We start from the raw sequence: 1,153,433 nt of genomic DNA, 5'->3' as shown, positions 1-1,153,433 counted from the left end.
TGAGCATGTAAATTAAAAATTAATAATATAAATAATTCTAGATTTGCACAGTTTAAAATTTCATGAAATAGATAAATCCTACAAATAAACAATTTAGTAATAGTGAGAGGGGAAAATTAAGAAAATTTTAAGGGAAAAAATGAATAGGCCCATGAAAACATAGAAGTGTGCTTTATCTTTAAGAGGGAATATTGGCTTTATGTTAGAAAATACTATACTATAGATATTTAAATAACTGCACTAATAACTAAAGATTATAATAAAAATATTCATATATGAAAAAATCACCTGAATAGACAGAGAACATATAAATAAAACATTAGTTCATTATTGAAAAAGTATAAAATCCTTTAGAGAGCTAGGAATAAACAGATTTTTCTTAATCTTTCAGCACCATGAGTGAATGCCGTAGCAAGTGCTGAGAAGTTCATCTTGTTTTTTTTTTTTTTTTTAGAAGCTCCTTTAATGCTTCTTGCAGAACTGGTTTTAAGGCTATGAATTTTCTAATTGCATATCCATGAGGTTCTGTATTGTTTCTTCAAATCTAAATGATAATCTAGCTGGATAGAGTATTCCAGTGAGGTGTTCATTTCATTTATTCATTGATTAGCACTATAGCACTGTCCTCCCCGTTGTTCATTGATTTGCTCAAGTGGGCACCAGTAACGTCTCCATTGTGAGATTTGTTAAGTTTTTGGCATATCAAATATGCTATGGGGAGTTTGCCAAGGCTCTGCCGTGAGGGTGGGATACTCTCGGTAGTTTGCCGGGCACTCCGAGAGGGATGGAGTAATCAACCCAGGTGGGCAGCGTGCAAGGCTACCCACTGTGCTATTGTTCCACCCCTTTCATTATTATTATTATTTTTTAAACTATCTACCACCATTATCTCCTGGCTCATAGGGTCCCTGTGACTCTTATAGGCTTTCACTACTGTAAGTTTCTTTTTCTCCTCTTTTTTTGGGAGAGAGGTGTCACAACTGGCTATGTGCAGGACTTACTCTTGTCTCTTGCTTAGGGGATCACTCCTGGTGGTGCTCAGGGGACCATGTGTGGAGCTGGGGATTGAACCAAGGTCAGAGTCATGCAAGGCAAGCATCTTACCCTTCTATTATCTCTCTGTTCCTGATCTGTCCCTGATCCTTTGTATATGGATTTCTCTTCCTGAAAGTCAATTCTGACTTCACTAACTTTTTCTTTCCCTCCATTCCTTAATTCCAGACTATCCTTAGTAAGGAAGGGTTCAGTGCTTCACCTGCGTGCTCCCACAGCACAGTGGCCCTGCCAAGATCATTATATTTACTTAAAAACTTAATTCAGGGGCTGGAGCAATAGCACAGCAGGTAGGGCGTTTGCCTTGCACGCGGTCGACCCAGATTCGATTCCCAGCATCCCATATGGTTCCCTAAGCACCGCCAGGAGTGATTCCTGAGTGTAGAGCCAGTAGTAACCCCTGAGCATCGGCTGGGTGTGACCCAAAAAGCAAAAAAATAAATAAAAACTTAATTCAATAGATATTTACGGAATACCTGCAATGTACCAAGTCCTTCCTACCTCAGAGTCTTGATTCTCACTCCTATTTCTACTTGGCATGTTCTCCTTTTATTCTTCATCTGGCTAAATCTTCTCTTTTGCATCTCAGTATAGATATTGTCTCCAGTAAGAAGTCTTCCCTTCTTACTATTGCCTCCTGTATAATTTTGTTTATTTGATGTCTATGGCTCCACCCAGGTGGATTTTACTCACCACCCAGTACCCTTCCTAACTGGCAGACAGTGGGTATTGATCACACATCTGCTGAGGAAGGGAAATAGTAGGGTTCTCCATCTAAAGTTTGGCAAAGAGGGCCAGAGTTATAGTACAGTGAGTTGGGCATTTTCCTTGCACATGGCCAAACTGGATTCAGTTCCTGGCAACACTTATGGTCCCCCGAGCCTGCCAGGGGTGATCCCCAAACTCTGAGCCAGTAACAGTGCTGAATACTGCCAGGTGAATAGCACCTCCCCCCCAACACACACACATCAAACAACAATGACAACACAACAGAGTATGACAAGGAATAAAGGACTGGTTGTTCCTTGATCAAATCCAGGCTTTGTGGACCCTGACACTTTGCAAGTCTGGAGTCTCCACGTTTCCCCCCTAATTTTAGAAAGTTTTAAATCAAAGTAACATTGGAGGATCCTCTCAAAGAAAAACGCAAAATTAGAAAAGCAGAATTAGATATGAGAGAACCTTTATTTAGATTAAGAAATTACAACAAATTAGAGCAGATAGTTTAGAGATGACTTTTTAAAGCTAAAAAGTACCACAAATGCCACAAAATATGGAAAAATAATTTAATGCTTTTGTTAGCTGCCTAGCCTATTGCTGTAATATTTTTTCATTTTTCATTCTTTTGAATACTCTTTTATGGCTTCTTCATATGATAATCTTTTTATAATACTTTCTATAGAGCAAGGAAAGAAAATTAAGTCTTCCCTCTAGCATAACAAAAATTTTTTATGATGATTGAGATGCATCCAGGATCTGATTCACAACCCAATCCACTTGCTATTTGTATAATTTTTACCCTACAAACAGGAATTCTCATAATTCCTATTTGGCATTATTCCCATCTAAACAAAAAAGTAGACTATCCAGTTGCATCACTATATTGCCGACTAATCTAGTATACAGGACTAGATGACAGTCAGAATTGACTTCTTCAGTTAGCATTTTGTATGAGACGGTGGGGAGAATTTCCCAACAACTAGCTTTATACAGTTCAACCCTCTTTCTCGTCCACTACATACTTCCTGGGCCATGTTCCACAGGACACTCTCTGACCCAATAGGATCTTTGGCCTTGATCCTCTGGCCACAAGGACAGGTGAGCTACAATGGGGGTAGTAGAATGGTTCCTGGGAGCTTAGATGACTATCAAAAACTTATACACAATAGCGATTGCAAACCACCTAAATACATCCCACTCAACACAACCTCATTTCTGTTCCCAGCCTCATTTCCCCTTAGCTTGATCCCATAAGTGCTGTGGCCATGCCTGTGCCACCTCCAGCAGGGGTCTATGTCAGAAGTTGGAGAGCTGTGAAACAGGGTTCTGGACTTCATGTGGTTATTTTTGTAACATATGCAAAAACATGTGACTGTGACTGTGTGAACCTTTCAGAACCTAGGCTTAAGCTTTCTTAACTTCATGGTAGATTTGTGTCTCTTGTGTCTTCTGTATTATATGTCCTTAGAACCACCCCTGCACATGGTAGTTTCTTAATAAACTACCCAATGAGGGACAGTGTAACTTGGTCTCATTAGCCCAGAGAAACTCCTTTTTCCCCTCCGTAGCTCTCATTGCTTTGATTTAAAGCAGGTACTCATAGAAGAGTTGAGTGGGGTTAGAGGAGGCAATGGGAGAGCCGAAAGCAGGCAACTTGGCTTTTTCCCATCGCCTTGTTGTTGGGCAAATAAGCCAATGCCAACACATCAGCTGCCCTTATTTGCAGCGAGGCTGCCCTGGCTGCCCTCTCTGGGTAATTCTAATTGGCTCCAATCAGGGAGAGTCCAGCCTGGGCTTTATTAACAGTGACAGCAGCTCTTCCATTAGAATTGCAGGTAAAAAGGTCACATGGAAACACCATTTCCAAGCAGAGAGTAATTACGGACAGAATCCGTTCTGGCTTTTAGTGCTATACCAGGGAATCTTGTTGCTGCGGTCTTTTGCTTTCTCGTGGCTGTTTTTCCCCTGATTCTAAGTACAGGTTGGCCTGAAGAGGTCCGACTTAACACTTTTTTCTTCATGGTTGTGTGGGATAGCTGCAAGTAGTATTGATTCCCAGAGCTGTAGTTTCTCCAATGCTGAGAAGATAGTTTAAAATTCCAGGGAGACTGAGTACCATGAGTATGTAGAAAGTACTGTGTTTTATTTATTTGCTTAGCCATCTGTTTTCCAAGATGGACTGCCAACTCCTCAAGGGCACTGACCAAGTCTTATTCAAATTTAGATTCTTGGTTGTGGCCCTAGTACAGCGCCTGGCATTTGATAAATATTTATTGAATTATTTTCCAGATTAAGGAAGTATAAGATACAGGTCATAATAAGGCAAACCAACCTGCACACAGACTCTGGCAGTAGAAATACCTTGTCCCAGAGTCTCAGTGTGGAGTCAAACTGGTTTCAATTCTGGCTCTACTACTATGTTAATTAGGATTAGATTTGATTTATAGGACAGAAAGCCCTAAACAAAAGTGCCTTCAGGAAATCAGGTATTTGTAGACATTTGTTTCTTTTTCATGTAAAAATCTATTTGGTTTTGTTTTTATTTTGAGGCCACACCCAGATATGCTCATGAGACCACATGGCCACATGTAAGGCAAACACCTTAACCCTTGTAATTATTTCTCTGGATCTTTCATGCAAATGTCTTGAGATTGGTCACCTCTAAATTGTTAGTTGATGTGGTTTCATGGAGTCCTCAGAGTACAAACGGCAGGGGAACCCAGGCTCCTGCCATTTGTGACCTTGGTCATATCTTGACCCTGGTGGTGCTGCTCCCCATTGAGAAGGAGGATGGGCCAGAGGGCTGTAGTTCCGGGAAACCGTACCTACCACGCTTGCTTTTTCTGTCACCTAGACCCTAGTCACATGAACATGCTTGATTTCTAAAAAACCTGGAGAATTAGTCTTAGTTCTAAGAAACACAAATTTAGTTCAAAGTGAGATTCTCTTTTTTCTATTAGAAGAAGTTGCAATTTTAGAGAAAAATGATCTCTATAAGATTCACTTTCAATGAGACTTTGGGGGAAGAGAAATAACCTCAAAAGAAATAACCTCCTTACCTCATTCAACAATTAAGAGACTGGGGGCTGGAGTGATAGCATAGCGGGTAGGGCATTTGCCTTGCATGCAGCAGACCTGGATTTGATTTCCAGCATCCCATATGGTCCCCCGAGCACTGCCAGGAGTGATTCCTGAGTGCAGAGCCAGGAGTAACCCCTGTGCATCGCCTAGTGTGACCCCCCCCCCCCCAAAAAAAAAGAGTTGATACTCTAAGTGACGTCCAGTACACTGGGAAAGAGTGCCAACCTCTTACCCCCACTACTCTCCCTCTACCTACTTCCTCCCCCCTCCCCCCCCCCCACACACAGACACACAAAAACTTACAGGGATGTAAGTCAATGTCTCAGCAAAATGTCTGGACTTTTAATAAACAAGTTCAGTTACTCCTCGTACTCCTTTGTCAGAGTCAGGCTGGAAAAGCTGCACCTAGCAGGGTGTTTGTACACTTGAGTCAGTCTGACATGAATCTGAGTCTTCACTAATACCGCTTACCTCCTCTGTAACCTGGAATTCATTTCTTGATCCCTCTAAGCTTTATATTTACCATATGAAATGTGGCTAAGAATCATTCTTTCTTTTTAGAGCTATTGTGGGAAATAGTGTAAGCTAAACATTGAGTACCAGTTTGTACCATATAAACAGGACTTCTTTTAAGTCCTATTTAGCAAAAATTCCCATCAACAAAGATGAAAGAAGTATTTTCTGTGTTTTTTATTTTGTTTTGTTTTGGTGGGGTGGCCTTTGGTGGGGTGGAGGGTAGATTGGGGCACACATGGTGGTGCTCAGGGGTCACTTATGGCTCTACTCCTGGTAGTACTCAGAGGACCATATGGGATGCCAGGGATTGAATGTGGGTCAGCCCCATGCATGACAAACTGCCTTACCCACTGTACTATCACACTGGCCCCAAAGAAGCATTTTCTGTAGTGAGTATTCTTGTCAGCATTGACTGCTTCTATTATTAGTAGGCAAGACATGCCTTAAGTGACTCTGAGACTGATCATGAAGAAAATAAAGAAGATTCCATGGGTTTCTTCCTAACCACCACACTCCAAAACTCTAGTCATTCTTTGAGGGCATGGTCAATGCAGCAATTAAGAGGCAATAAATTAACTTGGCCTATTGTGACTGCATTAGTATGTTTTCATTTTAAATCTTCTTCAAGCAGAACTAACTATAAATTCCATGAGAATATCCTCTGCTTCCTGCTTGTTTTCATTTCCTGCGTTGTCAGCAATTCTCATCTAAGGGTGCTTTTCCCAAAGGATCAGGCAAGAAGTCTCAGAAGGACTCCCAAGAGCAAGTAAAAATTTCTGGTATGGGCAGGATGTAGATGGCTGAGCATGGGTTTTGTTGGAGCTGGGACTTGGGCTTCTGTAGCAAAAATTTCAGAGGAGCAGAAAGCTGGGTGAGCTTAATGCGCAAAAACTACCTTTTCTCTTCCCCCCTTGCTCCTGGAATTAGTGGTTAGAACTTGTGACTGTCCTGGGTATTAGTTCTCAGGAGACCTGATACCTGGGGCCATGGTGACTGATTATGTGGGAGAAGAGACCAAGCGAGGAGATGCCCAGGAGGTCAGGCTGTGATGCGTCCATCTTTCCACCCTGGTTCCTGACTTTCAGGGAAACCACAGTGACTCAGCGGGCACTGAGATGGGAAGCAACCTGAAAACACAGGGGGTAAATGACTCAGGGACCCAATTTGGGAACCACCTGCAAACTAAACCTCTGCTTGAGAGCAGAAAACTCCAGTTAACTCGAGAACCTGGTGCCTTTCTGCAATTTTCAGGGAATGCCTCACCTGAAGCAAAAAATGGAAAGCAATTTCAGTGACTAAGAATGGTTGTTCAAATGATGATTCCCGACTTTGAGGGATATTAGTGGGCTATTAAGACAATACAATCATGAGGATTATGTGATGGCTTAGAAAAATGCTTATGATACTATTCAGTGATAATATAAAATCTCATTTTTGCCTCAAAAATATGCATGTGGTTAACAGCAGAAAGAACACCAAAGAGGAAAAAATGGGGTGAGAGGATTCTGGATGTGACTCCCCCCCTTTTTTTTCTGTATTCTTGTATCAGTTTTGGTTGTTGGTGCACTAAATCAGAAAATCATCTAAAAATCTGATTCAGAGCCCTAAAATGAACTTCTGCCCCTCCAATCTGAAAAAGAAACCAAACCAATGGAATCTGCTAGTCTAGCTCCTTAGCTTATTTGGATATCAACTTTTCAATCAATATTTTCAGGAAAAGACAAAACTATTTTGAAACTAGAGTTACAAACAAACCCAGATGAACCTGCTTCCCTATTCAAGTCTCCTGCCAGTAGGTGGTGAAGGCTGAAAGCAGAGTCTTCAGTCTTCAACCTTACAAGCCAGTTCAGCGCATTTCCTTCCCTGCACAGAGGTCTGGAAACAGGCAGGATCCTTCAGGGGCCAGACATGGCATCGGGAACTTTGGAGTCACCTAGTTCAGATTCACCTGAAGTTGACACTGAAGGTGGGGCTGGTTATTTTTCCCCACCAGGAAAAAAACCTGCCTGAAAGCTCTTGACTCATTCAATTTGGCAGAGTAAACTGGAAAAATAAGAAATCACCACTCAGTAGCTATCAGGGACCATGGTGGAAGCAGGAGCCAATCACTCACAAGAGTAAGAGGCAAAAATTAACCTACCTCCAGTAGCCGCCATCCGCCAGAGGCCATAGGACAGTCAGGTTTGGGCCTGCAGTGATGAGACATGCGGGGCCTCATGGGATGGGGTGGAGCCGGCCTTTCCTCCCTACCCCAACAAGACCCCGAGTCACCACCCATGAACGACCTCTCTGGCTCCTGATCAAGCTGCTTAATGGCCATGATCCCATAGACTCAGAAACAAATCTTGGAACCTAAGGCCTTTTGGCAGAAATGCTTCTGGTCCCTGCAGTAGGTTACCAGTGCTGGGCCACCCCAAGTGGGAATAGGTTTCATGCCTTGGCCTGTTCCCCCTGGCGGTCCAGTGGCCTCCATCCTCCAGAGGCCACTGGACAGTCAGGTTTGGTCCCGCAGTGACGAGTCACACAAGACCTCATGGGATGGGGGTGGAGCCGGCCCTTTCTTCCTCACCCCAACAACACTCCAAGTCACAGCCCACAAACAAGACCCTGAGTTGCTGCCCATGAACGGCCTCTCTGGCTCCTGATCAAGCTGCTTAACAGCCATGATCCCAAAGACTCAGAAACAAATCTCAGAACCCAGCAGCTTTTTGGCAGAAATGGGTCCAGACCCCACAGTAGGTTACTGTTGCCAGGCCACCCCAGGGCGGAAGGGGTGCTGTCCCTCCTCCTGCTCCTTCTTGGTGGTTCGGTGGCTGCCATCCTCCAGAGGCCATTGGATAGTCAGGTTTGGGCTCTCAGTGACGAGACACTTGGACCTCACGGGATGGGGGTGGAGCTTTCCCTTTCCTCCCTGTCCCAACAAGACCCCAAGTTGCCACTCATGAATGGCCTCTCTGGCTCCTGATCAAGCTGCTTAACGGCCATGACTCCAGAGACTCAGGAAAACAAATCTCGGAACCCAGCTGGTTTTGGCAGAAATCCCTCCAGATTTAATTGTTAAAATTTTGGTATTCCAAAATTGTGCAGCCACTACTGCGGCCACACAACATCATATGTTATTCATAACCAGTAATAGAAAACAAATTGTCTACTGTTGCCTTTTTGGCAGATTTGAGTGTTGAGGTAAAATCCCAAATAATAATGGTAGGCCTGGTGTCAAAATATTGAATGTAATCAAAGTAGAGAGAGAGTAATGTAGAAATCATCTGCCCTACAGGTAGGGAGAGGATGTGGGATGGGGGTATACTGGGGTTTTTGGTGGTGGAAAATGGGCACTGGTGAAGATACAGGTGTTTCATTGTATGACCGAGACTTAAACCTGAAAGCTTTGTAACAGCTCTCACGGTGATTCAATAAATAAAATTATAAAAAAAGTTAAAAAAAAGTAAGGTGGAGTTAATGCCCAATTCAATCAGCCTAATCAGTGGCTGAATAAATAGCAGTACTCCTACATAATAAAAAAAATTAACCTGCGTCTGAAAGGCAGAAAGATGAATGCTTTTTGCTGCATGCACTCTGCCAGTACGAAGCAAGTGCATTGAAGGACCAATAAGTCAAAGTCTGACCCATGCCAAAGCTCTGGCTGTTCTAAACAGTGTGACTTTAGTTGCACTCAGTTTCAATGAAATGAAAGTAATACCTTAATACCTGCTACTCAAATGAACTTGTAAAATTAAGTAAGCTTAGGTATGAGGAAAAAAACTTTTTAAAATTTGGTTTTATTTTTGGACCACACTCCCAGTGACTCAGGGCTTTCTCCTGGCTCTGAGCTCAGGGATCACTCCTGGCAGGGCACAGGGGACCATATGAGATGTGGGGGATTGAACTTGGATCGACTTTGTGCAAGGCAAAGCATCCTACTCTCTGTACTATCTCTGGCTTCCTTGCTCATTGAAAAATTAAGCATTTATTTGCTAGGGCTGCCATAATAAGAGACTAGAGACACAGAGACTTAAGAGAAATTATTTTGCTCATAATTTTGGAGGCCTGCAGTCTGAGATGAAGGTGCCAGACTATTGATTTCTTCTGTGGCCTTTCTCTTTGGCTTGTCATTAAATGTCTTTTCTTCTTTTTCTTTTCTCCTTGTTTTGTATCATCTTCCTTTTGTGAGGGCTGTGTTCTAATCGTCTCTTCTTATCAGTATACCAGTCACGGGGCCTGGGGAGAGTTGACTGGAAAAAGAGTCAATATTGTAGGCCTGGAGTTCAGCGAGGCCCAGAGCTCGACCCTCACACCACAGTGCTGTAACTAGGTATGTGATCTCCAGCACACCATAACCAAGCATGCGTGACCTGCATTAACAAGGGAAGGGTATAAATAATAAGTTTTCTAGTCATATTGGAGTAGGACCCCACTCCTACTGAGCTTGTTTTACTGTAGTCATTGGTTTCTCTTAAGATCTAAAAGTAGAATACTGCTATTTGTTATGATTTGTAGGTTTTTTGGGGAGTCTGGGAGCACTACCCATTTTTTTCCATAGAAATTCCCGGTGATAATATTCCCAGCCCCCCACTACTAAAATAATTTACCAAAGCAAACCAAAAGGAAATTTCAGGAATTGGGGCCATCCATATATTTTTTAAGATCCTGTTCCCAGATAAAGCCAGTCTGAAAACGCTGACATTGAAATTCTGACCAGCCACAAAGCAGTGTAAAACTTTGGAGCACTTTCCATGGTGAACATCTTTAGAACATAGTAGAAAACAGACTTGGTGACCACTTGCCACTGCTGCATTCTAGCAAGAAGCAGTAGGACTTGCCCGCCCAAACTCTGGCTCCTTCCCTGCTGCTGGGGGACTGGAATCTGCTGAGACTGTGCCTCCTCTAGCCTTACTCAGAAAATAAGTGAACTGTACTTCTTTAGGGTCTGGAATGCCTGTTAGTAAGGTAAGTTATCAAAAGGTAACAGCTATCAACTCAGGAAGAACAGGTGTGTGAAGGCTGGGGAGGTTTTGTCTCTGTTGACATGTGTAGGTATATCCTAGAACCTCCCCATTCTGGTCCGGTAGGGAATTCTGAAGGATAAAGTGCCATTAGGTAGTTAGCTGAAGGATTAGGTGGTTGGCTGAAGAATGAATTACCCTTAAGGAAACCAAGTGATCTATCTTCTGAATTCTTCCGAACTTATTTACTTTTACCTGCTGAAAATGGGCCTCAACAAACATTTATCAAGCGCCTCCTTGGAGCCTGGGGCTTGTTGGGGAGTGGAAGGAATGTACTTCTCTGTGAAACCTGTTTGGTAAACATTGAACAGTGCCTGACTCCCTGGAGGAGAGCAGAAGCCCTGGTGCTCTGGGACAGGAAATAGGCTTAAAAGGAGAGGCTCTTGTCCCGAAGTTATACTCTGTGGATTTATTTTGGTTCCTTAGGATGTAGGGAAGGGACATGCCAAGGTTATCTGCAAGCGGCTCCTGAGTGGCACAGAAGCCCAGGCCTCCAACACTGAGGCGACTCCAAGTCCCAGGGCTCCTAAGTGGTGGGGTAAAGAGAGGATTCAGCCTGGGTCTTCAGGGAAACCTGGATCCCGGTGAAAGGCCATTAAAGTGACTTTCTGAAAAGTGGTAATGTATTCTGGCAAAGAAAGGAGGCGTATGGAAGAGCTCCCACTTCCTGTCTCCCTTTCTTGGAAAAAGAGTCCCTTTCAGGGGGTGACCCATACTCCTGATGCCTCAGATGGGGCTGTTCTCACCTTCCCCAACTCCAGGAGGCTTCCTGCCCTTGTCAGGCTACACCATGCCCTGACGCCTTTGCATAGAGCTCAGACCTTGTCACCTGACACAGCCAATCCCAGCTCAGGCAGCTCCGCCCTCCTTTCAGGTTCCCAGGGAGAAAGCAGATGAGCACAGCCCTGTTCTCCAGCCCACAGAGGCATTGAGAACCTGATAGCCACCTGCAATGTGCAAAGAAACCAGGCAGAGAGGGAATGCTAACGTGAACCTGAAGGACAGTGTTTGAGTCCCTAGTCTCATCCGGGACAGTTACCTACCTATTCTGTTTACACTCTCTCTGACCAGTTGGTCATGGAATGGAATGGGAAGGATCCAGAATGTTGCAACTTGCAGCCTGTTATTTTTTTTTAAAATTTTTATTAGTGAATCACCATGAGGTACAGTTGTAGACTTACAATTTTTTAAAAAAATTTTTATTAGTGAGACACCATGAGGTACAGTTGTAGACTTACAAATTTTGTGCTTGGGATTCAATTATACAATGATCAAATACCCATCCCTCCACCAGTGACCATTTCCCACCACCACGGATCCCAGTATCCCTCCCACCCCCCATCCGCCCCATCCCACCCTGTCTCTGTGGCAGGACATTCCCTTTTGTTCTCTCTCTCCTTTTGGGTGTTGTGATTTGAAAAAGAGGCATTGAGTGGCAATCATGTTTGGTCTATAGTCTACTTTCAGCATGCTTCTCCCATCCTGAGAGGATCCTCCCAACATCCTTTATTTGGTGCTCCCTTCTCAATCTGAGCTCCCATTTCCCCTAGCATGTGTGACTGGCCTCCAAGCCATGGAGCAAACCTCCTGGTACTAATCTCGGCCACTCTTGGGTGTTAGTCTCCTATTTTGTTACTTTATGTTCCCCAGATGAATGCAATCTTTCTATGTCTATCCCTCTCTTTCTGACTCATTTCGCTTAACATGATACTTTCCATGTAGTACCAGTTGTATGTAAATTTCATGACTTCATCTTTTCTAACAGCTACATAGTACTCCATTGTGTAGATGTACCAAAGTTTCTTTAACCAGTCACCTGTTCTTGGGAACTCAGGTCTTTTCCAGATTCTGGCTATTGTAAAGAGTGCTGCAATGAACAAATGAAGTGCAGATGTCACTTCGACTATACTCTTTTGCCTCTCTGGGATATATTCCCAGGAGTGGTATTGCTGGGTCAAATGGAAGCTCAATTTCTAATTTTTTGAAAATTGTCCATACTGTTTTCCAAAAGAGCTGAACCAGTCGGCATTCCCACCAGCAGTGAAGGAGGGTCCCTTTCTCGCCACATCTGCGCCAACACAGGTTGTTTTTGTTCTTTTGGATGTGGGCCAGTCTCTGTGGTGTGAAATGATAGCTCATTGTTGTTTTGATCTGCATACCCTGATGATTAATGATGTAGAGCATTTTCTCATGTGCCTTTTTGCGATTAGGATTTCTTCTTTGAGAAAGTTTCTGTTCATTTCATCGCCCCATTTTTTGATGGGGTTGGATGTTTTCTTCTTGTGGAGTTCATCAGTACTTTGTATATCCTTGATATCAACCCCTTGTTGGATGTGTATTCGGCGAATATCCTTTCCCATTCTGTAGACTGTCTTTGTATTTTGGTCACTATTTCTTTTGAGGTGCAGAAGCTTCTTAGTTTAAGATAGTCCCATCTATCTATCTCTGTTTTCACTTGCTTGGCCAGTGGCGTGACATCTTTGAAGACACCATTAGCTCCTATGTCATAGAGGGTTTTGCCAACTTTGATTCTGGTCTGATGTTGAGGTCTTTAATCCATTTTGATCTTACTTTTGTATATGGTATTAGGCAGAGATCTGAGCCCAGTTTTTTGCATGTAGCCGTCCAGTTTTACCAGCACAATTTGTTAAAGAGGCTTTCCCTGCTCCACTTCACTTTTCTTGCCCCCTTATCGAAGATTAGATGATTGTATGCTTGGGGGGAGATGTCAGTATATTCAACTCTGTTCCATTGGTCTACAGCTCTGCCTTTGTTCCAGTACCATGCTGTTTTAATTATTACTGCTTTGTAGTAGAGTTTGAAGTTAGGAAGGTTTTCTTTTCTTTTCTCCCATTTTCTTTTTCCCAAGGATTGCTTTAGGTATTCGTGGGGGCTTATTGTTCCATATAAATTTCAGGAGTGTTTGCTCCATTTCTTTGAAGAATGTCATGGGTATCGTAATAGGGATCGCATTGAATTTGTATAGTGCTTTGTGAAGTATTGCCATTTTGACAATGTTAATTCTCCCGATCCATGAAGAGGGGATATTTTTCCATTTCTTCATGTCCTCTTTTATTTCCAGAAGTAGCGTTTTGTAGTTTTCTTTGTATAGGTCCTTTACTTCCTTAATTAAGCTGATTCCTAGGTACTTGATTTTCTGAGGAGCCTCGGTTCTTAACACACGGAGGCCGGATTCATTCAGGAGTTACCTCCCTAGTGACAATGTTTTTTCTTTGGGTTAGGTGGGAGATCGGGGTTCAAGATTTATGGAGGGTAATGGCCTCTCTTCCAATTTCTCCTTTTGTTTAGGCTTGCAAAATGCCAACTTATCTGACTTCAAGTCCTTCCTCAGGCTTTCCCAACTCCCTTTGCAACAGAAGTAACCTCCTCCCCCCAACACCCCTCCCTCACCCCACAACTTCTGCAGGATCCTCGGTTCCTTTTGTATCCTCTATGCTAATGCTTTCTTCTCTGTCACACTGAGCCTACTGCTGCAGCTTCTCTCTGCTAAACGACAGGCAGGAGGGTTTGGACACTAGCCCAGTATTCTTTTCTAAATGTTTTTGTTTGTGTTGCTGTCAAATTGCGCCTCCTGAAAGGTTGCTTCCTGTCTTTCCTTAGGAGGAGGCTTTTGTTTTAAAGTGGTTATGTGTCTCATTGCCCTATCTGTATAAAAAGTCTTTTATTATTGATGAAGATACACTATTCCAGGAGACTCATCTGTTTATCCAGGTCAGGAGCTGAGCTCTTTCTCCAGGCATGTTCAGCTTCTGGCCCAGGAGTGATGTGAATACAAAATAGTCTTCATGCTGCTGTCAGCGCAAGGCTGAACCCAAGTGCAGAGCAGGGCATGCGACCGGAAAAGGGCCATGTCTGCCTTAGTTCCTGGGACCCTTGCTGACCTGGAGAAGGAATAACAAAGGAGAGGACACAGCCCAGTAACCTCTATCTTCTACCTCTTTTTCTTCTAAGACTGATAGTGATGATAGTTTATCAAGGTCTGCCAAGGTACCAGGTAGTTTAAGTTCCTGGCATATGTTGTTTCAAGAAAACCTAAAAAGAATGGGGGAGTGGGTTGGAGATAGTACAGCAGGGCTGGTATCCCAGTGACCCAATCTGAATCCCCAGCACCACTTACATACAGTTCCTCAAGCACTCCTGAGCACGAAGCAGGAATAGCTCCTGAGAACCAAGTGGTGTTTCTCAGCTCTCTTGCCCCTCAAAAATAGTATAGGGGAAGGAATAGTGTTCCCCTAATTGAACAAATTCAGAGATGTTGCAAGAATACCTGAAACAAAGTGTAAAGCAAGTTGTAGTTTTGGGCTTTGAGAGGGAGACTTGGCAAGTGATCTGTATACAGGTGTTCTGTGGGGAGGATATCCTAGAGACCCCAGAATGTAAGAGTGATCCTGAGACAGGCTCTTGGGAGGCAGCCTGGGTGAGGATCTTTTTTTCATCCCAACCAAATTTGAGGGGTGACAATGAGGGAGGAAACTTACCCACAGTACCTGACACAAGCACGGTAGGTAAGGGGACTTAGTGTTAGATGTGGCTTGTTTGTTTATTTGGGTCACACTGACTGTGCTCTGTGTTCAGGGATCACTCCTACCGAGGCTTGGAGGACTTGGAGGAGTATATGGGGCGCCAGGGATCAAACCCAGGTCAACCACATGCAAGGCTCTGGCCCTAGATATGTTTTTTGTTGATTACATTTGTTCACATAATTTTATGTCCATGGGTGACAGGTGGCAGGAAATTTGGACCTGAACATTGGGGTTCTTGTCATCATGTCTTTCAGGGCTTACTCAGGAGAAACAGGTGAAAAATATGTAAACTTCTTACTCTGAGCCCTGTGGGGCAGTAAGCCGAGATTATAGGCTTTTTCTGATCTCTCTGGTGAGGTAAATTCTGGAACAGCTCTGAGTGATCAGCAAGTCAATCAAATCAGCAAACTGGGAGGGATGCATGAGCCAATGTTGACTCTTTGGCCCTGCAATGAAGTCCTTCTTATTTGTTTTGCAAAGTGGAGAGAAGTGGGGAAGGAGGGCCTGGGAGGGCCGGGGACTGCCACTGATCTTTGTTTTTCAACCTCGAGAGTCTTATGAAATTCTTGCTATTCTCTCCACCCACAGAACTCACATCTGAGTCAGGATCAGGAAGGTGCAAAGGAAAATAGGTGCAAGAACACTGAAGTCCCAGACTGGCCTCACTGGGCTGCATGGTGGCGTGGGTGGGTCTGTGCCTCGCCTGGTCCAGGGAAGCTTTTCAGTGTGGGCAGTAGGAGGCACTGACTATCTGCAAAAGCATTCACTTTCCTTGATTAGACTTTCCATGTGCAGGCTGGCCAGAAATGAGCAGCCAGCGTGCACCACAATGGAACATGTACATGTGTTATGGAAAGTTCTCATTCTCCTCAGAACAACAGTCACGGTCACGGTCCTCCCGTTTTTCATCAATTTGCTCGAGCGGGCCCAGTAACGTCTCATGATGGAGATGTTGTTGTTACTGTGTTTGTCATATCAAATACGTCACGGGTAGCTTGCCAGGCTCTGCCGTATGGGCCAGATACTCTGGGTCGCTTGCCGGGCTCTCCGAGAGGGGCGGAGGAATCGAACTTGGGTTGGCCATGTTGGCCGCTTGTAATGCAAACGCCCTACCACTGTGCTATTGCTCCAGCCAGAACAACAGTACTTGCCCTTTCTCTTTGTTTTAGCCCTTAGAAGTCAATTAAATCTCTCTTTTTTTCCCTAGGTGATGCACTTGGGCAAGAATTTGAATCCCAGTCTGATCTTGAGAGTTTTTCCATCTCCTGGAGTGCTGGCTGTTGCCTTTAATCTTGCTTCTCTTTCTTTGTTCATCTCCACAGAGTTCTCCTCCTGGCCCAGAGAAAAATCTGCAAGATCAGAAGTGAAGCCTGCTCCTGGCTGCATGGCTTGGTTCCCTATTTCTTCCTCATAGGTCCTCATGTGCAATGAACGCCCCACACAACTGAGTGTTCCTGTCCCCATCATACTGACCTTTTTATTTTTTTAATTGTTTGTTGAACTGCAGGTGCCTCCTTCAAAGCAAGGGAAGGTGGAATGAATGAATGAATGTGCCATCTCTTCTGAGGCTGCCCCTGCCCCTATCTGCTGGGCTAAGAGGAGCAGGTGGTCCTGGGTTGAGTATATCGGCAGGCCTGGGGGCGGGGGAGGGGAACAGCAGGAGGAGACTGTGTACAGACAGATGCGTAAGCAGCAGCGCATAGTGGGAACTGCAGGTCACCCCAGAATGAGGGTGCACAGTCAGGCAGGAATTCCACAGGGACTTTATAAGACATGGTGATTTTAAAGCAGGGTCAGTCATGTGCTTGGATGATAACAAATGGCATCAGATAAAGGTCACATACGCTGACAAGAGCCAGTGCCTTAGGAAGGGAGGTGGAAGGAGAGGAAAGGGGAGGGGAGGAAAGAGAGGGTCAAGGCTATGGTTGACGGGCAGAAGCCTGACTCTGCGTGAGGCCCTGGGCTCCACCCGGAGGAAAGAGGACCAGGAGGGAAAGGAGAAGTGGAGAAAGAAGAGACAAAAGGAGAGGAGAGAAAAGGTATGGGGAGGGGGAAGAGGAGAGGAGATGGGATGGGATGAGAGGAGGGGAAAGGGAGGAGAAGGGGGAGGGGAAGGGAGGGGAGGGAGACATTTCCAAGGTCGGGGGAATTCATTGGATCCCTCCTGACTTTCTGGCAGTTTCTTCCTGTGTCTTTGGACAAGCACTTGTCATCCGGGGCCATGAGAGTGGAGACGCTGAGCGCCTGCGGCCAAATGGTTGTTTGGCAGAGGGGCTGTGGCAGCGGGGAGCAGCTAAGTGTCCAGTGAGGGAAAGGAAGGGAGGCCTGGATTTCTGTTTGAAGCTATTTCACGCCTGAGAGGGTTTTGCTGAGACCCGGAGCACAGGCGCCTCATGTGCCTCACACAGGTGTGTGTGCGCACACACACAAAGCAGGTCTGCCAGCACAGACACGACTCCAGAGCACAGGTTCAAGGTTTTTCCTTTTGTTTTTTAGTTTTAGATCTTACAGCCCTGTAGGTTTTAGCACCAACCTTCCAAAACTGCACTGAGTTTCTTTATTTTTCCCTCTTTACTTTCTCCTTCACTTCTTTCTTTCTTCCCTTATTCTTTTTCTGTCTGTTTTGGGGCCACACCCAGCAATGCTGGGCAGGGATTTGCTCCTGCTGTGGCTGGGAGTCATGTGGTGCTGGGTTTGAACTCAGTTCTCCCACGGGCATATCTAGCCCTTTGAGTGATCCCTCTGGCTCCAACATTTGTTTGTTTATTGGACTACATCTGGAAGTGCTCAAAGCTTAATTCTGGCTCTGCACTCAGTGATTATTCCCAGTAGGGCTTGAGAGACTATCTGGGGTGCTGGGGATTGAACCTGGTTTGGCTGTGTGCAAGGCAAGCACCTCACCAGCTGTATTATTGCTCCAGCCTGTACCCATTGATTTTGATCTCCTTTCCCAGCCTTCTTGTTTTTGGTGATGACAGGGGTCTCACACACACTTGGTTTTGGAGCTGTCAGAGATAACTTGCTTTGTTGTGGTGGAGACCCACCAGCAAGGATCAAACTCAACACACACGGGATGGAAGTACCAGGGGAAGTTTTCAAGGCTGGTGCTTCAGCACTGAGCCATCCCTGGGGCCAGCAGAGCACAGGCCTTGCAAGACTCTAGGTTCCAGCTCCAAGAGCCCACCTCCAGCACCATCAGATGTAAGCTATCCCCCCTACCTGCTCCCCTGCCCACAAGAGCACCTTGTATTTATGAGGCGCTCAAGAGACAGTTGCATGCAGTAGACCCAGTTCAATCCCTGGCACCCCATATGGTCCCCCAAGCCTTTCCAGGGGTGATCTGTGAGTGCAGAGCCAGAGTAAGCCACTGGGTATTGCTGCCCCAAAGACATAGTTGCAGAATGTGTGGGGTTACCCCCAGATGCTGCTTCACCTCCGTTAGATACCGAGCTTAGTACTTGATCACACTTTGGCTCTACCCCCAAATTGAACCCAGATTATGGAGCACTGTGCCCAACTCTAGGCTTGACACATTCACTCAGGATACAGAGATCTTACTGCGACACACCCCTCCTCTGTCCTGGGCTCTCTATGGCCTTGGTGCACATCAGATATCCGTGTATTCTTCCACATGGCAGGTTGTAGGTTCCTGAGAACTGCTGATTCTCACTGAACAGACAACATGCCAGAGGGTTTGGGTTTAGAGCATGGAGGATGTCACCCACCAGAGAGTAACAAATAGCTCTTCATTCCTTTCACTTGCCTTCCTCCTCTCCCCAGAAGAGGGCTGTGCATGCTGTCCCCACAACTACACACTGGCAGTGGGGACAGGCACGCAGAATGGAGGCTGTGTTCCCCATTGGGATGTCAAGTTTCTCTCTACAGGACTCAGACCCTCCCACCCCAGATGGAGCTGAGGGGGGTGGGCTGGAAAGGCAGAAGTGGGAGCTTCAGCCGGGAGAAACTGCTAAGGTAGAGAAACACAGTAGACGAGTGTGGGGGGGGGTGGCAGAGAAGCCTCCAAAGAAGATGCAGAGCTGGTCCCCAGCTTCCTGGATGGTGGCACCCCTGTCTGCAGCCTCAGTGGGTGGCTAAAGATGGGGCAAATGGGCAGTGTGTGGGTTCTCAGTGATGCAAGAGCACACAGTTAGGATCGCAATTCCTAGAACATAATATGCCATGTTCTTTAAATTGGGAAAGGGGCTTGCCACCCCCAATGGTGTGATACTCAGGGATCCCTCATGTAAAGCCTGTACTTCAATCCTCAGGGCCACCCTCTCCCCAGCCCTTGTCATTTTAATAAGAACCCTCTAAAGTTCTTATTAAAATCAATTTCATATCAATTTCATCTCCCTCTATCCATTTATTCACTCAGCTGGTCCAGTTCTGAGGCACCCCACTCCCCCACTGACCCTCACTGTTCAGGGTCTTTGGGTTTTGATCCTACTCAGTGATACTCAGGGGTTACTTCTGGCCCTGTGCTCAGGAACCACTCCTGATGGTGCTCGGGGGACTATATGGGATACTGGGGGTTGAGCTCAGGTCAGCCACATGCAAGATAAACATTCTACCTGCCATCCTCTCCTTCTGGCTTCACTCTTTGGGTTTTTGTTCTATCCACAGTGTCCAGACCTCCGTGGAGGGAGCCCTGTGGCCTCTGTGCTGGACCTGAAACTGATCCTGCTGCCCCAGGCTGCCCCGCCTTGTCAGATGGCCCCTTTTATCCTCTGTCAAGAGACATTTGCAGACCAAATAGCCAAATTGGCAGTTTAAGAAAAGGCACTACAGAAAGAGTCAAAAATCAGAAACAAAGGGAGAAATAAAGGCTCTTTGCAAACTGTGTAGGGACTTGAAAAGATTCAGAGAAAGATTTTGTTGGAGATTGGTTTGATGGTTACAGAGTTTTTAAATCTGTGAGCCCAGGATTTTCACCTCATTTGATTTCAGCAAATGTGCACCGCCTTTAAGGGCAGAGTGGGGGCTTCATCGAGGTGACATTTCTTCCTTCTCCCTGTATCCATACCTTTCCCTGTTTCTATGCTTTTCCTCATCACATAACCCATCATCACCTATGACTTCACAGTTATGGATTAATTCCTTTTGTGGAGACTTTTTTTTTAACTTGGAAGGGGGCGCTCCAGGCTTTCTGGTCTGGGATCACACCCGGTGGCTCAGGGAATTTACAGGGGCTGGTGGCACACAAGGCAAGAGTCTTACTCCCATGCTATGTGTCTGGTCCTGAATAAAACAATCTCTTAAAAAAGGGAGAAGAAGCCAGTGTGCAGAGTTCAGAGGGGCAGTAGGGAAAGAGGGCAACTGGAGGGCCCGCCCCAGCCAGGTGTTAAGATGGGCAGGAACGGGGAGTGGTCATTTTAATTTAATTTATTTGTTTGTGTTTTGAGCTTCACCCAGTGATGCCTGAGGATTGAATCTGGGCCAGCCAGGTGTAAGGCAAATGCCCTACCTGCTGTACTATGGCAGCCCCCAATGAGGAATGGAGAAAAGTTGGCCTTTGAGGCTTCCTGACCGGGCTGCTGGCTGAACTGCTCCTGTCTGGCTTCTTAGCATTTCCTTTGTTGCTCCGTGGACCATCAGGTGCAGGGCGGACTTTCTGCTAGGTTCGTGCTTAGATCAGATGGCACCAGGAGCCCTGGGCACAGAGACCCATAGAAAGGGGCCGAACATCTGTCACCCCAGAGATCCAGGCCAAACAGGATGCTGTTGACAAATGGCCAAGGGCACAGCACTAGGGAAGGATCCAGAGAGAGCAAAGTCACACCCTGCCTAGCTCTTCTTCACTCTGCTGTATGTCCTTTAGTGAGTTTATTACCCTCTCTGGACAATAACTTTCCCATGAGTAAAGTAAGACCCTCAAATGTAAACTGAGGGTTGAACAAATGAGGGGGACTAGGGCAATAATACTTGCCTTGCATGCAGCTGACCCAGGTTCAATCCTCAGCACCCCAGTCCCTAAACGACTGCCAGGAAAATTCCTGAGTGCAGTCCCAGGAGTTGACCCTGAGCATCACTGAGTATAGCTCCCCCAAACAAACAAATAAATGAATAAATTAAAAACAAACACTCGCAAAGAGCCAGGGATGAGCCCTGAACACTGTTGGGTATGGTCCCCATTTCTTTTTAAGAAAAAATGAGGAGGGACCCAGAGCAATAATAGTACAGCAGGTGCTTGCCTTACACGCGACTGACCTGGATTTGATCCCCTGCACCCCAGATGGTCTCCCTTAAGCCCTGCCAGGAACAATCCCTGAGTGCAGAGTCACTCCAGGAGAGGTTTGCAGCCTGCCTGGCAGACCAGTAGTGTTAGTCGCCCTTTCCTGGCTTCAGAGCCCAGGGACATTCTGAGAGCATCTTCAGGGGGCCTTATGGAGTGAGGCCTTTTCAGGGAAGTGAACATTCTGTCACGTTCTTGTGGCCCTGCATGTGTCCAGTTTAGTGCCAGGCAGACTCATGGCGCTGAGCCGAAACCACTGGCTTTCTTCTGCTTCTGAAGATTGAATTTTATTTTTATTAAGAACAGAACAATGAGCCTGAGTTTTCCTTTTTGGATGCTAAGGAGACAAATAAGCTAGAAGGATATCCTGCTGAAACCATATTTCCAACTAGGATTCTTTTTTTTTTTTTTTAACCAACTAGGATTCTGAGCCCTAAGCCACTCCTTCTTTGTAAACTGGAGGCAAATGGTCCCATCCAGGTGGGAGCCAGGCCTGGTGTGGGCACAGCTGGGCGGTACCCTGGGGGGTGTAAGGCTAGCCTGCAGCCTTAGTGCCAGGCTTGCCATGATCAGCAGAGGCTGTGAGCACTGTCCCTCACACCAGTCCAGTCAGAGCCAACAAACCAGTGCTGAGAGCCTGCTGGGCGCTGCAACACCAGGGCAGGGCTTGGCCTGTGCCCTTCTGTCATTAAAGCCCATGTCAAACTGGGTCTTCTGACCTTTGGGTGCCCTTGGCGTCAGGAGACATGTTGGTCATTATACTTCTCTCAGACTCCAATTTTCAGATGTGTCCAAAGACGGAAGAAAATGAAGGGGACCAATGAGATGAAAACAGGGTGTGTCGGACCTAAAGGGACCATGGCCGTGCCTGTTTAGGGAGCAGGGGAGCAGAGAGGCAGCTGGGAGAGAGGAAACAGCAGGAACAAAGGCCTGAAAGAAGGAAAACGGTGGTAGGAAAGAAAATAAACTGAGGCTGGGGTGTGGTGGCAGACACTGGACCTGGGTTTTCTGTCCTGTCTTAGGGTCCTGGTTAGTAGCAGACCTGGGTCCCCTTACTGGGGCTGACATAATTTCTTTGTTTTGTCTTGTTTTGGGAGCGACACCCAGCAGTGCTCATGGCCCACTGCTGGCTCTGCATTTAGGGATCACTCCTGGAGGGGCTCAGGGGACTATATAGGGTGTCAGGGATCACTCCTGGCGGGTGTCAGGGGACTATATAGGCTTCCTGCAAGACAAGGATCCTAGCTGCTGTACCTGATCCAGCCCTGAGCGTGGTCTAGAAGGCCAGTCAGTGGGCAAATAAATCCTTGGCATTAATCCCTAAGCAGGGAAGAAGAAGCACAGATTGAGGCAAATTACTGGGGGGGAGGGCAGTGTCCATTTGTCATGTGCAGAGAGCACCCCAACTCTCCCCTCCTAGTGCCCCTTGGTGAGCACTCCTGGGGAGCGTCCTCAGCTGGAACAAGTCTGGTTAATTGTCAACAGGGAAAGACAGCTCTACAAGACCTCCTAAGCGTTTGAATCCTGGCTTGACCCCTGTCTCCTACAGTCCGGCTTGTGCCTAAACTGGGGCTCCGCTGGAGAGCCCAGAGCCACTCCCAGGCCCAGGTGAGCAAGGGCCAGTTGGGCCTTTGAAGCTGCCTAGAAAGCACACCAGGGGGCCAGTCACAAGGACCTGGGCAGAGCAGAGGGAGAATTCTGAGGTGTGCTGGAAGAGGTCCAGAATAAGCCAACCCCAAAAGTGCTACTTTGGCATGAGGATTATTCTGAGTCCCAGGCCAGCAACCCTCTTTGACCGAGTACAGAACTCAGCCTTCTCTCTCTTTAGTGCCCTAAAGAATGTGAACAGGGCCTCACCCAGAAAAAGAGCAGGTATCAGCAATAACTTTTAATCTAAATTACCCAGGGGATATGGCAGGGCAGACACCTAATTACCCAACAGCTGCTCCTCTCATGGCCCTGGTGAGACTCTACTCTGACCCTGCCCTGGCCTGGCCCTTAGCTCACCTTCCCTGACCTGCCTTTGGGGCTCCTATAGTCAGGCTCCCGGAGGTACAATCTTTAATTCATTTTTCTCCTATTAATCAGTGTTATGTCTCCTTCCTTCCTTCCTTCCTTCCTTCCTTCCTTCCTTCCTTCCTTCCTTCCTTCCTCCCTTCCTTCTCTCCTTCCTTGTTTTGTTTTTTGGGCCACATCTGGCATTGCTCAAGGGTTAATCCTGGCTCTGCTCTCAGGAATTACTCCTGACTGTGCTCAGGGGACCATATGGGATGCTGGGGATTGAACCCAGATCAGTGTGAGAGCCAATTCCCTCCCCACTATACTATTGTTCCAGTCCCTTCTGTCAGTGTTCTTATTAGACCATAGAGCCGGGATGGGCAGAAGTGACAGTTTCCTGCCCTCTGGGTTTTCAGGTCTGCCTGGGTAGGGAGAACAGCAACAGGAAGGACCGTATGCAAGGAACACAGGCAAGAAATTTGGGAAAACAAAACAAAAACCCAGAACCCAGAGCCCTCGCACATTAGCTCACCAGTCTTCAGTTGCACTCACCACAGTGCTGGCCAGAGGTGGTTCAGACTGATCTTGGCTCTCTCTGATCGCCGAGAGAGAACACCGTGGTGGTGTTTATTGAGGGTCGCACCCCTGACTGCCATATGTGCTTCTGGGGAGCCAGAGGGAGAAGAGCTTCCAGGTTGGGGCTCGTTCTGTGCCAGACACAGGGCTGTGCGTTGTAGTCCTGAGCAGGGCTGCTCAGTCACTGCCCTATCCCTGGCCCTCGGTGCTGGGACTCCTGCAGCCTTCTCTGGGCCTTCCCAGGATTCTGGGCAAGGGCAGTAATTGGGTATTTGCTGCCCTGAGCTGAGCCTGGGGTGGGGATGGGGGGGGGGTGTCACCTCAAAGCAGTCGGGAAGAAGTGCCTGTGCAGGACCACAGAGGAAACTCAGAACACGAGTTCTCTCCCCTCACAGATGCCAGAGAGAACCACGCCACAGGAGAAAGGAGAAAGGTCCCGTGGGGGGCTGAAGCAGGGGTGAGAATGCAGCAAGTCTCAGATTCTCTCCCAGCCTGTTCTCTCTACCCTATGAAGTGTGGATGCAGATGTTGGCTTCATCTTTTAGCTCTAAGGATAAAATAAGATAATTTAAAGCCAAGACCAATAAGAGCCTGTAGTCATGCCATAAATGCCCATTTTTCTCCTTTCTTCAGAAGAATTTTTAGAGGCTGTGTAGATTTTTTCAGCTTTATGTAAATTTATGTGAAGTGACATTCAATGAAATTGCTCATTTGTGTGATGCCTTTCATTCTACCTGCAGCTTCAAAAAAAAATTGAAATCATTACTTTACTTAATGGTACAACTTAGATGTCAAAGAGAGAAAAGCAGACAGAAAAAATAAACCCAGTGTTAGGAAGAAAAGACCTTACTACTAAAAATAGCTGAGAGAGAGAGCGAGAGAGAGAGAGAGAGAGAATTAAATGGACTCTTACAAGAAAAGAAGGACAAAAGAAAGAAGAAAAGAAAGAAAGAAAGAAAGAAAGAAAGGGAAGGAGAAAGGGAGGAAAGAAAGAAAGAAAGAAAGAAAAGAGCGAAGCAAGCAAGTAAACAAGCAAAAACAAGCAAGCAATCCAAGTTTTGAAAAAACAGATGGTTTCAGTGGTCTGCTATTTTATATATAAAATTATTTTTTGAGGGGGCACATCTGGCAGTGCTCAGGGATCACTCTTGGCTCTGTGCTTGGGGGGACCATATGCAATGCTGGTCATGGAACTGGGTTGGCCATCTGCAAGACAAGTGCTTAAATGTTAAAAGTCTTTCTCCATCCATAATAATTTATCTTGCTATTTTGACAATCCTTTTTTATAAGAAATTCTGATATTCCTGGATTTTATTTTTACATTAAAAAATGTTGAGGCTCAGAGTGATAGCACAGCAGGTAGGGCATTTGTCTTGCACAAAGCTGACCTAGGTTTTATCCCCAGCATCCCATATGGTGCCCTGAACTCTACCAGGAGTCATCCTTGAGCTCAGAGCCACGAGTAAGCTCTGAGCACTGCCAGTATGACCCAAAAGCAAATAAATTTAAAAAAATGAAAAACGGTGCTTGGATCTAGCCTTACTTTTTCCAAATCTAACTAGATTTTTTTTTAACCACCACTAATTGGATATTGTATTTTTCTCTATTTACTTGAAAAATGTTACCTTTAAAAAATAATTATTTGGTGGGACGGGCACAGAGGCCCAGCTCTGGGCAACAAAGCTGAACGGCTCCAATTCCAACAGGTACAGCCCGCCCCCAAGGGCCTGGGTTCCTCTCTGGGCACGCGCAGCTAGAAACAGCCCCGAGACAGCCGGTTTTCAACCCCTGAGCCGCGTGGGACGGGCACAGAGGCCCAGCTCTGGGCAACAAAGCTGAACGGCTCCAATTCCAACAGGTACAGCCCGCCCCCAAGGGCCTGGGTTCCTCTCTGGGCACGCGCAGCTAGAAACAGCCCCGAGACAGCCGGTTTTCAACCCCTGAGCCGCGTGGGACGGGCACAGAGGCCCAGCTCTGGGCAACAAAGCTGAACGGCTCCAAGTCCAACAGGTATAGCCCGCCCCCAAGGGCCTGGGTTCCTCTCTGGGCACGCGCAGCTAGAAACAGCCCCGAGACAGCCGGTTTTCAACCCCTGAGCCGCGTGGGACGGGCACGGAGGCCCAGCTCTGGGCAACAAAGCTGAACGGCTCCAATTCCAACAGGTACAGCCCGCCCCCAAGGGCCTGGGTTCCTCTCTGGGCACGCGCAGCTAGAAACAGCCCCGAGACAGCCGGTTTTCAACCCCTGAGCCGCGTGGGACGGGCACAGAGGCCCAGCTCTGGGCAACAAAGCTGAACGGCTCCAAGTCCAACAGGTACAGCCCGCCCCCAAGGGCCTGGGTTCCTCTCTGGGCACGCGCAGCTAGAAACAGCCCCGAGACAGCCGGTTTTCAACCCCTGAGCCGCGTGGGACGGGCACGGAGGCCCAGCTCTGGGCAACAAAGCTGAACGGCTCCAAGTCCAACAGGTACAGCCCGCCCCCAAGGGCCTGGGTTCCTCTCTGGGCACGCGCAGCTAGAAACAGCCCCGAGACAGCCGGTTTTCAACCCCTGAGCCGCGTGGGACGGGCACGGAGGCCCAGCTCTGGGCAACAAAGCTGAACGGCTCCAATTCCAACAGGTACAGCCCGCCCCCAAGGGCCTGGGTTCCTCTCTGGGCACGCGCAGCTAGAAACAGCCCCGAGACAGCCGGTTTTCAACCCCTGAGCCGCGTGGGACGGGCACAGAGGCCCAGCTCTGGGCAACAAAGCTGAACGGCTCCAATTCCAACAGGTACAGCCCGCCCCCAAGGGCCTGGGTTCCTCTCTGGGCACGCGCAGCTAGAAACAGCCCCGAGACAGCCGGTTTTCAACCCCTGAGCCGCGTGGGACGGGCACAGAGGCCCAGCTCTGGGCAACAAAGCTGAACGGCTCCAAGTCCAACAGGTACAGCCCGCCCCCAAGGGCCTGGGTTCCTCTCTGGGCACGCGCAGCTAGAAACAGCCCCGAGACAGCCGGTTTTCAACCCCTGAGCCGCGTGGGACGGGCACGGAGGCCCAGCTCTGGGCAACAAAGCTGAACGGCTCCAATTCCAACAGGTACAGCCCGCCCCCAAGGGCCTGGGTTCCTCTCTGGGCACGCGCAGCTAGAAACAGCCCCGAGACAGCCGGTTTTCAACCCCTGAGCCGCGTGGGACGGGCACAGAGGCCCAGCTCTGGGCAACAAAGCTGAACGGCTCCAAGTCCAACAGGTACAGCCCGCCCCCAAGGGCCTGGGTTCCTCTCTGGGCACGTGCAGCTAGAAACAGCCCCGAGACAGCCGGTTTTCAACCCCTGAGCCGCGTGGGACGGGCACGGAGGCCCAGCTCTGGGCAACAAAGCTGAACGGCTCCAATTCCAAACAGGAGACATTCCCAACTCCTCGCCCAGTGCCAGGGACTCTTTCCGGAGCCGCGGCCGCTGACGCGGCCGCGAAATATTTTCCCACTACATATGTCATAGGAACCATAAGCTAACTTCTTAGATGGAAACTTCTCTATTTTAGCTCAGCCACTAGAAATACAGTTGCCAATAACTCATAAGCCTATCTTAACTCACACTGCATATCAAGCAGAATAGTAACACTGAACGTGAAGGCCTAAACCACACTTCTCACAATGGTAAAGCAACGCAAAAGCCCACCAAACATTCATATTGAAGAGTCTAGCCCAGATGACACCAACAGTACTGTAGTGTTAGACAACCTCTCTGACAAGGAATTCAGAAGGGAGCTACTTAGGATGCTTAGGGAATTAAAAGAAACAATGGAAAGCAATGCCAATAGAAGACAAGAGGATCTGAAGGCAGAAATGAGGAAAATGCAATCAGAAATGTCAGACCTGAAAAATCTCGTAGGCGAATTGAAAAGCTCAGTGGAAGGCCTCAGCAGCAGAGTAACAGCGGCTGAGAACAGAATCAGTGAGCTCGAGGATGAAGTTCAGAGACTCTCCCGAAAAGAGCAGAAAATGGAAAAGAGACTCACAATTCGGGAACAGATGGCAAGAGAAGATCGTGATGAAGCCAAGAGGGGTAACATAAGAATTATTGGAGTCCCAGAGGGACAGGAAGAAAACCTCGATGAAGAAGAAACTGTCAAAGACATCATTGCTACAACATTTCCAGAGCTGAAGAAAACTTGTGACCACATTCAGGAGGCCCGAAGGGTACCAGCTAGAAGAAATCCGAATAAAAATACCCCAAGACACATTCTGATCAAAATGACCAAAACCTTAGACAGAGACAAAATTCTGAAAGCAGCAAGATCGAAGAAAGAAATCTCTTACAAAGGAGCATCCTTAAAATTCACAGCTGATTTTTCTGATGAAACCCTCATGGCCCGAAAACAGTGGTGGGACATAGTAAAAAAACTCAATGAAATAAATGCCTCCCCCAAAATACTTTTCCCAGCAAGACTCTCATTCATAATAGAAGGAACAACACACAGTTTCACAGACAAACAACAGCTCAGGAACTTCATAGACTCAAAACCATGGTTACAAGAACAACTAAATGGGCTACTTTAAGGCAAGAAAGGCCCCTCAAATACACCCAATTTTAACAGAACAATGGGACAAAATCCCATAACAATAATCTCTCTCAATGTCAATGGGCTAAACGCACCAATTAAAAGACATAGAGTGGCAGGATGGATTAGAAAATTGAACCCAACATTCTGCTGCCTGCAAGAAACGCATCTCAATAGTCAAAGCAAACACAGACTCAGAGTCAAAGGCTGGAAAACAATCCTACAGGCAAACAGCTCCCATAAAAAAGCTGGGGTAGCCATCCTTATATCAGACCACATTGATTTCAGAGTGAGGAAGGTCATAAGAGACAGTGAAGGCCATTACTTATTGATCAGAGGATCTGTACAACAGGAAGAACTTACAATAATAAATGTATATGCACCTAATGAGAGACCAGCAAAGTACTTAAAACAACTACTCATAGATTTGGAAAAAGACATCAATAGCAACACAATACTAGTGGGAGACTTCAACACTGCTTTGTCACCTCTTGATAGATCAACCAGACTCAAGCTTAGCAAGGACATACTTCATTTGAGGGAAACAATGGAAGAAAGGGACTTAGTAGATATATACAGGACACTTCATCCACAAAAAGCTGAATACACATTCTTCTCAAGCGTACATGGAACATTCTCCAAGATAGACCACATGCTGAGCCACAAAACATGCCTCCATAAAATTAAGAAGGTAGAGATTGTATCAACAATCTTCTCAGACCATAATGCGCTGAAATTAGAAGTAAATCACACACAAAAACAGAAAACTAAATCAAACACCTGGAAATTAAACAGTGCACTATTGAACAACGAGTGGATTAGACAGGAAATCAAAGAGGAAATCAAAAGATTCCTAGAAACGAATGAAAATGAGAACACGAGTTACCAAAACTTATGGGACACAGCAAAGGCTGTGTTAAGAGGAAAGTTTATAGCTCTACAAGCATTCCTCAGGAAGGAGGAGCGAGCACACATAAGTAACCTAACCTCACAGCTTAAGAGCTTGGAGAAGGACCAAAAAAAGGAGCACAACCCGAACAGGAGAAAGGAAATAATAAAACTCAGAGCAGAGATTAACGAGATGGAAACCCAAAAAACAATCCGAAAGATCAATGAAACCAAGAGCTGGTTCTTTGAGAAAATTAACAAGATCGATAAGCCTCTAGCAAAACTCACAAAGAAAGGGAGAGAGAAAACCCTAATAAACCGAATCAGAAATGAAAAGGGGGTCATTACAACAGAAACCACAGAAATTCAGAGGATCCTCAGGGAGTACTTTGAGAAGCTTTATGCCACGGAACATCAAAACCTCGAGGAAATGGATAAATTCCTAGACTCCTACAGACTCCCAAGGCTGAACCAAGAAGACCTGGAATACCTGAACAGACCTATCACCATCAAGGAAATTGAAATGGTAATAAAAAGTCTCCCCAAGCACAAAAGTCCTGGCCCGGATGGATTCACTAGTGAATTCTTCCAAACCTTTAAAGAGGACTTACTCCCAATGCTCTTTAAGCTTTTCCACGAAATTGAAATATCAAAAACACTTCCGAACAGTTTCTACGAAGCAAATATCACACTGATACCAAAAGCAGACAGAGATACCACAAAGAAAGAGAATTACAGGCCGATATCCCTGATGAACACAGATGCAAAGATCCTCAACAAACTACTAGCAAATAGAATCCAACTACTCATCAAAAAGATCATACACCATGACCAAGTAGGATTCATCCCAGGGATGCAAGGATGGTTCAACATTCGGAAATCAATCAACATAATCCACCATATCAACAAAAGAAAAGATAAAAAGCATATGATCATATCAATAGATGCAGAGAAAGCATTTGATAAGATCCAGCACCCCTTTATGATGAAAACCCTAGCCAAAATGGGTATAGAGGGGACCTTCCTCAACATAATTAAAGCCATCTACCACAAGCCTACAGCAAGCATCATCCTCAATGGGGAAAAACTGAGAGCCTTCCCTCTAAGATCAGGGACGAGACAGGGATGCCCACTCTCTCCACTGCTGTTCAATATAGTACTGGAAGTACTTGCAATAGCGATTAGGCAGGAAAAAGATATTAAGGGCATTCAGGTAGGAAAGGAAGAAATCAAGCTCTCACTATTCGCAGATGATATGATACTCTACTTAGAGAACCCAATAACTTCCACCAAAAAACTCTTAGAAACAATAGACTCGTATAGTAAAGTTGCAGGTTATAAAATCAATACCCAAAAGTCCATGGCTTTCCTATACGCAAACAGTGAGAGAGAAGAAAGCAACATGAAAAAAACAATCCCATTCACAATTGTGCCCCAGAAAATCAAGTACCTAGGAATCAGCTTAACTAAGGAAGTAAAGGACCTGTACAAAGAAAACTACAAAACGCTACTTCAGGAAATAAAAGAGGACATGAGGAAATGGAAAGATATCCCCTGCTCATGGGTCGGGAGACTTAACATTGTCAAAATGGCAATACTACCGAAAGCATTGTATAAATTCAATGCAATCCCTATAAGGATACCCATGACATTCTTCAAAGAAATGGAGCAAACACTCTTGAAATTTATATGGAACAATAAGCCCCCACGAATAGCTAAAGCAATTCTTGGGAAAAAGAAAATGGGAGGAATCAACCTCCCAAACTTCAAACTGTACTACAAAGCAGTAATAATTAAAACAGCATGGTACTGGAACAAAGGTAGAACTGCAGACCAATGGAACAGGGTTGAATACACTGACATCTCTCCTCAATCATATGCTCATCTAATCTTTGATAAAGGTGCAAGTAATGTGAAGTGGAGTAAGGAAAGCCTCTTTAATAAATTGTGTTGGCATCACTGGACGGCTACATGCAAAAAAATAGGCTCAGAACTCTGCCTAACACCATGTACAAAAGTAAGATCAAAATGGATTAAAGACCTCAACATCAGACCAGAAACCATAAGGTACATTGAAGATAAAGTTGGCAAAACCCTCCATGACATTGAAGCTAATGGTATCTTCAAAGATGCCACGCCACTGGCCGAGCAAGTGAAAACAGAGATAGATAAATGGGACTATCTTAAACTAAGAAGCTTCTGCACCTCCAAAGAAACAGTGACCAAAGTACAAAGACAGTCTACAGAATGGGAAAGGATATTCACCGAATACACATCTGACAAGGGGTTGATATCCAGGATATACAAAATACTGGTTAAACTCCACAAGAAGAAAACATCCAACCCCATCCAAAAATGGGGCAATGAAATGAACAGAAACTTTCTCAAAGAAGAAATCCGAATGGCAAAAAAGCACATGAGAAAATGCTCTACATCATTAATCATCAGGGAGATGCAGATCAAAACCACAATGAGATACCATCTCACACCTCAGAGACTGGCCCACATTCAAAAGAACAAAAGCAACCGATGCTGGCGTGGATGTGGCGAGAAAGGGACACTCCTTCACTGTTGGTGGGAATGTCCACTGGTTCAGCCCTTCTGGAAAACAGTATGGACGATTCTCAAAAAATTAGAAATTGAGCTCCCATTTGACCCAGCAATACCACTCCTGGGAATATATCCCAGAGAGGCAAAAATGTATAGTCGAAGTGACATCTGCACTTGTTTGTTCATTGCAGCCCTCTTTACAATAGCCAGAAACTGGAAGAAACCTGAATGCCCAAGAACAGATGACTGGTTAAAGAAACTTTGGTACATCTACACAATGGAGTACTATGTAGCTCTTAGAAAAGATGAAGTCATGAAATTTACATACAAGTGGTACAATATGGAAAGTATCATGCTAAGCGAAATGAGTCAGAAAGAGAGGGATAGACATAGAAAGATTGCATTCATCTGGGGGATATAAAGTAACAAAGTATGAGATTAATACCCAAGAATAGCTGAGATCAGCACCAGGAGGATTACTCCATAACTTAGAGGCCAGCTGGGTATCCTGGAGGAAAGGGCTATTCAGATAGAGAAGGGAGCACCAAATAAAGGATGTTTGGAGGATCCTCCCAGGAGGGGAGATGCATGTCGAAAGTAGACTATGGACTGAACATGTTTGCCACTCAATGCCTCTTTTGCAGACCACAACACCCAAAAGGAGAGAGAGAACACAGGGGATTGCCCTGCCACAGAGACGGGGGGTTGGGGGGATGGGGGTGGGAGGGATATTATCCATGGTGGTGGAAAATGGGCACTGGTGGAGGGATGGGTATCTGATCATTGTATAATTGAAACCAAAGCACAAAAAATTGTAAATCTACAACTTTAAAAAAAAATAAAATAAAATAAAGGGGAAAAAAAAAAAAAAAAATAATTATTTTTGTTGACAGCAATATAGGAACTGAGGAAGTGATGCCAAGTCAGATAGGAAGAGGAATGGCTCTTTAAACAAATGAGAATGGCTGGTATGCATCATGACGACAGGTCAGGGATATGCTGATAACACGGATAACATGGATAACCTGGATGACTGGAAGATAATCATCTCAGCATCCTGCCCCTGATTTTACTGGTCTGTCTGCCTTATTTTATTTTACAAAGTAAAATAGTTTTATTTAAGGAACTCGGGGCGGGAGTGAAAGCATAGCAGCTGGTGCTTGCCTTGCATACAGGCAGCCCAGATTCTATCCTGGCATCCCATATGGTCCTCTGAACCTGCAGGAATGATCCCTAAGTGTAGAACCAGGAGTAAGCCCTGAGCACCATGGGGTGTGACACTTCTCCCCCACCAAAAAAATTCACTTAGAGAAATGTGAGAGGAGAGAGACATGTGTTCAAGAGAGGACATGGCAGTTCTTCCTTTACACTCAATGAGAAGTGCTTACTTGGCACTCATTAAAGACTGTGCAAGGAGGCAGGTCTCTACCTTCCTCAGAATCCAGCTTGGCAGCCCCTCCCCTGACCCAGGAGCCTCACTGACTTCTTTTGCCCCTCCTTTTCCTTCTCTGAAATCACGCTTTGCTAAGTTTGGCTGTTCCCTCTTCAGTCCTTGCTCTCAGTTTTGACTACTTGAGGACAGGAAGCTGAGCCCCTGCATATGCTTTAACAGGAGTCTGGCTTTTGAGTGACACTGCGCAGTGCTCAGAGGCTGCTCCCAGCTCGGTGCTGGGTGTGGAGTCACTGCTGCCAGTCCTGGGACTGGGGCCGGGGCTCCTGAACACAGGGTCGGTGCTCTAGCCACTCAACCATCTCTCTGACCCCCTAAAAATGTTACCTTTGCTGTGTACTTAATTCCCATATATGAGCTTTATGTTCTTCTCCATAATCTGCCCATCAAGCCGCATTGTGAGATGAGGGGGACTTAAATATTATCCAGTTAAGCCAGCTTTGAGATCTATTTTTGAAAAGCAAATAAAATTAATGTCTTTCACATGGACAATGCATGCTACAAAACAGTAGTTTTCCCCCTTAGAATGCTATGGAAGAAGAGGGGAAAAAAAAGCAGGAGGGAATGTGGGGAGAGGGGGAGAGGGGGAAGAAGAAGTGAGGGGAGAGAGAGGAGGGAAGACAGAGAAAAAGCAAGGAGAGAGAAAATGGCTTTTCCCAGGATTAAAGCAGTAAGTGCTGAAAAGGTTGCCTTTAGCTAGACTATATCAGAATTACTAAAACTGGCTTCCAGCAAAGTCACAAACAAGGAAGAAAGATAAATATCTTTTAAGTTGCAATATCAATGTGGAAGAATTGGCACAATTCTTCCCTGAACAGGTTGTCTCTCCCCCCCTCCCCCCCCAACAGAGAAGATAAGTTCCCTGAAACAGTGATGAAAAGAAAAAAAGGAAAGGAAAGGAAAGGAAAGGAAAGGAAAGGAAAGGAAAGGAAAGGAAAGGAAAGGAAAGGAAAGGAAAGGAAAGGAAGGGATTTTAGCATGACAGAGTTCCTTTGGGGGGTAAATCCCTCCCCAGGAGCTCGGGAGAAGCTCTTCAGCAATCAGAACTGGTTGCTTCTCAACCAGCCTGCAGCAGTTGAATACAAGAAGCCTGCTGGCCTTGGCTCCAGAGCCCACTCCTCTGCAGGGTTCATGCTCAGATCCTTGCTGCCTGCAGACATCAGGCAAATCCACCCTTGCCTGAGCTCTTGGGGGTCTCTTGTGAGCAGACTCATATTCAGGCTTGTGGGAGCAAGCGCGAGTTGAGAGAGTCCCTCTACACCATCAGTGAAGGCAAACAGAGCCATGCTCCTTAGTGGAGCAATTTACCCAGCAAGCGGCCTCCTGAGTTCCTCCCTGAATAGATCCTCCCTGAGCAAGAGTTTACCTTCTGAAATAATGAATGATAATCCTGCCTCTAACGTATTTACTTCTAACTCTAAAGAGGCCAAAAAACAGAATGCATTTCCCCTCTGAGTGAAATAAAATGAAGCATTTATGGAGATCCAGTGAAGCTTCTGCTTGGGGCTGGGCCTTGGATTCTGGGCTATATTTAAAGGGAATTTGTGCTTGAAGGGAAAGAGCTTTGTCTCAAAAGACCTGGTATGGAGATGAGGCTCTACTGTTTAAGAACGTGGTGGGTAGGGTGGTTAGCTTGCAGGTGGCCAATCCAGGCCTGAATCCCAGCACCCCATATGGTTCCTGGAGCCCTGCCAGTAGTTATCCTAAGTACAGAGCCAGGAGCCAGCCCTGAGCACCCCTGGGTGTGGCCCCTAAACAGAAACAAACAAACTAAAGAGCTGTGTCTGTGGACAGTCATGAATCATTTGGAACTGTTTCCATGTCAGTGAAAAGAACTTCTAGGACAGTCTCTGCCTGCTCTGAGTGACCAGCAGGAGAACCTGACCTTCAGGGAGTGTCAATTCTATAGCAGGCACAGTGGCAGGTACCTGAGGACACCAGCACGCAGGACGGGGTCTAGATCATTATGGAAATAGCAGCCTGACAGGAAAGACAAGATGAGAGTACCCCCAAGGAAAGAACAATTAGGAATGGGAAAACTATTACTATGGGAAATAGAGAATGCTCTAGAGTTTGACATGAGTGAAAAGCGTGAAAGAGATGAAAAATTCTGCAGATGAACAGCAATTCCATGACCCGTGACAAGGGTGCTTAACATTTAAAACTCTATGTATTATTCAATGTTTTATACCAAGTTATACTTTTGTGTTTAAATACTTTTGTGTTTATTTAAAATGATGCTTTCAAAATTGAACAAATGAAAGTGTTCAAAATATTCTGAAGATTATGAAAATATGTTATTTGGACTTGAACTTTCATGCAGCAATTTTCTGTTTATCATTGTTATAGTGTCTCACAATTTCGTTGTGGAGCTGTCCACTGGGAGACTCCCATGTCCAACGTTTAGATTTGGCGTTCTGGAACTGTGAGTTACCATGGATGGTCTTGGTCAACATGATGAACTCAGACAGTCTCTCACCCTGTTCGTTCCATTCTAGGCCATGGGTCCTGATGTGGAGTTCTTCAGCTGATCTTCTTGGTCCTATCTTGGCATTAGAATCACTGACAATGATCTTGTAGAAGGTATGGTCTTCTTTATAGAACTTCTCCAGCTCCATGTACAACTTCTCAATTTCTCCTTTATCACAATTGGATGTTGGTGCGCAGACAACAAAGATAGAAACTGCCAGCAGTGAGCCACATCTATTCAAATGTAATCATCCGATTCGGGTTGTTAGACATTCAAATGAATCAATGCTTATGGCCAAGTTCATATTGACAAAGACACCAACACCTCCGATGCCTCTTTTGTCGCATGTTCCAAGGAAAAGTTCTTCTCCAGTGTTGAAAATAGCGTGATGTGATTGATGCATTCTCATCTCGGTCAGACCAATGGTGTTGTACTTGATCTTTCGTGCTTGTATCATGAGGTCCTCAATGGATGCATACGATGCCAGCGTATGTGCATTGAAAGTACAGACAGTCATTTTTGTCTTTCTTCATTGTGGCAGCCTAGTTCGGCCTTGAGATTTTATCAGTCTCTCCTTCCTTATCCTTCTTAACACTGCCATATTGGTGGCTCTTTTAGGGTCAGGGGAATGAGGCACTTTGTATTTACTGGTTTTGGCTTATCGAATACACCACGGATAGCTTGCCAGGCTCTGCTGTGCAAGTGGGATATTCTCAGTAGCTTGCCAGGTTCTCCGAGAGGGATAGAGGCTTTTAGGGCAGCCTCTAAACACCCTTGTAGGTGTTCCCATGGTTCAAACCATATTTGACCCCTATCAAATATGGTGCGGCAATCCTGGAAGATATATAATAAGTGTCTTATGATCACTACTGGCAGGGCTCCAGGAACCATATGGGGTGCAGCTTTGCAGCCACGCGGTCCGGAAAGCGTCCTGGAGTATGGCGGCGGCTGGATAGTGGAGGTAGTGGAGGTAGTGGACGTAGTGGAGATCTGCCAGTGAGGTATTTATCTGATACCGGTAGGGTGGTTCTTTTGTGTGGAATCCCTGGGTCACAGGCAGTTGGTGGAAGCAGACAGGGAGGGTAGGGTGGGGCTCCTGGTTTTAATCCCTTGGTCACCTGTGGTTGGTGGGAGCAGACAGAGGATTTCTGTTCCCAGGTCCCTTGAGCCTGGAGTCCAAGGTCTCAGAGTCCTGCTTACCTGGTTCTGTGGGGCTTCACTCATGCATAAGTCTCGGCCCAAGCGTCCGAAAAGCGTCCTGGAGCATGATGTTTGACCACATCATATTCAATCGACAGTTTTGCCTGACTGATGTCACTGTTGTCCCAAAATTCCAAATGGGATCAGACCACCGTCTCCTTTGTGCAAATTTCTACTTCACAGAGCGGGGAGAAAGGGTTGTAAAGTTTAAGAAGAGAACTCCCAGAACAACCACCAACTGGGAGCTCTTTGGCACTATTGCTGCAACATGGGAAGAAGCCGTCATCGACAACATTGACGAGGAATACGATCACCTGGTTCAGCATCTCCATGATTGTGTGAGGAATGCCAAGAGAGAGATAGGCACACACACACACACACACACACACACACACACACACACACAAAACCCTGTCTTCAAAAACTCTTGAGCTTATTCACCAATGTGGCTTGGTGCAAGCCTCAGGCAACCGCAAGCGAATGTCCGAGCTCGCAAAGCAGTGCAGAGAAGCGATAAAGGAAGACCTCAAAGAGAGAAGAACAGCAGTGCTGGTAGATGCAGCAGAAACCAGGAAAAGCATTGGCAACGCCCACCTGTCCTTCGCCAACTACAAGACCAAGATGACTGCCCTCCTACATCCTGATGGATCTATCACATCTTCCAGAAGGGCAGTGGAGAAGGTTATCCATGACTTCTACTCGGATCTCTTCTATAACCACATTCACCTGCCACATACTAAATTCTACAGGGTAGATATATCGTTCCCAACATTCACCCTTCTGAAATCCGACACGCCATTGCATTGGTAAAGAAGCGAAAAACATCTGGCCCAGACAAGGTTAAACTCGAACACCTGAAGAATCTGCTGTCGGTACTCATCAATACACTGGCTCTGCTCTTCACATGTTACCTGTCTGAATGCAAGGTTCTGTCTCAATGGAAAACCAGCAGGACTGTACTACTGTACAAGAAGGGAGACATCCATGACATTGGCAACTATTGCCCGATCTGCCTATTGTCTGTAATCTACAAGCTGTTCACTTGAGTCATCCTGAATAGGATTGGCAGAACACTAGATGAAGGACAACCATGCGTACAAGCCAGGTTCTGAAAAGGATTCGGCACTATCGACCATATCCACACAATAACCAAACTCATTGAGGTTTTTCGGGAGTTCAAGATTCCACAAAAACGCCTTTGATTCTATTAAGATGGAAGCAATCATCAAAGCCCTAGCCAATCAGGGTGTTTAAACTCAATATATCAGGATCCTCTGTGAGATGTATTATGGATTCACTATCAGGATCTCACCATTCTACAAAGAAGTGATCATCCATGTCCAGAGAGGGGTTTGGCAGGGTGATACCATTTCACCGAAACTCTTCAGTCCCTTGACCTTTGCTCCCATTGCTTCCCTTCTCTCTCTCCCTTCCTTCTCAACTTGAGAATTTTGGGGTTTTGTTTTTGAGTTACACCCAGCAGTGTTCAGGGCTTACTTCTGGCTCTGTGCTCAGGACACCTGCTGGAGCTCAGAGGACCAGATGAGGGGCTGGAGTTAAAACTCGGATAGAAACGTGCAAGGCAAGCATCTTAACACCTGTCCTATCATCTCAAGCCCTTTAACTTTGGATTCTCTCTCTCGCTCTCTCTGAGTGAGTGAGTGCCTCACACATGCAAGGCAAGGGCTCTCCTTTTGAGCCATGTCCCAGGCCCTCAATCTGCTGCTTATTCATTTTAGGATTATAGTTATTGTCAGAGTTAGGGTTGCAGTTAGTAAGTTTAGGGCAAGGGTTACATTCCGAATTGGTTGCATTTAGGGTTAGGGTTAGTGTTAGGATTATGTTTAAGGTTAAGGTTCCATTTAGGGATGGGGTTAGGGTTTCATTTAGGGCTTGGGTCAGGGTTCTCAATTTGCTGCTCTTCCAAGGAAACACGAGCATTTTGTTGTGTGATAGACATTGGTCCATGAATTAAATAATGTGTCTTCTGGAATCCTTCCAGCATCTTTCCAGGATACTCTTGAAGCAAGACTGGGGACGTTTGATGCAGTATTTAGAATTAAGGCATAAATAGAACCAGTCAAGGGGATGGCAGTGATGGTGTGGGCATGACCACAGCTCTAGTGTCCATTTTTATAGAGAACTGGCACAGCTTCATAGGGTTCAACTTGGATCCATCTCCCTGTTCATTCAGCACCTTTTCTTGCGTGGCAGCAAAAGTTCTACAAGGTCACACACACAGTTGAGAGTGCCCCTAGCTTCCTGTCGGTGTGCACTGCCCATGGGCAACAGCTTTGACTTTGCACGACACAGCTTTTTGTTTCCTAATCTGTGTGAACTGGGCTTTCCCACTACTGCATTTTCTTTTTCTGGCTCTGACTCGGCCTGTGCGTACATAGCAGATGGCCCTCTGATGAGGCTCAAATCCATCCCGTCTTTGGGGAGAAAAAACCACCACAACAAGCAGGATTGTTATCTAATCTGATAAAGTTTTCTGTTTTCTGCTAGAGAAATAAATGTCTGTAAGTAGAAAAAAGAAAAAGAGGAAAGTGAAAGGAATAAAAGCAGTCAATACTCTAGCTGAGAGAGGAGCAAGTGGGGCAGTTTTCCATTTTGTGGTTCCTCTCTGCCACCATGCACAAGACACCAGCAAGAAGTTTACAGGAATGTGCGTACGTGGCTTCAGAATGTGAGGTAGTGCTGTGGCAAAAGGAAGGGAGCCAGCGAAGGAAGAAAGGGCTGAAAATGGAGGACACATCAATTAGCCCTATGATTTGTTTCCCTTAACATTTTTTCCTTAAAGAAATGTGGAGCTAGAGTGGGAGGTTTTTCTTTTTTGGGGGGGATGGTCACAGCCAGTGATGTTCAGGGGTTACTCCTGGCTCTGCACTCAGCAATTACTCCTGGCACTGCTTGGGGAACCATATGGTATGCTGGGGAATCAAACCCAGGTTCGCTGCTTACAAGGCAAACACCCTCCTTACTGTACTATCACGCCAGCCCCAGAGAATGGGAGTTTTGGGGGGTGATCTTTTCTTTTCTTTTCTTTCCTTTCCTTTTCTTTTCTAATGAATCACCACGAGATACACAGTTGCAAAGATGTTCATGATTGGGTTTCAAGCATATAGTTTTTCAACACCTGGGTCTTCACCAATGTGGTTTCCCATTTGTTAGGGGTGCTCTTGTGTACTCTTATGTACCTATATAGATGTTTATTGATTGATTTATCTTATGTACTCTTGATTGTCCTTATGTGCATATATAGATGTTGATTGATAAAGATGCACCTATATAATGGTATAGTGCAATTATGTGTCAAAACAAAAGATTTTTTAAATATTAAATCAATAATTTTAAAATTGAAAGCAACAAAATAAAATGTTGTAAAACTAATTAAGAGTTGGTAAGTACCTGAGCATTGTTAGCTGTGAGGAACAAGAGCTACGAGGCTTGGGGCCTGACTGATAGTTCAGTGGGTAGAGCATTTGCTTTGCACATGGCTGACCTGGATTCTGTCCCCAACATCCCATATGGTCCCCTGAACACTGTCAGGAGTAATTCCTGAGTGCAGAGCCAGGATTACCCCTGAACATTGCCGGATGTGGTCCCCAATCTGCCCACCCCACCCCACCCCCCGCCCTGAAGAAAAAGAAGCATAGTTGGCATGCTTCCACTTATAAATAATATAATCTTAGCAAGCTACCTAACTGCCCTATACCACTGTTTTCCCATCTTTAAAATGACAATAAGGCCAGAGCAATAGTAGAGTAGACAGTGCATTTGCCTTGCATGCAGACAACCTGGGTTCGATCCTGGCATTCCATATGGCATCCCAAGCACCCCCAGGAGTAATTCCTGAGCGCAGATCCAGTACTAAACCCTAAGCACCGCTGGGTGTGACCCAAAAAGCTAAGAAAAAATGGCAACAATAATAGAAGCTGTGGTGGAGGTGAAATGAACAAAGTTTTTATTCAACAGATATTGATTAAGGGCTTCACACACTGTTCTAGATGCCAGGGTTTACAGCAATTACCAAAGCATACAAATACTTAGGCCCTTAGGAAAACTATGAGAGAGAGAGAAAGAAAAAGAGTAGGAGAGGGAGGGAGGGTGGGAAGGAGATATAAGAAGCTGACTAATGAAAAATGTAGTATGCTATATAGGAATGAAACCTGAGGATTAAAAATAATGCAAAAAAAGGTCAAAGAAGGCTGACATTTTAGTAAGGGTGGTCAAGGAAGATTTCAATGAGAAGGAAGCATTTGAGCCAAACTCAGTGCTGGGATTACTGGAATGCAATAAAGATTAGCTGTTATTTTTATTTAAAACATGTCTTATTTTTATGCTAATAATAAAATATTTTAAATGACCAGAAAGAAGGATCTGTGTCCAGAGTGAGGACTAGAATAGTTCAGGAGTGCTGAGTTGTATCAGGAAACCTTAGTACTGGGTGATACTGACCCACAGGGAACAGAAAATTCAATTTAGAATCAAAGGACTCAAAAGCAGCTTCTATTTTATAGAGAGGAAGACATGAAAAGACTTCTATTGCCTTTCTTGGAAATTGGGAACAGAAAAGTATGGCATAATGTACATACTTACTATACAGAGAAAAAATGGAAATGGTGGGAGAATTCTGCAGTATAACTTGTTAAGGAAGAGGGACAAAGGGGTATAGAAACTAATGGAAGTGGAAAATGGAAAGGAAAAAGAAAGAAAAGAAACAACAGCTTCCATATAGGCAAAAACAGGCAGAGGATGAAGCAGGAAAGAGGCATAGATGCAGCCGCAGCTGAGCTGGCTGACCATTGCCCTTGCGCTGCCGATTCCAAGCTAAGTCTCCCAGGAAGTGCATGACAAACAGCTCAAACTCATGGAAGTTCCAGTGCCCGATGCTCAAGTCTCCAGGGCGCCCTTGGGAACTGGGCAGGCCAGGAACTCACCCAGTGGGTGAGCTGCACTAACCCCACCGCTGCAGCCACCCCAAGGGCTCAAGCCCACTGCTTCATGAATAGTCAATGAAGAGACACCGAACTACAATTAATTTCAGGTACTCTGGTGCCCAGGCTGAGAACTCTAGGGTCTTCTTGGAGCTGGGGTGGGCATCCTCCTCCAACACTCCCATGGCGTGGAAGCCTCTGCAGCCATGCCCACCTCCCAAAGCCATTGCCATGCCAACTCCTTGGCCCAGATCAGAGATCTTGAAGTCTCAGCACATCTCCAAATTTCTCAATACTGAAGCCAACTAAACTCAATAAATAAATAAAAACAGCAACAAATAGTTTAACGAATTCTGAAACAAGGAATTAACAATTCAGAGATATTTTAAATACTATTGGTTTTAATATTGGAATTTTGTTATCTAATCAATTTCAACTCTAGGATTGTATCAACAGTTGTGGCTCTTGTCTACATTAAAATAAATTTTAAAATTGAAAAAAAAAAAAAGAAAGCCATGGCCGGAATTTCAGAAGTTGAATTCTGAAATTCTTTTGATGTTAGCAGTATTATCATTAAACCTTAAATTAGAGCTGGGTTGTTTTTGTTTTGGGGTCACATTCAGTGGTGCTCAGGCTTACCCTTAGTTCTGTGCTCAGGGATCACTCCTGATAGGGCTCGGAGGACCATATTTCTTGCTGGGGATTGAACCCAGGTCATTTGCATACAAGCCAAGTACCCTGTATTGTTTTGCCCCCCCAAATTCGAGCTGTTTTTGTAAGTTCAGGTGCGAAAGGCACGGCGCTGATGGTACTTTCTTTCCAAGAATGGAATCAAGGGCAAAGATAGCCCCTAGCCCCTCTCACTGAGAACGACTGTCAGACTTAAGAGTCAGGCATTAGAATGTGCTGGAATGTGCTGGTATGAGGAGAGGGTGAGCTCAGTGTGAACTTTGCATTGCCAAGGGACTCTTCCCCACCCAACAGATATATTTGAGCCAATAAACATGTTCAGATAAGCAGGGAAAATTCAGATTGTGGGCTTTTTTCTGCAAATTTCTGTCAAGAGAAATTACATCTATATACACAGAACGCAAGTAGTTTTTTTTTTAATTGATTGAGGCACTGTGATTTACAGTACTGTTAATAATGATTTTACATGCACATAATTCCAACACATCTCCCATCACCAGTTTACTCATCTCCTTCTCCCAAGGACTCCCAAGGTCTCCTCCTTTTGCTCCCCTCACCCAAACTCAGTTCTCCCTTTGTATTGCCTTTGGGCCATTGTTGCTACCTTGTTGTCTTTAAGTTCCACATATGAGCAAATCTGTACTATAAAGTTGTTTATAAGCAAGCTCTCACTTTTAGCAAAGAAATAATGGACAGATTTAGTTATCCTGTTGTTTAAGAGAGGCTGCGATGCCAACTAAGACTGAGGCACAGATATTCGTTTCACCAAGTAGATGAACAGAGAAAATGTCAACCTAAGGTGTAGAAAGAACAGGGCTGAAAATCCTACGACCAGTGCTCTGATGACATTTTCTATCCAGAAGAACCAAGATACAAATCCAGGCTAAAAGCCAAATGGAAAACATTATTGGAAGGGAGCCTTGAAGGTGTTTCAGGGGGTACGTTCCTCTGCTCCTGGCTAGGAGAACTCAGAGTAAAGAACCAATATCCCAAGGCCCAGAGGACTGTGTATGGTGAACAGCAGTCAGACAGAAGCAGAATATAACAGAACTGAGCACTGAGGGAGTGTGGAGTGGGCGGGGAGATGGAGGCCTCCTAGGCATGGAGCAGGAACCCCTTCTCCACATGAGGACAGATTTACAGAGATTCTGTAAGACCTCTGATTCCTAGGTGTAGCAGGTTCCATATTCTATTAGTGTTAGTATTTGTTTGTTTATGGGTCACACCTGGCAATACTCAGGGGTTACTCCTGGCTCTGCTTTCAAAGGTCACTCGAAGTGATGCTCAGGGGATTATACAGGATGCCTGGGATAGAAGACAAGTTAATGGTGTGCAAGGCAAGAGCCATGCCCGCTGTACTATCTGCACCCTGTTATTCGTCGATTGCCTCGAGCAGGCCCCAGTAACATCTCTTTCATCCTAGCCTTGAGATTACATTCAAGGCTCTTTAGGAGAATGAGACCCATCATTGTTACTGGTATTTGGCATATTTGGTGCGCCACGGGGAGTTTGCCAGACTCTGCCCTGTGGGCAGGCTATATTCGATAGCCTGCAAGTTTGTCCAGAGTAGGAATGAAATAATAAGATATCATAAAAAGATGTCACCCTGTTAGTGTTAGTATTTTATCTTTTAAAATTGGAGTCTTTGTGCCCAGGACCTACTCTCTTGGTGGTTCTCAGGAGACCATGCTGGGGGTAGAACCCAGCTCAGCCATATGCAAGGCAAACACTTTACCTGCTGTCCTAACTCTCCAGTTTAAATATTTTTTTTCTCATCAGGCAAAAATTTACCTGTAAAACAAGGTTTTAAAAATAATGATGCAGATGCCAGAGAGGTGACTTAAAGGGCTAGGCACCTACTTTGCCTCCTGGAGCCCCAGGTTCAAATCTGGCACTACAAAGTCCCCTGAGGATTTCCAGGTGTAGCCCTTAAACCAACCAACCAACTAACCAGTCAGCCAATCTATGGCATGTCTATTTGAAAGAGTTATAATGGAGAAAATATTAGAAATATTGGGAACTAGTTTAAATAATTGGTGAGCATTTCCAAAGATGACTTATTCAATATATGCATTTACCACACTTACCCTTGGAAAACCTTAAAAATGACAGTAGAGTGATCAAAAAGTCAGAGCACGTCTAAGGAACTGGCTCAAATGGCAGAGGTGCAAGAGCCTAGCATGTGTGAGGCCCTGTGTTCTGTCCCCAGCAAAGATGGTTGCTTGCTACTAACCCTAATGGGCTCCAGGAGGTGTGAACTGGGAGATCCCCAGGACCAACTCCTCAGGCTTGTACCACTGGTTAAACTTTGCCAGAAGTAGCTCCAGCCCCCCAAGAACTGCTGGGTGTGCCTCCTACTTTAAAAAAAAAGGGAGAGTGGAGAGTTAGTAATTTGTTTTGCACACAGCTGACCTTGGTTCGATTCTAGGAATTATAAATGGTCCCAGGAATCTAACCAGGACTGATCCCTGAGCACAGAACCAGGACTAAGCACTGAGCACTGCCAGGTGTAATCCCCAAACAAAACAAAAGTCAAGGAGGCATAAACCACACCAGTTTCAAGAAAATGAGAAGGGATAATAAAACATAACATGTCTATAAAATTTCTGATCCTTGCAAGGAAAAATATGAACACTGATTGATTTGGTCAACTTAAGGATGACCAGACTGTGAGCTGTGGGGCAAGGGCATGGGGTGCGGAACTAGATGTGAGCCAACTTGTTCCTAAAAACCCCAGAAAGACTCAGAGAAGTCAGTACTGGTCTGAGTGAAACGGAACAAAGGTAACCAGCTAAGAGATTCTAAAGACTATCTGTACCCCTACATAGGACAGAATGCTTTGAAAAGATAATGTGCATCTCTCTGTGCATTGCAGCGCAATTTACAACAACCAAGACCTGGAAACAACCCAAGTGCCTAGTGCTTGGTTGTGCTTGAGGAAACTGCTTATCCCCAGCAGGGAATGCTACTCAGCTCTGAGCCCAATGGAGTCTTCATGCTTCACAGTACAATACGGACAGAACTCAAGGGGGTTATGTTAAGTAACATCAGGCAGACAGAGAAAGCAAATACCATGAGGCCTGGCTCATAGGTGATATATAAAGAAACAATGTGGGATGAGGGAGATGAAATAGCAGAGACCTAAGGTCAGGCTTCAGGCTTTGATCCTCCTGAAAACATTGCCAGGTATAGCCCTGGAGACTCCCCCAGCTAGGGTAAGGGGCTTGTTGGTCCCAGAACCACATCGTTGGGTACTGAGTTAACTGTCCTGGTTGGTCAAGAATCAGTGGAAGGGTTCCTGGGCTCCCTAAACAGCTCCCTGCAAAAGAAACAAATTGAGGGACAAGACAATGGCTGGTGGAAACAAACCTTTAAACTCTGACAAGGGATCTGGGTGTGGCGGGAAAGGGAGGAGCATGGCAGCCTTGGGACAGGGAGGGGGACAGTGAGTGCTGTGTGACAGGCTCACATTGTCACCTGCAGCATGAACATCAACATGGTTAGAAACCACGGTGCCCTGAGGGAGTGTCCAGGACAGTCAGTTCAGTGTGTAAATATATAATAAAACAGAAGGTTATTTAGACCCCAAGATTGGGGTCCATTCCTCTTCCTGCTGGGGGGAGGGGCAGGTGGCCAGGTAGAGGTAATGAGTGGCATCCCCTGGTGTAGGAAGGTAGACAGGGAAAGCCCCTCGGCAATAAAACTTAGGTCAACAGAACTTCTGGGAGGAATATCCTAAGACTGATCCACGCTGTGGATACAGAAAACAGACCTGATAAGACCTTCAGCAGACCCTGAGGAGGTTGGACCCCTCCCCATGAAGTTCCTCAAACCTTGACTTCTCTCTTAATCTGATTAAAATGTGATCCAATCCCAAGAAGACTCCAGAACTTCCGGACCAAGACAACCAGAGAAGAGCCTATAAAAGTCACCTTGAACAAAGGAAGGGCACCCATATGCTACCCGAGCCCGTGTGTTCTCTCTTGAGTGTCCTACTCTCTCTCTCTCTCTCTCTCTCTCTCTCTCTCTCTCTCTCTCTCACTCTCCACCTCAAAAACCCTCCAAATAAAATCATTTTATTTCACTGCTTGTCTACTCCTGAAATTCCTTTCTATGAGCAAGACAAGAACCCAGTAACCCTGCGTCCTGGGTGGCAGAGGCGGATCAGGAGAAAGTGACTGTCTTTCTCATCCCCACTTCACATAAGACACCCGTGGGGCTCACCGACATCATCCCTGCAGCAGGCTCACCAAGGCAGGCCAGGGCAGAAGGACTGTCGAGTTTTCCCTTTCTCTACCCCGCAAGTGGTTGATAATAAACATGAACAAGTTGTCACCATAAAGTAAGATTTTAATTATCAAAGTAATCTGTGCTTATAGAAGTCATGAATTTTAATATCCGACGGGAACAAAGTTAAGTGTTCCCTCTTGCCAACCCTTTCTTCTGCAGAGAGAACCACCATTTATAGTTATTCAGGGAAAGCTGATAGGAAAACAGGTTTTAAAAACAACAAACATTGGGGCTGGATCAATGGTACAGCAGGTAGGGCATTTGCCTTGCACCTGGCCAACCCAGGTTTGATTCCTGGCACTGCATTTGGTCCCTCGAGCACCTCCAGGAGTGATTCCTGAGTACAGAGCCAGGAATAACCTTTGAGCATATCTAGGTGTGCCTGCCCCTTCCACCCCCCACCTCCGCAAAAAAAATAAAATAAAAACATAGCAAGAAACACCCTCCCCACCCCCCAATGAAAGCAAAACAGGATAATAAAAAGGCAAATAAAAATAATATTTTGGTTTTGTTAAAGCACTGTATCACTGTCATCCCGTTGATCTGCGATTTACTCGAATGGTCGCCAGTAACATCTTTATTCCTCTTAGCCCTGAGATTTTAGCGGCCTCTTCTTACTTGTCTTTTCCCAATGATTGGAGGCACTTTCAGAGTCAGGGGAATGAGACCTGTTGTTGTTATTGTATTTGGCATATTGAATACGCCACGTGGAGCTTGCCAGACTCTGCCGTGTGGGCGGGATACTCTTGGTAGCTTATGGGCTCTTCAAGAGGCATAAATGGGTAGGAAGTGTCTTACAATGTGTCGTGTGGCCACTTCCTGGCCTCCTTTTATACTCCCGTCTGGGGGGAGCATCTGTGAGTTCTGGAGGGTGGTGGATGAGATTATCTTGTGCTGGCAGGGTGTAGTTCATGGGTGTGATCCCTGAGTTACCAGAAACTGGGGGAAGCAGGCTGACAATCTCTGTTCTGGGTCCCATTGAGTACAGAGTGCAAGGTCACAAAGTTCCACATTATCTGGGTTCCGAGGGACGTCATTCACGCCTGAGGCTGGGCCTGAGCATCCAGAAAGCAGCCTGGAGCATGGTGGTGGTGGTCAGCTGGCAGGGCTGGGTTCTTTGGGTTTGGGAGGGCTCTGACCCACCCCACAGACTGGCACGGAGTCTGGAGTTTTGTTAAAACTCAGGGAAAAAGTGTGTTTGGGATGATAGTACAGTGTGTAAAGGGCTTGCCTTGCATGCAGAGTCTGGCAAGCTCCACGTGGCGTATTCAATATGCCAAATACAATAACAACAACAGGTCTCATTCCCCTGACTTTGGTTGGATCCCTGGTGCTTCATATGGTCCCTTAGAGCCCCACCAGGAATGATTCCTGAGCTCAGAGCCAGGAATAAATTATGAGTACCACTGTGACTCAAAACCCAACATCACTTGATCACTTGACTTCCTGTTAATTGTCGATTTGCTCGAGCAGGCGCCAGTAACATCTCCATTTGTCCCTGTCGCGTGCCAGTGTAGCCCAATGGCGTCTGTTTGCTCTAGGAACTTGAAGAGCCTCAAACCGATCATTCATGATCTTGATGAAGAAGTCTGACCATCTGGTAGGTGGGCAGCCACACAGTCTTTTGACATCCCGTGGAATCCAGTCGGTAACAGCTCTAGTCCAGCGGTCGTCTTTAAATCTCATTACGTGACCAGCCCATCTGATTTTTGATGCCTTGGCAAATGAGACAGCGTCCCTGATTCTTGATCGTCAACGGAGGTCGGAACTCCGGATTCTTTCTCTCATTTGAGTGAAACGTGATATTCCAAGCATAGGTCTTTCAATTCCTCTTTGGGAGACCCGAATAGCATTCTCATCCTGTTTGCATAGGGCCCAGGTCTCTGAGGCATATGTTAATGGAGGAAGACCAGTGGAATCAAAGAGATGTGCCCGGAGTCAGAGGTTCTTTGTCCTCTTAACTATTTCTTCGAAGCTCTTGAAGGCGTTCCAAGCTGCTCTCTTCCTCCTGCGCAGCTTGGGTGCCAGGTCATTTGTCATGTTGACTTCTCGACCTAGGTACACATAGCTGTTGCATTCAGAGATGGTCGTTCCATTGAGAGCAAATGGGGCGTCAGGAACGAGGCTGTTTCTCATAAACATTGTCTTCGTAAGATTCAGTTGTAGTCCGACATTTCCACACTCACGGTCAAAGTCAGTCAGCATTTGTGCCGCTTGGCTGATGTTCAGTGTTATTAAAACAATGTCATCAGCAAAGCGGAGGTGGTGTAGTTGCCGACCATCTATCTTCACTCCCATTCCTTCCCATTCCAGTCGTTGCATGATGTTCTCGAGGGTGGCACTGAAGAGTTTCGGTGAAATGGTATCACCCTGCCGCACCCCTCTCTTGACATCAACGATCACTTCTTTGTAGAATGGTGAGATCCTGGTAGTGAATCTGTAATACAGCTCACGGAGGATCTTGATGTATTGAGATTGTACGCCCTGATTGGCTAGGGCTTCAATGACCGCTTCCGTCTCAACAAAATCAAAGGCCTTCTTTAACTCAATGAATGTTAGACAGAGCAGCATCTTGAACTCCCGAGAAACCTCAATGAGCTTGGTTATCATGTGGATATGGTCGATGGTGCTGAATCCTTTGCGGAACCCAGCTGGCTTGCATGGTTGTCCTTCATCTAGTGTTCTGCCAATCCTATTTAGGATGACTCAAGTGAACAACTTGTAGATGACAGACAATAGGCAGATCGGGCTATAGTTGCCAATGTTATGGATGTCTCCCTTCTTGTACAGTAGTACAGTCCTGCTGGTTTTCCATTGGGATGGAACCTTGCATTCAGACAGGTAGTGTGTGAAGAGCCAAGCCAGCGTATTGATGAGTACTGATGGCAGTTTCTTCAGGTGTTCAGGTCTGACCTTGTCTGGGCCGGGTGCTGTTCGTTTCTTTACTGACGAAATGGAGTGTCAGATTTTGGAAGGGAGAACATTGGGAGTGACATATCCATCCTGTGGAATTTGGTATGTCGGCAAGTGGACATGGCTATCAAAGAGATTTGAGTAGAAGTCATGGATAATCTTCTCCATTGCCATTCTGGAAGATGTGATGGATCCATCAGGACGTCGAAGGGCAGTCATCTTGGTCTTGTAGTTGGCGAAGGACAGGCGGGTGTTACAAATACTTTTCCCGGCTTCTGCTGCATCTACCAGAATTTCTGCTCTTCTCTCTTTGAGGTCTTCCTTGATCCTGCACTGCTTTGCGAGCTCGGACGTTCGCTTGCGGTTGCCTGAGGCATGCGCCAAACCACGTTGGTGAATAAGCTCAAGAGTTTTCGAAGACAGGCTTTTTTTGTGGCTATCTCTCTCTTGGTGTTCCTCGCACAATCATGGAGGTGCTGAGCCAGTCGATCATATTCCTTGTCAATGTTGTTAACAATGGCATCTTCCCATGTTGCCGCAATAGTGCCAAAGAGCTCCCAGTAGGTGGTCGTTCTGGGAGTTCTCTTCTTAAACTTTGCAGCCCTTTCTCCCCACTCTGTGAAGTAGAATTTTGCACAAAGGAGACGGTGGTCCGATCTCGTTTGGAATTTTGGGACAACAGCGACATCGGTCAGGCAAAACCGTCGATTGAATATGATGTGGTCTATTTCGTTGTGGAATTGTCCACCGGGAGACTCCCATGTCCAACGTTTAGATTCTGCCTTCTGGAACTGTGAGTTACCATGGATGGTCTTGGTCGACATGATGAACTCAGACAGTCTCTCTCCCTGTTCGTTCCATTCTAGGCCATGGGTCTCGATGTGAAGTTCTTCAGCTGATCTTCTTGGTCCTATCTTGGCATTAAAATCACCCACAATGGTCTTATAGAAGGTGTGGTCTTTTTTTATAGAACTTCTCCAGTTCCATGTAGAACTTCTCAATTTCTCCTTCATCATAATTGGATGTTGGTGCGTAGGCAATGAAGATAGAAACTGCCGGCAGTGAGCCACATCTATTCAAGTGTAATCGTTGGATTCAGGTTGTTAGGCATTCGAATGAATCAATGCTCATGGCCAAGTTTGTGTTGACAAAGACACCGATGCCTCCGACGCCTCTTTTATCGCATGTTCCGAGGAACAATTCTTCTCCAGTGTCGAAAATGGCATGATGAGATTGGTGCCTTCTTGTCTCAGTCAGACCAATGATGTCATACTTGATCTTCCGCACTTGTACCATCAGGTCCTCGATGGATGCATTTGATGCTAGCGTATGTGCATTGAAAGTACAGATGATCCTTTTTGTCTTCCTTCGTTGTGGCAGACTAGTTCGGCCTTGAGATTTTATCAGCCTTTCCTTTGTCATCCTTCTCAATGCTGCCATATTGGTGAAGCCTTCAGTGTTAGGTGAATGAGACCCATTGTAATTACTGGTTTTGGCATATCGAATACACAACGGATAGCTTGCGAGGCTCTGTTTTGCGGGCGGAATACTCTCGGTAGCTTGCCAGGCTTTCCGAGAGGGATAGAGGCGTTTGGGGCGACCTCTAATCGTCTTCGTAGGTGTTACCATATTTGAACCCTATCAAATATGGTATGGCAATTTCAGAAGATGGGTATTTAGTGTCTTATAATGTGTCTCGCGGCCGCTAAAAAAAGCATAAAACCCAACATAAACCAATAAAAAACAATTCCTCAAAAATTAGGTTAAATAGAGGAGCAGAGATGAAGACTTCCTTAGAGACTCTGAGAGTTTCCAGGGTATGGAAGTGAAGAAGAGGGTAAGGGACAGAGACAGATGATTTATATCTTGTCTTCAAGCATTTTGGTTAGGGAAGGGAGGATGGGGGCTTGGTGGGTGTGTGTGTGTGTGTGCTAACGTTTCTTAGTTCCATCATTAAGAAAAAACCTTTAGCTCTTAAAAAAATTAAAGAAATAATGAATAGCTATTTTCTTCCCTGTGATTCACACTTTCGCATAAGGTTCTAACTTTCTGGGATTTTTAACGTAAACTCTGTATGTCTCAAAAGATACATTTGCTGCTGTTGCCAGTTTGTCTACAGGAGTGGCTATTACTACCACAAGAGGGAGAGAAGGGGAGAGAAGTGGAGAGGGAAGATAAGCAGAAAAGAGGAAGATAAAAGAAGAGATGAAATGAGAATAAAAGAAGGATTTGTTTTCTTTTTTTTTTTTTGCCTTTTTTTTTGAATCACTGTGAGATACAGTTACAAAACTGTCATGTTTGAGTTTCAATCATACAATGATTGAACAACCATCCCTCCACCAGTGCACATTCTCCACCACCAATGTCCCCAGTATTACCACCCGTCCCCCTTTCCAGTCCTTCCCCTGCCTCTATGGCAGACAATTTCCCCATACTCTCTCTCTACTTTTGGGCATTTTGGTTTGTAGTATAGATACTGAGAGGCTATCACATTTGGACCTTTATCTACTTTCAGCACACATCTCCCATTCCAAATGATTCCTCCAACTATCATTGACTTAGTGATTCAAAAGAGGGATTTCTAACCCAGAAAATCTTTTCTGGTTTGTTTTGGGGCCACACCCTGTGATGCTTAGAGGTTTCTCCTTACTTTGCACACAGGAATTACTCCTGGTAGTACTTGTGACACAGAAATTCTTAAAAAAGAACTTGTGATTTATGGTGAAAGATTTACCCTTTGCTGTTACTTCTAATCATGAGTTTTTGGGTCTCTCCCCAGCTCTGTTCTGTCTCCACGGTCAAGTCTCAGCTCCTCTCCTCTGATGCAAATACACAGCTCTGATCTCATCTGTCACTGCTGGGGCTCCGCGCTCTCCAACAGTCTTGATCGAATGAAGGACGTGCAAGTTCTCATACACACTTAAAGAAATAGACCACATATGAAGTGGAGGTTTGATGTGTTTTCCACCTAGGTTCCCCAGGCCAGTGCTTACATCAAATCAGAAAATTCAAAATTCTTTGATATGCTTAAGGGAGTATCAGGAACTTCAGGATGTGAAGAGCTTTTTGTTATCAGGAATAAAGTCCTGGATAGAGGGGGGCAGCCTTTTATACGGTGAGCTATATTGTAGAAGATAGCTTTTCTTACAATGTTCCTGGGATGTGGGTTTGTTTTTTTGTTTTTTTTGCTGGTTTGTTTTGATTTGGGATTCACACTTGGTGGTACTTAGGGCTTACATCTAGCCCTGTGCTCAGGGATCACTCCTGGCAGTGTCCAGGGGTGATAGGGGGTGCCATCTGTAAACCCAGGGTGGGGAAATACAAGTCTAATGCCATACCCACTGGGCTCTCTCTCATGTTCCTGGAAGTATTTTAATTATATATTTAAATTTTTAATTTTAGGCATCATGGTTTAAATGCTATTAATGGTAGGGATTTCTTGCTGGAGAGATAGCACAACGGGTAGGGCATTTGTCTTGCACGCAGCCAACTTGGGTTCAATTCCTCCGTCTCTCTCGAAGAGCCTGGCAAGCTACTGAGAGTATCCTGCCTGCACGGCAGAGCCTGGCAAGCTCCCTGTGGCTTATTCAATATGCCAAAGACAGTAACAAGAAATCTCACAATGGAGACGTTACTGGTGCCTGCTCGAGCAAATCAATAAACAATGGGAGGACAGTGCAACAGTGCTACATAGTTTAAATGCTGTTAATGGTAGGATTTCTTGCATAAATTGTTCCAGCAACATACCCTGGGAGGTGATTTTTAGTATAGAAGCATGAAAGTATACAGAAGGTAGAAAATAGGAGATTTACCTAAACTGTTGTTAATCACTTTGCTCTTGAGCATAATCCAACCAGAGGAAACTCGGGCCTGTTTAACATGGGTTTGATTCACCAGGAGGCAATAAATGCACTCAGAGAATCCGCAACCGACAACCCCTGAAATTTCTCTATGGTTTATTGAACAGGATTTGCATCAGAATGTCAAAAGTGGCAAAACTTATGCCCACCTGGCATGCTGAATTCTAAATCCCTTTTCTTTAGAGGTTTCTGCCCATACCCTTGCTTCTGATTGCTCACATGCTCAAGGGATGAGCAGGTGCCTTCCATGTAAAACTGTGGGGGCTGAGGGATACGGGAGGGGAAAGACAATGCAGCATTTCTCCTGATTCTCCTGCCTGCCAAAACGTCCTTGCAGTCAGGCTCTATTTTGAGAGGAAGAAGTGAGGTGGGGAGCTGCTCCCTTCTGCCTGGAAGGCCCCTTCCCTTCTGCTCTCTGTTACCAAAGTTTGGTGGAGCTTTCTCTTTGAGGAGTACCTAGAAGAAGTGTATGTACCTAGGATTGAACCAGGCCTCACACAAAAGGTGTGTACTACATCATCGAATTATATGCTCAAACCTCCAGCGAAAGTTCAGTTTTTTGGTGAAAGAATCAAAGTCTGAAGGGCTGGAGCAATAGAATAGCAGGTAGGGTGTTTGCCTTGCACGCAGTCAGCTAGGATTTGATCCTTGGCATCCCATTTGGTCCCTTGAGCACCACCAGGAGTGATCCCTAAGTGCAGAGCCAGGAGTCAGCTCTGAGCAGAGCAGGGTGTTGCCTTCCAAAAAAACAAAAACAAAACAAGCAAAAAACAAAACCATAGTCTGGGGAGGTGATAAAAGATTTTTTAAATTAAATTTAATATTTTTATAAAGTTGTTCACAATAATTGGTTATGTTTAATATTCAAACACCAATCCCACCACCGTTACACCTTCCCACCACCATATTTTGAATGTTTTCATTCTGAAACCCAAACCCTGCCTCCAAAGCAGAACTGAAGTAATTTATTTAGTATTGCTTGTTATAAATAATCCACTAAAAATGATCCAAAAAAGTTTCCTTAAAGTAAAGTGTGTGAAGATTGTTGTATTTCACCCAGGAGCCATGAACTCCTTCAATAAGAGATTACTAACATGTTGTTAAGGGTTGAGCCTTGTGTGCTTATAAATTTGCTCGAGCGGGCCTAGTAACGTCTCCATTGGAGACTTTGTTGTTACTGTGTTTGGCATATCGAATACTCTCGGTAGCTTGCCGGGCTCTCCGAGAGGGGCGGAGGAATCGAACTCGGGTCGGCCATGTTGGCCGCTTGTAAGGCGAACGCCCTTACCGCTGTGCTATCGCTCCAGCCCCCGCTGTGCTATCGCTCCTGTATAAATATATTTCCCCCTAATCAGTTGTCTTCTACTTAAACCTCATTAAATGTGGTGTGCTACTCTTGGTATATTAGTGGTGTAAAGTATGAGATATCTTGCAGCCATGAATGCAGCCGCACAGGCCAGGAATAGGTTCACTCATGGGTGAGGCTCCTCTGAGTGTGTGGAGAGGGGCCGCAAGCATGGTAGCAGTTGGCTGCTGGGGCTGGCTCCCTTGGGCCGGGGAGGGGAACTCATCTGCTGTCTTCGGGGTTGCCCCAAACAAAACAGCCTGATACAGGGACTGAGGCATATCTGTGGCATATCGTTCTGTGCTCTCTACCAAGAGATTTATTGTTAGTCTCCCACCTTCTATTTTAAACCCCATCAAATGTGGTGTGCTACTCTTTGTATATCAGTGGTGTGGAGTATGAGAGGTCACATAGCCGCATTTGCAGCCACTTGCTCCAGGAATTCTAAGATTTAAAATATGGTTATACAGCAGATTCACACATGGATGAGGCTTGTCTGAGCCTGTGGAGAGTGGCCATGAGCACGGTGGTGATTGAGTTCTGCCCCCACTCTGGGTTGCCCCACATGAGACAGCCTGGTGTGGAGTTTGGAGGCATCTCTATGGTGTGTCGTGATAAAAGATTTTTTTTTTTTTGGTGCACCCTCACACTTGAGGGCAGATTAGTGAACACACATTTCAGGACCACATCAGCATGACAGCTAGATGTGAGAGCGGAGATGGATTCCGTTTTAGAAATAGGCCTGCTCACCCTTTCCACCTTCCATTCTGCAGTCAGGTGAAGAGGTCTCTCCGGCTTCTCCCAGCACTGGGATCTTATCTTTCCCTTCCTTTCCTATGCAGAGCAGAGTTGCTGGAAAAGACCAATCTCGAGGGATAGAGCCAGGGTGGGAATGGGAGACAAGGGCTATGATATGTGCAGAGGAGGGAACAGAAGGGTGTCGGGAAGGGTGGGGTGGCAGGCACTGCTCAGAGTCTAGAACTGGGGACTGGCCCTATACACAGAGGGAGGAGGTGAAGATCAAGACACAGAAAGAAATGCCCCCAAGAGACCCCCTAATTAACACTCCTAATCAAGACCCCTTGGTACTTGCTTGTATTAAGAATTGAGGAAGCAGTATAGAAATTTATTCCTATAAACTTTTTCAAAATAGAAAAGCCCAGGCTGGAGCCATAGCACCAGGGTACTTGTATACTGCTGATGTGAATTCTGTTCCTGGCATCATCTATGGTCTTCCCAGTACCACCAGGAGTGATCCCTGAGCACAGAGATGGGAGTAAGCCTGAACATTGCCAGGTGTGGCCCCAAGGGGAAAAAAAAAAAGTCAGTGATTGTCCTCTTAGGTCTATCATTTTCCTCCAGTTCCCTTAGACGGTTCCTGTTGACTTCCAAGAACAAGCAGGAGAGCAGAGACCCTCGCAACTCAGATGTCAAGGTGCTAAACAGCAGAACTAGATGGGCTCATGGAGCACTTTGTATTTTTTTTTTTTTTACCAAAAACTCCACTAAGTAGAAACCATTAAGAGAATGTCAGTGGTGATAGGAAGATTTAATACTCTTGGAAATACTGAAATCCACCTCAGAGTCAATTTTGAAATGAAAGACTTCAGGCGCTAAGTATGCCTGAGTGGTTTGTACCAAGCCTTTTAAAATTCTTATTGTTATAAATGAACAACCAACTGTTCTGACAACTGGGTTATATGAATTTACCGTCTTGCCCAAACTGGAGGAAGACTCAATAAGCTCCTAAGGGGACGTTGCAAAGCAAGAGCATCTTAGAGTAGAGATCAAGTTCAACTCAGCCCTCCCACATTCTGGGGCTCTGTCCTGGGATGGGCAGGACTTTGAGGCCTGCAAACCTGGCATGGACCTTGCTCTGTTTCCTCGCCAACTTCCAGGTCTGCTGGCCTTTTAGCAGATGGACCATGGATCACTGTTGGCAGTGCAGGAAGAAGCACTTGGCACTTGGGAGACTTGGCAAGTGGCTCCCTAAGTAAAAGAGGGTTGAGACGTATTAAGCCACAAAAGACTATGGGCTTCATTGGAAATCTCCAAACACATAAACTGTAAAACCAATCAACCAACCCAAAAGCCATTTTATGGACATTGTGAAATTGTCAACACTGACCAGGTATTTGAGCTCTTAAGGAATTGTTGACTTTTGGGGAGTGTGATCAATGGAATTGGGTTAGGATTGGGTGAGGGGAGTGTATACATCTGCCTGTGCTCAGGGGGTTGTATATGACTGCATGCCAAGCTGTACAGTTGTCTGATCTTTCCAGCCCAAGGTTATGCATTTGAAAAGGTGGTCTTTTAGCTGTACCCTGGGCAATGTTGTAATGACTGAGATTCACTTGAAAATAGTCTATGGGTGCAGAAAAGCAGGTGGAACTCTGAGAGGAGCCAGGTGGGCTGGGGCAGACCATTGTTAAAGCTTTGATGCCCAATATATGGACCTTCACTGCACTATTTTCTCTACTTTCATACATTCTAAAATTTTCCTTAAAAAGCTTAAAGAAAGGGGAAGTAGGAATCTCATTCATGAAGGAAGAAGGGAAAAGATCTGGAGGAGAGGAATATGGCAGAATCTAGGGAGACACAGCATCAGGGAGAGAGGAGTGGTCAAGAGGGCCAAGTGGTCAGGTACCTGAGTTCTGAGGATGATGCAAGGGGACATGGAAAAGGGCCCCTGCCCCTGTCCTCTCTCATTGGGTACGTGTGTGCGTGTGTGTGTGTGGAGGGGGGGGACGGGGTGGATATTAACTGCTTTGGGCACTTTCTGTCAACTCCAGTTTCACTCTCTTAAATGGTTCTGCCCCATTTCTCTCCCTTCTCTATCTTTTTTCTCTCCATCCCGCACCCCATGTGCTCATATTAACTCCCTGTGTTTTGTCCCTAGGCAGAAAAGACAGTGTCTGGAAGTGACACGTTCTCAGCTTGCTGCCGCCTTCTGCACTTCCTCACTTGGCTGCACCCCTTCTTCATAAGGAAGCAGCCACCTGCAGTTCAGCTTTGGACCAGGAACCCTTGGCTTGGAGACTGGGCTCTTTGATGCTCAGTTCTTATCCAGCCTCACCCAGCAAGCAATCTCCCTTCTCATTACAGCCTATCATCTTGCTCAGCCCTTCAGCTCTGATCTGTCGTCTTTGCATTCTCAGTGACAACCTGGCTCCCTTTCAGCCTGGCCTCTGGCTCTCTGTTCCCACCAGACATTGTTCTTGGAGCCTTGAATGGACCACAGCCCTGCCTGCCTCCTCGGCCTTGTCCATGAGGCAGACAATGCTGAAGAATGTTCAGTGCACTGGAAAAATATGTATCCACCATTTCCGACCTTAGCCTGGCTGCCTTATTGTACAAGAACAGAGATCAAAGTTATTCCAACAATCCCTCCAACCACTCTGCAGGTACAAAGCATTAGGTGAGCACCTTCTCCGGAGCCCTCAAAAATAGTTAAGGAATTCAAGAGATAATTCAGGGGCCAAGGCACTGCCTTACATGCAGCTGTACCTGTTTTGACACTCAGCACTGCATTTGATCCCCTGGGTATTGCCAGAGGTGATCCCTGAATGGAAAGAACAAGCTGGGCTAAAACAAAAACAAAGAACACTCAGGAAAAGAATGGTGAGGAGTGAGTCTAGGTACCTTCTCTGGCTCATGTTTATGACTGTCACCTCAACTCTGCTTCCTCCCCCTTGGGCTCACATAGGAGCACATGTTCAGTTGTTCATTTAAGCACGGGCACTGTAGGAGCTTATGGGAATGGTCATATCCTTCTCCTCCCCAACATCATGCTGCCAGGCATGTTCAGCCATGCACATATGGGCAAACACACACACACATATGCATATACACTTGCACATGGTTGCTCACACACCAGTAATGTGAATTGTTTGCAGGTTGTACTTTCTTTATTTACAAGGAAACTTAGCAGGACTGGGTGTTTTCTTCTGGTTGTTTTACATTTTCCTCTAGTAATCTCTAGATTCTGTGCTAATTTTGAATCAATAATCTTTGATTCAGGCTATAATAGGATGCTAATCCTTGTCATAATTATTAGTGACCATTTTTTATACACACCTCTTTTTATGTTAATTCTGACTTAAAGTGTCTTTATTTCTGATTTTGTTGACTTTGGTATTTCGATTGTACAGTTAAGTTGTTCATGTTTTTCCGCTGGCACAGGGTTCAAAAAATAAAGGAAGTTAAACTAACAACTCAGCTTGTCAAGAAACTGATTTTAGAGCCAAGCGCCTTTGGTGTGGAACAAATATTCACTCATGAGTGGCTGGAGCGATAGCACAACAGGTAGGGCATTTGCCTTGCACGCGGCCAACCTGGGTTCGATTCCCAGCATCCCATATGGTCCCCTGAGCACCGCCAGGAGTAATTCCTGAAAACAGAGCCAGGAGTAACCCCAGTGCATCACCGGGTGTGACCCAAAAAGCAAAAAAAAAAAAAATTCATTCAAGTTGCCCCAAGAAAGCTGATGTTTGGAGGGAAGATGCATGAATATAATGAATATAGTATCACTATTCTCTCTCTCTCTCTCTCTCTCTCTCTCTCTCTCTTCTCTGAATTTGCTTCTTCCTTTTCCCTTTGAATCACTACAGATGACTCATTTGTGACACCTGTGGCCTCATGGCCATGAGTCCCTCCCATGAGATTTCTTCTTCAAATACTCCTTTCGAGCTGCCTGCATTTTCCAATCCAGGTGCCCAGAGCTGGAAGCACTGAACACAGCTTACCTCCCTCAAGGCCATTGTTCCTTGGGTCAGGGATTCGACACAGTCCAACTGGGGCCATGTCATTGGTGGTGCTGGAGGGAGAGATCAACGTTGCTTGGGCTGAAACAGCCATCCAAGAAATAGTAGTCAGGTGGAAGATGACAGTTTTGCTTAAAGGGAATTGTGGGAAAGTATTTCAGCCCAGAGAATTACAAAGCCAGAACAGATCCTATGCATTCCATCCACTAAAATTCATATTCCTTACTCCCAAGTAGTTAGGAGTACTTCTGCCATTCAATGAGTATTTCTTCTTCTTCTTCTTTTTTTTCAGACAAGATCTGCCTAATTCTCTTCTTTCCCAAGTCAACACAGCTTCTAAATAGCAAACCCAAGAGTGCATAGAAGGATTAATTTGGATGGACACTAATAGCATGGAGAGACAATAACCAAAAGGCTGACAGCATGGCAGAAAATCTATGAGAAGCAGACACAGGACTCAAATAGCACAGTAGTCTGGGACCACTTAAAACGTAGGTTGAACACAGCCCTGTGTACTTCAACAGTCCCCAGGGCACTGCTGTCTTATGCCTTCGTTAACTGTAGCTAATGTTCACTCTGGTGAATCTAGAATACAGACAGAAAGACTAGAGGCTAAATTATGTTTAGAATCTCCAGCTTCAGAATGCAAGGCATTATATAACATACTCAAGAAAAACTCCCATGTACATTTAAAAACTGGTGTTTGCATTAGTAACCCTTCAATTAGCCAAAGTGAGTCACTTACTTAGTGTTTCAGCAGTCAAAAGCAAGCGTTGTTTTTAATGTGGGTCTTAGGAACCAGCTCCTTCAAGCTGCACCAGAAAGAGGAGCTATTTAATCTCACAAAGCCAAGATATATAGCAGGAGGCAACGAGCCATGGCAGCTTGCTCCATCTGGATTTGAGTTCTGGGACCTAGAGTAATCAATCTCTTGTCACATCTAAGCCTCCATTTCTACCTCAGGAAAATGGACACAATCACATGTCTTTAAGAATTGTAAATGGGACTGGAGCAATAGTGTAGTGGGTAAGGTGCTTACTCTGCATGTGCCAGACCAGAGTTCAATCCCAGCACTAGAAATCATCCCTGAAAACAAAGCCTTGTGCAAAGCTGAGTGTGGCCCCTAAAACAAAACAAAAGAATTGTAAGAATATGAGGGACCCACATTCAAAAGAACAAAAGCAACCGTTGCTGGCGCGGATGTGGTGAGAAAGGGACACTCCTTCACTGTTGGTGGGAATGCCGACTGGTTCAGCCCTTCTGGAAAACAGTATGGACGATTCTCAAAAAATTAGAAATTGAGCTCCCATTTGACCCAGCAATACCACTCCTGGGAATATATCCCAGAGAGGCAAAAAAGTATAGTCGAAGTGACATCTGCAATTGTCTGTTCATTGCAGCACTCTTTACAATATCCAGAAACTGGAAGAAACCTGAGTGCCCAAGAACAGATGACTGGTTAAAGAAACTTTGGTACATCACACAATGGAGTACTATGTAGCTGTTAGAAAAGATGAAGTCATGAAATTTACATACAAGTGGTACAACATGGAAAGTGTCATGCTAAGTGAAATGAGTCAGAAAGAGAGGGATAGACATAGAAAGATTGCATTCATCTGGGGGATATAAAGTAACAAAATATGAGATTAATACCCAAGAATAGCTGAGATCAGCACCAGGAGGATTACTCCATAGCTTAGAGGCCAGCTGGGCATTCTAGGGGAAAGGGCAGCTCAGATAGAGAAGGGAGCACCAAATAAAGAGTGTTTGGAGTATCCTCCCAGGATGGGAGATGCATGTTGAAAGTAGACTATGGACTGCATATGTTTGCCACTCAATGCCTCTTTTGCAGACCACAACACCCAAAAGGAGAGAGAGAGAGAGCAAAAGGGAATGCCCTGCCACAGAGGCAGGGTGGGATGGGGGGATGGGGGTGGGAGGGATATTATACATGGTGGTGGAAAATGGGCACTGGTGGAGGGATGGGTATTTGATCATTGTATAATCGAAACCCAAGCACAAAAAATTGTAAATGTACAACTGTATCTCATGGTGTTTCACTAATAAAAATAAATAAATAAATAAATAAAAATAAAAAATAATAAAGTCTAGCACTGAAAGCTTGAAAAAAAAAGAATATGAGGGACCAAGGAATGAGTTGGTGGCTTAGACACCTGTCTCGCAAATGTGAGGTCTTAAGTTCAGTCACTGGTGCCTCTCCATGAGCTGAGCTTGATCCTGGGCAGTCCTTTTATTTAAGCCTGGCAGCTCTGCTGTCTGGTCCTTGGCACCGTGAGCTACTTCCAGTCGCACCACAATAGGATATGGTGAGCCCCAGAACCAAGGGGCATGAGCCCTGGTAAGCACTGCAGCGAAGAAAGATGCAAGGAAGTATGAGCACTGTAGCAGCTCTGGAGGAGCACCACAGCCAGAATGTGCATTATTAGCTCTGCAAGTATAGCACATGACCCCATGTGCACATGTGTGAGCACTATGACTAAAGGAGTGTGAGCCTCAGTGAGCACTGCCCTCAAGGGTGTCGGAGCTAAAATCTGATGTGAGCACCACAGCTAAAGGTGCAAGATCACAGCCAGACACAATGCCATCCCGGTCATCACAACAACAGTGTTACCACAATGGGGCGTGGGAATACATGTGGAAAAAATACAATAACAAGGCATTCTGAGAATGTAATGTTAAATGTCTATAGGAAATTTTACTTATTTGGGATTTTTTTGGCTGGGCTCATATTCAACAATGCTTAGAACTTACTCCTGACTCTGCGCTCAGGGATCACTCCTGGCAGTGCTTGGGGACCATATGTGGTACCAGGGATCAAACCAGAGTTGACTGCATGCAAGGCAAATACCTTAATTCCTGTACTATCTTTCTGGCCTCTTATTTGGAATTTTCCTTTTGAATGCAAATAAAACCATTGAATTCAGCTGCTTAATTTATATGGTTCTCAACTACTTTGCTTCCTATAATGAAGAGACTCTAAAACAAACAAACAAACAAACAAACAAACAGAAATAACCACCAGGGGCCAGAGAGATAGTATGAGGGTTTAAGTGTGCATAGGGCCAATCCAGTATTAGCAGATTAATTTGAATCAGTTTATCAGCTTAGCCAAGGAGTTCCATGTGATTCTTACGGACTGGCCCCTTTGAGCTCCACCCTTTCTAGGGGGTGAGGGAAGGAGAGAGAAGCCCTGAAAGGACCAGGGAGGAGGGAAGACAGCTGCGGCACCCAAGTGAAAGTATGAAGAAACAGGGTGTATTTGCTTCCGTAAAAAGGGTGCAGGAGGAAGCAAGGGGATTTCAAAGCAGGCAGAAAAGTACCAAAGACAATTTTTAAGTATCTTCAATATATTCAAAGGGTGATTACCTTGATTAAATTATAATTTAAAAAAATGTTTTCCAAGAGGGCGCATATGGCTGGAGTACAAGCTTTGCACATGCAGGAGATCTGCATCCCAGGTTCCTTGAGCTCCTCCATGGTTCCCTGAGCAATGCCAGGACTGACCCTTGAGTATGGACTTGAAGCAGCCCCCAAAACTGCCACCTATGACCCCAAAAACAACCAAAAAATTCTCCAAGAGGAAAAAGAGAATTTTGGTTGATGTGCCCTTTTCTTTCTACTTCCATACCAACCCCTTCTATGAATGACTTAATTCAAGGTTTGGAAAGCCACAGAGAGACGAGAGAGAGAGAGAGAGAGAGAGAGAGAGAGAGAGAGAGAGAGAGAGAGAGAGAGAGAGAGAGAGAGAGAGAGAAGAGAGAGAGAGAGAGCGCAGGAGGACAGTTGTGGTCCTGAATTCTTGAACACTTGGGTTAAAAAATGCTTCAGACATATGGTCAGCCTGCCTGCCCAGGAATTCAATCACCTTGGTCATTTTCTCCAAATAACCATTATTACATTCCTTTAAAAAAAAATAAACAACTTTTGCCTTCCCGGAATCCCTGTTAGATGAGAAAGAGAAATTTAGCTGTCAGCCACAAGGCGAAGACATCACATTCACAACAGAAAATTGAAAAAGCGAGGGCACGCTCACTCTGGGCTCTTCCCCAAACCCAGGATAATAATGTCCATTGAACAAACATCAAAATAATACATTTCCCTGCATCTCACCCAGGGCGTGGGCTTCCAGACTCAAAGAAAGATTCCACCTCTTCATGGGCTCATCAACTGGCTGACTTCAATCACTGACTTAGCAGCTCCAACTTCTGGCATCCATCTCTCTTTTCTTTTAAAAGAATTTTTTAAAAAAAATATTTATTTTTTAAATTTTATTGGATTACTTTGAGAGAGAGCATTACAAAGCTGTTCATGATTGCCTTTCAGTCATGCAATGTTCCAACATCCATCCCTCCACCAGTGTAATTTCCCAGCACCAGTGTCCCCGGGTTTCCTTCCATTCCTTTAAATCCCCCGACCCTGCCTGCCTCTGTGAGAGGAGTCTCTCTTCTCTCCCTCTTTCTCTCTCTCATTTTAGGCATTGCGCTTTAAATGGATTCTTCCACTGGGCGTGCAAAACAGTTATTTTTTATTTTTATTGTGGAATAGGGATTTGAGTTTGTTTGTTTTTAATAAAATGGGTCTTAGCTTTAATAGATTGATGCCAGTTTTTTAATGGCCAAATTCTCTGACATAGGATAAAAGCATTCCCTCTGTAGTCATCTACTAAGGTAGTTTAACAAAATTTTGATGAACAGGTGCATGCAAACCCATGCATTCTTTTGGGTACACTGGATTAAATAATCATCAAATCCATCTGTCTGGGAAGAAGCCTGTGGAAATCAGCCTCAACTCTTACCAAAATATAAAATAAAAAATAAAAAATTACAAAGTACTTTTTCTTTGTGTGGCATTTTTTTTCCTTTTTGGGTCACACCCAGCTATGCTCAGGGGCTACTCCTGTCACTGCTCAGGGGACCACATGGGATGCCGGGGATCGAACCCAGGCTGGCCACATGCAAGGTAAACGCCCTACCCGCTGTGCTATCACTCCAGACCCATTTTGTGTGGCAATTCTAATAATAGGTTTGAGGTGCTTTGCTGAGTGCTTTGTTTAAAAGGGTTTCCAGGCTGGATTCCTGATGATCAAGAAAAAATTGTATAATTAATGAGTGGTATCTGCCTTAGGCACAGGGCAGGTGTGGGATAGTGTATTTGTTAGTCATGTGACATTGGGCAGAAGAGCTTTGACATGAAAGTTTAAAATCTGATGTTTTAGACACTTCATCAGTTCTCCTGAACATCCATCATTTATGGTAACTTGGACTTATGTTCTATATGTGCGTGGGAGGGGGAGGCGGGTAGTGAGTGACACAAATGATCATGCTCAGGTGCTGCTCTTGGCTATGTGTTCAGGGTCACTTCCAACAGTCCTTAGGGGACTAGGTAGGGTGAGGGTTTAATATGGGTTCAGTCACATGCAAGGCAAATGCCTTAGCCCCTGGCCTATCTCTCCTACCCTTTTATGTATGTTGTAGAGAGAATTACTATTCCACTGGAATTTTACTGTGTGGTCTTTTTTTTTTTTCTGTTTTAAACTTTATTTGAACACCATGATTGACAAAGGTGTTCAGAATACAGTCATTTCAGGCATTTGATATTTCAACACCAGCCCCACCACCAGGGTGACCTTCCCTTCATCAATGTCCCAAGCTACCCTTCCACCTCCAGCTTGCCTCCTTAGCAGGCACAAAATAATTTACTTTGCATTGCTTGTAAAACCTTATTATCTCACAGTGGTGTTACTAAAGTCCTTGCTAGGATTTACTGAGCTGTTAGGTGTTAGTTGAGCCTTCGGTGCTATTGTTTTGCTCATTGAACTTAGTGGGCTTCTAATGCAACTTTCCCATATAATTTTCTGCATTCCTACTGGGTTTTCAGTACTGTGAACTTTGGAGATGTCACCTGACTGTGTGTGTGGCCACACACTCCAGTAGTTGTGGGACTAGGATGATTCAGCAGCATGGTGCCTTGGGCCTATCAGGTTTCTCTCCACTGTGGTGTCTGTTGTGTTCTTTTTATGCTGTGGATTAGGGATTTGAAAAGAGCCACATGAAAATGGTTTGTCTCTACTCCACAAAGACTTGTTAAAAAGTTGAAAAACTGGGGGTGTCTCAGTGCTATGAATAGAGACTACCTATAGGCTTGTTTACTCAGAGGTCTCACAATTAGTGAAGTGTCGATTGGGACCTCAACTTGGGGATATTGGACAAAACACAAAACTACTGTGCTTCCTCTCAATATGGCAGTTATGTTTCAAGACAACCAAGAGGAAGTTGCACTGCCTTGATGACCTTGTGGCAGAATGTGTAGTGTGACTTGCACCATCAGCATAAACTCCCAGATCTAACTAAAGAGAAGGTGGGCCCACCACTCAAAGTAAGAAGTGTGAAAATCACATGAGAAAGTAGAGTATGGAGCATAAGAGATAGTGGTCCAGTTATTTTAAGAAGATATGATTTACCCAAGTCATTTCGCTGATAAATAACCAGTCACTTCATCTAAATGCACTTAATAGTATTTTCTGTTTCTTTAATAATTGTTTGTCTATGGTAATAAAAACTTGACTTATGAAAATGAGTTATCAGTAAGAATAGAACCTTTAGGAAAACTTGAAATTTATTTATTTATTTATTTTGATTGATACCCAGTGGTGCTTAGGGCTTACTCTGGGCTCTACACTCAGGAATCACTTCTGGCTATGCTCAGGGAAGCATACATGATGCTGGAGATCAAATCAGGGTTAGTCACGTGCAAGAAAATCATGTTAACCCTCTGGCCCTGAAAACTTAAAATTATTAATTTAGTTATAGAAAGCTATATGGCAAATCAATAAGGAAATTTAAATGAAAAGCTGTTTGTCTTTACATACATTTAGATACTTATAAATATGAGGTTTGGCTATAGTTTCCAGATGACAGACCATCTACCTTAGGAATTGTTGATTCTGACACAGTTTGAAGTTTTAGGTCAGGCAATTCTTTTTCATGCATGAACTTCCCTGTACATTGTAGGATATTTAGTAGCAACTTGACCTCTCTCCCTTTCTTTCCTTACCTCAATAAGAAAACAAAAAATATTCCAAACATTGTCAAGTGTCCTGTGGGGCATGAGGAGGAGGAAATCATGCCCAGTTGATAATTGCCCATCTAAGGCAAGTGCAGGGTGTTATATTGCGCAGGATCCTAATTTCTGGGAGTACTTGCACTCCCCTTCTTTTTGTTGCTGCTGTTTGGTGACTGGGGGCTGTGCATCTGGTACTGGGCTGCACACCTACCCACATGCTTGCCTTGAGTCTCCTTCCACTCTGGTCCTCACATATTTTCCAGATGTTATGCTTGCGAGAGTTTGGTGTGATGCAATACTCGCACGTGTGCTCTCTGGGAGTAGCAACTTCTGACCGCAGAGCTCAAATGTATTTTGTTTTGCTATTTTGAGGGCCATACGCTGTGGTGCTCAGGACTTGATCCTGGCTCTGTGCTCTGAGATCACTCCTGGCGGAGCTCAAAGGACCATATGCAATGCTGGAAATCAACCCAGGGCCAATTGTGTGCAAGTGCCCAACCTGCTGTTCAATCTTTCCGGCCCATCTCGAAGAGCAAGTATCTTTCAGTCATTCTCACACCCCTGATGTTTCAACACTGGGTGACTGGCTGGGTGTGGGGGTAGTCTCAGACCACCAAAGAGTTACACTGGGCAGGACTTGACCAGTGTGATTGGTATTGACGAACAAGTTCCTGATATAACATTTACCGTGCAGGTTATTTTTGGTCACTGAGATGTCCCTGGGCTTCCAGCCTGCTCTTCAAAGGTTTGCATACATATATGCTGTAGGGATCGATACAGTTTACAATCATTTGGCATTTTCTGTTGATTTAAGACACTTAGTCTTTAGTAAACAGACTTTCCCCCCTGTGAACGACATTCCTTCTGAAGAGCCAAAATCCTCCTCTCCACAAGGACCAGTCAGGCAGAATGATTTCATTGAAAGGAAACGGTGATCTAACCCACTGATCATACTTGGGGGTGAGTGGGCCTGCTGGGGGGCAGGGTACTGTATTCACAGCAGTACATACACTTCCCCATCACCCACCCTTGCCAACTTATCCCTCCTACTTTCCAGGGAGAAGGTGTGAGAAGAAAATGAGTCTCCTGGAAGGAGTGTGGTAGTGATTATTTCTTGCATTCACAATTTCCTGGGACTGAGAAAGTACGAAGAGAAGAAAACATGTAAGCAAAGTCAGTTTCTGCTTTGTAGTACTCCAGCATCTAAGCTACCAGGTGGTGGGAGCATGTAAAAATAGCGCATATACCCCGGAGGTGGGGTTCCTGTGAAATTGGTACTCTTGTCCCTATGTACCACGTCCCTGGACATGTTTGAAATTCAGGCTTGGCTGGCAATAAGAGTGATAATACAGCTGTCTCAATTTATAAATAAGTTGTTTCTGGGAGAACTTTAGTTGAAATTTGTAATGCCTTTCCCATTCTCATATGCAAGATATATTCCCCCCAGCCATTTGACTTAACTCATTTGGTGCTCTGCCCTGGAACTAAACATAAACATGGTGGTAGTGGTACTTCTTTGGAAGGTCGCATTCAGACTGACAGCATGTCATGTCAAAAACAAAGCTCTCAGGGCTGGTGATGCAGCTCAGCCATAGAGCCCAAATCTTGCATTTGTGAGTCCCTGGGCTTAATCCTCAGTCCCCAAAAAATTAAATCCATAAACCAATTTCCCACTGTGGGACAGTGAGCAGACTCTTTCTCCAATTCCTCTTTCATTCAGCAAACTTTCAGGCAGGATGCAGATGTTGGAGATTCAAAGAAAAACAAGTTTTTTATTTTTTAAGGAGCTTCATGGTTTGATGCTGAAGCATACCACAGGTGTCTCACACTTGAATGTGATTTAATTAACCAAGTACAGCACCTGCATGCATCAGCGTGGTAACTCCTAGCTAGTACCACTCACCTGCTCTACACACATCTGTACACAGCGGGAAACCACGGAATGGCCTGAGGGCCGGGCTCCTTTAGCAGAGTCAAGGAGGGTGGCAGGATCGTGAGGCATCTGCTTGCGTTGGCTAGCTTTTGCCAAAGCTTCTCACTAGTGTTCTCATTCTTTCTAATTATCAGCTGTGTGGGGCAGAAAGTAATGTCTGTTTCTCTGCAGTGCTCCTATCTCTGCAAAACAAATACTTGTGGAGATTTTTGTCAACATGAAACCCATTAGCTCCATGATGAATGGAGGGTTTTGATCCTTGTTACTGGCCTTCCTAGCCCCACTTCCCTTTGAGAATCAGAATAAATGCAACCTACGGGGCACAAAAATGTCCTTGCAAGGCTAATGCCAGGTCTTAGTATCATGACAAAATGCCTTATAAAATGATGCCCTTTCTGTCCACAACTGGATCAACTAGCTCAGAGGCCATGGAAAGGAGATTATGACAGATCAATTAAAGATGCTTCAATAATATTGTGTATTAAGTCCACAGGTAACAAACAAGAAACCAGGGGAAAGAAATGAGGCAGGGCTGGGTTGGGAAGGAAGCCATGCTCTGTGGGTGCCTGTCTGCTTGAAGTTCATACTTCTGCCTCTGTTCCTGTCCCATCACCCTTGACCACTGATGGGATTGTTGGAACCAGAGCTGAGATTTATGATGGTTTATTGAATGTGTCAACTTGATGAGGTCACAGTACCCAGATATTTGATTTAGACCCTCATGGAGATCAGACACTTAGTGGAGATAATTCTTGAAGACAGTTCAGGGATGAGATTAACATTTAAACTGGCAGAACTGGAGTAAATAGATGAATGTCATAATATGGTGGGTCTCATATGAGCAGTTGAAGACATTAGGAAAAAGACTGACTTTTCTAAAAGAGAGGGCATTCTATCAGAAACCGGCCTTTGATCTGGAACTGGAACTTTACCCAGGCTTTACAGTCTGCCAGTCTACAATGCAGATTTTAGACATGTCAGCCTCCAGAACCATAGGAGCCAATTCTTTAAATAACTATCTCTTCCTATCTCTGTCTCTATTTCCATTTCCATCTCTGTCTCCATCTCTTTCCATGTTTCATGTTTTATATCTTTCATGCTCTCTCTCTCATTAGTTCTTGCTGTAACTCCAGCTCCATGTTGAGACATCGGTAGTGTTTGTCTGTAGAATCCGCATGCAAGATTGAACATGGACCTCAGCCTCAAGTGCCTTCCCACCACAGAGCTTCCCCCACCACACACACACACACACACACACACACACACACAGTCACTCATGTGTACAGGCTCTCTAAGAGCACCAGGCTACCAGATGCAGTCAGCTGGGCCTGTTCGATGGGCACAGACTATCTTTCTATTTCTAAAGCATACATGAGGCTAAAGTGTGACCAGTTGGGTTGACTTCGTTCTCTAAGTGACGTACTTTCTCCATTATGACTGGGTCTGTTCCATTCTTCTGGAACTAAAGCCCGGTCTTAGGAAAAGTATTTGAAAGACAGCTGTCCTGTAGAAGAACAGGAAGAACCCTCATTCTGAACTACAGTGCTCTGACTCAAGGCCCAGTGCCACCCCTGGTCTGATATTAGTGTAGAAGGGACCAAGGACAGGCTTGGACCTCTTGGAAGGCAGCTCCCTAAAATTGACCGTGTCCTCCTGGGGAGAGATGGAGATGCAGTTTTGGGGTAAAATACACCTTGTGTATAGAGTTACGGGCTGCCTAGTGGGAGGGTGAATATTGGTTCTGGAGCCAGGGGGATCAAACACGGTGAGCGAGATGAGACACTTAAGTAAGTCAGCCTTGGATGGGTTTCTATGGACACTTGCATGGAGCCGATACCTCTGCACTTCCTCTTGGATCGGGAGGGGGATCCTGATGGAGAGTTCAGGATTTTTTCCTTCTGGTGCCACAGTTCCCTCATTCACGCCCAGCCAAGCAGCTTAACCCCTTGGTGCCCAACAGCAGGGGATAAGGATAGAAAAGGAAGAGGCACCCTGCACCCCTCCAACCGACCCCCATAGTCTCTGGGATTCCTAGGAGGAACACATGTCCTTTCAATGGACCCTTCCCAGAACAGTCAAGCACAGTTTTCAGCAAAGATCTAGGTGGGAGAAGGCAACTGTCAGCTGACTAGCCCTGGGAGGCAAAAGTCCTTATTCTCCAAAGTAGTGAAGGTGAGCATGGTGACCCATTTCCTTAGATCTGCTCCCTGAACCTGCACCTTCTGGCTCCTAAAGGAAAAGGAAAGGGACAGGAGTGAGGAGAACCTGCCAAGGCTGTTGTGGCTGGTTTTCAGAGTGAGACTCCTCTGGGGAGTGGCAGCAAGCCGGGATGGTGGGGGTGTGCAGAGGTGGGAGGCAGGAATGCCTGACCTGCAGCCTTCTCCTCTGTCTTGCTAGCACTGGTTCTGTCCGAAATGGTCAGGCCATCTAGTGCCTGTCTCCCCTGGACCCTTGTATCCGAATGACCTGACTGCCCACCCCTCCCACCCCCCCAACCCCATGGTTGGTTCATTTGAGGTCAAGTGTGAGTCTTACTCGCCACCTTGGCACCAGGCCTTGCTCAGAGTCCATGCTCAAAAAATATTTGTGGAAGGAATAAACAAATACCCCAGGTCAGCTCATCCTGGAAGGAGCTGTGCGAGAGGAGGGAGGCTGGAAGCCCCCAGCAGTGTCAGTGACGGTTGGGGGAAGAATGGGGAGTGGGTGGGGGATACTCGGATCCAGAGAGCCAAGGAGGTGCCTGCGACCCCCACAGACGCGTGGTGGAGGTGCCTCCCTCAGAGAAGGCAGATTCTAAGTGGTATGTGGAGAGGCAGGCAATCTCATTAAACAACCAAATGTCAGATCTCAAATATTTACACAGTCTCTTGCCATGGAACATGTTTTTCCACTAAAGAAGTGAGGGGGCTCGGCTCCACCGTGTACGTGTACACCGTTGCCAGCGCCGTGTCCCCATTTCCGAAGCCTGGAGCCGGGTGTTGTTTATTGCCTGTGGTCACAACAGCTTCCAGGCATTATGGAAGAGAAGGGCTTCTTGAAAAGCAGTCCTTCCCATTTGCATTCCAACTGGAGTGTGGGCAGCCACTGGTATCCAGTCACACAAGACCTGGGATCAAATATATGTCCCTGTTCCACTATCTGCTCCCTTTCCCACACCCCAAACACACGCACGCTGTACTTTCCCACCTTTGAACCTCCAGTCAGAGGTTCCTTGAGGTGCCCCAGGGGCAGAGCCAGTCCCTGCTGCCCACACACAGACCCAGCAGTGGGGACAATAAAAGACAGGGAAACAGCCACAACCTGTTCCGCAGCCCCGCCCCCGCCTGCCACAAGGCCAGCGCCAGGTGGCCTTGTGGCCTCTCTGACTCACTTCTGTCCTGAACCTGCATTTCCTGCTGCTCCCCAATCCCCACTCCTGGCTCAGGTTCCTGGAAGTTCCGGATCCAGATACTGCCTGCTGGGGTCCAGGGGTAGGGTAGGAGTCCATCTTCTCTTTATTCCTCATCTGTGAAAAAAATATGTGTGTGTATGTGGGGGGAGGGGCAGGGGTAGTGTGTGTGTGGTCGGGGCGGGGTACAGGGAATAGCAGAAGCGCAGAACTTGTGCCCAGCAAGTGAGAAGCCCTGAGTTAGATTCGGCCTAAGGGTCCCCAGAGTCCTGGGCAGGCCTTGGTGACATGCACCAAACCTTTCCAGCACACAGCTGGCTGAGATTCCTGGGCTTGGCCACCTGACCTGCTGAGAGTCATCTCTATATTTGTTTCAAAAAATGAATCCCATGACCTGGTTGGGAGTCTAACCATAGACTAGACCCAGTTCCAACCATGAGTGCAAGAGGAGAAATGTGACTCTGATAGGTGCCAGGGAGACAGCGGGGCCTGGTATTGATGGTAGGAGGTGACTGCTGAGGGGGGACCTGAAGGACAAGGTCTGAGATGTTCCCAGGAGAAGAAAGCATGAGAGAAACAGACCCAGGACACATCCTGGTGATGCACAGGGCTTACTCCTGGCTCTGTGCCAGGATCACCCTGGCAGGGCTCAGGGGACTATGTGGGGTGCTGTGTATCGACCCCAGGTTGGTGGTGTTCAAGGAAAGCACTCTCCCACTGTACTATCTCTCTGGTTCCGAGAATGAGCCAGGTAAGGCCAGGGGCTGAAGAGGTAATATAGGCTTCAGTACTAAGTAAATGGGCCACCCCAGCCCCATCTCATACTACACAGTCCCCCAGCATTGCCTCCTTGGGTCCTTGTTTTGATCCATGGCCAAGTATCACCAGGAGCAGTCCCCAGGCCTCTTGAGGGACTGCTTGGTGGCCTCAAAACAAAAGCAAAAACAAAAGAAAATAGTTGAGGCTGGAAGAAAGAGAGGACAGTGTGGCAACTGGGCCGTGCCAGAAACCAGGTTGCCTGGGCTCCAGGAAACACTGGGCAGCACGAGGGTGATGATATACAGACAGCTCAGAACAGACACCAGGGCAAAGGTGGCGGTTCAGGTGCTCTCCCTGCAGGTCCTGTGCCCTTACTGCTGTGGTGGCTTGGCTGGCCAACACTGCCCATTCCTCCTCAGTCCTCTCGGAGTGTGGGAGCTCCCATGCCACCCCACTACAGGCTAAGTCCTCCCATGTACTTGCTGGACCTGAAGATGTACACGCAAGTCCTTACTATGTGACTATGTGAAAGGTTGGCATTATTATTTTTAACTGCTGATTGATCCAAGGAACCAGAAGATGACACTGTGATGGTGTCTGAGCCATGGCTGAGGTCTGTGATGGAATGGCAAGGTTCTAGCACCTTCCATTCACAGTCCCTCCAACTAAGCCTCTCTTGGTCATAAAAGCTCGCACTTCTCTTCTTTCCCTGTGGACTCATAAACACCTCCAGACCACATTCTCCCCTACACTTTAGAACAGTGACTCATGAATTGTTTAACTCTTATTCATAGAAAGACATTTTACAGCATGACCTGATACACACACACACACACACACACACACACACACACACACACACCACAATCTCTTGGAAAACATAGTACCTTTTTTCCCCCTGGTGCCAGGTATTAAACCCAAGGCCTTACACTTGGAAAACAAAATATTATACTTTCTATAACTGATGTCCGCTGACATTTTCTATTCTACTCCAGTCTATTTATTTTCTGGTTTTGGTGAGATGGAGGTGGGTTGATCATGACTCATTAAGTTGATCTCAAAATCCACTATGAGCTGCAGCCTGCTATTTGAAAGGCATTGGGGGTTTTCTTTTGTGGAGCTGGGGATTGAGCCTACAGCCAGCTGAACACCAGCTGGAACCTCCCATAAGAAACCTCTCTTTGAAGTGATACAGATGAAACCTAGTGTTCCTTTGCCTTAAAGGGTAGCTTTGTGTTCTGAGTTAATTCCTGGCTTCCAGTCAGTTTTCTTGTTTGTTTGAGTTTTCCTTTTTGTTTTTGGACAATACATGACAGTGCTCAGGACTTATTCCTGGCTCTGTGCTTAGGGATCACTACTGGGAATGCTCAGGAGACCATGTAAAATGCAGGGGAATGAGCTGGGTTGTCTGTGCGCAAGGCAAGAGCCTTAAACCCTATACTCTCTCTCCAGTCCTCCTGCTCAAACAGCACAGTTCCTAGAAAGGCATCAAAGCTGCATATGGTTCTCCCCATAGAGTTATTGTGAGGGAGAAGGATGCAGGACAAAATAGCAGGCCATGTTGGTATGACTGGTGACAGCACCACCCCAATGCCAGCGACCAAGCTTGACCAGGCACTTCCTGGGCCGGGCAGACCTCACCTAGTGCTCACCACAACGTCTGGGTTGGGTGTTTTTCCCACTTCTCAGAGAAGACAAGGAGCACAGAAGAACTGCAAGGGAATGGACAGATGGCAAGAGGCAAAGTGGGGCTTAGCCAAGGTCTGCTGGCCACCATCAACTGGACTTAAACATTCTGGTTAGACCCACCATTGAGAGTCTCATTTCCTAATAGGGCCATATGGTCTCCTGGGGGCTCTAAGGATTCCAAGGGGACCACAGGTGAAACATTGCAAAAATGAGGGGTCATGGCATGAGACTTGGGGCCAACTAGTAGGACTGGTGGCCTATAGGAAGGAGACCAGGTCAGAAGGGGCATAGTTGGAAAAAGATTGAGAAACCTGTCACTTCTGGCTCCATGTAGAGTTTTCCCAGCCTCTTTTGGCAAGGTGCTGTAGCTTGCATGGCTTATAAATGAAAGAAACTTATTCTCATCCTTCTGGGGACCGGAGCCAAGACTGAGTGTCAGCATGTACCAGTTCTGCGAGGACCCTCTTCCCAATTACAGGCTACTTATGTGGTGCAAAGACCTCTAGAGCTTCCTGGGGTTGACTTCCACTCTCAGGACTAATCACCTACTCAAAAGGTCACCTCTGAATACTATCACATGGAGGATTTAAAGTTTCCTATATATTAATTTTGGAGGGAACAAAACATATTGTCTAAAGAAGTGATACATGTTCTACAAGTTGTCCCATCTTGAGTATTTCTCATTGAATCCTTACTTCCGTCTAAGTTCATTGACACTTGAAATGGGGAGAAAAACTCTAAAGCTGTGTCTTTCTGCCTAGCTTCTCCGGGTGGTCCTTGGACCATAGACCCATGTAGCTGAACTGAAGGATCTTCTGAAATCTGAGAAATGCAAGTGTGTGCATGGAAGGGAGGATGATAACAATAAGAGAGACTGTCTGTGTAGATGCTGTGGATGGGATTCCAGTGGGAAACAGATGCAACTGCAGGAAGTGGGTGACAGGGAGAATTCTTGCCAAGAAAAGGCAGGGTGGAGATATTGGGGTGTTGTTCTAAATGGGGTTTCTCAGACACAGTGGGTTCTCTTTCCATCACCTCTGGTGTTCATCCCAGGTCTTCCCTCCTTTATTTGGGGGGGGTGGGGCAGGGAAGAAAGACCAGGGAAGGGAGATAATCTCTGCTACTTAAGGAAAAGGTGGGGTCAGGAGGGAAACTGGGGAAATTGGTGGTGGGAAATGTGTACTGGTGGAGGGATGGGTGTTGGAACTTTGTATGAGTGAAACCCGATTGTGAGCAGCTTTATGTTTCTCATGGTGATCCAATAAAAAAAGAAAAAAAGAAAGAAAGAAAATGTGGGGGTTACAATGATGAGGAGTTGAAGAATATTCTAATATTCTAAGAATTCTTGGCCAATGTTCCTCAAACTCCTCCAGATTATCCACGGAAAGGAGAGAGAGAGAGAGAGAGAGAGAGAGAGAGAGAGAGAGAGAGAGAGAGAGAGGAGAGAAAGTTCAGAAGGGGTTAAGGAAACATGGGGACTAGGGAGAACCTGGCACAAAGGACAACAAAAGTACAACTAAGGAAATCTGGACAAATATAGACCTGTACTCACAATAACATGTCAATACTAGTTCACTGATTCTGACAAATACACTGAACAAAGATGTTAACACAGGGCTAGAGCGATAGCACAGGGGTAGGGCATTTGCCTTGCACGCAGCCAACATGGCCAACCCGAGTTCGATTCCTCCGCCCCTCTTGGAGAGCCCGGCAAGCCACCGAGAGTATCTCGCCCGCACGGCAGAGCCTGGCAAGCTCCCCGTGAGGTATTCGATATGCCAAACACAGTAATAACAAAGTCTCCAATGGAGACGTTACTGGGCCCGCTTGAGCAAATCGAAGGTCAACGGGAGGGCCTTTACTTTTACCTTTACCTTTACCTTTAACATAGAGGAAGTCTGAGTGCAGGGAGTATCAGAACTCTACCATCTTTGCAACTTCCTGTGACTCTAAATCAATTCTAAAGTTTAGAGATTTATTCACAAGACAAGAAAGGGGAGGAGGGTCAGGATATGACTCAAAGGGCAGGAGCCCATATTGAATCCCGCAACCAGGAATGAGCCACAAACACCATGCCAGGAGTAAACCCAAGCACTATTGGGTGTTGCCCTCCCACCCCAACAAAAACCAGATTGATTGATTAATTAATTAAATGAAAAAAAGAAGCAGGGAACTTCTGACTTGTTGATTTCCAAAATCTTCCCAAAGCAAACATTCCCCAAGCAGTTTATGAAATGGGTCTGGACTAGGCGTCTGGGTGAGAGGCAACCTTGGGAAGCTCTGGACAGGGAGTCTGGGCTCTAGCAGCAGCAGAGCACCAAGGGAACTGGTCTAGGGTAGGATTCTAAGTTCACCTTGAAAAAAAGGACTTCAAGAGCTGAGACTGATCTTTATGGAACCTTCATCTCTTTCTTTGTCTTTGGCTACTAAACATCCCATCACCTCAAAAACTTCTTATCCAAGATTGAACTCAGCTCCTCTCAGCTAGCCCCTCACCCTTATGCCTCCTCATCCTCCTTGAAGCACCCACTTTTCCTACTGCCCTGTGTGGTGTCCATCAAATCATCCTGGACATTTTCCTTCTCCCCTCCCAGTCAGTCCTACTAACCCTAGGGTGAGAGTCTAGCCCCATGACCGTGCACACCCACTGCGACAGCATCCACATGGCTAGCCTGTGTCCAGGCACCAACTCTACCAGTCACATCTTTGAGAAAATTGACAAAATACTTCAGGCAAATCAAAGGTGCAGAGGCCATGTACCCTGTGAGATGAGAATGAAAGTATTTTATGGACCATGACTACTTTCCTCCTTCAGCCACTGGCTTTGCTGCTCTCTCCTGGTCTGCTTTTTGCCTTCTCTCTGAGGCTTCCCTGATGCCTGAGCAAATGTTGTCATCCACACCCCTCATGCCTCCCCAAATCCTGGTTTGGTCTCTTATCTCCACCTTGACTTCCATCCTTCAGATCATTTTGCCACTTTTGACATACTCTACACTATTTCTTGTGTCCATTTCTGATTGCTATATGGTATCTGTCTAGCTGTGGTGTTGGCAAATGCTATAGACCAGGTAATGCTCAAGCAAAAGAAGTTGCTTCTCTCACAGACTGTAGGTCAGACATCCAAGATCAAAGCGTCTTTGCCTGGGTTTCTCCTCAGGCTTCTCTCCTGAGCCTCCAGATGGTCTCTGTCATCACATGGTCTCTGTACTATGCCAACCCACTCCAGAGTCTCTTGTGTCCCCAGCCCCTCTACTCAGAAGGACTCAAATCACATTAGACTCAGGTCAAGCCTACTGGCTTCTGAGAAACCTGATCTCTTTGAAACCTTGATTGCCAAGTAGGTTTTCTCTGAAGTTCTAAGTAAGAGTTTTGACCCCGGAAGCTTGGAGAAACACATTCAGGGCTTCACAATATTTGACTTCCTTCACTCAGGGTATGTCCAGTGTGGTGGTTGTGGTGGTTGTATCCAAGGCCTCACACAAGCCAGGTTTGTGACTACCATTTGAGCCATTTCCCCAGCCCTGTGTGTTTGTATCTGTTTTATTCACCAGTGAAACTTAATTTATCCTGGCATGTAGTAAACACTTGACAAATACTTGTATAATTGACTTTTTACCTTGACTTCAACATCTAAGAAAATACTTACTCGAAGAGAGTTTTTTCTCACTTTTGAAATAGTTTTAAAATCTGACCATTAGATGTAACTAAACTTGCTTCCATATTTGACGAGAAGCAGCTATCAGATTCAGGAAGTTCTACTTCTAGTTTGAGTAGTTGATATATATATATATATATATATATATATATATATATATATATATATATTTTAAAGGAATTGTATTGAATGCTTTTTCTGCATCAGCTGAGATGATCACGTGGTTTTCTCCTTTAATGTATAATGTATATACGTGTTTTACAGAACTAGATACCCTTGCATTCCTGGGATAACATTGTAGGGCTTTAACCAGGCGATGAGCATGATCTGATTTATATTTTGAAAAGTTCACTGGGCAGTTTCTGCAGAAAATGCATTGTTGGGAGCAAGAGTGGAAGTAGGAGGAACAGCCAGGAGGCTATTATAGTAATCCAGGCCGAGATGATGGTAAAAGTGGAAATGGAGAGCAGTGGAAGGATTAACAAAATATTTTAGAGATGAAACAGAAGAAACTTGCTGGTGGACTCAGGGGAGGGAGGGGAGGAAGGGAAGATTTGGAGCTGTCTGCAAGGGTTTTGCAGTGCTGTAGGTACTCCCACTTGAGCTGAAGAAGTAGATGAAATGGCTCTCAAAGTTCTAGCGCAGATGTGGTCTTCAAGGGGGTGAGAGGCATGGATGAGATGAGAGCCCAGGACTGAGCTCATGCAGCTTAGAGGTCCCTAAGGAGGTTAGAGAAAAGGCTAATGGGGATGCAGTGGAGGCACAGAAGCATGGAGAAAGCAGGTAAGGCAGGATTGGTGTAAGATACTGTGGGAAGGCAGAGGGAAATAAGGGCATTCAAGTGTCCATGGGTCACTGATGGATGCTATTACAGAACTAGTTCTATATTTTGTTGCACTTGTATGCTCTGTTCTGCTCCCTGCCTGAGATTTTTCTGGGTATTGCAAGATCCACTTTTTAAAATAAATTCCTCTTCTTCCAAAGTGTGACCAGGGTTGCCTCTGCATTGGTGGTTCTCTATGATGTCGAAGGCGTGACACAGCACATTTAGTTCAATTTTGCTCCAGAGCTAGAAACACAAGTGACTGCATAAAAAAGGAACTCCTTTTGGATGGAAAGTGCCCCGCAGGGCCACAGAGTTCATGCAGAGGAACTTGGCTCACCTCTGGCCCCAAGGCTTGTTTTAAAGATTAAACTGAATTTCAATTACCTTCATGGAGATGGTTCAGGGCACACCCTTTGAGATAACACTTATGAATAACACTAGGGATCCTTGCTGTGAGATGTCACAATTGCTGGCCCAAGTTTAAGGCATGCTCACCCTGTTCCTGGAGACTAGCAAGACAGCTTTGCCTTAACTGGGTGGCATTCAAGCTGAAAGTTCCTGCCTCTGGGATTTGTTTGGCCAAGAAAATGGTAAGAGCCTCCTCTCAGCCATGCTCATTTAGTTGTTCCACTTTCAACAAGCCCTCCCTTTCTTAAACAACGAAGATGATTCTCAACAAAGGTAATTTTCTGCTTCTCTGGTTCAATTCAATTTATCTTTTTAAAAGCAATTAGTATCCCTTTAGAGTTCTTTTGTGCTCGACTAATTGTGCCTTGGTTCAAGAGTTAAAGCTTCTTCCTAATATCTAATTAAAGTCCAGGCCAGACAAAAATGTATATTTTGGATCGCATTGAATCCATTGCTTCCTAAGTATTTAAATTTCCACTGGCAGGGGGAAAAGGAGAGGATCCATTTTATTTTAAGACATTCTTGAGAGGGGTGTATTCCAATTAATTGACTATCAGAGGAAATGGAAACAGCACAGCAAGGATGTTTATATGCATTAAGAAAAATTCCACTACTCTTTTAAAACTTAGTTAAGCATCCAAAACACAATGGAGCTTGTATTTTTCCCTTATAACCCACACTGCTTGTTTACCTAAATAAGGTAATCTAGACTCACTTGCACAGTGACCTGATTCGACAGATCTTTTGACATTGTAGACAGTTTTACAGAAGTTCCAGATGTTAGGGGAAATAGTTGACCCTGGTATGACTTTCGTTTCTAGGAGAGAGATCAGTTGAAAAAGAATCATAGAATTTAGAGCTTAAATAATCTTAGGATAGAGCCACACACAATCATGTAGGCAACAAAATCATGGCTGGCAACATCAGGGTTTGAAATTGTTACCAGCCCATTGGTCCTCCTAGAGCCATGGTTCTTAGAATTTTTAAATTTTTAATTTAAGACATCATGATTTACAATACCATTTGTGACAAGGTTTCATGCATACAATGCTCCAACATCTTCCAGCCCAGTGTCTATACCTCCACTCCTCCCTGCCCCATCCCCTGTCCCCACCATGATAAGCTCAGTTCCAAAGACCTGTTCTTAGGAGCAATGCTTCTTGACCCACTGGAATCTCTTGAGGGGTTAATCTAAAAACTAAGAAACAAAATAAGACCTTCCCTAAATATTGATTTAATCGGAGAAGTGAGCTGCCCTTGGGATTTTTCTTTTTCTTTTTAATTGAATCACTGTGAGATACACAGTTACAAAGTTGTTCATGCTTGGGTTTCAGTCATACAATGTTCCAACACCATTCCCTTCACTAGTGGACATATCCCACCACCAATATCCCCAATTTCTCTCCCACTAGTCCCCACCCACCCCCAGCATGCCTCTATGGAATGAATTCTTCTTCTTCTTCTTCTTCTTCTTCTTCTTCTTCTTCTTCTTCTTCTTCTTCTTCTTCTTCTTCTTCTCCTTCTCCTTCTCCTTCTCCTTCTCCTTCTCCTTCTCCTTCTCCTCCTCCTCCTCCTCCTCCTCCTCCTCCTCCTCTCGTTCTCCTCCTCCTCCTTCCTCTTCCTCTTCCACCCCTCCTCCTCCTCCTCCTCCTCTTCTTCTTCCACCCCTCCTCCTCTTCCTTCTCCTCCTCCTCCTCTTCTTCTTATTTTTCTTCTTCTTTTTCTCTCCCTCTATCCTTCTGGGAATTATGGTTTGCAACACAGGTACTGAAAGATTATCATGTATATCCCCTTGGGCTCTTTAAACACTCCTTTTGACTGGTTCTGGGTAGAAGTTGATTGAGTGCAAGGGGCACACTAGGTTTTTGTAAAATAGTTACTCTCATCCATTTGACCTCACTTGTCATTGGAAAAAATTCCTGAGTTAAAAGAGACTTGTACTGAAATTTAATCCCATCTTCTTTTTCAGCATCATTTAGTGATCTTTCCTTCTGTAAGTATAGGAAAGAGAGTCCAGTATAGATTTATATTAGACTCCTAGCTGTCTTTGTTTGGTAAACAGAAAATGGTTTACATAAGTGTAGAGGTTGCAGGAGCCAAAAGAATTATTTCATCTCTTAGGAACCAATTATAATACCTGAATGGCAAAATTCCCATTTAAAAAAATTAAAAAGATTCCAAGAAGGCAGACTTAGAATTCCTTTGGAACTTTCCACTTGAAAGTGGAGTGAGTGGGGGTATGGTGCTGCCAGCAGGTCAATCTGTCCCTGTGAGGTGATTGCATCAGCAGCCTGATGGCGCCTTCAGACTTCCAGAGACCCCAAAATTGCTGCTGTGCCTTTGACCAGACCCCAAAAACTCGGGGCAAAGTTTACCAAGAAAATAAAGAGCCAAAAGTTAGGTATGTGGGAGACACACTCACAAACCACCTAGGGCTCAGCTATATAATTAGAGGCATGGCCTCTCCGGTTCCTGATTGAACTGCTTAACGGCCATGATCCCAGAGACTCAGAAACAAATCTTGAAACCCAATGGCTTTCGGAAGAAATGTGTCTGGTCCCTACAGTAGGTTACTGGCGCCAGGCAACCCAAGATGGGAATAGGTTTTGTGCCTTGGCCTGTTCCCCCTGGTGGCCCAGTGGCCGTTATCCTCCAGAGGTCACTGAATATTCAGGTTTGGGCCCACAGTGATGAGACACGTGGGGCTTCACGGGATGTGGGTGGAGCCGGCCCTTTTCTCCCCACCCAACGGGACCCCGAGTCACTGCCCAGAACGGCCTCTCTGGCTCCTGATCTAGCTACTTAACAGCCATGATCCCAGAGACTCAGAAACAAATCTTGAAACACAGTGGCTTTTGGCAGAAATGCATCCAGACCACGCAGTAGGTTACTGTTGCTGGGCCACCCCAGGACGGAAAGAGTGCTGTCCCTCTGCCTGCTCCTCCTTGGTGGCTTGGTGGCCGCCATCCGCCAGAGGCCATTGGACAGTCAGGTTTGGGCCCGCAGTAACGAGACACACAGATCCTCACGGGATGGAGGTGGAGCTGGCCCTTACCCCCCGTCCCAACGAGACCCCAAGTTGCCGCCCACGAATGGCCTCTCTGGCTTCTGATCAAGCTGCTATGATCCCAGAGACTCAGGAAAAAATCTAGGAACCCAGCAGATTTTGGCAATAAATCCCTCCAGATTTAATTGTTAAAATTTCGGAATTTCAATATCGTGTGGCCACTATTGCAGCCGTGCAACATCGTATGTTATTTATAACCAGCAATAGAAAACAAATTGTCTACTGTTGCCTTTTTGGCAGATCTGAGTGTTGGGGTAAAATCCCAAATAATAATGGCGGGTCTGGTGTCAAAATATTGAATGTAATCAAAGTAGAGAGAGAGTAATTTGGAAATCATATGCACCATAGGTAGGGGGAGGGTGTGGGATGGAGTTATACTGGGGTTTTTGGTGGTGGAGAATGGGCACTGGTGAAGGGACGGGTGTTTCATTGTATGACCAAGACTTAAACCCGAAAGCTTTGTAACTGCTCTCAAGGTGATTCAATAAATAAATTATGAAAGAAAGAAAGAAAGAAAGAAAGAAAGAAAGAAAGAAAGAGAGAAAGTGGAGTGAGGCTGTGGGCCAGTTTGACAAAAAGAGGGGGCAGTGGTTTGTTAGCAGTAAGGAGAGATGGGAAGACCAAGCAAATCCAGCACTGTGGTCCAACCTGCAGCAAGCAGACACACAAACTTGATGTATTGGTTTGGGCAATGGTTGTTCCCCAGCATTAGTTTTTAATGTCACAGGCCAGCCAAGTTGAAACCCACTCGCAACCTAGTGAGACCTGGAGGGTTCAGCTCTTACTCAATTAATTCTTCCTTGCTTTTCTTCTTCTTCTTCTTCTTCTTCTTATTGTTATTATTTTGTATGGGGGAGGTGGTGTTAGGTGCTAATCAAAACTGATGAGAGAGCCTCTAAACTTAAGCCCTTTCTTGCTGGTCTTTCCCAACAAATTCAAGTAAACCATTTATTTGCCTAATGGAATTTGAAAGTTTCCTCTGTTCAACTGAGTAGTGAGAAAGAAAGAGAAACTTCCTTAACCTGTCCAACTGGTTCTGAGGCTTGAACCCTGTCCAGCTCTTTTATATAACAGATAACCCTGGTCACCTGCCTCAGCCACTCTCAGCTCTCTGTTCTCGGCAACACCCCTATCCCACAACACACAACTTCTGAGACAGGCTGGGGTCTTGAGCAAATCCTGAAGACCTCATTGTCAAACGTTTTCCTTCAGGATCCATAGGCAAGCAAATTATTTAAAAAGGAACATTTTGTAGCAACAAAGGCTAGGGGAGAGTGCCTAAGTGAATGATACTCAGAGAAACAGCCAATTAACTGGTAAATCCCTGTTGTCTGCTGGCAGAACCAGGAGAGAGCCAGCAAAGGCAAAGCAGCTGCAGCCCAATTAAATTCAGCAGCTCAGGTGCCTCCTGAGGCTTCTCACTTCTGGTTCACCTAAACAGATCTGCCTTCTTCCAGACCTCGGGGGAGTGCGGTAAGGAAGCAGCTCCTTCTCCAGGGCTGTCAGTAATGGAGCTGGATTATGCGTCTAAGCAAGCTGAGAGGAGGGAAGAGTCAGGATCCCAGAGAACACAGGCGTTTCTTTGCAGCTGTGAGGAAGAGACCCAGAGATGGTCAGAGCCCACACAAATCGCACAAAAGCAACTGCCTGCACGCACAGCCCAACAGCTGGAGGAAAGATGATTCCAGATCTGGCACCCGCTCTGCTGTCTCTGAGAATCCAGCTGATCCTTCAGTTAATGAGTCTGGAGAATCCAGAACAGCCTGTTATGAAACAGGCCTGACACCAACGATGACTTGGGGCTCCGGGAATAGCTGGGCTTCCTGCGCAGGCCCCTGAAATGCTGCTCTTTGCCAGAGGTTAGCGTATTTGCGCATTCCCATGTTTTTCTACATAAAAGAAAATTCAGCTTCAATTTCCAATAGAAGTATGGACTTCGTCTGATCTCAATAAATACTTATGAAGGTTGTGTTTCCTAGCTGGAACAGAGCTACCTGTGTGGCTCTCTCTGTCTGACATGCATCAGAATTTCCCGGAATATTTCTAGCTTTCGTTTTGGGGCCACATGTCTGATGATGCTCAGGGGCTCCTCTCAGTTCTGTGCTTACCACTCCATCAGTGTTCGGATGCGACCCAGGCATCCTGCATGCAAGGCATCCAAGTTTAGCCCATTGAATTCTCTCTCTCAGGCCCAGGGTTGATGTTTTTAAGTCTAGAACCCAAGTTTCCATGATGCACAAAATGTACATCTATTTTTTTTATTAGCAATTTTTTGGTTTGTTTTTCAGCTCACACCCAGCCCTATTCAGGGCTTACTCTTGGCTTTGTGCTCAGGGATCACTCCTGATGGGGTTTGGGGAATCATATATGCTGCTGGGAATAAAACCTGCATGCAAGGCAAGTACCTTCTGTACTATTTCTCTGATCCCAGCAATTCTCTTTCGCAATGGCGATCAATCCTTACTGTGTCCATGTAAGTAACATGTACTCCACTACTGAACTACATCTCTATACCCTAAAAACACTTGCCTTAACTATTTATCATGAACATATTTAGACAAACACAAAGTCAGAAGGAATACACTAACCTTTACACCCATCATTCAGCTTCAGCAGCTAGTAACACTGTTATTATTTTGATTCTTCTCATCCTATGTCACTATTTTTGGAGGGATGGGGCTAGATATTTGAAATCAGTCCCAGGCAAGTTATCTCATTCTTTTATCAATTTATTCTTTAGTATACTCTTCTAATAGGAATTTCTTTTTGTTTTTTTTTATAAAAATGATATTAACTGCAATGTCATCACCACATTTAACAACATTGACATTATCAAATTTCCATGGTAGTCTCAAATATATTTTTGAATTTGTTCTACTCAGGAAAAGATCAATAGACATATGCACACTGTGTTTGGTTGGCATGTCTCTTCGTTATTTTGTTCAATTATATTTGTGGGGGTCCTCCCTAGGATTGCTCAGAAGGTCTGGGGTGGGGTGCCTTTGGGAAATTCTCAGTCAACTAGGCGCACAATTCAGTGCAAGGGTACAGGGATGTGATGCCTTTTTTTTTTTTTAAATCCCTGAAATGTAGGGGCTATGCAGCCATCTGGCAGGCTGAGGGCTTCCAGGGCTTCACTTGGTGTTGGTGGGGGGAAACATACAATGCTGAAAACCCACCAGTTGGGCGCATACTAGGCCTGCATCCTAACAGTTGTATTACCCCTGGCCCCTTATTCTGTAGTATCAGGGATCAAATCCAGGGTCTCACACATGCAAGGCAAGTGCTCTACTCTGAGCTAGCACCCTCTTCATTAACTCATTTCATTTTATTTGTTTACTTTTTTGGGTTTTGGGCCACATTTGTCCATGCTCAGAGCTTGCTCCTGGCTCTTCATTCAAAGATGACTCCTGAAGGTCTGGGGGAACCATATGGAATGCTGGGGATGGAACCCAGGTCAGGTGCGTGCAAGTCAAGCACCTTATCCTTTGTGCTATCTCTCTGGTTTCCCCTCTTCTTATTTTTATGTTATATATTTGTTGTTGTTGTTGTTGTTGTTTTAACAAATTTAGTGTTACAAATTTGTTGAGCATTTGTCTGTGGAATTTTCTGCTTTTTGGATTTGACAAAAATCCATACATCCTTATGGTGTATCAGGGGCGGTATAAGGGTCTACAGATTGGTACTCAGGAGTTGGAAGAGATGGGAGCAAAATTTTGCATTGGACTCTTGCATTTGAGGAGACTAACGTCCTCCTTGGAAAATAATCTGCCTTCCAGACTGCTTTACTTTGAAACTGACTTTATTGAATCAAACTGTAAAATAACTAGGGGAGACATTTGCTTTATTCTGTTGTTGATATTGTAGATTTCATTGAACTATGCAGAGGAAAGGCACAAATTTTAACAACAGACTTGTGCATTTTAGAATTAATGTGATTGTTCATATGTCTTTGTGATATTATTTTGGTACTGATGTGGTTTTAATGGAATTTTATTATGTTTCAAATGCTATTTTTAGTGTTCTTAGTGGCTTAAATTTTAACCCCCAAATAAACAATGTGCACTACAGTACTTATATGAGATGTACATATTTTAAGAGGACTTGGAGTGAGGGTTAGTAAATCAAAAGAAGTTTTTGATGTCTACACAAAACTGTTAAATAGAGCACTTTCTCATGTGCCTTTTTGCCATTCGGATTTCTTCTTTGCAAAAGTTTCTGTTCATTTCATCGCCCCATTTTTTGATGGGGTTGGGTGATTTCTTCTTGTGGAGTTTAACCAGTACCTTGTACATCCTTGATATCAACCCCCTGTCGGATGTGTATTTGGTGAATATCCTTTCCCATTCTGTAGGCTGTCTTTGTATTTTGGTCACTGTTTCTTTTGAGGTGCAGAAACTTCTTAGTTTAAGATAGTCCCATTTGTCTATCTCTGTTTTCACTTGCTCGGCCAGTGGCATGACATCTTTGAAGATACCATTAGCTTCAATATCATGGAGAGTTTTGCCAACTTTGTCTTCAATAAACATTATGGATTCCGGTCTGATGTTGAGGTCATAAATCCATTTCAATCTTACTTTTGTGCATGGCGTTAGGCAGAGATCTGAGCCCACTTTTTTGCATGTAGCCGTCCAGTTTTGCCAGCACAATTTATTAAAGAGGCTTTCCCTTCTCCATTTCACTTTTCTTGCCCCCTTATCGAAAATTAGATGATCATATGCTTGGGAGGAGATGTCAGTATATTCAATTCTGTTCCATTGGTCTGCAGCTCTGCCTTTGTTCCAGTACCATGCTGTTTTAATTATTACTGCTTTGTAGTAGAGCTTGAAGTTAGGTAGGTTGATTCCTCCCATTTTCTTTTTCCCAAGAATTGCTTTAGCTATTCATGGGGGCTTATTGTTCCATATAAATTCCAGGAGTGTTTGCTCCATTTTTTTGAAGAATGTCATGGGTATCCTTATAGGGATCGCATTGAATTTGTACAGTGCTTTGGGAAGTATTGCCATTTTGACAATGTTGATTCTCCCCATCCATGAACAGGGGATATTTTTCCATTTCCTCGTGTCCTCTTTTATTTCCTGAAGCAGCGTTTCGTAGTTTTCTTTATACAGGTCCTTTACTTCCTTAGTTAAGGTGATTCCTAGGTACTTGATTTTCTGGGGCACAATTGTGAATGGAATTGTTTTCTTCATGTCACTTTCTTCTCTTTCACTATTTGCATATAGGAAAGCCATGGATTTTTGGGTATTGATTTTATAGCCTGCCACTTTACTATACAAGCCTATTGTTTCTACAAGTTTCCTGGTAGAGGTTTTAGGGTTCTCTAAGTATAGTATCATATCATCTGCTAATAGTGAGAGATTAATTTCTTCTTCTTTCCCTATCTGGATGCCCTTAATATCTTTTTCTTGCCTAATCGCTATTGCAAGTACTTCCAGTACTATATTGAACAGTAGTGGAGAGAGTGGGCATCCTTGTCTCGTCCCTGACCCTAGGGGGAAGGCTCTCAGTTTTTCCCCATTGAGGATGATGTTTGCTGTAGGTTTGTGGTAGATGGCTTTAACTATATTGAGGAAAGTCCCCTCTATCACCATTTTGGCAAGGGTTTTCATCATGAATGGGTGCTGGATTTTGTCAAATGCTTTCTCTGCATCTATTGATATGATCATATGATCTTTTTCTTTTGTTGGTGTGATGGATTATGTTGATTGATTTCTGAATGTTGAACCATCCTTGCATCCCTGGGATGAATCCCACTTGGTCATGATGTATGATCTTTTTGATGAGTTGTTGAATTCTATTGGCTAGTATTTTGTTGAGAATCCTTGCATCCATGTTCATCAGGGATATCGGCCTGTAGTTTTCTTTTCTTGTGGTGTCTTTGTTTCATTTTGATATTAGAGAGATATGGGCTTCATAGAAACTACTTGGGACAGTTTCTGTTCTTTCAGTTTCCTGGAAAAGCTTGAGAAGAACTGGCAATAGGTCCTCTTTAAATGTTTGGAAAAATTCGCTAGTAAATCCACCTGGACCTGGGCTTTTGTTTTTGGGAAGACTTTTGATTACAGTTTCAATTTCCTAACGTGCTCTACATCACTAATCATCAGAGAGATGCAGATCAAAACAACAATGAGATATCATTTCACACCACAGAGACTGGCCCACATCCACAAGAACAAAAGCAACCAGTGCTGGCGCAGATGTGGCGAGAAAGGGACCCTCCTTCACTGCTGGTGGGAATGCCGGCTGGTTCAACCCTTTTGGAAAACAGTATGGACGATTCTCAAAAAATTAGAATTTGATCTCCCATTTGACCCAGCAATAGCACTCCTGGGAATATATCCCAGAAAGGCAAAAAGGTATAGTCGAAGTGACATCTGCAATTGTTTGTTCATTGCAGCACTCTTTAGAATAGCCAGAATCTGGGAAAAAACCTGAGTGCCCGAGAACAGATGACTGGTTAAAGAAACTTTGGTACATTTACACAATGGAGTATTATGTAGCTGTTAGAAAAGATGAAGTTATGAAATTTACGTACAAGTGGTACTACATGGAAAGTACCATGTTAAGCGAAATGAGTGAGAAAGAGCGGGATAGACACAGAAAGATTGCATTCATCTGGGGAACATAAAGCAACAAAATGGGAGACTAACACCCAGGAATGGCTGAGATTAGTACCAGGAATTTTGCTCCATGACTTGGAAGCCAGCCACACGTGCTAGGGGAAAAGGAAGCTCAGATAGAGAAGAGAGCACCAAATAAAGGGTGTTGTGAGGATCCTCCCAGGGTAGGAGAAGCATGCTGAAAGTAGTCTATAGACCAAACATGAATGCCACTCAATGCCTCTCTTGCAAAACACAGTACCCAAAAGAAGAGAGAGACAACAAGGGGGAATGCCCTGCCACAGAGGCAGGGTGGGACGGGGGGAATGGGGGGTGAGAGGGATGCTGGGACCCGTGGTGGTGGAGGATGGGCACTGGTGGAGGGATGGGTACTTAATCATTGTATAACTGAAACCCAAACACAAAAATTTATAAGTCTATAACTGTACCTTATGGTGTTTCACTAATAAAAAAATTTAAAAAAAATTTTAAAAAACTGTTAAATAACTTTTGTCATAGAAGCAGTGAATTTAGAATTTGGAGTTTTTAAACTATATCTGTCTAATATGCCTCTGAGTACTCTTTGCTTCTAAAGTTCAATAAAATAAAACTTGGTAAGATATAGATACAGAGATAATTCAGTATCTTAATCATAATGCCAGATCTTAACATTTTATTTTATTTTATTTATTTATTTTTTTAATTTATTTATTGAATCACCGTGGGAAAGGTTACAAAGCTTTCAGGTTTAGGTCTCAGTCATGTAAATATCAAACACATTTCCCTTTACCAATACTTTTTTTTTTACCATGAAGAACCCCAATAAAACCCCACCCCCCACCCCTCCCAGTCCCTGTGGGGCAGATGAATTCTAGTTAACACTCTATCTGCTTTGATTAGATTCATTGTTTCAATAAAAGATTCACCACTATTATTTAGAGTTTACCCCCCCCCCCCCCAAATCAGACATGCTGAAAAAGCATTGTGACGTGATTTGCTTTCTACAGCTGGGTTCAAGAATTAAATATTGGTTTTGGATTTCTGCTATTTTACTTATTGACCCTGGAAGTATTTATACTGAAAGTCAGATAGTTAAGAAATTGGTTTCTGTGCTCTGGAGTCGTGGCCGTGCTGGAGAGCCGCAAGTGGGGGGCAACTGGTGGCCTCGGTAGGGCATGAAGGGTGGACCGAAACGCCCCCCTTCCCATGAGGTTTTAGTCGCCCCCACTCCCCCGGCTCATACCTGCTGTCCACAAGGCTCCCATGCGGCCGCCATCTTTCTTTCCAGAGAGGAGAAGGCGACTGGGGCAACACCCTTTCCCCTCCGGACAGACATGATGGCCTGGATTAACGCATAGTCCTTTCACTTTTCTGCTCCAAGCTGCTGGGTTCTGCATTAAGTCCTTGTGCTTCTGGGGCTGTGGCCGTGCTGGAGAGCCGCTCGTGGGGGGCGACTGGTGACCTCGGTAGGGCGTGAAGGACGGACTGGAACGCCCCCTTCCCATGAGGTTTTAGTCGCCCCCACACCCCCGGCTCATACCTGCTGTCCACAAGGCTCCCATGTGGCCGCCACCTTTCTTTCCAGAGGGAGGAGGGCGGAAGGGACCAACACCCTTTCCCCTCTGGCAGACTTGATGGCCTGGGTTAACACATAGCCCGTTCACTTTTCTGCTCCAAGCTGCTGGGTTATGCATTAAGTCCTTGTGTTTCTAGGGCTGTGGCCGTGCTCCAAGCTTAACTATGATTTTCAGAGAGAAACATTAGGTGGTTTACTTCCCATGGATCACTTTGTATATAGAGAGATGTTGCGCGGCCACGTAAGCGGCCACGCAGTTTTGAGGAAAAGTCCTAGTTCCCGCATACTCGAGCTGTGCTTGTAGAGGTTTCTGGTCACCGGGGTTCCATTTGGGGGAGGCGGGATGCGGTACCTACCCCATCTCGGACTTCCCGATGATCTCGGCTCTTTTTGGAAACTGTTTATTTTATTTTATTTTTTCCCCTTCAGGATCTGTGGATCCCGCCCTCCATGTAGTCCTTCTCTTCGGCTGAATGCTCGATCTTAACATTTTATATTTTGATATATATGATACACCCATTTTTGTGTGATCTTGATCATTTTTATTGTTACATACTGACTTGTCATATTTGTTAATTGATTGCCGAGCTAGATTTAATATGTATACATAATACATATGTGTATATAAGTTTTGTGCTTTCAAGTATAGTAAAACTAAGTTGGAATATTAATTCAATATACTGTGATAATTTAGACCTTGATCACCTGAATTCTTTTCAGAGCTTGCTAAGCAGTAAATATAAAAGAAATAAATATAAAGATTTTCTGTGTTTCCACTGATATTTAGGAAACTTATTTTAAGTTAGTTCATCAATTATTTTATTCTCTGCAGTTTTATTAAGATTCATTGCACAAAGAGAAATTGTATGACATTTCAGGTATACATTGTGATTATTTTGTATATGTACACATGTGAGCAGACTCCCAGATTGTATTTTAACATGTTTGTCCATTAACTTTCACTCACCTAACCTTTTGTGTATTTTTCTATACTCAGCAAATTTAAATAGTACAATAGTGTTATGTAGCACAGTGGGTAAGGCGTTTGCCTTGCATGTGGCCGATCCAGGTTTGATTCCTCCGCCCCTCTCGGAGAGCCTGGCAAGCTACTGAGAGTATTTTGCCCGCACAGCAAAGCCTGGCAAGCTCCCCATGACATATTCGATATGCCCAAAACAGTAACAACAAGTCTCACAATTTGTTGTGAGACGTTACTGGTGCCCACTGGAGCAAATTGATGAACAATGGGAAGACAGTGCTACAGTGCTACATCCTTATGGTGTTGTTTATTTTATTTCATTTATTTATCTTTCTGGTTTTGTGGCCTCTCTTGAATCTGTGTTAAGAGGACCATACTAGGTGCCAGGGTTGGAGCGGGGCTTGGCTCAAGCCAAGTGCCTTAACTTCCATACTAGCCCTCATGCTGCTTTAAAAAAAATCCAGGTTATTTAGTTTACATTAAAAATTTAATAAGTAATAACACATTATAAAATTAAGTTTCAGATATGCATAGTTATAAACATCTATATATATTACATTATTCACCCGTAAGAGTCCAATTCAGGGAGCTGTTAATAAATTCTCTTATTTTGTGTAAGTTAGAAGCAAGATTTGATATTTTTAAACAAGAATATCCTACAGATATAAGAACATTTTATCTGGCTATTTTACTTTTAGTTAAGACTGATTCATGTGGAACAGTTCTCTGCAACTACAAAACAATGACTTCAGTAATGCTGCAAACTATGATATAGAAGTTAAACAAAAGAAAAGTCAGTATAAAGACTCACTCTTCTATCAAAAATTAAAAAATATAAAAAAATAAAACATGATTCTACATTTAAAATTTAAAGAATTTTTAAAAATGTAAAGAGTTCATATATTATATACCTGTAATCAGTATCTTTCACAATAAAATTCCAAGTTCAGATAAAAAAATCAATTAGTGGGCCTAAGTGCTATCAAACTGATCCATCACTGAAAAGTCCTTCATTAACGTTTTATTTAATGCTCTTAGAGTTCCGTTTGACCATTTCCTGGTTCTACTCCTATTTGGGTAGGAGTCACAAAATGGTGACGTTTAAAAATTCTATATCTTCTCTTGCAATTACTAGCTATGAATTTCTATATAGAAGAAATTTCTTGCATAAACCATTTTCGTTACTAAAAACACAAGATAAAAGCTTTGTTCTTTCTCTTTATCATTTTTATATTTATCAGAGTCATCTGTATACCCAAAATGACAAAATAGGGGAGACCATATATGGAGTATGAGAACTCTTTGCCCAGGGTGGGTGAGTGGTGAGCACCCCCAGAACTCCGAGTGTAATCTCCAAATACCTTTTCCCACTGAAAGGAATCAGGACTTCTTGGAGAAAGGACTAAATATCATTAATGATAATGATATCATTATCATTTTAATTTATCAGAGTCATCTGCATACTCAAAATGACTATATTGATTGGGGTTGGAGGTAAAGATCTTATGGACTTAAAGATTTGTGTATATTTGAGGTGTTTAATCCATGGTAGTTGTTTCTCTTTATCATGATCAACTATCCCATGTTTGACCAAGGGGACTCCAGGTTAAGTTGGCTTCTCCTTCAATGTGGCTCAAGAAATTATTCATTTGGTTTAGTATGACCCACAGTCTCTTAATGACCTTACAATCAGATATAACTTATTATATATTATATAATATCTTAATATTACAGGTTCATCTACCTTGGACCTGCAATTAGTTTTTTCTCCAAGGAGTCCTGATTTCTTTCAGTGGGAAAAGGTATTTAGAGATTACACTTGGAGTTCTAGGGGTGCTCACCACTCATCCACCCTGTGCAAAGAGTTCTTATACTCCATATATGGTCTCCCCTATTATTAACATCTTTTATTTATGTGGTGGTGCATTTATCATCATTAGTACATGATTGAAGTCCACACTTTATTCACACAACTTAATTTTTACTTACTGCCCCCTCGTGTGTGCCAGGATCCCATATGGGATCCATTACATTAAGACATCAGAGAACTTACGGCTCTCTTGGACTCTTTCCTTCTTTGGGATATTGGAAGAGTCTGAAGACTTCTGGTGAGGGGTTTTATAGCATGTTTCTCCAGCAGAATTTGCCTGATACTTTTCTCATGATGAAAGTGGAATGATGCAATGGGTGATGTGTTTTGAGACCACTGAAGTAAAGGGTCACAGTCATCATACCCTAACAAGAATCCATGCTCTTGACATTGCTTACCTCTCTGGATGCCAATCTTTATCACCTGACTGAGGTCATGTTTGTCAGGAATTTCCTCTTTTCTATACTTTGTACTCATCCCCTTTGGAAGTAAATCACCCCTGCATACAGCTGTCCCACAAGGGGCAAGGAGATATGTCCCATCTTCTTGGGGCTGATAGTTATATAAATGATTTGGAATTCATTAGCACGGGAGATTTGACTCTACTCAGATCTCAGAGGTGGGTGTTTAATCACTTCTTTGTATCAATGTGGATGCACAGAGATTTATTTTGTATCTTTGGTTAGAATCTAGTTCTACTTTGTTTATGTGTTGCTCAAATTGTCCAATTCTTGCTGCTGGGAACATTTGCATGTGGCTTTTGTGATAATCTGGCCCATGCCACTTCCTTACTTTTGGGCACTACAATTTGCTCCAAGGTTTTCTTTCATCTTGTCCTAGAATCAGTTATTTCTCTAAGAGTCCTGAATTCTCTTGATGGTATTAGAGACCAAGATATGAAAGTTATTGGGGTGTCATTGCTCCTAAGCTCTCTAGGTGACAGACAAAAGAAATCCACGCATGTATACTAAACTGTGTCTATACACATGTCTATAAATACTTCTATATCTAACCACTCATATCTAAACTAAACATGAGTGCAAACAAATGTGTCCAAGTCTACCTCATTATCACATGAATTATTCTGGTTTCCTTGTCTTTCTTATCTATAATATTTCACTTCCACAGGAAGAAGCCTGGCTCCCATCCATTTACTTAACTGCTCAATTGCAGTGTGTGTGTGTGTGTGTGTGTGTGTGTGTGTGTGTGTGCGCGCGTGTGTGCATGTGTGCACATTCTTAATGCTTTATTTGAATTAAATTCTGGTTTGGAATTATGTAAAATACTTGCTTCCAAAGTCAAAACTATAAAGCTAAGTAAATTCAGGGAAGCCTATTTTCATGCAAGCTTCATCATTTCTCCCTACATAGATAATAATTAGCACTATTCTTATTGCTTATTCTATTGTTTCCTTTTGGAAAAAAAGTAAAGCAAACATAAAGTCACACTTCTACCCCTTGGGATTGGGGGTGGGAGAACTCCCAAGCTGTGCTCAGGCCTGTGCCACTGCCCCCCATGATTCTCAACCCATCAGACTGGTTTTAATGCAAGGCCCCAAATGAAGTACTGCTCAGGTTCGCAGTACTAGGGATTTCCAGATTGCCCTGGCAGTGCCTAGGGCCTCCAGGGTTGCACCTGTGATGCTTTTGGGACCAAATTATGCCAGGGATTGGACCTGAACCAAGCACCTGCACCCTAACCACTATATTATGCACCAGCCCCTTGTTCCTACTTTTCTTATATAAACAAACTCTACTGTTAACATCTCTTCTTCTAGTCATTCACGTTACAATAGATATTACATCTCATTTGAAGCAAAGTGCAGCCATTCTTTCTTTTCCAGCCCAGAAACACTTCATATGGATGCATCACGGCTTCTGAACCAGGCATTCATTAATTACTATTGGCTGTTTATTTCCTAGAATCTCCTACTCTAACAAATAATACTAAAGAGGATAACTTTCAACATATAACATTCCAGGTTTTTGTCAGTGTATTCTTTTAGGAGGCAAGTCTACCCAACAGTGGTCAGGAACCGTTCCCAGCAATGCTCAGGGGACCGTGGATAGCTGGGGTTCAAACCCGGGCATCAGCATGAACAGCATACACTCCAGCCCTTTGCACCATTTCCTATCCCCTTGACTATGTTTCTTTAGCATAGATTCCCCAAAGCATGGTCACTGGGTCAAAAGAAAGGCACATGCAATGTTCCTGGACACTTCCAGACCCCTTCTGTAAGATTGTTTCCCTTTGCATTTCCACTCGCCATTTCTGGGAAGTCCCATTTCCCTCCAGTCTTGTACTTAGAATATGTTGCTACACTTTTGCATTTTTGTCTGACAGGTGATAAAATCAGTGAGTGTTTTGTATGTCTCTTGTTATAATGAGGTCCAGCCTCTTTTCATACACTTAAGTGTCATTTACACTTCTTGGACTGTGTGAATTCTCTGTCGCTCTTTCTGCACTGGAGTCAGAGAACCGTGGCCCTGGTGAATGCAAGAACAGCAGGGAACACATACAAGCCTTATCCTTGAAGGAACTTAGAGGGGTTTACCCTACTAACATGCCCAAGGGGACAAAAGCAAAATAAATGGCACAAGCTGCAGTTGTAGCTCTTGACATGGATTAAACGTCTAGGGAGTTCAGAGAATAGACATAAGTGTGAAGTAATTAAGAATGCTTTCTAGGAGATCTTCTGAGCTGAGGCTTTGAAAGAAATATGAACTGGTACAAGCAGAGGAGAGGACAAGAAACAAAAGGAAAGCAGGCAAAGAGAAAATAGAAGCATGTGGAGAGAAAACTATTTCTAGCTGTGAGGAATCTGGTCCGCCTGGGTTCCAGTCAAGCCTCAACACTGATTAGCTGCTTTCAGCCACTTCCTATCTCGAAGAGGAAATCATAACACCTATGTCAAAAGGTTGTTGTGAAGATTTATGACAGGATGCTCAGCAAAATAAATGTTAAATATTATTGCAAAGCACAGAATATCACTTGACTGGAGTCCAACGGTCCATTTGAAATTGAGAAAGGTTACGTTGAGAAGTATGGATGAGATCAGATAATAGAGGACATCAAACTGTGTGCTCGGAGTCTAGATTTAATCTAAGAGGCTAGAAAGAGGCACTGAATGGAGCTCTCGAAACAAGAGAATGACAGAGGAAGATTTCCCCATCTGTGAGTGTCAGAATGTTAAACAGTGAAGATGCTTGAACCATGCTCAGAAAGCAGCACTATTTTCACTTTCTCCTTTTCTTAAAATGGGGCACAGTCCTGCCCTTCCTGGGTTTCTTTAGGTCAGACTCCAGTCTAAATGCAATAATTTACATGTGATCATCAATATTTGGATGCTCCCCTCCTCTTTCCAGCAGAGCAGAGTGGGGGACAGTCTTTTTCCAGCTTACCTCCTTTTTGCACCTCTCCTCACCCTTCATGCTGAATGTGGTTTCTAGACTCTTAGTGGTTGTGGGAGGACAGGGGAGCATGGCTAAAGAAAGCTGGAAATTCCCTAGTTGGCCAGCATTCCCTATTATAGCTTTGCAAGTTGGAGACTATCTTTTTTTATTTTTATAAAAAAGGGGCCATATGCAGTGGAACTTGGGGACCCTGGGCCCATCCAGTGATGTCTGGCCTAGCACTGGGGGCCTGGTATGTGAAGGACATGATCTGGAAGTATTTGAGACCACTAGTACTGTGCCTGGCAGTGTTCTTGGCCCTGATCAAACTCGGCCTTGCACATGCCAGTCATGTGCTCTGCCCTTACCAGAGCCTCTGGGACCTGTCTCAAAGCTGATGCGTGGGCTCTTTTGTGGGTTCTTGGGAAGCTGTGATGGGGAGGGCAGTAGCGCTTCCTGGGACATAGGAAGAACACGTCTTCTGCTCAGCCCCATCCTCTTCTCTCAGGGACCTTTCACCACACACCTGTGGAGGATAGTATCAGGCAGAAAGAACTCAAGTGAATTCCAAGCAAGCCTCTTCCTCACATGGTACAGCGGGTTCCATGAGAAGAAGCTTCCCCTTCTCTGCCTTGACACTGTCCGTGCAGATTCTCCTCTGCCTTGCTCTCAGAACTCCTCAGCAATCTTTCCCCCTTATATTCTCCAGGCAGGAGTCAGGCAGTCACTCAGCCAGAGTGAAACAAACGCAGAACAAATCACATTGCTGCCTTGCTTGAAATCCTCCTAAGGCTCTGCTTTCAACTTAGACTAAAGCTCCAAGTCCTTGACTAGCTGGAGAATTCCCAAGCATGGCTGTCCCTGCACCCCAAGCTCAGCCCACAGCACTCAAGCCACACCAGCCTTCTTCTGGCTTTCCAAACAAACCCAGAAAGCCTTACTCCTAAGGGTCTTCATGCATGTGTCTGTCTGGTTACTCCAGGAGCTAAACCCAATGCTCTCCTTCTGTTCACCCAGGTCTAGACTGAAATGATGCACTCCGCAAAAAGACCTTCTTGTTCATTGCAGTTGCTTTCCCCACAGCAGTGGGTTTTATTTTCTCTCTACCATTGTCTCACTCTAAAATGACTTGACTTTAGACTATAGACCAAACATGATTGCCACTCAATGCCTCTTTTGCAAACCACAACACCCCAAAGGAGAGAGAGAACAAAGGGGAATGCCCTGCCACAGAGGCAGAGTGGGATGGGGGATGGGGGGTGGGAGGGATACTGGGATCTGTGGTGGTGGGAAATGGGCACTGGTGGAGAGATGGGTATTTGATCATTGTATAATTGAAATCCAAGCACAACATTTGTAAGTCTACAACTGTACCTCATGGTGTCTCACTAATAAAAATTTTTTTAAAAATGACTTATTTTCTGTCTACCTGATAACATGATACACCCTTTCAGAGCAAGGACCTTGTCCTCGTTGTCCATCACTATCTCCTTAGTTTATATATTAGATACTCAATAAATACTTGTTGAATGAATGAACAAGTGAGTCATCTTGGCCAGGGACAGCAGATAGACTTTAATCACAGAAGGAAAGAAGGTCAGATGTCTGTGTCTCTGGTGTCTGAGTCAGTTGGACTGGGAAGGAAGACACACAGTACTATCTGGAAAGACAATTGATGAGACACAATGTGGAAGGGAAGAGAATAGTCGGTGAACACTAACCCCATAGGCAAGTGAGAAAGAGAGTGAGATTCAGAGTGTGGAATCATTCAGGAATGGTCAAACACAGAGTCTAGTAAGGTGGTCTTCTGTCCAAGGGGAGCTCTTCAGATTCCTTTCTCTAGTCATCCCGTAATCTTGGCACATTTCTTGGCTTCCCACTGAACAAAAAAATTAGGCCTTGAATTCGTCCCTCCATCAACTCCTTCCTTTCTGTGTCCAACCCCTTCCCCAAGCTTCCAACAGGGAATATAGGGTTCAACCTTCCGTGATTGCTCCCTTTACATCTGCCCCTACCCCACATGGCATTCGCATTCATGTCCTGCTCACTGGCTCTATTTGATGCCACCAACCCCTTCAATGACACGCGAGAATAGAATTGGTTAATAGACCAAAAAATGAGACAAATCTCACCATCTTCAGAAAAGACAGCCTTTACAATTGTATACCTGCCTGTCATTTCCCTACCTAAAATGCTCCCACAGCTTCCATCCAGCCTCCTTATTAAGACCTAAAAAGGCCCATATGCCCTGGCGCTCAGCTACACGCACCCCCCATAAACACACACTCACATTTGCTGGCTTCCATCCAGCCCCGCCAGCCTTCCCGCTGTTCCTCCAGCTCTGCAAGCTTGTTCCAGCCTGCAGGCCTTAGCACTTAAGACTCCCTCTGCCACTGTGCCGACGACACCCACATCTTCCCTTCATGCACATCTCTGCTCAGACGTTCCTCCTCAGAGAGTCCATGCCAACAACATAATTTGCAAGGCCTAGTGCACCAGGAAAATGCTAGCTTGGGCCCCTCGTTTAAAGGGCAGGGGTGGGACTGGAGAGCTAGTAAGGGGCTCGTCTTGCACACCAACTTGGTTTGATACCTATCACCACATGGTCCTCATATCACAAAGCCAGGGGTAGCCTCTACCACTGCTGAGTGTGTTCCTAAATCCCCCTAAAAATTAAAGGGCAGGAATAAAAGTTTCCCCCTTTTTTTCTGATGATCTGTCCTGATCTGTCATGGGGTGTTTTGATGTCATTTATGTCATGTCTGGCAAAAGTTTTCTTGTGGGCTAAATGCAAGTCTTTGTAAGTGACCTCGCCCTGTGTCCACACAGGCTCCCACGGAGGCACAGAATGGCTATAGCTTCTTGGGACCCTGGGGAGTAGGTATACAAGGACCTCAATTAGATGACAGTAGGCAGAACCAGGTCATAGTTGAGTCCTCAAGTCCTGGACTCATGCTCCAATGCCCCACCAAACTTACTCTCCAAGGACAAACTCAGAAATAACATAATAAAGTTTAGAATGGTGAATCGCAGAGAATGAAGAACCTTTGGGCAGAGTCTTCACATGACAGTAATGACTCCTGTAATTGGATGTGTCACTTGCATGAAGTTGGTCCTGCAGAGGGGGTGTTCTTGACTTCTAGATTCCAACAGGTATTCTAGCCTCATTGCTTCATTTCTACTTTTCTTCATTACTCTCATTTTCTTTCTTTTAAAACTAAATATTAAGTACTTTATGTAGAACATTTGACATTATTATAAATATTTAGACATCAAAGTAAAGTATAAAGTCAGTAAATTGACTTTTCACATTTTTCAATCAGAAAATAATTCTCCAACTTCTATATTCTGTAGAAGAATATAATTTAAAGAATTACAATAGTCTGAACAAAGTTGAGTGGGTAATTAGAATATTCATATTTAAAAAAATTTTTATTAGTGAAACACCATGAGGTACAGTTGTACAATGATTGAGTACCCATCCCTCCACCAGTGCCCATTCTCCACCTCCAATGCTCCCAGTATCCCTCCCACTCCTCCATCCCCCCCATCCCACCCCATCCCTGTGGCGGGGTATTCCCTTTTGTTTTCTCTCTCCTTTTGGGTGCTGTGGTTTGTAAAAGAGGCATTGAGTGGCAATCATGTTCGGTCTATAGTCTACTTTCAGCGTGCATCTCTCATCCCGGGAGGATCCTCCCAACACCCTTTATTTGGTGCTCCCTTCTCTATCTGAGCTGCCTTTTCCCTTGGCATGTGCAGCTGGTCTCAAAGCCATGGAGTGAACCTCCTTTCCATTACCCTCATTTTCTAACATCCACTTTACCTTTTTACTGCACTTTTAATCACCTCAACTCCATCAGCCGAGTCTCCAGCTCATTTCTTAAGATGCACACCCCATGAAGACAAGGACCTAGTCTGTCTCACTTATGGACTCATAGTAGATGCTCAATAAATGGATGTTGATTGAAAAGTTTTAGAATGAAAAAGTTCACAGAATCAGTTCACATGTTCATCTTACTCTTTAGTCACATGCGGCATTATTACCCAGAACCTTTATATTTTCCCCCATGGCATTCATCAAGGCTTATTTTGCTGCACTTGAGCTACAGGAGAAGAAATGTTAAATTTTAAGATCTAAAAAATGTTTCATCCTTGCCATGTCCTCCCTTTTATCTTTCAAAAGAGAGATTGAAAAATGGAAGTACTTATCTGAATGCAGAAATAATAACAAGGACGATCATATTACTTTCTGTTTACTGTGCATAGGCAATATTTCAACAGACAAGCCAAGAGGAATAATCCTATGTCTTGTTCTTGTTCCACAGTGTCACCTTGATCATTCCTGTTCACTCCCATACCATAGTGGGTCAAGCACGGGCTCAGGGAGGCTCGCCCTGCTGGAATCCATCCATCCCCTCTCCTTGTAGAATGTAGCAGAAGGTTAGAAGAACTCAGTTGTGTAGCTGACTCCCAGCTCTATTGGAAGCTTGTGGGGAACCCATCTTTCACCTCAGGGTTCCCACCTTCCTCACATAGCTAAAGCCATGAACACAATGACAGCTCAGAACAAACACATGTTATGCTTTCTCATAGCGCCTGTACATCGCCATCAGTGCCCACAATTTTAGTGCATTACTTAATTGGATGATGATTTGTTCAATGATTATTTCCTTTACCATGAGCTTTGGACTTGACATTGTGTGTCTTCTTAAAATTCATTTGTTGGAATCTCATCCTTTGATGTGATGGTGAAGGAAGGGAGGCCTTTGGGCAGTGACTGTATATGAAGGTGGAGCTCTCAGATGGGATCGGTGCTCTTTCTGTGCCCCTATCAAAGACACCCAAGTGCTCCCTTATCCCTTCAGCCATATGAGGATGACAATAAGACAATGACTGTGAACTGGAAGGCAAGCTCTCAGCAGACACCAATTCTTCTGAAACCTTGATCAAGGACTTCTAGCCCTTAGAACATTGAGAAATGAATTTCTATTGTTTATAAGATACCCACTGGATGGTATCTTGTTATAGCAGCCTGAGTGGACTAAAGCCCAGAAGGAAGTATCTGACTCATCACTGTGTCCCCAGTCTAGCTTACTGCTGATGAACAGCTGACCTCAGGAAACATTGGACAAAGGAACAAAGATCCCCAGTGCCCTAGCAGAGGTGTCCGACAGACACTCTATAGGCATTTGTTGAATTACATTGGAAAATATTTTTCTTTCATTAATTATGACTTGTTTAGAATGAATGTTTTCCCCTTATTATCAAAATAATAGACAGCTTGGATCATTAATCCACTGCACAATGAATAGTCTTTCCTAACCAGAAGACAGGGCATTGAGATTCTGGGAGAATCATCAATGAGCAGCTCCTCGGATAAGGACAAAACACAAGGGTTGACTGGGTGGTAACATTTTCCTTGTCTCATTTGAACCCTGGTGGATACTCCTTTCTCTGCTCCTAGACATGTCCACTCGCTGTGGTCAATCTAATGTCAGAGGTGAAAGCACTGTAGCCCTCCAAAACTCACTATGTTTCAGTTTTTGGACTCATTCGTTTGGTAGAGGCTCACAACAAAAACTGTATTTCTTTAGGGTTTCTCCTATCAGAACAAAGACTCCAGAGGTTAGAATTCAAATGAGCCTGAAGGTTGCAAATTGCGTTGGGAGGGAGGATACATCACTCTTTGTCAAGGCAGCAGAAAGCGCTTCTCCTCTCTCCTGGGCAGAATCAATAGTGACAAATGGCGAAGCCCAAAACAAAGGGTTTGCTCCAGTGGCCAGGCTGTGGGGAGTCCCGGGAGGAAATTTACCTTTATTTGGCAATTGTTATTTCTGCAGGTCTTTTATGTTTTAATCTATTGACTCTCTATTTAGTAATAATGGAATACAGCACTGATAAATAATGGATGTCAACAGCAATATCCAGAACGGAGGTTTTTGTTTTTCTGAAGTGTTGGGCAGTTTTGTGTGTTTTTAAATCCACCGAGAGGTGCTCAGGTCCCAGAACTGAAGGTCCTGACCCTGTAGGCCAAGTGCCAGGGACCTCGCTGCTGTCACCACTGTTCCTGAGCCTTGTTGGCCACTACCCCTTTTGTCCTCACCCTTGTCATGCTTTCCCTCGTGTGTCATTAATCACAGAGTCCCTTGCCAAGTGGCTTTGTGGAGAAGCCACACTTTATGGAACATAATTTATAGCCTTAATACCGTCAGCAGCATGGAATCCTTTACATGATTCCAGCTGATTGGGCAGCCACTAATGTGATTATTTCTCTACACACTGCGAGTGTGTGTGAGAAAATAACAGCCTCATTGCATTTCCATCCGATCAAGGTGAAATGAATCATTGTCCTCATCAAATGCAATTATGTCGTGGATTTCCCCCCTCCCCCAGCTATGTAACCAAGTTTCCTTCTAAAAGGCTCATTGAGCTGTTTTCCTCTGATTCAATATTTGGATAATGGAGCCACAGCTGAAAAGTTCAAGGACTTGAAGGTGATGGCTGGTGATGTGAGTTCAAAAGGCTTCGGCAAACATCATTAGCCCCTCCACGAAGGTGATAGCCATTGGCTGACTATAAGAATGGGGTTGGGAGACTCTGGAATGAAAAACATTGATGGGAGAACAGCAATACTAGGTCCTCTTCTGGAGTCATGTCCAGGTTTAAGGAACTCTCCTCCCCACCATGACTGAAGTGTCACTGAAGATTTGTCCCAGTGCACGGGTAGAAAGAATAGTCAGTACTTGAACTATTGCATAAACCTGTTTGTACCATAAACACTGGCCATCTCGAAAGGCACTTGCTGGTCTTAGAATTCTCCTGCTCCTCCCAGTCCCTTAGGTCTGTGGAGAGCAGGTTGGGATTGGGCGAGGAACTGGGGATATTAGTGGAATGAAGTTCATACTGTTGTTTTCAGAACACTAAATGCTTGAGACAATTATATAGCAAACAACTTTGTAAATCACGATGTCATTAACAAAAATTAATTTAAAAATTTAACACAATTTGACCATTTTTATTAAATTGCTATGATTTCCTCCCCTCCACCCCTAAGAAAAGTCTGTGGAGCTAGCTGCAGTCACTATCTTGGCCTCATCTTTAATGCCTAGTATGGTGCCGGGAAGCAGGGTGCCCAGCTCAGATAGAAGCTACCTGTTATACTGATGGAGACACAGTTTCCTTGAAAAGTTGACTTAAAAAATTATTTTTTCTTAAAAAGAAAAAGCTATGATAGCGAATTTTCAAAGCACGCAAGCCTAGACAATTGCAATATATGCCAATCCATGCATCTGCTTGTGTCTAAGTCAAACCAACTCACCCCTAACTCTTGCTCTTTCATAATATTTTGAAGTATGTGGAAGTATCATATGACTGCATCTGAAATATTTTCTTTCAATCTCTAAAAAATGGTATTTTTTTCCCAAACATACACAATACTATTCTTGCGCCCAAATAGGACTAGGAATCTAACTCAACAATAAAGCACTTATTTTGTATGTGTGAGAGCATACAATTTTATTTTGTTTTATTTTAAACTTTTGTTTAAATTGATTGAGGTTCTGTGATTCACAAAACTGTAGATGGTTCACCATGCATGTAAATCAAACACCACACCCATTACCAGTCTATTTATCCCCCTTCCCTAAAGATCCCACATGCTTCTCTTTCTACCTTAAGACACTAATTTTAATCCCTGGCACCATCAAAACCAAATCACAAGCAAATAAATAGTCCCTATAATTTAATTTTTGGCTCTGGAAAGGGTCTGGGCCACACCTAGGTGTCACTCCTGGTGATGCTCAGGGGACCTCATATAGTCAGCTGCAACAGGTCAAGGGCCTTAACCCCAAATGCTATCTCTCTGTCTCCTCTCCCCCAACTTAGAATTTCTTAAGGGCATTAACTATCACATCCATATTTGTGGTGTCTCACAATGTTATTACATGTTTATCATTTGATTTGGGTTCTGGATAAGTAGCACGCATCAGATAGTAGATGCTTAATGTATATTAAATTGTGTTTAATTTATGAGTTCCTGTCCATTTCTTTATAGTTTTTTATTTTTGGATATTTGTGCAGTTGTAAAAATGAATGAACATTAAGATCAGTGTACCTGTAACCCACTGTTACTCTCTGTTAATATTTTGTTCAACCATGTGTAGCTCAATAAAAATACCGAAATATTGATCTTAACACACTATTTACCCACCTAACTCAGATTTCATGTTTCACACATACTCACTTGTGTGTGTGTGTGTGTGTGTGAGAGAGAGAGAGAGAAAGAGAGAGAAAGAGAGAGAGAACTTTGTTTTTTTTTTAAATTTTATTGAATCACCATGAGATAGCTACAAGCTTTCATGTTTGAGTTACAATCACAATGATCAAACACCCATCCCTCCTCCAGTGCACATTCCCCACCATCAATATCCCCGGTATACCCCTCCCCCTGCCTCCATGGCAGACATTATTCCCTATAATCTCAAGAGAGAGAATTTTGTCACCTTATGTAATCACCACCACAGTCAAGAGACAGAACTGCTCCATCCACAAAGGCTCCCAGCATGACCACCTTAGGCATAATCACCTCCTTCATTTAGTCTCTTCCTAATCCTGGGAAACCATCCATCTCTTCCCCATCCTTATGATTTTGTCATCGAGACTTCTGTTTAAATAGAATCACATAGTCGGGAATTTTTCAGATACTTGTTGACTCAACATAATTCCCATGAGCTATATCCAAGTTGTTCAATGCATCAACAATTGCTTCATTACGGCTGAGTAATATTTTGTGGAATGGATATACCATGCTTTAAAAATCATTTTCACACTGAAGAACATCAGGATTATTTCCCATTTTTATCAATTACAAATAAAGCTTCTGTAAACATTCATTTACAGGTTTGTGTGAAAATACATATTATTTTTCTGGGATAAAGATCCAAGAGTTTAGATGCTAGGCTGCTCAGTAAGCATATGTTTTATAAAAAAAAAATTGCCATATACTCTTCCAAATGGGTGTACCATTTCAAATTCCCACCAGTAATATAAGAGTGAACCAGTTTCTCTGCATCCTTTGAAATGTTTGCTATTAAGCTATTTTAATAGTCGTGTAGTGATATCCTATAGCTGTTTTAAATTTTTAATCTTAGCATAAATGCTCATTTCTGTCCTAGTACAAAAACTTATTATGAAAAATGCAGGGGAGAGACAATTAAAAAGCTATAAAAAGGAAAATAAAAATTGTCCATAAGTTTCTACTCAGATAAAAGTATAGTAAACATAGTATATACGTACATATATATTTATACCTGCCCCCACGTGCATCTTTTCAGCAGTTTATTTTTTATAAAAATGAAAATGTAGCAGGCACATGTTGGTGGTGCCAGAGAACAAATCCAGGACCTCACATATGTAAGTTGTACTCTGTCCCACTAAGTCACATCCCAGACCCTATAGTTTTGCATGTTATTCTTTTTCATAATGTTTTATGACCCAGATTGGGTTAATTTCCTTAATGTTCTTTTACTTTTAGACATGTGTATTATTTCCGGGCCAGAGCAATAACATAGCGGGTAGGGTGTTTGCCTTGCACGTGGCCAACCTTGGTTCGATTTCTCCGACTCTCTCAGAGAGCCTGGCAAGCCACCAAGAGTATTCCGCCTGCACGGCAAAGCCTGGCAAGCTACCTGTGATGTATTCTTTATGCCAAAAACAGTAACAAGTCTCACAATGGAGACGTTACTGGTGCCAGCTCGTGAAAATAGATCAACAATGGGAGGACAGTGCTACAGTATTATTTCCATTTTTTTGGTTTGTTTTTGGGCCATACCTGGCGGTGCTCGGGGCTTAAGCCTTAACATCTATGCTCAGGGATAACTCCTGGTGGTGTTCATGGACGATGTGGGTTGCCAGGAATTGAACCCTGGCCTGTGCCCTACCCACTGTGCCCTACCTGCAAATGCCCTCCATGCTGTACTATTGCTCTGGCCCCACCGAATTTTAATATGCTGTATATTCTAGTTTAATTTTTTGTTTGAATTTTTTGAGCCATGCAAAGTGGTACTCAGGTCTTAATCCTGGATCCATGCTGAGGGATCACTACTGGCAGTACTCAGAGGACCATAGGTTGTGCTAGAAATCTAATCAGGGTTGACCACATGCAAGGCAGTCTCCTTCTTACCTCTGTACTATCTCTCTGGGCCCTTCGATGTAGTTTTTGTACATAAAAGTTTTTAACAACATTTCTAATTACCTCTTTGTAATAGTTTCCTAGAACTGGGATTACTCAGATAAAGTATTTTTTAAAAGTACTTTTAAGGCTTTCCAAGCATGCATATATATATATATATATGTATATCTAGAAATATTGTATTTAATACTCATTAGAATGCCTATTTCACCTGTACCTTGGCCACATTGGACATAGTTTTATCTTGCCAAGTTGGTAAAGGACAAAAATGAATTCATTTTAATATGCATCTCAGTGGTAATGAGTGAAATTGAAATAGGTTCATAAGCTAGAACACAGGAGGAAAATGAGATGATGAAAACTCATCTTGTTTCTGAACTATCAATACTAAATGAAAGTGGGGAAACTCCAGAAGATATTTCAGAGTTGGTGTTTCTCATCATGTTGCAATACCTGCAAGTGAAAATTGCTACTCAAGACCAACCCTATTCTTGCTTTCTCACCTGCATACATCTTAATCAAAGGAGATCAACACAAGAGGCTGGAGACACAACACACAGGGAAAAGATGCTTGCCTTGTGTGTGCCCCTGACCCCACTTTGGGTCCCCTGAGCACCACCAGAGATGACCCCCGAGCACTGCTGGGTGTGGCCCAAAAAACAAAAAGGAAAAGAAAATAGAGGTACTCCTTTATAAATCAAGCTGCTACTGTTTACAATCGCCAAGACTGGCATGAACCAAACAGGAGCCAAAGTCTAAAACATGTGCATTGTCCAGCGTGGTTCTTCGTTTCCCATCTCTCTCCCCTGCACCCAGATGCTACTACTGACAGCATTGGAGACATCCATGAAGAAAGGTGGAGAGTGGAAGGAAGACTGGCAATTAGATGTTAACTTTGCTCCCAACAAACCAATTGTTTCCAACAGGCCAAGTGTTAAAATTCCTTTACTTATATTCTTGTTCCTCGCATTCTTTTACAACCTCAGAACACCCAGTTCATTGTGTCTGGTTTGAAGTTTTTTTCATTTTGTTTTGTTTAAGTTCTCTTTTGGAGGACAGGGGGAGGGGTTTGGGCCTCACCCAGCAGTGCTCAGGGCTTACTCCTAGTTCTGTGTTCAGGATCACTCCTCGAAATGCTTGGAAGACCATATGTGGTGCTGGGGAATGAAACAGCATACACCACAAACAAAGCAAGTGTCTTGCCCACTGTACTATATTCTCTGACCCTAAGTTCAACTAGTTTTTATTTATATTGTGGCAACTCTGAGTTACAAAACTGCATATGTTGTGGAGTAACACTTAATTTTAAGGTGATCTTAATCTACTCATTAGATCCCCATGTAGATGTAACCTGTAAATCCAAATGATGTATTCCCAGGCAGTGATCATACATTGCTAGATTGGTTCATGCATGGTAATCAAGTAGTATCTGCATGTCTGGGGAAAGGGTCTGACACATGTTGTATGTACATCTCTTAAAGACCTGGAACTCAGCATCCCTTTCAATGAAATAGGGGGCAGGGCGGGGGGAATTTCATGATTTCTATATCCAAAATCCCCTATAAATCTAACCATTCTAGGTCCTTGTGAATCTCAGGGAGAAATTTTGGCTTGAATTTGTGAGGAACACAATTCTATTCCATGTGCCCCCACAGGAAAGCCTGCTTGGGCACCTTCACTTCAAACACAAGGAGCTCAGTCATTTGGGGGAGATATAATCTACAAAGCACATCCATGTGGTCCCAGGCCTTAGCCCCTTTACAGCAAGTCATGTTTTCAGAGAGCTTTATTTTCAGGAATTTAATATCAGGATGTCAGTTGCAAGGCAATGAAATAGAAAGACAGCTGCATGATGAATTGGGACTTCGAAACAATCTGGGGCCTTTTTTTTCTAGTCAACTTCCCCCCTGAAATAACATTGACTGAAAACAGAGACTTCCCTACATCTCCCCCCTGAATGCTGTTTCTTGTTGGAAATAAGGACTATGGGTCTCTAGGGAAAACATGTAAAGTGATACCAGCAACCCCAAAGCTCTGAATTGAAAACAATAATCCAACACATTGGTATTTCATAAGCTTCAAGAAAGACAATCTAGGCTGAGGAAAGAGCAGAGTTAGAAATATATACAAGATTAAGGCACTCCCTTACTTTGTATGTGGCTGACCTGGGTTCAGTACTGAACATTGCATAAGGAGTCTGGAACACCACCAGGAGTAGCCCCCCCTCCCCAAACAAAGAACACAATTAGAGTGAAAATTATTATAAAAATTAAGAGAACCCAGTGGCTTCTATTATTTTCCGCAAACAATTTAAGTTTCTTCTTTCCCTTCCTCCTTGCAAGAAGGAATGACCCCACCAAGGTTCCAATAAAGTAACTTGCTTGTCTTCACAAAGCTAGAAGTGCTAAGGCAGGCCTGGGATGAGACCCAGCTCTCACCATAGATGTGCTCCACTGCTCTCTCCGCCATGCATCTAACAGCATCTCTCTCTCTCTCTCTCTCTCTCTCTCTCTCTCACACACACACACACACACACACACACACACACACACACACACACACACTCAAAGCACTGATCGAGAAAAGCAATTTGACTCATGTATGGCCAGGAAGATCCAGGTCCAGTCTCTAGGCTAATTTGAGTTCATGGTCAGATTATCCTGCAACACGTAGAGAACTCACCACATTACTTGTATTTTTGTTTCTCCCAATTTCTTGATTGTTTTATACAAACTATGTATTTTCTGTTCCTCTGAACAAAACACCCAAAAACCCACTGCTGGGTGTGGCCCAAACCCCCAAACACCTTTTCATCTTCAAAGCGCTTTAGAGTATGTTGCAGGATAATCTGACCACAAACTCAAAATGAGCCTAGAGACCGGACCTGGATCTTCCTGGCCATGCATGGGTCAAATTGCTTTTCTCGATCAGTGCTTTGAGTGTGTGTGTGTGTGTGTGTGTGTGTGTGAGAGAGAGAGAGAGAGAGAGAGAGATGCTGTTAGATGCATGGCGGAGAGCAGTGGAGCACATCTATGGTGAGAGCTGGGTCTCATCCCAGGCCTGCCTTAGACATTTCTCCCACAAGTGCAATATCTGAGTATGGCAGGGGAAGTTTCTTATCAAAGCTATAACACCTTCACTTGCCCAAGCTATTTTTGGAACTATATGATTCATTCTATCTTAACTTCCATCTGTATCTTAAAACTGGACTTAACTGGAGATATTTATAATCTTCTTTTCATCTTCAAAGCGCTTTAGAGTATTAACTAATTAAATCTCAGCAACACCTTTGATTAACTACTTTTTATAGATGTGGGAAAAGAGGCATGGAAATAATTTTTTTAAATGCCCTTGGCCACGATGGAATCATCATTCCAAGGCAGGATTAGAATCTAAAATTTTCTGTCTCCACTTTTTCATTAGACCAATACCCCAGCCTCTACCCTGATACTTTGGTGGAGAGATATGATTGTTCTCACTCCTTACCTTTTTTAAATCATAAGAGTTCTTTCAAAAGTGCTTATCATTTCTCCAGGGCTCTTTACTATTCATTCAGTATGGCATTATGCTATGACTTGCTTCTTGAATCAAAGGAATTATTGGAATAAGTGAACAAAACACCCAGTTCTTATGGTGTTCTCAGTCCTCTTGTGTCTCACTTGGAGCCTATTCTTAGACATACTGTCTGTTCAGGAATCTAAGGTAAGTCAGCTTTATCTAGCAATTTCCCCAAAGATTTCTTCTTTCCAGATGTCCAGAAAGAAAGCTAAGCAATAATTCAAAGACAGAAAGGGGTCAGCAATAACCATTTTCACAGCAACCACCAGAAACTCATTGTCAATTTCATCTTCAACCCAATTTCCCAATCTTCTGAATGCTACAGGAATCACTTGAAATGTGAGATTCATAGGCAGCTGTTCCAGCCAGGTGAAAGTCTTGCTGACAGCTATCAGACTAGTATTAGTATTCTGTCTTCTAAATTACAGAAGGCTGAGCTCTGAATATACACCAGGGCCTTGGAAGGCTGGTAGGCGTGAGATGGATATTGGGAGTACCAATGCTGAACAAATACTTGGCTGACACTGTCCTCCCGTTGTTCATCTATTTGCTTGAGCGGGCCCAGTAACGTCACCATTTTGAGACTTGTTATTGTGTTTGGCATATTGAATACATCATGGGTAGCTTGCCAGGCTTTGCGGTGCAGGTGAGATACTCTCGGTAGCTTGACAGGCTTTCCGAGAGGGGTGGAGGAATCGAACCCGGCTCAGCCAGGCTGACTGCATGCAAAGCAAACGCCCTACCACTGTGCTATCTCTCCAGCCCAGGCAGACACTAAATTACCTATTAGGACCCCTTCCCAAAGAATGCAATTGTCTTTGCTGGAGTTGATAACCTTCATTTGTTCAGGATTATCATTATGGTGATTATTTCGACCATTTTTGTACCAAAACCAAGTCCTAAAATTTGGTAGTGTTTGGAGGTTTGGTGTCTGACCCTCTCCCTCTCAACAACACCCTCCCTTCTCCCAATCTCCACCTAAATCAGAGCCATCAAGGTCAGTAGAATAGCAGGGAATTTGTCCAGAATTTTGAGCATTGCCCTACTACTTACTATGCCTTCCTGATTCTAACATGGAACATTATGGCTACTATTTATGATAACCTTACATAATTTACTGGCAATATAAAAATATGTCTTGTACTTTAAAGAATATTTATTCATGCTTGTTGTGAATGATAATAGCCAGCGTTTACCGCATGTGTGCAGTACCTTTGTGGACCAGGCCCATTCATCCTCCCAACATCTCTGAGGTAAATTCTATAATTATGTGCCTCTTTCAGAGTAAAAGGAAAGCTAACATCACCCGTCTAATTACTGGTGTGACCTGAGTGTTCAGGTCTAGTCTGGCTAGACCTATATTCTTGACCACCACCAATTATCTTAATCTCTTATTGTTCGGAACTTTTTTTCAGTTTCCCACAGTTCTCTGAAATGAAACCAATCTCAAATATAATGTACTGTCAAATTCTAGTCTTTTCATTAACTTCCTGACATCAAAATAACCATTTTTTTAAAAAAAATCCTGGCATGAAATTAATGGGCCACCTTGGCTATTAAATTTCAGCTTCAAGATTGTTTTTGATGTTCTCTCTGAAACTCCTTTAGTCAGTACCATGGAGGAGGTCTCATCCGTCAACTCTGGATTGTGTGCTTCCTAGATTGTTTTTCTAGCTTTGGTACATTTCACATGCTACCTGCTAATTACTTCTAAAATATCATTTCCAACAGTGACTGCCATGGTCAAAATTTTTATCTCCTACCTTCAGGACTGAATCCATATTCTGGAGCCTGACATTCTTGGAGCCTCAGTCCAGACCCTTCTACCTCCTTCACTTCCACCTGTACCCCTTCATCCTTGAGTATGCCCCACACTTGTTTGATTTTACACTTTTGTTCATGATGTTTCTCTTTTCTCCTATGTCCTTATTCCTTCCTTCTCTGCCTACTGAGTGACGGATAATTCTCCGAGAACCCAATCAAATCCTTCTTCAATTTCCTAGTCATAAATAATATTTCTCTTCTTTGAAATCAGCACAACTATTGCTTCCTATCATACATTGCTAGTTAATTTTTCACAAATTATGTAAATATATTATCATAATTATTGATAGCAGAGGGGTAGAAAGAAGACATGCTTATATTTCTTTACCTCCCACTTAAGCACCAGTTCAGTATCAATTGCAATCCTAGACTTGAACTACATGGTAATAGTGAGAGATATGAGATGCATGAAAGGGTGCTCAGAGATTCCCCAAATTATTTGGCCTCACAAAAAAATCACATAAGACTCGTACCCTTTTTCAGAAAAAAAATTACTCAGCACCCCCTGGGAAAATTACCCTCTTTAAATTTTTTTATTTTATTTTTATAAAGTAGTTCACAATATTTGATTACATTTAATATTTGAACACCAATCTCACCACCATTGCACCATCGCACAACCATATTTTGTATGTTTTCATCCCTAACCCCAACCCCTGATCCAAATCAGAACCAAAATGATTGATTTTGTATTGTTTGTTATGAAAAACTGCTGAAAATGCTACAAAAGTTTCCTTAGAGAAACCATTAACCCAGGGACCATTAAGCCCTTCTATAAGAGATTACTAATATGTTGTTAAGGGTTGAGCCTTGTGTGTTTATATATGTGTGTGTGTGTGTGTGTGTGTGAAAATATATTTCCCTCTAAGAATGGTTGCCTTCTACTTTAAATCCCATCAAATGTGATGTTCTACTCTTGGAGTATGAGTGGTGTTAGGTATGAGATGTCAAGTGGCTGCAAATGGGGCCACATGATTGAGGGATAGGTTTACTCAAGGGTGAGGCTAGGCAGGAGCATGTGGAGAGCGGCCAAGAGCATAGTGGCAGCTGAGTTCTGGAGGTTTTCAGCTGCCAAGACTGGGTCCCTTGGGGAGGGGAGCGGCCTCACCTGCCCACCTCTGGGGTGCCCCAAATGAAATAGCCTGGCACGGGATCTAGTGGTATGGCTATGGTGAGTTGTTTTATGATCTCTTCTAGGAGAGGAAGACAATGAGTCTCTGGATCATGGCCATTGATGAGATTATCTGGCACCAGCCATAAGTGGCTTGTGGGCATGACTGCCAAGTTGCTGGAAACGGAGCGACATGGGGGGAGGCCACCCATTCCCCATTTTATTGCACATGGAGTTTTCAGTCACATGTTCTGCATCTCTGGGTTTTGTGAGGATTAACTTGTGAGTGAGGGTCAGCCTGAATGTGTGGAGAGTGGCTGTGAGCATGGTGGAGGTTGACCCTCTTTAAGTGAATAAATAGAAAGTGTCCTTCTCCCCCTTCCCCATTGTACCCGAGGTTACTATCACCCTCTGGCTTATTTCAGCACCCACCCCAACCCCACCCCCATAGCTGGAGAAATATGTTCTACCTGGGGGAACACTGATAGATCAACAAGTAACAAAACATCCTTCCAGTCAGGTACGAGGAAAATTAGTAAATGTGTTTCTCAAGTAAATGTGTTTGGGGGGTATGGAAAGGAGCACCAAAAACTCTACAGAGAAATCAACAAGTGCCTTGCAGTGACCTTTTTTTCTTTTTTCTTTTTAAATTTCATTTTTTAAGTTTTTCTTTTTAAATTTCATTTAATTAAGTTTCAGTACCCATCAAATAATCAAGTACCCATCCCTCCACCAGTGCCCATTCTCCACCACCAATGATCCCAGTATCCCTCCCACCACCCCCAACCCATCCCCTTGACCCCACCCTGCCTCTGTGGCAGGGTATTTCCTTTTGCTTTCTCTCTCCCTTTGAGTGTTGTGCTTTGCAATATAGGTATTAAGTGGCCATCATGTTTGGTCTATAGTCTACTTTCAGTTTGTATCTCCCATCCTGAGAGGGTCCACCAAGCACCTTTTTTTCTTTTAAAAAATGTATTTATTATTGAATCACTGTGAATGACAGAGTTATTTTCAGGTATACAACATCCAACAACAATCTCTTTACCAGTGTCCACGTCTCTCCTCCCTTCTGGCACTATGGTTTACAATACTGTTGGCAGTGATCCTTTAGCCAGCTCTTGAAAATTGAGTAGAAAAATAGGCCCTTAACCGGAATGGCAGAGAAAAGCTTTAGAGGAGCAGGAGCACCCCATGGTGAATTCTCTGTTTGTGTGATGCCAGGTGAGAGGAGAAGCTGAAACCTAGGAAAGAACCTGGAAAGAGGAGGCTGGGAGAGAGGCATCAGGACAGACGGGCTTTGCCAGGTGAACAACTGGGTCTTCTAACCTGATCCCACTACAAAGGAGGGAAACCGTGAGGCAGAGAAGTCAGAAAGTGACATGGCCAGGTTTTATTTTAGAGAAATGATTCTGGCAGGTGCATAAATCGCAGCTGGAGACCTGAGAAACAGTGGGTGTCAAAAACCAAAGGCTCAGTGAAAGGGAGAGTGGATGTGAGGATGGAGGAGGTACATGCAGATCGCCATTGTCTTAGCATGGGTGGCAGACCCAGTGTAAGTTGAAACTATTGTAAGTCAGAGATCATGTGACACATGTAATCTGGAGGGACCCTAGTTATTATGTTGTTTCCCTTCAGGTTAGTGAGATTGATGGCAAATGTCACTGCCTGGCACCCTAACACTAGTGTCCACCAAATATTGCTCACTCTGACAAAGTCAAAATTCAAAAGTTAAAGATACATTCTACCGAAACCCCTTCACTTTTCCTCTAGGGTGAAGCCAAAGAGTCTTGGCCAAACCACTGGAAGTCAGGACTTCTTGCAATGGAACGTGGTGGGTAGACATTGGTTGTGTCGGTGAGGGTGAGAACAGAGAAGCTAGATGATGGAGGCCTCTCACCCTGGGAGAGGAGAGTAAGTTGGACGACACAGATCTGAAAAGGGATCCATTGTTTTTCAGCTCTTGTTGCTCTGTCATTTTCTGTTGTCAGGTCCAAGACAGGGAGTAAGATTAGTGGCAGCAGTTTTTTTTTTTTTTAACAAATGCAAGTTTTTTTTTATTATGTCATTATGTATTGTCAGGGATCTTTGTCCTAAAACATTCAATTACATTTGGGCTTAAGATATGTACACTTAATTAAAATAGAGAAAAAATTCATAACAGGATAAAGGAAAACATTCAGTGAGCCTATGCAACATTTGATGTATATCACTTATACAAATAACCCTTCGATTAAGCAATAAATGTATTTGTACTATTAAAAGAAGCACAAAATATCAAAATAATTTTTTAAAACATAGGAAAGAAAGGGAAAGGAAAAAATATTACACATGACACCAATTATTGTTTTTCTTTTAGAGCTTCACAGCACTGCTCCTAGATATATGAGACCCAGAAATGAGGGCCTAACAGTTCAGTGCTCAGCTCATTGGCGCTTGGGCTTTCAGTGCTCTAGGGCCACCTGGTACTACTTGGTGGGGGAGTTTGGTGAGTGGAGAAGTTGTAGGAAGTGGTGGAATAGAAGGTGGGATAGAAATTAGCACCTTGCACGTATTCTGCACATGATTGATTACTTTAACTATCTTCCTGATCCCTATATAAACATATTTTAATGTACTTCCTTTCAACAATCTCAGGATTGAACTAGTTTTCATGGTGCTGCTTACCTCTGAATTGAGAAACTGTGATTTGAAAGTTAATCTGTCTGCTTTTAAATTTTCTGTTCTTGGGGAGAGTGAAATAATACAGCAGGTAAGTTCCACATGGCCAATCCAAGTCTGATCAATCTCTGCACCACATATGGTCCTTAAGCCCCTTTAGGAGTGATTAGTGGCAGCAGTTTTAAGTTAAAGGCACTTGTGGGATACTATCCTGAAGAGATGGAGCCACCAGGAACTGGTCCTGGTGCCTCCTTGGCACCCGATGCCTGGTGGGTATTTAAATGTGTGTGGAGAAATTGGATCAGACAGAGCTGTCACGAAGCACATGTGAACAGAGCAAGTGTTTGTATAAGAGCATGCCCTTATTTTGAATGACAAAGATGGACCCATGTTCTAGTGCTTCGAATGCTGTGAAGCTGTCCAAAGGACACACAGACACACTCTAGGAGGTCAATCTGTAACCTGCTGGCACAATTCTCATGCAACATTGATATGCCACCACACAGACAGCACACATCACACATGGCCTGTAAAGTTTCCCTTAGAGATAAAGAAAATGTGGATTTTCAGGCAAATAGATTTGGCTTTATAAGAATATGTTAAACTAGACAAGGATATTTAGTACATTTGGTTTTTTTCCTTCCTCAGAGAGATAAAATAAATTCTGACAAATCATAACCTGTCCCATACATATATAACCCTTTTCTGATCTCTTACAAGTAACATTGTCAATAAATCCCAGGAAAAGGGGTGAGGTAGAAGAAGAGAATGGAAATCGGGAGAAAAGATGGGAAGAAACAGAAACAACAACAAAATTAGGAAGTTCAAGAGAGAGACTTGAGCAAGACCTAATCTGTCTAGACAACCCAGGCCTTCCTGCTGAGGTCTGCAGGTCTGAGAGATACCCTGAAGCATGGAGTTTTAAATATTAGTGGACATGTTTCAGTAGTGCCACACAAAGTCATTGACTTCTTTGGCATATTTCAGTATTTCCCATATGTCCCAAATATGACCCATATTGCTAAGAATTCCTAGTATGTTTGAATTAACAGAAAGTTTTCAAGACAGAAATATTTTGTGCCTGATTAATTTGACTTAAAAACACAGTACAATACAATGCTTATAAAAATGTGTGTACTACCTTCAAACAGGTCCAACAAATGCAATTTAAAAGACAATAATGTACTTTTCTCTTTTTAATTGCTTTTCTTGATACTAGATTCTAAATCATTGTAGCAACATCATACTCAAGAATGCATTTCGACCCAAGATGTAAATCATGCTTCGTATGATTATACACATTTACCTTCCATGGTGATATAGAAAGGAAGAATAACCCATGTGTCACATATGAAGGCCACACAATAAATTTCACTGAATCGATTACAAGCATGGAAGGTAGTTTATCTGAAAATATCTGTTTTGCTTTAAAGCTTGTCCTCCCCCATTCTCCTCCTGAAATCAGAATTACAGGGTGCAGATCAATGTTATCTTCCAGAAGAATCCCTACACTTAATAGATTAAAAATCTGATAAAGGATGCACAGTTATACTTTCTTGGTAGCAAGGGACAGAAAACCCAATACAAGTTAAGTTAAGCCAAAATGAAATATATTGACCACTTTAAAACAAATATCTGGGGAATAAGCATGAGTTTCAGCTGCAGATATAATTTCAGGCTGGCTTTAGATCTCAAGCAATGCTTGGTTCACATTATGTTACTGTCTTCCACCAAATAAAGTAAAATGGTAACCGTAGCAGCCAGCACAGAGATCTCACAAAGCAGAGCACATGCCTCATGGAGGTCTTACAATATTTCATTGGCCCTAATAAGGTCATTTGCTCATCTAGCATGACTTGAATGGTCACGTGCCTGACATAGGTAGCCAATGTGGGAGCCGGTATTGCATTCCAAGTGAGGTCATTCCTATCATCTGTTATACTTAAAATTCAAAAGCAACCAGAGTCCCCTTAGGGAAAATATTTCCTTGCTTTACTCAGAAGTCTTTGATAGGAAACACTGTTTAGAGTTCTCAATTGTTTGAGGAAAGTTAAAGGAAGGTTTTCTCCATATTTGTCTCTGCTTCTGGCTTTCTGTTCTCTGTTACAGGAGCTCAAACCCCCCATCAGTGTCTTCTTCAAAACAACATGCTTGACAAATATAACCCCAGTTCCCTGTGAAGAGTTATTTGAGTCATAGCCTCCCCACTGAATGCTGGGTATTTTACTACATACCCACATCCCGTGACAATGCCAACAATTTGAGAGTATCCTTAATGTCACTGTCACTGTCACTGTTCTCCCATTGTTCATCGACTTGCTCGAGTGGACCCAGTAACATCTCCATTGTGAGACTTGTTGTTACTGTGTTTGGCATATCGAATACATCACAGGTAGCTTGCCAGGCTTTGCCGTGCTGGTGAGATACCCTTGGTAGCTTGCCAGGCTCTCCGAGGGGGATGGAGGAATTGAACCTGCACTGATCAGGTCGGCCACGTGCAAGGCAAACGCCCTACCCACTGTGCTATTGCTCCAACCTTAAAGTAAGAACACAAATCCCTTCCAATTCTGCCTGTGTTTTGAGATTGAATTTTTATCTTGGTGGTATCAGTGATTGAACCCAGACTCTTAAACATGAGCCACATCCGGGTCTCTATCCTGTGTTGCTGGGAAGTATGGACAGTTGTTTGTTTTTGATGTGGATGTGGGCCAGATCCACATGAAAGTCAGACTTAGCATTAAATCTCTGCTCAGAATGTTCATTTCTTGCTCTTCATCATTACTGTGAATATTTCAGAATCTGAGAGTTAATCCCCCATTCATTCTTTGTTATAAATATAAATTATTCAGCCATATTTCTCAACTCTGCCCACTCTGAGATTTACTTGACCACTTGGCTATCTCCATTTGCCAGATGAAACATAGATGTTATTTTAAAACTGCTGAAAATGTCTGTGTAATCATGCATGATAGCTGCCAGAAGGAAGAATTGGAGCTGCCACATACAAGATGATGTCAGGCAGTGATTCTCAGGAGCCTGGCATGTTCTTGCTAGCAGCAAATCTCTCACCTATTATTCAGGAATTCTCACTTTGTTCAGGTAAAGGTTCTGCACCACATCTTTTGGAAAATTATATGGACTTTACTTCTCTTCTTATTTATACAAAATTAACTAAAATTAATAAATGTACATTATAGGTTTGTCAAAAGTAAATCAAATATTTAAAATCATTTTGTAAAATGCTTTATTCTGGGGAGCAGAGAGCTAGTATAGAGGGTAGGATACTAGCCTTGTATATGACTGGCTCAGGTTCGATACCCAGCACCTCATAGAGCTACCTGAGCCCTGATAGAAGACAATCCTTAAGCACAGAGCCAGGAGTAAGCCCACCACTGGGCCTGGACCCAAAATGAAACAAAGCTTTACTCTTTATTGTCTTTGATAGAAACACAGAAAAGAAGACAAAAAGGGCTGCCACAGTATTTAAAAATTTTAAGTTATATCCATTATCTGTATTGGAAATACCATATCAGCTCTTAGTAACTTAAAACACTTACAAAGCTTTTAATTTATTATTCATAGATTAACAATTAGGATTGGACTCAGCTGGTGGTGGCTGGTCTCTCCTGGTCTCTCCCAGAATTCATTTTGCTTACAGCCCTTCAGGGAGTGGTAATCATCCAGCAAATCAGGTGGAGTTGGATAATCTAAGGACACTGGAGTTGGTGTTGGCTATGGCAAAGCCATTTCTCTAGCGGGCTATCTTCCGTTTCCCTACATAGTGCCAGGATTGATGCTGCAATGAGAGGGATTCAGCGTCCTGTGCAGATGTGTTCCAAGCTTGGGCTTGTTTCAGATTTGCTCATGGTTCATAGGCCAACATGAATCCTCTAGCCAATGCTTCAATCCACTGGGTGAGCGCAACCCAACACAGGGAGATAGGAGTTGTTTGGGAACAATTACTATAAGAATTTGCCACATCATTTCCTTAATTGAAAAATAAGATTTACCTGGGAAATGATATTTACTTGGGAAGATGTCAGGGCAGACTCATTACCTAGAAGAATATCAGTTAGAGATTAAATACATAGATACAGTGCAGAGATATAAACCTCTTTTAGACCTGTTCGCACTGAAGGCTGGAGCAATAGTACAGAAGTAGAGCCTTTGCCTTGCACACAGCCAGCCCGGCCGAGCCGGGTTCGATTCCTCTGCCCCTCTCAAGGAGCCCAGCAAGCTACCGAGAGTATCTCATCTGCATGGCAAAGCCTGGCAAGCTACCGTGATGTATTCAATATGCCAAATACAGTAACAATAAGTCTCAAAAATGGAGACGTTACTGAGCCCGCTCGAGCACTGAAGGAGTATGGTCTTTGCATTGAATGTGTTACACTGGTTGAGAAACCAAACTGACTTCAAAACCAAGGCTAGGTCTGAGCACGGGGCCTACCTAAATATTTCATCTTCAACTGCAGCTAAGGCCCATCCGAAAGAGTTTGAGTATCGGAGAACGTAAGGTATTTATTGAGTTGGAGAAATCATACTGGTCACCCCCACCTGATAAATATATAAGGCGACTCTGACCATAGTAACTAGAATTTTATGAGCATTTCTTCTCAGTCACTGTGCATAAAAGATCCTTTTTTTCCCTTGTAAGATTTTATTTAGTTTTATTTTGGGGTTGTGGGGTAGTGGATCTCACCCAGCAGTACTCAGGTGGCAATCCTGGCTCTATGCTCAGCAGTGATACCTGCTCAGGGAACCATGTGTGGTGCCAGGGATTGAAATGGGGTTGGTGCAGGGCAAGTTCCTTGCCCTTGTAATATCTCTTAGGACTATCTTTTCTTTAGGCCTTGCGCAACAATGTGAGGTAGCTTATAAAGTTGCTTTAGAAGTTGAACTTACCCAAGCTTGGACAGCCAAAATAAAAGGGCTGGGATTTGAACACTGTCTACCAATAAGCCTGATTTTGATTTCCAGAATCATGCTACTTCTTCTATTGCACGGGACAATTGAATGGGTTCTGTGAAATGATGTCTCTTCCAGGCTCAACAATCTAAATGTAACAGCCTTCTCATTACTGTTCTCTTCCCCTGGACTTCAAAGCTGTGAACTGAAAATCAGGAGGGTCTGTGGGAGGGAGAAGGCTTCCTTCCCTCTTGCAGTCTAAGAATTGTTGATGATGGGGTTGATGATGGGGTTAAGGGTCCCAAACTGAACTATAGGACCCTTTCCCTGCTAAATTACTCCTGCAGAAAGCCTTTGTAGCTTGTTACAACTATTGTTTGAGAGAAGTCAAACCTATTTCTCACTTTATCCAGCTCTGGAAGGCTGTCCCTGATGTTTACTGGTGAATTAGCTCCTGAGTCCATCATACTCAGGTTGAAGGGCATAAATAATCCAGAGTCTATGCCTGTGTTTCCCCTCTAAACAGCATAATTGAAGCTCCAAGTTTTAGAAGTACTGTCCTTGACATTGTAACAATGAAGTTTTCCCAGTTATACCAATGTATTGGGCTGGAGCGATAGCACAGTGGTAGGGCGTTTGGCTTGTGTGCAGTCAGCCCGGCCAAGCTGGGTTTGATTCCTCGGCCCATCTCGGAGAGCCCAGCAAGCTACCGAGAGTATCTCACCTATGCGGCAAAGCCTGGCAAGCTACCCCTGATGTATTCAATATGCCAAACACAGTAACAACAAGTCTCAAAATGGAGATGTTACTGGACCCGCTCGAGCAAATTGATGAACAATGGGAGGACAGTGCTACCAATATATTGCTACAGATGGTGATTAGAGTATAGCATGCGATGAGAAATGTTCTGAAACGAAGTCCATTTCTCCAAGAAACATCATATTATTGCCCCTTCCCTCCCCTTCCCTCCCCTTTCATCTCCTCCCCTCCTCTCCCCTTCCCTTCTCTTCCCTGTGTTGCTCAGGGCTTACTTCTAGCTCTGTGGCCAGGGATCGCTTCTGTTGAAGCTCAGGATATCACACACGGTGTGGGGCTGAACCCAGGATGGTCAAATGCAAGGCAAGCTCCCTACCCATGTATTATTCCTCTCTTCCCTATACAAACATCTTATTCAAAAATCTCAGCTGCACTGTAGCACTGTAGCACTGTCGTCCCATTGTTCATCAATTTGCTCGAGCAGGCACCAGTAATGTCTCCATGGTGAGACTTGTTACTGTTTTTGGCATATTGAATATGCCATGGTAGCTTGCCAGGCTCTGCCTTGGGGGTAGGATACTCTTGGTAGCTTGAGGACCTCTCCAAGAGGGACGGAGGAATCAAACCTGGGTTATCTGCGTGCAAGGCAAGTACCCTACCTGCTGTGCCATCGCTCCATCCACATAAGTAAATTCATGTTCTATTTCTATGTTCTATCTCCAGTTACCCAGTTCTACCTTCAAGAAAAACTCGAGTATGAATCAATGACATTAAATAGTTTATATAACAAGGGCCAGAGGTTTGCGTGCCTCCATCCAGTCATAGAGTTTTGGCCTCAAGGAACCAAGATACAATAGAACATGTTAGACCACTTGATTTTCTACAGGCAAGGGGGGGGGTGATTAAATGGAATAGAAGACTGTGTTTAGTGATAACCTCTTAGTATCCATATTGCAAACCATAACATCCAAAAGTAGAGAGAGAGTATGGGGGAAATTGTTTGCCATGGAGGCAGGGGGAGGGTTGGGAAGGGGGGAGTAATACTGGGGACATTGGTTGTTGGTGGATAACATGCACTGGTGGAGGGAGGAGAGATGGGTGCTCGATCATTGTATGAGATTGAAACTCAAACATGAAAGTTTTGTAACTGTGTTTCACAGTGACTCAATAAAAAAGACTTTGTTTAGCTAATTTTGAAAAAGAATAAATGAATTAGATGACATTAATCGGAGAATGATTTGCACAGCATATAAATTGTATAGAATTATAATGCAGAAAACTCAGAACTTACCAACAGTGAATGGGTCTAATTTATAGATATTTTAGGGACAAAAGAATATGTTACAACTATTCATATGTTACAACTTCATTTCATAGCAATAACTGAAAGGTTTACACTCCATTTGATAATTGGTGCAAAATACAAAATAGGTTAGCAGCTTTTTTTTCCAAGTAAATCTCTTGACTAATAAATTATGGTTTAAAAAACATAATGTACTATTTTTTCTAACTCCTCACTCAAGATATGCACAGATCATCTGCTTCAATCACCAAAATCTCAGTTCATATTTATGTATTTATAAAATCTGCTGTTACCCATAGTGAAAGACAGTCTCAAAGATTTAATTATATAATAAGTTTCAATATTCAGACTTGTAGTTTGTGAATGTTCGCTCAGAAGTGAAATATAAATTTGGAGGCACACTTAAAATTTAACCATTGTTTGATGCAAGTTAATGTCCACCTGGGAAATGCACAGGCAGATGAAAACAGGATGAAAATGTCTTCAAAGAAGACAGGACAGAGGCCAGAGAGATAGTATAGTGAGTAGGGTGTTTGCCCTGCACCTGACCAACCCAGGTTTGATCCCAGCATCCCTCACAGTCTTCCAAACCCTAACAGAAGTGATCCCTGAGCGCAAAGCCAGGAGTCATCCCCAAGAACCAACAGGTGTGGCCCCCAAAAAGCAAACAAACAAGAAAATACAAAATAATGAATAAAGTTTCATTGTGATGCTGGTTATTGTGGCTCAAAGATTTAATGAATGTTTATGGTACATGGATGGGAGAAGGGCTAGATTCTGTGGTCAAATCCAATCTTAGTTATTAGGAAAGAGGGTATCTGATCTTCCAGTCAAGCAGTATTGGCAGGGCATAGACCATTTAGGGGATACTCAGATTAGATTATGCTGCTGAAACAGACAAAGACCTTCACCTTAATAAATGGCATTCCAATGCCCTGCCACAGAGGCGGGGGTGGGGGGAGAGATGGAGTGGTGGTGGTGGGAGGGATACAGGGATCATTGGTGGTAGAGAATGGGTGCTTGTGGAGGGATGTGTACCCGATCATCGTATAACTGAAACACAAGCACGAAAGTTTGTACCTCATGGTGTTTCACTAATAAAAAAATGGCAGTCCAAGATCTGAGGGTTAAAAGTAGGTAAGGGATATTCTCGATAACCTTTCAGTATTAATATTGCAAGACACAATGTCCAAAAGGAAAGAGAGAGAGAGAGAGAGAGAGAGAGAGAGAGAGAGAGAGAGAGAGAAAGCACCTGCCATAGAGGCAGGGGATGGGTGGTGGGGTGATGGGAGAGAACCTGGGGACTCTAGTGCTGGGAAATGTCCACTGGTGGAGGGATGGGTGTTGGAATACTGTATGACTGAAACCCAATCATGAACAGCTTTGTAATGGTCTATCTCACAGTGATTCAATTAAAAAAAAAAGAAATGGCATGTACATTGTGGCAGATAATGAGCCACTTCCAGCTGAAGCTTCACAGTCATGCCTTAGCAACACCATGAGTGAACTAAATGCTACTGATTTGTATCATTCAAATTTGTTGATCTTTTTCTTTGTGATTCTCACTTCACTTTTTAAACAAAAGTTCTGTAAAGACAAAAAAAAAAAGAGAAACCCCAGTTCCTTGGGAACTTTTTTGCTCATCATCTCTGAACCAGAGCAGGATAGCTCTTATGAAGAATGGGGCACTTGGAGGCTGTCTTACCCATGTGTTAACTTATTTTTTTGTTGCTGGTCATTGTTTTATTGGTGGATATCCGGAAGAGGCTTTTCTTTCTGTCTTTCCTTCCTCCTTCCTTCCTTCCTTCCTTCCTTCCTTCCTTCCTTCCTTCCCTCCCTCCCTCCCTCCCTCCCTCCCTCCTTCCTTCCTTCCTTCCTTCCTTCCTTCCTTCCTTCCTTCCTTCCTTCCTTCTTTCCTTCCCATCACTACCTTCCTCCTTTCTTCCCTCTCCTTCTCTTTTCATTTCTCTTTCATTTTCTTTCTTTCTTTCTTTCTTTCTTTCTTTCTTTCTTTCTTTCTTTCTCTCTTTCTTTCCTTCTTTCTTTCTCTCTTTCTTTCCTTCTTTCTTTCTTTCTCTCTCTTTCTTTTATTCCTTCTTTCTTTTTTCCTTTCTTTCAGACTTTAGAGTCACAACCAACATTGCTCATGGGCTCAGTACTCAGGAGAACATTCAGTGTTGAGGATCAAACTTGAGCCCCCCACATACTCTAACCACGTGCTTCAGACCTGTGAACCAATTCCCTGGCCCTGGCAGTCATGATTAAAATGGTTCAAATGAATCAAAGGAAGAATATTTTCTGACACATGAAAATGCAAATTTTGGTTTTACTGGAACAGAGCCATGTTCATTTGATTATTTATTGCCTTTGGCTGCTTTCACATTGCCACGGCATAATTGAGTAGAAAAAAACTGAAACTTGCAAAACATAAAATATTTACTTTCTGGCCTCTTACAAGAAAAAAGTGTGTGATTCCTGCACTATTGTTTTCCCACCACCCTGTAGACACAGCTGATGACAGGGGAATCACTCTGTTAGGAGGAGAGTGAGTTTTTAAAGACCAGAAGTCTTCATTTCCCTTTCTCTGTCCAGACCAGTGTGTCATTCTGTCAACTTTCCAGGCCCTCATTTACCGTCAGGAGGGCTGTTCCTAAGCTAAATGGTGGAGTAAAGCAGGGTCCAAGGGTGTTAGGAAAGTTCTCTGGCATAGATTTAAAACTATATTCTCCGCTGGGCTCTCTGTTTAATCCACATGTACATCTCTCAATTGGTTCCCAATGTAAGAGGGAAGGGGAATAATTTATTGGCTTCCTAGAATTCTAACAATTTCTTTTTCTGGACCTCACTTCCTTTGTTTGAAACTACATCAACTCCATCAACCAAATAGCCTTCTATATGGCCTCAATGCCTCCAGTATTCACTCTCCCAGTCTAGAAGGATCCACATGATTTTTTTAAAATACAAATAAAAGCAATGTAAGGACATTAGTAGAGGTTATTGGGCATTTTGGTGATGGTGAGGTGAGGTAACTGAACATCAACAGCATAAATGTTAACACTTTTGTAATAGGTTACCCAAACTGAATAAAATTAAAACTTTAAAAATAAATTAAATATGTATCTGACCTTATTTCTTCTCCACAGTGCTGATTAATCATATGAATAACCCATTGACCACAGCTCACTATCCCAGCCTCCACAGAGTGCCTTCCCATATTGGGCTTAGACTATGACTTGCTTGGATAAAGGAGAAAATGCCAAACATGACCCAAGCATCTTGCAGGCTATCGAATGTAGCCTGCCCACAGGGCAGAGTCTGGCAAACTCCCCGTGGCGTACCAAATATGCCAAATACCAGTAACAATGATGGGTCTCATTCTCCTAAAGAGCCGTGAATATAATCTCAGGGCTAGGATGAAAGAGACGTTACTGGGGCCTGCTCGAGGCAATCGACCCAAGCAGACACTTGGAAAAGCACTTGCATGTTTACTCCTTATGTGAGAACCACAAAAACATATTGACATATGTAAATAATGGAGCGAGACACAGAAAAGAGGCTGCATCACTGTTTACAATAGCTAGAATCTGGAAAAAAACCTGAGTGCCCCAGAACAGATGACTGGTTAAAGAAACTTTGGTACATCTACACAATGGAGTACCATGTAGCTGTTAGAAAGGATGAAGTCATGAAATTTACCTACAAGTGGTACTACATGGAAAGTATCATGCTAAGCAAAATGAGTCAGAAAGAGAGGGACAGACATAGAAAGATTGCATTCATCTGGGGAACATAAAGTAACAAAATAGGAGACTAACACCCAAGAATAGCTGAGATAAGTACCAGGAGGATTACTCCATGGCTTGGAGGCCAGCTGCACACTCTAGGGGTAAAGGCAGCTCAGATAGAGAAGGGAGCACCAAATAAAGGGTGTTGGGAAGATCCGCCCAGGCTGGGAGACGCATGCTAAAAGTAGACTATAGACCGAACATGATTGCCACTCAATTCCTCTTTTGCAAACCACAGCACCCAAAAGGAGAGAGAGAACAAAAGGGAATGTCCTGCCACAGAGGCAGAATGGGATGGGGGGATGCGGGTTGGGAGGGATACTGGGATTTAGTGGTGGTGGAGAATGGGCACTGGTGGAGTGATGGGTACTCGATCATTGTATAACTGAAACTCAAGCACAAAAATTTGTAAGTCTACAACTGTACCTCTTGGTGTTTCACTAATAAAAATGAAAGAAAGAAAGAAAGAAAGAAAGAAAGAAAGAAAGAAAGAAAGAAAAGAGGCTGCATTATCTCAGTGAAGGCCACCTTAGGTGAGCCAGGCTCATCTACTTCCTGCTACTAAGAAATACAGAGAAAGCACAGAACAACAGAGCTGCCTAACCATTCAACAAACTTACTAAAAAAAATAACATCCAAAATTATTATTTTCAGTTTCTGAAATATTTTATTATTTTTATTATTTTTATTATTTTCAGTCTCTAAACTTTGGGTGCTTTGTTATTAAACACTGGATGACTGATACACCTACTTAAAGTTTTCCTTGCCTTCAAATGCCTTGACAACAAATTCAAAGGTCTTTATAACACATAACAAAAGCTAGTAACATGTAAGCCTATCTCCCTGAGCACCATTGAGGCTGACTCATCTATACCAGTGTTGCACAATTAACGCTGTACTACTGGGTTCCCTCCACTAATGTCTGGCTTGCTAATTATTCCCTGACTGGCGCCTTGCTTTCTTTTTTCTGATAATTCTTGATTTCCTGATTTCCCTGAAAACTGAGTAGTCCCTGGCTTAATTCTTTGATACAAATACACACTCAGTCATCCTTTAGATCAGTTTTCCACTCTTTGAAACATGGCACATTGGATTATGAGATAGTTTTGGATCAGGATTAGCAATTTTTAAATGAAACAGAGAATGAGAAGAAGGAGAAGAAGGAGGAGGAGGAGGGGAAGGAGAAGGAGGAGAAGGAGGAGAAGGAGGAGAAGAAGGAGAGGAAGAAGAGGAAGAAGAGGAAGAAGAGGAAGAAGAAGAAGAAGAAGAAGAAAAAGAAGAAGAAGAAGAAGAAGAAGAAGAAGAAGAAGAAGAAGAAGAAGAAGAAGAAGAAGAAGAAGAAGAAGAAGAAAAGAAGAAGAAGAAGAAGAAGAGGAGAAGGAGGAGGAGGAGGAGGAGAAGGAGGAGAAGGAGGAGGAGGAGGAGGAAGAGGAGGTGGAGGAAAAGGAGAAGGAGGAAGAGGAGGAGGAGGAGAAGGAAAACAGCACAAAATAGGAAGTGTCAACTGAATCTTGTAGAATAAGGAATACTATTCAATGTGTACATACTGGTTTGCTATGTTTTTAAAAATCTTGTTCTTGAAATGCAGCACAAAGCTTAAAAACATATCACTTTGGGGGCCATAACGATTGTACAGTGGGTAGAGTGCTTGCCTTGCATGTGGCTGACCTGGGTTTGATCCCCAAGCATCAGCAGAAATTCTCCCTGAGTGAGGAGCCAGGAGTCATCCCTGAGCACTGCTGAGTGTGCCTCCCCCCACCAAAAAAAGACAAAAAAGAAAACCAAAACCAAAAATTGCTGCTTTCACAAACATCTGCTTCTATCTGAGTAAATGCTTCAAATGCCCAGATTCACCTGGTCCTGACACTTACCCCAGGAGTAGGGGAGGGGGACCCTCCTAACAGCCTGATCCAAGGCATGCCCCTCTTACCTTAATTCTTAGTCTCTCTGCCACATAGCCCTCCACCCCACAACGTGTCCCTGTCACTGCAAAGCATCAACTGTGCCTTCCCAATTCGGTTTGACCTTCTCCAGGTAACAACAATTCTGTCTGGGAAAGTCATATCTGTTCAGGGTGCTTCCAGCACTCCATGTGCACATTATTCAACATGCCCAAATACCATTCTCTGGCAGCTTCTTCTGTGCTTCCTCCAGCCTTCAATTCCATACCCTCTTACATGTAAAGTTTACATTAAGCTTGAGAGCACCCCCTTTCAAATCTAACTTCTTTTTCCATTTTTTCCTCCCAGATTGCAACCCTGTGTGTTCCCTCAAGCCCTGTGCAATCAGAAACCTTATCTCTCACTCTGATGTCATGGCTTAAATCTGTGGATTAGCTTTCCACACAGGACCCAAAAGCTCTGGGGCTGGGACTCGGGTGAGAGATTGGGCACGCGCCCTGCATGTGTGAGGCCTGGCTTGATTCCTGGCACTGTCAGGGGGTGGAGGCAGATTGGAAGCCCCTCGTGGTTAAGTCCTGTTTACCTTGGTGCCACACGTGCTGAGTGTGGGGCCTGGTATCAGTGGAAGTGGACGGTCAACTCTACCAAAGCTACCCGTTTTAGATGGCACCGCTGACCTGTGAGAAGGAGACCCGGGCAGTTTGATCTCCATGGGAAGGTAACGGCCCAAGAAAACAGGAAAGTGAATGCAAGCACACCTGCTTTATAGTGCACCAAGTCACCAGCCCCCACCCACATCCCCCACACTCCCCAGCCCCAAACTTGAAAGTCAAGTGACCTGTAAAGGCTAGCCCAACATCAGGGAAGGAAACAGGGACACGCTCCAGCCTCTTCTGGAAGGTTTTATGTGCTGTATCACAGGAGGTGGAGACAAGAGCACAGATGTCGGAGATATGAGGATATCCGAGACCAGAAACCCCCATGACCTGCCCCAAACCCCAAGGGTGGGGGAAGAGGTGGTCGAGAGCAGGTGAGAGGGAGAGAAGAGAAGCTGCTGAGACCTACACAGAGCTGGGCGGCCAGAACCTTAACAAATCTGAAGAAGAACTCGGTGCCTGGATTCTATAATGGAACAGAAGTTAGCGAGGAAGAAATTGCCAGCAAAGCCACAGGGAATCATTGAGTTCCACAGAAAGTATACTCCATAGGCAATGCAAATGAATTCTTGGCTCTGAACTGCATTAGTACAGGTACTTTTGTGGGATTTTTCCATGTACCTCTTGTCCCAGATACCAAGTTTCCAATGAAGGGCTCTGCTGTGGCCTGTGTTAATTAATTACAGGTGAAATGAATGGTTGCTGAATGCCTGGGGAGGAAAACTAGTACAGCAGGCTTGCAAACTTTCACCTTATTTACACAAGGCAGGGGGAAAAAAAGAATTGACTTACATAGTGCTAGTGGCGACCTGTAAAAGATTCCAGTAGGAACACAGGCACTGGCTCCACTAGGAGGGTAGCTGAAAAAGAGACAATGAGTCCTTCTGTGGCTCTTTCTCCCTTTTCTAGAGCAACACCTTCCCAAAATAGCCATCTTCTCTTCAGAGGACTGAATTAACCTGGAAGGGAGGGGCAGGGAGTAAACAAGGAGGAGGGGAGGGAGAGAGAACAGGAGGAAAAGGTCATCTCTCCATCTGCAAGGAGATGGTATCTATGGGACACACAGCCAACTCAGGTCCAAAGGGAAGTAATGGTAACAGGTACGGCCCAGTGCCAGCAACGGTGGGCATGATTTGGGGCTCCAAATTCATAACGAGATCACTCTAAAAGGACATGAAATCATTGCCGGACTCTCATAGTCCAGCCAGCTTTCTGCACTCTCCCACCCTTTTTTTAATGGCCTGGATCATCGACCCAGGAAACGGGGATTTGAAGCAGCTGGCTGACCTCAATGAGGTGAAACACCTAGACCCCAAGAAGAAATTGGGGAACAGCACCACAAACACTATCAGGTGCCTTACTGAAAAGCATCCTGAGCACATGCCCTAGCATCAGTTTCTGAGACAGAGGTCCGGGTGACAAGTGTATCCCACCTGCCCCCAGTTCCCACCAGGGAGCCCCTGCAGGTTACTGCCTGGCTGTGGACTAGCACCCCATTGCTCTCAGGTGTATTCATAAAAATAAGAGAAGATAACCTAGAGAAGGAAGGAAGGGAGGGAGGGAGAGAAGAGAGAGAGATAGATAGATAGAGAGAGACAGACAGACAGACACAGAGACAGACAGAGACAGAGACAGAGAGAGGTCATTCAGGTAAGCAAGGATTGGGCAAGGCAAACTAAGACAGAAAAAGGAAGGAGGGAACTAATCAGATGCAGAGAGTGTGAAGATCTGGGGGCTGGAAGAAACATCTCTCCTGTGAGTCATTTGCTGACTAGGCCCTTCACCACAAATGGCCTGTGGTATTCCTAGGCAGCCCCTGGCAAAAAGCTTTCAAGTCATTCAAGGGGGAAAAAACACCCAGGCCCCTGATGTCAGAAGCATAGGTCACCTGCAGAGTGAGGAGAGCTCCTTAGATTCCGCGTCACACATTTGTGTCTATAACACAGTTTGATATTATAAAGCCATACACCAGCTAGATGACTATATTAAGTACATATTGAGGCCCATATATCCTGGTGTATATAAGGCACCCTGTGGACCAAGACTGCTTCCTAATTCTGCTGCTGGACTCTCTCCAGACAGCTGACCATCTAGATCCCTCTGGCCAGTGAAGCCTGCCTTTCACTCCTGCAACTGGGCCCCTGGGGTGCCATCGTAGGGGGTCTCAACATACCAGCAGGTCACCAGACCAAAAGTCCAGCCCTGGCCTTATATCCCATTTGGATAAAAGAGCCATCTGCTTTATTTTAAATACCTGCCCAACTCTTTGCTAATGAATTTCTAACTTGGAGCCTGCTTCCTGAATTCTTCCACCCCTTTTTTCCTCCACATTGGGTCAGTGCTGGAAATCGCCATACCTCCAGGGTGATACCCAGCAGCACTTAAGGACTATATGGGCTGAGGATCAAATCCAGGGTCTTGCTCACGCAAGGCATGTGCTTCCCGCTTAGGCCACATTTCCCCACTCTCTGAGACCATCTGTAGATAAGCTGTCCACTGCTCCAGCTTAGCCAGGACTACAGACTAACAAGCCTCACCTCACCTACTCGGGACCACCCTGAACAGGCATGGGCTACAAGGCACTTCAGTGCCAACGGTCAGAAGCCACTGGGATCCAAAATCAAGCAACAGTGGCCGGACACTTTCTTAAGGGTGAGAAGAGGTGCAGAGAGAGAGGATGCTGTGCTCAGTGTTATTAGCCTCCCTCTGCAGTCACAGGGAAGCAGCCAAGGAGACAGAACAGGGTTAAAGTATTTGCCTTATGCACAACCAACCTCAGCTGGTTGCATAAGGCTCCTGGAGCCCTACCGGAAGTGACCCCAGAGTCAGGAGTAAGCCCTAGTACAGCCAGCATGGCCCACAAACCACACATACACAGACACACACAGACACACACACACACAGACACACACACACACACACCACATTACAGGAAGCAGGAAAATAGGAAGGAGGACACTAGGAGCAGAAACAGAGAAGCTGCCATTCCTGACTCCCATGCATTAGTTCCCCAGTCAGTGGTTTGGAGGAATATCTGCGACAAGGCCTAGTCTTCATATGCATTTGGCAGTAGCTACGGCCTGTCCATCCACAGGCTTCTTATACTAGGGGAGAAGCTAAACTCAGGCCACACACCTTCTTTGAGCACCAAAGAAACCTGCGGGTAGGAAATGCCTTGTGGGACAGGAGGAGAGAGCTTGGAAGAATGAGCAGAAACAACTGCCTCGCATATTTCTCCTGCAACCCAGCCCCTTTCTAGGCACTCACACTCACATAGATTTTCAGGGGGCCAGCCTGGAGATCTTACTCAAATGCTTCTTGATAAAGGTTTGCATGTGTCTATGACTGTCTGAGCAGCTGTCCCAAATCCTCCAGAACAAGTAGTGTGGCACCCTGGGAGGTGAGAGGGTTCTAGGGGAGAGGAACGCTTTATAGAGATAGTTGCAGGGTGAGAATTGAAAATAGATGCTGGAATTTGTGCCAGGGAAGCTGTTGCAGAAAAGCCTTTTTATGGTCATATTGAGGGTGGGTGAAGATGGAACAGAAAAACATAGACATTGAGATAAAAAGACAAATACTGAGTGTGCTGGGTGTATAGTGATATCACATGTAAATGGGCCTATTTTTTCACACCCAATTTGTCTGCACAACATTTATTCATTGCTTATTTTTTTAAAAAAATTTAATTTTTGGTCACACCCAGTGATGCTCAGGGATTACTCCTGCCTCTGCACAGGAATTACTCCTGGTGGTGCTCTGGGGACCATATAGAATGCTGGGAATCAAACCCGGGTTGGCCATGTGCAAGGCAAATACCCTACCTGCTGTGCTATTGCTCCAGTCCCTATTCATGTCTGCTGCATGCCTGGTCTGGACATATAGGTCACGGACACCGTGGGGAATAAGATATATGGGCTCTGTTCCCAGGCAGTTCCAGAGAAACAAAGGGCCAGGACAAGGACATTCTGTTATAGACCACAGCAAGGGCCATCCAAGCTGGACTTTGGTGGTATATTTTGTGTCTCTGTCGCCTCATCCTTTCCTGCCAAGTTGGCTTTCCCCCATTTCCCTGTGTATGCTCCACATCACTGACTCCAGATCTGGGGTTCTATATGTTCACTCTGCCTGTCCCTGCTTTCTTGAAAGACTAAGGTAAAAGGTAAAGGTAAAGGCCCTCCCGTTGATCGTCGATTTGCTCGAGCGGGCCCAGTAACGTCTCCAGCCCTTTGAGCGATAGCACAGCGGGTAGGGCGTTCACCTTACACGCGGCCAACATGGCCGACCCGAGTTCGATTCCTCCGCCCCTCTCGGAGAGCCCGGCAAGCTACCGAGAGTATTCGATATGCCAGACACAGTAACAACAAGGTCTCCAATGGAGACGTTACTGGGCCCGCTCGAGCAAATTGACAATCAACGGGAGGGCCTTTACCTTTGGGCTGGAGCGATAGCACAGTGGGTAGGGCGTTTGCCTTACAAGCGGCCAACATAGCCGACCCGAGTTCGATTCCTCCGCCCCTCTCGGAGAGCCCGGCAAGCTACCGAGAGTATTCGATATGCCAGACACAGTAACAACAAAGTCTCCAATGGAGATGTTATTGGGCCCGCTCGAGCAAATCGACGATCAACGGGAGGGCCTTTACCTTTACCTTGAAAGACTAGTCTGTCACAAATTCCTCCTGACGAACTTACTAGCAAACATGCTGTACATGTGAACATTTTTTAAGTCAGTTCCCTTTTCCTGGACTCCAAATACATGACAAGATTGGGAGGGGGATTCTAAAGCAACTCTAAGCAAAAATGACCCTACTCCATATATGCATACATATACATAGATGTATATGTATGTATATATTCATGACCCTATTGATGACCCTCTCCCCTCCACCAAAGGCTACCACAGTTCCAGGAGCAAGCTTGGAGCCTTGGGAGCAAGGTGTCAACACAGTCGCAGGCCATGAAATACTCCTGGAGACTGGGGTAAGCAACCACACATGGTCTCAAGAGAGAACAGAGAGAGCCATTGCCACTGGGTGAAACAATTCTTTTGTGCTCCCTGACCTATAATGGAGATGAATAAAGAAGGTAGAACTCCTTCCTCCCCCACCCCCAGACTTCAGCAGTGGGTAGGTACATGAAGCTGAGACTTGTAAAAGGTGAGAAAGCATGGATCTCACCTCAAAGCAAGAATATGAAGAAAAAAGACAAAAAGAGCTGAGATTTGCACCAGATCATGTGGAACCAGGAAAAATTGTCACAACATTCTTAAGAAAGAACTGGAGATATAGTACTGGAGGTAAGGCGTTTGCCTTGCACATGGTCAACCCTGGTTTAAATTCTCAGCACCACGTATGGTCTCTCCAGCTCAGCCAAGAGTATTAAGTCCTGAGCACTGTTGAATGTGACCAAAATCCAAACAAACAACAACAAAAAATTTTCAAAAGTCTGGAGAGCAACAAGTCTTTAATCCAGAATTCTAAACCCCAGAGAGAAAGAACACTGAAACAAAGAATTTACTAGAAAATAGATCTATTCCAGAATAAAAGGGTGGGGGGAAGCGCAATCTGAGATATCCTTGAAGTAGATTTCCTTAAAAATATCAAGTAAAGAATAACATTCATTAAAGAAATTCAGAGCAAAAAATCTGGAAACAAAAATGCATGAACCAAGATCAGGAAGCTATTAAAACTAATTCATTGGAAATCTTAGGAATAAAGAAGTAGTTAGTGAAGCAAAAATCACAAGGAATAGGATAAACTCTAAACATTTTTGTACAAAATTAAAAAAAAGCTTTGAGAAATTCAACCAGAAGCAAGTATAGAATAGTGAGGAAAGTAAATATCTGAGTTGTCTGTTAAGAATAATGAGAAATACGAAACCTCCAGGGCCCAGTGGATCGCAAAAATGACCAACACAAAGGGAAATTGGAGGGGCATCCACTATATGTTCTCTAGACCTTTCAGAAAATATGGAGTTGTTCCTTTGGCCATATACATGTGTATATACAAGAAAGGTGATATCGTAGACATAAAGGGAATGGGCACTGTCCAAAAAGGAATGCCCCACAAATGTTATCATGGCAAAACTGGAAGAGTCTACAATGTTACCCAGCATGCTGTTGGCATTGTCGTTAACAAGCAAGTCAAGGGCAAGATTCTTGCCAAGAGATTTAATGTCCACATTGAGCATATTAAGCACTCTAAAAGTTGAGACAGCTTCCTGAAATGGGTAAAGGAAAATGATCAAAAAAAGAAGGAAGCCAAAGAGAAAGGAACTTGGGTTCAACTGAAGCGTCAGCCTGCTCCACCCAGAGAAGCATACTTTGTAAGAACCCATGGAAAGGAGCCTGAGCTGCTGGAGCCCATTCCCTATAAATTCATGGCATGAGAAGTGTTTGTTTAAAAATAAAGAGACTACTGGAGAAAAAAGACAAAAATAGCTGCAAAGAAAAAAAAAGAATCATGAGAAATAGATGGCGCAGTTCCAATAGGGCTTATATAGAAATTCTAGAACAAGAGAATGAGAGTATCAGGTACAACATACTTGTAGAAGCATGGCTAATTATTTCCTGAGCTTGAAGAAAAAGTGTATAGGTGATGAATAAGACAAAATGTATTTATTTAGTTTTTGATGCATGAGGTGCTAGGTATTAAACCCAGCCTCACACACATGCATTATTACATTATTATTATTATTATTAGCACAGTGGGTAGGGCATTTGTCTTGCACGCAGCTGAACTGGGTTCGATTCCTCCGCCCCTGTTGGAGAGCCTGGCAAGCTACCGAGAGTATCTTGCCCGCACAGCAAAGCCTGGCAAGCTACCCGTGACATATTTGATATGCCAAAAACAGAAACAAGTCTCACAATTTGTTATGAGATGTTACTGGTGCCCGCTCGAGCAAATCGATGAACAACGGGAGGACAGTGCTACAGTGCTACAGTGCTATTATTATTATTTTGGGGTATGCTACTGCAAGATAATACTCAGTGTTTATTTCTGGTCATCACTCCTGGCAGGGCTCTGAGGACCATTTCTGGTACCAGGAGTTGAACCCAGGTCAGCCATGTTGAGTCAACTGAGCCTTTAAAATCTCTCTGGCCTCTTCTCCTTGCTAATTCTTGACCAAAACAAGCCCACTCTTCCCTACCAGATTCTGAGCTGCTCTTTTTGTTTGAAATTCTTTTCCCCAGGATTATCTGCATGACTTGTTCTCTGACTTTCTTTAGATTTCTCAAATGTTAGCTGACCAGTAAGGCCTTTCTGATAGAAGCAAATGTTTATTTGCTTCGGAAATAAGTGACAGAGTGAATGAATGGAGGAACACTCTCCTTTATCTAAGTCCACCTTATCTACCTACATGTTCTTGGTATTTTGCACACTATTGGGTTTCTGTCTAGTTTAAGTTGGACAAATTCCATGCAAAGTCCTATGTTATTTATGCCTATGAATTAATATTTAATGACAGATATGCTTATTCTGTTTTCCCTGAATGTTTATCTCTCTTTTTTAAAAACAATAGAATAATTAAATTGTAGAATTAAAAAGTTTAAGGGGGGGTTAGAGCTCATTAGCTTTGATTTCCACAAAGAGATAATGAGGCACATATAATCCTGTTACCTTCAACAGAGGGCTGGAGCGAGAGCACAGCGGGTAGGGCGTTTGCCTTGCACACAGCCAACATGGCTGACCCGAGTTCGATTCCTCCGCCCCTCTCGGAGAGCCCGGCAAGCTACTGAGATTATCTCGCCCACATGGCAGAGCCTGGCAAGCTCCCTGTGATATATTCGATATGCCAAACACAGTAACAACAAAGTCTCCAATGGAGATGTTACTGGGCCCGCTGGAGCAAATTGATGAACAATGGGAGGACAGTGACAGTGACAGTGACCTTCAACAGAAGATATCCTTACCTCCCCTCCCAACCCCATGTACATATGCATTGTTTCTAGGTCACAATGAATCACTCCTTCTTGCTTTGGAGAATTTGGGTCTTGCAGGTGGCACCGCATTTAAAATGTCATTTTAACGTATTTTTATTTCTACCACTTCTTGTCATTAAGACCCAATAATTAAAATAATTAGAAGGATCTTGCCTGTTAATCAGTCTGATTTCAATAAAACATTTTAAAATTCACAGTCCAGAGCTGTTACCTTATTATTTAAGTATGAGTTCTATTATATAAACTGTCACCACAGCACTGCCAACCAGTTATTTATAGACAAAAATCTGTTAACTTTTCCTTGGTAAACCAGTGTCACTCTATGCTGAAGTTATTGAAGAAATTACAGGGAGAGGAAAGATGGGTGGGTTTGCATCCCTCCCCCCAAAAGTAGCTGGGTTCTGGAAGCCTTCCCAAGCCTCTTTTGGACGCAGAGTACGTCAAGAGTGTTGAGAAGGTACATGGTGTTGCAGCAGCAGTGAGAATTCATGGTGCTAAATTTTGGGTGTCATGCATACATATATATATACACACAGACATATGTATGTGGTGATAGTGACAAAAAGATTTTTTAAGCTGCTATAATTCAGGCAGGCTGCATTCCAATGGTACAATAGGTTTTGAGACATTAAAGAGCAATAAAAGCATTGCCTCTATAGCCAATTTTTCATAATAAGTATTCTCTTCTCTGCTGGGAAGTCTGCCCCTTTCTTTAGTCATCCCAGAAGCCTTCTAGAAGACTTCTCCAGTTGCATGTCTTACAGAAGTCACCTTTGCATGTCTTGGGATAATGTGGGCTAGAATGTCACCAGAGCTCATGTCCAGGGTTTGAACTGATGCAGGACACTTATTTTGTGGTCCTGCCAAGCCCACAGAAAGCACATTGTCCTGGGGATCCTAGTGCATTGAGTTCTATTTCCAGAAGCAAGATGACAATGCAACTCCTAAGAACTAAGGCCCAAGTTAAGAGAAACAGTAAAATATATTATTTTTCAAACTACCATAAGTGTTTCTTTTGGAATCACTCATAGAGTTTTGTGTCTTTTTTTATTTATAAACTTTCTCCAGTCCTGCACAAGGAACTTTATTAGAGGTGTATAGAATTCAGGGAAACAAAGGAAAAATAGAACACTTGTGTTGAATTCCCTGAGTCTGATAAACTCTGAGATACACTACCTGTTTCTCATAAGCCATGATTGGAATCCCCTGGCCGGGTTATTTTGTGAGCAATACATTGCAGAAGATGGCGAATATCTCTTAGAGCGATAGCACAGCGGGTAGGGCGTTTTCCTTGCACACAGCCAACATGGCCGACGTGAGTTCGATTCCTCTGCCCCTCTTGGAGAGCCCGGCAAGCTACCAAGAGTATCTCACCCGGTTGGCAGAGCCTGGCAAGCTACCCGTGATGTATTCGATATGCCAAAGACAGTAACAACAAGTCTAGAGATGGAGACATTACTGGGCCCGCTCGAGCAAATCGATGAACAATGGGAGGACCGTGTTTCATAGCATCATAAATTCTCTCTTCATAGAGTCTCTATTGATTCTCCTGCTAGTCACTGGAGAGGTCCGCATAGCCAATGTACCAAAGGCAGCTTCTGGTTGACAGAGACCCATGGGACTGGAGACCCTCAAATAACACATGTGGATTACAAACTGCCAACATGCACGTGGACTCAAGAGCCTGTGGAAATCAGATACTTCCTTAACTATGCTTGAGATGAGACCCCAGCCCTGGCTGGCCCTTTGAAAGCAATTTTGAGAGGAACTTGGGGAGAGGTTCTATCTCCATTGTGCTTAGATTCCTGATTCACAGGTGTTAAGTATGTGTTATTTTAGGATTTTCTGCTTTGGCTTTGAGCCATACTCTGCAGTGCTCAGGGCTTACATATTCTCCACTCAGGGATCACTCCTGGCTGGGTTGGAGTGGTGAGATGTGGTGCAGAGGATCGAACCCAGGTAGGCCGCATGCAAGGCAAGCACCAAGCCTGCTGTTTGATCTCTCCAGCCCCAAGTGCGTTTTATTTTAGGCCTCTAAGTTTGTGGCCACATGGCACAGAGCAATAGATAATGATGACATTCCTCAGTAACAAAGGCAGGCTCCAATTTCAGGGAAAGAAGAGGCTGCAGAACACGGCAAAATGTATGGACTGCAATAACAGAACCCCAGCTCTGAGACCCTCCTGTGCCATCTTGCCTCTGTCTCCTAGTTCCACATCTTTCACATAAATATTTGTGAATGCCCCCTCCCAACACACACAACACACACACACACACACACACACACACACACACACACACACACTAACTTCATGGTGCTGTTTGCAGTATCAAATCAGATTGAGTATTTGTTTGGTAGATTCAACACCATCACCTTGACCTTTGAGTCAACGGCAACTTTTCATTGGGGGCCTTTTTGACCTCCTGAAGTGAGTCACAGGCTGTGTTTTGTGAGTTTTTTTGATTCCCTTCAGTCAGGATTTTATGTTTCAGGGAGATATGGTAAGCTTCCATTCAGTCTTGAAAAGATTTTGCCCTCACAGGTATTGAAAATATTCTCTTCTCGGTGTGACACGATTACTGAATTCCTTTGTCTGAAGCAAAACTAGGGGAATATGGGTATGACGATATATGATGGGTCCTTTTTCAAATAAGGAATCAGATGATGTTTCCTGTGTTGGACTGTGTCTCCTCCTTCACCATACGGAGGGGGGGGGAAGGGTCAATTCTTAGCTCCTCCAATTAAGTTTGTCCTCTTGGGCAAAACATTTAGTTACTCAGTGTCTTTGCTTCCTCCAACTTCTAGTCAAATGAAGCAAATGACAACTTCTAGGGGTGAATATAAGGACACCATGGTGTCACATACACGAAAATGCCAAACTCAAGAATTCTGTTGTTATCTATACATATATTAGGGCACTGAATCTATTTTGGGAAAAGAAAAGTTAGTACTTGTCTCTTTCTGCATGTGTTAAATTATCTGGTTTCTCAACAATAAGGCAGAGAGTAAAATGTTCAGACATGTCTATTCTGTTCTAAAGCAATATATTTACTGTGGATTCTGCTCATTTAAATTTTTTTAAGTAACATTGACTTATGACATTATATATATTTTAGGGGTACAACGTAGATAGTTTTATATATATTGCATTGTGATTCCTATCAAAGTCTACATTCTGTCCATTACCATACAATAGACCCCTGTATCCCATTTACTCATTCCTCCAAACTCTTCCCCTCTAGTGATCATCATTTTGTTCTCATAGTCTAAGAGTTTGTTTTTGTTTTATTTGTTCATTTTTTTACTTCGTTATCTTCCATTCTAAAAGAAAAATATACCCCTGTATTATTGCAGTATAACTCACAATAGCTAAAATATAGAAATAATCTAATTGCCCATTGATGGATGGGTGCATAAAGATGTATGTACAAAATGAAATACTACTCAGTTGCAAAACAAGATAAAATCTTGGGCTGGAGCAATAGCACAGTGGGTAGGGCATTTGCCTTGCATGCAGCCAACATGGCCGACCCGAGTTTGATTCCTCTGCCCCTCTTGGAGAGCCCAGCAAGCTACAGAGAGTATCTCGCCGCAGGGCAAAGCCTGGCAAGCTCCCTGTGATGTATTCGATATGCCAAACACAGTAACAAATCTCACAATGTTACTGGGCCCACTTGAGCAAATCGATGAACAATGGGGTGACTGTGACCCCCTTCTTTACTTTCCACATATGAGTGCAATCTTATAGGATTTGTCTCTTAGCATAATGCTTTTGTTTTTGTTTTGTTATTTACCCGAACATAACCCCCTTAAGTTCCAGTCAAGGTGTCACAAATGGTGAGATTTTATCTTTTTTTTTTCCTTTTGGGCTATACCTGGTGTTGTATAGGGGTTACTCCTGACTCATGCACTCAGGAATTACTCCTGGCGGTGCTCAGGAGACCATATGGGATTGGACCTTGGAATTGAACCTAGGTCGGCCACGTGCAAGGCAAACGCCCTGCCTGCTGTACTATCGCTCCAGCCCAAGATTTTATCTTGTTTTGCAACTGAGTAGTATTTCATTTTGTACATACATCTTTATGCACCCATCCATCAATGGGCAATTAGATTATTTCTATATTTTAGCTATCGTGAATGATACTGCAATAATACAGGGGTATATTTTTCTTTTAGAATAAGTATTTTTGTCCTCTTCAGAACTACCCAGATATGGAAGAACTGGATCATTTAGTATGACTATTCCTAGGTGTTTGTTTTTTTTTTTTTTTGAGAAATCTCTATTCTGTTTTCTGTGGCGAGACACCAATTTGCATTTCTCTCCAAGAGTGTATGAAGATTTTCTCTACTCCACATTCTCACTGTTTGCTATTTCTGAAAGGAAATGAAAATGAAAAATGAAAAGGCCCTCCCGTTGATCGTCGATTTGCTCGAGCGGGCCCAGTAACGTCTCCATTGGAGACTTTGTTGTTACTGTGTCTGGCATATCGAATACTCTCGGTAGCTTGCCGGGCTCTCCGAGAGGGGCGGAGGAATCGAACTTGGGTCGGCCATGTTGGCCGCTTGTAAGGCAAACGCCCTACCCGCTGGAGCGATAGCACAGCGAGTAGGGCGTTCGCCTTACAAGCGGCCAACATGGCCGACCCGAGTTCGATTCCTCCGCCCCTCTCGGAGAGCCCGGCAAGCTACCGAGAGTATTCGATATGCCAGACACAGTAACAACAAAGTCTCCAATGGAGACGTTACTGGGCCCGCTCGAGCAAATCGACGATCAACGGGAGGGCCTTTACCTTACCTTGCTATTTCTAAAAGAGAAAAAAAAAGAAAAAATAAGGTTTTTCTATCAAGTTTGAATTAGTATTTTGTGGTTTCATTTTAAACCACGAGTTGTAGACCACTCTTACTGGATGTCTGGGAAGACCAGTCTACCCCCAGCACTGCTGGGGCAGGGAGCTGTGGTGCTGGGTATTGAACCCAAGGTCTCACACAGACATGACGTGCTTATTACTTGAGCCTCATCCCCAGCTCTCACCATAGTTTTAACTGCAGTCCCTTGATGATAAGTAAAGATGAACATCTTTTCCTGTGTCTGTTAGCCATCTGTATGTCTTCTTTGGCAAAGCATCTATTTAGACACTTGGCCAATTTTTTAATCAGGCTGTTTATATTTGTTTTTCATTTGTATGAATTGTTTAAGTATTTTAAATATTAATTCCTTGTTGTCATCAGTGACGTGGAGGTGGTGTAGTTGCTGACCATCTATCATCACTCCCATTCCTTCCCATTCCAGTCATTGCATGACGTTCTCAAGGGTGGCACTGAACAATTTCGGTGAAATGATATCACACTGTCAAACCCCTCTCTTTACATCAATGATCACTTCCTTGGAGAATGGTGAGATCCCGGTGATGAATCCGTAATGCAACTCATAGAGGATCCGGATGTATTGAGTTTGAACGACCTGTTTGGCTAGGGCTTCAATGACCGCTTCAGTCTCAAAAGAATCAAAGGTCTTCTTTAAAACAATGACAGAGTGGCATCTTGAACCCCCAAGAAACCTCAATAAGCTTGGTTACCATGTGGATATGGTCGATCGTGCTAACTCCTTTGCGGAACCCAGCTTGCTCTCTCGGTTGTCCTTCATCTAGTGTTATGCTAATCCTATTCAGGATGACTCAGCTTGTAGATGACGGACAACAGGCAGATCAGGCAATAGTTGCCAATGTTGTGGTTGTCTCCCTTCTTGTACAACAGAACAGTTCTGAGTTTTCCATTGGGAGGAAACCTTGCATTCAAACAGGTAATGTGTGAAGAGCCAAGCCAGTGTATTGATGAGTACTGACAGTAGATTCTTCAGGTGTTTGGGTCTGACCTTGTCTGGGCTGGGTGCTGTTCACTTCTTTACCAATGAAGTGGCGTGTTGGATTTCAGAAGGGAGAATGCTGGGAACAACACATACATCCTGAGGAATTTTGTATGTGGGCAGTTGGATGTGGCTATCGAAGAGATCCGAGTAGAAATCATGGATAATCTTCTCGGTTGCCATTCTGGAAAATGTGATAGATCCATCAGGACGTTGGAGGGCAGTCATCTTGGTCTTATAGTTGGTGAAGGACAAGCGGGCATTGTGAATGCTTTTCCCAGCTTCTGCCGCATTGGCCAGTATTGCTGCTCTTCTCTCTTTAAGGTCTTCCTTTGTTGCTTCTCTGCACTGCTTTGCAAGCTCGGATGTTAGCTTGTGGTTGCCTGAGGCTTGCGCCCAGTCACATTGGCGAATGAGCTTGAGAGTTTTTGAAGAAAGCTGTTTTTTTGTGACTTTCTCTCCCTTGGTTCCTTGCACAATAATGGAGGTGCTGAACCAGTCGATCATATTCTTCGTCAATGTTGTCAACAACGGCATCTTCCCATGTTGCTGCAATAGTGCCAAAGAGCTCCCAGGTGGTGGTCATTTTGGGAGTTCTCTTCTTAAACTTTGCAGCCCTTTCTCCCCACTCTGTGAAGTAGAATTTTGCACGAAGGGGACGGTGGTCCGATCCCATTTGGAATTTTGGGACAACAGCGACATTGGTCAGGCAAAACCATCGATTGAATACGATGTGGTCAATTTCATTATGGAACTGTCCACCAGGAGACTCCCATGCCCAACATTTAGATTCGGCCTTCTGGAACTGTGAGTTATCATGGATGGTCTTGGTCGACATGATGAACTCAGACAGTCTTTCACCCCGTTCATTCCATTTTAGGCCATGTTTCCCAATGTGGAGTTCTTCAGGTGACCTTTTTGGTCCTATCTTGGCTTTAAAATCACTGACAATGATCTTGTAGAAGTTGTGGTCTTTGTATCTCACTACACCGCAAAGCTTGGCAAGCTACCCATGATGTATTCAATATGCCAAACACAGTAACAACAAGTCTCACAATGGAGATGTTACAGGGCCTGCTCAAGAAAATCGATGTACAATGGGAGGACAGTGCTACAGTGCTGTTTTTTTAATTAGTGAAACACCATAAGGTACAGTTGTAGACTTACAAACTTTCGTGCTTGGGTTTCAGTTATATAATGACTGAGAATCCATCCCCTCCACCTGTGCCCATTCTCCACCACCAATGATCCCAGTAGCCCTCCCTCCCATCCATCCCCCCCCCTCCACCCTGCCTCTGTGACAGGGCATTCTGTTTTGCGCTACCTTTCCTTTAACGTGTTGTAGTTTGCAATAGAGTTATTGAGTAGCCATCGTGTTTGATCTGTAGTCTACTTTAAGCATGCATCTCACATTCCGAGCGAGTCCTCAAAACATCCTTTACTTGGTATTTCCTTCTCTATCTGAGTTGCCTTTCCCCCAAGCATGTGCTGCCGGCTTCCAAGCTGTAGGGCAGACCTCCTGGTACTTATCTCAACTATTCTTGGGTGTTCAGCTCCCATTATGTTACTTTATATACCCCACATGAGTGCAGTCTTTCTGTGTCTGTCTCTCTCTTTCTGGCTCATTTCACTTAGTATGATGCTTTCCATGTAGAACCACTTGTATGTAAATTTCATGACTTCATCTTTTCTAACAGTTGCATAGTATTCCACTGTGTAGATGTACCAAAGTTTCTTTAACCAGTCATCTGTTCTCGGGCACTCGGGTTTTTCCCAAATTTTGGCTATTGTGAACAATGCAGCAGTGAACATAAAAGTGCAGAAGTCATTTCGACTGTACTTTTTTGCCTCTCCAGGATATATTCTCGAGTGATATTGCTGGGTCAAATGGGAGCTCAATTTCTAATTTTTTGAGAATCATCCATACTGTTTTCCAAAAGGGCTGAACCAGTCGGCATTCCCACCAGCTGTAAAGGAGGTCCCTTTCTCTCCACATCTGCGCCAACACGGGTTGCTTTTGTTCTTTTGGATGTGGGGCCAGTCTCTGTGGTGTAAGATGATCTCTCATTGTTGTTTTGATCTGCATATCTCTGATGATTAGTGATGTAGAGAGTTTTCTCATGTGTCTTGTCATTTGGATTTTTTCTTTGAGAAAATTTCTGTTCATTTTGTCACCCCATTTTTTGATGGGGTTGGATGTTTTCTTCTTGTGAAGTTCAACCAGTGTTTTGATATCCTTGATATCAACGCCTTATTGGATGGGTATTGGGTGAATATCCTTTCTCATTCTGTAGACTGTCTTTGTATTTTGGTCACTGTTTCTTTTGAGGTGCAGAAGCTTCTTAGTTTAAGATAGTCCTATTTGTCTATCTCTGTTTTAACTTGCTTTGGCCAGTGGTGGTGTGTTATCTTTGAAGATACCATTAGCGTCAATGTCTTGGAGGGTTTTGCCAACCTTGTGTTCAATGTACCTTATGGATTCCGGTCTGATGTTGAGGTCTTTAATCCATTTTGATCTTACTTTTGTACATGGTGTTAGGTAGAGATCTGAGCCCACTTTTTTGGATGTAGTTGTCCAGTTTTGCCAGCACAATTTGATAAAGAGGCTTTCCTTGTTCCACTTCACATTTCTTGCTCCCTTATCAAAGATTCACTGTCGTCCCATTGTTCATCAGTTTGCTCGAGCAGGCCCAGTAAAGTCTCCATCATGAGTCTTTTTTGTTACTGTGTTTGGCATATCGAATACGTCACGGGTAGCTTGCCAGGCTTTGCCATGCGGGCGAGGTACTCTCAGTAGCTTGCTGGGCTCTCTGAGAGTGGCGGAGGAATCGAACTTGGGTCAGTCATTTTGGCTGCGTGCAAGGTAAATGCCCTACCCGCTGTGCTATCGCTCCAGCCTATCAAAAATTAGATGATCATATACTAGGTAAATGCCCTACCCGCTGTGCTATCGCTCCAGCCTATCAAAAATTAGATGATCATATACTTGGGGAGAGGTGTCAGTATGTTCAACCCTGACCCATTGGTATGCAGCTCTGCCTTTGTTCCAGTACCATGCTGTTTTAATTATTACTGCTTTGTAGTAAAGTTTGAGGGTGGGGAGGTTGATTCCTCCCATTTTCTTTTTTCCAAGAATTGCTTTAGCTATTCCACATGAATTTTATGAGTGTTTGCTCCATTTCTTTAAAGAATGTCATGGGTATCATTATAGGGATCGCATTGAATTTGTACAATGCTTTGGGGAGTATTGCCATTTTGACAATATTAATTCCTCTGATCCATGAGCAGGGGATCACTTAATCACTTAATCCCCGTTATTCATCGATTTACTCGAGCGGGTGCCAGTAACGTCTCCATTCATCCCGGTTGCGTGCTAGCATAGCCCAGTGGTATCTGTTCGTTCTAGGAACATGCAGAGCCTCAAACCGATCATTCAGGGTCTTGACGAAGAAGTCTGACCATCTTGTAAGTGGGCGTCCACGTGATCTTTTGATGTCCCGTGGAATCCAATCAGTAATGGCTCTAGTCCAGCGGTTGTCTGTAAACCTCATTACGTGTCCAGCCCATTTGATTTTTGTTGTCTTGGCAAATGAGACAGGGGATATCTTTCCATTTCCTTGTATCCTCTTCTATTTCTTGAATAGTTTTGTAATTTTCTTCGTACAGGTCTTTTACTTCCTTAGTTAAGCTGATTCCTAGGTACTTGATTTTTGGGGCACAATTGTCAATGGAATTTTTTTTTCATGTCACTTTCTTCTCATTATTTGCACATTGGCAAGTCATGGACTTTTGGGTATTGATTTTATAGTCTGCAACTTTACTATACAAGTCTATTGTTTCTAGGAGTTTCTTGGTAGAGGTTTTAGGGTTCCCTAAGTACAGTATCATATCATCTATGAATAGTGAGAGCTTGATTTCTTCCTTTCCTACCTAAATACCCTTAATATCTTTTTTCTTGCCTAACTGCTATTGCAAGTACTTCCGGTACTATATTGAACAGCAGTGGAGAGAGTGGGCATCCTTGTCTCGTCCCTGATCTTAGAGGGAAGGCTCTTAGTTTTTCCCCATAGAGAATAATCCTTGCCATAGGCTTGTGGTGGATGGCTTTAACTATATTGAGGAAAGTCCCTTCTATACCCATTTTGGCGAGAGTTTTCATCATAAATGGGTACTGGATGTTGTAAATGCTTTCTCTGCATCTATTGATATGATCATATGGTTTTAATCTTTTTTGTTGTTGATATGATGGATTATGTTGATTGATTTCCGAATATTAAACTATCCTTGCATCCCCGGGATGATGTATGATCTTTTTTGATGAGTTGTTAAATTCTATTTGCTAGTATTTTGTTGAGAATCTTCGCATCTTGTTCATCAGGGATATAGGGTTGTAGTTTTCTTTTCTTGTGGTGTCTTTGTTTCTTTTTGGTATTAGAGAGATATGAGCTTCATAGAAACTGCTTGGAAGAATGTCTGTTTCTTTAATTTCCTGGAAAAGCTTGAGAAGAACTGGCAATAGGTCCTCTTTAAATGTTTGGAAAAATTCGCTAGTGAATTCATCTGGACCTGGGCTTTTGTTTTTGGGAAGAATTTTGATTACAGTTTCAATTTCCTTGATATTAATACGACTATTCAGGTATTCTAGATCATCTTGATTTAGCCTGGGGAGATTATAGGAATCCAGGAATTTATTCATTTCTTCTAGGTTCTATTGTTTCATGGCATACAGACTTTCAAAGTAGTCTCTGATGCTCTTTTGAATTACTTTGGTTTCTGTTGTGATAGCCCCCTTCTCACTTTTGATTCCGTTTATTAGGGTTCTTGCTTTCTTTCTTTGCGGGTCTTGCCAGTGGTTTATCTATCTTGTTTATTTTCTCAAAGAACCAGCTCTTGGTTTCATTGAACTTTCAGATTGTGTTTTTGGGTTTCCATATTGTTCATTTCTGCTCTAAGTTTTATTATCTCTTCCTTCTGCCTGTTTTGGGCTCCTTTTGTTGGTCCATTTCTAGGCTCTTGAGCTGTGAAGTCAAGCTGTTTGTGTGGGCCCTTTCTTCCTTCCTGAGAAATACTTGCAGAGCTATAAATTTTCCCCTTAACACGGCTTTAGCTGTGTCCAATAGGTTCTGGTAGCTTGAGTCTTACTTCTCATTTGTTTCCAGGTATCTTTTGATTTCTTCCTTGATTTCCTTCCTGACCCAGTCGTTGTTCAACATTGAGTTGTTTAATTTCCACGTGTTTGATTTTGTTTTCTGCGTCTGTACATTATTAACTTCTATCTTCAGTGCATCATGGTCTGAGAAGATAGTTGATAACAATGTCTGTCTTCTGATTCTGTTGAGTTATGCTTTGTGGCCCAGTGCATGGTCTATTCTGGAAAATGTTCCATGTGCACATTTGGAAAAGAATGTGTATTCTTTTTTAGGGGAATATAGTATAGATATATTAGCCCCCTGTATTCATTTCTTCTTTCAGAGCCATTACTTCTTTGCTGAGTTTTAATCTTCTTGATGGGCTGGAGTGATAGCACAGCGGGTAGGGCGTTGGCCTTACAAGCGGCCAACATGGCCGACCCGAGTTCGATTCCTCCGCCCCTTTCGGAGAGCCCGGCAAGCTACCGAGAGTATTCGATATGCCAGACACAGTAACAACAAGGTCTCCAATGGAGACGTTACTGGGCCCGCTCGAGCAAATCGACGATCAACGGGAGGGCCTTTACCTTTACCTTTACCTAATCTTCTTTTTCTATCCAGGGGTGATAAGGCGGTGTTGAAGTCTCCAACTACTATTTTGTTGCTTGCAATGTCCTTCTTAAGGTCTGTTAGCAGTTGTTATAGGTATTTGGCTGGTCCCTTATTGTGTGCGTATATGTTTAGGAGTGTGATTTTTTTCCTGCTGTACATATCCCTTGCCTAATAAAAATGGCTTTCACTGTCCCTTATAATCTTTTTCAACCTGAAATCTATGTTGTCCTATACTAGTAAGGCCACTCCAGCTTTTTCGAAGGGGTTGTTTGCTTGCAGGGTTGTTTTCCATCCTTTGACATTGAGTCTGTGTTTGTTCTGATTGTTCAGATGTGTTTCTTGTAGGCAGCAGAATGTTGGGGTCTCTGAATCCATTTTTCCACTCTGTGTCTCTTAATGGGTGAATTTAGACCATTGATGTTGAGAGATATTATTGTTATGGGGTTTTGTGTCATCTTTCTGTAAGGGTTTGTTGTACTTGTAGGGGTTTGTCTTGTCTTATAGTAGCCCCTTTAGCTCTCCTTTTAGGTTTGGTTTTGAGTCTATGAAGTTCCCGAACTGTTGTTTATCCACAAAATAGTGTACCATTCCTTCGAGTTTGAGTGAGAGTTTAACTGGATAGAGTATTCTTGGTGAAGCGTTCACTTCAGTGAGGTTTTTTTCCCCACTATATCCCACCATTGTTTTTGGGCTTGGAGGGGTTCCTCTGATAGGCCTGCTGTGAATCTAAGGGATGCTTCTTTGTATGTGATTTCCTTATTTGACCTTTCTGCTTGCAGTATTGTGTCTCTATCCATGGCATCCATTATTCTAACTATGATATGTCTTGGAGTGTTTTTGTTAGGATCTCTTTTAGCTGGCACCCTTCGGGCTCCTTGAATCTGGATGCCTGTATTGTCCAGCTCTGTGAACTTTTCATCAATGATTTCTTTAACCATGGCTACGAGAGGAATAGAGGCTTTTAGGGTGGCCTCTAGTCACCCTTGCAGGTGTTCCCATAGTTAAAACCATATTGAACCCCATCAAATATGGTGCGGTAATAATGAAAAATGGGTATTAATTGTATTTATTTGTATTTATCTGCCTCCAGCAGGGTGAGTCTTCTGGGTGTGATCCCTGGGTCACCGGAGATTGGTAGAAGCAGGCAGAGAATCTTAGTTTCCGGGTCCCGTTGAGTCTGGAGTCCAAGGTCACAAAGTTCTGCTTTACCTGGTTCTGTGGAGCTTCACTCATGTGTGAGACTCTGCCCGAGTGGTCCAGAAAATGGCCTGGAGCATGGCAGCAGCTGGTTTCGCTGATGACATCGTTCTAATAACACCAAACATTTGCCAAGCAGCACAAATGCTGGCTGACTTAGACCGAGAGTGTGGAAAGGTCGGACTGCAGCTGAATCTCACGAAGACAATATTCATGGGAAACGGACTTGTTCCTGACATTCCATTCTCTCTTAATGGAATGAACATCTCTGAATGCAGCAGTTATGTGTACCTAGTTTGAGAACTCAACATGACGAACAATCTGGCACCTGAGTTGCGCAGGAGGAAGAGAGCAGCATGGAACGCCTTCAAGAGTGAAGAAATAGCTAAGAGGACAAAGAATCTCTGGCTCCGGGCACATTTCTTCGACTCCACCATTCTTCCTGCATTAACATATGCCTCAGAGACTTGGGCCCTACAAAAACAGGATGAGAATGCTATTCGAGTCTCCCAAAGAGGAATCGAAAGAGCTATGCTTGGAGTATCACGCTTCATTCAAGTGAGAGAAGAAATCCAGAGTTCTGACCTCCATTGATGATCGAAAATAAGGGACACTGTCTTGTTTGCCAAGGCGTTGAAAATCAGATGGGCTGGACACATAATGAGATTTGGAGACGACTACTGGACTAGATTCCATGGGACATCAAAAGATCGCACGGCTGCCCACCTACAAGATGGTCAGACTTCTTTGTCAAGATCCTGAATGATTGGTTAGAGGCTCTTTGTGTTCCTGGAGTGAGCAGATGCCATTGGGCTACACTAGCACGCAACAGGGATGAATGGAGATATAACTGGCGTCCCCTCAAGCAAATCGATGAGTAATGGGACTTCAAGTGATCAATTCCTTGTTGGATATGTGATTTGCAATTATTTTCTCCTATTTGGGCTGGAGCGATAGCACAGCGGTAGGGCGTTTGCCTTTCACGCAGCCAACATGGCCGACCCGAGTTCGATTCCTCCGCCCCTCTCGGAGAGCCCGTCAAGCTACCGAGAGTATCTCGCCCGCACAGCAGAGCCTGGCAAGCTCCCCGTGACGTATTCGATATGCCAAACACAGTAACAACAAAGTCTCCAATGGAGACGTTACTGGGCCCGCTCGAGCAAATCGATGATCAATGGGAGGGCCTTTTCCTTTTCCTTTCCTATTTGGTAGGCTTCCTTTTCCTTTTGGCAATGGTCTCTTTCATGTGCAGATTGTTTCCCCTCAGTCTTTGGGCTGCACCCAGCAGTGCTCAGGACTTTACTGCTGGCTCTGCATTCAGGATCACTCCTAGCAGTACTCAAGGAACCCTAGGAATTGCCAGGATCAAACCACATACAAGACAAAGGCTTTTACCACTGTATTATCTCTCTGGCCCCTCACCAAAAAAAATGTTATTTAGTTCCACATAGTCCTACTTGATTTGTACTTTGTTTGTTTTTTCTTTTTTTGCTTCTTTTTCTTTCCATTGGAAACAAATCACAAAGATAGTTTTAAGAGCAATGTCATAGTATTTTCTTCTTTGTGTTTTGTGTTTTCAAATCTTACATTAAGTTCTTAGATCTTTTCAAGTTAATTTCTGTTTTTGGTGTAAGATAAAGGACAAATTTAATTCTTTTGTATGTAGTTGCTCAATTTTCTCTTTACCATTTATTAAGTGCTCTTTCTAATGCTCTTAATTCCTTTGCCAAAATTTGTTACCCACATTTGTGTAAGCTTATTTCTGGGCTCCTGATTCTGTTTCATTGATCTCTATGTTTGTTTTATTCCATTATGATATTGTTTTGATAACCATAATTTTGTAAGTATTGATTGAATTTATGGAGACCAATGCCTACCCACCTACAAGATGGTCAGGCTTCTTCGTCAAGACCCTGAATGAATGGTTTGAGGCTCTTCAAGTTCCTGCTCACTTCAGGAACACGAAGGAAAAAGCAGGAATTTATGGAGAACATTTTAATTCTTATTTTTCATCAGGATTTCTTTGGCTATTTGAGACCTTTTGAAGTTCCATACAAATTTTAGTATTTTTCATTTTATTTCTGGAGAAAATGTTATTGGATTTTGGTAGGTATAGCATTGAATCTCTGTGATGCTTTAAGTAAAATGGCCTTACCAAACACTATGTCATTAAAAGGCAACCAAAGTGGGAAAGAAGGAGTAAAATTGTCACAATTTGTGGATAACATGATAAAATACATAGAAAACTTTAAAGGTACAAAAAATTAGGAATGGAGCCAGAGCAATAGTACAGCAGCTAAGGTGTTTGCCTTGCATGTGACCTACCTGGGTTCGATCCTCGGCATCCAATATGGTCTCCTAGCACTGCCAGGAGTGATTCCTGAATGCAGAGCCAGGAGTAATCCCTGAGCATTGCTGGGTGTGACTCAAAAATCAATCAATCAATCAATATATAAAAAATAGGAATGGTAAGTTGTAAGTTGAGGGGTGGGGGCACAATGCATTTGGTGTCCGAGAACTGCCTCCCCAGGCCTCCCCAGTAGAGGAAAAAAGAGACGGGGACAGAAAAGATGGTAGATGGTAAAAATGGCCCATTTAATGCAGAACTGTTAGCATATTTATAGAACATCAGAGGGAGCTTGAGGTATAGGACTGCATGTAGGCATGATTTACAGGGGTAAAGGATTTCAATGGCGACAATTCTCTTGGGGGATGAACTCAAGGAGACACTCTGTCTCTCAGGAGCTATATGGAGAGACTCTGTATAAGCATTATATAGCTTTTCTCTTTCCCTAGCTACTAGTAAATAATTAAGTTTACTTCTTATTAATACTTGCAGTTACTTGGATAAAACAAGTAAGAGATGTATAGATTCTCTGCGCTCCGAGGGCAAGCAAGGCTTTTACCACAAATCCCAGACAAAGTCCTAAGTCCTCAGGCAGGTTCAGCTTGTCCTTCCCCCCACAGCAGGACATTCCTTTGTGGAGTGTTAGGAACTATGGCAACAGAAGCCTGAGTCAAGTAATTATGACTGATATCCAGGAGTAGATATATTTCAGAGTCAATCAACTCCCAATATTAGGAGCAGCATAGAATTAATGGTCTTTCCATGTCTAAGCAAAGAACATTACTTTATAGTAAACTATGAAAAGACTATAGGGGAAATAGAAAAGCAGGTAAATCACTTCAAATACAAAGTGTAGACTCACCAGAAATTTTGACGTATGAGTAACCAAGACTGATTTGATGACATGAGGACTCTAGTAAGTAACACAAAGGAAAAGTTAAAAATAAACTCAGGCGGTCTGGAGAGATAGTACTGCAGGTAGGGTGTTTGCCTTGCACAGGGCCAACCCAGGTTCGATCCCCAGCATCCCATATGATCCCTCAAGCACTGCCAGGAGTAATTCCTGAACGCAGAAAAAGGAGTAATCCCTGAGTTTCGCTGGGTGTGGCCCAAAAAGCAAAAAAAAAAAAAAAAAAAAAGATAAACTCGGGATTAGAGGTGCTCACAAGAGCACTGTAAACTCCAGATGGAGAAAAATGGTCACTGATGAAGCCTAGAACACTTAGGGCTAATATCCAATAGTAAATATAGTAAGGTTGAAGGCCCCAAAGCAATTATAAAATATGTTTTAGGCACTGTAGCACTGTCCTCCCATTGTTCATCGATTTTCTCAAGCGGACCCAGTAACGTCTCCATTGTGAGACTTGTTGTTACTGTGTTTGGCATATCAAATACATCATGGGTAGCTTGCCAGGCTTTGCCGTGTGGGCGAGATACTCTCAGTAGCTTGTCCAGCTCTCCAAGAGGGGTGGAGGAATCAAACTCGGGTTGGCCTGCTCTGCAATGTGCAAGGCAAATGCCCTCCCTGCTGTGCTATCCCTCAAAAGAGCTAGAAATTGAGTTTCCATGTGACCCAGCAATACCACTTCTGGATATATATTCCGTATGCCCAAAAACACACAGCAGAAATGACACTACCCTCCTATGTTCATTGCAGCTCTATTCACAATAGCCAGAATCTGGAAACAACCCAAGTGCCTGAGAACAGATGACTGGATAAAAAAAACTATGGTACATCTACACAATGGAATACTGCATAACTGTTAGGAAAAATGAAGTTATGAAATTCACTTATAAATGGATGGATATGGAGAGTATCATACTGAGTGAAATAAATCAGAAGGAAAGGGACAGACAAAGAATGATTGTGGAATAAAAATATATAATATGAATCTAATACCCAAGGACAGTAGAAAGAAGGGCCAGGAGGATGGGTCCAGGATTGAAAGCCTGCCTCAAGTGCTGGGAAGCAGGCATCTGGGATAGAGAAGAAATCACTATGACAAAGCTAGCTGGAAATGATCACTCTGGATAAGAACTGTTTGCTGAAATAGGTAAAGGAACAAACATGATAACCTCTCGGTATCTGCATTGCAAACCCTGAAAGGAGAGAGGGGGTGCGGGGGGAGAGAGAGAGGGAGAGAGAAAGAGAGGGAGAAGAAAAATGCCTTCCATTGAGACAGATGGGGGGAGGGTGGAAGAAGGGAAACTGGGGACATTGGTGCTGGGAAAAGTACACTGGTGGAGGGACGGGTGTTGGAACATTATATGACTGGAACTAGACCATGAACAGCTTTGTAGTTGTGTATCTCAGGGTGATTCGATTTTTTAAAAAATTGTTTTATTTCCACATGTAAATAGCAAACTTTCAGAAAAAGAAATGAAGGAAAAAACCAATTAAAATTGCATAAAAATATAATAAAATACCTAGAAATATGCTTAATAAGAAGGACTGGAGAGACAATTCAATGGACTTAGCACATGTTTTCCACAGGGGAGGCCAGGGTTTGAAACTGACAACGCATGGTCCTCCAGAACTATGAGGAGCAACCCCTGAGCAAAGAGGTTGCAGTAGACTAAGCATAATCAGATATGGCCCCCAAATCAAAATCAAAATAAGTTAACCAAGGATGGAAAAGGCCTGTACACCAGAACCATAAGGCATTGTTAAAAGAAGTAAAGACATGTTCATCACTTGGAAGAATTCCCATTGTGATGCCCACCAGATTGCCTGAATCAAGATACAGCAAAAATATAAAAATGCCTTTAACTTTTCTCCTTCCCCTTCAATGTTGTGGTAATTGGGGTAGCACACACACTTGGTTGTCATGTTCATTGTTGATTGCTCATCTGGTTGTGGCCCCATAATCCCAGGTTGCCAGACAATGTACATGTGGGTGGTGCTGGGAATTAAACTCCCAGTCTCATGATTTTTGCTACCAAGCCATCCCTTGGGCCACTTCAGCAGTTCCTTTATTGAAATTAATTTTTTCAGTGATTCCTCTTAAAAGAGATAGTAGGACCTCTTAACATAGATAGTAGAAAGGGATATATCTTCAAGGGCTAAATTGTTATGAGACATATGCAAGAACCCCCACCCCACAAGTTTGATACCCAGCCCCAAATAGCACCCTCAACAAGCACTGTAGGGTGTGATCCCATCACCCCCAGACTGAACACCAAATTGTCAGACCCCCACAATTAGTCATTTATCACCAAGAGTGGCCCCCAAGGCTTGAGTATTCCCCTAAACAAGACAATAATGCCTCCTATTTAATTGTCCACTTGCTACTGGTAAATGCATTATTTACATTAATTCATTCAATTCTCAAAATAACTCCAGAAGCCTCTCAAGCCTGAAGAGATCAGATAACCTGCTCAGGGTCATGCAGGTTGAAGAAGTTAGTTAATCAGCCAAGTTATCAAGTTCAGGTTCTATTCTATAGCTGCTCAGCCCATACTCCTATGTCCTTCAAGATCATGTTCATTTCTTGGGTTCTAATACTCTAAATTAGAAAACCAAGGAAATTAAGAGCAAAAGTTAGATGATGTTTGCTGCAACTGGGTTGTTGGTAGAAACATTTTCAGGTCTTGGTTTCATAGTTGTTCTCTGGTCGGCACATAAAGAAAGGTACTTGCAGTAAGCACAGTGCTGAGTCTTTGATCTTGTAGCCTAAATAAAACCTTCAAAGACCAGTGATTTCAAAGTAGAAAGTGACCATTTTAGTCCCATTTTTTTACAAATATATTTGTAGGCAAACTATATGATCATTTATAAAAGAAACTTTAATTGTTTCTTTTCTATACTGCTGAATTGCTTTACCTTCACTGGTTTCTGAAAAATTACATAACCCATTGGAACAGTATTATAAATAAGCAGCTTTATATAATTTTATTTTCTTATTTTTCTTTAGAATCACTGTGATCCATGAGCTTTCCAAAACCTTCCCAATCCAAAACATCAGTAATAAATCATAAATATTTATAGCATTTAATCATGAGGCAGCCAAAGAACTAAAGAAGTGTTATATTATTCAGCAACTCATTAAGCACTCAGCATGCTTATAATTCAATGGTGAGGTCTGTGAAGAGTTTCTTCTGTCACCAGTTGTCTTCCCTCTCTTCTATGGGGGGTGGGGGTGGGGTGGGAAAGGCAGGAGGGCTCTCACATGCCCAAGCTGTAGCAGGTGCAGGCCAAAGTCAATTAGATGACACCCTCCCTGCTCCCCCAGAAATGCATAATTTAAGAGAACAACAACATGCACCCTCCTTGCCATTCTGTGATGGAAGCAAGAAGGGAAAGATGGAGAGGTAGGAGGGATCTGGGGAGGGAGAAAGATAAAGAATTACTGAATCCTCCTGTGAGCCAGGCAATGAGAGTAGAAACATCAAATTTACATTATTAATGACTCTATTTTGTTTCCACTCCTAGTGTCCTTTCACTTTCTATTTCTTAAAGGAAAATATGAGATATGTAACTCTGCACACAGGGCAGACTAACAATAAGAGCCATTCAAAAGTGTAGTGGGACTTCCTTAAAGTTGAGTTGAGCATCATCCTGGAGGTGTTCAAACCCAGCAGCTGTCAGAAGATTGATAGAAGGGATTTTTCCTTTGAAAATATGGTCAGGATCACTTTTTTGAAGAAAAAATATGGAAGCCTCCCTTTCTTTCCCTACAGTAGAGGTTTAAAGGTGAGTCTTTCCCAGATCAGTTGAAGACTGGAATAGCCAAATGACCCAGTTTAGGTCAACCTAATTGTTGAGAAGTTTGGGATTGGGGGTAAGTGGGTGGAAGATTTTCAGAAACGTTTTAAAAGATACATTAGAACCCTCATACACTGCTGTTAGGATTGTAAAATCACATATCACTTTGGAAAAGTGTTTGGCAGGATCCCAAAAAGCTAAAACAGAGTTACCATGTAACTTAGCAATTCCACTCCTAGATATAGTCAAGAGAATTTAGAACATATGTTAATGTAAAAACTTGTGCAAAAATAACACAGAGAAATATTATTCAAAATCGCCTAAAATAGAAACAACTCAAAAGTCCATATATCAATGTGTTATGTCCATACAATGGAATATTATTGAGTCATAAAAAGGCATGAAGTATTGATACTTCATTTTATGGATGAATGTTGAAATATTCAAAGCTACATGAAAGAAGCCAGACAAAAAGGCCATATGTTGTGTGGATTCATTTTTATGAAAAGTCCAGAATAAATATAGAGACAGAAAGAAGATAGTGGTTGCTAGAGAGAAAGGATGGGGAATAAGAGCTACCTGCTAAGCAGGAACTGGTTTCTTTTTAGAAAGATAAAATGTCCTGGAATTGATGGTGATGATGATTGCACAATCTGGTGAATAAACTAAATAGCACTTAATTGTCTATTTTAGAGGTACATGTTATGATAGAGGAATGTGAATTATATCTCAATTATAAAAGAAAAATGAAAGACTCCACTGACTTTCCAAGGAAGTCTTTTGCCCATTGTCCTTCACCTGTTCCCCTTCTCCCCATTCTGTATCATAATGCAAATGGGAAGCCTGAAGTGTAATAGCCATGTTATGAAATGAAGATAAAGGCCCTTTGCTAAAAAGGATGAACCAAAGTTGTCAGGGCACAATAAATCTCTTACTTGTTTAAGCTGCTGTTTATCAAGTTTTTTGCTGCCAGTAGCTGAATGAAATTCTAATAAATATACCTCCCAAGTTTAAGGTTTTATGAAAAGCCAATTACTGCTAAAATGAAAATGAATTGAGTTATGAAATGCAGTACCTAGAGAGATGTAGAAAAATAGATTCTTCCAAAGGAGCAATTTAAAGAGAATTTCCCATTTGGTAGAGATATTTTGTACTTGTGCTCCTAACAAGAAGTAGTTTCGTGTCTAAGTTTATGATGCTGCACTATGACACAGAATGATGAATTGTGAAATATGCATTAAGGGCATCTTTAAAGAAAATATAATAAATGTGAGTAATTATCATGATAACTATTCCATTAAGACATGCTATCCAGTCAAAAATGAGAGTCTATTTTTGGATTATGTCCAAAATGCCTGAAAGGAATATTTGTGATGGTTGATCCTTGTTATATTTCTAGATAAGATGGAAGACCTTTAAAAACTACAATTTGTTGAGTAATGATAGCCATAATTTGAGTGTAAGGGGAGCATTATGTGTGAAGACAGTATAAAATACACTGACATTTATAGTCTTCACTGAGATAGTATCACGTTCCAGTGCCATTTTAAACTAAACTTTTTCCAAATCTACACTCACAAATTCTCCTTCTAGTTTCACATATTTTTATTGAATGAGCACATCTCTTAACACTTCTGTTACTGATTTTTGTCTTGTCCCAGTGCTTTGTGCCAACAAAATTCTGGGTTCTAATTTTGAAAAGTGTTTATCAAATCAATTGCAATGTGCTTTGATTTACTTAAATTGGCACTAGTTAAGGGGGAAAGTTTGATTTCTGTGCATGCTCTTCTCACAGTATCTTCCATTCAATAAAACATTTAAAACTACCAAAGATTTTGGTGGTGGAAAATGGGCACTGGTGGAGGGATGGGTATCTGATCATTGTATAATTGAAACCAAAGCACAAAAAATTGTAAATCTACAACTTTAAAAAAAATAAAATATAATAAAGGGGAAAAAAAAAAAACTACCAAAGATTTTGTTCAAAGACAAAGAAACCATAGTAGCCTAAGCATATAACTGACAATAATACCATGAATCTGAACACCACAGACAAATTCTGCCACATGAATTCAGACAACATGACAGGTGAACTTTGTTTTTGTTTTTTGTTTTTGTTTTTAAATTTCCTTTACTAGACCTTGGGGAAGAGATGGGAGGAGGCAGAGAATGATGCTCTGATTCATATCTCCCAAATCTTTCCTTTTGCTTCTGTGTATTCATTCCCTAGAGTGATTGCCTTTTAAGCAGTGTAGATAGGTTACAGTTGTGGAATACTGGTTTGATTTTTGTAGGTCATATTTTGAATCATGCTATTTGTGTCCATGGATCTTTGGTTTCAAATTCAGTTTGTTCACCTCTAGCTTCTCAAAGAATTAACCAAAATGTTTGTGAGAAAGTCTGTTGAAAAGAAAGAATAGCAAAGAGGGAAGTGGACACTCTGTTGGTGAGTATGGTGTCCACAGAAAGTTGTTTGCATGAAACCCTTTGTATTTATTTGTAAATCAAGGGACCTCCAATAAAATTTCTTAATAAATAAAAGCATTAAAAAACAAAGTGATAATGGAATGGATAGTATTTTTTATGATGATGATAAGTGTTATTTTCTGTCTAATTCACCCCTTAACTCTTCTATTCTTTATAGACTTTATATTCTTTATAGCTGACTTGTCAGCTCCCAAGCCTCCTGCAACTTCTTTGGGATGAAGAATGAAGATGAGTAAGGGGGCCAACTTTGCAATAAAACAGTGGACAATCATTATTCAGGAACTAAACATAATTTTTAAAAACCTACAATTTCCACATTTACCACTTCCTTCTATTGAATTAATTGCTCAATCCCTCACATTCAACTGTAGCTTATTGGCGGGAGACTCTGTGCAGAGCTATTGGACAGGGGTTTTCAATGTTCAGAGCAGCATATTATCAACGTAGGTGCAGTTTCAAGCAGCTCCAGTTGGCTTTCTGGAGCTGCAAAAAGAGGAACTATTGCATCCTAGACATTGCATAGTGGGGAGGAAGGTAGCCCACCATTTGTGGGCTTACATGAGAGTGTGTTTCCTAAGTATAGGTAGAGGCATATGGAATTTCTCCAAGACGCAAGATACTTTCAGGGAGGAAAAGAGAAAATGAATATGTTTAACTTGAAAGGAACCTTGGCTGATGAAAATAATCACAATAATTAGTCATTGCATCAAAAATGTATTGTGGAGAGCTGCTGAGCTGGAACAATTACTGCTCTCCACCCCACTGACCTTTTAAGAAGCTTCATCTTGTAGTTAAATTCCACGTTCATCCCCCACACCATAACCTCAACTACTTTCAAGGGATCAGTTGTGACGCATGTTTCTGTGCTAAGAGAGGTTTATAAATACACACAGATGTGATAACAGGAAAGACATTAGTTTCACGTTCAAAGGCTACAGCTACCTTAAAATAGCAATGCGTTTCTATTGCATACTCTTTAATGAGTGTGATGTGTTGTTATTTTTTTTATTTGTGGATATGTGTTTGTGTGATTTGTTTTTAGCATTTCTAAGAACCAATGTTATGAAGAAACCTTCTCCGGGAACCCAGTACATGATCCACATTCTTGCTCGGAAAACATAAACTTCCAGCCCGCCAAAGAAGTTGGGATCTAATATCTGAGGGACTTGAGGGCAGAACACAGCCCTTCACATAGTGTCCTTGAAGACCCCATCCTGAGTCAACTAAAGAGGAAGCAGTTTAATTCCTCCTATAGAGAGACTTCATGTCCGTCTGACCAAAAGGTCACTAAAGTAATATTAACATCAAGGACGATAATGGTTATTTTATGGCAAGTCACCTTTTAATATTTTAGGGAACTGACCTTAGCAGTAAGCGTCCTAAGATGTAGCACACATGAAAGGAACAGAACTGTGAGGAACTTCATCAAGGAAAGGAATTCTTAGAAGAGGAGATCAACATTGGCAAATGCTGTTGACTTCCATTTCTTTTATTCATTAGTTATGGGATGTTGTTATTTTTATGTTTGTCATGAATTCTTTTCTTCTCCCTTTTAAATCCTGAAAAATGACTCAACTTTCCTCCCATCACAGATCTATTAGGAAACCTCTAAACCTTTTTACCACTTACAGCAAGTGGTAAAAACTGGGAAATGATTTCCTAATATATTAACTTCAAAGGTACTTTGAAATCTTAGAATGTAAGATCTTGCCCAGTGTTAATCCATCAAAGCACCACTTAGTGGTCTGTTTGGGTTTTGTTTTGATATGTCTTTAATAAGTAGTCAAACTCTGAAAACTCCTCTAATCATTCTGTCTAGAAAGGCATCATGTTTTGTATCATTCAGAACTCAGTAAACCAACTATTTTCCTTATATCTGCCAGTACATAACATGTTTAGTTGACATTCTTGCTTTCTTAGGATCACTGTATTGATCCCGAGGAAAGATTTAGAACCTTCCTTCAAGTCAAGAAGTACTCGAGCCACAAAGTTACCTGGGTGGAGTAGATTATAAGAGCACCTTTCCTTCCCTTAGTTCTTGATAGAAGGAAAAAGTGGCAGAACTGGCTACCACACCAAAACATTAACTACAAACCCCTCTTTCAGCATGGCAGCTTCTGAGTTGGATGAATGGTTACAACAGCTTCAAAGGCATTCTACCTCTTATCACATGACAGAAACACAGTGAGTAATGACAACCATAAGTTTGGTTCTCCTATGGTCATGCCTCATCTTCAAACTCTTTGAAGACCTGTGTGCATGGACAAGGATGTGGGCATTTGCCTGGAGGGTTGGTGTGTAAGACAGAGAGAGAGTTAAATATTCTGTCTTTCCAATATGCATGAAAGCATTTCCCTAACAGCTCTGCTCTCATACATATGTAAAATTCTCCTGACTGAAAAAAAATCAGCCATTAAATTGTTCAAGGTCCTTTATTCAACAACCTCTGTGACAAATTATTTTCAGAGCTCAGTGTCAATAAAGGTTAATCTCTCCTGAAAATTGGCCCCATTTGCCCCTACTAGAAAAAGAAGTTATATAACTCACTGTATTTGCCTCTTTGCTGTGCTTACTGGGGAGCTAAATTTTGCATGCAAACACTACAACTCTCTTTCGTGTGTGTGCTAAAACATCATTTTCCCTTCTTTCTTCTCTTGGTTCCAACTGAATCAGATAGATGCTATAAGAAACCAAATTAGCTATAAGAAAATGCTGTAAGAAAGCAAATTTTTCAAAGTTTGTAACAAGTAACTAAGAATTGCAGTAACCACTCTCATGAAATGTTCTATGTCCTTTGATCTTAGTGGTATGCAGGCACAATTAACCTTAGCATAATTCCTGCCCTTCTATCCTAGACCACTTTTTAAAAACTCAATAACAAATCTGAGATCAGGGAGATGGTTCAGTGATATGTATAATGCATGATTTACATGTCTGAGACTTTCAATCCCTGGTATCACATGAACCCAAGCACCATGAAGTATAACATGAAAAAAAATTAGAAAGAAAACGATTACTTCACAGGATTCAAAGTTTACTTTCAAAGCAATGATGAGAAACACACTTGCTGATAAAGAATGTTTGTTCTTCTACCTCCCATTTTTTCTTTGCTTTTTCTTTTCTATTGCCTGGAATAGGGCCTCACACATTCAAGGTAAGTGCTCTATCATTGAGCTACACCCCCAAACCTCTTTTTCTGTTTCATGCTTTAACTTCCTAGAAAGAACTTTGGCTTAATTAATATTGGCATAAATAAAATTATATGTTACTTTTCTGCCTTTACCATTGAACTCTATTTCTCAAATTTGGGTGTTTTGAATTATCAGTTCTAAGTCTCATGTCTATATTAGTCTCATGTTCTAAGGCTTGATTATCAGGAACTTTCTGATTTCAAATGCTCCAATTGTTTCCCATGAAAGTAAAATGTCCCAGAAATTCCAATAACATGCTGTACACAATCTATCTCACAGAATGTCTCTTAAACTTAGATACAGGACGACAATCTCACATCAACCTGTATGTGCTGCCTTGGTGTTTCAAAATGTGGTTACTAGAATCCCAAGTTCAAAATGAGGAGTTTGGGGACTATAATTGATATAAGAAATGAAAGGAGCTTGAGGAATACAGCTGCTGTAAGAAAACTACTGTGGCCTGCTGCAGTGTGAGCACTCAAATCTCGATGTTTGTAATTATTGACTCCTCAGATTTTCTTACCAAGACCGGTCATTAATGGCTGATGACACATTTTCCTCCAGACATAATTGTTCCTAGGAAGTCTGGGATCCTGTATAAGACAAGATAGTTGATAATGAGAATAATCCTCTCTGATAATCCATTCGTAATAAATCTATCCACAATCAGGGTATTAAAATCATTTGTTCTAGAATTGAATGTACTTATAAATATATAACACTATTTTCAGTTGACAGTTGGCAGAACAAGGAATCACAAAGATGTTTAGGGGTCAGTTGCAGATTGTTTGATGAAGTTTTATAACTCCTTCAGCAGTGTTCTGCCTCTCCTCTGCAAACAAGTGTAAGGGAGCATTTGTATTATCAATTGCTATGCAGTCTATGAAGGCTAGCTAAGTTAAACTGACTTAAGAGATACACAGCACTGAGTAAGGACAGGTGTGTATATCTATAATTGAACTGACACATACCAAATAGCTATTGGTTTAGATATGCTTAAAGAAGGAACCACTAGAACAAATTCTTTAAGCCAGATTCCAGAAGTAAAGGTTTTTATGCTGCAGTTCTATTAAGATTCTATAACCCAGGTCAGAGAGAGTCCTCACTGAATTGAGCATATACCTTGCATGCTGGAGACACAAGTTTGATCCCTGGTACCCCAGGGTCCCCTGAACACAGCTAGGAGTATCTCACAAGAGTAGAACTGGGAATAGTAGCTCCCATGAGCCATTGGTTGTGACCCAAAAACAAACAAACCCAAAAAAGGTTTCATAAAGCCATTTAAGAATGATTAGGTTGTATAATATCTCATTAAAATATAGAGGAAGCTAATAGTTTTTGCAGTGATTGCTACCACTGACATAAAGGTGCTGGGAAATTGCAAAGGCAAACTGTGAGAATCACTTTAGTATTTCCATAAATCATTAATAGCTCCACAAAGAAGGCAAAATTCAGGGTACAGAAATGACCCAAGAGATGTGATCAGTATTGATGGTTAGAAGAGAAAAAGACCTTTATAAGGAACAGGCTTTCACTTGATCACTTGACTTCCCGTTAATGGTCGATTTGCTCAAGCAGGCACCAGTAACGTCTCCATTTGTCCCTGTCACGTGCTAGTGTAGCCCAATGGCGTCTGTTCGTTCTAGGAACATGAAGAGTCTCAAACCCGATCCTTCATGGTCTTGATGAAGAAGTCTGACCATCTGGTAAGTGGGCAGCCACGTGGTCTTTTGATATCCTGTGGAATCCAGTTGGTAACGGCTCTAGTCCAGCGGTCATCTCTAAATCTCATTATGGTGACCAGCCCAGGAACAGGCTTTGGGATTTTTTTTCTTGTTTGAATTATATAAATACTTGGAGAATGGAAAATGACTTGAAGAACTTCCTTTTTAAAAACTTTTCCCTTCTTATTTAGTCCTAATGGTAGAAGCTTCCAAAATAGAAATCTGATATTTTTGTAAGTGAAGGCAAAGAAGAAAAGGAAACCTACTTTCTAGAGCCAGCAACATTAGCGTTGGGTCACTAGGTCAAAAATATATGGGTGAGATGGACCACCCCACTCCTTGCCCCATTCTCTTGCATTATTTTCAGGATTTTAAGTCTATTGTTAGATAGTAAACTCTTCCTTTTCTGAGGACTCCCTTGAAGAGGTTCTCCACTGGCTTAGCATATGTTCTTCCAATGCCCTTTCACCTACCTAAAATAAGGATGGTTTGTGTAGCAAATTCCAGGTTTACATAGTTGGGTAAAACTTGCCATTTTACCAGATAATACGTTAAGATTGATTTCTATCTTTTGCATTCTTCTCATTTGTTAAAAGATATGCAAGGGTCTGTTTAGGTGTGAAATTCTTTCAGTTTTCCAAATGTCTGAACTGTTTGCATTGTAGGGAATCAGAGAGCTGAATCACCTTCTCTCCTAGCTGGTGAATTACCTGTTTCCATTACTCTAGGTTTAGGTAGATTACCAGAAGGAAGACTTTCATCCTTAAACTTCAAGCATTTGGTCCTTCAAGCGTTTGGTTCTTCATCCCAAATATCACTGCTAAAAACTATCAATATGACTTTGACTTTATTAGGAAATGACTGAGCTAACTCATTAGGTGTGTCCATGGCATAGATTCTTTCTCTGTGGGAAAGATCCCTTTGAGACCTCTGGACACTATTTTTCCCCCCTTCATAAAGAGAGGATGATTTCTGTATTCTTAATCAATGTGTTTCCAAACAGGAGTATATTGTAAGGAAATTTCTTAGTGTTAGTTATTAGGCAATAGAAAGAAATTTGAGCAGCAGAAAAAGGCTTTCCACCTATGAGGAGTTTATTAACTGGATGAGACAAAACCATCGTAAGAGTGTCAATGATTACCTGTGGAACCACTGAAACTCCGCAGGGAGGAAACACTTGAAGAATCCTTTAGAAGACCAGGGACCAGCAAGCCTTTAGATAAAAGGTCAGGCAAGAAATATTTTAGATTTTGTAGGTCATATGGCTTTTGTTGCAGCTATTCGTCACTGCAGCTGTAATGCAAAAGAACTCATAGGCCATAATGAGTAACATTGTTCTGTAATAAAACTTTATTTATTAGACTAGATGGTGGACCTGATTTGACTCTGCCATAGACTACTGGTTCCCTCTTCTAGACCCCACCTTTTCAAAGCAGACTTCTCTCTTACAACACATAGACTCTATTTGGACAGCTATCTGTAATAATGGAGTTTTTTTTCTCTTAAACAAAACTACTCTACATCTACTCTGAAACTCCCATCCACTATTACCACTACCATTTCTAACCTGGACTGTGGCAAAAAATTTCTGACTGATCTCTCAGGATCTACCTTGCTCTTCCTACTTAGGCTCTATTCTCCACCATTAGACTAGTCATTAGACTAGATCTTAGAAAACATAATCCAACCATCTGTGTTATTCTCCAGCTCCAGGCCCTCATTATTTAGATTAAATCAGGATGCATGACTTTGGCCAACCCTGAAAAGTGACTTGGAAACTTTGTCTCTCACTTTGTTTCACATCATTCACTTTCCTCTGTCTGTGCCAGCCTTTTCACCTTTTCCAAGTATACAGTGTGTTCCCAACTCAGGGCTTCTACACTTGTTTTGATTTGTGCCTGGAATTTCCCCAATCAGACGTTGTGGGTCTTGCTCCCTCCCTTCATTCAAGTCCCACCATCTCAGAGAGACCTTAGTCAACAGCTTTCTCTGCTTGACTTTACTTTGTTATATTGTTTTCTTTTCTTTCCTAGCACCAAGAACTGTCTAACTTCAAGTTATAAATAGTTTTCACATTCTCCTTGGCCTTTACTTCCTCCTGCATGTCAATTTCATACCAGTAGGAAGTTATGTATCTTATTCATTCACTGTTCTATTTGCCATGCTTAAATCAGACACTGGTATTTATCAGATACTTTCTACGTGCTTGAATACCTGGATGGGTGACTTTGCAGCTTCCAAAACCACATATGACCCCCACATGCTACTTCCTCACTACTACGATCTGCTATTTATAGAGGCAGATTCTATGTCCCCTCCCCCCTCCGCACCCCACCCAAATGTCCAGAGTATGTAAATTTTCTTATCTGTGGTGTTTTGCCATATTCCCTTAGGCCTGATGACTGGTCATGAGGCTCCTTAAATTTTTCCTTGGTTCCTGATATTGCCTTTGCTTATCTGATCACATAAATCTTGTCCCTGACCATTTGGGGAAACCACTTTTCCAGGTCCAGTTACATTTTTGAGATTGGTTCAAACACTTGTGAAAGAAATCAAACACCTCGGAAGAGTATTGTCATTCTTTCTGTACAGTGCCTTCTTGTCTTTAAGAGATCTCCCACAGTATAAGACCCTATCTGCTATTCATCACAGAATCAGAAATTTTCATGGTTTTGTGATCCCAGCCCTCCTTACAGCAAGATTGGTAGCACATGACAAAGCTTCACTCATCAGTCAGACATCCCAGTGCTACCCAGTGAAGCTAAGAAGCAATGACTCCCCAAATCCCTTCTGCACCCATTGTGCCATGCAGCCCTGACAGTCCTCTACAAAATAAGCTAAGACAGACACCAACCCATTTCCCACTTAACCTTCTGACTGACACGGTTTTCAGTGGTGTCCCTGCTGGATTCCCTTGGGAAGCATTGTATTTGATGTCAGCACTGGAAGTACAGACTCTTCACTTATGCGTCTCAAGCATCTAGAACGGGGCTTGGCACATGGAGGAACTCTATAAATATTTATGATTAAAAGCACGTGGAAAATGCCATTTTCAATGTATCAGACTGAGAAAAATTAATATCCAGTAACTCAAGGCTGACTTACCTATGAAAAGAAGGAAAATAAACATTGGTATGTTGTAAATCACCTCAAACACCCTTTAGATTCAAATTTATTTATTTTTTTGTTTGGTTTTTGAACTACAGCCAGAAGTGTTCAGGGTTTACTCACTGTGTACTTCGTGTTCAGGGCTCACTCCTAGAGGGACTCAAGAGACGATAAATGGTCCTGGGAATCAATCCTGGGTGAGTCGTGTGTAAGGTAAGTGCCCTTTGAAAATTTATCCTGTACGAGTGCACCAAGATGAGTGTGTGTGTGTGTGTGTGTGTGTGTGTGTGTGTGTGTGATGGGATCATGAACAGGAGGTGCGGGGAGTAGGGGACTGTCATTGAGGATCAAACCCAGGAACCTACACGAACAATAAAAGTGATCTACTGAACTATCTCCCCAACCTGAAACTCCAGGTTTGGGGCTCACAATGTTTATTGCTAAAACAAAAAAAGAAAAAACAGAAAGGAAAAACAAACCCAAATGCTTAATGCTTATTTACAACAGCAAAATATTTTAAGTAATCTTTTTCCAATTAATAAATAAGTAGTTCAGGTCAGTGGGCTGGAGTACATGCTTTGCCTGTAGGAGTTTCAGGTTCTGTCCCTGGCACTGCATTTTCCCCTGAGCACCACAAGGAACAAACCCCAAGCAAAAATCCAGGAGCAGCCCCTGAGCACCACTGGGTATGAGGCAAAAATAAAATTAAGAGAAGAAAAGAAACTGGTTAAATAAAATTTTATTTATTCATGATGTGGAGAGCTACATGACAAGGAAAGTTTTCCAAGCCCCAGAACAGACTGATATAAATAGTACCTAGTACTAGTTTGCAAAGACTTGAATTAAAAAATAGCAATCTTCAGAAAGAGATATATGAGGAAGTTTTTTGGGGGAAGGAGGGGAGGTAAAGGGGAGAAGGTGGTGCTGAGGGCTGAACTCAGGGCAGCAGAAGTGCATAATAGGCACTTTACCATTCAACTGTGTCTATGACCTCAAAAGGGAGTTACTGGCTTTTTGTTTATTTAGGGGCCACACCTGTGTGCAAGGCTCACACCTTGCTCTGTGCTCAGGGATCATTTCTGATAGGGTTCATGGTGTCATGAATTGAACTCCAGTCAACCATGCGCAAGTACCATGCGCAGTACCATTGTACTCTTTCCAGCCCCAAGGAGTTGTTTACTTTACCTTTTTTTAACTTTTTATTTACTTTTTATCTGTATGCCTTTCTAAGCTGTTGACTTTCCCCCACATACATGTATTGTTATTATTTTTGTTTTGGGGTCACACTCAGTGATGCTCAGGGTTTACTCCTGGCTCTGCTCTTATTCCTGGTGGGCTCAGGGTACCATCTGTGGCAACAGGGATTGAACCTGGGTTGGCCAAATGCAAGGCAAACGGCTTACCCACTGTACTATCACTCTGGTTCTTATTCACATTTTTAAAACAAAGAATACTAAATGAAATGTAACTTTTTTCTAATCAAGTTAGCAAAATTTTTGCTTGCTTATTTTCTTTTAATGATACTACTCTATCCAAGAAAAGATGTTATGAAATGGATACTCTTACATTACTAATGGCATTATATAAATTTTTGTAATCCTTATGGGAAGTTGTTTGATAATATGTAATAAAAAATCTTAAAATATTCATATCTATTAACACAGTAAGTTTTTTCATCTTAATGGAGTCAGGAGAGTCTTAATCTTAAGGGAGCTGTCCCACATATACACTGATTTATTTATAAATGATCAATCTTATATTAAGTTATTTGAATTATCACAGAAATATTTAACAACATATTAACCAAAGTACACCTGTAGTAAGTTAATATTACTTAATTTGTGTGTTCGTTTGAAAAGTACCAAAAACAAAATGGTATAGGTAGCAGAACTTTTTCCTACCCTAGTTTTCTGTATTTTTGCAAGGTTTTTAAAGCAAGGATTTATTATTTTGTAGTGGAAAATAAGAATAAAATGAGGCACATTTGATACAGTTTCCTCATAGTCAGCTTATTCTGATGCTAATCAACCAATTTATTTCTAAACTAAATACTCACTTAACACTGATAACAACTGACAATGACATTGTCCCCAAGATCAATCATCAGACTTTTTCATTTTATTACTCAATGATCCCAATTTATCACCAGGTGCTAACAATTTTGTCTCCTAAATATGTATTGACATAACCCCTCTATTTTTACCCTCTCCCCCAACTTCTGGGTCTGGTTTAAGTATTTATCTTGACCACGCTCTCAGTTTCAATTTTTTTTTTCGTTTATTTGGGGGCCACACCAGGAGGTAGTCAAGGTTTACTCCTAGCTCTGTGCTCAGGAATCACTCCTGGCTATGTTCAGGGGTGCAGACATGGTACCATTGACCCAACCAGTGTTGGCAGTGAGCAAGGCAATCTTAACCCATGTACTACTCTCCATTACTCAGTTTCATTCTTATTTTCTTTCATTTCATCTGCAACTTGCAGGAGAGTAAGCTTTTCTCAACATGGATCCACCACATAATTTCTCAGCTTAGCCACCTCCAAAGATACTAGAGCTCCAGACTCATAAGAATTTGATCTCACTGATGAACCTACCAGGTGTTCATCAGTAAACTAACCCATCTGCCTCTCCCTTCTCACTTCCAGCTTCCAGAGTACAGAAGTTGTTACAGTGCTCTGAGCTCACAAGCCACTTCACACCTCCTTGACTACATCCATTCCATTGCTTCAGTCTGGAGCCCTCATCACCTGCTAACCTTTTAACTTCCTCATACCTAAGTTCTGACATCAACTCCTCGGGGGAGATTCCTCTGGACCTGCCAGATTGGTTGAGTCCCCTCCGGGAACACACACTTCCTAAGACATCTTCACATTTGCATTCCAAAAGCAAACAGATCAGTGCTTCCTGATAGGCTTTCAAGGGCTTTCACCTATGACAACACATGAACCCTCAAATAACTTTGGTGTGAAAGAGGAAGAAAAATGAAATCCTCATTTGATGAACAAGAAAGGAATTATTCAGAGACAATTCACTTGGCCACAGATGCACAGCTCATAAGGAAAAAAATAGGATTGATCCCCAATTGCCTGATCTCTAATACAATGCTCCTTCTCTTTCAACCAGGCTTCTGTAACTACAAGAATTAGTGGGTGAACCTGGAGAGGTTAAGTAGTTTGGAGAAGGAAGGTGGATCTAGTGGTGGAGAATATTTAGACCTAGTCTAGAATCTTAAGGAGATGTCTCGGTAAACTACATTTATTGAACATTTATTGAACAACCATCCTATTCCAGATCTGGTGCTTTCCCCACCCTTTGTAAGGGACTCCAAACATCAGAGCAGACAGATTCATTCAGCACATGCATTTCAAGTCACTGAGCCATCTTCGAGGCCCACAACCTTCCAACATTTTGCCATTTTCCCAGAAGCATGCCCAGCTCTGGCTTAACTGGATGCCATAAGATAGCCTAGTTGCTTTGTGGAGCCTCCTGGCTGAGGGTCCCAAATGACAAATAAATTAAAATAACAAAAATACTGTCATTCATATCATTCACACCTAAAGACTCGATTTTATCTGTTTTGAAAATAAACTCTTGCTACAAAAAAGTAGCAATATGGTATTCAGCTTTGTACTTAAAAATGTATTGGCAGCAGGGATATTTCCATAATTTTTAGAGATTATGCATTCTTCTTGAATACTTTTGCATTGTCACTTGCAAGTACACATATTCAAACTTGAAATATGAAAGTGAATAGCGTGTGCCAATTATTTTATTTCTTGACATAGCTCCTATTTCACAGATGGAATAAAATGAAGACTGATAAAGGCTGAGTTTTACCTTCCTAGTAACCAGCAGAAGTAGTTGGGACCCAAGACTGACATATCTGGAGCCTGTACCCTTTCCATAATTGAGAGAGCCTAAAAGGTCAGAGAAGAGGTTGGGTTTTGGGCACTTTTCTGGTGATATCTTGAATAATTTGCTCAACATTGTCGGTAGTGATTTCTAGCTCTCAGGAACGTAGGCCTCAGTCCCAGGGTGATGGTCCATGCAGAGTAGCTACATACCTGATCTGGGTGATGGCTCCAGATGCCACAGAGTACTTGCCTGGCAATGCAGTGCTGGGAAGGTTACTCAGTGCTCTGGGGCCAGCAGGGTCACTCTTGATGGTTCTCAGGGAGTCTTTAGGGCTACATTTGGCATCAGGCAATTCTGGGGATCAGATCTATGTCCTTGCCCATTCTTATCTGAGCAAATGAGAATCATTTTTTTTTTTACACTAACTTTATTTTATGGTCCAGACCTTGAACTTTTAATCTATCTTATGGATAAAATTCATATGAATGATGGACATTTTCTGCCCTGATTGAATAAGGGAGGATCTCTCATAATTCAGTTAAGACTTTAAGACTCGTCAAATGCCATTATAACAGCCATCAACTAGAAATCCAGTTCTGTCAAGAAGAATCATATGTACACAAACTCTGTCAGACACAATATTCTTAGTCTGCAGGTCCATGCAGGGGAAAACAGGGAACAGTCATAGATTTATGGTATGAGAGTTAGAAGTACCATATCCCAACCTATAGCAACTCCCATTTGTTCCTGAAGGTCAGGAATCATTTCATGGCCATTCAGATTAAGACTCAAGTTTAGCCATGGAAAGAAAATTTGAGGGGCACATATAATTTTAATAAAGAAGAACAAAAAGAATTGTTAAAGACTTAAATCACTTTGTTTTCTTTCCCTAACACATAAACTCTAAAAATGAATCAGCTAATAAGGCCTCTTCTGTAAGATTATGTAAGCAGTATGTTATCGGGTCCATTTCATTTGAACAATGATTGTTGCCTAACAGAGAAAGGTAGAAAGCATGTTGTTTACAGCTTGTTTGAAATAAGGAATTTGTAGCTAGAGCTCAACAAAGTCTTATTATTAACAGGATTGTGTGAGAGACCCAATAGATAAGCAGACAATAGCCAGACCCTACATAAAAGTAGAAATCTGGCCTATAGCCTGCAGGACTCTGCTCAAGAAATCAATCCTTTATCTACTATAAACAACCTCAGAAGCCTCTGTAAGTCAGACTTGCAGGAAACCAGATTGCTATCTCTAGGAATAATCCAGAAAGCTAAATAATGGCTTCTGCCACAATTGGCCCCAAATTTCTAGAACATGATTAATAACTGACAACATCCCTAAATTTTGCTTCCAACTTGGGAGCAACCAGGGAAAGCCTAATATGCTTTCCTAACCGACCAGCAGCCATCCCTTTTCCTGCGAGCCCACCTCCCCCTCTTCCACCTAACTGCCTCTAGTGCAGACCCTATTGAACCCCTCCCCCCACATCTCCACTCTAAAGCTTTCTGGCTCCTCAGCCAGCCTTTGAGTCTCTGCCAGTGTGTCTGTGATGGTGGCTGATTCCTTGCTTATAGCAAGCTCAGAATTAATAGCTTTGCTTTCCTCGTGCTGTTGATCTCCACCTCTCTGCACACTTGAGAAATCATAGAAATCAAGAAAAACTCTTCATTTTGATCACATAAAATACATGCTACTTTACCTTTGATAATGGTAGCAGTTACAGGTTATATAAACAAAACCCCAGAGCATGTTCAAATGACCACTAGTACAGAGCACGTAGGCACGGGAAAGGTGGGAGTGAGGAAGTTAGAATTTGGATCAAAACTCACCGCATGGGAAGATGGATCCAATATACAATTTTCCTCTCCAACCTTAGTTCTATTTTCCCTTCAGAGCAAGTGACATATGCATCATTGTTCGTCATGAAAAGGCCCATTCCCTTGAGTGTTTTTCTTTGTTCCCTCCTTCCTCCACTTCTTTTGACTCCAGATACTGCCTTATTTTCTGCAGCCAGCTTGAGCCAAGTCTTTTGCTGCCAGCCAAATGTGCATTTTTTTTTCTTCACTGCAGATTTCAATAGCTATCTAATATGCAGGGACTCACGCAAAATGGAAATGCCAGAACCCCTGGTTCAAAACTGATTCATAATTTCTCAGCAGTGATAGCAGAGCCTACAACCAAGCAAGAGGCTTCCTGGATGGATGCAGGAATTCTGCATAACCCATAGGCCAACCTGTGAAAGTTAGCCCTGTCCTGCCACCCAAGGGAAGCACAGTTAGCAAGCATGGCCCAGGCTTCAGCTGATTCATATATCCTGGCTTTGCCAAGGAAATTGTCTAGGTAAAAAATGCTGTCTTTGCATAATGATAAAACAGAAGAAGATAGCTTTTTTTGTTTTTCTCTCACCTTTCTAACCCAATTAACCCCAGATTGGGTTTTGAAGGGACCATACTTTGGAGAGCAAAGTTCTGTATCCAGGCACTCAGATTTGCAGTTATGACATAAGTCTCAGGCCTGAGAGGGAAGATCTGACTGATCTAAGATCCTGGACCAGCCAGTGGACCTGAGGCTTGACGCCCATACCCAGGCAAGGCCAATGTGCTATTTCCCAGGAAAGAAAAAAATGTCACTTGAACTCTGCCTGTGATAAATAAAAATGAGATACTGAAAGTTTGTAAACTGGGTAAATGAATCATTAGTTTGTTGTTTGCTAAAAATAATGCAAACACACGCTGACTAGCAAGTGGCATGCACAGGCGAGCAGCTCACTCTGGCTGCAGCGGCCGCAGCTGTTCAGCAGCTCCACCAAGCAGCAGCGGTTGGAAGCCCTGAGACAAGAAGGGGTTCTTCTCCTGGTGCTTTCTGTAAAGAGTCAGCTATTTCTTTAATGGGGAAAAATGGTCTGTGTTGTCCCAGGGTTTTAAAATACCAGTCTTAGCAACTGAGGCCAGATGATGTCTATAAAGATTATCAGACACCTCCCTGCCCACCAATCCATTATTTGTCCTCGTGTGGGAAATGTAGCACTGTAGCACTGTCCTCCTGTTGTTCATCGATTTTGCTAGAGTGGGCACCAGTAACGTCTCACAACAAATTGTGAGACTTGTTACCGTTTTTGTCATATCAAATACATCACAGGTAGCTTGCTAGGCTTTGCTGTGCGGGCAAGATACTCTTTGTAGTTTGCCGTGCTCTCCAAGAGGGGTGGAGGAATCGAACCCAGGTCGGCTGCGTGCAAGGAAGACGCCCTAACCGCTGTGCTATTGCTCCAGCCCTCTGGGAAATGTATTGGCATTAAGTTGAAGGTGGATGCATTCATAGGAGACCTGAGGGGTGTTTGGTGTTTTGTTTTGTTTTGTTTTGTTTTGTTTTCAACCAGATGAGAGTCTCTGAAACTGACCAATTCTGCCATTTAAAAAAGCAGTAAAGGTGACATGGTGCCATTCACAGCAAAAAAGTGATTTGGGCTCAGTGAAAAAAGTAAGACTTGAAGATAGCTGTTATCTGTTTTCCTGAATATGTAAATATAAATAGGGAAAGCAAATAAACTGGTCCCAACTATGAGAAAAATAACTACTAGACTCGTTGTAATCTCTGGAGAGGAGAGGAAGGGAGGAAGATTTTGTGGTGGGAAGGATAGTGGAACTCCAGTTGCAGATACCATAAATCCTACACACATTCAGAGCTGTGAAGCTAGATGCCTGGAATCCTCCAGTATTATAAACTAATCATAAATCAGTTAGAAGAAGAAATGGCTTTCTGGTTGTTGTTGTTGTTGTTATTGTTTTTCTGCATTGTGAGGGTATAACAGGAGGTTCTAAGGGACCCATTGGTGCTGCCAGGGATCAAGCTGAGGTTGGCCACAGGCAAGCACCAAGGTAAACACCTTAATGCCTGTCCTATCTCTTTCTTAGTGCTGGAGCCATGGTATAGCAGGAAGGGCACTTGTTGTGCACATGGCCAAATCAGATTTGATCCCTGGCATCTCATATAGCCCCCAAGCCTATCAGGAGTGACACCTGAGCACAGAGCCAGGAGTAAAGCTTGAACACCACTGGGTGTAGCCCCAAAACCCAAAAAAGTAAAGAAAAGAAAGGTCTTTTGTGAGGGGTTGGGAGAGGGGGAAGAAAAATAACTAAATTGTTATTATCTTAAATGGCAGAACATATATAACAACCTGAGTCTTGGGATGCCAACATGACTTTTCTACCATCCTAAGCTTTGGGACTCCAGAGTTTGTCTAGAATCTCATACTACTAGAACCTAAGGCTCTCAGAGAACAAGTAACATCTTCCTTCAACCCATGGCCTCTGCCTCACGCCTGATACTTAAGTCTCTATCCCCCTTCCTCCGACCTTCTGCCTTAGAAATGTTTATCTAGCAAACTCCTCTTAGCAAATGTCCACTTAAAATGGAAGGCTTGTTTCCATTAGGCTTAATGAAGTCATTAAAATAATTCACAGTTTCCTCCCTAATGATTATTATTATTGCACTAGGCACTCTTAATCCCAGTGTATCAATCACTGAGCCTGTGATCCCCCTGTTTACAGATGAGGAAACTAAGCCTTAGAGAGTGTAAGTGATCTTCTGGAGTCACCCAGCTGCTACCCTCTTCGCCCATGCTCATAAAACTAGTTGGTGCCACATGAGACTTAAACACAGAGCTTCTGGGCTTCTGGTTTTAGCTCAGTGGACTTTTCTATCCAAACAAATATTTATCAAGCTACAACTGCGCACAAGCTACATGAAGCTTGATACCGAGGGCATTCCAGAGCGTGGACAGTTCCTCCTTAAAATGGTTTTCAAAAATGATCCCATTCTTAGGTATTTGTAATTCATACTGCACTCTGACACAGCATAAAAATAATTCTCTTGAAGTGTTTTTGGCTCCAAGTCGGTTCAGCAATTCTCTGTTTTGTACAGAAACAAGTTCAGGTTCTTCCATAAGGCATTTAAAGGAACTGGCATAGGGGAAAGAGTAAGAAAGGATCTGTTCCTGTCAGATCCTTTGGGTTTGAATCCTGGACCTGACCCCAAGGACCTTGAAAAAAATCAATTCATATGAGTTTCAATTTCTTCTCTGTAAAACTGGGAGACAAAAGGGTTGTTGTAAGGATTGACAAGAGGAAATAAATTCCAGAACACAAAGAACTGCATTAAGAGTCAATGATCTTCCTTATTCCTCCCCAACACCAACTTCAAATCCCACCTCACTTTCCATAACCCAGCCTCCAGTTCAGTGAACTTCTTTCACTCACCATCCCCTGGACACAGGTAGATAATTCTGCCTCCTCTTGAATGTTCTCCTCTAACAGGCCCTCCCTGGCTTACCTCCAGCAGAAATAGCTGAATTCTACTCCTTTAAGATGCAGCTCAAGCCTCATTGCTTCTTTTGAGTTCACATCTTTCTTCTAAGACCATTCATTCTATCTTCATTTTTGAAGCATGATTTCCTGGGTGATGGAGTCAGTTCTCAAAGCAGCTAGTAAACTTTTTGAGCTTGGTTTATCTCCCCCAAAATGCTGTAATTTGTTCAGGGTTAAGGGTGAATCTTTCCTTTTTTATGTCTCCCCTATAGCAATGACTGCAGTGTAACACCCATGAAAAGTTTTGTTAATCACATGCTGAGAATATGAATGAGTGTTGCACAATATTGCACTTTGGTAAATTACACATGTGTGCTTGGAGGTTGAAACATGACACTGAGAAAATACTGCTATTTCACCTCCTTCTGATGCTGACTATTTAAAAAAAAATTACCCATCCCATTTTTTAATATATGTGGTATTTTTTTCTCTAATATTTCAATACACACTTAAAACATTCTGACCTGAAAGAGTATTAAAGTGTGTGTTTCAAATGGAAGGAGGAAAAAAACTACCAGCTGTGACTAATGTCTTTAATTTATAGTATATCCAATTTGGAGAGACCGTACTTTTTCATAAGGTTGCATAACTGCTAACAAACACATTTTCTGCCACAGAATGTGTGTTGGAAGAATTTAGCCCTTCATTAGTTGGAAAATATGCAAAACCCAAAGGTATATCTTTCCTTGGTGCCCATCTTTACCTTACTCACAGATCTGTCAAATTGAAGGGTATCTCTTTAAAGAATGCATGATGGTATGATGGTAGGTAGAGAGTAGATTGGGATGTACTTAGTTTTGTTTCGTACATTTAAAAAAATAGTTTCGTTTTGGGGCTGGGAGTTTGGCTCAAGTGGTCGAACACATACCTTACATGATTGTGGTTCTGGGTTTAATTCTCAGTATTACTTGCTTCCCAGTACTGTGTGCATGTGCACACACAAATAAACACACACACACACACTTTCTCTGTGTCTTTCTCTCTCTCTCTCTCTCTCTCTCTCTCTCTCTCTCTCTCTCTCTCTCTCTCTCTCTCTCTCTGACACACACACACACACACACACACACACACACACACACACACACACACCTCTCTTTGGGACTGGCTCCCAAAACAATTTTAAAATATGGTTTCCTTTCTTTTAGCTATGATGTTCTTGCAAACAATGTATATATTGTCAATTATGAAGAATATCCAGCTTTTGGGAGCTGGAGAGATAGCACAGCAGGTAGGGCATTTCCCTTGCACACGGCCAACCCAGGTTGAGTTCCCAGCATCCCCTATGGTCCTCTGAGTACTGCCAGGAGTAATTCCTGAGTACATGAGCCAGGAATAAACCCTGTGCATCATCGGGTGTGACCCAAAAAGGAAAAAAAAAACATCCAGCATCTGTTTCACTAGGGGTGCCCCAGAGGCGGGTAGGTGAGGCTCCTCCCCACCCCAAGGGACCCAACCCTGGCAGTAGAAAACCTCCAGAGCTCAGTTACCCCCATGCTCCTGGCCGCTCTCCACACGTTCAGGCCAAGTCTCACCCACAAGTGACCCTTTTATTAGACGATGCAGCCATGAATGCAGCCACACACCCTACCCATACTCCAAAAGTACCACATTTGATGAGGTTCAAAGTAGGAAGGAACCAATCTTAGAGGGAAATATTTTTTTACAGATATATATGTATGTGCATGTATATACATATATATATTTAAATATATATAAAAGCACAAAAGGCTCAACCTTTAACAACATGCTGGAGCGATAGCACAGCGATAGTGCATTTGCCTTGTGCGCAGCCAGTGGGGCCCAGCCAGGTTCGATTCTTCCACCCCTCTCAGAGAGCCCAGCAAGCTACCGAGAGTATCTCACCCACACAGCAAAGCCTGGTAAGCTACCCATGATGATTCAATATGCCAAAACACAGTAACAACAAGTCTCAAAAATAGAGACGTGGGGCTGGACCGATAGCATAGCGGGTAGGGTGTTTGCCTTGCACGCAGCCAACATGACCGACACAGGTTCGATTCCCAGCACCCCATATGGTCCCCCGAGCACCGCCAGGAGCAATTCCTGAGTACATGAGCCAGGAGTAACCCCTGAGCATCGCCGGGTGTGACCCAAAAACCAAAAAAAAAAAATAAATAGAGACGTTACTCGGCTCACTCGAGCAAATCGATGAACAACAGGAGGACAGTGATCTCTTATAGAAGGGCTTAATGGGCCCTGGGTGAAATACAACAACCTTCACACTCTTTCCTCTAAGGAAACTTTTTTTGTAGCATCTTCAGCAGTTTTTCATAACAAACAATACAAAATATATTATTTTGATTCTGCTTTGGGGTAGGGGTTGGGATTTGGGATAGAAACATCTGAAATATGGTAGTGGGAAGGTGTAATGGTGGTGGGATTGGTGTTTGAATATTAAATGTAATAAAATATTTTGAACTACTTTATAAATAAAAAAATTTTTTAAAAAAAGAATATTCAGCATCAAGAATAATTGAAGAGGAGCAGTGTGCCAAGCAAGCTGCCACGGAACTGGAAACTCTCCTTGGTTAAGATGCCCACATAAGCACCTAGGCAGAGGGGACCCCTGCAATTTTAGAAGTGTGCCAGAAGTAGAATTCTAATCCAGGAGCTGTACCAATGTGGCCCCTCCCCCACAGCTGCACTAGAGGCCCCACATACGTCACAGAGAAGTACCAAAGAGGAAGTTAGTATTATTGAAGGGGAAAAAGGAGACCACCATCGACTGAGATCATCCAGAATCCTCCCTCGCAGCAAGAGGGGGACACTATAGTGAACTGGAGGATTCACCTTCATACTACCACAGCAACATGAAGAAACAATGCAGGTCCCCACCATGAGAGTGGATGAAGAAAAGAGCCCAAAAGCCTCAACAGGGAACACCCAAAAATACAATATCTCTGATAAAGAATTCGGAGATGAAATGTTGAGGATGTTCAATGAGCTGACAGAAATGTTGGAACAGACATCTAGTAAATTAAAGGAGGATATGAAAGAAACAGTGGAATGGACATTAATAAAATACAGAAAGAAATGAGAGCAGAAATAAGAAAGCTACAAACAGAAGTGTCACTAATAAAGAATTTGTAGATGAAATTAAAAACTCAGTGGATGAAATATTGTGAACTACTTTATAAATAAAAAATTTTAAATGTAGAATGACTTTAGCCGAAGACAGAATCAGTGAGTTTGAAGATAAGCTGCAGAAAGCATACAGGCAACAGAGACAATGGGAAAAGATCTCTAAATAGCTCAAGGGCAAAAAAGAGGCCCAGGGGATGAATTTAAAAGAAACAACATAAGAATCTTCAGAGTACCAGAAAGATAGGGAAGCAACTCCAATAAAGTAGTAACAGTTAAAAATATTACCAAGAAGTTCCCAGAGCTGGAGAATGTAGGCATCCAGATCCAAGAAGACTGAAGGTACCAGTACTGCCTAAAAGAGACCATAATAGAAAGACTCCAAGACATATCATAATCAGAACAATGAATACCACTATATCACTGGTAAAGAAAAAATATTGCAAGCAGCAAGGTTGAAGAAGGAAATCACATAAAAAGGAACACTCCTTAGATTTACAGCAGACTTATCAGAGCAAACCGTCTGAGCCCAAAGATAGTGGTAGGATGTAGAGAAAAAAATTCAATGAAATGAACGCTTCACCAAGAATACTTTATCTGGCTAGACTCCCACTCAGACTCAAAGGAATGAGACAGTATTTCATGGATAAACAATAGCTCAGGAACTTCATAACCTCAAAACCAACCTTAAAAGAAGGACTGAAGAGACGACTGTAAGACAAGAAAAACCCCACAAACACAGCAAACCTCTATAGAAAGATGGCACAAAACTCCATGACAATAATCTCTCTCAATGTCAGTGGTCTAAATGCACCCATTAAGAGACACAGACTGGCAAAATGCATTTAAAAAAACTGATTACAACATTCTGCTGCCTACAAGAAACACATCTGAACAGTAAGGAAAAATACAGACTCAAAGTCAAAGGATAGAAAACAATCCTCCAAGCAAACAACTCCCTCAAAAAAAGCCAAGGTGGCCATACTAGTGTCTGACAACAGATTTCAGGCTGAAAAATATTAGAAGGGACAACAAAGGCCATTTTTTAAGTAATCAAAGGATATATACATCAGTAAGAAATCATATTTCTAAACATATACACGCCCAATAAGGGGCCAGCAAAATACTTAAAACAACTGCTAATAGACTTCAAAGAGGACATTGGTAGCAACACAATAGTAATTGGAGTCTACGACATCACTTTATCACCTCTTGATAGATCAACAAGACAAAAACTCAGCAAGGAAGTATTGACTCTGAAGGAAAAAATAGGAGAGAGGGATAATGGATGTATACAGGGCTTTTCATCCCTCCCAAACCGAGTGCACATTCTTTTCCAGTGCACATGGAACATTTTCTAAGATAGACCATATGCTGGGCCACAAGACATACTTCAATAGAATCAGGAAGATAGAAATTGTATCAACTATCTTTTCAGCCCACGCTGCATTGAAGATAGAGTTATTCACACACAGATACGGAGAATCAAATCAAACACCTGGAAATTGAACAGCTGAATGTTGAACAATCAGTGGGTTGGAAAAGAAATCATGAAAGAAATCAAGGGACTGGAGCAATAGCACAGTGGGTAAGGCATTTTGTTGCACATGACCGACTCTGGTTTGATTCGCAATATTTCAGATGGTCCCCTGAGCACTGCCAGGGGTAATTCCTGAGTGCAGGGCCAGAGCCAAGAGTAACCCCTGTGCATTGCTGGGTGTGACCCAAAAAGCAAAAAAAGAAAGAAAGAAAGAAAGAAAGAAGGAAGGAAGGAAGGAAGGAAGGAAGGAAGGAAGGAAGAAAGGAAGAGAAGAAAGAGAGAAATGAAGAAAGAAAGAAAGAAAGAAAGAAAGAAAGAAAGAAAGAAATCAAAAGATTCCTGGAAACAAATGAGAATAAAGACATGAGCTACCAGAACATGTGGGACACAGTTAAAGCAGCGTTAAGGGGAAATTTTATACCTCTGCAAACATTTATTGGGAAAGAAGAAAGGATCCGCATAAATAACTTGACTTCACAGCTTAAGGTCTTAGAAAATGACCAATTAAAGGAGCCCCAACCAGGCAGGAGGAAAGAAATAATGAAAGTTAGAGCAGAAATTAATGAACTGGATTTCCCAAAAAAATCATCCAAAAGATCAATGAAATCAAGATCTGGTTCTTTGAAAAAATAAACAAGATTGACAAACCACTATCAAGATTCACAAACAAAGAAAGGGGGGGGGAGGGAGAGAGAGAGAGAAAGAACCCTAATAAACCAAATCAGAATTGAAAAGGTAGACATCACAACAGAAACCAAAGAAATTCAAAAGATCATCAGAGATTACCTTGAAAGTCTGCATGCCATGAAACAAGAGAACCTAGAAGAAATGGATACATTTCTGGATTCTTATACCCTCCCAAGGCTAAACCAAGAAGATTTGGAATACCTGAATAGACCTATCACTGTGAAGGAAATTTAAACAGTAATCAAAAGTCTTCTCCCAAACAAAAGCCCAGGTCCAGAAGGATTCATTAGTGAGTTCTTCCAAACATTTAAAGAGGACCTATTTTCAGTCCTTTTCAAGCTTTTCCAGGAAACTGAAGAAACAGAAACACTCCTAAACAGTTTCTATGAGGCAAATATCACCCTAATACAAAAAGCAGACAGAGACACCACAGAAAGACCGATATCCCTGATGAGCATGGATGCAAAGATCCTCAACAAAATATTAGCAAATAGAATCCAACAACTCATCAAAAAGATCATACACCATGACCAAGTGTGATTCATCCTGGGCATGCAAGCACGATTTAACATTCACATGTCAATCAACATAATCCATCATATCAATAAATGAAAGATAAAAACCATATTATCATATCAATAGACACAGAGAAAGCATTTGATAAGATCCAGCACCTGTTTATGATGAAAGCTCTCAGAAAAATGGGAATTAAAGGAACTTTCTTCAATATAGTCAAAGCCAGCTACCACAAGCCCACAACAAGCATTATTCTCAATGGGGAGAAGCTAAAAGCCTTCTGTTTAAGATCAGGGACAAGACAAGGATGCCCACTCTCACAACTTCTATTTAAAATAGTACTGGAAGTATTTCCCATAGAAGTTAGGGAAGAAAAAGACACTAAGGGCATCCAGATAGAAAAGGAAGAAATAAAACTCTTACTATTTGCAGGATGGTCTTGGTCGACATGATGAACTCAGAAAGTCTCTCACCCTGTTCGTTCCATTCTAGGCCATGGGCCCAATGTGAAGTTCTTTGGTTGATCTTCTCGGTCCTATCTTGGCATTAAAATCACCCACAATGATCTTATAGAAGGTGTGGTCTTCTTTATAGAACTTCCCCAGCTCCATGTAAAACTTCTCAATTTCTCCTTCATCATAATTAGATGTTGGTGCGTAGACAATGAAGATAGAAACTGCCGGCAGTGAGTCACATCTATTCAAATGTAAACATCTGATTCGGGTTGTTAGGCATTCGAATGAATCAATGCTCATGGTCAAGTTTGTGTTGACAAGGACACCGATGCCTCCGACACCTCTTTTATCACATGTTCCAAGGATCAATTCTTCTCCAGTGTCGAAAATGGCATGATGAGATTGGTGCCTTCTTGTCTCAGTCAGACCAATGATGTCGTACTTGATCTTTTGCACTTGTACCATCAGGTCCTCGATGGATGCATCTGATGCTAGTGTACGTGCATTGAAAGTACAGACAATCATTTTTGTATTCCTTCATTGTGGCAGCCTAGTTCGGCCTTGAGATTTTATCGGCCTCTCCTTTCTCATCCTGCTCAATGCTGCCATATTGGTGAAGCCTTCAGGGTCAGGGGAATGAGACCCAATGTAATTACTGGTTTTACTCACAGTACAAGAAGGCCAAATCTAAACGTTGGACATGGGAGTCTCCCGGTGGACAATTCCACAACGAAATAGACCACATCATATTCAATCGACGGTTTTGCCTGATCGATGTCGCTGTTGTCCCAAAATTCCAAACAGGATTGGACCACCGTCTCCTTCATGCAAAATTCTACTTCACAGAGCGGGGAGAAAGGGCGGCAAAGTTTAAGAAGAGAACTCCCAGAACAACCACCAACTGGGAGCTCTTTGGCACTATTGCGGCAACATGGGAAGATGCCATCATTGACAACATTGACGAGGAATACAATCGACTGGTTCAGCACCTCCATGTTTGTGCGAGGAATGCCAAGAGAGAGATAGCCACAAAAAAAATGCCTGTCTTCGAAAATTCTTGAGCTTACTCGCCAACGTGGTTTGGTGCATGCCTCAGGCAACCACAAGCGAATGTCCAAGATCGCAAAACAGTGCAGAGATGCGATCAAGAAAGACCTCAAAGAGAGAAGAGCAGAAGTGCTGGTAGATGTGGCAGAAGCCGGGAAAAGTATTAGTAACGCCTGCATGTCCTTCGCCAACTACAAGACCAAGATGACTGCCCTCTGACGTTCCTGATGGATCTATCACATCTTCCAGAACGGCAATGGAGAAGATTATCCATGACTTCTACTCAAATCTCTTCGATAGCCATGTCCACTTGACGACATACCAAATTCCACAGGATGGATATGTCGCTCCCAATGTTCTCCCTTCCGAAATCTGACACACCATTTCGTCAGTAAAGAAACGAACAGCACCCGGCCCAGACAAGGTCAGACCTGAACACCTGAAGAACCTGCCGTCAGTACTCATCAATACGCTGACTCGGCTCTTCACCTCTTCACACGCTACCTGTCTGAATGCAAGGTTCCATCCCAATGGAAAACCAGCAGGACTGTACTCCTGTACAAGAAGGGAGACATCCATGACATTGGCAACTATAGCCCGATCTGCCTATTGTCTGTCATCTACAGGTTGTTCACTTGAGTCATCCTAAATAGGATTGGCAGAACAGTAGATGAAGGACAACCATGCGAGCAAGCCGGGTTCCTCAAAGGATTCAGCACCATCGACCATATCCACACGATAACCAAGCTCATTGAGGTTTCTCGGGAGTTCAAGATGCTGCTCTGTCTAACGTTCATTGAGTTAAAGAAGGCCTTTGATTCTGTTGAGACGGAAGTGGTCATTGAAGCCCTAGCCAATCAGGGCATTCAAGCTCAATACATCAAGATCCTCCATGAGCTGTATTACGGATTCACTACCAGGATCTCACCATTCTACAAAGAAGTAATCATTGATGTCAAGAGAGGGATTCGGCAGGGTGATACCATTTCACCGAAACTCTTCAGTGCCACCCTCGAGAACATCATGCGACAACTGGAATGGGAAGGAATGGGAGTGAAGATAGATGGTCGGCAACTACACCACCTCCGCTTTGCTGATGACATTGTTTTAATAACACCAAACATCAGCCAAGCGGCACAAATGCTGGCCGACTTTGACCGTGAGTGTGGAAAGGTAGGACTACAGCTGAATCTTACGAAGACAATGTTTATGAGAAACAGCCTTGTTCCTGACGCCCCATTCACTCTCAATGGAACGACCATCTGCGAATGCAACAGCTATGTGTACCTAGGTCGAGAGGTCAACATGACAAATGACCTGGCACCCGAGCTGCGCAGGAGGAAGAGAGCGGCTTGGAACGCCTTCAAGAACGTCGAAGAAATAGCTAAGAGGACAAAGAACCTCTGGCTCCGGGCACATCTCTTTGATTCCACCGTTCTTCTTGCATTAACATATGCCTCAGAGACCTGGGCCCTACGCAAACAGTATGAGAATGCTATTCAGGTCTCCCAAAGAAGAATAGAAAGAGCTATGCTTGGAATATCACGTTTCACTCAAATGAGAGAAAGAATCCGGAGTTCTGACCTCTGTTGACGATCAAGAATCAGGGACGCTGTCTCGTTTGCCAAGGTGTCAAAAATCAGATGGGCTGGTCATGTAATGAGATTTAAAGACGACCGCTGGACTAGAGCTGTCACCAACTGGATTCCACGGGATGTCAAAAGACCGCGTGGCCGCCCACCTACCAGATGGTCAGACTTCTTCATCGAGATCATGAACGATCAGTTTGAGGCTCTTCGTGTTCCTAGAGCGAACAGACGCCGTTGGGCTACACTAGCACACGACAGGGACAAATGGAGAGGTTACTGGCACCTGCTCGAGCAAATCGACGATTAATGGGAAGTCAAGTGATCGAGTGATCAAGTGACTATTTGCAGATACTATACTTAGAGAACCCTAAAGCCTCTACCAAGAAGCTCCTAGAAACAATAGACTTGTAAAGTCAAATAGCAGGCTATAAAATCAACACCCAAAAGTTCTTGACTTTCCTATATGCAAGTAATAAGAGAGAAGAAAGTGATATGAAGAAAACAATACTGTTCACAATCATGCCTTAGGAAATCAAGTACCTCAAATCAGCTTAACTAAGGAGATAAAGGATCTATACAAAGTAAACTATAAAATACTACTTCAAGAAATGAACGTGGACATGAGGAAATGGAAACACATTCCCTGCTTATGGATTGGGAAAATGAACATTGTCAAAATGACAATACTCCCCAAAGCATTATACAGATTAAATGCGATCCCTATAAGGATACCCATGATATTTTTCAAAGAAATTAATCAAACATTCCTAAAATTCATATGAAATAATAAGCCCTCAGGAATAACTAAAGCAATTCTTGGGGATGGGGGAAGATGGGAGGCATCACCTTCCCCAACTTCAAACTGTACTACAAAGCGGTAATAATTAAAACATCATGATATGGGAATAAAGACAGATACACAGACCAATGGAATAGGGTTGGATATCCTTACACACACCCTCAAATATATGACCATCTAATCTTTGATAAAGGAAAAAGAAATATAAATTGGAGCATGGAAAGCCTCTTTAACAAATGTGCTGGCAAACTGGACACCTACAAGCAAAAAATCGGGCTTCAACCTCTACCTAACACCATGAACAAAAGTCACATCAAAATGGATTAAAGACTTCAACATTAGGCCAGAATCCATAAGGTACATTGAAGAAAAGTTCAGCAAAAGCCTCCGCGATATTGAAGCTAAAGGTATCTTCAAAGATAAATGAGACTATCTTAAACTAAGAAGCTTCTGCACCTCAAAAGAAACAATGACCAGGATACAGAGAGAGCCTACAGAATGGGAAAGGATATTCACCCAATACCCTTCTGATAAGTGTTTAATATCAAAGATATACAAAGCACTGGTTGAACTCTACAAGAAAAAAAAATACAACCCCTTAAGAAAATGGGGCAATGAAATGAATGAAAAGAAACTTTCTCAAAGAAATTCGAATGGTCAAAAGGCACATGAAAAACTGCTCTTCATCCCTAATCATCAAGGAGATGCAGATCAAAACAACAATGAGATATCATCTCACACCCCAGAGACTGGCAAACATTCAAAAGAACAAAAGCAATCAATGTTGGCATGGATGTGGGGAGAAAGGGACTCTCCTTCTCTGTTGGTGGGAATGCCAAATGGTCCAGCCTTTTTGGAAAACAATATAGACATTTCTCAAAAAACTAGAAATTGAGCTTCCATTTGACCCAGCAATCCCACTTCTGGGAATAAACCCTGGGGGTCCCAAAACACACAGCAGAAACACCATCTGCACTCCTATGTTCATTGCAGCACTATTCACCATAGCCAGAATCTGGAAACAACCTGAGTGCCTAAGAACAGACGAATGAATAAAGAAACTATGGCACCTATACACAATGAAATACTATACAGCTGTCAGGAAAAATGAAGTCATGAAATTTGCCTATAAATGGGTGGACATGGAGTTTATCATGCTGAGTGAAATGAATCAGAAGTAAAGGAACATATAAGAATGACTGCATTCATTTGTGGTATATAAAAATAGATATAGTAGAAGAATAATATTCATGGTCAGGCAAGGGGTAGGGGTTTGGGGGTGATGGGAGGGAAGGATCCTGAGGTACTGGTGCTGGGAAATGTACACTGGTGGAGGGAGCGGTGTTGAAATACTATATGACTGAAATACAATCATGAACAGCTTTGTAATGGTCTCACAGTGAGTCAATAAAAAAGATTTTAAAAATTATAACTTTTTAGGGTAAGGGAGGATATTTTTAATGTTTATAGAATATAGTATAATAATTCTAATTCAGGCGAAAAATTATCTATGCAAATAAAAATCTTTCATCAAAGAAAAGAACAATTGAAGAGAATGAGTGAGGTTCACTCTTCAAGCCTGTGTTCTCCCTTGAACACGGATCTTGCTTACTTGTCTGTGTTTCTTTATCTATTCCACTCTGGAGTGCTCTCTCTTGAATACACACTTCTCCCTGTCCCCTCACATCTTTCTAAATAAATGTCAGTAAAAACTTCCTTGCTTCACTCATCAAAAAAAAGAAAATAGAAAAAAAGGAGATGTTGGGGAATGAGGGATGACATGTGTTTCTAGATTAAAGAAGCAAAATAAAGAAAACTGAATACTTTCCACTTCCTAACATGTGTTTTAGCCCTTTGGAGGTAGAATAATGGTGAGTATTCTTGCAAATAAAACATGAATATGAGAGAGAGAGAGCGAGAGAGAGAGTTGACTTGCTGGCAGCAGCAAGATAGGAGGTAAGGCTAAAGGTAGATGATGTCCCAAGTAACTGCACCTCAGCAGTCTTTTAATTTTTATTAGTGAAACATCATGAGGTACAGTTGTAGACTTACAAATTTTTGTGCTTGGATTTCAGTTATACAATAATCGAGTACCCATCCCTCCACCAGTGCCCATTCTCCTCCACCACTGATCCCAGTATCTCTCCCACCCCCCATTTCCCCCATCCCACCCTGCCTCTGTGGCGGGGCATTCCCTTTTGTTCTCTCTCTCCTTTTGGGTGCTGTGGTTTGCAAAAGAGGCATTGAGTGGCAATCTTTATGCTTTCATATATGAGAATGTAAAACCCAAGCAGACAAAAATGTTGTATGAATATCCTTAAAATACACCAAAAAATGTAATAAAAACTGCAACTCAGCAGCAGTTAAGCATTTTCCTTGCATATGTGAGGCCCTGGGTTTGATACCTAGCATCACAAAAACAAACAAACGATCAAAAACACCAAACCTCTAACTTATTAATAGTCAAACTCCTGGTTTCACAATTCAAACAAATTGTTTTATTACTATTATTATTTTTATCTTATTAAATAACCATGATTTTCAGAGTAATTAATAGTTGAGTTTTAGACATACAGTGTTTCAGCACAGATCCTGTCCCAGTGTTAATTTCCCTTCACAAGCATTCCCAGGTTCTACCCCCATCCTACTACCCTACTACCCCTCACCCTCCCAACCTGCATCTTCACAGGCACCTTTCTAAGTTTGGAGGTCATAGTTTGGGTCTGATGATTTCAGTCAATGTTGTTGACTCTGTGGATTGGATATTTAAACTTTACACCATGTACCTTAATCCCCTGACCTCTAACTCCCCACTTCTTCCTATTTATTTATTTTGTCAGTGTGTAAAAAAAAATTTTTTTTAAGGAGCAGCTTCTTGCAAAATTTTTTGTTTTTTTTTTTTTGTTCTGTGGCCACATCCAGTGGTGTTCCTTCTGGCTTCCTTCTGGCTCAATCAGTGCTCAGAGTCCATTCCTGGTGGTGCTTAGGATATCCTATGAGGTGCTGAGAAAGGAACCCAGATTAGCCTCATGCAAAACAAGTTCTTTACTCACTAAACTGTTTCTGGCCCTGTAAGCAGAATTTCTATATCAACTTCGTAAGAACAGATTTAAAATTTTAAACTCTTATTTTGTTCCTTATCTTGATGATTTCTTTTACAGTTGAAAAATACTATGTGAGAATTAAAATCTATGAAACAGAATTTTGAATCAATCATGAGAAGCAAAAATTGTTTTCAAGGACAGGAATGAATTCTGACGTTTTAATTACAAGCTCAGTGGAAAGCTTAGTAGTCGAATGTTAGCTATGAAAATTATCATTATGTTGTCATTATGAATTAATGACTATAAAAGAAATCAGTTTTGAATGTAATGGTAAATTACAGGGAAAAACTTATGAAACTGTTTCCTATTTCCTGATGTACCAAGAGTATTCATCATAATTTACTTGATTAAAAAAATCCAAACAGGGGCTTTGTGGGCCGTCCCCCACGCCCCACCGAGGTCGCCAGCTGCCCCCCACGAGCGGCTCTCCGGCACGGCCACGGCCCCGGAGGCACAAGGACTTAGCACAGAGAACCAGCCGCTTGGAGCAGAAAAGCAGATGGACTTGTGCTGATCCGCGCCACCAAGCCTGCCCGGAGGGGGAAGGGCGTTGACCGGCCCGCCCGCTCCTCTCTGGAAAGAAAGATGGCGGCCGCACGGGAGCCTTGTGGAAAGCGGGTTTGAGCCGGGCTCGGGGAAGCGGCGGGGACCTCATGGGAAGGGGGGCTTTGTGGGCCGTCCCCCACGCCCCACCGAGGTCGCCAGCTGCCCCCCACGAGCGGCTCTCCGGCACGGCCACGGCCCCGGAGGCACAAGGACTTAGCACAGAGAACCAGCCGCTTGGAGCAGAAAAGCAGATGGACTTGTGTTGATCCGAGCCACCAAGCCTGCCCGGAGGGGGAAGGGCGTTGACCGGCCCGCCCGCTCCTCTCTGGAAAGAAAGATGGCGGCCGCACGGGAGCCTTGTGGAAAGCAGGTTTGAGCCGGGCTCGGGGAAGCGGCGGGGACCTCATGGGAAGGGGGGCTTTGTGGGCCGTCCCCCACGCCCCACCGAGGTCGCCAGCTGCCCCCCACGAGCGGCTCTCCGGCACGGCCACGGCCCCGGAGGCACAAGGACTTAGCACAGAGAACCAGCCGCTTGGAGCAGAAAAGCAGATGGACTTGTGCTGATCCGCGCCACCAAGCCTGCCCGGAGGGGGAAGGGCGTTGACCGGCCCGCCCGCTCCTCTCTGGAAAGAAAGATGGCGGCCGCACGGGAGCCTTGTGGAAAGCGGGTTTGAGCCGGGCTCGGGGAAGCGGCGGGGACCTCATGGGAAGGGGGGCTTTGTGGGCCGTCCCCCACGCCCCACCGAGGTCGCCAGCTGCCCCCCACGAGCGGCTCTCCGGCACGGCCACGGCCCCGGAGGCACAAGGACTTAGCACAGAGAACCAGCCGCTTGGAGCAGAAAAGCAGATGGACTTGTGTTGATCCGAGCCACCAAGCCTGCCCGGAGGGGGAAGGGCGTTGACCGGCCCGCCCGCTCCTCTCTGGAAAGAAAGATGGCGGCCGCACGGGAGCCTTGTGGAAAGCAGGTTTGAGCCGGGCTCGGGGAAGCGGCGGGGACCTCATGGGAAGGGGGGCTTTGTGGGCCGTCCCCCACGCCCCACCGAGGTCGCCAGCTGCCCCCCACGAGCGGCTCTCCGGCACGGCCACGGCCCCGGAGGCACAAGGACTTAGCACAGAGAACCAGCCGCTTGGAGCAGAAAAGCAGATGGACTTGTGCTGATCCGAGCCACCAAGCCTGCCCGGAGGGGGAAGGGCGTTGACCGGCCCGCCCGCTCCTCTCTGGAAAGAAAGATGGCGGCCGCACGGGAGCCTTGTGGAAAGCGGGTTTGAGCCGGGCTCGGGGAAGCGGCGGGGACCTCATGGGAAGGGGGGCTTTGTGGGCCGTCCCCCAAGCCCCACCGAGGTCGCCAGCTGCCCCCCACGAGCGGCTCTCCGGCACGGCCACGGCCCCGGAGGCACAAGGACTTAGCACAGAGAACCAGCCGCTTGGAGCAGAAAAGCAGATGGACTTGTGCTGATCCGCGCCACCAAGCCTGCCCGGAGGGGGAAGGGCGTTGACCGGCCCGCCCGCTCCTCTCTGGAAAGAAAGATGGCGGCCGCACGGGAGCCTTGTGGAAAGCGGGTTTGAGCCGGGCTCGGGGAAGCGGCGGGGACCTCATGGGAAGGGGGGCTTTGTGGGCCGTCCCCCACGCCCCACCGAGGTCGCCAGCTGCCCCCCACGAGCGGCTCTCCGGCACGGCCACGGCCCCGGAGGCACAAGGACTTAGCACAGAGAACCAGCCGCTTGGAGCAGAAAAGCAGATGGACTTGTGTTGATCCGCGCCACCAAGCCTGCCCGGAGGGGGAAGGGCGTTGACCGGCCCGCCCGCTCCTCTCTGGAAAGAAAGATGGCGGCCACACGGGAGCCTTGTGGAAAGCGGGTTTGAGCTGGGCTCGGGGAAGCGGCGGGGACCTCATGGGAAGGGGGGCTTTGTGGGCCGTCCCCCACGCCCCACCGAGGTCGCCAGCTGCCCCCCACGAGCGGCTCTCCGGCACGGCCACGGCCCCGGAGGCACAAGGACTTAGCACAGAGAACCAGCCGCTTGGAGCAGAAAAGCAGATGGACTTGTGTTGATCCGAGCCACCAAGCCTGCCCGGAGGGGGAAGGGCGTTGACCGGCCCGCCCGCTCCTCTCTGGAAAGAAAGATAGCGGCCGCACGGGAGCCTTGTGGAAAGCGGGTTTGAGCCGGGCTCGGGGAAGCGGCGGGGACCTCATGGGAAGGGGGGCTTTGTGGGCCGTCCCCCACGCCCCACCGAGGTCGCCAGCTGCCCCCCACGAGCGGCTCTCCGGCACGGCCACGACTCCAGGGCACAGAAATCAATCTCTTAACTAGCTAACATTTAATAGAAATTCTTCCAGGGTCAATAAGTAAAATAGCAGAAATCCAAAACCTTGCGGCCGCGCGACATCATTTTATTCTTAAACCAAGTTGTAGAAAGCAAATCATTTCACAACGCTGTTTCAGCATGTCTGATTGGGGGGGGGTGGGTCGTAAACTCTAAACAATAATTGTGCATCTTCTATCGAAATAATCTATCTAGTCAAAGTAGATAGAGTATTAACTAGAACTCATCTGCCTCATAAGAATTGGGAGGGGTGGGAGGTGGGGGTCTATTGGGGTTCGGGGTTAAAAATGAGTATTGGTAAAGGGAAATGTGTTCGGTATCTACATGACTGAGACCTAAACCTGAAAGCTCTGTAACTTTTCCCACAGTGATTCAATAAATAAATAAATTATAAAAAAAAAAAAAAAAAAAAAAAACCTAAAAAAAAAAAAAAAATCCAAACAGTGGAAAAATACAGGGCATAGATATTTTTAATGGATTATATAAAAATAAGAAAGCTTTTTCCTAGCCAGTCAGAAGATGCTCATTCTAACACCATTATAATATCAAAAAATTAGAAGAGACTCAAACATTAAGAATAGAGAAAAAGTAAGCAAATTATAATATTGTTGATCATACAACTATTTAAAGTGATAAATGAATAATATGTTATAAATTTTAAAATATAAATGTCATAAAGTTTTCAAATTTTACATTTGCAAATATTTATGTGTACTATGACTACAAGACTCAAAAATATGCACACCTGAAGGGAATTATGGAAAGGATTCCAGAATTTATATTTGAACAGTTACATTATGGATTTTTCTTGTTCTACCAGACATCATATAAAGCTTTGTATTTAAAATGGGCTGGGAGATAGAACACTGGGTAGGGCTATACTTTTGCCTTGCACCTCTTCAATCTGGATTCAATCTCTGGCACTCCATGTGATCCCTGAGCATCACCAGTAATGACCTCTGAGTGTAAAACCAAGACTAAGTCCTGAGCACTGCTTGGTGTGACCCAAAAGTAAAAAAAAAGAAGCCAAATTTTTAAAAATTAATTTCTTTGGGGGTAAGGTGCTGCCAACAGCATCTGCTGGGTGCATCAGCAGCCGGATTGTGCCTTCAGGCTTCCTGATACTCCAAAATTGCCACTGTGCCTTTGGCCAGACCCCAACAACTTGGAACCAAGTTTACCATGAAACTAAATGGCCAAAAGTTAGGTATGTGGGAGCCACACCCACAAACCACCTCCAACTCAAGCTCATGACTTTCTCAGAGTTGGGATGAGCTACCTCCCCCCACTTCCCAATACACATGGAAGCACTGGCATTCACCCCCATGAACCAAATCCAGCACCACCTGTAAGCTCTACTACTGGCCTTGCTTCAGAGACCCCTAAATAAATCTTGAAAGAAATCAAAAGCCATAGTTAAGCTTGGACCCATGCATGGCTGAACAGACTGAAGTAAATTGGAGGGGGCGGGTTGGCTTGTGCCCGCCCAAGCAGAGTCCCCAACAGCCACTTGCTTTCACATCACCACCATACCCCCAGCCTGACTCCACTGTCTCTAGGATGGATCTCACTGAGATATAATCTGCTGAAAATTTTGTAATGTGGATTTTAGTGCTCCAACAGCCCAGGCTCAGAGACACAGAGGGAAGTCCTGTGTACTGGCTACCAAGAGCTTCCACAAGCAAGGCCCAGGTATGCCAGTTCTAGAACTAAATCTCCAGGCCGCATGGAGATTCTAGAACTAAATCTCCAGGCCGCATGGTGGCAGAGGACCCAGACTGTCCTTCCCTGGGTGCCTGCCTGCCCAGAAGACTGACTGCCATGCCCACAATTTGCCTCTGGGTGCCATCTTAACACACCAACAGCTGTGGCCCAGAGACACAGCAGCGAATCCTAGAAGACACCACAGACCCAGAGATCTCTCCGGGTCCCATACTGAGCCAATATCAGTGGGGCAGCCCAGATGGAGCAGATGCAGTCTCCCTGCCTACTCCAGATGGAATCCCGATGACCAAGAGCTTCCACAAGCAAGGCCCAGGTATGCAGGTTCAGGACAAAATCTCCAGGCTGCATGGTGGCAGAAGACCTGGGCTATTCCTCCCTGGTCCCTGCCCGCCGAGAATACTGACTGTCACGCCCACAATTTGCCTCCTGGCACCATCTTAGCACACCAACAGCCCTGGCCCAGAGACTCCCAGTTGAATCCCAAAATGGATTAGTGCCATACAGAGATGTCTCTGGAACCCAACCATTTACAATCTACAAATTTACATTTACAATCACGGCCTCGTGAGCTCTCATGATATTCAAAATGAGCAACGGAAAATAAATTACCGAGCATGTGCCCTTGGTATATAGGCTTGAATGGTGGTGGAAAAATTTGAGCAAAACATAATGCCCAAAATTAGAGAGAGAATATTGGGGAAATTGTCTACCATAGAGGCAGGGTGAGGACTGGTATGGGGGAGGGTGGATACTGGTGCAAAATGTGAACTGGTAGAGGGATGGGTGTTCCATCATTGTATGGCTGAATCTCAAACATGAAAGCTTTGTAACTCTGTCTCACAGTGATACAATAAAATAAAAAAGTAATGTGGAGTTCATGCCCAATTCAATCAGCTTCATGGCTGAACAAATAGCAATACTCCTACATTATCTAGCACTGCACTGTCCTCCCGTTGTTCATCAATTTGCTCGAGCAGGCCCAGTAACGTCTCCGTTGTGAGACTTCTTGTTACTGTGTTTGGCATATTGAATACGTCACAGGGAGCTTGCCATGTGAGCAAGGTACTCTCAGTAGCTTGCCAGTCTCTCCTAGAGGAGGGGAGGAATCCAACTCAGGTTGGCCACATCGGCCGCATGCAAGGCAAAAGCCCTACCGCTGTGCTATCGCTCCAGTCCTTAACAGTGACAACAAGTCTCACAAATACATTATTAAAAAAAATAAAAATTTAAAAAATTTTTTAAAAATTAAAAAAAATTATTTCTTTTACTGTTGCTGTTCTATATTTTTCAAGATCCACACCTGGCAGTACTCAGTAGCTACCCCTAGTTGGTGCTTGCACTTAAACTGTGCTTAGGGACCCATGCAGCACAGGGGAGCAAACCTGGGTCTCTGGCATACAGAAACATGTCACTAATAAGTTGTCTCCCTAGACCCAAATTAATTTCTTTTTAATTTCTCTTTTCATATGATAGGATAGAGTCATAATACTGAATGGTATGGAACTGTCAGTGTTCAATCACTTTGACCTATGAAAATTACAACACATGTTTTAACCATTCTGTTGTAGTTGTGCAACTAACAAGATGATCATTCCTGTTTAAGATGTGGGAGGGGGACCTGGGGACCTGGGCTCTACGTCTGCAAGATAGGCTTTTCTCTGGCCAGCAGTGCCAGGATTTTCCAAGGGCCACCCCTCAACTGGCTACCTCAAAAGTTCACTCCTGCAGTGGTATAGTACCATAAGGGGTGGGACATAGTGCCAGACTAGTGACCATAAATATGTGCATAAGCCCTTTGAGCTATCTCCCCCCCTATTTAAGATGTCTTTAACCTTCAAAATGCATCTAACATTTGGGAAATTATGTTGAAGCTAATTACTTGGATTTCACATTTGAGACTGTGATGCCAAACTACAGAACTTCTGAATTTTAAGTAAAGAAATTCAGTTCTGATAACTACTTCTATTGCATCTGTTTTTGTCTTTGAAATAAGGTGTCATGCTCATTTTTAAATTATTCAATGGCCAGTATAAAGTAAAACATTCATAATTTAATAAGTAAATTTGCTTCTAACCTGTAATGAAATGACATTTAAATTGCTTCGTACTCTGTGATTACTCAGAGATAATTAGTCCTCTAAATATTACTGTAATGAAAACCATGGGTTTAATGAACCATAGAAATTCAAGCCAAACAAGAATCTCTACTTCTTTACTCAATATTTAAGTTCAGCACAAAAAATCATTTAACAATTGGTTAAAAATAATACTTTAGGGCAAGTCAGGTCATAAAAATGTGAAATAGGGGCTAGAGCAATAGCATAGCGGGTAGAGCGTTTTCCTTGCACGCTGCCGACCTGGGTTCGATTCCCAGCATCCCATATGGGTCCCTGAGCACTGCCAGGAGTGATTCCTAAGTGCAGAGCCAGGAGTAACCCCTGAGCATCGCCAGGAGTGATCAAAAAAAAATAATGTGAAGTAAAATTAAATGTATACACAGAAGAATTTGTAGTATATATTAAAAAAATTGGTGACCAGTTGGAGTTGAGGGAAAGTGAACTTTGCCTTTTCTAGGCAATTGCTATTTTAAGTATTTAACATCACAGTCAATGATCCTTGACTTCTGAAATCTTTCATGATGCATTTGTTAACAATGTACAAACTATTGACTCCTTGAAGGAACAAACCATATGGTGACACGTATGTGTTTGTAAGTATATGTGTGTGTTTATATTTGTGACAATAACACCAAGAACAATGCTAATATGTGGTCAAAAACCAACACAAGTGTCATGAATTAATACCTGAGTTGGTTAAACAGATAAGATGTAATAAAAACAAAACTATAGATAGTGTGCTTGGATCAAGGTCATTTGTCAGTCCTAACCTTGGCTCTTAGACCCTATTTTCAGTGACTTAGAGAAGATAGATGTGACATGTTAAACCAGTCGTTTGGGCAATGCAGAGTTATTAGCACTAGAAATGAAAACAAGGAGATAAATCCTGGATAATTAACTTTGTTCCATGCCAGGACTCAAATGCAGATCTCAAACATGCAAGGCATATGCTCATTTGCTTTATGAGCCACACCACTGGCCTGAACATTTTACAAGGACCAAACCCAGCACTGCTTGGGAGCACTGGGGCCCACTTTTAGGCATACTGAGCCCACTGGGACAGGATTGGTAATTCAGTGTTCAGTCTGGCATGGTGGGCCAGCACAGTCCCTTGGGCTTTGCCCAATGGCCAAGGGGAATTGATGGTTGAGTCATAAAATTCGGGTTTCACACATGCCAATCATAAGTTCCATTGCTTTGAGCCATATCCCTGGACCCCATATGAGGAAATTTTCAAGAAATAAACACAAAGACTTCAAGTGAACTTTTTTGGAGGGAGAAATTGATTCTATAGAAACCAGATAGACTTAGTGGTAATTTGTGTATTAATAAGTTTGGGGATTTATAAGCAAATTTCTTTTTTTTTAATTTTTTTATTATTAGTGAAACACCATGAGGTACAGTTGTAGATTTACAAAAAAATATGGAACGCTTCACGAATTTGCGTGTCATCCTTGCGCAGGGGCCATGCTAATCTTCTCTGTATCGTTCCAATTTTAGTATATGTGCTGCCGAAGGGAGCACTATAAGCAAATTTCATGGCTTCATCTCTTCTAACAGCTGCATAGTAGTCCACTGTGTAGATGTACCAAAGTTTCTTTAACCAGTCATCTGTTCTAGGGCACTTGGGTTGTTTCCAGATTTTGGCTATTGTGAATAGTGCTGCAACGAACATATAGGATAGATGTCATTTCTACTGTGCTTTTTTGCATCCTCGGGATATATTCCCAAAAGTGGTATTGCGGGGTCATATGGAAGTTCAATCTCTAGTTTTTGAAGGACTGTCCATATTGTTTTTTAAACAGGCTGGACTAGTGGGCATTCCAACCAACAGTGAAAGAGCATCCTTTTCCCCCCACGTCCATGCCATCACTGGTTGCTTTTGTTCTTTTGAATATGTGCCAGTCTCTGTGGTGTGAGATGATATCTCATGGTTGTTTTGATTTGCATCTCCCTGGATAGACATGGAGAATATCATGCTAAGTGAAATGAGTCAGAAAGAGAGGGACAGGCATAGAAGGATTGCACTCACTCGTGGAGTATAAAACAACATAACAAGACGCTGACACCTAAGGATAGTAGATACACAGGATAGGAGGATTGCTCCATAGCTGGAAGCCTGCCTCATGAGCAAAGCGGAGAAGGCAACTGGAATAGAGAAGAGATTACTAAGAAAATAATGGCTTGAGGAACTGGTCGGGAGGGGAGATGTGTGCTGAAAGTAGATAAAGGACCAAACATGATAACCTCTCAGTGCCTGTATTGCAAACCATAATGCCCAAAAGTAGAGAGAGATTATGGGGAATATTGTCTGCCATGGAAGTAGGGGGAGGGTGGGAAGGGGAGGGGGTATACCAGGGATATTGATGGTGGGGAAAGTGCACTGGTGGAGGGATGGGTGTTGGATCATTGTGTGATTGTAACCCAAACATGAATGCTTGTAACTATCTCACAGTGATTCAATAAAATTTAAAAAAAAAAAGGTTTGAGGGTGGGGCTAGAGCAATAGCATAGCGGGTATGGCATTTGCCTTGCACTCGGCCGACCCGGGTTCAATTCCTAGCATCCTATATGGTCCCCCGAGCACCAACAGGAGTAATTCCTGAGTGCAGAGCCAGGAGTACCCCTGTTCATTGCCGGGTGTGACCCAAAAAGCAAAAAAAGAAAGAAAGAAAGAAAGAAAGAAAGAAAGAAAGAAAGAAAGAAAGAAAGAAAGAAAGAAAGGAAAAGAAAAGAAATTTGGGGAATTCATCTGATCACAGCCAGAGCTAACAGTGCTGTTTCTTTAAAAGTCATAATTTTAAAAGTAACAAAATTTGGGTTGGAGAGATAATACAGTGGGAATTGATGCTTACTTTGCATGTAACTGACCCAGATTTGATCCCCGCCATCCCATATATTCCCTTGAGCACCACTAGGATGTGATTCAAAAACAAATAGCAAAAACAACAAGATTTACTATCTCTATGTTTTCTTGGGCAGTAGGTTCTCTCAAAAGTTGCTGAGGAAGCCCCGGGGCCACTCCTGGTAACTCTTGGCCAACCAGGCCAGAATGTTGATGCTAGGGCCAGAGAATAAGGAATTTTTGGGCCCTATGGTGCCTCTGGGCTCAAAGCCAGCAGTGCATGCCCTAGTTAGGGCACATGCATTAGATTATCTCCCCAAGCCCCATCTTTCCCATTTTTAGTGTGGAGTATATTATTGTTTGTCATGCATACATGACTGTATAACATACCTGCAAGTTCCATCTTTCAAAACCAAAGCCCAAGGAGGCCAAAGAAACAAAACTAGAAGTAAGGATCTTGCATATGACTAACCTTTGTTCCAATCTCTGCACCACATGTGGTTCCCCCACTACTACCAAGATTCACTTCTGAGCACAAAGCCAGGGAGAGCAAGAACAGCCCCTAAGCACTGAGGGTATGACCCCCAAAAATGTATAAGTTGCATTTTCTTTATATATTCACTTATTGTTGAATACTGCATTCCTTCTGCATTTTGGCTACCGTGAAGAGTGCTGCAATGAATGTGAGTGTGCAAATATTACTTCCAAGGTTCAGGCTGCTCCCATTTTAATTCTTTTGGACAAATATCAAGAACTGAGGTTGCTATATTATACAGTAAATCTATTCTAGATGAGATTCCATGCAGTTTTCCATAGTGGCTATACTGTTTTCCATCCCATCAACATTGCCCAGGGGTACAATTTCTCCACTTCCTTGCCAACTTGTTTTTTATTTTCAGTTTTCATTTTACAGTGGTCATCCAAAGTGAGGTGCTATCTCATTTGTGGGTTTATTTTGCAATTCCCTGTGATTAGTGCTGTTGAGCATCTTTTCTTCATTGGACATGTGCATAATTATAAAGAAATATCTACTCAAGTCCTATGCCTACTCTTCAATCAACTCATTTGTTTTACTGTTGTGTCTCTGTTGGAGGTTTTTAAATATTCTGAATAGTAGTCCCATATCAAGTAGACGAGTTGCAAATATTTTCTTCCTTGCATAGGTTTCATTTTCCCTCTGATTGTTTCTTTTACATTAACATTGTATTTTTATTCTACATAATTGATGTGAAATGGGCTGGAGCGATAGCACAGTGATAGGGCATTTGCCTTGCGCACAGCCAGCCCAACCGAGCCGGGTTCAATTCTTCCGTCCCTCTTGAAGAGACCGGCAAGCTACCAAGAGCATCTCACCCGCACAAGAAAGCCTGGCAAGCTACCCGTGAGGTATTCAATATGCCAAGCACAGTAACAACAAGTCTCAAAAATGGAGACGTTACCGGGCCCGCTCGAGCAAATCGATGAACAACGGGAGGACAGTGTTTGTATTTGTTTTGATGTGAAATAGTATTTTATTTTAGTTCACTTTTCCCTAAATGCAAATGATGTTGAAATCTTTTCCCATGCTAATTAACTATTCATGTATTTTCTTTGGTAATGAAGTGTCTAGTCAAGTTCTATTTTGGCAAATATTTGGTGGGTTGATATTCTGGATAAAACTCTTCTTTACACTCATAAATAAATCTTAAAAGAGATCAGCAATTTCCGGACATGCCTCCAGACTCCATGCCAGGCTGAGTCTCATATCCAGGGCACACTTGAGGGGGGGGGGGGGTGGGCGAGCCAAACAGAGCCCCAGCAGCCGAAAATTTCCATCGTACATTCACTACCTTGCTCACAACTGGACTCCACAGGCTCAGAGAAGCCTCATCCAGGAATAAGGTAAAGGTAAAGGCCCTCCCATTGTTCGTCGATTTGCTCGAGCGGGCCCAGTAATGTCTCCATTGGAGACTTTGTTGTTACTGTGTTTGGCATATCGAATACGTCACGGGGAGCTTGCCAGGCTCTGCCGTGCGGGCGAGATACTCTCAGTAGCTTGCCGGGCTCTCCGAGAGGGGCGGAGGAATCGAACTTGGATTGGCCATGTTGGCTGTGTGCAAGGCAAACGCCCTACCGCTGTGCTATCGCTCCAGCCCATAATCTGTTGAAAAACTCAGGATGCGGGGTTTGTCACTGAAATCTCCAGGCTCTTCCAGGAGCCTGGTAGTCACGTCCATGAGTTGCTTCTGATGCCATATGGGCTCATTAACCAGCCTTGATCTAGAGACTCATAAATAAATCTTGAAGGAGATCATCAAGCTGCAGAGATGCCTCCGGACACCAAAGTCACCATCCACTTAAAAATGTAACTCCAGCTGTGTCACTCCATCAAAATTTTAGAATTTCTGGAGCATGAGACATCTCATACTCTACACTACTGGTGTACCAGGAGTAGCATAGCATATTGGATGAAATGTAGAGTAGATGTAAACCAAACTCGATTAAGAAAATGTAAACACACAGGCTTAACTTGTAACAAAGTATTAGTGGTCTCTTATACAGGGCTTGGTGGCTCCAAGGTGAGATATAGCAATTTCCACACACTTTCTTCTGCGGAGATCATTTTAGCGAATTAATCATGACAAGCAATACAAAGTAAATCATTTGGGGCCTGCTCTTGGGGCAGGTTTGGTGGTGGTTGGGGAGGTTGGAAATAATGGTGGTGGGAAGTGTAATAGTGGTGGAATTGGTATTGGAATATTGAATGTGGTTAATCATTGTGAATAACTTCATAAAAATAAAATAAAATTTTAAAATGTCTTTTATCAGATAAAACATTTGCAAACATCTATCCAAGCCTATTACTTCTTTTTTTCAGGGTCTTAATAGAATCTATTGAAATCCAGCCGAAACTTTGATATGTTTTTGATTTTGATAAATAAATATATAACATGACTGTTTTGTTTTGCCTGAGACAGAAGTCTTACTGTGGAGACTTTTTATTTTATTTTATTTTTGCTTTTTGGGTCATACCCAGTGATGCACTCTGCACTCATAAATTGCTTCTGGTGGTGCTTGGGGAACCATAGGGGATGCCGAGGACTGAACCCTGGTCAGCAATGTGCAAAGCAATACCCTACCCACTGTATTCCAGCCCCCTTACTGTGAAGACTCTTTAAGGTTACAAGAGTTATTTACAAGCACTTCATCTGGATTTATTTTTTTTCCAAGTCCAGAAGACTAACGGTCCACTCAGGTTGGGGTGGGGTTGGAGGAGGCAAGAAAAATGTCAGATATACACAGAATGGAGAATTCCTGATTATAATAGGAAATTCATTGATCAAATGGATGAACAAATGAACAATAAATGAACAAATAGATGACTATAATTCTTTATGTTTAAATATTAATGGATGACTATAATTGTTTATGTATAATTTTATATTTCTTCTAATGTGTTTTCACTTGTATCACTTGTCATCCCGTTGCTCATCAATTTCCTCGAGTGGATGCCAGTAATGTCTCCATTTATCCCTGTCATGTGCTAGTGTATAGCCCAATGGCGTCTGCTCATTCCAGGAACATGAAGAGCCTTAAACCGATTATTCAGGGTCCTGACGAAGAAGTCTGACCATCCTGTAGGTGGACGTCCCGTAGAATCCAGTCAGTAACAGCTCAGTCCGGCAGTCATATCCAAATCGCATTATGTGTCCAGCCTATTTGATTTTCGATGCCTTGGTAAACAAGACAGCATCCCTGATTCTCAATCATTGACTGAATGTTCTTTATATGAAATAATTCCTAGACCTTCTCCAGTCTGTGACCTCCACAGACATGGTGCTTCTCATGGAGTGCTGATACAAATTCAGTACAGTGGCTGTGATATTTGTGATCTGAAGAGTAGAAGAGGGAAGCAGACTCTTCCTTCCCAAGACTTGAACACTTTATTGTCCTTAATAAGGTCTAACATTCAACATTTTTAAAAAGCACCTTGGTAGAAGAAAGGTGATAGTACAATGGGAAGGGTACTTGCCTTGGACCCAGTGTACCTGGGTTCAATTCCTTTATTCCCATGTGGTCTCCTGAACACCACCAGGAGTTATCTCTGAGTGCAGAACCAGTAGAAAGCCCTGAGCACCACTGGGTGTGACACACACACAAAAAAAATAAAAGCTAAAGTAATTTTCCTATGTAACAAAATATTCTTTAGAAACAGGTCTTATACTTTCTAAAACATATTACAAAGCTACAGTAATTAAAGCATTATGATACTGCATAAAGACAGATATTGGACTAATGAAACAGAATAGACTGCATAAGCCCTTGCATATATGGTAACATAATCTACATGAGAAAGGATGGTTTCTTCAACAAATTGAATTGGGAAAATTGAATGCCAGTATGCAAAAGAATGAATTTGGACCCTTATCTTATACTGTATACAAAAATTAACTCCCAATGGACAAAAGAACCACATATAAGACCTAAAATGACAAGATTCTAGAAGAAAAGTAAGGGAAAGTCTTTATTGGTTTTGGTAATAATTTCTTGAATATGACCTCAAAGGCACAACTCTTCGATTCTACTGTTATTCCTGCATTAACATACACCTGCCTCAGAGACCTGGGCCCTATGAAAACAGGATGAGAACGCTATTGGGGTCTTCGAAAGAAGAATTGAAAGAACTATGCTTAGAGTATCACGCTTCACTCAAATGAGATAAAGAATCCAGAGTTCCAACCTTCATCAATGATCGAGAAGCAGGGATGCTGTCTCGTTTGCCAAAGCATCAAATCAGATGGGCTGGACACATAATGCGATTTGGAGATGACTGCTGGACTAGAGCCATTACCGACTGGATTTCATGGGACATCAAAAAATCACGTAGCCACCCACTTATGAGACGGTCAGACTTCTTCGTCAAGACCCTCGGTTCGAGGCTTTTCATGTTCCTGGAGAGAGCAGACACCATTGGGCTACACTGGCATGCAACAAGGATGAATGAAGATATGTCTAGCGTCCGCTCAAGCAAATTGATGAGTAACGAGATATCAAGTGATCACGTGACCTCAAAGGCAAAAAAAAAAAGAGAAACTAGACTTCATGAAAATTAAAAATTTGCATTAAAAGTGTCTACCAAGAGAGTAAAAAGTAACTCACAAACTGGGAGAGTACACTTGAAAGTCATATATTTGATAAATCATTTGGTAAATGATCCAGGGTATATAGAAAACTTAAAAAGTTGAATAATAAGAAATAAGTAACCCAATTTTAAGTAGGCAAAAGACTCATATAGATATATCTCCAAAGAAAACATTCAAACAGACAATAAATACCAGCTGTTTGATATCACCATTCACTAGACAAGTGAAAATCAAAATGATAATGCAGTACCACCCATGCCCTTAAGTAAGGTGACTGTTGAGACTCCAGATAAAAGAAGATGAGGATAGAGATAAGTTGAAGGTCTGCCTTGTTGATGGGAATGTAAAATGGTACAGTCACCATGGAAGATTATTTCTCAAAAAAAAAAAAAACAAAGCTTGAAGCATCAATTAACAATCCTTGTTAAGGGTACATATTGTATATATAAAAAATAACTGCAAATAGAGGGCTGAAGCAATAGTACAATGAGTAGGACGTTTGCCTTGCACGCAGCCAAACCAGGTTCGATTCCCAGCATCCCATATGGTCCCCTGAGCACTGACAGGAGTAATTCCTGAGTGCATGAGCCAGGAGTAAACCCTGAGTATTGCAGGTGTGACCCAAAAAGCAATTAATTAATTAATTAATTAATTTTAAAAAATAACTGAAATAGTCTCAGCAAGATTTTATTTTTCTTTTTGGGTCACACCCGGTGATGCACAGGGGTTACTCCTGGCTCTGCACTCAGGAATTACCCCTGGCGGTGCTCAGGGGACCACATGGGATGCTGGGAATTGAACCCGGGTCGGCCGCGTGCAAGGAAAAAGCCCTACCCACTGTGCTATCACTCCAGCCCCTCGGCAAGATATTTTAATACCCATAATCACTGGAGTATTGTTTACATGGACTAGGAGTAAACAAATTATAGGAACAGAAAGTGATATTGTTGTTTCTAGAGGTTGAAAGGATAAGAGAGCAGGAGCTGTTCACTGGTATTAGACTTTCTGTTGTACAAGATGAAATGCATATTGGAGATGACAATTGTGAGTTGGTAGCACATTATAAATGTATTTAATACCACTGAGCTGTACACTTCAAAGCAGTTAAGATGGCAAATTGTATTACGCATATATTACCACAATATTTAAAAAATGATAAAAAGCCCAGAAAGTAGGATGATGGTTGTTTAGGGCTATTGTTGGAGGGGGCTGTGGTGGTAGAAGTGGGAGATACAGCTATTGTTTCCATCTTGAGAAATTAAAAAGTTCCAGAAAGTCATCACCCAATAATGGGAATGTTGGTTGACACTACTGACCTTTAAAAGTCACTTTAATTATGCAAATTGTCAAAAAAAGTCACTTTAAGATAGGCTCTAAGGAAACAATTATTTTAGGCATTGTGACTTCCAAGTAGAAAACATCTTCACATTATTATCTAAGAAACATTAAAGAGCATGTATTATTTTCCAAGGCTGAAAATAATAGAATAAATAGCATTTTGTATCTGAACTTTAAAACTTCAGAGAGATTCATTTTCCAAAGTGACCCAATCAGAAACAGCTGTCATGTTGTATCTGGAAAAACAATTTCCAAATGGTCCTATACCACTAATTTCTCAAAACGTCTCTAAATACACAAGATCAACTTGCTTTCCATATCAAATAGAGCATAGTATAGATGTTCAATAACCAGTCTCTGTAATATCAACAGAGTTCTTTTCCTGTAAGAATTATTCTTAAGTGTAAAGTTTATAACTTGGGGGAGAGATTGGGCTACACCTGACACTTCTGGGGATCATATGCAGGCAACAGAGACGCAATCACCTTATCCCTGTTCTATCTCTTCATCCCATGAAGGTCTGAATTTTGTTAAAGAAGTTTAAAAACCTCAGAGTTTGAAAGAGGAACTCCTTCAATATTTGGTAACTATATCTCAGCATTTGAATTATTTGCAGCTTTCTTTACCTCTTCAATTTAATTGCAAACACCTTCAACAGAATGATAGCAAACTAATTAGCAATTCCTTTTCCTTAAAAAATACTCCTAATCAAGGAAGATAATCATTTCTGATTAAACAACAACTAGAGTTATCAAATGCAAATTTGCAATTGATTACAGAAAAAATAAAGTGTATGCTTTCCCTCTTAATAACAGTAAGCATTATTTCTTTTCCACTCAGTTATATTTAGTTTCTTAGATTAATTTAGGCTGATCTATCTCTTTTGATGGTGTATTCACTGGAAATGCCTATATTATTTCCCAGAGAATAATCCTTGTGCAATTAAAATATCCAGATGCAAAGTATGCATACTATAAAAAAAGAAGTCTGGCATTTGCCCAAATATTTTAGCAATTTGAATGCTACTAAACTACTATAATTCAATCTTTCAGTTCCTTCAGGGAGCTGTTAGGTCATGGAGAATAATAACTAGATCTATAAGATAAAAGACTAACTGTCTCATCTTAGCTAGGAATCAATTCTTTCATCCATTTATTCATTCATTCAGTAAAATTGTAATAAGTACTTGCTCTTTATATTCTTGTAATAATATATTTGGAACCTTGCATCCAGGGTCCTGAAACTCTAACAGTGGGAGATACTGTTTTTGCTCTCAGAGGAGTTTACCAGCTGACTACACCAGGTCACAGGGAACAGCAAACAAGTAGGACATGTGTGAGGAGAAAAATATAGACAGGATAGTCCTATATATGCTGACTTTATTTCAAAGAGTTCGCTAGTACAGAAAACCATGTGCCTGGATTTAGAACTGCAGTACCGAGAGGAGTTAGGGAAGAAGGCTAAAGGTAGAAAAAAATGGGGCAAAAGTGACACACAGCAAGTAGGGTGTTTTACCTTGTATACAGCCAACCTGGGTTCAATCCCAGGCATCCCATATAGTCCCCTGTGCACCAACGGGAGTAATTCCGGAGTGTAGAGCCAGGAGTAACCTCTGAGCATCACCAGATGTGACCAAAAAGCATAAGTAAATAAATAAACAAATAAATAAATAAGTAGAGAAAAATGTGCAAAGCTGCAGAGAAGAGAGAAGGCATATCTCTCAGGAAGAATAGATGTAAAAGGAGGAAACTGTGGAATGATCAAGAAGAACCATTCATGATCAGTATATTCATCTTCCAACAAATTCGCATGCTATTTTCCCCCTCTTCAATTTCCATTGCTGTTGTAGTTGCAATGGCCATGGGTCACATACATGGTGGCGGTGCTACACACTGGGGTTGAGGTGTTCAGCTCCACTTTGCATGCCAGGAGTCATATATATCTTAGTTGTGGTGCTTGCATTCATTTTAAATATGCATTCTAAATGCTTGATTTAGGTGCATCAGACATTGTATGCTTTGCTATGACATTAGATTTCCCAACAGCAGTACTGTTGGGATCCTCCTTGGCAGGTGGGGTGGTACAGGGACTCAAACTCAAGACCTCACACTTGAAAAACAGGTGTGAGCCATTTCTGGGGCCCTGCATGCTGTTCTAAGACAATGAAGACCTATTGCAAGATCTATTTCAATAGATTTCATGTCATCCATGCTAATTAAATTTGTTTTTTTTCTTCCCATGTGTACTATATAGAATTGAAAACTGAGTTTATTTAATTCTGAGTCCATTCAAAAAATCCTGGGCACAGACACAACATATAAATTAAGTATTATTTTTCATTTTCCCAGTGACACCTAACTTCAGTTTCTTTCAGTAGAAGGTATAAGTGATGATAGCAAGATAATCCCCGAACTTGAAACTGCAGCCTGAAATATCACTATCACTGTTCTCCCATTGTTCATCAATTTGCTCGAGCAGGCCCAGTAACGTCTCCATTATAAGACTTGTTGTTACTGTGTTTGGCATAGCGAATATGTCACGGGAGTTTGCCAGGCTGTGCCGTGTGGGCAAAATATTCTCAGTAGCTTGCCGAGCTCTCCAAGAGGGGCGGAGGAATTGAACAACAGCCTGAAATGTAGTAGGAAAAAAGTAACAAAAAAAGTAAGATCAACTGACTGTATCACTCCTATATAGGGGTAGAATATCTTTAACCTTGAAAAAAATTGGAATATTTCCTTTAGGTTAAAAAAAAGGCTGGAGAGATAGTAGAGGGGATAAAGTACTTGTCTTGCATGTGGTCAACCCCAGTTCAATCCCTGGCACTGTATAAGATTCCCAGAACACTGCCTGGGGGCTCTCCTGAGCACAGAGCCAGGAACATTCCCAAGCATTGCCAAGTGTGACCCAACATGCTCCTTTTATTCCTCCCACCAAACAAAAAACATTCCTTCTGAAATGACAAATTGGCAGCTAAATTATTTTGTAAAAACATACCTTCCAGGGCCAAAATGATAATACAGTGGGCAGGGCACTTACTTCCCTTGCATGCAGCCAACCCAGGTTCAATCCGTGGTACTCAGTATGGTACCCTAAATCCACCAAGAGTGGTCCATGAGCACCACTGGGTGTGGCCCCAAATCTAAACAAACAAACAAAAATGACTAATAACTTCACCATATTATCAAACCATCACAATTGAGTTTGTGGTTAACATAATGAGTAGGAAGATTTTGTGATGGTGTAGCATATTGCTTAAGAGCTACAGCGTTTTTCAGATGCATCTAGAGTTCAATCCTGATTCTGTCACTTACTGTCACTCTTACCTCTCATTCCTCTGTTCTTATTTTTCCTCAGTGCCATTGAGTAAAATAGAAACTATCTTCAGATCAGATTCCAGAGGATGTGGGACTTTCAGCTGATGACATGGATCTTTTGATTTTATGTAGAAAGATACATAACTGATTATTTCAGTTGAATAAAAAGTATCTTGAATGAGAGGATGTTTTTATTTTTGTTTGTTTGTTTGTTTGTTTGGAAGTCACACTCTCAGTGTTTCTGAGGGACTATTCCTGGTTCTGTGCTTAGAATCCATTCCTTTTGTTGCTCAAAAGGAATGATATGTGATATGGGGGACCATATGTGATATGGGGGACTAAACCAGGGTTGGTTGCATGTAAGACTAGTGCCTTAACCTCTGTATTATCTCTTCTCCAGTCCAAGCATATACTATTTTACACAGGTGACAGCTGTAAAACTGAAGCCCCAGAATTCCACTGTGGCTCCATTTGGTATTCTTGATAATCTAGGAAAGTATTTTGTTTTCATATATATAGATGTTAGATATGTATTCATCATTCAATATGATAGATGATATGTATTCATACAGATGATGATGATGATGATGATGATGATAGATAGATAGATAGATAGATAGACTGTGATAAATCCCACCCATAATCAAAAGGAATACAAAAGGCATAGTATTTAATTGGACAGCAATCATATTCTCTTGTTCACTTGACTTTGAAAGGGTTAAACAAGCTACGTCTAAAACTGTCTAATAAGGCAGACTTTTGTAGCAGAAGAGAAATTCAATCAAGTGTGAGAGGATTCAGTGAAAAGGTGATCAGAGAGACCAATAAAAACATCTTATGAATAAAGATGCATTTGAGATGCCTTTTCCCTTTTGTTGTATTAATAAATTATTAATTATAGAGGTATTAATATTATCTGGTTCATCCCTCCCTTTCTGCTGCTCCTGTCCCTCTCCCATCCTGGATCTCAGTTCTATTGCCAGAATTCAAGAATTTGCTTTTATTTGCCCTTAGTCCATGTACACATATGAATGAGGTCAGCTAGTATTTGTCCTATCTTTGACTTATTTCACTTAACATGACACCCTCCAATACCATCCAATTGCTAGAAAAATTATTTTATCCTTTCCTGTAACTGAGAGACTGATGTATTTGATATGCCAAACACAGTAACAACAAAGTCTCCAACAGAGACATTACTGGGCCCGCTCGAGCAAATCTATGAACAATGGGAGGGCAGTGACAGTGACTGTAACTGAGAAATATGCTATTTGTATATTTAGCAAAATTCTTGTATCTACTTATCTCTCATTGGGCATTTGAGTTGTTTCTAGATGTTGGTTATTGTATTAAGTGCTGCAATGACCATAGGTGTTCATGTACCTCTTCAGGTAAATACTTTTGTATTCTTGGGGTAGATATCAAGGAGTGGAATCATTGGGTCACATGGTAGTTCTATTTGTTATTTTTTGAGAAGACACAAAATGTTTTTTGTAGAAGCTCAACCAGGTTAGAGACCCACTGACAGTGAATAAAGGGTTCATTTTTGTTGTAAGCCACTCTCACTGGTGTGAGACAAATCATTGTCATTTTGACTTGCACTTTCCTGAAATCAATGATGATAAACATTTTTTCATCTGCCTGCTGCCTCTTTTTTGTGTGTTCTTTGAAGAAATCTCTTTAGCTCTTCCCTCCATTTTTGGGTTGTTATTGTTGTTCAACTTTGTGAATACTTTTTAATATATTTTATATATTCTGGATATAATAATTTGTCAGATGTACAGTGTGCAAATATTCTTTTTTATGTAGGAGTAGCGTTATTTATTCAGCCAGTGATTGGCTGATTGATTTGGGCATGAACTCCACCTTACTTGTTTTTTTTAATATGTAATTTTATTTATTGAATCACCGTGAGAGCAGTTACAAAGCCTTCAGGTTTAAGTCTCGGTCATACAATGAAACACCCATACCTTCACCAGTGCCCATTCTCCACCACCAAAAATCCCAATATACCCTCATCCCATGCCCTCCCCCTACCTGTGGGGCAGATGATTTCCACATTAAATATTTTGACACCTGACCCACCATTATTATTTGGGATTTTACCCCAACACTCATATCTGCTGAAAAGGCAACAGTAGACAAGTTGTTTTCTATTGCTGGTTATGAATAACACATGATGTCGCGTGGCTGAGGTAGTGGCCACGTGATTTTGAAATTTTGAAATTTTAACAATTAAATCTGGAGGGATTTCTTGCCAAAACCTGCTGGGTTCCGAGATTTGTTCCTGAATCTCTTGGATCATGGCCGCTAAGCAGCTTGATCAGGAGCCAGAAAGGCCGTTAGTGAGTGGTGACTTGGGGTCTCATTGGGACGGAGAGGAAAGTGCTGGCTCCACCCCCAACCCGTGAGGCCCCATGTGTCTCATCACTGAGGGCCCAATCCTGACTGTCCATTGGCCTCTGGCAGATGGCAGCCACCAAGCTACCAAGGGGAAGTAGGCCAAGGCACGAAGCCTATTCCCCCCTGAGATGGCCCGGGGACAGTAACCTACTGCGGGGTCCGGACACATTTGTGCCAAAAGCCACTGGGTTCCACAATTTGTTTCTGGGTCTCTGGGATCATGGCCATTAAACAGCTTGATCAGGGCCATGTGTCTCATCACTGAGGGCCCAATTCTGACTGTCCATTGGCCTCTGGAAGATGGCAGCCACCAAGCCGCCCAGGGAAAGCAGGCCAAGGCACGAAACCTATTCCCCCCTGGCGTGGCCCGGCGACAGTAACCTACTGCACAGTCCGGATGCATTTCTACCAAAAGTCGCTAGGTTTTGAGATTTGTTTCTGAGTCTCTGGGATCATGGCTGTTAAGCAGTTCAATCAGGAACCAGAGAGGCCGTGCCTCCAATTATATAGCTGAGCCGGAGGTAGTTTATGAGTGTGTCTCCCACATATCTAACTTTTGGCAGTTTATTTTATTGGCAAACTTTGACCCCAGTTTTTGGGGTCTGGCCAAAGGCATAGCAGCAATTTTGGGGTATCTGGAATTCTGAAGGCACCATCATACTGCTGATGCACCCATTTAAAAAATAAAATTTAATTCTTATCTCACATTATATTAAAACATTCATACAAAATGTTTATGCTGATGCTTCACAGGTACAGATTGACCTACTGGTAGCACCATACCCCCTACCAAATATTCTTTCCCATTCAGTAGTGTCTTTTTATTTTAGCTGTTATTTCTTTCACAGTGAAGAAACATTTTAATCTGGTGTCCTGCCATTTATTTGTCCTTGCTTTTATTTTCTTTGTCAGTGAAGTCAGATCATCACAACATCTTTTGTTTTGTTTTGGGGCCACACCCAGCAGCGTGCTAAGGGCTTGCTTCTGGCTTTCTGTAGCTGATCACCTCTGGTGGGGTGAGGGGAGACCATATGTGGCGCCAGGGATCAAACCCAGGTCAGCCATGTGCAAGGCATGCACTCTAACCAATGTATCATCTTTTCAGCCCCTGACAGTATTTCTGAAGCTATTTCAAGATATGATTGAAACGACCATTATTATAGAGAGTTCTGTCAATAATTTTCTTATTGTGTTCTATTGTATTAATAAAAATGTTTGATACATTTTGTATGAATGTTTTAATATAATGTGAGATAAGAATTAAATTTTATTTTTTAAATGGGGTTATCTAGGTTTTTTCCAGGACTATTTATTAAAGCTCTTCCTCCCTGCATTTATTTTACCTACCTCCTTTACCATCAGTTGACATTACATACATCGGGGGATCTACTAGGTTCTCAGTTCTAGTCCATTAGTCTGAGAGTGTCTTTTTACTTCAGTAGGGTAAGATTGCTCTATTTGAGAAGTTTTATGGTTCCACCAAATTTTATTAGTATTTGTTTATGTCTTTAAAGACTGCCATTAGAATTTTGATAAAGATTGAATTGAATCTACATAATACTCTAAGTAGCGTGGTCATTTTAACAATGTTAATTCTTTCATGACATAAACATGAAAAGGACTTTTTTCATTTCCCTGAATCCTTTTCTCTTTCTTTTAACAGTGACTGACTAATAGTTTTTGGTGTTTTAGTCTGTTGCCTTCTTAGTTAAATTGATTATGGGGTACTAGATGTTTTTGGATTTAGTTGCAAATGGTTGTTTATTTTTCTCTTCCAGTTTATTTTTTGTGAAGACTTTTGTGTGTTGATTTTGTAGCATGCTTTTTACCATATGATTTATTGTTTCTTAAAGTTTTTTTTGGTGGTCTTCAAGGTTTTCTACGTATATTATGTCATCTGAAAGAATTATAGTTTGACTTCTCTTCCAATTTGAATCCCTTAAATTTCCTTTCTCTTGAATAATTGCTGTAGCTAGGAAGGAGTTCCTTGAGATCTTAATGGAAGATGCAAAGAATTTTTATGAGAAAGCTGTACATTTGAAACAAAGGTAAAACTACAGATTTTGAAGATTGGTGGGCAGACCCAAATTTGGGACCACCACTTCATGTATATGTGGTTTGGTAAATTCTCCTTTAATAATGTTTTCATCTACCTTGAGGAAATGGATAAATTTCTAGATTATAACAGCCTCCCAAGGCTGAACCAAGAAGACCTGGAATAGCTGAACAGACCTATCACCATCAAGGAAATAGAAACGGAAAAAGACTCCCCAAACACAAACGTCCTGGCCCGGATGGATTCACTAGTGAATTCATCTAGTGAATCCTCTTTAAACCAAATCTTTAAAGAGGACTTACTCCGAATTCTCTTTAAGCTTTTCCATGAAATTGAAGCATCAAAACCACTTCTGAACAGTTTTTATGAAGCAAATATCACCCTGATACCAAAAGCAGACAGAGATACCACAAAGAAAGAAAATTACAGGCCAATATCCCTGATGAATACAGACACAAAGATCCTCAACAAACTATTAGCAAATAGAATCTAAGGACTAATCAGAAACATCATCCACCATCCAACCAAGTTGGATTCATCCCAGGTATACAAGGATGGTTTAACATTTGGAAATCAATCAACATAATCCATCATATCAACAAAAAAAAGATAAAAGTCATATGATCATATCAATAGACTCAGAGGAAGCATTTGACAAGATCCAACACCCATTTATGATGAAAATTGTCAACAAAATAGGCATCAAAGAAACTTTCCTCAATATAGTCAAAGCCGTCTACCACAAGCCCATGGCAAGTATCATTCTCAATGGGGAAAAACTAAAAGCCTTCAGCACAAGACAAGGTTGCCCACTTTCGCCATTCCTGTTCAATATAGTACTGGAAGTCCTGGCCATTGCAGTTAGTCAAGAGAAAGGTATCAAGAGCATACAACTAGGAAAGGAAGAGGTCAAGCTATCACTATTTGCAGACAATATGATACTTGATCACTTGATCGCTTGACATCCCGTTACTCATCGATTTGCTCGAGCAGGTGCCAGTAACGTCTCCATTCATCCCTGTCACATGCTAGTGTAGCCCAATAGCGTCTGCTCATTCTAGGAACACGAAGAGCAGTAAACCGATCATTCAGGGTCTTGACAAAGAAGTCTGACCATCTTGTAGGTGGGCGGCCACATGGTCTTTTGACTTCCCATGGAATCCAGTTGGTAACAGCTCTAGTCCAGCGGTGGTCTCCAAATCTCATTACGTGTCCAGCCCATCTGATTTTCGACGCCTTGGCAAATGAGACAGTGTCCCTGATTCTTGACCATCCACGGAGGTTGGAACTCTGGATTCTTTCTCTCATTTGAGTGAAACGTGATACTCCAAGCATAGCTCTCTTTTTTTGTAGGAGTACTGCTATTTATTCAGCCTCTGATTAGCTGATTGAATTGGGCATAAACTCCACCTTAATTTTTTTATTTATTTATTTTTCTTTTTATATTTATTTATTGAATCACTGTGGGAAAAGTTACTAAGCTTTCAGGTTTAAGTCTCGGTCATACAATGATTAAACACCTTTCCCTTCACCAGTACTCATTTTTCACCAACAAGAACCCAAGTATACCCCTCCCTCACCCCTCCAAGTGCCTGTGAGGTAGATGATTTCTACTTAACTCTTCTCTATATTGATTACCTTCATTATTTAGACAAAAGACGCACCATTATTGTTTAGAATTTCCCCCCCAACAATCAGAATTGCTGAAAAGGCATTGTGAAATACTTTGTTTTCTATAGCTGGTTATGAGAATCGTATAATGTCACATGGCCACGATTTTGGATTTCTGCAAACAGCCAGATAATTACGAGATTGGTTTCTGTGTGTCTGGTGTTATGGCCATGCTGGAGAGATGCTCGTGGGGGGTAACTCATGGCCTCGGTAGGGCATGAAGGACTGCCAGTACCGCCCCGCTTCCCATGAGACTGCAGTTGCCCCATCACTGCCAGCTCATTTCTGGCTTTCCTATAAGCTCTGAGGCGGCAGCCACCTTGCTGTCAGGGGGGAAAAATGCTGAAGGGAGCAACACCGTTTCACTCCTGGGGAGGCATGGTGCCGTAGTTTAACACAGGGTCCATTCAGTTTTCTGCTGCAAGCTTCCGGGCTCTGGATTAAGTCCTTTTGCCTCTGGAGCCATGGCCGTGCCAGAGAGCCACTTGTGGGGGGGCAACTCATGACCTCGGTAGGGCGTGAAGGACGAGCCGGTACCGCCCCCCTTCCCATGAGACTGCAGTTGCCCCGTCACCCCCGGCTCATACCTGGCTTTCCAATTAGCTCTGAGCCGGCAGCCACTTTGTATGCAGTCCAGATGTATTTCTGCCAAAAGTCGCTGGGTTTCAAGATTTGTTTCTGAGTCTCCGGTATCATGGCTATTAATCAGCTTGATCAGGAGCCAGAGAGGCTGTTTGTAGACGGCGACTCGGGGTCTCATTGGGATGGGGAGAAAGAGTAGGCTCCACCCCCATGTGTTGAGGCCCCATGTGTCTCGTTACTGCAGGACCAAACCTGACTGTCCAGTGGCCTCTGAAGAATGGTGGTCACCAGGCCACCAGGTGAACAGGCCAAAGCACAAAACCTATTCCCACCTGGAGTGGCCCAGCGCCAGTAACCTACTGCAGGAACAGGACGCATTTCTGCCAAAAAACTTTGGGTTCCGAGATTCGTTTCTGAGAATCTGGGATCATGGCCATTAAGCAGTTTGATCAGGAACCAGAGAGGCCATGCCTCCAATTATATAGCTGAGCCGGAGGTGGTTTGTGGGTGTAAGTGTAGCTCTTTTGATTCCTCTTTGGGAGACCCGAATAGCATTCTCATCCTGTTTTCGTAGGGCCCAAGTCTCTGAGGCATATGTTAATGCAGGAAGAACAGTGGAATCGAAGAGATGTACCCGGAGATCTTTGTCTTCTTAGCTATTTCTTCAACGCTCTTGAAGGCGTTCCAAACCTCTCTCTTCCTCCTGTGCAACTAAGGTGCCAGGTCATTTGTCATGTTGACTTCTCAAACTAGGTACACATAACTGTTGCATTTGGAGATGTTCATTCCGTTGAGAACGAATGAAACATCAGGAATGAGACTGTTTCTTATAAACACTGTCTTCTTGAGATTCAGCTGGAGTCCAACTTTTCCACACTCACAGTCGAAGTTGGCCAGCATTTGTGCCGCTTGGCTAATGTTTGGTGTTATTAGAACGATGTCACCAGCAAAGCGGAGGTGGTGTAGTTGCCGACCGTCTATCTTCACTCCCATTTCTTCCCATTCCAGTCATTGCATGATGTTCTCAAGGGTGACACTGAAGAGTTTCAGTCAAATGGTATCACCCTGCCAAACCCCTCTCTTGACATCGATGATCACTTCTTTGTAGAATGGTGAGATCCTGGTAGTGAATCCGTAATACAGCTCATGGAAGATCCTGATGTATTGAGTTTGAATACCTGATTGGCTAGGGCTTCGATGACTGCTTCTGTCTCAACAGAATCAAAGGCCTTCTTTAAATCAATGAACGTTAGAGCAGCATCTTGAACTCCCGAGAAACCTCAATGAGCTTGGTTATAGTGGATATGGTCGATTGTGTTGAATCCTTTTCAGAATCCAGTTTGCTCGCTTCATCTAGTGTTCTGCCAATCCTACTCAGGAAGACTCCAGTGAACAGCTTGTAGATGACAGATAATAGGCAGATCGGGTGATAATTGCCAATGTCATGGATGTCTCCCTTCTTGTACAGTAGTACAGTCCTGCTGGTTTTCCACTGGGACAGAATTTTGCATTCAGACAGGTAGCATGTGAAGAGCCAAGCCAGTGTATTGATGAGTACTGATGGCAGGTTCTTCAGGTGTTCAGGCCTGACCTTGTCTGGGCAAGGTGCTGTTCGTTTCTTTACCGACAAAATGGTGTGTTGGATTTCAGAAGGGAGAACATTGGGAATGACATATCCATCCTGCGGAATTTGGTGTTGTGGGCAGGTGGACGTGGCTACTAAAGAGATCTGAGTAGAAGTCATGGATTATCTTCTCCATTGCCCTTCTGGAAGATGTAATAGGTCCATCAGGATGTCGGAGGGCAGTCATCTTGGTCTTGTAGTTGGCAAAGGACAGGAGGGCATTGTGAATGCTTTTCCTGCCTTCTGCTGCATCTACCAGCACTGCTGCTCTTCTCTCTTTGAGGTCTTCCTTTATTGCTTCTCAGCACATCTTTGCGAGCTCGGACATTTGCTTGCAGTTGCCTGAGGCATGCGCCAAGCTACATTGGCAAATAAGCTCAAGAGTTTTTGAAGACAGGGTTTTTGTGTGTGTGTGCCTATTTCTCTCTTTGCGTTCCTCGCACAATCTTGGAGATGCTGAACCAGTCAATTGTATTCCTCGTCAATGTTGTCAATGAAGGCATCTTCCCATGTTGCAGCAACAGTTGCAGCCAAAGAGCTCCCAGTTGGTGGTTGTTCTGGGAGTTCTCTTCTTAAACTTTGCAGCCCTTTCTCCCTGCTCTGTGAAGTAGAATTTTGCACGAAGGAGATGGTGGTTTGATCCCATTTGGAATTTTGGGACAACAGTGACATTGGTCAGGCAAAACCATCAATTGAATATGATGTGGTCAATTTCATTGTGGAACCGTCCACCAAGAGACTCACATGTCCAACGTTTAGATTCGGCCTTCTGGAACTGTGAGTTATCATGGATGGTCTTGGTCAATATGCCAAAACCAGTAAATATAATGGGTCTCATTCCCCTTACCCTGAAGAAGCCACCAATACGGCAGCATTTAGAAGGATATGGAAAGAGAGGCTGATAATATCTCAAGGCCAAACTAGGCTGCCAAAATGAAGAAAGACAAAAATGATTGTCTGTACTTTCAATGCACGTATGCTGCCATCAGATGCATCCATCGAGGACCTGATGGTACAAGTGCGAAAGATCAAGTACGACATTAGTTTGACCGAGACGAGAAGGCATCAATCACATCACACTGTTTTTGACACTGGAGAAGAACTGTTCCTCGGAACATGTGACAAAAGAGGCATTGGTGGTGTCAGTGTCCTTCTCAACACGAACTTGGCCATGAGCATTGATTCATTCGAATGCCTAACAACCTGAATCCAATGATTACTCTTGAATAGATGTGACTCACTGCTGGCAGTTTCTATCTTCATTGTCTACACACCAACATCCAATTATGATGAAGAAGAAATTGATAAGTTCTACATGGAGCTGGAGAAGCTCTATAAAGAAGACCACACCTTCTACAAGATCTTTGTCGATGATTTTAATGCCAACATAGGACCAAGAAGACCAGTCAAAGAACTCCATATTGGTACCCATAGCCTAGAATGGAACGAACAGGGTGAGAGATTGTCTGAGTTCATCATGTCAATATGATACTATACTTAGAAAAACCTAAAGATTCCACAGGAAAGCTCCTAGAAACAATAGGTAGGTTTAGTCAAGTGGCAGGCTACAAAATCAACATCCAAAAGTCCATGGCTTTCTTATATACAAATAACGAAAGAGAAGAAAGAGACATTTAAAAAGCAATCCCATTCACAATAGTATCTCAGAAAACCAAGTACCTCGGAATCATCTTAACCAAAGAGGTGAAGGACCTATACAAGGAAAATTTCAAAACACTACTTCAAGAAATAAAAGAGGACATTAGGAAATGGAGACACATCCCCTGCTCATGGATTGGGAGGATTAACATTATCAAAATGGCAATACTTCCCAAAGCACTATACAAATTTAATGCAGTCCCTATCAGGATTCCCAAGACATTTTTTGAAGAAATAGACAAAACACTCCTGAAATTCATTTGGAACAATAAGCCCCCACGAATAGCTAAAGCAATCCTTAGGAAAAAGAAGGTGGGTGGCATCACCCTCCCCAATTTCAAACTGTACTACGAAGTAATTAAAACAGCATGGTGTTGGGCTAGAAAGAGAACTGCAAACCAATGGGACAGAGTTGAATATTCTGTCACAGACCCCCAAATATATGACCACTTAATCTTTGACAAAGGAGCAAGAAATGTGAAGTGGAACAAGGAAAGCCTCTTCAACAAGTGCTGCTGGGAAAACTGGATAGCTACCTGCAAAAAAATGAACTCTGACCTCTGTCTGATGCCAGGCACAAAATTCAGATTAAAGTGGATTAAAGACCTCAATATAAGACATGAATTCATAAAGTACATATCGAGCATTACATAATAAGGGTTTGTCTTTAGCAATGGTCTAAGAGACTTCCCAGCTACTTGGTAAATTCTGATTGGCTGGAGGCAGGCTGAGATGGTTGCCACGGACTTTCCCAGTCCTTTCTGTTTGGTTGTCCTGGCTGGTCACATCCCTTTGGGGAAACTGTACCTTATGCCTAAGAAACTGAAACTTAGGCCTGAATCCTTATTGAGCCTGTCATGGCGCTACCTTAGCCCCTTTCAGGTAGTCTACGGATAACTTAGTTGCAAAAAGCACCTGCCTTTCAAGCATGAGTTTGTGAGTTTGATTCCTGAAGCCTACATTTGCTGAGTGCCATTTCTATGCCTTTGTGGTTTAGGACCACTGAGCTCCACCATCAAAATGTTCAATGTCCAGCAAGCATCAGAGCCTAACATGCAAGCACCACAATCAAGTGTATGTGCAACCTCCAGTCACTGCGGCAATAGTGATAGCAGCAGCAGCAGCAGAAGTGGGGGAAGGGCTGAAGAATGGATAGGAGATTCAGAAGGATAATCTATGGACTGACTGTCAAAGAAAAGGAGTTGCTTTCAAGCATCTGAAATACGAAATTAGATGGGGTGGTTAATAGAAAACTGAAGATACAAGTTTGAGGATAAATGATTTAGACAAGAAAATGGGAGCAGAGCAGGCTAACCTCCCCACAACACACTGAGGCAAGAGGAGTTAGATGTGGCACCATCCAGAGAGGCAAGGGGGCAAGAGAAGCTCTGGAATATAAAACTAAGTCAATTTTTTTGAGGGTACACACCTGGAAGTACTTACTCCTGGCTCTGTTCTCAGGGATCACTCTTGGTGTTACTCAAGGGACCATATGTGGTATCAGGGACTGGACCAAGGTCAACTGCATGCAAGGCAAGTACCTTATTCTCTGTACTACCTCTCCAAACTTGATTTTGTTTGTTTGGAGTCATATTGGACAGTACTCCAGGCTTACTCCTGGCTTTGTGCTCAGGGATCACTCCTGGATATGTTCGAAGAACAAAATATGGTGCCAGAGATCAAGCCTTTGTTGCCATATGCAAGATCAGGACCTTACCCACTGCACTGCCTCTCCAGTCCTCCATCCCAGATTTTTAACAGTATAATGTCAACTGCAAACAAACCAAAACTGAAAAAAGGTAAAATAATCTGGGGTGAAGGGGAAAGAGCCCAGTGAGAAAAAATGTGGAAAGAAACAGTGCTGAACTGGAACTGGATGGTTTAGTAGGAGAAAATTTTTTAAAAAGGGGGGGGGGTGTGCCCCACACCTGGTGAAGCGTAAACTCAAAGTGTAGAATAAGGTGGAGCCAGTCAGCTCTGGGGAAGGGGCACTGTTGTGGGAATTTGTTGATTGACAAGTTTGCTACTGAAGCACTTGAAAATGCTCCTGCAAAAGGCCTTTTTTTGGATAGTAAACATGATCTGATGGCTGAGTCCCCATATCTGGTGCTTGAACTGATACCTGGGAATCCCTTCTCTAGAGGTAAAAAAAAATCCCTTCTTTTAATTATAAGTCCATCCTGCTCAACTCTATCAAAACTGCCATAGTTTTTCTAAGTTGTTCTACTTCTTCTGAAAAATTAGGTCAGAAATAGAAGCAACTGAACAGCTTAACCATATGAGAAGTCATAAAAGAAGTGGCCCCCAGAAAAATAGATCAGTGGATAACAGACACCAAAAGGTAACAGACATTTGCTATAGAAGTGGGTCCTTTGTGAGAATGCATGTTGAGCCAACAGGAAAGAAACTTAGTAAGATTGCTTACAACTCCCAGAACCTGTCAATGACGCAGGACTGAGAAAAGTGTGCACCCTGAATTCTGGTGTGTGTGCAGCAAATAAACCAGTGGCCAAAAAAGGGGGGTCACGGAACAAGAAAATGATTATGTCTCATTTTCATTATAGGACTAAAAGACATGTCTTGTATCTGGAACTGTTTAGGCTCTGGAGACTCACATATTAGTAAGAAGTCCTCACCCCAACACCTTCCATTCTCAGCAAAGACATATCCAGGGCCGTCTAGTTGCACAGATATAAGCAAAACTCCTACTCTGGGCATTGGAAAGAAGACTAGTGAGCAGCCTAAATCCAGTGAAGCTCCAGGCCGGGCAACAAACCAGATCAAGGGAAGTTAGCTTCATAGTGAAGCACAGCTGCTCTCAGCTGCAGAAACATTTTTGTAAGAATTATTTAAATAGAAAACTGCTTTCATTTTTTCCAAGTGACACAAATGTGTTTTGATGTAAGGGAAAGCATACATATTGTTGGAGATGGTGGTTGTTTTGCATTTCAAATGTGGAGCATCAGAATGTGAGTGAGGTTCTTTTTTATTCTATGTTGTGACCATGTAAATGTTTCTGTTCCCTGTGGCAAACTCAGCAAGAGGCAAGAGCTTCTATGAGGGGCAAGGCTAGCCGCATCAATATGTTCAAATCTTTGAGAAACATGATGTGCAGAGAATTAAGGCTAGGTCTCCTGCATAGGAAGCAGGTGCTCAACCATTTGAGCTAACTCTTTGGTTCCAAAACTTGCAGTGTCAAGGATTGAAACCCAGTACAAAGCAGATGCTCTAGTGCTGAGCCCCATCCCCTGATGCAGCTTTGGCCTAAGTCCAACTGAAAGGGGAGCAAATGAAGGAAGAACAATAGTCCTTTCCTCTGTCCTGTTCTCAGAAGAGGTTTCTCCCATCCTCAGAGGTCCTCAATTGTGCTTGAGGACTCAGGATACATCAGACAGGAAGAAAGTCTTGGAAAAACAAACATCATCTCACTGGTCTTCCTATGACTTTGCACCTTCATTCTAACTCCTCCTCAACTCCCCTCTTGCCCCACCCTCTAAAAAGCTATTACCTTGTTACTGGAATCCACAAGAAAGTCAGGCTTGACACCTTGAACAAAGGAAGTGTGAGCATATGATCCTGAGCCCATCTGTTGCTTTTGCACACATGGGCAAGCACACATGGCTTCTGAGCACACAACTTCCCAATACATGTGTCTTCCGAGCACATGTGGCACCCACATCTGCCCTTTTGTTATGTGTACTTTCATGTTTCGTATCTAATGCTGGGATGTGTGTAGGGGCTCTCTCCGCTTTTGGAGAAGTCCACAGTTTCTCTTGAGGGTGTTACTTTCTCTCTCACTTTTTCTCTTCCCTCCCTTTCCTAAAAACCTCCAAATTTAATTTAAAAAAAAAGTCAGGCTTGAGACTCAACATTTTACCTAATGGCAAACTATGAGAATACAGTTTTACAGTTTCAGTAGATGCCTGTAATCTTCTGAGTATCGAAAGGAATGGCTCTCTCAGCTACAGATTTCATTCAAAGCCATGCCTCCAGATGTTTGTGGAGAGAATGTGGCTGCTCTTGAAATGATCCCTTTGGGAGGAAAATATAGGTTAACCAATAATGTTGGCATTTGCTAATGTATGACAAAAATTAAAGCCTATTAAGAGAAGTGGCAAAAGGTAAACTGGTAATAATGAGCCATACTTGCTCATAGGATTACTAAGAATAATCAAGCAGTTTTACAGTGGGAATATGAACCAGGCTCCCACAGGCAGTAATAAAATTATATTCTTGTAAATATTTAAGAAGAGCTAGTCATGGTCATCATGAATATTCAGCAAGGGCAATCTGCCACCAAAAAAAAAAAAAGGATGGAAAATACCATGACTTACTCGGGTTGTCCTCAATGTTAGGATCATATTGACTTCGCTTTTTGGTGGGGGAACTCCCTGGTAGTCCTCCAGGAAACCAGGAGGCTATTTTCCCAAAGACTCCACTTGTCGTAAGTGACTGATGGTTTGGTGAGATGGGAAGACCACCAAAGGCCACCCCTAGTGGCGACGGTGATGGAGGTCGACACAGTGCAGGGGATTGAGCCCTGGACCTCACTTATGAGAGTCGTGCACTCCATCTCTTTGAGCAATCTCTCCAGGGTTCATATCAATTTTGAAAATAGCATCTCCCTTTGTTCACTTTTTAAAGAAGTCAGCAGTCAAATTCTACTTAAAAATATATCAAAAAGAACTTGGAATGCTCAGATATTCGCTCAGAGGCTGCAACCTTGTTATACACAATTCAACAAAACATAGCTCTCCCCAGAGGGTAATAGCAGCTTATAACTGTATACTGTGATAACAGAAGGACAAGAGTCTTTCCTGAGAAAAGCGTAAACATAGAGATTACTTGTCATTTGGATGGAATCACAATACAGTGAAAGTGAATTTCTATTACTTGGGCTCTTTTGTAGCTGTCTGTAAAAAGTATGTGGTGTTTTTTTCACATTTCTTTTAATTTTTAAAATATAATACACTTCTCCAAAGCTTTTGGTTCTCTTTGAGATTTCCCATGTCCTTTCTTTAAACTGTTTTCTAAAATGAACTTCATTGATCACAGATAACCAACTGCCCCTGGGAAGAGAATCCAGAGTAGTTACCCTGGCACTCAACAGCTGTGTATGTGCTATCTGTCAGAGATAGGAAAACTGAAGACATTTCGATAAAGATTTTGTTTTGCAAAAATCTTTAATTTACAAGAAGTTGCAAAAATTCTATGCAAGTTTCCCATATCCTTCAGTCTGAGAACTACTCTTAACATCTTCTATGGCCATCATATATTTGTTAAGACACAGATGCCAACATGCTATTACTAACTCAGCTCTATGCCTGGTCTGATTGTCTTGGGTAGTCTCTTCGTGTCCTCTTTCTGATCCAGGATCCCATGCAAGTTACAACATGCACTTGACTGTCACCTCCCTTCACCTCAGTCACAATTTCTCAGTTTTCATAGATGCCCTCAACTTGTTTCTGTCAGATGATTTTCTGGGCTAATTTGTGAGGTCCAAGGATACAATGTTGCTGGGGCCCTGTAGTGTCAGGGATTGCCCAGGCTACCCTGGGAATGCTAGGGGACCTCCAGGGTTATACCTGGTAATATTCAGGGTACCATGTGGTTCTGATTATTGAACTGGGGTTGGTGCATGCAAGGCACACTCCTCAACCCCTGTACTATCTCTCTTGAGCGCCTTAAAATGCCTTATTTTAAAGGTATAGTTTAGGGGCCAGGATGTAGCCCTGGTTATTCCAAACATTGCTGAACATTGAACAGTCCAACCCAACTGGCCAATCATCAACCAGAGGGGTGCCTGGATGCCCTGGGCATTGCTTGGGAGCCCCCAAAATACTTTCTATGCAAAATTTTGAGTGCATGCTAAAGTGTTTATAATTCTTAGGATGCCATAAAGAAAGATATTTTGGATATTTTTACAGCAACAATTCTAATCCTTAGAAGTAGCTATGGGTATTACCATTATATGGAAAGACACAAACCTTAATCCTTACAATAATTATAGATACTGAGAGATGGTTAGCTTTACCTTGCCTGAGTTGTTATTAAAATGACTATTTTTTCTAAGCTCTTTTTTAAAGCCTGATGAAATCTTGGATGAATTTTTTTCTGAAACTGAATGTGCTTCAATGCAAATTGTACACAAACTAAAAATTCATCTTCATATAATTGTTCTCTAGGGCCACACAACATTTAAATGCATATTGCTAAGAAGACTGTTGTCTACAGAATCATAAATGCCCAAATGAATTTCTCTCCTTCAGTGGTCATGTATTTATACATTTTCCCAGACATCCAGATTATTAAGTAATTTGCTACCTTAAGGTATGGACATTCTAGTCTATCATTTTTACTATAATCTCAGATGTCATGCTACTTTTAAAATGTTTTATTTTCAATTACAAGATTTTTTTTCCTACTGGCTTTCTTTAATCTTTCAGTAATATTCTAGTTGCCATTTTACATAGCAGGTAACGAGATAAACTATACCCTTTTCAATTTGGAGACATTATGTGACTAACAAATCTATAATTGGGTACTAATTACATTTCCCCCATTTGTTGATTTCTATCTCTCTTGGTCCTGATTACATTAGATCATCACAAAGATATAATTGTAGTAGCTAGAAATGCATATCAGCACAACCAAATTGTCTTCTAAGGGTTTACTTTGCTTTCAGTATTCATTGCAACCTAATACTGTTGGAGAAATAAAACATGAAACTTACATTCTAGTAAACAACTCTAAACGATTACAATTTTTCTATAGGAGAAAAATTAAATATATTGGATGATACCAATAAAATGCATCAAAATAGAAGGCAATGAGACCCACAGAAATCTTTTCAGCAGACAAGTGACAAGAGCGAATAGTTTAGAAAAAAAACTAATTCAGTGCCATTGAAGTAGATGAATTATAGTGGCAGAAGAGAAGGAAGAAAGATGGAGAGGGGAAAGGCATGGACACAGATGAGTGTCATATTAACAGGAAATTTCATATTAAAGAGATAATGTGGACTAAGATATTGATGGTAGAAATATAGATGTGAATCCATGAAATACAGCAAAGGGGAAATTAATAGGTCATGATTGCAGAGTGAACATGGGAAATGAAGTTCGGGCAAGATACAAATAAACCTTTGATTCTCATTTTGAGGGATGGTTGGGAGGCTTCTAAGCAGTGCTCATGAAACATGGGGCCTCCATGTGACAATTTTCAGCCAACCATGCAGGCAGGTTTGTGTGAGGGCCTGGGGGGTGCTCTTTAGTCTGTGAGGTGCTGTAGACTCCATGGGGCACCCAGGTGTGCTCAAGAATTCCCAGGGCCACACATCAGCAGTGTACTGGGTCTCCAGAGCTGTGCCCTGTGGTACTCTGGGGACCATGTGGTTCCAGGATAAATCATGATCTTCCACATGCAAAGCACATGCCTTAACCACTATACTATTTCTCCTGCCTATGATTCTTTACTGGCTTTGGAAGGGGAAGCACTCAAGGCCCCTTCCCTGTGGTACCTAGCCAAGGTATCCAGCATGCAAGTGTTCCAGTCTTTTGAGCTATCTCCAAGAGCCAAAGTTTTGATTCTTCAAGAAAAGCAATGAGGTGGCATTAATAAAAATGTTGAAAAGGGATTTTGTTTTAGTTTACATGTCCTTACATCATTTTTCACAATGCACTCTGTATGCTGTGAGAGCTGGCCTACTACTTGAGATTTTCTTATCTTTATATTCTCTTATGATTCACTCATTACAGCAGCTCTATGCCTTTCTCGAATAGTTGCTTTATAAATAAATGAATATGCATTCATTATGCTTGATTATATAATTGTGCTTCCCTCTCAGCAAATGTCTCAAGGTAGTAATGTAATGGCTTCTTCTGTTCACAACTAAAATCTAGGGGTTTTAAGGGATCTATTTGAGCTGCAGTGTGTTTATTATACATTTTATGACATTTGCAATACTTCTTAGCAGTAAGTAGTAGCTTTATATAGAAAGGAGCTTTCTCGTTGTAATTTGGAATCAAGTAAATGAAGAACTATCCTGTTTCCCCTTATATAGGCACCAATGACGTTTTCCTGTCTCCTGTCCATGGTTCAGACTTAGTCCTTTTGAACCAAAATGCTTTCCATTTCTATGTTAACATTAGGTAAACTATTCAATAGTCATTAAAATCAACAAATTAAAATGAGAAAATAAACAATTTTAACAACACAAATACCACTTATACCTATTGTGCATTTAAAATTTTCAAGATGGATCAGGGAGTTGGTTTACATGGGCACACATGCCTGCCTGGAAGGTCTGAGGACCTGGCTTCTATTTTTATCCCCTATTTTATCTCCCAGCATTGACTGCTATGGACCCCACAACAATTTTTTAAAAATTCAGAGTGAAAAGTCCAATCCCACACCCAAGTAGTTAATGCTATAACTCAAGGATATATCATTTCAACAAGTTCCCAAATATTTGTTTTACTTTGCAATCCTTTTTAAATTGAGGGATAAATGGCATATGATATAGTTAGTGTCAGATGTACAGATGTACAATATATTGTTTTGCCATTTGTTTATTCTGTCTGTTCTTTTTTTTTTACCTTTCTGGGTTTTTAGACCATACCTGGCAATGCTCAGAAGGAGTTACTGCTGGAGCAGGGTTTGGGGGTGATCTGGAACTACACGGTGCTGGAGTTGGAACCCAGAGCACCAATATGCAGAAAGCATGTGCTCCACTGCTTTAAGCATTTCCCCAGCCTCTCCAGCTGATTCTTATGCACGCTAACATCTGTAGGTCATTCACCCATAGATAAATCAGTGTGAGATAGAAAGCAACAGTCTCAAGCAGCTGTCTCTGCAGACAACTCCACATGTTAAAAAGAAAAGAGCACTGACTAAAAACCAGACTGATCTGGGTTTACATTCCAGCTATGTTTTATTCTGCTTGTGTGGATTCCAACCACTTTAGCAAACTCTCGGCCTTAGCTTCCTTATGTACAATATGGGAGGAGTAATGCCTAAACTCTCTTTGGTGAGTATTAATGTGATGGAGAATATACTCTGCCTGCACAGTGTGTCTTACACTCTAGCGGATTAGGAATTCCTTTCTTTCCTGCTCTATCCACCCTGGTGCCTGACACTTTCCTAGCAATGCATACTGAATAAACACAGCATGCAATGCAAAATTTGGGAGTTGAGTCGTTGCTGTAGAGGACTCGCTTCTCTGAGACGATGAGACTGTGAGACTGAGAATGGGTTATCTGAATTTTCTAAAAGTTATGAAACTGTGATGGATTACCTCTCTAAAAGCCTGAATCCACATCTTTAAAGTGTGAGACAAATAGCATTTACCTCATAGGCCAATAGTGATGATTAAGTGACTCAATACAATTTCAGTGGGTGAGATTTTTCCATGGGTTGAGAACATCCTTTGCATATCAGAGGCCTTAGATTTGATCCCTGCACCATATCATCCTTATAGCCAGGCCAGGAGAGATTCCCAAGCATTAAGAAAGGAATCCCCCAAATACATATGTACATACATACACATAAAGCACTTTTAAAAAGCCACACACTCCTAAATCTCAAAAGTTGTTGAAAAAGCAACATGCTTCACAAATAGATTTCTAAACTTTAGAGGGGTTAATTCTGAAAGAAAATATGTGGTCTAGTTATTGATTTTTCAACAAGAACCTGTATAGATTGTCCTGGGACCCCTGTAAGGCCTTGGAAGCACAGTCCTGCTTCTCCTGGAGTGTATAGTCTAGAGAGAGAAGCAGACATTAATAACATAATCATGCAAATGAGCATGTAATGAGAAAAATGAAAGTGTGTCAGAGAGAACAGTTTGTGTGACTGGAGCTCTGAGAGCAAAGAGAAGGAAGATGGAGCATAATGTGAAGTGAGGGAAGAAGAGGTCAGACCAAGAATGGCCAACGTGATCTCTGGTGTCTCCACAGAAGAAAGAACTTCCTTTGAATAATTTAAGCCAGAAGGTGGCCTGTCCAGATTTCTCTTTCAAAAGTTGCTCCAGTGGCTTCATGGATTGGAAAAGGGCAGAGACCCAGGAGGGTGCAAAGAAGACCATTCAGAAGGTTTTCCCAATAGTCTAGGTGCAAGATAACTAAGGTCAGAGTGGAGGCAACAAAAATGGAACAATTGGAACAATTTAGAACATGGAAACTGTTTGATAGGAAGAGGCTGGGATTGAGAAATGAATCAAAATGAGAAAGAAGGAAACAGGGGAATCTAGAGTGAGACCCTTGATTCCATCTACATGGGGGAAAGATCATATTGGAGGATACTTGTAATGTGACTTGGGTATATTAGTCTGATGCTAAGCCAGGAGGACATACTGTTTCGAAGCACAGTGCAAGGTCCAGGCCAAAGAAACAAATGTGGAGGACATTTTCTAAACAGAAATGTGAATAAGATGAGATGGGAAGAACATAGTGAAGACTTAGGTGACCTCTGGATGGCCACAGGAAGAAACATAGACCCGCAGAAGGAGCTGATGCCGCAGAATTGTTTGTGGAAATATCATCTTGTATTTTCTCTCACTGTTACTTTCCCTTTTACCTCCCATTTTAAACTGATAGCCTCATTTTATTATTCCTGGCTTCAAGCATCTTGGAAAGGCCTCAAATTTAAGGATCCTAGTACTAATACCTTGCATGGTTTATGGTAAATGTTCAGAAGACAGAAGCTACAGGGCCAGGGGCTGGAGCGATAGCACAGAGGGCGTTTGCCTTGCACGTGGCTGACCCGGGTTTAATTCCCAACATCCCATATGGTCCCCTGAAAACTGCCAGGAGTAATTCCTGAGTGCAAAGCCAGCAGTAACCCCTGTGCATCGCCGGGTGTGACCCAAAAAGAAAAAAAAGCTATGGGAAGGGAAATGGGTTGAAGGGTCTTCAAAACCCAAAGTTCAGCTCCAAGCTGTGCAAAGACCCCAGGTCTTTCAGGGACTCTGAAACAGCAGAACTCCAGCCTAAGAGCCCCAAGTGGGCTTGCTGAAAATATTCTGGCAGTACTGAGAGCCAAAGACTGTTAAGCACAGTGTTCTTGGGTCTACTGGAGCTACAGCAGGCTCCAGGCATTTCCCAGCAATAGAAAAGGTCCCACTAAATCAATGATGGTCGGAGGGGTCACTCAGGAGGAAAATGTGTGCTGAAAGCAGACAAACTTTATGACCTCTCAGTATCTGTATTGAAAACCACAATGCCCAAAAGTAGAGAGAGAGTAAAAAGGAAAGTGCCTGCAATAAAGGCAGGGTATGGGGTGAGTTGGGGGTGGCGAAAGGAATACTGAGCCACTGGTGGTGGGAAATGTATGCACTGGTAGAGGGATAGGTGTTAGATCATTGTACAACTGAAACTTAATCATGAAATCTTTATAAGTATATCTCATGGTGTATCAATAAAAAAAAGAAAAAAGAAAATGGGGAGAAGAAATGAACCTTTTCTTTTTTCTTTAAAGAAAAAATAAATAGTTCCATCAGGCAGGTGAACTGAATGTTAAAACTTGAGCTTTTCTCCCCCCCCCCTTTTGTTTTCTTTGTTTTTGCTGAGGATCAAATCCAAGGCTTTACACATAAATAGCATATGTATTACTGAGTCATATTCCTGGTCCCCCAGTGTGCTGCTTCTTGACAGTTCAATTTGCACCGTATTAGTATCTGAGATGGGCTGGAGCAAGAGCAAAGCGGTAGGGTGTTTGCCCTGCATGAGGCCGACCTGGGTTCTATTCCTCTGTCCCTCTTGGAGAGCCCAGCAAGCTACCAAGAGTATCTCTCCCGCACAGCAAAGCCTGGCAAGCTACCAGTGACATATTTGATATGCCAAAAGCAGTAACAAGAAGTCTCACAATGGAGCTGTTACTGGGCCCACTCGCTCAAGCAAATCGATGAACAACTGGAGGACAGTGCTACAGTGTTACTGTATCTGAGACAAAAGGAAATATGTCACCCCTCACTCACTCCCTAATAGAAACAAACTCATTCATAGTAATAGTTTCAAAGTCAATATCTTTGAGCACCTCATTTTTAATGAAGGTGACAGAATTTCCATGTCTTAAATTTTCTCTTGAATAATTTTCTCTTAAATACTTTTAATACACTTAGAATAAAATATCATAATAAATTTCCCTGGGAAAGAAGTAAAATATATTAAACTTGCTGTTTTCCAATTACTACCCGTGATATTCAATATGCCAAACACAGTAACAACAAGTCTCACAATGGAGATATTACTGGGCCCCCTCGAGCAAATTGATGAATAACAGGAGGACCGTGACCATGAGGTGACCGTCTGAATAACCAATTCACCATTACCAGTCACATAACAATATACACAGAGTCATGCTGTGGTTTTTGAAAAGGGCTTCCAATATGAATTGGCATAACATTGGTCTTCATTTGAATTTTTATATTGCAGACTGGAGAGATAGTACAATTGGTTAGGCACCTGCCTTGTATGCTGTCAACCCAGGTTTTATCCCCAGCATCATACACGGTCTACCTGATCACTACTAGTAGTATCTGAGTAGTACTGAGCACAGCGACAGGAATAGCACCAGAGCACTTCTGGGTGTGACCAATTCACCTCCAAATTCAATTTTGCATCAATGTCAATATTTTTTCATTAATTTAAATTTGTAAATTTTCCTGAAAATATACTCTCAGATTTTTTTGCATTTTTAATTTTTATTTATTTATTTTTTTGCATTGCATCATCAGGAAATACACAGTTACAAAGACGTTCATGCTTGGGTTTCAGTCATACAATGTTCCAACACCTATCCCTCCACCAGTGTACATTTCCCACCAACAATGACCTCAGTTTCCCTCCACCCACCACTCACCCCCAGCCTGCCTCTATGGCAGGCACTTTTCTTGTCTGTCTGTCTGTCTGTCTCTCTGTCCGTCTTTCTTTTCTTTTGGGCATTATGGTTTGCTATACAGTTACTGAGAGGTTATCATGTTTTTCTTTTACCAAAAAAATTGGGAGCAGAAATTAACAGAAACTTCCTTTTAAAAAAAATCCAAATGCCCAAAAGGTACATGAAAAAATGCTATACATTATTAATCATCAGGAAGATGCAAATCATAGCAAAAATGAGATATCATCTCACACCACAGAGGCTGGCACATGTCCAAAAGAAGAACAACCAGTGTTGGTACAAATGCTGGCAGAAAGGGACACTTATTCATTGTTGGTGGAATACCAACTGGTCCAGATCTTTTGGAAAACAATATAGGCTCTCAGATTAACAGTGGTAACTCTATTGAATGAAATTCTTTATATAGAAAATTCTTTATGTAGGGGCAGCTATTTAGCTTTCTCTTCAATTTTGGTCCTGAGTCTGTCTCTCACCTCACTCTACTTCAGACTCTATTTTTTTTAAATGCTTAAGTATAGAATAAGAATGATTCCTGGTATATGTAGAATAAATAACCAGAAGTGTAAATGGAAATTAAAGGAAATTCAAAAGAGTACTGGTTCATTAAAGTAGGTATTTCCAAAGAGGAGAGCATGCTAAAAAGTGCTAAGTGTTGCTGAGAAGTCAATTAAGACACGATTGAGGGACTGAGAGCTAGTCAGTGAACTGAGCACATGTTTTGCATGCTGGAGTCCCTGTTCCATTCCTTTCTCCACCCTCAAGCACCACCCTGAATGACCCCACAGTTCTAGAGGTGTGGCTCAAAAACAAATTTTTAAAAAGCAGACAGACTAAAGTGAAAATTCACTTGTGTTTGACCTTAACAAAGACCTGAGGGTCATTGGCAACTTAATGCAAGAAGCGAGGGTGGATTGATGGGAGTGAATAGGTTGGAATGAACTGGGCCGAGGACTAAGGAGTAGCAGATAGGGAAATAAAAACTCTAACTATAGGTAGGGGCTGGAGCGATAGCACAGCGGGTAGGGCGTTCGCCTTACAAGTGGCCAACACGGCCCACCTGAGTTCGATTCCTCCGCCCCTCTCGGAGAGCCCGGCAAGCTACCGAGAGTATTCGATATGCCAGACACAGTAACAACAAAGTCTCCAATGGAGACGTTACTGGGCCCGCTCGAGCAAATCGACGATCAACGGGAGGGCCTTTACCTTTACCTAACTATAGGTAATTCTCCAAATAAGTTTGGTTCTGGAAATCAGAAAATGTTCAGACTCTGACTAAAAGTTGTGGGGTTTGCACATGGTTCAGTTTCAAGGGAAAGTATAACATAGAGGAGAGAAGCACAGGATCAACACTCATGCAAGTCCTGGGGATTAATACCTCATGCAGGTTCTGAGAAAGTTGAGTGGAGATGGGGTGCTAAGTGAAGATGATAGATATGACATAGAAACATGCTAGGGGAAAAGACAGCTCAGATAGAGAAGGAAGCACCAAATAAAGTGTGTTGGGAGGATCCTCCCAGGATGGGAGATGCATGCTGAAAGTAGTCTATAAACTGAACATTATTGCCACTCAATGCCTCTTTTGCAAACCACAGCACCCAAAAGGAGAGAGAGAACAAAAGGGAATGCCCTGCCACAGAGGCAGGGTGGGATGGGGAGTATGGGGGGTGGGAGGGCTACTGGGATCATTGGTGGTAGAGAATGGGCACTGGTGGAGGGATGGGTACTTGATCATTGTATAACTGAAACCCAAGCACAAAAACTTGTAAGTCTACAACTGTACCTCATGGTGTTTCACTAATAAAAATTAAAAAAAAAAAGATATGGCATAGAAGAGTGGGAAAGTGTTTCCCATACTCAGCCCAAGGGAAGAAGAGAGTAGGCACAAAGATAGGTGGATTTTATATTTGCCATCAGGAGATTGAAAAAATTCTTAAGTTCTCAATATTCTGTACCTAGAGGGAGATGGAGCTGTGGAGAGTACCTGGTGGCAATGGACACTGGGTGTTTGTAAGCAGGGAGGGGGTGAGAGCTGTAGCTGGGGACTGTGGTTGGTAGGAAGAGCTTATCCACAACCTTTATATCTGGGTAAATAGATCACAGTACTGCTCAAGCTATTAACCTTTTTGCCTCCATGATTCAAGGTTGAATAAACCACCCACAGTGACAGCACACTGCTTCACTTGTTGGAAGGAATTCAATGTTGGCCAAAGAGCATAAGTCAGATAAAACAAGGGTTGGAAGTTAGGTTTGGTCCTGCTGTGGAATTTCAATGGTGGCAGGGAAAAAGGTGACCATGCCAGGCAAGAAGGCCAGTGAACAGCTGGGAGTATTGTAGTTTGTGGGATTGTACAAAGAACATGAACATGTCTGAGAATAAATATTCATGACCAATGCAATAAGATTGAGTGGGACAGATGGAACTTAGACTTTGGAAGGTTGAGTCTACCAATAAAATAAGAAAGTGATGTTTTGTGAAGAGCAATTTTCCACTTACAAATTGTAAATGATGGATTGAAAATAGAGGAACATCTGCTGTTAGAGCGACCAGCCTGAAAGCTATTGTAGTGGTTCCCAGATTAACCAGGGAGGACCTATGGAGTGAGAAATGAACACTGTATACAAGAAATACTTTAGAGCAAAGACCATTCATAGTGGTTATCAACTGATTGTCTTGCAAACAAAAGAGGATTATAGGAACACAGTTAAAATAACTTGCTTCTGTAGCCTTTACCAGGACTCTTGCCATCAACAGAGAAGTTGGATGGGAAAGAAGACATTCAGTTTTAGGCAGTTGGGTGCAATGTGAGTGTCTAGTGGACCTGTTGGCCAGTCTTCAATGCTGCTAATTTAAACATCTAGCCATACTCCTGCACTAATAGGCAGGCGCTGGGTCATGGGTCAGATTTCATTCCTCTTGTTCTAATTTTCCAGAGTTTTGTTTTCTAACAGGGCTGGAGCGATAGCACAGCGGTAGGGCATTTGCCTTGCGCGCAGCCAGCCCGGCAGAGCCGGGTTCGATTCCTCTGCTCTCTCTTGGAGAGCCCGGCAAGCTACGGAGAGTTTCTCACCCGCAGGGCAAAGCCTGGCAAGCTACCCATGTTGTATATGTCTAACACAGTAACAATAAGTCTCAAAATGGAGACGTTACTGGGCCCACTCGAGCAAATGGATGAACAATGGGAGGACAATGTTTGTTTGTTTTGTCTTCTAAGAAACCTTGGATTCTTAACTTTTTGTCTTTTTGGTTTTTCCTTTCTGAGTTTTCAGTACACATGGAGCCTATGATTAGAACCAGTCCTGCTGTGATGTGTGTTCTAGGGTGGAAAAGAAGGGTGTAGCTCTGGGTATATAACACACCAGGGTACTGAAGCCCTGTGATTCAGGACGAACATACTGTAGCTTAATTGATAATATTTTCTGCTTCACAGTAGCTGAACTGAATTGCACAGACTTGAAGGAGTAAATGAAACAAGTGTTTTATGGAACAACAGGCATACCATTTAAATCTATAACTACTATGCTTATGTTTCCTTCTTCCTTGTCTACAGTGGAATATAAGTAGGGTCTTAAGAGCCACACACAGTCATTTTCTTTTTATGTTTGCAAACAGTGCTACAAATTATATTATATCCTTGCTCTAGTTTGTAGGAGACATAAAAGGCTGAGTTGGCTGAAAAAGAAGCTAAATCATGTATGAGGACACACAAGCAATCAGATTTTTTACCATCACAGCTATCCCCCAGATGCTAAAAGGCAAAAGGAGTTCATCAAAATCTTAAATACTGGTTTTGTGACCCCAGAAACAAAAATAAAGCTATTGAATACTTTCTTGATAAGAATAAACACTTTTTCTGAGTTGATTCTAGTTTTTTTCAGTCCTAAACTGTATAGATTATCCAAAGTTTGAGAGCTTCTAAATACTGGAGATAGAATCAAAGTGCTTCTGGTGGTTGACCAGGAATATTCTACATTGTATTTATGTGCTCATTTAAAAGCTGCAACTAAGAACAAAGACTGTAGATATTTGCAGATACTTTGCTTCAATATGCAGCAGAAAGAAAGAATAGCAAGGAACATTTCACTATAGGGTCATAAAAATAGGTAAGGAGGAAGGCGCTTAGTCTGTCTGACAAATTTATTTCATGAAATAACCTTTCCTCTTCTGAAATATGGTACACTCATGTATTCATAAATTACCAAGACATGGGACTCAATGGATCTGTTAAGTTGTGTTGCTTATGCAGCACAACTGCCCAAACAGAAAACTTTGTTGTCCTTGAATGTTTGGTACTAGAACCTTCTTTCAAGCTCAAGAGAGTATCTGTAATATTTTGGACATTACAGACATTTTGGTACAATATTGTGTTTTTTTTTAAAAAATAAACACAGAGTTCTTGATCAACTTCCATTTATTAAAAAAATTTATTGTCTGTATTACTTGCCAGAAATGTATCAGGAATGATCTGTTGGGATGAATACAAAGAGTAAGATATCCTCCTGTACAATGCATCTTGAATGATACGGTGTGGAAAATGTTTCTGCAGTGGAAACTGTTTCTACACTGAGTGTTAAGGTACAATGAGCATACTTTTAGCATATTTCCAACATATTTTTAGTATGTTACCAAGAAAAAATCAATGAGATTATCAACTGAGTGTGCTGTTGTTGTGGGAGCCAGAACAATAATGGTTGCAGTGGACCGCTTGTTGTCTTTTTAAGGGAAGGGTTCTGGTATTACATTTCACTCTGAGTAATTTTTTTTTGTTTAGCAGTGCATTTAAGATTGGAAATTTTGTGTTTGTTTTGTGTCTGTTTAGGAAGGCATTAAAAAGTCTGAGTAAATTTATTATAAAATTGCCTGGATTCAGATTTTGGCTCCAAGAGCTTGTGGCTATACATATCCCTCAACATCTTTATGAAAAATGAAGATAGGGCTGAGATGTGGTCTAATGGAAGAACACATACCTTACATGTACAAGGCTCTGGGTTTGATCCCCAGCACTGAAAAAATGATATAAAAAGAAAGCAATCAAGGCCTACTTCACTGAGTTGCTGTCAGAAGTTAAAGAGCTGATGCACATAAGCTGAGAATCGTGCCTGACACATATGGTCAATATCCTTCTGCTAAGCTATTATTAGCACACACACACACACACACACACACACACACACACACACACACACACACACTTCAGTATTCCTTGTGATGTGAAAGTCAAAGCTAAGAATCACTGCCCTCTTGTAAGCGAGGTAGGGTGAGGGTTAGATCCATTGTGCCTATGGGATATGGGGGATTCTGATTTGATTCCCACTACTACATGGTCTCAGAGTCTCATGGGTGTAATTCTGAAGAATCCCAGGTCTGCAGGTGACTCTGTTCCCCAGTTCTCTAAGCACAAGAGAAAGAGGAAAAAGGAGAGAGAGAGAGAGAGAGAGAGAGAGAGAGAGAGAGAGAGAGAGAGAGAGAAACAGATACAGATACAAAGACAGAGATAGAGATAGAGATAGAGACAAAGAGAGGTGGCAGAGAGAATCATTTTTCAAGGTTAAAATGTCTTTGTTCTTTCTGTGATTCTTTCTCTGTTTACACTAGAGGGTGAAAACCACCCCACAGCAGAAAGGAGGTTTTAAAATGTACTTAGTAGGGGCTGGATGGATAGCACAGGGGATAATGTGCTTGCCTAACATGTGACCCGTCTGAGTTTCATCCCAGCACCCTGGAGTAGAACAGGTGTGATGCCTGAGAGCAGAGCCAGGAATAAGGCCAGAAAACAGGCAGGTGTGGCCCCCAAACAAAAACAAATAAACAAAGATATTACTGAATATGCTAGTATAAAAACATCCAAGGAGAGCTGATTTCAAATAATTACTTAAAAGATCTGATAAGGTTGAATATTTCTTATCTGAAAAGACAGCAGTTAGGAGAAAAATTATCTTGTAGATAAATGTTGCTTTGTGTTTTTTTGTCTTGTGTACACACATAAAACATACAATTTTGCATTTTATGTCTCTATCGCCATTCCTTTGTTCTATACCAAGATTGTCTGTGATCTTCTGGCCTCACTGAGGATTTTCAATGCTGACACATTCAGTTTGGGGCAAATGCAGATTCACTTTTAGAATGTGTGTGTATCCTCTTGTTTTCTTTTTAATCTTTGGGGCCACACCCAGTGGTGCTGGGGGCTATTTCTGGCTCTGGTTTTAGGAATGACCCCTGATGGTACTTAGGGCACAGGTAGGGATTTGAACCAGGGTAGCAACCTCTGCAGCCTATGCAAGGCAAGCCTCTTATCTTCTGTACTATGTCTCCAGCCACATAGCCTCATTTTAAACGTTATCATCAATATTTTCCCACCATTTTTAGGATAGTAGGTCCCCATGTTGACTAAAAATCATTACTATAAAACTGGCTGTTTTATCATAGCTTTGTTTCTTACATCACCTTTTAACCTACTGACAGGGAGCAGCCCTTTGGAAGGTTGGTTTATTCTAGGCAAGATAAAGAGGAATCCTAGACATTTTTGGGTGGAGAGAAGGAAGATGATCAGTACTAATGAATCAGGTCAGGGAAACACTATGATAAGCAAGGGGAAACCAGGAATGCAGAGAAAGAAAAAAGGGAGAGATGGAGCAAATATGGTCAAAGAAAAAACCCCAATCACTATTTAATCTAAGTAATCAATGCGTGGGGTTCATTTTACAATTCTGACTTTCTTCATTATAAAATAACATTTATATAATTTAGACCTTTAACAGAAAGCAACACATGTTTTCTCAAAAAGATTCTACAACAGATAAATACAATAGAAAGCATTGATAATTCTGTCTCTCAGAGATAATTAGTACTGAATTGCTATGAATAACTTACATATTTTTTGACATTCTTTAGTACACATAGAAATTTTTTAAAACTAATTTCTTATCTTTCAGTTTCTTCAGTTTCAGATCTTCCATGACCTAAAAGCTCCACTTCTATCATATTATTGTACCGTTTTCTAGCTTGATAGTGTTTCCCCTGTTTGCTAAACAGGCTGAGCTCCTTGGGGCTGTTCAAGGTCCTCCTACACTCTTTCCAAAATTCTACCCATGACCTGGTGTCACTGGACCCCTCTGCTCCAACCACACCAGATATTCTATGCTTTTATCCACATTGGTTTTTGTATAAATGTCATAATTATAATCTAAATGAACACCCAAGACCTTTAAAATATATTGGCTGCTTTCAAATTTTAGGACTTTTGATAAAGCTAGCAACTTATCCTAGCACAGAGCCTAATTTTTGTGAAAAGGCCAAGCAGTTACGTAAGAATTTTTGCTGAGTGCCATAAAAAGAAAGGGAGAGAGTTCATTTCAGGCTGGAAGGAATGGTTTGAAAACTAAACAAAAATTAATGGTGAAGAATCTGCCTCCATGGGGGGAGGTGTCACAGATGCTGTGAACTTTACTTTTCTGGGTTGGGGAGCAGCAATTCCAGGTTTCTGGTTTAACTAAGTTCAAAGACTGGGAGATTTCTCGAAGGCCCTAAATATCATATTTTTCCAGGAATAAGAGTTTTGATCCCTTGAATAGTTTGTTTTGTTTGGAGGTCAACAGCAGTGCTCAGGGATGTTCAGGGGTACTCCTGGTTCTGCATTCAAGAATTTCTCTTGGCAGGCTTGGGGGACTATATGGGATGCCAGGGATCGAATCTGGGTCACCTGTGTGCAAGGCAAACACTCTACCAGCCCTCTCTCAAGTCCTAATCCACTGAATGGTTTGAATAGTTTTTCCCCTTGTTTAACTATGTTGGAATTACTGCACTGAACTTCTGCAATATGGAAGATGATACTTTTTTACTCTTTCCCCACCCTTTTTTTTAGCCTTTATTGTTGAAATAACTTTTGCAACAATAAAAATAAAATTGTTGCTTATTGCTCACTTTGCTTATTAAAATTTTTTTTTCTTAAAAAATTAAACCCGGGGCTTCACCCTTTCAAGGCAGGTGCTCTACCACTGATCCATATCCCTGGTTCTGAAAGGTGAGCATTTTGGATGATAAAAAATATTACTTGGTGTTGATTTTGAGTTTTCAAATTCCATGTGCTAATTATTTTGTGTCTTTCTTTAAACAATTGAAAAGATTCTTCCTCATGATAGATAAATATTCCTCTCTTACTTATTTTTCCCCCAAGTATCAGTCTTTCTTTGTCATTTATTTTAGTTTGTACGGTTTTGGATGAGTTGGTCTAGGATCTAAATGAAAATCTGCTAACTCTAAATTTCTTCCATTTTCTACTTCACATGCTTCTTAATAATTTGAATCAAAATGTATGACAGATTCTCAAAGATTTGAAAAGTAGAACATTTATCTTCTAATACAAATTATAGTTTGGAGAGAAAGAGTAAGGAATTATTAAGCTTCTATATGCCCAAAGACCTAAGAAAGCCCTCAAAGGTAAAAACATTATTATACTGAAGAGTTTTAGGAGAGAGATTGGAAAAACCATTGTTTTCGTATATTTAATTTTTATCTTATTTAAGAATCCATCTAAAGCTTGTATTTCAATTTATATTACTAAAAATGGCACCAGTTCATTTCGTTGCATCACTAAGCAATAGGTGATTTTAATTCCTCTAGATCTAAAATTTGGTGAGTTTATGAATCCTTTTCTTTGATAACTGTGACATTCTGGTGTTTCATGCTTGCTATTGGGAACAACTGTTCTCCATGTAATGTACTATTTCTATAATGATCGTTAAATCTCTCAGACTGGGGAATGTTGAAGCACTCAGTTAGATATTTTAGGCTATTCAGAGTCTAGAATGTGCTTCACTCCGTTCTAGGTAAAATATTGTGACAAGCATATAGGATGAATCAAGATAGTCAATAGATTATGAGTGCTTGTTTGTGTCTCATATTTTGCTTTTTAAAATATTAAAATCATAGACTATAGATAGTACAGCAAGTAGCGCTCTTGACTTGCACACAGATCTCCTTGGTTTGATCTCTAGAACTACATATAGTCCCACGAGCACCATAGGAGTGATCTGTGAGCACAGAGCCATTAACAAGTCCTGAGCACCCGCCAGGTGTGACCCAAACTCTCGTTTGTTGCAAAAACCAAAAACTATTCTTAAAATGCAAATCTTTAATAAGTACCTAAATAACGTGAGAATACATTTTGTGATATACTGAGTAGGAATACAAATAGAAGCTGCGGGTCCCCCCAAAGTATTATTTCTAGGGTGTGGCATCATCTCAGAATAGGAGTGATGACAGATGCAACAAGGGGTGAAGATACTTGTTTTCCAGGAGGTAACTTCTGAACAGGTTTGGCCTCACCCCATGGTGATACATGCAACTCTCAAGCCAGGGGATGGAGCATATCATGCCCTTTACTTGCTAGAGCATCAGGAATTACCTCCAGTACCCTAAAACTCCAAAATATATTCTAGGGAACTGGGATAGTACAGGGGTAAAGCACCTGTCTTACATGGAACTGACCCTGACTTAATCCCCAGTAACTATGTGGTCCCCAGAACACCACTAGCTGCAGCACTTGGAGGACCACAAGCATTCCTGGTGTGTGTGGGGGGGGGGGGGGTCTGGTGGCCCATCGCACAACAAACCCCAAACAGAACTACATCCTTGGCTCTCATATTGAACTGCTGGTCAGATTGGCAGAAAGTTGACTACATTGTGTGTGTACATGTACGTACATGTATGTACATGTATTTATACAAGCATATGTATGCATATATATGTACATATTCTGGTAATGTTGCTGGTGACATTGAGGTGGAAAAGTGCTACTGGGTTTTAGAATGAACACTCTCTTTTGTTTAATTTCTTTGACAACTCTAGTACCCTTACTTATTTTCATAGCATTCTTTACAAGACAGTATGTGCACTCTCAGCAGATATTCCAACCCACTTTTTGTTCTGTCATAAGTATTTGTTCAGTGTTTATAGGTATTCAGCTCCAGAACAGAGCCACTGAAGGTTTGCAGATAAATATGGCACAGAGCTATAGGCTTTGTGCAAAGACCCAAAGTTGTAAGAAGGTCACATAACTATGGGTATTCCCTGGACTGGCTCACTTGCAGACAGAAATTTTGCTGCTCCACAGTTATTTCTTCATCTACTCATCCTTTCTCCAAGGCAAAGGTTCAGAAAGTTTCTTGTCCCATGGAAGCTCAGCAAGACCAAAACTATTATTTTTCTGTTCATCTTGCTCCACCACTCTATGAACGCCATATGGGGTAAACTTGACTACTGTTTTATAACCAATTTAGTCAAATGTTTGGCAGAGGACAGACATTTGTGTGTGGTGCTCCCATTCAAGAGCAGACAACACCACTGGGTGACTTTCCACACCAGCTGTTACTGACTGATCAAATTAGGGGGTGCCTTTGGGGAGCCCTTCTAAGCCCCTATTCGTTTGGAGATATGTAAAGTCTGCAGGTTATGATGGCCCCATGATAAGGACAGGAAATGTCCATTTCTATTACAGTTGAGTTCACGGACTGGCCAGACAGTTGTGCCGGGAGTAATGAAAACTTCATTCCTGCTGGTGTTTGTGATTGTGACACAAATTTCCAGCATCTTCATGGCATGTATGACTGTGTCTTCTAAATTTTCTAAGGCACACATCACCCCAACTCAACACTCCCAGTCAGAATGATGAACCAGGATTTTCTCCGTTCTTACAAAAAAGTCTCCTACTAAAGTGGAGAGAATGAGCAGGCAGGCAGGTGCATTGACATGATTGTACAGGAATGGCAATGCATTGATGGGAATATGCTCTGCCAGATATACAGTCTTCTTTGGAAAGATTCATCTGTTACAATTCTGGACTCTGTGGCTGTGCCTGTACCTGCATCAGCAGCATCATTAGGCTTTGAAGGAGGCAGAGCTGGTAATGATGCTTGCACCAGAGAAAATGAAGCAGACACAGGGCTGCTGGATTTCTGAATATTCCCCGAAGGAAAATGGTTATACAAAAACCATTCTGATACAATCAGGGATTTTACTCATAGCATTTAGTTCATGGCTCCAGTTAAATTCAACTCTTCTATGGTGTTTGTAGTTTTCTACATTCCTAGATCCCATTATAGTAATCTTTAATAAATAGACCAATAGAGTTTTGACAGGTTTTATCAAGATATCAGAGATTATATTGATGGTAAACAGAGTCATCTATCACTACTGATAAAAATTCTTCCTTTGCACAAATGGTCCCTCTACTTCTAGTGTGTTTACCTTCTAGGAAAAATTCCAAGACCTGAGGGTGGAGTTATAGCACAGGAGGTAGGTTGCTTGCCTTGAATGCAGCCTGTCAGGGTCTGATCACTAGCATCCCAAGATGGTCTTCCAGGCACTGCTAGGAGTAATCCCTGACCGTAGAAACAGGAGTATGACCCAAGCACTGCCTGGTGTGATCCAAAAACAAACAAAAAGTTTCGGAGAACTACTGGTGTTGATGTGATTCCCAGGATCCTAGAGCGCACCTTCCCACACAGCTGACATTTCTTCTAGTCTCTGTCTTATGGAAAAAGCCTCAAGCATAAGGATTTTGATGTTGAGAATATTACCTGAAGCAATGGATGATGCTTTTGATGGTTTGGCAGAAGAGAAGAAAAGTGGGCCACACATTGTCATTACATGATCAGTGAGCTGGCAGAAGAATAAGTAGCCATATCATATAAGAGGCAGCTTTGACCAACTCCAGGGCACTCCTATGTAGATGAATGCTCCAAAAGATACTGGGAAGCAGTTTCCACATCTCCCAGGCAACTGCTCATTGCCACAAAAACATGGCAGCTATTTCTTGAAGGATCCTTTTGGTTTTCTGCTTCACTTTCTAGATGGTTTTTGAGTACTGCTGAGCAGGACCGTCAGGGTTTAATTCAGCAACCACATTGGCAATTGCCTCTTCTACAGCACTGCTGTTATGTATACTTCCAGTCACTTGTTGTAAACATGTTGTAAACATGCCTTTATGGACAGCTTTCTCTTGAATTAAAACCACATAAGAAAGGTGCTTTGCAAGCAGTGGTTGATGCCTTGACTGTGAGTTTCACTGACCTAAGTAACAACCTGCAAACTCAAAGATAGAATACTGGGGTTGAAAAATGATTGTGGACACTAATCATCAGGGAGATATAGATCAAAACAACAATGAGATATCATCTCACACCCCAGAGAATGGCACACATCCAAAAGAACAAAAGTAACCGATGTTGGCATGGATATGGGGAGAAAAGGACTCTCCTTCTCTGTTGGTGGGAATGCCAAATGGTCCAGCCTTTTTGGAAAACAATGTAGACATTTCTCAAAAATACTAGAAACTGAGCCTCCATTTGACCCAGCAATACCAGTTCTGGAAATACACCCGGGTGGCCCCAAAACACACAGCAGAAACACCATCTGCACTCCTATGTTCATTGCAGCACTATTCACCATAGCAAGAATCTGGAAACAATCTGAGTGCCCAAGAACAGATGAATGTATAAAGAAACTATGGCACCTATACACAATGAAATACTATACAGCTGTCAGGAAAAATGAAGTCATGAAATTTGCCTATAAATGGGTGGACATGGAGTTTATCATGCTGAGTGAAATGAGTCAGAAGTAAAGGCACATATAAGAATGACTGCATTCATTTGTGGTATATAAAAATAGATATAGTAGAAGAATTATATCCATGGCCATGGAAAACAGGGGTTAGGAGGACTGGTCAATTGTTGGAACTAACCACAAGTGTGTGAGGGGCTAAGAGTAGGTAAGATAGAGGAGAGACCAGTATGACAATAATGGCTGGGAATGATCATGCTGGACAAGACCTGAGGGTTAAAAGTAGGTAAGAGATATTTTTGATAACTTTTTAGGTCAATATTGCTAACCACAATGGCCTAAAGGAGATAGATAGATAGATAGATAGATAGATAGATAGATAGATAGATAGAACAGAAAAGAACCTGCCATAGAGGAAGGCAGGGGGTGATGGGAAGGAACCTGGGGACACTGGTGTGGGGAAATGTACACTGGTGGAGGGATAGGTTTTGGAATACTGTATGACTAAAATCCAATTATAATGGTCTATGTCACAGATTCAATTAAAAGGTTGGAAAAATAAAAGACAAATGATAGCACAGTAGGTAGGGCGTTTGCCTTGCATGCAGTCAACCTGGCCGACACAAGTTCGATTCCTCTGCCCCTCTCAGAGAACTCGGCAAGCTACTTAGAGTATCTTGCCCACATGGCAAAACCTGGCAAGCTGCTCGTGACGTATTCAATATGCCAAACACAGTAACAACAAGTCTCATGATGGAGACATTACTGGGCCAGATCGAGCAAATCGATGAATAACGGGAGGACAGTGCAGTGCAGATAGTGGAGCTGAGGAATGAATAATACAAAAATAATAACATCTCCAGAAAAGTGGCCTTTACATCACAGGTTCTACCTTTTGTATTAGGTATCTGTGATAGGTCATAAAGCTTTGAATTTTGCATCTCCAGAGAATGTTCTAAAACGTGAACAAAATGAAGTAACGTTAACATCCAGATATAAAATCTGTATTTCCCCTAAAATTGATTATGTATGTTTTTATGGCTGCGGGTATCATGAAATGAAACTTTTGATTCCTTAACTTTTTCTGCAGTCTTTCTTTCCATATTAGTACCTTCTGTATGTCTTTACAGGGTTCATATAATTGTATATTAAGTTAAAAATTAGCTAAGGGGCGTTGGAGAGATAGTATAGTGGACAAGGTACTTGCCTTGTATACAGTCGAATGGGGTTCGATCCCCAGCATCCCAAATGGTCCTCTGAACACTGCCAGGAGTAATTCTCAAGTGCAGAGTCAGGAGTGAACATTGCCTTGACCATTGCCAGGTGTGGCCCAAAACAACAATAACAACAAAAATATTAGCTGAAGTCCAGAAAGATAGGAGTAAAAGCTCTTGCTTTGCATGTGGCTGACACCTATAGGAGTCACCTCAGAGTACAGAGCCAGGAGTAAGTCCTGAACACCACAGGGTGTGACCCAAAAAGAAACAGAAAAATAAGATGCTTTATTTTACTTATTTACGTGACATTGGCCAAAAGAATGTGTGTGTATATGTTTAAACCTTTGTGGATTCTAGTTGTATAAGAACTTTGACTTGTATTTAAAGAATATGTGAATTTTGAGGGCTGGAGCAATAGCACAGCGGTAGGACGTTTGCCTTGCACGCAGCCAACATGGTCGACCCGAGTTCGATTCTTCCGCCCCTCTCGGAGAGCCCAGCAAGCTACCGAGAGTATCTCGCCCGCGCGGCAGAGCCTGGCAAGCTCCCCGTGACGTATTCGATATGCCAAACACAGTAACAACAAGTCTCACGATGGAGACGTTACTGGGCCTGCTCGAGCAAATCCGTGAACAACGGGAGGACTGTGGACCGTGAGTGAATTTTGAAAAAATTATTTATCTAATAGAGTCTTTAAGACTTTTTAGAGTTATTTTATTCTATTTTACCCCCCTTTATCATCTCTTTGTTGTGGTGGTGTCCAGAACTTTTCCACTTGGTTGCTGTGTGCTGAGATCTTACTGCAATTCTAGGGAATCACAAGAACAGTGCTAGGGATCCAACTCATGACTTCCTTTACCTAAGGCAGGTTCTCTACCACAGAGCCACATCTCTGGGTCCTTTACAGACATTTTAAAATAAAAATTAAGCAAGTACTTTGATTCAAAAAGGTATCTGAAAGGAATTAAAGAGGCAGCGTTTGGAAAAATGTTTAATTAAGATCCTAGTATGAGTTCAGTACTATTCGAGGCACTGGCGATATATGAGTGAATAAAACAAAGATCTCTTCCCTTCAAAAGCTCACACTCTGGAATGAAATGCAGACAAAAATGATATACACAATAAGAAAATTATGTAGAGAGATAGTTTAGAAGATAAAGCATTTGTCTGCACGAGGCTGACTCTTGTTCTAACCTTGGTACCATTATGGCTCCTTGAGCACACCAGGAGTGATCCCCAAGCACAGAGACCAGGAGTTAGCACTAAGCACTGCTGGATATGGCCCCAACCCTTATCCCCATCCTCTTCCAAAAGAAAATATCTGAACAAAAAAGAAAAGCTTGGGGCTGGTACAGTGGGTAAGACACTGGTCTTGCATGCAGCCAACCTGGATTTGATCCCTAGCACTCCATATGATTTCTCAAACACCACCAGGAGTAAGCCTTGAGCACTGCCAGGTGTGGCTCAACAACCAAAAAGTTGAGAGAGAGAGAGAGAGAGAGAGAGAGAGAGAGAGAGAGAGAGAGAGAGAGAGAGATCGGGGCCAGAGATATAGCTCAAATAAGTATAGCACATCTCTAGTACCATATGCCCGCCTATCCCCAAGCACTCCAGCTATCTCCCCAGTGGCCCTAACACTGCTGGACTCATGTACTGCAGTGCAGGGCTAGAGCACTGAACCATCAGCATGTATGGCTGCATTATAGGGAGTGCATCAACTCTTCCCACCCCCACCTCCCACGTGTGCACACACAACACACACACACACAACACACACACACACACACAACCCACCTCCTCCAATGGTGTGGCCTCTATTTCTGTAAAAGAAAGAAACGAGATCAGAGAAGTAACTAGGTGATGGTGGGCCTATAGGTCATTGCAGAAACAAAAGAGTTTTACTCTGTGTTTTATAAGGATGCAATGCAAGTACTGAGCAAGGAGTGGGAAAGCTTCTTTGACTAGTTATGCTTTAGCCAGCTCTGATTGCCTTGACAAGGTCGCAGAGAATGAGAGTCTAAACAACAGAAATAAATTTTCTCATGGTTCTAGAGACTGGAAGTCAGTTATTAGTAAGGGTTTCTTCAATTCTTCTTGACTTTAACTGTCGCCCCCTGGGGAGGGGATCATGAGGTAGGGGAGATGTTTCTTTTCAAGAGGCCACCAACCTTATTGGATTAGGCCTCCACCCTTATGATGTCATTTAACTTTAATTATCTCCTTATAGGTCTTATTTCCAGATACAGTCACACTGGAGATTAGGGCTTTAACGTATGAATTGCAGAGGGGATATAGACACAATTTAGATTCAACTCATTAGCAGTTCGCAAATTGAATTTTTAAATCTCTTAATATTCTCAAACAGACGATGACTGAAAAGGTAAACTTGGAAATGAACCTTGTGTTGTTTACACTAAGGGTTTTGGGCTCTGAAGTTTTGCTATTGATATAGAGTCTCTTTGTTCTCTTTGTCCTTCTTGAACCTATGAAATTGGATGAAGGGGCAGTGGGGAGAGAGAGAGACAGACAGAGACACAGAGAGACACAGAGAGAGACAGAGACAAAGACAGAAACAGAAACAGAGACAGAGGGACAGAAACAGAGACCAGGAGAGTGAGAACAATGAGATTAAGAGCACACTAGTCACACTAGTATGCAGAGGTCCAGGGTGGATCCCTGATACTGCAAGATTCTTCAAGCATTGCTTAGAGCCACCCCCTGTAGTAAACAGGAATAATCCCTGAGTACCTCTTGGTGTGCCTCCCAAACCAGATCACATAAAAAAAAAAAACGGAACGGACAGTTACTTATTTAAATGTGCAAGATTAACTTTAGTGTCTTTGCACAGAAACACCTCATCAAAACCCACCTATACTATTTTAAATGTTGCCCTATTTACAGACAAATTTTAAGAGCTTCTCTCCCCAGCCCCCAGTCAATCCAATAAGATAATTCCCTCCTTTTAAATGAAGGGAAAGAGACTTTATGTGGGTACTTTTGTTAAGCTTAAGAACCAGAATGGGGTATGTTTCCAATCATTTTTACTGTGAAATTTGGGAGTGTGCATTTGGAAACACTTCCCCTAATCTTAGCCAAGTAAATGAGAATTTTCCTTCTGTTGAATAAAAGGAGCTTGAAGTTGGGCTTTATGTTGGAATCTGCTAAAAGCACTGCTCATTTGCTTCCAGTCTGCAGTGAGGAAATGAGACTCTAGGTTCTGAAGTTTTCTAACTAGTCAAGAATTTAATTCCGTGGTTGAGCTCTTGTAATTCAAGGTTTGTGAGACCTTTTATAAGTCAGGAAGTACATTCCACTTCTTTTCAGGGGGCTCCCAAGCAGTGCTGGGGGCCTGGAGATACACCTAGAGAGACTTGGCTCCCTGGGTGGTGTGGTTCAACACCCCCCCCCCCCCCAACTTTATTCATTGTTTCAACTCTGTTAGGGCTGATGTGGTGCTAGGGATTATCCTTGGGGCCTTGCACATGCAAAACATGCACCCCACCCCAAATTCCACTTTTTCTAATAACACATTCAGAAGACTTTTAAGAAAACCTTGTTTCACATAAAGTCTAATGTCAGATGGTTTAAAATGGATGTTACTTTCCTAAGAAATTAAATAAAACTTTGAAATCTACATTCCATTTCTTTTTTTTTTCCCATTTTTTATAATTTTATTTATTGAATCACCGTAAGACCAGTTACAAAGCTTTTGGGTCTAAGTCTTGGTCACACAATGAAACACCCGTACCTTCACCAGTGCCCATTCTCCACCACCAAAAATCCCAGTATACCCCCATCCCACACCCTCCCCCTGCCTGTGGGGCAGATGATTTCCACATTACTCTCTCTCTCTACTTTGATCACATTCACTATTTCGTCACCAGACCCACCATTATTTGAGATTTTACCCCAACACTCAGATCTGCTGAGAAGGCAACAATAGACAATTTGTGTTCTGTTGCTGGTTATGAATAACATATGATGTCATGTGGCTGCAGTAGGGCCATGTGGTTTTGAAATTCTGAAATTTTAATACTTAAATCTGGAGGGATTTCTGCCAAAAGCCACTGGGTTTCGAGATCTGCTCCTGAGTCTCTGGGATCATGGCCGTTGAGCAGCTTGATGAGGAGCCAGAGAGGCCGTTCGTGGGCGATGACCTGGGGTCTCGTTGGGGTGGGGAGGACAGGCCCGGCTCCCCCCCACCCCCCCATCCTGTGAGACCCAACAAGTTTCGTCACTGCGGGCCCAAGCCTGACTGTCCTATGGCCTCTGGAGGATGACAGCCACCAAGTCGCCAAGAGGGAGCAGGGGGAGGGACAGCACCCATTCCCCCCTGGGGTGGCCCGGCGACAGTAACCTACTGCAGGGTCTGGACACATTTCTGCCAAAAGCCGCTGGGTTTCGAGATTTGTTTCTGAGTCTCTGGCATCAAGGTCATTGAGCAGCTTGATGAGGAGCCAGAGAGGCCGTTCGTGGGCGATGACTTGGGGACTCGTTGGGGTGGGGAGGACAGGCCCGGCTCCACCCCCATCCCGTGAGGCCTGTGTGTCTTGTCACTGGGGGCCCAAATGTGACTATCCAGTGGTCTCAGACGGATGGCGGCCACTGGGCCGCCAGGGGGAACAGGCCAAGGCACGAAACCTATTCCCACCTGGGTTGGTCCAGCACCGGTAGCCTACTGCAGAGACCAGACGCATTTCTACCTAAAGCCACTGGGTTCTGAGATTCATTTCTGAGTCTCTGGGATCATGTCCATTAAGCAGTTCAATCAGGAACCAAAGAAGCCTTGCCTCCAATTATATAGCTGAGCCGGAGGTGGTTTGTGGGTGTGTTTCCCACATACCTAACTTTTGGCCGTTTACTTTCTTGGTAAACTTTGCCCCAAGTTTTTGGGGTCTGGCCAAAGGCACAGCAGCAATTTTGGGGTATCTGGAAGTCTGAAGGCGCCATGAGGCTGCTGATGCACTCGCCTCACAGGTACAGATTGACCTGCTGGCGGCACCATACCCCCTCTACATTCCATTTCTCTAGATGTTCTCAAAAGCATAATAAAAATAATCTGTATAAATTTAAATTTAACTAAGAATTTTCCCCACTTTTTTTATTTTGTAGCTTACTCCTTATCTTACTGTGAATGGACATTGCAACAAAGCAATTACATTCCATAAAGCTTCTTATTAAATGCAATTGTAACATATTTCTTTAACTATGACCAGTCTAGAAAATTAAAACTATGATTTCTGATTTCCTCAACACATTCGACACATTTTCAAGTTCATTGTTTCTTTCAACATTTCTTACTGGACTCCATATTAGGATTCTATCCAGTTTTTGGTTTTCTATTGTCCCTAAACTGCCACCACCTCCAACTCTACCCCTTTCTTCTCAGACCCAAGGGTCTAAAATAGAAATTAGATTCTGCATTACTCTCCTTAAAACTTTTCACTGTTATCTGAATGAAAGTGAAATTTCTTTCTGTGACGTGAAAGACTCCCTGTGATCTTGCTTCCAGCCTACCTCTCTGGTTTTCTTTTCTGTTTTTCTCTCATCCAATACTATGGTGCATTCATGTTCACACAATTCTATTCCTCATATTCGGACATAGGCTGGAGTGATAGCACAGTGGTAGGGCGTTTGTCTTGTGCACAGCTGGTCTGGCTGAGTCGGGTTCGATTCTTCCGCCCCTCTTGGGGAGCCCAGCAAGCTACTGAGAGTATCTCGCCCGCATGGCAAAGCCTGGCAAGCTACCCGTGAAGTATTCAATATGCCAAACACAGTAACAACAAGTCTCACGATGAAGACGTTACTGGGCCCACTCGAGCAAATCGACGAACGACGGGAGGACCATGACCATGATATTCGAACACAAATCTATTGAAGGTCTTTATGTTTGCTGGGAAAATACAGGTCTTGGGACATCACTTGGCTCCCCTTTATTGTTTGTTTTTGTGTTTTCTGGGTCATACCCAGTGATGCTTCATGCTTATCCTGGCTCTGCACTCAGAGCTAACTTGTGGTAGGCTTGGGGGACTCCATGGGATGCCAGGGATCAAACCTTGGTTGGCTGCATGCAAGGCAAGTGCCTTACTGGCTGTACGATCTCTCCACTCCCCTTTTCTTGTCATCAGGTTTCAGCAAATGATCCTCTCCTCAGTAAGATCTCTAAGCCCTCCATATAATCTCATCTGTTTTGTCCCATAACCTCATTTTGTTTAAGCTCCTATTTTAATTATTGCCTGATTATACTAGAAATTATTTTTTTAATTTTTAATTTTTTTATGGGCTGGAGCGATAGCACAGCGGTAGGGCGTTTGCCTTGCACGCAGCCAACATGGCCGACCCGAGTTCGATTCCTCCGCCCCTCTCGGAGAGCCCAGCAAGCTGCCGAGAGTATCTCGCTCACATGGCAGAGCCTGGCAAGCCACCCGTGATGTATTTGATATGCCAAACACAGTAACAACAAAATCTCCAATGGAGATGTTACTGGGCCCGCTTGAGCAAATCGATGAACAACGGCAGGGCCTTTTTTAATGGAATTTTTTTATTGATTTGCTTGAGCAGGTCTGGAAACATCTCCAATGTGAGACTTGTTGTTACTGTGTTTGGCATATTGAATACGTCATGGGTAGCTTGCCAGGCTTTGCCCTATGGGCGAGATACGCTCAGTAGCTTGCTCCGAGTGGGGCGGAGGAATTGAACTTCAGTCAGCCAGGTCAGCCACGTACAAGGCAAATGCCCTACCCACTGTGCTATTGGACTGGAGCAATAACCCAGTGGGTAGGGCATTTGCCTTGCAGGCAGTCGACCTAGTAGACCTGGGTTCGATTCCTCTGCCCTTCTTGGAGAGCCTGGCAAGCTACTGAGAGTATCTTGCCCGCAGGGCAAAGCCTGGCAAGCTGCCTGTGACATATTCAATATGCCAAATGCAGTAACAAGTCTCACAGTGGAGACGTTACTGGGCCCGCTGGAGCAAATCAGTGAACAACAGGAGGGCAGTGCTACAGTGCTTTTTTTTATTGAATCACCGTGAGAACAGTTACAAAGCTTTTGAATTAAGTCTCAGTCATACAATGATCAAACACCTATCCATTCACCAGTGCACATGTTCCACCATCAAGAACCCCCATCCCACCCCTCCCGTTGCCTGTGTGGAAGATGATTTTCATTTTACTCTCTCTTTACTTTGATTACATTCAATTTTTCGATAGAAGAACCACTATTATTATTTAGAATTTCCCCCATCCTGCTGAAAAGACATCATTAGATAATTTGTTTTCTATTGTTGATAATGAAGAGCATATGATGTCATGCAGCCTCGACAGTGGCTGCATGATTTTGGATTTCTGGTATTTAGTAATTAAGTACAGAGGGATTTCTGCCAAAAGCCACTGGGTTCTGAGATTGGTTTGTGTACCTCTGGGATCATGACCGTTCAGGAGCAGAAGAGCCGTTTGTGGGTGGCAACTCGGGGTCTTGTCTGGGCAGGGAGAAGGGCTGGTTCCGCCCCCCCATCCTGAGAGGCCCCAAGCATTCTGTCACTGCAAGCTCGTACCTTTTTGTCCAATAGGCTCTGAAAGATGGCAGTCACCATGATGCTGACTACTAGAAATTATCTTGATCACTTGTTGTTGGGGGGTGCTGTGGTATAGGGAGTGCTCAGAGATTACTTTTGGCAGGGCTTGAGAACCATATGTGATGCCAGGGTTTAAATTCAAGTCAGCCACATGCAATGCTAGTTCCTTACCTTCAATAGTATCTTTCTCTCGTGGTTTTGTTGTTGATCGTGTTCAGATAAGCTATCCCAAACATGACAGTGTGTAATTTTTATAATTGAATAACTTTGGGGAAATCACAGAAACAAGTTATCTCAGAGTTGCCTTTGCCCTGTCATCCTGAAGCACAAATACCCATGTAAGAGATATCCTCCCTAAACCCCAGGAAAGGAACATCCTTATCTCCAAGATGAAGGGCTTCAGAGAAGAATACCAGTTTCACTCCCATAGCTCATAGTCTTTTTCCTGTCTCATCTCTCCAAGACTTTGCTTCATTAATAGTGTAAAAATCACCTTTTCTTCAAGTCTTCATATCACTGTAGCACTGCCCTCCCATTTTTCATCGATTTGCTTGAGCGGGCACCAGTAATGTCTCCATTGTGAGACTTGTTGTTATTGTTTTTGGCATATCACATGTCTTACCACCTGTCCTAGTCCCAAAGCCTGCAAGTCTTCATAAAACTTGAAAATAAAATGGTGCCAGCTAAAACTTTTCAATAAATAAATTAGTATGCTTTTCTCCTATTGTGCTGCTTGTTAGATTTTTAGTCCTTCCCAAGGATCTTTAAAGGGAATAATAAAAAACCATTCCCCCCACCCATGTTGTCTACTACCCCAGTTAAAGATTTGGTTATGGTGATAAACTGGCACTTAAATCAATGCCTATTCACAACGGGTACTTTATTGTTTGAATGGCCGCATGAATAAATGAATGAATGAATGAATGTGTCCAACTCAATGGAGGAGATACACAGGTATCAGAAGGGAACCCTGCCCTCAAAAAACTTAAGGTCTACTAAGAAAGAAAACATAGAGACATTCAGCTGTTGAAAATCAAGGTTGGCTTTGTTGAGGTGGTTGTATTGACATGAAAGATGAAAGATGGGAATTTTGCTATTTGGGATTTTAGTCAAAGGTCTTTTTGTCCTGCTTTGTTAGACAAACCTGACATCTGATTGTTTAACTAAATCCCCTTTTCTAAGCAGGTCGGTTCTGCACTTGGTTTTTAATGTTTCTATTGTTCTGTAAATTTGGGTTAAATTTATTTGGTCATTTGCAGGTAAGTACATCTCTGTGCAAAAAACTCACATTTATGCATGAAACATAGTAATGCAGATTTTAGACAATAAATTAGTAGTTTAACTGAAGCAAAAATTTCAAGTTATTGCTTTTGTAATTGTGCATATTTTAGCATTAGCATACAAATTAGGCCATATACCTAGGCAAATAAAAATGCTAATAAAATGTAAAGATACAATAGAACATTAATACTGAATTTGGTTAGGCGATTAACATCAGACTACATTACACATATCATTTTCAAATACAGTTCATTATGAACATTTTCCAAATCAGTGAAAGATTTTGTGGGATCAGAATTTTCAAAAAATTAAGATGATTTTATTATAATATGTAGGAATTAAAACTAGATGTTTCTGTATTCTGCATAGAAGGCAAAAATTTTGTTATCACTGAGAATACTCAGTTTCTCCCTGCTCATTACCTTCTTAATACCTGAGAATAACTTTATCATGATGAAGTTATTAAATAATAATTTAATTTGAAGCTAGAGATTCCATTTCCATGAAAGAAATTAGTAAGAATATTAAAAATAAATGGGAGAGATAGTACAGTGAGTAGGGCACTTGCCTTGCATGCAACAGACCCTGGTTCAGTTCCTGGCACCACATATAGTCCCCTGGGCCCCACCAAGTGTGAGCAAGGAGCCAGAAGTAAACTCTAACAGAGCTGGGTGTGGTCCCTAAACCTATATAAATAAAGAGCCAGTGAGATAGTGGTTAAAGCATTTGCTTTTCATTCAGCTGACCTGGGTTAGATCCCCAGCACCATTAAGAGTGAGCTTCGAGAGTGAAGAGCAGGAGTAAGACTCTTTTAAGCACATTTTTGGTATGCACATTTGGGTGATTTGGGGTGAGGACCTCAAATTAAAGGAGAAATGAAGATCAATGTAATCTTACCATCTTCCCTACATTTGTTTTGCTTTGACATATACTCCTTTGTGAGTGATGCCCCGGAGTCGCTCAGTGCACAAACAACCACTGTCAGGGTAACCTCAGACTATACAAAAATGCTGTTTTTTTTTCTTTTTTTTTTTTTCAGAAAATGTGTAAATATATATTTGCCTGAAGTTATCTACTTGAGGGATTTAACTTTCATTAGGAACACATGACACAATATTATAAGACAAAACTTAACTTCCTACTTTGTCCCCCTCATCCCCTAAATATATTAGAAGAAAATTCTGTGCATTTGCACAATGCATTGTGGATTTCTAGGACTGGGGAGAAGGCTCAAAGGGTTGAAGCACACACTTTGCACATGGGAGGCCCGGTTTAATCCCGGCCCCACATGGCTCTCTTAGTAAAGTCAGAAGTTGACCTCCTCACAAAAATAGAGACACTGCGACTTGTTTACATAAAAGCCAATATCTCCTTTTATTTATGCTAGAAAACTCCCACCAAATTTTATTGATATTGTACAGCCACATGGTGTATAAGATACTGAATTCCCTTCCCAGCACTAGATAATGTAACTGGATAAGGGCATTTCATTACCTTTGGTATCTTTGGTGTAGAAAGGACATTTGGGTAATCCTGACTGATGACTGCAGGGAAGGGCCTTTGTACAAAGGTTTTCTTGATATACAAAGAGGAAATGAAGAAAGGAGACACCTACTTCCCTCATTTCAGCTTTTAGACATTATTTTGATATTATGTTAGTTGGAGCTATTGCAACCATCTTGGGATCTAACTCAAGTGGGTAGAATATTGAAACCGACCTCTTGCTACAGATTAAATAGGTAGGAGTCCAAAGAAAGCTTGGAGAGAAGTGTCGGGAAGGCACAGGGGTTAAAGTGTTTGCCTTGCATGCAGTTAATCCAGTTCAATCCCTGAAGCTGCTGTTTTCTTCCCAGGAACCAGTCAGGAACAAACCCTGATCCGTGAGCACAGATAGAGTCAGGTATGGCCCAAAACACAAGGTATGGCCCAAAACACAGTCTCCACTGAGGCAAAAAATAAAAGAAAAAAATCTGAAAATAATTAAATCCAACTGTCTTGTCTGTTCTTGTTCTTGTAAATTGGGTTTCATATTGTTTGTCTTATTAATACTCTCCAATGGAAATCAGTATTAAGCCAACTGTTAGGTTTAGGAATTAGTGATAAATACATACAATATTTGGATGGATGCCATTTTTGAGAGAGATGCTTGTAATTGTGTAGTCATTTCCAGAATTGCATCCTACCAGAATTAACTCACTGGGCTGAGCAGTTTATTTCTGGAATATTTTAAAAACAGAACCTAAGTTTATTAAATTGGGTGGATTTAATATTTGAAGAATAATAAAGGCAATTAACAATGCTTTTAGTCATGTCACAGATATTACTTACCATTCAGCACAAACTAATAATTTATTGAGTGTGCTTATATGTCAGACCCTGTGTTAACTGCTTACTCAGCTCAAATAGCTCCATTCAATCCTCACCATAACTTGGGAAAGCCCTGTGATCCTCTCCATTTTGTAGTCGGGAAAACGGAGGTCATAAAAGTTGAAAAGTTGGGATTTACAGTCTGATCTAGAACTCAAGTTCCTAATCACTGTAGCTCTTTGACTATCAGTCAATGTAACTTATTTTTTGTTGCAGTATGTGGCTGACATGATTAGGTACCTAGTTTACTACTACTCCCTATTTCTTCCTTCATACAGAACTAGTGTATGTGTGTGTGGGGGGAGGGGAGGTGGTGAGGGGGTGGAGTTAATGTGTGTGCACGTATGTGTGCTCAGAAGTTACTGAGAGGGCCATCTGGTTCCTGAAATTGAACCCGGATTTTCTGCATGCAAAACTTGGATTCAGCCCACTAAGCAATCTCTCCAGCCTAAGAATTTCTATTTTGTTAGGAAATGACTCAGGAGCAATCTTATTAGTAAATCATGGCATCCCACTTTCTTTGGACAATAACTGGTTTATAGTGGGTTTATGGCCATTTGCTGGCCAATAAGAAATTATTCTAGGGGATGGGAAGTCTGAGAACAATTATAAAGTAAGTAAAGTAAAGGCCCTCCCGTTGATCATCGATTTGCTCGAGCGGGCCCAGTAACGTCTCCATTGGAGACTTTGTTGTTACTGTGTTTGGCATATCGAATACGTCACGGGGAGCTTGCCAGGCTCTGCCGTGCGGGCGAGATACTCTCAGTAGCTTGCCGGGCTCTCCGAGAGGGGTGGAGGAATCGAACTCGGGTCGGCCATGTTGGCTGCATGCAAGGCAAACGCCCTAACGCTGTGCTATTGCTCCAGCCCACAATTATACTCCATAAAAATAAGAGTAGTGCTGTTGTCCCCCAAATTCTCTTTCATCCCCTCCATGAGGATGTGTTATGAGGATGATATCTGGGGCTGTGGCGGCGACATTGTAACCAGGAGTAACAAGCCTGGGACAAAAGCCAATATGTTTATGATGGTAGAGGACAAACACAAAAAGAGCTTAGGTTCTTCACATGACAATCATGCTACCAAACTAATCAAGAGACTACCTAGATTGGAACTTCCTGTTAGGCTTTAATGAACAACTACATGCATAAAGCTACTGTTAGTCAGAGGTGCCATTCCTGTGGCCAGAGCATCCCAATGGATTAAAATCAGGGCAGGAAAAACTGTTTTCCAAGAGCAGTTGCAAAGTAGATGATGTGGAGGTTATCAGGATTTCACCCAGGAATCCGTTAGCGTAGCTAAATAGTGCAGGGGGGGAAAAAAACTCCAGTTCTGTCTTTGAGCTGAGTAAACCAAAGCCACCCACATGATGTCTGGTGCTGGATATTTCCGTTTCTTCTTCTCTGAGTGACGGGCTCATACAGAAACTGAAGAGATTTTCTTGCCCTGTAGCTTATGGTTGAATGTGGCCATTGGGATACGCCAACAGAGACTGGGGGAGGAGAGGAGCAAGATATAAATCCTGCAGCTTGTTCTGAGTGATTATATAGGATCACTGAATCCCTTTACTGAAGGTCACAGGCTGCCTTTTCTGGAGTGAGCTTGGTAGCCATTTTTTTCTCCTTGCTTCAACTGACATAGATGCTTATTGCTAGATTAGAGTTCCTCTGTGGTTTCCGATACCCTACCCATATCTTTCTAAAGTACCAGGCTTTCTGCTAGGCCAAATGCGAACAAAATCACGGCAGCAGTTAAGCTGGGTCCAGACTACGTGAGAAGTGGTAAGAGTCTGTGGAGTCGTTCATCATTTAAATAATGGCTCTACCCAGCCTTTAAGGGGAGAATGGAGAGGACATACACGCCCTGCTGCGAAAGTGAAACACTAAGCATCTGCTGGCAGACAAAACCCTTTGCATGGGAGGAGAGGGAATCTGGTATGGATGACCTTTGGGCTGAGGATGGAGAGGATTTTTCAGACCAAGACTGAGGAGATTGTGGATCAAGCCAGAGAACAGAGAAAACTCAAGCTTCTGAAAAGATTAAACCCAAGATGTCCTTGACTGAATATTGCTTCTCCCTCTATTCTCAGAGGTGTGAATTTTGAAGCTGAGATTTGGCCAAGGTCAAACTGCAAGTAGCAAGGCAGAACTCCAATCACTAGGGCACAGCAACTCCTGCTAACTACTAGGCTGGTTGCTCCTCCCACTTCTACTTGAACCCACTACCCCCTTTTAGGGAGTCTGCTCATCAGTCTCTTGGCTAGAATGCAGCATCTTTGGAAGCAGAGCCTCAGATTAGTTTTCTTCTTCCTGGAATTCCAGTACCTTCCAGTTTCCACTTGACATTGAAGCTATCACCATCCTCATCACCCACCAAATGTTAAGAAACACCCACTTTCCTCTGCAAGGAACCAAGCAGAAAACAGATGCTTCATGTGCACCTGTGTGAGGTGGGAGTGGGGTGGGGAGGGGGGTAGGAAGAAAGACAGACAGACAGAGACAGAGAGACAGAGACAGAGAAGAGAGAACCAGTCTCAAAATGGAATAGCTCAGGCCAGTCATCAGCAACTAAACTTAATACCTAACTAATATCAGGTCCAGCCTCCAAAGGGATGTAATTTCAAACTAATCAATGTGGGGCTTTCTGATTAGCCTAGAAGTAAACAACCTTAAGACACCCCCATCCCTCCTTTTCCCCAGAGTGAAGGTGCTTTTACCTGAATTAATCTCCTCTTTTGCTAATAACTTAGTCTCACCCTCTTTCTGACTATAAAAACCCTCAATTTTGTACAAGTCCCTGCAGGCCCTTCTGCCTGTTTAGAGGGCAGCAGTGCCATTCGTGCATCCCCCGAACAGTTTAAATAAAACCAATTAGCACCCGCATTTGTGATTTTTTTTTAAACCACGTGTAGCCTTCTCGGCAGCGTGGAGGGTGGTGGAGCTATTCCGTCAGGACGGTGGGCTTCACTGGGCAGCGACGGTGCGAGCAACGGGGCTCGGAGATCCTGCCTCGAGGGGCTGTATTAACGCCTGTTGGATGAGTGAAAGAAGACACACCCACTCTGTGGGAGCGATGGGCCGCGGCGGGCCCCCCGTAGGCCACCATCCCCGGCCGCGGACCCCGCACGTCGCCGTCTCCCGCTGAAGTCCACGGGATCCTCAGCGCCGGGAGCGGGCGCCCGAGTTCCGCCCCTCAGCTCGCCCGGGCCGCCGCGCCCCCATGGCGCGGCCCTCAGCCCTTCTCGCTCTCCGAGCTTCACGTCGACCCCAGGAGTCACGCCAAGAGCCTCGGTGGGCGCCGCGGCTGGCCGCCCGCTCAGCGCCCCTGACCCTCCTCTCGCCCTCCGTCACTCTTGAAAACTTCTTTTTCCCACCCTCTTCAACTTCAGTCATCCGAGTGCCCGCCTCCTCCACGCTAGCCACCAATCGACGGCGCGCCACCTCGCCGAGGGCCCGCCTCCCTGCCCGCCGGGGGCCAATCCTCGGCGCGGAAGCCGAGAGCCGGGGCTCTCTCCCCAGCGCCCAGCCTGTGACGGCAGCGCGCCGGGCGCCGCGCGGCGGGAGGGGGCGGGGCCCTGACTGAGAAATGGGCGAGGGCGGGGGAAGGGAAGCAGGAGGCGGAGGGGGTGGAGGGGGAGGAGGAGGAGGAGGAGGAGGTTGCGGCGGGTTTGAAAGCAGCAGTTTCCTGGCAGCTCGGGCAGGCGTTGGTCCGGGCTCTCCCGCTCCGCAGCGGCCGCGATCGATCCGGCGCCGGGTCTGCGCGCGCTTCTGCGCGCCCGCGCCCGAGCTTTAGCGTCCGGGCGGGCGCCTCGCCTCCCCGCCCCCTGCCTCAGCCTTTCCCGCCGCTCCGGCGCCGAGCCCGGGACCCGCCGCCGGCCGGGACCGCGCCCGAACCCCAGGGTACCGTTCCTGCCCCCGGCAGGCAGCCGGCCGGGCGCGGGCGGGGAGGGGCGTCCGCGGGCGGCGAGCGGGGGGCGGCCCGCGCGGCGCGGGCTCTCCCCATGGTGCGGCGGGCTCCGGGATGTCGAAGACGCTGAAGAAGAAGAAGCACTGGCTGAGCAAGGTGCAGGAGTGCGCGGTGTCCTGGGCCGGCGCCGGGGACTGGGGCGCCGAGATCCGGGGCGGCGCGGAGCGCGGCGAGTTCCCCTACGTGGGGCGGCTCCGCGAGGAGCCCGGCGGGGGCACCTGCTGCGTGGTCTCAGGCAGGGCGCCCGCGCCCGGGGACGTGCTGCTGGAGGTGAACGGGACGCCCGTCAGCGGGCTCACGCACCGGGACACGCTGGCTGTCATCCGCCACTTCCGCGAGCCTGTCCGCCTCAAGACGGTGAAGCCAGGTAAGCGCCGGCCCGGGGGGCGTCCCTCCCGGGGCAGAGCCGGGGCGCGCGGGAAGCTGGGGGGGGGGGAACCGGAGGCGGCGACCCCCGCCGTGCCGAGTCCGGGCTGCGCCGCCAGCTGTCAGGCAGCCCCGACGTCGCTCCCCCGACGCCAGCTCCGTCCCTACCGCCGAGTTCCACAGAAAAACCCCAGTTCGCCCTGCCCGTTTCTGCGGAATAAGGGGCCTCAGGAGTGTCGCTTTTTACCCCTTCTTCTAGGTTTTGTGTTTTTTTTTTCTCCTGCGTGGGGGGTGGGGGCAGTCTTACACATTTTCGTTTACGGAAGGTCTTTACTGTGGGGGCTCTAGTGCCAAGGTTACCTTACCCCTCGGGTGCCCGAGGGCTCAGCTGGTAGGTGTATCGGGCACGGTCACCTAACTTACCGGTCCAGGTGTTTCGGGTGTCTGGGGCCCTAGGCTGTACAATGTGTGTTATTGGCTGGGAGCCGGGGAATGGTCTGGGCGTTTCAGGTCTTTGATTGTGCAGGGTTTTGTTGGTGGGTAGGGGTCCCGGCCGCGGCGTCCGGTGCTTGGTGGGATGTGCTGCAAAGCTGCGTTCACAGCGTGCCCGCGTCTCGGAGCATTGATCAGACTGCGTCCGTCCGGGGGGGTGATAGTGTCGTCGGCCCTCAGCAGTGTTTGTTCGGGGCCTCGGTTCTGGTCCTTTGGCGTTGGTGCACCAGGCTTCTCTTTTCGGAGATGTTTTGTAGGAGAGAGAATTATCATTGCTGTGTTACTAGAAATCAAACTATTTATTTATTTATTTTTGCTGAATGTGCTTTACTGAATTAAAATATAACAGGCTGATTCATTGTGACTTGGGCTAGAGATATCAGTCGTCCTTTCCCGGAAAAATGCTAGAAAATTCCGCAGGAGTTGAGTTAACACATTATCGCTCCCACTTTTTTTTTTCTTTTCCCTTCTCAGACCTTCCCTTTGGAAATAGGTCCTTAATCTCCTCAGGCTTAATCAGAGCTGATGGTTTGTGGTGCAGTCGACATATATTGTATATTGTGGGTGTGTATTCAGACTCACTTAACATGTCCTGCAACCTTAAATCAAGATTTTCCTCATTTAGTCTATATGTATTGTACACTTACGGGTTTATGTGAAGGTTAATGAGCTTATGTGAGGGTTTCTTTTTACTTTTTGTTAATTGGGAAAAAAAACAACTTTGGCGACTTTAAACATTCTTGTTTTGAGGGGGCATGGTTTTTTGAATTGAAAGATTCTGAACTCCAGACCTTTGGAGCCATATGTGAAGAAGGAATTGTCATTTAGTTAGGCAGGCACTGTCCATAATGTGCAAAATACCATCTCTAGCCTTTTCCTGAGCTAGAAGCTTAAATTCCAGAAGCAAGGGAGTAATGAGAACACCTGCATCATTGTTTTGTTTTGATTAGTTGGGGCATGGATGAGAGTATGAATTCCAAAAATAGTTTAAAAGTTGAAAGATTGGTGAAGACGCTTATATAGTCTCAACTTAATAGACAATGCGGGAGATGTATTTTTAATTAATCTTAGTCTGATCTGCCTATTGCATATTTTTTCAACCTTTTAATCAGGTTTAATAACTCCCAAGATTAGAGTGTATTCAGGACTAATCATAACTGTGTTGAATAAACATCATCTTCCAGAATAGGGTTGAAGTTTTTATAATAATAAAATTTTCCTTGTAATAGTTGTAGACACTGGCCTGTTGTGTTTTGTCCAAAGAAAGGGAGTATTTTATACTAATGGATGTAGCACATTTTGTAATTGTAAATAACAAGAGTTTAGATATTATTCCTAACAGTCAAAGATAACCTCTGTTTAGTAATTTATAGAGGATACTGCTTTGTGATTCTTGATTCTACAGAAGTCATAATTAAGAGGTTGTATCTTTCTAAAACAGCTTTTATTAGTTGCTTAATATTCTCATGTGAAGCATTATTTGAAATGGTTAAATGATTAAACAACATGTGGTATATAGCAAGATACCTGCAGGTTACAGACAAGGCTTCAAATATCAGAAATGAACAACTTGAAGCAATATTATTCACAGAACTTGGGTATGGTTAAAAACAGTATACAGGGCGCCCTGGAGCCTCTGAGTACCTCTCAGTGTGGCCCAGTCTTCCAACTATCCTTCCTTCCCCCACTCACCACAACACACATGCACACAAAGGGATGCCCTGAGTTTGATCCATGGCACTGAAGAAAGGGAAAAGAAAAAATAGAAAGCACCATTCATGTTACCTCCAGAGGAGACAGATTTTATTATTTTTTGTTTGTTTGTTTGTTTTTGGGCCACATGGCGGTGCTCAGTGATCAGTGACTCTGTACTCAGTGATCACTCCAGGCCCTGCTCAGGACCATAAGGGGCTGGGGCTTGAATCTGGGTTGGCCACATGCTAGGTAAGTGCCCTATCTGCTGTACTATTGCTCCAGCCCCAAGAGACAGATTTTAGGTTATGGGAATTCATTTCATAAAATAGAGTAAGAGAATTTTAAGGGGGACTTGAAGACCCTTGTATCAAAGCTTTGTGAGAGACATGCATTTTTTTCAGCTTAATAAGACATTGATTGTATAGTGGGTTTAACTTTTCCACTCTAGCCTTGACTAGTAATTTTTATTAAACTGTGTTCCTTATGCGTCATTTAGAAACTAGCAAAGTGCAGGAGCCAGTTGTATTTGCTAGGGAGGTGGCATTAGTGGGGATGATCTCTGATGTTTGGGGATGAGACTCTGAGGTGGAAGGACGAGCAGGCTGTAGGAAAGGACTTTCTAGCCGGCTCCTTTGCCTCCTTTGCAGCTAATAATAGGTACTGAGTGGGAGCCCGCCAAGCCAGCAGAGCAGAGGGGAGACTTTGAAGGTTCTTTCTGGCAGTAACAACTTTAGCTTTGATTTGGGGTATTATGCTTTCTTTTGTTATAAATCTTGAAGGGAGACTGAAAGTAACTTTTAAAAATATGGTTCCTGATCCTGGGCTTTTCTGGACAGATGATGGGAATGTCTCATTGTTTTCCTAGTCATGTTATCAATCATATATCCATAAGCTGTAGGAGAATCTTCCCTTCTGCTTTCTGTCCACCTAGACATCTGTTTGACTTACCACCCTGTGACTTCTGTCTCTTCAAAAGAGAGTTTTCACCTGAGTTTGTACTTTGTGTCTCCCCAGTGGTGAAGGAAGTTGAACTTTGTACCTTTGTTGAAATTGTTTTATGATATTCCTGTGACCAAGAATAGTTTCTTTGCTTTTACTTCATGTGAGTGCTGTGTTGTCATTACATGTTACTCTGCAGACATTGCGTTCAGCTACCTTTAAACTTGGCATCTACCTAGGAAGGGAATTCATGAGGAACAGTATTGCTGGTTACTGAAACCAAAACTAGTTTGAGGGCTGGGGAGAGAGCTCAGAGGGCTGGACTATTGCATATGTGAGAGTTCCAGGTTTGAGTCTTAGCACCACTTGAGCACTACCAGGGAATGGCCCTGGATCACTGTGACTCCTAGATACTTTAATTTTAAGTGTAGTTTTTTTTTTTGCTTTTTGGGGTCACACCTGGCGATGCAGTCAGGAATCACTCTTGGCAGTGTTCAGGGGACCATATGGGATGCTGGGAATTGAACCCGGGTTGGCCACGTGCAAGGCAAACGCCCTACCCGCTGTGCTGTCACTCCAGTCCCTTACGTGTAGATATTTATGCTATTGTAAATATCGAATAACTCTCCCCTTTTCTTCTCTGAACTTGGGTCATTTTGAAAGTTCTATTTGCTTATTTAGTGGATAATTTAGGACTTTCGGTGACATTATTTAGATGGTTGTCATACTTTAAAGAAGTGAAGAGTGAGAGAATTTAGAGTTGATCGCCTAGTTTCCTTACTTGTAATACAATAAATTGCTCCCCACTTTAATTTTAAACAGTTGGAACTAGAGAACGGTTCAGGCAGCCCCTTTGATAGGGGTGATAGTATAACATTTTGTTGAACCTTAACCTTGAACTTTCCTACTTTCTGTAAGGTTCATAACAACTTTTCAGGTTTGAGATTGGTCTTTACTTCAGTTCAGGTGCTGGCTCTGTTTATTTCCATCTTCAGTTCTTGTGAGTAATAGGCTTAGATGTTTGAATTAACAAACTCAGCATTTGGCCTTCTCAATGGGCATATTATTATTAGTATTATTATATCTTATTGAGGGATTGTGATTTGCTATACTGTTAATGGATACATCCTTCATTCCAAAACCACATCTACAATTGTGGTATCCCATTTCACTCCACCAAAGGGTCCCTAAAGCTCTGTTCAAACTCCCCAACCCCACATGTTCAGTTCTGTGGATCTATTCTTCAATCTTTGCCATGTGTTGCTCTTGTGCTGTGTGTGTCTTTGGCCCCACATATGAGAGAGAGTCATTCTTAACAGATTATTTTGGTTTAATTCAGTTCTGTGCTAAAATTGATTTTCATGAAACATAGCTCTCTGTTCTGTGGCAACATAATGGTTTTTCCTTTGAAATCCTGGGCTGTGTTTTATTAAAACTTCTTGTTATGAAAGGCACAATATCCCATCCATGACTTTTCTTTTTGTCTCTTATTTGTATAAAGGGTTGGTTTGTTTAATTATCTATCTACTTAGGAAGTCAGTGCATAATCCCGGGAGAACGATTTCAAATAAAGTCTTTACTGTGTCACTCTTAAGTGCTTGGTATGTTTTGTGGGCACTCAGTTTTTGCAGAAAGTTTAAAGGAATTTTATTGTTTAGGAACCATTTAAAAATTACTTACCAGCTTCCAAATCTTTTTTTTTTTAAATTTTCTTTTTGGGAAGGAGGGTATATCTGGCACTGCCCAGGGATCACTCCTGGAGATGCTTGGGGCCCAAATGAGGAACTGAGAATTGAACCTCAGATTGGCCACAAGTAAAGCAAGTACCTTACCTACTGTACTACCTCTCTCAACCCTCCATGTCATTTTTTGGTGTGATTTGATAGAGAGGTATAATTCAGTATTGACGACTAGAATCTCTCCTCCTTTTATTAGTTATTGTTATTTCTTTTCTGAAAATTTGAAGCATGTTTTTCTTTGCAATTTGCAGTTTAGTGGAAGCATGAATGAACTCGATTTGAAACTGTTGTTAAGGTAAGAGTTTTAGTAGTTTTAGGGTTGAGGTTGGAAAATGCTTAGTTGTGGGGCAAGAGAGTTTATTATTCTTCTTGATTAAATATTTTTGAGAAATTTCCACCCTCCAGTTGCTTATTTTACTTTATAAAGAGAATACAGCAGGTCTTATTACTGGCACACATTCATTCCCTCAGAAGGCATTTAGTGACGTGTCTGTCTTGAGAACTAGCACTGTTTGAAGGTAGAATGAGTTACAGTGGTCCCCGTCTTTGGTAAACAGCTTTGTGGGTTCCTTGTGATTCATTGGAAGACTTGTACCTTTCTCACTTTTCTCCTAATACTTAATTAATTAGAACTCTTTAGATCTTAGTAGGAATTTTAGTGGAAGCTGCACTGAGTGGTCTGGCATACTGTTCTAGAAAGTGGTGATTGTGGCTGGAGATGTGGCTTAGTAGAGAGCGTGGGACTCATGTATGAAGCCCCTGACTTTGGTCCCCAGCACTGAAGACTGAAAAGTGGAGTTGCATCTCAGAGAGTGTTTGAGTTCTCTAGTCATGACAGAAAGGGCAGTTAAATCTAAACATAGTTATCTGTTAAAGGTCTGGAGGTATAGTACGGGGTAAGTGCTTGCCTTGCATGCTGTAAGCTCCGATTTCATCCCCTGTACCACTATGGTCCCCTGGACATCACCAAGAGTGTTCCAGAGTACAGAGCCAGAAATAGCCCTTGAGTACCACCTGATATGGCCCTAATCTCCCCTGTCCCCAAAAATATATATTGAAAAGCCCTTCAGTGTATACTTTCTTTATAATGTACTGCATCTTTATTTTTTTTTTGTACTCCCCTTGCAATGTATTTTATGCATTTGTAGTTTATCATTTGGGGATGTGGCCTACTTGCCATTTATTCACTCATGTTGGCACCAGTTGCTGTGTTTTGTTTAAACACCAGATTATATAGTTTGCTTGGATTAAAAAGAGGTCTTAGTGGTAAAGGGGATGGGAGAGATAGTACAGTGGGTAGAACGTTTGCTTTGCATGCCACTGACCTTGGATTCCATGCGCACCACTACATATGGTCCCCATATTCTTCCTGGAGTGATCTTTGAGCACAGGGCCTGAAGTAAGCCCTGCCAGTTGTGGTCCTCCCCACCCCCCGCAAAAAAAAAAAAAAAAGGATTTCATCTTTCAATTCTAAGAGATTATCCCAGTTGAGAATGTCTTGGTATAGGTTAAATGTAGACACGAGGTAAAAACAATGTTTTATTTTTTTATTTGTTAGAGTCTTTGTCATCTGCCCTGATACTCTGATTTGGCTGGTTGGGGATGGAACTGAATAATTTCGAACTTCACCTGGCTTTGAAAGGTGAAATTATAGGAGGCAGAAAGAAGAGAAGGAGAAAAACCTGGTACAAGAATGTGGAAAGTTCTACAGTATAGTCCCTCTCCCTCTGAGGGTGGTGGGGGCAGGGGGTGTACTATGTGCACATAAGTATGTAATTTAAAAGCATATAACCCAGACTATACAATAACTGGGAAATAAAGGGAAAATCATTGTTTAAGTGTGTAGATTTGAATTATTTCCTATGACTTGTTACTATACAAAGACACACACACATATACACACACAACTTTACATCTCTTTTTCTCCTAGAAATAATGCTAGTAAGGTGTTTCATGCTATTTTTTACCTGCAGTCAGTGCTAAATGTAATGCCTTAAGTATTTTCAGTTAATCATAATGCAAATGAAATACTGCCATTAATGCTGGGCTTTATGGTTAGGACTTTCTTGGGTTGCTTAGAAGCCTAGTCAATTTTATGGAAAAACACAATTTGCTGGTCTAGTCAAAAAGAAACTAACATAGTTCTACCTTAATCTTCTCTTTTCTTTTTTTTCTTCCATTATTTTTTTTCTTTTTGTCACACTGCTGTGACTTCCAGTGAAAAAAGGCTATCTCCAGCATGTCTCTATTTGCCTTTCCTCCAGCCCCTCCTACCCCACCCTCTACCCTGCATTTTTATACTGAGTAGGTGCATTTTAGTGGCCTTAGGAGCCATTCAGCCCCTTATCCCACCTGACCTTGCTTTCATGCACCCCAGTGTGGCTGGGGAAGCAAGGACTGAATTTTGGGGACCATAATTTGATTTGTAGCATATCTAAGTACATGAGAAAGAACAAATATTTAGATACTTATACATTGCTTTTAAAATTTCTAAGTAGAAGTATTGTTTTATAGCTGGAGAGATCGTACAGCAGGTTGGGTGGTTGCCTTGCACATGGCTGATCCAGGTTCAAGGAATGATCCTTGAGTGCAGAACCAAGAGTAACCCCTTGAGCATTGCCGAGTATGGCCCCAAAGTCAGAAAAAGAAAAAAGAACCAAAAAATAAGAAAGAAAGAAAAAGAAATACTGTTTTATAGGGTAAAAAAATATAGAGGGTTAACTTGTTTGCTGTATTTGGAATTTACAGTGTATGTGTGTGATGAAAGAGAGAGCAAGAGAGAACAGAGTGCAGTTACAAAAAATTGGCTTTAAATTTCTTAATAATTCGGATCTATTCTGTTTAGATTTTTCTTCTCAATCTTTTGTATGCAGCATTAATGGTAACTGATCTACTTAATTAGAAGTTTCTGGCATCTTGGGCTATACTCTTTTTTTTAAACAGATAATTTTAAGCATATAATTATTGTTCTTACTGAGGGCAGTTTGTGAGCAACTATCCTGCATCTCACTGTTGTTTCGACTAGAATTACATTGTAGTGAAAAATGAGATTTTACTATACGTGATGACATTTAACAGAATTTGTTTTGTCAAGTAAAAATGCTCCAAAAAGAGCTAAGTTTTCTTAATCACCTTTAGTAGGAGTGCTGGGAAGCAATCCAGGGCCTTGTATATGTGGAACATGCACCCTTCTACTGAGCATCATCTCCAGCCGCTTTTTGAACTTAAACGGGATAACAGAGAGTCCGGCAAGCTACTGAGAGTATTTCGCCTGCACGGCAAAGCCTGGCAAGCTACTGGTGATGTATTTGATATACCAAACACAGTAACAACAAAGTCTCACAATGGAGATGTTACTGGGCCCGCTCGAGCAACTTGATGAACAGCAGGAGGACAGTGACAGTGACAGTGAACGCTAAATTGGCTTTGTTTTTTCCCTCTCATAAAGCAACTTAAGAAACATCCACGAATGGGGTCCTCCTGGAGAGAAGTGACTGGATATGGGAGCCCTTTTGCAGACTGTAGTCTGCGAGAGGCAGTTCAGCTTTTAGCCATCTGAATCTGCTTGTCAGGCTTCTCTGACGAGTGGCAGCTTTCCTGAGCTGCGATGCAGTGGACATTAGTGATGTGCAAGCGTGGAGCTCAGGCCCAGGCCAGTAACAGATCATTACATGTTTTCCAGTTAGCAGTGCTCTGAAAACTTGAACTGGATTTGCTTTCACTGCTTGTACACTTCTTTCTTAGGTTCCTGCTTACTGTAGTGGGAATTGTGGCTTTGAACCTGTAAGTTCTATAGAGGCCTTAAAGTGTCTCATCTTTTTTTCCTGGACTCTGGTAACTGATCTGATGCAGGGGCTTCGATTAGTGCCAGGCCCATCTTTTGGACCAGTTGTGGTGAGAGGTATCATCACTGGCTCTCCCTGTGTGATGTGGCTGAGCAGCAGAGAAGACCCAGAAGAATGATTCACAACAGTGCCCAGAACCCAGGAGATAAGGGAAGGGGAGTGCTTCCAAAAAGACATCACTGCAGAAAATGACCTGTTTTGAAAACATTTACCTTCTTCTGCCAAAAACAGTACAAGTTATCATAAAACTATCATTAAGAAAAAAAAAAAGGATGTTGGCTGTAACCAAACCCAAGGAAATGCAATTTACTCAAATATTATGATTTTGATTTATAAAAATCCAAATAGTTTTATCTAAAATTTATTTCTTTAAAAAATGAGTGGTGCTACTTACATGTGCACACAATCAAAAAGTACTGCTTGTAATTTTTCAAATTTCTTTGCTTTTTATATCAAATAAGATTCTCAAGTCAGTGTTGCTTGTTCTTAGCTAGATGAAAGCCTTTGGAGGATCATTTAATTATCCTTCGCATTGAAGAAATGGTTATTAGCCTTGATAGTGCGTTTTTTTAAACCTGATATTATTATTATACCATCTTGAAGATGAAATTCTAACCCAATTACTTTACAAGATGTTTTGCCTTTAAAACAATGGTCTTTTAAAATGTAAATCAAGACTGCATTGTTATTATATTATTACTGAGGGGTCCTAATAATACCTTTAAACTGTGATCTCATAGAAGTTATACATAAAGGGACTACTTCTCAGACTTAGCTTTGAAACATTAAGTCTATAAAGTAGTTTCTGTTTAATTACAAAGAAAGGGTTTTGGCAGACATCGAAGAATAAATCTGACCACCTTTGTTTTTCTTGCAACTGTTGGGAAAACAGAGAAAGAGACTGGCTCTCTGAATTTCATTTTACACGCATGTGTATGTGTTTGTGAGTATATGTGTGTGCGTGCACGCGTGTGCAGGTGATGCTAATGGGGATCAAACCCATTACATATAGGAATATATGTAATGCAAGTGTTCTACCACTGAGCTATGTCCTCAGCACTTTCTACACTATTTCACTGTTTTGGTTACTGTATTAATAACTTTGGTGTCATAAGGATATATATATTTTTTATTGGCAACTGTTAGTGTCTGTATGGCACACACAGAGTTTTGAGGTATTGCCAAATATTGTTTGGTATGACCCTTTAGTGAATGTTAACTGTTGGCTTAAAAGAAAGAGAAAAAGAAATGAATGTTGGAAAATATATGTTTGTCCATAAGAAAAATATTCGTGGAGTTGATGTGATTTGTTAGGGAGAATCATAGAAGGGACATTGTGCTTTTAGATTAGTTAAGTTCTCCTTGGGATGTCATTTAACCATAGTTGGAAAATCACTGCTTTGAAGTCTGTTATAATTATAGCTTTCCAATATTAATTATGTATATTGATTTCATTGGAGTCATACAACCTGAAAATAATGCATTGTTTCCTTACCTCGACTCACAGAATCATAGTCTATTCTACCGTGGTAGATTTTGGTAAAAGAATGCATTGTCAAAACTTTATATTGATTTTAGCTAAGGATAGTCGTTTCAATTTTTTACTTCAGTTGGAATGTACATGCTAATGAAAAATGTAATTTCTTTTTAAGATAGCTAGATTTGCCAACTATAGTTATCTTTATTTGGAGGTGAGACACACCTGGCAGTGCTTGGGGAACCATATGGTACCAAGGATTAAACCCATGTTTCTTTTATGCAATGCGTTTACTCTTATTCTTTTGGCCATCTCCCCAGCTCTCACCCAAACTACCGTACAGTGTCATGTTGATGTCAGCTTCACTTTGGTGGTAACTCCAAGTTGACAACCTTGCTGTAAGTCTAACAGGAATTTTTAACTTGAGGACTTGTCATGTTGATATTAATTACCTTTTGCAGAGAACAATCATATGTCAGGGCATTGTATGCCTGTCTCATTTGGTTACAAGGATGTATATGTTGACATAGATGTATTCCTGTAAAGGTGCTTTTGAATTGTTATTCTCAGTGAGTCAGGTATCATTATCCTTCCTTTCAGTACAAGAACACTGAGATGTAGAAAGATTAACCTGCTGAAGGTCACACAGACTTAAGGGAGGACCATGAACAGAAACAGTTTTGAATCCTCTTTCAGATTCTAAATAGAGTATTAATGTATTAATTCATTCTGTCTGAGAGATCGCTCTCTTCTTTTTTCTCTATTAAAAGGAAAACCCCCACAATTCTGAATTGTTTGAGTGGGTGTTAAATACAGTAAAACATTGGGTAAGTACTTAAAATAAAAGCTTCATTGCTTGGTTCCATTTCTAAACACAGTTTAATCTGTAGAGCTACAGTGCATGGTAATGTAGTTATCCCCAAGAATCACCGATCAAACAGAAAGTTGGCATTAATTGCTTCATTTGTAAGACCATATTTTGTTTCATCTGTAAGATTGTTTTTTTTCCCCAGCAGTTCTGTATGAAAGCCTAAATACTTTTAGGATTAATATGCATGTAAAAATTGTTTACTTTCTGCTGGAAATAATGTCTTACTTGCATATTTCTTGTCTACTGGCTCTATAATTCACCCATACTAACGTGTCACCATACTTGTCTTGGGTTGGGGCAGCCTCGAAAATATTCTAATGAGTGTAGCTTGGAATGAGTATCCTTAGGTGAAAGATGCATCCCTTCCCCACTACCCACCCCCAGCATAGGCCTTGCTTAAATAACATTTAGCTAAGCTAGAGAAAAGAATGCCACACTCCACTCCAATTCTTCTAGGCTTCAAGTACTGCATGGGAAAGTGTTTTCTTTGAAGAGTCAGTTAAAGCAGGTTGTGGAGTACTGGCTCCTCTATTCTTGAAGTGTTTATCTGGTACTGTTTTCTGTTGGAGCTTGAAAAGTCTATCACTGTGCTGGAAGGAATTGAAGCAATCCACCAGTGTCTGCAGAGTCAAGGCTTCATGACAGGTGACTTGGCTCAGGAGTTAGAGCATGAAGCTGGCAGAAAAGGGTACAGAACTTTAGTTCCATTTGTTGTTTTGGTTTCTAGCAAGAACATTTCTTGAGGAAATTCTGAAAAGAGAAAAGAATGAACCTATTAAGTATTTTCTGCTCTTGAAGAAATTTGCAGACTTTGGAATTCCGACTTAGTTGCTGACTATGTTTGTTAGACCACCAATAACCGGGTGTGTTGTCAGAGGCAGTGGTCAGTCAGAAATGGAAGGTGAACAAAGAATTTTAATCATTATATGCCAAGGTTTTCAGGGCCTTGGTAGCCTTACATAATGCTGTGGATTTCAGTGGTCAGAAAGTATTATTTGGTATAACAGCTGTTTATGTTTAAGTACTGGTTCTTGGTGTTTCAGTTTTAACAATTTGTTCTAGGGCTGGAGAGATAGTATAGGAGGGTTAGGCACTTGCCTTGCACATGGGCCAACTCCAGTTTGATGCCTGGCACCCTGCATGGTCTTTAGAGCACCACCAGAAGTGATCCCTGAGGAAGAGCCGATAATAAACCCTATGTATGGCCCCCAAACAAACTGCAAAAAGTTTTTTCTTTCTCTCAGAATGACTTTTTCTTCACAATGCTTTCAGAAGAATACTCCTGAATGGGGTCACTCTCTGGGCACTGCAGTGGCTCTCTGGAGGCAGGGTGCTCAACTCCGAGGGAGAGTCAGTTCTGCTTTGATTTTCTGCCCCTGACTGAATCAGGACTGCATGTGGGGAAATAAGTTTCTGGGTGAGGGATGCCCAAGTGCATGGTAGATAGACTGTCAAGGGCACTGCTGGCCTCAGGTCCTTTCACGAGGCTCTCATGATGGTTGAATTGAGAGGGACAAAAGGAGGGGCTGAATTCCTGCTGGACGGCAGATGTCTGGCCATGGCTGAAAAGGTGCTGATGTGTGTGGGACTAGACTGAGAGGGATTGAGAGGCAGTTCTTGGGAAACTGTAATCATTAGGTATGACTCCTGGGAGGGCAGCCCTGTGCTGGGCCCTCTGCAGATCTGTGAGAGACCAGCATGACCCGAGATCCCAGTCTTTCTGTAGCCCTTCTCCTGTTTACTTCTTGTTGAGGCAGTCCGAACTTCGGGCAAGAAACAGAAAGTGATGTGATGCAGGAAGCTGGCTGCTTCGGGAATGTTCGACAGAGTTGTAGGGGTGGGCTTTAGGCCAGGTCTCTGACAATGACTTCCAGGACACCCTGGCAGTCACCCCGCTGCACCATCAGGAAAGGGACTGACCCCCTGAAACCTGGCAAAAGAGAAGACTATCCATCGCTGTGCTCAAAGGGGCTCACAGCAGCTACTGCTGCTGTTCCGGCAGTGTGAAATCTGGGTGGTGTGTCTTGCCTCCCCTGTGACAACTTCTTCATGCCTGTGAACTAGTGACAAGAGGCGGGCATTCTGCATGAGGCATTGCTGCTTCTGCTACTGTCCCTCTACATTCTCATAGCTGGCGAGTAGATGAAAGCAGCCCAAAATGATGGGCACAGGGGGCTTGCTTCACTTCTGCCTTGTGCACATCAGGGCCTGCTGCTTAGTGATGAACTCAAGTTTGCATCCCAAAGAGGAATCTGGAAAGTATCATTTTTAGTTTTCCAACCTCTGCATTTCAGGAAGGCTTTCATCAGGAACAGCTGTTCCCGTCCATACATCTTCTGAAATATCATGTTTTGAATGCATTTAGGACCTAGCTAAATCATTGTCATTTCCAGAGGCTTTCCTTTTTGTAAGTGGCCTGTAGTTGGAGTGATGCCAGGGTACTTGTTTTTAAATGTCTGTACTGACCTTTTTGTTCCAGGTTAGCTTGTGGCGGCCCTACCCACTGCCTCTGCTGCTGACATATCTGTGTTTCATTTCACTTGATCTCCACCTCCCCTGAAAACTGCAGGTGTCCATAGCCAGGAGGACACCTCAATGGAAGCTGCCAGTTCACAGGCTGTTAGCAACCTGTGGTTTCTGCCTGAGAAAGGTGAATGGGGCCAGTGTGAATATTTCCTGTGGATTTGAGGATTTGAACTGAGACAAAAGAGGACAGAATTTCCAATTAGGGGTGGGAACTTCAGCTGTGAGGCTTGGCAGTGAGGCACTGCAGTTGGCTGTACTCTTTTGCCAGACTGTTATATTTTCAGGAATTTTTTCGAGTTAGTTGTCTAAGGAACAGCCGTTAAATTACGTTGCATCAAATTCTAATTACATATATTAAAAGAAAATGTACTTATATGAAAAATCAGTCATTTTCTTAATAATCTCAGCTTTCTTGAGGCTTTGTTGAAAAACTTGGAATAGTTAATATGTACAATGTGATGAATCAGAGTCCATAGAGATTTTGAGCGATTCCCAAGGTTGAATTAATGAATATAATCATCACTTCACAATTGATTATTTTGGTGAGAACAAAAAAAAATTTTGGTTCTGTCTTAGGAAGTTTTAATTATTCAGTACAATTGTACTAGATGTAGTCCAATTTCAGCTGTTTATTATATCTTCAGACCCTTTAATTTCATTTTATTTTTAATTTATTTTCATTTTGGGATCACACTTAGTGGTGCTTGGGGAGCTACTCCCAACTTTTGGGTTTCATTTTGTTTTGAGACCACACCTGATGATGCTCAGGAGCCACTCCTGGCTCTGCACTCAGAAATTCATTCTGGCAGTGCTTGAGGAATCAATGTGGGTTAGCCAGGTGCAAGGCTAGTACCCTATCTTTCTGGCCCCAACTACTTCCTGTTTTTTACTCTGAGTTTTTTTTGGGGGGAATGTACATATAATCTATTTTTTAATTTAATTTTTATTAGTGAAACACCATGAGGTACAGTTGTAGACATACAAATTTTTGTGCTTGGGTTTCAATTATACAGTGATCAAATACCCATCCCTCCACCAGTTCCCATTTTCCACCAGCACGGGTCCCAGTGTCCCTCCCACCCCCCATCCCCCCACCCCACCCTGCCTATGTGGAAGGGCATTCCCTTTTGTTCTCTCTCTCCTTTTGGGTGTTGTGGTTTGCAAAAGAGGCATTGAGTGGCAATCATGTTTTATCTATAGTCTACTTTCAGCATGCTTCTCCCATCCTGGGAGGATCCTCCCAACACCCTTTATTTGGTGCTCCCTTCTCTATCTGAGCTCCCTTTCCCCCTAGCATGTGTGGCTGGCCTCCAGGTCATGGAGCAAAACTCCTGGTACTAATCTTGGCCACTCTTGGGTGTTAGTCTCCTATTTTGTTACTTTATGTTCTCCAGATGAATGTAATCTTTCTATGTCTGTCCCTCTCTTTCTGACTAATTTCGCTTAGCATGATACTTTCCATGTACTACCACTTGTATGTAAATTTCGTGACTTCATCTTTTCTAACAGCTACATAGTACTCCATTGTGTAGATGTACCAAAGTTTCTTTAACCAGTCATTTGTTCTAGGGCACTCAGGTTTTTTTTCCAGATTCTGGCTATTGTAAAGAGTGCTGCAATGAACAAACAAGTGCAGATGTCACTTCGACTATACTTTTTTGCCTCTCTGGGATATATTTCCAGGAGTGGTATTGCTGAGTCAAACGGGAGCTCAGTTTTTAATTTTTTGAGAATCGTCCATACTGTTTTCCAAAAGGGCTGAACCAGTCGACATTCCCACCAGCAGTGAAGGAGGGTCCCTTTCTCGCCACATCTGTGCCAGCACCTGTTGCTTTTGTTCTTTTGAATGTGGGCCAGTCTCTGTGGTGTGAAATGATATCTCATTGTTGTTTTGATCTGCATCTCCCTGATGAGTAATGATGTGGAGCATTTTCTCCTGTGCCTTTTAACCATTCGAATTTCTTCTTTGAGAAAGTTTCTGTTCATTTCCTCGCCCCATTTTTTGATGGGGCTGGATGTTTTCTTCTTGTGGAGTTCAACCAGTACTTGTTGATATCCTTGATATCAACCCCTTTTCGGATGTGTATTCGGTGTATTCGGTGAATGTCCTTTCCCATTCTGTAGACTGAATGAGACCAGTTGTAGTTACTGTAGACTACGATCGGTTTGAGGCCCTCCATGTTCCCGGAGCGAAGAGATGCCATTGGGCTACACTAGCACGCGACAGGGACAAATGGAGACGTTACTGGCGCCCGCTCGAGCAAATCGATGACTAACGGGAAGTTAAGTGATTAAGTGATTCTGTAGACTGTCTTTGTATTTTGGTCACTGTTTCTTTTGAGGTGCAGAAGCTTTTTAGTTTAAGATAGTCTTCATTTGTCTATCTCTGTTTTCACTTGCTTGACCAGTGGCGTGACGTCTTTGAAGATACCATTAGCTTCAGTATCATGGAGGGTTTTGCCAACTTTGTCTTCAATGTACCTTATGGATTCCGGTCTGATGTTGAGGTCTTTAATCCACTTTGATCTTACTTTTGTACATGGCGTTAGGGAGAGATTTGGGCTCAGGTTTTTAAGGATAGAGGTGGAGAGAAGACAAAGAAGGGAGGTAGGAGTATGATAGAGACTTTCTAGAGAGTGCAATTTGCAACTTGTAGTTTAGGTTCCTGATCCCTGGCGTTTACTACAGGCCATTTTCCATTAGAGTAAGATGTTGAGGGATGGCTGTAATAAGTAAAGATAAGTGCATTGTTTCAGCTATGCTGTCCTTTTGGTTTTGTGTGTTGGGCCACACCCAGTGGTGCTTAAGAGCTTTCTCCTGGCTCTGTGTTTAGGGATCACACTTAGCTTTGCTGTAGGGACTCTTTGCGGTGCTGGGATTGAACCTGGGTCAACTGATCCAGCTGGAGACATGTATAATCTCTTTCATTTATAATCAGTGTAGACCGTTGAACGACCCTGCTTCCATGGTCATCTGAACCCAAGTATCTTGCATCTGTATTCATGCCCTCAATCTCAGCTTCTGGTGCACAGAAGGAAGGAAGGTGTCATTTCTCTGGGAGCTCTTGCTGTGCCCTACTGAACGCCAAGTGCAGGCTACAGATCTGGACCATGGTGCTGTTGCTCACAGCCGCAGCCTCTTCTGCTGCCTTTGATCAGCTGTGCTTTCTCTGCTCATGTCTCCAGTTTTGTTTTCTTTTTTACTCAGCTGCCTTCTCCCACGCTTCTCTGCTTTCCAGAGAAAAGGCCCTGACCTCATGGAGATGCTGCCAGCCAATTGCAGCGCACCCTCACTTCTCCCTGGTGCAAGGTCCTATCTCTAGGGGCTGATGTCAGCCGAAGATGGTGTTGTGCTTTTTTCTCTTGATTGCCCTTGCTTCAATGTTCAAGAGCTGTTCTTTACCCCTAGAACGTGTGTGTGTGTGTGTGTGTGTGTTTGAATCTTGAAACTTGATTTACCAGAAGGTGATATTTTACTGTTCTTTTGGGATCCTTGTTTTAGAGGTTTCAACTGAACTGCATTTAGTAAATAAGGCTCATGTATTTTAAAAGCATATATATATATGTATATCTATGCATATGTATATATTTTCAAGAAATAATGATTGAAAATGGATCTTTGAAAAGACAATAGATAATCTATTCAGATAATTTCTTGCTGCATGAAAGAATGAAAATAATCTGCTTGTGGCAAGTTAATTTACTGTCAGAGTGGTATGAAGCACATGAAAAGTTCATCAGCACTTATAATGTAGTCAGGAGCCTCTTAATATAAACACATTATAGAAAATCTCATCATTACAAGAAAAATAGTGACCTGGGGATAGGTATAATGTGAAACTTGTGAACTTTTCACCTCCTGAGATATTGTTTCTCTTCTTTACCGCCTGTGGTGTTCTGATAAAGCATCCATGCAAATGGTATTGGAAGCTAACTGTGTTTCGGCAGCCGTTTGTGAGCTTTTGGAATCAGACCAGGCTGGATCAGAGTTTCTTCTGGGTGCATGTGTGGAAACCCTTTCTGTCAGCAGGGGAACAGTCTTGCAGAGCAATTCATAAGCTTCTTGCTCAGAATGAGCTTGTTTTGTTTTGGGATTACACTGACAGTGTTCTGGGCCTGCTCCTGGCTAGGTGCTTGAAGTTTGTTTGCTAAGGGAAGGGCTTGTTTGCTCAGAGATTTTGAGGAACTGGGAATTAAACCTGGGGCTCCTCCATGTGATCATGTGTTCTAGCTGTCTTCCCAGTCCTTCAGAGTCATCAGGAAGGAGCCATTGTCCGTAGAGGATTATCATTTGACCAAGTCCTTTTCTTTGCCAAGAGTTTTGCTTTTTTCCCTCAGGTTCTTGTAGGAATCTTCTCACTGGAGGAACAAGAATTTCTCTGTCATTTTAAAATAATAAAACAGTAGAAACACAGGATTTGATACATGTAGTCTTTCTTTATATATTCATAAAGAAATCACATATATCACATAATAAAGACTAATTGTGTTTATTATGTTAATAGAAGTGAAAGTTTAGCTTCCCACCTATCTTTTAGCTAAATTAATCTAATTAGGTTTTTAAGTAAAGTTTACATAAAACTGGAAAAACACAGAATCATTGTATGATTTATAATGTGTGTTTGTGGCTGGAGAGATAGTGCAGCAGGTAAGGTGGTTCCTGCTGTGCCCTAGTTTGATCCCTGGCATAGTACACAGTCTCCTTTGCCCTGCCAGGAGAGACCCTGAGTACAGAGCTGGGAGTAAGCTCTAAAATCTTCTAGGTGTGGCTTCAGAATCAAAATGTGTTTGGAGTCAGGTCAATTTGGTGTCATCTCAATTCTATTCCCATGTATTAGCTAGTAATCTTGGGAAAATTGCTAAACTCAGATTCTTCATCTGGGCATAATATTTTTTATCATATAGGGTCACTAAAATAATCTGTATTTGAATCAGTTAGGTAGTGTTTTACTATGAGTCCCTACCCCTAATCATTATTTTATGTTTCATGGCACTTGTTTGTAAGAAGTTCACAAAATTGGCTGTATTAATTACTATTTTACATCTTTGATCTAATTATACTTCTCATGAATAAAGGTGTTAATTCAGCCACAGAAGTAACCCAGTCCTTGAGAACTGGGACTACAAGTGCAGCAAACTTCAGAATAAATGAATGAATAAGGAGAAGTGTAGGGGTTTTTAGTTTCAAATAATAATGAAGTACACCAAGATACGTGTTTTTGGGTTGAATTGGGTATTCCTTCTCAAAGGCACATTGAAACCTTGACCCCTAGCACCACAGTTTGGAAATAGGGTTTATGCAGTGTAATTAGTTAAGATCAAGTTTTACTGGTGAAGTGTAGATCTGGTGTGCTTCTCTTAGATGTGAAGGAGAGCCAGGGAGACAACTCGAAGGGCTGGACCATGTACTTTGCAGATGGGAGCTCCAGGTTTGATCCTCAGTACCGCATAGTCCTTTTGCACGGCTGGGAATGACCACAGACTCTATACCTGGGGTGGCCCCTAGCTATGTTAAGTTGCCCAAAAATTTCAAAGAGGAAGAAAAGGAGGCAGTGCGAGGTGCTGTACTACACGCCAGTGGTCCATCATGGTTCCCAGCAACTATTAAGAGGTAAAAAGGATTCACCCCAGCCCCAGCTTTGTGAGCCTTCAGACACCTTGACTTGGAACTCTGGTATCTGGATATTCAGAGGTCTTTTCTTCTTCTTCTTCAGTTATTTTATATTTTATGTTATAGAAATAATTTCTATTTATTTTCAATTTACAACTGTGATTGACAGTTGTTCATAATACATTTGTTGGGCTTATGTAGAAGGGAGGGAAATCTGCCTGCCACCATTTCAAAAAGCTCAGAGTTCTCAGCCTGGAGACAATTCAGTGGCTTGGCGTCTTTTCCCAGAATTGTTGTTTTAAGCTACCTAGTTTATGGTTGCTACCTAGTACCTTGTTAGATTGACTCCAGGAAATATTAATACATATTTCTATACAAGTAATGCATAAATATTAATACATATTTTATAGGAAAAGCATCTCGGTGGTTTCCTTGTTCAGAAAATATCTCAATGCATTGAAGTTACCACCTTTTTTGTAACCTATATAATTATAGATTAATATGCTTTGTGTTGCCAAATGTTTTTTATTTCAGTCATTAATATGCTAAATAGCAATGTTTATTACTATATAAAAGCCCCAAGTCTCTAGGGCTACATTTTTATGAGTAGGGGATACGTTTTCTTCTTGGGTCCTTCCCAGTTGCATCAGTCCATTAACTTGTTTAACTTGTGCTTTTAGGAGTGGTCTTTTTGACTGGATAGATAAATTAAAGGTAGTGGATTTGTTCTCTTGCCCCAGCTTTGCTTGATATACTAAGACAGTGTTGTGATACACTGATGTTATGTTTGAACTGTAGGTGAAAGTTAAAGCTACTTGTTTTTCTATGATAGGAAATGAGATGAATTTTTTGTTTATTGCCAGTCGGTTGATTTTTATTATTTTTTTTAGAATGAGGAGAAAAATTTAAATTACAAGAAATTAGTAGTCTTAAGTTGCATTCTTTATATTCCTTGCTGACTTTGTTTCTTCTAAATAGTTTCCTCAATGTAAGTCACTGTCACTGTCACTGTCCTCCCGTTGTTCATTGATTTGCTTGAGCGGGCCCAGTAACATTGTGAGACTTGTTACTGTGTTTGGCATATCGAATACGTCATGGGTAGCTTGCCAGGCTTTGCCCTGTGGGTGAGATACTCTTGGTAGCTTGCTGGCTCTCCGAGAGGGGTGGAGAAATCGAACTCGGGTCGGCCGTGTCAACTGCATGCAAGGCAAATGCCTTACCCGCTGTGCTATTGCTCCAGCCCAATGTAAGTAAAAGAAAAAAATTCTGCATTGGAAGTAAATGTTTACTGAAATCAAATGAAATAGTGTTACAATCAGACATAGGAGCATAGTAATTTTATTCAGCAGATTTTGATTGAACATCTGCCAAGGGTTTGATGATATCTTAGGCATTGGGGATTATAAATTTCCAAAGAGAAAAGTAGGCATGGGCCTACGCTCACAAGTGGGGGACTCGAGCGTTTGGTGGCTGAGAGCCACCTTCCCAGGCTAGTCCACAGTGGCGATGGGCAGTGGGTGAAGGACAGGGGGAAACTGCGAAACAGGAACTCAGCCCAGGGCTGTACGGTGGTAGTCCATTTATTTCTCTCTCCTCCCTGGCGGACTCCGATCTTTCCCCTCACTGCGCCATTGTAGTCATCATTTTGGTTGTAGTCCCAATCATCAGAGTTCCATCATCCTTGTCTTCTCATAGACCTTGAAGTCCTCTGCTTCCAGTCATCATTATCATCAGGTTCTTCTTCTAGATCCAAAGTCTCTGAAGTCTCAGTTCTCCTCCTTGTCTTTAATGTCTTGTCATTACCTTCTCATCCTTAACATCTAGTCGCCAAAGTCTTCAACATCTGGTCCCCAACATCTAGTCTCATCCCCTCTTACCCCTTACAGCATAGTTATATAGAAATCATGAGGGGTGGGGATTCACAAAGGTGGGGTTGAACAACAAAGAGAGGTAAAGCCACTCCTACAGGGGATTAACTCAAGGACAAAGGAGATCTGCTCAAGGGCTGGATTCCATCCAGGGTGTATTGCTTTCTCCTTTCCTCTAGTAGTCACTGTCCTCCTGTTGTTCATTGATTTGCTCGAGTGGGCCCAGTCATGTCTCCATTGTGACACTTGTTACTGTATTTGGCATATCGAATACGTCACAGGTAGCTTGCTAGGTTTTGCCATGTGGGTGAGATACTCTTGGTAGCTTGCCGGGCTCTCTGAGAGGGGTGCTCCGAGAGGGGCGGAGGAATCGAACCTGGGTTGGCAAGGTCAGCCGCATGCAAGGGAAACCTCCTACCTGCTGTGCTATAGCTCCTCTGATAGTAATCCACTTAAACAGTCATCTTGCTATATATTTTAGACCTTGCTGTATATTTCAGTCCTCAGGCCAGATTAGTCTTTCCTAACTCCAGCAGGGTCCTTTTTCAGTTATTTCTTTTTGGGTCATGACAGGGTTTGCCCATGCCCATGCTCTTAACTTATAGTTAAATATTATGGCATTTGGCCTGGCCCATTTCGATGCCAGGATAGCTCACAGCTTGCCTGGGGTCCATCCAGTCCCTTGTTGGGACCCTGCTCTTGGAGTGCTAGGCAACTGAGGCTCAATTCAAGTAAATATGGATGCCCAGGAGTAAATATTATTTTGGAGTCAGTTAACTCCCATGTTACAAAGCATAGCATCAATTGTGTTCCTGTGTCTATACAAAAAGGACATTGCTAGATTAACCATGCAAATGATATAACGGAAAGAGAAAAGGATAGGATAGGATTATTAGGGCCTCATAGAATTGGTTGTGCCTCAGCTAAACTGTTGTAGGAGAGGTTCAATAAACCTTAAGCTCCCTGCAGGAGGAGCAAAGACAACCCATTGTTATCCAACAGGGGATATTGCAGTAAGGCAAAGATTTCTTAGGGAGAAATTACAATTAGGGCTATAGTTAATATATAAGACAATAGACTAATGTCATTGTAGCATAGCTGCAAAGACTGAAATTTCTCTTGTTATACTTCAGGCATTGCTCTCCATATTTGTTTAGTCTCACAATGGCTTCTGAAATAGTTTGGTCTACATTTTACCTATAAGTAAACTTAGGCCCAGATGTCACATGCCCAGATGTCACATGCTTAGAACAGCCCAAAGTTGAACTCCAGATCTAGGCAGCATGGCTGCCCAGTCTGTACTCTTAGGTAATATTTTAACACTCAGAAAAGAATCCATCAGGATGATGAGAGTGTCTGGTTTAGACTGAGTTGACTGGGAAGGTTTCTTTGAGGAGGGACCTAGAAGGAAGGGTCCTGCCATGCAAAAGCTTTGAGGAAAAGAAATGTCAGAGAGAACTGTAAAATTACAAAAGCCTTAATAATTACCAGTACCTGTGTGTGTGTGTGTGTGTGTGTGTGTGTGTGTGTGTGTGTGTGTGTGAGTAATAGAAAGGCCAGTGTTACTGACCCAGAAAGTGAGGGGTAAACGTTAACGGGTGGATTTGGAGAAATAGACAGGGACTTTGACAGTCTTTAAGCCACAATAATGCATTGGGTTTTATTTGTTGTCATTGAATATTGTAAAGCAAGAGAATGATTGTTCTGTATGCATTTCAGAAAGGCCTTGTTTAGGATGAGAGGGGAAGGGTGGATGAAGGGAAACCTTTTCCTTGGGAAGATGTCTTGTGCTAGTATAGGAGTGAGTCCCTAAAATAAAGTGGAGATATTTGGGCTGATTTTGGAAGAGGAACTATCTGGATTTGCTGACTGGGGGCACATGATAGAAGAGGAATGCAGGAGACTGTGTCAGGTGGTTTGTTGAGTAACTGGAGGGGTGGCACCATTTCCAGGAATAGGAAAAATGGGAGGTGGGCAGGAGTGGTCAGGGTCTGTGTGCAGAGGAGGTACATTCACCACCTAAATCATTTACTTTAGTTTTTACCCTATCATATATTAATCCATCTCTCAACTTGTCATTCACCATCTATCAGTCTATCCCATTTTTTGTGCATTTCAAAGTCAATATCAGTCATCAGTGCAATTGTGCCCCTAAGATTTTTTAATGCCACTTTTTCTATTTTTAAAGATAAGGAAGCAGATGGACAAAAAGTGATATGATTAAGGTCATATAACTCTTTATGGATGGATCTAGGATTAGCATGCAGGTTATATTTAGTATAGGACTCTAATTTGACTTTATTTTAACTTCTAAGTAAGAATTTTGGATATGGGACAAGTTTTGCTGTCAACTGGTTTATGTGCTGAAAATCTCTTGAATCACAGCTCCAAAGACAGAATGCAAAGACTCTAGTACTACTGTTGCATTTGATTGGATTACAGTTAGCATTGCACTTTGGACTTGTTATTGGAAAGTATAATATAATGTTGTAAAATTGAGAACATTTTCAGATATTTGGTCAAGGAATGTAACTTGGGATTCTTCCAAGAATTAATCCTCTCACTGGCAAGGCCTTTGCATTTAATTAGCACATGTTCCTTGCATGCTTACCAATGTCCTAAGCCCCATGTAAAGTGAGTAATCCTTTCTTCCAAGGAATTTAGCCTTTGACTTTTGCTTCAATTTTTTAAGCTCTCTCCATCTTTTTCTCTATGCTTGTTTTAAAATGTAATAAAACTTGAAGTTTAAGAAAATATAGAAGCTTGTTCAATTTAGGCTAAAAGTTAGACCTTTGATAAAATTTATGCCTTGGAAATAGGCCACAGATTTCACATTTGCTTTGTTTGAGTCCTTTTATTTATAATTTTTTAAGGAGTGAAAACACTCCATTTTAGTTTCTGTTGAATAAAATAAACCAGACAGATTATCAGATAACTCAGTGTCAGATCTGCAAGTTAGTAATGATTTAAATCTGTATAGAAAAATGAGGCATATTTGTTTTCAGAAATCAAACTGTGGGGTAGAGAGAAAGTACAGTGGTTAAGGTGCTCATCTTGCACAATGCTGACTGGAGCCCACCAGCAGTGATCACTGAGCACAGAGCCAGGTGTAATCCTTGAGCAAGTCTGGATGTGGCCCCCAAACAAGAAATGGAACCATTTCAACAGTTCTTATTTATAGACTTCTGATAATTGGTCTTTTAAGGAAACTAACCAGATTAAGCTTTAGATTCTTACCTTGCTATCATTGTTCAAGCATTTGATATCCTCCAACTCTCTTAACTCTTATCTTTCCAAACTCAGTTTTCATTAGTGCCCTAGGTTGATACTCCAGTTATTACCAGACTGATGAATTTGCCTTACAGCTTTAAAATCCAGTACTGGGGCATGCTGCTGATGGGTGGAGATTTTCATGTTTTACACATCTCCTGGTTTTATAATGCTCTTTGTTATAAGACTGTTATAAAGACTGTTCTTTCTTTGTTTTCTGTCTGAATATTCATTTATTTTTAATAAAATTTTAAATAAAATTTGTTTTGTGTTAAAATGGTCATATACCAACATGATTGCCACACAATTCCTCTTTTGCAAACCACAGCACCCAAAAGGAGAGAGAGAACAAAAGGGAGTGCCTTGCTGCAAAGGCAGGGTGGGATGGAGGGATGGAGGGGTGGGAGGGATACTGGGATTAGTGATGGTGGAGAATGGGCACTGGTGGAGGGATGGGTACTCGATCATTGTATAACTGAAACCCAAGCACAAAAATTTGTAAGTCTACAACTGTACCTCATGGTGTTTCACTAATAAAAATTAAAAAAAAAAGTCACATATAAATTTTCTTCTTTGACATCTCTGATTTCTCCTATGAAATTTCCTGAATTTTATTTTATTTTATTGATTTATTTTCAGTTCAGAGTTTCAAATCCAGCACTGTTCAGGATTTACTCCTGGCTCTGTGCTCAGGGGTTATTTCTGGCTCTGTGCTCAGGGATCACTCCTGACAGTATTCAGTGAACTATATGTGATGCCAGGTATTCGAACAGGAGTTAGGTGCATGCAAGACAAGTGCCCTACTCTTTTTATGATGTCACTGACCCTAGTCCTGAAATTTTCACATGTAACACACAGGAGACAAGGCAACGTTAGTCAGAATTGGTACCCCTTTGATCTAAAGTTAATGAAAATCAAGCCAAATGTCTAGGATAAGACTGAAATGACAGCATCATTAGATTTAAGGTAGAGAAGACTTCAAGCTATATAGACATAGGTAGGACTTTAAAGGGGATTATCTTTGATCTCATTTCCCTTGTTTTCTTCCTTTCCCACCTTTCCCATCTTTTTTATGGCTGGATTGTTATCTTCCTGAATCAGTAGATTTTTCTCTTGACTCTCATCTCCCCTCTTTCCCCCACCCCCATTTAGTCTGGCATCCATTATATAATAGGGGTGTTATGAAAGTTTTCTACCTGATTGATTCTAAATGAATATAAGGAATTATTACTGCTAAACCCACCGAGGAATATTTTCCTCTTTTATTTTTGGTTGTAATTGTTGTTCCGGATACTTTTTTCTCCTCCCTGCTGTAAAGATTGAGACCAACTGGCTAATATATGTTTCAACTATACAAGGTGGTTTAGTATGCATACATTATAAAATGAACACCACTGTAAATTTAGTTAACATTTGTCACTTCACATAGTTGCATTTTCACCTCTTAGGATGAATACTTTGTTATGCTCTTAGCAACTTTCAGATATTATTGTTAATTATAGTCTTCATGCTGTACAGTATAGCACTATTGTACTCTTCACACAGAATAACAGAACTCCCAGCAATGCTACAAGAACTTTTCTTCAAAGAAGTTTATTTAGTTTTTCTTAATTTATATGATTCTGAAAAATATAAGGAAGTTATCTCATTCTTTTTATCATTCTGTATCTGTAGGCAGTTTTACTTATCTTACTTGAATTTTACCTTTTCCCTGATTGCTTTTTTTTTTGTAATAGTATTTTGTTGTTTAAAGTAGATTAACTGAGGGAGTGTCTTGCAATTTTGAGGTTCTTTGTAAGTACTGAAATGAAATGAAGTTTGCTTCATTCATTTGCTTCATCTCATTTGAGTGACAACCTTTTGTGGGGTTGACAAACCTCTCTTGATTCCAAAGAGGTTTAGAACTTAGACTTCGGTTATTGTACTTAAACTTGAATCCCAGCTTTACCACAGTTCTCTACACAGAAGTGCCATAAAAAATCAGGACAAAATTACTTTGTATTTAACACCAAGAAGCAATCATCATAACTTTTTTTTTAAGTTTTCGGGTCACATCTGGTTGTTCTCAGAGCTTACTTCTGGCTTTGCACTCAGGGATCATTACTAGTGGTACTCCAGGGACCATATGGGATGCTGTAGATCAAAGCTGGGTTGGCTGCATGCAAGGCAGATGCCCCACCCACTGTACTATGGCTCTACCCCCTACCCACACCCCCAATGCCTTTTTCTTTTTCAGCTCATTTTGGCTGTGCTTAGGCAAGCACTTAATTAGCCAAAAATTCTGAGTAATTTGGGGGCTCTTGATAATCGTTGCAGTGTATCTTTCCTGTTTGGTATTTAATTCTTTGATCCTTTCTACCCCTTTCCCTTTTGTTTTGTTGAGATAAGGGCTTAGTATCCTACACTGGGTTGCTATATGCAAACACTTTACTTGGGTGCTCTCTGGAAATCTCACGCTTGATTGTGCTGAAGATTTGCACACTTGGGGGTGCACATGGCATCCCCAACAGCTGAACTGCTGGGATTGTGCTTGACATGTGGAATGGGGCAGGGCTGGGGATTGATTTCATGCCTGTTTGGCAACCCCTCTAGCACTGAACTATCCTCAGGCCCCTTAGGAGCTACTAATTTTTCATCTGACTACATTGTCTCAATATCTTGAAGTTTTCTTTATATTTTTTTCAGGCATTGTCAGTTAAGATCCTTTGCCCCAAAACGTTCTTTCCTTTCTTGTAATGCCAGAAATCATCCATATTTTGGATTATTTACTAAATTGTTAACTATATAGAAAAACACTACTCACTTTAGAATTGTAATTGTCAGGGTGATAAATGATGATGATATATCAAGATGTTAACTCTGCTAAGTAATTATATTGGTGAGTAGTTTATATTCTGTGTTCTCTACCTAAATTTTGCCTTGGGTAACTGCTTTGATCAACACAGATCTTTTATTTTTATATGTAAATGCTTTTTCTGATTTGGATCTCTCGAACTTTGCTTCTCATGTCCAGGTTTCTTCTCTCTTATTTAGATGGATCTTGTTTCATTGAAGCAAATAGGGTCTTGGCCATATAATGAAATTGATTGTTCATTTTCCATGAAAAAAAGAAAATTGAATCAGGGCCATAGTTTGCCTTGCATGTGTTTCGTGCCCAGCACCATATATGGTCCCCTGAATTTCAACAAGAGTGATTCCTCAGCGCAGAGCCAGTAGTAAGGCCTGTGCTGAGTGTCACCCTTTGGGTGTGACTCCCAAGCCCCTAAAATATTCACTATATCGCTGTATCACTGTCATCCCATTATTCATCAGTTTGCTTGAGCGGGCAGCAGTAGCGTCTGCATTTGTCCCAGCCCTGAGATTTTAGCAGCCTCTCCTTACTAGTCCTTCCAAATGGTGTCACGTTGGAGGCTCTTTCAGGGTCAGGGGAATGAGAAACATCATTGTTACTGCTTTTGGCATATCGAATACGCCACGGGAGCTTGCCAGGCTCTGCCATGCAGTCAGGATACTCTCGGTAGCTTGCCAGGTTCTCCGAGAAGGTTGCTTCTGGGAGCTTTGTTTTATAGTCTCTGGATGTTGGCCGTCGATGGGATTTATGGTGCCGGGGGCAGTTTGTGGGTGTAACTGCCTAGCTACTGGAAAATGGGGGATCTGGGTGGAGGAGGCCCAGTCCTGATCCGAGCAGGCTTGGAGATCTCAGCCCCGGGACCCATGCACCTGCGTTCTTCTGCTGGTTCCTTCATGTGTGAGGCTCATCCAAGCATGTGGAGAGTGGCCCAAAGTATTAAAAATTGAGTGAAGGGCTGGAGATATAGTATAGGGGTTAAGACACATGCCTTAGAGATAGCTGACCCTGGCTCTGCCTCTGGCACCACATTGTCTGCGGGCACTGATGGTATGTTCTCCAGCACTGCTCTAGGCCTTAGTTGGCCGAGAATCTCAATGAGGGGCCTCCAGGCCTCCTGAGTGCTGCTTGGGATTGTCCCCCAACAAGTTGAATCAATCTTAAATTTTGAGTCTAAGTAAATAAAAACAAAATAAAATGTTTAAAAACACAAACTGACAGATGAAAATTCTGGTGGGTAACTTGTTCTCAGAAACTTAATCTCCTCATTATTGAGTAGCATTGTTTCAGCATGATGTTGAGTTGTTTGTACCCTTTAACCCTAATCAGGTGGATACAATAAGTAGGCTTTTCATGCAGCAATCTTCTGATTATCCATAAAATGCCTTATTTTTAAATTACTGTTTTTAAGCCTTATGTTTTCACTACTGAGGTCAATCTAGGCATTTCTGTTCTATCTTCTGTCAGAAAGCCAATTCACAAATACAGTCTGGCCTTTAGACCTTTCTCATTATGTTTGTGATTTACCACCTGATTACTTTCCGAATAATGTGTTCCAACCCTGAGTAGGCATCTGAAAGTGGTATTTTAAGTCACAATAACTCTTGACTAACTGATAATTAAATGAGCTATATTTAAAAAAAAAGTCCAATGATGGTTTCTTCGAAGGGAGTTGATTTTTCTCTTGGTTTACTATTGAATGTAATAACATTTTTATTGATGAAAGTTGGACTTCCTTTTATATTACCTATGTAACAAAAAATATGAAGCTGAACTGCCTTCTGTATTTCCTATGTAGCACTGTAGCACTGTAGCACTGTCCTCCCGTTATTCATCGATTTGCTTGAGCAGGCACCAGTAACGTCTCCATTGTGAGACTTGTTGTTACTATTTTGACATATTGAATACGCCATGGAGAGCTTGCCAGGCTCTCCGAGAGGGATGGAGGAATTGAACCCCAGTCGGCTGCATGCAAGGCAAACGCCCTACCCACTGTGCTATCAGGAAATAGTAATAATAATAACATTTTTAGAGATTTTCTAGTTCTGAAGTAGCTCAAACAGATGAAGACCATATCCCTTTGATTTGCAAATCCCAAGGTCTTTGGAGACGAGAAACTGAGGTACTACCTAGATGCAGTGATCCAAGGCTGTACCTAGAGATGGGCCCTACTCTGGCCCATCAAGCCCCCTCCCCTTTTTTATTTAAAAATTATAACACCGTGATTTATCAAGGTGCTCATAATAAAGTTGTTTCAGGCATTGAATGTTTCAACACCAATTCTACCACCATGTGATCTTCCCTCCAACAAATTCCCAGTTTCCCACCCACCCTCTCAGCCTGCCCCCTTGCGGCACAAATTTACTTCATATTGTTTGTTCATATTGAAGACCTCTGGGACCCAGCCACAGCCATGTTAAGACCACTCTCCACACACTCGGATGAGCCTCACGCATGAAGGAACCAGCAGAGGAACCCGGTTGTGCAGGACCCGGGGCTGAGATCTCCAAGCCTGCTCAGTTGAGTACTGGGCCTCCTCCACCCAGATTCCCCATCTTCCAGTAGCTAGACAGTTACACCCACCAACTGCCCCCACTGTGCAATCCCATCAAGGGCCAAGATCCAGAGACTATAAAACCAAGCTCCCAGAAGCTTGTCTAGTTCAAGCTTATTGTCCAGTCTAGTGCTCGCTTTCAGAGAACCTGGCAGGCTACTGAGAGTATCCTGTCTGAATATATGTCTGACTAGGAACACCTGTAAAGGTGATTAAAGGCTGCCCCAAAAGCCTCCATCCCTCTTGAAGAGCCCGGCAAGCTACCGAGAGTATCTCATCCGCATGGCAGAGCCTGGCAAGCTACCAGTAGTGTACTCATATGCCAAAAACAGTAACAATGATGGTCCTCATTCTCTGACCCTGAAGGAGCCCCCAATATGCCATCGGGCTACTCTAGCATGTGACTTATGGAGACGTTACTGGCGCCCGCTTGAGCAAATCGATGAACAACGGGATGATTGGGTTAGTGATAGTGATAGTGATGGTTACAACACAAATGCAAATGGAATTATCAAAACTTAGATCAAATAAAAGTCAATCTGTGCTGTTATATCTCCCACTGGTGTTACTAAGGTCACTATCATGTAACAAAGAAAAATCAACTTATTTTCCACTTAGTCATAAAATGGTCCTATGAATTTTATTTTAATCCAGGTTAATTTATATTATGAAAGCAGACATAAAGAAATGATGTCGTGTACTAGACACATAGAGAAGACTTGAGAGTTTTATACTTCTCACACTTAATCCAACTGTTATGTAAACTTAGTTATATCTTTAAAATTTTTTTCGGGGGGTTACACCTGACTGTGCTCAGGGCTTGTTCCTGGCTCTGCACTCAGAGTCCACCAGTCTCCTGGTGGTGCTCAGGGGACTCTATGGGGTGCTGGAGATTGCAAGACATGGGTTGGCCACGCAAAAGGCAAGTGTCCTGCCTATTGTACTATCTCTCTGCCCCCAGGTTATATAATTTCTTAATGAGATGACATTATATTATTTTTTGTTTCCATTATGTGTGTAAATATGTTAGTAAACCATAGAATACAAACCGAAGCAAATTTGTGTTTGCAGAAACTAGATTAATATTGAATCCCAGTTCTTCTACACTTTCATGTTTTTAGAAGCATTTTTCCAAGTGCTTAGCTAATAGTCTCTTTAGGAATGCCAGCAGTACTCCTGACCAATGTTAGAGGTTGTCATTCCACTACACTTTAATTGAGAGGAATTTGGGTATTCTTTAATTATCCATGATACTCTTTCAGTTTGGGCTGGAGCAATAGCACAGCGGGTAGGGTGTTTGCCTTGCACCCAGCCAAACCGGGTTTGATTCCTCTGCCCCTCTCGGAGAGCCCAGCAAGTTACCAAGAGTATCTCGGCAAAGCCTGGCAAGCTATGCATGTTGTATTCAATATGCCAAAAGCAGTAACAACAAGTCTCACAATTTGTTGTGAGACATTACTGGTGCTCGCTCGAGCAAATCGATGAACATCGGGAGGACAGTGACAGTGACTCTTTCAGTTTGATTAAGATGAACCATATTTTTAAATACTGTCTGAGTGAATTGTATAGGCATCCTGTTTACTCTCATGCAAACATCCGATGATATTCTTAATACTGATTAATTAGTTATTGGTTGGTATGGGAGCAAAAATTGAGAATATGTATGGTTTTGAAGGTTCTTGCTCTTGGGAAATTCTTTCTGAAAAGAGTAAATTCAGATCCTTTTAAATTTATGCTTTAGTTGTTTCCTCCTTTGTCTTTATTTTTTGTTTTATCCCTTTACCTTTATATTTATACTTTATTCCTGAATATTAGCACAGTGGGTAGGACGTTTGCATTGCATGCGGCCGACCTGGGTTCAATTCTTCTGTCCCTCTCAGAGAGCCTGGCAAGCTACTGAGAGTATCCTGCCCGCAGGGAAGAGCCTGGTAAGCTCCCCGTGGTGTATCCGATATCCAAAAACAGTAACAACAGGTCTCACAATGGAGAGACTTGTTACTGGTGCCCGCTCTACAAAATTGATGAACAGCAGGACGACAGTGCGACTATGCGATTCCTGAATAATTTTCTTGAGCATCACTTTTGCATTGCCATTTCTCAGCTCAACAGTGTTTCTGATGATTTCTCACATCGTCATTAGTCATTAAAATCCTCAGGTTAACCCCTAATATTAAGCATGGTTATGCTCTAGTTTATCTTATGTAGATTGAAGAAATTGCTTTCATACTTATTTTGTACTTTGTTTTTGGGTCACAGCCTGAGGTGCTCAGGGGCTACTTCCAGCTCCGTATTTGGAGGTGGTGGTGGTGGGGTTCACTACTGATAGTGCTCAGGAGATTATTTGGTACTCATGGTTGAACCTGGGCCTCTTCCACATAAAGTTCGTAACCCTTAAGCTATCTCTAATTCTGTTGTATCCTTCTTTAAAGTTTTAAAACTTTTCATATTCTCTTTACCTTTCTTCCAATATCTTCCTTCTCTGTAATATTAAAATCAGTGCATTCGATATTGTCTAGATAAAGCTGTATTTGTATGTAGGAGTAGGTCAGATAATGGAAAATTTGAAAAATAGTCCAGATATAATGGCTTTGCTTTTTATCATAAAACCAGTGAGAATATCCAAATCATTTTGAGCAGAGGCTTATATAATTAATAAAAGATCCTATCATTTATCTGGCATTGATGTGTAGAACGGATTAGAAGGGGTAGTGATTAGTATGGAAGCCTTTAAAGGAAGAGTTTTTATTTCTCAGGATAGGTAGAACTGATATTGGTATAAGGAAGAAATATCTCTGTCAAAGCCAGCAAACCTTGACATCCAGAGGACCGCAGAAGAAAGCCAGATGTGAAGGAAAGCTGGTTTAATGTGAAAATAGTAAAGGTTTTAAATTTGCTAATCTAAAGATGGAAAATGAGTAGAAATTTCAGGTTAGATCCAGAGTTTGAATATTAATAGTTGTTCCTCAAATTCAGGATGAAATGTAGCATTCCACTAAAAATGTTAAATAATGAGGAAAGTATGTGTTGCTGAGGGAATAGTTATAAAACACACTTAACTGGATAGTAAAGGTAACACTGGAGTATACTTTCTTCTTTATTGACTGTATATTTTCAGGGTTACAATGCCATACCACAGCCATTACCAAAGTACCAATATCCCCACTTTCACCCCATTCAACTGGCAAATACTTTGTTTTTTAATATAATATTAAGTAACTATTGAATTTCCTTTGAATAATTGCTATTGAATTGAGAAATTCAATAATAGCAAAAATAACTATTATTAGCAATGATAAATTATTGGTGATCTTTTTTCAAAATAATTTTACATATAGTAAAATTCTCCCATTTTAGATATGGCACAGGAAAATCATTTGAAGTGTGTTTGATGTCCTCTCTCAGTTGCAGGGAGTGAATATATTCAATGCCTGTTGCTGCTATTGTGAATCATTACAAGTTTGTTGGTATAAAAGAAAAAGAGATTATTTTATACAGTTCTAGAGGTCAGACTTCTAAGTGAGCATGTAAAGCTGGGAGTTCCTTGGAAGGAATCTGCTGCCTTGGTCAGTCTCAGCTTTTATTGACTACTTGCATGCACAGCTTTCTGCTGCCTTCATCCACCTTATAGTGTATCTCTTCAGCCTCTGCCCCATTGCCACATCTCTCACTCTGGCTCTCCTTATCCCCCCCTTATGAAGACCTTTATTCTTGCCAGGGTCCCTGTGTAATGCAGGCTGATCCTTAACTCTTACATCTGCAAGGTCATTTTTGTCATAGAAAGTAATATTCTCATTGATTTGGGGGACGTGGTCATTTTTTAAAAAAATTTTATTAGTGAAACACCATGAAGTACAGTTGTAGACTTACAAATTTTTGTGCTTGGGTTTCAATTATACAATATTCGAGTACCCATCCCTCCACCAGTGCCCATTTTCCACCACCATGGATCCCAGTATCCCTCCCACCCCTCATACCGCCTGCCCATCCCACCCTGCCTCTGTGGCAGGGCATTCACTTTTGTTCTCTCTCTCCTTTGGGTGCTGTGGTTTGCAAAAGAGGTATTGAGTGACAATCATGTTCGGTCTATAGTCTGCTTTCAGCATGCATCTCCCATCCTGGGAGGATCCTCCCAACACCCTTTATTTGGTGCTCCCTACTCTGTCTGAGCTGCCTTTTTCCCTAGCATGTGCAGCTGGCCTCCAAGCCATGGAGTGAACCTCCTGGTACTTATCTCAGCTATTCTTGGGTGTTAGTCTCCTATTGATGTGGTCATTTTTTGAGAAACCGTTATTCATCTGACCATCCTAATTCTGGGAGACTTGATAACGCTTTTCAAGTATTGGGTGAGTTGGCTGTGGAAGACAGGAAAAAAATTTTGACTTTTTTGTGTGGTCCAAAGGGATAGAATTAGAACCTGTGGGTGGAAATTACAGAGACAGATTTGTACCCACTCTAAAAGAACTTTCTAACAGAGCTGTGAGGATGGAGTGGGCAGTTTCAGCAAGTAGCAGCATGTCTTAGACACTTGTAGAGAAGAGCAGAGGATGGAAGACCTTTGCTAGCATTGGTGCAGATGAAATCTGGATCTGGACAAGCTTTAAAAAGTCTTGCTAGCACTGAGATGCAGTGATTTTCTGTGCCTAACCCAATACTGTTAGTATTTGAGTTCGAAACTTTCTCCCTGCCTTAAAGAATTCAACTTTGACTCCATTCATTACTTTATCATCACCCATTCAGTCCTGTTGTAAAAGAAGATCTCAAAGAGATTGAGTCCAGGGGCTGTAGATTTAAGAGATCATTTCTAAGACTCATTTACTTGATTCCACTTCATAAAATTCTTGTGGACTAAGTAGGTATTCACTTATTTTTAATGACTCAAATTCTTTTCGGTAAAACAACAACAACAAAAAAACATTTTAAAAAACAGCAACAACAAAATAGATGGCATTCTAAAAAAAATTACCTGGAAAGGAGTTTGGTCACAGAAACAGTGACCAAAATACAAAGACAGTCTACAGAATGGGAAAGGATATTCTCCAAATACACATCCAACAAGGGGTTGATATCAAGGATATACAAAGTACTGGTTGAACTCCACAAGAAGAAAACATCCAACCCCATCAAAAAGTGGGGCAATGAAATGAACAGAGACTTTCTCAAGGAAGAAACCCGAATGTCTAAAAGGCACAGGAGAAAATACTCTACATCATTACTTATCAGGGAGATGCAGATCAAAACAACAATGAGATATCATTTCATACCACAGAGACTGGCCCACATTCAAAAGAACAAAAGCAACCTGTGTTGGCGTGGATGTGGCGAGAAAGGGACCCTCCGTCACTGCTGGTGGGAATGCCGACTGGTCCAACCCTTTTGGAAAACAGTATGGACGATTCTCAAAAAATTAGAAATTGAGCTCCCGTTTGACCCAGCAATACCACTCCTGGGAATATACCCCGGAGTGGCAAAAAAATATATAGTCAAAGTGACATCTGCACTTGTTTGTTCATTGCATCACTGTTTACAATAGCTAGAATCTGGAAAAAACCTGAGTGCCCGAGAACAGATGACTGGTTAAAGAAACTTTGGTACATCTACACAATGGAGTACTATGTAGCAGTTAGAAAAAATGAAGTCATGAAATTTACATACAAGTGGTACTACATGGAAAATATCATGCTAAGCGAAATGAGTCAGAAAGAGAGGGATAGACATAGAAAGATTGCATTCATCTGGATAAACTAACAAAGTAAGAGACTAACACCCAAGAGCAGCTGTGATAAATACTAGGTTGTTCTCTCCATGGCTTAGAAGCCAGCTGCACACTGTAGGGGCAAAGGCAGCTCAGATAGAGAAGGGAGCACCAAATAAAGGGTGCTGGGAAGATCTGCCCAGGATGGGAGATGCATGCTGAAAGTAGTCTATAGACAGAACATGATTGCCACCCAATATCTCTTCTGCAGACCACAGCACCCAAAAGGAGAGATAGAACAAAAGGAAGTGCCCTGCCACAGATAAATTTTCAATGAATGTATCTGTTTTGCAGACAAGGTTCAATGGTCAATTTATTGCTATTAAGTCCTTCATGAGTTCTTTTCTCCCATTTTTTTTCTGAAATAAATATTTTGGTTCAAGCCTTTTCCCCACACTTGTATCATACTGTAATGTAATGTGTATTTTTTGATAAACTAGATTTTTTATTTATATTATAGGTAGTAACCAACCTTAAAACAGGGAACTATTGCTATTATAATAAATACCAAGAATTTCTCTAGTTAAGTGGACCTCACAAAATGTTCTGATTATTTTAGGAAGGCTCTTAGATGTGGACAGCATCTGTGTGCAGTAAGCCAGATTTGAGGTTATGATGGCTCACTCTGCAATTGCTCCTTTCCTTGGCTTTGTGTTGTGCATATTTGTGGTTTGTCTTATTATACTCTTACCTGTAATGATTGTAGTTTTTTTTCCCTCTCAGTATCTACTTAAAACATATTTCAGTATTTTATTTTCAACATCTGTATTTTACTTTGCTTACTGACTATCTGATATAGGATTTGGCAATCTGGATCCTGGATTATGTGTTTGTTTTCCTTAAAAGTTAATTTCAAGGACTGGAGAGACAATATACCCAGTTGGACATATGCTTGGCATGTGGCCAACCCGGGTTTGATCCCTGGCATTCCGTATGGTTCCCCCCAGCACTGCCAGGAATAATTCCTGAATGTAGAGCCAAGTTAATTTCGATATTTTTGTTTGCTAGTGTCCTTTTTGTTTTGTTCTTGAAGGATGATTTCACTGGATATAGAATTTGTAATTAACAATTCTTTTGTTTTGTTGCTTAAAACTGATGAGTGTCCCTTCTCTTCCCTGTTTACACATGAGTGCTCTGGGCATTGAACCCAGAGCCTCGCACATACAAAGTATGCTTTACCATGAGTCACAGTCACCAGCCTCCAGTCAGTGTTTCTTATTCCTTTTAATCTATTTTTCAGTTCTGTAATTCCCTTTTTATTTCTCTTTATAATTTCTAGTTTGGAGCTGATAGTTAATTGTTTTATTTGAAGAAAATGTGAAATTGTTTGTTGAAGCATTTTTATAACCTCTGCTTTGCTATCCCTGTCTGAAAATTTCAGCAGCTGATTCATCTTTATGTTGATGGCATCTTGCTTTTCTCATTCAAGTTCTGTTATTCAGGTTTCTCGGTATGTAAGGTGATTTAAAACATTGAATCCTGGGGACATGTAGTGGGTAAGACACCTGTCCTCCATGCTGGGTTTGATCCTTGTTCCCCATATGGGCCCTTGAGCATTGCCAGGGGTGATCTCTAAACACAGAGCAAAGAGTAAACCCTGAATACTACCAAATAAATGAAATTGAATTCTGGACTTTTTTTTTCTGTTGGACACTGAGTCCTAGTGAAATACTTTAACAGGTTGCTGTCCTGTTAAAGCTTAGCACAACTTTGACTTCTTAGCGGGACATGATTCCCGTGATAGCTTGCTTAATTTTCATACCTTTGTGGCATGTTTTTGATCTGTTAGTTAATCTGGTGCCACTGTGACTACTCGTGTTTCCCATTGGTGTTGTTTATGTTGGGGAGAGTTAGCGGGGAGTTGGGGTCTTTATCCAGCATAAACATTTAGGATTTCAGGCTTGTGTGACCCCAGGTGCTCCTGATGTTTGTCACTTGTGGCGGAATTGTTGGACGACTGTCCCATTATCTTTCAGTTGAACAGGAAATCCTAGTTCATACAGAGAAGGAGATTGATCCTTGATTGATTCTTGTTGGCCAAACTGTGTTATAGTCCCTTGTCTTTAGTGGTGAACTTGATGGGTAATGTTGGAAATACTCCTGCTCCATCCTGGAGAGCAATGAGCCTCCCTGGACTGTCTTCTCTGCTGGCCCGGGGGTCAGAACATGGCAGGACTGGGTCACCTTCTGTGAGGTGGGCCACATGTTAATGCACTGCTGTTCCTCTAATCCTATAATCCTAAACCAGTTTGCCGTCTTTTACCTCCTCCTGAAGTACTGCTTTTGCTATGTCTTGCATTATTTCTAGGGCTCGTAGTTATACTAAGAGGAGGGAAGCTTTCAAATACTTTTTTTTTTTTTACATTTTGGTGCTAGGGATTGGACCCAGTCAGTACCTTTAGTTGGAGATCTATCCCTTCCCCACTGCACTTGCAATATCCTCTTTCTTAAAAAAATCAAGTGTGCATGAATGGGTCATTTTCTGAACACACTGTATCAGAGCCATCCCCTAGAATAAGTCCCAATCCTACTTGGTCTTACCACTGCCCCCTCTCCTCTTTATTTTTTTGGACCATACCTAGTGGTTCTCGAGGCTTACACCTGGCACTGTGCTCAGGGATGACCCCTGGCAAGGCTAAGGGGACAATATATGGTGCTGGGGAATGAACCCCATTTAACCATGTTCAAGGCATGTGCCTTACCAGTTGTGTTATCTCTCTGGTCCTACCCTCCCACCCCCTTTAAAAAAAATGTCATTTGGCACACTCTTGTCAATCTGTCTTCTTTAAGTGAACGAACAGAAACTTCCCCTTTGGATCTTTCTAGCTCCGCCCAGGAGGGTGATATCACCCACTTTGGGAAATTTGTCCTAGAAGTGTGTACAAGCCAGATGATGAACCATATGTGTAACTGAAAATTTTCTAGTAGAAACATTTTGTAAAAGAAACCTGTGAAACTTTTTAAATAACATTTTGATTCTACTATGAATAATATTAGCATACAATTAATATGACATTATTGAGATCTTTTATATTATTTTTAGGTACTGTGTTTTTGAAATGTGGCATTGATTTTTTCATTTATAGTACATCTTACTTTAGACATAAAATTCTCACCAGAAACACTGATCTGTATTCACATACTGTAGCTGTTCTGAAATGTTTTCCAATTACTGGATCAATTATTAATCTTAAAATTGATTGCAATTACAACAATTTAAATTCCAAGGCCAGAGAGATGATATAATGCCCTTGCCCTGCATAAGGCTGACCTGGATTTTATCCCCAGAATCACAAATGATTCCCCAATGACTATCAGAAACGATCCTTGAGTATGATCAGGTGTGACCCAACTGCACTCCCCTGCCAATTATTTTTCAAAAAATTTCATTCCTGAATCACAGCAGCTATATTGTATGAGCTGTCTGTTAGCTACTGGACTGACAGGACTGTTGAATTCTGTTCTGTTGCTCTGTTGTTCTTACTCTACTCTCTTAATTACTGTGTATCTTTGGAATAAGTCCTGATAAATGGTAGTATCATCAACTTTATTCGTGGCTTTTTTTTTGATACTTAAATTTGTATATAGATACTAGAGAGGGAGTTGAAGAGGCTGAGAGCATGCTTTACTTGCATAAGTCCTGAGTGCAATTCCTATCACGACATGGTCCCCTGAGCACTGCCAGGAGCAGTTCCTGAGCAGCTGACAGTAGCCACAAGTATCATTGCATATGGCCCACAAAACCCAAAATGCAAACAAAATAAGTGAATTTGTTTATAAATTTTGGAACTTTGTCAGCTAACAGGGTTTTTTTTTTTTCCCCATAGCCTGCTAGTCTTTTACATTGTTGGTTGCATACTTACAATAACCAGAAAAGTCAGATAAGGATAAGAAAGTTGGCTAGTTAGTTGCCTTGGTTCTTCTTCAACTTCAACAGTTGTTTCTGGAGATATGAGCCTTATCTTAGTTCCTGCCATCCATTATTTGTACTTCTGCAATATTATGTGAAGTGGTATAGACCTGTCAGGATCATTGTGAAGTGGTATAGACCTGTCAGGATCATTGTGGATATCAATTATTCAAGTCACAAATGTAAACCAGAAGACAGGGTTGATTAAAAAAAATACAGTATTTGGGGCTGGAGAAATAATACAGGAGTTAAGGCACTTGCCTTGCATGCATTTGACTCTAGTTCAGTTCATACCACTACACATGGTTCCCTGAACACCACCTCGAGTGATCCAAGAACACAGAGCAAGGGGTAAGCCCTGAGCATTTTTGGGTATGGCCAAGTCTCCCCCACCAAAATACTAGGAAAGAAGGGGTGCATACATACACTTATTTTTTCTTACCTTATTAGAGTAGTGTTAGGACTAGAGAAAAGGTTGCAGTAGTCTTTGCTTTGGAAATGATATATTGCCCTATACTGATTCTAATACACAGTACAGAGCCTTAATAGGTATTCAAATATTTGAATAAGGAAATGAGGGAAATATACTGATTAGAACTCTTTAATCAGATATGAAGCCATTATTACTATAAAATGAAAATTTTTGGTTAATATGGTGAATAATATTCTATAAAGCAATATGTGGCATTTTGAAAATATTAAGAGAGGTATTTGGGGGACATAATTATAATAGAATGACTGTATAATTTGGTAGAGCTCATGATGCATTATATATGATTAGAAAGCAAATTGCCCCAATTTGACTGGAACACTATTAAAGTAAAACATCTCATGTTTTTAAAATAGTTCCCAAATTGTATTCACACAAGACGAGTTACCTGGTTAATTGTTCTAACGCAGACATTGCTGCTTTAAAATCTGATTTTTATCACCACCTAAGTGAACTGACTTGTTAAATTTTTTTCCTAAAGGAATTTTCCTACTGGAATAGATTTTCTTAAAGTACCGTCCATACAGTTCTTTTAAGCAGGGGAAAATTTTTTTAAAATGAATTTTGGGCCATACCTGGTAGTGCTCAGGGCCTTCTCCTGCTTTACTCTTGGTGCTGCTCAGAGTCCATACGTGGTTCTTGGGATTGAAGTGGGCCAGCCATATGCAAGGCACTATCCTTAACCCCTGAATTATCTCTGCAGCCTCATAAGATGAATAAAGTTTAAAAACTCATTGTGACTGTGGCATTAAGTCAAACAGCCAAGAAAACTTTCATTGAATTGCAGTTTCCACAGTCAAAGTTTTCACTGAATTTCTTTTTCTGACAATATGACAGTCTCCATCTTTTTATTATAAAACACTTAAAACATGGGTGAGTTAAAAATATATGACTACAGAAAGTCGTTTAAAGTGAATGGATGAGTCTGGAAAAAAAAAGAACAAGTAGGGGATCAGGGATGTGAGATGGCTTTGAAGCCACTGGTTCCACTCTGGACTAGGAGATTTTAGTAGAAGAGAAGAATCCCCCCATCCCCCCATCCCTCACCTCAAACACACAGATACACACACATCTCCCCTGAGAATTTGGTAACACTTCCTCATCCTTGTGTTTCCATTTGGAGTTTCAGCTATTATTGTTTAGGACTAGAGAGATAATATAGGAGGTTAGTTACTTATGTGGCCAATCTCTGATTGATTCCTGGCATCACATATGGTCCTCTGAGCACTGCCAGGACTCATAAACACAGAGACAGGAGTAGCCCCTGAGCACCACTGGGTATGGGCCACCCCCATAATTAATACTGTTTATATCATCTGATAAGTCAAAACCAAAAATTATCATTTAACATGGACCTGGGACTTTCAATAGTATATTTTTATTAATTGGTATTTTTGGTCACATTATAATGTTGGTATATTTAAGGTGTGAGTCATTAAAAATAAATGCATATTTATATGACCACAAAATGTTCTTATGTCCTTCACCATAAAATTGACCTTTTTTACTCAGTTTGCCCTTCCGCCTTCTGACCTGGGTCTGTAAAGCCCTGGGTGATTGGCAGAACCAGCCTCAGATTCTATGCAGAAGAAAACATCTTTAAGCAGGTTGCAAAGATTGTTGCGCAGCCACATAAAACAGAGTACACATTTAGAATCTACTGTTATCACAGGCCACCATGTGTCAGTAGGAGCAGCAAGCATAACAAGCAATCAAACTCAATCAGACTCCACGTATTACAAAATATCTGCACTCAGGGAGGTCTTTTAATATTGCTGAAGGCCTAAAAGAAATGGAAGCCTGAGTGAGGAGTAGTTGACTGTTGGCCATGCAGTGAACCAAATGGAAATGCAAAACAGAAAGCAAGTTAAAAAAAATCAATGCAAATGTTAGATGTCAGATTGGACAGAGTAGAAGGGGAAATTAGTAGAATGCAGGTTTGAGGCTAGTACAGCAAAGGCAGAGGGGTGTGAGTTAAGAGATGTATGGAGGAGAGAGTATGGAGTGCGGAAGGAGACTGTTTGATGTGATTAATGAGTAAAATTGCTCCTGAAAAAAAATCATAATCTTCACATATTGGGAGTCCAGGAAATGCAAAGAAATGTGTACCTGGGCAGGTAGCTGGAGTCACTGTACTGAAATGTGGACAATCAAGACAAAGATCTTAAAATAGTCATTTGGAATAATCAAAGTGCTGGAAATAAAATAAGGACCAATTTGGAATTATATTTGTTTCTTTTATTTTTTTTAAGATACCGTGAGATACCATGATTTACAAAGTTGTTTATAGTTGAGTTTTATACAAAACAATGTTTCAGCATCTGTCCCATCGCTAGTGTTAATTTCCCTCCACCTATGTCCCCAGATCCCCTGCCCACTCCCACCCTCCAAGCTGCCCCAGTGGCAAGCACATTTTTAAAGTTTGATTGTTGTGATTTGATCTCCTGCTTTCACTGTCATTCACTCTGTGGCTTGGATATATAGCTATGCCAGTCATATGCACCTCTGATATGCCCGTAGCCTTGACCCCCACCCCTTACTTCCTGTCCACTTCTTTTTGCTACCCCCTTAAGTTTCTTTCCCTGTTTGTCATTCTCCTTTCTATATTGTGGGGACAAGAGTGATTGAGTAAGCCTTTAAAACAAGATAGGAACATAAAGATATTTTCAGATAAAACAGAGTAGTTTTTATGTCTTCACCTCAGGCTTCCCCCTTTCTAAAGTATTTTGAGTGATGTACTTCTAGTCTTAGAAGAGTTTATGTGTAAGAAGAAAATGGTAATGGTGAAGTTATTTCCAAGCATATATTAATAATGTAAAGCAAAGACGTAATTGGGGTGCTTAAAAGGCCACAATATTAGGGTAGTACTACAGTTTGTACTATTGTACTACAGTTTGAGGTAAGTGGAAAGGAGATAGCTAGATTTAAATTAACTCCTTAAGGCCCTTATATTATTTGGGAATAAGTTAGAAATAGATTTCTGTAACTATGTTAAAACTTTAGCTTAACATCAAAACAAGGGAACACTGAAAATAAGTAACTTCTAATTAAAGGCAGAAAAAATATGAAATGAGGACAATGAAAGATAGCAAAGGAAAACTAAATAAAAATATTGGCAAAAGAGGTACCAAATATAATGCTAGGGATAAATACAAATATCAACAATCAAATTGTGTCCTAATGAACTTTATTCTTTTTCTATTATTAGTATTTTAACTAAAGGTCATGGTCTAGCTCCAGACAATTAAATATTTTATTATGGCAATCATGAAAGTAAAAATACATATGACAAACTCTCTAAAAGAGGCTTTGATAATCTTTTCATATAAAGGACCAAACAGTAAATATTTCAGACTCTGTGGGCATGTACAGAGCCTGTGCTTTGGGGAAGTTTATGGGTTACGGTCTGGGCCACACCCACTGTGCTCAGGGCTTTTCCTGGTACTGTGCTCAGAACTGATGGGCTGTGTTCGGGGAACTATGTATGTTGCTGGAGATCTGAACCAGGTTCAGGGCAATCACAAACACATGTAGATCAAGTGCCTCAACTCCTGTACTCTCTCTCTGGCCTCTAGACTAGATTATACTGTTAATGTGGTTTTGTGTATGCATCATCCCAATACCACTACCAATACCCACTGTTAGAGTACCTGCTTCCCTCTACCATGGTACCATCTCTTTTAAAAAATTTGGTTACACCCGAAGATGCTCAGGGGTTACTTTGTGGTTCTGTACTCAGGAATTACTCCTAGTGGTACTTGGGAGACCATATAGGATGCTGAGCATCACATGTCAGTTGGCCTAGTGCAAGGCAAGTGCCCTACCCTCTATACCATCACTTTAGTCCCAAGGTTCCATTCTGATGATAGAAGACACATATAAAGAGGATGACAGAACCTAGGGGCCTGGAGGATGGCTCAGAGGCTTTTAATGGTTGCTTTGCAAGCATCCGCTTGCAAGTCAATTCTTGGTGCCCCTCATCTATGCCTGGTATGGCCTGGTTGCTCTGCTTTCTGTGCTCCCTGGCACTGTAGTTTCTAGCCCTCTGCAGCAGGTGTGTGTAAGCGGCATCAGCAGGGGGATGGGGTCCTTGGCTAGCAGCAGGACTGAATGATGTGCGAGTGTGTGGCCAGGATCCCTGAACCCTGGTGAACACCACTAGTAAAGTAATGCACAACCCTCTGCAGGCATCACAGGGAGAATCTCAGCATCACAGCCTGGGGTGAGACCCCCCCCCCAGCAATCCCCACAGCCAGGCATGTGTGAGACCCCTGGTTATCGCATCCACAATATCAATAGCAACAAAGGGAAGGGGTAAGGTAAATGAAAAGAAATCCATAGACAAATTCTTTCAAAAAGTCAAGCTGGAGCCTGGATGATTGACGTTTGGGGGGCGGGGGGATGGATAACAAACTAGCACGGCGGAGTGCTTATCTTCTACTCGACCTTGTTCTACCAAAATCCACCAGGATTTTCTCCTTTAATCATGTCATGTATCTTTAATAGGAAGTGCTATAAAGAACTTTAGCTTATGGGAAGACAAGTGAAAGTTAAGTCAGAAACTATAGTACTTATTAACAAGCAAGAATGACCATCAGAAGTAGAAACCATCCCTAGGCTTCTACTAACAGAAGACTTCTGCCCCTCATTCTGGGCTTCTCTGATTTGAATTGTTAGATATTTTATACTTTGGTTGGTTTTGTTTTGGGGCTACACCTGGAGGTGCTCAGGCATTACTTCTGGCTCTGCACTCAGGAATTAATCCTGGTGGTGCTCAGGGGACCATGTGGAATGCCAAGGAGTGAACCTGGCTTGGCCTTGTGCAAAGCAAGAGCCCTACCTGCTCTACTACCTCTCTGGCTCTGGAATTGTTAGACCTTTAAACTTCTGTGATCTTGGTGACCATAAAGTGGTATACTTCCAGGTTTAATGTGCATCCTTGATTTGCAATGAGGATAATGAACATGTCCTATAGTCATGGCACTTTATGTTTTTTCTTAATGAAGCTGTGGGAGCTAGGACACGGAGCTGGGCAGTAGCTGTTTGTGGGGCAGGCAGTGATTTTTTACCTCCAGCCATTCTTGGTTCCATTTTATCAAAGAAGTATAAATGATTAACCCTGATTCTCTGGGTGATTATGGGTTTGGGGTTTTTTTGGTTTATCTTCACTTTGGACTATACTCGTAAATCATTTAATAGAACACTGCAAATTTGCTGGCACAGTTCATAGCATTCAAAAGAAATATTTGAATTATTCTCTCTAAATCTGCAGCTGTAAAAAATAACCCCAAATGCTAGGATTTTCTTTGTAGACATGATTTCCTTCTCGTATATGCTCTCTCAGAGGAATCAGAATCCTGTTATGTAAGAGGCTATACAACCTTAATCCCATGTATTGTTGTTTAATGACCAGCAATACTTCAAAAGAAAGTTTTGAAGTTTCCCCAATTTTTAAAGTAATACATACTTAGAAAAATATTTGGAAGATATAAACATGATGAGCGGAGTGATAGCACGGCGGTAGGGCGTTTGCCTTGCATGCAGCCAGCCGGCCAACCCAGGTTTGATTCCTCCGCCCCTCTTGAAGAGCCTGGCAAGCTACTGAGGGTATCTAGCCCGCTCAGCAAAGCCTGGCAAGCTCCCCGGGACATACTTGATATGCCAAACACAGTAACAACAAGTCTCACAATGGAGATGTTACTGGGCCCGCTGGAGCAAATCTATGAACAATGGGAGGACAGTGCTACAGTGCTACATAAACATGAAGATGGAAACAAAATATTTAGGGGAGTCTAAGTTAATACCCAACACATTTTCCCTTGTGGTTTTCTTGGTTTTTTTTTTTTTTTTTTTGCTTTTTGGGTCACACCCAGCGATGCTCAGGGGTTACTCCTGGCTCTGCACTCAGGAATTACTCCTGGCGGTGCTTGGGGGACCATATGGGATGCTGGGGATCGAACCCGGGTCTACTGCATGCAAGGCAAACACCCTACCCGCTGTGCTGTAGCTCCAGCCCCATCTTTTGCTTTTTCTTTCTGTCTCTTTATACATGACATAGAATGACAATCACACTTTTAAAAGAAAAATTTGGGGTGGGGTGAGGATGCACACCTAACAGCATTCAGGGGATATTTCTGGCAGTGCTCAGGGAGACAGGTGATACTAGGGACTGACCCAAGCCTCCTGAAGACAGTGTTCACTCAAGACCTGATTTCCCTGTGGGTGGGACACGTTGGGTTCAGTCCCCTTTGTCATAAAAAAAAAAGAGAAGAAGGAGAATTTACTGGATTTCTTGCTAACACATAATCACTTGGAAATTTAATCACTTACAGTCCAAAATTTAGTCCAAAATTCATGGTCTTTGGGGCTGGAGAGATAGTACAGTAGGTGGGTGCTTACCTTTGCACACAGCCGACCCGGGTTTGATCCCCAATATCCCATATGTTCCCCAAGTACTGCTAGGAGTGATTCCTGAGTGCAGAGCCAGGACTAAGTCCTGAGCACTGTTGGGTGTGGCCCTCCTGCCCCAAACAAATGCATGGTCAAATTTTGATTATCTTTTAGTTCCTGGGCATTAACTTTCTGTTTTTTTCTTGTTCTGAAACTTCTCCCTTGAAAAGTTACGACTGCTCTAAATCCTTCTGAGAAATGAATTGTGATTTTGTGCCAGGGAACAGTTTCTTGCCTCTTAACTTGAAGCCAGCCCTTCATTGCACTGGTTTGTCATGCTGGAACTGTGCCCTTCACATCTCTCCCATGCCAGCTGCTTAATGGGAAGTTCTGTCCTTGTGGCAGAGCTGGAGGGAGTGCTGCTGCGGGAGGAAGGCCTTTCTTTCCTTGGCTGCTGTGCTTTCCTCCTCTTTGCTTCTTGGCCCTCAGCCTGACTTGCAGGGTACCCCAGGGAAACTCTTGGGGGTGAGATTTAGCATCATCCCATAGGTGGCCTCATAGCCAAATAGTTCCTCTGGTGTGGCACTGGCAGTTTTGGGGGTGAATTTTGTTGGTACCTTCATGGATGATTTCTTACTTGCCAGACAGAACCTATGGCACTTCTGCCACCCATAGGGCTGTGGTATATCATCTCTGAGGAAGTTTGAATTTCAGCTTGGGCTGGAAAGGACCATCCTGGGCCTTCTGGAATATGTAGCATTAGGCCTCATCTTGCTCTACTGCGTGTATATCAATACATCACGGTCCACGGTATCACGGTCCTCCTGTTATTCATCGATTTGCTCGAGCGGGCCCAGTAACATCTCCATCGTGAGACTTGTTGTTACTGTGTTTGGCATATTGAGTACGTCACGGGTAGCTTGCCAGGCTCTGCCGCGCGGGCAAGATACTCTCGGTAGCTTGCCGAGCTCTCAGAGAAGGGCGGAGGAATCGAACTCGGGTCGGCCATGTTGGCTGCGTGCAAGGCAAACGCCCTACCTGCTGTGTCAATACATAATTGTCAATATACCTCTACCAGTAAGTAAGTTCATTATTCCCTCCTGGCAAATTTATCCCCCCTCCTTTATGCCTGCTCCTTACACTGAAGGGGCACCCAGCTCCTCTTGTCATTAAAGCCACGTTTGTGGGCATTGTTCATTGTTTGGGCATTTCTCTTACTTGCTTTTTGACCCCAGCTGATCCATCACCTAGATTCTCCAGATTCTTTACTATTCAGCAGTTTTATTTTGGTATGATTTTCACACTATCAACCATGTTTTAAATGTTACGTTTAGTAAGTTTGAGTGTAGTTACAGAATCAAACAACCACCCCCTCCCCACCCCCATTCATGCGTCTAATTTTGTAACAGTTCCATCACCTTGGAAAAAAATCTCATACCAGCCATAGAGAACCATTAATCTGCATTTTGTCTCTTTATATAGTTGTTTTTTCTTTGGAAACCTTATATAAATAGAATTGTACAGCATTTCTTTTTCTTTTGCAGCTTTCATTCAATGAGCATATTGGATTTCGTATTTATTCCCGTTTGTGGAATGGATCAGTACTTGGTTCTTTTTACACTGCTGAGTAGCCTTCTGTTTGACAATGCCAGCTTTTTCTGTTTCAATCATCCGTTGGTTGTGTTTGGCTAGTTCTGATCCCAAGCACTTATGAATAATGATGCTGTGAGCAGTTGAGTGTGGGTCTTTGAGTGGATGTATGTTTCTTTTTCTCTTGGGTGGATAGTCCAGTCAAGTTGCTAGAGCATGAGGGTAAATCTTACACTTTTGAAGAAACATGCCTAAGTAATTTCCAAGAGGCTGTATACTTTTATGTACCCACTAGCAATACATGATACTTCCAACTTCTCTCATTTCATTTACACTTTGTAAGCTTCCCCCCCCCCCCCTTGGTGTTGGTATTTTTATTTTGGTGTCACTATTCATCTTTCTGACCCAGTAGTTTCTTTCTATAATTACGGTCATTCTAGTGGGTGGAGAAATAGCATCACATTGGTTTTTGTTTGTATTTCCCTAATGACCAAGCTACTTTTTATATGCTTTTTTGCCATTTGTCTGTTGTTCTTTGTTCAGTTACCCCTTCTCTTCCCCTTGTTACAGTGACAGGGGTTGGGAACAGATACACTGGGGCATAGAGTCATAGGTTGGCTGTGCACACACACTTGCTTATGGTGCTTTGCATCCTTGGCCATGTTGTACTGGAGATCACACACTTTTATTGTGGTCCCAGGGACTTCAACTGATTACTGTGACTTGTGACTTCATGCCTTGCAAGACAGTGACTCGGTCACTGAACCCAATCCCCAGACCCCTCTCTTCCCCATTTATAAATTACCTTATTTGTCTTTTTACTGCTGAGCTACAAGAGTTCCCTACATAATTTAGATTCAAAGCTATGATCAGATAGATGGTTTTCTAGTATTTTCTCTCAGTCTGTGGGTTGTTTCTTCACTCTCATTTTGCTTCTTTTAAAAACGGAGACAGGCCAGGGATATGGCTTACTAGTCGAGCACTTGCCTCCTGTGTGTGAGACCCTGGGTTTGATCCCCAGCACTAAAACAAAATAAAATGAAAACTGAGATATAATTCAGTGTATTTACCCCTTTAAAATGCACCATTTAGTGGTTTTCAGTTTGTTCAAGGATTGGGCAATCATATCCATGGTGCAATTCCAGAATCATTTCATCACTCCCCAAAGAAGTCCAAAAACCATTAGAGTTACTCCCCATTGCTAACTCCCTAAAGCCTTGGCATGCATTTATCGTCATTCTATCGCTAGGATTCACCTCATCTGTCTTTTTGTTTTCTTGAAGAGTGTCTGTCTTTTGAAGCACAAAGCTGTTTAATTTTTTGATTCCGTTCAATTTGTCAGTATATACTGTTTTATCTTAAGCTTTTGTCTTCAATAAAAAAAATATGCCTGACTCAAGATCACAGAAGCTTACTCCTAGAATCTTTTAAGAATTTATAATTTCACTCTTTCATTTAGGTTTGTAGATCCTTCTGTGTTAATTTTTATATTTGTGTGAGCTAGAGAGTCAAATACAACTTGTTTCATTTGGATAGTCAGTGATCATTGAAAAGAATATTTGTTGGAATGTAAAGTCTGACGCTGGTACACACCACATAATTGGATCTTAAATTTCTGTCTAGTCTGGTATTGTCTGCCTAAAATCCTTAGATTCGTCCTCAGAAACCTTTGGCTTTGTTCCTTATTTTCTGATAATCCTTCTGTCTTAGTCTTTGCTTGGATCGTTGGTTTTCTCTTTGGGGTTTTCCTCTCTTTAAAGCATGTATTCCATTTCAGTCTTTCCAAAGCTGATCTCTATACTAATACTCCACTCAGATAACTTACTTGCCTGTGGATCTCTGAGTTGGTAGGCCCTGCCATAAAATGCCATGTTCTTGTTCCTGAAATTCTTTTTTATTTGTAGTTTATTCACTAAGTGTTAGCAAGTGTCTACTTAGTGACAACTCTATTTCAGACACTCAAGAACAAGTAAAATATCTGTAAGTCTTTGATGACTAACTCACTACTTCAAATGTAGTAACTGAAAGAAGCAACCAGTTATTTAGCTCAAGATTTGTGAGTTGACCGCTCATATTATGTTCAGTATGCAGTTGTTTTGATTCTAGCTGGGCTGTGAGACAGTTTCGTTTGCTTCTTGGGTTGAGTTGGCCATCACCTAAGGCAGGTCTCAAAAAATCTATGGCCCCCCTTTTTTTATAATCCCCAGTGGTGTATCTATATAGGATTGATTTTATACATCATGTATCATAATCATATCATATAATCAACGATTATATGTATGCAATTAGCCCACACATGGCTGTGCCCAGGGCTGGCAGTGGACCTTATATGGTAACGGGGATTGAACCCGAGTCAGCTGTGTGCAAAGCAAGTGCATTTCCTGCTGTGCTATCACTCTAGGCCTGTGGTCTTTAAATTTTTACAAACTGTGAAGGGAAAGATCAAAGAAGGATTGATAATGTGATCATAAGTGGGCCTTAAAGCCTAAGTATTTCTGCCCTATTCCAGATGAGCTTTCTGATTCTTGGTCAGAGGCAGTGGGGATTGACAGTGTATCTGTCTCATCATGTATTGTTCAGATTGCTACATGTCAGCAACAGGGTTTCAAGAAGGAGGAGAAGCATGCAAGACTTTTGAGGATTAGATATAGAACTAGCACATTTTTTTCTGTTGTGTCCGATTGGCAAAAACTAGTGACAGAGTGAGTCAGAACTTAATGGGGGGATTTTTAGGAGAAAGAGATGAACAATCTCATTTCATTAGAACTGGATAAAAAGTGGTGGCCATTTTTGTCAGCAATCACAAGTACTGAGAAGACAGACCAAAAACTCTCTGCTCTTATGGGATTTATATTCTAATGATATCAATTATCATCTCCCTCAAATAATGCCTTTTGTTCATTCATATTGCCCCAGTTGCATGTCCCTGAATACTCTGATTTCTCTCATCTGTACCTTCAGTTGTGCTTTGTAAGTGTGTCTGGAATGAAAGAATAGTATGGCTTTTTTTTCCCCCTCACTTGTTTGGCTAACTCAAATCCAATCACCTCTTGGAGGCATTTCCTGACCGAATTCTCTGTACTCCATTTCCTTGTGTGCTCCTTCATGCTCTGCTGTAACTGGTTAATGTGGAATTGCCATAAGTGGTTTTGAATCTCCTTAGGAATTTCACCCAGGATGATTATTAGGAAAGTTTTTGAAGATGGGTCTGGGTCTTATTTATCTCTTTCCATTTCCATTCAACAAATGCTGCTCTACCTACTATGTGTGAGAATATCAGTTAAGTACTAGAAATAAACGAGTCAGGCAAGGTTTTTGCTTTCATAACAGTAAATAGTACTTTTATCAATACTGCTTCTTAGCCAAACTAGTGTATCAGGTTTTGTTTCATCATTATGTCCTCAAACTATTTCTTATCTTTTTTTTTTCCTTTTTGGGTCACACTTGGCCATGCACAGGGGTTATTCCTGGCTCTGCACTCAGGAATTACTCCTGGCGGTGCTCAGGGGACCATATGGGATGCTGGAAATCGAACCCAGTTCGGCCACGTGCAAGGCAAACAAGCGCCTTACCTACTGTGCTATTGCTCCAGCCCCTATTTCTTATCTTTTCACTTTTCTTTTTCGTTTTATTCTTGGGGAATGTAGCTTTATTGCATTAAATGCATCACTTTTCTTTCTTTCTTTCTTTTAGTTGCACCTTTAGTTCTATAATGTATGTTTTGAAAGCTAAACATACTAAATTTTTATATTGAAATTTAGTACTATTTTATTTAGCAGTTCATTCTCTTCTTGGTTAATTACTTTTTTTAAAAAACTTGATCTCCAAAGACATATGTCCTAAACATTTGAGAAGACAGGGTTGAGTGCCTAAATTCTTTTTCCTGAAATTAGGTTTTAGTGTTTACTGTACTGCCAAATATATAACGGGCACTTAATAAGCATTTTTTCATGGTAATAGCCTCTTTGGTTTTCTGTTTCATTGAATTTCACCCAGGATGATTATTCTTGACTGACTTTTAAATGGCTCTACAAATTCTTGACCCTCAGTATAGCAATTATAATTACTTTTTTTTCATTATTATTTACAGTGACATCTACTTTATTCCTTCCTCATTGGCTCTTTAAAAATATTAAGGTCTGAAATTGGATGTGTCTCATTTTCATAATTCCTAACCTATTTGAAGCATTTTGAAAATGTACATATAAATTTTATAAATTGATGCCTGTGGATGTGGAATTTAAAGAAGTAATTTATTACCTTGAAAATAACTAGTAGCACAATTCTTAAAATGCTATTAGGTGATAATAGTATTTATTCTTTCATTCTTGACTTATTCATTCATCCACTTAATAAACATTTATTTGACTGCTTGATATAAGCTAATCACTGTTCAAGAAAGGAAGGCTTTATTTTATATTTAGATCAATAGATCTGAAGCATATTCCAGAAGTCTAAAATACTGACATTTTAGAAACAAAGTCTGGGAGGGCTGGTCCTGAGTAGGAAGCATGGCACAATGGGAGGAGGGTTGTTAGATTAGAGAAGGAACCACCATGACAATGATAGAGGGAACTGTTTGAAATAAGCATGCATACTGATGTACATTTTATGACAGCTGATGTTAGGTGAATTTATTAATATTTGAGTAGTTCAAAGTGATAATTGTTAAAATTCTCTAAACTCCATCTGGTCCCCTGAGTCTTGCCAGGAGTGATCCCTGAGTACAGAGCCAGGAATGATTCCTGAGCACAGCTGGGTGTGGCCCCCAAACCAAATCAGACCAATCTACCAGCAAACAACAAAATCACCTCTTATTTTGATAGATTTAGAGAAGTTATCATTTAGATCAGCAAAGGACTTAAAAATAGTCCTACTTTTGTAAACTTTTTCCAAATCTATTGTGTCATGAACAGCATTGCTAAGTTGTATTTTATCATGTGTGGAAGACCAGATTATGATATGGAGAACATTAGGGATCATTAAAAACAGTTTTCAGGTTCGCTCTTCAAGCCCATGTTCTCCCTTGAACATGAATCTTGCTTGCTTATCTCTGCCTCTTTGCTTGCTTGCTTTTATTTTTTCCACAGTGGAGAAGCCCTTGTTCTCTTTTGAACACATTTTTCCTCTCCATCTCTCCTCTCATCTCTTTCTAAGCAAGTTTTGTCCAGTAAAAACTATCTTACTTCATTAAAAAACAAAACCAAAAAAGAGCAGCTTCCAGGGGCTGGAGTAATAGTCCACTAGGTAGGGTGCTTGCCACATGACTGACTTTAGTTTGATCCCGGGCACCCTATATGGTTTCTTGAACACCACCAGGAGTAATCCCTGAGCACAGAGCCTGGAGTAAGCCCAGAGAACTGCTGGGTGTGGCCCCCAAACCAAACAAGTCCCCTCTTCCCTCCGCCTGCCCAAAACTCAAACCAAAAATACAGAAGCTTCCTTAAATGGCCAATTGGTTTATAAGATGTTATACAGCAGCTTATACATTTACAAGTCTAAGTGACTTTTATTTATTTATTTTTATTTAACTCTGCCTAGTATATTAATTTGTCTATCTGCAAGGAGGGCCATGTGGTAGTGGTAATTGAACCAGGGTTGACACCATGCGAGACAAGCACATTAATCCCAGTGTTATCTCTCCGGCACCTAAACATCATATTAATAGAAAACTTGTCAAATAGAATAAAATAGTCAGCTATAGGAAACTTGTTTTACATATATGAAGGCCTGGGTTTGATTCCTGGCACTACAAGAAAGAATAAAATCAATACTATATCCTTTATTTGAAGGTTGTTTTTATTTTATTTATTTATTTGAATTAATTTTTTTTATTAGTGAAACACCTCGAGGTACAGTTATAGACTTAAAATTTTTGTGCTTGGTTTTCAGTTATACAATGATCAAGTACCCATCCCTCCACCAGCGCCCATCCTCCACCACCACAGGTCCCAGCATCCCTCCTACCCCCCCATCCCCCCCATCCCACCCTGCCTCTGTGGCAGGGCATTCCCTTTTGTTCTCTCTCTCTCTCTCCTTTTGGGTTCTGTGGTTTGCAAGAAAGAGATTGAAGGTTGTTTTTAAATGAAGTAATTAATCAAAGTTACAGATCTGAAAACCTATCTTGGTTTTCCTTTCACCTTGCTTAACCTAGCTGACTTATTATTAAACATCGTTTAATAATAGCATTATTTAAATTTTAATATACCCCCATTTTAGTCTTTATTTTTTTTACTATATTCTTCAAAACAGGCCCAGAAACTTGTCATCCATTAATCCATTAATGTTCAGTAGTAAAATTTTAAGTAGAGCAGGCAACATGTTATCTTTTAAATTGCTACCCCCATCATTCTTAACTAATTAGCTATCTTGGTTCTTCTAAACCTGTCCTTTGTTTTTTTCTTTCATGATATTATCTTGTTATTACTTTGTCTGTAGTCCTGCTACTATCCCCTACATAGTAGATGGAATACAGGTAGAACTAAGAAAGATTACTTGGATTTTCATTCACTATTTTACTATTTTTGTAAAATTTATAAATGATTTAGTGTCAGGAGTCTGGAGCCTTATAGAGATCAAGTATACACTTTGCCCTTTGAGCTGTCTCAACAGTCCCACTTATTTGCCTTTAAACTGTGCCTGTCAGTGGCACAAGTATTGCTGTGCTCCCAACCTTTTTTTAAATGTATTATATAATATGTTAAACTACCTATATTAATTACTCTTTCAGATTCAAAAGCATAGAATTAATTTTTTTCCTATTTGGAGTGTTTGGATCCCTATAGTTAATAATAACAGAGCTCTGAGACTTGTCTCCTTTTTTCTCTATTTGCATTAAAAACTTAAATAATTTTTCTTTTGTTTTTGTTATCCTTCTGCAATATATTCCTTAATGTAATAATCTTGTCTATCCCCTTTCTTATCATTCCTTGTGTGTGAGCCCCAACTGTACTGAATTCCTTTGCATTCCCTAAATGAATGTTTTCCCTTTCCTCTATGGCTTTGCACATCCTGTTCCCTCTGCTTTCAGCTGTCTCCTGTCATAGCTCCTTCCCTTGCTCATCCCCTCACCAGCTTCTTATAAGCCTTTCAAAGTCACTGTCTGGAGTCATGACGGTGTTTTATCTTCGTTGTAAGCCTCTAAGATGACTGGATACTATTGCCTGCCACCTCACTTGACTGTGAACACAGATGGATTCTTGAATCTCTCTGTGTCTCCAGACACTCTCTGTGTCTGCACAGAGCACTCACATGTTGGAATGCAAAGGGGAAAGAAAACGAAAGTCCTAGTGTCGCATATGCCAGGGAATGTACTTAGCTGTTTCAGACAAAATTCAGTAAATTCAGTTGCCACGGTAATTTTGCAAGAACATGTTATCATCTGCCTTTTATGTTCAGAAAATTGAAGTTGGTTTGCCAAGTGATACAGTTATTAAGTATCGGAGCCAGGATTGTAATTCAGGTTTAGTTCTTCTCCAAAGTCTAATTATTTCTTCTTTTCTTGCATCTTATTCTGTCATACAAATGTGATGTGTGATGATGAGTGATAATATCTTATACCATCAAGAACATGGACTGAGACATTTGACGTATTTGGGTTTGAATTTGGGTTTGTCAAACACCCAACTGGCAAATTTTATGATCTCTCCAAATCAGTTTTTCCTTTGTAAAAAAAAATGCCAATGGCATTACTGTGAAAATAAAATACCGTGTAAATATGATTTTTAGATGATTTCTCAGATACAACTATACATAGATGCAAGTACAAGAAAGATTGATGAGAGCTAAAAAGATAAAAAAGATTGTAAATGGATTCACATAATAGAAAACCTGGAGCTAGTTGCCAGTGACTTAGGTTTCTTTCTCATGATTGCAGGGAATCTGTGTAGTCTCTGGTATTATGTCAGAAGCTGGGGAAAGTGAGATGGCAGAAACTACAATAAGAGTTTCACTTCTCTTCTAACTATAGTCTTTTATAATCTGTGAGAGAAACTGGCAAGTGGGCATAACTGTGATAAGACCAACATCATTCTTCCTCTAGGGCTGAGCACATTGCTTTCTCAGATACAAAATTGGAGAAGTATATCCCCAGTAGTTGTGGTGGTGATGGGGATGGTGAGGTTGGGGTTCTGTGAGGATATGGTGCTGCAGACCGTTGCAGACTGCTTTTACCCCTTCATTATCCTGAAGTGTTTGTCAATTAAAGATTGTTCATTGTTTGAATTAAATCACAGGACGACCGAGTCAATCCATTGAAGTTATTTTATCATTGTTTAGGTGCTGACATTTTGCAAAAATGACATTTCTGTCATTTCCCTATCTCCTTGACTTCTAAGAATGATGAAATTGTTACCACTTCAGATTACCCCACCCGACCCCCAAAACTGGATGATGACGTCCAGTTTCACTACAGCTGCAAGGCCTGATGACATCATTGGAATACTGACAGTTTAAGGGCTGCTGCTTTTTTTTTTTACTTTGTTTTTTTTTTGGGGGGGGGGCTTACTCCCAACAGCGCTCTGGAATTACTCCTGGCTCTGTGGCCAGGAATCACTCCTGGCAGGGATGAGGAAGCCATATACGCTACTAGGGATTAACCCTGGGTTGTCTTTGTGCAAGGTGAGGACCCTACTAGTTGTACTGTTGCTTCAGTCCCTTCTACTGCTGCTTTTTTGGAGAGTGAACTAAAGCTTCACTATCAGCTAACGAAAGTTGATGGTGCTTTTTAAGCTACTACTTATCCTATAGCAGCTCATGCATGGGACTTGCTCTGCCTCCCTCATCAATCTCATTGAGAAGAAGGGAATCTTCCGTGGTTCTGTCTCCCACCATCCAGTTTCTTTTTATCAGTCTTCCACAGTTGTTAGCCCTTCCTCCTGCTTACCCTGTTGATTTTGGACTGACTGGGAGAGAACAAGGAAGCTGAACTATGAACCTCTTCTAACTTATAACTGATTGAGAGGACATTTTTTCTTTCATTTTATATTCTTGTGGCTCCTTCATACATTGTTAAAACATCATATTTTGAAACTTCAGTTATTTTCCCATTAGATTTTCACTCAGGACAAGATTAACAAGATCTGCATAAAGAGTAATATCTGATAATTGAACAATTCTTATTTCATTCTTTGACTCAATTTCATTTTGCGAATTGATGTTAATGCTAAACTTTCTAGAATTTGGAAAACTGGATTGTTTTAGTTATGCAGTAGCCACTGATAATTTAGTACGATAAAAACAAATGTAATGATGATTATCATGTTCAACTTCCAAATATTGAAAGCATTGTGTTTTACTGTGAAAACTTTTAGGAACTGTTTTGAAGTAAGGCGCAAGAAAGAAAAGGCACAAGATAAGATGACGAGCAGATGTTGTATGACTAAAGTACCCAGCTGTATACTAACAAAATGAATCTCATGCCGATTAGTTAACAATTTTTTGGCAGTCACAGACATATGTAAAGCAGTAAACACAGCATGGGGAAATAAAAAAAATTAAAGCATTCTGAGCTTAAAACATTGGCAGCGTCTAGTCTACCATCTGTGTTACCTAAAAGTTGATTTTGTTGTGAAGAAGTCATACCAAGGTCACTTCCAAAAAATAAAATTGGTTAACCCCTTCAAGTTTTCCTTCTCAAATATTGGCATTATACATCTTGGCTATTTAACTTAGTGAAAACTTTATTTCAGGAAAAGAATTCTACATGGTGAATAGACATTTAAATCATTTTGTATTTCCACTTTGTTATGCAGCAGATTTATTTTGGTTTTGTCTTGTTCAATATTCTGTGAATTCTTTCAGTTCAAATCTATTCATTAGCTTTTTCCTACTGAAATACTTCTTTGCCCAATTTAGATTTATCACTATTTAACTACAAGTATGTGCTGTTGATTCTTCTGTAGGAATGGGCAGGAATTTATCATCATAAAGGTATTCCTGTTTTGTTTTGTTTTGTTTTGTGGCACTGGCACTCAAACTCAGGGCCTCACACATGTGAGACATGTACTCTACAGCTGAATCACATCCCCACCCAGTCTTTACCCTTTTATTGAATAGAGAATAGCATTTATTATTTTTCTTTGTTTGGGGACCACATCTGGTGTTGCTTAGGGCTTACTCCTGACTGCACTCGGGAATCATTTATTTTTTTAAAATTAATTAATTTTTTAAAATTTTATTTTCAACAAGTTGTTCACAGTAATTGATTACATTCAATCCCACAATCATTACACCTTCCCACCACCATTATTTCAAGTTTTTCTACCACCACCACCCAAGCCTTCCCAAAAGGCACATGCTAAGTAATTTATTTTGTATTGCTTGTTATGGAAAATTGATTAAAAAATGATCAAAAAAGTTTCCTTAGAGGGAAGTGTGTGAAAATTGTTATATCTCATCTTGGAGCCATTAAGCCCCTGTATTAGTGATCATTATCATGTTGTTAAAGTTTGAGTCTTACGTGCTTATATATACATATAGTGAATAGCACAGCGGGTAGGGCGTTCGCCTTACAAGCGGCCAACTTGGCCGACCCGAGTTCGATTCCTCCGCCCCTCTCGGAGAGCCCGGCAAGCTACCGAGAGTATTGGATATGCCAGACACAGTAACAACAAAGTCTCCAATGGAGACGTTACTGGGCCCGCTCGAGCAAATCGACGATCAACGGGAGGGCCTTTACCTTTACCTTTATATATGTGCATACATATTAATTTTTTATCGAGATTGGTTGTTTTTAACCTTACATCCCATCAAATGTGGTGTGCTACTCTTGCTATATCAGTGGCATAACTGTATAAGATGTTTCCTCAGAATTTAGAGATGTTGCTTGATTACTTGATCACTTGATATCCCATTACTCATCGATTTGCTTGAGCAGGAGCCAGCAATGTCTCCATTTGCCCCTGTCAAGTGCTAGTGTAGCTCAATGGTGTCTGCTCGCTACAGAAACACTAAGATGTTGAGATGTTGCTTAGATTTAAGAAAATCTAAGAACATGAATTTTTCTTAGAGATGTCATAAAATACCTTAAAACTCAAGAAATCAAGGACAGTATAATTTGTATAATAATGAAAAGGTAAAGGTAAAGGCCCTCCCGTTGTTCGTCGATTTTGCTTGAGCGGGCCCACTAACGTCTCCATTGGAGACTTTGTTGTTACTGTGTCTGGCATATCGAATACATCACGGGGGGCTTGCCAGGCTCTGCCGTGCGGGCGAGATACTCTCGGTAGCTTGCCGGGCTCTCCGAGAGGGGCGGAGGAATCGAACTCGGGTCGGCCATGTTGGCTGCGTGCAAGGCAAACGCCCTACCGCTGTGCTATCGCTCCAGCCCTTTGGCTCTGATTAAATGAAGTTACACAAAAATTGATGGGAATTCACTATTACTATATTTGTAATCTGCATTAAGATAAAAACATCTTTACTCTGATTCAAAAACTAAAGAACACAAGTTATTATAATATGATGGATTTGGAAAGAGGTTAATTTCAGATTTCCTCACATGTAGCTTATTTATTGATTTTTTCCAGTGCAACTAAAGGATTTTATTTCACTTCATTTTTAGAGGGTTTTGACCCACACCTGGCAGTGCTGAGGACACAACCTCACTCTGTGCACCAGGTTCACTTCTCGTGGTGCTCAAGGTACCATATGCAGTGCTGGGGATTGAAGTGAGATTGGTCATCTTAAACCTTGCTTTTTCTCCAGCCCATATTAAAAAAAAAAAACTGTGGGTCTTGACATTCCATAATATACAGTAATGATGTCTGTGAAAATTTTGAACTTTTGACTGACATTGTGGCCTTATTTTTGCATATATATATATATTTACTTTTGATTGCTGTTGAAAATGTTTTATGTACAGATTGAAGTTCTGTCTACTTTGATGAGTACTGAGAGAGCAGCAGTTACTTTGTTTTTGTTGAGTACAGGTAGGGAAGTAGAAAGGGCAGCCACGTGCCATGAAAGAAGTCAGTTGGGGGCAGGGCAGAGAGGCAGGGAGTGAGAGGGGGAATAGTTATTATTGATATTCAAAGGGCTGAAGTGATAGCACAGCAGGTAGGGCATTTGCCTTGCATGCGGCTGACCCGGGTTTGATTCCTCCACCCCTCTTGGAGAGCCTGGCGAGCTACTGAGAGTATTCTGCCCGCATGGCAAAGCCTGGCAAGCTACCTGTGACGTATTCGATATGCCAAGAACAGTAACTGTCACCTTCACTGTCCTTCCATTGTTCATGGATTTTGCTTGAGTGGGCCCAGTAACATCTCCATTGTGACTCTTGTTACTGTGTTACTGAATTCCCTAAGCATCTCCAGGAGTGCAGAGCCAGGAGTAACATCTGAGCATTGCTGGGTGTGACTCAAAAAGCAAAAAATACATAAAATAAAATAAATTTTTGAAAGTTTTTTGGTTTACTTATTTAAATTTTTTTCTGAGATTTTATGGTTTATAATACTATTAAAGGTTTCTCATGCACATAATTCCAACATTTCACTCAACAGTGTATTTATCTCTCTCTCCCAAGTATTTTTTTAGGAAGAGTTTTAATTATATTTGTTGAGAACCTTTTTTTTTAAAATCTTCACTGTTAATCTTCACCTTATTAGTTAAATAAGGAAGCGTTTAACTAATTGATGAGCTCTTATTGTGTATGTCAGTGGATGATGTGACTTTCTCTTCATTCTATGGGGCCTTAGTTTCCTCATCTAATGAAGGGTCAGCTATAACAATGAGCTCAAAACTCTGTACTTAGAAGAGAATAATAGATTTATTACTTATTTGAAATCCTGTAGCATAATATTTAAGACTGCTAATAACTAGAAACCTTGGAGTCGTATTTTATTTAATTTACCTGCATAAATCTTTAATTGTTTTATAGGGAAAAATTGGGCCACACCCATCTGTTCTCAGGGCTTACACTCAGCCCCTGTGCGTAGGGGCCCCTCCTGGTGGTGCTCAGGAGCCATAGGTTGTGACAGGTTGTCCACAGGCAGTGTAAGCCCTTCTTTGTATGCTGACTTGCTAACTCCTTTCATGAATCTTTTTGTACTATTTGTTCTCTGAACTTAGAAATTCCATGTGTAGGCCTCATGTTGAAGTAGTTGACTAATCTCCCTTATGCGCATTGACAGTTCTTTTATTTCTTATGATGGTTAGTGGGACAATGTTTCACTTTATCCTGTATAACAGACACTGTACTAAATGCTTCAGATGTATCTTTCCTAATCCTGCCCTTATGGCAACCCTGTGTTATGTAAGCATTGTGATTATTTCCATTTTCTACAGGCAATGGAAGCCTGTAGACTAGAGATGAAGTCATTGCCTATTATACAGATAAAATGACTCAGCAGTGTTTGCAAAGCCTGTACAAGCCTGACCTTCTAAGTGAAGTTCACTCCTCTCTACACATTGACCAATTCCTTATTGATTCTGCCTCCTAAAAAATAGAATCGAGCGTCTGTGCTTATCTGTCTTTCCCCTAACATTACATTTGTTTTTGTTTTTTGGACCATACTTGGAGGTGCTCAGGGAACACTCCTGTTGGTGCTTGAGGGATCATATGCACTTCTGGGTCTTGAACTGGGGTCTGTTACATGCAATGCAGGCACCTTAAGTCCAGTACTATCTCTCCAGCCTGTAATTTTGATTCTTCTTTATCCTCATCACATCCGTTGTGCTCCTCTCCAAGCTCTTGTCCATGTTTTGTCTAATAAGCAGATTGTTTCAGATAATGATTTCCTCATTGATTCTGGGTTGAAATGTAAGATCCTCAACATTATAATCTGTCTTCAATTCCTAGTGCCTGTTCACAATCATCATGCATTCTATTATAAATTATTAGAGTAAGGAGGTAAATATCTTTGTGTCCTTCAGAATGTTGTGGTTATCACCACTCAGTGAATAGCTGTTGACTAATGAGATAGACCTATTAAGGATCTTAGCTTGGCAATTCGGTATAAGGTAATTTTAATGCATTAATCATTCATACATTATTATTTTAATGTAGTAATAATTTATGTAGTTCTCTAGTAATACTATCTTGAATGAAAATTTTAGCTATTGCAAGCAGTTGTTCTGAGTTCCTGAAAACTTTTACTTTTAAAATAATTTTTACTCTCAAGTTTTGATGAGTACATTAAAACTTGATCAAAATTATTGGCTCCCATTATGATTAGCAATGTGGAGATCAAAAAATAGGAATAGAAATATCATACAACCCAGTGATACCACTTCTTGGCATCTATGCCCCAAACACAAAAATATTACTTTGAAAGGATATCTATACCCTTGTGTTCACTCACTGCACTTAGTACAATAGCCAAGATTGGAAACAACCCCTGTACCCAGCTATGGATGAATGGATCAAGAAGTTGTGCTAACAAAACCCAGGTATGAGGGACTTGTGACTGAAAACTCCAGGTTCAACAGAACCAGGAATGGGTGACTTCTTCCCTTGCCCCCCTCTTTCTAGCAACTTGGCAGTCATGCCCACAAGTCATCAATGGCTGGCACCAGATAATCTCATCAATGGCCACGATCCAGGAACTTATTGTCTTCTCTCTCAGAAGAGAACGTAAAATGAGTCACCATACCCATGCCACTGGACTCTGCCCCAGGCTGCTTCATTTGGAGCACCCCAGAGAGGTGCAAGTGGGGTTCCTGCCCCAAGGGACCCAGCTCTGGCAGCTGAAAACCTCCAGAACTGAGCCACTGCCATGCTCACGGCCACTCTCCACATGCTCAGGTCAAGCTTCACCCATGAGTAAACCTATCCCTGGACCGCACAGCTGCATTTTCTGCTGCTTGACATCTCACACCTCACACCACTGATACTCCAGAGTAGCGCACCACATTTGTTGGGGTTTAAAGTAGAAGGGAACCATTCTTAGAGGGAAATAAAATTTTATAAACATATATGTATATATCTCTTGGCGTTCCTCGCACAATCATGGAGGTGCTTAACCAGTTGATTGTATTCCTTGTCAATGTTGTCAACGATGGTATCTTCCCATGTTGCTGCAACAGTTCCAAAGAGCTTCCAGCCACAAAAAGATGCCTGTCTTCGAAAACTCTTGAGTTCATTTGCCAATGTAGCTTGGCACAAGCCTCAGGCAATCACAAGCGAACGTCCGAGCTCTCAAAGCAGTGCAGAGAAGCGATAAAGGAATACCTCAAAGAGAGAAGAGCAGAAGTGCTGGCAGATGTGGCAGAAGCTAGGAAAAACATTCGCAATGCCTGCCTGTCCTTTGCCAACTACAAGACCAAGATGACTGCCCTCCGACGTCCTGATGAATCTATCACAACTTCCAGAAGGGCAATGGAGAAGATTAGCCATGACTTCTACTTGGATCTCTTGGATAGCCACGCCCACCTGCCCACATACCAAATTCCTCAGGATGGATATGTCGTTCCCAACATTCTCCCTTCCAAAATCTGACACACCCTTTTGTTGGTAAAGAAGCGAACAGCACCCGGCCCAGACAAGGTCAGACCTGAACACCTGAAGAATCTGCCACCAGTACTCATCAATACACTGGCTTGGCTCTTCACATGCTACCTCTCTGAATGCAAGATTTTTCCCAATGGAAAACCAGAAGGACTGTAGTACTGTACAAGATGGGAGACGTCCACGACATTGGCAACTATCGCCCAATCTGCCTGTTGTCTGTCGTCTACAAGCTGTTCACTCGAGTCATCCTGAGTAGGATTGGCAGAACACTAGATGAAGCGAGAAAGCTGGGTTCCAAAAAGGATTCAACACAATTGACCATATCCACACGATAACCAAGCTCATTGAGGTTTCTTGGGAGTTTAAGATGCTGCTCTGTCTAACGTTCATTGATTTAAAGAAGGCCTTTGATTCTGTTGAGACTGAAGCAGTCATCAAAGCCCTAGCCAAACAGGGCATTCACACTCAATATACCAGGACCCTCCGTGAACTGTATTATGTATTCACCACCAGGATCTCACCATTCTACAAGGAAGTGATCATCCATGTCAAGAGAGGGGTTCAGCAGGGTGATACCATTTCATCAAAACTCTTCAGTGCCACCCTTGAGAACGTCATGCAGTGACTGGAATGGGAAGGAATGGGAGTGAAGATAGATGGTCGGCAACTACACCACTTCCACTTCGCTGATGACATTATTCTAATAACACCAAACATTAGCCAAGTGGCACAAATGCTGGCTGACTTCAACCGTGAGTGTGGAGAGGTCAGACTACAGCTGAATCTCATGAAAACAATGTTTATGAAAAACTGTCTTGTTCCTGATGTTCCATTCACTCTCAATGGAATGAACATCTCCGAATGCAGCAGTTATGTGTACTTAGTTTGAGAACTCAACATGACTAATGACCTGGCACCTGAGTTACGCAGGAGGAAGAGAGTGGCTTGGAACGTCTTCAAGAGCGTCAAAGAAATAGCTAAGAGGATGAAGAACCTCTGGCTCTGGGCACATCTCTTCGGTTCCACCTTTCTTCCTGCATTAACCTAAAACTCAGAGACCTGGTTTCTACGAAAACAGGATGAGAGACTATTCGGCTCTCCTCAAGAGGAATCAAAAGAGTTATGCTTGGAGTATCATGCTTCACTCAAATGAGAGAAAGAATCTGGAGTTCCGACCTCCCTCGATGACAAGAATCAGTGCTTTCTCGTTTGCCAAGGTGTCGAAAATCAGATGGGCTGGACATGTAATGCGATTTGGAGACGACCACTGGACTAGAGCCATTACTGACTGGATTCCACAGTACATCAAAAGATCATGTGGCTGCCCACCTATGAGATGGTCAGACTTCTTCGTCAAGACCCTGAACAATGGATTTGAGGCTCTGTGTTCCTAGAACGAGCAGACGCCATTGGGATACACTAGCATGCAACAAGGGTGAGTATAGATGTTACTGGCGCCCGCTTGAACAAATTGATTTGTAATGGGATGTCAAGTAAGCAAGTGATACACACACACACACACACACACACACACACACACACACACACACACACATGGCTCAACCCTTAGCAACATATCAGTAATCTCTTATGGAAGGGCTTAATGGCCCCTGGCTGAAATACAACAGTCTTCACATGCTCTCCTCTAAGGAAAATTTTTGGGAGCATTTTCAGCAGTTTATTCATAAAAAACAATATGGAATAAATTATTTCAGTTCTGCTTTGGGGCAGAGATTGGGGTTAGGGATGGAAACACCCAAAATATGATGGTGGGAAGGTGTAATGGTGGTAGGATTGGTGTTCAAATATTAAATATAATCAAATATTGCGAACTACTTTATAAAAATAAAATGAAATTTAGAAATAAATTAATTTTGAAAAGTTGTGCTATATATACACTATAGAATACTCTGCAGTATTTTGTTCTAAGAAAGAACAAAATCATGCAGTTTTCAGCAACATGGATGGAATCAGGATATTATACTGAGTGAAGTCAGTCAGAAGGAAAGGGATATAGAGTGATGTGTCTCATATGTGACAGGACTTAAAGATACACAGAAATGTAGCAACAAGGTCCAAAGGCAACATAATGGAAGAATTGATCCACACAATTAAGTTGATGGGGGAAAGTTTGAAAGGTACAGATTTTAGGGTCCTTGGGAGAGGGAGAAGGTAATGAGTGGTTGTGTGCATGAGAAACCTTTATTAAAAGTATTGTAAACCACAGAATCTAAAAAAAAATTGGCTGAAAGTTTCAATATTTTCAATAAAAATGGCTCCATTATAAAAAAAATTAAACCTATATATTTTATTCAACTTGCACAAAGAAGTCTTTTTTTTTTAAATTTTTGGGTCACACCCGGCAATGTACAGGGGTTACTCCTGGCTTTGCACTCAGGAATTACTCCTGGTGCGGTGCTTGGGAGACCATATGGGATTCCAGGTATTGAATCGGGTTTGGCTGCGTGCAAGGCAAACGCCCTACCCACTGTACTGTCGCTCCAGCTCCAAAAACAGGTTTTTAAAAGCGATGTAGAGATGGATAAGGTTTTATGGTAGACAAAACATTTGAAAGAGGTTTCATCTGATGTTTAGTAGCTGTCACTGTACCTTTTATATATTCCTCCACTGTCACTGTCACTGTCACTGTCACCCCATTGTTCATCGATTTGCTCGAGCGGACACAGTAACATCTCCATTGTGACACTTATAACTGTGTTTGGCATGTCGAATACATCATGGGTAGCTTTCCAGGCTTTGCAAGGCAAACACCCTCCCCACTGTGCTATTGCCCTAGCCCTTTATATATTCTATTTAAATTTGAAATATAATTTACATGTAATATGCTCTGCAGTTTTCATTGGATTCTAATATACTCACAAAATCGTGCAACTCTCACTATTCTATAATTCCAGAATATTTTTATATCCCCAAAGAAACCTGTGTCCATTAACAGTTGCTTTACTTTCTTCTCTACCCAGCTTCTGGCAACACTTACCTCTCTTCTGTCTCTATGGATTTGACTAGCTAGACAATTCATGAGGAGTCAAACAATATATGTTTGTTGTATCTTTGCTTCCTTTACTCAGCATGTTTTCACACTTCATTCACTTGTATATAGTTCTTCATTCCTTTTTACAATGAGACAATATTTCATTGTACGCACACCCTACGTTGTATTAGTCTGTTTTCCAGCTGATGGACATTTGAGTTGTTTCCCACTTTTTGACTACTGTGAACAACATTGTTAGGAATAAAGTTATTTGAAAGTCTTAAGTAAGATCATATGTTTTCTGTTTTCTTGGGCATATACCTTGGAATAGAATTACTGAATAGTATTTAACTTTATTTAGTGATTTGAAAAACTGCCAAAATATTACCTAAAGTGTCTGTAACATTTTGCTTTCCCACTAGTATGGTTTGAGAAGTCTAATTTCTTCACATCCTCACAACACTTGTTATTATCTATTTGATTATGTTCATTCTAGTGGTGAGGAATGATCTCGCAAATGAGTCATTCACGGTGGGAAATGTACCTTGGTGGAGGAATGGCATTGGTTGTATGACTGAAAGCTGACCATAAACAGTTCTTTAACTGTCTCTCTCACAGTGACTCAATTTTGTTGTTGTTGTTGTTGTTGTTGTTGTTGGGGGCAGGGATAGACCTGAAAGTCCTTGAGCTTACTCCTGGTTGTGTGCTTAGGCACCACTCCTGGTGGGGATCAGGGGACCACATGGGATGCTGGAGATTGAACTATCCCCTAAGTTGAATGAGTTTTCTTGTAAATTAGTGTTAAAATAGATGAAGTAATAGTTATTGCCAACTTGCAGAAACAAATAAAATTTTTTCTTTTATACCAATTCTTAAATAATTGAAATCTTCTGTTAGTTCTAGATACACAAATACATATTTATATCATTAAAAACCGCACTCTATGTTTGAGAAATGTGTCTATACTGCATCTCCTAAATATATTTCAGAATTATTTTAATATGCTTTAGGCATAAGTCCCCACGATAATAAAAAATTGATCTCTTTTATTGTTCACATTGATTATAAAAGAACAATTCTATAGTCAATATATTCACATTGACTAATAATATTAGAAGCTGTTAGTGTAATTTAAATAGCATTTTTATTCTTTCCTTTGAAAAGTGTGCAAATGTTGCTTTATAACCAGATTGCATAAATGAATAGAGGAAGTTTAAGTGACTAAAAAATGAAAACAAGTTATAATTGGAATACGTATCTTGCATTAGTTTTAATAGAATTCATTGTATTTTAGGTAACAGGTACTTGGAAAGAATGAGCAAATAATACTTTTAATCCTTTTTTTCAGTTGAGCTTTCTTAAAGCCAGGTAAATTTTTTCAAGGCAGTAGGACTTGGAATAGGCTATTAGAATTTCTCAAATGATTACCTGTAATGAAAGCATTAACTGGGTTTTTATTGATTTTTCTGCCCCAAGTGATTCTATGGAGCTATTTGACTGGTTTTTGCAAATGCTTCTTGAGGGTATATAATTATAAAGATTAAGTTTTAATAATATAATGGATATCCCTGTGAGTAGGCAACAGGATTACTCTTTTTAAATTTTTTTTTTATTATTGAATCACCATGAGGTTCAGTTACAAATTTTTAAGTTCAAGTATCAATCATGCAACGATAAACACCCATCCCTCCATCAGTGCACATTCTCCACCACCAATGTCCCCAGTGTACCCTTTCTTTCCAACCCTCCCCCTGCCTCCATGGCAGAAAATTTCCTTCATACTCTCTACTTTTTGGCATTATGGTTTGCAGTACAAATACTGAGAGGTTATCATGTTTGGTCCTTTATCTACATTCAGCACAGATCTCCCATCCCGAATGATTCCTCCAACCACCATTGATGTAGTAATGCCTTCTTTATTCCAGCTGCCTTCTCCCCCAGCTCATGAGATAGGTTTCCAACTATGGAGCAATATTCCTGGCTCTTGTGACTACTGTCCTTGGATGTCAGTCTTATATTCTGTTATTTTATATTCCACAAATGAGTGCAGTCCTTGTATGTCTGTCCCTCTCTTTCTGACTCATTTCACTTAGCATGATACTCTCCATGTCTGTCCACTTATAAGCAGTTTTCTTCACTTCATCTCTCACAGGATTACTCTTAACAGACATTTAACTTTTAAAAAACATTTCTTTTGTCAGTACTGTTGTGGACTTACCAAAGGATGCAGGGGAGAGGGGATGTTACAGTGTTGGGGATAAGCACCACAGCCCTCATGCATGCAAGGAATGTACTATACCAGTTGAATCACATCTATGGCCCCAAAGATACTTTTTGTTGTTGCTTTTGGTGCCTAGGACTTACTCCTGACTCTGTGCTCAGGGATCACCCCCGGTGGAACTTGGAGGACTATAGGTGCTGCTAGGGTTTGGATCTGAGTCAGTAGTGTGCAAGGTAAGCATCTTACCCTTGTACTATCTCTCCGGCCCCCAAGGATACTTTCTTTATCCAAATTACTGCTTGGGAGTCAAAGTAACGGATTTCTCCACTTTTTCTCTTTAACATTACTTATCAGTTATTTTTCTGAGGTTTAAAGGCCAGAATTATCAGAAATTCTTTTCTATAATTGTAGGAAAAGTTGTTTTCAGTTACAGAACATCAGTGTAAGACATCCAGGTTCTTTTCTTATCTGTTACTAGGGATGATGTCCTGCAAATGGACATCATAGCCCTTTGTTGGTTGTGACTGGCCTGCTCACAAAAATAGTGATGTTCCTATCTCCCTCTTACCCTTCTTCCTTCCTCCTTCTGTCTAGCAGGGCTCTCAGGACTATATGGAGTGCTGGGGATAGAACCCATGTAATTTCTTCTTTAAAAAAATATCTAGGGACTGGAGTGATAGTATAGTGGATGGGAATCTTGCCTTGTACATGACTGACCCGGATTTTACCCAACTTCCATATGTCCCCTGTATACTTCCAGAAGTGATTCCTCAGTGCAGAGCCAGGAGTTACCATTGAGCATTGCCTGAGTGTGATCCAGAAACAAAACCAAACAAGTAACAGCAACAAATCCAGTATAACGGAAGCCCAGGTGCCACTCCTGATATTTTGGTGCTTGTGTCCAGCAGTCATGAGGGGCTACCAGTGCCACAGAGTTGCAGTACTTGGTGGGCCATCAGTGCTGGGGATGCAGCTCAGGGCCATGTGTATGTAAGGCATTGTTTAGCCTTCTTTGAGCTATATTCCTGACCCCCTCATTTCCTCAATGGAATGAATTTTGGTATTATGATTATGATCTAAATGCATTTTTTTTAAAAAGTTACATTAGTTGCTTAGGATGAAAAAAAAACATCTTGGAATATCAGGCAATAATGTGATATATCAGCTAATAAGGGATCAGTGATAACATAGATGTCAAATATTAAATAAATGGATAAGAAGGAACAGAGCATAACTGAGAGTGGCTTCAAAGTGGTGCAACATGTTATGTGTGAGTTGTATATTCCCTCATTCAGTCTCAGTGCAGGAAATGAGCCTTTTAACTTTATATTAATTTTACTGTGTATATGTAAAACTTAATTGTAAAGTCATACAACCTATGGTAATGGGAAAAAAGAAGAAAATATTTACCTAGGAGATTTTAAGGCTATCTATCTATTCATTTATATTCATAGTTTCCGTTTGGGATTATATTTCTGTACCATTAGGAAGGATATACATCCAGAAAATTTTGGAAATTCTGGATAAGTTATCTGTAAATACATTATCTTCAGTTGGCTTAGTGAATATCAATATAGAGTTGGCTGATTTTTTTCAGAAAACAAAAAAATAAATGCATCTGCCAAAGTGACATTATTATGACACTTACATCAGGAGACTATTATTATTGAATAATCAGGATTATATAAGTCTATGGATCAAGTTAATAAATGTCCTATAAGGATTTTGTGGACTGGAGCGATAGCACAGCAGGTAAGGCATTTGCTTTGCATGCGGCCAACTTGGCCAACCCGGGTTTGATTCCTCTGCCCCTCTCGGAGAGCCCGGCAAGCTACCAAGAGTATCCTGCCCGCATGGCAAAGCCTGGCAAGCTACCGATGACATATTTGATATGCCAAAAACAGTAACAAGTCTCATGATGGAGATGTTACTGGGCCTGTTCCAGCAAATCAATGAACAATAGAAGGACAGTGGACAGTGAACAATGAAAGGATTTTGTGGCAGGGCTCTTGGGACCACATGTGGAGCCACAGATTGGTCTTTGGTTGACTGCATGCAAGGCAAGTGTCCTACTCAGTGTACTATCACTCTAGTCCTGAGAATCTTTAACTTTTAAAATTATTTTTTGGCCATTTTCACAATTAAAAATGTATAGAGTAGTACATATATTACATCTATGTATTTAAAATACGTGCATATGCAGTTAAACATATCATTCCTTTTATTTGTGATACTTCCTAAGACTCCCTTTTTGGTATGAAGTATTCTTGAAAATTTTATAATGAAGATAACTACAGGGCAAGTATTATACTGAAGATTTTTTTCCTTAATAAAGAATAGACATTGATTAAAGAATTTTTTTTCTGAAGGATTAGTGAGTGTTGCAGTGAGACAAGTAGATTCCCTTGGGGAATATGTATGTAGCATGAACAGAAGAAAATTATTCAAAACATTAATAGTTTTCCTCTGTTAATCTGTTAATAGGATTGTTTTTATTCTCTGCTGGTGATTTTTAGTCTCTGTCAATTTCTTCTCTGCTTTTGTTCCTCTTATACAGTGAAGCTAAACATATAGCAGAAATAAGCCTGATCTTGATTGCTATGGCAATATGTCAACACGCACGAACTTTTTTCTCTGCCCACCCACCTTTCATCACCAATTCACCAACTGGTGAAGCAAAATGAGGATGTATGGATAATAAATCTTTATGATTTATGATTACTCCCAAAACTCTTTAACAGGAGCTCTGAAATATTTTAAGACGAGCCAATTACAGGCATATTAAAGTGCCCACTTTTTTTCTCTCTTGCCTATAGTGAGGAGAGCTCATAGTGTCTTTTGAACAGAAGTATAAATCCTTGATCTGTTTTTTTTTTTTCTGCAAAGACAAGACTTTGCTTCTTGACTTCCCTTTTCAGGAAAGGGAAATAATGAAAGAGACAGGAAAGAAATGTATAGTATAGTATAGTGAGTATTAATTGCAGTATGTTCCTCTGTCCTGTATACTTAGGACTATTTTTAAGAAGTCATGATATGTAACCGGGCTGGAGCGATAGCACAGCGGATAGGGCGTTCGCCTTACAAGCGGCCAATATGGCCGACCCGAGTTTGATTCCTCCGCCCCTCTCGGAGAGCCCGGCAAGCTACCGAGAGTATTCGATATGCCAGACACAGTAACAACAAAGTCTCCAATGAAGACGTTACTGGGCCCGCTCGAGCAAATCGACGATCAACGGGAGGGCCTTTTATCTTTATGATATGTAACCATAGGGTATTTTATCTGGGAATTAAGGTACAGTGAAGTTATTTGGCATTCATTCAATTCTGGAAATTTTTTATAAATGACTTCCTCACTGCAAAAATCTGAAATCTTTCTGAAGATTAATGATTTCTCTAAAAGCTCTCTATTCCATTAGGACATTGAATTAGCCATAAATTGACATGTTAATTCTATTGGATTTTAGTTCCTATCCACACACATACACTGAAATATCATTGCTCCCTGGATATATTAACACTTAATTTTTTGACCTATTTTCTTATGCTGTTAAGGACAGTTATAGTGGAAATGCTGTGTGTTTGTTCCAACTGTAAAGGTGCACCCCTTTCCCTTTGATCTTTTTTTTTTTAATGTAGGAGTACTGCTATTTATTCAGCCATTGATTAAACTGATTGAATTGGGCATGAACTCCATGTTACTTTAAAATTTTTTAAATTAAATATCTGTGAGATAGACCATTACAAAGCTGTTCATAATTGGGTTTCAATCATAGTGATCCAGCACTCATCCTTGTACCAGTGTACATTTCCCACTGCCAATGTCCTCTGTCATGCTACTACCATACCTCAACAACCTACCCCCTCACCCCCTGCATCCCTCTATGGGAGACACTTTCCTTCTTGGTCTCTCTCTCTCTCTCTCTCTCTCTCTCTCTCTTTCTCTCTCTCTCTCCTTTTCCTTTTGTGCATTATGTTTTGCAATACAGATGCCAATAGGTCATGGTGTTTTTCAGGGCATTTGGTATATTTTTGTTGGGATGATAAGGCTGGAGTAGCCTTTCAATTGGGTGGCTGCCTTGGGGTATGATGTGACTGCTGAGGCTTCCGGAAGTACAGAAAGGTGGGGGGAAGTAGCTCATCCTGACCCTGAGAAAGCCTGGAGATTTCAGTCACAAAACCCGCATACCAGAATCTTCAGCAGAGACATAATCTCAGTGGGACTCCGTGCCAGGTTGTTTTCATTCAGGGTGCACAAGAGTGGGGTGGGTGAGAGCGCTCCTTGCCCCAAGGGACCCAGCCCTGGCAGCCGACCTCAACTACCCAGATGCCACCACATTCCAGGCCACTTTCCAGACCACGCGACACATCATAAGACACTTCCTACCCATTTTCCATAATTATCACACGATATTTGATGGAGTTCAGACATTAGGCAACAAATCATAGAGGGAAATATATCACTTGATCACTTGACATCCCATTACTCATCAATTTGCTCGAGCAGACGCCAGTAACAACTCCATTGGTCCCTGTCATGTGCTAGTGTAGTCTAGTGGCATTTGTTTGCTCCACAGGAACATGAAGAGCCTCAAACCGTTAGTTCAGGGTCTTGATGAAGAAGTCTGACCATCTTGTAGGTGGGGGGCTACATGATCTTTTGACGTTCCGTTGAGTTCAGTCGGCTCTATCCAGCGGTCTTCTCCAAATCGCATTACGTGTCCAGCCCATCTGATTTTTGATGCCTTGGCAAGCGAGACAGCGTCCCTGATTCTAGATCTTTGACAGAGGTCAGACTCCAGATTCCTTCTCTCACTTGAGTGAAGCATGATACTCCAAGCATAGCTCTTTCAGTTCCTCATTGGGAGACCCGATTAGCGTTCTCATCCTGTTTTCGTAGGGCCCAGGTCTCTGAGGCTTATGTTAATGTAGGAAGAATGGTGGAGTCAAAGAGATGTGCCTGGAGCGGGAGATTCTTCGTCCTCTTAGCTATTTCTTCGGTGTTCTTGAAGGTGTTCCAAGCCCCTCTCTTCCTTCTGCACAACTCAGTTCCAGGTTGTTCGTTCTGTTGAGTTCTCAACCTAGGTACATATAACTGCTGCATTCGAAGATGTTCATTCCATTGAGAGCTAATGAAATGTCAGGAATGAAACTGTTTCTCATAAACATTGTCTTGGTGAGATTCAGCTGTAGTCCGACCTTTCCACACCCATGGTCGAAGTCAGCCAGCATTTGTGCCACTTGGCTAATGTTTGGTGTTATTAGAATGATGTCATCAGTGAAGCGGAGGTGGTGTAGTTGCTGACCGTCTATCTTCACTCCCATTCCTTCCCATTCGAGTCGTTGCATGACTTTCTTGAGGGTGACACTGAAGAGTTTTGGTGAAATGGTATCACCCTGCCAAACCCTTCTCTTTATGTCTATGCTCACTTCCTTGTAGAATGGTGAGATCCTGGTGGTGAATCCATAATACAGCTCACGGAGGATCCTGGTGTATTGAGTGTGAATGCCCTGTTTGGTTAGGGCTTCGATGACCACTTCAGTCTCAACAGAATCAAAGGCCTTCTTTAAATCAATGAATGTTAGACAGAGCAGCATCTTAAACTCCCAAGAAACCTCAATGAGCTTGGTTACTGTGTGGATATGCTCGATTGAGAGAAAGAATCTGGATTTCCGACATCCGTTGACAATCAAGAATCAGGGACACTGTCTCGTTTGCCAAGGTGTCAAAAATCAGATGGGCTGGTCATGTAATGAGATTTAAAGATGACCACTGGATTCCACAGGATGTCAAAAGACCGCGTGGCCGCCCACCTACCAGATGGTCAGACTTCTTCATCAAGATCATGAATGATTGGTTTGAGGCTCTTCATGTTCCCAGAGCGAACAGATGCCATTGGGCTACACTAGCACGCGACAGGGACAAATGGAGACATTACTGGCGCCCGCTCGAGCAAATCGACGACTAACGGGAAGTTAAGTGATTAAGTGATGCTCGATTGTGCTGAATCCTTTTAGGAACCTGGCTTGCTTGCATGGTTGTCCTTCATCTAGTGTTCTGCCAATCCTACTCAAGAAGACTCAAGTGAACAGCTTGTAGACAACGGACAACAGGCAGATCGGGCTATAGTTGCCAATGTTGTTGATGTCTCCCTTCTTGTACAATAGAGCGGTCCTGAAGGTTTTCCATTGGGATGGAGCCTTGCATTCAGATAGGTAGCGTGTGAAGAGCCGAGCCAGTGTATTGATGAGTACTGGTGGCAGATTCTTTAGGTGTTTGGGTCTGACCTTGTCTGGGCTAGGTGCTGTTCGCGTCTTTACTGACGAAATGGCATGTCGGATTTTGGAAGGGAGAACGTTGGGAACAACATCCATCCTGCGGAATTTGGTATGTGTGCAGGTGGATGTCATAGATAATCTTCTCCATTGCCCTTCTGGAATATGTAATAGGTCCATCAGGATGTCGGAGGGCAGTTATCTTGTTCTTGTAGTTGGTGAAGGACAGGCGGGCATTACAAATGATTTTCCTGGCTTTTGCCACATTGGCCAGCATTGCTGCTCTTCTGTCTTTAAGGTCTTCCCTTATCACTTCTCTGCACTGCTTTGCGAGCTCGGACGTTAGCTTGTTGTTGCCTGAGGTTTGCACCCAGCCACCATAGAGATACACACACACACACACACACATATCGAAGTGCCTGGCAAACTACCGAGAGTATCCCACCTGGCAAGCAGAGCCTGGCAAGTTACCCGTGTTGTATTTGATAGGCCAAAAATAATAACGATAACAGGTCTCATTCCCCTGAACCTGAAAGAGCTTCCAATTGTTGGGAAAGACTAGTATGGAGAGGCTGCTAAAATCTCAGGGCTGGGAGGAATAGAGTCATTACTGGCACCCACTTGAGTAATTCAATGAACAACAGGATGACAGTGATATAGTAATACAGTGATATGTCTCAGTGAGATCCGTCCTGAGATGGTGAAGTCAGGCCAGGGACATAGTTGCGATTTTAGATTGTGGGAACAAGCAGCTGCCAGGGGCTCTGCTTAGGCAGTCACCAAGATGACCCGCCCCCTCAGTTTTACCCCAGTCTGTTCAGCCTTGTGCAGTTCCAAGATTAACTGTGGCTTTTGATCCCTTTTGAAATTTATTTATAGGTCTCTGGAGCAAGGCTGGTAGTAGAGCTTACCTGGTAGCACTGGAGTTGGGTTGTGGGGGCCAGTGCTTCCAGGAGTATTGGGAATTGAGGGGAGGTAGCCCATCCCAACTCTGAGAAAGCCTGGAGATTTCTGTAACAAAATCTGTATACCAGATTTTTCAGCATATTATTTCTTGGTGAGGCCCATCCTGAGATGGTAGAGTCAGGGTAGGAGTATGGTGGTGATTTTGGATTGTGGAAGCAGTAGTTGTTAGGGGTTCTGTTTGGGTGGTTAGCAGACCAACCCACCTTCCTCCGATTTATCTCCGTCTGTTCAGCCATGTGCGGAGCTGAGATTAACTGCAGCTTTTGATCTCTTTTGAGATTTATTTATGGGTCTCTGAAATAAGGCTAATAAATGAGCTGGAGGTAGTTTATGGGCATGACTCCCACATACCTAACTTTTGGCCGTTTAATTTCTTGATAAACTTGGCCCCAAGTTGTTGGGTTCCCCGCAAAGGCACAGTGACAAGTTTGGGGCATCAGAAAGCTTGAAGGCACCATCAGGCTGCTGATGAACTCATCCCAAAGGTATAGGTTGACCTGCTGGCGGCACCATACCCCTGTCCTTTTAATTTTTAAGCTCATGTGTGCCAGACCCTTTTGAAATGCCTTACTCAACATAATTGTTCAGAAGCAACTGCTTTACTAATATTTTTTGTAACAGAAGAAGAGTCACAAACATATTGGTTGTCCCCCCCGCCCCACACACACACTATTGATTCGAGTAGGATTACACAAACTCTAGCTCCAGGATTATTTGCTTACTTAGCAAAATGGTGTAGACTGAAAAGTATGAAAGTAAAATCAAGATGAGGGGGAAACACTGAAAATAGAACAAAGGAAAATCCACTGTTTGAATTACTCAGTGAAGAGATTTGACTCACTGATACAAAGCAGCTTTCTTTCTCACTGCTGCCAAATTAATACAGTAGGATTCTTTGATTTGTTCCCAAGAAAGCAAAAATGAAATCAGTAGTAGTTCACAAATTTATACCTTCTGTCTTGCATACTAATGACAGGATCTTATATTAGAAGTTGTGTATTATAAATTATAAATATATAAGCATAAATATAAGAATAAGTTATAGGTTCCTTATAAAAGGCATCCTAACCAGGCTGTTGTATAGATATAACCTGTTGCTTTTCTATAAAACATAAATGGGATCAAAATCTTATTGAATTATTGAAACTGCTAGCTAGGATCAAATTACAAAAATTGATATGTGCATTCTATAAAATACTTGTTTTTTTATTTATAACACATTATACATTATTTAAAAAATTCAAAGTTAATGTAAAAAATTTCATTGACTGAAGATTTTTGTCATCTTCCTAGATAAAAAATCCATAGCTTGTCTAATGTTTCTCATTCTAGTTTCTGTAATGTAGAACAGACTTTGGTAGATTTCCCTCTTCAAAGATTTCATTGATTTCTCAAAACATTAATTTAATTTTGATAGAAATATCAAAGATGACAATAATTGTATTTCACAGAATTTAATTTAATATTTAATTATTTCTTTGTAGACTGCCATAAAAGGGATGAGAACAATCATATACATATATTTTAACTTGGGAAAACAGAAAGTAACAGCTTACTGCTAATGGACTCAATGCTATTTGACTCAAGCCTTAGCCTTCTGTGGACTGCTTTCTGCCTATTTTAAAATGCAGATGTAGAGTTAGCCTCAAACAGAGTGGAGATCCATGAGCTTGGGGACCTTCTATTTTGTCTGTCTTTTTCTTCAGAGGCATATAGCTATGATAGGCCTTTATTGACCGAATCTTTGACAATAATCCTTGGTGGGGTGAGTTGTTAAGGAGCTGAATTATTCTATCAGTTTACAGGAGAAAACAGCAAGAGATCTGGTTTCCTAGCTTGTGAACTCAACCACTGTGTTCTCCACGGCTTCCCCTGGTGGAATGCATTAGCATACTCCTCTCTGTCCATGATAACAACAAATACGAACGAATGAATGCTCCGAAAATCATGCAATTTTGGAATATTCTCTACGTGACTTAAACTAAAAATATAATCTTCTATTTACCCAGAGACAGAATAGCTTAGTTTCTGAAGTCAGAATCACAATTAGGTCCAGCTCACATATATTTTATTCTACTAAGTAGCTTGGCTTTGGGAATGCTGGCAAATTACCAAACCTTTCCTGCTTCTGTAACTGCAATATCAAATTAGGGATTCGTATCTGTCACATAGAATTTCTATGAGGATTAAATTAATTCATTCATATTATATGCTCAGAACGCTACCTGGTACACAACAAGGGCTCCATTAGTGGGAATGACTGTCATCTTGTTGAAAAGGAAAGTGGGGAGGCTGTGCTGAGACTGTGCCCTGAGCAATGATCCTGAGAGGCTCAGCAGTGGTGAGTGGGTGCAGACATTACCCGGAGCAGAGCCCCTGAGAGGGGACCAGAGAAGGATTTCTGTGGAGTCCATGGTTATTGTCATTGTCATTGCACTCTGCTTCTTGTTTGTCACAGGAAATACCAAGCTGAAGTAGAAATAAGAAAACCAGCTGACAAAGGAAATGATGAGAATTTGATCAATTTATTAATAGAAATATAGTGAACTTAACTGTGAGAGTAAACATTAAACCTTCTCTCCCAGGTTTATTGAAGTAAAATTGACAAAGTTGTTTATATACAGTATGATGTTTTAACACATATATGCATTGTGGAATGATGATTGCAAAAAAGCTAGTGAACATATCCAGTTTGTCACATATTAGCATTTAGTGTCTGTAATAAAAACATGCTAAATTTTTTCTCAGCAAATTTCTAGTATATAGTCTAATATTTATTAATTTATTTTGGTTTTGGGGTTACACCCTGTAATGCTCAGGGTTACTCCTGGCTGTATTCTCAGGAATTACTTCTGGCTGTGCTCAGAGGACCATGTGGGATCCTGAGGAGTTGAACCCGAATTCACAATGTGCAAGGCACTCACTGTACTATCACTAGTTCCAACAGAATAATATTTCTTATAGGCTCTGTGCTGTGTATTTGATTTCTGGATTTTACTCATCTGGATTAATTGAAACTTTGTGTAATTTGACACACTTCTCCCTGTTCTATCTCTGCATCTGCTGCTCAGTATGAATCTTTAGGGATCCAATGAAGTACAGACACCTGCAACAAAAAATATGATTGTGAAAGAAAGGAGAACTGGTTTAAAAAATGAATAAGGAACACTGTAAATTGGCAAGAGATCTTAAAAATTATGAAACTTCCATGTGGAATTTCTTGTGGCCATACCGGTGGTGCTCAGGAAACTACTCCTGTAATATCTTGATGAAATATCCCTCCTATAATATCATGATGGATATCTTGATGAAAGCTAAAATTTCCCAGCAAATATAAATTAAAAACTTAACTAAAGAAATTAAAATTAACTTGATTTCTAATTTATTAACAATGATTTCTGATAATTTATGTCTCTTTTCATTCAGCTAAACTAAAGTCTCATTGAAGGGAGCATTGATGACTATTTTGTACTGTTGAACTCCAAACTCATTACCTTGAACATAGATGTGTACTCAGTACATACTGGCTGAATAAGTAAATTCCTGCAGAATCAACTACACTTTTCTGCTTCTTCAGTAACAAGAATTAGAAGCTTATTCTGCTTCTTCAGTAACAGGAATTAGAAGCTTATTTAGTCAAAAACCAAAACCAAACCAAAACAAAAACTAAGATGCTAAATTGTTTCTTAGACACGTTCTTCCAAGATCTCTAGGAAATAAGTTTTTATAGTAAGCTGTTTCAGTTTTATAAACTGTACACGTGGAGTTGGCTATCCAGTTCATTTTGTCCTTTTCTCATATTTGACAGAGGGCTGAGTGGTGTTATAGACCCGGTATAGTCATGCAGAGAGCTAGTATAAGATTCTGATAAATCTGATCTAACAGGATATTAAAGGAACATAACAATCAGAATGTATCTATTATGGGGAGGGAGGGAATGTGAGTGGATATTAGGTCAAACATAAAAAAAATACCTAGTTAGCTGAAGCCAAAAAAAGTTTTTTTAAAACATAATACTCATTCTTTATTAAGTTTTAATAGCATGAAGCCCTCTTTGGTTAATTAAAAAAGAAGAATTTCTAGCCAAGCCAATAACTAATATATTGTATGATGAAATGCTTGAGACAGATCTTTAAAAACAGGATAGACAAAGACCCATTAATATCACCTTTAGTTCCATTCTTCCTCTCTTCACTTATAAAAATACTTTTTCCCTTTAAGTAGGGCACTCTCTTAGGGATTATGAGTCCTGTGGTGCTCCAGGTCATGGGGTTAAATCTGAGAGAAAGGGCTGGAGCAGGGGAGGGCTTCAAACTGCACCAGAAATTGAACATAGCACCTTACATGTGCTGAAATCATGTACTCTACCACTTGAGCTATCTCCTTTGTTTCCTTCAAGCTCCTGACAATGTAATAAAACATAACAGAAATTGAAAGTAGTACTATAGAAAAGATCATTTCCTTTTTTTTGCATACAGAATGGTTAATCCTATAAATCTAAAAGAAAATTGAAATTATTTGAATTTGTAAAATTTGCTAGGAATTGGTCCAGAGAGTTAGTACCTTTGTGCTACCTCTGAACTTGCCTTGCATTCAACTGGCCCCAGTTCTTGCTCAGGCACTACAAATGATCTCCCAAGCACTACCAGGAATGATCCTTGAGCACAGAGCGAGGAGAAAAATACACTTTTGGGTGTATCTCAGTCCCGTACCCCCCGTAGGATAACATTGGTTTGTCCTTTCTGCCTTGCCACATGGAGCTTATTGGGTTACTCCCATCACAGTGCTTCCATCCCTGTGTTTACTTGTCACCTCTTTCTTTGTGCTCTGCTTCCCCAACTGGTCAATCACCTTTATCTCCTAATCAGACTCTGTTAACTTGTAAATATTGCTTTTTCTTTTCTTCTTAAGTCTTTGCATAGTTAATTCAGAGTAATGTCCCTTTTGTATAGACACAGGAAGACAGTTAATGCTATGCTTTTGTAACTTGGGAGTTAATTGACTCCGAATGATATTCACTCCTGGGCATTTGTTATCTCGACTTAAGCCTCAGTTGCCCTTAGTTCCTAGCACCCCAAAAGCAGGGTCCCCAATGAGGGACTGGATGGACCCAGGGCAAGCTGTGAGCTACCCTTGCATCAAAATGAACCAGGCCAAAGTGCCATAATACTTAACTATAGGTTAAGAGAATGGTCATGGAAAAATTCTGTCATGATCCAAAAAAGTAATAGCTGTATTAGGACCCTTCTAGGGTTAGGAAAGACTAATCTGGTCTGAGCACTGTAGTCTGAGACCTATAGTGAGATATCCCTGGGAGAGCCACTCTACAAGCTCAGTGTATCTCTTACTGTGTCCATACAAAATAACTAATATTAAGAAGTAGAATTGAGACATTAATTATGATGTTAATTAAGTTATTGGACTAAGGAGAGAAGTTTCTAAAAGAAGACTTGTCCAGTAGATACCTTTCATTTAAAATTGAAATTATAGTAGAGACAGAGACTACAGTAGGAGTTGGGTGCTTGCCTTTCCTGTGGTCCATGTGTGTTTGACCCTTGCCATTGGATATGGTCCCTGAGCCTTGCCAGGTAGGATTGATCCTTATGCACAGAGCCAGGAGTCAGTTCAGGGGTTCTAACTCCCTCCACACTGCCCCTCCACACATAAAAATAATTTGAAAAATTGATAGTTTAGGTAGCTAATTTGATTTGTAGTATGCATTGTTTCTTTTTTTGTGAAAGAAGATGGATTGATCTCTAACTATCCTTTTCATTTTCCAAGGGATGCTCATATTGGGATGCTGAGAAATCATGTTTCTTCTTGATCAGTGTGTTTGTTTCTTATTCCTTCTCTTTTTAAAAAAATTTATTTATTTATTTATTTTTATTTTTTTATTAGTGAAACACCATGAGGTACAGTTGTAGACTTAAAGATTTTTGTGCTTGGGTTTCAGCTGTACAATGATTGAGTACCCGTCCCTCCACCAGTTCCCATTCCTGATCTCCAAGTTTCTTATTCCTTCTTAAGAAATCTCTAGAGCTCTATCACCAGAGTTAGGCGAGAAAGAAGTTAAAAGAAATCTCCAGGCTATCATGGAATTGGGGATGGGTGACCTCCCCCATCCCCCTGTTCTTTCAGAGGCCTGGCAGTCACAGCCATGAACTGCCTCTGGCACCATATAGACTCATTAACTGGTTGTGATCCAGAGACTCAGAAATAAATCTAAAAAGAGATACAAGCTGCAAAGATGCTTCTGGACCCCAAAGTCACTATTCAGTTAAAAATTTAACTCCAGCTATATTACCCCATCAAAATTTTAGAATTCCTGGAGTCACATCATCTCATACTGTATACCACGGATATACCAGGAGTAGTACACCACAGTGGATAGGATATAAAGTAGAAGGCAACCAATCTCGATTAAGAAAATACTAACACATAAGGCTTAACCTGTAAAACATGTTAGTATTCTCTTATATAAGGACTTATTGGCTCCAGGGTAAGATATGGCAATCTTCACAGACTTTCTTCTAAGGAAATCTTGAATTAATCATAACAAACAATACAAAATAAATCAGTTGGGGCTTGCTATTGAGGTTGGCTTGAGTGGTGGTTGGGAAAATTGGAAATAATGGTGGTGAGATGGTGTAAATGGTGGTGGGATTGGTATTGGAATATTGAATGTAATAAATCACTTTATAAATTTTTTTAAAAAGAAATAGCGAACAGGATAGGATGCTCATTCAGGGGACCAGACTTTATTTCAGCAGCTGTGTTGGGAGAGATAAAATAGTTTCAAATGGTGGCAATGATGTAATCTGAGTAGGAATCTGGAAATTTTCTTTTCTTTTGCTCGTTGATGGATGGATTTAATGGGGCTATAGCCCAGAAATTGGTTTCAAATGATGAATGTCAGTCAGAAAAGAAAGTAGAATTTGATGTACTACATTTTATAAATACCAGTGCCTCTGTTCCTTATATAAATGAACTTAAAAACATTTGAAAATACTAAAGAAAATACCGAAGAAACAACTCTTAATCATTTGTACCCGATCTAAGAGTCAAGCAGATTTTACCAAAAAGTGAGGGGTACAAGAAAAGATATGATGAATTATTTTAATTTTCCAAACTGAAGTTCTTTCCTGGTTTTAAATTTCAAGGTATTATTATTGATAGTTGGGCTACAGATATTCTTAGTGTCATTTACCCTTGCTTTTTGTTTTTAAATTTATTTATTGAATCACTGTGAGAGCAGTTACAAAGCTTTTGGGTGTAAGACTTGGTCATACAATAATAAAACACCTGTCCCTTCACCAGTGCCCATTTCCCACCACCAACAACCCCAGTATACCCCCCATCACACACCCTCCCCCTACCTGTGTGGCAGATGATGTCCACATTACTCTCTCTCTACTTTGATTACATTCTATATTTCGACACGAGCCCCACCATTGTTACTTGAGATTTTCCCCCAACACTTAGATCTGCCAAAAAGGCAACATTAGACACTTTGTTTTCTATTACAGACTATGAATAGCATATGATGTCAGGCGGCCATCTGGAGGGATTTGTTCCAAAAGCCTCTGGATTCCGAGATTTGTTTCCGAGTCTTTGGGATCATGGCCATTCAGCAACTCAATGAGGAGCCAGAGAACTCATTCATGGGTGGCGACTTGGGATCTTGTTAGGGCGGGGGAGAAGGACCGGCCCCACCCCCATCCCATGAGTCCCAAAGTGCCTCCTCACTGTGGGCCCAAACCTGTCTGTTCATTAGCCTGTGGAAGATAGCAGCCCCTGAGCTGCCAGGGGGAAAAGGCGGTGGATCGGCACCTTTTCCCACCTGGGGTGGCCCAGGCCTGAAAACTTAATTCAGATTCTGAACACATTTCTGCCAAAAGCTGCTGGATTCCGAGATTTGTTTCTGAGTATCTGGGATCATGGCTGCTCAGCAACTTGATCAGGAGCCAAAGAGCTACCCTTGCTTTTGAAGTAGAATTAGTCTTATACTTTCATCAGTTCTTATTTCATTAATTTGGGGAAGCATAAAATGCTTGTGCCACTGCTGGATTTTGCTGAATGTGTACTTTTATAAATGAATGTCATTTATAGGATGGTGAGCTTTTTATTGCCTTTTCATCGTGAGTTCAAAAGAATCAGCTGTCTCAAATATTTTCAGTTCTTTAACATCCTTATGTTGAAATATCTGGAGCTGGAGCGACAATACAGTGGGTAGGGCGTTTGCCTTGCATGTGGCCATCCCAGGTTCAATTCCCAGCATCCCATGTGGTCACCCAAACACCACCAGGAGTAATCCCTATGCATCGTCGGGTGTGACCCCAAAAACAAACAAAAAATACCTAAATATTTGTGATGGCTACTATGTTGAAAGTTTAACTGTAATGACAATCCTACGTAGTCACAGTCAGAAGAACATATACTATAGGTTATTTTCCTGGCAGCAAATATGTTTTTGAACCGAATCATTCACAATCTTTCCAAGTCCCATTTACCTGCAGGCTTTGCTTGCTGCAGCATATCATCATGAATTAGGAGAGGAGACCCTAGCCCTCCCCTAGATTGTTCTGGGCCATATTTCATTTCCATATAAATATACCAGAGGTTACTAAACTTACATGGCCTACAACCTTTTCAAGAAAAAAAAAAGGAAAAATGAACACCTGGTGCCCCTCCTGGAGTTCTATCTTCAAGGGTACAAACAGAAAGACCCCCCGCAGCACACTGACTCTCACCCTCAATTGCACAATCAAGGCTACTGCCACCTGTTGTAGCATTACACTGTCCTCCAGGGGTCAGTTCCATCGACTTGCGAGCATGCGACTAAACTTGCATAAATGTTGAAGAACATAATTGGGTAGTTTGTTGCTTTATGTTTACACACAGATGATACATTTTTTTCTTTGGAAAAAAAGGATTTGGAGGAAGGGAGAGATACTGTTCTCTGAAAAGAAATGCATCTTTGAGGGCCAGAGAAATAGTACAGGGTGTTAGGCATTTGCCTTGCATGAGGCTGAATCTGAATCAATCCCCTCCACCATATATGTTTCTTGGAGTGCTATCAGAGGTCACTCATGAGCACAGGTAAGAATAGCCCTTGAGCACTGCAGGGCTCCCTATGCTTCTCCTACCACCCCCCCCCCCCACCATTACCACTAAATACATCTTTGATTTTTTTCTTCCCAATACAGAATCAGCATATTAATACTAATAGTTAGAGTCTTGAGATTGACTGTATGACAAGAGTGAATATTACCAGCATCTCTATTCCTTATTCACTAATAAGGGCACTACTGATAATAAGTGTAATATGGAGCTGACTTTTGATTACCAACTGATGAGATGTGGAGTGGACATCATGTATGTGCTGGTCTTTTCATCTTGTCCTTGGCAAGTTGTGTACAGATACTGGCTTTTTTAATAACCAAGAGGGAATCTATGACTTATTATACACCTGTGCTGTGCCTATTCATCTCTCCCTTCCCCATTGTCTCTGGGAGCCAATTTTTACATAGTTTTGCTTTCTCCAGAATGTCATATAACTTTAATCATATAGTATGCAGTATTTTCTGATTTACCACTCTCAATGGCATGTAATGAAGTTTCCTCCATGTATTTTTATGGATGGACAGCTCATTTCTTTTTTGTGCCGAATCAGTCTATCATCTGGGTGAGCCACAGTTTATTCATTTGCTTATTGGAATAGTCGTTGCTTCCAAAGCTTGGGAATTAGAAAAAAGCTACTCTGAACATTTGTGTGCAGGTTTTTTTTTGTTGGCATAAGTTTTTAATTCCTTTAGGGAAATACCAGAGAAATGTGGTTGCTGGGTCCTGTTGTAACAGTTTTTTAATTTTGTTTTGGCCACATCTGGTAGTGCTGAGGGTCTACTTAGTTTGTTGTTTACGGGGTTTTACTGGCCCAGCAGTGTTGGGGATTGAACCAGGTTTTCCTACATGCAAGGAATGCACTTGAGCCCATGAGTTGTCTATGGCCACTTGTAGGAAATCTTTAAACTCTTTCCTAAGTGACTGACATATTGCAGTTTCACCAGCAGTGAATGAATCTTTGGTTAAATGTCTATTAAGGCTTTGGTTCATTTGGTAATTGAATGTTTTCTTAACACTGAGTTTTATTTACTTTTTAATTTTTATTAGTGAAACACCATGAGGTACAGTTGTAGACTTACAAATTTTTGTGCTTGGATTTCAGTTATACAATGATAAAGTACCCATCCCTCCAACAGTGCCTATTCTCCACTACCATGAGTCACAGTAACCCTCCCACCCCCCATCCCCCATCCTATCCCGCCTCTGTGGCAGGGCATTCTCTTTTGTTCTCTCCTTTTGGGTGCTGTGGTTTGCAAAAGAGGCATTGAGTGGCAATCATGTTTGGTCTATAGTCTACTTTCAGCATGCATCTCTCATCCTGGGAGGATCCTCCCAACACCCTTTACTTGGTGCTCCCTTCTCTATCTGAGCTGCCTTTTCCCCTAGCAAGTGCGGCTGGCCTCCAGGCCATGGAATGAACCTTCTGGTACTTTTTTTTTTCATTTTTTATAATTTTATTTATTGAATCACTGTGAGAGCAGTTACAAAGCTTTCGGGTCTATGTCTCGGTCATACAATGAAACACCCGTACCTTCACCAGTGCCCATTCTCCACCACCAAAAACCCCAATATACCCTCATCCCAAACCCTCCCCCTACCTGTGGGGCAGATGATTTCCACATTACTCTCTCTCTACTTTGATCACATTCAATATTTCGACACCAGACCCACCATTATTATTTGAGATTTTACCCCAAAAGTAAGATCTGCTGAAAAGGCAACAATAGACGATTTGTGTTCTATTGCTGGTTATGAATAACATATGATGTCACGTGGCTGCAGTAGGGCCATGTGGTTTTGAAATTCTGAAGTTTTAACACTTAAATCTGGAGGGATTTCTGCCAAAAGCCACTGGGTTTCAAGATCTGCTCCTGAGTCTCTGGGATCATGGCCGTTGGGCAGCTTGATGAGGAGCCAGAGAGGCCGTTCATGGGCGATGACTTGGGGTCTCGTTGGGGTGGGGAGGACACGCCCGGCTCCACCCCATCCCGTGAGGCCCAACAAGTTTTGTCACTGCAGGCCCAAGCCTGACTGTCCAGTGGCCTCTGGAGGATGACAGCCACCGAGCCGCCAGAAGGAAACAGGCGGAGGGACAGCACCCTTTACCCCCTGGGGTGGCCTGGTGACAGTAACCTACTGCGGGGTCCGGACACATTTCTGCCAAAAGCCACTGAGTTTCGAGATTTGTTTCTAAGTCTCTGGGATCATGGCCGTTAAGCAGCTTGATCAGGAGCCAGACAGGCCATTTGTGGGCAATGACTTGGGGTCTCGTTGGGGTGGGGAGGACAAGCCCGGCTCCACCCCCATCCTGTGAGGCCCTGTGTGTCTCATCACTGGGGACCCAAATGTGACTATCCAGTGGCCTCTGAAGGATGGCAGCCACTGGGCCACCAGGGGGAACAGGCCAAGGCACGAAACCTATTCCCACCTGGGTTGGCCCAGCACCAATAGCCTACTGCAGGGACCGGACGCATTTCTACCTAAAGCCGCTGGGTTCCGAGATTTGTTTCTGAGTCTCTGGAATCATGGCCATTAAGCAGTTCAATCAGGAACCAAAGAGGCCTTGCCTCCAATTATATAGCTGAGCCAGCGGTGGTTTGTGGGTGTGTTTCCCACATACCTAACTTTAGGCCTTTACTTTCTTGGTAAACTTTGCCCCAAGTTTTTGGGGTCTGGCCAAAGGCACAGCAGCAATTTTGGGGTATCTGGAAGTCTGAAGGCGCCATGAGGCTGCTGATGTACTCGCATCACAGGTACAGATTGACCTGCTGGTGGCACCATACCCCCATCTCCTGGTACTTATCTTGGCTATTCTTGTATGTTATTCTCCTATTTTGTTACTTTATATTCCCCAGATGAATGCAATCTTTCTATGTCTGTCCCTCTCTTTCTTTCTGACTCATTTCACTTAGCATGATACTTTCCATGTAGTACCACTTGTATGTAAATTTCATGACTTCATCTTTTCTAATAGCTACATAGTACTACATTGTGTAGATATACCAAAGTTTCTTTAACCAGTCATCTTTTCTCGACATTCAGGTTTTTTCCAGATTTTGGCTATTGTGAACAGTGCAGCAATGAACATAGAAGTGCAGATGTCATTTAGACTGTACTTTTTTTGCCTCTCTGGGATATATTCTCAGGAGTAGTATTGCTGGGTCAAATGGGAACTCAGTTTCTAATTTTTTGAGAATCATCCATACTATTTTCCAAAAGGGCTGAACCAGTCGGCATTCCCACCAGCAGTGAAGGAAGGTCCCTTTCTCGCCACACCCACGCCAACACAGGTTGCTTTTGTTCTTTTGTATGTGGGCCAGTCTCTGTGGTGTGAGATGATATCTCAGTGTTGTTTTGATCTGCATCTCCCTGATGATTAATGATGTAGAGCATTTTCTCATATGCCTTTTTGCCATTCGGATTTCTTCTATGACAAAGTTTCTGTTCATTTTGTCGCCCCACTTTTTGATGGGGTTGGGTGTTTTCTTCTTTTGGAGTTCAACCAGTACTTTGTATATCCTTGATATAAATCCCTTGTTGGATGGGTATTGGGCAAATATTCTTTCCCATTCTGAAGACTGTCTTTGTATTTTGGCCACTGTTCCTTTTGAGGTGCAGAAGCTTCTTAGTTTAAGATAGTCCCATTTGTCGATCTCTGTTTTCACTTGCTTGGCCAGTGGCATGACATCTTTGAAGATACCATTAGCTTCAAGTCGTGGAGGGTTTTGCCAACCTTGTCTTCAGTGTATCTTATGGATTCCGGTCTGATGTTGAGGTTTTTAATTCATTTTTATCTGACTTTTGTACATAGTGTTAGGCAGAGATCTGAGCCCATTTTTTGCATGTAGCTATCCAGTTTTGCCAGCACAATTTGTTAAAGAGGCTTTCCTTGCTCCACTTTACATTTCTTGCTCCGTTATCAAAGATGAGATGATCATATATTTAGGGGGAGATGTCAGTATATTCAACCCTATTCCATTGGTCTGCAGCTCTGCCTTTGTTCCAGTACTATGCTGTTTAAATCATTACTACTTTGCAGTATTGTTTGAGGTTGGGGAGGTTGATTCCTCCCATTTTCGTTTTCCCAAGAATTGCTTTAGCTATTCGTGGGGGCTTATTGTTTCATATGAATTTCAGGAGTGTTTGCTCCATTTCTTTGAAGAATGTCATGAGTATCATTACAGGGATCGCATTAAATTTGTACAGTGCTTTGGGGAGTATTGCCGTTTTGACAATCTTAATTCTCCCTATCCATGAACAGGGTATATCTTTCCATTTCCTCGTGTCCTCTTTTATTTCCTGAATAGTTTTGTAGTTTTCTTTGTACAGGTCTTTTACTTCCTTAGTTAAGCTGATTCCTAGGTACTTGATTTTCTGGGGCACAATTGTGAACTGGATTTTTTTTCATGTCACTTTCTTCTCTCTCACTATTTGCATATAGGAGAGTCATGTACCTTTGGGTATTGATTTTATAGCCTGCAACTTTGCTATACGAGTCTATTATTTCTAGCAGTTTCTTGGTAGAGGTTTTAGGGTTCTCTTAAATATAGTATCATATCATCTGCGAATAGTGAGAGCTTGATTTCTTCCTTTCTTACCTGAATGCCCTTAATATTTTTTTCTTGCCTAACCACTATTACAAGTACTTCCAGTACTGTATTGAACAGCAGGGGAGAGAGTGGGCATCCTTGTCTTGTACCTGATCTTAGAGGGAAGGCTCTCAGTTTTTCCCCATTGAGGATGATGCTTGCTGTAGGCTTGTGGTAGATGACTTTAACTATAATGAGGAAAGCCCCCTCTATCCCCATTTTGGCTAGGGTTTTCATCATGAACGGGTGCTGGATCTTGTCAAATGCTTTCTCTCCCTCTATTAATATGATCATGTGTTTTTTATCTTTTCTTTTTTTGGTATGATGAATTATGTTGATTGATTTCCGAATGTTAAACTATCCTTGCATCCCTGGGATGAATCCCACTTGGTCATGGTGTATGATCTTTTTGATGAGTCATTGAATTCTGTTTGCTAGTATTTTGTTGAGAATTTTTGTATCTGTGTTTATCAGGTATATCGAACTGTAGTTTACTTTTCTTGCGGTGTCTTTGTATCTTTTTGGTATTAGACAGATATGGGCTTTATAGAAATTGTTTGGGAGAGTTTCCGTTTCTTCAATTTCCTGGAAAAGCTTGAGAAGAACTGGCACTAGGTCCTCTTTAAATGTTTGGAAAAATTTGCTAGGGAATCCTTCTGGACCTGGACTTTTGTTTTTGGGAAGACTTTTGATTACAGTTTCAATTTCCTTGATGTTAATAGGACTATTCAGGTACTCTCGATCTTCCTAATTCAGCCTTGGAAGATTATAGGAATCCAGGAATTTTTTCATTTCTTCTAGGTTCTCTTGTTTCTTAGCATACAGACTTTCAAAGTAGTCTCTCATGATCTTTTGAATTTCTTTGGTTTCTGTTGTAATATCCCTCTTCTCATTTTTGATGCGGTTTACCATTCCTTTGAGTTTGAGTGAGAGTTTAGCTGTATAGAGTATTCTTGGTGAAGCATTCGTATCAGTGAGTTTTTTCCCTATATCCCACCATTGCTTTTGGGCTTGGAGGGGTTCGTCTGATAAGTCTGCTATGAATCTAAGGGGTGCTCCTTTGTATCCGATTTCCTTCTTTGACCTTGCTGCTTGCAGTATTGTGGTATCCATCATTCTAACTATGATATGTCTTGGAGTGTTTTTGTTAGGGTTTCTTTTATCTGGTACCCTTCGGGCTCCTTGAATCTGAATGGCTTCATTGTCCAGGTCTGGGAACTTTTCAGCAATGATTTGTTTAACCATGGCTTTTTCATTAGGATTGTTTCCCTGACCTTCTGGTTCTCCATTGATTCTAATGTTTTTCCTCTTGGAATCATCCCCTAGGATCCTGATTTGCTCTAGAGCTATTTTGTGGTCTCTTGCCATTGTTTGTTGTTGCCTGTAGGGTTCGTGCAACTGATCTTCCAGCTCACTGATTCTGTCTTCAGCTGTGGGTATTCTACTGTTGAGGGCACAGACTGAGTTTTTTATTTCATCTATGGAATCTTTTATTCGTGACATTTCTGTGCATAGCTTTCCAATTTCTGCTCTCATTTCTTTCCATTATTTCTTGATTGTTTCTTTCATGCCTTTCTTTAATTTACTGGATATCTGTCTCATTGTTTCATTGAGTTCATTGAACATCTTCATTACTTAATATCTGAATTCTTTCTCAGAGAGGTCCCTTAGGTGAGTAGCACCTACTGAGGCATCTTGATTGTTTTCATCGTCCTCCCCTCATGGTGGGGATTTGTGTTGTTTCTCCCTGTTGGTGTGGAGGTATGGAGACTGATTGTTACACTATATTGCTGGGTATGAGTAAACTACCTGCAGCCGCATTTGCGGTCGCCAGCCCAAAATTAGGCCACACCCACTTCTACAGAGGTCACGCCCACTTCCAAGGAGCCATGCCCCCCACGGGTACCTGGTGTGTGTGAGGGATACAACATGGGGGAGGAAGAAGACTGGGCACAGCTCTGGGGATAAACAGGAAGAGGCTCAGAGATGGTGAGCATCCCCGGGTCCTAGAGGACACCTGCAGCACGTACACGGAGAAAGCCAAGTCCCAGGTTCAAGTACTGACTGACCCGGGGGAGGAAGAAGCCCGGGCACTGCGTTGGGGATGAACAGGAAGCAGCTCAGGGATGGTGAGCGTCCCACGGTCCTAAGAGGACACCTGGGGCACATTAGCGGAGAAAGCCAAGTCCCGGGTTCAAGTACTGACTGACCTGGGGGAGGAAGAAGCCTGGGCACAGCGTTGGGGATGAACAGGAAGAGGCTCAGGGATGGTGAACATCCCAGGGTACTAAGAGGATGCCTGGGGCACATAAGTGGAGGAAGCCAAGTCCCGGGTTCAAGTACTGACTGACCTGGGGGAGGAAGAAGACCGGGCACAGCGTTGGGGATGAACAGGAAGAGGCTTAGGGATGGTGAATGTTCCAGGGTCCTAGAGGATGCCTGGGGGACGAAGAAGACCTTAACACTGAGGGTTTTTTTTTTAAGTTTTTATTAGTGAAACACCATGAGGTACAGTTGTAGACTTACAAATTTTTGTGCTTGGGTTTCAGTTATACAGTGATCCAGTAGACCAAACATGATTGCCATTCAATGCCTCTTTTGCAAACCACAACTTAACACTGAGTTTTAAAAGTTCCTTGTACTTGGAGCTGGAGAGATCAGACAATGGATAGGAAGTTTGCCTTACACGCAGCCAACCTTTGTTTGATACCCTGCTTTGTGGTCCCTCAAGCTTGCCAGGAGATCATACTTTGCATGTAAGAGTTCAATCCCCAGCACTGTGTGGTCCCCTAAGCACTGCCAGGAATGACCCCTGAGCAGTAGCCCCGAGTAATGATAGGTATCCCAAGAAATAAAATAAAATAATGTTAAATTGCGGTGTTTTGAAAACTTTGATGGCTGATGGTTTGTTGAAAAAAGGAAGACTTTTCAATTGAAACTCATTTTCATTTTTTAGCTTTATGAGTGCATTATAGTTATCAATTCATTGAGTTTTTCTTTTGATTTCTGTATCATCTGGTATAAAATCTGCCTTCAGCATCTATCCACTTAGGAAGTTAGTAGCATATTTTACCGCATAATCATAAAAAAGTGAAAGAATAGTGCCCGGTGTTCTTTTAGGTAAAGTTGATGATAGCCTCACAATGGACCCTGTATTCCCTCCTGCTTTAAAAAAACTTATTATATATTCATAACTTCTTAAGGTCTGACAAGATTGATCTAATATATTTTCAGCTGGAGATTTATAATCTGAAACTTTACTGCTGTGTCTCTTCACACTTAGCACCTAATAATAGTAAAATGTCATTATAACTTTCTTATCCTTGACATTATGTATATATAATGAAATATTCTGAATTTTCAGTTCTGTTCACCAAAACTCAAAAAGAAAATAAGAGTAGCATCTTCAGACTTCTTTTGAAAAATTAGACAGTACTTTGGAACTGCATGCCCTGAGAAAGGTGAAGATACTAAAGCAATTTAAAGCAATTCAATTTAAAAAATTTATTTATTAATTTTAAAGCAATTCAATTTAAAAAAATCTATTTGTTTTTTTAGCATAGTTGTAAATAACTTATAAGTATTGATGAAATAATTTCCAGGATGACTCACGAGTAAGATATTTCAAGAAACAGGAAAAATAGGGTTCACGAGGTATCATAATATGGCTTATTGTTATAAAAGGATTTAATGGATCATATAGTGACTGCACTGTAAAATGAGTTTTGCTGGGCTGAGATATAGTTCAAAGGTCTGAAGTACATGCTCCATTCTTGGAACCATATGGCCCCTTAAGCTTCACCAGATATGGCCCTAGAGGGGGTGGGTGGAAGATTTTTTCTTAAAATATATTAAAATTTCTTTTTATTTTTTGAAGACCTCTAAGTGGGTTGAGAGAATCATGAAACACTAACCATGCCAAATATAATTGCTAAAAAAAGTTTGAAAACAACTTCGGATCAAGTACATATGGATGGTTTATTAGCAGGGGCTGAGTTTGAAATCTTTGAGTGCTTATGTAGAGTAGTTAGTGTCTTAATGGGTCTGGGATTCAGGACAGAGATCCTGGCTAGAGATTTCTCATGAGAGTTACCCACATACATGTGGTATTTTGAAGTCTTTAATCTAGAAGGAATTACCCCGGGAAGAGAGTATAAACTGAAAAGAGAATAGTCAAGAATAGAGCCCTGAGCTTGCTGTGTTCTTCTGAAGTCTGAAGAAGGATAAAGCTGCTGTGAGCATCTAACCTGAAGGAAGAAATCTATACCACCATGCTGAAACAAGGGATTTATAAAGGAAGGAACTATTTGGATCAAAAGGTGCTGAGACTATCCAAAAGAACAAAAGCAACCAGTATTGGCACGGATGTTGGGAGAAAGGGACTCTCCTTCACTGCTGGTGGGAATGCCGACTGGTACAACCCTTTTGGAAAACAGTATGGCCGTTTCTAAAAAAATTAGAAATTGAGCTCCCATTTGACCCAGCAATACCACTTCTGGGAATATATCCCGGAGATACAAAAAAGTATAGTAGAAATGACATCTGCATTTGTTTATTCATTGCAGCACTGTCTAAAATAGCCAGAATCTGGAAAAAAACAGTGCCCGAGAACAGATGACTAGCTAAAGAAACTTTGGTACATCTACACAATGGAATACTATGCAGCTCTTAGAAAGGATGAGTCATGAAATTTGCATGTAAGTGGATCAACATGGAGAGTATCGTGTTAAATGAAATGAGTAAGAAAAAGATGGAGAGACATAGAAAGATGGCACTCATTTTGGGAATATAAAGAAACAGAATGGGAGACATACACCCAAGAATAGTAGAGATAAATACCAGGAGGATTGTTCCATGGCTTGGAAAGGCAGCCTCACATGCTGGGGGAAAAGGCAGCTCAGTTAGAGAAGGGACCACCAAGTATGGAGTGCTTGGAGGGCCCGCTCAGGATGGGAGATGCATCCTGAAAGTAGACTACAGACCAAATGATGGCCATTCAATATCTGTATTGCAAAGCACAACACCCATAAGGAGAGAGAGAGCAAAAGGGAATACCCTGCCACAGAGGCAGGGTGGGGGTGGTGGGAGGGATACCAGGATGGTGGTGGAGAATGGGCACTGGTGAAGGGATGGGTACTCGATCATTGTATGAAACGTAACCCCAAAAGTTTGTAAGTCTGTAGCTGTCCCCCACAGTGATTCATTAAAAAAAAGTGCTGAGTAGAGGTATTTTTTACCCCCTTTGGAGTGTGGTCAGAGAAGTTTGACCATTGGCTTTAAAAAGGTGTGGAGCCAGACCAGGTGGGGTACTTGCTTTGCAGAGGTCTGACTTAAGTTCAAACCCTGATGTCCCACATCGTCCCCCAAACGCCTCCAGGAATGATCCCTGAGATTCTGAGCCGAGCATCAGCCCTGGGTACTGCCGGGTATGGCCCAAAACCAACCAATCAGACAGAGGTGTGTGTGTGTGTGGGGGAGGGGGGATGTTGGTGATTTTGTTGTGAAGAAGTAACAAATGGTAGTTGCCTGATATTTCTCTCTCTCTCTCTCTCTCTCTCTCTCTCTCTCTCTCTCTCTCTCTCTCTCTCTCTCTCTCTCTCTCTCTCTCTCTCTCTCTCTCCATACTCAGCTGTACTCAGAGAGCAATCCTGGAGGGGTTTGGGAAACATATTTGGTGCCCAGGATTGAACTCGGGTTAGCAGTATGTACCTTATCTGCTGTACTATTGCTCCAGCTCAGCCTGAGTTTTTTTTGTTTTTTGTTTTTTCTTTAATTTTATTTTAAATCCATTTTAAAGATTGAACAGAATTGGTAGAATACTGGGAGGTTGGACTTTGAACTTTGAATTGGTAGAATACAGAGGTAGAACTTTGAACTAGAGAGATACTGACACCTTAAATTAGTACACTAGAGCTTCGAGTTCTTGTTCTACATGGATACTCTCCAGAAAGGAGCATGGCTGTCCATTCTCAAATTTCTCCCTCCTAACTTTCTTGACATTGAAAATTAAAGCTGATGATGGGTGTGGTGTTGGAATTATATGCATGAGAAACTATCATTAACAGTATTGTCAATCGAGAACCTCAGTCAATAGAAACTTTTTAAAATTAAAAATAAATACAACTTCTGGGATTGTTTCTTGCCTTTTTCCAATTAGAGGTAAAACTACTGACCTATCCTGCCTGCCTGACTTTTGGTGTAAATCAATAGGAAAATAAAATATCTTTGTTATATTGAGTCTAGTTTTCAGGATGTACTTAATATTTTTTAGGTAATATTAGCTAGATTTTCTTGCCTTTGGTAACTTTATGAATATTGTAATATTTGGAACTTTAATAATTACTGTCTAAATGATTATTAAATAACATTTAATTTAGAGTAATCTTGAACGTAGCAAGTTTTGGGAATGCTGTTTAGGATTATAAAGAGCAAAGGTTTTGAAAATTATCTGTTTTTTTGAGTTATGCATAATTGAAATGGAAAAGTCTTAAAAATACTATAGAAAAGGATTTACTGATTTGCTAAATACTAAATATTGAGCAGTGAGAACTTGCACCATTTTATGTACTGTTTACTAAAAGTTGTTTCTTGAGATAGTTAAAAAAAGATTATATCCAATAAAGTTGACTGTGATCACTTGGAACTGGGCCTCCTCCACCCAGATTCTCCATCTTCCAGTAGGTAGATGTTACACCCACCAACTGCCCCTGGTTCCGTGTTATCCCATCAACTGCCAAGACCCAGAGACTATAAAACCCATCTCCCGGAAGAGAGCAGCGCAGAGACTCCTGCCCCCGCGCCTGGCTGTCCTGACCAGGGCCCCTTGAAGGGGGGCGGGTTGAGTTTCCCTCCCCGCCCTGAGCAGAGCCCCGGCAGCCGAAGACCTCTGGAACTAGCCACAGCCATGCTTAAGACCACTCTCCACACGTTCAATGAGCCTCACGCATGAAGGATCCGGCAGAGGAACCCAAGCATGCGGGACCCAAGGCTGAGATCTCCAAGCCTACTCGGATAGGGACTGGGCCTCTTCGACCCAGATCCCCCATCTTCCAGTATGTAGGCGTTACACCCACCAACTGCCCCTGGCGCTGTGTGACCTCTTATTATCTAGTTTATACTCTTAGAGAACCCGGCAGGATATCAAGAGTATCCTGCCCGCACGGCAGAGTCTGGCAAACTCCCCGTGGCGTATTCGATATGCCCAAACCCAGTAACAGTGATGGGTCTCATTCCCCTGACCCTGAAAGAACCTCTAATGTGGCACTTTCTAAAATCTGAGGGCTAGGACAAAGGAGATGTTACTGGTGCTTGCTCGAGGAAATCGATGAACAACAGGATGGCAGTGATACAATGATACAGTGATAGTGATCACTTGAGAAATATTGTTTATCCACTTTAGATATGAAGTTTGATATAAGAGGTATACAATTGGGAGCCCTTATGTAGGTAGGGCTCTTGTTACAAAATTTGTGGTTCCATCCCCGGCACCACATATGGTCCCCTGAGCCCCTTCAGGAGTGGTCCCTGGGCTCAGAACCAGATGCAGCCTCTAAGAACTGCTAGGTTTATAGGCCCTCCCTAATTAATTTGGGTTAATTTTTGTATGTAATGGTTGCATATAAAGTATTAAATATGTCCTGAAAACTATACTCTCTACAATAATGCCACTTTTATTATCCTATGATTTAACAGTATCAAACCATCTTCTTTACCACTTTCATTCTTTTATTTTACTTATTTTGTATTAACATTTTTATTCGCTCTGTTATTTGATAGCTCAATATTATAAGCTTGATTAGATAGTAAGACTTTCTGGAATGATTCTAAGTCAGGTTCCAGGAACCCAATGGCAGTTAAACAATGCAGATGTCTTTTTGGCTTTTGAAATTTTCATGGTTGGCCTCCACTAAATAGGATTGTTGGATGTAGAAATTTAGTATCATTGTCAAAAGTCCCTTCTGACTAATTCTCAAACATAATATATAAAACTCTTCACAGAAGCAAGATCCCAAAATTTCTAAAAGTTAATTATCTAAAGTTCTTTGGTTTGGAAAAAAACTAATGTGGTCAGTTGAATGTGTTTGGGGTAATATTTGCTAAACTACTAATTTACATGTTTCCACTCATAAATTTTGTAATGGAGCATGTATTTAACCTCTTGAGCTGAAGATAGTGTTTTTTTTAATTCATCCTCCGTCCTCCCCCTTCTTTCATTTCAACATTGATGTGTTCCTAATAAAGAAGATTTTTGTTTGTTTGGTTTTGAGCCATATTTCATGGAGCTCGGGTATTACCTCCAGCTCTATAGTTGGGGATTACTCCTGGCAGTACATCTGGGGCTGTGTATGGGGGGAGGGGGTAGACCTGGTCTCCCACGTGCAAGGCATGCTCTCAGACTTTTAAATGATCTCTCCCTTTCTTCTTAAATTTTCTACAAGTTTAGGGATAAAAGACTTCTCCCAGTAAATCTCATGGGATCTATAATGTTATATCACGGAGGCTATGGAACACTTTATGGTTTGGTCATTGGTCAAGATCACTTTCATATCTTTAGTTATATTGAGCTGTTTGTTAATAAATCCTGTTAAGCCTCTGGGCCTTTATTTCAGTTTTTTTTTTTTTACCAGTAATACATACAGTCACCTAACTTGCCAGTCACAGAAATTTCCACCCTTTCAATTTTTTTTCTGACAGAGCACTACCTAATGTGTTTCTCATGGGCACCTTTCGGTGCTGTATCTTCTGTGATCCTGCTGTACCTTGCAGATGTTTCTATAGAAGGGAGAAAACAAGCTTTTCAGAATACCCAAAACTTGGTGCTCACATGCCATTGGCCAGAACTTAGTCATAATCTAAAAAAGACCTTTTCTTGTTCATAAGCATGATGATTTAATGGTCACATGCTTGTGTGACATGTGCCTCCCTTAAATCTTCTTATGTATCTGGCATATTACCTATCTGATGCGAAAGAAGGGGGAAAAATGATCTAAATGTAATTGTAGTGCATTTGTCTTTTATCTAGACTTGCAGTGTCCAGAAAAGTAGCTAAAATGTGGCTACTTTGATCTAAATACTGAATTTAAAATTGTTATTTAGGATAAATTAGGTGTCGATAGGTATGTAATTGCTGTCAGCACAGTTCACGGCTTTGGTGGGTAAATTTCCACTTAATGCTACCGTACTTCTGGTGGGAAGCAAAAAAGGCATGAGTGTGTTTATTTTCCCTCAGCTTTATATTAGCATTTCCCACTGAAAGTTTTATTTCCTATCTAATGGGAAATATAGTATGCTATTCTGAATAAATGTTATCAAATGAATAGTCATGAAGCAGTAGGGTATAATGTTCAAGGAAAAGGTACATTCTTTTTTCATTTTTAATGTGCTGTCACAAATTCCCATATATGCTGATGTTTGGGTTTTTCTTTTCCCCCTGTTCACATGAATCTTTTCAGTAGTGACATATCTTTGGAGAATTCGTACATTTGTAAGGATAATCTGGAAATTTAGCTCAAAAATATGCTGTCAAAAGATGCAGATGGATTGTTAGTAGCAAAATGAATTTACTTGTAGGTATTATCATTTTGTATTCAGAAAGCAGGTTTTCTTGTGTGCTTGAGTCTTAGTTGGATGGCATCAAGTTGACAGATTTGAGAGTTGGACATCTCTGGTCTACATTCCCAGAGACTTCTGATCTTTTTATTTCAGTTCCCCACCCCTTGCTTTTGTTTGCAATTATTATTAATCCCAATCGCCAACATCAGATCCACATTCTAGTCTGTAGAAGGGAGAAAACAAGCTTTTCAGAATACCCAAAACTTGATGCTCACATGCGATTGGCCAGAACTTAGTCATGTGGACACATCTCTGCAAATGAGACCAGGAAGTGTAGTAGCTATATTGTTAAAGGGAAAAGAATGAGTATTGGAATGTTACCATTCTTCCATGTGGATATTTCCATTTTATTCATCACTTTCTCTATGTTAGGCATTTTTCTAGGTGCATCAGAGGTTGGAAATCTCAAGCTAGGTCATCTAGAATGTAAGTGGAAGAGATAGAATTGGAAATTAGGGTCTCCTGACTCTCTAGAGATCATGTCTGGGAGATTAACTAGGTTAATTGGAAAAATGAATCAAGATTCTCCTTTTTTTTTTTTTTTTGGAGAGTCACATCTGGTGATGCTCATGGGTGCATTCTGGCTCTGTATTCAGGAACTGCTCCTGGTGGGGCTTGTTTTGTTTTTGTTTTTAGGGCCACACCCTGGCTTTGCACTCAGGAATTACTTTTGGTGATGCTCAGGGAACCATATGGGATGCCAGGAATCAAACCTGGGTGGGCAGTGTGCAAGACAAATGCTGTACTATCTGCTGTACTATCCCTCCAGCTCAGAAGGAACCCAGAGAAAGTAGAAAGATCTCATTTATAATGACCAAGAAAAAATTAAACAATTCTCCGAGGAATGATCAAAAATTTACTTCAGGGTATTTTAAATTTATATCTAAATGAATATGTTGAGTAGGCTGCTGTGTATGTGAGCCTTGAGGTCAGAGCAAATGTTTGGGCTGAGATGTTTTAATTTGATAGCTACTGGTTTATAAATGGCATATAAAACAATGGGTTGAATGGGTTTGTTAAAGGAGTGAGCCTGTGGTAAGAGAATAAGTTCAAAAACTGCCTTTGGGCATTCTATCTTTAAAAAGTTCTGGGAGATAGAGGAATTAGAAGAGATTGCTTGCAGAGATGAATTTTGATTCTTTTTAAAAATTTTATTTTTTAATTGAATCAACATGAGATACAGGTGCAAAGCTTTCATATTCGGGTTTCAGTCATACAGTGTTTCAACCCATCCCTTCCTCCACCAGTGTACATTTCCCACCACCAATATCACCCATATCCCTCTTGTCTCCATTCCACCCAGAATGCCTCTATTGCAAGCACTTTCCTTCTCTCTCTCTCTCTCTCTCTCTCTCTCTCTCTCTCTCTCTCTTTCTCTTTTTCTCTCTATCTCTCTGTCTCTCTCTATCTCTCTGTCTCTCCCCTCCCCTTTTTGGGCATTATGGTTTGTAATAAAGATACTGAGAGGCCATCATATTTGGTTCTTCACCCACTTTCAACACACATCTCCCGTTCAGAGCAATCCCTTCCAACCATCATTGTCAATGATCTCTTCTCTATCCCAAATCTGTAACCTGAAAGTGCGTTTTTCATATGCTCATTCCTGTTTTTTTTTGTTTGTTTTAAATATTATGGGCTGGAGCGATAGCACAGCGGTAGGGCATTTGCCTTACAAGCGGCCAACATGGCCGACCCGAGTTCGATTCCTCCGCCCCTCTCGGAGAGCCCGGCAAGCTACCGATAGTATTCGATATGCCAAACACAGTAACAACAAAGTCTCCAATGGAGACGTTACTGGGCCCGCTCGAGCAAATCGACGATCAACGGGAGGGCCTTTCCTTCCTTTCCTTTAAATATTATAACTCCCCCCACATTACCTAAGTAATAATACACCTTTCTTGAGATGTCTTTTTGGGGCAGAGTTTTAATTATTTTTGCTTTAATTTTTTCCTTGATTACTTTTTTCTATTTAGTTCCGCTTTTCTAGAATTATGCATCTCTGCAAATAATATATAATCCCAGCTTTACTTTATCCCATAAAACTTAAAGATCTCATTTTGCCTGCCTTTGCATTTTTCTATGTAAATATATCTTCATATATCTAAAGTGTTCAGATAGAATTGCTATCCTCAAAGAATGAAAGCTGGGATAGAATAACATATGTTAGCATTTAATAAATGCCACATATGCACATGCACAGCTTTTATGATGCCCAAGAGTGAAAACCTTAATTTTTTTTCTTTAAAATTAGGAGCAGAATTCATCCGGGGAACATAAAGTAACAAAATAGGAGACTAACACCCAAGAATGGCCGAGATTTGTACCAGGAATTTTACTCCATGGCTTGGAGGCCAACCACACATGTTAGGAGAAAAGGGAGCTCAGAAAGAGAAGGGAACACCAAATAAAGGTGTTGGGAGGATCCTCCCAGGATGGGAGAAGCATGCTGAAAGTAGACTATAGACCAAACATGATTGTCACCCATTGCCTCTTTTGCAAACCACAACACCCAATAAGAGAGAACAAAAGGGAATGCCCTGCCAAAGAGGCAGGGTGGGATGGGGGGAATGGGGGGTGGGAGGGATACTGGGATCTGTGGTGGTGAGAAATGGGCACTGGTGGAGGGATGGGCATTTGATCATTGTATAATTGAAACCCAAGCACAAAAATTTGGAAGTCTACAACTGTACCTCATATGTCTCACTAATAAAAAAAAAACTTTAACAGAAAAATAAAATAAGATAAAATTAGGAGCAGTACAAGGCTGTCCACTGTCACCATTATTTAAGTTTCTAGTAGAGGTCTTCACCAGAGCAATTATACAACAAGAAATAGAAGGACTCAGAATAGAAATGAACTATCATTATTTGCAGATGATAGAACAACATATTTTGAAAACCCTAAAGACGCCATTAAAAAGCTATTAGAAACAATTAATGAGTACAACAAAGAAGAAGTTAGAAAATCAATATAAAATAACCTGCTGTATTCCTGTATGCAAAAAACAAATGAGAAGAAGAAATTAAGAATTCCATTTATATTTGCACCCAAAAGAATCAAATACCTGGAATACATTTATCAAAGGAAGTGAAAGATTTGTAAAACAAGTAGAATGAGACATTAAGAAAGTCCCTGTGCATGGATGGGGAGAATTAACCTCGCCAGAAAATTCATTCCATCCTAAGCCATGTACAGAGATTTTCTATTACCTATGATTCTCAGTCAGGAAATAAAATTGATGATCACAGTCATACTGATGATTATGGTACTAAATCTATGAGGGTCTGCTTCCTATTTCATATGCATAAAACTCTCCTGTAATCTGTGGAAAATTATCTCGGTCATTTAGATATTTGAGTTTAATATTTAGAAATTTGAATTTTATAACTTTTTATTCAAAACAGTTTTTTGGGGGTGGGTCCCAAATGACTCTCAAGGGGCACAGTGGCTACTTCTGGAGATACTCAGCCCCACTGTGTAGGCAGAGACCCACTATGTAGGTCAGTATTTGGACCACAATAAGGTGCTGGGCTTCATCATAGTCATGTGGTGCTCAGGCCAACCAGTGAAGCCACATGTGTTAGGACTAAGGGGAGTGCATGAGTGCTGGGAATCGAACTTGGGGACTCTTGCATTCCATGCCTAAACTATGGCACTTTGAACTAGCTCCTGACCCCTCAAGCTTCATTCTTTTTTAAAGCCATAATTGAAGATTTTATTTTCTGCCAAATTTTTGTGTTTTATGTAGAAAAGAAAAGTACATGGGTGAACCAACAGCTTGGTGATAATCATGAAACTTCTGTAGCATTACATTGTCAATATCAGATGTATCTCAAAGCTCTGTTGTTTGCAAATCTAAATGATTTTATAGTGACCCTTCTTAACACACCCAGTAAAAAACAAAATTCACAAGGAAAAAAGAGCAAAAGGCATGAAATGAACATTGTCGCAGGAGATGGGATGGGATTTAAATGTACTTATGTACTTTTCACAAAACTTTTATTTAAAAAAATTTTAAACCTTTCAAGATCAAACAAATTCATTTGTGTACTCTTCACTTACATTATTGCTACTCTCCATTTATGTGTGTCATTTTTCTAGTGCATGTGGGTGAGTCATCTGACTGCAGTGACCAGTGTACAGAAATAGCTGTCTCTATTGATATGGTTGCAGTCTTTTTTCTCTTGGCATCATTTGATTGTAGACATTTCAGTTGTTGGATATTATATAGTTTATATTCAAATTTCCATAGTTTTTATATTTTAAAATAGCTAATGATTTGGAAGATGTAGTGGAAGTGTGGTGCTGGGGATCAAATCCAGGACCTTATACATATCTATCCTACCTCTGAGCCATATTCCCTGCACGAGCAGATGATTCTAGTGGGGGTGGGATGGTGAGGTTGGGAACACCCCAACAGTGCTTAGGAACACTCTTACCTCTGCTCAAGCATCATTCTTGGTAGTGCTTGAGGAAACATGTATGGTTTCTGGGTGTGTTCAGGCAAGCCTCTCAACCCATGTACTATTTCTCTCATCCAGCAGCAAATGATTTTAAAAGACATATTTATTGTTGGGACTGGGGTGATAGTACAGTGGGTAGAGTGCTTGCCATGCATATTGTCAACCAGGGTTCAATCCCTGGCATCCCTATGATCTTCTGAGCATTGCCAACTGTAGCCCAAAACCAATAAAATAAAAGGCATTTGTTGTTTTGAAAATTACTTAGAGTAATAGAAGTTTTCAAGATTGTATTATATGGAAACTGTGGCAAAATCTAAATGAATGCTCTGGGGTATAAATTCTAAGTCTCATGAGAATTCAGTGTGAAATTTTAATATAGGTTTAGGCTTCAGAACTACCCGTAAGTAATGTAAGGTTCAAAACACTGCATTGTTGCTTTTAAGAAATTTTTATAGTTTTTTGAAAACGAAAGCACAGGTTTCCAAACTTATGAGATGTGAATTTAGGTAAAGTCTTCTTGTATCAAATTCTCTTCTAACTGTAACCCTCTATGACCTTTAGTTGTTTAACAAATATTAAGTAGCTATTTTGTATGTGCTATTATGCCAGTTACTGGGACTGCGATGATAAACAGTGGTAAGGTGCGTGCCCCATCAGAAGGTGATTCCTGAGCACAGAGTCAGGAATAAGCTCTGCCAGGTGTGGCCCAGAAAGAGACGACCAAAAATGTGAAGATGATCTTTAACTTCTAAAAATTTCAGGGGAATAATAACTTACACACAAAGAAATTAGTGAAAATCAATTTCCTGAAGAAATGTAAAGTGTTAACAAAATGTATTGAAAGTTCATAGGTAGAAGAAACTGGGTTATTGAGATGTAAATGTTTGCTAACAGAAATCCATGCTCTTTGCTTTCCTGTTTCTGTTTATGTAATATTTTAAACCGAAATTAACTACTAACAAAATTACATAACTGATCAAAACTAGTAAAAGTCATCCTCCCATTGTTCATCGATTTGCTCGAGCAGGCACCAGTAATGTCTCCATCGTGAGACTTGTTGTTACTGTTTTTGGCATATCGAATATGCCACAGGGAGCTTGCCAGGCTCTGCTGTGTGGGCGGGATACTCTCGGTAGCTTGCTGGGTTCTCCAAGAGGGATGGAGGAATCGACCCGGGTGAGCGGTATGCAAGGCCCTACCCGCTGTGCTATCACTTCAGCCCAGAGTCATAATGATATGTGAAAATTTTAATAAACCTATATATTTAATTAAAAATATAGTTGATGATTAAATTATTAATCCTGATCTGGGAGATGGCTCAGAGGGCTGGAGTGTGTACTTTGAATGTTGGAGTCCTGGTTTTGATTTCTGGCACCACCTTCTTCCCCCCACCCCAACATTATACCAGGGGCAGCCCCAAGCACTGCCCCCAAATAACCAAACAATTTAAACCTTTTACTAGATAAGGTCTGGAAACTTAGTGCTTCATGGGCTGTTGGAAAGCTTGATCTAGATTCAGCTTAGTTTTTGGTTTTGTTTTGTTTGGGGGCCACACCCAGCAGTGCTCAGGGGTTACTCCTGGCTCGCCACTCAGAGATAACTCCTGGCAGACTAAAGGGGCCTAATGGGATTGGGTGCAAGGCAAGTGCCTTACCTGCTGTACTATTTCTCCAGCCTTGCAACTCCATTTTTGAAAATACCTATTAAAGTGAGCAGACAAAAGAAGTTAAAGAATTGGCACTAGAAATTAGAACTTTATATAACCAATAAAGGTCTAGAAAAATGTGATTTTTACTTTGTTCTTCATTGATCATTCATGTACATGGTACTAACTTCAAATAATGTGAAGGAAATAACAGAAAAAAGTACTTTTTAAAAGATTGCCATTAATTCCCAGAGCTTTCTAGTTGGCATTATTGCTACTGGGTCTTGTGTTTCTTTGTAGGGTATTTGGTGCAAATACATTGCATTTTCACAAACACGTATAGAGGCACATGTAGTTGATGCCTCCTGTTCATTTGGATGATTAGTATAAAAATAACATGCAGCAAATAAACCCAGGAAAGGACCAGTGCTGGCTTGGAGGTGAGAAGCCAGAACTCTGTGTACACCAGAACTCTGAATGTCACATGCTCGGGCCACTGTGGAAAGCGATCATGCTGGGTCCTTAAAAAATTCAGTTTAGAAATGCTGTATGAACACAGTTCTTGTTCTGTGTTGGTGTCCCATAGAATTGAAAGCACCTTATATTTGCACGCCATATCCTAACAGAGTTATTCACAATACCAGGAAGTGCCAGCAGCACAGATGCACATCAGTTGATGAATGAATTAACATGGTGTAGCATATTCAATGCGGTATTTATTTTATTTTGTTTGGGGGCTGTACTCTGGGGACCTTATGTGGAGCTGGGTATCAAATTGGGAATGGCAGCATCCAAGACAGGCACATATCCCATGTACCATCTCTCTGGTCCCATAACTCAATATTATAAAACCTTGAGAAGGAAGAAATTTTAGTACATGTCACAACATGGATGAACCTCGAGGACATTATGTCAAGTAAGCCAGTGACATAAAGACAAATGATACATGATTTCCCTTGCATGGCCTATCTAAATAGTCAAATACCTACATGTAGAAAGTAGGATGATGGTTTCAAGGACTTTGGAAAGGGGAAAATAAGTACTGTTCTTTAATGGGTTTCAGTTTTGCAAGATGAAAACATGTTCTGGAGATCTTTTTCACAGTACTGTGAATTTACTTAACATTTACTGATAGCACAGCGGGTAGGGCGTTTGCCTTGCATGCGGCCAACATGGCTGACCTAAGTTCAATTCCTCCACCCCTCTCGGAGAGCACAGCGAACTACCTAGAGTATCTCGCCCGCTCAGAAAAGCCTGGCAAGCTACTCGTGACATATTCGATATGCCAAACACAGTAATAAGTGTCACAATGGAGACGTTACTGGGCCCGCTCAAGCAAATGGATGAACAACAGGAGGACAGTGATAGTGACAGCACATCTAAGAATGTATAAGCTAATAGACTTATTGTGGCAATCATTTCACAACATATACAAAGATTGAACCATAATCTTAGACACCTGAGTCTAAATGTTAATTTTACTTCAGTAGTTAAAAAAAATAAAAGGAGAACATCAACATTGCTTTGAATGAAAAAAACTGTCCCCCTCCAAATCAAAACACAAAGGAAAGAAAATCCATTTGTCTTATGTGCCTAAAATATCTCTGCAAGACACATAAGAAACTGAAACATTGTCAACTTCTGCCATCAGTTTTGCAGTGGGAATTTTAGTGGGAGGGAGACTTCAATATATGAACATTTATGCTTTTAAAAGTACATACATTAGTAAGAAAAAAATTTTGAAAAAGCAAAAAAAGAAAGATCTTTAAAAGAAAAGAAGAAAATTACATGTATTGCCTCTCTTAAACAAACATTTAAAGTGAAAAAAAAAATGGTTTTGTCTTTTGCAAACCACAACACCCAATAAGAGAGAGAACAAAAGGGAATGCCCTGCCACAGAGGCAAGGTGGGATGGAGGGGATGGGGGGATGGGGGGTGGGAGGGATACTGGGATCCGTAGTGGTGGGAAATGGGCACTGGTGGAGGGATAGGTATTTGATCATTGTATAATTGAAACCCAAGCACAAAAATGTGTAAGTCTGCAACTGTACCTGATGATGTCTCATATTAAAAATAAATAAATAAAATAAAAAAAATAAATAAATGGCTTTGCATGTGGGAGGTCTAGATTTGATACCCCATGCCACATGGCTCCCTGAGCACTGCCAGGGGAGCCCAGACATGGAGCTGAGCTAAGTAGCTCCAGCACCACTGAGTAGAGCCCACACACTTTTTCTTTTCCCAGAATTTAGGAGCCAGACAGCTCAGTGGACTGAGTGCTTACTTTGCATGCAGGAAGCCCAGCTTCAGTACCTGGTACCATGTTGCTTGCACGCATTTCTCTGAGCACAAAGCTGAGAGTAGCCATCAAACACTACCTAGTGTGTCTCCCCACAAAAACTTTTTAAAATTTGGCTAAAATGAAAAGAATCAACAATATGGTAATTTCCACATTTTAATTTCCTTTTGTTTTGGAGCCACACCCAGTGGGGATCAGGTCTTACCCCCTCCTCTGTTCTCAAGGATTTCAACCTCTCCTGTTCTCAAGAATCACTCCTGGTAGGCTGAGGGAACAGTGTGGGATGCTGGGGATTGTACCTGCGTCGCCAAGCACCTTGACACCTATACTATCTCTAGTCTTAAATCTCAGGTTAAAAAAATCCACAATTATTGAATGATACGCAAAATATTTATCTTGGAATTTTTATTGTGATTCTCAAATTTGTATCTCCAGATTTTATTATTCCTTGGGCACCCCACTAGCTATCTCTAGCTGGTGGTTTTATGGGCATCTATCCATCACGTGTCTAAAACATAAACTTTGTACCCAACCTGCTTTTTTCTGTGACTCTTCTCATTCTACATGACACTTGTTCAGATATTGAGGTCAAAACTCTTGGCGTTGTCTTTTGCTCCTTTTATTCTCTCACATTTCACACCTTTCAGCAAATTCTAAGGACATAACTTCAGAAAATTTGCATCTCACAACTTTTCACCACTTCTGTCTACCCTAGGCAAAATTAACTTACTTTCTGACTTCATACTTTCTCCCTACTTTTCCCATTATAATGATTTCCTGGTCATTTTTCTCATGTCTACTCTTGTCTGTTTAGAATCTCTTCTCCATAGAGACTTTCAAACTCTTTAAAACACTAACTGATTTTTTCACTTCACCTGAGTAGAGCTCTCCAGTGACCTCTCTTAATCCCTGGGAAATTTATAAGGCCTCCAGGGTAGCAGTTCCACTTTCTCCATTACTTTATAAATTTCAGCTTTCATTTCCTTGAGCATACTAAAAATACTCCAGCCTTAGGGCCTCTCTAGCTCCAGGTGTCCATATAACTCCTTCCTCTCACTTCCTCCACAAGCGAATGTCATCTCTTAAAATCTTACTTGGCCACTGTATCTAAGTACCACTAAGTAGTACCCGCATTTTCTCCCCTCATGCTTATTTCCTTTCTTACCTTACTCTCTTAATTCTTAGCAGTTATCTCTCTTTCAGGCATCATAATTTACATTGCCGTGTTTGTTTTTAGTTTGCATGCTCCTATGGGACTTGTCTGTCTGTTTGCTCTATGTCCAGCCAAGCTTGATACCTAGGAAGCAGCGTAGCATAGCAGTGCTTATAGTACAGTGTATAGAACAACAGTAAGAAAGCTAAAACCTGGACTGGAGAGATTATATAGGAGTATGGCCTTGCATGGACCTGCAACCTTGATTCCAATCCCTGGTACCAGGTAATGGCTCTTTGAACACTATCAGGGGTCACTCCTTAGCACAGAGCCAGGAAAGCACCAGAGCACTGTGGACCCTTCACACACCCCACTTCAAAAAAGGAAATAATAAAGACATTAAAAAAAAACTACTACACTCTGGTGGAAGATTGATTGCATACAGATGCTTCCTCCTCTACTATGAGCTTGAGAGTTATCTGAGCTTTTGTATATATTTTATCTGTTAAGTGATGACGACAACAGTATCTGCCTTTTAGGATTATTAGAGGTAAAATAAGTCCATCAAACCGAAGGGCAAGTTCTCACTACATACTACATGCCTTAGTTATCTATTGTTGCATAACATACCCCAAAAGATAGTGAATTTATCTGAACAAATAAAGTAAAGTAAAGGCCCTCCCGTTGATCATCGATTTGCTCGAGCAGACCCAGTAATGTCTCCATTGCAGACTTTGTTGTTACTGTGTCTGGCATATCAAATACGTCACGGGGAGCTTGCCAGGCCCTGCCGTGCGGGTGAGATACTCTCGGTAGCTTGCCGGGCTCTCCGAGAGGGGCGGAGGAATCAAACTCAGGTCAGCCATATTGGCTGCATGCAAGGCAAACGCCCTAACGCTGTGCTATTGCTCCAGCCCATCTGAACAAATAATTTTTTTAAATCTTTTTGGGTCACACCCAGTGCTGCTCAGGGGTTAGTCCTGACCCTGCACTCAGGAATTACTCCTGGTGGTGCTTTGGGGACCATATGGGATGCTGGGAATTGAACCCAGGTTGGCCACATGCAAGGCAAACGCCCTACCTGCTGTGCTATCGCTCTACCTGCTGTGCTATCACTCTAGCCCCATGAACAAATAATTTTATGTCACATTGTTTCCAATGATCAGAAATTTAGGAGTGTCTTTCTGGTTCATTGTCTATCCTGAGTCAGGATGTAGCCCTCAGCTGAGTGAATCTGTATTAAAGGTGACTCATTCATTCATCCATGGCTGGCAAACGGTTATGTTGGTGGCGGGAAACTAGTAAAGAACTGGTTTATTTTTATTTATTTGCTTCTTCTCCCCATAGGGCATCTCTGAACAAGTGATTCCAGAGACAGCAAGGTGGAAGCCAAATATTTATATTGATTTAAAAGATATTTTGCTATTATTACAGTATACACTAAGAGTCCCATTGGATGCTCAGAGGCATAAGATCCAACTCGTCTTGAGTTGATGTGTTTGCATCCTTCTATCCTTTCATTTTCAGCTTCTCTGTATCCATCTATTTAAAGTGCTGTTATGAACTACATACTTGTGGATTCATTTGCATCATTTTGTTAAAAGAATATACTTTTACATTTAATTAATTTTTCTTTTGAGTATTATTAAATTTAATATAACAATAGCTGGTATATTTTGTTTTAAATTTTTTAAAAATTGTTTTACTTGGTTTATACCTTTCTCTTCTGCCTTTGGATTAATTTTTTCCCCACTTTTAGGCCACACTCAGCAGCGCTCAGGCTTATTCCTGGCTGTGTGCTTAGGGATCATGCCTAGCAGGCTTGGAGACCATATGCAGTGCTGGGGATCAAACCCAGGTCAGCTGTGTGCGAGGCAAGTGCCTTATCGGGTGTGCTATTTGTGCCAGCCCTGGGTTGATTGTTTTTATTTTATTTTTTAACTTGTTAGTTATAAGATATTTTAGTGCTATTTTAGTGATTTTGTGAAGATGTCAGCATTCATTTTTGAGTTATGAAAGTTTATTATAAATGACTTTTTTTTCACTTCTGGAAAATGTAAGAAACTTGGAGCACTTAACTCCATCTATTACCTTCTGTTTTTGTGTGATTTAGATCCCCTAAGTTTTAAACTTTGCTAGGAATGATTTTTATTTTGTATAGCCATTGGGATTTAGTTGTATTTTCATTCTGTCTGTTACTCTACTATTGTTATACTTCATTGCTTCACTCTGTTATTTTTTCTTAATATTTCCATCAGTGCAGTTCTGCTGTTGGTAAATTTCCTTGACTTTCTTTTTTTAACATCACACCTGGCAATGTACAGGGGTTACTCCTGGCTCTGCACTCAGGAGTTATTCCTGGCGGTGCTCAGGGGACCATATGGGATGCTGAAAATCGAACCCGGGTCAGCCACGTGCAAGGCAAATGCCCTACTGCTGTGCTATCGCTTCAGCCCCAAACTACCTTGACTTTTTTTTTTGTGCAGAAATGTCCTATTTTCACTTCCATTTTTTAAAAAGCTTTTTCACTGGGTATGAATTTTAGATTGGGCATTTTTCCCCCAGCTCTTTAAAGATTTTATCACTATGCCTTTGATTTCACTCTTTGTTAAAACATAAAGGTCTTTTGAATATCCATGTTTTGTGGCCTTTAAGTTTTGTTTTTTTAAAAAACTACTCAGTTTTTAGTATGATGTACCTAAGTCTGGTTTCTCATGGTTTTTTTTTTAAATCATTCGTGGTATTTCTATTACTTCTTGAATCTATGGCGATCAGTTTTGCTAAATTCTCAGCCAATTTTTCTTTATATATTGCTTTTACTACAATCTCTTTATACTTTCTCTGGGACTAAAGGTATATCTGTTCGACCTTGTTGTCATGTCTTGCGTATTTGTGCATTCTTTGCCTTATTTTCTAACCTTTCCTCTGTTTTTTTTTCTTTCAGTTCACTAGTTCTCTGCTCCCCCATTCTGTAGACTCTTATTTGTAAACTCTGTCCAGTAGTTCTAAATTTTACTTTTTTTTTTTAGTTCCAGATTAGTTGTAAGAGTGAATCATTTTTGCCACATTTATCTCTCTTACACCGTTAGAGTATAGATCAAAGACTTTGTGATTTTTCTTTTCTAAATATTTCATAACTTCTTCCTCTTACACTTTAGCATGCATTTCCTAAAAACAAGGATTTCTCCTCTATAAGCAATTACCACACCCAAACATCACACAAATTTATTATATATTTTCTAATAGAACTTTATAAATAATACATTTATGAGTAGTAAAACATATAGGAGCTTATTAGGAATAGAATATTAAAAATGATAGTTCATAAATTTGTTTGTGCCTGATAAGTAGGCAGGCTTAGAAAGTGGGTAAGAAACTGGGGACGTTGGTGAAGGGAAGCTCACACTGGTAGAAAGATTAGAACATTGAATGCCTGAAGCAACTGTAATATGATCTTTGTAAATCGCAGTGCTTAATAAAAGTAAAAATTACATAATAATGGATTGTACTTAAAAATGATAGTTCATATGCAAAATTTCATAACGAGCCAAACAAAATTTCTTTTTTTTCTTTTTTTTTTTTTTTTGCTTTTTGGGTCACACCCAGCTGATGCTCAGGGGTTACTCCTGGCTCTGCACTCAGGAATCACTCCTGGCAGTGCTTGGGGAACATATGGGATGCTGGGAATCGAACCCAGGTCGGCCGCGTGCAAGGCAAACACTCTACCCGCTCTGCTATTGCTACAGTTCCACCAAATAAAATTTCTTATAGCTGATCTACTTCTTATCAAGGATCACACATTACATTTAGGCATCTTATTAGTCTCATTTATTTTTATTTATTTATTTATTTTGCTCTTTTGGGCCACACCTGGCAGTGCCCAGGGGTTACTCCTGGATCTACACTCAGGGATCACTCCCTAATCTAAACTTGGGGGACAACTAGATGCTGGAGAATCAAACTAGAGTCATCCACATGCAAGTCCAGTGCCCTACCTGCTGTTCACTGGTATCTTTTATATAGAATATTTTTCCAGCCCTTTTTGGGGGGAAGAATAATAAGTCTTCTTCAGCCTTTTATATATTTAGATTCTAGGTAATTCATTTCCAGGAATGTTCATTAATTTGGATTTTTTCAATTGTTTCTTCATGATCAATTTTAATTAAACATCTTGACAAGAACATACTAGGAAATCTTGTCATTTTGTCTCATTATTTTGGGGCTTATGTTTTGTAATTTGATTAAAGTGAAAAAGTATTGGTACAAAGGTAAGGAAAGTGCATGTGGTGGACACCTGTTCAATTCCTGGCACCAAATTGCTTCCTGGGCACCACCAGGAATGATTCCTGAGCACAGACCCAGGAGTAAGCCCTGAGGACCACCAAGTGTGGCTCACAAACAAACAAAAAGTAAAAATTGTTAGTGTTGGGAATGAGGTGCAACAGTAAAGCATGTGCCATGCATGTATAAAATCTGGATTTGAACTTTGGAACCACAAAAAATATTATGTAAAAGGTTAAAATGATCACTAAAATATTAGTTTCTAAATTAGTAATAGTTTGTACATGGTGAATGATGAATCTTTATCTCTCTTTCCAAAATATAAAATTTGGCAGAAACTCAAGTCATTGTCTAGTATTAGAGTATTTCAAGAGGGAGGAATTCATATTGTTGACATTTTATGCCTGTATCACTGACAACTCAACATGCTTAAAGCAGCCCTGCAGTAATGAGGGGTCTTTTTGCTTGAATTTTGGTTATTCAGTAAAAGGCTGTTTAGTGAAAGCATGATTAATAGACTTCAGTGGATGTGTTACTAATGGTTGAAACTAGCTCAATTTTGTTTACTTGTTTTTTGTAATTTTGAAAGACCTAGTGATTCTTGTGCAGATCTGCTATGTTAGCTTAGACCTTCAAATTAAAGGTCACACATTAAAAAAAAAAACTAACAAAAACCAAAATAGTTATTATGTAGGTAAAGAGCCTTCTTTCAATTAGTACTTTAATTCCCAGTTCTCATAGGAATTAATTGTTATGAAGTCTCTTTATGTTATAATGTGTGCAGGCAGATAGATGCTCTTTATTTCAAGAGATCCAAAATAAGTGGAACCAGCATAATGGTAGATGATTAGAAACAATAATAAATACATGAATTAGGAAAATGATAGTGGGTCGACTTTTTTTTTAACCCATTTGTCAGGTTTTCATATAACTGTATCATTCAGCAGAGCACATTTCACTTACTTTGATTTTTCTTTTTAAGAATTTGAGAAGGTATGTTTTTAGCTTGTAAACATCTGAAGAATGTTGACTTTTTGTTTGCTTTGACCTTTCATTTAATGCTAGGTATAAAGCAAATTTGAACTCATAACTTCCTAAGTCCATAGAAGTGAGCAGTATGTAGTAAGAATTAAACCTGATTAAGATCATTCTGTTTATGTAATTTAAAAAAACTGGATTGTGCATTTAGGGTTTTAAATTTTATGTTTGTTATTAGACATAAATATCTTTGCACACTTTTCTTTTTGTTTTGTTTTGAAGTCATACCTGGTTGTGCTCAGGAATCATTCCTGGTGGGGCTCTGGGTCCTCAGGGGATGCTGAGGATTGAACCCCAGTTGTTCCCATGCAAGGCAAGTGCCCTACCTGATGTACTATCACTCCAACCCCAAATGTCTCACCTTTGTTACTTTGTGACTAGGGAGACAGTTTAAGTGGTAGAGCCAAACATGTGTGGGCCTCTGAGTTTGATCTGCACTGAACAAACTGGAGCACTGCTCGCTGTACTGCTGGCTTCCCCTGCCATTCTCTGGATGGGGCCTTTATCACTTGATCACTTGACATCCCATTACTCATCAATTTGCTTGGGCGGGCGCCAGTAACGTCTCCACTCGTCCCTGTTGCATGCTGGTGTAGCCCAATGGCGTCTGCTCGCTCCAGGAACATGAAGAGCCTCAAATCGATTATTCAGGGTCTTGAGAGGAAGAAGTCTGACCATCTTGTGGGTGGGCGGCCACAAGATCTTTTGACATCCTGCGGAATCCAGTTGGTAACGGCTCTAGTCCAGTGGTCATCTCCAAATCGCATTACACGTCCAGCCCTTCTGATTTTCAATGCCTTGGCAAATGACACAGCATCCCTGATTCTCGATCGTCGATGGAGGTCAGAACTCCAGATTCCTTCTCTCACTTGAGTGAAGCGTGATACATCAAGCAAGCTTTTTCACTTCCTCTTTGGGAGACTCTAGTAGCATTCTCATCCTGTTTTCATAGGGCCCAGGTCTCTGAGGCTTATGTTAATGCAGGAAGAAAGGTGGAATCAAAGAGATGTGCCCGGAGCCAGAGGTTCTTTGTCCTCTTCGCTATTTCTTTGACGCTCTTGAAGGTGTTCCATGCCGCTCTCTTCCTCCTGTGCAACTCAGGTGCCAGGTCATTCATCATGTTGAGTTCTCGACCTAGGTACACATAACTGCTGCATTCGGAGATGTTTGTTCCGTTGAGAGTGAATGGAATGTCAGGAACAAGTCCATTTCTCATGAAAGTTGTCTTTGCAAGATTCAGCTACAGTCCGACCTTTCCACACTCATGGTCAAAATCGGCCAGCATTTGTGCTGCTTGGCTAATGTTTGGTTTTATTAGAACGATGTCATCAGCAAAGCGGAGGTGATGTAGTTAACGACCGTCTATCTTCACTCGCATTTCTTCCCATTCCAGTCGTTGCATGACGTTCTCGAGAGTGGCACTGAAGAGTTTCGGTGAAATGGTATCACCCTGCCGAACCCCTCTCTTGACATCGGGTGATCATTTCCTTGTAGAATGCTGAGATCCTATAAGTGAATCCGTAATACAGCTCACGGAGGATCCTGATGTATTCAGTTTGAATGCCCTATTTGGCTAGGGCTTTGATTACCACTTCAGTCTCAATAGAATCAAAGGCCTTCTTTAAATCAGTGAACAGAGCAACATCTTAAACTTCTGAGAAACCTCTATGAGCTTGGTCATCGTGTGCATATGGTCGATCATACTGAATCCTTTTGGTAACCCGGTTGCTCACATGGTTGTCCTTCATCTAATATTCTGCTAATCCTATTCAGGATGACTCTACTGAACAGCATGTAGAGGACAGACAATAGGCAGATCAGGGGATAGTTGCCAATGTCGTGGATAATAATAAGTGTGTTACTTTCTAGGAGCTTAGAGAGTAGCAGAGGAGACAGAGGATAGAATATCTACCCTAAAGCCTCTTGGAAATAAAGCAACAGCAGAGTCTCCTCAAAACTGCTAGCACCAGTGGGCTGCTGAGAGTTAGGGAGGGTTTTTTCCTTTGGCAAACAATTTTGATGTGCTCTTGACTTTCCTAGGTTTTCTTTCTTTCTTTTTTTTTTTTTTTTGGTATTTGTGTCATACCCAGCGATTCTCAGGGGTTACTCCTGGCAGTCCTTGGTGGACCATCTGGGATGCCAGGGATCAAACCTCGGTTTGCTATGTGCAAGGCAAATGCCCTACCCACTGTACTATAGCTCTGACCCTGGTTTTCTTTGATATGCTACATGAACTTGCTAATAGTTTTAAAGTGTTGATAATTAAAATCTTTCTGTGACTTTTAATTTATTTACCTTTACCTGATATTTACTACACACACACACACACACACACACAAACACACACACATATACGTTATATAGCACAGCTGTAGGGCGTTTGCCTTGCACGCAGCCAGCCTGGCCAAGCTGGATTCGATTCCTCTGTCCCTCTTGGAGAGCTTGGCAAGCTACTGAGTATCTCATCCACACGGCAAAGCCTGGCGAGCTACCCATGACATATTCAGTATGCCAAACACAGTAACAACAAGTCTCAAAACGGAGGCATTACTGGGCCTGCTCAAGCAAATTGATGAACAGTGGGAAGATACTGACAGTAATGTTTTGTATATATTCATCACTTAATCACTCAACTTCCCATTAGTCATCGATTTGCTCGAGCGGGCGCCAGTAACGTCTCCATTTGTCCCTGTCACGTGCTAGTGTAGCCCAATGGCATCTGTTCGCTCTGGGAACATGAAGAGCCTCAAACTGATCGTTCATGATCTTGATGAAGAAGTCTGACCATCTGGTAGGTGGGCGGCCACGTGGTCTTTTGACATCCCGTGGAATCCAGTGGGTAACAGCTCTAGTCCAGCGGTCGTCTTTAAATCTCATTACGTGACCAGCACATCTGATTTTTGACACCTTGGCAAACGAGACAGCGTCCCTGATTCTTAATCGTCGACGGATGCCGGAACTCCAGATTCTTTCTTTCATTTGAGTGAAACGTAATATTCCAAGCATAGCTCTTTCTATTCTTCTTTGGGAGACCTGAATAGCGTTCTCATCTTGTTTGCATAGGGCCCAGGTCTCTGAGGCATATGTTAATGCAGGAAGAACAGTGGAATCAAAGAGATGTGCTCGGAGTCAGAGGTTCTTCGTCCTCTTAGCTATTTCTTCGACGTTCTTGAAGGCGTTCCAAGCCGCTCTCTTCCTCCTGCGCAGCTCGGGTGCCAGGTCATTTGTCATGTTGACTTCTCGACCTAGGTACACATAGCTGTTGCATTCGGAGATGGTCGTTCCGTTGAGAGCGAATGGGGCATCAGGAACGAGGCTGTTTCTCATAAACATTGTCTTCGTAAGATTCAGCTGTAGTCCTATCTTTCCACACTCATGGTCAAAGTCGGCCAGCATTTGTGCCGCTTGGCTGATGTTTGGTGTTATTAAAACAATATCATCAGCAAAGCAGAGGTGGTGTAGTTGCCGACCATCTATCTTCACTCCCATTCCTTCCCATTCCAGTCATCGCATGATGTTCTCGAGGGTGACACTGAAGATGGTATCATTAATGTGATATATAAGATATATATGATATATATTCATATATGTGTGTCTATATATGTATATACACATATACATATACATATATGTGTGTATATATGTATATACACATATATGTGTATGTATATATGTTATATGTTTCTGGTGAAGACTTTGGTTATAGAGACCTGATACTTATTTTAACTTGATATTTTAGCACAGCGGATAGGGCGTTTGCCTTGGAAACGGCCAACATGGCCGACCCGAGTTCGATTTCTCCACCCCTCTTAGAGAGCCTGGCAAGCTACCGAGAATATCTTGCCCTCATGGCAAAGCCTGGCAAGCTACCCGTGATGTATTCAATATTCCAAACACAGTAACAATTGTCACAATAGAGACATTACTGGGCCTGCTCGAGCAAATCGATGAACAGTGGGAGGACAGGGATAGTGACAGTGACTCTGACAAAGGTATTGTTGTTTTTTTCTATCTGTTGTAAATGTTTTTTTGTGATTTTTTTAAATTTATCAGCTTGAATGTTGAACAATAGATAAATCTTCAGGTAGATAGTATGTATAGTTTTTACTTTTGTGCACCATACTTGGGTCGGTCAGGGAGACCATTTGGTGCTGGGGAGTGGACCATGGACTTCTGCATGCAGAGAAATTTAGCAGCCACTCAAGAGTTTTGAACTATATCCTGGCTTTAATTACTTGCTGCTACTTAAGTTTAAAATTTGCTGAAAACTCATCTTTGTCGAGTGAAAATCCTGGCCCATAGAAATAGAGATGTTCTCCTTCTCCCAGAAAATGTGTTTTTTAGTTTGCGGTTTGTATGTGTGCCAGCTAATGCTTGGAATAGTTCTCTGTTTATGAAGTCCTACTTGAATCTCTTAAACATGAAGTCAGCTCTGAGTAAAATAGAGAAGTATTCTCAATCTTCAAGTAAGGCTCTGTAGCAGAGGTTCTCACCCTGATTTGGCTTACAACCTTCCTTTCCTAAAACTAATCGCTCACTGTTCCCTGGTAATCTACACTCTTTAAGAAAACAAAAGTATTCCCCAGTTGCACAGAGGTGTTACAGAGACACCTCCCACCCTCACCTCCACCCCAGTAACTATCATTCCAGCATCCCCACCCTCCTGTCCTAGGGCTGAGGGGACATTATCACCCACTTTGGAAACACAGGCCTACAGTCTCAGAATTTTGGATTTGTTTTTGAGGTTATACCCAGCAGTATGCAGGTCTTACACCTGGCAGCCTTGAGGGACTATATGGAATCAGATTTAAGAAAACAGTGCTTACTTTTAATTCTTTCAGTACTGTAACTATATTTTTTAATCTTTAACTTTATTAACTTATGTTATTGATTATCCTTGAGTATGCAATAGAATTAATTACAGATAATTTTGTGTAGCAATTTTCTCTATATACAATATATTTATATGTTTACAATTATGTATATACCTCATATATTCCACTTTTCCAGAATCTTAAGGCCAGAATTTGTTTTCCCTTTTTTCTAATTTTTAATTTTATTTTCATAAAGTTGTTCACATTAATGATTACCATCAATATTTCAACACTATCCCACCACCTTTACATCTTCCCACCACCAGTCAAGCCTGCCCCACAGGCAGATGCAAGATAATTTATTTCATATTGCTTGTTATGAGTATTATAAGATGCCTGTAGGGGTCCATCTCAGTGAGTCAACAAAAAAGAAAAAAAATAGTTTGAGATATTGCGTAGCCACTTGTGTGGTTGCACACACCTGGGGTTCTAAAAACTAAAATAATTCGGGTCTGGAATCATCTCTGCAGCAAGCTGCTTGGTTCCGAAATTCATTTGTGAGTCTCAGAATCATGGCTATTAATGAGCTCAAATGGCACCTGGATGCTGTGAAAACCGGATGGCTACCTGCAAAAAAATGAACTTTGACCTCTGTCTAATGCCAGGGACAAAAGTCAGATCAAAGTGGATTAAAGACCTCAATATCAGACATGAGTCCATAAGGTACATAAAGGAAAATATAGGCAGAATTCTCCACGACATTGAAGCTAAAAACATCTTTTTTTTTGGTCTTTTTTTTTTAATTAGTGAAACACCATGAGGTACAGTTATAAACTTACAAATTTTTGTGCTTGGGTTTCAGTTATACAATGATAAAGTACCCATCCTTCCAGCAGTGCCCATCTTCCACCACCACGGGTCCCACTATCCCTCCCACCCCCTGTCCCCCCATCCCACCCTGCCTCTGTGGCAGGGCATTCCCTTTTGTTCTCTCTCTCTCCTTTTGGGTCCTGTGGTTTGCAAGAGAGTCATTGAGTGACAATCATGTTTGGTCTATAGTCTACTTTCAGCATACTTCTCCCATCCTGGGAGAATCCTCCCAACACCCTTTATTTGGTGCTCCCTTTAAGGATGAAACAGCACTGACCATGCAAGTGGAAGCAAACATAAACAAATGGCACTACATCAAACTAAAAAGCTTCTGCACTTCAAAAGGAAACAGTGACCAAAATACAGAAAGAGCCCACAGAATTTACCCAATACCCATCTGATAAGGGATTAGTATCCAGGATATACAAGACACTCATAGAATTGTACAAGAAAAAAACCTCCAACCCCATCAAAAAATGGGAAGAAGAAATAAATAGAAGTTTCCTCAAAAAAAAAAATACAAATGGCCAAAAGGCACATGAAAAAATGCTCCACATCGCTAGCCATCAGGGAGATGCAAATCAAAACAACAGTGAGATATCATCTCATACCACAGAGACTGGCACACATTCAAAAGAACAATACAGCACAACAATACAACAACCAGTGCTGACGGACGTGGATGTGGGGAAAAAAGGCATACTCTTTCACTGTTGGTGGGAATGCCGGCTGGAAAACAATATGGACAGTCCTTCAAAAACTAGAAATTGAGCTTCCATATGACCCTGCAATACCACTTCTGGGAACATATCCCGAGGATGCAAAAAAGCACAGTAGAAATGACATCTGTAGCTATATGTTCATTGCAGCACTGTTCACAATAACCAAAATCTGGAAACAACCCAAGTACCCTAGAACAGATGACTAGTTAAAAAAACTTTGGTACATCTGTACAGTGGAATACTATTCAGCTGTCAGGAGAGATGAAGTCATGAACTTTGCTTATAAATGGATAGACATGAAGAGTATGGGGAAGACAGGCAATAGTGCTTGGAGATTACACCTGGCTCTGCACTGAGTAATTACTCTTGGTGGTACTTGAGGGACCAAAATGGAATGGTAGGATTGAACCTGAGTCAGTTGCACGCATGTCAAGCACTTTACCTGCCATACTATCTCTCTGACCCCTATTTTTAAAATTAATTTTTTTTTTGTTTTTGGGCCATACCCAGCGATGCTCAAGGATTTGTCCTGGCTCTGCACTTAGGAATCACTCCCACTGGTGCTCAGGGGAACATACAGGATGCAGGGAAACATACAGGATGCAAGGGATTCAACCCAGGTCAGCTACATGCAAGGCAAGCACCCTGCCCACTGTATTTTCTCTCCAACCCCTATTGCTCCTATTTTAAAAAGTGTATCAGTAGCTGGGAGATGAGTCGAAGGGCCAGAGAGGAATTTTGCATACAGAGGCCCAGGTTCTAGCTTGCACTATATAGTCCCCTCACCACTGCCAGGATTGAACTCCAACCAAACCAAACCAAGCAAAACAGAACAAAAGGTGTGTCAGTGGTTTTCAGCCTTTTTACAACTAAGGACCAGTCCTGTTCGCTCACTGTCCAGGAAACTGTTAACTGCTATGGTACATCAGCTGTATCTACTTTTTAATGAGTCTGCAAACTAGCATTTGAAAAGCACTAGGATAGAGAACTCAAAATGAAAATAGTAGGAAGTTTGGAAAAACAGAATGTTAACTCTGGAGAAGTACTAAGTATATTATTACAAGTAGAGATAAGAAAACAGAGATTGTTTGTTCTTTGATAGTGATGCTGGAGAGGTTAGTTCTTAGAGTCTACAGAAAGTTTAAAATAACTACTGCTTTATGGTATAATTTAAAGGCAGAGATGCAGTACCCCCATTTAAAAAAAATTGCTGGAGCGATAGCACAGCGGGTAGGGCGTTCGCCTTACAAGCGGTCAACATGGCCGACCCGAGTTCGATTCCTCCGCCCCTCTCGGAGAGCCCGGCAAGCTACCGAGAGTATTCGATATGCCAGACACAGTAACAACAAAGTCTCCAATGGAGACGTTACTGGGCCCGCTCGAGCAAATCGATGATCAACGGGAGGGCCTTTTTGAGGGCTGGAGCAATAGCACAGCGGGTAGGGTGTTTGCCTTACACGCAGCCAACATGGCCGACCTGAGTTCGATTCCTCCGCCCCTCTCGGAGAGCCCGGCAAGCTACCGAGAGTATTCGATATGCCAGACACAGTAACAACAAAGTCTCCAATGGAGACGTTACTGGGCCCGCTCGAGCAAATCGACGATCAACGGGAGGGCCTTTACCTTTACCTTTACCTTTTCTATATAATAATCAAAATAAGCTTGTATCGGAATAAAAACCTCAGACCAGTGGAATAAAACAGATCACAGAGATCACATAAACTGAGATTTATAAACAGATAATATATTAAGGGAGCATGAACTGTAGCAATGAAATCTAGGGAGCCACATGTAAAAAAGTGAAACTGGATTTGTATCTCATGACCACTTTAGGTGGAGATGTGGTGAAAAAGGAGCCCTCATTCATTATTGGTGGGCATATTATTTGTCTCAGATTTTATGGAAAACAGTATAAAGATAGCTGGGGAAAAAGAAAAAGAATAGAATTTCCATATGATCCATTCAGCTACATCTTGGCATCTACCTCCTAAACATAAAAACATTAATTTGAAATTATTTGTACGTCTATGTTTGTTGCAGTGCTTAATACAAACAACCTGGACATGTAGTAACAGATGAATGGATAAAGAAGTTAACTCTTTCTCTCTCTCTCTCTCTCTCTCTCTCTCTCTCTCTCTCTCTCTCTCTCTCTCTCTCTTTCACTGGTACATATGGAACCATGTGGTGCCAAGTACTGAACCCAGGGCTCCTGCATGCTGAGTATGTGTTCTAACCCTTTCAGCTCCTGCCACAATGGCGTCTCTTTTCTCACTTCAGATTTCTGTGGAGTCTATTTGCTTTGATAATTAGATGATAAGATTTTACAAGGTAATGACTGAATTGCCAAAGGAACCAGAAATGAAAAGAACAAAAACCAGGTAGGGGTTCTTAAATCACTGTCACTGTATCACTGTCCTCCCGTTGTTCGTCGATTTGCTCGAGCGGGCCCAATAACATTGTGAGACTTGTTACTGTGTTTGGCATATCGAATACATCAGGGGAGTTTGCTAGGCTCTGCCGTATGGGAGAGGTACTCTCCGTAGTCTGCCAGGCTCTCCGAGAGAGGTGGAGGAATTGAACTCGGGTCGGCCATGTTGGCTGCATGCAAGGCAAACACCCTACCCACTGTGCAATCGCTCCAGCCCAGGGGTTCTTAAAATATAATTTAAAGAGGATTTCTCAGATTTGATGTAGAAGAAAGAAGCTGTCATATTTAAATAGAAATTATCCCTGAGAGCACTATTTCTCAAACTTTTCCTGTGGTCCCTTTATAGCCATGTTTCCTTTTTATTATCCTATCCACCCCCTATCCTATTTGTTGCTCTCCTAGTCTTGTGCCATGGACCCCCATGTATGCGACCGTTCACCTGTGGCTCCTTTGGAATATGCTAGGTGTCCACCAGAGGCCATATGGCACCTTTAAAACAGAAAATATGGATACTGGATCAGGAAAGGGGAGAACATTTTTGACTTACAGGAAAGCTAAACCTTAGCTGGCAAAATAGAACATGAACAAAATCTACAGTCCACAGCAAATTTGGATAAACGGTTTATACCTATGATTTGCAAGGAGCTCATAGTTTGGTATGAACACAAACAACTAAATAAGAAAATGGGTAAAGGATAGGAACAGTTAATTTTCAGAAAAGTACATTCAGGTGGTTTGCAGTATTTCAAACTATTTTATATACATAGTATATAAAAATACATTGTTATAATTGAAGTTATTTCAATACATTGTATACAGAAAAATATTGGTTGCCATTGCCTTTTTTATAAAGCAGTCTGTCAAGATCTATTAAAATTGAAAATGCACATATTCTATGACTTAGTAATTGGACTTCAGGGAATCTATTCCTGAGAAATAAAAGTACTATTATATATGTAAAACGATGTTTATTTCAATACTGTCTATAATATGAAAAACTAATTTCTATAAGTAATGAAATTTTTTAAATTTTTTTATTTTATAAAGTAGTTCACAATATCTTATTACATTTACTATTCAAACACCAATCCCACCACCATTACTCCTTCCCACCAGCATATTTTCGGTGTTTCTGTCCCAAACCCCAATCCCTGCCCTAAAGCAGAACTGAAATAATATAATATTTCCCTCTAAGGTTGGTTGCCTCCTAATTTGAATTTCATCAAAAGTGGTGTGGTACTCTTGGAGTAGGATGTGTCCTATGAAGTGTGACCGCACGAACGAGGAAATGGTTCATTCATGGGTGAGGCTCGATCTGAGCATGTGTGGAGAGCAGCCTTGAGCATGGTGGCAGTTGAGTTCTGGAGGTTTTTAGCTGCTGGGGCTGGGTCCCTCGGGGCAGGGAGGGGTCTCACCTGTGAAACAGCCTAGGGCTGGGTCTGGCGGCATGGTTATGGTGAGCATCATGTTATGCTCTCTTCCAGGAGAGAAGGACATGCAATCCGGATGGTGGCTGATGACGAGATTATCTGGTGCTAGTCAGAAGTGGCTTACGGGCATGGCTGCTGAGTTGCCGGAGATAGGGGGTACGGGCAGAGGATCTCCATTCCCAGTCCCATTGAACCTAGAGTTCTCAGTTACAAAGTCCTACATACCTGGATTTTCTGAAGGTTCACTCGTGGGTGAAGGCTCGAACCAAGTTTGTGGAGAGCGTCAGTGAGCATGGCAGCAGTTGAATTCTGGAGGTTTTTGGCTGCGTGGCTAGGTCCATTGAAGCGGGGAGGGCTCTCACCTTGCCCCCCTCTGGGGTGCCCTGAGTGAAACAGCCTGGCGCAGGGTATAGTGGCATTGTTATAAGTAATGAAATTTATAATAAATTATGGTATATGTCACAAATAGAATATTGTGTTGCCATCAAACCCAGCATTATATGAGCAAACTTCACCGTCACTGTCACTGTCCTCCCGTTGTTCATCGATTTGCTCGAGCGGGCCCAGTAACGTCTCCATTGGAGACTTTGTTGTTACTGTGTTTGGCATATCGAATACATCACGGGTGGCTTGCCAGGCTCTGCCGTGCAGGCAAGATACTCTCGGTAGCTTGCCAGGCTCTTCGAGAGGGGCGGGGGAATCAAACTCGGGTCGGCCATGTTGGCTGCGTGCAAGGCAAATGCCCTACCGCTGTGCTATCGCTCCAGCCCCATGAGCAAACTTAGAAGGACTAAATGAGGTATTGTTGAATGAAGGGAGAACTGTATAGGTAAGATATTTTTAATACATTTTATTCTGGACTGGTGAGGTGGCCAGCACCTGCCTTGCTCATTTCTCAGCACCACACATCCCCTGGCATCAAGCCAGGAGTGGCCCTAGAGTACTTCTAGGTATGAATCCTACCTGCTCCAAAAATATGTCCTATTGTGACCAAAAATCTGAGGTGAGCTTATTATGTATGCATATGAGTATCCTATAAATTATGTGTTCATGTGGCATTATTTACAGCAGCAACGTTGCAGAAAACATTCTGGAAAGTTGTCTTTAGGAATATTGATAACAAGATAGCAGGAGTTAGAAGTGGGGCTTGTATTACCAGGCAGTTAGATATGAAAATGAAAGAAATCAAGATTCAAGATGTAAATTTTATAGTCATTCTAGTGCCAGTATTAGATTCCAGTGAAAACCATGACTAACCTCTTAGCATTTATCTATATAACACTGTAGCACTGTCCTCCCATTGTTTATCAATTTGCTTGAGTGGGCTGGAGCAATAGCACAGCAGGTAGGTTGTTTGCCTTGCACGCAGCCGATCCGAATTTGATTCCTCCATCCCTCTCGGAGTACCCAGCAAGCTACCGAGAGTATCCCACCCTCACGGCAGAGCCTTGCAAGCTCCTTTTGGCGTATTCCATATGCCAATAACAGTAACAACAAGTCTCTCTCTCTCTCTCTCTCTCTCTCTCTCTCTCTCTATCTGTCACTGTCCTCCCGTTGTTCATCGATTTGCTCTAGCGGGCCCAGTAACGTCTCCATTGTGAGACTTTGCGGTTACTGTGTTTGGCATATTGAATATTCTCGGTAGCTTGCCAGGCTCTCTGAGAGGGGCGAAGGAATCGAACGTGGCTCAGCCGGGCTGGCTGCATGCAAGGCAAATGCCCTACCGCTGTGCTATCTATCTATCTATCTATCTATCTATCTATCTATCTATATGTATATTTGCTTTTTGGGTGATACCCGGCAATGTACAGGGGTTACTCCTGGCTCTGCACTCAGGAATTACCTCTGGTGATGCTTAGGGAACCATATGGGATGCTGGGAATCAAACCTCGGTTGACCACATAGAAGGTAAACACCCTATCTGCTGTGCTATTGCTCCAGCCTCCATCTATCTTCTTTGTGATGTATTTTATTGAGCTACCCGTGATGTATTCGATATTCCAAACACAGTAACAAGTGTCACAATGGTGGCGTTATTGGGCCCACTTGAGCAAATTGATGAACAATGGGAGGACAGTGACAGTGAGAGTATTTTATTGTGTCTTTATCACCATAACAGGAAAACAGCAATAGGTTTTATATTTTCTACTTAATTGACATATAAAATATACAAATTGGTGCCTTTAAAACTTTTATTTATTCAACGTATATTTATGGAACTTAAATATTTATGGAACTTTGTATTCTAGGTCCTCTAATGATAAATAAGACATCCATGGTTCCTCCCTGATAAATACAGATCACATAATCACTGTGAAGACAATGTATTTTGAGGACATAAAGAGGCAGAGAAGGGAAGAAAGAGTAAGGGACTGCTTTAGAGAAGGCAGATTGGGAGGATTTTTATATGAGGATGTAAAACAAAAGATCTGAATGAAATGAAGAATAAAGCCAAGTAGATGTATGGGAGAAGTATTGTTTGCACTGACTGGAGCTAGCGTGGCACGTTGCAGAAAACAAATGGCTGAAATAAGTAGAGCAGAGAGAGTGAGGGGAAAGTGTGACTATATGAGTTTGCACAGACTTACACATGCTGTGAGTTTGGATTTTAACCCATTTGTCATGGAAAGTGATGGAGGATCAAGAATATTTGCTATTTTGTTTGTATTTAGAAACAATTACTGGCTGCTGAGTGGGAAAAGGTCTCTAATGAGTCAACGGAGGAATAAGCAACTCTTCTGCACCAGTGTGGACCTTCTGTGAAGTTTATCTATTATAGTGATCCTAAAGATGAGAAAGGATCAGATTTCAGATTCCTGACCAGCTCTATCTTAATAATGCAGAACCCTTTAGGGGATTCAAAAGTAAACTGGATACTTTTAAAAGAAAGTCGTGATTAGAACTTCTCTGTCTTGCACATACAAAACAATAATAAGCCCCATCTAAATTGCCTTCTGCTTTTGGGTAACAGTTGTGATCTTTCCAGTGTTTTGCCTTTCCCCTTTTGTTCAGAGTTAGCTTTGGCTGCCTATGTTCTAATGGTACTAAGAGTTAAGGTACAAATTACGTGCAAGGTATTGATTAAAGTGCTTTTTCTATGTCAAGTCCCTTCATTTTCATATAGCCCTGGAAGGTAACGTTATCATCTCCATTCTAACTGTGATGAAACTGCTAGCACATTTGTACTGTAAGTGGCATTAATCTCCATAATCAAGCTTTCTTGGCATGTCCTATTACATTTGATGGCATCCCAGGCCTGTTTGTGAAGGGATAGCATTTATGCTTTTTACTAAGCAATGTTTTTTAAACTTTTAAATCTTACATAGTATTGAAAAAGCTATCCATTAAAGGTCTGAGGGTTGGAGATCCTGATATATCAGCTAAGTTTAGCCTTTTGCTGTTATACCTCTGACTTTGTGCTGTTGATTCCCCCGCTCCCCAGTGTCTTTGAAATTGCCATGTTTTGAAAAACTAAGTATATCCCGGATTGCATCTCACATCTAGCAGTTATACAGAAATCTTTCATCAAATAGTGTCTTGCATTTTCATTCATAAAATAGAAAAAAAGAAGTAAATGCCCAGTGCAGTACTTAGACACAGCCAATGTTTAGTAAATGTTAACTAAATTACTGCATGGAAAAACCAGTTTTTCTTTGTAATGTAATTATTATTTTTCCCTGCTAGAGAGATTTGCTCTGATACAGGAAAATATGATTGCTAATTGCACCATTTCAGCCACCCTAGTGGAAAGACCAGGGTCCCATTTCCCAATATTTATGCATCAGCCTTATTGAAGAATCATGGTCCCCTTTGGGGTCACTTGCCCACTTTGGATCAATCATTGATATGAGTTATTATAACTCACCAAGTCTAGGTCACATTTCTCTTCTAATGCCCAGGGAAGGACATTTATCTCTTACTAGAAGCAAACGAAGAAGAAAAAGTAACATGGCTTTGTTTTGTTTTACATTTTTTTGCATCCTATCCGGCAATACACAGGGGTTACTCCTGGCTTTGCACTCAGGAATTACTCCTGGCGGTGCTCAGGGGACCATATAGGATGCTGGGAGTCGAACCCAGGTCAGCCACGTGCAAGGCAAACGCCTTACCTGCTGTGCTATTGCTCCAGCCCCCCGAGGAAAAGCAACATGGCTTTAGCCATGAAAATGTACCCAGTAGTGTTTTTGTTAGGAGGGAGAGAGAGAAACTGAAGAGATTGAAAGAGGGAAAGATTGAAAGATCTTCAGGACAATTTACCCCTCTTTTCAGGTTCCTTAAGGACTCTTTAGTCCCTTTGTCAAAGGACTGGAATCTAGCTTGCTTTTGTGGTTCTGGCTTATTTCCCACAGTTTTTCCTCACAGACTCAAAGATTCATTGAAGTGATAGATAAATACCCTTTGGAGTTCTCATAGCTCACCTTGTTTACCTAAACTTGTTTGGAGGAACTTTTCCTGAACCTAATCAGCCAGGCCTGTTTCTGCTCTTGGAGGAAGAGGTGTGAGAGAGATAGAGAACTGGGAGAGGAACCCTTTGGGACATGAGTGATTGATGGCTAATAGGCCTTCCCTTCCCTTCATCAGCGCTTTCATCACCAGAAGACATCTGAGTGCTGCTTGTTACTCCTTTAATTGTACCCTTATCAGTGTGCTCTCTGCCCAAAGTCCTCTTTAATGAAAGAATGGAAACGTCTGAGCATTATTGATTTGTGCTTAATCCTTCACCACTGTAAAAATGATTGATGTTGTAAAAATAACCTTCATGAATCTTGGTTGGTTGATAAAGAGAAGGCAATTATGCCTACATTATATAGAGACTTTTTTTTTTTCGTGATTATTTTTGTCTCTTAAAAAGAGTGGTAGGAAATCTTACAAAGTGAGTAAATGATGGTATTACTAAGAAACTTTTGCTGAGGTGACCCTCACTTAAGCAAGAAGGTTGTCATAAGGATTTAATTCATGTTCCTTTCATATTTACTAGAACTTTTTGCTATTAGGGGATTTTTGTTGTTGTTCTTAAATTCTATTTTGAGGTCTAGAAGTTTTTCCCAGCCTCAAATAAAAGCCATAAACATAATAGTGGAGAAATGGACAGTATGAAGGAAAAAAAAACAGACAGTAACACAAAAATCCTCATGTTAAAAAGCAACAGGTTTGGGGAGATAGTGCAGGGCTCAGCCTTGCATGTAACCGATCCCCAGCACTGTATATGGTTTCTTGAACAGCACTGGAGGTGAAACTCTGAGCACAATGCCAAGAGAGTAAGCTAGCCGTGGCCTCACAGCCAAAAAAAAAAAAAAAAAAAGAATGGGGGGAGGTGGTGATAAAATAAAAAGGGCAGCAAACCTTCTATGTCAACTCTGTCTCCATTGTCTTGTGTGTTTATTTTATTTTGTTTGGGGCCACACTACATGACGCTCAGGGGTTACTCCTCGCTCTGCACTCAGGGATCACTTCTGGCAGGCTTGGGGATACCATATGGGATGCCGAGGATTGAACCTGGGTCAGCAAAGCATTTGTGCAAAGCAAATGCTCTCTCTGCTGTACTATCGTTCTGTGCCCTATACTGTTTCAACTCTGAAATGAGCAAGTCCGTGGTGATTTTCACCTTTTTGGAAGGCAGCTATACCACTGGCACTGCTATTTTCACATTCTTAATGTGAATTCTCTCAGCTGAAATAACGAAGCACTGTTCATGTGAGCTGTCACTAATGTATGCTATAGCTTTCCATGGAAACGATTTCATTGTTGCTCTACATTGCCATGTCTGTGGTATCAGCATGCCACCATCAAACAATTCTTAAAGGTTGTCTATAAATAGTATTTTCTGTTTCATTGTGTATTGAAGTTATAGTCTCTATTTTTCCTCAATAAATTAAAAAAATGAAATTGATGAAGTTTTTTATTTTAAAGAAAAATCTCAACCATAATTTGCATATTATTGGTACCACATGACCCAGGTTACAGAAACATCACTAAATATGTTTGTTCTTTCTGTTTTCTATCCCTTCTGCTGATAACTTTAACTCAAGATAACAACTAAATTTTACTGGGCATCTCTCCTTGAAGTATTCCCATAGTTCTACTCTACTCTTTCTCTTGCACACTGCTGACAGGTTATCTTTCATTTTAAAAAATTATTATATATATATAGTTTCACATGGTTACAATAGGATTAAGGCCATGGTTTTGGTATATATGGTGACTTTACTTCCAAACTACCAAAGTGCCGAAGACCCGTCCCAGTGCCCTTATGCTATTTCCATTGCATCTCTACCTTCCCCATAACCCCAAGTGTGGTACCAAACAGATTACCAAGGTCATCTTTGTCCCCCTCCTCATCCTCTGCCTCCTCTCCTCCTTCTCCGCCTTCTACTCCTCCTCCTGTTCTGCCTTCTCCTGCTCCTTCACCTTCTCCTCCTTCTCCTACTTCTCTTCCTCCTCCAATTTTTCCTCCTCCTCTTCCACTTTTTTTTTGTTCCTCCTCCAGTTTTTCTTCCTCCTCTTCCACTTTTTTTCTTTCTCCTCCTTTTAAACAATTACTTTTATTTTGGGGCTTTACATGGTGTTACTCAGGGATAAGTCCTGTCACTGCTCATGGACGATGTATTGTGCCAGGGATCAAACCTGGGTCAGCCATGCGCAAAGTAAGCGCCTTACCTGCTGTACTCTCTTGGGCTCCTGGCCTTTCTGAATACAAATTCTTGATGATGTTACAATTTTGTTTACATAGTTTTTACATCTTGAGTTATGTAGAGGAAAGACTCTGAATTCTACCCTAATACCTAAGCTGCACCATATTCTGACTTCTGCCTAATTTAGTAGTTTGGTAATCTGTCCTGGAGTCTCCCTGCACAGCCATTCATGAAGCCATACAGAACCTCATGCTGTTTCTAAGCCTTCATGATTCTATCTACAGAGCATGGTTTGCCTTAGGCATCTCCCTTTTATTTTATTGCTTCCAGCTATGCTGATTTCTTTAGGACTCTGTGTCCTTGTAATACAGGTCAAGATATCCATGACAGCACTAACGCATAATATTGTGATCATCTCGATATCTATTAGGGACTGCCGAAAGGTGTGGACTAGTCATTATTATTATTTTTAAAATCCCCATTTATTTCTTGATTCCCTTCTCTTCCTCCTGTCATTGCTGATGCTGGTGCTATGCCTAATTTAGTAGTTAGTGTAATACACTCCAGGACAGATTACACATGTCCATGGCTGGCTGCTCCCTGTTTTTGTGGTGGTGGTGTGGGGGTCACTCATCAGGTTACAGTATTGACTAGAGTCAGCCACAGTGTTCCCTGAGATTTGCACTCCTTGATTGAGGTGATTGTGTGCATGCTTTCCGGGGCTGCCTTTCTTATTTGAGGCTCCCAGTTTGTAGTTGTGGTGTTCATGGGATTCTCATTCCTGGTTGTGGCACTTGCTGGCACATCTTTCTGGTTGCAGAGTTTGCCAAGGGCTCTATCCCTTTTTGTGATGCTTTCACAGATGTCAGGCTGAAATCGAACAGCAGTCAGGGCAGTGCATGTGGAACACTAGGAACCTGATCTCATAACCATGTGCTTTTAAGGTACTTACTCTGTGCCATATGTCTTGGCCCTGGTCATTGTTTTTATAAATCCCGTCTCCTGTGCTCATAGTGGTATCAGCATGTAGCTGATATTTCAGATACCTTTGGACATTAAATTAGGTACAGATGTAAGTTGAAACAATTTCCCTTGACAGTAATTGTAGTGTAAAATGTCTTTCAAGTTAAAATATCTCTTCCCAGGGCCAGAGTGATAGTATAGTGGGTAGAGCATTTGCCTTGCATGTGACTTATCCAGCTTCAATCCCCAGCACTATATATGATCCCCTAAGCCCTCTAGGAGTGATCCCTGAATGAAGAGTCAGGAGTAAGGCCTGAGCACCACCATAGAAATCACACACACACACATACACACACACACACACACACATATTTCCCCCTGCCCCCACATATTTCCCCCTGCCCCCACCCCACAGAGGCCAAGGAATGCAACACTAGCCTTGCATGCAGCTATGATCCTGGTTCAAATCCCTAATGTGACATCTGGTCCCCAAGCACTGCCAGGAACAGGAATCACCCTTGAGCACAGAACTAGAAGCAGTCCTTGAGCATGAATGGGTATGTTTCACCCTCTCCACCCGCCAAAATATATCTTTATATCACAATCTTAAGTTACCTATTCAGGATATTTAGGTAACTTAGTGGGGAAGAGGCACTCTTAATGCACAATCAAGAAAACTTTGTTAAAATTTACCTGATAATAAATATTTAAAACTGACTTCAGTACTGTTCCAGGAGTGTGGTTATATACTAGCACAAATTGGAAAATAATAAAGCAATAATCATGAGTTTAGTTGTGCTTTGCACTTACATTTAGCTAAATCTGTGCTTATTTGACTTATTTGTGTGTTTTCTTTTTTTCAATAGAAGGTAGTGGTTAATTCAGAACACCCAATGTTGACTGCTTGAGAGTTTGCCGGTGGAAGCAGTGGAATTGAGTAGTTCCCTTAGTTCCCTGCTTAGAGGTAGAAGAACCAGTTTTGCTTTATTTAATCTGGTTTGCTTTCTTTTCTTTTATGCAGCAACAAATCAGTTTCAAATTTAACATAAGTGTGGTGGACTTAATGTATTTGCTATGCAAATATCATAGGTATGTGCTTTTTATTTCTTAGTCTCTGGGTGATTAATTTAGAGAATTTAGTTCATCAAATGGCAGGTGTCTCTCTGCTTCCACAAGATAATTACCAGTTGATTACATTTTATTGTTTTTGCTATCTGCATAAAAATTTGCCCAGCACTGCATAAAAATTAGTCATATCACTATATTGAATAATTGTACTCATTAAGCAAGTATTTATCCTAACTCCAACCCTCAAGAAAAGACCAAAGCAACTTTGTTAAAGTCAAATCAAGTTAAATCGAATGTCACAAATAATATTACAGTAGAAGAAAGTCATCTGCAGCATTTAACCTGAAGAATGTGTGTTTAAGACTCTGGGGCCAGTTTTATCCTTTTTGTCCTAGACTGAAAACTACTTGTCTCCACCACCTATTATTGGTTTTGGCACAGACTGGGCATTTGGTGAATGTATGCATGAATGAATTTAAATGAATGCATGACCAAGAGTTTAGATTATTTTATTTATTTTTGCTTTAGGGGCACCATCTGGCTGTGGTCAGGAACTCCTCTGACCTTGTTGCTCCCATGGGGCTGGGGTCACTCCCAGTGGTATTCAGGGGACCATCCTGTGCTGGGGACAGACCTGTACCTCACACATGCAAGGCAGTTGCTCGCCCACTGGGTCACATTCTGGCTTGAGTTCAGATTATTTTAATAGCAAAGTGGTAACCTATAGGGATGAAAATGCTGGTGACCACCAGGGCTACACACATCAGTTCTGGGGGGGACAGAGGGGATGAGCATGTGTTATTGGTACAGGGGATCAAGCTAGGGGTTAGGGGCCCTTTGAGTTTCCTCTCTATCACCTGTTGCTCTCTTACCTGAAGTCAGTTTAAGGTAGTTATATTTGTTATTGTTTTGCTCTTAATATTTTCTTAATGTTTTCTTTTTGCCTCTTAAATCCTAATGTAAGAATTTGTAATTAGGGGGCCAGAGCAATAGTACAGCAGGTAGGGTGTTTGCCTTGCACATGGCTGACCTGGGTTCGATCCCTGGCATTCCGTATGGTTCCTCAAGCACCACCAGGAGTAATTCCTGAGTGCAGAACCAGGAGTAACCTCTGAGCATTGCTGGGTGTGACCCAAAAAGGAAAAAAAAAAGAAATTGTAATTAGTAATAGGAAGGGGAGTGAAAATGATTTTGTAGAAAAATGACGTATTAACTTCCTAGGTCATGTTGTAACCTTTAGCTTCTGAGTTTCTTTGTACAACAAAAGGATTGAATCAGAAATTTTGGGGTAGTTAGTTATAAGAGGCTGGATAATAGCTTTGTGAAATCTAATTTATAAAAAGGAAAATTTAGTCAAGTGGATATTGGCTTAGAACTTAAATGACCTTTGACCTAACAGAAAGCCTAATAATTGAGGAATAAAATGACGTTTCAAGTTAATTGTTTTCAGAGGGGTAAGCAAATTGGAACTACAATGAGTGGTCAGAATTAGTTTTTCTATGCTAATTAGAATTAATCACCTATATGTATGGGAGAAATTTTCATGATTTGAAATTGGGCTGAACTTGGAAAGTGTGGCTATTCTGATTGTACTGGCCTAGTTGCAGGTGTCATTACACACACTATCAGTTCCAGCTCACAACCGTTGGAGGGGCTGGCATTCTTGACCAAAATTTCCTGACTTTGTTTTGATTGGTGAGGGCTATGTATTTTTAAAATTTCAGTTTTCTTTTTAATCTGATTTATTTCTTTTTAAACTTAGAGGCTATTTAGTACTCTAAGGTGGCGGGCGGAAGACATTAATTTGAAAACATTAATGGCAAAGCAATTTTCTGCATTTAAGATCAATAAAATAATTATTCTTAGGTTAAGGCAAAATAGCTAAAAGTGATTCACATGTATTTGTGGGGAAAAGGGATTCAACGTAAAGGAGAAAATGCCTTTTTCTATGTGTCAAGTGGGAGATTTTTAAATCAGCAGCTGTGTACACATATTAATCATCTATTTTGAAAATGAAAAGATTTAAAAATGACACATTAAGATTGCTATTTAGCTTTAATTGTAAATTGTAGGCCTTAAAGAGAGCATAATTAACACTATTACTGCAGCAAACACTTAAAGACCTAAATATTTTTTCAGTGTTCTATTTGGAAATTAAGAGGAGAACTACTCTGTACTGAGCCATCCACAGCTCGTGTTATTCTTTTTTATAGTCTCAGAAAATCATTGCATTAGAAATAAAGGAATGAAAATATGCTTGAAGGGCATACTTTGTAAGAGTTTAAAAGCCTCTTTTATTGTCTTCTTCAGAAGTCTATTTAATGGCTGTGCAAAATGCACAGCTTTCTCAAACCATGCACGCCGAATTCCAGACACAGACTGTACCCATGGGGTAAGAAAGATAGAAAGGAGGAATGAGAAACTAAGTTTGAAGAACAAGTCAGAAGATTTTTTTCATACACACACACATATATATATATTTTTCATAAACTGCAACATCTAGTAATTCTGGCCAGTACTCTAATTGCCAACCTATGCCTGATTGGTATTTTATTTTATTTTTTTATAATGTAGGAGCATTATAATGTAGGAGCATTATAGACCATTCATGGTAACTCACAGTTCCAGAAGGCAGAATCTAAACGATGGACATGGGAGTCTCCCGGTGGACGATTCCACAACGAAATAGACCACATCATATTCAATCCATGGTTTTGCCTGACTGATGTCGCTGTTGTCCCAAAATTTCTAACGGGATCGGACCACCATCTCCTTCGTGCAAAATTCTACTTCACAGAGCAGGGAGAAAGGGCTGCAAAGTTCAAAAAGAGAACTCCCAGAATGACCACCAACTGGGAACTCTTTGGTACTATTGCGGCAACATGGGAAGATGCCATTGTTGACAACATTGACGAGGAATACGATCGACTGGTTCAGCACCTCCATGAATGTGCGAGGAATGCCAAAAGAGAGATAGCCACAAAAAAATCTATCTTCGAAAACTCTTGAGCTAATTCGCCAGCGTGGTTTGGCACATGCCTCAGGCAACCGCAAGCTAACGTCCGAGCTTGCAAAGCAGTGCAGAGATGCGATCAAGGAAGACCTCAAAGAGAGAAGAGCAGAAGTACTGGTAGATGCGGCAGAAGCCGGGAAAAGTATTCGTAAGGCCCGCCTGTCCTTCGCCAACTATAAGACCAAGATGACTGCCCTCCGACGTCCTGATGGATCCATCACATCCTCCAGAATGGCAATGGAGAAGATTATCCATGACTTCTACTCAAATCTCTTCGATAGCCATGTCCACTTGCCGACATACCAAATTCCACAGGATGGGTATGTCGTTCCCAACGTTCTCCCTTCCGAAATCCGACACGCCATTTCGTCGGTAAAGAAACAAACAGCACCCGGCCCAGACAAGGTCAGACCTGAACACCTGAAGAACCTGCCGTCAGTACTCATCAATACACTGGCTCGACTCTTCACTCGCTACCTGTCTGAATGCAAGGTTCCGTCCCAATGGAAAACCAGCAGGACCATACTACTGTTCAAGAAGGGAGACATCCATGACATTGGGAACTATCGCCCGATCTGCCTATTGTCTGTCATCTACAAGTTGTTCACTAGAGTCATCCTAAATAGGATTGGCAGAACACTAGATGAAGGACAACCATGCGAGCAAGCCGGGTTCCGCAAAGGATTCAGCACCATCGACCATATCCACACAATAACCAAGCTCATTGAGGTTTCTCGGGAGTTCAAGATGCCGCTCTGTTTAACGTTCATTGATTTAAAGAAGGCCTTTGATTCTGTTGAGATGGAAGCGGTCATTGAAGCCCTAGCCAATCAGGGCATTCAAGCCCAATACATCAGGATCCTCCGTGAGCTGTATTGCGGATTCACTACCAGGATCTCACCATTCTACAAAGAAGTGATCGTTGATGTCAAGAGAGGGGTGCGGCAGGGTGATACCATTTCACCAAAACTCTTCAGTGCCACCCTCGAGAACATCATGCGACGACTGGAATGGGAAGGAATGGGAGTGAAGATAGATGGTCGGCAACTACACCACCTCCGCTTTGCTGATGACATTGTTTTAATAACACCAAACATCAGCCAAGCGGCACAAATGCTGGCTGACTTTGACCGTGAGTGTGGAAAGGTAGGACTACAGCTGAATCTTACGAAGACAGTGTTTATGAGAAACAGCCTTGTTCCTGACGCCCCATTCGCTCTCAATGGAACGACCATCTCCGAATGCAACAGCTATGTGTACCTAGGTCGAGAGGTCAACATGACAAATGACCTGGCACCCGAGCTGCGCAGGAGGAAGAGAGCGGCTTGGAACGCCTTCAAGAACGTCGAAGAAATAGCTAAGAGGACGAAGAACCTCTGGCTCCGGGCACATCTCTTTGATTCCACTGTTCTTCCTGCATTAACATATGCCTCAGAGACCTGGGCCCTACGCAAACAAGATGAGAATGCTATTCAGGTCTCCCAAAGAAGAATAGAAAGAGCTATGCTTGGAATATCACGTTTCACTCAAATGAGAGAAAGAATCCGGAGTTCTGACATCTGTCGATGACGATCAAGAATTAGGGACGCTGTCTCATTTGCCAAGGTGTCGAAAATCAGATGGGCTGGTCACGTGATGAGATTTAAAGACGACCGCTGGACTAGAGCTGTTACCGACTGGATTCCACGGGATGTCAAAAGACCGCGTGGCCGCCCACCTTCCAGATGGTCAGACTTCTTCGTCAAGATCATGAATTATCGGTTTGAGGCCCTTCATGTTCCCGGAGTGAACAGATGCCATTGGGCTACACTAGCACGCGACAGGGACAAATGGAGATGTTACTGGCGCCCGCTCGAGCAAATCGACGACTAACGGGAAGTTAAGTGATTAAGTGATAATGTAGGAGTCCTGTTATTTATTTACTGATTAATATTATAAAGCATGAATTATGCATATTCTAAGTAAATCTGACCTGTGAGGCAGCTCCAAGGGCTGGAGCACAAATTTTCATGTGGGAGCCTTGGATTCCATCCCTGGTTCCCTGGCACCAGCTGCTCCCCTGACACCATAGTACTGCTGCCCCCTCGAATCCCATCCCACCAGCTCCTGTAAGTAGCCACTGAGTACTGCTGGGTGTGGACCCGAACACAAAGAAATCAAAAAGTAAATCTGCTGTGGATAGATTGTTGGATAGTTTGCCATCTAGACAGATAGATGGAAATCTAAATAAATATTCTAAATAAAAGTTAATCTTCTGTCATACAATGACACAATTAACTAGTGGAGGGAGAACACCAATTCTTCATTCAAGACAGTTCTTCCATTGTGATCCCAGTGTGAGCAAAACCCAAAGTTTGTTATTTTCTGGTAATATTTGACTGAGATTGTTTGCCATTATTCAGTGAAATCTAACCTGTAAAGTAACAATAGTGTGACTTGCTTGCCTTGATGAGGAATGAGTGAAGACTAGAAAAAAAATTTTTACTGTCTGTTTTCAACGGCTAATCTAAAATTAGTTAAGTATTTCATTACATTAAAAAGCAATTAAATCTTACAACTGAACTTTTTTGTTTTTTAATTTGTTTTATCTCCAGAAGTGATCAGACATGTCTGGAGTGTACACTCTGTGCCCAGCCTTTTATATGATTATCTAATTATCTCAATTAATCCTAAAACAATCCTAAGAATAGGTGTTATCTTTATTTGCAGATAAGGAAAGCAGGGACCAAGAGACAACTAAATTGCAGCACAGGCCTCAGCCACTTACTCAGCCACTAAGTGAGAAGGAGGGAGGGAACAGGGATGGGGCGGGGTGGGGGGGTGCTGGATTTTCATGAACACAAAGAGCAAAGTCTTAGTTCTTTTTGTTCGTCTTTTTGTTTGGGGGGACCGGCAGTGCTCAGGGGTTACTCCTAACTGTGCACTCAGGAATCACTCCTGGCTAGCTGAGGAACCATCTGGGATGTCGTGGATCAAACCCATGTTGACTGCATACAAGGCAAACTCCCTACCCATTCTACTGGTTCTCTGGCCCCCACAAATTCTTAGTTCTTGAGGATCAGAATTCTTTGAAGTTTAAGTCATATACACCGTACATTGAAAAAGTCTGAGAAAATAATATTAATAAAAATTTAAGGCACTTTTAACCACCCTTCCTATTATATATATAAATAAATAAATGTATAATTTATTTTCAGGGTCTTACCCAGAAATGCCTAGGGGTTTACTCCTGGCTCTGCACTCAGAGATTACTCCTGGCAGGTCTCAGGAGACTATATGGGTGCCAGGGATCAAATTCAGTTTGGCTGTATGTAAGGCAAGTGCCCTACCCACTGTGCTATCTCTTTAACCCCATATTTTTTACATTATGAAGTCACAACACAACAGTATTATAAGTAAGACTTTTCTGTATAATTCATAGTAAACATCTCTATTAAGTTTTTATTTAAGTAAATATGATAATGCAGTGTGATTTATTTAAATGGTTTCTCACTGATAAGGACTGGAGCTATAGCACAGTGGTAGAGCGTTTGCCTTGTATGCGGCCAGCCCAGCTGACACGGTTTGATTCCTCTGCCCCTCTTGGAGAGCCCGGCAAGCTACCGAGAGTATCTCACCCACACAGCAAAGCCTGGCAAGCTACCCGTGATGTATTCGACATGCCAAACACAGTAACAAGAAGTCTCACAATGGAGACATTACTGGGCCTGCTCGAGCAACTCAATGAATAACGGGAGGACAGTGCTACAGTGCTACAGCGCTCACTAATAGAGATGTGAAGTATGTTTACATAATGATGTTATAGATAAGAGCTTCTCACCTTCAGGACTAATGACTCTTTTTTCTGGGGGGGACATACCTGACAGTGTTCATGAGCTTATTACTGCTGTGTGCAGGGTCGGTGGGCGGTGGTTCCTAGTAATGCTTAGGGACCCTGAGGTTCCAGAAAGCAAACCTAGGCTTCCTGCATGCAAAAGAGCCTCACTGCAGCTTGGTGAGCTGTCTCCTTGGCCTGCTGTTCGCATTTAGGACTAGGCAGTTGTTGTGGTAGGCTCTCCTGTGCATGATAATATATTGAACCGCACCCCTGCCCTCTGGCACCCCTAAGCTGTGAAATAAAAATAGTGTCTGCATCAACTTACGTTTAGTTTACTATAAATACCTCTGGCTCTGTGCACTTATATCTCTCGAGATGTATATGTTCACACAAGTTCATTCGGTCCAGATAGCTGAGCAAGGCTGAATGACACCCACATAGCAGTGAGCATGCACTGACTTCATCTGGGTTTTTAAAACCATTGACCAAAAAGAGGTACTAGGGCTCCTTGGAGAAATGGCAGAGTCTAGGCACTGGTCAGGAAAACTCCAAAATAATCCTAGAACATCTTGGGGTGCCAGAAAGTCCAGAAATTCCCAATGCAAAACAAAAACTCAGAAGACAAATACCTCATAATTAGGGAAGTGTGTGGACAGAACAGAAGTGCATACTGTAGACTGCCAGTGATCAGAGTTGCCATAATTTGAGCAACAAAGTAAAGCAGAATTGGGTAATAACTCAGAATATATGGTTTCTATTCCGGATTTCATACTGACTTATTTAAAGGGTTGCTTAAATAATACACATGGGGTAAAATAGATGTAGCTTTTACTAATAAATAATTTCTGTAAGTACTCATCTGCAATGTATAGAAAATAACTCCTAGTCCTCCCACATGGTTGTTATGATACTGTGATTTCTAAGGGACACCGATACTTAGGGATAGAATTTGTTCATTCAGATGACCACGGTATATGTTTGGCCTTTGTTCATTCTTACTAAGTTCAAGTTTGGAATTTCCTCAGTGTTGAGAGTGACAAAGGTGTCTTTGGTTAACAGGGTGACTTTTCTCTAAAGCACCAAGTTTTGTTCTGGGTTGCTGGAATCAACCTGATGACCAGAATATTAGAATGTCAGTTACTGCACCCCTCCCCTACCACATCTCCAGGCAGGGGAAGGGGCTTGGAGAGGGGACCAGTCCCTAATGGTCAGTGCGTTCATCAGTCATGCCTGTGCTATGAAGCCTCCATAAGCTCCCAAAGGACAAACTTTAGAGCTTCTGGATTGATGAGCATTGTGGAGTTTGAAAATGTCAGGGAAAGCCCTCTTCCTTCCACCTTGCCTGGTCTCAGATGATCATTCCAGAGTAGTAATAGCCTTTGTAATTAATTGGTGATCTATTGAGTAAACAGGTGATCAGAGTTCTCCAGCAGATTCATCAAATCTGAAGGCGTTGGGGGCAGTCATGGGAACCTCTGGTTTATCTAGGCAGTTCTTCAGGCATTGCTGTAACATGAACTTGCCCAACCTGCTGTACTATTGCTCTGGTCCCAATTAGTCCTTTTTTATGTATTGTAAGCAAGTGACTTTCTGCTCAACATTATGGCTGCCTTGTAATTCCAGTTTCGTGTTTGGAGAAAGCAGAGTAGTTAAAATCCTATCAGAAAGAAATCGTGCTGATTTTTTTTTCCTATGTGTCTATGTGTTTAGTACTATAAAAGCATAATTATTTATATCTTAGTCTTGGCTGTTTGATTAGATTTTGAAGCAGTTCAACTATAATCGGAATAGCAGTCTCCTGCTTTCATTCATACTGTGATTTCACGTTTTGACAAAGCACATAATCTTTTAGTAGCTAGAAGAATTATTTCAAAGTGAAATAGTTATGAAGCTTGTTAAGTCAAATGCATTTTTCTGTGATAGATGAAAAAGTGTATTGTGTATTATCTCTAAAGGGACCTTAAATCTAACTGGTTTAATTTAAAAAGTAATTATATTTATTCAGAACATTATTTAATATTTTCCATAAAATAAGCTTAGTCTAAGAGAATGAATGTCTAAGAGTTTTTGTCAGTGCTTATTTGTAAATGGAAATAATGCAATGTGGAAAGCTGCCGGGCAAGGTTTGAATTTATACTGCCTCCACATTTTACTTCTTCATAAAAAGGAATAACAATTCCCTCCATTTCTGTAACATTTTAGGAGCATTGATGCTTTCTGAAATCAGCCTAATCCTGTATTTGCAAACAAAAATGAAGGCCTCAGGAGTTTTTCTTGTATACAGTTTGAGCTCTAGAAACCCAGAGGTTGTTCTTTTGATGTGTACATGGGACATAGGATCGTACAGAAATAAATTCTTTCCTTCCCTCCCTCCCTCCCCTCCTTCCTTCCTTCTTCCTTCCTTCCTTTCTTCCCATACTAATTTGTATTCAGGAGGTACTTCTGACTTAATGTTCAGGGATGACTCTGCTGTGTTTGGGGAACCATGTTTTTTTTTCTTTTTTTATTAGTGAAACACCATGAGGTACAGTTATAGGCTTACAAATTTTGTGCTTGGGTTTCAGTTATACAATGATCAAGTGCCCATCCCTCCAGAAAGAGTGGGGAACCATGTTGTGCAAGGATTGACCCTAGTCCTCCCGCATGCAAAGCATGCACTACAGCCTGTTGATCTATCTCTCTGGTCCGAGAAATAAGATTTCTTAAGAATAATTTTATTACTTTGGAGACTTGAGAACTGGCTTATAGTTTAAAGTTTAATTGAATTTCTCATAATTTAATTATCTTTTTGCTTTCTTATCCCATGAGGAAGGTCTGTATTAACTGTTGGATAAGGGTAATTCTTTGTAAATCAAAAATTTTAGTGTTGCCTCTTAGCTATCTTTTTAATATAACTTTCTGTAGAAATGTGTTAAATGTTTGATAATGTCCATTATTCTAAAATAATGGGGCCACAATCTGCTATAGCATGTTTGTGCCAGAGTCTCCAGGATCACTCTTGAGTATCACTCACAGATTCAGTGGAAGGCACAAGATTTTAGGTACAACTCTGTTCATATTCAGAGTTGATTATTGCAGAATGAAAAGGCAGCTGACACATTCTGAGGCCACCCAGCTCAAGAGCTCCAGGCTACCCTGATTCCACCAGCATGTGACCTCCACTATTAAAGGGAAACTCATTTGAGACTCATTGCCTTGTGCTTTTATGGGGCTGGCTGGTTCCTGTCACATAGCAGATTCCTAGGCTCCCAGAGAGAGCAGATACTCAGAGTAAGCAGGCTATTAAGAGATTGAGACATCCTTTGGGCAGGGGTGTGGGGGGCACAGCATATGATTTGGGCCACACTCAGGGGGCATTTGTGGCTTTCCTCAGGAGTGACCTCTCTCGGTGCTTTGGGATTATATGGGCACCAGGGACCAAGTTGGGGTTGGCAGGATCTATTGCTATTGGTATAGCTTTGAAAGATGGTAATAAATTTGTGCCTGTTTTATTGTCGATCTGTGGTTTGGAATAAATATAAACCTGATCATTTCATATTCTAACACTAAGCTTTTGAATCTGATGCTGTTTTTCAATTGAAATTGATAGATTTAAGTGAGTGATACAAACTTTCATGAACAAAAATATGTTTAGAAAGTTCATAGCCTTTCAGCCAGTTTTGCAAGAAGCTTTAAAGGAGCTTCTTTCCTTTATTTTTTTTTGGAATAAGTATATTTATTCTCTATGAACTTTATTCTTTGTATGAGGCTATTATTAACTTGATTCTGAAGCCAACAACACCAATGGAAAGGTATAGATGAATGCTGCTTAGAAATTTAAATGCAAATATCCTCAAGAAAATAGTAGCAAATGAAACACAGTCGATATTTTACCAGAAGTTTGAGTCTGAGCAATTGGGAAAAAAGGGGGAAGCAAGGAAGGAAGAGAGGGAGTAAAGGAGCTTCTTTAAAAGATGAGATAAACTTCGCAAACATATAACTTTTGTAATATGATGGTATTAAATTCCTTCATCTCAATAATCTCACTCAACATCAATGGCCTGAATGCACCAATCAAGGGACACAGTGTGTAGGGATGAAGCAGAAAACTCAACTTTCTGTTGCCTACAGGAAACACATCTAAACTAGATAAATATAGACTCAATCTAGGAGAATCAGGCCAACATCTTCTGGAGAGTGGCCCTAGGTGAACTGACTTGAAGCAGGGATGTCATGAGGATTAAGAGACAGAAACAAGAAAGAAAAAGCATTAGGTCAGGAGGCTAATAGCCTCATAAACTGAGAGCCTTGACTGATCTCCACATACAACACTTACTGCTTAAAACCTGTAATCATCAGGTGCTTGACTTGGATGTGACTGACCCAGGTTCAATCCCCGACACCCCATTTGGTTCCCCGAACCTTTCAGGAGTGATCTCTGAGGAAAGAGCCAGGAATAAGTCCTGATAACCACTTGATGAGGCCCCAAAACAAAATAAAAAAAAAAGAAAGAGAAAAATTGAGTAGTGCAAGTGACTCTGTGTCTCTGGGGGAAGTTAGTATCTATACTTCAGGCTATTTGTCTGTAAAGTGGGGGTAGTAAATAACATGGTCAAACTTTTTTTTTATTTTATTGAATCACTGTGAGATAGTTACAAGCTTTCATGTTTGGGTTACAATCACACAGTGATCACTCATCCCTCCACCAGTGCACATTCCCCACCACCAATATCCCCATTATACCCCCTTTTTCCCACCCTCCCCCCTGCCTCCATGCCAGACATGATTGCCCATAATCTCTACTTTTGGGCAATATGGTTTGCAGTACAGACACTGAGAGGCCATTATGTTTGGTCCTTTATCTACTTTCTGCACACATTTATTAGATTTTATAAGAAAAAATATTAAATGTTAAAAAATTTAATAGAAAAAAATATTTAAAAATTTTTATATTATTAGATTTAATAAGAAAAATTAGAGCAGGTAGGTTTGATGAGTTTTTTGCTTTTTTGTTTATTTTTTGACAAAGACCATAAGTTGTTTTCTTGCATTTCATTTATTCTTTCATGATTGAGTTTTTGCTTGGTCGTTCTCAGGCTCCAGGAAGTGAGACAGATAATTAGGTAAGTAATAGTACAATGTGATAAAGTGTGTGGGTATACATATTTGATAAGGTGATTTCAGGATTCTAGGGAATCAAAGAAGAGAGGCAGCTAAATTGGATCTGAGAGATTGTGGGACGTCTTTCAAGAAATGACATCCTGGTGTAGACACGAGTGTGTAAGAAAACTCAAGATCAGGTGTTGGAGGGAGATTGTCAGTTTCCATAGCACATGTACAAAACCCTAGAGAAAAATCCCCAGAGTGAAATGGAAGAATTTATAGCGTTGTGGATCATGGACAGGGCTCTGGGAGAGAAGCATGAGAGGAGACTATGAAATCTTAAAGGGTTTGAAAACCCTTGAAGGATTGTGTACAAATGCAGTTTCCAAAAATCTTTGGAAGGTTTTTGTTTTTTTGTTTTTTTGTTTTTTTCTGCAGGGAAGCAGGGAAGGTCCATACTGTGCAGTGCTCAGGGCCTATTCAGGAATCATTCCTGGCAGGCATGGTTATCCATGTGGGATGCTGGAGATTGAACTGAGGTCAGCTGGGTGTAAGACAGTCTCCCGACCTGCTGTACTATTTCTGTGGCCCCAGTCTCTGGAAGGTTTCTGTCAAAAGCAGATTGGTACTTGAGGAGGTAAAGTACCTTGGCTATGCTGGAGAACAAAGCTGAGAGCTGAATTAGGAAGCTGTTGGCTTAACCAGGAGAAGAGATGGTGGTACTGTAGATGAGGGCAGGGATCTTTAAGTGGAAAGAGCTAAATGAGCTGAAGAAATTTTAGGAAGATGAACTCAATACTCTTTGGTGATTGAGTAGGAGGTAGCACTGTAGCACTGTACTCCTGTTGTTCATCAGTTTGCTTGAGTGGGCACCAGTAACGTCTCCATTGTGAGACTGGTTGTTACTGTTTTTGACATATCAAATACACCACTGGGAGCTTGACAGACTCTGCCATGTGGGCAGGACACTTTCAGTAGCTTGCCGGGCTCTCCGATAGGGACGGAGGAATTGAACCCAGGACAGCTGTGTGCAAGGCAAATGTCCTACCCGCTGTGCTCCAGCCCGAGTAGGAGGTATGACGTATTAAAGGAAATAGACTACATAGTCAAAACAGCAGCTTTCAAATCTTTAAAATTAATTACTTTTCATACTTAACTCTGCCATTTTGTATCTTTGCTACTGTGGCAATTTACTAAACCTCTCTGTGTTTTTAGACTATAAAAAGAAACAGTACTTTTAGGATTGTTGTGAGAGTTGAATGAAATAATGTTTTTACAGAACTTAAACTGCTTCCACCTGGAAGTATACTAAGTATCGAATGAGTTTTAGTTGTTATAATAATTATTAATATAATTTTTAAAATTTGACAGATTTCAGTGTTTTTGTTTTTATTTTTTGTTTCCCCAGAAAGAGAAGTGAATAATTTGTATTTGCAGTTTTGAGGAACCTGGGGGATACCAGATGAAAACATTTATTTGGTAGACAGTGGAGTTGGAAATAGAAGAAATAAGTAAGTTAGGAAATCATTTGGGTAGTTTTTAGAACTTCATTGATAATGAGAGAAGATGTAGGAGCAGATGAGCTCCCCAGTGAAGACATATTTGGTAGGGAGGAAGGGGGACCGTGTTAACTTTATTTGGGAGGGGGATGGGGTCAGGACCCTGCCTCAGTGCTCAGGAGTGATCCCTGGCCATGCTCTGGGACCACGTATAGAGCCAAGGATTCCAACTGAGACAGCTACGTGCAAGGCTAGTGCCTTAACCCCTATTCTATCCCTTTAGCCCTGTGGTAGCTTTAAAGGTGATATAGAGTATAGTTTTAAGGGGATGTTGTTCAATGATAGAGCACAGACTTTGTGTGAAGCCCTAGGCTGGATCCTTGCAAATATTGTATTTACCTAATCTTTCCCATGTAGTGTCATTTATCTTGTTTCTTTATCCTTTGTAATTCTTGTAACTTAAAGGTGTGATTCTATTTGTAGTGAAATTTTTGCTAACTGTATGTTAAGGGTAGTACTACATCAGAAAGATGTCAGATTATTGAATTCTTGGAAGGTTGGATAAAGTCCACTGTATGAAGACCTTCCCCTTTTGAAATGAACTCATTACTTGTGACTAATAATGACTATGATCTATAGAGGACTTTTTCCTTAATAAGGTTCCTTCTTTTTTTGAAAATTTAAAAATTTTTTTTTATTGACTGACACTGGAAAATTAAAATAGAATAAACTTACCCAAAATTTTAAAACATGTGTACAGGAAATACTGGTAATATTTACTAAAATACTTTCGACATAGTAGTATCTTTTCCTGTATTGAAAGATAACTGGTTGATGCAGGTTCAAAAATGCTATAGACAAACAAAATAGAACTATGAAATGTTTGTCACTGATGATGCAGTGTGCCCTACTATTGTCTGTACATACAGGGGATGCAGACAGTTAAATAAATGCATTTGATAACTGACATTCTTTTCCCTTCCCGCCCCCCCCCCCCCCCCCCCCGCAGGGAACAACAGTTCTCTCCCTCAAATGCAGAATGCATGCTTAATGCTTTACTTTTAATGAGAAATTTTGAAGGAGCATAGTGTGAGAGTCACCTCTACTGGTTACTGATGAGCTTCTTTTTTACCTACCTCTTTTTAGACTATTTTGGGCTTATGATTTTTTTATGCATTTGATTTGTTACAATCAGTTGTAATCATTATTCTTTTGATACTGCAATTTTCCCAAGTGACTGGTGGAGAGCCTGTCAAAATTGTCATTAGTGTACCTTTGACAGCTTTTCATTAACCTTTTCTACTTTGTAGAAAAAAAACCCTGAAGATTTTGGCTTTGCCTACATTTTCCTACCTTGCACTGGAACCATTTCTCAGTTGAGCCCTGGTTTGCACTGGAACCATTTCTCAGTTGAGCCCTGGTTCCTTGTCATGGGGAACAGCATTTAGAAAGTTAGCTCCATGCCTTAGAGATGTTCATTGCTACTAGGATTGATCATTTGTAATTAGGAAATATTTATATTTCTCTCTATATTTTTTATCTCCATTTCATTAAGTATATATTTATAGCATGTATTTCTATGATGTTTATTATTGAATCTGTATATTTTATATTGATGCCAATGCAGATTCAATGTAATTCTAATATAATATTTTTTGCCTTCCGCTGGACACAGTGGTTCTTAATAACATTTACATAATTACATACTTTTTTTAATCCTACACGATAAATAAAGGAGGTCCCAAATTACAAATCCTTATGTTAAATACTTTAACCATTAAGATTTCTTTATAGCTTGTATTACTCTTAGGATATGTCCCAGTAAGGATGTAGGTCAAAAGAACTTTGTTTAATGAAAAGTGACTTAAAATAAAATATTCTTTTCTTCATACTACTAACTTGATAGGAAGTTGAGATCATTTATTCCATTTGTTTCCATTGTTGAAGTTCTATTATTCATGTATTTAATTTCATTTTATTATTTTGATTATGTAAACATCTCTATAGTATAGTTTCTATTTTAAAAGTTAATGTGAGAAAAAATAATAAAGCATACTTAGGGTTTAGCTCCTGTTCTCTACTTCTACCCCCTACTTTATATTTTTGCCAGCTGGTAACCATTTTTTGTTCATTTCTGGTTTGACTTCTCAGTGCTTCTGTCTGTAGTTACATAAGTTTACTCTAATTGGCCCTATTTTGGGGGGCTGCAGGAGTTTGGGCCACACCTGATGATGTATACGGGCACCATCAGTTGAGTGGGTGGGTGGGTACCATGTAGTACAGGGGACTGGCGCCTCTTGTATGCAAAGCTTGTGCTTAAGTGGTTATATGCTTTTCCTTCCTTCCTTCCTTCCTTCCTTCCTTCCTTCCTTCCTTCCTTCCTTCCTTCCTCCCTCCTTCCCTCCCTCCCTCCCACCTTCCCTCCGTCCCTTCCTCCCTCTCTTCTGTCCTCTCCCCTCTCTCCACCCTTCCCCCTTCTCTCTCTCTCTCTCTCTCTCTCTCTCTCTCTCTCTCTCTCTCTTTCTCTCTCTCTCTCTCATCAAGCCTATTTTCTCTTTGGTATTGGATGTATTATTTTGTTCTCCATGTGGTAATTTGGATACTTTAGCAGGCAATGTTTTTAGTACATCTCTCTTCTATATGACATTATTTTTAGTAATAAGCATGAAATATGATAAAAATAGTGACCCTTAAAAAACATTTTTGTGTCTGATTATCTCATCTGAAACATCCTAAAAATGAAATATTCTAGTAAAAAATAAAGAATAAACAACATATTGTAGAAAACATTAACACTAAATTAGCCCCATCGGAAAAATTGTTAAATTTCTGTTTTATTCGGCAGTTTTTTCCCCTGCAGTTTTCCTTTTTCTGCAAGATTGAGCTGAAACCCCAGAATGATAACAAACATTGACACTATTGATCTAGTCCTTTCTTAAGCAAGCCTTTAAGCAAACAAACCTCTTTTTGTTATTTTTGTATGTAAGAGCAGCATCTTTTACTGTCTCTTCTGGTATTCTTCAAAATTTGATTCTTTTATCTGTGTAAATGTTCATTTCCTTATGTTGTATTGTTCTGGAGTTAATGACCTTAACCACAGTTTCCGTGTACTGTTCTTTAAATGAGCACTTTATTTTTTTTAGTTTTTAATTAAAAAAATTTTTAATAGTGAGACATCATGAGGTACAGTTGCAGACTTACACATTTTTGTGCTTGGGTTTTAATTATACAATGATCAAATACCCATCCCTCCACCAGTGCCCATTTCCCACCACCACAGATCCCAGTATCCCTCCCACCCCCCATCCTCCCGAACCCCCCTCCCCCAGGTCTCTGTGGCAGGGCATTCCCTTTTGTTCTCTCTCTCTCTTATTGGTTGTTGCGGTTTGCAAAAGAGGCAATGGGTGACAATCATGTTTAGCCTATAGTCTACTTTCAGCATGCTTCTCCCATCCTGGGAGGATCCTCCCAACTCCTTTATTTGTTGTTCCCTTCTTTATCTGAGATCCCTTTTCTCCTAGTATGTGTGGGTGGCCTCCAAGCCATGGAGTAAAATTCCTGGTACTAATCTTGGCCATTCTTGGGTGTTAGTCTCCTATTTTGTTACTTTATGTTACCCAGATGAATACAATCTTTCTATGTCTATCCCTTTCTTACTGAGACATTATGCTTAACATGAAACTTTCCATGTAGTACCACTTGTATGTAAATTTCATGACTTCGTCTTTTCTAACAGCTACATAGTACTCCATTGTGTAGATATACCAAAGTTTCTTTAACCAGTCATCTCTTCTCGGTTTTTTCCAGGTTTTTTCCAGATTCTGGCTGTTGTAAAGAGTGCTGCAATGAACAGACAATTGCAGATGTCACTTCGACTATACTTTTTTGCCTCTCTGGGATATATTCCCAGGAGTGCTATTGCTGGGTCAAATGGGAGCTCAATTTCTAATTTTTTGAGAATCGTCCATATTGTTTTCCAAAAGGGCTGAACCAGTCGGCATTCCCACCAACAGTGAAGGAGTGTCCCTTTCTCACCACATCCGTGCCAGCACCAATTGCTTTTGTTCTTGTGGATATGGGCCAGTCTCTGTGGTGTAAAATGATATCTCATTGTGGTTTTGATCTGCAGCTCCCTTATGATTAATGACGTGGTGCATTTTCTCATGTGCCTTTTAGCCATTCGGATTTCTTCTTTGTGAAAGTTTCTATTCATTTCATCTCCCCATTTTTTGATGGCGTTGAATGTTTTCTTTTTGTGGAGTTCAACCAGTACTTTGTATATCCTTGACATTAACCCCTTATCAGATGTATATTTGGCGAATATCCTTTCCCATTCTGTAGACTGTCTTTGTATTTTGGTCACTGTTTCTTTTGAGGTGCAGAAGCTTCTTAGTTTAAGATAGTCCCATTTGTCTATCTCTGTTTTCACTTGCTTGGCCAGCGGTGTGACATCTTTGAAGACACCATTAGCTTCTATGTCATGGAGGGTTTTGCCAACTTTTTCCTCAATGTACCTTATAGATTCCGGTCATACACCATGACCAAGTAGGATTCATCCCGGGGATGCAAGGCTGGTTTAACACTCGGAAATCAATCAACATAATCTACCATATCAACAGAAGGCCCTCCCGTTGATCATCGATTTGCTCGAGCGGGCCCAGTAACGTCTCCATTGGAGACTTTGTTGTTACTGTCTCTGGCATATCGAATACGTCACGGGGAGTTTACCAGGCTCTGCCGTGCGGGCAAGATACTCTCCGTAGCTTGCCGGGCTCTCCGAGAGGGGCAGAGGAATCGAACTCGGGTCAGCCATGTTGGCTGCGTGCAAGGCAAACGCCCTACCGCTGTGCTATTGCTCTAGCCCATCAACAGAAGAAAAGATAAAAATCATATGATCATATCAATAGATGCAGAGAAAGCATTTGACAAGATCCAGCACCCATTTATGATGAAAACCCTAGCCAAAATGGGGATAGAGGGGACTTTCTTCAATATAGTTAACACACGCCTACAGCAAGCATTGTCCTCAATGGCGAAAAACTGAGCGCCCTCCCTCTAAGATTAGGGACGAGACAAGGATGTCCACTCTCTCCACTGCTGTTCAATATAGTACTGGAAGTACTTGCAATAGTGATTAGGCAAGAAAAAGATATTAGGGGCCTCCAGATAGGAAAGGAAGAAATCAAGCTCTCACTATCTACAGATGATATGATACTATACTTAGAGAATCCTAAAACCTCTACCAAGAAACTTCTAGAAACAATAGGCTTGTATAGTAAAGTTGCAGGCTATAAAATCAATCCCCAAAAGTCCATGGCTTTCCTATATGCAAATCGTGAAAGAAAAGAAAGTGACATGAAGAAAACAATCCCATTTACAATTGTGCCCCAGAAAATCAGGTACCTAGGAATCAGCTTAACTAAGGAAGTAAAGGACCTGTACAAAGAAAACTACAAAACGCTACTTCAGGAAATAAAAGAGGATACGAGGAAATGGAAAAATATCCCCTGTTCATGGATCGGGAGAATTAACATTGTCAAAATGGCAATACTTCCCAAAGCACTGTATAAATTCAACACAATCCCTATTAGGATACCCATGACATTCTTCAAAGAAGTGGAGCAAACACTCCTGAAATTTATATGGAACAATAAGCCCCCACGAATAGCTAAAGCAATTCTTGGGAAAAAGAAAATGGGAGGAATCAACCTCCCTAACTTCAAACTCTACTACAAGGCAGTAATAATTAAAACAGCATGGTACTGGAACAGAGGCAGAGCTGTAGACCAATGGAACAGGGATGAATATACTGACATCTCCCCCCAAGCATACGAGCATCTAATCTTCGATAAGGGGGCAAAAAAAGTGAAGTGGAGCAGGGAACGCCTCTTTAACAAATTGTGCTGGCAAAACTGGATGGCTACATGCAAAAAAAATGGGCTCAGGTCTCTGCCTAACTCCATGTACAAAAGTAAGATCTAAGTGGATTAAATGAGCACTCTAAAGCTTTGTGTTTTACTATTTATTGTTCAAAGCTGATTCCTGCTGTCTGCAAATATTTTTGTGTCTGATTATATCATCTAAAAATTCCTAAAAAAAGAGGGAGAGATAACCTAGAAAAGAGAAATAGTGCACAGCTGTCTTTGTTTATTTCAGATCTATTGTTTTCAGTGCAGGAATATGTAGAGTATGGCAGGGAGTTGGGACAAACTGTGCTAAAACTGATCATGAACCATTTCAAAACATTACAAACAACTTTAGAAATGAATGTGTAGAACTGAGTCTGTGTATGGCAGAGGCCAAATTGGGAGTTCTCCAGATCGACCTCACATATAAATCATTGTTTAAGAAAAAAGTAATGAAAGACATCTCACTTGAAGCTATATCCATGGTATAAACACTTAATGGGTATCTGCAACAATTTATTTAGAATTTCAAAGCAACAGGAAATCTTTTTCAGGGATTATTTTTATCACAGACATATTTAACATTGCTCCACAATGTTGAAAGGCAGAACAGCTTTTAGTTTCTTTTATTTTTGTTTTCCTCTGGTCTTCAAGGACTGGAGTGATAGCACAGCAGGTAGGGCATTTACCTTGCACGTGGTCTACTCAGGTTTGATTCCTCCGCCCCTCTCAGAGAGCTCAGCAAGCTACCAAGAGTATCTTGCCCGCATGACAGAGCCCGACAAGTTACCCATGGCATATTTGATATGCCAAAAACAGTAACAAGAAGTCTCACAATTTGTGAGACGTTACTGGTGCCTCCTCGAGCAAATCCATGAACAATGGGAGGACAGTGCTACAGTGCGCTGCTGGTCTTCAAACCCTGCTCCCACACATACACATCTCTAGCTGACAACTTTAAGTTTTTATTTATAAATTCACTATGGACAATGACCCTTCTTATTTGAGGGTGCCTGGTGTGGTCAGCTTCTATAGCCCCACCCTTGGTAAACCACTGTTCCCACCTGCAGTTGTCAAAATGTCTGTTGTATTCTGTTTAGAGGTCACACGAGTAGTGCTTGGGAGCTGTTCTCAAGCTTAGTGATGGAGGGTGGCTCCCAGTAGTGCTGAGGGATCATGCAGAGCTAGGGATCAAATCTTGGATCTCACACTTGCAAAGCAGTTGTTCTACCACTAAGCCACATCCAGTTGAAATGTCTCCTATTTTACTGCCTCATTCAGTGGTGTTAGATGTTTAATCAGTCTAATGGATGAAATATGACATTTTAGTTGGTTTGAATTGGCATGGATCTTATTAGAAGTGAAGTTGAAATTATATATATATAAAATCTAAAGGCCATGCATTTCTTCTGCAGGGATCTGTCTGGTCAATTACTTTGCCTTTTAATTTATGCATTTTGGTTTTAGGGACATACCCAGCTGTCCTAGGTACATACTCCTGATTTTACACTCAGGGATCACTCCTAGCAGACTTGGGGATCTTATAGGATAGTACAGATTAAACCTGGCTTGGACGCCAGGGCTATCTCTTCAGTCTCATTTACTTTGCTTTCAAAAAAATTTTAAGAAAGAAAAACTAATACCCATCCCCTTTAATTTATAAGAGTTCCATGTTTAAGCAGAAGCTATAAGCTATAGGCCGGGGCGGGGGCAGAGGGAGGGGGGAAGGCAGGGCACCATCCTTGATTAAATTGACAATGCTGGGCCAGAGAGAGAATACAGTGGGTAATGTGACGAAGCACTGTATCACAGTCCTCCTGTTGTTCATCCATTTTCTCGAGTGGGCCCAGTAACGTCTCCATTGTGAGACTTGTTGTTACTTTTTTTGGCATATTGAATACGCCACAGGGAGCTTGCCAGGCTCTGCTGTGTGGGCAGGATACTCTTGGTAGCTTGCTGGGTTCTCCAAGAGGGAATGTGATCAAAACAATTAGAATTCATTAATTTAACAAACAATTTTAGTGAATTGTCTAGGTTACATATTTAAAATAATATCACATAAATGTAGCTATATTACCTAAAGAGTATTCATACTTAGTAGAAGAAATGCTGTTTCATTTTTAGTCAACTAGGAATCTTTTCATAGTTTAGTTTTTTATTAAATATCTTATAAACATAATTTCCCAGAAACAGAACATTAAACTTTATTTCTGTATCTGCAAATTTTTTTCAGTCAATATATCCTAATCTTCAGAGTCAGAAACAAAATATACCTACATATCTGTGTGTGGGCCTTTGCTAGTTCTCTTTTCTGTTGTTTTTATGTTTGTGTGCATGTTTGTGGAGCTTGGAAATCAAACCCAGGACTCTGGAGAGGCATGCATACCAAACCTACCAAAACCCTTGTTTCAATTTTTTATTATAAAAATAGCATCAGAACTTAAAAACGTAAAACAAGGCACCAGCGCCCATTAGCTTAGCACTAGTGCCTGATCTTTTTGCATTTGTTTTTATTTTTGCTTTTGGGACACGCCGGCAGTGCATAGGGCTTACTCCTGGATCTGTGCTCCAAGATCAGTACTGGTAGGCACAAGGGACGATATGGTGTTCTGGGACTCTAACCCCGAGCCAGTTGCATGCAAGGCAAGCACCCTATTTGCTGTACTGTCTCTCTGATGCTGTTTTATTTTTAAAATGTTAAAATGATCACATCTGACTTCTTGAAGCCCTTGATAGCTAAAACTACTTTTCAAAAGTAGTTTCTGATACCTGTTACTCTCTTTTTTAAATTGACTTGCTAGTATTCTTCAAAGCTGGGCTTGTCTTTCATTTTAGATTTAAAATTCGGCAAAATATGTGATATTTACTGATAGGCTGCAAATGAATATTATTTCACGAAGAGGTAAGAAATAGTACTAGGGCAGGAGAGATGGTACGGCAGGTAGGGCACTTGCCTGACACATGGCTGACCCCTGTTTGAGCCCCACCCTCAAGTCTCCCTACATGGTTCCCCTATGCACTGCCAGGAATGAATGATCCCTGAGCCCAGAACCAGGTGTCAATCCTGAGAACTGCTGGGTTAGCTCCAAATAAATCAAAACAATGAACTAGACCATTAAATTAAAAGAAAAGGAAACAATCTCAACTGTGTGATTCTACAGGGTGTCTTGTAGAAGCCAAAGGTGTCTCCTCCAGTTGTATTTAAAGGTATTTTTGAGAAGCCACACAGGGGAATCAATGTAAGTCTTGAGCTTGCCACATAATCTAATCGTCTAATGGTGATGAATTTATTATGTTATAAAGTTGTAATGCTTTTACATTTTAATCATGAATAGTAAGATAGTTTATGAAGGAACTAGAGTGATTTTGCAGGGGTTACGTTGCTTGCCTTGCACACAGTCAATCCTTTCTCAATCGAGCCCAGCTTGTCTGAACCCCACCCAGAGTAATCTCTGAGCACAGATCAGGGAGTATGCTCTGAACATCTCTGGGTATGGCCTCAAATCCACCCCTGCCCAGCTTATAAATTGTGTTCATTTCCATGTGTCTTGGTCTTATTGCCACCTTGACTGTTTCTAGTTTCTTTCTTATATGTCAACTGCTTATTTTTTTAAAATCAGAGTTGTAATATATAGTATTTGCTTACAGAAGCTTTGAATTAAAAGGTTTTTTAGGTCACTACATTGTTAGATTACTTCTTTTATTGAAAAAGGTCTGAAAAATTTTTTTTTAGCTATCTTAATTCTGAAAGGGCAGCTGAAGTGGATGTGATGTCACATCTTTCACCATAAAATTCTTACCTCGTTTTTAATTATGTGTTTCACTTTGGGGTTTTGGGCCTCACCTGGCCATACTCAGGGGCTACTCCCCTTCATTTTTTAAATTTTTTTTTATTGAATCACAGTGAAATACACAGTTTACAAGGTTATTCATGATTGGGTTTCAGTCACACACTATTCCAACACCCACCCCTTCACCAGTGTCCCCAGTTTCCCTCCACCCCAACTCGCCTCTATGGCAGACACTTTAAATTTTTCAAATTTTATTTTCTTTTTATTATGGTAGGCACTTCTCTTCTCCCCCTGCCTCTCCCCATCTCCCTCTCTCCTTGGGGAATCTTTAGGGGCCAGTGATAGAACCCAGGACCTCACACATGCAAGGCAAGTGCTTTCCCACTGTACCACATCCCTGCCCTGAGCTGTTATTTTAATCTCTTGCTTTTCACACTTCTAAAAGTATCTGTTCTTTATTTTGTGGTACTTACAGATTCCTGTCTCCACCCCACTCCACCTCCCCAAACTCCACCCAGAACTAAAAAATTTGCATTTGTGGGGTGGTAGAGCATATGCCTTGGATATGTGAGAGCTGGGTTTGGTCCATGGTATATATTGTCCCCTGTGGAACCTAGTAGGTGTGACCCAAAAACAAAACTAAAATTGTGTATAAAAGTATTATTACTGAGATCACATGGTTACAACAGTGTTAAAAATTTCAAAAATGTCCCCAGTTATCCTTGTTGTTAGTTGTTTAGTTCATTTTCTTTCTCCTTCATGGTCTCCTGCAATCTAAAGTGAATCATTGCACTCAGGGAATCTTTGCGTTCCCTTCCTGTGTCCGTTAATTTTGATGTTCAGTGTATGTTTCTTAAATCAGCCTCCTATTTCACCAATCCAATTTTCTGCTGCCGTGATTCTTCTATTACTCCTTCTGTTGCCAGGATTGATGGGTTTGGGGCCACATTCACTTTGTTTTGGTCTTAGTGCTCTCAGCTCTTTTTTCTTATTGTCCCTGGAACAATACGTCTGTAACCCTGAACCCATTGTGCTCTCCTGATCATTTTTAGGGACTTCTTTACTGCAGAGTAATGTTCTCAGCCAGCAGTGTTTGTAGTCCTAAGTAAAATTCTCTATTATCTGAGCTTCCCATACAGCTATCTAGTCTTGTAATCTGCTGTCAGTCGGCTTTTTACTCCCATGCCAGTGTGAAAAAGCTTTTTTCTCCCTACCCAAAGCTCCCCATGCATAATACCATCCTATATTAAATGGTTTTCCCAATAAATGCAATTATGTGTTTTCTCTAGGTAACATCTTAACTCCTGTATTCAGTCTCTCCCTTCTGCCTTTCCCTCTCCCCCTCCTTGCTCAGATGTGGTTTTACAGTACTTTGTTCTAAATTACATTGTAGCATCCCCCTGGGCCAGGGTTCAGGAAACTAGTTCTGCGAGTGACTCATTAAACGTCCAATCCCTTATTCATTTCAGTAATCAAATTACAGCCATAGAATAATCAGGAGTGACCCAATTTGACCAAGTGTTCCTTCTTATACATCTCTACTCTGATGTCAGGTGCATTCATCTAGGATGGCCTTCCAGGATTATGCTGTGTTCCAGTTCTTTAAGAAAATGGGAGGTGGGTGCTGGTGATGGAAGCTTTTTATATTTTCTGAAAATGATACATGCTTTTAAATCCTGCAAATACTTGGAAAACTAGAAAGATGAGGGTAAAAACTCTTCAACATCTTGCCGCTCCGTGAGAAACACATTTTAGAATGTACATTTGTCTACGTAAACAAAACGAATGTATACCCAGTTTATACATGCCACTTTTCTCTAAATGCTGATCTCAAGTTGCCTTTTTTAAAAATTTACCAATATTTTTAGTAGACTCCAATATACATCTGTGTATTGAAGATGTGTTTCAACATTTATAACTCAATTTATATTCCTACCAGTAGTGCATGAAAATAATTCACTGCCAAGGCCAGATTTTTGTCAATTATTATCTATAATTTAAAGAGTTGTAATTTACAGCTCTCAATTCATCATTCTTGTTATTTTCACATTATCAAACTAATATTTCAAGTAATTTGTCCAAATTATGACCTGATTTCTTACCTCAATTCCAACCTTTTTTAAAAATTTTATCTGTTTCTTTTCTTTTATTGGAACTTAAAATATGGTTAGAAACTTGTCTTGATCTTTTTGTGTCTCTTTTCCCTAGAATTTGCCTGCAAATATATCCCAAAGCATATTGTTTCTATTCATAATATTATATATATATATACAAATAGAAAGAGACCCTAGGTAAGCTAGGCTACACATTTTTTTTCCCTTTATTTTATTTTATTTTTTTTTAAAGTTGTAGATTTACAATTTTTTGTGCTTTGGTTTCAATTATACAATGATCAGATACCCATCCCTCCACCAGTGCCCATTTTCCACCACCATGGATAATATCCCTCCCAACCCCATCCCCCTATCCCCCCTGTCTCTGTGGCAGGGCAATCCCCTGTGTTCTCTCTCTCCTTTTGGGTGTTGTGGTCTGCAAAAGAGGCATTGAGTGGCAAACATGTTCAGTTCATAGTCTACTTTCGACATGCATCTCCCCTCCTGGGAGGATCCTCCAAACATCCTTTATTTGGTGCTCCCTTCTCTATCTGAACTGCCCTTTCCTCTAGGAAACCCGGCTGGCCTCTAAGTTATGGAGTAACCCTCCTGGTGCTGATCTCAGCTATTCTTGGGTATTAATCTCATACTTTGTTACTTTATATCCCCCAGATGAATGCAATCTTTCTATGTCTATCCCTCTCTTTCTGACTCATTTCGCTTAGCATGATACTTTCCATATTGTACCACTTGTATGTAAATTTCATGACTTCATCTTTTCTAACAGCTACATAGTACTCCATTGTGTAGATGTACCAAAGTTTCTTTAACCAGTCATCTGTTCTTGGGCATTCAGGTTTCTTCCAGTTTCTGGCTATTGTAAAGAGTGCTGCAATGAACAAACAAGTGCAGATGTCACTTCGACTATACATTTTTGCCTCTCTGGGATATATTCCCAGGAGTGGTATTGCTGGTCAAATGGGAGCTCAATTTCTAATTTTTTGAGAATCGTCCATACTGTTTTCCAGAAGGTAGGCTACACATTTTTAAAAATTCTTTTCATTAGACAGCCCCAATCTAAACTTTTAGGGAACAACTCTCTACCTCAAGTAAGTTAATTTAATTATGCATATTTAAAATGAAACGTAGAAATGCTTTTCCTATTATTTCTTATTTCACATAAAAATTTGTTCAGACTCTTCAACAGACATCTGTGTTATTTTGTCAACACAGCTATGAGTCATCAAACACAGTTTTCTGATCACCTCCTCCTCCTTTTCATCTCAGAGGTTTGAGGTGCTGTATTATTTGAATTAGAATAATACTCTCCCAGCCACAAGAACAATTAGGGCAAATTTCCCCCATCTTTTGTTAACAAAGATTCACAATCTAATGACCTAAGCATGGATCATCACTTGAATTGCGCACAGAAAGCTTGCCTGATAGTGACACCCACTACACGTAGGCACCGAATGTTTTTCTTTTTCTGGGGACATTGGTGGAAGTGGACACTGGTGAAAGCATTGGTGTTAGAACATGGTCTTACTAAAACTCAATCATGAGTAATTTTGTAACTCTGCAAGCCAAGGTGATCCAGTAAAATTAAAAATATATATATTTAAAAAGGGAAAAAATCATTTCCCTTGCTTACTCCCTTTAGCTTCCCCTCTCTCCCAACAGTTGTATCAGATTATCACTTGAACTGTGTCTTCTCTCAGTGGCACTTTCTGTTTTCTCGAAATAAAGCCACTTACAGATCATTCAATAAGACAGTTCCTCTCTTCTTCTAAGGACAGTGTTTGGGTTCCATGCATAAGGGTGTACCCTGGGAATCTCAAGTCTCTCTTACTTTTCTTCTCCATCACCATGAGTGATCATCTCTCACCTTGACACTAGACCTCATGTCTAGTGAGTCCCATCCTTTTTTTAAAAGAAATTTTATTTGTTTGGGGGCCCACAACCACCAGTGCTTGCTTTGTGTTTGGGGGACAGTGGGCTACTGTGCGGTCTGCTCAGGTTCCCATAAGGTGATAACAGATGCTGCCGCTGCTGTTCTCTCTCTCCGGCCCCAGAGCTATTCTTGCCCTCCTCTGTTTGCTCTTCACTCTTTTTTTTTTTTTTAATCTCAAATGTCACCTATGTTCTTTCTTGACTTACCTTTCCTGGGGTTCTTACTGTTGGCACATTAACTCACCACTGTGTGATTGAGACATACAGCCCCTTTTGGCTTTTTAATGTATCTGAGGAGGTATAGGGAATGAGGAGGGAAAAGAGTGAAGGGCAGTTACATTTGGGGACCTTGGTCGAACCTTGGAAGAAGAAAAACAGCCGACTTTGGGCTGGGGGTTTTGACTTCAGTACTTCCAAGTCCTCCTTTGCCCATGTAAATGGGGGATGTCAGGGGCACCCTTCTGTACTCAGAGTCTGCAAAATCTGTTGTGCTTAGGAGCCAGAGGGGTATATGTCAGCTCCTGGCATTTTCACAGTGTGGTGCAAATTGCTTTGTATTCTTTGGAGTTGACATTTGTCTGGGCAAAGATGAACTTTTTTCCTTCTGTTTTTGGTTATTTCTGCTCATTTTTCTTTTTTCCTTTTTCTTTCTTTCTTTTTATCTATATTGGGGAGACAGCTTAAAAGTGATTTCTAGGGGCCAGAGCAGTATTCCAGTAGGTATGGCATTTGCCTTGCATGTAGCTGGTCAGGGTTTAATCCCCTATATCCCATATGCCAGGAGTGATCCTTGAGCACAACCATGTGTGGCCCAAAAACTAAATTAAATGACTTCTAAACTTATAGTGCTTGGTTGTCTGGAAGACTCTCGAGATCTTGAACCTAAATTTAGCACCAACAAAGCTGGTGAAGACCAGTGAATTCCTTTGATTATTGACATTCACACTTAGGTTTCTGGGTTCTGACTTGATGATGGAATTTAGGGAAGAAACCTGCTGGAATAGGTAAGTTCCTTGACCTTGTTTTAGCTGAAGGCTATAGATGTCTTCATTTGTGAAAATTCTTTAATGGAACATGGAAAATTGGAGATCTTCTGGAGGTGTGATTTCTATTGATATTTTCTGGAAGGCCCTGATTCACTCAGCCTAATTGTGGTGGTACTTAAGTGGAGGGAGCAGGATTTTCAGTGTAGCTATTATTTGGGGATAGGGGCGGTGAGAGTGGAGGTTGGGCCAAACTCGGTGATTCTCAGAGCTTACGCCTGACTCTGTAGCTCAAGGATTACTCCTGAGGCACTCAGGGTACCAGATATGGTACCAAGAATCAAATCTGAGTTAACCACATTCAAGACAAGTGCCTTAACCCCTGTATTATCTGTCCAGCTCCTAGTTACATTTAAATTTTCTTTTTCTTAATAGGGATTATTCATGGTGATCTTGAATGACAGTGAACCAGGTGTTTCAGTGCTGTGGGGTCCATGTAGTGCTGGGAATAAAACTCTGTCCTTGCATGTGCGAGACATACTCTACCACTTGAGCCATGACCCTGGCCCTAGTATCTTAGTGGGGGTGTACATAGTGACCATTCCCAAAAATATTTAAGTTTTTTTTGTTTATTGTTTTTCATTTTCTTTCATACCAGTTATGCTCAGGGCTTACTCCTAGCTCTGTGCTCAGGGGTCATTTCTGGCAGGGTTCATGGGACTACATGGGGCTCCAGGGATAGAGCCTGAGTAGGCTGCATGCAAGGCAAGGGCCTTACCTACTGTACTGTCTCTCTAATCCCCTGCTTGAAGTATTTTGTATTGCTTATAACTTTATAAAGATAGTTTAGATATACTATACTGTTCAGATATATTACCAATTAAACAAGGTTATTAGAAATAAAAGTGAGAAGTTAAGCAAATTAATTTTGTTTGAACATTTATTCTCTCTGATATCAGCTCACTTTGGTTGTGTAATACAGTTTTAGGACCTTTAACCTTTGAATCATCTACTGTAGGACATTTCTAAGGATTAGTACAGATTTCTACTTATAGAAGCTACCAGAGAAAAAGCAACTATTACATTGCTTTTGTAATAGTGGTTAAGTCTGTCAACCTACTGCCTGAACTCAGAGGTTGAGTTTGTTTACATGGTGTTATTCCTTCTAAAATGTAGTCCTGAGTTTTCTAATAGTCATTTTCCCCTGTTCAGACTTCTAATTGAGTACATTAGCATTTCCTTCAAGCCATCCCTTTAGAAGCTGCTATAATGAAATATGAGTAACAGCTTTCTCACCCAGCCCTGGACATTCTGTTGAAGTGCTTAACTGTGATTTGCAAAGGCTGCTGAACCCAGTTATTCTGTTTTTAGGGAAAATGACAGGGCACAATAGATGACTTTGTACCCTCTTGTTGGAAGGATGGAACATTAACACTATGATTCAGTTATCAGTGTGCTGGCCAAGCTCTGGTGATCAGTCATCGTGATGTGTTTGCTAATGATTTCTGATGTATATCACAAAGAAAAAAATTGTAAATAGCCTCAGGACAGTACTTTAACAGTACCATTTCCCCCACCCCCCTCCCTTTAAGTATCAATTTTACTTGTTCTTATCAAATAAAAGCTTTGAAAAGAAGAAGGCCCATTTTGTAAAGATTTAAAAAACGTGATTTTTTTTCCTCTTCTGCTTTGCTAGTAAGAGTCATCTTAATAAGGTCTTTCTTATTCATGACTTTTTAAGGGAAAATTGGGATTTTTTAGTTTCTTTTCTAGAATGTGGCTTTCATCCTTATTTTCAGGTGTTGATTTTCCTTCTGTCGTTTATCTAGTGGGTGATCTCATTAAAAACAGAGTAATTATGATTTGACCCAGGTAGAGTGAAAGTAATTCTTCTTAAAAACAAATGAGTAAAGAAAAACCTACACATCCTCTTCACTTTCATGTGGAACTTTGGCAAGTGCTTGTCATCATCATCTACTCAGACTTCCTTTTCCATTAATGCCCTATGCAGGGCACAGTATTTGAAAATATGATTTTTAGGTTGGTTTCTTTTTTTTTTTCCTCTACTTTTTACTAGATTCTCGCTGTTGAAGACTGGAAAGTACAAAAACTCAAAAAGTCTATAAAGGAGAAAGTGCGTTTTTTCTTGTTGTTTTTATGGGTTTGGGGTCATACACAACGATGCACTGGGCTTACTCCTGCCTCTGCATTCAGGAACTACTCCTGACAATGCTTGGGGGACTACATGCTGGGGGCTCGAACCAGGTAAGACACTGGCCCCAGAAAAAAGTTTATAAAGCTCCGCATCAATTATACCCAGCAACAATACCATAAATATTATTAAGTACTTAAGTCTAGAGAGACCAGGGAGGTGGCTTAAAGGGCTGGAGAGTCTGTTGGACCATGTGGGAACCCCAAGTTTGGTTCTTTACCCCACATATTCCCCCAGATGCTGCAAGGAGTGCCCCTTCCCCAGATATTTGGTTCCTTACCAGATTTTTTGTTTTATTTTGGGGTCTCTCTATGGTACTGGGGATTATCTGGGTTACCCAATCAGTGCTAGAAGGTCATGTTGTAGAGGTGACTATATGTGCAGGGTGTATCCTATATGCCCATTGGTCTGAAGCTCTGACATCTTCATCTCACCTTATCTTCAATTATGTTCCAATGAAAGGTCAAACTGAATATTATGCTTTTTTTCCATTTAAAATATATCCTGAACATTGACCACTTTGTTCAAATCAAAACATTACTTTGTGATAGTGCTGGATAAATGAAAGGATTTCTATGTCTTTGAGGTTTATAGCTAAGAGTATTTTGAGACAGTTTCTTTTGTTGAATATTCTCTCAGCATAGCAATGCCATCCCTTACTTTGGTATGTTGCTTTGGTATGTTTATGAGAAGCATCTACTTAGCACTGTTTTATGTTTTGCTAGTTTGTGTGACTAGGGATAGAACTCAGGGTGATATGCAGGCAAAGGGTATAGTCATCCACGACCATGGAACTTCCCTGGTTCTTTTTTTAAATTTTAATTTTTTTGTTGTTGTTCACAATAATTTATTTCATTCAGTATTCCAACACTAATCCCAACACCATTGCACCATCTTACCACCTTTATTTTGAATTTTCCCACCACCATCCAAATCTGCCCCCAAAGCAGGTACTAACTAAGTTATACTGTATTGCTTGTTTTGAGTACCCACTAAAAATGATTCGAAAAATTTTCCTTAGACTAAATTGTGTGAAGATTGTTGTATCTCACCCTGGAGCTATTAAGCCCTTGTATAAGAGATTACTAACATGCTGTTGCAAGTTGACCCTTGTGTGCTAATATATATGCACATATATATACATATATATATATATATATATATATATTGCCATCTTCTTTACAACCCATCATGTGGTGTGCTACTCTTGGTACATCAGTGGGTTGAGTATGAGATGTCACCCTCCAGGAATTCTAAAATTTTAAATAGGGTAATACAGATAAGGTTAAATTTTTAACTGGGTGGTGACTTTGGGGTACAGAGTCATCTCTATGGCGTGTTGTTCTTTCTCTCCTGAGATTTATTCATGAGTCTCTGGATCATGGCTGTTAATGAGCTTATTTAGCACCAGAGGCAGTTTATGAGCATGGTTGCCAGCTCCTGGAAGAATGGGGAAATGGGGGGAGGTCGCCCATATCAACTCCCTGAGAGCCTGGAGGTTTCCGTCACAAAAGCCACTTACCCAAGTTTTTCAGCAGATTTGTTCTCATAGATGAGACTCGTCTGGAGCCTATGGAGATCAGCCATGAGCTTGGCAATGATTTGGTTCTGGAGGTTTTTGGCTGCTGAGGCTCTGCTGGGGCAGGTGGTAGACGCACCGGACCCCCTCCTGGGTCCCCTGGATGAGAAAGCCTGGCACGGGGTATGGAGGCATCTCTGTGGAGTGTTGCTCTCTCTTCCGAGATTAATTTGTGAGCCTTTGGATCATGGCCATTAATGAGTTTATATGGTTCCAAATGCAAGTTGATGGATGTGACTGCCAGGCTCCCATAAGAACAGAGAGATGAGTGGAGTCGCCCATTCCCTGGTTCTTTCAAAGATACCAGATTGAACACACTGAAGTTCATGCAGGCCAAAGATTGAGACCTGGTGCTGACTTAGGCAGCCTGTCTGAGGCAGGAAGAGGAGTGGCAGGCAGAGGTAGGGATTCTCCCTCCATACACATACTTTATTTAAACAACATGGTCTACAAAGTTGTTCATGATGATGTATTATAGGCACTCAGTATTCTAACACCCGTCCCACCAGCACTGTCACCATATCATCACCACTGTCTCAATTTTCCCAACCACCTATCAAGTCTGTCCCCAAAGTAGGCCCACAATAATTTAATTAATATTACTTGTTGCTATTCAGTGGCTACGGAATGATCAAAAATTATTTCTGTAGAAAAAAATTTGTGAAAATTGTTGTATCTTTCCCTGGGGACATTGAGTCAGTACTGGGGTTTTTACTAAGCCGTTCTGTAAGTTAAGCTGTTGCTTCTGTGTTAATGTTTTAGTGAGCCAACATTGGTTGATTTCTGTATTACATCTCATCCAATTTGTTATGTTACTGCAGGGGTATCAGCACCGTAGAGTTTAAACATGTCAGGTGGCCAAGGATGTGGACTCATGCTCCAGAAAGTCCAGAATATTTAAATGGACAGTTAATAGGGCATTTAAATATTTAACTAGGTGTGAGTTCTGGGTCTTCTGGATGTACAGGAAGGTGGGGGAGGTTGTCTACCCCGACTCCAAGAATGCCTGGAGTTTTTAGCCACAAAGACCCATGCATCTGGAGTTTTGGGCACATTAGGTTTTCTGTGGCACTCAGTCCTGAGATGGCCCGATCCAGCTGGAGGCATGATGGCAGCTCTGAGATATGGGAGTGGCTGCCGGAGCATTGTTTGGGTGGGCACTGGCCCAACCCCCTGGGATTGCCCCAGAGATCTCAGCCAGGAACAGGTTTTTTCACAACTAATTGGAATTTCTTAATGTTGACCTCAGTTCTCTCTGGATTTTGTCTTTAAAGAGCAAGTAGACAAATGATCAGTTGCAGGCCTTTGATGCCAAAGAGATTGATCTGTTAGCAGTACCATGGGGAACTCGAGAGAGTAGACAAACTGAAACATGCAGAGAAATCACTGGCTGCGGAGGTGTGAAGGGTTGAGGAGGATGTGGCTGGCCTCCTGCTTATAAGGAGGCACATATATATTTAAAAGCAGTATTTTCCTTTGGAGCAGCAACTTTTTGTATAACTAGGGGCCTTGGTCATGTGTTGGAGGCTTTTAGGAAAATAATTGCTATTCGCAAGTACATTCACATAGTACTTGCTTTATTTAAGCTAATAAAAGCTATAACCTATACCTTTAAGAAAGTATATAACAGGGTAAAGAGTTTTATTTATACTTACTTGGGATCTAATGATGCTAGTTCAGTGCTGCATTGATGTAAGGTTTAGGCTTTTAGAAATGCAGTTTGTATTTTTTTAGATGTAGAGACTATGTAAACCAAAGAATTATTTATTTTGCCATGAGTCTGTTGCTTCTGATTGAAAATGCATGCATATAATAAAAGCAAAGAGAGAGAAAGAGAGAGAAGAAAAGGGGGAAGGAGAAAAAAGAGGGAGAAAGGTGTTTGAGGTTCTCCTGGGCAGGAATCAGGCATGTAGCAATGGAGTTGGCCTGTATATCACAGCAATGTAGAATCCAAGGCAGCAGATAAAATCTAACCCTTGTTGATAATGTCTGTTTCCAGGAACAGTAGAGAAGGGGACCCCTTTCCATTTTAGTATGTACTCTTGCCATAATTAGCAAATCAACAAAGAACATGACCTCTGTCAGAGAAAGGTAAATAACTGTGGTGTTTTTATGCAGAATCTAAAAAATGTCAAACTAGGAAATAAAAGTAGAATGTTAGTGCCAGGCCTTGGGGGATAAGGGAACTTAGGAGCAGAGATGTTGGTTAAAAGGATAAAAACTTTTGAACTGGAGAATAGTCTAGGTGTTAACACACTTGCTTTGCACACAGTTGATCCTATTTTGACTCCTGGAACCACATATTGTCCGCCAAGCACTCACAGGAATAATTCCTGAGCACAGATCCAGGAGTAAGCCTCGAGCACTACTGGGTAGAGCTCCAAAACAAACCAAAAAAAGGATATAAACTTTCATCTATAAGTTGAATGAATTGTAAATATCTGATGTACAGGGTGATATTTGTAATTAACAGTACTGTATTAAATACTTGAAAGCAATTTAAGAAAGTCCATTGTAAATCACCACCCACACACAAAATGATAATTACATGTGAGGACGGAGGGTGTATAGTAAAATTTTTGTGGGTAGCATCTCACTGTATTGATTTCTACCTACTAGCTATCAGTAGAGCCTCCCTCTACAGGGAGGTGGAGGGGTAGAAATGAGTGTAACCCTATTTGAAAGAGATGCCCTGATTATTGAGTGGTAGGAGAGTTCTGCAAAGGCTTCTGCCTGTGTTTCTCCAGACTGTAACTCAGAAGAGTATTGACAACTGATGCATTTAAAACACTGAAAAGATTCAAGAAAATCCAGATTACGTAATGCTTTTAAGATTTGGTACTGAACAAGAATTTGATGCTCCCTGATGTCAATTACTTATAAAAGATCATTGAGCTCAGGCGGGAGAGATAGTGCAGGGGTTGAGGTGCTTGCCTTGCATTCTGCAGGTTCCAGTTCAATCCCTGGTGCCACATATGGTCCCTGAGTAATACCAGGTGTGACCCAATTCTCTCCCGCCCCCAGTTATTAAGTTTCTACTTGCCTCTGATGAGAGTGACTTACTTAAAGAATTATGCAGATGTCGTTCTTTCAAATTGATAACTTTTAATATATATACATACATATTCATTCTTACAGATGAAAAACAATATAAATAATGAAATTTCTTTGGAATGCATGTATGGATTGTAGAGATGATCAGCAAGAATACAACCACTCTTTAGTTGTAGCAGTTATCATGGCTTTGGAGTCAGACCTGAGTTTGGTGCCATTCTTTTAAGTTATGGTTAGAAGATTGTTGTCAACTCTCTGCTCTCTGAAACTCTTGTCTCAGCTTGTGTGAGCTCTTTCACTCTCTAAGAACCAGCTATATAGTACGTAAAGTAATATGTATAATATTATAGTAATTCTAAAATAATAATTCTAGTCATTCGTGTTCTCTATTTTCATTCTCTTCTCATCTCTGCTTCTTAAACTCAGAATAAACTGAAGGATTGTGGGGGATTTTCCTGTATCAGAATGGAAAATTTAGACTTATTTTATATCTGAGGATAGTCACATGCCATTTTGTGTATACATTAAAAATAGTAGTGAAGAGCTGGGGAGATAGTACAGCAGGTAAAGCACTTCCTTTGCACACAGTAAACTTGGATTCAATTCCCAGCACCACATATGGTATGGCCCCATAACAGCAGCAGCAAAAAAGGAATAAAAAGAAATTTGAGGACTTGGCATATAAAATATAAATGAAAACCTTTCGAAGGTTTATATAGTTTATGCTTGACTGAAATACTTTAGTATTTTTACGGATGCAAAATAAAATATATTTTATAGGACTGGAGTAATAGTACAGCAAGTAGGGCTCTTGCTTTGTATGTGGCTAACCTGAATATGATCCCCAGCCCCACTCTGTGGTCCCCTACCTACGAGAAGTGATTGATCCCTGAGCATAGAGCCAAGAGTAAGCCCTGAGTACCCCCAGATATGGTCCCCAAACAAGCAAAAATTATTTCAGAAACAGTTTAATTTAGAAATATGTATACATTTTTAAAGAGTTAAATATTGTCTTCTAAGACTTAATGTATTTGAAGAGAGGGTCAAATGAACAATTGAAAATACAAAAGCAGATTTACTTATTCTGTGTGCTAGCTACTAGAACCAGATCTCTAAAAATAAACCATGGCCTTGACCTTTAGCTGACTAAGTTTTATGTTTAACAACTGTCCGGCTATATTTTAATAGCTATTGTTCCATAGGATATATTTAACTATGAAATGTATAGGCATTGACTATGAAATGTATAGGCATTGACTATCTAGTAAAGTCTTGCTCATTTATCAGTTCCATTCTAATCCATTGGGAATGACAAGTACAGAGTAGGAAAATCCCCCCACAATCCTTCTGTGTATTCTGGCGTAAGGTGCAGGCATGAGAAGAGAATGAAAATGAGAACATGGATGACTAGAACTATTATTTTAGAATTATTATATTATGCATATCAATTTATATACTGTATTATTTTTTCTTATTATGAAAACTTTTGAGGTGAGTGAAAATACTATTCTTGTTTTACAAATAAGGAACCAAGGTATAGAAGTTAACTATCTCGATCAAAGTTCTCTAAAATAAATAGCCAATCTTTTTTATTTCTTTGTTTGGAAGGGAGGGGGCACATCTTGCTGTGCTCAGGGCTTTTTCCTGGCTCTGTGCTCAGGGATCACTCCTGTGGGCTCAGGGAACCATGTGAGGCACCAGGGATGGAACTGGGGCCAGCTGCCTACAAGTGCAGCCCTACCTGCTGTACTGTCACTTCGGCCCCAAGTAGCTATACTCATTGTGACTCGAGTGGCTAGCAGTCTGATCAGAATTTTACTTTATAGATCCTTTCCAGAACCAGGGAGCCAGGATAGAGATAGGCTTGTATATTTTCCAATATTTTATGGTGATTTCTCTAGTGTCCTGGGCTCAGGAGGTGGAGGAAAGAATAAAGTGGACTGCCATTCTGAGTCTAGAGTTAATGGGAAGGAACAAGTTCATGAGATGACTTCTGTTGACCTAGATATATTGAACAATTTATTGGGGAAAGTCATCAGACTTTCATCATAATAAGGAAGAAAACTGGAGCATGATTTTTTTTAATCTTATAGCATCTGTAAAAATATGCTTAATGAGAAGATATTATTGTGGTCACACAGAATGCTCTGAGCAGCTCAGATATTTTTTAAAAATGTGCCTGGTAGATCACTGTATCACTGTCCTCTCCTTGTTCATCAATTTGCTTCAGCAGGCGCCAGTAACATCTCCATTCGTCCCTGTCACGTGCTAATGTAGCCCGATGGCATATTGGGGGCTCCTTCAGGGTTAGGGGAATGAGAACCATCATTGTTACTATTTTTGGCATATCGAGTACGCCACGGGTAGCTTGCCAGGCTCAGCCGTGCAGGGTGGATAGTCTCAGTAGCTTGCCTGCCTCTCCGAGAGGGATGGAGGCTTTGGGGGCAGCCTCTAATCACCTTTACAGGTGTTCCCAGTCAGGCATACATGCGGGTAGGATACTTTCAGTAGCCTGCCAGATCCTCTGAGAGTGAAAACTAGACAATAAGACAACTAGACAATTAGACATTCATGACTGCGTGCTTCCGGGAGCTTGGTTTTATAGTCTCTGGATCTTGGCCGTTGGTGGGATTACACGGCAGTTGGTAGATAGATAGATGGTAGGAATGTAATATCATATTATACAATGCTAAATAGTCTGTAAGAAATAAATATTTAAGGGCCAGGAATATGGCATAAGTGGTAGAGCACATACCTTGCATATTTAGTATTTAGGGGGTGGGAGGTGGTTGGGAGAGTTTTCTTTTCTATGGGCCAAAGCTTATGAGCTAAGATACTTCAGAGCTCAGAGAGCTTTCCAGGTTGTGTTTGGAACAGGAACCATGAGAAGAGAAGAGGTAAGCTTACTTTCTGAAGCTGTTATTAACATTAACTGTTTAAAGGCAGAAACTAGATATTTGCTTCCAGAATCCTGAGCTAACAGAAATACTTTTAGCAACAATAAAAAGGTAAAACCACCCCAAATGGGGAAATTTTTAAGATGATGTGAAGACAGTAAAGGGATTATTTTGGATGGCTTGATGGGACTCTCAGATAGAATCTCAGGCTTACTGCCAGTGCTCATTGTGAAACCATGCATCATATGGGAAGTACCAAGAGAATGAAGAAAAAAATGCCCCAGTTTCCAGAAGAAAGACATGGATTGTGAGAACTCAAGGCCCAACTCCCTGAACTTTATTTAATTTATGACAACATTGAAGAGAACATAAAGCAGAATATTCTAAATGTTTAGTAAAGATAACCATACATCAGTGTGAATATATAAGAAAAATAGATACCAAATTGATCTCATTTTATTCTTTTTTCTTCTTTATAGTTGCTATTAGATTAGTAAAGACGTGTTGTATCTTGACTTTAGCAAATGGTTGATGAAGTCTCTGAGGTCACCCTTCAAGAATAGACAGTGAGATGCTGGCAATTAAATTAATCACTGCTTGCATGGCCACACCTGTACCAGCAAGCTACAGGGTTCATCTGAATAATAACCAGTGACTTGATACACTGATTCTTAAAGAGAATTAGTAGGAAGTATTATTTGTACATTTTCTGAATGTATGGATTTGTAGTTATGATTTTTTTTTGTTTTGTTTCAAACTCTATTTTCAGTCTTCTTCAGCTTAATTAGGTACAAAGAATGAGTTGCATCTAAGCAGAAACTGAAAAGAGTTACATTGTCCAAGGAACTTGAGCTTAAAAATATTAGACCTAGATCTTATTAAATCTTGCACAACATTCTAAAAAGCAGTTACAATATAAAATAGCAGCTCCCAGTAACTTCTTCAAATTTTATTTTCTTCAGAAGTTGACTCAGTTCAGTTTGCTTCATTCTTAGAAGCCTCTTTAGAATTCTTCATGAGATCCAGAACTTCAACATCATCTTCATTATGAGATCTTTTGAATAAGGATTTATATGTTGAAACTCTAGTGTCAGGACTTACATGATTGAAATTTTAATTACTGACTTTTTCTTGCTTGAGCTGTATGTGTAAAATATATAGATTTGCTTTTAAGGTTCATAAATCAACCTGACTCACAAATCACTTAGAAGTCAAGGAATAATCTTAACACATAGATTTATGAAATTGTACCTCACCCTTTTCCTTGCAGCTGTTCCTTTCGCATTGCATTTAGACTCCCACTAGAATTCAAGGATAAAAAGTGAGTGTAATTCAGCTCAATTATAGGGGGTTTCCTTTAAAACTAGCTCAATTTAGTTGTCATAATCTTGAGATCTTGCAGGCCACTAAGTCAGGAATTGACTTTTTTTTTAAAAAGGTCATCCCCTTGATGTAATTTGTGATCTATGCTTTTTATTATGACTTTGTCTTTGATTGCATTTAATTTAATGTTTGTTTTGTTCGAGGCCATGCCTGGCAGTGCACAGGGGTTTTCTTAGCTTGGTATTTGGGGGAATGTATGATGCAGGGAGATCAACCCCTGGCCTTTAACATGCAAAGCATGTGCTCAGTCCACTGAGCTACCTCTCTCTCCCCTAATGGCTATTTTTATTATTCAAATGCAGCTGAGTTCTTACTATTTTATAGTTACCCTTAACTTCCAATGCATCTTAAGTGATGCTTGAGATTGCAAAACAAAAAAGAGAAAACCTTGAGTTTAAAAAAGCTCATATTTCTTCTTATTTATATTTCTTCTTTGATCCTATTGGCATTATTCTTTCTCCAAACTAAATGAAAATATGTTTAATAGCAGCTTTTTTGGATATTGCAACCTATATTATATTTCAGAGGGGGAAAAAGAAAGATACAGTCTCTGTCTTTTCAAAAACCATAACCAAATGTTTCAGATGTCACTAAAATATCTTCAAACACCTAGGTAGAAACTCAACAGAGCTTTTGTATAATATTTATTGCAAAAAATTGAAGCATTCCTTATCTAATTTTTAAAATGCTTTAATTTAGGACTGGAGAGTCCCCTCGAAGGACTAGCATACATGCTTTCCATGAGAGAGCCCTGGCTTCAATCCCCAGCACTAAATGGTTCCCTGGACAATGCCAGGAAAACCCTTCTGCCTCCTCCAGCACCACGCTGGCAGTTACCCTGAGCAATTGTGGGCATACCATCCCCAAATAAAACTTAAAGCAGCATTGGCTATGTTTTTATTCAGCAGACAATGAGAATAGTCAGTATTGATCATGAATACAATTTTTATTCTTCCAAGGAAAGACTATTGTATTACAAATGAAAAAGATCAGGAAAAATTATTTTCTTAGAAACGAACAGGTAGGTGAAACTTGTGAGAAGCAGCCTTGGACTAGGGATTCTTATATGTTATCCTTATAAAGAGCTTTCAGGTTTTATTTTTTGAACGTACCCTTTCCTCACCATGCACTTCTGGCAAGGCAAAACAAACTCTTTAGTTTGTATTTGCTGGAGCAATAGCACAGTGGGTAGGGCGTTTGCCTTGCATGTGGCTGACCCAGGTTCGATTCTTCCGTCCCTCTTGGAGGACCCGGCAAGCTACCGAGAGTATCTCGCCTGCACGGCAGAGCCTGGAAAGCTCCTGTGGCATATTTGATATGCCAAAAACAGTAACAAGTCTCACAATGGAGATATAATTGGTGTCCCCTCGAGCAAATTGATAAACAATGGGAGGACAGTGCTACAGTGCAGTTTAAGATCTGATGGTTATCTCTAAACTTTAGAAGTGCTCTCATTTCTTGCTTTTATTAGAATCCCCTCATACAATTGGTGTTCATACATGAGAAAAGACCAAAAGAGGGCATTAGAAATGGTCCCTGTTATGGAGTCATGGTTAAAAGAACGAACTGATCTAAGGTAACCTTATAGTTTTTCTAACTTTGTTATGACTCTGCTGCTCCTAATGAAAGAAAGCATTGCAGCTACTATTTCTTATTCAGTAAAAAAGGTATTTTGTCTTGGCATTGCTCTTTGCCAGTTGTCTGAAGTCTTGTCTAATCAACAGTATTTGGACTTCTCTGGTTTCCATTTCATGTTCAGCCCTTACTAAACAGTTATTGAAATCATATTTCTGCTCTCCCCATACTTTTCTGCTTAACATCTGTTGAACCCTAATATTTCAACTTCCATTTTCTCTACCCTACCACAACCCCCAATATTTCACTCTCTTATCTATTCCCATGGAATCCTGAAACCATGTTTATGGATAAAAATTACCCCTTCGATCTAGGGCTGGGTAGAGGCTCTAGGGATGTGTTTAGATGGCTTTCTGGATCAGTATGGGTAGGAAGTATGATTTGAGACAACAGAGAGTGAATGTGTTTGGGTAGGAGATCACTAAAACTAGAGCATTCAGAACTTTCTAGGTCCTGTACAGAAGTTTGGGTTTTAATACAAATACAGTAAGGAGTTATTAGGTGACTCTAAACAGAGAAATGGTGATCTGATTGATAGTTTAGTGGGTAGGGATGGGGGGTGGTTAGGCCACAGTAGGTGGTCCTCATGGGATTCTTCAGACTCTGTACTAAGGGCTCATTCCCTGCCTTAATGGGGGACCATGAGTGCTGGGATTGAATAAGGGTTGGCCAAGACCAGGCAAGCACTTTAACCTCCACACTATCCCTCCAGCCCAGATTTCTGTTTTAAGTGTCACTCATGGCTTAAAGAGAATAGCTCAAAGGGCATCAGGGCATGCTGTGCATTTGGGAGCCCAGGGGTCGGTGGGTGGGGGCGGGGGGGTGGGAATCGATCCCCAGTACCAGCACCAAGTGCCTGCTGCCACCCTTCCAGTCTCACCCTGTGTCTCTGTGAATAATGATCGCTAGACAGAAACAAGTATGTAAGACTGTCTCCAAGTTCCAGATGAGAAGTGGTGATGACTTAGAGCCATGGCAGTGGAAGTGGAGAGGGGGACAGTGGGGGACATGGTTTAGAGACAAAGCTGGTAATGATGGTGAATGAATTGGACCTGGAGATTAAAAAGAGGTAAAGGTAAAAGGCCCTCCCGTTGATCATCGATTTGCTCGAGCGGGCCCAGTAATGTCTCCATTGGAGACTTTGTTGTTACTGTGTTTGGCATATCGAATACGTCACGGGGAGCTTGCCAGGCTCTGCCGTGGGAGCGAGATACTCTCAGTAGCTTGCCGGGCTCTCCGAGAGGGGTGGAGGAATCGAACTCGGGTCGGCCATGTTGGCTGCGTGCAAGGCAAACGCCCTACCGCTGTGCTATCGCTCCAGCCCCAAATTAAAAAGAGAAAAGGTGGAATTAGGGATAATTTCTAGTTTTGGGGTTTATTCTACTGTATCCTTAATGCTGTTATTCTCAAATCAGGGAAAATCAGTATAGAAGAAAACAGTGGGTGAAGATGAAATGAAGAATTCTGGGCTGTCTGAAATTTGAGGTGCTTATTTGACTTCCAAATATATCTGTAATCTATATGTATGGGGTTAATGAGTTTGGAGCTTGGTGGCAATTGTTTAGGAAAAAAGGCATAAGAATTAGAAAGTTATCAGTATATGCATGGTACTTAAAAGCCTTGGGATTGAATGAGTTATTTTGGATAGCTGTAATATTTTCTTTCCTCTCCCCTACCATGTAAAATTATGCCCAGGTTATATACTTTACGTCTATCCTGCATTTCAAAATAATTATCACACATACTGCTTTTATTTTTGGTTTTGGTTTTGGGCGCCATGCCCAGCAGTGCTTGGAGTTTACTTTTGGCTTTATGCTTAGGAACCACTCCTGACATTACCTAGGGGGCCATATGCAGTGCCAGGAATTGAACCCCTGTACTGTCTCTCTGGTTCCTGTTGCAGGTTTTATGCCAATCTTCTTTCCTTTTCTTTTTCTTTTTTATTTCCACAAAAATTGTAGTGTGATCATTATGTGAAGTTTAAAAAAAATGTGCCAGTATTACTTAAAAGCAGGGTGTGACAATTATGTGGTGGTGATGATTATACAGTAAAATATCGTGTTTAATTATACTGCCTGTGATAATTTGATATTATCTTGTTTCAGTAAGATAGTCTAATTTTTTTACGCCCTTGATAGCTAAATAGTTTGAAGAGGTATAATCACACATGTGTATTTAACTGACAATCTAATAATTATCTTCTGCTTTTCATTTTTTGTAGGAAAAGTCATCAATAAAGACTTGCGACATTACCTGAGTCTTCAGTTTCAGAAAGGCTCAATTGACCACAAACTGCAGCAGGTGATCAGAGACAATCTTTACTTGAGAACCATTCCATGTAAGTATGAGATGGAGAGTGTCTCTCTGTTGTTACTGTTTCATTGATCACCTGGAAATAATTCAGTAGGGTAACTTATGAGTTATGTAATTGGCAACTAGAGTCAAGCAAATATTGTATAAGGAGAAAAATTTTCAGAGAATTTTTCAGGGGTTTTGGCTGGAGCGATAGCACAGCGGTAGGGCATTTGCCTTACAAGCGGGGAACATGGGCGACCCAAGTTCGATTCCTCCGCCCCACTCGGAGAGCCCAGCAAGCTACTGAGAGTATCTCGCCTGCACGGCAGAGCCTGGCAAGCTCCCTGTGATGTATTCGATATGCCAAACACAGTAACAACAAGTCTCATTATGGAGACGTTACTGGGCCTGCTCAAGCAAATCTGTGAACAACGGTAGGACTGTGACCTTTGTTTTTAGAAGTAGAAAATTTCTTTCTCTAACTTGAGTGAAGTATGATACGCCAAGCATAGCTCTTTTGATTCTTCTTTGGGAGACCCAAATAGCATTCTCATCCTGTTTTTGTAGGGCCCAGGTCTCTGAGGCTTATGTTAATGCAGGAAGAAAGGTTGAGTTGAAGAGATGTTCCCGGAGCTGGAGGTTCTTTGTCCTCTTAGCTGTTTCTTCGATGCTCTTGAAGACGTTCTAATCTTCCTTCTGCACAACTCAGGTGCCAGGTCATTCGTCATGTTGAGTTCTTGACCTAGGTACACAGAACTGCAGCATTTGGAGATGTCTGTTCCATTGAGAGTGAATGGAACATCGGAACGAGTCCATTGCTCATAAACACTGTCTTCATGAAATTTAGCTGCAGTCCAACCTTTTCACACTCATGGTCGAAGTCGGCCAGCATTTGTGCTGCTTGGCTAATGTTTGGAGTTATTAGAACGATGTCATCAGTGAAGTGGAGGTGGTGTAGTTGCCGACCATCTATCTTCACTCCCATTCCTTCCTATTCCAGTCATCGCATGACGTTCTCAAGGGTGGCACTGAAAAGTTTTGGTGAAATAGTATCACCCTGCGGAACCCCTCTCTTGACATTGATGATATATTGTGTGATGATATATTGTCTGGTATGGTAAATTTCTTTCTTATTCCCCTGACTCTGCAGTTTTCCCAGCACTGTTTATTGAAGAAACTTCCTTTTTACCATTGTATATTTTTGTTCCCTGAGATTAAAAAAGCAATTGTATTAATTATTTAAGACAATAGTAAATTTTTAAATATGTTCCTGTTTTACAGGTAAGAAGCATACAGTGCTTTCTCTGCCTTCTCTATTACAATCCATTTTGATTCTTTTTTTTTTTGGAGGGGGTATTTGGGCTACACCGGCATTGCTCAGGGGTGATTCCTGCTCTGCACTCAGAAATCACCCCTGGTGGTGCTTGGGATCAAACCTGGGTTGGCCACATGTAGGGCAAGCACCTTACCCACTGTACTATCTCTCCAGCCCCCTCCGTTTTGAATTTTTGTCTAAATGTTTTTCTTTCTATATATTCCAATATTAATAGTGTTACTAGAGACCTGATTGTTGTTGTAGTGAGTTTTATTTATTTTGTGTTTGGGCCCCACGCGGTGGTGTTCAACGCTTACTCCTGGCTCTATTGCTCAGGAATCCCTCATGGCAGGGCTTGGGGAAACAACACATGGGGTGCTGGGAATGGGGCCTGAGTCAGCCAGAGGCAAGCCAATGCTTTACCTGCTATACTCTTTTTCCAACTCCTGATAACTTTTTTCAATTTAATTTTAAAAACATATAGCCTGAAGTTATGTGTTTTAAGTGTTGGTTCCATCAGTGGAGGTCCAGGGAACAAACAATCAAATGCAGAGAACGTTATGGTTTGTTTTCCTTTTTTATATATTTGTAACTCTAGATACTGGCTTTTAAGATAGATCTGTAATTCTTGACTTTTTTTCCTGATATCTACTGTTCCATTTCTCACTAAGACGTTCTAGGTAGCTTTTTATAAATTTTACTTTATTTTTATAAAGTTGTTCACACTAATTTGTTACATTTACTCTTCCAACACCAGTCCCACCTACATAACTTCTTCCCACCACCATATTTCAAATGTTTTCTTTCTGTTTTTTATTTTTTATTTTTTTTAATTTTTATTAGTGAAACACCATGAGGTACAGTTGTAGACTTACAAATTGTTGTGCTTGGGATTCAGTTATACAATAATCGAGTACCCATCTCTCCACCAGTGCCCATTCTCCACCACAACTGACCCCAGTATCCCTCCCACCCCCATCTCCCCATCCCATCCTGCCTCTGTGGCAGGGCATTCTCTTTTGTTCTCTCTCTCCTTTTGGGTGCTATGGTTTGCAAAAGAAGTTAGATACTTTCTTAAATAGCTGTCTCAGCACATTAACCTCACCCTCTTGCATGAACTACTTACTTTTGGGGGCTGGGAGCAGAGGCTCCTGAGTAGTGCCCAGAAGACCTGGCACCAATCCAGTAGATCAGTGGTAGGGTCTGTGGATTCATGCTGTCAAGGATCACCCCAGTCACCCAGAATTGCCTAGAGAGCTCCAGAGCTGTATCAGGAGATGCAGTAATCAGGAGATGATGTGGTGTGGACAGTCGAACCAGGGCTGGCCACGTGAAAGGCATGCATTGTACCCCCTGAGCTCTACTGCTTTGAAACAACAGATAGCATTCTGGAGACATAAAAGGTTAGGTAACAAACGATTTCAGCATCATGTTTCTAGCATCTTACTAGTTGCTTTCATGTGGGCAAGTTAATCTTGACTTCAGAATCTCCACAGAGGAAGTGAGATGAACAAGATTCAGTTTATGTCCTTATTATTGGCATTAAAATGAGAGCATGGATGTGAAGTACTGACCTAGTGGTGCTGGTGCTGGGGCAGAGTTGGTTCCTTCCAGACACTCCAGTGCCTCCTGCATCGCTGCCTCATCTTTTCTCTGCCAAGGGCCATATCTGATCCCTGTCCATCTATCGTATTTTCCTCAGACACTCCCATTGGCAAGACTTGACTTCTCAACAGGTATAAAGTATCTTTTATTTTTATTCTTTTGTTTTGGGCCACGGGAGAACCCAGCAGGCTACCGAAAGTATCCTGTCCGCACGGCAGAGTCTGGCAAACTTCCCGTGTCATACTCAATATGCCAAATACCAGTGACAATGATAGGTCTCATTCTCCTAGCCCTGAAAGAGCATTTAATGTGGCTCTTTTAAAATCTCAGGGCTAGGAAGAAGGAGACGTTACTGGTGCCTGCTCGAGGCAATCGACAAACAACAGGATGATCATGATCGTGATCATTTTGGGCCACCACCTAGCAGTGCTCAAGGCTTATTCCTAGCTCTGCACTCAGGGTTTACTCCTGGTGGGATTTGGGGACCACAGTGGGTGCTGGGGATCAAACGCAGGCTGGCTGTGTATAAGACCCTACCTGCTGTCTTATCTCTCCAGACCCAGTTTTTGTTTTTAAATCTGACTCTTTATCTGTGTATTCCTTCCATAAATACTTTTTTAGATTTCATCATTGCAACACTTGCCTTCTTTTCCTTGCTTTTGCCTGATAAATTTTTGTGTCTTTTTGTTCTCTTTATCTTTCTAAATCTCTCTAAGTTTCTTGCTTTAGAAATAGTGCTGGCCATTATTTAACAACCACCTTGCAGTTTTCTTTATTTCTGTTGAAAGAATCAGCTTCTTTCCTTTAGATATTGCCATGTTTTCATTTTACTCACATTGTCTTTTTATGTGAAATCTTTCACAGTGACTCTTTTATTTACTCTCTTTCTAGGAAAGATTTCATGTTCATTCTAATGTCCTCCTTTATGGCATTATATTATAATGTCCTTTTGTTTTCATCCCTACTGTAAACAATATTAAAATTATTTCCATTTATTCTTTCTTTCCTTTCATTTGTCTTGAAGTAATGTCATTTTACTCCCAACAAATAAAATGAAATCACCAGCCTTATTCTTAGCATAGGCTTCCCTCATTCTCACTGTTTCTTGATTGTTAAACTGTATCTGTATGGTTAAGCAAACTTCCCTTTAAAACCATACTTTATTCACTCTTTTTTTATGGATAAAAATAATGTATCTCTTTCTTTTAAAAATTTTTTAAATCAAATATCCATAAGATAGACTATTACAAAGCTGTTGGTGATTGGATTTCAATCATACAATCATCCAATACACATCTCTCCACCAGTATAATTTCCCACCACCAATGTCCCCCGTTTCCTTCCCATCATCCCCCAACACCCCCCACCTCCTCCACCCTCCCCACCTTTCTTCTCTCTCTCTCTCTCTCTCTCTCGTTTTGTCATTATGGTTTGCGATACAGGTACTAAGAGTTCATCCTGTTTGTTCAAGGCATTAGTATTTTTATCAGGAAGGTAAGGCTGAAGTAGCTTTTTTTAACTGGTGGCAGCTTTGGGGTGTGAACATGACTACCAAGTCTTCTGGAAGTACAGGGAGGTGGAACCCTGAGAAAGCCTGGAGATTTCAGTTGCAAAATCCACATACCTGAATTTTCAGCAGATTTCATCTTCTAAATATATCTCCCCAGATGGTAGAGTCCAACCAGGGGCATGACAGCGATTTTGGATTGTGGAAGCAAGCGGCTGTGGAGAGCGTTTCTGCTTGAGTGGGCACTAGGCTGGCCCACCCGCTCCAATTTACTCTAGTCTATTCATCCTTGCCCAGGTCTGAGACTAACAGTAGCTTTTGATCTCTTTTGAGATTTATTTGTGGGTCTCTGAAGCAAGGCCAACCAGTGAGTTTGTATAGCTGAGCCAAAAGTGGTTGTGGGCATGGCTCCTATATACCTAACTTTTGTCTATTTAATTTCTCAGTAAGCTTGGTCCTGGGTTGCTGGGGGCAGTCCAGAGGTACAGTGTGGAATTTGGGGATATCAGGAAGCCTGAAGATACCATCAGGCTGCTGATGCACTTGCTCCAGCGGTACAGGTATAACCTGTTGGCGGCACTATACCCCCTAACAATGTATCAATCCTTATGTTATTTCTTCAACAATTGTGATTATATAATGATTGTTCTTTACTTGATTTCCTAGGTAAAGTTCATAGACTTATCCAAGCAATGTTCTTTGTGTTTTAAAAATTGTTTTGATGGATAGGAAACCTTTGACTCATATTTTCTTCTCTTTTTTTAAAAAAAACTTATTTTTATTTAAACACTGTGACTTACAGAGTTGTTCATAATACTGTTGTCTCAGACATTTAGTGTTCCAACACCACCAGTTTGACCTTCCCTCCACCAATGTCCCCAGTTTCCCTCCCAACCCAAACCTATTCCCCTTAAGCATATAACATATACTTAATATTGCTTACTCCAGCAAAGTTAAGAAAATAGCAAATAATTCTATTTTAGAAAATAAATCAGTAAAAGTATTTATCATTACTATATGATTTTTACCTATGTAAATAAGGAAATTAAAACCATTTAATACAATATAATAAAAATGCCTATTCTCATTTACATAATAAAGTTTTCAACTCTGAAATCTAAAATATATTGCATTAAATTTTATCTTGTACTTGGATTTCATTATGGCAAAGATCATGTCTTACCTGTCATTAATAATTAATAAAACTTAAAAATTCCTGTCAGAGTTTACATGAAATAGGCAACGCCTACATATGTAGCACTGTAGCACTGTCCTCCTGTTGTTCATCGATTTGCTTGGTGGGCACCAGTAACGTCTCCATTGTGAGACTTGTTGTAAAAAAAAATTCCCCTACACTTTATTTAAACACTGGTTTACAAAGTTGTTCATGATGATTTATAGGCATTTAATATACCAACACCAATCACACCTCCACAATCACCTGCCCTCCACTCTTGTCTCCAATTTTCCCAACCATCCCTCATGCCTGCCCCCAAAGCAGACCCACAATAATTTATTTTGTATTGTTTGTTACCAATAAAATTGATAACAGAATGATAAAAAAAATTCCTTAGAAGAAAATTAGTGTAGATTATTGTATCTCACCATGGACACTAAGTTCTTATCTGAGAGATTACTAAAATGTTGTTACAGGTTAAGCCTTTTGTGTTAATGTGTTTGTTAGTCAAGATTGGTTGACTTCTATGTTATATCCCATCCAATCTGGTGTGCTACTAATGGATTATCACTGCTGTAGAGTTTGGAGATAGCATTCAGCCGCAAATGCATCATATGCTTCAGGAAATCTAGAATCTTTAACTAGGAGGTACAGCTGGAGTTAAATTTTTAACTGGGCAGTGGTTTTGGGTTGTGGACATAACTGCCAGAGCTTCCAGAAATACAGGGAGGTGGGGGATGTAGCCCTCCCAGCTCCAAGAAATCTGGAGATTTCAGTTACAGGGACCCATCATGTACCCGAACATTAGGCAGGTTAATTTCTCTGTGAGGCTCAGAGAGAAGAGGAAGAGAAGGAGAGAAGGAAAAAACAATTAAAATAATCTTTCTCCCTAAAAAGATCTTTTAAAAAAGATATTTCTCCCTAAAAAGATCTGATGATTTGGCACAGGCACTCAGTATACCAACACCAATCCCGTCGACACTATCACCTTCTTTAATAAATAATATTGAGATACCAGATGTGACCATTTGAGATGTTTATTGATAAATAATAATATTATTTAATTATAAATAATATTGAGATACCAGATGTGACCATTTGAGGTGCTTATTGATAAATAATAATATTATTTAATTATAAATGATATTGATATACCAGATGTGACCATTTGAGGTGCTTATTGATATTTATGTACCAGTGCTTCCAGGTCCTTAGGCAAGCTAAAACATTTCAAATTTGTACTCTAAGAGATCTTGTTAGGATTTTAAAAGGCTAGTCATTAGATACCATAAATCTCTCCTTTTCTCTCCCTGCCTCTCCCCAGAATCCCCCACCCTCCAGTTCTTGCTACTCAGGAGCCACTTCGTGGTGATACCCAACCCTGCTGTGCAGGTCTGATGGTTTGATGCTTGGGCCCGGTGGTTCTTGGTGGAGGTGGGGCATGTGATGCAAGGGATCAGTGAGGCATGCACTATAGTCCCCTGAGCTATCTCTCTGCTCTCCAGACATATTGAATTTTATTTCAGAAAAGGAGCAAAGAAACTAGATGAGCTTGGGCTACCTAATTGTACCAGAAAGTATGTGAATGCTTAAAAATTATAGAGACAGAATAGAAAAACATTTTTCTCCAAGCCATCTTGAAACGTTGTCCACTGACAAAGTCTGAGAGAGATATCTTTTGTTACATGAGTGATTCCTGAGAGAAGCAGAGTAAGAAGACCCTCCTTTTCACCCCCACCCCTACCCCCGCCCCCCAAACACACACACACACACACACACACACACACACACACACACACAAAGTATTCTGTGATTTCCTCAACTTTCTGCTTGGGGATATTTGATGGACCAGGTGGAATGGAGTAGATTAAGTTGGGAAAAATTTAGTTCGAGTGAAGTCCTAGATGTCTGGGAGACAGGATTGCATATCAGGAGAGAGCTAGGAGGAAAGGAAGTTTAAATAATCTGCATGTGTCCTCTTCAGGCTATTGCTTTAGTGTTCAGTTAAACTGAGAATTGAATGAGACACAAGATTGGGAAAAGAACTCACTAGAGAACGTTAAGGTTAACAATTCCCAGAGCTTACCCAGGACTGAAAGAAATTTGAGTTCTAACCAACCTAAGTGAAGGGATCCCAAAGGCTCATGCATTATTATAGGACACAGTGGTCATTAAATAAGTAAGTTCCTTGCGGCATGCTTTAGCAAAGCTTAATTAAACAAGTCCCAAAGTGATCGAGAAAATATGCATTTAAGATAACTTGTTAGCATAAAAGAAAGAAACTATGGATGGGATGGAGAACTTAGCAATGAAAGGAGAACACCAGAGTCTAGAAACTTAAAATAACATAATATTTAGAATGTCCAGAAACTAAATAGAACTTGAAAAATCCACTGCCTGGGCTTAGTTTAGTATTAACAATATTATTATATTATTAATTAAATAAATCAATGGATAATATTATTAATATTGATCTAGATAGATCTAGAAGAAAAGAATGGTTAACTTGAAGACATCACCATATAAAACTAATCAGTCTGGAAATGAGGAGAAAAAGACTGAAAAGGTAAACTTCTTTTTAAGAAATTAAAGCAATACATACTCTACTACGAAAAAGGACTAATTTGTAGTAGGTCGATACTCTTACTGTGAATAGCTCAAATTAGTAAATGTAAGTAACAGCCCTAAAATGTCAGGTATTGAAGAGGAGGCACAAAGGACTATAACCTGTTGATGCTCATTATCATGTCAGAATAAAGGAATCAGAAAATATACTGAAGATGTGGCTAAAATGTTTCTAAATTTGCCACAAAGTGTAAATTCACAGATATAAGATGCTCACAAACATCACCTAAAGAAGCAAAAAAGAAAACAACACCAACTAATAATATAATAATAATAAAAAAATAGTAATAAACCTCATTTCTTAAAACTAGTAATAAATGTCAGGGGAAAAAGATATCACATATTCATGAAAACAGAGTGCTGAATTATCAGAAAAAATAGATTAAGAAAAAGCTAGAAATCAAGCTGCATAGTTAATATGCTAGCAGAAAAAAATGCCAACCTAGATTTTTATGTGTAGCAGACATATTCTCAAACATAAAGAGAAAAAGGCTAGGGAGAATGAGGCCAGCATTAAGGTGCTTGCTTTGCACTAGACCAACCTGAATTTAGTCCCCACCACCGTGTAGTTCTCTAAGCAGCACCAAGAGGATCCCTGAGCACAGAATGAGGAATAAAATCCCTGTGTATAGGCAGATGTAGCCCAACCCTGTTAAGAGAGAGAGAGAGAGAACTTTTCTGACAAAAACATTAGGAATTTGTTTCTTCTTGTAGTGCAGACTTGCACTGTAAGCAATAACAGACTGACAGAACTTAAGAGAAATGAACAGACACCCTTATATGCAGTCCGCCAGATCTCCAGCTGACTTCTCACAAGTATCCTGATGGGTACTCTGTGGGTACCCCAGAGGTTCCCCCCAGAGGATTTCAGCAGGTAATCAATCATGTTATCTTTGTGTGTGTGTGTGTGTGTGTGTGTGTGTCAGAAATTCTTCTTCTTTTTTTATTTTATTTTTTAATAGTGAAACACCATGAGGTACAGTTGTAGACTTACAAATTTTTGTGCTTGGGTTTCGATTATACAATGATCAAATACCCATCCCTCCACCAGAGCCCATTTTCCACCACCAAGGATCCTAGTATCCCTCCAACACCCATTCCCCCCCATCCCACCCTGCCTCTGTGGCAGGGCATTCCCTGTTGTTTTCTCTCTCCTTTTGAGTGTTGTGGTCTGCAAAAGAGGCATTGAGTGGCAATCATGTTTGGTCCATAGTCTACTTTCGAAATGCATCTCCCATCCTGAGAGGATCCTCCAGACACCCTTTATTTGGTGCTCCCTTCTCTATCTGAGCTGTCCTTTCCCCTAGAATGCCCGGCTAGCCTCTAAGCCATGGAGTTATCCTCCTGGTACTGATCTCGGCTATTCTTGGGTATTAATCTCCTATTTTGTTACTTTATGTCACCCAGATGAATGCAATCTTTTTATGTCTGTTCCTCTCTTTCTGACTCATTTCGCTTAGCATGATACTTTCCATGTAGTACCACTCGTATGTAAATTTCATGACTTCATCTTTTCTAACAGCTACATAGTACTCCTTTGTGTAGATGTACCAAAGTTTCTTTAACCATTCATCTGTTCTGGGGCACTCAGGTTTTTTCCAGATTCTGGCTATTGTAATGAGTGCTGCAATGAACAAACAAGTGCAGATGTCACTTCGACTATACATTTTTGCCTCTCTGGGATATATTCCAAGTAGTGGTATTGCTGGGTCAAATGGGAGCTCAATTTCTAATTTTTTTAGAATCATCCATACTATTTTTCAAAAGGGCTGAACCAGTCGGCATTCCCACCAACAGTGAAGGAGTGTCCCTTTCCCACCACATCTGCACCAGCATTGGTTGCTTTTGTTCTTTTGGATGTGGGCCAGTCTCTGAGGTGTGAGATGGTATCTCATTGTGGTTTTGATCTGCATCTCCCTGATTAATGATGTAGAGCATTTTCTCATGTGCTTTTTTGCCATTCAGATTTCTTCTTTGAGAAAGTTTCTGTTCATTTTACTGCCCCATTTTTTATGGGGTTGCATGTTTTCTTCTCGTGGAGTTCAACCAGTAATTTATATATCCTTGACATCAACCCCTTGTCAGATGTTTATTCGGCAAGTATCCTTTCCCATTCTGTAGACTATCTTTGTATTTTGGTCACTGTTTCTTTGGAGGTGCAGAAGCTTCGTAGTTTAAGATAGTCCCATTTATCTATCTCTATTTTCACTTGCTCGGCCAGTGGCATGACATCTTTGAAGATACCATTAGCTTCAATGTTGTGGAGGATTTTGCCAACTTTTTGCCAACTTTGTCTTCAGTGTACCTTATGGATTCCGGTCTGATGTTGAGGTCTTTAATCCATTTTGATCTTACTTTTGTACATGGTGTTAGGCAGAGTTCTGAGCCCATTTTTTTGCATGTAGCCGTCCAGTTTTGCCAACACATCTTGACAAAGAGGCTTCCCTTACTCCACTTCACATTTCTTGCACCTTTATCAAAGATTAGATGATCATATGACTGAGGGGAGATGTCAGTGTATTCAACCCATTCCATTGGTCTGCAGCTCTGCCTTTGTTCCAGTACCATGCTGTTTTTATTATTACTGCTTTGTAATAGAGTTTGAAGTTACGGAAGTTGATTCCTCCCATTTTCTTTTTCCCAAGAATTGCTTTAGCTATTCGTGGGGGCTTATTGTTCCATATGAATTTCAGGAGTGTTTGCTCCATTTCTTTGGAGAATGTCATGGGTATCCTTATAGGCAAAGCATTGAATTTGTACAATGCTTTGGGAAGTATTGCCATTTTGACAATGTTAACTCTCCCTGTTCATGATCAGAGATATCTTTCCATTTTCTCATGTCCTCTTAGAATCCAACTACTCATCAAAAAGATCATACACTATGACCAAGTAGGATTCATCCAGGGATGCAAGGATGGTTTACCGTTAGGAAATCAATCAACATAATCCATCATATCAACAAAAGGAAAGATAAAAAGCATATGATCATATCAGTGTATGCAGAGAAAGCATTTGACAAGATCCAGGGCCCGTTTATGATGAAAACCTAGCCAAAATGGGTATAGAGGGGACTTTCCTCAACATAGTTAAAGCCATCTACCACAAGCCTACAGCAAGCATCATCCTCAATGGGGAAAAACTGAGAGCCTTCCCTCTAAGATCAGAGACAAGACAAGGATGCCCACTATCTCCACTGCTGTTCAATATAGTACTGGAGGTACTTGCAATAGCGATTAGGCAAGAAAAAGATATTAAGGGCATTCAGGTAGGAAAGGAAGAAATCAAGCTCTCACTATTCGCAGATGATATGATACTATACTTAGAGAACCCTATAACCTCCATCAAGAAACTCCTAGAAACAATAGACTTGTATAGAAAAGTTGCAGGCTATAAAATCAGTACCCAAAAGTCCATGGCTTTCCTATACGCAAACAGTGAGAGAGAAGAAAGCGACATGAAAAAACAATCCTGTTCACAATTGTGCTCCAGAAAATCAAGTACCTAGGAATCAGCTTAACTAAGGAAGTAAAGGACCTGTACAAAAAAACTACAAAATGGTACTTCAGGAAATAAAAGAGGACATAATAAAATTGTGTTATCATTTTGGGCTTGATCACAGAGTCAAATTCTTTCCAGCAAATATGGATGCTTATAGATAATGACAAGAAATGACATCACTGCTTCATCACAGTATAGCTTGGTGCCTCTGAATCCAGACCCCTTGGGAACCAGGATAGCTGTTGCACTGGTCATTTTAGTGGTAGTGTTGATTACAAATACCAGCTGTGGTTGTATTCTCCCGAACACCAAGCACTTAAAGAGAAAAAAATGAGAACGTAAAATAAAATATTTTAGATTATTATGAGCTATAACATGATTTTACAATACTTTTAAGTAATATCAATTTTATGTAGGCATTTGAGAGCAGAACATCTTAAAAGAAGGGGCAATTTGTATAAAAACAAATATTAAAGACCATTTAAAAATTGAAAAAAGACTAACCACACACATTTTATATTTGAATTTTTCATTATGCAAATGAACTTCTATGTATAACATCAATTGTGTTGGATCTTTGGTCACAAATATTCCTGACATAAGAAAGCAAACTCGTTTTGCATGAGTTGAAAATCAAACTCATCAAATGAAGCATGTCAAAAAGTAATTTCAAATTAGTAGACTATACACCGAACATGATTGTCACTCAATGTCTCTTTTGCAAACCACAGCACTCAAAATGAGATAACTAAAGGGAATGCCCTGCCACAGAGGTAGAGTGGGATGGGGCATGGGAGGTGGGAGGGATACTGGGACTGGTGGTGGTGGAGAAAGGACACTGGTGGAGGAGTGGGTATTCGATAATTGCATAACTGAAACCCAAGCACAAAAATTTGTAGGTCTATAACTGTACCTCATGGTGTTTCACTAATAAAAATTTAAGGAGGAAAAAAAAGTAATTTCAAATTAGAACAGTAGTCAGTGGTAATTTATGTGGATTTGTCTCTCTCACCCTCCTTCCTGGCCCTCCCTCACCTCCCCACCTCCTTCTGCTTTTGATTTAGACTAGTGTCTGATTCCAAGTGGTCGAGTCCCCCTCCATTCACTCCTCTTTGCATGTCTTCTATTGAAGTATTTACAGAGCACTGAAGTGGAAATATGGGCAACATCAGAGAATATTGCGGAATAGCATTCAGAGGTCTAAAAAGGATTTTCTAACTGTGTTACACAGAATCACATGTCAAAAATGCCAATTTGAGAACTTACTGTGCTTCTAGAATTTGTTAATTTGGGGGAACACCACTTACAGGATTTATATAAATTATAAATCATATAGTCTTACTGATACTTTATTTCAAGAAAGCCCCACCATTAGCAGACAAGGCCGAAACACACTTGCAACATAGAACTGGACAGACTGTCACAGCTGCTTTCCCACATGTTTCTGTCCTGGTCTCAGAAAATGTCAACTTAACATTGTTTATACTTTACAATATCTGCTACATTACTTTCAGTTGCTAGCAATGGATTGCAAAATTAGTCTAGTTATATCTCCACATCAAATTGTCAAGCTTTAATTCTTCCAGAATTACATTTTTTTCCACCCTCATTTTCCTTATCACCTGATTTTTCTTGGGATTTAGAAAAACTAATTTACTGAGAAACTTTAGGAAGGAATTCCAAAATTCACATGGAAACACTAATGTGAATCAGCTGTAAAGTTGTATATCACTAGTGGGAATGCAAAATATATCGAATTTGGGATTTTTTCTTATATAATCAAACATGCACTAACATAGAAACCATAGATTTTACTTCTAGATATAACATAGATTAAGATATATGTTTACCCGGATCAAATGGGAGCTCAATTTCTAATTTTTTGAGAATCGTCCATACTGTTTTCCAGAAGGGCTGAACCAGTGGACATTCCCACCAACAGTGAAGGAGTGTCCCTTTCTCGCCACATCCACGCCAGCATCGGTTGCTTTTGTTCTTTTGAATGTAGGCCAGTCTCTGAGGTGTGAGATGGTATCTCATTGTGGTTTTGATCTGCATCTCCCTGATGATTAATGATGTAGAGCATTTTCTCATGTGCTTTTTTGCCATTCGGATTTCTTCTTTGAGAAAGTTTCTGTTCATTTCATTGCCCCATTTTTGGATGGGGTTGGATGTTTTCTTCTTGTGGAGTTTAACCAGTTGACCCAGCATTTAACCATTTGACCCAGCAATACCACTCCTGGGAATATATCCCAGAGAGGCAAAAATGTATAGTCGAAGTGACATCTGCACTTGTTTGTTCATTGCAGCCCTCTTTACAATAGCCAGAAACTGGAAGAAACCTGAATGCCCAAGAACAGATGACTGGTTAAAGAAACTTTGGTACATCTACACAATGGAGTACTATGTAGCTCTTAGAAAAGATGAAGTCATGAAATTTACATACAAGTGGTACAATATGGAAAGTATCATGCTAAGCGAAATGAGTCAGAAAGAGAGGGATAGACATAGAAAGATTGCATTCATCTGGGGGATATAAAGTAACAAAGTATGAGATTAATACCCAAGAATAGCTGAGATCAGCACCAGGAGGATTACTCCATAACTTAGAGGCCAGCCGGGTATCCTAGAGGAAAGGGCTATTCAGATAGAGAAGGGAGCACCAAATAAAGGATGTTTGGAGGATCCTCCCAGGAGGGGAGATGCATGTCGAAAGTAGACTATGGACTGAACATGTTTGCCACTCAATGCCTCTTTTGCAGACCACAACACCCAAAAGGAGAGAGAGAACACAGGGGATTGCCCTGCCACAGAGACGGGGGGATGGGGGGATGGGGGTGGGAGGGATATTATCCATGGTGGTGGAAAATGGGCACTGGTGGAGGGATGGGTATCTGATCATTGTATAATTGAAACCAAAGCACAAAAAATTGTAAATCTACAACTTTAAAAAAAAAATAAAATAAAATAAAGGGGAAAAAAAAAAAGATATATGTTTACCCAAAGATCTCAAAATTTATGGAAGTTTGATTTATTATATTTAAAATTTGAGTATAAACAACTGTCCATTAGTGATGAAGGCACAATTTATAAAATACTATTTAATAGAATTTAATAGAATACCTGTCAACAGTAATCACTGTCATCACTGTCATCCCGTTGTTCATCGATTTGTTCAAATGGGCACCAGTAACATCTCCAGTAAAATTTGAATGTGAAAAATGGATAAATCAGAAGTTTCATGCTAATTATAAGAAACCAGTTGAGAGAGAGAGAGAGAGAGAGAGAGAGAGAGAGAGAGAGAGAGAACTTGATTTGGTTCTTGGTACCACATATAGTCTTGCAAGCCCCTCCAGGAGTGTTCTCTCACACAGAGTCAGTAGTTAGCCCTGAGCACTTTTGGGTGTCAACCCAAAACAGGAAGAGGAAAGAAGGGAGGGAAGAAGAGAAGGAGGGCGGAAGGGAGGGAGGGAGGGAGGAAGGGAGGAAATAAGGGAAGAAGGGAGGAAGGAAGAAGCTATTATCAGATTCAAATTGTTGTGTGAGTCTTAGGAGATTCTATTAAAGGCAAAGCTATAGTGAAGACAGACCCCTGACCTCCACAGATGGGGCACAGGAAAAGGCAGAATCAAACTTTTTTAGAGGTGATGGTTCCCAGAATCTATCAAATTGTACTGCTAAAGTCAGTGAATTTTGTTGTAGGTAAATTAGATTCAAATAAAGTAACCACAAGAATTCCAACCATTGTTTTATACATTAACAATTAGAAAATGAAAGTTTACAAAAAAGAACTTTCATAATAGTAAAAAATACTTGAAATACTATAGTCAGTTTCTAAAGAAATGTAAAAAGTCTCTATGGTAAAATTGAAGTGCATTAAGGAATTTTAAAACATATTGACGGAACAAAGTTAGTCTGGTCTAGATACAAGTTCTCTTCAAGTTGATTATTAGATTGCATCTAACACCATAAAAATTGCAGCAGTGCTAACCTGATTTCCGAATTTATTTGGAAAAGATCTGATTAGAAAAGATGCTAGAGTGGAGGATTTCCTGAACTGTGTCCCATACTGCAGCACTTGAGCAATTGTGCAAGAATGGCCTGTGCCTGGGAAGTGTTACAGGAAGCTCAGTGCTGACCAGCCGGGCTCTCCCAGAGGCCTCGATAATATTCCTATCACTGAAGTGCTGTGACTCATCAAAGAGGGAAATAGTTGACTTTTCAATGAATCTTACTGAGTAGCCATTTAAAAAAAAAAGGAAATTGATCCATTACCTCCTATTAGGCAAGAAAAAAAAGTCTATTTTAGGTGGTATGTGTGAAAAGTGAAGCTATAATACTCTAAGAAAAAGAGAATAGCTTTGTAGCTTTCCAGAACAGGAACGGGGGGGGGGGGGGGTAGCTATAAAGGTAAGGACTGATACATTTTACTACATTAAAATGAAAAACTCCTGTCACAAAAAAGGCCATTAAAAATGTAGAAACAGGGGGTATGGTGCCGCCAGCAGATCAGTCTGTACCTATGAGGTGAGTGCATCAGCAGCCTGATGGCACCGTCAGACTTTCAGATACCCCAAAATTGCTGCTGTGCCTTTGGCCAGACCCCAAGAACTTGGGGCAAACTTTACCAAGAAAGTAAATGGCTAAAAGTTAGTTATGTGGGAGACACACCCACAAACCACCTCCGGCTCAGCTATATAATTGGAGACATGGCCTCTCTGGTTCCTGATCGAACTGCTTAACGGCCATGATCTCAAAGACTCAGAAACGAATCTTGGAATCCAAAGGCTTTTGTCAGAAATACGTCTGCTCCTGCAGTAGGTTACTGGTGCTGGGCCACTCTAGGTGGCAATAGGTTTTGTGCCTTGGCCTGTTCCCCCTGGCGGCCTGGTGACCGCCATCCTCCAGAGGCTATTGGACAGTCAGGTTTGGGCCTGCAGTGACAAGACACGTGGTATCTCACCAGATGGGGGTGGAACTAGCCCTTTCCTCCCCATCCCAATGAGACCACAAATCACCGCCTACAAACTGCTTCTCTGGCTCCTGATCAAGCTGATTAACGGCCATGATCCCAGAAACTTAGAAACAAAAATTTCAAAACCTAGCTGCTTTTGGCAGAAATGCATCCAGACTACATACAAGGTGGCCACCACCTCAGAGCTTATTGGAAAGCCAGGTATGAGCCAGCCGTGACGGGGCAACTGCAGTCTCATGGGAAGGTGGGCAGTACCGACTCGTCCTTCACGCCCTACCGAGGTCACGACTTGCCCCCCACAAGCTGCTCTCCAGCACGGCCATGGCTCCAGAGGCAAAAGGACTTAATCCAGAGCCCGGCAGCTTGCAGCAGAAAAGTGAATGGACCATGCGTTAAACTACGGCACCATGCCTCCCCAGGAGGGAAAGGGTGTTGCTGCTCCCTTCTGCCTTCCTCACCCCCCCCCCCCCCACCAGCAGCAAGGTGGCCGCCACCTCAGAGCTTATTGGAAAGCCAGGTATGAGCTGGCAGTGATGGGGCAACTGCAGTCTCATGGGAAGGGAGACGGTACCAGCTCATCCTTCACACCCTACCGAGGTCACGAGTTGCCCCCCATAAGCAGCTCTCCAGCACGGCCATGGCTCCAGAGGCAAAAGGACTTAGTCTAGATCCCGGCAGCTAGTGGCAGAAAAGCAAATGGACCCATACGTTAAACTGTGGCACCATGCCTCCCCAGGAGGGAAAGGGTGTTGCTCCCTTCTGCCTTTTTACCCCCCAGCAGCAAGGTGGCCGCTGCCTCAGAGCTTATTGGAAAGCCAGGTATGAGCCAGTGGTGACAGGGCAACTGCAGTCTCATGGGAAGGGGGGCAGTACTGGCTTGTCCATCACACCCTACTGAAATCACAAGTTGCCCCACATGAGTGACTCTCCTGCACGGCCATGGCTCCTGAGGCAAAAGGACTTAATCCAGAGCCTGGCAGCTTGCTGCAGAAAAGTGAATGGACCAAGCGTTAAACTATGGCGCCATGCCTCCCCAGGAGGGAAAGGGTGTTGCTCCCTTCCGCCTTTTCCCTCCCCAGCAGCAGGGTGACCACCGCCTCAGAGCTTATAGGAAAGCCAGATATGAGCCGGCGGTGATGGGGCCACTGCAGTATCATGGGAAAGTGGGCGGTACCAGCTCGTCCTTCATGCCCTACCAAGGTCACGAGTTACCCCCCATGAGTGGCTCTCTGGCACAGCCATAACACCAGACGCACAGAAACCAATCTCGTAATTATCTGGCTCTTTGCAGAAATCCAAAATCATGTGGCCACTATTTCGGCCACACAACATTATATGATTCTCATAACCAGCTATAGAAAACAAAGTATTTCACAATGCCTTTTCGGCAATTCTGATTGTTGGGGGGGAAATTCTAAACAATAATGGTGCATCTTTTGTTGAAATAATGAATGTAATCAATGTAGAGAACAGTTAAGTAGAAATCATCTGCCTCACAGGCATTGGGGGTGGGGGTGGTATATTGTGGTTCTTGGTGGTGAAAAATGAGTACTGGTGAAGAGAAAGGTGTTTGATCATTGTATGATCAAGACTTAAACCTGAAAGCTTGGTAAATTTCCCCACAGTGATTCAATAAATAAGTAAAAGAAAAAAAATAAATAAAATTATGAAAAAAAAGTAAGGTGGAGTTCATGCCCAATTCAATCAGCTAATCAGTGGCTAAATAAATAGCAGTAAAAGGCCCTCCCGTTGATCGTCGATTTGCTCGAGCGGGCCCAGTAACGTCTCCATTGGAGACTTTGTTGTTTCTGTGTCTGGCATATCGAATACTCTCGGTAGCTTGCCGGGCTCTCCGAGAGGGGCGGAGAAATCGAACTCGGGTCGGCCATGTTGGCCGCTTGTAAGGCGAACGCCCTACCCGCTGTGCTATCGCTCCAGTACTCCTACATTAAAAAAAAAAAAACCTTAAAAACAATGAATTGTTTCTGAAAGAAAAAAATGATGAAAAGGAAATCACAGAGTAGGAGAAAATAGTCTGTTTTGCTACAATTTTTTTGTTTCCTGTAGTGTATCTAAAATTGGTAAACAGGGAGGAGAGAGATGTCAACTAACTGAATATTGTTTCTTATTACATGCTCCCAGCAAGATCATTTTTGTATCACCAGGTAGCAGCAGAGAAACAAGGACTGCAAACAGATAAATGTTTCCTGAACTCCATGGAACTGTCCCTCACTTCATTTGGGCTTTTTTTCTCAGTTTATTTTGAATTTTTGTTTGTATGCCAGAATTACTTGTGTTATTCCATTATTTGTATTAGAAATTCAGTTTATTTTGAATCTAATACTATTTAAAAATCATAAATTTTTTTCATACTTTAGTCCATGCTTTGGTTACTTTATGTTTCAATCAGTATGAGAAAACAGCCCCAGATTCTATTTTTGCATCATCTCTGCCTATTTTTGGTGCACAGTTTTGCAGAAAGCACTACTTAAGGAAAATATATTTTACGCTTTGTAGAATCACTTCATTTGGAAATATTTTTAACATATCAGCAGTTGAAACACACGTTAAAGTAACTAAACTTTTCAGTTCTCCTTGCCTTTATTTTTTGGGGGAAGACATTAGTGCATTTTAGAAGCTGTTAATAACTTAGGATGGTTGAAGCCAGAATGTAAAGAACTACAAATCAATCTTTAAAGTGTTGTAAATCCAATAGAACATAGCGAGAAAATTTAAGCAGCCTCTTTACAACAGAAGAAATCTGCGTGTCTACCACAATACATAAAACAGAATCTTTAATCTCATAAGACAGTTGCACTTCAAGTGCACAGCAAGATGCTTCTACATGCTTAGCATGTTTCCAGAATCTTAAACACTTCAAAACAGTTACCCATATACCAAAGAAAATGTTATGCATGGTCTAATTCCATTCCTATGAACTTAGGAAACAGGTAAAATAAAGCTATGGTGCTTGAAAATGCACTATTTAGATGGTGAAACATTTATTTTCAAGGAAAGAAAATCATAACATCTGTCAAGAGGGTGCTTATCTTTGAGGGAGGAATGGGCAGTGGATTTATAGTCAGAGGTTCGCAGACAGGGCTTTTCACAGTATTTTCTTCTTCACCTGGATGGATAGTTTTGTTATGACTTGCTAAACTTCGTTTGTTTTGTGTAGTTTTCTACATAGTTCAGAATACTGTTGCAAAGGACGATTGCTAAGCTTTGGCCAGTGCTGCTAGGTCAGATAATATAGATTGAGATTTCACCATGGGATAAAACAAGAGGACTGCTTGACCAGCAGCGCTGACAGCCTCAGGAGAACAGTGGGGAATGATCTGGTTAGAAAGGATTCAAGAGAATGAGAGGCAGCTTGAAGATTGCCAGTAGTTTATTCTGTAAAAATGAGCCATAGTGGTGATAGGACAGGTAAATGTGGACGTTACATGTTCTAGAGAGATAGTTTAGAGGGTACAGTGCTTCCCTTGCATGCTGTCCACCTGGGTTCGATCCCTGGCATCCCATATGGCCCCCTGAGCACAACCAGCCATAATTCCTGTGTGCAGAGCCAGGAGTATCCCTGGAGCAGCCAGGTGTGGTCCCAAAACAAACAAGCAAAAATAAGTAATGTTACCATTATATAAAGAGAGAAAGTATTAAAGACTTTAAAGATAAATAAAAAGAAGAGAAATTTTCTCTTTAAGAAGAGAACTCCCAGAACAACCACCAACTGGGAGCTTTTGGCACTATTGCAGCAACATGGGAAGATGCCTTCATTAAAAAACATTGACGAGAAATACGATCTACTGGTTCAGCACCTCCATGACTGTGCAAGGAATGCTGAGTGGGAAAGCCACAAACAGAAGCCTGTCTTCAAAAACTCTCAAGCTCATTCACCAATGTGGTTCAGCACGTGCCTCAGGCAATCACAAGCTAACATCCGAGCTTGCACAGCAGTGCAGAGAAGTGATAAAGGAAGGCCCAAAGAGAGAAGAGCAGCAGTGCTGGCGGATCAGGCAGAAGCTGGGAAAAGTATTCGCAACACCTGCCTGTCCTTCGCCAACTACAAGACCAAGATGACTGCCCTCCAACATCCTGATGGATCTATCACATCTTCCAAAAGGGCAGTGGAGAAGATTATCCACGACTTCTACTCGGATCTCTTTGATAGCCACGTCCACCTGCCTACATACCAAATTGCACAGGATGGATATGTTGTTCCCAATGTTCTCCCTTCCTAAATCCTAACATGCCATTTCATTGGTAAAGAAGCATACAGCACCCGGTCCAGACAAGGTCAGACCTGAGCACCTAAACAATCTGCCATCAGTACTTGTTAATACACTGGCTCTGCTCTTTACACGCTACCTGTCTGAATGCAAAGTTCTGTCCCAGTGAAAAACCAGCAGGACCGTTCTACTGTACAAGAAGGGAGACATCCATGACATTGGCAACTATCACTCGATCTGCCTGTTTTCTGTCATCTACAGGTTGTTCACTCGAGTCATCCTGAACAGAATAGGCAGAACACTAGACAAAGTACAACCATGCAAGAAAGCCGGTTTCCGAAAAGGATTCAGCATAATTGACCATATCCACACGGTGACAAAGCTCATTGAGGTTTCTCGGGAGTTTAAGATGCTGCTCTGTCTAACGTTCATTAATTTAAAGAAGGGCTTTTGGTTCTGTTGAGACAGAAGCGGTCATCAAAGCCCTATCCAAACAGGGCGTTCAAACTAAGTACATCAGGATCCTCTTTGAGCTGTATTATAGATTCACCACCAGAATCTCACCATTCTACAAGGAAGTGATCATCGAAGTAAAGAGAGGGGTTCGGCAGGTCGATACCGTTTCACCGAAACTCTTCAGTACCACACTCAAGAACGACATTCAACAACTGGAATGGGAAGGAATGGGAGTGAAGATAGACGGTCGGCAACGACACCACTTCCACTTTGCTGATGACATCATTCTAATAACACCAAACATTAGCCAAACAACACAAATGCTGGCCAACTTCAACCGTGAGTGTGGAAAGGTCGGACTGCAGCTGAATCTCACCAAGACAGTATTCATGAAAAATGAACTAGTTCCTGATATTTCGTTTGTTCTCAACGGAATGAACATCTCCGAATGCAGTAGCTGTGTATACCTAGGTTGAGAACTCAACATGAGGAACAACTTGATGCCAGAACTGTGCAGGAGGAAGAGAGTGGTGTGGAACACCTTCAAGAACATTGAAGAAGTTGTTAAGAGGACCAAGAACCTTCAGTTCTGTATACATCTTTTCGATTCCACCATTCTTCCTGCACTCATATATGCCTCAGAGACCTGGACCCTACGAAAACAGGATGAGAATGCTATTCGGGTATCCCAAAGAGAAATCAAAAGAACTATGCTTGGAGTATCACGCTTCACTCAAGTGAGAGAAGGAATTCAGAGTTCTGACCTCTGTTGATGATCAAATATCAGGGATGCTGTCTCATTTGCCAAGACGTCGAAAATCAGATGGGCCAGACATGTAATGCAATTTAGAGATGACCACTAGGCTAGAGCTGTTACCAGCTGGATTCCATGGGACATCAAAAGGACGTGTGGCTGCCCACCTATGAGATTGTCAGACTTCTTCATCAAAACCCTGAACAAACAGTTTGAGGCTCTTCATGTTCCTGGAGCAGGTGGCATTAGGCTACAGTAGCACGCAACAGGGATGAATGGAGACGTTACTGGTACCTGCTTGAGAAAATTGATGATCAGCGGGATGACAAGCGACTTGAAACAAAGATAAATACTCTAGAATGCTGAAGACTCTAGAGTAGCGGGAGATGTTGGGGCTATATAAACTGGGGGAGGGGGAGAAAATAAAAATTTATAAGACTCGAATTTATTTAGATTTTTAAATAAAAGAGAATTGAATATTTGTCTATGTATTTAGAGAGAATGAGCTATTTTTTAAGTCTTGGAAAAATATATATGCTGAAATCATAATGACATTTTATATCTAGCCATTTCTAATACATTTGTAGAGGGAGTTAATATAGTTACAAGGATATTAGAAATATGTCTGTTGGGGTCATACATAACATTTCATATCTGTTAATGGAAAGAATCATGAACACCATCTTGCTGAAAACCATTTTCCAAAAGGGAACAGAACCCAAAGGATTTTGTGTATGCTCAAAATTGAACCGTTAATAAAAATCCAAACTAAAGCCTGCAGTATTGCTCTGCCCCTTGGGTTGATGTTGTTTTTCATAATAGTAGCTGTAATGTGTTTTTTTCTTAAACTGTGTTTTATATGGTTACTATATTTTAAGGATGAGTTTATTTGTATAATATTTCAATTGATCTTTGCTACTTAATAGATCACCACAGACTTTAATGATTTAAATACTCTTAGGTAGGACCAGAAAGATACAGGGGTAAAGGCACTTGACTTGCATGTGGCCATGCAGGGTTAAGTCTTTAGCACCTCATATGTCTCTCAAGCACCACCAGGGATCACACCTGAGCAGAGCCAGGGACAGACCTGAGAAAAAATGATCATGTATTATTTGTCTTAATATCCTGAATTGACTGTGCTTAACTGGAATTACTACTGGTGGCTCAGCTGGGGCTGGAGGGATGAAGTTGGCCTTACATCTCTGGGCCTTTGGCATTTTTTTTTCTTTTTGTCTTTACTCAAGGCTGCCCTATTGTGCAGTAATTTCACCTGGATTTCCATGCATGCTGGGGGAAGTGTTAGGAAGGCAGAAGTCTGGATTCCTAGACTTGCTTAAGATTCATGCCTCAATGGACCCAGTCCCAGCAGCTGAAAACCTCCAGAACTCAACCCCGCCATGCTCACAGCTGCTCTCCACATGCTTGGGTCGAGCCTCACCCATGAGTGAAGCTGTTCCTGGACCGCGAGGCCACATTTGCAGCCTCATGATACTTCATACCACACACCCTACCCATACTCCAACAGTACCACACCACATTTGATGGGGTTCAAATTAGAAGGCAACCAATCTTAGAGGAAAATATTTTTGTTTTACAGATATACATAGATAGATGATAGATAGATAGATAGATAGATAGGCACACAAGACTCAACCTTTAACAACATATTAGTGGTCTCTTATAGAAGGGCTCAATGGCCCCTGAGTAAAATACAACAACCTTCACACTCTTCCTCTGAGGAAACTTTTTTGTAGCATTTTCAGCAGTTTTTCATAACAACAATACAATATTATTTCGATTCTGCTTTGGGTTGGAGTTTGGTATGGAAACATCTGAAATATGGTGGTGGAAAGGCATAGTGGTTGTGAGATAGGTGTTTGAATATTAAATGTAATCAAATATTGTGAACTACTTTATAAAATAAAAACAATTACAAACAAACAACAATAACAAAAGAATACACACTCCACTTCAACTTATTCAAATCTTATTTTAATCCAGCCCAGATTCAGGAATTCTGGCCACAGGCATCCCTATCTCTTTTTTTTTTTTAGAATCAATATTTTCTTTTCTTTTTTTTTTCTTTTTTTATTAGTGAAAAACCATGAGGTACAGTTATAGGCTTACAAATTTTGTGCTTGGGTTTCAGTTATACAATGATCAAGTGCCCATCCCTCCACCAGTGCCCATCATCCATCCCCACGGGTCCCAGCATCCCCCCCCCAACCCTCATCCCCCCCCCCCGTCCCATCCTGCCTCTGTGGCAGGGTATTCCCCCTTGTTCTCTCTCTCTTCTTTTGGGTACTGTGTTTTGCAAGAGAGGCATTGAGTGGCAATCATGTTTGGTCTATAGACTACTTTCAGCGTGATTCTCCCACCCTGGGAGGGTCCTCACAACACCCTTTATTTGGTGCTCTCTTCTCTATCTGAGCTTCCTTTTCACCTAGAGCCTGTGGCTGGCCTTCCATTCATGGAGCAAAATTCCTGGTACTAATCTCAGCCATTCCTGGGTGTTACTCTCCCTTTTTGTTACTTTATGTTCCCCAGATGAATGCAATCTTTCTGTGTCTATCCCGCTCTTTCTGACTCATTTCGCTTAACATGATACTTTCCATGTAGTACCACTTGTATGTAAATTTCATAACTTCATCTTTTCTAGCAGCTACATAGTACTCCATTGTGTAAATGTACCAAAGTTTCTTTAACCAGTCATCTGTTCTTGGGCACTCAGGTTTTTTCCAGATTCTGGCTATTGTAAAGAGTGCTGCAATGAACAAACAATTGCAGATGTCACTTCGACTATACCTTTTTGCCTCTCTGGGATATATTCCCAGGAGTGCTATAGCTGGGTCAAATGGCAGATCAAATTCTAATTTTTTGAGAGTCGTCCATACTGTTTTCCAAAAGGGTTGGACCAGCCGGCATTCCCACCAGCAGTGAAGGAGGGTCCCTTTCTCGCCGCATCCGCGCCAGCACCGATTGCTTTTGTTCTTGTGGATGTGGGACAGTCTCTGTGGTGTGAAATGATATCTCATTGTGGTTTTGATCTGCATCTCTCTGATGATTACTGATGTGGAGCATTTTCTCATGAGGCATCCCTATCTCTTGAGAACACAAGATGCAAAATATCATGGCCTTGTTTTCCATCTGTCATGGACGATTATACATTTGACCATTGTATTTGTTTTCTAATGTTTAGTTTCTATTTAATACATAGTTGAAAACTTGATTAGAAGACTTAGCAATGCATGCGTAGTCAATATTGAGAAACAGATTGTTGATTTTTCTATCCTCTGTGATTGAAAGCATAAATTGCTATTTATTTTAAGAGCAAGTTTGTGTAAAAAAATAAGGAAACATTCATTACATTTTTTTGTTACTTAGAATGTTGACTTAATCATTTTTCCCCATTATTTTTTTAGCTTGTTGCATTTCAGTTTGTATTACCTTGTTTGTGAATTTTTCCCTGAATTCTAGAATAGAATTAAATGTAATGCATTTAAAAGGAAAAACAGTTCATGTTTTTTGTTGATGAATTCTGGTGATGGTTTTAATAATAATTGTACATTTCCAAGTATTATGTTATTCATATTTTTGTAAAGTTTGACTTGGGCTGGAGTGATAGCACAGAGGGTAGGGCGTTTGCCTTCCAAGCGGCCAACATGGCTGACCCGAGTTTGATTCCTCCACCCCTCTCGGAGAGCCCAGCAAGCTAACGAGTATCTCGCCTGCACGGCAAAGCCTGGCAAGCTACCCGTGAGGTATTCGATATGCCAAACACAAGTAACAAGTGTCACAATGGAGACGTTACTGGGCCTGCTCGAGCAAATCGATGAACAATGGGAGGACAGGGACAGTGATAGTAAAGTTTGACTTATCTAATGACGATATTGAACTGTACTATTACTCTCTTTTTTTCTTTTTTGGCGTTTTGGCTTTTTCAGTCACAACTGGTGATGCTCAGGGGTTAATTCCTGGCTCTTCACTGAGGAATCACTCCTGGTGGTGCTCGGGGGAACATATGGGATGCCAGGGATTGAACCCAGGTAGACTGTGTATAAGGCAAATGCCTTACCTGCTGTGCTATTGTTCTGGTCCCCTGTGCTATTAAATAAGTCAGCATGGCCCCTGCATATTGCCATACCTGTATGAAAAACAGGAAGATTTTCTTTTTCTTCTTTTTTCTTTTTTGGTTTTTAGGCAACCAGTGGTGCTCAGGGGTTACTCCTGGCTCTACTCTCAGGGATTACTCCTGGAAGTGTTCAGGGGACCATATGGGGTGCAGGGTATCATACATATTCAGATGTGTGTGAAGGAAGTGCCAACTTTCCTTGGCCTCAAAATAGAAGGATTTTTACAGATACTTTCTAAGCCAAAACCCAAAGGTGAATAGGAGTTAGATAAGTAGTGGTGGGAAAGGAAAGCAGAACTCTTCCATGGAAAGGTATTGCTTAAACAAAGGGCAGGTGCCAAAGAGCATTTTAAAAGTTGAAAAAAATCAAATGTGGTTAAAGCTAGAATGGGACGGAAGGGCAGCAAAGAAGAACAGGGATACTTAGAATCTGGATTTTTTTGTGTGTGTGCAAGGGATCATGAGAAGTCATTGATAAGTTCAGAAAGTACTTTCTGCTCAAATGATTATTTTGAAAATTGATTGGCTACAGTTTTGGTAAAGGAGAGGGACATTTTGACGCAGGAAACCAGAAATTCAAGCCATAGGTAATGATATAAATTAGGTAAGTGTGAGAAGAAAGAAAAGTATTAAAATCCTAAAGATTTTTTAGGAGTTAGAATCAGCTAAATTTGGTGGCTCAGGGGTGGTTTGAGAGGCCGGAAAAAGAATAGCTGTGGACAAGGAACATGAGTAGAGGAACAGACTGGAAAGGGACCCTTGCACAGAGATTGTCACACTAACTCTCTTCCCAGGCTAAACATTGATTGTTTTGTATGATATATTTGAGAAGACATTTTAAATATCGGCTCATTAAAGTATTTGATTGCTGGGATTGAAGAGAGAGTATAGTAGTTAAGTCACTTGCCTTGCCTGAAGCCAACCTGGTTCAATCCTCAGTGCCATATATGTCCCCCAACAACTGAGCACCACAACGGGTGTGGCCCCAAACCCCAGCCTTCTCCCTTCCCCAATTGTGCCACTTCTTGTTCAGTAAAACTTAGTCAAATATAGCAGTGTTGCTGAGACCTGGATCTTAAGGAAGTATTGTACTTTAGCATGAATATCTTAGTATAAATTTATGTGGCTATTGTTGTTAAGTAGTTAAATAACTACTTGAAGTAGTTTATTTAATGCTTAACTTTAATAAATAACTTGAAAAGAATAATCATTAAGATGTATCATGGAAATACTTATCATAAGCTTTTTTTTTGGTCTAAAAGAATTTCACATTTAGTATTTGTCAAGATTTTAAAGTGGTATTCATTAAAAGAACTCAGAAATTTTCCCTTTATTATTCTTTACTGCTCTGGTATGTGGGAATTTAATTTGTATTTATGATAGATAAGGAAAATATATTTAAAATAATCGCATTAAAAATGAAGTTTATGACTGGTGGATTTTTATTTCCACTAAATGTTAAGTAATAAAAATTGAAGCTTATAAGCGAAATGAGTCAGAAAGAGAGGGATAGACATAGAAAGATTACATTCATCTGGGGGATATAAAATAACAAAATATGAGATTAATACCCAAGAATAGCTGAGATCAACACCAGGAGGATTACTCCATAGCTTAGAGGCCAACCGGGTATTCTAGAGGAAAGCGCAGTTCAGATAGAGAAGGGAGCACCAAATAAAGGGTGTTTGGAGGATATTCCCAGGAGAAGAGTTGCAGGCTGAAAGTAGACTATGGACTGAACATGTTTGCCACTCAATGCCTCTTTTACTGACCACGACACCCAAAAGGAGAGAGAGAACAGGGGGGAATGCCCTGCCACAGTGGCAGGGTGGGATGGGGGGATGGGGGGGAGGGATATTATCCATGGTGGCGGAAAATGGGCGCTGGTGGAGGGATGGGTATTTGATCATTGTATAAACGAAACCCAAGCACAAAAATTTGTAAATCTACAACTGTACCTCATGGTGTTTCACTAATAAAAAAAAATTGAAGCTTAAAAGAGTTCTGTGTTGTCTTAGAAAGGTAACTTTGCTTGGATGGCAAAATTAGTTTTATTCTTTGTTGTTTTGAATTTATCTATAGTTTTTATTAAAGGATATTTAATCATCTTGCATTATTTGTTGTGCTACCTTCACCTTTACCTATAGGGCTGGAGCGATAGCACAGTGATAGGGTGTTTGCCTTGCACGCAGCCAACATGGCCGACCCGAGTTCGATTCCTCCGCCCCTCTCGGAGAGCCCGGCAAGCTACCGAGAGTATCTCGCCCACAAGGCAGAGCCTGGCAAGCTCCCCGTGATGTATTCGATATGCCAAACACAGTAACAACAAAGTCTCCAATGGAGACGTTACTGGGCCCGCTCGAGCAAATCGATGATCAACGGGAGGGCCTTTACTTTTACTACCTATTACTGTAACCTATCTAAGATGTTCTGAAGCCTGTTCTAAAGATACAGAAGATTTGATAGTCTGTTACTCTTGTGTCTTCTCCATAAATTGAATTTTATCAGTACTATTTTTAAAATAATTTTAAAATTTTCTTTCTTTTTCTCTTAGGTACTACCAGGGCTCCCAGGGATGGCGAAGTACCAGGAGTCGACTATAACTTTATTTCTGTTGAACAGTTCAAAGCACTGGAGGAGAGTGGAGCATTATTAGAAAGTGGAACATATGATGGTATGTCCCCCAATATTGACATCTGCAGAAACCCTGAAATACCAGTAAAATACCATTTTTAAAATGTTCTTTCTGTTGGTCATTGAGGAAAAACATTGTTTTTTCATTGGGATGTTTGTAGTTTACTAATTAAAGTGGTATTAGATGATTAGTGAAATCATTCAGACCATCGTATCTGTTGGGAACAGTATAAAAATTATTCATACAGGTTCATTTACATATTTTACAGTAATTCAGTCATTATATGAACTCAGCGAGTGTTTTCTGTTTGTGGTTGTGTAACTGAATACTTTGAACTGTGAAAAACTTAACCTTTTATTCCCTTTGAGAAAGAGAATATAGATTAAATGGCGAGAGTGGGGAGAATAATAAAAATAGAATTGAATTCCTTTTCCTTCTCCCTTGATTCCAGAGAACAGAGATTTAATTTTTATTTTTTCAAAAGTTTGAATTTTCATGTTTTAAATAATAATACTTTTGGGAGTCATACCAGTGATGCTTAGAGGCTGTTCTGGCACTTTGCTCAAGAGTGACCCCTGATGAGGCTTGGGAGACTATGTGTGGTGCTGGAGATTTGAATCCAGGGCACAGTTGACGTAGCTTCAAGCAAGTCAAGTGTCTTACCTCTTAAATTTCTGTCTTACCTCACTTTCAGTTTTTAAGTGATGTATATTAAATTCTTATTGAAACAGTCTTCACTGGCAAGTTTGTCTACTCTGATAACACCCTGTACTTTTCCATTATTGCTTTATCATATTATAATTGTTTTCTTTTTATTTTGGTATTTGAGCTACCCCAATGCTTGCTAGGGATTATTTATTTCTCTACTCAGGAATAAACCCAGGGCCACAGACCATACTTGAGATTGAACTGGTTTCAGTGGCATACAAGAGACCTACTCCTTGTACAGTTTCTCCAACCCCTTTAATTGTTTTTTTTTTCTCACAAAGTCTTTGAAGACACATGACATGTCTTTGTTACAGAGTATTATTCTCAGAGCCTGGAGATGATGTTCTGTAAACATGTGACCTTGAATTTAATATCTCCAAAAGTGCATATGTGTTTCATCCAAGAGAATTCTCAGGCTGGAGCAATATAGTACAGGGAGTAGAGTGCTTGCTCTGCACAGGGCCAGCTTCAGTCCCCGGCATCCTATGTGGTCCCCAGAGCACTGCCAGGAGTAATTTCTGAGTGCAGAGCCAGGAGTAAGCCCTTAGCGTCTCTGGTGTGGCCCCCAGACAAAAAAGACAAACCGAAAAACAAGGGAGGAATTCTCATAGTTTCTTTTACTGAACCATGAGCTTAGAGATGCGGACAGCACCCACTTCCTCTGTTTGTCACCAGCTACAGTGTTCAGAGCCTTCTGACTTTCATCTCCCTTTTGGAGACCCACTGGGCCCTCTCCTGTTTGGAATGTTGAAGTAGATATTATTTTTTTATTTTCTTCCTTTGTTCCAATCCACACCACTCATTACTCTTTTGCTTGTCTTTCTGAAGAGTAGCTCTGAGTATGCCTCTCCTATCCAGATGTTTCAGTGATTTACAGGCTAGTTTGACTCCAACTCATTCCTTTATTCCTTCATTTATCCTTTCATTCACTCAGCAACTCATCCATTGTTTTCTCTGTCATCATTATCAGGCCTATGGATACTGTTGTTTGTAATACTGAAGTAATACTGTCTAATACATTCTTAGAGTGGTAAGAAAGACAGCAAACAACCATAAACTGTTATTTTTCTAACAATAAAAAAATTAAAGAAAATAGTAGAAATGTCTTAGATGAGAGTGCTAGTGAAGACATCTCAGAGGAAATGGCAAATCCATTTAATATACTTATTAGAAGTATTTTGTGGTTCCAGGGTTCAACCGTGAACCCACACATGGGAGGCATGTATTCTGCCATTGAGCCACATCCCTGGCCCTATTTATTTGTTTTACTGCCAATAGCCTACCCTCACTCCTCTTTCTTACAGGTAGCTATTCTGATGTGTTTCATATTTATGTTTTTGTTTCCATGTGTTTTTGAAAAGTATCTTAAATTTGGTGTATGTGTGTGTTGTTTACTTCTGCATTGAATTCAGTCATTTTGTTCTTAGCTGTTTTCCTTTTTTACTGTTCTTTAGAATCTCATTTTGTTGCATTTCAGTTACATATAATTCACTGCTAAAACAGCTGTACCGACCTCTATATTGGGAATTCAGTGCACTTCCCATAATCATTCTCCTAGTGTTGTAGTTCCCTACTTCCCCCAACTTCTCATCTCCACAGATAAAACTGTAACAACTTTATTCTGGCACATGTTGTCTTATAGACCTGTGAGGGTACAGAATACAAAGAAGAGATGAATTGTTGGATTATATATCTTTCTATCTTTCTGTCTATCCTCTGACATAGAGCTTTGGAAGCTCTGCAGTCTGTATTCCCACCAGCAGGTCCGAGGGTTTGGGACCTGCAGCAGCTATAGCAATGCTCCATATCCTCACCATCACCACAAGAGGTCTTCTAGCTTTATAATCCTGCCAGTTTGTTGACTGAAGATATTGTGTCTCATTTTAATTTCTCCACTACTTAGAGAGTTGGGGCTGGAGCGATAGCACAGCGGGTAGGGCGTTCGCCTTACAAGCGGCCAACATGGCCGACACGAGTTCGATTCCTCCGCCCCTCTCAGAGAGCCCGGCAAGCTACCGAGAGTATTCGATATGCCAGACACAGTAACAACAAAGTCTCCAATGGAGACGTTACTGGGCCCGCTCGAGCAAATCAACGATCAACGGGAGGGCCTTTACCTTTTACCTTTACTTAGAGAGTTTGAGCATCTTATTTTATTTGGCGGGATTGGGACATACACAGCTGTGCCTAAGGCTTACTCCTGGCTCTGTGTTCAGGGATCACTCCTGACAGTGCTCAGGAGCCTATATGAAGTACAGGGATTGAATCCTCTCGACCATTGGCAAGGCAAGTGCCCTGAACACTTCTTCAGTCGCATTTTTTTTGGTTTGTTTTTTGAACTTCTTTCAATTGTTCTTTAATTATTCATTGACTTATTTTAAGGTGTTCGAGATCAAACTCAGGAGGTCACACATGTAGAACAAGTGCTCTACCACCATATCCCTCACCTGCCTAATTTGTTAAAGTGAGATCCCAGATACATTTTTGTATATTTTAAATTTTTAATTCTTGGTTTTTGTCTGTTACTTTTTTCCTTATTGTTTTGCTTTTCAAGTTGGTTTTGGCCCCACTTAGCAGTGATCAGGGCTTGCTCCTGATTTCATATTCAGGGATCAGTCCTGAGTATGAAAGGCTCAGGGTACATTATGGGATGCCAGAAACAAAGGCAGAGCCGAGACCAGTGGAACAGGGTGGAATATCCATACACACACCCTCAAATATATGATCATCTAATCTTTGATAAGGGAGCAAGAAATGTGAAGTGGAGCAAGGAAAGCCTCTTTAACAAATGGTGCTGGCAAAACTGGACAGCTGCATGTAAAAAAATTGGCTCAGACCTCTACCTAATACCATGTACAGAAGTCAAATCAAAATGGATTAAAGACATCAACATCAGACCAGAATCAATAAGGTATGTTGAAGACAAGGTCAGCAAAACTCTCCACGACATTGAAGCTAAAGGTATCTTCAAGGATGACACTCCACTGACCAAGCAAGTGGAAACAAAGATAAACAAATGGGACTATCTTAAACTAAGAAGCTTCTCCATCTCAAAAGAAACAAGGACTAAGATACAAAGACAGTCTACAGAATGGGAAAGGATATTCACCCAATACTCATCTGATAAGGGGTTGATATCAAGGATATACAAGGCACTGGTTGAACTTTACAAGAAGAAAAAATCCAACCTCATCAGAAAATGGGGTGATGAAATGAAAAACTTTTTTTTCAATTTATTTTTTATTAGTGAAACACCATGAGGTACAGTTGTAGACTTACAAATTTTTGTGCTTGGGTTTCAGTTATACAATGATCGGGTACCCATCCCTCCACCAGTGCCCATTCCCTACCTCCAATGCTCCCTGCATCCCTCCCATCCCTCAGCCCCTATCCCACCCCACCCCACCCTGTGGCAGGGCATTCCCTTTAGTTGTCTTTCTCCTTTTGGTTGCTGTGGTTTGCAAAAGAGGCATTGAGTGGCAATTATGATGAACAGAAACTTTCTTAAAGAAGATATCTGAGTGGTTAACAGTCACATGAAAAAAATGCTCTTCATAACTTACCATCAGGGAGATGCAGATCAAAACAACAATGAGATATCATCTCACACCACAGAGACTGGCCCACATCCAAAAGAACAAAAGCAACCAGTGTTGGCAGAGATGTGGAAAGGGACTCTCCTTCACCGCTGGTGGGATTGCCGACTGATTCAACCCTTTTGGACAACAGTATGGGCGATTCTCAAAAACTTAGAAATTGAGCTCCCATTTGGCCCAATAGTACCACTTCTGGGAATATATCCCAGAGAGGCAAAAAAAAGTTTAGTAGAAATGACATCTATACTTGTATCTTCATTGCTGCACTGTTTACAATAGCCAAAATCTGGAAAAAGCCCAAGTGCCCAAAAACAGATGACTGGTTAAAGAAACTTTGGTACATCTACACAGTGGAATACTATGCAGCTGTTAGAAAAGATGAAGTCATGAAATTTTCATATAAGTGGATCAACATGAAAAGTATCATGTTAAGTGAAATGAGTTAGAAAAAGAGGGATAGACATAAAAAGATTGCACTCATCTGTGGGAAAACAAGGTAACAGAATAGGAGACTAGCACCCAAGAATAGTAGAGATAAAGTTTGCCCCATGGCTTGGAAGCCAGCCTCACATGCAGGGGGGAAAAGACTGCTCAGATAGAGAAGGGAACACCAAGTAAAGGGTGTTTGGGAGATGCGTACCGAAAGTAGACTATAGACTCAACACAATGGCCACTCAGTATCTCTATTGCAAACCACAACACCCAAAAGGAGAGACAGAACAAAAGGGAATGCCCTGCCACAGAGGCGGGGCGGGGGGCAGGGGGGGGCGGGGGATGGGGTGGAAGTGGTGGGAGGGATACTGGAGTCATTAGTGGTAGAGAATGGGCACTGGTGGAGGGATGGGTACTCGATCATTGCATGACTGAAACGCAAACATGAAAGCTTGTAAGTATGTAACTGTACCTCATGGTGATTCACTATTAAAAGAAAAAAACAAGGGATTTCAGGGATTGAACCCGGGGTGGGCATGCAGGTAGCACTCTATTCTCGGTGGTATCTCTCCAACCCTCAAATTTGTTTTTAAAATAAATCCTCTCTACCCTCATATCATAAAAATACTTTGCATTCCTTCTGTTTTTTTAGAATATGTTATGTAGTAGAGACACTACAAGTTATTAGCTATTGCATGCTTATTTTTAAAAAGGAAATGCAGCTCTTAGAAAAGATGAAGTCATGAAATTTACATACAAGTGGTACAATATGGAAAGTATCATGCTAAGCGAAATGAGTCAGAAAGAGAGGGATAGACATAGAAAGATTGCATTCATCTGGGGGATATAAAGTAACAAAGTAAGAGATTAATACCCAAGAATAGCTGAGATCAGCACCAGGAGGATTACTCCATAACTTAGAGGCCAGCCGGGTATCCTAGAGGAAAGGGCAGTTCAGATAGAGAAGGGAGCACCAAATTAAGGATGTTTGGAGGATCCTCCCAGGAGGGGAGATGCATGTCGAAAGTAGACTATGGACTGAACATGTTTGCCACTCAATGCCTCTTTTGCAGACCACAACACCCAAAAGGAGAGAGAGAACACAGGGGATTGCCCTGCCACAGAGACAGGGGGGATGGGGGGATGGGGGTGGGAGGGATATTATCCATGGTGGTGGAAAATGGGCACTGGTGGAGGGATGGGTATCTGATCATTGTATAATTGAAACCAAAGCACAAAAAATTGTAAATCTACAACTTTAAAAAAACACAAAATACAATAAAGGGAAAAAAAATAAGTAAAAAAAAAAAAAAGAATTATATACCAAGGGCCTGATCAAATAAGGTTCTTGGTTTGCACATTGCTGACCTGGGTTCAATCCCAGCATCCCACATGTTCTCCAGGGTCTGCCAGGGGTGATTCTTGACTGCTGAGACAAGAGTAACCCCAGAGCACTACTGGGTGTGGCCCCAAAACAAAACACCATACACCTTTTTATACATCCATTGAATTAACAACAAATTTGATGTCTGATAATTGTGGAAACTGGAGATTCCACGTAGCTATCAAAAGAGCGTGTTGTAGTAGCTAGTAATTCAAAGATGTACATTACTCTGACTTTGTAGTGCCCCCTCTAGATGCCTCTTCTAGACAAAGCTTTATTTATGTGCATATGCAAACACGTACCAAAATATTTATTACAGTTCTATTGAAACAGAAATTGGAAACAGTTCTCTTTTTTTGTAGAGGAATGAATAAAACATGTTTTAAATATGTTCATTAAAGGGCTGTATGGCATTTGCCTTGCACTCAGCCAACCCAGGTTCAATCCCCATCCCCTATTCAGTCCCCCAAGCACCACCAGGAGTGATTCCTGAGTTTAGAACCAGGAGTAAACCCCTGAGCATTGCCGGGTATGCCCCTCACAAAAAAAAAAAATCCCAAATTAGAAAATACAATAAATGTGCTTATTAAAATGACTTTTACATAGCACTGTAGCTCTGTCCTCCCATTGTTCATTGATTTGCTCTAGCAGGCACCTAATGTCTCCATTGTAGACTTGTTACTGTTTTTGGCATATCACATACGCCACAGGGAGCTTGCCAGGCTCTGCCGTGCAGGCGGGACACTCTCGGTAGCTTGCCAGGCTCTCCGAGAGGGACAGAGGAATTGAACCTGGGTCAGCCACATGCAAGGCAAACGTCCTACCTGCTGTGCTATCGCTCCAGCCCAAATTCAAAGTGAATTTGAATCTACCTGTATCAACAGAAATAAGTTTAGAAATAAAATTTTAAACAAAGTCTTAATTTATAAAAATCTAAATTTTCAATAGGATATGTATTCACATAGTTCAGAAAAAATGATAAATGTTATAAAGCCACTTAATGAAGATTTTATGCATGTGTTACATGTGCATATCTGTATGTCCTAAATGTACACTGTTTGTAGGGAGATATAATAAACCAGCTTCAGCACAGCACAAGAAGAGAGTGGGCTTACCTTAGGTATACTGATAGTGTAGTATCAGACCACCACAATAAAGTGAATATTGCAATATAGTCACTTGAATGTTTTTTTTAAGTTTCCCGGTCACATAGAAGTTATATTCAGATTGTGCTATAATGTACTAAATTTGCAATAACAGTTCTCACTTTAAAAGTTTGCACAGGGCTGGAGAGATAGAATAGCGGCTAATGTGCTTCCTTCCATCAGTCAACCCTGCTTCATTCCAGACACCATATTTCGCCCCTCAAGCACTGCCAGGAGTGTCCCCGGGCAGGAGACCTTAAGTACCATTGGAAGTACCCCACTCCGCCTTCCACAAATACATACATTTTAAAATGTGCATAATTTTGAAATGCTCAGTCATCACCTGGACTAAGAATCATCATCATCAGATTATTCCTGCTGGCAGAGAATCCTGTAAAGAATTCAATATTTTTATTTTGGGATGCACTGAAATAAGATATGCCTGTATGTATATTCTTTAAGAGGCAAAGGAGTGAGCTGAGAGTAATCAGGCAAGAGCTATTATCTAGATGATGTGTAACCAGGTGCACAGATAAGATGTGTGAAAGCTGTTTTCTGTAGTTATATACATGCTTAAAATATTTAGTAGTTGTATTGTAAAAATGTAATAAGCCTTGAAATTTACATACAAGTGGTACTACATGGAAAGTATCATGTTAAGCGAAATGAGTCAGAAAGAGAGGGAGAGACATAGAAAGATTGCATTCATCTGGGGAACATAAAGTAACAAAATAGGAGACTAATACCCAAGAATGGCCGAGATCAGTACCAGGAATTTTGCTCCATGGCTTGGAGGCCAGCCACACATGCTAGGGGAAAAGGGAGCTCAGATAGAGAAGGGAGCACCAAATAAAGGGTGTTGAGAGGATCCTCCCAGGATGGGTGAAGCATGCTTAAAGTAGACTATAGACCAAACATGATTGCCACTCAGTGCCTCTTTTGCAAACCACAACACCTAAAAGGAGAGAGAGAACAAAAGGGAATGCCCTGCCACAGAGGCAGGGTGGGGGGTGGGAGGGATAGTGGGATCCATGGTGGTGGGAAATGGGCACTGGTGGAGGGATGGGTATTTGATCATTGTATAATTGAAACCCAAGCACAAAAATTTGTAAGTCTACAACTGTACCTCATGGTGTCTCACTAATAATAATTTTTTAAAAAATGTAATATGCCTTCAGAAAATGAAGGGAATACTTTCTAGGTTTGTAGGGGAACTGGAGCGCTCCCCTTTCCCACGCCCTGTGTGCACCCCCTTTTCCCATGGCTCCGGACCCCCTCCTCCAGAACACCTGCCCGAGTTCTACCTGACTTCCCATCCACCTCTCCGGGCCTGCCTTCCCAGGTTCGTAGGGGAGCCAGAGCACTCCCCTTTCCCGTGCCCCACATGTGCCCCCTTTTCTTGTGGCTCCGGATCCCCTCTGCCAGGCAGCCAGAAGAGACTTTGGGGAACACCTGCCCAAGTTCTGCCTGACTCCCCATCCACCTCTCCAAGGCCCTGCCCCTCCGGGTTCCTGGGTCCGAGCTTCCCTGGGACCATCTGGGGGCGTGGCCCCCAAAATGGGCATGACTTTCTTTAAGCTGCTCACGCAGACACAGTTACATTTCCCACTCCCAGCACTCTCGACTCTCATCCCAGTCTTTATCACCTAATTCTGTGGAAAAAATCCTGGCCACCTCAACTGCAATACAACAGTAATCCACTGGCCTCCCCCAATTCTAACAAAAGACCAGTGCGCAAAGAAGCTGTACAAGCCTATTATTAAAGAGCACCTCCTCCAAAGCTTCACCAGATGCCCATCAAAAGCCAAAGAATAATGCCTGAGAGGAAGGTCAGACTCTAGAAAGGGAGAAGGGTGACCACCATCAACCGACCTTATCCAGAATCTTTTCCCACGATAAGAGGGAACAGTGCTAGTGAATTCCAGGGTCCTACCTCTAAACAACCAAAATAACATGAAGAAACAGCGCAAATCACTACAAGGAGAGGGCGAAGAAAAGAGTCCCGAATCCTCAACTGGAGTTATCCACAAAAATGCTCTCTCCGATAAAGAATTCCGAGATGAAATACAGAGGATGTTCAAGGAACTACACAAAGAGTCAATAGAGGAGATATTCAGAAAACTAAAGGAAGAAATGAAAGAAACAGTAGAACGGATAGTCGAGAAAATACAGGATGAAATGAGAGCAGAAATAAAGCTACAAAAAGAAGTGTCACAAATAAAGGATTCGATAGATGAAATTAAAAACTCAGTAGGTGCCATCAGAAGTAGGATGAATACAGCTGAAGACAGAATCAGCTTGAAGATGAGCAACGGAAATCACATAGGGAACAACAAACAATGGGAAAAGACCTCAAAATAGCCCTAAGGAGAATCAGAGACCTAGGGGATGACACCAAGAGGAACAACATTAGAATCATCAGAGTGCCAGAAGGACAGGGAGGCAACCCCAATGAAAAAGCCACAGTTAAATCATTGCTGAAAAGTTTCCAGAGTTAAAGAATGCAGACATCCAGATCCAAGGAGCCAGAAGGGTGCCAGCTAAAAGAAACCCGAATAAAAACACTCCAAGGCATATCATAGTCAGAATGATGGATGCTGTGGACAGAGACAGAATACTGCAAGCAGCAAGGTCAAAGAAGGAAATCACATACAAAAGAGCACCCCTTAGGTTTACAGCAGACCTATCAGAGGAAACCCTCCAAACCCGAAGGCAATGGTGGGATACAGTGAAAAAACTCAATGAACTGAACGCCTCACCAAGAATCCTTTATCCAGCTAAACTCTCAATCAAACTCGATGGAACTATACACCATTTTGTAGATAAACAAAAGTTCAGGATCTTCATAGACTCAAAACCAAATCTAAAATAAGAATTAAAGGGGCTCCTGTAAGATAAGAAGGAAAACACTTACAAACACAACCAACCACTACAGAAAAATGGTGCAAAACCCCATGACAATAATCTCTCCCAATGTCAGTGGTATAAATGCACCAATCAAGAGACACAGAGTGGCAAAATGGATCCAGAAACTGAAACCAACATTCTGCTGTCTACAAGAAACTCATCTGAACAATAAGAACAAACACAGACTCAGAGTTAGAGGATGGAAAACAATTCTGCAAGCAAACAGCTCCCTCAAAAAAGCTGGGGTGGCCATACTAGTATCCGACAACATAAATTTCAGGTTGAAAAATATTATAAGGGACAGTGAAGGCCATTTTCTATTTATCAAGGGATTCGTACAACAGGAAGAAATCACACTCTTAAATGTATACGCGCCTAATGAGGGAACAGCTAAATACTTAAAACAACTGCTTACATATTTTAAGGAGGACATTGCTAGCAACACAATAGTGGCTGGAGACTTCAACATTGCCTTATCACCTCTGGATAGATCAACAAGGATAAAACTCAACAAGGAAACAGCTTTGAAGGAAGAAATAGAAGAGAGAGGGCTAATAGACCTATACAGGGCATTACACCCCAAAAAGAAAGAATACACATTCTTCTCCAGTGCACACGGAACATTTTCCAAAATAGACCATGTGCTAGGCCACAAAACATACCTCAATAGAATCAGAAATATAGATGTAGTATCAACAATCTTTTCAGACCAAAATCTTTTCAGAAAACAATGCGCTCAAGATAGAAGCGAATCTAGGGAACTAAAAGAAACAATGGAAAGCAATGCCAATAGAAGACAAGAGGATTTGAAGGCAGAAATGAGGAAAATGCAAATGGAAATGTCAGACCTGAAAAATCTCGTAGGCGAATTGAAAAACTCAGTGGAAGGCCTCAGCAGCAGAGTAACAGCTGCTGAGAACAGAATCAGTGAGCTCAAAGATGAAGTTCAGAGACTCTCCAGAAAAGAGCAAAAATCGGAAAAGAGACTCACGATTCGGGAACAGATGGCAAGAGAAGATCGTGATGAAGCCAAGAGGGATAACATAAGAATTATTGGAGTCCCAGAGGGACAGGAAGAAAACCTTGATGAAGAAGAAACTGTCAAAGACATCATTGCTACAATGTTTCCAGAGCTGAAGAAAACTTGTGACCACATTCAGGAGGCCCGAAGGGTACCAGCTAGAAGAAATCCAAATAAAAATACCCCACGACACATCCTGATCAAAATGACCAAAACCTTAGACAGAGACAAAATTCTGAAAGCAGCAAGATTGAAGAAAGAAATCTCTTACAAAGGAGCATCCTTAAAATTCACAGCTGATTTTTCTGATGAAACCCTCATGGCCTGAAAACAGTGGTGGGACATAGTGAAAAAACTCAATGAAATAAATGCCTTTCCAAAAATACTTTACCCAGAGAGACTCTCATTCATAATAGAAGGAACAACACACAGTTTCACAGACAAACAGCTCAGGAACTTCATAGACTCAAAACCATGGTTACAAGAACAACTAAATGGGCTACTTTAAGGCAAGACAGGCCCCTCAAATACACCAAATTTCAACAGAACAATGGGACAAAATCCCATAACAATAATCTCTCTCTGTCAACGGGCTAAACGCACCAATTAAAAGACATAGAGTGGCAGGATGGATGAGAAAATTGAACCCAACATTCTGCTGCGTACAAGAAACACATCTCAATAGTCAAAACAAACACAGACACAGAGTCAAAGGTTGGAAAACAATCCTACAGGCAAACAGCTCCCATAAAAAAGCTGGGGTAGCCATCCTAATGTCAGACCACATCAATTTCAGAGTGAAGAAGGTCATAAGAGACAGTGAAGGCCATTTCTTATTGATCAAAGGATCTGTACAACAGGAAGAACTTACAATAATAAATGTATATGCACCTAATGAGAGACCAGCAAAGTACTTAAAACAACTATTCATAGATTTGGAAAAAGACATCAATAGCAACACAATACTAGTGGGAGATTTCAACACCGCTTTGTCACCTCTTGATAGATCAACCAGACTCAAGCTTAGCAAGGACATGCTTCATCTGAGGGAAACAATGGAAGAAAGGGACTTAGTAGATATATACAGGACACTTCATCCTCAAAAAGCTGAATACACATTCTTCTCAAGCATACATGGAACATTCTCCAAGATAGACCACATGCTGAGCCACAAAACGTGCCTCCATAAAATTAAGAAGATAGAGATTGTATCAACAATCTTCTCAGACCATAAAGCGCTGAAATTAGAAGTAAATCACACACAAAAACAGAAAACTAAATCAAACACCTGGAAATTAAACAGTGCACTATTGAACAACGAGTGGCTTAGAAAGGAAATCAAAGAGGAAATCAAGAAATTCCTAGAAAAGAATGAAAATGAGAACACGAGTTACCAAAACTTATGGGACACAGCAAAAGCTGTGTTAAGAGGAAAGTTTATAGCTCTACAAGCATTCCTCAGGAAGGAGGAGCGAGCACACATAAGTAACCTAACCTCACAGCTTAAGAGCTTGGAGAAGGACCACAAAAGGAGCACAACCCGAACAGGAGAAAGGAAATAATAAAACTCAGAGCAGAGATTAATGAGATGGAAACCCAAAAAACAATCCGAAAGATCAATGAAACCAAGAGTTGGTTCTTCGAGAAAATTAACAAGATCGATAAGCCTCTAGCAAAACTCACAAAGAAAGGGAGAGAGAAAACCCAAATAAACTGAATCAGAAATGAAAAGGGGGTCATTACAACAGAAACTACAGAAATTCAAAGGATCCTCAGGGAGTACTTTGAGAAGCTTTATGCCACGGAACATCAAAACCTCGAGGAAATGGATAAATTCCTAGACTCCTACAGACTTCCAAGGCTGGACCAAGAAGACCTGGAATATCTGAACAGACCTATCACCATCAAGGAAATTGAAATGGTAATAAAAAGTCTCCCCAAGCACAAAGGTCCTGACCCGGATGGATTCACTAGTGAATTCTTCCAAATCTTTAAAGAAGACTTACTCCCAATCCTCTTTAAGCTTTTCCACGAAATTGAAATATCAAAAACACTTTCGAACAGTTTCTACGAAGAAAATATCACACTGATACCAAAAGCAGACAGAGATACTACAAAGAAAGAGAATTACAGGCCGATATCCCTGATGAACACAGATGCAAAGATCCTCAACAAACTACTAGCAAATAGAATCCAACTACTCATCAAAATGATCATACACCATGACCAAGTAGGATTCATCCCAGGGATGCAAGGATGGTTTAACGTTCGGAAATGAATCAACATAATCCATCATATCAACAAAAGAAAAGATAAAAAGCATATGATCATATCAATAGATGCAGAGAAAGCATTTGACAAGATCCAGGGCCCGTTTATGATGAAAACCTAGCCAAAATGGGTATAGAGGGGACTTTCCTCAACATAGTTAAAGCCATCTACCACAAGCCTACAGCAAGCATCATCCTCAATGGGGAAAAACTGAGAGCCTTCCCTCTAAGATCAGAGATGAGACAAGGATGCCCACTCTCTCCACTGCTGTTCAATATAGTCCTGGAAGTACTTGCAATGGTGATTAGTCAAGAAAAAGATATTAAGGGCATTCAGGTAGGAAAGGAAGAAATCAAGCTCTCACTATTCGCAGATGATATGATACTATACTTAGAGAACCCAATAACCTCCACCAAAAAACTCCTAGAAACAATAGACTCGTATAGTAAAGTTGCAGGCTATAAAATCAATACGCAAAAGTCCATGGCTTTCTTATATGCAAACAGTGAGAGAGAAGAAAGCTACATGAAAAAAACAATCCCGTTCACAATTGTGCCCCAGAAAATCAAGTACCTAGGAATCAGCTTACTAAGGAAGTAAAGGACCTGTACAAAGAAAACTACAAAACGCTACTTCAGGAAATAAAAGAGGACACAAGGAAATGGAAAGATATCCCCTGCTCATGGGTCGGGAGACTTAACATTGTCAAAATGGCAATACTACCGAAAGCATTGTATAAATTCAATGCAATCCCTATAAGGATACTCATAACATTCTTCAAAGAAATGGAGCAAACACTCCTGAAATTTATATGGAACAATAAGCACCCACGAATAGCTAAAGCAATTCTTGGGAAAAAGAAAATGGGAGGAATCAATCTCCCGAACTACAAACTGTACTACAAAGCAGTAATAATTAAAACAGCATGTTACTGGAACAAAGGCAGAACTGCAGACCAATGGAACAGGGTTGAATACACTGACATCTCCCCTCAATCATATGATTATATAATCTTTGATAAAGGTGCAAGTAATGTGAAGTGGAGTAAGGAAAGCCTCTTTAACAAATTGTGCTGGCAAAACTGGACAGCTACATGCAAAAAAATGGGCTCAGAACTCTGCCTAACACCATGTACAAAAGTAAGATCAAAATGGATTAAAGACCTAAACATCAGACCAGAAACCATAAGGTACATTGAAGACAAAGTTGGCAAAACCCTCCATGACATTGAAGCTAATGGTATCTTCAAAGATGCCATGCCACTGGCCGAGCAAGTGAAAACAGAGATAGATAAATGGGACTATCTTAAACTAAGAAGCTTCTGCACCTCCAAAGAAACAGTGACCAAAATACAAAGACAGTCTACAGAATGGGAAAGGATATTCGCCGAATACACATCTGACAAGGGGTTGATATCCAGGATATACAAAATACTGGTTGAACTCCACAAGAAGAAAACATCCAACCCCATCCAAAAATGGGGCAATGAAATGAACAGAAACTTTCTCAAAGAAGAAATCCGAATGGCAAAAAAGCACATGAGAAAATGCTCTACATCATTAATCATCAGGGAGATGTAGATCGAAACCACAATGAGATACCATCTCACACCTCAGAGACTGGGCCACATTCAAAAGAACAAAAGCAACCGATGCTGGCACGGATGTGGCGAGAAAGGGACACTCCTTCACTGTTGGTGGGAATGTCGACTGGTTCAGCCCTTCTGGAAAACAGTATGGACGATTCTCAGAAAATTAGAAATTGAGCTCCCATTTGACCCAGCAATACCACTCCTGGGAATATATCCCAGAGAGGCAAAAATGTATAGCCGAAGTGACATCTGTACTTGTTTGTTCATTGCAGCACTCATTACAATAGCCAGAAACTGGAAGAAACCTGAATGCCCAAGAACAGATGACTGGTTAAAGAAACGCTGGTACATCTACACGGTGGAGTACTATGTAGCTCTTAGAAAAGATGAAGTCATGAAATTTACATACAAGTAGTACAACATGGAAAGTATCATGCTAAGCGTAATGAGTCAGAAAGAGAGGGATAGACATAGAAAGATTGCATTCATCTGGGGGATATAAAGTAACAAAATATGAGATTAATACCCAAGAATAGCTGAGATCAGCACCAGGAGGATTACTCCATAGCTTAATGGCCAGCCGGGCATTCTAGGGGAAAGGGCAGCTCAGATAGAGAAGGGAGCACCAAATAAAGGGTGTTTGGAGGATCCTCCCAGGAGGGGAGATGCATGTCGAAAGTAGACTATGGACTGAACATGTTTGCCACTCAATGCCTCTTTTGCAGACCACAACACCCAAAAGGAGACAGAGAACACAAGGGATTGCCCTGCCACAGAGGCAGGGGCGTTGGGGGGATGGGGTGGGAGGAATATTATCCATGGTGGTGGAAAATGGGCACTGGTGGAGGGATGGGTATTTGATCATTGTATAATCGAAACCCAAGCACAAAAAATTGTAAATCTACAACTGTACCTCATGGTGTTTCACTAATAAAAAAAAATGAATAAACTGAACTTCATCAACATTTAAAACTCAAAAAAAAAACCAAAAGAAATTAAAATGTAAAAACACTCTAAAAAAAAAAAAAGATAGACGCGAATTACCCAAAGACATCGAGAAACAAATCAAACACCTGGAAATTAAACAACTCAATGTTGAACAATGAGTGGGTCAGGAAGGAAGTCAAAGACAAAATCAAAAGATACCTGGAAACAAATGAGAATGAAGACATGAGCTACCAGAACCTACGGGATGCAGCTAAAGCTGTGCTAAGAGGAAAATTTATAGCATTGCAAGCATTCCTCAGGTAAGAAGAAAGGGCCTACATAGAAAACCTAACCACATAGCTCAAGATCTTAGAAAAAGACTAACAAAAGGAACCCAAAATTGGCTGAAGGAAAGAAATAATAAAACTTAGAGCAGAAATTATCGACATGGAAACCCCCAAAAAAGAATCCGAAAGGTCAATGAAACCAGGAGCTGGTTCTTTGAGAAAATAAATAAGATTGATAAACCACTAGCAAGACTCACAAAGGAAAAAAGTGTGAGAACCCTAATAAACAGAATTAGAAATGAAAAAGGGGACATCACAACAGAAACCAATGAAATTCAAAAGATCATCACAGACTACTTTGAGAGTCTGTATGCCACGAAACAAGAGAACCTAGAAGAAATGGTTAAATTCCTGGATTCCTATAATCTCCCAAGATTGAACCAAGAAGATTAGGATACCTGAATAGACCCATTCATATCAAGGAAATTGAAGTGGTAATCAAAAGTCTTCCCAAAAACAAAAGCCCGGGCCCACACGGATTCACTAGTGAATTCTTCCAAGCATTTAAAGAAGACCTTTTGCCAGATCTCCTCAAGCTTTTCCAGGAAATTGAAAAAACAGGAACTCTCCCAAATAGCTTATATGAGGCGCATATCCCTAATACCAAAAGCAAACAAAGACACCACCAACAAAAAAAAAAAAAACTATAGGCAAATATCCCTGATGAATATGGGTGCGAAGATCCTTAACAAAATATTAGCAAATAGAATCCAACAACTCATCAAAAAGATCATACACCAGGACCAAGTGGGATTCATCCCGGGGATGCAAGGATGGTTTAACATTAGGAAATGAATCAATATAATCCATCATATCAACAAAAGTAAAGATAAAAACCATATGATTATATCAGTAGATGCAGAGAAAGCTTTTGACATGATACAGCACCCGTTTATCATGAAAACTCTCACCAAAATGGGTTTTGAAGGAACTTTCCTCAAGATAGTCGAAGCCATCTATGACAGACCCATGGCAAGCATTATCCTCAATAGGGAAAAATAAGGGCATTCCCTCTAAGATCAGGGACAAGACAAGGATGCCAACTATCACCACTTCTATTCAAAATAACACTGGAAGAACTTGCAATAGCAATTAGGCAAGAAAAAGACATTAAAAGCATCCAGATAGGAAAGGAAGAAATCAAGCTCTCACTATTCGCAGATGATATGATACTATATTTCGAGAACCCTAAATCCTCTACCAAGATACTCCTAGAAACAATAGACCAGTAAAGTTGCAGGCTATAAAATTAATACCCATGGCCTTCCTATACACAAATAATGAGACAGAAGAAAGTGACAGGAAAAAAACAATCCTGTTCACATCATGCCCCCAAAAATCAAATACCTCAGAATCAGCCTAACTAAAGAGGTAAAGGACCTCTACAGTGAAAACTACAAAACCCTACTCCATGAAATAAAAGAGGACACGAGGAAATGGAAACATGCCCCTGCTCATGGATAGGAAGAATTAACATTGTCAAAATGGCAATACTCCCCAAAGTATTATATAGATTCAATATGATCCCTATAAGGATACCCATGAAATTCTTTAAAGAAATAGATCAAGCACTCCTGAAATTCATATAGAACAACAAACGTCCACGAATAGCTAAAGCAATTCTTGGGAAAAAGATGTGAGGAGGCATTACCTTCCCTAACCTCAAACTCTTCTACAAAGCGGTAATAATTATAACACCATGGTACTGGAACAAAGGCAGGTCCGCAGACCTATGGAACAGGGTGGAATATCTGTACACACAACCCCAAATGTATGAACATCTAATCTTTGATAAAGGAGCAAGAAATGTGAAGTGGAGCAAGGAAAGCCTCTTCAACAAATGGTGCTGGCATAACTGGACAACCATATGCAAAAAAATGGGCTTAGACCTCGACCTAACACCATGCACAAAAGTCAGATCAAAATGGATTAAAGATGTCAACATCAGGCCAAAATCCATAAGATATATCAAAGACAAGATCGGTAAAACCCTCCACGATATTGAGGCTAACGGTATCTTCAAAGACAACACTCCACTGCCCAGCCAAGTGAAAACAGAGATAAACAATTGGGACTATCTTAAATTTAGAAGCTAATGCACCTCAAAAGATATAGTGACCAGAATATAAAGACAATCTACAGAATAGGAAAGGATATTCACCCAGTACCCATCCGATAAGGCGTTGATATCAAGGATATCAAGGATATCAAGCACTGGTTGAACTCCACAAGAAGAAAACTTCCAACCCCATCAAAAAATGGGGTGATGAAATGAACAGAAACTTTCTCAGAGAAGAAATTCGAATGGATAAAAGGCACCTGAGAAAATGCTCCCTGATCTGCATCAGGGAGATGCAGATCAAAACAACAGAGATATCATCCAAAAGAACAAAAGCAACCAGTGTTGGTGCAGATGTGGCGAGAAAGGAACTCTCCTTCACTGCTGATGGGAATGCCAACTGGTTAAGCCTTTTGGAAAACAGTATAGATGATTCTCAAAAAATTAGAAATTGAGCTCCCATTTGATCCAGCAATACCACTCCTGGGAATATATCCTGGAGAGGCAAAAGAGTATAACCAAAATGACATCTGCACTTCTATGTTCATTGCTGCACTGTTAAAAATAGCCAAAATCTGGGAAAAAAAACCGAGTGCCTGAGAACAGAAGACTGGTTAAAGAAATTTTGGTACATCATACAGTGGAGTACTATGCAGTGTTAGAAAAGACAAAGTCATGAAATTTACATACAAGTGATACTACATGGAAAGTATCATGCTAAAAAGTGAAATGAGTCAGAAAGAGAGGGACAGACATCTGGGGAACATAAAGTAACAAAATAGGAGACTAACAACCAAGAATAGTCAAAATAAGAACCAGGAGTTTCACTCCATGGTTTGAAGGCCAGCCGCACATGCTAGGGGAAAGGGCAGCTCAGACAGGGAAGGGAACACCAAGTAAAGGGTGTTGGGGGGACCTTCCCAGGATGGGAGATGCATGTTGAATGTAGGCTATAGACCAAACATCATTGTCACTCAATGCCTCTTTTGCAAACCTCAGCAACCAAAAGGAGAGAGAACAAAAGGGAATGCCCTGCCACAGAGACTGGATGTTATGGAGGGGATTGGTGGGGGAGGGTTACTGGGATCATTGGGGGTGGAGAATGAGCACTGGTGGAGGGATGGGTACTCAATCATTGTATAACTGAAACCCAAGCACAAAAACTTGTAAGGTCAACAACTGTACCTCATTGTGTTTCACTAATTAAAAAAAAGAGAAAAAATAAAGAAAACAAAGGGAATAAAGCATAACCTCCAAACAGCTTCAAGGGATGAAAACCTTTTTCTGTTCATGAATATAATCTGGGTTCACAAACTTTATCACTTTATTCCCTGTTGTATGTAAAAATCTTTGTACTTACCAAAAACTTAAGGACAATAGATCTACTTGTAAACAGTGCTCAGCTGTCATTTTTAATGGAAGAGTCATATTTTTTTTTAAGTAAGGAAACCGTCAGTTTATAAAGTTCCTGAATCTTATCGGTGATTAAGGACGACAGTTATAATAATCTGAATTCTTCTGATCTCCCCCCTATCCCCCAGAAAAAAAGATAAGGGCCCTATAGTAGGTGATGATTAAGACTGCAGCGTAAGGGGATTGGAGAGATAGCACAGCAGTTACGGTACTTCCCTTGCACGGGCCCAACCTGGGTTTAATCCCCAGAACCCATCTGGCCCTCTGCGCAGCATCAGGAGTGATCCCTGAGCACAAAGCCCACAGTGGTAAGCCCTGAATACTGCCCACTGTGGGCCCACCACACTCATCCCCCTAAAAAAAAAAAAGAAAAAAGAAAAAGAAAAAACAAAGAAAGTAAACAGTAAAATGTGTTTCTAGAGTTTTTAGTGAAACTACCATCTTTCAAGGGCTGGAGCAGTAGCACAGCAGTAGGGCATTTGCCTAGCATGCGGCCGGCCCAGCTGACCCAGGTTCAATTCATCGGCCCCTCTTGGAGAACCCAGCAAACTACTGAGAGTATCTCGCCCATTCGGCAAAACCTGGCAAGGTACCCGTGACTTATTTGGTATGCCAAACACTGTAACAAGTCTCACAATTGAGACATCACTGGGCCCGCTCGAGCAAATCGATGAACAATGGGAGGACAGTGCTACAGTGCTGCCATCCTTCAAAAAAAAAAAAATAAACACAAAATCCCTGCCTTTACATTTTGTCACAGTATGTCCTGGTTCCTCATAGAATGATTATTGAACATGCTGCAGGACGGAGTGAAACCTAAAGCATGTACCTTCCCAAATTCAAAAGCATTTCTTTGTCCTCTGCTCCAGATAAGTGTGAACTGATTATTTATTTATTTATTTGTTTATTTATTTGATTTTTGGGCACACCTGGCAATGCACAGGGATTACTCCTGGCTCTGCACTCAGGAATTACTCCTGGCGGTGCTCAGGGAACCATATGGGATGCTAGGAATTGAACCCAAGTCAGCCGCGTACAAGGCAAATGCCCTACTCGCTGTGCTATTTCTCCAGCCCCCAAGTGTGAACTGATCGTTTCCTTGTTTTCTTGCTTTATTTCTGAGCCAGAAAGTTCGCTCAGATCTTTTCAGTCTGTACATGAATCTTTGCATCCATTTGCACAACAGGAGTAATTCCATTTCGGACATGGATCGTCAGCAAAGGCGTGGGTAGGGGCAACATGTAGTTGAGGAGAAGGGAGAGACAGTATAATGTCTCTTGCCTTGCGTGCGGCTGACCTGGGTTCAGTCCCTGACACCCCATATGAGCACAACTAGGAGTAATCTCTGAGCACAGAGTGAAGAGTGAGCATTGAGCACCATCAGATGTTCCTCCCTCCACTCAAAAAGAGTAGTTGAAAGTTTTTTTAGTTTAACTAAATTATGTTCTCTTTATTATTTTAATGTCAATGACAGCTCAAAGCCAGATAGCCAAGTTGTTCGTGTTAATGCTCCCCCACCACACCATACATGGCTTTATGTAACTCTGTTATTTGTAGACTTGCTTCAGTGAACCAACCTATGCTGTGGCTTTTGTTTTTGTTTTGGATTTTGTGCCACACCCAGCAGTGCTCAGGGACTATTCTTGGGTGGATTGGGGGTTGTTTTGGAGGCACTGGGGGACCAGGTGGTTCCAGGGAGCAAACCCCATGCAAAGCTTGTGCCCAGCCCATTGAGCTGTCTCTTGGCCCAAACCTGGGCTTCTTCTTTTTTTCCTTTTTAAATCTGGAAAAAATAATCCATTGTATGCCCTGTTAATGTTACCTTCTTAATGAAGGAGCATCTTAATTACCTCATTAGGAACCAAGGGATTTTATTAGAAGGTGCGATTTACAGGGGGAAAATATCATAAATATTTTATTCCCTAGTCATATTTATCCTTCTACAACATTAGCATGGTAATTGATAATAAGATAAGAAGTAGCAGGGGCCAGAAGTTATTAGTTTAACTAGCTCTATTGAATGCTTTATCAGTGTATTTGTCTGCCTCCTGGGACTTGCAAATTGAGAAGATATTCAGTTGTTTTCATTCTATTCTGGAACATTTACTGCTTCCCAAGATTTAACCTTTTAAAGTATTTCTTGCTTTCCTGAAAGTAAGTCAATATTGAATTATGCTAATGTCTTTATTCAATAAATTGTCAGATATAATAATATAATTAGAATGCTCAGGAAAACTTTTAGAAATTGCTTTTATATAAACAGCCTACATTTCAACAGACTTCATTCTTAGCTCTATCCTTTGCCCACATATTTCCTCATTTTACCAAAATAGTTCATTATATTACACATCAGTTACACATCAGAGAAAAATTATGAGTTCATATTTTTCTTCCTTTACTCCCACTTTTTATGCCAATTAGTCTTAACATGAGAGCAGTGATGCATTTAAATTTACAAATTAGACCCGAATTTAGAACTGCTGCATAGCAAGCCTTGTAGGAATAAATAATCTACATATGTAAAATAACTTCCTGGCCTTGGTACAAATCACAAATCATATTCAAATGTTAGATGTTACATAATCAGTCAGCAAAGGGGTTGAGACACAGTCCTTGCTCTTTTACCTGCCCTCTCCCCAGCAGGATTTTGGCATCGCTTTGGCCTCCGGTGGGTATTTAGCGAAGTATCGGGTAACAAAGCAGAGATATTGAGTGAAATAATGTTGTTCTGATTCTTGATTCAACATTAGTACTTTATTATATACTATTTTCCCCACTGCAGGGAACTTCTATGGGACTCCCAAACCTCCAGCAGAGCCCAGCCCTTTCCAGCCTGACCCAGTTGACCAGGTTCTCTTTGATAATGAGTTTGACACTGAATCCCAAAGAAAACGAACTACATCTGTCAGCAAAATGGAAAGAATGGACAGTTCTCTTCCTGAAGAGGAAGAAGATGAGGACAAGGAAGCTGTTAATGGTAGTGGAAATGCAGGTTAGTAAATGATAAATGACTTTGGCCAACCTTTTAGGTCAATTTTGACATGACACTGAGTTAGAAGTAGTAAAAATGTTCACAGGTATATGCAGAACAAGTGATGAGATTTAAATTTTAAGTTTTTATTTTATTGTGTGTGTGTGTGTGTGTGTGTGTGTGTGTGTGTGTGTGTGGAGCATAATTGTTAGGCCATACCCAGCTGTGCTGAGGACTGACCGCTGGCTCTGTGGTCAGGGGTCCTGGCAGCACTCAGAGAACTGCCCTGGATCAGCACTTGCAAGGAAAGCACCTTAACCTCTCCAGCCTCTGATTTTTTGTCTTTGTTTTTGAACCACACCTGGTAGTATTTAGGGCTTGCTCTTGGTTCTGTACTCAGGGATCATTCCTGGTGGGACAGCTACACTCCCCAAGTCCCTCCTGCGTGTCAGGAATTGGACCTGGGTCAGCCTCATGCAAGGCAAGTGCCCTGCTTGTTATATTATCTCTACAACCTCTGACTTTAAAAGACTGTCTGTGGAACCAAGTCTTCTCTGTTGCCATCTTGTTGATCATCTGAAGTAAGCTGCCCCAAATGGCAGTTTTGACAAATCAGCAATAAACTATTGTTGATAGTAATGCCTATGCCATGAATCTGGAACTTGAAAGATTGGCATTTATCGCTGTTGCTGAAATGCAGAAATCTTTTGTTGGCTAACATGCTACTTTGTAGAATGTGAACCAAATGTAGATGTTGCAAGATACAGCCTTTGACCAAAATTAATTACATGGGGTTGGAAATATTCAAGTCAAGGTTCTCTGAAAGATTTGTGGGCAAAGTTTGCTTGGGCCCATACGTGGTGGTGCTCAGGAGCTCCTCAGTGGTCGGAGCAGTCAGTCATACTGGTGGGGTTTTTGATTTTTTTTTTTAATTTTTATTTTTGAGTCACACCAAGTGATGCTCAGGAGTTACTCCTGGCTCTGCACTAAAGAATACTCCTGCCGGTGCTTGGGAGACTGTATGGGATGCAGAGGATTGAACTTCAGTCGGCCTCATTCAAGGCAAATGCCCTAACTGCTGTGCTATCACACCGGCCCCTCTGCTGCTGTTTTTTGGGAAGATCATAGAGTGTTCAGGACTGAACCTGGTCCTTCCTCATGCCCTTCAGCACTTTGTGCTCTCTACTCTGTCCTCTTAGCAATGTTTTAAATTTAAATCCTAAAAATTTTCTTTTCAAACTTAACTTGTATTTTTTCATTAAATTCAAAACCAACAGTTTGGTGGTAGAGAATCTTCTCCTTTTGAGTTCCCCTAAATGGTGTGGTTATGCCTTAAGAGATTCCTGGACTTCTGTTTCTGAGTGTCAGGAACTCAGAAGTCATAGAAGAATTAATTTCTGTTTTAACTATAATTTCATTATCATAATTATTATAATAATTCCATTAAAAACACTAGAAAGGAGCTTCATTTGGTCTGAAGCTTTGCTTGTTTTTTTCATTCTTGTATTCTTTGCATTTCAATCAGTGTCTTGCACTACTATAGTAGAATGTGAAATAATATTTTATTGGTAATCAGTAAATGAATGAAATTTGAGCATATCCTCATATTTATAGTAGTCACACCATGTTCTTTTAAAAGCATCCTAATAGTTTTCTTCATCAGTTATTAAAATTTGCTATACATCCTGTATTAACTGCTTCAGTACATTTAGTGTGTATATTTCCTTTCTGGAGTATAAGTCTGGTTTTATAAACTTAACATCTCGCATAGTTATGACACATAATCCATCTATTGTTAAATGAAAGGACCCAAAGTATTCGAGTATAAAGACTGCGTACAAGCCTGGAGATAGTGCAGGGTAAGTTACTTGCCCTGCCAGTGGCTGACTTGGGTTCCATCTCCACACCACCACACCATAGATAGTCGCTTAAGCCCTGCCAGGAGTGATCCCTGAGTGCAGAGTCAAGACTAAGCCCTGGAGGTGTTATAAGACCAAGAACAGATCTAAGTATATTAGGTGAAGGCTGCAGTGATCACTCAGTGAGCTGGAGCATGTGCTTTGTGGAAATCCCGGGTTTGATCCTCCGCACCACCTGATCTCCTGATCACTACTAGGCATGCAGCCTTCTGCCTCCCCCTTGCCCAAATGGAAAGGTTTAGGTGCAATCACACCTAATTCTTTAAGAGCTATTAAAGAGACCATCCTATCATAGAACCTTTTCATTATGTCAACTTTGCTGTTCTACAGAGTTGTCTGTTAACATTTTTAAATGGTGAAGATTGGGATTAGAGATCACGAATCTTTCCTAATATGGGAATTTACATGTTTTTAATTTGAAGAAAAATTTTTTACCATTTTTTTTAAAAAAACTCATGTAGAGTTTTTGAGATGACTGCAATTCCCTTAGAAGTAACTCTGTGTATAATCTCTATAGTTTATGCTTGTCATGCATAAAATGTTGTTAAACCAGATGTTACATACTCTTTGATGTTAATATTTAAGTATATATCCAAGAGTGTGTGGGAGGCAATTTTGTATTCTATTTCTTGCATTCAGTAGCTTAGCACACTTTTGTTGGATTCTATTTTCTCTGTAAGATAAAATATGAAGAATATTTTTATTTAAAAATATTAGAAGACATGGTCAAAAGAATCCTGCCTTTTCTGAGAAAGCAATAATTATAGTTGTTAACGAATTCCAAATTGAAAAAGAAACATTGTGTATTTCTTTTGGTCATAGTAGTTAAGAGCATGAGCCATTTAGATTCCAATCATGACTTTGCTGTTTATTAGCTTTGTATTGTTAACTGAGTACATTTAACATCATTGTATCTTAGCTTCCTTATCTGCACAATGGGAGCTATGATATTGAAATAATATACTTGGTATGAGGGTAAAGAGTTCATATAGGTAAAATGCTTAAAACAATCCTTGGCACATAAAGAACTGTAAGTGCATCTGTCTCAGTTGATGTTGGTATTATATTCAGTAGCGATAGCACAGCAGAAGGGCATTTGCCTTACAAGCAGCCAACATGGCCAACACGAGTTCAATTCCTCCACCCCTCTCGGAGAGCCCGGCAAGCTACCGAGAGTATCTCTCCTGCATGGCAAAGCCTGGCAAGCTACCCGTTACGTATTCAGTATGCCAAACACAGTAACAAGTCTCATGATGGAGATGTTACTGGGCCCGCTCAAGCAAATCGATGAACGCCGGGAGGACCGTGACCATGATTTACTAAATTGATTATGTTGTGGATTTTTGCTTCTTTCCTGACAAGCATCCAAAGTGTTGTGCAGGATCAATGCTACCAAGCAGATGGGAAAAAAAACAAGTATGTCTAATTGTTGTTTCAAAAATGATAGCAGATAGTGAACTTAAGAGAGAAGGAGATTTGCAATCAGCTATTGGCAAGTTGTTAGAATGAAGGGAACTTGTGTGAGGGGAACAGCATCATTCTACCCGTCCTCAAGCTATTGTATTTTGAACAGCAGAAACTAGAGAGAGGCTTTCCGAACCATCTGACTGGATGAAGACGATCCCAAGTTACAACCAAACCAGCAGCTCCATGGACTTTAGAAATTATATGATGAGAGATGAGAATCTGGAACCACTGCCCCCTAATTGGGAAATGGCCTATACCGACACAGGGATGATCTACTTCATTGAGTAAGCAAATGTTTCTATTTCTTCTAGCATGCTTCATCACTGTAAGGCTGATCTTTCAAACATCTTTTTCATGTTTCACAAAACTCTCTTTTCTTTTCTCTTAAATATATATATGTGTGTGTGTGTGTATATATCGCTTTTTGGGGTCACACCTGGCGATGCACAGGGGTTACTCCTGCTTCATGCACTCAGGAATTACTCCTAGCAGTGCTCAGGGGACCATATGGGATGCTGGGAATCGAACCCAACTGGCCGCATGCAAGGCAAACTCTCTACCTGCTGTGCCATCGCTCCAGCCCCTCTTTTTCCCTTAAAAATATTTTAAATGCACATTATAGTTGATTATTTTTAGGGGGTAGGGTCACACCCAGTGATGCTCGGGAATTACTCGCAGGTCTGCACTGAGGAATTACTCCTGGCAGTGCTCAGGGAGCTATATGGGATGCTGAGATTGAACCCTCATTGACCACATGCAAGACAAACTCCCTAGCCATTCTACTATCGCTCTGACACCAGTTGATTCTTAATCTGATTATGTCCCTGAATGATATATTATTAAAACTCTAGTCTTAGAAAAACAGGAAGATTTAAAAACAGGTCTATCACTAATGATGAAGAAATGTAAAGAATAAAGGATATTTCACTTTGCTTTTTTAAATCACTTTTTGGTGGATCATCCAACTTAAACAGCATCTTAGGGATTATAGTTGTTTGGAAAAGAACATGTTTGTTAACAGAATGAAATATTTTAGGTGCTAGTGTTTAAATCTGGTGTATTTAGACAGTATAATTTAGGAGGAAATTATCAGTGGCCTTATAATTGGTACACTGTAAATTCACAAAATCCAAGTGTATTTCATGGGGAATTAGTACCACAGTAATATATTTATTTATTATATAGTCATACTGATACAATAAATTTATCAACATGGAATACCACATTGTTCAGTCAACCTAGAATTTTATATTGTTTGCACCAGAGAATAACATTATGCAAGTAATTGTAAGTTTTATTCTGAAGTATTTTTATATGCTCGTGCAGCTGTGGTTTTCATTCATCAGGTAATTTCATCCTCCAAGTAATTTTATGCTTCGAGAGATAGGATATGAATATAATGAGGTTAAAGAATTTAAGAAATTATAATTAAAATATTAAGCGTTACATACTATACTCAACGAATTCAGATATGAGCTAAAGCAACATATGTGAAGAAATATGCTTCTTAAATGTAAGCCAACATTACCTCAGTAGCACTGCACTGTAGCACTGTCCTCCCATTGTTCATTGATTTACTCAAGTCGGCACCATTAACATTTTCATTGTGAGACGTTGTTGTTGTTGTTGTTGTTGTTGTTACTGTTTTTGGCATATCGAAGATTCCATGGGGAGCTTTCCAGGCTTTGCAATAGGGGCGGAATACTCTCGGTAGCTTGCCAGGCTCTCTGAGAGGGACGGAGAAATCAAATCCGGGTTGGCCGCATGCAAGGCAAACACTCTACCCACTGTGCTATTGCTCCGGCCCATTACCTCAGTAATTAATTGAATTAGGGATGGAAAAATTTGAATTTGTTTTCTCAGTTGATTCTCCAAGTCACACTCACTCCTTCCCATAAAGTAAGCATTTTGCTGTTTCAAGCAATATTCTAGTGCTTAAACAACAAAAATTTTATGTTCATAGTACACTTTTTGTCATAGATTAGCTATACTTTTTACCATAGATTCACAGTAGATTATTGATTAGGCTACACATTTATATACTTATTAATGACCAGGATTAGGCAAAAAGATAAAATCAGGTACCTTCTGTGGACAATTTAAAGAGCATTTCTTTTTGTGGGGTGGGGGTGAGGACCCACATTCAATAGTGCTCAGGGCTTACTCCGGCTCTGTGCTCAGGGATTACTCCTTCTCTGTACTCAGAGTTCACTCCTGCTGTTGCTCAGAGGACCATCTCTGGTGCTAGGAATCAGGCCAGGTTTAACCATGTGCTGAGTCACGTCTTAATACCTGTACTGTCTATACAGCCCTTTAGAGATTTTTCATGGATTTTTTAGAATTTTGATTTTCATGGTAACATGAGAACTAGGTTCCCAAATTACTAGAAATGACCAGAAGAATGCCTTTAGAAGCAAATTATGAGACACTGAATATGATAGAACATCATCCTATAAATAGGGATAAATTAGTAAACTATAGAGAAGGAAGTTTTTTTAAGTTTTGTTGTTGAACATTGGGGCTGGAGTGATAGCACAGCGGTAGGGTGTTTGCTTTGCACGCAGCCAACATGACCGACTCGAGTTCGATTCCTCCGCCCCTCTCGGAGAGCCCGGCAAGCTACTGAGAGTATCTCGCCTGCACAGCAGGGCCTGGCAAGCTCCCCGTGATGTATTCGATATGCCAAACACAGTAACAACAAAGTCTCCAATGGAGACATTACTGGGCCTGCTCGAGCAAATTGGTGATCAACGGGAGGACCTTTACTTTACTTTACTTTACTTGTTGAACATTATTAAAAGCCTTTATTAAAATGGCTTACAAGTGGCTTACAAGCGGCCAACATGGCCGACCCGAGTTCGATTCCTCCACCCCTCTCGGAGAGCCCGGCAAGCTACCGAGAGTATTCGATATGCCAGACACAGTAACAACAAAGTCTCCAATGGAGACATTACTGGGCCCGCTCGAGCAAATCGACGATCAACGGGAGGGCCTTTACCTTTACCTTTTACCTTACAAGTTTAACAAAAGACATGAAGGGCCGAACTGATAGTACAGGGGTAAGGCACACAACCTTGCACATAGCCGACCTGGGTTTGATCCCCAGCATCTCTGCTCCCTGCTAGGAGTGATCCCTGAGAACCACTGGGAATGGCCTAAAAACAAAAAAAAAGTAATAAAAAATTAATAAATGTAAGACCTGAAAGTGCAAAACTTTCAAAGAAACAGGAGCAAGAGTGAGGATGTAGCTCAGCAATAGGGACAGGTACTACATGTCATGTCCCATGATTTTATCCCCCCGCCCCCAAACCCACAAACACACATAAACGGTGGGCCTAAAAGATTGCCTGACCCAGGCCTTGATACCACATATGATGCCCTGAGCAACACCAGGAGTGATCCTGGGCTCTCGTTGAGCATAAACCAGAGAAAGCCCTCCTGAGCATCACTGAGTATGGATTAAACAAAACAAAACAAACAAACAAAAAACTTTAAACTGTATAGGAAGGGGAAATAACAGAATAAAAAGCAGCCTGCAAAATATTTTTAAAAATATTTGCAAATTATATCTAAATATATCCTGAATATAATTAAACATCATTTGCTACTAAAGTTCTAGTATCTAGTGTTGCCTATAGCTAATGTGTTTGATCTGTTACTGCTACTATTAACTCACACATTCTTTTTTTTCTTTTTTTTAATTTATTTTTATTTTATAATTTAGTTCACAATATTTGATTACATTTAATATTCAAACATCAATCCCACCACCATTACACCTTCCCACCACCAATGGGAATTTTTCCATCCCAAGCCCCAATTCCTGTCCCAAAACACAAATGAGATAATATATTTTGTGTTATCTGTTATGAAGAACTGCTGAACATGCTTACAAAAAAGTGTTCATATAGAAAACAGTGTGAAGATAGTTCTATTTTGGCAGAGCTATTAAGACATTCTATAGGATATCACTAACATGTTAAAGTTTTGGTGATGTGAGCTTTGGTATATCACTGTATCACTGTGACTGTCATCCCATTGATCATCAATTTGCTCGAACGGGCCCAGTAACATCTCCATTCATCCTAGCCCTCAGATTTTAGCAGCCTCTCTTTACTCATTCTTTTTTTTTTATTTTTTTATTTTTTAATTTTTATTAGTGAAACACCATGAGGTAAAGTTGTAGACTTACAAATTTTTGTGCTTGGGTTTCAGTTATACAATGATCGAGTACCCATCACTCCACCAGAAGTCACACATTCTTAAGACAAGAATGGTCAGAGACATCTGTAGTCTTAGTTGTTGTGCCTTTGGTATAATATTTCTTTCTTTACCTTGGGAAATAATGAGTAAAATCCTAGCAGATTACCTATTTTAACAGTAGCAGTTTGAGTCAGTGGAGCCAAAGTTAAGTTTTTTTCAAGATTTAACTTTGTACTTAGTTTAGCAACATAGTTCCATGATTTTTTTCCTAACAACTGCATGGTTCTGTGGCTTTTTAAAGTCCTAGTTCTTTTCACTTTACTAAAACTGATTTAATAGTTTTAGTTTGGGGAAATTATCTCTGTGATAAAAGGAATAACACAGACCTTCTAAGAAATGATCCTGATTTCTCCCACTTTGATTAGCCAGTGTCAGCATACCAAAATGTGTTAGCACAATCTTCCAGTTTATCTATATAAGAAGGGACTGAATAGTTCTATCTATGAGTAGCTCAAGAGTTCAAAAAAGTTTAGAAGAAATGAAGCCATTAGCTTCAGGGCTGAAGAGAAATCTAGGTAGAGATTCATGAGTTTAAAGACACCAAAGTGTTCACATTGTTATTCTCACATTACTTTGATAAAACATTTCATTATCTATTCCTACGTGTACTTCCTACATCCATTTTCTCCATAACTTTTTTCCTTGATAGTCTCACATTTCAGATTCGTTGCCTATTTGATTGTGTGATAGTTTTGAGACTCAGTACCTGCTACATGCTAACTTGGCCTGATGGTAACTGTGATGAAATCAAACAATACTGATCATCAAAAAGCCTCTGTGCCCTACTTCATAAAAAGGGGTATGAGGAAGAATTTTTCAGTTCCACCTTTTATTTTTTTTTTGCTTAATATATGTATTAAGAATGTATTAAGAATGTATTAAGCATGTGGGGCTGGAGCAATAGCACAGCGGGTAGGGCGTTTGCCTTGCACGCGGCTGACCTGAGTTCGATTCCCAGCATCCCATATGGTCCCCTGAGTGCCGCCAGGAGTAATTCCTGAGTGCAGAGCAAGGAATAACCCCTGTGCATTGCCGTGTGTGACCCAAAAAGAGAAAAAAAGAATGTATTAAGCATGTAGGGGTGTTGAAGTTACAAAATGCTATTTTCTACCAAATTATATTGGGAGTGTGTAAGGTTTTGCAACGTGCACAGATACCATTTGTGTTTGGATGACTGTGGAGCTGTTTAGAGCATCCTGACACTGCACCATGGATGCTAATAGAAGTCCCCTTAGCTGTGGTTGCTGGAGCTGCAGAGATGGTTTTCCTGGGGAAGGATTTATGGTTTTCAGTTGCATTTCTTTTGGGTCCAGTTAACCAGAAGTCCACTGAAAATAAAGAATATTAGGACAAGGTGTTAAGATCTGAGCTTTGTATCAGTGTATATAGTATTCAGTGTAGTTTTAGAAAATAAGCTAGACAATTAAGAAAAATGCTTCTATCGAGTTTTTTTTATTATAAAATCATAAAATTATAAAATCATAAGATCACTTGATATTGCACATAGAGAAGAGCCTGTCCGCTTCAACTTAGCTGTCAGCTGCACTGGAGTCTTTTGTGTCCGCATGTTTATATTCTATATTGGTAACATTTTGTTCTTTCATATTGGTTGGAAATTTTCTACCTGTCTAATAATAGCTGCATAATAATACCTAGATTCTGTTTTACCTGATTTCCCCCATAATTTTCTGCACTTTATCATGACTGAAATGCTTAGTGCGTATAGAACATATTTTCCCATGTGAGTTTCTGTTTATTTGTAAAATATATTTCATATGTTTACATATTTATAGCACAGTGGGTAGGGCATTTGCCTTGCATGCGGCAGACCCAGGTTCGATTCCTCTACCCCTCTTGGAGAGCCTGGCAAGCTGAAACTCAAACATGAAAACTTTGTAACTATATCTCACAGTGATTCAATTAAAAAAAAATAGAATGAAACAAGGGTTTCCACACAGGTTGTATTTTGTTGTTGTTGTTGTTGTTGTTTTGGCTAGTTAATTCCCATAACAGGGCTGTGTATCTTTTTGAAATGTTTTGACTGTTTAAATCCATGTCTGTTGTTCTGTCTTGGGTGCTTTAGCCCTCCTTTTGTCTCCATTCACAAATGAGTGCCTCTATCTTTGCTTTTTCATTCTGGCGGTTCTGAAGTAACAGACAGAGAATATGGGGTATTTTTTAAAGCAGAGGGCTACAAACAGAGGAGGAGGAGCTGAGAGTCCAGACATCATTTATATATGCCTATTAGCCCCTTTGGACCTCTGTTTTTGAAATCCTTTCTCCTTGATTGTACACTTTCTAATTGAAATCTTTATTCTACAGCCATAATACCAAGACAACCACCTGGCTGGATCCTCGCCTTTGTAAGAAAGCCAAAGCCCCTGAAGACTGTGAAGACGGAGGTAGAGATTGAGAAACCTTTTATTCTACCCTGTTCTCTTAATCCCTTTGTACTCTTCATGCTTAGATCATGAGTTTTCCAAAAGCCTAAACAAACCCTGATGTGCATAACGTATAAGCCAGAAATGGATATAATAATAATTCACTGCCTGCTAATTATGTCATTATATCAAATTTAGTGAAAGATTTCATCCTTCTCATTTTGAGGATTATAAAAATTAAATCTTTAAGTTGCTTAGGATACGGCATAAGTGATGAAGTACATGCCCAACATGTGTGAAATCCTTGCCCCCCCACCACCACAAACACCCACCAACACACCCTGCAAACATTCCCGGGGGACACCCAGGAGGACCATGAGCACCAAATTTGAGCCAGCACCAGGGTTTAGTGCCACCACTAAGATGACCCTCTGCCCCACCCCCAGCAACTGTGGGTGTGGACCCTATTAAAAAAAAAGTACTTTGAAGAATATAAGTAAAGATAAAAATAATGCATTTTTAAAAAATGTTTTAAAGACAAAATTTTAAAATTCTACATCTTTTAATTTGTTAGGTACATTTTCAACCATATATAGCCTTATCAAATCTGCTAAGTCATCAAAATATATTTAATTTAGAGCCTACAAGATAACACCAACATTAAGATGCTCACCTTACATGTGACCCATCCAGGTTTGATCCTGGTGCTACACACAGCCCAGGGATCAGAAGCAGGAGTAAGCTCTGAGCACTACTGGGTGTGCCCCAACACCTCCCTCCAGTATATATGTGTGTGTGTGTGTGTGTGTGTGTGTGTTATTTATATAACTTGGTATATAATAGAATCAGTATCTATACTGATTTTATATCTATAACAAATCCATACCATTTAGAGCACAATGAGAATGAGAAATCTTACCTCATTCCCACCTCTCAACATACTATTTTTACTCACTAGTAGAAAAATAGGTAAAGGTAAAGGCCCTCCCATTGATCGTCGATTTGCTCGAGCGGGCCCAGTAACGTCTCCATTGGAGACTTTGTTGTTACTGTGTTTGGCATATCGAATACTCTCGGTAGCTTGCCGGGCTCTCCGAGAGGGGTGGAGGAATCGAACTCGGGTCGGCCATGTTGGCCGCGTGTAAGGCAAATGCCCTACCACTGTGCTATCGCTCCAGTCCACTAGAAAAAGTTATTTTCCAGTAGAAAAATAACTTTTCTAGGAATCATTCCATAATAATACTTGCTTTTCTTGTATACTTATAGGTTCTTTTTATTATATAGCCTATATAATATAATAAAAACTTAATTGAGCCCAACAAAAACAGTTTACTGCGCCTTCTTCATTATAGGGTATAGATGAATAAAATTTTTGTTTGTAGCACTTACCAGAAATTTATTTACTTTCCTTCAAAAAGTGATTTGGGGGTGGGGATAGCATAAGAGATAGGGTGTAGCCTCCCTGGGTTATCCCTGGTGCCACAAGCCCTCCCCACCCCCCCCCCCCGCCCCAGGTATCTCTAGGTTTGGTCCTGGCAGCACCAAGCGTTGTAGGGCCCGAACAGCACCACATGCTCAGACTCTAGCACTGAATCACGAGTCTGATTGGCTGAGTATCGCCAGAAAGACCCTTGGATCTCCAAAGCACTGTTTGGAACCCTACCCCCCTGTACACACATCGAAAACAAAGAGACAAATATGAGTGGTCTAAAAAAATCCAAATAAATTAGTCAATAATGATCCTTCTTATACCCTTCCAAAAGAAGAAGATCTGGCAACATCTCTAAACTCAGGAATTATACCAAAAACAAGATGGAGACTTTCTCCATAAGAAACTACAGACCAACATTCCTGGCAAACATGGATATAAAAATGTTCCATTAAAATATAACAAACCAAATTCAGCTATGCAGCAAAAGAATCATATACCATGATCAAGTGAGATTTCTCTTCGAGTTATTAAAAGGGTTCAGCACCTCAAATCAATCAATTTGATGCATCAAAATAACAAAATGAAGGGGAAAAAATAATCCTCTGATAGGAAGCATTTGACAGTTCAGTACCCATTTATGATTTAAAACAAACAAACAAACAAACAAAAAGGGAAAACCTCTCAGGAGTGACTGAAGAGATAGCTCAAAAGGCTGCAGTGCATGACTTTCATCGACCAACCTCCGCTGCGCCAGTTGCCTAGCACTCCTTCCTCCCACTACTGGGTGTGGTCCCAGTGGCCCTCAGCACCTAACTTCCAGGGCCTAAATACTGAAACCTGCAGATCTGCACAGCCAGGCTGCATATCACAAGAGTGACCTGTGGGTTCCCTGAGCCCTGCTCAGAAGCCTGAGAAAATCAAAACAAACTCTCATCAAAGCAAAAATGCGACTCAGTAGCACAACAGCCATATGTGACACAACCACATCTGGCATCACAGTAGTAGGAAACTTGAATCTCTCCCACTGAGAGCAGGAACAAGGCTAAGAGATTTCTTTGCTCTACTTTCTCCAAGAAGGTAGTTAGTGGAAGTCATACCCAGAGCGGTTAGGGAGAAAAACTAAAAGTACTTGCATATTTCTGAAAAGGGGTTATTCTCTTATATATAAGCAAGGAACTAGTTCGTTTTTCATAAACATTGTCTTCATGAGATTCAACTGCAGTCTGACCTGTCCACACTCACAGTCGAAGTCGGCCAGCATTGTTCCACTTGGCTAATGTTTGGTGTTATTAGAACGATGTCATCAACGAAGCAGAAATGGTGTAGATGCCGACCGTCTATCTTCACTCCCATTCCTTCCCATTCCAGTCGTCACATGACATTCTTGAGGGAGGCACTAGAGAGTTTCTGTGAAATGGTATCACCCTGCCGAATCCCTCTCTTGACATGGATGATCACTTCCTTGTAGAATCGTGAGATCCTAATGGTGAATCCATAATACAGCTCACAGAGAATCCTGACGTACTGAGTTTGAATGCCCTGTTTGGCTAGGGCTTCGATGACTGCTTCAGTCTCAACAGAATCAAAGGCCTTCTTTAAATTGATGAACATTAGACAGAGCGTTAAACAGTTTACTGCGCCTTCTTCATTATAGGGTATAGATGAATAAAATTTGAACTCCTGAGAAAACTCAGTGAGCTTGATCACTGTGTGGATATGGTCAATTGTGCTGAATCCTTTTGCTTGCTCACAAAAGGCTTGCTCGCATGGTTGTCCTTCATCTAGTGTTCTACCAATCCTATTCAGGATGACTCGAGTGAACAGCTTGTAGACAACAGAGAATAGGCAGATTGGGCAATAGTTGCCAATGTCATAGATGTCTCCCTTCTTGTACAGTAGAATGGTCCTGCTGGTTTTCCAGTGGGATGGAACCTTACATTCAGACAGGTAGCATGTGAAGAGCCGAGCCAGTTTATTGACAAGTACTGACAGCAGATTGTTCAGGTGTTCAGGTCTGACCTTGTCTGGACCAGGTACTGTAACGACATGTCCATCCTGCACAATTTGGTATGTAGCCAGGTGGACATGGCTATTAAAGAGATCCGAGTAGAAGTCATGGATAATCTTCTCCATTGCCCTTCTGGAATATGTGATAGATCCATCAGGACGTTGGAGGGCAGTCATCTTGGTCTTGTAGTTGGCAAAGGACAGGCGGGCATTGCAAATATTTTCCCCAGCTTCTGCTGCATTGGCCAGCACTGCTGCTCTTCTCCCTTTGAGGCCTTCCTTGATCGCTTCTCTGCACTGCTTTGAAAGCTCGGACGTTAGCTTGTGGTTGCCTGAGGCTCATGCCAAGCCACGTTGGCAAATGAGCTCGAGCGTTTCTGAAGACAGGTGTCTTTTTGTGGCTTTCTCTTTCTCAGTGTTCCTTGCACAGTCATGGAGGTGCTGACCCAGTTGATTGTATTCCTCATCGATGTCATCAATGACAGCATCTTCCCATGTTGCTGCAATAATGCCAAAGGGCTCCCAGTTGGTGGACGTTCTGAGAGTTCTCTTAAACTTTGCAGCCTTTTCTCCCCGCTCCATGAAGTGGAATTTTCCATGAAGGAAACGGTGGTCCGATCCCATTTGGAATTTTGGGACAACAGCGACATCAGTCAGGCAAAACTGTTGATTGAATATGATGTGGTCAGTTTCATTGTGGAACTGTCCACAGGGAGACTCCCATGTCCAACATTTAGATTCGGCCTTTTGCAACTTTGAGTTATCATCAATGGTCTTGGTCGACATGATGAACTCAGTCTCTCACCCTGTTCGTTCCATTCTAGGCCAATGTGGGTGCCAATGTGGAGTTCTTTGGGCAATCTTCTTGGTCCTATCTTGGCATTAAAATCACTGACAATGATCTTGTAGAAGGTGTGGTCTTCTTTATAGAACTTCTCCATCTCCATGTAGAATTTCTCAATTTCTTCTTCATCGTAGTTGGATGTTGGTGCATAGACAGCGAAGATAGAAACTGCTGGCAATGAGCCACATCTATTCAAGCATTAGTGACCGATTTGGGATGTTAGGCATTTGAATGAATCAGTGCTCATGGCCAAGTTCATATTGACAAGGACACCGACACCATGAACACCTTTCTTGTCGCATGTTCCAAGTAACAGTTCTTTTCCAGTGTCAAAAGTGGTATGAGGTGGTTGATGCCTTCTCATCTCAGTCAGACCAATGATGTCATACTTGATCTTCTGCGCTTGCACCATCAGGTCCTCAATGGATTCTTCTGATGTCAGCGTACGTGCATTGAATGTCAGTCATTTTAGCTCTTCTTCGTTTTGGCAGCCTAGTTCGGCCCTGAGATTTTATCAGCCTCTCCTTGCCCATCCTTCTTACACTGCCATATTGAGGGCTCTTTCAGAGTCAGGAGAATGAAGCCCTTTGTTTTTACTGTTTTTCGCATATCAAATACACCACAGGTAGCTTGCCAGGCTCTGCCATGTGGGCGGGATATTTTCAGTAGCTTGCTGGGCTCTCCGAGAGGGATAGAGGTTTTTAGGGAGGCCTCTAATCACCCATATAGGTGTTCCGTGCTTCACACCATATTTGAAACGCATCAAAATGGACTAGTTCCTGACGTTCCATTTGCTCTCAACGGAATGAACATCTCCGAATGCAGCAGTTTTGTGTACCTAAGTCAAGAACTCAACATGACGAACGACCTGGCACCTGAGCTGCGCAGGAGGAAGAGAGCAGCGTGGAATACCTTTAAGAGCATCAAAGAAATAGCTAAGACAAAGAACCTACTGCTCCGGACACATATCTTCAACTCCACCGTTCTCCCTGTACTAACATACACTTCAGAGAACTGGGCCCTACAAAAACAGGATGAGAGCTATTCGGGTTACCCAAAGAGTAATTGAAAGAGCTATGCTTGGAGTATCAATGCTTCACTCAAGTGAGGGAAGAAATCCAGAGTTCTGACCTCCATTGACAATCGAGAATCAGGGTCCCTGTCTCCTTTGCCAAGGCATCGAAAATCAGATGGGCTGGACACATAATGCAATTTGAAGACGACTGCTGGACTAAAGCTGTTATGGACTGGATTCCACATGACATGAAAAGAACACGTGGCTGCTCACCTACGAGATGGTCAGACTTCTTTGTCAAAACCCTGAACAAATGATTTGAGGCTCTGTGTTCCTGTAGTGAGCAGACGCCATTGGGCTACACTAGCACGTGACAGGGACAAATGGAGTGTTACTGATGCCCGCTCCAGCAAATTGATGAGTAACGGGACACCAAGTGATCAAGTGTTATAAATAAGAACTCAACAAACAACAATAGAACAAGCTGACTTAAATGATCAGAATGGTAGTGCCATGAGTATAGCGCTTGCCTTTCATGTAGCCAAGCTGGGTTAGATCCCTGGAACCATCTATGGTTACCTCAGCCCCAACAGGAGTGCAGAACCAGGAGTAAGCCCTAAGCACCATTGCTATGACCCCCAAACCCAACCCCTTTCTACAAATAACAGAGATTGATCATTTAGAATGCGATCAGCCTACTTTAATCTAAATTAGAATTGGATCACATATGGTCCACTGAGCATCATGGAGAGGGATGCTTGGAATCAGAGCCAGGAATAGTCCCTGAGTACTCCTTGGAAGGGCCCCCAAACAAACAAGCAAAAAGATAGAAAATTCCCTTATAATTGCACCATATACTAGATTGATTTTTCAAAGTTAGTGTTTGTTTGGTTAGAAAGGGCTGGGGGAAGGGAAGAGTTTGGTGGGGGTTTGTTTGTTTTGTATGTCAGGTCTCAGCCCTGAGAGACTACCTCTACTGTGAATCCTTCCACAGAAACTGGAAAGGTTTGTCCACTCCCACTCCTCACCATGCTTTCTGCATTAGCAGTGACCATATGTCTCTGACTCAAGACTCACCCAATTTATTACTCTTATCCTAGCAGTTATTAATTGGATCTTCTTTAGCCGTCAGAAGTAGCGAGTACACTATGGGTCTCTCTACTTCTTTAGAATGGAAAATATCAACTCCTGATGAGATCTTTCTGAAGATGGAATAATCAAAATTGCATTCCAGGTTCTAGTAAATGCTGAAAACCTGTCCACAGAGGGGCTACTTTCCCACCCTGCACACCAATGCATTCCTGCCCTCACCTGCCCTTACCTGGCGGGGACAGGCAGTCTAGAACGTTCAGCCTGTTTCATCCTCAGCTTTATGTCTCTAACACTTACTGATCTTTTTTAAGCTTCCTCCTGAATTGGGGGGAAATAACCCCCTAAAGACAAAAAATGGCAGTTTCTAAATTAGATCCTCCCTGATTTAATATTATTGTTCTCCCTAGAGCTTTACACAGAGTAGATTCTCAAGGTGTGTATGGTGTATGTATAATATAATAATATTTTCAATGTAGGGCTTGTTTTTGTAAAGGGCACACCTAGCAGGACTTGGAAGACCATGTGATGCTGGAACTTAACCTGACTTCTGCATACAAAGCATGCACTGCAAGCCTTTAAGCTCTCTTCCTAGCCTCTTTAATGTAGGTTTTTATGGTTTACTTGTGTTTCTCAGGCCCCTTCTTACTATTGTCCCCACAGCTTACCTGTTGATCTAGCTTTTGCCTCCTCTTCCCCATTTATGTGAATTAATCCTCCTCCTCCTCCTCCTCTTCCTCTTCCTCCTCCTCCTCCTTCTCCTCCTCCTCCTCCTCCTCTTCCTCCTCCTCCTCCTCCTTCTCCTCCTCCTCCTCCTCCTCTTCCTCCTCCTCCTCCTCTTCCTCCTCCTTCTCCTCCTACGTTACTCCTCCATTACTCCTCCATTATTCCTGGCTCTGCACTTAGGAATTACTCATGGTGGTGTTTGGGGACCACATGGGATGCCGGGGATTGAACCTGGGTTGGTGCTTGCAAGGCAAGTGCCTTACCCATTGTACTATCTCTCTAGCCCCCAATTTTCACCTGTGATCCCCTTTGGAATATCCTGGGGATGACAGAGGGGCCATATAGCCTTCCCAGTCAAGCCACTCTGGTGGAAGATATTATTTATATTCTGCTGAACACTTAAGGGTTGTTTTTTTTTTCTAAAACTTGCCATTTTCTCCCCAGACTTCAGAACCCAACTGTCTCTTCATACTCTATCTGATGGCTTAAATTGATGTACATATTTATCTTCCATTCAAATAAAATAATTAGTGTTTTGGTTAAGCAGTAATCTTTAAAAATGTAACATCAGGAATCCAATTTACTCTCAACTCACCCCTTTTCCCTTACAATGAAAGAAAGATGAAATTTTCACTAACGGCATTTTGACTAAAATGTATTGAATGCTGATGTCATTGTGGAGCTTAGAGAATGATAAAAGGAAATTATCAACTGAATAGAGTGACACAATGGAAAAACAATTGTAGCTCCTATGTTCAAATCAAAAGAATTCTATTTTGGGAAGAGGAAAGAAAGAAGGAAATTCATGGGTTTTAGAATTAAACATCTGCTTGATATGCCAGAAATAGTTTTGCTTTTTGCATCAACTTTTGGGAGGAATATTGTAGCTTCTAATACAGAAAAATTTCGTTAGATCTTTTTTGGAAATTTCTGCTTTGCAGCTATACCCAGATGTGGTTGGGGGCTCCCCCTGGATAATACTTGGGGCGGGATTGCTTCCCAGCATTGCTTAGGGGATCTTGTGGTATTGAGTACAAAGCTTGCACTCCAGCCTACTTGAATCATCTCCATGACCCAGCAAAATCTTTTCTTTTCCCCCCACTTTGTTTAAACACCGTCCTTTACAAAGTTGTTCATGATGATTTGTTATAGACATTCAACACTCCAACACCAATCCCACCACCACTGTCACCTTCCCTCCACCATTGTCTCCATTTTCCCAACCACCCCTCAAGCCTGTCCCCATAGAAGGCCCACAATCATTTATTTTATATTACTTATTATAAAGTATCCCAAAGCTGCCCCCACACCTCCAGCCAGACTGCCTAGTTAATTACTCTGGACTTCCATGGGATGATTAAAAAAAAATCCATAGGAGAAAATTTGTGAAAATTGTTGTATCTCACCAAGGGGCCATTTAGTCTGAGGGTTTACTAAATTGTTGTTGCAAATTAAGCCTTCTGTGTTAATGTTTTGGTTGGACAAGATTGGTTGGCTTCTGTGTTACATCCCCCGCAATGTGGTGTGCTTCTACTGGGACAGCAGTATGGTAGAGTTTGGAGATGTTGCTCCAGGAAGTTCGGAGTAATAGGCAGCCTGACTGGAGGTGTGGTGGCAGCTTTGGGATGCTGGAATGACTCCCGGGTTTTTGTTTGGATGGGAACTAGCCCACCCCTCTCCAAGATCACCCAGAAGTCTCAGCCAGGAATGGGTGTCCGAGAAATTTTTGCAGCTCGCTGATCTCTTCCGAGATTTACTTATAACTCTCTGTAACAAGGCCCATAGATGAGCTTACATGATGTCAGTGGTGCAAGATCTCTTATATCTCAAAAGGAAAAAGCTCTTTCTAATCACCCTGCTCTTCTCCTGGGGTTTCAGACTATCTTTTTCACACCAAGCTGATGGTGCAGTGCCTGAAATGAGGAGACATGCAGTACAGTGGAACAGACCCAAAGCCTCGTACATGCCAGACTATGCTTACTCTTAACCTACAGCCCTGGCTTTAAAGAACAAAAACAAAACCAAAAAAGCAGCTTGGTGTGAAAAGTTTTGTTTATTAAAAAAAAGTCCCCTTCCCTTTATTATTGTTGCAGTGACTGAGTGATGCACACTTGGTTGTACTCACACCCTTAGCTGTGGCATCTGCCAGAGATAACATACTTTGTTGGCTCAAGGGTTGTACTTGCAAGTCCAGTGCGGTCTGACTTGTGCTGTTCCTGAGCCTGCTCGTCTTTGTCTCTCCATTCATTGTCTAGATCCTCTTGTTCATGGCCATGGATCTAACTAGATTTTCTCCAAAATTTCTCTTTTGAGGACCGGGTTTAGATTCTAAGGTCTTGTTAGGTATTCTAAACAGGATGTTCTGTAGATCCCTCAATTGTAAGAGATATAGTTTGAGTTATATCTTTGTTCCTGATCTCTTCAAAGGACAAAGGACATCAGAACCTCCCAGTTCCTTGCTCAGAAGCTGGTTATCATGGTCAGCTTTTCATCACTGGGCCCTCCTCATGGCAGTTAACTTGATTTCAGGCAATTCTGACTTGATAAAATCCTTCATCCCCAAGTCATCTGGGCACAGTGGGGAACAGTAACTTTCCTCACTTATGTTCTGCCTTATTGTTGCCTCCATATACAAATTCACATCACCATTTTGTTCCCAAAGCTATTTTCATAATAGGTATTAAGCAGATATTTAGTCTTTGAAGGAGGGGATCACACCCAGAGGTGCTCAGAACTCACTGTGTGGTACCACAGTTGACTCAGATAAACTGCATACAAGGCAAGCTCATGAACCCCTATACTGTCTCTCCAGCCCATCCTTCATTGCTTACTAGACTCTTCAGACTGTTCTAATGTGTTTGCCTTTATTCTCATCATATGCCACCCTTAGTGCTACTTCCCATATTCTTTCTCAAATCTAAACTTAATCTTGCTTAATCAGTTCCATTATTAAAATAAAACTCATACTTGTATACCCTGTATTCCAGGAAGATGATTTTGTGCAAAATCAGTCCCCAACCCCTACTGAGAATGACAGGTCAACATATTAGGTACACAAAGAGAGATTCTGATCGTTTTATATTGGCAACTGTATGGATATTACATGCTAAAACTGTGGGAATTTTTAGTTACCTTAATTTAAATGATTTTGGCCCAATATTTTTGACCCAGTAGCGGTAGGGCATTTGCCTTGCATGCAGCCAACATGGCTGACCCAAGTTAAATTCCTCCGCCCCTCTTGGAGAGCCCGGCAAGCTACGAGAGTATCACGGCAGAGCCTGGCAAGCTCCCTGCGACGTACTCGATATGCCAAACACAGTAACAACAAAGTCTCCAATGGAGACGTTACTGAGCCCGCTCGAGCAAATCGATGAACAGCGGGAGGGCCTTTACCTTTACCTTTACCCTCTTCTCACTACATTTACTCCATCCCTGCTACATGATTTGTTACTAGGGAAGTCTCAAAATCAGTGCTCTGAAATCAATTGGAAAGGGCCTTTCTTTCCCTAGGTCCTTCAGAGGAGGCTTTAACATTCCCTTTCTTTAGATTTTCCTGGTGGCTCCTCCTTCACCAGACATTTCTTGACATTCTTCTGGCACCTTCTAGAAGCTTCATTGATCTTCATTATGTCATTTGTCACTTCCCTTTCTCGTGTAGATGATGAATTTTTGAGGTCAAGAATGAGGTTGTATTCTCAAGTTTTATTTTTACATAAAACAGAAGGAAAGAGGAGGCTGAGATGGAAGGAAAAGAGAAAAGGGACCCCAAAGAAGGAAATGCATGAAAGAGTAGGTCGTCTAGATAGTACATAACATTGTTAAGTATTTTAGAGTTAGTTTTATTTACTTTTATTTTAAGTGGGCAAACAGCAACTATTTCTTTATTTACACAATCTGCCCTACAACACAAAAATCCCCAAACTGGCTAATAAGTATGGTTTAAAAAAAATTCTAGAGGTTTGTACTGATTACTGAATGTAATCCAGAAAATAAGTTACCCATTTTATTCTCTTAAGAAAGCATAATATGCACTATGTGAGTTGTTAATTATTGTAAATGCTAAATAAAATGCTACTCAGCCTCCTGAATAACATTGAAATATTTTTATGTTGATCTTTTATCCTTTTGAAATATTAATACATCCTGTTCAGATGTCAGATAGTCTGTTTCAGGTCTCTGTAGCTCCTTCAGTTCTCCAGAGTTCTCCGAAGACAAAGCAAAAGCTTGGCTGAGGTGCAGATCTGAGGGTATCGCTGCTTGGCAACATTTGCTTCCATGCTGCCAAGAAAACTTCTATTAAAGACAAAAAATTGGGAGGGGGGGCCCGGATGGACAGTACAGTGGGTAGGGCACTTGCCTTCCATGCAGCCCACCTGGGTTCAATCCCCAGCGTCAACAGGAGTAATTCCTGAGTGCAGAGTAAGGCACCACCGTATGTGGTTTGCCCCTCTCCCAAAATAGAAAAGAAATGAAAAGAAAAGAAAATTCTCAGGGCTGGAGATGGTACAGCAGATAGGACACTTGCCTTACTCATAGCCAACCCAGGTTTGATCCCTGATGTCACATATGGTACCCTGAATACTGCTGAAAGTGATCCCAGAGCCACAACCAACCCATGTTTGATTCCTGGCACTGCATATGGTCCCCCAAACACTGCTGAAAGTGATCACAGAGTGAAAAGCCAGAAATAAGTCCTGAGCACCACCAGGTTTGATCCAGAAATCAGAACAACAACTACAAGAAATCTTTCCTAGAAGCTTTATAATGATAATGCTTAGTAATGTTATCACAGAGCATTTTTTAAGATGTATGTATATAAAAATCCTTAAATTTTAAGCAGTTGCTTAATCATAAAATGTAATTCTTTGTTGATTATTCTTATTGATTACTCTTTGCTTTCTAGCTCTGGAGAATTAAAGTTAACTAAAGTACATCTTGTAAGAAAATAATTATAAATGATATTTATATGATTTAGTATGTAAGTATAACATATATGATAAATATAAGTATATATATATTTTCTTGGGCTAGAGCTATAGCGCAACGGTAGGGCATTTGCCTTGCGCACAGCTGGCCCGGCCCAGCCTGGTTGGGTTACTCTGCCCCTCTCTGAGAGCCCAGCAAGCTACTGAGAGTATCTCACCCACAAGGCAAAGCTTGGCAAGCTACCCGTGATGTATTCAATATGCCAAACACAGTAACAACAAGTCTCATGATGGAGACGTTACTGGGCCCGCTCGAACAAATCAATGAACAACGGGAAGACAGTGCCACAGTGCTATACTTTCTTATTTGTTTTCGCCTGTTTTCATTCAGTAGTGACTTTTCAATTATTTTGTTCTTTCCCATCTCAGACATTAAGCCAGGTGCATGGCAGTAAAATCCCAGCCAAGCTCCCAAACCACCAATCAATAGATAAACATACACAAGGAGAAAGTAAGTGGAAAGGAGTCAAAACTTTTTATTAAGAGGCTTGTCATCTGTTATATTTTTATTCCAAATGTTTAAGAATTTTTATGAGTCCAACAATTTGTATAGCTTGTCAGGTTCATGATAATGGTGTTTCTACTTAGAGACTTGAAACATAACTGTGGCTAAATGCTTTACAATTTCTTCATATCCTTAATTTTCATCCTATTTGGTGTGTGTGTGTTTGTGTGTGTGTGTGTGTGTGTGTGTATACACTGTGTCCATGTTTCAGCCTAGCAAACAAAATTTTCTAAAATAAAGTTTTTAAAAAAAAGGTGTGGCTATCATAAAATAAAACTGGAGTTTGGGGGATTTATTGTGGGTTTTTAATTGTTTTCTCTTGTTGGGCATCAGTGTATGATTGGTAGCAATAGAGCCACCTGGAACATTCCTGGGAACATTCCTGCCAACATAATTCAGGTGTGATAATTAAATTATGTTTAGAAGCCTTCACTTGGGAAATGGGCAGAGCAGGAGCGGAAAGAGAATGCTTTACTGACAGGATCAGCTTATGTTGAAAAGACCTGAATTTAACTGTCAGAGACTCAACTGACTTCAGTTTTTTGGGTTTAAATTTATTGCTCTGTTACTTAAGGTAACTATTATATACTAATTCTGATTAAACAATTTCTTTGTTACTCTGCACAAACATGGGTTCTATAGAAATCACTATGATAGTTATGTGGACTTTTCTTCATATACTGAGATTAAGTTTGTGCTAGAGAAAGTCATTCTTATCTTAGGTGTTAAGCAAATGTAGATTGCTCATTTAAGTTGGAAAACATTCAAAGCTGTACTTCTCTTTGGGGTGAAGGGGGTCACAGTATAAAAGTATAAAAATAACTGACAAATCTCATCTAAATGGTGAAGATTTTTGTTTTGTTTTTGTTTGGAGGCCACTCCCAGTGTTGCTCAGAGCTTACTCTGGGCTCTGTGCTTGAGGATCACTTCTGTTGGTGCTTGGGGAGATCCAACCTGGCACAGTCGCATGCAGGGCAAGCACCATACCCACTGTACTATCTCACCAGCCTCCTAAACAGTACAAATTTAAAACAGCAACTGCTTCCTATATTGCACTAAACATCTCATATCAGCAGCACTAGGCTTTTTTAGGGAAAGAGATTTGCCTGATGATTAATACATAGCATCTTCCTTGCTGGTGCTTCAGATAAACATCTCTTAGTGCAATGTCACCTTTTGTACTGGTGAACTAATTACTTGCTTAGATACTGACTATTGAGAAAGCCACAAGTTCAAATTTAATTTGAAAGTGACCCTCAGGTTTCTCACAGTCTCCCCCAATATTAGCATCATGATGTTGAACACACTTCATACTGATTTCTTTTCTGTTGATTTTGAATCTGACATTTTACTCAATTGTTCTTTCTCTTTCTAGAACTTCCTTATGGCTGGGAGAAAATAGAGGACCCTCAGTATGGAACGTACTATGTTGAGTAAGTTTGCTACCTCATCTAATCCTCTCCCAGATGTTTTTCTTTAATTCCACAGCTCTGGGGCAAACTAAATGCAGTTCTGCTCGCTTCAGTCTGCCCAGTCTTCCTATTAGCAGAACAAGAAGGTAAGGGCTGTGAGCTTCCATTTCCCTGAATCCAGGCTCCCCAGACTTGGGAGGTCAGTATAGTGAGCCAGAAGGAAATGGTGTCCCTAATTAATGCTGGAGGTGTTATCATTGCCACTACTGTCGTTTTGTTTGTTTATATTTGGGGGCCCACATCTGGCAGTGCTCAAGACTTACTTCTGGTTCTGTGCTCAGAGATTACTCCTTGTGGGGGAGGCAAATGCCTTACCCATGTGCTGGCCGGCCACTACCTTTAGAGAAAGGTAGTTGATAGAAACTGGGAAATGAGGGCAGTTGGTGGTTAATTGTATTAAAGTTCTTTCCAGTCACAACCTCTGCAGTTCTGACAGAAATAAGACTTGAAGGACAGTATACTGTAAAAATCCAAAGTTTTGAATAAATGACTAAAAGTATTCTGTTTTTAAGGAAGTTGGTATTCTTTTGGGGTATGAGAATGGCTTCTTACAGAGCTATCATTACATTTCTTTATTTATATCTTGGGAAGGAGGAGTTAGATTAGACTCCATATTACTCAAGACTAATCCTGGCTCTGTGCTCAAGGATAATCATGAGGTGCTGGAGATGGAACTGGGGTTGGTTGTAAGCCAGGCAAATTCCTTATCCTTTATACTTTCTCACCCCCACTTCCCATGTTTACATTGAAACAGAAGTGTGTGCCCCTTCTCTTATTGGGGTACCAGATACCTGCCTGTGTTACCAGAGAACTTAGGATAATATCATCATCTATATTTCTTTCCTTTTCTTTATCAAATTTCAGCACTATTATAACCATTGAATCTTTTCAGATTCTTTAAGTAGAATTTTGACCTGAGGCATCTAATTTGGCCAGCTATATAATTGCAATTAAAATGTTGCTATTTATATAGTTAGAAATCTGAATCTACATCTGAGATATGGTGACAAAGTGATATTACCTTTAAAAAATAGCAAGAATGAGAATCTTTTCTTTTTATATTTTCTTTTCTTCTTATTTTTTGTTTGATTTTGTTTTAAAAATATTCCCCATAGAGAGAGAGAGAGCAAAAGGGAATGCCCTGCCACAGAGGCAGGGTGGGATGGGAGGGATGGGGGATGGGAGGGATACTGGGACCCATGGTGGTGGAAAATGGGCACTGGTGGAGGGATGGGTACTTGATCATTGTATAACTGAAACCCAAGCACAGAAATTTGTAAGTCTACAACTGTACTTCATGGTGTTTCACTAATAAAAATTTAAAAATAAATAAATTTAAAATAAAATAAAATTATTCCCCGTAGGATGAAGAGATTATACAGGGAGTAAGGTGCTTACCTTGCATACTGGCTGCCTCCAATTTGAACAACCTGAGAACCCAAATATGATCAGGTTTCCACTCCTGATCACAGAGCCAGTATTAAGTCCTGAGCAAGCCAGGCGTGGCCCGTCTCCCCCCAAATAAATTTCCCATAATGAAAGATTAAACAAATTTCATTTATATACAAAGAAAATAGATAATATCACTCTTTAAAGAGAAAAAAATAGAAACATGTTACATAAACCAGTAACACTTTCTGGTATTGATCCCTAAAGTTACCTGTTATTCCTATTTTAACTCTGCCATTATTCTAATATAGTATAGTGATTTTTGGAATGTTTTCTCTTTTTTGTTTGTTTTCTTGGTTTTTTTGAGCCATACCTGGTTGTACTCAGAGCTTACTCCTGGGTTTGCACTCTGGAATTACTTCTGGCAGTGTTCAGGGTGTCATAGGGGATGTCAGGAATGGAACCCTGGTGGGCCACGCACAAGACAAGTGCCATACCCACTCTGCTATCTCTCCAACATCCTGGAATGCTTTCTTAAACTCAAACGTGGGCCCTAAAGGAACAGCTCAGTTTGTTTGACTCTTAGCTCTAATTGCAGTGTCAGGATTTTGGTTCCTTGAGAAGGCTATGCTAATTTTATTTTTATCATATTATTTAACATTTTTCTGATACTGTGGTTTGAAATGTATGCAGCAGCTCTTTTGTTAGTTTATTTTTCCTAAGTGTATTTAGTTAAAATCAAGAAACAGCCATTTTCCAGGTCACTGGAACTTTTGAAAGCCAAATATGGAACAATTTTGTGGGATTGTTCTGCTAGTAGTTTATTCTGTTTAAATTGAGCATCAGTCAGCTGTGTTTTGACACTGCCAAACACTTCTGAGATAATGATTATCATTGTCCTATTGTCCACTCCAAGCGAATTTGATTTTGGCACACGGGGTGGAGGGTAGGTGGGTGTGGGAGGGTACACCTGGTGGTATTCAGGGCTTACTCCTAGCTCAGCACTCAGGGATCACCCCTGGTGGGGCGACGGGGATCATATTGGTGCTGGAGACAAACCCAGATCAACTGTATACAAGGCAAACATCTCCCCACTGTACTATTGCTCCAGTTCTCCAAGTGAGTTTGAATTCATGGTCTGGAGAGGAAAGTCATTTTCTTATTTTAAGAGTCTTAGGCTAAATCATTCAGCCCTCATTAATAGAGTGTGTATTGTGGAAGCAACTCTAGAGCAAACCCTAAGTGATCTGCTCACAAGTATCACAAGAGGTGTGTTCATGAGCCTGGATTACAGACAGCAACAGAAGCAACAGTTTGTTTGACTGTTTACTTTATAAGAGGATGATTCGTTAGATTTAGAATGAGCTCAAGATACATGTTACCATGGAGTCGACTGAGCTATGAGGTGTGGCTTTACTCCCAGGTTAGTTAGGTGTAGAATCTTGACCACAGGCATCTGCAGAGTACCAGTGGCGATCAGCACTCACACTTGAATGACTACTCTTTGGCTCCCTTCGTTTGTCAAACCAGATGACTCAGTGATTGCTTTTGGCAGAAGCCTTGTACTAATACCACTAACTACAATGGCATTTTTTCTGTGTCTTTATTATAGAAGATGAGATTTTGAAAATGTTGATTTAAAAAAAATGTTCCAAAAGTTGAATTATAGCATTTCCATAAAATATTTTTAAGACCTGGCAAATAGCTCAAGTAGGAGAGCATATAACTGCCATGTCCTAGGCCCTGAGTTTGCTCACTGGCATCACTTGGTACCCCTGGTACCACCATATAAAGCTCTGGTCGCCCCCAAGTACCTGTAAACTAAAGACCAAACTCTCAGCTTTTGCCCTTGGGGATGCTCCCTACATACTCACAAACCTCATCTTAATGCGCTCTTCTGTCAATGCAGCTGGGTGACAAGGTAGCACATACACATCTGATTTAGTATCCGGGTTTCTTCTTTAAATGGTTTGGGAGCCTGGAGAGGTAGTCCAGGGATAGTGCTCATGCCTTGCATGTACCTGACCCCTTGCATGTATCTGCAGTGCCACATGGCACCCTGATCTTCATGAGTTATATTCCTGGCAGACCTCACATCACTTGGGTGACCTTGGTTGCATCTGTGTCTTCCCTAGTGGCTCTAAGTTTGTGCAGCAATGTGTCAGGGTGCTTTCATTCACCTGCCCCAGTAGGCTGGCTGAGAATCGCAGGAAGTGACCACTGGGCCCTTGAATTACTGCTTGGGAAGCAGAAATAAAAAGAAAGATTTGTTTGTTGAAATTAATTTTTAAATCCATATATTGGAGCCAGAAAGATGGTACAGGGTTTAAGGTGCTTTGCATGCTCATGTCTGAGTCCCCTGTGGTCTCTCAAGCACTACTAGGAGTGATCCCTGAGCACAGATCCAAGAGCACAGAGCCCGAGCCCCTCCAGGAGGGAGCCCTGAGCACAGCCAGGGGAGGCTCCAAGATAAAATTGAAAACAAATCCATGTATACACAAAATGTTAATACAGCTGAGATTCCAAATTTCTTATCATATACTCTATCTACATTTGCTACTCTGGTTTAATTTTATTGAAAATCTGTAATATTATTTCCTTTCCCACAGCTAGCTGTATAGAAAACAAAATATTACCTCTTAGTAATATCATGCACATAAGTGCTCTGCTCAAAGGAAAGTGTTCTTGCTTTCTTTTGGGTTTTTTTGGCAGTGGGGGGGGGGGGGGGCATTTTTATCTAAGTTGTCTAAGGTAACATATACAATTACTTTCTTCACTAAAATCTTATATTCTTATGTCAAACAATTTTCAGGAAACTCTTGCTCATTTGCATGCTTCCTCTCTCTTGTCCCACTCATTATACAGAGTATAACTCCAAATTGCTACTTTCTATGTTTTAATGCCTGGGAAGGACATGTGAGTCATTCTAGTCAGTGACATTAAAGTAAACCAAGGTTCTAAACCAGTTTATTCTTTTCCAAGTGTCCTTTTCTATGTAGATATTTTTAAAAGAAATAAACCTAAAATGTCTGTGGCTAATAAGTCATTTTTCGAAAGTAATACCTAGTAGGAAGTGGTATTACCACTTCCTCTTTCTCTCTCCTCTCCTCTCCTCTCCTCTCCTCTCCTCTCCTCTCCTCTCCTCTCCTCTCCTCTCCTCTCCTCTCCCCTCCCCTCCCCTCCCCTCTCCTCCCCTCCCCGCCCCTCCCCTCCCCTCCCCTCCCCTCCCCTCCCCTCCCCTCCCCTCCCCTCCCCTCCCCTCTCCTCTCCTCTCCTCTCCTCTCCTCTCCTCTCCTCTCCTCTCTCTATCCCCCCCCACACACACACTCACATAGAAGGTGCTGCCCCATAATAAGAAACAAACATACTCAGTTTCATAGAAATTAAAGCCTAAACATTTCAAGTAGAGCTTGTTTTAGTTTTGAGTTCTGAAACAATACAGCCACATCAGTTGCAGAGTTCATTTGCGCTAAAAGCCTACAAAGTCAGGCAGAAAGCTAGAATTCCTGCCTCTGGGAAGCTTTTGTCTTTTGAAGTTGGCTTCTTCATTTACATAAGATCTGATGTTTAATAGCTGGAAGTCACTGTGTTACTTCTTGTTAAAATGCATTAGACTGGTGCTGAATCACCTTTATTCTTTGTAGTGGAGGGAGAAGTTTGGGTTTTGAGTCCATAGCTGACCCTGCTTCAGGGTCTTCCTGGCTCTTTGCTTAGGAAGGACCCCTGGCCATGTGCTGGGGGCACATATGCAATGTCAGGGATTGGAATTAGGTTCCGCTGCAGGCAAGGCAAGTGCCTTACATCCTGTTCTATCTCTCCAGCCTTAAAATACCTATTTTCTTTTTCTTTTTATTGGGGGTGGAGGCAGTGGGGGTGTTTTTTATTTGTCTAGGGCTTGGGGCCATGCAGCTGTGCTCAGGGCTTACTCCTGGCTCTGCTCAAGGATCACTCCCTAACAGGGCCAAGGGGACTATTTGGGGGCCAGAGATCGAATCACATACAAGGCAAGCACTGGAGCATAATTCCCATTGCTTTTGTGGAAGTGCTGTGTGTCCACTTGAGTATCTTTTGTGCAATAGGTGCTTTCTTAACCAAGTAGCCAGAGTAGCCCATGTGCTGTTCCCTTAGACAAGGCAGATGGATGGACAGTGGTTAGTCCCAAGTCCTCTGGCTTTCCTTATTCTCGGCTGTACTTTCCCCAAGAGTCAGTTGTGAATTTTCTCCAACTATAAATATCAGTTCAACTTATGTTGCAATTATATCATTCATTTAACAATTATGTAATTATGAAGAACTTTAAGTGTGAAAGATTGTTCTGTGATAGGAGATAAAGTAAATTACTTTCTTAGCTGCTGCTAAATTGATGTGGATGAGTCAGCAGGAGGAGTAATAGTAAAATGCTCCAAGACTTCTGTACTCAGATTTCTTCAAAAGTGTCTTTACAGCTGTTTCATTTTAGAGAAAGTTTAATTTAGAAACTCCCTCTCATTGGCTGCCCTTAAAAAATTAACCCACCAGGCCAGAGAGATAGTACAGTAGATAGGGCGTTTGCCTTGCATGGGCCGGCCTGTGTTCAATCCGCAGCATCACATATGGTCCCCAGAGACCACAGAAGTGCTCCCTGTGCACAGATCCTGGAATAATCTCTGAGCACTACAGGTGTGTGTCAAAACACACAACACACACAGCAATATTGACCCAGCAATACCTCTCCTGGGAATATATCCCAGAGAGGCAAAAAAGTGTAGTCGAAGTGACATCTGCACTTGTTTGTTCATTGCAGCACTCTTTACAGTAGCCAGAATCTGGAAAAACCTGAGTGCCCGAGAACAGATGACTGGTTAAAGAAACTTTGCTACATCTACACAGGGGAGTACTATGAAGCTGTTAGAAAAGATGAAGTCATGAAATTTACATACAAGTGGTACTACATGGAAAGTATCATGCTAAGTGAAATGAGTCAGGAAGAGAGGGACAAACATAGAAAGATTGCATTCATCTGGGGTACATAAAGTAACAAAATAGGAGACTAACACCCAAGAATAGCCAAGATAAGTACCAGATAACCTCCATGACTTGGAGGCCAGCTGCACACTCTAGGGGAAAAGGCAGCTCAGATAGAGAAGGGAGCACCAAATAAAGGTGTTGGGAGGATTCTCCCAAGATGGGAGATGCATGCTGAAAGTAGACTATAGACCAAACATGATTGCCACTCAATGCAAACTACAGCACCCAAAAGGAGAGAGACAACAAAAGGGAATGCCCTGCCACAGAGACAGGGGGGGATAGGGGGGTGGGGGGTGGGAGGGATACTGGAATCAGTGGTGGTGGAAAATGACCACTGGTGGAGGGATGGGTACTCAATCATTGTATAATTGAAACCCAAGCACAAAAATTTGTAAGTCTACAATGGTACCTCATGGTGTTTCACTAGTAAAAATTAAAACACACACACACACACACCAAAAAAATATCTTACTGATACTTTTATACTTTATCAACAGGTGTGAATTCAGTAGACATGAATCTGGCTTCTGTTTCAGAAAGCTGCCATTGACTTTATTGCATGCATTTATGTAAAAACTCTAATGAATGCTTCAACAGTTTGGCTTTCAGACATCTCTGTGGACCTTCCCAAAGTTGTCAGAGTTTTTCCCACTGTGACCTTTCAGTTTCCATAGCCTATACATACATATTTGTCCCATATACTATGGTGATAAATGGTCACTGTCACTGTCCTCCCGTTGTTCATCAATTTGCTCGAGCGGGCCCAGTAACATCTCCATTGTGACAATTGTTACTGTGTTTGGCATATGGAATACGTCATGGGTAGCTTGCCAGGCTTTGCGGTGCGGGCGAGATACTCTCGGTAGCTTGCCAGGCTCTCCGAGAGGGGCGGAGGAATCAAACTCGGGTTGACCATGTTGGCCGCTTGCAAGGCAAACGCCCTACCTGCTGTGCTATCGCTCCAGCCCGATAAAATGGTATAATTGACTATTTTAAATGTGTTTCTCTTTGTTCTAAGCAAAAATTTATGTTTTTCTCCCTTTCATAGTCATCTTAACCAGAAAACCCAATTTGAAAACCCTGTGGAGGAAGCCAAAAGGAAAAAGCAATTAGGACAAGCCGATATCGGGTCTTCAAAACCAGGTAGAACTTTTTCTTAATCATTTTCTTCTGATAATAACTTCTGAAATGTAAATGCTTAATTAATAAAAATGAATTGTCAGGGCTTTGAAATTTAACAGAAAGTATCTAATTTTCTTTACTGTAAAGTTGGAACTAGTCTTAATAAACATCGAAAAAGTTGAGAAAACAGGTTTTTCTCAGACTTCTCCAAGTGTAGGAGCTTGATGGAGAAAGGGGTTTAAGAGCTTCATTATGGATTTGAAGTTATGATTTGAAAACTGAATTGATTGAAGAGCTGATGTTTAAAGCCAATATTAGATTTCAAAACATTATGAGCTTTTTCCAAGTTAATTATCTTCAGTCTAAAATCAGTAACCATTAAGGATTCTTCATCAACTGTTATGTACAAGCACTGCGTGCTCCCACCATGCTTTCTGCCTATGTCATTGATTTTCATGTGGGATGGTTGTTTATTGGTATCATCAGGCTCATTTAGGAGAATCTCTGATATAGGGGTCACCTCTAACATGCTAGTGGCACCAGAGACTATTCCCAGTTCCATTTATGGGATGTTTTTTAAAAACATGGGTCTTGAGATTTTGATGAACTAATTGTATGTGTTTTGAATGCTACCCAGAAATTTCTTCCATTGAACTCATCATTCGCCATTTCTTTCTCCTCCACGGTCATTACTAACAACCAGACGTCTGTGTGATCATATTACAGCCTCCCCATTTCTGTTGCCTGAGACAAACACTTTTTCCCCCTTGGGCTTACTCCTGGCTCTCTGCTCAGGGATCACTCCTGGTGAAGTCTAGGGGACCATACATGGTGCTGGGGATCAAACTGGGACAAATAGTATGCAAAGCCAGCCTCCTACATGGTATACTTTCTCCAGCCTATAGATCTCTTGCTTAGATTTTTCAAAAACATAGACTTTTCCCTTCATTTTTGCATTTAATGTAGCAAATGATTTTTTATTTTGTTTTTGGGTTTTGGGCCACACTTGGAGGTGTATTCAGGGATTATTCCTGGATTTGCACTCAGGAATCACTCCTAGTGGGCTCAGGGGACTGTATGGGATGCCAGGGATCAAACTCATATCAGCAGCATTCAAGGCAAGCCTACTATACTATATCTCTAATTTCACAAGTATTTTTAGTTGAATAAATATTTTTAGCATCTCCTGATTTGCCAGGCATTTGGTATCAAAAACAACTTAGAGTAAGACAGATCTTCCCTTGAAAAGGTCACAGTTGATATATTTTTGGTCTATTTTCACAGTGCTGGGGCTCAAACTCAGATCCTCCCACCTGTGAATTATATATTTGAATGCTGAGCACATCCTTAGCCCAGCCCTATGCAGTTTAATATGAGGACCTGATGGTTTTCAAAATAGGGATAGTTGCCACTTAGAATCAGAATTAAATGTTCATTGGGAAGCAGGTTGGAATCCCAGCATAGCCTTGGATGAGTTTCCTGCGCAATGCCCTGTGCCTAAGAATAGAAACTACCTCTTGCAGTGATCCTAAATATGCTGAAGAATAACGTAAAGTGCTTACAATGATATCTAGCAATTATGACCCAGAAATGGGCAGCACTGTTGTTGTTATAGAAACAGACATAGTGCAGGGCTGGCATAAAGGAAGAGTCTCTGAAAGTCAAAAAGTCTGGGAACTTTCAAAGTTGGGGACACATTGAACTGGTTCTTAAGAGTCAGGTGGATAATATTTTCATTTTCTTTATTTTACCCTTCTCCCCAGCCCCGCAGTGTCATGATGACCAGTGCTCACATATGTGCATGGCTGTGTTGCTGGATCATTTGGGTGTGGTTCGCCCCAAGGTGACATAACAGTGTGGCACTTACACAGATGGCTATGGTGCTTGCTGAAGCCACACTTTTTAGTTGTAGGACTTGTGTCCATTCAGGTTGCAGGTGAGAGAGAGAGAGCGAGAGAGAGCGATATTCCCACATGCTCACCAGGGACCACACTTCCTGGCATGGTGTTCAACACCTCTGTTCTGTTCTGTGGTGCTCCCCAAGGGTCTTCTCCTTGCATTGTGGTGTCTACACACCTGCTCACCACTGTTGGGAATCACTGGTGTGGCCATGATCCCAAACCACAGAGCTGTCAAGTTCCAGCAGCAGAATCAGAGATGACCAGATTATTAGACTCAGGGCTTTTCTTTGTGCTTTTCTTCTTCCTCTTCTCACTTTCATGTGTTCCTATTTCCAATGAACTTCTGATTGGCTTTGATTATTGTATGTACGCTTTAACCTGGATTGGCTATGTGCAATACAAGTGCCCTAACCACTGTACTATTTCTCCAGCCCCATAGATGCGGATTTTCTAGCCCTTAGTAACCATTCTTCCTTCAGTTTTCATGGGGACTAGAGCATAGAGCATGGGATTAGTAACCAGAAATATGTCAAGATTTGACATTAAAATAAGAAAGGTACATTTTCATCTAACATCCTGTTCTCAGATGCCTTTCTAACTCTGGTCATTAAACGAATGATCTTATCTCCAGTCTGGTAAGCCACCCTGGTGGACAATTATAGATGACTTAGTGGGCTTTGAACATGCCAGTTGAATTACTTGCATTCAGGTTGCTAGTCTGACTGCCGGTGATGCTCACGGACACATCTGCCCACCCACTACCCAGTGCACACAGATCAGCCAAACTCAGAGCAGCCTCAGAAATAGGCTGTGGTGAGATGCTGTCCTCTTTGAAAAGCCCCAAATAGCTTATTTTTAAAGTTACCTGATGCTTTTATTTGTAAGAGATCTGCCAATCTGAGAGGAATTATGAAGCAGCTTAGTCAGTCTTCCCAGAGCTACCCTACCTGTGCTGGTTATATTCTGCATGATCTGTCCCATTGAAGGGTTGCTTGAAGGGTTGCTTTTGTCTCACAGATAGTGAACTTTAATGTTTTGCTCTTAAAACACTTTGCTATGAAGGATTGTAGCAGTCATTCACAACTGATGCTGAGCGTAATCCGCGGGCGGCTGGCTACACACTGAAAACCAGTCCTAGTTCCTTCCACTTCTTAGGGAACTAAAGAAGAGCTGTCCAGCCACATCCATGAAAGCATCTGTAACTGAGAAGACAGAAAGTAACAAGTGCTGGCAAGGAGGGAGAGACATTGGAACCCACCTATGTTTCTAGGACTATAAAAGGGGGCAGCCCCTTGGGGAAAATTTGGCAAGCTTTCAAATGTTCAGTGTAGTCACAACGTGTTTATGGTAATTGTTGCAGCAACATTCTTACGGTACCTAAAAGGAATGAAAGCACAGGCCCACACAGAGCCTTGGATGTAACATTCATAGCAACTTACTCAGGATAGCAAATAGTGGAAACAGTGAAAAACTCATATATAATGTTTTGTAACCACAAGGCGAAATGTTACATGACAAAAGGGGCAAAGTAACACCTGCTGTAAGCACAGCTAAACCTCAAAGATGCACAGTGAAAGAAGGTATCTAAGAGATCACATAAGACAAGGGAGTGGTAAAGCAGGTGTCTTAGTGACTGCTGTAATGGCATTTCTGTTTGGTGGGGTGAGAAACTTTTCTAAAATTCTACTATGAGCAGAGTTGTATAACATTGAGTTTTGTACTTTAACTGGTTAAATTGTATTAGGTGTGAATTATATCTCAATATAAGTCCGTTGGAGAGCCTGGGGGATATTGTGCTGAGTGAAGTCAGTTCAGAAGGAGAGGGACAACGGACACAGAATGATCTCTCTCCTATGTGGGAGATAAAGAAGCATAGTAAGGGATAACAAATGGCCAAGGCAGCGGAACTTGCAGGACCGAGCTTGCCAGAGGAAGGCTGGGGGATGTGAGCCAATGAGAGAGGAAAGAAGACACTCTTGGGGGGTGAGGAAGTGCGAATATTACACCATGAAGCCCTACCATAAATTTTGCAGTGTGCCTAAAATAAAAAATAAATCTATCATTTTAAAAAATAATCCAAAGAGTTATTTTGCAAAGTATAAAGCTTCATGATCTGCTTATGTGTGTTGTTCATGAGTGCCCTTCTGGGGTGAAAGGCAGTAGGATGGAGGGAGATGGATCTGTTATTATTTGGCACTGTGGATTACTTTCAGTTCTAGGATCTCCTAGGGAAATCTCTAAGACTAGACTTTTCAACACGGCAGTGGTGTTTTTCCTTCTTCAGGAATCTACTACACATGAGCAAAAGGGAAAAAAGCATGCATGAAGCAGCTTGCCCAGCATGCACAGCTTCACTCCTTTCATCATGAGCATCTTCATAATTGTGACGATGGCCTTGATCTGCTCATGTAGTGTTTTCTACACCAAAGTCAGTGGTGTGCTAATTTAAATGAAATGGCCAGTGTCCCATGCCAGCGCGAGAGCCAGTGGGCAGAATTGCTGAGTTCCTGCTTTGTATGCTAGAGTCCCGGATTCAGTCCCCGGCCCCTTAAAGTTCCTGCACAGAACCAGGAGTATGCCCCTGAGCACTAGCAGGTGCACCCCCCCGCCCCCGCCAGGAAAAAGCAATAGAATTGTTGGAAGAAAGGAATAAAAGAACAGTTGAGTGTCTGTTCAAGACTTTTGGATATTTAATAATGAGTCCTTTGGGCGCATCATTTGGACTTCATCTTATGGACTCTGGGATGAGAGAAAGTAGGTATGAGCAGGGCGATGAGGAAGAGATTAGCAGGTGCTTTTCATCTTTCAGGTGAAGCAAAAGAGTACAATAAAAGAGAAAGGATTCCTTAATTAGCATTTTCAGTGATTTTGTTATGTTTTTAAATTCGAATCATTCCTACAGCTTGTGTGTCTCATTTTCATTCCTTTTTAGTTGGTTGTATTTAAGGTTTATAAATTGCCTGGGAGCTTGACTTTGAGGGGTGTTTCATTATGTTCTTCCCCAAATTCATTCTTGTTCTGGCACAGATACAGAAAAGTCACACTTCACTCGTGATCCCTCTCAGCTAAAAGGTGTGCTTGTTCGAGCATCTTTAAAAAAAAGCACAATGGGATTCGGCTTTACCATCATCGGCGGGGATCGGCCTGATGAGTTTCTGCAGGTGAAGAACGTGCTGAAGGATGGGCCTGCGGCTCAGGACGGGAAGATGGCTCCAGGTGACCCTCGCTCCAGGACTGCCAGCAGCCCTGTGGCCCCATCCAAAACTGACTGTGAAATTATTTCTAAAGAGAGTGCATGAGTTATATAGCTGAAGTGGCAGATTCCTGTAGTCAAATAGTTTAGCACACACTGATTTCGAGAGAGAATATGTTATAAAAATCAGCCAAGCCCCTCCTTGGCATGAAGGACACCCAAGTTCCATCCCAGGCACCTCTTGATGACACCTATCTCTTAGCTATTGCATATGCAATAGGATTTCATAATAGAGATTCACATTTTTCCCCTGAGCACCACCAGGGGTCAACTCCCAAGCAGTGCTTGATCACTGCCAGATATATCTCCCCTTCCCAAAATAAAAAAAAATAATAATAAAAGGTTCAAAAAATGTGTAGAAAATAAACCTTTTTGCATTACCAAGCCAAGGATTTCTCATTCAGTTCAGAGAAATGATATTATTTGGGACCAGAGTAATAGTACAGTGGGTAGAGTTTTGCATCTGGCAGGCCTGGGTTCGATCCCTAGTACCTCATATAGTCCTCTGAGCACTGCATGAAGTGATTCCTGAGTACAGAGCAAGGAATAGACCCTGAGTGCTGCTGGGCATGACCCAAAAACAAACAAAAACAATCAACTTATTTGTTTGATTCTGTCTGGTTATGTGTAGGCTACTATAGTTTTCCCAAAGTCTTTACTCAGTAATCATTAGACACGTTTATGGGACAGTGTTTATGACAACAGAACTAAACGAAATTCAAGACTAGCTCTGATTGGTGGGTTGAGGGTAGGGGTGTTGAGCATTTCTTTATTCGAGAAAGATTTTGAGTTTGCTTATTACTCAGCTTGCTAGACTTTCCGGTTTACCATAGTACTTATGATCATTGCTACAGTATTGATTTATATTTAATGAGGATATGGGATCTCTCATACTGTGCTTCCCACATATTGTTAGAGACTCAGAACAAGAAGAATTAAAAGAATCAAGAGTTATATTTATAAATAAAATTAATTTTAGATTTTCTTTATAATTTGCAAACTTCTAGAGATTAAAATAAGTAAATTTTTTTTCAGTCCTTTGGCTTTTCAACATTTTGTCTATGAAACATGGCTCTTAATTATTGCATGTTCTATTAGGATTTCATAATGAAAATTTAAATTTGGCTAAAACTAATATCTAATTTGGATAGCAGTGCAACACTTCCATGAACATCTGGGCAACATAAATCAGAGGAAGCAAATCAGAGTTTTGTCCTAATTCCTCTATCTTCATCTAGATTATAAGAGAAATTTCCAAAGACTAACATTTGTTTTGAATACCATTCATGTTGATTTTTTTTAGCTTACCTGCAATCAGCACACTTTATTAGGCAATAACCTTTGAAATAATCATATTCAAATGTACAAAACATTTTGGGACAATTTTTAAAAGTTAAAGCCGCACTAGAAAATACATAGCTAATGAATGTCAAGCAGTCAGAACTCTGCAACCAAAGTTAGCAGAGTAGCGTTGAAGGGTGCAAAGCCAAGCACTGCCAGGAGGGAAGCAGTTGACTTTTCAGTGTCTTGAGTAGTCTAGTCTTTGCTTATGGAGACTTTCTGTTGTCACTTGTTTTTCCTTTTGAAGTTTGAATTTCTTGGAATCATGATTTCAGTAAGTTGGCAGTCTCTATAGGAAAAATGAGATGGAAAGAAAACCCATTCATAACATTAAACATTCTAATTATCAATTCTACATTTTCCAAGCCAGAATGAAATTTTAATTGCATTGAAGTTATTGTCTTTTTAAATTCAAATAATTAGTTGGTGTTTAAAAATTGTCTATTTGTAGTAGTAGCCAATGGAGTTCTTTGTTACCTGCAAAATGTGCCCAGTATATGACCCTTTAGGTATGTATGACTCAGAGGATGTCCTGACAATAATAACATGAAGTTTTCAGTTACATTTTTAAATAATTTCTTGATCTTGGCATCATAACCTTTTGCCACCAATACAAGCTTTTGGGCCAGAGAGATGGTCCTGGAATTAAAGTTCTTGCCTCACATGCTGCTGACCCTGGTTGAAATACCTTTTGTCTCCCAAGTACCTCCAGGGGTCACTCCTGTGCAAAGAACCAGTAATAGCCCCTGAGTACTGTTGGACATAACTCCAAAACCAAACAAAAAAAAATTTTTTTAATTTTTAAAGGATTTTATATTTGTATATTCTTTTTTTTTTTAGAGAGAGGAAACCCAAAAGGGAAGATGACAGACATTTGAAATCTACCTTTTTAGCAGTTAATGAGTAGTAAGAGATTTTCCAGAGACTGATTTAGGGGTAGAAGGTGGAACTGGGGGCTGAAACCAGGGACTCATGTGCAGTGCATGTGCTCTATTGCTGAACCCCAGACCCAGGAGAGGGTTTTATTACTTAATTTAAATTTGGATGTTATACATGTTATCCTTATTAGCTTATTAGCTTATTGGATTAGCTTATTTGATTGTTTTAATATTACTAAATGTGCTTATGTTTCACTAGGTGATGTTATTGTAGATATCAATGGCAGCTGTGTCCTGGGTCACACCCATGCAGATGTTGTCCAGATGTTTCAGTTGGTACCTGTCAATCAGTATGTAAACCTCACTCTGTGCCGTGGATATCCACTTCCTGATGACAATGAAGACACAGTGGCAGACGTTATCACTGCCACTCCGGCCATCAATGGGCAGCCATTAACCAAGGGAGAGACTTGCATGAATACTCAGGAGTGTAAATCAGGAACAGTGACTCTGGACCAGAATGGAAAATCAGGACACACCTTGCTCAGTGATCGTCTCAATGGACCATCAGATCCCAGCGAGCAGAGAGCATCCATGGCCTCCTCAGGGGGTTCCCAGCCTGAGCTTGTGACTATCCCTCTGGTGAAAGGCCCAAAAGGCTTTGGGTTTGCAATTGCTGACAGCCCCACTGGACAGAAAGTGAAAATGATCTTGGATAGTCAGTGGTGCCAGGGCCTACAGAAGGGGGATATCATTAAGGAAATTTACCATCAAAATGTGCAGAATCTGACACACCTCCAGGTGGTAGAGGTGCTGAAGCAGTTCCCAGTGGGTGCAGATGTGCCGTTGCTGATCCTGAGAGGAGGTGAGTAACCGCCCGGCAAGGTGAGCTCGCCATTGTGCATGCATGTCTGCTTGTTAATGGTCCTCCCTTTGGGTCAAAATGCCTCTCTTCCCAGTAGAATTAACTGGTATTATAAGTGCATATTTTCCTTACATTTTTTGACTGTTTAAGTAAGCACTATCTTTTGTGGCACTTTTTCTTAGCTATTAGTGGTTTTAGCCATGTCCATTATGGATTTCTTTTCCACTCAGTTCCTTTTAAAACCTGATTTATGACTTTCCTGATTAGAGAGAGTTACAGCATTTTGCTACTACAAGCTGAAAAAAAAGCGTCCGAATTTAATTTTTTTCTGTTGATGACAGTAATAGAAATTGACTTTTTCAACCAGGGATACTTCATCTGTACCTCTGTAATGTACTAAAGATGTTTTCAAAGAGCTAACAGCTCTGTGAATAAGCAAAATGTTGGATGGGGTGTTAATCTGTTCCGTAAAAGCAGTAAATGTAGCTGGTGCTCATAAAGCTTTTATCTTAAGCAGTAGAATCTCTCTGGAAATGTTAATTAAGCCCTATAGTGCTCATGTGTGAGAGACAGTTTTTATTTTCAAGGTCATCAACTGACATGAACTGCTCCCCAGACATTAAAAATTCAGTTCCAAGGACTAATCACAGTGTTGCATTTTAATAGGCTTTCTTAAATCCATACCTATGAAGATTCATAGTTTAAAGAATAAAGTAGACCATTCACTTTCTTTTTTTAATCTCTGACATTTCATTTTCATTTTGGAGACTGTTGAGCAAGTTAACTTCTTTGGAGTATTTCCATCATTCTCATTCTTTCAACCATTTTTGTTTTACCTCTGGGTCATAGGGTAGACTCAGTGGTCATCTTTCTGTGAGTAATGGAGAGTTATCCCAACTTTCAGCAAAAGTTAACAAGGACATCTGGATTTGGTGTCATACAGGTTTGATGTCCATTATCTTACCTTGCTGCTTTAAACTTCCTCAGTATAGGAAAGGAAGTGAATCTGTGGGTCATTTGTTTTCCTGATCTGTGAAATGGCAGTAACACTTATGCTTCCATATATCATACAAATGAGATCATAGATGTTTAATGCCTGGTACTGGAAGATGTAAAATTTACTAGCCACTAAGAAGTTGAAGCTAGTTATAGCATAAATATTAGCAGTATGTGTGAACTTAGAATGCTTCCTCTGCTTTTAAAAATTTGATTTTATTTTTTTTTAAGGTCCTCCTTCACCAACAAAAACTACCAAAATGGTGAGTATATCGTGGCCCTCACATTCTTCTTCCAAACACAGCAGGGAGATGCCGCCACGTCATCCTCTGTAGCAAGTGGTGATGATGATTCTCAGTTGGGAGAAGCCAAGGCAAATTTTCTGGGCTAGTGTCAGAAACCCAGGTAGTATGTGAGATAGGAAGTGGTGTGCTTGCCTCTGTAACAGTTCAGCCACACTGCTTGCAGCCTGTCCTGATAGGATTCTGTCCTCTGACTAGTACAGGTAGATGTGGCTGAGGTCCTTTCTTGATGTTTCAGAGGAGCAAGGGTAAGAAGCTGAGTATTTGGGCAGATAATAAACTTCCATCTTCTTGGTGCCCAAAGACGCAGGAAGACCCAGCATAGCAGTTTTCCACCCTTTTCCACTTGTGGACCAGGAAAATAAAAGAAATATTTCACAGACTGCTGAGGCAGAAATAAAAACCGTTACTGATCGTAGGCATGTTTGTGTATCAGCACTGCTATGTGGTCCAGGAGCACCTGGTATTAAGCAGCAGTACATTTTTGGTGGACAGACAAGAAATTGTCTGTGGAGCAACAATGTGAGTCCATGGATTGGTGGTAAAAACTTGTGCTCTAGAACAGTTGGGGCGTGGGTTCAATTTGATTGTTATTAAAGGCCCCCAGGCGTTTTCATTGGCATTCTTTACCCAAGTAGCCTATTTAAGGCCCTAGAGAATAAGAACTAAAGAGAATGGGTGTACCCATACTACTGTTTTGAACAAGACTGTGAGGTGCACATGTAGAGCTGCTTAAATATCCATCATTAAGTGGACATAAAGACAGTTGTGTACAGAATCCTAGTATAGTTACCACTTACCTGTCGTCTCACAAGAGGAAGACGGCCAGCTCCAGAGCTATCAACTATAGGCTATTCAAAGAAAGACACTTGGATAGAAAGGGGGCTCATCATTTTAGGCCACCAGGTAGAACACCCAGTAGTCTATGCCATTTAGTTCCTGTAAGAACGGAAATCATTTCTTCCTTTCCAGTGAAAGTCATATTGTTTGCCTGTGTCTCTCTGCTTCCTGTGGTAAACAGTTTCCAGGTCTGTGTGGCCGTGTTTCCTCATGGGGACTCTGATGGACTCTCCCTGTTTCTGACAGAACCCCAGGGCCCAGGAGTGAAGGCTGATCTGGTCTTCACCGTTATTGGAGAGGATGTGGGTCAGTGAAGGGTCACCTCTGACACAGCACTATCCGTCACCACTCCCTGAGGAACTGCTGCTCCCCTAATGTAGTCAACATCACTGATGTTTCTAGCAGTAATTCAAAACTGTCTATTGTTTTCTTAAAACATTGACTGGATTTCATGAAAATGTTTTTACTAAAGTCATTTTGCTTGACTATTATTTGCAGTAAGTTCTAGCTGAGAAGAAAAATTATGAAAAGATGTCACTCTCTTTCCTTATTTGATTACCTGGCCTGGTGCATTTTTCCCATAATAAATTGGAATTGGCAATGCAGGATTTTCACAGTGCCACTTATTATTTAAACACTTCCTAGTCTCGTTTCTTTAAAAAAATATTATCTTAAACATCTTCGTTGGGAATTAAATTTAGTGAGTGAGAAGGGTAGGGCTTACCAAGAATTTTATTAAAAATAAAATTTTTAAAATTAAAATTAAAAATGTTCTGTGGGATCCCTGTGGAGTCCTCCTGTTTATTTGTTGCCTAGCACAGTGCCCCGTCCATCTCCTCAATGTTGATTTGGATCTTGTTGGGAGAAAGGGTAGGAGTGCTTCCCTTCAGTTGAAATCATCACACACTTTTTTATGATTTAAGTTAAATATCTTTTAACCAAATATACCTGGTTCTGCATGTGAATTCCTCTAAGACGGGAAACTTCTCATGACCTTGACCCCACCACCCACACAGCTTTAATATGTCTCTGCACCTGGTTTAGATCATGTATGAACTAGTCAGTCACTAGTCAGTCATCTCTAAAATCCTAAGTAACGGTCTTTTCCATTTCAGAAAACGGATAAGAAAGAAAATTCTGGAAGTTTGGAGGCCATAAATGAGCCTCTTCCCCAGCCTATGCCTTTCCCACCCAGCATTGTCAGATCAGGATCCCCCAAACTGGATCCTTCTGAGGTCTACCTGAAGTCTAAGACTTTATATGAAGATAAACGTAAGTAGTTGTGAGATAGTTAAGAAGAACATGCACTAAAATTAATTAGAATATTTGTTTTGTTTTTTTTTTTATTTTTATGGGGGTGGGGGCACAACCAGCGGTGCTCAGGGCTTACTCCTGGCCTTAAGCTCAGGGATTACTCCTGGCGGGGTTTTGGGGACCATGTGGGATGCCAAAGATCGCACCCAGTTCAGCTATGTGTATGGCAGGTACCCTACCACTGTGTGATCTCTCTGGCCCATGGAGGATTCCATTAAAAATTAGGCATAGTCCTAATTTTTAAAGAAATTTTTAAAAATCTTTCAAGAAAAGAAGAAAAATAGAAAAATGCAATTTTAAAGAAAGGAAAACACCTAGGACTATCCCATCTCATGTGATCCTTTTCTTACCATGTTGCTATAATTCTAGGCTTCTTGGATTTATATTAAGTATTTGTTCTTCTTCAAAACCTTTTATTTTGTCCCTATTTCTACTTTATACCATCAGACATAGGCACTGCATCCAAAAAAGATGATTGACCCTAGATGGAAAAGACATAATGTAATGGAAGATGTACAAATCAGTTTAACAGGCAGTGAGAGAAGGGAGTTTTGGATAAATTTGGATCAAAATAGGAAATGGTCAATTTTACCAGTGTAGGGGGTAAAACGTATCTGATATGATTCATGTAGAACATTAAGATCCTTCATAGGTAAGAAGCATATATGAAACAGATGAAAAGGACTAAAGGAAGGACTCTCCTCTGCATAGTGACTTGCATGTTAGTTCTGTGTGACTAGCTGTGACTGGCACGAGGAACCAAGGGCAGGGTGTGGAGGCCCGTTCCACCATCCTCAGGAAGCTGAGCTGGTCACATAATGCAGAGAGCCATGCTCTGGTTTTGACTCCTAGGACAATATTACTGGACTTGTGCCTTAGAACAAGAAGTCTCACAATGGAGATGTTACTGGACCCGCTGCAGCAAATTGATGAACAACAGGACAGTGACAGTGCCTTAGAAAGAGTCTTGGGATAAGTCAGGGAGCTGTACTGTGGAGAAAGTGTGTGCAGCCTGAGGCAGGAGCCAGCATGCAGCTAAGGGTGAGGAGAGGGCAATGCCAAAGCAGAAACCAGAATCAAAGTCATTTCCTTCTACTGCTACAGTCTCTGCAGTCAGAAAGCAGCTCTAAGTAGGATGAATTTTTTCCATTTATTCTTAAGAAATTGAAGTCTACATTGGAAAAGATGAATCTAGGTGGAAATGTTTTATGTCATTGATTTCATAAACGTTTTATGTCATTGACTTTATACATATTGAATCAATTGCAGAGCTTTATCTTGTTAAGTCCCTGACCATAATTGGAAAGATAAAAACCAGGTATGAGCACAGCAAAGCCATCATTTAGTTTTTAGCGTAATTGTAGAGATCCCTTTCTTCACGTTTCCTGGTAAATCTTTAGCTACTCATATAAACTGTCCATTGCTTTTATCTCATGTGAGTGGGCCTCATGAGTCTCTTTTATTTCTAAGGTTCTATAGTTCTAGTAGGAGAATTCATCAACAGACCTTGCTTCTGAGAACATTATTGGGCTTGACTCATCCGTAGCCCCTTTTCCTGTACTCCTTTGCTGCTCTCTCTTTTGCTTTCTTAGAAATAACAACTACTTTGTGCTTGAAAGTAACAATAACATTTTCCCAGAGATAAAGTTTTCACCATGTAGTAGGTTTCCCTGACCTAATATTCTGATTAATGGTACGTGTTTTTCAGCAGAGGAAGTTGGTCCCTGGATATTAAAGGGGGTTTTAAACCTTTACTCTGCCATTGACTTGCTTTGTGAGATGAATGGATGATTCAGACCTCAGTGTCTCTTACAGAGTTAGTTTCTTGATTGTCTTCTTTTGAGCCACATGTGGCAGTGCTCTGGGCTTACTCTTGGCTCTGCACTCAAGGATCACTACTGGTGGGGCTCAGGGGACTATATATGGTGCTAGGGAATACAATAGAACCCAGGTGTGTTGTTGCAAGGCAAGGGGCCACCCACTGTACTATCTCTCCAACCATGTTACATATTTTCTCTAAGAGTAATATTGGCCAGGGAAGTAGCTCATCTGTAGAGTGCTGGTCTGCCATGTGTGAGGCCTTGGGTTTGATCACCAGCACTGCAAAAATTGGAATTTTAAATAATGTCATTTTGTGGGGCCAGATCAGTAGTACAGAAGATTGGACATTTACCTTGCACACAGCTGACCAAAGTTGGATCCCCTGCATTTCATATTCTCCCCCTGAGCACCACCATGAGTGAACCCTGAGCATCACAGAATGTGCCTAATAATGTCGTTTTGTAGAATTCAGCTAAGTGATCAGTTCCTAAGGAATGATCTTCTGAGATGAAGTTATTAGCTTAGGAATAGAACTAAGGTCTTTTATGGGCTCTCTTTTCTTAGGACTTTAAGTATAATACGGTATTGGGTTTTTTTTCTTTTTTTGCTTTTGCTTTTTGGGTCACACCCGGCAATGCACAGGGGTTACTCCTGGCTCTGCACTCAGGAATTACCCCTGGCGGTACTCAGGAGACCATATGGGATGCTGGGAATTGAACCCGGGTCGGCCACATGCAAGGCAAACGCCCTTCCCTCTGTGCTATTGCTCCAGCCACCAAAGTATAATACTGTAGTTAATACTATAGTATTTGAAAGAATTAGGGGGTAGTGGTAAAACCTACGACCAAGCACATGAGAGGGGACAGGTAATAATTATTCCTGAGTAATCTTAATATAAAGTTCTGCTAAGGTTTCCAAAGAAGGATTTACTGTTAAATTTGTGGTAGGACTATACTCAGGTGTAAGTTTTCATACATTAGGTGTTCTGAGGTTATTATGCTCAGTAAAGTTATCCTATTATTGAACTTTGTTTTATTTTAAACCTTTCATAATATACCAAAGTATTCATTTTCATATGTTCTGACTTTTTTGGTAGCTCCAAACACCAAAGACCTGGATGTCTTTCTTCGAAAGCAGGAATCAGGGTTTGGCTTCAGGGTGCTTGGAGGAGACGGGCCTGACCAGTCTGTAAGTTTAAATCCTTGGGATTCGGGTTATTCATGTTAAAACATTCCTACAACGGCCACATGTGGAGTGCATATTCAGAGGGCCTCTCCTGGTGATGCTCTGCATGGCTGGCTAATCAGTGCTAATTCTGGTGTTGCAGGGCAGGTGCCTGGCTCAGGCCCCCCTGCATTCCTGAATTACACTTCACTCCAGAGCAATCAGCACAGCTCCTGTACTTGCTAACACTTTGACGTGGCAGTTTGGAAACCGGAGAGATAGTACAGTGGGAGGGTGCTTACCTTGCATGTGGCTGACCCAGATTTCATTGCTGGCATCCCATATGGTCCCCTAAGCAGCACCAGGAGTAATTTCTGAGTACAGAGCCAGGAGTAAGCCTTGAGCATTGCTGGGTGTGGCCCCAAAACAACAAAACAGATAAAGATAAAGTGGCTGTTTGTTAGAAATATATTGTGTGGTTTGTGTCTGTGTTTGTGCTTGATGGGGCCGGATGCCACACCTAGCAGTGCTCAGGGACTTCTGAGTGTCTGCTCAAGGGATTGTTCTTGGGTGAACTCAAGTGCCCATGTGGTGGCAAGGACCAAGCAGCGCTAGCCTCAGTGGGAACACAGTCACTGCCCTATCTCTCCAGCCCTGTCTGCAGAACTTTTCAAAAAGGCCATTTTGTCTAAGAATTTTATTATACTGGGAAACACTGCATCTATTAGTTACCAAGGTTCTCAGTTAACTTGTCCCAGCTGAGGATGAAAACTATAGGTAAGAAGTGAGAAAGCCAGCTAAAAATTGCATAACAATTTATTTACTTCTATTTGTACATTGTTACTGTGTCTGGCATATCGAATACTCTCGGTAGCTTGCCGGGCTCTCCAAGAGGGGCGGAGGAATCGAACTCGGGTCGGCCATGTTGGCCGCTTGTAAAGCGAACGCCCTACCGCTGTGCTATCACTCCAATACATAAGTATTGTACATAAGTATTTTTTTTCATAAGTATTTTTTTACTTTGCCAAACTGGTATTTTGCTGGAGGTAGGGAGTGGGTGTTGATTTGGTTTGGATTTGGGACCACACCTGGCTGTGCTTGGAGCATACTCCTGTGCTCAGGGGTCATTCCTGGCAGTGCTTGGGGGACCATATGGGGTGCCAGGATCAAACTTGGGCCGGCCATGCAAAGACAAGTGCCTTAGCAACTTCTCCCTGTTCCGTCACTCTCTCCCTGTTAAACTGGTCTTAAGACATTCTCTTCTCTAAGAGAAATGTAATTCAGAATCCAGTGTTGGAGTCTCTTTAGCCCCTGTGTCCCCGTAAGGACAGCTGGTATGATCCCTGCATTTGATGGCACCTAATCTTATTCATGGGCTGACATTTTCATGCTCAGTACTTTGTATGCCATCTCATCCTTGCCTTTGAAACTAGAGTTTCCATCCAGAAGCAGAAGGACTGTGTTTGCAAAGTATTTAAAATCTAGAATTTTATTTATACATGAGTCTCACATAAAGTTAATTTAGAGAACAAATGAAAAAGGTTTTATTTTTAAGCTTTGTTCTCTATTTGGTATAGACAAAGAAGCTATGTACTTTATAGAATTTCAGAACATATTTAAATTTTCTTTGTATAATGTCAAAAAAGATTACACTATTGTCATGCTTGGAAGTTAGGTAAGTAACAATTATCTCTTAAAATGATAACCTTCTTTCTATTTCTGCATGAAACATCTGATTTAGCTAGCATTAAATGTATTCTAATTAGTCTTATCGGTAGCAGTTAGAACAATCAGAGACAAAGCTGATTGTTAAAGAAGGTTGTTCTACAAAGGACAAATATAAGATCCCAAAGTGGATCTTGGGCTCAATGGCTCCTGATGACACATGTGTTTTTGCTTCATTGCTTCCTGTTTTGTTAATACTTGATAGAATTCACTTCAGCGTTTTGCAGATGTCCCTCAAACAGCTTGGCATTTCTTGGAATTTACCTGTCTCCTGATGCCAAGTGTTAGCGACAGGAATAACGTCCAACACTCAGGACTATTGGGTGATGGGTGACTGTCCACCCACATGGCTGCCTGAGTCTGTGTAGCCAGGTGCCAGTTACCCTCACAGTCCTGTGTCCCTACTCATTGTTTGCCACGTTGGGATTTGGGCACAAACCATTTTGCAGCTTCTGCCCTGAGCTTCTGGTGGGAGTGTGGAGAGACCCCCGGACTGTGACAGTCTGGAAAATGAGCATGTTTCCTGATGGTTGGCTCTCACTTTAAGTAATGGCTTCATGGAACTGCATTTCCAAAGTCTAATTGCTTTATTCCCTCGTGCAGGTGATGCAGGTGATGGTGTCTTCCATTCTGTCTCCCTCCCTCCATCCTCCCTTCCTTCCTTCCCTCCCGCCCTTCCTCCCATCATATCTTTCTTCCTTCTTTCCTTCTTCCTTCCTCTTTCTTTCTTTCATCCATTTACCTTCTTCCTCTTCCTCCCCTTTCCTCCCTTTCTTCCTTCCCTTTCCTCCCTTTCTTCCTTCTTCCCTCTCTTTCCCTCCCTCCCTCCTTCCCTCCTTCCTTTCTTTCCTTCCTTCCTTCTTCCCTCCTCCCTCCCTCTTTCATCCCTTCCCTACCTCTCTCTCTCCCTCCCTTCCTCCTCTTCTGTATTTCTTCTTTCTGCCCTGTATTTCTTCCTTCCCTCCTTCTTTCTTTCCTTTCTTTCTTTCTTAGATCCTCCAGGGATCACATGCATGCTTATTTGCACTTGCATATGGGAAAGTGGCACTTTCTGATCGAGTCTTTCTGAAACATGCCTCTTTCCCTTGTTGAGCTACAAACAGTGGCGTGGTACGCCCACACTGTTCAGAAGTCCTTCCCGCTTCTGCTGCTGTCAGTAGTAGGCTATATACAAGCCACTCTTCATCCTTTCAGATATATATCGGCGCCATCATTCCTCTGGGGGCCGCTGAGAAGGATGGTCGGCTGAGAGCGGCAGATGAGCTGATGTGCATTGATGGGATTCCTGTCAAGGGGAAATCCCACAAGCAAGTCCTTGACCTCATGACGACTGCTGCGCGGAATGGCCATGTGCTGCTGACCGTGAGGAGGAAGATCTTCGCCGCAGGTATGTCAGAAGCTAAAGCAGAAACAGAGGCTTAGAACCGGTTTTTCTCTATGGCTTTGCTGGCTATCTTCTTCTTTCTTAATATGATTTTGTATTCTCTTAGTTGATCATACTAAATAGAGGATCTCTTCGGTGTGATCCAAGGCCCCACTGTGGATGGTGATGTAAGGTCAAAGAATCCTGAAATAGTGATACTACGAAGTAATACAGCAGTCAAAAAAGGGATGAGCAGACTACTGTCTGGGGCTTGTATTAAAACTGGTGAATTTTGTCAATGACAGTATCAGGTTGAAACTGTTTTTTTGTAGTAGGGGCCACACCTGGCAGTGCTGGGGGCAAGTAGAGCAGTTAACCCATCTGAGAAATCCATCTGGAAACCACAGTGGTAAAAGCCCATTGCATCAAGCTGATCCTGTCTGTATAGATGGCAAATCATTCTCAGTTTGCTCCCTGACAGCTTCTTCATCCTGGTGCCATGGCCACTCCAGAGCCGTTACTGCCTGTAGATTTATCATCATATTTTTCCGTTCAAGAGTCACACTAGGCTATACTCTGGGGCTGCTCCTGGCTTAGTGCTCTGGGCTCAAACACAGCAGTGCTTAGGGCTAGATGGTGTTGGTCTAGACCCCAAGCCTTCTGCTCGCATAGCATGTGCCCTCACCCTTTAGAGTACATCCCTGCCACTGAGTTTTACTTAAAGTTGCTTCTAAATGAATATTTGCTGTGTTGGATCTCAGGATCTCATTTTAAATTCTGTTAAAAATTGCTTGTCACAATAGCACAGCCGGTAGGGCATTTGCATTGCATGCAGCTAACCTGGGTTCAATTCCCAGCATTCCTTATGGTCCCCTGAGCACCGCCAGAGGTAATTCCTGAGTGCAGAGCCAGGAGTAACCCCTGTGCATCGCTGGATGTGACCCAAAAAGCCAAAAAAAAAATTGCTTGTCAAGGTTCAAATGCAGAACTGTTTATAGTACAGCAGATAGGGTGTGTTTACCTTCCATGTAGCCAAACCAGGTTCAATCCTTGCTATTCCATATGTCCCCAAAGCACAGCCAGGAGTGAGTCCTGAGTGCAGAGTTGGGAGTAAGCCCTGAGCACTACCAGGCATGGCACACATTCCCCCCAAAAAATACTGAAAATAATTTTTTTAAGTAAAAAACCTCAGTGGAGGTTTAAAAAAGGATTTGAAGATTTTTTTTAACTACGAAATTTCATGAACATGAAAATTTGAAAATTTTCCCTTGAAGTGAGATAATGCTGCATATGTTTCCAGTGATAAACTTGAGACATAATTTAGATTGTATCCAAGCCAGAGGCAGAGGAGGGGGCACTGGTTTCCTTATCTTCAGGTTATTAGAAACTAAAGTTTCCTTGTGCAACTCAGCACAAAAGTACTTGAGTTATCACAAATCACGGTGCCATGGGACAATGGTGGAGGGTGTTGGCTGGCGAGGGGTTGGTATGTCAGCCCCACAGCCCTAAAACACAACTTCATTCTGATTGTAAACTGCACACCAACAAGAAACAATACCAAGGTTTGATGTAATGAAAACACCCCAGAAATCGTAAACCAGGTGGTGTTTCTTCCAGAAAAAGCAGCCGAGGATGAGAGAGCGGCTCCTGTCACATCAGCACAGAGTGGGTCTCCCCGCCTGGCCCGGCCAGCCCCCCACGATGCCTACGATGTGGTCTTGCAACGAAAGGAGAACGAAGGATTTGGCTTTGTTATCCTCACCTCTAAGAGCAAGCCCCCTCCCGGAGGTAAGTCTCACAGTGGCACCTCCTGCCCCCATGAGCGTATGGGAGTGTTGGGAATCGTGTGTAAGTTGCCTTCAGACTCAGCTTACAAAAGCTGGACATTTTCTATGTTTGCCAAGTCAGGTGACCTGAACCCAGCCTCACAGGTGGTGTGACTCCCTTGTCGGAGCCCATGACACAGTCTTCACCTGGTTTGCATCAAGTATGTGATAGATCATAGACATGACCTAAAGGATTTATTGAGAGGACAATGCTGCATTTTTTTAATAAGTGGGAACACAGATTTTTAGCACAGCGGGTAGGGCGTTTTCCTTGCACATGGCCCACCTGGGTTCGATTCTTCCATCCCTCTCGGAGATCCCAGCAAGCTACCAAGAGTATCCCACCCACACAGCAGAGCCTGGCAAGCTTCCCATGGTGTATTTGATATGCCAAAAACAATAACAAGTCTCATAATGGAGACGTTACTGGTGCCCGCTTGAGCAAATTGATGAACAACTGGAGGACAGTGCTATGGTTCAATTAGGAGAAATTGTAGGTAGATGAATTGAATGCTAGGGGAGGTTAAGAAGCAGAACAGATGACCATAAGGCACATCACCCACGTGTGCCCTAAGTAGTTCTTTGCCATCTAGTTCTAAAAGCAGCCTTCTTGAGGGATAAGAGCATTTCTGCCATTCATATATGCTTCATTGAAATATTAAATTTTTGTCAGAATCTTTAAAAATTAATCTTAATATCCTGAACCAAGTTTAGCAGAATAGTCTTATCTGGAAAGAATGAATGTGTATATTGATTCTCTCCACAAAGGAGGGATTATCTCTTGTGTGTTCAGGATTGTTATGATTTATTAAATTAAATATTTGCCTTGTCTTTGTTTCTGAAAAGAAAGAAAAAATTATATAAAAAAGAAATAACCACCTTTAAATATAAAGTCCATTTGTATGTAAGATGGAACCAGCTTAGTTGATCTGCTTCCTGCTTATCCAACCACTTTAGTTTTTCAAGCAAAATGGTAAAAATCTTCAACCCCAGGAAAATGTGCCTTTGCCATTGCCAGTAAGAATTGATCATATGTGGAGTACTAAGAACCTTTTAGACTAGGTGGTTTTAAAACCGTAGTTTAAAAAAGAAAGCGCTTTCAAAAAAAAGTCTAGTGGGGGAAAAATTCAATTTGCAAAAGTCTTACTAAAAATAATGCAAGTATGCAAAGGAAGAAGCTTCTATGACATGGATGAGTTATACTACAGTATCAGGTCACTGCTCACTGCTACAAGTTTCCATTTTCCAAAAGCAGTTGTCATGGTAACACTTAGAACTAGAACTGCCACCGATGCTGTGAGGACAATTGTGTCAGAAAAAGGAAAGGAGCTGCTTGTAGATGTGTCTTATGTTGTTTCATTAGAAATAAGCATTTATACATTCAAATTCTCTTCCTACTGCCATAGTAGAATCCAAGGCACTCACCTGAACTCAAGGGGAAAAAAATCAAATCACTGTTGCTCAGGATATTCACTGTACCCCTTTTTAATACTAAGGATATTCTTTTTCTTATACCACAAAATTTAGGGAAGAGTTTGTTATTCATAAATATAAGCAGTTTGGAGGCCAGAGTGATAAGAGCAGGCAGGGCATTTGCCCTGCATGTGGCCAACCCAGGTTCAATCCCCAGCATCCTATTTGGTCCCCAAAGCACCACCAGGAATAATTCCTGAGTACAGAACCAGGAGTAACCACTGAGCATCATCAGGCATGGCCCAAAATCAAAAAAGCAAAAAGCAATTTAGAGTAGTTTATTTAAGTATGTTACAGTTCCTAGAGTTAAGCATATTTATATATTATTGGTTAGAATTAAATTTTAGTATGCTACAATTTAATCACTGTATTACTGTCATCCCGTTGTTGATTTCCTCGAGCAGGCACCAGTAATGTCTCCATTCGTCGTAGCCCTGAGATTTTAGCAAGTGCCATACTAGAAGCTCTTTCAGGGTCAGGGGAATGAGACCCACCATTGTTATTGAGTTTTGGCATATCGAATATGCCATGGGGAGCTTGCCAGACTCTGCCGTGCGGGCAGGATACTCTCAGTAGCCTCCTGGGTTCTCCGAGAGCAAAAACTAGACAATAAGAAGTTGTGTGCACTTCTGGGAGCTTGATTTTATAGTCTCTGGATCTTGGCCGTTGATGGGATTACACAGCGCCCATGCTGGGGGTAGTTGGTGGGTGTAATATCTAGCTACTGGAAGATGGGGGATCTGGGTGGAGGAGGCCCAGTCCCAGTCCAAGCAGGCTTGAAGATCTCAGACTTGGGTCCTGCACACCTGGGTTCCTCTGCTGGTTCCTTCATGAGTGAGGCTCGTCTGAGCTATAGTTTAATATATTGTAGTAACTAATGTGTCATGGTATTCATTTATATTTAAATTTTTAGATTTGTTTGTGAAGAGGTGTGTTTGGGCTACACCCGGCAGTGCTCAGGGCTTACTCCTGGCTCTAAGCTCAGGGAGCACTCCTGGTAGTACTTGGGGATTACTTCTGGCTCTGTGCTCAGGGATTACTCCTGGCAGTGTTCTGGGAACAGCTGCAGTCCCAGGGATTAAATCCAGGTCGGCTATGTGGAAGGCAAGCTACATTGACTGCTATACCATTTCTCAGGCCTGTTTTAAATTAATTTTTGCATGATCCTTCCAAGCACGGCTCAGGGAATTGGGGCCACTCCTAGAAATGCTCAGCCAGTAGGATGGTCCAGCACAGCTTTTGGGGTCTAGTGGTGCTATAGGCCATTGATTACACCCCGCAGTTCTTGGGGGGCACTAGGAGCCAGGAACCATAAGCCAACTCTAAACCTTTCATTTATATTTAAGTTTTAATGATACTTTTAGAGTTGCTTGGGTTTTTTTTTTCTTTTCTGGGGCTTTGCTTACCATAATATGGTTAGATGTTTGCATAAGTATGATTTAGAGTTGGGCTGTGCAAGCAGATAGGTTTGAATTCAAGCTCTCCTCTTGCTTTTTCATAACTGTCTCATCCTGGACAAATGACATTTCTGTCTCATCGGAGGCAGAGGACAAAGGAGATAAAGGATGTGGAGATAAAGCCATAGCTTGGCCCCTCCAGAAATGTTAGCTGCTATTGTTGCTGCTGATGACTTCTGCTCCCATTATCATCATTGTTATTTATTAATTTATTTGTCACTATCTTCACTTTTTAAATAAGGAACTTGAAAAAGTTTATCAATATTTGAGTAATGAGATGGGAAAGAAAGCCCAATTAAAATGTAAGATTGAGGTAACAGTTCATGTGTGGCAGGAAATGAGTGTTTGCAGCTCATTAATTATCAGCCTGAATGGTAAATTAGACTTTTGGTTGTCAATGAATTTTATGTAGAGGACTCAAAATTTTTATTCACAGTGCAAAACCAGAGTTGGTAATGTCACTGAAATGCTTGCTAATCGCCTCACGAAATGCTGAGCTCTGCAGGAATCCTTCGTGGCCCACCTTTATCTCAGAGATGAAGAGGCATTCTGGGGTCCTGCAGTAAGTTTGCTGGAAGTTTTCACTCACAGAGACTGAGTGACTTGCTGGAAACTGCCTTAGAGAGAAGGTTTGGTGCAGAAAGCTGTTGGAAGAGGGGATGGAGAGATAGTACAGAGGGGAGGGCATTTGACTGGCACTCAGCCAACCGACCCAGGTTCAATCCCCAGGAGACCATATGGATCTCTGCGCACTGCCAGGAATGATTCCTGAGTATGCAGCCAGGAGTAACCCCTAAGCACAGTAGGGTGTGGCTCAAAAAGTAAAGATAGAAAGCTATTGGTGGAGGTGCCAAAATTGTACAACAGGGAAGATGTTTGCAGAAGGGCGTTTGCCTTGCACACTGCAGCCCTCCTGGGTTCTATCCCTGGCTCTCCCAAGAACCCAGCTAAGTAACCCTGAACACAGCGAGGGAGGGAAGGAGGGAAGAATGGTTATTGGTCCAGGTTAAAAAGACAGGTTGTTGGCATAAATGGGTATTGTTTCCTGGTCATATTTATCACAAGAAGTGTTCCCAGTAATATCACTCTACCAGATATAAAATTCGGAGACTCTGTCTGACTTTGTCAAATACCATGACTCTAGCCAGCATGCGTTTGGCCCTGGATCTAGGTTGCATGAGGGATGAATGAATGGAGTACTTAGAAAAGACCTCAACTCAGATGCCAAAGACTTGGCCAGTTTTGTCTCTGCTGGCACTTTCAAGCTTTGAGTTTTTCTTTTATCATATACTCTTCAATTCTGGTCGCAAGAGATTTCTTTGAGAAGAGGACACTGTCCTTTCTTCTCCTGGAAAGAACTGTTTTAAGGACACAGAAGTGATGGGAGCCACTGTGAGACAGATTTAGGCCAAGGATGAGTGAAGATGAACAGATATGATAAATGTGTGAAGACCTGCTCTGGCAGCCACCTCAAGGAAGGGGCCGCTTACCCGACAGCCTCCTGGGCCTGCCGAGATGCTCAGAGGCTCCCTTTGCTGCTCAGTCTACCTGGCTTGCCCCTTTCTGGCACCTTCTGGTCTGTTCATGCTTTTGTTTCTGTACTCAGGGCTACACACATTCAAAGTATGTGCTGTGCTGCCCAGCACTTCCTGCCCCTTAGCTCCTTTCTGTAGCAGTCTTGCTGTTACTTAAGCCTTTGGGAAATCCTGTACTGAGACTTGGCCTTTTGACTACGCCACATATAACATGAGACGAGACCCCAAGACATCAGAGATTATTTAGGTTAGAGCCTTTTTCTAGATAGCGCATACCTTTTCTCTTCTTGGGGGATCCAGCATGAACACAGCTTATGGATAAATCTTTTCTCCGAAGAGGAATAACTTAGGTATTGATTGAGAAGGTGGCCTCAGTTGCTATGAGTCACAAATGGCTCTGCTTTGCTGCTGGTGATTCACACGGTCCTGCCCAGCACAGCTCTGGTGCTTTTCTAACTATTTTGCTTGTGAGAAAAATGGCCTGACACATGCCTGATGGAATTCAGAGCAAAGGGCCACTGGCTTCTGATACTGACTGACTCTTTCTGAAGATAAAATCTCTCACTGAATAACCCTAGACAGCCTGGGGACAGTGCTGCTCTCAGGAGCCTAAGCTGTGGCGAGACTCACTCACCATCCAGGTGAAGATCCAGTAAATGTCCTAGATCCAACTCAAAACTTTCATCAAGGAGCCCAGTCATCGGCCATCTAAGATCCTGACCCTGCCCCAGGGCCTGGCGCTGCAGTACACTCCGTACGCGCTTGCCCTGACACAGCCAGCCCAGGTTCCTGCCCCACCATCCCATATGTTCTTTCGAGCCCACCAGGAGTGATACCTGAGTGCAGAGCCAGCAGCAAGCCTTGAGCACCACTGGGTGTGGCTCCATACAGAAGATACTGTCCCTCTCTATTCAGTAGTTTCATGGGCTCAAGCTCCTTGCTAAGTTTACTGATGTAAGGTAAGGGTACTCTCAGAATATAGAAAGAACGTTTGCTTTCTCAATAGGAAGAACCTTTACAAGGCCCATTATTAAATGGTACAAGGCACTTTACAGTATTTCCCAATTGTTTAAAAATAAAGCGTGCACAATAAGAGCAGAGGGTCTCAATTATTAGTCTAAGGACACCTTTAGCGTTTTAGGCTTGAAAGAACAAAGAGCCCATGTATCATTGGCAGATGTGTCAGACTCAGCTTCATGCAGCCAGGGTGGGATTTTATCCACAGGCCAAATGATCTTATGCATTTAACGTTACAGTTTCAATCCGTTTTTTGATTTTTAAAAAGATATGGAAGCATTTCAAAAGAAGAGAAATGAAGTTGCCTTTGACTTAGTGTGATTCATAGGGATCGTCAGTTCTCTCCCTGCGCTTGAATTCCTGACCGTAACCTGTGAGCTCCAGGCATGAATCTGGTTCACATACGCAGTGCTTTGTGGGAGTGAGGCCCTGCCCTCACAGTGGAGGCTCCTAAGAGAGTTCAAACCCGGGAAAATCTCAATAACTGAGAACAAATCAGACGTATTTGATTCAGGAGCTGCTATCAGTAGTTTCAGTGAGGTGCCTCCAACACAAGTTCAAGGGTGACAGTATAAAAATGAGGGCAAGGTTTATGGTAATTAAAAAATAACAGTGGATGTATGCCTTGACTCCAGATGTATAAAGAGCACCTCTACCCATTGTGGAAGATAATAGGGAACTCATTGCAACTGGTTAGAGTAATCACATGCCAGGTGTTCTTGCTACTTCTGTTTGTTTTGTTTTGGGGTCACCCCAGGACAGCCCAGAGGCTACTCCTTGCTCTGTACTTGGGGTTGCTCCCAGTGTTCCTTAGACAGCCATATGGTGCAGGGTTCGAACCCTTGGCCCCCACACCAAAGCATGCACACTGATCCTTTGAGCCATCTCCGGGGCCTCTACATTTTTCAAGAATTTTTTTGATGTTTTATATTGAATTTTAAAATGATGATGATAAATCACGAGTATTCACTATATCTTTGTGACACCCAAGTTCACCCAAACTCAATGTGAGCTACTGAGACCAGAACACAGGATAGATGAAAAAGAAGTTTTACTCCCAATTTACAGCGGTGGGCCTAGGCCTCAAGCCTGTGAGAAATGACTCGATGATGCAGTCACATTTATCCCCTAAAACTGCATTTCAGGGTGTCAGTTAAGAGCGTGCAAGATAACTCCAACCTAGAGCCAAACAAAGCATTTTCCCCATCTGAAATGCGAGGGGACCAAGATGTGGTCACAGTCGCTCTTCAAGAGTGAGAAGATGTTTCTGACCCTGCTCAGAGCCAGTGTACATATCCTTGCCACTTATAAGGGACTCTGCATAGGTGGTTGCCCACAAATCCCTGGGTCTCTCAGGTATTTCCAGAGTTAGCACAGGTGGTTGCCCATAAATTCCAGAGATAAATTTTTAACCCTTTCCTTGACCCAACAGTAAGTGGATGAAATTTCCTTTAACCAATTCAATATTGTTGCAGACTATAACAGATTATTGGTATATAACACTGTAGATAATTTTGTTTGTGTTTTGGTTTCTGAGCCACTCCAGACACTACTCAGGGATTACTCCTGGCTCTGCACTCAGGGATCACTCATGGGGGATGGGGGATGTGCATAGGGGACCCTGTGTGTTGCCAGGGATTGAACCTGGGTCAGACACGTGCAAAGCAAGTTCCTTACCTGCAGTACTATCTCTCCAGCCGCACATTGTAAATAATTTTTTAACCTGTTTTTTATCCCCAAAGTTATTCCTCATAAAATCGGCCGAGTCATAGAAGGAAGTCCTGCGGATCGCTGTGGCAGGTTGAAAATCGGCGATCACATCTCAGCAGTGAATGGGCAGTCCATCGTTGAGCTGTCCCACGACAACATAGTCCAGCTGATCAAAGATGCCGGAGTCAGCGTCACACTGACAGTCATTCCAGAGGACGGTAAGGAGCCGCCCCTGCTGCAGAGTGCAGAAGGCAGGCCTTGCCTGGCGCGAGCCTTACAGCATGAGATCTTTAGACCATCCAGACCTGTCTCCCCTTCCTCACCAAGAGAATCTCAGAGACGGTCTATTATAAAGTTATTAACACTTCAGGAAAAACAAGCGGTTGAGTAGTGGCTTGTTTGGCAATAGTGGCAGAAAAACAAGCACTGGAAGTGGGAAAGACTGTTCGTACTTTCAGATTTTCTTTTCTTAAAGTTATGGCTTAAGTCCTCAGTTGAGTGCGAGAGAAATCCTCTGGCGAGTTCAAAGCAAGTCACTGTTGAACCCAAACCCTTGGTGGGGGCCGTGCCTGAGTGCCTTTCTTACCTGGGCTGGCTCTGTCCCAAGTAACGGCTACAGGAAAATGGGAGTAAAGGAGTGAGGGGAGGGGGGGCAGGATATAGGGCATGAAACACATTGGGCATCTTGCTGTCTTGAAAGCTGCCTTTTGATCATTAAGAATTTCTAATTAGAAACCATTTGGAATGGAATGTGTTCATGTTCTTTGCTTATGAGCTACAAGGTAACCATTGCATAGTGTTCATTTTCTTTTTCCTGATTTTGCAAAACCAGCTAGAAGACAAAAACAGCAAGTTGCAAAGGGCGGGGCTTTGACACTCAGCATCCTTGTCATTTAATGGACATTCCTCTATCTGGTCAGTGTGCAGGTCTTTTGCTCCTTAATTCTTTCTCTTGTTTCTGCTGCACTGTTTCTGCTGCACCTGGGGGTGGGCTCCAGGCCCTGCCATGGGGCAAGGGTTTCTATTTAGTGAATCACACCTGCCCTCTGGTTTCCCAGGGGAAGTGAAAGTTATATTTGCACTAGATTGTGCTCTGCTAAGTGTGCAGTACTATTGTGTCTGAGAAATATCATAATAAGAATCACATATCGTAATAAGAAATTTAGAGACTTGGTGCGAAGGCGATAGCACAGTGGGTAGGGCATTATCTTTCTAGTTTCAATCCCCAGTATCCCATACGGTTTCCTGGGTCTTAAGTGCAGAGCCAAAGCCAGGAGTCACCCCTGAGTACCACCAGGTATGGGGCGGGGCCTCCCCCCCCCGAGAAAAAGGAATTTTAAGGGCCAGGAATAGGGATTGGAGATATAACCCGTGTGGCAGAGCACATGCTTTATATGGGGGAGGCCCTGAGGTGACCCAACAGTACTGTTTGCTGGGTGTCGCCTGGTAGCCCCACAGCGTCACAACTCCAGGATTGGCCCCGACAGTAATAAAAATGGTTTTCAAATGAACACTTAGAGCACCCTCATAGTGTTATAGCACACCATAGTGTTCCCCGAGTGCAGAGCCAGGAGTAAGTCCTGAGCACTGCCAGGTGTGGCCCCAAAACAAAACAAAACTACTATTAAAGCTAAACGCATGTGAGCCTTGAGTCATCCAAGTTTCGTTGCTGGGTAAGGTTTTGGTGGCTGCTTGGCTGGGCTAGAGGTTGCAGAGGGTCACAGTGGCTGTGGTTCCTTAAAATTCGACAACTATGAAATTTGCTGCCTCTATCAGTGTTTCCTTTCTAAGTGGTTTCTCTGTAACAGGCCATTGATGTTGATCTTCTACACTCTGCTGCTTCCTCACAGCTACTCTTGTATATTAACCTAAATTCTTTGATATCAGTCAAATTATATTACAGCATCTTTATTAGACAATATCATCTGAAGAGATAACTTATGGCTAAGATGCAATTCCAGGCCTAGAGAAGTCATACAGGAAGCTGACCCCAGTTCAATCCCTTGTACCACATATAGTCCACAGAACACATTCAGGAGTAAGCCCTGAGCACTACCGAATGTGGCCCCAACCCCCCCAACTCCCCAAAACAAACAAGCAATTCCACACTTGATAAAGTTTGGTCCTGTGGCTTTAAGACCAAAATCAGCCACATTTCAGCTCCGCTTTTTCATTTTAGTTCCCTTGCTATTTCCCTACATCTGCTGTAACTTCCTCCACTCAAATCTTGAACCTTCAACGTCATCTATAACAGTGACGATTTTTTCTCTCTGCAAGTTTTGATTTTTCACCTCCTCCCATGAATCATGAAAGGCATCTCAGATGGCAAATCCTTTCCAAAAGTTTTTCAGTGGACATTTCCCTAATGTTCTATCAGGGGGAATCATTGTCTACGGCAGCCATAGCCTTACAAAATGAGTCTCTTACTAAGAAAGGTATTTCAGCTTGAGCTGGAAGAACCCCCCTGGTTCCTAGGCTGCATCTCTATCAAAGCTCTTCAGGACTTGGGTGCATTTGTCAGTGAACATCAGTATTCTGAACGGGTGGGCTTAAGAGCCTCAAATCATGATGCCCAAAAGGAGAGAGAGAGAGAGAGAGAGAGAGAGAGAGAGAGAGAGAGAGAGAGAGAGAGAGAGAGAAAGAAAGAGAAAGTGCCAGCCATAGAGGCAGAGGGAGGGGAAAAGGGGTGGAGGGGGCTGGAGAAATACTGGGAACATTACTGGTGGGAAATGTGCACTGGTAGAGAGATGGGTGTTGGAACATTGCATGACTGAAATCTGATCGTGAAAGCTCTGTAACTGTGTATCTCACTGTGATTCAGTACAATAAAATAAAATGTACAGGAAATTAAAAATAAAGTGAAAGCCTAAGCAGGGGCCAGAGCGATAGTGCAGTGGGTAGGGCACTTGCCTTACACATGGCCAACTAGGTTCAGTCTCCAGCATCTCACATGGTCGCTGAGCACTGCCAGGTATAGTTACTTAGTGCAGAGCCAGGAATAAGCCCAACCATTGTGGGGTGTGTTCCTCACCCCTCAGGAAACCGTGGCATAGACAGATGTGCTGTCATCTGGGCTCTTTGTTCTGCTTAAATAGTGGAGTCAATTTAGCTTAATTCTTTTGTTTGTTTGTTTGTTTGTTTGGGGGCCCCAGTAGTGCTTAGAGCATATTCCTGGTTTTACAGTCAGGAATTAGTCCTGGTGGGTATCGGGGGACCATATGGGATGCTGGGGATTGAGACTGTGTGCTAGGCAAGCACCTACCCACTGTACTATCACTCTGGCCCTGACTTAGCTTAATTTTTTTTTTATAATTTATTTATTTATTGAATCACTGTGGGAAAAGTTACAGAGCTTTCGGGTTTAGGTCTCAGTCATGTAAATATCAAACACATTTCCCTTTACCAATACTTATTTTTAACCCCGAACCCCAATAGACCCCCACCTCCCACCCCTCCCAATTCTTGTGAGGCAGATGAGTTCTAGTTAATACTCTATCTACTTTGACTAGATAGATTGTTTCGATAGAAGATGCACAATTATTGTTTACAGTTTACGACCCACCCCCCACAATCAGATATGCTGAAACAGCGTTGTGAAGTGATTTGCTTTCTACAGCTGGGTTCAAGAATTAAATGTTGGTTTTGAATTTCTGCTATTTTACTTATTGACCCTGGAAGAATTTCTATTAAAAGTTAGATAGTTAGGAGATTGGTTTCTGTGCCCTGGAGTCGTGGCCGTGCCGGAGAGCCGCTCGTGGGGCGCAGCTGGCGACCTCGGTGGGGCGTGGGGGACGGCCCACAAAGCCCCCCTTCCCATGAGGTCCCTGCCGCTTCCGCCGAGCCCGGCTCAAACCTGCTGTCCACAAGGCTCCCATGCGGCCGCCATCTTTCTTTCCAGAGAGGAGCGGGCGGGCCAGTCAACACCCTTTCCCCTCCGGGCAGGCTTGGTGGCGCGGTTTAACACATAGTCCATTTGCTTTTCTGCTCCAAGCGGCTGGTTCTCTGTGCTAAGTCCTTGTGCCTCCGGGGCCGTGGCCGTGCCGGAGAGCCACTCGTGGGGGGCAGCTGGCGACCTCGGTGGGGCGTGGGGGACGGCCCACAAAGCCCCCCTTCCCATGAGGTCCCTGCCGCTCCCGCCGAGCCCGGCTCAAACCTGCTGTCCACAAGGCTCCCGTGCGGCCGCCATCTATCTTTCCAGAGCAGCTTAATTTTTAAGATCCCTCAGAACTCTGCCTAACACCATGTACAAAAGTAAGATCAAAATGGATTAAAGACCTCAACATCAGACCAGAAACCATAAGGTACATTGACGACAAAGTTGGCAAAACCCTCTATGACATTGAAGCTAATGGTATCTTCAAAGATGCCACGCCACTGGCCGAGCAAGTGAAAACAGAGATAGATAAATGGGACTATCTTAAACTAAGAAGCTTCTGCACCTCCAAAGAAACAGTGACCAAAATACAAAGACAGTCTACAGAATGGGAAAGGATATTCGCCGAATACACATCTGACAAGGGGTTGATATCCAGGATATACAAAATACTGGTTAAAATCCACAAGAAGAAAACATCCAACCCCATCCAAAAATGGGGCAATGAAATGAACAGAAACTTTCTCAAAGAAGAAATCCGAATGGCTAAAAGGCACATTAGAAACTGCTCTATATCACTAATCATCAGGCAGATGCAGATCAAAACAACAATGAGATACCATCTCACACCTCAGAGACTGGGCCACATTCAAAAGAACAAAAGCAACCGATGCTGGCACGGATGTGGCGAGAAAGGGACACTCCTTCACTGTTGTTGGGAATGTCGACTGGTTCAGCCCTTCTGGAAAACAGTATGGACGATTCTCAAAAAATTAGAAATTGAGCTCCCATTTGACCCAGCAATACCACTCCTGGGAATATATCCCAGAGAGGCAAAAATGTATAGTCGAAGTGACATCTGCAATTGTCTGTTCATTGCAGCACTCTTGACAATAGCCAGAATCTGGAAAAAACCTGAATGCCCAGGAACAGATGACTGGTTAAAGAAACTTTGGTACATTTACACAATGGAGTACTATGTAGCTGTTAGAAAAGAGAAGTCATGAAATTTACATACAAGTGGTACAACATGGAAAGTATCATGCTAAGCGAAATGAGTCAGAAAGAGAGGGATAGACATAGAAAGATTGCATTCATCTGGGGGATATAAAGTAACAAAATATGAGATTAATACCCAAGAATAGCTGAGATCAGCACCAGGAGGATTACTCCATAACTTAGAGACCAGCCGGGTATTCTAGGGGAAAGGGCAGTTCAGATAGAGAAGGGAGCACCAAATAAAGGGTGTTTGGAGGATCCTCCCAGGAGGGGAGATGCATGTCGAAAGTAGACTATGGACTGAACATGTTTGCCACTCAATGCCTCTTTTGCAGACCACAACACCCAAAACGAGAGAGAGAACACAGGGGATTGCCCTGCCACAGAGGCAAGGGGGGATGGGGAATGGGGGTGGGGGGGATATTATCCATGGTGGTGGAAAATGGGCACTGGTGGAGGGATGGGTATCTGATCATTGTATAATCGAAACCCAAGCACAAAAAATAGTAAATCTACAACTGTACCTCATGGTGTTTCACTAATAAAAAAATAAAAATAAAAAAATAAAAAATAAAAAAAAATTTTTTAAGAGCCCTATGACTGGGGGAAGCAGCTGAGTGTGGGCTTCAATGTAGTTCCCAGCTGTATCAGCCCTAATCATAGTTAGGTCCTTTCTGCATTCAAGATGTCTCTGTGGCTCTGCAAAGCCTGAGATGACCCCTCTTGCAATCAGGGGCTGGTTCATCTCCAAGGACACTGTGTTGCTTCATGGAGTTACTCGGCAGTGATCTCACCTCCTCCGTGTGATGAGTTGGTGCAGCTTCTGCAGCTGTAGGGATTTCACAGCGCCCACAGTGTTCCAGGGATGCTCTTTCCTGAGCCCTCACCAGCCAGTTTGCGAGCTTCCAACCTTCCTTCTGCATCTTTCTCACCACTCCGTCTTCAGAGTTCTGAAGAGAATTCATGCCTGACACTGGGCTTTGGCTAACAGGAACTTTGTGACTGGACTGATATTGTATGAGACCAGAAAAACTTTGTCCATGTCAGCAGTAAGGCCCTTCCCGCCTCTTATTATCTATGTGCTCACTGGAGCAGCTCTTTCATTTCCTTCAGTAACTGCCTGTCCCTTCACACTTGGCTTATTGACTCAGGAGGCAAGCGTGGCTTCCTGTGGAGCTGGCTTGGTTTTTGGTTTTGTTTTTGTTTTTGTTTGAGGGAATGGGAGGGTTCTACCACACCCAGCAGTGCTCAGGCTTTACTCCTAGCTCTGAGTTCAGGAATCACCCCTGGCAGGACTTGGGGGCCCATATATGGTGCTGAAGATCAAACCTGGGGCAGCAGCATGCAATGTAAGTGCCCTCCCCACTGTGCTCTCCCTCCACCCCTGACTTTTGACATACGTTTCTCATTGAGCTTCATCATGTCTAGATTTAGAGTGAGGCTCAATGCTCTCCCTTTCTTGTGGGTAGTTCAGGGCCATTGTGGACGCTTGTGTGATGTCTCGGGAATTAGGGAATCCCAGGAGAATGTCAGGAAATGGGCACTTCTGTGTCTGTGGAGTGCTCAGAACAGACTTAACTCAGGTCACAGTCTCCAATGGGTCCACTGTGGAGTGCCCCAGAACTATTACAGCAGTAACAGCAGTGATCATAGATCATGGTAACAGAAATAATAGTAATAATGAAAAGCAAAAAGTTAAGAAATAAAAACACTAATGAAAGAAACAAAAGTTTGGATCTTGTGAGAATGCAGCATGTAACACAGACACAAGAGAAGCACATGCCCTTGGACAGCAGCCCCACGACACATGGTGGACACTGGTGGACACTCGCCTACCACCTGTAAATTGTGTCTAAATTTAAAGTAAATTTAAAGTAAAGCAGGGTCTGCTTGTAGCTAGGGGATGAAGTGAATCTCCTCACTGTAAGTGATCAATTAAAAACAAAAAAATTTTTTAATGAAAGACTACTGTTATCATGGCTTGGGTCAGATTTCTTCATCTGTGTCTTCACCTCATTGCCCCAGCCCTGGACAGGACCCTTCCAGGGACATGACTTTCCCAGGCTACTCCCCATAGCCCTTTCTGGGTCTCAGCTTCTCATCAGAAAGCATGTTTGCAGAGCTGGAACGACAGCACAGCAGGTAGTGCATTTGCCTTGCACACGGCTGACCAGGGTTCGATTCCCAGCATCCCATATGGTCCCCCGAGCACCACCAGGAGTAATTCCTGAGTGCATGAGCCAGGAGTAACCCCTGTGCATCACCAGCTGTGACCCAAAAGGCAAAAAAAAAAAGTGTTTGTGTCAGTTCGTGTGGCAACAGGGCTGTGCTTCCTGCCCTCGGCCTGCCCAGGCCTCCTCTGATGAGTCCCTGCCCTACTTCACTGCCTCATTGCCCCTGTTGCTCCCTGAGATAGATTCATTAGCTCTTCTGGACTGCCCAATCCCAACTACAATGCAAAGTTGTAAGATTCACAGAGTTTGAGATATTTGTCTGTTCTGTACTAAATCCCAAGTCAAACAATGTCAGGCACCTAGTACACGGGGTTGAGGTGAATCTCCTCACTGTAAGTGATCAATTAAAAACAATTTTTTTAAATGAAAGATTACTGTTATCATGGCTTGGGTCAGATTTCTTCATCTGTGTCTTCACCCATATCTCTGCAGCTTGCATCTTAGTATTATGCTTATTTTTGTGATCCACCAAGAAAATAGACCCACAGGAAATAATATTTCAGAGTTATTCTTTTAATGTTTAATATTTTAAAATTTACTTATTTTGTTTTTTAGGCTACACCAGCAATGCTTAGGGGTTACTCTGGACTCTTCATTCAGAAATGACTCCTGGCAGTGCTCTGGGGACCATAGGGGATGCTGGGGATCAAATCCAGGGTGGCCATGTGCAAGGCAAGCGACCTACCCACTGTACTCTCTTTCTGGCTACTGAGGGTTGCTCTGAGAATGATATAATGCATTGATGTCACCATATTTGGCATGTAATAGTGATCAAAGTTGCTAGAACTATTCCTAGTAGAACTAAGAGTAGGCTAAATCTGTGGAGGGCTTTAACTATAGAGAATAGCCAGTGTGTGTTTTTATAATTCATACTGTATTTTACTAAAATGCAGGTCAGCATTTTAGTAAAATACAGTAAAAGCTAAATGAAAAATAAAGCAGATATAAAAAACTTAAATTATTATAGGATTTTCTCAATACTTACTCTCAATATCTATCTATCTATATATATATATATAGATATATCATAATGCTGGATGTTCCACAAACTCTATTAGTTCAATTCTAGAAAATCACTTTCTGTTGGGCAAAAAAAATCCTATAAGAGGACCAGAGCGATTGTACAGATGGTAGGGCATTTGCCTTGTACGCGGCTGACCTGGGTTCGATCCTCAGCATCCCATATGGTCCCCCAAGCACTGCCAGGATTAATTCCTGAGTGCAGAACCTGGAGTAAGTCCTGAGCACCGCCAGGAATAATTCCCAAGTTAAGAGCCAGGAGTAACCCCGAACATCGCTGGGTGTGACCCAAAAAGAAAACAAAAGTCCTATAGAGGTAAGGCGCTTGCACCCAACCCCAGTTCATTCCGAGCATGTGCCAGGATTGATACCCTGAATACTGAGCCAGGAATAGCCCCTGAGCATTGGGGGATATGGTCAAAAACCCCTCCTCCACTTCACCCCCCTAAAAGAAATTCACTTTCTGGTCTCCATTAGAATATATTTTTCCAAAATTGCCCTTTATGTTGATGGTGCATTTTTGAGAGTTTTTCCAAAATTTGTCTTTGTTCTTAAGGTAATAGTTAATCTTGACATTTTGATCCAAAGACTTCTGGCAATACCAAAAATGTTTTCATTATAAAACGTAAGGATGGAAGAAAACTACCTCGCAAATACATACTTTGAACCACTGGTTTTACAGCCATTGTCCGTGGACTTGGGAAAGAAAGTTCCTGCTGGGCCCAGAAGTTACCGCCTCTTATCCCGGCGCGTCTGCATCGGGTGGCGTTGCTGCCAGGGATGCTCTCATAGAAGACTTCCAAATGAATCTTCCAGCTCACGTCTGGTCTGGTCTTATTTCTGCCTTGGTGGCCGGTGAAAGTGTTCCTGACTTTACTGGCTTGCATGTGTAATGAAATTGAAAGCCACCCTTTTAAAGGTTGCTTTTCAGCCATTCCTGACTATGCGTAAGGGTTCACTCCTTCTAGGATTCAGGGGATCATATGGGGTGCCAAGATCAGACCAGAGTCAGCTGTGCGTGAGGCAAGAGCCCTACTGTCTATTCTGCCACTAAAGTAGATTCCTCCCATTGGCACAGTCACATTCGAAATCACATTTCATAGATATGCATTACTATCTATGAAAATCCGCAAAGGATTCAGCACCATCGACCATCTCCACACGATAACCAAGCTCATTGAGGTTTCTCGGGAGTTCAAGATGCTGCTCTGCTTAACGTTCATTGATTTAAAGAAGGCCTTTGATTCTGTTGAGACGGAAGCGGTCATTGAAGCCCTAGCCAATCAGGGCATTCAAGCCCAATACATCAGGATCCTCCGTGAGCTGTATTGCGGATTCACTACCAGGATCTCACCATTCTACAAAGAAGTGATCGTTGATGTCAAGAGAGGGGTGCGGCAGGGTGATACCATTTCACCAAAACTCTTCAGTGCCACCCTCGAGAACATCATGCGATGACTGGAATGGGAAGGAATGGGAGTGAAGATAGATGGTCGGCAACTACACCACCTCCACTTTGCTGATGACATTGTTTTAATAACACCAAACATCAGCCAAGCGGCACAAATGCTGGCCGACTTTGACCGTGAGTGTGGAAAGGTAGGACTACAGCTGAATCTTACGAAGACAGTGTTTATGAGAAACAGCCTTGTTCCTGACGCCCCATTCGCTCTCAATGGAACGACCATCTCCGAATGCAACAGCTATGTGTACCTAGGTCGAGAGGTCAACATGACAAATGACCTGGCACCCGAGCTGCGCAGGAGGAAAAGAGCGGCTTGGAACGCCTTCAAGAACGTCGAAGAAATAGCTAAGAGGACGAAGAACCTCCGGCTCCAGGCACATCTCTTTGATTCCACTGTTCTTCCTGCATTAACATATGCTTCAGAGACCTGGGCCCTACGCAAACAAGATGAGAACGCCATTCAGGTCTCCCAAAGAAGAATAGAAAGAGCTATGCTTGGAATATCACGTTTCACTCAAATGAGAGAACGAATCCGGAGTTCTGACATCCGTCGACGATCAAGGATCAGGGACGCTGTCTCATTTGCCAAGGTGTCGAAAATCAGATGGGCTGGTCACGTAATGAGATTTAAAGACGACCGTTGGACTAGAGCTGTTACTGATTGGATTCCACGGGATGCCAAGAGACCGCGTGGCCGCCCACCTACCAGATGGTCAGACTTCTTCGTCAAGATCATGAACAATCGGTTTGAGGCTCTTCATGTTCCCGGAGCGAACAGATGCCATTGGGCTACACTAGCACGCGACAGGGACAAATGGAGACGTTACTGGCGCCTGCTCGAGCAAATCGACAACTAACGGGAAGTTAAGTGATTAAGTGACTTCATGTTTTAATAAACTAGGAACCTTTCAGAATCTCTTAATTAGGGGCCAGAAAGATAGTACAGTGGGTAGGGCACTTACCTTGCACTGGGCCAACCCAGGTTTCATCTGCAGCATCCCACATCGTTCCCCATCACCGCCAGTAGTGATTACTGAGTGAAGAGCCAGGAGTAACCCCTGAGCATCACCCAGTGTGTGACCCTGCCAATCCCCCAAAAAGAATCTGTCACTCACTCGGGTCAGAAGGATAGCATAGGCATTAGGGCAATTGCCTTGCCTTGCCTGTGGGTGACCCTGGTTAGATACCCAGCACTGCCAGAAATGATCTCCCAAGCACAGAGCCCTGAGCACAAACAAAATCTCATTAACTCTGGGGATAAAAAGTGCCCCTTGAGTCCTAAAAGTTCTGTAGTGGCAGTTTCAAGACTTCCAAATATGTCATACAGGCAGAGTGTTTCAGCTGTGCAGCCAGTGTCAGCATTGACTCCATCCCCTGCTCATCCTGAGTGCTGATGGGAGCGAGGCAAGCACATGCCCACCCTGCCACACCCCGCCTTTGCAGGGCTGCATAATGTTTGTTCTGACTCAGCCACAAACTCGGTCTACCAAGTGGCATGTGGTAGGAGAGCGCAGTTGAATTCCTGACTCGGGATGTTCCTGCCCTCCCGCACTACCTCCCGCTCCCACACACAGCGCACTCTCAGGGGGCATCACACATTGGATATCAGTGTGTACTCCCAGCCTTGCAAAGACATCTTTAAGTTGTGTTGTTTTTCAAGATTGATTTCTTCTTTCTCTCAGATTTTGTTTACGCAGTTTCTCAGAATGAGCATGAGTTCTCAGAGGCTGTTCAAAGCTGTGTGAGAAGGTTCAGGTCTTGATGCAATAATTTTTGTTTATTTTTGTTTCCTAATTCCTTCTTTTTCAAACTCCTCATGTCTCACTCATTTTTTTATCCCTACTTTTACTAGCCACTAATTCGGTGTATTTTATGTGCCTCATCATGTTTTTTGTGTCTTTTAAAACATATGTGTGTTGGCATTCATTTCTGAGTTAGAGATAAGGTTTTATGAATTTTATACATCCCGCACCCCCAAAACATACACTATTTTTTAAGTGTCACTTTTTCATCCCACCATCTAATTCAGGATCTTAAATATATTTTGTATATATTTGTATATTTTGTATATTTTTTTTCTTTGTAAGTAAGATATGCTCTAAACTTAGCAACCAGAGAGATAGCACAGTGGGTGGGGCACCTCGACACTCTCCAGGACATTCCTGCTATTTCTGCAAGACGCCATCCACCACTTCTGTATTTACAGATCTGCTGCACATCTCCCATAAATGGAATCATACAGCATATGTTTGTTTATGTTTGACTTCTTTCACTTAGCAGAATGTTTTTGAAGTTCATTCATGCTGTAGATTGTTTATGACTAGTGAATAATGATCTGTTTATGACTAGTGAATAATGATCCATTAAGCACATGTATATTTTACTTACCTAGTCATTTGATAGACATTTGGGTGTTTTATATACATATATATAATCTTGAATAGTGCTGTTATTAGATTGGTATGCATGTTTTTTGTGTGGATGTGTTTTCATTTTTCTTGGAGGTGTGTCTGTGTAGTTACTGGGTTCTATAATAACAATGTTTAACCTGTTGAAAACTGCCAAACTGGTCTCTTCTTTGTTTTATTTTGTTCTTAGAGGCCGTACCCAGTGGTGTGACTTTCACTTGGCTCTGTATTCAGAGATCATTCCTGGCAATGTGCCGGGGATCATTTGGGGTGCTTGGGATCAGACACTGGCTGGCTCCATGCAAGGCAAGGATCCTACCTGCTGTATGATCACTTGGCCCCTAAACTACTGCTTTTAATGAAGTGGCATATTTCATTCTCTGTGTTAACACTGGAATCCTAACAAAGACAAGATCAATAGACCAGTTAGGAGGCCAGCATTTATTTCAACATTCTTCAGAACTTAAGTTAATTAGGAAAATAAAATTCATGATTGTTTTATAAAAAGTACAACCAAAAACTTGTGACCCCCAGATTATGAAGATCACAGCTGCCTAGGGCCTTTTCAGATGGGGATCGAACCAGCATCTCTCGTGCAAGGCAAATGCCTTACCCCCGTCCAGCCTCCCTGGCCCTGGAACACTGAGAGCAAACCCACACAGGGCCAGAGTGATAGTACAGTGGGGAGGGTGCTTGCCTTGCACACAAGTGACCGGGTTGGATTACCGGCACCCCATATGATCCTCCAAGCGTGCCAGGGGTGATTCCTGAGTGCAGAGCCAGGAGTATCCCCAGAGCATTGCCAGGGTATGGCCCCAAAACAAAGCAAACAAACCAAAATAGTAAACTCACCCCTCTGTTGGGTTCTGCACAGGCTGGTCCTATAGCTGCCTGGCACGCAGTGCTGAGATCACCCACCAGCGCAGCAGCAGAAAAACGGTCTCTCTCTCAGCTTTTAGTCCCAAGACCATTAACACACTGCTGCTGGTGCTATAGTTTATGCTAATATCATTAACCATATTCAGGCATGAGCCACCGGTGCTACAGGTGTCAGCATGTTAAGAGAAGCATATCAGCCCTACCTACTCAATAATGATACGAGGGCTGGGGACATAGCACATGATTGAGGGACACATGGTCCCGAGCAGTGCTGGAGTGGTCCTTGTGGTCCCCAGTGCCACAGAGCCAAGCACTTAACTGCTGGTCTGGTTGACAAAGTAAGTGACCTGTGCACTCCCTGAGGCGCACTTGGGCAGCCCCCACCCCAAATAATAGTGATACCTGCCTAAATGCTGAAATTTCAGGGTTGGAGGTATAGTTCAGTGGTTAGAGGGCTGGCCTTGCACACAGCTGATGCCAGTTCTATCCCAGGCACCTTATAGTTCCCCAGAGGAGTGATCTCTGAGCACAGAGCCTAGAGCAGTCCCTGGGCACTGCCGGGTGTGGCCCCAAATAAATAAACAGAGGCCAGAGTGGAGCAAGAGTACAACTGGGAGGGCACTTACCTTGCACATGTACAACCTGGGTTCGATCCCTGGCATCCCTTATGATCCCCCAAGCATCACCAGATGTGATCCCTGAGCACCAAGTTAGGAGTAAACCCTGAGCACCCAAAGGGGCCCCAAACCAAAAAATTAATTAAACTATTTTTTGGAAGAAAGAAACTATCACCAAAAGCTGAAATTTAAGCTTTTTTAGTAGAAATTGCTTCCTTAGGTAGGCATTCACAAAATGATTATTTTAAGCATTAGTCTTTACCACCTTTATTTCCCAAGCTTTCATTTATTTCAGTTTCCACATTTTAACCTGAAAATTACTTCTATTGAACAGAAGATAGAACTTTAAAGAAATACTGTTCCAGATAAGAATTGAGCTCTTGATTATGACAATAACAAGTTATTAATATAATAAGAATATTTCAGGGATGGGGAGATAGTACAGCAGGTAACACTCATTCCACTTTTTCATACCAGACGGTACTCACGGATCTGTGGACAGTCTGAAACCCTCTGTATTAAGTCACACTTCTGCTCTTAGCTCTTTTGCTCATCTCCAGCACTCCAGTGAGGGGTAAGGTTCTGCCCTCAGCACAGGAATCGGGGGCAGGGGCTGGGCGGCAGTGAGTGTGTGCACAGATCCCACCTGACTGCAGAGAGAATAGCCGGGAGTCTCAGATCTGCTTTACTGCCATGGCTCCCGACTGTAGAGTCAGGGATGGTCAGGGATGGAGCAGCAGGGACTGTGGTCACGGTCTTCAGTCACCGTCTAAAGAACAAGAACTCGGGGAGCTGCTAGGGAAGACGCAGAAACAAATATTACCTTTTTTCTGTTTTAGTTTTCTTCCAAAGCAGTTAAGCCTTTCCCTAGCTGTTCAAGCCAGATGCTTTCCTAAATGTCTCCTGGATGAAAGGCACAGGTTCAGTAGCAGGCACTAGTCTGTAGACGGAAGTTGCACTCCTGTGCCCCACAGCCCCATCCTTGACTCCAAGACCCCAAACACCTTTATTGAGTATGTTTTGTTTCATGTTGTACTGACAAAGGTAAAAGGGTGTGTGTGATCAGAATATGATTCCTGGTCTCTAACACGAACATGCCTCCAGAGCCACAGTGATGGATACTGATGTCCCAGCGTGGTGGCAGAAAAGTAGTGATGGCTGGTATGGGCAACCCTCTCCTGGCTGGTGCAGGTGTACGTCTTAATTGCTGTTCTCTCATTTCAACAGAGCATCACGGTCCATCATCAGGAACAAACTCAGCCCGGCAAAGCCCAGCCCTGCCACATAGGCCTGTGGGACAGTCCCAGGTCAACCACCTACCTGGGGACAGGTGAGCTGCTTGTTTGGGGGTGAGTTTAGTGCTCTCAGATCCCCTCCTCCCTCCCTGCTTATTCTGTGTGGCCAGCATGTGGCTATCAGAGAGCTGCCTTGTGCCCTAGACAGGCCCTCTGTTCGCAAACCACCCCTGGGAATGACCCACATGACCTACAGTGTGGGGAGATTCAGGATTTGGGGAGGGGAACCCCAGGCCATGTCCTTGCTGAGCACAGTGGTATGGGTTTCTTTACTCTCCTATTGAAAAGATTCGCCCAGGAACAAAAACTGTGTTCACTGAAATTTCACACCTGGACAAGTCTTGTTTACCTGGTGACAAGATCGCTCCTCTGCCCTCCAGCCAGTTCATGTGTGCAGCTTTGCAGTCCTAGTTGAAGGCTTTTTTTTTTGGAGGGGGGAGTTGGTTTTGTGTTTTGGGCCACACTCAGCAGTGCTCAGGGCTCACTCCTGGTGGTGCTCAGGGGACTATATGGGAATGCCGGGATCAAACTCCAGTCAACAGAGGGCAAAGCAAGCTCCCTGCCCGCTGTGCTTGTGCTTGTGTTTGCGGTTAAGAGTGACTTGACTCTGTCTTGCAGAAGCACCCTAGAAGGTGATGGTGGAAAAGGCGATGCCTCAGTGACGTACAGACATTCGTGGTCCGACCACCGGCAACTTGCACAGCCTGACACAGCGGTGATCTCGGTGGTGGGCGGCTGGCACGGGCAGGTATGCCATGTCCCTGACGCGGGCTGGTGAGTCCTCCCTGAGCCCCGCTGTGCTGTGCCTCCTGCTCTCGCCCATGGAGGAACAGGGAGTGCAGAGGAAGCCCACCGCTTGTTTCAGAAATATGGGCTTCAGGGCAAGGGAGTTTTAGCTCATCCTAGTGGTCTGCCTTTGCTTTGTTTCCATTTTCCTCTTTCAGGAAAACTGAATCTAAATCTCATTCATGGAAGCATTTTGCAGAATTCTATTTAGAAAAGTCACATGACCTACAGATTAAGTTCAACTGCTTTGATAAATATGAAGCTGCCCCTCACATTTCTGCCTTGGGAGCTTTGTGTGAATCACTGGTTCGCAGTGAGGGCAGTGCTGCTGCTCCCTGTGAAGGAAGCATAGTTCATGCTTGCTCCTCTCTCTGCAGAGCCTTGGCTGTTACCCGGTGGAACTGGAGCGAGGCCCCCGGGGCTTTGGATTCAGCCTCCGAGGCGGGAAGGAGTACAACATGGGGCTCTTCATCCTGCGGCTGGCTGAGGATGGCCCTGCTATCAAGGATGGCAGGATTCATGTGAGTTGACTTCCTTCTGCTTCCTTTGGTTCTGGCTGCAAACAAAACTTCTGTAAAGAGTTGATTGAAAGGAATGAATGTGAGGAACTCCTGATTGCATACGGGCAGCATTTCCTTGCTACAGTCCCACAGAGGCAAACACGGGTCACACCCCTTTCTTCTGGGAATTTTCTGTGTCTTCTTGCCGCTGAGCTGAGCTGCTCATGGCCTGCATAACACTGGGCAATCTGAAAGGTTCATCAAATATACTTTCACCCTTTCAAAGTCTCTGAGGGCTGAAGAAAGAGGACCAAGTCCAAGGCACTCACCTTGCTCATGACCAATCTTGGTTCGGCACCTTCTATGCTCAGGATCTCTTAAGTGATCTCTGAGCACAGAAGCAGGAGTATGCTCTGTGCATGACCAAACATGGCCCAAAAATCAAAAAATACAATAAAATAAAATCTGAAAAATCTAGGATAAAGTGGAATCTTTAGATTCCTCCTAAGAAGTAATAGACCCGAGTCTTTTTTTCCTCTTTGCTACCTTTATAGGTAGACAGGTGAGCGCCACCAGTCAGTGTTATTTGAGTGTTAGATTCAGGCCAGCCAGGCAACCTTGAAACATTCAAATCCTGAACTGAACCGGGTCTCCTCATACAGCAGACTCACGCTGCACCTTCTCAGGCACTTCTTCTTCTTTAGATGCTTCTTAAAAGCAGCAGCTCATGAGAGATTGGTCAGAGGGCTGAGCACTGCCATGCATGCAGGCGACCCAGGTTCAGACCCCAGCGCTGTACATGCCCCCAGAATGCCTGAGCATCAAGCTGGGACTAGCCTTTAGGCCCTATTGGGTGTATGCCACCCCCTAAAAAGAGGAATTTTATTTTAATGACATTTACTGGCCTTAAAGCTTAACGACCAATTAATTCACTGGTGTTTAGTTACACACTAAAATTTTTCAACTCCAAGCAGCCCATTTACAAGATCTCTGAATGTGCTTCCTCTGCTGCCAGGTACCCAGGTAAGGGGAAGGGTTCATAGTTTTTGTTTGTTCTAAATCTTGATTGCTTTTAATTTATTTTTCTACCACTCATGAAAATAAGTGGTAGAAAAATAAGTTCACTTTTAGTAGGAAGAGACTGAGGAGAGAATAGTCTGGACTGAAGAAATGAGGACAGGCCCAAAGGGAGTTTAACCTGAGACACAGGGAACCCTAAGTGGTTAAGTTTCCCTGGAGTGTATTTGGAAAGTAGAAGCGAGAGTAGAAAAAAATGAGAATTCAAAAGCAGGATAGGTTCAGGACAGAGAGCTAATAAAAAGCACTCGAGAACAGGCTTTACATGCTGGAGCCTTGGGTTTGATCCCCTGCAATGCACAGGGCCTAGAGCACCACCAGTGGCAATCCAGGAACCAGTAGCTTGGTCCAGATGGAGATGCAGAGGCCTCAGAGAACTCCCATTGGAGCTCCACACCAGTCAAGTGGGTCTGTTGCGTGTGAATGAGTGAGGGAGACTGTTTGGGCAGCCAGTGGTGGAGGAAGAAGGGCCCGACTGGGAGTTGGCCTTCCTTCCTTGCAGACCAGTGAACATGGCTTCAGAACTTGGATGCAGATGTGATCTCCAGCCCTGCCTCCTACATGTCTACAGCTGAGTAGCTTCTCTGAACCCAACTCCTTGTCTGGAAAACGTAGATACATAGTGAAAAAGGCACAGCTCAAGCAAATGTAAAGTTTTAGGAAGAGAAGTTTGACGCATTGCTCACATAGGGAAGGTATATTTATTCCTGGTTTTCTTAAAGCTTTTTTTTTTTGGTAGGGTGGGGGTCTTCCCAAACAGTGCTTAGGAAACCCAGGACTCTCCCAGAGATTCTCAGCCAGCCGAGTCAGTGGTTCGGTGCTAAGGCCCAAGTGCTCACCCCTGCCGTATTCAGAGGGGCCTCCTGGGTCACATCCAGCATGCTTGGAGGATCAAATGGTGCCCAGGATGGTGATCAAACCAGTAATGGCCACGTGCGAGGCATGCGCCTTAAGCCTGTACTAGCTTCTGCCCATCAACGAGCTCTTTTTCTTTCCTCCCTCTATTTCCTAAAATATTTAGGCACTTTAAGTCTTGTGAAATATTTTTTAGACTCTCATTTAGTGTCACAAAAATGCAATTAAGCCCAAACTGTAATTATAACTATAAAATACCTGCCAATTCCAAATATCACCCTCAGATGCACTAATCTCACCAAATTAAAGACAAACAGGATTTCAAGCAAAGTCTATTTTAAAACATGCAGTTCTCTTATTTGGGGGGCCACACCCAGAGATACTCAGGAGCTACTCCAGCTCTGGGCTCTGGGCACTTGCAGTGTGGGGTCAAGCCTGGGCCTCTTGCATGCGTAGCATATGCATGAGCCCTTGGAGTTCTTGCAAAGCCCCTAAAGCATGTCTTCATTTTTAGAAGTCCAGTAGGTCTCCACAGACTTCCCAAAACACGCTATTCTTTACACATTGAGCAGAATCTTACAACTCCATTGAGTAAATTGCAAAAATAGGTTGTGGAATTTGCAAATAAAACCAGTCATTCTAATCAGCTCTTCAGAGAAGGCTTCTTCTCTGCCTATAAAACTGTCAAAATTTTGCCTTGCTAAGGGCCATGAAGAGTGTGCTGACAGCTTATGCTGGGGCCATTGCCCAGAGCTGAGATTCCCTCCAGCTCTCGCACCTTACAACCACCTGAGTCTTCTCTTGCCTCTCTGCTTCTCCTCTGCTGTCCTGCTAAGCAGGCACCTGTGCTGAGTGTCCTCTGGGCATTTCCACTACCTTCAGCACCTGACACTAAATGCCTTGTGTATTCGCTGTGGGCACTCCATTGGTATTTGTTCTAAGAGTAGAATGGATGGATGAATACTTCTAGACAATGAATTTTAAAATAGATATCATCTCAGAATCAGAATACAAAAATATTGAGAGGCAATAGGTGCTTTCACTTGTTACTTTCATCCACAGAACTTTGTAAAGCAGTGGCATCGTGCCCACCTAAAAGTCTGAAATACGGGTCAGGGCCACCTGCACTTCATTCCTAAGCCATTGCTGGCTTCATTCCTACGCCCTGCTTGTGTGTTTTCCATTTCTTGTGTGCCTTTGACTTTGGTTCCTTTGGGAGATACTCAGATTTTTAACAGGTTGTCAGGTGTTAGAAATGTGTTTGTCACCAGAGAGACTGGCCCACATCCAAAAGAACCAAAGCAATCGGTGTTGGCATGGATGTGGGGAGAAGGGGATTCTCCTTCACTGCTGGTGGGAATGCCAGCTGGTTCAACCCTTTTGGAAAACAGTATGGATGATTCTCAAAAAATTAGAAATTGAGCGCCCATTTGACCCAGCAATACCACTTCTGGGAATATACCCCAGAGATGCAAAAATGTATAGTAGAAATCACATCTGCACTTGTATTTTTATTGCAGCACTGTTTACAATAGCCAGAATCTGGAAAAAACCTGAATGCCCAAGAACGTGCAAGGCAAACACCCTATCCACTGCACTATCACTCTCCAGTCCCTGCGATACATTTTTAGGGCAAGCTCCCTGCCCGCTGTGCCCGCGTTTGTGGTCACGGTTGAGAGTGACACAAGGCTGAACAGACCGGGGTAAATTGGAGGGGGGCGAATTAGGCTGGTGCCTGTTCAAGCAGAGACCCCGGCAGCCACTTGCTTCCACAGTCCAAAATCACTGCCATACCTCCTGACTTCACAGGCTCAGGATGGACCTCCCCAAGACTGCTGAAAATTCATGTATCAGGTTTTGTGACAATTCTCCAGGCTTTCTCGGGGTCGGGATGGGCAACTTTCCCCCACCTCCCTGTACTTCCGGAAGCCTTGGCAGTCACATCCATATTCCAAAGCAGCCACCCAATTGATAAGCTACTCTGGCCTTACCGTCCCAATAAAAATACTGAATGCCCTGAACAAACACCATGACCTCGTAGCACCTGTATTGCAAATCATAATGCACAAAAGGAAAAGGGGAGAGAGAACAAGAAGGAAGGTGCCTCCCATAGAGGGAGGCTGGGGGTGCGGGGTGGGGTTGGGGTGGTCGGGAAACAGGGAATGGTGGGAAATGTACACTGGTGGAAGGATGAGTGCTACATCATTGTATGACTGAAACCCAATTATGAAAAGTTTTGTAATGGTAATTACAAAATGTAATATATCTTGCGGATGTTCAATTTATTTTTAATTTGAAAAAAAAAAGAAACAGAATTATTCTCAGTCCTTTCTTGCTCCCCTTTCATTTCCTCTTTGGTCATTTCTTTCCTCTGTCTTCTGTAATTTTTCAATACAAACCTGAACTTGAGTCTTTATTTACTAAAAGATTACCTGCTTTGTTACAATTCATTATTTATATGACACTAGAAAGAGAAAAACACATTACTCTATCACGCTGCTGCTTTTTTATTTTTGAGCTTGTGTCATCTCATAATAGAACTTTCCCTACTTTCAGCTGTAATCTTAGCGCCCTGGCTCTTTCCTCCCTCCGGTTAAGCAAAAGTGACACCTGGTGGCAGAAACAGTCAATTACAGTTTTCACTGCAATTTATTCATTGTAACGCAAGAGTAAGAAATTCATGTTTGGACAGTGAATTAAACCAAATAATATGAAAAAAAGTCGTTTTAACCTTAATTATGTATTATGATATATAATGCCCAAATCAAGCTCCATGTACTAATTTTTATTTCTTCATTAGAATTATGTATCTATTGGTAATTTATCATCTGTCTTTGTCATGAAATTGATTTCTCTTTCTAAGGGAATTTTTCACTTACCTAATCTTTTATTTTTATTACTTTTTAATCCATCTATTAGGCTTATTATTGTCTGATGGTTGTTTGTTGGCTTTCATTTTTGATGACCTCTTACATCAAGACTTTTTCATAAATATGCAAAAATCATCCATATTTCTAGCTCTTAGTTCACTTGAAATTTTTTGTATTATATAGAATCTATACTCTGCAGATAACCTTCATACTATAAAATTTTAGAAAAAATTCAGGAAATAGGTAACTTGAAAAAATATACATTGTCCCCCGAAATTCTTAGAAGGTAGGTACTAATGAATCGGCTCCTCAGAACACTGGGAAACCAAGACGCAGCTCCAGAGGGGGCTGTTCCAGGGGAGGCGCGGGTGCTTTGCGAGTGGGGCCAGCTGCTGCGCCAGACTCTGCTGAGTATCACCTGAGACCCTCCCTGTTGGATTCATGCTATAGTTTGCTTGAGAATTTTGCTTGAAGACTTGTTTTAATAAGCTCTTATAAACATACAAACTACTTTTCAGGGTTTCAGTAATTTTCCATTGTTCCAGTTTGGTGTTTTTTTTTTCTTTTTTTTTTGCTGTTTGGGTTACTCCTGGCTCTGCACTTAGGAATTGCTCCTGGCAGTGCTTGAGGGACCATAGTGAAATGCTGGGAATCGAACCCGGGTTTGTTGCGTGCAAGGCAAACGCCCTACCTGCTGTGCAATCACTCCAGCCCCCTGTTCAGGTTTTTTGACGTGAAACCTACACCCTTTTCTTGGTTATTTTGAGATTTTAAATCTGGGACATTTTTCACAATAGTAGTATTTGCCTTTAATAGGTATGCAAAAGTCACACTTATTTGTGCTTTTCCTTTTTCCTTTTTCAGAGTAATAGGCAACTTCTTCTAATCCCTAGCTTCATGTTTGTTTTCTCGGGGAGCCAACCCAGTGTGCCAGCCTTTTTGGTTTTAAGAAAGAATTAACACACTCTCCAGGCTCAGGTTTTTTCTGTTCTAATCTTGACTATTTCTTTTCTCTGATGCCATATACATGTAGGTGGCAACAGAGGAGGGATCAGGGAACTCTGGACAGTGTCTGGACAGTGTCAGCGATGAGAAGCCCCTGTCCAGGTTTTGGGAGGTGAAAGGCGTGGCTCAGGTGCAGCTCTGTGGTACCCTGTGGGGTGCCAAGACCTCCACTCTTCTGTGCTTAACCTTTGCAAACCTTCAGATTTAAACCTTGATTTTAAGAGGCCCAGATCCAGATTGCTAGTATATAACTTTGCCAGGTAGAATTTTGGGGGATGTGAGGGCAATCTGGCTGCGACATCTGTCACCCCATTGATCGCCAGGGTTGATTCGGCTGATCTGGCTGGCTAGGCGGGTGTCCCCTTCCTCCCGCACCACTCCATGTGCGTCCCTCCCAAAGCTGCACGCTCAGTCGAAGAGGACGGCCTTCCCCGAATAGAGACCGACCGGTCTTCGGTCGAGGGTATACGAGTAGCTGCGCTCCCCTGCTACAACCTCCAAACAAGCTCGAGCATTGTTACCATCTGCCCCAAGTCTGCACGGACTCTAACATGCTCACATAGTTCAACCAGGTATTTTACAGGTGACACTATTCAACTCGGGTATCTTACAGGTGAAAGCTAGGTATCAAGGTGAGTGCTCTAGTGATAAGAGCTGAACTGCAGAATGACACATTGCTTCATGCCATCCCTGTGATCCTTTCCTGTCCAGGTTGGTGACCAGATTGTTGAAATCAATGGAGAACCTACACAAGGCATCACACATACACGCGCAATCGAGCTCATTCAGGCCGGTGGAAATAAAGTTCTTCTTCTTTTGAGGCCGGGAACTGGCTTGATACCTGACCATGGTAAGTACAGTGACTTATCTGCACCTAAAAAGTTAAGTGTGTGAGGAAAAGAAAGGTGGGAGGAAAGAAGGGTTTCGAGGGGGACAGCCATTTTACTGGCACGTTCAAAGGTAAAAACACCACAACCATAAGATAGCATCATTATAATAATATCACAAAATAAGTGGCTTCAGGCAGGACTACTGTGGGAATTAAGTATACATTAAACTAACTTCAAACATAGTTTGATAAAGAAATATGCTTACAAAAGAAAATAAAGGACGTATATGAGGTATTTGAGATTCTTCAGATGTTAGTTGTTTCCTAATAGTGCTCTAGTCTTTCAGTGAGTAGTCAGAACACCCGACTTCTCTAGTCCCTGAGAAACAAGCTGCCACCGCCTTACTCAGAGCGGGGCAGGACCCTGGGCATTACCTGCACTACTGCACTTAGTGAGCCTTTTTAGTGTCACAGTGCTTGCAAATGTTTTTAATGAAGTGCATTAGTGTGGAGGCAGAGCGCCACACCACTTAGTGCCTGCCCTACTCTTCCCCAGCAGAGCTGAGGTAACTGTAAACATGCCCTCCCAGTCCCACTTCCAGCCTGTGACTCTCACACTGTGTTTTGTGTCTTCCACCATCTGCTTGTAAATCATACATTCCCAGTGACATCTTTGCTAACTGCGCTGTGATTTTCTTTTTTTTTTCCCACGTAGTCCTAGGCTTTTTCTCTTCCTTCTTCAGGTTTGGCTCCTTCCGGTCTGTGCTCCTACGTGAAACCTGAACAACATTAAGGCTTTCAGGGCTTTTCTTGGTCTTTCCTTAAAAAGACTTGGTAAATTTGCATGTCTTGTAAATCACTTCCTTCTGTTTTTCTCTTTGATTAAAAATGGTGCTATTAAGTACATCTAATTCTATCTTCTGCACTTTTCAGTTCCTTTCAACATTAAATTTGACAGCTTAATGTAAGAAAACTATTTACAAATGCCCACGACCCTTATTCTGGTTACCATAGTTTGATTTCCTTTATTTTGACATCTCTGTAAGCTAAATCCACTGATAATGGTTGAATGTACCAGAAAACGTGGTCCAACTTTGTTACTTCTGTATAGTTTTTAATTGGGCTTTACTACTTTTAAAGAATTTACACATATATTATTGAATTACATATCACTGAAAACAGCTGTCTATTATACATCTGCCTTTACAGAGATATATGTAAACATATATAGATTTTATTAAATACTCAGACTGTTTAAGCAGTTTGTACAATTCAAATAAATGGCTGTGAAGAGTTCAAAACTTACTATTCCTATTTTAATTACCCACTCAAATCCCTTTTTTAGGTGTTTGGGATAGTAATCCTTCATCTCCAAATGTGATTTATGATGAACAGTCACCATTTTCCCCATTTCCACATTCTGCTTCTACATATGAAGAGTCTCATGTACTAGTAACTGAGGAATCTTTAACAAGAGTTCAGATATGTGAAAAAGCAGAAGAGTTAAAGGACACTGTGCCTGAAAAGAAAAGCACTTTAAATGAAAAACAGCATGATGAAAAGCATCAGTCTCTTCTCCAGAAAAATGTGAATAAAAGGGACTCACCCCACAGTCATGGGCACAGTGACAAAAAACATCTCTTACAAGTCGAGAATAGTCTTACACGTAGAGGTCGATCTGCTAGTCCCCCAAATCCAGCCAGTCTCTCTTTGGAGGGTCATTTAGAAAAGAGTCCCTGTCAGCTCCAAAATGAGCTGAAAAGAAAACCCAGAGATAAGTCCCTCAGTCCTAGGAAAGGGGAGAATAAAAGTTGTGGGGTTGGCACCCACGCAGGTTCTGGACAAGATCACTGCAGAAAAGGCAGAGGACGTTCTTCAAGCCCCAAGAAGCAGCAAAAAATGGAAGGAAACAAAGACAGAGCAAATGCTGACGCCAAATTCTCAGAGCTCGAGAGGCAAAGAATGGAGGCCTGCGCCAGTGACAGAGCCGAGCAGGTCCTGGCTAGGAAAGGAAAAGCAGGCGTTATCGGGAAAGATGGGAAGCAGAGCCACCCTGGGAAAAACAGGACAAGGTCTCCAGAGAAAAGACCCAAGAGAATGGATGAGAAGTCTCTCCCACCCAAAAAGACTAGTGCTGCTACTAGTAGTAGAGCAATGCCAGAAAATGAAAAGGGACGGAAAGCAACCTCAGGAGAAATGAGTTCCAGTAAAGAGAGAACGGGAGAAAATATCCATGTTTCAGAAAAGAAGCTGAGGCAGGAGCCTGAAGGAAAAACGGTGTTAACCCCAACAGAGGCTCACAGAGAAGCCACTGACAAAAATAGAGAGAGCGGAGGGCTCAAACCAGAAAGCGCTCCCCTGGCTAAGAAAACACAAATTACCCCTGGGCCCTGGAAGGTGCCAAGTGCAAATAAAGCGGCTGGCACTGCCGGGGTGACGGAGAAGCGGCTGTGACCTTTAGTGTAAAACAGAAGAAAAGAAAAGATAATCTCTCCTTCCTGAAAAGCAGCATTTTTCCCCCAAAGTGTCTTCTATTTAATGGAAATTCTGAAATGAATGTCAGCACATTTTGAGCTTCAAGTGACCAGGCTGCATGAAGGGTCTAGGATTGCTTGAGCCTGGTCTGCCACTGGCCACCTTCCCCACTCGCTAACCTCACGTGCCAGCCTCCGCTGAGGCAGCCTAGCCGTCCCATGAGCATCCTGACAACTGACATCTGTGGAGAGCAACAGTGCGTTCACACTCACTTTGTATTTGTGCCAAGTTAATCTACTGTATCATGTCGAATTTACCCTTCTCAGATATTCCCACTGTGATGAAAACATAGGTTTGGCTTGGAAGCTCATATTCTCAATAGCATGTTGCATGTGTACAGAGAGACTGAATTCGTGCAGGAGACTTCACTCATCATTAACCATGGCAGCTGCCTCTACTGACGATGGCCCAGGTTAAAAGCTAAATTTCCAAACATCACTATTTAAGGGGGGGGGGGGGGGGGGGCAGTCAATATTGATTTTCCTGTGGCTTATTATTTTGTCAGGGTAAAGTATTTCAAATAACTTACAATTCAATGTCCAGAATGAAAAACTTTTTTAAGAAATGAATTCACCTCTTGCTGTTACCCAGGACTGATGTAGTTCTTGCTGCTCAGGTCTTTTATTTCAGTATGAAACCACAAAGAAGCAGGTAGAAATATTGCTTATTGTTGTTCAAAGAAGATAACAACTTTGATTTCTGGATTTTTTTGTTTGCACTTAGTACCAAACCTTATTTTTTTAGTATATATTGGGGGGCTGGGGGTGGAGAGGGACCACACCTGACAATGCTCAGGGGTTGTTCCTGGCAGGCTCGGGAACCATATAGGGTGCCAGGGATCCAACCCAGGTCGGTTGTGTGCAAGGCTAAGTGCCCTATCCACTATATTATCACTCTGGCCCATAAGTACAGACTTATAAGAGTCAAAATATCATACCTATTGTGTGAAGGACTTAATCACGTTTCACAGCCCAGTGCCAGGAAAAGCACCAGCTCATCCTGGAGCAGCTGTACAACTGGGCTGTTTAGAAACAACATGGCCAAGCAAGACCTGCTCAGCAGTAATGGTGGGCAAGGGGGGAAACAGGGACTGTTAGATCTGACTTCTCTTGAGTTGCTGCCTAGTTTGTTTAAAAACAAGAAAGGATAACTAGGCATCTGCTTAGGTCATTTACATCAATGAGTTCTTTTTAAAAGTCTAAGCAAAGATGTTGGATGGCAGGTGGAGATGGTTTTTTTACTCCATGAAACAGACCCAGGTTTTTCTGTCCACTGAAGTCACATTCAGCAGCATCTATAAATAAGGGGGCATTCTCAGACTAAAACCATTTTATGGAGTATTTTAATATATTGGTTCTGTCACCCTTGGGTTCCTCTTGTTATTGTGAAACTCATTATGTTGGTCCTTTCCTCTCAAAGTCTGATTATAAATTACTATAACAACGGAATCAGCCCCTGTAGATAAGACATGCTTCCCAGAGTGAAAATTATGAAATCCCTTTTCACCCACCTATTTTAACTACTTGAATAGAGCAAAATTAGGAAGCTTGATAAATACTAAGAATTTAGTACTACAGAAATGACATATTTCCCCTATAGTCCACAATTAGTGATAAAAATCCTATTTTTACTGGTATTGTTAACTGTGACATAACTCTAATGTCATATGTTGTCAGTCTGATGTGGCTCTTTCCTCTTTTCCTAAGTAACCTGTCACTGTACTGATTATATACTGACTTAGCAATGTGGCCTTGGAATGCTAAGCAAAATATGGATGTACTGGTTGTAAATGTTTATATATTGTACAGTACCTTTATATATACACTTGAGGTTCTGATTAGAGAAAGAGATCTGTAAATCGCTCGCTATTTTTTATATAGATATTAAAAAAAAAAGTTCATAGTCTGCCTTTCTTTTACAAAATGTTAGGTGTTGACACTTTTTTTCTTTGTGGCGCTAATTTTCATCATGGTTACACTCTATTCAAGGAACAAAATTTCTAAGTCTAACAACCAGGAAAATTCTTCTAATGGTGATTTTTCTTATATAGCAATACCTTTATTTGTATAGAAAGCTTGAAATTAGTTTACATTAAATATAATTTCAACTATTTTATATATCTCATTGTAAAGCATATAGCCTTGGGTAATTAATTTGCCACCCCCAAAATCCTTGTATTATTTTGGGAGGAGTACTTGTCTTACTGGAAATGTGGTTACTAGGCATATCTTGGTCATTTACTTCACCAGATGCTGACAAAACTCTGGCATTTCACATTAGTTTTAGATCTATTTACCTTGCACTTGTGGGGAACAAAGGGTAGAGGGTCTCTGGTAGTAGATGACATTGGAATGAAGGTGGCAGATTGTGGAGAATCCTATGCAAACAGATGCATTAAGCTAATAATGTAATAAATAATATTGTTAACTAGTAAAAATACATTTTTAAAAGAGAAATGGTAACAAAAAAAGAAAATGAAACATTCAAAGAGAATCAGTGAATCAGTGTTAGGAAGGCAAAGAATATTTCAATTAGCTATAGTCAGTGCTTGTAGGACAGTGAGCGGCGCAGACTAAAAGCCTGGTGCGTAGCTGGCTCCTGAACACGGGACACTGAGAGACGCAGTCACGAAGTCGTCTCCCAGCCTGCCGTGAGGCTACTTGGAGCAGCTCTTGCTTCTTGCCACGCTCCAGTGCCTCAGAATCATCTGTACTTTTAGACACTGAAGTTGACTTGGGAGCAACTTTTTTACTGCTGTTAAAAGTCTGTATGCAATACAACTTGCTTACATTTTGACATATCAATCATTTTTGCTGTAATTGATTTAAGAGCTTCACTGATTTTCATCAGTTTTCAGTGCTGCTGTGTGGAATAGCCTTAAGAATCTTACCTACTAAGAACTGTCTCAGATAGATATTAAAATATGAAAACACAGCCTAAAATTACATTCTAAGAATCCTGTTTGTATTTATCTGATTTACAGTGCTTGTATTAAAGCCAGGCACAACTATTCAGAGTTTTGTCCTTAACAAGTACCTTGAGTAGTAACTACTTACAGCTTCTGGCTCAGGATAGGCTACAGAAAAGGTATATAAAGAATGTACATTTTAGAAATTTGAACTTCATTTTTCAAGATCGGCAAAGAACAAAGGATAACTTATAATGACAAATAAGTCAACAAATGCAGAGATTAATGAATTTGCTTCTTGATAACCCCAAGTCATACACTGCATTTGGGAGGGAGGCCCCACTGGCCCCATATGAATGTAAAGATCTAAAAAATTCACAACATCAATTTCATTAATTTCAAAAAAGGTAATTTTTCAGTCCACAGGTCCACCTATCTTTCTCTGCATATAATGAACTGAAAATAAAAACATAAATCCCTAAGTTTATAGTTGGTAAGAGAGCCTGGTATGTAGAATTTTTCTACATGTCTCAAAATTAAGATGATCACACCCCTATTAAGCAAGTATTTGGATATTCAGTTTTTATTTTAGGTTGGTTATTATTATACATAGGGCATATTTAAAAATTGAAATTATACCGACACAGCAATTTGAGGAATATTTTTTCCATATACTATAACAAATCATAAAACAAATGAACAGCTATGTTTCCTCTATGGTTATTCCAGCTAAATGCAAATTACCTGATATAGTTGTTTTTATTTTTCTAGTTGTGTTTTTATATCTGCGTTTAATTTCCTAGAAACTGATAAATACTAAAAGCATTTTCTCTCTCACTCCTACTGGGCATCCAGATAAAACCCCAGAGATTGGGTAAGGCACTTGCTTGCCTTCATGCAACTGATCCAGGTTGGATCCCCAGCAGCACACATGGTTCCAAACCCTCTCCAGGAGTGACCCGAGTGTAGAGGAAGGGTAAGCCCTGAGTACCACTGAATGTGGCCTAAAAGTAAAACCCTAACATGCTAGAAAATGAAGCACTGAGGTTAAAAGAACCATCAAGATACAAAACTTACATGATAAAAGGGGAAATGCACAAATGGTAAGTTAACTGAAATCTAATCTTCAGTTCATTTATTCTGGATACCTACTATGGGTTAGGTACTGATCTGTGTTCTGAGAATCAGCAGTGAACAGTAGCAAAGCATTGCCTATAGCATGCACATTCCCACAAGTGGAGAAGTGAACAAGCAGGTTGAAAATAGGCTGTGTCGGGGAGAAGAAATGACCCAGGATCATCTCGTGGTAACAAGAATAAGATGAGCGGCTACAAATAGTCATCAGAAGGCCCCTGTAAGGTAAGAAAAGAAACAGCCATTGGGAAGAAACTAAGTAAACATACTACGAGCACAAGCCTACTATGAGAAAGACCTTGCAGAGAGAGGTCAGCAAGCCAGGACGGACTGAGGAGATGGAGAGAGGCCTGCACTCCAGGGGAAGTCAAAAAATTAAAACGGGCCAGATAGTACAGTGGAAAGGCATTTGCCTTGCATGTGGCTGACCCAGGTTTGATCCCTGGCACCAGATATGGTCACTTCAGCACTGCCACAAATGACCCTTGAGCCACCCCCAGGAGAAAGCCCTCAGCACCCTCTGGGTATGAACCCAATACCCCTACCCCTGCACGTAAAATATAAAGAAAAACAGGAAATAAAACATTCATATTTTTAAGTTATGGTTCTGAAAAACCAATTACAGCACACAAAATATTTGAAAGTTAAAAAAAAAAAATTAAACCAGGGGCTGGAGAGATAGCACAGCGGGTAGGGCGTTTGCCTTGCACGCAGCCAACCTGGGTTAGATTCCCAGCATCCCATATGGTTCCCTGAGCACTGCCAGGAGCAATTCCTGAGTGCAGAGCCAGGAGTAACCCCTGTACATCGCCAGGTGTGACCCAAAAAGAAAAAAAAATTAAACTAAACTATGAAAATGTGGAACAGGTAAGACGAGGATGTTGCTTGAGCAATGAAGAACAGGACCACCACCAAAGAAACTGAACAATTCTCAACTGGGAACAGTTCATGTTTCCATATCTCCATATCTAAACTAGAAAAATCTATATTGAGAACTGGAGTGTGGGCTGGTAGTACGGCGGGTAGGGCACTTGCTGACCCAGGTTTGATCCCCTGCACCCAATATGGTCCCCCGAGCACTGCCGGGAGTGATTCAAGAGTAATTTCTGAATGCAGAGCCAGGAATAAGCCCCAAGCACCACAAGGTGCAGACACACACCCTAAAAAATAAATAAATAAATAAATTTAGGAAAAGTTAGATCACAAAGATAATTCAAAGGGCTGAAGCAACAAGACCTCAAATTCAGTCATGGCACCATGTGGCCCCCTGAAAGCGCCCAGGTATAATCCTGGTAGCACCAGGTCCATACTATTGAGTATAAATATGAATGTCCCTGGAGCCCCTAGGGAGCCCTGGGCCTCCCCCCCTACCAAAAGGCAAGAAGTCCCAAATTTAATGAAATCTATAAACTCACAAGCACAAAGAAACAAGGAAGAAAAATATACCAAAAGCACAGTATAATTAGTAGTACAAATTCAAGAAAGCTGGAGTTTAAGCACATACAACAAATATTGAACATACAGAAGAACAAAGACAAGACAGCCAACTTCTTATCAGACACAATGCATGATAGGAGGCAGTAAGCGACATCTTTAAAATTTTATATCCAGCAAAAATGTTTCAAATGCAGATTCTGTAACCTTTACACACCACTAAAAATATGTATCAGATTCCAAACAAAATTCAAAATTCAGAAAAGACAGATTGCCTTTTTGAGAACAGACTAGAGCTCAGAGGAAGAAGGGGGTGGCAGGGTATGCATAGACAGAGAAGAGGAGAAACTTGTTTTAAAATGGGGAAGGACAGGAAGCATAGAGGGTGCTTGCCTTGCACGTGACCGGTCAATCTCTGGCACCAGATACAGTTGGTCCCCTCCTGAGCACTGCCAGGAATGATCCCAGAGGACAGTCAAGAGTAAAACCCTGAACAACCCAGGTGTCACCCCTCTAAAAAGAAAAAAGAAAGGATGTTGACTTGGACTAGAGTAAAGGAAGTGAGGATGAAGAGGAATAAAGAAACAAACATGTAAGTTAATGATTCATATACTTGGTGACTGATGTGAGATACTAGAAGGAAGAAATCAAGAATGATTCTCAAATTGGGTCAGAGAGATACTATAGTGGGGAAAGCACTTTCCTTGCATGCAGCTGACTAGGGTTAAATCTCCTGTCCCCCAAATGTTGTCTCCTGAACCCTGCCAGGAGTGATCCCTGAGCAGTTAGGTATGACCCAAAAAACCAAAATAAAGAATGATTCCCAAGTTTTTAACTTGAAAAACACATATAATTTTACCCAGCTCAAAAAAGTTATACATCAAAATCATAACTGTACAACCCTCAAGGAATAAAACTAAATACTGCTTTTAAATTAGAGAACTTAGTGTGCAAAAGAGGTAAAAAAAAAATTTTTGGTTTTTCTTTTGGGGCCACACCTACCAATGCCAGGAGCTATTATTCCAAGCACACTGCAGGTGGGGGTGGGAAGGGCACAGTCCAATCCAGGTCTCTCAGATGCAAAGCATGAACACTAGCCCTCTGAGCAGCTGCTGGCCCCATTTCTGAACAGGATCAAAGGATAAAGGCCCCAAGAGCTTGAGCTGCAGAGCTCAAAGGTAGACAGCTTCTCCGCAGGGGATCCTGGGTATTAGCACTAGCCAGTTTTTTAAAAAGCTAAACAAAAACAAAACAAAGGCATTGACTTGTTTTATCTGAAATATTTACTGAGCTCAATCTTGGGTTTACTATTGTTGCTTATGGAAAACAGTGAAAGCATAATTTCTCCTGTACCATTTGTTGAAACAACAAATAGTTCCTTCAGAAGGTAATCACTATAATGGGCTTTTACCTTTAAAAGAGTTGTAACTCTCATGCAGCATTTAGTATGGCTGCACAGTTTTGGAAATGTACTTCTAGTTCAGAAACTTCCTATGTTCCTATCTTCACAGTTTGGCATCTATCCATGAGACTTAAAAAGTCTTAAACAGTAATAACAAATGTTCATTGTGAATTTACTAGGTACGAAAAAATACTGTTGAGGTAAGTGTCATATGCAATAATCTCAACCTTAACAAGCCTAGCAGATGTTTTCCTCTTAAAAGGTTAAGAAAATTGAGATGGAAAGAAACTTGCACCAAATTACAAAGTTAGTAAATGGCAAAGCTAGGGACTTGAACCCAGAAAGGCTAGTCGCCCCCCTCCCCCCACTCAAACCAGGGATTCCTGCACATTAGGATATATATAACTGATTTTGTATGAATATGCGCTTTGCAAGTAATAACTAAGTTTCTAAATTATTCCCATTTAAAATTTCACAAAATCTTATCATTCAAATATTCAGGCTTTCGATTTGCCTCAAGAGATTCTTCAAAGCAGGCACTAAATAGCAAGATTACAAGACTACTAGATGCATATATATGAGTATATTACAACTATTAGGTGTATATACATAGGTGTCTATATGTGCATACACAGAGAACAACTTGTAAAACAACTGAAATCAACAGACATGGTTTGGCTACCTACAGACACTGAGAACCTAAAAGGGTACTGAGGGTTGGCTACATTAAGTTGCACAGGAGATAAATTATTATCAATGTATCATTTAGTGTTCTAATAGGTAACACAACTCAGACAATTTATTTTAAAATCCATGATGTACTGGGTGAGAGTGCTTATTCTTACATTTCTCTTGTCAGGTTATGTGGCAGAGTATACACATGACTCACCAACTACAGTTATTAGGATTAACTTGAATACTAAGCAATCAAAGTTTTCTCCACAGTTTTACAGAACCCTAGTACAAAAGACTTTTCTTTCATCAATTAAAAAAAAAAAAACCAGAAACTGAAATTCTCCAGTAATGTTTCTTTATTTGGGTTTAACTTAAAAATAATTTAAATTTGATCTTTTTGTTAGGTTAATGAAATCTCCAATTCTGTAATAGAAAAGTACTAAATTTGCATATCTCTAATAAAGGATATTTGCTTCATGCTTTGGGCATCTACTATAGTTACCCAAAAGTCTCTTTCCAGTAAATATAAGTGTCACGATACTGAAATGCCCAGAATAAACTTTCTAACTTAGAAAGTTGTCCTTGAGTTACCATAACACAATCTTACCTCCTGACTATTCACATTGTTTGAAAACCATGAAAATAGAAAAGAAAATACAGGCTCTTAGATTGCATGCACACCCAGTTGGGAAATTGTTCCTGTGAAAACACCATCCATTGGATTGAGCAGAGCCGAGGCAGTTCTGTGTGACCAAGCAGCATCGCACGGGGCTCCACGGCTGTCCTGCCCTCGACTCATCACTGAGGCCAGCAAGATGAGAGCTTCCAGGCACATGGCTCAGCTTATGGCTTAATTTTCCACAGCTAAGGAAAAACAAAAAAATTTTTAAGACAAACGAGGGGTTTATAGGTTCATTTACATGACTATGAACCCAAGCCATTTACATAAAGAAGAAAAAGAACAGACTCTGGCAATTACATCCATAGAAATAAAAGAAAAAAACTTTTTAATTTCCAGGTAAAAATGGCACTGCATACCATGTCTTTCTGTTTTCATTCATTCTATCTCCCCAGATCTAAGGATCCATAGCCAATCCATTCACCTGACCTGAGATTCAAATAAGTTTTTGGTCTTATCCACTAGTAAAGTTTATTGTGACACTCTGACACTACAAAAAGAAAGTGAGGGCAGGGTTGGAGATGCAGCTGGGCTGTAAAGCACTTGCCCTGCCCATGCGGGACTATGGATCTCAATCCCTAGACCTGTCAAGTAATAAAGCCAGAGACCTGAGCCAGAGATAGCTCAGTAAGCGTAGCACATTCTCTGCAAGGGTTCAACTGATTCCCAGCACCACATGGTCCCCTAAGCACAGCCAAAAACCCATGGTCCAAAAAGCCAGTACGTTTAGATGGCCTGAGGGATAGGTAGGGCGCTTGCTTTGCACACAGCTGACCCAGGTTTGATCCCCGGCATCCCAACTGGTACCCCAAGCACCACCAGGAGTGATTCCTGAGCATAGAGTCAGGAATAAGTCCCTAGCCTAGTCAGATGTGGCAAAAAAACCAAGCCACACAAACAAATTGAAGCCCAAAAGTCTGTAGGCCCACCAAACTCTATTTCTTGATTTCAAGAGTTACTCTTATGTATCACACACACAAATACACATAAAGAGCAGAGGTTACTATACATTTCAACTCGAAGACCAAGACAGATGCTCCAAAAGTCTTACTCACTCTTATATTAAATCCTAGAAGATCACTAATAACACCTGAGACAGCAGAAAGGATAACGACTCGTGTGATATTGTAGATTAAGGGATTCATTGTTAATCCATAGAGTCTAAATGGTGTGTCCAATTCCTACAAAAACATAAAAGAACTGACATGAAATACATGATTTCTCAATAGCTTTCAGTGAATTTTGGTCTACTTAAGAATTGCATGATAATGATTGCTAAAGGCTTCCTTTCCTTAATGATCAATTGCTATTTTAAAAAACCTATAATAGATTCTCACCTACTTTTCTATTAGCAAAAATTTTAGGTGGGGCCAAGGAATATGTTATCTGTGAATCTGGGGAACAAAGGGTACTGGGGGTACCGGGCAGGGGTTGGTAGTGCTAGGGGCTACTCCTGGTGCACTAGATTACAACTGTAAAAATTAATGCTTAGGATAAAATTACAGCCAGCTGCATGGAACATAAACACCTTAGCTCCTCCCTATACTCTCTGACTTAGTGTGATTTTAAAATGTAATCTATAAAATGATCATGAGAACAGAAGTAACAAGATGAGAAATTTTTCTTATATGGTTAACCGCAAACTACCAAATCAGCATTTGAATTTGCAGTGTCTGGATGTTACTAGGATCTTTTCCACGAAGTGTAACAATGATTTAATTTTAACTGGTAGTAAAAATGTGCATCATACAGATGTTACTTACTTTCAACAACTTGGTAGACAACTTTAACACATTGTTTACTAAAGTAAGTTGTTCTTTCTTATTTGGTTTTTTTTCCATTTTAAGATATAAGTTAATCTAAGGGAAGAAACAGTGATTATGGTAAATTTCAAAGAAAAATATATAAAAATATATATTATATATGTGTGCATATATTATGGTAAGAGTTTCCCATTCATCAATAATTCTAAAACAAAAAATAATCTGATACCAAATTTTTTTTTTATGTAGGAGTACTGCTATTTATTCAGCCACTGATTAGCTGATTGAATTGTACATGAACTCCACCTTTTTTTTTTCCATTTTTTATAATTTTATTCACTGAATCACCGTGAGAGAAGTTACAAAGCTTTCGGGTCTAAGTCTCGGTCATACAATGAAACACCCGTACTTTCACCAGTGCCCATTCTCCACCACCAAAAACCCCAGTATACCCCCATCCCACACTCTCCCCTTACCTGTGGGACAGATAATTTCCACAATACTCTCTCTCTCTACTTTGATCACATTCAATATTTCGACACCAGACTCACCATTATTATTTGATATTTTACCCCAACACTCACATCTGCTGAAAAGGCAACAGTAGACAATTTGTATTCTATTGCTGGTTATGAACAACATATGATGTCGCGTGGCTGCAGTAGGGCCATGTGATTTTGAAATTCCGAAATTTTAACACTTAAATCTGGAGGGATTTCTGCCAAAAGCCACTGGGTTTCGAGATTTGCTCCTGAGTCTCTGGGATCATGGCCGTTGAGCAGCTTGATCAGGAGCCAGAGAGGCCGTTCGTGTGCGATGACTTGGGGTCTCATTGGGACGGGGAGACCAGGACCGGCTCCACCCCCATCCTGTGAGGCCCAACAAGTTTCATCACTGCGGGCCCAGACCTGACTGTCCAATGGCCTCTGTAGGATGACGGCCACCGAGCCACCAAGGGGGAGCAGGTGGAGGGACAACACCATTTACCCCCTGGGGTGGCCTGGCGACAGTAACCTACTGCGGGGTCTGAACGCATTTCTGCCAAAAGCCGCTGGGTTTCAAGATTTGTTTCTGAGTCTCTGGGATCATGGCCGTTAAGTAGCTTGATCAGGAACCAGAGAGGCCATGCCTCCAATTATATAGCTGAGCCAGAAGTGGTTTGTGGGTGTGTTTCCCACATACCTAACTTTTGGCCATTTACTTTCTAGGTAAACTTTGTCCCAAGTTTTTGGGGTCTGGCCAAAGGCACAGCAGCAATTTTGGGGTATCTGGAAGTCTGAAGGCACCATCAGGCTGCTGATGCACTCACCTCACAGGTACAGATTGACCTGCTGGCAGCACCATACCCCCATGATACCAAATTTTTTAAAGTTTTGTAATAATCATGCAAATAAAATAAAAGGCAACATTATATTTTTCTCAATATTAGTATTCATTTACAAAATAAAGAGCAAGCATTTTCTGAACACTATTCTATGGATGATGCAGAAAAAATTCAAAAGGAGTATTAAACATATTTAACTGATAAGTTCCCTACAGGGCTAATACTTGATATAGAAAATGAGGTGAAAAACCATGCTTCATTACTATAGTAAAAGTAACTGTATAGCATACAAAGTATTTTCAATCTATCAGATCTTAATTCTTTGAAGAGCAGATGAGAAAGACACCTCCTCATTTTACAAGAAGGAAATAATTTCAGAGTGGTAAAGTCACAAAGATAGCAAGTGACAGAATTTATCAAAATTCATACACTATCCTACAATATATTATACTCTAAAAAATTCCAAGAACAAATCAATACCTGTTCAGTAAGTAATATTGAAACATTGCTGTATTTCTTGTTGGTTTCAGATCCCAATGAGGCCAGCCGCAGCAAAAAAAGTAATAAAGCCGATTCCCAGATCAAAAACTCCCAATTATAAGCATCATTCAGGAAAGTTTTGTGTCCTTGGAGAACCTATAAAGAAGCACCAAAATAAATCTGAATTCTCCATCTGCCTTAAAATCTGTTTCATTTAGCTATTTAAAAAACATTTATGAAAAAGCAGTATTTTAATATTTAATATTTAATATTAAGTTTTAATATTCAAAGTATTACTTGGTTCCACTAGTCATTAAGTATTTCCTAAGTTTCCGAGATTTTCTTTTCATGAAAAACAGCATGAAAAGAGTAGTGAAATTAGAAAACACATCACCTGTCTCTTTAAACCAGTGCGTGTATTTACAATTTTATGATGACTAATTTTTTTCAAAGTATTAAATTTGCAATTTGCAATGTGACAAGTATCTCTGACTCTCCAGAATCTAGTTTTCTTTTTCTGTTGTTGTTTTGTTTTGTTTTGTTTTGTTTGGGGGCCACACCCAGCAATGTTCAGGGGTTACTCGTGCTCTGCACTCAGGAATTACACCTGGCAGGCTCCAGGGACTATATGGGGGGATGCTGGGGATGAAGCCCCAGGTCGGGTACTATATGGACGCCAGAATCTAGTTTCGTTTAAACTGTGGGTTGCCAACCCCATGAGGAGTCCTATAACTGAATGTGAAGATAGAAAAACATCTTAAAAAGTTGTTTATAAATATCTTTCTGCTTTATTATCAGTAAGTATTTTATTTGTACACCTATTTTAAATACCTGTACACCCTCGGTGTCACTTACAAATTTCGTGGGCTCACAGGGTGAAGCTGTTTATGAAAGCTTGCTCTGGAACAGCAGCTTTCAACTGCATCTGCAGCTCTCTGCCTGTCCGCAAGAAACCCACTCTGTCAAACACACTGGTGTTATCTACATGGTGCCAGGACTGAACTAGGATCAGTTGCATGCAAGGCAAGAGGCCTTACATCTTATACTATTTCTCTGGATCCCAATAGCTAAATTTTGGTGATAGTTCCATGATATCATAATAGATATAAAATAGGCTTTCTTTATTTCATTATTTATTTTTAGACTGAATCATCGTTCAAGCCCTAATATAACATCTGGTCCCCCAAACACTAATCCTTGAATTGCCTCTGAGCCAGGAACAGTCCCTGAGCACTGTTGGGAGTGGCTAAACCTCTGCCCCCCCCAATTTAACTATTAAAATTGGCGTTTCAAAACATTTTAAAATTACCTTGGTTCTATTTTCGAAAGGAAAAATTAACAGATATTCAAAATAATTCTAATTTTTATTGTTCATTAAACCAGATATGAAACTTTTACCTGGGCACAACAGATGAAAGCAATAGATAGTGTCAGTAAGAAAATTGAAGATACAACCACATCTACTGAACGCTGGGGGCCTCGTCTCTGTGGAGAGACACATTTTAATGTCAGATTATGTCAATATATTAGATTAAGGCTAACAGATTAAGTTCAGAAACAACACAGCCCTCTCATCAGTAAAAACCTGAATGTTAGTACCATGAATATAAACACAAAAAATTCCTGACATATTTGTAACAGCTTTAACTTACAGCTAGGAAATCCATGTTGCTCCAAATTAACTAACTGATTCAGTTGTATATTTTCAGCTGAAATATTTTCCCCCAAATCAGAAAAAATATTCAGGGCTCAGAGAGAGAGTTCAAAGAGGCTTAGCCAGGAGTAGCCCCTGAGTACAGTCAGGGCTGTAGCACTGTCTTCCCGTTGTTCATCGATTTGCTTGATCTGGCACCAGTAACATCTCCATTGTGTGGCTTGTTGTTACTGTTTTTGGCATCTCGAATAAGCCACGGGGAGCTTGACAGGCTCTGACATGCGGGTGGAATACTCCTCTCGGTAGCTTGACGGGCTCTCAGAGAATGACAGAGGAATCGAACCCGGGTCAGCCACATGCAAGGCAAACACCCTACCCGCTGTGCTATCAGACAGGGCTAAAACCAACAAATACAATGTTTCATTTGACATATCATTTTTTATAGATAAGGGTCAAATATCAGTCTGTCCCAGAATTTTTTTTTCATTTTCTAAGCTCTTTCTTCCATACCTTTGCCAGTTCTGCACATAGACCACCAATTTGATATCCAGCAAACTGGTGAACCTGTCTGACTCCCAGAACTATACTACCTATCGTCTATGTGCTGCCAGAAATTCCAATAACTATGTTCTCAGCATATTATTACATCTATTCTATTGTTAATCGGACAAAACTGACCTTTAGATAGGAACGCAGTGATAACCATATCTTAATGTTCTCCACCTTTTTGAGTCTGAAATGAGGTATTTCATATTTCCTAGCTTTCCTGGCAGAAGTAATATGGCTGAAAAGTTTTGCAAATAAAAATCTCTAGAAAAGATAAAAAAAATACAAGTGAAATGTATCTATGTGTTTCCAAATGGGTACTTACAAACAACATTCCCAGCATATAAAAGATGTTCGACAATGAAATTTTAGTCACTAGAGAGACCATGGAAATTGCTGTTAACAGCTCATTACTCTGCTATTCCCCAAAAACATTATATATGAATATACTTCTTCACATTATTGTTCACATGACATTTTCAGGAAATATTCTTTGCAGACTTTTGTGAATCCCAAACTTCACAACTTCCCAAATTTGTATATCCAGGATTCTGGCTTATTTAAAAATTTTGTCTTCATTCAAAGTCTTATTTCTTGTATGTATCAATCAATATATTATATTCTCAATCCTCCTGTCAAACCTCACTATTCCTCACATGGTCATTGTTCACAGAAAATATTACTTTAAGAATTACTACATATATTATAGGTAACAGTGAAGTCACACTGAGGTACAAGAGCTCACAGCTAGGCTCCGAGCTAGCTAAGACAAACTTCCACACACAGGTTCAATTTAGATTACAACCTGACTTTGTGAGTAATCAATAAAGTGTTTGAAACCACAAATACCAAAAGTACACTTATTGATCCTACATTACCCACATCATCTTTTGGAGAGAGTATAAAAACAAACTCAACTGAATAGTGCATACCAAAACAGAGATAAGCAATGTTTGGCTCATTTGTTTTTGTTTTGGGGTGACAACTGATGGTGTTGAGGGAATGACTTGGAGTCAGGAATCTTCCCCAGGCCCCACCATGCAGGAAAAGTGCTCTACAAAACTCAATCACTTCCCCACCCACGGAAAGCAATTTTAATTCATTTTCTACCAACCTGCTTATATGTTCTCTCAGCCACACACATCATGAAAAAAAACATCCAAGTAAGACACAATCGTTCAAAAAAATTAATTAAAGACAAAACAATAATAGGCATAACAGGTGGTGCTCCACAAAAGAGTGTCAAGATCTCCACAGCTGAAATGTTCATTAGCTGGTCAAAGTTCTTCTCACGGAAAAGTCGATATACAAAAGGAAAAAATGCTAATCCAATGGTGACAACATTTCCCAGCATCTGATAACCAGCTCCTTGCTGATAGGCATTAACCTGGGAATCAATTTAAAGTGTCCATTATTATTATTGCATAGCTAAAGAAATTAGAAGGTTACATTTATCAAACAAAAAGTATATTTTGAAAGAACTAGTGATAGACACATTATGACTGAATATTATTCAATACTAAGTTTAAGAAGCAGAGTATGCCTGAACATTTGATCATGTACAAAAAGATCTTTATAACAAACTGAATAAAAATACTACTAAATAAAGAGAAAACTACAACATTGAAAATATGCTGTGTTTGGAAGTGTTCTATCCTGAACAGGCCTCATGCAACAGCTGCTAGTCACTAAATGTACTTTTTATTTGACCTGGCAACACATTAGCCCTCACCCTGCCCATGATGACGCCGCTCATCTCCAACACCGACATCTCCATCTTTTTGCACTCAGTCCCTTCCCAGATTATTGCACTGACTCGATCAGAGGCTGGACTTGAGTTCTGAAGCCAGAATAAATGGTTCTGAAAAAAGAAATATCAAACTATTTCCATCAAGTCCTTTGTTACTTCCATTATGTTGTTTCCCTTCTTGAACGGGCTATACTGTTCACCAATGTTTAGTCTCACTTCTGTCATCTCCCTTGCAAAACTCAACACTGAATTCCCACCTCTAGATGCTGATTTCCTCTGATGCTTTTTTTTTTTTAACTAAGCCATTTTCTTATATGGAAAGAGCCCAAAAGTAGGATTCCATGATTTGTAAGACTCTTTCCTCTCTGAACATCTGAAACAAAGCTAAGTTTGTTGTACTCATGGGATATTAAAGATGAATGTATTTCCAGCAATACCACTAGAAGTAGTATAGTAGTAGTAGTGATGGTAGTGGTGGTAGAAGAAAATTAGAGAGAAGAGGTGTCAATGAGCCTCAAGTATTACTTGAATGACTGAAGAGTTAAGCTTTTCTCTGGTCTAACCATGTCACACAAAGAGAAATATCAAGAAAAGCTCACAATGAAAACAGCCCCCCATTTTCTCTGTCATATCTTATTCAAGTGTCAGATCAAGTTCCATGTTACCAACAAGGTCCTCCCTTACTGCTACAACCCTAATTTTGTCCTTCTCTGAAATTAAAAACCCGTATTAGCCTCTTTCAGAAAAACTGGCATATGGTCATATGCTAACTTTTATGATGCCAGTCATCAGTCACCTTCGATCCCAATTTAACTGTTTTTTTTTTTTTTTTGTGGTGGGGGGGGTAGGATGAGAGAGGGTTTAGATCACACCTGGCTATGCTCAGGGCTAACTCCTGGTCAGGGGTCACTCTTTGTAGTGCTCGAGATATGTGATGCAGGGAACTGAATCAGAGTCAGTCACTTGCAAAGCACCTTAACCCTTATACTACCTTTCTGGTACGATATGCTTCTAAAAAAGAACCATATGACATATTTTTTTCTTTTACACAATGCTTAACATAATACTAATAAGAAGTTGTATATTCACTTATTTGTTTTTGTGCCACACCCAGGAATGCTCAGGGCATACTCCTGGCTCTGTGCTTGGGGAATCACTCGTGGCAAGCCTGGGGGACCATACAGGGTGCCAGGGATTGAATCTGGGTCAGCCTTATGCATGGCAAGTGCCCTACCCACTGTACTATTGCTCCAGCTCTATTTATTGTTTTATTAAAAAAAAATATTAAGCACTTACTATGAAACATATAGTGAGGATACACTGAAGAATAAGACAGATGTGTTCCTTGACATCAAGAGATTACAGACATATGAAGGAGACACAAATAATGTTACTACACAGCATGGCAAGAAAAGGAAAGAGTGCTACAGAAATATATAGTCTCACTACATATATATTATACATAAATACATACTTTATATATTAATCATCCATGTTAATTATAAAATATATTAGTATAATGTATACATTTATATATATACACACACACATACACACACACATATAGTTACCACTCAAAACAAGACTTGAAAAATCCAAAGGACCAGAGAGACTGGCACACATCCAAAAGAACAAAAGCAACCAGTGCTGGTGCAGATGCAGGGAGAAAGGAACTCTCCCTCATTGCTGGTGGGAATGCTGAGTGGTCCATCCTTTTTAGAAAACAATATGGACATTTCTCAGAAAACTAGAAACTGAACTCCCGTTTTAACCAGCAATACCACTTCTGGGAATATACCCTGGGGTCCCCAAAACACAAAGCAAAAATACCGTCTGCACTCCTGTGTTCATTGCAGCACTATTCACAATAGCCAGAATCTGGAAACAACCTGAGTGGCCAAGAATAGACAAATGGATAAAGAAACTACGGCACATCTACACAATGGAATACTATGCAGCTTTTAGGAAAAATGAAGACATGAAATCTGCCTATAAATGGATGGACATGGAGAGTATCATGCTGGGTGAAATGAGAGAGAAGGAGAGAAACAAATATAGGATGACTGTATTTGTGGGATATAAAAATGATATAGTAGAAAACTATATAGTTTATAGTAGATAAACTAATATCCAAAGAGCAAAGAGGACTGGTCAATGGTTGTAATCTACCACAAGGGGGTGTGGGGTGGAGTGTAGGTAAGACAGAGAAGGGACCAGTATGGCAAAAATAGTTGGAAATGATCGCTCTGGACAAGAACTGAGTGTTAAAAGTAGGTAAAGGAATATACACGATAACCTATAATATATACAGATACCTATCAGTATCTGTATTGCAAATCACAATGTCCGAAAGGGGAGAGGAAGGGAGGAAGAGAGAGGGAGGGGAGGGGAGAGAGAGAGAGAGAGAGACAGAGAGAGACAGAGAGAGAAAGAGAGAGACAGAGAGATGAGGCAGAAAGGATGGGGGGAAATGCCATAGGGGCAGGCTAGGGGGCAGGGGGGTGATAGGAGGGAAACTGGCGCTGAGAAATGTCCACTGGTGGAGGGATGGGTGGTGGAACATTGTATGACTGAAAGCTAATCATGAATAGCTTTGTTAAGGTCTACCTCACAGTGATTCAATTAAAAAAAATCTAAAAAAAAAAAAGGAATGAGTATTAGAGAAACACATTCTAGTCAGAGCCACCAATATGTAAGTGGAAAGGCCCAGAGGCATAATAGAGAAAGGTACATTTCAGAAACTAGAAAAAGTGACAAGTGTGTTACAGTAGATCACATAAGGAGAAACAGGATAGTCAAAACTAAGAGCCAAACCAACAAACAGACAAAAGAAAAAAAAAAAAAGAAGAGAACTGATGCAGGAAAGGGTAAAGCAATTAGAGGACTTATAGGAAAGAGGCAACACTTTAAATTTTAGAAGCAAGGTCCTGGCTGCAATGTGGAAAAGAAAATAAAAGGGAAGAAGCCTGGAGAAACTGTCAACATGACCCAGATGAGAGCAACTGATGGCCGGGACATAGCAGGGCAGACCGGGTGACAGCAGACGCGAGAGGAAGTGATGGCTAGTTAAAACTTAGTGGGTCCAAAGTTTCTGTCTGGGGTGGGCAGGGATGGCATTCAGAAATGTGCGCAATTAGATCTGCAAGACCATTCAACAGACTGAGCATAAAAACATGTAACTTGAATTTGTGATATCTTAGAACCAAAAAAATTCAGTCATTCAAAAAACTGTATCTCTATTATTCACTATTTGTAAGTCACTGCGGAGATATTGTAAGCTAAAGAACAAAAAAGAACCATTTCTTAATCATTCCAGAAGTACTGACAGTCAGAGGGTGACTGGCCATCTGAGGGAAACACCAATAATGAAGTCAACATTCAGTGGTGTCTTTGTCAGCACTGTGTTGAGCACTGTATCATCTCATCAGTTTTATTACAATGGCCCTCAGAAAGCCCACCATGATGATGAGAGAAATGATCACTTTGGACAAGAACTAGGTGCAGAAAGTAGGCAAAGGCATACATATGATAACCTGTTAGTCCTTGCAGACTGGGGCTGGGGTGGTAGTAGGAGGGAGACTGGGAACATTGGTGGTGAGAAATGTATACTGGTGAAAGGAGAGTTGTTGGAACATTGGATGACTGAAACCCAATCACGAGCAACCTTGTAATAAGGTATCTTATGGTGATTCAATCAAAATAATAATAATGATAATAATAAAACACTGAAAAGAAAATATCAAAAAAGTATCAGAAAATATCAGAATATTTAAAAAAAAAAGTCCTCAGAAGAATTACTATCACAATGTGATGAGTGCTAAAAATTTTCACCAATACAGCACGAATTTCTCTCAGGGTTGGAAGATTTAAATACTTTCTCCAATTCTAGGCTGCCTGATGCATTGATATTAATATAAAACTAAAATCAATATATTAGTTTTCATAGGGATGGAAAGATGATTCAAAGAGTTGAAGCATGTATTTTGCACGTGGAAGTCCTAGAGTTGATTTGATCACCAGCATATGGTTCCCTGCCAAGCATCGCTAGAAGCAATCCCCAGCACCATTTCCCTCCAAAAAAAAAAAACAAAAGGAGAAAAAGTACCACTTGACTTATCAATAGAAAAGCAAACCATGTCATCTCCTAGCAGTTCATATATAATACAGACATGTTTATGGAAATACTATGTTGACATACCTACTGTTCAAGCAACCATAAACAACCTTCTTAATACTAAATGAACATGGAAGCTTTTTCTTATGTCATTAAGAGATATAATTTACCATAACATAGCAGCATGATAATTAAAGGTAGAAGATTTAAGATCACGAAAGTCACAGTAATTGTATTTCACTTTGCATACCATTTTCCCAAACAAAATCTCTCCTAACTATCCTCTAAAGTATTCTGTCTAACGTCACCACAGGCAGATAATCTAATGATGAAGCTTTTAGAAAAAATTATCAAATTATAAATATGGATTAGATAAAGTAAAATTATACAGACTGCCCAAATAGGACCAAAACTCTAGCATTCTTTAGCTAAAACAGGAAAGTTCTTCCCTGAGGTATCCAATATCTTCCTGACCATGTTAGTTCTATACATTTTCAGTAAAGTTACCTTTCTGATTATAAAGAGAAATAATTATGATTTTTTTAGTCTAACATTTCATGAGGATAGTTACTTTAATAGCATGATTACGACAAACAAGGCAATTGCTTTGTTCCCCTGTCATTGCGACAATCGCTCATCTCCAAGGTTCTTTTCTAAACAGGTCTCTCACCGGAGTGCTGCCCAGTCTCTGCCGGCAGTTTTTGTAGGACAGACAAGGGTTACACACAGCAGTACCAAGGATCAAACTCAGGGTGTGTATACTAGATAAGCAAGTGCTCTACCACTTATGCCATTTTCTTTGACCTCTATGTGTCGTCTTTCAAAACTGATGCATTTGAACCATCTCATTGGTGAGTAGAGGTCATGGATCTAGTTTATTAAAGAAAGCTTATTTTGCAAATAATTTTTAAAATGAGCATAAAGGATAATTCTAAGGAAAACAACATGAGAAGAATTACCAAAAAAATAATTTAGGTTAAAAAAAATGAAGGAAGAATATAAAATTTAAAAAGGAACCAAAATCTTAAGGTTGCAGCACTTGTCCCTGAATCTAGTTTCTCCCGTCTGTTATTATTTTTTGTTTTAGGGCCACACCTGCTAATGCTCAGGACTACTCCAGCCCTGAGCTCAACAGTCACTCCAAGTAGTCTAGGAATACCAAGATGCAAACCTGGGCTTCCAGCATGCAAAGCACATACTCAATTTATGAGCTATCGCTCCTAATACTAAGTGTTTTGCTTATTTACACACTATGCTCAGTTTCCTCTTCTCTAAATCAGGGATAAAGGCCGGAGAGATAGTTCGGTGAGTAAGGTGCTTGCTTTGCATGCTGCTGACCCGGGTTAAATTGCCAGTATCCATAAGGTCCCCCACACACAACCAGGAATGATTCCTGAGTGCAGAGTCAGGAGGAACCCTGAGCATTACCCGGTATGCCCCCCCAAAAAAAAAAATTGAAAAAGGAAAAGAAGTAAATCAGAGATAATAACTGCATCTACCTGATGACAAAGTTAAATTAGGTAATAAAGCACTGGCACATGACAATCATACAGGAAACATGAACTGTTATTTCACTGCCAATACACAGACCTGCTGGAAAACATCCTCTGTGGGGTCACGTTTGGCCCCTGAGTGAAGGGTGTGCACATGAGCTCCCTCACTGTCACTGGTGACTGACGACCGACACTCTGGGCCATGCAGCAGGTCATCCCACAACATGTCCTCTGTCTCAGAGTCATGGCGAGTGCTCTCTGAGTCTCTTCTGGACATATGCAGGCTTCGGGAGTTGCCGTTCACAGCAGATCTAGAGCCCTTTAAAGAGAAAAAGTCCTGCTCATTTAAAAAAAAAATTACATACCTACAACAAAATGCAAACGAGCAATGATGGTAGTGCACAGCTTTCTTAAGTTGTTTACCCTGTATTCATTTGCTCATAACAGCAATATTAATTTAATAATGAAATGCTGAGTTCTGATAACTCCAACAAACCTTGAAAGGACTTCCCTTGAAAACTTGGTGCCAAGTAGAAGGACTGCTCAACTCAGGGTCCCTGGGATGGGAAAGCACAGCGAGAGGACCCCCACCAGTGGGAGGCTTGTAGAGATGTGATCATTTCAAGGGCCCAGACAAGCAAGGAAAAGATGAGCAAGCAAAGAGAAGGCTAGAGAGGGCAGTCCTGCAGCGCTGAACAAACATGGAGCTGCTCCACAAGGCTGAATGCCTTGTCAATCAAAACAAAATTCACAGCGTGATCTATTCTGCTCACATGGGAATATACAATTCTAAATGAACAATATGCCCATAAACTTTCTGATGAGATTTATTGCTCCAATCTGTCAGAGGTCCTTTCTCAAAATTCTCTCTTCATCAATGTCAATTCCACTGAGATAGGACGATGCTTAAAAATTAACTCAGCACCCCAAGTAATATGAATAGTGTTCCCATATTTGGGGGAGGAGCAGGTAAAAATAAACAGATGGAAACTAACAAAGAAATGGAAAAAGGGAATGGAAATACAATGCTAGAGAATTTGCTCTAGTATCAAGGATACATTACCTGGCTGAAGGCTGCTGATTCAAACTCGGACTCAGCAAGACTGTCTGAATCCCGCATAATATGGCACCACCTGGGGGAGGTTTTCTTTACCTGTCAAAAACCAAACCAACTAAAGGTGAAAACCTTAAGTATCTTCTGTTATTTTTAAGTTAGTAAAGAAGTTAATCCTCAAATTCAATAAACTGAAATGAAAGTTACCTGAGGGTTTGGGTGCCTTGAAAGTATTGATCTTCTGTTAACCTCACAGCCATTGTCACTAGAGGCCCCTTCCACACTCCTTCGCAACAACATCATCTGTGTCTGGGTTTCACCATCTTCGTCACTTGAAAGATCATCTGAAACACCATTACCCAAATACCTAAAAGTCTCCTCCTACAAAGAAAACAGCAATTTCTTCACTGTAGAGAATCAAGATAGCTTCATATGCCACAACAAAAGAGCATGTGAAAACTAAGAAGCAGAAAAACTGAAATAAATCAGAAATGAAAAATGTAACTAGATATTACTTGGTCTCGATAAAGAAAAAGGTACTGACCATGACCATGAAACTAAACAGTCTAAATAAAGAAACAATATTCTGTAGTACAGTGGTTCCCAGACAGATTTGTCCTACTGCCTCCTCTTCACTGAGCAGCCATGGAAATGCACCTTCTTAAAACAAACAATTTCACCTGAGGCTGGCATCACCCTCTGGTATCACCGACCCCCACAAGACTGTTCCTGTGTGCCTGGGGGTAGCATCATCCAGTTTGGGAAACCCTAGTAGTGATTTAGATGGGTTTGAGCCACACTATAACTCAATGACTGCTTTTTACTAGCTATGTAGCCTTAGGCAAGTTATTACATCTTTCTGAAATTCTTGTTTCCTCATCTGAAAATCAATGATAAAAAAAAAACCACCCCACAGATTTGGTGAAGAATTTAAATGAGTTACTACCTATAAAGCATTTAGAGTAATGCCAGGTTGAATAGCAGTGTGAAAAACAGTAGACATTTAATTTTCTGTAATTACTAAACGCCACTGTGCAGAAAATGGTAAGGTATTTGAAGACATAAACCTGAGTGTGGTCAGCTTCACACGGCAGAAACCTGTCCCTAACTGAGGCTGTTTTCCCAACTTTCCACAGTGCCATGGCCTCTCTGGGATACGACACAGCAGCCTCTACAAAGTCTGGCTCTGAACTCCGCTAGCTTGTAGTCAACTTGCCACCAGTTTCAGAGCTACGAATCAGAGGAATCAACTGTAATCTTCATGGAAAGCTCTGTGAAGTCGCTTGTTTACACTTCATTTCTTTATTAAAACAAATCAGACAAACCTGTTTTCGTCTTCTGACAGCCTAACAATGAGAATTTTACACAGGAAAGATTTTGTTTTAGGGACTGGAGAACTAGTACAGCACATATGGCTTTTGCCTTGCATGCACCTGACCTGGGTTCAATCCCTGGCACAAGTAGTCACAAGCCCCTAAGTACACAGCCAGGAGTAAGCCCTGAGCACTGTTGGAAGTAGGCACGACACCCCACACACATTTTTTTTGTTTGTTTTATTTATTACCATCTAATTCTTACCCTCTGATAGTTTTCTCCATCTGAAATTTTTGCTTTCTCTCTTGTTTGCCACATTTTAATCTCTGGTCGACATTGTCTTTTCTTCATGATGGAATGCAAACAGCTGGTGTCATTCTGTCTTTCAGTCCCTTTGTTACATATTAATTTCATCCTTTTAATTCTATATTTTAAAACAGAAAAAATCATTTTTGGAAAGCAGTATCTTTCAATAAACCAATTTTTTCCTAAGGAGTATATCAGTCTGGAAAACACACTGTCCAGGCTTCCCACTTGCAAAGGTTGTAGAAAAGCAGAACATAACAGACTCACCTGTACACTCTCAAACCTCGTGCGAATAGCTGAGACCCCCACTCAATTCCCTCTCACACATGGTGCAGCCCCACCCTCTCACACTCTGCAGCGGACACAGAGGACTGCTCCCAGTGCCCCTTCAAAGCCCAGCAATTCTCAATTCTCTCGTGACTGCCACCACTTCACCACAGAAAACTCACTCAATCACTAATGGTAAGTAGACATCATTTACAATAATGTCACACAGCTGGAACTGCGTAAGATCTGCATTATTTACCTTCCTCGTTTGATAGCAACATACTAAGAAAAAAAACTGAGAAAAGCCCAGTGTCTACCATGATGATGTTCTTCACAAAGAACCCAATTTTTTTTTAAATGGGGGGGATGTAAAATGTCTTTAGAAAAATATGCAAATATATTTCGCTTTCAAAAATAAACATGGAAGAACTTAATTTCTGGGTCACAATCACTAATATATGACAAGGAAAGTATCTAGACCACATATATGGCCCCCATGACCTGAAAAACCATAAAAGTAGAATTTGTCTTGAGTCCACTTTCTGTACTACATCTTATCCACACCAACTTCCTGCCCTACATCCCACTTCTAAAGTATCTTATCTCATGCTAAAAAAAGACCAATCTTGTAAAAATCCTTTCTTAAGATATTAATTGATAGGACTTAACACATTTACCTTTTTGGTTCTTATTTTTGTAATTTTGAGACCTAAAACCTCATTAGTGAAAAAACAGAATAACCATTAAGAGCAGATTACTAGAACTATAGATGGTAAGACAATGGAGACATTTTGATTAAGCAAATTCTTTTAGAAACCTTAAAACTTATGCAACAATAATATGCCTATACTATGTACTCCTATGACCTGATCAGATAAATTATATACTATGTAAACACTAATGTGAATAGAAGATCAAGTAAAAATTCCAGTGTAAGTCTTCCCACCTGTTACCAAAAAGAGTCCCCCAAAAACCACCAATAAACGGTGCAGGTTCCAAAGTTTCTATTCCTCTGACTTTATCAGAGGAATTATTTCCATTTTCTCGGCTCCCATCACCATTTACAGTTTTTCGTAATTTTCTACAAAAAAAAAAAAAAATTTTTTTTTCAAAAACTTTAGATTAAGACCTCTTCTTTTTCTGCCCAAAATATCATTATAGAAAAATTATACCAACTAATTACTACCTGAAATATAGTGAACTTCATATAATAAGAATAAATTATAGGAGCTGGAGCAATAGCACCGCAGGGAGGGTGTTTGCTTTGCACACGTCTGACCTGGGTTCAATTCCCAGCATCCCATATGGTCCCCCGAGCACCACCAGGAGTAATTCCTGGGTGCAGAGCCAGGAATGGCCCCTGTGCATCGCCAGGTGTGACCCAAAAATAAAAAAATTTTAAAAAAGAATAAATTATATAAGAAAACTTCTGATTAAATGACAAAAGCAGATTGTAAGCTAAAGTGTTATAAGTTCAATCATTAAATCATTTTGTTCAATCTTAAGCACTTATTCAAAACACTACTAGAAGGAGAAATTTCACAGGTGTAGCCAAGAGTCTTTCCTATACCATAAGTAAAGGAAATAAATACTTTAAACACAGATGTGGCTATCTACTCATTTGGCACACTTAATCAGGGACACATAAATTAATTTTCATAATATAATATGATGTCCCATACACTCTTTAACAATCCTACAAATGCAAAAACATACAGCCACAACACTTAATTTCTTTAGAAAAACATTAAGAGAAGAGTACCAGTAATCAAAGCATATATTCTACCAGAGTTGATATTAGCCCTTTCAGGGTCTTCCTTTTGGAGAAAAAATAGGTTTAGGTTTGGGTTTTTTGGGCCACACCTGCTGGTTCTGTGTTCAGGGTTCACTCCTGGTGGGTGGGTCCCAAGGCCCAAGCCAAGTCAGTTGTACGCACGGCAAGCACTCTACCCACTGGACTATCTCTTGGTACCCAGGATAAAGCTGTTTTTTGTTTTTTTTGGGGGGGGGAGAGGGGAGGTGGGGAAGGGGAGGTACATCCAATGATGTTCCGGGTTACTCCTGGCCTTGGTGGTCCCAGCAGACTGCACTGCCAGCTGGCAGTGAACCATACAGCCCACATGACTGGGCCCACCACCCCTGGAGAGGGGCTAGGCTCACCAAGTGCTGCTTCTGAGGGGCCCCCTAATAATCTTGACAGTCATAAACCTACCCATTGTACATAACAACAACAAAAAAAGACATGAATTACATGTGTAGACAGTTAAAGCAATTTTTATGAAAGTTTAAAACACAAATACATGCAAGAAATTGCAAAAATTTAAATAATACTCACTCCACCTATTAAGATCCTTATTTATAATGAAGTTCCAACAAATTTTGTCTAAGAATGCGTTAGAAGAATGTATTTTCAGAATCACTGAGGTAAAATATAATGAAGAATAGGAACTTCTCTTTTATAAACAAACAACTAAACAGAATGACAAAAATCTCCCTGAAAGCTCGTGGCAAGAGCAGAGGAGCCCGCATGGAGGGCGGAGCAGGGCCTGCTCCTGGTCAACCTGACAACAGCTCTAGCACTGCGAAGAGCTGCTCCCAGGCCCAAAACCAAAAATAAATAAAGGAGAAGTACAAAATTAAAAAGAAGGTTTTTTCAATAAATTAATTCAAAAATTTTACACATCAGGGCAAAGCAGTAATAGTACAGAGGGTAGGGCGCGTGCCTTCAAGTAGCTGACCTGGGTTCAATTCCAGACATCCCACTTAATCCCCAGAGCACCACCAAGAATAATTCCTGAGCGCAGAACCAGGAGAAAGCGCTGACCACCACTGTGTGGTGTGGAAAATATATATGTGTGTGTGTGTGTGTGTGTGTGTGTGTGTGTGTATTCTCTCTTCCAGAAAACACACAACTACAAGAATAAATTTTCATTTTACCTTCTTCTCCGATTACCATTGTTTCCTGATGACCTTGTTATCTGAGTGGACACAATCTGACAGTGGACAGTTCCCATGAGTAACATAAGGCACAAGGGTCCAAGTACTTCACTAACATTCACAAGAGGCATCATATAATATAACACGAGCGCTATAACTGAAAGAGATTTCAGAATGCAAAGCATTAGGGCTAGTCTTCAGAACTAATGCTAGCAATTCTATTTACTATTTCTACAAAAACCCATCATTTGAAAAAGCATACATGGGGACGGAAGAAAGAATAGCCTCTCAGATACGATTCCAGCACCACCAGGAGTGATTCTAGGACACAGGAAGATGCATGCCCTACCACACCAAAATTAAACAAAAAAACAAACCCCCTCCCTTTTTTTTGTTTTTTGACCTCCCAAGACCTCAGAGGGCCTGGGGGTCCCTCCTAGCAGTTTTTCCTGCCAACCAGGCCACTGGGTTGAATATGAGGGCCAGAGTTGCTGCTCTTATCCTGGGGTGCAGCGTATCACCTGGCTGCCCTGACAGTGCCCTGTCTTAACTGCTTTCCTATAGCTTTTTAAGATTCCATTCTTTAAAGTACAGTAATTTTCATAGCTGCTCACAAATGTAGGCTGTCTTTTTTGCTACTAATGGCACAGTCATTGATATATAAAATGAATAAAATCTTTACATTTTATGCTTTTAGAGTTATCTAAACTAGGATTAATAAATCAAAGAATATATACATATTAAGGCTTTTAGTACTTATAGTGAAAGTATATAACAAATATACACATTTGTTGTATATAAAACAAATGTGTAATACTTGCTGGTGGTACAATTCTACTGGAAAATAAATAGTACAGCAGTACCTGTATTACCATAGTCTTAACAGAACTATTCTAATCTTACAAGTAGTTACTTATTCTGATATATAAATAATAGGTTTTTTCTCATTTAAGGTATCTTTCTCTGGTCATGTATAGTTGAAATTAAATATTTTTCCTCATGTTTGTTATTAAAGAGCTGATTTTTTTTTCTGATTCATAATATGCACAGTTTTTCTATATACCATGGACTATTTCTGAAATACATATTGTGCACTATCAATCTTGTCTGGTCAGTCTCATCTGTTGTGTATTTCTCCCTGATCTTTCCTTCCCTTCTGTTGTAACTGGGGATCACACACTGGCTGAGTGCACTGGAGGTCATACGCTTTGCTGTGGCCAGAGATCTTTACCATCAGAGCCTCTGGAACCACATCTGGCATGTAGTATGGTGCCCAAACAGGGTAGCCTTCGCAGGCTAGGCAGGCGCTGCATCAATGCGCTGCTGTACTGGGCCATGTTTCTTTACTTCCTGTAGGTTATTAAATGTGGGGACATTGAGCAGGATAAATTCTTCGTTACATTTTAACTGTGTTTTCTCTTAAGTGTTCTTATATGTGTATTTATTGCAGAACTTTGCTAAAATTATTTAATCAGAATTGAAACAAGAAATGTGGAATTTGGAGTGGAATCCTCTCCCTATAAGCCCCTTTGAGATAGAGGTATACTGAAGGGAAATGAAGGAAAAAAAAAAAACTCTCTTTTTAATCAAGTCTTGTTGTTTATATCTGCACAAAAAGCTTTTTAGGATTGTCATTTGTATTTCTTTTTTGTTTTTGGGCCACACCCAGTGATACTCAGGGGTCACTCCTGGCTCTACACTCAGGACTCACTCCAGGTGGTGCTCGGGGATAATGTGGGATGCCGGAAACTGAACCCGATCAGCCACATGCAAGGCAATTGCCCAACCTGCCATACTATCTCTCTGCCCCAGGATTGTTATTTTTCTATTTTATATCTCATTAAACTCAAGGTTTATTGTGGTAAAATATGTATAACATAGGAAATAGGACTTGTGTGCGTGCTTTGTGTGTGTGGGAGCCCCAGGTGTGATGCTCATCCGGACATGCTCCCCCAAGTGCTGCTGGGAGGGCCCCTTGCACCTTTTACTTGATGAGCTAGAGATTTAGCTCATATGCAGGCAGATTAAATTCTAATAAATCAATTGAACTGCTACATATGACTAATAACTAACTGTAATGGGCAGTACAGATTAAGAAAATCTAGAAATGTCTATAGAAATGGACAGTGAATAGAAATCTATTTGATAGTACTCTCACAACCTTTAAAAATTTAACTTAGGGGCCAGAAATATAGCTCAGTGGTACAGCACTTGCCATCTGGATTCAGTTCCCTGGCACACACACACACACAAATACACATACACACAATAAACATAGATTAGTAGAGACAGATCCATTAAATAATAAGTTCTACCAAAACAAAGATTTAATGATGTGGAAAGTCTTAGGATATTTTCAAACAAAAAGAAAAGCTCTGTGTGAGAAATAAGAGAACAAACAAAAGAGGATCATGCCTAGAGCAGGACGCTGGCCAGTGGTGAGAAAGGACCTCTGGGAGTTAGCCAGGAACAGGTCTGTGGCCTTCTAGGTAAAGGACACCAGATAAGAAGCCTGGATTTGTTTTTGTTTTGGGGCCACAACTAATGGTACTCAGGGCTTACTCCTGGCTCTGCACTGAGAGATCACTCCTGGGGGTGCTCATGAGACCAAGAATAGAACCCAGACAGATATCCTACCCACTGTCCTAATCTCTCCAGCCCCCAAGAGTAAGGATTTTCATACAAAACACAATGAGAAGTCACTAGTATTTTAAGCAGGAACATGACATGTGTCTTCCCTTTTAAAAGGATAGCTCTAATGACTGGGAAAAGAACTAAAAAATGTTGGCAATGTGGGGCCGGAGCGATAGTACAGTGGGTAAGGTGTTTGCCTTGCATGCAGCAGACTCAGGTTCAATCCCCAGCAACCTATATAGTCTCCCAAGCACCGCCAGGAGTAATTACTGAGTGCAGAGCCAGGAGTAATGCCTGAGCATCACTGGGTGTGATCCAAAAATAAAATAAAATAAACGTTGGCAATGTGAGCTGTGATAGTGGCAGTAGAGTTAGACAGTCAAGACATTTTAGAGGTTGAACTTGGTAACAGACTGGGTGTGAGAGTTAAGACCAATGGCTGTGACAACATTCAATAAAATAGGGAAAGAACTAAGAGGAAAAGATGTGTACCAGTGAAAGGTTTTAAAACAAGAGACCCATTTGATATGATTAAATTCAAAATACCTACAGAATCTCTACATGGAAATGTTAAACAGGCATTTGCAAGTATGAAGGTCAGCAAAGAAGATCTGACCTAGACATAAAACTTTGAGAATCAAAAATGCATCAATAATATTTAAAACACAGAGGTTTAATAACAGTACCTAGAGAAGAAAAAAATCTGAATGCAACCTTAAGGTTGCAATCTTGAGGCAGACAAGGTCAGCCATAAGAAAAGATGGAAGGCCAAAGATAGTACAGCAGGTAGGGCACTTGCCTTGCACACAGCCAACTCTGATGTGATCCCATGCATTTTACATAGTGCCTCAGCACCACCACGGGAGTAAATGGCCTGGCCAGTGAGACAGGTGGGGAAAAAATCCAAGAATAGTTTAACAATCACATTTAATCTCCCTGAGCAAAGATTTTTAAGATGGTCTCTAAATGGTATGTTCCTTCATTTCTTTTCTTCTTTATTTTATTATTTTATGAGAGAAAGAGAGAGAGAGAGAGAGAGAGAGAGAGATTGGGACCAGCCTTGGATGAACAGGCCTAAAGAAGCAGGGGCACCATGAGAATTAAGAAAAGAGACAGGCTGGGGCTGGAGTGATAGCACAACAGGTAGGGCATTTGCCTTGCATGCAGCAGACCCAGGTTAAATTCCCAGCATCCCATATGGTCCCCTGAACACCACCAGGAGTAACCCCTGTGCATCGCCGGGTGTGACCCAAAAAGCGAAAAGAAAAAAAAAAGAGAGACAGAAGGAAGAGAGAAAAAGCATAGATAAGGGGGCTAACAGCTTCATGGACTGAGAGCCTCGACTGTCCTGCAAGAACAGTATTACTTAGATTCAATAATCATTAAAAGGAGGTAAACAGCATTCTTTGGTAAGGCACCTAACAATCCTGATCTATCCACGTTAGACTATTACATATCCGAGGGCATTAGTTTACTGGGATAAACAGAAATGTAAAGGGCTTTCTTCAAGAAATTCAGAGATAGAGCAGACAGGACCCCCGCTGAGAACAGCATCCCATAGCTAGATTCCAGCATCCTGGATTCTGGCTCCCAACGTCTGGAGATCAAATCCATGCTGGGTATGTGCTGTACCAGTGAGCCATTTTCCTAGCCTGTTCTACTAATTCTTCATATTTAAAAAGGCAAACATTGGAATAGTAAAGGTCATATCAACTCATAGCAAAAGCAGAAAAAAAAAAACTTTTATAGCTAAGTTCAGCTTTGTTGATTACCTTGCATGAGGTAAAGCAGCAGCAGCCAAACAAAGATCCTTAAAGAGGTGACCTGAATCCACCAACTGCTGAAAAAGGGGAAAAAGACAACTCGAACAAGTCCCTTCCGAGTCAGTGAGGTCCACGGAATTTCAGGTTTGGCTTTGGCAAATGTTGAACCTTTAAATAGGCAACAGAACAAAATATCAAAGATCGAGCAAATCGACGATCAACGGGAGGGCCTTTACCTTTACCTTTACCATCTACAATGTACTAATACACATCCGTGACACAGGAGCAGGCTTGCTGCTGGAACATCCAAGGGGACAGCAGCACTCCTGGGTGTGAGACTGCTTGGCGGTGAGGCAAGGCAAGGATGCTGGGGGGTGGCACTCTATCTGAATAAAGTATGTAGATTTCTAAGGGGCACTAAGTAATTTTTTTCCTGACAAGGGGCTACTGGCCAAATAAGTCTAGGAATCTTCCTGCATTATATCAACATAAACTTGCTCAGTTAAGAACAATTTTCCAGCACATTTATTAAATGCAGTAACATCTTGACTCAATCACTAGGACAGATCAAAATAAACAGGCTCACTTGAAATACATATATTTTTCTCAATTACATAGCAGGGTTCCATGTTTATCCCTCTTTCAGTCTTACAGAAACTATGAAATTTCTCACACAGTATTAAGGAGTATAAAGGAAGATAAAATGCTAACACTTAAATAAGAGAAGGACATTACTTTTGGAAATTATACTATTATACAGGAAAGAAAACTAAAAACAATCTTTAGTACCACCATGTAATAATAAAGTAATAGACACACAAGAAACAAGCCAGCTTTACCACTCACCTCTGATTAGGTCAACATCAATCAAGTCTGGCTTTATATGACCCATCTTTTTTGGTTTGTTTTTGAAGCCCTAGAATAAAACAAAATAAAACTCAAAAATAATAATAAAGTCCTTTTAAAAGGTAGACTTATGACATATATCAAGTTGTATATATCTATCTAGACAGATAGATATCCACACTTTACTGTAGGCCCTCTACTTTTGAAATTCCTTAAAGCAACTTGTTATTAATATCTATTTACAGTTTTATCAAGTAATGCATGCTTATAGAGTTGCATCACTTTTAAAAAATAATCAAATACCAAAAGGCATTAAAAGTTCACAGCCCAATTTCAATTACTTAGAACAAATAGACTCCACTGTTTTTATTAGCTGTTGCTTTTGGTTGTTGCTTCTATACTTCTAAATATTGGGCACTGTTGTAGCACTGTCCTACCATTGTTCATCAATTTGCTCGAGCGGGCCCAGTAACGTCTCCATTGTGAGACTTATTGTTACTGTGTTTGGCATATTGACTACATCACGGGTAGTTGGAAGGCTTTGCCGTGTCAGAGAGGGGCAGAGGAATCAAACCCGAGTCGGCCAGGTTGGTCGCATGCAAGGCAAACACCCTATCTGCTGGGCTATCACTCCAGCCCAAATATTGGGCATGTACTCTTATTACCTGCTTTGTTTTTTTTTTTTTTTTTTGGCTATTTCTTAATGTACTACTTCAAAAGTCACCTGCTAATTACTTAGTGTAGAACATGACAACTTAGTCTTCTTACACCCCTAATCCTGACATAATTATAAAGGTAAGGTAAAGGCCCTCCCGTTGATCGTCGATTTGCTCGAGCGGGCCCAGTAACGTCTCCATTGGAGACTTTGTTGTTACTGTGTCTGGCATATCGAATACTCTCGGTAGCTTGCCGGGCTCTCCGAGAGGGGCGGAGGAATCGAACTCGGGTCGGCCATGTTGGCCGCTTGTAAGGCGAACGCCCTACCCGCTGTGCTATCGCTCCAGCCCTTCATAATTATGTCACACCAAAACTATGTCTTCACTATGTAATTATATTAATTTTTTGATAAATCTGTGGTTACTAATGCTCTACCAACTTAACTGATTATACAAAACACCATTTCTGTAAGTTATGTTATATTCTTTCATTTACAATTTAGTCAAAATCATTCTTTAAATACTTAAATGCCAGAAAATTAATCAAGTCATTTTTATCTAAAAAAAAAAAAAAATCCCTGAAAACAGAACTAGAAGCAAGCCCTGCGCACTGCCTGGTGTGCCCCCCGCCCCCAGGAGAAAAAAAAAATTGCTGGGAACATCCTTGCCAAAACCTCTATCTTTCTGCTCTAATCATACAAGTCACTCCCTGGGCACAGCTGAAATTCCAGGACTTCTCTGCACTGTCATCCTGACAACTTCCTTTCTAGGAACCACAAGCCCTTGTTTTTTCAGAGTTCATCCTCTGCAGCTTCCTGACAAAGGATAACAGATTGATTCCACCCTCATACCTGATTGGAAATCACACTGTATGAACTTATGTCACATTCAAAATTCTAATTAATTATTTTCCTTAGAAATTAAGACATTATTCACTTATTTTCAAGCTCTTAAGTGTTGCTATTGCAACCTCTGATGTCACTCTGATTCCTGATGCTTTGAACATGAATTGTTTCTTCTGAAAGCTTAAAGTGTCCAGAAATTCAGAATTTATGAGGTTTTTATTGTTCTATTTTTCTGAGAATCTCTTCCACATAGAAGCTCGTGAATTTCTATTTTGGGAGAGCCCTTTAATAATTTATTTTTCTATTTCTATTCATCTAAGGTTTTTAACTTTTTACTCCTATTTTCTTTCTGTTTTGCTTTCTTCCGCCCCCCCCCCCTTTTTTTAATGGTCTTTAGGCTTCACCTGGCTGTTTTCAGATTTTATTCCTGCCTCTGTGTTCAGGGATCACTCCTAGCAGGCTCAGGGAACTATATGGGGTCCTAGGAATCTAATCCAGGTTGCCTGCATGCAAGGCAAACATCTTCTGCTCTGTACTATCTCTCCAGCCCCTGTACTGCTTTCTTAAGTTTCCAGAAACTTTACTTAATTATTTTTCTCAATTCTCTTCTATACTTGAGGGTGACTTCAAATACCTAAGAAGAGTTGGTTTACAAATTATCTATTAGAATAAAGAATGAAAAACAATGGGCCCAATATTCTACTTCTAGGTACTGACTTAAATAAACGTATGCTTTCACTAATAAGTACATAAAATGTTCATAGAAAAATTACTCAGAGCTCCAAATCAGAAACTGCCCATCAACAGTGGCAAATTGTGCCTGAAGAGTAGAATGGAAAGTGCAGGCACTAAGGCATTGCCTTGCACGCAGCGGCCCCCAGTGTGATCCCCGCACCACCTCATGGTCCCAAATACTGCTGGGCTGCAGCGGGGCTCAAGCAGCACCCATCCTCTGTAACTGGGAACCCTGAGCATCACTAGGAGGACCCTGCTCCCGACAAAAAGCAGCAGAATGGATAAATTATCATGATATAGTATTAAGTACACTATGATTATGGAACAGTATGAATTAATTCCTCACATGCTAAACAAAAGAATCTGGACTCTAAATGTATTTGTATCAAATTTCATTTAAATAAAAGTTTTAAATGGCAAAATTAACCTATGGTACTAGTAGTCAAAATACTGGTAACTTTTCTCGTGGGAGAGACAAGGGGAGTGTGAGGAAAGCTCCTCTGCTAGTACTAATACTCCATTTCTTGTTATACGATTGTTTAGCTTACGAAGATTTCCCTAGCTGGATTTGGTCCTCAAGTTCGTGTTTTCCCTTGAACATGGAACTCTCCTGCTTGTCTCTATGTTTCTTTGCTTTCTTATTTCCCCTCTGGAGAAGCCTGTGCTCTCTCTTCAAGACATATTTCTTGCCTTCTCTCCCCTCATACTTTCTAAGTTTCAATAAAATATATATTGCTTAGTACAACAAGTAGGGCAGTTGCCTTGCACGCAGTAACCCAGGTTCATTCCCTGGCATCCCACATGGTTCCCAGAGCCTGCCAGGAGTGATTCCTGAGTGCAGAGCCAGGAATAAGTCCTGAGCACTGGCAGGTGTGGCCTAAAAACGTGTGTGCGTGTGTGTGTGTATACATTGTCTATATATATTGCTCTCCTGAAACATAAATTATATATATATTATATACATAAAAATACATATAATAAATAAAGGCCCTCCCGTTGATCGTCGATTTACTCGAGCGGGCCCAGTAACGTCTCCATTGGAGACTTTGTTGTTACTGTGTGTGGCATATTGAATACTCTCGGTAGCTTGCCGGGCTCTCCGAGAGGGGCGGAGGAATCGAACTCGGGTCGGCCATGTTGGCCGCGTGTAAGGCGAACGCCTTACCCGCTGTGCTATATACATATGAATATACACAGATATAGATATAGATACAGATATAGATATATAGATATAGCTCCCTGAGCAGTAATGCACAGGCCCTAGAAAGGAACCATCAGGCCCACACAGCCAGGCTGAATATTGGAGAGGCTCCTGGACCCTGTCTACACCACCGGGGAGCCACCCATCCCAAGTAAACTAACAGTAAGATTTGCCTGGTATAAATTACGAACTTAGAACTTCAATGTGGGGTAATCAAGCAGAAAGTATGATTGACAAATGGCCAAATGTTAATTACCTAGAGGGATTTTTTTTTCTGGGATTATTCAAGGATTACCAAAAGAATTCTCCTGTACTCTATTTGACTGATGAATAAGGAAGCTGACACTTTCCGTAGAAGTTTTGAAAATTAGATCAAAGAGCTCAAATTCTGTTTTCAGTATCAAGCCGCATCCCACCTTCTGTCTCCAAAGGCTTTCCAAAGAACTTCCTCCCAGTCCTCCGCGCCTTCCCTCGGCTATGATTTGGGGATGGCTCATGCATTTAGGTCAGCTTGCACATGTCAACTGCAGGGCTTGTGTCTTAGACACACACTCTAGTTACAGTACTGGCAAATACTTGGTTGTGGTGTATCAGAGACCACACAACTGCTGCTCTACTGTTAGTAGTAGAATCACACATCACATACGGTGCAATGCCCAGCATCAAATTCCAGGCTTCATTCTGGCAAGGCGTGTGCTTACCACCAAGTCAATAGCAAGCTACCTGAGAACTTTACAAGAAACATCACAAGTCTCCTTGCCTGTCTTCGAGGGGCTGAAGAGAGAATCAAGAAGTCCCAACTCTCTGTATATAAAGTTCATTCAATTCTTTACCTCACTTCTGTCTCACACAGAACCTAGAGCTTTCAAGCTCAGGCATTCTACTCTGCTTACTAACATTCCTCTATTCATTTCTCATATTTCAGTAAAATGTTATTTCCCACCCGCTGTTCTCAAGTTCCCTCCTTAGTCTTATTACTTGACTCTGTGGATGTATCACTTTAAGTATTACTCCAAAGTAATTCTGAGAAAGAGACTAAAATATGTATCCCCAGTCTACTATATAACCAGAAATCCAGGAATGGACTTTTTTTCAAAGAATGAAAGGAGAATCCCTTCAGTGCTTTTGTCTCCAATCATTTGTTGGTGACATTATTAAATCATCTTAATTTGTACTGTTACTACATACTATATTAATTTCTCTTACAACACAAATGCATGCACTTTTACAAATATCTTGTTATATCTCAAAGTTTCTAATGCCTCTTAAGCTAAACTGTACTGATCCAAAAGGCTGGTATTCACACACTTTCACTAATATGCAAAAAAAAAAAATAGGATTTGAAAGATATAATTTGTAATATATGAATTAGGAATAGAAAGTAACTACATGATTTTTGTGTGTTTTAAATACCTGGCTTACCTAACAGCTTTGCTTCCATGCTATATTACATTTAAATATAAATTTAAAGTTCAATCAACAGATAGTAATCATTGATCAAGTTTAAAACTTAGATATTTAATGATTAAAATTTAGACTAAAAGTAAAGCTTGTGATTTGTTACTTTCCTATCTCAGACACTAAGCCAGTGTTGATCTCTAGCTCTGATTAACTAAAGGCAGCTGAACAGTTTTTCTTAAGTAAATATTATTTCCAGTCGATACAACTAAAAATTTACTACAAATTGTAAATTTGAAGAAAAATGTTCTTCAAATCTAAGAAGGAACGAAATCTTTAAAACGGGGAGGGTGGGGGGAACCTCCATAAGGACCTGAGGAGATAGTTCAAAGGTCTGGAGCACATGCTCTACATTCCAGAAACTCAGGTTTGAGTTCCAGTACCACATGGTCCCCTAGCACTGCACCAAAAGTAGCCCAGACACAGTAACAACAACAAAAACTAAACTAAAATATGTCTTTGAAGAAATACGTACACCCATATTTGAAATATACAGTATTTATGGAAATAACCATTATTTGTGCTATACTCAATACTAGAAGCTATTCTAATTTCACGGCAGTCAGTAATAAGGAAATACATCTGTATTGCAGTCTAACACACACAGGTTTTGGGACACACTGCATTAATACTCTTCCAACTAAAGATAGCTTTCTTGGCTTAAAGTCTTAGCTTTAGAAGCAAAATAATCTACTTTTCTTGCTTTCCAGACTTTCATCTATAAGACCATAGAATCAGAGCTAGTTAACAACCAGTAAGTAATTAACAAAACACGTTCATCCACTCAGAACAAAAACACGTTCATCCACTCGGTCGGCAAATATCTGGTGTGCAAGAATGTCTCCTCTCCCAAGCAACATGTACAGCAATAAGTCATGAGAATACGGCTTAATTTTCAGAGAGACCAGGACAGAAGGGAAGACAAGTTTAAAAAGCCAAATATTTTAAGAGTTTCTCAGGAAAATGTCCCTGAACTTCCTTCACCAATGTTTACACCAAATGTTTCACCAAAACATTCACCAAATGTTTTCTTCCCTGAGGAGGTAGACTCACAAATAAACCTGCGGTCACAGGCCAGGCTCCCATTTCTGGGTCCTGCTTTATCCTAGACACTGTATAGTCTCTTCAGGAAAAGAAAGCATGCAGTCTTAAGCACCTTTCATATATTACCTGTTTAACTCATTTAGTTCTCACAATTCTCTTCTAAAATAGGCACCTTTATTATCTTTATGACCTTCACTTTATAGATGAAGAAACTAAGAAACATAGATTCTAACCTGGTCATTCTCACTGCAAAGCATTCTGTTCTAGCCACTCAATATATGATATGCTGTGCCTAATCAATGTTAGGAGAACCAGAAATTGAGACGATTATGACAAAAACTAAAGATAAAAGTTCCAAAGGCCTATAGCAGAGTAAAAGTGGTAAGGGGTTGAGTATGAATGTGAGAGAACCAGGACAAATAAGTGGAGGGCAGGTAGTGAAGACCAAAATGATGCTAGGAGTAAATCTGGTATAAGGATGTATTTGGGTGTGTGGTGGTGAGTACAGCCAGTCATGCTCAGGGCTTACTCCCAGCAGGCTCCAGGGACCACATACAGTGCTGGGGTTAGACTGGGGTCAGCTTTTTGTGTGCAAGGTAAATCCTTTAATCCCTGTACTATCTCTCCAGACCCTGAATATTACTTCCAATCAAATCATTCAACATGATACACATAAATAAATTTTAACTATGCGAGAAATAATCTGATTTGTATTAAAGGCAGAAACAAATGACCTTCAGTGATGACAGTGCTAAGCAGAGACTGGAAGCCATAAAATAGAAAAGTTTAGAAAGCTACTCCAGTTGAGTGTGCAAATATTCTCTGAGAAGAGTCAGACAGCATTTTCACATCAATAGGCTACACCAACTCAACTCAACTACTTTCGCACTAAAGTCTAAAATAGACTTTAAAAAAACAGTAAAACATGAGGTTACAGGGCATCTGGCCAGCAAGCAGCAGTATTCAGACCAAATGGGTGCAGATCAGTGGTTTTTAATTTCTGCAAGAACCTAATGCTGGCTCAGTCTGCAAGAGTAAAATGGTCAAAAACCCTCAGGTGTAGACAACAGGAGAGACCAGCTATACAAACATAAATGGGAAAAAGCATTCATATCCCAAAGATAAATGGCTATAAATGTAATCCAACAGCATAGTTTATGCCTATGTGCAAATCCCAGCACCTCCCCACTCACCACCCAGAAAAGTATGAGAAGGCAGAATCCATAGGTCTTGGTAACTGAAAACCTGAAGATGAAGCCACAGAAACCAAACCCCATCATTAGCACTCTAGCTACTCAATAAGAAAGGCGAGAGAGTACACAAGGCACTGTGTCAGAGAAGGGACTCTATCCTCTCACAATCCTCTCACTAGGCACCACCCATCTGAGGTAAGGGCAGATTCTCTGCCCACAAATAAGTACTGCAAGTTACAAGAAGCACTAAATCTCACAGACCTTGATTATTATTACAATACACATTAAGTCTGACTCTAATGCTCATACTTAAATGGTGAGATTATTTTTGTTACTAGAATAAGTAAGATTATAGTTATATACCTGTATATTCATATTACAGATTATATAATATATGTATACTCATACATATATTACTTATACTCAAGTAGCAGTATAATTTCTTTTAGGGGGCAGGGGTGACTTTTAGTCTAATCTTAATTTTTATTAAAATATTACAAAACTAGTAAGAAAAAAAAATAACTCTTTCCAGCCTCACCCTTCCTTACCCTTGATTCCTACTTCCTAGCTATTTCTTCTTTCTTCTTATTTCTAAATAAGATGTGTACAGGGCTTTCTTCAATTTTAGATGCTATCCATTCATTTCGTACAGTAGATGATGAGAAGGTAACTTTCTTACTTAGCATTTCTGTGCCTCAGTTCCTTCACCTGTAAAATGGGAATGATGATATACCTACCTCATAGGACTGTTTTAAGGATCAATCAAGAGAGGGAGGGAGGGGGGCCAGGATATAGTTCAGTGATAGAGTGCATTCCTCCTATGTATGAGGCTTTAGACTCAATCCTTGGAACTCTCCCCTTCCAGTCCCAGTAAAAAGTTAAAAGTATGTGTACAGTCTTAGAATAATGCAAGAAACAAGGTGTTAAATCTTAAAAATTATTTCGGGGACTGGGGGACTTCCAATGATGCTCAGGGCTTACTCCTTGCTCGGTGCCTGGCAGGCTTAGAGGACCATATGGGATGCCGAGAATCAAACCTGGGTCAGTCACATGGCAAGGCAAGCTTCCTACCTGCTGTACTGCTCTAGGCCTAATAATTATTTTTTTTTACTCCATCAAACACAGACAAATGCTTTCCTAAACTAGTTTCCCCATACAGTTTTATTACAATTTTACTTAGCAGTATTCGGTGTTTCAAATGTTATGGTTTCATAAACATTTTGAGTATGTCTTCTAGTAAAAGACAGAGATTTTAACTCTTTCATTGTAAATTCTGGTTTTGTTTCCTATCTATATCTAACTCACCTTAAACCTCTCTGCAAGGATTACAAATCTCCAGGTTATGTCAGTTTATTTTTCCCTCCTAAAGACATTTACAGCAGTGTTATTTCTCCTACTTCTTTTGGTCTGTTGATTTTCTGGATCTGAAAATGAACTGCCTCATGAGATAATAGTAGCACTGTAGCACTGCCCTCCCAATGGTTCATTGATTTGCTCGAGCGGGCCCAGTAACATCTCCATTGTGAGACTTGTTGTTACTGTGTTTGGCATATAGAATACATCACGGGGAGCTTGCCAGGCTTTGCCATGTGGGCAAGATACTCTCGGTAGCTTGCTGGGCTCTCCGAGAGAGAGGCAGAGGAATCGAACCCAGGTCGCCCGGGTCAGCCACGTGCAAGTACCAGAACATATTTTTCCTCTCTGTTCACCATCCTGTTTGACGCTATGGATTTTCATTGTTTACTCCTTAGTGTCCTCCATACTATCTGAGAAAAGGGGTATAGGTGATAGTTGCTTTTTGTTTGTTATTACTTTAAAAGTTTAAATATATCTTTATGTGGCATTTTTGCCCTTGGTAAAGAAGCTGTGTATAAAATTTTAGCTTGAAAATTATTTTAAAACTATTTCTACCTTTCAAATGAGCTAAAAGTTGCTGCAGAGAAGCCCAATGTCACTGACTCCCAGTGCAGTATGTTTTGATTTTTCCCTTTAGCATAATCCATACTCTAATCCCAAATGTTCTGAAATTTCATGTTTGTCTGGTCATTCAATCACTCAAAAGATTCTTTCAATAAGTAAAGGAACAAACATGGTAACTTTTCAAACCATACATATTGCAAACCACAATGCCCAAAAAGTGTGTGTGTGTGTGTGTGTGTGTGTGTGTGTGTGAGAGAGAGAGAGAGAGAGAGAGAGACAGAGACAGAGACAGAGACAGAGACAGACAGAGAGACAGAGAGAAGGAGAGACAGAAAGTCTGCCAGAGAGGCAAGTTGGGGTTGTGAGGGAGAGAAACTGAAGACATTAGTGGTGCAAAACATACACTAGTGAAGTGATGCTGTTGACTGAAATCCAATCATGAGTGACCTTGTAACCGTATGTTTCACATGATTCAATTTAAAAAAAAAAATTAAAGAAAATGCTTATTTTGAAAAAAAATATTTTTTTTTCACTTTCAATCTAAGAACGTGTATTTTAGGTATGGGAACATCATAATACAAAGTAATATGATACTTTTGTGTTATTTGCTAATTTATTTTCTTCTGTGTATTTTCGTTTTCTGTAATACTTATTAGTTGGATTAGATTTACTGTATGAAGTGCACTCACTTCTGTTTTCTTTTTTCTTGTTCTTTTATACTATTTTTCTTGGAAATAGCCTCAACTATTTTATCTTTCAACTTTTTTTGTTACACTGAGTTATTTTTATCTTCTAGGTCAGTTCCCTCTACAGTCTTTAATTACAATCACTCTTTATATTCACTGATTAATCTTTAAAACAATGTTGTTATTGTCGTATCAGTTCCTTTATCTGTTTTTCTTCAGATCTCAGACAGTTGATGACCCTTACTTAACTATTCCATTAAAAGGGAAGCACGAAGGTCCTGAGAATAGTACCTGTGTTAAGGAAAGGATTTGCCCACAGCTAACCAGGTTCAAGTCCCAGCATACCAAGTAACCCCTGAGCTGAGCAGGGTGCAGCCCACAGCAAAAAGTCTTGTGTTTGGAGATTATTAACCTGACTACCCAAATTGTACTTGATCTTTATTATTAACTTCACTCTCACTTGTGTATGGTATCACGAATCCAGAATTTTCCTGGATCAGCCTCTTCAGAGAGCAAGGATCAGTTCCGTTTTCTGACAGAAGAAAACAAGGATGACCAGGTGGTCACAGGAATAAAGAGGAGGATCTGGGAGAAGGTATACTGCCCTTTCTGAATCTTTCTAAAACAGGGGCTTGATGCTGAAGTTCATTATCTTACTGGCATTCCCTACTATGAGCATTAAATTTTTACTTTACTTACCTTCTACCGAATCGACGAATAACCTTCTACCTACTTTTTTGTCTAGTTTTTTGGGCCACGACCAGATGTGGGTTGCTGAGAGACAGCTCCTTTTGGAGTTCAGGGGGGGCAAAGGATAGCAAGGATCTAAGAGCATGCTTGCAAAGCAAGCATCCTACTCCCTTAACTGTCGCTCCAGCCCTCCATCCAAAAATCTGCTAATTGTGCTAACGCTTCTAAACTACTAAGGTCCCCTTCTATTTTTTCCCCATTATGGTATTTTGTTTGCTTATCTGCATTCTATCTCAGAAAAAGAATCCCAGGGTTTTCCCTCCTGTGCTCTGCTTCGTCTTTGTCAATGACAGCAGCCAGTCTAATGAAACCAGCAGGTGAACCCATCAATCCACACTTGTTTAATCTGCCTGTCAAACTCCAACTACCACCCCTGTGATCATCAATGACTTCAAATGTGTCCACACCACCACACCTAATCATCACAGTCAGCTACCAAACAGTGACTCTGGAGTGTGGACTACAAGCCTGACATTTTACCTCTCTGCAGTTCTGAGATTCATTTGTGAGTTTTTTTTCTTTTAATTCTTTTCCAGTATTAGAGTAAAACTCAGTGTTTAAAATAATAAAATTAATATCTAGAAAGTTAAAATAATCATTATCACAGAGACAATTCCATCTTATTTGTAATATTTTTCTAAAGTTGAATGTAGGTAGCTGATTGATGAAACCCCTCATTAAAAATGATGGTTTGACAGAATCCCTCTCGTATATGAGGTATAAAGAAACATAATGGTGGAATGACTAGTACACAATGACAATAGAAATAAAGAATTTGAATTTCTTCAGTATCAAGCTATGACATTCGTGTACCATTATGGGGGTATTGGAAGATGGAAAGCCCTTGGGCGTTGGTAAGTTTTTTATTTATTGCAATTTTACAAAAGGTTCAGAAAAGACTAGTAGTTGTATACAAACCATCATCTTTTTAAATTTAGTAACCATGCAATTCAAACTTATTTATGACTGGGCTTCAGGCATACAATGTTTGCATACACTGATCCCTTCACCAGTGTCCACTTCCCTCTACCAATGCCCCCTCTTTGCTTCCCACTCACCAGTCTGCTTCTCCAAGAGGCACTCTTACTGTCTCTCTTTACATATACAGATCTTTATCTATATCTGTATCTTTGCTTTTGCACTATGGTTTAAGTACTGTTGGTGACATGTAACACTAAACCACCTTTCAGCTCTACCTCCTCCTTCTCTCTCCTCTCTTTAGTATATCTCCCTGTCCTAGCACCCACCTAGCACCCAGCAATCACCCCTCCCTGTCCTAGCACCCAGCTTCCTCAAATGGCACATTTCCTACTGAAGAAATTCAAATTCTTTATTTCTATTGTCATTGTGTACTAGTCATTCCACCATTATGTTTCTTTATACCTCATATACGAGAGGGATTCTGTCAAACCATCATTTTTAATGAGGGGTTTCATCAATCAGCTACCTACATTCAACTTTAGAAAAATATTACAAATAAGATGGAATTGTCTCTGTGATAATGATTATTTTAACTTTCTAGATATTAATTTTATTATTTTAAACACTGAGTTTTACTCTAATACTGGAAAAGAATTAAAAGAAAAAAAACTCACAAATGAATCTCAGAACTGAGCAGCTCGCTGCAAGAATGGCTCCAGGCCATGTGCAGGGCTGATTCACAGGGCATCTCAGATGGGAACAGGCGTCCTCTCTCTCCCCGCCTGCACCAGATGAACCCCAGCAGCCCTGAATCTCCAGAAACCAATCGCCGCCACCCTCACAGCTGATCACAGACCTGTTTTGGACCCCCAATAAATGAGAGTAATTCGCTGAAAAACCCAGATATGTGGGACCAGTGACTGAAAACACCAGGCCTCAAGGGGTTGGGACTGGGCCATCCCTTCCCATCTTCCCCCATTCCAGGGCTCTGGCTGTCATACCCACAAAATCCTCCAGGAGCCATTTAAGCACATTAATGGCCATGGTCCTGAGACTGACAAATGAATCTCGGAAAAAAGCATCTCGCTGCAGAGATGGCTTCGGACCCCAATTATACTAATTTTTAGAAATTTGGAGCACATAGCCGCTTTTGTTGAATCACTGTGAGATAGACCCTTATAGATATCTATTCTATACTATTCATAACAAGCAATACAATATAAATTATCTTGCATCTGCCTGTGGGTCTTGAATGCTGGTGGGACACATCAAAATAATGGTGGTGGGAAGGTGTAATAGTATAGGATTGGGGTTGATATACTGAATGTTATCAATTATTGTGAACAACTTTATGAAAATAAAATTTTTTAAAACACTGTCATTTTTAAAAAGCAAAAACAAACCTATTATTTTGCTCATTTTAGTATATCTTTTAAATGGTTTTTTTTTTTTTTTTTTTTTTTTGCTTTTTGGGTCACATCCGGAGATGCACAGAAATTACTCCCAACTCTGCACTCACGAATTACCTCTGGCGGTGCTCAGGGGACCATATGAGATGCTGGGAATTGAAGCCAGGTCAGCCTTGTACAAGGCAAATGCCCTACTCGCCATGCTATTGCTCCAGCCCCTCAAACATGTTCATTAGCATTATTTGAGACTCAGATGAGTTTTATCACTGAAAATATTGAGATTCTATATTTACTATATTTTCTCAAAAAAAATTTAAATGACCATTTCACTGGAAATTTGTGAGTTTTTTGAGTACTTTATTATGACATTTCTATTGGTGTAAATTTTTTAAAAATAGCTTTTTTGAGGGTCCAGAGAAATAGTACAGTATAGTAGTATAGTACAGTATAGTGGTTGGGCACTTGCCTTCATGTGGCTTACCTGGAATCAATCCCCAACATCCCAGAGGGAATGTTCCCTGAGTCCTTCCAGGAGTGATCCTTGAACACAGAGCACAGAATGGGAGTAAGCCCTGGCACCACCAAGTGTGGCTCAGAACCTCCCCCCCCCCAAAAAAAAAGGAAGAAAGAAAAGAAAATAGGGCTAGAGCAATAGTAGAGTGGGTAGTGTGTTTGCCTTATATACAGCCAACCTGGGGTTCAATCCCTAGCATCCCATATGGTTCCCCAAGCACCACCAAGAGTAATTCCTGGTTCCAGAGCCAGGAGTAACCTCTGAAACACCTCGAGGTGTTGCCTAAAAACCAAAGGTGGGGAGGGGCTGGAGCAATGGCACAGCGGGTAGGGTGTTTGCCTTGCATGCCTTTGCCTTCGATCCCATATGGGTCCCCTGAGAACTGCCAGGAGTAATTCCTGAGTGCAAAGCCAGAAGTAATCCCTGAGCATTGCTGGGTGTGACCCAAAATAAAAGGGGAGGTGGAGAATAGCTTTATTGAACTATTATTTACATACTTAAAACACTCATAAGTGTACAATTTGTCACTACTTTAAAAGGATTGTAGTAGATTTACATAGATGAGCCAACCATCATCATATGCACATTTTAGAACATTTGTAGCACTAGCACTGTCCTCCCGTTGTTCTTCGATATTCTGGGTAGTAAATTTACTTATAATATTTCTATCAATGCTGGAGCAATAGCACAGCAGGTGAGGTGTTTGCCTTGCCCAAGGCCGACTTGAGTTCAATTCCTCCGCCTCTCGAAGAGAGCCCGGCAAGCTACCGAGAGTATCCCACCCGCATGGCAGAGCCTGGCAAGCTCCCCATGGCATATTCGATATGCCAAAAACAGTAACAAAAAGTCTCACAATGGAGATGTTACTGGTGCCCGCTCCAGCAAATGATGACCAACGGGAGGACAATGCTACAATACTACAAAGGCTAGAGAGACAGTACAGGGATTAAAGCACTTGCCTTGCATGTGGCCAAGTCAAGTTCAATCCCTGGCACTGTGTATAGTATCCCAAACTCCACCAGGAATGATCCCCAGGCACAGACCCCACAGTAAGACCTGAGCACAGCTGAACATGGTCCAAACCACTGCAGCCAAAAATGAAAGTTTTTGTTTTTTAAATATGGTTATATTTTTTAAAATATGGTTATATTTTTAAATATTTTTAGTTTATTAAAGAACCAGGATTTACAAAGGTATATTGACAGTTCTACTTTTTTTTTTTTTTTTTTTTTATTTATTGAATCACTGTGGGAAAGGTTACAAAGCTTTCAGGTTTATGTCTCAGTCATGCAAATATCAAACACATTTCCCTTTACCAATACTTATTTTTTACCCTAAAGAACCCCAATAAAACCCCACCCCCCACCCCTCCCCGTCCCTGTGAGGCAGATGAATTCTAGTTAACACTCTATCTGCTTTGATTAGATTCATTATTTCAATAAGATTCACCACTATTATTTAGAGTTTACCCCCCCCCCAATCAGACATGCTGAAAAAGCATTGTGAAGTGATTTGCTTTCTACAGCTGGGTTCAAGAATTAAATGTTGGTTTTGGATTTCTGCTATTTTACCTATTGACCCTGGAAGTATTTCTACTGAAAGTCAGATAGTTAAGAAATTGGTTTCTGTGTTCTGGAGTCGTGGCCGTGCTGGAGAGCCGCTCGCGGGGGGCAACCGACAGTTCTACTTTTAACATAAAATGCTCTCCACCAATCCCACTACCAGCTTCTACTTCCCTCCACCAATGTTCCCCATTCCCTCCCACACCCTACCTCAAAATTTTTAAGTTTTGTTTTCTGCAGTAACAACCCAGACTGATGACTGTAACTGATGATGTGTGAGGAGCTTCACACATACAAGGCAGGAAGTATCTATCTCTGAGGGTGGTGGGGTAAATTACACTTAGAGGTGCTGAGGGGCTATGGCTCAGGAGTGACTCCAGATATGCTTGAGATCAAACCAGGAATGACAAAAGTGGCAGCATTTAAGGCAAGTACTTTACCTCCTACACCATCTCTCCAATCTCCAGATCTTTATCATTTTTTTCTTGGGGGCGGGGGGGGGGGGGGGGGAGAGGGGGGTTAGGGGAAGATGTGCTTTGGGCCACAATATCTGTGTTCAGGAATCACTCCTGGCAGTACAACCAGGGCAAGCAGGCGCCAGGCTTAACCCCTGCACTATCTCTCCAGACCTTACAGTCTATTTTTTTTATTTTTTTTAATTTTTAATAGTGAGACATCATGAGGTACAGTTGCAGACTTACACATCTTTGTGCTTGGGTTTCAATTATACAATGATCAAATACCCATCCCTCCACCAGTGCCCATTTCCCACCACCACGGATCCCAGTACAGTCTATTTTTGAGAAAGGTGGTATTTTATTTTGCTTTTTTTACAAAGCCCAATGTATTTTTTTTCTTCTGTAGCTGTGCTTGCAAAGAGCACACTATTTTTCTTTTTTTGGTCTAGAATAATCTATTATTTTAGTTCCTACATTTAAGCTTTCGATATATTTTAGTGATTTTTGTGTATGGCTTGAGGTAAAGATCTAAGTTGTTTTCATACAGTCACACATTCAATTGAATAGTTGCAGCACTGCTTATTCATGAGGTAATCTCTCTTCATGGGATGGGTTTAGTACCTTTGTGAAAAATTAACTCATCACACCTGGAGAGAGTACATTAGGAGGATGCCCGCCTTGTACATGTTCAACCTGGGTTCAATTCCCAGCACCCCCAAATGGTCCTTCCAACCCCACAAGAATGATCCCTGAGGGTAGATCCAGGAGTAACCCATGAGCACTCCCAGTATATGCCCCTCCAAAAAATATCATCAAAACTAGGAGACTTTATTTCTAGATTTCCTGTTCAGTCTTACTGGTCTGTTACTCACAGCAACCATCCACTACCTGTATTACTGTAGTTCTTGAGTACATTTAGACCCAGCAACAAAAGAATTTCTTCAACTTTATTCTTTTAAATTTAATTTTAAATGTTCTGCATCCTTTACATTCCATATCAATTTTAGAATTAGTTTATCAAGTTTTATTTTCAAAACTCTCCTGGAATTTGGAAGGGATTATGCTAAATTTATAAATATATTTGGAGAAAGGCTATGTTAATTTGAGTCTTTTAGATCATCAATATGTAATGTTACTCCATTTATTTGGCTCTTAATTTCTCATCATTTTTATTTTTTAGTATACAAGTGCTATGCTTTCTATGTTAAACTTAACCTTAAGTATGCTTTTGATGCATATAAAATGTGGTATATTTTAATTTCATTTTTTGATTGCTCATTGCTGATAATACAAATGACTTTTGACATTTGAACTTGAATATAGAGACTTTGTTAAAATAATATCCATTATAACGAATACCCAAAGACAATGGAAACAAAGAATATGAGAATTGGTATTCAGTAGGCACAGTGCCAGAAGGACAGGGCAAGGTGTATAGTAGAGGGAAACATTCAACAGGGAGGAGGGAGTGCGGAAAAGTGGAAAGTGTTACAGTGTTACAGTACTGTAAACCACAAGGAAGAAGTTAAAAAAAAAAGGGATCCCCTGGTAGAGGCAGTGGGAGGCAAGTGAGGCTGGGCAAGGGGTACTGGTGGAGGGAAGTGGGCACTGGTGAAGGGATCGGTGTTGAAACACTGAATACCTAAAGCCCAATCATGACTTATTTTGTAAGTTCCTTATAACTAGACAAAAAAAAAAAATACACTGAAAACAAAACAAAACCAAAAGAATTAAGAAAGCCCAATCCCAAATGTTAGTTATGCTAGATCTGGAAAACCCTGGTCTAAATCATGGCTGAAGGAAAAGGAGGAAGTGAGGTGGGGCTGCTTTACAAGTGAGTTTGACATAGGAGTAAGATAATGATATGGGCCCACAGTGAGTTAGAGAAGCTTGGGTGATCACTGACATCAACTGGGGCTTGGGGAATGGCAATGAAATATCCTAAGATTTTCCTGACCCCTTGCTATGATGCTCTCTCCAGCAGAAAATGGATATTCAAAGAGAAAGCGAAATAATACCAGGGGATTATATATCATCTCTTCTTAAAGTAATGCAAGAAATGGAAGCTTTTTCAGTTCTTCAATGTCTGCATCTGCCTAATAGTGAATGAAGGCCACAGATATTACAGAATTGAAAGAAATACTCTTGGGGCTGGAGCAATAGCACAGCAGGTAGGGTGTTTGCCTTGCACGCAGCTGATCCGGGTTCAATTCCCAGCATCCCATGTGGTCCCCCAAGCACCACCAGGAGTGATTCCTGAGTGCAAAGCCAAGAGTAACCCCTGAGCATTGCCGGGTGTGACCCAAAAAGCAAAAAAAAAGAAAAAAACACTCTTGAATGTATCATCCAGAAAAACATTTAATAGCACACTAATGTGTTAAAATTGATCAGATTCATGATAAAAGAAGTTTTTTTTTAATTTTTAAGAATTTGGCCAGAGAGGACAGTGGTTTGGGCCCTTACATGCAGCAGACCCGGTTCTATCCCCAGAATCCCACATAGTCCTCTGAGCACTAAACCAGGTGTAAGCCTTGAGCACCATCACAGTGTGGCCCCCAAACGAAACTATCATTATTATAAATGATAATGATTTCCTTCTTTTCCTCTTTTCAATATCAGAAAATACTATCACTGTCACTGTCCTCCCATTTTTCATCTATTTGCTCAAGTGGGCCCAGTAACATCACCATTGTGACAATTGTTACTGTGTTTGGCATATTGAATATGTCACGGGTAGCCTGCCAGGCTTTGCCGTTAGGGCGAGATACTCTCAGTAGCTTGCCAGGCTCTCCGAGAAGGGCAGAGGAATCAAACTCAGGTCGGCCATGTTGGCTGCATGCAAGGCAAACGCACTGCCCACTGTGCTATCGCTCCAGCCCCATCAGAAAATAAATCACGTAGAAATTAGATTGGGCTGGAGAGATAGCTCATCAGGCTGACAGAACACAGCTTCTACTTGGAAGGTTCAGACCCAAGGCATCACGTGGTACCCTGAGAATCGCATGTGTACACACACGCACAAACACATACACACACACGCATGCAAAGCATAAAAAATAATTTTTTTAAAAAACACTGCTGGCAGGCTGGAGCAATAGCACAGTGGTAAGGCGTTTGCCTTGCATGCGGCCCACCAGGCCGACCTGGGTTCAATTCCTCCACCCCTCTTGGAGAGCCCGGCAAGCTACCGAGAATATCTCGCCCACACAGCAAAGCCTGGCAAGCCACCCGTGATGTATTCGATATGCCAAACACAGTAACAACAAGTCTCACAATGGTGATGTTACTGTGCCCGCTCAAGCAAATCGATGAACGGGAGGGCAGTGCTACAGTGATACTGAGAAGATAGCACAGAGAGTAGGGCATTTGCCTTGCATGCAACCAACCTGGGTTCAATTCTTCCATCCCTCTCGGAGAGCCCAGCAAGCTACCAAGAGTATCCTGCCCATATGGCAGAGCCTGGCAAGCTCCCCGTGGCATATTCGATATGCCAAAAACAGTAACAAGTCTCACAATGGAGACATTACTGTTGCCCGCTCAAGCAAATCAAAGAACAATGGGAGGAAAGTGCTACAGCACTACTGAGATCATATGGTTTTACAATAGGCAATTCATCTTTTATATTATTGAATTTAAAAGAGGATGAAGAACCTCCGGCTCTGGGCACATCTCTTCGATTCCACTGTTCTTCCTGCATTAACATACGCCTCAGAGACCTGGGCCCTACGAAAGCAGGATGAGAATGGTATTCGGGTCTCCCAAAGAGGAATAGAAAGAGCTATGCTTGGAGTATCACGTTTCACTCAAAGGAGAGAAAGAATCCGGAGTTCAGACCTCTGTCGATGGTCAAGAATCAGGGACGCTGCCTCATTTGCCAAAGCATCAAAAATCAGATCGACTAGTCACGTAATGAGATTTGGAGACGACCGCTGGACTAGAGCCGTTACGGACTAGATTCCATGGGACATCAAAACACCGCGTGGCCGCCCGCCTACAAGATGGTCAGACTTCTTCATCAAGACCCTGAAGGATCAGTTTGAGGCTCTTTATGTTTCTAGAATGAACAGACGCCATTGGGCTACACTAGCATGCGACAGGGACAATATGAAGATGTTACTGGAGCCCACTCGAGCAAATCAATCAGTAACGAGAAGTCAAGTGATCAATTATTGAATGTGGTTATGTTCATAAGGATTTTCTTGCTATTATCTTTATCTGGCTTGTGGATCAGGTCCTCCAGGTCTCAGAATGAGTTGGGACATGTACTTCCTCTTCTGATTTCTTAGAGTTTGTTCTTAACCTAGTTACCCATCCTTCAGATCTCCTTTGTGACATTCCATAGGGAAGGCTTCATCCTAGCTGAAGTTCATTTCCTTGTTATAGAGGCTTGTAAATAATAGTTCTCTTTCTTAGCATTTCTAACACCAATTTTTATTCATTAATAGGATTACCTTCATTATTGTTTTTTTCTATCTATAATCTGCACTAAAAAGGAAAACTAGTGTTTTTGTTCATCATTTTGTAGACATAGTCCCAGTCTACTACCTGACACATCCCTAAGTGTTATTAAAGGAAGAAAACGGGCTGGAGCGAATGCACAGGAGGTAGGGCCTTGCAAGCGGTCAACCCAGGTTCGATTCCCAGCATCCCATATGGTCCACTGAGAACCACCAGGAGTAATTCCTGAGTGCATGAGCCAGGAGTAACCCCTGTACATCACCAGGTGTGACCCAAAAAGCAAAGAAAAAAAAGGAAGAAAACAATATTTATTTTCCTTTATTTCCCTGCTCTATTTTGACTTATTTTATTTTTCCAGCTTATTCACATACTAATTTGATTTACTATAACTTTCTTAGACAATTTAAGCTTTTTGCTAATACACTTAGAAGGATATCAAGTAGTATTTTAGAAACATTCCATAGTTTTTGTTACAATGTCTCTCTTTTTACTTATCTCTATCCTTCAGAAACAGACATGTGGTCCTTTGACTAAAAACCCACCAAAAAATTCCATCTGCTACAGAACAGTATCTAATGTTCTTAGGAAAGCAGTCAAACAAGGACTAAAGCAATTTACACCTATTGAGGCTTTTTACATACCTTATCATCTAATTGAAGGAGCAGATTTTTCATCCCTCAAAAAAACTCTCGTACTCACATTTGTTGATACTTAATCCTCTAGTGTTCAGCACTTAGCTAAATGCCTTAAATACTGTTAACTCAATAAATGGTTGTGGAAGCATTCATACTACTTTTCACAATGCATGTAAAGATTTATAAATTGTATGTCTTTGAATTATAATACTTAAGGGCATATATTTTCTAGGTGTATTATATTATGATCCAATTTTAATATTTACTTTTTACTTTTATTTGTATTAAAAATATTTGCAATTGATTTTTAAATCACATTACTTTGGTATACATTCATTCCGCCACCACATACTACCACTGTTGATTTTTATCTAAGATCCAAATATAATTAAAAAGATACTTTTAACTCCCTACATTGTTCTTTTTATTACATTCTAATACTACGGCATGTTGGTTTATTAGTTCCATAAATTTTTATTATTCTTTTTTTTTTAACTCCTGGCAGTACTGGGGAGGGACCATATGGGATACCAAAGATCGAACCTGGGTCCGCTATGTGCAAAGCAGCAAACATCCTACCCACTGTACTATAACTCTGGCCCCTTCATTTCTTTTCTTATTGCTGCTGCTGAATTAAAAGGCATGCACTGAGGGCTGGCGATAGTACAGGGTGACCAGGGTTCAATCCCCCACATCCCACATATGGTCATTCCCCCACACCCTTCAAGCACCGTTAGTAGTGATTCCTAAGCACAGAGCCAGGAGTAACCCCTGAGCACCGTTGTGACCCCCCACCAAAAAAAGAACTAGTTAAATATAGTTTTACTAGATTTAAATGTACCAGTATGAATGTGACTTAGAAATAAACTGAACTATACAGCTGTACCTAGATATCCACAGAAAGGAAAACATTCATAGTCTGCAGCAAATCTTTGAAAGATCCAAAGACAAAAGGCTGAAGAGATGGCTCAATAGACTCAGTGAATGCTCTGTGTGTAGGAGGCCCAGGTTCAAGCCCCAGCACAACATGGTTCCCTGAGCAACGTCAGGAGCAAGCACCACCAGGAGCAGACCCCGAGTACAGAGTAAGGAGTAGCCTCTGAGCACTTCCAATGTGCTCCAAAACTCCCTCCCAAAAAAAGATCCAGAGACAAGAATCTACCAGACATTCTTCAGCACTTTCCAAAGTAAGAAAGATCCTGAATCCTAAATAGATCTAAGGTTTCAAGTCAATCCAAAGGTATTTTTTCAGGGGAAGGCATGTTCTTATAATGTTTCCTTGTCTCCAAAACTATCAAATTACTTTTGTTAACCAAGTAACTTTAGTATGATTAATTTACAACAACCTCATTCCACCCACACCAATACTCGTTGACCCCACAACCCAAATACGGAACATTAGATTATTTAACTCTCCATTTTCCTTCTCATTATAAAGTAATAAACTGACATTCTGAATTGCACATTTGTCTGGGTCACTTAGTTAGCATGAAATAATCACCCAAGAGTCCACCTGATTTTAAGAGCAGTGGGAAAAAAAGTTTAAGAACCTAAAAAACTTAAGATCATATTCTATATCAATAACTGCAAAAGGGTTTCAGGCCATAGGTGTATTTTTATTTGAGTTACAACGGAGGAAGAAGAGAGGAAAATAGGAAGGGGACTGAATGCACTAAAATCCATATATAAAGTCCATATAAAATGCATAATCCAGGTTCTCTTGAAAACGATGAAGCTCCAGAAATACAAGGTACGCAATGCCACTAAATAAAACAGACCAAAATAGCTACAGTTCCACTTATACGGAACATTCACTGTCACTGTCACTGTCCTCCCGTGGTTCATCGATTTTCTCCAGCGGGCCCAGTAACGTCTCCATTGGAGACTTTGTTGTTACTGTGTTTGGCATATCGAATACTTCACGGGGAGCTTGCCAGGCTCTGCCTGGCGGGCAAGATACTCTCGGTAGCTTGCCGGGTTCTCCGAGAGGGGCGGAGGAATCGAACTCGGGTCGGCCATGTAGGCTGCGCGAGGCAAACGCCCTACCGCTGTGCTATCACTCCAGCCCAAACGGACATTCATTTGTCATTTATAACAACAGGGCTGTCTTCTATAAACTTTAATAAATAAAGCAAGCTGTGGTTGGTATGCTTGTCAGTTAACTACAGAACATTTTTCCAAAATTAAGCACAGCTTACTTTTCACACTAATGCAGTAAAACAAAAATAGAAGCAAATAAATCAATTTACCTTAATCTGAGTCTGTTCGATTGATTTTTCCCATATCTGCTGATCATATGCTCCAATCTGAAATAGGGAGCAGATTATTGAAGTCAGGAAATCCTTGTACTTAACTAAAGTCTCACAAAAATCACATAACTATAAAGTATCAATAAGCCACATGGAAAATGTTTGCTTCTCCGTTACAATAAATCAATATTTCGAATGGACTACTCCTTCAAAACTCTAAATTCGGTAGATTGAAAAGCCGATTTAAAAGCAACATCCCAAATACATCACGTTTAAAAAAAAAAAATTGACCTTCCCAGATATTTTCTATTCTTAAGGGAAATGTCAGTAGGGTCCAGGCCTGCTTATGAAGGCTGCTGTGGGCATTGATCTGAACAGGGCAGGCAGATTTCGAGTTTTAAAACATTCCTACTAATAATAAAACAAAGGCAGTTTGAGCAGGGACCAAGTTCCAAAGCTCCTTGGGGCACTGGGTTTGCAGCCAGGGCCAGTCGAGGTGTCTGGGAGAAACCTCACTCAGGACTCTAGAACTGCATTTCAATAGGCCTTGTGCACGGGTGGCGCTGGGGATCAGGACGTCGCCACGCCGGGTGCGCGGGCTGGGCCGGGGGGGGGGGGCGGGGGGGGAAGGGGGCGCACGGCGAGGCTGCGACGCTCGGGGCGGGGAGGGGGCTCTACAAGAGAAACACGGGTCTTACCTTCTTCTGGTACCACGATATGGCATCGTTCTCATTTGAGGCCATCTGCGTCTCCGGCCCAAGAACGGAATGTCACTGCAAGGGACGGCGAAGCCGGGTGAGTCGGTTGCCCGCAGGTCTTTCCTGGCCCAGAGCGGGTCGGACTCGAGACGCCGCTTCCGTCCGCCTGGCCGGGCCGGCTACCGGCCCCCGCCCCGCCCGGCGCTCGGGCCCCCGAGGAGCGGGTGGGGGGGGCGGGGACGCCTCACCTGCTGCCGCCCGCAGCCCGGGCTCCCACCCTCCTCAGAGGCCCGGGCCGGGCCCGGCACGCCGCATCCTCCCCCGAGGCCGAGCCGCCGGCGGGGCCGTCACCATGGAGACGGCGGAGGCCGCCCGACCTCTGCCGGCTCGCGGGCCCCGCCGAAACCAGCCCCCGAGAGCCGAGCGCGGGCGGCGGGGGGATCTGGCCGCGGGCCACACCCCGAACGCTGCTGCTGGGGGCGGCCGGCGTTCCGGAGGGTCGCTCGCAGGCCGCAGACCCCGACCGCCGCCGCCGCTTCCGCTTTCCGGGCTTGGCCCCGCCCCGCTCGCCCGGCCACGCCACGCCCCACCCGGCCACGCCCCGTCGGCGCCCGCGGCGTGGGCAGCGCTGCGCTGAAGCTCGCAAGGTCTCCGCCGGGAGAGGCCGCAGTCGGGACTCGGAGGGCTTCCTCCGCTTCAACCGTGGCCCCGGAGCGGACAAGCCCCTGGGAAATGCGCGCCGGTAGGTCAAGAATTCAAACCGCTTGAGAGCAAGGTCAGGAGAAAGGACAACTTAGCTGCGCCCTGTAATACGGATGGCTAGCGTTGAGGTTTTAGACCGTTATATACATATATATATAAACTTAAACTTGAAATGGAATATATATGTATATGTGTGTGTATATATACATACACATATATATGGAACCTATGGAACACTGACCCTTCAATTTGACGAAGGCAGTATTTGGGTCTACTAAAACTAACACGTTATGGTTGGACTACCATTTTAAAAATTCTCAGTATTTCACAATATAATCACCACCTGTCTTTTTAAGTCCTAACACTGGTTTATAGCCTTTTTTGATGTTTGCTTTTGGGCCACACCCAACTGTGCTCATGGTTACACCTGGCTCTGCTCAGCAATCACTCCTGGGGAACCATACTTGCAAGGCCAGCGCCCCACCGGCTTTACTACACTCCAGCCCCAAAGTTTATAGCCTTTAAAAAAAAGGGGGGGAAAAAAAGTTTCACCTAAGTTATCAAATCTACCATAATTATGCAATGAAATGTGATGTTCTATGTAAGGCTTTTGTGGGTTTTTAAATTTTGGTGTTTAGACCACATCTGGCAATGCTCAGGGGTTACTCCTGGCAGTGCTCTGGGGAACATATGGAATGCCAAGGATCCAAACCCAGCAGGCTACTTGCATGGCAAGTATCCTACCCGCTGTACTAAGGGTTTTAGACCTTGTTTCCTATAACCCCTCATATCCAATGGTAGGTGGAAGTTTAACCCCCTTTTACTGATGAGAAAAATAAAGAGATGAAAATAAAGTCTACAGCTTAAATTTCACCCAGTCTTGATTTTTTTTTTGTTAGCAATAGTTTTCTTTCTATCCTTTGCTGGTTTATGACAGCTTCTGCTTTCTCAAGAGCTAAATGTTAACGATTTTACTAGGTTTTAAGACTGCTAACTTTAAAATACTGGATGATAAGTGGTGGTCTACACCTTAACATATAAATTACATTATCATTTTACTCCATTGCTCACCCCAGGAAAAAGTCTTTCTAGAGAATTTTGTGGAAAAACAAGAATCAAGTAAATTAGTCACGTCAGTGATTAATAAAATTGCAAACCAGTGTTGGAGCCCCTTTACAAACTTTCTGGGGCTTCCTGAAATAGCCACTGTTAACAGAGTGGGCTTTGTTGTTTGGGGGCCACGCTCATGACAATGCTGGGGCTGTCACCCTCACAGTGCTCTGAACATCATGGGGGTTGGGGATCAATCTCAGGTCACCAGCAAAAACACACACTCAGCCTCTGAATACTCTCCCGGGCCCCAAAGCATGCACTCTACGACCAGAACCAAATCCAGCTCCACAATGTGATCTTGGGCCATTTCTTCAACCTAAAATAACTGTTTTGTCACCTGTTGTTATGTACATTTTATTACCTTCCCATGTGAATTAAATGATAACCTCCCATAAGTGTCTGGTACATGGCAGTTACTCAAGAACATTAGTTCCCTTCCCATCCCATCCACTTCCCTTTGCTAAGAGAACTAAAGTCTCAGAATTTAGGGCAGTTAGCTCAATTATAAAGAAATCCATATAAAAATTAAGAAAAAAATGATTTTTTAATACAATAATGGCAACGAAGTCGCTACACTCTGTAAACAAACACTGCATGCATCCACTTACAAAAGTCTCCATGTCACCAGAACTCAAAATGTGAGTTCTCACAAGCAGATTAAAAACCCATTTGACAGGAAGTGTGGTTCCAGTGGTACATGCTATGCGCTAAAATGTGTGGGGCCCTGAGTTCTAGCCCTTGCCATGCACGTCAGCACCCCCACCCCACAGGCACCACCCTGACTCCCTGAAGCAGCGGTCCTGCACTGCTGAGCTGAGCAATGCCAGGAGTGCAATGCTGTAGAAAAAAATATTCTTAGAAATAAAAAATAAGTAGAAGAGGAAAGAGAAAGCTGAGTGTCATGTCATACTTTAAAAACAGGTACCTTGTAGCTAAAATTCATCTGCACTTTTTTTTCATGAAACATCAGTAAAGGACAAATCAAACTTTGTTTATTAAAAAAATACTTTACAGGAAAAAAAAAACTATGCATTCCATTGTCCTATTTTACAAAGAAATAGCTTAACAATTTAACACACTTAGACAGCTACAAAAAAGCACTGTTAAAAGGATTATTATTCACACAAATTTAGATTAAGACTATTCATTAAAAACCTTTTAAAACACTTGTTAATGTCAATAAACTAAGGCCACACAACGCAAATAGTCCGCCAGGCAAATTATACATTTCATCTATATGTAAAGACCTCTTAGATAAATTAAAGCCACAGGAAAAAAAAGTCTTAGCTGCCAATCAAAATGGAGTTTAGTCACAGAAAACACTATTACATGAAAATTTACAACGTGATAGAAGTAGTACGTATTTCTTTAGAGAAAATTGAAAAGTGCTATATTAAGAGACAATGGTCTCAACTACATGCACAAGTGGATCCTAAAAAGTGTATGAAGAAAATGGAAGGTCATTCATGGAGAGATACTTGCTTTTAAAGCAACGAACTTTCAAAATGAGGATCGGTCCCTTATATGCTAAAGGAAAAATTCTGCCTTGTTTATTTTCTCCTTTTACTTCATGACCAATAAATATAGTTATTACCTGTTTTGAAAAGACAAGACACAAAGCAGAAATATGAACCTCGGGCAAGTATTAGTGAAAGGTTCTTTTTAAAATCTGTAGCAATGATAAAACAGATTAGACACAAACTATTCTAAAGGTAAAAATGCAAGTAAGTTTGTAATGGCAGATACAGATGAAAACAATGATCAAGAATATTCTTAAGGACTTTCTTGAATTTTGGACTCTTGTTCCAAAATTAACTTTCATTCTAAACATTTATAGAGGGAAATAAAACAAATTTTTCCAATTAGTTAGTTTGAATGTTAAGTCTATAAAGACTGATGCTTCTCCTAAGGTGTAGTAATTAAATTTCTTTAACAAGCACTTTTCCCTCCTACATGAGTTTGTTTTATTAATCAAATGATATGCCAAGTGTCTCTAAGGAGAAAGGGCATCTTGCAAAAAAGTCTTTAATTAAAAATAAAGTACCAGTAAAACAAATTCTGACTACTGAACAAGCATATTACAAGTACAATTAAGCACAGGAATTCATTTTTAGAGAATAAACTCTCGAGGGGAAAACTAGTATGTAGGAATTTTATTATTGCTTTATGAATTTGGGATATCTCTTTGAGCCATAATCCTAACTCCTAACACATCTTGGTAATTACAGAATGACTGCCGGGGTAGGAGGAAGACTCTTCAGAAAAAGCATTTTACTTACTAAATTAGGAATATTCATTTCTTGGGTCCTTTGCATCAATACATTTTTAAAAGATCCCTCTGCTCCACAAAATACTAAAACTTATAGCCACATTCTGCAAGTAATCTCAAAGAGTTGGCACAACAAATAATATACTAAAAAGGAAGTTCAGTTTAAATTTCAATTACAACTTCACTGCCATCACTACTTTACAAATCAGAAGACGCCCGATTGCTCCATGCCTCACTCCACCAAAACCAAGTAATTTAATGATTTAGAAAAGTTGCAATCATTTGTATCACTAAACTAGGATACAACTTTGAAAGCTGCTTTTATAGTCATCAGTCTTTAAAGCATGCTATTAAAATCTAATACTCACATAGGACATTCAGTTTCCAGATACATTACTAGCTAAATGTTTCTCTCTTCATTCTATTGCAATCCTAATATACAATGAATTCATTAGTACATGATCTTAAACATTTTTATACTCTTTTATATGTTTATATTGGACGTGAGGGTGAATGTTTTATAAAAGAAAAATGGGGATTTATTTTTGATTGTAGGTCTTTGCAGATCCGCTGGTTCCTGAGTGATTAAACACAGTGCTGGCTGTCAGGAGACAGTCTCCTTGTTTATTAGCAATGACCAGCTTAGATGACAGATGGCATCTGCTGGATGGCAAGTGGGAAATGGGAAAATTGGATCTTGGAAGACAAGGAAAATTAAAGTTTTTGCTTTAACAATCTTATTCATGATTATTTGAAAAAGCAATTGTTGCCTGAGAAGAATTTTACTTTGCACAGCCGAGTAAAGCGTAAAGCTCTATGAAATTCTTCTGGACAGGGAAAAAATAAAAACCCCAAGAAATAACCCAAGTCCATATACTTTGTGTTTAATCCTCTCCCTCCCAAAATAATTAAAAAAGACACCACCACCCCTGAAGGCAGATTCCTTAAAAATTAGTCTTGATAAACTAGAATTTACCTAGAATTTATACCCAAGATTTAAAAACACCCCTGCAATAATCACATTACTTTTCATACCATTCTAATTACCTTATTTACAAAGAGAACTAAAACCAACATCACTTCCAATTCATAAATGGTTTACATTGAAATGTTTCTCTATTGTCTTCATCCTTTGTAACAGAGAATACATACATATACATATATATAAGGAATAATACAGATTCTAACTAATCACTGCAGTATTTGCTGATGTTTACTTTTCTATCGGTTTACACAGTGACCCCTATACTTTGCTAATATGCATTTAACTACACAACAATATTGCACAAAGTAATATTTATATAAGATTTAACCTATTTCAGAATATTTTAGAGAAAATTCATATTTGATATTTCAAAAGATGCAGCCAAGTTTTCATGGTGACAGACATAATAAATCAGCATCTTTTTTTTTTTGCCTATGTTAATGTAAATATTCCAAATCTCACCCTCCAGGAAAGAAAATCTCCAAATTGCACTATAACCAGGTAGATACAGGTCTTAGGTGTGGGGAATACTCTTCCATTAATAAAAGGCCTACTGTATTTTTAACTAAGAGAAAGTGAAAGTGTGTGTTAACATTCTAAAATAATAAGAATACACTAGCTATATGAACTGTGCCTGTTCAAGAAAAAAATTAATACTCAGGCACTAAACCTGAGGCTACCTTAAAACTCTAGGATGAGTCTAATGCTACATTCTTTGTCAGAAAATAGCAACACAGAGCAGTAGTAAATAATAAAATTAGTAAATCTGTGTATTTACCAGTTAAAACTGTGAACTGAAATGTGTCAACAGTAGGTCTTTATCACAAATACTGATGCCAGGTGACAAAAGTAGTTTTTCCTAAGTTTTATGCACAAATATGGCAGCCTCATGAGAAAGATACCATTTTTTAAGTTTGATACTCATGATCAATAGAGGAAGCATAAGTATCCACACATAATTGTGAGGATACTAGGAAGCAGAACAACAGAGTATCATTCAGCTCTTTTACCCAAAATATCTTCCATAGTTACCATGTATTCTAGAAGAGATTCATGAACCGTAGATAATGAATGAACAAGAACTATTCATCTTTAGATATTTTTAATTGAAATATTCACTGGGCTTTAAATAACAGATACAAAAAAGACAGCTTGGATCAGAAAGTGCTATGCTTTCTCTTTTGTTAAGAAACCAGAGAGCCACTGAATTTTCCTTAGAAACTATTTGTTTTTGGGTTTTTTTTTTTTTATGTTTGGAAGTAAATAACTTATTTGCCCATATATAAAGATACAGGTATTCTCTCTGCCACCTTAAGCCATTTTTACTGTAGAAATTCAGTTTATGCCATAAAGACACGAGTACTAAATTATAAATCTGGTCTTCATAAAACAGCAAATATGGCAAGAGACAGGGCAAGATAAAGTTAAGGGACCTGAATAATTTACCAAATAAGAATCTGTTATTCCAGAGAATTCTCATTTTGATTTGAAGAAGAGATTGAATTGTTGCCTCACACCTTAAAACAGAAAGTAGCAGCAGACCCACTATTACATACTGTACTAACGGGATAAGATACAACTCTTAACTTTGCATAATCTGTGTAAAAAAGATATGCTTGACATTTGTGGAATGTCATTTCTCTTTATAGAATTATAGGCAAGATTTCTCCAATAAAACTTAACTTAAGCCAGTTATAAAACTATAACTTCACATCAAAATTTAAAAAAGTTAAAAAATGTGTTTGGATATATGTACAAATCACACAGGCGTGCTGGAATGTTCCTGGAGATTGTGTTGCTGGTCGGAGTCCAGTCTACTTTCCACCTTTAAAATGGGAATAGGCTGAGTCATCTGGTCTTTCTGTAGGTTCAGTTCTGATGAAGGTGGGAAGGAGGATGAAGCTGCTGTCAATAGATTCATCTCTGTGCAGGGTTCTTCAGATTCAGTTTTTATCCTCACACATTGAGAGTCAACTTCTAACTCTCGCTTTCCAGTGAAATTACACTCCGTGTTAGAATTGCTCTCTGAGTTTGGAGCGGCTTCCACCACAGGGTGATACTGTTTGAGCCGTATATGCCAGGCTAAGCTGCACACTGCAGACACTGTTTTGAACTGATGAATGACATTTCTAGGGATGAAGTAAATATCATTGTCGCATAGCTGAATTTTAGCATAACGAATGCCTTCCCGCCTCATTTGGTTTAGTTTAGCTTCATCCACCCACTGCACGCACTGAGGAGAAGACAGAGTTGCATTAGACTTTAAAATATGTAATAATTTAGTCAAAAATATATGTATCATTAGGATATAATCAGCAACATTATAATTAGAATATACAAATTCCAAGGCTAATTACAGTAACGGGGGGGGGGGGGCTCAAATTAAAGCTAAGCAATACCAATAAGTGATTCACTAGTTTAAAATCAGCTCAAATGCTTGAGAAATGTTCTTCACCCTGGACTACCTCTCTAGTGATAGACAAGAGGTCAAAGACAGCATCTAAGTCTTTCAACATGCAGCTAACCATCAATACCTATAGCTCTACCTAAGAGCAACCTTTTACACTTTCTTATGGTGCCAGGGATCAAACCCAGGACCTCTAACAGGCAAAGCAAGTGCTCTACCTCTAAGCTGTGTTCCCGAGTCAAGGGCAACATTTTTATCTTCCTCAGTAATGTTTTTCCTCACCTTTTTCAGATGTGCACACAGTGCAACGGGGTTCAGTGAAACAGCTCAGAAGAACTAATCAGTGAGGGCTCTTGGAGGAAGCCTGGCCCTCCAGGCATCTCCAAGATTAAAATATATTTGAAGCATTCAGCATGGGAAGGTCTATTTTGTTTAGGGTATTTTGTTTTGGGGGTCACACTCTGTGGTGTTTAGGAGCTATTCTTGGCTCTGATCAAGGGAGGTCCTTTGGTGCATGGAATTAACTTGGGCCTCCAGCATGCAAAGCATTGCACTCAGCCAACTTAGCTATCTCTTCAGCCAGAAGATTTATATTTTAAATACTTTCAACACCCTCGATTCAAAGTCTTCAACTAGAAATGTTAGAATTTTTATTATACATATCCAAGTTAAAATATAATATAAAGCAAAACTGGGACAGATTCTTATTTTTTGTATCTCTTAGAGTGCAATTTTGAAAAGCAAGAGATTATTACCTGGGAAACTGGAGGTTCATGAAGGTCTAATTGAAGTCTCTGTACAACATCTGTAAAATCCTCAGCATGAAAACAAATCACATCTTTGGTTATGCGAGGCTGGTCACTCCTAAGATAAACAAAATGAAATGTAAACAAATAGCATCTCACAATGAAAGACAGTAACAAATTTCACTTTTCCTATTTTTTGAAATGCTACTAGCACAAATAGCTATTTTGTTACTTGCTTCTTTAACTTAAAAATAAACAAAACACCTCCAAAAAGCTGTTTAAAAAATGAAAATTCATAGCAGGGAGATGGCTCAAGGAGCTTGAACAGCTGCAGTCTGGCACCCATTCTCAACCCTCTGCAACAACGAATTAGATGAGTTACAACACTGAAACAACCATGGCCGAAAACAAATATTCTCCTGCTAAACTTTCGTTCCTCTCACCAGTGTGCCCTACCATCTCCATGACACTCTATAATGCCCTATTAGGATAAAATAAAACAGTTTATCACCAATATCACCCTTCCAGTCTGCAATATGGAGAAACTAAATGACCTTTAAAATCCTAAGTAAAAGGAAAAAAGGTCTGAACTACTATACTAATACTGCTAGAGGACCTGTAGACAAAAATATGGTAGTAAAGGAGTCGATGTTTTTAAAGGAGGGCCTAGAGAGCCCCCACCTAACAATGCTCAGGTGGCCAGAGGCCACTGCAATGATACTCATGTACCAATCCAGGTCTGAGAGTATCAGAGAATGTGGGTGCTAGGACCCGGCAGAGCTGTGTTGCTAAGGGTCCCTGGGTATGGGGAGGTGAGGGCACAGCCAAGAGAGTGAAACAAAGGCCACACCCAGTAGAAGAAAACATTTTTTTAAATAAATTAATAAATTCTTGAGCTACATAAACTAACAAAACCCTGAGCTTATTAAAACTAGGCCCCACTTGAAAATAACAGTGCAGATACCACAGAAAACAGTCTAATAATTCCTCATGATTCTATCTGTAAAACAGAATTACCATATAACCCAGTGATTCCATTTCTATGTATATTACACAGAAAACGAAAGCAAAGATGCAAAGAGCTATCTGTACAACCAAGCTCACAGCAGAAGAAAGTGGAAACAACCCAAGAGCATACAGATATATGAGATACATCAATATGTGGAGTAGCACTGTAGCACTGTCCACCCATTGTTCATCGATTTGCTCGAGCAGGCCCAGTAACGTCTCCATTGCGAGACTTGTTGTTTCTGTGTTTGGCATATCAAATATGTCATGGGTAGCTTGCCAGGCTTTGCAGTGCGGGTGAAATACTCTTGGTAGTTTGCCGAGCTCTCCGAGAGGAGCGGAGAAATCGAACCCAGGTCGGCCAGGCCAGCCGCTTGCAAGGCAAATGCCCTACCACTGTGCTATCACTCCAGCCCAATATTTGGAGTATATAATAGAAATACTCATCTTTGCATAATTTATTTAGCAAAGATAAATGTGGAGCACATAACTGAATAATCTTTAGCGATAAAATGAAGGCAATTATACAAGGTATAATAATAAATCTTGAAGACATTATACTGAGTCTGTCACAAAGACAAATACTAGACTCCATTTATATGAGGAATTTTAAATGGTCAAATTCATAGAAATAGAGTAACATTACGAGGATGTTATTATGAGGAGCAAGGGAAGAATAAACAGGGAAACTAGCATTTAATGGACACAGAGTTAAAATTCCATAATATTTGAAAAATTTCTGGACTTATGTTTTGCAATAATGTGAATTTACTTACTATCTCTAAATAGTACACTTAACTGGTGGGATTTACAATTCTTACTTTGCTTTGAGTATTTTACCACAATTTTTAAGAGTAATTCCTGAGTGCAGAGCCAGGAATAATCCCTGTGCATCGCTGGGTGTGACCAAAAAAAAGCAAAAAATAAATAAATAAAGATCCCAAATCTTTAATTTTTTGGTTTTTGTTGGGGGCCAGTCCTGATGGTACTCGGAGGTCACATGGAAATATACGGTGTCAGGCAAAGTATAAGCTCAGACCTTTGGGGCACATATGGCCCTGGACCCTCTCCAATCTTTTAACTGAGGACATATCTGTAAGAAATTAACCAATCCCACAGTTGAATTCAATGGACTTACCATTCACCAAACTGTACAGCTTTCAAAACCCCAACAGCAGCCGTACTCTGCCAGTCAAACCCCTGACCTACATGATCAGCATGCGCTCTTGTCCTGTCTTCAAAGAGGACTTCACGGGGTTCACTGGTCCGAGGTAGGTACTGGAGATTTTTTATTTCATTCATTGATCTAGAGTTGATTTGGTAGTGAAGTAAAAAGAGGGTTAGCACAAAGTTAATAGCAGTAAAGTGGGGGAAAAAAGTCTGCTAAAATACATTTTAATGGAGACACATCCCCTGCTCATGGATCGGGAGAATTAACATGATCAAAATGGCAATTCTCCCCATAGCATTATACAGATTCAGTGCAGTCTGTATAAGAATACCCATTACACTTTTCAAAGAAATAGACAAAACACTACTAGAAATTATATGGAACAATAAACCCCCATGAATAGCTAAAGCAATCCCTGGGAAAAATAAGATGGGTGGCATCACCCTCCCCAACTTCAAACTGTATTACAAAGCAGCAGTAATTAAAACAGCATGGTATTAGAATAGAAACAGATTCACAGACCCATGGAACAGTGTTTGAATACCCTGACACAGACCCTCAAATACGTAGCACTGTAGCGCTGTCCTTCCCTTGTTTATCAATTTGCTTGAGCAGGCAACCAATAATGTCTCCATTGTGAGATTTGTTACTGTTTTGGCATATCAAATATGCCACGGAGAGCTTGCCAGGCTCTGCCGCAGGTAGGATACTCTTAGTAGCTTGCCGGGTTCTCTGAGAGGGACAGGAATCAAACCCAGGTCGGCCGTGTGCAAGGCAAACACCCTACTTGCTGTGCTACCACTCCAGACCACCCTCAAATATATGATCACTTAATCTTTAATAAAGGAGCAAGAAATGTGAAGTGAAACAAGGAAAGCCTCTTCAACAAGTGCTGCTGAGAAATTGGACAACTACTTGGAAAACAATGGACTCAGACCTCTAACTCCAGGCACAAAAGTCAGATCAAAATGGATTAAAGACCGGGGGTATGAGGCCACCAAAAGGTAAATCTGTACCTGCGGGGCAAGTGTATCAGCAGCCTGGTAGTGCCTTCACGCTTCCTGATACCCCCAAATTGCTGCTTGCCTCTGACCTGACCCCAACAACTTGGGATCAAGTTTACCAAGAAATTAAATGGCCAAATATTAGGTATGTGGGAGCCGCACCCACAAACCACCTCTGGCTCAGCTATGCAAGATCATTTATTGGCCTTATTTCAGAGACCCATAGATAAATCATAAAAAAGATCAAAGGCCACAGTTAACCTCGGACCTGCACATGGCTGAACAGACTGGGGTAAATCGGAAGGTGGGGAGGTTCACCTGTGCCTTCCCAAGTAGAACTCCTAGCACCCTCTTGCTTCGACAATCCAAAATCGTCACCATAATCCTGGTCTGTCTCCACCATCGCAGGAAAGACCTCACCAAGATATGATCTGCTGAAAATTCGGGTGTGCGGGTTTTGTGACTAAAATCTCCAGATTTCATGGAGTTGGGGTGGGCTACCTCCCCACACTTCCCAATACTGCCAGGAGCACTGGCAGTCACCCCCATGAACCAACTCCAGCTCCATCCTGTAAACTCTATTACTGGCCTTGCTTCAGTGACCCACAAATAAATGTCAAAAGAGATCAAAAGCCAGAGACACAGCAGCGAATCCCAGAAGACACCACAGAGCCAGAGATCTCTCCGGGCCCTATAGCAAGCCAATTTCACCAGAGCACCCCAGGTGGAGCAGGAGCAGTCTCTGCACCTACTCCAGATGGAATCCCAATGGCCAAGAGCTTCCACAAGTAAGGCACAGGTATGCAGGTTCTAAGACGAAATCTCCAGGCCGCATGGTGGCTGAGGCACCGGGGTATCCCTCCCTGGCTCCCTGCCCACTCGATGGTCTGGCTGTCACACCCACAATGTACCTCTGGGTGCCATCTTAGCAAACCAACAGCCCTAGTCCAGAGACACCTAACAGAATCCCAAAATGGATTAGTCTATTGGTCTACAGAAATGTCTCTGGAACTCAACCATTTACAATCTCGGATTCCAGAAGTGCACAGCCGCAGCACCCAAGATATTCAAAATGAGCAATGGACAATAAATGATCTAGCACCTGCCCCTGGCAGGCAGGTTTGAATGGTGTGGGAAAATTCAAGTAAAACACAATGCCCAAAAGTAGAGAAAGAGTACTGGGAAATTGCCTGCCATGAAGGCAGAATGAGGACTGGGATAGGGGTGGAGGGATATACTGGGGACATTGGTGGTATAAAGTGTGCACTGGTGGAGAGATGGGTGTTCAATCATTACACGGCTGAATCCTGAACATGAAAGCTTTGTAACTGTTAGCTCATGGTGGTTCAGTTAAAAAAAAAAAAAAAAAGAGTTCATGCCCAATTCAATCAGTTTAATCAATGGCTGAATAAACAGCAATACTCCTACATTTTAAAAAAATGGATTAAAGACCTCAATATCAGACCTGAATCCATAAGGTACATGGAGGAAAGTGTAGGCAGGATCCTACATGACAATGAAACTAAAGGCATCTTTAAGGATGAAACACCACCGTCCAATCAATTGGAAACAAATAAATGAGACTATATTAAACTAAGAAGCTTCTGCACCTCAAAAAGAAATGGTAACCAAAATACAGAGAGAGACTACCGAATGGGGCAAAAAGTATTTACCCAATATCCATCAGATAAGGTGTTATTATTCAGGATATATAAGACACTGGTAGAACTTTACAAGAAAAATACCTCCAACCCCATCAAAAAACGGGGAGAAGAAATGAATAGAAACTTACACAAAGTAATACAAATGGCCAAAAAGTACATAAAAAAATGCTCCACATCGGTAATCATCAGGGAGATGCAAACCAAAACAACAATGAGACATCATCTTATATCACAGAAACTGGCACATATCAAAAAGAACAACAACCAGTGCTGGTGCGGAAGCAGGGAAAAACGGACTCTCATTCATTGTTGGTAGTAAGGCCCACTGGTCCAGCCATTTTGGAAAACAATATGGGCATTCCTCAAGAAACTATATATTGAGCTTCCATATGAGCCAGGCAATACCACTTCTGGGAATATATCCCGGGGGTGGCAAAAAAGCAGAGTAGAAATAACATCTGCACCTATATGTTCATTGCAGCACTGTTCACAATAGCCAGAATCTGGAAACAACCCAAATGCCCGAGAACAGACGACTGGTTAAGGAAACTTTGGTACATCTACACAATGGAATACTATGCAGCTGTTAGAAAAGATGAAGCCATGAAATCTGCCTATAAGTGGATGGTCACGGAGAGTATCGTGCTAAGTGAAATGAGTCAGAAAGAGAAAGACAGGCACAGAATGACTGACTGTCATTTGTAGAATATGAAATAACAGTATGAAACGAACACCCAAAGATGGTAGAAATAAGAGGCAGGAGGAGAGTTCTAGGGTATGGAAGCCTGTCTCATGTGCTGAGGGAGAAGGCAGTTGGAAAAGAGAAGGCTTTTCCTTCAATATATAGTTAAGTTAATGATGGTTGGAAGAATCACTCAGGCGGGAGATGTGTGCTGAAAGTAGACAAAGGACCAAACATGATGGCCTCTCAGTATCTGTTTTCCAAACCATAATATCCAAAAGTAGAAAGAGAGTAAAAAGAAAGTTCCTGCCATAAAGGCAGTGGGTGGAGTGAGGTGGGGTGGGGATGGCAGGAGGGATACTGGGGACACTGATGGTGGTAAATGTACACTGGTGGAGGAATGGGTGTTTGATTGTTGTACAACTGAAACTCAATTATGAAACTCTGTAACTATCTCACAGTGATTCAATAAAAAAATTAATTTAATTAAATAAAATACATTTTAAGTAAGATAAGGACTAAGGTTTCTATTTTATCATTAGCATTAAACAAACTGATTATATTTAATGTGACTAACTTTTCTCCAGTTTCACAAGAATCCAGATCTTCAATTTGGCTCAAATGTACCTGATACTGTTTTTTCAGTGCCAGGGATCAAAACCAGGGACTCACAAGTGCAACTCAAGTGCTCTACGGTTGAATCACACACATTTGTGACCCCTTCAGATATACAGTTTGAATATATAAAATTTTAACAAAAAATACAATTCAGAGCTCAAGGCTGTTTCTTTACCCTTAGTTATACTAATTTTAAATTCTATAAGCATTCTTTGGGGGTATGGTACCATCAACAGATCAATTTGTACCTGTGAGGCGAGTGTATCAGCAGCCTGATGAGCACTGTCAGGCTTTCAGATAACCCCCAAATTGCTGCTGTACCTTTGGCCAGACCCCAAAAACTTAGGGCAAAGTTTACCAAGAAAGTAAATGACCAAAAGTTAGGTATGTGGGAGACACACCCAGAAGCCACCTCCAGCTCAGCAATATAATTGGAGGCATGGCCTCTCTGGTTCCTGATCGAACTGCTTCATGGCCATGATCCCAAAGACTCAGAAACAAATCTCAGAACCCAAAGGCTTTTGGCAGAAATACATCCTGTTCGTGCAGTAGGTCACTGGCGGGAATAAGTGGGAATAGGTTTTGTGCCTTGGCCTGTTCCCCTTGGCGGCCTGGTGACCACTATCCTCCAGAGGCCACTGGACAGTCAGGTCTGGGCCTGCAGTGATGAGACACACCAGGCCTCACCAGATGGGGGTACAACCAGCCCTTTCCTCCCCATCCTAGTGAGACTCCCAGTCACCACCTACAAACAGCCGCTCTGGCTCCTGATCAAGTTCATTAATGGCCATGATCCCAGAGACTCAGAAACAAATCTCAAAACCCAGCGGCTTTTGGCAGAAATGAATCTGGACCGCATACAAAGTGGCCACCACCTCAGAGCTTCTTGGAAAGCAAGGTATGAGCCAGTGTTGACGGGGCTACTGCAGTCTCATGGGAAGGAGGGTGGTACCGGCTCGTCCTTCACGCCCTACCAAGGTCACAAGTTGCCCCCCAACGAACAGCTCTCTGGCACAGCCATAACACCAGACACACAGAAACCAATCTCGTAATTATCTGGCTCTTTACAGAAATCCAAAATCGTGAGGCCGCTATTGTGGCCACGTGAGATTATATGATTCTCACAACCAGCTATAGAAAACAAAGTTATTTCACAATGCCTTTTCAGCAATTCTGATTGTTGGGGGGAAATTCTAAACAATAATGGTGCATCTTTTGTCAAAATAAAGAATGTAATCAATGTAGAGAATAGTTAAGTAGAAATCATCTGCCTCACAAGCATTGGGAGGGGTGAGAGGGGGCATATATTGGGGTTCTTGGTGGTGAAAAATGAGTACTGATGAAGGGAGAGATTTTTGATCATTGTGTGACCGAGACTTAAACCTGAAAGCTTAGTAACTTTTCCCACAGTGATTCAATAAATAGCGATAGCACAGCGGGTAGGGCGTTCGCCTTACACGCGGCCAAACATGGTCGACCCGAGTTTGATTCCTCCGCCCCTCTTGGAGAGCCCGGCAAGCTACCGAGAGTATTCGATATGCCAGACACAGTAACAACAAAGTCTCCAATGGAGACGTTACTGGGCCCGCTCGAGCAAATCGACGATCAACGGGAGGGCCTTTACCTTTTACCTTATGGAAAAAAATAAAAGCATTCTCCTAGACTTAATTCAAGATATCAAACATGATCCTCCTTAAATGTAAAGTAAAAGACTTCAATCTAATATGGCTGGAATAGGAGAAAGCATATGGAACATAAGCATTTAAAGTGTATGGTCTGCTGTAAATTGTAACTACTGATCAAATACGTGTAAGTTTAAATAATGCAATCGTTAGATAACAGTACGTCAATAACTTGCAAAAAGGGAAATGAATTAGTGATTAAAACACTTCTGGAACATGGAAAATGATTAAAACTGTTTTGAACTGATAAAATTATCTAAAACTACAGGTATAGAATACACGAGACAGGTAGCGCACCTAAAAAAAGCAATAGACCAGTCAGCCTGAGCTTCAAAATAATAAATAATCCAAATAAATGAAAAAATTATGGGTGAGAAATAGAGAAGTGAAATTTTTGCAAGTAACCTACCAACTCTGTGGCTATAAATATTGATAGTTGGGCATCTATCCCACATAGAAACATATGGATGACCTATCTCCATTCCTCTCTTCAATGAACCATAATTTTCATTAGTTATCTGCTCCATCTCCATGTATGAATTCATTCATGCTAGATACTGATAAATCCTAGCAAACAATGTTAAGTAAACCTCCTTTTCCCTCACCAGTGACAATTAAGCATGGGCACAAACCACTGGAGGAATTCTGAGGGCTTCTCAGCTCGTCAGAGAGAAGTCTAAGAAATGGCACCAGGAATATGGTCAACGGGTTACGGTTTGATCCCCATAATTACACACACTAAAATTACAAGAAAGATCAACTCTTAGATAATAAGCAGATTTAGATGTGAAGCCTTGGCTGCCAAGGTCAACTATCCAGCAAGCATAAAGGAAGCATCTTGAGTACAGAGTCCAGACAAAGAAAATACCAGAAGGAAAAAGAAAAAGACCGGGTTCTCTTTAAGGACAGCCGTGAGTCACAGGATATATACGGTATCTAGAGCCAACCTGTCTGGATTTTTAACTAAAACTTTAAAATTCAAAAGAAAGGTCAGAAAACAAAAAAGTCAAGTAAATCTCCATGGATCAAAAGTAAAAATAGGAAACATAATGATAATCTGACTTGGAGATATATTATACAATCAATAGTTATTTTAAAAAGAGTAGGAAAAAATGGGGGAAAAAAAACAAAGAAAAATGACCAAAAATGAAAGAAGGATCTTTAAGTTTAAGGTAAGGACCCTATCAAAAAACAGTAACCAAAAAAAGAATGAAAAGAAAAAACAAACTGAGTTATCATTTTGAAATTTAAAAGGAAATAGTTTACTAATAAGTCAACATGTATCTGAATAATATGCCACAAAGGAACCAAAAGCACATAATATAGTCATGAAAGTTAGCAAGTGATGCTTGGAAAACTACATACAAAAGAATAAAACTAGTGCACTATTTAACCCCAATCACAAAATTTAATTCAAAATTATCAAGTCTTGAATGTATGACCTGAAACCATAAAATACTTAAAAGAAAACACAGACCCTATGCTCTTGAAACAATGACCTTAGAGATATCTTCAGAGACTTGATTCCAATAGCAAGAAATAAGAACAAAGTAACTAATGAGATTACCTCAAACTAAACAGTTTCCCTACAGCAAAAGAAACTATCATTGAAAGACAAGATATCCTACAAAATGGAAGCAGATACTTGTAATCCATACATCTGACAAGGAGTTAATAACAAAATATGCAAAGAACTCATTCAACTCTACAACCAACGCAACTGAATTTAAAAATGGGCACAAGATTGAAAAGACACTTCCCCAAAGAAGAAATAAAGAAGAAATACCATCAGATATACCAAAAGATACCTCTTATTAGACTAATACAAAGAACCTCAGACCTGTAAGAACAGCTACTATCCAAAATGCAAGAAACAAGCACTGAAGAGGAAATGGGGAGAAGATAATCCTTGTATACTGTGTGAGATGTAGCCACTGTGGAAAAATGGTACTGTGGAATCTATCACGCTCCTCCCGTTGTTCACCGATTTGCTCGAGTGGGCCCAGTAACGTCTCCATCGTGAGGCTTGTTGTTACTGTGCTTGGCATATCGAATATGTCACGGGGAGCTTGCCAGGCTTTGCCGTGCGGGCGAGATACTCTCGGTAGCTTGCCGGGCTCTCTGAGAGGGGCGGAGGAATTGAACTCGGGTCAGCCATGTTGGCTGCATGCAAGGCAAACACCCTACCGCTGTGCTATCGCTCCAGTCCATGGTACTGCAATTTCGAAAGAAAGAAAGAAAGAAAGAAAGAAAGAAAGAAAGAAAGAAAGAAAGAAAGAAAGAAAGAAAGAAAGAAAAGAGAAAGAAAATATTCCATGTAAGGCAGTTGTCTATAAAAGACAAAAACACCATGCGTCCCAATATCATCACAGTACTAGCCAAGAGTTTGAAACAATCTAAGTAGTGCCCATCAACAGATTACTGGCAGGTATGTATGTAAGTGGCAGGTATGTATGTAAGTACATGAATAGCTACCCAGCTATTAAAAACACAAGAGATGAAATATAGCCCTTTGCAACAACACGGGTGGACCTATGCCTAATGAATTAAGTCAACAGGCGAAAGACTGCTAATATTATAAGTGATATGGTTGTGGGGCTAGAGCAATAGTACAGTGGATAAAGCGCTAGCCATGCACATGACCAACCTGGGTTCAATCCCAAGCTCTGCCAAAGTGAGCCAAAGAGAACCATGCTCTCCCTACTCCCTAAAAAAAATGGTATGGTTGCAACATAATGCATAAGCCTAAAAGTGCAACGGAATCAAGTTTTAAGTAAAACTTGATTTTACTTATTCTTTAAGTAAAGAATAAGTTCATGTAAAGAATAAGTTCGTGTGTGTATAATGAAAATGTGTGAGAACTTCATATGGACTAAAAAAGGTTAGTAAATGGGTGGAATTATGACTATTTTTCCCTTTCTGTTACTTTGTTAAGTTTATAATAATTAGGAAACAGTGGTTATTTCCTTTTTGGAAAGATAACAGAACAACAACAACAACAAATACAGTACTGAGGAATTTCACACATCAAAGGATTCATGGTCTTACTGCTGGGAACTAAGAGAGATAAAGGAGAACAAGAGGGACAGTGTATGGAACCTTTACACTCAGACTGCTGGCACCTCTCACACCTCCGCACCCCTAATGGAATGCTGCTCCAGCAGGGGTCCTAGAGCTCTACTCCCAAAAGAATCTCCCTTGAGAAAGTCAGTTACAAAGATGTTTGTCCCCCATATACAGGATGTGTGAAAGTCTAGTCCAGAGAGCTTAAGATAGGCATTTGACCACAGGCATATCTCCTTCTGATGATTACTGGATGATTATTGGTTCTAAGCAAGAAATACTGGCTGTGAGGCTGTGAGGCCCCTGACCCCAGGCATTTTCTGCCTCTTTTCTTAATCCTTGTAGCATTCTTACTTCAGGTCTGTTCATCTGGAGCTGGTCCCCTGCAGTTTACTACCTGGTTTTTTTACCAAGTCAACACCCTGCATTCATATACTAGTTTTTTCTTTAAGTATTTTCATGCATTATCTCAAATGCCTAAGTTTTTTCAAACCAAGCTTAAGCATAATTCATGAGCTTTAAGTAAGTTCTAGTCCAGTCTTTGTAAATATACCTGGGCACTTATTGTGTTTATAAAAACCCATTTATAAAACCTAAGCATATGTAATTTTCAGTATCATAAGACTTCTGGTAGTATACTACAGTTAGTCCACATTTCCTATAAGTGTCTGAAACACAAACAGCACAATATGAATAAGCTATTCAATAAGCTATTATAGGAGAATACTGTATGGTTTCATAGCAAGTACTGATCACCTGCTATGCATCATTCTTAGCTGAGAATAAAACACAGTCCTTGTCATCAACTCAAAATATTGTAAAATACAAAAACATGTGTATTGACCATTAATGAACAGAATTATCTAAAAGCAACAAAGAATTACATAAAAGAAAATTCATTACTTTGCGGAAGTAAAGAAAAAACTCACAAAAGAAGTGATAACCAAGGAAATTTTTGAAAATGTACTAAGCATTCACCCGGCAGAGGGGAAATTGGGGGATGGCATGCCAAGCACAAGAACAGTGCAAAAGTACAAAATCGTGACACACTTTTGGGAACTGGTTTAGAAGTGAAGTAGAAGCGCTCCATCTAGAAGTCCTGTTAGAGCACTATGAGATCCTTGTGGACCATACAAAGGAGTTTGGACTTTTAGAGCTTGAATTTTAGTTAGGACTTATACTTCTTTAAAAAGTCATGTGTGAGGGAGGGAGGAAAGAAAAAGGGAGGGACGGTTTTGGTTTTTTGTTTTGTTTTTACTTTTTAATTGAATTACTGTGAGACAAACCCTTACAAAGCTGTTAATGATTAGGTTTCAGTCATACAGTATTCCAAAACCCATCCCTCCACTAGTGTACATTTCCCACCACCAGTGCCCCCCAACCTTCCCTCTACACCAGATGCTTTTCTCCTTTTCTCTCTTCTCTCTCTCCTCTCTTCTCTCTCTTTCTCACTCGCTCTCCTTTCCTCTCCCTCTACCTCTCCCCCCTTTTCTTCCCTCTCCCTCCCTGCCCCCCCACCCCGGGCATTGTGGTGTGCAATATTGATACTGAAAGGTTATCAAGAATTTTCCTTTCCTTTACCTACTTTTAACACTCAGATCCTGAGGGAAGTTTGTGTTTTAGAAGAATACCTCATTTTGATGACTTGTGTAATGAATAGACCAGACTAAGGAAATGACCACTAGAATATTTGAGAGCTCTTAAATGACACAAATGATTTTCACACTGCACTAATCATTTTTAAAAACAATTTGTATTTTTAAATGTGCTTTTGCTTATCTACAGAACAAATGCTTACCGTCGTCTTTTGAAGGGTGACTTTGGCATATCTGCTGTGGGGATCATCTGCTCTCCAGGCCGCACCCACATAATAGGTCCATCATCACTCTGGGACCTACACTGGAGCCGGAGGCTAGAAAGCGTTCCCCAGGGCAAAGTCATCTACAAGGTGACAAATGCATCACATCAACAAAAATATTTTTATACTATTTACCAGTTAACATCCCACCCGAAAGTAAGCTCTTGGAAGTTAATTTTGTACACATATGTAAAAAACTGTATTACATAGTCATTTATACTGAAAGAAAATAATGCACTTTATGCAAAAATTTTCTCAACATTCAATTTTCATAACACTGAGTAAATTTTCATTTTAAATGAAAAGATTAGCTTAGCATTTTTTTAATGCAAAGTGTTCTCTTAGTAACAATCTAAGGGGCAGGGAGCAATAGTACAGAGAGAGGGTAGGGCATTTGCCTTGTATGTAGCCAACCCAGGTTCGATTCCCAGCATCCCATATGGTCCCCCAGCACCTCCAGGAGTTATTCCTCAGTGCAGAGCCAGGTGTAACCCCTGATCATTGCTGGGTATGAACAAAAAAAAAAACAGAAAAAAATAAATAAAACCCTGAATAAACACTCACTTTCAGAAATGGTGATTCTTCTAGCATATCAAGGAACTCTGGGAAGTAATCCCCAACTTCTTCATCTACTGCTCCAACAAGACTTATCTGCCGCATAGGGCCTGCTCGGTAGGTGCCGCAGCAGTACGTCCTGTTGACCTGAGATGAGAGGAAAGAGAGGAAGGACGAAAATAAACTATAATATCATTTTTAAGGTAGGAAAGGGTATTGTCTCGAATGTCGTTATTTCTCTATACTAAGAACTCACTGGTCAGTATCTCGGATGAAGTCAACAGTCACTAAAGACATGCTAGATGCTACTGTGCTACAAAATGGAATTTCAAGTGGAAGTTAGTCTAAGGTTCCAACATCGCAAAGAAATACTGAACCCATTAACATACTTAAAAACTTCTTTCAGGGTGATTTTTGATCTTTATAAACATTTTAGGTGATCCTTGTTTAAGAAAAAACAAGTCAGTAATAAGCAGTGAAATTGGCAGAGAAGAGGGAAGCCCATAGTTAGCACTCTCCCTACCTAACCTGAAAGTCTTCAGAGCAGGCCAGGCTGATTCTAAGCAAACTCAACTGTCCGTTACTCCCATAAATGATCTGTCACCCTAAGCAAACCGATCTTTTTCTCATGAAACTCACTTCTATTCTGCAGTGACTATTGTCTTAAATTTGCCCTTCTTGGAATGTTCTCTTTCTGGTCAACTCAAATCTTATGCTGGTTTTGGGCCACACTGGTGGTGCTCAGGGTTTACTCCTAGCTCTGTGCTCAGGAATTACTACCGGTGGGAGTTGGGGGAACTTATGATTGCCAGGGATCGAACCCGGGTCAGCCATGTACAAGGCAAATGCCCTACCACTGTACCATCTCTCCAGCCCCAGATTTTATCTTTTAAATATCAACTCAAGCTTTTCTGGACAACGGCAGGCAAGATGGGATGAGTCCATGTCCAGCACGGCTCCACATGCTGAGGATGACTCCCAGCACATCATAACCAAGTATGTGCAAGCACCACAGTTCAAATGGACTGGGGGCCAGAGCTATAGAGCAGCAGGTGAAGCACACACCATGCACGCAGCTGACCTGAGTTCTAGCCTGGCTTCACAAACATTCCCGCAAGCTCTGCCGCTGGATGTGGCCCAAACACCCCACCCCCAACCCCATATCCATCCTCCCCCAAAAAATGTACAGACACTGCAATAACAACAAAAGGAAAGGAAAAAACAACTTTAAAATAATTTTAAAACAAAAGGATTTTTTCTCTTGTGGAGGTTTTTTCTGATCACCCTTTATGACTTTTCTCTTTTCTAAAGTCTACCCGCAAACACAAGTACTCAACTCTGCAATGAATTTTTAGCATATTTTCTTTTTTATTTATTTTTGGTTTGGGGGCCACACCTGATAATGCTCAGGGGTTACTCCTAGCTCTGGTTTTCTTCTCTGATTCTTTTCTTTCCCTTTTCCTTCTCTTCCATCTGTTTCAGTGACTTCAGGGTCACACATGCTTGGCTGTGGTACTCACACACTTTGGCTGCTATGCTTTGTACAGTGACCAACACGACTGTGGGCCAGAGCACCACACTATGTGGCAGATCAGGATCCCAGATTGAGACCTGCCTCATTGCATTGGGGCAGCACTGAGGGGTCAAATTCATGGCTTCAAGACTGGAAAAACAGATACTTTTAACCACTGAAACTCTCCCTGGAAGGCTTACTCTAGACATATTTTGTAAAACCCAGAGAACTCATATGTAATCTCCCGAAAGATTCCATAACAATCCATAACAATGTGCATATTCTTAATCTACTACCTTCAATTCATAATTTTTCTCAAGAGCAGAGATAGATCATTACATGGTGAATTCTTACCAATATTTCTACCTCAAATCAGTAGCCTACTATTTTCTAACCAATATTTCTACCTCAAATCAGTAGCCTACTATTTTCTAACCAATATTTCTACCTCAAATCAGTAGCCTACTATTTTCTATCTTAAGATGTAGATTAATTTTGATAATATACCATTGTAAGGTATATCTCGATTAAACTTTCAAAAACAAACTTTCAGAACTAAGTTTTACTGTTACTGGATACTTCTGTTTTTTTTTTTTTTTTGTGTGTGTGTGTGTGTGTGTGTGTGTGTGTGTGTGTGTGTGTCAGAGTTCTCACACACATTCCTGCCTTTGGTTCTTTCGCGCACAAGCTTTCCTGGTCCCAGTTATCAAACCCAGGGTTCTCACACACATTCCTGGCCCATTATTACTTTTAATGCCACTTACATGATCTCAGTAGAAAGAATAAATGACTATGAAGTATTTTACTGCTCTTTATTATTAATTCTTCAGCAACATTTCCAAAATCAATTCATTATTTTTAAATATCACTTACACACATAAACAGATCTTAGATCCTGTTTTTCAAACAGAAGGAACCTCTTGTTTCCTTATAAATATATCCACCTAGATAATTTAGGTAATCCTTAATCAGCAACCACTGAGGCCAGAATTTTCTTGCACATATTTACATAACTTCCATTCATTTGTTTGATCATCATGTTATAAAATACTAAGGGAGGCAAAATGGGAAAGACTGGATCTATCATGAATATGATATAATTAGAGAAAACTTAAAACCATGGATATAAAGATAAGCAGAGGAAATATGAAAATTCCTGTAATTTAAAAATTATAGCAAATTAACTTTCAGTTAAAGGTTATTTTTAAGAAAAATATCAGCTACCCTGCACAACATAACGATACCAATTATTCCTTTATCAGGAAAAAGTTTTACTGTGCAGAACAGTAACATTTTATGAGTATAGTTTAAAGCTCACCTAACTCAAGACTAATCCTGAAGCAGCATACTTCTATGTAGAAAATTTTCATTTACTTGACTTGCTGGCTTTGAGATTACATAACTCTTAATGCATTATTAATTTGAAGGAATTCACAGTACTCTAAAATTTGTACATGGGGCTGGAGTGATAGCACAGCGGGTAGGGCGTTTGCCTTGCACGCGGCCGACCCGGGTTCGATTCCCAGCATCCCATATGGTCCCCTGAGCACTGCCAGGGGTAATTCCTGAGTGCAGAGCCAGGAGTAACCCCTGTGCATCGCCGGGTGTGACCCAAAAAGTAAAAAAAAATAAGTGTATATATTTTTTAAGATTGAATATTTTTATTATAAGATTCCAAATTTAACCTAATTAAAATGCCAAAAATTTCAACAGCACTGAACTTGAAGATGACTTTAAAAGTGCAAATACCTAAAATAATATGACATGAATTAATATAAAGCACAGTTTATCTGGAAATTAGAAGAAAATACACCCAACAAAGGGAACTGCTGCATTTGTCTGCTGATGCTAGAAATTAAATAATAAGCAATTAAACTATAACCAAAAAAGTTGTAGGAGTAATAAAGCTGATTAACAGAGTGGCTATCACTTGCATTAAAATGTCAGCAAAAATGTTAATTTTCATATATTTAAATCATTAACAATATAATTTAGAAGAGACAGCATTTATGACCTGAAATTCAAAATGTGCCAATAGTGTGAAGATAATATCTAACAAACTATTTATTATCCCCAGTATCTATTCTATCCTTCCATTTAGTGAAAGAACTTCCTGGGCATACAGCCAATGAGCTATGGTCCCTAGCAGTTACGTGTGGTTCATGACTAAGTTCTAGAAAAATAAAATGTTAGCATAAATTACATATGGAATTTCCAGAGCATGCCTTTATAAGGAAGTAGTGTGCTATCCACTTCTTCTTTCTCTCTTTTGAAGTCCAGTTTCAGTCACATATATGGCAACACCAAAGAGAATAGCAAAACTTGACAGACAGTGAAATTCTAGATAATGTCATGTTAACAGAGTTGCTTATATCTCTTGAAGCATTCTTGAAGCTTTCTATTTACTCTAGTCACTATATGTATAATCTCTGTTATAGCCATTTAGCCTATACCTATTTTTTTACTAAAGCAGGCAACATTCCATACGGCACAGATGACACCAAATATTATTTCCTGCTCTAGGAAATATAGGACATCTTCTATAGAAAACCTATCACTAGCGCATACCCCAAAAAACAATCATTAAGATAATTACTTGGAAGGGGCCAGAGAAGTATAAAAGGAAGTGTTCTTGCCTTGCATGCAGCCAACCCAGGTTCCATCCCCAATATCCCATATGGTCCCCACACACAGCTAGGAGTGATCCCTGAGTTCAGAATCTAGAGGAAGCCCTGAGCACCAAGAGATATAGTCCAAAAAAGAAAACAAAAGATTACCTGAAGACTGAAGAAAGCATTATTTCAAGCCTGGGAAGATGGCTCAAAAGCTGAAGTACATCCACCGTATGTGGAAGGTTTGGGTTCAATCCCCAGCACAGACTGTGTTCTCTAACATCTTGTGAATAAACCCCAAGCACTGAATTGGGAGTATCCCCAGCCACTGTGGGATACTCCCAAACACCAAAACAAAGAGAAGGTATTTTAAAAATAAATAAATAAAAAGTATTTCAGCAGTATTTAACTTAAGGGCTGAGGGTGCAGCTCAGTCGCAAAGCATCTGCTTTGCACATGTGAGGTCATGGATTGGAAGATCCCAGGATCACACACACAGGTAAAAATAAACATATTTATCTTGTATTAAAGAAAAGAAAATAATGGTCTTCATACATTTGGAGGACATATCATAGAAGAGTAGACTTAGATGACCTTACATTTTGTTGCTGATGCTATTGTTTTGTGGACACACCCAGTGGTGCTTAAAAACTTACTCCTGGCAGGGGCTGGAGCAATAGCACAGCGGGCAGGGCATTTGCCTTGCACAGAGTCGACCTAGGTTCGATTCCCCACATCCCATATGGTCCCCCAAGCACTGCCAGAAGTAATTTCTGAGTGCATGAACCAGGAGTAACTCCTGTGCATCGCGGGTGTGACCCAAAAAAAAAAATAGAACTTACTCCTGACTCTGCACTCAGGGATCACTTCTGGCGGTGCTAGAGGAACCATATGTGGTACCTGGGAAGGAACTTGGGTCAGCAGCACCCAACCCTAAGGATTCGGTCCTTAGACTTACATTACCTTAAAAAGTTACAGAAAAAATTCACTCCAAGTTCATTACATACAATTAGCAGGAATTGTCTTAAATACAGACAGAATTGTCTTAAATACAGACAGAAAAATCAGATCCACTCTTGATTCCTTGATGCTTATAATATAGTAAGGAAAAGCAGATTAAACAGTTGAATAATAAATTGTGACAAGTCTTCAGAATGAAATATAAAACAGGATAAAAGAAATGATGGACACTGATCTAGGCAGACAAAGTGCTTCATAAGCTAAAATGTGTAGAACAAGCTTAAAGGAAACAAACTTCCTTAAGAATCACAATTTCCAGGTTCTACAAGAAAGTTGATGCTACACAAAATTTAAAAATAAAAAAAAAACAGACTGGAGAAAATAATTGTGGCTAATTTACGTAGAGTCCTGAAAAAAACACATTAGGGATTTTGAAAAATCTAAAGGAACTAAAATTGTAAAAGGAAAGCTATCAGATTTGCTTTCGGTTTTTAGGGGGCCAGATAACTGATTTTGTGTGTGTTTGTTTTCTTAAAAGGGTGCAGAGAGGGAGAAACAGGTAGTTTGTATAATACTACAAGTAAGAAAGACTAAAGCTAACAGCAGTAAAACATTTAAAAACAAAACATAAAAAAAAAATCCAGGAGAAAAAATTGTTAGGACTTGTGGGGGAATGGATATGACAGAAAAGAGAAAGGAGTTTTCAAGGATGCTCCCCGTATGCTGACCACTCTTTCAACTGGAGGACGACAGACCTGGCTAAAGTGGGGGCATCTTCCGTTTTGGACATGAGGCTGAAATGTGTGTAAAACTGAACAATGGTTCGCAAAACAATCCAGATCCTAATCCTATGATTGTTACTGGATGTGGCAGAAAGAAATCTGCTGCTGTGAATAAATTAGCAAATTAACTCCTGAGATGGAAAGATAAATCTACTACATGTAATCTCAGGTCTCCTTCTAAAAGGGAGTGAAGAAAATGTGACTACAGAGAAAGAAAATAGGGTGACAGAAGCAGAGACTGGTATGAGATGCTCTGAAAGAGGGAGGGCCCGAAGTCAGGAAACACAGGAGGGCCGATATAACTTGTGAAAAAGGCTTAAAAATGAGTTCTCCCTCAGCCTGCAGAACTCAGTCAGAGCCTGGTATACACTGCTATGCCATTATGTGCTATCCTGTTACACAAGCAGTAAGAAATGACACAAGATTTCCTTGCAACAGCCAAGTGGTTAGTCAAGAGCTAGTTGGATCTGAATGAAGAGGATGTCTGGACTGAGACTTAGAGCCTAGTCACTGACAGGAATTGGAACTACAGACTTAAAGGGACTTGAACAGAGAAAATACATAGAATCAAAGAACAGGATTTTTCGGGGCGCTCCAAAATCACAAAAGAAGCAGAAAAGCTGACAAAAAAAGACCATAAAAAAAAATTATTGCACACCCACCACTTTGTCAGCAGAGAAGAGACCAAGCATCACATCTCTGCAAGAACAGAATGCTGCTCAAGCTTCTTCTCCGATGGACTGGTCTGGGCTGAGAACTCCAAGGGGGTGGCAGATTCCCCTTTCTGCCTGAAGGCACAGCAGCCCACAGTCATACAGGACACTGTCCAACAAAGAAACAGCCCAGTTCCACAACTTGGACTTCATTAAACTGCCAAACCACCAATTCCTTCCGAATCTACAGCTCCTGGAAACCTCAAACTTCACAGTACTGTCAGCTCAGTAGTAAGTATCACAGCAAACCTGATTGGAAAGTTGCAGATAAACCTAGCAAGCTCAGTGAGCCTAAATAACAGAGTCTTAGTTAGCTCTAACCAGCATATTAGCTCCTCAGACCTTAATAACATCACTGTGAAATATAACTATTAACACAAATTGATACTTATTGGCCTAAGTTTTTATAATTCCATTTGCCTTCATTTAACAAACAAATTTAGTTGTGCCTGCAGGAGGGCAGGTTGAGGTGGTAAGTGGGAGACTGCAACACTGGTGGAGAGATCACATTGATGGTGGGATTGGTGTTGAACATTTAATGCCTAAAACAACTATTATGAACAACTTGGCAAATCATGGTGTTAGAATTTAAAAAAAAATTTGATTTTAAATTGGAAAGCTATAAGGTGCTTCAAGAGTTATGAAAAAAAAAAACAAGGGCCAAGGAGATAGCTCTAAGTGATGGAGCAAATGCATAAATGTGAGGCCTTTAATACCCTGGCAATGACAAGGAACCCCTATTACTGCCGGATACAGCCTGAGTGGACCCCAAGTGTCACTGGGACCTAAACTGCAGGATCAAACACAATTTTCAAGCTTGCACTACAGACCCCCCAGTCCCTGAGCATTGGGCAAGAGCACAAGAAACAACAATCCCAGTAATAATAAAGAAAAATAAGAGTGGGATGGGGGAGGGGGGTGCTGGCACACTCAGTGATGTTCAAGAGGTTACTTCTGGCTCTACACTCAGGAATCACTCCTAGTGGTGCTCAGGGGATAATATGGGATGTCAGGGATCAAACCTGGATCAGCCATATCCAGAGCAAATCACTGTACTATCACTCAGGCCCCAAGTCTAGGGTTTTAACTCAGCAGCTGCGCACTTGGCTGGTGTGTGTAAGGCCACGGACTCAATCCTCACCACCACCAAATGAAAAGAAAAAAGGCATAGTAGGATTTCTGAAAGTCAAAGTACTGGTCAAGTGAGTGATGGAAATGCTACTGAGACTTTTGAGATAAAGATGAGAGATGCCCTCTACTGACTCTAACAACAGATGTCTCAGAACAAATCATTGCTAACAAGAGATAACAAAATGAGGACAGCAAGTGCAAACAATTCTCTCAGGAAATGTGGGTGTAAAAATAAGAAAGACACGGATTCAGAGGATGATCCAAGAGAGAACTTTAGGATGAAAAATACTTATATTTATAACTTATATTTACTTATATTTAAAACAACTCTCAGAAGACTGCGCAATCTTTCTTTGCTGCCCACAACCTTATTAATAGTTATCAAACCTGTAGGTTTTAATAAACTACATAAGGATCACAGGATCATAGTAGTTTTCATTTTCTCAGGAATCAAGCTGGATCTTTTCCAGTAAGAAGTTTAAAAGGTCATTTATACCTTTTTCTGTGAACTGTCCATCGGCAATGCTTGCATTTTCTTTTACTGAATCCTTAGCATAGCTCTTAATATTTTTAAAGCATTTATAGTTTAAGATAGTTTGGGCCAGAGAGAGTACAAAGATTAAGGTGCTTGTCTTGCATGTGGCCAACCCATGTTTGATCACTGGTCCTGCATATGGTCACCTCAGCATAGCCAGGATTGATCCCTGAGCAAGGAGGTCTGAGCAAGGGTGAAGCCCTGAGCACTCCTGGGTGTGACCCCAAACAGAAAAAGTTTAACCATAACTCAGTAATGTGATCTGCAAATAATTTTTAATACTTTGTCATTTTACAGTGGTTTTAAAATAAAGACCTTTCCCATCCCAAACTTAATCAGATCTCTTCAATGATTTCTTCTATTACATTTTTGTCTGCTTTCCTACGTTTTTAATCTCTGATCCCATTTGAAATTCATCTTGGCAAATATACAGTGATAGGATTATCAAGATAAATTCTAGATAGCCTGATGTCCCAACAATACCTTCCCTCCCATTTTGAAATACTACCTTTTTTGGTATAATTCAAAGGACTGTATGTATTTGGGGCTAATTCTAGAAATCTTTCCCCCAAGTTTAGATTAACTCCAGGACCTCACATAAGGAATCACAAAGTCACATTTCTAGTCCCCAGTTTTTTTGGTTCTTTTTTTTTTTGTGCTTTTTGGGTCACAACCAGTGATGCACAGGAATTACTCCTGGCAGTGCTCGGGGGACCATATGGGATGCTGGGAATCGAACCTGGGTCGGCCATGTGCAAGGCAAACGCGCTACCCTCTGTGCTATTGCTCCAGTCCCCCCAGGTCTAATTCTTTATTTACTTTCCTGTTTTATGTATAACTTAATGAGTAAGTGAAAACTAATGTCTAATTAATATGTAAATCCTTAGGCTGTACAGGAATCAGATGAGACACTCATCATTGCTTCTTGTAGTTTAGTTCTATTTGGGCCACAGCCAGCATTCAGAGCCTACTTCTAGCTCAGTTCTGGAGACTATTCCTGAAAAAGCTCTGGAACAGACCCAGGCTCACTGCAAGCAAACACTTAACTGCCATCCTCTCTCCAGTCCCAGGCCTCATCATTATTTTCCTTTCTCAACGTTTTTCTGGCTCTTTTTGTCTGCTTTTTTTTTTTTCATATGAACTTCAGAATCTGCTAATCTGTTCCAGAAATAACAACACTGGAATGTTTAGTAAAACTGTGCTTACGGGCTGGAGCAATAGTACAGCGAGTAGGGTGTTTGCCTTGCACGCAGCCAACCCAGATTCGATTCCCAGCATCCCATATGGTCCCCTGAACACTGCCAGGAGTAATTCCTGAGTGCAGAGCCAGGAGTAACCCCCTAAGCATCACCGGGTGTGACCCAAAAAGAAAAAAAAAAAAACTTGTGCTTAATTTATAAAGGTAAAAGGTAAAGGCCCTCCCATTGTTCGTCAATTTGCTCGAGCGGGCCCAGTAACGTCTCCATTGGAGACTTTGTTGTTACTGTGTCTGGCATATCGAATACGTCACGGGGAGCTTGCCAGGCTCTGCCGTGCGGGCGGGATACTCTCGGTAGCTTGCCGGGCTCTCCGAGAGGGGCGGAGGAATCAAACTCGGGTTGGCCATGTTGGCCAGCTTAATTTATAATGTAGGCAAAATCATCTTCTCAATGCTGACTTTTTAATTCATTTAAGTTTTTCTTTGTGCACCTGTATTGCCCAAAACCTTTTCTAAACTCTAGACTCCTTTCTCTTTGTTGTTGCTTTGCTACTGAGATGATCAGGGGCCATATTCATTTGGTAGAGGCTTTTCCCAGGGCTCTACACCTGGTTGGCAGTGTTCACACTCAACACTGTGGTACTCCTCAGGGGCTGAATGCTGCTTGTCAATACTTTTAGTTGTGGTGCTTACACACACTTGGTTCTGAGAGACAGCCTGCCAGGGTGGCACTCACACACGTGGAGTGCTACTAAGGATCAGTCATGGTCTCACACCTGCACAGCAGGTACTCGATCACTGTGACCTCTCAGAACATTCGGGGGAGGAGCAGTGTTCAAGGAGTCCAGGGGTCACTCCCCTGAAATTCTCAACTCCTAGCCAACTGGGCCACTTGACCAATGCGAGGATCCAAGGATACAACATCAAATACCATTGGGAACTGAAGGGCCTCAGAATGACAGTACTGGGGACCAACTGGTGACAGGGACCAAAAACCCTGCACTATCTCCCTAGTCCTTCTAAACATTTTTAAAGGATAAAATGTATACAGGGAAATCAATAGTCTGAGAACTCTGAATTACAGATATCTATTTATATGATATAGTTTGAGCTACAGAATCATAAAAAAAAAAAATTCTAAGTATCACAGTGGTGGAAAATAGAGCACAGTACCAAAATTGAAGGATAGAGGTTTAAAGTATGTACAAGGATCGATCAGACTCTCCACTTACCATTCTTTTCAGATTCCTTTAACCTATCTTTCTGTGAAGAAAGTGAACTGAGAGTCAACAGAAACAAAGATACTGCACAGTACGTATGAGCCATCAGAGTGAAAACATTCCATAATATTAGCACAACTATGGGAGCTCAACTCATTGATTTCAGACACAGTAGTAGAATCCTAAAAGTATATGATAATTTTTTTGGGGGGGGGGAGGTCACACCCAGCAGTATCAGGGGACCCACCTGGGGGTACGGGGATCAAATCCACGTTGGCCACATGCAAGACATGTACTATCCCTCAGGCCCTGTGATGAATACTTTTTTGTTCTGAGTCACAACCAGCAATGCTCAGGGGTTACTCCTAGCTCTGCACTCAGGATTTACTCCTGGAAACTTTAGGGGACCATATGGGATGCCTTCAAATGCACTACCCACTATATTATGGCTTCCCCCCTCACCCCCAGCCCCCACCGTGATGAATTCTAGAAATTAAAAGCTTCAAGGGGCCAGAGCAATACTCAGGCTGATAGGGTGCTTGCTTTGTAAGCAGCTGCCCCATACATAAAGAGTCAGTAGCAAGCCCTGAGCACTGCTGGATATGGTCCAAAATCCAAAATCAAAACAGAAAAAAAAAATAATTAAAGGGCCCAAAGATTTCTAACAATGATGTTTGGAGTTTTTCCCACATGATGTGGCCAGTTTCCCTGTCCATCCATCAAATGATTAAGTTCCACCTAAATGTTCACAGAGTTTCCAATCAGTTTCATAACGACTCATGTTTACATGTAACTAGATTTGGCTGGGGAAAGAGAACTTAGAGCTGAGCTCATGCTTCACCTGCAGGAGTTCCAGAGTAATTCAGTATTCCAGGGTTCCCCAAGAACCACTAGGAGCCACCCCTTAGCATGATGCTAAGACTAACTCCGCTGGGCACTGTAGGAAAAGCCCCCCAAATTAAAAAAAAAAAATCATCAGACATTTGAAAATATTGAATGTAAACAGAAGGCTAAAGCAAAAAAATTTTGATGAGACAAGGGAAAAAATTTTCAAAACAAATATTAAGAGAGACTGTATTCATGAAATACATTTTTAAAGTAAAAATAAAAAAAGAAACTAAATATACTACTTAAATAACTGATAGGAGAAAAACTAGTTCAACTCCCCAAGAAAGCAGAAGAAAAAACAGAGAAACAAAAGGAAAGGTAAGATTAGAGATGGAATCAGAAAGCATAACATTCACCTAAAAAAGGTTTCAGTGATGGAGATGGCTCAAAAGGAACACATGCTTTGTACACGGGGGGAGGCAAGGTCCGATCTCTAGCACTGCACAGTACATACACACACATACACACACACACACGCACTTGACCACAGAGCACAGAACCAGAAGTAGATCCCAAGCAACACCATTGAACCCACCCCCTCCAAAAAAAAAAAAATCATGAAAAAAAACAATGATAGGGCAGAAGAGATAGTACAGTAAATAGTGCATTGACTTGGCACGAAGGTGACCCAGGCTCGAACCCTGGTATCCCAAGCACTACTAGGAGTAAATTCTGAATGCAGAGCCAGGACTAACCCCTGAGCACCGCTAAGTAAGGCCCCCCAAAAAAATAAAATAAAAATAAAGAACAATGAAAACTAAAAGAAATTAACAATACAAAAACATTTACATAGTGCAGGAGAGTACAGGGGTTAAGGTCCTTGTCTTGCATGCAGCAATCAATATTTGATCCCAGCACCACATGACCCCCAGAGCACCACTGCGTTTAGCCAACCCCTGAGAACACTCCGACATAGCCCCTGTGATGGACGACTTCCCCTCATTCCCCCTGTTCCTCCGGAGCCTAGAAGTCATGTCCAAGAAATGCCTCTGGTGCCAAATATGCTCATTAATCAACCATGATCCAAAGATTAATATAAATCTCAAAAGAGATCAGCGAGCTGCAGAGGTGCCTCCAGACCCCAAAGTCACCATCCAGTTAAAAATTTAACACCAGCTGTATCACCCCATCAAAATTTTACAATTCCTGGAAGAGGTGACTGACACGTCATACTCTACACCACTGAAGTAGCAGGAGTAGCACACAACAACGGATGGGATGTAGAGTAGAAGGCAACCTATCTCAACTAAAAATATATTAACACACAGGCTTAACCTGTAACAAAACATTAGTAATCCCTTATACAAGAGTTTAATGGCTCCAGGGTGAGATACAACAATTTTCACATGCTTTCTTTTAAGGAAATCTTTTTTGACCATTTCTAGTGAATAATCATAACAAGCTATACAAAATAAATTATTTAGGGCCTGCTATTGGGGCAGGCTTAGGTGATGGTTGGGGAAACTGGCTAGGGATATTAGCCGGGATGGTCGAGTGCAAGGCAAACATGCCTCACCCACTGTACTATCACTCTGGCCAGTTAAGGTATATTTTCTAACCCCCAAAATAACCTAAGCAGGGTGAGGGGTGGAATCAGAACATAGGTAAAAGGATCAGTTTCAGAGAAAGAGGTAGGATATTACCCCAATTATAACAGAATGTGTAAAGATAAATAATTGCCCCATGAACAATTGGGGTTTGAACTGTAATTGTTTAATTGTTCAAACACACAAAGATAATAAAATTTTCCCCTTTAGTGGGTTCCACATTTAGGATCCAATCAACTAATATGCAAATTTCCAACTGGAGGGAAGAGTTGGGACCACAAAGCAATCACTGTCTCTTAATTCTGAATATAGATAAGCACATGGTGGAGAAATAACACAGAGGGTAAGGTGCCTGCCTTGCACACAGCTGATCTGGGTTCAGTCCTCAGCACCACCCCCAGAGCAAAAAGTCAGAAGTCCTAAGCACAGCAAGGTGTGACCCCAAAACAACAATCCGATGAACTAGAAAAATATTTAGGGAACACCAGAGGGTAACGACACTGTTTCTGGAAGGTATCTACCGAACTGATTGTTTACAGAGAATAGACCCCCCCATGCTACCAGTCGGCCTAGTCCAGAAATTAATCTGTTAAAAAATGCAGGTATGCTAGTTTTGTGACTAAAATCCCCAGGCTTTCAAGGAGTCAGGATGGGCTACCTCCCCCACCACCCTGCACTTGCAAAAGTCCTGTCAGTCACGCACATGCCACAAAAAAGCCACCCAGTTAAAAATTTAACTCCAGATATATCACCTCATTAAAAACTTTGGACTTTCTGGACCACCTCAAACTCTATGACACTATTAAACCAAGAGCAGCACACCAGATTGGATGGGGTGTAATGTAGAAGGCATCGAATCTCAATGAACAAATTATCAACACAGAAGGCTTACTTAACCTATAACAACATTTTAGCAATCTCTTATACAAAAGCTTAACAGCTCCATGGTGAGATACACAATCTTCACTTTCTTCTGAGGAAACATTTTTTGGTCAATCTTTTAGCAAATTGTAATAAGCAATTTAAAATTAATTACTGAGGGCCTGCTACAAGGGCAGGCTCAAGGGGTGGTTGGAGAAAAATTGGAGATGGTGGTGGAAAGTTGCAACAGTGTTGGAATTTGTGTTGGTATGTTGAATGTCTGTAACAAATAATCATAAACAACTTTGTAAACCACAGTGTTTATATAAGGTGTAAGGGGAAAACAAAATTTTAAAAAAAGGAAAAGTTATGCCTTAAATATTTTTGAAGATTATGTGAAAATAGCTTTCAAAACTATCAGTCTTTTCACTATTTTGTTAAAAATAATACACACATTAAAAGTGAAATTGCTTCTGCAATTTAAAAAAAAGAATAAAAAACTATTTAGCAATCTCTTAACCTTGGACCTGTGCGAAGCATTTCCACTTTGAAAAAAAACAAGGTGAGTAAAAATGTTTTCAAAACTATACTTAAAATGCGAGAAAAATGAACCAAACCTAACATTTTTAACTTGTTTATTTTATAAAGCAATCTGCTTAAAATATTTATTTCTTCTTTCATATAACACAGAAAAATGTTATTTCCCAAACAACAAAGCACTCTACTAGTTTGTTCTCAACTGGAGTAACAATAATAAATTTTTTTTTTTTGCTTTATGGGTCACACCCGCCAATGCACAGGGGTTCCTCCTGGTTCTGCACTCAGGAGTTACTCCTGGCTGTGCTCAGGGGACCATATGGGATGCTGGGAATCGAACCCGGGTCGGCCGCGTGCAAGGCAAACGCCCTACCCGCTGTGCTATCTCTCCAGCCCAATTGTTATTTATTTTAATCAAAGAGGGGAAGCACCTAGTAATTTGGGGCCTTGTCATAATACAGAATGAAGAACAGAACATTTGTTCGTTTTCTCTGAAACAGCAGATATTACTACTTTACAGTAATAAAAAAAAAAAACACTTCCACCACCAACTAAAGAGCAGAACTAAGGTTCTCAGTTTAAAAAAAAAAAACTTAAATTATATATACAGAAATATTTAGAAGAAAAAATGCAAACTATGCAAATCTGCCAGCTAAACAGAACAAAATCTTATTGTGAATGGGTAAGCACTAGTTTGAGAATCAGCAATATCAACATCATCACACAAGCTATAATATCTCAATCTAGTCCTCTAAATCAAAATCAGCATTTCATGGGGGGAAGAGAGAGTGGCTTGGGCCACACCAGCAGGTCTGCCGATCGAATCACTGTTTGTCACAGTAAAGGCAAGCGTCTTTACTCCTATACTACTTCTCCAGCAAAATCTGCATTTGATATGTACATTAAAGTCTACTAAGGAGACCCGGGGTCACCCAGTAGTACAGTGCCTACTTGAGCGGCTGTGAGTTCAATCCCCTCCCTCCGTCATGCCATATGCCAATAGGGATCCTGCCATCTGTGGTGCCCAGCATGACAGAAAGTGTTTCTCTCAGGTACACCGCAACCAAATGTTTGCAAACAACCCAAATGAAGTGTGAGCTCCACCTCCACTGACATCCAGTAAAGGAGTGCAATCCACACAAACACCACAACCAAGCGTGCAAGCCCTAGCCATAGCAACAACGAAATAGGTGAGGGAAATATATTAATTTCTTGGGACTGGAGCGATAGTACGGTGGGAAGGGCGCCTGCCTTACTTGCAGTAAATCCCAGATTTGATCTTCAGCATCAGAAATGGCCCCCCTCACACCGCCATGAGTAATTCCAGAGTGCAAAGCTAAGAGTAACCCCTGAGTATCACCAGGTGTGACCCAAATAAAAAACAAAAAAATATTTTTTCTGAACCATCACTGATAAGACATACTATCATTCAGAGAGGAAAAATGAGCTCCTCTGTGAACATATGCCACTACTTTACGTTGAAGATCACAAGCCAAAATATTCACTTTTTTACTTATAAAACAAAAGCTTAGAGGGCTGAAGTGATAAAACCGGTAGGCAGAGTATGTGCCTTGAAGAATGTTAAACAACAACAACCTACATATGCATCCTAGCTTTACCATAATAAAAAAAAGCTATAAAAAATAACAAGATATAATTTTATTGAACAAACCTGTACATTTACTTCTAAATAGTGGAGATGAGTCCTACTCAAACCTCAACAGGTTTATTAATTATCAGAAAAGATCTTGTGAAAATGTAAATTTTAATTCAGCAGATCGACATAGGGCCCTAAATTATGCCTTTCACACAAATTCCTTGGGAAAGCCAAATTGCCAAATTTATAATCAGAGCACATTACTATGTATCAAGCTTTTTAAAAAATAAAACAAAACAAAAGCTTACAATGCTTAAATGGCCATGGTTTGAAAAGTTCTAATCTTGAAAATGTTCCTAATTAAAATCCAACTGAGTGACCCAGTATTTTCCATTCATCTCTTAGGGGGGAAGGAGACAAGCTACCAAGCATTGCTCAGAGGGCTCATGGGCCACAACCTGCGACACTAATTCTTCTTCTATTCATAGTAATTATTTCTAATTTTCTTCACGGTTCAATGTTTCAGTCCAGTGGTGCGGCTCTGCTCAGACCCAGCAGACTGGAGCTCTCCCTGGCAGTGCTCAGGAGGCAATGGGGAGCCAGAGGATGCTGGGAATTGGAAACAGAACTTGGTGCCAGGCACTGTCCAGCCTTCTGAGCCCCCTCCCCAGCCCATCTCCAGCTTCATCCTTCATATGAAGGTGATGTCTCTGAATCACCTACACATTAATGGAGCCAATCTCTGTATCTCCAGTCTAATCATGTGACCCAATCTTAAATTCAAATGTTTAACTACCTGAGACATCTCTAACCCTTGTTAAATCTCCACTGCTATCACCAACCAACTGAATTTATCAAAATCTACCACCTTTAGAAATCAGCTTTTTCAGTCTCACATTCATCTTGTTACCAGCATGAGCTACCTGTTTTCCCAAACCATACCATACCTTATATCCATGCCTCCCATCAAGAACAACTAATCTCATCTTTTAAACATTCCTTGTTTTATCTCCTTCCTTTCCAATATCAATACTATTTGAAAATGGATGCTGATCTGGTTTCCATAGTAACTAATCAATCTTACGTCCAATCGCATTTTACCCCTCAAGTCTATCCTCCACACACTAGTATAATCTCTGCAAGCATGGCTTGATACCAGTCCTCTACTCAAATTCACCAACAAGTCTCCATTATCTTTAAACAAAACAATTTTTTATTCATTTCTTTTTCATCTCTCTATTATCATCTCTGCTGCAGGAATCATATGGTGCCAGGGATCAGACTGAGGGACCCACACATGCAAGACATGCTCTACCACTTGATCCCTTAACCTTGGGCTTAACTTGCCCTTAACATGGGCACTTGCCCTGTTAAACTACTGAAGCTCCCTGACAAAGTCAGTCTCTGAAGCCTCTGTGTGTTTGCATAGACAGTAATTCCCTTTGCTTAAAATACCCTTCCTGACACCACAGTGCCAGAGAGCTCTCCAGGCCCCAACTGGGCCATTTTCACCCAGATGGAGCAGGTGCAGTCTCGCCGCCCACTCCAGATGGAATCCCAGTGATCAAGAGCTTCCACAAGCAAGGTCCAGGTATGCATGTTCCAGGAATGAATCTCCATGCTGCTTGGCAGCAGAGGACCTGGGCTGTCCTCCCCGGGTCCTCACCCAGAAGACAGGCTGTTTTGTCACGCCCATAAATTGCCTCCAGGCACCATTTTAGCACACCAACAGCCCTGGCCCAGAGATGCACAATTGAATCCCAAGATGGATTAGTGCCCTACAGCGATGTCTCTGGAACCCAACCATTTACAATCTAGAATTGCAGAAGCGCACAGCAGCAAAAGCAGTCGTATGAGCTCTCAGATATTCAAAATGAGCAATGGAAAATAAATTATCTAGCGTCTGCCCCTGGCAGGCAGGCTTAAATGGTGTTGGGAAAATCTGAGCAGAACATAATGCCCAAAAGTAGACAGAGAATATTGGGGAAATTGTCTGCAGAGGCAGGGTGAGGACTGGGATAGTGGAGGGGAGGGGATACTGGGAACACTGGTGGTGGAAAATGTGCACTGGTGGAAAGATGGGTGTTTGATCATTGTACGGCTTAATCTCAAACAAGAAATCTTTGTAACTCTATCTTAACGGTGATTCAATAAAATCAAATAAAAAAAATTTTAAATAAAATAAAATGCCCTTTCTAAGCTAAGTACTAAGCTGCTTTAATATTCTACTCAAGTAACACAAACTTTAAAATGTCTTTTCTAATCACCTCAAGGCAGGTAACACCACAAACTGTGTGCCTTTTACAGTGTTTTTCCTATGCATACCTCTATTCTAGCACTTACAAGACTGTATTATACATGCTGCTTTATTCATCTCCTCCATTCGATTGAGCTCATCAATTAGTCCTATTAAGAACAGAAAGTCCAATATATGGTAGGTTCTCAATGTTTTCTGAGTATCTTGAAATATAGTCATGAATAATTACTATGGCAACAAATTAAACAATAAACAACTTCCAATAACTCTCTAAGGTAATAAAAAAAATTCTCTACTTAGATTTAATAGAACTTCATAAAATTTCACAGAACAGAAGTTCAAAATATCCAAGGTGTTCACTTAATTACCCAAAATCCAAAGGTATTTGTTAAAAATATTAGAAACAATCCCTTCTAAATCTTGTTTTAAATTGAGATAAACTGATTTCATTGAGTAGAATGTTAGACAAATAAAAGCATTACTCTTCTCCAAGGGCTAAAGGAAGGAAATAGTGTTGTAAAATGATTTACACCGTGTTCAGGAGATCTTGGTTTGCACTCTTCTACTTACTACTACATGACCTTGAGTATCAGTGAGTATTTCGAAGCCTCAGTTTCTTCATCGGAAAACATCAAATTGCTTATCCCCAACAGACTGTTTAAAATATTCAGCTATGACTGACAGCATTTCGATAAACTAGGAAATGCTAAATGAATATAGATTATTGTGTTAGCTTTTACTCCAATTTCTGCCAAAGATTTCTGTAGTGTATATTTTAATTAAATTTCATGGATTAATCCAGCCTTTCATATCTACTCCATCTATCCAATGACTTCTCATAAATAAAATTAAGTTCCAGAATCACTGGGGCATAAAGACTTTTAGTATATGGTTGAGGTGTTTAATGATACCTAATTTATTAATAATCTGTTAAGTACTTAAAAATTGGTTATTTTATAAATCTCAAAGTAACTCTCAAGGTAAGTTGTTGGTACAGTCATTTAAACTTCAGCTCCATTACAAAAAAATTTAATTAACTGGAGGACAAAAATCAGCAGGGAATATCTAGAGAATTTCTTTTAACTGTTTATATTGAATTCTGACTACTGATAAACTTTGGTTCACTATAAACTAATGTGAAAGTTGAAGTCACCATTACAAACCAAGATTTCCCCCCCCCCACCACCACCACCACCAAAATTTCTGGCTTATTTCCCATTATGCTTGCGGGTTTATTAATCAGAAGAGAAATTTTGCTCCATTTTTCTAAACTAAAAAAGTGATCGAGCATGTTAGTTCTGCTCTCAGCAATACGTTTGTTATATGGAAATTATAGAGGTTATGAGCTATATTAGGGAGAACTGTTTTCAGTCTCTTCTGCAATAGTAATAAAAATAGGACTTCTTAACCTTCAAAGGGCCAAACTCCTTTTAAAAAAAAGAAAAAAGAAAAAAGAAAAAAGAAAAACCAAAATCTACTACAAAAGTCAGCACTTCGGTACCTGATTGTGGTAACAAGGCCAAAATCCAAGACGAAGCCCTTTATTGCACATCGTGTTCCAACATCGTGGGCAGCCCCATCTTGCGACCTCTCCAGATTGGCTGCTCCTGCTCTCTCTACTGCAGAGAGAACTTCAATTAGAGAAATTCTGATGCCCATAAATCTAAAATGGATACTCCCCTCATTGGAGGCAAGGAAGGTAAGAATCACTAAAAAGATTCAAGTTAGAGGAGGTTTCAAGTAAGTCTTAAGTGGCTTGAAACCGCTATAATACAGGCAGCTGAGAGTCTTATGCAACATTCTATTTACCTAAAAAAAACAAAAAACAAAAAAAAAACCTCAAGGAAAGAATGGCAGCAATTATTAAGATAACCTGAAAAAATATAGGTTATATAATCAAATTCTTCATTAGTTTTAAGTAGACCTTATAACTATAATACAAACTTATAGCTGACCATTCATACTCATGATTCTTATGAGAAATGCAAGCAAGAAAAAACCTAGGACACATTACCAACTCTGCATGCCCTAATAAAATTCATTTAAAAAAAAAAGTTTGGTTAAAAATCACCAATTAGGAAGGCGTAATTTCCCTGCTGACTTAAGCCTAGCTGCCCAAGCAAGGCTTCAGAAAAATGTCTTTATCTACAATAAGAGCATAGGCAAAAGGAGCAGAGGCTATGGCGGTCTTCCTAGTGACACTTCTCAGTCACATAAATGGGGTATGTTTGTGGGATAGACTGCCAACAAGTTACTGAAAGAAGAGAAATAAAACAGCAAAAACCTGAAAAATGCAAAGGTCAAAGTCTTCATGTGTTTTACTATGTTGTAAAAGGTAAGTCTTAATAAAGTTATCTTGAGGCTACCAGATCTAAATTATATCCTTCATAGGAACATTGCCAGATGTGTGAAAGACTGGATTACTTTTCAAGCTAGTTTTTCATAAAGACTTGAAACCGTGCACAAAGTTCTTCTCAGACCAAACAAAAAACAAGCCATATTCCTAAGAATTCAACAACGGAGCTCTTTCAATTAGAGGAAACTTTACAACCATAAATTCAGTCTCAAAAGTATGCTGGTATATGCTATACAACAAAATGAGGTTAACACTTTCAAAATATTAAAACTGCATTTACCACATCATTTAACAATGCTTTTACCTTACCTGAGTGTGAAAATTTGAAATGGTGGTTGTTTCAATATCTTTCTTGCCCAGAATTTCCATTTTCACTGGAGTGTTGGGGAAATTAAAAGCAAAGTAATCCAAGAAGTCTGGGAGATAAGCAGCTGCTCCATGCACTATTGCTAAAGCATAGTAAGCAGCATTTTTCTCATTTTCACTGAATGTCAAAGCAAGAAACTCCTCAGAAAATCTCTCCATCTCCATTGGAGACAAAAATGAGAGTTCATCCATGTAAGCATGAAGGACAAGAGCACCACCATTGGACTGGTGTTCCTCATGAATAAAGTTGCTAAATTTAGTACCTGTTTTTAAGAAATTTCTACGAATAGAATGTTCCTGGTGAGTCATAAAAGGTGTTTGTACTCCCTGGGGTACCCGATATTCTTGCATTCCCAAATTTAACCGGCACAGCTGTTCATCTTTCAGATACCTGAAGGACTCCTTATTAACTCCTGAAGTGCTATTTATTTGTCCTTGGGTGAGAATTTCCTTACTGATACGGGTCAGACCAGCACAGACGGTTTGTACTTCCTTATTGTACATTTTAAGGCGTCTTCCTCGCATATCTTCTCGGTGTTTCTTTTTCTTTTTCTTCTTTATTTTCTTCAAGACAAAATCATCAGCTCTCTGGGTTTTACCATTTTCATCTGGTGTTTCTGGCCACAATAATTAAAAAGAAGTTAGTTGCTAGGTCTAAGCGGTAGCATACAAGATATCTGATCCCAAATGACATAATAAATGATTCTTAAATTTCTCTAAATTTATCAATACACTTACGTGTCTATAAAATGAATGACATAAAATATTGAAACAATCATTTTTATGGGATTGAAGGCTATGATAACAATAGAATGGTAAGCTTAAAGATTTAATGTGACTTCACAATCAAAACTAAAGCAAATATCCAAATAATTTCACATATGCCTATAATATGGAATATTTCAATAATCACTGTGAAATCTAAAATAAAGCCTATCATATTTTGTCAATTTATAGATTAAGGTTATCACAATACATATTGGCAAATCAAACAAGGCAAAACAAGTATCAACGTAATTTTGCCTAACAAATTGGCAAAAATCTTCTTTTAGCCTTCTGCTACACTGTTGCTGAAAGTATAAACCAGGACAACTTTCATGGAGCCCTGAAAATATTTACAATTCTCAGACTCAAAAATTCCATGCCCAACAACCAAAAAACGTACCTATGAAAATGATTGAAATACTTAAAAATATTGACATTATTATTTAAAATAAAAAGGGGTGGGGACAGCAGGGAGAGAGATCTCCAAAGGCTGGAGCACACATTCAGCATACTGGAGTCCTGGGCCAGATCCCTGGCACATGACTTCCTTGAACAATGCCAAAAAGATCCCCCAAGCACTGAGTCCAGAGTAGCCTCCTAAAACTGTTAAGTATGGTTCATATACCCTCAAAAAAATTTAAGGGAATCCCCAATTTGTCTAATGATAAGATACTGACAAAACTCTAGCACTTACAGACTGATAAAATACCCAACTACTATTACAGATAAAAAGAATGAACAAAGACAAGATCACAAAAATACATTGTCACTCTTCTAGAAAATCTTAACCATCCTCTTGCACTCAATCTGGATAGGTAGTTCTACCAATGTGTTCCTTGAGCACTGCATTTTCCCCTACCACAGAACTTAACATAGATAATAGGTATTTCCTCTGGAGTGCAAGTAATCTAAGAACCCTTTATTTCCACAAGCATCTAACATATGCACAATCTAATTCTATTTTTGTAATGTCAAACATCCACTCAAACATTAAATGCTTGCTCTGGAGGTCAGAGCGATAGTACAGCGGGTAGGGCATTTATCTTGCACCTGGCCAACCAATCCCCGGCATCCCATACTGTCCGTCCATTTCCCCCCCCCCCGCCCCCCCCACACACACACCCTCAGCACCGCCAGAATAATTCCTGAGTGTAGAGCCAGAAATAACCCGAGCATTGTCAGGTGTGAACCAAAAAAGCAAAATAAATAAAAACAATAAATGCATACTCTATGCCAAGGACACTTCTGGGCACTAGGAATATGACGCTAAGACAAGCAATAGCTACTATCTTAGACTTTACAGTCTACTTGGACAAGAAAAAGTACTAGTAGACCTACAATGTTGAGGAAGCTCTCAATGAAAGATGACATTTAGGCTGAGCTGTAAATCCAGACAAGCCAGGAAAGTCACCGTTTAGGAAGTATATTACAGGGAGAATCAAAGAACTTTAAAAAAAATTTCTAAATGACCTATGTATGCTTTGTATAAACACCACAGAGAAAAATACCTGAAGAAATAGATGCCAAGGTATTCAGTTACCTAGGTTACAGGAATACAAATGTTTAACTTTCTTTTTTCCTTATCTGCAATTTTCAAGTTCCAAAAATAAACACATTATAATTAAAATTTTTAATCTGAGGATCAGAGAGAGCACAGGGGTTAATATGCCTGCCGTGCACACAACAGACAATCGTTCCATCCCCAGTACCACGTAAGGTTTCCTGAGCACCTCCAGGAGTGGCCCCTGAGCACAAAGCCAGGAAGAAGTCCTGAGCACAGCCAGGCATGGCCCGAAATAAAAATTTTAATTGCATGATATATAAAATTTATGATTCCAGTATCCTGCACAAAATTATTTCAAATAATCAGATTATCTGGTTTTTAAAGAGGATATTTTATTAATATGCCTATGTGTTGGGGGTCAGGTGGCTGCTGGGAATAGAACAAGGGAACCAAAAATTTGATAAGTAGTGCTCTACTACTGACCTACATCTCCAGCTCCTACTTGTTTTTGTTTTTGTTTTTTAAGTTTATATCTGTCACTGTCACTGTCCTCCCGTTGTTCATCAATTTGCTCAAGCGGGCCCAGTAACATCTCTATTGTGAGACTTGTTGTTACTGTGCTTGGCATATTGAATATGTCACAGGTAGTTTGCCAGGCTTTGCCGTGAGGGCAATATACTCTCGGTAGCTTGCCGGGCTCTCCAAGGAATCGAACTTGGATCAGCCATGTTGGCTGCCTGCAAGGCAACACCCTATCCGCTAGGACTTTAAAGTGTACAGATACACAAAATTTCCTAACAGCACTTAAAATTAAACTAAAATCTTATACCAATATATTGGCAAGAGAAAAAGCAATCTTTTTCTCCATGTACAACTTGTTGCAATTAGTAAGTCATTTATCTCTTAGCAATAAAACTAGTCTAATACCATCCCATGTTAGAATTAATGTAAGCAATTCTTCAAGCAAATATCCGTAAATACTATTAAATAAAAAGATTAGAACAATGTTTAAAGTTATCTAATTACCCTCTGCTAAATTTTACAACTGTTTTTGCAATTTCAAAGAAAAAGATTATCTATGAATAGATCCTATTATTTTAAGCTTCAGAAGAGGTATGCAGATGATTTGGTATGCAGAAAATGCATTGTGACCTAGCTCTGGCACTGAAATTAACACCACGAAGGTGCTGCCTTGAATGCAACATATTTCCTCTATTACTATCAACTTACCAAACATATTTCTAAGATGGTCTATTGTTAACAGGGGAGAATTTCTGTGAGTTTTATTCCAAAACTCACTTATTTAAGAACTATTCAGCTAATTCAACATGGTCCCTATCAAAAAATAAACACTGTGCAGGAAAATAAGGAGGATCCTAAATTGATTGTAATCTCGCACATAAACATTAACGTTTAAAATATGAATTTCAATCTACTTACTAATATTGTTTTCCAAATTTTAGCTTTTACCTAAGGCTGAAATACAATATTTTTGTTTATAAATTTAATTGTTAGCTATTAAATTTCCATGAATAATCAAAATTTATTTTTTAATTACTGTGGCGGCACTGAGAATGGCCTACAGATAGAACCCTGTTGAAAGTACAGCTGGTCGCCCTTGCTTTATGAGATGATATCCAAGTTACCTGGTCTCACAATAAAGTCACTTTGCAAAACGAATGTAGCAGATCAATACATTAAATTTACACAATGTTGTGTAAATCCATATGGTACCCCCAATACCCTCCAGGAGTGATCCAAGAGTACAGAGCCAGGAATAAGCCCTGAGCACGCTTGGTACCTAGCCCTACATCCCGCCAAAAGAAAAAAAGAAAGAAAACATTGTAAAGGTCGTATCTTTACAGTATTTCCATTTCTGGTGACGTGGGCCTAAGATTCCCAATAAAATGTATACAGGAAGTATACAAGTAAAATTTAGTGCAAAAACTAAGATTTATTGACATCAGTTTCTTTACAGAAAAATAGCCAAGAGAGACTCCATGCTTAAGCAAAGTCTGCACATATCAAACCATGATGAAGGACAAACATAGTATGTTACTCTACAAAGAGAGATACATTCACCTGAGACAATTTGCTGTCTTTAAAAGTCATCAGTCTGGGGCTGGAGCGATAACACAGCGGGTAGGGCGTTTGCCTTACATGCAGCCAACCCGGGTTCAATTCCCAGCATCCCATATGGTCCCCCAAGCACCGCCAGGAGTGATTCCTGAGCGCAGAGCCAGGACTAACCCCTGTGCATCGCAGGGTGTGATCCAAAAAGCAAAAAATAAAATTAAAATAAATAAAAGTCATCAGTCATTATAGGGAGACACTACCTACCTACCTACCTACCTACCTCCTTCACTATGTAGGCAAGGATGCTTGAGCACCCACACATGATTCAACATATGCGTGTGCACGCACACACGCAAGCACACGCATGCACGCACACACACACAGTTACTATAGGGGTCAGGCAGATTGCTCAGTGGTTTCAGGCACATGCTTTGCATGAGCAGGGACCCGAGTTATAACTTGGTGCAACATGGCCCCTAAGCATTAGCAGCTGCGGCCCTAGAGCTTGCCCTACCACACACAGGAGCCAGTATCCCTTCTCTGCGTCCCCACATCCATGCGAATGAGAGCTCTGAATCCCTGTCCAACTACTTCCTAACAGTGTAATCTTATCCAAGTTAATGTCTTTCCACTTTGTTTCTCTTTGGGAAAATTATAGTAATTCCTCATAAAATATGCAGAATAACAATGCATGCTCCAAAAAGTCCTAGAACATAATACTCAATGCATGTTAACTACTATTCCTGCCCCAAAATTGGTACTAGAGGCAACATAGTGAACTACATAAGAACAGAACCTTTCAGGTGACCAGAGTAGGTTAATTTCTCAGCTCTACCTCTTTTACAAATCTTTATAAGCATGTAAGTCGCTAAACACACATCATCTTAAAATATTAATACCAATACCTCACAGTTACTGTAAGGTTTAAATGAGACAATGACTAGAAAGCCCTCATTGCAAGTATCCATCGGTGCCATTATCATCATTATCATAATTTCCATATTAACATTTGATAAAATTCATTGAAAGAATTGGCAACAACTCTGGAGTACCAAAATTTAAGAGTAAGAATCTAACAATCCAGCAGCCAAATATATAGTGCAGGAATTAAAGAGTTTGCTTTGCACATGGCCTCCTTGGTTGGATCCCTATATGGTTCCCTAAGCACTGCCTGGAGTGATCCCTGAACACAGAGGAGTAAGTTACACAAAGAAGCAGGTCCTGAGCACTGCCAGGAGCACAAATTTTTGTTTTAAAAATTTGGCGTTTTAGAGAGAGAACAGAGGGGAATGCCCTGCCACAGAAGCAGGGTGGAATGGAGGGGATACTGGGATCCGTGGTGGTGGGAAATGGGCACTGGTGGAGGGATGGGTATTTGATCAATGTATAATTGAAACCCAAGCACAAAATTTGTAAGTCTACAACTGTACCTCATGGTGTCTAACTAATAAAAATTTTTTAAAAAAAAATGGGGGTTTTGTTTCTGGGCCACACCTAGCAATGCTCTGGAATTACTTCTGGCCCTGCACTCAGGAATTAGTCCTAGTGATGCTTGGTGCTTGGGGGACCATATGGGATGTCAGGGATCGAATCCAGGTCAGCCGTATGCAAGGTAAGTGCCCTACCTGCTGTACTATTGCTCAAGCCACCATGCTTTAAAAAAAAAAAAAAAAGAAAGAAAAAAAAAGAAACTACCAATCCAAAGCATCATGTGATTTGCCATGAGAAATCATGTAAAAAGGAAAAAAATTCCAAGACAGAATAAAACTATGTTTCACAGACGGTTTCCTAAGGTCCGATATGTTGGAGATGTGTCAAATCTCATTTTAAGCTTCTAACCAGGGAAGTATACATAAAATCATGTCAGAGAAGAAAACAGTGTGAAAACAAGAGTCACCTATATTGTCACAAAGTTAGCAGATAATAACTAACATTCAAACTTTCTCTTGTCTGATTCCAGAATTCAAACATTCCTAATATATATTTCATTCTCTTCTAACTCGGCTAACACTTCCCTACAATACTCACATCCAACAAACAACTATAATTTCCTAGTTAATGGACTTGCAGGGTTAGAAGACACCTCCAATAAAAAGAAGCACCAATTCATTTATTTTTACTGTTCACTAAAGGATAATTCATTTTTCTTTTTCTTCCTTTTTTTTTTTCCTTTTGGCCTTTCTGGGTAAATCTGGGAAAACTATGAGTCCCTAAAGTTGTTGCTCTACTAAAAGGATCACCTGTTTATTTCAGGATACCTCCATGTAATTCCCAATTCCCATAACCAAAAAAGATCAACTGTTTTTGAATTTAAATTTTCTGCCAGTAATTTTTGACATCACAAAAATTTTTTATAAGTATCTGGCTTAGGGACACCTACTCCATAATAGCAATTGGGTGGTGGTCAAAGATGAAAAAATGAAAGAAGGTTACCCCCCAAGGAAACAGCTAGGAACACATCTCTCTTCTGATGACATTGATGAGAGAACCACAGGAATCAAATTCCTTCTTCACTTTCAAAAAAATACTACAATACTATTAAAACCATACTTATTAAACAAGAATTATTTAAAAAGCATTACTTTCATTGTCTTTTGGGGGGGAGAAAGTATGTTCCATGATTTTCTTGAACAAAAGGGAGGGAAAAAAATCTATTTCCCAAGACACTTAAGCAACTGTCAGTTTAGACTCAGGAACTGATATATGTATTTAAAAAATTTTAATATCTCTATTAACAATTCAAATGTGTAACAATTTAACATATAATTATTTTTCATACCTTAGAAGTTTTTAGGGAGAGACTATTTGTAATTTTTTACTTAGTTTAAGGAAGGGCTTGAAAAAGTTTACTTATAAAGCTCTGTTAGCAAAGTAGTCCTTTCCTTCAATAAACTTAAAGTAGCAATAATTTTAGAATAAAAAAAGTCAAATGTGTTCCATAAGAAATAAAAGACAAGTGGATCACTAAGCCAAAAGTACTGGGCCCTAGATTCACTTTCTCTCTTACTAATTTCTAAGTTGTGGTTACCTATGCACAAATTTAAACTGCACAATCTAGAGCTGGTATGTGGGAACATACTATCTCAGGAATCCGCAAACTTCTTCGTAAAGAGAGCTATCTAATGACCTTTGCAGGACATAAGGTCTCTATCTCAGTTGCTGAGTAGAAAGAGATCATACATTTGAATAAGCAGCAGTACGCTACAAAAAGTTTATGGGAACACTGTTTGATATGATTTCACATGGCAAGTTCATTTTTGTTTCGGGTTTTTTTTTTCTTTCAAAATTTATACACCAATCTTACCTCATGGGTGCTACAAAATTAGTGAAATTGAGTTTTTATAAAGATGCAAAAACAATTTACAATCTTAGGAGAAGAATAGTCGTGTCCCCCACCCCGCCCCAAAGGTCTCAAAAAAAGAACCTCAACAAATAAATCTTTCACAAGATTAACGCAAATGGATGATACACAAGTGTTAAAACTGAAACCTATTAAGAAAAAAAGAAAAAATCATTTGGTCTTGAGACCTTAGAAACAACACCAAACGCAGGAACCATTAAAAAAATATTGTATTTAAGCAAAATTTAAAACTTTTGCTGTGAGAAAGACCCTATGCATTTAAGAGGACAGAAAAGATAATAATGGAGTGGAAAAAAATATTTCTAAACCATATATCTAACAAGGGACATAACTCTATAATATATAAAGTATAAAAATGCTCGAGTAGGGGCTGGAGCGATAGCACAGCGGGTAGGGCGTTTGCCTTGCACGCAGCCAACATGACCAACCCAGATTTGATTCCCAGCACCCCATATGGTCCCCCGAGCGTGAGTGCATGAGCCAGGAGTAACCCCTGCGCATCGCTGGGTGTGACCCAAAAAGGAAAAAAAAAATGCTCGAGTAAAAAAGCTTAACTAGAAAATGGACAAAAGATAGATATTTTGTAAATGCAGCTATAAGAATAGCAAATAAAAGATTTCAGTATTATAAGCCATTGGGAAAATGTAAAGTAAGTCCATGATGAAATAGCATGACCCATCTATTAAAACAGCTAAAATTAAAATAGCAGTAACACCACATACTGACAAGGACAGGTAGAGAATGGGTCTCACACACGACTGATAGATAAGCAACAAGGGGACAAATATTCTAGAAAACAGCACAGCAATACCTTTTAAGAAAAAATTAAATATGCACTTAAATGACCCAGCAATTACATTTCAAAAGAAAATGAAAATGGGGGCCAGAGGGTTAGTACAGTGGGTAGTGCCTTGCATATGGCCAATGTGGGTTTAATCCCCAACACCCCATATGGTTCATATGGTCCCCCTGAGCAACAACAGGCAGGAGTGATTCCTGGGTAGTCAGGAGTAAGCGCTGAGCACCATTAGCTGTGGCCCCAAAACAAAACAAACTGAAAATATATATCCGCACAAAAACCTGATATGAATATTTATAGCTTTATTCCTAATAGGCAAAATGTAATCAACCAATGGCTAAAAGTAACCATTTTAGCCATTTTAATAGGCAAATGCCTAAAATGTACCAATCATATCACAGAATATTACTTAGCAATAAAAAGGAGTGCGCTATTGATATATAAAAATTAACTGAATTTCAAGGACATTAGAGTGAAAGTGTCACATTTAAAAGATTTCATACTGCATTACATTATATAGCTGTTAAGGATGTAGGGAGACAGCAGGTGTCTAAAAGTATAAGGGATAGCAGAAGGGGACCTTTGTGGTGAAAGAATGCCATGTATTTGGATTGCAGTGGGAGTTAAAATAATCTATAAGTGATTAAATGGCACCAAACTACATATACACATTGTACCAACGCCAATTTCCTGGTGTTGATATTATACAGTTGTTATGTAAGATGTAACCAGTCTGGGAAGCAAGTGAAAGGTAAGAACCTCTCTGCATTGTCTTCATCATTTCCTATGAATATATAATTATTTTGAAAATCCGTGGACAAGGGAAGGAAAGACAAACCTCTGTAAATAACAAGATCTAGTCACTCTCCTCAACTGTCTTAGAGCTTTTTCAAGGAACAACATAATAAGGCAACAAAAGGCAGTTTTAACAGTGCCAACTCTGTCAGAAACTGTGCTAAGCTCCTTCTGCATTACGTCCCCACTTAACCCCCACAGCAGTCTTACAAAAAATAAATATCACAACTCCCTTTTACAGGCAGGAAAACTGAAGCTGAAGGTTCGAGTCTTTAGCTTACAGCAGAGCCACAAGTATGCCTCCTGCGTACCACTGACAAGGATAATGATGCTAAGAGAGAGAGAAGGATCGGAGTTATGTCCAAAAACAGAGGAAACAAAATAAGGTTAAATCAGTTTGCATTTTGGAGGGTTTCCAAAACTTAAAATGTCAATGTGTCATGTACCTAAAGTCTACAGCACAGTTTTTCCTTAATGTATTTGGGCAGGGAGCCCTTCCACTTCCAAATACTAAGATTCAAGATTGCCTAGATTAAACCACTTCTATTCACATATTAACAAACTTCAAAAACTTTAAGCTGTGCTGTCCAAGGAGATACTGACTGGCCAAAGCAACTATTCATTCTCAGTCACATTAGCCACATTTCCATCATCACAGAAAGCTGTGTTCACAGTCCCGGGTAAAAGCTTTCTTTTCTTTTTTTTTTTTTTTTAGAGAACTTAAGAACTATGCAATCTTCAGAAAAACACCTTGTGAACCACTACTGCACACTGTATTGTAATTTCTGGCTCAAAAAAGGGGAATGGGTCAGAAATGAGTCAGAAAATTTTAGGGGCTGGGGAGATAATACTGAGGGCTGGGTGCTTGCCACACACATGGCTGACCCAAGTTCAATTCCCAGCACCCCATATGGTCCCCCAAGCCTGCCAGACTGATCCCTAAACAGAGCCAGGAATTAGCCCTGAGCACAGCCGGGTCAGTGTACCCCAAAGTCCCCCTCAAGAAGAAAAAATTCTTAATGGAGTTGGCTACTGCAACTACTCTAGCACCAAAACGTAAGGAAAAGGTAAGCAAAGAAGTGGAAAACATACCAAAACTAGAGCAACGTGAAGTGGGACAGGAGTAGGGATAAAGTCTGAAGTAAAACTTAGTAGACCTGTAAAAATAGAGACTGTATTTATCTATTACACCAAAAATCCATTTAATTTTTCTTTAATGTGTACTTAGTACTAATAAATTGTAACTTAAGTATCTCCACTTCTTTGGGCCTCGGTTTTCACTTGTGCAACACAACTTTAAACTGGCTGATGTCTAAAATTTCATCTAGCTCTGTGAACTTAATCCACACAGGATAGAGAGACAGCTCAATGGGCTGGGTGCATTCTCTGCACATAGGATGCAGAGCTCCAATAGGGCACAGCATATGGTCCCCAGGAGCAATGGTGGGAGAAATAGCCGGCAAAGAGCAAGGTGTGGCTGAGCACAGCTGGGCACGGGCTGTCCCCATCCTTCAAAACACACTACACACACAACGATGAAAAAAGGTAAAAGTATGAGAGCAAGACCTGGCAAACTGCTGGTGGAAACTAGTTTTCCTGTCTGTCTGGCAAAAGTTCTAAGGCTGAGAAGATGGGATACTACCAAAGACATAGTTAATTCAATTCAATAAACACTCATTAGGCAATAATTTGCAACAAACTGCACTGAAAGGAAAAGATAAGATTAGCCCTAAGTTAAAACCAAACCAAGTATGTGGAAGGAATCCTATCAAAAGAAGTCCTATCAAAAGACTAGTTAATTCATGTAGTAATCTAATTAATCTCCTACTAGGAAACAGTAGTATATTAAACTCTTAAGATTCTACAAAGAACGTAGAATCATATACAAAATACAAATATGTCAATCCAAGCTATCCTACGGCAAATATAAACAAATGATAAATACTGGGAGTAGCAAGTCACCAGTTTTGGCTAACCTAATTTCCCTGGAGCCCACACTTAATTAGGTAATCCTATGTTTTATGGTTGGATATTCTTGATTTTAGTGGGGGTCCTGGGAATTAAATCAATTCTCAATCTTGTTGCGCAAGACAGAATCAAATGTAAATGGAATTCCCATCTACTACCTCCTGCAGCACGCTTCTCACTTTTCAGAGGCCAAGTGGATCCAATAATTACCTACAGTAAAGAAAGCCTCCCTCCACCACCTCCCTAATCCCTTTTCTGGTCACTGAGATTTAAATATGAAAATACAATCATTTTCCCTCCATCCAGCTTTTTTTTTAAAGGAGCTATGAAGAAGGCAAAGTAACGCACGGAGGAACCTCCATTAAAAATTCAAACTGTTCCAAAAGCCCTGGCATTTATGACATTGCGATACCCAGGACAATTTGGGGCGCAGAGGAGGCAAAAGCGCGTGAAACGCTTCCCACCCAGGGCAACTGGGAGCGAGAACATCTCCCGGTCGGAAGGCAGTTTCCAACCTCCGGCAGGACTCACGCCGGGGCTGTGGCCCGGTTTGCAAACAACGTCGGCCGGGGTTCGGGCGCGGGCAGGGTGGGCACTGACAGCTCGGCCTGCGGCGAGGAGCCTCAAGTAGGTCAGCCGGTGGCCGCGACCCGAGCCGCGGCCCGTCCGGCCCGGCAGCTGCAGGAGCGGCGAGGGGGCGGCGCTGCGGGGAAGGGGCGGGATGCGGGCCGGGCCCCGCCGCCCTCACCTCTCTTGGGGGCCTTGGTCGGGGGCGCCCCGGCGGCCCGCTCGCCATTCTCCTGCTGGTCCTGGTGCCCCGCGCCGGGCTCAGGCTCGGCGGCGCGGTGGTGGTGGTGCCGGTGCCGCTCCTTGTGGCCCTTGGGCTTGGGCCCGGCCGCGCTCACCGTCAGCGGCGAGAAGGTGAAGAGGGCCGCGGCGCCCGGCGCCGGCAGCGGGGCGGCCACGGGCGCGGGCGCGGGCGCGGACGGCGGCGGCGGCGGCGGCAGCAGGAGCGGCTCCCCCGGGCCCGGAAGGCTGGCGGCGGCCGACGGCGGCGGCGGCGGCGGCGGCCCGGGCGGCTGGCGGCTGCGGCGCCGCCGGTGCGGGACGAGCGGGGGGTCCTGGCTGGGCCGCCCCCGCTTCTCCTGGGACCCCCCGCTGCTCGCTCGGCGCTGCCGCTTCACGCCCCGCGGCGAGACCCCCGCGTGGGGCTTCTCCTTGCCCTCTTTGTCCGGCTCCTCCTGCGCCGCCACCGCCCGCACGACGCGCACCGCTCCGACCTGCGCAGCCATTTCACCCACAAACACACATTTAAATGGCCCGACCGCCCCCCCGTCGGCGCAGCGCGCAAGCGCCACCCGCGCACGGCCCGCTGGGCATTGGAGTCTCTCGGCCTCCACCGCGTTCCTCCACTCCGCGGCGCTTCTGCGTCCAGAGCCGAGCATGCCGGAAGCGGCTGTGGCTGCGCCAGTCCGCAGGCCGCGCCGCGCAAGGCCTCCCGGGAGCCGTAGTTCGCGCGCGCCGGGGCCGCCGAAGTGCAGCGCGCGTGCGCCGCGGCACGCGCGGGCGGAGACGCAACGGCCGCAGGGCGGAGAGTTGCCGCCAACCGCCCTAACGGCCCGGACAATGTCGAGGGCTTCCGGGCGCCGTGTGGGCGCGCTCCGGCCGCGGCTCGCTCGGGCCCGCCGTCAGTTTACCCGGAGCCCGCCGTCTCCATGGCTACTTGGAAGAGAAGAGCGCGCGTGCCCTCGCCCCCTTTGTGAGGTCAGAGGCTCCCCAGCCTCGCCTCGCCGCCGCGGACGCGTCCGGAACGCTGGGGATGAAGCGCGCGAGGCCGTGCAGAGGGTCGGGGCGGCTGGTGGGGGAGGGGGGGCGCTGCTACTCGGTCCGCGCTCCGGCCGTTGCTATGGTGACGGCGCCGCCCGCCTCAGCCGCCCGGAAGCCGAAGCACCGCGGAGAGATGGTGGGCGGCCAGCCTGGCTTGCGAAGTATGCCGACTTTTTGGTCGAATGGTAAGTATCGGGTAGAGGCTCCCGACGCGTGTCTCGAGCCCCGAGGTGGCCACTCCCTTCTTCCCGCTCAGAGTCACCCACGCCGCGGGCGCTTTTGCGCCCTAGGAGAAGCCTTGGGCATCACGGACTGCAGTGGAGAACTCGGGAAGATCGCGATGCGCGGGAGGCGTCGGGCGGAATGGACCGCAGTGGGAAACAGGAAGTGTTATTGAGCACCTACCATGTATATGAAATACAATAAACATTGCATTCAGTTTGCCCTATCATAGGCTTCCTGATAAAAAATATGAAACAAATGTTTTGTGTGTGTGTGTGTGTGTGTATGTGTGTGTGTGACGACTTTTACAAATCGTCGTTAGTGGAACTTAAGGAACTCCTTTGTAGCAATTCTTTTATAGTAATTATGCACTGGCATTTATCACGGAAAACTTGACTTGAAATAATCAGGTTTTTCTTAAGATAAACCCATGTTCGTGGATTTTGGAATTTGGGGACCACACCCAGAGGTGCTGAAGGCTGCTCCCCAGCATAGTGCTCGGGTACCTGCCTTTACTGCTTGCCAAGCTCCTGCCCCAGCCCATTGCGTTCTCTCTAACCCATTATTCCAGAATGGGCAATTGAATAATTGGTTTAAACTTCTCAGCAGTGTCTAGACTAGCACGATAAGATAGCCAATTGGGCTCTTTGCATGCGAGTTACCAAGGTTCCATCCCCAGCACGGTCTCCCACCCGAAGTGATTCCTGAGTGCTGAGCAAAGACAAGCCCTCATCACCGCCAGGGTTGGCCAAAAACAAAGAGTAAACACAAAATAAAACCAACATTTCTCAGGAATGTAGTTGGAAACCTTGTTCGTTGGTATATACAAATAAAAAAATAATAAGATTTACTCTTTACATACTCTAAAATGTTCATTTGTCAACGCTAGTTTCCCACAACCTTTGGGGAACCAGACAAGATACAATCTTCTAGGAAAAAAAAAACTGGAGGGGAAATGTCATTATCAAAAGCAGTAATCTTGTACTACAATTACAAGCTAAGATTTTTTAACCCATTTTTAAGAGTAAATTCTAGCAAGGGAGACATTGGTATCCAGTTTTTCCAAATTCTTTTTAAAGTCTGTGTGTCTGGAGGAATTTAGGATAAAAATTTATTTCAGGGGCCTGAGAGATATAGTATAGTTGGTAGGGAGCTTGCCTTGCATGAGCTGAACCTCAAGCCCTGCCAGGAGTTAACCCTGAGCACTGACAGAAAAACAAAATTTTTTATTCCATTTCCAAAACGAAAAATGAGGGGCAGGAGCAGTAGCACGTGCCTTGAATACAGCAGACCCGGGTTCAATTTCCAGCATCCCATATGGTCCCCTGAGCCCCACAGAAGTAATTTCTGAGTGCAAAGCCAGGAGTAACCCCTGAGCATCACTGCCTAGGACCCAAAAGCAAAATTTAAAAAAGCACAATAAAATCCAAAAATGAAAAATTGGTCCACCTGAAAATTTTTTTCCATACAAGATTCTCTACATAAACTGAAGTGATAGAATTTTATTTTCAGTTTGCAGCCTAATGAAAATTAGGTGAAAATGTAAAAACTTGAGCATTAATCTGTACGGTGAATTTTTAAAAAAAAAAACCATTAGCACATTAGCATATGTTTATTGCTGATGTTATGAGTATAGTTTTCACATTTTAGCAGAATTCTAGATGTTCACAGATGATTTGCAGTCATATTCCAAATTGCCTTAAATATTCCAACTTGGGGGTGGGTTTCTTGGTCCTTTGGGTTTTGAAAAACGATTTGCAAAACCTGGAAACAAAAGTAAAATTGAAAGAAAATGAGAGGCTTTACCTTGAAATGAATATTTAAATTTTAGAGTATATAGTAACATGCAAATGAATGATTTATTTTTCAAAAAGGTAGGCGATATTTTTTATTAGTTTGGTAATCGATTATAAAAGCATTGACTGATGAAGTTCAAACTTAAATTATAACAATGGAACCTAATAACATTTTTTAATTTGTAAATTTATTACTTTGTGAAGAACCCATTTATAGCATTTAGCAATCAACATCATATTCTTATCCACCTATATTGACATATTACTGATATAAAATATAAATTTAAGTTAGTTTTATACATTGCAAAATGATAGCCACAGCAAAATTAATTCACATCTTCATGAATTCATCACCTCAGATAATTATCTTTTTTATGTGTGATTACATTTCATATTTAATCTGTTTTTAAGTGTGTAATGCACTATTGTTATAGTCTATATGTTATAGTTCATCCATTCATCCTCTTCATTCCTCTCATCCGTCACCCATAACAAATACCATGCTGATATTCCTATGATTTGGGTATTTTCAATTTCACATATAAGTGGGACCTGTCATATTTTTCTTTCTCTGACTTAATTTAACATAGTGGCCTCAGAATTAATTTCATTTTTATGACTAAATATAGAGTATCCATCTTGCTGGCAGAGAAATTGCCAGCTCCACAGTTAATCTTGAAAAAAACATGATTTATGATTCCATCAAATCTTTCCAGGTAGACTGGTCCAGGATGACAATTCTTGGGCCCTCTAGGAATGGAGGTGGGCAGATTGCTCCTGCTGAAGACATAGCAACCTGCAGCCACACCCAATATCCTCTGACATAGAACTGGCCCAGCTCCACAACTGAACCTCATAAAGTTGCTAAGCCACCAAGTTGTTCCAGCTTCATAGGCCCTGAACCAAGTAATTACATATTTGGCCATGCAACACCTACAAATTTCACAACACTATCAGCCCAGTAGGATCACAGTAAATCTGATGGGAAAATTTCACAGAAGCCCACCAAGCTCAGTGAGTGAAAACAACATAGAAGACTCAGCTAGCACCAGCTAGTCCAGTCAATCAAATTCTCAGACGACTTCAGTAACACCATTGTAAGGTGTAATAATTAAAACAATTTAACTTTTATTGATCTCAGTTTTGAACATTTCGTCTGCCTTTATTTTGTAATGAACAATAGGAAGACAAATTTTTGTGCCTGCCACGTGGGCAGGCAGAAGTGGTGGGTGGAAAATGGGATCTTGGCGGATGGAAGGTCACACTGATGGTGGGATTGGTGTTGGAACATTTAATGCCTGAAACTACTGTTGTACGAGCAACTCAGTCAATTATGGTGTTATGAAAGTAAATAATAGCATCAGTCACAATTTCTGGCATAAAAGTAAACAAGAGTCAGAGAGATACATCTGATAAGGTATCTGCAAGTGGGAACTAGGTTCAGAAAACGTCACCATATATAGTCCCGTGAGTCCTCCCAGGAGGGATCTTTGAACACAAAGCAAGGAGTAAGCCCTGAACACCATCAGGCATGACCCAAAAAAACAAAAATATATTTAAAAAATGACTACTCAAGTGTTGTTTAAATCTGAACCACCACCACCACCACCACCACCCATTAAATAGAAAAGAAAAAAACTTTCAGAACTGAGGGGAAGAAGATTGAAAACAAACATTTTGAGGGAGACTAGCACCATGGATGAGGAGGAGCAGTTGGTTCTGATGGAATTGTCAGGAATTATTGATTTGGATTTTCTTTCAAAATGTGAACAAATGCAAGATTTTGATGAGTCTTCTATTTGAAGATGGGCACAGAATTTAATATAAGAATGTTGAGGGCCAGAGCAATAGTACAGAGGTTAGGGCATTTGCCTTGCACATGGCCAACCCAGGTTTGATCCCATATGGTCCCCCCAAGCACCGCCAAGAGTAATTTCAGAGTGCAGAGCCAGGAGTAACTCCTGAGCATCGCTGGGTGTGGCCCAAAAATTAAAAAATACAAGAATGAATGGGGCACTTTTGGCGCCATGTAAGTTTTTTCACCTGTCATGATCCAGAGACTCAAAAATAAATCTCAAAAAAGATCTACAAGTTGCAGAATTATCCCCAATCCTGCACAAGGCTGACTCATCCTGAGGCACCCAGAGTGGGGCAGGTGAGCCTACTTCCCACCCAAACAGAACTCTGGCAGCAGAAAACCTCCACACTCCACAACCACTGCTATGCTCCCAGCCAGACCCCACTGCTCAGATGAGTCTCATCCAGAAATTAATTTGTTGAAACACTCAGTTATGCAGGTTTTGTGACTGAAATCTTCAGCTTTCACAAGGTCACTGATGGGCTACCACAACCCATCTCCCTGTTGCCACTGGAAGCCCAATAGTTACACATACCTTCCAAAGCCACCATTCAGTTAAGAATGTAACTCCAACTATATCACCCTGTTAATTTTGTACACCCTGGAGTGCAGCCCACGGTTTTGGCCACGCCTCATCTCAAACTCTAAACACTGATAAACCATGGGCAGCAAACCAGATGGGTTGGGATGTAATGTAAAAAGCAACCAATCTCAATTAACAAAATGTAAACACAGAAGGTTTAACCTGTAACAATATTTTAGTAATCTCTTACACAAGGGCTTAAGGACTCCATGGTGAGATACAAAAATCTTCACTAACTTTCTTCTAAGGAAACATTTTTTGATTATCCTTTTAGCAAATTATAACAATGTAAAATAAATTGAGGACCTGCTAATGGGACAAGCTCAAGGGATGGTTGGAAAATTAGAAATAATGGTATTAGAAAAGTGCAATGGTGATGGGGATTGATATTGGAATATTGAATGTAGCTAAACTAATGACAATAAAGTTATTTTTAAAAATTAAAACACTGAAATTAAGTTTATTAATGGTGATACCTTAGATGGGGGCAGGGGAGACTGGGTTTTAGACCACACTCAACTATGCTCAGGGCTCACTCCTTGCAGTGCTCGGGGATCATATGGTGTGTCAGGGATCAAACCTAGGTCAGCTGCATGAAAGGCAGGTGCTCTACCCACTATCATTAGCTCCAGCCCCTAATAGTGATACTTTTTTTAAAAACTGGGGAAAGGGACAGAAGCCTAGTTCATATCACTTTTTTCTTTTTCGGTTGTTAAAAAAATAAGACCAGAAGGAAACCATAAACAAAATGAAAGGACAATCTAACTTAATGAGAGAAAACACGTGGCAAGCCTATGTCTAATGAGGGGCTAATACCCAAATTATTTAATGAACTAATTTAACTCAGAAGCCAAAAAAAGAAAAATCATCTAATTATATAATGGACAAAGGATATAAATAGACATTTTCCCCAAGAAAGCTTAATGATATCTAATATGTGCATAAAATAATGTTCAGCATCACTAATAAGGAAAATATAAATCAAAACCACAAAATCTCTTTCATTTAGAATAGTTAGCAGGTGATATCAAGTAAACAAGAAATGAGTGCTGATGAGAAAAATGGCGAAATAGGAATACTTTTGCATTGATGGGACTGTAAAAAGTTGTCCTAATCACTATGGAAAAGGGGAGTTTTGGTGCTGGAATGATAGCACAGCGGGTAGGGTGTTTGCCTTGCATGTGGCTAATACGGGTTTGATTCCCAGCATCCTATATGGTCCCCTGAGCACCTCCGGGGGTAATTCCTGAGGGCAGAGCCAGGAGTAACCCCTGTGCATTGCCGGGTATGATCCTAAAAGAAAAAAAAAAAGGGGAGGGGTGAGGAGGTTTCTTATAAAAATTACAAATAGAGGCCAGTGAAAACACAAATGTTAAGAAGGAGCTTGGCATGTTATGCGAAATGAGTCAGAAAAAGAGGGATAGACATAGAAAGATTGCATTCATCTGGGAAACATAAAGTAACAAAATAGGAGACTAATACCCAAGAGTGGCCAAGATTAGTACCAGGAGCTTTGCTCCATGACTTGGAGGCCAGCCACACATGCTAGGGAAAAAGGGAGCTCAGATAGAGAAGGGAGCACCAAATAAAGGGTGTTGGGAGGATCCTCCCAGGTTGAGAGAAGCATGCTGAAAGTAGACTATAGACCAAACATGATTGCCACTCAGTGCCTCTTTTGCGAACCGTAACACCCAAAAAGAAGAAAGAGAACAAAAGGAAATGCCCTGTCACAGAGGCAGGGGGGGATAGGGGGGATGGGGGGTGGGAGGGATACTGGGACCCGTGGTGGTGGAAAATGGGCACTGGTGGAGGGATGGGTATTTGATCATTGTATAATTGAAACCCAAGCACAAAAATTTGTAAGTCTACAACTGTACCTCATGGTGTTTCACTAATAAAAATTAAAAAAAAAAAATAGAAGGAGCTTGGAACTAGGAGAACTGGTCAATGGTTGGAATCAACCACACGTGTGTAAGGCAGAGGGTAGGGAAGATAGAGAAGGGACCAGGATGACAGCAATAGCTGGACAAGAACTGAGTTTAACAAGTGGTAAAGGAATATGCTGGATAACTTTTCAGTATCTGTATTTCAAACAACAATGCCCAAAAAGGAAGAAGTGGGGAGGAGAGGGAAGAGAGAGAGAGAGAGAGAGAGAGAGAGAGAGAGAGAGAGAGAGAGAGAGAGAGAGAGAGAGAGAGAGGTGCCTACCTTAGCGGCAGACTGGGAAGGGGATAGTGATGGGAGGGAACCTGGGGACACTGGTGCTGGAAATGTACACTGGTGGAGGGATGGGTGTTGGAACATTGTATGACTGAAACCTAATCATGAACAGTTTTGTAAGGGTCTATCTCACAGTGATTCAAAAATAAAGTATTTTTTAAAATTACCTTTTTATGGACAGATAAACAAGCCAAAGGGAAAAAAAGATAATTACAGATTTTAGAAAGAGCTGAAATATAGCAAACAAAATAAATTATTGTGAGAAAGAATTTAGTAAGTAGAGGGGCTGGAGAGATAGCACAGCGGGTGGGGCGTTTGCCTTGCACGCGGCCGACCCGGGTTCGATTCCCAGCATCCCATATGGTCCCCTGAGCACCGCCAGGAGTAACTCCTGAGTGCAGAGCCAGGAGTAACCCCTGTGCATTGCCAGGTGTGACCCAAAAATCAAAAAAAAAAAAAAAAGAAAGAAAGAAAGAAAAGAAAAGAAAAAAGAATTTAGTAAGTAGAAATAGTCCATTTGATGGACTATAGAAACTCTCTTAGCTAGTGAAACAACAGTACAAATAATGAAAGTAATGAGGGAGCCACACTTGATGGGTGGGTGGGGGCTGGGAAACTTGGCTGTAAGGCAATAGTGGACATGGGCAGAGTAAGCAGTACTGTCCAGAACTTAAAATGCAGTTGGTGCTTTTCCAAAATAGAACCCAAAATAGTTGTAAAGTTTTAATGAGAAACTCATTCTTACTAATGGATCCATGAAGAATAGATTGATGAGCGAAAGGGGAAAGAATGTGACTCAGAGACCTGTACTAATGTGAGGCAATTTAGATGGAGATAAATTTAATGTGCAATTTTATAATTAAAATTGATACAACATCTGGTAATGAGATACGAGGGAAGGGGAAAATGATCTAAGTTTGGGATCTGAGTCATTTAGTGTGATGTTCCTCAACCTTTTGCCAACCATGGGTCCCTTCCGACCTCACTTCCTATGACCCCCATCACCTATCAATTTGGCACTTTGTTTCACACTGTGGCCCTCCCCACTATCTACCAGATTTTGACCTGTGTCCCTCTAAGAATATCCTGAGGTCCACAAGTGTGGGGCACATGGACCCCAGGTGAGTAATGTTGATCTAGTGTATGTGAGAGAAAATAGAAAGTTTTGTTTGGATTTTTTGGGGTTGTGTTAATGCTTACTCTGGGTGAGTGAAATAGATTTATTTGAGGAGCAATAGCACAGTAGGTAGGGTGTTTGCCTTGCACGCGGCCAGCAAGGCAGACCTGAGTTTGATTCCTCTGCCCCTCTTGGAGAGTCCGGCAAGCAAGTCTCACAATAGAGATGTTACTGGGCCCGCTTGCGTAAATCAATGAACAACAGGAGGACAGTGCTACAGTGCTATAATTTTTTTTTATTTTTAATATTTTCTTTTATTGAGTCACTGTGAGATAGACCCTTACAAAGCTGATTTTATTATTTTTTTTAAACAGAAGGAGCTTGCATAGCTCACAGCCACATCCATGGTTTTAATCCTAGCAATGCAGATGGACCCTCAGCACCTTGAAGTATAGCCACTGAGCAGAGCCAGGAACAGCCCCTGAGTACTGACAGATATAGCCAAAAAAATAGTTTTTTCCATTAGAGTTACCATATAGTCCAGCAGTTCCACTTCTGAGTAGCTAAAGAAAGTGAAAAACACTAACTTGAAGAATATGGACCTCTCTGTTCTTTGCAGCTTTCTTTACAATGTCCAAGATATGGAAACAATGGATGAAGAGATCAAGACATCACACACACCCACACACACACACACACACAAAGTCAACTATGCTACCATAAAAAAAGAAAGAAAATCCTCTATTGTGGCAATATGAGTGAATCTTGGGGATGTTATGACAAGTGAAGGAAAAATGTTGCGTGATCACATTTATGTAATTCTAAAAACCCCCAAACCAAGTTCATAGATACAGAAAATAGATTCATGGTTACCATAGGAGAAGGTTGAGTGAGTGGGCTAGTATAATAGGCAGTGGGCTTGCCTTGCTTGCAGCCAACTAGGATTTGATATCTGGCATCCCCAGCCCGCTAGGAGTGATTCTTGAGCACAGAGCCAGTAGTAAGTGCTAAGTATTGCTGGGTATCAACCAAACCGTTGCTTTTGCCCCACCAAAATCTCATCACAAAAAAAATTGTTTTGTAACTATGAACAAAGTTACAAAAACTATACCTAAGTAGATGACCGTTTATCAATATACACAAATTGCAAATCATGTATACCTGAAACTAATGTGTATCAATTATTTCTCAATTGAAAAATAGAAAGGAGTATCAATAGCTAAAAAGTTCCTGCTTTGCAATGCAAGGCCACAGGTTCAATTCTGGTCACCCTCCCAAGTGCACTAAGCACAATCCCCAGGACCACAACAAAGCATGCAACATTGGTGCTCCAAAACCAAACAATACAGCCTACAGCCATCACAAAGCATCAACAATAAACAGAAGGCCAAAGAATAAGAGAGGTACCAGAGAAAGAATACAGCAGAAAAATGCTTGCATACTGTCTGCCCCAGCTTGATTCCAAGTACTGCATATGGTCCCCATGCACCACCAGGAGTGATCCCTTAGCACAAAGCCAGGAGTAAGACCTGATCATCACTCGGTAGCACTGCACTGTAGCACTGTCCTCCCATTGTTCATCGATTTGCTCGAGCAGGCACCAGTAACATCTCCATTGTGTGACTTGTTATTACTATATTTGGCATATTGAATACGCCACGGGGAGCTTGCCAGGCTCTGCCGTGTGGGCAGGATACTCTCAGTAGCTTGCCGGGCTCCCCGAGAGGGACAGAGGAATCAAACCCGGGTCGGCCATGTGCAAGGCAACCACCCTACCTGCTGTGCTATCGCTCCAGCCCCAGGGCAATGCATAATGTACAATTTCAAAAAGCATAGGTATCCTTTATGCCCTCAAAACAAAACATTCTTTTTTGAATAACTTTTAGGCAGAGAAGTAGTACCAAGGAATAAAGCCTGCCTTGTACAACTGACCCCGGTTCAATCCCCAGCACCACATAGAGACTCCTGAGCACAGAATCTGAATAATCTTGAATACCACCAGGAGTGGTCCAAAAACAAAATAAAACAAAAATACCTTGAGGGTAAGGACTCCTCAGTGGTGCCTAGGAGGCCCTTGGCCATTCCAGGCAATTCTCAGCCAACTGAACCGGTTGCTCAATACCAGGAAACCAAGCATACATTGTGCTCAGACAATGCCAAGGATATCATGGCCATCTGGCAGTGCTTAGAGGCCTCCAGAGCCACACACAGTGATGCTTAGGGAACCATTTGGTGGCTAGCATCAAACCTGGGTAGGCCACAAACACTATCTCTCCAGCCCAGAATAATAAGCTTTTACAAATCGTAACATTGTAAAGTCCAGTGACTGCCATCCCAATAAAATGGTATTGATTTTGCTGGATCAAGGTGAGATAAAAAGCCAGATCTTAAGTGACAAAGAATATTACTGTTTGATCAAAATCTTTCCTTGCTGCTGCTTCAATGAGAAAATATTTCTACAGAAGTACCTGTATGTTACTACACTTCCCAGCTCTATTGCAGTTTAGGTACAGCACATATCTGAATTATCTTCAAGGGACTGTGAGATGAGAAAATGTTGCCTCTTCTAGACCAATATCTTAAGGTCAGCAAAAGACGGCATGCCTCTTTCACATTTCTTTCTCATCTTTGGCACCTGCCATATGGATGTTACAATAATCCAATTTTGACCTTATAGAGAAGGACAACACCATAGAGTAGTAGTTCTCAAGATGAGATCCAGGGACCCAGAGTCTCCAGGATTTTCTGGTAAGGTCTACTTTTCTGTTAATAATACATGTAGTAGGAGGACGAACAGAGAGATAATACAGCAAATAAAGTGCTATAAGGTGATTGGCTTAAACACGGTCAGCTCAGGTTCAATCCCTCGCACCCCAAATGGTCCCCTTCAGCCCAGCCAGGAGTAAGCATTGAGCACTGCCAGGAGTGGCCCCAAAAAAGCAAAACAAAGCAAAAACCCACAAATAATATGTTTAGTATTATTTTATAAATAATTGTCATGATTAGAGAAGTAACCCGGCAAGCTACCGAGAGTATTCGATATGCCAGACACAGTAACAACAAAGTCTCCAATGGAGACGTTACTGGGCCCGCTCGAGAGAAGTAAATAACACATTTAAGAAACTTCGGAGGGCCAAAGGATGACAAAGTATTTACAAACACAGGGTGGTGGTTGGTACACAAGGAGCAGGTCCCCCATAACCCCCGGGCCTGAGCTGGTTTGGAGGCCCCTGCCCCCCGTGGAGCGGGGCTCACAGGCAGCCTGGGGCGCTGCTAGTGGGCCCGGTGGGAGGCCCTCTTGTAACCTTGGCCCTTGCCCATCCAGGGGGCTCCCCACGCTCCACAGGTCAGCTCAACGGCCACTGGGAAGCGGCCACTGGGTGGGGGCAGTGAGGGGGGCTCACAGGGGCTGCGGCCCTGGTGGGACACAGCAGGAATGCAGCGCAGGAGGCCATGTTTTTGTGTTCTGTATTCTAAGTCTTCACATCTACAGTGTTACTAATTTTTTTTTCTTCAGTGACAAAAACTGAAGTAAACATCTGTGACCAAACACCTCTCTTAAAGGGCAAACGGTCCCAGGCTGACCAGCAGGGGCAACAGGGCCAAGCACTGCCCAGGCCGTGACTGCGGTCCTTCCCCACCGACACCCGACAGACTACCAAGGCGTGGGGCGAGGCTCCCGCAGAGGGTCTAGTGTCTAGCATCACAGTATCTCAGAACTTCCTAATTTGGTGAGTCACATTTCTTTACTACATGCCAATATAATGGTCTGGAGCGATAGCACAGCCGTAAGGCATTTGCCTTACAAACGGCCAACATGGCCAACCCAAGTTCGATTCCTCCGCCCCTCTCGGAGAGCCCGGCAAGCTACCGAGAGTATCTCGCCTGCAGGGCAAAGCCTGGCAAGCTACCCCTGACATATTTGATATGCCAAACACAGTAACAACAAGTCTCATGATGGAGACGTTACTGGGCCCGCTCAAGTAAATCGATGAACAACAGGAAGACCGTGACCGTGATGTCAATATAATAATTTGGCTAGCAAGTTTTATTTTCTGCATATTCTAGGCAATTCATTCCTAATTAAGATAGGTAACTTAGGTCAAATAGAAAAAGATAAAATTCATAGAAAAGAATAGAAATATGAATGTACCTCAAATATAAGGTCCTATGCATGTCATGGTCACAGTCCTCCTGTTGTTCATCAATTTGCTCAAGCGGGCCCAGTAACGTCTCCATCGTGAGACTTGTTGTTACTGTGTTTGGCATATCAAATATGTCACGGTTAGCTTGCCAGGCTTTGCCGTGTGGGCAAGATACTCTCTGTAGCTTGCCGGGCTCTCAGAGAGGGGCGGAGGTATCGAAATCGGGTTCACCATGTTGGCTGCGTGCAAGACAAACGCCCTACCGCTGTGCTATCGCTCCAGCCCAAGGTCCTATGCATGTAACCTTAAATAACATTTAACGTTATATTCTTATTCTACATTTAGATTAATATATTTAGTTCTTCTGGGAAGTAGTACACATACCAAAATTCAGAAAAGAGATGGAGTTATTTGACTGAACAGAGTCTGCAGGCTTGTTCTGTGGGGAAGAATTACAGAGAGCTGGAAACAAACAAAAAAAAAATGTGAGTGGGAGAATGAAGGCAAACACATTACTCTTTATCAAACCACATAATTATCGAGGTTAAACACTTCCCCCTAAGATATTAATACCCCCAGATAAATAGAACACAATAAAATGTAACAAAATACAGATGAAATAGGTTAAAACTAATCTTCTCACGGTGTGAATATTTTTTTAAAGAGTTATTCTTTTATACAAACAGGTTGTCCAGTTAAAAAACATCACTAAAGAGAATCACCAAATGATTCAGAATAAAATCCATTACATTGTGAATCAACTTTAGGGGGATGCACATTTGGGCTTTGGACTTTATCTGACTTTGCTCTCTGACCATTTTTCATATATTTTATAATCACTTTATTCTCCACATTAGTTCATCCTTAGAGGATAGATAATACTACCCTCTATTCCTGGAATAGCTTTCTTCCCTTTCCCATCATAGATGACACTGGTCAGCTCAGATTCTCCCCAAAGCATTATTATGCTGCTTTGTTTTGCTATTCTTTTTTTCATTTTTTGTAATTTTATTTATTGAATCACCATGAGAGCAGTTACAAAGCTTTTGGATTTAAATCTCAGTCATACAATAAAAAACCCATATCTTCACCAGTGCCCATTCTCCACCACCAAGAACCCCAGTATACCCCCAACCTATACCCTCCCCCTACCTGTGGGGCAGATGATTTCCACATTTACTCTCTCTGTACTTTGATTATATTCAATATTTTGACACCAGACCCACCATTATTAAATTTGGGATTTTACCCCAACACTCAGATCTGCCGAAAAGGCAATAGTAGACAATTTGTTTTCTATTGCTGGTTATAAATAACATATGAGGTTGCACAGCTGCAATAGTGGCCGCGTGATACTGAAATTCCAAAATTTTAACGATTCAATCTGGAGGTATTTCTGCCAAAATCTGCTGGGTTCTGAGATTTGTTCCTGAGTCTCTGGGATCATGGCTGTTAAGCAGCTTGATCAGGAGCCAGAGAGCTGTTGGTGGGTGGCGACTCGGGGTCTCGTTGGGAGGAGGAGAAAAGGGCTGGCTCCACCCCCATCCCGTGAGGCCCTAAGTGTCTCGTCACTGTAGGCCCAAACCTGACTGTTCAGTGGCCTCTGGCGGATGGCATGCCACTGAGTTGCTAAGGGGGATCAGGCAGAGGGACAGCACCCTTTCCCCCTGGGGTGACCTGGTGACAGTAACCTACTGCGCTATCCAGATGCATTTCTACCAAAAGCCGCTGGGTTTTGAGATATGTTTCTGAGTCTCTGTGTCTCGTCACTGCGGGCCCAAACCTGACTGTCCAGTGGCCTCTGGAGGATGGTGACCACAAGGCCACCAGGGGGAACAGGCCAAGGCACAAAACCTATTCCCACCTGGGGTGGCCCAGCACCAATAACCTACTGCAAGGACCGGACACATTTCTGCCAAAAGCCACTGGATCCCGAGATTTGTTTCTGAGTCTCTGGGATCATGGCCATTAAGCAGCTTGATCAGGAACCAGAGAGGCCATTCATGGGTGGCGACTTGGGGTCTCATTGGGACAGGGAGGAAAGGGCCAGCTCTACCCCCATCCCATGAGGCCCCACATGTCTTGTCACTGCAGGCCCAAACCTGACTGTCCAGTGGCCTCTGGAGGATGATGGCCACTGGCTGCCAGGGGGAACAGGCAAAGGCACGAAACCTATTCCCACCTGAGGAGGCCTGGTGCTGGTAACCTACTACAGGGACCGGACGCATTTCTGCCAAAAGCCGCTGGATTTCGAGATTTGTTTCTGAGTCTCTGGGATCATGGCGGTTAAGCAGTTCAATCAGGAACCAGAGAGGCCATGCCTCCAATTATATAGCTGAGCCAGAGGTGGTTTGTGGGTGTGTCTCCCACATGCCTAACTTTTGGCCATTTACTTTCTTGGTAAATTTTGCCCCATGTTTTTGGGTTCTGGCCAAAGGCACAGCAGCAATTTTGGGTTATCTGGAAGCCTGAAGGCGCCATCAGGCTGCTGATGCACTCACCTCACAGGTACAGATTGACCTGCTGGTGACACCATACCCCCGTGTTTTGCTATTTTAATAACATATAGGTAGATTTGAAATATATTTCTCTTCCTAGAACTTTAACACATTTTGTGTCTGTTCTGCTCGGGTCTGTAAACAATCCAGGGAAAACCTCCTCCATATTTTTGTGTACACTGTCTAGCAGTGAAAGAAAAAAAAAGATAATTTCAGGTTTTCATAAACTTTGCTAAGAAACAGCATATAATTGGAGAGAAATTTTTAAGTTTCTACTTTTTGTGTCTGTTGTAACATTTTCAGAATGTGTTGGAAGCCTGCTTATATGTTTATTCACACATGCTTAAACCTAGGATTCTAAAGCCCCCTTCCCCTCTCACGAACACAGTTGAGTTTCAGTCAGGTTCCTTTACATATGTATTTCTTGGAAGCTAACCCACAGGAGTGGAGAGCATGCCCTGCACACGAGGTCCCAAATTCGATCCCAGCACCACATGGTCCTCAGCACTATTGAACCTGAGCATCCATGGCAGAGTCGGAGCATTGAATCATCTGGGAAGCACAGCTGACTGAGTATCAGTGGCAGTGACCCCCAGGGTCCTGAGTATCTCTGTGATGCTTCCTCAAAAAAATATGATACCTGGAGGCTAGAGAGGTAGTACAGTGAGTAAGGCCTTGCTGGTGGCAGACCCAGATTTTATCCCTGGCACACCATATGGTCCTCTGAGCCTTCCAGGAGTGATCCCTGAGTACAGATCCAGGAATAAACCCTGAGCACCACCAGGTGTGGCCCAAAAATAATTAAAAATTAATACCTATAATGTGCCAGGCACTGAGGACAGAAAACAAGAAATGGGTGAAAAAAATGGGTGAACTGAGAAATTTCAGGAAATATTAATTATCTTTATACAGCTTTACACTTCATTTAAAGAATTGTCCCAACAGAGAATAGTTTTTTTCACAGCAGGAGACAAAGACTGTTCAAATATGTACTATAGAGAACTGTTGTTTTACATATTGACTTGTCAAAAATTTATGCTTCTCATAATAGTGAGAAGAAGCAAATTTTAGTTAACTTCTTGATTTTTTTTTAGGAAACTACCTTTCCCCAATTTTTCCATACTTTGGTAGAGCTGATTCTAATCTTGAATTTAGTAAATATGTGAACCCTTAGATCAATCAAGTCTTATGAATAACAAGGCTGATTTTCAATTAGTAAATTATCATGGTCAAACCAGTTTAACTCTGATCTCATTCTTTATTGATCAATAAAAATATGTCTCAGGAGATAACTCAATGGCCTGGAACATATAATTGGAGATTATATGCTTGCCTGTAGGAACCTCAGTTTGATTCCAGGCACCAACTCAATCTCTGACATCATGTCATTGTGTGGGGGAACCTCCAAAAGCAGCATTAAGCCTTGCCAGGTGTAGCCCAAAAGCAAGTGAACAAATGTTTAATCAAAACTGAATGCCTCACTCAGATAGAGAAGGGAATACCAAAAGAAGGGTATTAGGAGGATCCTCCCAGGATGAGAGATACATGTTGAAAGTAGACTATAGACTGAACATGATTGCCACTCAATGCCTCTTTTGCAAACCACAGCACCCAAAAGGAGAGAGAAAACAAAAGGGAATGCCCTGCCACAGGGGTGGGGTGGGATGGGGGCCTGGGGGGGTGGGGTGGGAGGGATACTGGGAGCACTGGAGGTGGAGAATGGGCACTGGTGGAGGAATGGGTACTCAATCATATTACTGAAACCCAAGCACAAAAAATTGTAAGTCTACAACTGTACCTCATGGTGTTTCACTAAAAAAAAAAAAAAAAAAAAACTGACTGCCTCAGGGATGAATAAATGAACTAAGGCAAGACATTCTGTCCCAATTCTCGCTAGTGATCAATCTGTTTCTTGAGCAACCAATTATTTGTTCTTCCCATTGTAAGCCCGAAAGTACATGACAAATAAGCTTGCATATAAGCAAAACAATGCAAAGTATGACAAAGCTAGGAGTTAAAAACTAGGAAATTTGGTTCCAATTGTATCACTAAAATTTTTGGCAAATTAATCTTCCATTGCTGTTTAAGCCAGCTGAAGTTGGGTTTTCTGTCACATGCAACTGAAGAATTTCTAAGCAAGTAAATTTTCCCAGCAACAGCAAAAATCATATACCATATACTGATAGCTTCAATTCTTGTCACCCTATAATTCATTCTCCTTAAGGCAACCAGATGATCTTTTGAAAAAAACAGATCATGTAACATCTGTGCCTAAAACTCTTCTGTTACTTCACAGTGGTAGCACATAGAGTTAACTCTAAACTACTTAACACAAGCTCTATCCAATTCCTGCCCACTTCCACCATATTTTCAGTCACACTTTTCTCACTTTCCTCTTAATAATCCCTGGCAACTGTGATGACTTCCTTGTGTTCTCACAATAAGCAAACTTACACCCAAGTGCTTGAGTATATACTGTTCCCTCTAATTGGATACCATGCTATTCATCTGATTGCTCCTGCTACAAGTCTCGGGATTTTCATTTTCTGTGAGAGGACGTCCTCTGAAATCACTCACTTTAAAAGAGTGCAGGGAATGTGGTTGCAGGAAGAAGGAAGAGAGATAGGGCAGGCACTTGCATGTGGCCAGTCAGCAAACCCTGGTTCAATCTTTGGCTCAATCCCTGGCTCTAAATCTGATCCCTGGAGCCCTGTTGGAGGTCACTCCTCAGCACAGAGCCAGGAATATCCCCTTGAGCACTGTGGGATGTGGCCCAACATTCCCTCTCCAATTTCAATAAAGTAAAATGGACAGGAAGATGGTTCATGGGTCAAGGACCTTTGTCTTAAATGTGCAAAGTCTCAGGGTCTGCACCCAGTATCAAATGGTCCCCCAGCAACAGAGTGACCTTGGTGGTTTTAATGACCTCCGGCGCCACTGAGGCCTGAGCAGCACCACATCTCCAGACCCTGACATTGAACTCCCCACTCCATCGAAAGTGGCCCCAGGACTCCCTGGAGACTGCTAGGGGAGTCCTCTCTGCAAAAAAGAAAACAGGTTCTCCGGTTATTCTCTCTTGTATGCCCTCGTAATTTTCTGCACAGCATTGATCACTTGTACGCAGATGTCAATTTACTTGTTTATTGTCTGAATTTTTTTGTTTTATTTTTGGTTTTGGGCCACACCCAGTGGTGCTCAGGGCTTACTCCTGATCAAGGATCCTGATCAAGGACCACTCCTGGCATGACTAGGGGGACCATCTGGGCTGCCGGGGATCCAACCTGGGTCTACTACATGCAAGGCAAGTGCCCTACCCGCTGTACTATTGCTCCAGCCCTAGCACTGTCTGAATCTTTCACTAGATATGTTCCACAAAAATAGAAGCTAGTATCCATTTACTGTCTTATGCCCATTGTCTTGCAGAATGCCTGATACATAGTAGTCATTCAACAGATAGCTAGTGTATAAATGAATGAATGTGTGAATGACAGCAGGCTTAAATGCTAGCTAAAAACAACAAACGAAGACTTATAATTCCATTAAAGGTAGGACCAGGTTTTTTTTTTTTTTTTATGCTGAGGAACTAGAGTGTTGGGCCACAACTGGCATACTCAGGAGCTATTCCTGACTCTGGGGTGACACCTGGCAGTGCTTGGAGAACCATACGTCATGCCAGGATTCTGATAGAGTTGGTGAGATGCAATGTAAATGCCTTAACCCATGTACTCTTTCTCCAACCCCAGGACCAACTTAAACTATAAACCTGTAAAGGGAGAATATATAGAATTTGGGAGTTATGAACCATCTGTAAAATGAAAAGGACATACATGCAAATACAGACCCAAGTCTAGAGTTTCATAATCAGTGTTTGAGGATCAGATATTGTTCTTCCTCCCCACAAATCATCCTCCCCACACTCCCCTATCTGATATTGGCATTGTGAAGCTCAGAAAAGTACAGATCTTTGGGGTGATTACCCAAATCCACAGAGCCCTCAGGAAGCTCTGTTTAGAAAGAAGATTGTTCAATTTTTCCAGAGAGTGATTATGTAAGGCTAAATTACATAATTGTGAAAGTAGCATATAAATTTCAAAAAAAATTGTTTTAAACTTACTCTTTTTCATATTTCGCAAAATTTTCAAGCTCTACAAAAATGGAAAAAAATGTTAGTTTTCCTTTGAAATCCAAGATAACTAAGTGAAAATATAGACTTTGATTTAAAGGACTAATTTCCTTTAAAATAGCCATAAAGTACATGGAGCAGGCAGGGCATATGCCTTGCACACAACCAACCTGGGTTGATCCCTAGCACCACACATGGTCCCCAGATCCCACTAGGAGTGATCCCTGAGTTCAGAACCAGAAGTAAACCCTGAGCTCTGCTGGGAATGGCCTAAAAGCCAAATAAATAAATAAATAGATAAATAGACAAGCCATAGAAATAAACACTTTTCTATCTTGCCATTTTTAATTCAGTACAAAATTTCCGCTTAATATTTATCTTGAGATTTACCCTGCCATGTAAAAATAAAAATATATGTTTAGAAACAATGCTATAAGAATGTTAGAGGAAATGAGGAAGTTCTTTTTAGTCGGTCCATTCCAGAACTCCCAATGCCACTAACTTCATTCTGTCAGCTCTAACACAGTCATTCCCATTATTACCAATACTTTTTGCCAATCACATTTAGATCTGAAAGCAGAAAGGTCTATGCCCTGCTATTAGCCCTGGTACTTCCTTTTTCCTTTTTTCAGCAGATCCCTGTTCTCTACCTTCTTTCCAACAGAGTCTCCAATGAATTAATTCCAGGAGCTAATCCAGATGTCTTCGGGTAACTCATTTCCACAGCACGGATGTTTTTCATCTCCTCCGTGATACTGCATTTTTTCTTTTCTTGTTCTTTACCCATTCTTCTTCTCTTCCTTGTGATGACCAGAGGTGATGAACACAAGCTGAGCCCAGGTGCCCTCCAGGGATCGGACCTGAGATCGTGGTGCTTGCACACTCCTCATGCTCGCAGGTCTGCACTCCTTTTGTTGCTGAGCTTGCACATGCTTCCTGGGGCTTGCACTCTAGTGACATATATGTCCTGGTTTTATTGCTTGCTAGGTTTGTTGCTGTGCTCACATACATCCATCAAGAATTGCACTTCTGGTTTGTGGTCTGGCATGAAATCACTTGCTGCATGGGAGATCAAAGACAGCAGAACTACCCAGCAGGACTGCTAGGACTGAAATAGTCTCATATGGAACATAGGAGACTGAACTGAGAAATGCATGAAGGCACGCATGCTAAGCCACTGAGCTATTCCTTCAGGCCCCTGCAATACTCTTCTTGATGATTTCCATTTTGTTTCTCATAAAGACACATTCTAGTTCATTAGATTCATTCTAATTTAACTGTAGGACTCCTTCAAAGTTTGGTAGGTATTCTTTATCAAATTCTATGTTTCGAACGGTCACGGTCACGGTCTTCCCGTTGTTCATCGATTTGCTTGAGTGGGCCCAGTAACGCCTCCATCATGAGACTTGTTGTTACTGTGTTTGGCATATCGAATACGTCACGGGTGGCTTTCCAGGCTCTGCCGTGCAGGCGAGATACTCTCGGTAGCTTGCCGGGCTCTCCGAGAGGGGTGGAGGAATCGAACTCAGGTCGGCCATGTTGGCCGCTTGTAAGGCAAACGCCTTACGGCTGTGCTATCGCTCCAGCTTAATACAAATGGAATTTATATGAGGCATCATTAATAAACTATTTAAAATTTTTTCTAATGGATCATTTATTCTTTAATATTTATATTGGATCATTTATTTTTAATTCAAAACATTCTAGTAAAAATCCTCATTCTTGTCCTCCATCTACCCAGTTTCTAACACTTCTCCTAGAAGATAATCACTGTTACTTGGTTTCTTAGTTTGGTCCCAAGAATGAACCCTGGTGCTCATATATGCAAAACCTGTGTTTTGATATACTTCCCTGGTCATTAGTTTCTACATATCCTTCCACAGTTACTTATACAGTATAAATGTATATCCATAGAAATATAGAGAAAATATCCATTTTGAGAAAAATTTAATAAGTAATATATAACACATTAAAATGTTAATGTGTTTATATATTTTCTAATTAAACAGTGTGACATTCCATTGCATGCATGACTTAGAATTTATTTTAATCAGTTACCCTAACAATATTTATGATCCCAATAATTTATCTTTATAAATAATTTCATAGCATAGGATAAATTCCTAGAGGTAGAGTTATTGTGTCAAAGGAAATACACATTTGTAATTTTGATAGGCATAGCTAAATTGTCCTTTATGCAAGTTATATTAGTTAACCCTCCCCAAAATGGCAGGAATGTGCTAATTATTTCCCCAAAGTTTCCCTATCAGGTTGTAATCATACTTTTGAAATTTGCCATTTTAACAGATGTACAATAGCATGTCACCCTGGCTTTAATTCATATTTCCATCATTATGAGAGGTTGAACATATAAATATTTAAAGGACATTAACTTTGAATTGTCTGATCATGTATTTTTGACCATTTTTCTTTCAGTTATTATTTTCTGTAACTTTCTAGGAGTTATGATGTGAGTTGCACATATTTTTTCCCCAATATGGTTTTTCATTTTAGTCTTTTGATTTTCAATATGGCTTTTTTATTGTCATGAAGAAATGTGCTATTTTGTTTAGTCAAATTTATAAATCTCTGGTCTACCAGCTTCTGGGTTGTGAGTTTTAAAGTCATTTTCACTCCCAGGTAGTCAAGGAAAGGTACGATAGTCAAGGAAAGGAAAGGTAGTCATTCCTAAATTTTGTTGACTGCTTCATCAACAAACAAAAAAGGAAAACTTTTCAGAGTGAGGTATGAAGGCCTTGGAGCATTGGCAAAAGACTGTCTGCAGGCAAGGATGTGGAGGGAGCCTGCTTTATCCAGTTCAACCTTCTTTTTGGCTTCAATGAATCGGTGTGTTACCCTGTTTCTTCTTATGGCAGTTGATGTTGCAAGAGTGAGGCAACCAGAAAGTTTGAGGCACACCACCTTCCGCAGTTGTGGTTCAGGGCAAGCTGGCAGTGGGCTGGCTGCACAGTGCCAGCCACAGACACACTATTCAAATGCAGGCTGCACACTTTCTTGACACTGTGTAAGCTAGTGTGGCAGTCGGCCGGGGTTTGCCAGATGGAAGCAGCAGCCGCTGTTCTGGAGAGAAGTCCTGCTTGTCTTGGGTTTAGTGTTGACATCCAGGGGTGTCACTGGGTTTCAACTCTGAGAGCTACAGGTTTACCCTTCAAAATCTTCACCAAGATCTTCCCCTCTGACCAGACACCTCTATGGCCTGCTGGTTTGTCTTTTTCTAAGCACTTCCCCCCCACACCCTTTTCTCTTATTTTTTTTTTCACGTACTTAAATCTTTCCAGCATCAAAAGTACAGCAGTGTAAATCTGAGTGTGGATTCTACCTTCATTTTTGTCCAGTTGATCAAACAATTATTGAAACCCATTTTTTTATCCTTTGATTTGAAATGCTGCTTCATCATCATACCACTGTCACTGTCCTCCCGTTGTTCATCGATTTGCTCGAGCGGACCCAGTAATATTGTGAGACTTGTTACTGTGTTTGGCATATTGAATACGTCACGGGTAGCTTGCCAGGCTTTGCTGTGCGGGCGAGATACTCTCAGTAGCTTGCCAGGCTCTTCGAGAGGGATGAAAGAATCGAACTTGGGTTGGCCATGTCCGGTGTGTGCAAGGCAAACACCCTACCTGCTGTGCTATCGCTCCAGCCCATCATACACTACTTACACTTTATTTGGATCTATTACTGAGCTTGACCTTCTTCATTGGTATGTTTCTCTTCACATACCAATAATCATGCCGTTTTGATACAACTGTAGCCTTAATGTTTTAATATCTGATATGGCTACCTTGCCTTACTACTATTTTGTATTTTGCAGTTATTGACTATTCTCTCTCCTGTTCTGTGTTTGTTTGCTTGTTCATGTGATTTTGTTTTTTGCCACATGGATGATGCTCAGGGCTTAGCTACTCCTGGCTCTGTGATTAGGGATCACTCTTGGCTTTGCTCTGAGGACCATCTGCAGTGTCAGGAATCTAAAGGATGGTGGGCAGCATGCAAATCAAGAAAGTTCCTTACTCCCTGTACTATCTTTCCAGTCCTAGTAAATATTCTTGCTCTTCTTTGCATGCATATAAACTTTGGAGTCACTTTATCTGATTTTGGGGTAGGGGTAGTAGTTATGAAGCCATGCTTCAAACTAAGTTGCATTTTTTAATTTATTTTGGGGCCACACCTGGCAAAGCTCAGGGCTTACTCCTGACTCTGTGCTCAGGAGTCACTCCTGGAGGGTTCAGGAGACTGTGTGGGGTTCTGCAGATCAACCCCCAGGTAGTCTGTGTGAAAGGCAAGCATTCTACCTGCTATACTACTGCTCTGGCCCAGGTTTTTTCTATTAATTTAATTTTGTTTGGGGATCAAGTAGAAACAAAGGTTGAAGTCAGAGCTCCAGCCTACAAAGAATGTCTTCCAGATTGAACTCCATCCCTGCCACCCTTCTATTTTTATTTGAGATCAACAATCAATTTTAATGGAGATATTTAGTCCAGTTTTCCATCTTAGAGCTGGTAACTGGGGTTGAGGCAGCTGGGAAAAGGAAAGCCTCTGGCAAGTTTTCTAAAACTCTTTACCCTACTCCTTGTGAAATTTTTTCCAGGTGTCTTCAATGTCTGTTTGGAAGATGTTGAATTTTCTGTGTGGTTAGGACAGCTGGTAGAATGAATCTCTATAGATTGAGCCTGCATTTCTGAAAAAAAAAAAAAAAGAAAGTTTTGTTGCATAGTTTCTTAAGTCTTTGGCTTATATATAGGTATATATGCAATCATTTTTAGTTGTCTTTTTTAAAACATTACTTTTATAATATGGTATGGACTTTGTAGTGTATCACTTTTTACTTAGTCACTCTGTGTTCCTTTTCTATCTAAGTTCTTTTTGTTTGCTTGGTTTTTTGTTTTTTGGGTCACACCCAGCGATGCACAGGGGTTACTCCTGGCTCATGCACTCAGGAATTTCTCCTGGCATTGCTTGGGGGACCATATGGGATGCTGGGAATTGAACCTGGTCTGCCACTTGCAAGGCAAATGCCCTACCGCTGTGCTATCACTCCCGCCCCTCTATCTAAGTTCTTTATATTCAACTTTTAACAGTCTCATTTCTGTAATTTCACTGAGAGAAAGTATTTCCACTAACCGTCTTCATCAGCCAGAAGGAAAGATTCGCGAGTTCTTTCTGGGAGTGGAGGTGGTGAGGGAGAAGAACGATCTTCCTCGATATCTGTAATAAATGTATATTAAAAATTGGAGGAAAATCCAACTATTATAAGTCAGGAAAATCCAACTATTATAAGTCATAAGTCATGACCTATTTTTTGTTTGGTATAACTTTTATTTTAGTATAAAATTGGCATGATTTTTCAGTATTAACCTATAACAATCAAAAAAGAAATCTTAATTTCTGAACAATGACTAGGACGTCAAGAACTTAATTCTTCTATATCATAGCCAATAAGCCTAGATGATTCATCAAACACTTGTAGCTCATTTAAAGTATCCCTGCAAAAAATTGAACCTCAATATAATTAAGCTTCTAGTTTTAAATACCATTTTATATAGAGTCCTGAGACTAGAGGAAACGATTAAATAAAACCATAAAAATATAAGCATCCAAATCTAAAATACCAGCTATCTTCAGGACCAAGAACCCATTCTCTTCAACAAATAAATGGTCTTACTTTTTTTTTAAAAAAAAGAAGAAATGTTACAGATTTTTTTAAATTCAAGAAACATATAAATCTAATGTAATTTTTTGTTTGGGTAAGGGGAAGTGAAGGGAGATAGTTTTAATTGAAACTTATGAAACTTACTTAGGAAGTGAGGGAGTTAGAGGAGGAGAAAGAGAGGAAGTGCCTGTTCAAGAGAGAACACGAGCAATAAAACAAGCAGAGAGATGTAAAGATAGCAAATGAGAGATGTGTTCAAGGGAGAACACAGGCTTGAAGAATAATAAGCCCAACTCCAGATTTAAAAAAACTTTTATGGAAAGGATTCTAAAAAGAATTTTCTACGCTGGAACAAAGCCTGTCTATTAAAACATATTAAGGCATTATTGCCAATTTTATTGGTCTAGTAATTCTGTTTTGGTAGGTTTAAAATGTTTTGAAATTTTCCATACTAAATAACTTTAATGAACCTATTTCCCCAAGATGTAAGTTCTAAAGACACAAATGATGTTCTGCTTATATACGTGCTCCATTACACACTGCTGAGTATAAACTACATTAACTTATTAGTATATTTTTTATCTTGAAAATGAAAATTGGGTCAAATGCTAGTTTTAGCTGTCTTTGGTCATTAGGATTTTAGGTCATAGAATTTTTCTATACAGCAAATTCTCTAGTTTATACTTTATATACTAGGTAATACGCAAATCATAATGCTTATTTCCAGCAATGAATGCAATAACTAGAATAACCTGCTGGCTCTTAATAAATATTTAATTACTACTCTGAAGTAGCCTATTATCTTCTATTTCGCTGTAAGGGAATATTCTAGGAACTAAAGCTCACATTTTGTAAACATAGACAGCCCACATATCTTCCTAAAATACTACTTTCATCTTAATACTCTGCTGATAAAAAAAGCAATGGCACTTATTACTGCATTAAGTCTAAATTTTTCTGCCTCATTTTGTGTGTGTAATAAAATACACATAAAATTGCATAAATGATATTTATTACATTTATGTTACCCACATTTTCTCAAACTTAGTTTTTGCATTTCCAAAATAAATTCTCACAAATTAACTTGCTCACCAGGGTGCTCTATTTATCATGCTTATTTCTTCTACCTTTGAGTCACTATTTCTGTGATCCCTGATCCTGGAATATCTTTTCCTCTATACCTCTCCTTGAATTTATTTCTTCTCCCCAATGAAAGCTTTCCTACCCACTTCAGTGGCAGCTCCTTTTGCCCCCTATTTCTGATGTTGTCATCAAGCAGAAAATTGCTTATTGGTGAAAAATGAATATTAATTGTATCCTGTCCATTCTAACATGTATAAGGCACATGTAATTTGCGTAGGAAGCTCGTTGAATAACTTTTATTTGTTTATTTGGTGAAGATAGTTTATATTGAATAAAGCTTATTCAGAAAGATGTGAGTAAAGAAATAAAGGAATGTGTGTTCAAGAGAGCAGGAACTGGGGCTGGAATGACAGTACAGCACTTGCCTGGCATGAGGCCAGCTTGTTTATACCCCTGCTCCCCACCCACCAGAACTGATGCCTGAGTCAGAGCCAGGAGTAAAACCTGAGCACTGCCTGATGTGGCCCCCCCCAAAGAGAGAGAGAACACAAGCTTGAAAGAGCAAGTAAAGAAGCAAGCAAAGGAACCTAGTAGGGTAAGCAAGTGAGATGCATGCTCAAGGAAGAGTATGGGCTTGAAGAGGAAGAGACTGAATAACTATTTCAATAAAAAGTATAATGGATAACATTGAGAGATTATTATTATTTGACAACCATTATGCTAAAATCTTTAATGTGCTATCATGATTCTCACAAAACTCTTCTAAGAAAGATATTCTACTATTGTCCTCTTATAAATAAAAAAATTGGCATAGAATTGAATCAAGAATTTCAATAACTATTAGTAGGCTGCGGACTTTAGAGCTGTGCTTTTTAAACTTTATTTCACGTGCCAATCTATGCATTTGATAATATTCTACTATGAGAGCCATCATCTGCTGTAATGCATGTAAAGAACCTATTTGTGCCCAATAAATATTAGCTATTAGCTATTAATATTGCTGTTGAATATATAAAACAAAACTTAGGAAAGTAAAGAAGCAATGACAAGTAAAAGATCAAAGTGGCCCAAAGTAAGTTTTTAAAATCACATTGAACACAATGGCAAAACCTGAAAAACTTTTAAATGTCACAAATGTGACCAAATGTCACAAAACCAAACAAAAGTTTTTACCTGATTTGGGACTTCGAAGTTTTACGCTCTAAAAAAAGAGAGAGAAATGAAAAAGGAATATATTCTAAAGTGTATGAACCCAAGCAATATGTATAAAATTATATTTCATATTTCTATATAGACTGATATAAAATGTTGACACTTTTTTCCTGAGATTATAAGTATGCTGAATTGTGAAAAGATATTCTTAACTTTTACAGTGATTTTGGGGGTGGGGGGAGCATTAGGAACACCTAGTAGTGCTCAAGGATTACTCCTGGTTCTGTACTCCTAGCGAAGCTCTGGGGACCATATGGAATGCCAGGGATCAAACCCAGGTGGGTCACCATATGCAAGGCAAGCTTCTTACTTGCTCTACTATCTCTCTGACCCCTCTTACAGTGATTTTTATATGACATGAAAGTTGATCCTAAATTGGTCCTTTTTGACTTTTTTCTATTCAGAACATTTTTCTGAAATTTTGATTCGGAGTAAGTTGTTAAAATTGAAATTACTTCATGACATTGGACTTAGTTTCATTACTTCTCTAATGTTCTTTGCTCTGGGAGTTGCTGATTTAAAACAATTACCTGTATGCATTTTATTAGTAGTAATAATTACTATTCATAAATTTAAAGTATGACTGAAAAGGCACAGGATCAGTGATGTGATTCAGTGTGACCTACTTTGTATGTATGAGAACATTGGTTCAATCAAATACATACACGGTATTGCTAGTAATGCAACTATAGGCACTTTTCAATGTTTGCTTAGATAAAAACTTTTTTGTTTTGGTTTCTTTAGCTTTGGGGCCACACCTCAGCAGTACTCAGGATTTGCTCTTGGCTCTTCACTCAGGAATCGTTCCTGGCAGGTTTGAGAAACCATATGGGATGCTGGGGATGGAACCTGGGTCAGCCATGTGCAAGGCAAGCAAGTACCTTAACTATCTCTCTAATAAATTCTCTAATTTTTAAGCTTATTTATTTATTTATTTATTTGCTGGGGAGCCTCCCAAGTAGTGCTCAGGGAATCTGGGCCTGGCTATGCATTCTTTTTACCTGACAAAGCCTAGGAGTTCAGGGAGCCACCAAGGCCTCACGCAGCACAGCTGGGGGACAACACAGTGCCAGGGATCAAATCTGGAGCATAGCCTAGTGACCCCCTGAACATTGTCAGATGTGGTCAAAAACCAAAACCAAAACCAAACAAAACAAGGAGTAGACCATAGCCTGTTGAATTAAAATGAATAGTGTCAGAAAAATACTGACCTTGCTTGGTCTCAGTCTCACAGTATCATCAAATTTCATTAATCCAGTTGTTCCACTCCATTCTAGGGATGTTCCAATTTTTGTCTTCGGGGTTGAAGGTAAGGATTTGGGAATACTTGGTAAGATTTCCCCTGGAAAAACATTAAAAAGAAAAAACAGAGGTCCAATTCCTGCGAAGGTGGTGATTCTTCTAGAAAACTACTGCAACTCAGCATACAGAACATTAAAAGGACACAAAGAGAAAGAACTGGAATAATCCACACTTTATTTTACATTCACTGACTCATACTCACTGGCCTCCTCTACCACGATGAAAGACTCAGGTGTCCGTGCAGGAAGGGGCGGGGGTATTTCTTCATCTGTTCGTGGAGAAGTTACTACACAAAATGCCAGAAATATAATTACATTTTTCAATTAAAAAAATCCAATGAAAATTCGTACATGCTAAAAATCCTGATGTAAAGAACTGTTACAATATTTAATCTAGGACTTGGGAGATAGCTCAGGGGGGTGGAGCAAATGCCCGCATGTGGAGAACCCACATTCAATTCTCCTCATCGTCTAGGTCTCAGCACCAGGGTGATTGTCCTTGGCCTCTTGGCACTGAGCAGTGTGGGTTCAGGATCAGGAGGAATACCCAGGACTCCCCTCCAATTTCAAAGAAAACATCTGCTCAAGAAAAAGACAAAATAAATCTTATTTTCAGTGGTAAACTTAGCAGGATTTTTCCCTTTTCCTTTAGAAGCTCAAAAGTATTTTATTGAGTATTACTGAATATCAGCTCAGATAATACAAAACATTAATTTTAGATGCAGTAGGTTGTTTCTATATAACTTTAATTTTACACAGAATAACACACTCTAAAATATGTTGAGATGCCAGATTCAGTTTACTAAGTAGGTAAAACTACCAAGATCTTAGTAGTTTTTTTCTCTCCTTTTTTTCTGTCAGTGCCATGAGTCAAATCAAGGACTTTCTACATGCAAAGCACCAGCCCTCTTTTTATCGCTTTATTTGTTCTTTGAATTAAGAAAAAATAATTTATATATTGATTTGGGGGCCTTGCTTTGAGGTGCTCCAGGGCTAGTTCTGGCTCTGTTTGTGGTCACTCCCAGCAGTGCATGAACCCCGAGCCAGAGATCAAACCGAGGACACCCACGCGCAGAGCATGTGCTCCAGTCCGTTGAGTCCCCTCCCTAGTACCGCTCTCTTCTTCATTTTACAAACACATTTTCAGCTTTTTAAAAACTTTTTTTGAGGTGGGGGAGCACACCTGGAGATGCTCAGGGGTTACTCCTGACACTGCACTCAGGAATTAGTCCTGAAAATGCTTGGGGGGGACCCTGTTGGTTGCCCGGAATTAAACTCAGGCCCGCCGCGAGCAAAGCAAGGACCCCACCCGCTGTACTATTGCTCCTACTCTCATTTTACAAATATTAATGAGATGGGTATTTGTAGGGTTTTCTATTTCTATCACTGTTTTAAGAGAGTATTTTGGGTTTTTTTCCTAGAAAAATTTTTAAATGCTATTATAAGAAAGTGCCACCAGATGGCAGATGTGTCAATGTTATTAAACTGAAATAGGATGCTTTTTCAATGATGATGCTCCACTCCTGGGAATATATCCCAGAGAGGCAAAAATGTATAGTCGAAGTGAGATCTGCACTTGTTTGTTCATTGCAGCACTCTTTACAATAGCCAGAAACTGGAAGAAACCTGAATGCCCAAGAACAGATGACTGGTTAAAGAAACTTTGGTACATCTACACAATGGAGTACTATGTAGCTGTTAGAAAAGATGAAGTCATGAAATTTACATACAAGTGGTACTACATGGAAAGTATCATGTTAAGCGAAATGAGTCAGAAAGAGAGGGATAGACATAGAAAGACTGCATTCATCTGGGGGATATAAAGTAACAAAGTATGAGATTAATACCCAAGAATAGCTGAGATCAGCACCAGGAGGGTTACTCCATAGCTTAGGGGCCAGCAGGGCATTCTTGGGGAAAGGGCAGCTCAGATAGAGAAGGGAGCACCAAATAAAGGGTGTTTGGAGGATCCTCCCAGGAGGGGAGATGCATGTTGAAAGTAGACTATGGACTGAACATGTTTGCCACTCAAAGCCTCTTTTGCAGACCACAACACCCAAAAGGAGAGAGAGAACACAAGGGATTGCCCTGCCACAGAGGCAGGGTGGGATGGGAGGGATGGGGGTGGGAGGGATATTATCCATGGTGGTGGGAAATGGGCACTGGTGGAGGGATGGGTATTTGATCATTGTATAATCGAAACTCAAGCACAAAAAATTGTAAATCTAAAAAAAAAAAGAAAGTGAAAAAAAAAGAAAAAGGTATCTAGAAAAATAAAATTCCTTTAAGCTGCAAAATAAGATAACATGCTAAAATAATATAGAATATTTTAGTAACAAAGATATTCATCTGTATTAAAACACTGTACGGCAGGAACGGAGTCACAGTACAGCTAGTAAGACACTTGCCTTGCCTGTGGAGACCGGAATTTGGTTCCCAGCATCCCATATGGTCCCCATGCACTGCCAGGAATGATTCCTGAGCACAGATCTAGGAGTAACCCTTAAGCATCGCCAGGTGTGGCCCCAAAGTCAAAAATAAAATAAAACATTGCACAAATAATGTTATTGGGCAAAAATTGTAACTTACTATCTAGGTAAAATGTTTAGATTTCTGATAGTATAGGTAGAAAAACTAAAGTTGGGGCAATAGCTCAAAGGTGGCACACAAAGTTCCCAAAGTACTGCCAAATATGGTCCTGGTGGTCCCAGCCCACTGGCGTCCTAATAGCACCATATTGTTGGACCAGACACTAAACTCCAGGCTCGAACCCTAGGACTGAGTATCTAGGTTCAAAGCCCCACTGGGGTGTCACTTTCTTTCAATTCTGCAGAAAACAAAAGTTAAACTTTCTTTTTGTTTTCCTTTATATTCAGGAGGGGAGGGGTTGCCAGAGGGGGTTTGGGAACACCCTGCTTTTCTCAGGGCTTCTCTGGCTCTATGCTCAGGACTCACTCCTGATGTGCTCAGGGGCTCATATGAGTGCCCTTTCCATGCTGGCCCCAGCTTTTTACTTTTCTACATTATCTTCCACATCAAAGTAATATAATGAGCTCTACCTGAATTATTTCAAACCACTCGTAAAACAAAAATTATGTTGTAGGCAATACCCCAAACTTTGAAAAATATGGAAATATGGTGTATATAGGATTAAAATCCCACACAGAATGTTAGATGCAATCTCATTCTACAGATATACTACAACTGCACAACAAGAAATCAGATCCTAAGTCTTCTTCAGGAAGAAAATTAAATTCTTAGAAATCTGTTCAGCTCATTACAGCCATATGATTATATAATTAAAATTCTGAGTAACCAGGTGATGCTCTTGAGTAAATCTTTTCAGCTCTTTATTTTTGAAGTTGTTTGCTACATATTGAGAGTTGATTTGACTTCTGACTTCTGACACACATTTCTAAGAGCGAGGATAATCGCCCAGGAAGCAGTTCTGATGAAATGGTTCTTGTTCCACATCTGACTGCCTCCATGGTTGCCGGTTTTATGAATACTGCCTATTTCTCTAATGCTGTTTTCAAATTATTATATCAGTAAAGCTTCTGAAACATTTTTCTGAGGAGGGGAAAGGAAAAGGAGAAAGAGACAGAGAAAAGCAAGAACAGAAGAATGAGAAGAGGCACAAATTTCCTATAGAAATAAAGTGAAATTGAGGTATCTGGAGCATGACTTAGTGGCAGAACCCTTGCTTTGCATGTATAAAGTCCTGAGTGGGATGCAGCCCTAATGGGTTTGTTCCCCAGAACAGTAATTTGACCCCTAACTCTCCTAGCAAAATAACACGACACAGCAAAAGGAAGAGAAAGTTTTCTACAATTTTTCTCTTTTAACTTACCTACAACTGCTATCTCTTGGTTCAGTGGTAGGGGGATATTATTTGAATGTGTTAGTGCCAAAGAATCCTGTGAACTGTTGCGATGAGAAAAGAGAGTTGTAGCAGATGCTGACAACGGAGAACAAGGTAAGACAGTCTCATTTTGCTTCTCAGGTAAATCCAGTGACATCTTAGAGCCAGTACTACTTGGGGACACTGATGAGAAATAAGGATCTTCCACTAAAGACATGTAGAAATACTCGTTGAAAGCATGGGACTCATCCCATTCTTCTGCAGAGACATTACATAGTTGGTGCTTAGAGTCATGTGACAGTGCATAATTCAGTTCTGCTGAAGAGAGATGCATCACTTTTTGATCCTGTTTGAAACAAGAATGTGGTTGAGAGTTCAAGCAAGAAAAATTTTCCTTTCTGTCCAAGTCTTTTGTGTCTCTCTGATGAATAAATTCAAAGGGAGTTGATTTGGTCCTCGTTATCAACCCCTTTGAAGGAAAGCATTCTGCTGTGGCCTTTGCAGATTTAGAATTAGGATATACGTCAAGCAACATGGAGCTCAAGTCCAAACTCTGATGCTTCCGAAGCAGCTCTCCAGTCACTGGAAACGCCCTTGGCTCCTGTTTTATGGTGGTGCCAGTATTTTCGGTACAACCACTATTAAGCTCCCAAAACTCCAAAGAATTGCTCTCTTTCATACAGTACAGAGGTAACCCTTCATTTTCACTTAATTCAGAAGTCTTGAGATCAGTGGAAGAAGCTTCGGCTTTTGTCTCCATTATCCTTTGTTTTGGCTGTGGATTCATTTTTGTTTCTTTTATGCTGCTGAAATAAAAAGAAAGGAATGGTGGTATCACACCCACTGAACCTTGTCCCATATCTTCAACCAGCATCTCAATGAACTAGGAGCTTGAGCTGGCACTCCCAGATAGAATTAGACAGTATTGACATGTATAAAATTATACTCACATGTTTGGTAAATTTGAAGAGTAATATTCTTGTTCTACAGTAGGGTTTTGCTGAGGGACTGAATACTTTGCAGGAAACTTCAAGAGAAATAAGAGATTTGTTTTTATAAATCAATGACAATAAGATATTTCAACACATATGTTACTGAGAAGTACTTTTTAAGAAAATATAAATATTTCTTAAAATTTGAGTTAGATGTCTTTCCAAAATATTAAACCCAGGACCCAGGGGCTTGAGAACTGCCTTACACACATGGTCACAAGTTCAAATCCCTGGTGTCCCACATGCACCAACCAGAATCATAGCAACTTGACTTTTTGAATCTGGTAACTCTGCTGTCTGAGCTCTTTGTCACCACTGCCAGGTGTGCAAGCAGCACCAAAAGGGGTGGGATAAGATCTGGTGTGATAGTATAGTGGGTAGGGTGTTTGCCTTGCATGCAACCCACCCAAATTTGACCCATAGCACCCTATCTGGTTCCCTGAGCCCCACCAGGAGTGATCCCTGTGTGCAGAGCCAGGAGTAAGTCCTCAGCACTTTGGGGTGTGGTCTGAAAACTAAGCAAAAAAAGGGGGGTGTGACCAGAGTGGGCATGTGAATAAGCACCGTCACCAAAGGAATGCAAACTTCAGTGAGCACAGGTGTGGGCATGGGAACACTGCAACCTGATATGCACACTGGCCCAGAGCACTGCAGCTGAAAACATGAACACCATGCCTGCACTGCCTGGGTTCTCTGTCACTGCAATGAAGCAAGAGTAACAAAGGGAAGCATGAGTGGAAAGAAAAAAAATTTTTAAGTAATGGGGAGAACACACCTAGCAGAGCTCAAAGATTACTCCTGGCTCTGTGCTCAGGGATCACTTCTGGTGGCATTTGGGGGACCATATGTGTTGCTGGGGATTGAACTGGGTCAGCTGCATGCAAGGCAAGTTCTTTCCTAGCTGTACCATCTCTTCATTCCCTAAATTCTTTTAAGATTACAGTTTCCCAAGCACTGCTGGGAGTAATCTTCAAGTACAGAGCCACACATAGCCCCTGAACACTATTTGGTGGACTTCCTTTTCCCAAGTTTAAGTTTTCTAAAACCCCAAAATATTAAACTTAGTAAGAACTTGTTCACATATGTAGAATAAAAGGATCAGAATAAGGGATTAAGGAATTAGCTAGATGAAATTTGCTTTGTGTATCCTTATAAATGTGTATCCTTATAAATGTGGGGATTTTTCCATTTTGCAAGTTAAGCATTATCAAGTTAAAGCTAATAGGTACTTTTTGGTTTTGTTCTGTTTGGGGGCTTCACTCAGGAGGGCTTAGAGCTTATTTCTGCCTCTGTGCTCAAGAATCTCTCTCGGTAATGGTTTGGGGACCATATAATAGTGCTGGGGATCAAACTAGTATTGGTAGCTTGCAAGGCAAGAAATTTAACCCCTGTATTATATTTTATAAAGTTCCAGTAGATGCTTATTAAGTTCTTAGGTTTTTCATCTAATTTAGTCTTAGTTCATCATTAAATTCTTGCTATTGGGTTTTCTTGCCATTCCATAAGCATACCAAATTTATTTCCAATTCAAGGCTTTCATAGTTACTACTCCCTCAGATCAAAATAGTATTGCTCCCAAATTTGCACGACCAGTTTCTTTCAAATAATTAATCTGTTTAATTATCACCTACATAAGAAATTATCCCTGAGCACTCAACCTAAAATCACACTTTACATGCCTGCCTTGCAGCCCTTAATCTTGATTTTTTTCATAGCATACCACATTATGACATTTGATGCTGTGGCTCATGAAATCAAAGATAATTGTCAATTATAAAATATATTCTGATTCCAGAGATGTGTAAAGGCTGGAAAAATAGACAATTGCAACATTCGACCTGTTAAGCATCTATTTCAACAGAATACCTTGAAATCTAACTTCTGGTACTGGGGGAAATAGGTCTTTGCAGATGTAATTAGATAGGGTCGGGTCATGCTGGATTAGTGTGGGACCCAGTACAATGATTTGTGTCCTTGTAAGAGGAAATAGAGACCCAGGAATACATGGGAAAATGTGATATGATGTTGGAGGCAAGATGGGAGTAATGGAGTAAGCCATTGAATCCAAGGATTGCTGACTAAGTCCAGAAACTGCAGGAGGCCAGCAAGATTCTTCCCTTAGTGCTGTCACAGAGCCTGGCCCTGCTGAACCCTTGGCTTCAGACTTCCTGACTCCAGATGTGTGAGAAAGTAAATATGCTTTAAATTTAATGCAACCTCACTTCTAGTACTTGTTACAGCAGCCCTAGGAAACTGATACAAAGACTTTAGTATTTCACTTTTCTTTGGTAGGAGTACTGCTATTTATTCAGCCACTGATTAGCTGATTGAATTAGGCATGAACTCCACCTTAAATTTATTTATTTATTTATTTTCTTTTTATATTTATTTATTGAATCACTGTGGGAAAAGTTACTAAGCTTTCAGATTTAAGTCTCGGTCATACAATGATCAAACACCTTTCCCTTCACCAGTACTCATTTTTCACCACCAAGAACCCCAGTATACCCCCCCTCCTACCCCTCCAAATGCCTGTGAGGTAGATGATTTCTACTTAACTCTTCTCTATATTAATTACACTCATTATTTTGACAAAAGATGCACCATTATTGTTTTAGAATTTCCCCCCAAACAATCAGAATTGCTGAAAAGGCATCGTGAAATATTTTGTTTTCTATAGCTGGTTATGAGAATCATATAATGTCACGCAGCCATGATTTTGGATTTCTGCAAAGAGCCAGATAATTGCAAGATTGGTTTCCGTGTGTCTGGTGTTATGGCTGTGCTGGAGAGCCGCTCGTGGGGGTAACTCATGACCTCGGTAGGGCGTGAAGGACGAGATGGTACCGCCCCCCTTCCCATGAGACTGCAGTTGTGCCATCACCACCAGCTCATACCTGGCTTTCTTATAAGCTCTGAGGCGGCGGCCACCTTGCTGCCAGCGGGGGAGAAGGTGGAAGGGAGCAACACCCTTTCCCTCCTGGGGAGGTATGGCGCCAGGGTTTAACGCATGGTCCATTCACTTTTCTTCTGCAAGCTGCTGGGCTCTGGATTAAGTCCTTTTGCCTCTGGAGCCATGGCCGTGTGCCAGGGAGCCGCTTGTGGGGGGCAACTCATGTCCTCAGTAGGGTGTGAAGGACAAGCCGGTACCATCCCCCTTCCCATGAGACTGCAGTTGTGCCATCACCACCAGCTCATACCTGGCTTTTCAATACTCTCTGAGGTGGTGGCCACCTTGCTGCCGGGGAGGGGGGGGAAAGGCGGAAGGGAGCAACACCCTTTCCCTCCTGGAGAGGCATGGCACCGTAGTTTAACACATGGTCCATTCACTTTTCTGCCGCAAGCTTCTGGGCTCTGGATTAAGTCCTTTTGCCTCTGGAGCCATGGCTGTGCCAGAGAGCCTCTTATGGGGGGCAACTCGTGAACTCGGTAGGGCGTGAAGGACGAGCCAATACCACCCCCCTTCCCATGAGACTGCAGTTGCCCTGTCACGGCCGGCTCATGCCTGGCTTTCCAATAAGCTCTGAGCCGGCGACCACCTTGTATGCAGTCCAGATGCATTTCTGCCAAAAGCCGCTGGGTTTCAAGATTTGTTTCTGAGTCTCCGGTATCATGGCTGTTAATCAGTTTGATCAGGAGCCAGAGAGGCCATTTATAGGTGGCGACTCGAGGTCTCGTTGGGATGGGGAGAAACCCCCATGTGGTGAGGCTCCCTGTGTCTTGTCACTGCAGGTCCAAACCTGACTGTCCAGTGGCCTCTGGAGGATGGTGGTCACCAGGCTGCCAGGGGGAACAGGCCAAGGCACGAAACCTATTCCCACCTGGAGTGGCCCAGCCCCAGTAACCTACTGCAGGAACAGGACGCGTTTCTGCCAAAAGCCTTTGGGTTCCAAGATTTGTTTCTGAGTCTCTGGGATCATGGCCATTAAGCAGTTCGATCAGGAACGAGAGAGGCCATGCCTCCAATTATATAGCTGAGCTGGAGGTGGTTTGTGGGTGTGTCTCCACATACCTAACTTTTGGCCGTTTACTTTCTTGGTAAACTTTGTCCCAAGTTTTTGGGGTCTGGCCAAAGGCACAGCAGCAATTTTGGGGTATCTGAACGTCTGATGGTGCCATCAGGCTGCTGATGCACTCGCCTCACAGGTACAGATTGACCTGCTGGCGGCACCGTACCCCCTAGTATTTCACTTTCACATAATGGAAAAACAAAAGAAAAACAAACAAACAAACAAAAAAACAGAGGACTGGGATATACATGTGCACAAATCACTTCTGTTCAGACCCCTTAAAACTGAGTTTAGCAGGATTATTTATATTTGGTGGCTAACTACCATTCTATTTTTTTTCTAGTTGTTTTCTATATCTGTTTTTCCCCCATTTGTTAATATTTGTCTCTCCATTTGGCTGTTGTTGTTGTTGTTGTTTTTCCTGGTGATTCCACCATATTGATCCTTTTTTTCTTCTAAGTATCTCTGCTCCAGATTTTTATTTTGTGGTTGCTATGAGAACTGTATCTCTCTCTAGCAAAGAGAAACTTTGCTGTGCGGTGCTGTGCGGTCATATTCAGACAACAGACACTCTGCAGGACTTCCTTCCCTCTGATGTCTTGTTCACTCATTTGGTTCTTGTCTATGTTTCTAATTCTGTGTTCCTATTTATCACCATGCTCGAGGATTAATGCTGTTTTGCATTTTCTTTTTCTTTTCAAGGACTGTTGTTAGCATTTTTCAGATCTGATGATGGTAAACTCTCTTAGCTCTTTGTTCATGTAGGAAAACTTTTATTCCTCCATCATTTTCAATGATGATTTTGCAGGGTTAGAGAGTAGAATATTCTTTTGTTGTTGTTTGTTTGTTTGTTTTTTTGTTTGAGGGCCACAACCAGCAATGCTCAGGAATTCTTGACTCTGCATTCAGGAATTACTCCTGGTGGACTCAGAGAACTACTAGGGGTTCCAGGGATCCAACCCAGCTTGGCTGCGTGCAAGGCAAATGCCCTACGTGCTATCTGCTGTACTATCACTCCAATCCCAGGGTAAAATATTTTTGGAAGATTTTTAGAAGATCTTTTGGATCTGTGACTAGATCATTCCACTCTCTCATAGGCTACAGAGCTTCTGCTGAGAAGTCTGGTGAAAGTCTGATCAGGGTGCCTTTGTATGTTTTCCTTTCCCTCCTAGATACTTTAAATTTCTGCATTGTTTGTTGACTTTTGAGAATTGGATAATGATGTGTCTTGGATATATACTTTTGCATTTAGAAATGCAAAAAAAAAAAAAAACAAACCCTGAGTGTTCGCTCAGCTTCTTGACCTTCTATGGTTAGATCTTTCTTTAACTTTTGAGAAGTTTTTAGCTATTTATTTCCCTGACTGGACATTCTGTTCACTTCTCTCTCTCTCTCTCTCTCTTCATCTTCTGGTATTCCCATTATCCTAACATTCATTTTTCTAATGTACTCTATAAGACTTTGATATCAAACTCTTTAAGGATTCTATCAATCTCTTAGGCTCTAAAGACTCTAGTATTTCCCAAAGGGTGTTTTCATTTCTCTTAAATCTTATTTTTTTCTCCTCTTCTATTTGATCCATCACTGGAGTTTTATCTCCAGTTGCACTTATTCTTTCCTCTGCTAGACAGAGCCTATTTTTTCATTCATTGCTTTTCATATCATTGCTTGAAGTTTTGGGGTTTTGTTGTGTGTGTGTGTGTGTGTGTGTGTGTGTGTTTGCTCTGATCTCTTTGATGAGGAACTCTCTGCTCCTGCACTTCCTGTTTCATTTCATTCATGTTTCATTCTGTGTTAGTGTCCAGATGATGCATTTCATTGATTTTCTTCATAAAAGATACTTAAAGTACATTGGCTAGAAAACTCCCAATTTATTTCTGAAAAGATTTCTTTCTCATTCATTTTGTTGCGGCGTTTCCTCTGTTTTTATGCTAGGAAATGCTGTAGTTCTTGGCTTAAAGATTTGATTTTCTTTTCAGGACCTCAGGTGTGAGCTGGGGTTGATAGAATGTGTCAGATCGGCAAGTGGGTTCCTTCCAGCACTGCCCTAGGCGGAAGGGTGAGCTTGGGTGTGAAGTTTCCTGATTATGGACTTGATCCTTATGGTTGCTGAGGCAGTAGAGTTATATATTTTTGACAATTTTCTTTGTATTTATAGCAGTTTTGGAAGAAAGCATTGGTGTCTCCTACATCATAGCAATTATTTATTCTTCCTTTCAATTCTCTCAATTTTTGCTTCACATATTTTGCAGTGTTGTTTGGTCCTGCACAATTAGGACTACTATGTCTAATTGATAGTTTGGCTCTTTATCAATATATAATCTCCCAGTCTGTGTGTATTTTCTATTCTCTGAAGTCTACTTTAACTGATGTTACTAAAGATATTCCTGTTTTCTTTTTATTTATGTTTTCATGATACATCTTTTTTCTAATCCTTTAAGCCAACTAATCTATTTGAAGTGTGTTTCTTATAGACAGCATCAAGTTGGATCATATATCTATTTAATTTATTTACTTTTTGCTTTGGGGTCACACCTGGTGGTGTTCAGGGCTTACTCCTGGCTCTACTCTTAGGGATCACTCCTTAGGGGACCATATAGATGCCAGTAACGGACCTCAGGTAAGACACATGTTAGGCAAGAACCTTAACCCCTGGAGCTTTATTTTTCCTTATCTTATCCCCTTTTACTAAATTTTTATAATTTTTTTTAAATTGATGACCACAAGCAATGGTACTTTTGGCTCTATGCTCAAGGTGAATTGTACCAGTATTCAGGATCAAACTGGAATCTATTAACACAAGGTACTATATCGCTGGCTCCTAAAATTTCATTTTAATTTACCTATAGTGTTTCTAAATGTCTTTATGTCTTGTTTAGTGGTGACCCATCAGACAAACATTTATATGTACCTATAGACTTTATAGACAATATATATCTGTAACATGTGATTAAACAGGTATTATTGTTTTGAGTATAGAAAACTTAATTTGCTTTAAATCCTTAAGCCAACCATGTTTATAATATCTTAAATACTTTCCCACCAACCACATCAGTGTTAAATTTGCTTTAATCATCAATTTAGAAAACTCAAGTGAAAGGAGAGCTTATTATATTTAGCTACATCATTGCTTATTATGTCCTTCCTTCACCAATTCCTTTATGTTTAGAAAATTTTATTTATTATTATTGCTTTTTATTTTGGGGTCACACCCAATGGTCCTCAGGGGTTACCCCTGGCTCTGCACTCAGGAATTAACTACTCCTGATGGTGCTCGGGAAACCATATGGGATGCTGGGGATAGAACCTAGGCTGGCTATGTGCACAGCAAATGTCCTACCCACTGTACTATCGCTCTGTTTCCTATTTAGAAAACTTTATTTAAATAAAAATATTTTCCTACACACACATACACATCACAAATCAGTGTCTGGCGATGAAGAGCAATTAGGACATCAGGACTCAATCATGATTTCACTTTCTGTCAGTCTCACCACACATCTAAAATATGGGATCAGAATATCCCATGCCTTTCATTTACTCTCATTGTTCCTAAATATGGCTGGAAACTATAAATAAACCAAGAGATAAAATTTCTAAATTAAAGTGCCACCATCCATCTGTTCTCTGCTAATTTATAAATGCAGTCCCACTTGAACATCTGATGCCTCCATTTCAATATTATAAGCTGTAAAAAGTTGGAGCCAGAGAGAGAGCATGGTGGTTAAGGTAGTTATCAAACATGTGGCTCTCACGCATCACCATAGTTCCCAGCATCACCAGTGTGATTCTCAGCACAAGAGCTGGGAGTATTCTGGAACTCCCGTGGGTGATCCCCAAAACTTTTTACCATGCCCAAAATAGTAAAAAAGTTGTATCATCCACCTAATCTGAGATCCCTTGTTTTTGCGATCCCTCAAAATCAAACATGAGGGAGGGGGGGAAAGCAGCCACAAGCTAATGGTTTACCTCCATTATACATATTATGAGACTAATATCCAAGACCAGGGAAAACAGTGTCCAGGAGGACTGGTCAGTGGTTGGAAGCTTGCCACAAGAGTGTCGGGGGTGAAGAGCACTTAGAACAGAGAAGGGACCAGTATGACAATAATAGTTAGAAATGATGATTTTTTACAAGAACTGAGTGTTGAAAGTAGGTTAAGGGATATACCTGAAAAATGGGTAAAGCGTATTCAATATGCCAAAAGCCAGTAACAATGATGAGTCTCATTCTCCTGACCCTGAAAGAGCCTCGAATGTGGCACTTTCTAAAATCTCAGGGCTAGGACGACGGAGACGTTACTGGTGCCTGCTTGAGGAAATCGGTGAACAACAGGATGACAGTGATACAGTGATACCTGATAACCTTTCAGTATCTGCATTGCAAACCACAATGCCTAAAAAGAGATAGAGAGAGGGGAGAGAGAGAGAAAGAGTAAGAGAGTAAGGGGGGAGGAGAGAGGGAGAGAGGTGTCTGCCATGGGGACAGGCAGGGGGTAGCATGGAAACTGGGGACACTGATGATGGGAAATGTACACTGGCGAAAGGATGGGTGTGGAACATTCTATGACTGAAACCCAATCATGAACAACTTTGTAACTGTGATTCAGTTAAAAAAATAAATTAAAAATAAAAAAGGCTTACCTCCATTCCAGAATGTTTATCACTGATAATTTCTAACTGTCTCTTAAATAGCTCTAATACAGCTTTGTAGACCAGTTCATACTGTTCCTGGAAAGTATCAGAAATGAAAATAAACAGAAATATTATTCTTTGACAGAACCATATTTCAGGAGGAGGAATGCCAAATTTCTAGTATGTTATAGTTACTGTGCGTGTATACACTAGTGTATATCCTAGTATCAAATGCTAGTATAGCAGGCAGCAGAGATAAAAAGATAAAGACATAGTTTAATTTCTATTCTGTTTGTGATCTGTTTTCTGTTTGTGTAGCCATTTCAGATTTTAAATTACCTTTAGGTTGCTAAAACTCATAACTACTGGACCTACGTCTAATGTACAAGACCTTCCTATAGCCTGTTTTAGTTTTGTTTTGTCTTTTTTATGTTCTAAATCCACGATCCTACTTTTCCTTCTTTCATCATCCCTCTAATTCTGTTTTCTTGTTCACACTTGAAAAAAAAGTTATTTCATCCTGGATTTACTTTTTATTAATACATATTCATCTTTTCTAGAAAAAGGTAAGTAGATTGTGTTTGGTAGGGAGACAGAGAGCTTCTCTGTGTTTGGTAGGAGACAGAGTGTATATTACTTAACTCGACCCTCACAACTAATCTACAAAGTAATAGACGAGTACTCCTGCTTATACACAGTTTTCCCAAGGTAATTTGTAAGTAATCTTCAGGACATGGATTAGAACTTGAAGCTCTCTGACTCTGAACTTTGTGCATTAAGTCAAGTTCTTGAACATCTGCCTAATAAAATGCCAAAGAAAAGATAGATTGTTAAATGGAATTTGGAAATGTGCTGTTATTAAAAAAGGATTTCACATAAAGAAGTTATATAGACCTCTACAATGACAAAGTTAATGGGGTTTTACTATTCTGCTTTGCCTTAATGTGAATGGACTTAAACAAGTCTTTCCCCATTTGTACACATAGTTTAAGCAGGAAAAATAGTTTAAGCAGGAAAAGTGGGAAAGATAGTTTAAGCAGGAAAAATGGGTAAAGCCTAAATAACTCACATAGCATTGGCAAATTTTTTAGTTTCATTTAGAGGAAAGGAAACATCAGACAGGAAGCACTTACCTGGTTACAGAGTTATTTCCTGGCTTGAGGGGTGCCAGAAAAAAGCAGCTACAATGAATGAAGTATTTATTCAGATAGTCTGTAATTGATAATGCCAGATTGTTTTACCTATCTTCCAACTCTTCAAAGGAGGTCTGAAATGGACTTATTCTGATTTGGAATGGGGTTTTAGGAACGGAATTCAATATTTCAATTTAATGTTAGACAACTAGATTGGCATCTTTCTTGGATCCTTGATACGTTTACATGGATCAGACTTCTTTAAATCTAAGCACTAAACCAACCAATGCTTTTGTGTCACACAAACTTTCCTCTGCTGAGTTGAATGTAGAAAAAACACCTACAGTCAAAACATATGAAAAAAAGCTCTTCTTTTTTCCAGTGGCTATTAGTGGAAAATCTGAGTAGGTCAAAATATTTTTATATGATAAAAGCTATTCATTTTTTCCCCTCAATTCATAACTTCGAGATGAATGTATCTGAACTACCATTGTCAACTGTTTTACCTGTTAACTCATGAGCAAAGTGTTTTATTCCGGAGTGTTTTAAACACCTTAAAGACTTGCTGTTTAAGCAAAAATGTTTAGTCATAACACATTTTATGTGAGTATTATATAATGAGTATTAATAACGTTTGATGAGAAACAAATGAGTAAGTGAATACTTAACTCTAAAAGATGAAGACCATTTTACAATTTATGTTACATTTCCGGTCTAGAAATAAGGGGTGAAATTAATATTATACATAGTGAGATATTTGGGAAGATTTTACCCAGGAGATAAAACTTGAACTAGAAGGAAAAGAAGAAAACAGAGAGCTTTTCTAATGGAAGAAACAAGTATGGAACAGTATTGAGGGTACTATAGCCACTCAAGAGGCACATATAAGTCTATAGTCTAACTATAATTAGCTTCTCCTTTTTTTGTTTTGTTTGTTTTTGTTTTCGAACCACACCAGGCAATGCTTAGGGCTTGCTCTGCACTTGATAAAAACTCCTGGCTGTGCTCGAGGGACCATATGAAATGACAGGGATTGAACCCAGGTTGCCCACATGCAGGGCAAGCACCCAACCTGCTGGACTATCGCTCTGACCCTATTATGCTTCTTAAGTATAAATAATGTACCAGAAGAGGTTACAGGAAATATTAACAGTGTTTATAGGATTGGGTGATATGGGTGATAGGATTATGATCGACTTTACTTATTATTTTTCAGCATTTCCTAAAATGAACACATAAATTAAATTTTCTAATTTCTGCTACTCCTGAATCACACATCTCTGATTTTATGTATTTTTAATTTATTTTTCAGTTACAGGCGTTTGTGGGGAGGCTATACCCAGCAGTACTCATGGGCTAGTAGCTTAGTACTGGGGACTTGGGGTATCCTAGCACTGCTCAGGGGATTGTGTGATGATGGGGATCAAACCATGCTTCCCGCATCCAATTCTTACGCACCAGCCTGGTGACTTATCTCTTCAGCATCAAATATTTGATCTTATAAACAAATTATATTCGTGGGCTAATACTATAGTTCAATAGTTAAAGTATCTATCTGCCTTGCACACAGCCAGCCTGGATTTTATCCCCAGCGTCCCATATGGGCCCCCAAGTACTGCCAGGTGTGGCCCCTAAACAAACAACAACAAAAAGAAACTCATTGTCTCCAGTAAATTTCAAGTTAATCTGAGCTAACACTTTTCTTTTTAATAAATCATACAACTTGTAGAGTATGTTCAACATCCTTTCTAAAAAACACTATATTGAACTGGTGGTGGGTGTGGTGTTGGAGTTATATGTGTGTGGGAAGCCATTATTAACAATATTATAGGTCACAGTATCTTAATTTAGAAAATATTGTATTGGTCTCTGATTTTCTGAACAGAGTGAAATATGAGAATGAAAGGAATTGGACCCAGGACAATGGATATGGAAATACTAAGATATTCAGAATTAACAGGAAGCAGCCAATACACTATAACAAGAAACTAGTATAGATTGTTGAACTATCAGCTGACTAGGGATCCTTACTGTTAATAGAGAGAGGAGTCGGGATTTAAGATCCATTCGCCATAGTTCCTACCTGAGTTTGAACTAATGTAGGTCTCTGAGTTCGCATCTCCTGGATCAAGTTAAAAACACTGAAATTCTCAGGAATTATCTATCAAAAAGAAAGAAGACAGAATATAATTGATCCTATCTTTGTTCATAAACTGTTGTAGTCTTGCTACTTGTCATCTACTGCCTTCACAAGGAAAAGGAGGCTTTTCTTGTTATTTCTAGTGTCAGAACAAGCACTCTACCACTGAGTCACAACCCCAGTCCAAAGGATGCATTTTAATTTATTAATTCTTTGGTTATGGGACTGCACCTCGCAGTACCAGAGGCTGTGCATGTCTCTGCTTACACTTTCTCCTAGACAAGCACTGGGGGGAATCCAACCTGGTTCTCCTGCATGGAGAACACGCACTCAGCCCACTGAGCTTTCTGTTCATCTCAAGTTGCATTTTAAAAATGAGTGACATATCTCAAGACTTGCACCATGATTTAGAACCTGCTATTTTTCAGGGCCAGAAGATAGGAGAGGAGTGAGGCATTTGCCTTGCATGAGGCTGACCCAGGTTCAATCTCCAGCACCAGGTTCTCTGGGTACTGCCAGGAGTAACCCCTGAGCATAAGCAACACGCAAACAAAACTGGTATTTTTCTTGGTAACGAATGAAGAAATTGTGCAGAATTATTTCATGTGGGGTGATAAAGTGTCTGGAGTTAAAGATAATAAGGAAGAAGTTTCAGCAGTGAAAAAACAAGCATTTATGAAATCAGTTGGTGGTTAGAGCCCATATTTTAAACTTCCCCCCTTTTTAAATTTGGAAGTGCTGCATTCCTAGCCAGGTCCTGCACGCATGAAAAGGATTGTGCTCTATTACTGAACAGAACCAGAGCAGTTTCCTGAGCCCGCCAGGAGTGATTCCTGAGCACAGAGCCAGGAGGAAGCCCGGAGCACTGCCATATGGGACCCAAACCTTCCCACCAAAGGACTAATTTAAGGGGGTGCTTCGCAAATTCTAGAAGGCATTAGAAAACACCAGAAAAATTTTTTGGAAGTCCCTGACCACACAAATTCTGTTTCAATTTATCTGAAGAGGGCCCCAAGATTTTGCATTCATAACAAGTACTCAGCTGTGCAGATGTTGCTTGTCTGGGAACCACCAACTGAGTAATTAATTTAATCATCTGACAAAGCAGATCTCCCAATAAATGCTCTAGGAAAGAGGAACCATGGAGATAAATATTTGGAAGAACCAAGCAATTCCTAAGCGTGAAACCCATGGAGTAGACAGATGGCAAGTGCCCACTGAAACTCACCCCATCTTTTAGCAACATCCATGTATAATCAATAGCACAAATAACACCTGTCCTTCCGCAGCCGGCGCTGAAATGAAAGACCAAAGCAGAATGTATTATAGACGCAGAGAGTGGATCATTGCAACTGGAAATAAGCCAGCAGGTGTAAGGAGGGGAAAGCCTCGAGGCAATGAAACTTCTTAAACCTACTATTTCCATGAATGTATTTGTCAATGGTGACCTGTCCCACAAAACCCCAGGACCAATCCTAAGCCACTTCTCCCAGTCTGTATACAAGAACTGTCAAGTTCAAAAAAAACTTACTTATCAGAACAGTATTGACTTAATGTTTAGGTTCTACTATTTATGCTTCACTTTTGTCTAAGCATGATTCCTCTCTGATTAGCTGGGAAAAGCGAAACTAGTAACAGGAATCTGTAATCTATGAAATCAAACCACCTTCCATTCCGAACAACTCGGTCTTCCTTCAGTTAAGTTGGCAATTCTGGCCAGACTGACATTGTTAGTTCTGAAGCCTGAGAGGAAGGTTCCCACACCAGCTTTATACCTGCAATGAATGCAAAGGGGAACCCCATCGTCCTCTTGGTAGCAGCGAACATCCCAAATGAGCTCAAGAATGGGATCTATTGATGAAGGTACATCATGGTCAGGCCAATTCTTGTAATGAAACTGGTAGATGGTTCGAGTTTCCTAGAAAAGATAGGAGAAAAGCAGAGCTCAGAGGTGACTTCATTCTACCTCCAGATGCCTCTGATTTTACCAATTAGCATCAATATATTTTTTTCAATTGATTCTGCTTTCCTCCCTAAAGATGTCTGGTGCCCTCTCATAACAATTAAAAGTCATTTCAGGTCACTTAACTATTGGCCAGGCCTTGCCTCTCTCACAAGAGGAGTCTAGGAAAAGAATTCAAACCAAGCTTTCCAACTGGTGTGCTTCAAATGGGTCACAGACACAGGGAGACATTAAATCCCTCTGCTTTGAGAGAACGAACAGCCTGAACCCTCAGGTCAATTCCCAGCTTCTGTTCACTGTGGAGTCTCTACTTACCCTATGAATATTCTCATTTCATCATTGTGCCATGAGATTGGGGAGCTCAGATTAGACCACAACTCTCTTTTGAATGTGAAGATTTATTTCAGACATCAAAGGCCTCATCACTCCCTTTGTCTCACACGCAACCCAAATCACCGGATCTCCACACTGTCAAGTTCTCACAACCCCTGTTTTGTACTTACACTATTGAACTTGGCTTTTAGAATCCTGATTATGTAATCAGATTTTCTTTTTTCTGCCTCCTAAGAAGTAGATTAAACTTTTGGTTATTTCAGAGATTAGTGACAATTCTCTCCTAAGCGGGTTCTAGAACATTTGCTCAGTCCTGATGGACATAGGTATGATACTTACACAGGATATGGAAAAAGGACCCAGTTGGAGTTGCATCTCTCCTGGTTCGGTCCAATAGCGCTCACACTTTTTCTGTTGCACAAAGCAGAATAGAATGAGTTTCTTTATATAGTCTCCTCTCTTCTGGGTAATGAGATTCACTCTCTCATTTGGAAGCAAATTCAATTCTGTTGACTTTTATGGTGGTGGTGGTGGCTATTTTATATTTGGGGGCTACAGCCGGCAGTGTTGGGGAGTCATCACGAAATGTGCTCAGGGATCACACTTGGATCTCCGCACACAGGGCACATTAAGCCGTCTCTTTGGACCTCCCTCGACTCTGCTTCCTTCATCTTAGATTAGTTCCTTCCAACCCCTCTTGAACTTGAACCCCAACAATCATGATTCCCACTATGGAATTTTCAAGAATAAGAAACTAAATGGTAAAGAATAACTAAGTTAGAAACTTTCTAGAAGTCTGAAAAAATAGAAGCAAGGATCTTTGACATTTTCCATACTTCAAAAGGATGCAGAGAAATCATGTTTGCTACAATAACAAAAGTGCACAAGCTAATTTAAACACTAAATTTCAGGGACTGGATAGATAGTACTGCGGGTTGGGTGCCTTACTTGCACACAGTGGATCTAGGTTCAATCCCTGACACCACATATGGTCTGCTGAGCACCACCAAGAGAAGTAAGTCCAAAGCACTGCATATGTGGCCCCCAAACCAAAAACAAACCCCCAAACCCCTCAATTATAATTGAATCTAGTCATTCTTAATTTACACTAAATGTAATATGGATGTTAAACTTCAATGTGTCAATTCAGAATGACAGCAGTAGGTAAAAGTGATGTTAAGTGGAAATATAACATGAGCCACATAACTAAATATTTTTCAATAACCACATTTAAAACTGAAAAGGGGATAAATATAATATGTCTTACCTAACCCAATACATACCATATTTTTCCAACATGTAATCAATATAGAACAGTTATTAGCTACCAGACTTCTGATTGGACTGGAGCAATAGCACAGTGTGTAGGGCCTTGCATGCGGCAGACAATGGTTCGATTCCTCCACCCCTCTTGGAGAGCCCGACAAGCTACCGAGAGTATCATGCCCGCACAGCAAAGCCTGGCAAGCTACCCATGATGTATTTAATATGCCAAAAACAGTAACAAGTCTCACAATGGAGACGTTACTGGTGCCCTCTCGAGCAAATCAATGAACAACAGGAGGACAGTGCTACAGTGCTACAGACTTCTGATTATTTATTGTGTTTGGGGACACACATAGTGTTGTGCAGGATATATTCCTGGCTCTGAGCTTAGAAGTGAGTCCTGGTGGTTCTCAGGGGACCAGAGGTGGTACTGGGAAGTGTCTTCACCCCTTCATTTTCTCTCTGCCCCCTAGATATTTGAAATTTTTAAATCTAGACTAGTGTTTATTTGTATTTGCACAGTGCTCCAATTTGTACACTGACTTTTCACTAGGATGATCTTGTTTCCATCTAGATTTCATAAAATTTGCAAACTTGAAAACAGCAGGCTCAAGTTGTTCCAAACATACTGAACAGCATTCAGTAGCTGAATTGATTGCTGATATTTGTATTAAATTTATTAATTAGAGTAGAATAAATTAGAGTAGAATAAACTCACTGAGCTCCTTGGTCACCTTGGCCTGTCAGTGGCTACAAGATACTGCCCCATTGGACAGGCACAGTTAGAAATTCAGATTAGCCATTAAAGATGTACGATTTAAAAATGTGAGGGGCTGGAGCAATAGCACAGTGGGTAGGGCATTTGCCTTGTAACCGGCGAACCTGGTTTTTGGTCCCAGCATCCCATATGGTCCCCTGAGCACTGCTAAGAGTAATTCCTGAGTGCATGAGCCAGGAGTAACCTCTGTGCATAGCCAGATGTGACCCAAAAAGCAAAAAAAAAAAAAAAAAAAGTGAAAATAACTTGGGATGTCCCAGAGGGGGGTGGGTCCCACCCTAAGGGACCCAGCCCTGGCAATCAAAAACCTCCAAAACCCCACCACTGCCATGTTCAAGGCTGCTCCCCACATGCTCGAGCCGAGCCTCACACACAAGTGAATGTATTCCTGGACAAATGTGGCCGCGCGACACATCATAAGACGCTCCCTACCCATTCTCCAAGAGTACTACACCACATTTGATGGGGTTCAAATAATAGACAACCAATCATAGAGGGAAATATATATATGCATATATACATATTTTCTGATATATGTACAAAAGCTCACAGTTTTTAACAACAGGCTAGTGATATCCTAAAGGATGTCTAAATGGCCCCTGCCAAAATAGAACAATCTTCACACTGTTTCCCCTATGGACACATTTTTATAGCATTTTCAGCGATTTTTCACAACAAACAATACAAAATATATTATTTCAGTTGTGCTTTGGGACAGGGATTGGGGCTTGGGATGGAAATATCCCAAATATGGTGATGGGAAGGTGTAATTGTTGTGGGATTGGTGTTTGAATATTAAATGTAATCAAATACTGTGAAATACCTTATAAAATAAAAAATTAAAAAATTTAAAAATGTGAAAATGAATAGCTGTATTACTTATCTTTGTCATCCATAGGAAAAGAAATCCTTTTGGAGTTAAAAAAAAAAAGCTTTGGGAGTCGTTTCATATCTCCAAACTGAAAATCAGAAAGATGCAAATAACTTTTCCCTAGGTGCACTTAAGGATAAGTTTACTCTGACTTCTTGTCCCACTTTTTTTCTTCTTTCCTTTACCTTTATGTAAAGCAACTCACCTTCCCCATTTCAAATTCCATGCATGCCATTACAATGATCTGTGGGGTACAAATAGAAACTTAGATATCCATATAGTATTAACAATCAGCAGCAGCATTTACAGGAGCCCAAGGGCTAGAAACAATGATTTTTCGTGTGTGTGTGTGTGTGTGTGTGTGTGTGTGTGTTATACCAGGAATCAAACCAGAGCCTCCTATGTACAAAGCACACCCTGCCCTGAACTGTGTCACTGGCCTTTTAGGAAAGTGCGGAGGTTCTCAGGGTCTCAGCCTGTGCCTCTTAGGCCCGCAGTTGTAGGGATCCCCTGACCTCAAACCTGGGGGCTCCGCCCACCAGACATTCTTTCTAAGCCTTAGAGTTCTCTCCTGGTCCCTTATCTGTCCTTCAAATCCTGGTAAATGATAAATGTTACTCCCAACGTTCCTTCTTCCTGTCCACACTTCCCTTTTCTCTATTCAAATCATCAAATTCTTACTAACAAATGAGGTTGTCAGGAGAACTTTCATTTCCTTCAACAAGAATAACATTGAATTTTGTTTCAAAGGTGACTGAAGATTGAAATTCTAGCCAGGAAACCAAAAGAAGCACTGATTTTAATCCTTAGGAAACTTCAGTCACATTGTCTGAACTCCTACTCACTCTGTCCATTATAATTCCACCCTCCCCACCCCACACACACACACAAAACCTAGAGGATATAGCAATCATAGCTCTGCACTTACCAGGACACTATATTCCCAAATCATCCTCCAGAAGTCTAGGAGAGTTGTAGGCAAAGGGCCCTGGGTGGCAATATATGCCCTAGATCCATAAACTCCCTAAAGGAAAAGAGAAAATGACTTGCAGTGATTTCCTTTCTCTTTTTAGAGACCTAGTACAGTAAGGACTATGGAGTGTACCTTAATGAAGTTGGCATTGATGTAGCTGGAATCTTCATCAGAGGTTATCAGTGACAGCTCTACCAGGCTATGATCATCTAGAATATAAAATAAAGACATAGAGGACTGGAGCAAATGTTCAGTAGGTAGGACTTCTGCCTTGCATGTGGCCAACCTGGTTTCAAATCCTGATCTTCCTGAGCATCACCAGGAGTGATCCCTGAGCTCGGAGCCAGGACCTGAGTCCTGAACACCACCAGGTGTAGTTCCCAAACCAAAATATAATAATAAAATCAATTATTAAAAAGAAAGACATAGATGATAAAGAGAAATAAAGAGAATTTATTGAGTTTTCTGTAATTCAGAAAGTACCACTGTTGATACTTATCGGTGTTTGATGTACAAATGAGTGAATTTTCTTTGGCATGATCAATAGTACAGGTACAAGTTAACATGGAGAAATAAAACTTACAGGGCAAGATATCCTTATATCGGTTTTTCTTGATATTCCTGGGCTTCTCAGCCACTGTGGTGGGAAAGATTCTGTCTGTCTTGTACTTGGTGGATTGCCTTTTCAGCTTCTGTAATAAAATTTCCACAACAATAAAATCTTCGTAGAAAAAGGAAGAAAGGCATTCTCTCAAGATCACCAGGACTGCTTTCATTTAGGAGAAAACTTAGAGTTCAATCCTACTCAAAGTTCAGTGACATTTGGAATGAGAAGATCACACTGTGTGTAGCTGACATACAAATAGCTAAAATTTAGAGGTGAAACTGGTGAATATTTAAAAATAGCATTTGGGGGGCTGGAACAATAGTACAGCAGGTAGGGCATTTGCCTTGCACGCAGCCGACCCGGGTTCAATTCCCAGCATCCCATATGGTTCCCTGAGCACCATCAGAAGTAATTCCTGAGTGTAAAGTCAAAAGTAACCCCTCTGCATTGCCAGGTTTGACACAAAAAGCAAATATATATATATATATATATATATATATATATATATATATATATAGCATCTTCTGAAAACAAACCACCCTGAAGTATTTCCACCCAAGGGATTAGCTATTACAAGTTTATTTGCTCTCTCTGTAGTGGCTCTAGGACTATTTGAAGAGGAGGAGTTGGGGTTCAAGCTGAAAAACATTCCTTTCCATCTAGCAAACTTTCAGAGATTACAAAAACACTTTTTTCTAATGATAAACTTGAAACCCACTCTCCAATCAAACAATCAGGAAATAGATTCTATTGGTAGAACATGACCTGGTCCAACTGAGGTTTAGCATGATAGGGCTGAATAAAATTTGTCATGATAGAGAAATAACTTCTTTGAATTATTCCCATTTGCTAGTGTTATACCAAATATACTGAATTATACTCTACCATAGCAACATTTCAGATCAGAGAAATGATAATCCTTTCTTCAATTCCTTCTTAGGAATCAACAATGTTCCAGGGCCAGAGAGATAGTAGAATAGGTAGGGCATTTGCCTTACCTGTGACAAACCCAGGTTCAATCTCCGAAATCCCACACTGTCCCCAAAACCCACCAGGAGTGATCCCTGAACTCAGAGCCAGGATTAAGCCCTGAGTACTGCTGGGTATGCCCCTGCCCCCCTTAAAAAAAACCAACAGTGTTCCAAATTTTGTTTCATTTTCTTATCCCTCAAAGAAACCATGTGGTATTGTTCAATTTGAGAATGATAAGGGGAAAACATTTTGTGAGAGTCATATTTTTTGAATTTAATTGTAGAAAATAACTTTTATTATTTGCCCTCTGTTGGCCACTTGAAAACTAATTATTTCCTCTGGGTCATATTCCTTAGACTCTACTGCATGTTCATTCTCCTCAATTTCCTTTTTGGCATTTCCTACTCTTTGGGACCTTATTAGTCTATGCTACCTTGGTTTTTCTCTTTTTCCCCTGAGCTCTCTTTCCCACTTCCCACTCTGAAGGAAGGGTTTACCTCTAACTGAGCTATGCTAAGTCCCAAATTTAACTCTTCAACTCTTCTCTTCTCTCACTAGATATTTATGTTCAGAGGTATCATCACAGACTATTTGTTTGTTATGAGGCCAAACTTGGCAATGCTAAAGGAATATTATTTATTCTTCACAAAGACATATCCCTGGAATTAAAAAACCTTCAACTAGGGCCAGAGCAATAGTACAGTGGGTACGTGTTTGCATTGCGTGCAGATGGCCTAGGTTCTACCTACAACATCCCATATGGTCCCCTGAGCACCACTAGAAGTAATTCCTTAGTGAAGAGCCAGGAGTAACCCCTGAGCATTACCAAGTGAGCCCCCAGCTGATTCAAATTGAATTATAATTTCAACCTTTAGTCACTGTCACTGTCCTCCCGTTGTTCATCGATTTGCTCGAGCTGTCCCAGTAACAGTGAGACTTGTTACTGTGTTTTGCATATCGAATACGTCATGAGTAGCTTACCAGGTTTTGCCATGCGGATGAGATACTCTCAGTAGCTTGCTGGGCTCTCTGAGAGGGCAGAGGAATCAAACTTGGGTTGACCGTGTCGGCCACATGCAAGGCAAACACCCTACCTGCTGTGCTATCGCCCCAGCCCTCAATCTTTAGTAGAAAACTCAAATTTCTATATTGAGATTAAATGACTAAGTACTAGTCTTGAATTTCTAAACATGTCCAAGACATTTCTAGTTGGATATCTTAGTTATAGCCTGAAACATAGCACATTTATAACCCATATTACATATTATCCATACCTGTGGCGCTATCTTATTCCAGACAATTATATTCTAGAAACTGAGCATAACTTTTGGTCTCTCCTTTCCACAGCTCCCACTTTATTTAGTCAGTGAGTTCAACTGATTCTCCTTACACATCAATCAACTTTGCATCCATCTTCTTTCTAGGGCCCCCTAGAGCTATCTTTACCTTCTTCTAGATTCTCACAGTTGCTTCTTACCTCATCTTCACATTTTTCTATTTTTTCCCCACTCAAATCCATTAGTATAAAGATGTCAAATTAATCTTACTAAAAGACTGCTTCCCTTCTCTTGCTCACACTCAAGTCATCTTAGCTGAACCTCCTGGCCACTGAGAAAAAGTCCAAATTCTTTTGCCAAATACTTATGAATCTCTTCAGTTGGACCCTTAAGCATTTGCCCCCCCCCCACCTATTTAACACTGTCTGAAAATAATGAGGGTTCTAAAGATGACACCCAGGTTCTTTCAAATTCACAGAAATCAGTGTTACTGAAAATCATGTGTAAAAAAGTTTTTTTTTAATTGTGGCTTTCATTTAGTATTTATGTAATTGAATAAGTGAGATTTTCCATTTTTTACTAAAATATAATAAAAATAAAACTGTGGCCTTCCTGGAGAGATAGTATAGCAGGTAGGGCACTTGCCTTACATACAAACAACCTGGGTTTGGTTCCGCAAGCCCCACCTAAGTGCAGAGCAAGGAGGAAGCCCTGAGCACCACTGGATGTGACCCCAAACCAAAACAAACAAAAAACAAAAACAAAAAAAAAGCTTTCCTTTTTTTCATAAAAGCATAGTTGGAGGTGAGAGGTATGGTTTAACAATAAAGTATGTACTTTGCATGCATGAGGTCTGGGTTCAAAAAAACAAAAGTGTACCTGAGTACCAGGGAGATAATTCAAATACTGAACACTGAGTTTGACCCCAATATCCTAGTCCTAACTCTAATATATATATTAGCCCTAACTCTAATATATATATAATATACATATTATATATATATTCTAATCCTCCTCCCCTCTCGGAGAGCCCGGCAAGCTACCAAGAGTATCTCTCCCGCATGGCAGCCTGGCAAGCTACCCGTGACGTATTCAATATGCCAAACACAGTCTCAAAATGGAGACGTTACTGGGCCCACTCGAGCAAATCAATGAACAATGGGAGGACAGTGATATATTCTAATATATAATAGTTATTACGTCAGGCATTGCTTGGACTCAGAGAGTGCTCTCAAAGAGCTGGAGCAGATGCTTCACATGCAGGAGGCAGGGCTCAACCCCTCACACCACATGGTTCCCCCCCAAGTACCAATGGGAGTGACTCCAAAACCCAGAAAAGGGGCCGCAGTGAAAGTACAGCGGGCAAGGCATTTGCCTTACGTGTAGCCAAACTGTATTTGATCCTCAACATCTCATATGGTGCCCCCTGAAGACCACTTGGAGTAATTCCTGAGTGTAGGGCCAGGAGTAACCCCAGAGCATTGTGGAGTGTGACCCAAAAAGAAAAAAAAAACACCAGAAAAGTAACTTGTGTGTGTGTGTGTGTGTTTTATTTAATTTATTTTTAAATGAGTCACTGTGAGATACAGTTGCAGACTTACAAACTATAGTGCTTATGTTTCAATCATACAATTATTAAGTACCCATCCCTCCACCAGTGCCCATTCTCCACCACCAATGTTCCCAGTATCCCTCCTACCACTCCCACCCCACCCCATCCCTGCCCCCCGCCTCTGTGGCAGGCACATTCCCTTTTACTTTCTCTCTCCTTTAGGGTGTTGTGGTCTGCAATGCAGGTATTAAGTGGCCATCATGTTCGGTCTATAGTCTACTTTCAGCACGCATCTCCCATCCCGAGCATGTCCTCCAAGTTTCTTTTATTTGTTGGTCCCTTCTCTATTTGAGCTGCCTCAGAAAAGTAACTTTAAATAAATAAGGTTTGAGGTCTGAGATTGATAGCACAGTGGGTAGGGCATTTGTCTTCCACGTAGCCAACCTGGGTTTGATTCCTCTGTCCCTCTCAGAGAGCCTGGCAAGCTAATGAGAGTATTCCACCCGCACAGCAGAGCCTGGCAAGCTCCTTCTGGCATGTTCAATATGCCAAAAACAGTAACAACAAGTCTGATAATGGAGATGATACTGGTGCCTGCTTGAGCAAAACGATGAACAATGGGAGGACAGCGCTACAGTGCTACAGAGGTCTGAGATAGCTCAGTGGCCTGGAGTACGTGCTTTGTACATAGGAGACCTGTTCTATCTCCAACACTAGAAAACCTCCAACACTGGTACCATGAAAGCAGCCCCATCCCCAACCCCACCACATACACCCAAGCACCAAACCAGGAGTATCCCTTAAGCAATATGAGAAGTGGCGCCCAAAACAACAAAATTTTAAAAAAATTAAAAGAGGAAATAGTAGTATGAGGCAAAAGAGAACAGAGAAAGCAGGAGTGTAAGTGTGAATTGGGTTAGGGTGAAAGTTCTATCAAAGGGGAAGGCACTACTCTGCGACCCCAAGGTAGGAGACATGGTTCCAAGTCCCTTGGAGCCAGCACCAGCAAGAGAAATCAGGAGAGTTGTTGAGAGAATAAGAAAAGGGGCAGACAGAACCCTTCCTGCTCTGAGTGACTGGAACATGGAAGAAGTCAGGTTCTGTGTGCTTGCTGAGCAAGGAAGTTTTGCTCTGTTGCTTCACACTACTTTTTCACACTGCTTTTCATTTCAAGTCAGGAAAAACAAAACTGGCCTCAGGACTGAGTTTCTCTATTTTTTGGGTCCCACCCAGGAGTGCTCAAGAGACCATATGATGCCAGGGCTTGAACCTGGGGCTCCCACAGGCAGATCCAGTGCTCCAACTCTTTGAGCTACCTCCATAGGCCCAGGATTAAGTATTTTGCATGTTTTCTCATTGACTAGCGAATTATAGTAAGTCCTCCTTATTTTCATGAGAAGGTTCTTGGAAATTGTGACTTTAAGCGAAACAAGGTATAATGAAAACATGAGTTCTTCAATCTTGTTGTTTCCTTCAAGGTTAGCTGGCTTTCCCCCCCTTTTTTCTTCTCATCAACATGATAACAGAACAACACTGGACAGAACTATGTTGTTTGAGGACCTACTATATGAGTAATTGATTTACAGTTACCCTCACACCCAGAAGAAAATATAAAGGATAAGAAAACCCAAGACCACAGTTAACTTTGCTTTGGAGGATGATGCTACTGTACACGGACGAACTTCTGAAACGGTGGCCTGTGTTCTCATATAGGGTCATGTAGCTGAATATGAGATTTGCAAAAAGACAATGGCAACTGTAGAAGGTTTCTAAAGCCAGAAGACCAAAACTTAATCCAAAAGTCAAATGCATCATAAATCTAAGGTGTTTCTAAAAGCAATTACCCTCAATTGCATTTCTCCAGTGAATGAGTTACAAGTGGGAAAAAGTTCAAGAAGCTGGGGCATAGAGTAGCATGAATGACAGTCAGGGGTGGCAGCAGTACAACTTGGCCTCCTGCAAGTCAGGAAGGGGCAATCAGAGCTGGGCTGCTGGGCTGAGCATAGGCTTTCCACAAGGAAGGTCCAAGCTAGGCCCCCAACATTGTGTGGTCCCTTGAACATCAGGATACAGAGTCCAGTATAGCCCTTAGCCCTCAGGTGGTGGTCCAAAAAACAGAAAACAATCTAAAAGACTTATAATTACACTACACTGGATTAATTGTTCTTAATATGTTTTATTACCTTTCCATATTTTATCTCTGTGTGAAAAAAAGATGGAACCACACTGCATGTGTGAACTTGTAACTTGTTCTATTGACTGACCACTTTGTATCCTACTTTAGTGCATTGGGGCAGAACCCCCAAGTGTGCTCAGGCGTCCAGGGGCCACTTCCAGCAATTGTCTGCCAATGGGGCTGTGTGGTTGAATGCCAGGTCCCATGAATGTAGCACTTCACTGGCCCTGCAATGCTGAAGACCACCAGGGCCACCCTGTCAGTGGTCCAGATTTAGAGTTCTCTGCTGTGTTTGGGAGTTGTGTGGTTCTGAACAAAACATTTAAAACTCATGTCCAGCCCATTGAACTACTTCTCTGGCCTCTATTGTGGTCTGTTTTTTCTTTAGAGTTTAGGTCACAAATTTACAATAATGTTAACATTTATGGTTTTGTTCTAACTCACCACCGAAGTGTTCAAGAGTCCTCCACCAATGTCCTTATGTTATGTCTAGGTCACCTCTTCATTTCTATCTCTCCCCCTCCAATTGCTCCCACCCCCCATAATCTCACTTTTGTAATGCAAGGACAAGGGCTTTTCACCATTCTGTACTATTTCCTTATTCTGTTGCTCTATAAATCACAAATGAATGAGATCATCTGGTATTTCTCTTTTTCCCTCTGACTTCTTGCATTTAACAGGATACCCTCAAATTTCCAACCAAGTTACAGCAAACTTCAAAATTTCATGTTTCTTTCTGCTGCATAGTATTCCATTGTATATATATGCCACAACCTTTCTTTCTTTCTTTCTTTCTTTCTTTCTTTCTTTCTTTCTTTCTTTCTTTCTTATTAGTGAAACACCATGAGGTACAGTTACAGACTTACAAATTTTTGTGTTTGGGTTTCAGTTATACAATGATCAAGTACCCATCCCTCCACCAGTGCCCATTTTCCACCACCACCACAGCTTCTTTTCAATTCATCTATTGTAGGACATTTTGGTTGTTTCCATGTTCTGGCTGTTCCAGTCAGTACCAATAAAACATTATGTTTAAGCCCTAATGATGATAGTGTGCATAAATCCTTTCAAAGTAATATTTATATGTTTGGGGGATTGGAGTCTAATATTTTTAATAATTAGTACTTTTAAACACTCATGATAGAGTATTCCATTGGATAGCATGTGACCTAAGTTACTTAACCTGTTTGTAATTATTAGACACTTAAGTTAATTTAAATTTTACTCAACAAATAATTATAAACAATATTATATTATATAGCCAAAATTTATCTACATAATTTTCACTATTAAATTTAGGTGAATTCTTAGGAGTGATTAAAGAAATTTTTCCAACATAGAGCCTTTTGATCCAAGTATCTATCAGAATCGTACAAATTTTGCATCCAGAAATGCAATAAAAGCAATGTCTGAGACTGCATAGTTCTGAACTCTGACAGATACAAGTGTAGAAGTCTATCTGATAAAAATGTCATTAACAGTATTTTTGTTATTTGCAGTATTCACTCCAAAACATTTTTTCAGAAGATATGGCATAATTATCAAATTACCCTATCTACAATAAAGCTATTTTCCTACTTCTGTATTCCTGTTCAGACTACAAATATATATACACATACACATATACACATGTATATTATATATATATATATATATATAAAATCATGTCACTGTCACTGTCCTCCCGTTGTTCATTGATTTACTTGAGCGGGCCCAGTAACGTCTCCATTTTGAGACTTGTTGTTACTGTGCTTGGCATATCGAACACGTCACGGGTAGCTTGCCAGTCTTTGCCGTGTGGGCGAGATACTCTCGGTATGTTCAAATATAGAGAGACATTCAGTGAATTCACATGGACATATTTAGCACAGTACTTGAAGGTTGCCAAGATCTCATTTTAAGATTTTTGTTCTGGGCTGGAGCAATAGTACAGCATGAGGGATGCTTGCCTTGTACCTAGTTGACTAAGATTCAATCCCCAGCACCAGATAAAATCCCTCAAGCATCGCCAGGAGTGATCCTTGAGTGAAGAGCCAGAGTAAGCACTGGGCACTGCCCCTAAATAAACAACACACAAACCTAAATAAGTAATAAAATTTGGGCTTTTCCTTTCTTTTTTTTTTTTTTTTTTTTTTTGTGGTGCCACACAGGGCTGTGCTTGGGGCTTTCCACTGCTTTTTTCTTTAGATCACTCTCTGCAGTGCTCAGGAGACTGTGGGGTATAGGAATTGAGCCCAGGGTCTCAGACATGCAAGGCAAGTGCTCTGCGATTGACAGCTCTCCTGAGCCCAAGGCTCTCACTTTTCTACATTTCCTCTTTTGACATATGCTTTCTAAATGAAGTGGCTCAGTTGCCTCCAAAGTAAAAGAAAAAAATTCACAAAACATCTTGTTGCTCAGGGCTTACTTCTGGCTCTGCACTCAGGGATTACTCCCGGTGATGCCTGGGGTAATGGTATACTAAGGATTGAATGGTATACTAAGGATTGAATCCTGGTCATCTGCATGCGAGTGCCCTACACACTGCACTGTTACACTGAATCCAAGAGTTCTAAACATGAAGATATGCAGCAAATTCACCAATATATGGTACAATATTAAGTTCCAACCCTCATTTAGCAAAAGAACTGAAATGCACTGATCATAAATTACAATCACTTGTAACTGGGCCCGCAAAATGTTAAGTTCTTGGTACACTGGGATCTCTGTGATAAAGATGTACTATTAGAGAACAGAGTTTCATTAAGTTTACAAGCCTAATTTTTACCAAGCTTAGCAGACAAATAAGACATTTGTCACTGTACCCCAAACATTATGCAGTAAGAGAGTGACCACAATGATATAGGAACACTTTCTTTCACATACCTGCAAAGATAAAACTAAGACAGGAAATATGAAGCTCTAAATAGATCCTACCACTCTAAGTGACCCCTGATCTCTCTCAGTGATCAAAATATCTTCTATTGAATCTTGCTGAATTTCACCAATGCGTTTAGAAAGAAATGAAGACCCAGCTAGCTATATGCAAAATGAATGGGACTTCAGGAATAAATGTGGGACAATCAATTTAAAAAAAGAAGGCATATAAAAACTTGTTTTATTTGCACAGTTTTGAAAAATAGGTAAAATTAATGGCCACTGTGTAGTAGTAAGTCATAAATTTTGAAGGATTTCAGAAGAGGAAAAATAATCTCGAGATAATTTTTCCCTGTAGTCTGATGGTGTTTGGGGGAGCATGATTTGGGAGGACACACAGGGGATTTTTAGGGCAATGTACTCTTCTTTTCTTTCCTTTCCTTTTTTTTCTCTTGTTTTTCCCTCTTTTCTTTCCTTTTCTTTTTTTCCCTGCTGCAGTGGAGGCCATACCAAGGAGTGTTCAGGGCCATGCAGTGGCGGGGATCGAACCCAGCGCCTCACCCAGGAAAGTCACATGCTCTGAACTGCACCCTAAACCCTGTGCTCGATTTCTCTTAGTGGTGCTTATATGGATGTCTTCCTGCTTTGTTCTATTTTTGTTTGGTGGGGGGGCCACATCTTTCAGTGTTCATGACTTACTCCTGACTCTCCACTTACTCAGGGATCACTCCTAGAAATGCTTGGGGGTCCATAGGGGGTGTCAGGTTGGCCAAATGCAAGTCCTTACTCACTGTACTATAGCTTCAGCCCTGGATACTTGTTTTTAAAATTAATTATTAAGTTCTATATATGTACTCAGGGCTGGAGCGATAGCACAGCGGTAGGGCGTTTGCCTTACAAGCGGCCAACATGGCCGACCCAAGTTCGATTCCTCCGCCCCTCTCGGAGAGCTCTGCAAGCTACCGAGAGTATCTCACCCGCATGGCAGAGCCTGGCAAGCTACCCGTGACGTATTCAATAGGCAAAACACAGTAACAACAGGTCTCATGATGGAGACATTACTGGGCCCGCTCGAGCAAATCGATGAACAACAGGAGAACTGTGAACATGATATATGTACTCAAAACACTTCTCTGTGTATATGCTTGAAGAGTTGAGTTGAGTGGCGCTGAAGGGATAGTACAGTGGGTAGGGTGCTTGAGTTGTATACAGTTGACCTCGGTTCAACCCCCACCACTGCATTTGATCCCCTGTGCCCCCCTGAGAGTGCAAACCAGGAGTAAGCCCTGAACTTAGCCAGGTATGATCCAAAAGTCACGATCCTCCCGTTGTTCATCAATTTGCTTGAGTGGGCCCAGTAACATTGTGAGACTTGTTACTGTGTTTGCCATATGGATACGTCACGGGGAGCTTGCCAGGCTTTGCCGTGCGGGCGAGATACTCTCAACAGCTTGCCGGGCTCTCTGAGAGGGGCAGAGGAATCGAACTTAGGTCCGCCATGTTGGCTACGTGCAAGGCAAATGCCCTACCCGCTGTGCTATCGCTCCAGTAAAAGAAAAAAAAAATATACACGAATGAACTGGAAGAGGTCAAGTGGGAGGAGGAGAGAAGGACTATAAAATTTGCTTTAGCTCACATCAACTTTATTTCCATTCCGAGATAGACCACTTATGCGCTGCATGGCCTTAGGTAGATGGTTTAACCTCTCTGGCCTTTGCCAGTTTTCACGTGCCAAACACCATGCGAGTTGCTGACAAGCAGAACTCTGGGATTCGCCTCTATTGAACTTTAACCTAGCTGATAGGAAAGTAGAATGAATCAACCCCACAAGCAAATGTAATTTGAAACTGCAGTTCACTCTGTATCTAAATTTATAAAGCCAGGAAGTGGTAGGAAAGACGTTTTTAAAATGCAGATGAGACCTTAGAAGAGTATATTTGAACTATTAAGGGAAGTTAAGGCTCCTTGAGGAAGCAGCCAAGAACCCTGGAGTGCTAAAGAGAAGGAGGAGGTTGGGGATCTCGAGCAGACAAGCAGAAGAGCAGATGCAGTAGCTAGTGTACAAAGGCCAGGGCAGAGGAGGAAGCATGAGGAAGAGGATGAGAGAGTGTGCATCTGTTAGAGACTGGAGGACCGGGAGACAGTACAGGGCTAGGGCTGCATGCTTCACATCCATGGGACCCTGGCTACTTGCCAGACATCAGACATGGTGTGGTGTGGTCCATTGAGCACCAGAGCAGAATAGCATCCTCACATCTGAGCACTGAATCATCCAACCTGCTAGGTGAGAGGGAGCCCTGGACCCCTAAGCACTGCTTGGGAGAGGAAGGAAGGAAGGAAGGAAGGAAGGAAGGAAGGAAGGAAGGAAGGAAGGAAGGAAGGAAGTGAGTCGGGAGGGTAAAAGGAACCACAAAAGCACTTGAGGGCTAATCCATCCAGGTCTTTGTAACTTATTGGAAAGAGTTCTTTGGAAAATCAGGTTCTGATGTCAAGCACCTTAGCTCGAAGCCTGGAATATAGTTCCATGCATTCGCTGTCATGAAAATAAGATGGACAGAGAATATATTGAAGAACTACAGATAGAATGCTGGCTATAAAGGGGCTAGGGAGATGGATCAGAGGACTGGAGTACATGCTTTGCATGCAGGAGTCCTGGGTTTGATCTCTAGTGCCATGTCATCCCCCAGCACTGCAGGGAGTGATCCGCGCTGAGCCAGGAGTAGCTGCATCCAATACTACAGGGTGTGGTCCCCAAAACGCAAAAGGGGAAGAAAAATCATCATAAAAATTTTTCAGTGTGCTGGAGCAGTAGTGCAGCAGGCAGGGCATTTGCCTTGCATGTGGCCGACCCGGGTTCAATTCCCCACATCTCATATGGTCCCCTGAGCACCTCCAGGAGTAATTCCTGAGTGCAAAGCCAGGTGTAACCCCTGTGCATTGCCAGGTTAAAAAAAATTCAGACTCAGAAATTCAATACTTGAAATTAACACAACAATAATTATATTAGTTAGTTGAAAAATGTCAAAGGTTAACTGACCTTAATATACAGAGGGGAAGAAGCTTTGAAATCAGCAGACCAAAGGATAGTTCAATTCGATGTGCCCCTGTTTTGCATGCTGGAGGCCCAATTTTGATCCCAGCACTGCATGGTCCCCTGAGTGCTGAGCTAGCTGTAACCCCTGAGTACTAACGGGTGCGGAAAAATAAAACCAGACAAGATTCTATAAGAGGTATGGAAGTTTTATCTTATATTTTGACTTATTCTTTCATCAAGAGCTTTTAGTGAAGATTTTAATAACGCATTTATTAGAGGGAGAGGAGCAGCTATTGGTGCTCAGGGACTACTCCTTGCCTGCTGCCCAGGGGTTGCTCCAAACAGTACTCCTGGTGCCAAGGATTGAACCCAAGACTCCAAATGCAAAGCATGCACTCCAATCCTTTAAGCCAACTTCCTGGTCCCTAATACAGATTTTAACTATAATAAATAATTTTGGTATAGTATCACTATATCACTATCATCTGGTTGTTCGTAGATTTACTCGAATGGGCACCAATAATGTCTCTATTCGTCCCAGCCCTGAGGTTTTATAGCAGCCTCTCCTTACTTGTCTTTCCCAATGATTGGAGGTTCTTTCAGGGTCAGGGGAATGAGACCTGTTATCATAAATGGTTTTGGCATATGGAATACTCCATGGGGAGCTTGCCAGGCTCTGCCCGTGAGGGCAGGATACTTTCAGTAGCTTCCTGGGTTCTCCGAGAGGCATATGTGTGTGTGTGTGTGTGTGTGTGTGTGTGTGTGTGTGTGTCTGTGTGTGTGTATCACTGTAGCTGAGAGTGAGCCTGGATCAGTTGTATTCAAGGCAAGTGCCTTCACCACTAGCTCTCTGGCTTGTCATGGAACATCCTGAAAGTGCTGGCTGTCATCTCTCTGTGTCAGTGGCACAGCTGTGAAGGATGTGTGTATTGTGTGCTGTGGATTTGGTGGCTGTGTTGGTGGCACCAACAGACTAGATCCAAACCCTGCGAGAAACATTCAAAGATACTACTAGAATTGTGGGGTTGTCTAAAAAGCTTTTATTGACACCTCTTGGAAGCATAAGCCTCACAGAGCTACTTTCTCCAGAAGGAGGGAAGCAGGAAAAGGATGCCTTCTGGCACCAGGAAAACAGGGGTAGCAAATAGCTAGCACGAAAATGATTTACAAGAACTAAACTAAGTGCAAAGATTAGACTATTTCATCTACTCTCTTCTATTCTCATTTAAATGTAGGTGCTAGGGGAACCTTAATAAAAATCAGTCAGCATTTTTCCCCTAACTTCCTAAAAACAAGTGATTGGAAAGAATCATGTTCAAATTTAAGTGCCAGTGGATTGTTTTCTTGATGACTAATGGTATCTTAGATGTTATAAAATATGGCATATGAATTAGGAAAATAATCGTACCCTATGGATGGACACAGATTGTTTTGTTCATCTTCTGAAACAATCCACAGCAATTACCCATAAAGTCATAAATACAAAGACTGGAGTTTCAAAAGGGCACTTACTGTTGAAGAGGTACAGGCAAAGTTCCTTTTTTGTACTTTTCTTATTTCACTTTTTAAAAAAATCAGAGAGGTCTGTGTAATCCTTCATTTTAACAACAGCACGTGCTGTTGAAATGTGTCATTTGAGAAAAAAAAAGATACTGTGTATGCAACGGGCTGTAGTGCAGTACAATAGACTTCTAGGGGACTTACCATACTGCAACACTGGCATACAGTCTCAGTTGGAACCCTTTCTCCAAGACATTTCTGAATGCAGGAAATGCCCACCTCACAGGACTAAGAACATTTCTGTCTAAGAAACATTCTGTACAGTTAGGACAAGTCTCATAACTCTTTCTAATACAACAAGTTTTAAACAACATGGATGTGCTTTCCACTGTAAAGAAAGTTTAAAATATACAAGGACTTTAAAGCACTTTAAAAGTATTTCAAAGCAGCGATACATTGCTACTTTACATTGCTACTTTACAATTCAGTGCAGTGCAACACAGTAGCACTGTCCTCCCTTTGTTCATTAATTTGCTCCAGCAGGCCCAGTAACAGTCTCCATTGTGAGACTTGTTGTTACTGTGTTTGTCATATCAAATATGTCACAGGTAGCTTGCCAGGCTTTGCCGTGCTGGCGAGATACTCTCGGTAGCTTGCCGGGTTCTCCAAGAGGGGTGGAGGAATCAAAACCGGGTCGGCCATGTGCAAGGCAGACGCCCTACCGGTTGTGCTATCACGGGGCGCCCTGGGTGAAAACAGCCTGGCACGAAGTCCAGTGACATGGTGATGAGGACCTCATTTGTACCGGACTCGGCGCCAGGCTGTTTTCACTTGGGGTGCCCCAGAGTGGGGCGGGTGAGAGCCTTCCCTGCCCCAAAGGACCCAGCCCTGGCAGCCAACCTCTACTACCCAACCGCCGCCATGCTCCAGGCGGCTTTCCGGACTCTCCGGCCAAGCCTCACTCATGAATGAAGTCCCACGGAACCCAGGTAATGCAGAATTTTGTGACCTTGGACTCTGCACTCAGTGGGACCCGGGAGCAGAGATCCTCTGCCTGCTTCCCCCAGTGTCCAGTGACCCAGGGGTCACACTCATAAAACACACCCCGCCGACACCAGATAATCTTTTTATCACCACCCTCCAGAACTCACGGCTGCTCCTCCCAGACTGGAGTATAAAATGTGTCCCCCATTGGTATAGTATTAAATGAAATTACGAGCATACAAAATTATAGCTATGATTACAATACTATAGAAGACACTCTAAATAGATAAGAACTAGAATTTCTACATACAAAATTTAAAGTGTATTCAGAGAGATAGCTCAAAGGACTATGCACAGCTCTGCAGGCAGGAACCTAGGTTTTATCCCAGGTATGACTCTGAGCATTGCCAGGTGTGACCTCTGAGCTCAGAGCCAGAAGGAGCCCCCAGAGTACTACCAAGTGCGGCTCTAAGTACCCTCCACCTCAAATTATATTTTCTGAAATGTTGGTACTATGGTGAGCTTATTTTGTTTAAATTGAATAATATTCTTCTATAAAAATAATGAGGGGTTTTATAAAATACACCTGTGAGAAGTGGGCAGGTGGCTGAAGGGACAGAGCATATACTTTGCATATGTGAGACCCTGAATTAGCTCCCCAGACCAGCAGGTTCCACCCCCGCCCCACTCCCCAGAATCACTAGAGCCTGGAGCCCCTGGCGGGCACCTAATCCGCTGCACTGCTTTAGAGCTCAGCCAGGAATGGCCCTTGACCTCAGTACTGCTCAGTACGGGCCTCGTTCTTTTTCTTTTCTTTTTTTTCTTTTTCTTAATTGAATCACCATGAGATACACAGTGACAAAGTTGCTCATGGTTGGGTTTAAGCAAACACTGTTTCCCAGACCCTTTCCTTCACTAGAGTATGTTTCCTGCCGCCAATGTCCCCAGTTTTCCTCACCTATTTTTTTTCTTTTTGGGTCATACCAGCGATGCTCAGGAGTTACTCCTGGCTCTGGACTCAGGAATTACTCCTGGTGGTGCTTGGGAGACCATATGGGATGTCAGGGATTGAACCCAGGTCGGTCATGTGCAAGGCAAACACCCCACCCACTATACTATTGTTCCGGTCCCACCTCATCAATATTTTTATTTCTAATTATGAAAATTTTAAAGTATATCTGTATACAAATATTTTGATTGCATTACTGTTTTTTCTTTTCTTTTTTCCTTTCTTTTTTTTTTAAATTTTTTTGCATTACTGTTTTAACTGGAGGGGAAAGGGGTGTTATCTTCTAACTAGACCACTTGAGGTACTTTGCTATTGGCTCAAGCAAGACACTTTTACATAAGGATCAATTCTGCAATTAATTATCAATGCCGGGCTCTGAAATAACAGATCTAGGCTTGTTTCATGTCTAGTCTGCAGCCAAGTTTCAGCCAATGACTTCCCTTCTCAGTGCTTCAGCATCCTCTGCTCTCAGTCTAAGTCAGATGGGGAAGAATCCCTCTGTTCTGTCGTGGTCATTGCTGTGTGTTGGGGCACACACGTGGCCCTGCTGGGGATGGGGGTTGCTCTGTACACTGCTCAGAGGCCGTACAGGTGAGGATCAAAGCTTGCACCCAGTATGTGCTCTCACAGAGGACAATTTCATATTGTATCTTAAAATTGTACTTATTGGGGGGAGAGGGAGACACAACTGGTGGTGCTCAGTAATCACTCCCAGTGGGGCAGGGAATTGAGCCCAGGTCTGCGTGTGCAGGGGAAACACACTATGCTGTGCTATCACTCTGGAGCACAAAGAGCACTGAAAATTTTTTTTAATTAGTTTTTCTTTTTGAAATTTTATGTATTTATTTAGGGAAGACATAGTGATGTTTATAGGACCCAGAGCCACCCCAGGCACTACTCAGCCACACTGTATAGGCTTAAATTACTCAGTGTTTCAGCCTTATGACCCAGAGCTCCTGGGGCCTGACAGTGTGGGGCCACTGGGGCCACTAGGCAGAGGGAAGTTGGGGTACAGTGCTGAATCTGATCATCGGTGACTGGTTAAGTGGGGAGCTAGGGAGACTGACAAGAATAAAATGTTTCCACCTCTCAGCTACACCCGCCTGGGAGGTCACCAGTGCTCTGGGAAGTTCTTGGCCTGGATTGTGTCAGTCCCAGCCTCAGCATGGGGGTTCCGGATCCATCACCCTCTCCTCACAGAAAACAATTTCAGGAGGAGGCAAAACATGGAAATAAGATAGTTTTAATTGAAGCTTATTTGGAAAGATGTTAGGGAAAGAGAGGAGTACATGCTCAAGTAAGAACACAGGTTTCACAGAGCGGAGATAAGCAAAGAAACACAGAGACAAGTAAGCAAGGTGTGTGTTCAAGGGGAACCTGGGCTTGAACCTGAACTTGAAGAGGCAGCCCAGAGGGCATTGCTAATGAAGAATAGTTAGATAAAAATGCTCTTCTGGGGTCTGTAGGGAGAAGTAATATAGCAGGGAGGGCTCTTGCCTTGCATGCCACTAAACCATGTTCCCAGCACCCCCAAGCCCACAGGAGTGATCCCTGAGCACAGAGTGAGAGGTAAACTCTGAGCATCACTGGGTGTGCCTCAAACAAACAAAAAAGATGCTTCCTCGACACCCACCTTAACCAAGACTATCACCATTACAATTAAATACTGAAAAGAGCAATGAGTTGCTTAACACCTGCATCTCAGAGGTATTCAGATATTTTCGAAAATAATCTCCACCAAAGAGTGGAGCACAGCTTGGCTTATTGAGAATCTAGCATAAGACTTTGCATAGACAAGCATACAGCCAGCATCTGAAGGTGGGACACTTCTAGGAGTGGCTCAAGATGGTGTCAACTATGGGACGTTTATGGAAGTCATGCCCAGGGAAATACTCCGGCAGGGCTGTCGCAGAGCAGGCCTGTAAGCTCTGCACAAAATCTGGAGAAAACCTGGGAGCTGAGTCAACAGCGTGTTCATCTGGAAATAGAGCACCACCACTATGCCCCACTGATCATGCCCGCCAAAATCTCAAAAAAAAAAAAAAAAAAAACCAGAATGGAGCAATACCTCTGTGTCATTGAATCTGTCCTCAACCCGCAGAAACATCAGCTGCTACAAGGACCCAGTTCAGGGGTTCAAGGCTCGGGGCAGAGTGTGGGGCAGGAATGGAAGGTCCCTTCAAGTCTGTCCCCACCCACTTTACCCTGATCCCGACTCCCTTAAAGCTCTTCTCTCTGCTCTCTTCTCAGGAAAGCAGGATAAGATTCTGCCTTTCCACTTGAGGACATGACTCAGTCAAGAGTGAAGTTCCACTTAATCATCCCCCAATACCAGCTCTTCCAAGTCAGGAGCTTAAAAAGCGAGGAAATGATTAACAGACAAGTCACAATCCCTCTCCAACATGGAACACAGCGCATGGGTGGGCCGGGGGGGGGGGGCAGGCGTGGGGGGTGTTTCTGGGCCTGTGGGTGCTGCTTTCCTAGTTGATGCCGTTTGCGTGATTTTCTACAAGCATTAGCTTTCCCAATTTTAAACTTGTTGGGGAAAATCTACAGACATTACACGACTTCATTTTAAAAGCAGGGTGGGGAAGCACAAGGGACCAGATTTATGTTCAAGATCACTTTGAATTTAAATAAATGGAAAGTGGGATAATAAAAAATAGGCAAGCTGCTATGATTTGGTGAGTGATAATAGTGACTGAGCTAAATAACTAAGTAAAACAAAAGGTCAAATATTAGGGCTGCGGGGGCTGGGGCTGGCTTCAGGTGGTACAGCCTTGCATGTGTGAGCTTTGTCTGGGTTCCAAACCCCAGAACTTCTGGGTGTGGCCCCTGCGATAATTATAAACATTATATTTGTTACATTATAATGGATGCAGTCGACTTCAATTCTTTCTTTAAATTGTGTGATGATGCAGACCATCAAACCCAGGCATGTGCTCTGCTACTGAGCATCCTCCAATCCTCTACTTAATCTTTTTTTCCTTTTGGGCTACAGTCTGAGTGCTCAGGGATTACTCCTATCTCTGCACTCAGGGATCATTCCTTGAAGGCTCGGAGGGCATATGGGATGTTGGGGATTGAACCCAGGTTTGTTGTCTGCAAGGCAAATGCCCTACGCACTGCACTATCACTCTGAACTCCCCCCCCCTCCCCACACACACACATCATTTTTTAAAAACAATTCAGGTTATATAAAAAACACAGAATGAGACTAATATCCAAGGACATAAGAAACAGGGGCCAGGAGAACTGGTCCATGGTTGAAAGCTTGCCACAAGTTGGCAGGAGAGTGTGAAGGCAATTAGGATAGAGAAGAGACCACTATGACAATAATAGTTGGAAAGATAACTCTGGACAAGAACTGAGTGCTGAAAGGATGTAAACGGATGTGCATGATAACCTTTCATTATTTGTATCGCAAACCATAATGCCCGAAAAGAGAGAGAAGAGAGAGACAGACAGACAAACAGAAACAGAGACAGAGCATCAGAGACAGAAAGGAACAGAGAGAGACAGAGAAAGATAGAGAGGGGGGAAAAGTCTGTCAAAGAGGCAAGGGGGGGCAGGAAACTTCGGACATTGCTGGTGGGAAATGTACACTGGTAAAGGGATAAGTGTTGGAACATCATATGACTGAAACCCTTTCATGAACTTTGCAACTGTATATATTATGATGATTCAAGTAAAAAAGTATTTAAAAAGGAAAAAACAACCCAGGGGCCAGAGCAATACTACAGCAGCTGGGGCAGTTACCATGCACATAGTTGACCCAGGTTCGATTCCCAACACCCCAGATAGTTCTCCAGAGCCCCAACAGGAGTGGTCCCTGAGTGCAGTACCCGGAGTATGCCCTGAACACCCCTGGGTGTGCTTCCTCTAGCCCCCAAAGAATAACCAAATGAACGTTTCGGTGCCCTTCTCCACTGTGCATGGACACTAAGCCTGCTCAGGTGTGAGAGCCTCCTGGACAGGCGTGTCTGAGTCCACTCTGGAGCCAGGACCCCTTCTGAGTAGTTCAACTCAGAACCCGGCCCTTCTAGTTAGTGGTGACAAGAGTTTATTTATGACGATGGCATATTATCCAAGGTGAGCTAACACAGGGCCTCATGCTGGAATGTGTCATCAATTTCACCCTAATATTAATCCCTCAAGATTCTGCAGTGCTTTGTTTACAATAGCCAGAATCTGGAAAAAACCTGAGTGCCCGAGAACAGATGACTGGTTAAGGAAACTTTGGTACATTTACACAATGGAGTACTATGTAGCTGTTAGAAAATATGAAGTTATGAAATTTACATACAAGTGGTACTACATGGAAAATATCATGTTAAGCGAAATGAGTCAGAAAGAGCGGGATAGACACAGAAAGATTGCATTCATCTGGGGAACATAAAGCAACAAAACGGGAGACTAACACCCAGGAATGGCTGTGATTAGTACCAGGAATTTTGCTCCATGACTTGAAGGTCAGCCACACGTGCTAGGTGAAAAGGAAGCTCAGATAGAGAAGAGAGCACCAAATAAAGGGTGTTGTGAGGACCCTCCCAGGGTGGGAGAAGCATGCTAAAAGTAGTCTATAGACCAAACATGATTGCCACTCAATGCCTCTCTTGCAAAACACAGTACCCAAAAGAAGAGAGAGAGAACAAGGGGGAATGCCCTGCCACAGAGGCAGGGTGGGATGGGGGGGATGAGGGGTGGGAGGGATGCTGGGACCCGTGGTGGTGGAGGATGGGCACTGGTGGAGGGATGGGTACTTGATCATTGTATAACTGAAACCCAAGCACAAAAATTTATAAGTCTATAACTGTACCTCATGGTGTTTCACTAATAAAAAAAAATGATAAAAAAAAAAAAGACCGCAAAAAAAAAAAAAAAAGATTCTGCAGTGCTTTCACACCTGGCTGGTCCCAGACTGTCAGTTCCACCAGAGTACAGGGCTTTGCTGTGTTCCTGGCTGGATCTCAGAGCAGTGCCTGCTCCTGCTGGGACAAACACTTGGTGCTCAGTAACTATCACTGAACAAATGACCACAGTGACTTTTATGCCTACTGATACTTAATTTTCACAACAGTTCCTGTGGGGGTGAGAAAGACGAGTGTTAGCATCACTGTTTTCAAAGAGAGCAGAGACTGGGAAGATCAAGGAGCATGTAGAATAGTCGATAAAATTTGATTGTTTCAGAGTCATAGCCAACAGCACTAAGGCATAAGGGTTTCTCAGGCTCTGTGCCTTGGGGTTACTCCTGGCAGGGCTCAAGGGACCATGCAGTGCTGGGGATTGAACCCAGGTCTTCTGCATGCCAAATAGGCACTCAGCCTGTTATCACTTCCCCTCAACTTCCACCCCCCAAATCATGATTTAATCAGGATTTATACTTCAGTTTTCTTGTTTTGCCACTTCTTTGAAGTATTTTATAACTCTGAAATCCCAGTGAGAGTGGTCCAAACCCTAGAACGATCCCCTCAGACATCCCACGACACCAGTGTGAGGACAAATGAAGTTCCCCTGTACTGTTCCAGTGACTTCTCCCCTGGAGGTCAATTGTATTCCATGGACCCTGGTGTTCTAAGGGCCCTGGAGATCCAAGGAGACTCCAGACCTGTGTCTCACCTCAAGGCTCTCCTTGTCCCTGCTTCCTATCTTCACCTTTCCACCTCCCCAAGCCAAAGCAGATGAAGGAACCCTTATTATTACACACACACACACACACACACACACACACACACACACACACTTTTTTTTCTTTATTATTATTACACACACACAAACTTTTTTTCTTCTTTAAAAGCAAATAAAAGGAGGGAGGGAGTCAAGAAATATGGCAGTGGGTACTTTTTGGTGCTATTCATGAACCCTTGTGTTCCTGCAAGAGAACTAGAGACCTGAGACCTGAGAACTAGAGAACTAGAGACTCTCTCATCTGGGTCTCTTTCCTCTTCGTTTCAATTAAAATGAACCAGCAGAACCCCCAGCACTGGTACCCAAGAACTAGGCTGCTCAATTCACATTGGTTTTTAGACACCTGCCATCACATTTGTCTGCTGCAAAATCCCTCGGCAAAGTCCCAGAACTGGCAAACCCAAGAGTGAAAACAGTAGTTTGGAGACAATATCTAAAACACACTCACTCCCCCACAGGAACCAGACTCTTGTTTTGCTTTGCTCCTCCCTCCCCTGCAAGCTCTTCTGTGTACTTTATCCCAAGAGTAACTTGGACAAGTAGACTGGGACCATCATTGTCAGTTAAACCTTTTCTCCAACTGCCCTGAAGGGTAACTGGTAGGACTCACCAGAAATTCACTGGCAAACTCCTCTTTGTGGATTTTCTTGTTCTGGGCCTCTTCCAGGAACTTTTGCAGAATTTCTCTTTGGTCCATGCTGCAGGGCAAGACACACTGTTCCCAGTGGGCTACGGGGAAACATGTCAACTGTGTGTCATGGCCGAGACACCACGGAGAAGCCAAGTCCCCACTGCAAACCGGAGCAGCGCATGAAGGCTGTGGTTTACTGACTTCATCACAAGCCCTATAGGAAATTAGTATGTAACCAGCCTCTGTGGTCGCACAACGGAGCTATCACCTCTCTCCTGGGCCCTAGTGCCTTCCTTCTCAGCCAAGGAACCAGTTACAACTAAAGTTCTTAGCAAACGAAAGGCTAACCAGAATATAGCTTGTGGTCTTCTAAGCGCTGAAATGTTCCACCTCATCACTCTTGAGCAAATTTCACCATTTTTACTTGCTTCCAAGAAAGAAAACAGAATTACAGACCAGTAAGTTCTGCCTCTACTCACCCAGTAGGCGCAAGGCCTGTTGACACTTGTTTCCTCTGGTCCCAAATGAACTTCAGAGGCCACTAAGGCCCAGAAATAGGGCCCAAACCTGGTAGCGAGGTAGATATCTTCTACCTGGACTGTGTACCCAGAAGTTTTGTGCCAGTGTGTGTCAACAGTGTCAAACATCTCTTCATCAGAGATGGTGTTTTATTTCATTTTATTAATTTTATTTTACTTTTTGTTCTTGGGACCACACCTGGTAGTACTCGGGGGCATGTGCTCGTGGGTCCTGTCTAACAGCAGACTATTCTAGAAGCTCTACTCTTCCATTTGCTGTTTTCAGTGGGTATAAATCTACCCAGCAGTGTGGCATGCAGTGAGGCAGCAGTGAAAGCCAGCATAACATTTAACCTGGAGGACACAAGTCCAAGAAATACCAGAATAGTCTGAAATATAGCCCAGAGATGGATTCACTGGTCTGGTGTCTGCCTTGCAAGTGGGCAACTGTAAATTCGACCCCTGACTGTTGTGAGTTCAAGAAGTTTGGGTGCATGATACACATGTTTGGTGGCCAAGAACCACCTCCCCAGACCAGCCCACTGAAAGGGGTGAATGAGGGAACAGGGAATGAAGGAATAGGGCCACAAGCTGGTAAACAGCGACCATTCATTTCATCCCTACAGCATAGTTACATAGAAATGATGAAGGGTGGAGGTACACATGGGGGAGAGGGTTGAACATTATCATAACAATAAGCAGATGTAAAGTCCCTCCTTCAGGGGAAATTCTTCTAGGAGATTAACTCAAGGACAAAATTTCATCTGGGATTCAGCACTCTAGATTACTAGGAGATCCGCTCAAGAGTGGGATTCCATCTAAAGGCGTATTGTTTTCTCCTTTTCTTAGCTAGTAATTCATTAAAACAACCATATTGAATACTAATATTTCCAGTCATTTTGTATGAACACAGTACTAGAGATATATTAAACTTAAAGAGTGGCTCTTCCTGGAGACATCTTGCCATATATCCCAGACCACAGTCCTCAGGTCAGGTTGGTCTTTCCTAACTCCAGTAGGGTCCTTATTCAGTTACTTCTTTTTGGGTCATGACAGAGTTTATTCCATGATTGTGCTCTTAACATTATTCTTAGCTTGTCCCTTTTTGATGCCATGGTTAACTTATAGCTTGCCCTGGGTCCATCCAAGTCCCTGGCCAGGACCCTCCTTTTGGGGATGTTAGGAAATAAGAACCACTAAGGTTTAAGTCAGGTAAATATGATGGATGCTCAGGAGTAAATATTATTGGAGTCAATTAACTCCCATGTTACAAAAGCATAGTATCAACTGTCTTCCTGTGTCTATGCAAGAAGGATATTGCTAAACCATGCAAAGGATATAAAGGAAAAAGCAACACAATTTAGGATTAGGAGTGCTGATGGAATTTGGTGTGCCTCGGGAGCACTGTGGTGGGAGTAATTCAATAAACCTAAGCTCCCTTCAGGAGGAGCACAGACAAACCAATGTCATCCAATAGAATGTCATTTGGGATCCTGGTAGAAATGTGTCCCCTCTCCCCCTAGCATTGCCATGATTCTGTGTACTGTTAGGCTACATCCAAGTTCTTGAGCCCTAGAAGACAAAAGGAACAGTAAGTCAGGTACCTGAATCTAGGCAACGTGGCGTAAGAAATTTCAGTCCCACATTGTCAATATAAATACGCCATAATTCTTCAACAGTATTTGTTGAGAATTTGACGGTATTGCTAAAATTATTCTCATTTAGTATAAGGAACTCTTCTTGCTATTTTAAACAATACAATATTTAACTTGGCTACTTATTATTTTTGTTTAAGTTTGTTTTTTCAGCTACACCCAGCAGTGCTCAGAGATTACTCCTGGCTCTGTGCTCAGAAATCATTCCTATTTATGCTCAGGGGACCAGATGTAGTGTCAGGGATCAAACCCGGGTTGGCTGTGTGCAATACAAGCTCTCCACCACTGTACTACCATTCAGGACCCTTAGTTTGGCTAGTTTTTCTTTTTAAACAAATACATAAGGGTTATAGAAATAGCTAAAAAAAAAAATCTGGAACTCCTACTTTGTTTGCAGAAGGCGGGTTTCAAGCCTTAGCACACATAGACTAGCATTCCCCACCCCCACATTGCCAGAGTGACCCCCAAGCACTGGACCAGAAGTGGCCCTGGGTGTGGCCAAAAACAAAACCAAAATTTTGAAACCACACAAAATCTCAAGTTTACAGTAACTAGAACTAGGTAGCCATGAATGCACGTATATGGTTAAGTGAATAGATGAAAAAAGAATCCACTGTAAGCACTATTACTAAGGTTACTTGAAATTTCTTTTCTTTTTAAATTAAAATTTTCATTTTATAATCTTTTTTATGATTAAAAATAAAACAAAATAGAGGCCGGAGAGATAGTATACTGGGTAGGGCATTTGCACATAATGACCCGGGTTCAATCCCTGGTATCCCATATGGTCCCCCATGCACGACTTGGAGTAATTCCTGAGTGCAGAGCCAGGAGTAACCCCTGAGCATCACTAGGTGTGACCCAAAAAACAAAAATAAACGAATAAATAAATAAAAATTTAAAATAGTAAATTAAATTAAAAATAAATAAAATTAAAATAACTTTTTACAATTAATTTTTAAAAACACACCGCCATAGGGCCAGGAATGTGGTTCAGTGTCAAGTACTTGCATATGTGAGGCCCTAGGATCAATTCCCAACCCCACAAAACAAAATGAAACAATGCAAAAACTCCACAAAATTGATTAATATTTTCAACAAATAGATTGAATCACTCCTAAATTAGAGACCAATTATATATCATGGGTGCACATATTCGACAGTAAGTAAAAGTCAAAATATGGAAAAACAAACAAGCAAACAAAACAACCATGCTCAGCAGGTTAAAGACAAAAGGTATCTCAGAATGAAAGATTCAGAGTCAGCTAATGATAAAAAAAATAAAATATGACTAACTTTCTTATTTGCAGAATAGCAAGTCATAAAGGGCAAATGATTTTCTGTATTTGGACAATTAGAAATATACTGTCTTCTCATCTCTGTCCCTTAGGATAATTTTACTTCCATTGAAGCCAGAATTTTACTAATTAATGAAGAAAAAGATACCTAATGAAATAAAATGTGAATTTATTTTTCTCAGACCCATAATTCAGAACAATCTCTTTTTGACTCTCATTCTCTCCTTGTGGTATGGGGAGGAGACAAGAAACCAGAAACAAACACACTCATAAGTCAACCAGAGTTCTTTTAGCTAAAACATAAAGATCTGAAAATATTATTTTAGCAGAACTGCAGATATATTTCTCAAAGGAGGCTGCAATTTTGGGGAGTCTGTTTTATTCTAAAACCAAAGATATAAGAACATTGTGAAATAACCAAACCTCAAAAACCCACTTAGTTAAAAGGCCATTTCCTGAGCAGACCTCTCAAACAAGCAGAAAAAGTAAACTGTAGGAAAAAATAAAAACTTCTGCTTTACTTTTGAAAATCTAAGCCACTACTTCAAATGTTCACACTTCCTTCTTCAGAAATGGAGGGCAGTAGGAACAGAATGCTTTTTAATGAAGAATCTGTTGACTCATTTACAACGTGTGGGAAGATCAAGTGCTGCAGATAGCACACAAGTTAAGTCATGTGAAGCCGAGACTGGCAAATACCTAAAAGAAACGAAAAAAATTTGATGAAACATTAAAACCATTCTGGTATCAACCCCAAGTGAACACAGGGATTCCATGCTGTCAAAGACTTACCAACCCATTATTAGAACCATTATGGGCATGTAACGGAAAGTAAGATGGTGAATGAGCACTTGAAGAAGAGTAAGGGACTTCTTCCTGCCACATGTGGCTCTGGTGTTTGCTTGGAAGGCAGGTGACAGCGGGGAGATTTCTGCTCACCCCATCACTGGCTCGAGCAAGAGGGGAATGTGCCATTTTCGGGAAACAGTGCTGCGGATTTGGGGAATGGGTTGACATATAGGAAAGAACCAAAACAAATGCAAATAACTAAGCTAAAAGATAATCAAACAAGGTTGTCAGGACAACAAAAACCAAATCAGAAGATATTTGGGTCTTTCAATGCTTTCTTCTTTTTCTACAGGGGAGATACTCTATCCCTGGAAGGCACTCAGCACTCTACACACTAGTGTTTTCCCCTCCAGCCCAGAGCCACTGATGAGTGTCAGTGTGTTATCCGTGCAGCACTCAGTCCTTGTAAGCACCCCTTTGATCACTAGGACCTTCCTTCTCCTCTGTGTCCATTTGCTTAAATCTGTGTTTTCCATTCCCAGTTTAGCCACCTTTCCCGTTTTCAGTAAGCTCTCAGGTTTTTTTCCGCCTCCTCCTCCTCCTCCTCCTCCTCCTCCTCCTCCTCCTCCTCCTCCTCTTCCTCTTCCTCCTCCTCCTCCTCCTCCTCCCCCCCCACCTCCCCCTCCTTTTCTTCCTCCTCCTCCTCAACGAAGGCTAGACGAAATTTTTCAAACGTTCTTCATATTTAGGAGCCACAATGCTTAACATCATCCACCGCAGCAAGTCCAGTTTCAGCGACATCTCCCCTCTCTTGCACCCCACCCAATCTGTCTGACCACAGACTCTCTTCATTCTACCGCCGTTCCTTCTGTTGTTTCTCACCTTTGCCTCTAAATATCACACAGATAAAAATAGACTTCAGTTACTTTTTTCTGCCTTTTACCCTGAGTTTCTCTCAGGCTGAATCCCTTTATTTCATTTATTTCAGTGGTATTTGTCACTCCTGCCCTCTTCCCCGGCCCCCATCGCTGATGCTGTGATGACTGAGAGTCACACCTAGGCCCGGCTACTGGGCTGGCATTTTTTATTTCCTAGTAGTGCTTGCCAGGGTTGTACAGCTGGGTTCTGGGTTTGCACACACTCTTCCCAGGTGCTCCCTGAACACTATACTCCTTTTTTTTTTATTGAATCACAGTGAGATGCACAGTTAGAAAATTGTTCATGATTGGTTTTCAGTCATAGAAAGTTTAACACCCATCCCTTCACCAGTGCACTGTATTCTTTTGGCTGAGCTCCTGTGCATGCATGCTCTTACCAAGCGACCACTTTTTGTTTTGGTTTGGTTTTGTGCAACACCTAGAGATGCTCAGGGATTATTCCTGGCTCTACACTCAGGAATTACTACTGGAAGACTTAGAGGACCAAATGGAATGCTAGGGATCAAACCTTGGTCATCCACAGGCAAGGCAAACACCCTACCAACTGTACTATCTCTCCAGCCCGGGAACCAACTCCTTAATTGTGGCATCTGTGTTCTGGTTGTAATTCACACCAGTGAGTCACTTCCAAGCTCTAGCACTCACATAAATTTTTCAGTTTTAACACTCAGCAAGGGGTGCACACTTTTTAAATTATTGCTTTTGGGCCACCCCTGGCAGCACTCAAGTGTTATTCTCAGATCTATGCCTGGATATCACTCTTGGCAGTACTTAGGGACCATAGACAGTGCCAGGGATCAAACTGGAGTCAGTCACGGGCAAGGCTTCTTAACCTCTACACTTTCTCTCCAGTCTATAGAGATCTGAATTCCTGTTCATATTCCTTGTATCACATAAGTTTTTGTCAACACTGATTCCAAACAGGGTCAAGGTTGTGTAGCTCAGCAGCGGAGCACTTGCCACGCCTGGGTGAAATCCTGTGTTTGAGCCCTAACACTGCAAAAGAAGAAGTAAATTCAGAGGAAAACTAAAATACCCCTTGAGTTCTTTATTGGAAATAATAATGTCCTCAGTCTCTCTATAAGTCAACCACTTCATCTGCTCTTGACGAGACCTGAAATAAGTCCACAGAGGACCATCACACATGGCCAGGCATCAGTGGAAAGCCACCCTAACTTGGTCTCTCACTGCATCAGCTCTTCTGGCTCTCTTCTCCTGAAGTCCATGCCCGCCTCCTGCCAGGCATACACACTTGGCCAAGAACATATGGGCCTTTCCTCTGGGGAGTCCAGGAACCTGGCAGAGCACTGCCTCAGCACCAGACCAATGCAGCAGGCCTTATCCTGAAAAAAATACAGCCCTGCTCAGTCACGGAGTGAAGCCAAGAAAGGGGAAAATGCCTTTATTTCTGAAGACACCTGTTGTGTTCTCCTTTTACAAATGGGCACAAAAGGAAGAGGCTTGTGTGGCCAGAGCACAGCAGGTGGGTATTTGCCTTGCACGTGGCCAACCAGGATTTGATTCTGGCACCTCACATAGTCTCCTGAGCCTACCAGCATCCCTAAGCGCAAGAGCCAGAAGTAAGTCCTAGACTCAACCTGGTGTGACCCCAAAACTAATACTAATAGTTGCAGTAGTAGTGATGATGATGATGATGATGATGATGATGACGATAAAGCACACCTAAGAAGTGTTTCACTTGTATACCATCAATGGCATGCAAGTCCTATACTCACCTTCCAACCTGTGGCTACCAATCTACCATTCTGAGACTTCTGAAACTCTTAATCCACTGTAAACTTCCTAGCCAGCTTCCCACATTTCACCCAAGGACCCACGCTCTGCCTGTGTCCACAGAAAACAAATTATCAAGAAGCAAAGGTCCACTGATAGCTTTCAGTGAAATTGAGAAAGAGAAAGAGAGACAGGGAGGGAACAAAGTAGGAAAGAAAGAAGGAAAGAAAGAAGGGGGAGAAAAAGAAAGGAAATGCAAAGGGAAGGATAAAATTTGCATTTTATCCTGATAAAATTTGGCATTCTGTTTCAAAACTAGTTTCAGGCCTGAGCAATAGTACAGTATGTTGAGCTCTTTCCTTGCATGTGGCCTACCCAGGTTGAATCCCAGCATCCCATTTGGTCCTCCAAGTTCCACCAGGAATGATTACTGAGTGCAGAGCCAGGAATAAACCTGAACACTGCTGGGTGTGGCCCCCTACAAAAAAACATAACAAGCCTAAAGGTTTATCTTTCATTTGATTATTCATTCAATATTGAATCACTCAGCTATTCATTTAATAAATGTTTCTAAAATCCACATAGAGGTCAGAGAACAGGGAGAAGGGCTAAAACAGTAGACAACAAAGCGTCTTCATGCAAGGATCATTTCTTAGAGTAGAAAATATTTATGGCCATTTATGATCTAAATAGTTTTGAGAAGGCAAAGATCATATGAGTTATGCGAACAGCTGTCATGGAGGTAGTGGAATTTGAGTTGGGTTCTTGAAGAAGTCTCCAGAGCCTGACAAAAAGCAATATGACACAGAGAAGGTAGGAGGAACAGAGTTTTGTGAGTCATGATTGAAGCTCAGTGTGACTGAAACATCTGTTAAGGAGAAGAGAGTCTTCATGGAGGCTGGAAAGATCAGTTGAGACCAGATTTTGGGGGGGGTATTTGAATTCCAGGCTGAAAAGTCAGACTTCATTTCATGGACAATGGAAAAACCGCTGAAGGCTTGTTTTTGTATTTTAGAAAAACCCTTTGTTAAAACAGTGTTGACCTACAGTAAACTATGCATTTCAAAGTGTGTGGTTTAAGTTTGGTTACTTGGATACACCATTGAAACTATCACCCATGAAACAGTCAAGATAACAAGCATATCTAATCACCATCAAAAGTTCCACCAAAAGGTTTTAAGTGAATAGCAATCAAAGCAATTCTTTGGGGATTTAAAAAAAATTTTTTAATGATTTTTCAGGAGCTGGGGAGATAGCTCAATGAGATAATGTGGGATACCCAGGTTTGGGCACCTGTGTCATGTAGCCCACTAAGCACTGTTGACTGGGCCCAGAATCTAAAAAACAAAAACAAAACTCCTTTCTAATACATTTTTAAAAAGATTTTCATGACCTTAATTGTTATGTAAATTCTCAGAAAATACCACACGTACCATATCTAAAAGTTAATCAAAACTGGGGCTGAAGAGATAGCACAGTGAGGGCACTTGTCTTGCACACAACAAATCCAGGTTCAATCCCTGGCATTCCATATAGTTACCCAAGCACTGCCAGGAGTAATTCCTGAGTGCAGACCAGGAGTAAGCTCTGAGCACTGGTGGGTATGGCCCAATTAAAAAAAAAAAGGTTAATAAAAGAAATAGCAGACAACTCACCAGGCTAATGTGGTGGCAATTTGGAAGACAGAATGGAATGTGAACATTGAACACTGAACTAGGAGACTTTCCCAAGAGCCCAGGCAGGTGACAATGACTCTTATAGGGAAAATCATAATAAAAAGACAAAAAGAGGAAGAACAATGTTGGGGAAAGTTCAGTAAGTAGGACGGGGAAGGGAAAAGGAAAAAATGACAGGTTCTGAAGTAGTTGAACTGAAGTTGGGGAAAGGGTGGGAATAACAAAGGTATAGGGAAGTAAAGAAACAAAATAGACTTCCAAGAAGGGAAATAGCTCAGATTTGGATCCACCCACTTCAAGGTGAAAGGTAAAGCCACAGATTGACTTGGAAAGGCAGAGTTACTGGAGAGAAGAAAGTCAGGTGAGAACTTTATGAACTTCAAAATAGGGGGCTGGGGTTTTTGGTCTTAAAGGGGCTCAGGCATGGGCTTTATCAAGTGATTCATTTCATATATCCCTTTAATAATCATATGAAATAGTTAGCAAGTCGTCTCTATACTAAAATGTGGAAAGTAAGGAACAAAGGAAAGGGATTCCATGTCCAGTGTCATGTGAGTAGCCTATGATGACACAAAATGGTTAAAATAAGAGCATTTGGGGGCCAGAGAGAAAGGACAGTGGGTTGGGCACTTGCCTTACATCTGGGGCCTGGTGGGATGGGACGGTGGGGAGGATGCTTGCCTTGCATGGGGTCCACACAGGTTGATCCCCGGCTACTTTTATGGTCCCCTGAGCCCTGTCAGGTGTGATCTCTGAGCTCAGGGGCAGGAGTAAGCCCTGATCACTGCTGAGTGTGGGCCAGACACCAAAAAAAAAAAAAAAAAAAACCTCAGGGCATCTGAATTTTTTTTTTTAATCTTTGGGCTATAGCTTGGTTATCTTCAGCTCTGTGAATACAGGTCCCCTGGGAGAGTACAGCTGCACCCAGCACCCAGACGCCATCCCCAGGCCCGACTACTTCATCTGTTTGTTGGCGTAATTTTTTTTGGGGGGGGGGATTTGAACTTTCATCTCAAGATACTGCAATAGGAGAGGCAGTGTGGGAAAATATGACACAAAAAGACCTAGCTCATGATGACTATTTTCCTGATCTTGGTATCAGTGATAATTGTGATCTCTAGCATACCATAATGAAGTGTATCAGCACCACAACCAAGTCTGTCATCCCTAGCAAACTGTCATGGTCATGGTCATGGTCCTCCTGTTGTTCATCGATTTGCTCAAGCGGGCCCAGTAACGCCTCCATCATTCAATTGTTTTTATAAACTTTATTATGTTTTACGAGCTTTTTAACACTGTGGAATGTAAAAACTAAAAGTGCTGTATTAAAAGTGGCATTTAAACCTCATTTAAAAAAAGGGAAAAAAATACAAGAGTCATATATTGGTGGAGGGAAAACAAAACCTGTGCCAAAGAAAACATGAAATGTTATTTCTGTATTTCTAACCTATTGTGATTTATTTCTTTTATTTCTGTGTATTTAAGTGACCAGATAGTTAGCAGACCAAAGGGAGGGTGAAATTGTGATTAAACTTTCTTAACTCTGGGGCCAGAAAGATAGTACAACATGAATAAATAGCAGTACTCCTACATTAAAAGAAAGAAGAAAGAAAGAAAGAAAGAAAGAAAGAAAGAAAGAAAGAAAGATAGTATAGCAGGTAAGGTAGGTGCCTGATTTCGCCGGGCTGCCTACCCAGGTTCAATCCTCAGCACCTCATATTGTCTGCTGAGCCCAGCAGGAGTGAGCCCTGAGTCGAGCCTGATGTGGTCCCAAACCAAAAAACTTTCTTTACTTTAATCAAAGCCTTTGATGTTGCTCTTCAAAAATAAGTATAGTATTGCCTTTGTTCTCAACATTCAGTAAACCATCTTATGCAACTATGTTTGAAAGAATATTTTGATGATTGCTTCCTAATCTATGAGATTGTTACTGACTGTTATGAGATACAACCCACGTGCTTTGCTTCTAATGATTTGTCTTTCTCAGGAGACAGCTCTCTGACTGTGCCACAGGTAGGGAAGACTGGACTATGCAAAAGCTCACAAACATTCTTAAACTAAATCCTGTAGGGGAAACAGCATCTACAACAGTGTTTGTCAGGAAATAAGCCAGATGGCAAGAGAATTTAAATTCTTTTTTTTTCCCCTTTATTTTATTTTATTTTAAAGTTGTAGATTTACAATTTTTTGTGCTTTGGTTTCAATTATACAATGATCAGATACCCATCCCTCCACCAGTGCCCATTTTCCACCACCATGGATAATATCCCTCCCACCCCCATCCCCCCACCCCCCCTGTCTCTGTGGCAGGGCAATCCCCTGTGTTCTCTCTCTCCTTTTGGGTGTTGTGGTCTGCAAAAGAGGCATTGAGTGGCAAACATGTTCAGTCCATAGTCTACTTTCGACATGCATCTCCCCTCCTGGGAGGATCCTCCAAACATCCTTTATTTGGTGCTCCCTTCTCTATCTGAACTGCCCTTTCCTCTAGGATACCCGGCTGGCCTCTAAGTTATGCAGTAATCCTCCTGGTGCTGATCTCAGCTATTCTTGGGTATTAATCTCATACTTTGTTACTTTATATCCCCCAGATGAATGCAATCTTTCTATGTCTATCCCTCTCTTTCTGACTCATTTCGCTTAGCATGATACTTTCCATATTGTACCACTTGTATGTAAATTTCATGACTTCATCTTTTCTAACAGCTACATAGTACTCCATTGTGTAGATGTACCAAAGTTTCTTTAACCAGTCATCTGTTCTTGGGCATTCAGGTGAGAATTTAAATTCTTAAGGAGAAATGTTCACTTAGTTTAGAGCAGGGAACCTATCAATTTTTTTTCAAAGGATTAAATAGCTATTTTGAGCCTCAGAGGTCCAATAGTTCAAATAGATATTTTGAGCCATATGATGTCTGCCATCATCCCTCAATTCTGCTGTTATAAAAACAGCCACAGATGATATGCAAACAAGTGAGTACAGCTGCATTCCAATGAAACTTTATTTTCTAAGCACAGCAGGCTGGATCTGGCCTCTGGGCAGTCATTTGCAACTCTGCTCTAAGGTGAAGGTTTTCAAACTCTTAGGTGTATTTTAGGCTCTCCCATGGAACTGGTTTTAACAGTACCTTATATTGAAAGTATACCTCTACAGAATCAAATCTCTGGATATGGCCTGGAAATCAGCAATTTAGATATTCACCAAGGACAGATGAACCACACTTTTACTGTCTGCAGCTGAGGGGCCCCCACTGTTCTAATTGTGGGTCAGGACTTCCTGCATCCTGGGATCCTAAAAGCACAGGAACTGGTTTGTTGTTCTTTGACCTTTTCCATGAAGGGCAATTGAACATAGGCTAATTTTTATTTTTGCCTCCAATCTTAACAGTGCATACAATAATCCTGCTTTAGGTATGATGAACATAAAATGTAAGTTGTGAATTTAAAAGAAAATCCTCAACTTAAAATAACAAGTCTCCAACTCTAAATCTATGAAATTCTTAAACCTGCACATTGAATAGAGATCTCTAAGGCTGAGGAAATAGTTGACTGTATTTCCTTTCCTTCAGAACAACTCCAGCAAAGCCCTGTCCTACTATCTGGAATTTCACTACTAACAGGTCATTGCTTTGTGACTCCACAAAACCTCATTCAAACTCACATATAAATAGAAAGTAGAAAATTGCTGTAGATTTTTGGGGGTGGCTCATATAAATTTATTAAGAATAAATTAATAGCTGGAGAAACAGTACAATAGAAAAGGCAATTTTCTTGCACATGGTCGATGAGGGTTCAATCCCTGGAACCGCATACAGTCCCCTGAGCCTGACAGAAGTGATTCTTTTTTTTTTTTTTTTTTTTTAGTCACCATATGTTTTTTTTTTTCTTTTTTTTTTCCCCTTTATTTTATTTTATTTTTTTTAAAGTTGTAGATTTACAATTTTTTGTGCTTTGGTTTCAATTATACAATGATCAGATACCCATCCCTCCACCAGTGCCCATTTTCCACCACCATGGATAATATCCCTCCCACCCCCATCCCCCCATCCCCCCGTCTCTGTGGCAGGGCAATCCCCTGTGTTCTCTCTCTCCTTTTGGGTGTTGTGGTCTGCAAAAGAGGCATTGAGTGGCAAACATGTTCAGTCCATAGTCTACTTTCGACATGCATCTCCCCTCCTGGGAGGATCCTCCAAACATCCTTTATTTGGTGCTCCCTTCTCTATCTGAACTGCCCTTTCCTCTAGGATACCCGGCTGGCCTCTAAGTTATGGAGTAATCCTCCTGGTGCTGATCTCAGCTATTCTTGGGTATTAATCTCATACTTTGTTACTTTATATCCCCCAGATGAATGCAATCTTTCTATGTCTATCCCTCTCTTTCTGACTCATTTCGCTTAGCATGATACTTTCCATATTGTACCACTTGTATGTAAATTTCATGACTTCATCTTTTCTAAGAGCTACATAGTACTCCATTGTGTAGATGTACCAAAGTTTCTTTAACCAGTCATCTGTTCTTGGGCATTCAGGTTTCTTCCAGTTTCTGGCTATTGTAAAGAGGGCTGCAATGAACAAACAAGTGCAGATGTCACTTCGACTATACATTTTTGCCTCTCTGGGATATATTCCCAGGAGTGGTATTGCTGGGTCAAATGGGAGCTCAATTTCTAATTTTTTGAGAATCGTCCATACTGTTTTCCAGAAGGGCTGAACCAGTGGACATTCCCACCAACAGTGAAGGAGTGTCCCTTTCTCGCCACATCCACGCCAGCATCGGTTGCTTTTGTTCTTTTGAATGTGGGCCAGTCTCTGAGGTGTGAGATGGTATCTCATTGTGGTTTTGATCTGCATCTCCCTGATGATTAATGATGTAGAGCATTTTCTCATGTGCTTTTTTGCCATTCGGATTTCTTCTTTGAGAAAGTTTCTGTTCATTTCATTGCCCCATTTTTGGATGGGGTTGGATGTTTTCTTCTTGTGGAGTTTAACCAGTATTTTGTATATCCTGGATATCAACCCCTTGTCAGATGTGTATTCGGTGAATATCCTTTCCCATTCTGTAGACTGTCTTTGTATTTTGGTCACTTTTTCTTTGGAGGTGCAGAAGCTTCTTAGTTTAAGATAGTCCCATTTATCTATCTCTGTTTTCACTTGCTCGGCCAGTGGCGTGGCATCTTTGAAGATACCATTAGCTTCAATGTCATGGAGGGTTTTGCCAACTTTATCTTCAATGTACCTTATGGTTTCTGGTCTGATGTTGAGGTCTTTAATCCATTTTGATCTTACTTTTGTACATGGTGTTAGGCAGAGTTCTGAGCCTATTTTTTTGCATGTAGCCGTCCAGTGATGCCAACACAATTTATTAAAGAGGCTTTCCTTACTCCACTTCACATTACTTGCACCTTTATCAAAGATTAGATGAGCATATGATTGAGGAGAGATGTCAGTGTATTCAACCCTGTTCCATTGGTCTGCAGTTCTGCCTTTGTTCCAGTACCATGCTGTTTTAATTATTACTGCTTTGTAGTACAGTTTGAAGTTCGGGAGGTTGATTCCTCCCATTTTCTTTTTCCCAAGAATTGCTTTAGCTATTCGTGGGGGCTTATTGTTCCATATAAATTTCAAGAGTGTTTGCTCCATTTCTTTGAAGAATGTCATGGGTATCCTTATAGGGATTGCATTGAATTTATACAATGATTTCGGTAGTATTGCCATTTTGACAATGTTAAGTCTCCCGACCCATGAGCAGGGGATATCTTTCCATTTCCTCATGTCCTCTTTTATTTCCTGAAGTAGCGTTTTGTAGTTTTCTTTGTACAGGTCCTTTAAGAAGTGATTCTTGATTGCAGAGCCAGGAGCAAGTCCTGAGCACTGCTGGGTGTGGGGATGGAAGTATGGATGGAAGGGAGGGAGGGAAGAAGGAATGGGAGAGAAAGGTAAGGAAAATGGAAAAAAGAGAGGAGAGAAAGACAGAGAGACAAAAAAGAAAGGACACACAAAGAAACTGACCCATTAAGTTCAGTGCTGTCTCAAAGAATGTGTTTTTCTGACAGGGTTGTCATTTTTATTTATTTGTCTCTTTACACATTTGTTTTGGTTTTGCTTCTCAACTGTACATTAGGTATTCTGGTTACCATGTGTAAATGCTCGATGTACAAGGTTGCTGCACTGTGACCAGCACCAGAGTGTCAAGACAGCATCATAGTCCACCTCTTCCTTTCCCTCCCTGACTCAGCACCAGGGGTTCATTAAACCAAATTTTGCAACCCAAGGCCAATGGTTGATTTCTCTGCACACTGCAGTTGGGTGAGATCATCATTGGGCATCATTTTAGTCAGTAGAAATCGATTCCTGGTCCACGAGGAAGCAATGCTTAGCTGGAAATCAGCACGACCTCTTCTTCAGCTCTCCAGATTTTCCTAGAAAGGACAGTGAATATCCTACAGTCAAAAGGATGTGCTTCGTGAGCTCTCTAAAGAAACCAGGGCCAATCTGCAGATTCCTTTAGGGAGTGCAGCTCCGCTAAGACCCCCACTGCCCCTGCCCTGGGAGACGAGTGCAGTTCTAGTATTAAAGCATGGGTTTCAAATGAGAGGTCATTTGTCAGTATCCTTACAGTAGATAGCACTGTTTTTCCCTGTGCATAATAGTAGAATGGTTCTGACCTTCCTCAACACATAAAGACAAAAGTGAAGAAAGACCCAGAATTTTACCAGGCAAACAGAATGAAGTCAAGATGAGATTAGAACTCCATTGCTAATATACTTCAGAGATTATTTGTCAGAGGTACAAATTAGTTTTACAAAACTGGCAATCAACATTTCAGGTGGCCTGACTCTGAGTTCCAATCAATCTATAGCCTAAACTTCTGACTGTTTCCTTCATCCATGGCAAGAAATTCCAGCATTTTCAATAGAGTATGGAGGACTGTTTTCCTGCTTGAATTCTAACTTGCAAAAAGAGCCATGATTAGTAGACTCAAGTATGAACCTCAAAATAGGACAAATAATGAACAAAGTCAGGGGCCCCTGCATACTTACCCAGCCTCCCTGGCCTTGGATGTACTCCTGGAGGCCATGATCAATCATATTTGTCATGGAGGTAGCCAGTTGCCTTGATATTTGAGGAGCTTTACGGACCACATATTCCAGGAGTTTCACTGACACTGCCAGGAAAGCTCTTTCATAAACTAAGCTAGGATCCTGAGCACACCAGGTCTTGCTGAGAGATTCCACTACTTCCTGGAATTTAGTTCCTGCCTGGGGAGAGACATCAGCTATATCAGTGGAGTATCAGTAAAAAACAATAAAACAAAAAAAAATCACACAGGATACTATAATGACAGGAATCCAGAAAGCAAGTGTTCCCCAAGAACAGAAAATGTACCTGTCACTGGCTGTATCTCAGACAATCTTTGGCAACATTTTTAAAAGGGGACTGGGCCACATGCAGTGGTGCTCCTGGGCCAGTGCTGGCTCTGAGCTCAGAAATCAATTCTGGTGGTGCTGGAGATTCAAACTGAGGCAGGGGATCAGCTGTGTACAAGGCAAGTGCCTACCCTGTACTGACTTTCTGGCCCTATTTTATTATTATAATGGGTATTAGAAAAAACTTGTACTCATCAAATCTGTGATCTCAGACACCATTGATTATGATGAACAAAATGAAAGAAAAATAAGATGACTTAACAAAAACTATGAAGGACATGATAGGGGAAAAATGTCAATTTGTGAAGGTATTGCCTAAGTAACCAAAGTCTGGGACACTCTGAGCTGAAAAGATAGATTAATTTCTTCTCTTCATCTTTCTTTCCCCAAAACTTTGGTCTACAAACTATAAAATAGGGCTAAGAAAGATCTGCCGTGACTGGTGAAGGGACGGGTATTGGAATATTATATGACTGAAACCCAATTATGAACAACTTTGTAACTGTGTATATCACTGTGATTCAATGAAAAAAATTTTAAGATAGAAATACTGCTAGTAATAAACATTACAACAATCCATTAAAAAATCTGCTGTGATGTAGTGTAGGGGCTCATAATGGTGAGTGGTCAGGGAAGAATTTAGAATCAGGCTCAAATTCTAACATTACCGAGTAATCAAATTACTTTGCTTCCCACTTCCTCAGTTTCCTTATCCACTTATGTAGATGTTAAATCAGTAAATACTGAGGATTTACTTTGTACCAGGCACAGTTCTAAGCTGTATTAATATAACAGTGAACCAAAACTGGCTAAGTGTTTGCTCTTAATGCTATATATATAGAAGGGGGCCAAGAGATAGTACAGTGGATAAGGTGCTTGCCTTGCGCGTGGCTGACCTGGATTCTATCACCAGCACCCCATATAGTCTCCTGAGCCTGACAGGAGTGATCCCTGAGGAGTAAAGCCTGAGCACAGTCCAGTGTGGTCCCAAAACAAAATAAAAACCAGTGTTATATGTAGCTGAGGAGAGATTGCACTATAAAGTTTAAATGTAAGAATCAAATGTGAGGGTCATAGCGGTAGTACTTGGGTTGGGCATTTGCCTTGCATATGGCCAATCAGGTTCCATCCCCAGTATCCCATTCGGTCCCCTGAGCACCGCTCAGGAGTAATTCCTGAGTATAGAGCCAGGAGGAACCCCTGAGCATCGCTGGGTGTGACCCAAAAAGCCAAAAAAATAAAAATCAATTTAAAAAAATCAAATGTGATCAGGGGTATAAAGCACTTAGAATACTATCTGGCACATAGTGACATATTGATTTTTGCTGTGAGTACATTATCAGCAACATCTAGAACATTTTCTGTGGTTTTATGTCCAGTAAAAATCCAAATACTGTTGCCAACGATCAACATTCTGATGAAAAGCCAGATATGTACTAGTGAGCTGCTTAAGAACTTATTCCTCTTTGCATCAGAGCCGCAACAGCATATCCTCCTTCCTGTTTGTATATTCATTACTGACCCTTGGGGGACACAGTGATGCCCACCCCCAGAAAAGTAAGTACTGGTATCACATAAGCAATCACATAAGAGAATAAATTGCTTTAGCAAGAATAGGTACAAAATATCTATAGTTCCACAACTGTTTCAAACCTCTGCTGTTTGGACTTTTAAATTGAATTTAGTGCTCTATACAGTAGGAAAATTGTTAAATAGAAAATCATTTACACAAACCAGATACTTTTAAAATGAAACATTAAAAAAATCTAGAAAAATTGCTTTTACTTTTTGAATTATTTAATACAATTTCATTTTGGTTCAACAGTAGCAACAAAGAGAGGTCAGTGCAATAGTACAGTGGGTAGGGCACTGGTCTTACATGTGACAGACCCAGGTTCAATCTGTGGCATCTCATATGGTTCCCCACCACCCCTCTAGGAGTAATCCCTGACCACAGAGCCAAGAGTAAGCCCTGAGACTGCCGAGTCTAGCCCCCAAATCAAAACCAACACAAAAACAAAAAACAAATCAAGTGCTATATGTATGCCCTATGCCACTAATTATAGTGCTGCTAAAACTCAAATGGAAAGAAACTGAAGGTTGAATAGCATATGCCAAAAGCTTACCATCTCAATACCACTTGGGTTTTGATTAACACCTAAAGAATTGGCAGTTGGAGAGAATTCCTGTGGTATCTCATTGGATGAATATAAGCCCCTAAGTGTTTTAACGTTTCCAGTGATCATAAAGGAGTAATAAGAAAAAGTATCTCTGAAATAGGAATAGTGGGGGGTAGAAAGTAAGTAGATACGTGACCTCCTGTCTTAGACTGGTTTCTGCAATACTTCGGGCAGAAGCTTCCAAATCCCCATTGAACTTGTCGCCCAGTTCCCGAAGGCGACCGGCAATGATGGCCACATCAAAAGAGTGAGCACCTCCTAGGACAGAGGGAACACAGATCGTACGTGTCACAATGCTGGACTAGATGCAGTCTGCGCATTGGAGAAGGTTCTTTAGACTTTGAGACAATGTTGGTGTCATTCTTTCCCAAGTATGTCTTCAGTGTTCTGGCAGCCCCATTAGAAAATTTTTTCATCATAGAGATTCTTTCCATTCCACGAAGATTTTCTTTTGTTTTGTTTTTTTGTTTTTTAATTTTTATTAGTGAAACACCATGAGGTACAGTTGTAGACTTACAAATTTTTGTGCTTGGGTTTCAGTTATACAATGATCAAGTACCCATCCCTCCACCAGTGCCCATTCTCCACCACCACGGGTCCCAGTATCCCTCCCACCTCCATCCCCCCATCCCACCCTGCCTCTGTGGCAGGGCATTCTCTTTTGTTCTCTCTCCTTTTGATTTTTTTCCTTTTGATTTTTTTAAGGGGGGGAGGGTATATTGCTGAAAGCTTTCTTACCCCCTTTTTTTTAATTAGTGAATCACCTTGGGGTACAGTTAGACTTACAAACTTTCGTGCTTGCGTTTCAGTCATACAATGATCGAGTATCCATCCTTCTACCAGTGCCCATTCTCTACCACCAATGATCCCAGTATCCCCTTCCCCCCACCTCTCCCCCCCACCCTCTGAGGCAGGGCATTCCCTTTTGTTCTCTTTAATTTTGGGTGTTGTAGAGGCATTGAGTGGCCATTGTGTTCAATCTATAGTCTACATTCAGCTTGCATCTCCCAACTTGAGCTGGTCCTCCAAATACCCTTTACTTAGTGTTCCCTTCTCTACCTGAGCTACCCTTTCCCCGAGCATGAGGCCGGCTTCCATACCATGGAGTAAACCTCCTGGTCCTTATCTCTACTATTCTTCGGTGTCAGTCTCCCATTATGTTACTTTATATACCACAGATGAGTGCAATCTTTCTATGTCTCTCCCTCTCCTTCTGACTCATTTCACTTAACATGATACCTTCCATGTTGATCCATTTATACCAAATTTCATTACTTCATCTTCCCTAACAGCTGCATTGTATTCCATTGTGTAAATGTACCAAAGTTTCTTTAACCAGTGATCTGTTCTTGGGCACTCAGGCTTTTTCCAGATTTTGGCTATTGTAAACAGTGCAGCAATGAACATACAAGTGCAGATGTCATTTCAACTATACTCTTTTGCCTCTCCAGGATATATTCCCAAAAGTGGTATAGCTAGGCCACACCACTGGCCAAGCAAGTGGAAACAGAGATAAACAAATGGGACTATCTTAAACTAAGAAGCTTCTGCACTTCAAAAGAAACAGTGACCTTGAAAGTAGACTATAGACCAAACATGATTGTCACCCATTGCCTCTTTTGCAAACCACAACACCCAATAAGAGAGAGATAACAAAAGGGAATGCCCTGCCACAGAGGCAGGGTGGGATGGGGGGATGGGGGATTAGAGGAATACTGGAATCCGTGGTGGTGGGAAATGGGCACTAGTGGAGGGATGGGTATTTGATCATTGTATAACTGAAACCCAAGCACAAAAATCTGTAAGTCTACAACTGTACCTCATGATGTCTCACTAATAAAAATTAAAAAATAAATTAATTAAAAAAAAACAGTAACCAAAATATGAAGACAGTCAACAGAATGGGAAAGGATATTTACCCAATACTCATCAGATAAGGGGTTGATATAAAGGACATACAAGGCACTAGTTGAACTCTACAAAAAGGAAACTTCCAACCCCATCAGAAAATGGGGTGGTGAAATGAACAGAAACTTCCTCAAAGAAGATATCCGAATGGCCAAGAGACACATGAAAAAATGTTCTTCATCACTAATCATCAGGGAGATGCAGATCAAAACAACAACGAGGTATCATTTTACACCACAAAGATTGGCCCACATCCAAAAGAACAAAAGCAAATGATGTTGGCACGGATGTGGGGAGAAAGGGACTCTTCTTCACTGCTGGTGGGAATGCCGATTCATTCAGCCCTTTTGGAAAACAGTATGGACGATTCTCAAAAAATTAGAAATTGAGCTCCCATTTGATTTAGCTACCTTCTGAACTGTGAATGAAAATTAGAAAACATATTCAGATTCTTTCATTGACTTGTAATCACCACCGCAGTTCGGGAAACTTACCTGAATCTGTTTCATCTCCAAAAGACATTCGATTAGCAGCACACTGCACTCCGCTGAATTCTTGGAGCAGAAAGTTTACAATGCATTCTGTTTGTTCCTTAAAAGATGGGTGATTCTTCATTTCAAATGCTTGGCTTTGCTTTTGCACAAAACAATGTTTTCAGTTCAACAGGAAGTCAAAAACACTGGTAGACCAGCAGAGGTGTCCACCTTTTGTAATGTGCCTTAATGGAACAGACAATTCTTGAGCGTTTTCCACCCCTTTCTTGAAAAACAGCTACATGAAAGGTAGAACTTCTCTGAAAGAGCTCATCTACACTAGACTTGTAGGAGACTTTCAGTTCCTTATCTCTGAGCCACACCCTAGTCAGTATTTAAGTCAATGAATAACTTTTATAAGTTGGACTGTCTAGAATAGAGGAAGAATATCTTGGGTAATTTTGTTAAGAAATAACTTCCTGGTTGGAGAGGTAGCTCAACGAACTAAGGGCATGTTCTTCAGGAAGGAGGTCTAGTTTCTATCCATGCACTGTACCCTAAGTTTTGCCAGGAGTGACCCTCAAGCACAGAACAAGCCAGAAGCAGCCCTTCCTCCATGGCAGTGCTTAGGGATGGCCCACAAATAAAATAATAAAACAAAACAAAACAAAAAATGCTTCCTGTTGGGTTCTGTGTATGGTGCAATTTTTTAAAAAAGGAAGGTTTTGACATTTTCTAAAGAGAGATATTGAACTCCTGATGATGACATTTATTTGCCATAATCATTTAGTGAATAGTGACTAAATACCTATGCATAAGAATTATATGCAGCAGTATAAATAATAGAAAAAGTCCACGGACACAGTTCCTGCCCTCAAGAATAACAGTGAAAATATCTAATCACCTTATTTTTAGTGCTGATTGAGAGAAAATGGGTGATCACAGTGTGTAGTGGAAAAGCAAACCTAGGGCTTTAGGAAGTTTTCTGTGAAATAGTAACATCTGACAGGGGCACTGAAGGGCTTCAGGAGGTAATAAGCGAACAAGGTCATTCCAGGTGGAGGGGAGGAGGAGGCAAATAAAAGTGAGGTAAACAGTGACACAGAATCTCTGGGCATTTGAGGATATTACACAGGGATAACAAAAAGTACTTTCATACAAGAAAATTATGAAATAAATTAAGATAATTAATTAATTAAGATAATTAGTTAATTAATTTCAGGGGCAGCAGAGTTAGTACAGGGCTTAAGTTCTTATCTTGCACATGGCAGACATGGTTCAATTGCGGACACTGCTTATGGTCCCCAGAAGATGCTCCCTGAATTCAGAGACAAGAGTAAGCCCTGAGCACCACCAAGGTTTGGCCCCCAAACCTGAAAAAAAAAAAGATAATGCTCTGTGTAATGAGCCAGCAGTAGCTCAGTTGCAATAAATACTAAGTGTCTTTCAGTTCAAGGTCTAATGACCAGGATAAAATTTCATTTTTTCATTTCATCATCCTGTTATTCGTCGATTGCCTCGAGCAGACCCCAGTAATGTCTCTTTCATCCTAGCCCTGAAATTATATTCAAGGCTCTTTAGGAGAATGAGACCCATCATTGTTACTGGTATTTGGCATATTTGGTACGCCACGGGAAGTTTGCCAGACTCTGCCCTGTGGGCAGGCTACATTCGATAGCCTGCAAGTTTGTCCAAAGTAGGAATGAGATAATAAGATGTCATAAAAAGATGTCCTGATAAGATGTCGCGCAGCCGCATTCGCGGTTCTGGGAGCTGGATTTTATAGTCTCTGAGTCTTGGCCGTTGATGGGATTACACGGCGCCAGAGGGTCAGGTGGTGGGTGTGACCCCCGCCTACTGGAATTTGGAGGATCTGGGTGGAGGATGCTCGACTCCAATCCGAGTAGGCTTGGAGATCTCGGCCCCGGAACCCACGTGGATTTGTCCCTCTGCCAGTACCTTCATGTGTGCGGAGAGTGGTCTCAGCATGGTGGTGGCTGGTCCTGGAGGTCTTCGGCTGCCAGAGCCCTGGTCGGGGCGGGGAGGAAAGCTCAACCCGCTCCCCTCCATCTTATGGACCATCTTATGGTCCCCAGAAGATGCTCCCTGAATTCAGAGACAAGAGTAAGCCCTGAGCACCACCAAGGTTTGGCCCCCAAACCTGAAAAAAAAAAGATAATGCTCTGTGTAATGAGCCAGCAGTAGCTCAGTTGCAATAAATACTAAGTGTCTTTCAGTTCAAGGTCTAATGACCAGGATAAAATTTCATTTTTTCATTTCATCATCCTGTTATTTGTCGATTGCCTCGAGCAGGCCCCAGTAACGTCTCTTTCATCCTAGCCCTGAAATTATATTAAAGGCTCTTTAGGAGAATGAGACCCATCATTGTTACTGGTCCCCAGAAGATGCTCCCTGAATTCAGAGACAAGAGTAAGCCCTGAGCACCACCAAGGTTTGGCCCCCAAACCTGGAAAAAAAAAAAGATAATGCTCTGTGTAATGAGCCAGCAGTAGCTCAGTTGCAATAAATACTAAGTGTCTTTCAGTTCAAGGTCTAATGACCAGGATAAAAATAACCTGGAATTTCCATCAGTACTTTTCTAACAGGGTGAGCTTCCTGATGGTTTTACCAGATCTCAGAAGTGGACACTAACTCTTCAGCATGACAGCTTTGTTAATGTAAAGACACCTAGATTTGGGGCTTGGGTTTCAGAAGGAGCACTCAAAACTCTCAATCTTTCGAGGATAGTCTTACTAGGAAGTGCGCTCATAAGAAATAATGCATAAATAGCAAGTCAGTTGTTCAGAAATGAATTTCAATTGCAAAATAATTAAAACCAATATTCAGTCCATTATATGAAAAGAAATAATAACTTGCTTTTGAACTAATGATAGGAATTATGTAGCTAAGGGCCGTTTTCACTGTCTTTGTTTATCACCTCTGTTAGAACATCTGTTACTGTTGCGAAGACTTTGGGCTTTTTTTTTTAAACAATTTTTATACACTTTATTTTCATAAAGTAGTTCACAATAGTTCATTACAGATAATATTCAAACACCAATCCCACCACCGATAACCTTCCCACCACAATAAGAAGGAAGTGTGTGAAGGTTGTTGTATTTCATTTGGGGGCCATTTATGTCCATATATAAGAGAATACAAGCAAGTATGTTAAAATCAAACAAACGTGTGCTATTTTTGGTACATAAGTGGGCTAGAGTATAAGAGGTCACACAGCTGCATTTGCAGCTGTGCACTCCAGGAAATTCTGTCTTTCTCTTCCAGGAGCCTTAGTTAATAGTCTCTGGTTCTTAGCCATTGATTACATGGCGCAGGGGGCAGTTTGTGGGTGTGCCAAGCTACTGGAAAACTGGGGACCTGTGGGGGGGGAGTCCCAGTCCCGATCTGAGCGGGCTTGGAGGCCTGTCATGGGGCCCACATACCTGGGTTTTCTGCTATTTCCCACTTGGGTGAGGTTTATCCGAGTGTGTGGAGGGTGGCCTTGAGAATGGTGGCAGTTGGGTTCTGGAGATTTTTGGCGGCCGGGGTTCTGCTTGGGGCAGGGAGGGAAACTCAACCCACCTCCTCTGAGGTGCCCCGGTGAAGACAGCTGGGCACGGGGTCAGGATATTCTACCTGTGTAAACTCACACAAAAGGGGGGGCACAGCACACACACAGCGGCGGTGGCTCTATCTCTCCCGCCGCCCGCATTCGGTAGTCTCACCCTTCTCCCACCCCGGAGAGATCGATGGCGATGGTCAGGTGGAGGAAGGACAAAGCAATGTTACCCTACATCTCCCCCTTTTCTGTTTACAAAACACAACATTTTGAAATAGAAAGAGTAACAATTACAAACACAAAAGTCTCATTTGTTGGACTTCAGTTCACCCCTGAACCCAGAGCAGTGCTTGTTGTAAAGTGTCCAATTGTCCTGCACTGTTCAAGGGTGATCAGAGTCATTTAGTCACATTTTGAAGAAATGGAGAGTCTGGATCACAATTTGAAGAGTTGTTTCTGCAACAGCAACAGTATTAACCTAAAATATTTGGAACTATATTCCAACACTACCAACTGTAGGTCTCTAATAGCAGAAGGTCCTACATAGAGAATTTTAAGCCAATCTCCTTTCTGCTAGAATGAATCACTGCTCATTTAATGATTCCAAAAAATACATTTATAAAATATACTTTTATACCTAGGAGCCAAAATGACAGTACAATGAGAATGGCGCTAGCCTTGCACAGATCTAACCTGGTTTGATTCCCACCCCTCCATGTGGTCCCCAGAGCAGCACCTGGAGAGATCCTTGAGTGCAGAGCCAGGAATAAGCCCTGAGAACTGACAGGTTTGGCCCCAAAATAAAACAAAAATTTATGATTCATTTAACATATTTATGTTGTTGTGGAAAAGTCTTAGATTGATTGAATTTTGAGTTCCATCTGCAAGCCATATACTGCCCCCAGACCCCACAGCTCCACCTGCCCTAGTCTATGGCAACAAACTTAAGCTCAAGAGCTTTGCAAAGGCTGGTTTCCACCACGCTGTCAGGTACTGCTACTGGCACTCTATCTGGGGTGCTCACTGCACGACTCTGAAAGTGCAGCCTTTACTCCACCCCGGGGTGAGGGGGGGCATTTCTGGTTTGATTTTAATACTCCGCCCTGGGGTGGGGGGGCATTTCTGGTTTTATTTGGGGGCATCACCTGGCAGGGCTCAGGGGTTACTCTGCCTCAGTGCTTGGGGTGACCTCCAGTTCTGCTCAGGGAACTGGACGGTGCCAGGATTCAAACATGGCCTCCTGCATGCAAAGCTTGGGTCCAACCCTCTGGGCCATCTCCCTGGCCCTGCTCATGTTCTTCTTTAGGGCATGAATGTCCTCTCTTTTTAGCTCTCTCTCTCTCTTGCTCTCTCTCTCTCGCTCGCTCTCTCTCTGCACATTTCCCTTAAAATATTATTATCCTTCCCCAATAAAGCTGGTTTACTTCACTGGAGAGGAAAAAAAAAAAGCTCCACTGTCATTGCACATGCCACCTACAACTCACCGAGACACACACAAGACAGTACAATGATCCTCCTGCATTTCCAGGATAAGCATCTAGTCATGTCACAGCTTTAAACCAGCGCTTACAGAGGCTAGAGAGTAGAGAGCGCTCCTCGGAGAAGGAATGTTAAATAATCAGCCTTGCGTTTGCTTAAGCTTTTGTCAGTTTGCTTGTGAATTTGTAAGATTGGAATCAAGAGAAATAAAGTCTGGAGTCAGAAAGATAGCTGAAAGGGCTGAAAGAAACCCTTGCAAGTGAGAGGCCTGGGTTTGATCCATGGCACCCTGAGCATTCCCCCAAGCACTGCCAGACACGACCACCCACCCCCCCCAATAGAAATCATTTTGTTCCAAAATAAATTATTGAATCATTTAATTTTACACTTTCAAAAGCAAGAGTTTCTTATGCGGCCATGCCCTTCACATTATACAAAAGAAAGTATAATTTAATTTTTTTTAAGTGTATGTTGCTGGAGATTGACTCCAGGGCTTCATATATGCAAGGTATGTGATCTACCACTGATTCACCTCCCAGACCCAAAATTTAATCTTCTAAACACTCTAAGAGTTAGGTCACTTATTTTTTCAATTACTGAATGCTACTTCACATCTTTTATGTCTATGCTCAGTCTTTAGTTTTAAAACTCAATTTACTCAATTCATTTTGTTTTGTTTGGGCCACACCCAGCAGAGCTCAGGCATCTGCACTCAGGGATCACTCCTGGCAGTGCTGGGGGACCATATGTGATCCAGGGATGGAACCAGGTTGTCATGTGAAGCCAAGGACTCTAAATCTTTTGGTCCCATGGGCTGGAGTGATAGCACAGTGGGTAGGGTGTTTGCCTTGCACGTAGCCAACCCAGGTTCGATTCCCAGCATCCCATATGGTCCCCCGAGCACCGCCAGGAGTAATTCCTGAGTGCATGAGCCAGGAATAACCCCTGTGCATCGCCGGGTATGACCCAAAAAACCAAAAATAAATAAATAAATAAAATAAATCTTTTGGTCCCACACATTTCTTTAAAATGTGGTGTCAAAGATTGAATCCAGATCCTCCACATGCAAGGCATGAATTCCATCACTGAGCACATCCCTGGCCTTAAATTAAGTACATATTTGAATTATGTATCTTAAATCTTTGAACAAGAAGCCTTAAGACGTTCCATGTTCACTGTTTTCATGGACACACAGCAATTAAACAGTCCTGGAAAACCAAGGAAATCCTTTATAACATAATGCCACCAAAGTGAAACCATAAGTAAAAAATTCCTCCTAGAAATTAGAATCGGATGGTTTATTCCTTTTTTCTCTTTTTTGGGTCACACCCAGCAATGCTCAGGGGTCACTCCTGGCTCTACACTCAGAAATTACTCCTGGCAGTGGTTGGAGGACCATATGGGATGCTGGAGATTAACCTGGGTCAACCACGTGCTAGGCAAAGGCCCTACCCGCTGTACTATAGCTCCAACCCATGATTTATTTTTTCTGATGACAACTCTATAATTATTTTTCTTTACTTTGCCAAAACATTCACAGAGCGAAATCCAAGGCTCAGCTTTATGGAACCTAAACCGCTCTGAAACAGCTGGTCTTCATTGGTATTTCCTTCTCTCTGGTCTGGCCTCTCTAGTTAGATATACTTTAACCATCATTTTTTTTACATCTGTTTTGCCTTCACATATAAGTTGCCTTAATTAAGTGTATAAAGTGCAGTCAGGTATAAGTAAAACTTTGTTGTTGTTGTTGTTTTATGTTTTGTTTTGGGGATCCACACTTGGCAGAGCTCTGGAACTATATGGGGTTGAGCCCAGGCTACCTGTGTGCAAGGCAAGTACCCTGCTCATTGTGCTATCTCCCCAGTCCCCCCTTAGATATGAATAAAATTTAAAGTGAGGCGGAGGATAAAAAAACACCCACAATCTAGACAGTTACTGTGAGACATAGGCTCTGCTTGACTGAGAGCCTCAGTGAGAGCTGTGCCCCAGGAAACTTCCAGAAAGAACACGTGACTGAGCTGAGTAATGAGAGATAGCCTCGGTGTTACTTAATAAACAAAGAAGACAGGCAGGTGAGAGAATGTCCTAGGCAAGAAATGAAAGTCCATGGGACCCTGAGGTGAAAGGGCGTGCCTAGGGAAGGAACGGGGAAGGCGTGCTTTCCCAGAAGAGGTTGTTCAGAGAACGATGAGGCAGGACACTGAAGAACTTCTGTGGACGATGCTCTAGGGACTTTGATTTCTGGCTTCCAAAGCATGAGTAGCACTATGAGAATAGCCCAGAACTCACTACAATGATTCACGGCAGAAAAGTTGACCCTCCGCAAGTGACAATTCCAGTTTCAATACATATAAGACATTAGTAAACCAGCCCCTAACACTGAATCCAAATCCTCTCCTCATCCATTTTCATCCCTTACCCACACAAACTTTTATTTAAAAAAATATATGGGAGTGAGGGAGTCTGGGAGAGGCATTCACTGGAACATAAGAATGAAAGAAGCAAGTCAATGGTCTTTAGGCAGAAACATAAAAATTCTGAGCCTTGCCCCTCCCAATTTTCTTTGCACTTGACATTATCCAGGTTGTAAGCAACTCCTCTAGGAAGAAGCTTCTAAGAACTGCGAAGCCTGGTTAGGACTTTATGTTTCCAACGGTCCCAATCACCATCTCTAAGACTGACATGAAACCGTTCAGGGTCTCCATGCTCGCCTCACTTTGTTTGACAGAGATCTGCACTTCCGTGTTCTCAGGCTCCACCACAAGTTCTGTCAAGAATAGACATCCAGCCTCATCCTGTGCGCTGAGGTAGGCTTTCCATGGCCGGGCGCCAGGCTTGCTCATTGCGATGGTCTGGATGTTCACTACTTGCAGAGCCATCTGGAGGGTATCAGCATGAACTGTTCCCTGCCAGGGGATCACCTGCTGCTGAGCAACATCCAGGCTTAGCCATGTTCTCTCAAAAGACTCTGCCGTCAGCTGACGATTGGGGATGAGCATGAGGGCTCCAGAGTCGGGGAGTTCCTGCACCCTCTCCTGGTTCTCTTCAAGAATCAAAGGTCCTGAAAGGGTCAGAAAGCTTGTGAAAGTCATGTTCTTAGTCACTAAGAAACAACACTTGAAAATCCTGACTTCCAAAGTTGCACAACTGGGTTTTCCGCTTTGAATAAGTGGCATTAAAAAACAATGACGAGGGGCTAGAATGATAGTACAGCAGGGAGGGTGTTTGCCTTGCATGTGGCCAGCCTGGGATCGATCCCCAGCACCCCATATGGTCCCCCAAGCACTGCTAAAACTCAAATCCTTGAGTGCGGAGCCAGGGGTAATTCCTAAGCACTGCTCGGTGTGGCCCCCAAACAAACAAAAATAAATAATAAATAAAAAACAATGAAGTGCTGGAGAGAAAGCACCATGCTCTGCATAAGGGAGGCCCAGGCTCAAATCCCAGCATCATGTGGTGCCCTGAGCATTGCTGGAAACAGTCTCCTGGCACAGAGTCAGTAATAACCAAAAAATGAACAAAAACAACACAAAGAGGGCCCAGGGTTACTCAGTGGTAACAGAGCCTGCCTTCCAAGCTCGAGGTCCCGGAGGCTGCAGATTTGATCCCTAGCACTGCTCCACATGCCCAAGTATAAGCCCAGGTGGTCCTGCAGTTTGAGGTCCCAGTTCTACCACTAACTGTGCAGTTCCCAGGGAACACTGCAACCAAGTGTGTGAGTACTGCAGCTGAATTCAATGAACCCCTCTATACTGGAGCAAGAATAACAATAAAGAGCAGTGGAAAACACAATGGAAAATGTTCCTGCCTAGAGTTCAAGTTCAGGCAACTATCTGAGACTTTGCTGCAAAACTCCACTTTCTGCCAGTCACTGCACAAGATGAACATTTTTTTCATGGCTGACAGAAAGGACCATTTTTACCTGACGTGGCAAAAGATGCAGAGTTGGCAGGCTCCAGGCCACGATGCTCTGGCCCCTGGCACTTGGAGATTGTTGCCCAGCGGGCTTTGCCATACACAGGCACCAGAGTGTTGAAGTCGGCGGCCCAGCTATTCACCGGTCTTTCTGCCTGATCCTCCAAAAGCCGAAGAGAAGGGTCAGATTTAGGGCTACACAGGATCCGCTTTACCTCATCAATGCCCGCCAACAGGAGGCGATAATAGAAGAGCCCTCGGTCCCGAACTGCCATGTCTTTCTCTTCCTCTGAGGAAGAAGGCAAGAGACTGTGAAGGGAAACCATCGCCCACACGCCATCCTCAACCTCACTGCCAAGGACACAGGAGGAAGGATGTGCTGACACTCATGCTCTTCCTCTTGGCGCCCAGTGTGCACCAAGCAAGGAAAGTTGCAGGCAGGTTGCCAGGGAGGGACCCACCTATGCAGTAACACAGCAAGCGGCCCAGCGTGTCCTGGCACTCAGCAGGCCGGCAGAGGAAGAGGCGCAGCAGGCCTGAGAGGAGTTCCATCTTGACAGCAGGGAACGTCTCCGACTTCACGTTCTCCACAAAGTCTTCCAACACATAAGGTGCATTGGGAATTCTTTCCCCATGGATGCCCAGGAGCCAAATTAGTGCTTGCTTTCCCTGAAGAATGGAAGAATTAAGTGGCTGGAGCAGGAGTTTACTGTGGGGCCATGAGTCCAGGAAACCACAGGCTGGCACAAGGTCGCTTCTCCCCCCAGCCATCCTCTTTTCCTCCCTGCAGTTTGCACTATATCACCCCCCTCACCCCACGTCACCCCCACTCCTGAGTCTCCCAAGAGTTGCAGGACTCCCACAGGCCATGGTAATGGAACAACAGGTTTCCTCATATTGGTCGCCTCTGCCCTCCTGCAGGGAGTTCATGTTTTAGTTACTCAAAAATGGCCCCATGGGGCTGGAGCGATGGCACAGTGGGTAGGGCGTTTGCCTGCACATGGCTCACCTGGGTTCAATTCCCAGGTCCCATATGGTCCCCCGAGCACCGCCAGGAGTAATTCCTGAGTGCATAAGCCAGGAGTAACCCCTGTGCAACGCTGGGTGTGACATGCCCCCCCCCAAAAAAAAGTTCCCAAATTACTTCAGGAGAGTGGGGACAAACCTAGAGTGTACATCAGACTCATCTGTAAGGCTCTGAGTTCCGTTCCTAGCACCACTCCACATGTTGAGAACCCTGCCTTCACCCTGGCATGGCAACCCGGTAGACAAGTACCACCCAGGGTGTGTACCCAATAGCAACCAAGGGAAGGAGAGGGGACATACAAACATACAGAAGGACCCAACTACTCCACATCTGGAGATCTGAGTCAGGAGACCTGGGTGAAGACCAACTATTTGCAAAATTCCACAAATGATTCTGATTTTCATTCCCGCTGACAACTCCAGGGCTCAAGCTTAAAACTACTCAAGAGAATAACAGTATTAAAGCTTCTAGAATTAGTCTGTAGTTTTGGTAATCATCTATATGCCAGCTAGACCCTGAAAAGTACCAAGCTGACAATGTAATAATTTTCAAAATTATCATGAACAATTTTGGAAATTATGATACATGAAATTATATTATAATAAAAATCATTACAAATAATTATAAATTTAAACAATTAGTTTAGATATTGGGTAAGAAGGACAGATTCCATTTCAGAGAGCAGAATCCCAAGCATTCCCCTACTCCTTGTCAGTAAACAATTACGGTCTAGGTGTCAGAGGGAAGGCAGAGGGATTAAAGCACTTACGTTGCACCCCGTGGACTCCAGTTCAAATCACCAGTACTGCATATGGTCCCCTGGTCATGGCCAGGAGTGATCCCTGAGCACTGAGTCAGGAGTAGTCCCTGAGTACCTCTAGGTGTGGCCCCCAAACAAAGAAACCAACAGAAGAATGCCAGCCTACCTCACTATCTTGAATGCTCTCCTCACAGCCGGGCAGGGCCTGACACACAGCTTCCGTGCACTGAGGACACAGCCAGACCAGGTCGCGGAAGGTCTGCACCACGGCTACACGGGAGACAAAAGCCCAGGTTAGCACTGCCACAGAGAAGAAGCCAGAAGCAAAGCCATAGACCCACAACACACTGCTCAGAGAGCTCCCGCCACAGAAGTGTTGGAAAGACACTTCAAAGAAGCACTGGACCCAGGCTGTCTCTGTCTCTAAACATCTGACATGGGCAGTATCTCTCTCTCCCCCTCGCTCTCTAAGTGCCTGACATGGGTACTCTCTCTCTCTCTCTCTCTCTCTCTTCCTCTTTCTAAGTATCTGACATGGGTAATCTATCTCTTTCTCCCGCCCCCCTTAAGCATCTGACATGCACAATGTCTCTGTCTCTGTCTCTCATGTTGGCCACCACCAATAGCACAATGTGAATGTCATTAACGTCACTGATTTTGGACACTTGCAAAACGGTCCCAAAGAGAAATTCTAGAACATGTATAGTTTACTAATTACACCTTTTTTTTTTTAACAAGTTAAGAAAAGAACCACGTAGGGGTGTGGAGTAAGAGCTGGGCTCCAGCATATGTGGGAGAAAATAAACGTGTGAATCAAGTTACTTTTAAGCACTTTGAATCAACCTGTCATGGTGCATGATTTTATGAAGACTTTTTTTTTTTTTTTTTTGCTTTTTGGGTCACACCCAGCGATGCTCAGGGGTTACTCCTGGCTCATGCACTCAGGAATTGCTCCTGGCGGTGCTCGAGGGACCATATGGGATGCTGGAACTCGAACCTGTGTCGGCCATGTTGGCTGCGTGCAAGGCAAACACCCTACCCGCTGTGCTATCGCTCCAGCCCCATGAAGACTTTCTTTCATCTGCTTTTGTTCAGTCAGTCTTTTTATTATCATCTCGGCTTGGGCTCCTCTTCATTATTATTCACAGCTTTCCTTCTCACCTCCCCCAACTCAGCTGATGGATCTCTCAAAAACAACCCCTGGGAGTCTTCCCTTCTCTGTCTGATCCTGCGTGGCTGAGGCAGTGTCTGTCTTCACAGCTCATTTTGGTTCTATAAACAAATACGTTATGCCCAACCTCTATGCCCAACTGCACGTGGAACAGGAACTGCCTTCTCGATGTCTCCTGCAACTCACTCGGGCCCAGCAAGAGGCACTGTTTTCCCTTGTTCTGATGAGTTTCTGCCTTTATTCATTTAGTTTTGGTTTGGGGCCACACCTGACTGTGATCAAGGATTATTTCTGGCTCTACACTCAAGGATCACTTTTGGCAGTGTCTGGGGGACTTTATGTGATGCTGGGGATCGAACCTGGGTCAGTGCATGCAAGGCAAGCAAGCACCTTCTGTGTTATACCTTGAGTGCCTCAAGCAGAGAAATATATGATTTTAAATCATTCTTTCTGCTCCCCATCTCCCAGCTGCCTAGTGATGAGCGCTGTCCCATTTCTCTCTGCATCCCCTGCATCCTGGGTGCCCTTATCTTGCGCTCAGCTTCTGGGCCCCTTGAGCAGACCACTGCCTGCCAGTCACCTCACCTCCTTGCTTCCTGGAGGTCTGCAGGCAGGAACTAGCCCGAGGCCACTCCTACCTCATTGCAGAGATTACCTAGTGCACTCTCTCCCCCAGGGAAGGGGCCCTGCACACAGCAGAACCACCCAACTGACTTCAGGCTGAGGAACTGTCCCAGGAGCTGAGGCAGAGTACGTGGGTGACACATGGCTTCTTAGAAGTGTCAGAATCAGCATGGGTAGAGACCGAGTGTGCACATGAGGAGCGAGCCGGGCTCCAGCAAAGGAAAGGAGGGCTCCTGGGGCAGAAGTCCAGGTTCTGGCCTGGGCTGATGGGTAAAAAAAAGGTTGGCGCAAACAACAGTATGACTATTGTTCCCGATTCAGAGTACTTAGCAGCTCTGGGAATCCCCCTGCTCTGATCCCTCACTTGTAGGCAGCCTTCGGCTTAGAATATCCCCTCCTCCTCCTCCTAACCTGAACATCTGAAATATTTCCCCTGCATCAAAGGCTGATATAAGATGGCCTTTCCTTCTCAGAGCAGAAGTATATTCTGCCCTGATATTTTCTCTCTCTCTCTCTGTTTCTCTCTCTCTCTCTGCCTCTCTCTCTCTCTGTCTCTCTCTGTCTCTCTCTCTCTCTCTCTCTTCTCTCTTTCTCCCCGCTCTTTCTTCCCCGCCCCCTTTCTCTCTCTTACTCATGCTCAGGGATCACTCCTGGGGACCATGTATATGGAAGATGTAGATGTCTGCATGCAAGGCAAGAGTCCTAGCCACTGTACTACTGCTTCTTCCCTCTTTTTTTTTTTTTTAATTTTAAAATAACTATATTTGTTAATGACACAAAAGTATTCTTGCTGCCCACAAAAACATACTTTCCTCAGTGAAGGTTACTCCTGCAGGATGGCTGCACAGATAAAGGACCTACAGCAAGCAAAAGCACTTGGGAAAATTTCGTAACACTGTATGCAACTGTGGGGAATGCTCTTGAATCATACTCTGAAGGCAGTATGAACGGAGGTACCCTGCAGGACCTCGGCCAGGGATTTGGTGAGGAAAAGTGTGACCCTGTAAAACTTAAGACATGCCAGGTTAGTACTGACACAAACCCAAGAGGGAGTGTCTCTTTCAATGTCTGCATCCTAAGGACCTTGCTTGCTCCAGTACCTCAGCTCCAGCCCAGGAAACCACTATTGATGGCTTCCACCAAGCTGAAAGAGGAATTAAGTGGGGTGATGACAAGCAAAGTCAGACTCTTCATATACAGTCTCATAAACTCATGGCAACCTAGACTCTTGGATCTCAAAAACGTGATGATTTTCTGATGACAAGGTGAGGAAACAAAGAAAAGTTTATGCCTCAATGTTATTCAACAACAAATAGTGCAACAACTACTATAAGCCAGACAACAGAAAACAAAACAAAACAAAACAAAACAAAACAAAACAAAACAAAACATGGGGCCAAAGCATTATGTAGCAGGTAGCGTTCTTGCCTTGCACCAGCAGAGTTGGATTCCCAGGAACCCCTGAGCACCACTGGGTGTGGCCCAAAAAGCAAATACAAACAGAAAAACCCAAGAAAGGTCGGCAATACCAGGGCTAGAGCGATAGCACAGTGGTAGGGTGTTTGCCTTGCACGCAGCCAACATGGCCGACCCGAGTTCGATTCCTCCACCCCTCTCGGAGAGCCCGGCAAGCTACCGAGAGTATCTCGCCAGCACGGCAGAGCCTGGCAAGCTCCCCGTGACGTATTCGATATGCCAGACACAGTAACAACAAAGTCTCCAATGGAGACGTTACTGGGCCCGCTCGAGCAAATCGATGAACAACGGGAGGGCCTTTACCTTTACCTTACCAGTGGTAATGTGCTCCTGTCGAAGGCCAAGCAACTCCGTGAGGATCTTTACACACTCATCTGTGTAGGTCCTGGCAATGCCGCCTACAGAAGAAAGACAGGAAAGCAGGTGTGGAGTTAAATACCATGTCCTTCTAACATACTTCCTCATTAGCCAAAGGCAAAGATATTCTAATAGGATACTGTAATTTTATTCTAAACACAAGTTTGGTTTTTAAAAAAATCCTTTTTTTTTTCTTTCATTGTTCAATAGAAAGCCGAACTGTCATGGGAAAAAAATTTCACAGGATCACTTTATAGCCAGTTCCTAGTATGATTTCTGCCTTCCCCTTTTATCTCTCTTTTCTGCCTCGAAAAAGAACCATATTTGATTCTAACATGATGGTTCCTTCTCCATTTGACCTGTTCCTTCTCTTCCACCACAACCTGACTGCTTTCATTTTATGAAGTGAATTACTGCCATAGTAATGTGACAAAATTGCTGAGACTTATCCTGTATTGTCTGTACTAGTTACTGCACATAGCTCAAAGCTCAGACAATGAAGGTGAACTGACAGGACATTTGACTCAGGAAAGCCGATTCCAGATTCAGGCTGGGAACGAGGCAAGGTTTCAGCAATAAAATAACATTTGGGGGGCTGGAGCAATAGCACAGCAGGTAGGGCGTTTGCTTTGCACACGGCCAACCTGGGTTCAATTCCCAGCATCCCATATGGTCCCCCGAGCACCACCAGAAGTAATTCCTGAGTGCATGAGCCAGGAGTAACCCCTGTGCATCATCAGGCAAAAGTAATAACATTTTTGCTTTATTTTTTTCTTTTGCTTGAGTTTCTTCATATTTCAAATAAACTGATAACTTATGTACTTCCTGACTGCCTCACAAAACTGTCTTAGGCATTTTGTTTTGGTTTTGTTTGGGACCACAACCTGCAGTACTCAGAGTTTATTCCTGGCTCTGTGCTCAGGGATCATTCCTGGTGGTGCTCTGGAGACTGAGGTACGAGGGGGTAGGGGTAGGGGATCAAACCAGGGGTGGTGTCTTATCTCTCTGGCCCTAGCTAATTATTTTCATAAATAGGCAGCAAAAGGTGATATGAATTTTAAGTAACAGTTTGAGTTACCTGTACTTCCTCTCCTGGAAAATAGGGAAAACTAATGTTGATGGGGATAAAACAAAAACAACAACAAAAGGGGACAGAGAGATAATACAGACTGGTAGAAAGCTTGCCTGGCATGCAGCGAGCCAGAGTTTTATCCCTGATGCTCTATCTCTATGGAGCCCCACCAGGAATGATCCCTGAACGCAGAGCCAGGAGTAAGCCCTCAGGATAGCTGGGTGTGGCAAAACAAAACAAAAAAACAATAACAACAAAAATACACCAACGCAAAACAATATAAAAGTAGGGCCAGGGAGAGAGCCCAAAGGGCTAGAGCACAGGTTTTGCATGTGGAAGGCCCTAGTCTGATCCTCAGCTTGGTACAGTCCACCAGGCTGCACTGGAAGTAGCCCCCAGCACCAGTAGATATGTCCCCAGATCAAAAGCAAACCAGGCATGTCACTGCCCTGTATGGAATCAGTGACCCAGTTGTTTGGCACTCACATTTTCTGGCCGAAGTGTTCCTGTGCACACTTCCTTTTTCTCCCCATAGCTTTGCAGCTATGTGGCAGACACGTACCTATGGCAAAGATGGCAGCCTGGGCAAAGTCAGCGGACACATCGGTACAGTACCCTCGAAGCTCCTCCAGTACCTGTTGCACATTCTCGTCATTCACCAGCTCACACAACACCTCCACTTTTTGGAGCTTGATGTAGTGGGGCTCCGAGTAGGAGCAAAAGAACTTCTTGTAGTGGCTGCTGAAGTGGCCGGGCAAACTCCGCAGGATTTGGCGCACGTGACAAAGGGCAGCAAAGCAGAGCTCACGGCTCTCTGAGGAGCAGGCAGCCAGCAAGGGCCCTTTGACCCGCACCAGCACGTCTGTCTGGACGTGAGGGAACTTCTGGGCCAGAATCAGGAAGAGCTTCGTGGCTGCCATCACCACTGCAGGGCTACCGCTCTTCAGAGAGCCATCTAGGAGGTTGAGGATGTCGAACAGCTCTTCCTCACTGCGTGGCTGGTAGCGCAGCAGGAAGTGCAAGACTTCAGCTTGGCCCCACTGGTCCAGTTTTGACATGCTAGCCCCCCCCAAAGAAAACAAAGGTGTTATTTTAGAAATTCATCCCACCTCCATCTAAGTACCATATTACCAAGTGATCATTAATAAGTGCACAAGGAATGAAAACAAACTGGGCCATAAATCAGACCACTCCTTTTTCATACTAGGTAAAGGTTTCATAAAATAGGATTTAAATTCTTGATTACAGAATAAATGCAGACTTGATAAGACACCCTAGATCTACAGCCTACATTTTTTGTTTGTTGGTTGGTGTTTGGGCATACGCAGTGGTGTTCAGGGCTTACTCCTGGCTCTACACTCAGAAATTATTGCTGGCACTGTCTGAGGGCCCATATCTATGCCTGGGATAGAACCTGGGTGTGCAAGGCAAGCCCCCTACCCACCATAGGGTTAAGAACAAATAAAATGCATCATTTGGGTTTGGGAGATTCCTTTAGGAGGACAGAATTTATCCCCAGAGACTGGTTCTATCATCTCACCAAAAGACACTAATGCAAATGAAAGAAATACAATAAAAAATGAGGAAGTTAATCATGATCAACTTCCCTTTCTACCCTACAGAGGGTGCTTAAGACCTCTCCTTAATTCACTGTTCCAACAAGCTCCCACTTGTTGGATCCAACAAGTTCATCACAAGAAAAAGAGAACTGAACCGGGCCGAACCGATTTAAGAGATGGTGAGCAATGGGCTTATTGATGACCACACCGCCTTCCTGTTTCAGAATTTCCTCCAGAGATCTCAGGCAGTTCACAACCACAATTGGATCCTGGTCACGGAGCAGGCTGTATAATTCATTCACCAGGGCACCATCTAGAAAAAGAGATTCCAGATAAAGGAGCTAGTGAGAGAGAACTAAAGGAATTGCTACAGACACACAAAGTTTAACTTCTCTGCTACAAGAAAAAAAAGAAAGAGTCCCTTCCAGATGATTTAAAAGAACCATGCAAACACTCACACTTGGGCCCCAAAGAATGGACTTCTCTAATTTCAAAAATACCAAGTCCCCATACTTAAAGAGCTATGCACAAAAGTTGGTCCACATTATTCTTCTCTTAAGACCACATCATCTTTTACCAAAAAAAATATATGTATATATATTTATAAAATGGAGAAGCAAATATCATTATGACATGGAAACTTACCCACTTCAGAGTCTTCATGAAGATTGTGCATTTTGGCACATCCAAGAACGGCCACTCTCCTAACATATGAAGCCTTATCCCGCAGACCATTGAGAATGGGCTGCTGGATATATTCCTGTACACCAGGCATCCTAAGAAATACCCCCAGTTAGCCAATCCTGAATTACTAGTTTTGACATCATTTAGCCTCTACTCAATTAACAAAGGGTTGAGAGCATGTACATCTATCATATCATTAGAAATTTGACACAAGCTACCAAATTTAAGCTATGTTTGACTCCTTCATTTCGAAAAATGACAGAAAAGAAAATTATGTATATGGAATTGTTTAGAAATCTATGATCCAAACCAAGAATTAATTCACAGAGTGGGAAGACTCCCCTTAATGAAACCATTGGTTATGATTTTGTTTTGTTTTGTTTTGAAGCCATAACCAGCTAAGCTCAAGGCTTTCTCCTAGCCCTCAGGGGTCACTTGTGGCAGTGCTGGGGGACCATACAGAGCGCCAGGGACTAAACCCAGGTGAGCTACATGCAAGACAAGCACCCTCCCTATCTGCTGTACTTTTCATCAAGTACCCCATTGGACACAGTTTAGAAAGCGGAAACGGGGCAGAGAGAAAGTACAGTGGGTAGGGCACTTCCCTTGCGTGTGGTTGACCCAGGTACAATCCCAGGTATCCTATATGGTCTCCTGAGCAGCCAGGAATGATGCTGAGTGCTGAGCCAAAAGTATGCCCTGAGAACAGTTGAGGGTGGTCTAAAACTCAACAAACAACAAGAAAATAGAACTCTGAAGCAATGCAACCTAAGAGCTGCAACAGTTTCTTCCCTGTACTAAGGAGATTAAATAAATTGTTATCCTTAAAAAGGTGCCCAATGGGCCCGAGCTATAGTCCAGTAGGTACAATGCCTTGCCTTGCCTTGCCTTGCCTTGCTTGTGGTCAACCTGGCTTAAATCCCCAGCACCACTTGTAGTCCCCTGAGTACTATCAGGAGTGATCTCTGAGCACGGGAATGTGTATCCCCCTCTATCCCCCTCAAACCCTGCCCCCCACCAAAAAAAAGGCTCCTCTGACCTCCTCAGCCTCCCCAAACACTGAGAAGTGGGCAGGGCAGGGCAGGGCTGACCTGAGGCTACTCATGCTCCGTAGTGCCAGCCCTCGCACCATTGGGTTGGGGTCCGAGCAGTCTTTGCACAGAGTGTTGATGGCCAGGAGAGCCAAGTCTGGTTTCAGAGGGGCATAGGTGCACATGTACAGATAAACCAACTTCTTCTGAACAATATCCATGGTGGCACTGGCCTTCACCATCTCCATGAAAACAGCAGACATGTCCAATCCCTGAGTCATGTGCCTGAAAATACAGAGAACAGGAAGAAGTAAACATCTACCCCCGCCATCAGAGAGGCACTTTACCTCCACGTGGCCAACTAGACGAGGACCCCTGAGAGTGAAGCTTCCAGACCTGCCTTGTCTAGCATGTGACACAGCACAGTCTGCCCTGTGCTGCAGCTGCAATTGACGCTGTTCTTCCACTCATTCATCCTAGCCCTGCCAATACCTCCAGGGGTCACTCCTGAGCATAAAGCTAAGAACAGTCCCTCAGCACTGTAGGATGCGGCCCATCCCACCCCCTGCAAAAAATAAAAATAAACGGAAGTTGTGACTTAAGATATGTATAACGGGTCAGAACAATAGTATAGCAGGTAGGGCGTTTGCCTTGCACGTGGCCGACCTGGGTTCGATCCGGCATCCCATATGGTCCCCCAAGCACCACCAGGAGTAATTCCCGAGTGCAGAGCCAGGAGTAACCCTTCCGCATCGCTGGGTGTGACCCAAAAAAGAAAAAAAAATGCGTAACTCAAAAGTCTATTAAGGGGGCTGGTAGGGCCCTTGCCTTGCACATGACTGACCTGGGTTTGATCCCCTGCTTCCCATAGGGTCCTTCAGCACCAGGAGTAATCCCTGAGAGCAGAGACAGGTGTAACCCCTGAACATCATTGGGTATCCTCCTCTTCCCCCCCAAAAAAAAGATGTCTATTAAGGAGCCAGAAAAGATCAACATTATAGGATAACAGTGGCTGGAACAATAGCACAGCAGGTAGGGCATTTGCCATGCACGTGGCTGACGTGGGTTCGATTCCCAGCATCCCATATGGTCCCCCAAGCACCACCAGGAGTAATTCCTGAGTGCGTGAGCCAGGAGTAACCCCTATGTATCACCGGTGTGACCCAAAAAGAAAAAAAAATAGGATAACAGATAAGAACTGTAGGAGAAGTGGTAGGCAATGTACTGTGGGAATCCAGATGTTTAATACTGCCTAGAAGTCAATGTATTTCCACGGAGAAAATAGTAAAACTTGAGCTGAATGAGTAGGATTTCAGCTGGCAGGTATGGTGGATAGGTTTTGATACATACTGTGAACATGCAGACATTAGCAAGAATGGAACAGTCCTTTGAGAGTCTGCAAGTGGCTGAGTTAAAAGGTTATTTTTGGGGTGCTATAAGAAATTTGGACTTCATTTTGTAGATTAGTGTTTAACTGTCATCTTCTAAAGGACAGTTATTAAAAATGTGGATAGTGGCTCCCATCCCACTCTACTGAAGCCAGAACTACTGTACATTTTTTAAAAAAGCAATCCAAACAAATTTTGTGCATTCTATAATTTGTGAGTCCAGGTTGTGTCAGAGAGGGCTCCCAGGGCTGGAGTACCCACTCTGTGTGCAGGAGGCCTGGGTGTGATCCAGGCAGGACACGGTTCTGAGAGCACCCAGAGAATGACTTCTGAACATCTTCGTGTGTTTGGAAGACAAACCAAACATCAAATTAGATGTTCAAATTTACATACTGGAAAAATTCTGACTGAAAAGGGGGAGAAAAAGTGATCTAGTAATAAGCTGATAAGTTACTGCGATTGCTTTGGTAATGAAATAAGAACAAAAGGTAGTACAAAGTTATAAAAAAAAAAAGATGGAGAACAGAGAGCTAAGTCAGTGGGCTGTAGCCCTGGTCTGACCCCCAGTACCACGGGGTTCCAAGGCACCCCAGCAGCCCCCCTCTACTACTGAGCCTGGAGTGGGCTTCGCTAGTTTAGCTCCGAATGAAGCAAAATGATATTTTTCAAAGAGGCGGGCGGGCATATAAGGCAGTACACGGGTGAAAACACATATCTACAGTCACCCCTGGATCCGTGCTCGGCACCACAGTCCCCTAAGTCCCTCCAGGAGTGATTCCTGAGCACAGAGCCGGGAGCGGGCCCCGAGCACTGACTGCCCAGGGGTGGCTCAAATTCCAGTCCCCCATCAGGAAAAACTTTAAAACAAGAAGGCGATGGATTTGGCACAACTGGGGGCCATACTGTGACTTGGGTGTCAGTCAGGTGTCACCAGGGCTGCCACACACGCTGGGTCAGCCGGGTGACAGTCACGGGCACGGGCACGAACGAGCAGAAGAGCTGGTCTGGGGGCAGGCGGTGTAAACGCTGCAGCGCGCCGTGAAGGTCCCGGGGGAAACACGCCCACGGGCGGCGGGACAGTGGGAGTCTGTGCCGGACAGCGAGGCGGGTCCGCGGCGCGAGGGAGGGGGCGTCGGCCGTCGGGTACCTAATCACGCGCTGGATGACGCTCCGGTAGCGCAGCCGGTCGGCCTGGACGTGCGGGTTGCACAGGGCCTTCTTCAACTCCTTCACCGCGTCGTCGGAGCCGAGGTACGGCATCTCTCCGGCCGCGGGGGCCCGCGGGGGACACGCCGGCGTGGCTGACGGAGGCCGCTCCCCCACCCAGAGTCGCCGCGCCGCCGCGAGCCCCGGGCCGGCTCCCTCCCCGTCCCGCCTCGAAGCCTCCGGGCGCCTCCCCGCGGCGGCTGTCACGGATAGGTCGGAGAGCACGCGAGCCGGAAGTCCCGCCTCCCGGCGAGAGCGGCTGCCACTCACTCTCCGCTGACGAGCGCCGAGCGGAGCCGGGGCCCACCTTCGTGCTCTTCCCCCAATCTCTCACCTCCCAGCGCCCCCGTGTGGCCCGCCCGGGTGCCGCGCGCCGCGCGCTCCGGCCTCGGCTGCTCGGGCCTGGCCCCGCCCCACGGAGCGCGCTTTTAGGGCCTGGCCCCGCCCCGCGGCGCGAGCGGATGGGCGGGGCTCTCGGCGCGCGGGTAGGCGGGGCGCCCGGTGAGCGGGGAGGGGCGGGGCTCTCGGCGCGCGGGTGGGCGGGCTCTCAGCACGCGGGGTCCGGGGCGCTCGGCGCGCGGGTGGACTGGGCTGTCACCGCGCGGGGCCGGGGGCGCGCGGGCCGGGGGCGCTCGGCGCGCGGGTGGGCGGGGCGGCCGGTTGCGTGGGCCTCGGCGCGGGCCCCGCACGCTCTAGCGAGCCCTTTTCCCGCCCGTTCTCGGGGCGGCTCCCGCGACGGGGCTGGCTGTTGCTCACTCCTTTCTCGTCCAGGCCTGTCTGCTGCGGGGGCGCCGGGTGCTCTCGTAGACTCTCTCCCACCCCTGCAGCCTGGGGATTTTTTCAGCCCCGCCACCATGAACGGGGTCGTGATCCCCCATACTCCCATCGCCGTGGACTTTTGGAGTCTGCGCCGGGCAGGTTCAGCGCGGCTTTTCTTCTTGACCCATATGCACTCGGACCACACCGTGGGTCTGTCCAGCACCTGGACCCGGCCCCTCTACTGCTCCCCCATCACTGCCCACCTCTTGCATCGGCACCTAAAGGTATGGGGACTTGAGTGGGCCTCTGAGTGCTGGCCCATCTGGGTGAGGGCCTCTGCTCGGTAACAGCCTCGAACCAGAGTGGCAGGAGGCCAGGAATTATCTAGCATCGGTTCACAGCAGCACTGAGGCCTCCAGCTGGCCTACCGGGGGCGTGTTTCGGTGTGAATGGGGAAGTCTGTGAGCCCAGCAACGGACTCTTTATTTCACAACTGCCTGTCTTGAGGCTCCACCTTGGGGCACCCAGAGGAGCTCTGCAGGGTCACTGTGCTGGCTTCATCCCCTGCACCCTGTGGAGCACACCCCTGGCGACTCCATGAGTAGCTCCTGCGCACCTCTAGGTACTGGTCAAAACCCCGAGAGAGGGGCTGGAGCGATGGTACAGAGGGTGGGGTGTGGTGTTTGCCTTGCGCTGATCCTGGTTGTGCATTCCATATGGTCCCCTGAGCACAGCCAAGAATAATCCCGAGCGTCTCCAGGTGTGGCCCCACAACCAAGAAAGAAACCAAAAAGAAAGAAAACTAAAGAAAGAGAGCTCCCGGGCGGGAGGTATAGTACAGCGGGTAAGGCACTTGCCTTGCAGACAGCCACCCGGGTTTAGTTTCTGCAACCGATATGGTTCCCTGAGCACTGCCACAGGAGTGAGCCCTGAGTACTGATGGGATATGGCCCAAAAACCAAAAAAAGAAAAGGAGAGCAAACTCAACCCAGTGTGCTGGGTAGAAAGTGATGGTTCAGGGGCTGGAGTGATAGCACAGCGGGTAGGGCATTTGCGGTGCACACCGCCCACCCGGGTTCAGTTCCCAGCATCCCATGTTCCCCGAGGACCGCCAAGAGTAATTCCTAAGTTCAGAGCCAGGAATAACCCCTTGTGCATCCCTGGGTGTGACACCCCCCCAAAAAAAAGAAAGTGATGTTTCACTACCCCAGCTCTCATCTGATTGGTGGGTACAGGGTCTTGAGACTCTGGTTGGAATTCGGTTTTATTTTATGACCTCCCCCACTCGTTTTGAATAGTGAACTGTAATTTACAATACTGCCAGTGACCAGTTCATGTGGACGTCATGGTTCTTTTGGGTTTTTAGTGTTGATTTTTTTTTTCCTTGGTCAGAATTTTGTTTGTTTTTTGGGTCATACCCGGCAATGCTCAGGGGTTACTCCTGGCTTTGCACTCAGGAATCACTCCTGGCGGTGCTCAGGGGACGATATGGGATGCTAGGAATCGAACCCAGGTTGGCTGCATGCAAGGCAAACGCCCTACCCACTGTGCTATCACTCCAGTCCTTTGGTCAGAATTTTTTTCACTGAACTGCTATTCACCCCCACCGCATCCCCACATACCTCTCTCCCCCATTACTCTGACCCAGGGAAGTTTGATACTGGCCCACTAGGCTTTTCTGGGCTCTTCACTTAAGACTGTATAGAAGGTAGGAGTGAGGTGGAACAGTAGTTGTTTGGCCCTCCCATCCCACTTGGCAGCAATTGCAGGAGGGTTTTGGCCTTTGTCCCCTGCTGTGAGAAGGGGCAGCTGGGCATGAAGCCTAGATCCTGTGAACTAACTGGCTGTTTCTCCAGGTATCCAAGCAGTGGATCCACGCTCTGGAGGTTGGTGAGAGTCATGTGCTACCTTTAGATGAATTTGGGCGAGAGACCATGACCGTCACTCTCATGGATGCCAATCACTGCCCGGGCTCTGTCATGTTCCTCTTTGAAGGCTACTTTGGGACCATCCTGTATACAGGTGCATCTTTCATGCTTCCCCCCGTTTTCCTAGCCCACACACTTGTTTTTTTCTTATTTTCTTTTGGGCCATACCTGGTAGTGCCCAGGGACCATATGGGGTGCAGAGATCAGACTCAGGCCAGTGGCTTGCAGCTGTAGGCACCTTAACCATGTACTATCTCTCTTGACCCTCTAGACACTCTCTTGAGCAGACTTAACTGATCCTGAAAGTCTGGAGCTCTGCTCCCTGAGGTGAGCTCAGCAATACTCTTTCAGGTCAGTTCCTCCTTTGCAAGCCTCTTAATCTTATAAAGAATGATCCTGGGGCTAGAAGTGATGGTACAGTGGGTAGGGCATTTGCCCTGCTCAGGGCCATCTGGTTCGATTCCCGTCACCCCATAGAGTTCCCCAAGTCCACCAGGAGCGATCCCTGAATGCAGAGCAAGGAGTAAGCCCTGAGCACCACCAGGTATGGCCCAATACCATCACCCTTCCCCGCCCCCCCCCACCCCCGAAAAATAATCCAGAAAAGCTGGAACAGGATGCAAACATTTCCACAGGGAAGCAGGATTGCTATCTTAGTTTCATGCCAGACTCCATGATTCTTTGACCTGTGTCCAGTGAGGGTGTCGCCATCTGTTGCTGAAGATGAGCAAGTCCTGCTGCTGCTGCTTTGGCTCTCACCTCTGTACCTTCCCAAACATTGTTTTTCTAGGTGATTTTCGATACACGCCATCCATGCTCAAGGAACCAGCTCTGGCAGTGGGGAAGCAGATCGATACCTTGTACCTTGACAACACCAACTGCAACCCAGCTCTGGTTCTGCCATCCCGGCAAGAAGCTGCTCACCAGATTATTGAGCTCATTCGAAAGCACCCTCAGCATAAGGTGAAGATCGGTGAGTGGCTGTGTTTCCTTTTCTCTTACTTGTAGCAAATGAGTTTAGATTCCTCACATCTTTGTGTCTTTGTGTATTTCTCCTCTCCTCCTGAAATTACTCTTACTAATCTATATAAAGCTGCAGTCTGGATCTGGGGACAAAGGGCTGACCCTGTGGGTATTGTATGCTGGAGGTCGAGGCTTGGTCCTTGGCACACGGTCCCCCAGCACAAAGCACTGATCTGGGAGTAGCCCTGGGCATCACTAGGAGTGACTCAAGTGGAAAGGAAATGTTGGTTGTGGTGGGGACATGCACAGAGGATTCAAGTGCATGCTTGAATTTGTGTGTCAGAGCCCCTGGTTAGACCCTCATAATGTCCTTGTGGTCTTCTGAATACTGCGTCAGTGTTTTCACAGCTGCTCGTGTGGGGACAGGGTCTCCTGGTGCATTAGGAACCCAATGGTCGATTCCCCCAGGTGATGGGCGGAAGAACCAGTCACAGGCAGGTGGCTGGCAACGCTTTCATTGAAATTAATCCGGGCTAATACAGGGAAAGAGGAACTGCTTCAAAAATGGAGACAGGGATAGAGTGGGAAACAATCCAGGTGAAGTATAGCACAAACATACGCATGGGAACTAGGGAGTGCTTCTGAGAGTCAGATGTGCCTTGGAAGCACTGCAGCGGGTGAAAGGATAATAGCAAGTGTGATTTGTAGTTCAGTTAACGTAAGCTCTCTGCATGGGAGGAAAGTTGCCCCAAATTTAGCCTGAGCTGCTGGTAATACAGAGGGGCAGTGATTCCACGGATTCTGCTAAGTGAACCACAGCAATTACAAGTTGTGGGGAGACAAGGGATTCCCAAGAGCAGGGCCAAAACCAGGCCCTGAATGCCATTAGATGTCACCCAAAACCCAAAATTCAACAAAAACACAAAACCAAAAACCTCTCCTGTCTGTCTGTTGTCACCACTCTGGGAGTGGAGGGAATACACCATGGCTCTGCGCTCAGGGATCACTGCTGGTGGAGCTCCGAATACACCAAGGGATCACTGCTGGGGGAGCTCCAGATATATCTCCTATGGCTCTGCACTTGGGTCTCTGCTGGCGGAGCTCGGAATACACCTAGGAATCACTGCTGGTGGAGCTCCGAATACACCTAGGGATCACTGCTGGCAGAGCTCGGAATACACCTCCTCTGGCTCTGTGCTCAGGGATCCCTGCTGGTGGTGCTCGGGGATCCCGCATCTGACCTGGGCCACTTTGTGCTCGGCTAGTACCTTACCCATTGTACTCTCTCCTAGTCCTGTTTACTACCACTATTGCCCAGATTTAGACGACATTTCTTTCTGATTGGGCTAACTGGACCTTTTAACTGGTGCTTCTGCTTTGAGCATTTCATCCAACACTGCTCTTACATCTTTGCTTAAAGCCCTGCTTTAAGGAGGAGCATTATCACAGGAGCACAATCAGTTATGCTCCTGTGATCAGATTTAGCCATTTCCAACATAAATCCAAGCTTCTCAGCAGCACCTCTATTATCTGACCTTACCTGACCCTCTGATGTCATTTATTACAAGTTTTTTATTTGTATTTAAGAGACATCAAACTGATCCCTTGGAAAATTCTGTGTTGAGACCAGAGCAATAATGCAGCAGGTAGGGCACTTGCCTTGTGTGCTGGGTCACAGAGATGCTCAATATGTTGGAGCACACTGTTTAATAGAAAAGGACCTCAGGGAGGTTGGGAGGACAGAATAAGTAGAAAGGATTGAGGAAGGCCTGAGAGATCGTACAGCTGGTAGGGCTCTTGCCTTACTCTTTATCAACTTGGGCTGATCCCAACAACCCATCTCCAGAAGTGATCCCAGGGTGCAGAGCCAGGAGTAAACCCCGGAGCACCAGAGGATGTGGCCCAAATTCCTTCAACTGAGAGATCCTCTTCTATGCTCATCTATAATGTCTCTTGTAGATAATGTTTCTTACAGTCCAAGACTTTGTTTTCCCGGTGCCTAAGGCTTGGGAGGTGCTCTTTCTGTTGTGCTGAATGAGTGAATTAATGGATTGTGTGTTATCACCACTCTTTCTCCCTAGGTCTCTTCTCAATTGCCACCTCCTCCTGGAAATTCTGTTTACTTATTTAGGTTTGGGGCCACCCCAGCAGTGCCCAGGGCTGACTCCTGGCTCTGTGCTCAGGAATCTTTCCTGGTGGGCCCAGGAACCACATGTGATGCCGATGTTTGAACTGGGTTTGATGTCGGTGGGCCCCACTGGTGACTTCTGTGAAGCAGGGAGGAGAAAGATGGTCACTTTCTCCCCATCCGCTTCTGCCGCTTGGGACCCAGGGAAATTCTTCACCTCACAGAGAAGAATTTCAGGAGTAGACAAGCAGTGAAGTGAAACAGATTTTATTTGGAGGTTTTTTGAAGGGAAGAAGAGAAAGTGGGAAAGAGTGGAGGGTTACGTGCTCAAGAGACAACCCAGGCTTCTCCAAGGGCGGAGAGAGCCCCTACACACGTCCCAGCATTAGACACGAAAGCATGAAAGTCCCCATCTCAAGAGGGGAGTTGTGGGCAACACATGTGCTCGGGCACCACATGTTCCACCATGTGGACTCGGGCACCATATGCACACCGTTCCTTTGTTCAAGGTGGCCTTTATAGGGTTTCTCCAACCTGCCCCCACTTGAGTTTCTACCTAGGTAAAAGTCTGTTGCTAAGGAGGTTACCACAGGGATTGGAAGTGGTGATGGTCTTCTTTGAAATTCCTTTCCTGGCCTTTTGTTTCTGCAGGAGCTTCCCTTGGTCTGTTGCTGTAAATAGGTGAGGGTCTTCTAAGGCCTTAGTTCCTGTTTCCTACAAAATGACCTTTGCAACTTCAGAGTTATTAATTCCCAAGAAATTTACTGCCATGGCTTGGAGAGGGAGCCTTCCCTATCTGCCTGCCTGCTGACATCATATTCAGCTGCCTGCAAAGCAAGCACCTGACCCCTGTACTTTCAGGCCCCAGTTTGTTAAAGATTTAGTCGACGTGTCAGGATTTCCCAGTAGCTTCCTCCACTCACTTCTTCTAATTCCCTTTTCAGGACTTTACAGCTTAGGGAAGGAGGTTCTGCTGGAGCGCTTGGCCTTCGAGTTCCAGACCTGGGTGGTACTGAGTCCTCAGCGCCTGGAGTTGGTCCAGCTACTGGGCCTGGCAGATGTGTTCACGGTGGAGGAGGAGGCTGGCCGCATCCATGCTGTGGACCATATGGAGATCTGCCACTCGGCCATGCTCTGCTGGAACCACATCCACCCGACCATCGCCATCCTGCCTACAAGCCGTAGGGTCCGCAGGTCACATCCTGACATCCACGTGATCCCGTACTCCGACCATTCCTCCTACTCAGAGCTGCGCACCTTCGTGGCAGCGCTGAGGCCCTGCCGGGTGGTGCCCATCGTGCAGCGGCAACCCTACCAGGACTGCTTTCAGGACAGCCTGAGCCCTGGGTTACCAGTGCCCCAGGTTCCCCGCTCTCTTCCACCACTCGTGAGCTCCTCACAGAAAGCAGACTTTCTCTGGTTCTGGTTAGAAAAGAGGCTGAAGAGACCAAGGACTCTGGGAGTCACATTTGAGTCCCTCGAGGAAGCTGCCAAGCAGTCTCAAGGTAGCAGCAACCCAGAGGAGGCCCAGGCTGCACATGAGACAGTTCCTGAGCACCTGGAGAAGCAGCTCTGCCTCTGCCCCGTGCAAATCCAGAAGCCAGTGTTCCCCAACTGCTGCATAAGAGAATGGAATGGGGTATCCCCTTTTTCCAAGTCCCAGAAAAGAGGTCCTGTACAGACTTCCCTCCAGAAGAGAAGCTCAATACAAATTTCCCCCTTTGTACGGGGTGTTTCAGAGCACTTAAGGTCTGCAGTCTCTCTGGAAACCAAAGAGTGCACTGATGAACCCCCCTTGGTACTCAAGGGAGACACAGATGCCCCCAAAGCCACAGGGAGTCAGAGTGCCTGCCCGGGGCTGAACTCTCACCTGTTTCACGATAACAAGGGGGACAGTATTCTGACTCCTGAGTCCCAAGGCCTGGCATTAAAGTATCTCCTGACTCCAGTGAGTGAATTCCAGGCAAGGTTCTCTTCCAGGCAGTTTGACCAGCAAGTGCAAAAGTACTATAAATGTTTGCCAAAGGATAGGTAGAAAGGACAGAATGGACACCTTTTTGGCCCAACACTGCACTTTGGGAAAGAGTAGCTGATGACCAATCGGTGGTTTTGTTGGGGACCTTACATTTCTGTCTTCACAAAATTCTCATGGGCTGGCCCCAACCCTCCATCCCCTAATACACTCAATATGACATCCTAGTGCTGTGGAATCCTCAGTGGCTTCCTGTGTTTAGGAGACACTTTTGGCATATCCTCTGCCCAGCATTCTCAAGCACAGAAAAGGTATAACATGCCCCAGGATGATCAAAGCTCTTGCTTGTGGGTGCCCTGGGCTCCATCCCTGGCACAGGGAAGGAAAGGGTAGAGGGCTGGGGCTGGGGTGTGGATCTGATACTGGCTGGAGATTTGGCCTGAGTAGCATATCACATACCATGCAGGAGGCTGGGGAGATCATTCAGAGGGTTAATACACCCATGCTCTGTGTGCTGGAGTGCCAGCTGTGATCCTGAGCACTGCACGCTCCCTTGAGCACCAGTGGGTGTGGTCCAAAGTAAATAAGCATTCTTGGCCGGTGCCTTGCCTTAGACTCAGTGTTCAGAGGGTGTGGCCCTTAGTACCACCCCCCCAAAAAATGGTTTCAATAAATTTGAAATAACAATCTGTTTAGCTATTTAACTCTATATATCATCAACTTTTGAATGTGCAGTTTGTGTATGTGTGTGTGTGGTGTTTAATTATTTTTCTCTCATAGACATACCAACCTTTTTCTTTTTTTCGGTCTTTTTTGGGTCACACCTGGCAGTGCCCAGGGGTTATTCCTGGCCCTGCTCTCAGGAATTACCCCTGGCGGTGCTCGGGGGACCAAATGGAATGCCAGGGGTCCAACCTGGTTGGACTGTGTGCAAGGCAAATGTCTTATCTGCTGTTGAGGCTCTAGCCCAACATACCAACTTTTTACTTGCTTGGTTACTGGTGCTAAGGGGAGGGAGTTTTAGGGAGATGGCATGGTTTGGTTTGGTTTGGTTTGGTGGTATCAGGAATCAGACTCAGGGCCTCGTGTGTGAGACATGCTTTCCCACTAATCGTTAGCTCCGGCCCCAGGCAGTCCTCTTACTTGGATAAAGGAAAGGTTAAGAGCCTGATTCAAAAAGAACCAAGTTCCCAGGTGTGCCAAGTGCCATTCCCCAAGTCCCTTCTCTCTTCACAGATTAAAGTCCCTAGGTAGTGCTGTTTTTAAAGTCAGAAACAAGGGGCTGGAGAAATAGTACAACAGGTAGGGCACTTGCCTTGCATGCATCCAACCCAGGTTCGATCCCCGACCTCCCATATGGTTCCCTGAGCACTGCCAAGAGTAATTCAGGAGAGCAGAGCCAGGAATAACCCCTAAGCATCACTGCATGTGCCCCCCCCCCAAAAAAAAAACAATGTTAGAAACGGGCTGGGGAAATGAGTTGAAGAGCCAAACTAAGTACACACATGCACAAACACACACCTTGCAGCACTGAGCAGCTGTGACCCAGAAACTACAACAAAACACAAAGTTAGGAACTGGCAACTGTGGTACTGAAGGCTAAATGGTAATCCAGGCAGCACATTCCAGATCCAGAATGTCAGAGTGACTTGCTGTGATCCCATCCAAGTGACTTCCTGTCTCTACCTCTGGAAGGGAACAGGAAGCCATGAAGAGCCTTGTAACAGTGAGAAAAATTCCACCACTTCCTCTGTGAGAGTTTGTAGTGTCACTGGGGACTTCTCTGTAACAGCCCACTGCGGGATTGGGCACTCCTCCCCAAGGCAGTACCTGGAACCCAAGTAGACATTCAGTCTCAGGATACCAGTGGCCCCCCAGCTGCCCAGAAGCCCTGACTTTTTGGGTGAAATACAGTTACTAAAGATCAAATGTGCTGCCAGACTGCCCGCTGTGCACATTGCTAAAATGCTTGCTGGGTCCCCTCTGGGTCTGACGGGGCTCCAGAGCTCACAGCCTGTTTGTGGCAGTGCCCAGGGCCAAGACCATCTGGGAGAAGGAGGGAGGGTTTGGTTCTGCCCTGTCCTTTCCTGCTCTCAGCCTAACAAAATGCCAAAGCAGTAAGCAAGGTCAGAGGGCGCCAGCATGGGGGATCAGACACACGGGTAAAAACTGCTTTCAAGTGGAGCCAGAGCCTTTGCAATAAAGCAGGCTCAGCTTGGGGGAGGAGGGGGCTTGGGGAGGGGTCATTCTATGCTTAGAGATGTGAATTTGTTTATTTTTGGGGGGGAGAGCCACAGCAGGTGGTGCTAAGGGCTTGCTCTTTTTTTGTTTGTTTTTGCTTTTTGGGTCACACCCAGCGATGCTCAGGGGTTTCTCCTAGCTTTGCACTCAGGAATTACTCATGGTGGTGCTTGGGGACCATATAGGATGCTGGGGATCGAACCCGGGTCAGCCACGTGCAAGGGAAACGCCCGACCAGTTGTACTATTGCTCCGGACCCAGGGGCTTACTCTTTATTCGGTTCTGAAACATCACCCCTGGTGGTATCCTGGAGGCCATATGGGGTGCTGGTATTCAAACCCTCATTGTAAGTGTGTAAGACAAGTGCCCTACCTGATTTACTATCTCTCTAACCACCAGATGTAAGTAGTGTAGGAAGCAAGATAAGGCCCGGCTCTAGGGAAAGTTGGACACAGGTCTGTTTCTCAGTAACTTTCCCTAGAAACCTCCAGTGGGCCCACAAGGAGCCCAGCCTCAAGAAGGCTTGTGGGCAGGGGAGAGAGATATCCTGCTGAATGCCTGGTCCCCGCTCCTAATGCATAAAGCACTCTGACGGCCCTGTCATCCCCACTGCCCTGGAGCTGACACGATGGCTAAGTTTCTAGTTCAGTGCCTGTCACATGGTGGGCATCTCAAATACTGATTTCTTAACTTGATTTTTTTTTTTTTTGGTTCATAGCCAGAGATGCTTAGGGGTTGATTAGTCCTGGCTCTGCACTGAGGAATTACTCCCGGTGTGCTTGGAGGGACATATGGGATGCCAGGATCAAACTAGTTCAGCCGCATGCAAGGCAAAGGCCTTACCCTCTGTACTGTCTCTCTAGCTTGATTCTTTAAAAAAAAAAAAAAATTCTGCGGCTGAGAAGATGACTCAAAGAGCTGCTGTGCATCTGGGAGGCCTGAGTTTGATCACTCGAGCACTACTAGGTGTGATTCATGCCCAGTATACACACAATCAAACGCTACTTGGGGCTGGGAAAATGCCCAGAGGATTGGAGCATAAGTTTTGCATGTGGGAGCTTTCAGTTCTTGATGCTGAATGTTTCCCCAAGCTCAACTGGGGAGCAACCCCCTAAGCACTATGCCTGAAGTAGCCCCAACCACTAACCCAAGACCCAGTAATACAGGTATTCTATATGTTAAATAGTAAACTTTGAAGTCATATATAAAAATTATTATAGCACTCCATATAGAGCAATTATATGTACAATTTTTTTAACTTGGGTAATTATATAGTTTAAAATTCTGCATTTTACTTAATATTTTAAGCATTTTGTCCTATCACTAAATATTATTCAAAATAATATGTATATTTTGTTTATTATGCATATGTATATGTTTTGGGTTTGGGGCCATACCAGGCAGTGTTCAGGGCTTACCAGGCTTTGCAGTCAAGGACCACTCCTGGTGGGGTTCAGAAGACCTTATAGGCTGCCGGGGTTGATGACATGCAAGACAAGTGCCTTAACCTCTGTATTATCTCTCTAGCCCCCAAAACAGCAATCTTAAGGGGCCAAGGAAACAGCTCAAAGGACTGTCTGACATACACAACGACCTGAGTTTGAGGTTTGGTATGGCACAACCTCCCTAGCACTCCTGGATGGAGCCCTCGTGGCCCCCAGCTGGGAACCATCCAAAGCAAAAACTATGTTTAGGGTCTGGAGAGATAGCACAGCGGGTAGGGCATTTGCCTTGCACACGGCCGACCTGGGTTCGATTCTCAGCATCCCAGATGGTTCCCTGAGCACCACCAGGAGTAACTCCTGAGTGCAGAGCCAGGAGTTACCCCTGTGCATCTCTAGATGTGACCCAAAAAGCAAAAAAATAAAATTATGTTTAATAGTTGTGTAATACCCTACTTGCTTTCTTGAAAGGGTTCCTTCCCCTCCTATTCACTGAAGGGTACTATATTAAAATAACCAAGATTCATTCCATTCAAATGGTCTCAAAATAGTATGCACACAAACCCAGCTCTTAGTAAATATTTACTAAAGTGTGAGCCAGGCTGAAGCTGATTTCTTGTAGGAGCCGCTGACATTTCAGTGCTGTGGACCGTGGCTGGCAGAGATAGGTGGCGTTCCGGGCTGGGGGGCCCTCTGATTGCTGTTATCTGTTAGCAGCCTGGGAATCGAGATGGCCCAGGCAGGGTCAAAGCCAAGGGCATGTTTTGCATATTGGGGGCATGTTTTGTCTTGTAATAATGGGAAAATTCCATACTAGTCTAAAGAACATGTGTCCAATTTCTAGAGGCGGGTTGCTAGTTTTCTGATTTAGTTTCTCCACACTCATAGAACAGTGCCACCTTGCATCTGTTTCTAAGAAATCAGTTTGTTTTTTGATACTAAGCATGACTCCAGAGATCTAGGAAGATCTTGCTTCTAGATGTGAAGGTGCTGGGAGAAAAGAAGCTCCCTAGGGATTAATTATTTATTTGTTTCATGATCGGTGGGAAAACATGTACTTTTCCACAAGGACACTGAAAGTGACTTAAATCCCTTTAGGGAAAAAATGTCTGCCTGGCAGACTTTGGGGACCATTTCTTACTCATGACCCAGACTGTCCTTTGCTCTAGGAAATAATCTGTTTCCTTTCTGTCCTGTCTCTCTACTCTTCTTCTCTCTCCTCCCTTCACTTCTCTACACCTCACAGTGTTAGGGAGCTACTCCTGGCTCTGTGCTTGGGGGCGGGTGTTAGCCTTGGGGAACCCTGGAAAGCTGGGAATTGGACACGGACTTCCTGCATGATTAAAATGAACTTCATTATTCTGAGAATTCCCAGAGCAAGTATACTTCTATAAGGGTGAGCAGAAAGATAGGATGAGGTGTTTTTGGAAAGAGCAGGGAAGCGCCACCAACCAGGAACAAAACAGCTCCTTGTGGCAGTGGCTGAGGGGAGTGAGTGATAAGGGGCCAGTAATGGGCTGACAGCTACTCTCCAGTGGTAGTGAGGACTGAGATTTTGTCATCCTGGACTCTGACAGCTGAAAGAAAATGTCTGAGTTGGACCAGAGTGATAGTACAGCATGTAGGGAACTTACCTTGCATGTGACCAACCTGGGTTTGATCCCCAGCACCACATATGATCCCCAAGCTCCGCTAGGAGTGATCCTGGAGTGCAGAGACAGGAATAAGCAAATAATAATAATAATAATAAAATTTAAGAAGAAAGTGTATGAGCCTGGCATGGAGTGGAATTAGGCTTTCCTTGCTTCTTGAAGAAGTCGTGCAGAAAATCCATGTCTGGGGCCAGAGTGATCATAGAGCAGGTAAGGTGCTTGCCTTGCACACAGCTGACTCAGATTCTATCCCCAGTATCATGTATGGTCCCCCAATACAACCAAGGGGTAATTCCTAAGTGCAGAGTCAGGCGTAAGTAAGCCCTGAACAACACTGGGTGTGAACAAAAAAAAAGAAAGAAAGAAAGAAAGGAAAAAAAGAAAATTCCATATGTTGGTGAGCAAATGTAACTGACCACTTCTCAACATTGTTTGTTGGCCAAAAGACAGTTATAGAAAGATCAAGTGGGGAGCAAGAATCTCATAAGCAGAATTAGAACAAAGTTTCATTACCTGATGTTTTTCCGCCCTTGAGATAGAGATAACCATTCACTAAGACAGACAAGCTGGAAGCCTGACAGCCGAGTAAGGGTCCTCTGCCCACTGGATCAGAAAGCCACTCAGTCACACGAAGGATGGCAAAGATACAAGGAACAATCCTCAGCCACTTCTCTGACCGCTGCATCAGGGAACATCATCATCATCATCATCATCATCATCATCATCATCATCATCATTTGGTTTTGGGCCATACCTCGTAGTATTCAGGTCTTACTCCTGGCTCTGTGCCCAGTGATTATTCCTGACCGGTACTCAGTGGACCAGGTGCTGGGGATTGAACCCAGGTTGGCCCCATGCAAGTCAAGAGCCTTGCCTGCTGTACTGTGTTTTGGCCGCTGGGGATATTTGACAGGTAGGCTTTTCAGCAGAGGTTATGCTGGGAGGTCTATGCAACGATGGGATTGGACTTGAGTGTGCAATGCACTCCTTTGAGCTACCTTCCTGTCCCCATTTCTAGGGCTATTCACACAGATAGAACTTTGCTCTTGTTTACTTGAAACAGAGGAGGTGTTTTCTAAGACATACTGAATGGGAACCTTGAAGTAAACCAGATGATCTCGAAATAAATTGAATAATAATGTGTTTTCAATGCACTTCTTCCTAAAACAAAACAGGTCTTACAATCTTTTGGCTGTTTTGAAGGTAAAAGACAAACAAGAACAAGGAGAGGAATAGTGTCTAAATTTCTGCTTGCTTTTCCTTCCTGTAAACTGTTGTAACATATTACTGCTTCCTCAAAGTATCTCCTACAGAGTGTGAAAGAGTTATGATTTTTCTCCCTGCATAACCCAATTTATCAGTGTCAGGTTATTCTGTTGCTTTAGAGAGTTCATTCACAAATAAACAGAAACCCTGTTATAAATTATTGCACTGTTCTTGATTAAATCTTTTTGACAAGGGACTGGAGGGATAATACAGCAGGTAAGGTGTTCGCCTTGTAGTTGGGTCACTCTGACCCCTCATTGAAACTTTTTTAGTTTAGTTAGGAGTAGCACTATAGCACTGTCCTCCCGTTGTTCATTGATTTGCTTGAGTGGCTCCGGTAACATCTCCATTGTGAGATTTTTTGTTACTGTATTTTGGCATATTGAATACATCACAGGGAACTTGCCAGGCTCTGCCATGTGGGTGGAATACTCTCGGTAGCTTGCTGGGCTCTCCGAGAGGGACGGAGGAATCGAACCCGGGTCGGTCGCGTGCAAGGCAATTGCCCTACCCTGTGCTATCGCTCCAGCAGTAACATCAAAAATATATGCACAATACCACTCCTGGGAATATTACCTCAGGGGACCAAAAAAATGCAGAAAAGGCATCTGCACTCTTATGTCCACTGCAGCACTATTCACAATAGCCAGAATCTGGAAACAACCCAAGTGCCCGCAAACGGATGACTAGTTAAAGAAACTAAGGTACATCTATACAATATAATGCTATGCAGCTGTTAGGAAAAATGAAATCATGAACTTTGCTTATACATGGATGAACATGGAAAATATCATGCTGGATGAAATGACTCAGAAGGAGGGATAGACATAGAATCATTGCACTCATTTGTGAGATATAAAAAATGTATGATAATAATACCTAAAGACAATAGAAATGAGGACCAGGAGGACAGGTCCATGATTGGAAGCTTGCTACAAGTGGGCCAGGGTGGGGAGGTGGGGGGACAAAGAGAGAGAAAAGTATCTGCCAAGAGGCAGGCTGGGTAGTGTGGGGCAGTGCAGAAGAGAAACTGGAGACATTGGTGGTAGGAAATGTAAACTGATAGAGGGATAGGTGTTGGGACATTATATGACTGAAACCCAATCGGGAACAACTTTGTAACTATATCTCATGATAATTCAATTTAAATACACACACATGTGTGTGTGTCTGTGTGTGTGTACTAGGGGTCAGAGAACTATTACTGAGGTTAAGTAACTTGTCTTGCATGCAGCAGAACCGGGTTCAATCCCTGGCACCATATATGGTCTCCTGAGCACCACCAGGAGTAATCCCTGACACAGAGTCGAGAATAGGTCCTGAGTACTGTGAGGTGTGATCCAAAAATTAAGTACAAACAAAGCTATGTGCACTGGGAGCTGGAGAAACAGTACAGCAGGTAGCACCTTGTCTTATAATTGGCTGACCTGGGTTTGATCCCCAGCACCCCATATAGTCTTCTGAGCCTGTCAGGAGTGTTCCCTGAGTACAGAGTCAGGAGTTCTGAGCACTGCTGGGTGTGTCCCCAAAACCTATTTGAGTGTGTGTGTGTCTGTGTGTATTGAACCCCTGAATGGAATTTTTTCTGTTTAAGAACCACTCTAATATAGAGTTTCACTCACACTCTTTGATTGGACTTGAGATAGAGAATCAGGTTGAATCCCCATATGAAAAGAAGATAAATGGTCTGGGGAGATGGACTTTTTTGTTTTTACATAACTTTCTTTGAGAGAGGACTAAGGGGGAAGCATATGGGGGTCTCTCAGTGGCCTCTCAGAACCTGCTCCCCCTTTTTTTCTTTTCTGGGTCATAACTGGCAGTGTTCAGGGTTACTCCTGGCTCTGCACTCAGGAATTATTCCTGGCAGTGATCGGAGGATCATATAGGATGCCGGGTTTCCCAGCACCCTTTAACCATCCCCAGTCACTGACATGTGTGGCCCAAACATTAAAACAAAAACAAAAACAAAAAATCTAATGGCAATAACAAATGAAAGATCCAATAAAGACAAAATATGAACAGGATGTGGAGGTTTAGGCGGTGCTCAGGATCTACTCCTGCATAATGGTCCTGGCTAATTCTGTTTCCAGACCTAGAAACAGGACTGAGATGGGTTGATTAAGGTATTTACTAGGAGGGAATGCCCTAGAATGAGGTCTAGCCTGGAATCAGGGCTGAACAACTAAAAATAGACATAGATATAGATATAGATATAGGTATAGATATAGACATAGATATGTAATCTCAAGATGGGAAAAGAGAGTTGCAAATCACAGTGAATCTTGAATGCTATTGTGAGACTTCAAGGACAAGGCCCAAACATAGCAGAGGGTAGATCAGAAGCCTGGAGAACTCCAAGTGGTGTGTTCAACAGGCAGAGAAGAGCTCTGCAGTATCGCTGTCCTGAACATTACTGTATACCTGACAAGTTACTTGGGAGTTACTTCTCATTTCGTATTCAGTTACTGGCCCATGCACCTTGATGGCTTTTCCAAACCTTCATGACTCCCGTCTCTTACAACTTAGAAAGGCTTTGGAAAATACCTTTGAGCATCAAAGGTACCAAGTCCCTTACCTTGAAGTGACTTCCCTGTCTCATAGTGACAAATCTGGCTGTGCAGCTTGACAGCAGAGATAGCTGAACCAACCTCAGACATTGTCAGAAGTCTGGGTCGTCACCACCTAGTTTTTTCTCCTCACCATCCTCCTTACAGAGTTGTAAGTTTCCTCCTCTGCTCTCAATATCTTGGAAGGCCCTTTTCTCAGTTGAAGACGAGCTTGCTGACCAGCCCTCTCAAGTCAACTTGTTTTTCTCTGCCCCCTTGCCCCCAACCCCCATAGTCACCCCACAAGCAAGGAGATCCAGAATTGTTCCTCTTGCCAACTTCGCTCTTTTCTGCCATTATTCCCATACGCTCCTGGGAAGGTCTCTCCATGGCAGGGCAAGCCATGTGACGACCCTGTCTTCTTCAAGTTTCATTCAGCAAGGCCGGCAGCCACTCACTCTCAGCCTTCTCCTCCCTCAGACTCCTGATCTTTGGTCATTTCAGCATTCTGACCTCTCAGGATCCCTCACAGTCTGGTTTTCAAAGACCTCATTTCCTTTTCCTCACCACCCATTGCCAATCATCCCACTGCCAGAAAGTGTCCTCCTCTTCAAACTTAATTAAAATCCTTCATTTCTTCAGGTTGGAAGTAATAGTTCAAGGGAAGTTTCTTACCTCTAGGGTAGCCATCTCTAGCACTGCATGTGGTCCCTTGAGCACCTCTGGTAGTTACCCCTGAGCTCAGAGACAGGAGTAAGCCCTGAGCATAGTGGCTGTATCCCAAACCAAAACAAAACAAAACCTCTTCATTTCTCCTGGCCTATTTGCCCAAATATCTCTAGGGTCTGTGTCTCACATGTTGTCAGCTCTCTCCATGCTTCACCCTCCCCCCTAAGGAAGCCATATACTAACCTGTGATTCTGTGGTATTGTATCACTCTCTCTAACATAGATGTTCTTGCCTTGAAAAATTTCAATCAGTATAACTCATTCTATCTACTCTGTGCATGCACTGGAATAGCTGGGATGTTGGAGAAATGACTCAACCAAGCCAACCTGTTTAATTTTAAATCCATGATCTCATACATCAAAGTGGCCTTCCACACAGCTTATAAGCCCATCGCTTTTCTAGGAGGCTTGGCTCCCTGTTCTCACTTCTCTGCTTCCCTCTACAATGTACATTGAATTCTGTTGACTCTGTCTTGAGCATATCTTTTTTCTCCCTTTCTTCTCTCTTCCGTTCTTCTTCCTTACCCTTCCCTCCTTTCTTTCCTTTTATTTTTTCTTTCACTTTTTAGGCCACACCTAGTGGTGCTCATGTATCATAAAAAGTGCTGGGGATCGCCCACATTCCAGAGAAGTGCCATAACCCTGTACTATCTCTATGGCCTCCTGATACATATTCTTAGAAGTAACAGATGAAGCTGGAGAGAGTGCTCTCAACAGGCTGAATAGTTGCTTTGCATGCAAGGAGGCCCTGGGTTTGAGCCTCTGCACTGCACGATCCTTTTGAGCATCAAGAGGAGTGATCCCTAGACACAGAGACAGAGTAGCCTCTGAGAACTGGGTATGGCCACTGGACAGGAAGGAAGGAAGGAAGGAAGGAAGGAAGGAAGGAAGGAAGGAAGGAAGGAAGGGAAGGAGGGAGGGAGGGAGGGAGAGAGGGAGGGGGCAGGGAGGGAGGGAGGGAAGGAGGGAGGGAGGGAAAGGACAGGGAGGAGGGAGGGAGGGAGTGGGGAGGAACGAAAAGGGCTAGAGGGCTAGTGCAGTGACTAAGACACTTTTATTGCACTCAGTGGACCTGCATTTGATCCCTGACACTTCATATGGTCCCCCAAGAGCCACCAGGAGTGATGCCTGAGTGCAGAGTCAGAGCACTAAGCACTGCTGGGTGTGGTCCCCCCAAACAAAACAAACAACTGGAAAGGAAGAAAAAATTAACACATGAGTAATGGGGAAAAATTGAAAACAAGAATCTGAGTTAGGAAGGTCTTGCAGTGAAAGATGGTGAGTTAATCTGGGAATTTTGGAGAATGAGACTCTGCATTGTTTTTTGGTTACTTCTTTAGTACAAGCATTTACAGAGAGAATGGCAAAACTTTCCTTTCAACATTCTCACAAAGATAAAAGGTATATGAAAGGAATGCCTTGCCACAGAGGTGGGGTGGGAGGGGTGGGGGAGGGGGTGGGGATGGGAGGGCTACTAGGATCATTGGTGGTAGAGAATGGGCACTAGTGGAGTGATGGGTACTCGATCATTGTATAACTGAAACCCAAGCATGAAAGTTTGTAAGTCTACAACTGTACCTCATGGTGTTTCTCTAATAAAAAAAATTTAAAATTAAAATTAAAAAAAAAGAAAAAAGGTATATGTCACACTTAGTTACATACTTAGTAAAATGAAGAAAGGAAGAAGAAAAAAAATGAGTGAGTTTGTTTACAATAGAAATGACTGGAATGTTTTAGGAATTAACACTATTTCTTATAATAGACATGTTTTCTAACTCTGCACTTAAGAGGAAAAACATGTTTTACTTGCTTTGGAGTCAACAAAGCCATTAGGTTAAAGGTTGCATTTCCTGAGAGACTAGGCTCTTCTGTAGAAAAAAGCTCATTTATCAGTGAATAGTTTTAAAATTATTCCAAGTGAATGCTTTGTCTGCGCAGGACCCTAGTTCAATCCCTGGCACTGCATGCCCTACAACCAGCATCATTTGGTGTAAGCCTGGAGGCCTCCCCTAAACACTCCTGCATGTGGCTCTGGGGGTTCCTGGCACCACTGGGTTTGAACAGTGTTACCACATCCTCACACCCTTGGGCTGAGCATTGAACCACTGAACAGTCCAGACAGTTGGCTGATATGGTGAGGAGAGATCCCAGGACCCATAAACATAGCTGTGGAGTCTTGTTCTCCCAAGTTATTTCAAGTATAACAAAGTTGGTGGTTTATTTATTTGTGTGTGTGTGTGTGTGTGTGTGTGTGTAGGATCACTCCTGTTGGGGCTTAGGGAACCATATGCAGTGCTGGGAATCAAACCAGGGTTGGCCATGTGCAAGGCAATTGCCTTCCTGGGTATATTCTCTCTCTTGAACTTAGAGGAAAGTGGGAGTGTTTTTTGCTTTATTTTGTTGTTGTTTCTAGGGCCACACCTTGGAGTGGTATAGTACCAGTGGAAAAAGAATGAAAGCGGAGTCAGGATATTTGAGTGGAGTAACAGAAAAACTTTTCTGGTGGACAGTTTTCTGAATATGTGAGGAAAGGTATCATTCCTTTTTAAAGCAAGGGGATAGTGGGGTGCATGAGTATGCCTTTTGTCAAACTCTAGTAGATAAAGAAGTCTGGATCCCTACCCACACCCCAAACAAAGCCCAGGTGTGTGTTCTGTCTATTTTTGCCCCGATCATTCTGGGAGTACTGAGTTAGCTCAAGTGGAAAGAAATCTATTTTCACATTACACAATCCGCCAGCCAGGGATGGGGTGTCACTCTTCTTTCTCCTCCACCCCCAGTGGGGTTACTCTCTTGGAAAGAACTAAAAGATGACAAAGCAATGTGGCAAGTGATTTTAAAAGTAATAAACATAAAAATTTCATTCACAGCCAAAGATACGATTGTTATTCTGAGATTTAATGAATTTCATTCCATAGTTAACTGAATTCTGATGCTTTCATCACTGGGAATAAACAGCCATTAATTTAACACAAGTTATTAGCACAGCTGCATATGAGAAATTGTGTTAGAAATTATCATTCCTGAGTTTGTAGGAAGTACAACACAACACCACACAAAAAAATGTTCAATCAGCAGATTTCAAGCTCCTGTCTTAATTGCCATTCCCCTTGTAGTATTTGGGGACTGAGGTGGTTGGGCCACACCCAGCAGTGCTCAAGCTTACTCCTGGCTCTGTACTCATGGCTTACTCCTAGAGGGATTGGGGGACCTTATGTGGTACCAGGGATCAAACAGGGGTCTGTTGCATTCAAGGCCAGAATTTGAACTCCTGTAATTATTTCTCTGACGGCAGAAAAAATTAGTGAATTACTTATTTATATATTTAATGGTGATGGGGATCAAAATCAAGACCTCATGCATATGAGTCAAATGAAGAAAGAATGAGTCAGCTCATGACTTCTCAGACGCAGGAGAAGTGAACAGCACAGAGCCATGCAGCTCCCTTGCAGCTAGAGAGTATAAGGTGAGAATTGGCCAGAAGAGACTGCTTCACCCAGCTGCACCAAACCATTTCCCCAGCTTGTCAGTCCCCGTTTGTACTGTGAATGGAAGAGCAAGTTGCTCAGGCCTGCTCTATGTCACTAAAACCACTCTGCTTGTTCCGCAAGCCTGTGTTCTTTCTTGAACACGTATTATCTTTTTCTCTCCCCAACACATATTTCTAAGTAAGTTTCAATAAACCTATATATAAACCTATAGTCAATAAACCTATCACTTTAAAAAACCTTTCTCTCTCATATATATATGTTCTCATATATATGTATATATATGCCACCCGTCATGTATATATATATATATATGCTACCCGTCATGTATTCAATATGCCAAACACAGTAACAAGTCTTTTTTTTTTATCATTTTTTTTATTAGTGAAACACCATGAGGTACAGTTATAGACTTATAAATTTTTGTGCTTGGGTTTCAGTTATACAATTATCAAGCACCCATCCCTCCACCAGTGCCCATCCTCCCCCACCACAGGTCCCAGCATCCCTCCCACCCGCCATCCTCCCCCCCACCCCGTTCCACCCTGCCGCTGTAGCAGGGCATTCCCCCCTGTTCTCTCTCTCTTCTTTTGGGTACTGTGCTCTGCAAGAGAGGCATTGAGTGGCAATCATGTTTGGTCCACAGACCACTTTCAGCATGTCTCTCCCACCCTGGGAGGGTCTTCACAGCACCCTTTATTTGGTGCTCTCTTCTCTATCTGAGCTTCTTTTTCACCTAGCACATGTGGCTGGCCTTCAAGTCATGGAGCAAAATTCCTGGTACTAATCTCAGCCATTCCTGTTGCTTTATGTTCCCCAGATGAATGCAGTCTTTCTGTGTCTATCCCGCTCTTTCTGACTCATTTCGCTTAACATGATACTTTCCATGTAGTACCACTTGTATGTAAATTTCATAACTTCATCTTTTCTAACGGCTACATAGTACTTCATTGTGTAAATGTACCAAAGTTTCTTTAACCAGTCATCTGTTCTCGGGCACTCAGGTTTTTTTCCAAATTCTGGCTTTTGTAAAGAGTGCTGCAATGAACAAACAATTGCAGATGTCACTTCGACTATACTTTTTTGCCTCTCTGGGATATATTCCCAGGAGTGCTATATCTGGGTCAAATGGGAGATCAAATTCTAATTTTTTGAGAATCGTCCATACTGTTTTCCAAAAGGGTTGGACCAACCTGCATTCCCACCAGCAGTGAAGGAAAGTCCCTTTCTCGCCACATCCGCGCCAGCACCTACAACAAGTCTTACAATTTGTTGTGAGACATTACTGGTGCCCACTCAAGCAAATCAATGAGCAATGGGAAGACAGTGCTACATATATATATATATATATATATATATAGGAGCAATAATATGCTGGGTGGGGGGTACTTGCCTTGTGACCTGGTTTTAATACCCAGCAGCCCATATGATGGAGCACAGCGGGTAGGGCGTTTGCCTTGCACGCGGCTGACTTGGGATTGATTCCTCCCGCCTGCATGGCAGAGCCTGGCAAGCTCCCTGTGGTGTATTTGATATGCCAAAAACAGTAACAACAAGTCTCACAATGGAGACATTACTGGTGCCTGCTTGAGCAAATTGATGAACAATGGGAGGACAGTGCTACAGTACAGCCCATATGTTTCCTTGAGCCCACCAAGAGTGATCCCAGAGTGCAGAGGCAGGAGTAAACCCTGAGTATCATAAGGTGTGGCCCCAAAACAAAATAAATTAATATAATAAAAAATATAACCACTTTCACCAAGACCTCCAATAACATCTGAATTACCCAGTTCACAAGCTTCTCTCCTTATACTCCTTTGCTGCCATAGATGGGAACTTCTAAAAGTTCTTGATTTTCTTCTGTATGAGTTAAAATTGTCTGGGGTGCCAAAGAATAGGCCATTTGTCTGAGAGTTTGATTAAAACATAAGAACACTGGTGCTAGAGAGATAGTACAGAGAATATATAGTACATAGTCTTGCAGAGGGCTGACCTGGGTTCAGTTCCTAGCACCACATATGGTCCCCAAGCACAGGGACTGATTTCTGAGTGCAGATTCAGGAGTGAGCCCTAAGTACTGTTGGGTGTGACTTAAACAAATAAAATAAGGAAATAATATTGATGGAACATAAATAGGAGGACAAGAAGATAAAGAATTACTATAATTTGTTTAGAAGTGATTTATCCTATGATTTGGGGCAGAGGGATTTACCGTGTCTCCAGTCAAAGAATCCTTTGTGAATAAAACTGAGAAACTATTCTGGGGAAGAAGTAATATAGAAAATGGCTCTTAAAAAAGAGTGGCAGGGGCTGGAGCAATAGCACAGTGGGTAGGGTGTTTGCCTTGCACGCAGCCAAACTAGGTTTGATTCCCAGCATCCCATATGGTCCCCCAAGCACCACCAGGAGTAATTCCTGAGTGCATAAACCAGGAGTAACTCCTGTGCGTTGCTGGGTGTGACTCAAAAAGAAAAAAAAAAGAGTGGTAGAGACTGGCAAAATTTCTACCAAATCAAATCTCCTTTATCCTGGGCACCTGGTTTGATCACATTGGCTCTTAATCTTCCAATAGTTACCTGGATCCATTGTCCTGAACTCCCACACTCCCACTAATGAATGTCATGTTTGCAGAGTGTAAATATGAGTTTGGATTAAAATTTTTTTCCTGCACATTCATCCTATTCTCTCTCTCTCTTTCTCTCTCTCTCCTTCTCGTTCCCCTCTCTCCCTCTCCCGTCCTGCCTCCCCTTCCTTTTTCCTTCCTTCCTTCCTTCCTTCCTTCCTTCCTTCCTTCCTTCCTTCCCTTTTCTTTCTTTTTTTCTTTCTTTTTCTTTCTTTTTTTTCTGGCCAAATACAAAGAACCTAGTGGAGAAATCCAAGGCTCCAGGGCATGGGGCAGAGACATAAGAATCTAGATGGAAGGTGCCTGAACCTCTAAATGACTTCATGGAACAGAGCAACCGTTTCATCCTGGGACTTTGCTCTAGCCAACTGCAATAGATAGACAGTATGAGCTGGCAATAAAAATTGTGTTAAGGGTTTGGAGAGATAGTACAGGGGTTGTGACCAATTTAGGTTCCCTTCCCACCAACGCCTGAGCACAGGGCCAGGAGTAGCTCCCAAAGTACTAGCATGACTCTTATAGCCTCCCCACTCCCAAACACACACACACACACACACACCCTAAAGTATGTAAAGTCATTGACATGTACTTGTTTGCTATAGCAGCTGGTTAACCCTAAGTATTAACTGAACAGACAAAGAATAAATGTCACCTCTCCTCCTCAGGTTCCTTTACTAAAGACATTTTGAAGAAATCATGGAAAGAGGAGGTCTGGACATATCCAATTCTTGCAACTGCAGGAAATGGATGGGTGGAGAAATTGCCCATTCAAGGTTGGCTTTGACTCCCTAGGTCACAAGCTTGGTCATAAGAAATCAATATGGGGGTAGAAGAGATAATACAGCCAATAGGTTGCTTGCGCTTGCCTTGTACAGTCAACCTAAGTGCAAGACCCAGTACTCCATCTGGTTCCCTGAGTCCCACGAGGAATAATCCCTGAGCACAGAATCAGGAATAAGGTTTAAGCACTCCTGGGTGTGGCCCACAAACCAAAGTTAAAACAATAACAACAACAACAACAACAAAAGAAATCAATATGGACCTAGTGTCTAGGTCTTGCTTTCTTATATACCTATAAAAGAAGCCAGGGTTTTGCAGAGAAATGACTGGTTCTAGGGCTTGGGAAGAGAAAGGATAGATGAAGTTGAACCACTTTACTACAGGGATATAATAAAAATGACCCAGGGCTGAATGGGTACACATTGACTAAATCTGAACAATTTCAGCCCCAAAATAAATTAAGGATAGTAAGGAATTATAAACCATCAAAACAGTAATTGTAAACCATTGAAACAGTAATATAAATGAGCCTCTATTATTAAATAGACAAATAATAATTAATCATAAGGAAGAAATATACAGATAAGAATCATCAATAGATGGGCCAGGCAGATAGGTAGGGCTGCTAGGAGTGAATCCTGAGTGCAGAGCCAGAAGTAAGTCCTGAGCACCACCGTGTGTAGACCCAAAACCAAAAAATCAGGTGAGAGGGAATATCCGAAGTACTATGTCTCCAGTCCCTCACCTGTTATTTTTTTTTTTGTCTTATAACAAGTGGGCTCTGTTTAAACTTCCCTTTTCTTCCTTGCTGAATTGATTTATTACTTGTGGGATGACTTGCCTACCTCTTTGGTTCAGCTGCTCAGAACTTGACTGCAGCTCCTAAGCCAGTGGTTCTCACCTGCAACTCTGAGTCTAGGCCCTCAACCCTTGGCATATCATATACTAGATGAGATTTTGTTTGTTTGTTTCTGCTTTGTTTCTGTTTGGGGGCCACATCCTGTGGTGCTCTGGGCTTACACCTGGCTCTGCATTCAGGGATCATTCCTGGTGGGCTTGGGACCATATGGGACGTCAGATAAAACCTGGGTCGGCCTATGCAAAGCAAGTGTCTTCTACCTGTTGCACTACCCACCCCACCCCTTTTCTTCTTGGGACTGGCAACAAACAAGAGTTTCTTCTCTTTATGCTGCTGACCCGACACTGTCCCATACTTCCATGTTGTGCTTAATAACACCCTCACCGTGTTTTCCTAATTAAATGCTCTTTCAGTTCCTTCCATCCAACCAGCCAACCTCCTCACTGCTACCGGATTTCTCCTGAAAGCACACATTTCCTTCAAACTATATGAGGGGCTAAGGAGATTGCTTAAAGAGTTTAAGAGAAGTCAGATGAAAACAAAACAGTAAGAATAAAGAAATGGTAGAGAATGGAGAAGAGTACGGGGAGGTAAGGTGCTTGTTTTGCACATGGTGATGAGGGTTCGATCCCTTGATTCAAATACGGTCCGCCTGAGGATAGTCAGGAGAGATGGCCAATGCAGAGCTGGAGCAAACCCGGGTGTATCTGAAGTCCCACGGAATCTCTCAACGCTGTCTGAGGACCACCTCGTTTCCACAGCGTCCAATTCTACAGAATGTTGCGTGCTCCAGACGCTCCATTTCCCTAGCACCTGGCCTTGCTGTATCGTGGCTGAGGCAACAGTCGTGGTAGCACTGGCCCCGGGCAAGCTTTGCGTTCTCTGGGGTTCGCTTCGGAGCAGTCTATTTTTCCTTAACGATGCCAACCCCGGTTCTCAGGCTCTGCCCGCGGGGCTCGCAGTGTCGGTGCCCTGATGTCACGGTTCTGCTAGTACGATGGTGGGCGGGGGGGTAATGGAACTTCAAAGCCTGAGAGGGGCCTTTCCTCCGCGGCAGGGAGGCGTCCGGGTCACCCGGTCGGCCCAGCCCGGGCGCTGCGCCGTCCCCGGGCGGTCACACTGGCCCGGTGATGTCACACAGGCCGGGATCACACCGGGCAGCTGCAGCCTCCGCGGCCACCCTTCAACACCTGAGCTCAGCACCGCCGAGCACTCGATGCCGAGGGGGCGGGCGTCCGACCCGCGCGCTCCGTCCACGCTGGCGCCGCACGGAGGCCCCCCCGCCCGCACGCCCACCATGGAGTCGCCGTGACCCGCCGCGCTCGGGCACTTCCGCCTCAGTAGGTGTCATGGCGCCGAGCGGCTGAACGGTTCCCGCGAGGCGGGGCCGGCCGGATGGGGCGACGGCTCGGCACTCGGCTGGTCGGGCCTGGCGACAACGGCGGCCGCGGCGCGAGGGCCCCGGCGGCGGCCCCGGACGGCGGCAGGAGGCCGAGGCGGGAGCGCGCGGGGCGGCGGCGGCGGCGGCGGCGGGGGCGGCGGCGGGGGCCCGGGCGGCGCGGGGCTGAGGGGGCACCGCTCCGGGGGGCGGGGGGCCGGGGCCCGGGCCGGTTGGCGCGGGGGCTATGATGACCCGGCGGCGGGGCCCCGGATCTCGTCTCCTGCGCCGCCTCGGCACGGCAGCCCCCGCGCGCGGCTGAGACCCCGACACGCCGGCGGTGAGTGGGGCCCTCCGGGGGACGGGGCGCCTCGGGGGACGGGCCGCGCCGGCCGCGCTGCGTGTCTGTCACGGGCGAGAGACCGGGCGCTCGGTGGGTGTGGACGCGGCCCGGCGCGCTCGGACGGGCGCCGGGGCCGCGGGCCGGGGCGGGAAACTTTTGCCCGTAGCCGCTGTCGTTAGGAAGGGGCAGGGGAGAGGACTGCGGGGACACGCGGACCCCGGGCGGACCCCCGAGCGGCGCCGTCCGGGCGGCCGCCTCCCGCGCCGGGTCGCGTCCCCGCACGCGCCCACGGGCCCCGCTGACCCCGGGCGTTTCCCGCGACCGCCTCCCCGTCTCATTTCCACTCCCGGACGCCGCTGTCCGTCAGTCCTTTTTTATCTGCGGGTTTCCTAGAAACTGATGGAAACAAGCGGTGTGGCTTCCTGCGCCCCGCGAAGACGGGCTCGAGGGAAGTGGCTCGTGCCCTCAGCAAAACCTGCAATTTTGCTGTTTGTGTGAAGCTATTTTGAACTCCTGGTCTGTCGATTTTGGTTTTTGTGTGTGTGTGTGTATGTGTGTGTGTGTGTGTGTGTTTTAGAGGATTCTAGAGAGGGCGAAGCATCAACCGTTTAAAAAATGTTTGTGTGTAGACTTTGATACATGGCTAAAGATTGGAAATTTACTAATGAGTCATTTTCCCAAATTGTTACTTGGCTGGTGATTTTGGATCTTAATATCTAATTAATCTTCCCCGCTCTTGTCATATTAGTTTGATGAAGGATATCATTGACTGTTAAGAGACTATTGTTTACCCGAATAGTATTTTGGTAAAGTGCTTGTGGTTGGAACTGGAGGCAGTCAGGCCAGAAAAAAGCATTTGAGGAGTAAAATGGTGAGTGAGATTTTGTAAACATTACTGGTTCTGATTGGCAAGGATTTTTGCTGGTGATGTTTTCAGAGTACTTAATCCCATCTTTGGGCATTGTAATTTTATGTAGTTGATTGGTAACTTGAGATTTTAAAACTAAACCAGAGTTACTTCCTAAAGGGAAAGAAGGTAAGCTCAAAGTTCACAATTCTGTGGAAGACAGAATTCTTTCATTCTGTGGTTTTGTTTTTATAAGCCCTTCTCAGTTGGTGGTGGTGTTGGTGGAAATCAGCGAGCTGAGCCTGCCTTGTAAACTTCGATACTCAAAACTTGTGCAACTTGTTCTGAACTGTAACTAGTCTTCTTGTGATTTAAATTTTGCAAATAAAAGCTTCCCGATCTGCTCTCTTTCTTATTTCTTGGCTATATAAAAGAATTCATTTTTTGGTAATTTTTTTGAAAGTCATTGATTCCATCTCAATTTCTTTCTCTTTTGGGGTTGGGGAAGAAACACACCCAGGAGTGCTCAGAGCTTTCTCCTGACTCTGTACTCAGAATCACTCCTAGCAGGGTTTGGGGTACACTTTGGGGTACAGGTATTGAAACTTGATTGGCACATTGCAAGGCAAATCCTGACCCCCCCTGTATTATATCTCTGGCCTCTGCATCTCAATTTTCCTCACTTGTATTGCCATTCTGAACATCAAAGTAATTTTTCACTCATACACTGCTTCTGTAATCACTGATAAACTTTTGGGTATTTATGTTCTTTTAAAAAAAGAATTGTAGCCCGGGGCTGGAGCAATAGCACAGAGGATAGGGCATTTGCCTTGCATGCAGCCCACCCAGCTTTGATTCCCAGCATCCCATATGGTCCCCTGAGCACTGCCAGGGGTAATTCCTTAGTGCAGAGCCAGGAGTAACCCTTGTGCATCGCTGGATGTGACCCCCCCCCCCCAAAAAAAACAAAAAAAACCCCAAAAACATATATATAGCCAAATGAAACTAAAAAAAAGTATTATACGAGCAACAAATTAAGGATAAGCAAGCATATGAATTACTTTGCAGATTCATTTATATGAATTAATTTTTTGGGGGAGGGGCTACCCTGGCAGTGCTAAGGGGTTACTCCTGGTTCCAGGGGGGCTCAGGGGACCATATGGAATGTGGGAGATCCACCCTGGGTCTTCTGCCCACAAGGTGAGTGCCCTGCCTCTGGCTGCTAATTTCTTAAGATTATCTTTGCTTTTATATCTTAGTTGCTCTTAATTTCCCTGTAGTTAATAACCCTCCAGTAACCTTACTCTTTCAGTGTGTGGAGCCAGGGATTGAACCCAGTACCTTACATATGCAAGGCAAATGCTATACTGATGAGCTGCATGCATCCTGGCCGCCTTACGTATATTTATAGAGCATAACATGGTCTATACCAGGGGTCACACCCACCAACTGTGCCCCCGCCCCCCCCCCCAATCCCATCAACGGCCAAGACCCAGAGACTATAAAACCCAGCTCCCGGAAGCAACATCTTGTTATCTCATTCTTAACTTTGGACAACCTGGCAGGCTACCGAATGTAACCTGCCCACATGGCAGAGTCTGGCAAGCTCCCTGTGGTGTAACCAGTATGCCAAATACCAGTAACAATGATGGGTCTCATTCTCCTAATCCTGAAAGAGCCTTGAATATGGCACTTTTTAAAATCTCAGGGCTAGGGCGAAGGAGACATTACTGGTGCTTGCTCGAGGCAATCGACGAACAACAGGATGATTGTGATGGTGTGATTGTGAACATGGTACTTAAACATTTTTATATCCCATATTTATATATATATGTATATTTTTTGTATATTTTATCTTGAAAGCAACATTATTAGTACTTGGAAGATAAAGAAACAATATTTATTTCTTTTGAATATTTGAAGTACACCTGGTATATAATGCTTTCTCAGAGTGCATACTGAGAAAGAATACAAATACAAGGGTTCTTTGCTAGCAAGGCTACTTTAGAGTGCTATTGAACATTTATTTGGGATGGGAGATAGTTTTGTGGGTGATGTGCTTACCTTGCATGCCTCTGACCTTGGTGTGATCCTCGCTACCACATTTTGATCCCCTGAGTCCTTTTAGGAGTCATCCTTGAGCATATAGAGCTAGGAGTATGCCCTGAGCACTGTTGGGTATGGCCCAAATCCCTCCAAAAAGAAAATAGGAAACATGCTTGGCATTCTTGAATCTCCTTTTTTCTCATGTTGGAATTTGGGAGTTTTAGGTGTAAGAATTTCTTTCTTTTTTTTTTTTTTTTTTTTGGTAAGAATCGCCTCCCACACCCCCCCCCCCCTCAGTTTTTGGTCACATCTGGTGGTGTTAGGACTTCTTCCTCATTCTGTGCTCAGAGCTTATTCTGTGCTCAGAGACAGTGCTCAGGGGACTATATGTTGTATTGTGCATCAAACCAGGCTAGGTTATGTGTAATCAATTTCCTTAAGCCCATTCTATCTTCTATCTCTCCACATACTTTTTTTTTTCTTTGCCAGTATCTTTTCCAATAAAAAACATCTTTTTTACTCAAGGGTTTTTTTTTTTTTTAATTCTTACATATTCCCTGTCAAATTGGCAGAAATCTTCTCATTCATCCGAAGGAGCTTTTCCACCTTCCATCTGTCAAACTATTTTTACCTTACTTAAGTTCTATTTTTTTTGGGCTTTTGCTTTTGCTTTTTCATCTAAACTGGTCCTGTTGTTTATTTCATATTATCTTGCTTTACTTTGACATTAAGTTAGAAACTCCTCAAGATAGTGTCCCCCCCCCCCCCCACAGCCTTAAAGCACCTTCTTCTGTTGCTATAGTTTTATAATGCCTAATATTAGGCACTGTTGACTAAACGAACTATTAAAATTTGGGTCAGAAAGCCCTGCCTAGAAGGAAAGTATCCTTTAACCAGCTTGCTAAAATATTATACATTCGTGGTTTTTTCACTGTTTGAGGCCACATTTGTCTTTGCTAAGAGCTTTCTCCAGGGGTCACTCATGCTCGGCTGGGTTGAGACCAGGGATATGTGCTACCAGGGATTGAATCCAGGTCAGCCACATGCAAAACCTTACACACTTTGTTGTCTTTCCAGCCTTAGAAAAAAATTTTAAATGGTCTATTCTGCATTTTCCTCTATTTTTCTAACTGGGAAATTGGCTTAGTTCATTCACCGTGCTTGCATGACTTGTTTCAAATTCTTAGGATTGAAGGCTCATTTGGGATTGGGGGGAGGGTGTACAGTGCTCGGGGCTACTCCCACGTAGATACTAAGGGACTCTTGACGATGTTTAGGGGATATGTAGTACCAGGATTGAACCCAGTCCTCCTGCATGCAGAACACATGCCCAACCTGTTGATCTCTTTTGCACTGTCAAGTTCATTTTTTAATTCTATGTCTCAGAAAATAATACTCATATTCACTTATAAATAGGACTACAAACTATTCTTGTAAATACTAATTTAATCAAATGGCGCTTGAGTCTTCCTTATATTGTTGGTCTTTTTTTTGGGGGGGGGTCACACCTGCCAACGCTCAGGGATTACTCCTTTTCTGCACTCAGGAATTATCCCTGGCAGTGCTCATGGGGACCATATGGAATGCTGGGAATTGGACCCGGGTTGGTTGCATGCAAGGCAAACATTCTCTCTGCTGTAATATCGCTCCGGCCCACTTCCTTATATTTATATATGTATAAGTAATATGTTTTTGTAACCACTTATTTTAGCAAACATTTGGCATATATTATGTGCCAGTCATTATCAATCAATTGATGCTGTTGATACCCCTCCCTCACCCCCCCAAAAAAAAGGAAAAAGAAAAAACAAACCAAAAACCAAACCAAACATGCCTACTCTGCTCTTGAAAATTGCTCCCACAGAACTCAGCAGATAAATCAACTATTTTTTTTTGGTGGGGGTGGAGGCACACCTGTTGATGCTCAGAGTTACTCCTGGTTCTGCACTGAGTATTACTCCTCGCTCTGCACTCAGGAATTACTCCTGGTGGTGCCGTTGGGGAGCCATATGGGATAATGGGATCAAACCCAGGTGGGCCATGTGCAAGACAAATGGCCTACCCACTGTACTGTGACTCCAGCCTGATAAGCCAGCTTTTTATTTTTGTATTTTGGTTTTTGGTTCACACCGGCAGTGCTCATGGTTCTGTGCTCAGGGTTCACTCCTTACAGAGTACTGGGGACTCTATACTCAATGCCAGGGAGCAAATCAAGGTCAGTCACGTGCAAGGCAAGTGCCTTACCCAAAGTACGTACTTTCTCTCTCTCTCTCTCTCTCTCTCTCTCTCTGTCTCTCTCTGTTTAGAAGTCAACTTTCAAATAAATAATTATAATTAATAAAGTCCAGAGAAACACAGAAGTCAGTATGTGATCTGACCTGTGTCTGTTTCTTTGGGTCTTGTTTTGAGTATTTCCTTCCTATTCAATCATACTGGTCTTTTCTTTGGATAGGGCAAGAGTTTGCCTTTGTACTGTTTATTTTCACTGGAATGTGGTTCCTTTTGGTCAGTTAGTTTTAGTGTCCCCTCCGTACAAAGCCTTTCCTGATGCTAAGTTTAGAGTATTTTCTCTCCTTTCTCATCTGTCTTGTAATTTGTGTTTTCTCATCATAGTGTTCACCACTTTCTGTTTGTGTTTGTGTGTGTGTTTGTGTGTGGAAACATGCAAAATGTGCTTGTGGACATCTTCCCCACTAGAAAGTAAACTCCAGGAATTAAGGGCTCTTGTTTGTCTTGAACAACTGTTAATGTGCTGTCTAAAACCATGCCTGGCACATATAGCAGGTGCTTAATATTTGGTAAATGAATAGCTAAATAAATAAGTACAAGTATGTCAAGTGCTAAGAAGTAGTAGAGAACATCACTAGTATGTATGAAATGGCCCAGGAATTGGGTCACTGAAGAGAATCAGATCTCTTGTTAACCAGGTAATGATGGGCATATGACTCCTCCCAAACCCCAGTTAATGGCAGGACAAGCAGCAGAACCACTTGCCCTATACTTCCCATACTCAACACATGCTGTAAGTGGTCAGTGGGCTTTTGGATGGATTGTTAATAGTATATTTGTCGGCATAATATTGCTAAAACTATAACCTAGCTGAGGGAAAATAATTATTCTGTGTAATCTCCTGAAGTAAATATTCTAGGTTAAAATGAACATTCCTGCTAAACAGGCAGCTGCCCTACACAATCTTTTAGGAACTCTCTGCTCTATTCCTTTTGGTCTCCTATGCCTTGGATGTGGTGACTGGTGGCTCCCCGTGACTGCCTCCTCATGGAAACAAAGAAATCAGAGAGGCTCACCCACAGACCACTTTGCTGTTGGAGTGGGTCTGGAAAACATGGGCTGGCCATATGCTGGGGAAAGGAGAGTTGATGATGATCTAAACCAGTAACTTCTCCCGACACTGAAACAGGTGAGATTTAGACAGAGACTAAAATGAACTTCACTTTCCCTAACAAAAACTTAAAATGAATTTCAGAAGAATGAGTGTAATGTGTGCAGGAATCCAGAGAAATTAATAAAGTAGGAAGAGTGAGTGCGCCTGGAAAAAGATGGGTTGAACCAAGGATAAAGATGGGATGAACCAAGGCAACATAAATAACCAGGGTCCAGATCTTCCACAGTCGAGAGAGTCAATTTGGAGTTTTTGGATTTTATTCTAAGATTTTAAGCCTCACACATAAAGGAACTGGCAGAGGAATCCAGGTATGTGGGACCCGGGGCTGAGATCTCCAAGGCTGCTCAGATCGGGACTGGGCCTCCTTCACCCAGATCCCCTCATCTTCCAGTAGCTAGGCGCTGCACCCACGCCGTGTAACTAGTCTTCTTATTGTTCGTTCTCACTTTTGGAGAACCCAGCAGGCTACCGAGAGTATCCTGTCCGCACGGCAGAGTCTGGCAAGCTCCCGGTGGCGTATTTGATATGCCAAAAACGGTAACAACAAGTCTCACAATGGAGATGTTACTGGGCCCACTCGAGCAAATTGATGAACAACCTGAGGTCAGTGCTACAGTGCTACAGATTTAATCCTTGGAAAGCCAGGTTTGAGTCAAAAAGGCTCTGTTATTGCTGGAGTCCAGAGTTGTACCATTTTCAGGAAGTTAGTTTACTGGGAGAGTTTTCCTGTAAGTTAAAATGTTTGTAATTTGCTTAACAGAGCCTACTGTCTAGTAAGTTTTTAACAGATGTTAATTCTGTTTCATGTTTTTATGTGGGAGCCTCAGCCTAGGAAAAGAATTTCCTTGAGCTCCCCGTGGCATACTCGATATGCCAAAAACTGTAACAACAGGTCTCACAATGGGGATGTTACTGGTGCCCGATCGAGCAAATCCGTGAACAACAGGAGGATAGTGCTATAGTGCTACAAAGCTAATTTTGTGAAACATAGTACCTCTATCTTATATTTGGAAAATGCAGTAATCGGCTAAATTTCAAAGTTGTATAAAAATAAGAATGTTGCTTTTTCTTGTCAGTTTATGAATCCGTGCTCGTTAAGGTCCATCAGGTCACACTGTGAGGGTCCTGATATCTGAATCCGACTTCAGAGCAGTACGCTCTGGCAGTGGGGAAGATCAGTGAAGTTTTGGGTTGTTCCTGTGAACTATGGATCGTTTTAGGTTTGCTCCTCCACTCCCACCCCCCTTGCTGGGAATTGAACTCAGGACCCAGACATGATGGGCGCATATAAGTCTTGCTAGAGTTGTAGCTGTCAGTTCGCTTATCCCCGTTTTGCCAAAAGTGGACAATACTGTTGACTTGGAGACAGCTGAAGTATGCAGCCTGCTGTTTCAAAGCTTGGCTTTACAGGGATTTTTCTAAGCTGCCCTCTTTTTGGGGTTCATTGGTAGGTGTTGTCAAGGTTCCACTGCTGAATTGTCCCTTGTTGGGTTCTTGTTGAGTCTTTGATGGACTAAACTGGTTCTGACTTGATGTAGTTTATTTGAGATTCATTGCCAACGGACTGCCCTACTTGTATGCCTGCTTACTTTTTTTGGGGGGGGGGGATGGTGTAGGGTGGGGGAGGGGTTAGGCCACACCCGAGTGCACAGGGTTACTTACGACTCTGCTCAGGGATCACTCTTGGCTGGCCTCAGGGGACCATGTTGGTGTGCAAGAAAGGCCATGCCTTACCAACCTGGTGCTGTTGCTTGGCACCTCGACTGCTTATATGGAAAGTGCTTAGAAATACTATTCTGGCTAATGCAGTCTTTTAAAAAGTATTTTATTCTACTTGTAAACTTAATGGAAAATATTTCATTAGATTATCATGGACTCGTTCCAATATTACTACTTTAATCCCCTGTACTCTTAGATATATTCCTAGATATGCTTACAAACCAAATTTTGTATTCCTGTTTTAACTAAATGCTTTTAGATCTATAAAGGTTGTGGTTATGTTCTTTGATAAGTAGATAAAACTAGTAAGCTAATATGCAATGGAAAACAAATTTAGAAAGTTTACTTCAGTACCAGAGAGATAGCTCAAGGGATTGGTGTGAATACTTTGTATGTAGCCCCCCCACCCCCACCGCCAGCAGCACCCAGCTGGGAGTAGTTCCTGAGCACCCAGCCAGGTGTGGCCCAAAAAACAAAACAAGAAGAAAAAATGCTTCCTTTTATTGTTCAGAATTAGGCTAACTTATGGTGGCAACTCTTATTTTAATAGGCAAATTTTAGAAAGACATTAGTCTTTCTTTTACTAGTTCTTTTACTATTCAGTTTTCTTTTACTATTTTACTTATTTGGTTTTTTGTCAGTGATACAGGTAGAACAAAACGATTTGTAAATTAGAAGCCTCAGAATTAAATTGCACTGACTTTAGCTTTTAATTTACACTTTTTCTCCTCAAGGCTCATATAAATTACAGGAACTCTTGCTTAAAGTATATCCAGACCTCATTTTAGAAATTAAAGGCTGAGGGTTTGTTCTTTACAGCTGACTAGTTCAGTGCAGATTGTTTTTAGTTGCTTTCAGGCCCAAAGAAATGTACACATTGTTTTTCATGTTTTGTAACATCCTTTGTCATGCTTCCTTCCTTTCTAGTTGTGTGTTGTTTATTCTCTTGTGACAAATAGAATTAACACTGTGTGTATTGGACTGGTGATCCCACATATTTAGGACCACACAGATGAAAGGAAAAAACACTGGAAAAATAAAGCCTGACCGAAAATCTTGTATATATAGAATGGTGGTGGGTAGATACGTGGTAGATACGAGGTTGGCAGGCAGGTCAGCTCATCCTGCAATTAGAGTGTTTTTACCGTGATGTTGTCTGGTATACCCTGGTGACTCACGCTAAGAACAGGACAGGTAGGATAACTGTAGTTTGGAATGCAGTTTGAAATCAGTTCAAGTTATGAGAGAAGGTCAGGGTGCTGTGGGGAGTTCACAGTGAGGGGAGACAGTTTTGATGGTAATGATTGTGTGGAGAGGAGGGAGTTTGTGTATTTTCTGTAATGGATGAGTTTTCTAGCAGAAAATCTTCAGCATGTTAGGACGTGGAGGTAAAAGTGATGGAGTAGCTGTCCAAGAACTGACAAAAGCAGTATCATTGGAGTTGAGGAATCAGATTGAGGAGATTTGGGAAGGCAGCAATCAGATTTTGGGAGAACTTTTTGAGTCTGTTGAAGATTTTGGACTCTCTCCCCATAGTGCTGAAAAACTATGTGGTCAGGGTGTGCTGGACTAGAGAGGTGATTAAAAAAGAGGAAGTAACCTTGAACCCAAAGTGTGTGTGTATGGGGGGGGGGGAGCAGAGAAGGGGAGGAGGGAGGAATGGAGTGGGTAGGGAGAAGACTTAGATATTTTTTTGTGTGTGTGGGTGCCTACACCCAGCTGTGTTCATGCTTTCTCCTGTTCTCGGTTAGGTATCACTCCCGGCAGGACTCGGGGGACCATCTGGGTTACTGAGGATTAAACCTGGGTCAGATGTGTGTGGGGCAAGCTACCTCCCCACTGTGCCTTAATTTCTGGCCCAAGACTTCTGATTTGTGTAGTTTGAAAGTAAAGATCTCTTGGGAGCCGAAGCAATAGTACAGCAGGTAGGGCGTTTGTTTGCCTTGCACCTGGCTGACCCAGGTTTGATCCCCAGCATCCCATATGATGCCCCAGCCCTGCCAGGAGTGATTCCCTAGTGTAGAGCCAGGAGTCATCCCTGGGCATCGCCTGGTGTAACCCTGAAAGCCAAAAAAAAAAAAAAAAAAAAAAAGAAGAAAGAAAAGGGGATGAGGCAAGTAAAGGAAAATAATAGGTTAATACTTAATAATAAAGAAAAATTCAAAGTAAAGATCTCTGAGTGCACTCAAGATTAGAGACTGTGAGTGCTTTGACTTAAGCTTAGGAGGTATTAGATACGGGGGAACAAGGGAGAGAAATAGGTTATGACAGTAATAACAATAAGGGCCAGGAATTTAAATGATTGATCAGAGCATAACGGTGCACACAGAACCCCAGGTCCAACACTCAGCACCGCATGACCTTGACTGGCTATAGTTCTGGTGGTCATGGAAATACCAAAAATCAGTAATTTTCAGGCACAAAGCACTTAACGTGTACTTAGTCATTTTGTTTTTAAAACAATCCCATGAGATGAAATGTAGGTATTAATACCTGAAGTTTTATAGATGAGGAAACTGCCTTATTCACCTGAATTTTGACGGGAGGTGTTGGGCATATGGCTACATTTCAGAACCGAGAAGGGCTGGAGACTGCTGCCTTTCTTTTTGCATGTGCTGAATTTGAGTGTTTGTAAGATTTCAAACTAAGTTGCAGTATGGATAGAAAGACTTAAAATTCAAGAGAGAGAAGAGTGGATTAGAAAGATTAAGGACTCTTGGCGCCGTGTAATCCCATCAGCGGCCAAGACTCAGAGACTATAAAATCCAGCTCCCGGAACCGCACGGCGGGCCGCGACATCTTATCAGGACATCTTTTTATGACACCTTATCTCATTTCTACTTTGGACAAACTTGCAGGCTATCGAATGTAGCCTGCCCACAGGGCAGAGTCTGGCAAACTCCCCGTGGCGTACCAAATATGCCAAATACCAGTAACAATGATGGGTCTCATTCTCCTAAAGAGCCGTGAATATAATCTCAGGGCTAGGATGAAAGAGACGTTACTGGGGCCTGCTCGAGGCAATCGACGAATAACAGGATGATGAATGAATGAATGAATGAAGGACTCTTCAATTGTCTAGTTCTGGGAAGTTTACTTATAGACTAAAATATGAAAAGATGGCATAGAGCCCAGGGCATCTGACGTTTTTATGGTTTGACAGGGGAGAAGACAACTATGAAGTGACTTGCTGTGACATAGTGATCTTTATTCTGAAGGTAATAACTCTGGGTTTATTGAGGTGTTGGTGGGACATTCAGTGACAGAACCTTGGGCCCTACTCACTTGTTTTCCCTTTATTTTTTCTAAGGTTAATTAGCCAGATCTTTTCCAGGCTTTGCATCTTGATTAGTTTTTTTGGTCAGTTTATTGACAGTCCTTTTATAATGTAGTGGATAAAAAGTAGATACTAATTTATGTGTGCTTTGTGCTTTTCATATTTTGTATCTAAGCAGGAGTCTTTATTTTTGTTACTATTATTATTTTGTCGCACACCAGGTGGTGCTCAGGGCTCACTCCTGGCTGTGTGGCTAGCGGTCACTCCTGGCGGTGCTTCAGGCACATATTCAGTGCTGCGGTCGGCTGTACAAGACAAGCACCTCAACCTCTCCATCATCTTCTGACACTGTCTATTATATTTGTCATCTTATTTCTGTTCATTGTCTTTTTGGACGTTACTTTATGATATTGAATATCATGCCCACATTTGGATCATTTGTCAGTTTTATCAGTATTCCATCTATGTCTAAATTAGATTTTAGGGACATACCTGATACTACTTGCTGACTTCTACATACCTGGAGGACATCTGTTTGCTCTGAGATTGTTGGGTACTTGGGGTGATCGGGGACTGTGTCCTGGGTTCAGCTCAGCCCTCCTGCATGAAAGAATGTGCTCAACTTGCCGAGCTATCTCTCTTACAATTTTTTTTAATTTAAAAATTATTAAGGCTGGAGAGATAATACAGGGGTAAAGGTACATGCCTTACATGTAGCCAACACTGGTTCTATCCATGGAGCCACATGGCCCTCCGGTTGTTACCTGGTGTAGCCCTGGTAACAGGTTGGACCACCCACTTCTCCCCCCTCACTGCTGGGTATGATCCTGGAGACTTGCAGCCCTGCTGAAGTGGCCCAGATAATCTCTGTCAGGCACAGGTAGTATTGCTTCCTCAGGTCCTGGTATTGAACTACCAACAGGGTTGACTAGAATGGCTGAGATGGGGTCTTTGGGTCCCTGAATATTGCTTAGGAGGTCCCCCTTTTATTAATTTACTTATTTTAGTCTTCTTCCTGTTTCTTTTCATGGTGATTGATATGCTATAACTTGGGATTGCACATACACCGAACTGTTGTTCTTGAGTATACATATTTTTTTTAATGCTGTGGTGCTTGTGTGTGTGTGGGGGGGAGGGGGGTGTGAGGTGGTGGTCACACATTGGGCTGTGTGCTTGCATACTCTGTATCACGTTTCTCTCTGGGTTTTGCACTCCTTTCGTTGTACTTGCGCATGTGCTCACCAGAGATTATACTTTCTTTTTTGAATTTTGGGTCACATCCAGCCATGCTCAGGGTTATTACTGGTTCTGCACTCAGGAATCATTCCTGTGGGGCTTGTGGGACCATCTGGAGTGTTTGGTATTCAAGCTGGGCTGTCCGCTTGCAAGACAAATGCCTTACCTGCTGTACTGTTTTTTCAGCCCCTGGTTAAACTTTGTGATTGTGACACCTGTACATCTTTTTAACTACCAGAGCACACACCCCTTTGTGAAGGTGCGCACATGCCTGGCTGTAGTGGGGCTGGGAAGTGTTTGTGTGTGCTGGTGATCACAGACAACAGAGCAGCCAGGCTCCTACACCTCAGGCAGACGCTCCAAGCCCCTGAGCTACTCTTCTAGGTTTTCTGTGCCTAAAATTACATAATTTAAATAATTAAAAAGTTAATCAGGGCAGGAATGAAGACAGCTGTAGAATTGAGTTCTGGTGCCAAAGAGCCTGGATTTGAATTCCAGTGATGCCACTTAATCGTTACATTATTTTGGGCAAATTACTCTAACCTCTCTGTGCTTCAGTTCCTTCATCTGTAAAATGTAAATAATGGTAGTATGTTTTCCAGAGGACTGTAGTGAGGATTAAATGAATAATGCAGATGAAGTGCTTAGACTCTTATTTCCATATTGTAAATGATCAGTCATCCAGGCTATTCTTGGTGTTGTTACTGTTTTTGGAACCATTTTAGATGGTCATTCCGATTGTTTTTGTTTTGAGACCACATCCTGTGTTGCTCAGGGTCTGTTCCAAGCTCAGTGCTTGGGGTGCCTTTCTGGTGTTGCTTTGGGACCATACTCAGTCTGTTCAACTCTCTGGCATCATGTTCATTCTCTCTCTCTCTCTCTCTCTCTCTCTCTCTGTGTCTCTCTCTCTTTCTCTCTGTCTCTCTCTCTCTGTCTTTCCCCTCCCCCTTTTTTGGGTCACATCCAGTGATGCTCAGAGTTTATTCCTAGCTCTGCAAGCTAAGAGTTTCTTCTCAATTGAGGGTCTGATTTTTCTTTTCTCTCATTGTAGGTATGGCATCACAGCTGCAGGTGTTTTCCCCCCCATCAGTGTCGTCGAGTGCCTTCTGCAGTGCAAAGAAATTGAAAATAGAACCCTCTGGCTGGGATGTTTCAGGACAGAGCAGCAACGACAAATATTATACCCACAGCAAAACCCTCCCAGCCACACAAGGACAAGCTAACTCCTCTCACCAGGTAGCAAATTTCAACCTTCCTGGTTACGACCAGGGTCTCCTCCTCCCAGCTCCTGCAGTGGAGCACATTGTTGTGACAGCCGCCGACAGCTCCGCCAGTGCTGCTACTTCGACCTTTCAGAGCAGCCAGACCCTGACTCACAGAAGCAACGTTTCTTTACTTGAGCCGTATCAAAAATGTGGACTGAAAAGAAAAAGTGAGGAAGTTGACAGCAACGGTAGCGTGCAGATCATAGAAGAACATCCCCCTCTCATGCTGCAAAACAGGACTGTGGTGGGTGCTGCTGCCACAACCACCACTGTGACAACGAAAAGTAGCAGTTCCAGCGGAGAAGGGGATTACCAGCTGGTCCAGCACGAGATCCTTTGTTCTATGACCAACAGCTATGAAGTCTTGGAGTTTCTAGGTAGGGGGACTTTTGGACAAGTGGCTAAGTGCTGGAAGCGGAGTACCAAGGAAATTGTGGCGATTAAAATCTTGAAGAACCATCCCTCCTATGCCAGACAAGGACAGATTGAAGTGAGCATCCTTTCCCGCTTAAGCAGTGAAAATGCTGATGAGTATAATTTTGTGCGTTCTTACGAGTGCTTTCAGCATAAGAATCACACCTGCCTTGTGTTCGAGATGCTGGAGCAGAACTTATATGACTTTCTAAAGCAGAACAAGTTCAGTCCACTGCCACTCAAATACATTAGACCAATCTTGCAGCAGGTGGCCACTGCCCTGATGAAGCTCAAGAGTCTTGGTCTAATTCACGCTGACCTTAAACCTGAAAATATCATGTTGGTTGATCCTGTGCGCCAGCCCTACAGAGTGAAGGTCATTGACTTTGGTTCTGCCAGTCACGTTTCCAAAGCTGTGTGCTCAACCTACTTACAGTCCCGTTACTATAGGTAAGTGGTAAATGCTGAAAAGCGTATCTTCGTTTGGAAAGCCATCCTTGTATTTTACATATGCTACATAGCATATGTTGGGTTCTATGTAATAATTGATTTATAGATATTAAGGTAGAAATAGGATGATGTGTTTGGTTCTTTACCCTTAGAAAATTTAATTCAGGCTGAATCTGAAGGCTGTTTCTACTTCTAGTTCCTACTAAAAATGCTCTCATTCTAAATATGTAGAGATGTTTGCTTATTTGTAATGAATTTGGGCATATGCTGTTATTTTTCCCAAGTTCTTAATCTTGGCAGGTAAAGTGCCTTGGGAATAATGCCAGATCTAACTCTAGCAACATTTTCTTCTTTTGCATTTTCTTTCTTGCATAATAATGAGAATTTGATAAAATGACTATGAGAAACATCTTTCTGTTTTAACATTCACCATTTATTTTGAACTTACTTGATTTGGAGTTTAGTTTTTTCAGAATAACCTTCATCCAAATATTGTATACTTGATTAATTTTTATTTTCAGATCAATATTTCTAACATGACTACTTTTTTTTAACATATATTAATTATTGGGACAGTACTTAAATGGTGATTATATAAAATTTTGACTAGTCTGTAATTAAGCTTTACTGGAAAAAGAGGGGAAAGGCTTTCTTGTTTGTTTTGTTTTGGGGCCATACCTGCTGATGCTCAGGGGTTATTCCTGGCTCTGCACTCTGGAATCAGTACTTGGGGTGCTTGGGGGACTATATGGGATGCTAGGGATCAAGCCTTGGTTGGCCCAATGCAGTGCAAGCACCTTATCCACCGTATTATATCTCCGACCCGGGAATGACTTTCTGAGCCCTTATTTATCAGTATTAAGTTTTACGGAACTTAAAGAAATTTGGTAGTCAAGCATGAAATGCAAGACTTAGCGATAGCACAGCGGGTAGGGCATTTGCCTTGCACATGGCGGACCTGGGTTCAATTCTTCTGTCCCTCTCGGAGAGCCTGGCAACATACCGAGAGTATCCTGCCCACATGGCAGAGCCTGGCAAGCTCCCCGTTGTGTATTTGATATGCCAAAAACAGTAACAAGTCTCACAATAAGACACTACTGATGCCCGCTTGAGCAAATTGATGAACAACGGGAAGACAGTGCTACAGTACTACTCTTATCCAATCAAGAAATGAAACATTACTGAGTCAAATGGGAGCTCAGTTTCTAGGTTTTGTTGTTTTTTTTTTTTTTTTTTTTTTTGCTTTTTGGGTCACACCCAGCAATGCTCAGGGGTTACTCCTGGCTCATACACTCAGGAATTACTCCTGGCGGTGCTCGGGGAACCATATGGGATGCTGGGAATCGAACCTGGGTCGCAATGTTGGCTACGTGCAAGGCAAACGCCCTACCCGCTGTGCTATTGCTCCAGTCCCGAGTTTTTTGAGGAAGGTTCATAGAACAGCCTCTCCTTCCCCATCCTTCCTTATCCTTGTCTCACAAAGACAATGTTTATGAGAAACGGTCTCGTTCCTGATTTTGCATTTGCTCTCAGTGGAATGAACATCTCTGCACGCAACAGTTATGTGTACCTAGGTCGAGAAGTCAACATAATGAATGACCTGGCACCTGAGTTGCGCAGGAGGAAGAGAGCAGCTTGGAGTGCCTTCAAGACCGTCAAATAGCTAAGAGGATGAAGAACCTCCAGCTCCGGGCACATCTCTTTGACTCCACTGTTCTTCCTGCATTAACGTACACCTCAGAGATCTGGGCCCTATGAAAACAGAATGAGAACGCTATTCAGTTCTCCCAAGGAGGAATTGAAAGAGCTATGCCTGGAGTATAATGCTTCACTCAAATGAGATAAAGAATCCAGAGTTCCGACCTCCATTGACGGTCAAGAATCAGGGTTGCTGTCTCGTTTGCCAAGGCGTTGAAAATCAAATGGACTGGACACGTAATGAGATTTGGAGACTGGACTAGAGCCCTTACCAACTGGATTCCACGGGATACCAAAAGATTGCATGGCCACCCACCTATGAGATGGTCAGACTTCTTCGTCAAGACCCTGAATGATCGATCGGTTTGAGGCTCTTCATGTTCCTAGAATGAGTAGACACCATTGGGCTACACTAGCATGCTACAGGGACGAATGGAGGTGTTACTGGCGCCCATTCAAGCAAATTGATGAGTAATGGGATGTCAAGTGATCAAGTGATCATAGAACAGATGACTGGATAAAGGAAACTATGGTACATCTACACAAAGGAGTACTACACAGCTGTTAGGAAAAATGAAACTAATATCCAAGGCCAGGGAAAATGGGCCAGGAGGACTGGTCAGTGGTTGGAAATTACCACAAGGGTGTGAGGTGGGGGAGGGTAGTCAAGATAGAGGAGTGTCCATTATGACAACATTAGTTGCAGATGATCACTCTGGACAAGAAATGAGTGTTGAAAGTAGGTAAAGGGATATGTATGATAACCTTTCAGCATCTGTATTACAAACTCATTATGCCTAAAATGAGAGAGATGAAAGAGAGAGAAGAGGTGCCTACTTTATTTATTTTTTATGTAGGAGTACTGCTATTTATTCAGCCACTGATTAGCTGATTGAATTGGGCATGATTTTACCTTTTTTTCCCATAATTTTATTTTTTTCTTCTTATATTTATTTATTGAATCACTGTGGGAAAAGTTACTAAGCTTTCAGGTTTAAGTCTCAGTCATACATTGATCAAACACCTCTCCCTTCATCACTACTCATTTTTCACCACCAAGAACCCCAATATACCCTCCTCCCACCCCTCCCAACGCCTGTGAGGCAGATAATTTCCACTTAACTCTTCTCTACATTGATTACATTCATTGTTTTGACAAAAGATGCACCATTATTGTTTAGAATTCCCCCCTCCCCACCCCCCCCAGCAATCAGAATTGCTGAAAAGGCATTGTGAAATACTTAGTTTTCTATAGCTGGTTATGAGAATCATATAATCTCACGTGGCCGCAATAGTGGCCTCGTGATTTTGGATTTCTGCAAAGAGCCAGATAATTACAAGATTGGTTTCTGTGCGTCTGGTGTTATGGCTGTGCTGGAGAGCCGCTTGCGGGGGGCAACTCGTGACCTCGGTAGGGCATGAGGGACGAGCTGGTACCGCCCCCCTTAGAGGTGCCTACTTTATTTTTTAAATTTTTATTTATTTATTTATTTTAGTGAAACACCATGAGGTACAGTTATAGACTTATAAATTTTTGTGCTTGGGTTTCAGTTATACAATGATCAAGTACCCATCCCTCCACCAGTGCCCATCCTCCACTACCACGGGTCCCAGCATCCCTCCCACCCCCCATCCCCCCCATCCCACCCTGCCTCTGTGGCAGGGCATTCCCCCTTGTTCTCTCTCTCTTCTTTTGGGTACTGTGTTTTGCAAGAGAGGCTCTGAGTGGCAATCATGTTTGGTCTATAGACTACTTTTAGCATGCTTCTCCCACCCTGGGAGGGTCCTCACAACACCCTTTATTTGGTGCTCTCTTCTCTATCTGAGCTTCCTTTTCACTTAGCACATGTGGCTGGCCTTCCATTCACTGAGCAAAATTCCTGGTACTAATCTCAGCCATTCCTGGGTGTTAGTCTCCCGTTTTGTTGCTTTATGTTCCCCAGATGAATGCAATCTTTCTGTGTCTATCCCGCTCTTTCTGACTCATTTCGCTTAACATGATACTTTCCATGTAGTACCACTTGTATGTAAATTTCATAACTTCATCTTTTCTAACAGCTACATAGTACTCCATTTTGTAAATGTACCAAAGTTTCTTTAACCAGTCATCTGTTCTCGGGCACTCAGGTTTTTTCCAGATTCTGGCTATTGTAAAGTTTAGAGGCAGGCAAGGCTGGGGTGGAGGGTGATTTGGGAGGTTGGGAGAGTGGGAAAGAAACTGGGGACATTGGTGCTGGGAAATTACCCTGGTGGAGGGATGGGTGTTGGAACATTTACTGAAACCCAATCATGAAGAGCTTTATAGTGTTCTATCTCAAAGTGACTGAATTAAAAAAAAATTGAGTATTAAAAAATCAGTGCAATAATAAGTATAATAATAAATCTTAATACAATAAAAAACATAGAAATGAAACATTAGAAAAAAGAAACATAATCTAGAAAACTGTGCCTTTCGGGAGTTATGTCCAACATGTACAATGCCATGGATAGATTTGGAGGAGATGGAAATTTGAACTAAAATTTTTGTATGTGAAAATAACATGATTACATTTCAGAACCAGAGAGATAGCAGGTCGGGTGCTGGCCTAGTAGGCTACCCACCTGGGTTCAATCCTTGGTACCTTGAGATGTGCATAGTGAGCATTGCTAGGTGTGACCCCTGTTCCAAAATAAATAATGTATTTAGCCTATAAAAGAACTCAGAAGAAATAAACCTCTGAAGAAGAAGAGAGCAACAGCCATAGAGATGCCACCGGATCCAGTGCCGGCTGTCTTGTCTTGGTCAACTCGTGGGCGTAGGTGGTGGGGCGGGTGAATCCTGCCCCCCGCCCCAACAGAGCCCCAGCAACCAAAAACCTCCAAGAACTCAGTTGCCACCATGTTCACAGCCGATCTCCACAGGCTCAGACGAGCCTCATCCATAAAGGAATCTGCTGACAAAAATCACATGCAGGACTTGTGACTCCAGGTTTGCATGGAGTTGGGAATGGGTGACCTCCCCCCATCTCCGTGTTTTTCTGTTAGCCTGACAGTCATGCCCACGAACTACCTCTGGCACTATTAAGCTTGTTAACAGCCATGAACCAGAAACTCACAAATAAGCCTTTGAAGAGAAAGAGAACAACACGCCACAGAGGTGTCTCCAGACCCCAAAGTCACCATCCAGTTAAAAATTTAATTCTAGCTGTATTACCCTATTTAAAATCTTAGAATTCCTGGAACCGCATGACATCTCATACTCTATACAAGAGCTTAATGGCTTCAGGGTGATAAAACAATCTTCACACACTTTTCTCTAAGAAAAATTTTTTGGATCATCTTTAGTGGATTATTTGTAACAAGAAATACAACATAAATTATTGTGTTTTGCTTTGGGGGCAGGCTTGGGGAATTGGGGTAGAATAATTTGAAATATGATGGTGGGAAGATGTAATGGTGGTGGGATTGGTGTTGGAATTTTGAATGTAATCAGTTATTGTGGACAACTTTATAAAAATAAAATTAAAACAAAATATATGCTGTGTACTTATAGCTTTCTTTTTCCCCCACTTATATGTACTTGTGAAATCTAATGTCATTTTTTTATCATTAACTTTTTTTTTAAATTTTGGCGCCACACATGGTGCTGCCTTTTTTTTTTTTTCTTTTTGGGTCACACCCAGCGATGCTCAGGGGATTAAACTTGGGTAGGCTGCGTGCAAGGCAAATGCCCTACCTGCTTAACTATCATTCCAGCCATATGGTGCTGCTTGGATGGTGCTAGGATTGGATCCATGACTCCTGCATACAAAGCATTTCATCTAGTATTTTGATTCATTGTCCTGCCCCTTAAATTTGAGTGCTGTTGACCGACAAATATATTTTGTGAGTGTATTACGCTTAGCTACTTCACCACCAAAATGCTAGTTTCATCTAGCCATTTTCTAGTATGTCATTTAGTATTTTAACTACATTTTCAATTTTGTGTAACCATCATCTTTGCCAAATATTTTCATCACCCAGAAGAGAAATTCTATGATCATTAGGCAATAAGATTTTATTTCCTTCACCACTAGTAACCTCTCTCTTCCATTCTGTCTCTGAATCTGTCTATCCAAGATTTGCGTTTAAATAGATCCTTATAATGTTTATCCTTTTGTGCCTGGTTTATTTTTAAGATTTTATTTTGTGCTGTGTCAGGAATGAAATCCATGACTTCAAATTCTACCATTTATCTATATCATCACCAGTAGCACTGCAGCACTGTCCTCCCATTGTTCATCAATTTGCTTGAGCAGACCCAGTAATGTCTCCATTGTGAGACTTGTTACTGTTTATGGCATATTGAATATGTCACGGGGAGATTGCCAGGCTTTGCTGTGAGGGTGGGATACTCTTGGTAGCTTGCTGGGCTCTCTGAGAGTGGCGGAGGAATCAACCCGGGTCGGCCACGTGCAAGGCAAATGCCCTACCCACTATGCTATTGCTCCAGCCCATCATCACCAGTACTTTTTTTTTTTCCTAAGTTTATTTATTTTTCTTTTTTTATTAGTGAAAAACCATGAGGTACAGTTATAGGCTTACAAATTTTGTGCTTGGGTTTCAGTTATACAATGATCAAGTGCCCATCCCTCCACCAGTGCCCGTCATCCATCCCCATGGGTCCCAGCATCCCCCCCCACCCTCATCCCCCCCCCCCCCCCCCCGTCCCATCCTGCCTCTGTGGCAGGGTATTCCCCCTTGTTCTCTCTCTCTTCTTTTGGGTACTGTGTTTTGCAAGAGAGGCTCTGAGTGGCAATCATGTTTGGTCTATCGACTACTTTTAGCATGCTTCTCCCACCCTGGGAGGACCCTCACAACACCCTTCATTTGGTACTCTCTTCTCTATCTGAGCTTCCTTTTCACCTAGAGCCTGTGGCTGGCCTTCCATTCATGGAGCAAAATTCCTGGTACTAATCTCAGCCATTCCTGGGTGTTACTCTCCCTTTTTGTTGCTTTATGTTCCCCAGATGAATGCAATCTTTCTGTGTCTATCCCGCTCTTTCAGACTCATTTCGCTTAACATGATACTTTCCATGTAGTACCACTTGTATGTAAATTTCATAACTTCATCTTTTCTAACAGCTACATAGTACTCCATTGTGTAAATGTACCAAAGTTTCTTTAACCAGTCATCTGTTCTTGGGCACTCAGGTTTTTTCCAGATTCTGGCTATTGTAAAGAGTGCTGCAATGAACAAACAATTGCAGATGTCACTTCGACTATACCTTTTTGCCTCTCTGGGATATATTCCCAGGAGTGCTATAGCTGGGTCAAATGGCAGATCAAATTCTAATTTTTTGAGAGTCGTCCATACTGTTTTCCAAAAGGGTTGGACCAGCCGGCATTCCCACCAGCAGTGAAGGAGGGTCCCTTTCTCGCCACATCCGCGCCAGCACCGGTTGCTTTTGTTCTTGTGGATGTGGGCCAGTCTCTGTGGTGTGAAATGATATCTCATTGTGGTTTTGATCTGCATCTCTCTGATGATTAGTGATGTAGAGCATTTTCTCATGTGCCTTTTTGCCATTCGAATTTCTTCTTTGCGAAAGTTTCTGTTCATTTCCTCACCCCATTTTTTGATGGGGTTGGGTGATTTCTTCTTGTGGAGTTTAACCAGTACCTTGTATATCCTTGATATCAACCCCTTGTCGGATGTGTACTTGGTGAATATCCTTTCCCATTCTGTAGGCTGTCTTTGTATTTTGGTCAATGTTTCTTTTGAGGTGCAGAAGCTTCTTAGTTTAAGATAGTCCCATTTGTCTATCTCTGTTTTCACTTGCTCGGCCAGTGGCGTGACATCTTTGAAGATACCATTAGCTTCAATATCATGGAGAGTTTTGCCGACTTTGTCTTTAATAAACATTATGGATTCTGGTCTGATGTTGAGGTCATAAATCCATTTTGATCTTACTTTTGTGCATGGTGTTAGGCAGAGATCTGAGCCCACTTTTTTGCATGTAGCCGTCCAATTTTGCCAGCACAGTTTGTTGAAGAGGCTTTCCCTGCTCCATTTCACTTTTCTTGCCCCCTTATCAAAAATTAGATGATTATATGTTTGGGAGGAAATGTCAGCATATTCAACTCTGTTCCATTGGTCTGCAGCTCTGCTTTTGTTCCAGTACCATGCTGTTTTAATTATTACTGCCTTGTAGTAGAGTTTGAAGTTAGGGAGGTTGATTCCTCCCATTTTCTTTTTCCCAAGAATTGCTTTAGCTATTCGTGGGGGCTTATTGTTCCATATAAATTTCAGGAGTGTTTGCTCCATTTCTTTGAAGAATGTCATGGGTATCCTTATAGGGATTGCATTGAATTTGTACAGTGCTTTGGGAAGTATTGCCATTTTGATGATGTTGATTCTCCCCATCCATGAACAGGGGATATTTTTCCATTTCCTCGTGTCCTCTTTTATTTCCTGAAGTAGTGTTTTGTAGTTTTCTTTGTACAGGTCCTTTACTTCCTTAGTTAAGCTGATTCCTAGGTACTTGATTTTCTGGGGCACAATTGTGAATGGGATTGTTTTCTTGATGTCACTTGCTTCTCTTTCACTATTTGCGTATAGGAATGCCATGGATTTTTGGGTATTGATTTTATAGCCTGCCACTTTACTATACAAGCCTATTGTTTCTAGGAGTTTCTTGGTAGAGGTTTTAGGGTTCTCTAAGTATAGTATCATGTCATCTGCGAATAGTGAGAGCTTAATTTCTTCTTTCCCTATCTGGATGCCCTTAATATCTTTTTCTTGCCTAATCGCTATTGCAAGTACTTCCAGTACTATATTGAACAGTAGTGGAGAGAGTGGGCATCCTTGTCTCGTCCCTGACCTTAGGGGGAAGGGTCTCAGTTTTTCCCCATTGAGGATGATGTTTGCTGTAGGTTTGACATCACCAGTACTTAAAAAAAAAAAACTTAGTCAATCCTTGTGTAATGAAATTTTATCTCTTTGCATTTCCCTAATGGTTAGTGATGTTGAACTTGTCTGTATGTGCTTACTTGGCCATATGTATATGTTCTTTTGAAAAAGTTTTTATTCAATTCCTTTCCCTTTTTGAATTAAATTTTAGTTGTTTCATTGTGGGAATTCTTCACATATTCTAACGATTAATCATTTATCAAGATTTTATGATTTACAAATACCTCTGCCATTCTGTGGGATTGTCTTTTTGCTCTGTTGATAAGTGGTTTGTATAAAATTCAAAAACTTGAACAAATTCATTTTTTAAAAATGAAAGTTGCCTGTGTCTTTGTTTTTATATCCAAGAAAAAATTGCCAAATCACTTGATCACTTCACTTGACTTCCTGTTAATCACTGATTTGCTCTAGCAGGCGCCAGTAACGTCTCCATTTGTCCCTGTTGCGTGCTAGTGTAGCCCAATGGCGTCTGTTCGTTCTAGGAACACGAAGAGCCTCAAACTGATCGTTCAGGATCCTGATGAAGAAGTCTGACCATCTGGTAGGTGGGCGGCCACGCAGTCTTTTGACGTCCCGTGGAATCCAGTCGGTAACAGCTCTAGTCCAGTGGTCGTCTCCAAATCTCATTACGTGTCCAGCCCATCTGATTTTTGACGCCTTGGCAAACAAGACAGCGTCCCTGATTCTTGATCTTGACGGAGCTCAGAACTCCGTATTCTTTCTCTCATTTGAGTGAAACGTGATACTCCAAGCATAGCTCTTTCAATTCCTCTTTGGGAGACCTGAATAGAGTTCTCATCCTGTTTGCGCAGGGCCCAGGTCTCTGAGGCATATGTTAATGCAGGAAGAACAGTGGAATCAAAGAGATGTGCCCAGAGCTGGAGGTTCTTCATCCTCTTAGCTATTTCTTCGACGCTCTTGAAGGTGTTCCAAGCCACTCTCTTCCTCCTGTGCAACTCAGGTGCCAGGTCATTCGTCATGTTGACTTCTCAACTTAGGTACACGTAACTACTGCATTTGGAGATGGTCGTTCCGTTGAGAGCGAATGGGGCATCAGGAACGAGGCTGTTTCTCATAAACATTGTCTTTGTGAGATTCAGCTGTAGTCCGACCTTTCCAAACTCATGGTCAAAGTCGGCCAGCAATTGTGCCGCTTGGTTGATGTTTGGTGTTATTAGAACGATATCATCAGCAAAGCGGAGGTGGTATAGTTGCCGACCATCTATCTTTATTCCCATTCCTTCCCATTCCAGTCGTTGCATGATGTTCTCGAAGGTGGCACTGAAGAGTTTTGGTGAAATGGTATCACCCTGCTGAACCCCTCTCTTGACATCGATGATCACTTCTTTGTAGAATCGTGAGATTCTGGTAGTGAATCAGTAATACAGCTCACAGAGGATCCTGATGTACTGAGTTTGAATGCCCTGATTAGCTAGGGCTTTGATGACCGCTTCCATCTCAACAGAATCAAAGGCCTTCTTTAAATCAATGGTCGTTAGACAGAGCGGCATCTTGAACTCCCGAGAAACTTCAATGAGCTTGGTTATCGTGTGGATATGGTCGATGGTGCTGCATCCTTTTCAGAACCCGGCTTGCTTGCATGGTTGTTCTTCATCTAGTGTTCTGTCAATCCTATTCAGGATGACTCGAGTGAACAGCTTGTAGATGACAAACAGTAGGCAGATTGGGCGATAATTGCCAATGTCGTGGATGTCTCCCTTCTTGTACAGTAGTACAGTCCTGCTGGTTTTCCACTGAGACGGAACCTTGCATTCAGACAGGTAGTGTGTGAAGACCCGAGCCAGTGTATTGATGAGTACTGATGGCAGGTTCTTCAGGTGTTCAGGTCTGACCTTGTCTGGGCTGGGTGCTGTTCGTTTCTTTACTGATGAAATGGCGTGTCGGATTTCGGAAGGGAGAATGTTGGGAACGACATATCCATCCTGCGGAATTTGGTGTGTCGGCAGGTGGACATGGCTATCGAAGTGATCTGAGAAATCATGGATAATCTCCATTGCCCTTCTGGAAGATGTGATAGATCCATCAGGACGTCGAAGGGCAGTCATCTTGGTCTTGTAGTTGTCGAAGGACAGGCGGGCGTTACGAATGCTTTTCCTGGCTTCTGCCATATCTACCACCACTTCTGCTCTTCTCTCTTCGAGGTCTTCTTGATCTCATCTCTGCACTGCTTTGCGAGCTCGGACGTTCGCTTGTGGTTGCCAAATCAAGGTCATGAAACTTTTCCCCTGTGTTTTTTTTCTTTCCTCTTTTTTTTTGGGGGGGGGGGGAGGGAACCACACCTGGCTGTGGTCAGGGCTTACTCCTGTTTTTGTGCTCAAGGATCACTCTGGGCAGTATTCAGGGCTGCTGGGTATTAAATTAGGTGTGTTGCATGCAAGACCTTTGTGTATTCTAAGAGTTATATTTTTAGCTCTTAGATCTATGATCCACTTTTGCGTTAGTTTTAGAAAAAGGTATAAGGTGAGAATCAAGTTTTATTCATTTGCTTTTGGTTATTCTGTTTTTCTAGCACTGTTTGCTAAAAATAATCTTTCTTCATTGTAATAGTCTTGTCACCTTGGATAAAATCCTTAGAAGTGTTTATTTCTGGATTTTCATTATATTCTGTTGATCAGATATCTGTCTATGTAGCCGTACCAGACTGTTGTTATTACTTAGAGCTTTATATAAGTATAAATACTTATTCCTTTTGAAATAAGGAAGTATGAGGTCTTCAGATTTTTTTCTCTTTCAGTTATTAGCTATTTGGGATTTCTTGGGATTCCATATAAATGACTGTGAAAAAATCTCATTGACTTTTGATAGGGTTTGCACTGAATTTTTTGGAGTAGTATTTTTTATCATAATGGTAAGTCTTCTGCTCTTTTTATACATCTTTATTTAGTTTTATAAAACTTCAGTGAGATGGAGTATTGAAACTGAGAGCTTTTAGATTTGGTTTCTTGCTGCCTTTTGTATCTTGGCTAATTTGAGAATCTCACCTCCATTTACTTATTCATGGTGTGGAAATTTTGTTGTAATTTTATTGTAATTACTTTTTGCTTCTGATATTCTCCATTGAGCCCCCATAGCACCCAGCTGCATGCATATATATACAGCCCTTCCACAGGTGCACTGAAGTGTGCACACTGCTCTGAGCATGGGGAAGGAAGAAGGTGATTTAGTGGAGGGTTCAGAAGCTGAGGTTTTCTTTATTCAGTTCCTGCAGGTGTTCGTAACTTTTTGTCCACTCTGTCAAAGACAAATTGCGTTTTCTTGTGGCAGCAGAAATAATTAAAACAGGCTAGGTTTGATCCCTGGTGACCCATATGGTCCCCTGAGCTAGCCAGGAGTTACTAACTGCTGAGTACTGCTGGGTATGGAACCTACCCCCCAAGAAAAAATATAAAAGGAAAGAAAGCATTGAAAAACAGCAGAGCAATAGAAATAAGATATTATGAAATTACTTTTTGGGGGTGAAGTGGTTGAGCCATGCCCATATATGTTTTGGGACAAGACCAGGTATTACTCTGGTTTACTCCTGGCTATGCTCAGGGATCTCACCTTGGCAGAGGTCAGGGGCCCATATGCAGTGCTAGGGATCAAACCCGAATTGGCCAAGTCTTTTAAATTTTTATCCTTTTGCCTTTCAGAAACCCTTTGTGGAGACTTCTTAGCTAGTGACTACTTCTGACTTTGAAGCTAGCTTTCCTCTTACCTTTTTAATTTATATTGCTTCATTTTGCTGATAACAGTGCCAGAATATTCAGAGTTGAGATAAGCTTTTGCTATCATCCTGCTTTGATTGGCTATGGCCATGGCTAAATGACCCAGGTTGTGAAAATGATGCACTTCACATTAAGCTTGGCATAAATGTCAATGAAGACTGTCACTGTCACTGTCCTCCCATTGTTCATCGATTTGTTTGAGTGCGCCCAGTAATGTCTTCATCATGAGACTTGTTGTTACTGTGTTTGGCATATAGAATATATCACGGGTAGCTAGATGAAGACTTCTTCCAAGAAAAGTTGCTCTCTTTGGGACTTGTGCTTTGGGGACAGAAGTTTGCCATATTTACAAGTTAATGAATGCATCTTCGTTTTGAACAAACTTCCTGGTCTTTATTTAAAGCTGAGCTCACTTTATTCTACATGGAAAGGCAGGGCTTAGGGAAGAAAACCATATTTCAAATTAATTTTAGGAAAACAATCTAATTTTGTGTGACTGAAATTGCAGTTTCACCTAACCCCCAGATGCAGGAAGCTGCTAGACTGTAATAGATTTGATGCTTGGAGGTGAACAGGATATCTAGTAGGTAGATTTATGCTTTGAGATGGGCAGAAAGAGAATGAAGTTGTGAAAATGGTTGGAGAATCATTTGTGAAGTCATTTTACATTGGTTTGTTCTGGGTTCGAAATGTTTCAGTTGAAAGAAATTTTAAGTTGGTATATCAAATGACATTGATTGCTTTTTGTCCCATCTAGCTATACTAATTATGTCCTATTTAACATTCTTTAGGAATGGGATGTGCTCAGTGATTTGAAACTAGGCTTTAGAAGCCTCACACTGATCACATATTATTGCTCCCTTTAAAAGAAGTAAATTGTTAGAGGCTTGACCCCTTCCTATGACCCTACCTTTTGGGCTTTATTTAATTCTCTTCTGCAATGGGGGAATGACAAAATCAATCAGCTGCTTTTCAGTTGATTCTTAGGAATGTTCTAAACCCAGTTTTTATTTTGGCACAAAGCCATTTGCGTTCTCCCTGCCAGCTAAGTTTGGCACTGTTGTGATCTTGGAAATGAATGATTCTTCTGCTTACTTAAAAGTAAACATTTTTATTCCCTTTCAATTTTAGAAGAGCTTTTATGTTTTTCTGTACTCCTACTCATCCCATTTATTTTGCTATCAGACTTATGCTGACATAAAAAACATGCTAACGTGGTTTGGGTTTAATTGAACTCTGAAATTCCATCAGTAATGTGTGGCTTAGTCACCTGCAACAGGATCCCACTTTTGAAGGCTGTTTCTTTAGCTAACAAAACCCCAAGTTCTCATCAGTTAGTACAGAAGGTATTAGTGACTCCCCTCATTGGTGCCAAGTAGTGTAAGTTTCAGCAGGCTTTCTGCTGCCCTTTCCAGCCAAGCACTGGGGAAGTTTCTAGACCCGGTGGAGTCTTCTATTTTCTGAGCCCTGTTTTCTAAGATCTAGCTACTGTAATTACTTGGGGGAGTCAATTTTTTTTTCCTTAAAGAAGCAGATACTTTATTTTTATAGCCTCAATTGAAAAACAGTATTTAAATTTTGGGGCCAGAGCCACAGTACAGCAGATGGTGTGTGTGCATCTTGCACATAGCCAACCTAGGTTTGATCTCTGGCACCACATATGATCCCCTGAACAGGTGTAACCCCAAAACCAAAATCCACTTCCCCTCCCCCCCAAATCACCCCAAAGCCCCAAACCATTATTTAACTTTATTTCTGACCCCTCATCCACTTCCAAGCTTCTTTGTTGCTGTTGTCTTGGATCTCACATTCACTTGGCTACGGAGGTACTCATCTCTTTGCTGTGTTGCTCACTGGGAATTGCATACTAGATTGAGATGCTCTCACATTTAACTTCAGTGCTCACTGAGGTCTGCATTCTTTTGTTGCAGTGCTTGCACACTTACTTGCTGGGGTGAACATTTAGTTGGGGGATACTAGTAATGAACTCGGAAACTTCAACCCCTCCCCCCCCCCCCCCCCCCCCCCCCCCACACACACACACACATGCACGCACCTCTCCTTGGGGATCTCCGCAGTATTCAGACAATTGCTTGCCAGAGAGTGAATTTCCTGGCCATGTCACTCATGCATCTTTTTAGATGTGTTTTCTGGGCGAGAGGGGATGTCGCACCCCTCTTTGTGGTAGTCACCCATGCCTGTCTGTGTGTGATAGGAAATTGCTGTGGGGCCAGGGATTATAGCTGGGCCATGAGGCTCAATAGAAAAGCTTTGGGAACCGCCTTCAGCGCATGTGGCATTTGAGCTTACGACTATATGCTTGCAAGGCCAGTGCTCTTAAGCCACTTTGCTGTTTCTCTGGGGACTCTATTATATTTATTTATTTGCTTTTTGGGTCACACCCTGTGATGCACAGGGGTTACTCCTGGTTCTGCACTCAGGAATTACCCCTGGCGGTGCTCAGGGGACCATATGGGATGCTGGGAGTTGAAGGGAATTGAACTTGGGTCGGCTGCGTGCAAGGCAAACGCCCTTCCAGCTGTGCTGTTGCTCCAGCCCCAACTCTATTATATTTAGAGAGCAATCTTTCATCTTTCTTGCTTCTTCTCTGTCTCCCTATCCTCCTTCCTATGTTTACTTTCCACTTCGGGACATACACAAATCAGGGCATAAGCACACACTGAAATATAATTTGGGAAACTGAGCACTCCCTGAGGAGACTGGCCTGTTTATGAAGAGATCTCTTTATGAAGAGATCTTTTTCATTCAGCTCCATATTAAATGAGGGAGTTTGATTGGAGTGTCTTTATGGATTCAAATTCTTATGTTAGAAGGAAAGGAGACATTATTTGGGGAACGTGATTTTTTTTTTTTGTCGGGGGGGTGCACTTGGTGGTGCTCTGGGTATCATGCAGTGCCAGGTATCAAACCTGGGCCTCCCGCAGATCAAGCACTTAGAGCCATCTCTCTACCTGACATGATAAAGTATTTAAGAATATAGACCTTGGATCCAGGCTTTCCTGGGCTCCATCATTCAGTAATTCTGTGACCTTGGGGAAATTAATCTCTTAGTTCCTAGTTTCTTTATCTGTAAAATACTGTATCACTGAGGGACTAGAGTGATAGAACAGTGGGTAGGGCATTTGCCTTGCACGCAGCCGACCTGGGTTCGATTCCCAGCATCCCATATGGTCCCCTGAGCACCGCTAGGAGTAATTCCTGAGTGCATGAGCCAGGAGTAACCCCTGTGCAACACCGGATGTGACCCAAAAAGAAAAATAATATACTGTATCACTGTATCACTGTCATCCTGTTATTCATCTATTTACTCGAGCGGACACCAGTAACGTCTCTGTTCATCCCAGCCCTGAAATTTTAGCAGCCTTTCCTTGCTCATCCTTCCCAACATTACACACCGAGTAGAAGTAATGCCATTAAACTAAAATATACTAACATTTGCAAGAATCTTATTTTCTGAGATGCTTAATGTGAAAAAATATACATCTTAAAGTTGATTTAATAGTAATGTTTACCCTCATTGGATTATTGTAAGGATTAAGTGGCTCCACATGTAATTTTTAGGGGTGGGAGTAGTTTGGGCCACAGCAATTGGTATTTGAGGGAGACTTTAAAAAAAATGTAGTCATCATGAAACCACAAAGTTATTCATGGTTGGGTTTCAGGCATACGGTGTTTCAATAACAGATCCCTTCACCAGTGTTCACTTCTCTCTGCCAATGCCCTTTTCCCCCATTTGCCTTCCACTGGCCAGTCTACTATGAGAAGCTCTTTTTTAGTTCTCGTGCTGTGGTTTACATTACTGTTGCTGATAGGGTCTCATACAAAACACTTGACCACCTCTCAGTATCATCTCTCAGTTGAGGGCTGCTTCTGGCTCTGGTTGGAGTTGTTTCTTGCGGTGATCTTGGACTGTGTGGTCCATTGCGCATAGTCAGCCTATATGGCATATGATTATTAATATTAGTGATAATGTTAATACTTTTTTGAACTCATCTCAATTTCAGTTATGATTTGAAGATGCTGTTTATACACACTGTCCCACATAGATAAGTATGTACTTTTGCCTTTATGGCTAGGACAGTATACTTAGCTTTGCCACCAGACTGCCAGGTTCAGGTTCTAATTGTCCACTTATTAACCTTGACTTTGGACAAATTACCTAATCTTTCTTTGTTTTCCTCTTCTATAAATGGGAATTTAATTTTGCCTTAGATTTGTTTAAATATATATACATGTGTATGTATAAGTTTATAGTATTTACTTCTTCAATCCCCAGAATTAGGCATCTCAGTTGGAGCACTAATGAAAATGAATAAATTACAGAGGTCAAGGTTTTTACCCCATCTGTTTTTGTATTGGGATACTCAAGGGTTACTCCCTGCTCTGTGCTTGGGGATTGAACCCTGGGTCTCCTGCATGTAAATCTCTCTCTCTCTCTCTCTCTCTCTCTCTCTCTCTCTCTCTCTCTCCAGCGTTAGAGTTCAAAGTTTTGATGTAATAGTTGTAGTAATTTTAATAATAGTGCTTACTATAAACTAAGCACTAGTTGGGACCTTAATATTTGAACATCATGATCATGATAAGTGCCATTGCTATTAACCTTTTCACACTTTAAAAAAAATCTGTGCAGGCGTGTATATGCTGCCCAAGCCTTTGTGCTGTTTGTGCCTGTGTGGCCAACTGCATGCAGTGCCTGAGCACATGTGTCGCCCGTATCTCCGCTCTTGAGATGTGTATTTTATGCTTTCCTATCTAATGCTGGGATGTATTTAGGGGCTCTCTCTGCTCCGGAGAAGCCCGTGTTCTCTCTTGATCCCGTTTCTCTCTCTCTCTCTCTCTCTCTCTCTCTCTCTCTCTCTCTCTCTCTCTCTCCCCTTCTCTCATTCTCTCCCCCTCCACACTTTCAAAAAACCTTCCAAATAAGTCTATTTTACTTAAAAAAAAAATCTTTACAATAGGTATTTTGGGCCACACCTAGCTGTATTCAGGAGCTACTTCTGACTCTGTGCCCAGAGGTCACTGCCACCTGACTTTGGGGAGACCATCTGCAGTGCTGAGGATAAAACCTGGGTCAGATTCATGCAAGCAGGGCAATCTCTGACAGTAGGAATTCTTATTAAGAACCTGAGGCACTAAGAGATTAAGTAACTGCTGTAGCTCTTAACTGATGGAACTATGCTTGAATCCTAATTAATAGGTTGGAGCTATATTTGTGCTATCAACTACTGTCTCTGCAGAAGGCATTTCTGTCACAAAAGGAAATTTAATGACCAGGCCATTCATCCACACTGTAAGAGAGTCAGTCTGTGAACCATTATCCATGATTTCAAAATTTAGAAAGCTCTAAAACTAAAAATTGTTTTCTGAGTTTGATATAAACTTATTTATTGGCAAGACTGGAACTGATCTAAGTATTTAAACTTTTATTTAGATTGTAGCATATATGCACAGGAAAGCCTGGCAAGCTACCTGCGACGTATTTGATATGCCAAACAGTAACAATAAGTCTTGCAGTGGATACGTTACTGGGCCCGTTCGAGCAAATAGATGAACAACGGGAGGACACTACTACAGTACTACATATATGACTGCTTATGTTTTGTTCCACATTATTAGTTTTTAGAATTATTATATTTATAATTAATAATGTTTTAGAGTTGTTAATGTTTAAGAATTATTAATGGGAGTGGGAAAAATTCTGTATTCCAAAGCTTCTCTGGTTCCAAGAGTTCTGGTTGATAGATTTTATACCGGAAAATGTTTTAGTCTCATAAATCAATGAACTTGAAACTAAAAATTTCAGTTAGCCTAGTTTTCCCAAATGCTTATTTTTAAATCTACTACTTTTGTTTTTGCTAGAGCACCTGAAATTGTTCTTGGATTGCCATTTTGTGAAGCTATTGATATGTGGTCATTGGGCTGTGTGATAGCCGAGCTGTTTCTGGGATGGCCACTTTATCCTGGTGCTTCAGAATATGATCAGGTAAGTGTCTTCACGTGAATAGAAATAGAAAGCAAGAAATTACTAGTGAAGTAGTTTGAGATGAAATGGATTATACTAGTGAAGCATTTAAATAGTAAGGAATGAATTGAAATTTCTCTGCCTGCTTCATAAAATTGTCTTTGAAGTCCTACAATTAAAAATGATTTAAAAAACTCTGCTTTGGGGAAGGTTGGGACCACCTTTGGCAGTGGTTGACTTACTCCTGGCTCTGTTCAGGCTTCACTTCTGACAGCGCTGGAGGTACTATGTGTGGTGCTGGGTTAGAACCCAGTAGGCTGCGTGCAAAGCAAACACCCTGCCATTGTGTTCTCTCTCCAGCCTTACAGCTAGACTTTATGGTAGATGCTTGTGAGTCTGAAGTTAAATGTGTATATTCTCTAGATAATTTGATTTCAGATTTGTTGTACAGATTCATATTTAATTTGTATTCTTTTTTTCTCCTTTTCATTTCCCCTTTACCTCCAGTGTTGCTGCTGTTGATATAGTTATTGTTGCAGTGACTGGGGGTCGCTGGGCTCACATCTTTTTGAGCTGTGGTGCTTGCTAGTGACCCTACATTAGGTTGTTGTGGTTGAACACTGCAGAGGTGCTCTCTGAGGTCTGCACTCTGTCCTTGTAGAGTTTGCCTTCATACTCGCGAGGGCTGCTCACTGTTGATTGTACCTTAGGCAGTGGCACTTGCACAGATTTTAGTGATGTTAGTTGCATCCAGTTTTTTGTGTGTGTGTTGCGTGGACACATGTGGCTAGAAATCTCGGCATCTGGAATCACAGACTGCATGCTGTGATACTCCAGTGGCAGAGCTGCTGGGGTCTTGCTGCATCCTGGACAGGAACGTGAGTGCATGATGGGTGTATCCAGGGCAGGAAGGCGCAAGTGCATGATAACACATTTGCGCAGAGAACTCTCAGCCCCAGTGCTGCTCCTCTGGGCAGGCCCTTGGCTGTTAAATGACAACTTCCTCTAATCCTTTTTGTTTGCATATATGTGAAGAGCGGTTTCTGCTGGTTACTTTCCACCTGTCCTATTAAAAATTTTAAGTCTTTTAATTCTATAAATGCATCATTGTAGAAAAATTAGTGAATGTGTATGTAGTTAAATATAAAAAGAAGGTTGTTGAGAGAATGTATATCATATTTTATGAAATCTTTATGAAATCTCAGACCCCATTGATTGAAAGGTGCTGGGTATTTGGGCCTGGCAGAGGACCACCACTCCGTTATGCTGGAGAGGGAGGGAATGTCGGTGGCAAGAATCGAAGTCAGGGCATGCGAGGCATGTGCTGTCCTCCTTTGGCTATCTCCCAAGCCTTAGCTTATCATTTCAGTTATATGCGTAGTATTTCATAGTGATAAAGTAATATAGGGACAGGAGGGAAAATAGAATGAGATTGGCCCCAAAGAAAATTCCTGGTCTGGGTCTGGGATGTGTGTCCAGGTTATGCAGATGACAGTTCTCACAGATACCTTGCACTTCCCCAACTCCTTTATCTCACCATCTTTGTTCCTTAAACTCAATGCAATGTGCTCACTCTTCCCCCTAGTTAGGAAGATGCAAAAGTTTTTTCACTTTTTCGGGATATCCATCCTTCTTATGGCAATCCTATTTCCCAACCTTCCTATCCTTCTTCACCTTTCTTCAAGTAAGGTTTCTGTGGACTTCAGCCATCTAGTCTTCTGTCCTCTGCTTTCAGTCTTGTTCTTGAGCGCACGAATCTGTATGCACTGTAATAAAAGTATAGATTTCATTTTATTTATTTTATTTTTTTTGCGTCGGGGGCAGTGAGGTTGGACCATACTTGGTGATGCTTAGGGCTTACTCCAGGCTGTGTACTCAGAAATTACTCCTGGTAGTGCTCAGGGGTCCATATGGAATGAATACTGGGGTTTGGTGAGTTGGCTGTGTGCAAGACAAACACCTTACCTGCTGTACTATCATTCCAGTCCCCAATTTCATCTTTGATTAAAAAAATAGTTCACATCTTTTATTTGAAAACGGTGCTTATGTTTAAAGGATTTTAACCAGACTTTTTTTGTTTTGCTGCTGTGTGATTGTCATTTAAGTAGCTCCCAAAGATTTGGACTAATGATCTATTGTTAGCTAAAATTGTCTCATATAACAGGCCAGAGTTGGCTTGTAATTTTTTTTTTTATACTTAGTTGTTGAGGACCCCAAAGAGCTCTGTACATATAGCTTATGTCTATATATATTGCATTAGAAATAAGACTGAAGGGCCCAGGGAGAGAACTCAGCTGGTTAGAGCTCTTGCTTTGCAACCAGGAGGCCCAGGTTTGACTCTTGGCATCACATGTTCCCTCTGCACCACTGGGATTCACCCCTGAGCATTGAGCTGGGAATAACCTCCAGTAGCACTGGGTATAGCTCCAGAGTCGAAAGACTGTTTGGTGAGGAGAGATGGGACTTCAGATGTTTTCATACTTAGATGTTTCCAATTTTATTGTAATTAGAGCTATTCATATATGGAAGGAGAATAGTAAAAAAAAAAAAAAAAAGAAAGAAAAGAAAAAGAAAAAAAAAAAAAGAAAAGGCCCCTTGTATTGCGCTCATAAAGTGGGGGAGAGAAGCACACCACCTCCTTTGTTCCTTTTATGGGTGGAGAAAGTTGCAGAAGCAAGCAGATGTATGAACAACAAAACTGGGACATTTTTAAGATGCAAGAATATACACGCAAATGTTAACTTAGCTGTTAGTGCAGGGATGTTAAAACCTGTCACTTCTGGAAATCTGTACACCCCAGAGAAGAGAATGAAAAGCAAGGCAGATCACTTCTTAATGTTATTAGGAAATTAGGTTTTTCTTCATAGACCTGAAATGGATGATAGGGACCTTTAGTTTCCCAGGACTACACTTTGAAAACTGCTGGCCCCATCAGTAGTAGATGTTCCATGGAAGCTCAATGTAGTACTGTCTTTTAACAGTAGAATTAAAGGGAAAGTGCTTCATTTTGTGGCATGAGACATTGTAACAGTTTAGAAAAGGGATAATTGACAACAACTGGAGTAGCCAAGGGAAAAAAATAGTTGATGGAAGTTTTTATGATCTTTTAAAGTGATACTGTATCAAAAATCAAAACAAACATTGGTTATGCATGAGATGGTTTTTGTTGGAAACTATTTTGTCCTGGAAATGACCTAGTTTTCTGGATTCAGTATTGAAAAGTCTAAAATTATAAGCAAAAGAGGACACGCATAGCATTTTTTCCAAGTGAGTTTTCCTTGTAAATTACAGATAACAGTAACAATGAAGTTAGTGAATAAATATTTGGGAATTAGCTTGTGCATATATTTGCAGATATTTTCAGTCATACATTGATGAGTAGCTAATAAGAGTTTAGTGTAAATATTTCTTGAATAATTTTGCTTTTTACTTCAAATCAGTATTTTGATTTTTCAGATCCGTTACATTTCACAAACCCAGGGCTTGCCGGCTGAATATCTTCTCAGTGCTGGGACAAAAACCACCAGGTTTTTCAACAGAGATCCAAATTTGGGATATCCTCTGTGGAGGCTTAAGGTACATCTCCCTTGTTCCCTTATGCTGTCTCTGCTGTTTCTTGTACTCCTAGCTTTGAATTTAGAATCCAGCTTGAAATTCTGGAGGCTTATGAGGGAAACGAAAGAGAAAACATTTGTTTAGAGGAGGAATACTTTGAAAAGTCCTTCTCTCTCCCCTCCCCTCCCCTCCCCTCCCCTCCCCTCCCCTCCCCTCCCCTCCCCTCTCTCTCTCCTTTCTCATTTATTTTTGTTTTTGGATCATACCCAGGAGTACTCAGGGGTTACTTCTGACTCTGGAATCACTCCTGGCAGGCTCTGGCAACTGTATAGGTGCTGGGAATGGAACCCACTTCGCTGTGTGCAAGGCAAACTACTCACAGTACTATCTTTCCAGTAGTGGCTATTTTAAAGAAAAAAATTTTTTTTGTTTTTTTTTTGTTTGTTTTTTGGGCGGAGCCGGAGCGATAGCATAGTGGGTAGGGTGTTTGTCTTGCACGTGGCCGACCTGGGTTCAATTCCTTCACCCTTCTCAGAGAGCCTGGTAAGCTCCTGAGAGTATTCTGCCTGCACGGCAGAGCCTGCCAAGCTACCTATGAGGTATTTAATATGCCAAAAACACTAAAAAGTCTCACAATGGAGATGTTACTGGTGCCCGCTCGAGCAAATCGATGAACAGCGGGAGGACAGTGCTATCGTGCTACCTGTGAGGTATTCGATATGCCAAAAACAATAACAAGTCTCACAATGGAGACGTTACTGGTGCCCGCTCGAGCAAATTGATGAACAATGGGAGGACAGTGCTATAGTGCTGCAGTTTTTTGGGCCGTACCTGGCAATTCTCAGGGGTTACTCCTGGTTCTGCATTCAGAAATTACTCCTGGCAGTGCTCGAGGTAACCATATGAGATGTGGGGATTGATCCTGATTGGCTACTGTACTGTCTTTCCGACTCCAAAAGAATTCTTAGTATGATAAAACTACATGATTTTCTACAAATGAATACTTTTTCACTACTGAACATCAGAAATAAATCTGAATAATTTGATATACTGCCTCTAAGCTGGTTGATTATCAGTATTTGCATTATCATTTTATTGGCAAGTTGCTTTAAGAGAAGAATGGTAGTCTTTTCATACCTAACGTTCTTTGAGAAATAAGCTGCATTGTAGCTTCCATGTTTACATTATCATTGGTGAAGGGGTGACTAGATAGTAAGGTAATTTCTCTTAACTAAAAGCTTTTCTGGCTGTGTTTTGTCTGGTGGTGACACTTGTTTTTTGGTATTCTTAAATTTAGAATAAAATATGAAAATAACATTCAAGTGAAATTTGAAAAAATGTTTTTTTTGTAGACACCTGAAGAACATGAAATGGAGACTGGAATCAAATCAAAAGAAGCTCGAAAGTACATTTTTAATTGTTTAGATGACATGGCTCAGGTGAGTATAAGAAAGTTTCAGGGGCTCGAGAAATAGTAGAGTGGGTAGGGTGCTTGCTTGTCTTGCATGAGGCTGATTGGTTTTACCGTTGGTACTGCATATAGTCTGCTGAGCACTGCCAGTAGTGATCTCTGAGCACAGAGCCAGGAGTAAGACCCCTGAGCACTGCTGCATTTGGCCTAAAAACCACCAAAAAAAGTTTTGTAAAGCCAGAGATTTCTTTCTTTAATCAGAGGCACCCTTTGGGTTATATTTTAGATTTAATCTGTTATCTTCCATGTTTTTATTTTTGGTAGGAAAAATGTACTAACCAATTTTTTACTATTGGTTCAACAAGTTGGTTGAACAAAGGATACTTTAGGAATTTTATGTCTTTCTTTGCTTTTGCTTATCTGGTTTTGTTTGAATATTTTTGAAATATTGCGTAAGGAATATCATTTTTTGTAGAAAAACTCATCTTTTTTTAAAATTTTTATTAGTGAAACACCATGAGGTAGAGTTGTAGACTTACAAATTTTTGTGCTTGGGTTTCAGTTATACAATAATCGAGTACCCATCCCTCCACCAGTGCCCATTCTCCACCACCACCAGTCCCAGTATCCCTGCCACTCCCCATCCCCCCATCCCAAACTGCCTCTGTGGCAGGGCATTCCCTTTTGTTCTCTTCTCTCTGCATAAGGAATTTTTAAAAATTATTTTTATAAAGTTGTTCATGATGATTTGTTACATTCAGTATACCAACACCAATCCCACCACCATTTCCCCTTCCCACCACTATTATTTTCCATTTTCCCAACCACCATCCAAGCCTACCTCAATAGCTGACTGTAAATAATTTATTTTATATTTCTTGTTATGAATAATTTGCTAAAAAATGATCAAAAAAGGTATCCTTAGAAGAAAATGTGTCATGGAGCCATTAAGCCCTTGTATAAGAGATTACTAACATGTTGTTACAAGTTAAGCCTTGTATGTAATATTTTCTTAATCGAGATTGGTTGCCTTCTACTTTACATCCCATGCAATATGATGTGCTACTTGTGGTATCCTGGCAAGCTCCCTGTGGCGTATTCTGATATGCCAAAAACAGTAACAGCAAGTCTCACAATGGAGACGTTACTGGTGCTTCCTTGAGCAAATTGATGAACAACGGGAGGATAGTGCTACTCCTGGTATATCAGTAGTGTAGAGTTTCACAACCATACACTCCAGAAATTCTAAAATTTTGAATGGGGTGATACAGCTGGAGTTAAATTTTTAACTGGATGGTGACTTTGGGTTCTGGAAGCATCTCTGCAGCTTGTTAATCTCTTGAGATTCATTAAGTGTCTGGATCATGGCCGGTTAATGAGTTTATATGGCGCCAGAGGCGGTTCATGGGCGTGACTGCCAGGCTCCAAAAAGAACAGGGTTATGGGGGGAGGTAGCCCATCCCTGACTCTCTGAGAGCCTGGAGATTTTGGTCACAAAACCCACATACCTGAGTTTTTCAACAGATCAATTTCTGGATGAGGCTTGTCCTGAGCTTTGGTGGATTCCAGCCTTCTGCATGGTGGTGATTGTGGAGTATGAAGGTTTTCAGCTGCTGAGCTCTATTGGGGTGCCCCGGGGTGCCCTTGATGAGACTCAGCCTGGCTCAGGGGGTCCGGAAGCACCTCTAATTAAGGAATGTTTTCTTACTCATTTTCTGAACTAAATGTATAACCACATGTTTACTTTTTATGTTTTAAATTCTTTAAAAACCTTGTATATTGTTAATCTTTTTAGTAATAGTAACTTATAATAGCTGTTACTTTTGATTAACTTGTTTAAACCAAATATTGAACACAGAGAATTTATTTTTCCCTTTTTTATAATTTTATTTATTGAATCACCGTGAGAGCAGTTACACAGCTTTTGAGTTTAAGTCTTGGTCATACAATGAAACACCCGTACCTTCACCAGTGCCCATTCTCCACCACCAAAAACCCTAGTATACCCCCATCCCACACCCTCCCCCTACCTGTGGGGCAGATGATTTCCACATTACTCTCTCTCTCTACTTTGATTACATTTGATATTTTGACACCAGACCCACTATTTGGGATTTTACCCCAACACTAAGATCTTCAGAAAAGGCAACAGTAGACAATTTGTTTTCTATTGCTGGTTATGAATAACATATGATGTCATGTGGCTGCAGTAGTTGCTGCGCAATTTTGAAATTCCAAAATTTTAACAATCAAAGCTGGAGGGATTTCTGGCAAAACCTGCTGGGTTCTGAGATTTGTTCCTGAGTCTCTGGGATCATGGCCATTACACAGCTTGATCAGGAGCCAGAAAGGCAGTTCGTGGGCCACAACTCGGGGTCTCGTTGGGGGGGAGGAAAGGGCCGGCTCCACCCCCATCCCATGAGGCCCCACGTGTCTCATCACTGAGGGCCCAAACCTGACTGTCCAGTGGCCTCTGGAGGATGGTGGCCACTGGGCCTCCAGGAGGAACAGGCCATGGCACAAAACCTATTCCCACCTGGAGTGTCCTAGTGCCCATAACCTACTGCAGGGACTTGACGCATTTCTGCCAAAAGCTGCTGGGTTTCGAGATTTGTTTCTGAGTCTCTGGGATCATGGCCATTAAGCAGCTTTATCAGGAGCCAGAAAGGCCGTTAGTGGGAGGTGACTTGGGGTCTTCTTTGGGTGGGGAGGAAAGGGCCGGCTCCACCCCCAACCCGCGAGGCCCCGCGAACACAGAGGATTTTGTATTCAACTTTATTCTACCACAGATGTTTATCAAATTAAAGTTTTTAATTAGGTGGTGTAAGAGATTCTATCATGAAGATGATTATTCTGAAATAGAAAAAATTATTTTAGATTTTTCTCTTGAACGCTACACTCTATAGTTTGAAAAGAAAGTGGATATTTAGTGACAGAAAGATTGCATTCATCTGGGGAACATAAAGCAACAAAAAGGGAGATTAACACCCAGGAATGGCTGAGATTAGTACCAGGAATTTTGCTCAGTGAATGGAAGGCCAGCCACACTCTCTAGGTGAAAAGGAAGCTCAGATAGAGAAGAGAGTACCAAATGAAGGGTGTTGTGAGGACCCTCCCAGGGTGGGAGAAGCATGCTAAAAGTAGTCGATAGACCAAACATGATTGCCACTCAAAGCCTCTCTTGCAAAACACAGTACCAAAAAGAAGAGAGAGAGAACAAGGGGGAATACCCTGCCACAGAGGCAGGATGGGACGGGGGGGGGAGGGGGAATGAGGGGTGGGAGGGGATGCTGGGACCCGTGGTGATGGATGACGGGCACTGGTGGAGGGATGGGCACTTGATCATTGTATAACTGAAACCCAAGCACAAAATTTGTAAGCCTATAACTGTACCTCATGGTGTTTCACTAATAAAAAAAGAAAAAAAAACCAAAAAATAAATAAACAAATAAATAAAATCAGTTTATATATAAAAAAAAAAGCTAAGTGTATAATACTTCTGAATTTTCTTTGGAAGGTGAATATGTCTACAGACTTAGAGGGAACAGATATGTTGGCCGAGAAGGCAGATCGAAGAGAATACATAGATCTGTTAAAAAAAATGCTAACAATTGATGCAGATAAGAGAATTACTCCTCTGAAAACTCTCAATCATCAGTTTGTGACAATGACTCACCTTCTGGATTTTCCACATAGCAATCAGTGAGTATGATATGGTCTGGGGCATTTTGCCATGACCTAGTTTTCTGTTGAGTTACCATTTTGGAACTGTTGCTAAGCAGTCATTTCAGTGCTTGCATTTTTTGCTCACTGATGATTTTATCATTGAAAAATAATCACAAGATTAAAAATTGGATCTGTATTTTTTTTTTTGGTTATAAAAAGGCTTGGATTATATTTAAAAGTATGTGAGAAAAAAGATGTTGATTTGTTGTTGAATGTTGGTAGTTGTTGAATGTTGATTCATCTTGAGTTACAAGCTATGTATTCTGTTTATTTCAATCAATTTTTAATATCTTTTTTTCAGTGTTAAGTCTTGTTTTCAGAACATGGAGATCTGCAAGCGGAGGGTTCACATGTATGATACAGTGAGTCAGATCAAGAGTCCGTTCACTACACATGTTGCCCCCAATACAAGCACAAATCTAACCATGAGCTTCAGCAACCAGCTCAACACGGTGCACAATCAGGTATTCAGTAAATGATTTTGGAATCTTAAGACTAGGTGGGGTAGTAAAAGCCTAGGGCAAGGCTAGGCTTGTTTTTGGTTGTTTTGTTGCTTTGTAAGATTTTTTTAAAATTAAAGATAAAAATTGGGGTTACTGGGGGGGGGGAAGGGAAATATGTTTTCCCAAGAGTGCTTCGGAAGTCCTTGGGTCTCTCCCAGCGATCCCTGGTTACCCAGGGCAAGCAGTTCAGGGCCTGGACCCAGTAATATGCTGTTAACGCCCCGCAATCTGTGGACTGCCAGTACTACACCCAGAAGTTATTTTGGGAAGAATTAATTTGGGTGAGGGGGCGGGGGGGGGGTATGGGTTTTGGGGACACACCCAGCAGTGTGCTGACTTCGTTCCTGGCTTTGCTTGGGGGGCCCATGCATTGTAGCAGGTCATGAATTCTTGAACCAGAATTTACTACATGCAAAGGAAGTCTCTGTCTCATCAAGAAGAGTATTCTACTTTGCCAAAACAATGGCTAGGGTAGATAGTAGCTACCAGTCGTGTGCTGACTAAATTAAACATAAAAGCTACATCTTTGCCTTTATAGCCCTTAGCATTGTGAAATAAATGAAACCTCATTGTGCTCATTATTGCAGTTGGATTTACCTTTCTTTTTTTTTTTTTACAGTGATGTTTTATTTATTTTTAAAATTTCTTTTACTGAGGCCCCATGATTTACAATAATACCCATAGTCGTTTCCCATGCACATAAATTCCAATACCACACCTGTCACGAATGGATGAATTTGCGAGTTTTCAGGTCTTACGACTTTTGAAACTTGTTGCAAATTACTGTGCAGGAAAGTGATGTGAGTTGTATTTCCCAAGTTGATTTTCCACTGTTTGAGAGTAAGGAAGGGGAAGCACCCACTTCCATACAGTTTCACCTGGGTCAGAAATTTTGGAAAAAAAAATTTGGCCCATGAGCCCCCTGGGGCAGCTGTGTATGGGACATCAGGACCTTGTCCTGTCCCTGTTCCTTCTTTTGGCTCCTCAGCTCCTGAGGTTTGGTGCGTGTCCTGGGTCAGGCCTGCTGTTGGATCTCTTTGAGCCCCAGCGAGAGTCTTTTTAAATCTCTGAACTAAGCTTGTTTCTTCCCCATTGCTAAACAAGCTACTTTCACTAAATAAATGTAAGAGAATATGGGATGAGACTCCAGTTCTTGGGAAATGTCTGTTTTTCCCTCTGAAAATGCAAAGGGAAGCTGTGGAGGTGTGAGCCCACCTCCTTTTGTTGTTGGAGAATAGCATCAAGAAGTAATTTGGCGGGTCCCGAGCGATAGCACTGCGGGTAGGGCGCTTGTTTGCCTTGCACACAGCCGACCCGGGTTCGATTCCCAGCATCCCATATTCTCCCCCAGGTACCACCAGGAGTAATTCATGAGTGCAGAAGTAATTAATGAATGCAGAATCAGGAGAAACCCCTGTGCATCACCGGGTGTGACCCAAAAAGAGATTTACCTTTCTTACATTTGTTATTTGCCTAATTATGAGCCTACCTGTGACATTATATGGGTTCAGCTAATACTTTAATAATTTAATAACTCCCTTTATTAAATAAACTACCCGATAGAGATCCTCATCCCACTGAGACCTAGTATCTGTGTTAGTGATCTTGTATAATCATGTGTCTTATTTTGAAAAAGATATATGCTGACTTTTTTAAATGTTTCATCTCTATTATATGTCTCATATTTTTGAAGATACGTCTTTTTTTTCCCTATACTTATATTACCATAGTTAAATATTTTTTACTCTTTAAACACTTTCTTTCATCCTCCACATGTACTAGCTGCCAGTCTCCTCTGTCTTGGAGAATGGTCAGGTGTTCCCAATAATTAACCCTTAAGGGTTTTGCAGTTTATTTGCTAAACAGTGATATTTACATTTATCTTTGTTTCTGAAGAACTTAAGCTTTCTCATTTTCTTGCCAAGTCATTTCCGGACCCACCCCCTGCTTTTTCCTTACTATAGTTGCTACCTACGCTGCTGTCTAGAAAGATCACTTCATCACTTAACTTCTCATTAGTCGTCGATTTGCTCGAGTGGGCGCCAATAACGTCTCCATTTGTCCCTGTCGCGTGCTAGTGTAGCCCAATGGCATCTGTTCGCTCTGGGAACATGAAGAGCCTCAAACCTATCGCTCATGATCTTGACGAAGAAGTCTGACCATCTGGTAGGTGGGCGGCCACGCAGTCTTTTGACATCCCGTGGAATCCAGTGGGTAACAGCTCTAGTCCAGTGGTCGTCTTTAAATCTCATTACGTGACCAGCCCATCTGATTTTTGACACCTTGGCAAATGAGACAGCATCCTTGATTCTTGATAGTCGACGGATGTCGCAACTCCGGATTCTTTCTCTCATTTGAGTGAAACGTGATATTCCAAGCATAGCTCTTTCTATTCTTCTTTGGGAGATCTGAATAGCGTTCTCATCCTGTTTGCGTAGGGCCCAGGTCTCTGAGGCATATGTTAATGCAGGAAGAACAGTGGAATCAAAGAGATGTGCCCGGAGCCGGAGGTTCTTCGTCCTCTTAGCTATTTCTTCGACGTTCTTGAAGGTGTTCCAAGCCGCTCTCTTCCTCCTGCGCAGCTCGGGTGCCAGGTCATTTGTCATGTTGACTTCTCGACCTAGGTACACATAGCTGTTGCATTCGGAGATGGTCGTTCCATTGAGAGCGAATGGGGCGTCAGGAACGAGGCTGTTTCTCATAAACATTGTCTTCGTAAGATTCAGCTGTAGTCCTACCTTTCCACACTCACGGTCAAAGTCGGCCAGCATTTGTGCCGCTTGGCTGATGTTTGGTGTTATTAAAACAATGTCTTCAGCAAAGCGGAGGTGGTGTAGTTGCCGACCATCTATCTTCACTCCCATTCCTTCCCATTCCAGTCGTCGCATGATGCTCTCGAGGGTGGCACTGAAGAGTTTCGGTGAAATGGTATCACCCTGCCGCACCCCTCTCTTGACATCAACGATCACTTCTTTGTAGAATGGTGAGATCCTGGTAGTGAATCCGCAGTACAGCTCACGGAGGATCTTGATGTATTGGGCTTGAATGCCCTGATTGGCTAGGGCTTCAATGACCGCTTCCATCTCAACAGAATCAAAGGCCTTCTTTAAATCAATGAACGTTAAACAGAGCGGCATCTTGAACTCCCGAGAAACCTCAATGAGCTTGGTTATCGTGTGGATATGGTCTAGAAAGATAACTTTTTTTTTTTTTTGGCTTTTTGGGTCACACCCGGCGATGCTCAGGGGTTACTCCTGGCTCATGCACTCAGGAATTACTCCTGGCGGTGCTCAGGGGACCATATGGGATGCTGGAAATCGAACCAGGGTCGGCCATGTTGGCTGCGTGCAAGGCAAACACCCTACCCTCTGTGCTATCGCTCCAGCACCGAAAGATAACTTTTTACGTGGAAGAATATATGAGATTTTCGTGGGATTGTATGCCCATAGCTTTTTGAGCAGAAAGAACTGTAGATGTTTATATTACCTCAGATAGACAGTCCTTCAAAAACTAGAAATTGAGCTCACATATGACCCTGCGATACCACTTCTGAGAATATATCCTGAGGATGCAGAAAAGCACAGTAGCAATGACATCTGTACCTATGTGTTCATTGCAGCACTGTTAACAATGGCCAAAATCTGGAAACAACCCAAGTGCCCTAGAACAGATGATTGGTTAAAGAAACTTTGGTACATCTACACCATGGAATACTGTGCAGCTCTCAGGAGAGATGAAGTCATGAACTTTGCTTATAAATGGATAGACGTGGAGAGTATCATACTAAGTGAAATGAGTCAAAGAGAGGGACAGACATAGAAGGAATTGCACTCATTTGTGGAGTATAAAACAACATAACATGAGGCTGACACCAAAGGACAGTAGATACACGGGACAGATAGATTGCTCCATAGCTGGAAGCCTGCCTCATGAGCAAAGGGGAGAGGGCAGCTGGAATAGAGAAGGGGTCGCTAAGAAAAAGATGGCTGGAGGAATTGGTCGGAATGGGAGATGTGTGCAGAAAGTAGATAAAGGACCAAACATGGTAACCTCTCATTGTCTGTATTGCAAACCATAATGCCCCAAAGTAGAGATTATGGGGAATCATATCTGTCATGGAGGCAGAGGGAGGGTGGGAAAGGGGACTTAAACTGGGGATATTGGTGGTGGGGAGTGTGCACTGGTGGAGGGATGGGTGTTTGATCATTGCATGATTGTAACCCAAACATGAAAGCTTATAACTATCTCACGGTGATTCAATAAAATTAATTTAAAAAAATGTAGATGTTTATATATAGCCTCAACCCAATGCAAAGCTGTTTTTCAGTTTATTTTCCTCAACTTAAACTGTGTCTTGAATTGAGAGATTCAAAATATTTTTAAATTCTAAAACAGCTAACATTACATTTTAAAACATTGTAAAAGTTTGCCTGGTTAAATTCTCTGTGTGAAAAATACTGGTATCTTCACACTAGGCTGGTATATAGCTATCATTCTTTTGTTTTTAGGCTAGTGTTCTAGCTTCCAGTTCTACGGCAGCAGCTGCTACGCTTTCTTTGGCCAATTCAGATGTCTCTCTGCTCAACTACCAGTCAGCTCTGTACCCATCATCTGCAGCACCGGTTCCTGGAGTTGCCCAGCAGAGTGTTTCTTTGCAGCCTGGGACCACCCAGATTTGCACACAGACAGACCCTTTCCAACAAACATTTATAGTGTGTCCACCTGCTTTTCAAAGTAAGTGGGAAAGCTTCTGTTTCGTTTGGTATTATGCTTTTTTTAAAAAAATATTTATCTAGTTGTTTGACCTTTGACATGTTCAAATTTTAATTCTGAGATAATGGAAGTTATTAATTAATGCTTTCTTGAACTGTCTGGTCATCAGGTTTCTTGCCAATTGAGTTCTTGAACTACCACATTTCTCTTATGAGCATGTCTTACAATATGCAAATTTATATACAACTTGAAAAAAGTTGGGAGCATATTGCTGAATACTAAAACCTTATTTACACTGTATCATATTTTAAAATAAAATTAGTTTCCAAATAACAGGTAATTTTATTCTAAATGTAAAAATCACATAAACCTTTTAAACCTCAAGTTAAAAAAATCAAGATCACTTTAATATTTATCTGCAAAAATTCAATATGTTAAGGTACTTGTATAGGAAGGCATTAAGATTATTTATTTAGCTTATGAATCTTATCCTTCCTACATACTTTTCTAAACAGAGGAATAGAATAGCTGAAGAAGGAGACCTTTGTATTGCTCTAAGATTTTAATTTTCACAATCCCATTCTTCATCGTTTTCTCTTTATCCTATAATCCATTTTGTCCCAGTTCTTTTTTTCCCCTGAAATCTGGGAAATGCGTGTTTATTGATCTGGTGAGGCATTTAAAAGGCTACATTATTGTAAGGATTTTTTAAAAATCCTTGACTTTCCCAAAGTCAAGGTCAATAACCTATGGACTAAAATGGGAGGAGTCTGGCTCTTTCTATCCTTTACATAGAAATAGGTAGCATTTTTAACTTTTTATTTCAGTTACTAATTGACTGTGACTCTTTTGTTTGTTTGGTTTCTGACAGAGTCGGAGCATGCAGAAGGAAAAGAGGGGCTAGGGGAGACTGAGAGATTCCCGGGAGGACAGGAGAGCGATAGCCAAGTAAACCAGGGAGGAACCGCAGGGAGAGCGGAGGAGCAGATTCAAAACCTGTAAATGCAAATGTAGCCTTAACATAGCAATTTATTTTCTGTGTACACTTCATAGTTGTTAATTCTATACTTTGGGTTACATATGTTGAGGGGTTTTCTGCTGAACTTAGAAGACTAGCCATCCCCTCCCCCTTTTAAAATGACTTTAATTGGAACAATTTTTTAATGTGGAATTCTGAAGTTCTTTGATTCTTCTCTGGCAACATTCAAGACATGAGACAGAAAAGCTTGAGTTCCTTTAACAGGAGTGGGGAATGTCTAGACCATGGGCCATATAAGGCCTGCAAGATCTTACAGTCTGACTGTGGTACACAATGGACAGACATGTATGTTTTCAGTCGGTTGCCCATGACCTGTCTGTGCTGTATTGTGAATGATGTTTTAAATATCCAAATGGCCCTTGGCAGGAAAATGGTTCCCCACCCCTGCCTTAACAAAAGAAACTTAAGAGGTAGAAGGGAAGAGGTCAGAAAACTTGTTTGGTATAATTAGGTAAGTATAAGCTTTGGAAATCTTATTTTTCATCCAGGAAGTCTAAATAACTTGGAAATAAGGAGAGCAAATTAAAAAATTTCCAATTGAGGGGCTGAAGTGATAGTATAGCATTTGGCTGTAGGACATTTCCTTGTGTGCCATTGACCCAGGTTGGATCCCTGGCATCCCATATGGTCCTCTGAGCGCTGCCAGGAGTAATTCCTGAGTGCAGAGCCGGGAGTGAGCCCTGAGCACAGCCAGGTGTGGCCCAAAAAACAATACAAAAATTTCGACATGAAAAGGAGTTTTGAAATTAAGATGATCTTGATGGTGATAACTAATAGGTATTAACTGTATGCCAGATAATGTTCTTAATGCTTATGTATGTATTAATTCACAACCAATCCTACAAAGCAGGTAATTTGATTAGCCCCAATTAAAAATGGATCACAGTTCCCTTATCTGTTCCAAAGTCTTTATGATTAATTAGTAGAAATGCGATTTCAACTCAGGCAGTGGGTTTTATGACCTGTGTATTAAATATTATTAGTACTACTTCTCAGTGTTTAAACTCAAATGGTTGCAAAGAGCTGGTCATTGATTTGCCAGCCACAGCCATATGGTGTTCTTTGCCCAACAGCCGCCTCTTTTCTTTCACCACCTGCTCTTCTACAAAATGCCTGTTCTGTGAAGAGGATATACCCTCAAACTAGACAGGTTTAGTTTTCTTCCCATAATTCTATGATTTTTTTAAAAATATAAGTGGCTATGTTTAAGAAAAGAAAGCAAAACTAGAGTTAGGGAGAACCTTCTAAAAGTGTTGTTTTATTAATTCTTTTAATTGTGGTCCCCTCAAAAGCAGTTTTAAAGGAGCTTGATTGCATAGGCTTAGTTCTAAATTACTGTAGCACTACTTATTTAAAGGAGTTACCTTTGTAGGTCAGTTCTATAAGTACTGCTTTTAGTTCTATTCCACTTGACTAAAATGGTTACACATTTTGCTTAGTTGTAACTATTGTATACTTTTGTCCCCTTTTACTTCCTCATCTTGAACCTCATACATAAACCTTTATAGTGAATGAAGTGTGTTTTTTCTGAATGTTGCCCCTTTACTTCCTAATAATGGTAGGAGGATGAGGATGTGATTAACTTGGATTTATCATTTGTTAATCTGGTATTACAGACAGAAATTTTAATGTTATCTCTCTTATTAGAAACAAAATTATAAATCTGGTATCTGAATTTGTTACCTTTTATGTAATACTTAAACTGCTACTTAAGTAGCACTTAAAAAAAATTACTGTTTTAATTCCTTTTCTAGTCTCTGTTACTTGTAAAATTTTCCTGGATTGTGTTGTCCTATATGAGTTTACTACTAAAATACATTAAATGATAGAAATGGAAAATTAGAACTTTTAATAAAAACAGTATTGTTTAGAATTTTGAGTTTATTTACTTAGAGCTATTTAGTAAGACTGAGAAATTAGAATTTAGGAGAAGTTACCAAAGAAGTATCCCAATTGAAATGTTTGTACCCTCACACAGCAATATAGTTAGCCTTATATATGAGGCCCTGGGCCATACACACGAAATAATAGTTAAAGAAATAAATGTATCCTTACTTACTTAGGAAAAATTGTAGGAGGGCTGGAGCTATAGTACAGCTGGTAGGGTGTTTGCCTTGCACACAGCCGACCCAGGTTCGATCCCAAGCATCCTATATGGTGCCCTGAGCACCTCCAGGAGTAATTCCTGAGTGCAGAGCAAGGAGTAACCCCTGTGCATTGCCGGGGGTGACCCAAAAAGAAAAAAAATTGTAGGTATTAGTGAATTAATGATATAAAACAACTTTTTTTTTAAAGAAAGCTCTGCAGAGTCTCGTCTTTTCTTCAGAATGAAATGTTTATATTTGTAGGAAACATTCAACATTTGTGTACAGAGCATAATAAATTGACATGGTCACTATTTTAAAGACAGCAAAAAGATCTTGGTTTTTATGACTTGAATGTCCAGTAGCCCACACAAGGGTTTTTTTTTTAACCTTTCAAAGATAAAAAGGAAAATATCAAAATAAGTAGGAAGAGTGAATTTTGTAAACCAAAATTATCTTTTAAATCTTTGATCCTAGGCATAATTTGATTTGCTGTGCTATTTATGAATAAAACATATGACTAATTTGTGAGTTAAATTTTATTGTTTGAGGAATAATAAAGTATTTCCTAAAAATATTCCAAACAGAAGAATAATTTTGATGAAAATTTGCTTTTTAAACTTTTCTTATCTAATGAGCCAAAAGTTGAGCTGGAGCGATAGCACAGCGGTAGGGCATTTGCCTTACAAGCAGCCAACATGGCCGACCCAAGTTCGATTCCTCTGCCCCTCTTGGAGAGCCCGGCAAGCTACTGAGAGTATCTCGCCCGCACGGCAGAGCCTGGCAAGCTACCCGTGATGTATTCGATATGCCAAACACAGTAACAACAAGTCTCACGATGGAGACGTTACTGGGCCGGCTCGAGCAAATTGATGAACAACGGGAGAACCGTGACCGTGACCGAATGAGCCAAAAGTTAATGATTATATTCAAAATTATACTTTAGTGTTTTGCATTTTAAAAATATTTGAGGTTTTCTCCCTCTCCCTCCCCAGTAGATTAAAGGGTGAATGTAACATAGTAAGTGAATATTTTTTCAATTGTTGCTTTTGACCTATTAATGTGCTATTAATGGAAATGGGATATATGTTGTGTTTTAAGTTTTATGGGATAAAAAGGAAATTAGAATTCCCTTTAACCAAATATATCTCCATTTATCTAACTTCAAGAGAAACCAAGTTTCTATTTTCTTAACTCCCATGATTTCTATAAAATTCCTTTGTCTTAAGTGTTTAGAACTAAAACCTGAATGGTGGCTTATTTGAACAGAAAAGCTAAAATCAACAGCAATATAAAGCAAAACAAAAACAGTATCCTTAGTCCTAGCCAAGCAATTTTCATTGTGTTATTTTCTGTAGCTGGACTACAAGCAACCACAAAACATTCTGGATTCCCTGTGAGGATGGATAATGCTGTGCCAATTGTCCCCCAGGCACCAGCAGCTCAGCCATTGCAGATACAGTCAGGAGTTCTTACACAGGTAAACGCCAGAGCAACTGGGGTACTCAATACTGCTGAAGCACTATTGAAAATCAGATTTTTGCCCTAGCAAGTGCTGTTTGCTTGACCCTAAGGTCTTTCTTGGTTATGATTCAGTGGACTTAAAATGAAACATCTGCATGGAACAGTGTATGTTCCTAATACTAGCACAACTGCCAGTATCTTTCTCAGATGTGTAGGTATAAAAAAAAAATCTGCATACACTGAGAAATTGTTTTCTGAGCCAATATGATCTTTTGTGGGATAAAATTAATTTATTTTGGTGTTCATAAAGATCCAGTACACAGATAATAACATTTCAATTCTAAAATAAGAGGTTCCCCTTTTGTTCCCATAGTATTCCTTTTGCTCACCCTTTCAAAAGTTATTAATCATGGTTGAAATGCTGGATCACATCAAGAAACCTCTTCAAGTTTAGAGGTTATTTTTCATTGTGGTTTGCCAAGCTGTAGGAAGCATTAAAGGTTTATACTTGTCATAAAACATAAAACTAATGTGGTCAAAATCATGAAGCATTTATATAAATGATATATACTATCTTTTTGGTTCCATATATAAAAATGTCTGAACAGGAACTTTTGAAATCCTAAAACCCTCTTCTGTGAGTAGGAAGAGGGAAAATCCTTAATACATACCCTATTGACTGTTTTTTATAGAACTGATCCTCTGAATCTGGTCCAAGAAGGATTCCTGTTTTTTGTTTTGTTTTGTTTTTTTGCTTTAGGTTATTGACACTTGACCTAATGGGTTTGTGCTGTGCAGAATATAAAAGGGAAGTTGTGTTTTAGGTGAAAAGAAATATGTTTATTATTGGCCATAACTTGGGGGGAATGAGAACCCTTCTGAATCCAGATAAGATGCCTCCGTGTTTGTTTCACTCACCTGCCTAATCTACGTTTCAGGGAAGCTGTACACCACTAATGGTAGCAACTCTCCACCCTCAAGTAGCCACCATCACACCGCAGTACGCGGTGCCCTTTACTCTGAGCTGCGCAGCCGGCCGGCCGGCGCTGGTTGAACAGACTGCCGCTGTACTGGTAATTCCCCTCACTTGATTGTGTTACTAACGGAGTTTCTTTGGTTTCCTTTTTATTTTCCCTGTTTGTTTTTATTTTCTTTTATTCTGGTTTTCTCATTTTGCCAAAAAAGTTTTGTTTTTTTGGTTTTTTTTTTTAAAATACTTAGTCTTTACAGAGGGCATGGAAGCATGTGCCGTCTTGTGGCTGTGTTCTTGCTACATCTTTAATGTCTCATTGTTTTCCTCCCCAACATTTGCTAAAGCACTGTTTGATTCTGATGTTCAGTGTGGTTCTGTAAGGAGCCAGATTCCTTGATTCTTTGCCAGCTTAGTGTGATAAGAGCTCTTGGGAAGGCCTGAGAAGAGCTTCTGCACTGTTGCCTGTTTTCTGCCCTGTCTTTCACCCTCTCTGATCCTTGAGAGTGAAGGAAGTGGCCTTTTTTGGCTCTGCTACTGGCACTTCTCAGATGGCCAAAATTTGAACTCATTGGCAAGTTAGCTTTCATATTTTGTTAGTTCCTAAAACTGCGTGTCAAAATGTTTAAGATGCTCTTATTTTATTCCTGTATCAGTTGGTAGTAACTTTTCTTTCACGAACACATAAAGATAACTCTTTTTGCCACTTGTGGTCACTGGTAATTTAAATGGTATCTTCCATTTAAAGATATTCCCTTTAGAATACTTTGAGGTCATATTTCATTTGTTGGTTGAAATTAAAGGCTTGTAAGAGATTATGGAGAAATTAATTAATTACTTTACAGATAGTCTTTATACAGAGGTGAAAATACGATGAAAAAACTTGATGTAAATGTAATTATTTTTGTTACTAAATGTCACAGTAACAAAGTAAGAGTACTAAATATGTCAGCAGCTATATTATTATGGGGCTTAAAGATAGGAAAAACAACAGAATTTTGAAGTATGTTTTAGGATATAGAATCTTAAGAGTGATATTGGATGTGTGTTAGTTTATTTGGGAGGACTTGAATTATTTATTAGACATCCAGCATTTTATTATTTGAAATTTAAAATTAGGTAAGCATTTTGAAAACCTAGTATCCTGTTGAATCCTGATATTTCTACATCTTTTAAAGAGGCTTTAAAATCTTTTGTTGTTTCTTAAAGGCTCATGTGGTGAAAACACGTGCAGAAACATACTTTGGTTGTTGGAATTTGTTCGTTTTCAGTTTAAAAGTCTTTGTCATCTCCACATTAATTGCATCTTAAACTCAAAACCTGCATACAAGGGAGTCAGATATATTCCCGCCTTGACTGACCCAAGCTAATGGCTTAACTCGCTCGCCTGTAGTCTCGAGGTTGGGATGTTAGTTGACGCTCCTCCTTTGCTGCTCCTCCTCAGTTTGCACTAGCCATTTGCTAAGCTTTGCATATTTTGTTCTTCTTCTGTCAAAACAGTTCGTCGCTTGGAACGCCAGATTTCTGCCTCACGTTGGAATGTTATTTCTTGCTCTGTATTAAACTACATGCTTTGTCTTGTGCAGGTGTTGGCTTATGGAAAGACGCATGGTGTGACTTAACATACTTCTCTTATTTTTGTTTTGTTTTGTTTTCAATTCTGCTTATGGTAGCAGACGTGTTTGCAGTTTCTCTGCTTTTGAAGGCTTCTTGTTTGGAACCAGTATTGTAACAAGTGGATCTGTTACTTGCAGAAATGTTTTTAAAACAGTGTGTTGATGATGGCCTTGCAGTTTGAAATTCTGGAAACAGAACCATATGTACCCAACACATTGTAGGTGATTTTACTGTAGAATTCAAGTTTTAAAAGGAAACTTTAAAATCTGTTCCCATTTTTTTCAGGAAAAAAAAAACAGAATTTCTGTAAAAAGTACAGAAAACATTTTTGTTGTTTTTTTTTTTTACAAGTGACATGGCTTTTAAAGACTTAAATTAAACTTTTTTTCTCATAGTAATTAGCTTATATGTTTTTATAAATAATACATAGGGCAATATATTTTAAATAATAAAATATGCTTTTTGTTGTCGAATATTTTACTCATTGGCTTATTTTAAAATTTTGTGATGACTATAAAGAATGACATTAGTTTGCTTTTTCTTGCTGGCATAAGCTTGTTTGCCAAATGATTTTTGTCTTGGTCATCCATATCTGGCACTATGTTCCAAGCATTACTCTCTTAAAATGGAACTGTTCTCCCCTTTGTTTAATGACTGGATTGACCTGGTGTCATATCTGAATGGCATTTAAATTTAAAGGTTCCTATTTTTAATATCATGGGAGCTTTCTTTTTTCAGGAATATATTTTAGAGTCTTTGCAAAAATGACATTCCAGCACTTAACCAGAGCTTACCTTTGAACTTCTAAGCTCCTTTCCTATATAGTATGATAGACATTTTAACCACTAAGATGGATCTTCTTTTCTTTACTATCCTGGTGGTCAGGTTATAGAGGTGGCCAAGAAAAAGCACTGTGTTCTGTTTCCCTGTTCATGAGACTTTAACCTTGAGCCCCTCTGACCTTTCTTTTTCAATCTCTGCAAGTTAACAATCTACAAGAAACTTCTTTTGAGATACGAATTTTCGTTCATCTGGAATACGGAAGAAAAAGTCAAGAATGAGTCAAGTCTGGGTCTTTTTTTTGTGTGTTTCCTTACAGCAGGCTTGGCCTGGGGGAACCCAGCAAATTCTCCTGCCTTCAACTTGGCAACAGTTGCCTGGAGTAGCTCTGCACAACTCTGTCCAGCCTACAGCAGTGATTCCAGAGGCCATAGGCAGTGGCCAGCAGCTCACAGACTGGAGGCAAGTGCCCTGTGTCCCTCTGAGGGAGATTTGCAAGGGTTCAGATCCCTTAGGGTAGGAGCTCTTGATGGTTTGGTGAGACTGGGAAGAACATGGGATTTATCTTTGTTTGAAATCCTATCAGACTAAGAGGTGAAGTTAAAAGGAAATTTCAAATAGGAGTATGTAGTGAAAACCTGAAACCTTGATATCCAGTGATCCACTTGTGAAGATAAAAACAACTGCTTTTGGTTGGTTGTTGTAATTACTTTTTAAATTTATATTTGGTCCAGATTTCTCAGTGTTTGGGGCATTCCTTCATTCCTTCTCCATTCTTTTGTTGCTATAGGAATGCCCACTCTCATGGGAACCAGTATAGCACGATCATGCAGCAGCCGTCCTTGCTCACGAACCACGTGACACTGGCCACTGCTCAGCCCCTGAATGTTGGTGTTGCCCATGTGGTCAGACAGCAGCAATCCAGCTCCCTCCCTTCCAAGAAGAACAAGCAGTCTGCTCCAATCTCTTCGAAGTAAGTCTCTGCCATAACTGACCGTTACTGTGCCTCTGGGAGGTAGTTGTTGCTGGCATTTAGAATGTCATAGTCTGGATATGTTCAGTAGAGGCAGAATAAGTAACAGCTAAACTGAAGTATATACTCTCACCTTTCCACTTAGACCTGCATACCAGATTTGTCCTGGTCGTGTTAGTCCTTGCTGCTTGCTCCCACTTTGAATTTGGAAATTCAACCAAGGCATACAAAATAAAATTGATGTTGGACTTTGGTGCTCTTTATTTCTTGAAACCTTCAATAGAGGAGCTTATATTTTATTGAACTATTATAGTTAGCTTCTATAGCTTGCTACAGTAATTAAGTGAAAAAAGAGCAAGTTAAAAAGAGTTTTGGATAGTTGGGCAGGCGTGTGGGAATTGGGGGGGAACAGCATCCCTTGAATAGTCTTTCTTAGGACTTTTCCTTGCAGGTCCTCTCTGGATGTCCTGCCTTCTCAAGTCTATTCGTTGGTTGGAAGCAGTCCCCTCCGGTCCACATCTTCTTACAATTCCTTAGTCCCTGTCCAAGATCAGCATCAGCCAATCATCATTCCGGATACTCCCAGCCCTCCTGTAAGTGTTATTACTATCCGTAGTGACACAGATGAGGAAGAGGACAACAAATACAAGCCTAATAGGTAAGATAAATGTGTGGTTTCTTGCCTTAGAGACCCCCATCCTTGACTTCAGATAGTGGACTTTAACCCCTGAGCGTAATTGACCTTGAGTAACTCCTGAATGTCACTGGGTGTGGGCCCCCTCCCCCCAAAGAAAAGAGTGAAACTATATAATCATCAGGATTGTTTTGCTTAGAACAATGTCTGTTAAAAAAAGTAGAATAAAATTCTGCCATTGAGGGTAAGGGAGTGAACACGCTTTCCATGTAGAAGACTTGGATTTAATTCCTGGTCTTTGAAGTTCTCCCAAGTATGGTCCCAAAACCAAAAAAGAGAAAAAGAATTTTTAAAAACTTTACAAAATTAGTAAGGTGGGGATAGTGAATCTTGTCCAGTTAGGCCAGTGGTTTAATTGGAGATCCAGAGGATGCTGGAAGTTATCTGGGCCACCTTGGCAGGGCTTCGGGGCCTCCAGGGATGCACTTGAATCATGCTTGGGGTACCATGTGATGTCAGGAATTGAACTTGGGTTGCTGCGTGCAGGGCATGTGCCTTTACTCCTATATTCTGGCACCTGAGAATACTCTTTTAAATTACTATTTTTTTTAATATTACATTTTTTCAGGGGTGAGTGTGTGTGTGAGTGTGTGTGTGTGTTTGAGAGAGAGAGATTGATTCTTGGTGGTTTAGCATGTGTGTGTGAATATTTTCAGGATTTAGCGTGTGTGTATGCATGATATGTTTGGGGCTTTAGCATGTGTGTGTGTGTGAGAGAGAGACAGAGACAGAGAGAGAGAGAGAGAGAGGAATTGTAATTTGGGTTGGCTAGCTGTTCTGGCTCTTTTCACTATTTCCCTATAATATCACATTTTACCATAGTTGCAGTGCCACCCCTCATTAAAAAGCCCCTGATACTCAAGCCTCTCTGTTTCACTGAGTCTAGTTCTTCGGTGACCATTTGTGAGTTTTTTAGTAAGATTGTACATATGACTGAAATAATTGGTAACTTCCTTTCTCATTTCACTTCTCATAATCACCTCAAGTTCTATCTACTTCTGTCTCAGAAGGTCTGATTTCATCCCTTCCCCGCATTTTGGCCAAACGCAGCATTCATTCCAGCCCTTTGAGCCATCTTGCTGCCCTGATTTAATTTTATTTTAAAGCAATAATTGTTTATGTATCATGAATACAATTTATTTTTAATTTCAGTTTTTCGACCATATTCCACTGGTACTTGAGGACTGCTCTTGACTGTGTGCTAAAGAGTCACTCCTGGCTGTGCTTGGGTGCTGGTTCTTGAATCAGTGTCACCCATATGCAAAGCCTTACCCCGTACTATCTCTCTGACGCCATTGTTATTTTATTTTTGCCTGAAGGAAATTTGAAACAAAACAAGTTTGAATAGGTATAATAATTAAGAACTATTTATAGCCCAGTAGGGCAATATGAAATATGAAAAATATGAAAAATATATAGTACTTGAGGGCAGGAGATGTTCCTCAAATAGTAGAGCACAAGCCTTGCATAGTCAAGGACTTCGGTTCTATCTTCAGTACCACTTGGCACCCTAATGCTAGGTGTGCTGCCCCATGCCCCGGGGGTGGTTGAAGAATGTCATGAAATAACTGAATGACAGTAGCTAAGAGGCAGTAGAGAATAGAGGTGCATCTGGAGTCATTTTTCCTGGGCTTGAATCCTGTGTTAACTGCTTAGTATTTGTGTGACTTTAGGCAGGCACCTTAGTCTCCTAGTGCTGTAGTAGTCTCATTTGCAGAATAGGGAGAATAAATAGTACCTACATCGTAGACGTGTCAATGAAATTCCTGAGATACATGTAGAACACAAGAATAGCCCCTTACTAGCACAGTACTGTAAAACACTGGACAAAAACTTAACTGAAAAAATAAAAGCACCTCTTTTAAAAGCAGACTGTTGGGTGGGGGACAAATGGAGTGACAGGGCATTGGTGGAGGGACTTGGACACTGGTGAAGGGATCATGTTGAAACATTGTATACCTGAAACCTAATCATGGATAACTTTCTAAGTTCATGGTGACTGAATTAAAACAATTTGTTTTTTAAAAGAGCAGTGCCTGGGGTAGGAGTGATAGTACAGTGGATGGAACAGGTGCTTGCCTTACAGCCGACCTGGGTCTTTAGTCCCCAGCACCATCCTCTGATCCCACCAGGAGTAATCCCTGAGCACAGAGCAGGAGTAATCCCTGAGCACCACCAGTTGTAGCCCCTCCCCCCCACCCCAAGAATACAAATAACAACAAAAAAAGAAGTGCCTTTGGGCTAGAGAGGTAGGACATCCTTCACCCATATTTGATCCCCAGTACCTCATGTGGTCCCCTGAGCAGCCCTGCCAAGAGTGATTCCTGAACACAGCCAGAAGAAAGCCCTGAGTACCCCTGGGTTTGGGTCAGGTGACTCCCCCACCTCCCCAAAAAAAGACTTTGTTTATAATAGGAACTCAGACATTTGTTACTGTTACTTAGTTTTAAATTCAAAACATTTTTAGTTTCTTTTTTAAAAATTAACTTATGCAGTGACTTACTTTACAATAGCTTTCAGGTTGTTAATTTTGTAGTCGCAGAATCACTACACCCTACCTCCACTAGTGATTCAGATCCCTTCACCATTGTCCCACTGTCCCTCCTCCCTGTCCCCGAGAATCTCCTCAGCCTCCAGTTCTATTGATCATGCCTTAGAATTTCTTTCCATTAGAAAATTGTCTGATACGTTTGTTCCTTTAAAGTCCACATGTGAGGTCAACAGATACTTATCTTTTGCTTTCTGACTTTCCAGTTCCATCCCAGTTTTAACAGACTGCAAAGTCTCATCTCTCCTCCCAGCTGAATAGTATTCCCTTGTGTATGTAGTGTAGTCTCCTTGTCCACTCATGTGTTGTTGGGCACTTGGATTGTTTCCAGATCTTGACCATCAGTGAACTTTGGTGTGCTCGTGTCTTTTCAGATTAGTGTTTTTGCATTCTTGGGGTAGATTTCCAGGAGTCGAATCATATATGGAAGTACTTTTTTGTTGTTTTGCTTTTTGGGTCACAATTGGCAATGCCTAAGGGTTGGTTACTCCTGGCTCTGCACTCAGGAATAACTCCTGGTGGTGCTCGGGGGACTGTATGGGATGCTGGGGATCAAATCTGGGTTGACCATGTGCAAGGCTTTACCCACTGTACTAGTGCTCTGGCTCCTATGGAAGTTCTTTCATATGTTGTGCAGAGTCTCCAGGTGTTTGCTTTAAGAGGCTAAACCATGTAGCAGTCCCAGCAATAGCGAGTGAGAGTTCTTTTTCACAACACTTCCACTGAAACTTGCTGTCCAGTCCAGTCTTTGTGAAATAGACTGTTCTGACTGGTGTGACTGATATCTCATTTTTTTTTAACTTGCATTTCACTGATAGTGATGATAAGCATTTTTTCATAAGAACATTTTTTATCAGTCATTGTTACCATGGGAGGACTAGAGACTGTTAAAGAAACACTTCTGAAAGGGTACTGAATTTTCCTGTATTTTCTTTTCAGCTCTGGCCTGAAGCCAAGGTCCAATGTCATCAGTTATGTCACTGTCAATGATTCTCCGGACTCTGACTCTTCATTGAGCAGCCCTTATTCCACGGATAACCTGAGTGCGCTCCGGGGCAACAATGGCCCGGGGGCGGAGGGGCCCAGCAGCAGAGTCGGGGATGGCACTAGCACCCGTACCATCATTGTGCCTCCACTGAAAACTCAGCTTGGCGACTGCACTGTAGCAACCCAGGCCTCAGGTGATGTTTGTGCAGTGAGAGTGGAATCCTTGGATGTGTGTGTGCTTTCTGCTTTGCTGGGATCCGCTTGTGGCAGCATCCTGTGGAACAGCTATCTTAGTTCATTTAGAAATTAATTTCTTGTGATAGGAAGTTATGTTTGGCCATCAGCTTATCTTCCTATGTTCATTTTACTTGAATTGGCATAAAAATTTTTCTTTTTAGATATATTCATGTTTGTGGTAGAGCTGATGGTCAAGATATACATTATATAAAGGGAGAATTAATCTTCATTTGCCACTGATTCAGATTTCACATTCTAGATGTGGACATGACAATAATTTTCCAGAAAGTTGTACTTTTGGGAGAAACGTATAGTTTGCATGTTTTTTCACCCAATGTCAATGCATCTGTGTTTTTTGTTCATCTTACTATCAGACTAAATAACACCACCTTTATTGTGTGGTAGAGACTGGGCCTAGACTCCCAGGCTCAGTCACTATTATTAGGTGGACAGCATTCACTGCAGCAGCAGGCCTCCGATTCCCAGGGCTTAACAAGTGAAGTTGGTTTCTTACTTCAGTGACTTGCAGTGCAATGCTCCTGCTTGGAGGGTTTGCAGTGTATGGGTCAGAACTATTGTCATTTCTTTACTGTTACATAAAAGTCTAGGCTCTATGAGAATATGGGCTGTCTTAAATATACAGAATTTGTGTTTCAAGTGGTTCCTTTGCACTTGACAGATTATGATAATATTTGTTGAAATGGAACTTTTGAGGTTCCTTTATGGAGCTTTGTGTCAAGACAGAAAAATAATTTTCTGTCAAAAAATAATGCATTTTCTGTTTTTCTGGCATAAATGTGATTGAAAAAATAAGGTAAAGGTAAAGGTAAAGGCCCTCCCGTTGATCGTCGATTTGCTCAAGCGGGCCCAGTAACGTCTCCATTGGAGACTTTGTTGTTACTGTGTCTGGCATATCGAATACTCTCGATAGCTTGCCGGGCTCTCCGAAAAAATAAGATTCTCATGAAATCTTAAGTCTTGTGTACCGCATGAAAATGTGACCTAATGTGGTTGATTCCATGTGAGGTTTCCTATGGTCTAGATATCACTCATCACTAATTAAGCCCTTGTCCTTGTTTAGGCCTCCTGAGCAGTAAGACCAAGCCAGTGGCCTCAGTGAGTGGACAGTCATCTGGATGTTGTATCACCCCCACAGGGTACCGAACACAACGTGGGGGGACCAGCACAGCGCAGCCACTCAACCTTAGCCAGGTAAGAGCTAGGGGCTGCTGTCTTCCAGTTGGGGTCCCCCCTGCTGTTCCTCTCTGGAGAACCCTGCTTCTGGTCGGACGGCTGAATAAAGTCAGATGAAGCCTTTGTATCAAGCAGTTTTTGTAGCCTGCGTCATATCTGCATATTTTCTTTTCTTCTACTGAGTATGTTTAGTTAGTATTGACCTCCCATGTTTTCTGCCAGAATGCCCTGATCTATTTTGGAAGATGAGAGAACGTCTGGAATTTGGAAAGAACCTAGGATGCTTACATCTGTACCTGGCTCTCGACGTACTTTTGAGACTAGATTCTCTTCCTTTATCTCCCAGGTCATAAATAATGTGAACTTAAATGTTTACTTTACTTGAGACAGTGAAAAACTTTGTGGCCACTTAGCTGATTGTAGTTCTCCATGTTGCTTGAATGTGGAGCTTTTCCCTCCACCTAATCCTTTGATGGACTGTGGAGGGTCACTGTGTTTTTGTTTTAGTTTCGGGGCCACACCCGGGCTTGCTCCTGGCTCTGCGCTCAGGAATCACTCCAGGTAGTACTTAGGGGACCATATGGGTTGCAAGGGATTGAACCTGGGCCAGTTGCTTGCCAGACCTGCTGCACTGTCGCTCCAGCCCCAAGGTTACTGTTTTTTGTGTTCATTTTTTTTTTCCTCAGCTAAGTTTGTCTTATCTGTCCTCCAGTATTTCAAAAAGTGTAAAGATGAGGGTATGAGAGAGAGAGAGAGAGAGAGAGAGAGAGAGAGAGAGAGAGAGAGAGAGAGAGAGAAGAGAGTACAGAGAAAGAGAATATGTGTCATGTGCAAAAGAGAGAACAAGAATGAGAGAGAATGCAAGTGCAAATGGAAGTTCAAGTTAACACTTGTGTTTTAGTCTCCACATTTCCAGAGGGATATGAAGGAAGCATCAGCAGGCAAGAAAGGTTAGGACAGATCCCTAATCACTGACTGCCAGAACAGGGTGAAGTTGAGTCAATAGCCCTAAGTTGCAGGTGTGGGTAAACCTATGAACCCTGTATTCCAGCTCCCCGCTCTGCTCTTGTTGTACCTGTGCACACTTCAGACCAGACTGCTGGTATCTGGGTGAGGACTGGGTTAGGATCTGTTCTGCCAGGGGGCAGAGGGCTGGCTGGCTGACTTCTGACAGCATTTCCAGTCTGGCAGGTTGTGTGCTGTGGCAGCCCAGAAGTAGGACAAGTTCTAACCTCTGCTGTCAAGTTGGTATTTGGTGCTCCGAGCTTAGAGTGGCCTCAGGATTCCTCACTCCCTTCTTCCTTCTTCCAGAACCAGCAGTCATCGGCAGCTCCCACCTCCCAGGAGAGAAGCAGCAACCCCGCTCCCCGCAGGCAGCAGGCGTTTGTCGCCCCGCTCTCCCAGGCCCCCTATGCCTTCCAGCACGGCAGCCCCCTGCACTCGACAGGCCACCCACACCTGGCCCCGGCCCCTGCTCACCTGTCCAGCCAGCCTCACCTGTACACGTACGCTGCTCCCACCTCCGCAGCTGCACTGGGCTCCACCAACTCCATTGCTCATCTCTTCTCCCCCCAGGGCTCCTCACGGCATGCTGCGGCCTACACCACACACCCCAGCACGCTGGTGCACCAGGTCCCCGTCAGTGTTGGGCCCAGCCTCCTCACTTCTGCCAGCGTGGCCCCCGCTCAGTACCAACACCAGTTTGCCACCCAGTCCTACATTGGGTCTTCCCGAGGCTCAACAATTTACACTGGATACCCGCTGAGTCCCACCAAGATCAGCCAATATTCCTACTTGTAGTGGCGCGTGTGAGGAAGGAAGGCCCTGCTTGCCTGCCCTAGCCTGAGTCGTAAACACCTCGGCTGCACTCCTCCCTGGCCCTCTGGAACTCCGGCAGCTCAGTCTGCAGGGTGCGCTCATGCCAATCCTTCTCTGGGGAGCCATGTCAGTGTTGACTGCATTGTTGTAGTCTGCAAAAGTCTGTCCTGTTTTTTAATTTTTTTATTTTTGTGACAGCGTTTTTGGTATTTGGAAGAATTCAGATGTCCATCTTCTGCAGTTGCTAAGGAAGAGAAATGGTTCTGAAGTTACCTTCTGAAAAATAATAACATTGAAAAATATTTTGTGTCTCTGACTTGATTTCTATAACTGCTTTTAAAAAACGAGCTCTTTTGAAAATTTAACTTTTGTTTCTTAGAATTGCTGGTCAGAGGGAAAATGTTGATAGAAGTTGGACTTGAAATCTGGACAAGCAAGAATTACTACTTTTCTTTTAAATTAAAAAATTAAAAATTTGCCATTTTGTTTTATAGGCCTCTTGAGCAAGTCTGTATTTACTATCAGGCATTTCTCCTCAAAATTTTACCTTTGTTTATAGGACATTTAAACTTTCAGTGTGTTTATTTTGTTTTCATGTCACATTAAACTTAATGGGAAATTGCTATTGTTGTAAACTGGTTACATACTACTCTGAGTTGCTGTTGGGATTCTTTCGTTTTTATTCTAAAGTAGTGTTGAAAAGGCAGCTCACCAGTGGCTGATGTTCTTAGTGTGAGAGATTGAATGTGTCAGGTATTCTTGTTAGATGAAGCACCAGTGCAGTCTTTTAAGATTATACTTTAAAGACCCTTCTCTCTCTGATTCAGTTTAAATTTTATTCTTGGAAAAGCTGTTAAGGTGGTTATTATTGTGTGGTGGTGATGGTTTTATTATATGCAAAATCTCTGTATTATGTGATACTGGCATTGATGAGCTTTGCCTACAGATTAGTATGAAATTTCAGTAATACACCTCTCTTTCTCTCTCTCTTTTTCTCTTTATCTCTTTCTCCTCGCCTCTCTCTGCATCATCTCTCTCTCTCTCTCTCTCTCTCTCTCTCTCTCTCTCTGTGTTCTGTGTGATTTATTTGGGGAGAAAGCTAAGAATCTGAAACCAGATAAGAACGTTATTGTGTATAGCTTTTATACTTTAAAGTAGCTTCGTTTGTATGCCAGCAGCAAATTGAATGCTCTCTTATTAAGACTCATACAATAAGTGCATGTAGGAATTGCAAAAAAATATTTTAAAAATTTATTACTGAATTTAAAATATTTTAGAAGTTTTGTAATGGTGGTGTTTTAATATTTTGCATAATTAAATATGTACATATTGATTAGAAACTATAACAAGCAATTTTTTTTCTGCTAACCCCAAATGTTATTTGTAATCAAATGTGTAGTGATTACACTTGAATTGTGTATTTAGTGTGTATCTGATCCTCCAGTGTTACCCAGGAGATAGAATTGATGTCTCCATTGTATTTAAACCAAAATGAACTGATACTCGTTGGAATGTATGTGAACTAATTGCAGTTATATTAGCGCATTGTTACTGTAGTGCTGAGTGAGCAGGGGCATTGCCTGCAAGGAGAGCAGACCCTTGGGCTTGTTTTGCACAGGTGTGTCTGGTGAGGAGTTGTTCGTGTGTGTCTCTTCCTTCCCTCCCTCCCTTCCCTTATTGTAGTGCCTTATATGATAACGTAGTGGTTAATAGAGTTTACAGTGAGCTTGCCTTAGGATGGACCAGCAAGCCCCCGTGGACCCTCTGCTGTTCACTGGGATTTACCAGAGCAGGATTAGTAGCCGTGTTGTGTAAATACATTGTTCTCAGTTTCCCTGCTGGCATTGGAAAATACAAACAGCATTTTTCTCCTTTACTGCCCCTTTCCATGTTGGAATCCTAGCAGAAGTTCTCACAGAAGCATCTTCCCTTTGTGGCCCTCTCACTGTGCATTGCTACCTTGCTTCTGTGAGAATTCAGAAAGCAGGTGAGAGGAGTCAAGCCAATAGTATGTCTGCATTTTTTCTTTTTTAAAGTATGTGCAATCACTTAGAATGAGAGGGTTTTTTTCTTTCTCCCTTTTCCTGTGTGGTAGTTCTTCCTGCAAATAGTTGACATTCCTAGTGAAATATTTACTTGTTGAAAAAAGATAAACAGATGTGTTTATACCAAAGAGCCTGTTGTATTGCTTACCACATCCCCATGCTACAAGGAGTTGTTTTGTGATGCCGCTGGTGACAGAGAACTCACAGAAAAGTTTCTCTGCTGGTGAAGATGAGAAGGACCCAAAGCCCACTGAGGCGTTGGGCATTTGTGGTTTCTAACAACTATATTCTTGGGGCCCTTCAGCTGTGAAATTGTCCTTGTACTCTTGGCTTCTGCACGGATCTGGGTCAAATAGAGGGTACTGGGGGCGGGATTTATGTCCCTGCCACTAAGAGACTCGGGAAGAAGGCAAACCCTAAGATACTGGTGTGTTCCATCAGAATTGAAAATGTCGTCTTGAGGGGTAAGTCTAGGACTGGTTCTTTGTGGAGATGGTGTCAAGGAGGTGCAGGATGGAGATGGGAGATTTCCTGGAGCCTGGTCAGCACTGCACCAGGTGGAACCTCAAGGAGCTGTCAAGGGTTCGGAGTTTCTTCTTTGAAGCAGTAAGGACTGCCAGGGTGTGTGGGGGGTGGGGTGGGGGGCGGGCAGATGGTCAGTACAGCCTGCCAAGGACCTGTTGTATTTTCCAGATACTTTTCTTTTCCAATCATTATATTGAATTGTGTTTTGCAGAACTCTATTGGTCAAGATCCCTATGCAGTTTGTATGGTTTTTGTTACTAGTCAGCATGTGTGATCTCTCTGTCTCCTTTTTATGAAGCACATTCAGATTTCCTTGCTCAAAGGCAGATCTGATTTTTTAAAGAAAACATATTTTGTTCCTTATCATTCCTCTACAAGGAATAAGATTTGTTTTTTGTAAGAATGAGATGCAGGAAGAAAAAAAAATCAAACATTCCACTTGCCCCCTAATCCAGTGTCTACTTAAGATAGGAGTTTAAACTTAACACACTGAAAAGACAAAACCAAGAGCTATCACCTGACTAGTCGCATGCGAGAGTTTAGAAATTTTTCTGTTTTGGCCTGCAAATTGACATTTAAGATTTACTGTGATAAAAATCCTCCAGTGTCTGCTGAATGTGTACGAGCTCAGTGTGGCTTTCGATGCTGTCCCTGGAATATTGAACATTGCTGGCCATGACCGGATGGGAGAAGCCCTGGGAATTTAGTGAGCTGGTCCTGATCACAGTGAGGACTTAAGGCTTTAAGTCCTCTCTGAACTTGCATTTCCAGCTTCTCTCCTTGAGGGTGAGACAGAAAGTGGGGAAGGGTAAAGTACAGCCACTCCAGGCTCGTCGGGACACTTGATCCTCCAGAGTTTGGAATTGTTCCCAGGAGGTGCTACATTGCCGACAGAGCCCAGGAATAAGATTTCCAAACAATTCTAGCTATTCATCATCCTTCATCCTCCACTAGAGGGGCTAAGCTTGACTGCCCTTAGCCAGGCAAGCACCATAATGTATGTTTTATTCAGCAATATTATGCAAAACCCACTGGATGGTTTGTTTTCATATAGGAAATGAAATTGCCTCTCAGTGACTGGAATGGCCCAAGCCTGCTTCCTGTTTTGATTTTCTTTTCTTTTTTTTAAACTGATGGATGGTGCAGCATGTCTACATGGTTGTTTGTTGCTGAACTTTATATAATGTGTGGTTTTGATTCAGCTTGAAGAATAATTCACTACATGTAGCAGTACATTATATGTAATGTTAGTATTTCTGCTTTGAACCCTTGATATTGCAGTGAAGTTCCAACTTGATTAAATGTAATTTGATATGCTAGTTAATGTGTGTGATTTAAACATTTTTTAAATTTTCTTTTTTTTCTTTTCTGGTTGTGCGCTTCCTTTTACAACAAGCCTCTAGAAACAGTTTCTGAGAATTACTGAGCTATGTTTGTAATGCAGATGTACTTAGGGAGTATGTAAAATAATCATTTTAACAAAAAAATAATAGATATTTAAAATTTAATACTAACTATGGGAAAAGGGTCCATTGTGTAAAACATAGTTTATCTTTGGATTCAATGTTTGTCTTTGGTTTTACAAAGTAGCTTGTATTTTCAGTATTTTCTACATAATATGGTAAAATGTAGAGCAATTGCAATGCATCAATAAAATGGGTAAATTTTCTGATTTGTGTGCCTGTTTCTGACTTCTGTTATAGGGCGTTAACAGGATTGGCTTACTGGCATTTAGGGAGCAATTAAATACATTGCCCTTAGCACTGCCAAACCAAAAAAAAACAAAAAACAAAGATGCGTCTAAATGAGTGTTTCTCAGCCTTTTTCTGATCATGGCCTCTTTCTGACCTTGTTCCTTTCTCTGCCTCTCAGATTAACCCTCCCATCCCAGTCTCATCCTCAGCTCCCCATTAATATGATTTAACCCTGACCCTTTGGGGATGTATAGTGGGGCCTACAGAGAGCCCCATAGCGGGGTGGGAAATGCTGGTTTAGATTGATGACTGCAGACCTCTAAATAAATTTATTTGCTTCTTTTGACACGTGTTTCAGGCAGTTAATTCATCTGCAGTAGTGGCTGAAAAAGAAAAATGAGGAACATTTAGAAACATCCGTTGGACCAAGAGAAATGCCTCTTTTCTTCCATTAGATGGGAAGTCAAGATACATTAATTTGATTAAGACTATGGCAAACACTTTTCACTTTTTTTTTCCCCAAATAAAACGTGTAAGAGTATTCCTAGAAGTTTTTCTGGCAAAAGAAAGTGACAGGGATTTATTTCTAAATTATCAAGGATTTTTAATATTGTTATCTCAAGTATTTTCTTGGACACTAAACAGAAAGAGAATGAGATATTCCCTAAAGTAATTGAATTGTCTGGGGAATCTTTTAATGATGAGAAGAACCGTTGTAAATTTAATCTGCTTCGTTTGCAGTGAGGAAAGTTCTTTTTTTCAGGCAAGGGTTGAGGCCTGCATTTCCCAGTTAACCCTGAGAGCACAGAGGTACTGGTACTTAGCACGAGATGGCGCCAGTGAGCTGTAGAACGCGTTTCCCACAACCACAGTGGCCTTTACCCACCTTTCCCTGTTTTCTGCTTCCACTGAACCAGACACAAAGCAGTTTGTGATATTATTGCTGGGGAAAGGGCAGATTAACAGGCTATTTCTTAACTTGGTCTCAAGAAACCTAAAATAGAGAAGAGTTTACTAAGTTTTTTCTGGATTCTGTCTCTCCCAGCTCGCTCCTTCTCTGCCTGACAGCCCTGGCTTCTGCATTTCCTTCCCTCCTCTGGGGAGCCTGTAGCCTAGGCAGGAGGTGGTTAAGGCTTTCTGACTGTTCTGCAACAGGCCATCTGTGTTTGATCAGTCCAGGCGGAAAGGGCTGGGGGGTGGGGGAGGAGAGGAGGGCATTCCAGAGTAGTGAGAGAGCCCAGGGATCCAGAGGAGACTCCGCCTCCGGAGCTAACCAGGACCCAAGTGGCGGAGCCAGGGCTCGCTCCTCGTACTCTGGCCCTACTCTCTGCTGCCATGGCGCCTGGCACTCCTCTCCTGCTCTGCTTCCTTTTGTCCTGGACCGGTCCCCTTCGGGGACAGCAGCCCCACCTTGTGGAATACATGGAACGCCGCCTGGCTGCCTTAGAGGTGAGTGACGGCCGCCTCTAGGTCAGCGTGGGAGGATTCTCCGTCTCCTCTTGCCAAGCCCTCTTTTCTCCCTGCTCAGGCCGATTGAGGCATTCCAAAGCAGATGGGCGCGCTTGTTTTGGGCACCCCTCAGAGTGGGATGGAGAAAGGAAGAGTGGAAATGAGAGCTCAGGTGGTGAGGATGCATCTTGAAATGAGCTGATGACTCTTGTGAAGCTGAAGTTCCCAGAGAGTGCAACTTTCTGCCTTTTAAAAAAGTTTTTAAGTAGTGCTGGGAGTCAAACTCAGGCCCTGTGTGCAGGGCATGCTTTTCACCCTGAGCCACATCCCAGCCTTCTGAACGCTTAGCTATCCACCGCTCAGATGCCCAGGAGGTGAACTGTCCTAGAGTAGCGATCCTCTTCTACACCCTCTTGCCCTCAGACCCCCGAGAAACACCAAGGGCTCACTGAGAACACGCAGAGCATGCATCTTAAGACGAGAGACCTGGGGACTCAGCTGGGCTCTTGGCTCACTTTGGAGGGAACAGGGAAGTATGGCTGCATGGTGCTGGCGCCTGTTCCCACTCCCTGGCTGGGCCTCTCCTGCTAGGGTGTTGGAAGCCTCAGGCCTCCCGCCTGCCCCCCTCACCCCTGCAGGAGCGTCTGGCGCAGTGCCAGGACCAGACTAGTCGGCATGCAGCCGAGCTGCGAGACTTCAAGAACAAGATGGTCCCGCTGCTGGAGGTGGCTGAGAAGGAGCGGGAGGCGCTCCGGACCGAGGCTGACTCCATCTCGGGGCGGGTGGACCGTCTGGAACGGGAGGTGGACTACCTGGAGACCCAGAACCCCACTCTCCCCTGTGTCGAGGTGGATGAGAAGGGGACCGGAGGCCCAGGCACCAAAAGCAAGGGACGAAGAAATGAGAAGTATGACATGGTGACAGGTAACGGGATTTGAGAGCAGCCTTGGAACTCCCACCCGGGCGGCTTCTTGCCTTCCCACTTTCCCTCCTCATCCCAGTCCACATTGGCTCTAGCTTTGGGGATCTGTTGGGGAGAAGTTTCTGTCAGGTTCATGAAGGAGTCTCTGGGGATCCAGGCCTTTGTGGCACCCTTCCTCCTCCTGCCCTTCCCACCTTCTGTTCCCCAATGGCGCATTCCTGGTTTGGGACTGGGGGTTCGGTTAGGCACCTCATTCTCACCTGTGCTGGCTTTCCTGTGCTTTCCTCCCTCCCCACCAGACTGTGGCTATACCATCTCCCAGGTGAGATCCATGAAGATCCTAAAGCGGTTTGGTGGCCCCACGGGTCTGTGGACCAAGGATCCTCTGGGCCCGACAGAGAAGATCTTCGTGTTGGACGGGACCCACAATGACACAGTGTTCATCTTCCCGCGGCCACGGGACTTCACCCTGGCCATGGCTGCCCGGAAGGCTTCCCGGGTGCGGGTGCCCTTCCCCTGGGTGGGCACGGGCCAGCTGGTCTATGGTGGCTTTCTGTACTATGCCCGAAGGCCCCCTGGGGGACCAGGTGGGGGTGGTGAGGCGGAGAACACACTGCAACTCATCAAATTCCACCTGGCCAACCGCACGGTGGTGGATAGCTCCGTGTTCCCAGCCGAGGGCCTGATCCCCCCCTATGGGCTCTCAGCCAGCACCTACATCGACCTGGCAGCCGACGAGGAGGGCCTGTGGGCCGTCTATGCCACCCGAGAGGATGACAGGCACCTGTGTCTGGCCAAGCTAGACCCGCAGACGCTGGACACAGAGCAGCAGTGGGACACGCCCTGTCCCCGGGAGAACGCAGAGGCGGCCTTCGTCATCTGTGGGACTCTCTATGTTGTCTACAACACTCGCCCTGCCAGCCGGGCCCGTGTCCAGTGCTCCTTTGATGCCAGTGGCACCCTGAGCCCGGAAAGGGCAGCCCAGCCTTATTTCCCCCGGCGGTACGGGGCCCATGCCAGCCTCCGCTATAACCCTCGTGAGAGGCAGCTGTATGCCTGGGACGATGGCTATCAGATCCTCTACAAGCTGGAGATGACGAAGAAGGAGGAAGAGATTTGAAGAGCAAGCCTTGAGTTGTAGGGCTCTCTTGTCCACCCTGGTTTCCATCCCACTCAAGTGCCTGCTCTGCCACCTCTAAATGTTGGCCACCTGTGCTTCCAGTCCCCTTGTTTTAGTCAGTGGAAGCCAAAATCCTCATCTCCCTTCATCTCCTGGGGACCCTGTCAAGTTGTGACAGTTGGAAGGGAACAAATCTGAGATGCTGCCTCCTGTTCTGCCCGAGGTCAATGAGTTCAGGCCTGAGATTGAGAGCCCCAAGCCCTGACTGGGGGTGACCCCAGGGAATGGAAGAGTATGTCTTGTCTCATGAGTCTCAGGAGGTAGAGTGAAGCCGACTTTGAGCTCTGCCCTCACCTTCTCCCTGCAGAGCCCTGAGGAGCGGCATGCTGCCCACATCATTCTGTATGGAAACATTTCACATTAAACAGAAATCCATGGCTCCTCTCTTCCCTGTGTGTTGGGGGCAGGGGGTGGGGAACCCCCAGATCTCTCCCCTTGACTCTCGTCTCACTCCTCCACCCTCAGCCCTGAGCCCCATTAGCGGGGAGAGGGAATGTGTCCAGGCTGTGAGGCGCCGAGGGAAGCCCCAGATCCCGCCTGGCTCCTGGCACGTCCCCTCAGGCCTCAGGCCCTGGGCAGAGCCTCCAGCTTCAACCCAGCTCCTAGAGGGCTGCAAGCAGCAACCAGAGTTTCGCTTGTTCCCGCTGTGTGGTAATTCAAGCCTTTCAGGCTCATGTCGTTGGGACGATCTTCCTTCCCATCATCTCCCCGCCTTCTGTTCCCTGTTCCTGTCTCCTGGGCCAGGTTGCACAACTGTTGTCTGGACTGCTGTGGCTTTCTGCTGCCACAGTGTCTGCGGCTCGGGCCGGGAGGGGCAGTGACCCACCTCAGATGCTCTGACCAGCTTCCCATGTTCTTTCTCCTCTCACAGCCCCTACTCCCCACCCCAGTCCTGGAGCTGACGTCTATTCAGGCGCCTGGCGATTTAACCCTTCCTGGCCTGCTTTCTGAGTCCTGGGGTTTAAATTGCAGGACCATCCTGGGCAGAGACAGGACCCCAAGAGGCGAGTCTGCCCCTGACCTAAGCCCCCGTACTCAGGAGCACGTCTTACCCGATAGTCTCTCTTACCCGATAGTCACGGCCAGGGGTCCTCAGGCAGCAGGAGCCCTCGTGATGCTTTCCCCCTGGGGTGGGGGGGGGGGCGGTGGAGGGGAAAGGAACTGAGTCTTCCCCACCCAGCACCCCCAGCTAGGATGGAGTGAAGCAGTCAGGCTCTGTGATGCGCCTTTTGTCTTCCTTTTCTCAGCAGAGCTGCTCCTGACAGTAGGGTGATGGGGGAAAAGAAAGGCCCCTCACAAAGCCGAGGGCTGAGCCACTCCCCTCAGCTCTCTCCTAATGTGGGGCTGGCAGCAGTAATCACCGCCTGTCAGCGTGCTGGGGTCTGCCCACGGAACATCTGGTGTGAGGAGCGGGAGTCCCCCCCCCCCCAACTCTCCTGGAGGCCTGGAGAGAAGAGGGCGCGGGGCCTCCAGGGGGGCAGCATGCCCTGGAACGTGGGCACATGCTCTGCTTCTTCCCACTGACACTGCGTTGGCGTCAGGTAAGTGACTCGGGCTGGCTCGTCTAGGCTGCTGCCTGACAGCATGGCGCATTGGGAGCGACCTTCTGGTGGCTGAGGAGAGATGAGCGCCGGGCTCGGGATGTGTCACCGACACACAGCCAGCCAGGAGTGCGTATAAGTGCCCAGGATGTGACTGGGAGAGTGTGTGTGCTTTGCACTGAGACATTCCTGGCTCCATCCCTGCTCTGCCAACAAAACCCACAAGCCTGCTTTCTTTTGTCTTGTTTCTGGGCCACACCCAGCTGTGCTCAGGACATCCTCCTGGCTCTGTGCTCAGGAATCACTCCTGTGGGCTCAGGGACATTGTGTGTGAAAGAGTCTACAGCCATCCCACTCTGAATATGCCTGGCCTCAGCGGGAAGGGGCAGCCCAATCCCCCTTGCCCACTGCTGCTTGCAGCTCCTCTCTAGCTGATTCAAGCCTATAGTTTAGTCCCCCTGTAAATTCCTGGGCTCTTGGGCACTGGATAGTTTACGCTTTCTCAAGACCATACATTCTCACAGGAGACTAAGAGATAATGGACAGTAGCCAGGGAGATGGTGGAATAAATAATCTCAAAGACCCTAAATACATATAGGGTGTTAGTCTTATCTCAGTGACACAGATGGGCCCTAAATTAACAAAACTTCTCTGGGAAAGAAATGGAAATCTTCTCATACTTGGATAAGTAGCACAAAAACCCAGTTTTTCAGTAAAATCAGAAAAATGAGCCATACTTAGTCCTATACTAATTTCCTTCCTGCACAGCAAGTTTCTATTTTCCAATAAACTTTGCTATTTTCTAACTCTGGGTCTGAGCATTTTTATTACTCAGTATTATCAAGAACCTGGGAACTGTGCACAAGCACAGAGGTCCGCCCTCACTGCTTCTGCATCATGTGGCATCAGATTGGACCCATGTCAGCCATGTGGAAGGCAAGGGCTCTACCCACTGAACCATCATTCCAGTCCCCAAACCTGGTCATTTGCTTCCACTATGTGTGCCTACCTTGGTGGCATCTTTTGGGAGCCTGCTTCCTCTAGGAGAGAGTCTGGAGAAATAAGGGTCATGTGGGGGCCAGGGTTGGAAGGTGGGAAGGAAGAAGAAAGCAAGCTTAACATTGGGTAGTGGTGGTGGCAGGGAGTGGGGGAGTAGAGAGATAATATAGTGGTAAGGTGTTTGCCTTGCATGCAGCTGATCCAAGTTCAATCCTAACACCACATAGGGTTCCCTGAGCACCATCAGGAGTGATCTCTGAGCACTACTGAGTGTGGCTCCCAATTCTTCTGGCAGAAGGAGGCATAAAACTTTTTTGGAAAAGGTCACTTGGACTTTTCTGAAAGGGCAGAAAGCTCTGGGGCCTTGTTACTAGATTCCAGTTGCAAGTGCTGTTTTGGGAGAATTCTGGAAGGTGAGTGAAGTGCAGGCAGATCCTGTGAATCATCTGCATGCATTAGCCCAGACAACCCAAGGAGAACCTCAGGGGCCAACCTCTCTCCCGCAACAGCCTCCTTTCCTTTGCACTGAACCCCTCATAATGTAGGAACTCTGGCTTGGGTAGAACAGAAGGTTGACAGGAGACCAAAGGATAAGCAAAGGCCACCTTGAGGCCTGGGGGAGTCAGAGAAGCTGAAGCCCCCAAGAGAAGTGGCCATCTGCACACCTGGCTCTGGGGAGTAAGCAGCCTGGGAATGGGGGTGCTGGGAACTCCCGGAAGCAGGAGGGCTTTCCTGCTGTGGAGCCGGCTGGTCCTGCTGTCTGCCCCATGTGTTTCTCTGATGGGGTAGGCATGCCTTCAGGCGAGGGGACTTCCCAGGGTCTGCCCTAACTCCTGGGCTCTGATCTTTGTTTTCTTTTTAACTTTTTTATTGAGGTACTGATAATTTAAAATTGTTAATCACACTTTTTTGGTTAGTGTGTATGTGTGTGTGTGTGTGTGTGTGTGTATGTGTGCGTGTGTGCGTGTGTGCAGAGGGTGGAGTGGGGCCCACTCCCTGTGGATCTCAGGGCTTACTCCTGGCTCTGCTCAGGGATCACTCCTTGCAGTCTTGGGGGCCCATATGGGATGTTGGGATTCGAACCTAGCTTGGTCACATGCAAGGCAAGCGCCCTTCCTACAGTACTGTCTCGGGTCCCGTTAATCACACTTCATGGATAGGTTGGGTCCCAAGGTCCCTCCCAACCACCCTCACTCCCATGTAAGCTCAGTTCTAGATAAAATCTTCAGTACTGATGCTTTGTATATTGCTTACTGTTCCTCTTTTCATCCCACATATGGGAATTTTGCTTTTTGGTGTATTTCATGTTGTGTGCACCTATAAATGAGCAGATCTAAGTTCCTGAGATTCTGCAAAATTATAAATCAAAATTTGATCAAGTAAAATTCCTTTAAAAAATCGTTTACAACTTGATCACTTGACATCCCGTTACTCATTGATTTGCTCACGTGGGTGCCAGTAACGTCTCCATTCATCCCTGTTGCGTGCTAGTGTAGCCCAATGGCATCTGCTCATTCTAGGAATACGAACAGCCTCAAACCAATCGTTCAGGGTCTTGACGAAAAAGTCTGATCATTTCATATGTGGGCAGCCATGAGATCTTTTGGCGTCCCATGGAATCCATTCGGTAATGACTCTAGTCCAGTGGTCATCTCCAAATCTCATTACGTGTCCAGCCCATCTGATTTTTGATGCCTTGGCAAATGAGACAGCGTCCCTGATTCTTGATCATCAACAGAGGTTGGAACTCCAGATTCTTTCTCTCATTTGAGTGAAGCAGGTTACTCCAAGCATAGTTCTTTTGATTCCTCTTTGGGAGACCAGAATAGCGTTCTCATCCTGTTTGCGTAGGGCCCAGGTCTCTGAGGTGTATGTTAATTCAGGAAGAACAGTGGAATTGAAGAGATGTGTGCAGAGTGGGAGGTTCTTCATCCTCTTAGCTATTTCTTTTATGCTCTTGAAGGCATTCCAAGCCGCTTTCTTCCTCCTGTGCAACTCAGGTGCCAGGTCATTTGTCATGTTCTCGACCTAGGTACACCTAACTGTTGCATTCGGAGATGTTCATCCTGTTGAGAGTGAATGGAATGTCAGGAACGAGACTGTTTCTCATAAACATTGTCTTCGTGAAATTTAGCTGTAGTCTGACCTTTCCACACTCACGGTAGAAGTCGGCCAGCATTTATGCCGCTTGGCTAATGTTTGGTGTTATTACAACAATGTCATCAGTGAAACAAAGGTGGTAAGCTGCCGACCGTCTATCTTCACTCCCATTCCTTCCCATTTCAGTTGTCGCATGACATTTTTGAGGGTGGCATTGAAGAGTTTCAGTGAAATGGTATCACCCTGCCGAACCCCTCTCTTGAGGTCAATGGGTACCTCCCTGTAGAATGGTGAAATTCTGGTAGTGAATCCGTAATACAGCTCACAGAGGATCCTGATGTACTGAGTTTGAACACTCTGTTTGGCTAGGGCTTCGATGACAGTCTCAGCAGAATCAAAGGCCGGGACTCATACACAAGTGAAGCCCCATAGAACCAAGGAAGTGGGATTCTGTGACCTTGGACCAAGGCTCAACGGACACAGGAGCAGAGATCCTCTGCCTGCTCCCAGTAGCCCAGCAGACCTCCATTACCTCCACTACCTCCACTGCCCAGCCGCCGCCACGCTCCAGGATGTTTTCCAGACCACGCGGCCGACACATCATACAACACTTAATACAAGATTACCGCACCATATTTGATAGGGTTCGAATATGGTTTGAACAGCTTTTAGGGCTGTTAGAGGTCACCCTAAAAGTCTCTATCCCTCTCGGAGAGCCTGGCAGGCTACCGAGAATATCCCCCCCACACGGCAGAGCCTGGCAAGCTATTTGTGGTGTATTCAATATGCCAAAACCAGTAAATACTATGGGTCTCATTCCCCTGACCTTGAAAGAGTCACCAATATGGCAGTGCTAAGAAGGATGAGGAAGGAGAGGCTCTAGTCTAGCGGTTGTCTCCAAATCTCATTACGTGTCCAGCCCATCTGATTTTTGATACGTTGGCAAACGAGACAGCTTCCCTGATTCTTGATCGTCGACAGAGGTCGGAACTCCAGATTCTTTTTCTCATTTGAGTGAAACGTGATACTCCGAGCATAGCTCTTTCAATTCTCTTTGGGAGACCTGTTTTCCTGTTTTTTGGGGGCCCAGGTCTCTGAGGTGTATGTTAATTCAGGAAGAACAGTGGAATTGAAGAGATGTGCCCAGAGCTGGAGGTTCTTCGTCTCGGCCCGAGCGTCCGGAAAGCATACTGGAGCATGGCGGCGACTGGGCAGTGGAGGTAGTGGCCTTTTACAACTATGTAAATTTTAAAACAATATATTAGGAAGAATTCTGTGCTAGCACATTAAAATGATATGAAATAGATAAATCTTGCAATGTCAAAATTTAGTAAGAGTAAGGAGAATTGGGAATAGGTTCAGTGTGTGGTGGGGGGTGGAAATCAGAATTCTAGGCTCTGCTCTTTGCTTCTGGTGCCCTGGTGTTGGCCTCAGTGTCCCCTGCTGAGCTTCCCTTGGTCCCTGCTCCACGTGTCCTTCCCAGGAGGAGGAGACTGAGTCAACACTAAATGGCCTCTGGAGGTCAGCAGGAGACAGCGAAGATCTAAGAAGTGAAGTTGTGGGCCCATCTGTGGCCCCTTTCCTAGGGTGCTGAGCTAAGCTGTGGGCACCTGCATCCCTTCTCCATCCCTCTTTGGGTCTCTCCCCCTGGGCACTGTCCTAGGGCTGATGTCTGAATCTTTCCTCCATCACATGTGCCTGTCTGTGGCTGCAGCCTTGATGGCTCCACCCTGGCAGGTCTGAACACTCCTGCACTCCCTGGCCGTGCTCCTCGTGAGCTCTGCCACTCCCTGATGGTGGCTCTCATAAGGCCGCGCTTAAAAGATGAAATCTGTATTTATGGATTTAATAACTGCTGGAGAATTATTCATGTGGAGGCCAGCATATTTCTTCAAAGGGCAGAGTGAGAAAATAAAAACCAAGACCTCCTGCATCTCCTCTCCACGTGGAGGGGAGGCAGGTCTAGAGAGGAGCCCTCGGGTGGCCTTGTCGTCCTGGCTCTCACTGCCTCTGAGGCTGCCCCTGACATGCTGCACACCCCAGGACATCAAAACCGGGTCTCCTAGGAATTTCTGCGGCACGCTTACCTGCTCTGGGGAAGGCAGACTTGCTGGGGGAGAGACCCAAGGACAGCAGTGACCCTCGTTCCACCAGGAATTATCCCTGAGCACAGAGCTGGGAGTAGTCTCTAACACAACTGGGTGTGGCTGAACCCCTGCATCCCCCTCTCCTTCCCATGCAACAGAGAAAGAATCAGGCACTGGAGAGAAGGGAGGGGCAGCAGGGTGGGGAAGGCTGTCCTGTCTTCCAGTCTTGGCCCCCCCCCCACTCCCCAGGCATACTCCATGTCTGTTTGCAGATTCTGCAGAACGCTGAATCCTTAGCTGAATAACTCTCTTTGCTTATTTATTTTATTTTGTTGCATTAATTTGATTTTGGCAGTGCTCAGGGCTTTCTCCTGACTGCTCAGGAGTCACTCCTGGTGGTTTGAGGAATCCTATGTGGTACTGGGACTCAAATTCGAGTCAGCCGTCCACAGGGCCGTACCCACTGTACTAGCTTGTGGACCCACTTATTTTATTCCTGTTGGTTTATTTGGGGGCCCTCACCATTTGTGTTGGGGATCTGGCAGACCCAAATTAGCATGAGAGGGCTCATTTCTTACCTAACCACAAGTCCGCAGGGAATCACTGACGCCCTGCACAGATGGGCGGGCCCATGGCTTCAGTTTTGCAACTATGCCCCGCACTGGAACCACAGGACTCCCTGGAATAGCATCACCTGACCTGTCCATCATGACGCTCCAGTTGGTCCTCTAGCTCTATACCTTCCAGAGGGCCTGATCAGCCCTCCCGAGTCCCAGCTGCCTTCTCCCTGTGTGTGGACGCTGCCGCCAGCCCAGTATGCAGCATTTTCCTTGGAGTGGGGCTGACTGCCTCCCTGGAGAAAGCCCCAACTTGGGTGTCAGAGCTGCTGGTCTAGAGTCCATAACATTCCAAGTAACCTTGGAAAGTTCTTCTCTGCTTCTCTGTAACCCAGTCTGAGCCCTGCGGGAACACAGTGGTGCAGACTTGCTTTGTCTTTGTGACATTCTGGGTTTCACCTCCAGCACCAGAACCTCAAATTATTATTATTGTTGTTATTAAATTTGATTTATTTGTTTTGTTGACCACACCCAGCCATTCTCAGGCCTTACCCCTGGCTCTGCACTCAGGGATTGCTCCTGCTGGGACTTGGGGGACTGTATGGGGTACAAGACCCATACCTGCTGTATTATCGTTCGGACCCCCAGCAGAACTTCAAATTAACCAGCAGTAATTGCCCAAGTGGGTTGCTGCTGTGAGGATTTGAGATTTCATGGCCAACTCTGGCACGCTGGCTGCTGTGAACCCCCACTTTATTTGGGGGCCTTGTTTACCATTTCCACTCATGCAGGGTCAGCTGCCTCTGTGCTCAGCACTTCCTCCCTGGCACTGTGTAGTATCTTGTTTGTTTTGGTTCCCCTGACTCAGAGCCTGGCTCTAAGCTGGAGCTTGAGAAATGCTTGTCCTTGTCCTCCATTAGACTGGCAACTCTGGGCAAATTTTTCTCCCAGGGTCCTAACTCAGGTGGCACCTTGCCAGCAAGCAGAACTGTTCTTGCTGGCCTTCCCCCATAATGGATTCACAGAGAAAAAGAAACAACGCAGAGAAGGCAGAGAGTTGTCCCCCTTCTCTGCTGCATCTGCTAGGCTTGCTCTAAGTATGATTCTCAGCTACAGCAGGAGGGAGGTACTCAGACTTAGTCAACATAGTGACCACAGGGACACTGGGAGACACTTCTCCCACAGTGCCCTAGCCCAACCAGCCCCTCTGGTGAGGCCTTTATCAGTGCCTCCCTTTCTTTGTAAAATAGGAGGCAACGGTATCTGCTTCATGGTTCTCAGAATTAAGTGAGGCAGTATCTGTTTGTTTGGATCATGCTTGGTGATGCTCAGGGATTACTCCTGGCTGTGTACTCAGGGATCACTCCTGGCAAGCCTCAGGAGACCATGTGCCAATAAGGTAGTAGCCATAAAGCAATAATCCCAGTGCCTAGCACATAGTAGGTGCCAAATAAATACTGTGCTCCTCTTCCAAGAATTGAGTGGTCCCCTGAGCACCACCAGGAGGAGCCCCAAAGCACCATGGGGTGTGCCTTCCATCCCAAAATTGTTATTTGCATGAATATTTTCAGATAACCAAGTTCTGTGCATTTTCCTTCCTTTGATCCTGACAATAATCCCATGAACAAGGCAGTTTCCTGTTGTCTGAGAATGACAGAGATGAAAATGATTTGGCTAAGAGCTAAGTGTGTCACATGGCTTTGCCAGGGAATATGTTCTGAGAAATGTGTCGTCAGGCTACTTCCTCACTGTGTGATGGTGCAGTCTGGGTGTGTCGCCCATACACACCTTGGGGACAGCCCTGGGGACTGCCATGGTGACGGGGTCTGTCAGTGGCAGAGCCATTGTTGAGCAGCCCATAACTTTTCACTTTGGGACCAGAACCTCTGTTCCGAGGCTGCTGAGGAGCAGAAAGAGCTGGTATGTTTTGGGGCTTTCTTTCTTTTCTTTCTTTTCAGTGCTCCTAAACTGCCTTTCTCCTTTTGCCTCAGTTTCTCTCTTAGCTATTAGAGCTGGACCGCAAGTGTTCCTGGTCACCATCACTATGGAATTTGGATTTGTGGTTGATTTTGACAGTTTCAATGTCATTTGTGTTGCACACTTTGTCTTACAGATATCTATATTTTTAATAAGTAATTTGGGGGCAATTTGGGGCCACACCTGACTTCTTCCTGGCTCTGCATTCAAGGATCACTCCTGACAGGGTTTGGGGGACCCTATGGTAGTGCCAGGTCAGTTATAGGCAAGGTAAGTGCCCTACTCATTGTATTATAGTTCCAGCTCCAGAATTATATTACTATACTGAATATACCTGGTTTTGGTTCTGTAGCTGCAGAGTATGGCATCCCAGACCTTTAAGTATCTACAGTGGTCAAGTGCCTGAGTTAATTCTCCATCTGTTCTGATCCCCCACCCGCTTTTTTTTTTTTTTTTTTTGCTTTTTGGGTCACACCTGGTGATTCACAGGGGTTACTCCTGGCTCTGCACTCAGGAATTACCCCTGGTGGTGCTCAGGGGACCATATGGGATGCTGGGAATCGAACCCGGGTTGCCCGCATGCAAGGCAAATGCCCTACCTGCTGTGCTATTGCTCCAGCCCCCCACCCACTTTTTAAAAAAACTTTTCCCCCCTTTAAAAAAAATTAACTGATTTGTACAATCATTGATTTATCAGTGATTGCATTTTAGACATATAATATTTCAACAGTCCTGCCACCAGTGTCAACTTCCCTGTACCAGTGTTCCCCCTCCCTACCTCAGCCCCCACTCCATCCCCACCTGTCAAGTTGACAGGCACATTACAGAGTCCCAGTGCTTGCAGCTTAGCTGTCATGTTCTCAGTGTTGTTGAGTCTGTGTTTTGGATATATGGCTATACTGCTCTCCCATATCACCAGCATAACTGAAACCCTGATGCCTGTTCACCAATTACTTCTCATTTTCTTCTCCCTCCCCTGATTTCTTTCCTTCTCTGCCATCTTCTCTCTGAACACTGGGGTCAAGGGTGACCTAGGACTCTGCCTTTGATCACTTCCTCACCCAGGTATCCTATAGATGACAGATAAGCGAGGTCATCCTGTGTTTGTCTTCCTTCTCCTGGCTCACTTCACTCAACATGGTATCTTCCACCTCCAACTACGTTGCAGCAAACTGATCCCTTTGGAGGAAGGGCGAGTGTGGGAAGCCCCAGGCGCACACAGGCCTTTCTGTTTCAGCAGAGTCAGTTGGGAACTTCCAGTCGCGGCTTGCCTTGCTTTGGTGGGCATGGGGCTGCTGTGGATCAGCTGCTCCGAGGCCTGCTGAGTTGCATCCCCTAATGTAGTAAGTGTTTAGGACCTGGGGCAAGAAATCTGAGGATCCACTGCACTGGGCGTGGCCCTGCAGCACAGGGGAAGTCTCTGAGGCAGGGACTCTCCCTCCTCCATCCTTCCATCCCCAGAGCGGGAGTCATGCTGGGTGACCATGCCTTATCAGTACTGTGTAAACAATCAAGTAACCTGCTCCTGCTGACATCCCTGTGATTTAACGTTTCCATGAGGAGATTCAGAATCAACATTAATTCTGAACCAATCACACGGCATAGAGTGATGCTCCAGCTTTCCTGCTCTGTGTTTCTTCTCTTTCCTCCCTCATTGTCACCTGTTGCCACTGGGTCCTCTCTGAGCAAGCTCTCTCCCTATTTCTAACTGGCGGTTCCCTCCAGGTGGGAGTAGAACAAGAATGAAAGCACATGGAAAAGGTTTGAAGTTGGTATACCTGCCAGAGCCTTGAATGCTGCCACAAAGAACTCTTGTGGCTGAGATGTCCCAGACCACAAGCTGAGCTGCAGTGAAGCTGGATGGGATGTCCAGGCAGCTGGTCCAGTCCCTCACATCATGCCAATATGAACTGGCCTGCCACACTCCCTCTAGTAATGCTCCATGACTGCTGTGCCTTACCTATAGTGTCGAGGAAGCAGGTCTTGGTTTATGGCCACTGTTCGCTGACAATGGGTGGTCTCCACCCCTGCAATCTCTGTCCAGTAACCTGCACCCTTTTTGTATTGAAGCCCCATAATTTACAATACATTAATAGTAGGATTTCAGGCTAAAAATATTCCACCACCATATTCACCAATGCCAGAGTCCCTTACCCCTGTCTGAAGGTCCCCTCCCCCCCTAAACTATCCCCTGTGCAAACTCATCTAAAAAACTACTAGAGTTACATGTTTATAATGTGTTAACAATTATGGTTTTGATGACACTAAAGTGTCTAAGATCTTTTGATCAATGTTCTTATCCAATAACTTGTATTTTTTAAAAATCTTTTAAAAAATTTACTTGAATTAAAGTGCCAGAATAAAAAAAAAAAGTGCCAGAATCTACAAAGTTACTGGCAGGTGAATGTTAGGCATATAATATTCTGACACCAATGTCAACTTCCTTATTCCAGTGTTGCATGCTGCTCCCACTGCTTCCCCTCCCCTCCCCCCCACCCCAACTGCCGCCTTGATAGGCACATTTCAAAATTTGGTAAATAACTTGTGTTCATTTTGTTTTGTATTGGGGCCACACCAGGAGATGCTCAGAGGTTACTTCTGGCTCTGCACTTAGGAATTACTCCTGGCAGTGCTTTGGGGACCATATGGGATGCCTGGGATTGAACCCAGTTTATTTGTGTCCAAGGAAAATGCCCTACCTGCTGTACTATTGGTCCAGCCCCATAACCTGTTTGCGTGTGAGTGTGTGTGAGTGCATGTGCATGTGTTTGGGTGTGTTGGGGTCACACCCAGCCATGCTCAGGGGTTATTCCTGGCTCTTTGCTCAAGAATCAGTCCTGGCGGTGCTCGAACCACAGGGATACTGTGGAATTGACCTTGGGTCAGCCGCACGCATGCACAGCAAAATGCTTTCCTTGCTGTACTACACACACAGAACCTATATTCTTGGGCATTATTTTTCCTTCACGGGAGAGGTCAGTAGACACAGGATCATATTGTTATTGCTGCTGTTGTTGTTTATGGGCCATACTCTGTGGTGCTCAGGGCATACTCCTGGCTCTGTGCTCAGTGATCACTCTTGCTGAAATCTGGAGATCATATGGGGTGCCAAGGATTGAACCTAGGTCAGCTGCATCCAAGGAAAGTGCCTTTCTCACTGTTCTATTACTGTAGCCTCCAACACATAGGATTCTTCCTCTCCTGACTCTGACCTGCAAGTTCCCCTCTCCTTTTCTCACTGGTCTTTCCAGTCCTTCTTAGTCTGGAGAGAGGTAAAATTCTGTTCCTGTCATTACATTGTTCAGAGACTGAGGGCTAATTTAAGAGTGTAAACTAGAGACAGACTTGAAAAGCCAGTAAGGGAAGGGGAAAAAAAAAAAGAAAAAAAAGAAAAGAAAAGTTCATTGCAGCGCCAGATTTTAAATTGAGATAGGAGTAATCTCATTTAAACTACACTTCAGGATGCATTCACAAGCTTTTAAATAGCTGACAAATTAGCAGCCATACATTGAGATTTATGTTCTTTAGGTTTTTTAATGAATGCAAGTGAGGCAGCTCAATATGCTATTGATTCCCACGCCAGGAAGGTTGGCCCTGGGGGCCCCCCTTTGCCGAGGGCAGCGAGAAGACATATGGGTCAGCTTGTAACTCATCACTAGCCAGTCTCCACAGCATTGGCATCCCCTCCCAGAGAAGAGGAGGTAATGACTAAAGGATGTTAGTTGGTGTGAAGTGCTTTGTGACTCAGAAAGCCCTTCCAGTGCCTGCTTTGTTCCTCTTTTAATACCTGTCCTCATATGTTGCTGTGCTGGATTTCATGTAGCAAAGGCCTGGAACAGCTGGGGATCTGGTTAGAAGGAGAGAAGACTTGATGGTCCCAAACAGAAGAAGCTTATTGATTCCCCAGACCATTAAAGGAGGGGAAGTTGAGTGCTTCTGACTTTGACCCAGTAATGGGATTGGACAGGTGTGATGGGGGTCAGAAGAGTCAAAGTGGAAGCTGGAGCTCCAGCTCCAGAGTGACGCTCCATGATGGTGTAGACTGAGGCCTGACTCCTGGTTCCGGGGCAGGGCAGAAAGGAGGCTGCAGAGGCTGTGGGAGGTGCCCAGTGTGCAGGATCATGGGCGCTGTGGTGTCTAGGCCAAGCGTCAGTGTCAGATTCAACTGAGGCAGACAGCTGAATCATTAAACTGTGATGAATATTGAAAAATGTTTACTATGTTTATTCACAACAGCAAGACAGACGCGGACTTGCTTGCTTTCACAGCAGGTAGAGTGCTGGGAGGAATCGATAGTGCATTAAGTAGAGCATCTGCCTTCCATACACCAACTCAGGTTTGGTCCCCGGCACCCCATAGGGTCCCTGAGTGCTGCCAGGAGTGACCCTGGAGCTCAGAGCCTGAGCATTGCTGTGTGTGGCCGATCACCCTACCAATGAACTGAGTAAGCAGACATCTGCACTCCAGTGTGGGGCAGTGCTGGGGGCGGGAGTATCCCAACTCTCCTGAGGGGGAACGCACATTCAGGCCATAGCAGGAGGTGGCCACTGACCCAACCCCCTGCCCAGCAGGCTCTCCTGGCCCTGGCCCCTTCCCATAGGTGTCCTTGAGGAGATCTCACACCTTCCTTTGTGGGCACATTTCTCCTCACTGGGCGGTGAGGTGGGAGACAGTGCACAACAGCCCTGAGGGCAGGGCAGTACCTTCTGCTGCAGGGGTGTGTACCCTAAAGTTGCTTCTCTTTCACTTTTTGATTTTGGGGCCACACTCAGTGATAGTCAGGTACTCCTGACTCTGCACTCAGGGATGACTTTTTTTTTTTAATTGAATCATAGTAGTGAGATACACTGTTACAAAGTTGTTCAGAGTTTCAGTCACACAATGTTCCAGCACCTGTCCCTTCACCAGTGGATGTTTCCCACTACCAGTGTCCTCAGTTTCCTTCCTGCCAACCTCCCCTGTCCCTCAAACCTGCCTCTATGGTTTTCTTTCTTTTTCCTCCTCCCCCTTCTCCCCTTCTTCTCCCTCCTCCTCCTCCATCTTCTCTCTCTCTTCCTCCCCCCCTCCTCCCCCTTTCCTTTTGGGAATTATGGTTTGTAATACAGGTACTAACAGGTTATCATGTATATCCCTTTACCAATTTTCAGTGCTCAGTTCTTGTCCAGTGCTTAGTTCTTGTCATTTCCAATGGTCATTGTCATAGTGGTCTCAGGGATCACTCTTGGCAGGCTCAGGGGACCATTTGGGGTACTGGAATTGAACTTGGGTTTGCCATGTGCAATGTAAGTGCCTCTCTGTTGTACTTATTATAGGTCTGGCCCCAATGACTTTTTTTTAAAATGCAAGTTGGGCATTGTTTTTCAGTGTGCCATGTGGGGTCTTCACTTGAACAGCCCTTATAGTAAAGAGCCATGTCCTTCCCAGGCTGCTGGTCATCAGGGTCCCCTGCTTCAGGGTTCCCCCTTTCTCACTGAATGGCAGAGCTGTAGGGACATCCTGTTCCTATGGGAGAGTCCCTTCACTTTCCAGGGGAGGAAGAGCTGCCATCTATCCTGTGCATGCCTCCCCCCCACAGGGCTCTGCCGTGGACCCTTCCTTGACCAGAGTCACCTCCTTCCATGCCTGTGGACCATGGAGCCCCTGGGCCTGGCGGGTGCCTGTGGGTCTCGGTACTGCCCTCATTGGCCTCTGAGAGAAGGGGCTTTGAGGGTTAGGGAGATGTTCCCCTCTCCCCCGAGGAAACATAAGAGGGAATGGAAGGAGCAAAGCCAGGAACTGAGGAGGGTGGAGGTGGAGGCATCAGCTCAAGGACAGTGAAGAGGGTTCCCCGGTTTCTGGGGAAGGAGGCAAAACAGCTGGTGCGGCTGAGGGGCTGGGAAGCTTTCCTGATCCTAGGAGTAGGGAGGGCATGGACCAACCCCTGGGGGCTTCTGGGAGTGTTTGGGAGAGCCCCCTGCAGAGCCCCTGGGAAAGTCCAGTTCAGCTTCTCTCGGCCTCCTTGGCAGCCAGGAGCTGTCTGCAGCTTCTTGATTTTGTAGTTGGGGCCACTTCCAGCTCTGCAGGTGGGGGCACACTGGAGCCACCCACAGGGTTGTGGGATGGGAGGGGGGCCATACGGGTCAGGGGATTGAGTCTGAGGCTTGGTGCGGCTCCTGCTGGAGCTCTTCCCTGGCCCGGCTCTCATGGGGAGCCTTTACTGTATGTCCTTGTAGTGGCAGGACAGGTTTAATCCAAAAAGCCTGAGGGATTTTGGCTGCTCTAAGGTTCTAAGTAGCTACTAATAGTTTGGCACTGCAAGATGAAGGCCTTTCTCAGGGGCTTATTCCTGGCTCTATGCTCAGGGAGCAATCCTGGAGGTGCTCAGGGACCACACACTACAGGGGATGGAATAAGTGCTGCTGTGTGCTGGGCCTTCACCCTTGAATTGTCTTTCCAGTCCCAACATTTGTTTTTTCAGCCCCCAAAGTACAGACCATGGTTCTCAAAACAGAGGTAAGTTCTCAGAATGAGAGGCAATTACACAAAACCACTAGCAGTTTTTGTTACAATGGTTTGCATTGCCTGTCGGGGTATAGTTCACGTAAAGGCGGGGTGAATGTTGTGGTGGCAGGTGGGAGGGAGTGGGGGCAGGAGGCAGGTGGCTTTACAGAGCTGTGCAAATGTTAGATAAGGAAACTAGAGGTAGTCTCACAAGATTTTCCAACTTGCAAACTCAGTTTCATTTTTCAATAAAATTATGAAGAGGAAAAGTGGAATGACTGACCTGGGTGGCCCCTCAAGCATGGCTTTTGAGGAGATGACAGGGTTCCTTCTGGTCCTTGGGTCACGTTGGATTGGAGGCCCTGCCCCACTCCACCCCTGGTTGGCTTCAGGGAATGGGTGTTAGAGGTAGAACTGCTGCTTGTATTCTGTTCCTGCCCCTGCAACCTTGTGTACATTTCTCACCGCTCTGGCCCTGGCAGGTGTCTGCTGTGGTTTGAATCTGATCTGTTTGCATTTCTGTGGTGGGAAGCCTCTGTGACTGGTTGCAAAGGGAGAGATTTGCTCTGCACGTAATTTAATCCAAGTGTTAGTTAATGAGCGTGCTCCCTGCAGACCCAGGCAATCTACGGCTTCCTCCAACCTTGGCTTGTTTGGGTCATTAGCAAGGATGCTGTTGGGGGCTCCTTGTTAGATTCATCTGATCACAATGCAGAGTGATTTACTGTAATGCCTGATATTGAAAACCTCCGCGGGAACTGTACAGCGGGAAGAGTGTTCTGGAGTGAATTTGTTAATGAATTTCCTCTCTGCTTTCCAAAGAAAGAGGTGGGGGTGGGACTGGAGGAAACAAAAATTCTCTGACCAGGAAAAGGATCATGAATAGTAAAGTCAGGGGATTCTGGATGATTCCAGAGCAAAAACTATCAGAATTTACTTAAAAAAAAAACCCCACAACATTCTGTTCTCTGTTGAAACAGTCATTAATTTTGTGGAAAAGATGGCTTGGCATCTTTCTGATATCCTTAAAATAGAATAAATAAGCAGTCATTCTAATGGGGTGGAGAGGGAGGAGGTTATGATCTAGGGTTTAAGTAATCTTGACTGGCTTCTGATTTGCATATACACGATAAAATATGTTGTTCTTCCAAACATTGATTGCCAGGCAGATGGACTCGGGAAGAATGAAAATATGTTCTGTAGGGGCTGGAGAGAGAGGATGGGGCGAAGGCATGTGATCTGGAATGGGGCTGACCCTGGGTCCTTCCCTGGCTCTGTTCGGGGTCCTCATAGCACCCGTGGGAGTGATCCTGAGCTCCATCAGGTGTGGCCCCAAAACAAACAAGCAAAAACACAAAATCTGTTCACAGCAGGTGAAAACACTTGACTTTTCTCAGGAGGCAAAGCGGTACAAGGTTTGCCCTTAAAATGTGTGTATTGGATAAAAATATTTGTATGTCTTTGGGAGAAGATGATTTATTGCTTTTGATACCCTCTTTTAAAAAAACACATGTTGGGGCTGGAGAGATAGCACAGCGGGTAGGGCGTTTGCCTTGCACGCGACTGACCCAGGTTCGATTCCCAGCATACCATATGGGCCCCTGAGCACTGCCAGGAGTAACTCCTGAGTGCAGAGCAAGGAGTAACCCGTGTGCATCGCCGGGTGTGACCCAAAAAGGAAAAAAAAAACGTTAATTGTGGAAAATTTGAAAAGCACAAAAGAAAAAGATCATCTTTGTATCTGACACACAACAATACTGATCTCTTTTTTGAAATTTTTGTTGTTGTTTTGCTTAATTTATATAATACTGAAAATGTAGAAATAATGTTGAAAAGGAATTTTTTAAATTTCCAGGATAGAGTTGAAAAGAGCTCAATGGACTGGAGTGAAAGCCCTGCATGTAGGAGGCTAAGGTTTGTTCCCTTGCACTGCATGGTCCCAGAGTACTCCCATGGGACCCCTAAATAGCAAGCCAGGAATATCCCCAAAGCACCATTGGTACTTTAAAACAACAAAAATCCCAGCATACTGTGTGCTTTTCTTCATATTTATCCCTCTCCAATATTTAGGGTATTCTAATGTACAAAAATACCAACACTTTCTTAATCCCTTGCTGTTATGTCATTTGCTCTGATTCCAAATAGCAATCCAAGGAAAGCACTTAAGGATTTGACAGAGGTAGAAGCCAGCCCAGGGAGGAGTGCTACTCCTTCCTGTTCGGCCCACCTTGGCCTCCCTGGGAGACTGAGGACTGGGGAAACCAGTCCAGAGTGGATGCTTGGGTTCCATCAGATACCTCTGAGGTCCACTTTATCTCTCTGGTGTGAGAACTGGTCTCCATCAGCTGAGCTCAGGGTGAGCCTTGGTCTCGGCTGGAGTGAGGAATTGTTCTTTGCAGGAAAAGAGTACTAAACTGTACCCTAGTTTCCAGCATCACATCTTCCTTCAGAGAAAAGAATTTTGGGAAGAGGAAAATAGTGAAGTGAAATAATTTTTAGGAAGATACTGGCGGGGGCGGGGGGGAGAGGGAGAGACAGAGAGACAGAGACAGAGGAGACAGAGAGAGAGAGAAAGAGAGAGAGAGAGAGAGAGAGAGAGAGAGAGAGAGAGAGAGAGAGAGAGAGAGAGAGAGAGAGACTCATTCAAGACAGAACACAGCTTCTCCAGAAGGGAGAGAGCCATGCAAGGCTCTGGAACTTGGTAATAAATGAATGTCCTCTAAATTGCTTTGGCCTGAACTTCTCTACATAAGAAAAAGTTAAGCAGGGTGTTGTTGCAGGAGAAGAGCTTTGGACTCTCACTGTTCTTTCATATTCTTATCATGGCCTCTTGTTTCTCCTGAAGATTTTTCCTTTCTAGAGGAGCCTACTCTTCTCAAGGTGCCAGTTAGTGTTTTCAAACCTCTTTCTGCATCTCTGGGAGATTGGCCTTTGTGCCTTTGGGCTACTGTAGGACTGGTGACAAGGCAACTTCTTTAAATTACATCTTGGTTTTATTACTTCCCTGAAAAACTCATTGCCAGAGGCACCCTAGCTACCTGCCTGCCGCAGATTTAAAGTAAAACAAAACAGATGATTTTCTTGGGACAGATTCCTCAAAGGCAAACATTGCCATATTGTCCCCCTGAAAATGGTTCCAATTAACCACAGGGAAGTTGAACACAGTTGGAGGAGAGAGAAGAAAATGACAGGAAAAACAATCTTGGTCTGGGACCTTGTGCTCTTTCCATGTTGAATTTCTCTTTAAGTCCTGGCCAGGGTGTGAGTTTGTGGAACTCAGCTCTTTCTCTGACACATGGAGTTCTGTGGGTAGGTCTTTCCCGGGGCACTTCTCCCTGCATTTTGTTTCCATTGATGCTGCCACAGGAGATGCGAGCCCAGGCCAGGCGCTGGGAGCTTGGAGGGCACTTGTGTGTTCTTAAAGCTGTAGTACTAGGGGCTCCCGTGCATGCAGAACAGCCCCTGGGACTCTTTTTGCGTGTGAGACTTGGTTTAATGCCACCTTATCATTCTAAAGTTCTCTGAGGGGAGGGAAGGAGCTTTCTAGGCCACCCAGTGAAGGTTGGCATTCCCAGCACATGCCTCACTTTGGCATCTTGTTTATTTGCATCTGGGGTGCGTGGAGACCCTACAGGCTCACATAAAAACTTTCTCATTCCCTTAACTACCTAAAAAAGTGGAAAGTGGACATATTCTGCAGAATTAGCATTTTCTCAGGAATATATATATATATATTTATTTATTTTACTTTTTTTTTTTTTTGGTCAGAGAAATCTGCATATGGGCAGGACTGGAATGTAATCAGAGTCTGTGGTTCTGGGGGAGGTGTCTCGCTCCCTTCCTCCTTCCTCTTCCTGCACCTGCACTCAGCCTGTTCCTAGCTCAGGACACAGAACTTGGTTTTGGCCCATTGGCTGAGTATCCACATTCACATATGCTTTCCATCTATATCAGATTAAATTTAGATTTTCTTCTACTAGTTTGTCTGATGGTAACTTGTTGTCCAACCAGTGCCAGAGGAACCCAGTACCTGAGCAGTGCTTTCTTCACCCCACGATGGATGACCTGTCTTTAGGGTCCCCAGTGAGAAGGGAACTTGGGAGGCTGGGCCTCTGCAGACTCATTCTGACCAGAAATGCTTGCTGCTTGCTGCTGCTGGGCAAGTGGGTCAGGATCTCAGGATCACTTATTTTATTCCCATTTTGGAAAGAGGAATGTGTTTGCCACTGAGGGCAAGTTCTCTCTCTCTCTCTCTCCCTCTCCCTCCCTCACTCTCTCTCTGTCTCTCTCTTTTTCTCTCTCTCAGTCTCTCTGTCTCTCTCTCCTCCTTCTTTAATTTTTAAAAATTTTATTTTTATAAAATTGTCCACATTGATTTATTGCATCAATATTCCAGCACCAATCCCACCACCATTACACCTTTCCAGGATCATTATTTCCTATTTTCCCAGCCACCACCCAGGCCTGCCCCAATAGCAGGCCCAAGTGATTTGTTTTGTAAAGCTTGGTATGATTAATTCACTAAAAATGATCAAAACAGATTTTCTTCAAAGAAAGTGTGAAGATTGTTGTATCTCTGCCTGGAGCCATTAAGCTCTTATATGAAAGATTACTAACATGTTGTTTATAGGTTAAGCCTTGTGGTTGCCTTCTACTCTACATCCCACCCGATGTGGTATGCTAGGCCTGGTGTATCAGAGATGTGGAGTATGAGATGTTGTGCAGTTGCTCCAGAAATTCTAAAATTTTGATTGTGTTATACAACTGGGGTTGAATTATTAACTGGATGGTGACTTTGGACTGCAGGAGCATCTCTGCAGCTCGCTGATCTCTTTCAAGATTTATTTATGAGTCTTTGGATTATGGCCGATTAATGAGTGTATTTCGTGAGTGCCAGTTCATGGGCATGACTGCTTGGCTCCTAGGAGAACAGGAGAATAAGGTGGGTCACCTATCTCGACTCTATGGACACCTGGAGATTTTGGTCACAAAACCCACACACCTGAGTTTTTCAGCAAATGCATTCATGCAAGAGACTTGCCTGAGCCCGTGGAGTCTGGTTGTGAGCATAGTGGTGTTTGGGTTCTGTAGGTTTTCAGCTGCTGGGGGTCTGCTGGGATGGGGGTGGAGGACTCACCCGCCCTCTTCTTCAATACTCTGGATCCACCCAGGCACAGGGTCTGGAGGCATCTCTCCAGCTTCTGGTCTCTTTACTTTATCTTTAATTTAAAAAAAAAAAACTTTTTAATTCAAATTTTAAAAAATGGTAGTATTTTACACAGTGGTTTACCAGCTATTGTCAATGGGTTTTTCGTACGTGAAATATTCCAACACCACACCCTTCGCCAGTGTCTGCTTGCCTCTTCTGTTGTCCCAGGGTCCCCAGTTCGACTGTGGAAGCTTCCCCTGAAGGCCAGTTTCCAGTTTCTGTTGCCTTTAGGCATTGGTTATTCCCTATTCTGTTTGTTCATATCCCACACACGAAAGAGATCATTCTGTGTCGCCCCTCTCCTTCCGACTCACTTCACTCAGCAGGAGACTCTCCAGGTCTATTCACGTAGCAGCAAATCACATGATTTCACTTGGCCTCAACCTCTCCACTTTGAGGGAGAAGCTGCTGATGTCACAGAGGGGAGGGGAGAAAGCACTGCAGTCTCTGAAAAGCTCTAGAAGTTTCCATTCTGGTCTGTGGCCAGGGTGACTCCCAGAAACTTGTTTCCATCAGTGGGGAGGTGAGGGGAGGAATTTAGGCCACTGTTGGTCAGCCCCTGCTGGGGAAGGAAGAAAGGAAACTGGGTCTGTCTTTGCATTTAATTGCTGTAGTTCCTTTCTGCCTGGCTGACTGTTTCACGTAGGCGATTTCCCATCTGTTAGAGACGCCAAGTTTCTTAGTTTCCCTGAACTTCTTTCTATCTTTGCCTTTGGGCCCTGTCCCCTCTGTCTTGGGCAAGGAGTGGCTGACTCTGGGGCTCTTAGAAGAGGCTAAGAAGGGCTCTTCATTCACAGCCCTGGGTTGGCCCCAGGCCCTGGTAGAGATGACAGAAATGAGCCACAGCTCTCTTGGCTCCTCCTCCCAATAACCCCCGAACTCCCAAATTCCACGGGCAGCCCACGCAGCCTCTCCCAGATGCGTTCGGAGAAAGAATACTGTGCCAGCCGGTACGAAGACACCGGTTTCCTTTTGCATCTGGTTTTCCTCCAAATCAGCCTTGTCTTTTGGGGTCAGTGTACACCACCTTAGTTTCTGCAAATTCTCCAAGAACAGTCTGAATTTTGACCTTTTTTGTTTTATAATAATTTGGCAAAAGTCCTATACCACTCATAAAGACAAAACTCATTTATTTTTTGAGGGGGGAAGCATGCTGGATGGTGCTTTGGGGTCAGTCCTGGTGGGGATCAAATCCTGGGCTTCCACATACAAAGCATGTGCTCCAGCCCTTTGAATCATCTTCCTGACTCCATCATAACTTACCTGTAGTCAGTTTTATTTTTTGCATGTGTTCTCAGGGATCTTATGAAAAATATTCTCCTTTAAAAGGGACTGAGGACCGGAGCAATAGTATAGTGGGTAGGGCACTTGTCATGCCTGCAGCTCATCTGAGTTTGATTTCCAGCATCTCATATGGCTCCTTGAACCTGCCAGGAAGGATCCCTGAGTGCAGAGCCAGGAGTAAGCCTTGAGCACAGCCTGGGTGTGGCCTCCAAAACAACAATTATTTTAAAATATCTTTTTTTAAAAAATGTAGGAGTATTGCTAATCATTCAGCCATTGACTAGGCTAATTGAATTGGGTAAAAATGTGTTTTTAAAAAGGTACTGAACTTGGGCTGGAGAGATAGCACTGGGCTTAAGGCACTTGCCTTGCACTCTCAGTTCGATCCCTTGTACTTCACATGATTCCTTCTGAGCACAGAGCCAGGAGTAGCCCCTGAGCATTTCTGGGGGTGACCCAAAACAACAGAAAAGCAAAAAGAAGAAAAAGGAAAATAGAACACCCAAACCCATACATAACTGAACTGTACTCAAGTTTGTGAAACACTACCCACTGATTATAGCTGCCTCTGCTGAGCCTTTAATCAGGAGTGACCACAGGCATTTCTCATTTTATAGTGCTGTGAAATAGGCATTGCCACCCTCATTTCTAAAAACAGCAGAGTTAAGCTGAGTGGGAAATTGGCCAATCAGTCCTCATGGGCCAGAAAGCCCAAATGCAAAGCTTAATCTGCTCCCAAAGCATAGAGCCTTAACTTTAGGAGGATGTTTCCCTGCGAACCTTCATTCCTGAGGACACAGAAATGAGGCAGAATGTGGGTCTTGGGATCACATCTCAATTCCTGGTCAGTTTATCATCCTAGAGCAGCTTGTAACACATTAACAGCTGGTACAGGTTGGACTGTGGTACTGCTAAAATTTTTTTTTTTTTTGGCTTTTTGGGTCACACCAAGCAATGCTCAGGGATTACTCCTGGCTCTGCACTCAAGAATCACTCCTGGTGGTGCTCGGAGGACCATATGGAATGCTGGGTATCCAACCTGGGTTGGCCATGTGCAAGGCAAATGCCCTACCTGCTACTATTTCTCCAGCCTGGTACTGCTAAAATTTAAATGCAAGGAAATGTTTAAGAGAGGAGAAAAGACTGTGAGCATAAAAGGATTGGGTTTGAAGAGGATAGGAAAGAGATTGCCCTTATATTTCAAAATGAATGAATTAATTTGGGTTTGGGGTCACACTTGATGGTGCTCAGGGCTTACTCCTGGCTCTGTGCTCAGGGATCACTCCATATGCATTGCTGGGGATTGAAATTGGGTTGGTCGCATGCAAGGCAAGAGCCTTAACCCTTGTACTATCTGACTCCTACTTATTTATTTATTAGACCTCTGAACAATATTTAGAGGACCCCAGGACCACTCCTGATGACACTCTCTGCCTGGCTGTGCAGCCTGGAAGTTTCAGTGCTCAGGTAATCATATAGTGTCAGGGGTCTAATTCAGGACTTCTGAATGCAAAACTCACATACAGGCATGCCAGTCCTTTGAATGATTGCCAAGTCCCATCATTCATTTCAAACTAAAATGATTTGGGGACCAGGACTGTGGCTCAGGCTTAGAGCAAAGCTTCACATGTGCAAGGCCTTAGGCTTGACCCCAGCACAGCACAATCAAACCAAAAATTCAAAACAAAACCAATGAATGCAACATGAAAGCATTGCGCCCTCATGCTGGGATTATTTTGAGTGCTGGGACTACCAAGAGTGAAGGCCAATTGGTCTGCCGCGTGCTCCCTTGGCACAGACATGAATGATGGGTGGGAGATAAGGAAAAGAGGAAAGAGAAGTGCTGAGCAGTGCCAGGGGTGGGAGGTCTGAGCTCCCACCCAGCCTCCTCCTGCCTCCTCCAGACTGGGTTAAAGAAAGTTCTGGGCAACTGGAGTGGAGGGAAGGAGACACTCTGGAAAGGCCAAACTTTGGGGTCTGGAATCTCTGTGGAGTACGCCTGGGGTGTGGTCGCTGTGTGCAGGGACCCTGGCTCCCCCCACTTCCTTACCTCTCTGGGCCACTGTGGGGTCTCCATCCTGTACGCCTGCGCCTCAACCTGTCCCGGGAACTCACCCACAGGCTCCCCTCACCACAGTTCGGTCTCAGGTGCTGATGTCTGTTTGGCAAATTCCACAAGTGCCATCTGTGCTTGATTTTCTGAATAATGAACATTTGAATAGGCTAGAAATAAACTTCTCTGAAGCTGGGTGAACTCTCTGTAGGTTTTACCCAGGAGGGAGAGTTTCCAAGACTTAGGTCCCTGCCTCTAACGGAAAACCAATCATCACAACTGCTCTCTGTGATCAATTACAAAATACTGTTTTTGAAGGACTCATTTCCTCTTCTAATGCTCACATCCCCAATACATGTTACCAGCATCCCTTTTGCAGAAAAGAAAAATTCAAGACTTAGAGAGGGCAAATAACTTTCCCAAGGTCATACAGCAGAAATGGAACACAATTGGAACTCTGTTCTAGATGTTCCAGCCACAGGGGCTATGCTTTATCCACCCTGCCTAGGGAACACATCCCATTTTTTTCACTAGGAGAATTCCAAGTCAGTACCTGAAGCTCAGCATGATGATGATTCTCTAAAGGGTAATTGCTCACTTCTGTCTAGTGGGTGCCCTAACTGGGGGAACAGTGTCATTCATCATTCAGCAACCATGTCTCACCCCGGCTGGGTGTGTAACCAATCAGCTCCATAACTGAGAAGCACTCAGGTCTGTTGACTGCAGAGTAACAAAGCCACTTGCCAGCAAATCTGAGATGATGCATGCACACACGCACTTCCCAGTGTCCCCTGGACTAGGCAGGAGTCTGACGGGTGAGGGTTGGGTAGGTGCAAGATGGGAAGAAAGCAGAAGAACAAAAGAGGGATTCAAGGGATTGGCACAGTAGGGAAGGAGAGAAGCGAAGCGAGATAAAAGGAAGGAAGAGAGGAGGACCTATTTTCTTGCCTATTTTCTTCAAGGAAAGAACAGGCAAACTTTCTAAGCCTCTAGCAAATTTATACCAGTATGATTTTGCAATGTGTCGTCAGATGTGTGAGCCTATGATCACATCAAGATTGTGTCTTTTATGAAGTCACGAAATTTACATACAAGTGGTACTACATGGAAAGTATTATGTTAAGTGAAATGACTCAGAAAGAAAGGGATAGACATAGAAAGATTGCATTCATCTGGGGAACATAAGGTAACAAAATAGGAAACTAACACCCAAGAATTGCCGAGATTAGTACCAGGAATTTTACTCCATGACTTGGAGGCCAACCACACATACTAGGGGAAAAGGGAGCTCAGATAAAGAGGGGAACACCAAATAAATGTGTTGGGAGGATCCTCCCAGGATGGGAGAAGCATGCTGAAAATAGACTATAGACCAAACATGATTGCCACTCAATGTTTCTTTTGCAAACCACAACACCCAAAAGGAGAGAGAGAACATAGGGGAATGCCCTGCCACAGAGATAGGGTGGGATGGGGGATGGGGGGTAGGAGGGATACTGGGATCCGTGGTGGTGGGAAATGGGCACTGGTGGAGGGATGGGTGTTTGATCATTGTATAATTGAAACCCAAGCACAAAAATGTGTAGGTCTGCAACTGTACCTCATGATGTCTCACTATTAAAAAATTTTATAATAAAAAAATAAATAAAAAAGATTGTGTCTTTTAGGCAAAATGTATGATTATCTGACTTTCAAATGAGGAAACAGATCCCTGGAGATTAGCGTTTTTTTATGCAGTGATGTAGAGACAGATGAGACTATGTGGAGTGAGATTAGAAAGAGAATGTCTCAAAGGTCAGTCTAGAATGTTAGGAGAATGGGCCCAGGATATGCAACCAGGATGTGAAGAGAACAACTATCTCAATCATCCTGCCCTTCTCACCCCTTTCTTTTACCACCCTGTGCGCTTTAAACCCAGTGCAAGGTGCTCACCCATGCCCTAGTAAGGAAGATATACCAGGAGATTTTTCATTTTTTCAGGGTATCCTGCTTAAGGAGACTCTGCAGGCCAGCCTCTATGTCCTTCCCTTTCCTCAAATAAAGTTTCCTTGGAATTCAGTCTTCTCCTTTCTGCCCTCTGCCTGAGCACTCAGAACTGAGAGCACTGAGCAGTTTAACCAGAGAACCATGGAGATAGCCAGAAATAACTAGAAAGACTCTGGGTCTTGATGCCCAGTTGACCTAGATTCAAATGTCAACTGCTGATGAATTACCAGCCTAGTTTCTGTCAACTTAGCATCTGTGAGCTTTAGGTTCCTGTATCGGAGGAGGAAGATGTCAATCCTTTCAGGGCACTCTGGTGATTGCATGATTGTGTGTGCCACTGAGGAAGAGCTCATTGGATAGTCTCTTGTTCCTATTGTCATTGCTACCACTGTCATTGCTAAGCGAACTGGCAGTACTCTTACTTATAATAATATACATTCAACAGATGCTCATTTCCTCCTCCTCAGTCCCACATCCCTATTCCCGTAAGGTACCACAGAAACTAATTGCCTTGACTTTGACATTAGTACCAATATTCCTTGTACTGTATCAATACTCAGCATCTCACCTCCCTCTTCTTTATTTAGGCAACTAGAAGGCTGGTAATAGTTTAAGTACCAGTAGGGTACATGTCCAGTATGTGTGAGACTCTGGGTTTGATGAGTGAGACACCTTTAACAGTGCTTGATGGAACCCCAATAAACAAACAAAAAATGCAACTAGACCACATATATATTTTTCCACTAAAAAAAAATATCTAGTGTTCTTTTTTGAGTGTTTTGTTTCCAGGAGGCACACCAATGGTACTCAGGAGCTATTCCCCGTTCTGTGCTCACTAGTGATTCCTGGGGATGCCTGGTGCCCCAGGCACGTGTGGACCACAGACTGTGAATCAAGCATCTTAACCCATGCACTAATTTTCTGGCCCTATTTGTTTGTTGTTGAGCAACTCTGGGTGGGTCTTGGGGACAATTCCCAGCTCAGGGCTTGCCCCCAGCTGTATTTGGAGGCTCATTCAGTACTGAGGATTGAGTTGGGGCTCTAACATGCACTCCAACCCCTGAGTCATCTCCCCTGCCCCATGTGGGATCAGTTCTTCTGATCAGTTCTCTGCCACGTGAAGAAGGCCTTGTGTGCCATCTGTATCAGAGTCTAGAGTCCTGGGGCTTGTGGTTTCCTCTCTTTTTTTCTTTTCATAATTTTATTTATTTATTTATTTTCTTATATTTATTTATTGAATCACTGTGGGAAAAGTTACCAAGCTTTCAGGTTTAAGTTTCGGTCATACAATGATCAAATACCTTTCCCTTCACCAGTACTCATTTTTCACCACCAAGAACCCCAATATAATCCCCCTACAACCCCTCCCAATGCCTGTGAGACAGATGATTTCTACTTAACTCTTCTCTACATTGATTACATCATTATTTTTACAAAAGATGCACCATTATTGTTTAGAATTCCCCCCCCCCAACAATCAGAATTGCTGAAAAGGCATTGTAAAATACTTTGTTTTCTATAGCTGGTTATGAGCACGGTTTTGGATTTCTGCTAAGAGCCAGATTATTATGAGATTGGCTTCTGTTCATCTGGTCTTATTGCCGTGCCAGAGAGCCACTTGTGGGGGGCAACTTGTGTCCTCGGTAGGGCATGAAGGACAAGCCAGTACTGCCCCCTTCCCATTACCGCCCCCTTCCCATGAGACTGCAGTTGCCCCAAACTGCCGGCTGATACCTGGCTTTCCTATAAGCTCTGAGGTGGCGGCCACCTTGCTGCCGGGGGGGGGGGGGGGGGGGGGCATGAAGGACGAGCCGGTACCGTCCCCCTTCCCATGAGACTGCAGTTGCCCCATCACTGCCGGCTCATACCTGGTTTTCCAATTAACCTCTGAGGTGGCGGCCACCTTGTATGTGGTCCAGATGCATTTCTGCCATAAGCCGCTGGGTTTCAAGATTTGTTTCTCAGTCTCTGGGATCATGGCCGTTAATCAGCTTGATCAGGAGCCAGAGAGGCTGTTTGTAGGCAGTGAATCGGGGTCTTGTTGGGATGGGGAGGAAATTGCCGGTTCCACCCCCATCTGGTGAGGCCCCACGTGTCTCATCACTGCAGGCCCAAACCTGACTGTCCAGTGACCTCTGGAGGATGGCAGTCATCAGGCCGCCAGGGGGAACAGGCCAAGGCACAAAACCTATTCCCACCTGGAGTGGCCCAGCGCCAGTAACCTACTGCAGGAACAGGATGCATTTCTGCCAAAAGCCTTTGGGTTCTGAGATTGGTTTCTGAGTCTCTGGTATCATGGCCATTAAGCAGTTCGATCAGGAACCAGAGAGGCCATGCTTCCAATTATATAGCTGAGCCGGAGGTAGTTTGTGGGTGTGTCTCCCACATACCTAACTTTTGGCCATTTACTTTCTTGGTAAACTTTCCCCCAAGTTTTTGGGATCTGGTCAAAGGCACAGCAGCAATTTTGGGGTATCTGAAAGTCTGGCGGTGCCATTAAGCTGCTGATGCACTCGCCTCACAGGTACATATTGACCTGCTGGCAGCACCATACCCCCTATTTCCTCTCTTTTTAAGTGCAAGGAAACAATCAATTCTCCATAAACAATAATCAAGGAGGAGGACTGAAAATAGCACCCAGAGTTTAATGTTGAAATTAATCTTAAAGCAAAGTTAATCAACACATAATCATCTTTGAGCAACAAGGTGATTAGATGTACATGAAAGCTATTTTGTATAAATGAAAGTAGTAATATTTTGGGAAATCAAACCAAATATTTGTAGGGGTAACTGGGGGGAGCAGTAATCCTTACTGTTGTAGTAATCTAGGATGAACTCCCAGGGAGTCTAACTGCACGAGGAGAACATTGTCCACTGAGCCTCTGAGATGTGGACTCCATGCTTAAAGTTCTATGGCTTAGGTGGAGAGTAATTCTGTCCATTTCTTCCTCCTGATCTCCCTATTATTCTTCTTTATTTGGGGAGGGTCAATACCCAACAATTCTCAGGGCTTACTCTGTGCTCAGGAATCACTCCTTTTTTTTTTTTTTGACACACCAGATGATACTCTCTGCACTCAGGAATCGGTGGGATGTCAGGGATGGAACACGGGTTGGCCACGTGCAAGGCAGGCACCTTACCCACTGTACTGTATCTCTGGTCCCTCAAGGATAACTCCTGGTTGTGCACAGGGAACCAGAAGCTGTGTTCCCTTGCTGTGTGCCAGGCTAGGACCTTAATCCCTGGACTAGCTCTCTGTCCCCTCTCCTCCCCTTTACATTCTCTCTTTCCATTATGATTGTTATTAGTATTTCTTAGCATGAATGAAAATGGTCCTGAAGCACTGCTTTATTATGCAGTATCTGAGGATAGGTAATTAGGAGCTAGTGACTTGCAGACCCTCACTCAGAAGTCAGAAAGAAGGGGGGCTACTACTCTAAAATGATATTAGGGTTCAATGGAAAGTTCTAATAACAAATTGTATTTTCTCAGATCAGAGAAGCAGTAAGTAAAGAGCCAGTTTGTGGTCATTTTAATTTATTTATTTTGTTTTTTGATGGTTCTCAGGGCTTATTCCTAGGCTGTGCTCAGGGATCACTCCTGGTGGGACTCAGGGGACTATAGAGATGTCCGAGAGTAAACTCAGGTCAACTGCATGCAAGGCAGATGCCCAATTCACTCTACTATCCACTCTGGCCCTTATAATTATTTTTAATTCTCTGGTGATATGATGAAAAATGTCACTGTCCACATTGATTGATCACATTAAGTAGAAATTAGGAGGGATCACTTTTTCACCCTCAGGGACTTTTTATCTGAGCATCTTCCCTGCTTTATCCTAGTACCAAGATGGTTTTGCCGAGACCGTCTTCCCTTGGGATGGCTGGAGAGGCCTAGCAATGGCTGCAGTTAAGCCCATTGACTCATTCAGGAACTTGTGACTCAGACTCAGGGATGCTGAGTGCTCTTTGTGGGCATTTAAATGGAACTTTGGGCATCAAATGGAGGCTAGTCATGTGCAGAGGAAAGAGGGAGTGAGACAAAAAGAGAGGGGGAGAGAGAAAAAGAACCACACAGAGAACAGAAATGAGAGAGAGAGGATAGAACCACACAGAGAACAGAGATGAGAGAGGGAGAGGATAGAACCATACAGAGAACAGAGGAGAGAGAGAGAGAGAGAGAGAGAGAGAGAGAGAGAGAGAGAGAGAGAGAGAGAGAGAACCACACAGAGAACAGAGATGAGAGAGAGAGAGGATAGAATCACACAGAGAACAGAGATGAGGGTCTATGTGATCCCATGGTGGGGGTGGATCAGGTGAATTGGGCTTTTCTGGTTCATGTGCAGTTTCCAGTTGTTGGTGCTAATCTCTCCTGAAACCCATTATACTCGCCTGCATCTTGGGTTCTGTGAAATGTTCTTATGATCATAGACCCAGGATCTGGCTGGTTTAAACTAGCTTAAATGGAGTTTTAGTACTTATAATTATAGAATCTTACCCAATACACAGGGCTGGAGTGATAGCACAGCGGGTAGGGCATTTGCCTTGCACGCGGCTGACCCAGGTTCGATTCCTCTGCCCCTCTCGGAGAGCCTGGCAAGCTACCGACAGTACCTTGCCTGCATGGCAAAGCCTGAAAAGCCACCCATGATGTATTCAATATGCCAAAAACAGAAACAACAAATCTCACAATTTGTTGTGAAACGTTACTGGTGCCCTCTTGAGCAAATTGATGAACAACGGGAGGATAGTACTACATTGCTACCCAATACAAAATGCATTTATATACTGATTTCCCAGTTCCTTTCACCAAAAGTAGGAGGAATTAGAACAGTTTACCCAAATTTAATAACCCTAGAACTGAATAGCATTACCCATATTATCCAAAAGACACCACTAGTGCTTTCTTAGAAGTTAATGTCAAGCTTACTTAACTTTCGGTAAATGCATTTACTCCTGTTCTTCATTTTGGGGGTGGCACCTTCCAGTCAGGAGGCCCCAGGGTGCCCCTTCCAGGGATTCTGGGACTGTGGGTCAGGGTGAGTGTCTGAGGATGTGGTGCTGCTCAAGCTCTGTGGTACGGGGGGCCTCCAGATGCACACAGCAGTGCTGGGGGCTGGGAAGGAGCTGGGTGGGCAGTGTGTGAGGTCTGAGGCTCTCCTCTCTCTTTGGTCGGGAATGAAGGTATCAGAATGGGCACGGGTGGATGTGGAGCAGGGGCAGGACAAAGTACAGCTGCTGGATCTGGGTGATTTTTCTGGAAAAGGCCATCACTTGTCTAGGACTCATCTACAACTCAGTTTCCCCTCTGACTTCTTTCTGCCAGTGTTCCGAGGCTTCCAAGGAAGCTACAGTCCCAGGGGGATTCCCTAGTGGAGTCAGTGTTAAGAACAGCTTTGTAGGGTGCCAAAGTCGATGGACCAACAACAATAGAATATTAATATATTAAGGGAGCAGAAGAATCTATTTCCAAGAATCACAAGACCATTCCATTTATTACAAATAGATGCAATGCATCTGAGAATGGCACCAAATCTGAACTTAATTAAAAAAAAATTCCCTAGTTTTCATCTTCTATGTCTCCTGTGGCAGAAAAACTCATTTCCCGCAGCAGTTTGGTGTGATAAGAGAGGCAAAATGCCTGGCAAGGGGCTCCAAATGTATTCTGTGTGCTGGAAGTAATCACATGCCCAGAAAATACTGATACATATGAGGTGAGAGAGGATTACAAGGTGCAGGGTTTGTGACAGGTCATGCCCATGTGTTTACATGTATACGGGTAAGCACATTCAGTGTATATGTATGTGCAAGTGAGAGAGAGAGAGAGTTTGTGTGTGTACGTCTGGGTGTGAGGGTGGGTGTTCTCCTTGAACACAGAATGCTCTAGGGAGGAAATGAGAACAAATTTCTCAATTGCATCTCTGCTTAGTGGGTGTTGAATTTCTGAATGTAAAATCTTGGAAACCCAAGACCGTATATGATCAATGTCAGAAATTCTGGACCCATATTTCTGGTCACCCCACTGAGTGTTCACTGAATACCTGTTTGAGTCACAACGCTGGATTGGAGAATTGCTGAAAGCCCAAACTTGGCTGTGCTCGTTTATGTTGGGGAGTGGAACCCAGGGCCTCGCAACTACAAGGAAAGTGCTCTGCTTTCTGAGTTATTACCCCAGCCTAAGATTTTTTTCTGTAATTCATGCATATCTGAAGGCCTATTGTGAGCCCCATGAGACTTTAACCACTTATAGGGAAGAGGAGGCCCTTGAGTTCATGGAGTTTAATGTTCAATGCAGGACAAAATCCAAACTGGAAAGGTAAGTTGAAAACAACAATTGTGCAGCTAATCTTCAGATAATAAAGGATAGAGAGTTGGGTTGGGAAGGTGTGATTTTTGGTGTGTGTGTGTGTGGGGGGGAGGGGTCAGAGCCACACCTGGCTGTTTTAAAATGAGAAAGTCACTCAGGCCAAACAAACTCCAGGAGAGTAGAAGTGGAAACTTCTAGAAGGCAGACTAGTAAAGCTAGAAGCAAGAAATTTGGAGCATAATATTGGTGGTTAGGGGAAGGGAGGGGGAGGGGAGGTGAAGGAGACTGAATATATGCCCAAGGGAACAGGTACCTGTTGGGAAGACAGGAAGAATGGAGAAGAAGTCAGGATTTTGACATGAGCTAATGCTCAGAGTCACCAAATAAGACTGAAGTGAGGCTGAAGGAAATATTTTAGCAAGAATTTGAAGAAGAGGTTGGGCAGGGGGAATATGATGAATACCATTTTAGTATTGTTAAATTTGAGGTGCTTGGTTGGACAAACACATCACAAATAGATAAGATGACTCAAGAAATCTTGATATTTACAAGAAGATATATAAAATACACTCGATACCTAAGACTCCTAAATCTTACAGCCCCAGTTCTATCATTTGCCTGGATAATTGTGGACATAACCATTTAAAAATAAATTTAAAAAATTCATATTTATTTATTGTTTAATTTGCAAATATTTGTGTCCCCTCATATTAATTATGTGTGTGATTAATTTTCATTTTCAAAACATCATGGTTTCACAGGATAGTTGGTATAATTTCTATCTTCTTGATTTTATGGAGCTATAGTTTGTAACCCAGGCTGTTGTAATCTATCTTGGAGAATGTTCCATGTACACTGGAGAAGAATGTGTACTCATTTATTGGGGAATTAAGGACCCTTTATGTTTTATAGGTTCATCTCTTCCATTTTTTTCCCTTCAAAACTAGTGTTTCTGGGACCAGAGAGATAGTATTATGGGTAGGGCATTTGCCTTGTATGTGATTCACCAAAGTTCTATTCCTGACACCTCATACAGTTCCCCTAGGAACTGACTCCTAAATTCAGAGTTAGGAGTAATCCCTGAGTACTGTCAGGTGTAACCTCCTACTCCCAAACAAAACAAACACACAAAAAACAAGACTAGTGTTTCCTTGTTGAGATTTTTGCCTTATTGATCTACCCAGAGTTATGAACTAATGGTAAAGTCTCCTGCTACTGCTGCATTACTGTCAATATCTTCCTCAGGTCTATTAGCAGGTTTTATGTTTTGTTTTGGGTCACAATCTGTGGTATTGAGAGGTTAATTACTGTCTCTATGCCAAGGGACCACTCCTAGTGGTGTTCGGGGGACCATATAGGGTATACTGGGAATTAAATCTGGGCTGGTTAGAGGCAAGGAAAGCATCTTGCCTACTGTACCATCTCTACAGCTCCACACAGTCATTTAAAAATATTTTAATAGTTCATCATTAGATGCATATCTGTTTAGGAGTGTGAGTTCTTGATGTATTTATTCTTTGATTATTGAGAAATAACCATCCCTGTCCCTTCCATCTTTTTAAAAATAGAATGCTGTGGCCTGATATAAGTCCAGATACCTCAGACTTTTTTTTTTTGGCTTTTTGGATCATACCTGGCAATGCACAGGAGTTACTCCTGGCTCTGCACTCATAAATTACCCCTGGTGGTGCTCAGGAGACCATATGGGACGCTGGGAATCGAACCTGGGTTGGCCGCATGCAAGGCAAATGTCCTACCCACTGTGCTATTGCTCCAGCCCCCTACCTTAAACTTTTTAATGGAATTGTTTGCCTCTAAGATTGTTTCCAGCCTTTGACTTTGAGTATATGTTTATCCTGAGAGTTCAGATGTGTCTCTTATAGGTAGAATAATGTTGGTTTCTTATCCATCCTGTTTCTTGATTGATAAGTTCAGACCATTGCTTTTGAGGGACATCACTGAGATGAAGAAATCTATTACCATAATTTTGTAGACAGTATGTGTGTTTGTAAATTTTGTCTTATCTTTTAAAGAAGTTCATTTAATGTTTTTGACAAAACTGGTTTCAAGACTAGCTCAGGGGTTACATCTGGTTTTGCACTCGGGAATTACTCCTGGAGGTGCTTGGGGGACAATATGTGATGCTGAAAATCCAACCCAGATTGGCAGTGTGCAAGGCAAACACCCTACCCACTGTGCTATCACTCCAGCCCCAACTATGAACTTTCTAAACTGTTGCTTGTCTATGAGAATTTGTAGCATTCCTTCAAAACTGAATGATTAACCTAGCTGGATAGAATGTTCTTGGTAACATATTTATCTTATTAAGTTTTTTGTTTCTTATATTTATTTATTTAAATTTTATTTCCCTCTTACACTTTAAATAAACACTGTGGTTTACAAAGTTGTTCATAATGATTTATTATAGGCATTCAATATTTCAACCCCAACATCACCACCATTACAATTTCCCTCAACCATTGCCTCCAATTTCTCCAACCACTCTTAAGCCTGCCCTTATAGCAGGCTCTGAATAATTTATTTTATATTGCTTGTTATCAAGGGCTGGAGCGATAGCACAGCAGTAGGGCGTTTGTCTTGCATGCGGCCGGTCTGGCTGACCCAGGTTCGATTCCTCCGCCCTTGGCTTGGAGAGCCCTGCAAGCTACCGAGAGGATCTTGCCGGCATGCAAAGCCTGGCAAGCTACCCATGACATATTCTATATGCCAAACACAGTAACAACAAGTCTCACAATGGAGATGCTACTGGACCCGCTCGAGCAAATCAATGAACAGTGGGAGGACAGTGCACAGTGCACAGTGCTTGTTATCAATAAGTTGTTAACAGAATTATCAAAACAGTTTTCCTTAGAAGAAAGTTAGTGAAGAATAGAGCCATTGAGTCCTTGTAAAAGAGACTGAAAAGCCTTTTATTTTGATAGTCAGGATTGACTGCCTTCTGCATTATGGCCTTATACACCACCCAATCTGATGTGCTCCTCTTGATCTAACAGTACTGTAGAGTTTGACGTATCACTCCAGGAAGTCCAGAATTTTTAATGGGGTGTTACAGCTGGAGTTAAATTTTTAACTGGGTGACATTTTGGGGGCATGTGTGTAACTGCTAGGGCTTTTGGAAGTACAGGGATGTGGCGGGAGGTAGCCCACCCCAACTTCCTAAAAGCCTAGAGATATTAGTCACAAAACCTGCATACATGAATTTTTCAGCGGATTAACTTCTGGGTGAGGCTTGTCAGAGCCAGTGGTATCCACCCAGGAGCATGGCAACAATTGTGGAGTGTAGAAGTTTTCGGCTGTCAGGGCTCTGTTTGGGTGGGCACTGAGCTGACCCCCTCCCCCACTCCCAGGTGCCTCAGGTGACTCAACCTTGTGTGGGACCAGAAGAATCTCTGCATCATGTTGGTCCCTTTTGAGATTTATTTATGAGTCTCTGGATCATGACTGGTGAACAAGCTTACTTGGTGCTGGTGGTTCACAGGCATGACTGCCAGGGCTTCTAGAAGTACAGGGAAATGGCGGGGGGCGGGGGGGAGGTAGCCCATTCCTGACTCCCTGAAAGCCTAGAGATTTCAGTCACAAAAACCCACATACTTGAGTTTTTCAGCAGATTAATTTCTGGATGAAGTTTAAACTAAGCAGTGGAGTTCAGTCAGGAGCATGGTGGCAATTATGGAGTGTCTGGTTTTTAGTTTTTAAAACAGTGTATATTTCACCATTATCTTTTGGTCTGTTAGATTTTTCACTTTGCTAGATCTGCTGTGAACCTTATGGGAGTTCTTTGTATGAGAGTTCCTTCTTTGATCTTGCTGTTTTCAATATTCTATTTCTGTCTTTGGCCTCTGATTACAGTGTGTCTTGAAGTTTTTCTATATGAATCTATTTTGGCTGGGACTTTTTGACCTTTTAAATCTGGGTGCCTATACTACCTAACTTAGGGACATTCTTATCTACTTATCTAAGATTTCTTTTTTTTCTTTTTGGTCACACCCAGAGATGCACAGGGGTTACTCCTGGCTCTGTACTCGGGAGTCACTCCAGGCGGTGCTCAGGGGGACCATATGGGATGCTGGGAATCAAACCTGGGTCGGCCACGTGCAAGGCAAATGCCCTACCCACTGTACTTTCTCTCCAGCCCTTATCTAAGATTTCTTTGACTACTAGTGGTTCTTCATTAAGTTTGCCCTCATATTCATAAGGGATGATTTTTATATTATTCCTCATGAACTCATCCCATAGTTCTCTGGTGTACCATTTATTTCTTTTCAGACTTTTCCCCAATTCTGCTATTTTCTAGCGGTTTCCTGAATCTGATCTTGGAGCTTATTGTTTCCTCAGTTGCTATTATTCTGCTGCTCAGACCTTCGGTTAAGTTTTTTAATTTCACTCATGTGCTCTTCAGTTCGTCACTTGATTATAGTTTTCTCATTTCCACTCTAATACTTTCTTGTGCTTTGCTGAGCACCAGGAACATCATTTCTTTGAGATCATTAAATGTTCTTAGCATGGTGTCTCTATAGTTACTGGAAATTACAGAGTTGGTTGGTAGTATAGAGCCTTCTGTGCTGTTATTTTCACTTATTGAACTCGTTGGGCTTCTACACAGCTTCTGCGTCATGTTTGCTGTGCTCTCAGGGTGAATCTTTGTAGTTTGCCCACCACTAGTCTCTAAGGGATTATGTTGAGTGTTTCTCTTTTCCTTCCTAGCTGGTCCTCATCCAGTGACAGGAGGTATAATGTGGTCATGTGAGTGATTGTGCAGTTCAGTCAACAGTGATTGGAGTTGTGGGTGTAGGGTGTGGCTGTGGACCTGACAGGTTAAATGAGCAAAAAGAGGGTCAGAGATGTGGTTGTGGGCCTACTGAAGTGGTGAAGGTTAGGTATGGAGGCTGCCAGGACCCAGGATGAAGGAAGGGAATCCACCACTGGTTCCATGGATGTCAGTCAGGAAGTTATGGTCCCTTGGAAAGTTGAATGGGCAAGCAGAGGGACTGAGCTGTGGGACCGCTGAGAATGTGGACACACATTAACTTGCCCAAAGCTATTTAAAAAAGATACAATGCAATTCACTTAGATATTTCAATTTTTTTTAAAAGTTTCTTTTATTTTTAACACAACTCTTCAGGCATGGTAAACATTCCATAAATAGTAGCAATTTGTAATCGCATTAAGTTGATATGGCTTAAGTACCATATCAACTTAAGTACCATATGGCTTAAGTACCTCAAACTGGGTGAGGTACTTAAAACAACCAATATTGAACTAGGAGAAGGCTGACAGGTTTAAATAACTGCCTTGCTTGTATCAGACTATGAATTTGATCCCCCTGCTGATATATGGGCCAAGTGTAATCCTGACAAGTCTGCTCTCTACAGTCCTCATCACTGCAAGTATGTTCCAAGCATAGTATCACTGGTATTTTTTTTTTTTTGCAGTTTTCTCATATCTTGGTAAAGGGCTCAGGCAAACCAAGTTGCTTACAACCAGTTCTTCCAATTCATGTTATAATGTCTGTCTCTCTCATGAGGGCTTTGATTGTATGTGGGTGGCATTTTAATAAAGAGTTGATCTGATTTATATGTATTTAGAATCATGGAATTTAAAAATTTGATGTGACTGGCATGAACTAAGTCCAATGCCTTCACTTTGTGATTGATAAAATGGAAACCTGGAAATATGATGTTTGGGTAAAGGGCACAGATCTGTGCATATCTGGACACAATGAAGCAAAACCTAAGTTTATCATTTTACTTCTAAGTTAGCGCATTACCTGCTATGCTTATTTGGACCCATAGTCAAACAGGAATTGGATTTTACTACCTTTACCTCTTCTGAATCATTCTTCCCCTTCCATTTGTCTCACCTACCTAAAGCCCAAACCTACCTCTCAGAGGAAATACCATTTCAGAAGATCAAGAAGTCAAGAGAGTATAAAAAAAAGTGCCTTTTTTCCTTCAGCTAGATTCAGAACACTTATTTTTCCCTTTCTATTTGACCCTGGAGAAGGTTATATAAAAAACAAAAACAAAAAAAAAACTGAACGGGTTAATGTGACTTTCTCTGTGGCTGCTGCAAACTGTAAATCCTGTTATTTCAAGTAACCCATTCTTTAGAAAGCAATTCTAGGGCAATGAAACAAAGTTGAGTTAGGAGTTCTGCCTTGAGAGTAGACTGAAGGGCACTGAAGGGTAGACTAAGGGTACTTCCAACTGCAGGTTACAATAACTGAGCGAAAGTGAATGAAATGTCATGACTTTATCTCATGCAACAACAACATCAAATATTTTGAGGACCCTGGGGTTGATGCCAAAAAGGAGAATTGCTGGGTCATATGGTAGCTCAATCCTTAGCTTTTTTTTTTTTTTAAGAAGTTTTCATATTGTTTTCCAAAAGGATTGAACCAGGCCACATTCCCTTCAGCATTGTGCTCTTACGTTCATTCAAGCACTACTCACAACAGCTCAAATCTAGAAACAACTCTTGTCTGAGAACGGATGACTGGGTAAAGAAACTATAGTACACACACACAATGGAATACTACTTGGCTATACACAATGATGAAACCAAACAATTTTTTGCTATGTGGAAGGAACTGGAGGGTATTTATGCTGAGTGGAATCAGCCAGGAGAGGGAGAGATACAGAATAAAATCTCTCTTATGTGGGATATAATGAAGCAGAGTAAGGTAATAACAAAAGGCTCAAACCAGTAGAATCTGTGCAATGATCTTCAGAGCTGAGTTTACCATGGTAGGGAGAGAGGGGATGCAGAGAGGACTGTGAAACAATAGCACTGTAGCCCTGTTGTCCATCTATTTGTTCTATCAGGCACCGGTAACGTCTCCATTGTGAGACTTGTTGTTACTGTTTTTGGAATGTCGAATACACCACAGGGAGCTTGCCAGGCTCTGCCATGCAGGAAGGATACTCTCAGTAACTTGCCGGGCTGTCTGAGAGGGACAGAGGAATCGAACCCAGGTCAGCCGTGTGCAAGGCAAACACCCTGCCCGCTGTGCTATCGCTCCAGCCCTGCTATCGCTCCACCAGTGAAACAATGGTGAAGGGAAATGGGCTCTCTGGTAGGGGTGTGGTGTTGGAACATTACAGGTATAAAGCCCTACTATCAACAGTATTGTAAATCATGGCAACCAAAATAAAAATTTTAAAACAACCAAAATAAAATTTTAAAACAAAAATAAAACAAACTTAACACAAAATGAGAAATAATAAAAGTATGTCAAAGAGAAGCAATTCAAGGATCCATGGATGCTTTATTTGGTAGTTAAACGAGTTCTAGAGGCCTGCAGTGTCTTTTCTGGATTCCTCTGCTTTTCCTTTTTCCCAGATGGCTGCACTGGCTACAAGAATAATTGTATCATGCACATTTTAATTTCTGGTATTCCTGATGCTTTGACCTCTTGAACCCTTGCTAACCCTGGGGGAAATGGCCCTTCCTGAGTCGAGATGATTCCTAGTGACAGTCAACTATCTGCAAACAGGCCTCACTTTTGCAAACCAAGCCATTCAGAGCCCAGCCTAGCCCCTCCTTTGTCAACTTCTCCTAAGACTCTCACCCTCTGGCCCAAGTCCATCTACCCATGTTATCTCAGAGCTAACCAGATGGCAGCCCCTTAATCCTAGAGGCCCTGGACATGTTTAAAGTAGCCAACCCAATGCCTGCTTATCTCACTTTGCTGGTCTGACCTCAGAAATGGCAGCAATAAAGATGTTGTCTATATATTCTTCTACTCCTGATTACCCTGGGGGCTTCCTTTCGAGGGTCCCTCATCCCCAGCTCTGTCAGGTGGCATGCTCTCTCCTCATAGGGATGATGATAGCAAACAATTTTCTTAATTTTTTTTCAAATATTAAATACTTACGGAGCTAAATGTTTATTTATTTTAGGAGTATAATTTTACCTCCTTACACCTACCACCTAAGTGCCCAATCTCTCCACCACTGTTCATTCTACCATGTCCTTCCTGCCCCACTTGCTCTCTCCACCAATACTCTCTACCACTCAAGTTTTGCTTTAACTACTGTCTCTTCCTGTCTTCATTTCTTTAAATACCACACATTTCTGAGATCATCTGGTATTTGTCTTTTTTTTTTTTTGCTTTTTCAGTCATACCCGGCGATGCTCAGGGTTTACTCCTGGCTCTGCATTCAGGAATCACTCCTGGTGGTACTCAGGGGACTATATAGGATGCAGGGGATTAATCCAGGTTGTCCACATGCAATGAAAATGCCCTACCACTGTACTATTGCTCTGGTCCCTAGTATTTGTGTTTCTTCCGACTTACTTTTATATAAAAAATATAATATATATTTATCTTCTATAGCATGCCCTCTGTTTCCAATTGATATTGTAATAATGGTTGTTATGGAAGGGTTAAATTGCAGATTTTGCTCTGCTTTGCTTGTATCTTTTGAATGAAGAAATGTCTTATCTTCATGTATTGTTACATTGATGGGAAAGTTAGAAACATAAGCAGAGAACTAAGCCCAGGTAACCAGGGAGGCAGCCAGAGATGAGAGCTCTGAGTGACCCATTCTGGGAACCGGGCAGAGGTGTTTAGGTCATCAATCATAATGCTGACCAGAACAGAACAGAAGAATCCAAACCCACCTGTTCCCTACGTGGAAAGTGAAGTGGGGCCACAAAAACAATTAGTTAATTAATAAATGTCTCTAAGGACTTAAAGCAGAATGTCTCCACTGCAGTTTCCCAACAACAAGGGGTCCCTCTAAGACCCATGTTGTGCCCCTCCTGCCTCAATGTCCCTCAGGTATTGTGGTGAAGTATGCTAGAAAACTTCATTCTTGTGTCCTTCTTCTCTTTGTTTCACCATTTCTGTGATTGCCATAAAAACACCTATAAAAATGCTGTATACCCTTGTTTAGAACTGCAATTTCAGGTGATTGTCAAGTTGCAGTCAGCCTTGATGTTAAATTTAAATAATTAAATATCCTTGCTCTCTTGCCTAAAGATGGTTCTGGTGTGATTGATTGACTAAATTCTGTTAACAACAATATGCTAGTTATGTTTTTAATTTTTTTGAGAAATTGCTATACCATTATCCCCAGAGTTTGAAGCAGTTTATATACCCACCAATAATGAATGGGGATCCTTTGGATTCCCAATTCTGTCAGCACTTGTTACTTGGCTTTTTGATATAGGCTATTTTCACTGGTGTGAGATGATATCTCAGAGTCAGATTTGTATTTACCTGATGATTAGTAATGATGGACGTTTTTATTGTTTGCCTGTTGGCCATCTGCATATCCCACCATCGTTTTATGAGATAATTGTTTATTGTTGAGTTTTGTGAGCTCTTTATATATCTTGTGTGGTGTATAAATGTTTTCTCCAATTCAGAGGCATCTATCTTTTGCTTTAGAAATGCATTTCTTTTCAGTGCAGAAATTTTTCATTTCAATAGAATCCTATTTGCTTATTTTTGCTCTTGCCAAAGGAGTTTAATTACTGAAGGTACCTCAGAGCCTATGTCATCGAGTAATTTTTCTGTATTTCCTTATATGTATTTTATGGATTAACCAGGAGATAGGGGTTCTAATGGTGTGACATAGGTCCTCAGTTTCATTCTTTGGCATGTGGCTAACCAGTTTTCCCAGCATTCATTTGTTGAAGAGGTTCTCCTTCCTCTATTTTATGGTCTTGGTTCCTTTGTCCATCCATATATCTGAGGGTTTATTGCTGGACTTATTGAGGGTTTATTGTATCCTATTGATCTGCATGTCTGCTTTTATTCCAGTACCACAACAATTTTTGTTTGTTTATTTTGTGTTCAGGGCTTACTCCTGGCTCTGAAGTCACTGCTCACTCCTACTGGTTTTAGGGGATGACTCTATGTGGCACCAAGGGTCAAATGTAGGTTGGGTGTGTGCAAGACAAGTGCCCTACCTACTGTTCTACCACTGCATCCCCCTTAAGCCTGTACTTCAAATCTATACAAAAACATGTATAGTCATGAGAAGAAAACTTTCCTGGAACACATGGGGAGAGTGTTAGCAGAACTCATTTAAGTGATGAGAACTTGGCTGTGGGCTATGCAGTCTGCAGCAGCATCTTGAACCCTAAAGGAATACATGTAAGAGAAAAACATTAAAATTTGGCCAATCCCATCACAAAACTTGCTGGAATGCAAGAGCTTGCTTCTGGTAAGATCTAGAAGTCCTTAGATGGCTTTGGTGTGTATGGTATGTGGGAGGGAGAAGGCAGTAGAGTCAAAGAAGAAACAGAAAACAGAATGGGAATGGAGTCTCCTGATGTGAGTTGACAGATTGATAACCTGAGCTAGGAAGTCCTGGTTCTTCTTGACTTTAAAAGGCTTGCCTTTGAAATGGAAGACGGTAGGTATCTTATCACCTGGGCCAACCTGAGTTCCAGAAGCCTCAGGAATCTATCCCATGCAAAAGTCCTCGTTACAGATTCTACCAGAGAGCTGTGACAAGGAACAGTGGGTCAGAAGATCTATTTCTGCCTCCTGTCTATGAGTCATGAGATGACTCAAGGAGAATGTCTACCTTTCTCCAAGTCCTGGTCCCTTGGCGTGAAGAACACAAGACCACAAGCAGTGTCTCCCTTATTGAGGTAGGATCTTTCTGGGGGCGCTATGAGGACCTCCAGTCTGTTCTCTTCATCCTCTCACTGGCTTTCAGCCTTTCTGACACTCTCTTCTCCCACCCACTCCCCCACTTTCTTTTTCTCTGTTTGCAAATTGCACATGCACTGGGACCAGCTTTGTAGGCTGCCTGGGAGCTGGCCGGATCAGCCTCATAATTGCTTCCTATTAGCAACTCTGTTTGCAGGATAAATAATATGAACCTGAGGGCTGGCTCATGGTGACTGGCACCGATTTCCATTTTGCAGTGGGTCAGCTTCCTTTCCACTGTGTTTGTGAACGTTAATAGGCGTTTCTCTCTGGGTACACTTTTCCATTCTTTACAGAGTACCATTTCCGTAGGGGCACTCCTTTGGAATCCTACAGAGAGACCTGATTACTCTTCTCATTGTTTTGTTACAAATTAGTTTCTGGATTTAATAGCTCTGGTTGCTGAGCCAATTTAGAACACTGGGGAGGAGGACGGGGAAAAAGGAATGAGCTGGAGCAACCATAATCGGCTGTGGGAATGTGGGCCTTAGGATTTAAGTGGAATGAACCCTCCTTGGTTTTGGGGTAACTTGGGGAAGAGAGGCCTTTCTTGTATCCTGAAAGGAATTATGTTTGCTGTTGTTTTATGTTGAGGACATTCATAGACATTGCAGCACAAGTGGACAGTAGAACTGAGGGTGTCCATGGTATGTGGGGAGAGCAGGTCTGTTGTGGGGAGATTTACAGTTAAAGTCACCACTGGTGATTGAACATTGCCTCTGATCAAGAAGCAGAGCACCCAGGGGTGCCCTGGTATAAGAAATGTGTGTTCAAGTGCTAAGAGGGATGGATGAAATTTTGGGGGCTTTAGGGAGGATGAGTAGGAGACATGGTAGGTGCCAGGAATGACAGAATCAGTTGAAGCTGGTAGCTCAGTGACTCATATTTGAGTTTTAGATGTATTAGTCATCTCTGCAGTGAGATGAGACCGAAGTGCCCTGAAGGCTGAGAACAGTGACTGAGGGGGAGTTTCCACAGGGGACTGGAGCTTCGAAACTGGAAGATGGACGTCAATGGTGGGATGAGCAGAGAGCCAAACAGTGATTATTAAATGAGAAATCTGGGAAATGACAAGATTATTCAGAGGAGACGGTGCCATTAGTCTTGGGATTCAGTTAGAAGACTTTTTATTATCAGGGAGGGGAGAGTCTTTGGAATGAAAACCAGGCCAGGAAGTGGGCAAAGGGTCTTTTGGAAGCCTCAGGCTGGTTAATTGTTTCCCAGAGAGTGGGATCAGAGCTAAATGAATGGGTAGAAGGTGTGCTCTTTCTGTCTCCTCAACAAGAAGAATTGTATTCATTTTTTTAATTCTTTGGAAGAAAATTAATTATGGCTATAACCCGAGGTGTTTGCTTTGAGGTCATTCAGAAAAGAGTGGCTGTAGCATTTGCTGCTAAGGAAAAGCCAAAATGGATTTAAAATATCCTTGTCTTCTGGTCAGCCTCCTGAACACACACACATACATACATACATACATACATACGTACGTACACACATGAGTCCCCAAGCTGCAGAATGCTGCAGAGGAGTCACTCTGTTATTGGTCTTAGGGAGCTGAGGCCAAGAAGATAGAGTTGCTTTCTGAGATCTTTTGGCATCCCTAGGAAGGGAAGAATGTCCAGGCAGAGAAGGAATTTAAAGGAAAGATAGTAGGGTCTGGGGAGGAGGAGAAGAGGTAAGAAGGACAAGGAAGGAGTTAGAGAATGAGCAAGATTCCACACAGGCTTTGTCTCCTCATATTAAAAATATTGGGAGATGTAGGGTTTGGATCATACCTGGTGGTGCTCAGGGACTATTCCTGACTTCATGCTTGGGGACCATATGTAGTGCTGGGAATCAAATCTGAGTTGGTGCCATGCAAGTCAAGCTCCTTAATCATTGTACTATCCCTCCTACTGTGTAGACAATAGCAGCTATCATTTATTTAGGAAACTAGTCCATGACAAGTTCTTGCATGTGGATCATCTCACATGATGCCCATTATAATCCTATGAGAAAGGGTGATTGTTATGTCTCTAATTATAAAGCAAAGGATTCAAAGTCCACAAGACTTGTTCCAGGTCATCCCATGAAGGGTGAAACCATTGTGAGCTGTGTGAGTTTGCAGTTGAGTTCTCCAGCTTTACAACTGTCCAGGTAGAAGGTGAGGGAAGCACAATGGAATTGTTCATCCTTTCGACACCCTGCTGTAGACCTACTCCTGTTGACCTTAGCCCTAGGAAGGGCCATATTCAAAGTGAAAACACCCAGCAAATGCCCTGAGGCAATGTCCTGTTGGCTGGTTTCCACTAGGGCTCTTTCTCCATTCATCACTGTTAGTTGGTTGACTGTCCCTTGACCAGCAGAGGAACGGGATGTTTGTTTATAATCGTGCCAGGACCATTAGAAATGTACCTGTACAAGTTGGTGAAGAGCAGAGTCTAAGGGGCATCTACATTCAGTGGTCAGTTGACTCCCAAGGTCCACAGCTTTGCTTCCTTGGGCAGAGAGAGTGATTTTTGACAGGAAACCCCTCTGCTACTTGGAGATGCTTTTTTGTTTGTTTTTGATTTGGAGCCATACTTGGTGGTGTTCCGAGTTTTTTTTTTTCTGACTTTGTGCTCAGAAATTACTCTTGGTGAGCTTGGGGGACCATATGGGGTGCCAGGGACCAAACCTGGTCGACATATGCAAGGCACGTACTCTGGGTTATCGCTCTGGACTCCACCTGAGATTTGGAAGGTCATGGCCTTGGGGACCATATGAGGTGCCTGGGATTGAACCACGGTTTTCATTCATCTTTTTACCCACACATTCATTCATTCATTTATCTTATTTTCCACCCATTTATCTTTCTATCCACCCATTCTTCCCTTCATCCACTTATCCATCACCTATCTTACACATTCAGTGGGAGAACTGGTCTTCAGTAGGGAGTTTGGCACTGGGGCAGGGGCAGGGTGGGGCAAGGTGTTATATATATATATATATATATATACATATATATATATATGTTACATACATCCGTAACACATTCAGAGCATAAACTCCCTAAGAGATGGAACTCTGGCTGCCTTATTCACTTCCTTTCTTTTTTTATGGGAAGTGGTGTCAGGAATTCCAACAGGGTCACAACCCTTTTGTGGGTGTCTTATTTCTGTCTGTCCCAGGCTTATTCATTTTCATGTCCCCAGTGTCTAAAACAGTGCCTGGCATAGAATCAACTTTCAATATAGGGAACATTGCCTCAGTTATTACATTGGGATATATTAATTAATTAATATAATGAAGATAATTGGTCCTTTTCTCTGGGGGCTCTCAATGGAATGGCAGCAGACAAGAATATCACTGGAACTCCATGAAAGCTGGAACCCAGATGAAAATGGGGTGTTATAGAGGCTGGTAACTTGGGGTAGTAGGGTTACAATGGATCCAGGAAGCACTGAGAAGTGAGTTGAGTTTTGAAGGATGAGCAAAGTTGCTCAGAGTGTTAAAATCTTCAGGAGAGAGACCATGTAATAGAAGTAGAAGTGTTCGTGCCTGGAGCTTCCTGGACCATTTCCTTGAAGGAGTGAGGGGTGATCAGAAGACCAGGATGGGGAAGTCCCTGGTTGAGCCCCAGATCAGCAGGAACACCCTGTTCAGGGCTGTGCTGGGCCTTTCAGGAAGTTTAGCTCTTTGGGATGCTTCACTCCATGTACTTGGCACATGCACAACTTAAGAGTCAGGCCAAGGCTGCCTCATCCTTACCCTAACCTACTTTTACTCTACTATACTTTTGATTTTTTCCTAATCTTTGTCTGCTCATAAATTTTTTTTGCTTTTTTTGGTGGGGGGGGGGCACTTGGCAGTTCTTACAGTGATCAGAGAACCACTCCTAGAGGGGCTTGGGGACAAAATGTGGTACTGGGGATTGAATTGGTTGGCACATGCAAAGGCCTTACCCACTCTACTATCCCTCTGGTCCTGTCATAATTCATTTTGAATGCATAACTAACAAAATTATGGTTACTTTTTATATTTAGTCATATATTATATATTATTTTTGGTTGGGTGCCACACCCATTGGTGCTCAGGGCTTACTCCTGGCTCTGCTCAGGAGAAACCCCTGATCTTGGAACCCTTATAAAGGTACTAGTATTCTTACATAAATAAAGAGAATGGAGCTCTCTCTCTCTCTCTCTTTCTCTCTCTCTCATCAAACCCCAACTATTTGATATTTAATGAAAAGATCTGTAATCCAGGAAGACAGGCCATATCAGAAACTGAATTGACTGGGTCCTTGGTCTTAATTATCTCAGACTCCAGAATTACAGGAAATAAGCTTTTCAGTTTTAAAAGTATAGGGGCTGGAGAGAGAGTACATTGGGTAAAGAACTTCCCTTGCACACCCCTGAGCATTTCTGGATGTGGCCCAAAAGCAAAAAAAAAAAAAAAGATAACAAAAGTCCACTCAGTCAGTAGTGTTCTGTTATGGTCACGAGATGACTGACAGGATGAGTGTCTGTCTTTGGTGCAGTCAGCTGTGATACAGTGAGACAGAACAGCAATTAAAAAAGCTGTGCCAGCGGACAGTCCCTTGCACTAGTCCACTGGCAGGAAGACTGCCCACTTCTCCTGAGCACAACTCTGATTGCTTCAGCCAACATTTAATCTGAGTCTTCTCAGAGTTTAGCCCCGTTGTCTTTTGGAAAAAATGTAAAAAAGATTTTGTTTTTGCAACTTTACCCCTTGTCTTTTTAGATGGAGAAAAGTTAGGACTCTCCGGGGAGAGGAAAAAGAACTAAAGCAGACTGATCTTGGGTCTATATTTTTTGCTTTTTTTTCTTTCTGGCCACACCCAACAATGCTCAGGGGTTACTCCTGGCAGCTCAGGGGGACCACATAGAACACTGGGGATCGAACCTGGGCCACCAAATGCCTGGCAAACACCCTAAGTGCTGTACTAAACTAAGATTAATTTGTTTTACCCAGGAACTATCCTGACCTTGGGGTCTTAAAAGGGGATGTTTTTCACAGAATTGTACCAGATATTTTCATACTAGGCCCCAAGGATGTGGAGCTGCTGCATGAGCCTGGGGTTGCTGAGGGCCCCTAGAATGACCCCAGCAGGAGTCAGGGTCCTCCAAGGCCTGGTAGTACTGAGGATTGGTAGATAGTTAGCATTGAAACTCAGGTGTCAGTGTGTGCCAGCTGTGCAACCCAACTGCTAAGCACCCTATGTGCTCTGGACACCTGGGTTCTGTAGTTTAGAGGGCCTGTCAACTTCTTCCTGGGAGAAGCTGACTCCTAATCATCTTTTGCTTCTGATTGTGCCAAAACAGAATTTCCAGAACACTTCTGTATTGATTAGGACCCCAGTCTTTCGGCCTGAGAGTACCTTCAGCAGAGTCTATGCACTCAATCCCTTAACCTTGACACCTTTCTCTTCATTACAAGATGGAACACACATCACTCATAGTAGTCCTCCACCATTTCTGGTGCATGTGGTATAGGTCCATTACATGTTCCTCAGCTGTACGTGACCACCTTTTCCTCTGGTGAGTTTTCTGAAAACCGACTAAGATCTGTATAGACTGTTATGTCGTGTTGGCTCTCCTGGGCATAAGCCCAGACCATCCCACTCTCTCTAAGCTGTTCTCCAGATTGTGCATGTCTTGCAAACGTAGGTTGCTTTCACCTCCCATGCCCATAAATTCCCTCTTCCTAGTGTGCTCTATTGCACTTTGACAATGTTATTTCTTTCAGCACTGGTATTCCCAGGTACATAGCCATATTCACTTCTTCTCTTTGCCTGTCTCTGCTTCCATACTCCTGGTTTCTTGGACAGTTTTTAGAAACTTTGCACCCAAGTCTTAAATGTATTTTCTGCTTTCAGATGGGGAAACTCCAGTGAAATTTATTCTGAAGGCAATCGGGAGTCTTTGAAGCATGTTTCTCCTTTCTGAAAATATCCTTTCAATAAACTGCAGGAACTATGGTGAGATAAACAGGTTACAAGTACCAGAAACCACAGTACTTGAACTTTTTAACCTCTAACTCATCCTTTTGCAAACTTCCCAGTGCTCTCATTTGACCCTTGCAGCCACCATTTTAAGTGAGCAGTGCAAACATCATTATTCCTACCTTACAGAAAAAGAAAAAGAGGTTAAAGCAGTTTACAAGGTCACACAGTTATCGAGTGGCCTTTTCAAGCAATTAAAATCCTTGTGCATATAAATTATCGTAGTTGCTCATAGGAGGCAATGTTAAAAGCAGCCCATTTGCTCTAATTTAATTATTTGCTTGCCTTTATTATATATTCCTTGCATTCTCAGTTTCTCCTCGACTTTCCAAATATTGTACTGACTTTTAATCAGTGCTATATAATTTCTTTTTCGAAACTAGGTCAATGAACAACGCCTTATCATAACTTTCCTTTTATAGTTTAAACAACAGTTTAGTAAAATAGAAACTTAAAAGAAGGGGGGAAAAAACCAATCTTTTTTGCCATTGCATAATTAGAATCAGAAGAATGTTGGATTTGCATTTTTGAAAGATGAGTCTGGGGGCCGTGTGGAAGAGAGAGGTGAAAGGCGGGAATCTGCTTCTCCTCGGTGCTTCGTCCCTTTTCCTGGCTTAAAATAGTCTCTGTGCTGATGATTCACACACTTAGATCTCTAGCCCCTGCTTCTTTTCTGAGCTCCAGATTGGCATATACAGCCCCCTACCTGCCATCTCCACTTGGATGTCTCTCAGGCACCCAGACTTCACATGTCCAAAAGAAAATCTTGATTTCCACCTTTTGTCCAAGTTGCCCTTCTTTCTGTCTTGGTATGTGACATCAGTATAACCCCAGGGATTCCAGTTATCTTAGCTCCTTCTTTCTTGCCTTCTGTCTTTGGTCAGTTAGCAATGTGATAATATATGTATTTCTTAAGTATGTTGCAAATCTGTTTATATTTCTTGGTCCTAATTGCCATCATTTGTTGCCTGGACTAAGTTGGTCATCACTAAGCAGTTCTCTCTTCTTCCTCTCTTCCCCTAAGACAGGCCAAGGGAGGGGTGCAGTGGGAGATTTCCCTTCTCATTGGCCTTATGCTTCCAGAGGGCTGAGCCCTGCCCCCTCTCAGTGTCTGGGAGGTGAGTTTAGGAAACGGACTAGGTTATGTGGCCGAGCTTTTGTTTCAATGGTCTACCTATCTCAAGGAGGCCCTATTTACTTGTTTCCTAAAGCAGTGCACCCCATCACCACACATCTGGGAACTTCAGTTGTTCTCTTAGCTTCCTTGGGCCAGATTCAGGCATGGTTGAACCGAATTCTCTCTCTCATGACTGTACCTGAGGGGTGAGTCCAGCCACAGCCTCAACTGATGGTATCTGAACATAGAACTGCAGCTGTTCTGTGGGGCAGAGAGGGAAGAACTGTTTCTTTAGCTCTCGGATGAACGCATCTACTCAGGCTGAATAATTGAGTCACTGAGCACCTGGCCTTCTGCTGGCTCAGGGCTAGAGGCTGCTCCAGACCTCAGGGGCTGCCCATCCCTTGCCATGTGGATTATATTCTTATTCTTCATCCATATTCTTTTTTTGGTGGTGAGGGGTGCACACCCGGCTATGCTCAGGGCTTCCTCCTGGCCTGGCAGGGCTTAAGGGACCATAAAGGATACTGATGATTAAACCTGGGTCTGCCACGTGCAAGGCAAGTGCCGTGTCTACTGTACTATCACTTCAGCACCCACCCATATTTCTTGTTCTTCCCCCTTTTTATTGAGTCATCATATATTACAAAGTTTTAAAGATAGTTATGCTTTAATTTCAGGCATATATTGTTCCAACACCTATCCCTTCACCAGTAGCCCAATACACACCACCAATGTCCTCAGTTTCCCTTCTGCCTCCCACCCTTTCCCCCTCTTCCATAGTCTTGGTGTTCCCTTCCCTAACTTATCAAACCTCTCCGCCCCTTTTTCCCAGTGCCAAGTTTCCTACTGAAGACCAGTTCTCCCATTCTTCATTTCCATTGTCATCAGGCATTTGATATCCTTCTAGTCTCTCCTACCTAGGAGAACCATCATTCTGAGTCTGTTCCTCTCCCTCTGGATGATTTCACTCAACATGATTTCTTGATCCAGGGCTGGAGGGAGCTCAAGGGTCTGGAGCACAGGTCTGAGTTCAACCCCAAGAGGTGCTGGGTGAGCACCCCCCCTCCCCCAGCACCCTAGTCATGTTCTGTGAGCCAGGAGAAGTTGCTGAGTATTGCAGAATCTTGCTGTAAAGCAAAACAGAGCAAAAAGGAAACTCAAAACAATTTCTTGAACAGTCTTCTATGATAGTGTTGCAGAAGGCAATAACCCATCCCCTTGGCGTAGAGGGAGACCTGAGCAATCAAATGACATCGTGCCACCTATTTATTGAGTCAAAGCAGATCACAGAATCTGCCTGAGCCCAAGAGAAAGGGTCTCTACAAAAGAGTCATGGGAAGGGATCACTGAAGTTCCCTGGTCTGACTGTGGCAGGTTATACCCTTTCAGGGTGGCCTGTTCTGAATGGGGTTCTATAACTCTGGGGTTGTCCTGGAAAGGTCATTGTTGCTGTATCTTAATACCATGATCCAGTTTAGCTTTTTGGTGGAGAACACAATTACTATTTTGATTTCCAATTTTGTGGACCATTCCGGAGTCTTTCCCCTAATTCTGAACCTACCTGGAGAAGAGTTCAATGCCATATTTTCCTCTTTCAAGCGCTGACATCCCTTACTAGTCTTTTGTCCCCAGAAAAGGCAAAATTAGCTCTCAGAAACATAGGTGATAGATTTTAGCAGATTACTAGGGGATTCTTTGAGTGTTATTGTTTCTCAAAATTGACCAGGAATTTTGTTCCATGACTTGGAGGCTAGCCACACGTGCTAGGGGAAAAGGGAGCTCAGATAGAGAAGGGAGCACCAAATAAAGGGTGTTGGGAGGATCCTCCCAGGATGGGAGAAGCATGCTGAAAGTAGACTATAGACCAAACATGATTGCCACTCAATGCCTCTCTTGCAAACCACAACACCCAAAAGGAGAGAGAGAGAGAGAGAGAGAGAGAGAGAGAGAGAGAGAAGAGAGAGAGATAGAGGAGAGAGAGAGAGAAAGAGAGAGAGAGAACAAAAGGGAATGCCCTGCCACAGAGGCAGGGTGGGATGGGGATGGGGGATGAGGGGTGGGAGGGATACTGGGACCCATGGTGGTGGAAAACGGGCACTGGTGGACGGATGGGTACTTGATCATTGTATAACTGAAACCCAAGCACAAAAATTTGTAAGTCTATAACTGTACCTCATGGTGTTTCACTAATAAAAAAAAATAAATAAATAAAAATTGACCAACTTAGGTCTAACTTAGCAGTCGGATTGCACAGCTGGTACATGGTGGCACCTGAGTTTCAGTGCCAACTATCTACTCACCCTTAGTACTACCAGGCCTTGAAGGACCCTGACTCCTGCTGGGGTCATTCTAGGGGCCCTCAGCAACCCTGGCTCATGTAGCAGCTTCACATCCTTGGGGCCTAGCATGGAAATATCTGGTACAATTCTGTGAAAATAATCCCCTTTTAAAACCTCAAGGTCAGGATAGTTCCTGGGTGAAACAAATTAATCTTAGTTTAGGCAATGAGGGCTGCAAATCTGCACTCAGGCAGTAATAAATAGGAGACTACCAGGATCTCAATGCTGTACATTAAATGTGCATGCGCTGAATTGTTTATCATCCTCAGCTATGTACATACTCCAGCCTTTGCTCTTGAGGCTAACTACTCCTAATGGTACACAGTGGCTCAGTGTGAGCCAGGGCAGGTTGGGAGAAACTGTATTCAGTTGCTCCTAGCTGCTGAGGCTAGCTTGCAACCTGGGCCAAGCATAGTGTCCATCTCTCTCATTCTTTATGACTGACCCTGCAGGACGGAGGTCAAAGGTGCCAATCTGATTTGTGTTATCATGGCGAGTCATTATACAACTGACCAAGCATACTGACCTCATGAGTACTCCTTGAAAGTTCTCCCAACTCCAGTTTAACAACTTTGGTGAAATAGATAAATTCCTTGGAAGCCAAGAGCTATTAGAGCTCTTTCAGACTCCAGGTTCAACAGAACCAGGAATGGGTGACCTCCCCCCATTTCCCCTTGTTTCCAGCAACTTGGCAGTCACCCTCACAAGCCACCTCTGGCTGGTGCCATATGATATCATCAACAGCCATGATCCAGAGACTCATTATAAATCTCTTGGAAGAGAGCATAAAATGATAAGCCATAGCCATGCTTCCAGACCGTGTGCCAGGCTGTTTCATTTGGGGCAACCTGAAGGGGGGCAGGTGAGGCCACTCTCCGTCCCAAGGGACCCAACCCCAGCAGTCACAAACCTCCAGAACTCAACCATCACCATGCTCATGGCTGCTCTTCACACGCTCAGTTTGAGCCTCACCCATGAGTAAACCTATTCCTGGACTACAAGACAGCCACATTTGCACAACATGTCATACCTCACACCTCTAATCTTCCAAGAGTAGCGCAGCACATTTGATGGGGATTTAAAGTAGAAGGCAACCAATTTTAGGAGGAAATATAATGTTACATATTTATATAAAATATTTTTATTTTACATACACACACAAGGCTCAACCTTTAACAACATGCTAGTAATCTCTTATAATGGCTCCTGGGTGAAGTACAACAATTTTCACACACCTTCCTCTAAGAAAACTTTTTTTGTATCATTTTCAGCGGGTTATTCATAACAAACAATACAAAATAAATTATTTCAGTTCTGCTTTGGAGCAGGTGTTGGGGTTCAAGATGGAAACATCCAAAATATGGTGGTGGTGGGAAGGTGTAGTGGTGATGGGATTGGTGTTCGAATATTAAATGTAATCAAATATTGTGAACTACTTTATAAAAATAAAATTAAATTAAAAAATAAAGCTATTTTAGGAAGAAATAATTTCTTTAGCTACTAAATACTATGAACTTATTGTTTAAAATTTTTCTACAAATGCCCAATGGCTTGACTAATAAGTTATATAAATAGTTAAGAAATAATCTCAAGTCAATACAAACTTTCATCAGCTCCAAGAGGAGGAACACTTATTTGAGACCAGGAATACCCTAATGCCAAAATCATAGATAATGAGGAAAAGAAAATTACAGGGCACTCTTCCTCATGAACAAAAATGCAAAAATTTATTTTGTTTGTTAGTTTATTTGGGCCACATCCAGCACGCTCAGGGGTTACTCCTGGTGGGGCTCAGGAACCATGTAGGATGCTGGGGATCACACCCAGATGGGCTGTATGCAAGATGAGTACCCTACCCAATGTACCATCTCTCTGGCCCCTTAGTAAATCTGGTTCAACAATATTCAATAATATTCAAATCATGACCAAATGGATTTGACTGCAGGAATTCAGGATTTGTTTAGTACTGAAAAATCAATTCAATCAGGGTGGTCGTGTAACTCAGTGGCAAATATTCACTTGTATAAAGCCCTTGCTTAATGGTAACCCAGGGACCCTACATCATACCTATAAAAAATCAGTCCATGTAATTCATTGCATTAATAAATTTAAAAATCATCATCATGAGTGTCTTAATAGATGTAGGAAAATTCTCAAAACATAGGTTTACGCGCCACCATGCCTGCCTGGAGGGGAAAGGGTGTTGTCCCGCTCGCCCACTCCTCTCTGCAAAGAAAGATGGCAGCCGCACGGGAGCCTTGTGGACAGCAGGTTTGAGCCGGGGGCGGGGGGCGGCAGGGGCCTCATGGGAAGGGGGGCGTTCTGGGCCGTCCTTCACGCCCGACCGAGGTCACCAGCTGCCCCCCACGAGTGGCTCTCCGGCATGGCCATGACTCCAGAGCACAGAAACCAATCTCTTAACTATCTAACTTTTAATAGAAATACTTCCAGGGTTAATAAGTAAAACAGCAGAAATCCAAAACCACGCGGCCACTATTGCGGCCGCGCGACATCATTTTATTCTTAAACCAAGCTGTAGAAAGCAAATCATTTCACAACGCTGTTTCAGCATATCTGATTGGGGGTGGGGGGTCATAAACTCTAAACAATAATTGTGCATCTTCTATCGAAACAATGTACCTAGTCAAAGTAGATAGAGTATTAACTAGAACTTATCTGCCACACAGGAATTGGGAGGGGTGGGAGGTGGGGTTCTATTGGGGTTCACGGTTAAAAATAAGTATTGGTAAAGGGAAATGTGTTTGATACTTACATGACTGAGACCTAAACCCGAAAGCTCTGTAACTTTTCCCACAGTGATTCAATAAAGAAATAAATTATTAAAAAAAAAACAGGTTTAGAATGGAATTCCTAGTGATGAAAAACCAACGTGCTTTCCCACTCAGATTAGGATTCAGCAAAGTTGACAATACCATTAAATGACTTTATCAATTGCATCTGTAGACCATGATATTCTCATATTCTCCTGCCACTTCTATTCCATGTTGTGCTGTAATTTTTGGTCAGTGGTGTTATGCTAGAAAAGAAAATAGCTATAAGAATTAGTGAGTTTAACAAAGTTGTAGGATGTGAAGATAAAAAATTAATTGTACACAAGCAATGAAGAATCAGAAGATAAAACTTACAGAGACAACACAATTTGAAAAAGCATTTAAAATAGAAAATACTTAGAGATAAATATGAGAAGAGACGTGAAAGAACTTTATGCTTTTAAACTATAAGATAGTCAAAGGGAACCAAAGGCCTACGTATTGCCTTTTTGTGGGTCAGAAAACACAGCGTGGTTAGGGTGTTAATTCTCCCCAAATTGATTCGGTCAATCAAAAGACATCTTATAAAGTACTTTCTTTTTTCCCCCTTTTTTAAAAGAAAATAGCAAGTGAGTTCCAAAATTCATTTAGAGGAAAAAAGAACTAGAATAGCTATAAAGACTTTGAAAAAGAAAAAAGTTAGAGGTCTAATGCTATCTAATTTTGGCTTCTTATAAATGTACTATAATCAAAACAATGTGATATCGATGTGAAGCTAGACAGATTAATGGAACAGAATAGGGAGTTCAGAAATAGATCCAGACATATAAGGAAAACTAATATCTGACAAAGACACAAAGGCAATTCAGTAGAGAATGAGTGGTCTTTCTAGAAAACGGGACCGAAACTTTTTGATATTCACATTAAAGAAAATAAACTGAGCCAAATCTCTTCTCACACAAAAGTTTATTCATGGGACTGAGGATGTATCTTAAGTAATCAGTGGTCTACGTACCAATGGTCTGAAGATATTCTTTGAAATAGATATTTTCAGAGAGAGAGAAAGAGAGAGAGAGAGAGAGAAAGAGAGAGGAGAGAGAGACCACATCACAACTTTCATTACAGTACGTCATTTTACTCTATTATTGTATATCTATGCTAATCTCTCATGTAATTTAAACAGTAACAACAAGTTTCGCAGTTTGTTGTGAGATGTTACTTGTGCCCACTCAAGCAAATCAATGAACAACAGGAGGATAGTGCAGTGCAGTGCAGTTCAGGATTTGGTATCACGCATAGTTTCAGGAATCCACTGGGTATCTTGGAATATATTCCTTGCTAATAGTGGGGATAAAGCATTTCCCCTTTATAAAATATAAAACTATATATATATTTGCTTTTTGGGTCACACCCAGCAATGCACAGAGGTTACTCCCGGATCTGCACTCAGGAATTACTTCTGGTGGTGCTCAGGGGACCATATGGGATGCTGGGTATTGAACCTGGCTCGGCCAAGTGCAAGGAAAATGCGTTACCCCTTGTGCTATTGCTCTAGCCTCTGAAACTATATATTTCAAAATACATAGTTTATTCCATGTCAGTTATGCTTTAATAAAGCAAGCAAATATAATCCTTTGATGACCCTTTTTCAGTTGGGTCTCTGTTAGCTGGCACTTGCAGACTTCTTGGGTCCAGCTCCGGGAACTTTCCATCAATGATGCCTTTGACTTGCTTCTTCATCAAGATTGCCTTTCCGGCTCTCTAGAGCTCTGATGATTCTTGTGTTGTTCCTCTTGAATTCATCTCAAAATTATCTTGTCAGATGTCCATTTATTTTGAGGCTGCCCCCCACCCATCATGTGTTGTTTTCTAGAGGTTTTCTGCACCTCATCTTGGAGCTCACTGATTCTGTCCTTAGCAGCTGTTTTTCTACTGCTGAGGCTTTCTAAGTGAGCTTCTAATTTTACCCACAGCTTTTTCAGTTCTGTCATTTCTGTTTGTAGTTTTCTCATCTCTGCTCTCGTATTCTCATTTTGTTTTGTTTTTAAATTGAATCACTGAGAGACACACAGTTACAAAGCTGTTTATGATCAGGTTTCAGTCATACAATGTTCCAACACTCACCCCTCCACCAGTGTGCATTTCCCAGCACCAGTGTCCCCGGTTTCCCTCCCCATCACCACCCCCATCCACCCCACCCTTGCCTGGCTCTATGGTAGGTACTTTTCTTCTTTCTCTTCTTTTGGGCATTAAGGTTTGCAATACAGATACTGAGAGATTGTCATGTTTGTTCCTTTACCTGTTTTCAGCATGCAGTTTTTATCCAGAGTGATCACTTTCAACTATCTTTGTCATAGTGGTCCCCTTTTTCTATCCCAACTGCCTTTTCCCCTAGCACTTGAAGCAGGCTTCCAACCATGGACCAATCCTCCTGTCCCTTTTTCTGATGTCCTTGTGTATTAGTATCATAGTATTTTTTTTAACATCCCGCAAATGAGTGCAATCATTTTATGTCTGTCCCTCTCCTTCTGACTCATTTCACTCAGCATGATAATCTTCATTTGTGTATTGGCAGTTCATTATATTGTTTCTTCGAGCTTCTTAAACATTCTCAAATTTCCTCTCTAAAGTCCTTATCAGAGAGATTACGTAGCTTGTTTTCACTCACTTAGCCTTCAGGGTTACCACTTCAGTCACTAAGCCTGTGGGCTTCTGCCTTACTTTCCCATTGTGACCTTTGCAGCTGGGGGTGTTTCTTGTGTGCTATTGTATGACTAGGTGATTGGAATTAGGATGTCTTGTCTGTTCACAGTGAGAGTGACTTTGAGAGGGGCCTCTCAACCTGGGGGTCAAATGGCTATTTTGAGGAAAACAAAGTGCCCTGGTGCCATGCTACTTTTCTTGGGATGGGGTTGGAAGGAGCCACAATGGACATCTAGCAGTATGCCACCTCCCCCTCTGCTTTGGGGGCCTCCTAATCTGGAGACAAATGGTGGTCTTGAGGAAAAGTCTAGAGGGACTTTTTTTTTTAACTTTGAGTACAGTCCATGGTGTAGATTCTTCACCATGCCCAACATGTCTGCATATTTGTCTTCTTCTGGTTTCTCCCACCTCCTCTGATCCTGCCTTACTGATCCCCAGCTTTAACCATCCCATCTTCTGTGTGTTGCTCAAACACACCCCGGGCCTTGACCAGGCTCCTCTCTCTGCCTAGATATTTTCATTCTCTTGTTTCATTCTTTTTAGGTGACTACCTCATCCTCAGATTTCAGATCTCAGGTAAATGTCACTTCATGGAAAGGCTTGACCAACCACCCTGTTCTAGGAGGAAACTCCTTCTTTCCCTCATGAACTTATTCGAGCACTTATTAGTACTTAGATCAAGTTATCCTTTTTCTCTTTTTTCCTCTACTTGCTTATTTTCTTCCTCTCTTTTGGTCAAAGAGGTCTATGAGGGCATCTGGTGTGCAGTGGCTGTTCTGTATATAGTCATTAAATAAATGAAAAAAAAATCCACAATGAAGCAAGACCATCCATCCACAGACTTGTCATTATTCAGAAGAAAAATAATGAGTGCCTGAAACAAAGCGCATTGTAATGGCAATGGGGGAAGATGTAGAATGGACAGCTGTTCTAAGAGAGAAACAAAAGAATTGAGAGTCAAAGAGGGGACAATAATAACTTTTGAGTTTCTGAGTTCACATCTGGGTTCAGAGCTGGATATGTGATAATTATCTAAATTGGCTCTCTTGTATTCTTCCCTCTTTTCTCTGTCAGAGCTCAATTGGGAATATGTGGCTCTCCCACTTCAACAACACTGGTCAGAGCTTCTGTCTTTTAACTGTAGTGGTGAGTTCAAAGTTCGGCTCTGACCTTAGCTTGTCAACACAGAAGGGATTTTATAAGTAAAGGACATTTTGAGGAGAAGGAGAAGGAAAAAGAAGTCAATGGGATCTAGGATAGGAGTCCAGCTTGATGGCCTCTGTAGTCTCTGTGGAGGAAATTTGTGGTTCTGTGAGTTAAGAGAGAGGTTCTGACAGTGGTGGAGACACGTTAGTCAGGCTATGGTTTCCAAGTCTTCTTAAAAGTTTCTTAAAATTTTTTTGAAATACATCTCTCTTTTTTAAAAATCTCTTTTGAAATAGATCACTTATGGAACTCAAAGAGCAAGCAGCCAACACGAAGTCTCACCACCCCTCAATACTTTAGTGTGCATTTCCTACAGAAAAGAATATTCTCCAATAAAATGACAACACAATTACCAAAATATAGAAACTGAGGTAAGAGTATTGCTGCCATACAATTTTCAGTCCTGTCAGACATTGTTCCAGTAATACTCAACAGAGGAAAGGATTCAGTTTAGGATCAGTCGTATTGTTTGTTATGTCCCTTTATTTTACTTTATTTTGCTGTATTTTATTTTGTTTACTTTTTTTGGTCTTGGGGCCACACCTGACTTTGCACTCAGGAATCACTCCTGGCAGACTTGGGGGAACATATGGAGTGCCGAGGATTGAACACAGGTCAGTATCTAGCAAGGCAGTCATCCTACCTGTTGTGCTTATCTCTCAGCCCCCTGTCATCATGTCCTTTTAGTCTCTCTCTCTCTCTCTCTCTCTCTCTCTCTCTCTCTCTCTCTCTCTCTCTCTCTGTCTCTCTCATTTGTGGTGCCTCATTTGTGAGACACATCCAGCTGTACTCAGGCCTTATTCCTAATTCTGTGCTCAGGGATCACTCTTGGCAGGGCCCAGGGTGCTGAGGATTAAACTTGAGTCTGCGGCATGCACGGCAGGCAAGGATCTTGTCTGCTATACATCTTTCTACTCCTCTTTACTCTCTTTTAATCTGGAAAAATTTTCTCACTCCTTCCTTGATTTTTATGGTCTTGGCATTTTTGAAGATTCAGGTCATTTTTCTGTCAAATTTTTCTCAACTTGGTGAGCTTGTTCTTCTCTCATCTCGGTTATGAATCATTGGTTTGGACATCACCAGAGTCATATTCTCACTGCATCCTGCTGGGTGACAATCTTTTGTATTTGTCCCATAGTGGTGACCTTAACTGAGTTAAAGTGAGGTCTGGGTAGAGAGATAGCTCAAAGGACTGGAGCACACTCTTTGCACACAGGGCCTAAGTTGGATTCTGAGTACCACATGGGATGGCCCACAGGTACCAGAGTTCAAGCAGCCCTGAGCATGGCTGGACATGGCTCAAAGTCAAAAAAGAAAGAAAAAACTGAATTCTACCAACCCTATCCTCTATAAAGTAGTTTATCACGTTCTGTAATCCAAAAGTACTTTGTAGGGGAGGGTGTACAAAACTATGCCTTTCCTTATAAAACTTTCAATTATATTTTTCAGAGGAAACTCATTTTCTTTTTTATTCTAAGGACTATAACATGTTACTATTCTTATTTCTTTTTCTGCTCTTTTATTGTTGTGAAGGTGGAGTTGACACCAGGGATTATATTTATTGATGTGAGGCAGTGGTGGTATTCAACCCAGGACCTCAGTCAGGCAAGACATGAGTTCCACTACTGAGCCTCATCTGGGTTCTCATTCTCTTTTTTACTTCCATACTTGATTGTTTAAATATATATATTTTTATTTTAAATATATTTATATTTATATATTTTTTATATTTTAAATATATATATTTTACTTCCATACTTGATTGTTTAAATATATGTATATCTTTATATATATTTGTATATCGGTATATATATATGTTTTGGGGCCACACAGGTGGTACTCAGGGGCTCTTTCTGGCTCTGTACTCGTGAATGACTCCTATCTATACTCAGGGAATTTATGTAGTTCTGGGGACGAAGCTGGGGTATGAGTCCCTGCATAGACTCATGTGTGTGTGCGCATGTATATGCAGTTACATTTGGATTTATTCCTCTCTTTGTGCAGAAAACCAGGAACCTGCACCAATACCTTGCTCCGAGTGAAGTCCCAAACCACAGTGCTAATTTAGTTTGTTCCTTTTCTACATTTATAATCCTCAGATCTGAGAGGGAGCGGCCTCTCTCCATTATGCATCACATTTATTTATTAATTTAATCAGTTCCCTTCTATGTCACAAGCCTCCATGATGCCTTCTTCTCACTGAGGGTCCCTCCCTCACCCCTCTGGGTTCTGATTCCATGGGGTTGAGCCAGCACACCAGCTTCCAGACTGGGCCACCCCTGCACCAAAGGCCCCCTGCCAAGTTCCTCTCCAGCTCCAGTGCTCCTGGTGGTTGACCTCACCACACATGAATTCCCTTCTCTAGCCTCACGTGCTCTGACCTCTTCCTCAGCTTCCCTTATGCAAATGCTTCCTTGCTCTCCAATGTTTCAACTCTACCCTTGGTGCGCTCTCTCTCTCTCTCTCTCTCTCTCTCTCTCACACACACACACACACACACACACACACACACACACACACGCACATTTGTTCCCACACCCAGTGGTGTTCAGAGCTTATTCCTGGCTCAGCACTCAGAAATTGCTCCTGGCTCAGGGGACCACATGGGATGCCAGGAATTGAACTGAGGTCTGTTGCTTGCAAGACAAGAACCTACCCACTGTACTATCACCCTGGCCTCTCTTGTCCCTCTTTAGACACTGACACTGTCTCCCATGGACCTGTCTCTCCTTTACTGAGGTTTGGGTTCCTACACTACCTTCAAACCTCCAACCCCCACAGTATTGATGCTCTCTCCCACATCCTGAGATACCAACAATTCATCCCAGACTGGACTGTGACTGTCCCTGAGTGAGGAGTGATGGAGTGACCTGGTTCTGATCATCACTCCCATTTCAAGAAAAAAATGGATAATCTCATTTCACATCATCATCTCCTTAGAGCTGAATCCTACAGCCAGGGCTTCAATAGGGAATTCGAAGAAATGCAACTTAGTCCTAAGTGCAGAACTGGAGCAGGGTAAAGATGAGAGCTTGGAACATCTTGTTATGCCAAAGCTTTCTTCAACTCTTCAGAATCTGCCCACCCATCTCACTCTTTTACTTGCCTCTTTGTTTCATCCTCATCTTACTTTCTCACTCCTGCCCACCCTCCTCTTGTCACATAAATATGATCAGCTTTTACTGAGAGAGAGAGAGAGCGAGAGAAAGCGAGTGAGCGAGAGAGAGAGAGAGAGAGAGAGAGAGAGAGAGAGAGAGAGAGAGATGGGCAGGTGAGAAAGCTCAGTGGCTAGACTTCATTCCTGAGCCCCTTACTTACCGAATGAGATATCCTGGTAGTTCTCCTCTATGCACTGGAGGTGATTACTCACCATGCTGTAGCCCTGTGTGCCAGCACAGCAGATGAGGGGTATGACCCTGGCTAGCATCCATGATGAAAAGACATACAAGCACCCAAGCTAGAAAGTGAAACCGGGTGAGTGCATGGGTGAGCAACACTCCCAGGATGTGTGTGAGCACTAGAGAAGGAACACAACCTCTGTGGGCTCTGAGGTAAAGCAAGTGAGCACGACAGTCTGGTGTCCACTCCTGGAAGGTACCACAGCCAAGTGTGCGCACACCACAGCAGGCGTGGGTGTGGTGCTCAGGCATTACACAACACTGGAGGGAAAGGAAGAGAGCGGAAAAGCAGTGGATTTTCCCTGCAATGCAGAGGAAGAATTATGAAAACATTATTTATTTAGTGCTAACTAAAATTGTTCTGCTGAGTAACTTAAGCTAACTCAAACTAGTTTAAATCCAAAGAAGTTTGTATTGTATATGTTCATGGAGTTAAAATTAAGGCAGAACCTGAAAGGGGTAGTTCATGGTGGATATTTGTGAGTCTTGTCTCCTCAGGAGAAGTCTCATATCTTTTACTGTGACTCCCTGGAGGGGAGCAAACGAAATTGTTTTCAGAAAATTGAAAACAAATTGTTCAACCACTGCCAATTCCCAGGGCCTGAAAGTCAGCATGATGATGAGATATCATGGTTAATAAAATTACAAGGGAAATATTCATAGTAATGCATATTACAGGGCACAATGAGTCTTCTCTGAACTGTGATGCATAGTGTAAAAGACTAATGATTGAAAGCCACAGATGCAGAAGATCATGGCACACACTACCACATAGAACTAAATGGACAGGACGAAGTGAAATCATCAAGAAGCCACATTTACCATCATTTATAATTAATGTAATTTATAATTAATGACCAAAGTCATTAGGCCATCAAAACTCAGTTTTCACAATTCAAAATACCCCTGATGAAGCGCTGGCAATCCAGAGCCATTTCCCTCAAACATGGAAATTCCAGCTGTCTTTCCTGCCACCCCGTAAAAGCATCATGTCATTGCCAAGTTGGCCCCATACAGCCTCCTCAGCAGAAAACCAAATTGGAGTTCTCAGAACACACTTGGAATCACCACTTTGGAATGTGAACTTAAATTTTAGCAACCCATAATGACCCCTTCAGTAGCTTATTAGGAAAGTGCCCTCTCATTATATGTAAACATTGAGGGCATTGCATAGAAAAATCATTTGCAACTAAAAATAGAAAGAAGTGGGGCTGGAGAGATAGTGAAGAGTGGATAAGTTGCTTGCCTTGCATGTGGTCACCCAGGTTTGATCCCTGTCATCCCATATTGTCCCCTGAGAACCATTAGGTGTTATATTTGAGTGCAGAGCAAGTACTAAGTCCTGGGCATCTCTGGGTATAGCTCTCAAACAAACAAAACTAGAAATAAGGATTTTTTCCCTTTTCCTTTTTCGTCCCATTTCTTTGTGGCTCATCAAAGAGCTCTTCTGTCATGATTTCCATCAACTACCAGTTTATCTTCCTTAGATCAAAATCTCTGAGGGTCAGAGAATTAGCTCAGGACTGGAGCATGTGCTTTGCAAGTGGAAGGCCCCAGGTTTGATCCTAGGCACTGCTAGTTCCCAGAGCACCACCAGGAGCAATTCTGAACACTTAGCCAGAAATAGCTTCTGAGCACCACAAGGTGTGACCCCCAAATAAAAACTAAAACAAGGGGCTGAAGTGATAGCACAGCGGGTAGGGCATTTGCCTTGAATGTGGCTGACCTGGGTTCGATTCCCAGCATCCCATATAGTCCCCCGAGCACCGCCAGGAGTAATTCCTGAGTGCATGAGCCGGGAGTAACCCCTGTGCATCGCCAGGTGTGACTCAAAGAGAAAAAAAAAACTTAAACAAACAAACATTTTCTTCCCAAATCTCCAAATTCCTGGCAGATTCCATCTAATTGGCTTTACTTAAGGCCAGTGGTCAGGGGTAGGGATGAAAAGACAGTGAGAGGGACCTCTTCTTTTTTCTTTTCTCTTTTTTTCTTATTTATTTATTCATTTTTGAACAGGGCGGAGGGGTGCACACCTGCTAGTGATCTGGGCTAACTCCTGTATCTTTGCTCAGGGATCACTCCTTGAGGACTCAGGGGACAGACATTATCCTGGATATTGTCAGAACAATGCCAGGAATCAGACCTGAGTTGGCATGGGCAACTCCCCACCATCTATAGTACTATAGTTCCAGCCTCAAGAAGGATTTCTTTAGAATGCGCTGTGTGATGGGACTGCCCTGAGGAGGGACAGAAGTACCCCCAGAAGACCACTTCACAGATGACAGCATCCACTGGAGTAACAAGAAGATGAAAATATGGGCTTGAAGGCTTATTCAGTAACTTGGACCTGCAGAAGAAATTGGAGTCTTTATTTTGCCTCTGGTCTTAGGTAACTGGAATTAAAATCAGGATTCAATTAAACCCAAGACAAACATGTAAATACCACTATTAGGAAACCTCTCATTTCTCTCTGCTAATTTGTGTGGTCTCCCAGTCTTGGGGGCATCTGTTACTCACCGCACCCCGAGTCCTCCTCTGGGGGTCTCTTGGATTCTTGGAGCCATGGAGTTCTGTCTCTGGTCCTGATCTCTGCCTGCACTGTGAAAGCCAGCAGCTAGAGGGATGGTGATTTGGTCTCTCAGCCTGCTCAGAACCCCACAGGACCCCTTGTTATCTCAGCCTCTCTTTAAAGTTCCTGCCTGGGGAAATATCTGGTAGTGTTTCAATGCTTCCCAACCTAGATAACTTGCTCAAAGTCTTCTTATGAATCTGATGCTTTTTCAAATAGCTGCATGGTCCCCATTATTTAGGCTTTGGCAAATGGGGTTTCTATATTCTTAATGCTTTCTGGAGGATTACAGATGCTTAGTGATATGTATTTGTGGGAAAGTATGGTGGGGTCTGGAGAGGGAGAGAGAGGGGAGAGAGAGAGAGAGAGAAAGAGAGAGAGAGAGATGGGAGGAGGGGAGGACAGGAGGAAGAGAGGAAGGGAGGAGTGAAGTGTTCCTCCTTTCTCTTTCTCATTTCCACTTCCCATCCTTAATCTTTGGGCTAGACAGGAAAGGCTTCTTCACCCTCACTCCAAGGGAATTTCATGGCTTCACTGGAACCCTGAAGAGTTGCTTCTTGCTTCTTGATGCAAGATAAAGGGCCTTCGAAAATGATAGCTTCTGTTTATTGAGCACTCACTACGTCCCAGTCACTTCTAAAGGTTGTGTAGCATTGTAATGCTTGGCGTCTAAAGGAATTCAGTTTATTAGATGCATGCTCTATGGATTTGAGCTGATTAAATTCTTTACAATTCTCTGAGAGAGGCAGTCTGATTGCTCCCATTTCCTAGATAAGAAAACTAAGACTTAGAGAAATCAAGGTCACTCAACTGATAAATGTTGGAGCCTGGATTTAAGCCCAGATCCTGTGCCTCTGAGTCTGTCACATTAGACAACTGGCAATGCTGCCTCTCTCACGACAATTGCCTTGATCTTTAAAGATTAGTGTCTTGCAGGAAAATTTCATTTTAAATGTCAATAACAGAATAGTAATTCTTTATCTCTTTTGGCTTTTTCTGTAACAATTTAATCTCTCCTCAGGCAGATGGATGCTTGGGGTTATCCAAGGGGAGGGTGATGTCTTCTAAAAAGCAAGAGAGATACACATTAATAAATTTCAAAGCACTGCTCCTTTATGACAACGATAATAATAACTGAAAAAAATAGCAATAATAGAGAGGCATAAAGTGGGGCTGTGATGGAACCAATCTATTTGGGAAGAGATGCACTTGGCTAAGCAGATCAGATGGCCTCAGGAAGTCTACTTCTGTGCCTGATGAGGCCCTCTTGGCTAAGACCTGTGTCCAGGCCATTGCTACTTTCTCAGAAAGACACTGGTGTCTGAGGCACCTCCAGGGATAAGTGTGTTGGGTGAGTACTCTGCAGTGGTCTTCAGATGGCCTGCCTGTCCATCTCGCTAATATGGGGTGAGTTTGGGTATTGGACTCTGTCCTTCAGAGGGAGTCCCTAATGGAGTCTGAATGAAGGAAGTTCCTGAACCAAGCAATGAGAGAAGGGAGAGTCATCCCTGACTGTTACTGCTCAGTGCTTCTTTTTGTGCTGCTGGCAGGCCCCAGGGGACTCACTCTGTCCCCAGCTAGAAGGGCCAGACACAAAGACTTGGACACAAGAATTTTATTAAAATAGGGAGCAGAGAGCAGGAGGGAGAAGGAGAGGGAGAGGGAGGGGAGCAGGGTATGGGGGGCACAAGAGGCATGCTCTGGTGGGCTCCATCGGGGGGTTGACCTGATGGCGGGGCACTGCTTATGAAGCCATGGGACATGACCCTCAGAGCTCCTGTCAGGAGGAATGGGGAAGTTCCCTTTTTTCTCAGGCTGAAGGTACATGGATTGGCTCAAGACTAGCTCCCCAGCTTGTTCTACTTTCCCCGATCAAGGCAGGAAGTCCAGGCCACTGACAACTGAACAGAGGGTCTGACCTCTGACAGCAGACACTGCTACAAAGCAGGCGGCCTCCTCCTCCTTCCAACTGTGTCACAGTGACTCCAGGCCCGTCCAGTCCAGGGTCCTCATCCACCAGGATGGGGGTGACTGGGGAGGGAGAGAGAAAGAGAGAGAGAGAGAGAGAGAGAGAGAGAGAGAGAGAGAGAGGAGAGGTGGTAAATGCAGTCGTTAGAAGCTCCTTCCCTGACCTTCTCCAGCTGAGGTCCATGTGTGGCCTGAGGAGAAACTGTGGTCGCCTCTGCACAGGCAGCAGGAACCGGCTTGGAGAAGGCCTTGAGGGATTTCTGGGACATAGGGACATTTTCACCTCAGTTGGAGTGGACAGCAGGTGTTCCAGGGGGTTAGCAGAGGTGATAGCCTGCACCGGTGGAGGTTTGGAAGTGGTCTGAGGGGAAGAGTGGCCTGGCCAGGGCCTGATTCCGGCGCTGCCTTAGAGCCTCTGTGCACAGGGGAGAGGCTCACAATGTCAATGTGCCCCTGGAACACCCCCAAGGTCTGGCAGCAGGTCAGGAGGTGCCTGGCACTCTCAGCTGGGCCGGGCTGTGGAGACATAAAAGGATAACGGGGAAATGAAGACCCTTAGGCTGATGGGTGTGTCTCAGCAAACCAAGGTGTTTGGACTTGGGCAGAGGCCAAGTTAACCAAGCAATTATAGAACTAAAAAAGGCTTTGAAGTAGCTGGACATTTTGTTGCCTTGGGGGTGGGTTTGCTGTTGTTTTGGGGCCACAGACAGTAGTGCACAGGGCTTACTCCTGACTCTGTGCCCCAGGGTCATTTCTGGAGGTGTTCTGGGGACCAAATGGGGCACTAGGGATCAAATTGATGTGGGATGCATTCAAAAACAGTGCCTTAACCCTTGCACACTCTCTCTGGCCACTGATTGGACAATTTGTAATTCTACAAGGTGGATAATTACTGAAAGAAACATCTTCTCAGTAGAAGTTGTGGTTCTCAACATTGGGGTCAAGCACTTGGTTTGCCTGGAATAAGTCGCTTTTCCCCACCTGAGATCAGTGGAACCCAGAAATACAGATCATAAGTTTACTCTTAGCTAGTCCAGTGGTACAGAGACTCTGTTAGTCCTGGGAACCGTTCACCCTGCCTTTAGGGAGCATTCACGCAGCTTCAATTCCTGAGCCCAACAAAGGAGCCTCTGACCTCCTGTGGTCAGACCAGAGGCAAAGCTTTTGTGCATAGCTATTTGGGTTTGGTCCCACTCTTCTCTTGGCCTTTCAGAACTGGAAGACAAATAGAGATGTGCACACAGTACTAGATCTGCGATCACTTGTGTTTCTGTGTGTGATCCTGCTTACCGAAGCCAGGTCTCTTATTTTGTCTTCTTTTGGGGGACCACACCTGACAGTGCACAGGCTCCTGGCTCCATGCTAAGGGATTAAGCCAGGAAGGGTTTGAGAACCTAACATAAATTGACTGCTTTACTCCTTGAACTCTCTCCTGCGCCAAGATCTATTTTTTTCTTCTGAGTTTTTTCTTCCTCTGTGTGAAGGTTTTTTTTTAAGTTACTGAAATATTACTTTAAAAATGAAAGTGCAAGCTCCAAATTACACACACACTGGACACTGGGCAGGAAGGATAAGACAGTGGGTAAGACACTAATCCTGCATGTAGTTGATCTAGGTTTGATTTCCAACAATGTATATGGTCCCCCAAGTCTAGTTAGGAGTGATCACTGAGCACAGAGCCAGGATTAAGCCTTAGGCACAGCCCCCATTAAAATTAAAAAATAAATAAATCACACACACACTACAAACTGCTCTTATTAGTCATTGAGGGAGGAGGCTCTCCGTGGCATAGGGACACAGCAGGGACATAGCCTGGTGAGACGGGGTGATCTCACCCAGCTCGGGGTCAGCACTTGTTTAACCTGGTCAGTGTCTGGCCACCTTCCCTGGACCTTGATTTCCTCCTTCTGCTTTGTTAGGTTGAAACTCAGGTTACCCTTGTCTCTGCCATTCTCTGACCACTGATTTTTGGTCACTTACTGAGATTTTTATACTGTATCTGATATTTTCTCAGCACTGCTCCGTATGTTTCCACAAGAGAACACATCTTCATGGCATTGGGACCACAAAATGCACTCCAATGGCTGCAACAGAATCTTCCACGTGTCCTGTGTCAAAGTGGCAGCTGCAATCACCTGGGACAGGTCACTCACTGTCTTCCTGGGAACATTAATCTTTTCTGGGTCACTGTCTCAAATCTCCCTACTCACAGCAAACTCTTCCTTTGGATGTTGCTCATCCATATATTTTTGTGCTCCCGGAGCACTTGCTCCCACCCAGTGGATTTACCAAGAAGAAGCATCTTTGCCTACTGCCATGAGGTGCCTTCTATGTTCAAACAAGAGTAATATCCCTCCCTTTCTTCTTTCTTGTCATCATGCCAGCGCTGGGAAGCCTGGGGAAGATTTTCAGGGACCGAGACAATGAAACACAATTTGTGAATGCCATTGACAAAATAACAAGACTCTGAGCAAGAGTCGGTCGTCATCACAGCAAAGAAGAGGCTGTCGGAGGTGAAAGTACATGAACATTCTGTACATGTCAGAGTGCATCCTTTCTTTATATCACCTAGCTGTACACACTAAACATAGCAGTGGGAGGTAATCCCTGCCCTAAGGAACTTAAAAGTGTTGTGGCACAGACAGGTAAGTAATTAACTCACAGTATGACTTGATAAGAACTCCAATCATTTTAGGCTTGTATGAAAGCACAAGTAAAATCATCTCGCCCAGGCAAGGAGAAGTTGGGAGGAGCTCCTGGAAAAGGTGAAGGGCATGTGCAAGACTGAGGCAGGAGAGAGATGGGAATAGTACTTAGCTCAGTTTGGCTTTCGGTGGGGAGGGGCACCTGATGAGGTGGCAGAAACCAAGTTCTGAAAGGTTTGGAACAGCAGCCACTGTTGAAAGGTTTTAAGCCAACAGGGACAAGAACAGATGTGTCTGAAAGCCATGTGGGAATATTTTGGAAGAAGGAAAGTTGAAGGAAGATGAGTTAGAAGGATGCTGGGATAACTAAGTTAAGAGAGTATAATTGCAGGATCTGAGAGAATGCCAGGAGGTTGAAGAAATAAATGACTTCAAGGGCTAGCTGGGAAGCAAAACTTGATCAAAGATGATGTATAGTCAGCTATGGTGTAGGTGTGGAAGGGGCCTTAAAGGACAACACCCTTAGTTCCTGTTTGGGGAGCTTGTGGGAGGTGGGCCTTTAATTTCTGCTCAGGGGGACAAAGGAGAAGAGGGCTGATGTATCCAGAGTGGTAATTTCCCTTAATCTGTGGCTCACTTCCAGGTGCTATGGAACCAAAAGGAAACACACAGAGCACGGCAATATTCCACCACTTGTGTTGCATGTGCTGCCAGGAGGGGGCAGGACGACTGCCCACAGTCCCTCCCTTAATGTCAAGGCTCAGGTAACAGGTGCAAAGGCAGTGGCTGAGCGGTAGCTTCTCAGGTGTGATCTGGTTCAAGGAAATGAATTATGACAATCCAAGTTTCTCTCTGGGGAGTTTCAGTCATGCCACTGAACACTGTTGGCTAGTTGCTGCCCAGAAGATACTGGCGCTGGGATGTCTTCATCAGGAGCTACTTGAGCTGCAGCGGGAGTGGAAGGATGGCCGCAGGGTGTTTCTCTTGTTTTTCTGAAAGGTCCTGAAAGAGACACAGACTAAGGACGAGCTGGGTGATCCTATCACTCTTCCCCTGAAAGCGACTGAGATAGACCAAGACAAAGGGAGATTCCAGAATGATTTTCTGCTTGGTTTTTTGGGCCACAATGGGTAGTACTCAGAGCTTGCTCCTGGCTCTGCACTCAGGGATCACTCCTGGTGGGCTTTGGAGGCCATGGGGGGGATGGGTTCAAACCAAGATCAGCTACATGCCAGGCAAGCACTGTACCTGCTGTACTATGTCTCTGGCCCACTGACCTTAGATGTTGGGGAACAGTTTTTCCCCAAGGTGCCGGACACGCTGCACACCAGGTCCAGGCATGTTGGGGAAAGACTGTTCCCAACATCTAGCACCCATATGTGGGGTGCCTACAAAGCTAATCAGGAGTTTAAGACTGGTGATTTCCTCTGACCTGATCTGGGGGAATGCCGGGCTTTTCGGCCCATCCACCATCTTTCCTTGTCTCACTGTCCTCCTCCTCTTCCATCCTTTAGGACACAACAAGTGTCCTCTGGTTCTTCTCTCTACCTTTCCCGCGCAATTGCATGTATATAGGCCATATATTCACGAGCTGTCTCTTCATTCCCAGCTCATGCCGGCACAGTGCTGGTGCAACTGCTTTTTCTTTCATCTTTGTAAATTCTGAACGTGAGTGAGGGGTGCCAATGAGCGTCTGGAGAGTGAGTGAATAAGGCCCCACGGCTTCGGCTATGGCTGAAGGAGACTTGCCCCCCAGGGAGCAGCCTGGCAGGGGGGTTATTCCTGTGCTCCAGTGCCAAGGGAACCTTAAGGTCCCGTGGACGGTCAGGCCAGAGCGAGTGCCAGAGAGTTGTCCATCTCTTCCCCAGTCCACCTCTCTTCCTCTGTGTACCTGCAACCTTGCGAGCTATCAGCTCCAAGGATTCTCATTCTAAACAACCTGTGAGAAACCTTACACTCTCTGTCATGAAATTTAGTGGATTTCCCAGAGAACAGCTCTCTGAAAGCTGACACCTGTGAGGACAAGCCTCTCTTTCTTCCGGCAGAGCCTACTAATCTCCCTGTTCAGCCCCTGTCATCCAAGGTGAGAGACCTGGAGAAAAGTTTTGCCAAGAAAGCATCCTGTTTTAGGTTTCTATCTCTTTTCTTAGGTTACTGCTGGCCTTTGCAACACCATATGGCCTGAGTATAAACTACAGCATGGGGAGAGATGGCCAGTGAATGACAGCTCACATTACCAGACCAGTTTTGCAGTTAGATCTTTGTGCAAGAAACAAAAGAATAGGATTATCAAAACAGAAGAGGCAGGAAAATGCAGGATCGTATGATTAACTGTGTATGCTAAGGCAGCATATCCCCATATCTGATAATCTCTCTGGCCCATATTTTCCAGTTTTGATTACCTTGAGCTTGGATATTTTTGTTCTCTTATTTTTTCTCTTCTCTCTCTGTATATATACAAACATGTAAATATATATGTATACAAGTAACTTTTATGTAATAGAAATCTCTATTAATACATAAATCCAGCTATATATTTCATATATAACTATATCTCTATAGATAGCCATATAGCAAAAATTATGTTATGTAACTGGGCTGGAGCGATAGCACAGCGGTAGGGCATTTGCCTTGCACGCAGCCAATATGGCCAACCCGAGTTCGATTCCTCCGCCCCTCTCGGAGTGCCCGGCAAGCTACCGAGAGTATCTTGCCCGCTCAGCAGAGCCTGGCAAGCTACCCATGACGTATTCAATATGCCAAACACAGTAACAACAAGTCTCATGATGGAGACATTACTGGGCTCGCTCAAGCAAATAGATAAACAATGGGAGGACTGTGACGCTGACCGTGATGTTATGAAACTACACTACTAACTATAGCACTGCACTGTCCTCCCGTTGTTCATCGATTTGCTCGAGGGGGTCCAGTAACGTCTCCATTGCGAGACTTGTTGTTACTGTGTTGGGCATATCGAATATGTCGTAGATAGCTTGACAGGCTTTGCTGTGCAGGTGAGATACCCTTGGTAGCTTGCCGAGCTCTCCGAGAGGGGCGGAGGAATCGAACCTGGGTTGGCCAGGTCTGTCGCGTGCTAGGTACCCAACTGGGCTATGGCTCCAGCCCACTACTAACTATATAAGATAATATTAAATATTAGTTATAGAAAATAAATACATTTATGTTATCTATGCATTTGAATATTAATTATGATCATGTTTAATACTTTATTTCTTTGATTTAAATTTTTTAAATAAATTTTTTGGCTCTTTGGGTCACACCCAGCAATGCTCAGGGGTTAATGCTGGCTCTGTACTCAGGAATTATTCCTGGCAGTGCGTGGGGGACCATATGGAATGCTGGGGGCTCGAACCTGGGTCATCTGTGTGCAAGGCAAATGCCCTCCCCACTGTACAATTTCTCTGGTCCTCTTACTTTACTCTTTTTAGTGTGCAACCATAAATATCATAATTAGAATAGAAATTGGAATCAGGAGTGGGGTTTCAAGCCTAGAATGTTAAAATATGAGACCAGGGATTGGAAAGATAGTATAGTGGGTAAGGTTCTTGCTCCTGAACACTAATCAGTATGGTCCAAAAACCAAAATAATAATAAATAAAAACCTAGGAGATAAATTAAACTAGCTATGATACCATAGGTATGATACAGTTAAGTCATGTACCCTTGTAGGATGCTAACAGTACAGTCTGTCATTTTGGTGCAAAAACAACTAAGTTGGGGCTTACTCTCCCTTGGATCCAGACCACACGCACACCAAGATAGGGCTCGGGAAGGCTTGAGGACAGACAATGAGGAGTTTTAAAAAATAAATTTTTTTTTGCCATAGTCTTGGATAAAAGCCTGCAGGACAGACACAGGTTTCTGTCTGGAAAGCTTGCCTCTCGGTTAATAAAGAAAGCAGGGGGAAAGCAGAATGATTATGTGACGCAGAGAAGCAGCTCATCATACTGGTAACTGGCGCTTACAGGTTCCTTAGGGCCAAGCCCAGACCAGCAGGGCTTTCCAAACTGTGGTCTGCTGTTAATTTTCTGTTTCACTGAATCATTAGTGCCAAAGTTAAAGTTCTGGTCAACAGGGATCTCAGGAGAAGGAATTGTGGGGAACAGGGCACCCCCCAAAAGCTCCTCTCAAATATTTCTCACTCTGCTTTCCCCATAAAATAAGAATTTTCTACGTAACTATAAGCCTCAAAGGTAAGGCTTCAACATGGATTAGAAAGGACACATTGGGAGTGATGGCTGAGCATTTTTCAGTGACATCTTTTCTGTACCTTGTGGTATCTGCACAGAGAGACACAGAATCTGATTGTAGAAGCTAATCCTGGGTTCCAAACAACGGATTTGTGTTTAAATATGCCCCTTTACTATCCACCCCTATCCCTGCTCCTCATTTATTTTGGTTGTTAAGAATAGGGGTTTATTTGGAGCAGGGTCTGCAGGGGGAAATTAGAGGTGTGAGAAGCATGCAGAGGAAGGTGGTGGGACAAGAAGGAAGAACAACACCAGCCCAGAGGGGCCAGGAAAGAGTTGCTGTTGTTCTTGATGGCTCTTTTCAGATATCAATTACAGATCTGCTCAGATCTGGCCAATTTTAGTTGCTTGAAGTTCATGAATGTCCTTGGAGTTCATTGGATATTTGCTTACTTATAATAAATCTCGCATAGAGCAGGAATCTAGCATTCAGGAGAGGATCTGGCCTTTGGGTGCATTTCCATACTCAAAGCCTGAAAGTGGGTGAAGTCACCCAAGGGCACAAGAGGGCACCAACTCCAGAGATACACTCCACCTCACTCCCTCAGAATGAGTCAGAAGTTGCCTTGTGTCTCTGTCTATTCTTTTATGTACCTTTCTAAACAATTCTCGGAGATCGCTATTATTATCCTAATTTTGCAAATAAGAGAAGGGGATGCCAAGGACTGAGTGACTTTGCCTGGATCACAGAGCCCTTGTTGGACCCTGTCTGTAGAGCCTATGACTCACTCCCACTAGGCACAGTGGGGGTCCCAGGCAGAACTCTCTGCTGTGGGTCAGATTCTGGGGGACTGTATCCCCCTGGAGTGGGCGTCACTTTCTAACTCTAAGAACTGGCATTGTGAGCTAATTGCAAAGAAGTTGGCAGGAGAGTGAATGAAAGGAGATTTGTTTTCCCCCAGAGGGACCCCCTCCCCACTCCCCAGCCCCTGTCCTATGGCATTTATGCCCCACCCCCATACAGTGCCTTTGGGGAGATCACAGGCTGGCACCCTCCTCAGAGCAGGGAGGGAAGGGCCTATGTCCCCCAAGTTAACCCCCATCAGGCCAATGTCCAGACCCTCAGGGTTGTGTTTAATATCCCCCACATTCGTAGTTAAGGGTGAGGAGTGGGGTAGAGCGTTTTGAGGAAAAGGATTACATGGTCAGATGAGCTGGGACATGATGAGTTAAATAAAAGCCAAGGGGATTCTCTGTCATGGTTCTTGGAGCATTAACTGGGTTAATGTGCATCTCTCCGAGGGACAGATTAGGGAAATAATCTCCCTAACTTGCTTGACCGCAGCCCTAATGGAAGGTGGTGGAGGGTGGAGAGGAAGGGGTGAGGACTGTGGAGGTAGGGGCTCACCAGAGCATCTCAGAGCTCATCCAGAGGCTTCCTGTGTGGGTGTGGGTGTGTGTGGGTGTGTGTGTGTGCACACGCACACACTGTGTGTTTGCCTGTGTGCTCTATATGTGTGTTTGTGTGTACTGTGTGTGTTTGTGTGTCCACTCACGCACATAGACACAATTCTCAGCAGTCCACTCCATGGCAGGAATAACACTGATTTGAATCACTTAGCTGGGAAAGTCTCTCAGCTCCTAATATTTGCTCAGGCCTCTTTGGGGACTTTGTGTTAAATGATGCAGTATCTGCCATCTGCTCACAGGGCTCCAGAGGATTGAGGTGTGGAGCTCATGATCATTCTTCGAAGTAGAGAGAGGAGAAAGGAAGGTGGGGAGAACCCTGGTCTCCTGAGCAGTGGGCCCAGCGCCCCTTATGCTCCCTGGGGCTTGCCCTCACCACCCAGGCATATTGGAGGAGACTTGGCTGCAAACTTCTCTCAGATCGACAACCTCTGTTTATTTTTACATCCCTAATTACCCTTTCAACTTGCCTCAGTTTATTTTTAGAGGTTTCGCATCCACCTCATTAACAGCTCGTAAGAGCTCCTGTCTCATATTTCTTCCATTTATACCCTTAATTAAACACAGTGGCCTTTGTTATCTGGAAATCCTAGCCTTGTTAGGATGTAAGTGGGGATACTGCTGGTGCCCAGAGCCCAAACTTTCTTCCCCTCCCAGTCTTTGTTCCCCTCCCTTTGGGTTCTTCTTTTCATTATCAAGGGCTGCGCTCAGAGAAGATTCAAGTTCCTAGCTGCTTTCTGTTATAGGTTAGGCACCCCAACATGCTCCACAAAGTCAGAATTTTGGCTCAAATCAAGGAGTCTGTATTAGCTCGCTGGCAACTGCTGTCTCTATCCCAGCCTGGGTTTGAAGGCAGCCCTGAGTGCAAACAGCAAGAGTTTTTAAAGGGCCCAAACCACTTTCTTGGATTTTCACTAAGCAAGCAAATTTACTGGAGCTAAAATGCGGTTAGCTAAACAATCCATTGATTACCAGAGAAACCAAAAATAAAAGTCAAACAAGAACTAAAATGTAAGAAGTTAAACAAAGAATCAAGTAATTGAGAGGTTAATCACTGTATCGCCATCATCCCATTGTTCATCGAATTACTGGAGCACCAGTATTCCTCCCAGTCCTCCTGAGATTTTAGCAGCCTCCTCTTACTCGTCTTTTCCCAACAATTGGAGGCTCTTTCAGGGTCAGGGGAATGAGACCTATTATTGTAACTGTATTTGGCATCTCAAATATGCCATAGGGAGTTTTCTAGGCTCTACCTATGTGGGTGGGATACTCTCAGTAGCTTGCCAGGCTCACCAAGAGGCATAAATGGGTAGGAAGTGTTTCATAATGTGTCGGCTGCGAGGTCCGGAAAGCAGCCTGGAGCGTGGCAGTGGTTGGGCAGTGGAGGTCGGCTGCTGACGCTGGGTCCCTTGGGGTGGGGGTGGGGGGCTCTCACCAGCCCCACAGTCTGGTGCGGAGTCGGTGGCATGGTTCTGGGAGCCTCCTTTTAAACTCCCATCTGAGAGGAGCATCCATGAGTTCTGGAGGGTGTCCAATGAGGAGATTATCTGGTGCCGGCAGGGTGTGGCTTATGGGTGTGATCCCTGAGTCACGGGAGACTGGGGGAAGCAGGCAGAGGATCTCTGTTCCCGGTCCGGTCCCGTTGAATCCAGAGTCCAAGGTCACAAAGTTCCGCATTATCTGGGTTCTGTGGGACTTCATTCTTGCGTGAGGCTCGGCCTGAGTGTCTGGAAAGCGACCTGGCGGTGGTTGGGCAGTGGAAGTCGGTTGGCGGGGCTGGGTCCCTTGGGGTGGGGAGGGCTCTCACCCGCCCCACAGCCTGGTGTGGAGTCCCTATCATTGTGAAGCAGAGTGGTTAATAAACAGGATTAAATGGTTAAGTGGTTAAACAAAAAGTTAAGTAAACAAGGAATGTGAGAGTTAAACAAAGAATAAAATAGATAAAGAGCAATAAGAAACAATTAACTTATTGATGCAAGAAAAAATGGAAAAGAAAATGGTGAGTTACATTCTTTAACATGGCGAGCTACACTCACTCTTTATTGATTCACCTGAATTTTGCATTTTGTCAAATGAGTGCATCCATTCTAGATGCCACGGCCAAAAATAAGCAGTTTGTTGTTTTTCTCAAGGAAATGGACTCAGTCTTTCACACTTTCTTCTGCTTTTGGGGGTTTTGTTTGATTGATTTCCCCCCTTTCCCCTCACTGGCCTCCGTCCTCTCCCTGGACTTAGAAAGAAGGAGGTGGGCTGGGATTCTGCTTGAGCCTGATCATCCAGGGTGTGAACAGAGCCTCGATACCTAATTAAAATGCACACCAGGACTCTGATCCCTAACCTCACCCCAGTGATCTCCCCACCTCATCAGGAAACACTGCTTAATGACCATTCTTACTGGCTCAGTTTCTGCTCAAGCCTTCTTTGTAGCCACTGGCCAAAATATTGAAAGCATTCCTGATTGGAGATGCCCATCCCAGATTGGCCTCATGGAAGGGAGAAAGCTGGCATGGATTGCAAGCTGCACTTTCAACCCAGAAGCCCTCAGGTTCCTTGAGCAGAAGGGTAGATATTTCCTGGGGTGTATGTGGTAGCCTCTTGCTTTGGGCGGAAGGGCAGGTAGCCAAGATCTGGATCTGTTGTCAGTGCTGATGACTCAAGGAGGCCAAATGGGTGTACAGACTGGTGATGCTCTGGTCCCCCATGGAATGGAAGAGAACTAGTTGTGTGACACTCATCTAGATGTGAATCTTTGGATTTGGGCAAATGACTCCACTTCTCCAACTGTGCCCTGGTCTAAATAGCACAATGCTCTAGTCCCTACCCCATAGGACTGGTGCCAGTGCTCAATCAGCAATGCACAGAAAGATCCTGGCACCTCGGCTGGACCATCCTACTTCCATAAATGAGACCACTCTGACTCGTATCACTGGTAACCAGTGGTCATTTCAGGCACAGAGTGGGGGAGTTTCTCACTTCTAAATATATGTATAGGGTGGGACATCATGAAGGCAAAAAAGAACTCATGAAAGCCACTGGATTTTGGTGTCAATTAAAACTAAGCAGTGTTTCTGGAAGGGTGAAAGAGAACTTGATTTTTGCAGGGTTTGAATTTGAGAGCTTTGAACTTGAGGAAGGAGCTCAGAGTCAGTTTATTTTTATTTATTTATTTTTTTAATGTAGGAGTCACTGTCACTGTCACTGTCCTCCCGTTGTTCATCAATTTGCTCAAGCAGGCCCAGTAACGTCTCCATTGTGACAATTGTTACTGTTTTTGGCATATCGAATACGTCATGGATAACCTGCCAGGCTTTGACATGTGGGCGAGATACTCTCAGTAGCTTGCCAGGCTCTCCGAGAGAGGCGGAGGAATTGAACTCAGGTCGGCCATGTTGGCTGCATGCAAGGCAAATGCCCTACTCACTGTGCTATCACTCCAGTCCAATGTAGGAGTACTGCTATTTATTCAGTCATTGATTAAGTTGATTGAATTGGGCATGAACTCCACATTACTTTTTTTTTTAAATCACCATGAGATATAGTTACAAAGCTTTCATGTTCTAGATTCAGCCTTACAATGATTGAACACACATCCCTCCACCAGTGCACAATTTCCACCACCAGTGTCCCCAGTATATCTTCCCCCTCACCCCATCCTAGTCCTCACTCTGCCTCCATGGCAGGCAATTTCCCCAATACTCTCTCTCTACTTTTGGGCATTATGTTTTGCTTGAATTTTCTCACAACCATTTAAGCCTGCCTGCCAAAGGCAGATGCTAGGTCATTTACTGTCCATTGCTCATTTTGAAAATCTTGGGTGCCACGGCCCCGCACACTTCTGGAATCCTAGATTGTAAATTGTTGGGTTTCAGAGACATTTCTGTAGGGCACTAATCCAGTTTGGGATTCAGTTGGGCGTCTCTGGGCTGTTGGTACACTAAGATGGCGCCCAGATGCACTTTGTGGGTGTGACAGCCAGGACGATGAGTGGGCAGGAACCCAGGGAGGGACAGCCCAGCATCTCTGCTGCCATGCGGCATGGAGATTTAGTCCTGGAACCCGCATACCTGGTCCTTTCTTGTGGAAGCTCTTGGTAGCTGGGATTCCATCTGAAGTAGGTGGGGAGATTGTACTGCTCCATCTGGAGTGAAACTGTTTTGGTATGGGGCCTGGAGAGATCTCCAGCTCTGTGGTGTCTTCCAGGACTCACTGCTGTGTCTCTTTTGATCTCTTTTGAGATTTATTTATGGGTCTCAGAGTCAGTTGAAAGTGGCTCACCACTGCTGTCTGCACACACTTTCTTACCATTTTGAAAAGTGGGACATTCTCAACAGAAGAGAATTTTACGTGGGAAGCAGAACACAGAAAGAGAATTAGGAAGCACTTTTCTGAGTGCTTCAAGGTAATTTCAGCTTTCTTATTGAATAGAGAATGTCTCTGGCAGCTGAGATCTGATGCTGAAGCTTTGTAGATGGAGGGAGAAATGCAATGCAAGAGGTAAGGTTTCCTTGTTGAGAATGAATGGTTTTAGAAAGATGCACCCCAGTATTTAATAGCCTTACTAGAAACATCTCAGCCAGTGACTGAGGTTTTGGGGTTAGAGGTTTCAGAGTCCAAAGTGGGGGTGGAGGTTTCAGAGTCCAAAGGATTTTTTTTTTTTGCCTCTGTCCAAACTTGAGTCCACACAGGTAAGGAGAGAAACTTAAGGAGGGAGGAAGTGCAGAACGTGCCATAGGAACTGGGAAGAGACCCCACAAGAACTCACTTGAGTAAGCAGTGGCCTTGGCAGATGGGCAGGAAGAGGCTGTCTCTGCTCTTAAGGGGGTGTGTCCCGGGGGTTGGCACGCACACCCCTCATAGATGGACAGGGCAGGTGGCGTCAGTCACAACACAGCACTACAATATCCTTGAGCAGCTGGGCTTGGCCAAGACTGAGCCATCTACCATCTGGTCTGGCTTGGCTCCAGCCCCTCTCTTTTTTGGCTGCCCCAGTCAGAAGTTACCCTCAGCTAGGCTCAGGGATCCGGGGCCTCAGCATGCCTGGATAGGGAAGTGGCTTCAACCCCAGCTTGGCTGGATGCCTGCCAGGTTTCAATTTTTTTTTTTTTTATTTATTGAATCACCGTGAGAAAAGTTACAAGATTTCAGGCTTAAATCTCGGTCATACAATGATAAAACACCCATCCCTTCACCAGTGCATATTTTCCACCATCAAGAACCCCATCATACCCCCCATCACACCACTTCCCATGCCTGTGAGGTAGATGATTTCCACTTAACTCTCTCTTTACTTTGATTACATTCATTATTTCAACAAAAGATGCACTATTATTATTTGGAATTTTCCACCAACAATCAAACCTGCTGAAAAGTCATCGTGAAATAATTTGTTTTCTATTGCTGTTTATGAAGGCCATATGATGTTGCACGGCTGTGCAATTTTGGATTTCTGATATTTTACTAATTAAGTCTGGAGGAATTTATGCCAAAAGCTGCATAGTTCCGAGATTGGTTTGTGTGCCTCTGGGGCCGTGGCCATGCCGGAGAGCCGATCATGGGGAGCAACTCATGGTCTCGGCAGGGTGGGAAGAACGTGCTGGTTCTGCCCCCAATCCCATGAGGCCGTGGTTGCCTGGTCACCGCTGGCTCATACCTGGCTGTCCAATAAGCTCTGAGGTGGCGGCCACCATGCCGCCAGAGGGGAAATAGGCGGATGAGACAGATACCCTTTTCCTCCCGGGGGAGGAGGGGCACGGTGCCATAGCTTAATGCATAGTCCATTCACATTTCTGCTGAAAGCTGCTGAGTTCTGAATTAGGTCTGTGTGCCTCTGGGGCCATGGCTATGCTGGAGAGCCACTCCTGGGGGGCAACTCGTGGTCTTGGTGGGGCAGGAAGCTGCCAGGTTTCCATTTGGCAGGGTGTTGCCCTTCTTCCACAGTGCCCCTTGGGGCCCTATCTGGCTGCAGAGCTTGACCATTCAGCTCTGGCTGGAAGCAGGGAAGTGCTCTTTGGGGGAAGTGGGGCATGGGGATAGTCTGTCATAAAGACTATCCAGTGCTGCTTGGCTTCATGGTTCCCCCAAGTCCAGCTTGTTGGCTCTCTTGTTCCTCTCTCTACTGTAAGCAGGAGAAGCATCCCCGAAGAAAGAGGCAGATTTCCTAATTCAAAACATTTTTTTTAATTTCACAAAGCTTTTTTTTGATAAGTCTGAAGTGAACATCTTCACTTATACATTGTCCTTGAGCTCCTCACACCCCATTAAAAATAAGAAGAAACACAGGTCAATATTTATTCTTTTTATGTTAACAAGGGTCACCCTTAAAACTATCAATTGATTTTAAAATGAGATTTCACAGGCAATTAAAGGTTTCTCACACTAGTCCGTAGAGAGCTGGCTCTTTGGGACCAGCCTTTTCTCAAATGTTGAATTTCATCTGTTGTTCAGAAGTCAAATATAAGGGTTAAGGGACAGACAGCTCAAAGTACAGTGATTTGCACGTGTTGCAGAAAATTCTGATAAAGGTAAGAGACAAAGACACACACAGAGAAGAACAAGCTAAAAGCCCAGTTTATTCAGCACCAGCACAGCTCAGCACAGTGGCCTCTGAAGGCTGAGTGACTGAACCAAGATTCTGGTTATTTTGCTGGTGACTCAGCAAGATGGGGAGCATCAGAGCCAGATCGAGGAAAGAGTGTCCCACCTTTCCTCTTGACCCACCTCTGCCACCAACCCAGGGGAAATACCTGGCCTAGAGAAGGCCAGTCCCAATCTCAGCACAGGCATTGTGGGTCTGTCACTTTTCCCCTACAGAAAAGAATTTCTGAAAGAAGCAAATGGTAAAGCAAGATAGTTTTTTGTTTTGATTTTTTGGGGGGGCCACATCTGTCAATGTTCCGAGGTTACTCCTGGCTCTGCACTCAGAAATTACTCCTGATGATGCCCAGGGGACCGTATGCCAGGGATGGAACCTGGGTAAGTTTCATACAAGACAAGAATTACTATATCTCATGCCCCTGAAGCAACATAGTTTTAACTAAAACTTATTTAGAAATATGTGAGGGGAGGAAAAGAGATATGTGCTCAAGAGAAAATACAGACTTCTTCAGAGTGAAACAGGTAAGCAAATAAACAGAGACAAGCAAGCAAAAAATGTGTTCAAGGGAGATTACATGCTTGAAGAGCAAACTCCTGGGTCACAAATTATCTTGTCAGTCCCCTGACTCCTTGAAATATCACCAATTCTATGACAGGTGACTGGAGTCACCTGGGGAGGGAGGGGGGTAGCCTAGAGAAGAGAGGGCTTGTATTTCCCGCCTGACCCACCTCAGCCCCCTAGCGAATGCCTGGCATGTCTTAGGACTGGTAAAGTCATCTGTGAGCACCTACATGGCATGGAAACTAGCGTCCCACCAGCACATGAGGCAACTATCAAGCTGCACCTGAAACCCACTTGGTCTGCACAGCACGGGAATTGTCCCCACCACCAGATATCTTGGGGGAGCTGTGTACTCAGGAACATCATCTTCCCTCCCAGAAAAGAATTTGGGAAGATTAATAGTGAAGTAAAAGAGCATTATTTATTTATTTATTTATTTATTTATTGAATCGCTGTGGGAAAAGTTACAAAGCTTTCAGGTTTAGGTCTCGGTCATGCAAATATCAATCACATTTCCCTTTACCAATACTTATTTTTCACCACGAAGAACCCCAATAAACCCCCACCCCCCACATGCCTGTGGGGCAGATGAATTCTAGTTAACACTCTATCTACTTTGACTAGCTTCATTGTTTCGATAAAAGTTGCACCATTATTATTTAGACTTTAACAACCCCCCCCCCAAATCAGCCATGCTGAAAAAGCATTGTGAAATGATTTGCTTTCTACAGCTGGGTTCAAGAATTAAATGATGTCGCGCGGCCGCTGGATTTCTGCTATTTTATTTATTAACCCTGGAAGTATTTCTACTGAGAGTCAGATAATTAAGAGATTGGTTTCTGTGCTTCTGGGGCCGTGGCCGTGCCGGAGAGCCGCTCGTGGGGGGCAACTGGTGACCTCAGTAGGGTGTGAAGGACAGGCTGGAATGCCCCCTGTCCCATGAGGTTTCAGTCGCGCCCCCACCCCGGCTCATACCTGCTCTCCACAAGGCTCCCATGCGGCCACCATCTTTCTTTCCAGAGAGGAGAGGGCGAATGGGGCAACACCCTTTCCCCTCCGGGTAGGCAAAATGGCCTGGATTAACGCATAGTCCGTTTGCTTTTCTGCTCCAAGCTGCTGGTTTTCTGCATTAAGTCCTTGTGCTTCTGGGGCCGTGGCTGTGCCAGAGAGCTGCCCGTGTGGGGCAACTGGTGACCTCGGTAGGGCGTGAAGGATGGGCCAAAATGCCCCCCGTCCTATGAGGTAAAAGAGCATTTTTGTTTTATTTTATTTCTGGGCCACACCCATAGTGCTCAGGGCTTACTCCAGGCTCTGTGATCAGGGATCACTCCTCATGAAGTTTGGGGGACTATATGGAGAGATGTGGCTCGAACCTGACCCAGCCACTTGGAAGGCAAGTACTGTATTTTTATGCTCTCTGCCCTAAAATAGCTTTTGGGGGGGAGAGGGCACTCTGGGGGTGTTGGGCCACACCCGGCAATGCTCAGGGATTACTCTTGGCTCTACCCATAGAAATTAGTTCTGATAGTGCTCAAGGGACCATATGGAATGCTGGCATTCCATATGGAATGGAATGTGGCTGTGTTGGCTGTGTGCTGCCTGCTGAGCACTATCCTACCCTCTTTGTGTGTGTGTGTGTGTGCGCGCGCGCATGCATGCATGCATGTGCATGCATGCGTGTTTCTCTCTCTCTCTCTCTCTCTCTTTCTCTTTCCAGAGGTGAAAAGTCAAGAGCACACATTCCAGACTGAAGTGTGGGCCCATGTACATTATTCTAACATGCCACAAAGCTGGCATTATAGTTGAGCAACTCCCAAACTAACTCCACCAGGGAAAGAGTGTTGTTGGGTGCTTTCAGGAAAGTCTTGGACTCCTGATGTGGTCTTTTTCATATTCTACCAGGGCCTTTAGAATCTCTTGGAGTTTCTCTTTTTCTGAGGCATGAACCCTTCACTGGCTGACACCTCCATTTCTGCATTCAGGTGGGCCCTTATTTTCTTCAGCTCTTAAGAGCTCAATATTTGCATCACAAAAAGGATGTGGGCTTGTACTAGGCAATTTCTTTCATTGTATTATTATTATTATTATTTTAAACTTAATCATCACTGTGAGATAGTTATAAAAGTTGTTCATGATGGGGTATGGTGCTGCCAGCAGGTCAACCTGTACCTATGCGGCAAGTGCATCAGCAGCCTGATGTTGCCTTCAGGCTTCCTGATACCCCAAAATTGCTACTGTGCCTCTGGCTGGTCCCCAACCAAGTTTAATAAGAAATTAAGCGGCCAAAAGTTAGGTATGTGTGTGCCATGCCAACAAACCACCTCTGGCTCAGCTATATAAGCTCATTTACTGGCTTTATTTCAAAGACTGGTAAATAAATCTCAAAAGAGATCAAAATCTGCAGTTAATCTTGGACCCACGCATGGCTTAACAGACTGGTGTAAGTCAGAGGGGCGGTGGGTTGGCTTGGTGACTGCCCAAGCAGAGCCCCTGGCAGCTGCTTGCTCCCACAATCCAAAATCGTCACCGTACCCCTGGCCTGACTCCACTGGATCGATCTCATTGAGATATAATCTGTTGAAAATTTGGGTATGCTGGTTTTGTGACTGAAATCTCCAGACTTTCTCGGGGTCGGGATGGACTACCTTCCCCAACCTCCTGTACTTCCAAAGCCTCAGCAGTCACATCCACATCCTAAAGCTGCCACTCAATTGAAAAGCTATTCCAGCCTTACTATCCTGATAAAAATACCAAATGCCTGAACAAACACCTCTTAGCACCTATATTGCAAACCAAAATGCACAAAAGGAAAAGGAGAGAGAGAGAGAGAGAGAGAGAGAGAGAGAGAGAGAGAGAGAGAGAGAGAGAGCAAGAAGGAAAGTGCCTCCCATAAAGGGAGGCTGGGAGTGGGGAGGTGAAGTTTTGGGGATGGTGGTAGGATAATAGGGGACATTGGTGGTGGGAAATGTACACTGGTAGAGGGATGAGTGCTGGATCATTGTATGACTAAAACCCAATTATAAACAGTTTTGTAATGGTTTATCTCACGAATATCCAATTAAATTTTTTTTTAAAAAGTAATGTGGAGTTCATGCCCTGTTGGATTATAGTTCTAAACATTTTAGGCTTAACATTTGTTTGCCATTTCTCCTCTGGCCTTTCTCCTCCACAACAAGGAACTTAGGTTTACTGAGTAACACCCATCACAATGCTCCTGAAGTACTCCCATTTCCTCAGTATTCATCTTTAACTTCTCCTTGTTCTGCTATTCCTGTCTGTTATCATTCATTTCCCCTAAGCAGTGACTTATAAAGTGACTTGTAATGCCAAATTTCTCATAAATCCTTGGATTTGTATTTGTAAGTGAAACATTGCATTTCTCCTTCCCTTATGTTCTTTGTATAGTTTACTTCAGAGCAATGTCCTTCTTGTATAGATACAGGAAGACAGTTAATGCTATGCTTTTGTAACTTAGGAGTTAACTGACTCCGAATAATATTCACTTTTGAGCATCTGTTTTTTTGACTTAAGCCTCAGTTGCCCTTAGTTCCTAATACCCCAAAGCAGTGTCCTGAGGAGGGACTGAATGGATCCAGGGCAAGCTGTAAGCTACCCTGGCATTGAAACAGGCCAGGCCAAGAACCATAATACTTAACTAAAGTTAAGGGCACGGTCCTAGACAAATTCTGTCATAATCCAAAGAGAAACAACTGGATTAGGACCCTATAAGGTTAGGAAAGACTAATCTGGCCTGGGCACTGTAGTCTGAGATCTATAGTGAGATGTCCCCAGGAGAGCCACCCTATAAGCTTAATGTATCTCTTAATGTGTCCATACAAAATGACTAATATTAAGAAGTAGAATTAAGATGAATGTTTAAATGGTTGTTGGGCTAAGTAAAGGAGAAACACATCCCTAGATGGTATTTGGCCCTTATCTTAGAAGAGCTTCCCCAGAAGGAAGGGCCTTTACATATGTTGATTGTGCTGCCTCACCTGTGTGTAATTGCTACCCCCAATGCTTGGAGAGGGGGAATAACTAGGCTGGGGGAGTGGGCTAAAGAGAAGGATATGGGCAATGAGTGAGACAATCAGTGAGGCAATGAGGTGGGGGGGGGGGCAGCCTAATCACCGAAAGCACATGGAGAGAGAGCACACACCTCCTTTTCATTTTGTGATTACACAATGTCCAATTCAGTCAGTTTACTCAATGGCTGAATAAATAGCAGTACTCCTACATTTAAAAAAAAAGTTGTTCATGATTGTATTTCAGTCATACAGTGTTCCAACAATGTCCCCTCACCAATGTACATTTCCCATCACACCAATGTCCCCAGTTTCTTTCTCACTGCCACCTACTCCCATCCTGCCTCCATGGCAGATTCTCTCTCTCTCTCTCTCTCTCTCTCTCTCTCTCTCTCTCTCTCTCTCCCCCCCCCTTTTAGAGACTGTGGTTTGCAATACCGGTACTGGGAGGGTATCATGTTTGTTCCTTTACCTCCTTTCAGCACTCATTTCTTGTCCAGAGTGATCATTTCCAACTATCATTGTCATAGTGATCCCTTTTCTATCTTAAATGCCCCCACCCCCCCCACCCCCCGCCTGCCACTTATGCAAGCTCCAAGCCATAAACTAGTCCTCCAGGCCTCATTTCTACTGCCCTTGGGTATTAGTCTCATACTGCTTTTCTATATTCCACAGATGAGTACAATCATTCTAGGTACTAGACAATTTCTTAGTTTTGCTACTTCCCTGGAGGAAATAAAACTCAAGATCAACCTCCCACTCCCTCAACCCCCACCACTTCTCTGCCAGCAACATCTTCAAAGCAGGACTGAACCCTTGCCAGTCAGGTCTGACAATATTCAGAGCCTCTTTTCCTTCTCTGGAACAAGTGGCTCTTGGCTCTCTGGCGTTCTCTGAAGCTTAGCTAAGGAGTTGTTTGAAAACTCTGAAGCTCTGTGAAGTTTGAAGAGGCAGAGGGCATCGACACAAAAACACACTGACGGTCCTTGATCTGGATTCTGTGTGTTTCACAGCTTATGACAAGAAAAGATGGAGGGTAAGAGTGGGTTGGTGGGGAATTTGGGGGAGCAGCTGCAGCACTGGCTCTCTGGTCATTACCAGCTTTGTCTGGTTTCTGCAGCCTCAGGAACCTCCTGCTTCTGAAATGCTAGCCTACTGGGCAGAAACCAGAACAGCAAGGAAAAGGCATTGTGAGCTGCTTGTTGTTTAAAAACAACAAGTGAGTTGAAGTGAGTGAGATATAGACTGACACATTCTTATGTCACCAATTTTGTTTCTCTTCAGTGTTCATTGCTAAAGTTATTCCAAATTAATTAGACACTTGATTTATTCTTTATGCCTTCCCTGCTGCTCCCTCCCATCCTCTCTCTCCAGGCAGGCTCAACTCCCTGTAGTCTTCGGGGCTCTGGTTGTGAAGGGTGAACCAGACCCCCAAACTGATGAAATGGTTCAGGCAGCTGTGTCACAGGATATTCTCAGATGTTATCCCAGAGCTTCTGACTCTGACCCTTGAGGTTTTCCAAATATTAGCATTCAAGTGATAGAGCCATCTCAATCTGGCTGGAAGCAGGATTTGACATCAGGGGCCACTGGTAGGATGAACACACTTCTGCCACTCCTGTCTCCCTGACAAAAACCAGCTTCATTGGCAGGGAGAGAGGAAACTGCCAGTTCAAGAACAGGGGGTAGGAAGGATTCTCTGTTCAGGAACTCAGATGTCCTTGGGCCATCTGAGAAAATCTGTCTGCTTCTTTGCTTTTAAAGACCATTGTCACAGTGATGTGTCAGTAATTCCTCCAGGAGATGAAGGACAAAGGGTCACTGCCCTTTCAACAGCCATGAGCAAGTCCTCTGTCATCTCAGAAATGTATGTTCCCAGCACTTGTAAAATCTTGCCCCGGGTTTTCATTCCTGAGAGTCCCCAGTGGTCTACTCCCCACTAGACAGAATGGGAAGCCAAAGAAAAGAGATGTGGCAGGAAGAAGAGGCTTTGTGTGTCTCGGGAAAGCCAGAGGCCCTTGCCTGCGCCACCCTCTGTCTCTCTGGATAATCTCTGATGTGTCCCCACACACCCCCGGTCGCCAGCAGAAAGATTCATCTCAGGACGCAGAGTCACACATGTCCCGGCTTCTTCCCCTAGAATTCACTTCCAGTGAGTGAGGCATTCTCAGTGACATTTCTAACCAGGGAAAATGCAATGTCGGGTTCTGAAAAGAGGGGTGAGCAGATTGCTGACAGCTTCTTTGGAGTCAACATTCTTCCTCTTGTTCTTTTCCATGGCGGCTCATCAACGATGACCCTGTTTGTGGAGCCCAGTATCAGAGGCTTTGTTTGGGGTTACTTGCTGAAGTCTGATGGGTACCCCTCCCCTCAATTCCTATTATCCTTTCTGCACTCAACATCACCACTGCTTTCTAGTGGAGCTGTTGAGTCTCACTAAGACTTCACTCTTGTGTGTTCAACCTAGAATCTGATTCTAAGGTGACTCACTGGGGTTGGGATGATGGTGGGCTTCACAGCTATTCAGTTGTTCCTGGAAGAGTAATGGATATAGGGTATCGCAGGAGCAGGAATGACCCAAATGGTCACCCAAATGGTCATTCCAGAGGTCTGTCTAGGAAGGGATGTGGAGGCCTGAGAGTGTGAATTTATGGATCCTCATGGAAGTTCTATGCATAGATGACTAAACTCAGTAATCCTGTTCCAGAGTGCCTTAACTCTCTGGTCTATCACTACCATTGTAGGTAACACTGTAGCACTGTCCTCCCATTGTTCATTGAGCGGGCCCAGTAACATCTACATTGTGAGACTTGTTGTTACTGTGTTTGGCATATTGAATACATCAAGGATGGCTTGCCAGGCTTTGCTGTGGGGCGAAATACTCTCGGTAACTTGCCAGACTTTCCAAGAGGGGCGGAGAAATCGAACCCGGGTCCGCTGGGTCGGCCACGTACAAGCAAATGCCCTACCCACTGTGCTATCGCTCCAGCCCACCGTTGTAGGTAATGTTTTATAATTTCCTATTTATGTGTCATTCTTTCCTGAATAGTGGCTTTCTTTAAAAACTGTATTTTGTTAGCAGCTTTGCATTGTGCTTAAGTAAGAAAGCTCTGGGATTTGGTCATCTTGGTTCAAAAGTGTAATTTTGGGTAAGAGTTAGAGGTAGTATTACATGAGATAATGCATGTAAAGCACTTAGAACAGTGCTTGGTATTGTAATAAGTGTCCCAAGAATGGTATTATTACTAATTTTTCAGTCTTAGTATATCACTTAATCTACACTGCTCATGAATGCTGAGTGAATAAATGAATGCTATATGTATATATAAAATGAGATGTGTCTTCATAAAATGCACTAAGTCCAGCAGAGATTTTTGAGTGTTCTGGGGCTGAAGTAGGACAGAAGAGAGAAATTAGGCTTTACAGGCAAGTCTCATTAGCAGCTTGGGAGTTGAGTCATGACATTTGTGATTGTGGGAGGTGAACAAGAGTTGATTTTGGTGTGAAAGATCCTGTTTGTTGGTTGGATCTCCATGACTGTGCTGGGTTCTGTGCCAATGAGCACAACATAGTTATCAGGAGGGACACTGGAGGTTTGTGGACAGAACGTCAGTCACACATGATTGTAGCATCTTTGAGATTTGTGTCCCTGGCAGTTCTACCCCATGTAATCTACAGATTCAATGCAACCTCAACTTCAGTGTGCTGGCATCACAGCTAAATGGGCACCCCTCAGGGAGCACTGCATTCAAGTGTGTGATCCCAGTTATTGGTTATTGCAAGAGGAACAGACCAGTAACAACAACAAAAAAAATGAAGGGAAATAGAGGGGAAAAACCCTTAATAAATTAAAATTTGTAGAAAAAAGATAGGAGGAAAGATTCATGGTTTGGGACTTGACAATGATTCCCTAAAAACAAAAGAAAAACATAGGAAACAAAAGGAAAAATTAGACAAATTGGACTTCATCAAAATTTAAAATATTTGTGCATCATAGAATGTGAATGAGGGGCCAGAGAGATATCACAAGAGATAAGGCATTTGCCTTGCCAGGTTCAGTCCCCCGCACCTGGCATACATAGGATCCCCTGAGCACCTGTCGAGAGTGACACCTGAGCACAAAACAAGTAGTAAGTTCTTAGCCCTGCAGGTGTGACCCTATCCACCACCCCTACCACCAAAGGACATGATAAAAAAAAAGATTTAGAGGACTTACCACCAAATGGGGGACAATGCTTATAAATCATTATCTGATAAGGAGCTCTACCTAGAATATACGGAAAAATCCTAAAACACAACTACAACCCAAACCAAAAAGAGCAAAAGACTTGAGTATGCATTTTTCCCCAAAAGATAAGCAAATGGCCAATAAGCACGTGATCATTAGGAAAATATAATCAAAGCCATGAACTACCAATCTCCACCCATTAGGTTTCTTGCCTTCAACACATCAGCACTGGTGAGGATTTAGAGACAATGAACCATCTATGCACATTTATGGGCATGTAAAATGCTGTAGCCTTAGGTAAAGCTGTATGGAGGCTCCTCAAAATATAAAAGTAGAATGACCTCAGAGCAACCTGGAGGCGGATGAGTGAGTACCCCCACTTCCCCAACTAGCCCCGGCAGCTGAAGATCTCCAGAACTCAATTGCCACCACGCTCATGGCCAATTTCCACAGGTCAGACAAACTTCACCCATGAGTGAATCTCCTGAAAAACCCAGCTATGGGTGACTTGTGACCGAAATCTCCAGGCTCGCAGAGTCGTGAATGGGAGACCTCCCCCATCTCACTGTGCTTCTGGTAGCCTGGCAGTCATGCTCACAAACTGCCTCTAGCGCCATATAAGCCATGATCCAGAGACTCACAAATAAATCTCTTGGAAGAGAGTAACACGAGAGCAACATGCCACAGAGATGCCTCCAGAACCCAAAGTCAATATCTAGTCAAAAAAAATTAAATTTACCTCAGATGTATCACCGTATTTAAAATTTTAGAATCCTGGAGCATTTCATACTTTACACCAAGACAAGAAAGTCTGTACCAAGACAAGGACTTGATGGCTCTATGGTGAAATACAACAATCTTCACGTACTTTCCCCAAGGAAATTTTTTAAGATCATTTTAGCAGAATATTCATAACAAGCAATATACGGTCACGGTCATGGTCCTCCCATTGTTCATCGATTTGCTCGAACAGGCCCAGTAACGTCTCCATCATGAGACTTCTTGTTACTGTGTTTGGCATATCAAATACATCATGGGTAGCTTGCAGGCTTTGCCGTGCGGGCAAGATACTCTCAGTAGCTTGCTGGGCTTTCTGAGAGGGGCGGAGAAATCGAACTCAGGTCAGCCATGTTGGCTGCATGCAAGGCAAACGCCCTGCCACTGTGATATCCCTCCAGCCCATAACAAGCAATACAAAATAAATTACTTAGGTCCTGCTTTCGGGGCAGGCTTAGGGGTTGGGGTGTAAATATTCAAAATATGGTGATAGGAAGGTGTAATGGTGGTGGGATTGGTGTTGGAATAGTAAATGTAATCAATTATTGTCAACAATTTTTTAAAAATAAAATTTAAAATATAGTAGAATAGCTGCATGACCCAGTCATTCAATTTCTGGAACTCTCAGAAGACTTGAAAGCAGTGTCATCTTTCAAGGATACACAAGGGTACAAGGTGTGTGACAAGTGTACACCCACTTTCATAGCAACATTCTTCACAAAAGGCAAGAGGCAAAAGGAGGAAGAAACCCATCTAGCCACTGATGGATGAAGAGACGACAAACGTAGAATACAGACATATTGGAATATTACTCAGACTTAAAAAGGCAAATCTGACCTGGATGAACCCTAAAGACATCATGCTCAATTAAATCATCCTGACAAAAGGACAATGGGTGAATTCACTCATCTGCATTCCTCAGAGCCTGGAGCAGAGGGACAACAGCCAGAGGCAGCGGGTAGGACTGGGGTTCTACAGAACATTCTCTGGGTGAAGGTTGGCCACCACCAATGGCACAATGTGAATGTCATTAATGTCACTGATTTGAACACCTGCAAAATGGTCCCAAAGAGAAATTCTATAACATGTAAATTTTACTAATTAATTTTTTCTTTAAACAAATTGAGAGAAGAACCAAGTAGGGGATGTGGGGTAAGAGTTGGGCTCCTGCATATGTGGGAGAAAATAAACGTGTCTTATCCCACTTTGGGTGCCAGATGTTGCGTGAATATTCTTTTGGTCAGAGGCACAGAGACAAGACACATGAGAGGAATGTAGAGAGCACAGAGGGCCAAGGCATTGATCTGGCTCGAGGTGAAGAGTGACTGCCAGATGACTCCTTTTATTCTATTTTTTTTTTATCAGTTACATCCTAATGACTTCTACAGAGAAAGAATCACTAATGAGAGTACAAACAGTTATAGGTTAAGCATTTGTCAAAAGAACATTAGGATATACATTGTCTTGTCAAAGCTATGTTGTTGAAGCTAGGTTGTCATGATTAAAATGTCAGAGCAAGATATGGAACTGGACACGTAGATTTTACAGATTACTTCTCCCACATTCTTGGGGTTGGTTACAGATAGGGCAAAGAGAAGGCTCATACTGATACTTGAAGGTCAATCCAGAGTAAGGATGTGTAAGAGAGGGGGAAACTGCTGCCTTGTACTGTCAAGATAGTGTATGACCAGGCAGACATTGAGAGTCTGCTGTACTTCTCCAGATCACCTGGACTCACAAGTTTTAGCTTGCCCACTTAATGTAAAAGTGGGACTTTGGTTCTGCTTTCTGTTTGCAGGGCAGTATCCTGAGGCTCATCCTAATGTCCTAGCTTAGCACCAACAATCAAGTTACTTTTAAGCACTTTGGATTAGCCTATCATAGTACATAATTTTATGAAGCCTTTCATTTACCTGCTTCTGTTCAGTCAGTCTTTTTATTACCATCTTGGCTTGGGCTCCTCTTCATTATTATTCACACGGCTTTCCTTCTCACCTCCCCCAATCGAGCTGGTAGATCTCTCAAGAACAACCCCTGGGAGTCTTCCCTTCTCTGCCTGATCCTGCATGGCCAAGGCAGTGTCTGTCTTCACAGTTCACTTTGGTTCTATAAACAAATATCTCATGCTCAACCTCTCTGCCAAGCTGCATGTGGAACAGGAACTGCCTTCTCGATGTCTCCTGCAAATCACTCAGACCCCAGCAAGAGGCACTGTTTTCCCTTGTTCTGATGAGTTTCTGCCTTTGTTCATTTAGTTTTGGTTTGGGGCCACACCTGACTGTGATCAGGGATTATTTCCGACTCTGCACTCAAGGATCACTTTTGGCAGTGTCTGGGGGACTTTATGTGGTGCTGGGTCAGTGCATGCAAGTCAAGCAAGCACCTTCTGTGCTATACTATTGCTCTGGACCTTGGGTTTCTGCTTTCTAACGGCAGTACTACACTACTTTGAGTGCCTCAAGTGGAGAAATATATGATTTTGAATCACTCTTTCTGCTCCCCATCTCCCAGACGCCTAGTGATGAGCACTGTCCCATTTCTCTCCACACTCCCTGCATCCTGGGCGCCCTTATCCTGCGCTCAGCTTCTGGGCCTCTTGAGCAGACCACTGCCTGCTGGTCACCTCGCCTCCTCAATTCCTGTAGGTCTGCAGGCAGGAACCAGCCCGAGGCCACCCCTGCCCTGTTGCAGAGACTACCTGGGTGTGCTCTCCCTGAGGGGAGGGGCTCTGCACACAGCAGAACTACCCAACTGGTTTCTGGCTGAGGAACAAACAGTCCTAGGAGCTGAGGCAGAATAAGTGGGTGACCTGTGGCTGGCTAGAAGTGTCAGAATCAGCATGGGTAGAGACCGACTGTGCACATGAGGAGCAAACCAGGCTACGCCAAAGGAAAGGAGGGCTCCTGGGGCAGAATTCTGGTTCTGGCCTGGGTTGATGGGTACAAACAGGTGGGTGTGAACAACAGGTGCAACTGTTGTTCCCAGACTCAGAGTACTTTGCAGCTCCGGGAATCCCCCTGCTCTGACTCCTCACTTATAGGCAGCCTTTGGCTTAGAATGTCCCCTCCTCCTTCTAAACTGCACATCTGAAATATTTTCCGCTTCAAAGGCTGATATAAGATGCACTTTCCTTACTGAATTTCCCATATTCTCCTGTGGACAGAGATTACTTGTGTTGCCAGTTCACAAGACTGAAACTATTTGTGTGTGTGTGTGTGTGTTGGGTGGGGGAATGGATTGTGATGGGGCAGGACACAGGGAGTCTGCCTGCACACAGCTCTATCTTGTGTCTTTGGTCTCCCAGCCCCGTAAGGGAACAGCTCCTCTTTATGTCTCTGGACTAGCTGTGCAGGCACTGTCAGCCTCCACAGAGCTAAGACCTCCATGGCTTCTGAAGATTAATTCCAAATATTCCCAGTTTTCTCTTCCTCTGGTTGCTCAAACCCTCTAGGTTTGGGAGGCTGATGTGGGACATGAAGATGAGGGGAAGTGACGTATTTCCTTCTGGATCAGTGCATTTATATTGGTGAGAGACCATCCTGAGGGCCTGAAAGCAATGCTGCAGATGTGGACTATCAGTCACTCCAAGACCCCTAAGCAGAGTCCCCCATCTAGTTCTTCCAACATGAGCAAAGAATGAATTACCTTTAGTGACTGGTATCAGAAGGGTTTCTCCCTTTCTTTCTTTCTTTCTTTCTTTCTTTCTTTCTTTCTTTCTTTCTTTCTTTCTTTCTTTCTTTCCCTCCCTCATTTTCTCCCCTCTCTCCCTCCCTCATTTTCTCCCCTCCCTCCCTCCCTCCCTCCCTCCCTCTCTCCCTTCCTTACTTCTTCCTTCCCTCTCTCCTTTCCTACCTTCCTTCCTCCCTCTCTCCCTCCTTTCCTTTCTGTCCAAGGAAGGAGTGGCGAGTAGGCCTCATACTTCATCCCTTAATATTCAGGAGCTACCTTTGGCTTCATGCTTGGTGGTTGCTACCAGTGGAGTGTGGGGGAACATGAGGGCTTACTCCTCACTCTGTGCTCAGGGTTCGCTCTGGCAGTGCCTGCAGGACCAGTTGCAGTGTCCAGGATACAAACCCAGCTGGGCTGTATACCAGACAAATGTTCTAATTTCTCTATTTCTCCAGTCCCCACCTGAGTGTTTTTCATGTTGCCCAGCCTAGTCTCGTAGACCTGTAAATTGATGAGGTCCAGATAAGCCCATTACCTCCCCGATCCTGCCTGGGGGAGTGCTGAAGTCCGAGAAAACCAAGTGCTTCTCTCAGCAGCCTGCTGCCTCCGGGTTTCCCACTGGCCCACGGGTGCATGTAGGATGGTCCCTTCACTCTCCTCTCTGGGGCTGCTTTCTAAATTAATCATAAACACTAGGAACAAGCAGAGAAAGTCTTCCATAAAGTGAGATGGCTCTGTTTAAATTTCGAGTCCCACTCTCAGATTTTCTCACCTTTCTGCCAAGTTGCTTTTTCCGCAGGATTCCTCAGCAGGTGGGTGTCTCGCGCTCTGCTCTCTACTGCCCCCAGAGGCTGCTGAAGGAACGGTGTGTCGAAAGAAGGGCCAGGGACCCCGCTGAGCCTTTGCACCCACTGACCCCTGAGACAGGAGCTTCCCCGAATAGCCTCGTGGCCAGAACAGAAGTCCAGAAAGCCATCCATTGAAGGGAAGGGGTTAGCGCTGGGAACCGAAGCTTAGGAACAGAAGCTTTGCAGTGTCTCAGGGGTGTGTGCCGACTGTGGAAGCTCAGGAACACACAATGACAAGAGAATGGGCAAGAGACAGATTTAATTGAATAAAAACTCCAGGCTGTGACCAGGGGTGGGAAGACACAAAGCAGTAATTAACAACATAATTTTTTAAATGATGAGGCAATTAATTAACAACTCCAGTATGCAAGGTGGGGGAGAGGCAGCTTTCAGCCCAGGAATACTGCTAAATAAAGGAGAAGGGAACTTTGCATTAAGAAGGGAAAAAAAGATTCTACATGTCAAAGGTTCTGGTTAGCACAACTTCACAGCTGCCCGGGAGGCTTCTCAAGGCTGAGGATGCTAATGAATGAATCAACTCTGGATTTCATTTTCCATTTATTCTGAACCTCCTGGTCTGAGAGGGAGAGGGATGGGGTTGATAATGAAGCTGGCTGACCTTTCGGTTTCAGGTGGAGGCAGTCCTCCCCTGAGAGCACTAAAGGTGGGGTCCAGGATCTGAGATCTCCCACAGGTGTGCTCCAGAGTTTGTAGAAATTGACAGCTATGGTGGAGCAGGAGTAGTTGCCATTGACTAGGCTGAGGTTGGGTGGGAGTGGTGGTGGGCTCCACAATTTGCTCAGGAAATAATTTTCCAGTGGGGTCCTTAAGCAGGTTGGGCAGCTTACTGGGCTCCAGAGGAATCTGAGAGCACTGATTAGGAGACTTGCTAAACACAGTCCTGTCTTGAAAAGGGGAGAGTAACTATCCTGCTATGCCTGGGGTCTGAAGGTGACTACAACTGACCAGGCTTTTATTTTTTTTTCATGGTTTTCTGTGCTGGGGATCAAGCCCAGCATCTTGCCCATGCCAGAAGCATGCTCTACCTCTGGGCAACATTCCCGATGCTGACATGCATTCAGAGTTCATTTCCAGAAAGGCCCCTTCACACACCTTGCTGGAGTCCTGATGCCCCAGGAACCCAACCGTCCTCTCCAGATTTGTAGAACGCCATGTTTCTGTGTGGTGATTGAACAGAGTATCTTAAGGGTATCCATCCAAAGGCAAGTGTCAGAGTGGAGTGAGAACTGGGGTTTTCTGACTTTGAATAGAGAATCTGGCTGCAGCACCCCCAGCCACAAGCCGTTCTGGAGAAACAACTTTTCCACCAATGATACATTAGCCCAATGCTAGCATAAGGTTCCCTAGAGGGGGAGTGTTGGTTCATATATTTTTGTTTGTTTGTTTTTGAGCCACACCCACTGATGCCCAGGGGTTACTCCTGGCTAACCTGGTGGGCTCAGGGGACCATATGGAATGCCAGGGTTAACACCTGGTCAGTCATGTGCAAGGCAAGCGCCCTATCCACTGAGCTATCCCTCCAGTCCACAGTTTTTTTTCAAGCTAGAAACTTCTTTTACCTTCATATCCAGAGACCCCCCTATCTAAAGTTAGAGGAAACCCAAGAGTTCTATCAGCAGAGAAACCTAATAACTGGGCTTAAAAGGAGGCTGTTTGGGGTTGTTTTCCCCAAAGCAAGTGATGTAAATCAAGAATAAGACACAAGGAGTGTGAGTGGAGTTTAGTTCTTGATCTTGTGGTGTTTGAGAAGGCCTTTTTTAACAGGCTGGCCTTCTGCTAGTCAGTCAGTCACACACACAACTCAGGGAGTCAGCATTGAGTAGATATGGGTTGGAGAGCACACGCAGACCAGGGCTAAGCAGGCTGAGCGGATTGATCTAATGATGCAAGGACTGGTGAGAAGGCCACTAGGAACTCAACAGAAACATGGTTTCAATACAGAAGTTTAATTTTTTTTCCTAAACTGAATTTGTCCTAAGGTAGAGATCTAAAGAGAATAGAACAAAACAACTCTTCACTACTACTAAAATGAACAACATTGAAATACTTAGTAATTTCTAGAACTAAAGTTTTAAATAAATATTGTGCTGGAGTCAGGTGGGCTGAGATAGGTTTAAGCTGACTCAGTGTTAATCTAGAAGACAATTCCATAAAAAGATGGACCTCAGCTGTGACTTGTATTTCATCCCCACTCCCTGTCCCCTTCAATCAATCCCCCCAACTCAGAAAGGAACATTTCATCTTGGGTTTTCTTTGATTTGTGTGTGTAAGCATTTGATACAACAGCTTGGTACTTCGGGGAATTATAAAGCTATATATAATGCAGAAATCACTCTGGGGGCCGAGGTGCCACCTTTTTTTTTTTTAAATGCAGGTTATTTTTGAGAACAATGATCTTATTTTCAAACAAATATGGTCATTGACTGTGGAGTGTCAGGGGACATATGGCAAGATTTATTTTGCAGAATCATTCCTAAAGAAAGGGACCAAGTTCACAGGAGTGGAGCCACAATCAATTCATGAGGAGCAGGAATGAGGATGGGTCCCGCAGTCCCTGCCGATGGCGCCCCTTGTTGACATGAGACCAGGGCCTGGTGACCCTGTCCAAGCACAGGCTCTGAGAGACCAAGAGTCAGAACTGCTGGGAAGTGTCTTCAATCTATCCACCCCATTCCAGCAGAGCCCAGAAAAAGCAACACTTGCTCATTGCCACTTGCTTCTTCACTAGTTTGAGGGAGGCAAAATTCAGAGGCTTTGCTCACCTCCCTGAACTAATAATGTACATTGTCTCGGGTGGAAAAAACTTCTGAGTTCTCAACTCTTGCCATTTTGCCCCTGTTTGAAACCACCCCCCCTTCTCTTGTGTCACAGATTCATAAGAAGTGAAAAAACCACATAAAACATCACCTGGGGAGACAGACAAGACTAAGACAGATCTGAACACATGACAAGTGTCTCGGCCTTGACCTACACAGGGCGCAGTGAAGAATCTGGAGAAAGAGCGCCAAGGACGCCGCGACCGCCACCACCACCTTACAACACTGTTTAGACGGTTGAACAAGTGCAAAATGAACGTTTCTGAGTCCGGTGTGTGTCGCTCAGCCAGGCGACTCATGGTGTCGGAGGTGGTTTCGGAGACGGACACGAGCTCTCGCTGTCAAAGCTGGCGGCTCGGCCCTGCCACTGTCAGGGAGAAGGAGTGAGAGGGAGAGAGAGAGAGACAGAGAGAGAGAGAGAAAGGCAGAGAGAAAGAGGGAGAGAGAGGGAGAGAGGGAGGGAGGGAGGGAAAGGCAGAAAGAGGGAGAGAGAGGGAGGGAGAGAGAGAGAGGGAGGAAGAGAGGAGGGAGAGAGAAAAGAGAGAGAGATATCAACGAGCAACCTGTCCAAGGAATAGAGCCAGCAACTTATAAGACTTTTCTGACCATGCACTGAATTAATCTTTCCAGGGTCTTTATAAGCTTCCATGATCTGTGCCATCAGCCATGCAGAGACAAAGACAGAAGGGGAACAAGAACAAACAGCTAGTGCCCCTAGTATGGAAGAGAGCTGCTTGCGAACAAATGTACAGCAAGGCCAACCGCAGTGCTAATTAACGCTTTCTTCTCTCGGCTTTAATGAGGTGCTCTGACTGAACTGTTTCAGAGGACTTCAGCCATTTTTCACACCGAAAATCAGATTCCATGAGGAGGACAGGTTGACAGTAGAATGTGCCTTTACTGCCAAGAACCCAAGATCATGAATTATTAGCAGTTTGTCTGGAGCTGTTAGGACAGCAAAAAACCCCAATGTTGCTTTAGTTTTGGGCTCTGTTCTCTGGTTCTAACGCTTCCCAAGGGCATTCACACAGGCTGTTGTTGGAGGCAGAGGGATGGGGTCAGGGCAGCCTTTTCCATTTCCTTTTCACCTCAGCTCTCCTGTCTCACAGGTAGCCTCCCTTTGTGTGAAAGTGGGTGATGTGGTAGGAGCAATGGAGAGGTTGATGACTGGAAAGGCCCGCGCTGGAGCCAGTCAGTCCTTTAAACTGAGAGACCAGTTAGAACTGAGCCCTGAACGAACCCTGTGAAGATTTTTGATCCATTTGGTACAAATTGGTGTTCTCTGCTTGCTCCCTCCTTTTGTGAGCTGAGGAGACCCCATATTATCTCAGGCGCCTCAGCACAGGCTTCCTGAAGACAGGGCAGGTGGCCCTTATGAGCCTGAGGGGACTCCTTCTCCTGGATCTTAGGGTTCTTATGCAGTGAGGAGAGTTGGGTAGAAGCTGCAATGCTGAGTTTGTGTATGTATGGGGAGGGATGGGGAAGGACTCGGTTACCCTTCAACACAGCCATTTCCAGAACGGAACCAACAGAGAAAGAAACACAATTTGCCATCCAGCTTCTGATCTGAAGTAGATGCTGAGGAAAGACTCAGCTCTTTGTTCCAAGTTGCCCTTCTCACTAATTTCTAGCTCCATTTCCCATGACCTTTACTATGTCTTGTAGGGGCTAATCAGGAGATCCTTACAACTAGCAGAGTGCTGGCAATCCTAGTGAGATGGAGAGGTTAGGGGCCTTAAGTGATCTTGGTATGCTGAAGCTCAGATAGGCTTCAGGCTCATCCCTACTAACATGCTCACTTTTGCAGAGAAGGGGAGAAAACCACCAAGAAGTCAATCACAGATAACAGGGCAGGGCCAGAATCCAAAACCAGACTTCTTAACTCCAACTCAGTGCTCCATCCACTCAATCCTGCTGTCATTTTGCCAGCTGGCCACACTTGGGGAGAAGAAGACATAGAATATAAGAAGAAACTTAACCTCATTGGGTCCACACCAGGTACTTACTCCTAACTCCAGGTGCCAGTCTCTCTGCTCGCAGCATCCACGTGAATGAAATCACAACCGAGGGTTTCCCTGGTGAAATAGTTTAGATAAATAAATGCCTGCTTGTTGAGCTCCTGGTGAGTGCTGACTCCCGTTTCCTCACCAGAAGGAAGGTGACATATGACAATTAGCTCTCATGGACCACTCCTTCATCTGGGAAGCTCTATTTTTTCTGTTACAAGTTTCAAATTGGTAACAAGTAAGTGGCAATTACTGGCTTCTCCCTTGGGTAAGCATGATGCTTCAGCAGCCTGACTGATGGGCCAGTTTGGAGGGAGAAGGTGGTGACCACAAAGAGTACAGATTTCCTCTTTATGTAATAACCCAAGAGAAGTAACAAGGGGCATAATGGCTTATCGAGGACAAATGGAAAAGGCGCACTGGCTCCCCAGGTAGCCCTGATTTTTTTCTGTGAAGATAAACAAAGGGAGGAGATGGAGTTCATGCACTAAGCAAGGTGAAAGAGGCTTTTCTGGTGGCTCTGAAACAGCAGAGACTGGCCCCACACCATAGGAATGAATCGTTGAGGGTGGCTGTGTTCCAGGATGATCTTCATTGTTCTGAAATGGGGCCTGTTCCACAGAGATCTGAAATCCTCCGCAGATGATCTGAACGTGGCCCTTTGTCATAGAACACGTTGGAGGAGGTTGCTAGTCTACCGGGTCTGCATGTGGGGACACCAATCCCTTCCCTCGCCCAGCACCAGGCAGGAGAACTGTGAAGGAGGGGTTCGTTTGTGCTCACAGACAAAGATACCGCTGGTGGTTTAATCAATTTTTATTCGTAAAAAGAAAAATCCTGGCAGGGCAAAGCGCTGTTTTGATTCACTTGTTCCCCTCAACCTTATTTCAAACCCCAAACAAGCAAGCAACTGTGGTCCCCTTTGTTTTCATTAATAAAAAGGAAATAACCATAACACTTGAAACTCCTCTCAGAAAGGTGTAATACAAATTCCGCATCCTTCGCAGAGCCTGTGCCATTTATCTTGCAGGAATTGGAAAGGAAGATTTCTTCATGCATTATACAAAGGGCAGAATCAAGTTCCAGGGACAAGCCTTTAGCTTCGTGTCCAGAACAGGAACCAGAAAGGCAAGATGTGAACTCTGAGGATGAGTGAGCTGAAAGGATAATGCATCATGGGAGCACAGAGAGTTACTTACTATTAGCCCCGTGCTTTTTTGATGCATTTTTAATAAAGATGCTTAAACTGTGGGTGCTAAAAGGGCAGGAACAAATTGTCCACAGATTTATATTGATGAAATCCTGAGGTGCCAAGACCAAAGTCATCTTAAGCTTCCTTAAGCTTTCTCAGGCGAGAAAGGGGCCACCCAGCTCAAGAGATGAGGAGCCTCCAAGTAGGGTGTGTGAGGTCAGAAGTTTGGAATCAATTTATTCACTTTTTACTTTCCATATACTGTTAATTTCCTTCTACATCCTGTTAAATATTCATTTCCAAGGGCTGATTCTTTCTTCTGTAGTCTGAATTGGTGAGTTGAGTTCTCAAAGAAACTGAACTTAGAATCAGTTCTTTGGTTGAATTAGCTTGAATTCACCATGGAGGGTGCTTCTGTGACCCAGTCCCAGCCCCTCTGTGCTCTCTGCGCCCTGCCCCCAACTTGACCTGCTGCCAGTTTGCATGCACAGCAATGCAGCAGCAGAGAGGGGTGGCGATGGGTTCAAGTCTAAAAAGGCACTCCAAGATGAGGTTCACTCATCCCCTCAGTCATCATTTGGGCTCAAGAGTTTTCTAGAGTACTGAGGGGTGGGAGGGATACTGGGATTCGTGGTGGTGGGAAATGGGCACTGGCGGAGGGATGGGTATTTGATCATTGTAATTGAAACCCAAGCACAAAAATTTGTAAGTCTACAACTGTACCTCATGATGTCTCACTAATAAAAATAAAAAAAATAAAATAAATAAAAAAGACAGTTTTAAGTTAATAAAGATCCTGTAACAATGAAGAAAAAAAGAGTTTTCTGGAAAAGCGAGCATGAGAGGAGCCTGCCCCTCATCTTATCAACCAGGAAACTGAAGCCTGAGTGAGTGGAGTGTGGCTGCGGCTCCAGAGGCTTCCCAATGCCTCTTAACCCTATGCCCTCCTCCTGCCCCTGAACTATCATGAGCATTAAGATGATTTTTTCTGTTCTTAAATATTTTGAAAGGATTTGAAACAGGAGAGGAGGAATTCTGGGCTGATCCAACCCTGTGCTCAGTGAGAGACCCAAAGGCTCCAGGGGCTCTTCAGTCCTACCTGTTACTGCCTCTTGGGTGGGTAGAAGCACTGGTGGGATGGTACATGCATACAGTCTCTCAGAGAAGGCTGCCTGGAGATGGGGGTTCCTCCTGAGGAGGAGAGTCAGAGAGACCAGGCACTGACTGGGAGGGATCATTAAAACACCACAGCTGAGGTAAAACTAAAGCGAGCACAAGACAGAGATGTGAGGCCTCCAGCTGACAGAAACTTGGTGGTCATACCTTCTTCTTTCACACTGACCTCAAAGGCGCAGACCAGGGGCTGCACCGAGCACATGTCTACCAGGGGCAGGAAATCAATGAGTTCAGCTCCATCTGGCCTCAGTCTCACAGGATCCCACATGGTTGTTTCCCTTAGGTCCCTTCTCAGATTGGAAGGAGACAGGAGACAGGACTGAGCATGCCCGCTCTGAGGCAAGGGAAGCCCACTTGTTACCCACACTTTCTGTGTCATAGAGCATATGGAAAGGAGGACTTTCCTTCTAATGTGACTCTGCTTTTTAAGTGGAGGGATGTAATGGAAGGCATTGAATTTTTTTGTTCCATATTGGTAGATATTCCAGTTTTATACAACATTCTAGGCTTACATAACCCTGTGAAGTCAGGTGAAGGGTTTGTAGCTCATGTCCCCAGCCTTCCAGCCTAGATACTGGTATATGAAGGACTGAAAACAAACTTTGAAATTACTGGAACATCCTCATGTCTCTACTCATTTGAAAAAGGGCAGGCCTGGGGAACCACCGTAGTGACCAATGGCAGGACCTGAAGGCCAAATGGTTTGGTGGAGCTGGGGAGACTTCTTAGGAGGGACATTTTCTTTGTAACTAGGAGAGAAATGGCTGGCAGGCTGAAGTGATAATACAGTGGGGTAGGGCCTGCACATGGATGACCCAAGTTTGATCCCCGGCACCTCATATGGTCCTGGGATGCTGTCAGCAATGATGCCTGAGCACAGAGTCAAGTGTAAGCCCTGAGCACTACTGGGTATGCCACCAAAACAAGAGAGAAAGAGAGAGAGAAAGAGAGAGAAAGAGAGAGAGAGAGATGACTAGTTCAGGGTTTTTTAAGGAAGTCAGCAGGGCTAACATTAGAAGATAGTCTTGAGATTTCCAGGCAATGCACTGTCCATTGTGTCTGCTAAGACCTGGCCAGAGAGCAGGACACCCTCAGATCATGCTCTCTTCTCCAGCAAAGCTGAGGTCCCCCATGGGACGCCATGCCAGCAAACAGGGCCTGCTCTTGGCGCTCCCCAGCCCTGGAGTAAGAACTGCTACAGACTGTCTGCTTCAGCCTCAGAGAACTTCCTGTTTCCACACTGGTCGAATTTCTTGCCAGTTCTGATCTCATTCCTGTGGGGCTTCTCCTAAAGGGCTGACTTGTCTCCGGGGGGACTTTGTGAAAGCTTTCTGGTTTGGCAAGGTGGCGCTGCTGGGAGGGGTTCCTTCCTCTTTGTGTTTTCCATTTAGAAGTCAACACTGCTCTCAGTACACTCAACCTCAAAGGCTACTGTTGAGGTCCTTTCCTTCCCTCACCTCATTCCCTTCCTGTTCGTCCCTAGCCAGGTGAGAAGCCCCCAAATCTGCCTTGGGGAGGACCCCCAAAAGCCAGGGTCTGGAAGCAGTGCCTGCCATTCTCCAGCCCACACTGTCATGCAACAATCATGCCAGAGGCCAAGTGTGACCTCACCCACCTCTTTGAAGGATTTCTTTGCCTCCACTAAGGAGTGCCAGTGAGCGATGGGCTTCCGCGGATACGCCAGCATCTCGTTCCAGTGGTCCCTGCCCAGACCCTCGGCGTTGATCCCGACCCGGCAGACTCCTATGATCTCATTATGGCCCACTCTGTGGGAGAAACAAAGGCCATGGCACTGTGACACACACGTTGGTCCAGGGGTCAGGGACACAGAACACAGAGCTCAGAAAAGAGACAGTAGGTCCCCTGGGCATTAGGGGCAGGGAAGCACTGCTCAGCCTCCCTGGGTGGACATAGGCAGATTACCCATAGGATAGAAAATTGCTTAGAGGTAGATGGTCTGGCTCTGAGGAGGAGAGAGTTTCAGTTTGTTCCCAGATCTGTCTTGGTGGGCATCAGACCCTGACTTGAGACATCAGCATTTGGTAAAAAGTCACCCATTTCAGAGCAGAAATTCCTTATACCCCTAGTGACTGAGAGGTGATTTATTCACTCAGAAAGACCATCAGTCATCACTCGGATACATATACCCACACCTACTAGGACTGTGGATGCCTAACAGTCCCACATCGCTGCCTTCCTGCTTGGCTGCTGCTTCCTTCTTCTAAAGGGTAGCAGAGAAGGACCCATCCTGGCTGGGCTTTTGAGCTAGCCTGGATAGAGAAGTACAGGGAAGCTGAGCAGAGTGGGAATGCTGGGTCTGGATTCTGGAAGCCTGAGAGTCCAGAGGAAGAGCTGGCACCATAGGTTCTTAAGGGTTGGTCCAGGTCTTTGGGGGAGGAGTTTTGGTATGTTTGTACATCCAGCATAGTTGGTATATTTTGTATATTGGCTGGGTCCGGGCAGGGGTGATGAAGGTGGATTAAGGTGAGAGTCAGGGTGAAAGACACTCAGCCCCATCCCAGGAGACAGGAATAACAGCAAAAATGGAGAGAATAGGGAGGCATTTTATTTATTTATTTATTTATTTATTTACCCAGAACATGCAAGGCTAGAGCTCTACCACTGAGTTACCTCCCCAGCCCCTAGAGAGGGTCATTTTAAAGGACAGGTGACAGCACTTAGTGTTAGCTAGAACTCCAAGAAGGGATAGGGGGTGATTCGGGTGGTTCTTGGTAGCAATGTACCAGCTGGGAAGAAAAGTCAGAGCATTTACCTGGGACAACTCATGCTTGGCCTCAATTACTGTATCCTTCTTGAATGGGGACATATTTCAGGTGACTGGGTACCCAAGTCCTGGCACACAGTTCCAAGGTCAAGGAGCTGCTCTGGAGGTGGGGTGAGAGCCAAGGGCACTCATACCTACCGATCGTAATCCATCACCGAGATGAGCAGGCTGACTTGATCCATGTTCTCGGGAGGGATGTCAAAGATGATGGCCTCATTGTAGACAGGGTTGAGTGTGTTCTTCTTTATGGTGGTTTTCTTCTTCTTCAGCCTCCGCCCATCACAGAGCAGTGACACTTTGACATATGGATCTGTTCCACCGGGGGTGGTGGGGAGTGAAGGAAGCATGTGAAACCTACGTCTGTGCACATCACTGGCAGCCTTCAACCCACTGTGGCTCATCAGATCATCGGTGGTTGTCGAAGTAACTAACCCACCTTGTATTTATGTAGCACACCTGCACCTGTCTCTGAGGATACTCTGCTTAGTAAACACAGACTCGTTAGTGACCTCATTGTCCCTGGGAGAGCACCTAATGGACTTTCACTAATGGCCTTTGTCCCCCAGACACCTGCCGTGGCTCTGCTGTCCACGGCAAACTGTGATGGCCGGCTGGCTCCAAAGGATGCCAGGCTCAACCAAGACACTTTATTTCTTTCAGTTATGTGGAGTTCTTTTCTCCGGGGCTTTTGTCAAAATGATTAACCAGAGGATAAGGGGAGTAAAAATAGAACTCCATAATGCCCAAGGCGTTGCAGTGTGTCAGAGTCGAGTGAACAGCGACAATCCTGTGTCCTCACTACCTGACAGCAAGCTGCCAGGGCCATTGTCTCATGCTCCCGCCCAGCTCCCAGAGGGCTGTTCTCTGCTTCCTTGGGAGCTGCCCCCGCCCCCTTCGGGGTGGCCCTGAGATCAGGGCAGCTGCTGGCATTTCATATCTCAGTGGGGGCCTGGACTCTCTCCATGCCTCCTGAGAACCTGCTTTTTACCCAGTTCCCCTGTGTCTCTTGGCCATGCCTTTTTTGTTGTAATCTGAATGGGTAGCTCAGGGTCATCTTTCTACCCTGAAATTTTCTCCTCATCTAAGGGAAGTGACCACTATTGTGTCTCGGGGCAGGTGTCTTGGATGCCATCGTAATTGCTATTTAGGCTATCCAACTCCGGGGCAGGTGGCACATAGGTAATAGCAGCCTAGAAGTGGCCATCAGGAGGGGCAAAGATTCCAGGGCACTGTCTCCCACCACGTGGGTACCCACCAGGCCATGGAGAGGCTAGAGTGAACTGGGAACTCTGGCCAGAACACCCCAATCTAAAAGGCGTTTGGTAGGCATGTACAGAAGACATGAATAAGCCAATGTGACAATGTGGGTCTTAACCACAGAGGACTTGGATTTGTGGGGGAACGGGCAGAGCAGATCATGTGTGTTAAACCACCATGTTGAGTCTGATTCCCTCATGGGAATGACTTGATCTGACTTAGAGATTTTTAGTTTCTTTCCCTAAGTCTACTCACCCTCATGAAGCACATCCAGTTCATCAGATTCAATGGACACCTTTCCCTGGTCTGAACCAGCCACTTTATCAATGTTCAACAGGGGTAAGCAGATGGATTCTGAGGGGACTCTGGGGCAAAAGTCTGTGGTTTGCAGTAGGAAAGCTGCAGAAAGCCCTGATGTCTGCTCCACCCTCAGAACCCTTGATGGTCTAAGCAGCAGCCTAGGGCTGATGAGCAGCCTCAGAGGTCTGAGCACCTCCAAGATTCAGGTTTAACATGTGCCAACCCTGTGCAAAAGGATTCACTGCACCATGTTGTTTAAACTTCACATTTGTCCTTCAAACTGGGAACATTGCTGGTGAGAAACATACACTGGTGAAGGCATGGATGTTGGGACATTAGATAACAAAAACCTGATTCTCAACAACTTTGTAATGTGTCTCACTGTGATTCAAAAACAAAAATCAAAGCAAAACAAAAATAAAATCAAAAATTAAAAAAATATTTCCCCCTCTTCCAATTTCCAATCTCTTCTTTAGAGGGGAAATGGAGGTTTAGTAAAGATTGTAAGTCTTGCCTAAGATTTGAGCTCAGGTCTGTGGGACCCCAAAGCCAGTTTGACTCAGAGTAGAAGAGAGCAGGTGTGGCAGAACATATCCCCCACCTTGGTGGCTCACTGAGCCTTCTACTGCCATTCGCTTTTCTTTTCATTGTCCTGGTTCTAGTAGACATGTGTAGAGAGTGGGTTGGTTCCTGACTTGCTCAAGAATAGGAAGATTCATGGTTATAGAGGTCCATGTCATGTGAACCAAGAATTGACAACTTTCAAACTCCTTCCATTACCTGAATTAGTTCTGCATCAAAGCAGCCTGGACTGAAGGCAACCTCAACCCCAGCCTCAGCCTCAGAACCAGATCTAGTTTGAACCGGATAGTTCTGGGGCTTCAATGCTTGCCTTAATACATGACCAGCTCTGGTTCCATCCCAGGCACTGTGAATGGTCCCCTGAGTATTTCTAGGAGTGATCCCTGAGCACAGAGCCAGGAATCAGTTATGAGAACAACTGAAGGTGTTTATCCTCCACCCCCACTTCAAAAAAACAACAATAATGCCCAAATGTAGTTTGGGAGGCCTTTGGTATATATGCTGTCATGGGGCTGGAGCAATAGCACAGCGGTAGGGCGTTTGCCTTGCATGCAGCCAACATGGCCGGCCTGAGTTCGATTCCTCCACCCCTCTTGGAGAGCCCGGCAAGCTACCGAGAGTATTTCGCCCGCACGGCAGAGCCTGGCAAGCTCCCCGTGACGTATTCGATATGTCGAACACAGTAACAACAAAGTCTCCAATGGAGATGTTAGTGGGCCCACTCGAGCAAATCGATGATCAACGGGAGGGCCTTTAATTAATTTTAATTTAACATAGTGCAATACGTCCAGTCATCATTCATTCATTTCTCCAGTTCTCAAAATGTATTTATTAAATAATGCTTCTTTTGTTTCATGTATTATTGCAGACACCTGCTTACACTGGTTAAAAAAAAATTAACAAAATGAGCCTGAGAGATAGTATAGCAGGTAGGACACTTGCCTTGTTTGTAGCCCACCAGAGTTTGATACTCAGCATCCAATATGGTCCCCTGAGCACTACCAAGAGTGATTCCTAAATGCAGAGCCAGAAGTAACATCTGAGCACTGCCAGGCATGGCCCAAAAACAAAAGCCAAAAATTAACAAAACAAAACACAGAAACTCCTGATAAGAGGACCCCACATTTTCAGAATCAAGCTGAGATTAATTTTGGATTCCAACCCAGGAAAGAGGGTCAGCTGGGGTTGGAAATGAGTAGGAGGAAACTCTCTCCCCCCTAAACCTCTCCTGTGCAGCCGCCTTGAGGCTTACCCCCAAGCCTTCCATAAGCTCTCTCCAGCACATCGTTTAATTATACTGGAGGAGATAGTGCAGGGACTAGGGCAGTAAAATCCCATTTCCCTTGGCAGCCTCGAGAGTCCTCATTGAATTTGTGCCCCTAGCACACACTTATTTTTATATTAAAATTAAATCCACGTTGTCATTATTTGGGGAAGAAGCTGACTAGCTGAAGAGCTTTGCCCAGGTTGAACGAAGCCCTTTAAGCTCATCACGTCCCAGTTGAATGTGTTGTGTCTGTGGAAGTTGAGAGTTTAGGGGAAACTTTGCTGCTGGAGCCTGAGTGCCAGAGAGATGGGGCTGAAGGCTGGGGGCAGAGGCTTGGGTGGGGCCGGGGCCAAAATAACAAACACACATAATATTGGTGTTGCCCAAATATCTTTCCCTGAAACCTTTTTTTCCCCATGCCCATTACTGCTTCTTTCCTATTGCAGCAGATATCTTCCCTCTCCCCCCACCCCGGGTGGTCACCCCTGTGTGGCAACTGTCTTTCTATGAAGAGGGTTTGTAGGAAATTAATGATGAATGAGTAAAAGGGGAAAAAAGTCTTCCAGCTACTTCCATCCTCACTCAAAGGCACCTGAGGCAGGAGTTGAGGTTCCAGGGAAAAGCAGATTCTGAGCACAGCTCTGGCTGGGCTGCTCCGGGGGAAGAAGTTTCACCCCCATTTCACTCGCCAGGCTAATTTGGGCTGACAGGAAGACCTTAGGGCCTGGGTTCCTCCTCAGTTATTTCCAGACTCCACTACCTTCTCAGACAAAGACGTGCAGAATTCTGACAAGTCTGCAGTGGCCACACAAAGCAACCCTCTGGCTACTAGGATAGGACTTGTTTCTCCTGCTCTACCTCTCTTGGTGCTAAACCCTGTAGGAAGACTCAAAGACCAACATGCTTGCCTCTTCAGTAACTTTGGTTCTCTAACTGTCTGCAGGACTGCCATGGGGTTGCATGGGCTACAGACATTTACACCCTCAAATCCAACCTTTGCAGGTCCTTGGGCCTCTGATAAACTAGGGGAAAAAGGATGCTTAACTGTTTTCCTTTTCTATGTTGACTTTTTCCACTCTCCCTCCACAAGAAAGAATGATTGTGATAGCTAATGGGGACTGAGTGCTTATTATGTCTCTGGCACAGCTCAAGCATCCACATGTTTGAAACAAACTTGTTTATCCTGAAAGCTACTGATGAAAGCTTTCCTTCAGATTAGGAAACTGGAGCATCAAAGCACCCTTGGTTCTCGGGGCTGTTGGGAGGACTGCTAGATGCCCAGCTAGAATTCAAAGGCAAAACATGGACCTCTAGTGCCGGGCTTTCTGTTCTCCATAGCCTGGATGCCTCCCCTTCTCTCTGGATGCATCCCCCACTCCAGATGCCTGTGCAGGGAAGGCACCAAGGATGGACATACCTGAATAGCCTGTGATGTCCATCGCCTTGAGGTTCCGACACTTGATCACTGTGAGTGTGAGCCTGCCGGCTGTGGGAAGGTAGCAGAGGGAAAACATGATCTCTCCCAAATCAACGCTCTCCTGCAAAAAGGCAGAGGGGAGGGAAGATGAGGGGCAGCATCCCCGTGCAGACTCTGGGGGTCCACTGGGCAGTGGGACAGGGAGGAAGTGTGTGAGGTCTCTGAGACAGAATCGTGGTCCTGCTGGGTATAAAAGGCAATGACGGCAACATTACTCTTTGATTGATCTTGTGTCTTTCAGTCTGACTGCCAGTCACTGACTCCTCGCTGCCTCAGACCTCTAGCTCCCCGCTGACACCTTCTGCCCACTTGTCCTTTTGACCTTCCATCCTGCCTGACCTGGATGCCAGAGTCCTGTGCAATACACACCCTGACCCAGCACTAGCTCCCTGTCATTGACTCAGACATTCTTTGTCAATCCCTGGGCTTTAGAAGTTCCAGTCTGCAGTGGAAAGATGAGGAATGAGGACCCTGCCAGTGACATGCTGCAGGCCAAGGACACTGGCCACTCCACTTGGTCCTTCCTCTTTAAAGGGATCATGCTGCAACCATGCACCCCACATGATGTGGGCACTGTGGCTTCTCATGTCTCTGGAACCATCAGAGCCATAAAAGCCTATTCCGGCAAGTTTCTGAGAGACAAAGAACAGGAGAATCCCCAAGAAGACATGTACCTGACCGGGGAGCCTCTGCTTCCTGCTCCTTACCGGAGAAGGGAGGGGTGGGCCCTGGGACAGAGGTTTCATTCTTAGGGGACCTTGATCTGGAGTGTGGAAGGTGGAGGTTTGAGGCTTGGATTTTATGGGGGACCATCATCTGCCCATTCATTTCCGTGTTCATTCATCCATTCAGCAAATAGTGATCATTCCTTCAACACAAATTGTGCACTCAGCATTACTCCGAATGCTAGAGTAGATAGAATAAAATGAAAGGCCCTGCTCCCACGGAGGGTATACATTTCCGGAGCAAAAGCACAGTGAAGAAGGTGGATAAACAAAGCTAGATAGTAACTCAGGGAAAAAGGGTAAGACAAGGCCGGGAAACAGGAGGCTTTCATTGCTGCTGGGGTTTTGTCAGTATCCTGGAGAAGGTGGTGTCTGAGAAAGCCAGGGGACTTTCACGAGGGAACCCCAGGGATTATGTCTCTTCCCACAGTGAACCACCTGGGACTGGAGACTGTATAGAAGAATAGCCCAAACACTAAGGACTCCCGGAGTGTGTAGTTCCGGCACTCTCCCCCAGGTGGCGCGAACACTCATGTTTCCCTCCTCTTGGAAACTCTTTTAACTGCCCCCAACTCCGATCAATCCCAGGGGAGCTCAGGAAGAATCTCTCCAGCGCCTCTGAAGGCCGACAGAGCTGGACGCACTGTGGAGAAAGCCCCACCCCGTCGCTGCAGAGCCAAGGATTAGAGACCAACCCCATCAAGCTCCGTTTCCACTGGGCGCTCGGGTCTGTTGGGAGGACTGCTGTCTCCTTCCCTGCACAGAGGAAGGCAGGTAGCAGAGCCTTGCCCAGGCATGCACAATGGGCTGGAGACACAGCTGGACAGTGTTCACTCTTCCAGCTGTCCCTGGGTCTGAGTGACCCTGACCGCTCTGACTTCAGACTGCAACCCACTCTCTTTTTCATCTACTTGTCTCCACAGAGGTTGCTGGCGGCACCAGGCTCTGACAAGGAGATGCCACTCCTCCACGTACACAATCCCCTGGGGTCTGGCCAGTCAGAAGGGTATCGGGATCCCCACCCAGCCCCCTTGGCTCTTGTCTTTCAAGTCCCCAAGAGCGAGAAGACGGGAAACAGCTCCAAGATATGGTTTGGTGGGTGCATGACCAGCTTCTCATGTGGCAGGGATGGTGGTCATCGTGTCCACCTCTGCCAGGCTCGTGAGTCTCCATGAGATGCCTCTCCTGAGGATTCACCTGCAGTAGGAAACTGGTGGTGCTGGGCTTTCACTACTTAAGGCTGCTGCCCCAAAACCCTCTCTGGCTCCCCTCATTTGGCTTTTGGGTTCAAGGCCCTTATAAGCTCTTACTAGGGACCCTCCTGGGCCGGTCCCTGCCTCACCGCCTCACCCACTGTCTCTCCATGTCTTTGTTCCATGGGATTGGGATTAACTTTGCTTCCCAAATGCCTGTCCAATCCGAGGCACCCTATAGGCCAGTGCCACACGCACTTCTGGTCCAAGCTGTAGCCCTTGAGCCACTCACAGGTGACACTGAATCCCATCTGAGCACTGTGGTGGTCCACCCTGGTGGGTGAATGGAGACCCAAGGGCCAAAGCTTTGCCCTTCACTTGCTGGTGCATCTGGGGTGCCACATGAAAGGGACCACACACATCCCCATGGACAGGATGGACAGAAGAACCCCCACAGCATGCTCTTCTCAGATCTCTGGACAAAATATCACCCTGAGGAACAATCTGGAAGAGTCCACAGTCCTTCTGAGAAGGAGGAGCAAAAAGCCCCACTTGCTGTCCTCCTCCCTGCCTACTGCTCCACACTCCAGTGCAGCAGGGAGCTTGGGGAGGGGGGCAGTCTCGTTTGGGGCTGAGGAGATGGATCTGGGTCAGGGGTATATTTCAGGGTAACCAGGATTTCCTGGTGCTCTATGAAGTCTCTCAGGAATGGTTTTCCAGGACTGGAGTGATAGTGCAGCAGGTAGGGCCTTTGCCTTGTATGCAGCCGAACTGGGTTCAATCCCTGGCATCCCATATGTTCTCCTGATACCCACAAGGCGTGATCCCTGGGCACATAGCAAGGAGTAAGCCCTGAATACCGCTGGGTGTGGCCCCCAAACAAAACAAGAATGGTTTCTTCAGGGAGCGAGCAAATCCAGCAAGAGCCCCCTTCATCCTTGCAGGGGTGCCCTTTCCAATAGCAGGGTGGCAGCTGGGGGCACGGGAGGGGGCAGTGCTGAGTTGGCAGTGTGAGTTGGGTTGGGGGAAGGCAGTATTGGGTTGGGGAAAGGCAGAATTCCTTTCCCCAAACCCAATACTGAACCCCACTCCCATGAGTGATCCTGGGCAGGCAAAGGGACCAAGCTCAGGAACCTCCGTCCACAAGCTGGTGAGAGTCCTGGCTGGGACCAGCTGCTCATGTGACTGGCCTACACAGGGCTTGTTGGCAAATTGGCTGCTCTGGGCTCACTGTTTCCAGGGAATAGCATTACCTTGCATGCACAGACAGCAGAGAACTGGCTTATTTGATAAAGGAAAACAAATAGGTTAATTTTGAGTAAAGAGAGAGAAGGGAGCTAAGCAAACAGGCAGCCTCTCCTGCAGTTTGCAACCCTCTGGCCAGTTCTCCCCTCGCCTTGTGCTTTTCCTCAGGAGGGCTCAGCCCTGGGTGCTTCCACCCCTGCCCTCATTAAATATGCTTGAGGCTTTGGCTTTAATAAAACCTGGGTGAGCAGGGGCTGCCTTATTGCTCTCATCTGCACAGGCTCTCAGAGGTGGCTGCCTCGGGCATCTGGGTAATAAGGAGCCCCCAGGGGCCCCCAGCCCCTCCCTCCTGACTCCTGACCCAGGGCCATGGGGGGGGTCCCACAGCTAGAGAGCAGCAGGTGAGTCTTGCTTGGCCAGTGGTTGGGAAGGGGGAGTCAAGCTGGGGGTCCCGGAGAATCTGTCCCTACATGCACCTCCACACACACACCATTGCCACTGCTCCCTCTGCTGTATTGCCCTGGGGCTGGTGGATGATTCCCTCAGTGCCTGCACAGAGCTGCTCTCACGGCTCCTTAGAAAATGTCTCATGGAGGGGGGGGGGGGCTCAGAGTCCAAGACACAGGGAGAAATTCCTCCCACGGACTGCACAGAAAGAGCGTGAGCCACAAGGCAGGAGACCTCAGCTCTGGGCTTCTGTCACCAATGAATGGCCTTGGCTCAGCACTTCCGCCTCTGAGCTGAAGTGTTAGCGCAGGGTCTACCTGGTCTGCCTTTAAGGTGGCCCCGCCATGGAAACTGAGGCTTGGGGGCCTGAGAGACAGGAGAGGGGCTTGCCTGGTACTTGCCTGGCACATGGCTGACCCAGGTTTAATCCCCAGCACCAAATAGGGTTCCCTCCCCCAGCACTGCTAGCAGAGATTTCTGAGCTAGTCAGGACTAGCCTCTGGGGATCACTGAGCATAAACCACCCTCGGCCTTCAACCATAATCACCCTAAACAACAAGCAGAAAGCCCAGAGAATTCCGGGTCAGGAAGGCAGTTCAGGGCCTGGAGGTCCAGGGCCCATCCCTCGTACTGCTCCATCCTCAAGTTTTGAGTTAGGTGTAGCCTGTGAGTATCAAGCAAAAAGCAAACCAAAAAAGCATACAAAAAACGAAAACAAACCAACTAACGGAAACCCAAGGATTCAGATTCGAGAACATACATCAAGCATGAACAAGACCCTGGGCTGCCTTCCCAACACCTCAGGTACCCACCAGGACTCCAGGGTCGCTCCTGGCACTGTCATATAAAGACCCCCAACATACCCACCGTCCCTTTGGGTTGCAGTCAGAGGATCTGCCATCACCCAAACCAGTCGAGATAGCTGCAGGGTATAACCAGAGTCCACAGGCTACTTCCAGAAACCCAAAGGCTCTCAACCCCTCAGCCCAGCATTCCCTGCTGCTCTTCCCGAGCAGGTGGTGATCCATGCCCGCGTCCATCTCCAGGGTCAGGAGGGCTCGGTAAGCACCACACCCTGGTCTCTGTCAAAGAACATTTCAGTCCCTTTGTTGTTAAGTGGCTCGTCTGAATCTCTCGCAGCAGCAGCAGCAGAGATGCATCCACTACACTTTTCAGGAAAGCCACAGGGACCTAAGCATGTCTAATGCTCTGGGGAAGGGCTGTTAAGTGCCATGGTACAGGGAGTCTGAGAGAGAGGTGAGATGGAGATCAATTGGAACATCCAGGGCACATCCAGGGTCTGAGGGGTAGGCCTCGGGGTGTGGGCACATGAGACGGAAAACAGGGGCCAGGGCCTGGGTGGCAGCCCTGAGATCTGCCCTTGTACTCCAACCTACCTTTACATTGGCCGGATGCATTACATGGCAAGCTGAGCTCTCACTCGATTAAGACCCCTCTGAGGGCAGGGCTGGGATCTGGGCTACTCGACATGGCAGTGCTGGTAGGTTGAAAGGATCAGGAGCTACTGGCAGAAGACAGACCTGGGCTTAGGTGACTTTGGGTCCAGCACTGACATTCACGGGAAACCTGGAACTGCCCCGAGTTTTGGTCTTTTACTCTGGAACATGGGACTGAGAACAGAGGTTACTCGGGATGGGCACCAAGATGAGAGGAAGAAAAAGTGTGTGGCCCCAGCTGTAGGGGAACCCACAGGGCTGTGTTTAGGGGTGTTCTAGAGTTCACAGGCCTGCAGCAGGCTAAACAGAAGTGAGCACAAGGGTCCACATGCTGGTCAGCTCTGAGACGGGTGTGGGCAAGACACGGGAGAGTAGAGGGAGAGATACGTATTCTGCCAGGGAGATACCAGATTCCAGATAATCTAAGACAGGTGAGGGCAAGACACGGGAGAGTAGAGGCAGAGATACGTATTCTTCCAGGGAGATACCAGTTTCCAGAAAATTTCAGGCACTGGTGCCCAGGCTAAAATCTCTGGGATTATTTATCTGGAGTCAGTGGGCTATGTCTCCCCCAACCCCCATACTTCCAGAAGCCCCAGTAGTCCCACCCACCACCCACGTCTGCCACCTTGTTGACCTCCTGAAGCAACAAAGCTTAGTAAGGGGAGCATAAAATGAGGCCCCCATAGCCATGCTACCGGACTCCATACCAGGCTGTTTTCACTTGGGGTACCCCTGAGCAGGGCAGGTGAGAGCCCTCCCCACCCCAAGGGACCCAGCCCAGGCAGCCGACCTCCACAACCCAACCACTGCTACGTTCCAGGCAGCTACACACATGCTTGGGCCAAGTCTCATGCAAGAGTGAAGTCCCACAGAACCCAGGTAATGCAGAATTTTGTGACCTTGGACTCTGGGCTCAATGGGACCCGGGAGCAGAGATCCTCTGCCTGTTTCCCCCAGTCTCTGGTGACCCAGGGGTCACTCCCATAAACCTCCTCCTGCTGGTGCCAGATGATCTAGTCATTGGCCACCCTCTAGATCACACGGCTGCTTCTCCCAGAAGGAAGCATAAAATGAGCACCCCATAGCCATGCTACTGGACTCTGCACTAGGCTGTTTTCACTCAGGGCGCCTGAGAAGGGTGAGGGTGAAAGCCTTTCCCGCCCCAAGGGACCTAGCCCTGGCAGCCAACCTCCATGACCCAACTGCTGCTACACTCCAGGCCACTCCACACAAGCTCGAGTCAAGCCTCACATATGAGTAAACATATTCCTGGACTGCATGGCTGCAAAAGCAGCCTCACAACACATCATAAGACACTCCCTATCCATTCTCCATAATTACCACATCATATTTGATGGGGTTCAGACAGTAGGCAACAAATCATAGAGATAAATACATATATGTCATATATACATATTTTCAGACATATATACCAAAGCTCACATCACCCAAAATTTAACAACATGTTAGTGATATCCTATAGAATGTCTTAATGGCTCCTGCCAAAATAGAACTATCTCCACACTGTTTCCTATATGAACACCATTTTGGAAGAATGCTCAGCAGTTCTTCATAACAGACAATACAAAATGTATTCTTTCAGTTGTGTTTTGGGACAGGGCTTGGGGCTTGAGATGGAAACTTTTCAAATTTGGTGGTGTGAAGGTGTGATAGTGGTGGGATTTGTGTTTGAATATTAAATATAATCAAATATTGTGAACTAACTTATAAAAAATTATAAAAGCTTAATAAGGACCCACCAATTTTGCAATCTGATATAACTGTTCATGTAAATTTATTTTCTCTTGATATTAATATTGCAACTTAGTTATATCTGTAGCACTGTAGCACTGTCCTCCCGTTGTTCATTGATTTGCTCGAGCAGGCACCAGTAACCTCTCACAACAAATTGTGAGACTTGTTGTTACTATTTTTGGCATATCAAATAGATCACGGGTAGCTTGCCAGGCTTTGCTGTGCAGGTGGAATACTCTTGGTAGCTTGCCTGGCTCTCCAAGAGGGGCAAAGGAATCGAATCTGGGTCAGTCGCATGCAAGGCAAATGCCCTCCCCGCTGTATTATTGCTCCGGCCCAACTTAGTTATATCATGTTTTAATCCTAGAATTGTATCAAGAGTTGCCACTTTTTTTCCCACGTTAAATGATTTTTTTTTAAAAGAAAATGTGCCACTAGGGGAAAAGGTGGCTCAGATAGAGAAGGGAGCACCAAATAAAGGGTGTTGGGAGGATCCTCCCAGGGTGGGAGAAGCATGCTAAAAGTAGACTGTAGACCAAACATGATTGCCACTCAATGCCTCTTTTGCAAACTACAACACCCAAAAGGAGAGAGAGAACAAAAGGGAAGGCCCTTTTGTTTGATGGGGGGAATGGGGGGTGGGAGGGATACTGGGACCCGTGGTGGTGGAAAATGGGCACTGGTGGAGGGATGGGTATTTGATCATTGTATAATTGAAACCCAAGCACAAAAATTTGTAAGTCTACAACTGGACCTCATGGTGTTTCACTAATAAAAATTAAAAATTGAAAAATAAATAAATAAATAAAAAAGAAACTGTGCCAGGGATTTGGGGCATTCTTCCAGAAAGGGCTGTCAGATTCCATCTGGCCACATGAGCTCCAGGAGAGGGACAGGGGCACTCGGGCAGAGCCAGAGGGTGAGGGCAGGGCTTCCCTTAAAGAGAGAGGGACGAAGGGCCAGGGGCGAGAGACGCAGAGTGTGGGTGGGGGCAGCGCAGAGCACTGGGGGAGATGGGGCGTCCAAGGGGGACAATGGGGAAGGACGGGCCTGCCCGCCTTGACTGACTCCGGCCGTCTTGGGGGTCACCACTGCTGGCCATGTGCTTTCACCTCTATCTTCCATTTGGGCCAGTGTCCTCTTTCCTCCAGACACCCTCCATATCACGCATCTCCTATGGTTCATTCTCCAGTGAAATACTCAGTGTTCAGGGACGGGGCTGGAGGGGGCTCAGAGAGGGAGGAAAAGGTAAGCGACACACCAGAGCACGGCAGGGCAGGGATGCAGGGATGAAGCTGAGAATATAGGGGAGAGAGGGGCCCTTGAGCCTGGAAGAAGGGGACCCTGCCAATCAAGAGGAGTGGGCCCACACATGTGGGGAGGCAAGGCCAGTGCTCTCGAAAGGTGTCTAGTCCTGGAAGCGACTGTGTGACTGCATAGGGTAGGGGGAGGAGATAAAGTTAGCCTCTCCTCCACCCTGCCTGATGGCAGCCTCTAACTTGGAAACTCACACAAGTCTCAAACACTCTGAATCCCCCCCCCTCCTCTCCATCTCACTTCACTTCCTCAGCTCTGGCTTTCACCAACTCCCCAGACTGAGCCAAGGGTCGCTGGCTGAACACAGGCTTTGCATGCAGGATGCCCAGATTCAATCCCCAGCACTGCGTGGTCCTCCAAGCACTGTCACGAGTGAGCGACCCCAGCACCACCAAGTGTGACTCCCCCTGTCCCGTGAATAAATAAGAGAGAAGATGGAAATACTTAGGATTGATGTTCATAATTTGATTCCACTGTTCTTCCTGCATTAACATATGCCTCAGAGACCTGGGCCCTACGCAAACAAGATGAGAACGCTATTCAGGTCTCCCAAAGAAGAATAGAAAGAGCTATGCTTGGAATATCACGTTTCACTCAAATGAGAGAACGAATCCGGAGTTCTGACATCCGTCGACGATCAAGGATCAGGGACGCTGTCTCATTTGCCAAGGTGTCGAAAATCAGATGGGCTGGTCACGTAATGAGATTTAAAGACGACCGTTGGACTAGAGCTGTTACTGATTGGATTCCACGGGATGTCAAAAGACCGCGTGGCCGCCCACCTACCAGATGGTCAGACTTCTTCGTCAAGATCATGAACGATCGGTTTGAGGCCCTTCATGTTCCCGGAGCGAACAGATGCCATTGGGCTACACTAGCACGCGACAGGGACAAATGGAGACGTTACTGGCGCCCGCTCGAGCAAATCGACGACTAACGGGAAGTTAAGTGATTAAGTGATGTTCATAAGAGAGCTCTGAGGAGCTAGTGCCTGTCACGGTCCCTTCACTGGGGAACCTGCTTCCCCCACTGTGGAATGAGATGATGATGAGAGCGTGACATATGAGAAAACTGCAATCCAGGTACAGTCCAGCCTCCCCATGCTAGTGCAGGAATATTTCACATCTTAGTTAACATGCTCGAAAATCCTAAGCCGGCATGACTCTCACCACCCCACAACCCCGTGGTCCTTTCCCCTTAGTGAATCTCTCCCTCTCCTGTTCACTGTCTCCTTTAACTATTCCCTCCACAAAGACAAAGACCTTTATGGAGGTCTGTGTCCCTCTGCTTTGTCCTGGAAGAGGACAATCTTGTCCCGACTCAGGCTCTGGGGTCAGGGGGCATGGGCATTGGGAGGTCAGAGTTTGTGCCCGGCTGGGCATGCCAGCTCCCTCCAGCAGAGCCTCCAGGGCCCTGCAGCCCACTCCCTTGGCCTTCATTCACCCACTCTCCTGACCTCACAGTGGCCTCTCCCCACACCTGACAGTCCTATTACCTCCTGGAACAGGTCACTGCCCTCCCACTCCTAATCCCATTGCACAGCCCTACTGCCCACACTGTGACCCCTGGCAAGCTGGGCGCGCAGAGGCACAGTGGGGCTGACACTGGTCCACCCTGCGCCCCCAGAACTGCTCCATGCTGGCTCCAAGGGGAACCTCAGCAGTGGGCACTCCTTCTCTGGGTGCTGATGGGCTCCCGCTGTGAGCACCCCACTGTGCTGATGGGGGTGGTTCCCTGCTCCATTCTGGCCAGGGCTCCAGGAGAGGGTGGGGCTGACACCATCAGGGCACCTCGCTGGCTGCTTTGGGAGTCCTCTGGGTTCTCTCTCTGGCCAGCAACCTGCAGCATCCCAGAGTCTCCCGCAGATTAGCTGCAGCTGTGGTGCGGACAGAGAGCTGGGAGAGTCCCTAGGGATGGCAGGAGAGGAGGGTGTGGGGATACAGGGAGGTGGGGGTGAATCTCACAAAGGGGTTGTTCCGTGGCGAGACTCCTGGGTTGTGTCCATCTCTGAGCATCCTCAAGGAGTCTGGAACCGTTTTCTCAGTCTTTGCTTTCCCCACCTGCCCTTGAGAGACACCATTTCCTGGGGGCAAATGCCCGTGAGTCAGACTCACTCTGGGAGGTGACTGCTCTTCAATGGGACTTTGGACATGGTGGGAGGAAAGGGAGAGGGGCCAGGAGGGGGCAGAAGGAACTGGAGGAAGTCCGAGTTTGGGTATTGTCTAGAAGAGGTGAGGCAAAGTCTGGCCTAGGTGGGGGTGGGCCATGTGGAGCCTGTGAGTGACAGGCCGGGGAGACCCCACTCTGCTCTCGCTTGCTCTGTCCACTGACATGGTCGCTAGTGACAGTGGGGCATTACGTGTCACGTCAATGCAGTTAATGATGAAAATCCATCTCCATGGGCCTCTACCTCAAGAAGTCCTGCGTGGCCGCCAAGAAGCTGACAGTTCCCCGAGCTGGTGGGCACGGCTGAGGGCTGAAGGCCTGATCCTGCTCACGCTGGGCCGTGAAGGCAGAAGCTCTGCGTGGCAGGGGAGATGCCCAGTCCTAGGTGTGCGGGGGGTGGGGAGGTGCTGGGAGCAGCCAGGAAGGGCCCTCAGATGGGTGTCCTGGGATCCCAAGTGGGCAGGCTCAGTCTCCCAGGGCTTGGCGACTTGATGGCTCTGTTGGCGGCGTTGTCAGCTTCCCCTCCTTCCTTCAGACCCACCAAGGACCTTGTCCAGCCTTCACAGAGCTGGTCACCATGCTCTGGACCCCTTCCCTGTGTCCCTCCCTCCCCTCAGCTGCCCCTCCTCAGCTGCAGAATCTCCTCTCTCCCACCAGGGCTCCTCGCCATGCACTTGCCTGCTCCAGCTCACGGCTTTTATTACCGTGGCTGTTATTATTCTGCAGCCTCCAGTCTCATCAACCCACGCTGTCCAGGTCGACATCTCCCTGAAGTCTAGAGGTTTCTAAGTGAAATAGAACCTTCTGTTTGCATACTCTGGTTTTCCCAACTCTCCATCCACCCAGCGGCTGGAGGTGGAATGAAGACATCACACCCTCTCGTCTTCCTCCTGGGCATTTCACTCATCACCAGCTCCTTCCAGTCCCATCTCAAGCCTACCCTCGACCCCATTTCTCCATCTCTTGAGTTACATGAACAAATGCCTCTCTCACCGCCTCCTGAAAGCCCTCCCTGCTTGCTCTCGCTCTGGCCTCCTCTGCCTGCTGGAAGCTTTTAATTCCTGGCACACTGTCCTTCAAAACTCTCCAAAGGGATGGGGGAGACAACACAAACATAACTATAAATAAGGGGGAAATAAATGTATGAATACATAGGTGGGTGGATAAGATTCCCCAAAGATTTCTTCTATGCTAGTGATAAAACCTAAACGTGCACACAGACCCCCACCATTAGATCAGGCCCTGCCCTCCAGCTTCCTTGATGCCGGCCCCCTCGCACTCCCTGCCTGCACAGCCCCACAGCTGGCTCTCAGCTCCCTCCAGATCTCTGGTGGCGCTCTCCCCCCACCCGCCCCCATGATCACCACATGTTGCCCCAACCCATTCTTGGTCCAACATTCTAGATGTCCCTTCAGCCTAGATGAACTCCTGCAAAGCCTGATCGACTCTGCATTCCCAAAGGTTAGGGAACCAGGGCTGTTTCACTCAGGACAAGATGAGGGGCACAAGCCACACGAGTGGGGTGCAAGAGTGAGGGGCTCTGTGTCATGCTTAGCTTCAGACACACCCCCAGAGAGGCTGGAGGGAGTTCAGAGGCTAGAGATGCTCTTCTAGTGGAAGGCCCAGGTTTGATTCCCAACATCACATGTCCTCTGAGCACTGCTGGGAGCAACTTCTAGGGACAGAATCAGGAACTGCCCCAGAACCGCTGGGAAGAGCCCAGCACCCCTCCTCACCCAACTTCTACTAAAAACACTGGCTCCCAACACCCAGATGATCTTACCTTAATCCACTCACCTGTTTCCTCACCACTGCATCCTGGTACTGTGCACACAAGCAACAAATCTTAGTTGCGTTAAAAGAACTTGGCTTTGTGGAGGTCACCTGTGAAGATGGTGACAAAGATTGGCCTTGTCGGTGGACTCAGCTGCAGCCTCAGGTCTGCACATGGCCCAATGCACAAGACCACTTGGAGATAGAGCCTCATGAAGACCCACTCACTGGGCTCACTTGGGAGCTGTGGATTTGATTCCTGGGCTGCACCCACAATCTAGTTGGCATCTCTGGAGGGGGCCTGGATGTGGGGGTGATTGCTGATCTTCCAGGAGCTTCTTCTGTTTCCTCACCACATAATAACATTGCAAGGAGAGGCTCCCAAGGCTGCCCTGCAGCCAGTGTTGCTGCAGCCTCATGTGTCCTCAAGAACAGGCCCAGAGTCACACACAGCAGTGATATTCAGGAAAGCCAGGATCGCTCACAGGCTCCTCATGCTTAAGTTCTAAAGGATCAAGCCACAGAGGAGCTGGAGAAGCCTCACAATCACCTACTGACCCCTGCTACCAGCTGCTAAGTGTTAGCAAGAAGCGGCCTGTTCAAAGTAGAGCATTTAGGAACCAGCGTATCCGTTCTGCTAGCGCCGTCCTATAAAGACTCCTCTCCACATGTGGCCACTGACCACTCGCCAGAAAGAGATTCTTGCCTCCATCACCTCCAGAGCGTGGGGCCCAACCATCCGTGATCCAACAAGCTCTCTAGGGGAGGCTTAGGAACCAAGAACCATTACCTAATTGAATTTAAAAAAACCAATTGGGTATGTCCATTCTGACCTGAATTTTGAGGCCTATTTCGTGTAACCTACTTATTTGGTGATCAGAGCCACAGTGAAGAGAGAAAGGGGGCTGTCTGATACAAGGTCTGCTGGTTGGAGTGGCCTTGTGGGGTACTTGACAGCTATTCACTTTACTTCATTCAAGCAGCTGTCTGACGAGAAGGACTTGCCACATGGCTGTGCATAGACCAAGTGACTCGTCTATGATCTCCGCGGTCACTGGAGTCTGGAACCTGATCCAGTTTCGTGGGCCCTGAAACCTTGCTCTTGTCCACCATCTCAGCAGCCTCCACTGGAACTGGACATGTTCTCCCCTCTCCACCCCCACCCACACCTTGTGTGTTGAGGATCAGGGATGTTGAGACTCCACTTGGGTTTAGAAGCCAAAAGAATTGCTTAGTGTTCTGAGAGTGAGATGCAGTGGAGAGGGTATCTCTGAGATTCCTCCATCCTTCTGCTCTGCTAAAGGGCCTCCAATATAGATTCGCGTGGACAGGTCTCCTGGCCTGAAGGCAGCTAGTACTGACATTCAAGCCCAATAGTCCTCACCAGAAGCACCTGGCCATTGTTATTATATGAAGGATTAAAACTGCTGATGGGACCCAGAGCAACAGTATAGTGGGGTAGGGCACTTGCCTTGGACACAACTGACCCAAGTTTGATTTGGCATCCTATATGGTCCCAGGAACTTGTCAGGAGTAATTCCTGAGTGCAGAGCCAGGAATAAGCTCTGAGCAAGCTGGATGTAACCTTAAAACAAAACAAAACAAAACAGGGGCTGGAGCGATAGCACAGTGAAGAATGTGCTTGCCTTGCATGCAGCCAACCTGGGTTTGATCCCAGGCATCCCATATGGTCCCCTAAGCACCGCCAGGAGTAATTCCTGAGTGCAGAGCCAGGAGTAACTCCTGAGCATTGCCGGGTGTGACCCCCAAAAGCCAAAAAACAAACAAAAACAAAAACCAAATTGATGCTGCTGAGTTAAGGAGTTGGAGTGGAAGAAGCTGGATCACTGGGGCACAGACCCTGGCCAGGAGTGCAGTAGAAAGACCCTGGTCTTCCACTGCAGTTTCCACCTCAGCTACTCCAGGTTGCTGCTCCTGGACTGCAAGAGGAAAGTGTTCTTGGGGAAGGTTTTGATGTAGGTAGGTAGATTGGGAGGCCTCCTCCCAAGGCGATGGCAAAAATTTCCTGGGAAAAAATGGCCCGAAAGTTGCAAGAGCCTGATAAGACCCTCAGCAGAAACCAGGAAAAAAAAACAGGAAGAAACAGGAACAGACCTGCGGAGGCTGGACCACTACAGAAATGATGAACTTCAGCAGAGAAAATGACACAACTAAGGACTTGAAAGAGTTTCACCAGAAACTTCAAAGCTGTTCCTTTGATACAATCTCTTGATACAACCCCCACCTCTGTCCGAAAACTCCAGACTAAGGCATCCTTAGGAAGATGCAAACAAAGGCCAGTCTTAAAGGCCATTTTAAGGCTTCTTTTGGGGAAGCCCACAGCATTCTCCCTTTAGTACTGATTGCCTCTCGCTCTCTCTCCCTCTTTTTCTCCCTCCCTCCCTCTCTTTCTCTCTCTCATTCTCTCTCCCTCTCTCTCTCTCCTTCCCTCTCTCCCTCTCCCTCTCCCTGCCCTCCTTCTAAACTTCCAAATAAAATCTGTTTTACTTCACTGCTTGTCTACTCCTGAAATTCTTTTCTGCGAGTGAGACAAGAACCCCAAAAACCCTGGGTAAGGTCTAGAACTGGCCTCTCCTTTCCTGCAAAGAGCAAATCCTCGCTCCAGCCTGAGTTGGTGGCTCCCTGAGAAATCGGGTGGTGGGGATCCTGTGCCTGGCAGACCAAGCAGACTTCAGGTGTAGCCTTGGCCACCCGATTGGGCTGGCAAGGCTCAGGCCCATACCAAGCAGGGGTTCATTGCAGACTTTGCCAATCCTAGTCCTCCCAGCAGGTCCCGGGTGGTGGAGGTGATGGGGAGAAGGAGACTGTCTCCTATTCCTCCCTGCTTCACATAAGCCACCTGTGCCCCCCCCCCCCACATCAGTTTGGGCAGATGTAGCATTTTCTGCTGTCTCCTGCAGGGTTGCACTCATCCCCTCTTTTCTGTAGCTTAGATCCTTATGTGGGTGAGCCCCTGTGGGTCTCTGAGAAATTTATAGCTGCCTCTCAGGGTCCATGCCTGTGGTAGGGGCACTTTGAGGCTCAGAGCCATGCAACCCAGCACAGGAAACTGTCCATTGCCTCCCACTTCGCAGCAGCTGTTACCTCCTATCCTAGACATGTGTATGCACAGACCAAAGACCCTCCATCTCCCTTTCTCCAAAACCAAGAAGTCAAGGGTCTGAGCCCCTGCTTTTCAGTGGTGTGATTGCTAATGCCATTGAACCGTTCGGACACTTCCCCATCACTGAGCAGCACCCCTCACCCCCACACCCCCAGTGGTGCACCCCTGGCCTGAAAGCGCAAGGAAAGTGCATGGAGGCTGCCTGCTGATATCAGGAACCAAGCGCCCTGGCTACAGCACAATCTGAAAACGCTGCCTTCAGCATCCCTGCACCCACTGCGCACCTGTGCAAAGGCCAGGTATGCCCACAAGGCTAGTCAGGGGGAAGGAAGGGGCAGCTCTGTGGAGTGGGAGCGACAACAATGGTGATGATCATGAGGAGGAGGAGGAGGATGACAACAGAGATGGGAGAGACGACAGCGAAGGCTTGTAGCCTGGACTTCCCTCTGGCTTTGGGGCCAACAGGAAGGTGCGCGAATGTGTGTGAGCTACTTCTTCCTTCTCTCCAGCCCTGGGCTTTTCCATCAGCAGTACATATTTTGGGGAGGTTCACTGTCACTGTCCTCCCGTTGTTCATCGATTTGCTCGAGCGGGCCCAGTAACGTCTCCATTGGAGACTTTGTTGTTACTGTGTCTGGCATATCGAATACATCACGGGTAGCTTGCCAGGCTCTGCCGTGTGGGCGAGATACTCTCGGTAGCTTGCCGGGCTCTCTGAGAGGGGCGGAGGAATTGAACTCGGGTCAGCCATGTTGGCTGCGTGCAAGGCAAATGCCCTACCACTGTGCTATTGCTCCAGTGGTGGGAAATTCAGGTCACATTCAGTGGTGCTCAAGGCTTACTCCTGACTCTGTGCTCAGGGATCATTCCAGGAAGTGCTCAGGATTCTGGGAATAGAACTGGGGTTGGCCACCTGCAAGGTCAATGTCTTGATCCTTGTACTATCTCTCCAGCTCTCCATCAGGACTTTGCTTGTTCTGGGTTTTATTTGTGGTTTTATTTGTAGGCCAGGTCTGGTGGTGCTCAGGGGCCATACTTGCGTCTTGGCTTAGAGGTCATACTTGGGTATGTGCTCAGGATCATGCCATTGAATGACCAGATGTGGTGTCAGGATTTGAACCAGTCACAACCACAGCCACAGGCTAGGAAGATGCTTTCACCTTGGCACTCTGAGTGGCCCACCCCGGTAGCACCTTTAACAGATAGGGTGTTAGGTCTGCTCTGAGTGCAGGCTCCAGCTCACACGGAGCAGAAGAGACTACGCTAAACAAAACTGAACAGCCAGGAGGCCTGCCCTCTGCTAAGCCCTGCTGCTGACCAGCGACCAAGGCAAGTCCCACAGTCCTGAGCTACAGGGTCCCCCAGCATCGGTGCAAAATGTGCAGGCAAGCTCCTCCTCAGAAGCTGGGGTTTATGGGGTGAGGAGTGAACCTGAGTTTACCCGCATGGGGAAATGCTTGAGCCTCGAGGCCCCTTCAGCTTTGTCCTGCTGGGTAGGATGTCATCTGCAAGTGACATTCAGAAATACCTCCTGAGAGAAAGCAGAGGGTGGGGAGAGAAGGGTCTGGGAGGCAGGAGCCCCCTGCCAACAGAACTGCAGGGCTCTGGGCCTCCCTCCCTTCTCACTTGCCTGGAGCATGAGGATGATGAAACACCAAATTAGCTCCATTATTGTAACTCCTCCAAAAATTACAGGCTGTGTGTTCTGCCAGCACCAGCTAATGGCTCCCGCTGGTGAGCAGGTGACAGTAATGGTTATTTCCTCCCAGCCAGGCCCCGAATGCTGAGTGGCAGAAACAGAGCGTGAGGCGAGGCAGCCCCAGGGGTGGGGTGTGGTGGGATTCAGGGCGTGGAGCTGGGAGGGTGCAGAGCCCACTGTGAGAAGGCAACAGCTTCCTGCTCCTTCCTTCCCTCTCCTAAATGGACTGCCCCTGGCGCTGAAGGAGCCTGAAGAGCCTTCCTGCAGGGCAGGACAACTTTGTTTTTCCTTGGTATCCATTTATCTTTGCTTCTTGCTCCTGTTCTTTCACCACTGCTTCCCCTTTGCAGTGGGTAGAAGTCAGACCTGCGGGTGTGTGGGGTTGGGGAGGTGGGGGGAGAAGAAGCTGTGGGGAGGGTATGTTTGCCTTCTTTGAACCCTGCATACAGTCTCTTCTTCATCCTTTTGTGACATTTTTATGATGTGTTAAACTTCTTTTTAACCACACAATAGGTCTTGTGACCTAGCTAAATCTTTTTAGAAACAAGGTAAAAATGACAAAACAAAAATGAATGGTAGGATTTGTTGTTATTGTTTTTTGTTTGGAGCCCACACCTAGCGGTACTCAGGGCCTGGCTGTGTTCAAGGGCCATTCCTGGGGGTGATGATGTGGTGCTGGGGCTTGAACCCTGGTATCCTATGTGCAAAGTACGTGTTCAGATCCACTGAGTTAGACCTCCAATCCCAGGCAGATGTTTTGGGGACGAGGGATGTAGACTTGTATATGTGAGGGCAAGAGTTTGATGGCATTGAAAAAATTGGGGGGTTGTGGTTATAATCCAATGATGCTCAGGAGTTTCTCCTTGCTCTGCACTCAGGAATCACTCCTGGTGGTATTTGGGAGACCATATGGGATGCTGGGGATTGAATACCGGCCAGCTGCATGCAAGGCAAGTATTCTACCTACTGTGTTATCTCTCCAACTGTGAAAAAAATCTTTTAATGTTTTTAGCCTTTGCTGTTTAATTTTAGTTAATTCACTTAGTCTCTCCAAGTTTACCTTTCTCGTTCTGTGGAACTGGGATGAAGGTCTTCCAAAGACTGGCTGAAGAGTAATGAGGCAGGAAGAACCAAAGGGCTCTGGATTACCCACTGCCCTCCATGACGGGGGCTTGTTCATAATATCATTAGTAGCAAGACCTGTATCACCTGGATACAGGATGAACAGGGTGGCTGACTCTGTGCTGCCTGGAAAAGTGGCCCAGAGGTGTGTGGCCTGAGGGTGCTGAGGATTGGGGGTGGGGTGGGGGGGCAGAACAGGGCCATGCTTCCCTCTGGAGTAAGGCTTCATTCCTAGCCACCCCTGCTTTTGTCTGCCCCCTGGAGAGACAGACTGATGAGGGCCACCTGATGTCCCCAGGACCACTGGAGGTTGCTGGGGGACCCTGTGAGGGTGTAGTGCTTGCTCAAAAGTCACCAGTCCCTGGGATTTTAAAAACCCTCACAAGCCTTCCTCCTGTTCTCCACTCTTCATCTTCCCCCTTCTCCCCAGCTTGTTTCTGGAGTCAATGCGCTCCAGAAACTTCCAGGCCTAACTTTGTCACCACATCAGTCCCCACTCTTGTTCTTTAGTGATTTTGTCTCTTGAGGTGCTCACATGACTCCCAGCCTGGGACTCTGAATTTCAGAGATGTTAGTAGTGGTTACGGCAGGGTATTGGGTTTATAGTGCATTGTATTTCTTTTATTGTGACTTGCTGCTTTTTCCAACATGTCCAGAACAAGAATGTAATACTTTGCCTTGAGGCAAGGCAAGGTAAACTATAGTACAGCCACACAGCTTTGAGTGAAAATTATCTCCATTTTAGCTCTCTGTTTTATCACTTTAAAACTCTGTGACTGGGGAATTTCTTCAGTTTGCCTCCTCTGATATTTTTTCCTCCTCCTCCAAAGAAATCCTGATTTCTTACTACATCGAGGAAGTTAAATGAGAGTAAATATTTGGAAAGTGTTTATAAACATGCTAAGGTATTAAAGTTAGATTCAGGAGAATAAACTGGCTAGGGACTGGAGCTATAGTCCACAGGTAGGGCATTTGCCTTGCACGCAGCCAACCCGGGTTCAATCCCCAGCATCCCATATGGTTCCCCGAGTACCCCCAGGATTAATTACTGAATGCAGAGCCAGGAGGAACCCCTGAGCATCACCAGGTGTGACTCAAAAAGCAAACAATGACAAAAACTAAATTAAACTGGCTAGGACCTCAGAAGGCCCCTTCTCTTCAAGGTCATATGACTCCCTCCTGGAAAATGTGTGAGACCGATTATTTTCCAATACTACCCAGTTAGAAACAGAGGCAAAGGGTTTTGTCTGATGTCACACAGTGGAGACAGGACTAAAGCCCTGATCTCTGGCTCCCACTCCTTCCTTCTGGAGGGCCGGCCCAATCTCTTACTGGGGCCTCAGTTTCCGCATTAGCAATGTGCAGGATTTAAGGGTGGGGTGAGAGATGCCTGGTGGTCCTCAGCATGCTTAGAGTCTCTTGTGAATGAGGCTGGCCTATGAGATGCTCAGACCCAGTGTCGTGGTCTGATGCTGGAGGCTACCAGGACCTCACCCAGAGGTGCCAAGACTGATCTCAGGATGACGCTCAATGCTAGGCAAGTGCCCGACTGTCTCTGTCCTAGAGTAGTACAAGGCCACAGACTCCTGCACAAGCTCTCAGATTCCTTTCTAGACTGTTCCCTACAGTAGTCAAAGGCAGTCCAGGAGAGCAGAGACGTATCAGAGAGGAGTAACAAGAAGCTGCAAACCGGAATAGGAACAAGTGACTCAGTTTGTCCTGAGTTGAGGGACCCAGTTTGTGTGTGAGTTCACGAGTGTGTGAGTGTGTGCATGTCTGAGTGTGCACATATGAGCATGTGTGCATGTATGTGTGAGTGCATGTGTGTGCATGAGTGTTTATGTACATGTATGTGCAGGTGTGTGGGTTCGCATATGCGAGTGTGTATATGCGTGTATGTGTGGGTATGCATGTGTGCAGGTGTAAGTATGCCTGTGTATGTACTCACGTGAGTGCATGTGTGGGTAAACATTGTGTGCAGATATGTGTGTGCATACATGTGTGTGAGGAATGAGTGTACATATGTGTGTGTGCAGACACATAAGCCCTGCCAAGGCTTTGGCCAGTGACACTGCTAAGATTCTCTTTTCTTTTGGGCAGGACCAGCAGGGCCATATGGGGTGCCAGGAATCTAATTTGGGTCAACCCGTGCAACACAAGCATCCTGCCCTCTCGACTATCTCTCCAGCCCGATTTTGTTTTTCTTATCTCCTGCAAGAAGTAACAGTTAGTCAGACTTTCTCTGGTAAACATCCCAAAGAGGGTTGGGAGTAATTTTCCTTAGAGAACAAGAGCTTCCTCTCTCGGTACCCCGACTGCCTGCCCTACCTTAGATAGGATTTTCTCTCACACACACATACACACAACCCTGTCAGCAGGAAATAGGATTACAAAGATTCTCACTGTCTACCTTTCCCTCTGGTCTCTTTTCTCCTCAAACCTACTAAAGAGGAGCAGAAGAAAGAAGAAAATTTGGTCTCCAAGGTCCCCTTCTAATGTCCCAATCCCAGCCTTAACAGTCACCTCAGAGCCTGTCCCGGCTCTGCCTCCACGACAGGTGGGCCTCCCCAGAATTTTCCAGAATGTGCCCACTGTCCTCAGGGAGTCCCTTGGGGCTGTTCTGGCATCATCCCTCTGCTCCCTCTTCCCCTGGTGACAGATCCAGGAGGTGGGGAGTGTATGTCACTCCAGCACAGCCTTGGCGTGACTCAGCCGGGACATGGGGGAGCAGCTCTGAGCTGGTGTCTTAAGTCTCAAGCCAGTCTGTCCTGGACGTCTCCAGAGGGGACATGCTTCTCCTGTTTCCAGGAGGTGCTAGCAGAGCTGTTTTTCTCTTGGCAGTCAGACTGTTTGCACAAGTGGTCCAATGTGTCAACACGACATGAAAGGAGCAGAACATAGGGAAGGGGCGATGCTAGTCAAGCACCAGAGACATGGCCCGGCCCCCTCTATCCCCACACAGCAGGAAAGAGACTACTACACTACCCTCAGAGACGGCAGGAAGCAGGGGCTGGAGGGCCATTCGCCCTCTGTCCCTCAGCCATGAGCATCTCCTTACGGCCCTCCTGGGCCATCTCTGGCCCCAGCTGCCCCTTCTGTCTAGCCCTGGGCTTGCTTTAAAGCATCCCAAACCCAGACCTGCTCCCTATTCTCTACCTCCTGGTTCCTGAAACAGCAATGTGTGAAAAATAGAACTTTCTTAAATACGAAAGGCGAAGAGAAGGAAAGAAACAGGCGATATGAATAGCACTCAGGAGACCCATCTTAGACCTGAGTCATTTGTGCACCAGCCCTGGGGGGGTAGGGGTGGCTTCATTCACCCCTGCAATTTTATGGAGACTGTTTCCTCTCTCTTTCCTCAACTTTCACCTGCAGTCCCTGGGCCTCTCACCTTGAGACCTCCCAATCCTCCCACCTCCTGGGGCTCCCCCTCAGCCTTCACTGCAGGGCGGGGGTGGAGCTGATCATCTCACCATTTAGGCAGAGATATAAGGTGGGATGGAAGCAGAGCCCCTTTCCTTCCTCAGGGGCAGCCCCACTGTTCCCCCTAAAGAGAGGCTTCTCAGCATATACAAGGACCCCAAGAAGTCACAGGACACAAACGGTGATTAGAGGGGTTCAAGAGAACTAAACTGTCTCTAAAGATGGGCTGGCTGGTTGATGTGTGGTGGAGACCTGGGGGGGAGGGGCGCTGGTCTTACAAAACAAGGCGAGCAACTGTAGAGCCTTCACCTGTCGGTGATGTACCCCAGCCACAGGGAAGGTGCCAGGAGTGATTGAGGAGGATTCTACCTGCCGGGTGGTGCCAGTCTGTGTTTCTAAGACCATGGCAGTGGGCACTTGACAGGAGGTTTGGTGGGAGAAACCCCCGGTCAGGTCCACCAACCTGCTTCAGGCCAGGTAAAGCCATTCCTTGGGCTGACAGAGGAGAAAGATTTATTCCCAGGACCATCACTTTGTGGTATGTGAGGCTCAGGATGATGGAGCTGGATTTATGCTCTGTGGCTGTATCGCTGCGGCCATCAGAGGAAGACCTTCCCAATAAGGCATAATAGTGGAGCCCGAGGAGACCGGGGTGGGGGGAGGGCACAGATACTCATGCATTTCAGGGGTCTCAGAGAGGGGCATGGGGAGCAGAGCGCAGACTGACCCCTGACCCCGTTGTTCACTGCTAGGTGGCCTTAAAGACACAGTCTGAGCAATGAGGCTGAAATGGGGAGGTTACTCAGGGCCTGGCCCGTAAGTGGCAGAGATGTCTCAGCCAAACCCTTACCACCATCACCACCACCACCACCACCACCACCCATTCACCTGCAATAGAGAGCCCAAGGTTGCAATCTGAGTCTAGTTCTCAGTTCTCTTCTTCCCCTACTCAACACACAATACAGTGTCAGAATTCCTGGAGGCACCATACTTTCCTCAACAGAAAAAGGAAGGGCCAAGTGTATGTAGGAGGTCTGGGTGGATCCTAGCACTGCATGCATGAGCATCCTCCTTCCTCCCTCCCCTCCACCCTGTGCAAGCACCATCAGGGGCAAACCAGTACTGAGCTTGGAGTAGTCCCTGATCACTGCCTCATGTGACCCCAAATCAAACAAAACAACTGCTAGGAGTAAGAGACATAGGACAGGGGGTATGCACTTGTCTTGCTGTTGACTGACTCAGCTTGATCACCAGCACTGCCAGGAGTGATGGGTGATGACAGACCCAGGAGTAAGTCCTGAGCCCTGCCAGACATGGCTCATTGGCCTTTCCAGGCCTTCAAGAACAAGGCACCTGAATGCCGACACATCCTGTCCCAGGTCCTCCTCTCCCAAGGAATTCCTGGTCTTGAGGCCAGGTGGACTCCGTGGAAAACCTCCCTCCCATGTTCCATTGTGACCCAAGATAAAAACATGGCTCCAGGGGTGCTGGGGGAAGATGAAGGCGACCAGATGGGCCAGGGGTGGTGGGGTTGAAGAGGGAGCAGCTGCCCACATTTCTCTCCATCATCATGGACATTGAGGCACCAGAAAAAATATGCCAGCAAATGGTATGTTGGGAACCAGAAAATAAACCAGGGTTGCAATTGGATATATTTACCCAGAGCCCTGCTGCTAGCCTGGCCTCCCCTCTCTTCCTCCAGAGTGTCAATATGCATGTAAAAATATTGGGAGGCTTGAGGTGGGAGGGGGCGTTGGCTGAGGGTCCCATGAACTTGGATCACTCCCTTTTCTTTCTTCCTTGGTTTTCCTGCTGATGTAACTGTCTGGTTTGCATATTTCCAGTCTCATGCAGGGAAGAGACTAACCGTTTTGGGAGAGAATGTGGCCTCAGCTCTGTGCCCTTGGACACGTCATGTACACTGGAGGGAAAGGCTCAGTAGCAGGCAGGGAGAGCATGAATGGGCAGTGGTGCAGGAGGCAGGAAGGGGTGAGGGAAAGCAGAGCTAGGGCAAAGACTTGCACCAGCACAGACACAGGAGCAACAGAAATTCCCTAAGGTTATGTCTCACGAGATCTGAGTTTGGGGTACAGGTGTTCACAGACATACTGGACCACCCCAGGGACATGGCTGTACCTTCTCTGGACTCCCCCATTCTCCTGCAGCAGGAGGATGAAGACTCCGATCCATCCCTCCCCAGTGCAGACCTCCCCAGAGCACAGCACTTGAGGTCTAAATACTTCGCTCTGCAGGAAATTGAAACCCCCTTGGGAATGGTCCTAGTTCTCTGAGAAAGCCAGAGGTTACATCCCATCTCTCCAGATTGCTGCTGATTTTGGGACGCTTCCTTCCCAATGAGTGCCAGCATCAGTGCCAAACCTCCTCTCCCTAGGGAGGAGATGTCACTGCGGGGGGATCTGGTGATTGCTTGAAGGCCAGTGTCTGCTCCTCCCAGCCAGGGAAGAGCAAACAGGTTTTGGTTGATGCCTGAGCTTGTTGCTTAATGATTTCCCATTCATTCTCGTGTAAGGGGAAGATTAGATATTTATGCTGCAGAGATGCACTGCATACCAATCAGAGGCCGTGGGCTGGGCTAGGTTGGCAGTACTGCCAGCTCAGAGGCTGGAGGCAAGGCAGTTGCTTGGTGGATGTGAGTCCCGTGCTCTGCAGGAAGCTGGCCGGAGTGGGCAGCAGGGCCATCTGGGGCTAGGAATATCTCAAGGGGGAGAATGGAACTGGCTCCATTGTTCTGAGCCTCCAGCAACTGTTTAAGGCTCTTTCTTTCCTTACTGCAGCAAAGGATCTACTGTGGAAGGGGAATTTAAAGGGACTTAAGGATAAAACTTAAACCAACTGCTTACAATCCGGTCTGAGCACTATTTGAGCCTATTAGCTTTGCTTTCCAACTTTGAAGACCCTACAAGGCAGGCAGCATTCAGGTGAGGGGGTCTCTGAGTACTGTGTGCTGGAGGCTGGAGCTCAGACCGCACATGCTGCTTCTCCCCCGTTTGTGGCTGCTCAGCAAGCTCTGGAGGAGACACAGCCCGTGAACAATTCCAGCAGAGGTTACTGATTGCAAGACCTGGGCAGGATGAGATGAGCCGCAGACCCAGGCTCTGATCCTTGAGCAGAGAGATCCCAGGTGCCCCGCAGCCCTAGTTTTCTCCCGTCCTTGCAGGCTATAAGTCGCAGAACAGGACTGTAGTTCTTATTAGTCTGAAGTAGGAAAACTGGCTCCCAGCTTCCAAGTTCCCTCATATTTAGGCCCCTACCAGGGGGACAAACAGGCCCTTCCTCTTCAGGAAGAGACACATGGAGACCCTGCACGGCTGATGCCCTCTGCTCGCGGGGGCTCAGGGGCACGAGGGCAGGGCACAGACTCTGCACAATGCCCTGGGTTTGAGGCTGCAAGTGTGGTAGTTTAGCTTCCAGAGAGTAATGAGGATAGTGAGGCCAGGCCCCGGGGAGATGGGGGCAAGTGAACAGCAAGGACGAGCAGGCCACAGGCAGCTCCCACTGAACAGCCAGTAAACAAGGGAGCCCTGAGGTGACCTGGAGGCTTCTGACAGTGGGTCAGGCAGAGGCATGGTGGACTGGGCTGTGCCTGGAGAGGGAAGATTTGGCTACCTTAGCACATTGCTGAGAGGGTCAGTCATGGGGGATTTGGGCAGTCAGCATGGGACCCGGTCTTGCTCCCTGCCTGTTTCCTGTGACCTGGAGTGCCTGCAGCCTCCTTTCCTAGGCTCTTCTGGCTTTCTGTTCTGTCCAGGTCCTGCGGTGGGAAGTTAGACACTCAGAGGTTTACAGCAGAATTCTAGGATTCCTACCAGAATTCTTGGTCTGAGTGCAAGAGTCCGTTTCTCTCTCCCTCCAGCCCCGGACCACCTATGAAATCAGGCTACCCCAAAGTTTAAATCTCATTTCTATAGCTGCCCATTCCAGAAAGGTACCCGAAAGGGACTTAATGCCAGTATCTTCCCAAATGATCTTTTCCCCAGTTGGCTCCACCAACTAGGCTCTTGTCAAGGTTATTTCTGAACAAAAAGATTAGTCTGGTTTGTCTTACACGATGTGTCATAGCTTCTCATGTAAGATCTTTCTCTCTTCTCCCAGGAACACTCTGTTGCTTTCCCAGGACTCTCTACTTCCGCCGTCTCCCTCTCATTTCACTGGCTTCTGCCTCTCAGTCTCCCGTGCTCCCCATTTTTAGACATAAGAGGTGCCTGCTGTTCATTCAGTTTTAGGGCCTCTGATCTTCTCTAAACCTGGGGTCTTGTGCATTTTCACTCCAGTAATATATTAATTTCTTTACCTAGAGCCTCTTTTCTGGGTTCTGCATTCCACCTCCAGGTTCCAATTCATCTTGGACGTGTCAGAGATATCTAAATAGATCATACTCATCTCTGAGCTCCCAACTTCCTCCCCAAATGTATCTTCCTCCTGCATTTCCCAGCTAAGTTACTAGGGATAGCTCCTGAATTTTGGGGGGCTGAAAAACTTTGTTTTTCTCTTTCTCCTGCGAAGTATCTACTGCTGACTTCTCTTCTTCCTTCTTTTTGATCATAGAGGTTCTTCCCCAAAGCTTTTGTTTGTTTGTTTCTTTTATAGGTCTTTTTGGCTTTTTGGGTCAAAACCAGTGATGCACAGAGGTTACTACTGGATCATGCACTCAGGAATTACTCCTGGCGGTGCTCAGGGGACCATATGGGATGCTGGAAATCGAATCCAGGTAGGCTGCATGTAAGGCAAATGCCCTACCTGCTGTGCCATTGCTCCAGCATCCCCAAAGCTTAGTTTTTATTCCCAAATTCTCCCCCTACTCTTTATATCTCTGGTCTACTCACTCACCCTCCTTGCTCTGATAACCACTTCTGTGTGGCTCCTTTTCCTTTTAATGCAACTAAAATAATATTATTTTGATGACTTGTGTGTGTCATCACACACACAAACACACACACACAAGGGGCTGGAGCGATAGCACAGTGGTAGGGCATTTGCCTTGTGCGCAGCCAGCCCAGCTGAGCTGGGTTCAATTCCTCCACCCCTCTTGGAGAGCCCGGCAATCTACTGAGAGTATCTCGCCTGCATGGCAAAGCCTGGAAAGCTACCCGTGACGTATTCAATATGCCAAACACAGTAACAACAAGTCTCAAAATGGAGATGTTACTGGGTCTGCTCGAGCAAATCAAACAATGGGAGGACAGTTTTTGTGTTTGTGTGTGTGTGTGTGTGTGTGTGTGTGTGTGTGTATACGCACGTGTGTGTATGTGTGCCTGGGATCAAGCTTAGGAACTCACACATTGCAATGCATGGGGTCTACCTCTGAGCTACATTCTGGGCCCTCTTTTAATAACCTTTTACTTTCAACTGATTGCTCTTAGAAAGCAAGACTTGTTTCTCCTTTAATACCTAGCTGTTCTAGTACTCTATCATGTTCTGTGAGGCACCAATGATAATGCGTTGAGTGGATCAAGATTCTTTATGTCTCTTCCTCTCACATTTGAGCAGGACAGAATGGGGGCTGATATTCAGGGCAGGTTCTCTGAGATGGTTGCCCCAACCTCCTGCTCAGTGACCCTGTGGGAGCTTCCGCTCAAGTGGATCAACTTATAACAGTTTTCGCTTGACTTGAAAAGACTCTTTATATCTACCCTTGGATTTCATTCCACGTGTGTCTGTGGGGCTGAGAAGAGAATGAAGGCACCCTTTTCTGGCATCAATCTAGGAAGCCAGACTTCCCTTGGCATGTGGGCCCATGGGGACTCATATCCCTTGGGACACCAGAACTGATTCCCTGCCTCCTCCATTAGTCTGTGAAGCCTGAAGAATAGGATTGGACTAGATTGAAGTGGTATACCCCAAATAGCCTGGGCCTGGTGCACTGTAATCAAACCAAAAGTACCTAACAACACATAGAAAAGAAACACAAGGAGCCTTGAGAGTACAGTGTTAAGAAGCATGTCTTTCATATGGTGAGCCAGCACCACATTGGTTCCCTGAGCACTGCAAAGAATATCTGAGCACAGAGCCAGGAGTAAGTCCTGAGAACCACTGAGTGTAGCCCCAAAGCAGAAAGAAAGAAAAGAAGAAAAAATAAAGGAAAGATAAAAGGACGAAAAGAAAGCAAACAAATAAGCAACCCCAATCTTGTGCAAGAGGACTTCTTTCTAGATTTCTTTTCCCAAACCAAAGAAAATGCATAAACATACTACCTTATTTCTAATCCCCCTCTGTTGACATTTTATATGCTTACAACAATCAGAATCGGACTAAATATTGCCCTTCTAGAAGCTTCCTCCAGGACAATCTCATCTGGTTCTGATTAATTTTTTCCAGGTTGCCTCAACACTGCTGCACCTGCTGTGTAATTGAACAACTTGCATGAACTGACAGTAAGTAGCCTAAACTGGTCACCCCTGAGTCTTTACCTTGTTTATGAGGAAGGGGTTGGGGGGTCTTATTAGCTTTGTGTTTCCAAAGGTGTAAGGCTTCCCTTGCCCATCTGTTCCACAGCCTATATCAAGGTTCTGGAGCCCGCAAGTGTTCAATAATGCAAACGACCAACACAGAGTGGATACTTGAGAAGTGTGGAATGAATGAGGAATGCTGACCAAACTTATACTTATGGGGAGAACACTGGGAATATGGAGAAGGAATTTCAAGGGTAACTCAAGAGCTTGGAATGACCAGATTTTAGAGGAAAAAGCAATCCGCCCAGATCACAAAGGATCTGAGCCCTGCTGAAGAGCTACATTTGAATCATGGTTGTCTACTTCTTTCTCCATGGCAGACACTGGACAAATTGCCTAATACAGAAGTGATGCTTTCTCGTTTATATACAAGAAGCTATTGCAGTGAGATTAAAATGTGATGAAGCCAGTGATGCTCTGGGCATTTGGTAATAATCTGTGTCCCAGACAAGCAAATCGGAACTGGTAGGAGAAAGGTAGAGAGGGGGCTGAGCTTTAGCACAGCACTGTGCCTCGTGGGGAAGCTTGTTGGTGTGCCCTCCACCTTGGCAGGAAGCGCTGGGGACAGACCCAAGGGGCTGATTCTTACTGACTGGAAATTCTCTCCCGGAACTGATGCAGGATGTGGGGCTTTACTATGGAAACCACACCCCCATGCACTAGGTACTTTCTCTGGGAAAGTAGAGAGCAGAACTCTCACCTTAGAGAAGCTGAGTTGTTGGATCACAGGATGTTGAAATGATTTAATACTGAGAAAACTCATGACCCAGAGAAGACAAGCCACAGAGAACACAGAGAACACTTGCAGTCACTGGAACAAGAAATAGGGCCAAAATGAAAACAAGCACCATCAGTCAGAACAGGGGGTCTGGGCCGCAGCTCCCCATCTGAGGAAAGTCAGGAGGCTGCTCTGGAACTGCCTTCAGTGTCCCGTGTATCTTCTTTAATTCACTACATCCATCACCACTACTCTCATTTCGTTGACTGGGGAAACAGAGACTCAGTTCAGAGAATGCAACCAAAGTCAGAGCTAGAAAGTGCAAAGGCTGAGCACAGTGCAGGCTGGCATGGCACCAAAGCCTGGGCCCTTAGTGACCTGCTGGGCTCATTCCTGGCCTAGAGACAACTCTATGACTTCCAGCCTCCTGCCTCCCTGCAGACTCTGAGTGCCAGCACCCAGGAAACATCCAGAGCACTGCATAACCCTCCAAACAGCACACATACACGCACATGCACCATGCTTACTCACACACACTCACATGCACACACATGCTCGCACTCACTCAGACCTGACCTTGGCCTGGTCAGACAGGAAGGAGGGTGAGTCCATTACAACCACAAAACACAACTGGTATTCAGGGGCGAAGTTACAGCCTTCACCTCCTACCACATCACCGAGTGGGGATAGCAACGAGAATAGTGTGCACTGGGGTCTGAGGCCTCAGCTAGCAAACCCCAGTGATGGCAGCTCTATTATAATGATATATCTATGGCTTAATATAGAAATAATGAGTCTGGGGGCAGAGACAGAGGAAGGGAAGAGAAGGATGATTTAAACCCAGTGACGTTCTGGGTGGAGGGAAAATGAGAAGCACTTCAGGATGCCCAGATCAGCAGAGGACATCATGCAGGTGCAGGAGCCACAGAAGCATGAGGGGGCCTTGCCCTCGGCTGGTGTGGATTTGGTGAATCCTGATTTCCTTGTGGAATACATAAGGTCTCCAAGTGCTCTCATTGTTCCGGCCTGCCTGCTCCTCCCACCTCTAGCCGGATGTGCACTGTGTCTGTCCCTGTGCCTTTGCTTCCCCACCCGGAGCACTGAGTGAGGAGGGGGTTGTGGTGGGGGGCTGTGCATGTGGTGAGGAGCAGAGTTAGACGTTGGACTGGAAGGGCCACTCCCCATCCAGGGGCCTTGGATCTTTAAGTTCTGGGGTTGAAGAGAAGAATAAAATGGGTTCAAATCTGCCACTTCAAACCAGATGAGACTGGTGGTAGGTCCAGACCTGGAGGCTGTCTGGTCCCATGGGCCAGGGCCGAGTTGATTCTTCCACCAATGGGCAGAACAACAAGAGGACAGCGTTTGGGCTTGCAATCTCCAGGAGAGCTCCCTGAACCTCTGTGCTCTGTTACACTCCAAACTGCCCCCACCCACCTCCTTCCTCTTTTTGTCTGTTGGATTCCAGACATCAGTCACCTCTGGGAACCGTTTCTCTAAGGCTATGTGTAGACTAGCTCTCTCCCGACCCAGCCTGGATCTGCCTATTTGGTCTTCTTCCTCTAGGAAGAAGGATGGTTGGTCTTCTTCCTCTAGGAAGCCTTCCTGGGTTCCTGTTGACCCAGATTACATCACTTTTATAGTCCTTTCCCTGTGCACCAGAACATATTTCAACAGAATTCACTAAGCCATTGGCCACTCAATAAGAATGTGCTGAGTCCTGACATTTGCATAAAATGACATACTCAGTCGGGAGGGAACATACAAGAGAAAGTCAAATGCAGAAAACAGGCTGTTTCAGAACCACTGGGAGAACTTTATGAAGCAGAATGTGATTTGGGGCATATTGGCAGGGTGGGCAGTGGATTCAGAGAATAAATCTGGACGAACAGCAGCCATGAAGCAGGACATCAGAGCTCGGAAAAGGACTCATCTGTGCTAGGCTGGGGAGATGAAGGAGAGGAGGAAATGCCTCATCTGCTGTTAGAGAAGCTTGAGAGTGAGGTAAGAGGCAGGATGACGGACTGAGGACCAGGCCAGCGGCAGTTTAGAGTTCCAAGCTCAGGGACTAACATGCAGGGACAGGTTCTGGAGGGAGGTGACAGCACCCGGCCCTCACCCACTGCAGGATCTTATTCACATGATGGCACAGTCGTCTCTGGTGACTGTGGCTTAGGCCTCTCTGCCCCCAAACAAATGTATTTTATTTTATTTTTAGATTTTTGGCCCACACCCGGTGGTGCTTAGGTTCCTCCTGGCTCAGCACTCAGGAATCACTCCTCACAGGCTCAAGGGACTATATGGGGTACCAGGGATGGAACCTGGGTTAGCCATGTGCAATGCTAAGTCCTGATTACTGTCCTATCGCCCCTGCCCTCCAGGAAATGCATTTTACAGGCTGTATTGAAGAATAGTGGGAGCATGAGCCATTTGCGCCCATGTCTGCATCACCTTTGGCTGCCCCTGGGAGCAGGGCTGCTCTAGAGGTAGTGATGGGAGAGTCCAGGATGCCCCCCACACCCTGCTTGGAGACAGTCTCAGGCCAGCGGGATGGGAATGCAGTGGCCACTCTCCAGCCTCGGGAGCTGCTGGGCTGGATGCTCTGCTCCGGCTTAGGTGCTGCCCTTTCTCCCCCTCACCCACTAACTCTGCACTTGCTGACCTGGCCCTGGGCCTGCAACCTCATACCATATGTTTTTGAGGGCATAAGGAACTGTGAACTGGCTAGTTAGAGCATCTCTAGACACTGCATGGGCATTTCCTTTTGTTGTGAGATTCGATTCTAAATTTCTGAGGTCCAAGGGTGTTGTCATTTGTCAACATCCCCTTCTTTCCCCACAAGTGTCGTGCTCTGACAGGATGAGCTACAAGAGGACTAGAATGGCACCAACCAGGGATAAAGAAGATTGCCATGACTTGTCTATTGTTTGGGGGACAATCTGCTTTTTTCCCTAAAATTAAGCTGGAGGATGGGCTTTGGGGGGCACACCTGGCAGTGTCTGGGGGCTGCTCCTGGTGTGGTGCTCAGAGAATATGTGGTGGCTGGGGCTGACCCCAGAGCTCCTGCACTCCAGTCCTGTGACCTATTAGTGGGGAGGGAAGGAATAGAGCAGGCAGGAACAGGTGCAGAGTTGGGGGAGGGTTTGTGTGTGGGGGACGTGTTTGTAGGAGGGCAGTGGTTTGGGCCACAGCTAGCTATGCTCATGGCTTATTCGGAGCTCTACTCAGTGATAACACCTGCCAGTGCTCAGAGGCCCGTATGTGATGCCAGGAACTGAACCTGGGGCAGCTGCATGCAAGGCAAGCGCCTTGATTCCTCGTTATCTCTCAGCTCTAGGTGTAGAGGCTAAGGTCTTCTGCTGGCGCGCTTCTACTCTGGGGCCAGCTTCCACTCATGCTCTGAGCGACATCACAGAGGGGAGCACGGTAAGGGGAGGAGAGGCCCCCACCTCCCCATAGCCCTGCTCCTACTCTCAACCTTAGACCCCAGGACTTGGCCCCAGCGGACAGGGAGCTGAGCTGTAGTTTTCACCTGCGTGACTACTGCATTGGAGCATCGCCTTCTGAGGCCCCCAGGAAGAGCGGAGCAGATGAAAACTTCCAAGTGATTTATGGAGCCGAGCTCCTGGGCTGGGGCTGCCACACAAATGCTGCTCCCGCTGCCTCAGCTGCTGGCCGAGCTCCTGGGCTGGGGCTGCCACACAAATGCTGCTCCCGCTGCCTCAGCTGCTGGCCTGTTGCTTGTGCTGCTCTTGCAGAGGAAAGTGAGGGAGGATCAAAATCTGCTCATACACGAGAGGGTTTCCCAGAGCTCCCTCAAGCTGGATCTTGAATAGATCAAGATGCTTACCTGAGAGGGACTGATTTTCGCAATCGCTCTCTCACACACTCAGCACAGATATTGAGGTGTGACTGCAGATAAAACTGCAGTTAAAGAGTAGGGCTGCCCCCTACTCCAGAGAAATGGCACCAACAATTTTCAGAGTGACACTCACCCAACTCAAGATGCTGGAGATTGGCCAGACCACTGGAGCTTGGTAGGAAATCCTTGGAGGGGTCTCTCTGCTGCCTGGAGGGGACTTAGGTGACTCACACCACCTGCACCCATAGGAGTTGGGACCCCAGTTTCTTGCACAACTTCCTGGCAGATGTAGCAGGGCACGTACACTGGACGCTAGGACCTGGATGGGCCTGTCCAACTCTGCGTCAGACCTTCCCTTCCTCCTCTTAAAAGCCAGCCTGAGCCTCATCAGTTGAACCTTCCCTGGCCAATTCCAGTAGTCAGTGTATAGCTTCCAGGTACGATTTTGCCACATCTCCTTCACTCCTCCCCCATTCCCCAGACCATCCGAAGAGAGGCCCTCCCCTGTGTGGTAGCCGTCACTGTCTCTCAGGAAGTGCTCCCAGTTCTGAGCACATGCCTGCCCTCTTTGTGCCAGGAGTTGCTGAGGGTCTTGCTTTGGCTCATAAAAATTATGAGCAGAAATGACACTTCTTGGAAGCTGGATGAAAAAAATGCTTGATTTGCCATACTCTCTTCCTCCACATGTGCTAACTCAAAGCCCATGGGGAGAAGGCACTTCTTTTAGTTTGGATTCCCGGGCAATAAGATCGAGGGGAACCCCCACCAGGGGACAGAGCTCATGTGATATGAATGAGAACTAAGCCTTGGTTGTTTTAAACAATTAAGGGACCAGAAGGATCATATGGCAGTTGGGCATGTGGTTGACCCGGGTCCCACAGTATCCCATATGGTCCTCTGAGCCCTACAGGAGTGATCCAGGTATGGCCCAAACCCCTGCCCTGAACAATGAAACCAAACCAACCTAGGGATGTTTGTTGTTGCAGCTAAACCTGGTTCATCCTTGCTAATATAGACAGTTGTCACGGCCTTTTCCAGTTGCTACCACCCATCAAAGCCCATGTCAGGTGCAGCCATTTCCATCTCTGAGCCTGCTCAAGCTTGACCCATGACCCAAGAGAAGCACAGCCCTATTTTATTGGCTATGGTAAACCAGTGGCCCCACCTACAGAGAGCCACCCACTACGGAGCACGCCGTCAGAGGCACCAGACATGAATCTTCCCCCCTCTCTCCTACTCAGAGACACCATCATCCCTAACCTGGGCTAAAAGGCAAGGACTCCCCAGGTAGAAGCCTCCAGATTCTCCCTCCACGTGCTGAAGGCCCCAGGACCAGAGACAAAGGGGAAGGGATGGACAGGAAGCCTGGGGCAGGACGGTACTCACGCTGGTGGCATATTGGATGTCCTTCCAGATGGAAGTTTCCCGCGACAGGTCAGAGGCCTCAAAGAGGTTGTCCAGGATGACTTCCCCGATCATGTCATGGCGGGAGAAGCGATCAAAGTCGAAGACGCTGAGGTGCAGCTTGCGGTCGGCCAGCTCCTCGTAGGGCACAGGGAAGTGGAAGTTCTCATCGAAGGTGGGATTTAGGGTCTTGCGGTGCACCCGGGTCTGCAGCTTACACTTGCGGTCAGGCAGGAGGTAGATCTTGACATAAGGGTCGGAGCTGCCACAGAAGTCCTTGGCGGGGAGGTCGAAGGCCTTCAGGATGCGCACGATCAGGGTCTCGCTCTCATAGTCGTAGCGCAGGCTGAAGTTGATCTTCCCACAGTTCTTCGCTGCCTCGGACTTGGCGTCATCCCCATCCACAGATTTCTGCTTGTAGAGCTCGGGCTTGATGCGGCCGATGCTGGTGGGCTGCTCCGCAGCAGGCGGCAGCTCGTTGCCATAGTCCACACTGGACACGTGCATCTGCCGGGGCAGGTGGCGCTTGAAGGAAGTGTGCCTGGGGGCAGAGAGGGACATGGGATGCATCAGAGCTCAGGGGCCCCCACCAGCCCCTTTCCTGTGACCAGGTGTATCACACACCTCACTGTATGGCAGCACAGGGACCCTTGAACAGCAGGGCATAGGGGTGCCCTCACCCCCACTCAGTCAATCACCTAGTTAATCACAAGGACCAGGAGACAGGACAGTAGTTAGGGTGCATGGCTGCCGCTGCTGAACCTAGGTTCCATTCCCAGCACTGCCTGGTCCCCAGAGCAGCTGTGGAGGCCCACAGCACTACGAGGGTGTCCTGGGTATCCCCAACACTACAGGGCCCCAGCTGCACCACATTTTCAGGCCCTGATGCTGAACCAACAAGCCAGAGGACTGAGAACCAGCAATGCATCCCTCAGACCTCCTGAGCTCCACCAGGACTCCAGATCTGGTAGAGTGTAGAGCCTGCCCTCTTGTCTTCAAGTTCCTGCAGCCCTGCTTCAGACACCCCAGGACTTATTTGAAATTATGGTACTTGAGAATAAAGAGAAAACCTTGAGAGAGAAAAAAATTTGCTCAAATCCATGTTGTGAGTGGAGGGGGACTTGATGCATGCAGGCACTGCTATTGTCACTCCCCTGCCCCTCAGTTCCCTCCTCCTTACATTTCCTATCGAATGTATCCAACCTTGAACCCCATTAAACTATGAAATTTCCTAGGAGAAGGTGCATCCCTCCTCCAGATGCCCCTTTCACCCCCACTACACAAAGCCCCCAGGACCAGCTCTGACCTGCCTTTGGAGCCTAATGACTCATTTTGGCTCTGCCACTTTCTACGGTGACCTCATAACTGTTCTGGGTATCAAATAGGAAACCAGAAGAAGCAGTCTTATGGGGTAGGGGGCTGGGTGGGAGAGAGGGGGAATTCACAGAGAAGAGGCACTCAGAATGGGGGCAGGGGTGTGAGTCATGCACTGCAAGCGCTCGCAAACAGCAAATAATCCCCTCCCCAAATTCTTGCTCAAGCACCTTCAAATACCCCTATGACAGTCTTGAACCAGTTTTTCAGTTGGAGAAAATGAGGCACAAAAAAGGTGAGAGACTTCTGCAAGGTCATCTCCTGAAGCTTGGAAATAGAGCCTGCAGAATTTTATTTCTGGCATACAGTTTGAATACCAGGGTAAGGTAGGGAACCAGGGACCCTCCAGAGTCCTGTTTTGCATCAATATAAGGCTGCATACCTGCATACACCTCTGCCTTTTGTTTGGTTTGGGTTTGGTTTGAGGTCACATCCAGCAATGCTCAGGGGCCACTCCCAGTGTGGTGCTGGATTGGTTGCCCCTGGCAGTGCTCTGGGCACATGCGGTACTGGGGATGGTTCCTGGACCTTCTGAATGCAAAGCATGCACTCAGCCTCTCCCTGAGCTCTCCCTCTGGCCCACACCCCATCCTCTCAAAGTGTTCCTGTATTTAGAGTAGTTTTCCATCATTATGTGGTGACTGGTTCCTATGATTGTTTCTAGGTTTTTCTGTTCTGGTAAAGAAGGCTTGTACACACCCGCTGTGTGAGGAGCTGTGTTGGGGAATAAAGGAATTCTCATTCTCCAAATGTTAGGAATCAAGTAGCGCCTTATTTCTCCCCTACACTGCAGACTTGAAGATTTTTCTTCCTTTTGTTTTGATTTTTGAACCACATCCAGCAGTGTTCAGAGCTTACTCCTGGCTCTGCACTCAGGATCATTTGTGGCTGAACTGGGGGGACCTATACACGATGCTAGGGATTGAATCCTGCCCCCCACCCCCGGCACTTCACATTCCCCTGCTCACAGCATGCACAGCCCTCTACCTCAAAGACCAGTCCCTAACACTTTTCCTGATGCCCATCTCCAGCTTGCTCACCCACCACGTCATATGCACTCTGTTATCTAGCCACATGTGTCCTAACAATATGGCTGCTGGTGATGGTGGGGTGCAGCTAAGCACATTCTCTGATGTTTGCTCGGCCCTCCCGTTATTCATCGATTTGCTCGAGCGGGCCCAGTAACGTCTCCATTGGAGACTTTGTTGTTACTGTGTCTGGCATATCGAATACATCACGGGTAGCTTGCCAGGCTCTGCCGTGCGGGCGAGATACTCTCAGTAGCTTGCCGGGCTCTCCGAGAGGGGCGGAGGAATCGAACTCGGGTTGGCCATGTTGGCTGCCTGCAAGGCAAACGCCCTACCACTGTGCTATTGCTCCAGCCCTACCACTCCATAATTTTCTCAGAATGTATCCCCATGGTGAAGCAGAGCAGGACTGCCTGCCCCAAAGTACCTGAATTATGTTATCTGTTCCCCCAGCATGCCCAGGCTGACACCTCATCCCTGCATGGCTGACAGGGGCAGTGAGGTCAGGGCCAGAGACCCTCACCTGGTGGACGAGGCAGGCTCGGTGGTCTGGCGCTGCAGCCGCGTGTGGCGCATGATATGCTCTTTGACTGACATCTGTACCTCAGCCGGGATGTCAGGGGATGTATGGCTGATCTTCACGGCTGTCTCCAGGAAGCCCAGGGCACTCGGGTCCTTCAGCTTGTCAGCCATGGTGTTCCGGGAGCAGGGACTCGGGAAGGCCTCTGGAGGAAGGTCAGCACACGAGGGGCTGGAGGCCTCCTTGCTCTGCCAGGGCAGCCAGCACAGCTTCCAAAAAAGAAAGAGAAAAAGTGCCACCAGGGCCACGCCACACACAATCACCACCACAGCGAGGAGGCTGCTGGTAGCTCCTGCCCGGGGGCCAGGCAAGAGGGACAGACAGACAAAAGTGAACAGGGACAAACAGAGGTGTGGGTAGCGGCCAGGGACGGGCACACACAGAAGGCACAGAGACAGAAGAAAAGAGAAGAAGGGTCGTGAGAAAGGTTCCCAGCCATACGGGAGGGGCTGTGAGGGTGACACGCCGAAGTCCACCGCAGAGAAATATCTGCAGTCTTGTGACTGCCTCACACTGGCTCCCTGTCACCCACCCCCCGCCCCTACCAGCTTGGGGAGCACCCAGGTGGCTGCCCCAGCCTCCAGCTGGCATCTGGATAGGCAGGAGCCAGACCTATAAACAGCAAATGTGCAAATGTGTGAAGCGTTCCCATCCTGATGCTGTCTGCACGGTGGTCAGCGCTGCCCAGAATAGCAGGTCGAATGTGGAGTGCTAGGGGTGTAATACTCCCTCCTCAGTACGCCAAGAGACCAGGGGACAGAGAGGCCCAGCTTACTTATCCTCTTCCCACATGGCCCCCAGGGGGTGCAAAAGCGAGCTCAAGGGAGTTGTGGACTGAGCCTGATCACCACCAGGGCTTGCCTGTGTCCCCCCAATCCTGCACATGCACTGGAAGAAGTTGTCCAAGGTTGGAATCTGACCACCAGGTCCATCAGAGCGGGGATTTCCTCCCTGGTGCTTCCCATCCTGCTGCCTGCCCTTAAGGTTGCTGAGGCAATGGTAGCTTTGAAGGTGGTGGTGGGTGTGAGGGCTCCTACCCCAATGCTTCCCTGAGAAGACATCTAGGATCTAGGAGATATTGGGGGCTGCCATTCTTTCGGGGCAATGAGGAAACAGCTGCCCTTCCCCCTTATAAATGACCCTTTAAAGCCATGGCTTCTCGTCCCCTCCTGAGAGGTGGCGGGGCTCTGCCCCATCACACGTGGTGGCGTCTGCACCAGGTTCACTTGCTCACAGGTTCTGAAGTCTCCTGTGCAGTGATTTCAGGGTTGGGACATTGCATCTGCATCATCACCCTCACACCACACTTTTCTGGCTAGAGGTCACTGGTCCTGCCGGGCGGCTGCACCTCTTCCTACTGGGGTAAGACCTCAAAGCCCCTCTCCCTCTGCTTGGCCTGGGTCCTGCAGCCTCCAAGAGAGGCTCATCTGTGTCTAAGGGAGGAGGAGGCAGCTCACAGTCAATGCTTCATATGCAGGAGGTTCCAGGTTCCATCCTGTTCCCACAGGGGGTCCCCCAAGTACTGCAGAGAGACACCTTGGAGCACTAAGCCAGGAGTAAGCCCAGACTGTCACTGGGTGTGGCCTGAAAACCAACCAACCAATAAAAATCTCTGGATTTACTCTGAGGAATAGTTCCCTCCGCCCCACCCCCCGCCACCCAGTGCTGAGACCAGCCTGTGTGCTTGTCCACGGGAGTGGTGGGCAGAGAAGTAACATGTATGGGTTGGAGGTAGCACCTGAATGGGAACCCAGCTGTCCAGCACCCAGTGAGAGGTACTACCTCCCAGCCTATCTATACTGGATACCACTTAGGGCGGTGGTCTGGATGGGCAGAGTGTGTGAGGCATGAGGTACCGTCTCCAGAGTCATAGGATCGAGTAACACAAAACGGAGGCTGCTGTTACTCTGTGTTTTCTATTTTTCCGACTCCGGCCTCACATGAAAACTGGCACAGAATGAATGAGTGAATGAACAGGGGACTCACACAGGCTGCAGTAATCACTCCACTGTTTCCTCAGCTCTAGACGTGTGCCTGGTTCCTAGCTAGGCCAGCCTTGCAGGGGTGATCAGGTCCCTTCTGGAGGCTTCATGTGCAGATAGGCCAGGAAAATCCCTGAGGAGATGAGGGGGCCAGCTACCCTCTCTGGGCGCTTTCACTGCTTTCCAGCCCCTGGCTGACAGGCACTGGGTTTGACCAGCCTCTGTCTCACAAATCAGGACATGAGCAGTAACTCTTTCACCCTGGGCCACCTAGCCCACCCTGGGGCCTTAGTTGAGGTGAGTCTTTCACCCAGACACTGCCAGGCACCAGGAAAGTGGATTCTTGGTGAACTAAAGGTCTCCAGGGAGCCTGTATTCACCCCCATCACTTTCTAGTTATTTAATGTATATTCTCTCAAAAGCAAAGAATCAAAATTTTAATATATAGGTAGAGTGCAAAAGAAATGAGAGTATTTTATTATTCATTGATGGAGAATTATGTCCAAGGTATGAAGTGCTTTACATACTCTCTGATTAAATTTTCTCTAGCAAGATGAATATGATTATTCTCCTCGTTTTGCACATGAGGAAACTGAGGCACAGTGGGTTATGTCAATTATCCAGGGTCATAGAGTTAATGCGTGAGAGATACAAGCCAGGCAGCTCAGCTCTGCACCAGCCGCCTGCAGACACATAAATAACGGAGGAACAAGTAATTGTATACTGAAGGCACTAAATCAAAATCGTTTTTGCTGCTATCAGCTTCTGATCTAAATGGTCGAGAGACTGTCCTAGGTTCCTAAGCCTTCTGGGGGTCACCAGGAAACTAATCACCCCTCTGTGTATTCTTCCAGGTCCCCGACCAGTTCCGGACCCTTCACCCCTGCTTTCCAGTACAGCTGTTCTGGTTGCATTCTCTGCATTATGAGTCACCTTAAAACAAAAGGTACTTCTAGAGCTGTGGTTGCCTTTGATCATACATTTTTCTTGTTCTGGTAATAATTAGAATTTTAATGAGAAAGGGGGAGAATTAAAGGGGGGGATCCAGCAAGCATACAGTGCATTTAAATGTTCAACCTGACAAAAAACAGAATTCATAGATGAAAGGAAAGGTGGGGGGAGGGGTGGGCCAGGGGAATAAATTTTTCCTCAGTGGTTGCTATTTTGAATGCTTTTCCACATGAGCCTGCTGTTGCTCCCTTGGAGCAGTGATTAGGGAAGGCAGAAGTATAGATTATTGGGAATCAGCACCAGCACTCCATACTGGTTATATAAGACCAGAGGCAATTCTGCCTGGATTATCGTCTTCCCGAACAACACCACACAGTCAGGAGATGCAAGTACTGGGTTCTGAAAGTTTATTGGGTTTAGGCCCACAGAGATACAAAGCAGTGAGCAAATTTGGTTAGAGCAGAATTAGAATGGGACTGTGAGAATTAGCACCTTGGACTCGGCCAGCCTTCACAGCCTGGTTAAAGGAACACCAGGGATTCACTGTGACCGAAGGGCCTTGCAGATACCCAGGTCACCTATGATAACTCTCCTAACCCAGGTTGCAGGCACATCACCTTCGAGCAAATAACAGGCCACAAGGATTTTTTGAAGCCTCATCCCCACTCACATCTGACTTGAACCCCTCCCTGTGTGGCACATAGCATTTCCAAGAATAACCCAGCCAGTGTTTGAGTATGCATCCAGGGCTTTTTGTGCCTGGATGCCTCAGAGAGAGGTAACTCTCCTGAGCCAAGAGAGTTGAGAAAGAGACAGTACTTTCTAAGAATGTTTTCTTCTTCCTTCTCTGGAGCAAAAGCAGCATTGCCCTAGAGTCAGACTGGGCTATTCCTTGCCCCTCTCTACTGGCATTTTTATTGTTCGGGGGAGGGAGGGGTAATCTACACCCCACAGTTTTCCAAGTCTGTGCTTGGTTGCGGCTTTCAGTGGTGCTGGGGGTGGGGGGATCATGTGGTGCTGGGGATCGAACCTGGGTTAGTGATGTACAAGGTGAGCACCTTAATCTCTCTTACTATATTTCTTGCCCCATCTCCACTCACTTTAAACTGGATAACCTTGAAAATCTACTTACTGGCTCTTAGCCTCAGTATCATCACTAGAAAATGGGCACAACAATAGTGTTTTACTCCTTGGGATCATTGTGAGGTTTGAATGAAATCACAAGTATACCAAGAATAGTAAGAACAATAATATTAGCTATCTTTATTAGAATTACCTTGCTTATCACTCTAATTGTGGAGTGTTTTTATTTTGGGGGGATACACCTGGAGATGCTCATGGGTTAAAGGAATTACTTCTGGCAGGCTCCAGGGACCATATGAGATGCCAGGGATCAAATCCAGGTCAGCCACATGCAAGACAAGAGCCTGACCTGCTATACTGTCACTCTAGCCCCTGCCATTCTAGTTTTAAATCGTCTAGTTCTTTTCATTTTGGAAGTGAAACTGTGATATACATCTTACAGTGTCCAGAGGCTCATCCTGGCTCTTTGGTCCAGAGTTACCTCTGACAGTGTTTAGGGCACTTTATGCAGTTTTAAGGAACTAGGGTTAGCAACATGCAAGGCAAGAGTCTTCCCTCCAGCTCCATGTATCTCTGAAATTTGTCTACCAGGAAGAACTTCTGCAAGTCAAAAAAACTAATAAGTAAATATGGCTTAACTTCATCATAAAAAACCATGAATAATATTAGAATTTCACATATAACTCAGTCTTTCACACTTGATTAAAGATCTTGCATCTGAACTTTTTCTACTCATTTGTTTACTACTTATCCAGTTATTTTGTTGTTATCGTCCACTTCCAGCTGAGTGAGCATCAGAGGAGTAAAAAGAAAACCAGGGATAGAAAATCCTACAGTTGAATGAAGCTGTGCTTTGGCCAGGTTTTCTTGAAAACTGGGGGGAAGGGACCCATTATTGAAAATGTGATGCAAGGCACCTTCACTAAGATCTGTGTTGTCCTGCATTTCACAGGCACCTGGTGTGAGAACCTCTCTTGGTCAATTACCCACCAGGCATGAGAGAACAGAGAGCTATGGAACTGGGCACAGAAACCCCCAGTGCCAGGGTCAGAGTGGCCAGAGGGAGCTTCAGGCCTTCAGGGAGTCCAGATTTCACAGGAAGCAGTCCTTGGTAGTCTCAGTTCAGTTCCTGAGTCAACTGGTAACACCTGCACTCCCATTTGTGTGTGACTTTCAACAAGTGACTTTTCTTAATTATGGTCCTCTCTTCATTTCAAAGGGCATCTCCTGTCTCCACTGCAGAAAGAACACTACCACTGGGAATAGGAAATAAGCTGAGATTTGGGGTACAGAGTCTGGAAGGTGTAAGTGTAGACTGGACAGAAACTATTATTCTGATTGCATTGCTTTTCAGGTTTCCTTTTTGACTTTTGCTCTTTCTGACAATAATATCTCACAACCTATTGGACCCTCTGGGGTAGGGATAGGGTCAGGAGACTTAAGAAAAAACTATCTGGGGGACCTCAGGACCTTCTTTTCCTCCAGAAAGTTAGGATTCTCCAGAAGCAAGAAGGTGGAACCTACTTGTCACTAGGTGGAAACTTTCAGCAAAAGCAAAGGGTCACAGCTGTCCTTGGTTCCTAGAAGATGTTGGGTTATTAATTAACATCCAGGGCTTTGTTATCTCCCCACGGACACCTCCAACCAAAGACAGAGCCCCACCGCCTCCACTTTTCTCACTGCTGCGTTAGGATCATCCACACTTTTGTCTCCTGCTCGTCTTCCACTTTCCTAGTGGGCTCTCAGGTGGGGAAAATCCATCCAGACAGATGGAGTCCTGCTCCTTCATCAAATACCGTTGAAAAGATAAACTGGAGAGAGGCAGTGACAAGAGATGCCCCATCCCTCTGCTCTCTGCAGAGGCTGACTTCAGAGCCAGGTGTGCTGGTGAGGGCCTGGCTGTGCCGAGAAGTGCTCTCATGCAGACACCCACCAAGACAGAGATCACCACACAGGCTGGACAGGGCAAGACCCAGTCAGGCATGCGAAGAGGCAGAGCAGACCCATCAGCAATGCATTCTGTTCTTCATCTCCAGATGGTCAGCTCCGCACCCCCAGTATGGGTTGCCTGTGTCTGACCTCCTGAACCACGGGCCTTATGGTTATGGCCACCTCCCCGCTCCATCTCTTGCTCCCTGCAAAGGGCACAGACAGCCAGTTTACCCACCAACTGGGCAAGTACTGCTGGGAGAGTCTCATAAGGGATTCTCCTAAGGAACGTACCTGAGAAATACTCATGTGAGTATACTGCATGCATGTGTGTGCATGTGAAAGTGTGTGTGTGTGTGCACGCGTGCGCGTGTGCACACATGCATGTTAAATGTTTATGCATGCATGTTTTGGTGAGGGCAGCATTATGATGCTCCCAGGCTCCCACGCATGGCCCATTAATAATAAGCTCTAACATGGCTGTTGAATTTATTAGGATAACCTGGTATAATTAAAATTCAGCATTGGGGAAAGGAAAATGGAGCACTTTCACTTCCTTTATTTCTTTCAGAGATTCAGACTGCACAACCGATGGGGATAATTAGCAGAGTCCAAACAGAAAGAGAATTAATGCTCCTGAAAAAAAAGCCACGAGAAGAGAAGATGCAGGGCTAATTACGGCCACGTGGAGCTTTCTGACTGGGCCCTGCTTTCACCATCGTTTGGGGCTTCAGAGATAAATTGGAGATGAATGTGAAGTGCTTGGGCGCTGACAGAGCTGAGGCAATAATAACAACTCTGAGCAGTAGGATTTCAGCAGAAGCTGACTGTCCCACAGTACCTTTCCTTCTATCTGCTTGCTCAGAGCATCTTTGAAAAGACGGCAAGGTTGGGGGGATGGTAAGTGGGCCATACCCGCAGCCCAGGAGCAGTATGACATTTGCTGGGGCACACAAAGAGCACCCCCAAAGTGGGTACTGTGAAGAAGGGAGGGGTGAAGAAGTGTCATGATATCTGGGATATCTGAACTGACATCTGAGCTCCCCAGAGTGGCCCAGTCCACTCCCAGTCCTTAGAGGCCTTTTTCTGAGCAAACATTTTGGACTGCCTTTCACTCCACTTTCCTCTGCTCCAGACAGCCCTATACAGTCCCAAAGAAACCCGCTCTGGCTCAGAATTCTCATTCCCTGTGCTGGTTATTTGCAGCCACATGTTTTCCTCCCAACATGTAGACAGAGAGAACAGTGTGACATTTGGATGGTCCAGAAAGAACACATTTGTATAGGGTTGGAGGGATGGAACATTCTGGATTCCCCACCCCCATCCCACCATCTTTCCACAGACAGAGAAGCAGACTTCTAGAACAGCAAACCCAAAGTCTCTGCCCTCCTGGGTTCTGGGCTCTGCTTCTAGAGTCAGGCTGTGGGTTTTAAAGTCATCTCAGCAAGGCAAGAGTGCTCGAGCATTCAGTTATGCAAACAGCACTTGGGTGTTGTGGTGAAATGTTGTGCAGTTAATTTGCCATCTCCGAGAAGGAAAAATAATGTGTGCTTGCAAAAGGCCAACTTCAAAGCCAGGCGGCTGAATCACACAGCACCATTAGAGAAGTGAGCAAGCATCAAGCCGACTCAGGACCAAGGTAAGCTGGAGAAGCCATCGGCTGGGGAGGGTAGGGTGGGTTTCCATCACCTCTGGAACACTGCTCAGCCTCTGCTCACCACCCAGGTCCAGAAACCAAGTTAGCTTAGGGAAAGACTCTCCACCACCACAACATAAAGGACACAAAGACAAGTAAAGAACTGCCTGCATCCACCTGGGAGCAGGGTGGTGCATTAATTAAAGAGGAGACCAGAGGCTTTGCCTTCAGAGTTTGGGGTTTTAGTTATTTTGTTTTGGGGGTCATACCCAGTGATGCTCCAGGGTTACTCCTGGCTCTGCACTCAGGAATTACTCCCAGCAGTGCACCGGAGACCATATGGGATGCTGGAGATCAAATCCGGGTGGGCCTCTCCAGCCCACTTTTAGGGGTCTGAAAGAAAAGGGGTCCTTGCCATGGGGAGGTGCCTCTACAGCAGGAGCTGAGAGCCGAGGAGCTGAGACTTCCTGCGCTGTTCTAGCATCTTGTGCATGGGAAGGTCTTAGAAAATGCGAGCGGGGTGTGAATCTCAATGGCTGAGTCTCGGAGTATTATTAGAAAACACAAGAGACTTAAAGCAGGAGGAAGACCCCAGAAAGCCTAAAACGGTGGCGGGAACTGGGCATGGTCTGGCCACAGGCATTGTCCACGAACAGGAGGAAGGATCGGGCATCATGCCGGCGTCATGCAGACAGTCATGCCACCAGTCTGCTGGTTTTTTTGGGGGGGGGGTGGCGCGGTTGGTCCTAAAACCTACTGCCTCTCTGCAGATCCCTGGAAATTCTGAGACCCCCCAGAGTCACTCACCATCACTCTCTCTCTCTGATTAAGGGTCTTCTTCTGCCTCCCCCAACCCTTCTGTCCCACCTCCAGCTGGTCCCAGCTTGGTCCCTGGGGTTTCCTAAAGCCAGTGAGTGACTCAGCAGCCAAAGTGAAAGTTCCCCAAGGCTGACAACTCAAACTGGCTTTTTGAGGCAACTTGCAGGGAAGAGAACTGATTCATTGGCGTCTGGCTCTGCTCAGCCTCCATCCAGAAGAGTCATTCCAGGCTTGGGTGTCCCTGGAAAGGCAGAACCTGGGGCTGCTCCCAATCAGGATGTGCCTCCTGCAAGGCTTTGGCGGGGGGTGCAGCCTTCACCTCCAGCTGCACCCAACAGGTGTGTTCTCCCTATGAACCAACCCCTTAAGGAGTTAGGAGAAGTACAGAGTAGATGGCTGCAGGAAAGGGTGGAGGGGACCCCCCCCCAGGAGGGGCAGGATGGCTCCTGGCTTGTTGGACATTGTGTGCCTGCTGAGGGGTGGGCAGCTGGATTGGGTCCAAGGTGAATGTTCGAGGTGGAGCAGAATGTAATAATTGCTAGGTCTGATCAGTCCAGAGAGTCTTCCAGGGGGCAGGACAGTCAAGCTTAATTCAGTACCCAAAGCCCTCAGAGAGGACTTCTTTGTGCCTCATCTCAGTTCCTTTTGTGGCTGAAACAAGCCATCATCCGATTCACCAGCATTGCCAGAGAGACAAAAACAGAGAGGGAGATAGACAGACACAGAGACAAACAGAGACAGACACAAATAAACAGAGACAGAAACAAAGAGAGACAGAGAGACAGACTCAGAGAGAGGTGAAGACAAGAGAGACAGAGATGGAGAGACAGAAAGAGACAGAGAGATGGGGAGACAGAAGGAGAGAGCGGTGCAGCGCCCCCTACAACCCACAGATCAGTCTGAAGTGGGCTCTATTCACGGGACTGGGCTCAGCCTCTCGCTCAGAAGCCCCCTCTTTGGAGCCCCCCACCGTGCCGCTTTGATACCCTGATCCGCAGCCCCGAGGTAGCTCACCCTCCGACCTTTAACTTCAGGTGGAAGGGGCCCGGAGCCCGGCCCACCTGTGCCCGCCGGAGAGCCGCCGCGAGAGAAGCCGGGGAGATGCTCCTCTCTCGCCCCGCAGCCGCTTCCCTTTTCACACGACCACCTGGTCCCCACCCCAAGCTCCGCGACGTGGAGAGTCGGAGTCGGGGAGGGGGATAGATTCTGCGGCGCCTCGGACCCCTCCCCGCAGGGTCTCCCCTACCCCGATCGCATCCTCTGGCTTGGCGCTGGCCCCGCTCGCTCGCCCCCGGGGCCCCTCACCCGGACCCCCGGGACCGAGCTTTCCGGACGGGAGACGCCGCGCTGCTGTGCGGGGAGAGCGCGACCCCCGCGGGCTCGGGACTCACCGGCTTGGCTGCTGCGCGGTGCAGGCGTGGGCCGCGCCCGCTACAAAAGTGGCCCCGAGTCCGAGTGAGTCACGGAGAACGCGAGGAGCGAGTTATAGGGCCGGGGAGGGGGGCGGAGAGCGGCCGCGACACCCTGTGCCCCCGCCCCCGGCAGAGACGCGCCCGGGGACAGACACACAGACGCAAGGTCCGGCACGCGCGCCCGGGGACAGACACACGGACGCAGGGTGCTTTCCCGGTGTGCAGGCGAGACGAGTCGCGAGGGAAACTGAGGCCCGGGGGCCCCTGCTCTGCTCCGGGGCCAGCCCCCTGGCTTCTCTCAGTCGCTCTGGGCCCCGCACCGACACGGGCTCTGGGTTCGGGGTTCGCTCCCGGGCGCCCGCGGGGGCCGCGCGGGGTCCCGGTTACCTGCGTCGGCCGCGCTGGGACTCTGCTCGGGCCGCTCCAAGCTCCGACAAGTCTCCGCGTCCAGCCCGAGAGGGGGCGGCCGGACCCGGCAGAGCGAAGCCAGGACCGCGAGCGCCGCCTGGCACCGAGGCCCTCCGGGCCCCAACTCGGAGCTCATGCCCGGGACCCGCGCTGCCCGCGGCTCCGGGGGCTTTTAATCCCCTCCCCGCGGGGTCCCCGCCCCTCACGTGGCATCCCGCAGCCGCTGGCGGGTCTGGCGCCTCCCGGCCGCCCCCTGCCGCCCGGGGGTCCCTCCGGGGGCCACGGGACACGGATCTGTGACCTTGGGCTCTGCGCGCCCCGATTTTCCTCCCTGTCACGGGAGTGCGCGGGCCGGGGCTTCCCGGGCGGCTGGGGCACTGAGACAGTGGTTATGAAAACACCGGTACATCCCGCACGCCGCACGGGTGGCCGCCAGACAGGCACTGCGGGAAGGGAGAGCGGCCACCAGCGCTCCACCGGAGAAGTTGGTCACTCTCGCCCAGGGAGGCAGAAGACCCTAAGGACCGCGGGGCGAGGACAACTGCAAAAAGACTTTGCGAGCCCCGCAATCCTGCGGCCGCGGGACCGCACGTTGCCATGGTGACGGGAGGCCGCGGCCGTCTATCTCCATGACAACGGGAGGGGAAAGTTTCTGGCGAATAGGGATGGGGGGCACTTCCAGAGGGCGCTCCGTGGCAGCTAGGACCCCATCGGTGCAGTGCCCGCACGGAGGATGAGGCTCGCTATTAAGTCTGAGACCCGAGGCCCTGGCTCCTGCGCGGGAATCTGGCCTCCCGCAGCCCTGGACCTCTCTAGACAGCCCCGGCGCGGCTGCTGGAGCATCTCCAGGGTGTCCCGACTCTTCCAGTGTGCGGTTTGCCTTGCAGACTGGGGTGCTCGCGTCCGTTTCTTTGTTTCTTCCCGGAGCTGAGAAGGGGGAAAGGAAACTTCAGCTGGAAGGCGCGGGGCTGGAGCGCACCCAGCGGCAGGTGCGGGGGAGGGGCTAACTGGAAGGGCTAATTGGAAAGATGACTCACATCCCCTGTGGAGGAGATTCGGGCCTGCCCCAGCCGCCGGAGAGCCCCAGCCAGCGGGGACCCTGACCTCCCGGAACCAGCGTCCTGCCTCTGTCCACGGTGCTGAAGACCAAGAATTAGAGAAGGGCGGGGTGGGGTGAGGGTGGCTACTGTGATGGGTTGGCATCTGCCCCCAGACCACTGGAGCCTGTGATAGGTAAGAGCTAGGGACCCAGCACAAGGCATTGAGACAATAAGTAATCCAGGCAGCCTTCTTGATGGAAGTGCTCCTTTTCTGTTACAAAGAGGTGGGGATAGCAGTCCCCAAACACCCCCTAGTGCATCTAGATCCAGCTGAGGCACCCAGAGGTCCCATCACCCCATCATCTTCCAATGCCGGCTCAGCACCTGGGAGAAACCGAGCTTAAAGGTTCCTTGCTTTGAGCTCATTAGCAGTTTCAGGGTGGTGTGAGCACCCCCACCCCACCCCCCTCGTGTTTATGTAAAACACAAATGGACCTGAACTGCCTTCCTGCACATGTTTGTAGCAACTCTGTCACTCTGTGGCGATTTCTCCCTTCCCCCTCTCCAGTGCCCAGGGAAATTTGCAGAACAAAGCGCCTTGTTTTTGCCTTTGCAGAGAATGAAAAAACACAAGACCGGTCCAAGGGCCAGGGCCTCTGATGCAGAGAAATCAATATTTTGCTTACGAACGAGTGGGAGAATTTGCATCTAGAAGGAAGGCAAAGGAGCCTGTTCAGAGCAGAGCAGGTGGCGGACGGGAGCCGGGAATTAACAGATAATTTCTCATTGTTCCCAGATACTGCCTTCACAAGCAGTGTGGCTCCGCAGCGTCTCGGCGACCCAGCAGCAATTCCAGTCCTGGTATTTCTCCTTGTCAGAACCAAGACAAGGAGGTTCTGCTCTGCTGGGGTATGGGAAAGGGCTAGGGTTCAGCCGGTGAATAAGGACTGAGTCTGGAGTGTGAGGGAATGTTGAGAAAGAGAGGCAGAGACAAGAGGCAGAGATTAAGAAACAGGTTGGAGGAGAAAGAGACAGAGAAGCAGAAAATGGGACAGAACCATCAAGACACAGATGCATGGGAGACACCCAAAGAGGGGCAGAGGGGCCGCCAGAGAGCCAGAAGAATACCTAAAGGAACACTTGCTCAGAAAGAGAGATGGGAAAGAGATGTATGTAAATTTCCTACTTAAAATAAAACATCTCCATTCTTTTGTCATTTTTTCCCTCCCCCAGCCCCGGTCCCCATTCAACTGCTTACAGTACAGTATGACCAAGCAGTCATCACAGTCCCTACTCCCCAAGCTTCAAGTTTGCATTGGGGGTGGGGGACAGCTAGGCCCAGGAGGGTAGAGGAGGAGAGAAGGGGAGTGACCCCTCCCCTTTCATACTGTTTCTCAGAACAGAGAACGGGGAGCAGAGACCATGTAGCACAGGCGTCCTTGTGCAGCCCACCTCCCCCAGGCTGTCTTCCAGGGCCAGGGAGGGAAACCAGCCAGGGGCAGTGCAGTCCATGTTCCAAGGTCTTTGGGGTCCTTAACTGCTCTCTAGGATTTTATTTTCCTGCCAGCAAGAAGGATGCTTTCGGGCGGGAGGAGGGGAGGCTGGAAAGAGGGAGGTGACTAGGGTGTCTTCCCTGGCTCCAAAGGGGTAGGCGGAAGCTGGTGTGTGTCCAGACCTTGGGTCTCTCCTGTCACATGATTCTCTTCTCCCCTCAGCCCTATCTGGAGACCCCTGGACCTGGTACCCCTCAGCACACATTCCTCAGCCAGATTGCTCAGCAGCAGACATGGGAATTGAAGGCAGGTGGGAGGCAGCATGAAAGGAGGAGCACAGCAGAAACCAAAGGCTTCCCACGCCTTTGCCCTTCTCCTCTCAGGGATCAGCCAAGGGCTCAGCAGCCCAGTTGAGTCCATCTCTCCCAGGCAGTGGCCTGCCTGTCCTCAGCCAGTTTCCCACACTGCTCTGAGTACCAACACAGCCTGTCCTGCTGTGCTACTATGCAAATAAACGGAATGAAAACAAAACAATACTTTCTAATAGAAAAGTAAGCCTCCAAGGGAAACTGCTAATGCTGGAGGCGGGGGAAATGAGCTCCTTTGACATGAGCCGATGTGTCATACAGCCTTTCATCTCACTGCCATTTCTAAATAGGGAGCCCTGCCCCCTCTTGCTTCCCCTCCCCCCACAGAGATGGAAGCAGCCATCTGACGTGGGTAGCTGAATTGTCTGACAGAGAGAAATAGTGACTAACAGACCAGGGGCTTTGCCAATGGATTGGAGCCAGGAAGGCTCCCCCACAGCCCTGAAAGGCCCCAACTCTCTCCACACTCCCCCAACTCCTGCTAACCAAGACCCAGGGTCAATTTCTGCAAAGGTTTGAATTTTACTCTAAAAAACAGACATTTCTAGAACCTGTTCTATGGATGCTGAAGAATTTAGTTGATATCCTATATTGGAAAATGAAAGTAACTTTGCATCATTAGTTGGAACAAATTCTGCCGTAAAATCCCTCTGGAGTTTCAGCCCAAACTGGGTTTCACAATATCTTCCGCAAACATCCCTGTGCTTCTGAACCCGTGCACCACTCTAAGAACCCTCCTCAAATCTGGGTGACTTCTGCGAGCCAGGCTATTTCCTAGCATGGTAAGTAAGACATGGCTTTGAGATTCTTCCTTGCCTGAAAAGATGTGAAAGACAGAGCAGAGTGCTGAGACAAGACCCAGGGGCCCAGGCTGGATTTTTTCTTCTCCTAGGAAAGATCCTGGACAATCCCAGCTTCCTGAGCCAGGGGTTTCGCTGCTCTCTTATGCCTTCTGCATCTCAAAGTTCTCCTCTATATTTTATACTCTTTGCTCAAATATGAAAATATTCCAGATCAGACTTGGGAAAACTAGGCAGGAGGTGATTCTTACAACCTGGCTATGTGGGCTCAGGTTGCCTGGGAATAGGGGATGCTGACCAAGTTAAAAGTCATAAGGTTGCATCATTCCCCAGACAGTTTCAGAGCTGGGTTGGGGGTGGGATGTGCACAGCCAGGGCTCTGCATTATTTAAGAAGTGAAAATGATATTAGAGAAGGCAGGCTAGGAAAAAAATAGTATGCTACTTTTTTATACTGACTTTATATAGAAGCAAGAATACTGGTTTAGACTTTTGGTCTCTGAACCTTGGCTTCCCTGTCTGTGAAATGGGAGAGAGAAGGCCTGCATTATAGTGTTGAAGGATGAAATGATTTGGGTTAAATTTCTAATATACTGCAAATTATTAATGGGAAAGTGTTGAACAAATGACAATTCCCCTTTCCTCTCAGATTATAGAGGGCTCTTGATAGCACACTGTCCCAAGATAATCCACACCCTTTCATAAAGACCCTGGAGATGGTCAAAAGGAAATTGATATCAGCCAACCCTATCATGGACCAGAAGGCAAAATACATGGGTGCTAGAGATCCACTTGGTGAATAGGGGAGTCTAGTGACCAGTCCTTGGTCCCACAATTAGCAGAGAACTGAAATTGGGATTTGGGATCCCTTGCTGCTATTTTGGGACAGTGAGAATATGTTTTCTTTAAAAAATAAAATGGCAAGGGGGGGGGTTGCTGGAGAAATAATATAATAGGTAGGGAACTTGCCTTGCACACAGCCAGCCTTGGTTTGATCCTTAGGCATCCCATATGGTTTCCTGAGCCTCCCTGCAGTGATCCCCTGAACACAGAGCCAGGAGTAACCCTCTGAGCACTTCTGAGTGTGACCCCCAAACAAACACAAACAAAAAGAGAAAGAAAGAGGGAGAACTTACAAGATATATGTTTTAATTGACTTGATAATAGATAAAACCTCTTGTCCCCTCTGCCTTAGCCATTCCAACCCTACTGGCAACTCTATTAGAAAGATTGTGTCATTGATAAACCCAGCTCCAGGCCAGGCAGCTCCAGGGCTCTGGACAGGCATAGTTGCTTCATCTCTGTAGCCTGGGAGCCCCTGGGAGGGCAGGTGGGGAGCGAGCTGCACTTGGCTGGCTTTATGGTCAGAGCCTACTTCCAGGAAAGGTCAAGTCCAGATTCTCCTAAGATCAGGTTCCCCCCACCCCCAGATGCAAATTCACCCTCCGGGATCTCAGAGAGTGTCCAAACGCTGGACTCCTGACTTCTCCACTAATGAAAAGAAACCAGATAAAATGCCAAAACTCATTAAAACAACAAATGTGAAAGGCCCTGCCAAAACTAGGACATCTTAATCCTTCATCTGAATGGAATCCAGACAGGAAGGATCCTGGGAGCCTTAGCCTTGGGGTACAGCCTGCATTCCCTGTGGGAAGGAGGAACCAGAGTCCCTGGAGAGAACAAAGCTGTTCACCAAACTTAAGCTCCCACAATTCAATTGAATAAAAATCCTCTTCTATCCCAGCCCCTGTATTTCTGCTATTTGTCAAAGGCACAGTAAACCATTTTAGAATGCCAGCCCCCCCCCCCACCCACATTCTATGAATACTCCCGTACATTTGGGAAGCGTGGTAGAGTTTACACATTACTCTCACATATGTTACTTGGTCTCATACTCATAATAACCCAGAGAAGTAGATATTATTATCCTAGTTTCACTGGTGAGATCTTGGGAAGAATAAAAATAACTGATTTGGAAATGCAAGCTCTCAGACATCAGGAACAGAGCTGGAACCTGTCTGTCTGCGTCATACGTTCATTCATCCACGAGCATGTGTGAAGGCCCTACTAAGGCCTGCTGTGTCCCAGACCTGAGGGACATGGTCCTGTGCTGTGTCTGTCCTTACCACACAGTGCTTGGAGCCCCAGCATGGGCTCCATCCCTGGAGAGAGCACATAATTGGTTGTGGAGAAAGGCCACACCTGAAATTGGTTTCAAATGAGTTTTTTGCTTGCTTTGTTGGCGCCAGAAGTGTGCATCCGCATCAACTGTGCAATTCGCTTCAGTGACATGCTTCTCTCTGGGTTTGCCTCTCTCCTGACTCTCACTTTTCCTTTGCCTCCTCCTGACCCTGCCATTTTCTCCTGGGGTCAGCTTCAATCCGTTCTTTTTTGGCTTGGTACATTCTCCCTCGGGCTGGAGCGATAGCACAGCGGGTAGGGCATTCGCCTTACAAGCGGCCAACATGGCCGACCCGAGTTCGATTCCTCCGCCCCTCTCAGAGAGCCCGGCAAGCTACCGAGAGTATTCGATATGCCAGACACAGTAACAACAAAGTCTCCAATGGAGACGTTACTGGGCCCGCTCGAGCAAATCGATGATCAACGGGAGGGCCTTTACATTCTCCCTGAGGGATCTCATCCACTTCCAGAGTCCAAATATGACATAGGGTTGAGCTTGAAACAATCAGGGTTTGAAGTGTTCAGACCCATCCATAAGATTTTTTTCTTTTTTGCACACAGATAACATCAACTTATACTCAATACAGAACAGCACTGTAAATGTACTTTTCTATTCCTTAATGATTTTCAGAAAAGATTTCCTTTATTATAAGAATTCAGCATATCACGCATGTAGTATACACAATTATGTACCAATCAGCTGCCTATGTTATTGGAAGGTTGTGGGTCAACAACCGGCTGGCTACTAACAGTTAAGTTTGTGAGACAGAAGAGGTAGCAGAGAGGTTAAGATGCATGAAATTGACCCTGGTTTTATGTACAGTAACCCATGGTCCCTGGAGCAGTACCAAGGGCTCAAACCAAGGCTCAAAGAACACTGAGCAGTGCCAAAATGTCCAGGGAAAGCCCCAGCACTAGTAGGCCCAAGTAGCACCATTTCCCTGAGGCCCTTGCTTTGATCTGTCAGTGCAGCTGGTCAAGAATGGCCGGGAGGGCCCAGAGTCTCCTCTTTAGCACCCCTGGGAGACCTTCCTCAAGAAAAAAAGTTAACTTTAGCAGAGTCATTGTTGAATGCAAATTTCTAATTGCAGGCGGGGTGGACATCCTTATCCCCACATTGTACTACGGACAATCAAATGTAACATGAATATTAGTCATGATTTTGGTAAACATTAGCTGAACAGTTATTGAGTTTTAGGATCCATTGTGTGCTTCATACGCATTTACCATGCATAATATGGAAACAGCATTTCATTTTCTCTTATTGCAAGTTGCAAGTACTTTCTGGTATCAAGTGAGAATATTTACATTATGTCAGGGGATGGTGCCATAATCACTTATCACTTAATCACTTAACTTCCCGTTAGTCGGCCATTTGCTCAAGCGGGCGCCAGTAACGTCTCCATTTGTCCCTGTCGCGTGCTAGTGTAGCCCAATGACATCTGTTCGCTCTTGGAACATGAAGAGCCTCAAACCGATCGTTCATGATCTTGACGAAGAAGTCAATAATGGGATATGTGCCATAATGGGAACCCGAAAAGTCTCATTCCAGAAGCTGGTTCTGAGTCTCTGACTTCTGTGTCTCACCCTGTTTCTCCTTTGCGTTTATTCTGCATCCCTGTTCTAACACCTTGCCCCAAACCTCCTGAATCTGGTATATCCAAGAGAGAAATCCAATTGTCCTTCTTAAGACCACTCAGCCTCCTTCATTCAGAAGGACACAGTTAAACCAAACAAAACCAAAAATCTCAACTCCCTTCCCTTGATTTTCCCCCCTCTCTGTCTCCGTCTCACTCTCTCTCCCCCACCTACATGAGACTGTTGCCAAATCATCTTGCTTTTATTTCTGAAACCTTGAAATCCCTGTCCTTACCACCATCGCTGTGCCTGAGCTCAGACCTCACCATCTCTCTTTTGGATCTTGGCAGTCCCACCTTGTGTAGCACCATGACCATGTCGCTCTCCTACTAAAAACCCTTTGGGCACATCCTGGGGCCTGCCATGGGAGCCCCTTCAGATACTGCCCCCTCCAGCCGCCCCCTAACCCCCACCCTGTCCTCCCAACCAGCCCCACTCCAGATGCTCCTGCTCTACCTGTGAGCAGTCTGGGCTGTGATGTCAGTAATTCCCCCATCGCCTGTCCATACCCTGCTCACCTTTCCAGTTTCTGCGGTGTGGTTCCTGCTATTTTACTTCTACCATTCTAGATTCTGGGACTTTTCAATTGCTTGTCCCTGCCCTGAACACATTTTCTCTTTTACTTACCATCCAGTTGAATCCAATATGGTGAAGTAGGGCATAGAGGTTAAGAACATGGGCTTCAGAACCTGGCTGCCTGGCTTCATGCCACCAGGTATCAGCTATGCAACCTTGGGCAGCTAATTACACCTCTCTGTGCCTCAGTGTTCTTGTCTGTGAAGTGGAAATGATAATAGCACTCATCTCACACGTCTACTAAGCCATTGAAATTAATTATGATAGACATAAAGCCCAAATTCTTTCCTCTTTTCCCAGGCTAATGCAGATGTTCTCTTTCTTGGAAACCTATTACACTCAAAGCTGAGCTTTGCATGGAGTGTAGCAATAGCTGTCTCTGACTAGGTGGTGAGCTCCTTGGTTTGAGGGAGAAATTTGAATGCAAAATGGACTAAAGTGAGTGTGAGCATTTGAAAAATCTGAGTAGAGCTGCTGGAGTGATAGGGTGCTTGCCTTGCAGCAGGAGGAAGAGGGTAGGTGAAGGAGGAGGAAAAGGAGGAATAGGATGGGGAGGAAGAGGAGGAGGAGGAGAAGAGGAGAAGAAGAAGAAGAAGAAGAAGAAGAAGAAGAAGAAGAAGAAGAAGAAGAAGAAGAAGAAGAAGAAGAAGAGGAGGAGGAGGAGGAGGAGAGGAAGAAGAGGACGAAGAAGAGGAGGAAGAAGAGGAGGAAGAAGAGGAGGAGGAGGAGGAGGAGGAGGAGGAAGAAGAAGAAGAAGAAGAAGAAGAAGAAGAAGAAGAAGAAGAAGAAGAAGAAGAAGAAGAACAACAACAACAACAACAACAACAACAACAACAACAACAACAACAAGAATCACCTTAGTAGAGACAAATAGGTCAAGTCATAAAAGACTTTCTGGGAGAGTAGAGCTTTTCTATTCTTGATCTTTTAGTCATCTGAGACTTGAACTGGAGGGAATGAGAAAATAGATCATACAAGGGTGCAGAACAAGCTGTGATAAGATCTTTCAACCCAAAACACGGACTTCATGCACAGAGTCAGGGAGAGATGGGAACAAGTTGAGAGAGGACCCTCAGTGCTCATGTGACTTCCTATTCCTGCTCCCAGTATACACTTCCAGTCAGCTTGAAATGCTCCCAAGCAGTGCTCATGGTGCCTGGGGGTCACTCCTGTTGATTCTTGGCCAGAGGTTCAGGCAGCTCAGTGCTAGGACCCGGCTGCTGGTCACACCTACCAGGGCTGCACCGAATGCTGCTACCTGCCCAGAGAGTAAGGAGCTCAAGCTGGGCCCCATGCCTGTGAGGCCTGCACCTTGGCCCTTGCATCATCTATGGGCCCTCAACTAGATTTTCTGTGGAGAGCTCAGGTTGGCCCAGGCAGTCCCGAGGCTGAGACCCACCCCAGCCAGGCTCTGATTGGATGATGAAACCCCGGGAACTACTCCCAGCTCCTCTGCCAACTCAGCCCAGTTTAGGTCATAGAAGAAATTGCTCATTTCTCTCAAGTGTCAAGGCATTGCTGTGAAGGAAGCGTGTGTCTGCTGGGGCAGCTGACTGCTTTGCAGGATAAATTTCTGATAATAACACACTCATTACTGTGAAATTAGCATCGTTAATGGGGAGTGCAGAGCTCCTTTTCCACTCCTTTTCTCCCTTCCTTCTCAATCCTCTCTCTGCTCCCCCCCACCCCTATGCACACCCCATTTTCTTCTCTGTTTTGCACTCACAGTCTCTGACAGGGGCAGAAGGGAAGTGAGAGTGACTGTCCAGGACTGGACTTTGGCTCTCAGGCTTCCTAAACTTACCGCGTGCATAAGGAATAGGCCCCCAGGGTACAGTTTAAGGAAGAGGAGGGAGACCAAAGTTAAGGCCAAAACAGTGAATTCAAGACGGGTGGAGATATCTGGGAATCTACTGGGAGTTATGGACACTTCTATATACAGGTGCAGAACCAGGAGTCAGCCTGGGCACAGCCCAGAACAAAACAACAAAAGCTACTCATGTCAGAGAAGGAGCTCAAAGGACAGAGCATCTGCTTAGCGTGCAAAGGCCTAGATGGTTCCATCCCCTGTGATGGTGCTGGGCAGTGGCAGGTATGACTCTGGAGCAGACCTTGGAAGAGTCATCCTGATGCCCCCTTCCCCAGCACAGTCAAGTGTGACACCCCCCCAAAAACAAACAAACAAACAAACAAAAACTGTTGAGAAGGCCCATGCTCCTTCCCTAGGCCTCTGCTCCGAAATGGTCTTCATTATAGGGGGCTGGGTTTCCCACTGTCCTGCAGAGCAGCCCCCATTGCAGCTGAGGGAACCCTGATCTGGAGGAAAGTGGGAGAGCTGGGAAGGAGGTGAGGTAACTGGTTCACCTGCAGTTTCAGGGAAAGGAATGCAGGTTGTTGATTGGGCCTGGATGCTGGGAAACTCTCAGAGAGATCAGGGGTGGGGCCAGAGCTCAGTGAGGGAGAGTTCCTCATCTTCAGCCAAAGGTGGATTGTATGTCCTGGTTTGTCTCATTTCCCAATTTTTATGATTCCTGCTCATGAAAATTGCCTCAGACTAATGGTTTTCCTCACAGCCAGCTGTGATCTATCACCTGACACAGGGGTTTTTAATTGGTGGTTCACTGGAACACTTATGGTGTATGGGCTCAATTCCTAGTACCAAACCAAACCAACCAACAAAAACAAAATTGGAGTTGGTGGTAATTTTTTCAATTGAATCATTTGGGACAGGTGATGCCACATCCAGGGGTGCTCCAGACAGGGGCTATTACTGGCATTATGCTCAAGAATAATGTATGGCGATGCTTGGGAGCGGACCATATCTGGTACCCAGGATTTGAATCATGGTTGACAGACTGCAAGGCAAGCACATTATCCCCTGGACTGTCTCTCTAGTCCCAGTGGGTTATTTTCATTTCAGTCCTTGCCAGGGAGGAAATGAATTACTGAAGGCAATGGGGTGACAGACCACAAAATGGTGGCAGCCCACCAGGAGTGATTCCTGAGCACAGATCCAGAATAAACTATGAGAACAGCTGGATTTGACAAAAGGAAGAAAGGAAGGAAGGAAGGAAGGAAGGAAGGAAGGAAGGAAGGAAGGGAGGCAAAGGGAGGGAAGAAAGAATGAAGGATAAAGGATAGAAAGAGAAACAAAGAAAAAAGGAAAGAAAGAAAAGGAGAGAAAGGAGAGAAAAAGAGACAGAAGAAAAGAAGGAAAGAAAGGAAGGAAGAAAAGAAGGAAGGATGGAAGGAGGAAGGAAAGGAAGGATGAAGGAGAGAAAGAAAGAAAGAAACAAAGAAACAAAGAAACAAAAAAAGAAAGGGGAAAAGAGAGGAAGGAAGGAGAGAAAGAGAAAAAGAAGGAGAAAGAAAGAAAGAAAGTTCAAATAGAAGGTAGGTGAGGTAGGAGCCTGCTGGGTCCTGGATCATGAGTCAGCACGTAGGGTGAGGCTTGGAGCTGGCTTCTCAGAGGCCACCAACTAAGTGGGAGGAAGGAGGGATCTTGGTGTTCCCCATAAGCTTTGCAGCATCAGCAAGTGACCATGTTGGCAACACCAGAGGGACAAACACTAAATAATACCAGGAGCAGAGGGAGGAGTTGAACTCCCCTGCAGACCCCAATGTCCAAGGCCAGCTGGGAGGGAGTCAGGTGCTACTAATGCTCCAACTGTTGACCACTTCCCTTCAGGCAGGACCATGTGCTGGATGGCCAGGTGGCCTGAGCATGAGAAAGAATTTGCAGTTGAGCAAAAAGTCCACTTCTAACTATTGCTAGTCCTCAGAGGCTTGGCTTGAGCCATGCCCACTTCTGATAACAGCATGAAATAGGACCACAGTAGACTGTCACCCAAAGAGTAGAACGACCCTAGTTTTCATCCCAAGACAAGGGGTGTCTCAGTGGACTATACCTCATGAAGGCTGAGAGTCTAGTATTGGATATACATTGGAAATGGTCAGCCCTAGGGGTCTGGTGAATTCACCAGGATTTGCCCCCCAACCTCCACATCTTCATCTGTGAAACGGGCTACTTTGATCCCATGTTAGAGCTGTCAGGAGGATTATGTGAAAAAGACCTAGTGCATGTAGCTGCCAATATATGGTTGGCTCTGGGAGGATTGCTGCAACTTGCTAAGTGAGTGTAAGCATAAGGGTGTTGGGCCCATTCCACATTCCAAGTGGAACATCTGGCCTGAGAACAGCCACACTCTCACAGCACAAACTCTTCTCAGCCTTGGGGACCTTCTCTACCCTAGGCAAGGCAGGTATCTCTGTGGCCCCAGAATCAGAAGGGGCCCCAGCTGCAGTGCTGAGGTAGACTCTGGTGGAGAAGGGGGCTGCGGGTCTGTAGAACCACATCAATTATGAATCTGTGACCTTTCCTAGCTTAATTACTCCCACTGCTGGGGGCTCTGGACTCTGACATGAGGCCCCAGGGGGCAGATTCTACTCGAAGTTGACTGAGCCTGGGGTCCTTGCACTTACACTTTCATCTGCCCCAGCCTGCAGGATTATTTCTGTGGCAGGAGATCTCTCTTGCTGGGATGAAGGTCATGCCCTGGACCAGGGGCTGCACCACCCCCTCCCCACTTTGGGCTCTTTTAATCCCTTTGATCTTTGCAAAATTACCTTCTCCTTTTCAGCTTGATAGTACCCTCAGTTCATTAAAAAAAATGACACTGTAGAGTTTTTCATGTGTGTGTCATCCAAATAGATCTGTAGATTCTTGAACAAAGGCACAGGGAATTTCCATGAAGGGTGACCCTCCGTGCAGTGCCTGAGATCTTCAGAATTTTCAGCATAAAGTGGGCAGAAGCTAGGAGGTCAACTTTTTAAATTTTTAGATGAGAAATTTCCCACATCCACAAGAGGAGAGAGAGAGTTAAATGGAATCTCGTGTACCTATCACTTAGCCTCAAATATTATCAAGATCTTCTCAACCTTGGTTTATCTCCACATTTCTCTCATTTATAAAGCATTTTATTTTTCCCTAAAGTATTTTAAATTCCGTGTGTTATATCATTTTTAAGATTTTAAATTCCATATATCATTTTTACCCATCAATTTTTTACAAGCATTCTGATGCATGCACACCCATACACACTCATATGTGTGTATATATTGTACATATATACATATACACATATATACATATACACACATATATAAATATACACACATACACACATATACACACATATACATATATACCTATCCTAAAAAATCTAACAATGGGCAAGAGAGCTACTGGCCGGTTAAGGCTCTTTCCTTGCAGCCAGCTTTAGTTCCAAGTCCTTCACTACATACAATCCCCTGAGCACTACAAGGAGTTATCCCTGAGCACAGAGCCAGGAGTAATTCCTGAATATAACCTGATATGGATGTTCCCTCCCCCCCCAAAAAAAACAAGAATTGTCTAAAAGAATAGCAATTATCCAAAATCACCTGATCTATTTTCAAAGTACCCAGCTATTGGAAAAACATCTTTCTACAATTTGTATCTAAAGTAGTTGAGATTGAGCATCAGCTTCTGACTTTCTTAGTCCAAAAACAGAGTGAACCAACGGACAACTTAGAAGTAGCCAGACCCAGTGGCCACTCATTAGTGTAAGGTATGCATGGATACAAAGAAAAATCTGTGTTTTCCAAAGGTCAGTCTAACCTCTGAGTTTGGTTGGTCATTTTCTCTGGGTGTGGGTGGGCTCTGGTGGTGCCTGGGGGTGTCATCGATCTCCCCAAGCAATACATGGTTGGTGGGTTGGTGCTTGGCCTGAGAGGCTATTGGTTCTGCTCTGCTGGGTGGTGCCAGGGGCCACCAGGGAAATGACAGGTGATACTTGAAGACCATGCAGCTTGTAGATCAAACTCAGAAGCCTCCTGCATGCTGGTCATGATCCCTAGCTCATGTGTGTGTGTGTGTGTGTGTGTGTGTGTGTGTGTGTGTGTGTGTATTTGTACCAGGACCTCATACATGGGTGTATGTGCTTTACCACTGAGCTACACTCTGGTCCCTAGAACATAGTTTTAAATTTTGGTTTTGGAGAATGTCTCTGGTGCCTTGGAGTCAGCTGTTTCTTTAGCATCACATTTTAGCCTTCCTCTGGGAAAGATCTCACAGAATCATTAAAAAACTGGGCCTGGGATCAATGTCTTAACCCCTGTGGTTGCCTCTGCCACCCATGGACATAAGGAATGGTTGTGAGGTACCTCTCTGAACAGGAACTGAGGAGCAAGCTGGCAGGTCTGCAAGAGCTTGCTGCTCCCTGAGTTGTCAACCCCTCCTCGGTAAGTGTGTGCAAAGAGCCGCAGAAACCAAGGGAGGTTCCAGGGCATCAGGGTAAGCTTCTGGAAGAGGTCCCTCTTATGAAGGGTTTCTCAATTCTTGCATTGGGGAGCTTCTGAGGCGGGGTGTGGTGGGATATGGTCAGTAAGTCTAATGTCCAGCTTTTAAAGTGAAAACAGACACTGATGTTGGAGAGAAATCAAATATCTGCTTTATTATAGGTGAATGGGAGAAATCAGTTTAGCAAGGGCACTTGACCTCCCACCTTGAGTGGTTTTAAATTAAGCACAGTGGGGAGGGTGGGGGTGTGGACAACAGACTGTCAGGATACCACTTAAATAGAGCAGACTCGGACAGCACTGCTGGGAAAGTTTTCGTAGTGGCTTGACTGGTGAAGGGAGGTCTCAGCCAGGAAGACAGAGTAAGGCCACCTCTTCCCTCTGTGGCCTACAGTCTTCCCCATGATGGCATCATCTGAGCCCAGTGGCACCACTAACTCGCTCTGCTTTGGGCAAGTGTCTTTCCATCACTTCTGTTCTTCACATCACGGTCTCAGAATTGCCTCCATCACACTTGACTTCGCTGGACCACAGCTCAGTCCCAGCATGTCACCCAGGCCCTTGCCCACAACATCAAGGCAGCTGCCAAAGCTGGAGTGTCTCCTGGGCTCCACTGTCCTTCTGGATCCCCATGGTATGTGCACCCCACAGAGTTGCTTACTTTCCACAGGATCCCATTTCATGGCTTTATTCATTTAACCACCGCTCAAACTACCAGCGAAGCATTTGCTCAAGTCATGAGCAAAACCAACTTTCTGCATCATGATTCTTATACCCAATGGGGACAATAAATGCTGAGGAAACAAAGAAGCATGTTGTGTCATGACAGCAAAAGACACCAGAAGGAAAGTTGAGCAGATGGGAAAGAAAATGGAGAGCAATGGGGAGAAGTTGGAGAGACATGTCTATTGGTAAGGTGTTTGGAGACCTCTTCCAAGATGAGATTCGCTAGAATCAAGTGAGGAAATAAGGCATTTGACACCAGTGGAAATAAATTCCAGATAGAAGAGTAAAGGCCATGGAGGTAAAAATAATAATAATAAAATAAGCGTGTATTCCAGGCTCTGGGGCCTGAATGTTTAAGGTAGCAGGAAGAAGAAGATCCACAAAGATACCAGGGAAGGAGCAGCTACTGAGGTGGATGCACAGGAGAGAGTGGAGCCCTGAGTGCCAGGTGGGGATTTTTTCTAGAAGGATCAGCAGTGCCAAATGTAACTAAGAGACATGAGAGATAACTACTAGATTTGGCAACATGAAAATCATGGATGCTTTGACTTAGCGTTTGTGCCTTCCACAAATTTCTCTGATGAAGTCCTACCCACTTCTGTAACGGCTGAGGGCTGGGATTTGGTGGTGGAACATTTAAGGCGACGAGGGTAAGATGAGATAATGGGGGTTGGAATTAATATCCTTATAAGAGAGGAAGAAGGTCTAGGGTAGCTCAAAGGGCTAGACTGTATACCCAGAACAGAGTCCTGAATTCGATCCTTAGCAATGCAAGCCACCACCACAACCAAACATCGTAGGTGTAGTCCTGGGGGTCCCTGAGAAACCCAGAATTCAAACAGCCCTGTGTCAGTTGGCCCAAGCATTGGATTGTTAGTCACACTGACACATGATACACAATCACAGTGAGTACCACTGCGAGTAGCTCAGAGCCCCCTGAATGTTGCTGGGGAGGTCTCCGAAAACAAAGATGATGAGACCAGGATGCTCCCTCTCGTAAGGAAACAGCAAAAGGCTCTGCCAGCCAGGAAGTGACTGTGCTGGCACTTGGGCTTGGACCTGCAGCCTCAAGAATGATGGGTAATAAACACTGGTCATTTAAGTCCCACGGACTATTTTGTGCCAGTAGTCTAAGCTGACTAAGACAACTAGAGACCTTGACAACCAGTGGGAAGGGCTGGGAGAAAATCATGAGTGGGGAACATGAAAGAGAGAGTAATAGGTCAGCTTGTGACACCCTTGGGCATGGCAGTTTTTTCAGGGAAATTTCCTCTAAGGGGGCCCAGAGAAATGAGGCTGTTGCTGGAGGACGATTGTGGTGTCAGAGGATGCCTTTATTTCTAAGAGGAGAGGCATTCAGGGCATGTTTGCTCACTGATGAGAAAGATCCAGGAGGGAGGACAAGTGAGTTCAGGGAGTGAGTAATGACCTTGAGGGGTGGGAGGGCAGCCGTGCAGTGTGCTTTGGGAGAGGTTCTGGTGCAGCTGGTGGCTTCATTCCCTGCAACGGGAGGCAGTTGGCTCCATACTACTCCGTGCAGGCAGGTGGATGGATCTGGCAAAGCAATTTCTATTTTCTCAGTGAAATTACATGCGAGGTCCACTGCTGTGAGTGGGGGGGGGGGGGGTCCTGGAATGGAGGGCATGAGAAAGAATGACGGAGTGTCTTGGAGGGTCGGAAGTGAATTAACTAGGTGTGCTGCTGGCAATGCTGAGGGTCCACTGAGATTTGTTACCATGAATTTTAAAATAAATGAGACCAATCAATATGGGTGCATATCTTTTTTCAAGCCTGATTGCAGGTGAGAAGAGCAGAGAGCTGGCTGGCTGTCAGGACTGGGATTTTCTCCAGTAAAATACCAAGAATGAGCTGGGGACAAAACCAAAAGAGAGCAGGCAGCTGGTGGCCTCTGGGTCTAGGGAAGACACAGGAACGTGAGGCCCAGAATGCCACTCAAGAGAAAGAGTAGCAGGGCAGCGGCTAACGAAGAGGAGATTAGGGTCAACAAAAGAGCTGAAGAGCTGGGGAAAAGATTCAGATGTTTCTCTGCTGAGAATCATTGCGGATAGGGAGAGACAGGGAACCATGGGAGGCAGTGACCAGTGAATGGAGGGGTCTGTAGAGGATAGTCGAGGAGTACAAAAAAGGGGAGACCAGATGGCATCATTTGAGAGCCTGGGCCCCAAAATTGTTGGGAAATTCCAAAGAGTAAGAGAATATTGTTGGAAAGTGGTCAAGGAGTAAAGGCATTGATGTGGGTCCAAAGGATGGGTAAGGATTCCTAGGGCTGGCAAGAAGGTGGTGCCCCATTAACCGAGAACACTGTTTTTAAATTTTTTTAAATTACTGTGACATACAAAATGACAAAGTTTTCATGAGTGGGCTTCATTCATACAATATTCCAATATCTATCCCTTCACCAGTGTATACTTCCCACCATCAATGTCCCCTCCTGCCAACACCCCACCCCCCCAAACCCCCATCCTTTTGACCATTATGGTTTGCAATCCAGGTACTGAAAGATTATCATGTGTGTCCCTTTTCTTATTTTCAGCATACAGTTCTCTATTTTTTTTTTGGCTTTTTGGCTTCTGGGGTCACATCTGATGATGCTCAAGGGATACTCCTGGCTCTGCACTCAGGAATCACTCCTGGCGGTGCGAGGACCATATGGAATTCCAGGGATCGAACCCAGGTTGGCCAAGTGCAAGGCAAACACCCTACCTGCTGTATGTACTATCACTCTAGTCCCTTAGCACACAGTTCTTGAGTGCTGATTTCCAACTATCATTGTCATCATGGTCCCTTCTCTATCCTAATTGCCCTTCCCTAACCCATCACCACTTGTGGCAAGCTTCCAATCGTAGACCATTCCTCCTGGCTCTTGTTTCAACTGTCCTCTGTCTCTCCTTTTGATACATTTCACTCAGCACGATACTCTCCATGTCCACCCACTTATAAGCAAATTTCTTGACTTCATTTTCCCTCATGGTTGCATGGTATTCTGTTACATAGATGTGTCATGGTTTCTTTTTTCTCCTTTTTATTATTAATTTTTTAATGAATCACCGTGAGGTACAGTTACAGACTTACAAACTTTCATACTTAAGTTTCAGTCATACAATGATCGAGGACCCATCCCTTCACCAGTGCCCATTCTCCACCACCAATGATCCCAGTATTCCCCCAACCACCCCACCCCTTCCCCCCCGCCCACCCCGCCTCTGTGGCAGGGCATTCCCTTTTGCTCTCTCTCTCTCTCCTTATGGGTGTTGTGGTTTGCAGTAGAGGTAATATGCCATAGTTTATTGTGCAGTCATCTGCTCTATGGCACTCAGGTTATTTTCAGATTCTGGCTGTTGAGAACACCGTTTTATTGAGACTATTTCTATTGGGAAGGACAGATCAACTCAAGAAAATTAATAAGCATGTAAATTGATATCAGAGAACGACCCATGTTAAGGTGCCAGTGATGTTCTTGATAATACCTGTTTTGGACTAGGAGTGTTTTAGGTCAAGGAGTATGTATAAGTGGGGCATGAGCAGTCAGAGGTCCCACGTGTGGGGAGAAATGCGTGGGAAGACAAGTTCAAAAACAGGAAGCATGAGGCCAGATCAGGAAAGACCAGGATACTTCTAGGCTGAAAGCAGAACTTAGCTGAACAAGAAACAAGAATCTGCACTTCAATTTATTTTTCTTTTTGGGTCACACCCAGTGATGCTCAGGGGTTACTCCTGGCTCATGCACTCAGGAATTACTCCTAGTGGTGTTGGAGGGACCATATGGGATGCCAGGAATCGAACCTGGGTCTTCTGCCTACAAGGCAAATGCCCTACCTGCTATACTATTGCTCTGGCACCTGCACTTCAATTTTTGTTTTTTTGTTTTGTTTTGCTTTTTGGGTCACACCTGGTGATGCACAGGGGTTACTCTTGGCTCTGCACTCAGGAGTTACTCCTGGCGGTGCTCAGGGGACCATATGGGATGCTGGGAAGCGAACCCGGGTCGGCTGCGTGCAAGGCAAACGCCCTACCCGCTGTGCTATCTCTCCAGCCCCTGCACTTCAAGTTTTGATCCACACTTCATACCTAGTATCTAATACCTACGGAGAAATTAGAAGTGAAAATAGTGTTCTGGCAGAATCTCTGTGTGGCCCAGAAGTCACAGTCTTTCCTATATCCACTTTTAAAAAAATACATACATAAATTTTTATGCTTTTGGCCTGTAACCAAAATATTCTCCCCTTTTTTTCTAAAATCAAAGAACATTTTTATTCTGTTTGTGTTGTTGACTGAACATTGTACCATTGTTTTTTCTCTCTCTCTTCTTCTCATCTTTTATTTTATTGTTATTCAGTGCAAAACAAAAAGCTGAGATCAGGGAAAGATAATAGAAGGATGACTAGAAGGAGCTCGTCGAAATAACCTCCTGGTCAGTAGCTGTGCTTCTACTCATTGCTAAGAGTTTCATAAGCATAAAAGGCCAGAATTTGTCATAAATGGGAGAAAATTGCATTCCATTAATTTCAGAGCCTTTGGCTCTGACAGTTCAATCTTTAAGAGCTGTGACTTCTCATATGTTCAAGGAAACAAAGCACATCAGAATAAAAACATTTTTGCTGATCTGCTTCTTATTTTATTTTATTTTATTTTTATTTTTTTTCTGCTTCTTATTTTTTTTTTAAATTTGTTTGGCATTTTATTTATTTATTTATTTATTTTTGTTTTTTTAATCTTTTTTTTATTAGTGAAACACCATTCTGCTTCTTATTTTAAAATAATGTATTTCAGTAAATTAACCACAGAGATTTTATTCAGAATTATATCAATTTATTTAAAGTCAACTATCCCATACAAGATCTTGATTTTAGTTTGAAGACAAAAACCTCAAAACTGTGGGTGAAGATTGTTGAAAGAAACAGAAACCGAATTAAGTACAGTGAGGTGCCTTTCCAACCAGCCAGGATGACTGAAGAAGCAGAGACTAAAAAGAAGACTCGGTACTGGAGAACTATCACCCCCTTGTATGCCTGATTGTATTTCTATAAGTCTCTCTTTGAATTTCTCTAGTGATATAAATCTATTATCGTGAAGATAAACCAACATTCTACAAGAAAGAAGTTTGATTTTTTATTTGGTGGGGAAGGGAGTCACACCTGGCAATGCTCAGGGGTTACTCCTGGCTCTGCACTCAGGAATTACTCTGGTGTGCCCAGGAGACCATATGCGATGATGGGGATTAAACCCAGATTGGTCTTGTGCATACTGTACTATGGCTCCAGCCCCGCAATAAAGCAGTTTTAATGAGAAAGCTCTTTCTCTTTGAGAGCAGAAAGACACCTTTGTTATTTTATTTGATGGTGTATGTATGTGTGTGTGTGTGTGTGTGTGTGTGTGTTTGTTTTTTTAATCTTTTTTTTATTAGTGAAACACCATTCTGCTTCTTATTTTAAAATAATGTATTTCAGTAAATTAACCACAGAGATTTTATTCAGAATTATATCAATTTATTTAAAGTCAACTATCCCGTACAAGATCTTGATTTTAGTTTGAAGACAAAAACCTCAAAACTGTGGGTGAACGCACATGTTGTGGGAGGGTATGGAGCACACACAGCTGTTCTCAGGGCTTACTCCTCCTGCCTCTGTGCTCAAGGATTCCTCCTCGTGAGGCTCAGGGTAGCATATCAGGATGAGCCCCAGTCGGCAGTGTGCAAGGCAGGTGAAAAGGTGCTTCTTTGTAACGCCACCTATTGATCCCCTCCCTACCTTCCAGACTATTTTGCTCACAGCAGTTTTTCGTTCTGAAGCATGTGCCTTCCATTCTACATCTGATGACTTCTCTGGGAAATTGCCACTTTCCAATGCCTCTTTTGCTGTCCATAGTCTTTGAGAATCCAATATGGCAACACTCCAAGATTGCAACTCTAGATCTGTGTTTATCCTGCCATCATGCTCGAGAAAACTCTGGACAGAGAGGACTGGGCTGTGCAGAGACCATGGAAGAGATTTGCTTTCTGCTCTGTGACTTTAGCACATGTCTGCATGGCCCTGACTGTCCTCCTTTCTTTTCACTAGGACCAAGACTAAATATGACTCAAACATTAGCATTTCTAATGCTTTTATCGGGGTTTTGAAAAGTTGATTAAATAAATAAATAAATAAATAAATAAATAAATAAAACCATAGGAGCTCTCTGGAAAAAACAAGCCCACTACATATTCCATCCATTCCAGGGGTGGGAGACAGCCCATTCAGAGATCCTTGCTAGAAATAAAGCCCAAGCAGGCTGGCACTCGGCTCTTCATGGCACTTTAAATGGGTTTTAATGAAAGGTGCCTCCCATTGCTTACATCCAACACACCACATATGTGCTATTGTGAATCACAACAGCTGGGTTCTGGGACAAGATGCTGTCTCTATCCTCTGGGTAGATGGTTCTGGTGGACAGAGTGAGTGTTTTCTGCCACCAAGTAATGGTGCCTGTTTAGCAGCACTGAGCTAAGGGCACGGCAGAGCTCCAGTGAGGCAGGCAGCCCAGTCTGGGGTTTCGCAGTAGGACTTTTAACAGAGAGCCCAGAGGGCCCAGAGGGCAGGTCAGGCTTATGCCTCAGATACAGCTGGCCTGGGTTTGCTCCCTGACATCATATATGGTCTCCTGAATACCACCAGGAATGATTCCTGAGAGTGGAAGCATGATCCCTGAAACCAGGAGGAACCCCTGAGCATTGCCAGGTATGACCAACAAATAAAGAAAATTTTAAAAAACAATAGACTGCAGTCCTGGACGAGTTTCATATTTCACTTCTTTAAAATTTCATCTTACCAAGGCACCATGATTTACAAAGTTATTCATAGTTGAATTTTGAACATACTGTGTTCCAGCACCAATCCCATCTAACCCAAACTTTGGGACTAAGTGGAAGGGCCACAGCATGTTGAGGATAAGCCAAGGAGATGGCTGCCCTGTGGCCTCTCAGGAAATTCTACCGGAACCACTCCTGAAACCTGTCCATCGTGTGGCCCCACCCCCCATCCACAACGCAGACTCCCCACAGCAGCTGAGCCTCCAAATATCACTGGCCCCCAGGCAGGCAAAGCTGGGATATAACTCCAGTTGCTAATGAAGAGTTGATGCTCTTCTAATGAAAATAGGGCCTGGTGCTGGGAGCCTGCTGGGAATGAACAGCTGCCTGCTAATAAAGCGCTGCCTTGTGTCTCCCACTCAGTCAGCCCATGTGAAATGTGAATGAAGTTTGCTTTGTGCAAGGCACTTTGCCCATAGAGCTGCTGAGAAACCGTTTCCCATTGATGCTTATTATTCTTTCACTTGGTGTTCTTTGCCCTTAGTTGGTGGGAATCCCTGGGATTCTGGATTCTTTTCAGACTCATGATCTGAGTGGAAGGAAATCTGTGTCCATGTTCTCTTTGGTGTGATCGTCTAATGATTAAATCCATTCTTCAGTGAATTAGGAACAGTGTGTGAGTGGTATACTCACTGAAGCCAGGAGAGGAAGGCTGAGGAAAGGTCCCTTTTACTCACTTCTTGCCATAGAGCTGGGAAGGTGCTCTCAGTCATTCATTTTGTTATGGTTTGGCTTTATCACTGATTCCAAAGCTTTTCATTTTTCTGATTATTAGAGATCTTTAGATCCAAATGCATTGCAAAGCCCAGATAAGATTTTTCTAGACAGGCTCAATGGAATGAGTCTATCTGCACAGCTCCTCTGGTGGAGAACAGCAAGAGTCATCTGTGTGAGATGGAGAACTGGTCTTAGCAGGAAGCAAAGTTTTGAGGGAGGGAGAGGAAGGTAGAATAAAGTGAAGGGGACACCAATACAATGCTGGATCTTCTGACGGAGGGTCCACAGGATGGCTGACATTCTGATGTTTTATGCACAAAACTCTACCATAATCAATACTGTAAACCATAATGCCTAAAATAAAATTAAATAAAAGAACCATCTGTGTTTTGCAACAATTATGAGCCAGGTGGGCGGGAGACAGCAGGACTGGTGAAAAAAGGAATCAAGAGCTGTGGAAGTTCCTAATTCTGTATGCAAGGGTGCCAGCTCCATCTCCTTGTTTAGGGTTCAAAGGGTTGGTTTGGACCATTGAGTTATAAACAAAAGAAACACCTTCTTTGACAGTTGTCTACAACTGTACCTCATGGTGTCACACTAATAAAAATTAAAGTAAAAAATAATAAAATAAAATAAAATGAAAACTCAAAAAAGACTACATATATCTTGTCAGGACTGATTAGATCATCATTGTTTTACCACATAAAGCAGCAGATACAGAACTCATTCAGAGGAGAACTGTCACTTCTACCTCTTTCTTATTCCTCACTCTCAAGTTTATATTATTGGTGTTAACTTCAAACCACAGGATTTCTTTCAAATATTTTGTCTGTTTCATGTGGGCTATTTTAGTCAATATTCGATACTAGATAATAGTTTCCATCACAATTACAACTAAAAATTGTGAAAAAAATGTGCACTAACAAGGAGGATAACATGTCAGTCTCCAATGCACTGAAATTTGGGTCTTGTCCAGAGGGAGCTTACTTGTACTGTGTATGATGAGAGCAGACACGTCGAGAACCTTATCTACCTGGCTAATGTTTACTCTTTCAATACTTAAGTCTGGGATACCTCATCAGTGATCTATTGGTAAAGATGAACCTCTCTGGGAAATAAAAACAAATAATTTGCAGCATTTAACAGTTTCCATGGTGTAAATATTCAAGTTACAAATGGTTGTTTGGAGTGGCATTTCAGAAATTTAATAATTAGTTCTCTAGGGTTAGTATGAATCAACCACTTTACTCTTTTCCAGAAGGTTCTTCCCGACTTCTTCCTCATTTCCAAATTTGTGTTAAGAACCATTCCATCTATGCATACCTTGTTTAAAGCGGAACCCTGTAAAAATGTAAAGGTAAAGGTAAAGGCCCTCCCGTTGTTCATCGATTTGCTCGAGCGGGCCCAGTAACGTCTCCATTGGAGACTTTGTGGTTACTGTGTTTGGCATATCGAATACGTCACGGGGAGCTTGCCAGGCTCTGCCATGCGGGCAAGATACTCTCAGTAGCTTGCCGGGCTCCCTGAGAGGGGTGGAGGAATCCAACTCGGGTCGGCCATGTTGGCCGCTTGTAAGGCAAACGCCCTACCGCTGTGCTATCGCTCCAGCCCCGGAACCCTGTAGTGCTACTTAATTTTACTCAGTGCCTGTGTGGGTGGCAGATTAATGTGTCCCTCTTCCAAGATGCCAAGTCCTCACCCCAGAACTTGTGCTGTTATGCTATAAAAATATTTAACTTACCTGGAGATGGGTAAATTTTCCTGGATTATCTGGGTGGGTTGAATCATAAAATCATAAGAATCATAGAATTATAATCATAAATCATAATCATAAATCCAAGACAGGGAGTCACACAATGTGAGAAATACTTGATTGCAGTGAATTGAAGGGGTCACTTGACAGGGAATCAGCACCTTTGAGAAGGTTGAAGAGGTTCAAAGTAACCCATTTTGAATGTTTGACCTTAATTTAACAATCCATTGTTGTTGTTTAATTAAGCTTAGGGTGCCAAAGAGACAATACTACATGTAGGGTGTTTGCCTTGCACATGATTGACCCAGGTTTGATCCCCAGTACACCATATGGTCCCCTGAGTCCCACCAGGAGTGATCCCTGAGTGCAGAACCAGGTATAAGCCCTTAGCACCACCAGGTGTGGTCGTCCAAAATTCAAAAACAAAACAAACAAGTTTTGAACAATTTGTGACAGCAACAAATCCATCTCTTTTAGTAGCTCTTAATCTTTTCTATTCATTGGACTTGCTAAAAATATTTTAAAATTACAGATGCAGATTTGATTGCGGCCTATGATTAAGTTTTTTTTAAGTGCCCTAAAGGACATGTGGAAGCAGTAATTTCTTGATTCCATCATCTGAGAACTTGAACTTCTGAGAAATGTAGAATTTCAGGTCCTAACTCATATGTGAAGAATCAAAATCTAAATTTTCATTTATCTCCTCAGGGCATGAACATTAAATATAATGGACTCTCCTAGAGTGCACAAGCATTTCAAAGACAAAGACTATTCTGTCATTTGGTATTCCAAGGTGCCACACACACACACAGTGGGCACTAAATATTAAATAAAGAGATACATGAATTCTGAGCAAGCAGGAAACTTGAATATTTGGGCAATAATGTTGGCTTCAGAAACAATTAAGGTGTTAGATTTTCATTTATTTTTAATTTTAAGTGCCCTGCTTTACAACTGTTACAACTGTCACTGATAATATTTCATGGGTGAAACATTGCAACACAACAATCTCCAACTGGGCACCCCTTTCCTCCCCACATCCTAATGCCACACTCGGTTCTGTTCTTTGTTTCTGCTGCCTTGGGCATTTTTCTCTTTCTACCCAACATGTGAGGGAATCATTCTGCCTCTGTCCCTGTTGGGGCTAACCTCACTCAGCATACTCTACAGATCCACCCACCTGGCAGCAAACTGCACATGTTTGTCTTCTTTGATAGCTGAGCAGTGCTCCTTTGTGTATCTTTGCCTCAGTTTCTAGATCCAGGCAGATTGGTTGTTTCTTAAAAAGTGTTCCCTTCTCCTTCCCTTGTTGTTTCTTTTGCACTTACTGATGCTGCACGTTTTGTCCCAGTATACCAGAGATCATGTACTTGGATGAGGCACGGAGATTTCAGACAGGATTGCTGCTGGGACCACACTGGGGCATCTGGGCTAGTGCCTGGGATATTGCTTATGACCTCAGTGGCCTTATTTTTGCTTCTGAGCTCTCCCTGACCCCTAAGCATTTTTTTTTTTTTGGTAAAACACAGTAAGTCCTCACATAACATCATCTAAAGGTTCTTGGAAACTGTGAAAACTATAAGAAAACTGGACTTGAGGTGAATTGATAATAAGAGCTAAGGGCTGGGAGATTGTTCAGTGGTTAGGACGCATACCCTGATGTTAGATCAATATTTGGCACCCCATGGTCTCCTGAGCATCATTGGGTGTACCTTGGGCCCTGCTGGAGTGGCTCCATCACCTCCAGCATGCAGGGCCTGGTCAGCACCACATCCTCAGGCCCCGTGCATAGAATTACCAATTGACTGTGTCACTGGTGGTGACCCTCAGGCCTCCTGAGCACCATGTAGGACCCCGACCTCAAACAAACAGAGTTAAGTTTCTACAGCATATTTCTGGACACAAGGACATCATCAAACATCTAAAGACCCCAAAGACTTCTAACAAAGCAATCATTAGTCTCACCCACTCATTTGTTTTTCAACCTACTGATTCCAGTTGAGATTTTGGATGGGCAGAGTCTACCCCAATAGCTGAGGGCACAAAGAAGGACCCAGCCCTGGACAGGACCCCCATCTGCATCACAGGACCCATCACTCCCCAACAGGTCAGCTCTGGCTATGAGACTCGCCAGAGAGTCTCAGAAGCCCATCTTTAGGTGTGGGAGGAAGTAGAGACCTCACAGGAAAGCAGAGGAAAGCTTCACAGACACAGGCAGACAGACAAACTCCACACAACAGCCCCCGCTTTTCTCATCAATGTCATTACAAAACAATGTCGAATGTATATTTTCTTTACTTTGATTTTCACTGTCAGCTTGACTAGGGAAGTCCCACAAATGTGGCACCCAGAGATCCAGCCTCTCCCTGGCCTCTGGAGCTGCAGGTATGGCACCTGGAACTTAAGGGAGCACCCTGGAGAGTTGCTAGAGGAGAAGACAGGGAGGCCTCACAGGAAGAGGAGATCAAGGGCAGCTTCTGGTGAGGCCAATCAGGTGAGGGGCAGTGTGACCCACAGTAGGAACCTCTTCTTAGGGATCGTACAGACACAAGTGGAGTCTGTTGCTTCACATCCAACCACACAAAATCCACACAATGTGGCGCACATCAGGCACAGGAAGACTAGCAGGGGAGGCTCGTGGAGAGTGTCAACCTCACGGGGCTGAGATAGGCTGGGTGGAGGCAGAAGGGGTACAGACCTATCCTTGAAACAATGTCCATCATAGGCAGGCAAGATTATTTCCATTTTTGTTTTGAGAAGTTAAGGTACCACCTGCTTAGAAATCTTCCCCGTGTTTGCAGGGGGAGTAACCCCAGGTATGGCCCAAACCATGTTCTCAGGAGGACCTCTGGAGCATGCTGTGTCCTATGAGACTCAGTGTGGGACATGGACAGGGAAGAACCTGCCACAGGGCTGCCACTGTAGTGACTCTTCTTCCTGTGGTCTCTCTGCCAGGACACAGCGTGAGTCTACCCATGGGGGCAGATGGGGACAGCAGGGAGGAGCCAGTGATCCAGAGAGGATAGTCATCTCCACCAAGTGCCCTGCTGTTCCGTGGCCCTCTTTCCAGCACTGTGCATCTACCAGAGCTGCCTTAACCAATGGCAAAGTTGGCACCTTCAAGGATAGAAAAGTCTTACAGCTGGAGAGGTTTCTTCCTCTTCTAGCCCCTTCTTGTGGCTAACTATGGTGGACTTTAGCCTCTGTGATGGTCTCAGTGTCCAAATACCCTCCTTTTATAATGACACTAATTGTATTGACCTAAACTATTTCCATTTTATCTTGATAATTTTTACAAAGACCTTTTCCTTCCAAGGAGTTAGGATTTAGAATCTCAATGCGTGGGTGTGGGTGAAGCAGCTGAAGCAGCTGAAGCCCTGACATTCCTTTCCCGGTGCCAGGAGAACACTCCTGTCTGCCATCTGAATCACCTTCTCTCCCGCAGGAGTAAGCGTGGGGCTTACTCCCGGAAACTCTGGGAACATCAGCTGTATGGCTGGCGCTACATTCAGCCTTCCCAGGACTTGCAGGCTGGTGAAGGAGAGAGATGTATTGTGGAATACTGCACGAGGCACTTGGTGGCAGGGAAGGTGCAGTTGAATGCTGAGTAGGAGCCTAAGTGTGAGCGCAGATCAGGCTAGAAGCCTGGCTTTGGCTGACCAGCCGTGTGACCCTGAGCGGGTTGCCCAGTCTCTCCATGTCTTGGTTTTCTTTTCTGTAGAAGCAGAATAATTGCAACCACCTCATTGATTGTGAGGAGTATTCAATGACTAAATATTCCTAAAAGTGCTGGCAAATACTGTCTCAGTGTTTGTTCAATAAAACCATAAAGTGTGAGGTCAGGAAGCAAAGGAACACAGGGACTACACCTGACCCAGGCCTGAAGGGGCAGACCTAGAAGCCGTCTGGAAACTGTGAACTAGAGGGGGCTGCTGAGGATGAGACTGGAATTAGGGCAAGAGCGAACAGTGGGTAGGGTGCCTGCCTGACACAGGCCAACCCAGTTTCGATCCCTGGCATTTCATATTGTCCCTTGAGTCCACTAGAATTGATCCCTGAGCACAGAGCTGGAGTAAGCCCTGAGCCCCACACACCACTGAGTGTGGCCAATAAACCAAAATAAAAATAAGTAAGTTGGGGCTGGAGCGATAGCACAGCAGGGAGGGTGTTTGCCTTGCATGTGGCCGACCCGGGTTTGATTCCCAGCATCCCATATGGTCCACCGAGAGACTCCAGGAGTGATTCCTGAGTGCAGAGCCAGGAGTAACCCCAGAGCATGCTGGGTGTGACCCAAAAAAGCAAAAAAAAAAAAAAAGGTAAGTAAATAAACAAATGGCTGGGAATCTTTAGAGAGGCACTTATGGGCGGTGATGACACATGGGGTAGAGTTGGGTGACTGACACCAGAAATTTCGGGGATGTGTCCCCCCACTCTTCATCTGTGCTGAGTTGGGCCAGGGTGGGACCCAGCTCCATCACACAGGCAGTTCTCAGCAGGGAAGATAGCATGGGAAAGGCTCAGCCTCCATGCAACTTCCTTCCCTCCTGCAAGTCAGATGGGCTGCCTCCAAAAAGCTGTCAGTGATGGAGCCCCAGGGGTAATGCAGCTGACCCTGACACCACATATGGTCCCTGGGCTCTGCCAGGAGTGACCACTGAGCACAGAGGCAGGAGTCAGCCCTAAGCAGTGCTGGGTGTGACCCAATCTCCCTCAATAAATAAGTAAAATAGTCAAGGACAAGATTTCAACACAAATCCAGCACACACCGTGGTTACCAAGCATATCCTGAATTGCCTCTGCCTCTGAGCACAAAATGATTAAGAGAAGAATGAGAAATGTTGGACATTTGCCCCGCCTTTACCTATCCCAGCATCACTCCATCACCAAAACTATTGTTGGTCACCTCACAGCCTCTCTGGGCATTCAGCCATTTCTAGATGAACCAGCACAACCTGACAAACTATCCTTGCCCCGAAGGACCACTCCCCTCCCCATCTTCAAGGACAGGAATTATTAAAGGAACCCAATTCATACAAATTACAACCAATCCAACTTTGTTTTTTTGGGTTTTTTTTCAATTTTTATATATTTTATTTTCATAAAAGTAGTTCACAGTAATTCATTACAGATAATATTCAAACACCAATCCCACCACCGAGCACCTTCCCACCACAATAAGAGGGAAATGTGTGAAGGTTGTTGTATTTCATTCTGGACTCATTTAATCCCTAATACAAGAGAATACAAGCAAGTATATTAAAAACCAAACAAATGTGTGCTACTTTTGGTAAATAAGTGGGTTAGAGTATAAGAGTATAGAGTATAAGCACTCCAGAAAATTCTGCTGTGCTCTCTTCTGGGAGCTTTAGTTTATAGTCTCTAGGTCTTGGCCATTGATGGGATTAACATGGAGCGGGGGGCATTTGTGGGTGTAACTGCCAAGCTACTGGAAAACTGGGGAGCTGGGGGGAGGAGACCCAGTCCCCAGTCCCGATTCGAGCAGGCTTGGAGATCACAGTCACGGGATCCCATATACCTGGGTTTTACTGCTGACAACTGCACCAACTTTGATGAGAGCTTTGGGAGCACTGATGGGCACCTTTGCCCACTGTGGAGAGAGAGCCCAGGAGGGCAGTGGAGGGGAACAGAGGTCGACTGCTTAGTGGAGGGGGGGGGAGAGCGAGGAGTAGGCAAGGAAAAACATCATTTCAAAGGTTTCTCTCTGGGGGACTGCAATTAGAAGCCAAAGCAAGGGCTGCCATGGCCCAGGCCTATCCTCAATCCCTTGGTCCCCTGAAAAGGCCTTACGCCCCCTCCCTCTCCAAGCCCTCTGAATGATTGAGGTCTCTCCTTACTTGCCAGTCTCCACTTGGTGAGACTTGATTTCCTCTTCGAGGTGAGAACTCCAACATGGAGGAATCCCCATGCCTTCTGAGGAGGTGGCAGCTGGGAGTGGTTCCCTCCAGAGGAGGCCACATTTAGGCCCATGTACCGTGAACAGGGAAAGATGTTCTTGCCGAGTGCTTCCTGGGGATGCTGTCTTATAAGGGCCTCGGAGCAGGAGGGAAGCTCACTCCTCGGAGTCCGGGTGCCAAAGAGGGGGCAGGCAGCCCCTCAGCCCGTGGAACTGAGACCCACTGGCATGGCACTAAAACTGTGATGCGAAATGTAACTGAAGTCCAGGGTGGTGGTCAGCAGGGTGGAGCTCAGGCCCAACACACACAGGGGCCTGAGTTTGGTCCCTGGAACTTCATATCCCCAACTCCACTGAATATGGCCCTAGTTCCCCAAAACTAATGACTACGAAGCAGCACTGCCTTGGTGGGCTAAAAAATGACTGATCCCACCATTCTTTCTTCCTCTAGAAACTTCTCAAGAACTGGTAAGGTATGTTTTCTTGGCTTCTAGTCAGACTCTCACAGGATTTCCTGCCCTATCTTTTTTTTAGGAAAATGAAAGAGTGAAGAGGGAATCAAACATTTTAGTGGTGGAGGAGGGAGAGCAGAGAGAGACCCCATCTCCTAAGGCTACGAAGGGAGGACAGAAGGCTGCAAAGGTGGCAGTGATCCGGTTCTGGCTAGAGCCCATGTCCTAAGGCTGTTGCTTAAGAATCCCAGCCTTGGGGCGTGTGCCCGGGGCAGACTGCTGGGCCTGTGGGCTCCTTGCATTCTGTTCCAGTACTTGCACACGAAGATGTTTTAATTTAATCTTCACAGTCACACTCTGGGGTAGGAACAGCTATTCCCAAATTGCGCACGAAGAAATGGAAACAAGTCAAAGGATTGGCAAACAGCAGGTGAACAGTAGCAGAGCCAGTGTTGCCCGTCTTCAGAGCCGAGTGTGCTGAGTCTCTCTGAGTCCATCTCTCCCAGAATCCCACACCCCAGGCCCAGCCCAGGACCACCCAGTGCCTGCCCTGAGGCTGGGAGCTCATCATCATGCGGAAGAGCAAAAGAGAGCTCAGCTATTGTATCTGTTCTAGCCTGAAAGCAAACAATTCCCCAAATTGGATGCCTTAAGTATTATTAGCAACAGATGATTTGCAAGCCTGTTCCAGGCCAATTGTCACACAGTCTCTACGGTTCTCAAAGGCTTCTCCCACCCTCCACCCCAGTGGTTCTGCTCTGGCCTCGCACACCTGCATTGGAAACAAAACTTCCTGGAGATTCTGCAGTCCTGGCCAGGTCCACAGGCCACAACCTGAGGGTTCCTGCTGGAGAATTTGGGTGGAAGGCAAGAGCCAGAGACAGAGGCAGGAGTCGTGGCTCAGTGGCTGTGCCTCATCTGCGTGACCTCTGGCAGGGCCTCACTGATCTCAATGTGCAGCCAGAGAGTGGAGGGGTCTCAATAGCCCCTGGGGCATGCAGCTGCGGAAGGAGGGAGCTGGAGAGCAGGGAGGAGGCTGGTAGGCGGTGCAGAGGCTCAGCAAGGAGTGCCTGATTTGCCAGGCCGCTGCCCTCTGTAGTCAGCACGGATTAGGAGCTTTCTGAGCACAGAGGGTCTGACAGAGGAGTCTAGGTGGGGGTGGGGTGGGGGGGGGGGGATGAGAAGCACTTGGGCGTGTTGGGGGTGGGACTGGGGGTTGCTGCTCTGAAGCTAGCCCTGGGCACCCTCTCCCAGTTCCTGTACTCCATTCACCTCTCCATCCCTGGGCAGGTGAACGGAAACTAGTGCAGATAGGAATTCTCAGGGTGGAAATCTCTCCTGATAAAGAAGCTCAGCACGGTCACAGGCGCCTCTGGGCACTCACGCATCGGAACTTCTCAACCACCCGTTTCTCACTCCGCAGCTGCATCCCTGGTTCCCGCAGTGTTCAGAGGGGAGCGGCTGCCCCCTGCGCCTGTGCCAGGGCATCATGTGAACGCAGAAGCCGGTCCCAGCTGCTGTTCTGGGACCCGCGGAGTGTGTAGGTGGGGGAGCACCTCCCTCTGGGATTCGCACCTCACGTCTCCCCAGGCAGCGGTGGAGGGGTGCGGGGGACAGTGAGGGCTGTGCAGTGTCAGCTGAGCCCAGACCTCAACTCCAGACCAGCACCGCTGGACCACAGAGAAGCCGCACCTCCTCCACTCAGCACCGCGCACCTGGCAGCCATGGAGAGCGAGCGCCACTCCTGCCGAGCGTTAGGGATGCGGAGCCTGTGAGCCCATGGCTCTCTACATCAGCCTGCCTTGGTCCAGTGCCGGCCCCGACGCCCACTGGAGAGTGTCCGGCCCCATGGACACCTCAGCCAGACTCCCAAAAGCTGGCAGGGTGGGTGGGCAGTTCCATCAGGACCTCCTCCCCTGCTGGCCCCATTTTCCTGATGGTGCCCTAATGCAAGTCCCTACAAGGAGACACTCAGCCATAGTCTAACCACAAGAGGAAAGGGAATTGGAGCCACTTGGGAAGGGAGAGGGTCACTGCCTCCAGGTCTGCCTTCACACCAAGATCTCTCTTTGGGGGTGGGGCGACACAGACATACTCAGCAGTCTCAGGCAGCACTCCTGGTGGGCTTGGGGATTAAACCTGGGTCAGTTGCATGCACGGCAAGCACCCTACCACTGTAGTATTTCTCTAGCCCCCTCTAAGTCTTTTTAAAAAGTGAACATTTCTATTTATTCTATGTCTGAATATTATATGTCCATTTATTATATGTCTGGATATTGTATGTCCATTTATTAAATGTCTGGTTTATTCCCTGGGTTTTGCTTCTCCCATTTCTTTTGTCACAGTGTTTTCTCTAGTATAGCCTCTTCTTCAGGTCTGGGAACGATGTGATCTTTTTTCAGGAGCCATTGTCTCCATGAGGCAGGGAGAACTCATGCTGGGTGAATCCCATGGCCAGCTCTGGACACGCAGGGATTCTTGTGGCACATGCAGGGTTTTTTTTCGCCTGGATTTGCTCAATGAACAGAGAACCTGCATCTAGGCCCTGGGGTGCAGCATGACCCTCTGCATTTGTCAGCTGTAAAAATTTCTGGACTCTTCCTGGGTCGCTTGGCAGGGCAGGCCCACCATGCCTGCTAAGATGTTGGAATGGCGACTGGTGCTATGGGAGATGGACATCCTTCAGGATCAGGCTGGCCTTGGGTGGCCTGGGCAGTTCACAGATCTTAGAATGGACACAAAGATGTGAGCCTCTTGATTTATATGATTTTTGTAGGGTGGGTGAGACATTTAAGGCCAAACCAGAGTGGCATCTACTGGAAGGATTCTGAGGACTGCCACTCTCATGAGATTTTTGCTAGCTTTAGGGGAAAAAAATCATGCTCTCTGGAGCAGCCTATTAACACACTACAACAGTTAGAAAGACACATTCGGATGTGCCCAGTCTTCTTCCTCTCCCTGGTCAGTCAGTCCATCAGTATTTGAATCTGGGATTTGGCTTTCTCCAAGTACGAGCCCCAGGCGTCCTTTAGGACCCTGGGACACTCACCTTCCCTGAGCCTCTTCATGTTTGTCCCCAACGCTGTGCCTGGTTTTCTTCCTCCCTCAGGTCAGTCAGTCCATCAGGATTCGAACCCAGGACTTGGCTTTCTCCGTGTACACACCCCAGGCGTCCTCTAGGACCCTAGGACGCTCACCATCCCTGAGCCTCTTCCTGTTTGTCCCCAACACTGTGCCCGGTCTTATTCCTCACCCAGGTTGTACCCCACACACATACCAGGTACCTGTAGGGGGTGTGGCCTCTTCAGAAGTGAGTGTGGCTTCTATAGAAGTGGGCATGGCCTTATTTTGGGCCAGTTGCAGGTAATCTACTCATAATCAGCAATCTCAAGTAACATCTCAGTCTCCATACCTCCACACCAGCATAAAGAAACAGTGCAAATCCCCACCACGTGGGGAAGATGATGAAAAGAGTCCAGAAGCCTCAGTAGGTGCTACTCACCTAAGGGACCTCTCTGAGAAAGAATTCAGATATGAAGTAATGAAGACGTTCAATGAATTCAATGAAACAGTGAGACAGATATCCAGTAAATTGAAGGAGGAAATGAAAGAAACAATAGATCAGACAATCGAGAAAATCCAGGAAGAAATGAGAGCAGAAATTGGAGAGCTACACACAGAAATGTCACGAATAAAAGATTCCATAGATGAAATAAAAAAAACTCGTCCGTGCCCTCAACAGTAGAATGGTCACAGCTGAAAACAAAATCAGTGAGCTGGAAGATCAGCTGCTTGATCAGCTGACCAAGCCTACAGGCAACAATAAACAATGGCAAAGGACCTAAAAATAGCTCTAGAACGAATCAGAGTCCTAGGAGATAATTCCAAGAGGAACAACATTAGGATCATTGGAGTACCAGAAGGTCAGGGAAACAATACCAATGAAAAAGCCATGGTTAAACAAATCATTGCTGAAAAGTTCCCAGAGCTGGACAATGCAGCCCTTCAGATTCAAGGAGCCTGAAGGGTGCCAGCTAAAAGAGATCCTAACAAAAACACTCCAAGACATATCATAGTTTGAATGATGGATGCCGTGGATAGAGACACAATACTGCAAGCAGCAAGGTCAAAGAAGGAAATCACATACAAAGGGAAACCCCTTAGATTCACAGCAGACCTATCAGAGGAAACCCTCCAAGCCTGAAAGCAATGGTGGGATATAGTGAAAAAACTCACTGAAATGAACGCTTCACCAAGAATACTCTATCCGGCTAAACTCTCACTCAAACTTGAAGGAACAGTACACTATTTCGTGGATAAACAGCAGCTCAGGAACTTTATAGACTCAAGACCAAATCCAAAAGAAGGGCTAAAGGGGCTACTATAAGATAGCACAAACCCTATAAGCACAACAGACCCTTACAGAAAGATGACACAAAATCCCATAACAATAATCTCAACGTCAACGGTCTAAATTCACCAATTAAGAGACACAGAGTTTCAAAATGGATTCAGAGACAGAACCCAACATTCCACTGCCTATAAGAAACTCATCTGTACAGTCAGAGCAAACACAATCTCAAAGTTAAAGGATGAAAAACAATGCCGCAAGCAAACAGCTCCCTCAAAAAAGCTGGGGTGGCCATACTAGGATCTGACAACATAAATCTCAGGTTCAAAAAGATTAGAAGGGACAGAAGAAGGCCATTTTCTATTCATCAAGGGATACGTACAACAGGAAGAAATCACACTTTTAAATGTATACGCACCTAAAGAGGGAAGAGCTAAATATTTAAAAACACCTGCTAACAGATTTTAAGGAGGACATTGCTAGCAACACAATAGTAGCCGGAGACTTCAACATCACCTTATCACCTCTGGATAGATCAACAAGAGCAAAACTCAGCAAGGAAACATTAGCTTTGAAAGAAGAAATAGAAGAGAGAGGGCTTATAGACCTATACAGAAAAGAAAAAGAATACACAATCTTCTCCAGTGCACACGGAGCATTTTCCAAAATAGACCATGTGCTAGGACACAAAACATACCTCAATAGAATCAGAAAGATAAAAATAGTATCAACAATCTTTTCAGACCACGATGCATTGAGAATAGAAGTGAATTATACACAGACACGGAGAACCAAATCAAGCACCTGGAAATTAAACAATTCAATGTTGAGCAACGAGTGGGTCAGGAAGCAAGTCAAGGACGAAATCAAAAGATACCTGGAAACAAATGTGAATGAAGACACAAGCTACCAGAACCTATGGGATGCAGCTAAAGCCGTGTTAAGGGGAAAATTTATAGCTCTGCAAGCATTTCTCAGGAAGGAAGAAAGGGTCCACATAAACAACTTGACTTCACAGCTCAAGATCTTAGAAAAGGATCAACAAAAGGAGCCCAAATCAGGCAGAAGAAAAGAGATCATAAAACTCAGAGCAGAAATCAACCACATGGAAACAAACAAAAAGAAAAACCAATCCAAAAGATCAATGAAACCAAGAGCTGGTTCTTTGAGAAAATAAACAAGATAGATAGACCACTAGCAAGACTCACAAAGAAAGAGAGAACCCTAATAAACCAAATTAGAAATGAGAAGGGGGATATCACAACAGAAACCAAAGAAATTCACAAGTTCATCAGACCACGTGGAAAGTCTGTATGCCACGAAACAAGAGAACCTAGAAGGAAAGGATAAATTCCTCGATTCCTATAATCTTCCAAGGCTGAATCAAGAAGATCTAGAGTACCAGAATAGACCTATTAACATCAAGGAAATTGAAACTGTAATCAAAAGTCTTCCCAAAAACAAAAGCCCAGGTCCAGATGAATTCATTAGCAAATTTTTCCAAACATTTCAAGAGGACCTATTGCCAGTTCTTCTCAAGCTTTTCCAGGAAATTGAAGAAACACAACTCTCCCAAACAGTTTCTATGAAGCCCATAGCTCTCTAATACCAAAAGGAAGCAAAGACACCACAAGAAAAGAAAACTACAGGCCAATATCCCTGATGAACACGGATGTGAGCATTCTCAACAAAATACTAGCAAATAGAATTCAACAACTCATCAAAAAGATCATACACCATGATCAAGTGGGATTCATCCTGGGGATGCAACCTTGGTTTAACATTCGGAAATCAATCAACATAATCCATCATATCAACAAAAGAAAAGATAAAAACGATAAGATCATATCAATAGATGCAGAGAAAGCATTTGACAAGATCAGCACCCATTTATGATGAAAACCCTCGCCAAAATGGGTATAGAGGGGACTTTCCTCAATATAGTTAAAGCCATCTACCATAAGCCTACAGCAAGCATCATCCTCAATGGGAAAAAACTGAGAGCCTTCCCTCTAAGATCAGGGATGAGATAAGGATGCCCACTCTCTCCACTGCTGTTCAGTATAGTACTGGAAGTACTTGCAATAGCGGTTGGGCAAAAAAAAAAAAAAAAGATATTAAGGGCATTCAGATTAAGGGCATTCAGGTAGGAAAGGAAGAAATCAAGCTCTCACTATTTGCAGATGATATGATACTATACTTAGAGAACCCTAAAATCTCTACCAAGAAATTCCTAGAAACAATAGATTTGTACAGTAAAGTTTCAGGTTATAAAAACAATACCCAAAAGTCCATGGCTTTCCTATACACAAATAGTGAGAGAGAAGAAAGTGACATGAAAAAAACAATCCCGTTCACAATTGTGCCCCAGAAAATCAAGTACCTAGCAATCAGCTTAATTAAGGAAGTAAAAGACCTCTACAAAGAAAACTACAAAACGCTACTTAAGGAAATAAAAGAGGACATGAGAAAATGGAAAGATATTCCCTGCTCATGGATCGGGAGAATTCACGTTGTCAAAATGGCAATACTTTCCAAAGCATTGTACAAATTCAATGTGATCCCTATAATGATACCTATGACATTCTTCAAAGGAATGGAGCAAACACTCTTGAAATTCATATGGAACAATAAGCCCCCACGAATAGCTAAAGCAATTCTTAGGGAAAAGAAAATGGGAGGAATCAACCTCCCTAACTTCAAACTTTACTAAAAAAGCAGTAATAATTAAAACAGCATCGTACTGGAACAAAGGCAGAGCTGCAGACCAATGGAACAGGGTTGGATATATTGACATCTACCCCCAAACATAAATTCATCTAATCTTTGATAAGGGTTCAAGAAATGTGAAGTGGAGCAGGGAAAGCCTCCTTAACAAATTGTGCTGGCAAAACTGGACAGCTACACGCAAAAAAAATGGGCTCAGATCTCTGCTTAACACCATGTACAAAAGTAAGATCAAAATGGATTAAAGACCTCAACATCAGACCGGAATCCATAAGGTACATTGAAGACAAGATTGGCAAAACCCTCCATGATATTGAAGTTAATGGATTCTTCAAAGATGTCACGTCACTGACCAAGCAAGTGAAAACAGAGATAAACAAATAGAACTATCTTAACTAAGAAGCTTCTGTACCTCAAAAGAAACAGTGACCAAAATACAAAGACAGTCTACATAATGGGAAAGGATATTCGCCGAATACCCATCCGACAAGGGGTTGATATCAAGGATATACAAGGATATATCTTGTGGTTGAACTCCACAAGAAGAAAACATCCAACCCCATCAAAAAATGGGGAGACGAAATGAACAGAAAATTTCTCAAAGAAGAAATAAGAATGGCTAAAAGGCACATGAGAAAATGCTCTACGTCATTAATCATCAGAGAGATGCAGATCAAAACAACAATGAGATATCATTTCACACCACAGAGACTGGCCCACATCCAAAAGAACAAAAGCAACCAGTGTTGGCATAGATGTGGCGAGAAAGGGACTCTCCTTCACTGCTGGTAGGAATGCCAACTGGTTCAGCCCTTTTGGAAAACAGTATGGAAAATTCTCAAAAATAGAAATTGAGCTCCCATTTGACCCAGCGATACCACTCCTGGGAATATATCCCAGAGAGGCAAAAAAAGTATAGTCGAAGTGACATCTGTACATCTATGTTCATTGCTGCACTGTTCACAATAGCCAAAATCTGGAAAAAACCTGAGTTCCCTAGAACAGATGACTGGTTAAAGAAACATTGGTACATCTACACAATGGAGTACTATGTAGCTGTTAGAAAAGATAAAGTCATAAAATTTACGTACAAGTGCTACTGCATAAAAAATATCATGCTAAGTGAAATGAATCAGGAAGAGAGGGAAAGACATAGAAAGACTGATTTCATCTGGGGAATATAAAGTAACAAAATAGGAGACTAACACCCAAGAATAGCTGAGTTAAGTACCAGGAGGTTTACTCCATGCTTGAAGGCCAGCCGCACATACTAGGGGTAAAGGCAGCTCAGATAGAGAAGGGAGCACCAAATAAAGGGTGTTGGGAGGATCCTTCCAGGTTGGGAGATGCATCCTGAAAGTAGGCTATAGACCAAACATGATTGCCACTCAATACCTCTTTTGCAAACCACAGCACTCAAAAGGAGAGAGAGAGAACAAAAGGGAATGCCATGCCACAGAGGCAGGGTGGGATGGGGGAGTGGGGGGGTGGGAGGGATACTGGGATCATTGGTGGTGGAGAATGGGCACTGGTGGAGGGATGGGTACTCGATCATTGTATAACTGAAACCCAAGCACAAAAATTAGTAAGTTCACAACTGTACCTCATGGTGTTTCACTAATAAAAATTAAAATAAAAGTAAGTAAGTAAAGGCCCTCCCGTTGATCATCGATTTGCTCGAGGAGGCCCAGTAACGTCTCCATTGGAGACTTTGTTGTTACTGTGTCTGGCATATCGAATACTCTCGGTAGCTTGCCGGGCTCTCTGAGAGGGGTGGAGGAATCGAACTCTGGTCGGCCATGTTGGCTGCGTGCAAGGCAAACGCCCTACCCGCTGTGCTAAATAAAAATTAAAAAAAGAAAAAGAAAGACACTCTCACAGGAGCCACCTAAGAGGGCAATGCCACCGCATCCAAGTCTCCTGCTCCCTCTTATGCCCCGAGCTCTGCAGGAAATCTCTCCAAGCTCAAGTGCCTGTGCACATTGCCCTCCCAGACCTGTCTGATTCAGGCTGATCTCAAGCAACGTTTATAAGGACAAATGGACTCCCACTTTTGACTGCTACGTTATAGAAGCTGCTCTGGGTACTTTGCACCTTATATGTGTTATAGAAATTTCTGTTCTGCTTTGATCTGTTTTGTTCAGCTCTACATGCCAAGGATTGAACCTAGGACTTGACATATACCAGGCATTGGCTTTATCCCTGAGCCATACCTTCAGCCCAAGGCAGATCTCTTCATTTTGCCCTTTGCTTTATGAAGTTACAGATACATATTAAAAGAATTTTTTATTTTCCCTGCCTCTCCCTTTTATTGGTGCTCCTGTTGCAATGATGGAGGGCTGGGGAGACGATTGAGTAATGAGAGGGGTCCTGCTCTCAGTGCTCACACATTGGCGGTTGGGTGCTGGAGTTTGCACACTTGACTGTCGCATTGTGATCCAAAGTGCAGTCCCCCCAGAGCACGCCCAGACTGCAAGACTAGTACTGCGGTTTCTTGAATTCAAAACAAGTTCTCTAGCGCCTGCAGGAGAGCTCACAGGGCTAGTACACATACCTGGCACCTCTGAGTGTGACCCATCACCCACCCTACTCCCCCCAAAAAAGGAAAGCCAAAGAGAGAGGGCTCAGAGGGCTGAGGTACGCTTTGCACACTGAAAGCCCGGATGTGATCCCAGCCCTATTTGGTACCCCAAGTGCCACCGAACAGTGAGTAAGGAACAGCCTCAGAGCACTGCCACGTGTGCACATAAAACCAAAGCAAACAAACGATAAACAACCACCAGGAACTCTACCACTGAGTCACAGCCTAGGCCCAGATGGTGCTTTTCCTCGTTTCTAACAAGGCTGTCAAAAGGATTATAACACAGACTCAGATGATTAGCATTTTAAAAAATATTTTTAAATCATGATATGTATATCTTTAAGATATATAATGCTATCACATACTTTATAGACCACGGGGCTATGTCTACATCATAGCAGCAGTTTGTGCATGCAGTATTCACCTTACTCTGGTGAGGTGGGGGTGGGGGTGGGGGTGCTGAGCCCCTAATCTCACCAGTGTGCCAGGCCATGTGCCAGGACCACTCCCAGGATAAGGTTGGTATTTTTACTAATCTCCGTTCACAGATAGAAAAACATGTTCAGGGGATCTAAGATGACAGTATGACAAGGGCAGAGTCAGGATCTGTGGATCCAGTCTGTGCCCTGCCACCATACTGCAGAGTCTCTGTCTAGACAATGTCACAGACTGCTCTGTGCTGAGCTCCAGAGAGCTGAGTTCTGGGTCCTTGGCCTTGAGGCAGAGGAGGGGTCGTGTGTCAGATGCAGGATTGAGAGTTTTTCAATCTCCAGGCTCCAGAGCACTTGAAGAAACCTCCCTGTAAGATAATGTTTGCTCTTACTGTATTGTTCCTCCATGAGGAAATTTTCAGCTTTTGTTTCTCTTGGCTGAAAGGAGATTTGATTCTGTGAAGTCTCAGTAGTTATTTTGTTAATATATTCTTTCTGCTATCAACTCTGCTCCATCCTCCAAGATTTGCAAGTGATGTTGCCTGGGCCAGAGTGGGGTGGGAAGGTGTGTGAATTCACAAAGTAAATAGCGGGGCTGCTGCTACATGAGTGTGCATTCTGTGGCCCAGAGTCGACTCTCTGCCTCCTCAGGCCTCCCCAACAGAGAGATAGAGAACTGGGAGATGGGACCACAGCCTAATGGTGTAAATGGCCCGTTTAATGCAGAGCTGCTAGCACACTTATAGAACATCTGAAAGGAGGGTTGAGGTAAGGACATAGGTGTGATTGGTCATTTAAAAAGATACACATTTGGCAGAGGAAATTCTCTTGGGGATATCAAATCAAGAAGCCACTCTGATAAGTTATAAGTTACTCTGATAAGACACTCTATTGATAAGTTATCAATACTTGCAGTTGTTTGGATAAACACAGTAAGAGACAAAGATCCCAACACTTTGTTCTCTAGGCTGAGCAACCAAGGCTTTTACTGTAAATCCCTGACTAAGTCGTCAGGCAAGTTCAGCTGGTCCTCCTTCCTGGGAGTCCTGTCTCTTAAGTTGCAACAGCTTGTATCAAGACCATGCATTTATGCTTTCTAGAATGTCCCATTTCGATGCCAGGTAGCTTTGCCACTAGCCCCGAGTCCACCCCAGTCCCATGGCGGGACCTCCTTTAGGGGTTTTAGGAACTACAGCAACTGAAGCCTGAGTCAAGTAATTATGACCAAGTAATATGTCCAGGAGCAGATATAATTCAGAGTCAATCAACTCCCAAGTATTAGGAGCATAGCATTAATGGTCTTTCTGTGTTTAACCAAAGAACATTGCTCTATAGTAAAATATAAAAGACTATAAGGGAAATAGAAAAGCAGGTACAAATATACAACACTTCAAATACAAAGCAATACAAATACAAGTTCAGAATTACCAGAAAGTTTTGGCTTGCAATTAATCAAGACTGACTTGGGGAACTATGACAATGAAAAGTAAAATTCCAAGGAAAGGCTAAATGAAAGTAGATAATGGATCAAACATGATGACCTCTCAGTGTTTGTATTGCAAACCATAATGCCCCAAAGTAGAGAGAGAGTATGGGGAATATTGTCTGCCATGGAGGCAAGGGGAGGGTTGGGGGGGTGGCATACTGGGGAGATTAGTGGTGGGGAATGTGTACTGGTGAAGGGATGGGTGTTTGATCATTGTGTGATCGCAACCCAAACTTGAAAGCTTGTTTTCTCACAGTGATTCAATAAAATTAAAAAAAAATAAAAAATAAATTTAAAAAGAAAAGGAAAGGCTAAAGGTAAACTTTAACTAAGTTAGGGATGCTAGCAAGAGCATGTTCAACTTCTCTGGGAGGAAGAAAGGGGGCAATTCACTGATGAAGCCTAAAGCACTTAAGGTTAATATCCAACACAAAAAGATGGTTGAAGATAGACTTTAACCAAATTAGGGCTGTTAGTGAGGCCATGGTAAACTTCCCTGGGAGGAGGAAAGAGGGCAATTCACTGATGAAACCTAAAGCACTTAGGGTTGATATCCAACAGAGAGAGAGGAAGCAGAAATTCTCCAAGAGTAAAAGGGAACAGAGGAAGCTGGGGAGGAGGGGAGAAAGAGGAAACAAGAGACCATGTGGGGCTACCAAGAGCCCTTGGTGGTGCCCTCTGTGCTGCTCTGTTACTCCCCAGGACATGGTCATAACCCTAAGAAGGGAGGGTGTAGACCTTGGAGGAATTGCAGTGATAAAAGATGAATTCTTAGGGGATATGGTGCCGCCAGCAGGTCAATCTGTACCCGTGAGGCGAGTGCATCAGCAGCCTGATGGCGCCTTCAGACTTCCAGATACCCCAAAATTGCTGCTGTGCCCTTGGCCAGAACCCAAAAACTTGGGGCAAAGTTTACCAAGAAAGTAAACGGTCAAAGTTAGGTATGTGGGAGACACACCCACAAACCACCTCTGGCTCAGCTATATAATTGGAGGCATGGCCTCTCTGCTTAACAGCCATGATCCCAGAGACTCAGAAACAAATCTCGAAACCCAACAGCTTTTGGCAGAAATGCATCTGTTCCCTGCAGTAGGTTACCGGTGCTGGGCCAACCCAGGTGGGAATAGGTTTTGTACCACGGTCTGTTCCCCCCTGGCAGCCCGTTGGCCACCATCCTCTAGAGGCCATTGGCCAATCAGGTTTGGGCCTGCAGTGCAAGACATGTGGGGCCTCACGGGATGGGGGTGTGTAAAATCTTAGCACGCTGAAGGTTGAGTGTTCGCAGGCTCTCTGGACAGCTCTATCTCACCACCCATGTTCAGTGCTCTTGAGCTGCTGTGTGTGGTCTGGATCGGGATGTCTGTTGGCCAAGGGCAGACGAAGGAAGAAAGGAAGGACAGGCTGGTCGATATTAATTGTAGTTTATTCCAATCCTCTTCACTTCTGTCTCTCCTCTACCTCCTTCTTTCCTGGGCCCCAATCTGGAAACTTTCTCCTTCTGGTTCTGACTCTGGATCTCTGGAGCCCAAGCCCTCTCACTTCTGACTCTGCTCTTCCAAGCTTGTAGTCTTAGTTTATATAGCAATCACGTAGGGTGGTGATACAAAGGTGAGTTGAACATTAACAAATCAATAAAGAGAGGTAAGACCACCCAGGAGATTTTTTTTTCCCTCCCGTTGATCATCGATTTGCTCGAGCGGGCCCAGTAACGTCTCCATTGGAGACTTTTGTTGTTACTGTGTCTGGCATATCAAATACTCTCGGTAGCTTGCCGGGCTCTCCGAGAGGGGTGGAGGAATCGAACTCGGGTCGGCCATGTTGGCTGCATGCAAGGCAGACGCCCTACCCGCTGTGCTATCGCTCCAGCGAGATTAACTCAAGGATAAAATCTCATCTAAAGAGATTACTCCAGATTACTAGGAGATCTTCTCAAGGGTGGGATCCCAATGAGGGTGTGTTCTTTCCTCAGCTAGTAATCTACTTAAATAGTTGTAGTAAATCTACTTCTAATATCTCTAGCAATGTCATTCTGTATGAGCACAGTAGGAGATATAAATTTACATTTGGTTCTTTCTGAGAACATCTCACTATACATTCCGCAGTCCTCAGGCCAGGTTAGTCTTCCTAGCCCCAGCAAGGTCCTAGTCTCGTCGTTACTTACTTTTGGATCATGACAGCAATTGTTCATAATCATGCCCTCAACATATAGTTGAGTATCGTGGTGCTTTGGCTTGGCCCATTTTGATGCTTTGGCTTGGCCCATTTTGATGCTTTGGCTTGGCCCATTTTGATGCCAGGCTAGCTCCCAGCTTGCCCTGGGTCCATTCAGTCCCTCATCGGGACCCTGCTTTTGGGGTGCTAGGAACTAAGAGCAACTGAGTCAAGAAAGCAGATGCCCAGGAGTAAATATTATTCAGAATCAATCAGCTCCCAATTTACAAAGCATAATATTAACTGTCTTCCTGTGTCTATACAGAAAGGACATTGCTTTTAGGTAAACTATTCAAAAGACATAACTTACAATACAAGTTCAGTGTCCTTAGATGTATCTGACCTTACAAATTAACAGAATCTGATTAGGGGAATAAGATGATTAACTGTTTGGGGAAGAGAGCATAGAGAAGTAGTTACAAATAAACAAAAGAGTGGGAGTGTCTCGGGAGCACTGGTATGGATATGAACCGATAAACCTAAGCTACCTGAGGAAGGACAAAACAGTGTTATCCTACAGGGGTAGATCTTGCCCTTTCCTCCCCACCCCAACGAGACCCCGAGTCATCACCCACAAACGGCCTCTCTGGCTCCTGATCAAGCTGCTTAACGGCCATGATCCCAGAGACTCAGAAACAAATCTCAGAACCCAGTGGTTTTTGTCAGAAATGCATCTGGACCCTGCAGTAGGTTACTATTGCCGGGCCACCCCAGCGACAACTGTGGAGTTTTGTGTATTCAACTCCTGATGTGGTTTGGGTAGCTCTGGGAAAGGGTGTTGTCCCTCCACCTGCTCCCCTTAGGTGGCTCAGTGGCTACCATCCTCCAGAAACCATTGGGCAGTCAGGTTTGGGCCCTCAGTGATGAGACACACAGGGCCTCACGGAATGGGGGTGGAGCCCTTTCCTCCCCGTCCCAACAAGACCCCAAGTCGCCGCCCATGAATGGCCATTCTGGCTCCTGATCAAGCTGCTTAACGGCCATGATCTCAGAGACTCAGTAACAAATCTTGGAACCCAGCAGGTTTTGGCAGAAATCCCTCCAGATTTAAGTGTTCAAATTTCAGAATTTCAAAATTGCTTGTCCACTACTGCAGCCATGTGACATCATGTGTTATTCATAACCAGCAATAGAACACAAATTGTCTACTACTGCCTTTTCAGCAGATCTGAGTGTTGGGGTAAAATCCCAAATAATAATGGTGGGTCTGGTGTCAAAATATTGAATATAATCAAAGTAGAGAGAGAGTAATGTGGAAATCATCTGCCCCACAGGTAGGGAGAGGGATTAGGGTGGAGGCATACTGGGGTTTTTGTTGTGGAGAATGGGCACTGGTGAAGGTACGGGTGTTTCATTGTATGACCGAGACTTAAACCTTTGTAACTGCTCTCACAGTGATTCAATAAATAAAATTATAAAAAAAAGTAAGGTGGAGTTCATGCACAATTCAATCAGCTAATCAGTGGCTGAATAAATAGCAGTACTCCTACATAAAAAAAAAAAAAAAGAAAAAAAGATGAATTCTCACTGGCCTGGCTGGCTGGAGGCCAAGGTCAGAGTCAAAATCATTTTAAGGCAATGAAGTACCATGACAGTGCATACATATATCAATGAGAGTAAGATCTTATGCATTACATTTGTTACCTTTTAAAGACTTATTAAACACATTCAGTATGTATTTCCAACAGTTGGGGTTGCTGGTCTTTAGAACCTTTGGGGGGATTTTTTAACCATAGAATAGGAGACCCCACATCTGGAATTTAACCTCCCAGAAGTAAAGAGGCCACAGAATCCGATAAAAAGGACAAGAGGACAGTTGGAGCAATAGTACAAAGGTGAGAAGGCCTTGCCTTGAATGCAGCCAACCTCGATTCAACTCCTGATGTGGTTTGGGTAGCTCTGGGATTGAACCAGGAACACTCCATATCAGCTGTACTATCTCTCCTGCCCATATGACTGAAATTTTTATATATCCTAAAGTTTCCAAACTTATTTGGTCTGCTACCCCATTTTCAGAGAGAGAGAGGAGAGAGAGAATCAACTGCTCTGGAAATCTTTAGTGAACAAATAGAAATCACTGCCCAATTTCATCCAGTCTAGTACCCTGCTCCTGCTTCTCCCCAGTTCATTCCAGTTGCCCACCCCATCTTTACACTTCAACACTTCCCCACCCCCAAGGACAATGGCTACCCCTTTGGGCAAAAACTGATCTGGAAAACTGAATATGTGACCAAATTTTCTCTTTTTCTGTTTAGATTGAAAACTGGCCATGGAGTTGAATGTTGACCCAATGAGGGAGCCTTGACCACTTGACTATGGGACCTAGTCATCAATCCAGAGTCCCTTTGTCCACAGGGCAAAGACTGATAGGTTTAATCTCGACACTTCCTCTGCAGGATTTCTCCCAGTGCCAGCATTTTAGAGTTCCACTTAAGGAGGAAACAGTTGAAATCAAGTAAGTTTAGAACCAAATCAAACCTGTACCAATATTGGAGTCCACAGTTGGTTTATTTATATAAATAAATAATATGTGCTTTATTTAAAGAGCTGCACTTGGTGGTACTTTCCTCCAGAACAAGTATTCGGGGGTATCATATGTACATGGATAGAGCAAAAAGGGAGAAAGGAAAAGAGAGTCGCTCTGTGCCTTCTCCTTTACCAAAACACACAGGGAAGAACTGGCTGGTTACCAACTCTCCTCTCTCCTGCCTGAGGGTTGGTGATCGAGGCTCAGCCCATCCCAACCTGCCTTGGGGAGGCATAAAGTGGCACCCTGAACCAACCTGAGTTCTTTCATAGGCATTATTCCCACAACAAGCTGGAGACAGCAAGCATCTAGCCAAGACCTCAGATTACATGTATCAGAAACCCAACTGAGACCAGTTCAGACAACAAGGGGCTTTTATTCGCTCTGGGAAATCTGGGATGCTTCTGCTTTCATGCTTAGCTGGTATCAAACGATTGTAACCTCTGCTTATTTCTCCTTGGCTTTCTTCTTTGAGTAGCCTACATCCACACACACTGTAAAATTCTTCTGTACTGCCAGATTCCCACCCTGCCGGATCAGCAGCTCCAGACAAACATCTCCCAATGACAATAACCTTGGAGAGAGACCTGATTTGTTTTCTGGCATCATATGTTCCTCCTTGAATCAAAGTGGGTGTTACTGGTGGGAGTGGTGAAATTTTCTGGCTGACAGATCTACCTGCTTCCCAATGACTGAGGAGAAAGTGGGAGTGAGCCTATGGGAAAGATGGAGGTAGAGAAGGAATTCTAGACAAAAAAAGCAAATTTCCTCAGCTAGATGTTTTTAAAGCCCATTTTACAGATGAAAATGAGAGGGTTACGTTGGCTAAATAACTAGGAAGTGGCAGAACTTGGACCTGAAGCCAGGTTCATCTTTTTTTCCCCAGCATATGTGTGACAACTGAACCCTACTAGCTAAATTGTCCCAGCATCCCCAAGAGCCCTATGGCTCCAGTTCCAAGTATTTGGGGCCTGTCATTCAGGGAGTCTCAAAATAACTACAGTGGTGTGGCAGGGAGCCTGGCAATAGCTTATAGACTCCTGAATGCTCATTCATGGGACTTGCTTGGAAGGTAGGACCGGGAGACCATGAATATGCTTCTGTGACCCCCTTCCAAGGCTGGGTCCAATAATGGGAGAAGCTTGTGTGACCTTCAGACTCAAGTTTTCCATCAGTACCATGTGACTGGATTAATGAGTCATCTTTAAAGAAGTCTTGCGAGCTCTTCCCCTTCAAACCCAGGAGTTTACAAATGCACAGGAGTTTACAAACCTTTATAAAGAAGCAGAGAAAATTCAAGGCTACGGCTAAAACAATACATTGCATTTGCTTGTATTCTTTGCTTTCCTGAGTGGGAGAGAAGTGCGAGGAGGCAGGCACGCCTTTGTCGTGATGCTGGTGTTGGCCGTGGGAGGTTTTATTGTTTGTGTGTCCTCCTGTGCATTTTTACGAAAAGGGCTGGGAATTATTGACTTAAAGGAGGAATTCTGCACATGCAAACTCCATGCCAACGTTCAATTCCACGGAAACAAAGTTGGTTTTTAAAACCAAAAGTGGACAGGAGGATGTTCAACACTCACTTCCTAATTCATGAGAATGAATTCTAGGACCCCCTCTTCAGGAATGAAGTATTCTAGAGGTCCCAAGTAAGTGTAGATGTTCTAGAGGACTTTAGGATAACACAAACTTTGAAAGGTTTAAAAATTAAAAGAAGGGTGTCAAATTTTAAAGTGGAGACTTAAATAGAGTCGAAAGCTTTGAATTAATAGATAATTTTATGCAAAATAACTTTCTCATATTAACAAGCAGCTTCTAGAGTGAGAGTGAGTGACAATGTAGATAGGAGATTTGGGGGAGGTATGTGGCAAAGTGGGGCTTTATGCTTTCAATTCTGGGTGGTTTTAAAGCTTGACTAGTGTGAGAGAGAGCTGGAGGGAGATCTAAGATCAGTGAGGAAACGTTTACAGAGCTGAGAGGCGAAAACAATCCAGAGGCCCATCAATGAGTGAATGGATAAAGTGACTGAGCTCTAAACTCTGGCAGTGGCAAAGCACATGCCTCATATATGTAAGTCGTGGGTCCTATTCCCCAGCATTAAAAAAAAGTTATGACGGTAAATTATATGTTAGACAACCAAAACCATATTTTTGAAAGTAGCCTGAGAACTAGGATAGAATTATTCAGTTATTGAAGAAAAAAATATTTTTAAAATTTTTTATTAGTGAAACACCATGAGGTACAGTTGTAGACTTACAAACTTTCTTGCTTGGGTTTCAGTTATACAATAATTGAGTACTCATCCCTCCACCAGTGCCCATTCTCCACCACCAATGGTCCCAGTAACTCTCCCACCCCACCACCCCATCCCCCCACCCCATCTCGCTACTGTGGCAGGGCATTCCCTTTTTCTCTCTCTTTTCTTTAGGGTATTGTGGTTTGCAATAGAGGTATTGAATGGCCATGTGTTTGGTCTATAGTCTACTTTCAGCACCCATCTCCCATCCCGAGTGGATCCTCCCAACATATTTTGCTTGGTGTTCCCTTCTCTATTTGAGCTGCTTTTTCCCCCAGCTTGTAATATTTTTAAGGAGGGAGGGTGGGAAGGAAGGGGAGGTGGTAACTGGTCCCAGAACCTAATTCTAGGAATCTTGAGAAGTCAAAAGTGACAGGGATCCCTTCTTCAGTAAAACAGATGTCAAAAGAAAAACCTATGAGGAGTAATTTACTTTAAAAAAGGAACATTCCAAAGCAGGAAGACTTGGGGAGAGGAAGAGCAGTAGGAGTCACGAGAAGTGAGTTGACGCTGGACTGGAAGAAGAGAATTCTGTCCAATGGCACACAGTCAGAGGTAAGATGGCACCTGAACCCCTCATGCTCTCCCAAACCCAGCTCACCATCTCGCCTTGGGCAGCACATGGCTCAGCACACCAGTCATAGAACTCTACGGGCAATCCCTGCTGGACATTGCTGGCTGTTTTGCAGGATTCAGACAGTGTGGCATTGGCGGGGCGCAGAGAAACTACTGCGGCAGCCAAGGTGTCACCATGGATGCATGGCGGCAGTGCATGCAGTGGCTCATCCACTCATTCACTGCAAGGTGCTCTCTGCCAACCACTGAGTGACCTGGGACTCAGCGCAGGTGTTTGATCTGGCACAGATCCTCCACCATGAGGTCCTGTTCTGCCAACTGCTCAACAACATCCGGGCGCATTCCATCAATCTCAAGGAGATCAACCTGAGGCCACAGATGTCCCAGGTGCTGCCTAGAGACACAGACAGGTGCGTGTTTGTCAGTTACAACATGCCAGTCAATCAAAAGCTTGCAATTGGTAGACTGGGAACACCTGTAAAAGTGATTAGAGGCCTCTCCAAAGCCTCCATCCCTCTCTGCGAGCCTGGAAAGATACCAAGAGTATCCCGCCCACATGGCAGATCCTGACAAGCTACCCATGGCATATTTGCTATGCCAAAAAAAGTAACAATAATGGGCCTCATTCCCCTGACCCTGAAAGAGCCCCCAATATACCACTGGGCTATGATAACACATGAGAGGGACAAATAAAGTTGTTACTGGCACCCGCTAAAGCAAATTGATGATCAACGGGATGACAAGTGACAAGCACACAGACAGGCCCAAGGCCTTGCCTCTCCCCAGCATGCACACAACCTGTGAAAGTTGCCACAAAATCCTTCCTGCTGCTGGAGGGGAGTGAGCATGTATGATTGGTTTAAAGCAAACCGCCCTGACCATAATGCAAGGACTTCACAATTTCATCAGATTCATTCTCCTCACCTAACTAAGAAAGTGAATGAAGAAGAGCCAAAGATGGAGAATAAGAAAGAGAGAGAGAGAGAGAGAGAGAGAGAGAGAGAGACAGACAGACAGACAGACAGAGAGACAGAAAGAACAAAAGATATTTTAAAAGTAACAATTTGCAGTTCTGGAACTTTCTAATTGATCAAAACCAGGAGTGGGGGGCATCACAGAGCAGTTGTGCAGAGGGCCTGGAGTGTGGGTATTGGTTCTTGGAAGTCTGGGGGGATCACTATATTCATCCCTCAAGGTGGAAGACAATGGACCAGGAAGATGACTCACCAGATGAATGGGTCCAAGCACAGGACCATCTAGCCTGCTGATTGACCAAGTATCCCAGGAGCAGCACTATATCTCTTGAGCACTGCTTGGGATACCCAATAAAAACAACAACAAAAATTGAAGCCAATAATGTTCAGGCTAAGACCAAAAGACCTTTGTTTGCTTAGCAGTTTCATCCTGGGATATACTTTGCTGTCTCTGTCTAACTTCTCCCCCTAAATGACTATAAATAAGTAAGAGACGGGGGTTTCCCCCTGGATCTGAGCGGGACGGACGGGGAACTGAGGCACATCTCGCGGAAACAAAGCTGAATGGCTCCGGGCACTCTCTCCTCATTTGAACAGGTACTGCCGGCACCCAGCGCCAGGGACCCTTTCCAGAGCTGCGGCCACACTAGTGGCCGCGAATTATTCTCCCACTACATACCCCATAGGAACCATAAGTTACCCTCTTAGATGGAACCTTCAGTAGGTTCGCTCAACCACTAGAAACACATTAGCCAATAACTCGTTAAGCCTATCTCAACTCACTCTGCATATCAAGCAGAATAGTAACAGCGAACGTGAAGGACTAAACCACACTGGTCACAATGGTAAAGCAACGCAAAAGCCCACCAAACTTTCTTATTGAAAAGGCTAGTCCAGAAGACACCAACAGTACTGAAGTGTTAGACAACCTCTCTGACAAGGAATTCAGAAGAGAGCTACTTAGGATGCTTAGGGAACTAAAAGAAACAATGGAAATCAATGCCAATAAAAGACAAGAGGATTTGAAGGCAGAAATGAGGAAAATGCAAATGGAAATGTCAGACCTGAAAAACATGGTAGGCGAATTGAAAAACTCAGTGGAAGGCCTCAGCAGCAGAGTAACAGCTGCTAAGAACAGAATCAGTGAGCTCGAAGATGAAGTTCAGAGACTCTTCAGAAAAGAGCAGAAAATAGAAAAGAGACTCACAATTTGGGAACAGATGGCAAGAGAAGATCGTGATGAAGCCAAGAGGGGTAACATAAGAATTATTGGAGTCCCAGAGGGACAGGAAGAAAACCTTGATGAAGAAGAAACTGTCAAAGACATCATTGCTGCAACGATTCCAGAGCTGAAGAAAACTTGTGACCACATTCAGGAAGCCCAAAGTGTACCAGCTAGAAGAAATCCGAATAAAAATACCCCAAGACACATCCTGATCAAAATGACCAAAACCTTAGATAGAGACAAATTCTGAAAGCAGCAAGATCGAAGAAAGAAATCTCCTACAAAGGAGCATCCTTAAAATATACAGCTGATTTTTCTGATGAAACCCTCATGACCCTAAAACAGTGGTGGGATATAGTGAAAAAACTCAACGAAATAAATGCCTCTCCAAAAATACATTACCCAGCGAGACTCTCATTCATAATAGAAGGAACAACACACAGTTTCACAGACAAACAACAGCTCAGGAACTTCATAGACTCAAAACCATGGTTACAAGAACAACTAAATGGGCTACTTTAAGGCAAGACAGGCCCCTCAAATATACCAAATTTCGACAGAACAATGGGACAAAACCCCATAACAATAATCTCTCTCAATGTCAATGGGCTAAACGCACCAATTAAAAGACACAGAGTGGCAGGATGGATTAGAAAATTGAACCCAACATTCTGCTGTGTACAAGAAACACATCTCAATAGTCAAAGCAAACACAGACTCAGAGTTAAAGGCTGGAAAACAATCCTACAGGCAAACAGCTCCCATAAAAAAGCTAGGGTAGCCATCCTAATATCAGATGACATCTATTTCAGAGTGAAGAAGGTCACAAGAGACAGTGAAGGCCATTTCTTACTGATCAAAGGTTCTGTACAACAGGAAGAATTTACAATACTAAATGTATCTGCATCTAATGAGGGACCAGCAAAGTACTTAAAACAACTACTCATAGATTTGGAGAAAGACATCAATAGCAACACAATACTAGTGGGAGACTTCAACACCGCTTTATCACCTCTTGATAGATCAACCAGACTCAAGCTTAATAAGGACATACTTCATCTGAGGGAAACAATGTAAGAAAGGGACTTAGTAGATATATACAGGACACTTCATCCTCAAAAAATTGAATAGACATTCTTCTCAAGCGTACATGGAATATTTTCAAAGATAGACCACATGCTGAGCCACAAAACATACCTCCATAAAATTAAGAAGATAGACATTGTATCAACAATCTTCTCAGACCATAATGCGCTGAAATTAGAAGTAAATCACACACAAAAACAGAAAACTAAACCAAACACCTGGAAATTAAACAGTGCACTATTGAACAACGAGTGGCTTAGAAAGGAAATCAAAGAGGAAACCAAAAGATTCCTAGAAACGAATGAAAATGAGGACACGAGTTACCAAAACTTATGGGACACAGCAATAGCTGTGTTGAGACGAAAGTTTATAGCTCTATAAGCATTCCTCAGAAAGGAGGAGCGAGCCCACATAAATAACCTAACCTCACAGCTTAAGAACTTGGAGAAGGACCAACAAAAGGAGCACAACCCGAACAGGAGGAAGGAAATAATAAAACTCAGAGCAGAGATTAACGAGATGGAAACCCAAAAAACAATTCGAAAGATCAATGAAACCAAGAGCTGGTTCTTCGAGAAAATTAACAAGATCGATAAGCCTCTAGCAAAACTCACAAAGAAAGGGAGAGAGAAAACCTTAATAAACCGAATCAGAAATGAAAAGGGGGGTCATTACAACAGAAACTACAGAAATTCAAAGGATCCTCAGGGAGAACTTTGAGAAGCTTTATGCCATGGAACATCAAAACCTCGAGGAAATGGACAAATTTCTAGACTCCTACAGACTCCCAAGGCTGAACCAAGAAGACCTGGAATACCTGAACAGACCTATCACCATCAAGGAAATTAAAATGGTAATAAAAAGTCTCCCCAAGCACAAAAGACCTGGCCCGGATGGATTCACTAGTGAGTTCTTCCAAATCTTTAAAGAGGACTTACTCCCAATTCTCTTTAAGCTTTTCCACGAAATTGAAATATCAAAAACACTTCTGAACAGTTTCTATGAAGCAAATATTACCCTGATACCAAAAGCAGACAGAGATACCACAAAGAAAGAGAATTACAGGCCAATATCCCTGATGAACACAGATGCAAAAATCCTCAACAAACTACTAGCAAATAGAATCCAACTACTCATCAAAAAGATCATACACCATGACCAAGTAGGATTCATCCCAGGGATGCAAGGATGGTTTAATGTTCGGAAATCAATCAACACAATCCATCATATCAACAAAAGAAAAGATAAAAACCATATGATCATATCAATAGATGCAGAGAAAGCATTTGACAAGACCCAGCACCCCTTTATGATGAAAACCCTAGCCAAAATGGGTATAGAGGGAAATTTCCTCAACATAGTTAAAGCCATCTACCACAAGCCTACAGCAAGCATCATCCTCAATGGGGAAAAACTGAGAGCCTTCCCTCTAAGATCAGGGATGAGACAAGGGTGCCCACTCTCTCCACTGCTGTTCAATATAGTACTGGAAGTACTTGCAATAGCAATTAGGCAAGAAAAAGATATTAAGGGCATTCAGGTAGGAAAGGAAGAAATCAAGCTCTCACTATTCGCAGATGATATGATACTATACTTAGAGAACCCTATAACCTCCACCAAGAAACTCCTAGAAACAATAGACTTGTATAGTAAAGTTGCTGGCTATAAAATCAATACCCAAAAGTCCATGGCTTTCCTATATGCAAACAGTGAGAGAGAAGAAAATGACATGAAAAAAAAATCCCATTCACAATTGTGCCCCAGAAAATCAAGTACCTAGGAATCAGCTTAACTAAGGAAGTAAAGGACCTGTACAAAGAAAACTATAAAACGCTACTTCAGGAAATAAAAAAGGACATGAGAAAATGTGACACTTGCTGGAGTTTTTTGCTATCCTTCAATGAGGCTCAATTTCTTCATTTGTTCATTAAATTTGCTGCTACATGAGGGCTAGGAGTAAAGAACCTAGTATGAGCTGGCCTAAGCAATGATCAGGATACCATCATCTCAACATTGAGTGAGTTCCTGTGGATCTGCATTTTTGTTGGCCTAATGTGATCTGAAGATTTGTGGATTCAAATGCCACGTAACTTCTACAGTTGTGAGTTCTTTGGGGCTTGTTTATGAATCAGATTTCCTTGTGTCTGGAAGAAGGTATGAATTAGTTGTCCTGAGAACTTGAGAAATCATAGTTATAATGCTCATGTGCAATTTGGGGACCTGAACTTTTACATCACATATGTACCATTATGGATAATCACATATTGGTAAGGCCTGGTGATAGTCTGGACCTCTATAGTGCCAGATACTGTTAATCCCCCATCTCCTATATATTTTCATAGATTTCTGTGTGTACAGGGAACCTGCATGGTGACTCATATTTTGCAGCAGTTGATATTTCCATTATAGCAAATAAACTCCCTCTAAAGTTTAATGTCTGCAGAGCAATCTTGGACTGCTTGTTATATGTGAATACTTTGAAAGATGTGGACTGCTTGCTAACACAACAGTGGACTAGGGAAGTCAATTGGTTTGACTAATTGTCCATCCTCTCTGAGCTCACTCTGCTATTGGACTAGAAATAGCAGATTTCAAATCAAGAATGACAGCCCCCAACCAGAACATCAGAGGCACCGGAAGAAAAACCCAAGGATGGTTCTGATTCAAACTTCATATTTTACTGCTTCCCAATTCAGTGTTTGTGAGAGCAGAGCTGGGTATCTGGAAAACTTGAGTGCTCAGTGTATCTTCCTATCCCCAGAACCTTAAGAAGCTTCAACCTAAAATCTGTTCCTAGACCATTGAGGTCCTGGAAGCTTTGCATCTGCATCTCCACTGATGAAATTACTCATGATTCCACAGCAAGTGTCATTTCCTGAAAGGAACAGTATGAGAAGTTGTTTCACATTTTATGACTTCTGCTAAAACTTAGTTGAAGCTGTTTAGTTAATTCAGTTTTTTGTCTAGATACTGGAGACATCAAATCACATGTGCCTAAGTCAGTAATCTTCTTTCTTCAAAACATTTATTTAAGAGAAGATTTTTTTTTTTCTGTTCATGAAGTCCATTCCTGTCCTTTGTTTATATATCACATATGAGTGAGATCATCTGGTATTTCTTTTTCCTTCTCACATACTGCTATGAACATAACCCCATACAGTACCCTCAATGCTGCAGCAAATGCAACATTTCACCTTTTTTTAGCTGAGTTCCATTTGGTATGTATACACATTGTCAGTCAGTCAAATATTGTTAGGTATTTGAATTGAGTCTCCTGCCCCCGCACCTGGCTGTCCTCACTGGGGCCCCTTGGAGGGGGAGGGTTGAGTTTCTCTTCCCCCCCCCCACCCTGAGCAGAGCCCCAGCAGCTGAGGACCTCCGGAGCCAGCCACAGCCATGCTGGGACCACTCTCCACACGTCCAGACGGGCCTCATGCATAAAAGAACTGGCAGAGGAACCCAGGCATGCGGGCCCCGGGGCTGAGGTCTCCAAGTCTACTCGGATTGGGACTGGGCCTTCTCCAACCAGACCCCCCATCTTCCAATAGGTAGGCGTCACACCCACCAGCTGCCGCCAGCACCAGGTTGATCCAATCAAGGGCCAAGACACAGAGACTATAAAACCGAGCTCCCGGAAGCGTGCGGCTGCATTTGTGGCCGCATGACATATTTTTCACCCCTTTGGAGAACCTGGCAGTCTACCAAAAGTATCCTGCCCACACAGAAGAGTCTGGCAAACTTCCCGTGTCATACTCAATATGCCAAATACCAGTAACAATGATGGGTCTCATTATCCTAATCCTGAAAGAGCATTGAAATGGCTCTTTTAAAATCTCAGGGCTAGGAAGAAGGAGGCGTTACTGGTGCCTGCTCAAGGAAATCTACGAACAACAGGATGATCGTGATCGTGATCGTGATCATGAGAAAATGTAAAGATATCCCCTGCTCATGGGTCGGGAGAGTTAACATTGTCAAAACGGCAATACTTCCCAAAGCATTGTACAAATTCAATGCAATCCCTATAATGATACCCATTACATTCTTCAAAGAAATAGAGCAAATACTCCTGAAATTCATATGGAACAATAAGCCCCCACAAATAGCTAAAGCAATTCTTGGGAAAAAGAAAATGGGAGGAATCAACCTCCCTAACTTCAAACTCTACTACAAAGCAGTAATAATTAAAACAGCATGGTACTGGAACAAAGGCAGAGCTGCAGACCAATGGAACAGGGTTGAATACACTGACATCTCCCCTCAATCATATGATCATCTAATCTTTGATAAAGGTGCAAGAAATGTGAAGTGGAGTAAGGAAAGCCTCTTTAACAAATGGTGCTGGCAAAACTGTATGGCTACCTGCAAAAAAATGGGCTCAGAACTCTGCCTAACACCATGTACAAAAATAAGATCAAAATGGATTAAAGACCTCAACATCAGACCGGAAACCATAAGGTACATTGAAGACAAAGTTGGCAAAACCCTCCATGACGTTGAAGCTAATGGTATCTTCAAAGATGTTACACCACTGACCAAGCAAGTGAAAACAGAGATAGATAAATGGGACTATCTTAAACTAAGAAGCTTCTGTACCTCAAAAGAAACAGTGACCAAAATACAAAGACAGTCTACAGAATGGGAAAGGATATTCGCCGAATACACATCTGACAAGGGGTTGATATCAAGGATATACAAAATACTGGTTGAACTCCACAAGAAGAAAACATCCAACCCCATCAAAATATGGGGAGACGAAATGAACAGAAAATTTCTCAAAGAAGAAATCCGAATGGCAAAAAAGCACATGAGAAAATGCTCTACATCATTAATCATCAGAGAGATGCAGATCAAAACCACAATGAGATACCATCTCACACCTCAGAGACTGGCCCATATCCAAAAGAACAAAAGCAACCGATGCTGGTGTGGATGTGGCGAGAAAGGGACACTTCTTCACTGTTGGTGGGAATGCCGACTGGTTCAGCCCTTTTGGAAAACAGTATGGACCATTCTCAAGAAATTAGAAATTGAGCTCCCATTTGACCCAGCAATACCACTCCTGGGAATATATCCCAGAGAGGCAAAAATGTATAGTCGAAGTGACATCTGCACTTGTTTGTTCATTGCAGCACTCTTTACAATAGCCAGTACCTGGAAAAATCCTGAGTGCCCAAGAACAGATGACTGGTTAAAGAAACTTTGGTACATCTACACAATGGAGTACTATGTAGTTGTTAGAAAAGATGAAGTCATGAATTTTAAATACAAGTGGTACCACATGGAAAGTATCATGCTAAGCGAAATGAGTCAGAAAAAGAGGGATAGACATAAAAAGATTGCATTCATCTGGGGGACATAAAGTAACAAAATAGGAGATTAATACCCAAGAATAGCCAAGATCAGTACCAGGAGGATTACTCCATGGTGTAGAGGCCAGTCGGACACTCTAGGGGAAAGGGCAGCTCAGATAGGAAGTAAGCACCAAATAAAGGGTGTTTGGAGGATCCTCCCAGGAGGAGAGATGTATGTTGAAAGTAGACTATGGACTGAACATGTTTGCCACTCAATGCCTCTTTTGCAGACCACAACACCCAAAAGGAGAGAGAGAACAAAAGGGAATACCTTGCCACAGAGGCAGGGTGGGATGGGGAGATGGGTGTGGGAGGGATACTGGGATCCATGGTGGTGGAAAATGGGCACTGGTGGAGGGATGGGTACTTGATCTTTGTATAATCGAAACCCAAGCACAAAAATTTGCAAATCTACAACTGTACCTCATGGTGTTTCACTAACAAAAATTAAAAAAAATAAGTAAGAGATGGTTTTTTATGTGAAATTGGGCAGGGAAAAGTTTAGATACACACTGGTAATTCCAGAACCCAGTAATGAGGTAAAGAAAGTATCAGGTGCCATTGATGTGCTCGTGCAGGACCTGCTCAGCCAGGTCCCAGAAGTGGAGGCTGCCTCGGTCTCCTGCTGCAGGCTCACCTCTTTCTCTGTCACCTTTTGCACATCCTCTCCTGCTACTCTCGTTCTCTGTTCTGGATTTCTCCTTGCCTTCCAGACATGGCACTTGGCTTTGATGATGCTCTTTGTTCTTTGTGTAAGTGTTATACCCTAGAACAGCTCCATCCAGTCTCCAGACTGCTCTGTTCCTGCCCTTCCTGCTCAGGCACTGCAAGAATTTGGGATAAGACAGCAGAGCACTGACTATATCCCAGGCATGGACACTGAGTGGTGATGGAAGCTGCCTCCAATCCCTGCCCACATGGAAGAGGGGTAGTGGTGTGGGGAGAGGTGGGCAATAAGCAAAACAAATACAAAATGGGTGAGATGTTGGGGGAGAGGTGACCAGGGTTAGAAGAAAAATAAAGCAGGAGAGGGTCCGGGAGATGCACAAGGGACAGTACATCAGCTCATTTTGTATAAGGCCCCAGTACCTCACAGACTCCCAAGTAATGCTGAGGACACATAGCTGGGCCCCACAATAAAGCAATGAGTGGTTAGGCTTCCCAGCAGGCCTGAGCCTCATCGGGAGTGGCTCCAGGAATAATGAAACAAAACAGAAGAGTGGACGTGGGTGCATCATTTTCTAAAGGGGCCCCAAAAGTGCCTCATTGAGACTTTTGACAAAAGATCAAGAGGAGTGATCCAGACAGATCTTAGGTAAGGGGTCCTGGGGGTTCTTTGGTAATTCTCATATTTTAAATGGGCCCCAATGGGGTCCTGTTTTACCTCCTCTCCCTTCAGTGTATCGAATCACTCCAAGACATAGACACTTAGACAACCACAGGCCTTCTGATCCCTCTGTGGCAGTGTGTGTGGCTCAAAGGGCTTCAGAGGCCCCAGGCTCAAGACGAAGAGGACAATGGCGCCTCTGGGCAGGTCCAGTGCTCCCTGCTTGCTTTCTGGGGATGTTATGTCTCCCTCCCCGCCCTTGAACTTCACCACAGCAAGTCAGAGAGAGTGGAGCAAGATGAGACATTTAGAGCCTTGTCCTGGCCTTTCTTCCAGAGGACAGAAGGGAGTGATCTGGTCTAGCCTGGATCCATGAAAGGGGGTTCCAGAAGGCAGGGTCACTGGCATCCTGCTCCTCAGGGTAAAATCTTCCACGGCCTTTGAAGCTCTCTTCAGGCGAGTCATCATTAGAATACAGGCCAGTAAGTTCCGCTTCTGCATGGTCTCTTTGGAGAAACATCTGCTCTCTGCACCGCTTCCCCACTCCCCCACCTCCGACTGACTCACACTGGTCCCAGGAGAGGCCCAGTGCCTTCTAGTCCCTTCCCAGCTCCCACTCCTGCTTCCTCCCTGCTCCCCAGGGGCATCTCTCCCTCCCCAGACCCCAGGTCTCTGCTCAGCTCCTGCGTCCTTGTCTACTCTTTCTTCAAAATCATCCCCAACCAGTCTCACTTCATTTGCCTTATTTTTCTCCGGACTGGGCTCTCTCTGAAATTGTGTATTGTTTGTTGATTCTCCAGTTCCCTGACTTGAAGATAAGAGTCAGGAGGGCAAGATTTTTGTCAATTTCATTCCATGCTATATTCCCAGGGCCTAGGATTCAGGTACTTCTTGGTAGGTGTTGTCGGAATAATTGAACACCCACAAGCATCTGAATGTGTATAGCAAAACCACCTCTAGCACAGCAATAATAATAACATTTTTCCTGGGTGGCACTTATTCCATCTAGGCAAGTCACAAGCATAATTTCATCTGGTCCTTACAAGGATCGCAACGAGTTAGGTACTATCATGATCCTTAGTTGACAGAGGAGGAAACTGAGGTTTGATGAGAACAGGAAAGGTCCCAGAAGTACCAAAAAGAGTGGAGCCCTCTCCCTAGGACTGTGGGAGTCCATGATCCACCCTCACTTCATTGGTCCCCCGGCAATGAAGCTGGAGACTCACTCAGAGCCTCCAGGGAGGCTGCCTCCAGAGGACAACAGCACTGGGAGGCCATTGGGACACCATTCCTAAATCTGCTAAAGAAAGATACTAGCTTCAAGAGCCAGTTAAATATGCACACAGTCCTACTTCAACCTACGGTCTCAAGCCAGCTTGAGGCAAAGTTGGCACTTACTCAGAGATCTACCTGAGTGTCGGGCAGCCTGGGCCAGTGTCCTCACCCACTCTTCCCAGCACACCGGCCTTCTCCTCCTAAGATCCACACTCTCACCCCACGGCAGGGGTGAACCGGGCCTTCCCCTTCCAGCAGAGTGTCCCCGGCCTCTTCTGCTGCCTTAGGAACAAATGAAGCAGCCACAGTCCATAGCATCATCTAGTGGGGCTCCCTGTCTCCCAGCACCCTGTTCCTGACATTGTGTAGCTCCAGTCCTTTCCCTGGTCACACTCTCTTTCTCCTCAGCCTAGAACAATCTTTCCCTCTCTTCTCCCAGCTGTATCTTTTTGTGCTCTCAACCTCTATGTCAATGCCCTCCAGTTCCTCAGAAAAATCTTCCCTGACACCTCATCCCCAGCCCGGATAAAGTGCTTCCCTTCTCTGAGGACACCCTATCCAGGGTTTCCTCTGAAATAGAGAACACCGTGGATTTGTGATTACCTGTTTGCTCTCTAGAAACTCCCCAAGATCAGGGACTGTGTGTGTTGGGAAATTCTGTATGCCCAATGTAAGGCTAGCTGTTGCCTGGAGCCCTATTCTTATTCCTTCTCTGGAGAGGAATGGTCAGGTTTCCTGTGCAAAGTCCCTTCCCTTTCCATTTCATCTATGTGAGTGGTGTGGAATTGGCACCAGCGCCCGTTTCAGTTGCAGAGCTAACTGGCCTCATCCTAACTGCCAGTGATTGACTCTGAGCTGACATGTGACTTGGACTAGCCTAATCAGACTGAACTTCAGGGCTCTGAAGGAAATGATGAGCCCTAAATTCCTACCAGATGCATAGCCCCCTGGGAAACTGGAGCAACCCACAATTCATCAGGTTCAGCAAGAGTCAGCCCAGCAGTGGAGCTAACATGGCTAAGAAATAGTAAAAAAGAATGGAAACTTTTTTCTTCTTCTTCTTTTTTTAATTTTTATTAGTGAGACATCATGAGGTACAGTTGTAGACTTACAAATTTTTGTGCTTGGGTTTCAATTATACAATGATCAAATACCCATCCCTCCACCAGTGCCCATTTCCCACCACCACGGATCCCAGTATCCCTCCCACCCCCCATCCCACCCTGCCTCTGTGGTAGGGCATTCCCTTTTGTTCTCTCTCTCTTATTGGGTGTTGTGGTTTGCAAAACAAGCAATGGGTGACAATCATGTTTGGTCTATAGTCTACTTTCAGCATGCTTCTCCCATCCTGGGAGGATCCCCCTAACACCCTTTATTTGGTGCTCCCTTCTCTATCTGAGCTCCCTTTTCCCCTAGCTTTTGTGGCTGGCCTCCAAGCCATGGAGTAAAATTCCTGGTACTAATCTCGACCATTCTTGGGTGTTAGTCTCCTATTTTGTTACTTTATGTTCCCCAGATGAATGCAATCTTTCTATGTCTATCCCTTTCTTTCTGAGTCATTTCTCTTAACATGATACTTTCCATGTAGTACCACTTGTATGTAAATTTCATGACTTCGTCAAAAAGAGTGGAATCTTGATCGCATTGTTTGCACCTGGGATCAAGAAGTTTCTGAAACTAGACTTACCACTAGATTTCTTGGCTACATGCCAATATATTCCCTTTACATTTGATCCAGATTGTAGTTGTATTTTCAACTAAGAAACATTCTGATTTCAAATTCTGCCTTATTACCACAATAATTCCAGGCTTCAGTACAGTCTTACATTTTGTTAGGATGAGTGAAGAATTTTGATTTTGGTTAAAAAAAAAACATGAGAACTAGCACCCTGAGACTGGCACAGGGTAGGACTGTAAGTACTCAGCTTTCTTGGGTCTGAAACTGGTAGAATAGAGTTGGTTCTACATTGTCCACACATTGTTCCTACACACAGACTGGTCAGATGTGCTTTCCTCAATCCCCCTGAGCCTTGTAGATGCTGATTCTGTCTTTCTTAACTCAGGACAGAGTTGGAACCATACTTGATGGGAGTCATGTAAGCCTCAAGTCTGCCTTGGAGGCCTAAGAACTCAGACCTGGATAGACCTGGGGCCACTCATGGATTGTCGATACTGTCTTCTTGCCTTTAAAAAAGAAATCCAGAGGGCTGGAGTGATAGCACAGTGGGGAGGGTGTTTGCCTTGCACACGGCAGACCCGGATTCAATTCCCAGCATTCCATATTGTCCCCTGAGCACCGCCAGGAGTAATTCCTGAGTACAGAGCCAGGAGTAACCCCTGAGAATAGCCAGATGTAATGCAAAAAGTAAAAAAAAATCCAAACTGAATTTACCATGTTGCGGTGTATGAGTTGGGGAGTGGGAAGACCCCGGTGGAGGGTGTGGTATGGGAATATCATATACATTAATCCTACCAGTAACTGTATTGTGAATTATCACTTGATCACTTTATCACTTGATATCCCGTTATTCATCGATTTGCTTGAGTGAGCACCAGTAACGTCTCTATTTTTCCCTATCATGTGCTAGTCTAGCCCAATGGCTTCTGCTCGTTCTAGGAACAAGAAAAGCCTCAAACTAATCGTTCAGGGTCTTTTTAAAAAATTTTTTATTAGTGAGACATCATGAGGTACAGTTGCAGACTTACAAATTTTTGTGCTTGGGTTTCAAGTATACAATGATCAAATACCCATCCCTCCACCAGTGCCCATTTCCCACCACTCATTCAGGGTCTTGATGAAGAAGTTTGACCATCTCGTAGGTGGGTAATCACACGATCTTTTGATGTCCTGTGGAATCCAGTCAGTAACAGCTCTAGTACAGTGGTTGTCTCCAAATTTTATTACGTGTCCAGTCCATCTGATTTTTGACGCCTTGGCAAATGAGACAGCATCCCTGATTTCTTGATTGTCGACGGAGGTCAGAACTCTGGATTCTTTCTCTCATTTGAGTAAAGTGTGATACTCCAAGCATTGCTCTTTTGATTCTTCTTTGGGAGACCTGAATAGCGTTCTCATCCTGTTTTCATAGGGCCCAGGTCTCTGAGGCATATGTTAATACAGGAAAAACGGTGGAATCAAAGAGATGTGCCCAGAGCTGGAGGTTCTTCGTCCTCTTAGCTATTTCTTAGATGCTCTTGAAGGCATTCCAAGCCGCTCTCTTCCTCCTATGCAACTCAGGTGCTAGGTCATTCGTCATGTTCACATCTCGACCTAGTTACACATAACTGTTGCATTCAGAGATGTTCGTTCTGTTGCGAGTGAATGGAACATCAGGAATGAGACCGTTTCTCATAAACATTGTCTTTGTGAGATTCAGCTGTAGTCTGACCTTTCCACGCTCATGGTTGAAGTCAGCCAGCTTTTGTGCCACTTGTCTAATGTTTGGAGTTATTAGAACCATGTCATCAGTGAAGCGGAGATGGTATAGCTGCCGACCATCTATCTTCACTCCCATTCCTTCCCATTCCAGTCAGCGCACGATATTCTCAAGGGTGGCACTGAAGATTTTTGGTGAAATGATATCACCCTGCTGAACCCCTCTCTTGACATGGATGATCACCTCCTTGTAGAATGGTGAGATCCTGGTAGTGAATCTGTAATGCAGCTCACAGAGGATCCTGATGTATTGAGTTTGAACGCCCTATTTGGCTAGGACTTCGATGACCACTTTAGTCTCAACAGAATAAAAGGCCTTCTTTAAATCAGTGAATGTTAGACAGAGCGGCATCTTGAACTCCCGAGAAATCTCAGTGAGCCTGGTTATCATGTGGATATGGTCGATTGTGCTGAATCCTTTGCAGAAACTGACTTGCTCTCATGGTTGTCCTTCATCTAGTGTTCTGCCAATCCTATTTAGGATGACTCGAGTGAACAGTTTATAGATGACAGACAACAGGCAGATCAGATGATAGTTGCCAATGTCGTGGATGTCTCCCGTCTTGTACAGTAGTACAGTCTTGCTGGTTTTTCACTGGGACAGAACCTTGCATTCAGACAGGTAGCATGTGAAGAGCTGAGCCAGTGTACTGATGAGTACTGATGGCAGGTTCTTCAGGTGTTTGGGTCCAACCTTGTCTGGGCCAGGTGCTGTTCGCTTCTTTACTGATGAAATGGTGTGTCGGATTTCAGAAGGGAGAACGTTGGGAACGACATATCCATCCTATGGAATTTGGTATGTGAGCAGGCAGACATGGCTATTGAAGAGATCCAAGTAGAAGTCATGGATAATCTTCTCCATTGTCCTTCTGGAAGATATGATAGATCCATCAGGATGTCAGAGGGCAGTCATCTTGGTCTTGTAGTTGGCAAATGACAGGCAGGCATTGCGAATGCTTTTCCCAGCTTCTGCCTCATCTGCCAGCACTGCTGCTCTTCTCTCTTTGAGGTCTTCCTTTATCACTTCTCTGTACTGCTTTGTGAGCTCGGACATTCGCTTGTGGTTGCTTGAGGCTTGCAACAAGCCACCATGGTGAATGAGCTCAAGAGTTTTTAAAGACAGGCATCTTTTTGTGGCTATTTCTCTCTCGGTGTTCCTTGCACAATCATGGAGGTGCTGAACCAGTCAATCGTATTCTTCGTCAATGTCGTCAACAATGGCATCTTCCCACGTTGCCGCAATAGTGCCAAAGAGCTCCCAGTTGGTGGTCATTTTGGGAGTTCTCTTCTTAAACTTTGTAGCCCTCTTTCCCCGCTCCGTGAAGTAAAATTTTGCATGAAGGAGACAGTGGTCTAATCCTGTTTGGAATTTTGGGACAACAGCGACATCGGTCAGGCAAAACCATCCATTGAATATGATGTGGTCAATTTCATTGTGGAACCGTCCACCAGGAGAGTCCCACTTCCAACGTTTAGATTCAGCCTTCTGGAACTGTGAGTTACCATGGATGGTCTTGGTCGACATGATGAACAGTCTGTCACCCTGTTTGTTCCATTCTAGGCCATGGGTCCTGGTGTGGAGTTCTTCGGCTGATCTTCTCAGTCCTATCTTGGCATTAAAATCACCAACAATGATCTTGTAGAAGGTGTAGTCTTCTTTATAGAGTTTCTCCAGCTCCATGTAGAACTTCTCAATTTCTCTTTCATCATAATTGGATGTTGGTGCATAGACAATGAAGATAGAAACTGCTAGCAGTAAGGCACATCTATTAAGTGTAATCGTCTGATTTGGGTTGTTAGGCATTCGAATGAATCAATGCTCATGGCCAAGTTCGTGTTGACAAGGACACTGACACCTCTTTTGTCACATGTTCTGAGGAACAGTTCTTCTCCAGTGTCAAAAATGGCGTGATGTGATTGATGCCATCTCATCTCGGTCAGACCAATGATATCGTACTTGATCTTTCACGTTTGCACCATCAGGTCCTCGATAGATGCATCTGATGCCAGCATACATGCATTGAAAGTACAGTCATTTTTGTCCTTCTTCATTTGGGCAGCCTAGTTTGGCCTTGAGATTTTATCAGCCTCTCCTTTCTCATCCTTCTTAACGCTGCCATATTGGTGGCTCTTTCAGGGTCAGGGGGATGAGACCCATTGTACTTACTGGTTTTGGCATATTGAATACACCACAGATAGCTTGCCAGCCTCTGCCATGTGGTGGGATATTCTTGGTAGCTTGCCAGGCTCTCTGAGAGGGATAGAGGCTTTTTATTCCGAATTATGATACCTAAAATTGAAAACGTTATTTCATCCCCCCAAAATTTTGTAATCCATGGTCTTCAATTTTCCCTCTTGTGTCAGTATTCTGTTGTGATTTCTTGTTGGCTTCGTGGAATTGGAGGAAGAAACCTAGAACTCACTGGATTCAGCTCCACTCATAGAGAGGGTCTCTCACGACTTCAGTTCTAAGTGCGGTCTTAGGCCACGTTGGCTTGAACGTAACCAGGGACCAGCTGTTCCGTCCCCTGCTAGGCATGCATTTTGTCAGATGCCTCAGATTGTAAGAAAGTTTTTCTGGAAATTGAGCTGGAATCTACTTCCTTGTCATTCCACCTAGCCCTGGCTCTGCCATCTGGAGTTGCTGGCATTAGCTTGCTCCCTCCTCCACACGGCAGCCAGTGGGATATGAGGACAGCTCATACATCCCTCAAATCTGCTTGGCTCCAGGCAAATTACCTTCACCCAGTCATCACATGAGTCTGTCCCGAGTGGCAACTAGCCCATCATTCTCCAGATGTGCTCTGGTTAAGTGATCCTCTGAAAATACGGTTCCTGCAAGAGTTATCAGTCTAGATCAGACTTGTCCAGTGCCAAATACAATAAAAATTATTCCACACCTGGTTCTGGTCTCAAGTGACCTGTTAAATATGAAATATAAGTTTTCGGCACCATCAATGGAATGTAGTCAAGAAAAAAAACAAAAACATTGGATTTTTCATATTTGAACATTGGAGATACAGACTGCAATCTCAATTTTCCCCCTGAATCTTGTCTTGGAACTTTTAATACTGGGCAGAATCACTAAGATGATCGCATAATTTGTTAGAAAAATCAGGACACTTTTTTAAAAAAATTATTTTTTAAGTTAGTTCACAATATTTGATTACATTTAATATTCAAACACCAATCCCACCACCATTACCCCTTCCTACCACCAAATTCAGAATGTTTCCATCCCAAGCTCCAATCCCCGTGGTAAAACACAACCGAAATAATATATTTTGTATTGTCTGTTATGAAGAACTGCTGAATATGCTTACAAAAAAGTGTTCACATAGGAAACACTGTGAAGATTGTGGAAGATCTGTTTTGGCAGGAGCCAATAAGACGTTCTATAGAATACCATGAACATGTTGTTAAAGTTTGGGTGACATGAGAAATCAGGACACTTTTAAGAGTAAAAGGAGCACTGTTATATTAATTATTACACTGTATTATTGTATTAATTATTACACTGTCACTGTCACTGTCCTCCCGTTGTTCTTCGATTTGCTCGAGCGGGCCCAGTAACATCTCCATTGGAGACTTAGTTGTTACTGTGTTTGGCATATCGAATACATCACGGGTAGCTTGCCAGGCTCTGCGAGAGGGGCAGAGGAATCGAACCCGGTTCAGCCGGGCTGGCTGCACGCAAGGCAAATAAATACCCTACCACTATGCTACCGCTCCAGGTTAGTATTAATTATTATGCTGAAAAAAGTCATCATATTGAGATGATATGCATAACTAGGATTATCTCAGAACTTGCCTGAATATAAGTCTGCCCTAGCCATAATGCTTTGGACCACAGCGTCTAGGTTCAAATCCAGATTCTGCTATTTACCAGCTCCATGGTCAATCTTTCAAAGTTTATTACACTTATCTTGAAGAAGAAGGTAACACTCCTAGAGCGTAGGATTGTCATGAGCATTCAGTGACATCATACATGGAAAATATTTCATTTAGAGTCAATTCATAAAACATGCTTAGATAATATCATTTGCTACTTTTAGTTTCTTGTCCTAAAAGCAAATCATAAAAGGAAATCATTGTCAGGGCCTTATAAGAAGATAGCCCAGAGATGGCCTGCATGCTTCCTGAGGAATGGCTTCTACTTGAGGGCAGTGACATTCAATTAATTCTTTCATTAATATCCTTGGAGAAAAAATGTTTAAAGCAGAAAGTTGGAACAGTTGAGAAATTTTAAAAAATAAGTTAAATGAATTTTTCAAACTAGGAGTTTTATGGAAGAGTAGCGGGTGGAGAATTCTGAAAAAGAACATAAAGCAATCTTATGAACCATACAAACTTTCTCTTCGAGTAATCCTAGGATTCTTTTTAAAATTTTGTGGGATCTTTTGTTTTGTTTTGGGGCCAGCACCCAACTGTGCTCAAGGCTGACTCCTGCTCCTGCACTCAGGGATTACTCCTGGCAGGGCTCAAAGGATAATATGTGATGCTGGCAATCAAACCCAGGTTGGCTGCATGCAAGAAAAATACCTTATCCATTGTACTATATTTTCAGCCCTAGTCCTGGGCTCCTTGAAATAGGTTACAGAGTTGAGGTTTCTAAGATAAGTAACATAGCATGCTCAGTCCTGAAACTGCAGCCTGAAGCTTTTAAATGTAAGTGGCCTCTTCAGAGAGCTCATTGATTCACTATGTGTGCAGAAGTTACTTATGCAAGACACCCTCCATTGAAATGGTGATGCCTTCTGCTCAGGAAACCTTCTTGGACTCTAAGTCAAGGTTTCTCAATACCAACTGCCCCTGACTCCATATAATCTCATCAACAGCGAAGATCCAGAGACTTGGAAATAAAGCTCCCGGAAGAGAGCAACATAGGCCTCACCCATGAGTGAATCTGCTGTATCACTGTATCCTAAATTTTAGGATTTCTGGAGCACACAGCCAGAACTTCTCATATTCTACACCACTGATGTGCAAGAGTAGCACACAACATTTGATTGTGTTTAACAAATATGTTTGTAAATCTCTTATACAAGGGCTTAATAGCTCCACGGAGAAATACAATAATCTTCACACGCTTTCCTCTAAGGAAATTTCATTAGACCATTTTTAGCATATTATTCATTACAAGCAATACAAAATTAATTGTTTTGGTTGTGTTTTAGGGGGCATGTTTTGGTATTTGGTTAAAAACATTCTAAACATGGTGGTGGGCAAGGTGCAATGGTGGTGGGTTTGGTGTTTGAATATTAATGTAATTAATGACTGTGAACAACTTTATAAAAATAAAGCAAAATTTAAAAAAATAAACAAAAAGAATGTAGGTAGCATTTCTCAAAATATGTGGCAGGTAAGAATCACTGGCAAGTTGTCAAATGCTATGGCCCATTTTCACACTGGAAGTAAGAGGGATAGCTTGGAGGCAGGAGGGACCCCATAAATCTGTGGTTAACAGCCCATCCATGTGATTCTAGTGCAGAGAATGTGAGGCATAGACTTTTAAACAGTGGCTGAGGAGGTGGAAGGGAAATATGTAAAAGAAATAGAGTGTGTCATGGTGGGAGTGATAAGGCAAGGGAGAGAGGGGAACTGCAGAAGAAACAATTTATTTTTTATTGTTTTATGTCACAATGGTGTTACTGATGTCATTTTCTGAAGATTTACTGAGCTTGTTGGTGGAACCTCCCGTGTTGTTATTTTCACTCATTGTGCTTTGTTGGCTTCTATACAACTTTCACATCAAATTTGCTGTGTTCCTACTAAGCTGTCGGTAATATGAAATTTAGAGGTGTCACACGCTCCAGTTCCTATGGAGTTTGGAACAATTTGGTGGCTTGATGAAGTTCAGTCGTAGAGCTGGGCTGTTTCTAAAGCAGAGGTGTGTTGGTGTGGGTGGTGACTGCTGGAATTTTAGGCAGAAAGGGGAATCTGAGCCCCCCCGCCCCGTTCCAAAGACCCCAGAGTTCTCAGGATGGACCAGTTCTCCTGGAACAATTAGGAGCATTGTGTTCATTTTGAGATGAGTGTAGAGCTGGGTCAGGAAATGACAATCTTGGTCAAAAACTCTACTGATAAATTGACACTGAGGGAGGAATAGGGAGAAAAAGGCATGAACTGTCCTCAGTTAAACATTCAGACTTGGAATGCTCTGAAGAGGATAAGAAAGGATTAAAAGCTGGATCAGAAGGCTGTTAATACAATTCATGGGGATTATAGTGTTGCTGATGGTGATGGTGATGGCAAGGGTAGAAGTGCTGGCAAGGACACAGGGCCATGGACTGCATGAACCAGCTTTACAAGACTTGCAGAAAGCAGAGCCATCTGGTGCACATTCAGCACATTACAGAGTCTATTTTGCTTTCTCTTGTGCTGCTTAGCCAAATTTATATCTGTTTCTGGCTGAAAAACGTGCCTGGTATTGGACTAAGCCCTGAGTTCTGAACAGGAAGAATCCCATTTCAAGTTTTTCTTGAACTCAAGCAAGTCTATATCACTTAACCTTCCTAGAACTTGAGCCTTTGTTCCAGAGGGTAGGAACCCAGGAAAGTTTCTAAATGAATGGCTGAAATCTCTATGGGAATCTGGGGTCTCCTCCCAAGGAGAGAGCAGCTTTGGTCCCAACTTTTCTCTTTCCCCCATCCTCAGCCCTGCTAGCTATGGCTTTCAGCAAATGTGGTCTTAGTCAACTTTTCAGAGCAGGATCTATTTCATGGGAGCTGTTAAGTGATTGACTGCTAGGTGATTGTAAGGATTATGGGTGATTGTGACACAGAGACTTGGAACCACCAGTAGGATGGGCCTGGCTGGGACAGAAACAGACGGGTAATTCGCAGCAACAAGGATTACATACTAAGGGCTAAATGTCTGGAAATTTGTCTTTCTTGAAGGGAAACATGAGCCTGCTTACAAAAATGTATTGAATTATTAGTTAGAGATTTGTTTAAAGGTGACTAATGTTCCTCAGGCCACAAGCACGTCACAAAATAATGGAGTGACCCAAGACAACTTGCAGGAGAGTTGGGGATGGAATGTTAGGGACTATATAAGAGGCTCTGGGACTGATGGATCACTCATCTAGTCTGACTCTCAGCTCTTCCCTTGCTCTTCCCTTCCTTCTATGTTCCAAAGCACTGGGTAAAATATCTCCTGCCTTCGCTGGAACACAGAACTTCTTCCAGGTCTTGGTGTTAGGCTTCAGATTCCAGGAAGCTGCTTTTCCCCATCAAAATTACTCATCAAAAACACTTCCTTCTGCCCTGACACCCCAGATGCCTCTCTTGGCTCCTTAGTCCTACTTGCCTTGCAGTCCCACTGCTCAGCTCAAACAAATGAAATGTTGTATTAAAGCCTCTCAGGTTGAGGGGGCCAGACTTTGTCTTTGTCCCTCATAAAATGCCATGTACACCTAACGTGCTTTGTAAATAATAAACGGTTGTAATAAAGAAGCTGCCCTTTGGGGGTCAGGGGCATATGTCTGCAGAAAACAGCATCTGCCACACACTCCCCACCAGCTCTGGCTCTAAGCAGCACCACTGCTTAGATCGCCAGAGCCTCTGAGGATACTAAAAGGTAAAGGTAAAGGCCCTCCCGTTGATCATCGATTTGCTCGAGCGGGCCCAGTAACGTCTCCATTGGAGACTTTGTTGTTACTGTGTTTGGCACATCGAATACTCTCGGTAGCTTGCCGGGCTCTCCGAGAGGGGCAGAGGAATCGAACTCGGGTCGGCCATGTTGGCCGCTTGTAAGGCGAACACCCTACCACTGTGCTATCGCTCCAGCCCTGAGGATACTATGTGCACAAATTTCCCAAGAGATGCATGACCTGAAAACTAGGGGCTCTAGAAGGTAATAAAATAATGCAAAGGGATGGGGTACATCCACTGGGCCCCAAGTCTAATTTCTTGCACTGAATGGATGCCAAAACAGCAAGATTGGACCCAAGAACTGATCACTGCTCCAAGCACTGAACCCTCAGCAAAGAATCACTGAGAGTGACAGATCTAAGGTCTCTTGAGCTTTACTTGGGAAGGTCCCTCAAAATTTTTTAAATTTTGCATAAAACTTAGAAGTCCAAACAGAATACAAGGCCCAGGATTTCCTGACCAAGGGAAGTCAGAGAGCAGCCTGCTGATATAGTGTGCTTGAGAACTGTACCGTGGAGACATGAGATGTCATAATACACTTTACGTTTCATTGTCCTGCTTTTTCTGCCCCTTACAAATGACATCAGCTCAGGTCTTTTAGGCAAATGCATGATAGTGCTTTACTATTGAAGGAGATTGACTGATAATAACAAATCATGGTTATTATTATTGTTATTTTCATGAATAATCCAGTTAGTATAAGGGAAAAAGGAGCAAGACAAAGGCTGTGAATGGGTAGAATAAAACACTGGTCCATCTTGCTGGCCTCTCACAACTAATAAATAACATTTTATCTTTCTTACAAATATGCAGCTAAAATCTTCCCTCATTGTTTCCTGTCTCAGGGCATGAGCAGAGCAAGAAAAGCTCTATCATGATATGCCATGTCTTAGATCCTTGGTTGCAGAAACCACATTCCCATAGTAGCGGGGACCACTCCGTACAGCTTTGCTATGCACTAGGTGGCCATGCAGCCAGAGACCAGCCCTGGGAGAACAGATCTTAAGTAGGGATAACACTAAAGAATAATAAAAGGAACAGAAATAAGAGAGAAAAGCAGGTTCATTGGACTCACAGACTTATAGGCTGAGAGTTCTGACAGTCCTCTACATACATTATTTATTGCTTAGAACCAGTAATCCTCAGAAGGAGAAGAACAGCGCTCTTTGGTCAAATATCTTCATCTATCAGGGCTAGACTTTTTTATATTTGAGGACCTTCGTATATGGGGGCAAACATTTTTGTAATGGACTTTCTCAAGGGGACATTCTTCCCAAAGGAAGAGCAGAAATAGAGAAGTCACAGGACCCTTGCTGGAGCAGCCAAATTCTGGTTTGGAAGGTCCCATAAAATGTCCATCCTGCCTCCTTTATTTATATTTTAACCTTTAGTTCACAACACAACTCACTTAATCCTTTCTCCTATCTTCAAGAGTATCCCTGTTACCATCTACTAGACTGACGGACTTCTCAGCTCAGAACCTTAAAGAGTTATATTTGAGTCCAGAGTCAAAGACCTCAACTAGATTTCTATCGTCTGCTCTACCTCTATTTCTATTCTCCCTCTCCCTCTACTGGTATTTGGTGGGGGGGTCCCGATGAACATATTTACTCAGCACAAGTGACTCAGTCTTGATACCTGTAGTCAATAGGGATCAATAGCAAGTGAGGCTGAGACCAGCGAGGGTGGATAATCCTGGACCCATTGGGAGAGGTGCTGGTTGCTCAGTCTGGGCTCTGGCCCGCCCTGAGCGGAGTGCATGCAGCAGTTTTCCTTTCTGTACAATGCTCTGAGAACAGTCTTGCTAAGTAGAAGCAGGAAGAGACTTTGAAGGAGGGGTAGGAATAGAGGAATTGCTATGGAATGAAAATTTTATCACAGATATCCCATTAAGCTGATTATCAATGTTGATTAGATTTGCTCTTTCTAATGAGAAAAGTTCTGTGATTATAGCTCCTTCATAACTCTGAGATCTCATTTAATTTTTTTTTCTCTTTAAGTGGGGAAAGTGAGAGGGGGCAATAGAAGGTTGGATACTTCCAGGATTTTATGGTCTAGGTCTGACCATCTGTCCTCTACTCAGTTTATTCCAAACTGCAAGCTCCATGAACCATATTAATGAGAAACCAGGGAGAGACCCCAGTACAAGGCTTGCTCTGGACCAAAGTTATTACCACAAGCGACTCACTAATTTCTAATTAATCCTCTGATCTGTCCCAGAGCTCTGGCTTGAACATATTGTACCTATTCCCTGCCCTCTGCACAACCAGATGCAAGAAGGCCGTGCAGCTTCAGGCCTGTTGTTGCCAGAATTGTGGCTGGGGAGGAGCACATCCCTGTCCTCCTTGTGGAAGTCAATAAACCACAGATATTTGTCCAAGCTCAAGGGTGGGGGTTGGAGATCATACAGGAGTTCATTTTGCCCCATGAAGCAACCCTGGTTTGGTCTCTACATGATCTCCTGAACACCACCAGGAATAACCCCCAATCACAGAGCCAGGAGTAGTCCCTGAGCCCTGCTGGGGTGGAGCCAATCTGCTCACCCACCCTATTCCCCACCCCCATAATAAATCAAGACCAGAGGGCTGGGTTGGAGGGAATTGTGGAAGAGGAAAATGGGGGTTCTCTTTGTGTGTGGAGGGCTGTGCAGGCAGGGGTGGTTTCAGTGGTGTATGTGTGTGAGTATGTTACAGTGTTGTGCATGATGTCAGATGTGTTGTGTAGGATAACTGTGTGTGTCTCTGTGTGATGTGTATTGAGTGTAGGAGATGGATATGGTGGGGGTGATGTTAGTGGTAGTGTTGGAGGAGTGTGTGTGTAAAACAATCTTTAACTAAACAAGCTGCATGAATAGGGGTATTTTTTCTATTCCTTACAAATTTGCCAGCATTATTTTCTTTTCAGCTAAAGCTTAATTTCAGAGGATCACTGAGGCTCTAGATTTGAAAAGGGGCAAGCTAGATCTCAAGCAAATAAAATAAGTGTTAAAGATAATTGGGAGAGAAACATTTTTTAAAGACCAGTGCTAACAATGAAGTGTCTCCATTTCCTCCCACTGGATGAGAAGGAATATTTAATTCTAAAATGGGGCAAGGGCCAAAGAAATAATTCCAAAGGACCAAGCACATGTTCTGCTTCCCAGAGGTCCCAGCTCATTCTCTGGTACCACATAGTCCCCTGAGCTTTGCTAGGACTGATCCTGAGCGCAGATGGGGGTAGCCCTAAGCATCGCCAAGTGTGGATTGACTCTCTGCCACCTCTCTTCACCTCCTGCCATCAAAGAAAGTGAGGCGAGTTTCCTGCTCTGTTCCTAGGGGGTGAAGCAACTGTACCTCATCCTCTTTGTAGATGGATATTTGCTCCCGTTTGACAGGTCAAAGGTAGGATGAAATTCTATTTGTGGAATACTGAAAAAATGACTTTGGCCTGTAACAACAGTATTATGAACAACTTTGTAAACCATGGTGTTTAAATAGAAGGGGCGGGGAGTCTGTAAAACAAAAAAAAAAACCCATAGTAAGATATAACAATTTTCACAAATTTTCTTTTCCTTTAGCAATTTGGTTGTAATAAGAAATATAAAACGAATTATTGTGTGTCTGCTAAGGGGCATTTTGAAGATTGTTTGGGAAATGGGGAAAATGGTAGAGGGATGGTCACTCTTGTTGTGGGATTGGTGTTGGAACATCAAAACCCATAACAACTATATTATGGACAACTTTGTAGACCATGGCGTTTAAAGAAATGCTATAAAAGGACTTTGGGTCTTGTGGGATTTGGAATGATTCCTGCAGAAGCTAACATAGAGATGCCATTCTAGGCTAGGAAGGCTTTGGAGGAGCCACCACAGAGCTAGGCATGAGAGATCAGAGCTGAAGGACTGTGTCAGCTTCCCTGGCTTCCTGGAGCTGGGGCCCTCCTCCAGGAGAGCTTGTGAAGAAGAATCAGATCACACAGCTCCTAGCAACAGTTTCAAAAGCATCCCCACTAAAAACTTCCTTCATGTCCAACTCCCCCAACTCAAAGACATTCCATAGAAATGCAAATGGAATCTACATAGAGAAGGAAGTTTAACTTTCCCAGTAATCAAGGGATTGCAAATTAAATCAATAAATCAGTCTTGACTTGGCAAAGGTTTTAAAAATGACTGAGTCAGGCACACTCTAGGATGCTGCTGGAGGGGATGTCAATCAGGGCGACCTTTCTGAAAGGCCGTTTGACAAATAATGAAGATTCTTTCAATCATCGTTGTAAGTTTATTTTCAAGAACGCATATGAGGACAAAAATTCTTCTACAAGGATGCCCACTGCGGTGGGAATTGCAAGTGTGAAAATGGGGTATTGAGTTTAAGGACTCAAACAGGAAAGTTGAACGCTCAATGGTGAGACAGCTGAATAAAGGAAGGCTGTAGAGAACCTTCAAAAGCATATTTTGGAACATCACAAATGACTTGAGAAAACATAGAATTATGTGGTATACAAATACAAAAAATGGCATACAAATAAAAGTAGATGTATGTATTTATACAATATTTATTTTTAGAAAAAAGTTTTTGAATGATGTGCTTCAAATTGTTGAGATAGATGTTTTCTTGGGAGTGATATTTTAAGTGATGGTTTTCCTTGATGCTTTCCTTCATCTCCCATTAATTTTTGTAGTGCCAATGAAGTATGACTACAGTACAAAGCCGTGGTACATAATTCCGCGAGAAATGCCTGTGAACCCAAAGCACAGAATCAACAGAGGGAGAAAGCTGCTGTGTTAAATCTGGCCTCAACTCCCCTCAGCTCATCCTCTGGGTGTCCTGGGGAAGGTTGTGTCTCCTCAGGTTGGCCCCACACTCCCAGATTCCCCTCCAGGCGTTGGTCCCCTGCACTGAGAACACTGAGGTGTAAAGAAGAAATCACAAAGTCCTCCACACCCATCCCCCCACTGCATCTCTGCTCACAGACCTTCTTATCTCCCATGGGGACAAAGGGTATGCCTGCATATGATGCCATATGATGCAGGCTCTTATTCAGACCCCTTCGATGCTAGCGGGAGTTTCTCCCATAATTCCTCTCTCACTCCATCTGCGTCTCCTCTATACCAGAGTCCCATCAGCATAGCTACACACTGTACAGCTCCCATATATATAAGACAGTAAATGCTTTTGACTGACTCCAGCTCCAATTCTATTGTTTCCTTTCTACACCCCCTCTGCAACATGTGCCAATGACACTCCTGTTTCCTCATAAACCTTCTCAACCTGTTAGTAATCTTGACCCTTTCTTTCAGAGTTATTCCCATCAATCTCCTCTGGTCTCCATATTCCTTCATTCTATGGTCAAGTCTCAACTGTTCTGTTCAACCCTACACAGCCTGGATAAGGGGGAAATCAGTCGATGCATCCTGGATCAGCTCCGCTGCCAGTAGGCACCACCCTCCACTTTCCTTCTTTCCCAGGCCACTTCACATCCCACTCATCCCTAGCCTCTTCCCTGCGTGACTACATCCTGCTCAAATCCCCAGGATTCAATTATCTGACCTCTTTTTCTCACTGAGTACTCTCTTGGTAAATGTTTAATAACAACCATATGCTAGGACTTTCGCATTTATATTATATCTCAAATATGAACTTCTCCTTTGGAATCTCATACACATATGAATACCAGACTTAACAATCAAAATTAGATTTGTGATTTTCTTCCCAAATCAATGCCCCCCCCCACTGCCTTCTTTGTGTTAGTTAATGATCCTGTAATCTTATTGTCCTGGGCTCAAGATGTTGGCACCACCTTTGATCAATCTTTCTACTTCACACTCTGCAAGTTCATTAGCAAATCTAGTCTCTCCCACCTTCAAAATCCACACAGAATCTGCCCATTCACTTCTCACCACTCCACTGCTATCACCTCAAAGGCCAACATCTCGACTGGAAATTTTCCCCCAAATTTCCTAACTGGTCTCAATTCCTTATTTTTAGTCTCCACAGTAGACAATCTGCTAAAAGGCTAGCCAGAGCAGGAGGCCCTTCCCAGGCTACTCGGGACACCTGCTCAGGTCGTAGAGCAGCCTGGGATCTTCATTCATCCTCCATCCTCATTGACTTCTGTCTCCATAGACCTCCTTCACTTTGCTCTTCCATACGATTCTCCTGGCTATTCTAGAACATACCATATGTGCATCTCCCTTGGATATTTGCCTGACTTGCTCCTTCAGATCTCAGACTCTTACTCAAAGTTCACTTTCTCGAGGAAACTTGGCATGATCATTCCATCAAAAACTGCAAGTTCCCTTGCACTGCCTGGTTCATTGTTTCCGTGCATTTATTACTACCTGGAACCTACATTGTTGTCCTTTTGGTTTTTTGGCTTGCTAGAATGTAAGCTCCACGAGGGCTGTCTTTGTCTTATTTACTGGTACACACCAAGATCATTGAGAAGTACTCAGTAAATATTTGTTGAATAAAGATAGGAATGAAGGAAATAGTGATATTTCCAGGACTTAACATCTACTCAAGCACTTCAAGAATGTGCTACTAATTATAGGTACAGAATTTGGCCATGAGCATTTCTTTTCTGTTCCTATTAGAAGCTTTGATGAGGCAGCACAGTTGTGTTATTACCCCAAAAGCAACAGCTTTTCAGTGTTTTTTGTTTATTTGTTTGTTTGTTTGTTTAACAATGTGCTAAGTGCTTGTTCTGGCTCCCTTTTACTTAGGGTATTTATTTGCTGTCTAATCTCCACCAGGAGGCTGGTGTTTTGTTTCTATCATCTGTTTTTCTAGCATTTGACTTTCCCATCTTTTCAAATTGAATCAGTCACTTAGTTGAGAAAATGTCTGAGTGCCTACTATGTATGTTTTCCGTGGTGCACCAGGCATAAACCAAATATTCTGCCACCTTCTCAATATCTCCTCTCCCGGGAGTTTCTTTTCTTGGACTGCTAGTGATATAGAATGTGGCATCTCTGCAGCAACCCTTGATGGATCATGAGGAGGGGGTGTGTTGTGGTTCTCAGATGCTCCCATAGACATTGTCTCCCATGACACTTGACATCTGTGTCAAAGAATCTGAGGTTTGTTGGGAACCAGAATGCTGGAATCCAGTTATGGAATGCTGACCTCAGCAGGGATCCTGTCTGCTCTATCACTGTTCCCCTTCCTGGAGTAATTTACCCTGAAGAAATCCCTTTATATTTCTGCTTATCTTCATAAACTAACACCCTTGGATATGAAATAGTCTAACCTGGACAGATCAGGATTGTTAGGCATGTACCAAAGAATGTTGTTTCCTCCATTTAATGATTATTGGTTCTAAGTAATAAATAATTTTCATGGAGGACATCGAGCTCTCAGTCCATGAATCTGTTAGCCTCCTGATCCCATGCTTTTTCTATCTTATTTCTGTCTCTTTTCTTAATTCCCACAGTGCCCCTGTTTCAGGCCTGCTCACCCAGGGCTGTTCCCCCGGCAGAGGTCTCCTTAGCAGGTGGTGAATTTATTATTTCTCAATCAACTCAACTGTCTATTAATTGAGGCTCTTCTTGGCACTCCATGGACACATGGCTCCATGAACCCTTGCGGTAGTGTGAGAGTTCTTTCCCTGGAAAGAAAATTGTTTTTATTTTTTATATATTTAAAAAAAATTTTATAATGTAGGAGCACTGCTGTTTATTCAGCCATTGATTAAGCTGATTGAATTGGGCATGAACTCCACATTACTTTTTAAATTTTTTTTTAATTTTATAAGTTAGTTCACAATGTTTGATTACATTCAATATTCACCAATCCCACCACCATTACCCCTTCCCTCCACCAAATTCAGGATGTTTCCATCCCGAAACCCAATCCCTGTCACAAAACACAACCAAAGTAATATATTTCGTATTGTTTGTTATGAAGAACTGCTGAACATGCTTACAAAAAAGCATGCTGTTCATATAGGAAACAGTGTGAAGATTGTTCTATTTTGTCAGGAACCATCAAGACATTCTATAGGATATCACTAACATGTTGTTAAAGTTTGGGTGGTGTGAGCTTTGGTATACATATCTGAAAATATATATATGTATATATATATATATATATATTTCCCACTATGATTTCTTGCCTACTATCTGAACCCCATCAAATGTGGTGGTAATTATGAAGAATGGGTAGAGAGTGTTTTATGATTTGTCATGTGACCATTTTTGTGGCCGCATAGTCCAGGAATATGTTTACTCATATGTGAGGTTCAGCCCAAGTGTGTGGGGAGTGGCCTTGAGCGTGGCGGCAGTTGTGTTGTGGAGGTTTTTGGCTGCTGGAGCTGGCTCACTTGGAGCGGGGAGGACCTTCTGTAGTGCCCTGTGTGAAATAGTCTGGCACAGAGTCCGGTGGCATGATTATGGGGGCTTCATGTTATGCTTCCTTTCAAGAGAAGCAGCCATGTGATCTGGACCATGGCCAGTGGCTGGGCCAATGACAAGATTATCTGTTGCCGGCAAGAGGAGGCTTATGGGCATGACCTTGGGTCACCAGAGACTGGGAGATGGGGGAAGAGGATCTCCACTCCTGGTCCTGTTGAGCCCAGAGTCCAAGGTCACAAAGTTCCGCATTACCTGGGTTCCATAGGACTTCATTCATGCATGAGGCTCAGCGTGAGCGTGTGGGGAATGGTCTTGAGCATGACATAGGTTCCCCCCTACCTCTGCACTACAGGCCCTAACTGCATCTTTTGATTTCTTTTGAGATTTATGGGTCTCTGAAATAAGGCCAATAAATGAGCTTATATAGCTAAGTTAGGTATGTCTCCCACACACCTAACTTTTGGTCATTTAATTTCTTGGTAAACTTGGTCCCAAGTTGTTGGGGTCTGGCCAAAGGCACAGCAGCAATTTTGGGGTATCTGGAAGTCTGAAGGCACCATCAGGCTGCTGATGCACTCGCCCCACAGGTACAGGTTGACATACTGGCAGCATCATACCCCCAGAACATTGTTTTTAGAGCAGAAAGACCCTGATCTCCTTTCAGGCCTAACCTGCAGGCCAACCTCCTAGAGGAACTGCTTTCTTTTTCTCTTTCTCTCTCTCTACTTCTTCCTCTGTGTGGGGGTAGTAGGCAACCTGCTATGTGTGCTCAGGTAACAGCAGGATCAGTGGAGAGAGATCTGTGGTGAAACTTATGAACTGACTGGGCTGGGGAATGAGTGAGGCCCGTGAATTCCCCTCACACCCTACTTAGACATGACTCTAGATATAACCAATGGAGCTGAAATTTTCCCATCTACTCTCTCTCTCTCTCTCTCTCTCTCTCTCTCTCTCTCTCTCTCTCTCTCTTAATTTTATTGAATCACCATGAGAAAGTTACAAGCTTTCATGATTGGGTTACAATCACACAATGATCAAACATCTATCCCTCCACCAGTGCACATTCCCCACCACCAAACTCCCCAGGATACCCAGGATACCCTCCTTCCCCACCTTCCCCCTGCCTCCATGGCAGACAATATTCCCCATTCTCTCTCTTCTTTTGGGCTTTATGGTTTGCAATATATACACTAACAGGTCATCATGTTTGGTCCATTATCTATTTTCGGCACACATCTCCCATCCTGACTGATTCCTCTAGCCATCACTTTCTTAGTGATCCCTTCTCTATTCCATCTGCTTTCTCCCCTCTGCTCATGAGGCAGGCTTCCAGCTATGGGGCAATCCTCCTGGCCCTTGTATATACTGTTCTTGGGTGTCAGCCTCATGTTGACTTCCAGTTTTGTTTCTCTATGCTAAGGGGCAATATGCTATTCTCCGTGGGGCCACTGTTGGATCCAGGGCACACATCCCTGGCAGGATCCCATCTCAGGCTGGGGTGGGGGAGCCGCCACCTGGTGGGTGGCGATGACCCACAGTGAACCTCAGGACAGCTTCCTTCTTTGGGTCGAAAATGAATTTCCCCTTGGTGTCTGCAAGCAGGCTCATTTCCTCACCCAACAGTCTGCCAGCTGCTTTCGATCCTAATATTTTGGCAGTCCAACAGGGCTGTTCTGCAAAAGAGTTGGGAAACTGCTAATGAGCCTCTCAGCTCTCCCGGGCCCTGCCTGCAACTTAAGGTGGATAATGGGCCTCAGCCCCACCTCCTGCTTTAGAGCCCCAATCTCATGCTGCCCAAATTAAGAAACCCTGTAGATGAAGGCAGACTTCTCTCCAGGATCCGCTGCTTCAGCTTGGTACCATGAGACGCATACTGTAAACACCCAGACCACAGGACAGCGCTTCTTCACAGGTCTTCCTTCTGTCCTTTAGACTAATGGTGACTGTATGTGAAGGTCAAGATTTGTGGGGTGTGCTGTGTTTGATGTTGGAGATGGATACTATTTCAGTACCAGGCTTAGCCTAAGAAGGGAGGTGACTGACTGGCAGAAAACTCCGGGAAAAGAGAAGACAAATTAATTAAAATGTCAAATCCTTTATGTAGTGAGCATGCAATAGATTCTTGCATAATGCAATCTGTGTCACATGTCTGGCTTGCATTCTTCTCTTTGTATTCTAATTTGTGATTCTGGAGTCACCTGTAATTACTATTCACTATTCACTATTGCCCTTAACAGCAGAGGAGCATTTTGCAATATTAGACAACTTGTATTACTCTTGCGTTTGCATGGTGAGTGTGAGTGTGTTTGTGGTGTGTGTGTGTGTGTGTGTGTGTGTGTGTGTGTGCATGCAGCTAAGGTTCCTCAACCTCAGAACTATTTTTTAAAATTTTTTGTTTTAGGGCCACATCTGGCGGTGCTCAGGGCTCACTCCTGGTTCTGCACTCAGGAACCACTCCTAGCAGTGCTCAGGGAACCATATGTAATACTGGGGAGTAAACCCAAATTGGTTCACTTTGGCCCAATATTTTGGCCCAAGGCAAGCACCGAACCTGCTGTGTACTATCTTTCTGGCCCCAGATCTCATTATTATTGACATCTCAGACAATTCTTTTTCTTAATTTTATTTACTTATTTTTTTAGTGAAGCAAGATATTTTTGTTTTGTTTTGGTTTTGGTTTGGGGCTCACACCCAGGGATGTTTGAGGCTTACTCCTGGTTCTTCACACAGGAATTACTCCTGGTGGTGCTCAGGGAACCAAATGGGTTGCTGAGGATTGAACTCAGTCAGCCTTATGCAAGACAAATGCCCTACCTTCTATACTATTGCTCCAGCCCCTCCGACAGGGAAATTCTTCATAGCCAGGGATGACTGAAGCTCATAGGCTGTTTCTCAGCATCCCTGGCCTCAACTCACTAGAAACCAACTGTGTCAACTGAAGATGTCTCCAAGACTTAACTAATGCTCCTAGGGGAGCAAAATCAGTCCCCAACCCCTACTGAGAATGACAGGTCAACATATTAGGTACATAAAGAGAGATTCTGATCTTTTTATATTGGCAACTGTATGGATATTACATGCTAAAACTGTGGGAATTTTTAGTTACCTTAATTTAAATTATTTTGGCCAAATATTTTTGACCCAGTAGCGGTAGGGCGTTTGCCTTGCACGCAGCCAACATGGCCGACCTGAGTTCGATTCCTCCACCCCTCTTGGAGAGCCCGGCAAGCTACGAGAGTATCACGGCAGAGCCTGGCAAGCTACCTGTGATGTATTTGATATGCCAAACACAGTAACAACAAAAGTCTCCAATGGAGATGTTACTGGGCCCGCTCGAGCAAATCGATGAACAACGGGAGGACAATTCTCAATTCAATTCTCAATTCAATAATTTGTTTAATTAATCTACTTTAATCTACTGAATAAATATTATTTTTTGGAAAATATAGATGAAAATGTTCTGATAGTAAAAAACTTAGTTTTATCTACACTTTATGATGGAAATATGCTGAGATTTTGGGCACTTGGAGTATGATCACATTAGTTTTTTTCTTTCAATCTAGATTATTAACATAAATAGAACACACATGATGTGAGCATCTTTAGAAAAAATTATATTGAGGCTAAAGTGATGGAACAATGGGTAGGGCGCTTGCCTTGCACACAGCTGACCTGGGTCTGATTTGCAGCATCCCATATGGTCTCCTAAGCACTGCCAGGAGTAATTCCTGAGTGCAGAGCCGGAAGTGAACCCTGAGCATTGCCAGGTGAGGCCCCAAAACAAAACAAACAAAAGGGAAAAAGAGTGTATTGAGAAACCACTGGTATATACTGATACTACATGTTAGTATAATCGCCTCCACAAACACCACATCATACCCACCACCACATTTGCAATCCACCACCATCGAATCTAATCTCCCTGACCCAGTTCTCCCACTCTCATCCCTTCCCCTTCCCATATATACCAGCCTATTGTCAGGGTTTTTGTTTTATTTGTTAGTAAATTAGTAAACTTAGTAAATTCTATGTTTGCTTTTTTCAAGCTTTGCTTTCTGCTCTTCTAAGCAACAAGCAATTAATTTAATTTGCTTCAATCACTTTTTAATCACATTTATTTAATGAAAAATGAAAAAAATTAATATTTAGGGCTGGAGCGATAGCACAGCGGGTAGGGCGTTCGCCTTACTAAGCGGCCAACATGGCCGACCCGAGTTCGATTCCTCCGCCCCTCTCGGAGAGCCCGGCAAGCTACCGAGAGTATTCGATGTGCCAGACACAGTAACAACAGTCTCCAATGGAGACGTTACTGGGCCCGCTCGAGCAAATCGACGATCAACGGGAGGGCCTTTACCTTTACCTTTATAGAATATTTATCAATAGTCCGGCATGGCTCTGTTCTTTAAGCCCCCATTTTTCAACAAGAATTCATTGACCATCCCTAGTGGTCTGCAAAAAATTTGTAATTTTATAACATTCGATTTAATAAATAAAATATTGTATATACTTTTCTATAGGGCTGGAGCGATAGCTCAGTGGGTAGGGCGTTTGCCTTGCACGCAGCCAACATGGCCGACGCGAGTTCAATTCCTCTGCCCCTCTCGGAGAGCCCGGCAAGCTACTGAGAGTATCTCGCCCGCACAGCAGAGCCTAGCAAGCTACCCATGATGTATTCGATATACCAAACACAGTAACAACAAGTCTCATGATGGAGACGTTACTGGGCCTGCTCGAGCAAATCGATGAACAACAGGAGGACCGTGATACTTTTCTATATTAAGTTTTATACCTTTTTCTTTGGGGGGGGGCTGGGTATTGGGGTTACGCAGTGCTCAGGGCTTTCTTCTGGCTCTGCACTCAGGAATCATTCTTGGTGGAGCTAAGGGAAGCATATGGGGTGCTGAGGATGGAATCCAGAAATTGAATCTGGCAAGCAGCCCTCTGTCCTCTGTTCTCTCTCTCAGGCCCCCTGGTTTTGGTTTCTGGGTTTTTTTTTTGTTGTTGTTGTTAAATTGATAGAACTTATATTTACTTCTGGTTATATTATCTTCTTTCTGCTGAGTCAAAGAGCACTATTAATATTCTTTTTTTTTCTTTTTCTGTCACACCTGGCGGTGCACAGGGGTTACTCCTGGCTCTGCACTCAGGAATTACCCCTGGCAGTGCTCAGGGAACCATTGGTTTCTGTTTTATTCATCAGTCTGCCCGTGAATTAGCTCCTGTTTTTCTCATTCTGAATGTGTGGAATGGTGGAAGAATGCACCTTAAAAGACTCAGAAATCCAGAAAAAAATAGTTCCTTGTTGTCAGGAACTCCCACGCCCGTCCACAGCCAGGCAGGTGAGCACCAAGCTCTTTTGCTCTGGCTGGGTGCTGGTCTAAGGGTTGACATTAAGCATGATGACAACAGAGAAGAATCTTTACCTGAGGGAGCCTAGGGGAGCTTTTCACCATGGGGTACTATTGGAGTTTAGTCATGCAGGACATGTGAAACCTTCCAACAGGCACAAGACCACTCAGAAGAGCGACACTGGCAAGTGAGCAGCCCGGGAAGACAAACTCCTGAGGCAGGACTTAGTACACAGTTTGCATCTGATGCTCTCGAGTTCCGGTCTCCTATTCAACATATGCAGAGAGACGCTATCTATTCACAACAGAACTGAAGTTATGCCCAGAGACACAGCACCCTAACCCGCAAGAACAGTCATTGCTGGATCTTCTGGTCCTCCATGTTGAGCCATGCCTTTCTGCTGCCACCTGCGACAGCCTGAGGAGGAAATCGAAGGAAGAGGGCAGCATGGCGAGCACAGAGGTGCTGCATCTCCCACCCTGCAGCTCTCCTGTCATAAGCCTCTGCTGCTACTCCAGTGGGGGAAGGAGGTGCTTCTGCTTCTCACTGCCAAGAGCATCAGAGTGTCGCCTTACAATCACCTGGTCTTGTAGAGAGGAGAAAGCTGTGTTCTAGAAAGGCGCTCCTATTAGGGAAGCATGACCTGTGCATGTGACCTCAGGAGTTGCAGCGCGGCTCATGTATGAGCTGCAGAAACCACACCACTAGAGATGGGAGCCGAAGAACAGGCAGGAAGTCAGGTCTCAGGGGGCACATGTGCTGGGTGCTGGGAAAGCCAATCTTTGGGGTATATGGGAACCATTGCTGGGAGGGTGAAGTTACCTTCATCAAAATTTCAACACCACAAAGAATTGCTGGGAGGGGACCTGTAAGGCTTGTTGTGCACGGGGCTCAGTAGAGCAGAGATGACAAGACTGTGCTTTTGTAAAGGGTGCCCAAGTCTGCATGGAATACTTACAGTCCCTGAACTCTGAGACTCACTCATGGGTGGTAGCAGCCAGAGAGAAGAGGCACCAGTCCTCAGACACTGGACCCAACTGTCATGCTCTTAATTATGAAATGAGCTTATTATCCCGATACTCCAGCAAGACTCAGTGAGTCTCCTCAGGAGTCCTAGCAGTGCCTGTTCCAGCACTCAGAGCCACGCCTCACCTGCACCCTGATCCCTCAGGAGTGAAACACAGACTCAGTGAAAACACACACTGGAGTTAGACCATGTTCAGGAAAGGGCACCCACCAACCACACAGCTCAGTGATGCATTGCCATCTGACTGCAGGTCCCAGGATGTAGGGGAAAAATAGCACCCTGTTAGTCCCCTAGAAGCCTCCCTCAAAGTATTTCTTGTCCCCATCCCACCTCCTTTTTCAAGAGGTGACATCTACAATGTCTATGCTGACTTTTAACACCATTAAAGATTTGGAAATAAAAAAGTACTGCAGGTTTCAGCAGGAAGGAAACGCAACCACATTTGTCCTTTGCAAAATGGACCATAACTGGAGAGGGGCAAGAGGGTGAGCTGGGAGTCAGGTGCAGAGATGGTGATGGCAGAGAGCAGAAAAGAGGTGGGAGGAAAGTGGAGGGAGGGAGGGAAGGAAGGAAGGGAGGGAGGGAGGGAGGGAGGAAGGAAGGGAGGGAGGGAGGGAGAGAGGGGGGAGGGAGGGAGAGAAGGGAGAGGGGAGAGAGGGAGTGACAGCAGGCACAGGGGTGGTGAAGCCAACTTCTTACCACTTGTCCACTCTTGTATTTTCTGTGCTCTGTAAATTGATTAGATGACCTTAAAAGCCTCTTACCTCCAACCCTGGAAGTTTTTTTCTCCAACCAGTTACCCAGAAAGCAAGTCTCCCGCTGGTGCTTAATTCACTCCAAAAAAGATTAGAAAAACATGGTTACCCGCTTTGAACAGTCACTCATAATATTCAGCAAGAGCCTGCAGTCCTCAGAGACTTCTATTTTTACCAAAAACACACACAGGGAAGTGGAGAATTTTCAAATGAATTAGACATGAGATTGATCTCTTTTATACAGAAGGAGAGACAAACAACGGCAGTTCTGAGTTTGAACTGCTCTTCCTCCTCCAATTTCCATTGCTCACTGTCTCTCCTGACTTCAACCCGGCCTGAGTGGGGCTAGTCTAGCCCACAGCAAGGCTGGGAAGAGTTTAGCCCCACCTCAGGTGTGCCAGCACAGCTCTCTGGGCTGAGCACTCTGGGAAAGCCTGCTCCCTCCCAGTGGCTCCCCTACCTCCTAGAACAGTGAGAACTTCCCCTGTGAGCAACAAGGGGTGTGGGTTAAGGACACACTTGGGCGAAGTTGAGGTGGGTGACACAAAACCCCCAGCTGATGGAGCAGAGCCCAGGGTGCTTGCTTGTTCCACACTCGCTCACATTCACAGAACTGTGACTTCTCTCAACAGTGCTTTAGCAGCTACCCAACGCCCTTGTCTTGGGCTGAGGTCATGTAGGAGCTTCATATGTGCTGGATCAGTGGTTTTCCACCTTCGTTTTTTTCAATCCCTGCAGAGCAGACAGCTGGAAAACCTGGTGGTAGAATTCTGTTCCCAGCTCGCTGCAGAGCCCCGTGAAGTGGGGAGTCATCCCCCACCTCTAGCCTCCCCCACATGTAGATCTAGAGCCTGCTCCAAATTTCAGCTAAAGAAGCCACTTCTCAATGCACTTAAGGCAACACAAGCCTTTCATAAAATTGGGCCTGGGCAGGCTTATCTTAGCTTCTTGGCTGTCGTTGGGTACTTCTGAAGCTTATTTGTGCTAACCCCTAGACCAGTGGGAACTATCCACAGTGCGCAAGAGGAAGGGGCTTTGGGAGGAGCAGGTGGAGGGTTCGAGTAGGGGAGTAGTTCTGCAACGTATGGTGGCAGGCATGAAATAATATCCAGAGGCACAGAGCTCAAGCCCTTAAATTCCATAATATCGTAAACCAATCATGAACCAATTAACAAGTTCTCAGAAAAAAATGCCTAAGACTCTAACACAGAGGGAAGGAGCAAGTCGGGGAGACATGAGGAGGTGTACTGTTGCCACCATCAGGGCACTGGTCCAGGGTCCTGGACATTTTGGTGTTGTGGAGGGGAGACAACTATAACATTCCTGAACACATGAATCAGCACTGCATGTGACCCAACCTATAATCAGCAAATTTTACAAAGAAAAGAGTTTGCTAGAGATGGATGGGGAGCGGGAGGGACACTGACACTGGTGGTGGGTTTGGAGTTGGAACACTTAATGCCTAAAACCTGGTGATAAACAGAGTTGTAAACCATGTTCAATAAATTTAAAATTAAAAATTAGGGGAACAAATGCTGGAGCAACATTACAGTGGGTAGGGCATTTGCCTTGCATACAGACAGCCTAGGTTTGATCCCCAGCATCTCATATGGTCCCTCAACCCCTGCCAGGAATAATTTTTGAGTTTAGAGCCAGGATTAACCCTTGAACATTGCCAAGTGTACCCCACCCAAAAAAATCCCCAAAAAACAAAAATGAAAACAAGAACAAATTGCTTTACTTCCCAGGCGAGAAATGGGGACTAATTTGTGTATGGTTTGCCAGGTAGGAGAAGATAAACTTTTAAAAGTTTTTTCCTTCGACACCAAAAATATGAGATCTATACTGCAACCACTGGAACTTTGTAAGGTGCCTGTCAGGTTGACCAGCGGGAATGGGGATATTGACCAGCGGGATGGGGCAGGGGATTGGAGTGGAGAAGGAATATGGGAACATTGACAAAGGGAAGTTGGCACTGGTGGTAGGATTGGTGTTGAAATATTACATACCTAGCTTCACGCCCTACCGAGGCCATGTGTTGCCCCCCACAAGCAGCTCTCCAGCACGGCCATGGCTCCAGAGGCACAAGGACTTAATGCAGAGCCCAGCAGCTTGTGGCAGAAAAGTGAATGGACTATGTGTTAAACTACAGCGCCATGCCTCCCTGGGAGAGAAAGGATGTTTGTCCCTTCCGCCTCCCCCCCACCCCCAGCAAGGTGACCACTACCTCAGAGCTTATTGAAAAGCCAGGTATGAGCTGGCGGTGACAGGGCAACTGCAGCCTCATGGGAAGGGGGGCCGTACTGGCTCGTCCTTCACACCCTACCGAGGTCACAATTTGCCCCCCACAAGCAGCTCTCTGGCACGGCCATGGCTCCAGAGACACAGAAACCAATCTCGTAATTATCTGGCTTTTGGCAGAAATCCCTCTAGACTTAATTAGTAAAATATCAGAAATCCAAAATCACGCTCTCATAACCAGCTATAGAAAACAAATTACTTCATAATACCTTTTCAGTAGTTCTGATTGTTGGGTGGAAACTCTAAACAATAATGGTGTATTTCTTGTCGAAATAATGAATGCAATCAAATAGAGAGAGAGTTAGGTAGAAATCATCTGCCTCATAGGCATTGGGAGGGGTGGGAGGTGGGTACATTGGGGTTCTTGGTGGTGAAAAATAAGTACTGGTGAAGGGAAAGGTGTTTGATCATTATATGATCTAGACTTAAACCTGAAAGCTTTGAAACTTTTCCCACAGTGATTCAATAAATAAATATAACAAAACAAACAAATAAGAAATATTACATGCCTTAAATTCAACTATCAATAACTTTGTAAAACACAGTTCTTAAATTAAATTTAAAAAGTAGCTTTTGTTCTTCAGATAGCGGTACCCAGATGACAAATTCAAATCTCAATAAAATCAGATGGGTAAGTCACGGTCACAGTCACGGTTCTCCCGTTGTTCATCAATTTGCTCGAGTGGGCCCAGTAACGTCCCATCGTGAGACTTCTTGTTACGTGTTTGGCATATTGAATACGTCATGGGTAGCTTGCCAGGCTTTGGCGTGCGGGGCAAGATACTCTCGGTAGTTTGCTGGGCTCTCCGAGAGGGGCAGAAGAATCAAACCCGGCTTGGCCGGGCCAGCTGTGCGCAAGGCAAACACCCTACCACTGTGCTATAGCTCCAGCCCAGATGGGTAGGTACTGAGCACAAAGACTGTGAGATAGTAGGGAGTGTTAGCGTCTTAGGCAAAACATAGTAAGCCCTCTTCTCACTTTCATATGCCCCAATGTGAAAATGTAGGCCCAAAGCATCAGACCCTCTGATTTCAAGAGAAGAGGCATGTTCCAACTATTGTGACTAGTCTGATTTTTAAATATCAGCAGTGTGTGTGTGTGTGTGTGTGTGTGTGTGTGTGTGTATCTGTGTGTGTCACAGAGTGGACTTCTATTAAAAGTCACTGGTTGGGTTTTCTTTTCTTCTGCATTTTCTGGAGGGACCACAGCCTAGTAGTGCTCAGGAGACACTTCCAGCTGGACTCAGGGGGACCATGAAATGTTGGGGATAGAAGCCAGAAATCCTGAGACAAAGCCACACTCAGCCCTTCGCCTCATCTCCCCAAGCCTTAGAAAGGGATTTTCAAGTGTCAGGCATGAGGGGCTAGATAGGGGGAGCCCTGAGTCATGAGAGAAGGGGCTCAAAGACATAGAAATATAACGAGGGGGCATTGCAGGTTCTGAGTGGATAGGCTGGTGGCTGGGCCAAGTGCAGTGCATGGAGGAGCCAGTCTTGAGGAAGGTCCCTGAAGATGAGCACGTCTGTTCGTGAGATCCCTGCAGGCCTGGACAGAGCTGGGGGAGCTTCTCAGGTTCTTCCAGGCATTTTTTTCCTGATGTTACTGTTGAGGTCACTTACCCCTGTCACCATGGGGGTGGTGATGCTGATGGAAACCAGCCAGAGTGAGTGGCACCACAGGCTTGAAACCCTGGTAAGTGTGTTCTCAGCATAGCAGTAAAATTGCTTTGCCCTACCTCATGCATCACTGGTATTATTAATTTGACCCTTCAGTCTCTGTATCTTAATGCCGTGTGACTAATCAGAAAGCTGGTGGAAAGCAGTTCTGAAGGAGGTGCCTGAACAGTGGCTGAGCACCTCTGACTCAATTCCAGACAATAATGAGAGGACAGTGTTTGGAGGAAAAGAGCTCAGGGTGCGGGGTGTGTGCTAAATTCACCTTTTAAAAATAAATGGAAATTTCTCTTTTTACTTAGAAGGATAATTCATAGACACGTGGTTATTCAGACTGGGGTCTGGGGCTTCTAAAATGAACAAAGTAAAACCCACTGAAGACTTCTGCTACCAATGAGAGAATTTGACTTTAACACATGAATGCCTGCACAAATCACCACTGGCTCACCCTTGGGTGTCATGGGACAGACTGTACCATCAGAAAGGGTTATTGTTGTCAACACGTCACATGACACATTAGCTCTGCACCAGCCAACAAAGTGCACTATTCATGAAATGCCCTGACAGTGAGAAACACAAATTTCAGCATCAGTGTCAAAAGTTGAAAGCTTCAAGTTTCTGGAAAAGTACCATGTACTACAGTAAGCATGACTGTTTCCCAATTCACTGATTGGACTCATTAGACTGGTGCTAAAGTTAATGAATGCGGGTCTTTAACAAATCTTTGACTTATTTTTTGACCATCCTGGGCAGTGCTCAGGATCACTCCTGGCACAGTCCATGGGACCATATGATGCCGTGGATCACTTGCAGGCCTTCTGCATGTAAAGCATGTGAGCCCTATGAGCTAGCTCCCTAGCCCTTCCTATAGTCTTTTTTTAAAAAAAAAAAAAAGAAAGGTGCTATTATAAAGAAGGTATGGGGCCAAAGTTACAGTACAGCGGGGAGAGGGGGTGAGGGGGGACGCTTGCCTTGCATGTGGTCAACTATGTTCAAGCCCCAGCATCTCATATGGTACCCGAAGCCCACTAGGAATAATCTCTGAGCAGAGCCAGGAGTAATTCCTGAGCACTTCTGGGTGTAGTCCAAAATACACACACACACACACACACAAACATACACACACACACACACAAGAAGGTAGAACTCATTTAATCATATTTTTCTTTTTTGTTGTTTCTGTGTTCAGGGGTATTTTGTGCTTGGGGGCCACCAGTGTCAAACCCAGAACCTCACACATAAAGGCACGTGCGTTGCACCACATCCCCTGCTATGAACCATTATTTTATAAATGCCCAATACAGGATGTTACAGAATCCTGCAAGAGTAAAAGATCACTCCAAGTGCAAGGTAACTAATGAATTTTAATGTCAGAGGATGAAAAATTCATGATATGATTTCAGATTCCACACTGCAACTTATCTGTAAGTAACTGCTGTTTGTTGGGTAGATGTGTTATCAAAGAACATTTATTATTACCTGAAAAATCTATTAAAATATTTCTCTTTCCCAATCATACACATACGGAGGTCAAGTTTTCTTCATGAGTGTCAACCAAAACAGTATATCCAACAGACTGAATTTGATGAGTCGAACATTCAAGAAAATTGCAAAAATGTAAACAATACTATTCTTCTCATTGGATAGTTGTTTTCTTGGGGAAATAAACTATTTTAATATTAAAATATGCATTTACTGAACATTAAATAGATTTATCATTTTATAATCAATTAAGCAATTGATTTTTTAAAACCCCTAGTATTAATTTTGAACCTGGTAAATAACCATCTCCTAAATAAAAACTCTAATGTCCTCAATTATTTTTAAAAATGGGGACTGGAGTAAGTAGGGTGCTTGCCTTGCACCCTACTTGCATGAAACCAACCTGGATTTGATCCCCAGTACTACATAATGTCCCTTGAGCCCTGCCAGGACTGATCCCTCAGCACAGAGCCAGTAGTAAGCCCTGAACACAGCTTTGTATAACCTCCAAGCCAAAAATAATAATGATAATTTTAAAAGTGGAAAAAGTCACTTAATTGTGACTTGTGAGAACTGCTTTGATCTAGAATAAGGTATAATTGTCTTACTCTGCTTCCCAGGAGAGCCCAGAAAGATCGCAGGCTTTTCTTGGGACTGGAGTGATAGTACAGTGGGTAGGGAGCTTGCCTTGTACACAATTGACACAGATTTGATCGCTGGCATCTTTATATAATCCCCTGAACCCTTTAGAAGTAATTCCTGAGTGCAGAGCCAGGAGTAACCTTGAGCACTTCCGGGTGTGATCCCCAAACAAACACAAAAAAATAAAGTGCTTCTTATACACACACACACATACACACATGCGCACACGCACACGCACACGCACACACACACATACAATACCACTTCTACAACTGCCCCTCCACACCCCAACCCAGACTGCAGCCTCCAGACTTGCTTGCCTGCCCTGGAATCTTTTCATGTGGCAGGAGATGATGAAGGTAAGGCTGCACTATAGCTGCTCGTCTGCCTGTAGACCTTTGTCAGTCACAGCTGGCTGGCAAGGAACAAATTGCTACAAGCTTTCCACAGAGCAATTTGGCAGCAAGTCTGAAGAACAGTGAACCCATCTCACGCTTTCCGACACTGTCATTTGTTGTTTTAAAAGTCAATGTTCCTTAAGGCATGTTTATGCCAGCCAAAATTCAGAAGCAATGCAACAATGTCCAACCTCCAAGAATGAATCAAAGAAGTGATCAATACACAGGGCCATTAAAGAGATGACTTCCAAGAATTCTTCAGGACCTGTAAAATGTTTATAATAAATTTTGTTTTATTGTTATTTTTAAATGAAGCAAATAGTTTTATTGAAAGAAATTTGCTTAGAGGAGTGTGATGAGAAAAAGAGAAAAGAGAGAGAGAGAGAGAACATAAGCTTACCCAGAGTCTATGATAACGTTAAAAATAGAAGCAGAGTGCCCAGTCGGAGAGAATATAGCAGGGAAGGTGCTTGTCTTGCCTCAGGTTTGATTCCTGCATTAGATATGGTCCCCTGAGCAACTACCAGGAGTGATCCCTGAGTACAGGGCCAGGAGTAAGCCCTGAACACAGCTGAGCGTGCCCCCAAATTTTTAGAACAAAACCTAACATTTTGGGACCAGAGAGGTAGTACAGAGGTAAGGCTTTTTGCATGTGACTGACCCTGGTCTGATCACCAGCCACACTTAGGGTCTGCTGAGCACTGCCAGGAGTGATCCTGAGTGCAGAGCCAAGAGTAATTCCAGAGCACCACAGGGAATGACCCCAAACACCAATAAATAAATAAATAAATAAATAACAGCATATAAAACCCTAAACCAGAAAAATAGTATAGATAATATGTATGCTATGTTGTACACAGACAGACAATTACATTTGGTCTCCACAAAGTATTGTGTGAAAAATTAAATGCAAGGGGCTGGAGTGATAGCACAGCGGGTAGGGCGTTTGCCTTGCACATGGCCGACCTGAGTTCGATTCCCAGCATCCCATATGGTCCCCTGAGCACCGCCAGAAGTAATTCCTGAGTGCAGAACCAGGAGTTAACCCCTGTGCATCGCCAGGTGTGACCCAAAAAGAAAAAAAAAGTAAATGCAAAAACAAAAAACGGTAATAGTAGGGGGGAGGGTCCAATCTTAGCAGGGTTTTTAAAAAAATTTTTATTAGTGAAACACCATGAGGTACAATTGTAGACTTACAAATTTTTGCCCTTGGGTTTCAGTTATATAATGATCAGGTACCCATCCCTCCACCAGTGCTCAATCTCTACCACCACTGATCCCAGTATCCCTCCCACCCCCCATCTCCCCCATCTCACCCTGCCTCTGTGGCAGGGCATTCCCTCTTGTTCTCTCTCTCCTTTTGGGTGCTGTGGTTTGCAAAAGAGGCATTGAGTGGCAATTATGTTCAGTCTGTAGTCTACTCTCAGCATGCATCTCCCATCCTGGAAGGATGCTCCCAACACCCTTTATTTGGTTAGCAGGTTTTTTTAAGGGGTCCTGAAAGTTTTTCTTTTCTTTTTCTGGTTTTTGTTTGTTTGTGTTATTTTTTTGATTTTTGGTTGTGTTCAGGCCTTAATTCTGGCCCTGCGTTCAGAGACCACTTCTGGCAATGCTTGGGGGACCATATGTGTGCCAGAGATCAAACTTGGGTCAGCAGAATGCAAGGCAAGTGGCCTACCTGCTGTACTATAGCTCCAGCCCCTTCTCTTTTATTTGAATAAAAGAATCTGCAGCCATTAATGCTGCTTCCCACTCAGGTACACTGTGTATGGTTTATAAATTGCACCCAGCATAGAAGTGCCTGGCTGAGCAGGTAGGGGTGTGCTGACGCCTACATCACAGCCACTGGCCCAAGCTTGAAGCAGGCTAGAATCATGGGAGATTTTTGCTTTTTCCCAAAGCACCACTGACCAGCTGAGGGGCACCATAAGAGTGGATCCACCTCAAGGTAATTTTTAGCAGGTTACATCTATGTCATCTCTGCAAGGCTCTGTGTGGCCCAGCTAAGAGGCAGGAGGGAAGAGCTGTCTCCCGGGACAGTCAGGTCCTCACAGGTCAGCACTCTCCAGTGCAAAGTTCACTCTTCAGCAGCAATTTTGTCAGAAATTAAATCAGTTTCACCTAGTAGTATAAAAAGTGTTGCAATCTGCTAGTTCATATTTGCAGTCTTCCTACAGTTAGTATGGCCCAACAGAATTCTGTGAACTGCCGAAAATGCTCTTCCTCTTCCAACAAGGTTATCACTAGCATCATGGGGCTCATGAGCACTTGAAATATGACAAGCATGATGGAGGAGGTCAACCTGCAGTTATATTTAATTTTTATTCATTTAAATAACCACAAATGGTCAGTAGCCACTCCATAAGATAATGCGGGTAGAGAGAAAATGCTTTTACATTTTAATGTACATAGCAACTGAGTATTTGTCAGAAAAAAAGTGTGTCTAGGTCCATCCTGAAGGATCTGACTCAGTGGGTTCTTGGGAGTAGGGGTGGGGAGGGGGAAGACCATGAAATTTACATTTGGGAGAAGGGGCTTTGGGTCACACCTGATGATGCTCAGGAATCACTCCTGGCTGTGCTTGGGGAACCATATGTGGTGCTGAGGATCAAACCTGAGCCCACCACATGTAAGACAAGTTCCCTGTCCTTCTCCAGCCTAGGTTCGCATCTTTAATAAGGAGTCCAAGAGCCTCTCATACTACTTGGTATCAGCATCACTTTTGGAGCCACTGTTCAATGGGAGTTATGGTATCTTGACTGACATTAGGCTGTTCTTTGGTTTAGAATATTTTAGTTCATCTAGAACTTTCTGTTAGCTCTCACATTATTGAAATTCTGGAATAAAAGTAGCATTTCTTAGAAGTAGATTTCCTAGTTTTGCTGATTTTTCCTTGAAAGCTGTTGTCCTTGTCAATTTACTCTCATATACAGAAGGAAAAAAAGAAATAAATGGTTT

General features: G+C 42.9%; 10 protein-coding genes, 2 non-coding genes and 1 pseudogene across 20 annotated transcripts; 6 read left to right on the top strand and 7 right to left on the bottom strand.

The window, feature by feature from the left end:
• The first annotated feature begins 135,398 nt into the window (after positions 1-135,398).
• Positions 135,399-135,915, top strand: LOC130046157 (60S ribosomal protein L21-like; annotated as a pseudogene).
• Positions 135,916-197,991: 62,076 nt separating this feature from the next.
• Positions 197,992-198,098, bottom strand: LOC130015835 (U6 spliceosomal RNA). The gene has a single exon (XR_008791156.1). It is a non-coding gene; the product is annotated as a U6 spliceosomal RNA (small nuclear RNA).
• A 62,633-nt stretch (positions 198,099-260,731) lies between these two features.
• MAGI3 (membrane associated guanylate kinase, WW and PDZ domain containing 3) lies at positions 260,732-573,512 on the top strand. 4 transcript variants are annotated; one of them, XM_056139119.1, is made up of 22 exons: positions 260,732-261,416; positions 437,424-437,540; positions 466,328-466,447; positions 488,992-489,201; positions 492,676-492,850; positions 499,152-499,231; positions 513,189-513,246; positions 520,730-520,824; positions 525,732-525,920; positions 528,436-529,041; positions 530,269-530,300; positions 532,295-532,451; positions 535,411-535,502; positions 538,398-538,590; positions 540,184-540,354; positions 547,617-547,802; positions 562,527-562,629; positions 563,213-563,342; positions 563,758-563,901; positions 570,399-570,537; positions 571,260-571,350; positions 571,862-571,998. In XM_056139119.1, the coding sequence occupies exons 1-21, from the start codon at positions 261,104-261,106 to the stop codon at positions 571,307-571,309; spliced, it is 3,360 nt and encodes a 1,119-aa protein (XP_055995094.1). In that variant the 5' UTR covers positions 260,732-261,103; the 3' UTR covers positions 571,310-571,350; positions 571,862-571,998. The 4 variants fall into 4 exon arrangements, with proteins under 4 accessions (XP_055995094.1, XP_055995093.1, XP_055995092.1 ...); XM_056139118.1 differs by having other exon boundaries at positions 492,673-492,850; XM_056139117.1 differs by lacking the exon at positions 571,260-571,350 and having other exon boundaries at positions 571,862-573,512.
• LOC130015821 (small nucleolar RNA U13) lies at positions 359,751-359,854 on the top strand. Its single transcript, XR_008791149.1, has one exon. It is a non-coding gene; the product is annotated as a small nucleolar RNA U13 (small nucleolar RNA).
• Positions 573,513-580,942: 7,430 nt separating the features above from the next.
• On the bottom strand, positions 580,943-629,369 carry PHTF1 (putative homeodomain transcription factor 1). Of its 2 annotated transcripts, XM_056139121.1 has the most exons (19): positions 629,169-629,369; positions 628,921-628,995; positions 628,223-628,279; positions 605,529-605,598; positions 604,692-604,850; positions 600,286-600,442; positions 598,295-598,429; positions 597,040-597,199; positions 595,669-595,842; positions 595,471-595,560; positions 594,505-594,726; positions 588,783-588,911; positions 588,165-588,437; positions 587,183-587,314; positions 586,249-586,335; positions 584,851-585,006; positions 583,047-583,142; positions 582,339-582,464; positions 580,943-581,468 (listed from the first exon to the last, which is right to left on the bottom strand). In XM_056139121.1, exons 2-19 carry the CDS (start codon positions 628,963-628,965, stop codon positions 581,448-581,450), a joined length of 2,289 nt encoding a protein of 762 aa, XP_055995096.1. In that variant the 5' UTR covers positions 628,966-628,995; positions 629,169-629,369; the 3' UTR covers positions 580,943-581,447. The 2 variants fall into 2 exon arrangements, with proteins under 2 accessions (XP_055995096.1, XP_055995097.1); XM_056139122.1 differs by lacking the exons at positions 587,183-587,314; positions 629,169-629,369 and having other exon boundaries at positions 628,921-629,152.
• Positions 629,370-634,639: 5,270 nt separating this feature from the next.
• RSBN1 (round spermatid basic protein 1) lies at positions 634,640-684,233 on the bottom strand. The gene is made up of 7 exons (XM_056139120.1): positions 683,537-684,233; positions 671,464-672,137; positions 650,457-650,594; positions 649,833-649,975; positions 639,289-639,456; positions 637,152-637,260; positions 634,640-636,222 (listed from the first exon to the last, which is right to left on the bottom strand). Exons 1-7 carry the CDS (start codon positions 684,231-684,233, stop codon positions 635,749-635,751), a joined length of 2,403 nt encoding a protein of 800 aa, XP_055995095.1. The 3' UTR covers positions 634,640-635,748.
• Positions 684,234-686,536: 2,303 nt separating this feature from the next.
• PTPN22 (protein tyrosine phosphatase non-receptor type 22) lies at positions 686,537-757,755 on the bottom strand. 2 transcript variants are annotated; one of them, XM_056139153.1, is made up of 21 exons: positions 757,669-757,755; positions 735,987-736,095; positions 735,536-735,612; positions 735,359-735,454; positions 734,636-734,674; positions 731,855-731,926; positions 731,686-731,745; positions 730,995-731,137; positions 730,448-730,514; positions 729,163-729,240; positions 725,956-726,042; positions 717,260-717,336; positions 716,298-717,115; positions 712,651-712,734; positions 712,444-712,488; positions 711,108-711,137; positions 708,323-708,406; positions 707,764-707,879; positions 703,169-703,199; positions 696,941-697,018; positions 686,537-686,601 (listed from the first exon to the last, which is right to left on the bottom strand). In XM_056139153.1, exons 1-21 carry the CDS (start codon positions 757,753-757,755, stop codon positions 686,537-686,539), a joined length of 2,343 nt encoding a protein of 780 aa, XP_055995128.1. The 2 variants fall into 2 exon arrangements, with proteins under 2 accessions (XP_055995128.1, XP_055995129.1); XM_056139154.1 differs by lacking the exons at positions 725,956-726,042; positions 729,163-729,240 and having other exon boundaries at positions 711,108-711,135; positions 712,358-712,488.
• A 14,749-nt stretch (positions 757,756-772,504) lies between these two features.
• Positions 772,505-778,894, bottom strand: BCL2L15 (BCL2 like 15). Its single transcript, XM_056139156.1, has 4 exons — positions 778,303-778,894; positions 776,037-776,158; positions 773,334-773,552; positions 772,505-772,712 (listed from the first exon to the last, which is right to left on the bottom strand). The coding sequence occupies exons 1-4, from the start codon at positions 778,421-778,423 to the stop codon at positions 772,695-772,697; spliced, it is 480 nt and encodes a 159-aa protein (XP_055995131.1). The 5' UTR covers positions 778,424-778,894; the 3' UTR covers positions 772,505-772,694.
• Positions 778,895-783,398: 4,504 nt separating this feature from the next.
• Positions 783,399-799,729, bottom strand: AP4B1 (adaptor related protein complex 4 subunit beta 1). The gene is made up of 10 exons (XM_056139078.1): positions 799,531-799,729; positions 797,056-797,280; positions 795,926-796,056; positions 795,446-795,593; positions 794,284-794,780; positions 792,607-792,690; positions 789,188-789,291; positions 787,696-787,903; positions 787,242-787,523; positions 783,399-786,380 (listed from the first exon to the last, which is right to left on the bottom strand). Exons 1-10 carry the CDS (start codon positions 799,641-799,643, stop codon positions 785,953-785,955), a joined length of 2,220 nt encoding a protein of 739 aa, XP_055995053.1. The 5' UTR covers positions 799,644-799,729; the 3' UTR covers positions 783,399-785,952.
• Positions 799,730-800,409: 680 nt separating this feature from the next.
• Positions 800,410-807,516, top strand: DCLRE1B (DNA cross-link repair 1B). 2 transcript variants are annotated; one of them, XM_056139079.1, is made up of 4 exons: positions 800,410-800,632; positions 802,205-802,370; positions 803,067-803,249; positions 806,312-807,516. In XM_056139079.1, the coding sequence occupies exons 1-4, from the start codon at positions 800,444-800,446 to the stop codon at positions 807,400-807,402; spliced, it is 1,629 nt and encodes a 542-aa protein (XP_055995054.1). In that variant the 5' UTR covers positions 800,410-800,443; the 3' UTR covers positions 807,403-807,516. The 2 variants fall into 2 exon arrangements, with proteins under 2 accessions (XP_055995054.1, XP_055995055.1); XM_056139080.1 differs by lacking the exon at positions 802,205-802,370 and having other exon boundaries at positions 800,499-800,632.
• Positions 807,517-826,498: 18,982 nt separating this feature from the next.
• On the top strand, positions 826,499-892,663 carry HIPK1 (homeodomain interacting protein kinase 1). 2 transcript variants are annotated; one of them, XM_056139077.1, is made up of 16 exons: positions 826,499-826,682; positions 840,265-841,342; positions 859,577-859,700; positions 863,136-863,255; positions 864,587-864,673; positions 868,163-868,347; positions 868,673-868,835; positions 873,383-873,608; positions 878,069-878,190; positions 879,113-879,247; positions 881,864-882,003; positions 882,332-882,514; positions 882,966-883,172; positions 886,696-886,937; positions 888,062-888,192; positions 889,486-892,663. In XM_056139077.1, the coding sequence occupies exons 2-16, from the start codon at positions 840,267-840,269 to the stop codon at positions 889,972-889,974; spliced, it is 3,630 nt and encodes a 1,209-aa protein (XP_055995052.1). In that variant the 5' UTR covers positions 826,499-826,682; positions 840,265-840,266; the 3' UTR covers positions 889,975-892,663. The 2 variants fall into 2 exon arrangements, with proteins under 2 accessions (XP_055995052.1, XP_055995051.1); XM_056139076.1 differs by having other exon boundaries at positions 881,861-882,003.
• Positions 892,664-895,538: 2,875 nt separating this feature from the next.
• Positions 895,539-898,205, top strand: OLFML3 (olfactomedin like 3). The gene is made up of 3 exons (XM_056139082.1): positions 895,539-895,705; positions 896,344-896,629; positions 896,927-898,205. Exons 1-3 carry the CDS (start codon positions 895,592-895,594, stop codon positions 897,745-897,747), a joined length of 1,221 nt encoding a protein of 406 aa, XP_055995057.1. The 5' UTR covers positions 895,539-895,591; the 3' UTR covers positions 897,748-898,205.
• A 98,651-nt stretch (positions 898,206-996,856) lies between these two features.
• SYT6 (synaptotagmin 6) lies at positions 996,857-1,056,394 on the bottom strand. Of its 2 annotated transcripts, XR_008795659.1 has the most exons (8): positions 1,056,123-1,056,393; positions 1,045,867-1,046,215; positions 1,042,924-1,043,482; positions 1,008,982-1,009,102; positions 1,004,297-1,004,468; positions 1,002,989-1,003,139; positions 999,006-999,074; positions 996,857-997,366 (listed from the first exon to the last, which is right to left on the bottom strand). XR_008795659.1 is itself a non-coding variant. In XM_056139081.1 (7 exons), the coding sequence occupies exons 1-7, from the start codon at positions 1,056,277-1,056,279 to the stop codon at positions 997,295-997,297; spliced, it is 1,581 nt and encodes a 526-aa protein (XP_055995056.1). In that variant the 5' UTR covers positions 1,056,280-1,056,394; the 3' UTR covers positions 996,857-997,294. The 2 variants fall into 2 exon arrangements, 1 of the variants encoding a protein (XP_055995056.1); XM_056139081.1 differs by lacking the exon at positions 999,006-999,074 and having other exon boundaries at positions 1,056,123-1,056,394.
• Between the last annotated feature and the right edge of the window lie 97,039 nt (positions 1,056,395-1,153,433).

The sequence above is a fragment of the Sorex fumeus genome, unplaced genomic scaffold, assembly GCF_029834395.1.
Source record: "Sorex fumeus unplaced genomic scaffold, SorFum_2.1 ptg000131l, whole genome shotgun sequence".
NCBI lineage: Eukaryota > Metazoa > Chordata > Mammalia > Eulipotyphla > Soricidae > Sorex > Sorex fumeus.
Note: the sequence above shows the minus strand (reverse complement) of the source record. Positions and strands in the feature narration are given on the sequence as shown.

What these genes read in the sequence shown, in the direction of transcription:
- MAGI3 (XM_056139116.1), top strand. Translation starts at nt 261,104, where the DNA reads ATGTCGAAGACGCTGAAGAAGAAGAAGCACTGGCTGAGCAAGGTGCAG. An exon ending in GACTTTATATGAAGATAAAC is followed by an intron (nt 532,452 to 535,410) that starts GTAAGTAGTTGT and finishes CTTTTTTGGTAG; the next exon opens with CTCCAAACACCAAAGACCTG. An exon ending in TCAAGGATGGCAGGATTCAT is followed by an intron (nt 563,902 to 570,398) that starts GTGAGTTGACTT and finishes TTTCCTGTCCAG; the next exon opens with GTTGGTGACCAGATTGTTGA.
- PHTF1 (XM_056139121.1), bottom strand. Translation starts at nt 628,965, where the DNA reads ATGGCCTCAAATGAGAACGATGCCATATCGTGGTACCAGAAGAAG. An exon ending in TATCGTGGTACCAGAAGAAG is followed by an intron (nt 628,280 to 628,920) that starts GTAAGACCCGTG and finishes TCCCTATTTCAG; the next exon opens with ATTGGAGCATATGATCAGCA. An exon ending in AATGGTAATCGGAGAAGAAG is followed by an intron (nt 598,430 to 600,285) that starts GTAAAATGAAAA and finishes TTTTTTTTGTAG; the next exon opens with AAAATTACGAAAAACTGTAA.
- RSBN1 (XM_056139120.1), bottom strand. Translation starts at nt 684,233, where the DNA reads ATGCTCGGCTCTGGACGCAGAAGCGCCGCGGAGTGGAGGAACGCGGTG. An exon ending in TTTCAAATTTTCACACTCAG is followed by an intron (nt 650,595 to 671,463) that starts GTAAGGTAAAAG and finishes CTCTCATCTCAG; the next exon opens with GTCAACAGGACGTACTGCTG. An exon ending in ATGAACCTCCAGTTTCCCAG is followed by an intron (nt 636,223 to 637,151) that starts GTAATAATCTCT and finishes TCTTCTCCTCAG; the next exon opens with TGCGTGCAGTGGGTGGATGA.
- PTPN22 (XM_056139153.1), bottom strand. Translation starts at nt 757,755, where the DNA reads ATGGACCAAAGAGAAATTCTGCAAAAGTTCCTGGAAGAGGCCCAGAAC. An exon ending in CCCCTTTGCATTCATTGCAG is followed by an intron (nt 730,515 to 730,994) that starts GTATAAAGCTGG and finishes CTTTCATTTCAG; the next exon opens with CGCCGGCTGCGGAAGGACAG. An exon ending in CTACATTAGTTCAAACTCAG is followed by an intron (nt 726,043 to 729,162) that starts GTAGGAACTATG and finishes GATACTTTCCAG; the next exon opens with GAACAGTATGAACTGGTCTA.
- BCL2L15 (XM_056139156.1), bottom strand. Translation starts at nt 778,423, where the DNA reads ATGAAGAATCACCCATCTTTTAAGGAACAAACAGAATGCATTGTAAAC. An exon ending in TGGAGATGAAACAGATTCAG is followed by an intron (nt 776,159 to 778,302) that starts GTAAGTTTCCCG and finishes CCTCTGTCCTAG; the next exon opens with GAGGTGCTCACTCTTTTGAT. An exon ending in AAACCAGTCTAAGACAGGAG is followed by an intron (nt 773,553 to 776,036) that starts GTCACGTATCTA and finishes GTCTCTCCCCAG; the next exon opens with GCAGGAACTAAATTCCAGGA.
- AP4B1 (XM_056139078.1), bottom strand. Translation starts at nt 799,643, where the DNA reads ATGCCGTACCTCGGCTCCGACGACGCGGTGAAGGAGTTGAAGAAGGCC. An exon ending in ACAGGAGCACATTACCACTG is followed by an intron (nt 789,292 to 792,606) that starts GTAAGGTAAAGG and finishes TCTCCCGTGTAG; the next exon opens with CCGTGGTGCAGACCTTCCGC. An exon ending in AGAGCATTCAAGATAGTGAG is followed by an intron (nt 787,904 to 789,187) that starts GTAGGCTGGCAT and finishes TCCATTCTTCAG; the next exon opens with GGAAAGCAAGCACTAATTTG.
- DCLRE1B (XM_056139079.1), top strand. Translation starts at nt 800,444, where the DNA reads ATGAACGGGGTCGTGATCCCCCATACTCCCATCGCCGTGGACTTTTGG. An exon ending in TCTTGCATCGGCACCTAAAG is followed by an intron (nt 800,633 to 802,204) that starts GTATGGGGACTT and finishes CTGTTTCTCCAG; the next exon opens with GTATCCAAGCAGTGGATCCA. An exon ending in TCAGCATAAGGTGAAGATCG is followed by an intron (nt 803,250 to 806,311) that starts GTGAGTGGCTGT and finishes TTCCCTTTTCAG; the next exon opens with GACTTTACAGCTTAGGGAAG.
- HIPK1 (XM_056139076.1), top strand. Translation starts at nt 840,267, where the DNA reads ATGGCATCACAGCTGCAGGTGTTTTCCCCCCCATCAGTGTCGTCGAGT. An exon ending in AACAGACTGCCGCTGTACTG is followed by an intron (nt 879,248 to 881,860) that starts GTAATTCCCCTC and finishes GTTTCCTTACAG; the next exon opens with CAGGCTTGGCCTGGGGGAAC. An exon ending in TCTGCTCCAATCTCTTCGAA is followed by an intron (nt 882,515 to 882,965) that starts GTAAGTCTCTGC and finishes TTTTCCTTGCAG; the next exon opens with GTCCTCTCTGGATGTCCTGC.
- OLFML3 (XM_056139082.1), top strand. Translation starts at nt 895,592, where the DNA reads ATGGCGCCTGGCACTCCTCTCCTGCTCTGCTTCCTTTTGTCCTGGACC. An exon ending in GCCGCCTGGCTGCCTTAGAG is followed by an intron (nt 895,706 to 896,343) that starts GTGAGTGACGGC and finishes TCACCCCTGCAG; the next exon opens with GAGCGTCTGGCGCAGTGCCA. An exon ending in GAAGTATGACATGGTGACAG is followed by an intron (nt 896,630 to 896,926) that starts GTAACGGGATTT and finishes CCTCCCCACCAG; the next exon opens with ACTGTGGCTATACCATCTCC.
- SYT6 (XM_056139081.1), bottom strand. Translation starts at nt 1,056,279, where the DNA reads ATGAGCTCCGAGTTGGGGCCCGGAGGGCCTCGGTGCCAGGCGGCGCTC. An exon ending in TCGGTGATGGATTACGATCG is followed by an intron (nt 1,003,140 to 1,004,296) that starts GTAGGTATGAGT and finishes TTTCTCCCACAG; the next exon opens with AGTGGGCCATAATGAGATCA. An exon ending in CAAAGAAATCCTTCAAAGAG is followed by an intron (nt 997,367 to 1,002,988) that starts GTGGGTGAGGTC and finishes TCTCCCTGACAG; the next exon opens with TGGCAGGGCCGAGCCGCCAG.